Source organism: Geotrypetes seraphini, chromosome 1 (genome assembly GCF_902459505.1).
Source record: "Geotrypetes seraphini chromosome 1, aGeoSer1.1, whole genome shotgun sequence".
Taxonomy (NCBI): domain Eukaryota; kingdom Metazoa; phylum Chordata; class Amphibia; order Gymnophiona; family Dermophiidae; genus Geotrypetes; species Geotrypetes seraphini.
In genome coordinates, this window is record NC_047084.1 from 207,143,154 (window position 1) to 208,296,586 (window position 1,153,433).

A 1,153,433-nucleotide genomic window follows, 5' to 3' on the forward strand; every position below is an offset into this window, starting at 1 on the left:
CAGGGATCCATATACTTGTGTAGAACATGGGAGGAGCCTGGCTGGGGATCCAAGTTACACAAGTAACTTATAGACTACTGCTCTTGCTGTATTTAGGTGCCATCAGTTATACCAGGTCTATGTTGTTATAGAGCAGGGGTGCCCAAAAGGTCGATCGCGATCAACCAGCAGATCTCAAGGGCAACGCAAGTCAATCGCGGAGCGATAGACTCGCGTTGCCTTTACATTGTCCCTGCTTCCCCGACGCGCAAAAGCCAGGCCCATGCAGCCACTACACAAGAGTTCCCCCCCCCCCACCCCCGACATCAATTCTGGCATCAGAGATGAAGTTCCGGGCCAGCCAATCACAGCCTCGCTGGCCCGGAATCCAGTTTGGTTTGGATGAAGTGTGTGAGTTTTTTCTACAAAATCTGAAATTTGGTTAAATACTAAATTTTTCTATAACTTTTGCAAGGAACGGTAAATTAGCAATTGGACGGTAGTTTGTTACGTCATCTGGTGCATTTCTGTAATCCTTTATACTAAGTTTAATTAGTGCTTCCTTCCATTGTTTTGGAAGTATACCTGATTGCAAACTGTTTGAATTTAGTCAGGCTGACTGCAAGGACAGGCACAAAATTATGTTGCCTCCATGTGGAGAAGGAAAAGGAATTGCATTTATGGTGGCAGCTGCAACTCATCTGGACCAGCTACCTGGAACCAACTCTCCCCTCGAATCAGATCACAGAACTCATTGATGACCTTCCGAAGAGCAGTGAAAGCCTTTCTCTTCAACTAAAGTCTAGTTCCCTCTGATCTCTCTCCCACCAACAACCACCAGCTGGCGACCCCCTGGTCCAATCTTCTATAAAACCTCTCCAGGAATTCCCTATAACTGTCCTCAAGTTACTGTACTACCCAGCCTTGCCCTTTTGTAACTATATTGTATAGTGTTGTATTGTATCGAATCGCCAAATGTATTGCCCAATGTAACTTCTGTGAATGTTGGCTTGTAACCCATTCTGAGCTCCCAGGAGGACGAGATAGAAATCAAATCAAATAAATTAATAAGCAAAACTGGAAGGCTTATTATAATTGTTTTTCATTTACAAAAAATGCACAGTTTACATGACAGTAATTTAACTAGTTAAAATTAAATAACACAACATATGAGCTTTCCTTGTTTACCTCTTAAAAGATCATAATATTCATAAATATACCTGCTTGCAAATCTGTGTTCAAATAAACACATCCTTTGGCTCCCTCTGGAAATGAGCATTCATTTTGAAGCAGTGAAAAAGCACATAGACTTATTTTGTTTAAAAATGAAATTCCCCCCCACCTGAAATGACATTTTTTTTGTTTCATTTTGATTCATACATCACACATACTATTTCTGAAACAAAGCAAAAAAAAAAAAAAAACCTGCTAAAAATGAAATGAGAAAAAAACCCCAAACACTCATGAAACAAATATTACAACGCTTTTACAAACCTTCATTAAGCAGCTAGCACAGATTTTACCACGAAGCAGATGTTAATATAGACTCATGCAAACAGCTACCACATGGCAAAACTAGCTAGCGTTTAAAAAAAAAAAAAAAAAATCCATGGTAGCTGGTTAATGCAAATAAAAGAACAGAACTAGCCAACAGTCCTCCAAACAAACCTCAGTCCTAGTAACAATATCTCATATCATTAACAATGAAACGTCTTTGTCCAGTTTTTGCTGATTAAAATCAGGTTAAAATGGGAAAACAAGTTCTGAGATTGGTGAAATGTTGCATCCCCAAGCAGCTCTTGACCCTCAGCCAATCATCCTGCTCTTCTCAAGGGGCTTGACAAAAAAAAAAGCACAAAGGCCTCCAAGAGTGGGTTGGTATCCAAACTTTAAGGAGAGTCTTGGCAGCATTTTTTTTCTTATTTGAAAGATCTGGTTATGTTGCATTTATGTTCATAGGTGTTGATACTGCATGATGAAAGTGAAATGTAACCAAGGTTATAAATACAATTTAAAAAGGTATTCCTGTAGGTTTAAGAATTTTGAGCTGTACGTGTCACTTTTAGAATTATGGACAGCACAGCTCTCTCCAGGAAGAGAGCAGTGCTGGGGGGCTCTAAAACTGCCAAGGAGAGCAGTTAGAGAGTTGGGTTGCTTTGTTGGCAGAGACAGGTATTAGTTATATGTTGTCTCTCTAAAATTGTTTTTTAAAGATAATTGAATATTTATTGGATATTTATTGGATAGTTATTAGATATTGGATATTTATAGATCCTGTAAAGGAATTGTATTGATTTTTAATTAAACTTTGGTTCAATATAAAGTGGGTGGGATTTAGTTTTTAGGGAAATATCAATTATTCTTAGATTTATTTGGGTAGCTACTGGTCACAGTGTTTATTGGGTTGTTGTTGTTTTTTTTTTTCCAAATAGGGATATAGGGTTTTGCTTCCTTTGGTTTTTTATAGATAGGAAGTAGGAGATTCTACAATCAAGAACAAAGAAGAAGAAGGTACCCAGCGTAAGAGAGTCAAACCTGAAAACAAGGAAAAATAAGAAATCTACTTACCTGGATCCATCAGGCAGAGAAATTGTAAGAGAAGAAAAAAAAAAAAAATCAAAGTATCAACTCTCTTAGAAACTGTTTAATTGGAGTAGTGTTTTCAAAATTAAGTGCAAAGTCACATTAAAAATTATTGCACTTATTAGGTGTGTGTATAGTTTTATTTATCTATTTTATCCCAGTATTAAAATTGTGAGATAAGGAAAATTATAATGTAAATCTGTTACTTCCCAAAGGAAATTAAATTATATACTCGGCTAACGCGACTACATTGTTGAGAATTTCACCTTGGGGAAGTATCAGGTTACAGAAAGAACAGAGGATATTTTCTAGACTGTATTGCTGATACTGACAACCCCAGATGCAGACGTTATACCAAAATACGGTTCGTTTTGGGTCTCTCTTTAAAGTTTAGATGCCAACCCACTCTTGGAGGCCTATTCTGCTGTTTTTGCTTGTCTTGGTTTCTTGTGCTTTAGATTCCCTCTCTTAAGTTTCCTATCCCAAGGGGCTGCCATCCTTCTGAATAGGAACCCATATTCCGGGAGGTATGTGGTAGAGAGGGCATAATTCTATAGTGTGAACTTAGGGAAATGCCCTGAATTGATTTAGCAAGAATGGAACAACCTGTTTGTCTATAGGGCCAACTGGCATGAGTATAATAAGTGACAGATCCAAAATCTCATTGAGAAAGTAAATTTTGCAGGATAGCACCAAACAACAAATTCCATCTCTAAATTTGGTCCAAAGTTGATCCAAAGGGGTTCCAAATGTGATTAGGCATGTCCTTTTGAGCACACCCTATTTGACAAACACCAACAGCTATTCAGCTTCTTTTGTTGGTTTGGGAATGAGTAGAGTTATGATATCAATCCTTGGTATGGTCACTAGCAAGCTCTCTAGGCTCCCAGATCTCGCCTATCTTCCACAGGAACACCAATACCCCTCCTCGCTAAAGGGCCCTTTTACTAAACTGTGCTAAAAAGTACCCAGCACTATCCCTAGTGCAGGTCTTTCCCACACATTGAAGCCACTTTTAGTATGGCTCTTTATTATTTCCATTAATGGTCACATGCTAATTTCTCTATTATCACATATCCATTAGCATGAGAGCACTTATTGACATCTATTTTCTAGGCAGTAGAGGCTCATGTGCTAACCACACACACACACAAAGGAGCTCAGACAAATGCATGCAGGATGTCAGCGCGCCAGATTAAAAGTTAAATTTAAAGCGCTCCAAGGGGGTGTTTGTAGGGGAACCTTCTACTTTACATAGAAGTGTTGGCGCTGCCGTTGGGGGTGGTGATGGTGGTGGGCATCCCTTCTGCAGGCCAACTTGCAGTGGGGTTCAGTGGTTCTCTGCTGCGGCTGCTCAGCTGATCACGGCAGGGCAATTTCATTGCCATGATCAGTTTAATGGCTGCGCCTATTTGAAATGTAGGCCAACATTTTGCTGCCAATCCAATCTCATCAGCTTCTTTGACTGGGTAACAAGAAAGTTGGACTTGGGAGAGTCTTTGGACGTCGTGTACCTGGACTTCAGGAAAGCTTTTGACAGTGTCCCACACCGCAGGCTGCTAAGCAAGATGGAATCGATGGGGTTAGGAGAGACACTAACTGCATGGGTCAATGATTGGCTGAGTGGCAGACTTCAGAGGGTGGTGGTTAATGGTACCCTCTCTAAAACATCGGACGTGACCAGTGGAGTGCCGCAGGGCTCGGTCCTGGGTCCACTCCTTTTCAACATATTCATAGGGGATCTGACTCAAGGTCTTCAAGGTAAAATAACACTATTCGCCGATGACGCCAAACTATGTAATATAGTAAGTGAATGCAGTTTACAGAATTATATGGCGCAGGACCTGCTTACATTGGAAAGTTGGTCCTCAACCTGGCAGCTAGGCTTCAATGCTAAGAAATGTAGGTCATGCACCTCGGAAGCGGAAATCCATGCAGGACGTACTTCTTGAACGGAGAAACTTTAACTAGGACTTCAGCAGAACGAGATTTAGGAGTAATCATCAGTGCAGACATGAAAACTGCCAATCAAGTGGAGAAGGCTTCATCTAAGGCAAGGCAGATATTGGGTTGTATCAATAGAAGTTTCGTCAGCCGAAAGCCTGAAGTCATAATGCCGTTGTACAGGGCCATGGTGAGACCTCATCTGGAGTACTGTGTGCAATTCTGGAGGCCACATTACAGTAAAGATGTGCGCAGAATTGAATCGGTTCAACGGACGGCCACCAGGATGATCTCGGGGCTCAAGGGTCTCTCGTACGAAGAGAGATTGAACAAATTGCAGCTCTACACTCTTGAGGAACGTAGGAAGAGGGGAGACATGATCGAAACATTTAAGTACCTCACGGGACGTGTCGAAATGGAAGATGATATTTTCTTTCTCAAGGGACCCTCGGCCACAAGAGGGCACCCGCTCAAACTCAGGGGCGGAAAATTTCATGGCGACACCAGAAAGTATTTCTTCACAGAGAAAGTGGTTGATCATTGGAACAAGCTTCCAGTGCAGGTGATCGAGGCAGACAGCGTGCCAGACTTTAAGAATAAATGGGATACCCATGTGGGATCTCTACGAGGGTCAAGATAAGGAAATTGGGTCATTAGGGCATAGACAGGGGGTGGGTAAGCAGAGTGAGCAGACTTGATGAGCTGTAGCCCTTTTCTGCCGTCATCTTCTATGTTTCTATGTTTCTATGTTTACATTTCAGATGCCTATTGCATCCCTGGGGAGATGCATAGGGCCGCTTAAGCTTGCCTAAGTCCACCTCCAGGCAAAAGCACACCCAGCCTTGGGCAAGCTTAAGCATTCCTAGGTGCCTCCTTGAATCTGTGACAGATGCCTGCCTCAGGGTTGTATTGTTTTTTTTTTTTTTTAAAAAAACGTGTGTTCCAATTGGCTGGTTAGACAGCAATAGGATGCCTACCGCTGCCTACAATCGGAATGCCGTTTATAGAATTTGGCCCAAAGTTACTTGCCTAAGGTCACAAGAAGCAGCATGGGTTTAAACCCACAACCTCAGGGTGCTGAGATTGTAGCTTTAACCGCTGCACCCCCCCCCCTATTATTTATTAGCTCAATTAGCCCCTAATTTACCAATTAACTTACATGCTTTACTTGCAAGATTCAATATTACTTCAAGATTGCAATTTTGCACACAAGATTATAGAATTAGTACTCCTTTTACAAAGCCACAGTAGCTCTTCTCATGTGGCAAATACACCAAACCCTGTAGGAATTGATTAGGCCTTAAGGGTTTTGCCATAGAAGAATTGCTGCCATGGGTTTGTAAAAGGGGCCTATAATTAACACATGATGTTACTAAAAAGGTCTCCTTCTATAAACTAGAACCTAAGAGTAAATCATAAGTTTTATTTTATTTAGTCTCCGGCTTCATACTTCATTTTGTTTTTGTACATTGGTGGCAAGGCCAAAAACAGTGCAAACGTTTCAAAAATATGGGGTGTTTTTTTGTTGTTTCAAGTTAAAACTGATACATATCAACTTAGGAAAAACACATCTTGCATCAAATGAATGCAGATCCCTAGTAAATAGCACATTATTACATATTGGAATATAATAATGCAATGTAAATGTAGCCCGTCAGAAAATATAGGACTCCTTTCACAAAGCCGCAGAAGTGGCTGCTGCAGCAGTAATCGCTCTAATGCCCATAGGATGGCAGAGTGTCTGCCACAAGGCAGCTGCTACTACTGCTTTGTAAAAGTGGGGGCCAATTTGGAGAGTAATAAATAATTATATAACAGTGTGCCTATGTGATGCCTGTTTTATAAAGGTAAGAAAGCTGCTACTTTCTTTATTGAATGCTAGCATAACAGGTGAAATATGCACCTGAGTATATAACACATGTATATAACACATGAGTATATAACATGTATATTTCTTCACCAAAAGGGTGGTTGATCGCTGGAATAATCTTCCACAACAGGTAATTGAGGCCAGCAGCGTGCCAGATTTTAAGAAAAGATGGGATTGGCATGTGGGATCTCTTCATGGAGGTAGTTAGGGGGTGGGCCATTAGTGTGGGCAGACTGGATAGGCCGTGGCCCTTTTCTGCCATCATGTTCTATGTTTCTATGTTTCTATCTGGCATTGATGTTTGCATCTAAATGCTGGAAATATGCATGTAACCAGATAAGTGTGAGTCCCATTCTCATCCATGCTATGTGTACAGTATGCCTACCTGCAAAATACATGCTCTTTAAGATATATGCTTATTTACAGAATGGTGTTTTTGAAGTATATTGCCTTAAACGCCCATTTGCTTAAATACAGTGCAAAATACTGCAATTCGATTATTAGGTCGAGCATACATTCATGATCACGTGACACCTTTGTATTTAACATTCCATTGATTACCAATGGAATTTAGGATCAAATTTAAGATCCTAATGTTGGCACATAGAGCTTTATTTCAGTTACAGCCTTCATATCTTTCTAACCTGGCATTTATTACGATCTTTGAATGACAATAGGGTAGTCGTTCCTCATATCTCGAAGGCACATCTTGCGTCAACTAGAGATTGTGCATTCTTTTATCTAGTTCCGCGGTTAAGGAATAACTTGCCCATAGACTTGAGAAAAGAAGAATCATATATACATTTTAAAAGACATTTAAAAGCACATTTTTTTTCAATTGGCTTTTTCAACTTGAAGAATTGAGCTTGGGACTGTGATCTGTGGTTATGTAATGATTAATTTTGTAATAGAAAAAATTTAGCTGTATGTATTAGTTATGGTTCATTGAGATTTGATTGTTTTACCATTAGAATTGTTATTATTGAGATGTTGTTTGTTATAATATTTTATAAAAAAAAATTTTAAAAAAACTTTTGTTCTTATTCTTGCCTTTCCTATTTTTAAATGGAGTTCTTTTCTAAATGAATGTGAACTATACATTGTAAACCACTTGGATCCTTTTAGGCTGTTATGCGGTATATAAAGTTTTTAATAAACATAAACATATATGATGGTATTCTGCTATGTTAATGTTAGAACTTACTCCATAGAATTATCCTCATTATATTCTGATTCTCCCTGGAATGCCTTCCTAAATGAAGTAAAAAGTCTGTGTGCTGTGAAACATTATGCATAGTCTATCACATTGAGGGGAGGCATTTTCAGACAGACTACTTGCTTTGTTAAATCAATATCTTTTGCTTCTTCAGTGAGTCATAAAGGCCAGCTTTTCCCTGGATAGCTAATCACAGAAGGCTGAACTACCTCCATTCTTATGGTGTTTTATTAATCTAACAAAGTACTTTACTTACTTACTTTACTTTTATAATTTATATTCCGCATATCCTACAATTCTATGCGGAAGACCAAAGCCTTGAAATAGCAAGCGATGAACTTACTTTTGGGTTTCTCGCTTCCGGTCATAAGACCAGCTGGTAAAAAATACCCTATTTCATTTTAAATGTTAATAAAAAGCACACCATTCAATTTTTTTTAATTCAAACCCAATGGCCAAATTGTATTCTGGAAAAATATCCATCTCTGCTCACACTGGTGCAGCTTCCTTCATATATTATCACGACTCTCTGTAAAAGGGATGTGTTCAAGTACCACACATTTAAATTATATGGGTTGTGCTTGAACAAATCTCTTTTACAGAGAGACGTGGTAATATACGAAGGAAGCTATACCAGTGTGAGCAGAGATGGATATTTTTCCAGAATACAATTTGGCCATTGAGTTTGAATCAAAAAATCAAATGGTGTGCTTTTTATTAACATTTTAAATGGAATAGGGTATTGTTTACTAGCTGGTCTTATGACCAGAAGTGAGAAACCCTGAAGCAAGTTTGTTGCTTGCTATTTCAAGGCTTTGGTCTTCCTGTGCCGTTGTGCACCCTTTGCTGTCTGAAGCTGATTTAGAATCCCTGAAGAAACCAATTGAAAGTTGGTGAAATGAGTGCTTGTTGGAGTCTTTTGGCTCTGTCGTGGAGCTTTTGAGCTTTCATTGTGAGGCTGTGGACTACTGCTGTTGAAAAGAAGAAATGGATTGAAGAGCTAAGTAGTTTTTGCTTCTGCTTTTTTCAGCTTGTTATACTTTGAAGCTTGATAATTTATTAATACTGTACAAAACTATTTATAAAAACACCAAAAAAGGATTAAAATGTTTTGAAAACTTTAAAAATTTTGATTACTGTGCACAGTAGTGGGTAGATCTTTCAACATTGTACGGGTGTGAGTTTTTTGCCGATGACAATAAGAACACCAGCTGAAAATCATCAAAGATTGCTGTGTGCTATAAGTTTTTGAGGCTTTTTCTCCACCTGTTTTATATCTTAATGTTAGATCTTATTGTGGTAACCCACTGCTGGTGAGTGTCATTTTTTAAAATTTTTGGTTTGTCACTACGATAGAGTTCTTGAGAGACATTTAAATACCTACATGGCATAAATGCGCATGAGCCAAGTCTCTTTCATTTGAAAGGAAGCTTTGGAATGAAAGAGCATAAGATTACTTCTCAGTAACCGCATCATCCCTCTGGAACTCCTTGCCAAAATATTTAAGAGATGCCTCTAAACTATTTTAAGTCCATACTAAAAGCTTTCCTTTTGTGGTGATGCCTTTGGACTCTAGGGCCCTGATTCTCCAAAAGTGCGTCCCGATTTTAGGCAGCTGTAGGCGTCCTACAGCTATCTAATCAGCCAATCAGGATGCACATTTTTTTAAAAAAATGCTCCCCAGGCAGGCCTGAAGGTGCCTCCGGGAGCCTAGGGAGACCCGCAAGATGCCTAAGCTCGCCTAAGGGCCTTAGGCGAACCTAGGCGCCCCTACGCGTCTCCCTAGTAGAGGAGAAATGCTAAAATGTAGGCCAGCAAAATGCTGGTCTACATTGTAAGTAGACGCGGCCGCTATACTTATTGCGGCAAGGGATCTCTCTGCCGCTATAAGTATAGCGGGCCGCGGCTTGTCCGATTGCTGGCAGGAGGGTGCCCAAACCCTCCTGCCAGAAGATGCCTCCCCCCCCGACACTACCGACCGCCCCCTCCGACACTACTGACCACCCCCTTAGATTAAGTGGGGATGGGCGGACCCACTATGCCTAAGGCCTGATTGGTCCAGGCTTCTAGAGCCTGGGCCAATCAGGCCTTAGGCTTCGGCGGGATGGGCCGGGAAGGGGCGGGCCCGCCTCATTTTGATGAGGCAGGCCTGCCGGCTGGACGGGCAAGAACCGTCTGGCCTTAAAAAGGTTAGTATGGTGAGGTGGAGGTTTGGGGGTTGTTAGCGCCGGGGGGGAGGGTGCGTCTTCGGGCAGGAGGGATTGGGAACCCTCCTGCCAGCGATCGGTAGTGTCGGGGTGGGAGGGAGATCGGTAATGTCAGGGGGGGCGGTTGGTAGTGTCGGGGGAGGGGGCATCTTCTGGTAGGAGGGTTTGGGCACCCTCCTGCCAGCGATCGGTCAGGGGGCCGCGGCCTGTTATACTTATAGCGGCAGAGAGATCCCTTGCCGCGATAAGTGTAGCGGGCCGTGTCTAATCTAACCCGATTCTCTAACCAGCGTCTATAACATGGACGCCGGTTACAGAATCGGGGTTTAGTGTAGGCCGATTCTGAATAGGACGCCTCTCCCGGGCGTCCTATACAGAATCAGGGCCTAGGTGTCTTGCGGGCCTCACCTTCAATATAGGCGGCCTGCCTGGGGAGCATTTTTTAAAAAAAACGTGCATCCCGATTGGCTGATTAGACAGCTGTAGGACGCCTACAGCTGCCTAAAATCGGGACGCACTTTTGGAGAATCAGGGCCTAGGTGTCCTTCTAAGGACTAAACAATAACTAAACTTATGCTTTCCTCCCCCTCCCCCCTATTGTTTCTCCCTTTGACTGTTCCTTTCAAGATTGTAGTTCCTCCCTTTTATTCCTTTCATTCCAGTTTGTCTTAATATGTTTGCTAATTAATTACCCATGTATGGTTTGCTTTTATTAATTTAATCTGTTTATATATATTTTATGTAACATCTGATTTTATTAATACTACTCATGTTTTATGTAACTCCTTATTATTAATGTACACTGCCAAGAAGCCTAATTAAGCGGTATATCAAATTTTTAATAAACCTGGAAACTTGGATACTGAGAGAGATGTAGGCAGAAGAATTTGTCAAGATAGGCTGTGAGTTTCGAACAAACCAGTATTTGAAGAAGTTTGGTGAGTAGAGGTATTCCAGCTATGGATATGAAGTTGGAGGGTGAGGATAGGTCAGCTCCTTGGCTTTTTGGGATGGGTGTAAGAGCACTGTGACCCATTTGGGTGGGCAGCTGGCTCTTTTGTAAGAGGTTATTAATCAAAGAGGTCTTTCAATGAGTGAGATCATTAAGGATGTGTGAGTACAAATGTGACGGGCATTTGTCTATTATGCTACTTTTGGTAGATAGTTTATTTAGTTGGGGGAGCACTTCATCTGGGGTGAGTGGTTTGAAGATGCTCTAGATTTGACCTACTGTGCAGAGATCAGTGGTAATGAGGTCAGATTGGATCTTTGGGTGTATAGTGCTTGATATATTGCTGATTTATGCTTCTACACTCTTAATTTTGTCTTGGAATAGTTTGCTAACTCTTGGGCATTTGGTAGGGTGTTAGTGGCTGCTAAGCTTTGTCTTGGGGTGGGGGTAGGAGGTGGGCAGTAGTTGTGTGCATTAGTTTGAACATCTTCTTGATGTTGAAAGTATTGTCTATTTCTGAGGCAAAGTGGGATTTCTTGGCTTTGGCTACATGGCATTTATAGGATTTTATCGCTGTTTTCCATTCCTGTTTGTGGCTGGAGGAGGGTGTTTTTTGCCATTGCCTTTCTAAATGACAGTTTTGTTTCTCAGCCTTTAGGATGACATTGTACCATGGGGATTGTTTTGCTTTCTTGACAGTACGGGGTGTAGAGGCACAATGGAGTCTAATGTTTGAAGAGTCCCATTGTCCCAGTTGCTTAGCTGTACTGTGTTGACAGTTGTTGACCTACACAGGTGGTCAGTTACTGTGGTCCATAATTAATCGGGTTCTGTTTTACCTCTGTTGTTCTCCCGGTTGTAGTCAATGAGCAATTGCTAGAAGTACCTTTAAGTGCATTACTGTTATAGACATATGTATGAAGATCTTATTGGGTCATGATGTAACAGTTTGTCCATATTTTTATGTGTGTTACCTTGGAAACCGCTGAAATGTTTGGCAGTATAAACATTTTTAAAACAATAAATAAATAAATAAGAGTTTCTGATTTGCTGGTTTGTTAATAGTGCTACCCATTTAGAGAGATAGCGTAAAGGATAGCAGTGAGTGATCAGACCAGGGGACTGCAGACCAGTCAAGGTCCGTGACTGGGATTATGGAGCTAGTTGCTATGAAGTCAATGGTATGACCTTTGTCATGCATTGGACTAGAGGGAAAAGGTGGTATGCATGTCCAACAAGCTGGTAGACATTCTGACACTTTGCTCACTATGCCTTAGGAATCAACAAATGTTGTATTAGGTATAGCTACGTAGAAATGGGCTATCCTATTTTGTAATTAAGGTGAGGTTGTGCCTTGCCACCCATCAGGAAATCCAGAGTGGCACAAGGTTTTTCTCTGGAAGCCATGGGATATAAACTGTGTGCACCCCATTGCTGAAATGGATCATCCTAGCTTATAATCATGTTGAATATGATTTTCAAGGTCCTAACCTACCTATTACCATGACAGGTTAGATTTGGAAATTTCCATGGCAGGTAGTCAGGCCTTTTTAATAAATGTTTATCTCACTATATATTGTGATGGGTTATTTTGCAAATAAAGCTAAGACATATTAAACATTCAGGACTTGCCAATTGCTTAGAGCATTCAAAGTTTCAGGGGAGGAAAATAATTTAGTGATGAATGTCCATGTCATATTGTCACTTGAAAGTGTGTTCACATTTTCTGTTCTTGTTTTCTATGTTAAGGAATTAATAATCTATTGATGTCATGTCAAGAATTTCAAACATAATAATTTCTAGCCTTGTGCTCCTCAGTAGTCGGTCTTGATATAGATGTAATACAGCAGTTTTGATTCACCTATAGCTCTGCACACTTAGATACTTGTCAATAGAAGCAAGGCAATGAAAGAATTTGATGTCATTTTCAAGAAAGATTTGCTTGTTGTGGGTCAGTAAGGTGTCGCTCAGGCTAAAAGCCTTAGACAAGGTACAATTTCCCATCCTGTAGTCAAAAGTACAAGGACACAAAAACTTCACAGTGCTACAATATACTGACTTGCTGGACAATGTGTTCAAAGAGTGTACTGCAATCAATACATTTAAAAAAGCCCTTGAACACTGATGACAGTTCCAGTCTGTGAAGGATTTCTTGATAAATGAGACAATAGATGAGTTCAATGGATACTGCCAGAATAAATTTCACAGCTTCAAAAATAAAGAAAAATCCTATACCAAAGGCTGGATAAATGAAAATGTACTTTATTTATATACCACTTATAGTCTAAGTGGTTTACATTCAGGTACTCAAATATTTTTCCCTATCTGTCCTGGTAGGCACACAATCCATCTAATGTACCCGGGCCAATAGTGGGATTAAGTGATTTGCTCAGAGTCACAAGGAGCACCATGGATTTGAACACACAATGAAAATGCACTATTTTTGCAAACCTCCTAATATTTAAACTCCATGGTCAGTGTTGCTCTAAAATACTGATAGTGGTATTTAAACTTATACCTGAATATTTATGTATTTATTGACTGATTTAATTTTATAGCCCTTCCTCCCAAGAGAGCCCAGAATAGATTACAAGTTTACATACATAATATAGGTTAGCGATAAGAGTAAGGACTTCAAATAACCACCCATGACATAGCTATGTTAACACATTTATTATGAAATTCTTAGCAAACTTTGGGGTCCTTTTATTAAGGCGCGCAAATCGATTTAGCGCGTGCTAAAGATTAGCGTGCGTTAAATGCTAGAATATAATGGATGCCGTATCATTTAGTGCTTGATAATCTTTAGCGCCTTAATAAAAAGACCCATTTATATCACAAAAAGGAAGATAAAATATTTTAACAACTTAGAATAGAATCATTTTAATAAGTTTAAGAAGACAATGGGGCTCATACTAAAAAAAAAAAAAGTCCAAAAAGCAGCCTAAGTCGGTACTTGGACGATCAAAAAGGCAGATCGTCCAAGTACCAATAATCAAAACTGTTTTTAGATGTATCTAAAACCAGCTTAGGCCTTTTCATTGTCTCTGTATGCACAGAGTAAAAGGGGGCATATTTTGAAAAGTGGATAGGACAGGAGGTAGGCAGGAGGTGGGCTGACCTAGACTTAGTCGTCTGGCAGCCATAACCAAAACACTTTGACAGGTTGCCAGACCGAATACATACATTTTGACTTAGACCAAGTCAAAAAAGGTATAAGTTCTGAATTGGACCGCTGGGCTGATTGTGGCAACCCATCCCCCCTCCCCCCATGAACCTCCCCAGCAGGAGAGATGCCCAATTTCTCCTGCCGCGATACCCCCAAACTTTCCCAACAGGAGGGTGCCCATTCTCTCCTGCTGCGATCCCCCGAACCTCCCCGGCTGGAGGGTGCCCAATCCCTCTTGCAGGACACAAACCCCCCAACCAGAATTGGCCCAGTTGCCTAATACCCCTCCTATGGGTGGGGCCCTTAGGTGCCTGGGCCAATTAGACCCTAGGCCCCTCCCCAGTGCATCCCACAATGCACCAGGAAGGGGCAGGCTTGCCATTCAGAGGAAGGCAGACCTGATGGACAGCAATCTACAAAGGTTAGAGAGGGAAACCGGGGGGGGAAGGGGGGGTTAGGGGGTCTGGTAGTGTGTGTGTGGGGGGTCTGGGGGTATGTGTGCAGGTAAGCCGAAGGGAGTTCTGGGGAAAGTTGTCCGACAGGAGGGATTGAGCACCCTCCTGCCGGGAAGGTTCAAGGGGATCACAGCAGGAGAGTTTGGGCATTTCTCCTGCCGAGGAAAGTTTGGGGGGATTGAGAGAGGAAGGGGAGAAAAGGGAAGACCTGCGCATATATGTGCAGGTGAAGATATGAAGTCCTCTATGGCACTAGAGGTGAAGGCAGACCCCCTGGAATCCCCAACATAACAGAAATAGGCCAATATTGTTTAAAGGCCTAAGATAACTAAGAAGCCTGAAATGGCTGAGAATACATTTTGACCAAAGCTTTCAGCCTTTTGCACAAATCTAGTTCTGCTTTCCTGAGAAGAGCAAGTCATGCAGAAAGCAATGCTGAAAATAACATTTCTTGTGACAAACGTCCCTCCACCCAAGTCAACATCGCCATCTGTTAGAAGTTTCATAAGAATAAGGAAATGAAACTTAGAATACTAGGAAAGTCTTGAAATAGACAGACCACAGTTGGACCCTGGTGTTCAGAATTGAGGTATATTAAAAGGAAATTTATGGGGAAGTAGAGTAGTTCTAGTGAAAAGGGCGTAATGCACAGTATCACTCAAAATACTAACCAATCAATAGATTAATAAGTGTAATGATGTGATTAACCAATGAAAATATAAAATGTAATATGCACCAACGTGGCCTTGAGCTATCAAAAGCATATAAAAGATAGATCCTTGGGTTAAGAGAGCAGAACAGATCTGCTGTTCCCAGGCCTGGTGTATCAGTATATGCTCTGTTACTCTATAAGCTGTAAGGTTTATTCTTGCAAACTGTTACTGATTTACTAATAAACATCATATTATTCATACCAGCATATTGAGTGCATAAGGTCAGTTATTGAGGAGCCCCGGAACAGGGGGTCTTCTCCTCAGGATTTCAGCAGGCATCTCTCCTACTGGGAAAAGTTTGTGGGGATCGTGGCAGGAGAGATTGGGCCAAAATGGGAATTAGACATTTCTTTTGATTATGTGTGTGGGATTATATTTAATAAGGGTCTTTTAAAAAAAAAAAAAAAAATCTATTGTAATTAGGATATTAAGAAGGGGGATATGATGATAAAATAAAAAAATTTTGTGATATAAAGTTTGCTAAGAATTTCACAATAAATGTGTTTAATATTGTGACCAGTCAGACCCGGGCTCTGCCAAGGTCCCAGTTAAGGCAGGGGAAAATGTAAAAATAAAACCCCGGAAGAAAGATTCCAGGATCTCCCAAGAGGGTATGTTAAGGGATAATGTCACTGTCCACCAGGAGGAGCCATACTTAGCTGAAGATGAAATGGGTGAATTGTGTGTAAGTCACCACCGGGGGAGCTCTAGAGGTCCCTGGGCTTCTGCTGACTCACCTAGAACAGGGCACGCCCCTAAGGTAGATAAGCCAGCAGGGGCATTCAGATCAGCAAGCCGGTTAGGGAGGAAGCTGAAGCTTTGTCTCCCCAGGGATCCTACTGAGCCAAACAGGGGCGACTGGCCCCAACCTATGGAGTTGTCTGAAGTTGAACAGACAGAGGATTCGTCTCACCTGTATGAGGAATCTATGGACTTTCAGGAGGCTTGTGCTGACTTTGAGGATAATTGACCTGAACCAATGCAGGTGAACTTGTCTGTGAGACACAAACAGTGAATGTGTTTTGAGAACTGTTTGTGTGCTGTGTTTCTTTTTTTGAATGCTGTTTTTGTGAGAAAGCTTTGAGAGAGTGGGGAGAGGTTTTGCTTCCATCCGGGAGGGAATTTGAATGCCTACTTGTAGGTCTGTATTTTTGCAAAGCCTGATACTCTCTCTTGTTCCTGGCTGCCATGTACAGATGGCCAGAGGCTTTCTTACTTTTTGTTTTTTTTTCAATGAACTGAAATGAAGGTAAACTGAATGCTGAACTGTTTTGTGTGGATTAAATGAAGTAACTGCTTTGCAGCAGGCAGAGTAAGCGCTGCAGTGAGCTAAGGGCTCAGAAATTTGTGAGACTTAAGAAGCAGCAGAAAAAGGAAGTTGAGAGCTAATTTTGACTGCTTTATTTTCTTTGCCTTTTGGCAGTTTTGGTTTTTGTTACTTGAATGCTGTTTGGAATCCTGACTGTTGTGCCTAAATTGTGGAAGGCATTACTTACCTGTTTTGAGGACTTAAGTAAAGCAAACTATTTATTTACCATATCCAATTGTTGAGACTTTATTTTCATGGTTTTTGATACAAATTTCATGACTGCTGAAAACCCCAATCCTGCAGGGTGACTCCAGGCCGGGTCACACGCTGAGGTACTGTTTGTTGTGGTCATCAGGATTTCTTCCAAGCCCTATCCTGGGCTGTACTGGAGGCCACATAATTGGTGTCAGAAGTGGGATACAGCACCTCCTGCAGGAACTGCAATTGAAAAAAAAAAAATAATAATAATAATAATTTTCTTTTGCTTCGCCATTTTTTTTCTTTGTGGACTGGCGTATCCTGGATAGTGATATTGTGATTATTGGATTATTGAGCAAGTGTGGGTTGAAGCAGCATTATTTTTGTTTTTTTCAAAATAATTTTTTTTGAGTTTCCTGAAAGCTGTTCAGAGGAGGAGCTTCCAATCGGAAACCAGAAACCCGGATAACTGAACTGCAGCATATCCTGTGGGAAAGAACTGCGTGGCGTTGAGTTGGAGTTGGGAGTCGGAGAGCACCAGTTCGGAGGTACAGAGCCGGTTCCAGAGGACCTGAGTGTCGAGGAGACAAGCCGTGCGGAGAGAACGACTGGAGGCCAAGGAGGCCTAATACCCAAAGGCGCAGACTCACCAGTTCTATTGGTAAGAGTACCTAGGCTGGGGAGGCTGGTAAAGGGGAGGAACATTGTTACCAAGCAGCCACACTTGGGTTCCTTTTCTTTTTGTTTGCCTTGCAGGACTTTACCATGGAGCAAGCCCAGATTTTGGCAGCGTTGGCTGAAGAGGACCGAAGACAGACCGAGGAACTAGAGGGCATTTTGAGGACTAATGAGGCGCGTTGGCAAGCTCGTCAGGATGCTATGATGCTGCAGTATGGGGAACTAATGGTGACCATGCAGGAGCAAGCGAAAATCTTTGCTCAGATACTACAGCAGTCTACAGCACTACCTGCAAGTCAAGCCTTACCCGGTGTTTCAGATCCAGCTCCGGTAGGACTTAACACGCTGACATATTTAAACTGGGGGGAGTCTGCGCTCATAGATGCTCCTAATGATTCCCTTAGTGCCCAGACGCTAGGGCCGATCCTGGAAGTGGGTGAAGCCTATCTTGATGCTTGAGAATTCTTAAGGGAAGGCCCAGGCATAGTGCAGGGACATACACCTAGGCAGAGCCCCGGGAATTCAAGTAAGAATGGGAATAGGAAACCCCCTTTCAAAGATTCATCTGCTCCTGCATCCAGGCCTAACACTTGGGGAGGTGGTAGGAAAGGTTATAGATGTGGGAAGACCGGGCGCACACAAAGTTTTTGTGGGGCAGTAAACTTATCAAGCCGGAGAACTAGGTGCGATGCTAGGGGAGCCAAAATAAGTATTCTCGGGCAAGGTCTGAAGACCGCATGCACTACCACAGTCTCTGTAGGCGGACAGGAAACTATAGCACTGATCGACACAGGGGCCGATCAGTCTATGATGTCTGTATGGTTCTGGGAAAAGGTATTCCATGGGGAGAAAGAATCTTCCAATGCTGGGAGGGTTGTAATTAAGTGCATACATGGGGATAGTGTGCATTATGTGCTTAGGCCAACCACAATTCTACACCAGGATAGGGTGTATCAAGTAGTAGTGGCTTTGGTCCCAGGGGCCCCGTATGATCTGATTTTGGGACAGGACTGGCCTGGGTTGAACGAGTATCTGAGTATCAAACAGGGATTTGTGAATACTCGGTCTCAGGGTTTACCTACGGCAGGTCCTGGGGCAGAGCTGGGAGACGTATTCCCCTTTCAGGAGGGAGTGGTGGAGAAGCCTACTCACAAGCAGGCAAGAGCCTCAAGGGCACAGAAAAGGAGACAGCAGCAGCAGAGAACGCAGAGGCTTAGGCAGGCCGAACAGAGGAAAGAGTTTCCTAACCTTCCTCAAGAAATTATTAGTACCTTTCCCACGTTTGGCAATGAACAAAAAACTGACCCTTCCTTACAAGAGTTATGGCGTCAGGCCACCGGACTCCAATCAGGTCGTGCCTGATTGCGAGTTATAAGGGGGCTCCTCTATAAGGAAGATGAGGGTGCCGAGGACTTGGGGGGAAAGAGGGAGCAGTTGGTGGTTCCAAAGGGGTTCAGGAGGGCCATCCTACAGACTGCTCATGACTCCTCATTAGCCGGGCATAAAGGGGTTCAGGCTACCCAGATACAGGTGCAACGCAGGTTCTTCTGGCCAGGTTGGAGACAGGAGATAGAAGAGTTTTGTAAGTCCTGTCCCACCTGTCAGAGGTTGACCTTAAGTAAACCAGCGCGTGCTCCTCTTATACCTATCCCGGTAGTGGAGGAACCCCTCATGAGGCTAGCCATGGATATTGTAGGGCCGCTGGAGAGGACTCCTAGGGGATACAATTTTATTTTTGTTGTAATGGACGTTGCCACCAGGTTTCCATGGGCTTTTCCCCTACGGAAAACATCATCTAAAGTGCTGATGAAAGAACTAATGGGGTTATTCTGCGCCATAGGCTTCCCTAGGGAGGTATTGTCCGACAGGGGAAGTAACTTCTTTTCTAAGGAGATGGAGGGGTTCTGGAAAGACCTTGGGGTTAGGCATATTAGGACGTCGGCTTATCACCCTCAAGCCAATGGAATGGTCGAACGGTTTAACCAGTCCCTGAAACACATGCTTAAAAAGGGGTTAGAAAATAACATCAGGGACTGGGACCTCTTTATCCCATTTGCTTTGTTCGCTGCACGTGAGAGGGTACAGGACTCCTTGGGAGTTAGTCCCTTTGAGATGTTATACGGCGAGCTCCCCGGGGTCTGTTGGATGTGGTAAAGGAGGGTTGGGACCCTCCTGAGGAGACGGGCATGGATGTGATATCCTATCTGTCCCGCCTGAAGCAGAATCTGGCTCAAGTTGCCAAATTGGGGAAAGGAAATCTTGAGTGGGCTCAAAGAAAACAAAAAGTATACTATGATAGGAAAGCCAAGGAGCGTCAGTTTATGGTGGGAGACAGGGTCTTGATACTTGTGCCCTCAGATCCCCATAAATTTTTGGCGCATTGGAAAGGACCCGCCACGATTGTGGAAAAAATAGGCCCTGTAAATTACAGAGTTAAGGACGAGAAAGAACACACGCAAACCTATCATGTGAATTTGTTAAAACCTTGGAAAGATAGAGAGACCTTAGCTCTAGTGGCACAGAGGTATCAAGAGGACGAGTTAGGTCCCCAGGTAGTGGACCTGGGACAGGCAGAAAAGGTAAATGTGGGGGTGGAATTGTCTACTTCACAAACCCAACAGGTACAGACCCTCATTAACCGATTTTCTGATGTTTTCTCATCCATTCCGGGGCGCACTAGGGGAATAACTCATGATATTATAACCAGTCCAGGCAGGATAATCAGAGTTCGCCCCTATCGCCTGTCAGAGGAAAAAAAGAGGCTGGTTAATGAGTTAGTGCAAGAGATGTTAGCGCTAGGGGTCATCGAGCCCTCGCAGAGCCCCTGGAGTAGCCCAATAGTTATCGTGCCCAAGGCTGATGGGACCCCTCGTTTCTGTATCGATTTTCGTCAAGTAAACGAAGTATCACAATTTGACGCCTTCCCAATGCCTCGGGTGGACGAGTTATTGGATCGTTTAGGCCAGGCGCAATACCTTACCACCATTGATCTGACCAAGGGGTATTGGCAAATCCCCCTGACCGATAGGGCTAAGCCTAAGACAGCCTTTAGCACTCCCTATGGGTTGTATCAGTTTACTCGCATGCCATTCGGACTGCATGGGGCAGCTGCTACTTGATAAAGGGCAGTGAACGAGGTCCTGAGGGGGCATCATGCTTACGCGGAGGCGTATCTTGATGACATTGTTATATATTCATCCACATGGCCACAGCATCTTGAACATGTTGCCGCTGTATTAGATTCACTAAGGAAGGCAGGGTTTACCGTAAACCCCAAAAAGTGTTTCCTGGGTCAGAAGGAGGTAAAATATTTGGGGTACACAGTGGGTAGAGGCCAGATCAAACGCTTAGTTGATAAGGTGAGATGTATCCGAGAATATCCACAACCTAACACTAAGAAACAGATGCGTGGATTTCTAGGCCTAATGGGGTATTATAGAAGGTTCATACCCGATTTTGCCACTAGGGCTACGCCCCTTACAAATATGCTGAAGAAAGATGTCCCTGATACTTTAGAATGGGGGGTCAACAGTGTGGAGGCTTTTCACGATCTGAAGGATAGCCTGTGTAGTCAACCGGTCCTTGCGGCCATAGACTACAACAAACCTTTAATCCTTCAGACGGATGCCTCTGGCTGTGGTTTGGGAGCGATACTCAGCCAGGAAAACCAGGGCGTAGAGCACCCAATTTTATACCTGAGCAGGAAGTTGCACCCCAATGAAAAGAATTATGCTGTGGTAGAGTTGGAGTGTTTGGCAGCAAAATGGGCAATGCAAACATTAGACCACTATCTAGGGGAACGGCAATTTACTTTGGTCACTGACCATGCCGCACTTAAGTGGTTAGGTACCATGAGGAATAATAACGCTCGTCTTACACGGTGGTACCTAGTGTTACAAACCTTTAGATTTTCGGTAGTTCATCGTCCAGGGCGCCTAAATACTAATGTTGATACACTGTCCCGCATCCCAGAAAATACTACACAGCCCCAGGCTTCTCAGGAGAAGCAGCGTTTAAGGGTGGGGGTATGTGACCAGTCAGACCCGGGCTCTGCCAAAGGTCCCAGTTAAGGCAGGGGAAAATGTAAAAATAAAACCCCGGAAGAAAGATTCCAGGATCTCCCAAGAGGGTATGTTAAGGGATAATGTCACTGTCCACCAGGAGGAGCCATACTTAGCTGAAGATGAAATGGGTGAATTGTGTGTAAGTCACTACCGGGGGAGCTCTAGAGGTCCCTGGGCTTCTGCTGACTCACCTAGAACAGGGCACGCCCTTAAGGTAGATAAGCCAGCAGGGGCATTCAGATCAGCAAGCCGGTTAGGGAGGAAGCTGAAGCTTTGTCTCCCCAGGGATCCTACTGAGCCAAACAGGGGCGACTGGCCCCAACCTATGGAGTTGTCTGAAGTTGAACAGACAGAGGATTCGTCTCACCTGTATGAGGAATCTATGGACTTTCAGGAGGCTTGTGCTGACTTTGAGGATAATTGGCCTGAACCAATGCAGGTGAACTTGTCTGTGAGACACAATCAGTGAATGTGTTTTGAGAACTGTTTGTGTGCTGTGTTTCTTTTTTTGAATGCTGTTTTTGTGAGAAAGCTTTGAGAGAGTGGGGAGAGGTTTTGCTTCCATCCGGGAGGGAATTTGAATGCCTACTTGTAGGTCTGTATTTTTGCAAAGCCTGATACTCTCTCTTGTTCCTGGCTGCCATGTACAGATGGCCAGAGGCTTTCTTACTTTTTGTTTTTTTTTTCAATGAACTGAAATGAAGGTAAACTGAATGCTGAACTGTTTTGTGTGGATTAAATGAAGTAACTGCTTTGCAGCAGGCAGAGTAAGCGCTACAGTGAGCTAAGGGCTCAGAAATTTGTGAGACTTAAGAAGCAGCAGAAAAAGGAAGTTGAGAGCTAATTTTGACTGCTTTATTTTCTTTGCCTTTTGGCAGTTTTGGTTTTTGTTACTTGAATGCTGTTTGGAATCCTGACTGTTGTGCCTAAATTGTGGAAGGCATTACTTACCTGTTTTGAGGACTTAAGTAAAGCAAACTATTTATTTACCATATCCAATTGTTGAGACTTTATTTTCATGGTTTTTGATACAAATTTCATGACTGCTGAAAACCCCAATCCTGCAGGGTGACTCCAGGCCGGGTCACACGCTGAGGTACTGTTTGTTGTGGTCATCAGGATTTCTTCCAAGCCCTATCCTGGGCTGTACTGGAGGCCACATAATATGTATGTTATATTTTATAGGCAATAAGGAAACACAGTGAAGGCTGTGGTGTGGAATAATTAAGAAAAGATATGATTAAAGCAGCATGGCCCCTGAGGAAACTTAATAAGTGAAATGGCTGGATAACCGTCAAAACTATCGGTCTAAAGCTAAGTGCTATTCTTGTATATTTTGGGTTGGAGCTAAGAGCCCCTTTTTGTACACTATATCACACAAAATTGTTTATATGACAGCCTATATTTTAAATTACCCATTTGATTGTCAAAAAGACCAATGATATATGCACCACCCCTGCAAGGGCATGAACACAAATTAAAGTAATGCCTTGGGTGTATGAGGTCTTGTGAGAGAAATAAGTAGTTATATTGTATAGTTTGCTCTCTCCAAACATTTATATCTATCAGATATTTTTGAGTGGACTTTAAATTTCCTCTGTATGGTCAGCGATATTTTCAATGAGCATAAGAATATCCATACTTATCATATCCATACCAGACCAATGGTCCATCTAGCCCAGTATCTTGTTTCCACAGTGGCCAATTCAGGTCACAAGTACCTGGCAAAAACCCAGATAGTAGCAACATTGAATGCTACCAATCCCATGGCATGCAGTGGCTTCCCCCTTGTCTGTCTCAATAGCAGCCTATTGACTTTTCCTCCAGGAACTTTTCCAAACCTTTTTTAAAATCAGCTATGTTAACCTCTGTTAACCCTTCCTTTGGCAACGAGTTCCAGAGTCTAACTGTTCTTTGAGTGAAAATACATTCCCTCCTAATGCTTTTAAAAGTATTTCCTTGTAACTTAATTGAGTGTCTCCTAGTCTTTGAAATTTTTGATGGAGTACATAATCGATTCACTTGTACCCATTCTAAACCACTCAGGATTTTTTAGGTTTTAATTATTACAAATAACATTATCAAACACAATTTACAAATTATGTGTCATAGCCAATGTTGGCCAGTTCCTATCATCGTTATCTGTGCCTTACCCAAAGGTTTGCAAATTAAGAAAATAGTGACTAATAATGTAAGAGGTGCCTAAATAGTATCTCTCCCTCTACTTCTTCACCCCCTATCCCCACCCGCTCTCTGGTATCTCCTCCTCTCTCTCAACTTACCTCTGCCTTCTGCCCTCTGTCGCCCCACCAAAAACTGAAAGTTGCATCGGGGGGGGGGGGGGATGTTGCAGAGGGAAAATTCTGGAGTAGATGCATGCAGCGTGTATGGATCACCGCCACTGCTAGCACCTTCTAAAAATTTCAACATAGATGATGGAGGGGCAGGATGAGAGATAGGAGAAGGTACCAGGCATAGAGAGGGAGTAGAAAACGAGATATTGGATTAGAGAATAGAAAGGGATAGATGCCAGACTGGGATTTTAGTGCCCTTTTTCTGCGATACCCTAAAGAATGACATGGGGACAAATTTGTTCCCGTTCTCCTGGGATCTTAATATTCCCATCCCATTCCCATGAGATCTGTCTTTGTCCCATTCCTGCAAGCTCTGCTTAACCGCATAAGCCTCAAACACATGATTTTAAAGGCTTCTGCAGATTAGAACAGAGCTTGCAGGAATGGGGCAGGGACAGGGATAGAGCTCGCAGGGAAAGAGCCCACGGGGACAGGGAAAATTTGTCTCCCTGTCACTCTCTGAGCCAGTGCTCACCTGGTCCATAGATCAAGCCAACCATACAAGTTCTACAGTAGCCTGTTAATGTGTGTTAACCACACATTAAGGGCTCCTTAATGACAATAATTAAAACAGACATCCAAAGTAATCCCTAAGTATTTCATTTCTGAACATAATCAAATAGCATTATCTTCTAATACCATTCCAAATAAGTGGAGCTGATTCACAAGTTGTTATCCAAGCTTTCAACTTTTCCCAATTTGAATCTAAGCTGTTGGACTGCAACCATTGATCAATGGCTATTAAACCTTTATAAATCATAGAGGGCAGCTTCACTAAGCGCTTAGGGAGTGGAAAATAAACCATGTCACCTGCATACATCCTAAGGGCAATACCTATACTCGTTAACAAAGCACAAATGGATTAGCATTTACGTAAATATTAAACAAGAGGAAAAACTTCAGGATGAATATCTAAAACAGAACTGTTAATTTTCATCTTAAATGCATGATTTCATAAGAACAAATTGAACCGATTCTAAACCTTGTCACAAACCCCTATTTCCAACAGCTTTTGTAGAAAAATAAAATAATTTGTTTTATCACATGCGCATGCTACATTTAGAAAGATCATAAGCACCTACTAAACTGCTCTTTGCCTGCCACATTAACAGTTAAGCTGCAGTAAATTACCATGAATTAATTAACAGTCACTCCTCTTCTTTGCCCCTTTTCTATCCATGAGCCACCGGTACCTATAGTGTGGGTCTGAGCTAATGTCTACTGTGTTGCAAAACCTGTGCTAATTGCTTAATGAAGCTTAGTAGAAGGTCCTCAAAGCAGATCACTTACTTTAATAATTAATATGCATTAACCTGCAGATTACTAAATTTAGCCCTGTGTTGTATAAATCAACCAGTCAATTTTCAGTCCACAGCCTTCAGCGTTTTTGTAAACACTGTTGTGGGCAGAATTAGCTTTGGATATTGATTGCCAGGCCATGCTTGGGCACTGGCATTGAATATTTATGGCTAATTATATATGTGCTAGCTGCCAGATATTATGCAGGGTCCTAGCAGAATAACGGCTAGGACCTGAAAAAGAGATGCATAAGAAGATAAGAATAGCCTTAATGGGTCAGACTGATGGTCCATAGAGCCCAGTATCCCATCTTCATGGTGGCTAATCCAGGTCACAAGTACCTGGCCAAAACCTATATAGTAGCAATATTCCATGCTACAAATCCAGGGCAAGCGGTGTCTTGCTTTTTGTTACATGATCGTACTGGTCTGGACTGTGTTTCAGTGGGTTGCTTGTGGCACACATATTTTTCATGATTTTGTTTATAATATAAAATTGATAATTTTGATATACTGTATAGTGGACATTTTGAAGGTGTGGTAGCCCCATTTTAAAGTGGATACATTTAAGTGCTCTCAGGTCTTTTTTTTTCCACTTAATTCATGATGTTTTATGAGTGTATGCTAAGTTCCCATTGAAAACTGGTGTTTTATGTAGGAAGTTCTTGTAGGTATTCTAGTGATTGAGACTCCTGGCTCATAATAGGTTTTGGTAATTGAAATCACCCATTTTTACACCGTTTCTCAATTTGCCAGCTTTCCTAATCTCTGAAAACATTTCTTCATCTGTCTGCTCATTCTGTCCTGGAGGACAGTAGTATATGAGTAACCATACTTGTATATTCCTTTCCTTCACACATGGAATGTCTATCTATATGGATTCCATACTGCTATCTATGTCATGCAGAATGTTATTTTGTTTGATTCAATTCCCTCTTTAACATATAGCACACACACCCCTCTCCTATTTGATGTACTCTATCCTTGTGATATAATTTGAACCCAAGTCCCATTGATATTTCTCCTTCCACCAGGTCTCTGAGATGCCTATTATATTTAACTCAGTACTACATATCCTAACTTTTATATTTTATTTTTTAGACTTTTAGCATTTGTATACAGACACTTCAAATTGTGTTTTTTTCCTTATATCTACAGGCTGCTGAAAAGATGACAGAGGTAGTTTGAGTCCTTTATTCTGCCTTCCTCTTAAAGCACTCCTGGTTTTCTTTTAGCATTATTGAAACATCTCTATTGGAACTCCCTAAATATCATCAATAGTATCCTTCAAGAATACTCCACACCAAGCCATACACTCCTGGGCAACAATTGGCTTCCTCCCCTCCCCCCCAACCTAGTTTAAAAGCTGTTCTTTCTCCTTTATAAGCATTAGCACCAACAGCCTGGTTCTATCCCGGTTAAGGTGGAGTCCATCCTTTCAGAATAGGCTCCCCCTTTCACAAAAGGCTGCCAAGTTCCTACAAAATCTAAATCCCTCAACCCTACACGTCTCAACCACACATTGAGACTTTGGAGCTCTTCCTAACTCTTGGTTCCTAAACTAAACTAAACTAAACTAAATCTTGGGTTTATATACCGCATCATCTCCACAGGTGGAGCTCGACACGGTTTACATGGTTAGGGAAGCAACGGAACTCCAGTGGATTTATAGAAGTAAGTAAGAGAGAGGTTAGGTGTGATAATACTAGGGTGGGGACGGGTTACGTTTTGGAGAAGAGCCAAGTCTTCAGAAGCTTACGGAATGGTAGAAGGGGGCTCAAGTTGCGGAGAGGGGAAGGGAGACTATTCCAGAGCTGAGCGATTCTGAAGTGGAGGGAGGACCCGAGTTTACCGACGAGGGAGATACCTTTTGAGGGGGGGAAGGATAATTTTAATTTTTGCGTGGATCTAGTGGAGAATGGATTTGAGGAATTCCAGGATAGAGGAATAAGAGGTGGAAGGATGCCGTGGAGTATCTTGAAGGTTAAGCAGGCACATTTAAAGTGGACCCTGGAGATGACAGGAAGCCAGTGCAGCTTGGACAGGAGCGGAGAGACATGGTCAAATTTGCTTTTTGAGAAGATGAGTTTGGCCGCGGTGTTCTGGATTAGTTGGAGTTTGTGGAGGCTTTTCTTTGTTAAGCTAAGGTAAATGGAATTGCAATAGTCCAATCTGGAGAGGATGATGGACTGTACGAGCACGGCAAAGTGTTTTTGGTGGAAGCAGGACCTCACTTTCCTCAGCATGTGAAGATTGTGAAAGCATGTTTTTATCAGGGAGTTGAGGTGGTCGTTGAAGGATAGCGAGGAATCTATGGTGATGCCCAGAACTTTGCTAGAGAACTCTAGTTGTAGAGAGGAGCCTGTGGGCAGTGGGATGGAAGTGGGTAAATGATCAAGTTTAGGGCCAAGCCAAAGTAGTTTGGTTTTGGACTCATTCAGTTTCATTTGTACAGCGAGAGCCCAGGATTGAAGTTTGGTTATGCATGAAGAGATGTTTGCTGCGAGATTGGTGAGGTTTGCGTCGGTCTCGAGGAGGACCAGGATATCGTCAGCGTAAGTGTAGAGTATTTCTAGGGGGGAAAGGTGGAGGAGATTCAGGGAGGACATATAAATGTTGAAGAGGATAGGAGATAGGGGGGAGCCTTGTGGAACTCCACATGTCGGTTTCCACGGGGAGGATGAGGTACCATCCTTGGTAACGTTGTAAGAGCGAGAACGTAAGAAATTCGAGAACCAGTCAAGGACCGTGGAGCTGATGCCTATCTCGGAGAGTAGGAAGATTAGAATGTCATGATGGACAACGTCGAAGGCTGCAGAGAGATCGAATTGGAGTAGAACGGCAAATTTTTTGTGAGAATGGAGTAGTTGGATCTTCAAGATTAGGGAGGCCAGGAGGGTTTCAGTACTGAAGTTAGGTCTGAAGCCGTATTGATAGGGTAGGAGGATAGGTTCCTGCACGTAGAATGGGGAACATTTCTGAAAATGCTACCCTGGAGGATCTGGATTTCAGCTCTCTACCTAAGAGCCTAAATTTGACTTCCAGGACCTCACCACTTCCAATTCCTCCCTCCCTTTCTCAGAATCCTGATCCCCCACCATCTCAAATGCCATAAAGACTCAATTGAGCCCCTATACCTCTTCCCTGGACTACTTTGTAGATTCCTGATGGTCTGGTGTAGTCTAAAAAAATGGTCTTCCAAATAGCTGGAGGTAAATCAAACAATAGTTTTATTAATTATCTACTATAAGTCCACCACATAAAGATATAACTGGGCCGTGTTTCAGCACTCAAAAGCCTGCATCAGGAGTCATGATCTCTTGTAGTTCAGTGCAACACCATGTGTTATAAGTTGAAAACATTCAATCAAATAAATAAGAGCCAGAACAGACTGTAAGGGCCAGATTATGTAAACAGTGCCATTATCAGCGGCCACTTAAAAATGACCACCAATCGCATGTCAATCACACAACAGCACCATTTACAAAATTGTGACTTTCGTGAAAGATAGGCACTGGAAATGTAGGCTAGGATTTTAAAGACCTACATTTCTATTACCTACCTTTGACAAGAATCATGTCTGCAGAGGCACTTTAGAATGACTAAGGTTGTTTCCCGGATTAGCTACATCTACTTAGGCATTCTAAGATGCCTCCATAGATGTGATGAAAGCACTGTTTTTCTAGATGTTAATAGGCACCTACATTTTCATAAACAATTTTTAAATTGTTTTTAAATGGCTTTTACCAATTAAGCTAGGCGCCTAAATTAAGGCACCGTTTATAAAATATGTAACTGCTTCTCCAGAGAAAAAGTGCCTGTTTACAGAAAGTGACATGACAGACAGATGACATGGCAAAGGGAAAAAAAGCAGCCTGTTCACAGTGTTGCCTCTGTTAGCCAGCCACCACCACTGCTTTTTGTAGTGCTTCAGGTAGGAAATAAGATAACAGACATGAGGGGTGGAGGGGAAGAGAGGACAGAGAGGCCAGACCTGTGTAGGGGTGGTGGGGAAGTATGGCCAGACCCATGGGGGTATATGAGGAAGGCCAAATCTGAACATGGATGCTGGACCCCGAAGTGAGGGGAGGGAGGGATAGAAAGAGAGACAAATAGTGACCTAGATCAGAAAGAGGAATGGGTAGGGTGGAAAAGATATTTGGATGGTGAAGAGAGGAAGAGAGAGATGTCAGATCATGGGAAGCATGGATGGAATTCAAGATACAAGCAAGAGAGGTGCTGGTGGCTGGAGTGTGTGTGTGTGCGTTGGGGGGCGATTGGACATGAATGTACTGGTGGGGGAGGGTAGAGGGAGGAAGAAGCAGTTACCCAGATAAGAAATGAGGGTGGGAAGGGAGGAAGAGATTCTTGGCCAGTGAAGAGAGGGAGAAAGAATTGCCAGACCATGGAAACCAGGGATGGGATTCTAGGGTATGAGTGAGAGATGGATATTTGTTGGGTAGGACAGGTATAACAGGAGAGAGAGAGAGGGAGAAATGCTGACTCCATTGGGGAGTAGCAGGATAGAGAGAATGAGAAATGCTGATGTGGGGTAAGAGGTACAGAAGGAAAGAAAGAGACATAGGAAAAAGCTGTATATGGGGATCAACAGAGACACAAAGGAGAAGGATACTAGGCATAGAAGAAGCATAGGGCTAGGGACACAGAGGGTAATGCTGAATACAGACAGAGAATACGGAGAAAGACATAAAGGGGAGATGCTGGATAGGATAGATAAGTGACACAGAAGAAAGATGGATGGTGGACAGAGAGAGAAAAGAAGTGTCAAAAGGACAGTGTGAAGGAGTATATAGAACATTGCTATGCCCCATGCTGAATACTTCCTGACAGAGTCAAAACAACACTAAGCGAGATATGGCTTTCCCCTGGTGGATTCTCCCTCACAGAGTCAGAACAATTTTAAGAAATATGTCCCCTTCTCAGGAAGGGAGGAGGGGAGAAAGGAAGCAGACCAGGAAATAGCTCTGAAGAACATAAAAAGCAAGGCTAGTGAGAGAGAAGAAGCACAGAGGAAGGTAAAGAAGTGGATTGCTGTTTGGAGCTTACAACATATTTATATATAAAGCCTGGATGGGATTTTTACTGTTTAAGTGTATAACATCTTGTATTGTAAGTTACATATTGTGACAGGGAAACTCCTGTCACGGGTCCAAATTCTGCTTTAAACCCTGCCACTAAAGTAAATGTGCCTATTCCTAAGCCAAGGAACCTGCCCATTCACTCTGTTCCCAGTGCTAAGATTATACAGGCAGGGCAGAACAGAGAAGGGATGGAAGAGAAGAACAGAATACCTGTTCCAAGCCCCTATAATTCCTTTTATAAATCATCTGTTCATTCTCAGGTTAAACCTCTGATCAGGCAAGTGAAAGTTTCACAGCAGGATAAATCTAAGCTAGCTGAGAACACACACAAACAATCAGGAACCTGGAGTGAAAAACTTCCTCATAGAACAGGGAACAGAAGGCTAGAAGCTCTGTCTTACTGCCTTCTGCAAGAAAACCTCCTGTCCCAAAGTACAGCCATGCTGACAAAACTTTGCTTCCCAAGCATAGACTAATTGGAAGGGAAAAGTTCCTTGAGTAGGGTTGGCCAAACGCTGCTCCAGAAGATGGCTTGTATCCAGCTTCAGAGAATGAGGAGTCTCTTATGGTAGGGGGATATGTCTCTGAGGGAAATGAAATGGAGTACAGCCCAGAAGCCCGAGACTATATGTCTGAATGCAGCATGAGTCAGTAAGGTATTGTGTGGGAGAAGGGAATGAAAGTTTGTTCTATAACAATGGTCTAAAGCAGTGTTCTTCAACCACCGGTCCATGGACCAGTGCCGGTCCACAGAAATTTCCTGCCGGTCCACAGAGACAGCACGTGCATCAGGCCCAAAACAGAGTTCTTCAACCGCCTGTCCACGGTGCGATCGATGCGGCGTTATCTTCAAGCCAGCTCCCTCTTCCTGATTCAGTGCACAAACCCACAGGCAGTGGCTCCTATTGGCATCCTGCGCCTGAACCGGAAGCCTTCTCTCTGACATTGCAACGTCAGAGGGAAGGCTTCCAGATGAGGCACGGGACGTGCAAGGTGCAATTAGTACTATTATGGGGGCGGGGTCTGGGGTGGAGATTGGGTAGAGATGGGTGGGATCTGGCCCATGACTTAGCCCAGTGTTCTTCAACCACAGGTCCATGGACTAATGCCGGTCCACAGAATAATCCTTTTATTTCTGCCGGTCCATAGGTGTAAAAAGGTTGAAAAACACTGGTCTAAAGTATATAAAAGAAACATATTTGTCCTCGTGAGGGACTGTTTAATGAATGAGTGTTTGATGTGTGAATGTGAGGATTGGTTAGCAACAGAAATTAAACCAGATTCCCTGTATACAAGCAAAGTATAATGAGTGGGGAAGGGGTTAAGGCTAACTAACATTAGAAAGAGAAATAAAGCCCTGAGTTAATTCAGTGACCTGACACATTTCACATCCCAGATAGTGGGAACTTTTGGGAGGGGAATCTTAGACCATTAAAACAAGGGTGGATGGTTCCCAGCCCACTGCCCAGAAATAAGAAGGGTCATAAGAACATAAGAACATAAGAAGTTGCCTCCGCTGAGTCAGACCATAGGTCCATCCTGCCCAGTGGTCCGCTCCCGCGGCGGCCCATCAGGCCCATCGCCTGAGTAGTGGTCTATACCTATCTATACCCTTCAATCCCTTTTTCTTCTAGGAATCTATCCAAACCTTCTTTGAAACCATTTAATGTTTTGTTGTCTACAACAGACTCTGGAAGCGCGTTCCATGTATCCACCACCCTCTGAGTGAAAAAGAACTTCCTAGCGTTTGTTCTAAACCTGTCCCCTTTCAATTTCTTCGAGTGCCCCCTTGTACTTGTGGTGCCCCTTAATTTGAAAAATCTGTCCCTGTCTACTTTTTCTATGCCCTTCAGGATCTTGAAGGTTTCTATCATGTCTCCTCTAAGTCTCCGCTTTTCTAGTGAGAAAAGTCCCAATTGCTTCAATCTGTCGGTATATGGGAGATTTTCCATTCCCTTTATCAGTTTAGTTGCTCTTCTCTGTACTCCCTCAAGTACTGCCATGTCCTTCTTGAGGTACGGTGACCAGTACTGGACACAGTACTCCAGATGCAGCCGCACCATTGCACGATACAGCGGCATGATGACTTCCTTCGTCCTGGTCGTAATACCCTTCTTAATGATACCCAACATTCTGTTTGCTTTCTTTGAGGCTGTGGCGCACAGCGCCGATGCCTTCAGTGTTGCGTCTACCATCACTCCCAGGTCTCTCTCCAGATTACTGACCCCTAGCGGTGTTCCCCCCATTCTGTATGTGAACATCGGGTTCTTTTCCCCCACATGCATGACCTTGCATTTCCCTATGTTGAAGCTCATTTGCCATTTTTCGGCCCACTTTTCCAGCTGCGTTAGATCCTTTTGGAGATCTTCGCAGTCTTCCCTGGTTTGAGCCCTGCTGTATAGTTTGGTGTCATCTGCAAATTTAATGACCTCACACTTGGTTCCTGCCTCTAGGTCGTTTATGTAAATATTGAACAGGAGCGGTCCGAGCACCGACCCCTGTGGAACTCCGCTCGTGACCCCTTTCCAGCCTGAGTAATGGCCCTTTACTCCAACCCTCTGCTTCCTGTTTGCCAGCCAGTTTCTGATCCATCGGTGGACCTCCCCTTGCACCCCGTGGTTCCATATCTTCTTAAGCAGTCTCTCTTGTGGTACCTTGTCGAAGGCTTTTTGGAAGTCAAGGTAAATGATGTCTATAGATTCCCCTTTATCCACCTGGTTGTTCACCCCCTCAAAGAAGTACAATAAGTTGGTGAGGCATGACCTGCCCTTGCAGAAGCCATGTTGACTCGGTTTTAGCTGCCCATTTTTTTCGGTGTGTTCACAGATGCTGTCTTTAATTAGTGCCTCCATCATCTTTCCCGGGACTGAGGTCAGGCTCACCGGCCTGTAGTTTTCTGGGTCGCCCCTTGAGCCCTTCTCGAAGATGGGTGTAACATTTGCTATTTTCCAATCCTCCGGGATCTCTCCAGTTTTTAAGGATAGGCTGTATATCTGTCGAAGTGGCTCCGCTATTTCGTTTTTTAGTTCCTTGAGTACCCTTGGGTGAATGCCGTCCGGACCTGGTGATTTGTCGCTCTTTAGTCTGTCTATCTGCCTGAGTACATCTTCTTGGCTTACCTCTAAATTGACCAGGTTATCATCTTGGTCTCCTATTGCGATCTCCTCGGGTTCCGGAATGTTGGTTGTATTCTCCACCGTGAAGACTGACGTAAAGAACTCATTTAACCTGTCAGCTATCTCTTTCTCTTCTTTTACTACTCCCTTTCTATCTCTATCATCCAATGGTCCCACTTCTTCTCTTGCCGGTTGCTTCCCCTTGACGTATATGAATAACGACTTGAAGTTTGTTGCTTCCTCTGCCAGTCTCTCTTCGTATTCTCTTTTTGCTTTTCTAACCACTCGGTGACACTCCTTCTGGTGTTCTTTGTGCACTTTTTGGTTCTCCTCTGTTTGGTCTTTTTTCCATTTTCTGAACGATGCTTTCTTGTTGCTTATCGCCTTCTTCACTGCATTTGTTATCCACACTGGGTTTTTTGTTCTATTTTTTTTGCACTCTTTCCTGAACTTGGGGATGCACAGGTTTTGCGCTTCATGCACAGTTCCCTTTAGTAAGGTCCAGGCTTTTTCTACGGATTCCATCTTCCCTATGTTGCCTTTGAGTTTCTTTCCCACCATTTCCCTCATGGCATCATAATTTCCTTTTTTGAAGTTGAGTGCTGTCGTTGTGGTTCTTTTCCCCTTTGATGATCCAATTTCTAGCCTGCACTGGATCGTGTTGTGATCACTGTTACCTAGCGGGGCTAATACTGTCACCTCCTTTGCTGGCCCCCCTAGTCCGTTGAAGATTAGGTCAAGAGTGGCGTCACCCCGTGTTGGTTCCGTGACCAGTTGCTCCATGAAACAGTCCCTCGTGACCTCTAGGAAATTGGTCTCCCTTGCGCAGTTTGAGTGCCCAATACTCCAGTCTATCCCAGGATAGTTGAAGTCCCCCATCACCACCACATTTCCGCTTCTGCATACCTGCCTTAGTTCTGCCTCCAGGTCCTGGTCGATTTCTTCAGGTTGTCCAGGTGGGCGGTAGTACAGACCCAATTTAATGTCTGCCCCAGTTCCTCCCTGTAGCTTAACCCATAGTGATTCCAAGCCATCCGCCCGTACTGTTGTTTCCATCCTGGTTGAGGGTATGGAGTCTTTTATGTACAGCGCTATTCCTCCACCCTTTTTATGTGCCCTGTCTCTCCTGTATAGTTTGTACCCTGGTATGGCCACATCCCATTGATTTTCCTCAGTCCACCACGTTTCTGTGACTCCAATTATGTCTAGGTCCTTTTTGCTGGCAGTGATTTCTAGTTCTCCCATTTTGGCCCTCAGGCTCCTAGCATTTGTGTACAGGCAGTTTAAGACCCATTTGTTTGCCCTCTCTTTTTGTTTTCCTCGTGTTTTGGTACTCCTGCAGTCCTCCTCATGGTTTGCCAGCCCCCGAGCTTCATCCTCCTCCTGCTGCTGTGTGTCTGTGACGTCCTCAGCCTGTATCCCCTGCACCTCTTGTTCTCGTAATTCCCACTCAGTTCTGGGCTCTATTTCACAAAGTCTTTGCCCCTCTGGCTCCTGTTGTTCTGTGTTGGTGCCGCTTACGAGTTCCATTTGTGCCCTCGGTCCCTGCAATGCGTCCTTAGGTCCTTTTTCAAAACATACACACTCAGTCCCAAGTCCTCCTTTACAATGTCCCAGGTCAGTATCCTTGTCAGGTACTGATGTCCGATGTCCTTTTTCAAAACATACACACTCAGTCCCAAGTCTTCCTTTACAATGTCCCAGGTCAGTATCCTTGTCAGGTACTGATGTCCGATGTGTCGAAGTCAGATCGACTATCGGCTTTCCCCTTCTCTTCAGTTTAAAGCCAAGTCTATGACGTTCTGGACGTTGCGTGCCAGCATCCTCGTCCCAGCTGTGCTAAGGTGCAGTCCATCTCTTCTGTAGAGCTTGTTCTTCCCCAAGAAAGTAGTCCAGTTCCTAACAAAGTGGAAACCTTCCTCATTGCATCATCTCCTCAGCCAAGCGTTAATTGCTTGTAGTTCGCTCTGTCTCCTTGTGTCCGCTCTCGGTACTGGCAGGATCTCTGAGAAGGCTATCCTCCTTGCCCTTAGTCTCAGTTTCCTCCCCAGGATCCTGAACTGGTCAGTTAGTGTAGTCCTGTTGAAGCTTCTCCTGCTGATGTCGTTGGTTCCGATGTGGATCACTACTGCTGTGTCCTCCGTCTCGGCTCCCTCCAGGATCCTCTCGATATTGTTGATGATGTCCTTTGTTCTTGCCCCCGGGAGTGGGGTATTTATAATTCAGGCAATCAGGTGGGGAGAACTTCCTGAAAAACAGTGGGCTAAACACAGTAATTGTGTCCCAGCCTAGAAGGAGTGGAGCTAAAGCTCAGGGTCAGCTCTGGTCCTCAGGGGCTCTTATATATAAGTTCTTGAAACCAGAATGCTGCCCAGAACTATGTAAAGCATGGCAGCTGAACTGTGAGAAAGAAACCCTGTTTAAAGGGAATTTATTTATTTATTTATTTTTTTGGAGGGGGGGGGGGGGTTCCCTGATTGATTCAAGCAGTTGCTGTAAAAGGAGAACTTTTTGTTTGTGATAAATTTTCTTTCAAGCATCATCAGCCAGGGTGGCTGTATTAGAACCAGTGCAAGATGAACTGGATAATAAAACTTGGAACTGTGAATTTTTGGTGAAGAGGTTTTTTTCCTCTGTGCATAATCCAGTGTGGTCCTCCAAGGAGCGCTATTCTTGTGCCTGGGGTGGGAGCCAGGTTACCAGCGCTAGACTTACCCCTGGCCCTGTCACAATATGTATCTGACATTTAAGCACCAACACTCACAGCAGCCTGAAAAGGGTAGAGCCTTGCCACAATTTAATATTTTTCACAGACTTTAATCTGAGTAAATCTGAAACAAAGACCTGCCATCAACATGGATTTTCTACATCAAGACTTTCACTGTATTTCAACAGCTAAGTATAAAGATTGCAACCCTGTTCCAGGAATATGCACTCTGGATAATTCAAGACAACCTCGAGGAAGGGGAATTCCATCCTATTTCTGGAAATCTGAGGCTGACATGATAGGGTCCAAAATAATTGGCTTGCTATTGTAAATAAATATATCAATCAACCACCATCCATTATGCTATCATAGCTTGATGTGCATGACTGATATATATATATATATATATATATATATATTGTGACAGGGATCTGGCTAGTCCTAACAAAGCCCAGGGAAAAGCCCAGGGAAAAGCTCAGGGAAGCATTAATAATGTTCCAGGGACTAAGGAGAAGAAATATCCTGAGTATAGGGAAAATCCTGAGCACAAGGTTAAGAGGGAGCCTGTCCCTTTAAAAGCTCACAGAGCTCAGGCTGGAACGGGAAGGACAGGGCTCTTTAAGGAATTAGCTAAAGGTGCTGTGAGGGGGCGTGGTTATGTGCCGAGTCTCCCTTTTTCTGAAGCTCCCTCGTCAGTGAGAGAGGAGGGACAGCTGGGACTGGAAGCTCAGGGGAAGCTGAGAAGGAAACCAGCTACAGCAGCTAACTTCTGGCCAGCCTTCAGAAGTTCTCACCAGGATAGGGAAATGCAAAACCTTGAAACACAATCTGAGGTTTGTGACATGGACTGGTTAGAGAGTAATGCTATGTCTGGGGAAGAACACCCTATGGAATGGGAATAGGTTTAGGAAAGCCTGAATGTCCTTTTGCCTTGGTGAAAGGGTTTTGTTTTGTTTCTTCCTTTTTGAGTTTTATGTTTTGTGAAGGATTTTGTATCCGTGTTTCAAGCTGGGCTGGAAGCTGCTGAATTTACTTTTGTGTTAGATGAGTGGAACAGTGGCCACACCTGTGGGAGCACAAGTCCCTCTGCTCCTAGGAAAAGGGAACTGCCACTCAAATCTACCAGAAGCCTAATTAGTGCCTAGAACCAGGTAGCCTAACTATTGCCAAGGCAGGTATGGTTCTAGCACTGCTTGTAGAAATAATACCTAACAGGAACTGTATTTTATGTTCTTAATTCATGAACTTAAATTAGCCAGCACTAAAGGTGCAGTGAGAAGAACTGGCACATAGGAGAAAGAAAGCAGAACAAGAGAAAATTGGAATGTTTTGGGTTTTACTTTGAATGCCAAATTTTGACCTTTTTTGTTTGAAACTTTCCTTGTGGATAAATAAAAGTGATATATTTGGACAAAACCCGGCCAGTGTGGTGTGCAGTTTATGGGAGGCACCAGGCCAGCTGTGGCCCACCACGGTTACGCTCGAGCCAAGACTGGAATTCTGTGGAGTTACTAGGCCTCGCCAGGATCCCGGTCCCACAATATATATATATATAGTGGATGTTAGATATGGTGGAAGTAGGGTGTGAAGGTGGGAACCTCACTCGGACGTTAAATTTAAAAGATGCATGAACCACAAAGTATGCAGCCTTTAGGATTGAATTAAACCAGCGACTGGCTAACTCTAGCTAAATGAATATTACAGAAAGATAATGGTAGGATTGGTGTATGGATTGTGTTGATTGATAAAGTTCTTTGAAGAACCAGCTTGAAGAGTGGTGCGTGATTGGGTATCATGTGGATGATGCCATCAGGGGGGTGTATATCACGCAGTAACTGAACGCCGTGGCCATCTTTTGATGACCTATTGGTAGCAGCGCGAGCAAGCGAATGAAAGAAATGTAGTTGGTGAGTAATTGAAGGGAAAGATATAATGTCAGTATAAATTATTGATTTTCTCCTTTGACTAAAGCATATGTTGCTGTGTTTGTTTTGTTGTAGTTAAGGCACTTCCCCCGTCCTAAGATATGAAACGCATTGATGAGGCGTAGTGCAACAGTGACATTGCGCTAACAAGCTAAGTTATCTAGGGGATAAGAAAAATTCAGTAAATCTATTGAAAATGAATTAGAAGAAATGATAGTTTGCTGAAACGAATGAAATGACTAAGAAAACATATGGAATAGATAAAAATACAATGAATTAATATCTTGGAAATGACTTGGAAGATGGTATTAGAATATTTATTTACTAGTCTTTAAGCCCGTTACATTAACGGGTGCTAGAATAGATGTGTCTGTCTGTCTGTGTTTCTTTATCTCTCTCTCCTTGGCCGCTGTCTGTATCCTTCTGTCTCCCCCTCCCCCCCGAGCAAAGCTGTCTGCCCCCAGCACCCACCTCCCCACCAAATGTCTCTCCATGGCCCTCTTCTGCCTTCCGCCCCAGAGCAAAGCTGTCTGTCCCCTTTCTCTATCTCTCCATGGCCCCTTCTGTCTTCCCCCCCAGAGCAAAGCTATTTGCCCCAAGCACACCCCTCCCCCCAAAACAGCCCCCTTTCTCTCTCCCGCTGACTCTCTGGCCCCCTTTCTCTGTCTGTCTTTCTGTCCCTCTCCCTGCCCCTGTGTCTTTCTTTCTTTCTGTCTGCCTCTCTCCCGCTGTCTGTCTGTCATTTTTCCCCATTTCCCTGTGCAGCAGCATTTCCATCCCACTTCCCTATGCAGCAGCAACAGCATTTCCCTCCTATCCCCCCCCCTTTCCTGTGTAGAAGCAGTAGCAGCATTTTCCCCCACTCCCCCTTTCCCTTTTCGTACCTTCTCTTCCCTGCTCCGTTCAGCCCCTCCCCCTTCTTTTACTGCCGTTGTCGATGCGGCCTGCTCCTGACCCTCCCACCGCAGACAAACCTCGGGACTCCAGCCGCGTAGGCAGCACTTTAAACACGCTGCTTCGCGGCCTTCTACTGGCGATTTCCTCTGCCGCGTCTGTCTCCGATGATGTCATCAGAGACGCGGCAGAAGAAATCGGCAGAGAAGGGCGCGAAGCAGCGTGTTTATAGTGCTGCCTACGCCGCTGGAGCCGGGAGGCGATGGAGAGGGCAGGGGGTTCTAGCGGCCGGCAGCCGCCACTCCGCAGGTGGAGAGCAGAGAAGGGCGCGCATGCCACTTGTCTTGCCTCGCGCGAGGCCAGACCGTAAGCCGCGCATGCGCACTTCCTATGGGTCGCTACAGCTCACGGAAAACGGACGCACGCATAGGAAGTGCGCATGCGCGGCTTACCATTTTATTATATTTGATTTATTTATTTATTTAGTAATATAGTATAGAAATAATATGAAGAATTAGAAACAGTATGAAGTATAGATATATTTATTAAGGATAGAAATTTCACAAAAAGAAAAATGAGAATAAAATAGAATAGAGGACACATTTGGGTGAGCCAGTGACGAGTGCTGCCACACTGTACTTCAGGTATTGCAGTGGACAAGTGGCATTCTTTGATTCCCCTTGTGTCATTTAAAAGTATTAAAATCAGTTTCATAAGGCATGATATAAATTTAAACAATATTTTGAAAAATCTTTGAGAGTATTGATATATATATAAATTCATCCAGGAACTCAGCTGGGGAGTTCCATCTCCTGTGTCTGGGCCTATCCTCATCCTGTCATCATTGAGAAAGGGAAAAACTGCATTGTCATCTGCAGGTCATATACTTTAAGTTATGTGATCACATTAACATCTGTGTTTAGTTTGTTTTTTATGACCATATAATAAAGTGTATCTGAAATAATAAAACACTAGCCGCGCATGCGCACTCAACTGCGTGATTCCGTTTTCCCTGATCCGACATGTAGGTCCATGACCTTGCAGGAGTGCGCATGTGCGACTCCCCAGCCTTACTTGGCCAACAAGAGTGTGGATGCGGCGGCAACACACATCGGAAGACGCTGGACAGACAACCCCTGCCCTCTCCAAGCCGGGACCGCAGCCAGCCAACGATAGCCTCCACAGCCCGACGACTCCCCCCTCCCGCACCAACCGCTGCCGCTCCTGTTTGAAGCGGCCTGATGAGGTTCGCGGCCGGCTGTATTGAACTTCGCAGGCCGCTCTCCACATGAAGCACGTTCCCTCTGACGTGATCGCGTCAGAAGGAACATGCAACCTGTTCAGGCCACTTTGAACAGGAACAGGAGCGGTAGCGGCGGCAGGAACCATGGATGGATGGACGGAGGTAAGAACGGGAGGGGAAGCCAAAAAAGGGCTATGGAGCAGGCAGAAAAGGGAGCTATTTTGGTGGGAGGGTTGTGCTGAGTGCACGAAGCAGGCAAGCAGGCAGGCATTGCACAACAGGGGGAGAGGCAAAGGGGGCTGCTTTGGGGGGATGGTTGTGCTGGGGGCCGACAACAATCATGGGGGGAACAGAAAAGGGCCACGGATCAGGCAGGCATGCCACAACAGGGGGCCAGAGGGAGAGCGAAAGGGGGCTGCTTTGGGGGGGAGGGGTGTGCTGGGGGCAGACAGCCATCAGGGAGGGGGAGGAACAGAAGGGGGGCCACGAAGCAGGCAGCCATTGCACAACAGGGGGAGAGGCAAAGGGGGCTGCTTTGGGGGGATGGTTGTGCTGGGGGCCAACAGCAAATCATGGAGGGAACAGAAAAGGGCCACGGAGCAGGCAGGCAGGCATGGCACAACAGGTGGCCAGAGGGAGAGCGAAAGGGGGCTGCTTTGGGGGGAGGGGTGTGCTGGGGGCAGAAAACAATCATGGGGGGAGGAATAGAAGGGGGCCATGGAGCAAACAGGCATTGCACAACAGGGGGATAGGGGGCTGCTTTGGGAGGAGAATTGTGCTGTGGGCAGACAGCAATTATGGGGGAGAACAGAAGGGGGCCACGGAGCAGGCAGACATTGCACAACAGGGGGAGAGGGAAAGGGGGCTGCTTTGGAGGGATGGTTGTTCTGGGGGCAGAAAGCAATCATGGGGGGGAAATAAGAGGGCCACAGAGCAGGCAGGCATGGCACAACTGGGGGCCAGGGGGGAGGGAAAGGGGGGCTGCTTTGGGGGGATGGTTGTTCTGGGGGCAGAGAGCAATCATGGGGGGGGAACAGAAGGGGGCCAAGAAGCAGGCAGGCATTGCACAACAGGGGGAGAGGGAAAGGAGTCTGCTTTGGCAAGCAGGGGGGCCAGGGAGACAGACAGAAAGAAAGACGCACAGACAGGGGACCAGGGAGAGACACAGACACAAAGAATGACAGACAGACAGCGTCCAGGGAGAGAGAGAGAGACAAATAAAAAACAAAAAAAAGACATACAGACATCTACTCTAGCACCTGTTATTGTAACGGGCTTAAACACTAGTTTTAAATAAAGGGCACTATGCTTGCTTTCATGAGTATTATTAGTAGGAAATATTAGACATTATAGAAATCTTTTTGCTGCTTGCTGTTTACCTCTGTTGCTCTATACATAAACTACCATCTTTTTATACTCCTGCTGGTAAGGAGGGGATAGAAAAGAGTTTGAACTTTGGGACTGGTGATTAGATGTATCTTTCCTCTAGACTTAATATTGTCAGCTACATACCTGTTTATATGTGTTTTGTCTCATCTGTCTTTTCTTCACAATTTATCTGGCTAATGCCCAAAATCTAGGCACACATTTGTCTTGTTAGGCTAATATTCTATGAAAGGGAAGTAGGCATTCAGATTATTGTTTATGTAGCCATGAGGATTATTGGCCTCTGACTGACGTAAATTAATATAGGAAGGGGGAATGTTTGCTGATGCTTCTCAGCCTGGTGGATAAGAGGAAAGACTATGAAAGTCTTAAGGACATTATTGTAGGAGGTGACATTTTTAAATATTGATACAGAGTAGGAAAAATCTAGTTTCTTTAATATTGTTCTTTGGAGAAGTCTCTCCTTCCCCAAGACATAGCTTAGATAAACTCATCCTTTAAAGATGCATTAATAAACCTTCTCTTGCACCACTACTACTTATCATTTCTATAACGCTACTGAAAAGGATTAGGTCCCAATTCCTGCCCCATACTTTCTCTGTCTCTGTCATTTGGAAGTCAGGTACCTGGGGACATATCTTAAAGACCAGAAATCATCTTCCAAAATATGTCCACTTTAATATCAGCTTCACATTCTTTTTATATCTTTTACATGAATCAGTGTTGTCAGCATGTGTCAGCATGTGATGTAAACACAAACCATATATGGACACAGGTCACATGAAACTTTAAAGACATCAGCATTTTCCTCTATCTCTGGCTGGAGTCCAAAGGGTCAGAAAAAGCCTTAACCAGCAGAGCCCCTAATCTAAATCTGTCTGTAAATACGGCTTAACAAAACAATTGAATTCACTTCACAACATCTCTGTTTAAACATACATGTCCTTATAGTATTTTCAAAGAAAGAAAGACAAACAGGGTCTGGCTTTTACAGCTTGAAAACAAGGCCTAAGGACTTGATACGTGCCCCTTCAATCCCCTCTTACATCATGAAAATGACATCATAAATACACAGCATGAGCTGGAAGGGAGTGATACTCTAGATATGTCTCTCAAGGAGGGGTTTTTTAGGAGCTGTAATACGAATAACACAGTACATGAGCAGTCAAAAACAAGAGTGCAGATAATAGAGATTATAACAATAAAAAGGTCTTTCACCCAACCCTGCATTCAACTAAAGTGCTGATCCCAAGAATTAGATAAATCAGAGTTACATTTGAGCTCAGCAAAGAGGTCTGCTAATTTCTGAATGTCCATAGTAGGACCTATATTGTCAGAAAGAAAAGTACAACAGCTTAAAGTACTGAGGAGAATTTAACAGAATTCTCAGCTAGAATCATATCTAGGGCCATATGATTGAGAACCATCTGAGAAGTGGAGCCTAATTGATCAGTAATACCTTGCAAGGCGTCCCTAGAGTAGTTCACAAAGCGTTACTGATTATAATAATTTTAACTAATCCGATCAACATTCTTATTAATAGTAATAAAGGGAATAAGGAACTCAAACCCAGCCTTAACCTGAGCTTGGGCCTTAAATTCATCTGGGACCCCTCTTAGGACCCCTATAGCATCTATGTATACATGTGATCAGATTTATATCAAGACAGAAAAGAGGAAAAACCATGTGAATAGGAAGGATGCCTTTCAGAAAGAATATGCAGAAGCATGGTAACCTTAGCTAAAGTGCACTGGCCTATCCACTGGCTGGGTAGCTTAACACGGAGCCAAAAGTCTCCATAAAGCCAGTAAATATCAAATCTGATGCAGCAACAATGGGGCATACCTATGAGCCAAGACAGAACAATAACCTGGGGGTAAATTACCTACAAAACTACCCTGTGTCAGATTAGAAACATGACATGTGTAATTGCCCTTATAGATGGTAACGGCAATATCAAGCTTTTGCTGTCCTGGCAACAAAGGGTATTTAGAACACTACAGTGCACAAAGGGGATAGGTAAAATTAGAGGAGATATTGGTAAATAACCCAAAAAAGCATGGTTGGATACTAGGAGGGAGGTCCAGAGGTACGGTTCCTAGAAGGGGTCTAGCTTGAGCACATATGTAACAATTACTCTTATTATGTTGATCAGCAGTGAATTTCATCCATTCTAACCAAAGGTTACGTTCTGAAAACCCTACCTCAACAGCCACAATATCTTCAAAAGTGGGATTGGCAATAGCCATCATGTCAGTAAGTTTATTGAATGTAGGGGCCAGTGGGTTAGTATTTTTTGGGGCCCCCACAAAATGGCGGGAGAGGATGAGTGGAGGTAGATAGATCCCGTAAGAAAACTGATGGGTCGGATAGCTAGACCCACCCTTAAACCACATGTCCATAATGTACATACCTTCATCAGTAGGTCTAGGATTGTCAATAGTAAGAGAAAGCTTAATAATTTGTGCAGGAACACTTTTCCTATAACAGTGTCCAACCTTATGAAGGGTCATACAAGTAAGCAGTGATTTACCATTTTGGTCCACTGTTTTTCAGAGTATTTTCTAGTTTATAAGCCCAGTCAGTATCAATATTCCACCCTACCACTCCCCAGAATGCACACTTATCCCCCCAACGTGAGTCAGTAACATATATATATATATATATATATGTCCTTAGTTTTAGGAATCTCTGAGGACCAATGGCACAGCCTTGGGATATCAATTGATGAACAGTCCACAATGTCAAAATACTCAAAGGAGAAGGTGGCAACTTGCACACTGCTGGAATTATACCAAAGGGTAGCATACTGTCGGTCTTTTCTGGATTCCAATTGAAGGACAACCTTTGCGAGGGAGTAGTCCAGCTTGACGTCGTGTTCGCAAAGAGGTGTCGGGGGTGCTGTTTACAGCAGGAGTGTCATTTACAGATGGGTATGGGCAGAAAGTGTCGTGGACCCAGAACACATCATCCCTGTAGACCCAGTTAGAAATGATCCATACAGGGAGAAAAACTAGCAGCAGCATTGCCAGTAAGAGAATGATAAAGTTGGTAGAATGCTGCAATGAGATCATCATGTTGTTCCACTGGAGGAGGTGAAATCTGCGCAGGGAAGACTTGCTTCTGGGGTTTTAGGTTAACCCTCTTCAAGCGACCTGCATGGATCCAAACAGGAAACTCCTCAGTGAGTGCAGCGGGCCTGGTCATAGCGATCACAGTAGTGGGAAGGCCAAAGGGGAAATCCGTCTGCTTCCGATCCTTGGAAAGCTTCTGGACAATCACCAGGCTGAAAAAAATGGGTAGGAATCTGTGGAGAGAAAGGAGAAGTGCAAGACACGTTTCTTTGAACAAGCCCTAATATTTCAATTAGCTTTTGGACGTATTCCTCCTGTATCAAGGGAAAATCTACCCATGGGGCGGAGAAAGGTCATCCCGTGAGAATCTCAAAGGGAGAGTAGCCAGATGTCTGTGCATACAGAAAGAGATACTTGAAAAGAAATGCTTGAAAAGCATTCCAAATATCATTCAGCAGCTGTACTCCAATGTGATCCAAATAAGAGATAGAAAACAAGAGAAACCATGTTGCCTGTACTGAATGTGGCAACATGTAACAATACCAATTCATTTACTTGATATAGCTATGGCAAAAGAGAGACAATACTCATTTACTTAAGGTTCTTAATTGAACAATCCAAAAAGATATGTTTTTATCGTGCTGCATATAACTTATTATGCACTTCAGAGAGACCATACTGATGTACTGAATGTATTCAGAAATGTATATTGAATGGATCATATGTAGGGAACACCACGAAATAAACGCTGTATAAAGTAAAACTTTTTCTTAAACATATAACCCTTAACTAAACTATATTCAGAATATAAAAGCTATAAGTAAAAGAACATTGCGCAGTTAGGCTAGTAAGAAGTGGAAAAAGAGCTCTAGAAGTGGCCAATATTATGTATCCTGGTGTACCCACTAAACTAAAACAAGTAGACATGACACAGACAAAACATAAAGTTTTAAGCATGGAGCTATTACTCCATCTGTCAAGTGTGCAGGGCTGAATTTAACTCTGCAAATAAACACATTGATATAAAAAAACCAAAACTACAAATAATTTATATCATAACCATCTCATATTTGAAAAAAGGCATAAAGCTAATGTCTCTTTGGAGCGTCTCTATCTCTGCAGTGATAAAGAGGACCCGTGGAAAACATTAGAAATATCTGTGCCAAAACTGATCTGGGATGGCTATGTATAAATCCGGAAAAAACATTTTAAATTAGCAACATCCTAATTTCAGCTAAAACAATAGAAAGGAATTGTATTTTCCAATTTATTTTCAATTCACAACCGTGCCAGCTGTAATTATCGAACTATATATATCTGTATCAAGGAGTAAAAGGTCAAGAATGAAAATATCACTAGCAAGAAGTTAAAATGTCGAGCGATCACTACGATAACCAATACCATGATATTGGGCAATAAATAAGGGAGAGCTAGCAGCTGGTATCCAGGGTTTCCCCTCTTTGCACCAAAGTCCGTCCAAAAGGGCGGCTTTGGGCACCTGCCAAATGCCAGGCATCAAATTCAGAGGGGGGGTAACAAAGGACTGAAGCTGTGAAAAAAGAGAGGAAGAGAATCCTGTTCACCCTTGAGACCCAAAAGCCCATTTAAAAGAAGGGCTTGTACATCATGAAAAGTGTGAAGGGTAATGGGGTGACCAAGGGTCAGAGGAGTAACCATCTCTACCACCATAGCACATGCAGTCAGGGAACTTGAACAGGAGTGACTATAAAAAAAAGGCAACAGAACGTAACTTACCGCCATGTTCTCCCTTCATGGTGTTACAATAGTCCCAAACAAAGAGTTAAAACATGTGGGCATAAGCAGGAAAACCCAGACTTGAGCTAGAAACCAAAGCACATCTTAAATGTCCAACATTTCATAAGTCCTTCTGATAAGAGCAGTCATTTCAGAAACCAGGGTCTGTCTCAGAATCTGGTCATAGAAGGAACAAGCAGAGATCCATTGGCGGCAGTGACCAATCATAGCAAGAAAAGTAAGCATGTCTTGCTTGGTAGCTGGGCGGGGCAGACCCAGAACAGCAGCAATGCAGAAAGTGCAGATTTTCCTCTGACCATGAGACAGGACAAAACCCAGGTATTTCACTTCAGATTTACAGACAACCATAATAAAAGGTGCAAACTATCAGCCTGACAGGTCTCCTGAATTATGGAACACAAAAAGATGTACAAAATAAGGATAGGACCATGAGGGGCAGTGCATGACTGTAGAATAGCCCGAAGGACAATGAAGTCAACATGGCCCTGGGGCATTCCACCAGGTATACTGTTGCTTAAAGGTGAAGGCAAAAAAGAGCTGAAAAGCCTCACCAACAGGGACTAAAATAAAACATTCCTTAGGACAATGACAGAAAAAAAATCATTGGCTGCCAGTGGAATGGTGGAAGTGCAATGAGAATTACTAAAACACTAACAGCCCTAAAATCTAGGACGAAACGGGGAATGCCATCAGCTTTGACAACAAGAGCGATGAGCGTATTATAAGAAGAGATGGTGGTTTTGATAATGCTGGAGAAAAGTCAAGAGACAAGCAGTGGAATCTCACCTTACTGCTTTATAAAAACAAGAATGAATAACTTCAAAGAAACACTATAGGGGGTCAGTGGAAGCCCAAACAGAGAAGTAGGGGAAGGGGCAAAAGCATTCATACACGGATCCTGATAATGAAAGCTGCTTGTATACAAGCTGCGAAGGAAAGATCTTAGACTGATTCAAACAGCGCTTTCACTTCATTCCACATAACAGCACGTCCTACCTCAGTATTAAAGATTGTTAATGTGAGCTGAAGGAAAAATGTCATACATACACAGCCGTACAAGTCTTATTTGTCTAGGAGTATCCTAAGTACCTTTATGACTCATTATAAAACCAATATAACAATGCAAAAATATTCGCTTATCTTACCTTATAAGCAAGGTACAGTAATAAGAAACAATAAAATCTTATACTCTATAAAATATTTAACCTTACAAATGACAGAGTGGGCAGGGGGGTTCTATAAATAATTTCATTCTTCCCGAAAGAATGGCAGCTGCTTATATTCACGAGGGGCGCTTACCCTTGATACGTGTCCCTTCAGCTACCAAATATGGTATCTAGGGTACTTTGTGTGTCAAAGTGCTTTGAAAATGATCCCCATTATATGCTCTCTCTGTGTCCCTAATTTAAATAAGGAAAGATCATACTTTACCTCCAAGCAACATAGCCTCTGCACACTTGAACCTCAGCTAATGAAAACTGAAACTAACAACTACAGTGCTTTTACAATGGCTGGTTTTGTCTTACATTTGGAGTGACAACTGATATCATATCTCCAAAGAGAGGTTAATTCCTAAGGAGCTAGTCATCCCAAATTTATGAACTTAATTTTCTGATAAACGTTTGTATCAAAAGCATTAAAAGTAGCTCCCTCCAAGACTACCTTTCAATCCCTTGTAGTCTAGTGGTATAGTCAGGGCAGAAATGATCTCCAGTCAGGCCCTTTCAGGTGGGCAAAGGGGAAAGGCAACTCCTTTATTTTTTTATTTTTTTTTGGGGGGGGGGGAAGGAGGAAGATACAAATGACAAAGCACACATTTTCAACTTCCATTGAAGAAATAAGACAAAGAGGGAATCAAAGTACAAGCCACATGAAGTACAAGAAGAAAATCACCAAGGGCATTCAAATATGGGACAATCAACCTTCTATTTATTGAAGGATCTAATGTGGGCCGTGTTTTGGTGTAACCTAGGGTTACAAGACATCTGGTAAAACCTGGACATGTCCTTTTTTTAGAGGACTGTCTGAAGTCCTGTGACCCAGAAGTGATTCAGAGGGGAACCAGGCTGGCGTGAGCAACAGGCAGAAGTGTGGGGGGAGGGATGACGCGAGTGCGGTATGGTATGGTGGGGCAGAGAGGTGCCAGCACCCCCACCGACTTGGTGCCCGGGGGCGGTGTACACCCCCCTTACTATACCACTGTCCCTTCAAATCCTGTAAATGCATTAGTTTCAATCTTGCCCATTTGATATAGTAACTGCATCTCTTAAGTGTGTTACTCGGGTGACTCATTTATGGAATTTGCTAATCCAAAACAAAGTGAGTTTTTAAAATATATCACTGAAGTGTTGTAGAATCAATATTAGTATTAATTTTTAATGTTACTACTAGAGCTACTTATGATTTCTATAGCACTGCTAGGCATACGCAGCACTGTACATGAAAACATTAAAGAGACAGTCCCTGCTCAGTACAGCTTATGTTTAATAGTCTGAACAATGTGACAAACCTAGTACCAACACCTCTAATAGGATCCGGTGCAGAAGAGCTGACCAGGTTAATTCTGGTGACCAACTTGAGGCTGACCTCCCTTGCCCATACGACCAAAGCAGTGGTGATCTGGATCAGGGACGAGCAGACTGGCAGCAGCAGCATTCTGTGCATAAGTCAGCTAGGGCAGCCAGAGATAAATCAGTTGAGCCTAGAAAACCCAGGCAGAACAAACAAGGAAAGCCTGCAGTAGCACCAAAGCCCATCCCCCTCTACAGGCTGAAGGGGATTGGCTGTGGGCTGATTAAAAGCAGGCTGAAGCAAGCATCAGGGGGAGGAGTGAGTGATGAGGGTGAGTCACTCCAGCAGCCCGAGGCAGTGCCAGAGCCTTAGGATCAAGCAGCGGAGGCAGAGTTTTCAGATTGGCCAATGCAGGAGGTGGAAGAAAGCCTCCCCACTTCTGACTTCCAGATTCCATAAGGTGTAGAAGGAATGGAAGTGCAAGACGCTGGCCCTATACCAGAGAGCCAGGCAGATCTCATGGACACAAACTGAGAGTCAGTAAGTAGCTGGAACACCGGGGGTGTTTTGTTCCTTCCTAAGCCAGAAAAGCTTTAAGTATTTTTGCTGCCTTTGAGCTATCTATTATTTTGGGTACAAGAAGTGTACTTACCTGCATGTGGATAGCTTGTTTTCCTGAAGGGAAGTTTGTGGCTAAGAAACTTAGGAACTGTATGAATGGGTTTTTTTTTTTCTGTTTGAAAAAAAACCTTACTGTGACTGCCGTTTGCTGGTAACATAATTACCTGATCTCCCACAGCTGCAGAGTCTTCCAAGAGGTAGCTGCAGATACTGGGAAACCCTTTTGCAAAGCTGTGCTATTGCTTGCTGACTGGCAGGGTATCTAACCTTGGCTGTTATAAGAATTTGTTTTGAACTTTATATGAATGCTGAGAATCTAGGTTTCTTTCCTCCAAGACAAATACTGCTAAGAGGAAGTTTGGAATGCGTTTTGAACAACTCTAGAAATTAATTGCTGAAGCAGAATGTAAGAATTCAGGCAAGACAATCTGTATGTGATTTTTGTTTTTGTACTTTTATTTTTCCTTTGCAACTGAATTTGTTTTGAATGAAATACTACAGATATTTGCCCTGGTGTTATACCTTTTTGACCTCTACGGTCAGAATAAATACGCAATTCTTTCTTGAAGAACTTGGTCCGAGTTGTGGTAACTTGAAGCCAGTACATACCTTGTTTTCTCCCAGGCCTAGGCAGTTTCTTAGGGCCCATCAAAAGTCCTGAAGATACCCCTGGTCATAGGGGACACGCCAGAGCATATGGCTTGTCACAGTGGAACTCCGCTCTGAGGAGTGTTTGTGACAACAAGCAGTTCAAGGTATTTTACAAAATTAGTAGTAGGTGCAAGCTTGAAATCTTTTGGTGTCCTTCTGAGCTTTCTTATTTTCACACTGTGGCCCTTTATATCAGTGTATCACAAACTGTGTGCCGCAGCACACTGGTGTGTCACCTGAAATTCCAGGTGTGCCGTGAGACGCTGGGGAGGAGGAGAAGGGCCAGTGCTGGTTGACTGCTTACAGGATATGCCTCTCATGCCTTTCCTTCTTTCCGCGTCTCTTCCCTTCCAGCACCTCCCGCTGGTGGCTCAGGGCCCGGTCTGGAGGATTTTTGCGCATGCGCAGACATCGTTGTGATGACATCATGCATACGCGTGATGTTATTTTGGATGCCCTCAAGCTGCGACCACCACCTTTAGTATGCCATGGCTTTGCAAACTTTGTGAGACATTACACTTCTCCCTCCGGATTTGCGGGGGATAGGGGCAGAGCCGGACCGCGAATGGTGAAAAAACGTGAATATCCAGCTCTGACCCACCCCTGCCTCTCTCCCACCTTCCCGGCCTTACCTGGTGGTCTAGCGGGTTTTCGGGGCAAGAGCAATCTTCCTACGCTCCTGCACCGTGCAGATCGCCAATAGGAAATGGCTGCTATGAGTTCCCGTAGTCTCTCGAGACTACGACGGGAACTCCCTACAGCTATTTCCTAATGGCAATCTGCACGGGGCAGGAGTGTAGGAAGATCGCTCCCGCCCCGAAAGCCCGCTAGACCACCAGGTAAGGCCGGGATGCCGGGGGGAAGACTTAAGGATGGGGGTTTTTTTGTTGTTTTTTTTTCCCCCTCCCCCAAAAATCGTGAATATGTGAAATCGCGATTACTGAAACCGCGAATGGGGAGGGGGAAGTGTATATGAAAAAGTTTGAAGACCACTGCCCTAGACCAGTGTTCTTCAACCTTTTTACACCTATGGACCGGCAGAAATAAAATAATTATTTGGTGGACCGGCATTGGTCTGTGGACCGGCGGTTGAAGAACACTGAGCTAAATTGTGGGCCATCTGGAAGCCTTCCCTCTGATGTTGCGACATCAGAGAGAAGGCTTCCAGTTCAGACGCAGGACGTGCGTAGGAGCCGCTGCCCGTGGCTTTCTGCACCGAGTCAGTGAGGAAGAGGGAGCCGGCCCGAAGATAACGCCACATCAGTCGCACCGCAAACCAGTGGTTGAACACTGTTTTGGGCCTGATGCACATGCCGGCCCTGTGGACCGGCAGGAAATTTCAGTGGACCGGCACTGGTCCATGGACCGGTGGTTGAAGAACACTGCCCTAGATCTTGTTTCACAGCTGTTCTTCTTATCACTTCAGGAGAATGTTTAAACTGCAAGCACTGAAAGTGAATCCATTAATTTCCAAAAATGGGGTGGGGGAGCTATACAAAGTATTTACTCACCTTTGTTCCCACATTGGTGCAGAGCAAAGTTGCAGTGCAAAATTATCTGTAGAACAGCAATATTCATCAAAGCTATTTGGTGGAATATCTAGTCCAGGGGTAGGCAATTCCGGTCCTCGAGAGCCGGAGCCAGATCAGGTTTTCAGGATATCCACAATAAATATGCATGAGATAGATTTACATCTGAAGGAGGCAGTGCATTCAAATCCATCTCATACATATTCATTGTGGATATCCTGAAAACCTGACCTGGCTCCGGCTCTCGAGGACCAGAATTGCCTACCCCTGATCTAATCAATACAAGTTAGAAAAAATGCTGTCCTAAATTGTCTGGATAGTTAACTGGCCAAATAATTTGGATGTTGAGCAGGCTAGCTAGATATGCAATGCCATTATATAGAGAATGTTCAACATTGATTACCAGAAATATTTAAAAATATCCTAACTGCTGTTTAAAAGAAAAACCTTTGCTCTATAAATTATCACAATGCAAAGCAAATACAATAGCTGCCCTGTTTGAAAAGTTTCAATCTTCTCAGTGTAAAACAATTGTTCTCTTAGCAGTACTTACACTGAATACAGTAAAGAAATAAGGTACCATTTAAAATCATTATATGTAGTAACAGATGAAAGGCAGCACACCTGACAGTGTCATCTTTGCAACATAATCACAACAATTGTTCTCTGAAAGAGAATTGTAAGAGAGCTGAAAATTAAACGAAACTTTAAAAAGTCCAACTCTCCCTTAGTATCACCAGACTGCAAATGAAGGGGGCCTTTTCCTAATCTGTGGTAAGCACGAACAATGGGTTTTACTAAACTGCACAAGAGCTTCTTACTGCAGGCTGGTGAGGAAAATGCTCCGACGCTATTTGGAATTGGATAAGTGTCGTAGCATTTACATCACCTATCCTACTACTACTATTTATTATTTTTATAGCACTACCAGGTGCACACAATGCTGTACATTAAATATACAAAAGACATTCCTCTTTGCAATATGTTACAATCTAATTATGTCAGCCACACAGGAAAGAAAGGGGGAAAATCTATACATGTTGCTCATGGGGAGAGTAAGAAGGTAGCTGGTGAGGAATAAGAAGGGGACTGATGGGGTGGAAGGGATAGGGGATAGGGGATTAGGATTTAAATGATGCCTCAAAGTCAGTTTTCAGTTTAGACTTGAAAACCACCAGACATGGGACAGAGATGGGAGTTGGCAGTAGAGGAGAAAGGTACCAACAAGAGAGACTAATCAGACAAGTGGAGTTCCCAGGGTGGAGTATACAGTAGGGGGTAATAAAAGAGGAGAGATACTGAGGAGCTGAAAAGTAAATACACTTCAATGTCAATAAGAGGAGTCTGAATTGGATGTGGAACTGGATAGGGACTAGTGAAGCAACTTCAGGAGAGGGGTAACATGAGCATAACAGTGGTAGAATACAAGGCATGCAGCAGCATTCTGAACAGATTGAAGAAGAGAGATGTGGCTTAGCGGGAGACCTGCAAGAAGCAAGTTGCTGTAATCCAGGCAAGAGGTGACTAGGGTATGGATAAGGGTCTTGGCACTATGCTTGGAAAGGAAGGAACTAATTTTAGCAATGTTGTAGAGGAAGAAGCAACAAGTTTTGGCAATGGTTGTATATGCGAGGAGAAGGAAAGAGGTGAGTCAAAGAAGACTCCAAGATTGCGAACCATTGAGACGGGGATGATGAGAGTGTTATTCACTGATATAGAGAATGGAGGAGAAAGTGAGGCAAGTTTAGGAGGAAAGATAATGAGTTTAGTCTTCGCCATGTTGAATTATAGATAGTGACAAGACATCTAGGTAGTAATGTCAGAGGCAGGCTGAGACTCGGGCTTGGATTCCTGTAGAAATTTCAGGCTTAGAGAGGTATATTTGTGAGTCATCAGCATAGAGGTGATACTAGAAGCCATGAGAGAATATTAGAGCACCAAGAGAAGAAGGGTAGATTGAGGAAAGAAGGGATCACAGGACAGAGCCCTGAGATATGCTGATAGTGGGATGGCAGGGGAAGAGGATCCTCCAGAGCTTATGCTAAAAGTGTGAAGGAAAATCATGAAATAACAGAGCTGGAACCCAGGTGAGAACAGTGCATCAATGGTGGTGGTCTACAGTGTCAGTTGCCGCAGATAGATCTAGGAAAATGAGAACAGAGTAGAGTCCTTTGGATTTGGCTAGGAGAAGGTCATTGGAAACTCTAACAAGGGCAGTTTTCATTAAATGATGAGAGCTGAAGCCTGATTGAAGTGGGCCGAGGATGGCTTGAGCCAAAAGAAAGTCAAGACAGCAGTGATGGGTAGTTTGGATAAGAAGGGGAAAATAGAGATGAGGTGATAATTGGAGGGGCAGGTGGGGTCCATTGATGGTTTTATGAGGAGAAGCATAACTATGGCATGTATGAAGACATCGGGTATAGTTGCAGTGGAGAACCAATAGGTTAAGGATCTGACAAATAGAGGGGATCACAATAGGGGAGATGGTGATGGGTAGGGATGGAATCAGAGGGGCAGGTGGTAAATTTGGAGGAGGAAAGAAGGTATGAGTTTCCTCTTCAGTGATTTCAGGGAAGAAAGAAAAGGTGGCAGGGGTCAAAAGAGGATCAGCAGAGAGGGTAGGAGGAAAGGGAGGTGGTTCAGTTGAGAATTCAAGGTTAATTTTGTGAACTTTGTCAAGGAAGTATTGAGCCATGGCCTGGGGAGAAAGCAAAGGTTTCCAGTGTTCAGAGAAAAAAAAAATAGATGTATTGATTTATGAATCAACCCTTGTATTTTTGACCAAGCACATCCCTGATTTGTCCATGTGGGCTTAGCTTGCTCTTATAGCTCCATTGCTACCATTCTTTTGTGTGAATAACTTAGGCTGTACAAAATTGTATATGGACAATCACAATTGCATGTACAAAGACAGTAAATATTTAAAAGGTAAGATTTATCAGGGTGAAAGCCAGTTTTATCAGCACGCTGTAAATCTTTTATGTATGGGCCTTTTAGTTTTCCAGTGAATAAAGGAGCAATTCAAAATTGTGAGACTTCTCAGTCAGAAAAAAAAAAAAAGTCTACATTGACCTCGTAAATCAAGAGAACAAATGCAAAAAAAAAAAAAAAAAGATAACAACCCCTTAAGGATCACATTTTCTGTGTCCATTCAAGATAGATACCTGCAACTTTAAAAGTGTCTGAGGAATGACATACCAGTAGCTGAAATGAAGAGTGATATATTTTGCCATGAAAAGAAAAATAAATCACTTCTCTTTCTTTAAACCACTGGCATGCCAAGCATATTCTTTTTCATACATCCTGAGGTTATTCAAGTTGTATGTCATATTAATGGTGAATTGATAACAAATCACTTTTTTTTTTTTTAACCAGACTCACTAGTTATTATACCCCGCCCCGTGATAAATAATCGTTGATTCCTGTAACGAAAAAAATAATTTCGCAGAAATTACTAGATTCCATTATTTAATTCCAAACAAGCTACCAAAGTTGCTTCTGACCACACTGACAAATGGGCAATCCTTTTAACGTTTAATAGAAAAAGCCTGAGCCATCCTCCGGTACCATTTTCATCAGCACTGGAACTGGAGGGGAAGGCTATAATATGGGTTCCTGAGGAGCTGAGGCGGTTTGTCCTTGAGGGACTGTTGCAGCTCTATCAATCGCTGAAACATCTGTTGCTATAGATATTGTTGCTGCTGTTGCTGCCTTTGATGCACCAAATTAGTTCACATAAACTGATGCCATTGTTGATGCTGCTGCTGTTGTTGTTGCCAGTGGTGTAACGAGAGTTAGAGGTGCCCGGGGTGGTGGCACCCTCCCCTCTTCTCCACCACCCCCACCCCATATGCTCCTTCCCTGCCCCCTCCTGCCACATGCATGTGCCCCTTCCCTTCCCCCGTAGCTCTTTAACGTTCCTTGCATGAGCAGCAATGCCAACCTGCTGCTCGTGCCAGCATTGACTTTTCCTCTGACGTCCCTTCTTAGGCACAGGTCCAGGAAGTGGCGTTAGAGGAATAGCCAATGCTGGTGTGAGCAGCAGGTTGGGGTTGCTGCTCGCGCTGGGAATGTTAAAGAAGGGAAGGGGTGCACGCGTGTTGTAGTGGAGGTAGGGAAGGAGTGGGGAGGCGGAGAGGATGATGGATGTCGGTACTCCCACCAAGCTGGCACCCAGGGTAGACTATCCCCTGCCCCACCTTACTATGCCACTGGTTGTTGCTGCCCCTCCATCACCACCTGAATCCTTTCAATGTTTCCTTAACTGTTCTACCCTCAGCAGGAAACTCCACTTTTACCAGGAAAACATCTTCTTTTTTTTTTTTTTTTTTCTTGAATCCAGGCCAGATTTTCCCTGCTGCTCTGGCAGCTTCCTACAGTACTGCAACATTAGTCAGAGAAAGAAAAATACAAACAAACCCCTGCTTGTGCTTTCTCTCTCTCTCTCTCTCTAAGGCAGAGCTATTCTCCTTAACCTGTTAACAGACTGTTACACTATAGTACTCAGGCCCCAGTTCCTGAATATTTGTAATTTGTCTCTTTTTTTCAGAGCCCAAAATCCCAACCACTGCCACAATATATAGGATACTGAGCAGTTCTCTAAGGTAAGACCTGTGCACACACATACACACACCCAGCTTGGACACACTTTGAAGGTGCAACAAAAAGTTTTACTGGTGACACAGCCTGAGTCTTTGCTTCCTTATTTGCATCTGTGAAGCAACAGTCTCTTGGTTTTAAATATAAAGTCCTAAACCAGCCTTGGATTGCAGGTTCCCCAGTGCTAACTCTGGCCTGAGTTATGCCAAGCCCCAAACACAGGGTTTAACAGTCTTTTAGTTAGTTACCTAGGTCAGGCCCCAGCCAGATCCTCAAACATGGCTCACAATGTTTAAGCTTACCTTATCCAAACATCATGTCTAGAAGTTGGAGTCAAAGTCTGTGGTTAGAATCCTTCTTTTTCTCTCCTTCGGGTTCTCTCTCTTCCCTGTGGCACTTCCTTTTATCTGTCCTGGCAGCTGCTTCCTACACTCCTTCCCTCCTGTCCTTCTCCATTCCAGTGAAGAGCCACATCTCTTAAGGTGGCCCTGACCCTGTGAGGGAGTATCTAGCAGGGAGAGTAGTAAAGTCCTGTAGACTCCCTCACAGGACCCTTTTTACAAAGCTGCAGCAAATGTGAAACAGTCCATTCAATTTCTATGGGCTTTGTCGCATTTGCCATGCCAGAAATTGCTACCACAGCTATGTTAAAGGGGCTCTTAGTTCCTCCATAAATAAGAGGTTGATTCATCTCCCAGGACTTCAGAAAGATCCCAAGAAAAAATATATTTACCTTTTTAGGTAAATATATAGATAGATAGATTAATCTTATTATGGGTTAGAGAAAAGCTGCTGACCATGTGTCATGCTGACTATGAAAACAAAAACACCTAGTTCTCCCCGATCTATAGTCCCTACTTGAGGTATATTACAGTATAAAATTATCTGCAAACTTTTATTTTGCAAATTGCATAATGGAAGCGTACCCAAAGACTTCATTTTTCTTCTTAAGTCCCGCACAGCAAATGTGACGCAGCCTATTCAATTCTTATGGGCTGTGTCACATTTGCTGCGCTGGTACTCACTACTGAAGCTTTGTAAAAGGGGTTCTAAATACTGAAGACTGGGGAAAATGCAAAAGTTTGCGCTTTATTGCAATCCCTGCACTTACCAAATCCCCACCAATGTGAGCAACATGAAACACATTGTGGAATGACGCATACAGTGTGCAAAATTTTCAGAACTCATTTTCACGGGTATAACTTATTTTACTCTGATTGTGTAAGATACAATTTCAAAATTTCATTGCAAAACATGGGTATTTGCAATTATGTGTAAACATGTATTAATAAATTATGTCATTTTGGGGGGAAGTGAGCATTAAAAGAAATGACACGTATCAAATATAACAGCTAGTGTGAAAAGAGGACACAAAACAGACTTGTACAACATGTATCTTAAAAAAAACCACCCAACCCTCACACAGAAAAGAGGCCAATGATATTATTCATGTGTAGTATTCACTAATCCTTTCATTAATCTCATGAGATGATGTTGGTTCCAGACAATAAAATTTGTCAACACTTCAATAAACAAAACATTTGAAAACAATCTCTCTTTGATAAAGCCTAAAAAAACCTATTAAGTTGCTCATCCCAGTGGCAACATTGATTGCATTTTAAAAATCCAATATTGTTCTCTGAATTTCAATCCACAGTCCATATTGCCTCATCTAGGATTTGCAGTTAATGTGTGCATAATAAGGAAAAACAAAACATATCCTCCTTGAGGTGACCTTCTGTAATAAACAGTGTGACTAATTGTGTGTTCCAAGTTTTATTTTGTACATTGTATTTATGCTCAATAAAATAGTTTATCTTAGATCATATGGTCTTATTAACAGATATCTTTTTATACAGGCATAAAGTAATACATAAAGAGGGCCATCTTTGATGTGATGCCTAACTCCAAAGTTAGACTTTGCCCAGAAGACATAGAAACATAGAAAAATGACGGCAGAAAAGGGCCATAGCCCATCTAGTCTGCCCACACTAAAGATCCCCTTCCCTAAATTTATTCTCCCAGATATGTCATCGAGTCTGCCTATTCCGATGACTCTCCCCCCATTATTACCCTTTTAGAGATTCCACATGCGCATCCCATTTATTCTTAAAATCTGGCACGCTGCTGGCCTTGACATAAAACATTTAAATGTGATAATTTTTTTAAAAACGTCAAAAATGTATGGTGTGTATTGAAAATGGCTGAGGTAAGCATCTGGGAAATCGGTGTCTAAGGCAATACCACTGTTCACTAAAACATTACTATGCATCAAAATTACGCCACAGAAAACATCTGCAGTAGAACCGTGCATAGAGAATGTCAACAATGACATCAACACATCACTGCAGTAGCTTAATGATGTTCCCATGACCTGCCAAACAAAATCCTGAATGGTATAGAAAGGCTACAAGTGGATTGATTTTTCACTCCGTCAAAAGTTACAAAGACTAGGGGACACTTGAAGTAACAGGGAAATACTTTTAAAAGCAATAGGAGGAAATATTTTTTCACTCAGAGAATAGTTAAGCTTTAGAATATGTTGCCAGAGGTTGTGGTAAGAACTGATAGTGTAGCTGGTTCTAAGAAATGTTTGGACAAAAGACATTGGGAAAGTCACTGGTTGCCCTGGATTGGTAGCATGGAATGTTGCTTATCCTTGGGTTTAAACCTTAATTGTATTCTTTCCTTTTAAAAATTGTATTTCTCCTCACTTACTTGTTGTTTTCATGTAAGTAAAGTTGTGTCTTAATAAGTCCATTGATTGTTCCCCATTTTAATTTTAATTATCAAATGCTTAGTATTGATGATTAGCATTTTATCAAATTTTAATAAAACTTGAAACCTGGATTGGCCACCATGAGAACAGGTTACTGGGCTTGATGGACCATTAATCTGACCCAGTAAGGCTATTCTTATGTTCTTATTTTCTAATGCCTTTTATTTATAACATTCTTAGCAGTTGGTAGGGATAATTTTGGAATATTTTAGCTCTCGTTTTCCTTTACTTAAAAGCACCCAGTCTATTTTTGCTTTTATTGCATCCACTGTACCATGATAGTATCCTTGAAAAATACCTCACTCGGAATCATGCATTCCTGATTGACTGTTGACATTCCCCCAGGATATAATTTAAGAATTGTTCTATCTCCTTTTGAAACATTAGCACTAGCAGTTTATTTCACTGTTCTTACGATAGTCTATCTTGTCAACCTACCTCCCCTCTTTCTTCAGAATATTTCTCAGTTCCAAATAAATCTAAATCACTATTACCTCCACTATTATATCATCAATACATTGTGACTTTGGAGTAGAGAATGACACGGTGACAAAATTCATCACCGTTCCCGTCCCCACGGATAACCGCGGGAAATAATCCCATGTCATTTTCTAGTGTCTATTTCAACCTCAGTCCTTCTACACCAGCATTCTTCAAAGCAAAGCTTGTGGGTCAGTGGTTGTGGCCATTCATACCCCGATTCTTCCCTCTCTCTTTAAAGAATGACATGAAGATGGTTTCCCGCGGTTATCCGCGGGGACGGGAACGGTGATGAATTTTGTCACCGTGTCATTCTCTACTTTGGAGCTCTGTCTTTCTCTTGGGTCCTATGTGTGAAACTGGTTACATTTCTTAGAATGCTATTTTGGAAATTCTGGATTTTAGCTTTCTACCTAAAGTCCTAAATTTGACTTTCCTTCTATTTGTCGTTGGTTTGACACTGTCAAAAATCTTATCTTGAAGATATGTGAGGTTTGACACCTTTCATCGGGCAGAAAGAACAGAGATGGGGAAAAGGCAATATGATAGGGAGAGAGAAAAAAAGGGGGAAATGAGAAAGATGAGTGAAGAGGAAGAAGACCTAAGAAATGGGTAGAGAGAATGATTACAGATTTCAGATTTATTCAGTTTGATATACCGCAAACTTACAATGCAATTTAAGTAGTTTTTATTTAAAATTGTAATCACATTGGAAAAGAACTCCATATACTAGTGAGTTGAGATGAGTGGGAAGGTTCACGCACGAAGAGGAGGAAAGAGTAATGTGGAAATGTGAGAGAAAGACCAGCAAGGATGGAGGGTTGAAGGAAGTCATGAAGGATGAGGAAATTAATGGTGAGGTAGGGAAAGTTGTGAGTGAGTAGACAGGAGGAATATCTATGAGGGGGCAAAGGGTGTATGAGAGAAGAATGTAATATGAATAAAGAAAAACACATAGAAAAAGGGAAAACAAAATAAGTGGATCCTATAAAGTAAGTAAAAGACAGAAGACAGCAAGGTAGAAATATCTAGAGGAATGGTTTGAGGAAAAAAAAAAGAGTAAAGAAGTAAAAAAAAAAAAAAATCAAGGGTCAACATTGAAAATGATTTAACCAGGCAGAAGAGAATCCTACCTAGTTAAATCATACTCAGACAGCTTTCCACTGCACAAAAAACAAGCAAACAAAAAAACCCTCCTTGCTGTACACAAAAGGTAATCCTATTTTTGCCTGGTTAGGCACATGGGTACTAAGTGGCGGTAAACATTAATGTGTGCTTACCGCTGCCTAAAAACAGTGCAGACGGAGCTGTGTTCAGAAGCCATGTGCTAACTTCGGGGCTTGAAACACACCACCCAAACACAAAAAATGCATTTTATTCTTTAGCAAGGGGGGGGGAAGTTGGGCATTCGTGCATGCTGACCAATTCGTATAGGATTAATGCAGGAGCCCTTAATATCTACTAAATAGGTGGCATTGAGGATATATGTGCTAATGATGCACTAATTTTTCAATTTGTGCATAGCCATTCATAAGAAAATAGGACTTTTGTTTATCTTAGATTCACTCTAAAAAGAGGCTTCAACGTGTGGAAACCCTTGCGCTACAAACAGCAACTGCATAGCTTCCAGGTCCACTAAGGATCCTGATATTCATTTCCATTACTGAGACGTGGCTTGGCATTGAAAATCATGCTTAATTCAGCAAATGGATGCCAATGAGTTTAAAAATCACTGACTAGTGTGGGTTGAATATCACCTCCTTAGAAATCAAAGGGAAGAGAAAATGTGGGAAGAGGAAGCAAAACAGAATGAATAAGGAAAGGCTAGAAAAATTGAAATAAATCTGAATAAAATAGAAACATAAAGATGATAAAAATAGATAAAGAAATGCAAAAGTTTGAAAATATTTTGTCACCCTGGTGTAGCTGCAACTAGGTGGGAGGGATGAGGTGGAAGCAGCAAATCTGGGAAGATTGACTGAATATACACAGCCCAAAAAATTTTGATTCATGCTTGATTTCACACATATGTTTATTTGACCTATTTGTACCACCCTAGGAGGTAAAGGATGAGTGATAAAGTATAGTGACTGATGTGTTTTTCAGTCTATCGAAATAATGACTTCTAGAACTTAGTTCGTTCATGATTTTATGTACATCCCAAACAACTAGGTTGATATGGTTTGGAAAGGGAGATATAGCTTTAATTAGCAATTTTGTCTCATAGTTACCTTGCACCTTAGATAATTGCAAGACATAAATATTCTTGAGCACTGGCACACCAGCAGATCTTGTTTACCACTTTGCTCCCACCATCTAAATGTAAAAATTCCAACTGCTGAGGTACAGAAAAAAAAAAAAAAAGCTTGGAATTAATTATTTTTCCCTCCAACTGTTCTTGTTATTTTCTCTTAAACTTGTCAACAGGTACTTGTGAGAAACCTTTCTGCATAGTTGTCTTATGGTGCCAAATCTCAATTATAATTAAATCAACTCATGAGAATGTGTTTTTCTCACACCGTAGTTTATTATACAGCTTGTGAATATATGAAGCTGATGATAATAGAAGAGTTTGAATCAGTGCAGTCATTAATTTATACACCATGATCAGCTATTAACCTAATACATATGTTTAACGCCCCTACTCATATAGGCCTCAGAGTTAAAAATAGATATTCTGCAGTGACAGCATCAGTACAATGTTTAGATTTAAGCCTGCCAGTTGACTTCCTGTAGTACTATGAGCTGCCATGAGATGTTGAGGCAGCCATTTTGGATGACAGCCACAAGGGGGCTGCACTCCTGCCTCCAAAGACCCCTGCTAGATTACCAGGTATACAAGTATTGGGGGAGAAGAGCTTTGAGAGACCCATGGGAAAGTGGAAGGGAGGGGGTGATGAGAGACCCATAAAAGGGGGTTGGGATCGGGATAATTTTAAAAAATGGTTATGCGGTCCTGACCCGATATTCAGCTGGGGCTGTATAACTTGCTTATATGGACCTGGCTGAATATTGTCCTGGCCTGTATAAGCTCTGGCAGCCTGCCTGCTCACACTTATCTCCAAATAGCCACTGCAAGTGCCCGGACATGGCCCGTCACTGAATACTGGGAGCATGTGCCGATAAGCATTTATAAAAACTCAAACCACTGCCCCTGAATATTAGGGCAATACTGTGTACTACAAAATCTGATTTACAAGTAGTCATAAAATTCAATGAGTATTGCTTGCAATACACAGAGTTAGTGAAAATGTCATAGAACATGTCTTATGCCCACCATACTTATAATGATTCATGGAAGTGCTTCTCTCCTGCTCTTCATTAACATTGGAAGATAACATGACTGGGAAAAGAAATTCCTTTAAGTTTTTACAAATATATCTAGAAAATGCAACATAAATCCCCTCCTTTTACAAAACCATGCAAGAGGTTTTTAGCGCCAACTGGTGCGCTGAATGCTCTACGCTGCTCCAACACTCATAGGAACTCTATGACCATTGAAGCAATGCAGAGTATTCAGTGTGCTGATCAGTGCTAAAATCCTCTTGCGCAGTTTTGTAAAAAGGGGGGGAGTTGTAAAGGGGGGTATCCCAGTTTGCATTCTTTAAAAACTAGGTGAGTTGTTATAATATCCCATTGCTTTCTGATGATGCATCTTTTCCAGAGAAAGGAAAATGATAAAACTAGAGAACATAATTTGAGGTTGAGGGGTGGGAGATTCAAGAGCAATGTAAGGAAATTCTTCTTTATGGAGAGGGTGGTGGATGCCTGGAATGCTCTGGCCCGAGAGGTGGTGGAAAGGAAAACGGTGACGGAGTTCAAAAAAGTGTAGGATGAACACAGAATCAGAAAATAATAGTAAATATTGAAGAACTAAGGCCAGTATTGGGCAGACTTGCACACTATTTGGCCGTCTGGTAGAGGATGGGCTGGGGAGGGCTTCAGTGGCTGGGAAGGTGTAGATGGACTGGAGTGAGCTTTGACGGAGACTTCAGTAGTTGGAACCTAAGAACAGTACTGGGCAGAGCTTTAGATTCTTGCTCTGAAATAGCCATGGAGAAGAAGGAAAAAAAAAATCCAACAAACTTTTAGATTGAATCAGGTTGGGCAGACTAGATGGACCATTTGAGTCTTTATCTGCCGTCATCTACTATGTTACTATGTCACCACTTCATTTCCCATCATGAATTTCCAAAAGAAATGTATTCACTAGTGCATCCATTTGCTTATGGATTGAATCAAAAAATAATAAATCACAATTAATGTATTTGTGCAGAGTGGCATAGCGGGGATGAGCGGCACCTGGGGCGGTGGCACCCCACTCCTGCCCTTTTCCCCGCTCCCCCTACCGCGCACCCCTTCCCAGTACCTTTTTATCTTTGACCTGAGCAGCCTCAAACTTGCTGCATGTGTTGACTTCAGCGCACTCTTTGAAGTCACTTCCTAGGCGTGGGTCCTGGAAGTGACCAAACAGGTTGAAAAGGTGATAGCAAAAGCTTTAAGAATCCTAGGTTGCACAGGGAGAGGTATGGCCAGCAGGAAAAAGGAGGTATTGATGCTTCTATATAAGACTCTGGTGAGACCTCATTTGGAATATTGTGTACAATTCCGGTTGGCCGCACCTTCAAAAAGATATAAAAAGGATGGAGTCGGTCCAGAGGAAGGCTATTAAAATGGTGTGTGGTCTTCGTCTCAAGGCATATGGGGACAGACTTAAAGATCTCAATCTGTATACTTTGGAGGAAAGGTGGGAGAGGGAACATATCATAAAGACATTTAAATATCTACATAATGTAAATGCGCATGAGTCGAGTCTCTTTAATTTGAAAGGAAACTGCAATGAGAGGGCATAGAATGAAGTTAAGAGGTGATAGGCTCCGGAGTAATCTGAGGAGATACTTTTTTACGGAAAGGGTGGCAGATGTGTGGAACAGTCTCCCAGAAGAGGTGGTGAAAATAGAGACTGTGTCTTAATTCAAGAGGGCCTGGGATAGGCACATGCAATCTCTTAGAGATGAAGAGATGATGGTTATTGCGGATGGGCAGACTGGATGGACCATTTGGCCTCTATCTGCCATCATGTTTCTATGTTTCTAAGTGACATCAGAGAGAGTGTCGAAGCCGACGTGAAGCAGCAAGTTCATAGCTGCTCACGCCAAAGTTAAAAAGGTCCGAGGGGCAAGGGAAGGCACACGTGTGTGGCAGGGGGAGGAGTAGGAAGGGGGGCAGAGAGCAGAAAGGGTGCCTGCGCCCCTAGGAAGATAGCACCCGGGGCAGACTGCCCCCTCCCACACACCCTTACAACACCACTATTTGTACACTTTTGTGCCTTTTTCACAGCCTTCATAGGATATCCTCTTTTCACCCAATCATCTGAAAATTCTTTAGCTTGCAACCTGAAATCTTAATCTACTTCACCAGTTTTCTTAAACCTGCCATGAACATGTGAAAAAGGTAGACTGCCATTAAGTATTTTTTTAGGATGGCAGCTATGATATTCCAATAAAGTGTTACAGTCTGTAGGCTTCTTATAGACCTTCATCACTAAATGATCCAACACCTGATGAAGTTTTACATCTAAGAAGGAGATGATGTCTCTAGATTATTGAAAGGTAAATTGAATAGCATCATTACAAGAATTCAACCAATTCACAAAGGAATTCAGCTGGATCTCGTCCCCAGTCCAAAGGGAAAACAACAAAAAAATCCACATCGTTTATGAATTGATGCCACAAAACTATTTTCTCAATAAAAGGTGAATTGTCAACCCAAACATTTTCAAAACATGCCACGGTGGGTGAGAATGTAGCCCCCATGGCTACCACTGATGATTGAAAAAGATAAAAAACGATAATTCAAAAACAAAAAATAGCTCTCGCACAAAGTCAAATAGGCTAATTTAGATAAGAACTCAGACAAAACTTCATTCAGCTTGAGTATAGCCTCCAATGGCTTCTGTACAACATCTAAGACTTTCCTCTGAGGAATGGAGGTAAGTATTTACTTAATTCTATTTTTAAAAATGTGCCAAAAAGTGCATGTGCAATTTTGGTTGCATACCCAAATTGCACATGCAGTTTAACTGACTAACAAGCCAATTAGCTCTGATAATTGGCATTTTATCAACCAATTATTGGTGTTAAAATCAATTAAGTTAAACACATAAATTTAGGTGCAAGATCCATGCCTACATTTTAAGCATGAGTCAAAAAATGAAGAGAGACTTCTATCTCCTGCTGTCTCACTGGTCAATGCTGTATTGCATTTCTCATTAATGTCTTGACTTCATTGAAAGCTAAACAATAAGCCATAAGGATTTAAAAACTTCTGCAAGAAAACTGGGTAGGCCATGAGGTGTGGGATAAATTACTTGGGGTATCAGGGAAGCTTGGTGGTGTATGTCAAGAAACAGTGATATATTTTGGGGAGAGAACATGACCAGGCAACTAGAGCATTCACCAGAGGCAGGTCTTATCAGACAAATCTGATCAATTTCTTTGATTTGGTGACCAGAGAATTGGATAGAGGAAGAATACTATGTGGTGTATTTAGATTTTAGCAAACCTATGACAATGTTCTACACAAGCATCTAATAAATAAACTGAGTGCCCTCGGTATGGGCCCCAAAGTGATGGACTGGATCAGGAGCTGGTTGACTGGAAGGCGACAGAAGGCATTGGTCAGTGGTGATCGCTATAAGGAAAGGGATATTACCAGTGATGTGCCTCAAGGTTCAGTTCTTGGGCCTGTTCTTTTTAATTTTTTAGTAAGTGATATTGCTAAAGGGCTGTTGGGTAAGATTTCCATCTTTGCAGATGAGTGAAATCTGCAAAAGACAAAATAGACAAAATCTGCATTAGAGTAAACACCCTTGATGGTATGAATAACATGAGGAAGGACCTTGCAAAGCTTGAAGAATGGTCTGAAATTTGGCAGCTAAGATTTAATGCTAAGAAATGCAATGTCATGCATTTGGACTGTAAAAACCCAAGGGATAGATCTTTTTTGTTTTGCATTTTACATGGGGCCAGTTAGCATGGGAGAACACTAAAATGAAAATATAGCCAGAACACGGTCACTCCCTGTGTATTATTACCTCAGTGATTCACAAGATACAGTTTAATATGGAGTGCCAGGTAGGTTTGGAAGTTAATTTGATGTTATCTTTCATATATGTACCTCACTTTAATGAATCAGATCCTTTTTTTTTTTTTTTGTCTATAGAAAATATGTTTAGTACACCTGGCTTTAAACCTGAAAATGTATTCATAGCCAAACATTATATTCATTAAAGTTACTCAACAATACTCATTTACATGAGAAGAATAACAATTTTGTTATATAGTTTTGGCAGTGTGTTGCATGCCAAGATCAAATAATTTAAATGTTAATCTATACTAATCTCCAAGATGAATAATAAAAGCTAGTAGACTCCAACAACCTCATTTATCTGTGCAGCACTAAGTTTTATTGCATGATTTAACTTGAGAAAAGTATGTGCAAGGTGAAATTTATTGAGCATAGTCATCTAACTGTCTCATTTACATGAGGAAATCATTTCAATGTGCTGTGCAAATGCGAGTTTGTCTGCTTCGACAAGGTCAGCACAAACAAAATTTGATAAATACCTTGTTAGCGATTTTTACGACAACTTCGACTTTTGATCTTCCTTCATCTTTGGTTTTCAAGCAGAACTTACTGTAAATAATGAGGTTTCCTATGTTATTGTATGTGGAGAAGCATTTTCAATATATCTACAGTAAATCTGAGTTTAGATGTTTTAGGAACAAATGTTCAAATATCCAGTAGAGAAAATGACTATTTTCACACCAGAAACACATCTATCTTTTTTTTTTTTTTTAATGGCCATTTCCTAAATGTGTTTTTCATTTGGACATATTTTTTGCTTAGAGGTTGATGGGGACAATCTGCATCCTCCACTTTGCTCTCCCCTTAAACAATCCTGGCTTTCTTCCAAAATTACTAAAACCTCTTTATTGGGATTCCTTAATTGTCCTGCTTCTAAGTATCTTTCAAGGATACTCCTCACCAAGCCATGCATAAACTATTGCATTTTGTGCTTACTATGCTGCAGGTTAGCCTTGTACCAGTTGTCTCATTGATCATGTACTGTCAAAAATGTTCCAGATTGTATTTATCGTGAAATAGATAAATAATGTTTACCACCAGAATTAGTTCTGTCTCCTCAAGGACAGATTGTAACATTGAAAGATTCAACATTTCAGTAATTTCCTGTCATTTTCTATTAACAGTACTGTTTAGACATATGACTCTTTTAAATGATATGATATTGTTTTGCTATAGAATATAATTGTATATAGCTATTTTGTAGTTAAAAATATTGTAGATATGAGCATTTTTTTCATCATAGCATTTTCATCAAAAGAAATTCACAGAATTTGTTTTGATAGCATTTTTACACTTTGATAAAATGGTCTATAAAATATTGATGTTGTTCCTCTAATTATATTGCTAGGATTTAGGGGATGTTGTCCCTTTAGTCCTCCAGTAATTGTTGCCCCACCCAAAAGTGATCCTAGCTAGGGATACCAGATTCTGTGACAGCACTGGGAAAAAAAAAATATATATATATATATATTTTAAAAATGGCCTACATATACTGTACAGTACATATATGTTCAGGTGTATAAATGTATATAAATGATATTATAGACAATGATGGTTCTAAAGTGTCCATATTGCATAGCTGGGACAAACATCCATTGCTTAGTTTATTTTGGAACAATCTCTATGTTGGCAGCTTCTTTTCTAAATTACGTTAGATAGATTGTGAGCCCACCCGGACAGATAGGGAAAATGCTTGAGTACCTGATTGTAAAAACCGCTTAGATAACCTTGATAGGCGGTATATAAAATCCTAATAAACTTGAAAAACTTGAAACTTGATATGGAGTAGTTGCAGGTGATGCTTGGGACAGTTCTGATTGTGTTAGTTCAGTTTTATGTGGTTTTTTTGGGTTTTATTTTTTTTTATTTTTTTTAAGGTTTTGTAGCCTGTGGTCGAGGTCAGTAGGTTGTAGTTGGGGGTCGAGTGTTGCAGCTCGAATGGCTAGGAGGTTGTCGAACAGTTTTTTTTTCTTTTGACATTTTTGGTTGTAGCCGCCGCCGACTCCGACTCCCTAGGGTGTGTGAATAGTGCATGAGTCCTCCTATGTCTGGTTGAGGTGGATTGAATTATTTAGCTGAAGAAATTAGTTACCCCCCCCCCCATTCCACACACATTAATTCTCTTCCATTTTTGTTCCCGTTATAAAAAACACTGATAAGTTCCCAGACAATAATACATTAAAATAAGAAGTGAAAACAAAGGCCCCTACAGATGAGAACATAACATAAGAATAGCCTAACTGGGTCAGACCAATAGTCCATCATGCCCAGTAGCCCATTCTCATGGTAGCCAATCCAGGTCACTAATACCTGGTCAAAACCCAAAGAGTAGTAACATTCCATGCTACCGATCCAGGGCAAGCAGATACTTCCCCCATGTCTTAATAACAGACTATGGACTTTTCCTCCAGGAATTTGTCCAAATCTTTCTTAAAACCAGCTACACTATCTGCTTTTACCATAACTTCTGGCCACTTCATTTTTAAGCTTAGATCTTTACTTCCAAACAGAGACCTTGGTAGATGTCAAATACAGCACAAGGTAACTTCACAAGGACTTAGCTGTGCAGGAAATGTGAATCTCCTCATACACCCACCATATAGTGCAAAACTGTGCAAAGGTCTGTTTTTTTCTTTCGATCACTACATAGCCTAATGCCACACAACCAGCGCTGTTACAAACATATTCTGAAGGTCAATGCTAAGGTTAACAAAGTTTCCTTCCTTCAACCACAAGGAGATACTGACAAACCACTGGAAGAGATCCCAAAACAACTACCCATGCACAACACCCAAAGACCCACTCAGTGTGTGAACCAGTTGAGTGGAGTGGACTAACTGAGGGGTGGAAATAGGCTCGGAGTTTGCTCAGCAGAATTTCCCAGACCACCTCTTCCTCTCAACACATTGACACGCTGCCACCACCACCACCACCACCACTAGGAACACCTCACTGGGTAGGCCAGCAATGCTTATAAACTTTATAACAGATATCAATCAGTCAATGTGTTCTTCTATATCAAAAGAATTTTCTCTCTCTATTGATTCTCTCTATTCTTTGGGGCATCAGACATGCCAGTTGTTCGCCTCAATTTTTAGCGATACAACAATCTTGATGGCTATGGCTGTGGCTTCTTCATTCGCCCACTCGCTGAAAAATTTTTTTTAGCGTTTTATGTTTTTTAGATTTTTTTAATGTTTTTATATAAAGTGCTTTATGCTTTCACAAATAATTAATGAAATAACTTATCTTAAAAACGTTGTTTCCTTGGTAAGATCGGGTCAGGGACCTGTCGTATCGACATGTTTCGCCGTGAGGCTTTTTCAAGATTGAGTCCCTTGCACAAATGAAATTAGACGATATCACTCCTGTCCCCATAACTTTAGTGCATTCATATTCTTAACTTTAACTTTAAGGGAACCATATAGTAAATATAGAACGATATGCTCACCCTTTTTTTCAATTTTAACTGACCATCCCGATGCTCAACTTTTTTGATCTAACAAAGATGGCCGCAGCGTCTTTTGTTCGGATATAAGTACCTCCCCTGTTCTATGATGTCACTCCTTAGGACACCGAATCAGGGCACACACATTACAGTAAAGTACTCCATTCAACCTCTTGGTTTAAGCCCCCTGGCTCCACTGTGTCCAAACTGTAAATCCATTTCTGTTCCAGCCAATTTAACCTATGTTTGTAATTTCCACCCTCCCACCCGACCTTTATATGAGCTATAATACGCCATCTTATATCAGTGCTGTCATGACCATACGTTTCCCAGTGCTGGACTAAAGGTGCATCCATTATTTTATTTACTATCCTTGACTTATGTTCGTTGAGTCTAATGTTCATCTGGCGGCTTGTTCTGCCCACATACATTAAATCGCAAGGACACAGAATGATATATACAACATTCTGTGTCTTGCATGTGGTGTTAGTGCTAGCCTTGATGCAAGTATGTCTATGAGGGGGCTGCCACTCCAGCCCTTCAATTGTGCGCATGCACCATTGACATTTCTGGCATTTTTGATGACCCTGAATAGTTTGTGTTTCACTTTCCTCCATATAGTATAAAACACATTATTATATTTTCTTATTAAGCACATATTTTAACTGAACTCTCTGACATCCTCAGCCTTTCCATTCAGAAAAATAGAAGGAAGAAAAGTTCCCATTTCCTGCTGTCTCATGTCCCCGGCCTATACAATATTTATCTTATGCAAACCCTTCAAAAGTCTGACCAAATTCTCATTTCACTTGCATTATAAAGTACTGAGGATGCCATCGCTCCTCAATCCCAGGTCCTAAAGTCTAAGACAATAGCGCAAACTAGTGCTGCCCGATTCAGGAAAAAAAATTTGATTCGATTCAGCCTATTGAATTGGTTTTTAGATTTGATTTTCCTGCCCAATTGGGTGTTTTTTTCAAACATCCTGGTGGGTTTATTTTATAGCTTTTTCACCCCCCCTTTGGCTTCTCCTAACCACACTGGCGCTGTGGTGTAAATAAAATAAAGAAACAAAAAGGACTTTTCCTCTCTCTGTTAAATCCTAGCTCACGTTTGCGGTCTAACACCAGCTTTGGCAGAATACACATTTCAAATCTGACATATTGTAATCACAAAACAGAAAATAAAATTACTTTTCTACCTTTTGTTGTCTGGTCAATAGTCAAATCTTATTGGTCCCAGGCTCTGGTTGTCTTGCTTGCCAGGGTCTACTTCTTTCTTCTTTCTCTGTGCTAACCATCCATCTGCCATCTCTGTCCTCCCCTTCCCTCCCTCGGATGTCTGGCATCTTTCTTTTTTTTCATCTCCCTCCACAGATCCACCTTTTCTTAACTACCCTTTCATCCAGCATCTCTCCCTCCTTCCTCACCACCCAGGGTCCACCATCTCTCCCTTTCTTTTCTCAACTACCCTCCTAACCAGTATCTCTATCCTCCCCCCTCCACATCATCCCTTGTGTCCAACTTCTCTCCCTTTCTGTTCCTTCCCTCCCTAAAACCCATGGTCTATCATCTCTCTCCCTCTCCTCTATTTTCAGACCCATTATTTCTTCCCACCCAAAGTCAGGCATATGCACGTCTCTTTGAACCCCCTCCTTCCCTCCGTGTACTTTTACACCAGGGCCCCCCCTCCCCTTGAAGGCCTGTCCCCCCCTTAAAGGTCTGCAACCCACCCCTGAAGGCCTGTCATAGTAACATAGTAGATGACGGCAGATAAAGACCCGAATGGTCCATCCAGTCTGCCCAACCATATTCAATTTAAATTTTTTAATTTTTTCTTCTTAGCTATTTCGGGGCAAGAATACAAAGCTCTACCCGGTACTGTGCTTGGGTTCCTACTGCCAAAATCTCCGTTAAAACCTATTCCAGCCCATCTACACCCTCCCAGCCATTGAAGCCCTCCCCAGCCCATCCTCCACCAAATGGCCATATACAGACACAGACCATGCAAGTCTGCCCAGTACTGGCCTTAGTTCAATTTTTAATATTATTTTTTGATTCTAGATCCTCTGTGTTCATCCCATGCTTCTTTGAACTCATTCACAGTTTTACTCTCCACCACCTCTCTCAGGAGCGCATTCCAGGCATCCACCATCCTCTCCATAAAGTAGAATTTCCTAACATTGCCTTTGAATCTACCACCCCTCAACCTGATGTCAGAGGAGGGGCGGGACCGTGGCGGAGGAAACAGCGCCAAAGCAGCGCAAAGATCACTGGCATCGCGATCTTGCTGCAGGCTACTTCTCTAGGTAAATGGTGCAGGGAAGCCGGGGGGGGGGAAATCCGGATGCCAGACGGGAGACCCGACGTCGGGGGGAAACCGGATGCCGGGGGGGAGGGGGGAAACGGACTGGGATCACTCCTTCAGGGCTTGAACCTGGGGCGGACCGGCCCCTCCACCCCCCCCCTTGGTACGCCACTGCTTGAAATGCCTTGACTTGGATGTCTCAATTGTGATTTCTACTATGCTTAAACAATATAAACAGGATAGAATTTAGTTGTGTGATAATTTTCACTACTTTTTACAATTCTTCCTAGCAACCCCCAAAGACAAAATCAAAGACACCACAATTCACGTAAAAGGATCCATTTTCCCTCTCGAACAAACCTTAAAAATACTAGGAGTAACACTAGACAAACATCTATCCCTTGAGAAACACACCGATATCACAGTCATGAAAAGTATCTCGATACTATGGAAACTTTGCACCATAAAAAAATACTTTGACGACACTTCCTTCCGCCTCTTAGTACAATCCTCCATCCTCAGCATATTGGACTATTGCAACATCATTTACATGTGCACCACAAAGAAAACCATCAGGAGACTTAGGATGATCCAGAACACTGCTGTCCGCCTCATATTCGACCTGAAAAAATGGGACCACATCACCCCCTTCTACCACAAACTCCACTGGCTCCCACTAGAATCCAGAATCATATTCAAATTCGCCTGTTTTTGCTACAAAACAATATTTGGTTTATCCCCAAGTTACATCACCCCTCACTTTACCCTAAACCACAACTATAAGACCTCCCGCAAAATCCAACTCTTCGCCTACCCCTCCCTAAAACTATGCCACTCAAAAAAATTCCTAGACAAAACCTATGCCTTTCAAGCCGCCAAACTAAACCCTTGGCTGGCCCAAATAGTCCTCAAAGCCCACAACTACCTCGACTTCAGAAAAACACTTAAAACCCACCTATTCCGAGAGCAAGACCCTTAAAGTCCCACAATGCCCCTTCCTTCAATCCTCCTCCTCCCTCCTACCGAAACTTCTCCCCCCCATCTCCCTCCTCTCCCCCCTTCTTCCTCCTTGTAGTTCGTAATTCTATGATCAATTTGGAATGTAACCACTTGTAACTACTTTCTCCTTGCTATTCGCAACTCTATGATCAATTTTGGTATGTACCCATTTGTAACTTCTTTCTCCTTGTTGTTCGCAACTCTTTGATCAATTTGGCATGTAACCTCTTGTAATTTGTTCTAACCAATGTGAACCGCCTAGAACTCTTCTGGGTATGGCGGTATACAAAAATAAAGTTATTATTATTATTATTACTTTGAAGTCCTTTTGGACTCCAAATTATGATTTGAGGCATGGGTGTCTTGTATAGTGCGCAGTGGAATCTTTCTATTGCAACTTTTGAGGGCAATGCATCTGTACTTTGACTCTGCTTTCCATGTAACTTCCTGGTTAACTGACCCAACCTCTTGCAATGTAATCTAAATTTGAACTAAACAGGTAAAGGCGGAATAGAAAACCTAACATAACATAACATTCACTCCTTAACTCTAATCTTCAATATGATAATGTTTTATATATGGGGGTATATCAGCACTTACTCAAACACCTGTGAACCTTGCAAAATGCTGGAAATGGACCGTTAGGTAGAAGTCGTAAATATGGATCAGTGACACCCCTCCCCCCTCCCTTTATATATGTTTTCAATGGTTATTGATGGAATATAGAGCACAGTATAAAGTTGGTTTTGACACACAGGGTTCTTTATAAGCGGCAGTTGCTATAGTGATTCTCTATGACCCAGTAAGGACATTGTGTTCAGATGGGTTATCATCATTATTTTCACTTTCTCCAGGTCTAGAGACCCATCTAACATTTACTAGAGAAAGGGCCTTCATCTGGAAGTCTTCATGGTTATGGAATACTGTAAACTTCCAATGGAACATTGACACATTTATAAAGAAGTTAAGGGTCCTTTCACTAAGGCACGCCATTTTAGCATGTGCTAAATATTAGCATGCGCTAAATGTTAACGCGTCCATAGATTATAATGGATGCGTTAGCGTTTAGCACGTGCAAATATTTAGCGTGCGCTAAAATGGCTAGCTTGTCATAGTAAAAGGACCCCTTAGGCCCTCTTTTACAAAGGTGCGCTAACTGATTAGCGTGCGCTAATTGAATTAATCCCATTATGGTGGAATTCCTTATGTCATATTTATAAAGTGGAAAGATTTATTGCAATACAGAGAGAATGTTTTAGGAAATTTCAAGATGTGTGGGAGCCATTAACAAAATATTGTACTGATTAGATGACATTTTTTCCCTTAAATTTACAGGTTCAATTATGAGGGGGGAGGGGGTAATTTTATTATTACATATTCCATAAGGTATTGATATACTTATTGTTAATCTGTTTTAACATATTGATACTCTTATTGTAAGTTTGAAAATGAATAAAGATTAAAAAAAAAAAAAAGAATTAGCATGCTCTAAACGCTAATGTGTGCATGTTACTCTATGGATGCGTTAGCGTGTAGCACACGTTAATTCAATTAGCATATGCTAATCAGTTAGCGCACCTTAGTAAAAGAGAGGGTTAGTCTTACTTTTTTCAGAGAGCACTCGTATAGCTGGTTCAGTAGGGCAGCTTTCAGCAAAATACCTACTTACCATAATTACAAATAAATTAAAGGAAAACAGAAAAAACTTCTAAAGATTTTTTTATTTTTTAAGTCTTAGAGGTGTGGGTGAGTGTTTTGTGTGTCTTTTGAGAGATTGGTAAATATTTCCAAGTTTCCAAGTTTCCAAGTTTATTAAATGATTTGATTTATCGCCTACTCTACATTCAAGGCGATGTACAAGATAAAACAAATAATTACAAACAAAGGTAAAATATTATATAAACATAGGTAAAATATTATATAAATGGACAATATTACAAAAAACAAACACAATTAAAAAAATTAAGTTGGTACTAATTATATCGAAACAATGGGAAAATTCATTAATGGTTACATTCTATATTAAATTCAAGATACAAAGGTAAAAACATAAGGGGGGGAGAAAAACAATAAAAAAAATAGATAAAAATAATAAAAGATCACTATTCACTAAAAGCATCATTAAAAAGGAAACTTTTGAGCTTAATCTTAAATTTTTCGAGGTTCTTTTCTTCTCTTATATATATTGGGAGATCATTCCAGGATTGAGGGGCTATCACCGAAAAAATAGTGACGTCTTGTATTAATGATTTTTAACGAAGGAATGGTTAATAGATGTTGATCCTGTGATCTTAATGTTCTAGAAGTGGTATAAGGGATTAAGACTCTATGGATAAAAGCAGGAGTTTGAGAAATAAGAGTTTTAAACGTGAGTAAGCATATCTTAAATAAAATGCGGTGTGCCACAGGAAGCCAATGAGATTCTTTAAGTAAGGGTGTGACGTTGATAAGGTGTTCTATTCTTTTATAACTATTAATCGTAAATTTTACATTGTACCCCACTCTGATAATTGTTTGAAGGGTGCAATATCAAGTATTTTAAACTATTAAACTATGTCCTTTCTAAACTCACACTCCACATATATCAAAGAGGGGAAATGTGAGTATTATACTTGGTGATTGCTAGAAAGCATTTGATGCATTTATTCTTATAATGAAATGTTATATTAGTTATAGGCATACTAACAAGACTGGCCATTTAACCCCCTTTTACAAAGCTGCATTTAGGTTTTTTTTCTTTATCACCGGCCATGGCGGTATTAGCTCTGATGCTCGCAGGAATTCTATGAGCAGCGGAGCTAATACCACCACAACTAGCAATAAAAAAGCCTAACATGGCTTTGTAAAAAGGGGATTACTTAGGTACAAATCCAGTTTATCTGGGAGTTCATATATCTTATTACCTATATCTGTAACCACTGTCGAATGAGCATTTTTGAAAGCATGATTATGAAAGCTCAGCTGTAATGCTACGGTGTAACGGAAGCAGCTGGACTCTTGGTGTGGAGCTATGTATTGGTGTTTGTACTTTTCCATTGAATTTGGGGCCTGGCACTCTTGAGAACTTTGCCAATGGCTCACTTTGTAACAGACCTTTTGAAAGGAAAGATTTTTTTTTGACCTATGATTGTAGCAGCTCCTGAATCAACATTTATCGATTTATGAAGATCAAAAGGAGAATTGCCTCTGAGGTATTTTTCTCCTTTCTTGTAACTTTGTGCTACCTTTTGATACTTTAGTTGTTGGTGCTCCTAGGCAATTCTCTTACTTGTATTTTGTTTCAGTTTACTGTATTATGAGGGGCCGCTGAAAAGTTCCCAACCCAACCAAGAAGAGAATGATGTGGAGCCATGGAAATTTTAAGTTATTCCACACTTTTCTTGACACTTTTCATTTCATATCATTGAAATTAAAAGTGTCAAGAAAAGTGTGGAATAATTCTTTTCAGCGGCCCCTCATATATATAGTTTGTTCTTTCATTATTTCTAAAATAACCACCATAATCTACTAAAAATTTGAACAAAACAAACCAAAGCTTGAAAAATGGTGAAAGGTTTTTTAAGAGGCCCAGATTTGTAAAAGACACCTACAGTTGAGCACCTAGATCGGTGCACCTAGCCAAACTAGGGGCTCCTTTTATCAAGGTGCGTTACGGGGGTTAGCGTGTCGGACATTTCATCACGTGCTAACCCCTGCGCAATGCCAAAAACTAACGCCTCATCAATGGAGGCATTAGCGACTAGCATGGCAGGCGGTTGAACGCGTGGTATTCCGCGTGTTAACCGCCTACCGCACCTTGATAAAAGGAGCCCTAGGTGCCTAACTTAAAGGTCCTTTTACTAAGGTGTGGTAGCCGATTTAGCGTGTGCTAAAAATGAGCATGCGCTAAATGCTAACGCACACTAATGTGGCCATAGGATATAATGGATGCATTCGTACACATTAGCGTTTAGCGGGCGCTAAAACGGCTAGCGCGCCTTAGTAAAAAGACCCCTTATTATTTTAAAAGTTGAATTGGTGCCAATAATAAGCAATTAGCACCTCATAATTGGTTTAAATTGATGTTAATTGGATGGTAGTTACCTACCACTTTCAGATAGACATCTTGGCCAAGACACCTACCAGAAAGTAGGCATGTTTAGGGAGTAGATCACAGCGATCACTAAAGTATGGTCAACCAAGGAAAATTACTTATTGATGATGGCTACTAGAGATAGTCCAAAAACGCTTTGAAATCTAACTTGAAAATATTTAGAATCATTGCATGATCAACGACATGTCATTTTGTAATCAGAATGCTCTCACCAGCTCTATAGCACTCCTTTAGTCCTCAGAGTCCCACAATCTATTGCTGGTCAGGAACAAATCTAGATTGATAATACAGTATAAACCTTCCTGGTAATTCTTTTTAGAAAGCCAAGTATATTGGACATCTTACTTACTTGACTTAACATTGCATCAACACTTCAGTGCTACTCCTAGTACTAAGCTCCTTACTACCTACCTTATAAATATTGGAACCATTACCATTTTTGACATTTGAATGTTAAACAATTTATTAATGCGTATATTATGCACAAAGTATAGACACAACATTAAAAAATTGATATTTATTATTTTATGTTAAAGGGTGCTCCATTGAGACAAGTCACAAGGTCAAAATAGAGAATGCCAGCAGTCTCTGCAACAGACTTATGCTAATAAGTTATGTTTGCCATTGTGCCTTCGGGCTAAAGCTCTATTTTTACCCTTGTGGATATATAAAAAGTTTTTGTATGTAATGCATATACTGCATCATAATTTGAGCTTTTTCTACTGCCCTCAGGCAATGACTTCTTTATATTTTACATAACATATTCCAAAGTAAAAGTTTCCTTAACCTAAAAATATTCATAAATGACAAGACTGGAAAGTATGACTGTAATCTGTAAAACAAATTTAGAGTGCTAAAGGGAAATACAAGTTTGGAGCTTCAGCATGTCAGATTGTATTTCTCGTGATTTCCTAGTGTCCAAACTTTTTTCCCCAGACAACATACCTGGTTGACAGAATCCCTTGCTGGCTACTGGCTGGAGGGAAGTCCTCTGGATATGGAACTAAAGTACATTCAGTTGCTAGATTTAACGCAGTGATAGATTGAACCAGGGCATTAGATCTGGGAGTCTTTATGGTGACTTTGAATACCACCAAGCTATAATACTGTTGAGCTATTACTTTGACACTTGCAACACCTTCCACTATTTACATTGCTGTGAATATTCAAAAGGTTTCACTAGTTAATTTCGCACTATTCTTCTTAAAAGTGTAAATGAACATTAATGGTCTAATTCTTTATATGGTGCTAAAAATTTTGCACACCTAATTTCTGTGCACAAATTAATTGAATAACAAGCCAATTAGCACCAATAATTGGGGCAAAAATCAAGTATTGGGCATTCCTCTCTGTATTAATTACCATGAATTCAAACTTTACATGTTGTGGCAGGGACGCCGGGGAACTCTGCTGCAAGGAAAAAGGTTTGTGACCTGCAATGTTCCAGTGGCTCCCATGCTCACTGTTGCACTCTGGTTATACTTCTAATAATTATGCCCCCAAATTCACAAAACAAGCTTTCTCTTCAGGAAAGAAAAACTTTGTTTAATACAGTTTCATAGTTCAGGCATAGTTCATGTCAGATGGCCAAATAACAAATGGAAAAAAAAAAGAAACCAAAAATTCTTCCTGTCGAGGATTCACATAGCTTTGGTTAGAACATACTTCAGCAAGCTTTGTACAATACATAGTCATTGTCACTCATTCAAAATGTTTTGTAGAATTCTGGTCCAAATAACAGTTTCACCTCAGGACCTTCTCACAAAACAAGGTAAAACAAAAATATGAACATTCAGTCTGGCTTGCCTTCTTAAAAGTAACACAGATCATTCCTGAATGATTCAAGGTTGTTTAGTACGAACCGAGAATTATTGTCCTTTAGTTTTCTTAAAATTATTTGATTAGAAATGGTAACATATTCTCCCCATTGATGTGGGCTTAAAAGGAATTATGTATGTATGATTTGATTATGTATTGTTTTGTATGATTTTTTTCCTTTTTTCCTTTGGAATTATTGGATATTGTAATGTATTCAAAATTATAATAATAAAATAAAATTAAAAAAAGTAACACAGATCAGATGGCAGCCATTCAGGAAGCAACGCGGGCCAGGCTGGAGCGTGAAAAGCTCACGCCTGCCTTGTGAACTTCCGGCCCCGAAGGAGAAAGGAAAGCGGCTGGCAAGGTGTCACTCTCATTCCCCGGTGCTTGCGGAGACCTGAGGGGGTCAGCAGAGGTTCTGGACTCGGCACTGATCCAGGGGAGGGTGGCTGACAGGTGAAAGCTGGTGCAAATGCTTCTGAGTGGAGGAACTCCCTCGGGGTTCACCCTCAAGGGGGCAGGGAGCATGGGGAGTCCCTCATTATCAATAAGGTAAGAGTATGTTGTCTGCTAACTTTGGAAAGGTGTGTTGGGTGCTAGTTTGGGAAAAACTGTTAACTTTTCTTCTGTTGTTGCCATGTTAGTCAACTTGGATATGTGGATTGCTTGACCCTTACTCACTGAACTATAGCCTACTTCCTCAAGTTCTCTAAAGCAGTGGCTCCCAACCCTGTCCTGAGGACCACCAGGCCAATTGGGTTTTCAGGCTAGCCTTAATGAATATGCATGGAGCAGATTTACATACCTGCCACTTCCATTATATGCAAATCTCTCATGCATATTCATTAGGGCTAGCCTGAAAACCCGATTGACCTGGTGGTCCTCCAGGACAGGGTAGGGAACCACTGCTCTAAAGTATAACGTTGCTATAACTAAAGATTTCAAATCTCCTCTTTATTTGACTACATTTTGGTGTACAGACTGAAGGGATGTGCTCCTGTGTCCAGGCAGGTTAAAAAGAGGATTATTATAGAAATAGAGAAAATGAAGGCAGATAATGAAAGTGGTTCATAATGTTTCTTTTCTTGCTTTCCTCCTCCAAACCTAGGATGCGTCTTATGGTCAGGTGTATCTTATGGAGGGGAAAATACGGAAACCTTTTATGTTATGACGTTTACATTACATTAGTGATTTCTATTCCGCCATTACCTTGCGGTTCAAGGCGGATTGCATATGTGTTGTCAGGACATTTAGGAGTACATGAGGAGTTGTCTGGACATTTTTGTAGGTGAGACTGAATAGGACCTAAGGAAATTTTCACTGCCTGTTTCTATTCTGACCATTTATTCCATTTCATGGTTATTACAAAAAATATTTTTTTACATTGGGGGGAGTCAAAAAATGATGGGCCCCGGGTGCCACCTACCTTAGGTAGGCATTCAGGGTGGGTGCAGGCCTTCAGGTAGGACAGACCATCGTGGGGGACATGCAGTCCTTTGGGGGGGTACCCTGGTGTAGAAGTACACGGAGGGTGGGAGGGAAGGGGGGTTCAAAGATACGTGCATATGCCAGACATTGGGGGGAAGAAATAATGGGTCTAAAAACAGAGGAGTGGGAGAAAGATGGTGGATAATGGGATTTAGGGAGGGAAGGAGCAGAAAGGGAGAGAAGTTGAACACAAGGGATGATGTGGAGGGGGGATAGAGATACTGGATAGGAGGATAGTTGGGAAGAGAAAGGGAGAGATGATGGACCCTGGGGTGGTGGGGAAGAAGGGAAAGATGCTAGGTGAAAGGGTAGTTGAGAAAAGGTGAATCTGTGGATGGAGACAAAAAAAAAGGAAAGATGCCAGACCTCTGGGGGAAACGGAAGTGGAAACGGAAGTGGAGGAAATGGCAGATGGATGGTTAGCATGGAAAAAGAAGAAAGAAGGAGACCATGCCAAGCAAGACAACCAGAGCCTGGGACCAACAAGATTTGAATATTGACCAGACAACAAAAGGTAGAAAAAATCATTTTATTTTTTGTTTTGTGTTTACAATATGTCAGATTTGAAAAGTGTATTCTGCCATAACTGATGTTAGACCGCAAACGTGAGCTAGGATTTAACAGAGAGAGGAAAAGTCCTTTTTGTTTCTTTATTTTGTTTACACCACTGGTTCCCAACCTTGTCCTGGAGGACCACCAGGCCAATCGGGTTTTCAGGTTAGCCCTAATGAATATGCATGAGAGAGATTTGCATATAATGGAAGTGAGAGGCATGCAAATCTGCTCCATGCATATTCATTAGGGCTATCCTGAAAACCTGATTGGCCTGGTGGTCCTCCAGGACATTTTCATAGGTGAGACAGAATAGGACCTAAGGAACATTTTTTTCCCCATGTTATGACATTTACATTTAATTTATATTAGTTTACACAAACACTCCATCCATCTGTTCTTGGTCTGGCCCCTCTGTCAAATTTAAGAACTCATTGTGGCCCACGAGTCAAAAAGTTTGCCCACTCCTGAACTAGGCTGTCACCCTAGGGTAGGTGGCAACCGGGACCCATCATTTTTTGAACCCCCCCCATGTAAAAAAATATTTTTTATAATAACCATGAAATGGAATAAATGGTCAGAATAGAAACAGGCAGTGAAAATTTCCTTAGGTCCTATTCTGTCTCACGAGCTGCTCCTGCGTCGGAGAAGGTGGCGATCGTGAGAGGAGCCACCGGGAAGTTAGACTGCTGGGGGCTCCATATGAGCCCCATAGTCAGGTAAGTGTAATATTGAGTATTTAACAGGCAACTGGTTACTGCATAAAGAGAGGCCTGACTTTTTATGCTGTCCTATTGATGCAGTTAAACTGATCGGTTAAGTACTGGCCAAGTGCTAATTCCACCCCCAGAATGCCCCCAAAATAGCTGGACTAACTTTTTTTAAATTTTTATAAAGTACAAAGGGGGAGAGTATTAAAATAAGTGCCAGAGTGGGCATGGGGGACAGCTTATGGGGCCAGGAACAGAAGAGAGAGAGAGATGGTAGGTAATGGTCTGAAGGGAGAGAAGCTGGATTGCTAGGGGATGAAGAGAAAGGGACAGGGAGATATAGCCTGACCAGTGGAGAGAGGGAGGGGTATTCTGAAAGTGGTAAGCCATTTGTATGAGGTCAAAAGGGAGATGACAAGATGAATGAGAGTATGGAGAGAAACAGAAAGAAACACAGACATATATTCTACCGCCAGCGGGAGGCAGGGAGACAGAAAGAAAAGAAGAAAGACACAGGGACAGGGAAAGACACAGAAAGACAGACAGACAAAGGGGGCCAGGGACAGAGACAGACAGAAAGAAAGACAGCAGGACAGAGAGAGAGAGAGACGGAAATAAAGACAGACAGACAGACATATATTCCAGCACCCGTTAATGTAACGGGCTAAAATACTAGTTTAGAATATTGTGTACAATTCTAGAGACTGCAACTTCAAAAAGATATTAAAAGGATGGAGTTGGTCCAAAGAAAGTCTACTAAAATGGTGCGTAGTCTTCATCATAAGGCGTATGGGGACAGACTTAAAGATCTCAATATGTATACTTTAGAGGAAAGGCGGGAGAGTGGAGATATGATAGGGCTGTTTAAATACCTACGTGGCATAAATGCACATGAGTTGAATCTCTTTCATTTGAATGGAAGCTTTGGAATGAGAGGGCATAGGATGAAGCTAAGAGGTAATAGATTCCCAAGTAATCTAAGGAAATACTTTTTTACAGAAAGGGTGGTGGATGCGTGGAACAATCTCCCGGAAGAAGTGGTGGAGACAGAGACTGTGTCTGAATTCAAGAAGGCATGGGACAGGCATGTGGAATCTCCTAGGAAAAGGAAGAGATAATGATTACTTGGATGGGCAGAGTAGATGGCCAATTGGCCTTTATCTGCCATCATGTTTCTATGGATATGAGATCAGCCAGATCCTTTTTGTTCTAATATTACCTTCACTCCTTGGGTGATTTCTGTGTACCCCCAAAAGCCCATGAGATGTAAAATTTCTACCAGCAGCTATTAAGTGAGCGTGCAAGATAGCAGCAGCATAGCTTCAGTCTCAAGCTTGCAATAATCCTCCTGCGGTATCTCCATTCTGAATATTTGTGGTTTATCGAGCTAGCTATAATCCTTTTATAAATTAAAGCAGGTAATATAGCACTAAATAATCAAGTACAAACAATTTCAGTGATCTTTGGGATAGGAAGGTAAGCACTCGGGAAGGCAGTAAACAGGACTGAAGCAGTTGAACATGATAATTTTACTAATCAGGATGATATAGTTAAGCTTAAATGACTTTGTGCTTTGCGTAAAGGGCTCACAACAAGGAACACTTAGAAAATTGATCTGGGAGGAATAATATCAACATTCCAGAAAGTTCTGAGTTTAGATGCATGGAAGACTTTGTTGTGATATATTGTTGTGATTATTAGCTAAAGATGAAATCCTTTCAGAAAATTGAAGAGTTCATCATATTTTTGGAAGACCAATACCACAAGAGAGCAGATTTTGCATAATAAATTTTAAGATGCTTATCCAATTATGTTTTCTTTGATCCTGTACAATTAGAGACTTTACTTCAATCAGATAATATTGGGGATTGATTTTCTTTTTGATATAGCTGATAGCTAATAATGGGATTTATTGTTTGTCATTAGATCTAACATAAAGGCACTGGTTAGGTGGAAGAATTATTGTATCCATTATTTCTAATTTTATTTCTAGATCTTATCTTTGACTCTCCACTAATGTGGGCTAAGATCAGCAATACTGTGCTTATTTTTCCAGTATTATTAGATATGATTTCTTCTTTTGATGATTTCCTTCTTGTTAATGTTGATTATTCCTTATAGTTGTAACATAGTAGATAACTAGTGATCATTCCAGCCCAGGAACCTAACATACTACCAGGAACAGGCCAGTAGGCCCCTAAGGATGAGGGTGGATTCTTTGAGGGCTGAGAATGTAATTGAGAGGAGGTTTGTGATGGGGGTGGGGTCTGTTGCTACTTGTGACAGGAGAATGGTTAAGAAGCTTCCAGGGCTGCCTCTGGCTTAAGGGTGGCATCTGAGGAGGGCCCTTAGGAATTGTGGGGCTTCATGGAAGTCCTCAAATGAAGGGTTGAATCTTAACTCCCCTCCCCTTAACTCCTACCAGGACCCTTCCTCTCCCATCACAGTATACTATGTTCTACAAACATCTGAAAACATGACTTTTCAGTAACCTCAATAAGCAAAATTAGGATTTCACTTTGCAGAAATATGTTGTATAAGGATAATGCTATTTGTAACTCAATATCTACAAAAAATGATATTGTAACACACTATATGGAAAAGTCTCTGTTAAAGCTGCAACACAATCCTTACTATGCAAAACTGTAAAATGTTATGAAATGTAAATGCTATTTGCAACCCTCCTAGAACTCCATTATGAGAGGATTTGGTGGGCTATAACATAACATATACAGAATGTGGCTATGTCTGAATATACCAATCCCAATTCAGGATCCCCTTTGCAGGAGTGAATGGATTTTGTTCCTGTTTGTGACATCTGTACCTCCAGTTTGGTGAGATGGAGTTCTCGGGAAGGTAGGCATAGGTTCAAACAATTTTACTCCAGATCTAGGGTGGTCAGGAATTAGGGGAGTTGCTATCACATCAAGGCTGAAGTCTCAGCATATCCACCCCTCATTTTAAACAGTTACTTACAGTGAAAAAAGGGTCTTTTTATTGGATTTGCAAAGAAAGAAAGATAATAAATACATATATGAATCTCTGTAGCTTTTTTGCACAGGTTTTTTTTTTTTGCAAAACATTTAATTAATGAGCTGCTTTGTATGACTTTTGCATCAAGAAGCTCATTAATGAGAAATTTAATAAGATTTCACACAAAATAAGCATCAAAGAAGTTTAATACAAGGCTGACTTATTTATGAAATGTCTTGCAGAACATATTTCTTGCACTGAATAATGTGAGATCACTGACATTTTGGGAATGTTCAGGTGTCTGCCAGTGTTTTAATGCAGTTTAAAGCATGCGATTCATTTGAAAAAAAACTGCACTTTAGTACATTAATTCCTGAATCTATCTTATATTTCCCTGTCTTCTTGGTTGTGGAGTATGATCCCGGAATCATGTGCTGATGAAAACAAATTACTTTTAGTGGTGGAAGATTGGTTGAAACAACACCAAGCATTTAACTGTAAAGCATAAAATGTCCTAGCAAAATGTTAGAAACCTTCAAAGTAACATACTATTTCCTTAGAGTACATAAATCAAATTTGAATTGCCTTTTTTAATTTCCCTGTGTTCATTGTTTCCTTGATTGTTTTGCATTGCCTGCCGACACGAGCTGACAGAATTTGACAAGCCTTTTTTAAAGAGCTGAAACATAACATTTATTGTAGAAAATTGCAATATAAAAATTAAATATCTGTCTCATACTGTTACCAATTCCTCATAGAAACATGTTTATATTTTACTTTTCTAAATGATTACAGTTTTTGCTTCCCATGACACTAAACTGCATTAGGTAAAACATTCTGACATTATTATTTAATTATATGAAGCCCTCTGTTTTAGACAGAGGGCTGATAACATTAGGAGATCATTACCGAGAGTAGTAACTGTATGGGGGGAGAGGGGAGGGGAAGGAGGGATAAAATTGGTTAGGGGAAGAGTTGTAGGTAGTAATGAGTTGAACATGGAGGGTGGGGTATTTAGAAGACAAGAGGTGCTTAATTGAAAGGGAGGAATAAGAGGTAATAAAGGGTTAAGAAAGAAGCTGGGAGGTAAGAGCAAAGAGAGAAAGGATCGGTTAGCTGGTGTGGAGAATAGAAGATTGAGCAAGAATTGGTGACTTGAGGAAAAGGGGAGGGTAAAAAGACAAAGAACACTGAAAATGTTTTGAGCGGGAAGAGCGCATTTTATTTTGGGTTTGGGTGGTGAAGGAAGTGGGAGGCCGGGTAGAAAGAGCTGTCCCGCCTGGCCCTACCCAGTTTTCAGCAGGGGTGGTAGATGGGGTTGGGGGTAGGGAAACTAAGCAGTCACAGCTTGGGGGAAAGAGAGGGGGGGCTTGAAGGGCAATTAATTATTTATGATGGGACTTGATTTATAGTCTTTTGATGTGAAGCGCTGGTAGCCTCTTTGTAATTTTAGGAGGCTTTACATTATCACTGTTATGTTTTATTCGTGCTCAATTTGTTGTACTGTATGTGATTCTGTCTGTGTATGTACTCTATTGTGATCTGCCTTGGGAAAGGCAAGGTATAAATAAATAAATACAAATACAAATGATGTGGTATACAGTGGTTCATTTGGACTCATGTGCGGTACCGCCTAGCTGTGTGTGAAGTGGCAAAATGTTGTAATGCTACAGTATGATGGAAATGTTTTGTTGTAAAAGAATATGTTCAGTTGTAATAAAGCTGCAGCCAAGGTTTTGCCACTGTGCTAAGCAAGAGCAAATGGAATTGCGAGTGCCAATTTTAGCACTACCATACTGGGTCAGCCCTTATTACCTCAGCTACACTGGTTGCCAATAGAAGCTAGAATACTTTTTAAATTTGCCTGCATTTGCTATAAATTGTTATTTGGATTAGCTCAATCTATAGTCCAATTAAGTCTACTCAACGTTCTGGTTTATTCACTTTTCCTAATCCCAAAAATTATCGTTATATAATGTTTTTTGACCGATCCTTGGCCTGTAAAGCAGGTACAGTTCATGCATGGTTAGATGATCTGATTCAACAGACTGCATCATATTGCACTTTTAGCAAATCAATTAAGACTTAACTGTTCAAAAAATTTGTTACTTGACCGACGACTATTGTCACATTTTTCATACTGTAGTTTTACAAATGAAATATTGTACTGTGCCTTCTTAAGTATTCTGTTTTATCATTGAAATGTTCAGTCCTCTTACTTTGTGAACCATCTAGAACTCTTTGGGTGTTGGCAGTATAGAAAAATAAAGTTATTATTATTATCAAACTCAGTATCCTGTTCCCAACAGTGGCCAATCCAGGTCACAAGTACCTGGCAATATCCCAAGGAGAAAAACAGATAATTTAAAACCCCTTTTTAAATAAAGGGATAGATTTAAGAAAGAACACCAAAAGTTGTAAAAGAAGGCATGCAAAAAATGTGAACGGCAATCCTATAACTAGGGGCCTGCATGGCTAAGGCCATTTGTGCATGTATATGCTCAAAAAGTACCATTTAGTACTTATTAGCATTGTAAACGCTATTCTATAAGAGTTCACATAAGTGCTATGGAGGTTAATTCCCTATAGCAGGGGTAGGGAACTCCGGTCCTCGAGAGCCGTATTCCAGTTGGGTTTTCAGGATTTCCCCAATGAATATGCATGAGATCTATTTGCATGCACTGCTTTCAGCTTTCAATGCATATTCATTGGGGAAATCCTGAAAACCCGACTGGAATACGGCTCTTGAGGACCAGAGTTCCCTACTCCTGCCCTATAGGTTGCCTAAAGCTAGGTGCTAGAATGATGTGCACTTAGGGCCATATTCTATATATGGCACCCAAAAAATCAGTGCCAACTAGAATATCGCTTAACGTGATTTTATAAAAGGTATGCACACCTTATAGAATTGCTCTGTCAGTACATGTCATAACTTTTACTATAAAGATATCTGACCTTAGTGTAATCACTTATTGTTTAGAACCCTGTTAGCCAAGTCTTCAGATGTGCTTTTCCAGCTGATGATCTCTTTTACCATCAGGAAAATATGTACTGCAATGACTTTGAAATGTTAATCGTTACTCTGCACTCATTGACCGGCTGTTTCACTAATTTTTCTTTATCTTTTCTTCTTTTGTATATATTAACGAGTGAAATAATTTTCTATAAAACTTTCAATACTTTTCATTATTATTATATCAATGTTTAAACATAGTACTTATCTGTGTGCCCAGATCACACAGCACTTCCTGTATTTCCTGCTTAAATGAAATGTAGTGATTGGTGAGGTAAGATTTCCCTTGACTAAATCCATATTGGCTTTGCTTCGATATATATATGATCAGTAATTTTGTTCTTTATAATAATCTATACCATTTTGTCCAGCACTGATGTCAGGCTCACTGGTATATAATTTCCCAGATCACTTCTGGAACCCTTTTTAATAAATTGGCGTTACATTGGCCACCCTCCAATCTTCCAGTACCATGCTTGATTTTAAAGATAGTTTACATCTTACTAACAATATATCTGCAAGTTCATTTTTCAATTCTATTAGTACTCTGGGATGTATACTATCCAGTCCAGGTGATTTTCTACTCTTCAGTTTGCTAAATTGCCCCATAACATCTTCCAGATTTACAGCAATGTGTTTCAGTTTCTCTGACTCAACAGGATTGAATACCAATTCTGCTATTGGTATCTCCCCCATATCTTCCTGAATGTCCCTTTTTTCCCTCAGTCATCTAGTGGTCCATCTGATTCTTTTACCAGTTTCTTGCTTTTAATATATCTAAAAATGTTTTTATATGTGTTTTTAACTCCAATGCTATTTCATCTCAAGGTCTCTTTTTGCCTTCCTTATCAGTGTTTTGTATTTGATTTGCTATTCCTTATGCTGATTCCTATTATTTTCAGACAGATCTTTCTTCCTTTTTCTAAAGGATATTTTTTAGCTCTAATAGTTCTTTCACTTCACTTGTTAACTATGTCAGCTGTTATTTAGTCTTCTACATTTTTAAATGTGGAATATATCTGGTCTGAGCATCCAGAATGGAATTTTTGAACAGCATCCATACCTGGTGTAAAGTTTTGACCTTTGCAGCTGCTCCTCTAAGTTGTTAGGTTTTGTTGTTGTTTTTCCATCCTCCTTATTTTATCATAGTCTCTTTTTTTGAAAATTAAATGCTAATTTATAGGATTTCCTATGTGTACTGACTCTAGATCAGTGGTTCTTAAAACTGTCCTGGGAGACCCCCAGCCAGTCAGGTTTTCAAGATATCCCTAATAAATATGCATGAGTGAAATTTCCCTATAATGTAGATAGTAGGCATGCAAATTTCTCTTATGCATATTCATTAGGGATATCTTGAAAACTCGATTTGCTGGGGGTAACCCAGGACAGTTTAAGAACCACTTTTCTAGCTATTATATCAAATCCGATCACGTTATGTCCCAGCACCATTACCTTCTGTACCAGATCATGCACTCCACTAAGAATTGTCCTTCCTTTTTACAAAACTACAAAAGTGGTTCTTAGCACCAGCCAGCAAAGCAATTGGTTAGGAAGAGGTAGACAGAATGATTCAGCTGTATGGCGATTATAAGGCAGAATCTGTAGGGTAAGAAGTTATGCAGCTTAGAGAGCTTGGTTGGAGTTGCTAAGTACCTGATTCTAAAAATGGTGTCCTAATTGTAGGTGGCAGTAAGTGTCCTACAGCTAATAGACCAATCAGGGTGCACAAATTAAAAAAAAAAAAAAAGTGATGGAGTGAAGGATGCCTAGAATGTAGGTGTTGTTCATTCACATACTGAGATGTCTAAGATGCCTAAGTCCAACGTAGGTTTAGTTTACATAGGCGTGCCTAGGCACTAAACTAAACCTTAGGCTTATATACCACATCTTCTCTATAAGAATAGAGCTCGGCACGGTTTTACAAAAATTAGAAAAGAGAACAAGTAGGCGCAAGTTAGATGCCTTAAATGTAGGCCTGGAAAATGATAGTCTACATTTAAAGTCCTCGTAGAAGAAAATAGATGATTCTGGATGCGGCGCCTACCAGTGATTGACACGTGGTTGGCACCCGTTTGGCAAGTATCATTTCCAGAATCAAGCCCTGGGTGTCCATAGAGCATATGTTCTCAAAGAAGAGAGTTTTTAATTTCTTACAAAATCTGATGTAGTTAGCTTCTGTGCTGATGATCTTTGGAATGTTATTCCAGGTTTTTGTACCAAGGTAGTTGAGTAATGACTTAAATATGTGCTTATATTTGATTCCTTTGGGAGAAGGAAGGATCAGCAGAAGTGAATTGATGTTTCTGGTTGAAGTTGACTAAGAGTTGATGAAAAGGTTTATAAGAGGCTCAGCGGAATTTGCATATAAGATATAAATACATGCTAGTTTGAAGGAAATTTGCGCACTGATAGGTAGTCAGTGCAGATTGCAGAAGGAAGGCGAGATGGAATCAAATATTTTCAGTTTGAAAATTAGTCTTATTGCTGTGTTTTTTTGTTTTTTTTTAATCAATTTTAGCTTGCAGATAAGGGAAGTATTTATACCAGCGTAGAGAGAGTTACTATAGTAATCTTGGGAAAGTACCAGCATTTGCAAGTGGTGATCATGGAAGAATGGTCTGATTAGTCTTAGAGCTCCTTTTACAAAGGTGCGTTAGGGCCTTAACACACGGAATAGCGCGTGCTAAAATGCCACGCACGCTAGCCGCTACCGCCTCCTCTTGAGCAGGTGGTAGTTTTTCAACTAGCGCGCGCTATAGTGCACACTAATCCGGTGCGTGTGCTATAAACTCTAACACACCTTTGTAAAAGGAGCCCTTAGTTATTTCATATTGTAGAAGTCTTTTTTCCATAGGTTGGAGATTTGGGGTTCATAGGATAAGGTGAAGTCGAGAAAATGGCTTTAGCATGTGGGAAGGACCTGTAGCAGGGTGTGATAAAGGCACTTTTTACCAGAGCTTAGTAAAAAGGACCCCTAATTTTATTTTATTTTTTGCAAGTCTAAGATGCTAATGGAAAAATTAGTGCAGGACCTGCAAAAACAAAATATATATAAAAGCTCTATTTTAGAAATGGGTTCTGTAAATGATGTGCTTAAGCCCATTTCTTAGATCATTTTAGTAAATGGGTCCATTAAATATATATTATCCATTTATAATTATGTATCAGGCATTGAAATGAAAATGATACCAGATTTGTAGAATATTTGAGAGATATTCTTGGATTTGAAGGTAATAGATTTTTCAAGATATTAACTTATCAATATAACATGCCAGTATTGCTTCAGTGCATTATAAATCAATTTATTTTGATTGCATTACCTCATAATAAAAAAATATATATATTTTATTGTCATTTTCTTTTTGAGATGAATATTCATCACAATTAAATAGTAATCTATCTTATTAGGCTCACTGGCCAATCAGAAGTTCTCCATTAAGGGAAGAAAATGGATATGAGATATATCAAGGAAATAAGTTGTACTTTAATAAATAAAAGGGCCTAAGCAAGAAAACATAAAAAATGTTCTAACATAGAAATATGGAAAAAATATAAAATTCAAAGCAGATAAACACCATATGGCAGTGGTCTCAAACTCAAACCCTTTGTAGAGCCACATTTTGGATTTGTAGGTACTTGAAGGGCCGCAGAAAAAATAGTTAATGTCTTATTAAAGAAATGAGAATTTTGCATGAGGTAAAAAACTTTATAGTTTGTAAATATTTCCTTTTGGCTAAGTCTAAATAATAATATTGTAATTTATAGCTAAAGAGACATATGATCAAGAAACTATTTTATTTTACTTTTGTGATTGTGATAAACATACCGAGGGCCTCAAAATATTACCTGGCGGGCCACATGTGGCCCCCGGGCCGCGCGTTTGAGACCACTGCCATATGGCCTATCTAGTCTGCCTATCCATGCCATCTACTCTCCTTACCTCTCTCTTAAAGATCCAATGTACTTGTTCCAAGCTTGAATTCAGATACCATTATTTGTCTCCACCACCTCCAATGGGAGGTTGTTTCCCAAATTTATTTGGGTTTTTATCTGTCATCATCTACTATGTATTCAGGTCTTTACCTGCCGTCATCTACTAGGTATTTGGGTCTTTATCTGCAGTTACCTACTATGCTACTATAACCCGAGAGGGTGGTGGAGATGAAAACGGTGACGGAGTTCAAAAAAGCATGGGATGAACACAGAGGATCTAGAATCAGAAAAGAATTGCACGGTCTGGGTTTGTATATGGCTGTTTGGTTAAGGCTGAGCTGGGGAGGGTTTCAATGGCTGGGATGGTGTAGATGGGCTAGTGAGCTTTGATGGAGACTTCAGTAGTTGGAACCTAAGAACAGTACCAGGCAGAGCTTTGGATTCTTGCCCAGAAATAGCTAAGAAAAAAACAACAACAAATGTTTAGATTGAATCAGGTTGGGCAGACTGGATGGACCATTCAGGTCTTTATCTGACATCATCTACTATGTTACTACGAATTTACTACCATCTCCTTGTAAAAGTGTTTTCTGAAGTTACTTCTTAGTATATCCCCTTTCACCTTCATCATATGCCCTCTCGTTCTAGAGCTTCCTTTCAGTTGAAATAGACTTGCCTCATAAGCATTTATGCCAGGTAGGTATTTAAATAGCTCTCAAGAAAAAATACTGAGCCCCTGTTTGAAAGTTTCATTACTGCATGGAGTTTTTTTTAATGCTCGTGATAAGAGTTGAGTGGCTTGAAATCAGTATTGGTTGCCATCTCTAAAATAAAAAATTGAGACTTTTTTTTCCATGTTTTAGTGTAATGTTTTTCTCCTGAGGTTAATCCCACCGCTGGCTAGCAACAGTATATAAGATTGATTTAAATAGCTCCCCTTTCCCTTGGTAAGTAAAGAAAATGGATGGGTGCCTTTAAAAAGACATTGAACAAGTGGTACATAAAGCTTTAGCATGATCATGGTAAAACATGTGAGATATACTTGTAGTTTGGTTCATCATTCCTCTGCATGGAAACCCTAAAATATATCAAGCATTTTACTTAACAAGACATGATAAATATTATAAGCATACTAAACTGATCATGCTTTTCCCTTTGGTTCCACCAGCTATTGTCCAATGGATATAAGTGCATTTTTTCTGGCAAAAAGGTGCCAGTACTCAAATACCACGCCATTCTTCAGGAATGGGGTGATTACTGAAGAACTCATTCTGCAGTAGCCAAAAAGGTAGCACTGAGTATACAGAACATGAGTCATTTTTATCAAGCAATGGAAAAGGTGCCAGTACTCAGTACCCCTGAGTCCCCCTTCAAAAAAAGGTATACATCTAAGCCTATTGTATGAGGTTTGCTTGTTAGTGTAGGAGTGAAAATGTGTGAGTTAATATGCTTTTAGGGGCATAATCATAAAACTAAAACATAAAAAAAGTAGTGTTGGAACATTAGTGTTTCTCTGTTCCTGGAGGGCTCACCATATACTATGAAGGAGTTTGGGTCTTTATGTTTATTAAAATTTGATATACGTATCGCCAAATCATAATTCTCAGCGGTTTACATCAGTAAAATTTCAAACAAATAGAAAAACAAAAAAGGAACGCCATAAAAAATAGGCTAGCACACAGAGAAAGTAACACTTAACATAACAGACAAATATTAATTACACTGTGCATTGAAGGTGGGATTTGTACCTGGATCCTTTTATGTGAAGTCCACTGCACTGACCAATAGGCTGCCTCTCTGCACTGCTGGGATGACAAAGACAAGGGAAAAACAGAATGTAAGAAAGACCCAGCTGCTACTTCTGAAATGTCTTTACCACTTTGAAGTGAAGGAATCTTTGTACTTATCTCATGCCATCTTTAATACTTAGAATAAGCACAGAGGATTCGTAGCTGCAAAAAAGTGAAGAGATAGCAGAAGAATTATCTGCCTGCCTGGCAGGCTGTAATTTCCTCCACCTCCTCTTCTATTGCCATTTTAATATCTACCACTGACAGCCTTTTATTTATTTATTTGTGTGTGTGGGGGGGGGGGGGGGGAGTGGAGGGGTTGCTCTCTGTCTAGATATAAAAGCAGCTGGCCTCCCACTCTGAAGACCTCCTCTCCAGGGCCAAGTGATATGTCAGTGTACCCCCCAGTCCTTTCTCCTCCATTGCAAATATAAAGGGAAAGGTTTTATAGGGTATAAGAAGACAATGGCTCATGGAAGAGATAGGGAGAATACAGTAACTGAGAAATTTAGATTGGCAGATGACAAAGGTCATACACTAACATATGCCCGAGCACTTCATAAATAAATACACCTTTATATATAGGGATGGGTAATTTGGAGGAGGGAAAAAGAAATATAGCTGAGCGAGCCTACAATAATCTTTGCCTGCTGTGACTTGTAGATATGTTTATTTCCTAGGATTTTTCATAAGAAGATGCTGGACAGGGTAAGCTTTAAGAGGACCTATATTAATTGCAATTTTCTATATTTCTTTGTGTATATGGTTCATGCAAGAAGGATTTTCTTTGCTTGTCATTTATGTAATATTGTGTGTTCTGTTTACTATTGTTCATTACAAATACTTAAAGAAATAAAAATCCCTGGAAGACGAACAGCTTCACTGTCTTTAACATTGTTAATGTAGCTAAACTCCACTATAGGTATACAGATGCCTGAGGCTGAAGAACTGTCTGAGCCTCCAAAGCTTATCTGAGCTGATCAATTAGCTTGATGTAAGTGCAAAGCTCATGTCTAGGAGTTTTGAGGTGGTAGCAGGTTGCTTAGTATGTCATCTATTCTATAGTGCCTATGCTCTAGGTGGGTAGTTCATGCGCCAATGTCATTCTTTGTCAGGATGTCCAGATTTCTGCCTGATCTTCCACTTTGCATACAACCTCATGATCACAATCACATCACTTATGAAAAGCCTTACTAACACAGTACACGAATGATTATAAACAGCTAGGCATATACTGTAGGTTCTCTGTCTTTTATTTGAACTTATCACCTGTGGAGGGCCATTTTTGAAAAGGATGCCTAAATCCGACTTAGACGTTTCTCGCTAAACATCCAAAATTGGAAACACAGAAATGTCTATTTTTGAACAGGATGTCCAAATAAAGTTATATGTCCTGACATCTAGACGTTTTAGTGACCAAGACGTCCAACTTAGACGTCTTGGTCACTAAAACGTCTAGATTTCAGGACATATAACTTTATTTGCCATTTTCAATCATAAAACCATCCAAGTTAGAAATGTCCAAATCAGCACCAGCAGCATTGTAATGGACTGGCCACATAGATATGCCAATAGAGCAGTGGGGCTCCTTAGAGGGCACTGCTGTGAACTTCACATAAAAGGTATCAGATTTACATCTTATAATTTATGTTAAGCCCTCCAAAACTCCCCCAAAACCTACTATACCCATATGTCTCCCACCCCAACAGCTCTTATCTAATCTAATCTAATCTCATCAGTAGCCTTATATTCTGCTATTTTTCAATTCAGATTCAGAGTGGAATACAACAAAAACCATACATTAAGGGAAGCAAATATACTTTAAAAATATTGCACAGAGATAAAATATGAAGAATAACATCCGCTATAATAATTCCCTTAGTGCGCATGCACACTTCAAAGTTGGTGGGTCCGTGATCCATGGCGCCGTGCCCATGCATGCACAGTGCCTGCCTCAGTTGATTTCCTGAACTCCAACACTGGCTAACTTCTGACTATGCTGTGCTTGCCGGCTTCCCGACCCTGTTCTCCCGAAACCAGAGACGGGGGGGGGGGGGGAGGAGAAGTGAAGCCAGCGAGCACAGTGTTAGAGCCCCCGGAGCATGGCCAAAGTCGCTTCCTGGCTAGGGCGGCATTGGCGGAAGATAGGGCAGGGAGGGAGGGTTCAACTCGCTGCTCCTGCTTACTTTGGGCCTTCCTTGCTGCCAGGTCCTGCCTTCGCGGAAACAGAAAGTAGGTGGGACCCGGCAGCGATGAAGGACAGAAGCAAGTAGGAGCAGCGAGTTGTGAATGCTGCACTGCCGACGGCTGTGTGAGACCTGGGAGGGGGGAAGGGAAATGAAAAACGCTGCCGATGGCTGTGTGAGACCACGGGGGGAATGCTGCAGCAACACCCTTTTGGGGAGACAGAGGGAATGAGGGAGAAGGAAGACCAGGGAAGGGGGGGGGGGGAAGAGAAATGCTGCTGTTGCACAGGGGGAGGTCAAAGGAAGGGAGAAGGGCTACTACTGGACAGGGGGAGCAGGGGGAGCAGGGAAGTGTTCCTATTAGACAGGGGGGAAAGGCAGAAATAAATAAATAAATACAGACAGAGGGCAGGAAAGAAACAGACAGGGGGCCAGGGAGAGAGACAGACATAAAGAAATAAAGGGGGCATGGAGATAGAAAGAAAGACAGACATATGAAAGAAAGAAATGCCCAAGTCTACACATTCATTCTAGCACCCATTAATGAAACGGGCTAAAAAACTAGTTTATCAATAAAATAGGTCTTTAAAACTTTACAAAAATAATAGACCAATTCAGGCTTCTTATTTCTAAAGGAAGACCTTTCTATGTCTGAACTGCCTGATAAGAAAACAATCTTACCAGTTGATACTTCCTAATTACTCTAAAACAGCTGGAAACTGAAGTTTTAAGTTACAGTTACTCCATGTAGTAATAAAATAAACTGGAATACATAAAAGAGGTGTCAGTTCTTTGGTTCTAGATATGATGGATGGATCATGGCGACATGCACAGTAAGGAATCTATCCTGTGATGCTTCATGGCAGAATACAGAAGTTGGTTACTGTTGCCTTCTTCTGTGTAGCTCTACTATGTTGCTGCTGCCCAACATTGAGCCCCTCAGCCTAAAGCATCTGGTGTCCCAGGTGGTCTCCCTTCCAGATACTAGCCAGGCCCAACAGTGCTGAGCTTCTGATAGTAAGAGTGATAGTAAGAGTGGGCCTACTCAGGGCATCTAGACTGTAGGCTCTAGATATGATACCTTAAACTTAATCTTGTATCTAATCGGAAGCCAGTGCCTATGGCTGCAGGTGGCACCTACATGGCAGTATAGTAGGGTTTTGGTAGATTTTGTTTGGCTCATACTTAACACCATAGATGTTGTGGTTAGAGTGCGTTATGGTTCTGGCACCTCTTCTCTATGGTTCATGAGCCCACCTACATGGCTACTTAAGATACCTGAATGATGCTCTACTAGGATCTTCCATACTAGGTGCTGCTGATCTAGAGGCAAGGTATGTACTCTTTCTTTCAGGGTTTTGGGGTAGTAGGGGGTCACTTATCACTGGAAGAGTGTTGGGGATCATTACTTAATCCCTCCAGTGGTCATCTGGTCAGTTTGGATACCTTTTTGGCAATTAGATGCTTCCAAAAGAGGTCTAGCCCAAACTGTCTATATTCCATCCAGAGGCTTGCAGGTATCTTATATCTTTAGGCAGATGAGCTATTTTTATGTTATAGGAGGGCTCACATATTTGTTATAAAGTGAGAGTTATAGTATGAATTAAGCTTGGGCACAGTTGTTCACTGTCCACTGCACTAACCACTAAGCTACTCCATTCACTTGCTTGCTGCTTTCTTAGGATTGAACATAACAACTGGACCTGTCATAGAGCCTGGTATTTACTATCACTGTCACATCTTTGGGGGCTGGGAAAGAATCAGTGATTAATCTTTCTAGTGGTCAACTGGTCAGTTGGGGACACCTTTTTCTTACTTGTGACTGAAACAGGTCTAAATTTTATTTATTTATTTTTATTTATTTATTTATTTAGATTTATATCCCGTTCTCCCAGTAGCTCAGAACGGTCTACAAGTAAACATACACAGTAGAAGTAGTTAGGCAAATAAATGTGCAATAGGTTTAGATGCTTGGACATACAAGATTGTGCAGTATTTATCAGGCTACAGACAATTTTTCAGAGTACAGACAATTTATCAGAGTACAGACTAAGAGAGGACTATACTGAAATTTAGGAGAAGTTAAATAGGGGAGAGAAGAGAGAGGTGGGGTTTAAGGGGGGGTGTAGACTGAGGGAGACCTTTAGTTGAAGAGGAGGGTCTTTACCATTTTACGGAATGTCAATAAAGAGTTCTGTTGCCTGAGTTGGGGGGGGAGTTTATTCCAGAGATGTGGGATGAAGTGGCTGTAGGATCGTTTGCGGGCAGTTTCTGAGAGGAGGGACCTTCCAGGGGGAATGCATAGGCGTATTTCCGATTTTGAGCGGAGGGTGCGAGTGGGGGTGTAGATGGGAAGCTTAGATTTTATGTAGGAGGGGGTGGTGGCATAAATTCTCTTGTGGGCTACTGCTAGGGCCTTGAAAGCACAGCGCTGGCTAATTGGGAGCCAGTGTTCAGCGCGGAGTGCTGGGGAGACGGGATCATGGTAGTTGAGGTTGTGTAGGAGGCGGATAGCTGCATTTTGGACACGTTGGAGGCGTTTGAGATTATTTTTGGTTAGTCCATTAAATAGGGAGTTACAGTAATCCATTCTGGAGAGGACATATGCGTAGAGGAGTTGGGCGAGGTCAGGTGTGGAGATGTAGGGTTTGATCCTTTTCAGTTGGCGGAGGTAGTAGAAGGAGGTGGAGATTACTTGGGATATGTGGGCAGATAGGGATAGGTGTCCATCTACTTCTTTAATGCCCTGGATATTGTTTTCTGTTCCATTATTGAAGAAAAATGTCCTGATTGTAAGCCCATATACATTTAAAGTAAATGCACAATCCAAGGCAAAAAATTATATAATTTTTAATATTAACTGATTTAACCTCTCCCCCTTCCCCCCCCCCCCCCGTTTATTTTTTTTGTGTTTTTTTTTAAATCAAGCTGTGCTAGAAGTTTTTACATGGACCAGCAAGTTAAGAGCTCCAACACTCTTAGGAATTTTATGAGCATCGGAGCATTTACCATGCTGGCCCACACTAAAACCCTCTAGTGCAGCTTGATAAAACGGGTCATTAATAAGAACATAATAATTGCCATACTGGGACAGACCAAAGGTCCACTGAGCCCAGTGCTCTGTTTCCAACAATGGCCACCCAGGTCCCAAGTACCTAACTAGATCCCAAGTAGTAAAACAGAATTTATGATGCTTTTTCTAGGAATAAACTAAACTAAACTAAACCTTAAGTTTATATACCGCATCCTCTCCACGGAAGTGGAGCTCGGCACGGTTTACAAGAACTTAAAATATAAGAAGAGAAAGGAAAAGGTTTACATGAGCTTATATATAGAATGGAAGAGTAAGGGGGAAAATAGAATTACATGTTAGAAAAGAGCCAAGTTTTCAGTTGCTTGAGAAATAGTTGGAGAGAGCCCAGGTTCCGTAACGGGATAGTAAGGTTGTTCCAGAGACCTGTGATTTTGAAGAGAAGAGATTTTCCCAGTTTAACTGCATAGAGAATACCGCGTAGAGAGGGGAAGGATAGTTTATATCTTTGGGCGGGTCTGGTGGAGTCAGGACTCGAGGAGTTAAAGGATAGTGGGATTAGGGGAGGAAGGATGCCGTGAATGATCTTAAAAGCCAGGCAGGAGCATTTGAAATGGATTCTGGAAATCACTGGGAGCCAGTGAAGATTGGACAGGAGTGGGGAGACATGGTAAGATTTGCGTTTTGCAAAGATCAACTTGGCTGCAGTATTCTGGATAAGCTGGAGTCTTTGAAGACTTTTTTTTGTTAGGCATAAGTAAATGGCTTTGCAGTAGTCAAGTTTGGAGAGGATTATGGATTGGACGAGGACAGCGAAATGTTTTTGGCGAAAGTGGGATCTTACTTTCCTCAGCATGTGGAGGCTGAAAAAGCATGATTTTGCCAAGGAGTTGAGGTGGTCGTTGAGGGAGAGAGAAGAATAAATAGTGATGCCAAGGACCTTTCTTGAGAACTCAAGGTGCAGAGCAGCGCCTGTGGGTAGTGCGAAGATGGTGGGCAGGTGTTCTAACTTTGGGCCGAGCCAGAGTAATTTTGTTTTTGATTCATTTAGTTTTATCTGTAATGAGAGGGACCAGAAGTGGAGTTTCATTATGCAAGATGTAATGTTCTCGTGGAGGTTAATGAGGTTCTGGTCTGTTTCAAGGAGGACAAGGATGTCATCAGCATACGTGTAGATTGTTTCAAGGGGGGAAAGTTGGAGGAGCTTCAGGGAGGACATGTAGATGTTAAAGAGAATAGGGGATAGGGGTGATCCCTGAGGGACATCGCAAGATGGTGTCCAAGGTACGGACATGGTGCCATTTGTGTTGACAGTGTAGGAGCAAGAGCGAAGGAAGTCTGAGAACCACTTTAGGATGGTGGAGTCAATTCCTATCTCGGAAAGTTGATAAAGTAGTATGTCGTGGTGGACGACATCGAAAGCTGCAGAGAGATTGAATTGTAAAAGAACAGCGAATTTGTTACGAGAATGTAGTTGTTGAACCTTTGAAATTAGGGAAACTAGGAGGGATTCAGTGCTGAAGCTGGGTCTGAAGCCGTGTTGGTAGGGGTGGAGAATGGAGAATCTTTCTAGGTAAGAAGAGAGCTGGATAGCGACTATGGCCTCTAGCAGTTTAGTTAGGAGAGGGATATTTGTTATGGGGTGGTAGTTCGATGGTAAGGAAGGGTCAAGATCGGCTTTTATCAGAAGAGGGGATAAGGCAATGTGTCCCATTTCTGTGAGAACAGGCCTGATAGTAGAGCAGTATTTATAAGACTGGTAAGGGAGAAGATGGCCTGCGCAGGAATGTTTTCGTAAAGGTAGGATGGGAAAGGATGTAGGATGCATTTGCAGGATTTCAGTTTGAGACAAAGTTTTGAGATCTGGGGTTCGGATATGAGTTCAAAGGCAGTCCAGGATCTATCAGCAGGGATAGGGTTGGAGTCATTGGGAGGCAGAGAATTGTAAGAGACTGCTGGGGGGTAAGAACTCCTTATGGTAGTAATCTTTCGTTGAAAAATTTAGCTAGGTCGTTTGCGGATGGGGGGAAGGGGGAAAGGTGGAGTTATTTTTTGAGGTTAGGTTGCACCAGATGTTGAACAATGTGCTATTTTGGTTTTTTGATCTGGTGATTTTATCTCCATAGAAATTCTTCCTTGCTTTTTTTAATACAGTGTTATAGAACTTGATATTGTCTCTCCAGGATTGTCTGTCAGAAGGGGATTTCGATTTTTTCCATTTACGCTCCAGGGCTCGACATTTCTGCTTCAATTCCCTGTGGTATGGAAGATACCAGGGAGCCTTGCGGGAATAGGAGATAGGTTTAGTAGATAAAGGGGCAAGAGCACAGTAAGTGGTCCCGGAAAGGGTTACCCAGTTGTGCCAGTTGGAATCTGGGTCGGCATGTTTAGGAAAAGGGGGAAGTTGATTGAGAAATTGGGACCAGAACAATTCACTCATGATTTTTTTGTGGTAGGTAATAGAGTTAGTGGCAGTGGATTTCCCCAAGCCATCTCAATAATGGCCTATGGACTTGTATTTTAGGAAATTATCCAAGCCTTTTTAAAACTCCGCTATGCTAACTGATTTCACTACATCCTCCAACAATGAATTCCAGAGTTTAATTATACACTGTGTGAAGAAATATTTTCTCCAGTTTGTTTTAAATCTACCACTTAGAAGCTTCATCCCATGCCCCCTAGTCCTAGTATTTTGGAAAGAGTGAAGAAGCAATTCACATCTACCCTTTCCACTCCACTCAGTATTTTATAGACCTCTATCATATCAGCCCTGAGTCGTCTGTTCTCCAAGCTAAAGAGCCCTAGCTGCTTTAGCCTTTTCTCATAGGGAAGGCATCCCAAACCTTTTATCATTGTCATCGCCCTTCTCTGTACCTTTTCTAATTCCGCAATATCTTTTTTGAGATATGGCAACCAGAACTGCATACAGTATTTAAGTTACAGCCGTACCATGGAGTGATACAAGAGCATTATAACATTTTCATCTTTGTTTTCCATTCCTTTCTTGATAATTCCTAACATTCTATTTGCTTTCTTAGCCACCGCCACACATTGAGCTGAGGGTTTCAACGTATCCTCAAGTTTCCAAGTTTATTTAAATCTTAATATACCACTCATCAAATGTCTGAGCAGTTTACATTATAATTAAGTAAATAAATAATGCTTTTAAAAAAGTCAGATACACCTAGATCCTTTTCCTGGGCAGTGACTCCTAACATAGAATCCAGAATCACATAGCTATAGTTCGGGTTCCTCTTTCCCACATGCGTCACTTGCACTTACTCACATTAAACATCATCTTCCATTTTGATTCCCAGTCTTCCAATCTCACAAGGTCCACAAGGGGCCTCTGAAAGAAGAGTCATTAGATGACCAGGAGTGAGAATGCTTTCATTGGAAAGGGGGCTGTATTCTATATGGTTTTGAGCGACACTCCCTGCTAATTATATTCTTACGAGGAGGAACCTCTAAGGTTAGCAACCATGGATTTTTTGGAGGCAATAGTGGGTACAAAGAAGGCCAAATGCCTAAAGAATAAAGGACAGACCCTACCTATGAGACACCAGTAGCTAACATAAAGCCAGGAATCCAAGGCAAAGTCAATACCAGCAATAGAGAGGCCCAAGGAATAAAGAGGCTATTGAGCATAAAATATGCCAAACAGAATGGAGGGGGCCCAGAATTACATACACTTCTAATGCCACTTCAAGGAAACAGTCCTGGTAAGGGAAATACAACACTTAGAAATCTGATTAAGTGGTATAACAAATTTAACTTGCGATTTAACTTTGAACAACTCTGTGTCATCAGCAAATTTAATTATCTCAGTAGTTATTCCCATCTCTAGATCATTGGTAAATATGTTAAAAAGCAGCAGTCCCAGCACAGACCACTGGGGAACCCCACTATTTACACACAATAGCCCAGAATAGCTGAGAATATAAGTAAAGCCAGATAACTCAATGCATCAACAATGGAGGAAAGCCTCAAAACCCTGGCAGGGCAAAATCACTGCAATGGCATAAAAACCTCCATTGTGTGCACATACAGTTAATTCCACACTTGGTTTGCACTATATTTCAATTTTATGAATTGTTTCATATGATATATGTTTAAATTACACTTATCTTTTCAGCGTGTATATTCAGCATGTATGGCTAATTAAGCTCCCTGCCTGACTGATGATGGCCAAATGTTTCGCCAGAAGTCTGCATCAGGGAAAATGGAACAGAACTTGAGTCTGTACTCTCTGTGCTCAAACAGCCCAAAATGCTGATAGAAATGAAAAATGAACTTGCTGATCTATTGTTAGTAATTTGTAATTTTTCTTTAAAATCCAGCATAGTACCCGAAGACTGGAGGATAGCCAACATGATGCCAATTTTTAAAAAGGGTTCCAGATGTGATCCAAGAAATTATAGACCAGTGAGTATGACATCAGTGCCGGGCAAAACAATATTATAAAGGACAATCTTTCTAGTCTGAGGAAGGATTTTCTCCCCAAAGGGTTTCCAAGTCTTTTTCTCCATTGTTGATACATTGGGTTATCTGTCTTTATATATATATTCTCAATCTGTTGCTTGGATGGTAGCCCCAGCAATAGGGGAAGTGAATCAAATAGTGTTAGGGTTCTCAATGTCGAAAGATATAACAGAATTATTTTCTCAAGATCTGTGGTGATCGGAGCTTCCGGTTGGAGACTGAACAAGATTGCTGTGTGAGATTAGGGCTCCTTCTTCCCTACACAAGATTCCGTTATAAGACTGTCATCTGCACTGATTCTATTCAGAATTTGAACTTCTACCATCTTCGTTCGATTTTCTCCTTTTAATGATGACAACTAAGAAAACTAAGAGCGATCCTACTCCAGCTAATAAGAGGCTGAAGTCTGCTCCCCCTTCCCCGGAGAAATCAGGAACTATGGCTGACCACGAGGCTGATGATAACCCGATTTTGGCAGAACTTCAGAGCTTAAAATCGCTCATGAAAACCCACTTAGACATATCCAAAGATATGAGAGTGGAATTAGAGACCATCCACTCACAACTTGCTACATTCCAACAGCTCTTTGAGCAGGTTACACATCGTATTTCAGTTATTGAAAAGGAAGTCCCGACTATCAGCGTAAATGCGGCTGCCATTCGGAAGCTCACTTCGGATCTAGAAGACCTGGCCAACCGCAGTCGTAGGTGCAATTTACGCATCTTGGGCATGCCTGAAGTTGCGGAGGGAACCGACATGATAACTTTTATATTTAGCTAGCTTCCGAAATTTTGGGGCCTGGAATTCTCTCCCACACTCGAAGTTGAGAGAGCGCATATGTCGCCATCTAAACTGACACAAGGCTCGTCTCACCCTAGACCTATAGTGGTAAAAATTCTACGATTCCAGCACACCCTCCAGATCTTGACTGCTGCAAAGGGGAAAGCTTCAATGATACACCAGGGCCACAAGATCGTCATAGCCCCTGACTTGGCACCCATCACTGCCGCTAAAAGGAAGGCTTTCCTTGCTCTTCGCCAGGACCTCAAGGATCTCGGGACCCAGTATGGTCTTTTCTACCCCGCTAGATTCCGGGTTACCTACCACAACCAGACCGTCACATACCTGGATCCTGAGCTGCTTCGCAACTGGCTTCACCAAACTAAGATGGGATAAAAGTGCTTGCGCTCTCCTGCCACATGCTGCTGTATGCCATTAACGTCTCATGTTCAACGTACTGGTGTTCAGCTATTTCGATCCCCTACGTCTACACAACAACTCTTGTTTATTCTTTTCATAATTATGTGTTCTATGTCTTTGATGTATTATACCACAGTCCTATTTCCCGCAGTCTCACTTTTCTACCTTTAGCTTCTGACCTTCTCTACCCTGTTTTGCCTGAATTTATACTCTGTCGTTTTGCTGACTCTTGTCTAGCGCCATTATCGTGCCGACGATGTGGCTCTACTTATCTAATTTTTCTTTTTGCCTTTTAGTACTTTCTATTTCTCTTCCTCCTTTCCCTTTGATGTAGTTTTTGCTTCTCCCGATTGACCTCTTTCCTATACTGGTCCGGGGCTTACTACATGAATTCTTTCTCGCTGTTCTTGATGATACCCCTGATATGTTTTTCCTTCTACCATTTTCTTTACAAATGTTATGATCCTCACCTATACCTCCTAACTTTAAACAGGTCTCTTCTCTATTTCTAACATCTTATAGCATTGCTGTACATATGTATTGTCCATGTATTTTTTTAAAAAATTTTATTTATTAATTTTATCTATTTATTTATTTATTTATTTTTTTCAATAGCATAAAATGTCTTTTAAAGTTTGGTATCCTTGGGAGACTGATGATTTTTATAAGTTTTACATCTCATTATATTGCGACTGATTCTATTTATATCTTCTTGAATTTTGGTTTGTTTCGTGTAATGTTCTTTCATGTATTGTTGGGACACCACAGCATTGTCTTGTATGTATTTTTCCTTTTTATGAACTATATGTATTTATGGACCCTGATGCACTTATATAATACAACCTTTCCCCTTTTTAATATTATACACTTCTGTTCTCCCTATGCCACTACTAATGTCAATGATATGCTATGTATTATGAAATTCTATTTCCTTGGATACCATTTTACACTTCCATTTTCTTTTATTTGGTTCAGATGCATTTTACATTCATCTTCCCTTTAATACTGTGCACTGTCCGACTATCCTTATCATAAATGATCCATGGACTTGTATTTTTTTTTTTTCATTCACAATACCTTGCTAATTTTTAATTGTGGGCTGTATTAATTGTGAGCTGATGAATTTATTGAGCCATAAATCTTATAGTTTTTATTTTTACTATTTATATCGTATTCCCACTGCTTCTGTTTCTTTCTGTAATGGCTGTTATATATGCTTCTACCATTTCCTTTGCCTTTACTCGACATGCCACATGATTTGCCCTCCTGCTAATGTACTGATTCTATTCTGTGGTGTTATTTTTAATTGCTCTCCTCAAGACCTTCTCTCTGCCTTTATAATTATTAATTGCCTTATTGCCTGCCCATCCTTTACTTTATTGATCTCTTAATAGGGTCATCACCCTATCCCTCCTATGTTTCTTGACGAGATACTCGCTTTATGTATTACATCATGTTATATTTCTCCTATTATTTTCTACTGTGAACGGCCTCCATTACTAGTTGATTTAAATCATTAAGTTGTAGTGGATACACTGTACTGTTTTTATTATGTATTTAGCTTTTTATATTGCTTTTAGGTACCAATTGTCGCCTTATGAATTTCTGATTACACTGATGTATTAGTATTAGTATTATGACTATCTGTCCTTCCTGATTATGCACCACTCATCAATTAATTGTTTCCTTTTATACAGTGGTTATGATAAGCATTATCTAATATTCTTTAATGAATTTTGAATCATACTTATATTCTGGTTGTTGAAGGTATTATACATCTCTATTTAATCTATGTTTTTGAAATTTCCCAATGTCCTTCCTTCTGATCATTTCTCATGTTGTTGTTTTGATGTATTGAGATCTTATTTTCTTTGTTGGGTCTTCTTTTCTTTGGGGATAAATACTGAACTGCATTGCATTACCTATATATATGCCATTTTATGGCTTTCCTGAGCCATTGTCTGCTCTACCTATAACAGTTATGGTTATACACTTCTTTACTATTTGATTGCTCTTACATGCCTATTGTAATTGCCTTCTATATTGGTTATCTAGTTGTTCATCTAGTTTGAGCTCTGCTCTCATTACCAATCTTTTTACATATTCTACAATTTTATATGCTCTACATGTTGACATTTCTCTGCTCTATTTTGGGAGATGGTCCTTCTCTGCTCCATAGCCGATTGTTTAGCAAACTGGAAAGTCTATGATTCTCTCTGCTTTCTTGGAGAGGTTTTTTCTTTCTTCTTTTCTTTCTTGATATTACCATTTTTGTCTTCTTTGGGACGGGGCGAGCATCTCATCCATTGATATTATCCTCCTGTTGTTTTTGTTGCATTCCTATGACGTCCCTTAAATTCGCTTCCTGGAACGTCAATGGTATTAATCAATCCCTTAAATGTAAAAAAATTATGGATTATCTGCAACTCAAGAACTATGATATTTTATTAATCCCAGAGAGTGTTCTCTTTTGCGTATTCCTGGATTTACTACTCATATCTTTCCCCTGCTGTTCATAAAAAATGAGGTGTATCCATCCTCTTTAAGAATTCTACCAATGTTCAAATTCTTCATCAAGCTTCAGACTCTGAGGGGAGATGGATTGCAGCTTCAGTACAAATTAGCATATCTTCACTATCTATTGTGAATGTTTATGCCCTTAACCTAGATTTGCCTTCTTTTATGTCAGCCTTACGGGAAACTCTTCTCGATTTCTCCTCCCACCCTCTGGTAATAGGAGGTGATTTTAATCTTCCACTTGACACGATCGTAGATAGACAATCCCTTTCCTCTTATCGTACGACGAAAATGTGGTCAGAGCTTCATCATATTATACAGGACCTCGGACTTTGTGGCTCATGGAGACTTTTTGCACCCTGAAGAACGCTCCTTCTCTTTCTATTCAGCTCCGCACAAATCTTATTCTCGTATTGATTTCTTTCTCATATCCAAATCATTAATTCCAAGGGCCAAGGCTTCTATAATTCATCCAATTATTTTATCAGATCACGCTCCCATAGGTCTTCATATCGAAATCCAACATATTTATCCTAGAAAAATTTGGCGTTTGAATACTTCTCTACTCTCTGATGATATGTTTCTTGAGAGGATTCGCGGTTTCATATCGGACTTTTTTCTAACCAATCTTAAACTCTGTGACCTTTTATAATACCATTTGGGAAGCTTTTAAGGCTAGCCTCCGAGGAGAAATTCTGAGTTACGCATCTTGGAAACGGAAAACAGACTCCTCTGCATTGAATGATCTGGAGAAGGATATTTCTATACTTGAGGACGCCCACAGTAAATCTCCTGCTTCACCTCCGCCCCCAGACCTAATAAGGAAAAAGGCTGAATATAACTTGTTTTCCCAGACCAAAGCTCAACAAGATTTTCTGCTGTCTAAATCTGGGACATATATGCATGCTAATAAATCCGGGCGTCTTTTAGCCAGATATATTGCTAATCGCAAACAACATTCCAGAATAGTGGCCTTAATCCGGGATGATGGAACCTCTGTAACTGATGATTCATCTATTTCTGCTATATTCACGGATTTTTATAATAAACTCTATACCTCCTCTTCGTCTTCTTCTACCTTTTCCAATTCTGAAATCTTTAAAAATCTTCCGCATCCTTCTCTTTCGACCTCTCAAGCGGAGTCCCTCGGAGCATCCATCAAGGACTCTAAAATCACTGATGCAATTCACTCTTTATCTTCTCACAAATCTCCGGGACCAGACGGTTATCCTATTGAATTTTATAAACTCTTATCCAGTGAACTTGTGCCACATCTGCGGTCACTTTACGACTTTCTTTTTTCTCACCCTAATGATCAAGGATCCTTTGCAGAAGCACACATTATAGTATTACCTAAACCAGGTAGGGATGTCACTAAGGTGGCTAACTATAGACCCATTTCTCTCCTTAATACAGACTGTAAAGTTCTCGCTAAAATTCTCTTTTCCAGATTAGACAAGATATTAGGATCTTTAATTCATCCTGATCAGGTAGGCTTCATGAAGAATTGCTTCATTGGAGATAATGCTCGTACATTCCACGATATTATAGATGTTGCGCATTCCATTTCCTCTCCACTGGTAGCTATGTCTCTTCATGCTGAAAAGGCTTTCGACAGGGTGGAGTGGAACCATCTCTTCTCCACCCTTCGTTGGTTTGGTTGCGGATCTGCCTTTGTCCGATGGGTCCGACTATTATATACCACTCCTTTCTCCAGAATTCAAATTAATGACTCTCTTTCTTCCCCTATATTTATCCACAGAGGGACCCGTCAAAGGTGTCCGCTATCCCCTCTTCTTTTTAACTTAGCTCTAGAACCCCCTCCTCTTACATATTCGTCATCATGATCTAATTGCTGGTATACCGATAGGGTCCTCTCAAATTAAGACCTTAGCTTATGCCGATGATCTTCTCATATTAAACTAAACTAAACTAAATCTTGGATTTATATACCGCATCATCTCCGCAGATGGAGCTCGACACGGTTTACATGGTTAAGGAAGGAACGGAACTCTAGTGGAATTATATAAGTAAGAGAGGAGAGAGGTTAGGTGTAAGAGTGCCAGGAACGGGACGGGGTTACGTTTTGGAGAAGAGCCAGGTCTTCAGATGATTACGGAATGATAGAAGTGGGCTCAAATTGCGGAGAGGGGAAGGGAGACTGTTCCAGAGCTGAGCGATTCTGAAAGGGAGGGAAGAGCCAAGTTTACCAACAAGGGAGATGCCTTTTAAGGAGGGGTAGGATAGTTTTAATTTTTGCGTGGATCTAGTGGAGGTTGGATTTGAGGAATTCCAGGATAGAGGGATAAAAGGAGGGAGGATACCATGGAGGATCTTGAAGGTTAGACAGGCACATTTAAAGTGGACCCTGGAAATAACGGGAAGCCAGTGGAGTTTGGATAGGAGCGGTGAGACATGATCAAACTTACTTTTTGAGAAGATAAGTTTGGCCGCGGTGTTCTGTATTAGTTGGAGTCTGTGAAGGCTTTTCTTTGTTACGCTTAGGTAAATGGAATTGCAATAGTCCAATCTGGAAAGGATAATGGATTGTACGAGGACGGCAAAGTGTTTTTGGTGGAAGCAGGACCTCACTTTCCTCAGCATGTGAAGGCTGCAAAAGCATTTTTTTATCAGGGAGTTGAGGTGGTCATTGAAGGATAATGATGAATCTATGGTGATGCCCAGAACTTTGCTAGAGAACTCCAGCTGTAGAGAGGGACCTGTGGGCAGTGGGATTGAAGTGGGTAATTGATCAAGTTTGGGGCCGAGCCATAGTAGTTTGGTTTTGGACTCATTCAATTTCATTTGTACAGTGTGAGCCCAGGATTGAAGGTTGGTTATGCAGGAAGAAATGTTAGCTGCGAGATTGGTGAGGTTTGCGTCGGTCTCGATGAGGACCAGGATATCGTCGGCATAGGTGTAGAGTGTTTCTAGGGGGGATAGGTGGAGAAGGTTCAGGGAGGACATATAAATGTTGAAGAGGATGGGAGATAGGGGGGAGCCTTGTGGGACTCCACAAGTCGGTTTCCATGGGGAGGAGGAGGAACCATGTTTGGTGACGGTGTAAGAGCGAGAACGTAAGAAGTTCGAAAACCAGTCGAGGACTGTAGAACTGATGCCTATTTCGGAGAGTAGGAAGATTAGAATGTCATGGTGGACAACGTCAAAGGCAGCAGAGAGGTCGAATTGAAGGAGAACGGCAAATTTTTTATGAGAATGAAATTGTTGGATCTTCGAGATAAGGGAGGCCAGGAGGGTTTCGGTACTGAAGTTGGGTCTGAAGCCGTATTGATAGGGTAGGAGGATAGAGAATCTTTCCAGGTAGGCTGAAAGTTGGGAGGAGACGATGGACTCTAGCAATTTGGTTAGGAGCGGAATGTTTGCTATTGGGCGGTAATTGGATGGGGAGGAGGGGTCTAGGTCAGCTTTCTTCAGTAGGGGGGTCAGTGCAATGCGTCCCATTTCAGGGGAGAAGAGGCCCGATAATAGGGCAGAATTTATGAGTATAGTGAGAGAAGAGATGGCCTGTGCGGGTATTTTCTCAAATAGATAGGATGGGAATGGGTCCAAGGTGCAGTTGCAGGATTTCAGTTTCAGGCAGAGTTTGAGGACCTGAGAATCGGATACTTGCTCAAAGGTGGTCCAGGATCTATTGACTGGGACGGGGGTGGGGACCTTTGTAGTAGGGTCGGGGGAGGCGGGCACCAGAGGATTGTAGGAGACTGCAGGAGGGAAGGAGCTTCTCAAGGCGGTGACCTTTCCGTTGAAGAAGTTTGCTAGTTGATCCACTGATGGGGAGGAGGGAAGAGTAGAAGGGTTGGTGTTGGGGGTTAAGGAGCGCCAGATATTGAACAGCATACTATTCTGGTTTTTCGATCTGGAGATCTTGTCACCATAGAAGTCTTTCCTAGCTCTTTTGAGTGTATTGTTGTAAGATTTAATGTTGACTCTCCAGATTTGTTTATCTGCGGGGGATTTCGATTTTTTCCAGATGCGTTCCAGGGATCGACATTTTTGTTTTAGCGCCCTGTGTTGTGGGAGGAACCAGGGGGCCTTACGGGAGTAGGAGATGGTTTTGGTGGAAAGCGGGGCGAGAGATTGGTAGGTGGATTCTGAGAGAGTGGTCCAAGTGTGCCAGTTGGTTGCAGAATCTGATGGCTTAGGCTTGGATGGGAGATTGTCAAGAAATTTGGACCAGAACTGGTCACTTGAAATTTTCTTGCGGAAAGTAATGGACTTAGAGGACTGCGGAGAGGTTCCAAGGGGAGACATGAAGATGGGGAGACAGAAGGTTCCTAGGAAGTGGTCGGACCAGGGAACGTGGTCCCAGCGGATGTCATCGGTTGAGGTTTTGTAATCCGTGAGATCGAGGAAGCTGATGAGATCTAGTGAGTGGCCTTTTTCATGGGTTGGAGAGGAGGCGGGGGGGGAGAAGCCGAGAGAGATGAGGAAATTATTGAAATCGGATGCATCTTTGCTAGAGGTGTCATCAAGGTGGAGATTGATATCTCCGATGATCAGTAGTCTTTGGAACTTAAGGAAGGCGTTAGATATGGTCTCATAAACAAGTTCGGAGGAATTGCTCCAGGGGGTGGGCGGGCGATAAAGTAATAAGATACCTAGTGGGTGAAGCTGGAGCTCATCATTGATAGAGGCTAACATATATTCTAGTGAATGGTGGCTGCCTTTTTCGAGGAGTTCAACATTAAAGAAAGATTTGTAGAGGAGTGCCAGTCCGCCTCCTTTACGGTTTAATCTAGGAGAAAAGAGGCCTTGGTAGCCCTGGGGGCAAGTCTCGTTTTGAGTATAATAATCATCTTTTTTGATCCAGGACTCTGTGATACAGAAGAGTCCAGGATCAAAATCTGTGAGGAGGTCTTTCATAATTTGGGTCTTGTTGCATACGGATCTGGCGTTGCAGTAAAGTATCGGGACTGGGGTTAGAGAGTCAGGGGCATGGTTGGGAAGGTTGGCAGGGGGCACAGGCTTTAAATAGGCGAGGTTGGCTTTGCGGGATTTGTGTTTGTGAGAGTGACTTCTAGTGCGTAACAGCGTGGGGATTTTGAGGCTGGGGCAGGTATTAGTGACATTTGGGGAGTCTGGTAAATTGGGGGAAGAGGGTTTTAAGCAGAGGGTGATTTTAAGAGACGAGCAGAGAAGGAGAAATAAGAGCCAAAAGGGAGGCTTCATGTTTGACTTGGGGAGCCTTTTTAGCTTTTTTTCTAATCCAGCTACATCTATCCCTTCTTTGCTGCAGGTTGTCTCTGCATTCTCATCATTCTCTGATTATAGTATTAATTGGGATAAATTGGAAATTTTACCTCTAAACTGTCTGAGTACCTGCGGTGTAAGAAGCCCCCTCGTATCGCTCTTCACATACTCAAATCAGCTAGATCGGATGGAGGGATGAATTTTCCGGACTTTTTTCTCTATCATATTGCTTCTTTTCTTAGATATAGTTCATTCTGGTTGCACTCCAATGACCTTGATGACTGGCAAGCTGCATGGTTACTTATTGAACATTATTTGGTCCATCCTGTCCCTCTTTTGTGTCTACCATATGCCTCTCTAATATCGGTTTCCAATTCTTCTGAAGCCATTCGCTCTACTATTCATGCTATTCAACTTTTCGACTCCATCTCCCAACAGAATCATTGGCACGCTTCCTCCTCGCCAATATGGTATAATTCTAATATTCTGATCAATAGTCGCCCTCTACACTGGCACTCATGGATGGATAGAGGAATATGGACTATTGATCAGGTTTCAGAGAATAACTCTCTCCTCTCATTCTCACAGCTGATGGTGAAATTTGCCCTTACCCCAACTGAATGTTTCCATTGGATACAGCTTTCTCATTGCTTGAAACATCGCTCTCCTCACATTTCTCAATACCCCCGGACTTCTATTTTATTAACACTTTCTCACCTAAGTATCTCGTTGGGTCACTCCACTTCTCACTTCTACAAGGAACTCAGATCACATCGGTTTCCCAGGTCTGTTAGATCATAGAAACATAGAAACATATAAGATGACGGCAGAAAAGGGCCATAGCCCATCAAGATCTACAGATATTTGGTCTAGGGAGGTTTCGTGGAGTGGTAGTGACAGGGACTGGGACATTTATTTTACCAAAATTATTCGTCCTACTGCATCATCTAGCTTGTTCCAGTCCCTGTATTTCTTATCCTATAAAGTCTTCTGGACCCCCAATAAATTATTCCGGGCTGGTTTGCGTGACTCCAACCTCTGTTGGCATTGTCTGTCAGATATAGGGGATATCCGCCATATGATATTTGCTTGCCCCATTATATTTGCGTTCTGGTCGCAAGTTTGGACTACTATTCAAAAGATACTACCGATTCGTTCAACCTTCTCGATGGATGTTCTTCTATTCCGTACGTTAGCCATTCCTGATGCCCTTTCTCCTTCACAAAAATCCCTACTAAACGTTCTTCTTGATCTTACTATCCAGATGATCTTACACAATTGGAAATCTGCAGATTCCTTAAATATCACCTTTTGGTGGAACTCTATCCTTCTAATTCATTCCTATGAATCAAAGGCGGCAGATTTTCCAACAGACAGGCTACTATTTCCAAAATTTGGGACCCCGTCAAGTATTTTGCTTTTTAACTATTGATGATTCCTTCTTTTTTCTCTAATCCATCACATCTCTTAATATTTGATAATTTTATGCGGATTCTTTGGGGGGGATGCTCGCTCTGTCCGGGAATTTTAATGTCTCACCTTAGCTCTCTTACTGACTGTCTTCTTTGGTTCCATCTCTTTGCTTCTTCTTTTCATCTTTTTTGTCTCTTCCTCCTCTCCAGATTGCTATTTGGCCTGTGATCGGCTGGCTTAACATACTGCTCCGCTCATTTAATGTTATGTCATCTTTGTAGAATGTTGTGATGTTGGCCTGCTATTCATTGGGCTTGATGTTTCTCTCCTGTTATTCATTATTTGTACTGTTTGCTTATTGTTTTATGAAAAAAATCCAATAAACATATTTAAAATCAAAAAGATCTGTGATGATCACATTCTGATGAAATTGCAAAATCTAAATGGAACTACTAATTCTCTTTCCAGACTTGTCCAACTGGACACATTAGGGTCCGTGATAGTGTCTTTGATCCAAAACATACCTTATGTGAGGATATATGCCCAGTGATAGTTGTATAAATTAGGGACGTTTACCCCTCCTTGTTCTTTCTGCAATAAAAGTTTAGAACAAGCAATCCTTGGTTATTTATCATTCCAAATGAACTAAGTAGCTTGTAAAGGTCAGTGTCAAAAAATACAGAGATCATATTAAACATGTACATTATCATAAAGGCAATTGACATTTTGATGGTTTTTATTCTGCTCCAGCATCTCCCTTCCCTACTCCCTTTGTATGGTCTGGCTTCTCGTTCTCCCTCTGCCCCTCCCCCATGCACAGTCTGATATCTCTTTCTCCCTCCATCCCCTTTCCAATACATAGGCTAGTAGCTCTATGTCCTTCATACATTTATGATTTTAATTGACAATGAATGATGAACTTGTTTATTCACCCTGAATAAGAAAGCAATCCAAAATGAAGACCTTGGGAGCAGTTTGCTGGTCAAAGCAATTACTGGCCCTCATGTGTAGTATGGCATCTCTCCCCACTCCACTTCCAGTTTCCCTGTCTATTCACAGTTCAGCATTCCCTCATATCTGTTAATTTCCCTCCAATCACCATCCACCTTACAGCTTCAGCTTGTATTCACATTTTATGGAGGTCATCGGCAGCACTAGCAGCAATCAGCATACACTACTTGCAGCCTATTCTGGAACTTTTCTTCTGAGCTGTTTCACCACTGTGGCAACCAGAAATTCTGTCAGAGGGAGCAAAGGCTCCAGAACAGGCTGCAGGCAATGTATGCCCATCTCTGCAGCCACTGGCAAATTCTGCTTCAGCAAAGAGAATAAATTTTAAGGTAGACATGGGGGAGAGGGTGAAGATGATTGAGAGAGAAAGGGAAATAACAAACTACATGGGCAAGGTGAGGGGAAGAGAGTGAGAGAGATGCTAGCTTCTGGATGGAAAGGAATAGCAGCAAAGGTTATGGGAAATGGCTAACAGAAATTCCTGAGAGGGAGCAAATTCCCTATTACCACCACCACCCCTTCCCACACCCATAACCACTAAGCCAAAATCAGCAATTGCATGGGCAGTGCGGGGGCAGAGTTGGCAATTAAACGGATAAGTGCTGATATTTGGCCCTTAACTGGATAAGCTAACAGGGTAAACTGGACTACATAAATTAAGGACTGAAAATAGGCACTTCTCAAGTTAAGTGCTTACCGGCAAGACATACAGTATTCAGATATTTTAATGCCAGTATCCATAGTTGCATAATGACTTAAAAAATATTTATGACAGTCTTTCCATTACTTAATGTTGGTGAACCAGCAGCATTTGATTGCTAGACATACACACTGGATTCCTTTCTAAAATAGACTTACCAGTAACTTATGAGCATATCTGAACTACAAATCATGTGGCCTGTTATAAAATTGCTCTCCACATGCACATGTTAGCATGTGAATTTTCATGTAGAGAAAAGTGACACACAAACTTTAACACAGACCCATTAATGTAAAAATGTAATTATAATTTGCTGAGATGCAGGTGAGAGCATTAAGATGCTAGCCTGAAAATGCATAATTCATTAGCATGGGCCATTGATGTCTGTTAATAAAATTTGGCCCTTAGGTCTCATTCCTTAAAAATGGATACATTGGAGAAAAAGAGCCGCAGTTTTTTGTTGTGTAAATTAAGGTACTTTTTTTTTAAGGAAAGATCAAAGAAGATATTCAATTAACTTATCTCTGAGGAGATAGCAGTGCCTTTAAAAAATATCTAATTCCCTTGTAATGCATACCTAGTTATTTCAGCACAATTTGTATATTTTTGTTCACCCCATCTCCTTCATATGCTTCATTTTTTTTTTTACCATTGGACTGGATTCAAGGACATGCCAAATGATAGGTAATCCTAACACAGATAAGGGTTGACAGAAAATGTAGGTAAAGTCAAATAACCTAAACAATCTGCTAGTGCTGATAATGGAAATGTCATTGAACACGTAATAATCCAATGTGTGAAGAATTAACAACTACAAAAAAAATCCCAACAAACCAACAATATCCATGAAAGCATAAACAGTAGTTTTGCAAGTTAGCTTTCACTGCAGCTTGGTTGGTATTGGACTCCTCCTGGAATCGGGTGATGCCCCTTAATTGGCAGTAGGTGGAGCGGCGCTTGCAGCGCTGGCAGCTTCTCTACCAGCTTACGGCTTTACAGCATGGTAAACAGCATGGGTATGCTTTCATTTGGCGCTGCTTTTGGGAGTGCTCCTTGTAGGGTCCCATTGTGGGGTTTGAGTTGGGTATTGTGTATGGGATCTTTAGCTTAATGTGACTGGTTGGAGATTGCTTTATTGCTTTTTTGCCCTTTCTTTTCTTTATGTGCTTGGAGACCTTTCCTAGTTTGTGGTTTGAGTCATGGGATCTGTCACGGTGGGGGGGGGGGGTGTTATATAATTTTTACAGTGGGGATTTAGTGATATTTGCTGTATTCTTGCTGGGGTTTTGCTAGTGTTCTTTTTTACTGGTTGTACTTTCTTGTACATTTCATCAGTTTTGTTTATATTTGCTGATGTTCTTCATTTTTCTTCACTAAATAAAAAAGCTTTTATTTAAAAAAAGAAAGCATATACAGTACATTTAAAAATAAAACCCAGCAAAATGAATGTTTTAAAGATTTACATGAATCTAAATGAACAAATGCAAAGATATAGCAGATCTTTCTTCAAATAAAAAAATCAGTTCTTAAAAGGAGTAGCAGAAATAGATAGAGGTAGGGCCCTCTCTGGTCTTCAGGTCCACAAACTTGTCCAGTACTTGCTTTGACCAGCAAATGGCTCTCAAGGTCTTGATTTTGGGTTGGTTTCTTATCCAGGGTAAATAAAGGAATTAATCAATCATTGTCAATCAAATTCATAAACGCGTGAAGAATACACTATCTAAATTCTTAGATATGGTTTAATCCTTGGTTTCCTTCCTCAAGAACCTCTATTCCAAGGATTTAAATCATTCATAAAGTATGTAAGTGCAAATTAAGCCGAGAGGAATCTGGTACCTTCTCTGACCTTCTCTCCCTTGGATTTTTCCAGCTTTAACAGTTTCGGGTCCTTGGGATAGTTAACTTGGCTAATGGCACTATCCCCCACCTCATGCTGTCACTCAAGTTGCCCTGCTTCTCATCCATAGTTATTATCTCAGGATGCTACTTACTGGGCTTCATCTGAACATTCTATCAACTCTACCTCCAGTACTAGATCATCATCTAGTGTCTCATACTTCTCCACTTCCATAGAAGTGGGTTCTTCTGGCCACTTGGGTTTCATTGGAAAATCGCCTTCCCTGGACCTGCTGGGATCCATAACATATTGGCTGCATAACCAGGGAGGCATATCTTGTTTCTGGCTACTCTCCTACCCACCCCCAGCCTTACAAAACTTTCTGGGCATCCATGACCCTTCTTTGCTTCTTCGCCATCCTGAGAGTTCCCTAGTTACTGGTATTTTGGGGGTTCCCAAATACTCTGCTCTACAGGGGTAAATGAATTTAGGGTAAGACTCAGGGTTGGGACATGGGGATTCTTGCTCTCTCTCTTTATATACAGTGGTACCTTGGTTTGCAAGCATAATTCATTCCAGAAGCATGTTTGTAATCCAAAGCACTCGTATATCAAAGAAATTTCCCCAAAGGAAATAATGGAAACACGGACGATTCATTCCACATCCCAAAAGCTTTAATAGAAAATACAGTACTGTATGTATTGCAAGATCTCATTCATTTCAAACAGTCACTAGTCACTGTGGGTGAATTGGGTATGATGCTTTTATTATGTTCAGCCGCGCTCAGCATGAGATGTGCATATGTTGTGCATGCGTATATTATGTTCAACTGTGATCAGTGATGTGACATGCATATATTGTGTATATTTGACGTGATGCACGTATATGTGCTTGTACTGCAAGACAACTCGTTTATCGAGTTAAAATTTAAGAAAATGTTTTTGCTCATCTTGCAAAACACTCATAAACCATGTTACTCACTATCCAAGGGTTGTCTCTCTCTCTCTCTCTATATATATCTATCTATATATATCTATATCTATCTATCTATCTATCTATCTATCTATCTATATCTATATCTATATATATCTATATATATATATATATATCCCAAAAACATCTGGGGATGCTATGTGATTATAACCAAAACTCCAAGTATTACCGACAGTATTCAATTTTCTAGTCAAAATGTGTTTCCCTCTCCTCTGACTGATGAACCTGAGCTCTTAGGCAAAAAAAACCCTTGTAAATGTCAAGGGAGCTTGATTAGATTGAACTCATAACTGCAGAAAGGCTAACATACTGATACAAGGAATCACAGTTCCCTTCCCCCCTCCTCAATTAATTAAACACGTCAGTCACCTTTGAAGGCCAACCATAGTGCTTAAATTATACCCAGATATTCAGTGCTAGGCTATTTCAAGACATTGGTGTAGAATATTTGGATATAAGATGGCCGCCATAAGTTATTCAAGTATTGATGATATTCAGGATCAATAACCAGATCATTATCAGGTAAATGTGGTGAATATTAAGGGTACCCAGATAACTTTCAGCTTGGCCAGTGGACCATCCTGGATAATGTTGGGATGGCTAACGAAGGTTTTCAATGGTTTTATCTAGATAATTCTAGTACAAAAAAAACTCGCCTAAACTTAGAGAGGAAAATGCTTGCAAAACCAAAACAATCCTCACTAAGTATATTGGAACGTGGCACACAATGATATAGCGAATGAAAATGTAAGTATAAATGAGTAAATATGAATATGTGAATGTAGGGGAAATGGAGTCAGTCATGGGTCTCCACCAATCTGAGAAAATAAATTCCTAATGGCATTAGAAGTGGCTTTTTGAAGTCAACATACTCCATCAGACCACCTATTATATCATTTAACACTTCCCCTATGATATGGTAGTGCATTACATAAATTGTGCTCTAAATCAATACATAACTGTGTAACCATTTTCCAAACATTTTAAACTAAATGTATCCATAAGTATGGAATAAATATTCAAAGAAGAGTTCAATGAAAATTCAGATTCATCAATGCAGAGTCCAAATAATGCCACTGAAAATCTGGTTCAGATCCCAGTGTGTAATACTTATCTGGGTAAGAGCTGCTTTAACCTAGATAAATATCCCTAAATACTGGGGTCATTATTTCCATGGTAGTTCAAGGCCATCCAAAATCTGAACTCATAGAATTCATGCTCATGGTTTCTGGAATCAATTTCCAGCTACTTTTCCTGCATAGTTTCTCTTTAGGCTGTGATTTTCCAAAGCCCCTGGATGGAATATGGCTTAAGCAGCATAGTTTTCATAAAATATCACCAATATATCTTATGAATGCTAAAGCACACAATGAAAGGATATAGGATTTATGGAGGTAATTTTCATTAGTCAGGCTAGAGTTAAAAACACATTGGCAGAAAAACACCTGTTCACTTTGCTTAATGAAAACTGCTGCTCATAGATGAAAAATGGGTATGATTTCAAAAGTCCAAAAATAGTAATTTTGATAACTATCCTGTATCAGTTGTCATCAGGAATGGCACACTGGGCTAGGTTATCAACTTGATGTAGGAATTGAAACCCTACTGGGCAGACTAGATTGTTCATTTATAGCTTGATAGTCAAAGGCACTTCTATAAATTGGTGCCTCAGTCTAGGCATCCCAATGCCATGTGCTTAGTGCTAGTTTTAGAATGGCATCTTGGTGCCAAGCTTCTGTTATAGAATGTTGTTGTTATTATTAGGTGCCATCGACTCGTGCTCAAGTCCTGGCATCTTGATGAATTGTGGATCTAAAAAGAAATTGGTTTTGTGCTAGTCCGGAAAGGTCCTCCAACATTATCCCCATGGTTGTTTTCAATGTATCCAGTCATCTGATTGCAAATTGCCCTCTTTGCCTGGTTCCTTCAATCTTCCCAAACATTATGTTTTTCTGAAGTGATATCTCTCTTCTGATGGTGCAGAAAAGGAGTGTGTATGCAAGTCTGATCTTCGTTTGGAGTGTTACCTCCTTGCTTTTGAATACTTTGTTGAGAGTCTTCATTGAAGAGCGACCAAATGCTATTCTGTGGAGTATTTCCTCCTGCTAGTTGCTTAAGAATGTAAGAATAGCCTGTTCTCATGGTGGCCAATTCCAGGTCCCTAGAACCTAGCCAAAACCCAAGGAGTAGCAACATTCTATGCTATCGATCTAGGGCAGAAGTAGCTTCCCCATGTCTTTCTCAATAACAGACTATGGACTTTTCCTCCAGGAAATTGTCCAAACCTTTCTTAAAACCAGCTAAGCTATCCGCTCTTACCACAAACTCTGGCAATGCATTCCAGAGCTTAACTATTCTCTGAGTGAAAAAATATTTTCTCCTATTGGTTTTAAAAGTATTTCTCTGTAACTTCATCGAGTGTCCTCTAGTCATTGTAATTTTTGACAGAGTGAAAAATCGTTCCACTTGTACCCATTCTACTCCACTCATGATTTTTGTAAACTTCAATCATATCTCCCCTCCAAGCTGTGGAGTCCTAATCTTTTTAGTCTTTCCTCATACGAGAGGAGTTCCATCCCCTTTATCATCTTGGTCACTCTTCTTTGAACCTTTTTTAGTGCTGCTATATCATTCTTGAGATAAGGAGACCAGAATTGAACACAGTCCAATTGAGGTCGCACCATGAAGCAATACAGGGGCATTATAACATTCTTAGTCTTGTTAACCATCCCTTTTTAAATAATTCCTAGCATCCTGTTTACCAAAAGGCCACTGCACATTGGGTGGAAGGTTTGTTGTATTGTTTATAATGACATCCAGATCTTTTTCTTGGGTGCTAACCTCCAAAGTGGACCCTAGCATTCAGTATCTGTGATCCGGGTTATTCTTCCCAATGCGTTATCACTTTGCATTTGTCCACATTAAATTTCATTGGACTTCCAATTTCCTAAGGTCTGCTTGCAATTTTTCACAATCTGCATTTGTTTTAACAACTTTGAACAGTTTTTAGTGTCATCTGCAAATTTAATCACCTCACTCATCATTCCAATTTCCAGATCATTTATAAATAAGTTGAATAACACTGGTCCCAGTACAGATCCCTATGGCCCTCCACTGTTTACTCTCCTCCACTGAGAAAAATGACCATTTAACCCTACCCAACTGAACTTTTCCACCTATCCCATGACTCTTTAATTTTCTCAGAAGCCTCTCATGAGGAACTTTATCAAAAGCTTTCTGAAAATCTAAATATACTACATCATCCGGTTCACCTTTATCCACATGTTTATTCACACCTTCAAAGAAGTCAAGCAAATTGGTGAGGTAAGATCTCAATCGGCTGAACTCATGCTGACTCTCTCATTAAATCATATTTGTCTACATTCCACAATTTTATTTTTTATAATTGTTTCTACCATTTTGCCTGGCACTGAAGTCAGGCTTACCAGTCTGTAATTTCCCAGATCTCCCCTGGAACTCTTTTTAAAAATCAGTGTAATATTGGCCACCCTCCAATCTTCAGGCACTATAGAGAATTTTAGTGACAGGTTACAGATCACTAACAGCAGGTCAGCAATTTCATGTTTGAGTTCTTTTAATACTTTGGGATGTATACCATCCAGTTCAGGTGATTTATCACTTTTTAACTTGTTGATTTGGCTTAGAACATATTCCAGATTCATGCAGATTTCTTTCAGTTCCTCTACATCATCACCCTTGAAAAGCATTTTCAGTTCAGGTAGATCTCTTACATCTTCTTGCATAAAGACCGAAGCAAATAATTCATTCAATCTCTCCGTTATGGCCTTATCCTTCTTGAGCATCCAATTTGTACCTTAATCATCCAACAGTCCCACTGATTCCTTCGCAGATTTTCTGCTTCTGATGTACCTAAAAAAATTGTTAGGAGTTTTTGCCTCATTTGCAAGTATCTCTTCATATTCTCTCTTAGCTTCCTTTATCAATGCTTTGCATCTAAATTGCCAGTGCTTGTGTCTTTTCTTAGTTTCTTCATTTGGATATTTTTTTCTATTCATTAAAAGATAGGGTTTTTTTTTTGGCTCTGATAGCCTCTTTCATTTCACCTTTTAACTATGCTGGCTCTCAATTCCTCCTCTTTCTACCTTTGCTGATACATGGAATATATCTGGTCTGGGCTTCCACGATGGTATTTTTAAATAACATCCACGCCTAGTTTATAGTCCTAACCTTTGCTTCTTTGTTTACAAAAGAGCCCAGGAGATTTAAATCCTTTACAACTTTTATTCAATCACCTTCAAACTCAAAATCTTTATCAAGGAGCAGGCCTGCCCTCAGAAGTAGAATGAAGACTTCAGGGGTGTCACACCAGCACTCTTGAGCTGCATCGTGAGCCTCGAGATCGTGACAAAGTTCTCTGGTCCGGCGTGTCCCTTACCACCAAGGGACCCTTCAGGACTTTACCTGGTTTACTATTAGCCTAATAAGGGCATGCAAGGGAAGAGTCCAAGTCAGAATGCATCAAATCTTAGCTTTATTATGGTTACTGGTTTCACAAAGCAAAAATGCAGGCTTCAGCTTAGCAGTTGAAAAAAAACCCCAACCATTCACCTTTGGCAAACACAAGCTTCTCATCCAGAGACAAACCCTCAAATCCAGTGTCCAGGTTTTTTAAGTAAAGCATAATTCAGTCCCCTGCTTCTGGACTTTCTCAGTATCCTGAAACCCAGTCCTCTTCACCAGAGCAGGTAGTTTTAAGAATATAAGTTTAGAACATTTACTAAGCTGCTTATTCCCCATCAGCTCTGCCAATTCCTGGACATTGTAGCGAAGCCGGTACCTGAGCCTTCAGGGGTTCCGGACTCTGCTCACTTTAGCGCCTCTTTGACGTGCTTCCTTTAAGTAGGAAGTCCTGCTGGATCCCACTGACAATATTTAAAAGATAATTGGCACAACAGTCAGTTCATGGTTCAAAACAAAACACTTTATTGTGTTCTTGAAATGGGAGTCTACTTCTAGGCAGTCCTGACTCCAATATGATAAAGTTAGTCCACAAACCAAAAATATAGCTGAGCCTAAACAGTAGAGCTCAGCTGCCACCTTAATACAGGTAAGAAGAAAAAGAAATAACACAGTCCAAAAATCATTGTTGTCAGATGGCCAAAAATATAAGTCCAAAAATGCTGCTGTCTTAAACTTCACTGGTCCCACAGCAATATGACTAGCACTCCTAGCAGTGCTCTACCCAAGCCCTGCAGTGCAACAGGCTTGTTCCTCAATCAGTTTACCTTAGCTGATGAGAGGGGGAAGGGAGTAAGCGAATCCACTGTTAAATGTTCTGCTAGACAGAACGCCACGAATGGCCCACTAACCCACCTATATGGAAAGTGGATTCTCCCCAACTTACTTACTTCCCTCAGGCAAATTATATCAGCTTAACAACCAAATAAACTTCAGGAAGTCAGCTACTTAAAGATTATAACAAAAACGTTTTTTTTCCTTTCTGTTCTAACTGAGCACAGCAGTCCCTGTCTCATTCAGCTCACTAAGCAACTTGCTTTGAACAATATACAGAGTGATTACTACTGCTATATTGTAAACTAACCAGACCTGCCACTTAACTTAGGTCCATGCAGGTATCTTCAGGCAGTCCATTAGTTTGTACCCAGTCCATGGGCTCCGGCACTGTTTGCTGGCTGGCCCCACAGTCAGTATCACATTCACTCATCTCAATATCCTGAGACTCGAGAGCCCCATCAGGTGAGTACTCTCCTGGAGCTGACCCAGGCAAGACTGCCCTTCTCCTCCTGAGAGCAGCCTCTAAATTGCACAAACGAACCCGCCCTGTTCTCAGAGGAGTAGGAGCCACCTTCCCTGTCTGCTTAGCTTTTCCTGGTTTTTTAATTATCCCTTTCAGCTGGGGACTAGCAGAGGGAGAAGTATGCCTCAGAGGCTGTTCTAGGCTGTTCCCCTGCACCTCCTCTACTCCCTTCAGATTGTTTGTTTCAGAATTAAAGGGGTAGTCAGTAATTCCTTTTCTACTGTTATCAACTCTATCACGTTGGTTAGTCTTTTGTAACCTTGGGCTAGCTTTACCAGTACTAAAACCTGGCACAAGACAAGCTTCAGGGCTAGGATTGTGACATACCCCCACTCTAAAAATATGACTGTCCGCAGTCTATAGGGGCTCTCCTCATCTTCCTGTATTCTTGACAGGGAATACCGCTACGTACCGAGCAAGTTTAGAATAAAGCTCAGTAACGCTTCCGGGGTTTGTTCCACTTTTTCGCTTGACTTAGGGGTGGCGGATCTGGGTCCTCAAAATCCTCTGGCCATCTCAACAGGGATGTCTCACATGGTCCTCCTAAGGCCTCCTTACCCTGATCTTGGGGACTTTCCAACCCCTCTACTCTCTGGGCTAGGGCCGCTACCACTTGCGTTATACCCCCTAAGTCTTCTTTTCTCATTTGGGCAATTTGATCCCTCACTTCCTCCAGATCCTGTTCCATCCCCTTAAAGGTATCCAGGACCTTTTCAAAGTGCTGGGCATGTTGTTCTAGTTGTTCTCCTTGTGCCCTTTGTTTTACCACCCAACCCTCTGTCTTCCCGGTTCTGTTCGTTAGCTCCCCGCAAGTGTTTTTTTATCTCCCTAACACTATGCTGCACTGCTTGTTGTTGGGCTTGACTTTCCTTAACTTGACCCTGGACTATTTCAAGCTGGGAGGTAACCTGCGCCATGAGGCTAGTCAGTTTTTCCGATTCTCTCTGGAATTGGGCAGTACTTTCGTCCCTAGCCTGCTGCCTATCCCTATTTAACTGACCCTCCCACGCCTGAGACTTGGCTTCCACCTGCAATTTCAGCTTGGCCTCCCAGTCAGTTCGTGCAGCTGTCAATTCATTTCTTAACTTTAGTATTTCCGCATCAAGGTCCGCTAGCTTAGTAGCTTCCTCCTCTTCCCTCTGAAGGGGACCTAAGTCTGAGCGAACTCCAACTTTGGGAGCCTGCACCTCTGAAGACCCAAATCCCTGATCTCCCCTGTCCGTCTTTGGGAGGTGAGACCACTGAGCGAGCCTGGGCTGCCATATCCTTTCGCATATCAACTGAGCCATCCGGTCCCCCACTTGTACTTTGTACTCTTTGTCTCCCTGGTTGACTAGTAGTACAGCTACATTACCCCTAAAATCTGGGTCAATAACCCCGGCGGCTACATCAATTAGCTGTTTTAGCGCTAATCCTGATCTTGGTGCTACCCTAAGATAGGCACCTGGTGGGGGAGACACTTGAATGTCAGTTTTTACCAGAGCCCTTCCTTTAGCCGGGATAACTTGGTCATGAGCAGCATACAGGTCATAACCCGCGGCCCTAGGGTATGCCCGTGTGGGAGCCCTGGCCTGGTCCGACAGTGGGGCCCACCTAATCGTAGGCTTCCACCGTTTTGTTTTCTGCGCTCGGGATCTTCGTGTCCCTGCTGGTGCTAGTGTCTGGAAAGCTGACAGGGTTTCACCTGCCAGACAGGGAAGAAGCCTGACCGCCCACTGACCCTGAGGCCAACCAGCAGCAGTAGCCACCCTTTCAAATGCCGACAGGAACTCGTCTGGCGCATCGGCCGGCGTTATCTTACAAAGATTCATCATGGCAAGTGGGTGAGCTACTCCTGCGGGTGTTTGGGCCCCGCCAACTCCTTGTTCACTACTTCCTGATGGTAAGGGTCTCTGCAAAATTTGCGAAAGTACCTTCGTCTGTTCTCCCATAGCCATTACCATCTCATCGTGCTGCCTGCGGGCCAATTCCTGAGACCTATACCAAAGTTCCTGATTGGTCTTCAGCACAGCTTGTAAGTCCTCGGACTGTTTTTGCCTTTCGGCAGTCAGAAACGACATCAATTGCTGTTGGTCCATCTTCCCCCGACACCTGGGAAAAGAAACAAATAGAGAGACCAACCCAAGTGCGGTACCAAAATAACTGGGTAGCCAATCCCCTCACCCCCCCTGGTCTAGCAGCTTACCAGAGAGCAAGGTGAGTCGGCGCCTTTGGTTTGTAGGCCTCCTTGGCCCCCAGTCGTTACTGCGTTTTTGTCCTCTTATATAGACGTCCGGATCTCCTTGGTTTTCCTCCGACTCTGGGCCACCGCAAGTGCAGGCTGGATCACACTCTGGTCCCTCCGCACACCCGGTCGAAGACGTCTGGAACTCAGCTCCTCGCAGACAGGAACCAACACAATAAACTAAAATATCAAACTAAAAAAAAAATTCAACAATCCAATTTTTTTTTCCTCAAAGTTCCACAAATGTCCAGCAGGAGGCGCTCTATCCCACTCCTGATACCAATTGTAGCGAAGCCGGTACCTGAGCCTTCAGGGGTTCCGGACTCTGCTCACTTTAGCGCCTCTTTGACGTGCTTCCTTTAAGTAGGAAGTCCTGCTGGATCCCACTGACAATATTTAAAAGATAATTGGCACAACAGTCAGTTCATGGTTCAAAACAAAACACTTTATTGTGTTCTTGAAATGGGAGTCTACTTCTAGGCAGTCCTGACTCCAATATGATAAAGTTAGTCCACAAACCAAAAATATAGCTGAGCCTAAACAGTAGAGCTCAGCTGCCACCTTAATACAGGTAAGAAGAAAAAGAAATAACACAGTCCAAAAATCATTGTTGTCAGATGGCCAAAAATATAAGTCCAAAAATGCTGCTGTCTTAAACTTCACTGGTCCCACAGCAATATGACTAGCACTCCTAGCAGTGCTCTACCCAAGCCCTGCAGTGCAACAGGCTTGTTCCTCAATCAGTTTACCTTAGCTGATGAGAGGGGGAAGGGAGTAAGCGAATCCACTGTTAAATGTTCTGCTAGACAGAACGCCACGAATGGCCCCACTAACCCACCTATATGGAAAGTGGATTCTCCCCAACTTACTTACTTCCCTCAGGCAAATTATATCAGCTTAACAACCAAATAAACTTCAGGAAGTCAGCTACTTAAAGATTATAACAAAAACATTTTTTTTCCTTTCTGTTCTAACTAAGCACAGCAGTCCCTGTCTCATTCAGCTCACTAAGCAACTTGCTTTGAACAATATACAGAGTGATTACTACTGCTATATTGTAAACTAACCAGACCTGCCACTTAACTTAGGTCCATGCAGGTATCTTCAGGCAGTCCATTAGTTTGTACCCAGTCCATGGGCTCCGGCACTGTTTGCTGGCTGGCCCCACAGTCAGTATCACATTCACTCATCTCAATATCCTGAGACTCGAGAGCCCCATCAGGTGAGTACTCTCCTGGAGCTGACCCAGGCAAGACTGCCCTTCTCCTCCTGAGAGCAGCCTCTAAATTGCACAAACGAACCCGCCCTGTTCTCAGAGGAGTAGGAGCCACCTTCCCTGTCTGCTTAGCTTTTCCTGGTTTTTTAATTATCCCTTTCAGCTGGGGACTAGCAGAGGGAGAAGTATGCCTCAGAGGCTGTTCTAGGCTGTTCCCCTGCACCTCCTCTACTCCCTTCAGATTGTTTGTTTCAGAATTAAAGGGGTAGTCAGTAATTCCTTTTCTACTGTTATCAACTCTATCACGTTGGTTAGTCTTTTGTAACCTTGGGCTAGCTTTACCAGTACTAAAACCTGGCACAAGACAAGCTTCAGAGCTAGGATTGTGACAACATGTAAAGCACAGAAGAATAAAAACTCCAAACAAAAGCAGGCAAGCAGGTCACATGGTTTCCCTTAAGCTCAACATTTCCCCAAACAAACTATTGTTCTGTAAGTAAGTATAACATTCAGAAGCCCAGGTTTTATAAGGGAAACTTAGCACAGTCAAGCCTGTGGAGAAGTTTTACTTTGGCAACCTTAACTCTGGGAACGTGCAGGGCTCTCAGAACGTTTCCCTGCTGAGGCGTTACTGTGATCAATTATGCACAGCTGTGGGGGAGGAATGTACTTTGCTCAGCCTAGCTGCTAATAGGGAAATACCTCCAAATATTTGTTAGGCTCAAAATTAAAGTTCTCAGGCACAAACTTAAAGTTCAATATAAAAGAAGAGAAATACAAATCTCCTTCTAAAGAAAAACACTATCTTCCCTGGAGGCTCAGATACTGCAGGCAAAACACAGCACTAAAGACTCACCACATTTCTATATCCAGTAGAAAAACCTCAGGTCCTACCAGACTCTCCTGCGTGTCCATGGCTTCCCCTGGGTTTTGCTCCCAACTCTTAGAAGCAGACATCAGCTCATCTGCATCTATCATCTGGAAGTCAGTTTCCCTAGCCTCCTTAGGCTGGGGAGAGAAAATCTCCTTTTCTCTCAGGCTCCTGCCAGCTTCCGTTCCCCACAGTCCAGCTTGATTCTCTCCTGCTGGTCTCCACTCGGCTTGCTTCCCTAGTGTTCTGCACTGCCTCATTTTAAGCTGTGGAGAGATACTCTCCCTGAGCCTAGGTGGGGGACTTCTACACACTGGCTTGTTCCATCTGGCTAAATGCAGGTTCCTTTCCAGCCCTGACTCTTACAGGGACAGGCTGCTGGAAAGGTAGAAATTTCCTGGCAGGGTAAAGGACAGGTTTAAATTGTGTGCAACTTTCAAGCCTGTCTTTTCCCTGCTATACCTCATCTGTTGCCAGCTCTCTGTCCCAGCAGTAGTCAGCTAGTTCTGTAGTCTATGATTCTACTTGGTCAGCTCTCCTGCTTAGGGGTATAGTATATTTTCTCCCTATCTCTGGGACAAAACCCGAACTGGACTTGGGTTTGTCACAGGGGGCAGGCCTTCTTCTTGATGCTGCATGGCAGCTGCCCGATCATTTAAAATTGAAGCTTCCACACAATTTCACCGGGGATAGGGCAAAGCGCCTTGCCGCCCACCCCCCAAACTAGACAGCATTCTGCTGCCCCTGCTTGGCCAACATTTCCGGCTCCTACCTTTCCTAAAAGCTTGATTTTCTAAATGACACGGGATCAGCAGCCATTTTTAAGGTGGTTGTCAACAATGGCACTGTTTAGAGAATTTGGACCTCTGCTAATAGTAAAGTACATAAAAATTTCTGTACACATGAGAATTGTATATAAAACACCTACAATTGTGAATAAAATACTTTGTCCTTTTCTCCTACTGATTATGTGAAATTCACCTTCTATAGATCTGACAAGACCAAATCTGCACTAGTCTGTCAAAAGCAAGCTATTACATTTTTATAGCATCCTGTGCTGAAAGATTTGAAGGCACTCTTTGAAGATTTAGATTATAGTGCCGCTCTGCATTTCAATCTTTTCTGTTGTTATCTAATGCACTTTCTTCCAAAGAAATCATTTGTTTGAGTAAACATTGCTATCTAGTTTAAAGATCAGAAAAATGATATGCCAAATTACAGTTTTGCCATCAGTATCGAATTATGGAATCCACTGGATGATGTGTATAGTTAATTTTATTGTGTCACTACCTATTTCCGTACAAGCTGTCACTGGCCTGTGCCCTTGAGCAAAATACGTTTTATCTGGCATAGCAAGTTTCTTTTTCTGACCTTATATTGATTTTCATAAAGTAGTTCTTTTAAAGAGTAATGTTGTTCAGCTTGTGTTTGTAACCAATGCATTCAAAGAATTTTCTCAAAATAAGTTCTGACTATGGAGTTTGATATTTCATTATTTTCCATCCAATTTGGAAAATTAATTTGGCAGAATTGTGTTTTTTCTTAAATACAAAAAGATAGATAGAAAAATAGATAAAATGTTATTTTCTCATGAGATTTAAAAAAAACAAAAAAAATTTAAAAATGTCATGTTCAACATGGATTGGCAAGAGAAAAGGAGGGAAGGAGGACGATCCCAGCTGAACTAATGTAACTTAAATGTTAATACAGTGGTATATCGGTTTACGAGTGCACCAGTTTGCAAGTGTTTTGCAAGACGAGCAAAATATTCGCAAACTTGGTGCCTCGTAAACTGAGCTTGCCTCGCTGTATGAGCGCCCCCCCTCGATCTGGCATCCCCCCGCTTGCGTTGACCCCCCTCCACCGCGATCCTACTTCCCCCCCTCCCCCCCCGAGCAGTCAATGACACTTCCTTTACCTGACTTGGCACAAGTGCCGGTGCCTGAAGATCCTCCCTCTTCTGGCGCGGCCTGGGCTGGGCGGTGCATCGGAGATCCTCTTCTTCTGGTCTGGGCTGGGCTGGACTGGCTTTGAGCATTTGTGCATGCTCAAAGCCTTCTGGACTCGCTCTCTCTGAGATTGAGAGCGAGACCAGAAGGCTTTGAACATGCGCAAATGCTCAAAGCCGGTCCAGCCCAGACCAGAAGAAGGAGGATCTCCGATGCACCGCCCAGCCCAGGCCGCGCCAGAAGAGGGAGGATCTTCGGGCACCAGCACTGGTGCCAAGTCGGGTAAAAGAAGTGTCATTGACTGCTCGGGGGGGGGGGGGAAGTAGGATTGCGGTGGAGGTGGGGGACAATGCGAGTGGGGGGAGGATGCCGGTTCGCAGGGGGGGGAAGCCGGATCACGGGGAGGGATTTGGAACAGAGTCGGATTCCTCAAGGGGGGAGGGGGAGAATGGAGCAGCGCCGGTAGCCTCGGGGGGGGGGAGGAGGTGGAACCAATCAAAGCAGTTTCCCTTACTTCCTATGGGGAAACTTGCTTTGATATACGAGCAATTTGGTTTACGAGCATGCTTCTGGAACGAATTATGCTCGTAAACCAAGGTTCCACTGTATATTATCTTGTCAGGGTGGAAATGAAAACCCATTAGGAGTATGCTCAGGGGCTGTGTATAGATAAAAAGTAGAAAATCAGAAAAAAATACTATTTAAAGTTGTGATAGTGCCAAACTGAGTGCAGAGGCTAAAGTGCAGGAAAACATTTTTGAGAAAAATGCATGCAGGTGATTGGCTGTACAGTACATGTCACAGTAGGAACTCTGTGCAGGCAAAGCACAGTTACTTGCCATAACAGGTATTAGCTATTTATTATTTTTTATTTAAAAATTTATATACCGCATATTGGCTATGCAGTTTACAAATTACATACACATTATCTTGAGCTCCCTACAATCCATTAAAAAAAACCAAACGCCAAGTGTAACACAGGAAGGCAAAATAGACAGATACATTTTTTACAAGTTCTTAAACTTCATTTTCCCCACACTGTATCACACTGTGTTATCCAGGAACAGCAGGCAGATATTCTCACATGTGCTTAACGTCATCCACGGAGCCAGGTGCTAAAAGTGCACTGTCACTTTAAACTTCTTAAGAAGCTTTGAGACTGCACATGCAAGTGCCTTTCTGCCTGACATCAGCTCGCGGTTCCTCAGTTCCATAAGCAAGCTAAGAAGCCAACCAGGGGAGAAGGGAAGGATGTGAGAATACACATCTCCCTCGTTATTCGCGGGGGATAGGGGCAGAGCCAGACCGCGAATAGGGAAATACCGTGAATATCTGGCTCTGACCAAAAAAAATCATGATTATGTGAAATCGCGAGTGTGGAAACCGCGAATGGGGAGGGGGAAGTGTAAGCTGTCCCCAGATAACACCTGTTGCAGAAAGTAACTGTGCTTTATCCTTGGACAAGTAGACAGGATATTCTCACATGTGGGACTCCTTAGCTTACTGAACAATGAGACCTGTGTATTTTAAAGATTATGGGGTTCATAATCAAAAAAAAAAAAGTCTAAAAAGTATCCTAAATGGCTACTTGGACGATCAAAAAGCCTGATCGTCCAAGTACCCATAACCAAAGCTGGTTTTTAGAGGTATCTAAAACCAGTTTAGGCCTTTCCCCTGCCTCTAGACGCACAGAGAGAAAAGAGGTGTGTTTAGAGGAGGGGAAAGGGCGGGCAGTGGGCGGGAGGTGGGCCGACCTACACCTAGGTATAACCAAAACATTTTACCTGTACCTGCTCCTCCTTCGCCTAAAAGCCCTTCTGTTGGACGTTTGGGGCTTAGGCGTTTTTTAAATTCATTATGGCCAAAAAGTGTAGACGTAGTGGGGGTGTACTTGTAGACATAGTGGTGATCTGGGCGTTTAGTAGAGGCAGGCCATAATCAAAACAAGGACGTTTGTTTTGGTTATGGACACTTTCCCTGCTTCTGCTTTGAACGTTTAAGGACTTAAGCCAAAAAGGGACTTAGACGTTTTTTTTTATTATGCCCCTGCACGTATGTTGAATTGTGAGCCGCTTTGGCTAAAAGAGGAATACAAATGTTTTGCATAAATAAATAGAAAATGAGCAGAAAAGGCCAAAAAGACAGTTGACAGGAAGGCAATTCGTATGGATGGAGTCCAAACACTACTTCTTCACACCACCAAAAACAAAGAACTGAGAAACCGCTAGCTGACGTCGGGCAGAAAGGCACTCACCTGTACAGTCTCAAAGCTTCTTAAGTTTAAAGTGACGGTAAATTTTTAGCACTGTCCTTATCGGGCTCTGTGGATGACATCACCCACATGCGAGAATATGCTGCCTGCTTGTCCAAGGATAACACTGTTTACATTAGAAACATTTTTACAATACTGTGAAAATGTAAAAACATATGAAATAAGCTTCTGAGAAAAGGAAAAATGGAAATTTAGGGAAAACCATTTAAAATCAAGATATAAGAACATAACATAAGAATTGCCTTACTGGGTCAGACCAATGGTCCATCAAGCCCAGGAGTTCAATTTCAAGGAGACCAATCCAAGCCCCTAGTACCTGGCCAAAACCCAAGGAGTAGCAACATTCCATGCTACCAATCCAGAGCAAGCAGTTGCTTCCACAAAGTCTTTCTCAAAAACAGATTATGGACTTTTCCTCCAGGAAATTGTCCAAATCTTTCTTAAAACCAGCTACCCTAATCTGTTCTTACCACAACCTCTGGCAATGCGTTCCAGAGTTTAACTATTCTCTGAGTGAAAAAATATTTCCTCCTATTGGTTTTAAAAGTATTTTCCTGTACCTTTATTGAGTCAGAGTGTCAGAGTGAAAGATTGATCCACTTGTACCCATTCTACTCCACTCAGGATTTTGTAGACTTCAATCATATCTCCCCTCAGCCTTCTTTTTTTCCAAGCCAAAGAGTCCTAACCTTTTTAGTCTTTCCTTAAACAAAAGGAGTTCATCCCTTTTTTTTATCTTGGTTGCTCTTCTTTGAACCTTTTCTAGTTCTGCTATATCTTTCTTGAGATAAGGTGACCTGAACTGAACACAATACTCCAGGTGAGGTTGCACCATGGAGCAATACAGAGGCCTTATAACATTCTTAATTTTGTTAACCACCCTTTTTAATAATTCCTAGCATCCTGTTTGATTTTTGGCCACTGACACACATTGAGTGGAAGGTTTCATCGTATGGTCTACAATGACACCCAGATCATTTTCTTGGCGTTAACCTCCAATGTGGTCCCTAGCATCTGGTAACTGTGATTCAGGTTATTCTTTCCAATGTGCTTCAAGACGTCTAATTGGACTAAGAAGAAGAAAGATCTAAAGAGATTTATTCCCTGAAACGTTCTCAAGATTATTGATGTCAGCCACCATAAGAGAGCTATGTAACTGAATAATTAAACAAAGATGTGTACACAGAAGAAAAAAATATGTTGAAAATGTGGAACAAAGTGTCAAATTCTTAATTGGGCTAATTTAGGCCCCCCTTTTATCAAGCCACATTAGAGGTTTTTTTAGCACCAGTAACTGCTGTAAAAGCTCCGATGCTCACAGGAATTCTGTGAGTGTCAGAGCTTTTACCACAGGGGAGGGCAATAAAAACCTTGATATTAGAAGGCCTTAATTATGTAAGTCTGAGTAAAGGAAGTTAAATGTTTACCTAGTTTTTTGGACATCTTACCCCCTGTTTCACTAAACAGATAAGTGTTTTAGTGCACATTTAGCACTCTAAATATACACGCGCGCTAATTGCTAATGCATCCATAGACTAGCATGCATGTGTTAACATTTAGCACATGGTTAGAGCCCTTTTAAGTGTTTTGAAAATGTCCCTAAAAATGTGCAAGGAGGTGTAGAAAAGTTTTCAACCCAACCAACTTCCTAAATTCTGAAAGAGTGTTATCTTATTTCGTTAAGTGCCAATTTGCAGAAACAAAATTGTGTGTTGTGGTACTGTTTCGGATCACTGATTGAACCATATTCATGTCATTCTCTTCGTGGTTGGGCTGAACTTTTCAGGACCTCTTCACATGTGCTTGTATTTTACAAAAGGGTAGAGCAAAATGTATAAACCACTAAAACATCTAAGGCTGGCAGAGGATGGGGGGGCCTGTCATAAATAGGGTAGTATTCTCTAGGTTCATCCCTAATTCCAGATGACATATTGGTATACAAGGGGCTGCTAAAAAGTTAGCCCAACCAAGAAGAGAATGATGAGGAGCCAAGAAACTTACAAGTTATTCGACAATTTTATTGACACTTTTCATTTCATATCATTGAAACAAAAAAGTGTCAAGAAAAATGTGGAATTACTCGTAAGTTTCATGGCTCCTCATCATTCTCTTCTTGGGCTGAGAACTTTTCATCAGCCCCTCATATTTTTACACATGAAAAATTGTCATAAAATTGCCATCACGGAATATATGATCCAGTTTCACAAGTTTCAACTTCTTTTGCTCTTTACTTTTAGTTAGTATTATTAGCTCTGTCAGTTATAATCTATGTAAAGCCATTTCTGAAGAAGAAAATTCTTGTGATAATTATTAGAGCCATGGAGCTAGGTGATAAAAAGTTAACTGGGGAAAAAAGGTAAATAGGCACTCACCCTTTCCCTACAAGGGACTCATGTTCATTTGGAGAAGTATCCTGCTGTTTTCTAATATAAAATGCATTCTTAATTAGGTTTGGCACCATGGGACCACTTAGATTGCTCCTACTCTTTGAACACAGGGAGAAAGTGGACACAGTTTATTGGAATATTTCAAGTTTGATCTAGGACTCTATAGATGCCAAGTCATGTTTTACCATTGGGTTTACTTTCAGATATTCTGATTCAAAAAGTGCAAAGCAGGACTGAATAAAAGAGAGGCACTGGCATGAAGTCCATTATGAATTAATTCCGTTAGTATACCAGCTGGAGATTTTATGATTGTAACCTTCACATTTATGTCAAGAATACTTATATCCTCAGATTTAATTTTAAAACAGCATATATCCCAGAAATGCATTGAAGTTTGTTAGCAAATCAGATTTTTATTTCAAAGATTCAGGAGGAAAGCTATCAAGGTGCAGTAAAAGTTGGCTTTTACCACACGCTGATTAACCACATGAGTCAGCAACTGGTGGTAGCCCACTACAGCAGATTACTGACTCCACGGTAAAGGAATAACACTGCTTGTCTGCCACCTCACAAGCTGTGTCATTCTACTAACCTGGGAGTATAGGGGCGACTCTTAAAGAGGCTAGTGCAGTATATGTAAGATGTCCCCTGAACACCTTCCCTCGGTAACACACACCCTTCCAAGGTCACCCTACCAGCTGTTATCCACCCCAAGGACATCCTAGGCCAAACCTCCCTACTAACTGGACCCAAATCCACCAAATTGACCCCCATACACCTAAAGCAACTCCCCCCAACCCTTGCACACACACCCATCCACCACACGGTAGTCCTTCCCCCCATGCTTAACTTTCCCTTTCCCTGATATCTAGTGGGATCCAGACAGAAGGGATCCCCTTAAGCAGGAGTGATCCCCTGTTATTCCTCTCCCTATGCACCCTAGCATCCTTCTAGCTTTCACCATCGCCTTTAAACCTGTTTGGCCACCTTAAGATCATCACATACTATCACTCCTAAGTCCCGCTCCTCTTTCATGCACAAAAGTTTTTCACCTCCTAAACTGTACCACTCCCTCGGGTTTTTGCAGCTCAAATGCATGACCTTACATTTCTTAGCATTAAATCTTAGCCTCCAAATTTCAGACCATTTTTCAGGCTTCACCAGGTCCTTCCTCATGTTATTCACACCATCAGAGGAGTCTACTCTATTGCAGATTTTGGTATCATCCGCTTAGAAACAAATCTTACCTTACAGCCCTTCAGCAATATCACTTTAAAAAAATGTTAAAAAAGAACAGGCCCAAGAACTGAACCTTTGAGGTAAACCACTGGTAGCATCTCTTTCCTCAGCGAGATCTCCATTGACCATTACCTTCTGTTTCCTTCCACTCAACCAGTTCCTGACTCAGTTTGTTACTTTGGGGCCCATCCCAAGGCATCCAATTTATTTATTAGATGCCTGTGTGGAACACTGTCAAAAACTTTATTAAAATTTAAATATCCCACATCTAGTGTACTCCCTCTATCCAATTCTCTGGACACCCATTCGAAGAATTTGATCAGATTTGACTGACAAGACCTGCCTCTAGTGAATTCATGTTGCCTGGGGTTCTGTAATCCACTGGATTTCAGAAACTTCACTATTCTCTATGTTAAAAAGCATTTTCATTCATTTACTTGCCAGCCTGTAGTTTTCTACTTCTTCTATACTTTCACTTTTGTGGAGAGGGATCAAATCTGCCATTCTTCAGTCCTCTGATATCATTCCCGATTCTAGAGAAGCATTGAAAAAATCAGCCAGCAGAGCCGCCAGAACTTCCCTAAGTTCCTTCAGTACCGCCGAATGTATACTATCTGGCCCCATTGTTTTGCTCACTTTCAGTTTAGCTAGCTCCTCAAGAACAGAGTCCTCTGAAAATCAATCAGGGTCTATCACACTTATATCACTATTTGCATTTGTCTTTTGCAGTCCTGCTCCTGGTGCTTTAGCTATGAACACAGAACAGAAATATTTGTTAAGCAGGTCAGTCTTATCTTTATCAGCTTCTACATATTTCTTCCCATTACCTTTGAGTCTTACAATGCCACTTTTGTACTTCTTCCTATCACTAATATACCTAAAAAAAAAAAAATGTCTTATACCCCCCATTTTAACGTGTCGGCTATTTTTTTCTTCCATTTTGTATCTTTGCTTTTCTGACTACTCGACTAGTTTTTCTTAATTTTTCCAGATATTTTAGCCTGTCTTCCTCTTTCTATGATCTTTTGTAATTTATGAAAGCTAACCTCTTTTTCCTTACCTTTTAAGCTACTACTTTTGAGAACAATGAAGCCTTCTTTTCCTCTTAATTTTACTTACTTTCCTTACATAATGGTTTGTTGCCCTTACAATAGCTCCTTTCAGTTTTGCCCACTGTTTTCCTACTTCATCCAGATGATCCCATCCAGATAACAATTCCTTGACGTAACCCCCCATCTGACCAAAGTTAGTTGGTTTTTTTTTTTAAGTCTAGAACCTCTACTTTTGAATGAGACCTCTCTATATCCATCTTAATATTAAACCATACTATGCAGTGTTCACTGGATGCCAGATGATCACCCACTGTAACATCAGAAACACTTTCCCCGTTTGTAAGCACTAAGTCCAGTAGGGCCTCATCCCGCATGAGTTCCATTACCAACTGCTGGAACAATTCTCTTTGTAGAGAATCTAAGATCTCCTTACTTCTAGAAGACCCCACTATATGGATACTGCAATCAACACCTGACATGTTAAAATCACCTATTAGTAATACTTCCCCTTTTACAGCTATATTCTGAATATCTTCTATTAAATTTCTGTCCATTTCTTCTGTCTGTGAAGGAGGCCTTTATATCACACCAGTGTAAGTACATTTTCTATTCCCTTTTTCCAGATTGACTCATAATGCCTCTTCCTTATCTCATAAATCCTGCAAATCGATTGGCTTTAATATGATCTTTAACATTTAACACCATTCTCCCTTCTTTTCTTCCTACCCTGTCTTTCCTAAACAGATCATAGCCCGGTATATCCCAGTCATGCTTATCTGGGGCTAACCATGTATTTCAGCAGCACTTAACAGGTTAGGTGCTAACCACTGAATATCCATGGTTAGCATCTAAGCTTAAACTAACTACTTTACAGGTTGCTCTGGAGTAAAGTTGGAACTTATACGGTTAAGTGCAGATACTATGGCCCTGATTCTGAAAAGTGCCGTCCCGATTTTAGGCAGCTGTAGGCATCCTACAGCTGTCTACCGTAATCAACCAATCGGGATGCATGTTTAAAAAAAAAATGCTCCTCAGTCAGGCTGCTTATATTGAAGGCGCCTTCGGGAGCCTAGGGAGGTCCGCAAGATGCCTAAGCTTGCCTAAGGGCCTTAGGCGAACCTAGGTGGCCCTACGCGTCTCCCTAGTAGAGGAAGAGACGTTTAAAATGTAGGCCAGCAAAATGCTGGTCTACATTGTAAGTAGACGCGGCCGCTATACTTATCGCGGCACGAGATCTCCCTGCTGCAATAAGTATAGCGGCCGCGGCCGCCTGTCCCATCACCGGCAGGAGGATGCCCAACTCCTCCTGCCGGAACCTGGGCCAATCAGGCCTTAGGATTAGTGGGGATGGGCCGAGAAGGGGAGGGCCCATCTCATTTCCATGAGGCGGGCCTGTCAGCTGGACGGCAGCAAGACCCGTCCAGCCGACCAACATTTAAAGGTTAGTTGGGGGAGGGAGGTTAGTTGGGAGGGGAGGTCGTTAGCATGGGGGGGTCCATAGGGGGTCCGGCTTTCCGGCAGGATGAGTTGGGCATCCTCCTGCCGGCAATTACGAGTTTGGGGGGGTTCCGGCAGGAAGAGTTGGGCATCCTCCTGCCAGCGATTACGAGTTTGGGGGGGTCCGGGGTTCCGGCAGGAGGAGTGGGACACCCTCCTGCCGGCGATCGGACAGGCGGCCGCTATACATATCCCTTGCCGCGATAAGTATAGCGGCCGTGTCTAATCTAACCCGATTCTCTAACCAGCGTCTGTAACATGGACGCCGGTTACAGAATCGAGGTTTAGTGTAGGCTCGATTCTGTATAGGACACCTCTCCTGGGCGTCCTATACAGAATCAGGGCCAAAATGCTTAACCACATTAGGTAACTGCAAAAAGGGACTACTTAGAACATAGTCTTATTTTTATACAATTTACCTTATGCAATTAAATGCTGAATTTTGCAGTTAAGTGTTAGCCAGCTGTATTTGCCTGGATATTCAGTGCTTGTGTGAAAACATGGCCTGCCATTTAATATCAAAGAATAATGCCACCAATGCCCCACCCCTAAAAAAAAAATCCTGCCCAACACCAGCTGAATATTTACCCCACCGTGTTTTAATTCTCTTTGCTTTGTGGGAAGAAGTGATGTGTTACTGAACATAAGAATTATTGAACATAATTGTTCATGAGCTTTTTGGGCAGTGTATGGTTCTTCTTCACATGCAGCTGCTACTTGTAAAGAAACCTGTTTTCTCTAGTACTAAAAAACCAACTTCAGTTTTGCCTCATTTGAAGACTAGCATTAATTTATCAAACAAATCTGCTGCAACATCAAAATCAATACATAATGAGAATAATGAGCTCTAGCACAAACTTAGTGCCGTGCTTATCAAGGGCAGTTTTGCATTGGCTCACTGCATGCTCAATGACTCTCCTAGTTCATGCATAAGATCATGACATGATTGAGTTTTATAAGAAATTTATTAAAACCATTCATGCAAAATTTCTTATACAGTATTTTTTATTAACTTTGTATGTGGATGGTAATTTCATAATAGGTGCCTAAAATAAGAAGATGCTTACTTAGGTGTTACTTTATAAAGAAAATACCAGTAGACATCTACTTTTCTTGGTCAAAATACTACTGTAAGTGAATACTTTTACACTAGACCTGGGGCAAGCATAAATGACCTTGTCAATATTTGCAATAGTAAGTTTAAATTGTACTTCTCATCTATTTTTCACCCAAACTCGACCTCTGTACATGCCCATTGGCAAAGTATGTGCCATTATGCCATAACATGTACTTTTCAACTAGTCAGTATTCTGTAAGGCAGAGATCCTCAATGCCAATCCTCACAGCCCACAACCCAGCCTAGGTTTCAGGATTTCCACAATGAATATTATATGAGATCTATTTGCATTCACTGGTTATACAAGTATTCTATAAAGGAAAATCATTGCCTACTACCGTACTTGCCTTTGAAGACTAGGCTCTAAATAGGGTAAGTTAGTTTTGTAAAATCCCATTTTCATGGGTAAAGCTTCAAATATTACTGTTCTATGAAGTAATTTTAAAATCCTGCATGGTACTTACAAATCTGCCTGGTCAATAAACATAAAAACATAACAATAGCCTCAGGGCAGGATTAACTATTCGAGGGCCCCTAGGCACCCAAGTACACTGGGCCCCCTGGCCCCACCCATGCCCCCATTTATCTGTTTTCTTATTTACTTCTTTAAAAAAAATTCAAAACAAAGATTAGCATACCAGTGCACAGTTTTTCTTCTATGCAATCCCCAAACATCTCTGAACAAATCCCCCTTCCTTCCCTTCTCATCTACTTACCCAGGGCTTTAACTCTGAACCATTTCCATTTCCATACATATATAAAAGTGTTCAAATATATTGTAAAGCAGTAATACTATCCAAAATATAAGTCTATATTAATAACCAAGTTTACAACGCCTCTCAACTGCCTCACTCTACGTCAACCAACTGTATAAACAACCAAATCTGTAACTCCTCTAGTATATTCCACTCCATATATGTTAACTTGTAACAAAATAACAAGTCAAGCAGTCCACCAAAGAATCCAACATGAAACAAAAGAAGACTGGCAGAAAATAAGGAGATTCAAATCAGGTTTATTCAAGGTGCTCCCAAGAACCATGCATGATGCATTTCGCCAAACAAGGTTAGTCAACGCTAACAGAAAACCATGTCTTTCATACATACAGTTATATAAAATAGTTTCAGTATTCAAAAAAACTTCCCATTGGTGCACAATTCAAACTATCCTGGAACATTTTGTACATATAAACAGGATGGAGTTGGTCCAGAGGAAGGCTACTAAAATGGTCAGTCGTCTTTATCATAAGGCATATGGGGACAGACTTAAAGATCTTAATATATATATACTTTGGAGGAAAGGCGGGAGAGGGGAGATATGAGAAACATTTAAATACCTACATGGTATAAATGTGCATAAGGCAAGTTTTTTTCATTTGAAAGGATGCTCCTGAATGAGAGGACATAGCATGAAGTTAAAAGGTGATAGATAGGCTCAGGAATAATCTAAGAAAACACTTTTTTTACAGATGGATGGTAGATGTGTGAAACAGTCTCCCAGAAGAGTTGGTGGAGACAAAGACTTTGTCTGAATTCAAGAAAGTGTGGGACAGGCCTGTGGGATCTCTTAGGAAGAGGAGGAGGAGATGATGGATGCTGTGGATGGGCAGACTGGATGGGCCATTTGGCTTTTATCTGTCATCATATTTCTCTATTTCTATGTTACTAAGCCTTTTACTGATAAGTAGAAAATGGAATAGCTTTAATAAGTTAGCTCCTAAATTTATACCTACCACACATCTGGAGAAAGTCTGATAAGTACTAAATTATTTTATAAAAGAATATAAAATCCACCATTTGTAAATGCATTTCCTGGGAATGAATTGATAAAATTTGTGTAGTCATCCAGCATGGCACTCTCTTTAGAAATGCAAGTAACACAAGCCTCCATTGATCCAATTATTTTGTCTGATCATGGTGGGGTGTGGATTAAAATTAAAATAATTGACCAGGAGGATAGAAGATCTGTATGGAGATTCAATAATACATTGCATGTAGAACCAAATTTTATTGATGAAATTGTTAAAAATAAATGATTATTTTCAAATTAATAATACGGAAGATATCTCAGTGGAAACGTTGTGGGAAGCTTTTAAGGCAACCATGAGAGGTCAAATTATTTCTTTTTTGGCATATATTAAAAAACAAATTAAAAGCCAATTTTCCAGGTTAGAACAAGAAATTAAGATATTGGGATCAAAATTAATTGATAAATGGGAATATTCTAAATTACAGGATCTCTTGAAAGCTAAGGGGAAATATAATGAGATTTCTTCTAAATTGATAAGAAAAGATTTATTTTCTCAACAGGCATTGTATTATGGGAATTCAAATAAAGCGGGAAGATTATTGGCAAATTATGTAAAAGCAAAAAAATGAAAAACAAAAGTAGTAGCGGTAAAAGATGAAAGAGGGATTACTCATTCTCAAATTGGATCAATTTTAAAACAATTTTTTAATTTTTAAAGACCTGTATTCTTCTGAGCCTTATTTAGATAAAGAAAAGGATGGTTTAGAATTTTTAAAATTAATTAAGGGACCAAAAATTCTTGAGCATATAAAAGAAGGTTTAGAATAGCCAATATCAATAAATGAATTGCAAACAGTATTGAAGTCCCTTAGAGTTGGATCCGCTCCAGGTGGAGATGGTTTTACGGTAGAGTTTTATAAATCATTCCAAATTACCCTATTACCATATTTATTAAATTTATATCAGAATCAACTAACTAAAGGTTGCATCAAGGTACTATGGAAGAATAATTAACTATAGTTTTACCGAAGCCAAATAAAGATCCCACATTGGTTTCAAACTACAGACCTATTTCTTTAATCAATGTAGATGGAAAACTTTTGACTAAGACTTTGGCTATGCGCTTGGCAAAGGTTCTCCCTTTTATTGTTGGTATGCACCAGACAGGGTTTGTTGCTCAGAGACATTCTTCTAATAACACCAGATTAGCATTACATATCTTAAATTTATCAAAAAACATGAATGATCCAGTCTTTTCTGTGTCCTTAGATGCAGAAAAGGCCTTTGATCAAGTAGAATGGACCTTCATGTATCAAGCAATGGAATGGCTCTGGATTTATACAAATGATCCAAACATTGTATAGCTCTCCTGCTGCTAGATTATATATTAATAACAATTTCTTGGAGCGTTTTAGTCTGCAGAGGGGGGTTAGACAAGGCTGTCCTTTGTCTCCTTTGCTTTTTGATATTGTATTAGAACCCTTGTTATTAGCTATTCAACAAGCGAAGGAGATACAAAGTATTCCTTATTCAGATCAGGAATATAAAGTTTCCATTTAAATATAGAAACATAGAAACATAGAAATAGACGGCAGATAAGGGCCCACGGCCCATCTAGTCTGCCCACCTTAATGTCCCTCCCCTACCTTTGCCCTGTGAATAGATCCCATGTGCCGATCCCATTTGGCCTTAAAATCAGGCACGCTGCTGGCCTCAATCACCTGTAGTGGAAGACTATTCCAGCGATCAACCACTCTTTCAGTGAAAAAGAATTTCCTGGTGTCACCTCGTAGTTTCCCGCCCCTGATTTTCAATGGATGCCCTCTTGTTGTCATGGGACCCTTGAAAAAGAAGATATCTTCCTCCGCCTCGATGCGGCCCGTAAGATACTTGAACGTCTCGATCATGTCCCCCCTCTCTCTGCGCTCCTCGAGCGAGTATAGCTGTAATTTGTCAAGCCATTTTTCGTATGGTAGATCCTTGAGTCCCAAGACCATCCGGGTGGCCATTCTTTGCACCGACTCCAGTCTCAGCACATCCTTGCGATAATGCGGCCTCCAGAATTGCACACAGTATTCCAGGTGGGGCCTCATCATGGATCTATACAATGGCATAATGACTTCCGCCTTACGACTGACGAAACCCCTTCGTATGCAGCCCATGATTTGCCTTGCCTTGGACGAAGCCTGCTCCACTTGATTGGCAGACTTCATGTCCTCACTGACGATTACCCCCAAGTCTCGTTCTGCTACTCGTATACTGCTTCATTTGAGAAATCCGGAAACAACCATTCCAAGCTTATTAGAATTGATAGAGAAATTTGGAAAATTTTCAGGATACAAGATAAATTGGAGTAAATCAGAAGTTCTTCCACTTAATGTCCATTGTACAAAAGGTTTATTTGAAACATTCCCCTTAATATGGAAAGAGGAAGGAATAAAATATTTAGGCATTTGGATAAACAACACGTTGGAAGAAACAATGAAAGTGAATGAAAAATTTTTATTACGGAAGGTTACAGAAATCTGTGAGCAATGGAATCCTTTACATCTATCCTGGTGGGGGAGAGTTCAAACTATTAAAATGATGATTTTGCCTGTGGTTTGTTATCAAATGGGTATGTTACCTTGTTTTTTTTAGGGGTCCTTTTATAAAAAGTTGAATTGTATTCTAACAAAATTTATTTGGCTGGGTAAAAAGGCTAGAATTGCTTTAGTATCTCTACAAAAACCGATTACAGAGGTAGGGGTAATTTTCCCAACTTCTATAGGTATCATCAATCCTATATTATGCGCCAAGGTATGTATTGGATCCTCCCAGAGCCTGTTGATAATATCTCAGATTGGTTTTGGTTGGAATGGCACCTCATGTTTCTTCTGCGATTATGCCACGTAGTTAATATCAAAATGCCTAGACTATATAAAGAAAATAGATTACTTGTAGACACATGGAAAACAATAAGATATGTGAACAATTTAACACCTAATCCAATTAATAAATCAACAAATCAAACTATATGGCTGAACTCCATGATTCAAATTGGCGGATATAAAGTCATCTGGAAGCATTGGATGATGGCAGGAATATGTGTATTAGAAGATGTTATTTCTAATGGTAAACTGCTTGAGTTTTCACAGTTGCAACATAAATATGGTCTTAATAATTTACAAAGGTATAAATCAGGGGTCTCAAAGTCCCTCCTTGAGGGCCGCAATCCAGTCGGGTTTTCAGGATTTCCCCAATGAATATGCATGAGATCTATGTGCATGCACTGCTTTCAATGCATATTCATTGGGGAAATCCTGAAAACCCGACTGGATTGAGGCCCTCAAGGAGGGACTTTGAGATCCCTGGTATAGATGGTTGCAACTGAAGCAGGCTACTCAGGCGGGATTCCCTGAATGGAAAAATCTCACTAATCAATATAGTTTAGAGTTCTTATGCTTTCAGGTGGACTTCCTGGGACACCAGGCCGCACAGTGGTACACATTAATATCTGGATTTATAAATAAAAAAACAAAAAATGGTCTTCGAGACATTTGGAGCATTGAGATCAAACATCAAATTACGGTGTCTCAATGGCCACAAATTTGGTTTTGGAGGATGAGATGTACAGTGTCTGCATCTATGAGACAAACTTGTTTTTTTTCTGTTACATAGAGCATTTTGGACCCCTGTTCATGTACATAAATTAGATAGCTCTAAGTCTGATAGATGTTGGCACTGCAATCTCGAAGCTGGGACTCTAGATCAGTGCTCTTCAACCTTTTTACACCTATGGACCAGCAGAAATAAAATAATTATTTTGGGGACCTGCATCGGTCTGCAGACTGGTGGTAGAAGAACACTGGGCTAAGTCGTGGGCCAGACCCTGCCCATCTCTACCCAATCTCCTCCCCAGATCCTGCCCCCATAGTTCTAATTGTAACACTATTTTTTCCATTCATTTTTCATATATACACACAATATAATCTTATTAACAAAGCATCGATCGCACCGCAGACCGGCAGTTGAAGGACACAGTTTTGGGCCTGATGCACATGCCGGCCCTGTGGACCGGCAGGAAATTTCTGTGGACCAGCACCGGTCTAAGGACCGGTGGTTGAAGAACACTGTTCTAGATCATCTATTATTCTATTGTCCATTTATTTTGGATTTCTGGAAATCAACATGGGGCCAAATAAATAGTTTATTGGAGAATCCAGTGGCCCTATCATATGATACTATTTTATTTGGCATGTCAATGAGGGCAAAGAGTCAAATATCCTCAAAAAATAATAAGCTCTTGCTAATTATGCCATTCAACAAATTACATTTAATTGGAAGAATTGGAGTAGATTAAAGTTTAATTTCTGGTGGAACTCTTTGTGTCATATATATAAGATGGAAAAAATATTAGCCATACAGAAAGGACATTTTAAGAAATTCAAGGATGTTTGGGGACCATTAACAGATTATTGTAACGAGTAAATAATATTTTTCCCTTAATTATACAATTGCAAATGAGAGGGTGGGGCGGGGGTTTCTGATCTTATATTAATTGTTTGGATTAGTAGAAAAGAATATATTATATGATATAATTGATTACATATGATATGGTAAGGGTGGGGGGATAAATTTCATTAATTTAAAATGATTGTAATAGAAATTCAAGTGATGTTTGTAAGTTTAAATGTTATTTCCGATTACACTTGTAAGTTGTAAAAATGAATAAAGAATAAAAAAAAAAAAAGAAAGAAATGCAGAGGAGGAAGGAAAGAGCTTATGGTTTCAGGTTATTTATTTAATTTTCTATACCATTCTCTCCAGGGAGCTCACAACAGTTTACGTGAATTTATTCAAGTATTCAAGCATTTTTCCCTGTCTGTCCTTGTGGACTCACAATCTATCTAATGTACTGAGGCAATGGGGGGGGGGGATTAAGTGACTTGCCCAGGGTCACAATACCCTCCATACTTTGAAAAACCTGGCATAGATTTTTAGAGCCTTATGCACTGTCACTTTTCACAAAAATCTATCACAGATCCATTGATATTGTTCCAAAACAGTAACTCAAATTTACTGTAGCAAATTGATGAATTTCACAAACAGGTTAATCTATCTTTTAGCCTGTTAGTACTTCTGGGTCTTTTTTAAACTCTTGGTCCTTTCCATCAATATAGCTACTCTGTTGTAATTCTAGGAGCAAAAATACCTTTGTTCCAGATTCTAGTTTACCAATTCCAAAGAGTTACCTCTTTATTCAGATGATTATCTCCTGTATTCTTCATCTTGTTCCATTAGTACCACTTCTATGTCCGTTCCTTGGGTTGCTACCACAAGGTCACAATACAGGATCTTAAACTTCAGAAACTCTTCAATGATGCTCAGACTTTGTCTTATAATACACTTCATCCACCCAAGCACACAGGCATTTCTCCTCTGCCTCAGAATAGAAAATTGAGTACTATGAAACTCAAGGCAAGGTCTCCATATTGCACCTCCATTTCTTATACTTCTTTCTTGGTTTTTCCTTCTCCTCCTTAACATCTACAGAAGAAAGCACCAAATATGTCTATCCACATGGGGGGAACTATCTTGTACTACTTTCAGCAGGTTCTTTTTGTCTTTCTTCAACCCTTCCTCCCTACACATCAGGGTGTTTTCTAGATCCCACAAATAAGAGACACACAAATGGGCAAAAAGGATCAGAAAATCAGTAAATGCCAAATTAGTGTCTTCCCTATGGATAAAAACCTAAACAGGCAATGCCAATGCACCCTGTTTTCCAAAAGTAGAAATACAAGGCTGTTAATGAAGTTTCTATGGAAACAGTAAATTACTGAGAGATAAAATGCAAAACCATTAAGTATTATTATCTATTACTTTATTGCAAGTGAGTGATAATAGCCTCTTCAACATGGAGATAGTATGAGGGAGGAAAGAACTCAAAGATATTTTTTGGAATTCAGGACTTTTAACTGATGCAGGTCAACCAATCCAGCTTCTATAAGTTACAAACTAACCCCCCTTTTATAAAATTGTGAAACGGTGTTTAGCGCAGGCCGGCATGCTGAATGCTCTGCACTATGCCTGATGCTCATAGAACTCTATGAATGTTGGGAGCAGTGCAGAGCATTCAGCGTGCCGGCCTGTGCTAAAAAGCACATTCACAATTTTGTAAAAGGGGGGGAGGGGAAGGTTTTTGATTCTGGATTAGAAATGATTTTCAATTTTTATACATTAGATCATGATTTTGATTCATCTGAACACTTACTGATAATAATAATAAATTTGTCTATTGGGCTTACTTAAATAGACATTGAATAAGACACTCATCATTTCCTCTTTAAGTCAGCCAGTCATAATAGTATAGAAGTTGGTTGCACATAGAAAGGAAGTAATAGGGAGATAAACAGGAGATGAAGAATTAGAGGGGGCAGAAAGACAAGAAGGCTGGGGAAGAATGAAGGCAACTAACTGGTAGATAGGGGGGATGGGAGAAGGGGTGCTTCATGTTTAAAAAGGGTCTGATGCAGGGGCTGGAAAGAGGTGGCTGGGGACAGAAGAAAAGTCTACTTGTGGCATATGGTAGGAATAAGAAAAGGAGCATGGCTGAGGTTAAGATAGGAAAATGGAGCTGGTTATTGGAGAAGGACTGCATCATGGGATTTGGAGAAGATGGCAGATGCTGGCAGAAGGCAGTGGAAGAAGAAGGCTGATACAGGGGAGAAAGAAGAGAAACCAGGATAACTAGGGAAACGCAAGGGTATTTGCAGTAGAAGGTAAGCATGTAGGAGCAGAAGAATAGATGCTAGAATGAAGAAATATGAGAATGATGCAGCTGAGCAGATGCTGGAGAAAGGAGTATATAGGTAGAACTGGAGAATGAATACTAGGGATGTGGGGCAGATGGGAAACGGATGATATGAGAAGGACAGAGAGGAAGAGAGCTATGAAAAGAATGAGAGGAAAAGGAATGAGAAATGTTTTAAAAGGAGATGAGAAGGTGAGAATGGGGAAGTAAAAGAGACATTGGAGCCTGGATAATATGGTAAGACATAAGAAAGAAACTATAGGTGGAGAGGGCATAAGTGACAGGGAAGGAGCTAGGGTTGGTGAGAAGATGAGAGGCAGAGGCAGATGAGGTTGGACAGGGGAAGACAGGTATAAGGGAGGAAGGGAAGAAGACAAGGGGAGTAAACAAAAACTGAAAATGGATTTCAGATCTTTGCAAAGGGCTTAGGAGAAAAATAAGAAGCAAAACTGGTAGTGCAAGAAAGAGAGGACAGGACTGGGAAAATAAAATAATCAGACAAAAGTACAAAAAACTTATTTTCAATTTTAGAGAATGAAATACATATATCAGTTTTTAAAAGGAGATTCTTCACAATATTTACCTTAGATAAGTCATTCAAAGACCTCGGCGGTATCGCTGTATGTAGTAGGTGTTCACACATAGACTATTGGTACCAAGATTGTCATCGGTCTTATAGAGCATACTTTTATGCTTATAGACTTTATTTAAACTTTAACTAATAAATTATTTATTTAAATTATTTAGAGTTAATAATCTTTGGTATCAATGCGGCTAGGGTGGATCAAGTTCCAACAATTGTTTCGCTGTAGCTGTCTCAAGAAAAGTTCCCCTATAAAGATATTTAGTAAGTATTAAGAATCTATATTTCTAATGTCAAAGGCATTAGAAATCAGAACTACTAGCATTAAAAACATTTGCATTTCTTTCTCAAATCTCAAAAGAGATAAATATAGCGTTATTACCTTATGCAGCCAAGTAGACTACTCAACGCATCGCAGTTTTGAACTGAGGAACATGGCTTTATTTCAAACTTATACGTAGCAACCAGACATATGTTTTGACGTCATTGATTCTGTACCTATCCATTAGTATACATAAAGGCATTTAAATATAACATTCAGTCTCAGTGATAAGACCCTTCAGTTTTACAGAGTTTAACAAATAGATACATCTATATTCTTTGAAATTAAGTTTCGCTTCGTGATTACCTCCCTCTCTCCCACCCAGCTGCAATTTGGTCAATGATCCTCTATTTAAGATCAGAGATTAGGGGCTCCTTTTACTAAAGTGCGCTAGCGGTTTTAGCGCATGGTTAGTGCGCACTAAACGTTAATACCTCCATAGAGCTTGCATTAGTATTTTTCATTTAGTGTGTGGTTTGCGCACACTAATATTTAGTGCGCTAAAAACGCTAGCACACCTTAGTATAAGGAGCTCTAGGTGTTTCTTATCGCACCAGTGCTGAACCAACGGGGCGTCCATATTCCCTGTGGTTATTCTAGATTTATGTTCTGTTAATCTTATGGTGATCTTTCTACTGGTTCTGCCAACGTAAATCAGTTCATATGAATATTTAACATGAACATGGACATCTTGGTGCCAATAGTATGTGTGTGAATACCTACTACACACAGTGATACCGCTGAAGCCTTTGAATGACTTATCTAAGGTATATATTGTGAACAATCTTCTGTGAACATTATAGGGCTCATAATCAAAACAAAAAAAGTCTAAAAAGTGGCCTAAATCGGTACTTGGACGATCAAAAAGCCAGATCGTCCAAGTACTGATAATCAAAGGTTGGACTCCGTATTTGAACATTTTGACTCCTGAGAGTCATAGCCGTGTTTTGAATCGACTTCACCTCTGAATCTGTGCTTCTATGTGTCTTTGATGTTCCCTGCCTAAAAGTTTTCGGTATCTGAGGGGGGAGGGGGAAGGGGGGGTGGGGAGTTGGGGTTTATTTGCTGTGGGAGGGGGGTGAGGTGGGTCCGGGGAGGGCATAAGAGTCCAGTCCTCCGCGGGTGTATGTTAAAAATGCATACCATGGTTGTTATGATTATTGTATTTACTTTTGCTTAATAAAAATAGATTTGAACATAAAACCAGCTTAGGTCTTTCCCCTGCCTCTAAACGCATAGAGTGAAAAGAGGCGTTTTTAGAGTGGGGAAAAAGGCAGGAGGTAGGACGACCTAGACATAGTCGTACAGCAGGTATAACCAAAAGTTTGAACAGGTTGCCTAGTCGGCACTTATACGTTTTGACTTAAACCAAGTCAAAACAGGTATAAGTGCCAAAAAAGGGGCCGCTGAGCTGATTGCTGCTGCCGCGATCAGCTTAGCGGCCCCGGCAACCTGTCCACCCCCCCACTGCAATGATCGCGGCAGGAGAGATGCCTCATCTCTCCTGCGATCTTTCCCCCCCAAAGCGCCGTGGTTTGGGGGGATGGAGGATCGCTATTGCAGCAGGAGAGATAGCCAATCTCTCCTGCTGAGACATGACCCTACAACCCCTATTAAAATATGGGCATCTCCCCTGCCGCGATCCTCCACACCCTGAAGTTCTGCGGTTGGCGGAAGTTCAGGGGATCGCTATTGAGGCAGGAGAGATAGCCAATTTCTTCTCTGAGATGCAACCCTCCCACCACCATTAAAATATGGGCAGGAGGGAGCCCAACCCCTCCTGCCCTGACGTAGCCCCCCCTCCCCCCCGATTGGATCTGGGCAGGAGGGAGCCCAACTCTTCCTGCCCACAATGAACCCCCCCACGACCGCCCCCTGAACCCCTGATCAGCCCCACTGAGCCCGCAATACCCCCACCACCACCACCAACACCCCCTTCACTTAAAATCTGTTGACCGGACGGATGGGTCTCAAGCCCATCCACCCGGCAGGCCCACCGTCCACTGAATGAGCCAGGCACTTAAGGCCCCACCCACAGGTGGGGCCTTAGGTGCCTAGGCCAACTGGAATTGGCCCAGTTGCCTTAGGCCGGATAGTTTCTGGTGGTGGGGAGGGGGTCACTGGGGCAGGAGGGGGTTGGGCTCCCTCCTGCCTGGATACGATCAGGGGGATGGGGGGTTGCATCAGGGCAGGAGTGGTTGAGCTCCCTCCTGCCTATATTTCAGTGGGGTGGGGGGTCACGTCTCGGCAGGAGAGATTGGCTAGCTCTCCTGCCGCAATAGCGATCCCCTGAACTGCCGCCAACTGTGGCACTTCGGGGGGAGGATCGCAGCAGAGGAGATGCCTCATCTCTCCTGCTGTGATCCTCACCCCAAAGTGCTGCAGTTGGCGGCAGTTTGGGCGATCACCATCTCGTCAGGGGAGATGAGCCATCTCTCTTGCCACGATCGTCTCTGGTATGTGTGGGGGGGATGGATTCTGTAACCAGTGTTCTTTTTGACAGACACCGGTTACAGAATCCAGCTTTTAGGCGAAGGACTGGCCCCCTCCTTCGCCTAAAAGGTCTGGTTTTGGGCGTTTGGGACTTAGACTGTTTTGGGGTTGGTAATGTGTTGTAAGTGTGGACGTAGTGGTGGTCTGGGCATTTAAACAGCTGAACGTAGAGGTAGGCCATTCTCAAAAAAAAAAAAAAAAAAACTCATTTTGGACGTTTTTTTTGAGAATGGACATTTTCCCTGCTTCTACTTTCAGCATTTAGGGCCTAGGCCAAAAGGGGACTTAAACATTTTTTTTATTATTATGCCCCTTTATACCTTTAGCGAAATATTCTTAAATTGCTAGAGCTAGCTTTTAAAAGGTGCATTTTTTGTATCTAGTTCACTATAAAAGGAAATATTTTTCTGTTTCACTTTCATCTGTTTTGCACTTACAGGGTTTGCTTTTCGGATGTTACCATTTCGTTTTTTTAACTGAATATTTATTTCTAATTTTTGATCTATTTACTAGGCTATGGTCTGTGTTTTTGGGTAACCAAGGTGAGGGATTCAGTTAACTTGTAGATACTGTATAGGAAGCTGTAGCAGTCCAGCTTGCTCTCTTTTCCAAACTTATTTGCAGTGCTCACTTTTCATAGATAAGGTTGGTGCAATTTAAGTTCTTGGATGTGGTGTTTGACAACAGGTAATGGTTAGGACAGGAGACTGATAGTGTGCTGATACGGGATCTGGTTGTAAGTTCTGGGCAGACAGCTTGTCAGGTGGATTTCAGAGACGTCTCCCCAGCAGATATCCATTTTGCTTTTAATAAGATGAAATTGACTACCTGTATTTTTGATCTATGCCCAGTATATCTTTTGTGAGTGGTAAATGCTTTTCTTGCTAAGAGCATTTTTTCCTTCAGAATTAGACACTAGTCATTCATCCTGTGCTGAAGAGGCTGTCATTAGATATATACCTGGTTGAGAATTTTCAGCCTATTTCAAATATGCCCTTTTTGAATAAAATTATAGAAAGATGGTAGCTTGCATTTCTATGCTACCACATTATTATATCACCCTAGAAACACCTTCAATAAAGTACTAAGCGCTCTGTAGGGAAGCCCTTCTGAAATAGGGGACCGTGTTATTTGGAACAATTTCCACATTCTAGGAGTTGTTTGGATTGGATTTACCACAATCTACAATAGTGTCAAAGTGGTTTATAATCATTGGCATAACATATACATTAAAATACGTATATTCTACACTATCCCTAAGAGTTCAGCATGGCTAACATTATCAAGAAGATGAGCCTTCTCAGTAAATTACAATTGTTGCTATCATTTATTTATTCAATTTTTTTAGCCCGTCCTCCCAAAGGAGCCCAGTACGGGTTACAAAGTACAGCCATAAGAATCCAGACAGAACAGAGATGACATAATTTACATAAATTACAATATAGACATGACAATAAAACATATGCACTAAGTAGCATCTGGTAAGATTAGGTGGCGTAGGTGCGTTGACTGAGTGACATTTCTGGGTGAGTGACTTTAAGGCGCTGGGTTAGTAAAGAGGAAGGTTTTCACGGCCTTCCTAAAGTTCCAGAATCTATCTAATATCTGACAGATGGAGGGATTGTGTGCCAAAATTTGGGTATGAAATGTGAGTGGAAGCGTTTGCGGGCAGTTTCAATTTTGAAGGAGTGTCCAGGTGGTATGATCAGTCATTTTTTTTCCTTTGGACCTCAGTGGTCACTTTGGGAAGCAAATTTGTAGTTTAGTTTTCATGTAGTAAGGAATTGTTTCATGGAAGATTTTGAAAGCGAGGACCAGGGCCTTGAAGGTGCAGCGTTTTTAAATGAGCAGCCAGTTTATGGAAGCTAATGTAGGGGTAACATGATCATGGATTCCTAGGTTTTACAGAAGGCGGATTGCAGCGTTTTGCACCCTTTGGAGGCGGGAGAGAGTTTTGGTAGGCAGGCCCACTAGTAGAGTGTTACAATAGTCTACACGAGATAGTACAAAAGCGTAGAGTAGTTGGGCAAATTCAGGTTCTGAGAAGTATGCATGTATGGTTTTTAGTTAGCGGAAGTAGTAGAACAGGGTGTCCAAGTCACTCCTCGAGGGCCGCTATCCAGTCAGGTTTTCAGGATTTCCCCAATGAATATGCATGAGATCTATTTGCATGCACTGCTTTCATTGTATGCTAATAGATCTCATGCATATTCATTGGGGGAAATCCTGAAAACCCAACTGGATTGTGGCCCTCGAGGAGGGACTTTGACACCCCTGAAGTAGAAGGAGGATGATACTACATGACATGATCTGTCATTGATAAGTTAGAGTCAAGAGTTACTCCTAGGCTGCGGACGTTGTCTTTGGGTGTAAGGGTATTTGTGGCCCAGGAAAAGGACGGACAGGGGCATACACATAGATCTTTGTGGAACCAGAGAAGTTCTGTCTTGAATTCATTTAACTGTAACTTGTTCATGGTCATCCAAGTCTTTATTTCAGTTAAGCAAGACTGTAGATTTTTGATTTGTGTGTCCTGGTGACGGCTTAGGGGAAAATAGAGTAGTAGGTCGTCAGTGAAGGAATGGATTCTGATTCGATATTTTCCCGCTATGTCTAGTACTGGTTTGACATAGAGGTTGAAGAGGAGAGGTGATAGTAAGGCTCCTTGAGGCACTCTATAGTGGAGTGGTTTGGGTTCATATAAGGATTTTCCTAGTAGGACTCACTGCGATCTGTTGGTCAGGAATGAAGAGAACCATTGAAGTGCGTTGTCACGGATTCCAATGGACTTTAGCCTGGACAAGAGGAGAGAGTGGTTGATGGTGTCAAAGGTGGTAGTGAGGTCTAATAGTACCAGCAATGCATCATTTCCGTCGTCTAAGATTTTCCAGCAGTCATCTAGGATGTCCAAAAGCACAGTTTCTGTGCTGTGTTGTTTCCTGAAGCCTGATTGGAAGTTGGAGAGGATGGCGTTTGTCTCCATGAAGTCTTGCAATTGCATGAGTACTGTCTTTTCTAATATTTTTGAGATGAATGGGAGGTTTGAGACAGGTCTGAAGCTGCTTGGGTTGTCTGGGTGCATGGTTGTTTTTGTCAGGAGTGGTTTTACTATGGCCGATTTCCAGCTCCGTGGAACTACACCTGTCATAAGGGTCTCATTTATTAGGGGTAGGATGGATTCCAGGAATACCTTGTTTGTGTTCAGGAGTGTAGTGGAGGGACATGGTCTAGGTCAGGATCTAGGTTGCGGGGTGTATGGAGTTGATTATGGTTTTGAGGTCGTTGTGGGAGATCGGTTTGAAACTGTTCATGGTTTCCGTCTTGAGTGGATTGTCATCTTGGGCGGTCTCTGGGATGTATGGGAGTTCTTTGGCCTCTGAGTCCAGATTTGCGCGTATATTTGATATTTTGTCATGGAAGAAGGTGGAGAGGGATTCACAGTCTAGGTTCGTTTGCAAGGAATGCATTGGACCTTGGCATGAGGAGAATAGGTTTTTCGTTATTGAGAAGATGGCCTTCGATCTGCTTGGGACCTTGGATAGTAGAGCAGTGAAATGAGCTTTCTTTGCTTCATGTGTGGCTAGTTTGAAGTTTTGCAGCAAGTTTTTCTAGGAGGATTTGTCCTGGTCACTGAGAGTTTTATGCCAAGTATTTTCTGCTTTTCTGACTCTCTTTTTTTGTACTCTCAGGTCTTCTGTAAACCAGGTCATGAGTTAGGTTTGGTCACCTTGACTTTTGCTACGTTCTCAAAGAGCAGTGGTTCCCAAACCTGTCCTGGGGGACCCCCAGCCAGTCAGGTTTTCAACATATCCCTAATGAATATGCATGAGAGAGATTTGCATATAATGGAAGTGACAGGTATGCAAATCTCTCTCATGCATATTCATTAGGGATATCTGGAAAACCTGACTGGTTGGGAGTCCCCCAGGACAGGTTTGGGAACCACTGTCATAGAGTGTTTTAATGCCTGAGGCAAATTAATCATAACAACTTAATAAACTTTGTAAATAGATGAGTTTTCAATAATTTCCTGAATATACTATACTCTGTCTGATGTCTTATCATATTTGGTAAAGCATTCCAACTATTTGCTGCCCAATATGAAAATAGGACTGAAAACACTTTTTTTTTGTATGTCAAATTCTTGGGACTCAGGTAATGTAATATTAAGAATTCCCTTGCCATTAGTCTCAGATTTCTTTTAGGAAGGTTAACAAGAGGCAACATATAACTGGGGCATGGCCATATAATATCAGGAAAAAAAGAAGCATAGTTTAAAAACAACTCATGATTCATCTGGTAGCCAATACAGATTCAGCAGCAGAAGTGTGGCTCTCTCAAACTTTGATACACCAAAAATCAATTGGGCAGCAGTTTAGCAATCTGAAGTTCTTTCATAACAGTTTCTCCAAAATCTTTATGTATGATGTTATAGTAAGTGGTGTGTGCCAAGACCAATGTTTGAACAATCTGAAAACATCCACTGTAAAATAAAACCTAATCCGTCTTAGCTTCCAAAAAGAATTCTACCTTAGTTGACACAGCCTAAGCTTGAGGTTCAAATGTTAGACATTTATCAGGGATTACCCCTTGAATCTTCAAAGAGAATTGTAACACAACCCCTCCCCCTCCCTCCCCCACCCCCTCTTATACAAAGCTATGGTAGCTTCTGCCACTGCAGTAACACTGCCCCGAAGCCCATAAAGATTTAAAGGGTTTCGGGGCTTTTGCCACATGGCAGCCGCTAATGCAGCTTTGTAAGGGGGGGGGAGGGGGAGTAGTACCATCATGAATTAGTTTTTTGTCTTTGTTTAATTTCAATTTAAATGTTAATGCCCAAGTTTGCAGAATATCCAAAGCCATTTTTATATCTGGAATTATTTATTGTATGTTCTCACTGAATGGAATATACATCATAATGTCATCAGCATATATGAAAGGGCAATAGCCATAATCTGCAAATTTCTTACCTAGTATTTTGTTCTATTCGCTCTGTATTTATTTATATTCCACACTATTTTCACAATAGATCCTAGGCAGATAATAACAACTAAAAATATATTGTGTCCATACAAAATGATTCATTTAACAATCATTAAAAATAAAAAAATTTTTTTTAACAATTTTCTAAAGATATAAGAAAAAGAAACTCTTCATATTGCAGTTGGAAGATCAGTCCAAAGATTTGTTCCTATAAACTCAAGCAATTTTACATCATTATATTGAAAAGTATTGGTGATTTGGGAGAACCTTGTGATACTCCGCACGCAGAGCTCCATGTAGATCAGTGGTCTCAAACTCGTGGCCCAGTAGACACATGCGGCCTGCCAGGTACTATTTGTGGCCCGTGGTTTGTATTAGTGCTGTCTGTACTAGTGCTGCCTGCTCTTTGCAGCATCTTCCGGCTTCCCCCTGGCCTCCCGCTCTTACCTTCAGATAATTACCACAGCCTGCAGAGAGGATCACCGGTGCTGTAGCTATCCTTGCAGGCTGCTGTCATTCTCAGCAGCACGTTCCCTCTGCCGCGATCCTGCCCCTGAAGTCAGAAGAGGGGCGGGACCGCAGCAGAGGGAACGTGCCGTGGAGGCCGATGGCAGCTTGCAAGGAGCGTTACAGCACCAGCGATCTTCTCTGAAGGCTGCGGTAATGAGCTGAAACTAAGACTAGGAGGCCAGGGGGGAAGCTAGAGGACACTGCAAAGAAGGGAGGAACATGCAGGCCTTCGGGGGTGGGGGGGGTAGATTTATAAACTATAAAGAGTTTTACCTCATGAAAAATTGTCATTTCTTTAATAAGACATTAACCATTTTTTCTGCGGCCCTCCAAGTACCTACAAATTCAAAAAGTGGCCCTGCAAAGGGTTTGAGTTTAAGACCACTGATGTAGATGATAGAAAGCCTGAAATTTTTACCTAATAAGCTTGGCTTACTAAATAAAACCTCTAAACCAGTCTAATACCACTCCTCCGATGCATTATTATAATCGCTGCATGTACTTTTGAACTCTGTCCTGTACACACCATCACGTCATAGCACTTGCTTTACCTCCCCCTTTTATAAACCGCAAAAGCAGCTTTTAGGGCAGGCTGGTACGCTGAATGTTCTGTATTGCTCCTGAAGCTCATAGGTGGTTTTGTAAAAGGGTGGGGGGGTGTTAATGCTAATTGGTATTGTAATACCTCATTTATATTTTAGAAGTATAAAAGGTTTATAAAATTCCATTCTGTCAAAATTTGTATTTGTTGGAAAGTTATCAGGAAAATTCTTATTATCTTGCTTTGAATTTATTAAAACTTTATTGTTCCAACAATACTACAATTAACAAATTTGGCTCACCAGAGGATATATTGTTATGATATATAAAATGTAGATATACTGTATATACAATCAGGATTCTGGAGTGGCTACAGTAATGAGATTGTGATTGTCACTTTATTCTCCAAGATTAGACAAGAAACATACATAGGCAGGAGGGTTCTCATGCAATTCAATATATCTAGGGCTCCTTATACTAAGGTGAGCTAGTGTTTTTAGTGCATGCACAAGATTAATGCGTGCTAGCTGAAAAATTACCGCCTGCTTAAAAGGAGGCAGTAGCGGCTAGCGTGTGTGGCATTTACCGCTAGCACGCCTTTGTAAAAGGAGCCCCTAGTGTTCTTGATCTAATGGATTAAGATATCTCGATATCCATTTTGGATTGAAGAATCCCAGTCTTTCATGAACTCTAATCTCTCTCTCCCCTCCTTTGTATACCGCAGTTCTCCTATCAACCCCTTCCATCCAGCATGTCCCTATTCCCACCTATGCCTGACAGGCTCTCTGTCTCCCTATACTCCAATATCCATAATATTTCTCCATGACCAACATTTCCCCATCTACCCTCTTCTATTTGGCAGCTACCCCGCTATGTCCAACACAGCGTCTCCATTTCTCTATCCTCCTGTGCCCATCATATTTCCCCATGTCCAGCATCTGCTTCTCTCCCTATTTCCCATTCCCATTTCTAGCTTCTCTCTCCATCTCCAGTGACTCCCCAGGTCTCCCCTTCCCTATGTTTCCTCTGCCATTCTATTCATGCTCCCAAAGCCCCAAATCTCCTCCAGTGTCTCACCAGCTAGGCCCAATCCAAGATCTCCCAACAGTCCAAAGTCCTCCCCTTCCCCTAATTCAGTGACTTAATCTCTCTTCTATACCTGCCTGCCAGCTTGTACTGCCGCAAGCTGGTGGTTGCATCGACCCTTCCCAGAGCTAGAAGTAGGCTGCAGCACCACAGTGGTCATAATAGTAAAGAACTGCAGGGCTGCATCAGACCTGTGAGTGTTTTGAAATCACGCCATTGCCACATCCTGCCTCTTTCTCTTTGAGACTTTGTGTTCCAGTAGGGGTGGGACACAGCAGAAGCTTGTTTACAGAGCAGTCAAAGGCTCGACACAACCCTGCAATTCTTTACTGCTATGTCCACTGTACTGCAGTCTGCTACAAGTCCTGGGAAAGGTTAATGTGGCCATCAGCTTGCAGCAGTACCAGTCAGATGGCAGGCGGGAAAAGGAGATATTGGAGAGAGACACTAAAATCCAAGGGTAGGGGTGAGGGGCAAATTCACCTGTTACTCCCTCCTTATATCCATGGTGCCATGAGGTCTTAACAGTATTCTTGATACTTTGAGTTGCTATTACTTCTATAGCAGAAGTTTCCCAGCAAGCTTTGAGCAAGTTTGATTAAAAAAAAAATAATGGGAAACATGATTGCACGCCCTGTTGATTTCAATAGAAATGAATGACACAAATGATTTTGAATAATTCAGGTCCAAAAACAAATGAAACAGGTGAATGCTGTGAAAACAAACTGAACTGATTTTTTTTTAGTGCATGTAACAACTAGCCAACTAAGGGCCCCTTTTACAAAGCCGCAGTAGTGGCTGCTGCGGTAAATACTCAAATGCCCTTAGAGATTTAATGGGGTGTCAGAGTGTTTGCCGTGCAGCAGCCATTAACGCGGTTTTGTAAAAGGGAGGTTAAATCGAGCAGGCTATGATTTTTTTCAGCCTCAGTCTAAGCAGCTAGCCTGCAACTGATAAATCACCTAAGATATTCAGCTAAAAAATAACTGATTATCTTAAGTGGTCTGCTTTGAGCTAATAAGGTCTCTCGTATGCAAAAAAAAAAAAAAAAAAGGTGCCATCGTACATGTTTTTACTGTATCTTGAAATGGATTTTTGTAGTTGGTCTTCAGGGATGACAGAATCCCCTTCAAGTTTATAACAGAGCTGTTAAATTCATAGTACAAAGAAACTATGCCAGAAAACAAAGAGCCCTAATAAAACTATGCTGATAACATTTAGGATATCTATTCTAGATACACATCTGAGACAACACTTTCAATAGTTTTCATAAAATAGTGACATTTCAGTGTGCTGGGATTCCTGGAATTACACTGCCATCTTCAGGCTCAATATTTTCTTTCAAATTTTTGTGTCAATTTCACTCACAAACCTGATAATTAATAACCAAAAAATAGTAAGGTTCCAGGTATATAAATGCACATATATCAGGGCATGAAAGATAATCTTGCTTGCATAAGAACACTTTAGACTTGTATCTTAATAAAATATTAATATATTTTTATTTGAAAACCTCTTCAGTCATTTTACTTTTCAAAATCAAAATATGATTTTAACTGTCTTAAATATAATAGGTAATTTTACTAACCTACAACAGAGCTGGCAGAAAGTGCAAAAAGGCTCAAGAGTTAGCCTACTGCCCCTGGAATGATTGGGGTTATCAGTTCTTGATTCCTCTAAGGGTCCACAAAGTCATCTAGTGAAATTTCAATATAGTTTATTGCAAGCAGGGCCATAGGGTTCAATTAAACAGTGAATCAAATCATGAAATGGACTTTACTTTGCATTCAGGGAAATCTCTTTCCTATACCTATACAAAGCAATTAAGCAAGATAATCATTTAGCAGGTCCATAGGACAATGGAAACATTGTAACTGGTTCTTTTTATAGAATAGCAGAGGTCACTTGAAATTGTTTCAATCTAATCATGCAGATGGCACTTAAACTCCTGACAATTGACCTTCTTGGCCTAATTTTATTCTATTCCACTATATACGACTGCACTAAAGGATCACAGCAGTCACATTTTCAGTTTGCGTTCCATCTTCTGAAATTTCTGGTCCTTGCCAGAACATAAGAGCATAAGAATAGCCTTACTGGGTCAGACCAATGGTCCATCAAGCCCAGTAGCCCGTTCTCACAGTGGCCAATCCAGGTCCCTAGTACCTGGCCAAAACCCAATTGATCATTGCAGTACACAATTCCAGGCATTGTACAGTTGAACCACATTCAGACAAAATGGCGTAGGTGGTGACACTGATCTCTCTAAGCCAGTGTATCACAAGTTCTGCATGACAGGAAGGAGTGGGCATCGGCAGAGTGAGATTGCAAGTGTTCTACGAGTGGAGAAAGGCATGTCCTGCTGACACTGGTGCCTCTCATCCTCTCTGTGCCTTTCCTGTTGAGTGTGCACACACACACACACACAAACACATCCATCCGCACCCCCTCCCACCCACCCCCACACACACAAACACATACATACACTGGCAGCTCAGGGCCTTTGCACATGCACAGATGTCGGCGTGATGTCATCAAGTATGCACAGGACATCATTGCAGCGACATCCGTACTCTTCAGGGTGCCCTCCAGCCACAATCCGCTGTTTAGCGTGTCGTAGCTCTGGATAGTTTGCGAGACACTGCTCTGAGCCGAGTGCGAGTCCTCCACCTATAGACTTGCCAGTGGGTGGTGCTGTTTCACAATCACATTTTCAATAGTGAGGGTCAGGTGAGCTCTGCAGGACTAAATAGAAACTGCCTCTATTGATTGAAAACACAATATTGAAGCACCATCCCCCATTGGCAGCAATGCAGATGAAGGACTCCTGTTCAGCTTAAAGGGAATAGTGGCTGGTGACAAGAAACAGAGATGAGGGGAGGCCGTAGGCTGTGTTGTATAGTAACTAAGTAAAGATAACTAATGACTGAACGTCGATAAAATGTTATTACTTTTACTTGTAACACAGTAAATTATGGCAATAAAGACCTTTGTGTTCCATCCAGTCTGCACAACAAGGTGACTAGGTGCTAGATGGAGTAAAGTCAGTGATCGTCGCTTAACCTCTTTTACAGCTTTAGCGACAATCACTTTTACCGACCCAATGCACAAAACGGCCCACTATGTGTTTTTTCGATCCAGCCATGTAAATTAGCTAAAACCTAATGCAAAGCAGCCAAGCAATTGATGCACTAACATTGCTTGGCTATACAAAAAAAAAAAAAGGGGGGGGGGGGGTTTAGCAACTGGAAAAACTGACTGGTCTAGACCTATCAGTAACTGTGTTACTGACAGGTATGTCTGGGGTGGGTTTTTTTCTTTTCTTTTTTTTTTCCAATGGCGCAGATATTTTGCATGTGTTACACACAAAAAATATCTGTCCCATTAAAAAAAAAATGAAAAAATCCCCCACCACTGATGATGGTCCTCCCCAATGACCCCCAACAAACACAGCATGAGAGAAAATTGCTGCCCTGTGCCAGGCACCCCTGAGCCACTGTCCCCCGGGACCCCCAAAAAGTGGGAGTAGGGATGCCCACTGCTTCCTGTCACCGGATGCTTCTCACCCCATACATTTTTAAAAAGTTGGAAGCAGGAAGCCTGCTCTGAGGCTCCTGTTTCAAGCTACCAGTGCTAAATGATGGGCCTTCCCCTTCCTAGTGCATTATGTGATGCACGGGGAGAGGCAACAGGCCCTGATTAGTTCAGTCTCCTAAGGCCCCTCCCTCTGTATCCAGGATACTGAGGGAGGAGCCTACGGCCCTGATTGGCTTGACCAATTGGCTTGACCAGTCAGGGCTTTAGGCTCCTCCTTCAGTATCCTGGATACAAAGGGAGGTGGGAGGGGTCTTAGGTGACTGAATCAATCATGGCCTTAGGTCCCTCCCCATGCATCATATGATGCACCTGGGAGGGGAAGGCTCATCATTTAGGACTGGCAGCCTAATGCAGGAGCCTCAGAGCGAGCTTCCTGCTTCAAACTTTTTAAAAAGGTACAGGGAGGTTCGGGGGGGGGGGGGTGTCCAGTGGCAGGAGGGAGTGGGCATCCCTCCTGCCATTTTGGGGGGGTTTGGGGACAGTGGCTCTGGGGTGCTTGGCATGAGGGGGCATGGTGTGGGGGTGTTCTGCATGGGAGGAGGAATTGGGCAACCCTCTTGTCATTTTGGTGGGGGGGGGGGGTTCGGGGCAAGAGAGGCTTGGGATGCCTGGAGCAGGGGAGGCCATGGCACAGGGGTGTTCTGCGTGGTAGGAGGTATTGGGCATCCCTCCTGCCATTTTTTTTTTGGGGGGGGCGGATGCTTGGGGGGGCCTGGCGCAGGGAGGGCCATGTGCATAGTTCCCTTTTTTTTAATGGGACAGATTGTATGTATATAAAACACACATCTGTGCCATTAAAAAATGAAGCTGTTTTTGTCATGTCTTGAATAGCAGCCATGATCTCGTCAGATGTAATTGGGTTGGTCAGCAATTCGCGGTCTGACACGGACAGTGATGGTAAATTTATCTTCTCTAAGAAGGTGTGTGAAACCTCGTTATCAGTGAGTTCTGAAGAGTATAATTTCTCATAGTATTTTTGAAACTCTTTCAGGATCGCAGTAGTGGATGTAACAGTCTGTCCTTCAGTGTCAGGTAGATTATTGATATTTTTCTTTTCGCTCTTCTGTTTAAGACACGAGGCGAGAAGGTGTCCTGACTTATTAGTGTCCGAACATTCTGTCTGAACATAACGCTCGTCTGCTTTACATCTTGTTATATCTAGCTATTAAGAACATTTTACACTGCTGGAAAGACCTATCAAAAGTGGAATACATAGTATGGTGGAATACAGTCTATGCCACCACCAAATTTGAAAGTGGCATTGCTGAGAAACGCAATTCTACCAGTGCTTTCCTCAAAGTGTGGGGACCTATAAAGTCCTACTGTATCACAGACCAATGACATTCTTACCTTGCAGTCAATTTGTCCATATACAGTACTCCCCCAATATTTGCGGGGGCTCTGTTCCAGGAACCCCCGTGAATGTTGAAAAACCGCGAATACGGTTTTTAGTGGGGGAGACAAGAGAGGGCAGCCGGAGAGGCAGGAGAGAGCAGCCGGAGCACCGGCGAGTGAAGGAAATCGCTTGCGGTATGCTACGACCACCTCTTCCTGCACTAAAGTCGGGCCTCACCAATCATGAGCTGCATGTTAAAGCAGCTCCTGATTGGTGAGGCCCGACTTTAGTGCAGGAAGAAGCGGTCTGAGCATACCGCGAGTGATTTCCTTCACTCGCCAGCACTCTGGCTGCCCTCTCCTACCTGGTCATTCGTGGTTGGAAAATACTGTGAATGATCGGGACCGCGAATCGCCAACCGCGAATGACCGGGGGAGCACTGAATAACCTAATGTCTCTCTTATACTTTGGATGTTTAAACCAACAGGTTGATGTAGCACTCACTGGGAACTCTATCTCTCTTTCTCTCTTCCCTTTTTTTTTTTTTCTCTGTACCTATATATATATCCTTGCAGAATGATAAGCGCTGGATTTGTATTCTGAATTTGACAGTTTGACTAGTTGTACTATGTTTAATTTATTGCTAATCAAGATTTATGATGATGATGTATGGCTTATTCATATCCTGTCTTGTTAACATTTGTGTACTTTCGGACTTATTGATAAAATCAATAAAAATGTTTGAAATAAAAAAAAAAAGAAGCCGTAATAGCAGTGACAGGAGGCTGCTCTACTCTCTTGTGTCAGGTTTGTTTATGTCTATGTTTGTCTTAGTATTTTAAACAATCTGGTTTCCCCTTTTTTAAATATGTACACCATTTAGAAATCTTTTATAAGCGTTTGTATCAAATTTTAAATAAACTGTAAACTACTGTTAGGGCTCTGCACATGTGTCAAGCACTCACTGAGTGATTGATCGGTCGTGTTTCCATGCAAATGATTTGCACCTCCGTGCAAATCATTTGCATGCAAACTTGATAGAGCATCGATGGCTGCTGGAGAATCGGCCAGAGAATCAGCCAACAGTGATCCAGTCAGTATCTTTAGTGCATTCAGCCCTAGAGCCTTGTATAAATGCTGGTTTTGAAGTCACTACTATTCCAATCATGATAGGGAAGATATGTGGTGGATTGCTGACAGTATTCTCCTCCCTCCAAAGCTGCACAGTTCTCTAACTCTGAGTATGTGACAATAAAATGATCACCACACTAGATTTGTTGAACCTTCACCTGTCTATTGCCACGTGCAGGACACAGACCAAACAAGTTTGTCTAGCATTGGGCTCTGTTCCTCCTTGCTGTGAAAGGTCACTTGGACACACAAAGTCAGAGGCGTGAAGAAAGTACAAGTTTTATTCACAGCATGCATGCTGGACCCCTGAGCTCCAAGCTGGCTCAGAAGTGCCGAAACCAGGAAGTTACAGAGATATTTATTCATTTTTCTGGCTATACAACTGAATTCTAGAAAAAGCTTTTCACTTGTTACTTTTCTTAACACTCATTGGTTCTAAGCTCACACTAGCAGGTCACTAGCAGGACACTTATCTAACTCTTACAGTTAAATGTACAGAAGGGCAGGGTACATCATGGCTCAAACTCTTATCTATTCAGCTTACAGTGTGGTAAGGTAGGGACATACATTTTAGGCAGATGCAGTCAATAGATTATACACTGTTTTCAGCTATGTAGGCCAGAGCAATATTTTAAACAACAGTTAACCATTTCATGACCCTACAGCTGGATTTGGCTGCTTTTCTTTGTCTCTCACCACATGCAGAACATAGACTGTATAAGTCTGTCCAGCATCGGCTAAAGAAGTACAGGATAACATTTTTACTTTTAATTTTGAGATAATAATTTTACCAATTCTTACTACTTTTACCTAGTCACTGTACATCTGCTGCTTGCAGTTAAATTTAAAAAATAAAAGCAGAAGCAAAATGTGCATGACAATTCCTCAATAAACCAAGTTAAAAAGCAAAACCAGGAATAGGATTTTGCTATTGCAAATCTCATCATGCAAATAATGGATAATTTCATCTTAAATTTTGATGTTCGGTGAATATAGCCTATAAGAACAGTTGAGTTATATAGTAACATAGTAAATGATGGCAGATAAAAACCCGAATGGTCTATCCAGTCTGCCCAACCATACACACTCTATAATTTAATTTATTTTGTCCTTTTTCTTAGATATTTCTGGGCCAGAAACCCAGAGCTCTGCCCAGTAATGTGCTTAGGTTCTATCTACTGGAATCTCCATTAAAGCCCACTCTAGCCCATCTAAACCATCCCAGTCATTGACACTAGGACAATACCAGACTTTACAGTCTACAGCCTAGAAATATCATAGTAGAGACATATTAATCAAATCATGTATTTTTTTAAATGAGTATCACTTATGGGCAGCCTGGATGGACCGTTCAGGTATTTATCTGCCGTCATTTACTATAAGAATTTAAAAATAGCTATGCTGGGTCATACTAATGACCCATCTAGCCCAGTATCATGCTACGACAGTGGCCAATCCAGGTCAGAGGTACCTGGCAGAAACCCAAATAGTAGCAACATTCCGTGCTATAGATCTCCGGAGCAAGTTATGTCTTCCCCATATCTGTCTCAATAGCAGATTATGGATTATTCCTCTGGGACCTTGTCAAAACCATTTTTTAAACCCAGGTATGCTAACCACTGTTACCACTTCCTCTGGCAAGGAGTTGCAGAGCTTAACTATTCTTTGAGTGAAGAAAATATTTCCTCATATTTGTTTAAAAAGTATTTCTATGTAACTTTATTGATTGACTACTAGTCTGTAATTTCTGAAAGAGTTACCTGTTCTGCACCACTCAAGATGTTATAGACCTCAGTTATATCTTCCATCAGAAGTGTTTTCCAAGTTGAAGAGCCCTAACCTCTTTAGCCTTTCCTCATATGAGAGGAACTCCATCCCCTTTATCATTTTGTCACTCTTCTTTGAACTTTTTCTAATTCCTCTATATCTTTTTAGATATACGGCAATCAGAATTGAATGTAATAATCAAGGTGAGATCACACCATGGAGCGATACAGAGGCCTTATAGTATTCTTGGTTTTATTTACCATCCCTTTCCTAATAATTCCTAGGATCCTAGTTGCTTTTTTGGCTGTTGATGCTCATTGTATATAAGATTTTAGTGTATTGCCTACGATGACACCTAGATCTTTTTCTTGGGTGCCAACTCCTTAGGTGGACCCTAGCATCAGGTAACTATGATAAGAACATAAGACTAGCTTTTCTGGGTCAGACCAATGGGCCAACTAGCCCAGTAGCCTGTCCTTATAGTTGTCAATCCAGGTCACTAGTACCTGGCAAAAAACAAAAAAAATAGCAATATTCCATACTACTGACACCAATAGCTCATCCAAGTAACTGTACCTGGCATAAACACAAATGGTAGCAACTTTCCATGCTACTGATCCAGGGCAAGCAGTGACTTCACCCATATCTGTCTCAATAACAAACTATGAACATTTCCTCCAAGAAATTGTCCAAATCTTGCTTAAAACCAGCTACGCTAACTGCTCATACCACAAGCTCTGTCAACGCATTCCAGAGCTTAACTATTCTCTGCGTGAAAAAATAATTCCTCCTATAGGTTATAAAAGTATTTCCCTAACTTCATCAAATGTCCCTAGTCTTTGTAATTTTTAATAGAATAAAAATCAATCCATTCTACACCACTGAGGATTTTGTAGACATAATCATATCTCCCCTCAGCTGTCTTTTTCCAAGCTGAAGAACTCTAACCTTTTTAGTCTTTCCTCATATGAGAGAAGTTCCATCCCCTTTATCATCTTTGAACCTTTTCTAGTTTTGCTATATCTTTCATGAGATAGGGAGACCAGAATTGAATGCAATCCAGGTGAAGTCACACCATGGAGCGATACCGAGGCATTATAACATTCTTAGTCTTGATAACCATCCCTTTTAAAAATAATTCTTAGCATTTTGTTTGCTTTTTTTTGCTGCCGCTTCACATTTTGTGGAAGGTTTCATCGTATTGTCTACAATGACACCCAGATCTTTTTCATGGGTGCTAACCCCCATGGTGGACCCTAGCATCTGATAACTATGATTTGGGTTATTCTTCCCAATGTGCATCAATTTGCATTTGTCCACATTAAATTCCATCTGCTATTTGGTCGCCCAGTCTTCCAATTTCCTAAGGTCTGCCTGCAATTTTTCACAATCCGCATGTGTTTTAACAGCTTTGAACAGTTTAGTGTCATGTGAAAATTTTATCACCTCATTTGTTTCAATTTCAAGATCATTTATAAATAAGTTAAACAGCACTGATCCCAGTACAGATCCCTGCGGCAACCCACTATTTACCCTCCTCCATTGAGAAAAATGGCCATTTAACCCTACCCTCTGTTTTCTATTTGATAACCAATTTCTACTCTACAGCTGAACTTTGTCTTCTATCCAATGACTCTTTAATTTTCTCAGGAGCTTTTCATAAGGAACTTTATCAAAAGCTTTCTGAAAATCTAGATACAGTACATCAACCAGCTCACCTTTATCCACATGTTTATTCATACCGTCAAAGAAGCCAAACAAATTGATGAGAGAAGATCTCCCTTCGCTGAACCATGCTATGTCCCGTTAAATCATGTTTGTCCACGTGTTCCAATTTTATATTTTATAATTGTTTCCACTATTTTCTCAGCACTGAAGTCAGGCTTACCATTCTGTAATTTCCTGGATCTCCCCTGGAGACCTTTTTAAAAATAGGCGTAACATTAGCAACCCTCCAGTCTTCAGGTACTATAGATGATTATAGCAACAGGTTACAGATCACTAACAGCAGGTCAGCAATTTCATGTTTGAGTTATTTTAATACCCTGGGATATACACCATTCAGTCCAAGTGATTTATCACTTTTTAACTTGTGGATTTGGCTTAGTACATATTACAGATTCATGCAGATTCTTTCATTTTCTCTACATCATCACTGACTGACGTGAAGCCTTCCCTCCGACGTCAACTCTGACGTCGGGGGAAGACTTCTGAGAGGTTGCCTGTAAGTATATATATTTTTTAATGCTTTTGGAAGCTTTATTGGTGGAGTCTCCTGTATTGGTATGCAGTGGGATGAGGTAGAATATGTTGTCCGCATAGGATATAAGGCATTCTCCATTGGTGAAGGTGAGATTACCCAGGGTGCTCATAAATATGCTAGCCCTTCAAAGGATACTCTAAGACAACATCTTCTCATTTACTTTCTTTCATTTCTTATTTATCACAGTCATATTAGCTGTTATGCCATAGACCTCAGAACCACCACTCCTCCGTCCATTATAGTATTATTCACTGGGGAGCTTGTTGTGCAAATCCCCTCTGGTCAAAGGCTTTACAGCTTTATTCATTCATATGACTTTCCACATGAAGTTCTCAATCACTATACTTATTTTAAATTTTGAGTTTTAATTTAGACTTTTCATTTATCTTATAATAGTATATACTTCTTTGTAATTTGGCGATTTGCGATTGGACCCGACATATTTCGCCTCAGCTTCGTCAGGGATCCACTAAAAATGACAAAACCAGTGTTTCCCTATTGTCATTCCAGATGACAGTGATATCCTTATACTATTATGAATTACATATTTGGTCAAAAGCAGATTAAAAAAGGAATAATTTTAGATGTTTCTAGAATTTAGGGCTCCTTTTATTAAGCTGTGCTAGCGGGGTTAACATGCGTGACTTATCATCACGCGCTAACCCCCGCACTGGCTGAAAAACTACTGCCTGCTCAAGAGGAGGCGGTACCGGCTAGCGCGGCCGGCAGTTTAGCGCACGCTATTACGCGCATTAAACCGCTAGCGCAGCTTTATAAAAGGAGCCCTTAGTTAAGGAAGATTCAAGATGTAATTGTTCAGGTATGGTATTGCAAACTTGGAGCTGCTATGGAGAAAACAGTAGTCCTGATAGTGTCAAAGCACACTTGTCAAAATGATGATACCACAGGTAAATTTTGCTAGAAAAGTATGATTGAGATTCTTATGATATCCTCTATTGTCTGTCTTAATATACGAATATGTATTAAAATAAACCTCAATGTTTTTGGTGCATTTTTGTTTTAGCAAGCAGGCAAGATTTTGTCATAAGGAATATTAACCACAAGATGACACTGTTTATTCACTTTTTCCAGCATGCAGTACAATCAACAAGCTAGGATGTGAATGTCAAAAGTATTTTGAAAGAATACTAACGTGCTAGTGTAATAAGGTGCAATAAGCTTACTGTACCTTTTTTATTATTATTTTAAGGTATATTTTGTGGGTTAAAGTTTACAATGCCGCAAAGTATACAACAGGAGAAACACCACCACAAAATCAATGTCACAGAACACGAAGTGGAGATGTACAATCAAGACTGGTGGACTCTATATATTTCACAAAACTCTTTTATTCATTCAAAAACCCAATGACTTGACATGTACATGTTTCGGCCAACATGGCCTGCTTCAGGAGTCTTGAGAGTCTTATACAAAATATGAAATGTTTCATCCACAAATACTAAAAGATTTTTGAATCGCTGGAATAGTATTGAATCTTCTGGAACAAAACCGTGCAAGAACCAATAAATTTGCATGGGTGCCAGGTGTATATCTCATCATAAGCCCCTTATAACTTATAGTGAACCCCCTAGCCCCCCATGACCTACTATTCCCACCAGGGTACCACCCCAATAGCACTTATAGCTATAGGTGGCACCTATATGGCAATAGAGATGGGTTTGGGTGGGCTCACATGTTCTACCATAAATGTTGTGGTTAGAGTGGCTTATGGGCCTAGATCCTCCTCTCTATGGTTCACTAGCCCACCCACCAGGCTACTTAAGACACCTGTGTGCAGCTCTACTAGGCTTCCCCATACCGGATGATGCTGTTTTAGAGACAGGTATATACCTATTTGTTCTCATTTTTGTGTGGTGGAAGGGGGGTCAGTGAGCACTGGGGTATAGTGGGGATATCTTACTTGATGCATACAGTATTGTAGTGATCTGGTCAGTTTGAGCACCTTTGTGGCACTCAGATGCTTCTAAAACAGATCTAGTTCCAAACATCTAATTTCAGTCCAGGACTGGATTGGATTTATTGCATTTGATTTACCACTTGAACATAGGTATTAAGTAGTTTACAATACTAAATATAGGCATTGAGCTACTTTCTCTGTTCCGAACGTCATGCAAAACTTTTGATTATCACTGCAAGATGTCCAAGTCTAACCTGCCCTTAGGTACGCCCAAAGCCCGCCCTTAACATGCCTCCACCACACCCATCTCATACTATGGATGCACAGAGGTTGGAACACCTCACTAGATGTCCAGAACAACAGTTTTGATTATTGGCACTGGACGTACTGGCAATTAGGAGGTCCAAGTACCAATTTAGGATGCTTTTTGGACATCTATGTGTTTTGATTATGAGCCCGATAGCATTCCAAAGTTTAGCTCCCATGACACTGAAGACAGATCTTCTATAAGTTTCTAGATTGACCATTCATATTGAGGGAACTACCAGAAGAAGATCACCAAAGAAATGTAGCATCCTGGTAGGCTAACACTGTAATAGTGTGGAAATTAATGATTTCTCCATTGTCTTTCTTATGTTCAAAAAGTTTTAAATTTTTATTGAGGACAACACAAAAACAAAAATAAACAAACCAATGCAACAACAAACGCTTGTCACTCAATTTTCCTTTTCTCCCCTAACTACCCACCCACCAACCCCTGTAGACAATTGCTAAAGAATACCCAGTGCACGTACATACATTGCATAAAAAAACACAGGTCAAACCCTCCCTTTCACCCAATGAGAAAACCCAACATGATACCATATACAAAGAAACAGGACACACCAAGAATAGCAAAACCCCCACCCAGCCTTCCAACCCCCCCAATCCAGAACCCCCAGAAGCCCCCTCAATCCATCATAGAAAACGATCAGCAAATAGGGAAACAAAAAGGAGAAAAGTAGAGAAAGAAAGAAGTAAAGAAAAAAAAGAAAGAAGAAGATGAGATTCACGGTTGTACACCCGACCACAGAGAAGCATGAAAGCCACCCCTACAACCCATTCAAGATATCACTGTGAGCTTAATGAGGCAACGATAATATATAAGGTCTTCAAATTTGAAGGAAAGTCTTTTTCCTCTTTTGGGTCGATCTAGCCATCCTACATTCTACGAACAACAAAGCAAACAGGCGGTTCTGCCATGCCAAATAGGAAGGCGGATTCTCACCCACCCAAACTGCTAATATTTCCTTCTTACCAAGAATTTCCACCTTCCTCATAAAGAGACAGGTGCCCTTCTGAGAGAGACAAAAAGCTTCATATTTATCTAATAACAAACCAGCCAGGAACATAAGAATAGGACTGCATAAGAGACATGCCACATAATTCACAATTTTCTTCCAACAGGATCAAAAAAGCATGGATAAAGGAATGGGTGTGTTGAGAACATTTTTTGACAATCCGGCGATTCACTATATCCAGATTTATGCAGCTGATCCCAGGTAAAGTATGCATGATGTAGCACTCAGAATTAACATTCTCTCAGATCAGCGCTTACCAAAATGCCTGGTATGCGCTGTATTAATGCAACCAAATTTAAAGAAAGTTCAGGAATTTGTGCATCCTGGCTCCACTTGCGAAACAACAAGTCTATTAACAGGGGCGACCAGTAACTGTAGCACCTTATGAAGACCTGATATGGTAAAAACCATTTTCTTGAAACGGATCAACCAACTCCCTGATCCTTGTCTCAATAGGAAAAACTAACATTGTCTTACTTAAGAAAGGTAATGGAGAATTTGGTTTTACAACAATTGATGGAATTTATAGAAGCCCAAGGATATATTTGATCCTTTTCAATTTAGTTTTAGCCTTAAACATGGGATTAAAACTTTATTGCTTCCCTTGTTTGATAGAATTGGGTTTTCATAAAGGAGATCAGTATCTTTAGTTTCATTAGATATTGGTAAATTGATTAAGATCTTATGGAATATCAGGCAATGAGAGATGCTGTGATAAATATCTTGATGAACTTTATGATTTTTTGGTGTGTTTGAAGTACAGTATATGTCAAGTAATAAGCCTCTAATTTGGCCTTCATGAGAGGTTGTAAATTTAAACTTTGGCGTGTGTCTGACAAACCTCTACAGTTAACTAGACAAATTATTTGATTATCAATCCCATGAGTTTAAAAAATATGCATGCTAAGTTTGTCAACATATTATTCTTTGTGCTTCATTACAATGGCCTCTAATAAGTACATACACTAGATTATTATCATTATGTAAAAAATTTTATTTATTTATTTTTTGTTCCTGGGTAATCAGTGTCCTTTCTTAATTCCTGTGCCAAAGAAGTATAGAAAATGCCTAATATTCCCCTCAAACTTTGCTTTTGTGACCAGGACATTGATATTTTGAAATTTACCATTTTGTAGAGCATTCCAGATTGATTCCAAGCTGAGTAAATTTAAGGGCCCTTTTATAAAGCATGATAGAACTGCAAATTTCTGGCAGATGCAATTTGCTAAGTATGTAGCCAATTTATCTAAACAAGAGGGAAAAAGTACTCTAAGATGTATGATGCCTACAAGGCATATTTCTGCATTCCTGTTAGGGATCAAGACAAATCTTGGGTACCTCACTTCATATGTGTGCACTTCCAAAAACCTTTGGAAGGTAAGACAATTTTGTTTCTCACTAGGGTGGCAGAATTTTCTGCTATAAGATTTCTTAGAATGTTTAATTTTTAAAAATATTTAAATTTTAAAATTTTCAATGTTATTTGAAAATAGATCATATCAAATATGTTACAAGAATCTCGTATATATTAGTCATAGGTGAGATAAATTTATTGTTTTCTTTACCACATTTTCATTTTGTTCTTCTACAGAATGGTACAGAGAAGAAAAGAGAGCCAAGAAGTTTGCTATCCCAAGAATTTGGCAGGATCCCATGACAAGTCAAGCAACTGCTACTTCTGTATGATGAACCCTTCCAAACACTGAACTGGCAAGCATGCATCTTCAATCACACATCTAGACATTTCTTCAACCATTGCCCCGATGCCACATTACCCTGAACTCCCCCTACCCACTTACCCCAGAGAGAGAGAGCAGCTGTTTTCAAAAGAGAGCAGCAAGTCAGAGAGTGAGGGAGACATTGTAGATCCAGTGTACCATATCAGTGGTGCTGCTGATGAGAGAAATCCATACTATTCAAACAAAAAATACCTCAACAACTTAATCAGAGATCTTGGTCTCACCAAGCCCAATGCCGAGCTTTTGATGTCTAGGCTCAAGTAGTGGAACTTGGATGAAGGTGTGCAAGTCACAGATCAGAGGAAGCATCACAAAGCTTTTTCTACCTTCTTCACCCCTCAAGATGGATTCTGCTTCTGTCATAAAGTGACCAGTCTGTTTAAGGCAATTGAAATCGCCTTAGTGCGCTCCTTAGTGCTCTCCTTCGTGCGCAAACTGAGGGCGCCGCTAGTAGCAAGAATACAGCCCTATCCCATGCACTTATGTGGACTTTTTATCATCAGCAAATCAAACTTTTAATTATTTTTATCTTCTGTCTTTTTATTGGGTTATTATCTCCATCTACTAATATTGATACAACAATTTGTAATATGTCCTTGACTTTATCTAATAACAATATTCCAACCACTTGGGGGCATCGCCCTCCTAAATATAGATCTCCAATACAACACCAGCCCTGTCTTTTAGAAATTTCTACTTCTTCCTCTCTTAATGAAATACCGAAAAATAACAGTTTAAAAGTCGGCCTTATTAATGCAAGATCTATTAAGAGTAAGCATCACCTATTAAAAGATGCTATTACCGCTCAAGGATTACATATACTTTTCATTACAGAAACCTGGCTCTCTGATGGCGAGGAAGCCTATCTTTCATACTGCTGCCCTCCGAATTACGATTATCTTTTTAACCATCGCCCAAATCGTAAAGGAGGTGGTCTTGCTGCTATTTTCCAATCTAATCTAATTAATTTCAATGACCAATCTAATGGAAATTCCTCTATCGAATATCTTGACCTCAAACTTAATTCAAATATTAGCCTCAATTTTCTATTGTTGTATGTTCCTCCTCCAGTAGGTCAAAACAAAATAACTCTACTTCAAGATCTTATCTTTGATTTTTGTTCAGCTTCATCACTTCCTCTAGTCTTAGGAGATTTTAACATCCATTTTGACAATGTTTCAGACATCAATAATCAAGATATATTAAATATGCTTCATTCGGTAAATTTATTTCCAAAAATAGTAGGTCCAACTCATTCAGCAAACCATACTTTGGATATGATTTTTTCTCCCAACTCTCAATATATTAATTGCTCAATTCCATTAGCCAATCCTGTACCCTGGTCTGAACACTATTTCATTTCTACTACCATATCATTTTCTAGTTCAATAACACACAAAATGCAAACTGAACCCAAACTAATCTCATATCGCGATCTTGCTAGTTTAGAAGATGCTGACATATCACTTTTTTTTGACGTATCTACTATCGATGACATGCCTTCCTCAATAGAGGATCAACTTTCATACTGGAATTCTTTTCTTTATTTACTCCTAGATACTAAAGCACCAATAATCTTCAAATCTTTATCGGTACGAAAATTATCCAACCCATGATATACGGCGGAACTACATCTGTTAAAGAAACAACTTCGAGCATTAGAAAGAAAATGACGTCATTCTAAGTCCCAATTAAATCTTCTAAATTTTAAAGAACAAGCAGCCATATACAAATCAAAAATTAATCAGGCAAAGAAAAAATTCTATACAGAAAAAATTTATAAAGCAAAAAATTCCACTACCCTATTTAACATCTTAAAATCTATCACATCTCATAACTCAAAAAATACCACAAATCAGATATCCCTCTTGAAAGCACAAGATATTGCAGATGCTTTCAACCAAAAAATCAATAATATTCGAAGTACCGTATTTTCACGCATATAACGCGCGCGTTATACGCATTTTTACCTACCGCGCATACCCCTCGCGCGTTATATGCGTGAGCGCGGTATACGAAAGTTTTAAAACATAGTTCCCACCCCGCCCGACGCCCGATTCACCCCCCCCAGCAGGACCACTCGCACCCCCACCCCGAACGACCACTCGCACGCGCTCCCACCCGCACCCGCATCCACGATCGGAGCAAGAGGGAGCCCAAGCCCTCTTGCCCGGCCGACTCCCCGACGTCCGATACATCCCCCCCCCCGGCAGGACCACTCACACCCCCACCCCGAAGGACTGCCGACTTCCCGACAATATCGGGCCAGAAGGGAGCCCAAACCCTCCTGGCCACGGCGACCCCCTAACCCCACCCCGCACTACATTACGGGCAGGAGGGATCCCAGGCCCTCCTGCCCTCGACGCAAACCCCCCTCCCCCCCAACGACCGTCCCCCCCCAAGAACCTCCGACCGCCCCCCCAGCCGACCCGCGACCCCCCTGGCCGACCCCCACGACCCCCCCACCCCCCTTCCCCGTACCTTTGGAAGTTGGCCGGACAGACGGGAGCCAAACCCGCCTGTCCGGCAGGCAGCCAACGAAGGAATGAGGCCGGATTGGCCCATCCGTCCTAAAGCTCCGCCTACTGGTGGGGCCTAAGGCGCGTGGGCCAATCAGAATAGGCCCTGGAGCCTTAGGTCCCACCTGGGGGCGTGGCCTGAGGCACATGGTCGGGTTGGGCCCATGTGCCTCAGGCCGCGCCCCCAGGTGGGACCTAAGGCTCCAGGGCCTATTCTGATTGGCCCACGCGCCTTAGGCCCCACCAGTAGGCGGAGCTTTAGGACGGATGGGCCAATCCGGCCTCATTCCTTCGTTGGCTGCCTGCCGGACAGGCGGGTTTGGCTCCCGTCTGTCCGGCCAACTACCAAAGGTACGGGGAAGGGGGGTGGGGGGGGTCGTGGGGGTCGCCAGGGGGGTCGCGGGTCGGCTGGGGGGGCGGTCGGAGGTTCTTGGGGGGGGCGGTCGTTGGGGGGGAGGGGGGTTTGCGTCGAGGGCAGGAGGGCCTGGGATCCCTCCTGCCCGTAATGTAGTGCGGGGTGGGGTTAGGGGGTCGCCGTGGCCAGGAGGGTTTGGGCTCCCTTCTGGCCCAACTACCAAAGGTACGGGGAAGGGGGGTGGGGGCGTCGTGGGGGTCGCCAGGGGGGTCGCGGGTCGGCTGGGGGGGCGGTCGGAGGTTCTTGGGGGGGGCGGTCGTTGGGGGGGAGGGGGGTTTGCGTCGAGGGCAGGAGGGCCTGGGATCCCTCCTGCCCGTAATGTAGTGCGGGGTGGGGGTAGGGGGTCGCCGTGGCCAGGAGGGTTTGGGCTCCCTCCTGGCCCGATATTGTCGGGGAGTCGGCGGTCCTTCGGGGTGGGGGTGCGAATGGTCCTGCCGGGGGGGGGGATGAATCGGACGTCGGGGGGGGGTGAACGGAGAGTCGGGACAGCGCACGGAGAGGCGGGGCAGTGTACGGAAGTCAGGGGGGTGAACGGAGAGTCGGGACAGCGCACGGAAAGTCAGGGCAGTGCATGGAAGTCAGGGGGGGGTGAACGGAGAGTCGGGACAGCGCACGGAGAGGCGGGGCAGTGCACGGAAGTCAGGGGGGGGGTGAACGGAGAGTCGGGACAGCGCACGGAGGGCGGGGCAGTGCACGGAAGTCAGGGGGGGTGAACGGAGAGTCGGGACAGCGCACGGAAAGTCAGGGCAGTGCACGGAAGTCAGGGGGGGGTGAACGGAGAGTCGGGACAGCGCACGGAGAGGCGGGGCAGTGCACGGAAGTCAGGGGGGGGTGAACGGAGAGTCGGGACAGCGCACGGAGAGGCGGGGCAGTGCACGGAAGTCAGGGGGGGTGAACGGAGAGTCGGGACAGCGCACGGAGAGGCGGGGCAGTGCACGGAAGTCAGGGGGGTGAACGGAGAGTCGGGCAGCATGCGCGGTATAATCGTGAGCGCGTTATACCAAAGTTTTTGTGCTTATCATCGTGATTTCTGCGCGCTATACACGTGTGCGTGTTTTATACGGGTGCGTGTTATTTGCGTGAAAATACGGTACTTTTTCCTCTAACACAACTAATAGTTCTTCAAGTAAACATTCTGGTGATCACCTTCTAACAGCTAAATGCTCAAACTTTAAACTTCCCACTCTCAATGATATCAAAACACTTTTCTCTCAAATAAATTTAAAGAGTTCGGGGTCTGAAATTTTTCACCCATTTTATTTAAAAAAAATTTTTCATCTCTTCGGTCCTTTCATTCATACCATTATTCTAAAAAGCTTACAAACTGCTTCAGTTCCTGCCCTCTGGAAAACTGCTACTATCATCCCTTTGCTTAAAGATCACAAAACCAGTAAAAACGACCCTTTAAATTACAATTGCAAATATCCCTTTTTTAGCCAAAATGACTGAAAAATTGATATTTAATCAGGTTTCCGATTTTATTGAATCAACCAACGTTATGCATCCTAATCAGACAGGCTTCCGCAAATAGCATAATACGGAACACTCTCTAATCGGTCTAACCAATATCATTCACTATTTCCTGGACCATCATAAATCTGTCGCCTTTTTTCCCTAGATATTTCTGCAGCATTTGACACAATTGACCATGATCTACTTCTCAGTCGGTTAGAATCAATTGGTCTCTGCGATCAAGTCCTTAACTGGTTCACATCATATCTCACTAATCGAACTTCTTGTGTTAAATTTAATAAAGAATATTCTGATGCATACACAACGACCTTTGGGATTCCTCAAGGATCTATTTTATCACCCCTTTTATTTAATATTTATCTTGCGCCATTATTGAATTTGTGTCAGTCTGTTGGCTTTACTGCTTTTTCATACGCAAACGACATTCAATTAACTCACCCATTCAATCCTGAAAATCAGGAAGACATTAAATCTTTAAATATAAAACTCGAACTAGTTCAAAATTGGCTTAATAATAATAAATTAGCATTAAATATAAATAAAACAAAAGCAATGATTTTTAATTGGAAAAGAGACATCAGATTAAACTCGCCTTTCATCCTTAATAACACGCCAATTGAAATTGTTCCCAAATTAAAAATCTTAGGAGTTATAATTGATGAAAAATTAGAATTTAAAGACCATATCAACAACATAGTTAAAGTCTGTTTCTATAAATTACGCTTAATTCGATCTATATCCAAATTCCTTGAACCCAAATCTCGCAATATATTAATTCATTCACTAGTAATAGCAAAATTAGACTATTGCAATTCTTTGTTGCTCAATATCACTCAAAAAGAAAAACGACGATTGCAAATCATTCAAAACACTGCTATTAAATTAATCTATGATGCCAGGAAATTCGATCATGTAACTCCATTTTTCATTGACGCTCATTGGCTCCCTATTAGCCAGCGCATACAGTTTAAGGTCTTGCTACTTATATTTAAAACTTTGATATTCAATGAACCTCAGTGCATATCAAAAATGTTAATTCCCCATTGTTCCGCACGTGCACTTAGATCATCTTCCCAAAACCTATTAGTTGTTCCCTCTTTAAAAATAATAGGCACTCGAAGATCAGATATGTTCTCTGTAGTGGGTCCCCAATGGTGGAATTCATTGACCCAATATATAAAAATTGAAAAAGACATTTCTTCCTTCAAAAAATCCCTGAAAACATTCCTTTTTAAAGAGGCTTTTAATATTTAAATTTTATTTTATTTTATGAATTCCGTTTTTAAGAATCCCCCTGCTCCTCGATTTTTTTCCCTTAATTGTTTTTCTTAATATAACAGATGTAACTTTTCCCCTCCTTCCCTTCTAATTGTTGTTTGTCTTGTCTGACTTCTAATGTTTATATATATCGTATGTATTTTAACTTAACTTATTTTATTATTATGTACATCGCTTTGTATAAAGATATAGCGATTCATCAAATATTTAATAAACCTTGATACCTTGAAGCCTGTAACCCGAAAGAGTATCAGTTCTTCACTGACAGCTCATCCAGAAGCATCAAAGCCATGCTGCTCCATAATGGGAACAAGTACCCATCTCTTGCACAGGTTCACTCAGTGTTCCTCAAAGAGGATCACAACAGCATCAAGAGCTTACTAGGTGCATTGAAGTACGATGAGTACAGCTGGGAAGTCATTGGAGACTTCAAAATGATAGCATTCCTATCATTTATCAATTTTCTCTGTTATCTCTGCCTTTGGAACAGCAGGGACACAATGGCACACTACCAAAGGTAGGCCTGGCCACAGTAGACTGAGATCTTTGTGGGGAAAAACTATGTCAAATGGGAACCACTAATGGACCATGGGAGGCGCTGATGCCACCATTGCTCATCAAATTGGGCCTAATGAAACAATTTGTCAGAGCTATAGATAAGGAGTCTGCAACCTACAAGTACCTTCAAGACATCTTCCTTAATTCGTGTGAAGCAAAATCAAAGCTGGCATTTTCATCAGGCCACAGATAAAGAAGATCTTGGAGTTCAAGGAATTTCCCAAGAAGCTAACTAGGAAGGAAAAAGTTGCATGGTTGCAGTGGTTCAGGACTTTCTGGGATATCACAACTACTTGGAGTTGATTGAGAATCTGGTGAAGAATTACAGTGCAATCTGTAAGATGTCTCTCAAAGTCCATGTGCTTGATATTCATCTTGAGACAATCAAGGAGAACAAGGAGCATACCCAGAATAATGTGAGAATATACTGGACTTCAAACGCTGCTACCAAGGACAATATAATGAGAACATGATGGGAGATTACATCTGGGAACTGATTTGTGAAATCGTAAATAAATCTAATCTAATCTAATCTAAACTTTAAGTTTATATACCGCATCATCTCCATGAGAATGGAGCTCGACACGGTTTACAAGAACTTAAAATAGTGGGTAGAGAAGAAGAAAAAGGATTACATGAACTTATGTGTAGAAGGGGGGAGAGAAAGGGGGGAAGGATAGAGCTACAATTTGCTGAAAAGCCAGGTTTTCAGTTTTTTGCAGAATAACTGAAGGGAGCTCAGGTTCCGCAGCGGAGTGGTGAGGTCATTCCAAAGACCTGTGATTTTGAAGAGAAGGGATTTTCCCAGTTTGCCTGAATAGTGGATGCCGCGTGGAGAGGGGAAGGCTAGTTTAAGCCTTTGGGCAGTTCTGGAGGAGTCGGGACTGGAGGAGTTGAAAGACAGTGGGATAAGAGGAGGCAGGATTCCGTGAATGATCTTGAAAGCCAGGCAGGAACATTTGAAATGGATTCTGGAGATTATTGGGAGCATATGAAGTTTGGCAAGGAGTGGGGAGGCATGGTCAGACTTGCGTTTTGAGAAGATCAGTTTGGCTGCAGTATTCGTAAATAAAAAAAAAAACTACTCACTTCTAAATCTTCTGTGATCATTTTTGTATAACTTCACTATAAATGCATGTTAATTGTGACTTATATGTTGCTTTTTATGACTTTATAAAAATGAAAAGATAAAAATTCAGCATTTTAACATTTTAAACAAATCCTGGTCACAAAAGCAAAGTTTTATGAAAATAACAGACATTTTCTATACTTTTTAGGTATAAGCAATTAGGAATTACACATGGAGGGGCATAATCAAAAGGAACGTCTAAGTCCGTTTTCATCTAAGTCGCAAGTTGTTCAAAGTAAAAAAACAGCTTAGGACACATTTTCAAAAGATATGTCCAAATTGTTTTTGTTTCGAAAATCATCTAAATATACGTCCTGCCGATCTGATCATCCAAGCCGCTAAATCATCCATCTTTATACCACATTTTCATCCAGCTTTTTGTCCACGTCAAAAATGCCTAGAACAATCTCTGTTGAACGTGGGAGGGGTCTGCAAAGTGATGGACTGAACACCCAGACATGGCACCTAAATAGTGGGGTGCCTTATAGGGCACTGCTGTGAACTTCACAAAAAGGGTGCCATGTCATCATCTCACTACAGCTCCCTTATAGGTCATGGTGAGCCCCCCCAAACTACTTCCAGAATCCCCTAGACCCACTTATCTTCCACCCCAATAGCCTTTATGGCTGCAGGAGCCACTTATATGCCAGTACAAAAGGGTTTTGGAGGTGTATTGGGGAGTGCACATGTTTTAATATCAATGCAGTGATTACAGGGGCTTATGGGCATCGGTCCTCCTCTTCATGGGTCCCTAACCCACCTCCAAGATGGCTCAAGACGCCTCTGTGCAGCACGACTAGGCTTTCCTATGCTAGGCTGCCAGGTGATGATGTTTTGGAGGCAAAATTTTAAAGTTGTGATTAATATTTTTATGGGGGTGGGGGGTTGGTGATCACTGAGGTAGTGTGTGGGGGTCTGTAGTTTGTGTCTGCAGTGCTTATCTGGTGACTTTAGGTGGGTTTTTGTGACTTAGACCATGTTTTAAATGGTCTAAGTCACAACATCCAAGTTCCGTCTATGCTGTGCTGTATAACTTTCGATTATACATGCAGTACGACTAAATCTAAGCCTGCCCATGTCCCGCCCAAATACCACCCTCGACACTCCTCCTGAAACGCCCCATTTAGCTATGGTTGTTCAGCGGCACTGTGAAGGTCTAGGTCATTTTTAAATATGTCGAAAACCAGGTTTTATTATCGGCACTTGGATGTTTTTGACTGATGATCGTCCAAGTGCCAACTTAGGCCGGTTTTTGGATGTTTTTCTCTTTCAATTATGAGCCCCTTACTGCTCAGGAAGAAAAATCATGTTATATAAAATCATGTTAAACCATTCAGATTTCCCTATATCTGCCTCATCTGGATCCCAAAAAATATTCTCCCCAACTCATTTGTTGTAATACACCATTTCTTGTTCACAAACTGCATTATTCACTATTTTCCTTGAGAGTCTGTACCACATTTTGCATACAACCAATGTTTCCTGACATAAGTATTAATATTTCAGCAATTTGGGGGCATTTTTACTAATCTGTGCGGGGTCACTGAAAGTTTTCAGCCCAACCAAGAAGAGAATGATGTGGAGCCATGAAACTAACAAGTTATTCCACACTTTTCTTGACAGTTTTCATTTCTTTTAATATCATTGAAATGAAAAGTGTCAAGAAAAGTGTGGAATAACTTGTAAGTTCCACGGTTCCACATCTTTCTTGTCATTATGAGCTTGTTAAAGCTCATCAATGTCGCCATTAACTCTAATTTTGAAGTTGATTTTTTTTATTATTGTAGATGCCTACACATAGAATTTTCCCCTTACTGCCTACAAATAGGTGTTAAGTTATCGAGCGCTAATTTTATTTTATTTCCTTACCCTAATGGCAACATTAGCATACAAAATTCCAAATTAATTCTGTACCATTTAATAATGAAACATTAGCACATGGCCATAAATTTAAATAATAGAAAATCTGCTGTACTGCTGTATAAAAACGGTCCAGGCATTTGAGAAAGACCTGTGCCAGGCCGCACAAAGGCCTCTTTTTACCACAGCTTAGTAAAAGGGCCTCATAGACCATTTTGACTTTGACTCTCCCTATTTTGCTCGGAAAAATATTTTGGGCAGAATTAAGAAATGAAAATAACACATTTTTTCCTTTATTTGACCTAATAGAAATTCCACATTATTTAGTATTCAAGGAAGGTCTTTGTAGTCTGTTTGCATGTTAAAAATCTCTGACTTTAATAAGAATATCTGCATTAGGTCATAGGCATACTTTGATATTTAGGAATGTAAGATGATGTAATGGAAGGAGTCAATTGTAATTATACTTGAATGTGTGTTTCACCAAAATGATCTCAATTGACAATATATGAAGATCCAGTGACAATTCTGTTTTAGTATAATAGTATTGTTTACATGCATAAGGGTAGCCTAGAGATTAGCATAATTAGCTGGGGCCAAAAAATCCACTTCCAAATCCTGTTTCCTCTACTGATATTTTGGAAAGTTGTTTTGTCTTAATGTTCTATTGTTTGAGAAAGAAGTAATATTCAGGCTCATAGGCAGTGAAACACTTTTTCCTTGGGGGAGGAAGCCAAAGGCTCTGCCCTAGCACCAACAGATTCCTGTGGCACAAGCTCTCTCTCTCCAGCTCCCGACTCCCCCACCTACCTTCCTCGGTCACTTCCAGCAGTCTTCCAGCAGTCTTCCAGCAGTCGCTGCACAGAGGCAATAAACAGACCTACCCTGGAAATCTTCATTCTGCAGCGATGCTGCACAGCAGCTGCCAGAAGATTTAAAATTACTGTGGCCAGAAGGAGGTGGGTGGGTGAGTAGACCCATAACTGACTCTGACCACCAATTTTGGGTGAGGCTAAGGCCCCTAAGGGCTTCCCCGTTCCAACACCTATGTTCAGACTGATCCTATATTACAAAATATCTCATCAGCTATCTGAAGTGCAATGTGGTGTTTGATTTTTGAAATAAATTTACATGTGAGATTGAAAAAATGAAAAACCATGTTGCATGAAGTTTTCATAAGATAATATGGCAGAGACAATATCTACAATATGCTAAAGTGTGATGTGATTTTAAAGCAAATATAAAAAAATCCCTATAATGTTTAGAAATGGCAAAAATGCCACAATTATGCAGTTTGTGCTATTTATTTTGCACAAACTGCCCTTTTGCGAAGTGACTTTTCAAAAGTACACTTTGTAAAGAGTAAACTTCTATGCAGTCTGTTATACAGAAAATACAGATATGTGGCCTTATTAAGCAAGAACTCCTATTGGTTGTACTTTGAGTGGGAATCACTCATGTTCACACTCTCGCCTCAAATCCATCAAGTGAATCATGGTGCCAGGAGAGAGGGAGATGATTAGGCCAGCTTGCCCTGAGCTGACCTAACTCTGACATATGGAAGAAGCTGGACTTCAGGAGATTTTTTTTTCTTACATTTTATTCCTGTTTTGAGCACTGTTCCATCTAAGCTGAGCAAGTGTCCTCCAGCTACATTGCTACCATTGGGGGGTGGTGGTTCTATTTTGTGCTTTCAATCTTTAGGTTTAAGAACATAACAACTGCCATTTCCGGATCAGACCTTCGGTCCATCAAGTCCGGCGATCCGCACACGCGGAGGCCCAGCCAGGTGTACACCTGGCGTAATTTTAGTCACTCATATCCCTCTATGCCTCTCGTAAGGAGATGTGCATCTAGTTTGCTTTTAAATCCTAGAACGGTGGATTCCGCAATAACCTCCTCTGGGAGAGCATTCCAGGTGTCCACCACTCGTTGCGTGAAGCAGAACTTCCTGATATTTGTCCTGGACTTGTCCCCCCCTTAGCTTCAGTCCATGTTCTCTTGTCCGTGTCACATTGGACATTGTAAATAATTTTATTTTCTTGCTCTATTTTGTCAATTCCTTTCAGTATTTTGAAAGTCTCGATCATATCCCCTCGCAGTCTCCTTTTCTCAAGGAAGAACAATCCCAGTCTCTTAAGTCATTCCTCGTATTCCAAGTTCTCCATACCTTTTATTAGCTTCGCTGCTCGTCTCTGCACCCTCTCCAGCAATTTTATATCCTTCTTTAGGTTGGGAGACCAATGTTGGACACAGTATTCCAAGTGTGGTCTGACCATTGCCCTATAAAGCGGCATTATAACTTTCTCTGATCTACTCGTGATTCCTTTCTTTATCATGCCTAACATTCTATTTGCTTTCTTTGCCACTGCCGCGCATTGTGCCGACGGTTTCAGGGTCCTATCTATCAGTACACCCAGGTCCTTTTCTTGTTCGCTCTTACCCAGAGTTGCACCTGACATTCTATACTCGTGTTCCTTGTTCTTTCTGCCTAAATACATTACTTTGCACTTTTCCACATTAAACTTCATCTGCCATTTCTCCGCCTATTTCTCTAACTGACAAAGTCACTCTGGAGTTCCTCACTATCCTTCTGCAATCTGATTGCCCGACATAGCTTTGTGTCATCTGCAAACTTGATGATCTCACTGGATGTTTCTTCTTCTAGGTCATTGATGAAAATATTAAATAATATGGGCCCAAGTACCGAGCCCTGGGGCACACCGCTAGTCACTTTCTCCCTGTCTGAGAACTTCCCATTTATGCCCAGTCTCTGCTTTCTGTTCTCCAGCCATTTGCCTATCCATCTTAGTATATCTTCCTCTATTCCATGGCTTTATAGTTTCCTGAGAAGTCTTTCATGTGGAACTTTGTCGAACGCTTTCTGGAAGTCCAAGTATATTATGTCCACCGGTTCTCCACTATCAATTTGTTTGTTCACGGTCTCAAAAAAATTGAAGTAAATTCGTCAAACATGATTTCCCTTTCCTGAAGCCATGTTGACTGGCTCTCATCAGGTCATGTGTATCCAAGTGCCGGACTATGCTATCTTTAATCAGTGCTTCAACCATCTTTCCAGGGATAGACGTAAGACTCACAGGTCTGTAGCTGCCTGGTTCTCCTCATGATCCTTTTTTGAAAATTGGCGTGACATTTGCTATCTTCCCATCGTTCGGTATGTGTCCAGTTCTAATTGACAGGTTGACAAGTTTTTGCAAAAGCTCTCCGATTTCAACCTTCAGTTCTTTTATGACTCTCGGGTGAATTCCATCAGGTCTAGGGAATTTGTCGCTTTTAAGATTGTCGATCTGGTAGTATATCTGGTCCAAGTCCACTTCTACTGTGGGGAGGCTGTCCTCTATTACTACTTTGAACACTTTCACTGCTTCTGGTATTGTTGCGGTGTCCTCTTTCGTAAAGACAGACGCAAAGAAGGAATTTAGTCTGTCTGCAATTTGTTTGTCTTCCTTGATGTACTCTTTTCTTCCCAGGTCATCCAGTGGTCCCACCACCTCTTTTGCGGGTTTTTTTCCTTTTGCATATCTAAAGAAGGGCTTGAAATTTTTGGCCTCTCGCGCTATTTTCTCCTCATAGTCCTTTTTGGCATCCCTCACCGCCTTGTGACATTTCTTCTGATCATCTTTGTGTTTGTTCCAAGCTTCGGTTGTTTTCATGCGTTTCCATTTTTTAAAGGCGTCCTTCTTTTCTTTTATGGCTTCCATCACCTCTCTAGTTAGCCATGCCAGTTCTCTTTTGCCTTTAGTTTTCCTTTCTTTGGAATTCCACGGAATGTAGAGATTTTGTGCTTCCATGATAGTATTTTTCAGTAGGGACCATGCCTGATCTACCATTATAACTTTGTCCATCTTTATCTTGAGCCGTTGTTTCACCATTGCTCTCATGCTATCATATCTTCCCTTTTTAAAGTTTAAGGTCATGGTTAAGGTTTTGGTATGTTTCCCTTTCTCGATGTCAAGTTTAAAGCTGATCATGTTGTGATTGCTCGTCCCCAGCAGGACCGTGACTTTTACTTCTTTTGTCGGTCCCATAATGCCATTTAGGACCAAGTCCAAGGTGGCGTTTCCTCTCGTCGGCTCTCTCACCATTTGTTCCAGGAAGCAGTCCCCTAGTGCTTCCAGAAACTTGGCCTCCTTGCTGCAGTTTGAGGTTCCCAGGTTCCAATCTATCCCCTGGAGTCTTGCAGAACTTCCCTATCCCTCACTATTGAAAATGTAATAGTGAAACAGCAACCCCCCACTGGCAGAACTGTAGATGGAGGATATCTACTCAAAGGGAAATGGGCTGGGAACAGGTAAGCCTTTGGGTTATTTAGGTCACCAGGGAATTCAGGTTCCTTCGAGTGAAGAAGTCCAGGGAGGTCTCCATTTTAGGCAGGTAGTACATTTAAATTTGTCATGCTGCATCATTGAAAGATACAATTTTGCAGTTTTTTTTCCATGTGTTGACATAGCTTGGAACGCATAAAGTTTCTGGCTGTGGCAACACTTCAGAAAATTGTGTGGAATTTTGCTGTAGATGTAAGTAACCAAAATTTCTACTGAATAAGTACTAACGAGCACGCATTTTCATAGATTTGTACCTACATAGGTGTCAGAATGGGAGAGGCTACAGGGGCCATGGCCTCCCCAAAAATAGGCAGTCGATGATTGGTGCCTGCCATCCCATCCATTTCCCAATGTATTGCTTTATATCTTTGGGGTAGCCACCGCGCAGCATCAACAAGAAGGCCTGCCCTGGAACCTTTCATTCTGCTTCCGAGGGCAGGCCTGTTCGTTGACGCTGGACAGCTGCTGCCCCAAAGATTTAGAGTACAATGCCAGGAGGAGGTAGGAAGTAGAGTTGGAAGCTTGTGACGGGCTGTGTCATAGGATTCCAGTGAGCTCCTGGGCCCCCTACCAAACCAAATAGCATTCCACTCCCTATGAGTACCTAGATCCCAAAGATACTTAGAATTAATTAAGCCTTAATTCTAAAGCTACAGTTACACAAGCAGCAACACAAATGATAACCTCCTAAAGATCCAAATTAGATTGATCAGATCTTTAGGCTAACTACTAATATCTGAAAAATTAATTATATTGCTTTTGATTAAGTATATCCAATATGTGATTCTTTTGTTGAAACTATGGGAATGCATTGTGAGATGTTGCTAGGTCCAAAACATCATCAAATGATTAACTAGTTGTAATTCAGGGATCTCAAAGTCCCTCCTTGAAGGCCGCAATCCAGTCGGGTTTTCAGGATTTCCCTAATGAATATACATTGAAAGCAGTGCATGCACATAGATCGCATGCATATTCATTGGGGAAATCCTGAAAACTCGACTGGACTGCGGCCGTCGAGGAGGGACTTTGAGACCCCTGTTGTAATTGATGGTATATGATCTGAGAAACAACTGGACTCTTTTACATAGATTTAAGCTATAGATATTATCCTTTAAGTCTGAGGTTTTCAAATCTAGTCCTCAAGGTCCACAAACCAGTCTAATTTTCAGTTTTTCCACAATAAATATATGTGAGATCCATTTGCATGGTGGATTGCAGTAACAAATGGGGACGGCCTTGATACAATCGAAGAGGTGAAACATGTCGGCAGGAGTCCCCAGCCAACAGAGTTCCAGTTAAGAAAGATAAGTGCTTAAGTGAAAAATAGTTTTAAAAAAATAAGTTAAACAAATAAACTATGCAAGTAAAAAATAGAAAACCTAAAGGATCGATGACAATTTAAGCAGTCTTTCTGCAAAAGACTATGAAGAATTCATATTTTTAGCATTGTTTTCAAAATGTATTTAAATCAAATATTCCTTCCTTGATATAAATCTGTGCATCATTGTCTTAAATCCCAGAATAACTAAATTAGTATAATATAATACATTTGAACTGAGTTTGAATGGGAAAGATTTCTTGAAGATATTATTATATGCAAAACATTTGTCATGAACTCACAAGACAGTCACATCATTTTAAAATTCAACAAGTAGAAAAGAGTATGGAAAATTATTTACGCAGAGGACCTCTCTGTTTTGATTTTGAATAGTATTCAGTTTCATGAACAATGCACATTGCATGAAATGAAAGTATCACTGATGAATATATAAAAACTATAAACTCAGATTTGACAGGTAGCCAATGTTTATTTTGTACTAGCTGATGCCCCGGCGTTGCACGGGTATTTAATTATAGCAATAACACAGTAAATGGATTGAAATAAAGATACTTTATAGTGGTGAATGAAATTATTTTTTTACAGCTTTATAAAAAGTACAATAATCAAATTATAATGTGAAATATTTGACAAAATGAATACAATACAACTAACACAAAACTTGATTATAAACAACAATTTTAGTTTCACCTCCAGGAGCAAGAACATATAAATTCTTGGGTGACCCCACCCTTGATCAAGCAACATAGAGTTGTCCATGGGAAAAACAGGGGGATCTTAAATCCACTCCACAGTATGTAATAGTCTGTCCCTGTGATTTGTTGATTGTGATAGAGAATGCAAGTCTCACTGGAATTTGCAATATCTTAAACAGAAAAGGAAGATCTGTTGGAATAAGTGGCATCCAAAAGTTTCAGTATTGATTTAAACAACTCAATATGTGGAGACTCAGGTTGAAAAGAAACTCCATGCAGTTTGTTCCCGGTTCAGAATGGAACCTGTGTTCCTAGTTCAGGAAATGTGAGTACTCATGTAATGTAATAACATTATGAACTGGGGTGCATGAAGGAAACAGTTACAAACACAGTTAGAACATACAAACTCTATATATATGGTGTCCGTGGTAGAATAGAAACGATGTCCCTAGTGGTTATAGTGTCATAGAAAGTGTTTTATAGTTGGAATTACTGTGAGAATGGCAGCTGTTTACATTTTTTCCATTGACATGAATGGGTGAAATCTGATTTTCTGTTTGTAGCTCCGCCCACGTGTGCAGGTGGGCCGCGAGACCCCCAGAACATATCACCCCAGGTAGTGAGGGATCTGCATACCAAGTTTTGTTCAAATCGGTCAAGCCGGTTTTGAATTACTGTGAGAATGGCAGCTTTTTACATTTTTTCCATTGACATGAATGGGTGAAATCTGATTTTATGTTTGTGCTCCGCCCACGTGTGCAGGTGGGCCGCGAGACCCCCAGAACATATCACCCCAGGTAGTGAGGGATCTGCATACCAAGTTTTGTTCAAATCGGTCAAGCCGTTTTTGAATTACTGTGAGAATGGCAGCTTTTTACATTTTTTCCATTGACATGAATGGGTAAAATGTGAATTTCTGTTTGTAGCTCCGCCCATGTGTGCAGGTGGGCCGCGAGACCCCCAGAACATATCACCCCAGGTAGTGAGGGATCTGCATACCAAGTTTCGTTCAAATCGGTCAAGCCGTTTTTGAATTACAGTGAGAATGGCAGCTTTTTACATTTTTTCCATTGACATGAATGGGTGAAATCTGATTTTCTGTTTGTAGCTCCGCCCACGTGTGCAGGTGGGCCACGAGACCCCCAGAACATATCATCCCAGGTAGTAAGGGATCAGCATACCAAGTTTCGTTCAAATCGGTCAAGCCATTTTTGCGTGATCGCGGCACATACACACACACACACATACATACCTCCTATTTTATATATATAGATAAGATGTAAACAATATACAGTAAATGCTTGTGCTATTTTTATAGAACCTGATTAAATCATAGATTTTCTGCTGTGTTTTCCTTTTGAACAAAACCTACTTATCAATTCTGACCATCTTCAGTTTCCCAGGCATTCATGTGGTGATTTGTGTTGAGAGAGTATCATGTTAGCCAGACTTCTGCTTGGAAGCCTGAAATGAATGCTAACATGGCAAGATTACTAAACACCCAGAAGAAAGAGACAGTCTATGAAATTGAATTCTCTTTATCGAATGACACATTCTACACACAAAATGCTCAGGCATAATATAATTTGGCAAAACTGTAGGCCGGTCACTAATGGATGCATTGGCCCCTAACTGCTAATGCATGGAGAAAATGTCAGTGCCCGATTCAATATCTCTTCAATTTCCACAAGAAAAAGCCTGCTTGTAATTATTTTCTAACAAGAGAAATGAACTGGGACAGTCCTGTTATTGTATATTAGAGTAATCTGGAAAATAGACATAATCTAGTTAGACAGTAATTTAATATGAGCATTGTACAAGCAGAAAGATAAACCAGGTTTTTCCCAGTGTTGAAAAGCAGTATTTTACAGTATTTTATAATTCATTAGAATAATTAACTCTCTCAATCTGATCTACGATATCCAAAGTAGTCAAAGTTAAAAGCATTGAGTAAAATAGCAAGCAGTATTCATAATCACATACAGCATATCAAGAGGTTTATTAATTATAAAAACAATTTGGATTTCTTTAGGTGCCAAAGAGACAATGAAATCAAATAGGCCTCACTCATACATAGATCGCTGTAAGATTCATAAGAATATAAGAATAGCCTTACTGGATCAGACCAATGGTCCATCTAGCTCAGTATCCCGTCTTCACAAGTACGATGGCAAGTATGATGGCATAAACCCAAATAGTAGCAACATTCCATGCCACCAATCCAGGGCAAGCAGTGGCTTCTCCATGTCTGTCTCAACAGCAATTTATGGACTTTTCCTCCAGGAACTTGTCCAAACCTTTTTTTAAAAAAAAACAACAACCCACTACATATTCAATAGATTGTGCATTCATTAGTGCACAATTGGACCCATATTCTTTGAATGGCACATTAAGTTAGGCGTCGATAGGCACCTTACCAGCGCCTAACTTAAGTTGAAAATGCAATTTAAAAAAAAAGCATCTTGAAAAATATAAGTGCCTACCAGTGCCTTAAAAAACAGCACCTGCATCGCACCTATGAAGGTGCTTTAGGATGCCTAACACCACTATAGGCGTGGCTAATGATGGAAGTGACATTAAGCATTGTAAAGCCCCTCCGTAGTCACAATTCACATAAAAGGTGCTGAAAATGTAGGTCTTGAAACCCTGGCCTTCATTTCCATTGCCTACCTTTTCTAAAGCCACAATTCCATAAACAGTGCCGTCATGTGATTGACATGTGCTCGGCAGCCATTTTTAAGGCAGCCACCAACAATGGTGCCAGTTATAGCAGGGGTGCCCAATACGTCGATCGCGATCGACCAGTAGCTCAAGGAAGGCAACGTGAGTCGATTGCAGAGCCCATTCCGGGCTCCATGATAGACTCGCGTTGCCTTCAAAATCTACCAGCTGATCAGCCTTCCTCTCCCCGATTGCCTGGTGAAGACAGCTTCCCTCCCTTCTACTCACTCACTGCCCTCTTGCCCACAAGCGAATTGAACTCAGGCTGCGGGGCTTTAACACTGCATGTGCTGGCTTCCCTTCTTCGAAACAGGAAGTTATGTCATTCCTGTTTCAGAAGGGAAGCCGGCGCACGCAGTGTTAGAGCCCGCCCCCCCCCCCCTGCCTGGATTCAGTTCCTCTAACAACGCGTACTCCAAAACAGGAATGACAACCCTGCAAACTCCGGCCTTGGGGCGCGACACTCATGGTAGCTGGCTGCAGCCACAGACGCGTCCCGCACGGCCACAGCGGCAAGTATTTGGACTGCCGAAGGGGCAGGACGCGGCAGCCATGCTCTGAGCGTCGCCTTCCCTCCCCATGGAACTTTTCCATTCATGTCCGCCCCCGAGGAGAGCACCGCTGAACATAAATGGGTGAGTGCCGTTCTCCCCACATATTTTTCTGTCACCCTCTCCTGTTCCAGCATCCCCAGAGCCAGAGAAGGCAGGTGGCTGCGTCTGTTCCTTCAGTGGGGCTTCTCCAGAAGGCAAGGCAAGTAGGGATTAAAAATAAAACAAAAAATATTATAATGCATCTATATTGCTTGGCCACTAGCCGGCAAGTCTGAGAGGCCCAAACTGGACATTATAGCGTGTGGAGTGATGCCACCCTTTACCTCCAGCCTGTCTACCAAACACGGAGGCGGCAGTAGATGCACAGTAAATGCCACGGGCTTCCAAGAGAAGGGAAGGTAAAGAGAAACCAGACCATGGAAGGAGAGAGAAGGGAAGGAGACAGATGCCAGCCCAGTGGCAAGGAAGGAGAGAAAATGCCAGATAATGGAGGGGGTAGGGAGAGATAGAGGAGAAAGATGCCAGGGCATGGGGGGAGGGAAGGGAAATTAAGAAGACAGATGCAAGACCAGAGAGAAAGGAAGGAGAAGAAATGACAGAGCATGGCAGGGGAGGAAGAGATAGAAGGAAAGGAGAGAGATGCCAGGCCATGGGGTTGAGTAGGAAGGAAAAGAGACATGAAGAGATAGAGAAAGAAAGGGCAGGGAGAGAGCAAGAAAAAGTTTAGGGAGGGAATGAGGTCTGGAGGAGAGGAAGCATACAGGCTGAAAGAAGGGAAGAAATATTGGATGCACAGTCAGAAGAAGAAAGTGCAACCAGAGGCTCATGAAATCACCAGACAACAAGGTAGGAAAAATGATTTTATTTTAAATTTAGTGATCAAAATGTGTCTGAATTTATATCTGCTGTCTATATTTTGCAGTATGGCTCTCTGCGCTAAAAACTGCTATTGTGGTTTAGTATGGTTGCTACTGAGGTGACAGTGCATAGAGTCATCTGCCTTGACCTCTTTGAAAAAAAACCAGAATAGGAATGATAATTAACATTTTCTCAGTGTACAGTGTGTTTTGTTGGGTTTTTTTTAATTTTATTGTTGGTAGATCATTTTGACTTGGTCATTTTAAAAGTAGCTCGCAAGCCCAAAAAGTGTGGGCACCCCTGATTTATAGAATCCGAACCTTGGTGCCTAAAATGTTTTTCCATGGACAAATCAACTGTACATACATATACCTTCAAATTAACATGTGTACAATTGATTTAAAGATATGAAAAAGTCCTAGTGTACATAGCATGCATACAACAAAAACAAATATGTGAAATAATCAAAATATAACATCCCAAAATTAAGAAAAATGTGGAAATTTGAGCAAAAATTTATTTTTATGTATTTATTTATTTGGTGTGCACCTCCCCAATTCTCAATGGGATTTGTTCTTCACATTGACTATCTCTCTGAACAGGAATTGGTCAATATTCAATGGTTTGGTAGTCATTTAATCTATGAAAGGTGATTTTATAAAGTCAAAAGTAAAGGTCACCTAGTTTATTTAGACTTAACAGAACTGCTGTGTACAAAAAATTGTTTTTGGTTTGCTTTTTAGAGACATCAGCTACCATTGAAGCAAATGTAGCATATGCCAAAACCTCAAGAGGACTCATCAGTTGGTGTTGGACTGTTATGGAATTCTAGAGTTGAATTTTAATTTGACAAGATTCGCTGGAAATATTTATATCAACTCTAATAGATGCATCAGAATGAAATTAAAAAAAAAAAAAAAAAATACATGCCCTGACTACCTACATACCATTCAACAGTCTTGCAATATAGAACAGAGTATTTACTTCCAGTCCTCAAGGGCTGCCAATGGATCAGTTTTTCATGATGTCCTTAAATAATATGCATGAGAGAATTTTATATGCCTAGCACCATCATTGTATACAAATCTCTATCATGCAGAGATGCCAAGTTAACTAGTACCAAGTTGCAGCATTTTGTACGGGTCCTAGTTTTGAACTTACATCCCAAAGCAGTGTGGGATTTGTAAGGCCCATTCCTCCCCATTGAAATCAGTGCTGCAAGTCCCATAATGCACCAGGATAGGATGGTCAGAAATCCAGAACTTTCTCAAAATCTCCAGCCTTAAATTAATTTGGTTTCTTTACACACATATTTTTAGGGGTATTCAAATGTCTAAGATCTTCAGCAGAAGAAAAGATGACAGCTAGACACAGATTTCCAGAGGTTGCAGAATTAACACCTTGACTCCAAATACCCTCAAACTGAAGAACCTACATGCAGCCCTGGCCATGGAGGAAGGGAAAAAATGCCAGAAACAGGAGGAACCATTGCTAAACAAAATACAATATTTGATATTTTACCTCATCTAAAACTTCAAGTGAGAAGAACATCACTATACCTTGATGTCCCAGACCAGAAGGGTTTGGCATCTGTGGGCACTGTTCACTCTAAGCTGAACAGGAGTCCTCCAACTATATTGCTGCCAGTGGTACTTCAATATTGTGTTTTCAATTGCTAGGGACAGGCAGATTCCCTGGAGTCCTGTATAGTTTGTCTGTCCCTCACTATTGAAAATAAGATTGTGAAACAGCATCACCTACTGACAGGACTATAGGTGGAAGACTCCTGCTCAGTTTAGAGAGAACAGTGCAGCCAATTGAAACACGTGTTTTTAGAAAAAAAAAAACAAAACATGGCCCAGAAGGACACCTAAACTGTGGACGTTTGTTGTGGGTCTAAGGAGACGTGTAGGGACACTTAAGCTCTCCCAAGGAAGGACATAGGCATGGTTTCACCTGAAAGAGGCCTTGGGCAAGTTTAAGTGTTCCTACACATCTCCCTAGATCCATGTCAGACACCTGAAATGTAGGCCTGAAAAATGCTGGTCAACATTTCAACTGGAAAAGTAGACTGGGCCAGCTGAGCTGATTGTGGCATGGGAATCCCCAATCAGCTGAGCAGGCAGGACTCCTCAAAACCATGGCTTTGGGAGTCCTGCCAGCACAACTGATCAGGGGGAAAATACCCCTGCCATGATCAGCTGAGCTGGCTACGGCAGAGGACCATCCTTGACAACCCCTACAACATCCTTGATCAGGAGGAAGAATGCCCACTCCCTCCTGTCTAACACCCCTCAATCCCATGACATCCAACACTCAAGATTGGCAGAAGCAATGCCCACTCCCTCCTGCTGCCAGGCCCCCTCAATTCCCCGTCACCCTACCTGAACCCCAGATACCCAAAACACCCCACACCAATAACCCCAATCTCCCCAAAATACTGATACCCCACTACCCTATCACTATACCCCGACAGTCTACCCTGATACCCCCAAACCTCCCCTGTATCTTTAGAAGACCATCAAGAAGAATGCCTAGTCCATCCTGCCAGCAGGCCTGTCTCTTCCAAAATAGTAGGCCTTCCTCTTCCTCTTCCTGGAATGCACCAAGGAGGGGCCTAAGGCCCAGATTGATCCAGATATCTGAGGCCCATCCCATAGGAAGGGCCTTAGGCACCTGAGTCAATCGGACCCTTAAGCCTCTTTCTCATTGCTTCCTGGGATGCACTTAGAGTGGAGGTCTAAGGCCCTGATTGATACTATGGGAGGGGCCTTAGGTATATGGGCCAATAAGGGCCTTAGGCCCCTCCCTGCTATATCCCAGGAAGCACTGGGAAAGGGAAGGCCCATTTTTGAAGAGGTGAACTTGCCAGCAGAAAGGACTGGGCAGATTTGCATGCCTGTCACATCCATTATAGGCAAATCTCTCTCATGCATATTCATTAGGGCTAGACTGAAAACCCGATTGGCTTGGTGGTCCTCCAGGACAGGGTGGGGAACCACTGATGTAAGTTACAAGATGAGTCTTGGTTATCTTGTAATTAATGAGGATTTTATGTGTTTATGATAAACTTGAATGTCTTATTATTATATATATAAATTTTGTAACTAGCCCTGAGCTTTTTTGGGGAGAATGGGCTAAAGAACTAAATAAATAATAACATTAAATGAAAAGATAGATATAATAGGCGTCTCTGAGACCTGGTAGAAGGAAGATAACCAATGGGACATTGTCATACCGGGGTACAAATTATATTACAGTGGTAAGGTGAATTGAATTGGTGGAGGCATGTAGCGTTATATGTTAAGGAGAACCTTGATTCAAATAAAATAAAAATTCTACAGGAACCAAAACACACTTTAAAATCCCTATGGGTAGAAATTAGAGAGTGACAAAGTAATAGTTACCATGATAATTCTGCGGTTACCTGCGACAACGGGATAGAGTTGCCAATTTTGCCTGGTATTACCATAGTAGCGGTAGACTGTTCTATGGTAGTGCCGTGGGAATAGTAACCACTGCCACAATAATACCACAACAATGGGGACACAGAGAACCCTCCCTAAGCCCACCTTTTAACATCCCTAGTGGTCTAGAGATTTCTTCCCTCCCTTCCTGTTCTGCCTGCCATCCGTCCTTCTGTCTCTCCCTTTCCCTGCCATCCATCCCTCCCTCCCACCTGATGCTGACCTGACCTCCCTTTCTCCCCCATGCCCTAACTTATCATCACTGGTGGTCTAGTGGCTTCTTTGTGGTTATGAAAGAGCCCAGTTCTTCCCTGCCCCTGTCACTGCTAGAGCCGCCATCACCGCAAGTCTGAAGATTTTCAAAATGGCTTACACTACGGGCCTCTTCTACTAAACCGTGTTAGCGGTTTTAGTGGCAGGAGCCGCGCTGAATGACCCGTGCTGCTCCTGACACTCATAAGAACTTTATGAGCGTCGGGAGCAGCGTGGGCCATTCAGTGCAGCTCCCCGCGCTAAAACCGCTAGCGCGGTTTAATAGAAGAGAGGGTATATTTATGCAGACAATATTACCTTGATATTCCCTGTTTCCTCAAATTTCCCATTCGAAGTATCTTGAATAGAAAAGTTACAAATTATCTAGAACTACCAAGTGTGTCTGATATTAATCTGAAAAAATTTGATCATCTTTCTGTTTTGGTTTGTTTTTTTTTTGTTGTTGTTTGTTTGTTTTTACCAGAAATTACATTGGCTCCCAATACAGCCAGGGTATTATTCAAATTGGGATGTTTGTTATAAAATCATGATTGATTTAGTTCCTTCTTACTTATATGCTCATCTTTCATTGTCTTTACCAAAACGATCTTTATGAAATTTATACTTATTTCACATTTCCATCAGTAAAGGAATGCATGTATAACAGATATCTAACCAATTTACTTTCCTACCAAGTGGCCGAATGGTAGTTATAATTTGACAGTTAATTTCACTGTCATTCTCTTACATGCATTTTAGAAGATTAATGAAAACTTATTTGTTCAGGAAATTCAGAACATGATTATTGTATGGTTTTAATCGGTTGTAAATTCTGCAGATAATATGCTGGTTTTATCTTTTGTAAATCGCATAGGACTGCGAGGAATCTGTGATTCATAAATAAAGTTTTATGTTATGCAATAGTGTTTATAAAAAATGTGGATAATATGTAGTAAGTTTATAAAAGCATGTATTACCAGTCTTATGTATAGATGAGAAATGCTATTTCCTCCATTTAATAACCAGTTAAGCAAATGATTTCATAAATGAAGGTATGATAGCTTCAATATACACAACACTAAAGCCTGTGAAATTCCAAATCCCCCTTCCCTCCCCTTTTAGATCTACATATGCATATTAAATATTTAAATAAGCACTCACATGATCATGGCAATAAAGTTAGAGTGGTTTCACTGCTTGCAACAGCATTCTCTGAATAATCATGTTCCTGGTGGTTTCCTTACTAGACCTACCATTTCAAACTGCTGGATTTACATGACTTCCATGAATTAGATACTGAAAACTAGGATTGTTTTTCACCATGTGGAACAATTTTTACTTTTTATTCATCTTTTTGGCAAAGGTAAGAAAAAACATTATTGTCTTGCAAATACCTCCTTTATTTAATGTCAAATGTGAAAATAAAGCTTCTGAATTTCCCATTGACAGAGGATGGTTAAGATAGATTTAGAATTTTAAAATAATATTCACCTGTATACTTTTTTTAGGTTTGAGAATCCTGTAAATATGTTGTATTTATTTTGTATTGTCTTAATGTATTTTGTGGAGAGATATGCCAATGAACTATGTGAATCTCTGTGAAAGAGTTAATAAAATGCCATCTCTGCATGTATATTTTACATAAACAAGATTATATTAATAATATCAACAAGGTTAACATAATTCAAGACAGAATTAATATTTTTATAAAGTAGGTTTTACATATAGGGCTCCTTTTACTAAGCCGCGATAGCGGTTTTAGCACGTGCGCAGAATTGCCGCACGCGCTAGACGCTAATGCCAGCATTGAGCTGGCATTAGTTCTAGCCGCGTAGTGCGGGTTTAACGCATGCTAAAATTCTGTGCACGCTAAAAACGCTATCGCAGCTTAGTAAAAGGAGCCCATAGTTTCACCCTTTCTATAACAGTTACTTGCATGCATAAAGCTCTGACACAGTTATAATTGTATAAATCTGTAGAATGAATCAACTCTTTTTTTTCTATAATTAATCTGAAAAACACATTATAGTTTATAGATTATTATTTATATTCTGCCTTTAAACAAAGCGGATTACAACTAAACATACACAATTAAGAAATAACAAAACAAAACAAACATGTCTTAAAACATCAAAATTGACAATTCATATAAAAGGTATCAACCATTGTACTTTATCTTACAAACATTAACTTACTAAGTCACTTTAGTATCCACACCAAAAGAGTTCAGTTTAGATCTTATATGAGTAGAACACAGACGTGCTCTGTTAGTGGAGAGCAGCCTAATCCGCGTGATGACAAATGACCAGATCTACTGCTTAAACCTAATTGAATGAACAGACAATATTATTTTACAGCTACCCTTATTTTCCTAATGGACTGTTGCGTTTTTTTATTCCTTCAAGTAATTGCACATTCACCCTTAATTTAAAATCTCCCGTGTAGCTGCTTTTAGGGAGGCCAAAGGTCTTTCATGTTTATGTGTTGGAGATTTAAATTGTCAATATGATATATTGAGTTCCTACGTTTTAAGTGTAAGTGACTAAAAATCATTAGCTGCCTCCATAATCTGCCCTTTCCTTACCTCTGAAATTTAAGACAAGGAAGCTTCAACAGCTGAAAGTGATTTATGTGGTTCTCGGTCTCAGGCAGTGGAGCACTTTTTTGTTTAAGGGGCCCAGAAGCTCCCCCCACCCAGCCCTAGCAAAATCCTGCAGCATGACGTCTTGCTCTAGATCACAACTCCTCCATCTACCTTCCACAGTTGCTGTAATTTAAAATCTTTGGGAAGAGACCGCTCAGCATCAACAAGCAGGCCTGCCATGGAAGTTTTCATTCTGCAGCAACTTCCTGTTCCCGCATAGGCAGGAGTCTGCAGAATGAAGGGTTCCAAGGAAAGCCTGCTCATTGACACTGTGTGGCAGTCGTCTGAAGATTTAAAATTACAGCGGCTGGAGGAGGTAGATGGGGGACTAGAACCATAAATCACCGCCAATTGTTGGAGAGGCCATGGCCCCTTTGGCCTCCCCATTCCAACGCTTCTTGAAACATTTTAAAGCAAAGGAAATAAGAACATAAGAATTGCCGCTGCTGGATCAGACCAGTGGTCCATCATGCCCAGCAGTCTGCTCACGTGGCGGCCCTCTGGTCAAAGACCAGCGCCCTAAATGAGACTGAGACTAGCCCTACCAGCGTATGTCCTTGTTCAGCAGGAACTTGTCTAACTTTGTCTTGAATCCCTAGAGGGTGTTTTCCCCTATAACAGCCTCCGGAGGAGCGTTACAGCTTTCTAACACTCTCTGGGTGAAGAAGAAATTCTTTACATTTGTACGGAATCTATCCCCTTTCAACTTTAGAGAGTGCCCTCTCTTTCTCCTTACCTTGGAGAGGGTGAACAACCTGTCCTTATCTACTAAGTCTATCCCCTTCAGTACCTTGAATGTTTCGATCATGTCCCCTCTCAATCTCTTCTGTTCAAAGGAGAAGAGGCCCAGTTTCTCTAATCTTTCACTGTACGGCAGCTCTCCAACCCCTTAACCATCTTAGTCACTCTTCTCTGGACCCTTTTATGTAGTACTATGTCCTTCTTTATGTATGGCGACCAGTGCTGTACTCAGTACTCCAGGTGAGGGTGCACCATGGCCCAGTACAGTGGCATGATAACCTTCTCCGATCTGTTCATGATCCCCTTCTTTATCATTCCTAGCATTCTGTTCGCCCTTTTCGCTGCTGCAGCACATTGCACGGATGGCTTCATTGACTTGTCGATCAGAACTCCCAAATCCCTTTCCTGGGAGGTCTCTCCAAGTACCGCCCCGGACATCCTATATTTGTGCATGAGATTTTTGTTACCAACATGCATCACTTTACACTTATCCATGTTGAACCTTATCTGCGATGTCAATGCCCATTCCTCAAGCCTGATTATGTCACATTGTAGATCTTTGCAATCCCCCTGCGTCTTCACTACTCTGAATAACTTTGTATCATCCACAAATTTTATCATCTGGCTCGTCATACCTATGTCCAGATCATTTATAAAGATGTTGAAGAGCATGGGTCCAAGCACCGAGACCTGCAGCAACACACTGGTGATGCTCTTCCAGTCCGAGTATTGTCCATTTACCCCACTCTCTGTTTCCTATGCTCTAGCCAGTTTTTAATCCACGTGAGTATTTCACTTTCGATTCCATGGCTCGCAATTTTCCAAAGTAGTCGTTCATATGGAACCTTGTCGAACGCCTTCTGAAAGTCAAGCTATACAATGTCGACCAGGTCTCCCTTGTCTATCTGCCTGTTTACTCCCTCGAAGAAGTGCAGCAGGTTTGTTAAACAAGACCTGCCTTTGCTGAAGCCGTGCTGGCTGGTCCTCATCAGCCCATGTCTGTCAGGGTGATCAATGATGCAGTCCTTTATCAGCGCCTCTACCATCTTTCCCGGTACCGAGGTCAGACTCACCGGTCTGTAGTTTCCCTGGTCTCCTCTCAAACCTTTTTTGAAGATTGGTGTAACATTCGCCACCTTCCAGTCCTCCGGAATCTTTCCCGATTCGATCGACAGATTGGCTATTAGTTGAAGCAGTCCAGCTATGGTCCCTCTCAGTTCCTTGATGACCCTCGGATGGATGCCATCTGGTCCTGGAGATTTATCGCTCTTAAGCCTATCAATCTGCCTGCATACCTCTTCTAGACTGACCGTTAACCCTGTCTGTTTCCCATTTTCACTTCCAGCATATAGCCTGTTGGGTTCCGGTATGCTGTGTATATCCTCTTCGGTAAATACAGATGCAAAAAATGTGTTCAGTCTGTCAGCAATTGTTTTGTCCTCCTTTAGCGCTCCCTTTATTCCTAGGTCATCCAACGGTCCCACCCGCTTCCTTCGCGGGTCTTTTTCCTTTAATATATCGAAAGAATGTCTTGAAGTTTTTTGTGATTGCTTCCTGGAACAAATTGTCAAGGAAAATACTAGAGGAAATGCAATTCAGGACTTAATTCTAAATGGCCTGCGAGGACCGGCACAAGATGTAGAAGAAGAAGGGACACTGGGAAGCAAGCGATCATATGATCCACTTTGATCTGGACGCAGGGGAGAAACATCAGTCCAAAATGACAGCCACGGCACTGAACTTCCGAAAAGGGAATTATGAAGGGATGAGACTCATGGTAGGGAAGAAGATTAAGAAGAGGATAAGCACTGTAAAAACGCTTGAGCAAGCTTGGTCCCTTTTTAAAGACACAGTCACCGAGGCGCAAAATCTATATATACCGCGTATCAACAAAGGATCCAAGAGGAAAAAGAACAAAGAACCGGCGTGGCTCACTGTAGAGGTGACGGAAGTGATCAAAGACAAGAAAACTTCATTTAAGGAATGGAAAAGGTCAAAAACAGACGAAAACTGGAATAAGCACAAACAACATCAACTCAGGTGCCATAAGGCGGAAAAAGGGGCCAAAAGAGACAATGAGGAAAAAATAGCTAAGGAGGCGAAGAACTTCAAGCCGTTCTTTCGATATATTAAGGGAAACGACCTGTGAAGGAAGCGGTGGGACCGTTGGATGACCATGGAATAAAAGGAGCGCTAAAAGAGGACAAAGCAATTGCCGACAAACTGAACACATTTTTTTGCATTTGTATTTACCGAAGAAGATGTACACAGCATACCGGAACCCATCAGGTTATATGCTGGAAACAAAGACGGAAAGCTGACAGGATTGACAGTCAGTCTAGAGGAGGTATGTAGGCAGATTGATAGGCTTAAGAGCAATAAATTCCCGGGTTCTGGATGGCATCTATCCGAGGGTCATCAAGGAACTGAAAGGGACCATAGCAGAACTGCTTCAACTAATAGCCAATCTGTTGATCAAATCGGGAAAGATTTTGGAAGACTGGAAGGTAGCGAATGTTACGCCGATCTTCAAGAAAGGTTCAAGGGGAGATCCAGGAAACTACAGACCTGTGAGTCTGACCTCGGTACCGGGAAAGATGGTAGAGTCACTGATAAAGGACAGCATTATTGATCACCTTGATGGGCACGGGCTGATGAGGAATAGTCAGCACAGTTTTAGCAAAGGCAGATCGTGTTTGACGAAATTGCTGCACTTTTTTGAGGGAGTAAACAGAGAGATAGACAAGGGCGATCCGGTCGACATTGTATATCTGAATTTTCAGAAGGCGTTCGTCAAGGTTCTGCATGAATGACTACTTTGGAAAATTGCGAGCCATGGAATCGAGGGTGAAATACTCGTGTGGATCAAAAACTGGCTGGAGCATAGGAAACAGAGAGTGGGGGTTAAAGGACAATACTCGGACTGGAAGAGCGTCACCAGTGGGGTGCCGCAGGGCTCAATGCTTGGAACCGTGCTCTTTAACATCTTTATAAACGATCTGGACATTTGTACGACGAGCGAGGTGATTAAATTTGCGGACGATACAAAGTTATTCAGAGTAGTGAAGACGCAGGGAGATTGTGAAAATCTGCCACGTGACATAATCAGGCTCGAGGAATGGGCATCAACATGGCAGATGAGGTTCAACGTGGATAAGTGTAAAGTGTTGCATGTCGGTAACAAAAATCTCATGCACGAATACAGGATGTCCGGGGCGGTACTTGGAGAGACCTCCCAGGAAAGGGACTTGGGAGTTCTGATCGACAAGTCGATGAAACTGTCTACGCAATGTGTAGCGGCAGCAAAAAGGGCAAACAGAATGCTAGGAATGATAAAGAAGGGGCTCACGAACAGATCAGAGAAGGTTATCATGTCGCTGTACCGGGCCATGGTGCACCCTCACCTGGAGTACTGCATCCAGCACTGATTACCGTACATGAAGAAGGACACGGTACTACTGGATAGGGTCCAGAGAAGAGCGACTAAGAATGTTAATGGGTTGGAGGAGCTGCCGTACAGTGAAAGATTAGAGAAACTGGGCCTCTTCTCCCTCGAACAGAGGAGATTGAGAGGGGCATGATCAAAACATTCAAGGTACTGAAGGGGATAGACTTAGTAGATAAGGACAGGTTGTTCACCCTCTCCAAGGTAGGGAGAACGAGAGAGCACTCTCTAAAGTTGAAAGGGGATAGATTCCTTACAAACGTAAGGAAGTTCTTCTTCAACCAGAGAGTGGTAGAAAGCTGGAACACTCTTCTGGAGGCTGTTATAGGGGAAAACACCCTCCAGGGATTCAAGACAAAGTTAGACAAGTTCCTGCTGAACAAGAATGTGCGCTGTTAGGGCTAGTCTCGGTTATGGTGCTGATCTTTGACCAGAGGGCCACCGCATGAGCAGACTGCTGGGCATGATGGACCACTGGTCTGACCCAGCAGCGGCAATTTTAATTTTCTTATGCCTCATTGGCTATTTTTTCCTCGTAGTCTCTTTTGGCCCCTTTTACAGCCTTATGACACCTGCACTGATGTTGTTTGTGCTTATTCTAGTTTTCATGTTTTTGATCTTTTCCATTCCTTAAATGAGGTTGTTTTTTTTTAAATCTCTGATCGCTTCCTTAACCTCTACAGTGAGCCATGCCGGTTCTTTATTCTTTTTCCTCTTTGATCCCTTGTTGATAAGCGGTATAAATAGATTTTACACCACGGTGACCATATCCTTAAAAAGAGACCAAGCTTGCTCTAGCGTTTTTATAGTGCTTATCCTCGTCTTAATCTTCTTCCCTACCATGAGTCTCATCCCTTCATAATTCCCTTTTTGGAAGTTTAGTGCCATGGCCGTCGTTCTGGACCTATGTTTCACCTCTATTTCCAAGTTGAAGCGGACATAGTTTAGCATAGTAAGAACCATAAGTAGCCATGCTTCATTGTTTGCATTATTTCTATGAGGTCCTTTTACTAAAGCTGTGGCATAAGTGGCCTTAGCGCTCCTCTTATGCATGTCTTTCTAATACGCTAAGGCCACTATGACTATGGGTTTTCCATTTTTACCAAGTAATGGCCCTGCACTAATTTCGCCATTGGCATGCGATCATTAAAACATGTTACTGCGTGAACCCCTACTGAAACCTATTTTATAGGCAGTAAGGACCGATGTGCTAACCCCTTCACTAATCAATTAGCCCATGGTAACATTTCATTGGCTAATTAGTACTATCAGGCCCACTCTCTGCCCTCAAACATGCCCCCTTGGAGAAAAGTACTGAAATTTTTTAGCACACGGTATATGTGTACAAACAGACAAATTTACAGTGAGATGGCAATGCATGTCCTGTGGTAAACCTGTTTAATATACAGTACAGAAAGCACACATAAGTGCTTTCCATCGTGTAGTTAATGACCTCTATGGTGGTTACTGAGATGTAGTACATGAAGAGCCATGACTGGAAAATAATTATTTTTTTAAAAAAAGCAACTGTAAGTACTCAAATGACAAAAAAAAAACCACACCAAAAAAACTGACAGAATTAGTAAAGAAAAACTACTGAAGGATCAATTTTAAAAAAATTACAACCACAATAAGGGCCTCTTCTATCAAACTGCGCTAGCTGTTTTTAGCGCAGAGAGCCATGTTGAATTGCCCGTGCTGCTCCCGACGTTCATAGGAACTCTTTGAGCACTGGGAGCAGTGCAGGCCATTCAGTGTGGCTCGCCATGCCACAAACTGCTAGCACAGTTTGATATAAGAGGCCTATAGTGATTGATTTGTCACTATGCAATATATAGATGATAGTATTAATATTTGATATTTAATGTGTAATGAACTAATAATGTTTTAAAAATACTAGGGGACTTCTCCTAATTAAGCAGTTTATCTCAGCAGTGTCTCAAATGTGATGTCTATATAAATTGTATCTATATGAGTCCGTTAAGTATATCATAATATATTTCTTATTCTGGTTCTTTTATTTTTTGCATGTAATTAGAAATCCCTCTGGTGTCTAAAATTCATAGTGTAAGAAATTGATCCATTCAGTTGTTTTGAACTGTTGAGCAGTGCTAATAAACAGGCCGTGTTGCCGATTCACTCATGAAAAATACAAAGGGGCTCATAATTGAAAGAGAAAAACATCCAAAAACTGGCCTAAGTCGGCACTTGGACGAACATTTCCCAAATACGTCCAAGTGCCGATAATAAAAACGGGTTTTGGACTTATTTCTAAACGATCTAGGCCTACATAGTGCCGCTGAATGACCAAAGTTAAACAGGGCATTTCAGGAGGAGTGTCGAGGGCGGAAGTTGGGCGGGACGTGGGCCAGCTTAGACTTAGTCATATTGCATGTATAACCGAAAGTTATACAGCCCACGATTGACGGAACTTGGACGTTGTGACTTAGATCAAGTAAAACATGGTCTAAGTCACAAAAACCCACCTAAAGTCACCAGATAAGCACTGCAAACACATAAAACAGACCCCCACACACTACCCCAGTGATCACGGACACCCCCCATTCCCATAAAAATATTAATCACACCTTTAAAATTCAGCCTCCAGACCATCATCTCCTGGCCGCCTGGCATAGGAAAGCCTAATCATCCAGCACAGAGGTAGCTTAAGTCGTCTTGGGGGTGGTTAGGGACCCATAGAGAGGAGGACCCATGCCCATAAACCCCTGTAATCACTGCACTGATACTTAAACATGTGCACTTCTCTATACACCCCCAAAACCCTTTTTTACTGGCATATAAGTGGCTCTTGCAGCCATAAGGGCTATTGGGGTGGTAGATAAGTGGGTCTAGGGGGTTCTGGAGGTGGTTTGGGGCACTCACCATAACCTATAAGGGAGCTGTAGGGAGAAGAAGACATGGCACCCTTTTTGTGAAGTTCACAGCAGTGCCCTGTAAGGTACCCCACTATTTAGGTGCCATGTCTGGGTGTGCAATCTATCACTTTGCAGACCCCTCCCATGTCCAACAGGGCTTGTTCTAGGCATTTCTGGACTTGGACGAAAAGTTGGATGAAAATGTGGTATAAAGATGGACGATTTAGTGACTTGGACGATCAGATCAGCAGGACGTATAATTAGACTTTTTTCAAAGTGAAAAAAAAAATTGGATATATTTTTCGAAAATGTGTCTTAAACTGTTTTTTTACTTTGGACGACTTGCGAGATGGACGTAAACGGACTTAGACGTCTCTTTCGATTATGCCCCTCAAAGCCTATAATCAATAATCAGTATCAAAGCATCCATTTTCAACATAGAAAACAAGAAAAACTTATCTCAATAAATTGTGAAAACAGAGAAACTGCCCGACAGAGCTTCGTTTCGATCCTTCATCAAGGGCAGAAACAATTTCACCACATTCCCAGAGTTGGCGTAATGTTGTCTTTTGGTGTAGGAAAGAATTATACGAGGCTATAATTTATTTAGGTAGGGGATTACATTACATTACTCATTTCTACTCCATGCTAGCCATTACTAGTTCAGCATGGTTTACAAATCAAGAAAACAGGATAATACCCGGTGAATTACAATTTATTTTTAGCCATCTACCTTACAGTTATTACACATTATTTACTTTGGGGTCCTTTTACTAAAGGTAAATCTTGTCAGACAAATCTGATCAGTTCCTTTGACTGTGTGACCAGAAATTTGGATCATGGAAGAGTGCTAGATGTGTTTTTCTTAGATTTCAGCAAGGCTTTTGACACATTTCTGGATATAGTAGAAGACATGGAAATAAACTGAACTCCTTTGGTGTAGATACTAAAGTGACTAAGTTAAAAATGATTGTGTGCTAGGTGCCAAATAGTAAATGGATATCACTTTTTGGACAGGGTATTACCAATGACATGCCACAGGGATCAGTATTTGCTCTAGCTCTTTTAAAACATTTCTAAGCAATACTGTAGAAGGTCTTTTGGGTAAGGTTTGCATCCTTACAGATAACATTCTGCAACAGGACAGATGCACTAAAAGGTGTGGATAACATGAGGAGGGAGCTGGTGAAGCTTGATGATCTAGAATTTGGCAGCCATGATTTCATTCTAAAAAATGCAGTGTCATACCTTTGGGCTGCAAAACCACATGAGCATTATAGTATAGATGAAGTTTTTTCTATTTATATAAGAAGAATAAGATCTATCAATGATTATATCTGATGATCTTAAGGTGGCCAGATAAATAAATAAAAAAGTAACGGTGAAAACCAGAATGCTTAAGTTCACAGGGAGAGGAATAGCTAGCAGGAAAAAAGCAAGTGATATGAGTACTCCAGTGTAAGTCTCTGGTGTACCGTAATCTCATTTAGGATAATATAAGCAGTTCTGGAGATGGCACCTTCAAGGATATAGACAGGACAAAGTCAGTGCAAGAGTGGCTGATAAAATGGCTGTTGTCATAAAGAATATGGATACAGAATTAAAGACCTATATATGTAGAAACATAGAAACATGATGGCAGATAAAGGCCAAATGGCCCAGCTAGTCTGCCCATCCACAGTAACCATTATCTCTTTCTCTCTCCAAGAGATCCCACGTGCCTATCCCAGGCCCTTTTGAATTCAGAAATAGTCTCTGTCTTCACCACCTCTTCTGGGAGACTGTTCCATGCATCTACCAAACTTTCTGTAAAAAAGTATTTCCTTAGATTAGTCTGGAGCCTATCACCTCTTAACTTCTTCCTATGCCTTCTCATTGCAGTTTCCTTTCAAATGAAAGAGACTCGAAGCATGCGCATTTACATTATGTAGGTATTTAAATGTCTATTATATCTCCCCTCTCCCGCATTTCCTCCAAAGTATACAGATTGAGATCTTTAAGTCTGTCCCCATACGCCTTATAATGGGAGAGGGAAATATGATAGATACATGGGCTTGTTTTAGTTGAAAGGAAGCTTTAGAGTAGGCCAATGGGTCATATGATGAAGGTGAAAGGAGATAGACTCTGGAGTTAGATAAGAAAATGTTTCGTTATGGAAATGTAGAATAAAACAGTCTATTAAATGAGATGGTGGAGTTGAGGAAGGTATCAAGAAAATTCTGGACACATACAGGAGATCTTTGGGAGAGAGGAAGAGATTATAGACCTTACTAGTTACTCATCAATATGAGATGACTGCTGAATATTAGTCCCTTAGTGGCTAGTCAGTTATGTTGCATGACTTAGATGGCTATCCATGAAATACTGTATAAAGCACTAGCTGGCTAAGTTTAGTGGCCAAATCAGGCCACATAAGCAGTTGGTCTATGAGGGGATGTTGAAAAGTTCTCAGCCTAACCGAGAATGAAACTTACAAGTTATTCCACACTTTTCATGTGGCTTCTCATCATTCTCTTCTTGGTTCAGCTGAGAACTTTTCAGCAACCCCTCATATATTTGGCCGCTATAAACTTAGCTGGCCAGTGCTGAATATAGACTTAGCTGAATAAGTTTATAGCAATGCTAGTCACTGGAAATAGCCCAGCATTTAATATTTGGGATCAGCACTGACCACAGGAGTCAGCCCGGCTAACTCCCATGGTCTGAATATTGGCTCCATAGTCCTAATCAGCCATCCTATTCTATGTTTCTCTATTAATCAATGTGAATGAATCCTGGATGTCATTTTTCAGGTGACTCACTGGGCAGCATACTTGTAATGCAGTCAGGAAATAATTACTTTAAATAAAAGTTAGTTCAACATTTCCATGCAAAATGATACAAGAACACTGCCAACCATACTCAATATAATTATTCTCAGTATATATTCAACAGCCAGCTGTGTGATCTTAGGCTAAGGTAGACTATTTTCAGCCAACACAATGGTAATTTTGTAAGGCCTCTGTCAATTACACATTTTGCTAAAATACATTGAGAAGGAGACTGAGTAACAAAAGTTCTGCTCAGATCATATTTTAGAGTACAATTTTTTATTTTTTTTTTTAATTTCTTTATTGATATTTTGAACTTGACAATGTCATTTAAATGTGTTTGTATGATATTTAAAATCATTCATGGAATATTCATGTCCTGTTACCGTTGTCTTTGAATACACAACGATCCCTTCATTCAATACTTAAAAATACAAACTCTCCTTTCCATCCTTTAAGGGAATAAAATCAGTTGGAATTGTTTCCCCTTCTTTTTCATACACATTCACATCAATTTGGAATGAAATTCCCTCTTATATTAGAACTCTCTTCTCCCTCCAGACTTTTCGTAAGTCCTTAAAAACATAGCTATTTCAACGGTTCTTAGAGACCTCTCTTAAGGAATACTGAAATGAATTCTCTATACTGTATGGTAAGGAAACTTATTTTTAATAGATGGTAGAAAGCTCTTTTCGAACAAACTAATCTCTATCTAATCCAATTATATTCATCTTGTTTATAACTTGTTATGTAAACTGAGTCGAGCTCCCTTTTCGGGAGATGATACAGTATATAGATTTAAGTTTCAGATTAGATTAGATAAGTTTTGCAAAATTATCCTAAATGTGGTCACTGCTAATTTCCTTTGCAATTGCAGAGTTGTCAATTAATTTTTCTAAGTGTTTTTCAATGTTATTCTTTATAATTTGCTAATTTTATTTTATAGGTTCAGAAAACAGGATCATACTTTTTAGCTTTCAAACTTGTTGTCTATTTCTATGTGGTAATTCATACCTATCAAATACAGAAGTTCACGTTAACCCTGGAAACTAAGGCAAAGGAACAAATGTGGCTACTTTGGTTGTCTGTTTTAAATTAATTTATTAATGAGATCCAGACAGTGAAAAAAATAAAAATTAGAAATAAAATCCAGTTGCAAAAAAAAATAAAAAGATTTCAGTTATAGTTGTACATACCTTGCTCCCCTCCCCCACCCCCTTTTTTTTTTTTTACAAAACCGTGAAAGTGTATTTTAGCTCCGGCTGGTGTGCTGAATGCTCTGTGCTGCTCCCAACATTCAAGGGCAAATTCTATAAGAAGTGCCCAAAAGTTAGGCGCCGATATAGGCACTGTTCAGTGTGATTCAAGTAAAATTGGGTGCTGTTTAGTGAATCACGCTGAGGGCACCTATTTTGGAGGTATCTATTAAATAAGCAAGCTCTAGACACAACTAAAAGTTAGGCGCCCATGCGAGTGCTTAAGCACGCTTAAGAGCAGTGATTCTGTAAGAAGGCGTCTAACATGTAGCCACGCCCACACCTAACATGCATAGCGCCTATTTTTTTGAAGGCTGCCTAAATTTTTAGAGGCGGCTTGTTACAGAATCACGCTTTCTTGCTAGGCGTCTATGTTTCAATCAGTGCTGATTAAAAAACTTAATTGAGCTTCTTATTCAATTTAGGTAGGCGCCTATGTAGTTGAGCCTCTCCGAAATAGGTGCCTAACTTTAGGCGCTGGTTACAGAATTTGGGCCTCAAAGCTCCTATGAGCATCAGGAGCAGCGCAGAGCATTCAGCGCACCAGCCTGCGCTAAAAAACACTTCTGCGGTTTTGTAAAAGAGGGGGTTGGAGAGGTTAATTCAAACTATATGTGATGATTTTGTTTTGAAATCAATCAAGGCTACATTGGTTAAAAGATTCTACTGTATTACAAAGTGTTAAGATGCATTTATGGGAACGTTTAGCAGCTTATATTATATGCAAAGAGACCTCTTTTACTTATAATGGGGCCCTTCCACTAAAATGAGTTAAGTTGTGGGCTTAATTCATGGCATGCTCAAAACGAATGCTGTATCACAAAGGGGCATTCCCACTGTTTTTTATGGCAGGTTCTACATTAAAATTCAGATTAATGCATGACACCTGCTCTCCCCGTTAATATGGACAATCTAAGGTCCTCTTATTTAGGGGGAGGTAGTTGGTCCTGTGTTAACTCTGCAATAGCCAGTTAGTAAAAGGTAAGTGGGAGCAGTGGCATATTAAATGGGGGTGCAGGGGGATCAGACCACCCCAGGTGATGAGTCAATGGGGGTGCTGGCTCCTTTCCGCCGCACCATGCCATGCTCGTACCAATCCTCCCCTCACTCCATACCTCTGTATTATCTTCGCTAGCATAAGCAACTTAAACCTGTTGCTCACGCCAGCCTGGTTCCCCTCTGAATCACTTCTGGGTCACGGAGACAGGAAGTGACATCAGAGTGAAATCCAGCGCTGGTGCGAGGAGCATGCTGTCGAAGCCACTCACGCTGGCAAAGATATAGAGGTATATGGGGGTGGGGAGAGAGAGCACGTGTGTGGAATGAGGGGCAGAAAGGAGGGGGGATGCGCCACCATCACGGGCGCCTCCTACCCTTACTACGCCACTGAGTGGGAGCAAGTGCTTAATGCCCTTTAGTAAAAGGGTCCTAATGAATAAAAACAGCATTAGCAGATCCAAAAGCAGCAGCACAACCCCTCTTAGCAGCTGATTTGAATTGGATTGGCTTGGTATTTATTTAGCCACAGAGGTGCGATTTGAAATGGCACTGTCATTAATTTTGTACTTACCTGTCTTGTAAATATTCTGAGAGTAGAGAAGAGAGGAAATAAATCTAGCTCAAAGTACAGTTTCATGTGCCTACATTGCACAGCAGGTGCAAAGCCCAAGAGTGCTTTTAAAGGCCATTAATCTATCATTACTATGAGCCGTCAGCGACCCTTTCATGGAGTGATGTTTGGATTGAATTTTGTGTTTTTAAGGTAAGTACATTAACTGCAAAAAGAAGAATTATGAAATGCAACGAATGAGAGCATTTTTGGTTTGTTCCCCTTAGACAAATGGAATAAAAGTGAGTGCAGAATGAAGCAAACATTTTTTTCCACATTTGTTTATAGCACTATTATAGTCTTTGGGACAAGAAAATAGCCTGCTTGCTTGGCAAGACACATCAGAACCACCATACAGAGAAAAGGGAAGAAGCAGAGGTCATTTGACCTGTCATGATGAACCTTTTCTGACATGCATTCAAACAAGCTTATCTCGCTTTTTGCAAATACAATGGCTGATGATGTCAGAAAGAAAATTAAATCAGCGTGTTTTTGTTTTTGATCACTTCTATAATAGATTTCAGGGGGAAACAGTGGGTTATTAGAAACTACAGACTAGGAAATTAAAAAGAAAACATAAGATTTAATCAGAAAGACTATATATAGCACACAAAGGGCTTAGGCACAGGTAGAGAGAGGCTGAACTGATAAGTTTGTCTATCAGAAAAGTAAAGCTGTGCAGAGTGCAGAGCAGCAGACAGACTCCATAAAGAGACCCATGACTCTGAATAAATTTAAAATAGCAGAGGGCTGCCAGATAAAAGACACATAAAAGTAGGACAAAGAGCACAATGCAAGGGTTCGAGTTCCTAACAAGTTGTCTAGGTATGCATGAGGAATGACAAGCGTATGCCTTCATGATAAAAATCTAGACTTAGATTTACCATCTCCAGTGGCATCTAGGTGGCAGCCAAGGCTACACCACCAGATGGCGCAGGAGTTGCTACTTGTGGTAGCCTGAGAGGAAGCCAATGACAGCAGCTGGATGTCAGGGACCTCCTTGCTGTCTGACAAATTCCTACCTACTGAAACTCGTCCTCCTGTTTCTAGGTGGTATTTGGAAATAGCTAGGGAAAGAATGGTTTGGAGGGAGAATTGGAAGAAGAGATGGTAGGAGCTGATAGGAGGGAGCCATATATTGAGCCCTAGATTTATTTATTTATTTCCATTTATATCCTGTCCTCCTAGAAAGCTCAGGATAGGTTCCTGAAGAACATACATAGTTTCAAAGACAGTAGGGAACCTATCTATGACCTCTGGGGACTTACCTAGTTCCAATAAAGGGAACACATATGATAAGAAAAACAGAGGGGACCTATCTATAACCTAGGGACTTACATAGGTTCTATGGACAGTGGGGATCCTGCTGATCCTGAGGAGCTAATTTCAGAACTATAACTGCTGCTAAATTGTGAGTATGAAACAGAATCAGTTGTTAAATGCTAGATCATGGTGGGCACCAAGCTGAAATTTGTGCCTTCACTGTTTGTCACTGATTTGTCCCCATGCAAGTACTAGGGGAGAGTGTGGCGCAGTGGTTAAAGCTACAGCCTTAGCACCCTTCTCCTTGTGACCCTGGGCAAGTCACTTAATCCCCCTATTGCCCCGGGTATATTAGATAGATTGTGAGCCTGTCAGGACAGACAGGAAAAAATGCTTGAGTACCTGAATAAATTTATGTAAACCATTCTGAGCTCCCCTGGGAGAACGGTGTAGAAAATTGAATAAATAAATAATGTCATTCTAGCAGGTATGATACGTGCATGAGACGGACATAGACATAAAGGTTTGTTCCAAGTGCTCTGGAAACTCAGGGTGTTTGGAAATAGGTTATATAGGAAAGGCCTTTATTATTGTGAGAATAGGACAGGTGGAAGCAGTGGCTTAGCCAAGGGGGGGACTTGGGGCCCAAGGGGGGGACTTGGGGTCTGCCCCCCCTCCCCCCCTCCACCACACACACACACCTTAGGCTCAGGCCCCCTCTGGAATTGAGATATCCATTTAAATTGCCATCAGGGATGCTGAAGCCCCTGCCAGCCAGTTCTCAAAGTACGCACTGCTTCTTCAATGCATTACTCAGCGGTGTGCCTCCAGCTGCCACCGGATCTTGTGTGTGCTCAGTTCATAAACTAAATAAGTAATGTGTGCAGCAATCCTATCACTCGCGTTCTCCAAAAATGGTACTTCACAGCATGTTTACTTATAGCTTTTTACTTATTCATTGGTCTTCAGAAGTGCCAATATTAGCCAATTGATCTGAGTGGCCAAATACTATGTGGCACTAGCCTCCTCATCAGACCGTTGTGTTTTATATAAAGTGCTTTAGTGCATTAGTGCTTCAGTAAATAAATAATTAGTCTTTCAGCTTATCTTTTTTTCTTTTTCTGAGTTTTCCCTTTGTCAGTAATAATTGGGAAGGATCCTGTCATTCCGATACGTTTCACCCGAAGGCTGTCAAGAAAAAAGTCCCCCATTCTACTTTAGCTCCACACCATCCCGATCATTGCCAAGTATTGCACAGGCAACAAGAGAGCTTTGGGGGTTTGTCCTTTTCAACTAAAAGGATGTTCCCCTGCCACTGGAGTGAGGGAACAGTGCTATAATTGCTCGAGGTGGTTCAGGGGTTATGGGTAAGGTAGTTAGAATGTGTTGCTAGTTGTGTACTTTGTCTTTTCAATTTTTGGACATTTTTCTCTTTTGAAAATGAGCCCCAAACTCTACTATAATCAGTGATGTGTGGACAGGGCCTTTAAGCAGTAGAAGTAAAACCCGGATGTCTCAATCCGTCCTCCTTTTTCTGGAGCCATATGGTAACCCTAATCCAAGTTATTCAGAGCCAGTCAAGATTTTCTCTTAATATCCATTTAATTAAGTACACTGCCTAGCATTATTTTTGATGTATAGCATGTGAAATATTTAGTTTTGATCTACTTTTTTTCCCCCCTGCTAATGCCTTCTTGGTGTTTAAGCATGCTGCAGTTATAATGGTTGGTTGTATGCACTAGTGCTGCCCAATTCACGATTCGAATCGGTTCACCGATTCACTTCGGGTGACTTGATTCGAATCGATTTAAATTTTAAAAAAAATCGGCTTCCCGATTCGGACCCACTCACCTCGCCCCCTAAAGCAGGAGCAGCAGCGCTGCTATTGCTGGCTGGCCGCTGCCATACCTGTTTTAGAGGGCGAGGAGGGAGGGTCAGTCGGGAAGTGCTGCAGTCCGGCTTCCCTCCTGGCCTCCCCGAAGGTCTGCCCCCCCCCCCGCCGAAGGACTGCCCCCCCCCCGAAAGACTGAAACCCCCCCTGGGAAGTCTGGCATATTGCTCCTGGCCTCCCCGAACCGTTTACCTATTTTTAGACCCATTATTTCTTCCCCCCCAAAGTCTGGCATATACACATCTCTTTGAACCCCCCTTCCCTCCCTCTGTGTACTTCTACACCAGGGCCCCCCTCCCCTGAAGGTCTGTCACCCCCTGAAGGCCTGCACCTCCCCCTTGAAGGCCTGTCCCCCCCTTAAAGGCCTGTTCCCCTCTTGAAGGCCTGCACCTCCCCAAGGCCTGTCCCACTCCCTGAAGGACTGCCCCCAAAAGACTGCCCCCCCAAAAAGACTGCCCCCCAAACGATTGCCCCCCGAAAGACTGTGCACCCCCCCCTGGGAAGGCCTCTGTGTTGCTCATGGCCTCCCCGAACCGTTTACCTTATTGCTGGAGCCTGCAGCCAAAGATCACGGTTACAGCGTCTTTGTGCTCTGAGCTGTTTCCTCCACTGCGATCCTGCCTCTGACATCAGAGGAGGGCGGGACCGCAGCAGAGGAAAAGAAAAAGAGAGATGGTGAACCCTGGGGTGGTGGAGAAGGAGGGAGAGATGCTGGATAAAAGAGTAGTTAACAAAAGGTGGATCTGTGGATTGAGACAAAAAAAAAGAAAGATGCCAGACCTCTGAAGGAGGGAAGGGAAATGGAAGGGGAGGACAGAGATGGAAGATGGAAGATGGATGGTTAGCAGGGAGAAAGAAGGAGATCCTGGCAAGAAGACAACCAGAGCCTGGGACCAACAAGATCTGAATAATGACCAGACAACAAAAGGAAGAAAAACTAATTTTATTTTCCATTTTGTGATTATAATATGTCAGATTTGAAACGTGTATCCTGCCAGAGCTGCTGTTAGATCGCAAAATTGGGCTAGGATTTAAGAGAGAGAGGAAAAGTGTTTTTTGTTTGTTTATTTTGTTTACACCACAGCGCCAGTGTGGTTAGGAGAAGGCAAAGGGGGTGAAGAGGCTATAAAATAAACCCACCAGGATGTTTGAAAAAACACCCAATTGGGCAGGAAAATCGAATCGAATACCAATTCAGTAGGCTGAATCGAATTGAATTGAATCAAATCAAAATTTTTTTTCCTGAATCGGGCAGCACTAGTATGCACTATGCTAGCAGACTGTCTCTCTCAGCTTAGAACTCAACAAGACAAGTTGTCAGATCAGTCTGAAAGCAGCCTAATTCAGCAAGCAGTCACATGTGGGTTAATTTATCCATTGCCCTACTCAGCCTGCCAGTGTAAAATGAGTAATTTCTATTGGTAGAAGGAGAGCCTAATTGTTTTATAGTATCAGTGAACTTGTGCATTTGCAGAGGAGAAAGATTAAAAGAGGCTGAGTGAAGATGGTGAAAAAGCAATCCACAGTGTCGAAGGCAGGAGGATTGAATTGTTTTGGGTGTTGATAACCCTTGCTTATTCTAAGGCCACAGAAGCAGTGACTTCTCACTTTGAAATGCACTTTTGTTAGCTCTTCCTCATGTTTGGATATTTGCCTTTTTTTTTTTTTTAATAGCAAAAAGTGTGACGCAACAAATTACTGAAACACTGGTGAGAGATAATATCAATTTATGGAGAAAATTGGAGTTTCTAGAAAACTTTTCCCGTAATAACAATCTTAGATTAATTAATTTTCCCAGGGTTGTGGCTGTAATTCCTAGAGACATGTTAAAACGTTACTTGAAAGAAGTCTTAGAAATCAATGAGGAACTACTGCTGCCATTCACGCGAGTGTATTATTTACCTATTAAAAGGGAAGAAAAATTAAAGGAAGATGATCAACAATTGCTTAATATTTCTACGGTCTTGGAGCTTTCAGATCGAGAAGTAGCAATGCCAGCAGCACTTCTAATTACAGTTGTTTTTGCACCTGATAAGAATTGGTTATTGAGGCTTTTCTTTAAAAATAAACAGAAATAATTTCTTGGGTATAAGATACAAATGTTTCCAGATCTGTCACGAGATACACAAAAACGTTGACGTGAATTTTTGTTGTTAAAGCCAGGAGTGACCTTTTTTCTTCGTCACCCATGTAAATGTGTGATATTGCACCAAATGCAAAAATATGTATTCTTTGATCCTACCCAACTCACAACCTTCTTGTCAATGGCTTCCCTGAAAAAAGGAGGGGGAAATAAGAGCACTTTTTGATTGTTTGATCTCCTTTCTCAGCCTATACAATCTTTAGTTCTTTATTTTGTAATTTCATATTACACATTCTCGCTAATTCTACATCTTGGTTTCTTTATATTTGAGAACTTGAGTTAAAGTTAAGCTAAATACATATATATTCTTTGTTAAGATAGCAGATAATAATCTGTTTTGTATTGTATTATATTTTATTTTTCTGCCTAACTTTACCTTTCTGTACAAGTGGATACTTGATATGTTATTGAAAAATGATAAAGAAAAAAAAAGTGTGATGCAGTGTTTAAAGCTACAGCCTCAGCACACTGGGGTTGTGGGTTCAAACCCATGCAGCTCCTTGTGACCCTGGGCAAGTCACCTAATCCCCCCATTGTCCCAGGGCATAGATTGTGAGCTTGCCAGGACAGACAGGGAAAAATGTTTGGGTACCTGAATAAATTCATGTAAACTGTTCTGAGCTCTCCTAGGAGAACGGTATAGAAAAATAAATAATGCCAGGTGTGCACTGTGCTACAGATTATTTTCTGATGGAGATGGAAGCAGCTGAGTGAGGTATTGTTGCCTTAGATGATTCATCCAAGGTCATAAGGTGAGTGGTGAGGAATGGCATGGAATTATCACTAAGGGTGCAACCAACATGATCTGCATAGCTGTGCAGAGGTTTGTTTGTTTTTTTTTTTAATATGATGTAATGTTCTTATTATTTACTACTAGCTGATGCTCCGGCGTTGCACGGGTATTTAATTATAGCAATAACATAGTAAATGGATTGAAATAAAGATACTTTATAGTGGTGAATGAAATTATTTTTTTACAGCTTTATAAAAAGTACAATAATCAAATTATAATGTAAAATATTTGACAAAATGAATACAATACAACTAACACAAAACTTGATTATAAACAACATTTTTAGTTTCACCTCCAGGAGCAAGAACATATAAATTCTTGGGTGAACCCACCCTTGATCAAGCAACATAGAGTTGTCCATGGGAAAAACAGGGGGATCTTAAATCCACTCCACAGTATGTAATAGTCTGTCCCTGTGATTTGTTGATTGTGATAGAGAATGCAAGTCTCACTGGAATTTGCAATCTCTTAAACTGAAAAGGAAGATCTGTTGGAATAAGTGGCATCCAAAAGTTTCAGTATTGATTTAAACAACTCAATATGTGGAAACTCAGGTTGAAAAGAAACTCCATGCAGTTTTTTTCCGGTTCAGAATGGAACCTGTGTTCCTAGTTCAGCATATGTGAGTACTCATGTAATGTAATAACATTATGAACTAGGGTGCATGAAGGAAACAGTTACAAACACAGTTAGAACATACAAACTCTATATGTATGGTGTCTGTGGTAGAATAGAAACGATGTCCCTAGTGGTTATAGTGTCATAGAAAGTGTTTTATAGTTGGAATTACTGTGAGAATGGCAGCTGTTTACATTTTTTCCATTGACATGAATGGGTGAAATCTGATTTTATGTTTGTAGCTCCGCCCATGTGTGCAGGTGGGCCGCGAGACCCCCAGAACATATCACCCCAGGTAGTGAGGGATCTGCATACCAAGTTACGTTCAAATAGGTGAAGCCGTTTTTGAATTACTGTGAGAATGGCAGCTTTTTACATTTTTTCCATTGACATGAATGGGTGAAATGTGAATTTCTGTTTGTAGCTCCGCCCACGTGTGCAGGCAGGCCGCGAGACCCCCAGAACATATCACCCCAGGTAGTGAGGGATCTGCATACCAAGTTTCGTTCAAATCGGTCAAGCTGTTTTTGCGTGATCGCGGCACATACACACACACACACATACATACATACACATACATACCTCCTATTTTATATATATAGATTGTAGCATACTTATAAATTATGATCTATTAATTTTTATTCTGTAGGTAGTTTTCAAAAATCACAATACATTTTTTTCAGCTGTTCATCACATCCATCTCTATGGTTTTGCTCTCTTGTTCTCACTGCTTACTCCAAACTTCCTCGTTCATATCCAGCATGGTTTTCTGCTAAATTCAGAGAAAACCAAAAAAACTCTGTGGAGTGACGATGTTCCCAAATGGACTTTATTTGAAAGTATCAAAGTTCCAAAGGTACACTAAAATCATCCACATAAAATAATTCCATCCACATAAAAGTAAATCATCCACATAAGAGCCTTAAAGGACCCAACACGGTCCGCGTTTCGACATAAAGTCTTCTTCAGGGTCCCTGGGAGTCCTATAAAGGTGAATACGTGGGAAATTCTGCCAATAGTAGGCAGACTTTCTTCATTGTTGTAGCCTTCCACACTCTTACCTCTAACATGAATGATGAGATTGGTGACACATTATAGATTAACCAGTTTGAGGCTTCAGCTTTTGAGGACAAGAGTCTAGGTCAGATTAACTTGATTTAAGCTTATTTTGCCAGATGAGGAATCCATGACTGTGTCACAGTTCTAGTTCTTGCTTTTCATACTGCCCAAAAGTGATATTGAGTGCCAAAGGAAGTAAATCATTTGTCACCTTGACCTTCACTGGTTGTGTGGGCTGGTGCACTAGGCATAATGCTTTCTTCTCCCCCCTTCCCTTCTCCTCTGGTGTTATATGCCTCCTCTCCCAACTCATTAAGTGCCTCTGGTGTTGGATGCTGTACCTTTTCTCTCTACTTTCTCTTTCCTAGCGCCCCACCTGCCTCCATTGATGCCCCGCTGCTCCTATGAGTCAATAGCAATCCCAGTGCTCCTGACACTGCTCTATGTCTCTTTCCTACTGGTGTGTGCTACTATCATTCGATCTTTAGAGAGTGAAATAGCTCAGGAACATGTTCAACCCATCTCCCAGGCCAAGTATGATGAGCTGTGGAATTGCTCGGGTATGGAGCTCACATAGATTGAAGCTTTCATCAAGGTAAGGTGGGGAGCCATAGATGTTTCAGGCAACTGTGCCATCAGTTTGGCTCATAGTGAGAATGATTTTGCATTATATATTATCACTCCTATGACCTGAAGAAGGAATGAATAACAAGACAAAGAACCCTGGAGGTCATGTATCCACTGGTTTCTGCTTTGCCTCGTTTGTAGGTTCACAATAACATGCTGTTTCAACCTCAGAATATCACATAAGAACATAAGAACTGCCGCTGCTGGGTCAGACCAGTGGTCCATCGTGCCCAGCAGTTCACTCCCGCGATGGCCCCAGGTCAAAGACCAGTGCCCTAACCGAGACCTGCCCTACCTGTGTAAGTTCTATTTCCACAGGAACTTGGTTAACTTTGTTTTGAATCCCTGGATGGTGTTTTCCCTTACGACAGTCTCCGGATGAGCATTCCAGTTTTCCACCACTCTCTGGGTGAAAAAGAACTTCCTTACGTTTGTACGGAATCCATCCCCTTTTAACTTTAGAGAGTGCCCTCTTGTTCTCCCCACCTAGGAGAGGGTGAACAACCTGTTTTTATCTACTAAGTCTATTCCCTTCAGTATCTTGAATGTTTCGATCATGTCCCCTCTCAAGGGGAGAAGAGGCTCAGTTTCTCTAATCTCTCATTGTACAGCAACTCCTCCAGCCCCTTAACCATTTTAGTCATTCTCTGGACCCTTTCGAGTAGTACTATGTCCTTCTTCAAGTACAGCGACCAGTACTGGACGCAGTATTCCAGGTGGGGGACAAATTTGTAACCTCACAATGTATTTTTTATATTCTTTTTACTGCCTGTCTGGATTGTATTTCACTGTAAACAACTTAGAACTGTTTTGATAGTGCGGTATATATAAAGTTATTATTATTACATTAACCTTGGTTAAGGGTATGTATTATTGCACTAAAATTTAGCTCAGTCCTCAAGAGCCTCAATCTAGTTGGGGATTTGTACAATGAATATGCATGAGATTATTTGCATGCATTGCCTCCATTGTATGCAAATAGATTTAATGCATATTCATTGTGGAAATCCTGAAAACCTGACTTGATGAGGGTCGGGTTGGTCACTCCTGGTTTAGCTCATCTACTGAATCCCCTGCTTTAAATGTCATTGTATAACACTGACTATAACTAAGATAAAATTAGGATAGTGTGATTAAAGCCAATATACTGTAAGTATACAGTATATTGAATTTTCTAGAAATATTCTCCTATTCATAGACTTTATCTACTATAATTTAAACAGTTAGAAAATCAGTCTGCACATTTTTCAGAGTCATGTGAGGTGGATCTATATCTAACAATGTTATTGAAAAACGTGACAGATTAGTTTACTGGGTTTATTAATTTACACTACAAGAAGACCTCCTGAAGGAAATAATGCTGAAAACACTACTGAACGTTTATTCACTTAGATGAAATGAAATGTTGCCCTTTCTTGTTATGATAAACATAATAACATAGTAACATAGTAGATGACGGCAGATAAAGACCCGAATGGTCCATCCAGTCTGCCCAACCTGATTCAATTTAAATTTTTTTTTTCTTCTTAGCTATTTCTGGGCAAGAATCCAAAGCTCTACCCGTACTGTGCTTGGGTTCCTACTGCCGAAATCTCTGTTAAAACCTTAATGGTACTAAGAGCAATCGTAACAGGGCAACTTCAGGAGCACCTTCAATTCTCTAATGTTTTACTTGCCTTCTGGATTTCTCTTTTTAGATGTCTCCTAGCCTGGGTTTACAAAATATATATGAGGGACAGAGAATGTACCTGTATATAATATGTAAACTACTTTGGTTGTACCACAGAAAGGCGATATATAAAATACCTTACCTTTTCCTTATCCTATCTTACAGCTTTGGTTGCTTTCATGGAAGAGCTAAGGGCTCCTTTTATTAAGGTGTGCTAGCATTTTTAGTGCATGCAGCAGATTAGCACGTGCTAACCCCACGCTGTGTGGCTAGAACTAATGCCAGCTCAATGCTGGCATTAGCATCTTGCGCCTGCAGCATTGTAGTGCACGGTATTCCGCGCATTAATGCCCTAATGCAGCTTAGTAAAAGGAGCCCTAAGGGCTCCTTTTACAAAGGTGTGCTAGTGGTTTTAGTGCACACTAAAATGCCACGTGTGCTAGCCACTACCCCCTCCTTTTAAGCCGGCGGTAATTTTTCAGCTAGCACGTGCTAATCCGGTGCATGCACTAAAAACGCTAGCGCACCTTTGTAAAAGGAGCCCTAAGTGTTTGAATTAGCGAGGGATTAAAAAGTCTAGTTATGCAACTGGATCTTTCAGCTGAATTTGATGTAGTCAATCATAGTTACTCATAAGGAAATTGAAGATCTTGGGCATTAACAGGTAGAATGCAAACTAGTTTGAAGCCTTTTAGTCCTATTACTCCTTAAAAGTCAAATTCAATGAAGAAACACCAGGAGACTGCAAATAATACGGAAAGTTAAAAAAAAAAAAAAAAAATCCCCACTCTCACACATTCTGTTTAATGTATGTGCTTATAACCTGGGATCAGTAACTAAGAAACGTAGCTTTATTATGTTGGCCATTTTCAATACTACTACTACTATCCATTCAGTCGTGTCCAACCCTTGGATACTCTGTAGGCCAGTCATCACCATGCTTCCCTGTTTTCCATGGCTTCTTTCAATTGATTGATGTTCATTCCCATATCATTCTTGATGGTATCCAGCCTCCCCTGGTCTCCCCTGCTTCCTTTTACCACGACTATTCTGAGTAGCACCTCCTTTTGGCATTCTACTTAAATGTTTTGAGTCTATTAGGGAGTGGATGCAGATAAATATTTTGAGAATCAATCTGGGTAAACCTTCAATCTTATGGTTGAGCAGTGCAACTAAACCCCTCAGATGCCTTGAAGATTGGAGATTTAACATTTCCAAAAAATTAAGGATTATTACATCAGGACTGGCACAGCCATTAAGCAGGACTGGGCAGCAAATGAATGCTTCAAAGTTATGCACCATATTCAATGAATGATATTGCAAGAAAGTTCTTATGTCGAGAAAAAAAACCACTCACCAGGTTAAGAATATATCACTGTTTTCCAAGCCTATAGTTGTGAATTGTCATGAGACAATATGCCATCTCAGGGCAATATGAAAATATTCATTTAGTTCAATATAACAGCAGATAAAAGTCATACAATCTAACCAGTCTGCCCATCTACACTAAATAATCAGCTCTACCATCTCTTCTTTCAGAGATCTCTGTGCTTGTCCTATGCCTTCTTGAATTTACAGTAGATACTGTCCTTGCCTCCACTAGCTCGATAGAAGGCTGTTCATGCATCTACAGTACCATTCTATTTGTAAAGAAATATATCCTAAGATTACTCATGAGTATACCTCATTTCACCCTCATTCTCTGACCCTTAGATCCAGAGTTGTCTCCTATACATTATACCTGGGGTAGTTTAAAAAACACAAACCCTATTTATTGTTTTTCCTTATTTCACATGTCTTCCATATGCAAACTTAGGACTCCTTTTACTAAGGTGCGCTAGGGCTTTAACGCACGGAATAGCGCTGCGCACGCTAGAACTTAACACCAGCATTGAGCTGGCATTAGTTCTAGAAGCGTAGCGCGCGGTAATTTCCTGCATGCGCTAAAAACTCCAGTGCACCTTAGTAAAAGGAGCCCTTAGATCTTACCAAATGGTTTATGATAAAGACCATTAGCAATTTTAGTAGCTGTCTTCAGGGACAACTTCATCCTGTTTATATACCGTATTTGCCGGCGTATAAGACGACTGGGCGTATAAGACGACCCCCCAACTTTTACAGTTAAAATATAGAGTTTGTTATATACTCGCCGTATAAGACTACCCCTTCTTCCGATTCGCGACCCCCCCCCCCCAAGCCAGCAAAAACAGCTTTGCACCGCAGGCCCAGCCGCCCAAGACGAGTCGGAGGCCCCTACCTGCCGCATCCTGCACGTGGGCAGACTCAGCACAAACGCTGCTGATGGCCCCAATCGACACGCTGACCTCCCCGCGCACGCTGACCATCTTCTCTCTGCCTGCACTTTCCCCGCGGCCCTCTTCGGCGACTCAGCAGGGGCAGCGATCAAGACAGGCTGCAAACGTCGGGACCTTCCCTCTCTGAGTCCCGCCTATTTTGTTTCAACTTCCTGTTTCCGCATAGGCGAGACTCACAGAGGGAATGACCGCCTGTCTTGATCGCCCGAGGCTGGGAGGAACAGAAGATTTCTGCAAACACCATCGGGGCAGAAATTTTAACAGGTCCATCTCGCCGGTCCTGTGCGGACCGGCAGGAATTTTCTGCGGACCGGCACCGGTTGAAGAACTGTGATGTAAACAGTACCCGGCGTATAAGACGACCCCCGACTTTGGGGAGGATTTTAAGGTACTGAAAAGTCGTCTTATACGCCGGCAAATTCGGTAATTTTAAGGTGTGGTCTTCAGAATTACACATAGTACTTCCAAGATGCTTTTGGATAACAACTGTCCTTTTAAGGACAAAAACAAGCTTTATAGTTTTTTACCCTTACCTATTGTTTTTTCCCCTAACTGTGCTCTTTTTCTCAAAGATTGTAGTTCTCGCCCTTCTTTCCTAATTGTGTGAAGTTAGTATATATGTTTTGGTATTTGTTTACTAACCTACCCTAGTTCTGTTTAGTAATTTAATTTTAACTTGTTTTTAAGATACTTTTTTATTTTGTACACCGCCTAGAAATTTGATTAAGCGGTATAAAATTTTTTTTTTTTTTAATAAACTTGAAACTCACTATTTGTTTATATAGCAAAACTGTCATCTCCTTTTTCCTGCTGACTTTTCATCTTCCTATGCATCCAATCATACTTTTGCCATCACTTTATCTACATGTTTGGTTACCTTGAGATCAGAATAAAATCACCCAAGAATAAAAGAACTTTGCCCACTATATTGTATCACTCTCTTGAGTTTTTGCAGCCTGAATGCATGACTATATGTTTAACCTTAATCTTAGCTGCCCAGAATTATACCATTCCTCAAAAAGATGCACATTTGAATATCATCCACAAAGAAGCAAACTTTTAGAAATAGCTTTTCCACAATTTCCCTTACAAATATGTTGAAAAGAACCAGTTGAAGGACTGATCCCAGGAGCTCACCTACGAGAGGCCACTGAAAAACTGCCAGCCCAACCAACAACACTGTGGCAGTCTCCATCGAGGGCTATACACTTTGTCCAGTGATTTTCCACTTTTTCCATTCTGTTGGAAAAATATGAAACAAAAAATATGGAAAATCACTAGCGCAACTTAGTAAAAGGAACCTTAAGTGTATAGCCCTCGATGGAAGCTGTCATAGCGTTGTTGGTTGGGCTGAGAACTTTTCAGCGGCCCCCTCATTGCAATACCATTTTCATCAGAGTGAATTCCATTTACTCTCACAGTTTGTCACCTTAGACTCAACCAGTTTACAAACCAAGTCAGGTCACTTTATAAATGGGGAATGATGTCAAAAAAATATTGTTGAAATCCAAGTGCATACTACTATAATCCAACTCTTGCCACCTAGTCAAAGAAAATGATCGCATTCTTTAGCAAGACCTACCGCTGGTAAAATCACATTGCCTGAAATCCTATAATCCACTGGATCACAGAAACTTCATCCTCTTTATGTTTTGTTTTTTTTAAGCAATGATTCCATTAATTTATTAAATACTGAGGTCAGACTAACCAGCCTCATCCTTCCATTTTTGGGAAGAAACAAAATTTGCTTGTATTCCAGTCCTGTATATTATGACATAGTTAAGGAATATGTTATAACAACCATTTGCAGTTTTATGCCAATAGTATGTATTTCATACAATCAGCATAAATCTAAGGGCTCCTTTTATCAAGCCACGCTAGCAGGGTTAACGCGTGTGACGTTTCATCACGCGTTAACCCCTGCGCTGGCCTAAAAACTACCACCTGCTCAAGGGAGGCGGTAGCGGCTAGCGCAGACAGCGGTTTAGCGCACGGTATTATGCGTGTTAAACCGCTAGCGTGGCTTGGTAAAAGGAGCCCTAAAATTATTAAAATTGTGTTCTTATCATATATGTCAATATTGATTATTTATAATTTTAATATATTCTCAGGGGATTCAGTAAAAAAATTTTGAATCCTCTTTTATGATATGCAGAACATGGCTACAATATTGAACCACTGTATCTGAGAAAAGAAAAAAAAAAAGATGAGACTGGAAGAAAATGAGTAGTCATTAGTCAGTCTGAAGGTTTGGCCTTCCTCTGAGAATAACTCACAGCTGATGTAACCTATGGAGCAGAGCAATGTTATAAATTGCTAGCAGATATTGTCATAGGCCTTTCCAAAATTGTGGTTTTAAGCTACATCTCAGAAATGACTTTCAATGCTAGTTGTTTTTTCAGTAATAATTTTTAAAGAGCCATGTCAGCATATCAAAATGAATCTTTCTTGAGTAACAGAGGATTATAAACATTTCTTAACTCTTATGCAGTCCCATTTTAGATAGTTCATGTATATAAGAAAAAGCACATGGAAAGATAGCATGTAGATTAGGGCCATGATTTTAGAAGAGAAGATTTCCATGTATAGTCTAATGAAAAATTGCCACATAACCCTGGGATACACTGAAGATGCAGGTGTGCAGTGGCATAGTAAGGGGGAGGGCGAAGCCAGTCCACTCCAAGTATCATGTTGGTGGGTGTGCCTCTCTTCCCCACCTCCTTCCACTCCTCCCCTCGCCACACACATGCCGCCTTCTCTTCACCATATCTCCAATTGTTCACCGCCATGAGCAACAACTTTAACGTACTCCTCGCAACCACATCGTCTCTCCCGATGACGTCACTTCCAGGTGCCGCACATAGGAAGTAACGTCAGCGGGAGAGACGACGGGGGGTCACGAGGAGCACATTGGAGTTCTTGTTGCTCGTGGTGGTGAACAACTAGAGGTATGGGGGAAGGGAAAGGAGGGTGTGCTTGCTGCAGGGAGGATCGGGGAAGAAGTGGGGAAGCAGAGACAAGGGCAGGGGAGGGTTGCCACCACTGTTCCCTCTATGCTGAGCAGGAGTCCTCCAACTGCACTGTTGCCAGTAGGGGGTGGTGCTTTAATATTGTGTTTTCAAGGACAGGCAGTCCTGAAGTCCTGCAGAGCTTGTTTGTCCCTCACTATTGAAAATATGATAGTGAAACAGCACCCCCATTGGCAGGACTGTAAGTGGAGGATTCCCGCTCAGCTTAGAGGGAACTGTGCCACCAGGTGCCTCTCACCCTTGCTGTGCCACTGCAGGTGTGTCCTGAAATAGGGAGACGTATGTGTAAAAGACCCGTGGAGGAGTATAATCAAAATGAACACCTAAGTCCGTTTTGGGCTTAAGTCGCTAGCCGCCCAAAGTCAGCAGTGTCTTAAGTCCATTCTCAAAAAAAATATGTCCAAAATCTATTTTTTTGAAAATCGTCTAACTATACGTCCAGTCGTTTGATCGCCCAGACTGCTAAGTCGTCTATCTTTATACCCCATTCTTGTCCAAAAATTTGTCCAAGTCAAAAACGCCTAGAAAAAGATCTTTTGGACGTGGGAGGGGCCATCAAAGTGATCCACTGGACACCCAGACATGGTAACACAGTAGTAGGGCACCTTATACTGCTGCGAACTTCACCAAAAGGGTGCCACATAAACATCTCACCATAACTCACTTATAGGTCATGGTGATCCTCCCCCCAAATCACCCCCAAAACCTACTAGACCCACCTGTCTACTACCCCAATAGCCCTTATTGCTGCAGGAGCCACCTATATGGCAGTAGAGTAGGGTTTTGGGAGGTGCCCATGCTTTACCATGAATGCAGGGGTTAGAGTGGCTTATTGGCCTGGCCTCCTCTCTATGGTTCACTAGCCCACGCCAAGGCTATTTAAGACACCTGTGAGCAGCTCTACTAGGCTTTCCTATAACAGGAGCTGATGTTCTGGAGGCAGGTATGTAAAGTTTTTATCCTGATTTTTATGTGGTGGTGGGGGGGGGTCAGTGATCACTGGAGGAGTGGGGGTCTGTACTTTGTCTATACAGTGGTTATCTTGTCAGTTTGGGTACCTTCTAGGCACTTACCGTATTTTCACGTAGATAACGCGCACCCGTGTAAAACGCGTACACAGGTATAGCGCGCGAAAAACACAAATCTATGTACAGAAATTTTTATGTACCGCGCACACCCGTATACCGCGCATGCTGCCCGACTCTCCCGTCGCCGCCCGACTCTCCTTTTGCCCGCCCCGACTCTCCTCTGGCCACCCCGACTCTCCGTTCGGCCGCCCCGACTCTCCTCTCCCCCTTGAAGTCCTGTCCCCACCCTGAAAGCCTGATGCCCCCCCCGACGTCCGATTCACCCCCCCCCCCCGCAGGACCGCTCGCACCCCCACCGCGAAGGACCGCTCGCACCCCCACCGCGAAGGACCGCTCGCACGCACCCCGAAGGACCATTCGCATGCACTCCCACCCGCACCCCCACCCTGAAGGACCGCTCGCACCCCCACAGGCTCCCGACCCCCCCCCCCATCATGTAGAAGCTCCTACCATTGTCCTGCTGCTTCCTCTTGGCGGTCCCGACTCCCCGACACGATCGGGGCAAGAGGGAGCTCAAGCCCTCTTGCCCCATACAACCGCGGCACCCCCGACACGATCAGGGTAAGAGGGAGCTCAAGCCCTCTTGCCCCAGCCAACCGCAGCACCCCCGACACGATCGGGGCAAGAGGGAGCTCAAGCCCTCTTGCCCCAGCCAACCGCGGCACCCCCAACACGATCGGGGCAAGAGGGAGCTCAAGCCCTCTTGCCCCCCCGACTCCCCGACACGATCGGGGCAAGAGGGAGCTCAAGCCCTCTTGCCCCAGCCAACCGCGGCACACCCGACACGATCGGGGCAAGAGGGAGCTCAAGCCCTCTTGCCCCATCCAACCGCGGCACCCCCGACACGATCGGGGCAAGAGGGAGCTCAAGCCCTCTTGCCCCCCCCCCCGACTCCCCGACACAATCGGGGCAAAAGGGAGCCCAAGCCCTCTTGCCCCGCCGACTCCCCAACTCCCCGACAATATCGGGCCAGGAGGGAGCCCAAGTCCTCCTGGCCCTGGAGACCCCCCCCCCCCGCTAGTTGTTCGGGCCAGGAGGGAGCCTAAACCCTCCTGGCCACGCGACCCCCTAACCCCACCCCGCACTACGGGCAGGAGGGATCCCAGGCCCTCCTGCCCTTGACGCAAACCCCCCTCCCAACGACCGCCCCCCCAAGAACCTCCGACCGCGCCCCCAGCCGACCCGCAACCCACCTGGCCGACCCCCACGACACCCCCACCCCCCCTTCCCCGTACCTTTGTGTAGTTGGCCGGACAGACGGGAGCCAAACCCGCCTGTCCGTCAGGCAGCCAACGACGGACGTCAGGCGGCCCATCTATCAGCCAACGTCAGGCCAACGTCAGCCAACGTCAGGCGGCCCATCCGTCCCAAAGCTCCGCCTACTGGTGGGGCCTAAAGCGCCTGGACCAATCAGAATAGGCCCGGGAGCCTTAGGTCCCTCCTGGGGGCGGGGCCTTGGGCACATGGTCGGGTTGGGCCCATGTGCCTCAGGCCCCGCCCCCAGGTGGGACCTAAGGCTCCCGGGCCTATTCTGATTGGCCCAGGCGCCTTAGGCCCCACCAGTACGCGGAGCTTTGGGACGGATGGGTCAATCCGGCCTCATTCCGTCGTTGGCTGCCTGCCGGACAGGCGAGTTTGACTCCCGTCTGTCCGGCCAACTACACAAAGGTACGGGGAAGGGGGGGTGGGGGTGTCGTGGGTGTCGGCCAGGGGGGTCGTGGATCGGCTGGGGGGGGCGGTCGGAGGTTCTTGGGGGGGCGGTCATTGGGGGGGGGGGGGTTTGCGTCGATGGCAGGAGGGCCTGGGATCCCTCCTGCCCGTAATGTAGTGCGGGGGGGGGGGTAGGGGGTCGCCGTGGCCAGGAGGGTTTGGGCTCCCTCCTGGCCCGAACAACTAGTGGGGGGGGGGTCGCCAGGGCCAGGAGGACTTGGGCTCCCTCTTGCCCCGATCGTGTCGGGTGTGCCGCGGTTGGCTGGGGCAAGAGGGCTTGAGCTCCCTCTTGCCCCGATCGTGTCAGGTGTCGGGACCGCCAAGAGGAAGCAGCAGGACACCGGTAGGAGCTTCTACCTGATGGGGGGGGGGGGGTCGGGAGGCTGTGGGGGTGCGGGTGCGGGTGGGAGTGCATGCGAGGTTCTTCGGGGTGGGGGTGCGTGCGAACGGTCCTTCGGGGTGGGGGTGCGAGCGGTCCTGCGGGGGGTGAATCAGACGTCGGGGGGGAACTATGTAAAAAAAATTTTGTACAACGCGCTCACACGTATAACGTGCGAGGGTATGCGCGGTACGTAAAAACCACGTATAACGCGTGCGTTATATGCGAGAAAATACGGTAGACCTGATTTTCATTCGCCTAAGTTGCTACGTTTAAGTTCTGTCTAGGCAGCCTCGTTAAACTTTCAGTTATACTTGCAGTACGACTAAGTCTAAGTCAGCCCATGTCCCACCCAAATCCTACCCTCACCACACCTCCTAAAATGCCCCTTTTAGCTCTGGGCATACAGCAGCAATGAAGCGGCCTAAGTTGGTTCGATTATCAGCACTTGGACGACTTACTTTATTGATCGTCTAAGTGCCGATTTAGGCCGGTTTTTAGACGTATTTCCATTTCGATTATGAGTCCCATACTGTATATCTTGGAAGCAAAAAAGATGTGCAGGTTGTGACAAAATGGAAACACATGCTTACCTATGGAAATTATACGAGCTGCAGCTAGCAAGCTGCAACATGTTTGTGCATTATCTGCAATAGCTACACATATAGAAAGTCCTGGGTTTGGCACAATGAACCGCATGGAGCCGAAATAATGTGTTTTCTGAGGTCTCTAGTGGGTCCTGTTGATATATAAGAAACATGACTGCCAGAAGGGAGTATAATTTTATGCAAGAAGAAAGTGACCTTTACTACTACTTATCACTTATATAGCGCTGAAAGACATATGCAGTGCTGTGCATTTTGACATTTATAGATGGTCCCTTCTCAGAAGAGTTCACAATCTAACTTGGACAGACAGACAAAACATATATGATTGGGGATGCAGAACCCAAGGTGAGAGGAGTTAGGAGTCAAAAGCACTCTCAAAGAGGTGGGCTTTTAACTGGGCCTTGAACACTGCCTGAGACTGAGCCCACCGTAGGGATTCCTGCAAGTACTGCCATGGCCAAGCTTTTTAAGCCAGGTAGCTTAAATAGGTTGCAGCAAGAAGGGTCTGGGAAAGAATCTGTTTGGCCTCGGCAAGGGAAGCTTTGACATGTGTCCTCATGGTGCTAACCTGTACCTGCCAGGTAATAGCAAAGGGATGGCACTTAGGGGAATGGCCATAAAAACAACAAAAAAGATGCTGATATCCCACAGAGTAAGCCAAACAAACAGAGTGGAGTGGGAATCAACACAGGCATGCGAAGAGGACAAAGGTCAATCAGTTCTTTATTGTGGAAATGCACACACAGGACTCATCGCAGACTGTGTTTCAGCAGAAAGCCTTCATCAGGAGTCCAATGCAATATACAGATATCCACAAAACTGTATATAGAGGAAACAAAATGTTCATCATAAGACTGCACTTCTTGTGAGAATTGACACAACATGATATAGTGCAGTCTTATAAAGAACATTTTGTTACCTCTATATACTACTTTGTGGATATTTCAGTATTGCATTGGACTCCTGATGAAGACTTTCTGCTGAAACACAGTCTGTGTTGAGTCCTGTGTGTTCATTTCCACAATAAAGAATTGATTGAACATAGAGGAATGGCCTATAGGCACTCACCTGGTTGAAAGGGTCTTCTACCTAGCAACAGACCTCCCTATCACAAGACTATGCCAGGGATATAAAGGCAAAGAAACTCTCTAGCTCACCAACACTTCACGGAAAGACAATGTGGTGAGAGAACTAGGAGCAAATGCTGAGAAAGTCCAAGGCTGGTAACCTGAATCTAGTCAGCCTTTCCCTCCCTTATACAATGCAATACAATGTTGTAAAATATGCATTACATAATGCCTTTTTGTGGCATTATGTCATGCATATCTGTGCCCATATCTATCCTTCCACATAATTGCATCCATAGACAAAATATGGATATTTGCCTCTTGATTGTTTCAGCAAATTGAACTATACTCCAAAATTAACAGCAGCCAAGTATCCATAGGTTCCATAAAGTCCCTTTAACTATAGCCATAGAACCTGCAGAGAGGTGACCACTTTATTGCAGTCAGATAAGTGCCCACTGCTATGGCAAAATATGAAGTGTACAACGAAATCAGTACAATTCCTGACACCACCACCACCACACTCCAAAGGAGCTGCTCCATCACAGAAGCATTATGCATATCTCTTCCTACACCTCTTTCCCTTAGAGGATTACAGATTCCCATGGCACCAAATGACTTATCACATGTCTGATATATTGTGGCATCTGCTGGCAAGGACTTTCTATGACACCCATTTATGCATCTGTGACTGCTGTTGATGCAGTGCAGCCCACTAATGGCCACATAGCCTAACATTTCTGCCATTTTTCACCAGCTGCAATGGAGAAGGAGAGCTGCAGTGAAGAGGCAGATGAAGAGGAGAAGAGTGGCAGGTTGCAGGATCAGGAAGCCTGTGCAGCTACTCCAGGAGGAGAAGGAAGATCCCTCAGATCTCAAAGAATTTAGTGAGGAGGAGATGCAGCAGCTAAATGCTGTGATGGCAGTCCTAGAGCCTGAGGCACCCTTGCATAAGGAGGAAGAAGGATGCCCTGGGCACCAGCTGCTATAAAATCAATAGGGCAGGAGAAATCCATCGTCACCTTCAAGGTGGTGGTGAAGCAGGTTCATATAGAAGGGGAACATTTCCAGCAGAAGCTGACCATGGAAGTTGTAGCCATGGACTATATGGGTCACCATGAAGACCCCAGGTTATACAGACACCATAAGTCCTGCTATATTTTCAAACCCCAAGGCATGAGATGCAGCAGGGCTTCAAGAAAATTCAGCATGCCCTGAATATTATGGTGATCCAGCTGTAGAGAGTTATATGCCCTCACAGATGCTGTTAGGCAACTTGAGGTATATAGTTCTGCTCCTCTAGATCCACTACAAAAAATACATGCGCTCACCTGTTAGGAATAAACATAAAGGATCATCAATGTCCCTAGTATGTAAAATTTGGATAAGCAGTTGAATTTATATTGCCATATCATTGCTATGAACTAACTGATGACCCTTTACATTTATTGCCCCTGATGTTTAGACCATGGGAGATCGCTGACGATCTCTCATGATCTAAAGCAGTGGTTCCCAAATCCATCCTGGAGGACCCCCAGGCCAGTCGGGTTTTCAAGATAGCCCTAATGAATATGCATGGAGAAGATCTGCATTCCTGGCATCTCCATTATATGCAAATCTCTGTCTTGCATATTCATTAGGGCTATCTTGAAAACCCGACTGGCCTGGGGGTCCTCCAGGACAGGTTTGGGAACCACTGGTCTAGAGCAACACTGGACATTCAATGTTGTCGCTGTATATGCAGACTGGCATTGGATTTCTAGGTTATCTTTGGCTGGCCGAGACATAGTCAATATTTAACATCTGGCCAGCTAAGTCTTAATGGCCAAAAATAGAACAATCTTTTAGGCGGCACTATCTAGTGCCAAAGTTAGCCAGCAAGTCGCTGAATATTGGCAGTGACCGGCTATGATATGTCATGCGACATAGCCAGTCATCTGCCTTTCTACTGAGCCAGATATTCAACTGGAGAGAGCTGTTTTCGGTTGGATGAATAGCACTGAAAATCTGGACCATTAGGTATAAACGAAGATACAAATAATGGACTTTTCTCTGATCTTCACTAATTGATCAATTCATGATTCCTGAGAAATGCTTTGTTTATTCCTTTGGATCCACTGGCCTGAATTATGGCCATCTCAACCTTTAGGCAAGACTGGGCAGTTGCCTAGAGCAGCAGCTTCTAGATGTAGTCAAAATAAAGCAATGGGTCCTGACAAATGCACAAAGTCAAAGAAACAACAAAAGGCACTTCTATAAGTAGGGAAAGAGGCAGTTTCCAAATAACTCATTTACTCAAATTATTCTGTGAGGTATGTGGTATTGAGGTGATCATGATTGGTTGTGGGGCAAGAAATCTAACAGTTAATGGGGGTGCATAGATGAAGGTTTGCCTAGGACTTCTAATTTCATTGCACCGACTCTGTATTTCATATGTAAATTTTACTGAAAATAGTGATTGTAGCTACATGTTTGTTTAAATACAGCTAGATTGTTTCTTGGAACATGGTCTGGTGTTCACTGTATTCACCACTAGTCCCATCCACACAAATGCAAATCAGGCAACTTTATGCTACAATCATTTACACCCACACTTATGTGGTTATACACAGTGCAGCCATTTAGGCAATCTGACAGGACCACACAGGCACACTCTAGCTACTTGTGCATCCTGAGTAAGCAGCCTTTGGCGCAGGTGTGGGTGAAAAAGGCAGTCTCCCACACCATGGTCATCCAACTGTGCACATAATATAGACCTCACAAACCCACTCAGTGCATTAAGCTTCAAGTTCAGAACTCAAAACATGCCTGCGATTCACAAAGCCTTTCTTAGACCACAACAGTATGACTAGGGAGGCATGCATTTTGCAGATATATATATACAGTCTAGGATACCAGACACACCACATGGTGTATGTAAGGATCTGTCCCCCACAATGCAGAGGTCCTGGGTCCAATATCCTCAGAGAAGTTCAGGAGGAAGTGAAATTAATGACAATGACTGCCAACAGTAATTGCATAAAATATCTTATGTAGAAATAGGCTTAATATTCCAGATATGCAATGCTTAGTAGAAAGATGTATCAAGCATGTGCTTGGTTACTAATGTACAGAAAGATATGTTATAAGAGAGCTGTTTCTGTGTGTGTGTGGAGGAAAACATGGCTTTTCCAGAACAGAGAGAGACTGTGGTTTACCTGCATAAATATGTATGTGTCTTAGTCCTAAAACAATGAGTGTTTAGGTCTGAATAAGCAGAAAGGGAGAAAGCGGCAATGAGAGAATTCAGCAAGAAAGGAGGAAGACAGAGAGGGGGGGAGATTCAAGAGAAGAGTCTTTTATAGGTTGGAATCTTGTTCTAAAAATAGCATCTATTGAGGTTAAGTACCCATAATTTGGAAACTGATTGAAACAATGGTAAGGAAGATATGAAAGAGAGAGAAACAGGGGTTAAGCTTGCCCTCATAGACTTGAATTTATATATTTTCCAGTATCTTTCTGTGACAATTATCTGTCTTTAAGAACATGCAGCTGGAGTTATTCTATATCTTATGCACATCTATTGAAACTGTGGATCCTCCCAGCCTTCTACCAGGGTTCTTTGTTAAACTTAAGCACTGATAATTTTCTAATGTCTTTTCTGAGACTCAATGACCAGGAACCCTAAGGTGTATCTGCACTGCACAGGGTCAGGTCTGTTTAATATCAATTTCGGAGGGAGGGCTTAAGCAAAGCCCTCCCTCTCTCCGACGTCAGCGCTGATATCAGGAAGACTTCTGGTCGGCTGTGTGCTGCGGCAGGGCAGGTAGGGAAAAGAAGACCAACCGAGCTTTCCAAAAAACAGGGGCTTTGGACTATGAAGACTCTAAAGTGCTGTTATTTAACAATTACTCCGTGCAAGTGGCTGCAAACTTATGTCACCGTTCTGCACGATCTTCATAACCGAGGCCTCCAATTTGCACTGGTGTTCCCAGTGAAGCTGCGTGTGTGGCAGGATGGCAGGGCGATTAACCTTGCCAAGGTGAAGGAAGCCAGGGCAGTTATGGAGCGGCTTCCTGCCAAATTTACTGCTTTTGCGAGACCCTGTGCAGCCTGATGGATGACTTCTGTCTTTCTTGTGGGGAATGGCGTGGACCTTGCCGGGGACGCCTCGCTGGGCACAGGGTTTTGGCCCTAGGGTTTGATCTTTGGCATCCCTATTCCTGCCTGGGCCCCATGTTTGCTGTGGCCTGCTGGGGCTCCTACCGTCCTGACCCATGTGCACCTACATTTGCCTGGACTGGGTGGGCTGGGGAAGTGCATATGGGATTGTATGCTGGAGGAGGCATGCTCTGGGGGAGGGGGTATGTTTGGTGTAGGGGGGTATGCCTGTGTATGTTTGTGGGGTGTGTGGGGAGGGGAGGGTGGGTGTGGGAGTGGGATGAGGTACCGGGGGCATTGTGGTTGGTAGCATATACTCAATCTGCGTTGGAGTTTAACTGGTCATCCAGATAGTCTGTGGTTATGGCTGATTTGAAAGTGACTACGCTTAATGTGGATGGAGTCAAGTCTCCCATTAAGTGTTCAGGGATATTGACTCATCTCAGGAAGCTGGGTACTGATATAGCATATTTGTAAGAGATCCATCTCAGATCAAGCATGCCAAGCTGCTGAGGGATTGGGTGGGGGAAGTCTACTCTTCTACCTTCAGTGGGAGGAAAAGGGGTGTTGCCATCTTAATGCATAAGAGATTGCCATTTACTCTACATCAGTGGTCGGCAAACAATGGCTCATGAACCGCATGTGGCTTTTTATCCACTTGAGTGCGGCACATGGCTCAGCTTCAACCGCAGGTCTGCAGAAATTTTCTGCCGGGCCACAGGGCCGGCACCTCCATCGGGCCCAAGAGATTGTTCAGTAGCCGCCGGTCTTCGGTGCAAAAAATGCAGCATCTTTGGGCTGACTCCCTGAGTGCTGCAGTGCACAAAGCCATGAGAAAAGGCTTCTACCCGCGGCCTGCGCCTGACCCGGAAGCCTCTGTCTGACGTCGCAAAGTCAGAGGGAAGGCTTCCAGATGAGGTGTGGGATGCGCACGAGGAGCCGCTTCCCACAGCTTTGTGCAGTACAGCACTCAAGGAGCCAGCCCGAAGACCCTGCATTGATCGCACCATGGACCAGCCTGAAGCTGGTCCATGGACACCGGGGGGCAGGCCAGAAAGCAAGACACATGGAGGGAGAGAGACAACAACGGTAGAGGAAATGCTTTTATTTAGTGATTTTGCATCTGCTGTCTGTTCAGGAGGAAATGCATTTGTTTGGTTTTCTCCGGGGGTTGTACTGCTTGAAGAGTCTTGCATCTTAGGGTTTGTTAGAATATTAGTACTTTTAGTTTTTGATCCTGCATTTGCATGGGGTTATCTGTTTTCTGGTAGAAATGAATGTTGAAAAGCATACAGTGTGCTTTCTGTATTTTAATTTTGTGGTTAACCATTATGTGTTGTTAATACAATTATATTGTATGTGTGTATATATAAAAATGGATGGAAAAAATGGTGTTACAATTAGTACTATTATGGGAGTGGGGTCTGGGGTGGGGATTGGGTGGAGATGGGAAGGTTGGTCGGCCCGGCGCTCAGAACTTGGCGGCGGCCTGTTCCCCGATTGCGGCAGCAGTGGCAGCCTGTTCCCTGGCGGTGGCGGCCTGTTCCCCAATGGCGGTGGCTTGGGGGAGGGCAGGGAGAAAGAAAGAAATGGGGGCAGGGAGAGAGAAAGAAAGGGGCAGGATGAAAGAAAGAAAAAGTTGGGGGAGGGAATGAAATCTGGACCAACTTTATGGAAAAATAAGTCTCCAGACAATAAAGGTAAAAAACGGAATTTATTGACTAAAATATGTTAGCTTTGAGAAATTTATATAACAGATGTCTTTGTATTGTGTTCAAAAGAAAAGGAAATGCATTTCTGGTTTTATTTCTACAGTGTTGAAGTACTTGCTGATCCTTGCTGTGACTGGTGGGGACCCCCAAGCACCGCCAGCAGAGGACCTCCTCTAGAGACGGCCAGAACTCCCCTCCACCAAGCACAGCAGTCGCTGGCAACATCCATGAGCCACTGAGGTGCCAGCATCTGTGACTCAGGGACGCTACTGCTGCCTGCTAAGCTTGGCAAAAGGGACCCCCGGCCAACTGCAAAGGAAGTCCTCAGTTGACAGCTTGGGGGTTCTCATCAGCTGAGTATTTATATTTTATATTTACATTAGAGGCTCTGGTAGAAACCCGTTTACAAAGTATGTATTCTTCCCAATTAATATTTTCAAATTAATACAGTCTCTTTGCTTATTTGTAAATGGGTTTCTACAAGAGCCTTTAATTCAGTAGCATAATTAAATGAAATAACTATTTCTGAAGTTTATAGGGATGGGCGGGGACAGAGGGGATTCCTCACAGGGACGGGTGGGGACAGAGGGGATTCCTCATGGGGATGGGTGGGGACGGGTGGTATTCCTCACGGGGACGGGTGGGATTTTGGCGGGGACGGGTGGGATTTCTGTCCCCGCGCAACTCTCTACCGTAAATGCTGACAACTAGCCTTGTAAAGCTGACAGTGTACAGCTTTGTTATTACAGAGAAGAAGTAAAACCAGATTGTTATAGAGGGCACACATACACAAAGCATTCTGAATTTTATCATATTTCAGGGCTACATCTGATAGTAGCTGCCATGTAGCTGTGCCCCTCCTCAAGCCACATAGGTAAAAAGTATGTGCACATAGCTTGCTTTCTCCTACAACACAAAGAAATGCCACATGTGAGCAGAGATAGTGCTAGGCATGATGGGTCCCAGGGCAAATACTAGGGAGGGGGTCTCAAAGCTTGCTTGCAGGCTGTCCCTCTTTTAACTTTAGCCAGGTTTGGGGCCCCCGGTAATATGGGAACACAGGGCAATTGCCCTATTTGCCTATCCCTAACGCCATCCCTGAATATGAGAGCAACATAGCAGCAAGAGTGACCAATGGTGAGAGCTCTGTGTACATAAGGCTGGCCCTCCACAAATATTCAGCACATAATGCTATAATTGGCAGTCACACAGTGCCTTATGAGGGTAGCCATTCAACAAAGAACCTTTTCATATGAATAATGACAAAGCTGCTACCACACCTTTTCACCAGCAATATGTACAGGCTATGGGTTGTCCTTGGAATCCACCATTACAGCAACACCCTAATGTTCCCAGAACACAGCAGCTCCCATCCCCTATATACATAGTTGAAAGCAGCCCAGCTCCCTCCATTAAAAGCATGACTATACAGTACAAGATATAAACTGCAGCCTCCTCTCCTTATCTTTGAATCAGCCATGATGAATCGGCAATGGAAGCACCTAACCTCTTGTGGGGGTAGGGCTATTACCCCACAAGGTAGGAGCACCTCCAACCCCCCCCCCCCAAAGTAGGAGCCCAAATCCCCCCCCCCAAAAAATAGTGCCTCCCCTATTCCCCCCACCCCAATGTAGGAGCACACCCCACCCCACCCTGCATACCTCTTAAAAAGTTCACCAATGTGAGCAGCATCTTCCACTTCCTACTTGCGCTAGCCTCAGCTCCCCTCAGCTCCCCTTCATCCTGGTCCCATGGAAGTGATGTCATAAGAGAGCCAAGGCCAGCTGAGCAGAGGGTGGAAGATGCTGCTTGTGCCGGCAAACTTTCAAGAAGTATGCGAGGGGACAGAGGGGGGAGGGGCACAGAAGAGTAGAGGCATTGGCAGGAGGGGAGTAGAAGAGCCATCGGTGGAGGGGAGCAGAGAGGAAGAGAGGCATCGTCAGGGGGAAGAGGAAAGGCACCGATGGGTAGTGTTGGAGAAGAGGAGAGGCACTGGCACAAGGAGAAGCACTGGAGGGGGAGGGGGAGAAGGAGAGGTTCATCACGGTGGTCATGGAGAGGACAAGTCATTGCAACCAAGATGAAACGTCCCACAATGAAACGGATGTGATGTATCGTCACATTCCGCCTCCATATATACTGTTAAAAACATATAAAACACAGTTAATATCACCATATGCACATGCAGAAAGCATTCCTGGGAGCTTTGTAAACAGACCAAAACAGGTTAGGCATTTGTCCGTTAGGGCAGACGTGATTCTGTAAAGAATGCAGGTATGCGATTCTCAGCCGCTTCTTAGACCGGCTTGTTGAGACCGGCATCCTATACAGAATTTCCCACCCCCATTGTATATGTAAGTTATAGAATATTAGCACTTATGAACATGGTTGTTATACTTATGTATCTGCAAGAAAATCTCAGAAGAAAATGAACATTAAGGGAGGGCCTAAGGAATCTGGCCAATCAGAATCTTAGGCCACTCCCAGTGCATCCCAAAAATGCACTGGGAGTCAGGCCTAAGATTATGGTTGGCCCAATCAGGGCCTTAAGCCCCTCCCCAGTGCATCCCATGATGCACCAGGAAGGGAAAGGCCCACTATTTTGAAGACGGGCCAGCCAGAGGCTGGAAGGATCTCTCCAGTTGACCAACTACAAAAGGTAGGGGGGTCAGGTGGCTAAAGGGGGTTTCCAGCTGGGCTAGGGGGTTTCCAGCTGGGCTGGGTGGGTTCAGGTTAGGCTCAGGGGTGGGGGGGGGGGTCCGGCAGCCTACCTTGGCATCGGGTGGGGGTGTCCAGCAGGAGGGACTGGGCAGCCCTCCTGACGGTGAAGGTTATGGGGGGTGTCTGGCAGAAGGTTGTGGGGTTCAGGGGTATCTGGCAGGAGGAACTGAGCATCCCTCCTGCCGGTGATGCTTGCAGGGGGTGTCTGGCAGGAAGAACTGGGCATCCCTCCTGCCAGTGAAGGTTGGGGGGGGGTCACAGCGGGTTTAGGCAGGAAGGACTGGGCATCCCTTCTGCCAACAAACTTTCAGGGGGTTTGCGGCAGTTCGAGCATCCCTCCTGCCAGCAATTGTTGTGGGGCATGGAATGGGTTGCCTGGGCTGCTGAACTGATTGTGGCAGCCGCGATCAGTTCAGCGGCCCGATCTGGAACTTATACCTGTTTGAACTTGGTCTAAGCCAAAACATATAAGTTCCATCCAGGCAACCTTGTCAAGATTTTTGATTATCGCTGCCAGACGACTAAGTTTGGTCAGCCCACATCCCGCCCACCCTATCCACTCCTCCAAAAACGCTCCTTTTTTCTCTGGGTGCACAGAGGCAAACAAAAGGCCTAAGCTGCCTCTAGATAAAACCTTCAGGGTTCGATTATCAGTACTGGGATGACCTTTTTGATCATCCAAGTGCCGATTTAGGTGGGGTTTTAAATGTATTTTCCTTTTGATTATAAGCCCCACAGAGTATATATTTATGAAACAGTATTTAAATTTCTTAAAACAGCCAGGTTTGGAAAGGAGGAGGTTTTTTATGCCAATGAGATATCTCCATGTTTAAAAACCTGACCACATACAGAAGTGTCAGAGACAGGTTTGAGTATGAGGCTTTTTTCTCCTTCTTAAGCAAACTTGAGCTGAATAGGAAAAGAGCAATCCTCTGGTAGGCAAGATAGCAAGTGGTTCTAGGGGTTTAGGGAGAGTTGAACCCCACTATTTACCGATCTTTGTTGAAAATATTGACCATTTAATCCTACTCAATGTTTTCTACCTTTCATCAGTTCTTAATCCATAATGGAACGTTACCTCCTGTCCCATGACTTTCTAATTTCCTCAGAGGTCTTTCATGTGATATTTGTTTTTTTGTTTTGGTTTTTTTTTGTGTAATTCTTTATTAATTTTCAAATCAAATACAAAGTGCAAAGAATATACAATCAATTAATACATTAAACAGCACTTTTATCTAAACAAATAGTAATACAAAGTATATTTCCTCCCTCCCACCCTCCCTGGATGCGTGTAAAAATCAATTAGGAATTAAAGGTTTATTTGATTAATCAGTTTTAACAAATTCTGCTAATGGACCCCAAGTTTCTTTACATTTTTTTTAATGCCCCAATTGTTCAGAATTCATTCTTTCATATCTGTAATATTGACAAAGAATTTCCCACTAAAAGTTAAAGTTCAATCTATCCCAGTTCTTCCAATTTTTCAAATGTCTTTTGAAAATTCAGAAATACAATATCGACCAGCTCACTGATTAAAAAACAAAAAAGGTGCCAGAATAGCATCTAAAAAGGTGCCTAGCAGCGCCTAAGGATAACATAGGTGTGGTTCGGCCAGAAATGACCTTACACACCATCAAGCATAGGCACCGGTAATGTAGGCCTTTAAAACCCTGAAATGCAATTGGTGCCATTTTTTGTTGGCGGTCACTGATAACAGTGCCATTTGCAGAATCTGGCCCAAAGTGTTTGCAGTTTAAGCCATGCCTGAATTAACTTTAATAAACACATAACAGAAAGCTTTTGCAGCTAAGCTATGCCTGAAATGATTATATAAATAAACATAATTTTTCAGTTTTTCTCAAATTTCCCAGCAGATAAGCAATCACAGATGTAAATTTCTTCCCAGCAGTAGCAATTTCTGTCTCAGCCTATCCTGCTGCTATGTTGGCCCTATGGGTCCCTTGGTTCATATTCTACTATTGTAACTAGTAGGCTACTCCTCAAACTTGCTTTTTGCTTTGTTATGAATAGCCATAATACCTGAAGCATTCATGGTCCCTGGTATCCCCTTTCAGTTTCACTTTCAGGGGAGAGGGAGGGGGACATCAACCACTGATGAATTAAAGAGGTGTCATTCCTTAAACCCTGTAGTGCTCAGCTACTCAATCAGAGCACCTAACCCTAAATAAGGAGGTCATACCTTTTAGACTTGGTCATTTCTTCCCCTTCGGTAATCATTGTTAGAAATCCTGATTTGGGCCCAAACTGGTCCCACCCATAACATTCCCCTTGCTAGGGTTACCAGATGGCCGAATTTCCCAGAACATGTCCTCCTTTTGAGGACATCTCTGGGGGTTTGCACGGCTTTTCAAAACCCAGCACTTTGTCTGGGTTTTGAAAAGCTTCTAACAAATCGCCGTCAGGCAGGAGGGCATCCATACATGCGCGGATGACATGCGATGACATCACGTACACGCATGCACAGATGCTCTCCTGCCCGGCAAGAGCAGGCAGTGGGGCAGGGCTGGGGTGTGGCTAAGGTTGGATTGGGGGCGGGACTGGTGCATATCAAGGCGGGGATGGGTGGAACTAGGTGGACCTTGAAAATCTGATAACCCTACCCCTTGCTATTTGGACGTAATGCATGTTAAGAGGACTAAATCCTTCCTTAACAAAATTGGGATTTCAAATACATGGACATCCATTTCATCATTTTGGACCAAAGATAAGCTTCAATAATAAGTGTCATTGTCACGTTAACACTACTGTTGACTGAGGGTGACTGAATTTTGGGTTCAATTTTGGATTCAGTAACAAAACGGACCCAAAATCTGGTTTGGGTTTTGGCTGAAAATGCCTCTGCATGCTGGTTTCAATCACAAAAAAGCTTTTGAATCTCCTGCAGTAGTCATGCCTGCCATATCCATTGGAGCAATGGTACAGGTTAGGAATGAATGGATTTATTTCTGCCCCCAAAGAAATAATAAGACCACCAGGGATCCCTAAGATAGGCCCATGGAGGGCCTACAGGTCTCAGGTGGGAGGAAGGGGGCCATGGATAATTGCAGGGAGTGGAGAGTAATCATAGGGAAGGGCCACCATTATGCTGCCACTGCTGAGGGTTGGGCTTCATTGGTTAGGATGGGGGCATTTTCATTTACAGTTTTAGTTTCTACTGAAACCAAGCTGCCAATTTTGGTTGCAGATTCAGTTTTGGCAGAAACCAAAAATTCTGGGTTTGGTCAAGCTCTATAATAAATAGGCCTCTATAGGAAGAACAATAATTATGAGTCTTATTGAGCTTATGTTAAATGGATAAGAGTGAGCTGTGAAAACAGTCTTTAACATAACCAGTTTTAGACAATCTGGCAGCTACAAAATTGTGAATAATCATTCCAGTCAATGGAAAATTTAGAAATCTGAGAAGGAAGACAGGGCACAGTATATGAATAGCTGCAGAAACAGGCTGTTTCAAAATACCAGAGAGGACCAATATTGGCCAATAAAAATATTAAGAATGAAAAACGGAAGAAAGCATCAGCTAGGTATGAACGGAATACTTTATTCTCTGATATTGCAAATGGAAGTCTTTCATGTAGAACTTTCCAAACATGACCCCAATTTGACATAAATCATCTGAGTATTTAAGAGCTAAATTTTCACACACACAAAAAAAGACACAGTGTTGGCTAATTTAAAGTTAAACAAAATGAACACTAAATACACAACTATGCAAATCATAGAGGTTATTGCTTCCTCTCTTAAATGAATTTGTTATAATTTTTGATCTTGCGCAGCATCAGAGAAGACCAGAAACTGTGCATATTAAGATATTCATTTATCTTAATAATTGTAGACCTGTGGCTAATTCAATGAACAACCCACTTGTCACACAATTTAGTTTGAAATTATCATACCATAAAAAGTTGTTCTCAGAACTTGGTCATGGACCTCTAATGGCAGTCTAAGTTTGTGCCTGATCTCAGTCACAGCACGCTAAACAGTAACAAAACTTAATATAGGGCCTCTTTTACGAAGCTGTTTAGTGTGGGCCACAGCAGTAACAGCCCCGAAGCCCATAGGGATTTAAAGGGCTTTGTAAAAGGAGAAAATAGTTATTAAGCATAATCTCAACAAAGCTGAGAAGGAGCAAAATTGACTCCTTTATACGACAAACTGTCTACCAGTAGCAGTCTCTACCTCCCTCTCAAGCCCAATTCCAATCGATCAGGCGATGATAAGAGGTGACTTTAGTCCATGTTGTTAATCCCCAACATAAGATTGGGGTTTCCCTTTAAATTTACTTATTATTGCCATTGAAATATGTCCAAACAGAGGTTAACTGGAGCCATGCCTGCATACCAGAAGTGCTTAAATAAAGCCAGAGTTATTCTAAATCTGTTTTAGTGGCTAATACCTGTCCTGATTCACTTTCATTTTGATCTTTGTTTCCCATTTTGAATGTTACTTTGGTTCATTTCAAATTGGTCCCAGTTAACTCACTGCAGAAATTGAGACCGTTGTTTTGCTGTCCTAACTTTATGAAATTACTTAACTAGCTAGCTGACCAAAAATTGACACTGGCTAAACTGGTGCGCCACTCTTACTTCACCTCCAGCCTGCCCCTAATCTAGCCAGTTAGGGGATAGTTGTTTAGCAAGATATTCAGCAGCACTAACCGGTTTCCAGCTCACTCAGCAGAGTTAAACCCTTTTGAATATTGACCCTCTAATTTATAAATTGCATGGAGTGAACTTGAATGTCAGCCATAACAAAGCAACATAGTAGATGACAGCAGATAAAGAACTTTATTCAGTCTGTCTAACAGTCACAGTCATTATTAATTAATGATTAAATCAGTAGCAGCATATGGATTAATACATTAAACTTTAAGATGTCTTCCCTCTCCCATTGAAATACACAGCACCCACACTCATATGATATGAATGTAGTATAAAATAGGTATACCTTTATATATTCAAATATAAACTGAGATTTTTGGGCCCTAAAAATGGGGGGTCTCAGTATATATTCAGGTCAGCGCCCACTCACCCCCTTTCAGACCTCTTACAGTCCTCCCCCGTGCCTGCCCTAAGCCCTGGTGGTCCAGCAGTGGGGCGGGACAGGAAGGATCCCTGCCACCTCTTGTCCCGGTCGAATCTGACACACCCCACCTCCCTCCCGCCTCCCAGACTTTTAAAAAAACCTACCTTTAAAGCCCTGTTGGTCCAGCAGAGAAACCGAGGCAGGAGCGATCTTCCTATGCTCCTGCCCTGTGCAGAGCTGCTATCTGAAAAGGCTACCACAAGACCACAGAAACTCATGAGGTTGCCATGAGAACTTGCAGTCTGGGAGGTGGGAAAGAGGTTGGATGTGTCAAAGTTGGTGGGACAGGAGGTATCCCTCTTGTCCCAGCTCACTGCTGGACTACCAGGACTTATGGTAGACCCAGGGGAGGTCTGCAAGGCATCAGGAGAGGGAGAGAAGGTGGCTGGGTGCAGAGCTTGGCAGGAGAGAGGGGGAGGCTGAGTGCAGAGCAGGAAGGGAAGATACTGGATGCAGAGCCTGGCAGGGCATGGAGGAAGGGGTAGGGTTACCATTTGGCTCCAGAAAAAGGAGGACAAATTGAGGCATCTGGGTTTTACTCCACTGAAAGCAATGGAAGTAAAGCCCGGATATCTCAATCCATCCTCCTTTATCTGGAACCATATGGTAACCCTAGGAAGGGAGGCTGGTTTAGAGCCTGGCAAGGCAGAGGAGGGAGACACGGATGGAGGAGGGTCTGGGTACAGAGCCTGCTAAAGGAGGGAGGAGGGCTTGATGCAGAGCCTGGCAGGGCAGCGCACTTGAATATAAACCCCTGGTTTATATTTGAGTCAACCTTGTTTCCTTCTTTTTTGAGGAGAAAAAAGGTCACCTTGGTTTATATTCAGATCGATATAGAAACATAGAAACATAGAAGATGACGGCATAAAAGGGCTACAGCCCATCAAGTCTGCCCACTCTGCTTACCAACCCCCTGTCTATGCCCTAATGACCCAATTTCCTTATCTTAACCCTCGTAGGGATCCCACATGGGTATCCCATTTATTCTTAAAGTCTGGCACACTGTCTGCCTCGATCACCTGCACTGGAAGCTTGTTCCAATGATCAACCACTCTCTCTGTGAAGAAATATTTCTGGTGTCGCCATGAAATTTTCCACCCCTGAGTTTGAGCGGGTGCCCTCTTGTGGCCGAGGGTCCCTTGAGAAAGAAAATATCATCTTCCACTTCGACACATCCCGTGAGGTACTTAAATGTTTCGATCATGTCTCTCCTCTCCCTACGTTCCTCGAGAGTGTAGAGCTGCAATTTGTTCAGTCTCTCTTCGTACGAGAGACCCTTGAACCCTGAAATCATCCTGGTGGCCGTCCGCTGAACTGATTCAAATCTGCGCACATCTTTACTGTAATGTGGCCTCCAGAATTGCACACAGTATTCCAGATGAGGTCTCACCATGGCCCTGTACAACGGCATTATGACTTCAGGCTTTCGGCTGACGAAACGTCTATTGATACAACCCAATATCTGCCTTGCCTTAGATGAAGCCTTCTCCACTTGATTGGCAGTTTTCATGTCTGCACTGATGATTACTCCTAAATCTCGTTCTGCTGAAGTCCTAGTTAAAGTTTCTCCGTTCAAGAAGTACGTCCTGCATGGATTTCTGCTTCCGAGGTGCATGACCTTACATTTCTTAGCATTGAAGCCTAGCTGCCAGGTTGAGGACCAACTTTCCAATGTAAGCAGGTCCTGTGCCATATAATTCTGTAAACTGCATTCACTTACTATATTACATAGTTTGGCGTCATCGGCGAATAGTGTTATTTTACCTTGAAGCCAGATCCCCTATGAATATGTTGAAAAGGAGTGGACCCAGGACCGAGCCCTGCGGCACTCCACTGGTCACCTCCTATGTTTTAGAGAGGGTACCATTAACCACCACCCTCTGAAGTCTGCCACTCAGCCAATCATTGACCCATGCAGTTAGTGTCTCTCCTAACCCCATCGATTCCATCTTGCTTAGCAGCCTGCGGTGTGGGACACTGTCAAAAGCTTTCCTGAAGTCCAGGTACACGACGTCCAAAGACTCTCCCAAGTCCAACTTTCTTGTTACCCAGTCAAAGAAGCTGATGAGATTGGATTGGCAGGACCTACCCTTGGTGAATCCATGCTGACTGGGATCCCGAAGATTCCCTTCATTCAAGATCGTGTCCAATTTGCTTTTAATTAGTGTTTCCATGAGTTTGCACACTATTGATGTGAGACTCACCGGTCTATAATTCGCAGCCTCTGCCCTGCAACCCTTTTTATGCAGTGGTACGACATTAGTTAATTTCCAGTCCAGGGGAACTTTCCCCTTACTTAGGGAGAGATTGAATAGCTCAGCCAATGGTTTTGCCAGGACATCGCTCAATTCTCTGAGCACTCTTGGGTGCAAATTGTCTGGTCCCATGGCTTTGTTCACCTTGAGTCTTGCCAGTTCACTGTAAACTTCACCTGGTGTGATCTCAAAATTCTGAAACGGGTCTTCTGTGCTTTGTGTTGCCTTCAACTGTGGACCATGTCCCAGTGCCTCACAGGTGAAGACTGAGCAGAAGTATTCATTCAGTAGTTCGGCTTTATCGGAATCTGCTTCCACATAACTTCCGTCCGGTCTTCTAAGGCGTACTATCCCGCCTGTGTTCCTTTTTCTGTCACTAATATACCTGAAGAAGGATTTGTCCCCCTTTTTAATGTTTTTTGCCAGAATTTCTTCCACTCGAAGTTTTGCCTCCCTAACTGCCATTTTGACCGCTGTAGACCTGGTCCTATATACCGTATTGATTCTGGTCTGTCTTTATCTCAGTAGATATTCAGCCAATGGCAGTCAACTTTTTTTAAAATGCTGACTTAGCTCTAGATTTTCAGTGCTGGGCCATGTCCATGCAATGGCACTGAATATCTGGGGATATTTTTTTTATTTGCTGGCTGACAGATCTTATGTGGGTTCTGGCTGATATTCAGCTGGGACCTGCATAAGGGATGCAGGTGCTCTCCACTCCTCCAATTCCAAGCCCCCCTCCTTCCTCCTGTTTCCCCCCAGAAGATGAAGCCCCTTCTGATTTTCCCTCCACCCTTCTTATCCAACCCCTGGAAATTGATGGTGCTCCTGATTCTCCCACTCTTTGGCAAATATTGACTCCTGATGCAGGCAGTCAGCCAAAGCACAACTTATTTTGAGTCATTAGATTGTTTTGGCGATCAATATCAGCCATCAGTGTTTACTTTACTGCCATCCTCTCCATTGTTTGTTTAGGTGATATCTTCCTTACAGAGGATTTTTGTTCTTCTGTTCTTTACCCATCTATAGTTACTCATCACTTATAGATGTCACTACCAGGAAAAACTAGCAACGCCACATATAAGCACACTAAGCACCATTTTATTACTGGTTTGTCACATATGTGCTAGGGGACATGCTAATGGGCATAGCATAGGCAGGTGCACCAACTGATGCATGTACTATACAGAATCCTGTCATTTATGCATGCCCTTGCTGCACTAACTTGTCAACAGTTCACCATGTCTATACCATGCGTAACTGATGGGGCATTACATTTTTGGCATGTAATTGGTTGCTTGCATTAGTATTATATATTGCATTGCATTACATTAGCCTCTTTTATTCCTTGAATACCTTGCGGTTCTAGGCGGATTACAAAAGGAAGAGATTCTGGTCATTTCCAGAAGATTACAGGGAAGCTATTGGTTGTAACATTTGGAGTCTGATGATGGAGTGAGGATATTGGTTGTATCAGGAGTTTGTCTTGCCATATTTCTTGAACAACCTGGTTTTTATAACAGAGTCTTGTATCAAGGTCCTGTTGCTGAATTGGTACTCAGCGTGTACCAGTGGGGTGCCAAAATTTGTATAAAAGAGTATGTCTTCCACATTGAATCCAAGGGATAGTGCCTTTTATTTCAGAGGTGGAAGGTGGTCCTATACTAACTTCTTATTGGTTAGTTGGTTAGTGCAAGGTAAGTTATGATAATTTAATTTAATTTGTGGTATGCTCTTTCCTGACTATGGTGGACTGAACTTTGGGAACATAGCTGAGAATTTAATTGGATAAAGGTGTTGTCTTGTTATATGGTTTGGAACTGTACCCTTGATCTCTAGCAAGACTGAAATTTGTAAATATGAAATGTTATAAATAAAGAAATAAATAAAAATCTGCTATACAGTCTGTGCCATAAACACTGCTGCTGCTTGTATATCATCTTCCAAATGAGTTAAGAAGAAACAATGAATGTTTTGCATATGAGAAACAGTAACTTTTTGCTAGTTTGACCCCAAAGTCACCAACAGTCCACATCAGATGATCATTACGCAATCCGCATGGGTAGTGAAGAGGCAAATGAGTCAGTGTTTGGTGGTTTGCCGATTGTATTCCTAAGACAAAACTCTTTCTGTTTGGCAGAAGTTGGCTTTAGCAAATTAACATACGCATTGTGAAAATAAAGTCCAAAAGATCTTTGTAACTATATTGACCTTTTCATATTTTGTAAGTTCCTATTTTTCTGGCATTTTCTCTGCTACTCTCTGTAAAAGTATATAGTGTACTTAGAAAACCAGTTTTAAGGAGAATGTTTAGGCCCTTGTTTTAGATAATCTACTTGCAATTTACACATGAAAATACTTGCAATTACATGAGCTTATCCAGTTTTAGAAAACCAGCAATTACACATGTATATATGCACGATGTGTACATTGCAAGGGGGCAGGGTTTGGACAGAACTAAAATCTGCACCTCATGTTCACCTTTTCTGAAAGGGAATACATATACTGTATGTTCCCAGAAATGAACATTAGGATATACAGCTGCTTCTTGCATATGCAGGTATGTAAAAAGTGTTCATTTAGGCCCGCACTTACTAGGATGGGTTAAGAGAATTCTCCCTTTTTATTTCCCTGTGCATATTTCCCCCTCCAGTTTGAAAATAAGGATGGAGTCCTCTTATGTTAATTAGCAGCATGTATGTATGTGAGTTTGGAAAATGGACCCGTGTTATTTAATTTATTTAAAAATGATCTGTTGGTAGGAGGTGGTAGATATAGATGATTACAACTAAGTACAAGACAGGAACTTGGAATGGTATATATCATCAGAGGTTCCAAAGACTGATGTCTGTATAATTTATGATATGTCCACCATTATTCCACTCAAATGTACATAATGGAAATAAGTGATATCATATTTGAAGTGTATGCATTAATATACATTACAAATCCATTATTGTCATTTTTTTATAATTTATTAGTTATTATAATGGTCACAATTAGTTTAAGATTTAATTTAATTTGATTTTTTGTTTATTATGAAAACTGTTTCCTCTTCCCCTTCTCTTTTGATACTTGGGATTGATACTCTTAAGGCTTTACTCTCTAATGTCATTAGAGTTAGGAACAGGAGCAGGTCACTTGGATGTGTCACTGACATTAAAGAGGGAAGAACTGGAGCTTCGTGTACTGTCACTGTTATTGGGGGTGGGACTGGAGAATCAGTTGCTGTTACTGAAGTTGGAGGATGCAGTGCAAATGTTCTGAAAACTGGACTGTCCATGCCAAAATTCTAATCCTTATTAACAACCTATTTATTTATGACTGCCTTCCCTAATTATTCATTGGACTGAGCCACCACACTGGATACTGGACATACCATGTTAAGACAGAACAATTTTTTAAAATTGTGTATTTTACTCTTGTTTGTTTCTACTGTCCTATTTGCAAATGAAGTTCATTTTTCTTTCTGTGTTTTAATTAGTTATGTACACTGCTGAGATTTGTGAATCAGTACTGGTGATATAACAAATTCCATTAAACATAAACATTGGATATTGGATATTGTCACTGGGGTTGTCACCATGGGGAATAGGATCAGAGAATCAAGTGCTGTCACTAGGGTTAGTGGTGAGATTGGAGCATTGGACATTGTCATGGGGTTGGGAAGCAGCACTGGATGCTGTCACTACTGAGGAATGGTGTGAGATCAGATCATTGGATGCTGTCACTGGAGAGGGGTGGGATTTGAGTATCAGAAGCTGTCACTGAGGTTGGAGGAGGAGGATCAGGTGCTGTCACCAGGGCTAGGGAGTGTTGCCACAAGGGTTGGGGGATGTAATGTAATGTAATAATCAGGTAATGTTGCTGGGGTTTGGGGGGAGGATGGGGTGCTGTCACCGAGGTTGAGGGAGAGAATGGGGTACTATCACTCTGGTTGGGAGAGATGATCAGGTGCAAAAGAACATAAGAATTGCCACTGCTGGGTCAAACCAGTGGTCCATCGCGCCTAGCAGTCCGCTCCCACAGCGGCCCCTTGGTCAAAGACCAGCGCCCTAACCGAGACCAGCCCTACCTGCGTAAGTTCTAGTTCCACAGGAACTTGTCTAACTTTGTCTTGAATCCCTGGATGGTGTTTTCCCCTACGACAGTCTCCAGAAGAGCGTTCCAGTTTTCCACCACTCTCTGGGTGAAAAAGAACTTCCTTATGTTTGTACGGAATCTATCCCCTTTTAACTTTAGAGAGTGCCCTCTTGTTCTCCCCACCTAGGAGAGAGTGAACAACCTGTTTTTATCTACTAAGTCTATTCCCTTCAGTATCTTGAATGTTTCGATCATGTCCCTTCTCAGTCTCCCCTTTTCAAGGGAGAAGAGGCTCAGTTTCTCTAATCTCTCATTGTACAGCAACTCCTCCAGTCCATTAACCATTTTAGTCGCTCTTCTCTGGACCCTTTCAAGTAGCACTATGTCCTTCTTCAAGTATGGCGACCAGTGCTGGATGCAGTATTCCAGGTGGGGGCGTACCATGGCCCGGTACAGCGGCATGATAACCTTCTCCGATCTGTTCGTGATCCCCTTCTTAATCATTACTAGCATTCTGTTCGCCCTTTTTGCCACCGCCATGCATTGCGCGGATGGCTTCATCGACTTGTTGACCAGCACTCCCAAGTCTCTTTCCTGGGGGGTCTCTCCAAGTACCGCCCCGGACATTTTGTATTTGTGTATAAGATTTTTGTTACCGACATGCATCATCTTACACTTATCCACAATGAACCTCATTTGCCATGCTTCGGCCCATTTCTCGAGCATGTTTATATCCTGTTGCAGATCTTCGCAGTCCTCCTGCATCTTCACTACTCTGATAAACTTAGTATCGTTTGCAAATTTAATCACCTCACTCATCATACCAATTTCCAGATTATTTATAAATATGTTGAAGAGCACGGGTCCAAGCACTGAACCCTACAGCACTCCATTGCAACAGGAAAGTTACTTGTTTGGACCATTTTTAAATGGAGTTCTTTTCTTAATGAATGTGAACTATATATTATAAACCGGTTGGATCCTTTATAGGCTGTTATGTGGTATATAAAGTTTTTAATAAACATAAACAAAACACCACATTACATATATTGGCAGGTAGTAATTATGACCTATACTATCTGTAAATGTATGTATCACAGTGTCTCTGCTGTACCTGCCTGCTCAGTATAGTACATGCAAGACAAATGCAAGGCACACCTCCTGCACTTACCACATAGGATTGTATAATTACCATGTGTTAATGTTTGTTATTATGCAGTACGTACATAATCTTACCACTCTAGTTAAAAAAAAAAAAAGATACAAACTGAGGGTCATATCAGCACTCCTCTATCTCACGTCTTGTCCTTGCTGAATAGATTATAACTATGTTCAAGTCATGAGTCTCCATGCACCAGATCTCAGTGGCACCCACTTAAATCAAGTAAGCATGATGTACACGTGTATTTCATAAAATACAAATGTAAATGTCATGTGTGTACATTTGCACCAGCTCCTAAATGGATGCATTTCACCTACTATTATTATAAGTTTTGTGAGTTTATTTTATAGACATGAATGCTTCTGTTGTCTTTACAAAATAGCCCCCAAAAATGCACTTATGTGGACTTTATACCTAGGCAACATGTTATAAAATTATCTTCCACATTATAGCATCTATTTTGAAAGTTAAATGCTAGTGTATAATTTTTCTTAGCTCCCTTCCTTCATTATTAAGTCAAGTGGCTCCAACACTGTTACTTATCACGCCAAATCCTGAATTGGTTACCCATCTACCACGAGGTCTCATAATGTCATACATATATCACATCTTTGGATAGCTATGGGGCTCATTTTCAAAACACATAGACATAAAAAAAAACAGCATAAAGCGGCACTTGGACATTTTTCTCGCCAAAACTTCCAAGTGCTGATTTTCAAAACTGACTTTTTAGACCTCTTGCTAGGCATCTTGTCTGCTGAGCTTCAAAAGGGTGTGTTGGATGTATGTTATGGATGAGCCTTGCGCATACTTAGCACTTGGATGTCTTGCGATTATAATCTAACCTTTCCCAAGACATCCAGAATGCAATTTAGATGTCCGAAGCTAAATCTGTTTTAAAAGCATCTAGGTAACATAAAGGTACCCAAACTGACCAGATGACCACTAGAGGGATTAAGTAGTTGCTGATCCCCTCACACCCCTTAAAGATCTCAATGAAACAGTACATATCTGTCTCTAGAACAACAGCACCTAGTATGGTAAAGCCTAATAGAAGAGCAAGCAGGTGTCTAGAGTAACCTGTTGGGTGGTATAGTAAACCATAGAGAAGGGGCCCAGGCCCATATCCCACTTTAACCACTACATTTATGGTGGAAAGTGTTATCCCACTAAAACCCTACTATACTGACATATAGGTGTCACCTGGAGCCATAAGGGCCATTGGGATAGTAGACAAGTGGGTATAGTAGGCTTTGGGGGAGTATTGGAGGGCTCAATATACATTATAAAAGGGTTATGGTGAAATTTGTACCTGACACCCTTTATGTGAAGTTCACAGCAGTGCCCTCTAAGGTGCCCCACTGCTCTCCTGGTATGTCTGTGTGGCCAGTGTAGTATAAATCCTGCCTACATCCTTATGGCTTAGGTTTGGACATTTAGAACTTGGATACTTTTGTGTTTGAAAATGGCCCAAAAAAGTTAGGTGTCTTAAGGCTGGTCATCCTTATGGCCAAGACATCTATATTGGCCACTTTCTGACAAAAATGGACATTCAGTGGTTTTGAAAATGGATGTTTTTTGGCATCCGAATTTTGGATGCACTTCTCAGGACATCCAAATCAAACCCAGATGCACTATCGATAATGCCCCTCCATGTCATGCTAATAAAAACATATTATAATCTGCAGAAGTCCAAAGTTCAGCTAAAAGATAAATTGTCACTTTCAGAAACACAGGCAATCTCAAGAATATCAGCAACACACTGGACATATCTACTTGGCACATTCAAGTAAATGTGCTTATAGAAATATTTCAGTTTAATTCATTTTTTCACCACCAAAATTATAAATAAATGATTAAAACCTTTAAAAACACAGTTAAGATATTAGCATACTCATCGTTGAGCTTGGTAGAGAAGGTCTTTTTATCTGGTGTCCTACTGATTTGGATAGGAATTTTCCAATAAACAAACTATATCATAGAGGAAGGTCAGACTGCTTCCTTAGAGCCCTCTATGCTTCACTTGAAAGTGCTCCACCCTGGGGGGGAGCCTAGAACAGAGCAATGTTATGAGATCTCAGTGAATGGCTCATTCTTTTCTTTTCATGTGACTCTTGCTATATACTGCCATGTGTAGAAAGCTAAGTGGTATGCAGTAGCCAGGGAAACACTTCCTTTATACAATATTTGTGCCCAAAACTTACTCTGGGCTTCGACATCACGCCACAGAAACCTCACAATAGTAATCGTTGTTCGGTTTAGTAAAATTCACTTAGCTCTCTTTTAGATGCTAGATTCTAAGTGCCAGTTTTAAACATATGGCCCAATATTTAGCCTCAGCAGTGAGGCCCAAATTCTCTATAGGGCGCTGGTATCGGTTGTCAAAGCGTGTCAAAGCAGCTCCTGATTGGTGAGGCCCACTTTAGTACAGGAAGAGGCAGTCGGAGCATATAGCGAGTGATTTCCTTCACTCGCTGGCGTTCCAGCTGCCCTCTCCAGTTGCTCTCTCCTGTCTCCCCTGCCTAAAAAACGTATTCATGTTTTTTTGACATTCGGGGGAGGGGGGGTTTCTGGAACAGAACCCCCACGAATATAGGGGGAGTACTGTATCAGCATTAACCACCTATGTGAAACCAACTATTTAGTCAAAGGTCTGGTGGAGAGGTAGAGTCAGAGTAGAGTAAATACTAATGTTCCTATTTTTGGTCAGTTTAATTTAACCAGTTATGGCTGAATATTTGCATTTAACCGGTTAAATGCTGGACAGCTATGCATACCCGGATATTCAACGCCAGTGCCCAGATATGACCCAGTATTGAATATCTAGGCATAAAGCTAATGGCAGTGAAAAAAATTCACTGACTATCTCCGGCTGAATATATGTCCCTTAGTTTTTAATATATAACTATAATAGCTTCTTACTTAGTTATTCTCAAACTGTCATCGCTCAATACAGGATCATCAGATATGTATTGAAATGGCTATTTCAGCCCAGATGCATATCTCGCTATGGCTGTCTGTTATACTTCGTCATTGGTCTTGGAAAATTCTGTTTTATTATTATTTTATATATATATATATATATATATATATATATATATATATATATATATATATATCTCTTAGAACTTCATATCTACTATTTTCATTTCTACTAAAAAGATAACCTTGCACTTAGCTTTTAAACTTTTGTAGCGTTCTTCGCCTCCAACATAACGTTATGTTTCGCCACTACTGGCTGCGTCAGGAAGGCATTATATTCTTTCAATTCTAATTGTCGAGGTTAACTCCGTATTCGCAGTTTCAGCATTCACGGTTTCGATTATTCACGGTTTTTAGCTTGCTGGCTCCTCCCTACCCAAATTATATCAGCTTGCATAGAGAAATCGTTGATTCCAAGCATTTACAGAGAAAATCGCCGATTCCCAGCACTTTCTTCACCGTGTTTTGCCTCTCCTTCAGGAACAGGCCAGGTCTCCCACCATGTTATTCGCGGTTTCACCATATTCATGATGGTTTTTAAATAGAAAACAGCGAATAACAAATGAAAAAGTTATTTGTGCTTTTTCTGTATTTGCAGTTCTGTTAATCCCCTATCACAGCAAATACGGAGGGAGAAGTGTACTTTGTAACCAGAGTAACCATAACTCTATTATGTTACGTTACTAGCTTCTAGGCTGTAGCCTTGAGGATCTGTTGAAGTTTTGTCCATAGTTTTTAACTTCAGAAACTGAGAGACATAATTTGAAGTACATCGAAGAGGCAACTCAGGAGCCCATTTTTGGAAAATGGCCTTTGTTGCTGGAGATCTGCTTCAACAATGCATAATATAGCTGAGATTTTTGCCAAGTAATGACAGAAAAACTGATTAATTAACCTATGTAAACAGGCAGAGGCCTAAGCCTGGGACACTATGTTCCAGAGTGATTAGAGCCAATTGCTCTTATGTTGACTCTAAGAAACCTGGAATATCTTAAATTTTTAATTTTGAAGAAGGGAAAAACTGAAAACATAGATCTTTTAATTAATGCCTCAGGAGAACCATGGTATCATAGTATTTCCTTATTCCATTTTACAGTTCATTTCTAAAGAAAAAAAAATCCAGAGTTAACAACTTGGCAATCATGGTCCCAGATGTGCTTTCTAAAAGAGACATCTGGAAATTCTTCTTCAATGGCACATTGCAATCACACCCATAGTAGGTTTTTGCATTCTTTAGCAATTAATATGAACACATGTTTTTGTTAAAAATTATCAGCTAATCCTAGTTTACTAGTTCAAATAAAGGTGTCATTAAAATCTTGTACATTAATACTATGAACTTGATTTGCCAAAATCAGTGTGGTCTCTAGAGGGCAAATATGGGAAAATAGGAAAATAACTTTCATAAAAGGAGATATTTGAATTATTCAATAGGTGGAGGCACCGCAGATGTCCTATTAACATTCCACATTCTGGCTATAGATCTGCCTGCAAATGCAAATATATCTAAATACGTATGTACCTTTCATTCAACGCCAGGAGCACTCAGACTTTTCTACCACATTCATTCCTCATAATTCTCCATGGAAACACTGTTAAAAACATCTTTGCACTTTGGAAGACAATCTGTAATGCAGGAGAAATGAATCCTTCTCTTTAATTATATCAAGAAATACTCCAAAAATGTTATTGATCTTTTTCAGTGTTTAAGTTTTCCACATTAAAGTATTAAGAGAATTTAAACACTGCTTGTAAACTTTCTAAAAAGAAAATTCACTAAGTAGATTTAAGGAAGCCATCGCTTATATTTTGAAATGAGCAAATAGAAACTGGATCTTTCTACTTTTTGGGGTCTGCTGGATACTTGTGATCCAGTGATTACTGCCAGAGGCAGAATGTTAGGCTTCACGGACCTTGGTCTGGATCAGTGTGATTTTTCATATGCTCAAATAACTTGTAAAGGTATATGCTTCAGGGCACATGGGATCTCTTAGGGAGAGGAGGAGACAGCGGATGCTGTGGATGGGAAAACTGGATAGGCCATTTGGCCTTTATCAGTCTTCATGTTTCTATCTGTCTCTTTCATCTCCTTGTACTCTCCCTCCTACTCTCCCTCCTTTTCTGCTACTCTTCCATAAAATATTCTTTCCCTTCTTATCCTGCCTCCCAACCTTGCTTTCCCTCTCTATTTCCCATCATCCTTTTTTTAATTATTTTCCTTCATTCCCCTCTTTTCTTGTACTTTCTCTCTAACTTTCTTGTATACTGCACTCTCCCAGTTTCCTTCCTCTCCATCCACTCATCCCTGTTCCTACATTTCCCCAATTTCTTACCTTCTTCCTAACTTCACCCCTTTGCATTCTATTTATTTATTTGGTGTTTTTCTATCTACTTTTATTGAGTGAACAAGTCAAAGCAGTTCACAATGAACAGAAAAAGCTGAAGAGAATGCCAAACATTTGTGACAGGAAAGAAATCATACATATGAGGTTCACCAGACTCAACAAAAGTAAATTGGTTCCCAGAAACTGGTAATCTGATCCAGTTCCTTCTCTCCCCCTTCCACTCTCTTTTTCTCTTTGCCTCTAACCCCATCCCTTCCCTGTCATTTACCAACTTACTACACTTCTTCCCTGAAGACCAGCTAATCTTTGCCAGCAGGACCCAGAAACCCCTGCCAGCTCTTCACCACTGATCTCCTTCTGTTCCAGCAAAATCTATAAACTCCCACTGGCTCCTCATCATAGTTTTCCCTTCTTTTCACTTCTCTAGTGAAAATAACTTCACCAACAAACAGATGCAGATGCAGATGGACAGACAGACAAACAGACAGATGAACCCTTCTAAAAGTCACTATTGTTTAAGTGGATTGTGCTTAAATATTGTTCCTTACTTAGCAAAATACTAGTTGTCAACCTATCAAAACATATAAGAGTGTGGTGCAGTGGTTAAAGCTACAGCTTCAGCACCCTGAGGTTGTGAGTTCAAACCCACACTACTCCTTGTGACCCTAGGCAAGTCACTTAATCCCCTATTGCCTCAGGTACATTAGACAGATTGTGTGCCTATTAGGACAGACAGGGAAAAATGCTTGAGTATCTGAATAAATTCATGAAAACTATCCTGAGCGCCCCTGGGAGAACGGTATAGAAAAATAAGCTCCTAAATTACTGCATTAATCACATACTTGCAGTCATCACCAATCCACTTCATATGATTTCATAGCACCATCAATATGCTCTATGTAAATTTCTAGAAAACATCTGTTAAGGCAAAAAAAAAAAAAAAAATTAACAGGAGATGAAGTCTGTAATTGCAAAGCTTCTTGTGAAGTTTTGGAAGAAGGCCAAGAATATTGTCATATAAAGGCTTAACATTCATTAGATATACAGTAGTTTGAAGTGAGTGACAAAGTATGTATCTCAACCTCAGTCCTTCTACACCAGCATTCTTCAATGCAAGGCTTGAGGGTTGTGGCCTCATACTCTGATTCTGGTTGTGCCCATTCATACTTTATTCTTCCCTCTCTCCTTAAAGAATGACACAGAGTTGGTTTCCTTCGGTTAACCGTGGGGATGGGGACCGGGACAAATTTTGACCCTGTGTCATTCTCTAAAGAGCTCTTCACATTATATCATCTTGGTAATGGACTTCAAAATTCATTTTAGGATCAACAAACTCCCTCTTAAATCCCAGTTCACCTTTATCCATGTTTATTCATGCATTCAAATAAAATGTAGCAAATTGGTGAGATAAGACTTCCCTTGGCTGAATTCATGTCAACTCTGTTCCATCAAACCATGTTTGCCTATGTATTCAATAATATTGTTATTTATAATAATTTCTACCGTTTTGCCTTGCACTGATGTCATGCTTACTCGTCTGTAGTTTACCATAACCCTTTTTAAAAATTGGCAATATTATGGCTACCTTCTAATTTTCAAATACTGTGGACAATTTTAATGACAGGTTACAGATTACCATAGTATATCTTGCACTTCTATTTTTGAATTATTTCAGTACCCTAGGATATATACCATCTGTTCCAGATGATTTACCATTCTTTATTTTCTTGATTTGGTTTATTATATCTTCCAATCCAATCCAATCCAATCCAAATCCTTGAGTGATCCTTTAATTCCTTGATGATCTAATAGTTCATCTGACTTCTACATAGGCTTTCTGAGATGCGATTGAAACAATATATGACAAAAGTATGTGAATGGATGACCCAAAATAGTCTTAAATTGAATGTGAATAAAAGAGAATTGATAATTGCAAGGAGAGATAGTGAGTTGGCTGTGATGGCGAGTATGGTTATTTTGGGTGAGTTGATACAACTGAAGGAAATCACTGTTTGGGGGGTTTGCCTAGATATGTCATTGAATATGGGGCAACAAGTTTTGAATATGGTTCAAAAGGGTTATGCTCAACTTCATCTATTATATAGACTGAAACCTCGCTTGACAACTTATGATTTCAGAATGGTGGTACAATCGCTGTTTTTGAGTAGGCTTGACTACTCTAATTCATTGTACAGGGATTAGCGAAAGCTAAGTTGAGAACATTATAGGTTATGATGAACTCAGCAGCTAGACTGATTAGCAGGGTAACAAGAACATCTCAGATCACCCCTGTATTGAAAAGTCTCCACTGGTTACCAATTAAACAGAGGATTCATTTTAAAATGTTATCTTTGGTGCATCAAATTTTAAATTATACAGTACCATATTGGTACCAGTGACTTTTGGAGGTATATAGACCTGGTAGAGCTCTGCAATCAGTTGCTAGTATGAAGTTAGTATGTCAATCAATTATGAATATATGTGTCTACAAAAATGAAAATGTTTATGGCTGCTGGGAAGTTTCTGTGGAATAACTTAAGATCAATTAATGTCAATTAAGATTATATGTGGAGCATTCTACCTTTAAAAAATTGCTTAAAACAGCTATTCATCAATGTCTACTTATGATATGGTATGTGAATTATTTCTCTGAAATTGTGCTGTTCTCCCTGGTTGTAGTTGATGAGAAATTGCTGAAAATGTCTTTAAGTGCATTACTGTTATAGATTCAGTGGAACCTTGGTTTACGAGCATAATTTGTTCCAGAAGTATGCTCGTAAATCAAAGTGCTCGTATATCAAAGCGAGTTTCCCCATAGGAATGAATAGAAACTCGTTTGATTCGTTACCACCACCCCCCCCCCAGGAGGCCACCGGCGCTGATCCATTTCCCCCCCATGAGAACCGGCATCGCACACACACACCCAGCAAACGCCCCCCCCTCCCCCCCCCCCGCAATCCGGCATCCGTTGCCGAGCACCCAAACAGCATCCTTTACCCCGATTTGGCACCGGCACCAGCACCAATGCACAGGACATGCCGGTGCTGGTGCCCGAAGATCCTCCCTCTTGGCTGGGCTGGGCCTTGAGCATCTGCGCATTCTCAAGGCCTTCTGGTCTCGCTCTCAAGGCCCAGCCCAGCCCAGCCAAGAGGGAGGATCTTCGATGCCCAGCCCAGCCAAGAGGGAGGATTTTCAGGCACTGGCATGTCCTGTGCATTGGTGCTGGTGCCGGTGCCAAATCGGGGTAAGAGATGCTGTTTGGGTGCTCGGCGGGGGATTCCAGATCGCGGGGGGGGGGGGGTGGCGACGTGAGTGGGGGAGGATGCCGGATCACGGAGGGGTGCTCGTAAATCGAGTCAAGCTCGGTTTCCGAGGCGACGATTTTGCGAATGTTTTGCTCATCTTGCAAAACACTCGCAAACTGGTGCACTCATAAACCAAGGTTTGACTGTATATCGGGTCACGGTGTAAAACTAGGGGAGCAGACCTTTTGTCAAATCAGTGCTGATGGGAGGCTGCAGGCCCAATTCACATTAGCATCATTTCATTTAAAATCCATTTGGGGGAGCAGCTGCTGCCTTTGCAACCCACCTAGCTATGCCCCTACAGTGTGCGTTAAGATAAGGTAATAGTCACAGCAAACACAGGAGTCATGAGGGAGAGATGTCACCAACTCATGCGTGGGTCATTTAGGAGAAACTTTATTGATAGTTGCAATAGTTGACATTGATAGTGTTTCGGCAAGAATTGCCTTCATCAAGAGTCTAAAACAAAATGTGGAGTTAAAATTCTTCAAAAAAGAAGAAAACGTGAAAAAATCATACAAAATACTTTGTCAATAAAATGAAAGTCAATCAACAAACACTATAATAATTATCTAATTAGAGGGTTGTGCTCAGAGACATGGAGAAAAAAAGGGACCATGTTCCCTAAAAAACCTCTCCACCAAATCATTGCTATACCCTCAAAATGTAATGAAATACTGGTGTGCAAAAGCATCAAAAGGTCAAACAAGAAAGTTGCATCAGAAACGACCTTTACGGCAGCCAAATGCAACTACAACACTCCGGCTGCCATAAGAAGGCAGTTTAGACATCACCGGCCACAGGGCAGGGAGGTTTGTCGGCCCGGGCCTGTTTGGGGGGGGGGGGGGATGAAAGCGCCACGAAGGTAAGGGGCAGAGAGGGAGAAAGGGAGGAAAGGTGGGGTGGAGAGGAAAAGACGCTGAAGGGAAATGGGTAAAACAGAGGGGGGAGAAGGACCCTGAAAGCACATGGGGAAGACAGAGGGGGAGAAGACGCTGAAGGGAAATGAGGATGACAGAGTGGGGAGAAGATGCTGAAGAGAAATGGGGAACAGAGAGTGTGGAGAAGATGCTGGAAGGGAAGAAGACAGAGATGCCAGACTATGGGGAGAGAGGAGAGAAGAAGATGGGTGTCAAACCAATTTGGAAAGGGGGAGAAAAAGAGAGGCACAGTAACAGAGCAAATGGAAGATGCAGAGAGAAGGGAGACAGTGGATGGAAGGAATTGAATGAGAAGATGAGGAAAGCAGAAACCAGACAACAAAGGTAGAAAAAAAATTCTATTTCTTTTTTTTTTTTTTTGCTTCAGGATAAAGTAGTATATTAGTTGTGTTGATAAAAATTTATAAACAAAGCCCTGCCAGCTGAACATCTTTCTCCAGTTCAGCAGCGAGAACTTTGATTTATAAGGAATATTGCAGTATTGAGGCTTGTATGGATGCTGCGGGGACGGTGACGGGGCGGTGAAGGGCATAGCGGTGACAGAGTGGTGAAGGGGACAGTGCAGTGACAGGGACAGATTTTTTCCACGTATCATTCTCTAATGCTCACGTCAAAAGCTTCCCTCTGACTCAGCTTCCTGTTTCCGCTTTTGACTGAGCACCACGTTGTTGATCTGAAGTTCTGTTGATGCCGGGGGTAGAAGGAGGCCCGTTGCCGATCTTAATTGTCATTGCAGGAGGGGGGGGGGGGCATTGCTGATCTTGTTGCCAAAATCAGAAAGGTGAGGAAGGGAGAAAGATGGGCCTGTGGTGGATGGAGAGATTGAGAGAAGGGAGCAGATGATGGAAGTGGAGAGAAAGGGGAGAGAGAAGAAGGCAGATGATGGAAGTGGGGAGAAGGGGCAGATGATGGAAGTGGGGAGAAGGGGAAGATGATGGAAGTGGGGAGAGAGAAGAGGGCAGATGATGGAAGTGGGGAGAAGGGGAAGATGATGGAAGTGGGGAGAGAGAAGAGGGCAGATGATGGAAGTGGGGAGAAGGGAGAGCAAATGCTGAATGGCAGTGGAGAAAGAGAACACATACTGGATGGAAGGAGGGATAAAGAAAAATGATATATGCTGGATGGGGGAAGAAGGTAGAATTAGTGAGATAGTGGAGGGGTGAAGGAAAGTGGTGGCATGCTGTGGGAGACATAGTGAAAAGAGGGAAACTGAGGACTGCATAGTAAGAAAGAATTTAATTTAGACGGAGGCAGAAAATAAAGAAGGAAGACCAGAGAAGGGAAGAGAGAGAGATGCCAGAGAACGGGGAAGGAGACAGAGATATCAGATCTGAGCGGAGGAAATGAGAAGGGAGAGATGCTAAAAACCACAGGGGGGAGGGAAAGAGAGATGAAAGGAGAAAGATGCCAGACCACGAGGGAACAGAGGGAAGATGATGGATGCCAGATCAAAGGGCCCCCTTTGGGGGTCTAGAAGAGAGATGGCAGGGGGAGACAGACAGTTTCTGGAAGGGGCAGACAGTGGATGGAACAGGCAGATTCTGGACTGAAGAGACAGGGCGGACGCTGGAAGGAAAAGAGTGAAAAGAAGATAAAAGCAGAAACCAGAGACAACAAAAGATAGAAAAAAAATCATTTTAGTTCTATTTTGTCATTAGAATATATCAGATTTGAAATATATATCCTGCTAGAAACATAACTGGGGACTGCAAAGCCCAGGCAGTGTTTCTTTAGCTTCTAGCTGACTTAGGGCTCTCTCGGACCAGGGGTCAGTTGCCCTAGTTGCACTTCCCTAACACTATTCCTGTCATGTGTGACTGCAGTATTTCTTTAGCATGTGATATTTCTGTGTAGCATTCTATAATAATTTGGCTTGTTCAGTTTTCTTGATATTAGAGGGGATATATGTGAAGGGGAGGGGAGACAGGGGTTTTGTTGGTCCTTGCTCTGTATATTTATATTTATAAAATGACAATTTTACAGAATATTGTTTCTTTTATACTTTAATAAAATATGTCCAATATAAAATCATAACTGAGACTTGTGCGGATGGGATCAGATGGTTTGCGGGGACTGAGCTTGCGGAGACAGGGCAGAAATGTGTTTTTTAAATTTCAGTCTTAGTAGTTTGCTGGTCCACAAAATAATTCTTTTATTTCTGCTGGTCCACGGGTAAAAAAAGGTTGAAAAACACTGCTCTAGAGCAGAGTCGGCAGCTACACTGAGGTGCAGGAACGTCCCCCGATGACTCGTCTGCCGGCTTTGCTCTGGAAGAAGTAAGTTATGTTGGAGGGGGTGGATCCGGCAGACGCAGTCATCGCGGGTCCTTGCCACAATTCCCTGCATCTGCTGAGTCAACCCCCCCCCCCTCGACGTAACTTACTTCTTCCAGAGCAAAGCCTGGAGTCATCGCGGGACCTTCCGGCACATGGCTGCTGACTCTGCTCCAGAGCAGTACGTTGGAGTGGGGTGGACCGGCAGCCGGCAGCTACAGTCATCACGAGAAAGGAGCAGGACTGCTGGAATGAAAAAGTGGTGCAGGGAGAGAAAGGGGGAAGGGTGGTATGGAAGGGTAGTGCTGATGGAATTGATGTATAGGGAAAGGGGAGAGAGACATAAGGGGGAAGGAATTGGATTGGAGGGAAAGAAAGGGGGTAGATGCTGATTGAAGAGGGGTGGATGGAGAGAGAAAGGGCAGACATTGGATGGTAGTGTGGCGGGTAGTGGGGGAGCCTATGCTGGATGGAAGTGCAGATGGGAGAGATAAGGCAGCAAATGCAGGAAGGAAATGGGAGGAGAGAAAGAGGGGAGCAGACAATGGAAGTGGACAGAGAGAGGAGAAGGTACTAGATGGAAGGGGTAGAGAAAGAGGGCACATTATGGAAGGAGGGGATAAATAAAAGGAGGGCACATGATGGGGGAAAAGGATTGAATTAGGGAAATACTGAAGGGGTTGAGGGAAAGTGGTGGCGAGCTGTAGGTAGACAGTAAAAAAGGAAATTGATGAGAGGGTAGTAAGAACGTAATCTAGATGGATGCAGAAAATAAATTGAAAAGGAAAATGAGGGAAGAAAGGGATTGCAGAAAAGAGGTGTGGGAGAGGGAAGGAGAGGAGAGAGATGCCAGACCAATGGGGGTGAAAAGAGAGATGGAAGGGGGAGGCGTACAGTTTCTGGAAGGGGCATAGGAGAGAAGATGCCATATAGGGGCAGAGAGATGGCAGACAGTGGATGGAAAGAAGGGAGTAACAAGAAGACGAGGAAAGCAGAAACCAGAGAAGACAAAGATAGAGCAAAAATTTTCTATTTATTTATTGCTTTAGGAGACGTGTCACTGTTTCTGTGGTGTTGCATTGTATGCAGAGTCCAGCTTCTTGCTGGTTCAATTTAACCTTTGTCTATGTATTTCTATTTTATCCCCCCTTTTACAAAACTGTGGAGCATTTTTTAGCACCAGCCATGGTGGTAGCAGCTCTGATGCTCAGAATTCTATGAGCGTCAGAGCTGTTACCACCGTGGCTAAAATCCACACTACAGTTTTGTAAAAGGGGGAGGGATTAGTTTGTGATGACATATTCCATACTAGGCAAAGGTGTTTTTTTGTGTTCGAAAAACATGGTTTTCTGTTAGGATTGACGGTGTAGGATTGATCTGTACTAGTCTGGCTTGTTTAGTTTTACAATGGGTGTATTGCTGTTGTACTGCTCACTGCAGTATGTAAGATGCTGCCTTTTCCTAGGTACTCATGTGTGACATGTGGCTTGTTACTAAAAATCATGTTTTTCGTACAGATGGGGGGGTGCCAAAAAATGATGGGCCCCAGGTTTCACATATGCTAGGTACACCACTGAGAGTGGGACCTCTTTACTTATACACCTTCTCCCTTCCTATACCCTCCTTTCATTCCCAACCTCTTTTCTCCTTTTCCACCCCCTTTCCGTTCTTTGTTTCTTTTTTTGGCCTCACCTTGCAAGCCTTTAGCTTCATCTGGTTGGAACTGAGAAACCTCACCAGCACTTTCAATTTCCCTGTAAGCTCCAAAAAGAGAGGCATGGGACCTCTTGCTTGCATGCTGGGCTCTTCCATGTGCTATGTCTATCTTCAGATTGCCCTCTGTTAGACTGCTGATCATGTGCACAAATAGAAGGGCAAAGACACAGATGGGCACATCATCGCCAAAAGGGCCTCTTGCTTAAGAAATATATGCCCCAAATTTCTCACAAGCTCATTTCATTCCCTCCTAAAAGCAATTTAAGGCCCCTTATATCAAGATGTGTTAGAGGCTTTTAGCTGGTGTGGTGAATGCTATAATGCTCATAGAATTCCTATGAACATCGGAGCACTTACCTCGCCAGCCCGCGCTAATAACCTGTAACGCGGCTTGATAAAAGGTGGGGAGCTAATGAATTTGTCTCTTCAAATATTTTGAATCTAGGTGCTACCAGAACCTAGAGTTTATGTAGGTTTTTATTAAAATATATTTAACAACAAGAACAATAACAACAAAAAAACCTCAGGCAGACTTAGCACACATCCAGATCTAATTGGAAAGCTCTACAAGTAATATTTGTTGCCTATCGTATTCTCAATAATGCAGTCACACAGAGAGTCGCTTTTACCTATAGGCAAAAGGAGCAGCTGCCATGGGCCTTACATAATAGGGGGCCCACAAGGGAAAACAACCTTGATGTGGTAAATGCTCTCTTAATAATCCCCTTCCCCACACACACCCCAAAAAAAGAAAAAGAAAAGACCAACAACAGTGGTTCCCAAACCTGTCCTGGGGGACCCCCAGCCAGTCAGGTTTTCAAGATATCCCTAATGAATATGCATGAGAGAGATTTGCATATAATGGAAGTGACATGCATATTCATTAGGGATATCTTGAAAACCTGACTGGCTGGGGGTCCCCCAGGACAGTTTGGGAACCACTGAACAACAAAAAAACAACATTTAGATTAGTTTCATCTGTATCTGAAGATGATTCACGTGACAAAGCAAAAATTTTAACGATTATTATGCCTTGGAAGATGATTCCATATTTACTGGATGCATGATCTGGAGACAAGGCAATCTGAAAAAAAATCAAATCAAATCAAAGGCAACCCTACCAAACAGGGTTACCCAGGGACCCATTTATGGTTAAAGCAGCCCTGAACAATCAGTTACAGAGCAATTGGACCTTTCAAATGTCTCTTGATGATATGGAAATCCGTGGGTTATTTTTTTTGTCCTGCCATCTACTTGCTCCTAACAATATTCAGTATGAATTGATATACTAATCAAACCCAAACTAGTGATTTCCATCAGTCTACTCCCAAGCTTCCATACAACCATCCGTCTGGTTTTAATCAAAACCAAATGGAAATCCAAGTTCCCAGCCTAAGACTAACCAGCTAGGAGGAAGTCATTCAAGGGAAGAAGCAGAAAGTAGAAAAGATAACAGATGTTAGTTTCACAGTTTGCAAGGACCGGAGGGTGTAAATGCTGCCGATTGTTTTGGAAATATGCACCGAGAAGTTCAGCAACATGGAAAGAAGCATTTTACGGACTTCTTATGCTAGCTCTTGGGATTTCTGAAGTGCTGGATCAGAGGCTGGAGGAGTCTCAGAAGAGGTAAAACCGCATGCATTATAATGTTTGCTACACTTAACAGTACTTCAGAACTGTAAAGTGATTTATTTATATGACATGAGCTAAAGAATCATAGAATTCCTACATATACTAAATGACTTTTAATGTTTCAATTTCAGTACCGAACTATAGGAGACAAGTTTATCAAATGTGTTCTTTCAGCATCCTTATACGTCAGTGATACAGCAGCTATAAAGTGATCTCATAAACAAAATAAATGGAAAATACTTTGAAAATATGTAACTAGATAATATGACTCATGCTGTAGAATTTGGCAGAATTCAGCAATTCCATAGTCTAATAACTGCAACATTTAAAATGTGCATTTTTTTCTCCTTTTCTTTGAGGGTTTTTTTTTTTTTTTTCTATTTCTTTTAGTGTAGCTTGTTTTCTATCATGCCGTCCCTCTGTCACATATACATATTACTCAAAAGCAGGAAATATTTTCCTGGCAACCTGGGCCTGTTTGTTGGGAGCCTCTTTCAGAAAACATCAGTCTGAATATAGCAGAAGTCACTAGGGAGAAGGGAAAAAAAAAAAAAAAAAAGCTTGAGAGAATTCAGCTTAGTTTAAGGTCCCTCCAGCTGCAGAGGGTGTTTTCTTAGAATCGCAGATTGAGCGAAACTGCTCAGAATAGAGCCGTGAGCTCAGCAAGGAAGTCTGAACTTTTCTTCCTTTGGAGACTACTGGGCTATTTTTTTTTTTCTATGACTTTACTGTGGAAATAGTTGTGGTTGACATCTGATCTTAATTTAGGTAAGGCAATTTTGGAGGGGCTCAAATTTTCAAGCTAACAACAAGCATTCTAACGAAAACAAAACACAGAAGTAATCTGTAATTGGTCATACAGTAAATGCCAGCTCTGTATACCGTCTGGAGTCTCTCCTTCGCCCTGCGTTCCAGCTGTAAAGACAAAGGTGGGTATAGCATGGTAAACAATGGGACAGAAGTAAAGTCAATGCCAACTGGTCCCATTCTAAAGAGGGTTATCTGTAGGATTTGATGTTTGATTTTTAAGAACATGAGTTATGAAGCTCTCTTTGTTCTCCCTGATTACAGATACTGCTATTCTCTGTCTTTTTTTTTTTTTTTCTTCCTGTCATTTAGAAGACTAGAACTCTGACGAATGGTTTGCCTCCCATTCTGTGATATAGAGAGATGTGGTGATAGGGGCCTTATTCAGTGAAGATTTTCCATTCGTACATAATGAGTAAACATTTTTAAATTAAAGATTTCATTCCTTATAGCAGTGATCCTAATATAGAGATCTAGAAGGATTATTGGAGGGGGGGGGGGGGAGGAAACATAACAAGAAACTTTGATTTTGGATTTGAAGTATGCAATTTAAATTATATTTCATTGAAACCCAAGGAACTGTTGCAGGATGTGATGCTCATTCAATCTTAACATTTATTTTGAGGCTTTGCAGTCAGAATGACAGAAAGGAGACATCGTTTTAATTGAAACAACTGTGAGGAATTTACAATAACATACACACAGTGAAGAAAAAGATTAACAAAAAGCCAGAGAGACTGATAGAAAAGTGGATAAAAGTCATAATCATGTCATGTTTAATGTGCTGTTATGAATCAGTAAAAAAATATTTAAAATCAAAATTACTGTATATTTCTGCTCATAAAATAAGCTTAAAAATGAATATTAAGAATGTTATCAATATTAATTTAGTTGTACATGAAAATAGGCAGTTGAGAAGTCTGGCAGAACAAAACCAGTTATGTAAATGTGTTTTGTAGATTCGTCTAGGAAGTCAATTTGTTTTCATTCATTATGGATATTGCTTTTGATAAAGCTATTCTCTTTGGTTTTGTTTTTAGAATGATAGCTACCATTAGACTTAAGAATTTTAAGACATCAATGCTGTGCTCTATTCACTAAGAGGGGCATAATAAAAAAAAACGTCTAAGTCCCCTTTTGGCCTAAGGTCTTAAACGTTGAAAGTAGAAATAGGGAAAATGTCCATTATCAAAAAAATGTCCATAAGAAGGGTTTTTCTGATAATGGCCTGCCTCTACGTTCAGCTGTTTAAATGCCCAGACCACCTTTACATCTAAACTTACACCATATAATCAACCTACAAAAAGCCTAAGTCCCAAACGCCCAAAACAAGGGCTTTTTAGGCGAAGGAGGAGCCAGTCCTTTGCCTAAAAGCTGGATTCTGTAACCGATGTCTGTCACAAACAACACCGGTTACAGAATCCCCACCCCCCTACAACGATCCAGGCAGGAGGGAGCCCAAGCCCTCCTGGCCCGCGGCACCCCAAACTCCTGACTACGTTCGGGGCAAGAGGGAGCCCAAGCCCTCTTGCCCCACGATCCCCAACCCCCCCCCCCCCCCGCCGAGTCCAATGGGGCCAGGAGGGAGCCCAAACCCTACTGGCCCGGCGACACCCTCTAACCCCTACCCCCCACTAATATACGGGCAGGAGGGATCCCAGACCCTCCTGCCCTTGATGCAATCCCCCCATGATAGTCCCCCTGAACCCCTGATCACAACCCCTCCCGCTGACCCACGACCCCCCCCCCTCTGACCCCCCACCCCCCACCCCATCTCCTCGTACCTTAAAAATTGTTAGTCGGATGGACGGGTGCCAAGCCCATCCATCTAACAGGCCAGCCATTTCCGGAATGGCTGGTCTTAGGGCCTGATTGGCCCAGGTGGTTCAAACCCCGCCCACAGGTGGGGCTTGAGGCGCCTGGGTCAACCGGAAATGGCCCAGTTGTCTTAGGCCCTTCCTATGGCCTGGCCTTAAGCACTTGGGCTGGTTGGCTCGAGGGCATGAGGGCCTGGGATCCCTCCTGCCCGTATTTTAGTGGGGGGTGAGGGTTTGGGGGTGCCGTGGGGCAGAAGGGCAGGGGCTCTCTCTTGCCCCGATGCTGTCGGGGAGTCAGGGTGCCGCCGGGGCAAGATGACTTGGGCTCCCTCTTGCCCCGAACGTAGTGGGGGTTCGGGGATCCTGCGGGGCAGGAGGGTGTGGGTTCCCTCCTGCCCTGATCGTTGTGTGTGTGAGGGGGGGGAAGGGTGGATCGCGGCAGGGGAGATGAGCCATATCTCCTGCCGCGATCATTGCTGTAGGGGGTAAGCAGGTTACTGGGACCTCTGAGCTGATCGCAGCAGCCATGATCAGCTCAGCGGCCCCTTTTCGGCACTTATACCTGTTTTGACTTGGTCTAAGTCAAAACGTATACGTGCCGACTAGGCAACCTGCCTACAGTTTTGGTTATATCTGCTGCACGCCTAGGTCTAGGTTGGCCCACCTCCCGCCCACCGCCCGATCTTTCCCCTCCTCTAAAAACGCCTCTTTTCTCTCTGTGCGTTTAGAGACAGGGGAAAGGCCTAAGCTGGTTTTAGATTCGTCTAAAACCAACTTTGATTATGGGTACTTGGACGATCAGGCTTTTTGATCGTCCAAGTATTCATTTAGACCACTTTTTAGACATTTTTCTTTTTTATTATGAGCCCCTAAGCTTTTCCCATTGACATAAAATGGAAGAAAACCATATGTATGAGGGCCATTTTTTAAAGTAAGAATCGTTTGCATATATTAACAACCTAAGTAGGCGCTTTGGATTGGAACATTGTCGGGGAACATGTTTAAACTTGTCTGTAACCCTGCCTATCAGTGCCAAGCTTTTCTGCGCATCAGACGTAATTTCACAGAGGCATTTCGTTAACCACATCTATCATCAATCCCTCCAATTGTGAGGTGTGATTGGTGGTTTGTTTTTTAAATGCAAAGAACATTCACCCAGCTGAAATTGAGCAACAGCTAAATGAAACATACGGTGAAGGTGTAATGATTGAGGCAAATGTATGGAAATGGTGTCGGTTGGTTAACGAAGGGATAATAAACGTGAAAGAAACACTGAAACTTCTGCAACACTTCTGCTGTGTTTCAGGCCACTTGGTACCCCATTGCCCCTGGTACATTAGATAGAGTGAGGGTCCATTGGGACAGACAGGAAAAAAAATTCATGTAAATCCGTTCTGAGCTCCCCTGGGAGAATGGTATAGAAAATTGAATAAATAAATAAATTCAAAATTCTTATTCTCACTCACAGACCCCTGGATTCTATAAAGAGCATCTATAATTGGATGCCCAAATTTGCATGTGATTGGCAGTAATTCAGTGTTAATAATCAATTATTGTGTTTCAAGCAACATGAGGACACGCGTTATCATGCAGCAGACATACTTCCTTAGTGAGCCGTCGGTGGAAGTGTCAGCAATGGCAGTGCATGACAGTACATGGTACGGCAAGGTAATACGTAATAGCGTATGAGAAGATATGTTAGGCACCCCTGCCTGCATCACATCCAAACTCCCTCGATGCACTTCCGCCCGCCCACTCCACTCTGAAGCCGAGAGACGACTATACACTCATATAGCCACTTCATCCCCCATGCTTGGAACCATTTGCCTGCCCAGATAAGATCACAAGACTCGCTGATGACCTTCCAGAAAACGCTGAAGACACTCTCTTCAACTGAACACCCTCCTCCTTGTTCCCCTTCCTTAACTCCTTGCTCTCCTCCCAATCTCCTTTTCTATGCTCCCCTTCCTTGACGCCATCCTTGACAGCATCTAACTCTTAGGCGTCGTTTGATACAGTTGTCAATCATCTGCTAGGCATTGTTTATAGACTCACACCTAGGGGTGTCTGAGCATTCTTAGCTGCTGGTAGGCATTACAACATTAGGCGCAGTGCCATTTAGGGCCAGTGTATTCTTGGTATAAATGAGTGCATTTAAGTGAAACCACACCCAAAATTCACCCCAATCCACCCCTAACCATGCCTACATGCCAGTAGGTGCCTCAGTGGTAAATGCTCCAATGCTCTTAGAATTCGTCAGCCCGCAGTAGAAACCTCTACCGCCGTTTAATAAAAGGAGCCCTAAGTTAGATGCCTACATCAGCTAGGCATGTCAATCTAGGCACCTAACTGTAGGTGTCTTTGATAGAATCAGGGCTTATTTGGATAGTTGAGGTGGTCTATATGATTTTCAGTGACATTATTTGAATAATAGCACTGAAAAACCAATGATTGGGCCCAGCCAGCAGCATTTATCTGGGGAGCAAGGGCTGCTAACCTGGATAAATGCTTTTAATTATTGGGTTCCATGTATGTACAGGTTACTCACAAAGGCTGAATGTCATGAAGTTAATATTTAAAAGCCCTTATATCAGGGGTGTCAAAGTCCCTTCTTGAGGGCCGCAATCCAGTCTGGTTTTCAGGATTTCAACAATGAATATACATGAGATCTATTAGCGTACAATGAAAGCAGTGCATGCAAATAGATCTCATGCATATTCATTGGGGAAATCCTGAAAACGTGACTGGATTGCGGCCCTTGAGGAGGGACTTTGACACCCCTGCCGTATATGGTCACCGGTGGTGCTGATCATGTAAGTGTTTTTCTTTATAAAGTCAGGCGATTTAACCTTTTACTTCCTGTTCACTATCAAATTCAGCCAATCATGTAATACTATGTCTGCCATGCTATGTTCTGCTATTCTACACTCACCATGCTATGTCTCACCATTTGTCATTTTATGTATCACCATACTTTGTTAACTATGTTTACCATCTCTATCAGACAATGGTTGCCGTGCCATTTTATACCATACAATGTCTAAAAGTATCATGCGCAGATTATAACTACAGCCTCAGTACCTTGTGACCCTGAGCAGGCCACTTGGTACCCCATTGCCCCAGGTACATAGATTGCGGGTCCACCAGGACAGACAGGGAAAAAAATTCATGTAAATCCGTTCTGAGCTCCCCTGGGAGAATGGTATAGAAAATTGAACAAGTAAATTCAAAATTCTTATTCTCACTCACAGACCCCTGGATTCCATAAAGAGCATCTATAATTGGATGCCCAGATTTGCATGTGATTGGAAGTTACACAAGGAACTAAATTAGTTAATGAGCCATTAGCATGCAATAATTCAGTGTTGATAATAAATTATTGTGAAACTAATAAATATAATATATGTGAAAGTGGGATTTAAATAAATTAAATGAATAACAAGTGCACCGCTTTATTTTAACTGAAAAAGTCACTTCTTTTAAAAAAAAAAAAAAAAGTTATTATTTTCAAATATGAACAGTGCAATATAAATATAAACATCTGAAACAAATCAAACCAAGAAAGCACCTTTGAACTACAAATTAAAAGTCATCATTTCCCCCAACCCTTTAAATCAGAAATGTAAACATATATCAATATTGCTACGAAGTACCCCCCACCCACCCTGGATGTGCAATAGAACCAAACCTAATTTAAACAGAGATGTAAATCATAAAAATGCAACTATATAGATTAAATAGATTCAACAAAAGCTGCTAACAGGCCCCACACTAACTTAAATATCTTACTATTCCCCAATAATTCTGCATTCATTTTTTCATATTTATAACTAGAACACAAGTTTGCCCACCAAAAAGGAAAGTTGAGAGTATCAGAACTCTTCCAATTTCTGTACAGAGCCATGGTGAGACCGCATCTGGAATACTGTATTCAATTCTGGAGGCCACATTACCGTAAGGATGTGCTCAGAGTTGAATCGGTTCAGCGGATGGCCACCAGGATGGTCTCGGGGCTAAAGGGTCTCCCGTACGAAGAAAGACTGAGCAAATTGCAGCTCTACACTCTCGAGGAGCGTAGGGAGAGGGGAGACATGATTGAGACATTTAAGTACATCACGGGACGGGTAGAGGTGGAAGATGATATCTTTCTTCTCAGGGGACCCTCGACCACAAGAGGACATCCGCTCAAGCTCAGGGGAGGGAAGTTTCGTGGAGACACCAGGAAATACTTCTTCACGGAAAGAGTGATTGAGCATTGGAACGAGCTTCCAGTGCAGGTGGTCGAGGCACGCAGCATCTCAGACTTCAAGAACAAATGGGATACCTATGTGGGATCCCTACGAGGTCATGCCAAGGGTTAGGGTCACTAGGACTGAATGAGCGGGTCAGTAGAGTGAAAGTATAATTACAATTATTCTTTAGGGGGTCAGTAGATTTAAGAGGGTGGGTAAATAGTGTGGGCAGACTTGATGGGCTATGGCCCTTATCTGCCGTCATCTTTCTATGTTTCTATGTTTCTTTCTATGAATGGCTATCCCTGTCATTATCATGAAAAGCCGGCCTTCATACCTGTCTAATGTCCAAGCAGGACACTGGAGAGATTGACTATGCAACAGTCTAGTGAGTAACAATGTTTTAAATGCTAAGATATATTTGTGTGTTAGAAAAAAGAAAATGAAACAACATCTTTTATAAAATTACATTTTTACAGAATTGTGTAAAGACAATGTGAAAGTCCATGAGCCCTGAAGAAACAGCTGATACCCGTGAAACGTTGGCTACAGATGAGACATCATAAAAGTCTGATAGCACAAAAGTTAAAACTGTTGCTTAATATCCCAGTCCCTATTGAGAAAGCTAAAAAGCATTTAGTCACTCTAAACAGAAGTTTTTTGAGCCAATGATGTGGGCGGAGGTGGTTTGAGCTTATGCTCTACCAAAAGACCTGTGTTTTTTTCTTCTGTTAGAAGTGACTTTTTCAGTTAAAATAAAATGGTGCACTTGTTATTTATTTAGTTTAATAATCAATTATTAACATTAATTGGCCCTAATTTGAAGCTGCAAGTGCAAACATACCGCTTGCAACTGAAAAGAGGAAATGACCATGGGAGGGGCATGGGCAAGTTATGGGTGTTTCTAACAGTTGGGTGCACTGTTACAGAATGCTGCCATTTCTGTATCTACGTTGGGCACCAGAATGAATTTCCAGTTTCTATTAGCAAGTTGTGGCACAATCCAAATAAATGTGAATAACTGGTTTATCTCAGTATATTAGATTATTCTGCTTGCATTACATAATTGAAATGATATTCAATTCTTTAAGTATGTTTTTAAGTTTTCATAATACACTCAAGGATTTGGGTATATATGTCCTTTCAATTACTACACTCTGATTTTATAATTTTATTTTATGTCTCTTATTGTTAATTGAATTTATTTAAGGTTTGTTAATAATTTAGTTTATGTTATTATATCCATGTCACTTAACATTATTATGTTCCAGGACTCCTGATGCAGCCTTGTTGAATCCACGATTTACCACATGCTTTTATGTTTGACAAGATTGTTCTTTATAGATTTTATTATTGGTTGCTAATAAAGAGGGGTTTTGAAGACCAGACAAGCTCTGCTCTATTCCTTTGGATTTGGCTGTAATTTGTTCAGAGGTAACTGTCTCCTTTGTGGTTGCTGCACCAGAATTACACCAGGTATAAGCCGGCATAATTCTGATGCCCAAAGTTAGCCATGGGAATCATCACTAAGTACTATTGAATGAAGGATGCATACTCTTTATTGAAAAGCTCACAGCGCCTGATTCTATAAATGGAACCTAAATCGGTAGGCGCCTAGGGAAATGGTGCCTACAGTATGTCAATCAAATTTAGGAATCATTTGTAGAACTGTGCCCACTGTGCCTACTGGTATATTAGGCCAGGAAAACCCTGGCCTAATATACCAGCACCTAAGTTGTAGATGATTACCGGTATGTACAGATAACTCAATGTAGGCGCCAGTAGGCACAATTCTACAAATGATTCCTAAATTTGATTTCCTAACTTAGGTGTTTACTAGCACCTAATACTTTCCATGACCAAACTCCGTCCCTAACCATGTCTACTTTTCAGGTAGACGCTGGTAGGCACCTTGATGTAGGCGCCAGTAGGTGCTGTGTTGATTTCCAATGGAACTTTAATTAATTGTTTTCTAAGTGTTTTAATTGGATTTTAACAGTGTTTTTAATTATAATGCCAATTAAGCCAATTAACAATTTTTGAATTTCACACAGAAATCAGCTAAACGCTGCCATTCTAGGCGCCATTTATAGAATCAGAGCCGTGGTGTCAATTTGTTTCTGGTGCCTATTCCCTGCATATCTTTTTTCTCTCATTGTACCTCATCATTCAGCTCACCCCTTATGCTTGGCTCAATGTTTCATTCACAATTTGAGTCAAAATGAGACATTCCACTTTTTTCTTCGTCACGCCTTCCCTCAGGAATTTTCTTCCCCCAGATCTCCATAAACAGCCTTCCTATGTCAAAGCTAGAGCTGCCATCAAGACATATCTTTATTTTCAACTAGCTTTTGGCATCATTCATACTACATTTAGATTACTTTACTCAGGGTTGGATCAAAGCCAACCGGATGACCTAAGCACAGCCCAACAATAATGCCACTCAGCCCTTCCATTGCTTAAATCACAAGACATTAAGAATTAAGTGATGACTGCCTCTGTGACATGTATATTGACTTGACTTCTTTTTTTCTTTCTTCTTTTCTGTGCATTATTGATATTCTTTTCTTTTTCTCTGAAATATAGACTATAAACCACTTTGAACATTACCTCATATACACTCTCCTTTACAAATCCACGCTAGTATTTTTAGCGCCGGCTGCCACGGTAACAGCTCTGATGCTCATAGGATTCCTATGAGCATCCGAGCTGTTACTGCCAAGGCCGGTACTAAAAATGCTATTGCGGCTTTGTAAAGGAGGGGGATAGTGATATATTAAGCATGATGTAAACAATAAATGATACACAACTTTACTTGAATGTAGTTGTATTTGAGAGTGGCAAAAGATTCTGATTAGAAGCCATGGTAAAACCTCACCTATAAGGTAAAAATAATTGGGCAGGAAGTATGTACTAGGGAAATCAAACAAATTGGGATGTAACTTTATTGAGTGAATTTTTGCAGAGAAAAAATCATTCAGACTGATTAAGAAGATAAAGGCTTTTCTGTAGAGATACCAGCCATGAGCTTTACTTAGCCAGATGGAACATTAAATGGGAAAGGGATTGGGATTTGTATACTGCCTTTCTGTAGTTATACAATCACACTCATAGCAGGTTATATAAGGTACTCAAGAATTGATTCTTGTCTGTCCTGGTGGGCTCACAATCTATCTAATGTACCTGGGGCAATGGAGGGATTAAGTGTCTTGCTCAGGGTCATAAGGAGCAGCGTAGGTTTGAACACACAAACTCAGGGTGCTGAGGCTGTAGCTCTAACCACTGCACCACACTCTCCTCCCATACATAAGCTATGGCTTGTGCTATGGAAGCACAGAAAGGCTGAGAGTGAAAACTTTATTGTCCAATTAACTAATTAATAGCTAGCAGCTGGAAAGCTGACAGGCTAGCAAAGTAAAAAAAAAAAAAAAAAACCAGGCTGTAGTCTGTATTGTGCAGGATCAAATCACCTGAGAGAGACATGGGAGAAGCCCAAGCACGAGATGCTGCTACTGTTTGGGTTTGTGCCAGGTACTTGTGACTTGGCTTTGCTTCCATGAAGACAGGATACTGGGCTAGATGGACCATTGGTCTGACCCAGTAACACTATTCTTATGTTCTTATGTTTACCACCAGGCTATATGTTAGCTGTAAATGATACTAATTAGAAGCCCATGGAGCAGAATCATAGAAGGTCAACCTTCTCTTCAGTTGGGCAGCTATCAGGGCAAGAGTGATTAGATCAAACTTCAGATTAAAGATATGCCCTCAACACTCTGGATTTGTTAACATCTGACAAACTTGACAGTTGATTGCTCATAACACAGGCGTTGGAATGGGGGGGGGGAGCTACGTGTGCTATGGCACCCCCAAAAATCCATCTCCCCACTGACATTGCCGCCACCACTGTGGCAGTACAACAAAGAAGAAAAGACCACAGGGCCACTCAGTTTCTACTCCGGGCTGCAGGCACTGCCCAGGAAGAAGTTAAGAACATAAGAATTGTCATACTGGGACAGACCGAAGGCCCATCAAGCCCAGTATCCTGTTTTCAACAGTGGCCAACCCAGGTCCCAAGTACCTAGCTAGGTCCCAAGTAGTAAAACAGATTTTATGCTGCTTATACTAGGAATAAGCAGTGGGTTTCTCCAAGTCATCTCAATAATGGCTTATGTCAGAGTTGGTTGGGAACAGCTTCCTGGAGTTGTGCAGCCCCATGGCATTTTTTCATTGTTTTGTCACCACTACTGCTGTTCTCCAGACTAATAGCATCAGCATTGGTAGGGGTGTCAGGTTGGTGGGGGGGGGGAAGAAAAGGTACAGACACTTGACTAGGGGGGCAGTTGCTAGATGGGTCAGACACTGGATGAGGGAGAGATGGGTGGAAGCTGAATGGGGAGAGATGCTGGATATGGGAGGGGGAGAAAAGGAGACAGACACTGGATTAGGGGGACAGTGAGGACAGATGCTGGATGTGGGAGAGATAGGAGACAGACACTGGATGGAAGGAGAGAAGGGAGCAGATGCTTATAAGAAGGAGGGGCAGATGCCAAATGGAAGGGGAAGAGAGGAGGCAGATAATGTAGGTGGGGGTTTAAAAGAAGGGCAGATGCTAGATAGAAGGGCAAGAAGGGACAGACACTGGATATGGGAGGGAGAAAGAGGGGACAGACAATAGATGAGAGGTAGGGGTAGATTCTGAATGGAAAGAGGAGGAGGCAGATGCTGGATGTGGGGGGAGAGCAGAGGCAGATGCTGGATGAAAGAGGGAGAGGAGGACAGACATTGGATATGTGGGGGGAGAGAGGAGGCAAACATTTGATGGATGGAGATGAGGATAAATGCTGCATGAGAGGAAGAGAGGGGCAGATGCTAGATGGAATGGAGAGAGAAGAGGTAGATGCTGGATTTGGGAGGGGGGTTGAAGAGAGGGGGAAGCAACTTTGTGGCAGGGGAAGAAAGAGAGGGGTCAGATGCTAAATGGAAGCTGCTAGATGGAAAGTGGAGAAAGAGGAGCAGACACTGAATGGAAGGGAAAGAGAGGATGGGCAGATGCTGGATAGAAGAAAGAGGAGGGGACAGACTCTGAATAGAAGGGGGAGAAAGAGGAGAAGGGTAGACACTGGATGGCAGGGGAAAAGAGAGGAGGGAGCATATGCTTGATGTAAGTGGAAGAGAGAGAGTCAAATGCTGGATGGGGGAAAGAAAAAGGACAGAGTTAGAGAGAATGGAAAATAAGAAGTGAAATAGGAGAACCAGAGTAAGGGAAAGAGATGGCAAGCTGTAGGTATGTTAGGTGCTATCGACTCATGTTCGAGTCCTAGTGACTTGAAAATCATCACGTTTTCGTGGCAGAATACAGAAGTAGATTGCTGGGCCTTTCTTTTGCGCAGTACACATTTGATGTTGTCACATCAAAGGCAATTCTCCGCCTCCAACATTGCCCATCTACTGCTGCCCAGATGGATGGTACATCGTTAGTCTGACATCTTTTCTGAAAACTGTCCGCTATGGGAGGCCTTGCTGGTAGTGAAACTACCAACCACATAGCTTTCAGCTTCAAAGATGCACCGGGGGGAGGGCTGTATTGTATGAAAGAATTAAATCTGGACAGAGACCGAAAAATAAATTGAATGAAGCTAAGTGACAAAGGAGAAGAAAGGAGGGAAAATGAAAAATTTACAAGAAATCTTGGCAAGAGAGTTAAAAGAAGGCAAGGAAAGCAGGAACCAGAGACTGAGACCAACATGTTTAGAAAAAGTAAATGGGAAACAACAAAGGTAGAAAATTATAATTTTAGTTTAGACTAAAATAGTGTGGTATCTGTGTTAATAAATACTGTAATGAAAATGAAAATAAGGTGATATCTCTTTATTGGACTAATTTTAATACATTTGTGACAAATGTTTGGAGACCAAACCTTCCTTCCTCAGGTTAGAACAAGATACCAGAACAGCTATGTACTTCCCTGACCTGAGGAAAGAGGCTGTGGCCACTGAAACCTAATTGAAAAGTGTATTTAGTCCTATAAAATGGTATCATCATATTATCCAAATTTTGGGCTCCTTTTATGAAGCCGCGGTAGCGGTTTAACACGTGTAATAGCGTGCGCTAAACTGCTGGATGCACTAGCCACTATCGCCTCCTCTTGAGCAGGCGGTAGTTTTTTGGCTAGCGCGGAGGTAGCGCGTGATTAAAAGTCGTGCGCGTTAAAGCTGCTACTGCGGCTTCGTAAAAGGAGCCCTTTGTTGCATTTGTATTTGGAAACTTACTAGTGTAATGATTGGAATATGTCAATTTTTGAAATTTACTTCTCCAATCTTTATATTTTGCAACATGCATCATTTTTTTTTTTTCTTTGTCCGGATTCACATTGTGGCTTCTTGGGAGTTCAGCTTAATATTTCTCTACATATTTCTAATTTTAATTTATGGTTAGTTATTTTATACTGTGTGAGGGTCTGTCTGTGCTCTGTGTATATGAAAGAGACATGATTTTCTGTTAGCACTAACTTTGCAGGATGGATCTGTACTAATCTGGCTTATTTAGTTTTCTAATAGGTTTATTGATGATCTATTTCTACTACTATTTATAGAGCACTACCAGATGTACGCAGTGCTGTACAGAGGAGATAGTCTCTGCACAAAAGAGCTTACAACCTAAACATTCAAGACAGACAAAGAATATCCATTGCAATGTTTGTGCTGCTGTGTTTTTCTAAGTAGGTGCTTGTTATTTGACTCGTGGACGTTACTGCTATTTTGGTATGGTAGAATTATTCCATAAGCCCTGATTTGGCATTTATGGTGTTTTGTATTACTTCACAATATGTCTGGTGCTAGATTTTGGATTTAGATCACACCTTTCTCATTAATAGATCAAGACAAGTTACATTCAGGGACTGCAGCTATTCCCCTGTCCCGTAGAGCTTACAATTTAAGTTTTGTGCCCGATTCAGTGGAGGGTTAAGTGACTTGTTCAAAATTTCAGGGAGCAGCAGTGACTTCCCTAGTTGTCAGCCTGCAGCTCTTTTAAGTACTTCTGTGTTTCCCCGAAAAGAAGACAGTGTCATATTAATTTTGGGTCCAAAAAATGTACTAGGTCTTATTTTTGGGATAGGGCTTATTTTTTTTCATGTACATGATCATCTCTCCCTTCCTCACCTTCAACCCAATTCTTCCTCTCTCCTTTCTATCCCCCACATTTGCAGCATCTTTCCTCCCCTCACCCTTGTATCTTCCCTCTGCAGCATCTTTCTATCCCTCCCTCCTTCCCATCCCTTGTGCAGCAGAACCCTTGAGCACCCTCCCCCACTGTGCAGCTGAACCCCACCAACCGCGAGCCTCCAGAGCAGCATCAGGCCAGCAGCACTCTAAACAGGCTGCTTCATGGCCTTCTTCTGCCGGGGAATTCCCTCTGCCACATCATTGATGATGTCAGTAACGCGGCACATGAAAGGCCCCAGAAGGAGTAGGCTTTGAAGCAACCTGTTTAGAGTGCTTCCGACACTGTTCTTGAGGGAGGTATGGCTCGCTGTCAGTAGGATTTGGATGGGAGGGAAGGATGGAGGTCAGCGGGGGTTCGGCTGCGCGGTGGGTGCGGTGGCGGAGGCTGTGGGTGGGGGGAAGCTAAACTAAACTAAACTAAACCTTAGGTTTGTATACCGCACCATCTCCGCATGCGCAGAGCTCGGCACGGTTTACAGAGGTTGAGAGGAAAGAAACTACAAAGAAGGGATATAGGAGAGGGACTGAGAAGATAGAGAGGGACAGAGTACTAGAGAACGGGAGGTGATTAGATTTTTGAGAAGAGCCAAGTTTTCAAGTGTTTGCGGAAGAATTGGAAGGAGCTAGAATTTCAGCACTGCTGCTGCTGGCAAATCCAGGGACTAGGGCTTATTTTCAGGGTAGGGCTTATATTAAGACCTACCCTGAAAATCAGGGTTGGTCTTATTTTCAGGGAAACACGGTACTAATATAGATAACACATATTATCTATGTTGCCTAATCTTTGGCAATTCAACTACTTACTAAAGTCTTGCTGAGCTGGACTCTGGGGGCTATTTGGCAACCTATCAAAAACATGGTTGCCAGAAACCCTCATGATTTCTGTTACACTGTTGCTGAGCCTCACTGTTTACATGGCCAACAGGAAGATGCTAAGGGATTGGGGAGGATTGGGGAGCTAAGGGTGATTGAGAGCCAAGTGTTAAAATGCCTGCATATATTTCCAGAATACTGCAAATATTTTTTTCTGTTTTAATATGTTGCTTTATTTTTATTTTCTTGGTACATAATTCCCTGACTTGTATTACAGTGTGCATAGTACCATCAGTAACCGAGGCACTGGGGGGAGGGACTTTATTGTCCGATTAACTAAGTAATATCCAGCAGAGTGAGACATTGGAGAAGCCTGGGATCAGTAGAATGGAATGCTGCTACTATTTGGGGGTTTTGCCAGGTACTTGTGACTTGGTTGACAGTGAAGGAATCCTTCCCTGCTATTTTCAAAAGTGTCTCTACTGTCCCCTCCCCCACACCTTTTATAAGAGTAGTGCTGTGTTCCCTCTCAGCTGTGCTATACATCCAGTAGCTGAAAAGAGCAAACTATAAATGATATTCAATTAAAATTTTCTCTGCATACAGTGTTCTTTCTGCAGTTTAATTTTGTTGTTATCTTATATACCCCGTGTTTTACAAACGCATAATGCGGGTTTTAGCTGCAATCACTGCTCCGACACTCATAGAATTCCTATGAGCGTTGGAGCAGTTACCACCACTGCCGGTGCTAAAACCATTCGGAAAAGAGGGGATATAGTTAATAGGATTATATTGTGTGTATATGACTAATGAATGGAATAAATGGCATTACTATTAGTACTATGGGGGTAGGGTCTGGGGCAGAGCTTGGGCACCCTCAAATAAAAAAGTGTTCCACTGCCCCTGGCTTATAAAACATTTTTAAAAAGGCATCTTAAATTTTTCAAAACAACTGTTAACATTTAGCAATATGAGTTTCCAATCCAGAATGTTTAGGTAAACTGGATTTTTCCAGCACTGCTGCTTCCAAAGCTGTGGTAGTTTATAGTTCACCCTCTCTAATTTACTATGAGTTTGATTGCAATTGGACACACTGATTACACATGGGCTCATTCATATAGCTAAAACAGCCTCTGAAATGCTATTTGCTATATACGTTGCCACTGAGTAATCATAATTGAAATATCCTGACATATATCAAACTTTAGAAAGCATATTTAATGACTTCCTGTGAGATAATGAAACTGATTCCTCCATGAGAGAATAAACTCCTATGAAACCACAAGTAGTTATTGAACCTCTCCCTGACACCAAGGCTCATGTCCTGATTTTTTTTTTTTTTTTTAGAAATGGCCCGCATTTTCCAAACCATGCTTCTTGTAGTTTAATTTTCTGCTTATCTTGTAATTTTTGGACTTGGGAAAAGTTTCTTTTTCCTTCTCTATAACTAAGAAATAACCTAAACACAAATTTAAACTAACTTCACAACTGACTATTTGAACTGTGCCATAGTCTAGATTTTCATTTTCAAGATATTGGACAGATTTTTCAGATTGCCTTAGATTTATTTCTTAAAGGGTCATTTTTCAACTATCTCATGCTATTTTAGCAACAGGACAATAAAACATCTTAATAGTAATCCACAGTAACTGCTCCACCACACCCCTTAATTCCTGCACAATTCCCCAAAATCTCCCCATCATAGGATCATCTCAAAAAAAGATATAGCGGAATTAGGAAAGGTACAGAGAAAGGCTATGAAAATTATCAAAGGGATGGGACAACTTCCCTGTGAGGAAAGGCTAAAGCAGCTTGGGCCCTTTGGCCTGGAGAATAGATGGCTCAGGGGTGATATGATAGAGGTCTATAAAATACTGAGTGGAGTGGAGCAGGTAGATGTGAGTCATTTGTTTACTCTTTCCAAAAATACTAGGACTATGGAGCATGGTCATTTTTCACATTGGAGGACAGTAAACAGTGGAGTGCCGCAGGGATTTCAACTGGGATCGGTGCTATTTAATTTATTTACTTATAATTGACTTAGAAATTGGAATGACAAGTGAAGTGATTAAATTTGCAGATGACACTAAACTGTTCAAAGTTGTTAAAACACATGCGGATTGTGAAACATTGCAGGCAGACCTTAGGAAATTGGAAGATTGGGCATCCAAGTGGCATATGAAATTTAATGTGGACAAATGCAAAGTGATACATACTGGGAAGAATAACCCAAATCACAGTTACTGGATGCTACGGTCCACCTTGGGGATTAGTGCTCCAAAAAGGGATCTGGGTGTCATTGTAGACAATACGATGAAACCTTCCGTCCAATGTGCAGTGGTGGCCAAAAAAGCAAACAAGATGCTATGAATTATTTAAAAAGTGATTGTTAACAAGACTAAAGATATAATGCTTCTGTATCATTCCATGTTTGGAATGCCCTCCCAGGAGTGGTGGTGGAGAGCAAAATGGTGAAGGAATTCAAAAACACAGAGGATCTCTAATCAGAAAATGAAAGGTATAAATTGAAGAACTAGGGTCAGAACTGGTCAGACTAGAATGGCCTATGTCCTGTACTGTATATGACTATTAGGTTTGGGATGGGATCGGAAGGGCTTCAACAGGAACTCCAATAATTTGGGATGGATCAGTAACATGGAATATTGCTACTTCTTGGGTTTTCACCAGGTACTAGTGACCTGGATTGGCCACCGTGCGAACAGGCTACTGGGCTTGATGGACCATTGGTCTGACCCAGTAAGGCTATTCTTATGTTCTTAGATAGGTTGGAGTGAGCTTTGACGACAACTCCGGTAGTTGGAACCTAAGGGCAGTACCAGGCAGACTTTTACGGTCTATGGCCCAAAAATATCAAAGATAAAATTGTTTGAGTCCACCTTTGAAGTTCAGGAAAATGCTAAAGACATACCTCTTCTCCTTATAACTTGTATGATCAACATTCAGTTGTGCTCAGTGAACCCTACTGTATCTGTATTGTAAACTTTAGGAATTTTATTGTAAGCCACAATGAATCCTTGTTGAAATGAGTGGGATATAAGAAATTATATGGTAAGGTATTTAATTTAATCATTAATCTATAATGTGTGTACCTGTTAGGCAGACTGGATGAACCATTCAGGTCTTTATCTGCTGTCATTACCTACGTTAATACGTTATTGTGGGCACCCTTAAATTCAAGGTGCACTGATGCTGGGTTACCATAGTATTATATAACAAAATCTGGGTGCACAAATGCCATTGTAGAATAGGCGCTTTCTAAGCAGCATCATGGTGCCTTCAAGGAAGCATCCGCTTGTAGAACTGCCACCATAGTAAGGGACACACAATTCTATCAACCACTCAAAAACATGTGGAGGGGCATAATTGAAAGGGATGTCTAAGTCCGTTTACGTCCATCTTGCAAGTCGTCCAAAGTTAAAAAGAGCCTAAGACACATTTTCGAAAGATACGTCCAACTTTTTTTTACTTTCGAAAATCGTCTAATTATACGTCCTGCCAATCTGATCGTCCAATCCACTAAATCGTCTATCTTTATATCACATTTCCGTCCAAGTCCAAAACGCCTAGAACAAGCCCTGTTGGACGTGGGAGGGGTCTGCAAAGTGATGGACTGCATACCCAGACATGCCACCTAAATAGTGGGGTACCTTACAGGACACTGCTGTGAATTTCACAAAAAGGGTGCCATGGCTTCTCTTCACTACAGCTCCCTTATAGGTGACGGGGAGCCCCCCAAACCACCTCCACAATCCCCTAGACCCACTTATCTACCACCCCAATAGCCCTTATGGCTGCAGGAGCCGCTTATATGCCAGTAAAAAATACTTTTGGGGTGTATAGGGCAGTGCACATGTTTCAGTATCAATGCAGTGATTACAGGGGCTTATGGGCATGGGTCCTCCTCTCTATGGGTCCCTAACCCACCCCCAAGACGACTTAAGCTGCCTCTGGGCTGGACGACTAGGCTTTCCTATGCCCGGCTGCCAGGTGATGATGGTCTGGAGGCTGAAATTTAAAGTTGTGAATAAAATTTGTATGGGGGTGGGGGGGTTGGTAATCACTAGGGTAGTGTGTGGGGGTCTGTGTTATGTGTTTTCAGTGCTTATCTGGTGAGTTTAGGTGGGTTTTTGTGACTTAGATCATGTTTTACATGGTCTAAGTCACAACGTCCAAGTTCCGTCTAGGCTGTGTTGTTAAACCTTCGGTTATACATGCTGTACGATTAAGTCTAAGCAGGCCCACGTTCTGCCCAACTCCCGCCCCCGACACGCCTCCAGAAATGCCCCATTTAGCTTTGGACGTTGAACGGCACTATGAAGGCCTAGGTCGTTTAGAAATACATCCAAAACCCAGTTTTATTATCGGCGCTTGGACATTTTTGAGAAATGTTCATCCAAGTGCCGACTTAGGCCGGCTTTTGGATGTTTTTCTCTTTCGATTATGAGACCCATACTGCATTGCTCATAGGAACTGTATGACTATCGAAGCAGCACAAAGCATTCAGCGTGCTGGCCGGTGCTAAAAACTCTTGCGCGGTTTTGTAAAAGGAGGGGGATAGAAAATAATAATGATTTTTTAATTTATATGGATCTTCAAACCTGATGCAAATTTTCACACCTAAATTAGCCACAGATCTCCCTTATTCTATAAAACTGTGCACAAATTCCAGGAATGCCCCCGATCTGCCCATGCCCCTCCCATGGCCGTGCCTCCATCTTCAGGGTTAAGGTGGTAATCTATTTCAACATGAAAAAGGCCTAATCATATTCAGTTCCTTATTCTACTCAACTATTTAATTCTATTAACTATTAAAAGTGAAAGCAGCAAATGAGATGCCAACGCCATGATAGTTTAAATCAGTGTTTCTCAATTCGGTCCTGGAGTACCCCCCCCCCCTTGCCAGTCAGGTTTTCAAGATATCCACAATGAATATGCATGAAAGAAATTTGCATATAATGGAGGCAATGGATGCAAATCAAGTTTATGCAAAATTAATGTGGATAAACTGAAAACCTAACTGGCAAGGGGGTATTCAAGGACCAAGTTGAGAAACACTGGTTTAAATGGACTCAGCGCAGTTAGCGATAAGGAACATTTTTGCTGCTTGTGCAATGGAAATTTAGTGATATAAAATGAAATTGTTGAGTAGAATAAGGAATTAGATCAGATTAGGCCTTTTACATGTTGCAATAGATCACCACCTCAATCCTGAAGAAGGAGGCATGGCCATGGGAGGGGCATGGGCAGATTAGGAGCATTCCTGGAATTTGTGCACAGTTTTATAGAATAAGGGAAATCTGTGGCTAATTTAGGCGTGAAAATTTGCACCAGGTTTGACTTGGTGTAAATCTTCACACCAAACATTATTTCTATAATTGGCAGCCAAATCTGAGCACCATTTATAGAATAGTGCTTAGCATGAATTTTTATCGGTGCCCAAATTTGGCCGTCATTTATTGAATTAATAGGCTCATATTCTATAAACAGAACCTTAAATTGGGCACCAGTAGGCACCCTATCAGTGTCCAAGTTAAGTTGAAATTAGTGCAAATAAAATAAAAGCAACTTAAAACAAAAAATGTATGTGCTTACTGGCGCCTTAAAAAATGGCACCTGCATCATGCCTACGGAGATGCTTTATGAAGCTTAAAGCCATCGTAGAGCACCTCCCTAGGCGCGATTCACATGAAAGATAGGTGCTAGAAATGTAGGCCTTGAAAACCCTGGCCTACATTTCTGGCAACTACCTTTCTTTAAGCCGTGATTCTGTAAATGGCGCCATTGTGTGATTCACATACAACCAGTGGCCATTTTAAGGCAGCTGCCACCGTCAACACCTTTTATAGAATCAGGGCCCACATGCATAAATTCTTTTGAATACTGTGTACTTTCAGATTTTTGTTTCCTAACCTTAATCTTTCAAAACGTTGTCCCCTTGAAATCGCATTTGTAACCAAAGCTTCTCTCTTTTTCTTTAAAAGCTGTTCAAATTATGAAAGCATGTATCCTTTTGGACCACTGGACTGTTGCCATGTCTTCTCCTCAAGATTATTCCTTTTGGTTTGATGCTGAACAATTATGACATGTCTGTAGCTATTAGGAAGAGAAGCTGGGAAGAACATGTGACTGAGTGGATGGGACTTCTTTCTAATTCTATTGATTGTGATACAGCATGTTGTCATGGGCTGGTAGCTGATAACCTGAAAGCAAGTATGGAAAAAGATGATATTTTGAAAGTGGAACGGAAAGAAAAATGTACATCCTTACCCGAATGCTGTCATGGCAGAGAACATCCAGAATGTCCTACAGAGCTTTCAGGCAGTATTTTAAAGGGAGTAGATGAGAATGATAACCATGAAGGTGGGAAACATTTATTTTCCTTGGAAGCCAGCACAGAAACACTGGTCCATATTTCAGACAACGAGTCGGACCTTGGTTCTGGAGAAATCATTCAGCAGCACGATGATAAACAAAAGTTGCAAGGAATGGATGTCTTACATAATTTGCTATCAGAATGTTCTAATGACTATGACATTTCAAGGATTGATAAAAAATCTAATTATGACCCAGATTCTAAAGAAAAAAAGAGAGAAATAGATAAGAGACAGGCAGAAGTGAATGGTGATGTGGAAAAAAGCCTGGAGCTTATTAATGTGACAGACTCAAATGAAGAAACTGGTGTGCCGAATGAAAACCTTAAAAACCCTTTAAATGATAATGAAATGATTGTTCCTGGGAATCAGCTGCTCCATTCAGCGGCGATTGCTCAACAGCGCAGAAAATCAGATGCTCCCAAAGATATATGTGAAAAAACTGTTTGTAATGCAGTGAATGACACATTTTTGGTAGGTACTACTGAGAGTGACAGACCATCGGTAGCAAAAACAGAGTCGCACAACTCCCTTGCACTGTCTCAGCCCTTTACTGACAACTTCTCCATAGGAAATATCCCGCGGCAGCGTGGCAGCATGGAACTCACATTGGATTCTTACAAACAAAGCTTAGATACAAGTTCAGTTGAGGATGTGCAATGCTTACAGCTAAAGGATATTCCCACTACCTGTGAACCTGCATGTGGTGAAGTTAAACTTCGGAAGAGAAAGGTAAGTTGCACGTATATTAAGCTTTATATGTCCTTTTATGATTTTATTTTATTTATTTATTTTTTTTTTTTTTGCAGCTTCTCGCCTTATAATGTTTCATAGTTTCAAAAAGCATGGAACTAGTATAAGCTGTTAGGATATAAGCTAAAGCTGTCTCATTTAGCTCCAGAAAACATATCACAATCTCCATAGATTCCAGTTTTTTCCAGAAATATTGGGGGTCAGTATACAAATCAGTTTAGCCAGCAGGGAAAGGGCTCCTGGCCAGTTAAATCGCTTATTCGGGCCACCGATGAAAAGGTCTGGTTTGCGCTTATTAGAGAATGACACGGGGACAAATTTTCCCAGTCCCTGTGGGATCTCTTTATCCCCATCCTGTCCCCACACCATCTTTCCCTGTCCTTGCCCCTTTTCGGCAAGCTCTGCCCTCATCTGCACAAGCCTCAAACACTTTAAAAGCATAAGTGTTTGAGGCTTGTGCGGTTAAGGCAGAGCTTACAAGAATGGGACAGGGACAAAACTCGCAGGGATGGGACGAGGATATTGAGATGACACGAAGGACAAGCCACTTATCTCAAACTAGTTATTTGGGGGGTATTTTGGGTGTGGAGTCAGCACTCAGCTGGTTAAGTGCCGATATTCAGCATTTAACCAGCTATGTGTCCACCGCCTAGATTTTAATCGGTTTATACATTTTTAAATAAATAAATGGTCACTGCAATAGCTGGTTAAGTGCTGAATATCACATTTGACAGGCTATGGTTTCACCAGATCCGTAAACCCAACAATTCAGTGACAGATTCTGGCCATGGCCCAGCATTGAATTTCTGGATATAATAAATGTCACAGTCAGTAAAACACTGAGTTTTGAAGGCTGAATACCAACCGTATTATGATTACAACTGTGCGACACAAAGATGTTCAGGGTTCTTAAACTATCTGAAGGATATGTAGGAAATATATTTATATTGTGATAAATAGAAATAAAATAAAATAATACCTTCGAGTCAGGAAAGAAGGTATTGCCTTTGAAAGCTAGTCTAAAAGTGAGAAATTCTACAAATGGCGCTCAAAACTCAGCACAGGAAAAAATTAGCACTAAGGGCTCCTTTTACGAAGGTGCGTTAGGGTTTTTAGTTGCATACATCATTATTGAATAGCATGCAGCTAGATTTGTATGCAAATTCTAATTGGTGCCAATTAACATAATAAATAATTGCTTTTTAGCCTCCAATTGTTGCTCATTAATGATTCTTTATCCAATTGAGTTTTGGACACATCTTAGATCAGTTCCCAAATTTGGGCATCATATATAGAATCTAAGGAAAACTCTAAGTATGTGTAATAAAAAAAGGCATCATTTTACTTTCTTAAACCACCTTTTACTAAGCCGCGGTAGAGGTTTCTACCACAACCCAGAGTGCTGAAAGCTCGGAAGTTGCTCCAACGCTCATTTCTAAGAGTCAGAGCAGTGTCAGAACATTTAGGAACTGATTCTGTATAGGATGCTGGTCTCAGTGGACGCTAAGAAGCAGCTGAGAATTGCACACCGGCATCCTAACAGAATTACATCTGCCTTAACAGACAGATGCCCAACCTTGCCTAACCTATAATAAAAATAAATTATAACCCTCCCAATTCTCCAACCAGTGGCCATGTTACCGGCGCCGGTTACAGAATCACACCTGCCTGATCAAGGGATCCTTTGCCATCAGCTGATCACGGCTTGGGAATCTCTGATCAGCTGAGCCAGCAGGCCTCCCCAAAGCCACGACTTTGAGGAGACCTGCTGGATCAGCTGATAAGGGGGAAAATACCCCTGCCATGATCAGCTGATCAGCTGAGCAGCTACGGCAGGGGACCCCCCAACATGTACCATGAAATCAGCAAGATGGATGCCCACTCCTTCCTGCCGCTGACCACCCCCCAAAGCGATGACACCTCCTTGAAGCAGCCTAGCAGGAGGGATGCCCACTCTCTCCTGCCACCAACCTCAAAACCCCCAACACCCTCCCCAACTGCCAAACCCATGAACATCAAAACCCCTCAACACCACCCCAAACCTCCAGACTCCCACCCCACACCCCTAAGACCATCCTGACACCCCCACCCCATGTACCTTTAAAGAAGAAAGGCCAGCCGGAGGGATGCTTACTCCCTCCGGCTGGCAGGCCCACCTCTGCAAAATGGCAGGCCTTCCCCTTCCCGGTGCATCCTAAAATGCATTGGAGAATGGCCTAAGGCCCTGATTGGCTCAGATGTCTAAGGCCCCTCCCATAGGAGGCCCATCCCAGTGCATTCCAAGATGCACTGAGAGGGGGAAGGCCCGTCATTGACAGCACATGGCCCTGTAGGCAGGAGAGAGTGGGCTTCTATCCTGCTGATTTTGCAGCACAATGTACGGGAGTATCAGGTGTTGTGGGGGTGTTATCAGTACTGTTGGGGGTGTTGCTAGTACGGTCGGGAGTGTCAAGGGATATCCAGGGGAAGGGGTATAGTGTGGGGGCTGGGGAATCAGTGCCTTGAGGAAGGGAGGGAGAGAGGAATCTCCCTGCCAGTTCACCTGATCCTGGCAGTGGGAATCCTCATCAGCTGAGCTGACAGGAATCCCCGAAACCGGCTCAGATGATGGGGATTCCTCTGCCCTGATCAGCTGATGAGAAGCCCTCAATATGCTGTTTTCCCCCATTTCTGGATAGTGGAAGGGGGCCGGTGACCACTGGGGGAGTAAGGGGGGGGTTCATGCCTTAATCCCTCCAGTGCTCATCTGATCGGTTTGGGCAGCTTTGGGGCACTTAGACGCCGACAGTAAGACTTGTTTTAGTTGGTCTAAGTTCCCTGTAGGAAAGCTTTGATTATCGCTGCAATATGTCCAGGTTTAAGCCTACCTGATTCCCCATAACACACCTCCCAATAAGCCACTTTGAGCTCTGGACGCACTGCAGCTTAGAAGTGCTGCTGCACGTCCAGAAAGTTGGTTTTTTCGGCACTTGGATGTTCCTGCTATTAGGATGTCCACATGCTGACTTAGGCTGGTTTTTGGACTTTTCAAAGTTTTGATTATGAGCCTCCATGTGTTTTAAAGGTGAAAATAATAGTCGGTGGTATATTTTACCAATATTTGTATTTATATTTTTTATTCAAGTTTTATTTTTCAAGTTATATTTTTCAAGCTTCTGGAATTTTAATTGTGGTCCATAAGTTTTCTTCTAGGCTTGCTAGGCCTTAGTTTATGATGACATTATTTGATCATTCCCTATCTCAGTATGTGTTTTATGCTCTGTTATTTGATGATTCATTATTTATACTATTGTTGGCATTATTATACAATAGGTTATTTATCAGGGTTGTTGTGTTGTTGCTTTTTGCTATATGCACATCATATATTTCTGTTTTGCCATATTCATAGTTTTGGTGGTTGTTGGCCTTTATTCATTTACAATTTGAGCAAGTGCTCTTTTCAAACTTCACATGAGTCATCTGTGTCATGTTCTATTTCTTTATCACATGATATTATTCACTGTGCAATTTATGTCCTTCATTTACGCTCATGTTCTAGCCCTTTCTATTTACGTTCACATTTTCAATGTCAGTTCAATTTTTCTTCACCCAAGATACAAATACCATTTCTAACTAGTGTCACAAATAGATTTTTATTATTCTGTTTTTTTGGTTTTTGTATTTCATAATGAGTGAGAACATTTTTGCTTGCTGTCTCTTATCCAGTTGTTTGTTATGTATCCTTCAACTTGTACAATATCATTTTTTTAAATGCTGTATACTCAATAGGGTTATTATTTCCAAGTGTTATATTGTTTTTGTTTATTTTTATTTATTGTATACAGTACTTTACTTTTTCTTAGATTATTTTGAATCTCAAATGCAGGCCCTTTGGCCAAAACATGGCCTGTATTGGATCTTTGTTATATGAATAAAGGGGGGTGGGGGGGGTTCTGACCGATTTGCACCCTGCTTCCATGTGCTTTATTGTTCCACTGTTGGAACTTCTTGTTAGATTGATTTGTGGAGTTGTTTTCTTCCTCTATTTTTGCTGCTGTACATTAAAAACAAAACAGAAGATTACTTTCAGGCACTGTAAACAGATAGGACAGCAATGAAAATCTATCTGGTTTAAAATGGGCTTTTGGTTAATTACTCATTGTGTGCAGGTAAAAGTAAGACAAGAAATCCCTCTGAAGATGTCACTCATCATGTCTATAATTCCATCTCACAATGTTGTCTTTATAGGTAAAAAGCTTATAAGGCCTCAGAGTTGAAGGGCTAAAAATTTACAGTAAAGACGCTCACTGTGTATTCAAATAGAGGAATAATGAACTGTTTCTACATTTGCACTTATGTACTAATCTGCAGTAAGTATAGGTCCTCTTTTACTAAGTCGTGGTAGAGATTTCTACCATAGTCCGGAGCACTAAATGTTCCAACACTGCACCGACGCTCATAGGAATTCTGTGAACATCAGAACAGCATCACAGCATTTAGCGCTTTGGGCCTCGGTAGAAACCTCGACCGCAGCTTAGTAAAAGGGGGGATGGTATTTATAGCATTTCTTTTTTAGATAGAAAAACATTTGCTACTTGAACCATGGCTTTAAGTTGATATAGCATGAACAAGTTCACTTTAGAAGAATCTGTTTCAATTATCGGTTCAACCTGGAGCCTTTATTGGCGATTTAGCTTTGACACAAGAGATAAAGACAAGGAGACCGAAAGTTGGAATGATTAAAAAAGAAAGTAATGCTTTCTTCTTTTGAGACAAAATGTATTATTTTCAATTTTTGAATTCTAGCTTTAATTATAGTGAAAATTTCTTTTTATTGAGTTTATTTTAAAATAACGATCTGGAAACTGGAACGAGAAGTGAAGTGATTAAATTTGCAGATGACACAAAACTATTGTGAAATCACATGTGGTCTGTGAAAAATTGCAAGAAGACATTAGCAAATAAGAAGACTGGGCATCCAAATGGCAGAAGAAATTTAATGTGGACAAATGCAAAGTGATTCACACTGGGCAGAATAATCCTAATCATAGTTGCCAGATATGAGCGTCTATCTTAGGAGTCAGCACCCAAGAAAAAGATCTAGGTGTCATCGTAGACAATACACTTAAATTTTCTTGTAGCAGCAACCAAAAATAGCAAACAGAATGCTAGGAATTATTAGGAAAGGGATGGAAAATAAGACCAAGAATATTATAATGATTCTATATCACTTTATGATATGACCTTACATTGAATATTGCATTGAATTCTGTTCGCTGTACTTCAAAATAGATATAGTGGAATTAGAAAAGGTTCAAAATAATTGAAGCCTGACTGGCTGGATGTGCCCTGGAAATTGGTTTGACATTAAAAACAATAACTTTAATGGATAAGTTTAAGGAAAATATAAAGACCTATCTTTTTTTGTACGCCTATTCTCAGGTATAATGGGTATTGCTGGGAGGATCTTGAAAGATGAAAGAAAGAATATCATTGATGTTAATTTTGAAAAGTTTTTTTGATTTACGTGTTGGATTATGTGTTGATTTTATGTTTTTGTATAACGTGTTGATTTTTCGTATATTGTGTATTTTAAACTTGTTTTAGAATGTAAGCCACCTTGAAGGTTTTCCCCAGGGCGGGATAGAAAATTTTTATTAAACTTGGAAACTTGGATTCAGAACCCCTGTTTAGACCAACTCTAATTTATATTGTATTTTTCGCTCCATAAGATGCACCCTAGATTTAGAGTAAGAAAATAAGAAAAAAAAATTCTAAACCAAATTGTGTACTAACATATACCAGGCTCTGCACCCAGGCCCCCTCACTCCCTGCCAGGCTCTGTACCCAATCCCACACTCCTTGCCAGGCTCTGAACCCTGTCCCCCCTCCTCTACTAATTGTAATGCAATTTGTTCCTTTCATTATTCATATACACACAGCAGATATAAATTCTCAAAACTGACACATTTCAATCACTAAATTGAAAATAAAATACATTTTCCTACCTTTGTTGTCTGGTGATTTAATTAGTTTCTGGTTGGACTTCCTTCTGACTGCATCCAACATTTATTTCACAATCCAGCCCCATCCCCTTTGGGTCCAGGTCTCTGTCTCTTTTCCCTCTGCTTACCCTCCCCAGATCCAATGTCAGTTCTCTTTTGAACCTACCACCACTTTTGTTCCAGGTTTCCATCTCTCTCCCTCCTCTGTTATGATCTTGCATCTCTCTGTTTTTCCTTAGGGTCTTTCTCCCTCTGTCTCTTCTGTCTGCACTTCCCATAGTCCAGCATCTGCCTCTCTCTTTCTTCTGCTTACCACCTGCCCCCTCCCCCATGTCCAATATTTGTTCTCCTTTTTTCCAGGTCTTTCTCTGCTTCTCTCTCTCTCTCCTTCCTTCCTTCCTCCCTGGTCCAGAATCTTTCCACTCTCTGCAGTCTCTCTCTCTCTCTCTTCCCTCTATACACCCCCAAGTCCAATATCTGCCCCCCTCTCTTCTGCCTCCCCATTGTTTCAGGTTTCTCCCTCTCTCTATCTTCCTTCTGCTAACATTTTGAGATCTCCCCTCTCTACCCCCTCTAGCCCAGCATCTGCCTTGTCTTCAAGTCTGTTTATCGCCCCTCCTCAAGGTCCTTTTCTGTCTCTCTCTTCCCCCCCTTCCCCCGTGTCCAGATCCAGTGTCCCGCTGGGGCCCTCGCGATGGGCGGGACTTACCTTCATTACTTCCTACGAGGTTGTTGTCTCCAGCTCCCAGATGGTGCTGGGTTAAGCTGGGATGGGTGGCAGAAGCCCTCACAGTGCTGGGATTCAGCTTCTGTCTGGGTCCGAATGCATGCTCCGGAGTTGGCAGGCTCTCTTCGCCTCCCCAACAGTTGCTCTTTCTTACTCGCTACCTGGGTCAGGAGATTTGGGGAGACACAGCTCTCCTTTTCTGTCAAGAGGTCGTTTTCCACACTGTAACTGCCGCTGCGCTAATTATGGCAGCCTGCAGAGTGAACCTAGTAGGCTGCCATTGGCCTCCGAAGCACATTTCCTCTATCGTGGTCCTGCCCCTTCTCTGACATCAGGGGTAGGATCGCGGCAGAGGCAACATGCTTCGGAGGCCAATGGCAGCCTGCTAGGTTCACTCCACAGGCTGCCATAATTAGCTCAGCGGCAGTCACAGTGTGGAAGACGACCTCTCTCGGTGGGTGCGGGAATCAGCTTGGAGGTAAGGCCTCGCCCATCGCGAGCCTAATTAAATTAAAGGGGGAGAATCCAGAGGACGCTGTGGGGGAAGCCAAGAAGACAGCCAGGCACTCACAGATGCTAGGGAGAGCCATATTGGGCGTAGGTTTTAAAAAGATACGACGGGGTGGAGTGGGTTGTTTTTTTAAAAAAGTATCTTCGCTGCATAAGGCGCACCAACATTTCCGCCCACTTTGGGGTGGAAAAAAAGTGTGTCTTATGGAGCAAAAAATATGGTATATAGAGACAAGCTGCAGACCTCACAGATTTCCTTGAAGAAAGCCTCAGTATGATGGCTGAAATGTCAGTCCTACCTGACTAGACACAGCAGAACCCAGAAAACTGTAACAAGCTCTAATCTCTCCCCTTCCTTCATGTTCCTATTTCTCACTCTTCGTCCTCTACTTAATCTTCTTAATCTGCTTGTTTTCTTTCATCAACTGGATCTCCAAAATTTTCCATCACCACAATCTATATGTAGCATTGATGGCCAGACATTTAGGACCAGATTCTATAAATGCTGCTCAGGATCAGGTGCTGGGAAAAAATGAGCACTAAGTGCAATTCTTACACCTAACTGCTGAAACCTGGTGTGAATGTTGATGACCAAGTTAGGAACACTGTTCAAAAAAAGTATATCAGTCCTATGGGAGCTCCGCACCATTAAAAAATTCTTCGATGAATCGTCCTTTCGATTACTAGTTCAATCATCCATCTTGAGTACGCTAGATTACTGTAACATTATATATCTGGGAGCTTATAAAAAGACACTTAACAAGCTGAGCTAATCTTTGGTTTAAAAAAATGGGAACATGTCACCCTATACTTCTAGATACTCCACTGGTTGCCTGTGGAATCCAGAATACTCTTCAAGTTCGCCTGCATCAACTACAAAGCTGTCTTTGGGATGCTACCATCATACCTCGCCTCTCAATTCATCCTCAACAGCTCTAATAAGAGCTCTCACAGAATAAATCTCTTTAACTACCCATCCCTGAAATCATGCCATTACAAGAAGTTCCTTGACAGAATGTTATCATTCCAGGCAGCCAAACTGAACACATGGCTCATAAAACCCATACTTGAGGCCACTTCATACACCGACTTCAGAAAATCTCTAGACCTTAGACTAACTCATGTTTTTCCCATTTTGTAATGATATTCCAACCCAAATTGTTTTCCCCTTGTAACTTAATCTTTGACTATATACATCCTTTAAATTCATACCAACTTGGTTCTCTTCCATTTGTAATTGTATCCCAGTTCGACTTGTTTTTTTCCTTACATCTCATTCTCTGACTGTATGTATCTTGTTGTAAACTGCTTTGAACTTATGGTAAAGCGGTATATAAGAAATAAAATTATTATTATTATAACTATGCATGCAAATTTTCAGAATGCCCCTGATATGCCCTTACTCCTCCCATGGTCATGCCCCTTTTGTGATACGCTTAAGCCTGGATTCTGTAAACAATGCCTACATTGGCCAGTGCCCCAGCTATGTGTCATTGATACATAGGTCAAAAAAATCCTCTGGATAAATGTTACAAATCTCAAGATCATTTAATGTGAGATAAACCAATAGAACATAAGAACTGCCGCTGCTGAGTCAGACCGGTGGTCCATTGTGCCCAGCAGTCCGCTCATGCGGCGGCCCCCTGGTCAAAGACCAGCGCCCCAACTGAGACAAGCCCTACCTGCGTACGTTCTGATTTAGTATGAACCTGTCCAACTTTGTCTTGAATCCCTGAAGGGTGTTCTCCCCTATGACAGACTCTGGAAGAGCGTTCCAGTTTTCTACCACTCTCTGGGTGAAAAAGAACTTCCTTGTGTTCGTACGGAATCTATCCCCTTTCAATTTTAGAGTGCCCTCTCGTTTTCCCTACCTTGGAGAGGGTGAACAACTTGTCCTTATCTACCAAGTCTATTCCCTTCAGTACCTTGAATGTTTTGATCATGTCTCCTCTCAATCTCCTCTGTTCAAGGGAGAAGAGGCCCAGTTGTTAACAATAAGCACTGATATAATTTGTAGTGTTAGTGAGGGTTCTGAGTTCCTAATATAGGTACACCAAAACTGATCCGCACATTGAAGGAGCTTTTAGTCCACGATCAATAAAAAGTTCTATTTTTATTGATTTTGAAAAACATACATACAGAAAGTGCAATAAAATACAATAAACTAATCTCATAGAAGCACTTATATATAACAAATATTGATTAGAATAAATCTTCTATCTTATAATCCTTCCCGTCAACCATCCCTCCCTTTACTGGAAGTATAACTTGTAATATCAGATCTGGTAAAATAGATTAATTTATGACAACTTCAGTTATCTTGAATGTGTGTTACAAAATCATCTACTGGATCCCAGATTTCTTTAAATTTCCAGGTATCGCCCTTATGTTCTTCTAGAATTTTTTCAAATCTATAGTATGTACATACCCAGTTACATTTTGATTTGGCACTTATAGTAATCACAATGTGAGAGGGTCTGGAATGTTCTCATTAACTGTACCTGCCTGGGTTGTGGCCTAAAAGCTCCTTCAATGTGTGATGATTGTCTATTGGTTTATCTCACATTAAATGGTCTTGAGAGTTTGTAACATTTATCCAGAGGATTTTTTTGGTTTATTGTCACTGTATACACCTTTAGTGTAGGGTTTTTTTTCTTTTGAAATCATACATAGGTGCCATTAAAAGAATTGTGGCTATCAAAAAACTTAGGTGCTAATAATGTAGGCCATGGTTTTAAAGGCCTACATTACTGGCGCCTAAGTTGGATGGAGAATCGCACATAACAGTACCTAAGGTCATCTCCGCCCCCTAACCATGCCCACTATGACCTTAGGCACCACTAGGAGTTATGCTTAGATGCAATTTTGGTGCTACTTTTTAAACAACTTTTTAATTGTTTTTTAGTGGCACTGTCAATTACTGTGCTAATTAAAACAATTAAGTTAGGTGCAGTATGTTGCCTACCGCTGCCTAACTTGCGGCACAGTTTATAGAATCCAGGCCTTATAGAATAATGCACAGACAGATGCACAAGCAAATATTAATGAGTGCCTATTAACATCAATAATTGGTTGTTAGCACCCAATTATTGATATCCTTGAGCTCATTGTCATAAATTTGCATGCATACCTCAGGTGCGCACACAAATCTGGCCAACAAGTTTGTTTCAAGTTTCAAGTTTATTTAATCTTTGATATACCGTTTATCAAAAGCATTCCTAAACGGTTTGCAATTATCAAAATATTGTTAAAATAAAACAAAAAACTTAAAAGTAAAAAGTGGAGGGGACGACAGAACAAATATATAGAATCCAGGGGTTAGAGGGTAGTTTTACACTGGATTTTATGCAATTAAAGTGGCTTTTATATAAATGGCCCAAGGAGTTATGTACATAAAAGTGCCTGTGGTGACAATAAGTCATTTACATTTATGTGACACATGTTAAGGCAAGTTTTGAGGATATTGTGGGTGGTGTCATAAAGTATCTGTGTTCTTTATAAAATATACTTGGTTATACAGTTTGTATGATATGATATTTTACTTATAGGGCTCCTTTTACTAAGCCGTGTTAGGGCATTAATGCGCGGAATAGCATGCACATGCTAGATGCTAATGCCAGCATTGAGCTGGCGTTAGTTCTAGCTGAGTAGCGCGGGTTTAACGCACGTAAAAAATGCTGTGTGCGCTAATAACACTAACGCAGCTTAGTAAAAGGAGCCCATAGTCTACTAGCTCCCAAAATTTAGGATCAAAGCAGATTAACAAAAGATAACAACAACCACAACAGCAATACAATTTAAGAATATGATTTTTTTAAACATATAAATCTTTACATTTTTCCAAAAGATAAATTGGTAGTCCTAAATTCAGTAGGTAAAGAACACCAGACATGAACTGCTTGATTATGAAAAATGACCTGTAAAGATTTTTTTATATTTAATCCCAAAGAATAACGTAAAATATATCAAACAAGACTTTCCTGCTTGAGAAAGAGTTGGAGACAGAGGAGAGGAAAGAAACTGATGAACTATTTGGGACATACAATATACCTGCATACATTTTATAAACCCAACACGTCATCTTAAAAAAGGACTTGAACTAATTTCACCATAATAGTTTTTCTTGTAACTACTTAATTTGTTAAGTATGGATTTATATGATTGTAATATGTTTGGTTAAATTTGCTTTCTGTATAAGTTTTACTTGATATTATATTGAAATCAATAAAAATACTTAAATATATGTTTAAAAAAAGGAATATGGGAATTCACTGGTAGCCCATGCAAGTTAATCAAGCAGGGAGTGGCATGATCAAATGGATGTGTTTTTTTTTTTCACAAACACCAAATTTTCTGTAGTGTTTTGTAATGCTTATAATCTAGAAATCAACTGAATGGATGGAAACAATAGAGATTGTTACTATAGTCCAGATATGACAAAATCAATGACTGGGCCAAACTCAAGATCTGAAGAAGGGTTACCTTCGAAAGCTAGTCTAACAGTAAGCTAGTTAGTCCAATATAAAAAAAGTATCACCTTTATTCTTTTTGTTTTGTTTTATTTCTTTTTAATTCTACATATTATCCAGAAAAAAAGATAATGCATGTTTATTTATTTGGTTAGGGCTCTTCAGCTTGGAAAAGAGATGGCTGAGGGAAGATATGATTGAAGTTTACAAAATCCTGAGTACAAGTGGATTGATTTTTCACTCTGTCAAAAATCACAAAGACTAGGGGACACTTGATAAAGTTACAGGGAAATACTCTTAAAACCAATTGGAGGAAATTTTTTTCACTCAGAGAATAGTTAAGCTCTGGAACGCGTTGCCAGAGGATGTGGTAAGAGCAGACAGCGTAGCTGGTTTTAAGAAAGGTTTGGACAAGTTGCTGGAGGAAAAGTCCATAGTTTGTTATTGAGAAAGACATGGGGGAAGCCACTGCTTGCCCTGTATTGGTAGCCTGGAATATTGCTACACCTTGGGTTTTGGCCAGATACTAGTGACCTGGATTGGCCACCGTGAGAACGGGCTACTGGGCTTGATGGACCACTGGTCTGACCCAGTAAGGCTATTCTTATCTTCTTATATTCTTATGTTCAATCCAACCACAATTTCTACCAGTTTACAACTAGTATTTTATAAAGACACTAAGGGGGGGGGTGTCTTTTACTGTTGTGTTAAGCAACTGGTATGGGTTTTACCATGCAATATTTATTAGCATTTACTCATGTCTACCATGTGTTAAAACCAGCAGTGAGATTTTAATACCTGCACTAGCTAGTTAATGCAGGTAGAGGTGGGAGCTGGGCATGACATGCCAACTGGCGCAGGGTTCAGTATTGTTTACTAGCTGTCTCAACTGCCAATAATGCAGCTGTATTTTGTGCAACCTCAAGAGAAGGTACTACTGCTATTATTTCTATAGCACTAACAGACATATGCAGCACTGTACAGAGTCACAAAGAAGAAGACAGTCCCTGCTACAATCTAAACAGCCAAGACAGACGAACAGGATGTCATGGTTACAGTTAAGGGGAATGGGTTGGAGGGCAGAAGATAGGGCTAAGGATTGAAGGCTATATCGAAAGGGTGGGTTTTCAGTCTGTTTTAAACAAGGTAAAAGGGGCTTGGCGGACAAACTCAGGTAATTTATTCCAGGCATAGGGGGCCGCTAGATCAGTGTTCTTCAACTGTCGGTGCCGGTCCGCAGAAATTTTCTGCCAGTCCACAGGGCCGGCACCTCCATCGGACCCAAGACAGTGTTCTTCAGTCGCCAATCCATGGTGCAATTAATGCGGCATCTTTGGGCCGGCTCCCTGAGTGCTGCAGCGCACAAAGCCATGGGAAAAGGCTCCTACATACAGCCTGTGCCTGAACCGGAAGCAACGTCAGAGGGAAGGCATCCAGATGAGGTGTGGGATGCACACGAGGAGCCGCTACCCACAGCTTTGTGCAATGCAGCACTCAGGGAGCCAGCCTCAACACGCTGCGTTGATCGCACAATGGACCAGCCCAAAGCTAACACCGGGGGGCAGGCCAGAAGGCAAGGCACATGGAAGGAGAAAGACAACAATGATAGGGGAAATGCTTTTATTTTTTTTATTTAGTGATTGATTTGTCTATTCAGGAAGAAATGCGTTTGTTTCTTTTCCTCTGGGGTTGTACCTCTTGCAGAGTCTTGCATCTTAGGGTTTATTTGTAAATATTAGTACGTTTAGTTTTTGGTCCTGCATTTGCATGGAGTTATCTGTTTTCTGGTAGGAATGAATGTTGAAAAGCATACAGTGTGCTTTGTGTATTTTAATTTTGTGGTTAACCATTATATGTTGTTAATACAATTATATTGTGTGTGTATATATGAAAAATGAATGGAAAAAATGGTGGTGCAATTAGTACTATTATGGGGGCGGGGTCTGGGCGGAGACTGAGCGGAGATGAGCACGAATTAGCCCAGTGTTCTTCAACTGCCGGTCCGCGGACCGGTGCTGGTCCACAAAAAAATTATTTTATTTCCGCCAGTCCATAGGTGTCAAAAGGCTGAAGAACACTGAGCTAGATGAAAGGAACAAAGGTACTAAGTGCAATCACACTACTGGCTGATAGTAGTGTGGCTGCTATTAAAATTGGTTTGCTGGTTCTCTCCCCTAGTCACATCTAATTCACTTCATACTGCCAACAACACTACATGCTTTTGATGCTCCCAACACTTTAAGTCACAACTAAAAGCCTATTACTTCAAAAAGGCATTTGATACGACTTCCTTACAGATGTATTTTTACTCCGGTTAACATGTATACTTTTCATTTAACCTTTTACCTTTTGTTTTTTTCCCTCTTCGTTCTTCCCTTCCTTTCCTCTGTCAGCTTATTTGTGTTCAGTTAGTTTCCTTGTCATGGTCTATCTACCCTGCCTGTCTTTATTGATTTTTAACTGTCACCCTTGGTTTTATTATTATAAGTCGCTTTGGTTTAACACTTTATGTTAATAATTGCGGTATATCAAATAAATAGCTGTAACTGTAACACTTCCTGACACCACCACACAACCACAATCACAGAGCTTATAAACCATTTAATCCCATAACTGGTTCAATGTGGTTAAAAGAGGACATATAGGCATACAATATAATTTTTTTTAAAAACATTCCATTTACCACCTAAATTACTTTTAAGTATTTCTGAAATATAGAAGTTTTCAAATGTCTGTGGAATAAAATATAAGTTGCTACTTGTATGACAAAAAGCAGAATCATATTCTAATGCTGAGCTGCTGAATAAGGCAAGGAGCCATTCAACTTTCTCTTAAAACATATTCCCCTAAAGCAGGGGTAGGCAATTCTGGTCCTCGAGAACCGGAGCCAGGTCAGGTTTTCAGGATATCCACAATAAATATGCATGAGATAGATTTGCATCTCAAGGAGGCAGTGCATGCAAATCCATCTCATACATATTCATTGTGGCTATCCTGAAAACCTGACCTGGCTCCGGCTCTCGAGGACCGGAATTGCCTACTCCTGCCCTACAGGAAGGAAAGCTCAATGAAAGATAGTACTTTGAGCATAGTCACTTCCTACCAAGTAAATATAAAATAAATCCACTAACTTCAATGCAGCTGCTCCTTTGAGAATTTTTTTTTTTTTTTGTTCAAAGTGTTTTATTGATTTTATAAGTAGAGAAAAATACAAAGCCAACAATGTGAGTGCTCCAACAAGGAGCACATTATAACAATATCATTAACAAGTGTGAAGCAGGCACTTATCAGAATTAACCATGTTCCAATACATTTTATATATATCATATTCTTTTATTTTAGATTGGACATGTCCTTCTGATTTTTCTGGTACATTATTTGAGAATTTTAAAAACAAAACAAGATATTTTAAACACCACAGATGCAAGTCTTTAAATGATGGCCAAATTTGGGTGCCGATACAAATTAACTCTAAGTGCTATTCTATAAATAGTGCTCAGAGTTGGGTGCTGTTTATAGAATAGCATTTGATGCTTGGATCCATACCCAATTTTGGGTGCAAGGATTTACACTAGCTAAAACCTGATATGGCACAGTAGTTAAAGCTACAGCCTTAGCAACCTGAGATTGTGGGCTCAAACCAACCCTGCTCCTTAATCCTTCCATTGCTCCCAGTAAATAGATAGATTGTGAGCCCACTGGGACAGATAGCAAAAAATGTTTGGGTATCTGAATAAATTCATGTAAACTCTTCTGAGCTCCCCTGGGAGACTGAATAAATAAACTAGTCACAGATCTCCCTTATTCAGTAAAACTCTGTGCAAATTCCAGGAACACCTATAATCCACCCAGGACCCTCCATGGTCATTTCCCCCTTTTCAGATCAGCACATAAAATTTACACTCAAATCCTGGCAAACTGAAGAGGTGCATGCAAATTTCAATTAATGTCAGTTAGTGCCAATAATTGATTATTAGCATCCAATTAACAATGCTAATTGGCTCGTTGATCAATTAAATTACATGTGCAAGTTAGGGCAACCAGTGCAATTTTATAAAAACTAGTGTTTTAATTTTAAAAAATTAATCTACTGTTGTATATTGGAACAATTGAATTTTTTTCTACATCTTCAAACAGATCTCAGGGTACACTGAATTATAATAATCCACATGCTTCTGATTCTCCCCATACTTCCTGAAGCCACCATGTTCTCCTGATCCACTCCACCAAAGTCACCCCAGGTTAAAATCCCCACCCCCTTAAGCATAAGTACCTCCCCCTCACAACCTGATCCTCCACCCACACTCTAAAACACCCAGAACTTACCCTGGGGTTGCCATTAGTGGTTCCAGTGGACCCAGGGAGGAGTGATGTTCCTCCGCTCCCACCCAGGACAGTGCTAGGGAGCAATCTGGTGTCAATGACGCTTAGCAGCAGCCTCAGAAAAGCATACGGGTTTTTGAGAGTATGGGAGTAACAAAAATGATTGAGGGTGATGAGAAGTATCAGAAGAATGGGGAATTTTACTTCAGGATGGATCAGACTGGGAAGAGATTGGAGGGGGAGGGGGGAGTGCACTGCCATGTCAGTTCTTTTTATTTATTTAATTTACAGTAAATGGGTCTTCACCGTGTTACATACAGTGCCTGATAGCATGGGTGCTTCCATGCTATTTGCCACTCCATATACCATGGTGCCATGCTGTGATTATCTGTGTTGTGCAATAAAGGTATAATTCTCGAAAACATGTGTCCCGATGGCAGGCAGTGTTAGACTTCCTACCTCCATCAGGCAGCCAATCAGGATGTATGTTTTAATTTTTTTTTTTAAACCCTCCCTGACACAGGACACCCACATTGTAGGCCTCCGGAGCACATCTACGGAGAAGTGTATTTATGCTTAAGCATGCCCAAGGCGGGGCGTTGGCAAGGCTTCACCTGGAAGTGGCCTTGTGTGGGCTTAAGCATCAGTATGTGTCTCCGTGGATGGGAGACAGATGTCTGAAATGTAGGACTGCAAAATGTTGGCCTACATTTTAGGCATCTAACCGGAATGTAGGCACGATTCTACATAGGATGCTGGTGCGTGTTTCACACAAGATTGGCAGCTGCTTCCTAGGTGGGTGCCGATACCAGCGTCCTATATATAATCAGGCCCCAAATGTAGAGAAGATGCTGGGCCCTCTCTCTACATTTATTACATAGGCTTTGTACTTAGTACATGTTAGCTTTTGCTGTCAACATGTGGTGAGTGCAATAAATCATTACACTTTAAAAGAATGTCATAGGCACTTATGTGACTTTCTAAACTACTCTTGAAAACAGGTACCTATTTTGCCTTCACCATAGGCAACTTGATAAAATTAACCTTTTACTGTCTAAAAGAGCTACTGTCACACAAATAGTTTAGCCACCGTTTAGTCAATTTACTATGGGATGTAGAGCTCTATCAGAATAACTATTTTACCAGTCACATTACTGGGTTAGTTTACTAATGATTAGTACATGTTTTCTGCCATATGACCCATTTTATTCGTATGGGCTCCAATCCTGCAACATATGCTAATCTTTACAAAAAGACTTCCTCAATGTTATTATGCAAAATGTTTAGTGCCTAGGGCAAAACTGAAAAATTTATTGTTTGATTTTATTAGATCATTTGAGGTGAGCACATTGGCCTCTTAGAGATTAAGTTCCACTTACATGTCTAATATTTTATCCTGAAAATTTATTAAATGCCTAAATGTTCTCTCTGGATTCTGTAAATAAAGAAAACAACCCAATGACCTGCCAATAGGCAAAACAATACAAAAAAACCCAAAACAAGCAGAAAAAAAAAATATTATATATATACTAGTCTTTAAGCCCGTTACATTAACGGGTGCTAGATATATGTCTGTCTGTCTTTCTTTCTTTCTGTCTCTCTCTCTCTCTCTCGCTGTCTCTCTCTCTCCTTGGCTCCCTTTTTCTGTCTGTCTGTCCCTCTCCCTGCCCCTGTGTCTTTCTTCCTTTCTGTCTGTCTCCCTCCCTCCTGCTGTCTGTCAGTCATTCTTTGCCTCCATTTCCCTGTGCAGCAGCATTTCCATCCCACTTCCCTGTGGAGCAGCAACAGCAACAGCAACAGCATTTCCCTCCCCCCCCCCGACTTCCCTGTGCAGCAGCAGCGGTATTTGGCTTCCCCTCCAGGTCCCTGTGCAGCAGTTGCAGCATTTCCCCCACCCCTTCCCTTCTCTTACCGCGATCTGGCCTGCTCCATTCGGCCCCTTCCCCACGTTGTGTCCTGCTGCGATCTGGCTGCTCCGTTCGGCTCCTCTCCCTTCCCTTCCCTTCCCGTGGTCTAGCCTGCTCCATGGCCCCCCCTTCCCTTAAAGCGTTCCCCACAGGCAGGCAGACCCAGCTTCATCCTTGCGGCTCGAGTCCTCTTCTTTGTCGCCCCCCCCTTCCCTTCATGTCTGTCTGTCTGGGTATTTTTTTATTTGTCTCTCTCTCCTTGCATGCTGCCTGTCTGTCATTTTTTCTGTCTGTGAATGTCCCTGTGCCTCCTACCTATGTCCTTAGTGCTCCTTCCTATGTCCATAGTGCCCCTTTCTATGTCCTTAGTGCCCCCAGTGCCTCCTTCCTCCCCCCTCCGATGCCAGCCTGCCTTCCATTGAAAACCCCCCACCCCCTCCGTTGCCTCCCATCCCCCTTCCATTGAAACCCCCCATGCCAGCCTGCCTGCCTCCCATCCCCCTGAGCAGCATATTTCCATGGAACCCCCCCTCCCCGATGCCATCCTGGCTGTCTGCCTTCCATTGAACCCCCCACCCCCCTTCCGATGCCAGCCTGCCTGCCTCCCATTCCCCTTCCACTGAACCCCCTCCCACCCCCATGCCTGCCTGCTTGCTTGCCTCCCATCCCCCTGAGCAGCATGTTTTCATGGAACTCCCCTATACCATCCTGCCTGTCTGCCTTCCATTGAACCCCCCCTCCTCCGATGCCAGGCTGTCTGCCTCCCATTCCCCTTCCACTGAACCTCCCCCCCCCTCTGATGCCTGCCTGACTCCACCCACCCGACTCCTTCCCCCCCCCCCCCGCCTACCCTACCCGGCACAACTGAAACCCCCGTTGACCTTCCCACCGCTACAGGGCTGACAAACCCGGCAGGAGCAGCAGCGTCCCAGGCACACTAAACGCTGCTTCGGGTCTTCTACTGGCCTAATTTCCTCTGCTGAGTCCCTGATGACATCATCAGGGATGCGGCAGAGGAAATTAGGCCAGTAGAAGACCCGAAGCAGCGTTAAGTGTGCCTGGGACGCTGCTGCTCCTGCCGGGTTTTTCAGCCTTGTAGCGGTGGGAGGGTCAACGGGGGTTTCAGTTGTGTCGGGTAGGGTCGTCGTGGGGGGGGGGGGGGTGAGTCGCGGCGTTGAAAGACGTTCAGTTGAAAGACAGTTCAGTTTTTCGATCTGGCCTGCTCCCTGCTGTTCCTTGCCGTATTGTATTTTTTAGTTGAAAGACGCAGAGTTGGTTCCTCTCATGATCCCCACCTGTGTCGTCCGACGCAGGCAGGGATCGTGAGAGGAGCCACCGCTGCGTCTTTCGACTAAAAAATACAATACGGCAAGGAGCAGCAGGGAGCAGGGCAGACCGAAAAACTGAAGCATAAGTCGCGCATGCGCAGTCCTACCTGCGGGTCGCTACAGCTCACGGAAAACCGGCGCACGCATAGGAAGTGCGCATGCGCGGCTTACCATTTTATTATATTATATATATATATATATATGAGTATTCTTAAGGAAATATTTCCTGTGGGTCAATCTCAAATGAAGGCACATGTATGAAAACATCAGGATATAAAATTGGTTGGAGAGACTTCAGTACTGGGGGACTGCTCTAGGAAACAAAGACAGTTTAACCCAAGATGGTATCTCAAACATGGCACTGATGAAGCTAGTGCCTAAATGAGTCTGCTCTGTACATCATAATGTCTCTTATGATTTAATGCAAACCAAATATCAAAATCCCAGTGAATATATCCATATCTCTTTTGCTTTTTGACATCGTATTGGAACCCTTGTTATTAGCTATTCGGCAGGCAGAGGAGATACATGGTATTCCTTATGCAGGTCGGGAATACAAGGTCTCTGCTTATGCAGATGACATATTGCTTCATTTGAGGAATCCAGAAACTACCATTCCACATTTACTGGATCTGATTTATAGATTTGGAAAATTCTCTGGTTACAAAATAAACTGGACTAAATCAGAGGTTCTTCCGCTAAATATATATTGTACAAAGGATTATTTGATACATTCCCTTTTCTTTGGAAGGAAAAGGGTATAAAATATTAGGTATTTGGATAAAAAGTACACTGGAAGAAACTATGAAAGTAAATGAAAAATCATTATTGCTGAAGGTCACAGAAATATGTGAACATTGGAACCCATTACATCTGTCTTGGTGGGGGAGAGTCCAAACAGTTAAGATGATGATTCTGCTTGTAGTTTTTTACCAAATGGATATGTTGCCAGTGTTTTTTCAGGGGTCTTTTTACAAGAAATTAAATAGTATTCTGACAAAATTTATTTGGCTGGGGAAAGCAGCAAGAATTGCCTTGGTATCTCTACAAAAACCAATTGCGGAGGGTGGGGTAAATTTTCCCAACTTTTATAGGTACCATCAAGCCTATATTATGCATCAGGGTATATACTGGGTCCTCCCTGAGCTCATGGAAAATCTCCCAGACTGGTTATGGTTGGAATGGTAACTCATGTCTCCACTGTGATTAGGTCACGTTCTAAGTATCAAGATGCCTAGGCTGTATAAGGACAATAGAATTTTATTAGACACATGGCAAACTTTAAATTTATCAATAATTTAACACCTATTCCAATCCATAAATCCACATGTCAGACCCTCTGGCTGAACTTCAAGATTCAAATTGGCGGGTTTAAGGTCATCTGGAAACACTGGATGAAGGCAGGTATATGGACTTTGGATGATGTTATATCAGATGGAAAGCTGCTTGACTTTTCACGATTGCAAAACAAATTTGGTCTTAACAAATCACAAAATTATGGATGGTTGCAGTTGAAGCAGGCCATTCAGGAGGGGTTCTCTGAATGGAAAAATCTAACTAATCAGCATAATCTGCCAGTCTTATGTTTTCAAGTCAACTTCCTGGGACATCAGGCCGCTCAGTGGTATAAATTAGTATCTGGATTTTTGAATAAGAAACCAAAGACTGGTCTGCGTGACATTTGAAGCATTGAGATAAAGCATCAAATTACTGCATCTCAATGGCCACGTATTTGGGCTTGGAGGATGAGATGTACAGCGTCGGCATCTATGAGACAAACTTGGGGTTTTTTGTTACATAGAGCAGTTTGGACCCCAGTTCGTTTACAGAAATTAGATAGCTCTAAGTCTAATAGATGCTGGCACTGTCATCTCGAAGCTGGGACATTAGATCATTTACTATTCTATTGTCCATTGATACTTAGGGCTCCTTTTATGAAGCCGCGTTAGCGGTTTTATCGCACGCAATTTTTTATCACGCACTAACCCTAGCACTAGCCGAAAAACTACCTCCTGCTCAAGAGGAGGCGGTAGCGGCTAGCGCAGCTGGCAAATTAGCGCACGCTATTACGCGCGTTAAACCGCTAATGCGGCTTCGTAAAAGGAGCCCTTAGTTTTTGGAAATCCATTTGGGGCCAAGTGAATAATCTACTGGAAAATCCAGTGGCATTATCATATGACACTGTGTTATTTGGTACTTCCATGAGAGCCACGAGTCAAATCTCTTCTAAAAATAATAAACTTTTGCTCATCATGACAGGGGTTGCCATACAACAAATTATGAAAAACTGGAAAAATTGGGATCGGCTGAATTATAATTTTTGGTGGAATTCGTTATGCCAAATCTTTAAAATGGAAAGGGTAATAGTCATACAGCAGGGATATTTTAAGAAATTTAGGGATGTTTGGGAGCCATTGACAAAATATTGTACAGAATGAATATTACGTTTTTCCCTTTGTTCATACACGTCCAGGGTGGGGAGGGGGGGAGGGAATACTTTATGATTTATTATGCTTAAGAACAATTGTTGGATATAAGGGAGGGGGATATTTGATGCGAGTTAGAATTCAATGGTATATTAAGTGATGTTAAAGTATAAAATGATTGTATCTTATGTTATACTTGTTGAAAGTTTTAAAAATGAATAAAGATTGAAAAAAAATAATAATAAATAATATATCCAAATATATATTAGGTGCTTTTTTGAGATAGGTCAACTCAATAATATACAAACTCTGCCAACCCTGCTTGAAAAAGGAAGAAAAAAAGGCCTCAGAGGCTGCAAGGAGAATGTTTCTTCTACAGCTATAAAGGGAACAGCTGTGCTCACTAGTTCCCCTCCAAACTTCTAGACCAAAAAAACCTCCATTTATCATGATACTGTCACATAGCTTGTAAATCATAACACTGTAATGATTTTTAAAAAGTGTCCTTATCTGGACAATGTCTCACAGATCTTCAGTGAATCAAAAGATTCAATGTGCTTAATCCACATAAGTTTTATCATTGCCCGAAGTTCAGTGCTTTCCACCAAATTAAGCCTTGTTGTTGCCGACGGTGGCCATTGTTTCACGATCTGATGATTATTGCTTCAGGGCTCTGCAAGCCATAAAAAGCATTGTAAGCTCCAAAATACTGTGTTAGAAGTTTGGAGGGGAGCTAATGAGCACCGCTCTTCCCTTCATAGCTATAGAAGAGACATTCTCCTCACAGCTTCTGAGGCCTTTTTTCCTCTAATAATATAATTGACAATTTAACTCAGTGTCGAATGCAGGCGGGAATTTTGTGTTTAGCATTTGAAATGCAGCACTAAAATGTATGAATGAAACACATAACCCTGCACTAAATAGCAATGTCTAGTTACTGTTGTTGTTAGGTGCTATCAACTCGTGTTCGAGTCCTAGCTACTTGATGAATTGTGGATCTAAAAAGAAATTGGTTTTGTGCTCGTTTGGAAAGATCATCCAGCGTCCTGCCTAATTAAGTTATCTATATTCAGACATGATTCTTCAAACTATTGCTACTATTTATTATTTCTAAAGCGCTACCAGACGCATGTAGCACTGTACAACAAGCATGCAAGAGATGGTCCCTGGTCAAAGAGCTTACAATATAATATGACAAACATACAGGACAAAGTGATTTATACATGCAATTCAGGTGTGAAAACACAAAGGACTTAGAGGTAGGGGAGTAAAGAGGGAACAACAACAGATATAGGTGCTTTTATAAGTTGGTATGGTCGGATATAAGTGCCGTTTCAAACTCTGCCCTATTTTCCGCATGCATCATACTATTTATTGCTTGACAATACAAATGTTGATCATATTCTATGAGTTTTCAGCACTAAGGGATGGAAATATTATAGTAGATGGTGTTGTGTGAGATACTGTAGGAATGGGAGCCAGCAGAGGATGCATTGTGAGTAGCATCTGGAATGAATTTAACTTAGTTCTATAGTGTCAGGGTAGCCAAAGAATGTAATATAGACCAGGTAATGCGGTTTGAAGAATACTGACAGTTTCTGAGAGATGAATGTTTGTCGAAGGATAGAGTAGTATGTACTAGACCAAGTAGATTTAGATGAGATTACAAGAAAGGAAGGAAGCAGACTCAGTGTTGAACATGATTATTTCAACTCTGTTTCCATCTGCTTTCCCACATGTTCCAACTGTTGATTGATGAAACCTATCACAGTACAAGAGTCCCTACTCTGCAGAAAGCTTTAACCAATTCAATGGAGCATTATCTCTCAAGAGCAATTAAGCTGAATCTATTTATTGGAGTAGTCTTTGAACAAAAAAGGGCTGATATTCAGCTGGCGCTGGGCAGCATGCTGTCTGCCCGATGTTAACGCTCAACCTAGATATTCAAAGAAACATGATGGCAGATAAAGGCCAAATAGCCCATCCAGTCTGCTCATCCACAGTAACCATGATCTCTTCTTCTCTCTAAGACAGGGGTGTCCAATGTCGGTCCTCGAGGGCCGCAATCCAGTCGGGTTTTCAGGATTTCCCCAATGAATATGCATGAGATCTATTTGCATGCACTGCTTTCAATGCATATTCATTGGGGAAATCCTGAAAACCCGACTGGATTGTGGCCCTCAAGGACCGACATTGGACACCCCTGCTCTAAGAGATCCCACGTGCCTATTCCCGCTTTCATGAATTCAGACACAGTATCTGTCTCCACCACCTCTTCCGGAAGACTGGTCCATGCATCTACCACCCTTTCTGTAAAAAAGTATTTCCTTAGATTACTCCTGAGCCTATCACCTCTTAACTTCATCCTTTGCCCTCTCATTGAAGAGCCTCCTTTCAAATGAATGGCATTTACGCCACGTGGCATTGAATATCTTTTTTTTATTTTTAGCTGCGGCAACTTAACCAGTTATGCCAATATAAATGCTTAGTAGCTAAACATAGGTCTGCTATTTATGGGGCCTAATTTAGCCATTAAACAGAGCTGGTTAGGTGCTGAATATCGGTGTCTAGCTAACTATGTTGTGCAATATAGCCGGGCAGCATCTAGCCGCTAATTGTGAATATTCAGCTTAGGTTACAAAATACTATCATTTACACACCTTACTGACAGCAGTTAGGTACAAGCACTTACTGCAGCCATTGAGCTAGTGCAAGTACTTGATCCTACAGTTAGGTGTGTCACACAGGTTAAGATGGCAAGAGTGGTACAGTTGGACTATTCTTGTTTTTTATATTTATTTTCCCAATCCCCTTTTGTGTTTACCTTAAATGTTTCTCACATTTTCTATATCGATTGTATTTCTCCCCCTCTTCCTACTCGTGTTTAGGGGCCTTTCGGTCCGTTTTTACCTAGTATGTAATTGTTGTCAGTCTTGTAATTTTTAATATAGAAATGTATGTTTTACTTGTAAAATTTTTGTTTAAATGTTAATTTTTAATATAGTATAAGGCAATCATGTGCATAATTGCTTACATAATTGCTGATATACAGTAGAATTTGTGCTTTGGATGATCTTTATAGAATTACCCACAGTATCTCAATTTTACATTTAGGAGGGAATTCAGTAAGGGGCTAATTCTATAAAGGGCACCTAATTACAACCCCCCTCCCTTTTTTTTTTAACAAAACTACGCAAGAGGTTTTTAGCACTGACCGGCACATTGAATGCTCTGCACTGCTCCGATGCTCATAGGAACTCTATGACTGTTGGAGCAGAGCATTCAGCACACTGGCAAGCACTAAAAACCTCTTAAGCAGTTTTGTAATGGGGGGGAGGGGGTTAATTGGTAACATTTCTAGATTCAAGGAACCAGTTTTCAGCATGGCACCATTAAAGCTATCAGGTCAATCAGTAGATTTAATTGGTTTATTCCCATTATTGAATATTACCAATTAATAGTTTCTTGATAAACACATGTATCCATATCATTTTAGGTCTGCTATTTGTGCAGCCCAGCTTATCCAGTTGAATTTCACTTACGTGCTTACTTCTGACCAAACAAATGATGTCCAGTCAAGATCAAAAACATACGCGTATGGGATTTCCAATGTGTACATAGGACTTACTGGTTGGACAAACTCCATTCACAATTTTTGACAATTTATGCACACAAATTCAAATCTTTTAGAATGTTGAGCTCAAATAGAAATAAATTTCAAATCACTAGGAACAATTTATTTGCCCTCATACACAACACTAAGAGGGAAATTCTATAAACAGTGCCTAAACTTAGGCGCTAGTAGGCTCCCTACCAATGCCTAAGTTAATTGGGAAACACCATTTGAAACGGTAAGCAAAGTTAAATTTAAAGCACCTACATTAAATTTAAACCACCTCTGGAGGCGCCTATCACTGCCTAATGCCACTATAGGCATGGCTAACACTGTAAGTTGCATTAGGTGTCATAAAGCGCCTATGTAGTCACGTTTCAAGGCAAAGATAGGCACTAGAAATGTAGGCCTTGAAAACCCTGGCCTACATTTTGGGTGCCTATCTTTCTTGGAGGCATAATGTTCTAAATGGCGCCATCACGTGATTGGCACACAACCGGTGGACACTTTTTAGGCAACTGCCAATATTGGTGCCGTTTAGAGAATCCAGGCCTAAATGTATGTTTTCTGACTGGAAACAAAAATTGAGTGTGGCCAGATTTAGAGGTTGCTTACGTTACATTTTCATCCTCTCAAAAGCTAGGATCACCTTGTATAATATTTCATAAATCCAATTAACAAGGTAAAAAAAGTGTGATAAAACATATTTTTGCCTGTAACTTGGCAAAGTGATAGCTAAGGGCCTCTTTTATCAAGCTGTGCTAGAGGTTTTAAGCTTGAGCCAGCAAGTTAAATGCTCTGACATCATAGAATGTGCATCAGAGCACGTACCTTGCTGGCCTGCACTAAAAACCTCTAGTGCAGCTTAATAAAGGGAGGGGTGGGGGTAAATTAATAGAATGCATTAGTTTGTGGGACCTTATTTCTACCATAATTAGATTACGTGTAGCTTTTCCTCCTGTATCTATCATAATATTTTGGGCCACTTGACATCTGAGGGATATTTTCCCACAGACATTTGCAGTGTTTTGCTTGAAACTTGATGGATTCTAAATAGTATGAAAAGAATTTAGGATAAGCTCTGTAAAGAAAGGAGCCATTAAGTGTGTGATGGCTGGCTGAATGCTATACTGTACAGTACAGCGTTTATGCAAATTGCACCGACACATTTTTCTGACAGCTTTAAGCTGTAAATTGTGCAGACTGCCAACCTTGTCTAGACTGCAACGTAAGAGTCGTAAAATGACTGTTCCACACCATTTTGTGCATCAGCAGGGTTTCAGTTTCCTAAAATGGAAATAAAAGCATTTGTACTTATCTAATGGCTTGCATCATACATATTTTTCCTCATCTCCCGCATATATTTCTGCATTTCTTTCTCTGAATTTTTCATTTATTGCAGTACATATTTGGCACTTTGTGGTCAGTTCTGTCTATTTATTTATTCAATTTTCTATACTGTTCTCCCAGGGGAGCTCAGAACAGATTACATGAATTTATTCAGGTACTCAAGCATTTTTCCCTGTCTGTCCCAGTGGATTCACAAGCTAGAGCAGGGATCTCAAAGTCCCTCCTTGAAGGCCGCAATCCAGTCGGGTTTTCAGGATTTCCCAATGAATATGCATTGAAAGCAGTGCATGCACATAGATCTTATGCATATTCATTGGGGAAATCCTGAAAACCTGACTGGATTGCGGCCCTCAAGGAGGGACTTTGAGACCCCTGATCTAGAGCAATGGGGGATTAAGTGACTTGTCCAAGGTCACAAGGAGCAGCGTGGGTTTCAACTCACAACCTCAGGGTGCTGAAGCTGTAGCTTTAACCACTGCACCACTAATCTCTTAATCATCTCAGCTTATCAGTTTAGCCATCAGAAACTCACTTTTACAATGCAAGAGACATTCGTGTTTTAAACCATGCTTAAACTCTTGTTTGCTCTTTATAATTATTTTAACTCATTTTTCATTATTACAGTACTCCCCGATATTCATGGGGGATTCCGTTCCAGGAACCCCCGCAAATCCTGAAAAAACGCAAATATGATTTTTCATGGGGGAGACTGCTTTGACACGCTCCCCGTACTTTTTTTTAGTCCGTTGGGTCCAGCGTTGTTGGTCGTTTGGAGATACGCTCTCTATGTCTGCTCTCTAGCCCCAGTGCTGCCACACACTGCTAGCGGGACGCCACCAGATGCAAAGGTGCTCTGCTCTCCAGCAGAGTATAGCCGCCACGAGCCACTATCGCCGCCGGATGTAATTTTAAAATGCCCGCTCTTCTCAGACTGTTCATTCTTCCTTTTTCTGCCACCATGGCTCTGCTTGCTCTGCTCTCTCAGACCAGCTCTGCCCGCTCTGCTCTCCGGAACCGAATGCCGCAGCCAAAGTGAAGCAGGTACAGAGGCCACTTATTTAAAGCTTCCGCCACTCTTCCCCCCACCTATCCCTGACTAGCCCCTTTCTCTCCAGTCCTGCCCTGGTCCCCCGGAGTTGGTTTTAAAAGTACTGCTCTCTCCTGCCTCTCCCGCTGCCTTCTCCTTGTCGGCGGTTTGCGGTCGGAAAATACCGCGAATGATCGGGACCGCAAACCGCCGACCGCAAACAACCGGGGGAACACTGTAATTTTGAAAAGCCTATTGATTAAAACAATCAATGGCGTTATTTACATACAAGGAGGTGCTGAAAAGTTCTCATGCCAACCAACCAATTCTGAGCGTTATTTTGCCACTGTAGCTGAAAAGAATGTGCTGTCTTATTTTGTTAAGTGCCTATTTGCAGAAATGAAATTCTACGTTTTGACATAGTTTCAGATCTTTAATTGAACCATATCCACCTCATTCTCTTCTTGGTTGGGCTGAGAACTTTTCAGCACCCCCTCTTAGAGGCAGATAGATTACTAAGTCCTATTCAATTTTGATCTCTGTTGAACTACTAGGAGGCATGACTTCTTTCAAGAAAAAATTTTCAGCAAGACAGGCAACCATACAAGTTTATATGAACAACTTATATGCATATATTCAAAAGCAGTAAATGTATAAGTGTTACAGAGTAACATTGTAAAGTGGTGTAGCGAGAGTGAATGATACACGGGATGGTAGCACCCCTCCCTTTTCTCTGCCCTTGCTTCTTCCACCCCCCCTCCCCTCCCCACCGCGTGTGAGCCCCTTCCCTTCTCCTGTAGCTCTTTAATTTTCCTGGCGTGAGCAGCATCATGAACTTGCTGCCTGCATCATGTTTGCTCTCCCTCTGATGTCACTTCCTAGGGGCAGGACCCGGAAGTGATGTCAGAGAGAGCTAACACCAATGTGGGCAGCAAGTTCGTAATGCTGCTCACACCAGGAAAATTAAAGAGCTACGGGTGAAGGGAAGGGGGCACATGCGTGACAGGGGGTTCAGGAACGAGCAGGAGAGCAAAGAGGATGACGAGCACCCCCACCAAGATGACGCTTGGGGCGGCTGCCCCCTGCCTCCCCTTTCTATGCCACTGACAGTAGAAAAAGGCCACTACTGTCCATGTAGTCTGTTTAATAGGGTTGTACCTGCAGCTCCATGAAGGTGCCTCTGTGCCTTTGTGTAGGGTTATCGCTGCTGTTCTATTCAGGTTGCACCTCTTTATCTTTTTTTTAAATATGAAAGTCATTTAAGTTTTGCTTTTGATTCCATCTTCTTGCTATTTGCTGCTGAACATACAATTTTATAAAAATAGTCTAGCCATTGTGGCCTGGTGTAGGGCTTGGTTGTAAGAGACCAGTCTGTTTTGCCCAGCTCATACACCAAACCGAGTAGATGTTTAGAGGTGACAGAGAGTATGGTACTGTACATTTTAGAAGTCTCAAAACACTCTTTCTCAAACAAGTGCTTTTGTTTGAGCAGATTCTGCTTTGCAATAGTTCAAAACAACAACCCCAAAACTGGACCTACTCAGATACTTGGGTCCTAATGCAAAAACAGCTTCACTTCACTGATTCAGTGCTTTCTTATTTCCACAAAATAATAATCTTTTCTTCTATGCAACCACTCTCTTATCTCTTTAGCCACACTTTGGTTCTGGCATCATCTGTTAGTCCAGACCAGTAATCTCTTGAGAGAATGGAAAGCAAATACCTTTCTTAGCCTTTTGCCATTCTGGAAACTTCACAGCCTAAGCAAACATACTTTTACAGTTCAAAGAACTTCTACTTTCCCAGATCATAGGATCAAAACTGATAGCACTATTCAGCACTACCAGCTATCACAGCTTAATAGTGTGGGATTCAAAACCACCCAAAATCACTAGATGTAGTAATCCCACCCAATCCCATTCAGGTTTCAAAAATACAAAAAAGGTTTATTATTACTACACCTCTGTTTAGACAGGTTATGTCACATTTGCATTCTTCTCACAGCTTATCAAAAGATATGTCTTCTGCCTTGCAACTTCACAGACTTAACGTGCAATTAGGGAGTGTGTGGTGCAGTGGTTAGAGCTACACCCTTGGCACCCTAAGATTGTGGGTTCAAATTCCACACTGCTCCTTGTGACCCTGGATAAGTCACTTAATCCCCATTGCCCTAGGTACATTAGTTAGAGTGGGAGCCTGCCAGGACAGTTAGGGAAAAATGTTTCAATACCTGAATAGTTTGTAATCAGCATAGAATTGTAGGATATGCAGAATATAAATTATTTTTTTAAGCCATTTTACTCATTAGTGAGAGCTTTATCTCACAGCTAGAGCTTTAGGGCTTGATTAGCAGTTTTAATACTTGTCACCAGGAATCTGCCTTTAACTCATATTGCTTTCTCTTCAGGAAGTAAACTTTCAATTCTTTAACACTTTTAAATTTCTGTCACACTGTCCATGGGAATATTTTCTAAATAGTCCTCATTACAGTCCATAAGCTCTTCATCATTCATTTGCATTACATTATCAGAGCACAGTAACATACTGTCTTCCTGATTTTCCAGTTCAGGGTACGCTACCTCTATCTTTGAAGCTTGGCTGTCCTGCTTCCAATTCCCCACTGGTTTCTGCTCCCAAAGCAAGTATGGTTTGGTTCCTGGCTTCTCTTTCAGCTGCTTGTTCCAGCCCTGCTCTCCTCCCTTTTGCTTAGCCGTGCTAGGGTAGTTAAGGCTTGGCTCAGGTGTGAGCTGCTCCCTGATTGGTTGAAGCTTCCTTAGAGTTGAGAGCCTATTTAAACCTGATTGCTGCCTAGTAGTGCTGCCCGATTCACCGATTCAAATCGATTCACTGATTCACTTTGGTGAATTGATTTGAATCAATTTGTTTCCTAAAAAAAATCAGACTCACTGATTCAGTGAGTCCTGAGTGTCCTCCAGGTCTCCTAAAGCAGCAGCAGCAGTGGTGAACAGGCTGTTCTTGGCAGGCCCACCAGGCACTTCTCTCTGCTGCGTCACTGATGATGCCCCTCAATTACTGGCTCTTGTTCAAAGCTAGAAGATGTCCACAGTAGTATACTCCCAATATTCTACCTAATTAACAAATTAAATCAATTCTCTTATATATAGTGGGTCCTCAGCAGGCTATCATGAGCCATTTATATACTTGATGATATAGCCAATGTCTTCATAGGATCACATTTGGACTTTTTTTTCTTATTTAAATCAATCTAGTAAACTTATTAATGATGTAACAATACTGAATGCTGAGAATGGTGGAACCCTGAGGGGAAGGAGAAGGTGGCAAGGAAATGGATAAGAGGATTGATATAACAGAGAGAGTAGACAGTGGGAAAGAAACAGAAATATTGGATATGGCAGTGGAAAGAAAGGTACAGACAAAAGGTGAGCATGGGGAAAGAAGAAAACATCAAATGGGAAGGAGGCCCTGGTGAGCGAGTTAAGAGAAGACAAACAGAAACTAGAGCCTGAGACCAACATGATTTGAATAATAAGATAACCAGACAACAAAAGGTATAAAAAATAATTTTATTTTCTATTTGGTGATTACAGTATGTCAGATTTGAAATGTGTATCCTTCCAGAGCTGGCGTTAGCCACCGTGAGCTAGGAGCTAGCTAGTAGAGAGAGGAAAAGTCTTTTTTATTTTGTTTACACACATCACTGGCATGGAGTTGGAGAGGGCAAAGGGGGGGTGGGGTGGGTAAAAAGGCTACAAAATTAAACCCATCAGGCCTTTAAAAAAATTTGTCCGATTGAGCAGGAAAAGTGAATCGAATTGAAAAATCAATTCAATAGGCCAAATCGAATCGAATCCAAAAACTTTTCCCTGAATTGGGCACTACTGCCTAGTGCCCAGTATATGTTTAATGTCAACAAACCTAGGTTTAACTTTTACTATCTTAAAGGAGTCTCCCTGCCCTGGTGATTTGGCTTATTAGGCACCTGCCTAGAAAAAGTTAAATAGGTGCCTTTTTAGGAGTCTAGGCTTAAGCACAGGCTTATTACTATCAGGGAATGGTGTTGGCACAGCTATTATTCTACAAATAGCCTGCTCTTCCAGGTGTCTGCTGGTACTCACAGGGGCTTCCCTGTGATCGATATCTGCTATTCATTCATTCATTCATTCATTCAAACTTGAATGCAAAAGTTGTATGAAGAGCAGCTGAATTTTTTGTTGTTCTTCATGCAAATGTTTTCTTCACCCCTGGCCCCTCCTTTGCTTAAACATTTATATTTTCACTGTGTAGAATAGCTTTATTGGGTCAGACCAATGGTCCATCTAGCCCAGTAGCCCATCCTCACGGAGGTCAATCTAGGTCTCTAGTACCTGGCCAAAACCCAAGGAGTAGCAACATTCCATGCTATCAATCCAGGGCAAGCAGTAGCTTGCCCCATGTCTTTCTCAATAACAGCCTATGGACTTTTCCTCCATGAACTTGTCCAAACCTTTCTTAAAACCAGCTACACTATCTGCTCTTACCACAATCTCTGGCAACATGTTCCAGAGCTTAACTATTCTCGGTAGAATGAAAACAGGATTCAGGGCATGATGGACCATTGGTCTGACCCAGTAAAGCTATATTTACATTCTTATGTTCTTTAAAAACCTATAAAAAAAAAATTAGAATTATTAAAGTTTCACATGGAAATTGGCACGGCACCTACCAATGGCTAAACTGAGGCGCCTACACAAAATGTAGGAGTGGTTAGGGGCTGAGTTTGAGTGTGAAATGACTTAGGCATCAGTAGGCATCTGTGTTAGGTACTGGTAAATTAGGCCAGGAAAACCCTGCCCTAATATACCGGCACCTAAATTGAGGATGCCTACCAATGCTTAACTTAATTTAGCTGCTGATAGGCACGATTCTGCAAACCGTGCCTTAATTTAATTGACATGTGGTAAGTGCCATTTCTTTTTTTTTTTCAGTTCAAAAAGTTTTTTATTGAAAATTTTTTACAAAACACAAAAATGAAATATTCAGTACAAATTTGTTGCGCAGTGATACAACAATCAAAAGGTCAGTGGGATAAAGAAATATGGAGAAATGATCAAAAAACAGATACACTTATTAAAGTTAAAGCAACATCTGTATGCTATGTAATACGACATTATAGATGTGTACAAATATGCCAGCCAATAACAGAGAGCGCAGCCTGACAGCTATAATATGCAAAGAATCATATAATACTACATGGACATTGTGTATGCAAGAAACTCATAGGGTTATGCGAAGTGATAGGCTGGTGGAATCAATGAGAGGAGCCCACATCCGTTCAAAACGAATCAGAGATCCAGTTCTTTCAGCGTATATACGTTCAAATTTAGCAGTTAAACATACAGTGTTCCACCACGTTTGATAATTCACATTCTCTAACGTTTTCCAATTGGAAAGAATATGTTTAATGGCTAGCACCTACCAATTGAGGCACAGTTTATAGAATCAGGCCCTTTATAACCAACCAGTTTATTAGATGCCCCATTCTGTTTATATCTTTTTGAAGGTATGGACCCCAGAACTGTACAGAGCACCGTAAATGAGTTCTTACCAGAGACTTACAAAAAGGCATTATCACTTCCTTTTTCCTACTCTCCATTTCTCTCCCTATTATAACACTCCCTCAGGAACACAGCTGAAGAAAAAGGTACTTAGGCCCAGATGCACAAAGCTCCGTCATCTCAGTGAAAAATACCAGGTTGGAAATGATTTTACTTTTACCAGGCTATCCTCACACAAATAGCATGCAAATCAAATGAATACCATTTGTGAAGAGTAGCCCGGTAAAAGAGGGGAAGAACTGTGCCTGGTGCCTGTTCAGAAGAGCACATCGCTAAACCTCATTTCCTCATGTTTAAACTTACTATCATCACAATCACTCTGGCTTAATAAGTAAAGATATAGTACTGTACTTCTAATAAGAACAGCATAAAAACTTCATTTCTCAAAGTAAACTCAGGCTACAGGGTAGTTCAGTTTAGCTCTCACACTCTCTATCATTCCCCTGGGAAAGTTAAAAATACCCATGTCTGAAAAAACTGGTACTTGCTACTTGAAAAAATCATTTTGTTCCAGAATCTGCATCATGCAACAGAAATGTATGTACCATGGGCTCAATTCACCTCAATTTTATTTGGCCTTTAGAGGGCCAATAGTGGAAATACCTGAATAGCAGTTGTTGTAATTCACCTACCTTCCCAGATTAGGCTGTAGGGAACTAGGGACAAGATTCTCAAAAGTTTAACGCCGTCGCTAATGTTTTTCCAACGGTTTAGCCTGTACGCAGTTTAGCAGCAGATTATCACAATGGATTATATCTGTCTTTAGCGAGGTTTCTAGCAGTCTCTGACACTGACATGCAAATGAGCTCTTCAGCATTGAAATGAGCCTTCCAGTGGATTCTTAAAAAATGCTAAGCCATTTTCAAAAAGCGGCATTGGCTACTGGCGACAACAAAAGCGACTGCTACAGGGGTGCCGGTCAGTGTCAGAGACTGCTAGAAAACCCATCTGTGTTGTGATGCAGTGGGAGAGAGAGATGCCCATTCCCTCTGCTGCATCACAACACCCCTTCCCTAACATCCTGGCCGCAACCCCTCCTGGCAGCAGGAGAGATGCCCACTCTCTCCTGCTACACTAAATAAAAAATAATTTTTAAAAAAATCCTATCCGACCTGACCCCAACGTGCCACCCCCACCCCTACTCCCCAGCAACGGAGAAATGCCCACTCTCTCCTGCTGTACTATACGACCTGCTGTGACTAGTAATGACCCTCCTCCCCCTTCTCCGCTGCACCCCTCCCCCTTACCTGAACACAGAGATGGACATCCTCATCGCAGTTACTGATGTGTCATCAAAACTGGGTATTCCCCTCCTCGGTGTATCTTAGGATGCACTGGGGAGGGACCTGAAGGCATGCATCTATGGGAGGGGCCTTAAACAAATTGGGCCAATCAGAGCCTCAGGCCACTCCCTGGATGCATCAGGAAGGGTCCTAGGGCTCTGATTGGCTCGGATGCCTAAAGCCCTGCCTATGGGATGTCCAGGACAATTAGAGCCTTAGGACCCTTCTTGATGCATCCGGAGAGAGGCCTGAGGCTCTGATTGGCCCAGGGTGTTTAATGCCCCTCCTAAGTGGCCTAAGGGATCCGGCCAATCAGAATCTTAAGCCACACACAGCGCATCCCACAATGCACTGGGAGACAGGTCTAAGATTCCAATTGGCCCAGGCATCTAAGGCCAAACAGGCCCTTAGGCCTCTCCCCAGTGCATCCCACAATGCATCAGGAAGGGGCATGCCTACCATTCAGATGAAGGTGGGCCTTCCGGATAGATGGAGGAAGCATCCAGCTTGCTGGCCAACTACTAAAGGTGGAGGGGTCATGGGTAACGTGACCATTTATTTTTTTCATCAAAAGGAGACATTATTAATTGTCAGTCCCGCCCCAATCCCACCCTAGCCCCGCCCCCAATTTCTTCCATTCATTTTTCATGTACACATAATATCTTATTAATTCATAATGGTAATCATAAAATTTTTAAAAACTATAAAGCACATTATACATAGAGAAAATGTTAATTATCATTTATATTTGGGGGGGTTTCGAAGATGTCAAGGCAGATGACTTTAAAATATGCAATGTCACATCAGTAACGATAGAAAAATAGACAAATATAATGCAAAATATAGACAGCAGATATAAATTCTCAAAACTGACACATTTTGATCACTAAATTGAAAATAAAATCATTTTTCCTACCTTTACTGTCTGGTGATTTCATGAATCTCTGGTTGTGTTTCCTTCTGTGTATCCTTTCTTTCATTTCTTTCTTTCTGCACTCAGGCCCAACAATTGTCCCTTACTATTCCCTCCCTCCTTCCTTCCTATGTCCTTAATGCCCCTTCCTGTGTCCTTAGTACCTCCAGTGCCTCCTTCCTATGCCCTTAGTGCCCCCAGTGCCTCCTTCCTATGCCCTCAGTGCCTCCTTCCTATGTCCTTAGTGCCCCTTCCTGTGTCCTTAGTGCCCCCAGTGCCTCCTTCCCATGTCCCCCTCACTGCCTTCCAGACTTTGTCTCTCCACCACCCCCAAAGCCAGCCTGCCTACCTCCCTCCCTCCCTGCTGCACCAAAGCCAAACTGCTTGCCTGCTTACCTCCTTCCCTCCCTGCCACGCAAAAAAAAGCCTCCCTCCAGTGCCCAATTTAAAAAAAAACAGTCTGCTGCCGCTGCTTACCTCCCTGCTGCTGCTAATCGCAACCTAGAAGCCTTCTTCCCAACATCAATTCTGATGTCGGACAGGATGTTCTGGGCCAGCCAATCACTGCCTGGCTGTCCCAGAACGTCCTCTCTGATGTCCCAGGAAGCTCGGTTCCCATCCCCGTAACCACCTGATTCCATCCACACAAGCCTCGAATTGTTTTATATTGAACTTATTATATTAAAGTATAAAAAGAAACAATATTCTGTACAATTGTCAATTTATAAATCAGCATCTTCTCCCCATTCTTTCTTCCCCATTTCCCTTCAGCGTCCTAAGCACACTCTCTCCACTTTCCTTCAGCGCACACACATAAAAACAAGCAAGTAATTTTATATCATTTTCATTCTATTCATTCATAGAAATTAAAGTCTAAATAATGCCAGTCGCATAACAAAACATGATTTTACTGACTGTGAAAGCAGCAGGGGCTCGGAGGAGCAGCAGAGAGGCCAGGCAGAGTCGGGCGGAGGCGGGCAGGCAGGCGATCCAGCGGGGGTAGCAGCGAGAGTAAGCTCCGCCCACCCCACCGCGTCAGAGGCAGCGTCAGCGCCCGGGCTCCCCCTTAAAAGGGTCGAGCCGAGCGCGGCTGCTTCTCTGACTGTGAAAGCAGCAGGGGCTCGGAGGAGCAGCGGAGAGGCCAGGCAGAGTTGGGCGGAGGCAGGCATAGCGGCGAGAGTAAGCTCCGCCCACCCCACCGCATCAGAGGCAGCGTCAGCGCCCGGGCTCCCCCTTAAAAGGGTCGAGCCAAGCGCGGCTGCTTCTCTGACTGTGAAAGCAGCAGGGGCTTGGAGGAGCAGCGGAGAGGCCAGGCAGAGTCGGGCGGAGGCGGGCAGGCAGGCGATCCAGCGGGGGTAGAGGCGAGAGTAAGCTCCACCCACCCCACCGCGTCAGAGGCAGCGTCAGCGCCCGGGCTCCCCCTTAAAAGGGGGCGAGCCAACAGCGCGCAGCCGTTCGGCGCGTGGCGAAGGCAAGCGGCAAAGGCGCTCGCCTTAGCGAGAGCGCCTTTGTGAAGGAGCCTTGCGAGGGAGCCAGAAACGCCAAGTAATCACTTTCTTTTCTCTTTTCTCTTTTCTCCTTTCTCTCTCTCTTACCCACAGCAGGAGTACACCAGCACTTTACGAGAGCAATGGAGGACCCAGGATCCCAGAGGTACTTTCCGGTATACTGCACAGAGTGCAATATGTACGACTACCTCCTCTTGGGAAGGCGGGAGTACATATGCAGTCGGTGTCAGGAACTGGAAAGCCTGAGGATGGAGGTCGGCAGATTGAGGGTCAGGGTCCAGGGACTGGAGGGACTGCGCACCACAGAGGAGACGAGCTGGTCAACCAAGGACACAGACGGAGCAGGCCCCATTGTGGAACAGGTGAGGGACCTTGAGAGATTCATCGAGGAGGCCTATAGGAAGGTGGAGGAACAGGACCAGCAGCTGCACAGACGGATGTCGGCAGACGAGACCCAGGATCCACAAGGCGACACCGGGGAAGGACCTAGCAGAGGAACCACGCAAGAGGAGGAGACCGTGACTCACCGGGACCCCAAGGGAGAGACACCGCACTACACCATGGACACGGACCTGAGACAGAGGAGGTTGCTGAGGAAAGGGAAGTCTGCTATTGTGGTGGGAGACTCGATCTTGAGAGATGAAGATAGTCACGTAGCAGGAGGAAGGGAGGACCGGCTAGTGACTTGTCTCCCAGGGGCCAAGACACGAAACATCACTGATAGGATCGAGAGGATCCTGGACGGAGCAGAGACAGAGGAGACTGCGGTGATAATCCACGTCGGAACGAATGATGTGAGCCGGAGGAACTTCAGCATGGCCACACTGACTGACCAGTTCAGGGTCCTGGGATGAAAGCTGAAGCGGAGTACCCGGAGGATAGCATTCTCAGAGATCCTGCCTGTACCGAGAGCAGATGCAAAGAGGCAGGCAGACCTCCAGGCTGTGAATGCATGGTTGAGGAGATGGTGCCAGGAGGAGGGCTTCCACTTTGTGAGGAACTGGACGTCCTTCTGGGGAAAGAGCAAGCTCTACCGGCGGGACGGCCTGCACCTGAGCACAGCGGGAACTAGACTACTGGCAGCCAATGTGAGGAAGGAGATCGAGAGGGCTTTAAACTGAGGAGAGGGGGAAAGCCGACAGCTGATCTGACGTTGACGCTTCGGACAACAGTATCCAGAACAGATGCTGAACGGGCTGACTGCAAGGAAGAAGTAGAGGGACCGATGGATCCTATGATCAGACAGCAAGGGAAACATCAGGTAAAGGGAGCTTGCTGGGAGGAGACTAAGGAGCATGGAGACACAGGGGGACTGGGTGGCACGAGGGTGAAAGCTGAGGGCAATATAGGGGTGCCACAAGGGGAATCAAACAGAGGCTCAAGGGATGATAGCCCAGGAGGGGGCCGGTAGGGCTAGAAAACCCAGAGGAAAAGCGGAGAAGTGGGGTGGCGGGAATGTGGGGAAGCCGAAAGCTACGAGGGTAAAGGCTGAGGGCAAAGCAGAAGCACAGGGAACAGAACTGCCCGGAATTCAAGGGGAGGCGGCCCAGGTAAATGCGGAGGTGGAGGAAAAACGACGGGACCTGCAGTGCTTATACGCAAATGCAAGAAGCCTCAAGGCCAAGATGGGTGAACTAGAAGTCGTGGCCAAGGGAGAGGACCTCGATATAATTGGAATTACAGAAACCTGGTGGACAGGGGAGAATCAATGGGATGTGGCGCTGCCGGGGTACAAGCTCTACAGGAGGGACAGGACCCACAAGAAGGGGGGAGGCATAGCACTATATATAAAGGACTCTATCTACTCGGTCGGGATGGATATGGCAACGAAGGCAGAGGGGCTGGAATCGCTATGCGTCAAATTGCCGGAAAACAAGGGTGCAGGCATAAAACTGGGGCTGTACTATCGCCCACCTGGTACGCCAGAAGGAGTCGGACATGACTTGGAAGCTGAACTGAGACAGGAATGCAGGACTGGAAATGTAACAGTGATGGGGGACTTCAACTACCCGGGTCACTCCAACTGCACTAGGGAAACAGGATTTGTAGAAGCTGTGAGGGACTGCTTCATGGAGCAACTAGTCACGGAACCAACGCAAGGGGGTGCTACTCTTGACCTCATCCTAAACGGATTAGGGGGGCCTGCAAGAGGGGTAGAAGTGGGAGGACCACTAGGCAACAGTGACCACAACGCGATCAGATTCACATTAGAAAGGGGGACACCCATAGTAAGGAGGACCGCAACAACTGCGCTCAACTTCAGGAAAGGGAACTATGTTGTTATGAGGGAAATGGTGGGGAGGAAGCTCAGAAACATCTTTAAGATGGAGACTGTAGGAAGCGCCTGGACCCTATTCAGGGACACCCTGCAGGAAGCACAAAGAATGTACGTCCCCAGTTTCAGGAAAGGCTGCAAGAACAAGCGGTCAAAGGACCCGGTTTGGATGTCAACTGAAGCAAAGAGGGCAATAAATGACAAAAAAGTATCCTTCCGGAGATGGAAAAAGGACCCAATGGAGGAAAATCACCAGACGCACAGGAAATGCCAAGAGGTTAGAAAAGCAAAAGGGAAATACGAAGAGGGGCTGGCCAGGGAGGCGAAAAACTTCAAAGCATTCTTCAGTTACGTAAAGGGGAAGCGACCAGCGAGAGAGGAGGTGGGGCCGTTGGACGATGGGGATAGGAAGGGAGTGATAAAGGAGGATAAAGAGGTAGCTGAGAGGTTGAACACGTTCTTCTCGTCGGTCTTCACGAGAGAAGACACATCTAATATACCGGACTCAAAGGAGCTCATGAGTGGGGAACAGGCCGAAAAATTGGAGCACATAGAGGTAAGTAAGGAGGATGTCCTCAAGCAGATAGACAGGTTAAAATGTGGCAAATCACGGGGCACGGACGGGATCCACCCAAGGGTTCTGAAGGAACTAAGACAAGAAATAGCGGGCACAATCCAGCATGTCTGCAACCTATCCTTGAAAACTGGAGAGGTACCAGAGGACTGGAAATTGGCGAATGTCACACCTATCTTCAAGAAGGGATCGAGGGGTGACCCCGGGAACTACAGGCCGGTGAGCCTGACTTCAATTATAGGGAAGATGGTGGAAGCTATGATCAAGGACGGCATTTGCGAGCACATCGAGAGAAATGGCCTACTGAGAACAAGCCAGCACGGATTCTGTAAGGGAAGGTCGTACTTAACAAACCTTCTGTACTTCTTTGAGGGAATAAGCAGTCGGGTGGACAATGGGGAACCCATAGACATCATTTACCTCGATTTTCAAAAGGCTTTCGACAAGGTGCCACATGAAAGGCTGCTTAGGAAGCTGTGGAACCACGGGGTGGAAGGGGATGTGCACAGATGGATCAAGCACTGGTTGTCGGGTAGACTGCAGAGGGTCGGAGTAAAGGGCCAATATTCTGACTGGCGGGGAGTCACGAGCGGTGTGCCACAGGGATCGGTGCTGGGGCCGTTACTCTTCAACATATTTATCAATGACCTAGAAAAGGAGACAAAGTGCGAGGTTATAAAATTTGCAGACGATACCAAACTATGCGGCAGAGTTAGGTCCAGGGAGGAGTGTGAGGACCTGCAAAGGGACCTGGACAAGCTGGAAGACTGGGCAAACAAATGGCAAATGCGCTTTAACGTGGAAAAATGCAAGGTCATGCATATAGGGAAAAAGAACCCGTTGTTCAACTACAAATTGGGGGGGGGGCATTGTTGGGAGACAGCAGACTTGAGAGAGACTTGGGTGTGCTGGTGGATGCATCACTGAAGCCATCTGCACAGTGCGCAGCAGCCTCAAAAAAAGCCAATAGGATGCTGGGCATCATAAAGAGGGACATAACAACCAGGACGCAGGAAGTCATCATGCCATTGTATCGAGCGATGGTGCGTCCACATCTGGAATACTGCGTTCAGTATTGGTCGCCGTACCTCAAGAAGGACATGGCGGTACTTGAGAGAGTCCAAAGGAGAGCAACGAAACTGGTAAGAGGGCTGGAACACTGCCCATACGCCGAGAGGTTGGATAGGCTGGGGCTCTTCTCTCTGGAAAAAAGGAGGCTCAGGGGAGATATGATAGAGACCTTCAAGATCATGAGGGGCATAGAGAGGGTGGATAGAGACAGATTCTTCAGACTTAAGGGGACAACAGGTACGAGGGGGCATTCAGAGAAACTGAAGGGAGATAGGTTCAAAACAAATGTAAGGAAGTTTTTTTTCACCCAAAGGGTCGTGGACACTTGGAATGCGCTACCGGAGGAAGTGATCAGGCAGAGTACGGTACAGGGATTGGACGGATTCCTGAGGGATAAAGGGATCGTGGGATACTGAGAGAGGTATCCAGGTAAAAAGTATAGAAACCCAACCAGGTCGTACATGTGCAAGACCGGAGGGTTAAGACTTCGATGGGAAGATAGGACTTAAATGGGAAACCAAGGTGGCAAGGGGGCCCCTTCTGGTGATTCAGACAGGTCGTGACCTGTTTGTGCTGCCGCGGGAGCGGACTGCTGGGCAGGATGGACCTATGGTCTGACCCGGTGGAGGCACTGCTTATGTTCTTATGTTCTTACAAAAATAATTCCTTGCACAGTCAAGCCTGCAAGGATTACTAGATGTCTTTCAGCAGCTCCCCTCCCTCCCCCTTACCTTTGTGGCCAAGTCAAAATGATCTACCAACAATAAAATCTGAAAACACAAAGCACACTGTACGCAGAGAAAATGTTAATTATCATTTATATTCTGCGGGTTTTCAAAGAGGTCAAGACAGATGACTTTATGCAATGTCACCTCAGTAACAACTATACAAAAATAGACAAATATACCCTCTCCCTTTTTACTAAACCGCGATAGTGGTTTTTAGCGCAGGGAGCTGCGCTGAATGCCCCATGCTGCTCTTGATGCTCATAGGCTCCCTGCACTAAAAAACACTATTGCGGTTTAGTAAAAGGGGGCCATAATGCAAAATATAGACAGCATATATAAATTCTCAAAACGGACATTTTTTGATCATTAAATTGAAAATAAAATAATTTTTCCTACCTTTGTTTGGTAATTTCATCAGTCTCTGGTTGCACTTTATTCTTCTGACTGTGCATCCAATATTTCTTCCCTTCTTTCAGCCTCCTGTATGCTTCCTCTCCTCTAGACCTCATTCCTTCCCCCAACTTTTTCTTTGTTTCATCCTGCCCTCTTCTTTTTTCTCTCTCCATGCCCCCTTTCTTTCTCTATGTCTGTCTTTCTCTCTCTCTCTCTGTGCCCCATTTCTTTCTTTCACCCTGCCCCCTTTTTTCTTTCTCTCTCCATGTCTCCTTTCTTTCTCTATGTCTGTCTTTCTCTCTCTCCGTGCCCCATTTTTTTCTTTCTTTCTTTGTTTCACCCTGCCCCCTTTCTTTCTTTGTTTCTCCCTGCCCTCCCCCATGCCACCGCCATTGGGAAACATGCTGCTGCCACCGCCGCTGGGGAAAGGCTGCCACTGTCACCATCGTGCACAGGCCGGCACTGAGTTCTCCCTCCCTGCTTTTCTTCCCCCCGGGGCTGACCAGTTCTCGCTGCCCAACGTCAATTCTAACGTCGGACAGGACGTTCTGGGCCAGCCAGGCAGCGATTGGCTGGCCCAGAACGTCCTATCCAACGTCAGAATTGACGTCGTGTGGCGAGAGTTGGTCGGTCCCGTGTGGCAGTGGCAGCCCATTACCTGGCGGCAGCCTATTCCCCGGTGGGTGGTCAGTTGTGCACCTCCTTGGGGCGTGCACCAGAGGCGGTTTTCCCCCCCTTGGTATGCCACTTCTGCTCTCTTTTTATGCCTCTTCCAGAAACTCTCTGCCTCTCCCTTCCATCTCTCCCTACCCGCCCCAATTGGTGTGGCATCCATCTACTTGGGGCTCAGGGATCTCACGTATGAAGAAAGGCTAAAAAAACTGCGGATGTACTCACTGGAAGAACGAAGAGAGAGGGGAGACATGATTGAGACCTTTAAGTATATTACGGGACGTATAGAGGTGAAGGATGATATCTTCTGTCTTACAGGGCCCTCGGTCACCAGAGGGCACTCGCTGAAAGTCAAGGGAGGGAAATTTCATGGTGATGCCAGGAAATACTTCTTCACCGAAAGGGTGGTCGATCATTGGAACGAGCTACCTCAGCAAGTAATTGAGGCCAACAACGTGTCAGATTTTAAGAGAAAATGGGATATCCACGTGGGATCTCTAGGGGAGTAAAAGTCAGGGAGTGGGTCAATGGTATGGGCAGACTTGATGGGCCGCGGCCCTTTTCTGCCGTCGATTTCTATGTTTCTATGTTTCTACTTCTCTCTGCTCCCTCCATGTTGTGGCATCTGTCTTCTTCCCTTCCATTTCTCCCTCCCTTCCAGCAGATTTTAGCATTTCTCTCTCTCCTCCTTTCTCCCCTCAGATCTGGTGTTTGTCTCCTTCCTCTTTTCCTCCTCCCAGGTCTGGTATCTGTCTCCTCCCCTTCCCTCCTGCTCTGGCATCACTCTCTCCGCTCCCTTCCTCTTGTTCTTCCCTGGTCTTCCTTCTCAATTTATTTTCTGCCTTTGTCTACATTCTTTCTTTCATTGTGTCTACCTATAGCTTGCCATCTTTTTCCCTCACCCCTTCCAGTCTCAAACTCTATCCTCTTCCCCCAATCCAGCATGTGCCCTTTTTTCTTTCTCCTCCTCACTTCCTTCCAATGTCTGCTCCCCCTTTCACCCCCTTCCATTCAATGTATATGTCCCCCCTCTCCCCCACACTTCCATTCAGCATCTGTCCCCCTCTCTCTACCCTTTCCATCTACTGTCCACCCTCTCTCTCGCCCCTTCCATTCACTTCCGTCTCTGCCCTTTCCATCCAGTGTCCGCCCTCTCTCTCTCTTCCCTCTATGTCCCTTCAATAAACTGTCTGCCCTATGCCCCTTGTCCTTTGTACATGATTCATTTCAGCTTTACCCCCTCTCCATTTTTCTGTCTCCACTCCTTCCCCTATGCTCTGGCATTTCTCTCTTCTCCTTTTCTTCCTTCCTTTCCATTCAACCCCATGGCCTGGCATCTCTCTCTTATCTTTCCCTCCCCCTCCATGCTCTGGCATCTCCTCTTCTTCCTTTCCTTCTGGTATGGCATCTGTCTCCTTAGTTTCCCTTCCCTACCCCCCCTCATGCCCTGGCATCTTTCTGCTCTCCTTCTCTTCTATCTATCCCTCCCCCTACATTATCTGACATTTTCTCTTCTTCCTTTCTCTCCCTTCCTTCTTCTTTGCCCCTGGTCTGGCATCTGTCTCCTTCCCTTACCTCCCCCTCCATGGTCTGGTATCTCCTATCCTTCCCCTCCCTCCCTCCCATGGTCTTGGCATCTCTCTTTCTTCTCCTCTCCCTTCCCTGGTCTTACTTCTCCTTCCTTCCCTCTCTCTCCCCAATTGGGTGCATGTGAGGTTAGCTTTCCTCCCTTCCAGTCCCTCGCTGCCCTCTTGCCCACTGCCCATAAGCAAACTGAAGTCAGGCTACAGGGCTCTAACACTGCGTGCAAGGGCTTCCCTGCTCCTCTGAAACAAGAAGTTGTGTCATTCCTGTTTCGGAGGAGAAGGGAAGCCTGCACGCATAGTGTTAGAGCAAACTGAGCTCTAAACTGCGCATGCTGGCTTCCCTGCTCCTCCGAAACAGGAATGACGTAACTTCCTGTTTCGGAGGAGCAGGGAAGTCGGCACGTGCAGTGTTAGAGCACCACAGCCTGGGTTCAGTTTGCTTGTGGCCGAGAGGGCAGTGAGGGAGTGGAAGGGAGGGAAGCTGACCTCACCAGGCAGTCGGGGGCCCCTGCCCTGTTTGCTCTCCCCCTAATGCCAGCCCTGGGGCCCCCCTGATATTTTCAGGCCCGAGGCACATGCCTACTGGGCCTACCCTTTAATCCTGCCCTGGTCCTGTCATAATTAGATTGTAAGCTCTTGTGAGCAGGGACTGTCTCTTGCGTGTTTAATGTACAGTGCTGTGTCCATCTGGTAGCACTATAGAAATGATAAATAATTGTAGTAGTATAAGAACTACTGTAGAACTAGAGTTCCAATAGAGAATGCTTAACCCCAAAGGCAATAACAAGCAGGATATGTCTGAAAAGTGGGTCATTATTACTGCTATAAATCATAATGACTTAATGGGCTCTTTTCATTTCAGCTTCACAGGTTGTTGGGGTTAATGGGTATTTCCTGGTCATTAATACCTCCTACTGCAAGAAACTGGTATGCCGAGATTCCACCCAAGCATTCCAAACAGCACTATCAGACGTATAATTAAGATTTAATGAAAGAAACATGCATATGGAAGTAATAATGTTATTAACAGTGTTCAGTGAAGAAGTAAAATATCTTTACTGTAATATTTTGTGGGTCAGTAACATTTGCTGAACTAAAATTCTTTCCCTTAGTTTTTATGTTATTATGCACTACTATGCTGTATAAAAATCAAAGCAAAAAATAAAAATAATAAATTTAAAATAAGGCTTTAAAGAAATGTCAGGTTTTTGGTTTTTTTTTTTTAATAGAACACTGCTAAATATGCATTATTTTTATAGAAAAGGGCCCTTTTACTAAGCTCTGCTAAAAAGTGGCCTCTTTTGGCCCCAGTGAGGGGCTTTCCTGCATGCTGAGTCCATTTTTAGCACAGTGATAAAATGACCCCATTTTCAGTTTTCCCTATTAATGGCCACGCACTAATTTCCCCATTAGCACATGGCCATTAGCTCATGAGCACTTACTGATACCTATTTTCCAGGCAATAAGGACCGGATTTTCTAACTGGCGTTGTCGGCAATCATGTGACGGCGCTGGTTACAGAATCGCACCTCCAGCCTACAGGCCTACATTTCCAGTGTCTACCTTTGATATGATTCACCCCTCCATGAGCGCTTTAGGATGTTTAACTCCACTTCCAGTATTAACCATGCCCATAGTGGCATTAGGCGGCCTAAAATGCGGTGCAATTCTAGTGCTGATTTTTTAGGCGCTGGTAGGTGCCTTGAAACTCAGTTAAAAATGTAATTTACATGGCATTTTCTTACTGAGCTTGAGTACCTAATGGCACATAAAAAGGCATTATTTAGAGAATCTGGGCCTAAGGGTTCACACACTAATCTCGCACTAATGTAGCAGTGATAACCAATTAGTGCAGAACATGCCTACAATCCACCCACAGATATGCCCCCACCATATCTACTATAATAAAATGCTAAGCACGCATGCGCACTCCTACCTGCGTGTTCCGTGATCTGTATGTCCGTGGCAAGCAGGAATGCTCATGCGCGCTTAGCAGTGCCAGTAGCCTGAAGAGAAATTTCAAAGTGCTGGCCACCCTGCTCTCCAGCTCCTCCAGGAATCTAAGTGGCAGTCCTCCATCCAGTCCACCAAAGCGGCTCTTCTGCCTGCTCTCCTCTTCAAAAAAGCCTGCTGAGGATCGCAGTCGGCTGCAGCGAACCTCGCAGGCCTCTCTGCACCTCGGTAAGAGAGAACGTGCTACCGAGGTGCATAGCTACAGCCGGCCGCGATCCTCAGCAGGCTTTTTTGAATGAGCAAAATGGCCTGGCAGTTGAACCTAAGGTGAATCGCGGCAAGACGTTAGTAAAGGGTTCTGCAGCAAACATGTATGGTTCCTCTTTTGACCTGCACTATGATTTTCAACGGGATAGCATGCGCGTTCGGCGGTCGGCATAACAATTTGGCACGTGCGCACGTTCGGAATGTGCACATTTGCTTTTCAATGAGGGTCAAGTGGCGGTTTACCTTACCCAAGTCACTCTGCCGATTTACAACATTATACAATTTACTCTGTGCCGGTTTACTTCATACTACTTACTATGTGCTTGTTTCAAGTTACTCTCTGCCAGTTGCGTGGGAAAAGAAAAAAAAGGTAGGTGGGAGAAGGGGCATATTCCCCCAACAGCCCCCTGACATCTACACACACATGACATCCCCCTAACTTCCCCTGACATATGTCACACACACTGAAACACATGTAGGTGGCAGTGAAAGACACACACAGAAGGACAGAGGGCTAGGGAGACAGATTGAAAAAAAAAAAAACAGCGGACAATGAGAGAGAGACACACACAGAAAAAAAGACAGATAGACATACAGCAGCCAAGGAGACATACAACAAAAAAAATACAGAAAGACATACAACGGCCAAGGAGACAGACATACATACAGTGGCCAAGGAGACAGACAAACAGACAACGGCTAAGGATATAGACAGCAAAAAAAAAGACAGACAGCGGCCAAAGAGACAGACCAAAATAAACACAGATACACAGACAGCGACCAAGGAGATAGACAGACAGGCAGTGGCCAAGGAAACAGACAGCAAAAAAAGACAAAAAAACATACAGCAGCCAAGCAGATAGACAGCAAAAAAAGACAGACAGACATACAGCAGCCAATGAGACAGACAGACAGCCACCAACAAGACAGACAGCAAAAAAATAGGACCAAGGAGACAAACCAAAATAAACAAAGACACACAGACAGCGACCAAGGAGATAGACAGACAGTAAATTTTTTTAACTGTTAAGACAGCACATCTATTCTAGCACCCATTAATCTAACGGGCTTAAACACTAGTAAATAAATAAAAACTGTTTTGTACCCCACGGGAAGTCCATGCTAAGCCCACTACCACAGGATGCCTGAGCCTGTAGTAAGCACATGTCACTGCATACTACAGCTTAGAAAAAGGGCCCCTTAGTGTTTCATGTCACTTTGGGCAAAAGGATGTTATATGAAGAGATAAATAAATCAGACTCCAAGTACATTAACCCTGGAGATAAAAGAGGGAAAGGGAAAGAAAAGCAAATATCTCCCAAATATCACCATGAAAAATATCCTCAGCACACGGATCAACTGAAGCTTTTACAATGTGGGATATAGATATGAAGTAAGAAATGATTTTATCATGTATGGAAGAGAAAATTCTTCACCAATCTATTTAGCATTTTCCATGTGTAAAAAGATCTACAGCCCCTTTACTAAAGTCTTTGCTATTCCCACTGGAGAGCATATGATAGTGGTGGGTAGACTGAAATATTGTGCTTTGTAATTCCATGGTTCAGCCGTGAACTGGTCAATGTGTCTAAGGAAATTCTAGCAGAAGAGGGACAAAATTTGGAATTAAAAAAAAAAAAACAGGAGATCTGGTGTTAGATCTGGTATTTCTATTCACATCCAACAAACTGCTAAGACCTGTTGCATCTATATTTACATCACCAAAATTCCTTTCTGAGCACATTACCCGGACCCTTGTCCATACTCTCTTAACCTCATGCTTAGATTACTGTAATCTACTTGTAACTGGTCTCCTGCAGTGCCCTCTCTGCCCCCTGCAATCTGTGCAAAATTGTTGCATGACTCATCTTCTATCAACCTCGCTACACTCATGTCACCCCTCTCCTTAAATCACTTCACTGGCTCCCTATCCGCCTTCGCATACAGTTCAAGCTGCTATTGCTGACCTACAAGTGTGTTCATTCTGCTGCCCCTCAATATGTCTCCTCTCTCCTTATACACCTCCCCAGGGCCGCCATCAGAAATTTCTGGGTCCCTTACTGAGCAATCCTATTGGGCCCCCTACGCACCCCTTCCCCCCCCCCCCGGTACCCCCCCCCCCCTTTTTCTATGGGCCAAATACACACATACTTTTCTGCTAATGCTCCACCTAAGCCAGTCCCGTAAAATCTTCTCACGTCCATTGGGTGATTTGGCATAGAGGAGATATTCATAAAAAGAACGTCCGTCAAGATCTTTACTCATAGACTGTGCCATTTGCTTTAAATCATCTTCCATCATTAATCCAAATTGCACAATTCTTTCTCTGTCTTTGTCCTGAATGGCATCTGGCCACATTGCTGGATCCTTCCAGTCAACAAATTTATGAGCAGGCGCGGAGAACGCATTTTTAAACAAATGTAGTTTATCCTTGTACTCCTTATGTAATTTTAATCATCTATGGATATGTTTGTATGTTTATTGTTCAAATGGTTTTATTTATTTCCCCAAATTTATTTTTGTTATACGCATTGAAAATACAGTGGTGCCTCACACAACGAACTTAATTGGTTCCAGGAGCAAGTTTGTTATGCGAAAAGTTCGTTATGTGAAACGCGTTTTCCCATAACAATACATGTTAAAAAAAATAATTCGTTCTGTAGCATAAAATATGCTAAGATGACATAAAAAAAGATAAATTTTTTGTTATTATTTTTATTTAGATACATCTAAAAACATAATTGTTTTTTAAAACAACACACATTTTTTAAATTTAAAGACAGACTAAGTAGAGTCTAATTTTACAGTGAGAGAGGGCAGAGTCTCAGCGGCAAAAACTGGGACTTAACTGTTCATTTTTTTTTTTTTTCTAGCATTGGGGAAGCGGCGAGAGTAGCTCCGCCCCCCCCCAACGCATCAGCAGTAGGCGCCGGGCCCCTGCGAGCCGACGGTCCGCCACTGCACAGGGAGCCAGGCGGAGAGAGGGCAGTTAAGCGCAGTGCCTGCACGGAAGGATGCAGCTCGGGCGACTTCGTTGTGTGAAACGAAGTTCGTTGTAGGAAGCAAGACATGAAGTTCGTTGTGAGCAGCGTTCGCTGTGCGAGGCGTTCGTTATGCGTATTTGATATTGCGTTTAAATCAAAATCTCAATAAACTTGAAACTTGAAACGAGTGCCCGTGAGATTGTGGGAGGGTTAAATACTCAAAACTTAGAAGAATAACAATTTACTTAAAGTTTTTGCTATGCCAGCTTTCTGGTATCTTTACATACAGTGGCGTACGTAGCATATGTAACACCCGGGGCCCATCATTTTTTGGCACCTCCCCCCCATCTGTAAGAAAAACATGATTTTTAGTAACAAACCACACGTCACACATGAGTACCTAGGAAAAGGCAGCATCTTACATATTGCAGTGAGCAATACATCAATACACCCATTGTAAAATTAAACAAGCCAGACCAGCACAGATCAATCCTACAACGTGAATCCTAACAGAAAACCATGTCTTTCGAACACACAGAACACAGAAAACACCTTCGCCTAGTATGGAATATGTCATCACAAACTAACCCCTCACTCTTTTACAAAACTGTAGTGTGGATTTTAGCCACAGTGGTAACAGCCCTGATGCTCATAGAATTCTGAGCATCAGAGCTGCTACCACCACGGCTGGCGCTAAAAAACGCTCCACAGTTTTGTAAAAGGGGGGATAAAATAGAAATACACAGTTTCAACGCTCTAGCTCAGAGGTGCCCAAACTTTTTGAGCTTGTGAGCTACTTTAAAATGACCAAGTCAAAATGATCTACCAACAATAAAATTAAAAAACACAAAGCACACTATACGCTGAGAAAATGTTAATTATCATTCCTATTCTGGGTTTTTTTCAAAGAGATCAAGGCAGATGACTCTATGCATTGTCACCTCAGTAACAACCATACAAAAATAGACAAATATACCCCCCATCCTTTTTATTAAACCACAATAGCAGTTTTTAGCGCAGGGAGCTGCGCTGAATGCCCAGCGCTACTCTTGACACTCAAAGGCTCCCTGCGCTAAAAACCACTATTGCGGTTTAGTAAAAGGGGACCATATTGTAAAATATAGACAGCAGATATAAATTCAGAACTGTGCATAGTAAGTGAAGGGAAGTTTTCATCTCTGGGAATTTACCCAGTTAACTATTAAGTTATTTGGGCAAATTCCTTTGAAAACTGTGGTAATACTGCCTCCACTTTGCTAAATTTAAAATAAAATCATTTTTCCTACCTTGTCTAGTGATTTCATGAGTCTCTGGTTGCACTTTCTTCTTCTGACTGTGCATCCAATCTTTCTTCCCTTCTATCAGCCTGTATGCTTTCTCTCCTCCACACCTCATTCCCTCCCCCAACTTTTTCTTCCTCTCTCCCTGACCTTTCTTTCTGTTTCTCTTCTTTCCTTCTGTTTCCCTGCCTGCCCCCTTTCTTTCTTTCTCCCTGCCGTTCGCCAAGCCACTGCCACTGCCGCTGCCATCGGGGAACAGGACCCACCAATGGATAACAGGCCCCAAAGCCGACACCGACGCATGCTCTCCCTGCTTCGGGCCGATCAGTCTTCCTCTCGCCGACGTCAATTCTGCCGTCGGAGAGGAAGTTCCGCCCAGCCAGGCAGCGATTGGCTGGCCCGAACTTCCTCTCCGACGGCAGAATTGACGTCGGGGAGAGGAAGACTGATCAGCCCGATAGATTAGATCGCCAAGACAAAGTGAGTCTTGGGTGATCGACTCACTTTGCCTTGGCGAGCTCTGGCGCCCCTGCCTTAGAACACTGCCTAGGACCCTGGGGGAGCCCGGGCCCCCTGTCAGCTCCGGGCCCCTGAATGCAGGACTGGTAGTACTGCCCTGATGGCGGCCCTGCACCTCCCAGAGAACTTTGTTCCTCAGATTCGAATTCCCAGGTACAACTCATACACGCAGGATACAGCTTGTGATGACCAGACTCTAAAGAAAGTGATGTGTACGTGCAGAACCAAAGCATTCCAAAATAAGCAGGCCAAATTGGCAAAGAAAATCTTTTTACTGTGCTCCATATCAGAAGTATTCTCTTCTAAATATAGTGACATTTTTAGTCATTTGTTTTCCTTAATTATTTTTAATACAAATGCATTCATATTCATGAGAAACGCAGCTAATCCTAAGAAACTGGTAAGTGAAATTAACAGCAATCCTTGACAGCAGTTCTAAAATAGCATCTGTGTGCCAAGATACCATTCAGACATTAACATAAATCCAAATTGTTGCACCTAAATTTAGACAAGTTGATTTATGTTGGATCAATGGCTGGCATAAATGATTGGGTAGTTTATAGCAGAGGAAGGAGTGGCCTAGTAGTTAGAGCTGCAGCCTCAATACCCTGAGGATATGGGTTCAAGCTCAGCACTCCTCTGTGTGACCCTGGGAAAGTCACTTAATCCTCCAGTGCCCCAGGTACACTAGATAAATTGTGAGCCCGCCAGGACAGATAGGGGAAAATGCTTGAGTACCTGAATGTAAAACTGCTTAGACAACTTCCATTGATAGGCAGCATATAAAATATTAATAAGTTGGAGACATTTATTTATTTATTTAATTTAGTTTCTATCCTGTCCTCCCTAAAGAGCTCAGAATGGGTTATTTATTATAATATTTATATACCACTTATAACCTAAGTGGTTTATATTCAGGTACTCAAGCATTTTTCTCTATCTATACCTGGGGAAATGGGGAATTAAGTGACTTGCCCAGGGTCACAAGGAGCAGCATGGGATCTGAACCCACAACATCAGGGTGCTGAGGCTGTAGCTCTAACCACTGCGCCAAACACAGGGTAACCTATAAAATATACAGTCAAAACACACAAGACATACATAATTTACAGTTAAAATGGGATTAAAATTTACTATACAATACGGTGGGTCCATCCTAACTTCACATAACAGAAGATCTAATTCCATATTAGAAAACAGATCAAAACTCTACTTTTCAACAGACCAAATCTTTAACGCCCCCCACCTTCCTTAACAGTTCCCACCTCTTCCGTAACATTTTCCCCTCTTCCCTTCCCACTCCTCTAAGATGGTTGCTCCCTCCATTTAACTTTTATGCATTTATTCCCTTCTCTTATTCAATGTATTCTCTTACTGCATGCACTGTATATAGCCCTTCCCTCACCTAATTGTAAACGTAAGACTAATTTGCCTCTTTGATTGCGTTGCTATGTTCTCCAATTCCAACCGCACTGTATGTATTTTCATCTGACTGTTGTGAACCGCCTAGAACTACCTGGGTATGGCGGTATACAATAATAAAATTATTATTATTATATTTCTTTTCAATCATATCGCAATAGGAAGGGGATTAGGTGAAAATGCCTATACCCTGCACATGTGTATGGCCCTCTTGCAATTACATACTATTCCTGTTTATCATTTCTATAGCACTGAAAGACAACCTGAATGCTGTCCATTTAACATGTAATAGATGGTTCCTGCTCAGAAGAACTTACAACTAGAGAATTACACAGGGACAATTTTTTCTCCATTTCTGCGGGAACTCATTTTCCCATCCCGTCCCTGTGAGTTCTTTTCCTGTCCCTGCCCTATTCCTGCAGCCTCCAATCTCATCTGCACAAGTATCAAACGCTTTAAAATCATAAGTGTTCGAGGCTTGTGCAGTTAAGGCAGAGCTTACAGGAATGGGGCAGGGACAGGGACAGCAACAAAACTCATGGAGAAGGGATGGGGAAATTGAGTTCCTGTGGGGATGGGGACAAATTTGTCCCCGTGTCATTTTCTACTTACAATCTAATTTGGACAGACAGACAGGACAGACATACTAAGGGCCCCTTTTACAAAGCCATGGTAGTGAGTCCTGTGCAGCAAATGAGATGCAGCCCATTTAATTACTATGGTTTGCATCACATTTGCTGTACTGGGACTTGCTACCTAAGGGCTGATTAAAACAGTGCTTAGCATGATACTACAAGGTATAGATTCACACGTAGCACTGGCGTGGGACATATAGCTTAGGTACAGGCAGCTATAACCAGGCCTAAATACCTGCACCTACTGTACGTTATGCATACATGAGGCATATTCATTAGCGATGTGCCTAACTTCTAAGAACTCCCCCAATCTGCCCTGATCTGCTCCGGCCACACCCACTTTTCAAATGTGCACACTGTAACTGGCGTATACCTTTTCACAGAATTGGGGGGTGGCTCTCTAATTCTATATACAATGGTACCTTGGATTACGAGCATAATCCGTTCCAGGAGCATGCTCGTAATCCAAAATGCTCGTTTATCAAAGCAAGTTTCCCCATAGGAAATAATGGAAACTCGCTTTGATACATTCCCACCCCCCACCCCCGATAACCGGCATCGCTCCCCACCCCCCCCACCCCCGCTCGCAAAGGCCCCCCTTGCTCCAACCGGCACCCCCCCCCCATCGCGTGAACGGCCCCCCCCCCCCCGCCAGTACAACTTAAATTTACCTACCTCCCCGTCTAGCACCGGCACCGGCACGCAGGCACAGCTCGTGTGCCTAGAAGATCTTCCGGCTTCCGGCTTCGGTTCCATAGACAAAGCGTGCCTTTGTCCCAGCGCGCTTTTGACCTGACACCTCCGGCTTCTGCCTGCCTTGAGCATGCATCTGCGCATGCTCAAGGACTTCTATTCTCCCTCTCACCGAGAATTAGAAGTCCTTGAGCATGCGCAGTTGCATGCTCAAAGCAGGCAGGCAGAAGCCGGAGGTGTCAGGTCAAAAGCGCGCCGGGACAAAGGCGCGCTTTGTCTATGGAACCGAAGCCGCAAGCCGTAAGATCTTCTATGCACATGAGCTGTGCCTGCGTGCCGGTGCCGGTGCTGGTGCTAGACGGGGAGGTGGGTAAATTTAAGTTGTACTGGCGGGGGTGCCAGTTCTTGCGATGGGGGGGTGCCGGTTGGAGCGAGGGGGCCTTTGCGAGCGAGGGGGGAAGTGATGCCGGTTATTGGGGGGTGGTGCTCGCAAATTGAGTCAACACTTGGTTTGCGAGTCAAAAGTTTGCTGAGTGTTTTGCTCGTCTTGCAAAACACTCGCAAAGAGGGTTACTCGCAAACCGAGGTTTGACTGTATAGGACTCAAAATGTGTGTGTAATTTTTTCCATATGGATCCAAAAAGGGAGTGTCACCAGGGGAGGGGGGATGGGTGAGTCAGAGGCGTTTCTAGGATTTGCACACAATGATACAGAATTTGAAGGATCCGTGTCTAAATTAGGCTTGACGATTTACACCAAGGATTCTTTTCCATCTGCTGCTACTTTTTGCCTTTTTCGTATCTCTTTTTGGGCACTATAACAACAAGGTGAATAAAAATTATTCCAAATAAAGTATAAATTAGGATGCAAGAAATGTTCAGGCAAATTAGGCTATTGCCTAGGATGATAGTTTCTGGAGGTGTGGGGTTGACAAATTGCCCCCTTACAGTTCTTTTCATGAAAATCACAGAGATGAGCTTTTCTAAAGCTTTAAACTGCAGGGATGTCTAACCTTTTGGCTTCCCTGGGCCGCATTGGCCGAAAAAAAATGTTTCTGGGGCCGCGCAAACACTGCAACAAGACAGAGGAGGGAGTCTGCAAGATGGTAAACACCCGGAGGCAGCATAGGAAAACACTGTATCGCCCTCGACCGTGGCCGCAGGTTGGACACCCATGCTTTAAAGTATCCTTCAGAATGAAAAAAGAAAAACCAAGAGTAAAAAATAGGATTTTTGGTGGTTTACATGCTAAAAACATTTCTGTTATTTTCCCCCATATTCTACAAAGTTGTGCACCTAAATTTCTGACTAGCATATAAATTTGTACATACAAATTTTAGAATTGTGCCAATTATTCACCTAACTTACCCCCCCCCCTTTTTTTTTTTTACTAAGCCGCAGTAGAGGTTTTTACCGTGGCCCGGAGCGCTAAATGCTTCAACACTGCTCCAACACTCAGAATTTCTATGAGCATTGGAGCAGCGTCGGAGCATTTAGTGGCCCAAGTCCCAGCAGAAACCTCTACTGCAACTTAGTAAGAGGACCTTAATTGTTAAATTAAGCACAAATTGGCCTTAAATACCAATAATGGCCCTTCAATATTAGTTGGTACTAATTGGCAAAAATGGGTAGTAACAAATGGAACTGCTTATAGATACTATGCTATAAACCTAGGGCCAGATTCAATAAACAGCACCTAAGCACACCTACATTGCAGGTGCCGCTCAGCATGGTTATCATTCAACCAGTAGGTTCCGCTTACATAATCAGCCTCGTGGCACCTATGTGGACTTAGGCATTGCTCCTGATTGGTGAAGCCCAACTTTAGTTCAGGAAATCCCGGTCGGAGAATACTGCGAATGAACGGGGGAACACTGTAAACAGTATAAAAGTCCTAGGTCTTTAAAAAAACCATTTGGAGTCCCAGATGAAAGGGATCCTAGGAAAGTCCCAACCAGGATCTGGATTTCGGCAAACTAAGTTGCCTTCTGAAGGAGAATCCCAGTTGGAAACGGGCTGGCCCTCTCACTGAAGACACAGGGTGCAAGGACATAAAAACATGCCAAGCTGAGAAAAATAGGCTTCTGGGTAACATTGATGTGAAAGTCATTAGCATCTGCATATGTCCATAAAGGAATTTTCCATTTACATATATCATCATCAGATTAGGTTGATGGTCAAAGCCACCTAAAATTATTTATCCTTGACACCCTTCTTTTTGGGGCTTTCCAGAGATCATCTGTGCATGACCAGTGTCCTTTCCCAGAAATGGCCCACAGTATCTGTGAGATGTCTTGTTAAAGATGATGTTACCCAGAAGCCTATTTTTCTCAGCTTGGCATGTTTTTATGTCCATTAGCCTTGCACCCAGGGTCTTCAGGGAGAGGTACAGCTTCACTTCCTCAGGGGACAACTAAAAAATGAACCATAGAGAGGAGGACACAAGCCCATAAGCCACTCTAACCTCTGCATTCATGGTGAAACGTGAGTCCACCAAAAAAAAAAACCAAATCCCTACAGTACTGCCACATAGGTGGCACCTGCAGCCATAAGGGCTATTGGGGTGGTAGACAGGTGGTTCTAGTAGGTTTTGGGGGTGTTTTGGGGGGCTCACCATGACCTATAAGGGAGTTCTGGTGAGATGTTTATGTGGCACACTTTATGTGAAGTTTGCAGCAGTGCACTATAAGATGCCTCACTACTGTGTTGCCATGGCTGGGTGTCCGGTCCATCACTTTGCTGACCCTTCCCACGTCCAAAAGGTCTTGTTCTAGGCGTTTTTGACTTGGATGAATTTTTGAATGAGAATGGGGTATAAAGACAGATGACTTAGTGGTCTGGATGATCAAATGGCTGGATGTATAATTAGACGATTCTTGAAGAAAAAATATTTTGAACATATTTTTCGAGAATAGACTTTAGACATTGCTGACTTTGGGCAACTAGTGACTTAGGCTCAAAACGGACTTAGACACATTTTTGTGTTATGCCCCTCCACAAAAATTACCAGAGAACAGCACAATTGCCCTTTCAATTATTTCAAATCTTAGCCAAAACAATGGTTTGGCTTTTTAATTTATTTATTTATTTATTATTTGGATTTATTAACTGCTTTTTTATGAAGAAATTCACTCAAAGTAGTTTACAATACATGGAATAGTAATAAGATACTCAGACATCCTTATCTGTCCTGGCAGTCTCACAATCTAACTCTGGTACCTGGTCCAATGTAGGGTTAAGTGACTTGCCCAGAGTCACAAGGCGCAGGCTTATATATGTCAAGAAGTATTCTGGTGAATTCACCTCTGTGAGAATTTTTTTTTTTTTTTTTTAAACAGTACCGTTCTTATGTATTTACACAGCTATCTGATAAATCAGAAAGAGATTTGTATCTTGGAATCTCTTTTTGAATAGACCACCTTCTAACACTGTGAAAGAGCCAAGTCAGGTCAATGTGCTCAACTTCCTGTTTCAGAGGGAAAAGTCCACAAACTCTGAATGTATACAGCCATACAGGGCTGAGAATTTCTGGCTTGCAACAACATTTTTTCAGTGAAGCTATTCTTTTGTGAACCATGCTAAGACAGACAAGTCTTCTAATTCAAACTTTCTCTACATAGACAGCATCCAGCTGCTTGGCTGGAGTTTCTCTACAGTAAATTGATTAGCTGATGTGGCCTTTTCCTTTCTATTGGCCCATCATATGTAATTGCTCATTGACCACATGTAACCTTTGGAATACTCTAAGGGCTCCTTTTACGAAGGTGCGCTAGGGTTTTTAGCGCATGCACAAAATTATCGCGCGTAGCCGAAAATTTACCGCCTCCTAAAAAGGAGTGGCTAGCGTGCTCGGGAATTTAACGCACAAAATTGTGTGTGTTAAGGCCCTAGAGCACCTTTGTAAAAGGAGACCTAAATCATTTGAGATGTATGAAATAAAATGTCAAGTATACTTGTTAATGTAAAAATGAAAATCCATGCAGGAATATGACTTTCTTTTTTTAAATTTATGATTTTTCATAATACAATTCATAAAAAACAGTAAAGAATGAAGATAAACATTCGTAAAACATACAAACATAAAGAATTACTTAAAGATATAATCTTCCTAGCCCACTACAATGGAGAAGTTACTGGTATTAATACAAATTCAAATTATAAAGGAAAATATAAGCTCAGGGGGAAAAAAACCCTGAGCTAAACCATCTTAATGCTTTTTACTAACTCCAAACCAAGATCGGCCCTTATTATTATCCTGTATTTGTTCCCGTGAATCTGGTCCTTGTTCTCGTAAATCTAGAAACTGTTGCAAGTGTATAGGGTCCCAAAAAATAAATTCTTTGTCCTGAAGTTTAATAACGCACTTGCAAGGAAACTTTAAGAAAAATAAAGCATTCAAAGCTAACACATGGGACTTTAAATTAAGAAATTATTTTCTTCAATACTGGTTGCCCTAGCAACATCAGGGAATATTAATACTAAATCACCACAAAATTTCATAGATCTATTTTTGAAATATAATCTCATAGGGGTCCTTTTATCAAGCTGTGGTAAGGGTTTAATGCTCGTAATACCGCGCATTAAACCGCCTGCCATGCTAGCCACTAACGCTTGCATTGAGCAGGCATTAGTTTTTTAGCCAGCCGCGGAGGTTAGCATGTGATGAAATGTTCGACGTACTAACCTCGCTAGCACGGCTTGATAAAAGGAGCCCATAATCATGTCCAATTCATTTAAGCAAGTGATCAAAACGGTAGACCTAGTTAGTATAGTATCTTGGGAATCCTAAAGAAAGTTAGTTAGATCAAACTCTGTAGATACTAACAGGTCTAACCCCTGATCAGATGTTACCTTTTTTTTCTGAGGTATATAATAACAATTCACAATTTTAATAGTCACTACATTTGTTAATCCTAGTACTTCCTTAAAGTAATTTCTAAGTATAATTTCAGCTGATATTAAATGGGTCATAGGAAAATTAACAAAGCAGAGATTTTTTGACCGAGCTAGATTTTCCATTTGCACAAGTTTTGCATGGATAACACATGAATCTTTAACTGCAGACATAGAATCCTGCTGCAGTGTAGAAACCTGTGTTTCCAGTTGTTGCCCTCTAATGTAATAAGATTAGATTTGAATCGACGAAAATTCAGAGGATTGTTTAATTGCTGATCTCAACAACCCCTCCACCCTCAAATTTATTTGCCATAAGTCCTTCAAGGTAATGACCTTTAGAAAGCTTTAAAATAAATAACTGTGTACCTGGGGCAATGGAATACTAAGTGACTTGCCCAGAATCACAAGGAGTAGGCTAGGATCAAACTTGTAACCTCAGGATGCTGAGGCAGTAGCTCTAACTACTAGGCCACACCTACACTCCAGTTGTATGTGTAAGCTTGAAATCTTTAGGTGACCATCAAAGCTTCCTCGTTTTTACACTGTGGCTCTTTATGTGGCCCTTTATATGAAAAGGGTTGGAGATCACTGCTTTACTTGTTCAACTATATACTTTATTGGAAAAATCTATCTTTAATGACTCTCTTTCCTCATTGCTTCCTAAATAATTGGAGTATGTAAGTGGTTTTGACTATATGAGGCCATATGGTGTTTACTATGTTGGCAATTTTTATTGTTGTTTCTTGGCTCGAAGATGAAGTCATGGCAAGAATACGTGCATTGCACTTTATCCCTCCAATTCCAGATGGTAGTGACAGCAGAAGAAAGACTCTATATTGAAAATTGGAAAATTCAACTTCTAATGTTTTATGTGACTCTGAGATGTTCTTCTAGAGAGATGTACAAAAGATATTTAACTGAGTTTTACAGGAATTTAGGGGCAGTATTGCACTTCGCCGTACTTGCCAAAACTGGGAAAGACCTTCAGACTGTAACTTCTGATATTGAGTGACTTGAAGCAGCTGTGAATTATTTTGGAGACACTCCAGTTTTGGCTAAAGTTCATCAATAATTAAGCAGAATAAAAATTGGTGTTGACATAATCTGAAATTACTTATCTGACATTCTTTAGGAGAAGCATTTTTATTTCATGAGACCACAACCTAAATTGGGCCAGCGACTCTGTTTTAAACATTCTTAAAGTCTCAAGCAATCCATTCCTCACAGACTTATCTCATGCACAAACCATGATGATTTTAAATTATCAAGACTGTATAAGATCGAGTAGTACTTCATATTTCTTTTTGGAAAGTAGATTTCATTCATCTATGGATTTCACTTAAATATCTTTTTTTTTTTTTTTAAAACCATCTTTTATTTGTCAAACCTTGTAACAAATAATCCTCCCCCCTTTTTTCTACAAAACCACGATAGAGGTTTTTAGCACAGGCCAGCATGCTGAATGCTCTGTGCAGCTCATAGGAACTCTATGAGTGTTGGGAGCAGCACAGAGCATCAGCGCGCCGGCCTGCACGATAAACTGCTATCACAGTTTAAATTGAATCAGGTTGGGCAGACTGGATGGACCATTCGGGTCTTTATCTGCCGTCATCTACTATGTTACTATGTCACAGTTTTGTAAAAGGGGGGAAAATCTCATTTGCTCCAGTTTTTCAGAGTTGTTTTGTTTTAAAGATGAACCATGTGTTCCTTTCCTATTCTAATCACTATAACCTTAACCAATACTGGAAACTTATGCTCAGATCAATTTGAAATGACTTAGGAAAGCATATAATAAACAGAAAAGGCTATAAACAAAATGTTTAAATGTAAGTCTTACCATTTCTCAATGGTAGGATGTTAGAGTCCCAAATAGTAGGGAATGGTTAAGATTCATATGAATCAAGAACAATTTCTTAGTTTTCCTTTAATTTTGTTAGTTGTAAAGTAGCATGTCTCCCCATTATTGTGGACTTGAAAATGATTTTTTTGTGTTGTATAATTATTGTTAAATTTGGTGTTAGAAACCTTTTTTTCCTTGGTATCATTTGATATTGTTAATTATTAAATTTATAAATAAATAAAAAATCCTGGAGTCCTCTATTCCCCAAAAATAAAAGCCCCGTTCACCTATAAACATACACCTATGGCACACCTAAGTGCCACCTAAGTGGTGTCTACCTAACTTGTGCCTACCTAGCACCCAGCTCATGCTCACAGTAGACCTGGTTTTGCAACGCCTACATTTTAGCCATTAGGTTTTTCATTAGGTTTTTGCTTAAGTAATCATTATTAAACATTCTTACTCTTAAACATATTTTGACCTTAATATCAACCTGGAGTCCTCCTTAGCCCAAAAAATAAAACCCCGTTCACCTATATGTGGGCAGCTCCAGCACACCTAGGAGATGCTTAAGTTGTGGCCACCTACCTGAAGCCTATCTAGTGCCCAACTCATGCTCAGAAGTAGACCTGCTTTTGCTGGCAGTCCTCTTACTAAAAAATAGAGGATTTAGTATGGTTAGATCCAAACATGATGGTTAGATCCAGACATGATGGCCAGCTATCGACCTATTTTTGTGGTACCTTTAATTGTTTTATTACAGTTAGAGGAATATGTTCAATAGATAGGGTGTCTGGATCCGCAGCAATATAGGTTTAGGAAGCTCCATAGTATGGAACTATTTTTAGCATCAGTGGTAAAAATTCTGAGGGAGGATCTTGATAAACATAACTCGTATTGTGTAGTGTCGCTTAATGTTTCAGGCGCTTTTGATACTGTAAATTTAGACCTACTACTTTTGAATGAGTAAATTAGGAATTAGTGGTGAGGTTATGTCATGGTTTTCATCCTATCTATTGGGTAGGTCGTTTGTAGTACGGAATGGATAAATGGTATCTGGGATAAAAGGAGTGAAAAAACGAGTGCCCCAGGGATCTGCCTTGTCAGCCCTGTTGTTCAACCTATATGTGGCTACACTAGGAAAAAAATTCTGTGAGTTAGGGGTTTACTATAGGTTGTATGCTGACGATATTCTTTTTTTAACCCCTATTGATAATGGAATGATGGAAGTTGGTAAAGAATTGAATAAGTATATGAAGTCAGTGAATGATTGGATGAGTGATCATAAGAACATAACATAAGAACATAAGTAGTGCCTCTGCTGGGTCAGACCAGAGGTCCATCACGCCCAGCAGTCGGCTCACGCGGCGGCCCATCAGGTCCAGGACTTGCGTAGTAATCATCTATCTGTACCCTTCAATCCCCTTCTCATTCAGGAAATTATCCAATCCTCTATATATTCCCTTCAATCCCCTTTTCCTTCAGGAAATCATCCAATCCCTTCTTGAAACCCAGTAGCGTACTCTTGTCATATCACACCTTCTGGAAGCGCATTCCAGGTGTCCACTACCCTTTGGGTGAAGAAGAACTTCCTTGCATTGGTTCTGAATTTGTCCCCTGAATTTGTCCCCAAATGCCCTCTCATTCTTGTAGTTTTCAAAAGTTTAAAAAATCTATCCCTCTCCACTTTCTCCATGCCCTTCATGATCTTGTAAATCTCTATCATGTCCCCTCTAAGCCTCCACTTCTCCAAGGAAAAGAAGCCCAGTTTCTCTAATCTTTCCGCATTTGAAAGGTTTTCCATACCCTTTTTCAGTCGCGTCGCTCTCCTCTGAACCCTCTCGAGTATCGCCATATCCTTCTTAAAGTATGGCGACCAATATTGGATGCAGTACTCCAGATGCGGGCGCACCATCACCCGATATAATGGCAGGATAACTTCTTTCGTTCTGATTGTAATACCTTTCTTGATAATACCTAGCATTCTATTCGCCTTCTTAGAGGCTGCTGCGCACTATGCCGACGGCTTCATTGTTTTGTCCACCAGTACTCCTAAGTCCTTCTCTAGGCTACTTTCACCCATTATCAGCCCTCCCATCGTATAGCTGTACATCGGGTTTCTGTTTCCTACATGCAAGACTTTACATTTCTCTACATTAAACTTCATCTGCCATTTATTTGCCCATTCTCCCAGTTTGTTCAGATCTCTTTGTAAATCTTCACAGTCCTCTTTATTCCTAACCCCACTAAAAAAGTTTTGTGTCATCTGCGAATTTTATAACTTCGCACTTCAGCCCTGTTTCTAGGCCATATATGAATACATTGAACATCAGCGGTCTGAGTACCGACCATGGATTACAACTGAATGTTGGGAAATCTGAAGTGATGATAGTGAGTAATGATCAGACTGAGAACCTTCCTGCTGAAATTCAGGTTCAAGGTGTGAACCTGAAAGTAAAAAGAGAGATGGTGATCTTGGGTGTATGTTTAGATTATATACTCTCAATGGGGAAACAGGTCCTCAGGGTGATCCAGGGTGGATACTCACAACTGCGGACACTTTATCGATTGAAGCTGATGCTCCTTCCATATGATTTTCAATGAGCAATACAGGCATTGATCCTGACACGGTTGGATTACTGTAATCTGCTTTACCTGGAATTGGCAAAGATCAAATGTAAAGCCTTGCAGCAATTGATGAACTCTGCGACAAGGCTGAATCCCACATAGAGAGCATATTACTCTGGTGTTGAAGCAATTGCATTGGCTCCCAGTGGCACAAAGGATCTGCTTCAAGGTTCTATCAGTGGTGCATCAGAGTTTGTATGGTGTTGTTCCTCTGAATTTTCAAACTCTAAGAGAGGTATACCAACCGAGGAGATGCTTAAGGTCTGAAGGCACAGCGAGATTAATTTCAAGGAAGGAGAATACTGTCCAATACAAGAATAGCACTGATGTCCGTAGATGGAATCTCCTCCCTGGCATCCTGAGGACTTGTTCAAATTGATTACAGTTTAAGTGAATGCTAAAAACCACGAGTCTATGTGGAAGGGAGATGTTTAAAAAGGAATCTGAACTATGAATAATACTCTTGATTCATTAACGATTGATGATATGTAATCCTACTGTAGTTTCCTGCTATTTTTAGTGGGTTAAATCTATTGTTATATGTTGCTCTTTGAATCATTGTGAATGTTTTATGCTGTAAATCGCTTAGTTAAAGGCGGTTAAGAAATTTTAGAAATAAATAAATGAATGTATTTTGAGGAACATAGAGGCCAAAAGAGGAACTGGACAAGTGTTGAAGGTCCATGTTTGATATTTATCCTAGAGAAATGACTGCTTGTAAATCAAGAGAATATAAGCTTGGCTTTGGAACTGAAATGCAGTTTACTATCTGAGCGTGTGTGGTGCAATGGTTAGAGCTACAATCATAGCACTCTGACATTGTTGGTTTAAATCCCCCACTGTTCCTTGTGACCCTGGACAACCAGAACAGAAAAGAAATAAAATAAAATAAAGGAGCCAAATGTAAATACCACATAGGATATAAGTGGTATATAAATATTTAAAAGATAAATAAATAAAATTGAATAGTGGTGCCAGCCTTTTACTGCATACAATTTTAATGTAAAAAAAAAAAGCATAAAATTGCCATTCTAATGATATCATAACGCTAATACACGATAAAGTTATAGATATTATTTGGGCATCTATATAACACCTAAAAGATGATTATGCAAAGGACGTCTAACAATATAGCACTAAGATTTGCTCAGCACTGCTGAGCATGATTTTCTATAGGGTGTCTACGCATTATAGAATCGCGCACAGCATTCTGCTTCTGCACATCTAAACAACGCCTAATTTATAGACGTCCTTTACAGAATCTGGCACATACTGCAACACCAAATTCTATAAAAAGTGCTAAAAATCGCATACTCAAATTGAGTGTTGGAGCAGCACAGAGCATTCAGCGCACTGGCTAGCACCAAAAACCTCTTGCGCATTTTTGTAAAAGGGGGGGGGTGGGGTATATTAGAAACATCTTGGTGAGGGGGTGATATAAATCAGAGGTTGTTACAGAAAAAACAACATCTGATTTATGATTTAGATACTATTTCACCAGCTGGATTAAATAAAGAGATTGATTGCTCAGTGTTTTGTAATACAAAATGTATAATGTTAATTTGTGATCACCAAATACTCTAGCCCAATATTATTTTATGAGTTAAGCAACAGTTGATAATAAAGTCCAATCAGAAAAACTGCACTCTAATACCAAGCTTGTGTAATGAACTTTTTCTCATTGATTCATAAGCACTTCATTTAGCATATTTCATATTTTGCAATACATTTCAACATTGGCCTCAGCGGCTACACTCGAACTGTAAATTTCTTTTCTGGTGGGCAAATTTGTGCTCCAGCTATAGATATGAAAAAATGAATGCTGATAGTTTGGGGCACAGTAATTTATCTAAGCTGGTTTGGGGGCCGTTGGCATCATATATTACCTCACTATAGTAGGTCTTTGATTATAAGTCAGTTTTAGTTTATTTTCATACACCTAAAAGGAAAGGGGGGGGGGCTATTTCTGTCCTAATTTGACTTCTGAGTATGTCCACCTGGGGTGGGAGGAGGGTGGGAGGATATTTTGTAATCTGAATAGGGTAAGGTTATTGGGATAGTCTATGTTTCTGTGTTTTAATTGAATAATCATTGGGTGGGGGGGAGAAAATGGTTGGTTATGCATATTTGTAAGTTGAATGTGCTTTTATTAACTTATTATATGTTACATGTTGTATAAATATTGATTATATGATAGATAAGGGTGGGGGGGAGATAAGAGAATATCATATGTATCATTGTTGATTATTAAGTGATATATTTATGGTTATTTGTATGGATATGTTATCACACTTATAAGTTTAAAAATGAATAAAGATTTAAAAAAAAACCAACTTATTATATGATATATATTTGTGTATTACACTTTTGAAGTTTAGAAAATCAATAAAGAATTAAAAAAAAAAAAGGTTTGAGTTTATTGTAGCAAGCCTCCTCATCAGTCAAATTTTTTTAGTAACTTTAAAGGTAATATAACTTAATGCCATCAATAACTTATCTTTAGTTAGCAGACATGAAAGGGACTCCGACGTGAATTCACGTTTCGCAAACACACTGGGGTCCTTTTATCAAGCCGCGCTAGCAGGGTTAGCACGTCAGACATTTCATCACATGCTAACCTCCGCGGCCGGCTAAAAAACTAATGCCTGCTCAATGCAGGCATTAGTGGCTAGCGCGGCAGGTGGTTTAACGCATGGTATTACGTGCGTTAAACCCCCTACTGCAGCTTGATAAAAGAACCCCACTGTTTCAAGGTATGCCCCATTTATAACAAGTCATCACAATCTCCGTGCCGATCTACCCTTTTCTTAATATTAACTAAGATTATTCACAAGACCTGAAGAGAATTTCTATGTTCTACTTTATTGGGATATTCTTCTTCTTCTTCTTTTTTTTTTTTTTTAGTTCCATAACATTTTATTGTGTTTTGCAATAATAAAAAATCATAATCATAAGATGCGTAATAGGTTTACAAATAGCACATTAGGAGCTTAATATAACAATAACTGTGGTAAATAGTAAAGTCTCAAATTGCATCAAATGTAATTTAAGATACAAAACCGAGTAACATTTATGGGCCCCACTATTAAGCTACCTTATCTCTCCCTATCACTCCTGACTGAATATTGTACATGGTTTGAAATAACTCCTTCCACCTATACTATTGCACCAAAGCCCTGTTTATTGCAATGACATATACCACTTTTCTTTGATGACGTCCAGGTTAATGATATATGTATTATTTGTTGTTTCATTTTGATATCTCTCTCATTTTTTATTATACAAGAATGCAAGGACAAATTTTCCTTTTATGTTGGTTTCATAGTTTTTGTACTTATTCTAGACCCCTTATGTTTTTGTCCTGAATGTTTTATTGGGATATTATTGACAGATATTTTTCAGACTTTATAATGCTTAAAAGTTCAATAAAGAAATTGAACTAAAAAAAAAAAAAAAATTATTAACCTCAGGGAAGCAAGGTTACTATGCAGACACCAATGCAGCTATGCAGTTATGAAATTCTGCATAGCTGGTATTAAGATGTGGAATGCTTTGGTGGGTCAGTTGTGACAATGTATTGATCGGTTTCAAGAAACAACTAAAAACCCAATTGTTTGTTACCGTATTCCTATGACTTAACAGTTCTTTGGAAAAGAAAAGATAGTTCTCCTCTATTAATTTTAAGATTTTAGTTTGTCATAACTATTATGTTTGTTTTAACTTATGTGAACTGTGTAGTTCTTAAGAGGTATGGAAAAGTTTTAAATAAATAAATAGTTTTTGATCAACTCTCCCAATTTATTGACAAACTTGTGCTATTGAATCCTTGCCTGACATGGTTTTGTATACATCATATCACTAAAATCACAGTAACTAATCTTAATAGTTATATGCATTCTTCCTTAGATGCAGGCAAAATAGTACTTTTGGTCTCTCTCGATCGCTCTGCAGCATTTGTCTTAGTTGATCACTCTTTGCTATTTTCACATTTACAGTCTATTGGTCTCTCTGACAGTATTATGTTGGTTTTCTTCCAATCTCTCAAATAGAAGTTGCAAAGTTGCAGCTGCTTCTGCCTAAAAATGTAAACCGCATACAAATTGCACACATATATTTCAATGAATTAATATGGACATAATCAATTCAGATGCTTAAAAATGTTCAACATGTGCAAAGAGCAAATAGGTTAAAAAAAAAAAAAAAAAAAAAGCCTGAAAATCAGGAAAAATGTGTTTTAAACGAGCATGAACCAAGTTTTTCTTTGGCTAGACTAGTATATTTGTGAGAATGGATAGATAGAGATAGATGACGAACCTGGAAAGCTCTCAAATAGATGGTCATGATTTAGAAGATTTTATGCATTATCCCACTGAGACTAATAAATTAAGTAAAATTGGAAAGACTAATCCTATCATATCTCATGCTTAAAAAAAAAATTGAAGCTTAGCCACAGAAGAAATTGGAAATGAAGACAAACAATATTTTTTCTTTTTGTCTTTACATGCTACATGCTGTCTCCTGTTACATTTTCTATAGATACTTTTGGTTGGGAAAATGCTGAATGAAAAAATTTGGGCCAGATCTATAAAGAAGTTTAAGGGCTCCTTTTACTAAGGTGCGCTAGCGTTTTTAACACGCGCATGCTATAGCGCACGCTGTCCAAAAAATTACTGCCTGCTTAAAAGGAGGCGGTAGCGGCTAGCACATGCGGCATTTTAGCATGCGCTATTCTGCGCATTAAGGCCCTAATGCACCTTTGTAAAAGGAGCCCTAAATCTCAGGAGCAATGAACCATCTACAGCATCCTAATACATATATAACATATACTGTATACAATGGGGTACTGAAAAGTTCTGAGTCCAACCAACTAACTGCCTAAATTCTAAGCATTATTTCAACTTTGTAGCTGAAAAGAGTGTTATCTTAGTTTGTTAAGTGCCAGTTTGCAGAAACAAAATTCTCTGTTTTGACATTGTTTCAGATCATTGATTGAACCATATCCGTGTCATTTTTTTCTTGGTTAGGCTGAAAACTTTTTAGCACCCCATCATATACTGTATCTGCAGCTGAGGAAAACTGTATAGGCTGACACTCTAGAAATGCACTGGAAATAATACATGTGATACCCGTAAACGTAGCATCATGCCTTTATTTTAATCTGTGCATGGGATGAAAAGAAATTGAGATGAGTAACACAAATACGAGGGCTGTTCAAAAAGTATCAGACCTTAATTTTTCTTGTGTAAATAAATAAAGCTAGGGAGGTGTGGTTTGGTGCATGTATGTAGGCAACCCTAACGCGCATGCTTGAATTTTTTCCCGCTTACAGAAGATGTCAATTGCCAGCAGACTGCCGATGAATGAGGAAGTGTAAGTGAGCACCATCCAATTTTCATTTTTGACAAAATGACAAAAAAAGTTGAAGAAAACTACTGCATTAAATTTTGTGTAAAGCTTGGCAATTCCCAAGTGGAAATGATCCACAAGATTCAACAGGCCTTCGGGACAAAGTAATGGGCACCACACCAATAAAGGAGTGGTACAACCACTTCAGGGATGGCTGCACATCAGTGGAGAGTGAAGCACGTTCTAGTAGGCCCTCAACATCCAGAAATGAGATTGTCATTGACCAAGTGAGGACCCTGGTGATGCAGGATTGTCGAATCACGATCAGAGATTTGTAGACAAGGCGAGCATCAGCATTGGATCTGTCCATTCCATTTTGACTGAGGATTTGGGCTTCAGGAGAATTTCAGCAAAGTTCGTGCCAAAGCTGCTAACGATCGATCAGAAGCAACTCCGTTTGGAGATCACCTAGGACAAGCTGGAGACTTTAAACAGTGATCCAAACTTCCTCAGTACAGTGATCACTGGTGATGAGTCCTGGATTTATGAGTACAACCCAGAAACTAAGTTCATGTCATCACAATGGAAGCATTCAACATCCTCGAGGCCAAAAAAAGCAAAGCAGGTCCGCAGCAATGTCAAAGTCATGCTAACCATCTTCTTTGACTCCAGTGATGTGGTTCATCACAAGTACGCACCACTCTGCACAACCATCACCAAGGAGTACTACCAAGAGGTTCTGCGTTGCCTTCATAACGTTGTGAGAAGCAAACAGCCGGACCTGTGGGCAGCGGGCAATTGGCAGATCCATCACGATAACGCACCTGCCCATTCTTCACATTTACTACGGAGTTTCCTGGCCAAACACAACACACCTGTGATTCCTCAGGCTCTCTATTCTTCCAACATGGCTCCGTGTGACTTCTGGCTTTTCCCCCAAGCTGAAAATGGCCCTGAAAGAGGCCAGATTTCAGTCAAGAGAAGACAGTGGCAGAACCGTTGGAAGAAGTGTTTAGCAGCCCAAGGGGACTACTTTGAAGGAGATTAGTATAAGATTGTTGTTTTTGAATAGGAGTATTTTTTTTTATTAATAAAGGTCTGATACTTTCTGAACAGCCCTCGAATAGAACCTAAGAATCTTGATCACATCAGTGACGTGGCAGAGAGAATGCCCCGGTGTGAAAGGCAGTGAAGCAGCCCGTTCAGAGCTGCTACTGCCACCGCTGTTTTGGAAGCTTCGGAGTTGGAGGTATGTCAGGCTCATCAGGCTCACGGTGGGAGGGTCGGTGGGGTTTCGCTGCACAGAGAGAAGAGAGGGAGGGATAGAAAGACGCTGCAAAGGGAAGGCCGCTTGATTTGGAGGCCTTGGGGCTGCTGCACAAGGGGATGGGTGAGAGGTGAGGAAAGATGCTGCACATGGGGGGGAGGGGAGAGAAAGGAAAGAGGAAGAGAGAGATGATTGTTGTACATAAAAAAAGACATTCCCTGAACATAAGTCTTAGTGCATTTTTTGGGAGCACAAATTAATATAAGACTCGGTCTTATTTTCAGGGAAACACGGTATAAAGAGTGCTCATTATCTCTACATTTTAGTTTTAGGCTGGATGGAGCATGTCTCAGCTTTCAGTGACAACTACCGGTAATCACTCTTTTTTTTACCCTCTACTGATTATGCTGTTCTTATTTATTCCTCCTACTTAATTTTTCTGTCCTATTGTTATTATTATTTTTTTTAATAGTCTGCCTTTACCAGATCAGATTTAAACAGTTCACAAAGACAAAAAACTGAGGGCCCCTTTTTCCAAAGCACGGTAGTGATTCGGCTGCAGTGAATGCACTGAAGTCCAAAGAAATTGAATGGGCTTTGATGCAGCTTTGTAAAGTGCTCTGCGTGTTCTCAGAGAATAGCACTGATGATTAATACTATTTGACCAAAACATCACTTTTATAGAGATAATATAGGGGATCTTTTACTAAGGCACGCTAGCTGATTTAGCGTAAGCTAAATCCGCGCTACAACATTTAGCGCACCTTTGTAAAAGAGGACCTAAAAACTAAAGAGCTTAGGGCTCTTCAGCTTAGAAAAGAGATGGCTGAGGAAAGATATGATTTAAATCTACAAAATTCTGAGTGGTGTAGAATGGGTATGAGTAGATCTATATTTGACTGCAACAAAAATTACAAAGATTAATGGATAAGAATATAAGCGTCGCCTCTGCTGAGTCAGACCATGGGTCCATCTCGCCCAGCAGTCTGCACCCGCGGCGACCCCCAGGTTCATGACCTGTAAGTGATCCTTTACCTAAAACATTTTATTCCCTATTCATTTAATATCCTGTATAGTAACCATCTAACTATACCCTTCAATCCCCTTTTCCTTCAGGAAATCATCCAATCCCTTTTTGAAACCCAAAATCATATTCTGTCCTACCACCTCCTCTGGCAGCGCGTTCCAGGCATCCACCACCCTCTGAGTTAAGAAGAACTTCCTAGCGCTTGTTCTGAAATTGTCACCTTTCAGTTTTTTTGAATGCCCTCTTGTTTTTGTTGCCGCTAGTCTGAAGAATCTGTCCCTCTCCACCTTCTCTATCCCCTTCAAGATCTTATAAGTTTCTATCATGTCCCCTCTAAGTCTCCGCTTTTCCAGGGAAAAGAGCCCCAGCTTCTCTAGCCTTTCCACATATGGAAGGTTTTCCATACCCTTAATCATCCTTGTTGCTCTTCTCTGGACCCTCTCGAGTATCGCCATATCCTTCTTAAGGTATGGCGACCAGTACTGAACGCAGTACTCCAGTTGCAGGCGCACCATCGCCCGATACAGTGGCAGGATAACTTCCTTCGTTCTGGTCGTGATACCTTTTTTGATAATGCCCAACATTCTGTTCGCCTTCTTCGAGGCCGCTGCGCACTGTGCCGCCGGCTTCAGTGTTTTATCCACCAAAACCCCCAAGTCCTTTTCTAGGTTGCCTACCCCCAGTATCATGCCCCCCATCGTGTAGTTATACATTGGGTTTCCTTTCCCTATGTGCAAAACTTTGCATTTCTCTACATTGAAGCTCATCTGCCATTTATTTGCCCACTCACTTAGTTAGTTCAGGTCTCTTTGTAGTTCTTTGCATTCCTCAACTGGATACTCAATGAAGTTACAGGGAGATACTTTTAAAACCAATAGGAGGAAATATTTTTTCTCTCAGAGAATAGTTAAGCTCTGGAATGCATTGCCAGAAGTTGTGGTAAGAACGGATTTGCGTAGCTGGTTTTAAGAAAGATTTGGACAATTTCCTGGAAAAAAAGTTCATAGTCTGTTGGGTTTTTTTTTAAGTTCAAAGCTTTATTGATTTTATATGCTCCGAAAAGCAAAAAATATACACCGGAAGAAACAATATACCACTCAACTGGCATATCAAATCGCATGGTAAGAAAAGAATTATGCATTTTGGAAAAGGAAGAAGAAATGTAATACAGCAATGTGGGGAAAGGGTGTGTGTGTAGTCAACAATACAGATGTTTTTGAGAAAGACTTTGGGGAAGCCACTGCTTGCCCTGGATTGGTAGCATGGAATGTTGCTACTCCTTGGGTTTTGGTCAGGTACTAGGGACCTGGATTGGCCACACTGGGCTAGATAGACTATGGGTCTGACCCAGTAAGTCTGTTCTTATGTTCTTAAACTTGAAACTCATCCTTTTATACTGAGTACTGATTTTTCCTGGTGCCTAACTTTTGGTAACCATTTACTGAACCCAGCCTATAGTGCCCACTCAGGTGCTCTACATGCATGAATTAGCTTTGTTTTGCCTCCATTATTATGAGCAATATGAAAGAAAAAAAATATTTCCTGTTTATGAAAATAACGTCTGGTTACTAGGACTGGATCAAAGAGAACACAGTCTTCATTCATAATTGTTACTATGGATTTTGTGGTTTCTCCAGGTGTCTGATTATTTTCTTTTTTCCAAGTTTTTTTGCAGCTTGTACAATATGGCTGTTTCCTCACCTCATGTCTCTATTTACAGTATACCGCAGATCTATGCTGGAACACCAGATACAATGTGCACCACATCTGCTGCCTTATTCCCCTGGCTGATGTGTTCATTACAAAAATTCACATCTGTGCTTGTGCTGCTTCCAAAACACCACAAGTAACGCAGTCTTTTGTTTCCATGTTTATCATCACTTCCTTAAAATCTCATTTCCTCAACCAGTGGAGTAGATTAATGGTAAACATGTTCACATACTTGGGAATAAAGCAAGTATTAAAAGTAATTTCCAAATTATTGCAAAGTAGATATAGAAGAAATCACCTATAAAAATAAGCTATTATGCTTTAAAATTTTGCTTTGTCAGTGTATGCATAGGAAATGTTAACTTTAGAGCTGCTACTTAGTCACTCCAGGTTGGATTCCATAAATGGCATCATCATCGTCTGCCACCTAAAAAACAGCCGTCGATTATGTGCCAATCACGCAATGGTGCCGTTTATAGAATCATGGCTTCATTAAAGGAAGGGGGCCAGAACTATAGAACAGGGCTTTAAAGGCCTACATTTCTGGTGCCTACCTTTCACATGAAATGGCAATTTCCACTCAAGTTAGGCATTGGTAGGACACCTATAGGTGCCTAACTTAAGATGCCGTTTATAGAATATGGGCCTCCATGATGAGTATCAACATTGACCGGAGAAACAGAGAAAAATGAAGGCAGATAAAGCCCTCGTGGCCTATCCAGTCTGTCCTTCCATGTCAACTACTCTCCCTTTCACACATATAGAGATCCCTTGTACTTGCCCCATGCTTTCTTGAATGCAGATACTGTTTTCATCTTTATCACCTCCATCTGGAGGCCATTCCAGGAATTCACCACCCTTCTCCATGAAAAAGTATTTCCTCAGGTTACTTCTAAGTCTATCCAATGAATTCTGACCAATGAAGTTTTAAATATATCTCAGGAAAGCCCCCACATCTATTGTTTATTCCAGCTACGCTTTGACCTACGCTTGAGTTCACACATGCACATCAATGACTAGAATATTGTCATTTCTGTCTGTACTTGCAGCCTAACTTTAGGTGGATCTTTATGAAATCACTCCTTAGTAGGCACAGGTGCAGAGTCAGAAATGACATGCTTAGTTCATAAAATATATGCACATATGTGTAAAGTATGTGCTAACATTTACATCACTTATTCTTTCCCAGATAGACTACTGTAATATTGTTTATTTAAGAGGTGCTAAAGGATTGCTGAAAAGATTACAAACTGTGCAGAATATTGCAGTAAGGATAATTTTTTCCATTTCTAAATATGATAGAATTACACTATATTTCATTAAATTACATTGGTTGCCAGTAAATGTAAAGATTTAGCCCTTCTTTTACTAAGTTGTGCTAAACCAATTAGTGTGCGCTAAAAGCTAATGCGTGCATGTTAATCTATATATATATTTGGGAGGTACTTAGCTTTTAAATATCACGAATGGAATACCAATCACAAGCTGATATTTAACTCACAGCCACTACAATGAGAATAAGATTAAGAAAAGACAAAAGCCAAAAATATAGATATATAAGCAAAAACTAAATACGTGTACTTTTAACGCATAGGGTGACTATTGAAACCAATGATAGCTCCATTAGGCAATTTGTATTTTGATAAATTCTATATATAAAAGAGAAGGCACTGACCTGGCACTCAGGCATTAAAGCACTCTATGAGAACCTAGCAAAAGTCAAGGTGATTAAACCTAACTCACGATCATTCTCTTCACCCTGGTTTACAGAAGACCTGAGAGTACAAAAAAGGAGAGTTAGAAAAGTAGAAAATACTTGGCGCAAAACTCTCAGTGACCAGGACAAATCCTCCTGGAAAAACTTGCTGCAAAACTACAAACTAGCCACACATGAAGCAAAGAAAGCTCATTTCACTGCTCTACTATCAAAGTACCAAAGCAGATCAAAGGGCCATCTTCTCATTAACGAAAAACCTATTCTCCTTATCCCAAGGTCCAATGCATTCCCTGCAAATGAACCTAGACTGCGAATCCCTCTCCACCTTCTTCCATGACAAAATATCAAAGATACGCGCAAATCTAGACTCTGAGGCCAAAGCATTCCCATACATCCCAGAGACTGCCCAAGATGACAATCCACCCAAGATGGAAACCTTGAACAGTTTCAAACCGATCTCCCACAGAGACCTCAAAACAATAATCAACTCCGTACGCCCCGCAACCTCGATCCTGGACCCATGTCCCTTCACTACACTGCTGAACACAAATGAGGTATTCCTGGAATCCATCTTACCCCTAATAAATGAGTCCCTTATGACAGGTGTAGTTCCACGGAGCTGGAAATCAGCCATAGTAAAACCACTCCTGAAAAAAACAACCATGGACCCAGACAACCCAAGCAGCTTCAGACCTGTCTCAAACTTCCCATTCATCTCAAAAATATTGGAAAAGACTGTACTCACGCAATTGCAAGACTTCATGGAGACAAACGCCACCCTCTCCAACTTCCAATCGGGCTTCAGGAAACACCACAGCACGGAAACTGTGCTTTTGGACATCCTAGATGACTGCTGGATAATCCTAGATGATGGAAATGATGCATTGCTGGTACTATTAGACCTCAGTGCCGCCTTCGACACCATAGACCACTCTCTCCTCTTGTCCAGGCTAAAGTCCATTGGAATCCGTGACAATGCACTTCAATGGTTCTCTTCATTCCTGAACGACAGATCACAGAGAGCCTTACTAGGAAAATCCTTATCTGAACCCAAACCACTCCACTATGGAGTGCCTCAGGGAGCTTTACTTTCACCTCTCCTCTTCAACCTCTATGTCAAACCAGTACTGGACATATCGGGTAAACACCGCATCAGAATCCACTCCTTCGCTGACGACCTACAACTCTATCTTCCCCTAGGCCGTCACCGAGACACACAAATCAAATATCTCCAGTCTTGCTTAACTGAAATAAAGTCTTAGATGACCGTAAACAAATTACAGTTAAATGAATCCAAGACAGAACTTCTCTGGATCCACAAAGATTTATACGTATACCCCCGTCCGTCCTTTTCCTGGGCCACAAACACCCTTACACCCAAAGACAACGTCCGCAGCCTAGGAGTAACTCTTGACTCTAATTTATCAATGACAGATCACGTATCCAAACTAGTATCATCCTCCTTCTACTACCTCCGCCAGCTAAAAACCATACGTGCCTACTTCTCAGAATCTGAATTTGCCCAACTACTCTACGTTTTTGTTCTATCCCGCGTAGACTATTGTAACGCTCTACTAGTGGGCCTGCCTACCAAAACTCTCTCCCGCCTCCAAAGGGTGCAAAATGCTGCAATCCGCCTTCTGAAAAACCTAGGCATCCGCGACCATGTTACCCCTGCATTAGCTTCCATGCACTGGCTGCCATTCAAAAACGCTGCACCTTCAAGGCCCTGCTCCTCGCTTTCAAAACCTTCCATGAAACGATTCCGTACTACATGAAAATTAAACTACAAATCTACTTCCCAAAACGACCACTGAGGTCCCAAGGAGAAAAACGACTGACCATACCTTCTGACCACTCCCTCAAAACTGAAACTGCCCGCAAATGCTCCTACTCACATTTCATACCCAAACTTTGGCACACAGTCTCTCCATCTGTCAGATCACTAGATGGGCTCTGGAACTTCAGGAAGACCGTGAAAACCTTCCTCTTTACTAACCCAGCGCCTTAAAGTCATTCACCCTGAAATGCCACCCAGTCAACTCACCTATGTCACTTAATTTCACCAGATGCTACTTAGTACATATGTTTTATTGTCATGTCTATATTGTAATTTATGTAAACAGTCATCTATATTGTAATTTATGTAAAATGTCATCTCTGCTCTGTCTGGATTATTATGGATGTACTTTGTAACCCGTTCTGGGCTCTTTTGGGAGGACGGGCTAAAAATCAAATAAATAAATAAATAACTTTTCTGCCTCCATATGAAATTTTTCCTCATGTTAGTCATGCTTATTTCTAGTATTCTCTTATCTGTCCAACCCCCCCCCCCCCCTAAAAAAAAGGAAAAGAAAGATCTGAATGAAATAGTACATTTCTGTCAGCCTGACATCAGCAGATGCAATGGCCGGTCCTATTTGAGTAGCAAACAAATCTCTGTAGTAGCCTGGTAGTCAAAACAGTGGATTCCAGAGAAGGAAACCCAGGCCCATATGCCACCCTAATTTGTACACTTGTGGTGGAAAGTGTGAGCCTACCAAAACACATTCAAACCTATTGTACTGACAGATAACTAACACTTGCAGGCATAAGTGCTATTGGTGGTATACTGTTGGGTACTGTTGATTTGGGGTGAAGTTTTGAAGGTTCCCCATAAAATTTAAGGGGGTCATGGTGGGATGTGTAACTGGGATCCTTTATGTGAAGTTCACTGTAGTGCCCTTTGGGTGCACTACTGCTCTGCTGGGATATCTTTGTGACCAGTCTACTAAAATGGCTGCCCCTCCCCCCTTACATGTGAATGGCTTGTTTTATACGTTTTTCATTTGGATGTTTTGTTTTGTGAAAATGACCAAAAAAGATAGACACACTAAAGGTGAACACATCCAGAAAAGTCATTTTTTTTAAAAAAAAAAAGAAAGATGGACGTCTTGCGGGTTTAAAAATGGGCATTTTCCCTACCCAATTTTTGGACATGCTTCACACAATGTCCAAAGTGAGATTCAGACATCATATCGAAAATGGCCCTTTATGACATAATGTGCACTGTTATTTGAATGTTTTCTTCTACTTTAGTAACCCTTTTACTAATGTGATCTGAATAGTTTTGAGAAGGAATATAAATTCATAAACCTTAACTGCAATCAAACTCGCACTTATTGCAGCTTAATGCAGGACTTTACTACATGAAATCCATTTATAAACTGAGTCTTGATAGAATAAAATTTGTAGCATTTTGATCTCTGAGATTTTCTCTGCCAGTTGATGATGATATAAATGTGTAACTAGCACAGGCTGTCAGAAAATGTGTTATTTTCCCTTTTTCATGACAAATGGTGCTATGGAGAGGGGGGGAGGGCCTTTTTAAGGATGGAAAATATCAGTAGGTATATTCTGTACTCACACAGGATTGGGGAACATAACATAACATTGTACTTCTTGACCGCATAACCATAAGTTCTACGCAGTTTACAAAAGATTATAAACTAAAAACAATTTGATGATGGCAGGAAAATTATTTGACCAAGTATTTTGAAAAAAGATGAGTTTTCAATTGGGTTCAATTGGGATCTGTGGAAACTTTTAGTGAAGGTAGGTCACAGATGAACAAGGTGTGAGGGATATTGAGAGAGTTCAATTCACATAGGTTTTGTAGTTTCCTAAGGGAAAGGGAGGGCAACATTAGCTATTAAATCCCTTTTTTCAGGTGCCATATATATAAGGGATTGATGGAGTTGGCCCTGGAGTCTTCTGTCAGGATATTCCCCAGAACCCTGCTCCGGAGGGAATGTTACATGCCTAATAGCTCTAAATTTAATGTGGTCACACATTAAAGTGCCAATTATCATGTGGTATTTGGCCTTAGTTAAAATAGGAGCACTTAACTTAAACTGAGTTAGCCAGTTAGTACACGGTAAGTACATTGTGCTACCTAATGATTCAATGACCATTCCCTTCCAATGTCACAACTTAACACATGAGTTACCATACAGTAAATTCTAAACTACCACATAAACCCTTAATACACTTGTGCAATAGAAATTACCGCAGAGTAACCCATGTCTTATGACTCCTTAATCCCTTATTACTTATGTCCAGATTAATGTTGTATAACACCAACTTGGGTGAACTTCCTTGAAACGAAGAGTTATCATAGCATGTCGTGCTTCTTCACACTGTTGCCTTTTTCTCATGAAACTCCAGTTTCTCTGCTCCCGTCTTCTTCAGTCCATTTCTGGACCTACTCCAAAAGCAACTTGAAGTGCTTTTAGCTTTCTGATGGAAGCAGCTATGATAAATTTGACCTTTCTTCTGCTGTTACAAAAATCCAACAAACTGCTGCTATACTGACAGAATACAGAAAATAATTCACAGGGGAAGGGAAACATCCTGGCATATGATGGAAGACAATGTATTGAAATAATTGAATTTTTTTCCCCTATAAACACTGTTAAATGTTTCTGAATATTGTGCCTAGTTAAAGATAGCAGATTCTTATTACAGTAGTTAGGGGTCCTTTTATTAAGGTGTGCTAAGATGCACTAGCGAGCCTTAGTAAAATGACCCCTTTATTTTTTATGGTGCTTTTATCTGAAGAAAACAAACACAAAAAATAGTGGATACAGATGTTCTGGAGATCATTTATTATACACTGACATATAAAAACATGAAAATTCAATGAAAAAAATACAATGATAAAAAATACAGTGGTAAAAAACCAACCGGACCCTAAACGGTCCGTGTTTCGGTGAACACGCCTTCCTCAGGAGTCCAATTGTTTGCAAACTCACATATAAAGAATTGGACTGAAAACAGTCTATTGTCTTTAAACATGTGAGCAAAGAACACCGCAGACCTAGTGGTCACTGACCCCTTCCCACCCACCGAAGATGTAAATGAAACAGCACATGTCTGTCTGTATGATAGCCTCAGGTGTTATGGACAGTTCTAGTGGAGCAGCAAGCAGTACTCTGAAGTATCCAGGTGGTTAGAGCAGTGACTGCAGAGAATGGGACCCCAGCCCATATAACCACTATAACTAGTGTAACCCCCTCCTTCTCAGACTGAGTTAAAAAGCATCCCTCTTGAAACAAGATTTATTTTGTAGTCGTGAACACCGAGGGTTAAATTGATACCTTTCTCCAGGAGAAGGAGTGAATTACTTTGAAAAAATAATAATATATAATAATAAAATGTAATGTAACCTGGAAATAAAAAATGTTAATTAAACCATAAACAAAATAGATATAAAGAAGCACTAAGGATTCAAAATTTAAAATAGAAATAAAATTTAATAAACAAATGCTATATATCAAATCTAATATTCAACCGGGAGAATTTTTCTCACAGCCTTATCCCTTCATTCACACGTGTGATTAATCATTCACTGTTCCTCAGCGGGCCACCATGCGCTCAAACAATCTCATTGAGCATGGCTTTACGTCCCCACTCCTCATTGGAACCAGCGTATTTACTCTAGTATGAGTCTTATTTAAATTCAGTTTTAAATATTAAAGTTTAAATACTAAAAGTACTTAGCTTTTAGTTCGATGTTGAACCGGGGAGTTTTAGTATGTACCGACATGTTTCGCCCGTATAGGTTGCTGGGCTTTATCAAGGTTCATACTCCCTCATTTACTCTTTCACCACCATAACAACGTTAAATACATGTTTCGCCCGTATAGGTTGCTGGGCTTTATCAAGGTTCATACTCCCTCATTTACTCTTTCACCACCATAACAACGTTATGGTGGTGAAAGAGTAAATGAGGGAGTATGAACCTTGATAAAGCCCAGCAACCTATACGGGCGAAACATGTCGGTACATACTAAAACTCCCCGGTTCAACATCGAACTAAAAGCTAAGTACTTTTAGTATTTAAACTTTAATATTTAAAACTGAATTTAAATAAGACTCATACTAGAGTAAATACGCTGGTTCCAATGAGGAGTGGGGACGTAAAGCCATGCTCAATGAGATTGTTTGAGCGCATGGTGGCCCGCTGAGGAACAGTGAATGATTAATCACACGTGTGAATGAAGGGATAAGGCTGTGAGAAAAATTCTCCCGGTTGAATATTATGTTAACTAGTCCTTCATTCTAAGTTATTTAGAAACTGGTGCTGAAGGCTACATTATATATCAAATCTAGACAATGAAATTCTACTTCCCCTCTGTACGGTTCTTCTTTTTCCCCAGATTTGGGTATTTGAGGCTTTCTGTCCTTTCTGTGTAGGGGTACCATGTTGACTTTCTCTTGCTAGTAGACTCTCTCTTCCTGAAACCAGCCTACTACTAAAACCAAATCATATAAGAAAAACCCTATCCTAAATCTAATAGCCCCACAGTTGCCTAAAATACCTTCTAAGCTAGGGAAAAAAAAGATAATTGATGTTCCCTATACTATTTCCCTCCCCAAAATTTCCTATATATAATCATAAAATTTATCCTTCCTCTAAACATTTCATGCATATAAATCTTTTCCCAAAATCCCAAAAATCTTTACAGAAATTATTCCCAGAAAAAGATTTCCACGGCAGTTTCACAACTTTGCTTCACTAATAGTCACTCACATTCTGCAGAAATCTGTCACAGGACATCTCATTAACTTCTCCAGAAATCAGCACCACAGATGTATTACACAGAGACTGAAAATTTCTACAGAAATCAGGTTTCAAAAGCAGTTTCACATCTTTGCTTCACCAATATTTTTTTCACAACATTACACAGGAATCTCACACAGGACCTCTCATAAAATCTCCAAAAATCAGCACCACAGATTTGTCACTTAGAGAATCTCTCAAAACACTTCCCAAAATATTCTCACAGACTATTTCTAGCATCAAATAGTTTCACAGATAAAACAACTCTTCACATCAACTAGAAAGAAATGTTTTCAACCTTGGATAAATACCAGAATCTATAAATCCAACCTCAACTTCAACCAAAACCTCTAATTCCTATTCAAAATTCAATAGAATCAGCTATAATTACCTTCTCAAAAGCCTCCCAAGCCAAAACACCTCCATACAGAACCAGGACACCCTCCCAACTGTCAAATCTGACAGTAAGAATGTTCAAGCAGCTGATGCTGATCTCTGAATCTGCACTAGGACAGCAAACCTGTGCAGGAAGTCAGCAACATAATACCAAAACTGCACCAATACAAAAGATACACAAACCAAACTTCTCAAAATAGGAAAAAACACACAGGTCTTACATTCCAGATTTTCTTTGCTTTAAAAACCTCTTTAAAATCTTCTTTAAATCCTGGTTTTCTCACTCAGGTAACTTTTAAACTTTTAACCCTGGTTACACTAGTACACTTGTCATGGAAGCTGTAAACCCTCCAAAACCCACTCCAACCTTCTGTCCCAACATATAGGTGATACCTGCAGTCATAAAGGCTATTGGTGTGGTGTTCTGTTGAATCCAGTAGGTATTAGGTGATTTTTGAGGGCTCACCATACAGTATAAGGGGGTTATGGTGAGATGTGCACCTGGGACCTTTAATGTGCAGTTAACTGCAATGTCTCCCGAGGGTGCTCCACTGCTCTGCTGGAATATCTGTGTGGCCAGTCTGTTAAAAATGCTGGCTCCTCCTACCTCCCAATGGCTTGTTTTGTACATTTTTCTTTTGAGTGTGTGTGGTTTAAATGGTTCATAAAGATAGATGCACATCTGAATAATGGCCATTTTCAAAAAAACAAGCAAGATAGACATTTTGCAGTTTTGAAAATGGTCATATTTGGTATCTCCAGTAAAGTCCCTTAGGGAAACTAGCTCCCTTCCCTCATACTGGCAGAAAAACGAGAGCAGTAAGAATAAAGATGCCTACCTGAAAGAGCAGGGAAACTGGAAGCCCCGAGAGGAAGGTAAGGCCATTCCTCATTTCTGGAGGAGGTGGGGTGATCAAGCCCTAGCCAAACTCAGCCAGACTAGGGAGGAGATAATCCCATTCCCCAAGACAAGTTGGTGAGCAGAGCTGGGAACTCATGGGAGAGGGAGAGCCCATTGAGGTTTTGTCTAGGAGGGGAGAAAAGGGTGGTGCACAAGGATCACTGGAAAAAAACACTACACAGAGGAGAGAAAACAGGAACAGTAGGAAACAGAGCTTCCAAAGTCCATGGACACCATAGAGCCAGGGAAGTCAGAGTCCTGTTTGGAACTGTGAAGCCTTTAATTGAGACAGAACTAGAGGACAACCCTGTGGAAGCTTGCACAACAGGTGTTGTGCTTTGAAACTGTGGAGGGTAGGGTGGGTTTTTGTTGTTTTTGTAATCACACAGCAGGGCCTATAGGATGGACTGGTTTGTTTTGGGGGGTTGGCAAAGGAGGTAGGAATTGGACTGAAGTTTGATTTATAGGCCAATGGAGGGTGCATTGGTTAGGGTCCTAGTACCAAAAGGATTTGGGTAAAGACCGCCCTTACGTTCCTACTAAACACTGCTAAAGCTACCATTTAATCAGCCAGAAAATTATCTTCCTTCCTCTATCATTCAGATAGGCAAAATTGTCTTCTCTAATTTCAAGATATATTAATATGCTCTTAAGGTCTTTCAAGGAATATGTTTGTCAATGCAATTCAGTTCCTTGCCATATCTGAGATATTCCAGCTGGGGTCACTGAAGGCTTATGGTTCTGCATTTTCTCTTTAATAATTTATATTGGACAAGCAGAGATTATGCTGAACGTTTTCCACAAGGCTTAAGCATTGTTTACCCTGAAATGTTACCACATCCAAACAGAAAATAAAACCCATTGCTAAGGATAAATATTCTAAAATGGCTGCTTTAATAAGTGTTATCTCTTTTCATCTTTGCTCTAAAAACACTAAAATATAACTGGGATGAAAACAGGAATATGTAGGAGTAAGAACTGAAAAAGCATGAATGTTGGTTTTACAAACTGAGGATCTTCTTACCAGATGTTATATAATCAAAGTCTTAAAGTGAATTTCACAAATTTGTATTATTTGTTCTAGTGTAGAAGGTCAGAACTTGACCCTCAACCCTCATAAATGTCAAGATAGGGCTGGGATCAGATAACACTAGATGTTACTTTAACCCTCTAATCTAGAAGCTTAATCTACGATGTGCTAAATCTTACTGACATATGTTGCCGTGTGGGATTTCTCTACGATTCATATTATATCAAGGAGATAGACTGCAAAGCAACTTGTTTTCACAATTAAGGCAAAGTTTGCTCTGAAATTTACTTTAATATTTTGAAGGCAACTGTGTTATTTTGTTGCAATGCCCCTCCCCCCTTGCTTTTACTAAGCTGCAGTAGAGGTTTCTATCATGACCTGGAGTGCTAGATGCTCCCATGCTGCTCCGACACTCATAGAATTCCTATGAGTGTCGGAGCAGCGTTGGAGCATTTAGCGCCCCGGGCTATGGTAGAAACCTACTACTATTTATCACTTATATAGTGCTGAAAGGCTTACACAGCATTGTACATGTTGATATTTAATAGATGGTCCCCGCTCAGAAGAGCTTACAGTCTAACTTGGACATACAGACAAGATATATAGGGTTGGGGATGCAGAACCCAAAGTGAGTGAAACTAGGAGTTGAATTATAGCAGTTAACATATTTTTTATTTTATTTCGATATTTATATTCTATATCATTCATATCTAGGTGAAGTATAATTTTGCATACACATCTTATGACAACATAATAAAACACAACTTGAACACATTAAAATATCTCAACAGACTGCACTGGGGGGGGAGGGGAGGTAGGTGGAAATAGAATAGATAAGGCTCCTTTTGGTAAGCTGCTCTTCTGCAATTTAGTAAAAGAGGGCCCAAATTACTCCCCACCTCCTTTATAAAACTGTAGCATGGTTCTTAGCACCGGCCACGGTGGCAACAGCTCTGACGCTCATAAGAATTCTATGAGCATCAGAACGTACTGACATGGCCGATACTAATACCCGCACTACGGTTTTGTAAAGGGGAGGGGGGGGGGGTTAATGTATTAAATATTTACTAACAGTATTTTAAAATGAAAAAAATAACATTCTTCAGGTTTTGTTATAAATGCTGGGAAAAATTGAATCACTTATGTACTGGAAAAAAGATTGAATTACTGTACAATCTTATTGTTCTCAGTTGATGAAATTTAACTTGGACAAGTGCAAAGTGGACCACATAGAGATATTTATTCCTAGCTTCTCTTACAAAATGATAGGTTCTGTATCAAGAATCAATACCTAGGAAAAGGACCTTGAAGTCATTGTGGAAAATATTCCAAAATTGTCAGCTTAGTAAGTGAATGCAATCAAAAAAGTAAATAAACAGATATGTTTAAGATTTTAAAAAAAGGTAAATAAAGAAGTAGGTGTTTATGAAGGGCTGCTGAAACGTTCTTGGCCCAACCAACAAAGCTGGAGTGATTGTCCACTTTTTTCGTTCTGTCAGAAAAATATGAAATGAAAAAAGTGGAAAAATCACTGGACTAAGGGCTCCTTTTACGAAGGTACGCTAGTGTCTTTAGCGCATGCACACGATTAGCACGCGCTATAGTGTATGCTAATCAAAAAACTACCACCTGCTTTAAAGGAGGCGGTAGTGGCTAGCGTGTGCGGCATTTTAGCGCACGCTAAAACCGCTAGTGCACCTTTGTAAAAGGAGCCCTAAGTGTATAGTCCTTGATGGAGACTGCTCCAGCTTTGTTGGTTGGGCTGAGATCTTTTCAGCGGCCCCTTGTAACCTACTGCCATTCTGTGGTTACATTCTGACCAATTTGCATATTACAGGTACTAATTTGTACCTGAGGCAATGGAGGGTTATGTAACTATTCCAGAGTCAGAAGGAGCTTGTTAACTGGCAGTTGAGCTTAGTTCCCCAGGTTTTCAAGCCACTGCACTAAGCATTAGGCTACTCCTCTATGCCTTACAATGTTAGGAATTGTCTAGTAAGGGGGAGGGCGCTGGTGAGCCGGGGGGGAGGGGGCGCTGGTGAGCCCGATGAGGTGAGCAGCTAACTGCACGAGCTCCGTCGGCTCAGACTCATCCGCCAATCAAAGGGCATTAATATCGCTCTAATTTTGCAGCGATTTTTCTACCTAAAGTGGGCAAAATGTCAGCGGGTAAGCCCCATAAAAGAAAAAGCGCCGAACCTGTTTCCCCGACGAAAGCAGAGGCTGCTAAGCCGGAGGACGCTGCATCGGCGGCCATCTTGACTGAACTCCGTGCAATCAGGGAGCTGCTCGTGGAAACGAAACAAGACACGAGCGATTTAAAAGTTGAAGTTTGCAGCAACGAAAGAAGAAATCGCGGCCATACAAAACAAAACCGCGATTCTGGAAACAAGAACAACGGCCGCTGAAACGTCAATTAAAACTCTGCTAAAACAAACGAACCGCGTGGCAGCGCTGGAGCGCGCTCTCGAAGATGCGGACAATCGCGCAAGGAAAACCAGTTTCCGTCTTTTGGGTCTCCCTGAGGGAAGGGAAGCTTGTGATCTGATCGATTTCCTTGCAGTTCTCCTGCCACAAATCCTTAAAATGAATGATGATACTAAGCTGGATTTTGACTGTGCTTACAGTCTGCCTCAGCCAAGTGTGTTTCATAAGAAATACCCCAGACCTGTGCTTGTTACTTTGCTCAGACATCAGCAGGTTCTTAAAATTATGCAACAAGCCAAATTGCACTCACCCATCACCTTTGAGGGCAATAAAATTCTGATTATCCCAGACCTGGCAAAGGAGACGGCGAAGAGAAGGAAATTACTGCTCTCCTACAGACCTCAGCTTAAGAACCTGGGAGCCAAATTTGGTATGCTATACCCTGCACGTCTGAGGGTCACTTTCAATAATTCCACTAAAGACTATCTTAACCCAGCTGACTTAGCTGACTTTATTGAGAGTGTGAAATCCACTGCCATTGACAAAACTTGATTTTTGCCTCTATGCTGCTGCATCTAATGTCTCTGTCTGTTACAGTTTCTCTTTACTGTCCTATGCAGTCATTATCATTAATAATGACCAATTACAGTTATTTGATATGCTGTAAAACCTAACGAAAATGTTGCCCAACACTTCAATTATGAGCTAATGGAGCTTTGCTGTTTAGTCTTCTCCTTCTTGTCAGCTTTCTGACCCATAGTGTTGTTGCTCTGTTTAATGCAGTTCATTGTGTTATTGCAGATTCAGCTGAACTATCTCTGTGCAGTATTTAACTTTCATTCTTCTATTGGAATATATGATACTCAGGAGATTTTAGAGATTGCACTAATGATGATATGTATATGCTTTGTTGATTCATATTTTATCCTGACACCAGGTTCCTCATGACTCTAACATGTTTTTCTCTCAATGTAAAAGGATTCCACAACCCAGTGAAAAGATTCAAAATCTTGCGTCATACAGAACAACTCAATCCAGATATTGTATTCTATCAGGAAACACACCTTGGTGAGTCTGAAGCTCGTAAGGTTGCTCCCAAATGGGCATACGGTCCACTGTTTTCTCCAGCTGCAGGAAGGAAAAACGGAGTTATCACTCTGATAAGAAAGCGCTCTGATATCAGCATTGTTTCCTCTTCACATGACATGGAAGGCAGATGGATCAGAGTTACTTTGAAGGTCACTAATTGTCTAATGCATGTCTACAATATCTATGCACCTAATCAAGACTGTCCTTCCTTCTTCGAGGCCCTAGCAGACGATATTAGCTCTGCAGATGCATTACCTTTATTACTAGGTGGAGATTTCAACCTTGTCTTAAATCCCGAGTTGGATAGGAAGTCTAAGGCTTTATACAAAAAAACGAAGGCTTGGCACTGTCTACAAGATCTAATGTGCCAGCTGAAACTGGTAGATCCTTGGAGATTGTTACACATTGTCCTTCTATGACCACCTCCAATCCTTGGTAAAAAAAATGCTTTTTCAGCCTTCACATGCTGAGGAAAGTTAGATTCTGCTTCCATCAAAAACATTTTACCCTCCTTGTCCAATCCATCATCCTCTCCAGATTGGACTATTGCAACTCTATCTACTTAAGCCTAACTAAGAAAAACCTCCACAGACTCCAATGGATTCAGAATGCCGCGGCCAAGCTCATCTTCGCTAAAAGTAAATTTGACCATGTCTCCCCGCTCCTGGCCAAGCTCCACTGGCTTCCGATAATCCCCAGGGTCCACTATAAATGCGCCTGTTTAACTTTCAAAATCCTATATGGTATCCTCCCTCCCTTTATCCCTCTTTCTTGGAATTCCTCAAACCCTAATACCACCAGATCCTCCCAGAAATTAAAACTATCCTTCCCCTCACTAAAAGGCATTTCCCACACAGGAAAGCTAGGGACCTCCCTCCACTTCAAAATCACTGAGCTCTGGAACAACCTTACCTCCCCTCTTCGGAACTTGAGCTCTCTCCAAGTTTTCCACAAACATCTGAAAACCTGGCTTTTCTCAAAAAAATGTAAGTCTCCCTCCAACTTAGGAATCAAGGAAACTCTTATATCTTGCCATCCCAAGTCCTGTAAATTTTCTTCCCACTTCTACCTCTAACCCTCTGTTGTAGTTCCTTCCTATTTCTCCTACTGTAAACCGCGTCGAGCTCTACGAACGTGGAGATGATGCGGTATACAAACCTAAGGATTAGATTAGATTAGATTACACCAAAAAGATGAGAAATTCACCTTCTTTTCTACTCCGCATTCCTCCTACTCGAGAATTGACTTTTTTCTGCTCAGTTACTCTTTAATAAGCAAAGTGGACTCTTCTGAAATACATCCCATCACAATATCAGACCATTCTGCAATTACCATCACGCTCCAGGACTTTGCCCTGTCAAAACCGTCTGGGGTTTGGAGATTCAATTCCTCTTTATTATCGGATCCTCTCTTCATTGACCACATTAATGAACACATCAAGGTTTTCTTCCTCCTCAACAAAGTTGAAGAAACGTCTTGGCAAATCACTTGGGACGCATTTAAATCATATATCAGAGGAATCATTATCTCTTACGCCACCAAGTCAAAGACTGACACCAGACGTCAATTAAGATTGTTGGAATCTCAAATAGCAAAGTTAGAGGCCTCTCATGCTGCGGATCTTACCAACATTACTCTACTAACTGAATTGAACAAACTGCGCTATGACTATAACCTGCATCTTAGTACCACTGCTGCCTCTGAGGTCCTCCTTCAATCTTCCCATTACTATACCACAACCAATAAAGCTGGCCATCAGTTGGCGCAATATCTGAAGGTGAAGATGGAAAGAACAACTATAGCTGCAATACAATCTGAAACGGAGAAGACTCTAACTGCTGATGATGAGATATGTGGTCAATTTCATCAATTCTACCGGGATCTATACAATTCAGAAAATCCATCCTTGTATGCCATAGAAGAATACCTGAACTGTATCTCTGGTCCCAAATTATCTTCTTTCTGCACCATTCGAACTGGATCACCTAGCTGATGCTTTGAAGTCTATGGCTAAACGTAAAGCACCAGGGCCGGATGGATTATCAGTAGAGTTTTATTTGGCTTTCAAAGAAATTTTGCTTCCTCTTCTGTTATCTTATTTGACACACCTCATAGACAAAGGCATGGTGGCAGGCTCCTTCACAGAAGCACTGATCATCGTACTGCCTAAACCTGACAAAGATCCGTTATATGTACAACACTATAGGCCTTTGTCCTTGATAAACGTTGATGCAAGTTATACGCGAAGGTGTTGGAAAGCAGGCTACAAGTGGTGTTACCAAAGATAATACACACTGATCAAAATGGCTTCATGAGTGGCAGACTTGCTAGTGATAACACCCGCCTTTTCTCTCATATTATACTACAAACCTCAAGATCTGCCTCACCATTTGTCACAGTTGCCTTAGATGCAGAGAAGGTATTTGACCGGGTGGAATGGTCCTTCATGTTTCAAGTGTTATCCTGGTTTGGCTTTAGAGACTCATTTATCCAAATGGTGCGGGTTCTTTATTCTCACCCAGCTACCAAACTGCGTATTAATGGAACACTATCTGAGATGTTTTTTCCCTCAAGAGGTACGAGGCAGGGCTGTCCGCTCTCCCTTCTATTATTCAATCTGGCCTTGGAACCACTGCTGATTGATATCAGATCCAACTCTTCAATACAAGAATTTCATTTTGGCAACTTCTCGATTAAACTGTCAGCCTACGCAGACGACGTCCAAATCTATACCATGCTGGAGTCTTTGCCGGCCTTGCTGTCTACCATCAACTCTGGCTACAAGCTCAATCCAACTAAATCTGAAGTAATGCCATTTTCGGGCTTGCCGTGCAAAGAGGAGGTTGGAGCACTCCATCTCAAGTATTCCCCAAATAAGTTGAAATACTTGGGAGTATACTTTGGTATCACCATTGAAGAAACTCTGGAATATAATGTCTCCTACATCACCGATATCATTACCTCCACTACTAACAGATGGTCACCTCTGAAATTATCATGGTGGGGCCGTTTGGATTCTATTAAAATGGTCTTAGTTCCGAAAATTACTTATATCCTTTCCATGCTACCCTTTCTTCTTCCAATGTCTGCTTATAAGAACTTTGAAACTGCCATGGTAAAATTCTTATGGAATGCTAAGACCCCTCGTATAGCCTTGAACAAACTGAAATGTACCAAAGAGCATGGAGGAGTTAATTTTCCCAGCCTGTACGACTACCATCTTGCTTTCCTATGCAGACAGGGGTCTCAATGGCTAGTTACTCCGGATGAATCCCATATGCCAGCCTGGCTATATTTGGAACTTGCTTTGCTCCCTGAAGAACAGCTCATGTATTTACCATTTGCCCATAAGAGAAAGGAAACAAAGGATAATGTTATTTTAACTTCTACTATAGATGCTATTCTAGAAATAGATTCTGTTGCACCTATACGGTGGAATACCACCGTCAGCTCACCTGTATGGCGCAATCCCAATCTCTTAATACAAGGACGATACATGGAGTGGAAATCTTGGCGTAAAAAGGGCATCTGGTCTATTGGCCAATTGCTCTCTGAATCCACCTTACTGGACTTTAGTAAACTAACTGAGATATTCGGCTTGGATTCGTATTATCATTACCAATGGTTGCAACTGAAGCACTGCTTAATGGCCTACTTCAAAAATAAAGCACTACTATTTGATACTCCTACCATACTTCAATGGGCTGATACGATCACGTCCACAACGAGTCAAGCATCCAATTGGTATAAGCTGCTACATAAGAAGAAATTCAAGCCGCCATTGACATTATATGACATATGGGCACATGATACGTCAGAACCTGCTGACCATCATGATTGGGGAGAGCTGTGGTTACAATCTTTTAAAACATTAAAGTCCTCTACTATGTTGCATACTGTACTATTTTTCTACCATCGTGCGTATTGGACACCACTAAAAATGTCCAAAGTGGACTCTTCTCATTCTAACAAATGTTGGTCGTGCATGTCTGATGTAGGGACTTTGGATCACATGATTTACCATTGTACCCGACTAACAACCTTTTGGTCGGATGTTTGGTTTACCATATGTAAGGTATTACACATCTGTGAGGATCTTTCATTTGCCATTGTCGTATATGGATCTAGTGCATTACAGAAGCATCACCTCGATAAATATGAATCCAGACTGTTTAGATGCTTGATCCTCATAGCGTTCAAAACTATTCTGTCCAGTTGGAAAGATTTCTCGTCCTTACATCATAATACCTGGTGCAATACTGTATGTTTGTTTTTTAAATATGAACTAATAGCTGCAACTAAGACTAACTCTTCTTGTTCCTATCACAAAGTGTGGTCTCCTGTTTCAGATTATTGTAACACCAGATAGATTAACACATCAATACCTCATGTAGAATGTCTATCTGATTTATGTATTCACAATTGCTATGTTTCGTAACGATTCCAGTATAAAACAAGATTACTGATGATGTTATGTTACTGCACATACAATGACCTTCTGAATGTGACACTGCAATGCACGGTTTAGTGTTTTGTTTGGTTTTGTACTTTAAACTATTTACAAACTTCAATAAAAAGATTGAACTTTAAAAAAAAAAGGAATTGTCTAGTAGGGAATGGAGAATTTTATAATGCCTCTGCAGATTTTCATGTATTATCAGTAATATGCTGGAGTCAGTTATTATGTGTTCAAGGATTTTGCAAACCAGTTGTTAAACATAGCCAGGACACATACTAGATTTGGTGAATCTCTGAGTGCCCATCGGACTGCTCTCTCTACCCACCCCGCACACTTTCCTCTTCTGCTGGGTTTCTGTTGTGAAGGCGATGAATACAGATGTCACCCAGACGTGAGGATGTTGCTCCCAGATGAGGGAGGTACTAAGGCCTGTGAGGGTGCAGGTGGAGAAGTGGTGGCAGTGGCCAGTTCCAAGGGTTTCCTTGCTGCTAAGCATGGTGAGGAAATAATCTGGATGTGCTAGTTTTTTTGAGGTATTTTTTGAGGTGGTGGTTTGGAGAGAGATCCCATTGTTAAGCATTTACCATCACACCACTGACTGAGCAACTTAATAACGCACTCTTCCTCCTATCTAAGTTTTAGAAAACTAGTAAAAACAAACTTGTTCAACCGATTTGTAACCTAATTGCTCCCATTGCCCTATCGCTTTACTCCATCTGATTTTTACCACGATCTCTCATTCCCGCTCTGTTCTCGGCCTACTTGTATTGATGTCTGTCCAGTGCCCCTATTCTCGCTGATTGTTTGCAGCATGTTCCAGCCCTCTTATTCCTGTATCCGCTTCATGTACTTTAAAACCTTACTTTGTACCTATCTTCGCTGATTATCCAGCTCCTCTTATTGTAAACCGCCTCGAACTACTATGGCTTTGGCAGTATATAAGAATAAAATTATTATTATTATTATAACTGCATCTTCAGTTTTGTAAGCAGGTTTGATCATGCCATCTCCAAAAGAACATAGAGAAACGAGAACATCTTGAGTGAGATGGAACAGGTTAATAAGGACCGCAATGTATGTCTTGAGATGTAACTAGTACTCCCACCACACCATGAAATTTAACAGGTAGCACTTTTAAAACAAGCTAGAGGAAGTATTTTTCACTCAATGAATATTCAAGCTGTGGAATTTGTTGGAAGAAGATTTGATTGAAGAATCTAGAATTACTGAGTTTAAACGATATTTGAGCAAATGCCTAGATTTCATCTGGGTCTGGATATCCTCTTTTTGCATAATTGTGAATAATGTGTTACAAAATAAAAGACGTAAACATTGACCAGGTAGTTTGTTTTTCAGTGACTTCAGGTGCTGCCAATGCCTTACTATTGCTGCTATAAATTGCATTGGTTTTCCTATTTCACTATGAATATATTGCTGGCTTTTACTAAATAGCGGTAGAACTTTTTACTGCAGGCCGGAAAGGTAAATGCTCTGATGCTCATAGGAATTGAATCAACATTGGAGCATTTACCTCTCTGGCCCACAGTATAAAGCTCTACTGTCATTTAGTAAAAAGAGCCCTATGTTAAAAATTGTACTTAAATGAAATGTTCACACTATTTTTCTTTTAAATTGAATTCACAGTGTTACCACAAATTTGAAACTTGTAAACAGAAAATACATTCAATCAGTAGAAATAGCACAGTTACTTACCGTAACAGGTGTTATCCAGGGACAGCAGGCATATATTCTCACATGTGGGTGACGTCATCTACGGAGCCCCAGCGCGGACAGCTTTTCAAGCAAACTTGATTGAAGTTTCAAGTTTGCACACTGCACCACGCATGTGCTAGCCTTCTTGCCCACTAGAGGGCGCATCCCCACCTCGTGGTCCTCAGTTCCATATCATAGCAAAGAAGCCATCCCCGGGGAGGTGGGCGGGTTGTGAGAATATATGCCTGCTGTCCCTGGATAACACCTGTTACGGTAAGTAACTGTGCTTTATCCCAGGACAAGCAGGCATGATATTCTCACATGTGGGTGACCTCCAAGCCAACCAAAAAAGGGCAGGTGGGAGGATGGCAAATTATGAAAACAGGTTACGTAACACCGACTGGCCAAACCGGCCGTCGCTTCTGGACAAAGTGTCCAGACAGTAGTGGGAGGTGAACGTATGAACCGAAGACCAAGTGGCAGCTTTACAAATGTCCTCCATAGGCGTGGATCGGAGGAAAGCCACGGAAGCTGCCATCGCTCGGACTTTATGACCCGTAACTCGACCCGAAAGCGGGAGATCAGCCTGAGCGTAGCAAAAGGAAATACAAGCAGCTAACCAGTTTGACAAGGTGCGCTTTGAAACCGGGTGTCCTAACCGATTCGGATCAAAGGACAAAAACAATTGAGGAACCTTCCGATAAGACTTGGAGCGTTGAAGATAAAAAGCCAACGCCCTCTTACAGTCAAGCGTATGAAGCGCCACTTCACCAGGATGAGAATGGGGCTTCGGAAAAAACACCGGAAGGACAATAGACTGATTGAGGTTGAAATCAGACACAACTTTAGGTAAAAATTTTGGATGGGTGCGAAGAACCACCTTATCATGATGAAACACCGTGAAAGGAGGATCCGCCACCAAGGACTGCAGTTCACTAATCCGACGAGCAGATGTGAGCGCAATCAAAAAGACCACTTCCCAAGTGAGAAATTTTAGATGCGACTTGTCGATGGGCTCGAAGGGAGGCTTCATCAGCTGAGCCAAGACCACATTAAGATCCCACACCACCGGAGGAGGTTTCAGAGGAGGATGGACATTCACTAAACCCTTCATGAAACGAGTCACCAGAGGATGAAGAGAGAGAGAACGACCTTCAAGGTGCCGATGGAATGCAGCAATGGCACTGAGATGCACCCGAATAGAAGTCGTTTTCAGGCCAGACTCAGATAAATGCAATAGATAGTCCAGAACCGAAGACACAGGCACCGAACTCGGTTCCAGACGATTCAAAGAACACCAGGACGTAAACCTGGTCCACTTCTGGGCATAGCAAAGCCGAGTCGAGACCTTGCGCGAGGCCTCCAAAATCTCCCTCACGGCCCGAGACACCGGAATCGAAGTCAGGGGGAGAGAAACCAAGCAGTCAGATGTAAAGACTGAAGATTGGGATGTAACAGCGAACCCCGACTCTGAGACAGCAGAGAGGGAAACACCGGCAGAAGTAGAGGTTCCCTGGCACTGAGTTGAAGAAGCAGGGAGAACCAGGGCTGCCTGGGCCAACGAGGCGCAATGAGGATCATGGAGGCTCCGGTCGATCTGAGATGAACCAGCGTTCTCAAAATCAGAGGAAACGGCGGAAACGCATAAAGGAACCTCCCCTCCCAATCGAGAAGGAAGGCATCCGCCTCGAGACGATCCGGAGAGTAAATCCGAGAGCAATAGAGGGGCAGTTTGCGAGTCTCCGGAGAGGCAAACAGATCCACCTGAGGAGTTCCCCAGCGGTCGAAGACCTCGCGAAGTACTCGGGAGTTCAGAGACCATTCGTGCGGCTGGAGAAGACGACTGAGTTTGTCCGCCAGCTGGTTCTGCTCTCCCTGAATGTACACCGCCCGCAGGAATATGTTCTGGGAAATCGCCCATTCCCAAAGGCGAAGAGACTCCTGACACAGAGGCCAAGAGCCCGTACCCCCTTGTTTGTTGACATAGTACATCGCCACTTGGTTGTCGGTCCGCACGAGCACCACCTGGTCGTGCAGCAGGTGGACAAAAGCTCGTGCGGCCAGAAAAATGGCGCGAAGTTCCAGCACATTGATGTGACATCGGCGGTCCTCTGCCGACCACAGACCCTGCGTCCTCAGGCCGTCCAGATGGGCTCCCCACGCGTACTCGGAGGAGTCCGTGGTCAGGACCTTGCTGTGAGGTGGAACGAGAAACAGCAAACCCCCGGACAGATTGGAAGAGCCGGTCCACCAACGGAGCGATCGACGTAAACAAGGAGTCACTGATATCCGGGAAGACACCGGATCGCGATCCTGCCGCCACTGCGATGCCAGAGTCCACTGCGCGAGCCGCAGGTGAAAGCGAGCGAAAGGCGTGACGTGAACCGTCGACGCCATGTGACCCAGCAAAATCATCATGCTCTGGGCCGACACCTCCGACTGCCCTTGACAGTGGCGGCTCCACCGAAGCAGAGCCTCCCGCCGAAGCGGGGGGAGAAAAGCGCGGAGGCGAACCGTGTCCAGCACGGCTCCAATGAATTGGAGAGACTGCACCGGGTACAATTGAGACTTGGGAAAGTTCACTTCGAACCCCAGGTCCTGCAGCAGACTGATAGTCTGTTGGGTCGCTAAGATAACCCCCTCCCTGGACGAGGCCTTGATCAGCCAATCGTCCAGGTAGGGAAAGACCTGTAGACCCCGCGAGCGCAGGGCCGCCGCAACCACCACCATACACTTGGTGAATACCCGAGGGGACGACGCCAGACCGAAGGGAAGAACCCGATACTGCAGGTGCAAATCCCCCACTTGAAAACGCAAGAACCTGCGGCAAGCGGGATGCACCGGAACATGGGTGTACGCTTCCTTCAAGTCCAGGGAGCACATCCAATCCCCCTCCTCCAAGAGCGGATAGAGAACTGGAAGCGATAACATACGGAACTTCTCCCAGACCAGGAACTTGTTGAGCTTCCGGAGGTCCAAAATGGGGCGCAAGTCCCCGGTCTTTTTTGGGACTAAAAAGTAATGGGAGTAAAACCCCTGGCCCATCTGCTCGCGAGGTACCACCTCGACCGCCCGGAGGCTCAACAGGGCCCTGGCTTCTTCCATGAGAAGGGCCAACTGGCGCAGATTGGGAGGGCAAGCTCCAGGAGGCAAGTCTGGAGGCGGACTGGAGAAGTTGAGCGAATAGCCCTCTGAGATTGTCCGGAGCACCCATGCGTCCGACGTAATCGCGGACCAGGCCCCGGCAAAAGCCGTCAGCCGACCCCCGATGGGAAGGGGGTGGCACGATGTCGCGGCGGGGGCCCGCCCCCGACCGCCCACCCCGTCAAAAGGACGGCGCGGCCTTGGCCGCCCCCTGCGCAACTGGCTTAGAGGGGCCACCTCTAGTCTGTTGGGGTGGACGCCGTGGCGGCGGTCTGGAAAAGGCCGGCGTAGACTTCTGAGGGTACCTTCTCGGGGGCTGCCGGAAGGGACGCTGGGTAGGGGCCTTAGGCTTCGGGCGCACCAGAGATGCCAGAGAGCGCTCCTGTTCAGAAAGCCTCTTGGTCGCCGCATCCAAAGATTCATCGAACAATTCCGACCCAACGCACGGCAAGTTAGCCAGGCGTTCCTGCAAATGCGCCTCCATCTCGAGGGTACGGAGCCACGCCAACCGGCGCATGGCCACCGCACAGGCCGATACCCTCGAGGCAAGTTCAAACGCATCGTACACTGCGTGGAACAAATATAGGCGCAGCTGGGCCAGATTAGAGCTGAAGGTGGCAAACCTGTCCCTATGCGACTCTGGTATCACCTCACGAAAAGAGGGGAGGTCCTTCACCATCGTACGTAGGAAAGACGAGTACGAAAAGGCGTAGTTCAGGACCCTCGTTGCCATGAGAGAGTTCGCATAGAGACGACGCCCGAATTTGTCTAAGGTCCGGCCCTCCCTACTCGGCGGGACCGCGGCTGAGACCCTGGAGGGCTGCGATTTCTTGACCGCTGATTCCACTAGGAGCGAATTGTGAGAAAGTTGGCCCTTCTCGAAACCCTTGATGGGGAGGGTGCGATACTTTGACTCCATTTTTGAGGGGACCACAGCGACCGTCAAGGGAGCCTCAAGATTCCTCAGGAAGATCTGGCAGAGGACCTTGTTAACTGGAAGGCGCGGGGATTCCCGAGGTGGGGCGGGAAGATCCTGCTCCTCTAAAAACTCCTTGGTGTAAGTGGACCCTTCAGACAAGTCTACACTCAAAGCCGCCGCCATATCCTGCACGAACCTCGTAAAAGAGGAAGGTTTAGCAGGAGGAGAGGGAGACCGAGACTTCCCGGCGGAGCCGAAGGGAGAGGCCTCGTGAGAATATCTGGGCTCCCTACCAGACCCCGATCCCAACGAGGCACAGTCCTGCGACCTCGACGGAGTCGGAGACCGGGTGCGTCTAAAGGAACCCCTCGGGGATCCCCCCGGGGTCCTAGGCACCGAAGCCCGACCCTTCGGTCCCGGCGAGGAGGCCCGGGAGCTCTCCCTGGCCGGAGACCGGAATAAGACGGGGTTATCTACCCGCAGGTCCCTCACCTGCAAGGCCTCAGCCCCGGCCGGCGACGAGCGACCGCGCCGCCGAGGCGAGGCCCGAGACCGCTTGGCCTTCCTCGGTCGGCGCCTCGCCCGAGACCTGCCCGAGGGCGACGAACCCCGCGAGGACTCCGAGGACGAAGACGAGATCCTCCGCACCCGGCACACCTTGTCTTTCGGGCGCACGCTACGCTCCGGCGGATCCCGCGAAGCCGGGTCCGAGGATACTGCCGAGGTCGAGGCCGTGGGCGCCTCGGGAGCCGAAGCCCCGGTACCCGAGGCCGAGGTCGTCAACTGCGGGGCCACCGAGGCCGGAGCAGCCGAGGCCGAAGCCTGCTGCAGATGTTCAATGGCCCCGGTGAGCTCCGAGGCGATTAACGCCCGGAGCAAGTCTTGAAACACGGGGATTGACATTCCCTGTGGCAAGACCTGCCGCTGCTCCTCAGAGGGCGACCTCGGTCTCGAGTATTCCCTCGGGGCGGCGGACGCGGGCATCTTGGGTTTAACAGAGGTGGGCCCTCCCGCCGAAGAGCCCGAGGATGGCTTCTTGGACGATCCAGGAGCTGAGGAGGGAAGTGGAGACTTACCCGAGGCCTTGGATGAGGCCGGCTGCTTCGATGGCAATGAGGCCCGAGGCGAAGCCGATGGTCCCGAAGCTGAGGTCGAGGCCGATGTCGAGGCCGAGGTCAAGGCCGGGGCCGAAGCCGAGGCCGAACTCGAGGCCTTCCTGGGCGGGGACTCGACCGAGAAAAGTTCTGCCATGCGGGCTTTGCGGCGTTTGAGTGCCCGCTTCTGGAAGGTGGCACACTTCTCGCAGGACGCTGTAGGGTGTTGGGGCCCCAAGCACCTCAAACAGCACCTGTGTGGGTCAGTGATCGATAAGAGCCGCTCACAGCGCCCGCACTTTTTAAAGCCCGTTACGGGCCGGGACATGGGCCCAAAGGAGGCCGGGAACAAGCGAGGTTCCTCGGCCACGGCTACCGGGAGCCCCCGGTAGCGATAAATTCAAAACTTTTGTTTTTTTTTGTTTTTTTTTTGAAAAGAAAGGAAAAAAAGAATAAAGAAAACAAAAAAACGCAGCGACCGCGCGAAATACCCTACACAGCCGCGGCGACAGAAGGCACAAGAGCACAATTTTTTCCACAGGGCTTCTGGCTCCGCGGATGAAATTGAACTGAGGACCACGAGGTGGGGATGCGCCCTCTAGTGGGCAAGAAGGCTAGCACATGCGTGGTGCAGTGTGCAAACTTGAAACTTCAATCAAGTTTGCTTGAAAAGCTGTCCGCGCTGGGGCTCCGTAGATGACGTCACCCACATGTGAGAATATCATGCCTGCTTGTCCTGGGATAAATATAAATATAAGAAAAATAAAAATATATCATATATTCAAAATCATCAGATTAAAAAAAATTCATATGACAGAATGTATTATAAACTAACCCCTTTAAGAAAAGAAAACTTTAAGGGCTCCTTTTACGAAGCCGCGTTAGCGGATTAATGCGCGTAATAGTGCACGCTAATTTGCCAGCCGCACTAGCCACTACCGCCTCCTATTGAGCAGGCAGTAGTTTTTCAGCTAGCGCGAGAGTTAGCACGCGCTAAAAAGTTGCGTGCGATAAAGCCGCTAACGCGGCTTCGTAAAAGGAGCCCTAAAAGTTGGAAGTCAATATCCATATAATAAATTCAAAAAAATATCTTAATAGAGCAGAAAAATTAAAGCTTTTAAAGATACTTTGAACTTCAATTAGAAGTTGTATTAGCTACTACAATATATAGAAACATAAAAACACGATGGCAGATAAAGGCTAAATGGCCCATCTAGTTTCCCCATCCACAGCATTCACTATCTCCACCTCTCCCTCACATGCCTTTCCCACACTTTCTTGAATTCAGACAGTCTTTGGCCCTCTTTTATTAAGGTGCGCTAAACGTTTTAGCGGACGCTTGCGTCCATAGGATAACATGCACACGTTAGCATTTAGTGCATGGTTAGTGCGTGCTAAAAACCATAGTGCACCTTAGTAAAAGAGGAGGTTTGTCTCCGCCACCTTTACCAGGAGACTATTCCATACATCTACCACCCTTTCTGGGAAAAAACGTATTTCCTTAGATTACTTTTTAGCCTATCACCTCTTAACTTAACTATGCCCTTTCATTCTGGAGCTTCCTTTCAAATGAGACTCATCTCATGCGCATTTATGCCACATAGGTATTTAAATGTGTCTATCATATCTCCCCTCTCCCGCCTTTCCCCATATGCCTTATGACGAAGACCACCAACCATTTTAGTAGCCTTCCTCTGGACTGACTCCATCCTGTATATATCTTTTTGAAGGTGCAGTCTCCAGAATTGTACACAATATTCTAAATGAAGTCTCATCAGAGTTTTATACAAGGGCATCAACACCTCCTTTTTTCCTGTTGGCTATACCTCTCCCTATGCACCCTAGCATCCTTCTAGCTTTTGCTGTTACCTTTTCAACCTGTTTGACCACCTTAAGATAAGATGGCTAGGAGGAATGGTTAAGGTCTGGTTTCAATAAAATTCTTCAAATAAATTGAATCCAGAAACATACGTTTTTTTCATAAATATTTTATTAAATTTTAAAGAAATACACAATACATAAAAACAAACAATATTAATACAATGAATACAAGACATTAGTCGTGGGATTCTGAAAAGGTATCATACACCTATCATAACATAAAATAGATATTAATCACAACATTTACACCACAGTTCCCATATTTTGTTGAATCTGCTCAACTTGCCACACTTAATTGCAAATATTTTTTTGTATTTAACATATAAGCACACCAAATTCCATCAGTTATTGTAATCCAACTTAGAAAAATCTTTCCAGTGAAAAAGTATTGATTTAATAGTTATCATTTCTAGGTTTTTCAGGAATTGTGCTTTATAAGTATCCAACCCAGCTTCTATTCCAATAATGCCCAATATAACTATTTGATAAGATAAAGGTACTGATATAGAAAGTGATTCAGAAAGAGTTGACCAAACACATGAGTTTTAACACCAAACTTAACAGTAGCTGTACACAAATATTGTGGGGAAAAAGTCCCTCCTTGAGCTACCAACTGAATTCTAAGGACCAAAAAGGCCTTATGAACTTTATTGACCTTAAAAATACAATATAAAGAACTGGAAATAAACTACAGTAAATAATTGTAGGGGGGGTTTTTAAGTTCAATAAATTTTATTATAGGAATTCTATGAGCGCTGGAGCTGTTACCGCCATGGCCGGCGATAAAAACCATGTTACGATTTTGTAAAAGGAGGGGGGGCTAATGATTAGGAAAAATATTCATGCTTTAATTCAAAATATCTTTCCACATAAAGACCAATGGAACTGTACAACATTTTGTTTATAAGCAACACAAAAAGATGACAAGCACTGAAAAAAGGAATGGGTTAGTAAATTGAATATTATTAAAATTTGTCTTTGTTTCCGTAGCAAATATGTGTTCTTTAAGTTGTATATTTGTAAGAACTGTGAAGATAAAAAAATCCATGCATGCCTGAATCACTAAATTCAGATCTATACCTAGTGTGGATAGATCGTTTTCTACTATAGATATTTGACCGGATTTATCAAGTGCTTCAGTCATATTGTAGTTGTAGACAGGGCCGACATTAAGGAGAGGAGGCAAACAGGGTGGCTGCCCTGAGTCTGCCTTTCCCTTCTGCCCACCTGGTTCTGAAGCCCCCTTCACCTGTAAAAATGCAAGGAGGTCACCAGCCCAGCAGTTATTCTCTAGCGCTGCCCACTGCCTGCTCAGCACTGTTCCTTTCCCATAGTTCGCCCCCTTTGACACAACTTTCTTTTTTTGCTTGGGCAGACAGCAGCAGAGGAACAACACAGAGAAGGCTGTGGTCAGTGTTAGAGAATTGCAGCCACACCAGTGACCTCGTTGCATTTTTACTTGTGACGGGGGGGAGGGGGGCTTCAGATCCAAGTGGAGAGAAAGGAACGACATTTCAGCTCACGAGGGCCCCCTGGAGCAGCTGACTTTAAAATGAAGGGAGGGATGGTGGATGGGAGGGCATTTGGTGGATTCTGTGATGGGGAGGAAGAGAAGGAGGAAGAAGGGAGAGATGCTGAATGGGAGGGCATTTGGAGGGTGGGGAAATTGGGAGAGGAGGCAGGGAGGAGATGAATTAGGAAGCCCTCCTTAATTTCTGCAATGGGTCCCAGCATGTCTAACACCGGCCCTGGTTGTATTAAAAACCTTTGATAAATCAGACCAATCGTTTTTAATATATTTACTGTTGTCAATTTCATTACAAATGCAAAACATCAGCTCTACTAAGCATCCATTTCTCATTCGCTGTGGGAATAGTCTGTCCTAATCTTCTCCGTTCTTCATATGGCTCCAACAATATTGATTGTTTTTTAATTTATTTCTGCTTTATCTGTATTCCTGGCATCTCTTTCATTATAATTGCCTTTTTAAGTGCTCTAGATGCATATCTTTTCCCTGTGCATTAGATTCCTACAATATTCTGAGGTACATCTATGTACAGGTCTTCCAGATGACTGCAAGAAAATGTTCTTTAATGCTTGCATGTTTTCCTGACAGATGATGAACAGTTTTTGTATTTCCATCATTCCAAGGGTCCCAGGAGACCCAGGAACATATGGTATAAAAATCAACACAAGCTTGATATTTATTTGGATTTAAACCAAAGTTAGTTGGCTAGTGGAATGCCTTTCCAATCATCGATGAAAGGAATCGTCAAAATGCTTTGCTAACACTAAACACTGGATGACACTGCAGGGGGCTTCATTTGCAATTTCCACAAGGTTTGGTTCATTTTCAGTTCCTTTGGATTTTATTTTCAAGTTTTGGTTATTGTTTTAGTTCATTTCACACATTCATGCAAATGCATGGGAAGCACTAGTGCACACTAGTGCACGCTTATTCACATTAAAAAGGCTTACCGCAGGATACGTGCTGCTGTCCCATAGTAAATTTGCCTGTTTGTGCATGTACTCCACTCGCTAAAACAATGTTGCTTATTTTTCTCCAAGGGGGCATGTTTGGGGGTGGAGAGTGGGCGTAACAGCGGTAATTAGAAACATAGAAACATAGGGTTATACACTTAAGTATTCAACTTGAAAGCAGGTCAGCTAGTGATGGACTCAGTAACTGCTGCTTAGAGATTGTATCAGCTCCTTGAGTACCCTGTTGTGTTCCCAAGACCCTCTGGCTGGATGTTTTCATCAGAGGTGCTTTTCTGCTCTGGATGGTACCTGTTCCCTTGAACTTAGGAGTAAAGTGCCTGTTTGACCAAGATAGATAAATCTAAGTTGTTCTATGTCCTTTCCTAGGACATTTAGAGGTACAGAGATTCCCCATACCTCTTCACTAAAACAAGCTGGCAACTTGTTTGGTTCTGATACTTGTCCCTGGTCCTATATCTATTTCCCTATAAGCAAATGCCTTGTGATTGCTAAACTGTGAGAATATAGCATACTTAGAACTTCACTTAGGTTATGCTGCTGCAGGCTTTAGCAAGAAGGGGTCTCCCTCAGGACATATAGGTCAGAGGTGGGAGGTATGACCAAAGACAAGTTAAGAAACCTGGAGTGGGCTTATATAATCAAGGGCGGATTACTGCTGCCACTAGGTTTTTCCCTGTACTTATCATAAGATACTCATATTTTTCCATTAGTCTCCAGAAATTTCCAAACTATTCTATAGACTTTCTGGAAACCTATGGGGACTTCCTGGTACCTTCCTGACAGTTGCAAGAAGCACATAGGTTCACTGAGAGTCCACAGATAGGATGGATCTCAGGGCTGTTTATGTGCTGCTGCAAAATGCAGACAGCTTCTTACTATTGGCTAACTTACATTGAAGAGAACCTGCAGTAGAAACAGGGACACAGAAATTAAATTGGGAATAGCACTGAGAATTCATACAGCCTTATACTGCTGAATCTCTTATGATGTTACAACTGCAAAAGGTTATGTGCTGAATTGACATCTAATTCCTGGCACACTACATAGAACCAAGGGCTAAGCATCAGAACATGACTCTAATGCAGACTTACTACATCAGCCTCTAAAAATCCTTTATGTATCACCATTAATAAAAGGGAAATTTTCACAGTCAAACTGGGGATGAATTGAGTCTACTAGAGGCTGCTGAAAAGTTCTCAGCCCAACTAACAAAGTTGGGGAAGTCTCCATCAAGGGTTATACACTTAGTCCAGTGATTTTCCACTTTTTTTATTTTGTTGGAAAAATACTGAATGAAAAAAGTAGATAATCACTGGACTTACTATCTTTGGATACAGTACTGGTAATCTGAAAATATTCTAAGTTTGCTTAAACACAGCTAAGGAACAATCAAGAAACATGATAACAATAATAATTTTATTCTTATATACCACCACACCACATAGTTCTAAGCGGTTCACATCAAGAAGAACTATACAATTAACATAAAATTACATTAATATCAAATTAAAATATACATGTTAAAATATCAATTGACAGATTTACCAATCGGAGTTAAAATATACATATTAAAACATCAGTTTACAAATTTACCAAACAGATCAGTTTTCAACAGCTTCCTAAAAGACACATAAGAATAAGCCTAAGAAATAATGGTACATAACCAAGAATTCATTTTGCCTGCTTGAAATACAAATAGTATATCAAGAAATATCTTATATTGACAAGATTTTATGGTTGGATAAACAAACAGATGATTTCCTCAAGTGATCCTGTTTGGTTTGTATTGTTCAAAACGTGAAGACAGGTAAGTAGGAGCCAGACCAAATAAGAACATGAAACAAATGCAACCAAACTTAAAATGACAACCAAATAAAGACTTGTGGGAGAAGATGTCTATAGTATTCAGCAGTGCCCTTAGATACATGTGCTGTTGATCATAAAAGATCTCTTAAAACAGCTTAAACAGGTGAGAGATATCATTCATTGGGTACTGCTTCTTTATAAAGTGCAAATGATTTGTGCACACAATCTATATATATAAAATCGGAGGTATGTATGTGTGTATGTATGTGTGTGTGTGTATGTGCCGTGATCACGCAAAAACGGCTTGCCCGATTTGAACGAAACTTGGTATGCTGATCCCTCACTACCTGGGGTGATATGTTCTGGGGGTCTCGCGGCCCACCTGCACACGTAGGAGGAGCTACAACCTGAAAATCAGATTTCACCCATTCATGTCAATGGCAAAAATGTAAAAAGCTGCCAACGAAAAAACGGCTTGCCCGATTTGAACGAAACTTGGTATGCAGATCCCTCACTACCTGGGGTGATATGTTCTGGGGGTCTCGCGGTCCTCCTGCACACGTGGGCGGAGCTACAAACAGAAAATCAGATTTCACCCATTCATGTCAATGGCAAAAATGTAAAAATCTGCCAACGCAAAAGCGGCTTGCCCAATTTGAACAAAACTTGCAACACATCTTCCTTTTCAGTTTAAGAGCTTGCAAATTCCAGTGAGACTTGCATTCTCTATCACAATCAACAAATCACAGGGACAGACTATTACATACTGTGGAGTGGATTTAAGATCCCCCTGTTTTTCCCATGGTCAACTCTATGTTGCTTGCTCAAGGGTGGGTTCACCCAAGAATTTATATGTTCTTGCTCCTGGAGTTGAAACTAAAAATGTTGTTTATAATCAAGTTTTGTGTTAGTTGTATTGTATTCATTTTGTCAAATATTTCACATTATAATTTGAATATTGTAATTTATAAAGCTGTAAAAAAATAATTTCATTCACCACTATAAAGTATCTTTATTTGAATCCATTTACAGTGTTATTGCTATAATTAAATACCCGTGCAACGCCAGGGCATCAGCTAGTCTACAATATAAATTTAAAGTGATATGGTGCAATTAAAAGTTAGAGGCAGCACTTATCTTATAACGAACCACTGTATGCTGAATAAGTTTTAATCTTTTAAGGAGTTTTTTATGAGATTCCAAATATATTATATTGCAATAATCAAGAACAGACAGGATGGAAGATTGTACTAATAACCTAAAAAATACACTGTCAAAATATTTTTTTATTTTTCGAAGCTTCCATAAAATTGAAATACATTTTTTTCGTCAATGAATCCCTATGGTCAACTAAAGTTAGGTGGCGATCCAAAATAATTCCTAAAATTTTAATGGAGGTGGATTTTAAAAAAGTGTGATCATTCAGGTGAAGTATCTTTTCATTGATGTTATCGGTAGGACTAGCAAGGAAAATTTTTGTTTTTTCAGGGTTAAGTTTAAGGGCTCCTTTTATCAAGGTGCACTATGGGGGTTAGCGCGTCGGACATTTCATCATGCGCTAAGCCCTGCGGCACACCAAAAAACTAATGCCTCATCAACGGAGGCGTTAGCGACTAGCATGGCAGGCGGTTGAACATGTGGTATTCTGTGTGTTAACCGCCTACCGCAGCTTGATAAAAGGAGCCCTTAAACTTAACCCTGAAAAAACAAAATTTGTCGATTGCTCAATGTGAACCAATATAGATGAAATTTGATTTTTTATTTCCACTGAAAAAGATGTAAGTGGAAGCACTATAGTAATATCATCTGCATAGATGAAGAACTTAACTTTCAAACTATGCAATAGTCTTCCTAGCGGAGCTAAATAGATGTTAAACAAGATGGGGGATAGCGGAGAACCTTATGGTACCCCACATGAATTGCTCCATAAAGATGAATAATTTTCCTCGCTAAACACTTGATAACATCTATTTCGTACAAAACCCTCAAACCAGTTCCAAACTTTACCCAAGATTCCAATTGAATCCAAGCAGTCCAATAAGATCTCGTGATCAACCAGATCAAAAGCACTGCTTAGATCCAACTGAAGAATCAATGCACTCGAACCTACGCTAAATAATCCATGAAGATAATCAATCAGAGAAGCTAATACTGTCTCTGTACTAAATCCTGAATGGAACCCTGATTGACATTCATGAAAAATATCAAATTTTTCTATATATTTCACCAAATCAGCATTAACCACCCCTTCTATTAATTTAGTAGACTAGACTTTGTCATCCTGCAATGATAATCATGCCCCACTGCTCTGTTGCTGTGTCTGAGTGGCCAATCCATTATGAGATTGGCCTCTCCCATGTCTAAATGGTCTTGTTCTTGGTATTTGGGACTTGGACAAAATTTTGGTTGAAAATGTGGTATAAACATAGGGCTCCATTTACTAAGGTGCGCTAGCGTTTTTAGCGCGCGCACAAGATTAGCGCGTGCTATAGCGCGCACTAGCTGAAAAATTACTGCCTGCTTAAAAGGAGGTGGTAGCGGCTAGTGCACTCGGCATTTTAGCATGTGCTATTCCATGCGTTAAGGCCCGAACACACCTTTGTAAAAGGAGCCCATAGATGTCCTGGCAGATAGACGATTTTTGGAAAAAAAAAATATTGTAAATGTATTTTTCGAAAATGGAAATTTTCCCACTGCCGACTTTGGGCCATAGTCTGTTATTGAGCAAGTTATGGGGAAGCCACTGCTTGCTCAAGATCAATAGCAAGGAATGTTGCTACTCCTTGGGTTTTGGCCAGGTACTAGGGACCTGGATTGGCTCCCATGAGAACAGGCTACTGGGCTTGATGGACCATTGGTCTAACCCAAATTGGACTTAGACGTATGTTTTGATTAGACTCCCTCCACATATCTGTTACCTAAATCAGCTGAAGGAACAGTAAAGTTGTTGGTTCAGACAAAATGAAACTTGGTGTGGACTGAATTCTTAGAGTGGAGTCTAAAGTCTGATGTGTGCTTACTCAGCCTGCTAGGGAAATCCTAGCTCTGGTCCTGGTCCTTAAAATACAAATAAGAACATGTGCCCCTTTTCCCAGCTTACTGGGCTTACACTAGTCATCCACCTAGAGCAGGGATCTCAAAGTCCCTCCTTGAGGGCTGCAATCTAGTCGGGTTTTCAGGATTTCCCCAATGAATATGCATTGAAAGCAGTGCATGCACATAGATCTCATGCATATTCATTGGGGAAATCCTGAAAACCCGACTGGATTGCGGCCCTCAAAGAGGGACTTTGAGACCCCCGACCTAGAGGTATCAACAAAAGTGGGGAGGGGGATACACAGACAGAAGTTAAGTTCCATAATGGAGGTAAACAGCAGTTATCCATATAACTGCACTTAAGCGCTGTTCTATAAGGTAGCATGTATTTTTGTGTAACTGCAAGGGGAAGGACATAGGGTTGCTATAGGGAGGTTGCACATTTAGACGGAAAACTTATAGAATACTGAAAGTTGTTTAAATGTGACATTTAGACACTAACATTTACACCTTGGTAGTACGATGAGGCTGCTGCTAGAAGTCATGGAAGCAATTTTGAAGGCTCCCTTTGCCAAAAGTTTCCTTAGCTTAGTTCATTACCCTTTTGATGTGGCATTTTCTACATCTGTCGTTATAGGCCATATGTTACTTCCACAGCTCTCAGACATGACGGCACATAGCACTCGGTCACATTGATGTGGTATTTTACAGTATAAAAATGCAAGTTAAAAATCAGACACATACCAGAGAATATTCAGAATTCTTTTTTTTTCCTTTTTTTAAAGGAAGCACTTGTGTCCTTTTGCATTAATTCTTAAAATGTAACAGTACTTATGGAGTTAATTACAGTTCACATTAAGTTTCACATATCTTTCTTTCAAGTACAATAATACTTTTATGATTCTAAAAACAGTACAGTATGATTAACTCCTGTACTGAATTAATAAAATCTTAGCAGAAATAAGTTTATGGTGCTTTTGTTTTAGGACTGGTTTTTATTCTCATATAATAATGTTAATCTGAATTCCTGCACATTCCTTTTATTTTTCTGGCAGAGTTAAGAAGGACTTTCTATAATAGCTTTCTTTCAGGCACTGTATTTGAATTTCTGGAGGATAATAGCACACATATTTACCCCTTCAATAAGAGTCAAATCTCTTTCTTTATAAGCCGACTATATTCATCACAGAAATTTTAACTTTTACCTTATGTAAGAGGGACACAAAGAACTTTCATTGTTAGATTTAAACTGCTTATTGCCCAGAAAAGAAGCGCTGAGCTAACAAAGCCTGAAAAACAACAACTGAACAAACTTTAAATTCAAGACCAGGGACAATAAACATCAGATACAACTCCAGTGTTCCAGTACCCACAAAGCAGTCAATTGGGTTTTATATTATATTTATATTAGCAAATCAGCACTATTTAACCAGTCAGAAATGGTCATCAACAATATATAGGGCCTCTTCTATTAAACTGCGCTAGTAGTTTCTAGCGTGGGGAGCCACGCTGAATAGCCAGCACGGGCCATTCAGCGCAGCTCTCTGCACTAAAAACTGCTAGCACAGTTTAATAAAAGAGGGGGATAGTGTTTTTGCAGCTAACCATGAATATTCAGCTCGAGATAACCAGATATTTCCCACTGAATATTTGCAATTAGCAGGGGAGGCATCGGGGAGGGGGGTGCAAACAGGGCAGTTGCCTTGGGCCCAGCTGCAAGGGAGCTCTGACTGCCTGGTGAGGTGAGATAAGCTTCCATACCTTCTCTGCCTGTGATTCACTTGCTGCCCTCTCTCCAGCCGCCTTCGTAGCCTGTAAACAAATCTAGTCCATATTGCAGGGCTCTAACATTGTATGTGCTGCTTGACTTCCCTCCTCTCATGATGTAACTTCCTGTTTTGTAGAGGGAGAAAGAGGGAAGCTGGAAGCAGCACGTGCAATGTTACGGCCCTGCGGCGTGGGTTAGATTTGTTTGCATGTGGTGGTGGAGGGAGGGACAGCAGATGAGTGACAGGCAGGGAAGAGAGGGAAGCTAGCAGCGGCCATACAGGGTTAGGGACATGCAGCATGGTTTCCTTTTCTTGCGAGTGAGCAAAAAGTGGGTGACAGGCAAAGAAGTGGGCTCCCGGTTCCTACAAGCTGCCACAGTTCCAGAAGGAAGGGACCAGGAAGAGGTTTCTATGAGTGACCAGGAGGAAAGAATTGACAATTGTTGGACTGGGAAAGTATGAGGAGGATTAGTGTCAGTGTGTATATTTTTTAATGTCAGGGTGGGGATAAAGTCGCAGACCTACTGGCTCTTTTTGTGACAATTGTTCACCTAAGCTAATGGGTCTCATTGATAATATTGTAACACTACCTCTTACAGCTATTGTGAATGCTTTCCTGGTGGAGGACTATCTCCCAGATGCCCTGAAGCTTGCTACAGTTCACCCTCTGTTGAAGGATCTAGGTTTAGACACAAATGTGCCTGCTAGTTTTTGTCCAGTTTTTTTTTTTTTTTTACCTGTGTTAGATAAATTGATTGAGTGTGTAGTTCTAGGCCAGTTTGACCCTTTTCAATAAAAGTTTCATAAGGCCCACAGGAAGGTGGTTTTGTCCTCTGAAAGCTAGTCAAAAATGTATTAAATTAGTTTCTATTTTTTAATTTTATTTTAAATTACAGTGGTGCCTCACACAACGAACTTAATTGGTTCCAGGAGCAAGTTTGTTATGCGAAACGTTCGTTATGTGAAACGCGTTTTCCCATAAGAATACATGTAAAAAAAAATAATTCGTTCTGCAGCATAAAATATGCTAAGATGACATAAAAAAAGATAAATTTTTGGTTATTATTTTTATTTAGATACATCTAAAAACATAATTGTTTTTTAAAACAACACACATTTTTTAAATTTAAAGACAGACTAAGTAGAGTCTAATTTTACAGTGAGAGAGGGCAGAGTCTCAGCGGCAAAAACTGGGACTTAACTGTTCATTTTTTTTTTTTCTACCGTGTTTCCCCGATGATAAGGCAGGGCCATCAAATAAGACAGCCCCCCCTTTTTAGAAAAAAATGTAAAATAAGGCACCCCCCCGCAAATAAGCCACCCACCGATACCTGCGCTTACCCGAATCGGGTGGTACGGTGGGTGACTCCGTGTGGTCCCTGGCACCCCCGACACGATCGGGGCAAGAGGGAGCTCAAGCCCTCTTGCCCCCCCGACTCCCCGACACGATCGGGGCAAGAGGGAGCCCAAGCCCTCTTGCCCCCCGACTCCCCGACCCGATCGGGGCAAGAGGGAGCCCAAGCCCTCTTGCCCCCCCCCGACTCCCCGACACGATCGGGGCAAGAGGGAGCCCAAGCCCTCTTGCCCCCCCCTCCCCGACACGATCGGGGCAAGAGGGAGCCCAAGCCCTCTTGCCCCCCGACTCCCCGACACGATCGGGGCAAGAGGGAGCCCAAGCCCTCTTGCCCCCCCGACTCCCCGACACGATCGGGGCAAGAGGGAGCCCAAGCCCTTTTGCCCCCCGACTCCCCGACACGATCGGGGCAAGAGGGAGCCCAAGCCCTCTTGCCCCCCCGACTCCCCAACACGATCGGGGCAAGAGGGAGCCCAAGCCCTCTTGCCCCGCCGATTCCCCAACTCCCCGACAATATCGGGCCAGGAGGGAGCCCAAGTCCTCCTGGCCACGGCGACCCCCTAACCCCACCCTGCACTACATTACGGGCAGGAGGGATCCCAGGCCCTCCTGCCCTCGACGCAAACCCCCCCCCCCCCCCAACGACCGCCCCCCCAGGAACCTCCGACCGCCCCCCCCAGCCGACCCGCGACCCCCCTGGCCGACCCCCACGACACCCCCAACCCCCTTCCCCGTACCTTTCTGTAGTTGGCCGGACAGACGGGAGCCAAACCCGCCTGTCCGGCAGGCAGCCAACGACGGAATGAGGCCGGATTGGCCCATCCGTCCCAAAGCTCCGCCTACTGGTGGGGCCTAAGGCGCCTGGGCCAATCAGAATAGGCCCGGGAGCCTTAGGTCCCTCCTGGGGGCAGGGCCTGAGGCACATGGTCGGGTTGGGCCCATGTGCCTCAGGCCCCGCCCCCAGGAGGGACCTAAGGCTCCCGGGCCTATTCTGATTGGCCCAGGCGCCTTAGGCCCCACCAGTAGGCGGAGCTTTGGGACGGATGGGCCAATCCGGCCTCATTCCGTCGTTGGCTGCCTGCCGGACAGGCGGGTTTGGCTCCCGTCTGTCCGGCCAACTACAGAAAGGTACGGGGAAGGGGGTTGGGGGTGTCGTGGGGGTCGGCCAGGGGGGTCGCGGGTCGGCTGGGGGGCGGTCGGAGGTTCTTGGGGGGGGCGGTCGTTGGGGGGAGGGGGGGTTTGCGTCGAGGGCAGGAGGGCCTGGGATCCCTCCTGCCCGTAATGTAGTGCAGGGTGGGGTTAGGGGGTCGCCGTGGCCAGGAGGACTTGGGCTCCCTCCTGGCCCGATCGTGTCGGGGAGTCGGGGGGGCAAGAGGGCTTGGGCTCCCTCTTGCCCCGATCGTGTCGGGGAGTCGGGGGGGCAAGAGGGCTTGAGCTCCCTCTTGCCCCGATCGTGTCGGGGAGTCGGGGGGGCAAGAGGGCTTGGGCTCCCTCTTGCCCCGATCGTGTCGGGGAGTCGGGGGGGCAAGAGGGCTTGAGCTCCCTCTTGCCCCGATCGTGTCGGGGAGTCGGGGGGGCAAGAGGGCTTGGGCTCCCTCTTGCCCCGATCGTGTCGGGGAGTCGGGGGGGGGGCAAGAGGGAGCCAGGCGGAGAGAGGGCAGTTAAGGATGCAGCTCGGGCGACTTCGTTGTGTGAAACGAAGTTCGTTGTACGAATCAAGACATAAAGTTCGTTGTGCGCAGCGTTCGCTGTGCGAGGCGTCCGTTATGCGAGGCACCACTGTATTAACCTTTAAACTGGACCCAAGTATTACAACACTACTTCATCCTAAATTCTTTTCTCTACCTTTGTTGTCTTGCTATTTTTTTTTTCTAATCATGTAGGTCCTAGTATCTTATTACTGCTTTCCTGTTTTCTCTTAGTTCTCTTTCCAGTCTCCTATTCATTTGATATTCTTCTCTCTCTTTCATTTCCTCCACTATATCCATCTGTGACACTGATCTTTTTCTTTCAGCATTCTATTTGCTTTTCTGTCCATTCAGATTTTATTTATTCTTACTATCAAGTTTTTGACCCCCAGGTGCAAGGCGAGGGAATGTACAGCTGGCCACTTACCGGGGAATAGGCTGCCGCCGGGGAAAGGCTGCCATTGCCGTCATCAGAAGGAAGCCGGCGCCAAATTCTCTCTCCCTGCTTCTCTTCCCCGAGCCAATCGCTGCCTGGCTGGCCCGGAACGTCCTCACCAACGTTAGAATTGACGTCAGGCAGCCAGAGTTGGTCGGCCCGATGGAAAAGAAGGAGGGTGAATTCGGCGCCGGCCTGTTTCCGATGGCCAGTGGCAGCTTTCCTCGGCGGTGGTGGCAGCATGGTGGTGGTAGCGGCGGTGGCATGGGGGAGGGAAGGGAGAAAGAAAGAAAGGGGGGCGGAGCCAGGGAGCCAGAAAGAAAGCAAGAGGGGGGGACAGGGATCCAGAAAGAAAGAAAGGGGGCAGGGTGAAAGAAAAAAAAATGGGGCATGGGGAAAGAGAGAGAAAGACAGACAAAGAGAAAGAAAGGGGGCATGGAGAGAGAAAGAAAGAAGGGGACAGGATGAAACAAAGAAAAAGTTGGGGAGGAAATGAAGTCTGGAGGAGAGGAAGCATACAGGAGGCTGAAAGAAGGGAAGAAATATTGGATGCACAGTCAGAAGAATAAAGTGCAACCAGAGACCGATGAAATTACCAAATAAAGGTAGGAAAATGATTTTATTTTCAATTTAGTGATCAAAATGTGTCCGTTTTGAGAATTTATATATGCTGTCTATATTTTGCACTATGGGCCCCTTTTACTAAACTGCAATAGCAGTTTTTAACGCAGGGAGCGTCAAGAGCAGCGTGGGGCATTCAGCACAGCTCCCTGCACTAAAAAACGCTATCGCAGTTTAACAAAAAGGGAGGGGGTATATTTGTCTATTTTTGTATAGTTGTTACTGAGGTGACATTGCATAAAGTCATCTGTCTTGACCTCTTTAAAAACCTGCGGAATATAAATGATAATTAACATTTTCTCTGCGTACAATGTGCTTTGTGTTTTTAAAATTTTATTGTTGGTAGATCATTTTGACTTGGCCCCGAAGGTAACAGGGAGGGAGGGCGGGGAGCTGCTGAAAGACATCTAGTAATCCTTGCAGGCTTGACTGCAGGAAATTATTTTTGTAAAATCATGTTTTGTTATGTGACTGCCATTATTTTGACTTTAATTTCTATGAATGAATAGAATGAAAATGATATAAAATTACTTGCTTGTTTTTATGTGCGTGCGCTGAAGGAAAGTGGAGAGAGAGTGGGCTGAGGACGCTGAAGGGAAATGGGGAACAGAGAGTGGGGAGAAGACGCTGATTTATAAATTGACAATTGTACAGAATATTGTTTCTTTTTATATTTTAATATAATAAGTTCAATATAAAACAATTCAAGGATTGTGTGGATGGAATCAGGTGGTTTGTGGGGATGAGGACCGAGCTTATGGGGATTAGTCCAATAAAATGGTATTTTCATATTTCTCATTATTTGTTTTATTTTTATTTGTTAATTTGTAAAGTAGTGATTGTTATGTATCAGTTTTTCAAATTTACATCTACTGTCTTTATATTTTGCACAGTATTAGAGGACATGTAATACTGTTTTTGTGGTGTTGCATTGTATGCAGAGTCTGGTTTCTTGCAGTTCAGTTTAACTTTTGTCTACATATTTCTATTTTTAGTTTGTGATTATTCCATATTGGGCAAAGGTGTATCTGTCTGTGTGTATGAAAGGGACATGGCTTTCTGATAGCATCGACTGTACTGGATCAATTGACTGTGCAGGATCTGGTTTGTTTAGTTTTACAATGTATGTGTTGGTGTTCTAGTGCTCACTGCAGTGTTTAAGATGCTGTCTTTTCCTAGGTACACTTATTGTGCGATATGTAGATTGTTATTAAAAATCATATTTTTCATATAGATAGGGGGGGTGTCAAAAAATGATGGGCCCGGGTGTCCCATATGCTAGGTATGCCACTGCTCACAGCATCTCCCTACAGCTTTCTAACTTTCCCTATTCCAAGCCCTCTCATTCCTTATTCCCCAGACTTTCATTTACTCTTCCCTCCCTCAGCATCTCTCCCTTTGCCACCCAACATCTCTTCTCTGTGTCTCTCCCTGCCTTGTAGCACTTTCTCTCTCTCTCTTCCCTATAAATCAACAGTGCCCCTCCCTTCTCTCTTTTCCCCTACCAGCATCACCCCTCCCTCTCCCTCTCATCCAGCATAACTCCATTCTATCTCTCTCTCCTCATACAGCATTATCTCACTCTCTCTCTCCCATTAAACATTACCCTACCCCATTCTTTCTCTATGCCTCTTTTAGCCCATCCAATATTACCCTCTCTCTCACATACATTTCTCCCTTATCCTTAATTTCCCCCACCTCTTTCTCTATCTCATCTCTCTATTCAGCATTGCCCTGTTCTCTCTATGCCTCTCACTGTTCTCCCCATTCAGCTTTAGTCGCTCTTTGTCTCTTCTCCTTATCCAGCATTACCCCATGTCTCTCTGTTCTCCTCCATCCAGCATTACTCTGTTCTCTGTCTTTCCTCTCCCTTCCAACATTGCACTCTGTCTCTTCTCTCCCCAAACATCTCAGTCACCAACCACCTATGATCCTTGTATTTTCTGATATATTTCTAAACATAAAAATATAATCTTCTGAAATTTGCTTAGTTGTCAGCTGGTATCAGGGACAAGTGTTTGTGATGCAGGTAAAAATAGTTCTAAATTACTCCTAGAGCTTTTAACTTTTATCTTCTGTGTACAAATTCTAATTTCTGTTCTGAGATTGAAAAATATATTTTCATTTTCATCTACTTCTGCAATAAAATGAAAAGAAAACCAGCTGGCTTGAATCAAGTGACTATTTCATGAGTTATGGATATAAAATGTCATTTTACATAACACAATGTTTATAGCTCAGGAACACCAGCTTAAGTATAAAACACTAGTGGGTTATAAATTTGAAAGTAATTACTGAAGTTGGCATGTGCATATTGTTATGGCAGAACTTCTTGCAGTGTGTGCAGGCAAGACCAACAGAGACACTTCAGCATGTGTAAATGAAATCCTAGCATGTTGGAAACCTTCCCATATCTCCATTCTATTTCACTCAAATTTAGGACTCCAGTTGTAATAAGGTGATTCTATAACTTGGTGCTTCAAATGAGGTGCTACAATAGGGCACAATGAACTGTCATTTCTATATTCTATAAGATGATGTAGAGGTACGTGCCCATTTTCAAAACTGCAAGACATCTATCTTGTTTATATGAAAATGACAATTTTTCAGAAGTGTGTCTATCTTTTTGAATCATTAATATATATATAAATATATCCAAAAGAAAAATGCACAAAACAAGCCATTGGGATGTAGGAGAGGCCAGTTTTTTTAGTAGACTGGCCACACAGGCATCCCATCAGAACAGCGAGGCACCTTAAGGGGCACTGCAGTGAACTTCACATAAAAAGGCCCAGATACACATCTCACCATAACCCTCCTTCTAAAACCCACCAAAAACCTACTAGACCTAACTGTGCACTACCCCAATAACCTGTGAGGGAGTAAAGGATTTTCCCTCACTAAGGCTGCAATTATATCATTTGGCAGCAGGGAATGCTAACCCAAAAGGGTGTAAACTTTGTGTCCCAGAATGCACTTAGCTTTGCAGCTCAGAACTGAGCCACAAGAAAGGAAGTAATCCAACCCTACTGAGTCAGAGGGGTGGGACTCAGCAGGGAGGGAGGATACATGCCCTAGTCTGGAGCTATTCCAGAGAAGTCACACAGAGAGAGGTCCCTGAGTACGAGACATCCCTGAGCAGAGAAGTCTCAGAGAGAGAAGGCTTCCTGAGCAATGGGTTGGAGTAGAGCCCTAGGAAGAAAGAAAGTAAGAGAGAGACTGTCAAAGTGAGACAATTGGTGAGTGGATTGCTGATTGGGTGTCTAAGGTAAATCACCACAGTTGAGAGAGCAGACCATCGCTCCTGCGGCATCTGACATCACCAAAGGGTGCCACCCTGTTCCCCAGAAAAGTGCTTCCACTGTTGTAGTGCACGGCTGTAGGACTTGGCCAAAAGATCATGCCCTAAGGAACATGTTATGTCATTTGGGAGCCCCTGGGAGCACTGAGGAGTATGTAAGAAGTTTGATTCTTTCTCTTTAGTGAGTTATATTTGACTTGACTTTACTATTATTATTTTTGATGGGGAATAAGGGGAAAAAGAGGACAATGGTAAATACTTCTACCCCAGTGGTAAAAGGTCAAATGGACAAGCATGTGACTTTGGCTGAGAAGCTAGACTTAAATTGAGTAGCTTCCTCCCCTGAAGGAGCTTCTTATAGCTCCTTGGAAAGAACTTCATCCCACAACTGTCAGAATTATTATCCTTATTTGTGTTGGAATGTCAAACCCATGGTGGTTCTGGACTTACCTCATAAGACAGTTTTTTTTCCTAAAGAAATTTCTTTTCCAACAGAATTGACTCAGGCACTGCTAGCTGTTCAAAAAGATATTTCTTTGGTAGATATTTGGACTGTAGTTTCAAGAACTGAGTCACTTTTGAGGAATGTAGTTCCACAACTATATAAAATCATAAATCCCTTGATATCATATACACACGACAAAAATCTCTAAAGAAAGGGGGAGGGGGCTGTAGTTTACATTACATTGCTAGGCCTAAAAACTAATGATTTATGACTCATGCAGTGAATTTTTTGGGTGTAGCTGGACATTATCGAACAGGACACGCTTTTAACCCACAGGTGAAAACCGCAGGCTCACAATGCGCATTGGACAGAATATAAAACAAGAATTACGCACGAATGAATTCTTATGCTTATGTAAAGTAATTTTACAGTTTTATGTTTAATTTTAATGGTGGTTTCATATGGGGTTGTAAACTCGATACTAATTGGGCAGGAGAGTTGGCAGGGATATTAGAGACTGGTCTTCAGCAAACCCAATCGGTATTCCTTTCTCTGTGTAGTGAATTGAGGCCAATCCTACTTTACATGCTGTTTCCCCCTCATTAGCATGGGCAAATCAGATTGGCCGCGGATCAGATTGGCCAGAAGGTTAGTGAATCGGGTTGGGGAACAATCGCAAACTGGTCGGAACCTGATCGGGACATGATCGGTGCGTTTAGTGAATCTGGCCCCTTGAAACATGATGGCAGATAAAGGCCAAATGACCCATCCAGTCTGCCTATCCACAATAACTATTATCTTCCTCTCTCTAAGAGATCTCACCTGCCTATCCCAAGCTCTCTTGAAATCAGATGCAGACTCCATCTCCACCATCTCTTCCAGGAGACTGTTCCATGCATCTACCACCCTTTCTGTAAAAAAGTATATTCTTAGATTACTCCTGAGCCTATCACCGCTTAACTTCATTCTATGCCTTCTCATTCCAGAGCTTCCTTTCAAATGAAAGAGATTCGACTCATGCGCATTTAAGCAACGTAGGTTTTTTTTTTAAACATCTCTATCATATCTCATCTCTCCTGCCTTTCCTCTAAAGTATACATATTGAGATCTTTAAGTCTGTCCCCACACACCTTAAGACGAAGACCACACACCATTTTGGTAGCCTTCCTCTGGACCGACTCCATCCTTTTTATATCTTTTTGAAGGTGTGGTCTCCAGAATTGTACACAATATTCTAAATGAGGTCTCACCAGGGGCATCAATACCTCTTTTTTCCTACTGGCCATACAACACCTTCAGCAGCACAGTGTCCTCTAGCAACCCAGGCATTGTTTCAATTTAGTTTAGAAGGAGAGATTATGTCTATACTGTAATCTAACCCCTTTGTCTATACTGTAACTGCTCTAGAGTCTGTATTTCTCACCTAAGTTTGTCCTAACCATACTATGAATGTACTCTTGTAACCCGTTCTGGGCTCCTTTGGGAGGACGGGCTAAATAAATGAATATATAAATAAATAAATTCTCTATATTCTCATGAGCATTGTTTTCGATAATGAACTCTGTTCCTCGAAGATTTCCAGTTCAAACTGCTAGTCAACCCAATCCAGGTATTGACTCTATACTTTTCTGAGTACTATGAAAATAGGTTGCAACAGCCCCTTTCCTGTCTCTGTCTGTGAATTTTCAGTAGCTGCTGCTGAAAATTATTACACCCTGCCCTGGCACAATCAAGTTTCAAGTTTAATAAAATTTGATGGTTCGCCTATTAAATCTAAGCGAATTACATAATAAAAAGAATAATAGTATAAAACAGTAAAACAAGTTATTTTACATTAACAATTTTCAAAGGGCTATGACAGATTGACAATACAGACGAACTAAGAAACATTAGGAAAGGACATTAGGGAATAAAAGTTACAAATTGTTGTTTCCTCAAGGGAAGAAAGGGGTATGATATGGGTAGGACCAAACGATTAGGTTGGGGAAAATGTGTGAGGAAATATTAATTGTTTAGCTGTACGCGGAAAAGTTGTTCTAAAGGTTAAATGAAGATTTGAAGAGATATGTTTTTAGATTAGTTTTAAATAAGTTAAGATCTTTGATGTTTCTGATATATAGGGGGAGGGTATTCCAGATAAGAGGAGCCATAACTGAGAAGATGTCATGGCGTCTAGTTCCTATTATTTTCAATGAGGGGACAATCCCGAGAGTTCCAGAGCAAAGTGAGGGCAGAGCAAGTTCATTCCACCATAGGGTGACGAGATTTTCACATTTGCAAAATCCGGATCCATGGCTCCACCCATAGACCTGCTCAGTTCTACGCAGCCCCACCCCATTCTACCCAAGTCATGCCCTGTTCCGCCCCAGCCTCGCCCATAGCCCTGCCCCCTTAACCTGTTCTCATGCTCAAAGCCGCGTCGGGAGGGCAACTGCATGATATCACACGCATGTATGCAACGGCACTGCATTGCATCTGCACATGCGCAGATGCCCTCCTGACGCAGTCCTAAATTGGAAGCTTTTCAAAACCTGGACAAAGTGCCGGGTTTTGGAAAATCTGTCCGGACGCCTGGACATGTCCTCTAAAAAGAGGACATGTCCGGGTAAATCCAGACTTCTGGTAACCCTATTCTACCTAAGTCTACAGATACTTGGTGATAGTTGCCATCCAGATAGTTATGCAGATAAAAGATCCCTTTTACTAAGCTGCACATGTGCACACTATCACAAACAACAGTCCATCCCTATCTCTAACTTATCTTTTATTGTATTTTCTTTCTACCTTGAATTTTTATTGTGAATTATTTTGTTGTGCTACGGTATATAGTTTGGAAGGCAGTATATCCAGATAGTTCCTGAACATTGCTGCTATCCTTGTAGCTCATGCTGGTCATCACTGAGGCCTGGATTCTTTAACTGGTGCCATTGTCAGCGGCCACCTTAAAAGCGGCCTCCAATCGTGTGTCAGTCACACGATGGCACCGGTAGAGAATCATGCTTCCGGCAAAGGTAGGTGCCAGAAATATAGGCCAGGGTTTGATATAGGCCTACCTTTGATATGAATCCCACCTCCATAGGCACTTTACGGCTCCTAATGCCACTTCTGGCATTAGCCATATCTGTGTTTTTCACTGAGCTTGAGTGCCTGTCGGTGACTAAAATACTGGCATTGTTTAGAGAATCCAGGATTGCTACTTCTTTGGATAGTGACACTGAATGTCTCTTAACAATTTGGCTGCAGTGTTTGAATATTGAAACAGATATTTGCAGGGTGGCAGCTACATGTGGTTGTCGTCAACCTTTCAACTTTCTGAAGACTAAAAGGAAAGCCCACCTTACTTTGCCGGTCCGTGTCCAATCCATGGCTGGCTCCCTATTCACAATAGGTCCTTATGCTAATTAGACCGATCGGAGGCATGCCCCCAATCAAACACGAGGATCGCAGAAGAGAGATCCAGACACATGCGCAGACCATCTTCTTTACTTGTAGATGGTCTGCACATGCGTCTAAGACCCCTCTGAGCCGCGCCTTTTTTTAAAAAAAATTTTACTTTTTTGTAGCCCAGCGAGCCTGTGGTTTTAACCCGCGGGGTAAAACCACGGGCTCGCAGTGCGAGGAAGGGCAGGAGAGATTCTGGGAGGCAACCAGGAGAGATCCAGGGATGAGCAGGGCGGTGATTCGGGGCATAGCAGGCAGGAGAGATCTTGGGAAGAGCATCGGGGTGGCAGGCAAGAGAGATTCAGGGTGGCAGGCAGGAGAGATCCAGGGATCAGCAGGATGGTGATTCATTATAGAGCAGGGCGGCGATTCAGGAGAGAGCAGGCAGGAGAGATGGGGGCAGAGCAGGCAGGAGAGATCTGGGGAAGAGAATCAGGGTGGCAGGCAGAAGAGATTCGGGGCAGCAGAGAGCAGGGCGTGCAGAGAGCAGGGCTTCAATGGAGCTGGAGAGTCAGAGATGTTTGCGACTGGTCCCCAGCAGTCGCTTCTTGGATTGATCGGCCAGCCCAGTCGGTTTCAAAAATTAATTTGGTGAAACACATCCTTGTGAATTGCAGGAGAAGTTAGTGAATGGGGCCGGAGGGAAATCTGGTCGCAAAGGAGTCGCAAACCGATCGGTACACTATCGGTTTGTTTAAGAATCTAGTTCTATGTCTAGTTCTGAACTGCTACATAAAAGTTGAGAGCATTAAGAGGACCTTTACTAAAATGTGTTAAACTGTTAATGCATGAATTAAAGAACATTAACTACTACTTCAGAAATGTGCTAACAGCTCCCAAAGTGAGATGATGACTTCCCAAGCATTAACTCATCCATTGACTGCATATTGTGTTAGAGGGGACAGGTCTAGGTGAGTCATAAGTGCGAACTGCACAATTTGGTGAGCACATGGTACTTAACAAGCACTAACCTTCATTTGTACAGTTAGTGGGGGTTTACGTTTCACTAATTGCTCCTGCACTACATGTGACCAAGTTCTATGTATATGTCAGTGAATTAGTGTCCAAGATTTGATATACTCTTTTTCTGTGATATCAACCACATAGATTTCATTTTTGTTCTCTACAGTCAAGTATAGAATTCAATTTAAAATTGCATGTATGGTTCACAGAGCTATATATGGAGAAAGCTCAACAAGGCTAACTTCAGCCATCCAAGTTTCACACTCCTTCTATAACTCAAGAATAACTCAACACTATAAATTACCTCTTCCCTCTCCAAGTCAAGTTCGAATCCACCTTCGAGTTTCAAGGCCCCCAAATTCGGAACTTCCTCCCAACCTGCTCACGTCAAACCTCTTCCTATCTTCAATTTAGGAAGGTGCTAAAAACACACTTGTTTTCATTATAGTCTTGCTATGATTCATAATGTCTTTGTTGCTAACCTTATTAATCTAATGTAAGCCACAATGATTCCTAGTTGACATTTGCAGGGTATAAGAAACAATATGGTATGGTATGGTACACAAGTATTTTCTCTGTGCCTAATGGGATCACAATCTAAGTTTTTGTTCCTGAGACAACAGAGGATTAAGTGACTTGCCCAGAATCACAAGTTGCTGCAGTGGGAATTGAAGCCAGTTCCCCAGGTTCTCAGGCCATTGCACTAACCATTAGGTTATTCCTCCACTCCATGCATGTGTTAATTCCAGAGGGCGCGTGAGGTACACTCCCGACAATGAATGCACAGCCTTTGTACTTAATGTACACTGATTTCTGCTGTTAGTGCCGAAACTTAATGCATTATAGTAAAAGACCCTCTAAATGCGCCAAGAAGACTGGAGCTTAATAAAGGTTTATATTATGATGCAGAAATTCCCAATATAATGGAGACAGCTTTCATAGCATAAATCCATAAACAAAATAGTTCCGGTGAAGAGACAATTTTCTGCAAATGGAATCAATTATAAGAACATAAGAATAGCCTTACTGGATCAGACTAATGGTCCATCTAGTCCAGTATCCCGTCTCAACAAAGGCAAATCCAAGTCACAAGTACCTGGCAAAAACCCAAATAGTAGCAGCATTCTATGCTACCGATCCAGGGCAAGCAGTGGCTTCCCCCATGTCTATCTCAACAGCAGACTATGGGGCTCATAATCAAACGTTTAAAACATCCAAAAACCAGCCTAAGTTGGCACTTGGACATCCTATTAGCAGGAACGTCCAAGTTCCAATAATCAAAAAAACTTTCTGGACATGCAGAAGCACTTCTACGCTTCTATGCATCCAGAGAGCAAAGGGTCATGTTGGGAGGTATGTTATGGGCGGGAATCGGGCGGGCTTTAATCTGGACATACCCAGCCATAATCAAAACTTTCTTAGAGGGAACTTACACGTCGGCAGTTAGACCTGTTTGAATTGCGTCTAAGTTACACAAAGATGCCCAAACTGACAAGAAGACCACTGGAGGATTTAAGGCATGATCCTCCCCCTTACTCCCTCAGTGGTCACAACCCCCTCCCACCATGCACAGAGCAAAAAAAAAAGCCCCATAGGCTTCCCATCAGCTGATCGTGGCAGAAGGAATTCCCATCAGCTGAGCTAGTTTTGGGAGATTCCTGGCAGCTCAGCTGATGGGGATTCTCCTTGCCAGAATCAGCTGAGCCATAGAGCCCAACACCCCTCCCCCTGATATCCCCATGACATCTCCCACATCCTCCCTCATATCACAACATCCCCTGATATCCTTTACCTCCCCTGACATCTCCATCCCCCACACACAGCCTCACAACATTCCTTCTCCCCCCCCCCCCCCCCCCCCCCACATCCGCAGAACAACCTCCCCAGTACTTTTGGAAGAGCAAACAGCAGGAGGGAAACTCACTTCCTCCTGCCTACAGGGTCACATGCTGCAATGATGGGGATTTCCCCTCTCAATGCATCTTGGGATGCATTGGGAGGGGTCAAAGACTCTGATTGGCTCAAAATCATCATTTTGAGCCAATCAGGGCCTTTGGCCCCTACCACTGTATCTTTGGATCCAGTGGGAAGGGCCGAAGGCCCTGATTGGTTAAAAATGGTGATTTTGAGCCAATCAGGGCCTTTCTCCCCTCCCAATGCATCACAAGATGCATTGGAAGGGGAAAGCCCCATCATTGCAGCATGTGGCCCTGTAGCCAGGAGCCAGTCAGGGCCCAAGATGCATTTGGAGTAGAAAGCCCTGTCATTGATGCATATGGCCCTGTAGACAGGTGGAAGTGAGCTTCCCTCCTGTTTGCTCTTCCAAAGGTACAGGGGGAGGGAGACCCAGAAATGTTGGGAGAATGTGGGGGGATGTGGAGATGGGGGAGGTACAGGATATCACAGGAATGTGGGGGATGTCAGGGGGAGGGGTGTAGGGCTCCATGGCTCATCTGATTCTGGCAGGGAGAATCCCCATCAACTGAGCTGCCAGGAATCCCTCGAAACCAGCTCAACTGATGGGGATTCCTTCTGCTGTGATCAGACAAGGTAGTTGGTGGTCTACAAAACTTGCTTGGTTTGGTGGTCTGCAAAACTTGGTTGGTTTGCTGGTCTACAAAATTTGCTTGTTTAGTGGTCTATAAAACTTTCTTATGTACATTTTTCGCGTGGACATTTTTAGTTTTGAAAATGGGCAAAAAAAGTAGATATCCTAAGGACCAAAACTTATACCTTGCTCATTTTCAAAACTTGCTCAAAACCTGTACCCCCACCCCGTACCTGTGACACTGGGCCTTAAGCCCTTCCCCGGTGCACCATGTGACCAATAAGGGACTTCCTTAGGCTCCTTCCTAAGGAAATCCATGATTGGTTCAGATGCCTCAGGCCCCTCCCAAGGCAGGAGCCCGAGGCATCTGAGCCAATCAGGGCCTTATGCCCCTCCCCATGCATCACATGATGCATCGGGGAGGGCAATGTCATCAAGGAGGAGCCGGAGCAGGAGATGTTTTCAGTACCTCCTGCTCCCAACGTCACAGATATGGGGGTGGGGGCCGGGGCAGCGGGAGTAGGCAGGGTGCCTCTGGTGGCAGGAGGGGTTGGGCATCCCTCCTGCTTTTTTTCTTTGGGGGAGGGGGAGGTATTTATGGGCAGAAGAGAGTAGGGAGCCCTCCTGCCATTTTTTTGGGGGGAGCAGGGGCACCTTCGGAGCAGGAGAGAGTGGACATCATTCCTGTTTTTTTTTCTTTGGGGGAGGTGGAGGCATTTGGGGGTAGGAGGGAGTGGGCATCCCTCCTGACTTTTTTCTTCGGGGTAGAGTGGGGAGGTCCTTCATGGCAGGAGGGATGCCATCTTTTTGGGGTTCGAGGGAGCGGGATGGGGCAGTGGCTTGGGAGTACTAACAGGGAGGGCCTTTTTAAATGGGACAGATGGCGTGCAGAAAATCTGTCCCATTTTTAAAAAAGCAGCAGCCCTGACAGCAATGACAGGAAGCTACTTCTCCTGTCACTACTGTTAGGGCTCTGCGCATGTCTCAATTACTCACTGAGCGATTGAATCGGTGGGTATGCATGCAAATGATTTGCACCTCTATGCAAATCATTTGCATGCAAACTTAATAATGAATCAATCGCTGTTGGAAAATTGGCCAGAGAATTGGCCAACAGCAATTGAGTCGCTATTGTTAGTGAATCTAGGCCCTTGTCCCTCCCATTTTGACACCACATGTAAATTTTAGGTGCAGATTGGATGTAAGTTTAAATTAAAACCAATTAATTCTAATAGTTGCATGTTAAGAAGCCAATAAGCAGTGCTAATTGGCTTGTTATTCAATTAAGTTGTGTAGGCAAATTGGGCATGAGCCCAAATTTTTACATGCAATTCAAAGCATCATTTGCAGAATTCAGGGGTTGATGTCTAGAAGAGTTCTTCATACAGTAAAATCTCAGTTATCCGGCACCCTTGGGGATTGGTGGATGCCAGATAACTGTTTTTCTGGTTGCTTGTGAGTACTGTATTAGAAATGTTGTCTAACCCAGATCTCAATTCTACCCCCCTCCCGTCATGAAACACCAGCACGGACGTGGTCCTGAGCCACAAACATCCTCTCCCTCCAGCCTCAAAGCAGCAGAAGCAGGCAGCGGTCCTAAGCCACGAACCCCCTCACTCCCTCATTTTCTCCCTTCCTTCCTTACCTGAAGCGGCAGCTGCTCAGCAGGATGCAGAACTCAAAATAGGCTGCAGCCAGGCAGGGCCTTTCCTCTGATGTATCACGCATCGGAGGAAAAGTCCTCTCGGGGCTGGCTGCTGGCAGCCTGTTTTGAGTGCAGCCTCCTGCTGACCGGCTGCCGCTTCGGGTAAGGAATTGGGGGTGGGGGGGTGTGGAGAGTTTTGCGGCTCAGGACTGCTGTCTGCTTCTGCTGCTTCAGGACTGGAGGGAAGGGGTTTGTGGCTCAGGACTACCACCACTTCTGCTGAGATTTTACTGTATGAGGGAGAGAGAGAGGGGTGTTTGCGGCTCAGGACCACTGCTGCTGGTGCTTTGGGGGATGTTTTATTTTCCCCCGGCTGGGTGAGAGTGCTGGTTGGCTGACTACTGGTTAACTGAGATTCTACTGTACTCCTGTTCCAGAAAAGTTGGCCCCTTTCTAAATTTATAATGCCTTTTGAAAATAAATTCTTTTTTGCAGATTTACAATCTATTTTTCATCTCTTTGAGCATAAAGACTCTTAATAAGTATAATTATAACAGAATACAAATTATGGCTTTATTTTATAATTGCTGGAAAAAATAGAGAGCTATGAAACAGGATATATTGCATTATATCTAGCTGTTGCCCGTAATTTGGAGACGAAAGCATTTCATTTATGAAAATGAAAAGTAATAACCTTGTGGTCAATTGAACACAATTTTTTTTGGTTAAATCAGCAAGAATAAGATGTTGAATTTTATTTCATATGAAATATATAACACTGATGTACGATTGCAGTGATGGTCCAACTGGCAATAGATCAAAGGTGTACTGAAAGATTCAGTCTACCCTTCTCCTGAAAGATCCCTTTATAGAATAGGAGGCATAAATGTGTCTTGCCAGTCCAGTGAATACAGCCTTTCTCTACCATCAAAGACCTACTGTTGTCTTAAATTATCAGTCTATTGGGTCCTCTGCTTGAAGTCCAGTTAAAAGTTCATTTTTCACACAGTCAAAAAAGGGTTTAGGTACCTGCATGTCTTGTACAAAATATTTCACTGTTTTCCAACATCTAAAAACACATCTGAGTTATTAAAGGAAAAAGAATTTGTAGGAGTTAATTTCTTGGAGCCTCTTATTCTGGGATGTTTTGAAAGTAGAAATAAATCCTTCCAATTAAGGTGAAGTATAGCTTTGTGTACATAGTAACAGATACCTTCAGAGCCAAATATTTTGTTTCTACTATGTTGACTACAATTTATGTAAGTGTGTGATTAAAAGCTTTACCATGTTAAAAAGTAAATGCTTATCTGGAAACTAATTTCTAAGAGAATAAAATGATTTTGTTAATTGATTTAGAGAAAGAAAACAATTAGCCTTGCATCAAACAGAGAGAGAATAACAAGCACTCAAAAGCCCTGATTCTATATAGCAGTGGCCTGCAAACTTTCTCGAGCTGCGGCACACTAAAGGTAGTGGCCGCAGCTCGAGGCACCACTGCGAGAAGCACGTCCTGTAGGCAGTCAACTGGAGCTTCTCCTCCTTCCCAGTGTGACATGGCACTCCTGAAATCTCAGGAGGCACACTAGGGTGTGAGAACTGAAGGCACCATTCAGAGGGCGGCACTGGCCCAGGCAGGTGGGCCACCAGGCAATGAAAAACATTTAAGGAGGTACAGGACAGGACGGGAAGAGGCGGCGCAGGCCCAGGCGGGTGGAGGGCTCGTGCCTGCCAGCCGATGCACCGCTGGACCACCAGGAAAGCAGGACGGGATGGGGTTTTTTAAAAAGGGACTGGGGGGGCACATGAGGGGCCAATTTCTTTATTTTCTTTTCCAACTTATTCCCATTTTTTTCTTCTTCTTCTTATTTTTTTCTTCTCTTCTCTTCTGATCTGTGGTTTCGGGGGACTGTGGAGATTGTGGCTTCCTTCCTTGGCAGTGGGCTATCTGAGTCCAAGTCTACTGCATTGTAGATTCTGCTTTGGGGGGGGAGGAAAGTGGGGGGAAAGTGGGGGGAAAGTGGGGGGAGGAAGTGGGGGGAAAGTGGGGGGGGGAAGGGTTGGGTGTTGGATATGTATCGTTTGTATCATGGTTATAGTTGGTTGTATTCTATGGTTGATTGTATTTGTAGGCTGGATTTTATTTTTTGAAAATAAAAATTGATTATACATAAAAAGAGACGGGGGTTTTAAAAGGTTGTTTTTTTATTTTTGGTTCATTGTTCTGCATACTGGAGGTTGCTCCCTCCTCTAGGAGGGGCTGTGGTATTCTTGATTATTGTTCCAGTTTTGTTTGGGACTTGTTTCTGTTTTGGGCTATGTCCTGTTTGTAATTTATTTTGGAAACCAATAAAAAAATGTACCATAAAAAGGGAGGGGGGATTAAAAAAGGTCATGGGGGCAGGTTACAGGACAGGACAGTGCAGTACAGTGGGATAGGGTACAGAGCCTGGCAAGGAGTGTAGGGTTGGGTGCAGAGCCTGGCAGGGAGAATTTGGTTCAGAATGGTTTTTTTCTTGCTTTCCTCCTCTAAATCTGGGGGTACATCTTATGGAGCAAAAAATACAGTAATTTTTTCCATAAGATGTTTAAGGTATCAAATATTATAATACCTATTTTTGTCCTTCTGAAACAAATTATGGAGTAAACCTGCCATAAACCTGGGAAGGGGAAAGATTCACTTTTCAGCACAGAACAATTTTGATGGCTTTGAAATAGGTTTCTACTACTAGTATTATTTATCATTTCTATAGCACTGAAAGGCATATGCAGCGCTGTATATTTAACATACAATAGACAGTCCCTGCTCAGAAGAGCTAACAATCTAATTTGACAGATAAGATATCTTAAGGTAGGGGATTTTATGGTAGAGGAAATGATACAGTGGGTCTAGGTATCTGACAGCAGTGAGTGGGAGTTAAGAGTGAAAGCAGTTTCAAAAAAGGGGGCTTTTAGCTTGGATTTGAATGCTTCTAGGGATGGAGCATGACGTATTGATTCAGGCAGCCTGTTCCAGGCATGCGGTGCATCCAAGATAATGTTGGTATCCTTTCTCTCCTCCTCTGTTAGACTGAAATTGTGCTTATAAACATTGTGGCATTTAGCATCCATCAATCTCCTCCATGTACAGTAGCTGCCTGCACTTCAGTGGCCTTATCACCAGGGCAGAATTAACCAATAGGCCAAGTAGGCACGTGCCTAGGGCCCGAAATGGTCAGGGGAGGGGGCCCGATGAAGGAGGGCATCAACATTGGTTTTTCCAAACAGCAATGGGCCCCTCCAGCATCGATTGGCAATGCGGGCTCCCCCTGATTGGCAACGCGGGCCCCACCCCAATTGGCAAAGTGGGCCCCCCCCCCACCCTTCGACAGAAAGTAAGACAAGCAAGCAACGTGGGTAAGAAAGGCAATAGGAACTGTAATTGTGAAAATGGTGCTGCTTGCCCAAAGCTTCCCTCTGACGCAACTTCCTGTTTCTGCCTGGGTGCATGATGGGTGGGGCAGGGCCCAGGGCCCAGTGTACTTGTGTGCCTAGGGGCCCTTGACGAATTAATCCTGCCCTGCTTATTACAAAAGCTTATTGCTAAAGAATAGGCTTCAAACTCTGCTCTGAAATTCTCCCAACTACAACGTAAGTTACCCCTAACCTTAATGCCCTTGGGGTGAGGGGTGTGTGGTATGCTTCGAGCATTCCAATCAATGGAAGAGTGGGTGCAATCTTAGGCCGATCCATATCACTGCAAGCCTTGCAGTCCATTCACAGTTCTGCAATCCACCAATCTCTGGAATCGCTCCATTAAAGGCAGAAAAATAGAGCAGGTTCAGAAATTTCAGGCACCTTATTTCTGAGTTAGAAGTGTAGACACAGTAAATGCAGTTGTGCTAGTGCTGGATTAAGACCAACAGATGCCCTAAGCACAGCCCAACAATGGTGTCCCTTGGCCCTTCCTTTGCTTAACTGAAAAGACATTAAGATTCAATAACCTTTAGTATCTATAAGTATAATACTGAGAAAAATCATTATTGTATTCCTTGATAGAACATTATCATTCTAAGAAGGCAAATGGAATAAATGTTTAACCAACTTTATATCAAACTTTTAGGAAGTCTATTAAAACTTATCTCTTTGATAAATTTCTCTGACTCCATTTCTGTATTTTTAAAACACTTCCAGATAAATTTGAATAATTTTAACATGCTAATGTAATTTTGAAAGTTTTTTGTAATATCGCTGTCTGTATATAGTTTCTTCCTCTGTACACTGCTCTGAACTGTTTGTGGTATTGTGGTATATAAAAATAAAGTTATTATTATTATATATTTCAAATGATTAGAAAAACACTGGAAATCATGTTGAATAATGGATGGGGAAGACAGCAGTGAAAGAGTTAAGAGCATGATAGCTCTGGCAACCCTCCCCCCCCCCAAAAAAAAAAAAAAAAACTCTGTAGAGCTCCCCTTTCCCTAAACATGTGCTTACGTATTTTGCTTAATAGTTAATCCAGGGATGAGCTGTGCACAAAAACCATGCTATATTACAGCAAAGCTTAAAGGTGACAACAAACAGGAAGTAGAAAAACAGTGAGATACAACATTCATAACAGTACTCTCTTACCCTCTCTACTGAACAGCTTTAAGTCCTCACCTCTGCTTTTGTGCTTTTTTCATGCTGCTGACTCCGCCACTCCACAAATATAAGCATCTGATTACACTGTAACAGATAGGCAACATCTAATCAAATCTCTATGACGATACGTCAATACATACCCGGAAACATTGTAACCACTAAATATCTCAAAACGTCCGATACCTCTACTTATAAACTGAATCTAGCTTTCTGTGATGTAAAGTTATGCTATGTAAAATAATGTAATGTAAAGTTATGTAAGTCTGAAAGGTAATGTAAAGTAATGCAAAGTAAATCTACATAAAGCTATGTAAAGTAATGTATGAAAAGTTATATAAAGTAAGGTATGCAAAGTTTGTAAAGTAATGTAAAGTATTGTATTGTCATCGCCTGGAAATGACCAGCCATCTTCTAATGTAATCCACTTAGAACCGCAAGGTACAAGCGGAATAGAAATCACTAATGTAATGTGATGTAATGTAATATCCAGCAATGGCACCCAGTACCACAAAAAAAAAACCCAAACAACCCACTGCTAAACACTGTTTTCTGATCTCAAATAACACCTAATTAGCTGAAAAATAATAGCAGAAGCATGCACATTATATTTTACCAAGCTTCGCATCTCTAAGAAACATCTACCCTTCCATTTGTTACAGATGAATTTTAATGCCAAGGATTATAAAGTAACATTCTGTTTTTTGCAGGTGCACTTCCATTAGACAGTTTTTTTAAAGGAACATATATATTCCCTTTGAAAAATGGCGCAAAGTATCCATGACCTTTTGTAATGACCCACACAGTTTTGAAAATTAGGCAAATGATGCTGGCATGCCTACAGCATAACTGTCCCAGTTCATCTCCAGAGAATGATTAGTCAGCTTAACATGTGTAGAAATTTTTTCCCCTCTTGGAAACCATTTAAATGGTTCCCCCAAGACTGTCATAGTGTATTGCCAAAACCACTACCATCTGCATAACAAGAATAAAGTATTCAGTCTGACACCATCAGCAGCTCTCTCCTTCTTGCCAATGAAATATTCATGAGATACAACAGAAGACACAGTTTCACTTTAGTGAGATTGAAACGAGATGGGAACGCTTATAGATCTGATAGGCTGGGAAGCAGTTTAATGGTTAGAGCAGGGGTAGGGAACTCTGGTCCTCGAGAGCCGTATTCCAGTCGGGTTTTCAGGATTTTCCCAAGGAATATGCATTGAAAGCAGTGCATGCACATAGATCTCATGCATATTCATTGGGGAAATCCTGAAAACCCAACTGGAATACGGCTCTCGAGGACCGGAGTTCCCCACCCCTGGGTTAGAGTAATGACCTATGAATTGTAGGGCATAGGTAAAAATCCTACAGTAGTTCCCTATGGCCTTGGGCAAGCCAGTTAACTGTGGCACTGATAGCCACGCCCTATTTAAGTCACACTTGTAGCAGCCCCATAAGCAGTGAGGCAGCAGGGACAAAACAAGAGATGGATCTGATAGTTAAAGCCCTGAAATAATACTTTTGTCAAAACTTGCTCTATCTGAAAAGTACAAGGATAAGAGAGAACCAATAGAATTTTACTAGATACATGGCAGACATTGAAATATATAAATAATTTGACACCTATTCCAATACTTAAATCCACTTGTCAATCCCTCTGTCTAAACTTCAAGATTCAAATTGGCAGCTTTAAGGTCATCTGGAAGTATTGGATGAAGGCAGGTATACGCACTTTGGATGATGTGATATCAGATGGTAAGCTGCTTGATTTTCACGATTGCAACACAAATTTGGTTTTAATAAATCACAAAGTTACAGATAGTTGCAACTGAAGCAGATATGAACTAATTTGCACACAGGTGATTATAACATACACTTTCTAACACTTGTCAATGCTCAGAGAACCGTTTTTAGCTTATGAGACCGCTGGGTAAGCAAAATATTTTAGCCCACTACTAATACGGCTCAATTCTCGATCATTGCACTGGTCCCTTTAGTATCTATAAGTATAATCTCACTTTTTTTTAACTTTTTTAAAATACTTTTTGACTTTTTAAATGCTCAACTTCAAAACAGACTTAGCTTTTAATGCAGGAGTTCAACGGGTTCTGGCGCATTTTGCCATGTTGCCTCAGAGAACCTTAAGTGTTTCAAGTGGGGGGAGTGCTCGCTCTGGCCCCACTCATTTTTTAGGACGGAGCAATTGAGCAGGTCCCCGAAGACGGGGCCGAGGACGCCGGGTCAGACGAACTGCAATTTAACACCAGGGTTCAATCCCCACCTCCCCCCCGGATGCGATTTCAGGCAACCATGAGTCATCAGTAGTTAACATCTCGGGTGCGGTTTTGACTCCGGCCTAGATGCAGTTGCTTGATAATGGGCTCTCTTTTGTTCCCACCACCGCTTTTGACCATTTCACTACATGTAGGGACATTGCTAGATTCATCAGGACCCTTCAAATTAAGGTGTTTTTTGCCGATAGAGAACTCATTCAGGATGATTCTCTCTTTCACGCTAAGTCTCATTGGGTTCCCCCTGGTTCCCTAGATCCTCATATTAGGGTATTTCGGGATCTTGTTTTAAGAGATATTGCCCACCTTAATACTGCCAAAGATACCAACAATCATGTCAATCTTACTCGGGCCCAGCATTTGGCCCTTAAAGCCTTGAGATCCGACTCTAATCTTGTTATTAAACCTGCGGACAAAGGTTGTGGTTGTTCAATTCAGAGCCCAGTAACTAGCTCAAATTCAGTCCCACATTTCTAACATTGAGTGGTATACCAAACTCGATCATGACCCGTCTGCTCAGTTACAAGCCACCATTAATCAGGCGATCTGTTCTGCTCGCCAAAACAATGTTATCACTAAAGCAGAGGTGAAATTTTTGACACAAACTCCCAGCCATACTCCATCTTTTTACACCGTTCCAAAAATACGCAAGACTCTCTTGAATCCCCCGGGACGTCCGATTGTATCCTTTAGGGGTACCATCTTGGAACCCTTATCTAAAATGGTGGATCATTTTTTGAAACCTCAAGTCGCTAAGGCTAAATCTTTTGTTTCTGACACTACTCATTTTTTGAACCTCATTGAACCTTTAGTGGTCTCTCAAACTCATTTATTTGTTACTATGGATCTTGAAGCCTTGTATAGTAATATCCCTCAAGTGGAAGCTCTAAGAATTGTTGATGCTACCTTATCCATACTACCTGAAGATTCTCGTATTGCCAAGTTCTTTTTGATGGTTCTATCATCTTTGGTTCTCCAGAACAACTTTTTTGAGGTACATGGGGATTTCTACCTGCAGACACATGGCGTTGCCATGGGCACTGCCATGGCCCCGAGTGTCGCCAATTTATACGTAACCAATTTTGAAGAGAAACATCTTTATCCATCTGTTTGGATGTCTTATATTGGTATTTGGTTACGCTATATAGATGACGTCTTTCTCGTCTGGACAGACACTTTTGTAAGATTTCAAGAGTTTCTTCAGTGGCTTAATTCATTAGATATTTATCTGAAATTTTCTGCCACTGTGGATCTGTCATCAGTGACCTACCTTGACACGGTGGTAACTAATTCTTCCTGTAAATTGATGACCACCGTGTTCAGGAAATCCACCGACCGCAACACCTACCTTCACTATTCCAGCTGCCATCCAGCACGTCTAAAGCAGTCGCTCCCCATTAGTCAATTTCTCAGGATACGACGCATTTGTTCTTCTGTTGCTGAATTTAAAATCCAAGCCAGAATTCTCTCCCAGCGTTTTAAGACCGGGGTTATCCGGAATGGACCATCAGACGGGCTTATCTCAGAGCCCGTTATGCCAACCCTGAGCTGCTTCGCAGTGTCACCCCTAAGCAGAACTCGGATCGTCAGATTTGTGTTCTTTCGTTTTCCAATAAAGCTCATACTGTGGCCAAGATTATCAATAAACACTGGCATGTTTTGGATAGCCACACTGCTCTCAGGGAGCCTCCCCGGATTGCTTATTCCCGTCCTAAGAACTTAAGCAATTTTTTAACCCCTGTGACACCTCAACGCGCTTTAAACTTGGGGGGGGGGTCATACGGCTTGTGGCCATTGTAATATGTGCCATAATACTTTGTCCATCATCAATTGGCAACATCCTCAAACTCAATGTGTGTATAATCGGAGACATCAGACGACCTGTGATTCTCAATGGGTCATCTACATTATCCTGTGCCCCTGCCAGCTCATTTATGTTGGTCGTACCAGTAGAAAAATCAGGACCAGATTAACAGAACATAAGAGCAGACTCAATACCAACACTGTTTCTGCTCCCTTAGTTCCACATTGCCTTGAGAAACACCATGGATTTGATGATCTTACCTGGTTTGTGCTGGAACAGATAGATGAGAATTACAAGGGCGATAGAACATCTCGCATTCAATTAAGAGAATAGTTCTGGATTTTTCACTTACGTACTGTTCAACCACATGGATCAAATGACTGCATTGAGTGGAATACTATCCTTTAGGAATTTTGTCTCTGCTTTTTCATTGGCTGTAGTATTTTGACGTACTTCCTGTACAGCTTTATAGCTTGGCGTTCGCTTCCCTTTGGTAGCTCCGCCTTCCTTCCAGCCAGCTTGGATTGCTGTCCTTCATGCCTTTGATGTTTTCAGCATTATAACTTAATGGGTTCCTGATGAAGGGACTCCTTGTCACCGAAACCGTGCTCGGTTGAACCCTGACTGATGAACTAATTGCCTGTTGTTTTTGAACGTGTGGCTTCTTGAAGGATTTCATCTTACATAGAAACATAGAAACATAGAAGATGACGGCAGAAAAGGGCTACAGCCAATCAAGTCTGCCCGCTCTGCTTACCCACCCCCTGTCTATGCCCTAATGACCCTTATCTTGACCCTCATAGGGATCCCACATGGGTATCCCATTTATTCTTCTCTCAATTCAAGCTAAGTGTCATCTTTTTGGAGTTGGCTGGGGGGTTCTTTGAGCGGTATTTTGGCCTGTTGGTGTGTGAGTTTAATTTATTGATTCATTATCACTGTGTTTTTTTCACTGCACCAGTATTCACTTTTATGTTAGGCACACGAGAGATATCCCGTGATGGTGTGCAGGTAGGGGTTTCCCGCCGCTGCCTTATGGTTAGCGCTGGAGGCTTGTCTTCCCCTCGCTATAACCTCATAATGATGATATCCTGTTCACCTTCCCTGGTGTTTGACTTATATTAGTTTATATTAGTTTAGGGTGTTTTACCCGGTTCACTCTCTGATGGTCAGGATACTGTTCTCTGAACCTATTGACGATACTGCATTTTTTGTTTTTTCTTTTTGCCTCAGAGAACTCGCATCAACACGAACTTAATTCTGCCTCCACCATGTCTGTTTTTACTTCAACCGCTCTTGCTAAGAACTTCTTTCCCAATGTTAGAATTGACGTCAGGTGGTGAGAATTGGTCGGTTCCGAGCTGGGGAAGATAAGCAGGGAGAGCTAAGACCTCGGCGCTGGCCTGTTCCCCAATTGTGGTGGCTTGAGGGAGGGCAGTGAGAAGGGAAGGGAAGCAGATTGGGGACCCCTGCTTTAGGTGAGCCACGAGCCATTTGCCGACATTCCCTCCAGAGAGACTTCTGCAAGTCCAATTACAGCAGTCGTGGTCTGTTTGCGATTTTCCTCTCCACAATCGGAAAATTTGTGAAGTGGAGAGGACAGATTGCGGGCCGCAAAATAGTCCCTGGGGGGCCGCGTGTTTGAGACCACTGGTATATAGCATGATCACACTTGGCTCACTTGTTTTATCTTGCAGTCCAGTATAGACACTAATATACATGCTCCAGATTGTCATTACAGTCACTTCTTATCTTTCTATCTTTTTATCTTTCTCTTTATCATTATTCATCATTACCTCTTCCTTTTAGGACCCCTGAGGAAGGCATGTTCGCTGAAACACGGACCGTGTAGGGTCCGTTTGGATTTTTATCACTGTAATTTTTTATCATTGTACTTTATTAATTTAATTGTCATGGTTTTATATGTCATTGTTTAATAAATTATCTCCAGAACATCTGTATCCACAGTTTTTGTTTTTGTTTTCATGCGCTGGGAGAGGCCTAAGATTCTCATTGGCCACCCTTATGCTGGCAATCTTTGTGGGAATGGGGGATTCCTGCAGAAGAGATTGGGCATCCCTCGTGCCGGTGATCTTTGGAGGTGGGGGTGTTCCAGCACGAGGGATTGAGCATCTCTCCTGCCTGTAGTCTTCGCGGGGGGGGGGGGGGAGGGGCTGCCACGGCCATGCTAGTTAGAGAATCATGGAATTAGGACAGATGCAATTCTATATAGGACGCCCGTGTGCAATTCTCAAAAGTCGCTTAGGCGGCTTCTGAGACCGGGCGTCCTATACAGAATCCAACCCTTGGACTCTGGGTGGAATATGGGTAGATCTCATACTTAGGTATGTAACTGATAGAATACTATAAGCTCTGTAGCTGGTATGAGTGCTTGCATCTAACTTATAGGCGGGTATTTTCATAGTAGTTAATATTCTTTAAAGGAAACTGGCAGGTCATTTATGGGTCTCTATTTATATGTGCAAAAAGGAAGTAGAGAGCTCAAACCCATGTTTACAATATTGCTGCTTTCCCTTAAGTACAGGTTTCATTCCCAATAGAACCAGCAAAAGTTTTGCAGTTACCATGGGTTAAACTTTTCTATTAACATGGTTAATTTTTATTTATCGTAGTAAATTGACCCTTAAGTGGATTCTACATTATTTTTTTTGCATTACTTCTACTACTTATCACTTATATAGTGTTGAAAGGCGTACGCAGCGCTGTACATTTTGACATTTATATATAGTCCCTGCTCGGAAGAGCTTATAATCTAACTTGGACAGACAGACACGACATATAGGTTTGGGGATGCAGAACCCAAAGTGAAAGGCGTTAGGAGCTGAAAGCACTCTCAAAGAGGTGGGCTTTTAACTGGGCCTTTAACACTGCCAGAGACAGAGCCTGCCGTAGGGATTTGGGCAGTTTGTTCCAAGCATATTGTGCAGCAAGGCAGAAAGGACGGAGTCTGGATTTGGCAGTTGAAGAGAAGGGCACAGTGAAGTCCAAAGTGCCTAATGTATTTAGTTTTGTAAATCACGTAATACTCATGTACAAGCAGTATATCAAATATAATAAATGCAATACAGAGGCCCAGAATTGTCGGCTTCCCCAAAGTATTCTGTCAGTTGATAATATCTCCCCTGAATCTTTAGACTGAAGTCAATTTTTCTTATTTTTTATTTTTTCTAGTTTATTTAATTATTTTTAATCTTATTCATTGTTTTTGCCAGTTGTTTTTTTGTCTTGTTCTACTTCTACTATTTAAATCTCTCCAAAATTCCTTGTTCAACAGTTCCTCCATATGCATCTATATCTTTCTCTTCTCTCTTCTGCATTCCAAAATACTTAATTCAATACAATCTTGTTAGAAAGTTTAATTTAATTTAATCTGTACTTTGTACTTCTCTATTACTCTTTAGGTACTTTAGTTAGATTGTGAGCCTTCGGGACAGTGAGGGAATTTTTCTAAGTACCTTCCTTACTTATAATTTAATGTATATTTTCTGTAACCGCTTAGAACCTAACGGATGTAGCGGTATATAAGAAATAAATTACATTACAAAATTACATATATAATCTGATTTGTTGCATTTTCTGCAAATATAGGCCCTCTTTTACTAAGCTGCGGTAGAGGTTTCTACCAAGGCCCAGGGTGCTAAACGCTCTCACGCTCATAGCAATTCTATGAGCATCAGAGCAATTAGCACGCCGGGGCCATGGTAGATACCTCTACTGCAGCTTAGGAAAAGGGGCGGAAAGCTATGCATTCCATTCACTCTTCCTCACATATGTCTCCGTTTTCTTCACTGCAATCAGTTCTATCAATAGATTGACAACCATGTGTGTTAAAGTCAAGTGTCAAGTCAAACTGTGATTAATGTTGTATATCACTGAAACATACTATCTTTATTATTTTAGCCTGATTTTGTAATAACATTATATATTGTATTCTAATCTTTTTAGCTTGTCATTCCACCGGGTCACCGAAGCCTAATGACAGATATTATTTAGCCTTGTGCTTCTGTTTACATTCCAAGAAATGTTTAATTATTTGTATTTTGTCCAAAGAAAATAATTCTAGGCATGGATTTTTTTTTTTTAATTGATTTCAAAGTGCAAGCTCTCAAAGAAGCTCTGGGGCAAAATAACCTCTCTTTACAGAAGCAATTGTTTCTGCGTCATCATTTCATTCCAACCTGAGGGCTACACTGGCATACACACACAGGTGAAGAAAGATGAGCCCTCTTAATACAAAGTTTGACTTCAGTGAGAATTGAGAAATATGTTATTCAGAAATGTTCATTAATTAATCAAATAAAAAAGGGGAAAAATACTCTGCAAAAAATACAGAAAGACAAATAAAGGCCCTCCTTTACACAGCCGTGCTAGCGTTTTTAGCGCCAGCCAAGGTGGTAAGACCTCCAATGCTCATAGGAATTCTATGAGCGTCAGAGTTCTTACCGCCCTGGCCATCACTAAAAACGCTAGCACGGCTTTGTAAAGGAGGGGGAAAAATGTTCTGACAGACCACCCATAACCCATATGGACTTTAAGGTCCTTTTATTAAGCTGTGGTAAAAAAAAAAAAAAAAATGGTCTTAGCAGGTTCTTATATGGGTTTTGTTTTTGTTTGTTTTTTTGCACAAGCTAAGGCCATTTTTACTATACACTTCCCCTTCCGTATTCGCAGTTTCCGTATGTATGGATTCACTTATTCGCGATTTTAAACCTAAAATTCCTTTTTCGGGCTATTTTAAGCCCTGGAAGCCCCCCCCCCCCCCCCCTCCGGTGGTCTAGCAGGTTTTCAGGGCAGGAGCGATCTTCCCACGCTCCTGCCCCGTGCAGATCGCTCACAGGAAATGGCTCGAGACTACAGGAGCTCAAGGCCGCCATTTCCTGTGAGCGCTCTGCATTCGGCAGGAGCATGGGAAGATTGTTCCTGCCTAAAAACCCGCTAGACCACCAGGTAAGGCTTAAAGGGGGGCTTTCAGGGCTTAAAATAGCCGGGGGAAGCAGGGGTTAGGGGCCGAATATTATTTGCGTTTTTTTAATATTCGCGGGTCGGCTCTGCCCCTAACCACCCTGAATACGGAGGGAAAAGTATATCTGTAAAATAGGCAATTTTCTATTTTTTACTACTACTACTATTAATTATTTCTATAGTGCTGCTAGATGTACACAGCGCTGTACAAAGTCACGAAGGAGACAGCCCCTGCTCAAAAGAGCTTACAATCTAAACAGAACAATAGGTAAAGGAAACTTCTGTATTATCTCAAAGGAAAGGAAAATCTTGCACTCTGTTATTTCACAGGGACATAATGAAACAGGAGATGAATACTTCCCGGAACGTGAAAAACAAACAGCGAAGGAAGGCTCTGGTGCTCTGTCTCCTTTATTGATACGTCGTGACCCGACACGATCGTGATTCGGCCCAAGAACGCCTGCCTCAGGGGTCTATCGGTTAAAATGTTGTATCGTCCTAAAAGTGTCACATATCGTTTAGGAAACGTAGCAAATAGCTCTGCAAAATCAGCGTAGTTATTCTCAGAACCCAATTCCCTCCAATGGAGCAAAAATTGATTTAATCAGGAGCAGTTCTGCTTGAAATATGCTAAATCAGTGAGGTTTTGCTGTGTGTATAGCTTCATGCTCTGAGGCTTTTTTCTCCAAGTTATAAGAAATACTGTGCTGTATGATTTACTAACATAGGGAACCTTCAACAATGAAGGGAATAGACTTAGTAGATAGAGTCAGGTTGTTCACCCTCTCCAAGGTAGAGAGAACGAGAGGGCACTCTAAAGCTAACAGGAGATAGATTCCGTACAAACATAAGGAAATTCTTCTTCATCCAGAGAGTGGTGGAGAACTGGAATGCTCTTCTGGAGGCTGTTATAGGGGAAAACAAACTCCAGGGATTCAAGATAAAGTTAGACAAGTTCCTGCTGAACCAGAACGTACGCAGGTAAGGCTAGTCTCAGTTAGGACACTGGTCTTTGACCTAAGGGCTGCCGCGTGAGCGGACTGCTGGGCAGAATGGACCACTGGTCTGACCCAGCAGCAGCAATTCTTATGTTCTTATGTTAATTGTGAGTGGAATTTACTGTGTGCTTATATTTTTTAGTTTTGATATGAATCATAATGTTATTCTGAGGCATCCTCCTATTCCATAAATATTTTAACTCATTTCTCCAATATATTTTGGTGTATTTGTTTGAATTGAATTAGACCTGTCCTATATTTCTGATTTTTTGTTTTTAGGATTTTAGGATAGTGGTTCAAAGTTTGATTTTGTCCTGATTACACTACTGTAATAGTCTTTATCTAGGTTTATCACAATCTAATTGTAAAGCTTTACGGGTTATACAGAATGCTGTTGTGCACTTGATTCCAGTCTTTAGAAATCACACAATCTTCACAAATAATTTCATTACTCTGAGCTTTTCTTAATATTATGGTCCTTTATAGTTAATTGCATATTTATAGATCATATATATACAAAATGTTATTTGTTATATGTATTTGAATTGCTCATTGTATTTTTCCAAAATACTCAATAAAAATTTATTGAACTAAAAAAAAAAAAAAAAAAAAAAAAAAAGAAATCACACAAAATGTATTATAAGCGTGTTCATTTTGTGCCAGTTATTACAAGTATTTCTGCATGTGTGAAACAGAGGCACTGAATCAGAAAAGTGAAAGTTCCATAGAAACATAGAAGATGACGGCAGAAAAGGGCTACAGCCCATCAAGTCTGCCCACTCTGCTTACCCACCTCCTGTCTATGCCCTAATGACCCAATTTCCTTATCTTGACCCTCGTAGGGATCCCACATGGGTATCCCATTTATTCTTAAAGTCTGGCACACTGTCTGCCTCGATCACCTGCACTGGAAGCTTGTTCCAATGATCAACCACTCTCTCTGTGAAGAAATACTTTCTGGTGTCTGCAGCAGCCACTCTCTCCTCCTCTCCCTATTGGCTAAGGCTCTTAACATTTGCATCTCCTCTTCCTATAGGCTAAGGCTCTTTACACCTGCATTGTGATGTCATAGAACTTTCTGATTATAGAAACATAGAAACATGATGGCAGATAAAGTCCAAATGACCCATCATAGAAACATAGAAGATGACGGCAGAAAAGGGCTACAGCCCATCAAGTCTGCCCACTCTGCTTACCCACCCCCTGTCTATGCCCTAATGACCCAATTTCCTTATCTTGACCCTCGTAGGGATCCCACATGGGCATCCCATTTATTCTTAAAGTCTGGCACGCTGTCTGCCTCCATCACCTGCACTGGAAGCTTGTTCCAATGATCAACCACTCTCTCTGTGAAGAAATACTTTCTGGTGTCGCCATGAAATTTTCCGCCCCTGAGTTTGAGCGGGTGCCCTCTTGTGGCCGAGGGTCCCTTGAGAAAGAAAATATCATCTTCCACTTCGACACGTCCCGGATTATGAACCGCTCAGATGGCTATGCTGACGGGCAGCATATCAAATGCAAAATAATAAATAAACTCGGTCAGGCAGTCAGTTTTGCAAACCCTGTGCTAATAACTTTAATAATAATAATTTTATTTTTGTATACCACAATACCATGACAAGTTCTAAGCGGTTCACGATAAAGAGACAACGCAACGAAACAGAGAATTATTAAGTAACCAGGAAGAGAGGTACAAAAGCAAATTAAGAAGTAACAAATTTGTCAAAAAGATAAGTATATCTAACTATATACTGACATACTTCTCCCTACCTTAGACATATAGGTCCTTTTACTAAGTGCACTATGCATTTTAGCGCACACTAACACACCTATTATAAGTCTATGGACGTGTTAGCGTTTAGCACATGCTAATATTTAGCGTGCGCTAAAATAGTTAACGCGCCTTTGTAAAAGGGGGGATAGTCTTGTCATGGTGCTCATTGGGAACTCTCTTTCATGCTTTATGTGCATATTTATTGATGAAGTTTTTGTGCTGGTTTTGTTACATAAGTTTGACATTGATCAATCGGTTGTATTATTTCTAGATTATTGCTCTTTATATGTGTATTATTACTGTTAGTGCAACTGGATTGTATCATGTCTTAGTTACCATTTCTATACCTTTTTATTCACTTTTTCTATAAAAACAATAAAACATTTGAACTTAAAATAAAAAAGATGTCTTTACTACTTTCCTAAAGGATTGATAGGAAAAAACCTTTGAGATTGTTTCGCTTAGCCAAATATTCATTTTACCAGCTTGAAATGAAAGTGTCCTATCTAAGAATCTCTTGTAATGACAAGATTTCAAAGTGGGAAATGCAAGTAAATGAAGACAGAGCCATCTTTAAGTTTGGTTGCATTTGCTTTAAAGTGTTGTTCAGCTTAACTCCACCATACCTAGCCTCTCAATTCAAATTATACATGTTGAGTAAAAATAGGGGGGCCAGGCATTGAAGTAAAAAGCACAAGGCACCTTTAACAGCACTTTAAAGCACTTCTGCACATTATATTTTTTGTTTGCACTATTTGCACTAGTTGCACAATCCATTAACGCTGCTATGAACGCTGCTATTGACTTTCTGTGTTTGTTCCGCCATTTTATTTTGGATGGCTGGAGCTTGAAGAAGATAATATGACTTACCATCTAATCATATGAACTGTTCCAGCGTTATTGGAAACTGAATCAATATATCGTTGTAAAGAACAAGCGTTTGTTTTTAATATATAAGCTGAAAATTTAATAAGAGCTAAACTAAACTAAACTAAACTAAACCTTGGGTTTATATATCGCACCATCTCCACGGATGCAGAGCTCGGCACAGTTTACAGGAAGTAGGATGAGAGAGGAACTACAGTGGAGAGATTAAGAGTTAGGTGTAAAAGGGTGGGGGAAGGGGGAGAGGCCTAAGAGGGGGGAAGTGTTACAGTTTTGAGAATAGCCAGGTTTTTAGGTGTTTACGGAAAAGTTGGAGGGAGCTTGAGGTTCGGAGCGGAGAGGTGAGGTTATTCCAGATCTCAGTGATTCTAAAGGGGAGGGATGAACCAAGTTTGCCTGCATGGGAGATACCTTTTGTGGAAGGGAAGGATAGTTTAAAAACTTGGGACGATCTGGAGGAGGTAGGGGTTGGGGAGTTCCAGGATAGAGGGATTACGGCAGGAAGGATGCCATGTAGGATCTTGTAGGCTAGGCTCGCACATTTGAAGTGAATCCTAGGGATTACTGGGAGCCAATGGAGCTTAGACAGGAGTGGCGAGACGTGATCGAATTTGCCTTTCGCGAAAATAAGCTTAGCTGCGGCGTTCTGAATCCGCTGAAGTCTGTGGAGGCTTTTCTTGGTTAGGCTGAGGTAGATAGAATTGCAATAGTCCAATCTAGAGAGGATGATGGATTGTACTAGGACTGCGAAGTGTTTTTGGTGAAAATAGGGTCTGACTTTCCTTAGCATGTGAAGGCTAAAGAAGCATTTTTTTTACCAAGGATTGGAGATGGTCGTTGAAGGATAGAGAAGAGTCTAAGGTGACACCCAGGACTTTGCTTGAGAACTCGAGCTGTAATGAGGAGCTGTAATGAAGAGCTGTGATTTAATAATAAAAAAGAGTAAAAATACAAGAAATTCCTGCATGTTCATGTACCCCACTCCAAAAACTTGCCGTTTCAAGAGTTCTTTGGAAAAGACACTTGCTTTTCAAGCAGGAAAAATGAATTCATGGATGAGTTCTTTGATTATTCAAACACAGTCTTATTATCTATTTAGAAAGTCCATGAAAACCTATTTGTTTGAAAGATTTGTGTGCTGATTTTATTGTTTTGTTTACTGATTTTGTATTTTTTCACTGAAATGTTACAATCCTCTCGATGTTAACCACCCAGAACTACTGGTTGGGTGGTATACAAAAAAAATTATTATTATTAACTGAGTACATTGGTAGACTGATCATAAACTCTGCTGAGTGTCCATGAAAAAGATGACAGGTTTACCAGAACTAGAGTAAAGGAAGTGTAAGATGCTGGAAAAGCAAAAACACACTGATGGCAATAATTTATGAGCAGTTCGGGATTTAGCGGAGAAGGCAGAATTCTTAAGAAAATGTGGGCAGTTAATTAAGCTATGAGTCCATAAAGCAACATGAACAGTCACCAGACATGACTTCCAGGGACAGCAAGAATTAATGCAGTGCTGAAAAAGAAGGAAGTACACAGCATGTGATCGTGTCACATTTTCTTTGAGAGCTTTACATCGGCTACCTGTGTGATTTAGAGCACAATATACCATAGATTGTTGTTGCTTATTTTCAAGACGTTGACCAGCATTATTTCTGAATAATTTAAGCAAACCCTGGGGCTTTATGAACCAGTTCGCTCCCTGAGATCGACAGGAGCTCGGCTTTTGGTTCAGTATGTCGACACCTGTGATAGTGCATTGTCCCTTGTTGGCTTGCCCCTATGGAATAAACTACCTATGAATAATTGGATGCTGTCATTCATTTCAGAATTTAAGAAAATGTTGAAAATGCATTTGTTCATCCAGGCTTTTAAGGAATAAATTGCCCAGGGCTGTTCGTATGCTGTTACCCATAATAGAATTTAAGAAATAGGTGATAATATGCCTGTTTATTCAGACTTATACTAGCTGTATAAACAATTATGTTGTATTGTTTGTTTTTATATTTGGTTTTATGTATTTTTTTTAATGTGTATTCCATTGTTCCCTGCCTAGCTAATAGGTGGGTTATAAATGTAATAAATAAATAACAAATATGGCAAAATCTATATCCTCCATGTAAGAAATATTTATAAGATGGGCCTTTTTGCTGTGCAGGGTTCCTCAAGGATCTGCACTGTCAGCGGTTTTGTTTAATATCTACTTGCTCCCATTGTGTAAGGTATTACGTTAGGGGTTAGGTTTCATCTTTACACAGATGATATTCAATTTCTGATTCCCGTTGAAAAATCTCAGGATGAAGCATTATCATACCTGAATGACTGTTTTTCTGTCATTCAGGATTAGATGACGCAAAACCATCTAAAATTAAACATTGCGAAAACTGAAGTGCTACTTGTTGCTCGTAAGAAGAACATGGTACTGTGTCCTTCTGAGATCCCCTTAGCAGGCGAGGTCATTTCAGTGCGAAAGCAATGCAAGTATTTGGGAGTCGTGCTTGATTCCTCTTTGTCATTTAAGGCCCAAATTAAGGCTGTGATCTCCAGTGTGATTTTCAAACTGCGTTTATTGAGGAGGTTGAGTGATAATCTATCGGATGATAACTTTTGAACAGTTGTCACGTCAATGATAACACCGCTGCTTGATTATTGTAATTCCATATACTTAGGTTTGCCTAAATGTGTTCTGCGTGCTCTGCAGATGGCACAAAATGCCGCTGCATGCCTTATCGTTCATGCCTCAAAATTTGATCATATCACACCAATATTGCATGCGCATCATTGGCTGCCCATTGGTATGTGGGTAGAATTTAAGGTTGTGTGTTTGATGTTTGTTTAAGGTGTTCCAAAGCAACTGTCCTTCAGTTGTTCGTTCCCTTTTTCGGTGGCATTCTCCTTCACATGAGATATGGTCTGCAGACAGCCTGACATTGGAAATTCCGTCTTTGGTAACTGTGAAGCTTACTGGCAACCATAAATCTATGCTGTCTGTTCAGGGTGTGGCACTGTGGAATGTCTTACCGTTGTCATTTTGTAACCATCTTCTGTAACCTGAACTGTGTTACTATTCTATACTGTAACCTGTAAAATACTCACTTCCTTGTTAAGCAATTCTACTGGAAATGTCCAGACATCTTCTAAATTGTAATCCGCCTAGAACCGCAAGGCACAGGCGGAATAGAAATCACTAATGTAATGTAATTGACTGTGCTGTGGCAATTCAGAATAGGAGTTAAAACAGCATTGTTTGAGCGCACTTATGGTGCAAGTCATGCGATAGTATGAAGATATGAAGGTTGTACTGTTATTGAATTGTCTTTTGGGGTGTTTATTAGGTGACAGCTTATGGATGTGCAGGATCTTTTAATTTTGTTTTTATTGTATTTTATTTTTTGTTTTTATTGTTTGTTACTTCGACTGATTTTGTATGTGTGTATTCTTCCCCGCCTAGATTTGTAGATAGGCAGGTTATAAATAATTTTAAATAAACACATTTTTATTTATTATGTAGCACTATATTTTTACTATTTGCCTCCTCATCAACAATATCGTTGGATACAGCTGAGACACTGTTGAAAGCTCTTTATTTGGATGTGGGGAAATTGGAAACTACTCCAGAATTGATTTCTCAAACATTGTTAATTAATAAAAATAAAAAAGGAGTCGCCTCAAGATGGTATGTCTTATTGAGAAAGTCTTCGACTTCTTCCCTGTCGAAGATGATGAATGCATGGCATGGAGGCTTGGGACTATCATTAGAGGATGAAATTTGGCAAGCAGTCTGGAAAAATTTGTTCAAATCCTCTCGATCTGCCAGCGTTCTTCAATCTATGTTCTTTCTGTTGCATAGAACTCATTGGACCCCAATTAAGGTAGCAAAACTCTCAACTAGACTTTCTCCCATGTGTTAGTCTTGTAACTTGCAGGAGAGCACTTTAACGCATATGATCCTGGTCAATCTTCACTGGCTCCCAGTGATCTCCAGAGTCCAATTCAAATGCTCTTGCCTGGCTTTTAAGATTATTCACGGCATCCTTCCTTCCCTAATCCCACTTTCTTTTAACTCCTCGTGCCCTCACTCCACCAGGACCGCCCATAAACTAAAACTATCTTTCCCCTCCCTTCATGGTATTCTCCATGCAGGTAAACTAGGAAAATCACTTCTTTTCAAAATCATAGGACTCTGGAATAACCTTACTATCCCGCTGCGGAACCTGAGCTCCATCCATTTATTCTGCAAGCAACTAAAAACCTGGCTCTTCTCTAACATGTAATTTCTTTTCCCTTACTTCTCCACTCGATTTACAAACTTATGTAAACCTTTTCCTACCCTTTCTCATTTTAAGTTCTTGTAAACTGTGCTGAGCTCTACTTCCGTGGGGATGATGCGGTATATAAACTTAAGGTTTAGTTTAGTTTAGTTTATGATCTATGAATGTGCACACTTAGTAGGTAGATTTCTGTTTTTCAAGTTACGCACCTAACTTTCAATTAAGTCCAATTAATGGCAATTATGGGATGTTAAGTGCCAATTATTGGTGCAAATTAAGCTTATTAACCAATTAATTTAGGTGTCTACATCGGCTAGGCCAGTGTATCACAAACTGTGCCACGGCAGTTACTGCACCTTTAATTTGGAACTGTCTCCCCCTTACATATTAGAGCTGACCAAAACTTGGATAAATTCAAGAGTAGTTTAAAATGCTTTCTTTTTAAAGATGCCTACAATTGATTTATCCTATTTTATTTTTACTATTTAATTAACTATCACTTGCCTTGTCATATCTCTCCTATTGTTCCTTCCTTTTATGTTTTCTTTCTCAACAAACTGTAGTTCTCCCCTTTTCTCCTATTGTTCTCATGTCACCACCATTACCAAGTATGTCGGTCTTGTAAGGTTTATGTTTATTATTTGTTGTGTGTTCCCTATTTTATATTTGAACTTTTTTTTATTGTACAACGCTTTGAATTCCAGGTGAAGCGTTTAATCAAATTTGAATAAACTATGAAACTATGAAACTAGTATGCCCCAGCAGATTCCAGGTGTGCCATGAGATGTCAGCGAGGAGGAATGGTGCTGGTGCCGGCCGACTGCTTACAGGACTTGCATCTCGCAGCGAGAGACACATCCTCTAGTCAGTCAGCTGACACCTGCATTTTTCCTCCTCACCAGTGCCTCTTGCTCCTTCTCCTCACCTCTCCTTCTGCAGCACCCCCTCCCCCCCCCCCTCGGCAGTAATAGGAGTCTCATGGCCGCAGCTGGAGGACATCCACGCACGAGTGTAGGTGCCTAAAGATACACTTTAGCGAATTTGGGGGTTAGTGTGCACACAGTTGTCAGTTGCCACAGGATATTTAGTGCATCAGGCTGAGATCTTGGAGCTCAATTCCCACTGCAGCTCTTTATGACTCTGGGCAAGTCACTTAACCCTCCTTTGCCCCTGGTAGAAAAACTAAGATTGTGAGCCCACTAGGGACATAGAAAGTACCTGCATATACAGTATAATCTTGTTATAACGGACTGCAAGGGACCTGGCAAAACAGTCCTTTATATCCAGAGTCCATTATATCTAGAGTTGTATTTTTTTAAAACTTTATTTAGGTCAACTTGAGACAATGAACAACAGTCACTGCACAAGCATATCAGTAACATCAATAACAAAACTCAGCAAAACTTTGGTATGGCACGAAATGATTGCAACACCAGAACACTAAAAGATGTTCTAAAGCACTGTTCTTCAAGCGCCGGTCCGCGGACCGGTGGTGGTCCGCAGAAAATTTCTGCCGGTCCACACAGGGCCGGCGAGATCAAGTCGGCAGTTGAATTTCCTGCCGACTGCGGTTCCTCCCGACTGCAGTTCCTGCTGACTGTTGTCCTCCCAACCTCAGGCAATCAAGACAGACTGCCGATGTCGGGGCCTTCCCTCTGTGAGTCTTGCCTGTTAGGAAACAGGAAGTTGAAACAAAATAGGCGGGACTCAGAGAGTGAAGGTCCCGACATTGGCAGCCTGTCTTGATCGCCACCCCTGCCGAGTTGTTGAAGAGGGTTGCGGGGAAGTTGCATTTAGAACGGAGAGAACTGCAGATACAAGTGCAGGTGGAGGGAGATGGTCAGCGTGTGCGAGCAAGATCCTGGGGAGCCTTCACAGTGGCTGTCTCCCCTCCCACCAGCTCTCCTACTTGCCAGGGCAGTAATTTATCGCAACATCCTGCAGGCAAGTACTGAGAGTTGCTGGAAGGGGAGGAAGCCACTGTAGGAGGCTGGGAAGCTGCTGGATAAAGGGAGAGCTGTTACTGGACTTGGAGGGAGTTAGAAGGAGAGATGCTGCTAGGAGGGGAGGAGGGAAAGGGATGGGAAGAGAGTTAATGTTGGATAGAGGGAGGAGGGAAGGGAGAAGGAAAAAAGGAAGGAAACAGCTAGCAGGGAGATTACAGGAGGGGAAGGGGGTCAGGGTGGAATGGAGAGATCAGATGAGGGAAAGGGGAGAGAGAGGAATGAGAAAGTAGAGAGACATTGATGCTGGAAAGGGGGTCAGCAGAGAAATGAAAGAGGGATAAAGATGCTAGATCTGGTGTAGGAGAGATAAAAATGAAGAAGGCAGTGAAGCTGGAATGAATGATGTAAAAAGGAGAGAGGAGGCACAGGCTGGATGGACAGGGGAGAGGGGCATAGAAAGAAGTCAGATACATATGGAAGGGGGAGAGGGCAGACATTGAATGGAACGCGCAGATGCTGGATTGAAGAGACAGGGCAGACGCTGGAAGGAAAAGAGTGAAAAGAAGATGAAAGCAGAAACCAGAGACAACAAAAGGTAGAAAAAAATAATTTTATTTCTATTTTGTCATTAGAATATATCAGATTTGAAATATATATCCTGCTAGAGACATAACTGGGGACTGCAATATTCTGTTAACATGATATTTCTATGTAGCATTCTATAATAACTTGGCTTGTTCAGTTTTCTTGATAGTAAAAAAACTAAGGATTAGATTAGATTAGATTAGATATATGTGAAGGGGAGGGGAGACAGGAGTTTTGTTGGTCCGTGCTCTGTATATTTGTATTTATAAAATCACAATTGTTCAGAATATTGTTTCTTTTTATACTTTAATAAAATACGTTTAATATAAAATCATAACTGCGGCTTGTGCAGATGGGATCAGATGGTTTGCGGGGACCGAGCTCATGGAGATGGGGTGTAAACGGGGTTTTTTAAATTTTAGTCCTAGTAGTTTGCCGGTCCACAAAATAATTCTTTTATTTTTGCCGGTCCAGGGTGTAAAAAGGTTGAAAAACACTGTTCTAAAGCATTATGTCGCACTGTCCTGGAAAGAAAAATAATCTATCATTTTCTTCTGGGCCGCATTTCTTTCATATGTTTTAGTGATGTACGCATTTTGATACTATCACCGGCATGCCACATGCCTTGTAGGCGGAGCCTGCATGTCCGTTGAAGCCGAACAAAACTACAGCTAAAAGCGGCTCTGGGGACCAAATTGTTTGTCCGTTGTAGGCGAAATTCCGTTATCTGCGAATCTGCTAAATGCGGTGCTTTTCTGCATGTTCATAAAGGCGCACGGCCGGGACCATCGGACCTCGTCCGCTACAGATGATATTCTGTTATAAGCGAGTCTGTTATAATGAGATTATACTGTAATGTGTACAGTGGTGTGTATGTCTAGAAGCGATATAGAAATGATTAGTAATAGTAGTAGCAGTTTTGCAGTGCACTATTTCAAACATTCCCTCCCTTTTGCAAAGCCGTGCTAGTGGCTGCCACTATGGTAACTGCTCTGAAGCCCATATTGATTTAAAGGGTATTGGGGCTTTTGCTGTGGGGCAGCCACTAGCACGGCTTTGTAAAAGAGGGTGTTTGTTAGGTGCACATTATAGCCTAATACAACTTAATAAAAGGACCCCTTAGTTATCATGAAGCAACTGTTGCATACATGTGTGAGGCTTGATTTTTCTACTTAAACATGTAAGTGCTGTCACAAGTAAAAGTAGAAAAATCATGCCTCACTCATATGTGCAAGACAAAAAATAGAACCCTAAATGGAGGAGGTACAACAACAAGCTAACAAATGAAAGAACCTCCCTCACCCCAAGAAGTCTGTAAAGATTAGGGAAAAGAGATGAAGTCCAACTCCAAACTAAGCAGAAAATGAAAATAATTCTATAATTTAATTTAAGAGCATTAACCGGACAAGCCCTCAGTCACACAGCAACCTCTGGAAACTCCAGGGAAAAGCTGTCGCGAATTTACACCCAGAAAGGTGTTAACTGCGAAACATCCCCGGGCTTGCTCCGGATAATGTTTGTGGTGCTTAACTAGTGCAAAATGTGCAATGTGTGAAAAAACTCAAATGAAAAAAACACACATTATCAAAATAAAGAAGGAATTCATCTCTTACCCCTTCTTTATTTTGATAATGTGTGTTTTTTTCATTTGAGTTTTTTCACACATTGCACATTTTGCACTAGTTAAGCACCACAAACATTATCCGGAGCATGCCCGGGGATGTTTCGCAGTTAACACCTTTCTGGGTGTAAATTCGCGACAGCTTTTCCCTGGAGTTTCCAGAGGTTGCTGTGTGACTGAGGGCTTGTCCGGTTAATGCTCTTAAATTAAATTATAGAATTATTTTCATTTTCTGCTTAGTTTGGAGTTGGACTTCATCTCTTTTCCCTAATCTTTACAGACTTCTTGGGGTGAGGGAGGTTCTTTCATTTGTTCACTCATATGTGCAGTAGAGGTCTGCACGGGAACGGGGATCGCGGGGATCCCGCGGGTCCCGCGGGGATCCCGCGGGTTCCCCCCCTGGCCCACGGGACTCCCACGGGGACGCCCCCTGGCCCACGGGACTCCCACGGGGATGCCCCCCTGACCCACGGGACTCCCACGGGGACGCCCCCTTGCCCACGGGACTCCCACGGGGATGAAAACAACCTACCTAAATTCTGGCGATGCAAGCATGCAGCTTACAAGTCTGGCCGGCGTCGCGTCGGGAAATAGCCATGTTGAGCAGTGAGCTCAGCACGTACACAGATGAAAGCCTTGCTTGCTGATTGGTCCGGTGGCCCCGCCCCACCGTGCCGCCGGACCAATCAGCAAGCAAGGCTTTCATCTGTGTACGTGCTGAGCTCACTGCTCAGCATGGCTATTTCCCGACGCGGGCATTAGGCTGTTTTTTGTCATTTCGGGTGGGGGATGGCAGCGGCAGCAGCAGCCTGAAAAAGAAATCATCCTGGCCGGGTTCGGTGTCATGCTCCGGAGCTTCTACAGCCTTCCTATCTCCCTCTCCCTTCTACCTGCGGCTCTCTTCGGCAACTCAGCAGCAGCTTCTGACGTCGGGGCCTACCCTCTGCGAGTCCCGCTTGTTTCAACTTCCTTTTTCCACAAAGGTGGGACTCGTAGAGGGAAGGCCTCGATGTCGGCAGCTTGTCTTGATCACCGCTGCTGACGAGTTGCTGAAGAGAGCCGCGGAGCAGGGGGGTGTTGCCAGGTGCAGGTAGAAGGGAGAGGGCCAGATGCAGGACTCGTGGGTGAGGGAGGAGAAGAGAGAGGGGAGAGAAACAAAAGGAAATATTTCATACTGGGCTGGGCCGGAGTGGAGAGAGGGTGGAAAGATTCTGGCTACAGGGTGCAGTAACAAAGGAAAAGGGGGGAAAGCTGAAAATGGAGATAGTGACACAAAGAAGAGAAAGGGTAAGCAGGACCTTCTGAATAAGGATAGAGATACAGAGGGGACATGAAGAGGAGGTGAAATAGAGGCATAGAAGTAATGCTGAAAAAGTGTGTGTGTGTGGGGGGGGAGATAAAGACATTGAAAGGGCAAATGGTGAATATGGGGTAAAGACAAGGACAGAGACAAATGAAGATTCTGAAAAAGTGGTGAGATACGGATATAGGTGAGATGGACACAAAGAAGGGTGATGCTGGAAAATAGGTGGAATGGTAATTCTGACAGACACAGAAGGGAAATGCTGGATCAAGGAGAGATGGGGCTCAGGCTGGATGGAATGAGGAGAAATGCCTTGTTGGCCCGGAACTTCCTCTCCTACGTCAGAATTGACGTCAGGGAGCGGAATGCTGGTCAGCGCGACGCTTCTGCAGGGAAAGCTTGGGACGGCGGTGGCTTAGGGGCTATTCTCCGATGGCTGTGGCAGCAAACCGAGTGGCTTGGGGGAGGGCACGGAGAAAGAAAGAAAGGGGGCAGACAGAGAGACAGAAAGAAGGGGGAACAGGGAGACAGAAAGAAAAAGTTGGGGGAGAGAATGAGGTCTGGAGGAGAGGAAACATACAGGAGGCTGAAAGAAAGGAAGAAAGATTGGATGCACAGTCAGAAGAAGAAAGTGCAACCAGAGACTCATGAAATCACCAAACAGCAAAGGTAGGAAAAATGATTTTATTTTCAATTTAGTGATCAAAATGTGTCTGTTTTGAGAATTTATATCTGCTGTCTATATTTTGCACTATGGCTCCCTTTTACTAAACCGCAATATTGTTTTTTAGCGCAGGGAGCCTATGAGCATTGAGAGCAGCGCGAGGCATTCAGCGTAACTCCCTGTGCTAAAACCTACTATTGTGGTTTAGTAAAAAGGGAGGGGGTGTATTTGTCTATTTTTGTATTTTGTTACCGAGGTGACATTGCATAGAGTCATCTGCCTTGGGAAATGTATATGGCAGATATCTTTATTTTGTGTTCAAAAGAAAAGGAAATGCATTTCTGGTTTTATTTCTACAGTGTTGAAGTACTTGTTGGCCCTTGCTGTGACTGGTGGGGATCCCCAAGCACCGCCAGCAGAGGACCTCCTCTAGAGATGGTCAGAACTCCCCTCCACCAAGCGCAGCAGTCGCTGGCAGCATCCATGAGCCACTGAGGTGCCAGCATCTGTGACTCAGGGACGCTACTGCTGCCTGCCAAGCTTGGCAAAAGGGACCCCAGGCCAACTGCAAAGGAAGTCCTCAGCTGACAGTTTGTGGGTTCTCATCAGCTGAGTATTTATATTTTATATTTACATTAGAGGTTCTGGTAGAAACCCATTTACAAAGTATGTATTCTTCCCAATTAATATTTCCAAATTAATAGTCTCTTTGCTTATTTGTAAATGGGTCTCTACCAGAGCCTTTAATTCAGTAGCATAATTAAATAAAATAACTATTTCTGAAGTTTATAGGGAAGGATGGTGACGGAGGGGATTCCTCGCGGGGACGGGTGGGGACGGAGGGGATTCCTCGCGGGGACGGGTGGGGACGGAGGGGATTCCTCGCGGGGACGGGTGGGGACGGAGGGATTCCTCACGGGGACGGGTGGGGACGGAGGGATTCCTCACGGGGACGGGTGGGGATGGGTGGGATTTTGGCGGGGACGGGTGGGGACGGGTGGGATTTCTGTCCCCGCGCAACTCTCTAATGTGCAGCATTATATAAGAAAGTCACTTAGCAATGCCACTCTTTCTGTTATGTAGAAGTGATCGAGGCTCGTACAGATGAGGATAGAGCTTGCAGAGATCAGCACAGGCAGGGATAGAACTCACAGGGACAGGATGGGGATAGATGTACATCCCATGGGGATGGAGACAAATTTGTCCTCATGTCATTTTCTAATGTATTCCTCCACCAGGGAAACAAACACATTTTGCAGTTTACAAAAATTTTCCTCCAACCCCAGCAGTGACATAGTAAGGGTAATAAGCGCCCGGGGAGGTGGTGCTACCTCGCATCTTCCTCTTTGCACCCCACAATCCACACTTGTGCTCTCCCTCTTCCCCCCCCCCCCCGTACCTCATAATCTGCTTCCTCACACCAGTGCTGGATTTCCCTCTGACATCACTTCCTGGCCCCGTGACCCAGAAGTGATTCAGAGAGGAACCAGGCTGATGTGAGCAACAGGTAGAAGTTGCTCACGCTAGCGAAGATAATACGGAGGTACAGGGTGGGGTAGGGATAGCACGAGGGTGATGTAGTAAGGCATGGTGGGGCGGAGAGCTGCCAGTGCCCCCACCGACTTGGTGCCTGGGACGGTCTGAACTCTCTGCACCCCCTTTACTATGCAACTGAACCCCAGCAAACTATCCTCCTTTTATGAAGCCATGTTAGCATTTTTTATCGTCAGCCACGGCAATAAAAGCTCCGATTCTCATAGAATTCCTATGAGCATGAGAACTTTTACCGCCAAGGCCGGTGATAAAAAATGCTAATGCTGCTTCATAAAAGGGGGCCTAATTTTTTTGCTGTATCCTGCACCATTTGCTATTTTAGCATGCAACCCATCGCGGTCAATATTCATCCATCAGCGTTGAGTGGTTTGCTCATCGTCAACTGTATTATTCCCATATACTCAAAATCTGGGAGCTGTGTGGGCTTCAGCTTTGAATATCTAGTTATTTAAAAACCAATTAATACAAAGCCGCTTAAGCTGATACTCATCACTTAAGTGGCCATGGGTTACCGCATAAAAATAGGGCAGACAATTATGCCATCCCGTTTATGCGCTAACCTAGGCTGCTTAATTGCTGAATATCAGAACTTAAGCAGCCAAGTGCTAACTCCTCCCTGCTTATGTCTAGTAGCTGGACATATGCAGCATATCAGCATTTCCAGTATGTCAACTGTCTCTCTAGAACACCCACGGATAAGAACATAAGCGCCATACTTGGTCAGACCAATGATCTACCTAGCCCAGTTTCCCGTTTCCAACAGTGGCCAATTCATGTCACAGTATCTTGCAGAAACTCAAACAGTAGCAACATTACATACTACTGATCCAGGACAAGAAGTGGCTTCTCCCATGTCTTTCTCAATAGAAGACTATGGACGTTTCCTCCAGGAACTTATCCAAACCTTTCTTAAACTCAGCTACACTAACTGCTATAACCATATTCTCTGGCATGGCTTTCTATTGGGTACTAACAGTGATATTCAGGAGTTAAGAGCCACTGAATATTAGCAGCTAGGTCAAACCAAGCAATTTTACTGGTCAGCAGCCTGCTAAATCATTTTGAAATCTCAGCCCCACCATTTCTAAAATTTTGCAGCCTTAGTTCTATGGGTGAAAAAAAAATGTATTCAAATCAATAGTTAATAATTTGCTGTAGTGCAAAAATCATGCATTATCCATTAGCACTTAGGGCTCCTTTTACGAAGCCGCGTTAGCGTCTTTAGCGCATGCGACTTGTAATCACGTGCTAACCCCTGCACTAGGTGAAAAAACTACCACCTGCTCAAGAGGAAGCGGTAGCGGTTAGCGCGTCCTGCAATTTAGCGTGCGCTATTACGTGCGTTTCTTTGAATATTTTAGATTGTAAATTTGAAAACGGCCCTCATCCCGTAAGGCTGGTGGAGGGTATATCAAGTCTTTTAAATAAATATAAACATAAGCATTAGCCTCTCGTTTTCAGCTGCTGAAAGTGAAACGCTGGAGCCCATTGATCAATGTCTATTTCAGAAATAGATGTATGACTAAATCTGTATCTTCGGTATAAGAAATATTCTTTTAGATGTGATTATATATCACTATTTCTCCTCAGGAAACAAAAGAAGAGAGAGATCGGTCACGACTGGACTCTATGGTGCTTCTAATTATGAAACTGGACCAGCTGGATCAAGATATTGAAAGTGCTCTCAGTACAAGCTCCTCGCCATTCACCACACCGACACTTAAAAGGAGGCATATACCTGTAAGTGAGCTTTTTATTTGTTTTGCTTATTGCTGCTACTATCACAAATGAACTTTACCATGGAATACTAAACTAGATACATTATTCATCCTAAGGTCACTCAACATCCCCAGAGCTCTTAAGGAGGAAATGTTCAGAGTAGTTAATGTGGGTATTGAAAATTATCCTTCTTCATGGTGGCTAGAGTATTATTTATTTAAAAATTTATATACTGCATAAAAACTATGCGGTTTACAAAATTACATGCATACATATTAAAAATACTAAAACATATTTTGACAGAACAAATAGAATAAAACATTAACTAACAGTATCAAAAGTGCACAGAATATATAATCAATTAATACAATAGTCAGCCCTCTTGCCCTGGCGACACCCTGACCATCCGCGACAGCATCGGGGCAAGAGGGAGACAAACCCTCTTTCCCCGGCGATCCCCACCCCCCTCCCCCCAACACCGATTACGATGGGGCCAGGAGGGAGCCCAAGCCCTCTTGGTCACGACCCCCTCCCTACAAAATCGGGCAGAAGGGAGCCCAACTCCTCCAGCCCACAACACAACCCGGCCCATGTGCCAATTCCGGTTGGCCCAGGCGCCTCAGGCCCTACCTGTGGGCAGGGTTCGGAGGGGGGTGGGCGATCACCATCGCGGCAGGAGAGATGAGCCATCTCTCCTGCAACAAACGTTGCAGTAGGGGGTAGGCAGGTTGCTGGAGCCGCTGAGCTGCAGCAATCAGCTCAGCGGCCCCTTTTCGGCACTTGTACCTGTTTTGATTTGATCTAAGTCAAAACGTATAAGTGCCGCCTAGGCAACATGCCTAAAGTTTTGGTTATACCTGCTGCACGCCAAGGTCTAGGTCAGCCCACCTCCCGCCCTTTCCCCTCCTCTAAAAATGCCTCTGTTCGCTCTATGCGTTCAGAGGCAGGGGAAAGGCCTAAGCTGGTTTTAGATACGTGTAAAACCAGCTTTGATTATGGGTACTTGGAAGATCAGGCTTTTTGATCGTCCAAGTACCCATTTAAGCCACTTTTTAGACATTTGGTTTTTTTGATTATGAGCCCCATAACTTATAAGTTGGGTGTGCTGCTTGAACACTTACCTCCTCATTTACTAAGGTGCGCTAACCGATTAGCGCACACTAAACGCTAACACATCCATAGACTAACATGCACTCGTTAATGTTTAGCATGCACTAATTCGATTATCGTACCTTAGTAAAAGAGGGCCTTAGATGCATATTTATGCATGCCATTGACATGGAATACATGAGTACACCAAATTTAGATGTGCCGAGTGGGCTTACACTAATATTTTATCATGAAACCTGGTCACCCAGATGCCTGTACAGAATTGCCCCCTTTAATTTCAAAAAAATAATATACCATAATATTAAACATAAAGGCCCAGATTCTCTAAAAGTGCGTCCCGATTTTAGGCAGCTGTAGGCGTCCTACAGCTGTCTAATCAGCCAATCGGGATGCACGTTTTAAAAAAAAAAAATGCTCCCCAGGCAGGCCGCCTATATTGAAGGCGAGGCCCGCAAGACACCTAGGCCCTGATTCTGTATAGGACGCCCGGGAGAGGCGTCCTATTCAGAATCGGCCTAAACTAAACCCCGATTCTGTAACCGGCGTCCATGTTACAGACGCGGGTTAGAGAATCGGATTAGATTAGACACGGCCCGCTACACTTATCGCGGCAAGGGATCTCTCTGCCGCTATAAGTATAGCGGGCCGTGGCCCCTGACCGATCACTGGCAGGTGCCCAAACCCTCCTGCCCGAAGACGCAACCCCCCCCCCCGACACTACCGACCGCCCCCCCCGACACTACCGACCGCCCCCCCCCCGACATTACCGATCCCCCCCCCGACAATATCAGTCGCTGGCAGGAGGGTGCCCAATCCCTCCTGCCCGAAGACGCACCCCCCCCCGGCGCTAACAACCCCCACTCCACCAAACCTGTTCTTACAGATGGGTCTTGCACGTCGAGCAAGCAGGCACGCCTCGTCGAAATGAGGCGGGCCCGCCCCTTCCCGGCCCATCCCGCCGAAGCCTAAGGTCTGATTGGCCCAGGCTCTAATAGCCTGGACCAATCAGGCCTTAGGAATAGCGGGTCCGCCCATCCCTACTAAGTCTAAGGTCTGATTGGCCAATCTTCTAGAGCCTGGGCCAATCAGACCTTAGGCTTCGGCGGGATGGGCCGGGAAAGGGCGGGCCCGCCTCATTTCGACGAGGCGTGCCTGCTTGCTCGACGTGCAAGACCCATCTGTAAGAACAGGTTTGGTGGAGTGGGGGTTGTTAGCGCCGGGGGGGGGTGTGTCTTCGGGCAGGAGGGATTGGGCACCCTCCTGCCAGCGACCGATATTGTCGGGGGGGGGATCGGTAATGTCGGGGGGGGCGGTCGGTAGTGTCGGGGGGGGAGATCGGTAGTGTCGGGGGGGGTGCGTCTTCGGGCAGGAGGGTTTGGGCACCCTCCTGCCAGTGATCGGTCAGGTGCCACGGCCCGCTATACTTATAGCGACAGAGAGATCCCTTGCCGCGATAAGTATAGCGGCCGCGTTTACTTACAATGTAGACCAGCATTTTGCTGGCCTACATTTTTAAGCTTCTCATCTACTAGGGAGATGCGTAGGGCCGCCTAGGTTCAGCCTAAGGCCCGCCTAAGGCCCTTAGACGAGCTTAGGCATCTTGCGGGTCTCCCTAGGCTCCCGGAGGCGCCTTCAGGCCTGCCTGGGGAGCATTTTTTTAAAAAAAACGTGCATCCCGATTGGCTGATTAGACAGCTGTAGGACGCCTACAGCTGCTTAAAATCGGGACGCACTTTTAGAGAATCTGGGCCAAAATGTTAAGCAATATAATGTTTTCCTTTTTGGGCAAATAATGAGCTCACTTGTAATTGAATTCCTACATGATATATGGTTCACAGTGGAATTGCTAAAGGGTGATGTCAGTACATAAGAGCCTGCAGATGTTGTTGACATCAGTTACAATGGTCCCCTAAGACAGAAAGTGGGAGTAAAGTCTAAGAGTCACAGGAAATACTAAATAACAAGGTTGTGGCAAGTCATGCATGCATTTTACACTGTACCCAACGGTTTTAAAGAATATTGCTGAGCTTTTACTTGATAAGAAGGCCAGCCCAGAAGAAAAGATCTGTTTGATACATAACCCCAAAAGAGACCAACAAAGGCTTTTTATAGGTGGTTTCTCTTAATGGCAATAATGTCTGAACTGTATACCTTTTGTTAATATCTGCTTAATATATTGGTCATTGTTGCCTTCCTGCTTTGTATATGTTGAAAACTTTCAATAAAGATGATTGAACTAAAAAAAAAAAGATCCATTAATATTAACTGTGGTGATTCCCATGTGCCATACGTAGGATTTTAGAGTCTAGTGTTCCAAAATAATTATACTAAGCATATGAAAAGGAGCAATGCCTTTAAAAATGTGCTCTACAGGAATGTTGTGGGGAGAAATAGTGTCCCTGCAGTTTGTAGGGGAGCTTACCTTTTGATATCATGACCTAGATCATAAGGGCCAACTGTTCAAACCCAATGGATAAAGTCAATGTACTAAACCCAGTGGATAAAGTCAAGTAGTTTATTCAGTCATTGGAGGTGCCCAAGTGCTCAAGCACCCACAGCACCACAAAGCTGGTTCCTATGTTTATGATATGACGATATCATGCAACTCAGATCACATGGGATGAACTGTTCTGCAGTTATATATCTCACACCTTCTCATAATCCTGAAGCAATACATGTTTGGTCTTCTCTGTACTAATTAGCCCTAAATTAATGAGATGTTTAGACTAGGGGGAACCCCTAACAATGGGATTATTGTATATTTTTTGAATTTATTAATTTATTTAGATGTATTTCACATTCTATTTCCTGTATTTAAATTTTAGTAAAGTTTTCACACTGTTTCACGCAGGTATCTAATAAATAAACTGAGTGCCTTCATTATGGGCCCAAAGTGATGGACTCAGTTAGGAACTGCTTGAGTGGAAAGCGACCAAGGGTATTAGTAAATGGAGCGTACTCTGAAGAAAGGGATGTTACCAGTGGTTTGCTGCAAGGGTTGGTTCTTGAGCCAGTTTTTTTTTCTTTTTTTTTGTGATATTGCTGAAGGGCTGCCTGGAAAAGTTTGCCTCTTTGCAGATGATATCAAAATCTGCAGTAGGATAGACACCCCTGATGGTGTAGATAACATAAGGAAGGTCCTAGCGAAGCAAATTTGGCATCTAAGATTTAATGCAGGGCATGCATTTGAACTGCAAAAACACAGTGGAACAGTACAGTTTAGGGGGTGAAGAACTTTTGTGCATGTCAAAGGAACAGGACTTGGTGATCATATATAATAATCTTACGTGGCTAAACAGGTAGAAAAGGTGATGGCAAATGCAAGAAGGATGATTGGGTGAACAGGGAGAGAAATGGCCAATAAGAACAAGGAGATAATAATGCTCATGCAAAAGGCTTTGGTGAGACTTTATTTAGACTATTATACACAGTTCTAGAGACTACACCTTCTAAAAGGTATAAATAGAATGTAATTGATCCAGAGGACATCTACTAAATGGTTGGTGATCTTTGTCATAATGTGTATGGGGACATACAAAGATCTCAATGTGTATACTTTAAAAGAAAGGTGGAAGAGAGAAGATATGATAAAAAAGTTTAAATACCTACATGGTATAAATGCACATGAGGTAAGTTTCCCCTGTCAACTTAAGGACCTCCCCACTCTTCAGACCAGTCCTCTCTTGGAGCTGATAGTATATGTCATCCATTTGTACTTCAGAGTATATGATACTTCTAGGCATTGCTAGTTCAGAGCTAGGGTTATAGCAATATAAAATGATGCCACCTGACTTGGAGATGCTAGTTAACAGAGGGTATAGGAAGACCAGGGAGGAGGGATGGGTACTTATGTTGGTGGAAGGGGTACTTATAAAGATGGAATGTTTGAGAGAGGGTCCTTGAAAGGTAAAGATGCTTCATGGAATACTTGTGAGAAGGATCAGAAGGAGATTGACATCCAAGGATATTCTTAGTGTTGTGGAAATGATATTTTGAAGAAATGAACTTGTAACATTTCAGAAGAAGATCAAGGATACTATCTCCTACATTCTTAACCATCTTAAATTTCCTCTGACCATTTCAGCAGTGGCATACCTTGGGTATGTGACACCCGGGGCCCATCATTTTTGACACCCCCCAGCCCATCATTTTTTGACACACACAGACCTCCCTGGCCCATCATTTTTTTTGACCCGCCCTTGGTATATCACTGCTACGGTTCGAAAAAGGCTAAGAAGCTGGCGGAAGTGGCAAAAGCATCCTTTAAGGAACACCCTCCCGATCTGGCTCTCTCCCGCCCCCTACGTGACGCCACCGGATCAATGGCTGAGAACACTGTCCGGTGGCGTCACAAAGGAGGTGGGATAGAACCAGATTGGGAGGGTGTTTCTTAAAGGACGCTTTCGCTGCTCCCGCAGGCTCCTAAGCCTTTTTCTTGGCCGCGGGGGGTGGACCGGCAGCCGCGCTGAAGTGCAGGTCCCAGGAGGTTCCAGACCCAGCCGGCTGTGCACCTCCCTAGGGCGTATATCTGGGGCGGTCTGCCCCCTCCCCCTCTGCCATGCCCTTGGTACGCCATTGCTTCTCAGCACTATCCAGACAGTATTATGATGTTCTCTGGGCAGAAACAAAACAGAAAGGTAAGGGAGACATCTTTTTTTTTTTTTAATCTTTATTGATTTTCCTATCTTCAATAGTACAATACATAAATATATCATATATAATAAGTCAATAATAGTAATAATAAGGGAGACGTCTTTTCAACCAATGATCAAACCTTTATTTGAATCAAATAACCCCAAAAAGAATCCCAGTTTCGACGTGTACAAAAATTGCCTTCCTCAGGGGACACTTGGCTGGTGGGCACAAGATCCAAAGCACACTTGTGTAGAGAAGCAGCAGCATTCAGAGCAGACCATTCTCAGATTGTACAGAGAGTGTTGAGTTGGTCAGAGGAAATTTTCAGCAACACATTCTAGTGCCGTTGAATATCCCTTTCATTGACTCTTCTCCAGGCTGCAGGGACTGCTCACTGGATAAGTGCTTTTGAACAGAGCCGTACCAAGGGCTGTGTAAGTAGTAAGGTCTCACAGGGTGCCAATATTGCTTCCCATCCAATCACTCCTCTGCTTGGCTTCTACATAGTGGGTGGAGGTGGGAGTTCTATGGGGCAGGTCACACAGGTCATAATTCTATTCGGTAAGGTCCTGCCTTTGAATATTGTTCCTCTTTAGGGGGTTTCTGTTTATGTCTCTTTGTATATAAGTTGTATTCTATGTTTCCACTGAATTTCCATGAGCTGTGTCATATATGTTGGTAACAATTTTGCCTAATTTGACCTATGAAACTGTTCCTATTTTTGGTTTAGCTTGATGGCAATTACCTCAGGGCCTTATTTACTCAGCTGTGCTAAGGTTTTGTAGTTGGAATGGGATGGGACAACTGCCTTTCAAAATGAAAAGTACTCAAGAGGATCAATAAAACCATACATTTATTGCATCAATCTACAAAGTTATAGACTTGACACAGCACTGTGTTTCGGCATATCAAACGCCTGCCTCAGGGGTCACATATGCACTGAGCAGGAGATATTGTGAAGAAAATCAACAGCGCTCATAAAAAGCTTTGTGGACTTTTGAAAGTATAAACCTGTGTGAAACTCAAAGTCAGAGGCTCAGATAGTAATTCCAAATATTTTTATGCATAAAGATCATGTCCATTTTGAGCTTTCTCTATAAGTAAAGTAGGTGGATACTTTTATTTTATAGAATGCTAGGGTCAGTGACTTAGCAAAGGGTAAAATATGCCCGGGGCAGTGGTGCACCCCTATGCCCTCCTCTCTGCCTCTCCCCCTGCTCCTTCTGCACCCCTCCCGCTCCTTCCACGCCCCTCTTCCGCTCCTTCCATGCCCCACATGCCCCACTTGTGCCCTTCCCTTTCCACCCCTGGTGCCTCTTTAAATCTTTGCCAGTGTGAGCAGCTTCACTGGCCTGCTGCTTGCGCCGGTGTTGGCTTTCCCTCTGACATTAATTCCTGGCCCCCAACCCAGAAGTGATTTCAGAGAGAGCCAGGCCGACGCAAGCAGCAGGCCAGAGTAGTTGCTCACACTGGTGAAGATTTAAAGAGGTATGTGGAGGGAGAGCGTGAGCAGGGCATCGGGGAGTCGAGAGGTGCTGGCACCCCCAACAAGACGGTGCCCTGGCTGGTGCTGGTACCCCACCCCCATTCTTCCTCCCTTACTACATCACTGACTAGGGTAACAGGTCAAGTATGTGCTTATAGTTTAGGTACAAGTACTTACACCATAGATCTTGTCTAAATGCCGTCATCTATTTTAGTGGATTAGTAACCTAATGGTTAGTGAAGTGGGTAGTAAACCAAGGGAACTGAGTTCAATTCCCACTGTAGCTCCTTATAACTCTGGCAAGTTACTTAACCCTCCATTGTCCCAGGTACAAAATAAGTACCTTTATATAATATGTAAACTACTTTGATTGTAACCATAGAAAAGTAGTATATGAAAGTACATGCAAAGATTATAGACCCATGATCTTCCCAAACTCTGCACATTTGAAAGATCACATGAAAAGTATTAGGGGCTGCTGAAAAGTTCTCAGCCCAACCAACAAAGCTGGGGCAATCTCCATCGAGGGCTATATATAGTACTTTGTCCAGCGATTTTCCACCTTTTTTGTTCTGTATTTTTCTGATGGAACAAAAAAAGTACAAAATCAATGGACTAAGCATATAGCCCTTGATGGAGACTGCCCCCAACTTTGTTGGTTGGGTTGAGAACTTTTCCGCAGCCTCTCGTAAGTGTCATTGAATATTGGTTATTTCAGTCAGGAATGATTACTACTATATTTTCCATCAGTTAAAAATATTAAGTCTAAAAGTATTCGTCAATATTGTTATAGTATAGTTGAGGCTTGGAATTCACTACCTTTGGATATTTACATAGAAACATAGAAACATAGAAATAGACGGCAGATAAGGGCCCACGGCCCATCTAGTCTGCCCACCTTAATGTCCCTCCCCTATTTGTGTAAGTTCTTTGCATGATATCTTTTAAGACTTAAAAAAAAAAAATAATTAAAAAAAAAGTAGGAGGAAATGATGTCATCGTGGCTCATGGCAGCCTAGAGAGATAGCTCCGCAGCCCCCGATGTTCATTTTGCTGTTTTAAATGAGCCCCTGTCATCCCATGTGATTTTTAGCTTTCCTGCCGATTTGAGAATAGACTAGTGTGGCAGGAAAGCGGCGGGATGGCTAACCGAAAGAAGCAACTCGATATTAAAACTTTCTCTTCGCCGTTGCCGAGTGGGCTCTCTAAACCTGATCCCAAGATGGCGTCATAACGTGCTGGCAGAACAGCAGCGGATCAGCCCTCGGAGAACTCCCTGCCGCATCTGCAACAGGAACTGCACAGTTGGTTTCAGGAGCTTAAAGATGAACTTACTAAAAAATATATATTTACCCCCCTCCTTTTACAAAGCCGCACTAGCATTTTTAGCGCAGCTGCGGTGGTAACAGCTCCGACGCTCATATAATTCCTATGAGCTTTGGAGTTGTTACTGTGGCATTAAAAACAGTACGGCTTTGTAAATGAAGGGGTTAAAGTTTGGATTGTTATGTAAAGATTGTATGTGATTCCTGTTTTATGAATTATGTATGATCTATGTACTTATTATGTCTTTATCTTTTATGTAACCCACTCTGAACCTGAGATAAGGGATATGACAGGATATAAAACTTCTTAGAAAAGAAAAAAAGACAAACCATCGCCATGTACACTTGTTGAAAACAAACAATCCAAATGGGGAAAATCCAAATAATCAAAAAAATATCAAAATCAGATATTTTTGATATCAACGTCGTAATATGAAATGACAATGTTGAAATGTCAATGCTATTTTGATTATGTCTATATCATAAATGCTGACTGAACTTATACTTAAATTGTATTTTGTGAATAAACAGGCCTTGTTTTGTGGACAACAACTACTGGTAATGATTTTTCCTGATGTGTCCAGACAGCCACAACATAGGAGAAAACAGTTTCTACAGCTTAAACCTAAAGTTATAGCAGTGGGAACTACTTTCTTTTTAAAATTTCCCTGCAAGTGTATTGTAAACTATAAAGCGGATAAATTTGTTTTTGTGGATCCGTCACAATTGGAGAATTTTTTGATTGATAAAGTTTCACTGAAAGTTTCAGATACTAATGTAGTTGTTGAAGAAGTTTAAGGATATATTGGATATGATCATTTTGCATTCAAAGGATGATATTATATATAGTTTCCTAGAAAAATTTTTACTTTCTGTATTGAGCGGCCCCTGTTAATGTGGACTTGGCATAAGTCTTAATTGTGAATTTTAAATTGTTTCTTTTGCTTTTCCTGATTTTTGTTATTGATGTAACAAATGATAAAAAAATATATAAAAAAAAAAAAATGCTGACTGAAAGATTTTTTGGTTAGAAAGTTTCTGCATAGTGTATTATAGTATAGAACAGTGGTTCCCAACCCTGTCCTGGAGGAACACCAGGCCAATCGGGTTTTCAGGCTAGCCCTAATGAATATGCATGAAGCAAATTTGCATGCCTATCACTTCTATCATATGCAAATCTCTCTCATGCATATTCATTAGGGCTAGCCTGAAAACCCGATTGGCCTGGTGTTCCTCCAGGACAGGGTTGGGAATCACTGGTATAGAACAGGGGTGGGAAACTCTGGTCCTCGAGAGCCGGAATCCAGTCGGGTTTTCAGGATTTCCCCAATGAATATGTATGAGATCTATTTGCATGCACTGCTTTCAATGCATATTCATTGGGAAAATCCTGAAAACCTGACTGGATTCCAGCCCTCGAGGACCAGAGTTGCCCACCCCTGGTATAGAATCTTGGTGCATATTTATAGAATATCACACAGCCGGTAAATGAGCGCATAATTCCTACTGAACATTAACCATACAATTTTGTTTTGCCTGGCAATGCTTTTCATATATGTGTGCATATGAGAGAGAGAGAAGACCAGACATACAGTTTTACAGTATCACAAATGGAAATAAAACTGTGAATTGTTTGATAGGATTTAGAAACTGGATGTGAAAATGCAAGAGACAGTGGGTTGCTAAATCAGACTCCAAAGACAGTGACTCATGGTTTGTATGCTGACCTGGCATCCACCAGTCATCTGACAACTTCTGGAGCTAAACCAAAGGCTGGGGTGAGTTTGAAACGACTGCAGATTTAAAACACTGAAGTGCTGTAAGAACTCAAACCCATTTATTTTTGAAACATGGCCCCTCACACTTGAAATGTTGACCTAACTCTAAAAAGACGAGATAGATTTAGGAATTATAAGAGTAGTAGGCTTACATCCAGTTATGTGTATATGTTGAAATTATGCTATGATTCATGAGGAAGTTTAAAGATGACTCATTTTCTTTCTGCTTAAAGGGGTCAATTTTATAAGTCATTTCTGAGTGTAAAACAGAGGTTTATGCATGGAAAAGACTTATTATAAGACAGCTTGGCATACATTTATTTGACAGTGCAGAGGTAGTTCCAGAACTTAGGACAGAGGGGTGTTGAGTTCATGTGCATATGTTATGAAATATTGGCCAGATTTCTAAATGGTGTGCATCAGCCTAAGATAACTTGCACAACTAAATTGGGTAATGAGCACTAATAACTGGATACTAACAATTAATTACTGGCATTCATTAGTAGCATTTTTGATTTGCTAATAAGAGCAGAGAGGCAGTGACTTAGTAAGAGGGGGTTGTCTGCCCCAGGTGCCATGTTGGTGGGGGCGGGGGCACCCCTCCTTCTCTCCACCCCGCCTCTTCCCTCTCCTCCCCTTACCAAGCGCATGCCTCCCCTTCCCTTCTAGCTACTCACTGCCACGAGCAAAGCTTTAACGTGCTCCTTGTGACCTTGTCATCTCTCTTCCATTGATGTCAATTCCGGGTGCCTCGCATAGGAAGTGACATTAGCGGGAGAGACAATGGGGGTCGCGGGGAGCACGTTGACATTCTTGTTGCTTGTGGAAGTGAAAAACTAGAGGTATGGGGGAAGGGAAGGGGGTACGCATGTAGCAGGGGGAGCAGGGAAGGAACAGGGGACAAAGAAAAGGGCAGGGGAGATGCGCTGCCACCCTGGGCACCTCTCACCCTCGCTACGCCACTGCAGAGAGGCAAAGGCTTAGGGCAGGTTGAATGAGACGAAGCAAATCAATGCTGATTTCCAAAGAGCAGCTAGTAAAAACAAGAGCAACTTTCTAAATACTCGATGTATAAACCTCAAAGAAGCCTATAAGAAGGGCCATACCAGGGAATTATTTGCCATGGTGTAACAAGTGAAAAAGCCTTTCTTAGCATGCCAATCAACCATCAAAGACTGTGATGAGAATTAAATTAGCAACCAGCAAGACATCAAGTAGAGTTGGAAAGAATACACAGAGAAATTATACATCAGCACCAGTACTGACTACCCTGAAGAGCTTGGGGATCAAAAGAAAGCAGAACCAGACCTATTAGAAAGTGAAATGGATTAGGCACTGAGGCAGCTGCCAAACAACAAAGCACCTGGCATTGATGGAATCCCTGCAGAGCTGCTCAAATTGGTCCTAAGAGCATACTGACAGAAGATCTGGAGGACCTGCACATGGCCAAAGGACTGGAAAAGATCAATTTTTATCCCACTGCTAAAGAAAGGCAATGCCAGGGACTGTACCAACTATAGATCAATTCTCCTGATCCCCCATGCCAGCAAGGTGCTTCTAAAAATCATCCAGAGGCACTTGGCCATCATCCTTGATCAAGAACTTCCTGATGCCCAAGTTGGATTCCGTAAGGTCAGAGGGACCCATGATCACATCACAAACTTGAGGTGGATCATAGAAAAGGCAAGGGAGTACCAGAAGAAGCTCTACTTGTGCTTCATTGATTATACCAAGGCTTTTGACTGTGTTGAACATGACAAGCTTTGGGAAGCACTGAGTGAGGTAGGAGTGCCAGAACACCTGATCAGGTTAATCAGATCACTCTACTATGATCAAGAAGCTACAATGTGAACCAGGCATGGAGATACAGAATGGTTCAAGATCAAAAAGGGCACAAGACAAGGATGCATCCTCTCTCCTTTTCTTTTCAACCTCTAAGCAGAAATAATGTGTTGGGGTGACAATAGGCGGAAGAATCTGAGATACACAGATAATACTGTCCTGCTGGCAAAGAGTGAGAAGGACCTCAAGAAGTTGATCCTGAAGCTGAAAAAAGAAAGTGAGAAGATGGGACTTTACCTGAACATCAAGAAGACCAAAATCATAACTACCGCTAACAAGAAAGTCCACATAAATATCAACAATGAAGAAATAGAAGTGGTTGACAGCTTCATTTTCCTTGGGTCCCTCATTGATCACAGTGGTGGTTCGACAGCAGAGATCAAGTATCGGTTAACTCTGGGGCATGCAGCCATGGAAACATGGACCAAATATGGAAGTGCAAGGACATCTCAATCACCATCAAACAAAGACTGATCACTGCCATTGTATTTCCCAATTGTGACATATGGCTGCGAGACATGAACACTCACAAAAGAAGATATGAGAAAAATTGGCGCCTTCAAGTTGTGGCGCTGGAGAAGACTTCTACGAATCCCATGGACAGCTAGGATTGCCAACAAAGATGTTCTTGATTATATAAACCCAGAGTTGTCCCTGGAAGGCAAAATTACCAAACATAAACTGACCTATTTTGGACATGTGATGAGGGCAAATTCACTAGAAAAGGAGGTGCTACTCAGAATGGTGATTGGTAAAAGGAAGCAGGGGAGAACAAAGGCCTGTTGGCTAGATACCATCAAGAATGACATGGGAATGAACATCAAGCAATTGAATGAAGCCATGGAAAACAGGGAAGCATGGTGAGGATTGGCCTACACAGTATCCAAGGGTCGGACACGAATGAATGGATAGTAGTAGTAATTCTAAAAATATTTATGCACAAATTTTATAGTGTGGAACTCCAAAGGGCATGGGTGGGTCAAGGTCATTCACTAAAGATTTGTACAGTATTACTGAATACCAGGAATCTGTACTTAGCTTATGTGTCAGGATTTGCATTAGGTTTCAGATGGTGTAAATCAGTGATTCCCAACCCTGTCCTGGAGGAACACCAGGCCAATCGGGTTTTCAGGCTAGCCCTAATGAATATGCATGAGAGAGATTTGCATATGATGGAAGTGATAGGCATGCAAATTTGCTTCATGCATATTCATTAGGGCTAGCCTGAAAACCCAATTGGCCTGGTGTTCCTCCAGGACAGGGTTGGGAACCACTGGTGTAAATCCTCATGCCCAAAGTTGGACATAGATCCCAGCATTACATGCTATTTTGTAAAGGGTGCTGATCCCAGAATGCCCATTATGGAATACCATTTAGTGCTGATTTCTTTCAGTCCTGAATTTTAAGCACCATTTATATAATCCAGTCATATCCCCCGGATTCTATATATATATCATGCTTTGAGTTGTACACACAGATTTGGCCACATAGCCAATTTGCACATGCAACTTAATTGAAAAACAAGCCAATCTGCAATTGCCCAAGGATATTGTAAGAGCGGTTAATGTACCTGGTTTTAAAAAAATGTATGGACAAGTTCCTGGAGGAAAAGTCCATAGTCTGTTTTTGAGATATATATGGGGGAAGCTACTGCTTACCCTGGATTAGAAGTATGGAATGTTGCTACTATTTGGGTTTTGGCCAGGTACTTGTGACCTGGATTGGCCAGTGTGGAAACAGGATATTGGGCTAGATGGACCAGTATGGCAATAATTAGAATTTACATGCATGTATCTGAAAAAGGAACCTGCTAAGCTGATCCTTGTAGTACTAAATTCAGTCATCAATAGCATAAATAGAGAATAACCAGCTAAAAGTAGAGGCTGAAATAGAGATATTTGTATTTGGTAATGACTGAAATAAAAGATATAGAACCACCAAAATATACCAAAATGACACTGGAGATAATTTCTTTTTTTTTCTTTTGAATGGGTGAAAATTTAATACTCAATATTCTGAGGCTTGTTCCCGTCTATAAATAGAGAAAAAAAAGAAATTATCTCCAGTGTCATTTTGGTTTATTTTGGTGGTTCTATATATTATATTCAATTGATAGGCAGTTTTTTTCTACTTTTGAAATAAGATGAACAACTTATATGCCATCTGTAATCCTGCCTTCTATCATTTCCAAAAGAGTAGCTCTCTCCCTCAGTAGAGAGGCACAGTTTCTCCTCCCAAACCCTATTGTACCTTAAAAATATACCAGCTGATATTGAAAGCAATTTAAGCAAGCAAGTAAGGCTCCGGCCAACTTAAATCGCAGTGAACCACTCACCTGTGGTACTGAAAAGGGCTGAGCTGCTAAATATCATCTCTGATCACACATGTTAAAAGTGGGCAAGTCAGAGGCAGTACAGGGAGCAGTACTGGGGAGGAGCCAGGTTTATGCAGATGTCAGGTAGGGTTACCATATTTGTAAAGACAAAAAAAGAGGACACATGACCCTGCCCATATTCTCTCTCTCTCTCTCTCTCTCTCTCTCTCTCTTTCTCTTTCTCTCTCTCTTTCTTTCTCTTTCTCTCTCTTTCTTTCTCTTTCTCTCTCTTTCTTTCTCTTTCTCTCTCTCTCTCTTCCTTCTTCCAAACCCCTCTCCTGTGGGTGCTTATTTCTTTCTTTTTCTCTCTTTCCAACCCCTTCTCCTTCTGTTTCTGTCTTTTCCCTCCCATCCAGCACTACCCTACACAATGCTCTTTTCTCCAGCACGCTTTCCATTCCATAATGCTTCTCCAGCCCTTCTTCTCTCCTTCCATTCTGTTTCTCCAGCCCTCCCTCCATGCTTTTTATTCAGCCTCCTCCATGCTGTTTTCTTCCTCCATCCATGCTGTTTCTCCAGCCCTATCTCCCTCCATCCATCTGTGCTGTATTTCTAACCCCCTCCATGCTGTTTCTCCAGATTTCTCCCCTCTCCTCCCTCCTCCGACCTCTGATGCTGCTTCCCCTCACAACCTCTGTAGTTCCTGACTCCCCTACCTGCCTCCTCCCTAGGCCAGGCTGCTGTAATTTAATCTTTGGACAGCCAGTAGCACCAATGGGGTTAGCCTGCTGCCGCCATCCTGCCCCAGAAACTGCCTCTCTGCAGTGATTTCTTGTTCCCACGTAGTTGGGGCCTAAAGAGAGGTGGCTTCAAGGGCAGGCTGGTGGCAGCAGGCTCACCTCGTTGCTGCTGTCAACTGCCCGAAGGTTAAATTACAGTGTTCGGGCCCCGGGAGGAGGTAGGTGAGTGAGTCAGGAGAGCTGGCTAAACCTGGATAGACTCCCCCATTTTTTTAAAAAAGCATCCAGGCACCCGGACAGTCCTTTAAAGAGAGATCATGTCTGGGATTTCCATGATGTCTGGCAACCCTAGTGCCAGGACCTGCATAGCTACATAAGTGGGTGAATTTAAGACAACTTAAAGCTGTCTCAAATTTACTCATTTATCTATGCAGGCTCAGTACTGAATACCGACTGGGATCTGTATAACTAGGTTTTAAAATTTAAGTTTCCCCAATCTCCCTTCTGGCTCCTGTAAACCCCCCCCCCCCCCTTCCTACTCCCTCCCCTCAGCCCATGAGACTCAAAACCCTCCTCCCCCTCCCCATAATGGATGTGGTAGCCATTTTCAGATTTCAGCCATAAGAGGCAGGAGTAAGTGGGCTTTCCTCCTATCCCCATCTGGACCACCAGGAATACAGGTAGGCCAGAGCAGCCTATTAGACCTCAGGTAGGTTGGGGAGTTTAAGACTGGCAGCAACCTGGATGTAGGGAGAAGGTAAGGAGACAAGCTGTTCTGAACTAAAAATGAACCAAACATTATTTCCCTGTACACATCCATACTCTCACTTAATTACGGGCTCAGTGAGTGCCATTTTACATATGAATAAATCAAATTGTTAGGTGACTGCTTTCAAGCAGGGGTAAGTAATATAACATGAATCATAAACCTAGCACTAGTGACCTCGGAAGTGACTCGTTTCACATGAGATTAATTTCTCAAGGCTTGCTCACTGGTCCAATATAAGTGAATTTTATTGATATTTGGGGGGGCATTTTGTTGTTTTTGACTTTGGACTATATATTTTGATTTTCACTAAGGATTTTTGGGGAACTTGAGAACACACACACATTTTTATGCCAGCTGGTTAAGGATGTTATTGCACTTTATGCCTCAGTGACCCCTGTCTCGGAAAGTGCATGATTCTACAAAGATCTATTGAGATAAGTAATTTACTTTTTACAGCTTCTGCTATCATAATATTTGCCATTACTGCAGTATATTTATGATGGAGGCAGGGAGGGCTTGTGCAATGATGTAAGGAGTCGAACATCTACCAGCCTTCCAGTGGCTTTCATGTATGTTCACATCACTGAGCACATATTAATTTAAATTTGTGATGTTATTTATTTAAATTCTCTTGAACTGGGATGTATATTTTTTGTGAGAATTTAGTTATTTATATATTTTCTCTCTTTTACTTTTACTTTTCCAATATAAGTCCAAACATTTATTTTTAATATGCTTCATGCATTTTATTTAATAATAATGGGGTTCTTTTACTAAGGCGCACTAGCCGATTTAGTGTGCGCTATTATCACGCGTTAAACGCAAACATGTCCATAGACTATAATGAATGCATTAGCGTTTAGCTTGCACTAATATTTTGCACACGTTAAAATGGCTAGCACGCCTTAGTAAAAGGACCTCAATGTCCCTAAGTTTTTTATCAAAAGCTTAATTGAAAATTGAAACTTGTTTCAAAAAGCAAGGCCATTTTCGATAGGATGTCTAAGTTTGACATTGAAACAATGGGGAAATATACAATGTTACTCTGTGATTCTATTAATTGGCAAAATACTGATTATCACAGTTATTATAGCTTTGAATAAATATAAATTTATAATAGTGATGTGCTCAGACCTTAAACCCATTAAATAGTGAAGTCACTACTTAGAGTTCAACAAGGGGGACCATCATCGCACTCACTAGTCCCCGACCCCTCCCTACGTGAACATATTCAGATACTTGATGGTACTTATCTGAATGGAGAGGTGTCTGTTGTTAGATTTGGTCCTGTTAAATCTCGGTAGTGACTGTGTTCAAACTAATAAAGTGCCTCTTAAAATCCTAAGGTGTTTCTTATATATATATCCGCTTCATTTCCCGTCCCCCCGACTCGAGTTTCGTCTTCTTCACTATTATAAATTTAAGTTTGACATTGGACATTTCCTGCAAAATGTCCAAATTAAGAGGCATAGAAAAGGCCATTTTTGAAACCCAAACAACTAGACATCCAAATTTTTGTTATTATTGTCTATTTGGATGTCCAGACTGCCAAAACATCCAAAGTTATACCCCATTTTCAACCATAAAAAGTTCAGGTTGGAAACATCTACCGGTAAATGGTTCAGCCCCAAAGGGATCAGCGTGTTTAAAGAAAAAAATCCAAGATACTTAATTACAAAGAACAACATTAAATTTTATCTTTAAACACACTGAGGCTTTTGGGGTTGAATAAGTGTTTGGATTGGTTCTCCTTACTCTGATATTGCTCTCTGGTTTGTGTGATGAAGTATGTGACGTGTTTAAATGTGTGCATTGGAGAGATTTAGAAGCCATTTGTATGACTTGATGTTGGAAATGTTTGCCCTGGTAAGTAGGATGATTAATAAATAAAATTAATTTCATGTGAAACAAGTCACTTCCAAAGTCCCTAGCCATGAAAGAATAGTGCTAGGTTTGTGATTCGTTTTGCATGTTGAGCCAGAGTTGGTAGAAGCAGAAAGGCCCCACTGGACCACTAGGGATTGCTTACAGGTAAGTCCAGGGGAGTTCTTGGGGTCCTGGGGTAGATGGAGAAACCACAGGGCGGAGGTGCAGTTGTGTTTCCTGTTAAGTCAGGGTGGATGAGAGGAATGGACAATCAGTCATCACAAGTGACTTTACTGAAGTAGCCACATTATTGGACTGCTGATATTACTTCTTAAGATGGCAGTAAATGTAGCTGCACAATTATAACAGCAAGCACATGGTACCAGGTGGCTGAAAAGGTTTGAAAGCTTAGAGTAGTCTTCAATAACAAAATTAGAATACCTTGGAGTATACATTCGACGGTGGTCAGCAATTTTTTATGCTGTCACTGGCTTTATGCCCGGATATTTATTGTTCAGCCATGTCCTGGCACGAGCATTGAAAATCCAGCTATGTGTATCCAACCAGCACTTAACCAGTTAAGGCTAAAAATTGGCATTTAAGTTAAAGTGGCCAAAGATAGGACTCCTATTTGTGTGATTCTATTTGATCAGCTAACCTAACCGATGAAAGGCTGAATATCGGCATTTCGTTATCCCTTGGAAGGACCTTAGTGATTTTAGATGTGAATAGAAAGATGTCTTGTTCCTCAAATACTCTGACCAACTTCCTTTAAGAACCTTGAAAATCAGATACAGAGTTTTAAATTTAGCTCTATACTGATAACCATTGAAGTTTTGATGGGAATGGTGCTACGTAATCAAGTTGCTTAGAACATTCTATCAATTGTGCTGTGGCATTCTAAATGAATTGAAGCTCCTCTATCCTCTTTCTGCGGAAAGCAAGGCTGCATTAAAAAAAAAAGTGTTTTCCAAAACAAAAATATAAAAGGCAGAAATAAATCAATAGCCACTGGGTGTGAATGAGAAGTTAACTTCTTACCAAACACTAAGAATCATTCTTGAAGGTATTAGGTCTCCAAATGAAAGATAGAAAAGTAAGTGAAAAAAAATAAAAGCTCCTATTGTCTCCAAATTGAACTCAAAAATCCATATGGACTCTAGGGGTCTCTCATTGACAGGAATAAACCATCACAGCAGCCTCCTACAAGGAAGCTGTGGAAAAGATGAAACAATCCTTTAGCCTACGCTGAATAGTATGACCCTCTGCTTAATAATAATCCTAAAGAGAATGTACACATGGAATAGACAGAGACCTACAATATGACTATTAGCAAAATAAAGAAAAAAAGATGTCAAACTCTGGGTGCGTATTATACATAGGCATACACACCGTGATAACTGGGCTCAGTTAGAAGGTGTTGAATTACCTATGGTATTACTTTAACGTTTGTAATTTATAGAATATAATGTCTAGAACTCATATCTAATACTTACAGATAGTTCAATGTGTTCCGAATTTAAATTCCCTATCCATCAATCGTAGAACTTGTCAAAGATTTAACATATATAGCTTATGCTGTGCCACATTTACATTAAAGGGACATCGAAAATTATGCCTGCGCATTATACATAGGTATACAGTTTTTTGTATTACGTTATTTTTTAAAAGTTGGGGTGCACATTATACACGGCAGCGCATTATACATGACATAATACGGTAGGTCTCATTTTATACACAAGCTAAAATAGCACAAGTTAGTGACAAAAATGATAACCCACATTAGAACATAAGAATAACCTTACTGGGCCAGACCAATGATCCAACGAGCCCAGTAGCCCGTTCTCATGGTGGCCAATCCAGGTCACTAATACCTGGCCAAAACCCAAGGAGTAGCAATATTCCATGCTACCGATCCAGGGCAAGCAGTGGCTTCCCCCATGTCTTTCTCATTGATAACTATACTCTTTAATGAATGTTAATGCATATTAACATGTTATAATTTGAGACATATGCTTAATTAGGAAATAGGTCTGTTATAGAATAAGGAAGCTTGCATTATGTAAAATGTTAACTCACATTAATAAATTTAATATGTATTAACACATTAGTTCATGCAAATGAGACTAAGGGCTCCTTTTACAAAGCCGCGTTAGCGGTTTAATGCGTGTAATAGCGTGCGCTAATTTGCCGGCCGCACTAGCCGCTACCATCTCCTCTTGAGCAGGCGGTAGTTTTTTGGCTAGCGCAGGGGTTACTGCGCACTAAAAAGTCACGTGTGATAAAGCCACTTACGCAGCTTCGTAAAAGGAGCCCTAAAAGATCAAATCTGAGATAATGGGAGAGTGTAACTTTCTCGGGGTTACAAGAAGCATCAGTGGGAGAAATAATACTTGAACCATGCCTTACTGCTTCCAGCTTTAATGATTAGGTTAGTTTTTCTCAGCCTAGTTCTTGGGGCCCACTTAGCTACTCAGATTTTCAGAATTCCCACAATTACTATGCATGCGATAGATTTACATCTCCAGAATTTTAGATCATAATAATCATATGTGATGATCTTAAGGTGGCCAAACAGGAAGAAAAGGCAACAGCAAAAGCTAGAAGGATGTTTGTGTGCATAACGAGAGGAATGACGGGAAAAAGAAAACAATGGCACCTTTGTATAAGCAGTATTGGGTAGTAATATATCAATGGTAATATATTACTTTTAAAAGTAATGAGTAGCTAATTATTACTTTCATGCAAAAGTAATGAATAATGTGATGTCTAGATTTTTTTTCTTTTTTTGTATCACCAGGCCCATTATTGGGCTGCTTCCAGTTTCCGGCAAGCTTCCTTTTGAGTTAAATTGTATGAGGTGATACAGATGACTGGATCTTTGACATTTAAGCACTCTGTTAAGTTTTTGATTTAGTAAGTGAAAAAGATAACAATATTTATGTTAGGTACAATTGTGTCTGGTAAGCCACAAACCTGAGCGTGATGAAGTGGCATCAATGCCAGCAAAAAATAAATAAAATCTTGTTCAATTGACTGTTGATTTTAACCAGACAGCATGAAGTAATTTTTCTGGGTGAGTACTGCTATATCATGACATCCTAAGTACTGAAGCTAAATGTTATTTGGGCTTTTTTCTGCCCACTTTGGTCATATTGAAAACAAAGCTGATTAAAGTTGTTATAGACCTTAAATATGCCTCACGTCTAGTTTGTGCACTTCGATGTGGGCTTGAAAAGCATTTTGTTCATTATCTTGGCCACAAAGATTTGATTCTAACTAGAGAATGACACGGTGGCGGTTTACCCGCGGCCACCGCATTTTAGCCGCGGGTCACCGTCGAAAACGGGGAAGAAAACTAGCAGTCGCTGCGGCAACGGGGACAAGGCCATTCACCGCCCGCGGGGCGGTGAATGGGTCTTGTCCCCGCAGTGAGGCATGAAGGATCGCGCGGTCCCCGCAGCTCACACCCGCCTGCCCAATCGATTCTAGTGTTTAGTCAGCTCTCTCCCTTCTCCTCACCTTAGTTTGTAGATTTTCTTTTTCGGCGACCCGCACGCTATCAGAGAGCCGCGCACCCGCTGCTGCTCAGTTTCGATCTTCTGCTCTGACGCAACCGGAAACAGGAAGTTGCAGCAGAGCAGAAGATTGAACACTGAGCAGCCGCGCGTGTGCGGCTCTTTGGGAAAGCGTGCAGGTCGCTGAAAAAGAAAGCCTGCAAATTAAGGTGAGGAGAAGGGAGAGAGCTGGCTAAACACTAGGATCGATTGGGCAGGCGGGTGGGGGCTGCGAGGACCGTGCGATCGCTAGTGTTCCCGGCTCAGACTGTAAGGAGGGAGTGAAAGGGAAAAGGATTCTGGGCCAAGGTGATGAAAACGGAAAGAAAAAACCCACAGCAGGAAAGAAAGGGAAGGACAGGCAGGTGAGCCAGATGCTAGAAGCAGGGGGGGGGAAGAAAGAGGGAAAAAAGCTAGATGGGGTTGAAAAGAAGAGACACACTGGTATGGAAGAGGAAGATAGGGGAAATCTGGACACAGGAAGGTAACAGAAAGAGGGGAAATTATGTGCATTGGGGCATAGGGACAGAGACAAAAAGGGGACATGCCATGTGGATGGAATATGGACACGGGGGGGGCAATGGCAGATACATAGGGGAGATATTAGAAAAGTATATAAAATCGTACCCGTTTGAGGCTTTTATGTATGCAGCAGTGACGGTGACGGGGCGGTGAATGGGATGGCAGTGGCGGTGACGGGGCGGTGAAGAGGATGGTGAGACGGGGACGGGGCGGTGACGGGGATGGTGAGACGGGGACGGGGCGGTGACGGGGATGGTGAGACGGGGACGGGGCGGTGACGGGGACCAATTTTTTCACCGTGTCATTCTCTAATTCTAACTGCAGTTATGCTGCCACGGTTACAAATTCGTTGGATTGAAGGCAAAATTTCTTTTCAAAGCAATGAAAACAGTGAAACTATCATCAGAACAAACTGTACTAGATTTATCCAGTAGTGATTGTGGTGATAAAGATTACTTCTTTTAGAAACATAGAAACATGACAACAGATAAAGGCCAAATGGCCCATCCAGTCTGCTCATCCACGGTAACCATTATGTGTTTCTCTCTCTGAAAGATCCCATGTGCCTATTCCAGGTCCTCTTCAATTCAGACACAGTCTCTGTCTCCACCACCTCTTCTGGGAGACTGTTCCATGCATCTACCATCCTTTCTGTAAAAAAGTATTTCCTTAGATTACTATCACCTCTTAAATTCATCCTATGCCCTCTCATTGCAGAGTTTCCTTTCAAATGAAAGAGACTTGAGTCATGCACATTTACATTACGTAGGTATTTAAACATCTATCTTATCTCCCCTCTCCCACCTTTCCTCCAAAGTATACAGATTGAGATCTTTAAGTCTGTCCCCATACACCTTATGATGAAGACTACATACCATTTTAGTAGCCTTCCTCTAGACCGACTCCATCCTTTTAGCCATATTTTTTGCTCCATAAGACGTACTTTTTTCCTCAAAAAAGTGGGTGGAAATAAAGGTGCATCTTATAGAACAAATGTAACCTTTCCCGCCCCCCCCCCTACCTTCCAAACTGTATGGAGATTCTAATGACATTTTCAGTGGGGAGTGTGAGCAGTAGCAGCATGCTGGCCTACCTAGTGGGCCAAGGCACTGATGTGGTGTTAAAGGGCATTCGGAGAGAAGCATGTTAAAGGACTGGTGGAGACAGGCAGCCACAAACCGGCCAGGATTAGCATGCGGCTGGGGAGTGACGTCAGTGCACCACAAGCCTAGGTCCTGCTGCGGTCGAGAACGGTGGCTACCGCCTTCCTACTGTAACCAGTCGGGGATACTCTAACCTGTGAGGAGCATTGGGGGTGGCTCTGCTAGTTTCCAGCCTGGAAGGAGATCACTTTGCCCAGGAAGCTTTTGCGTTCTTTTCTGTCGGGCCCTGCATCTTCCAGCAGCAGTAAGTCACTGTTTCGGCTGACCCCCAATTCAACTATGCTGCATCCTATCTGGCTGACACAACTTCCCAAGCTGTGAGTTGTTACCACCACTGGAAGAATAGAGAGGTTTGAAGGACTGGGAGCGGGACAGAATTATGAGAAGGTAATGAACTCGGAGTGGGATGGGGTGATACCAAAGGGCTGAAAGAACTGGATTCTTAGGGAGAGGCAGATGATGCTACTATTAAAGATCTGGCAGATCCCAGGGGATTCCAGCAAAACATCTTTTACACTGTGCCTACACACCATGCCTGCACACCACTGGAGCTGCTCTTCACTTGTATGTTGGCTCTATGTGACACACTTCGGGGTGTTTACACACCAGTTGAGAACCACTACAGTAAAGTTACCTAAATCTGTCTGCACAGGGCAGGGCGGGGGGACAGGGTACAGAGCCTGACAGGCAGAGGGACTGGCTGGATAGCCTTGTAGGGCAGAGAGGGAAAGGGGCTGGGTGCAGAGCCTAGCAGGGAGTGAGGGGAGCTGGGTGCAGAGCCTGGTATATATTAGTATACAATTTGGTTCAGAATGTTTTTTTTCTTGTTTTCCTCCTCTAAATCTAGAGTGCATCTTATGGTCAGGTGCGTCTTATAATGCAAAAAATATAGTATATCTTTTTTGAAAGTGTGGCCTCCAGAATTGTACACAATATTCTAAATGAGGTCTCACCAAAGTCTTATACAGGGGCATCAATACCTCCTTTTTCCTCCTGGCCATGCCTCTCCCTATGCAACCTAGCATCCTTCTAGCTTTCGCCATCACTTTTTCAACCTGTTTGGCCACCTTAAGATCATCACATACAATCATACCCAAGTCCTGCTCTTCTGTCATGCACATAAATTCTTCACCTCCTAAACTACCGTTGATGGCAGTGACAGAATTGATATTGCTGCTGAACTGCACCTATTTCTAAATGGCAAATCTCATGAAATAATCAATGAAACAGTTTCCTCATATTAAGGCACTTATTTTTGAAGTATAACGGATTTGCCTTCAAAAACTTGGAACTCTATGATCAACCATTCTGATATAACATGATTTTGTTTCTTTGCTGGAATTGACACCAGAAGAAGGGTCTGCCTGGTGCTGTCAAACCAAAGACTAATGAATATAGATAATGTTTGATTTCCGCACTGCTCTTATGCTAGATATTTCCATGTTTTCTTTCCTTATTTGGTTTAAATATATCTCTTGTACTGGATCCCTATATTTGAAGACTTGAGCATTTTCTGTTTAGATGTTTTCTTTGATAGTAGATGAATTTCCAGTTGCTAAAATTAATTTTATATAATGTCAAGACAACTGTTTATATCCAAGAATTAAAAAGTAACTATAAGTAACATATTACTTTCATTAAACAAGTAACAGTAATATATTACTTTTTCCTTGCAGTAACTAGTAACTTTAATATATTATTTTTACTAAGTGACTTGCCCAACTCTGTGTATAAGACTCTAGTGTGACTTCATTTGGAACACTGTGTATAATTTTTGGAGACTTCATCTTCAAAAAGATATAAACAGCTATGGAGTCGATCCAAAGAGCAGCTACTAAAATGGTTATTGGTCTTCATCATAAAGCATATAGGTATAGACTTGAAGATCTCAATATGTATACTTTGGAAGAAAGGCGGGAGGGGGGGAGATATGATAGAGATGTTTAAATATTTACATGGCATAAATACACAGGAGGTGAATCTCTTTCAGTTGAAAGGCAGCTTTGGAATGAGAGGACATATGATGAATGTGAAAGGGTAGACTTAGAAGTAACCTGAGGAAATACTTCTTCACAGAAATGATGGTGAATCTGTGGAGATGAAAACTGTATTTGGAATTCAAGAAAACATAGGACAATTACATAATACATAGGATCTCTAAGAGAGAGTAAGAGATAGTAGATGGTATGGATGGGAAGACTGGATAGACCAGTGGTCTCAAACTTGCGGCCCAGGGACCACATGCGGCCCACCAGATACTAGTTTGAGGCCCTCAGTATGTTTATCATAATCACAAAAGTAAAATAAAAGTTTCTTGATCATATGTCTCTTTAGCTATAAATGACAATATTATTATTAAGACTTAGCCGAAAAAAAAGATTTATAAAGAGTTTTACCTTTTGCAAAATTGTCATTTCTTTAATAAGACATTTATTATTTTTTTCTGAGGCCCTCCAAGTACCTACAGATCCAAAATACGGCCCTGCAAAGGGTTTGAGTTTGAGACCACTGGGATAGACCATATGTTCTTTATCTGTCCTATTAGAGCAACAAGCAGTTTCGTAGAGTAGCCTAGTGGGTGGTGTAGTGAATTATAACTTTAACTAAGCCCCACCCTAATCTTATTCTACCTACATATACTGAACATGCAGGCTTTGGCTAAGTTTTGGAGAGATCACAATACAATATAAGGGGGTTATGGTGAGATGTGTATCTGGGACTTTTTATGTGAAGTTTACTACAATGTGCCCGAGGGTGCCCCACTACTCTGCTGGAATGTCTGTGTAGCCAGACTACTAAAAATGCTGGTCCCTCCTACATCCCAATGACTTTTTTTGTGTGATTTTCTTATGGACTTTTTTTTTTTTTTTTTTTAATGGTTCAAAAAGATTGACACACTGAGAACAATGGCATTTTTGTACTGAGGACATTTGGCATTTTTGAAACAAAAAGATGGGCATTTTCCTGTTTTGAAAATGGTCATGTTTACTATTGGATTTTTGTGCGTGTTCCACAAAACGTCTAAACTTGGATTGAGACATCATATCAAAAATGCCCCTCCATATTTCTTTATTTACTGTATACCCCCTAAATATTTTTTTAGGCATTTAAAGGGGAAGAAATCAAAGTGGGCTACATTAAGATGGGTTATTTTACCACAACTCATGTCACTTGTCCCATTTTAGGCAATGAGAGCTAGTTACTAATAATCCTGGTTTAGAGTTCAATAATAACTTCCTCCCTTATGCTTTTGGATATCGGGCTAAATATGGGAGAGTGGATATTTGACATATCTTGCTCTGACAGACAAAGTTTATCTGAGTTTCCCAAAACTGTAAACACGCCCTGGGTTTGTAGACTTGTCTAAAGGGTCTGCAGTTCATCAGCTGGGTCAATGCCGTTGCTGGTGGCTTCTGGATTCCGTCAATGTGTATGTTTTAAAAAAAACAAAAAACTGCACGAGACAAGATATCTCTTCAGTGCATCAAGAGCTATGAGGAACCCATCTGACCTTCATTTCATGTTAAAAAGAAGAGGAAATAGAACCACTCCCAGGCAAGCAAATGTGTATGTTCCTGCCATATCATTATTACAAGCAAAGGCTCTTGGGCTCAGTATCCAAAAAACCATGCAGGAGAGGTTCCTGCCTGGTTAAACCCTCCTGAGCTGGCCATCTGGCAATATTCAGTAGCACTTAAGCAGTTGATGTGGCTGAATATTGCCTGTGACCACCCAAGCACTGCCTGGTTGGTGCTAGACTGGGCCGTTTAAGTAAACAGAAAAAGTTAGGACAGCAAAAAAAGCTAACCGTGTATTGATGTGAATATTGGCCAATACACAGTTAGCTTCCAGGCAATTTCTATAGCCCAGATATTTAATGCCATTGCCTGCGAATGCCCTGGCATTCAATATTCAGGATTAACCGACTATCACAGGATGCATATTGACCTCTCCTTATATTTATTTAATTATTTGGATTTAGCCACACTTTTTTTTCAGTAATAGCTCAAAGTGAGCTACATTCAGATACACTAGGTAGGGTTACCAGATGTCCAGGAAAATCCGGACATGTCCTCTTTCTAGAGGACTTTCTGGGTGCCCGGATGGACTTTCCAAATTCCTGTAGTTTGTGCAGGTTTTGGAAAGCCCCGACTTCCAGCTGCATCTGGAAGTCCTCTGAGCATGTAGGGGTCATTATATAAGTGACATTTTGAATGCCTACACTGCCATATACTTGTGAAACCCCCCCTTATAAAATTACCCCTCACATGTATCGCTTATATGAATTTACTCTGAAGCTGTTCACATATATTTGAACTTTGCAGTGAACGGGTTAATTTCCAGTGTTAGCAGTATGAGATAATGTATAGCCTTTGGAAATGGATTTTACTGTACTGTGCCAGCTATTTGAAGCTATGGAATGGTTGTTTAGCAATACTTGTTGACTTCAGAAGAAAGGGAAATTCTTGAAACAGTGAATTAACTTAGCCTGCTTATTGGCCACATTAAACTTTACTACCAGACTATACAGTCTTTGAAACAAAAGAATAGTTTAAAAAAAAATAAAAAATAGCATCCCCTATAATTGAAGCTTTGGTCTCCAAAGAACAAAGAGACATATAGATAGAATTTCCTAGATTACATTTTAAACGGCCTTGTTCATTTTTAATTGGTTTTAGGGGATTTTTGTGTATAATCTTCAAAAAGTGTAGACAGCACCAATTTACCAATTTGTTGAAAATTAAACAACAGAAGTAATTTAAAGCTGATGGAGTAGGCTTTTCTCTTCGCCCTTCTTCCCATGATCCTCTTTTCTTTTCTGAAGACACTAACATGCTAGAGCTTAGGACCACGCAACGCAATGAATAAGAGTCCTCTTCAGGTTACCTCTGAACATTTGAGCCTCACATCTTTTGTTCATTTAAAAGATTTGCTATACTGCTTTTCCAGAGATCAGGGCAGTGAACAGACTAAAATAGAAGAGAAAATGGAACTCCATAAAATCAATAAAAGAAGAAGCGCAGCATTCACACAAAGAGCCTAATAACATGGTGAGCAGAAGTCAAATATCAGAGTCTCATAAAAGAGAATAAGAAACTAGGGTCCAGATTCTGTAACCAGCGCCATCGCTGTCAGCGGCTGCCTTAAAAACAGCCACCGATCATGCGTCAATCACACAATGGTGACAGGTACAAAATTGCCTCTCCAGTAAAGGTAGGTGCCAGAAATGTAGGCCAGGGTTTTCCAGGCCTACATTTTCAGTGCCTATCTTTGATGTGAATCGTACCTCCTTAGGTGCTATAAGCCACCTAATGCCATGTCTGGCATTAGTAACTTGACCATTTATATTTTTCATCAAAACGGGACATCTATTAATTGTCAGTCCCGCCCACAATCCCACCCTATCCCAACCCCCAATCCTGCCCCAATTTCTTCCATTCATTTTTCATGTGCACATAATATCTTACTAATTCATAATGGTAACCATAAAATAAAAAATATAAAAACACAAAGCACACTATACGCAGAGAAAATGTTAATTATCATTTATATTTGGGAGGTTTCAAAGATATCAAGGTAGATGACTTTAAAATATGCAATGTCACCTCAGTAACTCTAGAAAAATAGACAAATATAGTGCAAAATATAGACAGCAGATATAAATTCTCAAAACTGACATATTTTTATCACTAAATTGAAAATAAAATCATTTTTCCTACCTTTGCTATCTGGTAATTTCATGAGTCTCCGTCTGATTGTGCATCCTTTCATTTCTTTCTGCACTCAGGCCCAACAATTATCCCTTTCTATTCCCTCCTTCCTTCCTTCCCATGTCCTTAGTGCCCCCTTTCCATGTCCCTTCTTCCTTCCCATGTCCTTAGTGCCCTCAGTGCCTTCTTCCTATGTCCTTAGTGCCCCTTTCCATGTACTTAATGCCCCCAGTGACTCCTTCCCATGTCCTTAGTGCCCCCAGTGACTCCTTCCTATCTCCTTAATACCCCTTCCCATGTCCTTAGTGCCCCCAGTGTCTCCTTCCCATGTCTTTGGTGCCCCCAGTGCCTCCTTCCCATGTCCTTAGTTCCCCTTCCCATGTCCTTAGTGCCCCAGTGCCCCTTCCCATGTCCTTAGTTCCCCTTCCCATGTCCTTAGTGCCCTCAGTGCCTCCTTCCTATGTCCTTATTGCCCCTTCCTATGGCCTTAGTGCCCCCAGTGCCCCTTCCCATGTCGTTAGTGCCCCAGTGCCTCCTTCCCATGTCTTTAGTTCCCCTTCCTATGTCCTCAGTGCCCCCAGTGCCTCCTTCCCATGTCCCCCTCACTTCCTTCCAACCTTTGTCCCACCCCCTCCCCCGAAGCTAGCCAGCCTACTTCCCTCCCTCCCTACCACACTAAAGCCAGCCTGCCTCCCTGCCTCCCTCCATTGCCGAAGCCTGCCCCCCCTCCCCGGACCGGCCCCGCTGCTGCTACCTACCGCCACTTCAAACGCACACACACACACCCTCCCGCCACTGCTGCTGACTGCCGCCTGCCACAACTAAAGCAAAGGAAGGTCCAGGTGCCGGCCCACAAACCTTCTTCCCAATGTCAATTCTGACATCGAGGAGAAAGTTCCAGGCCAGCCAGGCAGCGATTGGCTGGCCCGGAACTTCCTTTCCCTATCTGTCCTGAAGGCTCACAATCTAGCTATTACATATATTAGATATAGGAACTTTCTTTGTTTCCAATGGGCTCACAATCCATGTTTTTGTACTCATGTTTTTGTACTCATGTCAACTGGGCGAGAAATTTTTACAGCATTGCTTAATAAAAGAAGAGATTTTGCAGATATATATATCTCAAACAGAAAACATCTCATTATGGGGTCCTTTTACTAAAGGGTGTTATGCCCTAAATGTGAAGTTCACATTTGCAAACAGGCTACCACAGAAATGCATTGAAGTGTTATGCAAAACTTTTTCTGTTAGCACATGCTAACTTGCATGTTACTGATTTTCTTGAACTATTTTTGGCAGGGGTGTGTCATAAGCAGATAATGGGCATTCCTGAGTTATCCAGCTAGAAAAGGGATGGGCAACCTGTGGCCCATGGGCCACAAACTGCCTGCCATGGAATTTTATGCGGCTTCCAAGACCATAGGAAGTTTAAACAGTCAATATCATTAACCAGAGTTTTGGTGATTTTAAAAATTGTCTTTTACAAATATTTTCAATATAGCTACTCTAGCAGTTTGTTGTTATCAATTGTGTTTAAATCTTTACTTATTTATCACAGAAGGTCTATAGATAATGTTGCAACCTTTTAGGTGTAATACTGGCATTTATACAGCCCCTGTGTATAAAGACTGCTCATTCCTGGGCTAGTGCATTCCGATCAGCATGTGCTAACTGTATAATAAAGAGTTAATGCAGGTACACTTGGCACAAACACAGTAATGATGATCAAAAAGTAAAGAAATCTGGTTCCAAAGAAGAATCCTTCATTCAGTGTCATATAAGAAATTCTAAGGACTAGACACCATCGTTCCCTCTAAACAGATTGGGAGTCCCCCATCAACAGTCCTGCCGGGGGGGGGGGGGGGCTTGCTGTTTTACTATCACCTATTCAATAGTGAGGAACAGGCAAGTGCTGCAGGTCTCCAGGGAACTTGCCTGTCCCTGCAATTGAAAAAACCAATACTGAACCAACGATCCCTGCCCCATTCACACACACACACACACACACACACACACACACACACACACACACACACACACACACACACACACACACTGGCAGCAATGTAGTTGGAGGACCTCCACTCAGCTTAGAGGGAACAGTGCTTGACTCGGGCTGTGGTTTGGCAAAGTTGCTTCCATTAGGAGTCCACAGTTAAACTGCCCAGTGCTTTTCTTCCAAAAGTACCGGGCTATGTCCTTTTCTCATGTGAGCACAGCCCAGTACTTTTGAGAGAAAGGTGGTGTGGGATTTAACTATGAACTCCTAATATAGACAACTTTGCCTAAATTTAGATGCCAATGGTTTACCTAATTTATGGAAATGGTTGGCAGCAATAATTAGCAGTTAGGGACAAATTATATAAAAGCGCCTATCTTAATTAGTAAATTGGCTTTAATTACGAGCATTAACAAACTCATAATTGAAAAAAATAAATAATAATTGGGCAATAGATGCCTATCTTCTTAGACATGATTCTACAAAAGATAAACACCTATAGGGTTACCAGATTTTGTCAGCAAAAAAAAGATAGCACGTGGTCATGCCATGTTCTGCCCCTGCCTACACTTTTCTGCCCAGCACTGCCTTAGCTCCACCCCATTCTACTCCCAGCCCCACCCTGTTTTGCCCCAACCCTACCTCCTCCCCCCTGAACTTCATCTCTTTTTCCCCCAAGCTCAGGGTTGCATCTGGAGGGCCTCCAAGCATTCACAGATGCGATGTTATGTTGTCACGTCACATACGCGGATGCTCGGAGGCCCTCAAGACGTGGCCTTGAGCTCAGGGCCTTCCAAAACACAGACAAACTGTCAGGTTTTAGAAATCTCCCCAGGCACCTTGGCAGCCCTTTAAAAAGAGGACATGTCTGGGTTTTCCTGGCAAAAAATAACGAACTCAATATAGAAAGAATGTTAAAGCTAGATAACAATAAAAGATTCTTTCAAAAATAAACCCACCAGGAGATCATAAACTTGTCACTTTATGCAACAGAACAATCAAAATTACTAATATGTAAGTAAAGAACCTCAGTATTCACAACTCATATACAGGAAAATCCTGTTCCCCGTGTTGTAAGTTCCATAATAACCCAGCAGGGTAAATCAAGCGTGAAACATCCTTGGACCTTATACTTGGGTGATAAGTGCCCAGTGGGTTTTCCTGGACATCTGGTAAGCCTAGGCGCTTATCACATGGCACCTAACAGTAAAGTAGGTGTGTTTAGGGGTAGAGAGTGACAGGTGCCGCTAGACATGATTGTGTAATGAACAAAAGCACCTAAAATGTAGACCTTTAAAACCTTGACCTACATTACAGGCAGTTTTAAGTTAGATGCCGCCAAGGGCAATTCTGTAATGGGCTCCTAAGAGTGATTGACATGCGATACGTGCCCAACTTTAGGCACCTATCTTTTTAGGTGCCATTATAGAACCTGGCCCTTAGTGCATATGTACCAAGCTCTTTTCTATAAGCAGTGCACCTAACTCATTTAGCAATTGTCAGATGGTGTATGTGTTGGTGGAGCATAAGCATTAGAGAATGGCACGGTGGCAGAATTCATCACCGTTCCTGTCCCTTCGGATAACCGTGGGAAACCATCCCAATGTCATTCTTTAAGTAGAGAGAGAAGATTCAGAATATGAATCCTGACCCTCAAGCATTGCATTGAAGAATGCTGGTGTAGAAGGACTGACGTTGAGATAGACACTAAAGAATGACGCAGGATGGTTTCCCGTGGTTATCCACGGGGTCGGGAACAGTGATGAATTCTCTCACCATGTCATTCTCTAATAAGCATATCACCAAGTAATGTGCGCATTGCATGGTGCAGTTAGAAGACAGTTACATAAGCTGCATCCTTAAGCCGTTATAGAATTGATGCCAAGTGTGCCCCTTTGTGGCACCTAAGATGAAGTGCCAATTTGTAGAATTGCATTTTTGCCTAAGGTTTGGGCCCACATAACTAGAGAACTTGGGAAGCAGGACCGGAGATTGATTTGTTTGGCCCTCAAGTCAAAAAGATGTTCCATTGCCCCTTTTCATTTGTATCTTAATACAATTTTATGCTGAGATATCTGTCAAATATGAGTTTTCAGTTGGCTGAAGTTATGATTTTTATATTATCTTGTTGGAGCCAAGCAACACTAATGTTTGGCAGGAGAATGCCTCAAGTATTTTGTAGAATGAAAGTGCTCATTGTTCCAAAAACTGCAAAAACTATCAGAATATTATTTTTAAAAAGTCCTACAACTTTGTGAGAAAACTAGATTGCCATGTTTCCATTCATGTTCTTAGTGTAGACATCAAAGGGGTGATTCTCTATAGATTACCTAACGGGATGATTCGGACTAAGCATGAATTCTTTAAGGGCAGTTACAGTGGCGTACCTAGAATATGTATAGAAACACAGATATATTGAAAAACCAATGTATGTAAAACAACACTTTCAATTGGCGACTGCTATGGTTATAGGACAATGGAATAGTATCGTTTTGCAGAAACTATGTGAAACAGGTGCCAACTCTAATTTCACTCAAAAAGAAGGAAAAAATCCTCAGAAAAAGGCCCTCCCACCGCCACAAAGGTGGATATCAAGGTGGTTAGACGGTAACCTCACAGGCAAAACCTTCATTAAAATGAGTGATTTGAGCAAAGAAACTTATGCTTCACATATATACAATTGTGGATAGAGGAAAAACCCTTATCTTCAACTGATCGGCACACCGACGGAGGCCAGCGTTTCACCGACTAGCTGCATCAGGGTGTGACCCGACCGATCAGTCTGCAAAACAAAGAGAGATAAAACAAAAGGAACTTAGACAGTTTCTCATTAAGTTTTAACTTCTTGATGTTAAAATACTAACATGTACCTTGAAAGAGCGAAAACAACCGCTTCAACTGAGTCCAAAAAGATGGCTTCCATGGGGCGGCTCTGAAATTCTGAAATTTAAATACCCCCGGTAGGAACGTCACTACCGGAAGTGAGTCAGAAAAAGACATAACAGCTGAGAAACGAAAATAAACGGCAAAACCAAAACCAAAAACCAAAACGAAAAAGAAGGAACCATGCATTCTTTATTGTTTGTAATTTTTGTATATATTTTATATATATTTTTTTATGTTTTAATTATTTTGTTTTTCTTTTTTCTGCTATGTTTTTAAATTTTTAAATTTTTAATATGCATGTTTTGTTTTCTTCTTTAAGACCTTCTATGATTGAAAAGGACCACTTCCAAAAAGATGTAAAAACAGAAAAAGAAAGAAAACCTAATAAAAAGCATTCCATTCAAGTCTTTGATTTAACCCGACTGGTTCTTTGCTGTTTAATAGGTGAATCCAGAATTGTTCAGCACGTAATAACTGAGTCGGTCGATTAGTAGTTCCTTCCTTGATATGATCAATGGCAAAGCAGCGTAAATCTTCAAAAGTGTGGTTATGTTCAAGACAGTGTACTACAAGGGGAGCTTGCAGCTTGTTGTTGTGAAGACAACTCTTATGTTCGATAATACGTCTTCTCAGGGTCCGTGTGGTCTGCCCGACGTAAATTTTCAAACATGGGCAGAAAATGACATATACCACGAACATTGTGGAACATGTAGTCAAGTGTTTAAGTTTGTAAAATTTCTTTGTGCCTGGATGTACAAAATTATCTGTGAACTCGATAGTAATGGCACAAGTCAAACACTTGCCACACTTAGAATGTCCTGTTGACTCCATAGTCTGACTCCCGGGTTGGGGTGAAGTTAAGGTTATGTCAGCTGGACTCAAGAGTTCCTTTAGATTCTTCTGTCTGGTAAATGCAATCCTGAGATGGGTCTCAGTGTGCATCGGATGTGCTGTCATAAGTTCCCAATGTTTTCTCAAAATCTTGGTGACCACGTTCATCTTGGGAGAGTATTGTAAAATACATGTCGCTATATCAGTGTCCGGTGTTTTATCTCTAGGAAGGAACAACAAGTCCCTATTCAAATACTTAGCTCATTTGTATGCTTTTTAAAGGACTTGACCCGGATACCCTCTGGTTTTCAACTTGGTGTATAGATGTTTGCTTTGCAATTTAAAAACAGACAGCTCTGAGCATAAGCGGCGATACCTAAAAAACTGGGATGTAGAAAGACTACGTTTCAGTGGCAGAGGATGGTTGCTTGAGAAATCTAAGAAGGTGTTCCTGTCGGTGGCTTTACTAAATACTGTAATGTAAATGGTGTCATTGTCTATATTGACCAGAACATCCAAAAAAGAAATTTGATTAGTGTGGCTTGTCATGCTAAATTCAATTTTAGGATGTCTGGAGTTAAGCCATAGATGGAAGGTATCGAGCTCTTCTTTAGTACCCGTCCATATGACGAAAATATTGTCTATAAATCGCAGCCACAATGTAATCTTGTCAGAGAATGGATTTTGAACTATCCACAAGTTTTCAAAGTTCTGCATAAATAAATTGGCTACAGAGGGAGCCATGGTCGATCCCATGGCTACTCCAGAGACTTGTTGGAAGAACTTGTCTTGAAATTTAAAATAGTTCTTTTCCATGGCAAAGGACATCAATCTAATGACAAATTCAATTGGTATCCGGGATGTTGTAGTGCTGTTCAAAAAATCCCTGATAATGTCAACAGCTTCAGCCTGAGGGATAATTGTATATAAGGACTTCACGTCGAAAGTCACGAGAAAAGTGATTTCTTTTATATTCTCGACTTAAGACAACTTGGATAAAAAATGAGAGGAATCTCGTAAATAAGAAAATCCTTTAGATATGAGAGGACGCAGGAAAATGTCGACGAAGGTGGAGATAGGTTCCAAAAGGGAACCGCGGCTGGACACAATAGGGCGTCCAGGAGGATTCCTGAGGTCTTTGTGAATCTTGGGTAAGACATAAAAAACAGGGACTCTAGGTTCAGAGGTGTTCAGATAATCATATTCTTTTTTGTTTAGAATACCCTTGTCAAAAGCTGCCATGGTGAAATCCCTAATTTCAGCGGCCAATTGAAAAGTAGGGTCAACCTGTAGTTCAAGATAATCCGTCTGTTCTTGTAAAAGTCTTAACGGCATTGATTTGTAGTGATCCATATCAAGCACTACTATTGCTCCTCCTTTGTCGGCTTTGCAAATCCTGATGTTTTTATTGGATTGCAAATTCTTTAAAGCTGTAAATTCATCCTTCGATAAGTTGTAAGATTGATATCTAGAAGTTTTTTTATCAAAGTACCTTTTAACGTCTTTCGTGACAAACTCCTTATATAGGGTTAAATGAGGACTAGGTGGAGTGGGAGGAACCCAAGTAGATCTGTTTCGAGCAATAGAATCGTCAGAGTCTTGGAGAGGAAACTGGGTGAAATATTCTTTTAAATGAAGCTTTCTAAAAAATCTCTCCAAGTCGATTCTCAGTTGAAATGTTTGGAGGGGCTGGACTGGCACAAAAGTTAAACCACGTGATAACACGGTTGATTCTGTCTGGTTCAGGGGGTATTTTGAAAGATTGAACACTACTTGTTCCTGCTTGTCCCTCCCCTGTTCTGTGCCCTGGTCCCGGGGCGTTTTGTACTTCGCCCTCTTATTTTTTCCCGTGTCCCTTGCTGTCCGGGCCCTCCCAATTGGCCTTGCTCTAAAAAATCTTCCCCTGAGTTGGAAAGGGATCCTAGAATATGTGACACCCGGGGCCCATCATTTTTTGACATCCCCCCTATCTATATGAAAAATATGATTTTTAGTAACAATCCACATATCTCACAAGAGTGTACCTAGGAAAAGGCAGCATCTTAAACACTGCAGTGAGCACTAGAACACCAACACATACATTGTAAAACTAAACAAGCCAGATCCTGCACAGTCAATTGATCCTGCAGTCAATGCCAACTGAAAACTACCGTATTTGCCGGCGTATAGGACGACTGGGCGTATAAGACGACCCCCCAACTTTTAGTTAAAAAATAGAGTTTTGTGTTATACTCGCCGTATAAGACGACCCCTTCTTCCTTCTCCACCCCTTTGTATTCCCCCATGTGCTTTCAGCGTTCTTCTCCCTCCTCTGTCTTCAAGTGCTTTCAGAGTCCTTCCCCCCCCCCTTTCTCTACCGCCCCGGGTGCAGCACAGCCAGCCAGGTCCCCTTACTTTTGTGGCACTTCCCCGACCGACCGACAACAGCCCGGGTCCGACAAACTTCCCTGCCCTTAACCGCGAATCTAAATTACCTTCTTACAGCTGCTGTAAGAAGGTAATTTAGATTCGCGGCTACAGGGCAGGGAGGATTGTCGGACCCGGGCTGTTATCGGTCGGTCGGGGAAGTGCCACAAAAGTAAGGGGACCTGGCCGGCTGTGCTGCAACCGGGGCGGGGCGGCCGCCCCTCTCTCTTGGTACTCTCTCTCTCCTTACCTGCCATGCCTGCAGCAGAGCCGAACGGAAGTCTTCCCGACGTCAGCGCTGACGTCGGAGGGAGGGAGGGCTTTGTTTAAGCTTTGTTTAAGCCCTCCCTCCCCTCCGACGTCAGCGCTGACGTCGGGAAGACTTCCGTTCGGCTCTGTGCTGCAAGCAGAGAAGGTAGGGAGAAGAAGAGCCGCGCGACTGAGTACATCCAGCCCCGCAAGTAAGGGCATGTAAACTGTACCCGGCGTATAAGACGACCCCCGACTTTGGGGAGGATTTTAAGGTACTAAAAAGTCGTCTTATACGCCGGCAAATACGGTATGTTCTTTTCATACACACAGAACAGAGATACACCCTCGCCCAATATGGAATAATCACAAACTAAAAATAGAAATATGTAGACAAAAGTTAAATTGAACCGCCAAGAAAGCAGACTCTGCATACAATGCAACACCACAACACCACAAAAACAGTAATACATGTTCTCTAATACTGTGCAAAATATAAAGATAGTAGATGTAAATTTGAAAAAACTGATACATAACAATCACCACTTTACAAATTAACAAATAAAAATAAAATAAATAATGAGAAATAAGAAAATACCATTTTATTGGACTAATCCTCGTAAGCTCGGTCCTCATCCCCACAAACCACCTGATTCCATCCATACAAGCCTTGAATTGTTTTATATTGACTTATTATATTAAAGTATAAAAAGAAGCAATATTCTGTACAATTGTCAATTTATAAATCAGTGTCTTTTCCCCACTCTCTGTTCCCCATTTCCCTTCAGCGTCCTCAGCCCACTCTCTCCACTTTCCTTCAGTGCACGCACATAAAAACAAGCAAATAATTTTATATCATTTTCATTCTATTCATTCATAAAAATTAAAGGCTAAATAATGCCAGTCATATAACAAAACATGATTTTACAAAAATAATTCCCTGCACAGTCAAGTCTGCAAGGATTACTAGATGTCTTTCAGCAGCTCCCCTCCCTCCCTACCCTTAGCTTTGTGGCCAAGTCAAAATGATCTACCAACAATAAAATTTTAAAAACACAAAGCACACTGTACGCAGAGAAAATGTTAATTATCATTAATATTCCGCGGGTTTTCAAAGAGGTCAAGGCAGATGACTTTATGCAATATCACCTCAGTAACAACTATACAAAAATAGACAAATATACCCCCTCCCTTTTTACTAAACCACGATAGCGTTTTTTAGCACAGGGAGCTGCGCTGAATGCCCCACGCTGCTCTCGACGCTCATAGGCTCCCTGTGCTAAAAACTGCTATTGTGGTTTAGTAAAAGGGGGCCATAGTGCAAAATTTAAACAGCATATATAAATTCTCAAAATGGACACATTTTGATCACTAAATTGAAAATAAAATCATTTTTCCTACCTTTGTTTGGTAATTTCATCAGTCTCTGGTTGCACTTTATTCTTCTGACTGTGCATCCAATATTTCTTCCCTTCTTTCAGTCTCCTTTATGCTTCCTCTCCTCCAGACCTCATTCCCTCCCCCAACTTTTTCTTTGTTTCATCCTGTCCCCTTCTTTCTTTCTCTCTCCATGCCCCCTTTCTTTCTGCATGTCTGTCTTTCTCTCTCTCTCTGTCTCTCCGTGCCCCATTTCTTTCTTTCTTTCACCCTGCCCCCTGCTTTCTTTCTCTCTCCCCATGCCCCCTTTCTTTCTCTATGTTTCTCTTTCTCTCCGTGCCCCATTTCTTTCTATCATCCTTCCCCCTTCTTTCTCTCTCCATGCCCCCTTTCTTTCTCTGTCTGTCTTTCTCTCTCTCTCTCCATGCCCCATTTCTTTCTTTCACCCTACTCCATTCTTTCTTTCTCTCTCCCCATGCCCCTTTCTTTCTGTTTGTCTTTCTCTCTCTCTCTCTCTCTCTCCGTGCCCCATTTCTTTCACCCTGCTCCCTTCGTTCTTTCTCTCTCTCAATGCCCCTTTCTTTCTCTATGTCTGTCTTTCTCTCTCTCCCCATGCCCCATTTTTTTTCTTTCTTTCTTTGTTTCACCCTGCCCCCTTTCTTTCTTTCTGTCTCCCTGTCTCCCCTACCCTTTCTTTCTTTCTCCCTGCCCTCCCCCATGCCACCGCCATTAGGAAACATGCTGCTGCCACCGCCACCAGGGAAAGGCTGCCATTGGCCATCGGAAACAGGCCAGCGCCGAGTTCGCCCTGCTTCTCTTCCCCGCGGGCCGACCAACTCTCGCTGCCCGACGTCGATTCTAACGTCAGGGAGGACGTTCTGGGCCAGCCAGGCAGCGATTGGCTGGCCCAGAACGTCCTCTCCGATGTCAGAATTGACGTCGGACGGCTAGAGTTGGTCGGCTCGTGGGAAAGAGAAGCAGGGAGGGAGAACTCAGCACCGGCTTACTCCTGATGACAGCAGTGGCAGCCTTTCCCCAGCGGCAGCCTATTCCCCGGTGAGTGGCCAGCTGTGCACCCCCTTGTGCCGTGCACCCGGGGCGGACCTCCCTCCCCCCCCCTTGGTACGCCACTGGGCAGTTGTGCATGCAGCTGTTGTTAAAGAATACGAGGGACCGCTGGAAAGTTCTCAGCCCAACCAAGAAGAGAATGATGTGGAGCCATGAAACTTACATAATAACATAACATAACTTTATTCTTCTATACCGCCACAATCAAATGAATTCTAGGCAGTTTACACAAAAGAGAAACATACAAAATATTAGCTAAAAAAGACAGTAAAATTTTTAAGTTATGAATAAGACTTCGAATTAGGAGATAAATTTATCAAATAGTATAGTCTTGATTTCTTTTCGAAATGCGCCGTAAGACAGCATGGCTCCTCCAATATAATTACCCAACCAGGATTGTTGTTTACTTGCTTGAAATTCAAGCATCCTATCTAGAAAAGGCCTATATTTGCAGCTTAGGATCTTCAGGTATGCAAATAAGTTACAATTCCTGGTTATCCTCGCAGGGTTATATAGTGCAAAAAGAGTTAAAAGGTAGGTAGGGGCCAATTCCTAAACCAACTTAAAACAAATACATGAAAATTTAAATATTACTCGTGTTTCCACTGGTAGCCAATGCAGTAGTCGATAATAAGGACTGACATGATCACTTTTTTTCAGTCCAAATATCAGACAAATGGCCGTATTCTGCACTATTCTCAATTTTCTCAAAATCTAATATGGATAGTAAAAGTTATTCCACACTTTTCTTGACACTTTTCATTTCATTTCATATCATTGAAATGAAAAGTGCCAAGAAATGTGTGGAATAACTTACAGGTTTCATGGCTTCACATCATTCTCTTCTTGGTTGGGTGGAGAACTTTTCAGTGGCCCCTCCTACTAGAACAATTCCTCATTTATACACCTAACTTTAGTGAGTGCTTATGCCAGCTGAAAGGCTGGTGTAAATGCTCAGTTAGGAGTGTAAATATTAGTATTCTATAACCAAGTGTTCTTCAACCACCGGTCCATGGACCGGTGCCGGTCCACAGGGTCGGCACGTACATCAGGCCCAAAACAGTGTTCTTCAACCGCCAATCCACAGTGCACTCAGTGCGGTGTTATCTTCGAGCCATCTCCCTCTTCCTCACTGATTCAGTTGACAAAGCCACGGGCAGCGGCTCCTACATGTGTCTTGCGCCTGAACTGGAAGCCTTCTCTGACGTCGCAACCAAATGAGGTGCCCTGGATCGGTAGCATGGAATATTGCTACACCTTGGGTTTGGCCAGGTACCAATGACCTGGACTGGCCACCGTGAGAATGGGCTACTGGGCTTGATGGACCATTGGTCTGACCCAGTAAGGCTATTTTTATGTTCTTATGTTCTTATTTAACCAGTTAATGCTGCTGAATATCAGTGCTGACCGCTAAACTCAAAGCTGGCTATTTTGTAGATGGTCTGGGACAGAGTCAGCACTTATGTAATTAAGTGCCAATATTCTGTGCTTAACCATTTAAGTTAAATGGCCAAATCAGGCTGCATAAAACACAGTCTTGTTTTTATGCAAGGTCGCTTAGAGATGGTTAAGCACTGAATGTGACACTTAACCACAAAAGATATGGCTGGCTGCATAACCCCAAATATTCAATACCAATGCCTGGACATGGCCAAGCATTGAATATCTGGGGATAACACCACCAGCAGCTAAGAAAATGTTCACCGTCATGAGTTAAACATTCGACTCTTTAGGCGTAATATGAAATGAGAATGTAAGGTTGTTTCTGAATGAGCTTATTCATCCTGAATAAAGCATTTATTCCTTCCTGAAAGGATGCACCATACTTGTTTAAAAATTGGCTTATTAACAGGAAAACAAAAATGCATAATAATAAAAAAAAACTTTATATGAGCTCACACAGCTTTTTTCAAAGGTTATTATCATTATTATATTATCATACTGTATAATAGCCAGTCATTGCATAACACACAGCAGAATTTGACTAGATTATGCCAGTTAAACATCTGCTTGATTCCAGTTCCAATTTCCAATTTCTTTACTGAAAGATAACAATATGGGACCTTCATTATGACACACACATGGTACTTGAGAGTCGAATGATGGAAGTTGTAGTTCACATTCTGCCAGGAAAATAAAATAATGCTAATTGCCTCCAGAGTGCAAATAAATAAAGTAATACAACATCTGTATTAGTCTGATCTACAATAGTTTTGTACAATGTGCTCCGCCAAAATCTATAAGATATGGTCCTTCTATATACTGAATGTGTAATATCTCTTGAAATGATGAACATAATTAGAGTGTGTTCATAGAAATTCATCCAAACCTGGTGGGTACAGATTAAGGCAAGTCCGAACTACAGCCCACAATCATTTCTTCCCTTTCATGCTCTAACCTGCTATTTAAATTTTACATGGAGATCTGCCCCCTGGCCTCAATTTTAGCTTCTATTCTGGATCAAAGATCTATTCCAGGCCACATATGTCAATTCTTACTGAAATGCTAATGAAAAGATCACAGGTAAAGGAATTTTCCATTTGGTCACCCCAAGAATATGCTAGATAATGTGCAAATGAATCTAATGAGCATCTCAAGAAGAGTTCAGAGGAAAGAAAATTGATTTAACCACTGCTACCAGAGCATGGACATTCTTGCTATCTAGTCAGTGGAATTGTAAGGGGGGGCAGGGGAGCGGATTGCCCTAGGCACCGTCATGATGGGGGCACTGGCATCTCTTCACCCCCCCCCCATGCCACACTTGCACCCTCCCTCTCCCCCCCCCCCCCACACCTCTTTAAATCTTCGCCAGCCCAAGCAACATCTCTGGCCTGCTGCTTGCGCTGGCCTAGTTTCCCTCTGAAATCACTTCCTGGTTATAGTGCCAGGAAGTGACATCAGAGAGAAAGCCAAACCCGGTGCGAACAGCAGGCCAAAGAAACTGCTCATTCTGGTGAAAATGTAAAGAGGTGGGGGGGAAGGGAGGGTACAAGTGTGGCATGGGGGGCAGGGAAGAAGCGGGAGGGGGCACGGAAGGAGCGGGGGGTAGAAAGGAAGGCACAGGGGGTGCCTCCAACCCTTGCAACTTTTTTAGAGTGTTATAGAATGATGTTCTTTCTATGATTTCTAATTCTATGAAAATTTATGATCCAGTAAAAAATTTTAAGATATCGGAGTAAATGTTTGCTGGACATTCTTACCATTCAGTAGGTTCACTTAGGGAAATTGTGTTCCCAGAATTTTCTTTTTGTTGCTGGTCCAACATTATGGAGTGTTCTTTGTTTATGTTTATGTTAATGACGCATTTATTATACCATTTCACAGTTTTCAGTATGCAGCGGTTAACAAAGGGCTCCTTTTACTAAATGGCACTAGAAATTTTTCATGCGAGCTGGTGAGGTAAATGTTCTGTTGCTCAAAGTATTCCTATGAGCATGAGAGCATTTACCTTGCCAGCCCGTGCTTAAAACCTCTAGCTTTCACTTTCGTTTTACTGAATCACTGTGTTTTCACACCACAGTTTGGACATCATAACCCACCTTTTAGAATCATCGTCTGTGACTTTGAACTGAATTATTTCAATATAAGATCCCTGAGGCAGGCCTTAGGGCCGAAACACGTACGTGTCAGGTCTTGTACATGAATAAAAGACTGAGGACCACAGGTCACCTTTTTTGTTTTTTCTGTGTATAAACCTCTAGCATCCTTTAGTAAAAAACCTAGAGAAAATTTACTAAAAACAATCATTAACACCCTCCTCCCCCCTTTTACAAAATTGTGCAAGAGGTTTTTAGTGCCAGCCAGCATGCTGAAATGTTCAGTGCTGCTCTGACATTCATAGAAACTCTATAACTGTCAGAGCAGTGCAACGCATTCAGCGCACCAACTGGCACTAAAAATCTCTTGCGCAGTTTTGTAAAATGGGGGGTAAAAGATATGAAAAGAACTCTAATTTTTTAAAAAAAAGCTAATCCTCATCCATTCGTACAAGATCACTATCATACCATAAACAATAAATAAAGATTTCATTATCATTTGTAAAAGGGGAGGTATTTTTATGTTTATGTTTATTAAAAACTTTATATACCACATAATAGCCAAAAAAGGATCCAAGCGGTTTACAATATATTTTACAAAACAATTTAGAAAAGAACTCCATTCAAAAATAGAAAAGGAAAGAAAGAAAAACAAAACAGTTTTTTTTTTCAAAAACATAAAATCCTATAACAATCAAATATCAATAATAAAAATTAACTAATTAATACAAACTGAAAATATGTTTGCCATCACTTCATATAATTATGCTTTATTATGTATGTAAACTTGTAACCCGTTCTGAGCTCTTCTTGGAGGGTGGAATATAAAACCAATTAAATAAACAAATTTCTCTTGTTGTTTTATATAGTGTATTTTGCAACTAATCTAATACACTTTTGTCTGCTCTGCTGCTATAAAAAATGGCCCCCTTTAATCAAACTGAGGTAGAACTTTCAAGGTAAATGTTCCAACGCTCATTAAATTCCTATCTCACCAGCTGTACCAAGGTTGATAAAAGGGAGGCCATTGTTTTTGATCCTATTTTAAATTTTGAATAGCTTTCCTCCTTCCTTATTATTGATTGAAGATTTTTCCACAATGAGGATGCTAGACAAAAAAAGGCTTTATAGCTCATTATTTCTTAGGCAATTACCATCACTTCTTCAGAATGCCTTGAGCATGCACAGATGCTCAAGGCCCAGCCCAGCAAAGAGGGAGGATCTTCAGGCATCGGCACCGGTATGTCCTGTGCGTTGGTGCTGGTGCAGGTGCCAAATCGGGGTAAGGGATGGTATTTGGTCGCTCGGCAGGGGATACTGGATCGCGGGGGGGGGGGGGCGACACGAGCAGGGAGGATGCCGGATTGCAGGGGGGATGCTGGATCACGTGAGGGGCGCTCGCAAATGGAGTCAACACGCAAACCGAGGTTTGACTGTATACCGCAAACAATATTTTTTGTATGTGGGCAACATTCCAGGGTTTTTTCCCATTAGTTTTTGTATTGGCTCTGCATTGACTATTGTGTGTATTTGTATTGGATAAAAATGAATAGGATTGAATTGAACATGTAGAAAAAGTTTATTTAATCCATCTAGTCACTTTTCTGGGTCTGATGTTCTAACTTTATTATATATGACTAATCAGTGATCTTCCTTTTTGACAAGTCAGAACAAATGGTTTTGCTACTGATCTGAATGAATTTACCCCTCCCCCTTTTACAAAACTGCACAAGAGGTTTTCAGCACCAGCTGGCATGCTGAATGTTCTGCACTGCTCCAACGGTTATAGAGTTTCTACGAGAATTGGAGCAGCGCAAAGCACTCTGCACCAGCTAGCACTAAAAATCTTTTGTGTGTTTTTACAAAAAAAAAGGGGGGGGGGTAGTTTAGTTTATTCCGCTGTATAAGGAACTTGTCATAGAGAATGACACGGAGACAAATTTGGCTCTGTCCCCGCGGAAACTCAATATCCTTGTCCTGTCTCCACGATTTCTGTCCCTGTCCCATTCCTGCAAACTCTGCCTTTTCTGCACAAGCAGATGTGGACACAGTTTGCAGGAATGGGACAAGGATAGGAACAGAGCTCATGGGAACAGGACATAGAGAAATCCCGCAGGGATAGTGAAAATTTGTCCCTGTGTCATTTTTTGTCACAGTGGTTTACAATACAATATTATAAAGCAAAATTACCTATAAATAAAATATGATTAATATGTATTAGACCTAAAAAATAAAAATTAGGGAAAATTAAATTGCAAGTAAAAAGATTGGGCTTCTTTTACTAAGATGCGCTAGCATTTTTAGCGCACAAAGGATATTACCGCTCACTACGCGGCTAGAACTAACGCCAGCTCAATGTTGGCATTAGCGTCTAGCGCGCGGCATTGTAGCGCACGCTATTCCCCGCGTTAATGTCCTAACGCAGTTTAGTAAAAGGAGCCCATTGTGTGTCTCAGAAATTGTTGATGGGAACCCATGTGAAATCAAGCTAAAGTTGTTTTCTATAAGCTTATTGAAGTAAGTCTTTGCTATCTGTGTCATCTCCTAAGTTGTTAACAATTAGTAGAAATGTTCTAGAGCCTTATCAGTTGTATTACCACTGTACAATTGGCTTGAAGGTCACAATCAAGATCCCCTTTTTCTCTCAAGCTTTTAAGCATTGCTAACATTTGTTGGCATAGTACTGCAAACTGAGATTTTATATGTTTACTATGAGGTCAATTTTCAGTGGTGAGTTGTCACATAACTTTAAGAGGTTAAGAAGTCTGTTTTACATCATGCAGATTTTCAGATGTTGAAAATGTATAAGTGCCACCACTGGAAATCCATGTATTACTTTAAATAAATTTCATACCCGTTTAACGTTAAAGCTGCTATTTAACTGTCATCATGTACAAGTATAAGTTATTTGAAGTTATAGCAGCCCCAAAAATCAATTATGTTGACGGTGCTATCACCAACCACAACCACTTTTAAATATTGACCTGAGTAGGTTATGAGGTATTTGAGTTGATCATAGCTTGCAAGATCTAAGGCACCAGGTTTTTGCTAAACAAATCTGATTTGACTGGATGACAAGAGAACTAGATTGAGGACACATGCTAGATGTAATCTACTACTACTACTTACCATTTCTATAGTGCTGAAAGGCGTACACAACTTGGATTTCACCAACGTCCTTGATGCGCTTTCTTATAGGAGGCTCATGAATAAACTTAGCTGACTGAAGTCAGGACCTGAGATGGTGAATTGAGTTAGAAACTGGTTGACTGACAAAGAGTGATGGTAAATGTAATTCATTCTAAGGAATGAAAGGTGAGTAGGGAAGAGTGTGGCGCAGTGGTTAAAGCTACAGCCTCAGCACCCTGTGGTTGTGGGTTCAAACCCACGCTGCTCCTTGTGACCCTGGGCAAGTCACTTAATCCCCCCATTGCCCCAGGTACGTTAGATAGATTGTGAGCTCACTGGGACAGAGAGGGAAAACCTGCTTGAGTACCTGAATAAATGCATGTAAACTGTTCTGAGCTCCCCTGGGAGAACGGTATATTAAATAAATAGTGGAGTGCCTCAGGGTTCAATACAGGGGTAAATTCTAGTCAGCACTTTTGTGAGTAACAAAGTCAAAGGTTAGAAGGAAAAATTTGTTGTCTTATGGTGCCATGAAAATTTGAAACACGATAGTTACCCCAAAGAGAGTAGGCAACATGAGAAGTGATCTACAAAAATTATAAGACTGGTCTAATTTTTAGCATTTTAAATTTAATGCACAGAAGTACATAGTGATATACTTGGAGTACAGAAGTCTAAAGGAGCTGTATGCAATAGGAGCTGGGAAGCCAATACACAGATGATAGGACCACAAGGTGGCAAAAAGCCAGAAGGATGATATGCAGCTTAGAGAAAGGTATAATGAATAGAAAGTAGGAGGTGATAATGCCTCTATACAGGTTGTTATTGAGACTAGAGAATGACACGGTGAAAAAATTGGTCCCCGTCACCGCCCCGTCCCCGTCTCACCATCCTCTGCACCGCCCCGTCACCGCCATTCCCTTCACCGCCCCGTCACCGCCACTGCCACCCCATTCACCGCCCCGTCACCGTCACCGCTGCATACATAAAAGCCTCAAACGGGTACGATTTTATATACTTTTCTTTATTTACGTATAAAGGAAACATTCTTTAAAACTTTAAAACTTTAAAACTTAGTTAAATATTAGTTAATAACTATACAAAAACAAAACACGCAGAGAAAAAATTAATTAATATAAATTCTCAAAACTGACACATTTTGATCACTAAATTTAAAATAGTTATTTTTCATACAGTTTTTCAATCACTAATCTTCCACCACCCCTGGGGCTAGCAATGCAAAAACAAACACGACATGTACTTTAAATGCTTACAATGTTAGCCTACATGGTAAGTAGACGCGGCCGCTGTACCTAATCGCGGCAAAGATCTCCCTGCCGTGATTAGCATAGTGACCGCGGCTACGGCTGCAAGTCTCCCCTCCCCCCAGCGATCACGGCAGGAGGGCACCCAACCCCTCCTGTAGACCCCCCCCAACGGCCCTCCCGACAATCGCAGCAGAAGGGTACCCAACCCCTCCTGCTGGACCCCCCCCCCCCAATGAACCCTCCCACCCCGGAACCCCCTTAGTCTTACTTTCCAAGTTGGACCGGACGGCTCCTCACACGTATGGCCAGCAGGCTTGCCTCCGTCCAAATGAGGCGGACCCACCCCTACCCTGCCCAACCCACAGGATCCTAGGGCCTGATTGGTCTAGGCACCTAAAGCCACTCCCGCTATAGGAGGGGCCTTAGGTGCTTGGGCCAATCAGGCCCTAGGATCCTGTGGGTTAGGCAGGGGAGGGGAGGGGCGGGCCCGCCTCATTTGGACGGAGGCAGGCCTGCTGGCCAGACGAGCGAGGAGCTGTCCGGTCCAACTTGGAAAGTAAGACTAAGGGTGGTGTTTCGGGATGGCGGGGTTTGTTGGGGGAGGGTCCGGCAGGAGGGGTTGGGCACCCTCCTATTGGCGATATAGGGGGCCGTTGGGGGTGCCGGCAGGAGGGGTTGGGCACCCTCCTACCAGTGATCATAGGGGGGCTGTTGGGGAGCTGGCAGGAGGGGTTGGATATCCTCCTGCTGCGATCGTCGGGGGGGCTGTTGGGGTAGGCAGGAGGGGATGGGTACCCTCCTGCCGCGATCGTTGGGGAGGGCTGGTTCTGTCGGCATGAAGGGCTGAGGGCGATCGTCGGGGGGGGGGGCGGGTTCTATTGGCAGGAAGGATTGATCTGACAAATGAGGAGCACGGTGAAACACAGGTAAATAGCGGTTCCTAGAAGGGGGGACATTGGCCTGCGGGGACAAATCTATTCACCGTTTTTGCGGGCGGTGAAAGGATTTGTCCCCGCGTCTGCGGCGATTTGCTAATGAGGTCACCATAACCCGCAGCCAAACCGCAGCCACGCAGCGGTTCGCTGCGGGGATCGCTCCCCGTGTCATTCTCTAATTGAGACCCCCTCGGAATATTGTGTTCAGTCCTGGAGACTGTATCTCACTAAGGTCATAAAAAACTTAGCAGCTTAGAGAAAGGTGATAAATATGGTGTGGGATCTGTGCTAGGAGACATGAGTAGAGACTTGAAGATCTGAGTATACTCATATACCCTAGAAGAAAATGAGGACAGGTGAGAAATGATACAGACATTTAAAACTCGAAAGATATTAATAAGCAAACAAATCTTTTTCAGACAAGGGGAAGTTGTAGAATTAGAGGGCATGAACTGAAGTTGCAAGGAGGTAGGCTTAAAGGCAACATCAGAAAGTACTTTTTTATGGAAAGGATAGTAGATGTCTTGAATTTTCTCCCAATGGATATAGAGCAGACAAAAACAGCACTGGGATTTAAGAGGGCATGGGATAAGCAGAGCATTGCTATATAGCTAGAAAATGAAGGTTATGATCGCTTATAGGCCAACCTCAGCCTGACAGATAAAAAGTTGGATGCAAGACAACCATAGTTGTAAAAGAGAAACAGGATAGCAATAATAACAGAGGTGTTAGTCCCAAGTGATTATTTTGTGAATCATATGGAGAAAGAAAAGATCCTCAGATACCAAGAAATGCAGTCTGAGACCAAGAAAATTGTGCAGAAATATATAGAAATACTTCTTATTGTGTTGAGTGCCACAAGTTTGATCAAAATGAATTTCATCCATGGGGCATATTTTATAATGTGGTTGTGCCTATGCTTCCACAGTGATGTCAATGTCCCTTGTTTTGGCACATTCATAGATTGGACATTTTAATTTGTATAGTGGATGTTCATATTGGATGTAACTAGCACATGGACATCCATTTCTCATATATTTTAGGATAGGCTGTAGGTTGGCAGATTCTATTCTAAAATACTAGCACCACCAGCAACGTACCAATCTAGATGCCCTTATTTTGGGTTGAATGTCCTTTCTAAAATGCCATTACACATTACTATATTGCTGTGTTACTATGGTATACTTTTAATGGTTTACAGGAATTTTATTCTGGTACTCAAGCATTTTCCCCTGTCTGTCTTGGTGGGCTGATAATTTATATAATGGACCTGGGGCAATGTGGGAACTAAGTGACTTGCCCAGGGTCACAAGAAGCAGCAGGGGTTTGAACCCACAACTTCAGAGTGTTGAGTCTATAGCTTTAACCACTCCACCATAAATTTTCCAGAAACTGTAAGGGACTCTTTACAAAGCCATGGTAGCAAGTCCCGGCATGGCAAATGCGACAAAGCTCTTAGGAATTGAGTAAACTGTATTACATTTGCCATGCAGGAATTGCTACTTCGGCTTTGTAAAAGGGGCCTTAAGAATAAAGCAAACTATTAAATTTCCTATATGATTTATTGAGCATTGTGTTCCTGTATTCTACATTAATTAGACTAATGATATTTATCTGAACTCTAGAAGAACCATGTGAGATCAGTTGTCAAAATGCGATAATGTACAGAGGGACTATTGATGACCTCATGAGATAAAAGGTCAAAAACTCTAGTCTTGGAGCATATCTCTACAGGGTTACTTCTGTTCTGTTGCTTTTGGCACTAATTCCTGTAATTTAGCAAAGATTGTGAAATTCTGATTAAAATTCCCTGCCTTGTCAATTCTTCATTTGTGACTTGCAGTCCTTCACTTTTCAAATAGTTTACATACTTTTAATTCCTTTAGAAACATATTGTATTTACCAACAAAAAGGTAGTTCTACATTTAAATGATTTATAACTGTTAAAAAAAACTTTTATAAAACCTTGTATTTTGTCTGATATAAAAGTGGTTTGTCAAATGAAGAATATTTGGGATCTCTCTCAATTTACCATCGGGGGTAGATTACTTTTGGCAAATCTAGGTAGAGCAAATTTTGGATTATCCAGAATTAGATATTAACCATTGGCAAAGGGTTTCAATACTTATTAACTCTTCATTGGCCCTTTACAGGGAAAATTCTGGTCTCTCCAACTTTTCTTAGATCGTAGGACCTCTCCTTTCAGGAAATAAAAAAGCATCAAAACTTTATAAAAGTTTAAGAGATTGATGGAGAGAAGATAATCTCTTTTGATTATATCTGGCTAGCAGATCTGAATCTAAACCCTGGTAAAATTGACTGGGAGTCTTTTTGGACATCTTCAGCAAGATCTACTATGTTGGCGTCTATTTGTCAATCTTTTATTTTATATTACAGAAAGCTTATTGGACTCCTACTAAAATTGCTAGGGTCCTACATGTGTCCTCAGATCTCTGTTGGTCCTGCTGTCGGCAACCCGGGACTCTCTTGCACCTCTTTTATACATGTCCTAACCTACAAATTTATTGGCATGGCATCTGGTCCAGAATTCGCTCTATAATATATGAATAACAATGAGTTACCTCTGTCTCTACCAAAAATATTAGATTCCCAAATAAGCATCTACCATCGGTATCCAATAATCCTACCCCTTCAAAGTAAGGTAACTTCCTTCTGTTACCCGAATATATTGTTATTCTCCACTGTATCCTGTAATTACTGAATCTTGCTATGTAATTCTATCAGAAAAATTCCAGATATCCTCTAATTTGTAATTCTCTACCATAACATGTAATATACTTGTATCGTTGTTATGTAATTCTCTTGGTAATGTCCAGATCTCTTCTAATTGTAATCCGTTTAGAACCGCAAGGCACAGGCGGAATAGAAATCACTAATGTAATGTAATGTCTTACAACTCTATCATACTGCGTTCCTCAAACCTAGATATTTCATTACTACCATCGTATTAAAAAAATTATGGTTTCATGATTGCGTTAGCCACTCATCATATTATCTGCAACTGGAAGGATAACTCTAAGCTCAACTTTCATGAGTGATGGAATCATCTCTGCGTCATCAGGAAATACAAAGAAATAATAATACTTAAACAAAAGAATATTGCCAGGTTTACTGAGGTTTGGGCTCCTCTAGATGAGTTTTGTAAGGATTTAAATGTTAATCCTATATAATTTCATTATATATGACTTGAGATTATGCAGTTTATTGTATTGCAGTATCATAACGTTTATTTGTACCCTGTTGTAATTGAAAATCTTCAATAAAATGTTGTAAAAAAAAAAACAACCCACATTTACACCCCTTTTATCAATTGCGCTAGATGGTTGTAGTACGAGTGAAACAAATTTGAGACCTTAATAAAGAATATATATGAAAATTAAGTGCAAATATATGAATTGGCAATAAAATGATCTAACACATTAGAGTTATTGAAACTTCACCTGTCTCATGCCATTTGCAGAACACAGACCATAGAGGTCTGAATGGCATCAAACTCAGCTGCCCCATGCTGGATTTAGACATCATATTGAAAATACCCCTCCACATGTCCTTGAGGACCCAGCATTATTAATTTCTCATTTGGGTTGTTCAATAGTCTCTACCAAGGCTGAAAAAAAATCTCAAATCAAACAAAATATAGTAGTTGGGTGCCTCATCAGGACTAGCAAAGATACCTACAAGAACACTGGCTTCTAAGTCATTTAAGAACATAAGAATTGCCGCTGCTGGGTCAGACCAGTGGTCCATCATGCCCAGCAGTCCGCTCACGCAGTGGCCCTCTGGTCTAAGACTAACGCCATAACCAAGACTAGCCCTATCAGCGTATGTCCTTGTTCATGAGGAACTTGTCTAACTTTGTCTTGAATCTCTGGAGGGTGTTCCAGTTTTCTACCACTCTCTGGGTGAAGAAGAACTTCCTTACGTTTGTATGGAATCTATCCCCTTTCAACTTTAGAGTGTGCCTCTCGTAACGTTCTTCCTACCTTGGAGAGGGTGAACAACCTGTCCTTATCTACTAAGTCTATCCCCTTCAGTACCTTGAATGTTTCGATCATGTCCCCTTTCAATCTCCTCTGTTCGAGGGAGAAGAAGCCCAGTTTCTCTAATCTTTCGCTGTACAGCAGTTCCTCCAACCCCTTAACCATCTTAGTTGCTCTTCTACTACATAGACTTCCCTCTCTTTCTTTCCAGTTTACTTATCCTGTATCCAATGTGAGCTCATTGCTTATCCCCCAAGAATGTTCTCATCATTCCCACTTACCAGAAATTGTGCCAGGACACTAATAAACATATAAGAACATAAGAACATAAGAACATAAGAAATGCCATCTCCGGATCAGACCTTCGGTCCATCAAGTCCGGCGATCCGCACACGCGGAGGCCCTGCCAGGTGTACACCTGTCGTAATTTATAGTCCACCATATCCTTACATGCCTCTCTTAAGGAGATATGCATCTAGTTTGCTCTTGAAGCCTAGGACGGTCGATTCCGCAATAATCTCATCTGGGAGGGCATTCCAGGTGTCAACCACTCTCTGAGTGAAGCAGAACTTCCTGACATTAGTCCTGAACCTGTCCCCCCTTAGCTTCATTACATGTCCTCTAGTCCGTGTCAAATTGGACAACGTAAATAATCTTCTCTGCTCTATTTTGTCGATTCCTTTCAGTATTTTGAAGGTCTCGATCATATCCCCACGCAGTCTCCTTTTCTCAAGGGAGAATAATCCTAGTGTTATAAGTCTGTCCTCGTATTCCAGTTTTTCCATACCCTTCACCAGTTTTGTTGCTCATCTCTGCACCCTCTCCAGCAGTTTTATATCCTTCTTTAGGTAGGGAGACCAATGTTGGACGCAGTATTCCAAGTGTGGTCTGACCATTGCCCTATAAAGCGGCATTATAACTTTCTCCGATCTACTCGAGATTCCTTTCTTTATCATGCCCAACATTCTATTTGCCTTCTTTGCCGCTGCCGCGCATTGTGCCGACGGCTTCAGGGTCCTATCTATCAGTACACCCAGGTCCTTTTCTTGTTCACTCTTCCCCAGAGTTGCACCTGACATTGTATACTCGTATTCCTTATTCTTATTTCCTAAATGCATTACCTTGCATTTCTCCACATTGAACTTCATCTGCCATTTCTCCGCCCATGTTTCTAACCGACACAAGTCGCTCTGGAGTTTCTCTCTATCCTCATGCGATCTGATCGCCCGGCATAGTTTTGTATCGTCTGCAAACTTGATGATCTCACTGGATGTTCCTTCCTCCAGATCATTGATATAAATATTAAAAAGGATCGGCCCAAGTACCGAGCCCTGGGGTACACCACTAGTCACTTTATCCCAGTCGGAGAACTTCCCATTTATGCCCACTCTCTGCTTTCGGTTTTCCAGCCATTTGCCTATCCATCTTTGTATATCCCCCTCTATGCCATGGCTTTGTAGTTTCCTGAGAAGTCTTTCATGTGGAACTTTGTCGAACGCTTTCTGGAAGTCCAAGTATATTATGTCCACCGGCTTCCCACTATCAATTTGCTCGTTCACGGTCTCAAAAAATTGGAGTAAATTCGTCAAACATGATTTCCCTTTCCTGAATCCGTGTTGACTGGGTTTCATCAAGTCGTGTGCGTCCAAGTGCCGGACCATGCTATCCTTGATCAGTGCTTCAACCATCTTGCCGGGGACAGACGTAAGACTCACAGGTCTATAGTTGCCCGGTTCCCCTCTTGATCCTTTTTTGAAAATTGGGGTGACGTTCGCTATCCTCCAGTCGTCCGGTATCTGTCCAGTTCTGATTGTCAGGTTTGCAAGTTTTTGCAATAACTCTCCGATTTCAACCTTCAATTCCTTTAAGACTCTCGGGTGAATTCCATCCGGTCCAGGGGATTTGTCACTTTTAAGTTTGTCGATCTGATAGTATATCTGGTCTAAGTCCACTTCAACTGTGGTGAGGCTGTCTTCTATTTCTCCTGCAAACACTTTCTCCGCTTCAGGTATTGTTGAGGTGTCCTCCTTCGTAAAGACGGACGCAAAGAAGGAATTTAGTTTGTCTGCGATTTGTTTATCTTCCTTGATGTACCCTTTTCTTCCCTGGTCGTCCAAGGGTCCGACTGCCTCTTTTGCAGGTTTTTTCCCTTTCACGTATCTAAAGAAGGGCTTGAAGTTTTTGGCCTCCTGGGCTATTTTTTCCTCATATTCCTGTTTTGCATCCCTCACCGCCTTGTGACATTTCTTCTGATCATCTTTATGTTTGTTCCAGGCTTCGGTTGTCTTTATGTATTTCCATTTTTTGAAAGAGTCCTTCTTTTCTTTTATGGCTTCCTTCACCTGTTTGGTAAGCCATGCCGGTTCTCTTTTGCTCTTTGATCTCCGATCTTTGGAAATCCTCGGAATGTAGAGATCTTGTGCTTCTGTGATAGTATTTTTCAGTAGGGACCATGCCTGATCTACCGTTTCAAGTTTGTCCACCTTCTTTTCGAGTCGTTTTTCTACCATGGCTCTCATGCTATCGTATTTACCCTTTTTAAAGTTCAATGTGGTGGTTAAGGTTTTGGCATGTTTCCCTTTCCCGATGTCAAGTTTAAAGTTAATTACATTGTGATCACTCGTTCCCAGTGGAACCATGACTTCCACTACTGTTATCGGTCCCGTGAGGCCATTTAGGACCAAGTCCAAGGTGGCGTTGCCTCTTGTCGGCTCTTTTACCATTTGTTCCAGGAAGCAATCCCCTAGCACCTCCAGGAACTTGGCCTCCTTGCCGCAGTTGGAGGTTGCTAGTTTCCAGTCTATCCCTGGGAAATTGAAGTCTCCCAATATAATTACATTGCCTGTCTTGCATTCTTGTTTGATTTCCTCCATCATTTCTGAGTCAGTTTCCTCCGCCTGTCCTGGGGGACGATAGTAAAGGCCAATTTTCGTATCTGCTCCAAATTGACCAGGAATCTTGATCCAGAGTGACTCAAGCTTCTCTTTCATTTCAACAGAATCTATTCCCTCCTTAATATATAGAGCAATACCTCCACCTTTCTGCCCTACTCGATCTCTTCTATACAGCTTGTATCCCTGTAGTACTGTGTCCCATTTGTTTTCTTCATTCCACCATGTTTCTGTTATGCCAATGATATCCAATATGTCATGTCTTGCTATTGTCTCTAGTTCCCCCATTTTGTTACCTAGACTTCTAGCATTCGTATACATACATCTAAGTTCCCTACGTGTTACCTTTTTGGACCTTCTACTCTTGGCCGTCCCTGTAGTTTCAATTACGATATCCTTAACTGCTCCTGTGTTATCACTCTTGTTTGCTGTGTGGTCGTCCCCTCCTGTGTCTGATTTGTCCCTTCCTGCTTTTTCTCCCTTATTTGCCGTGAGGTCGTCTTCTCTTGTGTAGGAGTAGTTTTCCTTGGCTTCTTCGTCGGGGCATCCTGCTATCCGTGCCATTGACCGGTGGTCGACTGTCGGCTTTCCCCTATCTTTCAGTTTAAAGCCTTCTCGATTGCCTTCTTCATGTTGCCTGCCAAAACTCTTGCTCCTTCTTTGTTGAGGTGTAGTCCGTCCCTTCTGTAGTACTTGCTTTTTCCCCAGAACGCCGTCCAGTTGCGCACGAAGTCGAAGCCTTCTTCTTCGCACCATCGTCTCATCCAGGCGTTGATTACTTGCAATTCCCCTTGTCTCTTTCCATCTGCTCTTGGTACTGGGAGGATCTCAGAGAAGGCCACCTTCACCTCCCTGATCTTCAGTTTTCTTCCAAGTGAGCGGAGCTGGCCCTTCAGCTCTTCCCTGTCATACTTCCGCCCGCTCACATCATTTGTTCCCACGTGGATAAGCACAGCGGTGTCCTCTCCCTGTGCGCCATCTATGATCCTGGAGATCCTGTTGGTCACATCCTTCACTCTTGCTCCAGGCAGACAGGTGACGACTCTGTCCTCTCTTCCTCCTGCGGTGTGGCTGTCCACATGTCGTATAATGGAGTCGCCTACGATGATCCCCATCTTCTTTATTCGGGGATTCCTTGGGGGGCGTAGGTCCACGTCCTTGGAGTAGGGCCAGTCTTCTTCCTCCAATGATACTCTTGAACTTGTTTCCTGTTCTTTGGGTGGGGCGATGTCTTCCTGTGCTCTCACTATTCCTCCTGATGTGCGGTTGTCTCCTACCTCGTCTTCGGTTTCTTCTGTGTTTGCATGGGTGTCTTCTCTCCTCACATCGGTTTCCTGAGTACAGTTTTCCAGCCCTGGGATCTCTACGTGGTGCTGATGAGCTTCCTCTATGAACATTTCTAGTTCCTTGACCTCGTCGTTTGGGCTGTACTCCACTAGCATCTTCTCCTGTGCTCGGATTCTGTCTTCGAGTTCCATCACTGTTCCTTCCAATAGTCTTACCTGACATTTCAAGCTATCCATCTCCATGCATCGATTGCAAATGTATGCCTGGATCCCCGAAGGGAGGTAGTCATACATATTGCAGCCGATACAGAAGACCGGAAAGCTCACCTTCTGACTTCCTTGGGATTCCATTTCTTACTTCCCTTGTGTGTGCTTGTGTCCCTTTCCTGCTGCTTCCTTATGTTGCTTGCCTTGCTGTCTCTTTTGTGTGTGCTGTCTCCGCTCTACCTCACCTTGATTGTATGTGTGGGTTTGTTCCCTTGGCGTCTGTCTCTTCCTTACCTTTTGTGTTTGTCGCTTTCTTACCGTTCAGTCCTCCTCGGTGTTCTTGATAGTAGGTACTCGTCCCTTGCAAGGCCCTTCGCAAAGGCGCTCTCGCTAAGGCGAGCGCCTTTACCGCTCGCCTTCGCCGCGCGCCGAACGGCTGGGCGCCGTTGGCTCCACCCCTTTTAAGGGGGAGTCCGGCGCAGCCTCTGACGCGGTGGGGGTGGGCGGAGCGAACTCTCGCCGCTTCCCCGAGCCTACTGCTTCGTCTCTCGCCGCTTCCCCTGCTGTGCCTGGCCCGACGCTGCTCCTCTCTTGGCCGGGACAACGGGAACCCTGGCGCTGGTCTCTTCCTCTCCTCTGCTTCTCCTCTGCCGCGTGTGCCGCGCTGGCTCTGCCCCTTTTAAGGGGGAGTCCGGCGCAGCCTCTGATGCGGTGGGGGTGGGCGGAGCGAACTCTCGCCGCTTCCCCGAGCCTACTGCTTCGTCTCTCGCCGCTTCCCCTGCTGTGCCTGGCCCGACGCTGCTCCTCTCTTGGCCGGGACAACGGGAACCCTGGCACTGGTCTCTTCCTCTCCTCTGCTTCTCCTCTGCCGCCATTCATGTTGTGGCTCTACTCTTTGATCTTAGACTAAACACTTTTACACAACAAGCCTACTATTTTTAGGTTGATGTTTATGTATTAATTCTGTTTGTCCAGTACTTAGCACCAGATAGCAGTCCATAGTTGGGGGTTAGTGTGGGCATGTATAAATGCACTGGGGGACCATTTGGGGTAATCTGTTATAACTTCATCTCTTGTTAGTTTTTCACTCTTTCCTCCTATTCTATACAATTATTATTGGGAACATTTTTTTTATAACTATTGTAAACCAGTTACAGGAAAATACTTTTAAAACCAATGGGAGGAAATATTTTTTTCACTCAGAGAATAATTAAACTCTGGAATGCATTGTCAGAGGTTGTGGTAAGAGTGGATAGCGTAGCTTGTTTTATGAAAGGTTTGGACAAGTTTCTGGAGGAAAAGTCCACATTCTGTTATTGAGATAGACATGGGGGAAGCCACTTTCCCTAGATCGGTAGCATGGAATGTTGCTACTCTTTGGGTTTTTGCCAGGTACTAGTGACCTAGATTGGCCACCGTGAGGACGTGCTATTGGGCTAGATGAACCATTGATCTGACCCGGTAAGGCTATTCTTATGTTTTTATATAGGTACGTTGGTTGATATGTGGTATATTAAAGTTAATACATATATGAATAAATAAATATCTTAGTAACATAATTACATAGCAGATAAATATAAACCCCAAAATGGCCTATCTAGTCTGTTCAGAAAAATTGGTAGGGTCCTAATTTCTGCTCTCTGCATTGTATCTTCATTTACCCCACCCCTTTTTATGAGGCCATGTTAGGCTTTTCTTTATCACCGGACATGGTGGTATTAGCTCTGATCCAGTGATAAAAAAAGCCTAACATGACTCCATAAAAGGGGATCTTAGTGTTGCGATTACTGCCCCATGCAATTTACTCCTCCATGTCCCTTGTTCAGGGTTGTAACTGCCACTCAGTTCAGTGTATCTTTATCGTTATTTCATACAGTGTTCCCCCGCAAATTCGCGGTTCGCGAATCACAGACTCTCTCATTCGTGGTCTGCTCCGATCGCCTCTTCCTGTAGTAAAGTCAGGCTATACCAATCAGGAGCTGCATGTCAAAGCAGCTCCTGATTGGTGTAGCCTGACTTTACCACAGGAAGAGGCGGTCGGAACAGACCGTGAGTGATTTTCTTCACCCACCAGCGCTCCAGCTGCCTCTCCTGCCTCCCCTGCCTTTTTACAGGTGAAAAACCACATTTGTGGTTTTTTTAAAATTCACAGGGGTTCCTGGAATGGAATGGAATGGAACCCCTGAGAATTTTGGGGGAGTACTGTATTTATTATACCACTGAAACTGATTAGGCAGAGCAAAACAGTTTACAAACTAAAACACTCTATTCCATGTCTTCTTAAGTGTAAAAGTCTTTCACCACTGTTTTGACCTGAGGTGTTTAATGTTTGATTTCTGTCCTTCTTAACCCCTCTTTTATAAAACCGCAAAAGCGGTTTTTAGTGCAGGCCAGCACGCTGAATACTCTGCGCTGCTCCTGACACTCATAGGAACTCTATGCGTGTCAGCATTCAGGGTGCCAGCCTGTGCTAAAAACCGCTTTCGTGTTTTTATAAAAGGGGGGAGGGGATAAATTGCAGAGCATTATTATTTCTACCACCTTATCCAGTAGAGCGGACTGGACATGCTGAAAGTGTTTTAAAAAAACAAAACAAAACACCTCAGTTTAGCAAGAAAAAGATTTAAGAGAAATCTATATAATATTTATTTAATTTGTTTTATATCCCATCCTCCCCAGAGAGCTCAGAACAGGTTGCAAGGTAACGTACATAATATTTGGACAAACAAGTTACATAATGATAATTAGTCAAATGGGGTACAGTGACAATTGTATAGTACGATTTAACTTCCTAAATTAACACTTGCATATCCTACATTAACATTCAAATCCTAAATTAAGTACCACCTTGTTCAGTCAGAACAGTGTACAGATGCACTTGAAATCACACCTCCAACCATGAAGGAGTCTATTTTTATGGTCTTGTGACAAGGTTTCTGAAGGAAAACGTGTAAAATCATCCAAAGCCAAGCTTTGTCTGTGGAAAAAAAAGGCACTGACAAACACAAAGCTGTCTAGACAAGTCATCTGTAGCCTAACCACATGACAGGACCCTTGAGAGACCTCTAGAAATGCCAGCACAGCTGCCTGACAAGCCAACTGCCAGATGTGAATCATGTGACCACTAAAGTGCTATTTGCCTAGGAATGCCAGCCAGAAAAATGTAAACAATATATTAAGCTGGGGTGAGAGAGCACCACTAAATAGTGTACTGTAACAAATTGCATACTACATTATGCAAAGGGGTCAATTTAAAATATAAAAATCGCAAATACAATAATGAGAAATTAAGTAGTGTATTTATCTTAATAGTATCCTGTGACCATAAGCTAACATGCTGCAGTACATAACTATGACTTCATTACATTGCTAATATTACAAAAATCATGATGAAGACATGCAACCATAGAAGAAAAAAAATTAGATTTTCTTTTCTCCCAAAAGAAAAGGGTTGGTATTCAGATGCAAAGTCAACCTTGTTTGGATGATGGGGTAAATTGATTAACTGTCCAATGGCCTGCCCGCCCAGAGAACATTTACCTCCTAGAAACCAGTGGTAGAGCTCATTAATGACACGGCTCCTCTCTTCCCATGCTCTCTCATGTTGGTATCGCCTCTTCCACATTTGTCACATGGAAACAGCTCCAAGAAGCAGGGCTGGATTAAAGACTAGGCCCAGTAGGCACGTGCCTCGGGCCTGAAAATATCAGGGGGGCCCCAGGGCCGGCAGTAGGGGGGAGCAAACAGGGCAGAGGGCCCTCGACTGCTTGGTGAGGTGAGGTCAGCTTCCCTCCCTTCCACTCCCTCGCTACCCTCTTGCCCGCAAGCGAACGGAGCCCAGGCTATGGGGCTCTAACACTGCGTGCGCCGGCTTCCTTTTGCCTTCCTCCCCTTCATTCTGTAACGTCCTGTTTTGGAGGGGAGGGGAAGCCAGCACATGCAGTGTTAGAGCCCCAAGTCTGGGTTCTGTTCGCTTATGGGCAATGGTCAAGAGGGCAGCAAAGGAGTGGACGGGAGGGAAGCTGACCTCACCTCAACAGGCATATGGGAGAGAATGTTGCTGCTGCTGCACCCAATTGGGGAGAGAGAGAGAAGGAGGGAGAAGACAGACCAGGGAAGAGAGAGGAGAAGAAAGAGAGAAGCTAAGACCATGGGAGGGTTGAGAAGAAAAAGAGATACCAGACCATCGAGGGAGAGGGAAAGGAAGGAGACAGATGCCAGACCAGAGGGAAAGGAAGGAGAGGAGATGCCAGAGCATGGAGAGGGAGGTATAGATAGGTGAGAGATGTCAGGCCATGGGGTTGAGTGGGAAGGAAGGAGAGAGAGATGTCAGAGCATAGGGAAAGGAGTGGAGAAAGAAAAATGAAGAGGTGTTGAAGCTGAAAGGAATCATGTACAAAGGATAGAAGGGGCACAGGACAGATAGTTTATTAAAGGAACATAGAAAGAGGGAAGATGCTATATGGAAGAGAGAGAGAGGGTGGACACTGGATGGAAAGGGAAGAGAGGGCAGTGAATGGAAGGGGCGAGAGAGAGGGTAGACAATATAAGGAAAGGGTAGAGAGAGGGGGGGCAGATGCTGAATGGAATTGTGGGGGAGGGGGAGGGGGACAGAAGCTGAATGGAAGGGGGAGTGAGAGAGGGGAGCAGATGCTGAAAGGAAGTAGGGAGGAGAAAGGAAAAAGGGCACATGCTGGATTGGGGGAAGAGGATAGAGTTAGATACTGGAAGGGGTGAGGGAAAGAGGTGGCAAGCTATAGGTAGACAGAATGAAAAAGGGAAATTGAGGACTAAAGAGTAGGAAAGAATTTAAACAGAGGCAGAAAATAAATTAAGAAGGAAGACCAGGGAAAAACAGGAGGAAGAGAGTGGAGAGAGAGATGCCAGAGCAGGGGAGAAGGGGAGGAGGAAAGAGACAGATACCAGATCTGAGAGGAGGAAAGGAGGAGAGAAATCTAAAATCTGCTGGGACAGGGAGAGATAGAAGGGAAAAAGACAGATGCCACTCCATGGAGATAACGGAGAGAAGTAGATGGATGCCACACCAATGGGGGGTAGGGAGGGAGAGATGGAAGGGAGAGGCAGAAATTTTCTGGAAGAGGCATAGAAAGAGAACAGATGCCATATGGAAGAGGCAGAGAGAGGGCAGACAGTGGATGGAAGGAAGTGAATGATGAGAAGATGAGGAAAACAGAAACCAGACAACAAAGGTAGAAAAAGTTTCTATTTGTTTTATTTATTTATTTTTGCTTTAGGATAAAGTAATATTGTAGTTGTGTTGATAATCGTTTATTAATAGAAAATGGAAACAAGGTGATCCTGTTTATTGGACTAATTTTAATACATTTTTTACTAATTCAGAGACAATAACTCCTTTCTTCAGGTCAGGACAGGGATACTATAACAGCAGTATAGTTCACTGACCTGAAAAAAGAGATTTTAACCTCTGAAAGCTACTTGAGAAATGTATTAGTCCAATAAAATGGCAGGCACTAAATTTTCTTCCCACCATGCCCCCTACCCAAATGCAAAATATAAATTGGTGGGCTTCCCAAAGGTGAATGTTCTCTATTAACCAGCATGAGAATGGCCGCAACAGCAGGATGCTGAGAGCAAGCAAGCAACTCTGTGAGTACATTTTAAGAGATTCTTTGTTAAATAGAGTGGTGATAGAGTTTGACAAAAAAATTGTTTTATATATTTATTTTCACAGAAACATATTGGATTGTGAATAGTCGTATGCCCTGAAGAAACGGTCTTGTACCATGAAACTTCGGCTTCTACCTAAAATATCACTTAAATTCCTTATGATTAATAGATATTAGTTGTTTCCTAGTTTAATTGTGGCATGTGCACACCCCTTTTTGGAAGTTTTTTAGCCAATGATGTGGGCATTGGAGGTTTGGGCTGTTGAGCTCAACCTCAATAAACCTGAGGATTTTTCTTCCAGGGGTTAGTGCTCTCAGTCAAATAAAGTGGAGTACACAGAGTGAATATAGCAGATTGATTACCCACTTTTCACTATAATAAATAATATAGTTGCACTTACCAAAGCTCTGCCAGCTGAAGATCTCTTCCTCTTGGAAAGAAGGGGGATTTGTTCAGAGATATTTGGAGGTTGCATAGAAGAAAAACTGTACACTGGCACTGGTATGGTAATCTTTGTTGTTTGTTTTGAATTTTAAAAGTACAAAAAAGAAATAAAGTGGAAATAAAGAAACAAATAAGAAAATGGGTAAATAAATGTGGGCGGGGCATGGTGGGGTGGGTGGGGCATGGAGCGGTGTGGGTAGAGTGGGGCAGGGGGGTCCAGTAGACTTGTGTGCCTAGAGGCCCTAGGTCAGGGGTGTCCAATGTCGATCCTCGAGGGCCGCAGTCCAGTCGGGTTTTCAGGATTTCCCCAATGAATATGCATGAGATCTATTTGCATGCACTGCTTTCAATGCAATTCATTGGGGAAATCCTGAAAACCCGACTGGATTGCGGCCCTCGAGGACCGACATTGGACACCCCTGCCCTAGGTGAATTAATCCTTCCCTACCTGAATGATCTGGCACTTTGTACAGTGCTGTTCAAACCTTAACAGTCCAGCCCTTGACAGATGACACTTGCTTTGCTGCTACAGTCCTATTTCTAGCCCCAAACTTACCCAAAGTGGTGAGAAGATGTTACAGGAAGGGAGGGAGGGAGAAAGAAGAAGAAGATTATGGGGAAAAAAAGATGCACTAGCACCATTCCTCTGCTACCATGCGTGTTCCTGTATTTGCTTAAACCCAAAACCTGGTCTCCCAAGGTGATTCTTCTTGGAATGACCGATTCCTCCGCTAAGGCCAAATTTTGCAGCTCTTTGTGGGAAATTGAAGGAGGTAATATGCATTATACTAAATATCTTAATTCAAGTAAATATTAATTTTCATGTGCTTTAGTTAACCTAAAGACATCAATTGGCATTTGGCAATCAATGATTTAAGTTACCTACCCCTTACACATTTCTCTGGGTAGAAGTATGTCATTCTTTGGAAGCTGACTTGACATTATACTGAATCTTAAATTGAAACAAGTTTGCAGGGTCACTGCAGATTAATGAGCTATGAGAAAAATAATTCTCAAAATGCTCTAACTTTCTCATTCACAGTCATCATTTGATGATTTAACATCACTCTCATATACAAATATTTGTTTCTTATCATATATATTAGGTTCATGTTTACAAGACACCTTCTTCAATTATTTTAACTACTTACTATGTTTTCATATATTAATACACACTGTTTGGCAGAAGCTGCATACTTCCAGCTGTCTCTGAAATTCCTTTATTATGCATGAAGACATTTTTTGTGGTCAACTGATGTCATGTGTGTGTATCATGCACTTAAATATCTGGCAAGTTTCAGTGATTGTGGAATGTCAGTATTAGACGATGATAGTTGACACTCAGAAGTCCCGTTGTCATATATGCAATAGTTCAATCCATTCCAATAGCATAAAGTAACAAAATTGTATTTATATTTTGGGGGGGTTCTGGGAAATAAGTATTCTTTTTAATTATCTATGCCACAAAAATATAGAAAAAGGCTATTGTTCACCTCACACTTTGCTTTTGTGACCAGGACATTGATATTTTGAAATTTACCTTTTTTGAAGAACATTCCAGATTGATTCCAAGCTGAGTAAACTTAGGGGCCCTTTATTAAGTTTGCTATCCCAAGAATTTAGGACAGCTCAAGCAGCTCTAGCACAGACAACTCAAGCAACTGCTACTTCTGCATTGTGGACCCTTCCAAACATTGAACTGGCAAGCATGCATCTGCAATCACATATCCAGACATTCCATTATCCATAGCCTCTGTGCCACATTCCCATACCCACTCCCTCAGAGAGACAGCAAGTCAGAGAGTGAGGGAGACATTGCAGATTCAGTTTACAATATCAGTAAGAAAACAATATTAATGAGAGAAACCCATTATATTCAAGCAAAAAAAGACCTCAACAACTTGATCAGATACTCCAGGATCTCCTACTTCTAGAAGACCCCTTAATAGGGATACCCCAATCAACATCCAGCATATTAAAATCACCTATTAGTAAAACTTCCCATTTTATATATATATATATATATAATAACTTTATTCTTTTATGCAGCCATAACCAAAGTTCTAGGCGGTTTTCACTAAAAACAGCTGAACAATCAACGAAATACAATAATACAGTAAAAAATACAAATATTTATAAAATAGAATTTCAAAACTCTCATTAAGTAATAAACTTATCGAACAAAGTGGTCTTAATTAATTTCCGAAAACAGCAGTAGGATAACATAGCTTGCTGAATACTTTTACCTAACCAAGATTGTTGCCTACCAGCTTGAAATGCTAGGGTCCTATCTAAGAAGGTTTTATATCTACACCCATTAATTTTTGGCTAAGCAAATAAGTAGAAGTTTCTAGTTTCTCTTGATGGTCTATGCAACACAAATGAGGAAAAAGGTAAGCTGGAGACAATCCCGATATCAGCTTAAAGCAGATACAGGAAAATTTGAATAATACTCTTGCCTCCAAAGGCAGCCAATGAAGTAAATGATAATATGGTCTAATATGGTCGTTCTTTTTTAAACCAAAAATCAATCGAACAGCTGTATTCTGAATTATCCTTAATTTCCTTATTCTGAACGTCTTCTATTAAATCTCTGTCTACTTCTTTCGTCTGTGAAGAAGGTCTGTATATCATATCAATGTAAATATATTTACCATTCTCTCTTTCCAGATCCTGCAATTGTGTGGCTTTAATATGATCATTAAAATATAATGCTACTTCCCCTCCTTTTCTTCCTACCCTGTTTTTCCTGAACAGATTTTACCCAGTATAATTACATCCCAGTCATGGTTTTCCATGATCACCAATATATCTAACTCATCTTCTTCCTTCACAACTTCTAGATCCAGAATCTTGTTTCCCATACTTTGAGCATTAGTATATACTGCTTTCCATACATTGCCTCCTTTTCCCATCCATGCAGAGGTATTCAGTGATTTACTTACCTGAGGGCTTATACTTACCTGGGGGCTTTGATCACCCTGCACCATCACTTCTAGCTTAAAACCCTCTTCAGTAGTTTAACCAGCCTGCCGCCAAAGACACTTCTTCCCTTCTTTGATAGATACCATCCCTGCTTTGCAGCCCTTAGAAAATCATCCTATGGTCCAGGAAGCCAAAACACTCTTGATGACACTATCCACATAACCACGCATTCATCTCCAGGATGCATGTATCTCTGACCTGGCCCATACCCTCAACAAGGAGGATAGATGAGAATACCACATGCACATCTGACTGCTTCACCTTCTCTCACAGAGCCACTGTCACTTTGATATATTCACAGGGTACCTGAAGGTATCATTGGTGCCAACGTGGATGATCAGCATCGGATAGTAGTCATCAGGCTTGATGAGTCTTGGCAATCTTTCCATAACAACTTGGATTTGGCACAAGGAACCACTCCTTCTGCCTCGGTAACATTTTCTGTCTACACAGTTTTGGTGACACGATGCTTCCCAGCCATACTGTGGCTGCAGAAATATTTACACCTGGAAGAAAGAGCAGAAAAATCCTACCAAAGCAATGCCCTGTTCCTGGTTGGCTGAAGAGCCAAAAAAGAGCTCTGCCTTGGGGTGGGCAGGAAGGAATTAATCTGAAGGGTCACCTGTGGAGTCTGATATCTAAGAGAGTCCTTAAAGTTCAGTCTCAAACTAAGAGGTTGAAACCAGCCAGAGGTCTCTCCTCAAGGAGCGCTTTTAATTAGGGTGAGAGGATTCATACACTCCCCCTTGAAGTATAATGCTCTTGGCCTAATGTAACAGTTTTCCAGGCCTCTCTCCCACTTACTATTCCCCAAAGTCTCAAAAAGGTCCTAAACAGATCCAAAGAAGCCTTTTAGTCAAGCAAATATATGCAAATTATATATGCAGTGCACAGGTTGCTGAGCCTCTACAACCTCTCTCTTAGTTCAGGCTTATTGAGGGTTAGGCACTAGGCCAGCATTCTTCCCCTCAAGGGTCACCTATGGAGTCTGAACTCTAAAAAAGTTAGCAGAGTTCAGGGGTAATCTATGTGGAATTCCCTTTACAGAATACTATCTTAGAGCGGATCATAACGACATCTAACTCTGAGTGCCATTTACTGTGCCTGGCCCTTTATGTGTCAGTACATCGCATGTATGTTAAATGCTGAATTACCCAGCATTTGAAAGAGTGATTAGTAAATTGAAATGATAACAACATCCTGTGTACTACAAAATGTGGAATAAAACATCTTCCTTACTTATCCAGAATGTTCTATAGAAAGACATGCATCTCTAGCTTAGGGGCAGAGAAAGCACATCTAGCATACAGGAAGAGATATTAAAAACCACCTATGCATTTGCAGACTGCGTGTTTTTCTTTTTCTTTTTTTTAATGCAGTCATAGAAGGTGCAGCCATAGAGCAGTGCAGCACTGAACCCCTGGGACCTCTGGGAATGCTTCTTTACATCCTCTGGTCCCAGGGCTTATCTTAGAAGATGAGATGTTCTCCATGCCTCTTGTTCTGACCTCTTGACCTGAGCATCTCCAGATATATCTCCTTAACGTCACCTCAAGGGGGAATTCCAGGAGCCTTGGCTCCTTGCTGGTAGCATTCACAACATTTAGGCACCACCGTGGCTGGAGGTTCATCTTGGCAGGCTCTGGGCAAGAGCAGGCTCTAGGCAAGGAGTTATGATATAATTTCAAATCTAAGTTGCATTAGCTCAGTGAGCCACAGATAAGGCCTGCTAAGGAACAAATGTAAGCCTAAGGTCCTCTGTGCTTCAGGTATAGTCTTTTAATTCTGCAAGAGATGTATTCAGTTCTGTGTAACATCTATAAGCAGGATTTAACCCTTTCAAGCCAGGATGATGTACGCTAAATAAATATTCAAAACTGACAATTGCATGCACTATTGCTGTTGTATAATACTAGTGCAATCTGCAGTTAGGTACCTGACTTATGACCTGTGCATATTCGCTAGCTCTATTGCTGATATAAATATTTACACCTACAGAAGGAAATTTGATGTGCAACTGTTAACATTCTATAATCTGGGCACATACATACTGGGCACTCTCCTAATCTACCCAAGCCTCTCCCAGATCCACACTCTACTACTACTACTACTACTACTTATCACATATATAGCGCTGAAAGGCGTACACAGTGCTGTACATTTTGACATTTATAGACGGTCCCTGCTTAGAAGAGCTTACAAACTAACTTGGACAGACAAGATATGACATAGAGAGTAAGGGACGCAGAACCCAAGGTGAGAGGAGTCAGGAGTCAAAAACACTCTCAAACCGATGGGCTTTTAAACACTCTGCAATTTGAATTTTCCTTGCACAGTTTATAGAATACCGATTTAGGATAGTCGCATGTAACTGCTAATTAGAGTCAATTAGCACCAAATAATACCAATTATAGCCAATAACTGGTTACTAGCACCAGTTAGCATTTAATTATTATGGGGGTCTTTTACTAAGGCGTGCTAGCCGATTTAGCACGCGCTAAATGCTAACGCGTCCATAGAATATAATGGGCACGTTAGCACTTAGCACGCGCTGAATCGGTTAGTGCAGCATAGTAAAAGACCCCCCTATATTAGTTCTGTGCCTATCTGACATTATTCTATAATTTGCCTTTGCACATGCTAACGTGTAACAATGAGCATGCAAGTTATAGAATTAGTTGGTATGTGGCCATAATTTATCTGTATAGTGATAGCAGAGATCAAGGGAGAGTTCTAAGCTATATGAATAGTAGCAAAATTAACACTAGCCAAATAACTTTAACATTTATGCCTGGTCAGAGTAGCAGGTATAACTTTCTACAAATCATATGCAGTGTAAGGTTGTATGTTTATATCAAGCCTCGTGTGTCTTTGGAGTGGAAGAAGGAAGAAATTTGCTTTCAGTCTCTGGTGTCATGTGGAAGATGCAGAGAATCATGGAGAAGCGTTGGTACTTCTGCTATCTTGTGAAATAGTGAAGAAGATGAGTGAGCAGCCTAATCTGGAACAGTGGCGCAGCAAAGGAGACTGGCACCCAGGGCAATGGCACCCAGCATCGCCACACGTGCGCCTCCCCTCCCCATCACTTGAGCACCCCGTCCACTCTTCCCCGCTGCTTGAGTGCCCCCCACCCCCGCGTACCTCTTCACACATTCACCGGCGCGAGCAGCATCTTCCACCTGCTGCTTGTACTGGCCTCAGCTCCCTTCTGATGTCATGTCCTGGTTCCGCAACCTGAAAGTGACCTCAGAAGAGAGCCGAGGCTGGCATGAGCAGCAAATAGACAATGCAGCTCGCACCGGTGAACATTTAAAGAGAGAGGTGGAGGGCGGAAAGGAGGTGAGGCGCCAATGACCCCTGCGAAATCCCTCTTACTATGCCACTGTTCAGGATGATCAGGAGGTGGAGAGGAGGAAAGAAAAGAGGTGGAGATTTAATATAATTTAAAATGGACATTGATAGTCTGCTTAACCTGCGAGTTCAAGATTACATTAACAATTTATAATCAGTTGTATATTATTTAAAACACACAAAAAAAATTGGCTTCCTACAATCATCTATCACCTTTGACAAACAAAAGGACTCCAAAGGGCACAAAACCCTGATGCTTGGTTAGAGTGCAAGAAAGGCTTACTGCAAAACACTTTAAAGTTTTTTGTCCTAAGTACCCTGCTTCTATGCACTTAGCATTTGTTAACTATTAGTAAAAAAATATATATATATATATCTGAAGGAGTATGGGATGGGTGGATAGTGGGTATTCTCTCCTTCTTTAACCACCTAGTGTATTTTGATTAGCATGTGCTAATCAGTTAATGCAGAATTAATATGGGAGCTCTTAGTGTATTCTAAACAGGAGGCAGTAATTGCTCCCACATTAAATTTTCGGAGGTCTCACATTAGTGGGGAAACAGCACAAGGCCTGCAAAAAAATAAAAACTAGAAAGAGACCTCTGAGTGAACTGCACAGTCAACTTCCCTGATTTTACTGCAGCTTTCTAGAAGGGCTTTAATTCTGCAATAGTTTAAAATGTACAATCAAATGGACCTCATTCAGTTATCTATCGTCCATAAAACAAATGGACATTAACAATTGTCACCTTTGACTAACTAAAGGGCCTGTCTACTAAAGTGCATTAAGCTTCGAGCTAAACGCCCTATAATTCATAATTTTAACAAGCGATAAGACGAAAATGAACACTACATCACGAAGTGGCATTCCCACTATTATTTATTGCAGATCTTGTGTTAACATTCAGATTAATGTGTGGTACCTACTCCCAGAAACACTTAGGCCCAAATTCTGCAAACTGCGTCACGATTGTAGGCAGCTATAGGCGTCCTACAGCTGTCTAACCATCCAATCAGGATACACGTTTTCTAAAAAAAATGCTCCCCAGGCAGGCCGCCTACATTGGAGGCGCCTCCGGGAGCTTAGGGAGGCCCACATGGCCGCTTAGGTTCACCTAAGGCTAGCCTTGGTTTGCCCCGGAAGTCGCCTTAGGTGAACCTAGGCAGCCGTATGCGTCTCCCTAGTAGAGTGGAAGATGCTTACAATGTAGGCCAGCAAAATGCTGGCCTACATTGTAAGTAGATGCAGCCGCTATACTTATCACGGCAAGGGATCTCCCCCTCCCCCCCAAATAAACAAAGCAGAAGAGATGCCCATTCCTTCCTGCCTGGAAGACCTCCCCCCGCCCCCGACGATCACCTGCCAGAAGACCCCCCCACCCCCTGAAGTTCGCTGGCAGGAGGGTGCCCAACCCCTCTTGCCGGAAGACACACACATACCCCAGCTAACATCCTCCCAGACACCCCCCCCCCCCATACATACACACACTAACTTTAAAAGTTGGACGAACAGACGTGTCTTCCTACAGGTATGGGTGGGGCCTTAGGCACATAGCACATTAGAAAACTTGCCTAGGTTTAAGCAACATATAAAAGAACCTAACAAAACTGTCAAACTCTTTATATTTGAGTTCACTTTTGGGTTTTGAGATTCATGTTTCAAAAGAGAAAGGGTTCCCGACAATTGGTCTAATGAGTTTGCCTGTACCAAACCTGAGAGAGACGGTCACCAAAAGTGGTCTAATTGTAGTTCCTTCCATGTATTCTTTCTATAAAATTGTAGTTCTTCCCTCTTTTCCCATTGTTTTCAAGTCTTAAGTATGTTTGTTTAGTTCGTGTATGTCCAATAATCGATTCATGTATGTCTAATAATTTAAAATGTTCATCTCCCAGCTATTTTTAAATACTTTGTACAACACTTTGTACTTTTGGATAAGCGTTTAATCAAAACTTAAATAAACTATGAAACTATGGGCTCCTTTTACAAAGGTGTACTTGGTTTTTAGTGCATGCACAAAATTACCGCAAATCTACAGCCTCCTAAAAAGGAGGCGGTAGTGGCTAGTGCGCTCAGGAATTTAACGTTGGGTGGGTGGGAAGGATTGGGTTGGGGTTTGCACAATTAAATATTTGCATATTTGGAAGCGTATGAATTTACTTTATCAATAACTTTATATATAATAATGTTTACGGGGGAAATATGTTGATCTCACTATATATTGTAAAGACTTTAGGTGATGTATAAAGTGTAAAATGTATTTTCCTTGTATTCACTTAATGAAAGTATTAAAAATGAATAAAGATTTAAAAAAAAAAAAAAAGGAATTTAACGTGCGCTATTGTGCGCGTTAAGGCCCTAGCACACCTTTGTAAAAGGAGCCCTATATCTCATCTGGTGGTCTCCGAATTACAAGAAACTCACAACTGGCATGGCATTTGATCATTGTATTATCCTACAGGACCCGTTTCGCCACATTTTACCATCATGTATCACCCTACTACCGGCAGTTACATTGGCTACTGATGGAAGCACGCATAAAGTTTAAATTCGCCTGCTTCTGCTTTAAAGCGCTAAACGGACTTGCTCCTAAATACATAATTGACCTTTTCTCCTTCTCTGCCAACAGACACAAGAGAAGCTCTCATTCCTACTTCGTTTCCCCCCCAGTTAGAGTTTGTAAACTGAAAAAACACCATGAACACCTTCTTTCACATCAAGCAGCATTGTGGGGTAAAGACCTAGATCAACTGCTTTCGCCCACTACTTATGAGGAATTCAGAAAACGTCTAAAAACTCAACTGTTCCTAAAGTATCTAGACAACTGACCCACTCATCTTCTTTCTCCTCCATAGTGATTCCTCTGTCCTATTAATCTCTTTCTCCTCAACAACGCATTTCTGGTCCTATTAACTCTCCTTTTCCCCCCTCTTAAATTCAATCAATTTGTACCTCGCTTAATCTATTGTAAACCGCATAGATCTTAGCGGTATTGCGGGTATATAAACTGCTATTATTATTATTATTTTACCAAGGCACTGATAAGGAAGGAAAAGAAAGACCTTGAAAAGAAGATTGTGTTGCAGGCAAAAACACATAGCAAAAACATTTTTAGGTATATTACAAAGCATGAAGCTGGGAAAAGAATCAGTTAGATCACTAGGGGTAAAAGGGGCACTCAGGGAAGACAATGAATTTTTTGTTTTAGTTTTCATCAAGGAAGATGTTGGGGAGATACCAGTGCCTGAAATGGTATTCAGTGCTGATGAGTCAGAGAAACTGAAACAAACCTCTGTAACACTGGAAGATATAATGGGACAATTTGATAAACTGAAGAATAGCTAATTACCTGGAATGATAGAATTAAAAAATGAACTTGCAGAGCTATTATTAGTAATTTGAAATTTATATATATACTTTCATGAATATTTTATTAAAATTTTGAAGAAAAAACATCACAAACAAAAAATACCAACATAATATTAGAAAATTTTTCTAAGTCTTTAAAATCTATCGAGCACCGTACTTGAAGACTGAAGGAGGGAAGGCAGGGAAAGCAGGAACCAATGGCTGCGGCTTTGTGAAGTGAGAAAAGAGCAGGCCAGAGGAGATAAACACTCGCAAGAGGCATGAATTTGGGATGCTGAACAGAGGGAAAGATGATGAGGGGCGCGTTAAGACACCAAAGGGAGGAGGATGGTCATGTTTTGACAGGAAGGGATGAAGAAGGGGCGTGTTGGCACAGGAAGGGAGAGGCAGGGTCGCGTTAGGACACAGAAGGAAGGGAGTGAGCACAAACCAGACAAAGGAGGGAAAGAAGGAAGGAGGGAGTATGAATTTGGGACACAGAATGGAGGGAGAGAGGGGAGCATGAACATGAGACATAGGATGGAAGAATGGAGGGAGTGAGGGAAAGATATGCTGAGGTGGGGGAATAGAAAGGGAGAATTGTTGGGCATGGGTGTCTGAGTGAGAGGGAAAGAGAGATTGTGCACATGGGGAAATGAAGAAAGAATTGGGCATAGGGAGGGAGAGAGAAATATTGGCTATGGTTGTGGGAGAGGCATGAGGTACCGATGCATGGGGAAGAGAGAGATGCGAGGGAGAAATGTTGGATGTAATGGTGGAGAGGGAACAGTGGGATAGACAAAGAGTGAAAGTAAGTGTAAACCTATCTTTTCTTTCTAATTATGTTTATGTTTATTGGCATTTATATACCACTTTTTTTTTACAACATCAGTGCAATGCACAGGCAGTCCCTGTTTTATGAACATCCAACTTACGTCAAACTTGAACTTATGAATGGGGGGCCTTCTCTACCTTTGGTATCCCAATGCACCCCTTTCCCTCCCTCCAGAGTCCCAATGTGCCCCTCCCCCAACCTCCAGAGTCTCAATGTGCTCCTCTCCCTCCCTCCCAACCTCCAAAATGTCCCTCTCTTTTCCTCCCTCCCTTCATTCTGTGCCCTCCTCCAGTGGATGCTTACCTTTTGGCCGGCTCCCTCCTCCTTCCAGCCGCAGTTATTTCTCTGCACAAAGCTGTGGTCAGTGGCTCCTATGCACATCCTGCAGCTGAGCCAGAAGCCTTCCTTCTGACATGGGAGGAGCTTCCTCTGATGTCAGAGGGAAAACTTCCGGCTCAGCCGTGGGATGCACATAGGAGCATATGCCGGTGGCTTTCTGCAGAGAAACGACTGTGGCTGGAAGAAGGAGGGAGCTGGCTAGAAGGTAGCCACAGGAGGGAGGCACATACTTGGGGCACAGAATGGAGGGAGGGAGGGAGAGAGAGGGGCACATTGGGACATGAGAGGGGTGGAGCAGAAACTTCAGACAAAGGATGGAAGGAGGGAGGGGGCATGAAATTGGGACACAGAATGGAGGGAAGGAAGGAGGGGAGCATGTGCCATAGGATGGAAAAATGGAGAGAGTGAAGGAAAGAGATGATGAGGTGGAGGAGAGATTAGGAAGGGTGAATTGGGTGTCTGAGAGAGAGGGAAAGAGAGTGCATATGGGAAGATGAAGAATGTGGAGAATTTTGGGGCATAGGGAGGGAGAGAGAATTATTGGACATGGTGATGGGAGAGGAGTGAGGTAGAGATGAATGGGGAAGAGAGAGGTGAGAGGGAGTTATGTTGGATGTTGTGGTGGAGAGGGAACGGTGGGATGGATGGAAAGGGATACAAGAGGGGCCTCAAGGAGGTGGGGAAGGTGGGAAGAATACTAGGACATCCGTTGCAATAAAATTCAACTTAAGAACAGTTTAAAAACGGAACCTGTTCTTAACCCAGGGACTGCCTGTACATCAATTTAAAAGAAAAGAAAACTAATATTTAACTACAGTACTTTATTTTGAGGACTGTTTCTTTAATGTTTAATATTCTTTCATGCTTTTATAGACTGTGTACTGTACAGGATCCGAGTTAAAAACAGTTTAAAAAATGGAATTCATTCTTAACACGGGGACTGCCTGTGCAGTACTTCCCTGATATTCGCGGGGGTTCTGTTCCAGGAACCCCCGTGAATCTCAAAAAACCGCAAAAACGGTTTTTCATGGGGAGCCTGAAGAGGGCAGTGGGAGAGGGCAGCAGGAGAGCAGCCGGAGTGCCGTGAGTGCAGGAAATCCTTTTACTAAGCTGTGCTAGTGGTTTTAGTGCACGCTTAGTGTGCGCTACAATGCCATGTGCGCTAGATGCTAACGCCTCCATTGAGCTGACGTTAGGTTTTCCATGTAGCGCGGGGGTTAGTGCAGGGATCTCAAAGTCCCTCCTTGAGGGCCGCAATCCGGTCGGATTTTCAGGATTTCCTCAATGAATATGCATGAGATCTATATCCTGAAAATCCGACCGGATTGCGGCCCTCAAGGAGGGACTTTGAGATCCCTGCACTAACCCCCGCGCTACATGGAAAACCTAACGTCAGCTCAATGGAGGTGTTAGCATCTAGCGCACATGGCATTGTAGCGCACACTAAGCGTGCACTAAAACCACTAGCACAGCTTAGTAAAAGGAGCCCTAAGTTTTAGTTTAGTTTAGTTTAGAATTGCAGCTTCATGAAAGCTAGGTACTGGAAATGTAGGCTAGAGTTTTCAAGGCCTACATTTCCAGGCCTACAATGGCATTAGGCACCCTAAAGAGCTTTTGTAGCTGCAATACAAGAGCTGTTTTTTTAAGGTGCTGGTAGGCACCTATGTATATTTTAAAACCACTTGTAAATATTATTAAATGGCATTTTGCACCTACCGGCAAATTTTTGCAACGAGTAAGCAAGCGATTCACATCTACCCGTTCCACTCAGTGTTTTATAGATTTTTAGTCCTCATTCTAAGTAATCATGACAGGAAACCAGTCAGGGACCACGTGAGGCTTATGCTTGCCTTAATGTGTCAGAGTCAAGGAGAATTGTTTTTACTTGCCAGTTGCATTGGAGTTATAGCATTGGCTTCTGAATCGACAAGGAAAAAACTGCTTGAAGCTGAAGTGGGAAGAATGCTGAGGTCCTGGGCCAGTCACAAGAAATCATACATTGTACATAGAATTGCATTTGATTTTAAACAGAACAGGGGTTTTTTGTTTGGTTTTTTTTTCAGCAGACAGGGAAGGCTATGCATTTGGAATAACATGCAATCTGTTGTATCTTCAAGGCTGTATCAACTCATGGAGACCTTCTGGTTAGTTGTCCTGAACTGTGTTTGATCTTCAGTGAAGTGGCTAATTGTAGACAGAGTTGCATCCTTGGCTGTTATTATTAGAATGATAATATATATAGAAACATAGAAACATAGAAGATGACGGCAGAAAAGGGCTACAGCCCATCAAGTCTGCCCTCTCTGCTTACCCACCCCCTGTCTATGCCCTAATGACCCAATTTCCTTATCTTGACCCTCGTAGGGATCCCACATGGGTATCCCATTTATTCTTAAAGTCTGGCACGCTGTCTGCCTCGATCACCTGCACTGGAAGCTTGTTCCAATGATCAACCACTCTCTCTGTGAAGAAATACTTTCTGGTGTCGCCATGAAATTTTCCGCCCCTGAGTTTGAGCGGGTGCCCTCTTGTGGCCGAGGGTCCCTTGAGAAAGAAAATATCATCTTCCACTTCGACACGTCCCGTGAGGTACTTAAATGTTTCGATCATGTCTCCCCTCTCCCTACGTTCCTCGAGAGTGTAGAGCTGCAATCTGTTCAATCTCTCTTCGTACGAGAGATCCTTGAGCCCCGAGATCATCCTGGTGGCCGTCCGCTGAACCGATTCAATTCTGCGCACATCTTTACTGTAATGTGGCCTCCAGAATTGCACACAGTACTCCAGATGAGGTCTCACCATGGCCCTGTACAACGACATTATGACTTCAGGCTTTCGGCTGACAAAACTTCTATTGATACAACTCAATATCTGCCTATATCACTCAAGAGTGATATAGATTATCAAAATGAGACCTCACCTTCTTTCCTTCAGCTCAGAAAAGTTTCATTCTGGCAAATATTTACTCGGAATGCATTTTTCTCTTATATTTGGCAGTTCTCAAAATAGAAATTAACTGAATTAAATGAAACATCTTGTATTAAGCCTATTTACTCATGGGACAAAATTTAGTTGTATAAACAGATTTAAAGTGATTAAAGCAGTAAATTTTTATTATTTTCACACAATACTGGGAAACATTTCATTTTACCCTTAGAGAATCCAACTTCACATGCCTCTTCCTAAAAGAATATACACTTTGGAGGGTTAACACCAAAAGACACGTCAGTTTCAAATAATCCTTCTCGTCCTCTTGCTTTTCATCAGTCAATAGTGGGGGGAAGGCTTAATTTAAACACAGAGATTTTCTCAAGCCTTAAGATTGTTTGTGTAGTGAATGTTTAGCTTATAAAAGCTTTTGCAATAATAAATATATCAGTAAAGGCTGAGCCATATGAAGAACAAGAATGGCTTGGGAACTGTGCAAAAGGCACTCTCATGTGAAGAACATAATTAAAAGCTCAGTTTTCCTTTATGTCTAGTTCTGTGTAACATCTACAAGTATTTTCTCTTGATGGCTTTAAATCTCAGGAATAAATTGAAAGAAGTCCCCAATGATTTCTGCTTCGTTTAATCATTCAACCTAAAACAAAAAAACAATGTACCCAGTAATTATTTCTTATCCTTCGGAATTAACTGCACTGTCATATGGGAGAGCACCAACCAATTATCAACCCTGCCTAAAACTGAGAGAAAAAAGTCTACCAAGATGTCTTAGACCAGAGGTCTCCAATGTGTGACTCCCAAAGTCCTCCACTGCATCCCTCAAACAGTTGGCTGAAATGCTCTTCAAATCCTGTAAATGCTTTACTCCCCCCCCCCCCACCTCCCATCCTCTTTTACAAAACTGCATTAGGCTTTTTTTTACTGCCAGCCATGGTGGCATTAGTTCTGATATTCATAAAATTCTCATGAGTGTCGGAGCTAATACTACCGCGGCCGGTGATAAAAAAGCCTAATGTGGCTTTGTAAAAGGAGCCCTTAATTTCAATCTTGCCTATTTGATATAATAACTGCAAACAATCTCTTACAAGTGTTTCTCAGGTGTCTCATTTATGGAATCTCTTCTTGTTGACAAACCAAAATAAAGCGAGTTTTTAAATAAAATATATTGCTGAAGTGATGTAGAATCAATATTAGCATTAATTTTTGAATGTTTAATATCCAGTCTGAACAAGCATTTCAAGGCACTTTACAAAATTACTAGTATATGTAAGCTTGAAATGCATCTAGACCAGACATGGGCAAACTACGGCCCACAGGCCATATCTGGCCTATTTAGTTTTTTAATCCAGCCTGCCGACCATCCAAATCCCGCCCACCGCGAGCCCTACATACCTCCCTCCAGAGCAGCGTCGGGCTGGCAGAACTCTAAACAGTCTGCTTTGCAGCCTTTTCTCGTCAGGGAATTCCCTCTGCCATATCATTGATGATGTCATTAGTAACACGGCACATGGAAGGCCCCGATGAGAGAAGGCTGTGAAGCATCCTGTTTAGAGTGCTGCCAGCTCTACGCTGCTCACAGTCAGCGGGGTTCAGATGGGAGGGAAGGATGAAGGGTCAGCAGGGATTTGGCTGCGCAGCAGGGTTGGGTGCTCAAGGGTTCTGCTGCACAAGGGATGGGAGGGAGGGAAGGATGGAAGCTGGGCAAGGGTTCTGCTGCACGAGGGATGGGCGGGATGGAGGTATAGAGAGATGCTCTTGGTCCGACCCCTCTGTCAAATTTAAGAACCCATTGTGGCCCATGAGTCAAAAAGTTTGCTCACCCCTGATCTAGACTATGTTAGTTTGCTATTGAGATAGGCACTGGAGAAGCCCACTGCTTGTCCCGCAATTGGTAGCATGGAGTGTTGCTACTATTTGGGATTCTGCCCAGTATTTGTGATCTTGACTGGCCACTGTTGGAACCAGGATACTGGGCTAGATGAATCAGTGGTCTGACCCTGTAAGGCTATTTTTATGTTCTAGCAACAGTAATGGAGGGGAGGACACTATTCAAATTAGTAAAATACCCACCAATTGTGTCAACTTATAGCCCAGTGACTAATCAAACTGCTAATATATCTATCAAATAGGCCTCAAAATCCCAACGGATCACTACTCTCAAAGGGGTGATTCCATTAGAGTCACAATTATTATCATTGGCCCCTTGCTGGGAGAAGAAAAAACTCCCTTCTATAAGGAAGAAAATTCTGGCCAAAAACCGGACTGATGCAAAAGCTTGTATAGGTCACTGAGATGCTTCAAACAGGATGCCTGGTTGCAAAGGTGCTGTGCCCATTGTTGGGCTGGGTGTTTTCAGTCTTTCTGTTCCTGCTCTCGCTATGGGTTCTCAACAAGTGAAGGTTTCTGAAGAAGGAGTTTCATTCCGAAACGGAACCTCAGTCGAACCATCTTCAGTTTGAGCTAATTTTGAGTTTGCTTGCAGTAAAACAGCACCTTTGCAACTAGGCATCCTGTTTGAAGCATCTCTGGGAGTCCTGGCTCACGTCGGATCTCCCTTTGAGATAAGTTCTTTGTATTTATTGTCTATGGTTGTGCAGTTCCTAAGTTTTTCAAACTCTGGCAGCGCATCATTGTAAATATACCCTTTTTTATTAATTAAAAATTCAAGTGTGTTTGCACTAATGGTTTTTTGATTTATTGCACACATGAAGACTATATGATGGTGTGGCGTGCTGGGCTATTGCCTGTACACGGGTTGAAGTACTGAACGTTTCTTACGTTTATCTGACTTTTCAATCCATACTGAGGTCTTCTCACTAAATGTATTTAATGATAGCACCTTTATTATATCATTATATTTTCAGTGTTTGCACGCCACAGTTTGTCAAACTTTGCCATACTTTAGAAATTTTGTGCCTTTGTTAATTAGATTAAAGCATGTGGAATATTCTCATTATTGACTTGAAAAAAAAAGTGATCCGCCACATGACAAATGTATGACTTCACACCTTTATCCTGGCTGTTTAATTATACACCAATTGTCCATAAGTCAAATTAACTTTTAGTTGAATTGGTCTGTAGACAAATTTATCATTAGACTAACTGACCATTAGACAAACTGCCGTTAGCCGAATTGTACTATACCCAAAGAGAAATTGGCAAAACATTTGGAGCACAGATCTGAAAAGCTCAAACTTGCAATGTGGTCATATGGAAGGGATCAAAGATGTTCCAGCAGGTGTCAGGTAACAGAGCATTGTAAAGTTACAGTGGGCTCATATAGACCAGCAAGAAAGTCCCATTTAGTTGCTTCATTGTTCAAAATGTTAAGCCGGATCCCTGGGACCCAGATCTAATGTAGCATATGGAAAGCATTAAAGAGTGGCGCTAATGAATTCTGAACAGCAATTTACTTCGGAAGGAGAAATTTCTCATAAGTGACAATACTTCATGCTATCCTGCTGTGTGATCTGTAAACAGAATACCAGTTTTTGACATGTTATAAACAAGAAACAAACCCACCAACATGAGTAACATTATAAGGCAAAACCACTGCGCCTAAATGTTGATTAAAATGGGATGTGAGCAGGATTCTTGTGCTTTTTTTTTTCTTGGAAATTGCAGGCTTATGAGACGTTGCTATTCTAATTCTTGACAAGGTTATAAATTGTTTACTTTAGAAACAACCACAGCATGCAGGGTCTTGACGCAGTAGTCCAGGCACTTCATAGATCTAGTCTGAAGAAAGGAAAAGGTTACCCCACATAGGCAGCTTTAAACATCATTATACGACAGAAATGGGAATGTGTGGTGCAGTGGTTAGAGCTGTACACAGCCTTGGCACCCTGAGGTTTTGGGTTCAAATCTTGCACTGCTCTTTGTGACCCTGGGTAAGTCACTTAATCCCCGTTGCCCCAGGTGCATTAGAGTGGGAGCCCACCAGGACAGTTAGGGAAAAATGCTTGAGTACCTGAATAGTTTGTAATCCACATAGAATTGTAGGATATGCAGAATATAAATGATTTTTTAAAAACTGTGGTGGAAATATTCAATGTTAGTTAAATGGGAAGGAAAGGATCCTGCCTGTAAACTAATGTTGACCAGGTCCCCACAGAATAATTAGTGAATGCATGAATGGATAGTGCTGCTGAATAAAGGTTTGATATTCTGCCTTTCCGAGGTACAATCAAAGTGGTTTACATATATTATATTCAGGTAGAAATCCAAGGGGGCTGTATGTCCTAGGAGGTGTGAGGTTGACATATATTTGTACAGATCATAGAATCCTTTGAAATATGCTTGCACAGTTGCATATCTCAAAGGATCCCACGGTCACTCATATGGGAAAAACATTCCACAAAAGAGGATCCTTCACATGTTCACCTTCTAATGTGGTGTATAGCATTCAATGCAACAAGTGCAAAGATGGATGGTACATTGGGGAAACAAGCCAGATGCTAAAGACCGGAATCAACTTACATAGACATCATATTAAAAATTGCAATACCAACCAGGATGTCACCTCTGTCGATCAACACTTTGGAAAAACTGGCCACTGCACCAATGATTTTATGGTAAGAATATTAATAATAATAATAATAACAACTTATATACCGCAATACCGTGAAGTTCTATGCGGTTTACAAAGATTAAGCAAAGGTACAAATTGATTGACTTTAAGAGGGGAGGAAGAAAGAGGGTTAATAGGACAGGAAATCCATTTTTGAGGAGAGAGTGATCAATAGAACAAGTTAATCGCTATAGAGGGGAGAGAGAAGAGAGGATCAGTTGTCTAGATACTTTAGGAACAGGTGTGTTTTTAGACGCTTCCTAAATTCCTCATAAGTAGTGGGCAAAAGCAATTGTTCTAGGTCTTTACCCCATGATGTTACTTGGTGCGAGAGAAGATGTTCATGGTGTTTTTTCAGTTTACAACCTCTCACTGGGGGGGAAACGAAGCTGGAATGTGAGCTTCTCTTGTGTCTGTTGGCTGAGAAGACGAAAAGGTCAGTTATATATTTAGGGGCAAGTCCGTGTAGTGCTTTGAAGCAGAAGCAGGCAAATTTAAACTTTACGCGCGCCTCCATTGGCAGCCAATGCAGCTGCCGGTAGTAGGGTGTCACGTGGTCAAACTTCCTCAGCCCAAAGATCAGTTTGACCGCTGCATTTTGCATCAATTGTACACGCTGCATGTTCTTTTGGGAAATTGCTAAATAGGGAACTTTAAGACAATCCAAGAACGTAAGACCTTTGAAATTAAAATGATGAAATATTTTGACACTACCAGACAGAACTTAAAGATTTGGGCTTTCTTTCCCACTGCAAAGGCTGCTTTTGTCACCTCTCTACTGCTGTCATCTCTCTGTCTCCTGCTCACCCTCCCACCCTTCCCTCGTCCTGTGAAACTATCCCTGAAATGCTTTCATGTTTTCCTTATATATACTGATATTTGTCAACTTTTGCTTATTTCTGATCTGAAGAAGAAGAGTTACCGTCAAATGCTCATCATAAAATGCATTGAGTTAGTCCAATAAAAAAAGGTATTACCTTATTTCTTTTGTTTTTTGTTTTATATCTATACATTACCTTGGAAAGTGGACTAACACCACCACCACAGCATCTCATTTTCAGACCAATGAAAGATAATTACACCCAGAAGAGTACACTGTATAATTTTCAAAAACTTTTCAAAATGAATGCAGACAAAGCTACGTTTCAATCACTGCATCAGGGCAACGGACTTCTTCAGTTCAGTATTTGTGCACTCTCCCAAGTACCACACTTGGGTAAGATAAGTAAGATAAGTCTATGATTTTCATTTGTTTAGAAAATTCTACAGTGAGCCAATGAGGAGGTGTCTGTTGGCCATAGTTTGTCAGCGATAAAGTACTTGCTGACAACAGCTACTTCTGACAGGTCCTGAAGAATTTATAAATTGAATCTATGTGGTAAGCAGAGAGAAGACAAGGATATATTTACATGCAGTGGGATGTGCCCCTGACATTGCCCCTGAGGAAGAGAACGAAACAGGGAACTCTGTAGGGCATTCGGCTGAGGCACCCCCTAAAAGAAAGAGTTTGGACTCCTTGCGGACATATGAAAGCTAAGTTTTCCTTTATATTTGATTCAGTAGAGGAAACTGCTATCATCAAGAACTGTTTTTTTATTGGACACTAATGATTTCTTTGATTCTAGATTTGCACATGACACTTTATCATTTATTCTTATATATATATATATATATATAAAGGCACTTTAGCACTTAAAAGGTTTCCAGGATGACGGAAGGTGATGTTTGTGGGTAAAATCCTGTAGGGCGCTTTTGCGCTCATGCGCTGAAGATATACCCAGGTGAACTCCTTATGAAATTACGAGGAAGTTCCCATGAACTGATTAGTCATCCTGTGCAAACTATATTAAAAATTTAATTCAAATTTAATCATTCTTTATTTCAAGAGTAGATTTGCATGTGCAAAAAAAGAATACAAAGTACCAGGAGCAGGTCTTTCGGATTGAATAATTTAAAAGATGACACTATTTTCCACATTGATTAAGCTGTAACACCGTTTTATGGAGCTGACGGTATGGCACCACTGGGATCATGTGGTAGAAGCTTTAATTCTGCAGATTAAAATGTATTCTCTTCACTACACAGTGCACATTGAATGTCATCCTTCTAAACCCTCATGAACATTAAAAAATAAATACAGGATCAGCAGAAAATGAAGGTAATATTGTGTAGGTCACTTGTCAGACCCCCATCTTAAGTACTGTACTTAGTTCTGGATGCCATACTTTCATAAGGTCACTGAGGGGATGGAAGCTGTTAAGACAAGGGCTTTTAAAATGACAGAAGGTTTGAACACAAAGAAAGGCTTAAGACACTCCAAATGTAATCCCCTAGAGGAAAGAAAGGAAGGGCTTCAATAAAATACAGGAAGGTGAAATGTTACATAGAAAAGAAAATTAAAGGATAAAGAGGTCATGATCTGAAGTTGCAAGAAGGTTCAGAGGAAACAGAAAATAATTTACTGGCTGGGTGGCCTGGAATAGTCTACCAGTAGAGGCAGTGTCAACAAAATCTTTAAACAATCGAAACAGCCGCAGAGAGCAATGGTAATGGAAAGTAGGGGGGGGGTAAAAGGTAAAAGAAACGAGGAAGGGGGGCTTAAGTGTTTATTTGTCATATGAAACTTTAGAGGCCATTGTAGCATATGCTAGGATTGTGGGACTTCTTTAGATCAGATCTGACACTACTAAAATCACATTCCGGGAAATATGTTTTGGCACATAAAATACACAGCATAATAAAATAGCGTTGTATTTGAAAAATGTAACCAGTACTATAGCTAGTGCTGTTAAGGATCTTCAGAGTGCCACCCAAGTCTGCCAGTCTGAAGATCCTTAACAGCACTAGCTGAAGTACTGGTTACATTTTTCAAATACAATACCAATACCCTTATCCACACCCTTATCACCTCATGTAATTTGCTATTCTCAGATCTTCTGCTCAGCCATTTTTCTCCCCTTCAATTCGCTCAAAATTCAGCTGCACGACTCATGTTCCGCAAGAGTCATTATACTCACATTATCCCTCTCCTGAAGTCACTTCATTGGTTCCTCATCCATTTCTGAATACAATTCAAACTTCTCTTACTGACCTACAAATGCATTCACTCGGCAAACCCTCATTATCTTTCTTCACTTATCTCTCCTTATGTCCCCCCCCCCATGAGCTCTGCTCAACCGGTTGGTCCCTCCTTCTCCTCCACTGCCAACTCTAGATTCCGTCAGTTCTGTCTTGCTTTGCCATGTGCCTGGAATAAACTGCCCAAGTCCCTACGGTGGGCTCCGTCTCTGTCAGTGTCTAAGTTAAAAGCCCACCTCTTCAAAGACTACTTTCAAGTCCTAACTCCTCTCACCTTGGATTCTGCACCCCCAACCCTATATGTCATGTCTGTCTGTCCAAGTTAGACTGTAAGCTTTTCCAAACAGGGACCGTTTATTAAATTTCAAAATGTACAGCGCTGTGTAAGCCTTTCAGTGCTATGGAAGTGATGATTATTACTAGTAATAGTAATCTCCACATATAAATAGCAACATTTTTTATGTGGAGATACATTCTATGCAGGGATTTCAAGGGGTATGGTGGGGTGCGGTGGGGATTGGGCATGGTTTGAGTGAGTCAAAATTCTACATTTATATTCCTTGTTTTATGGGGGGAAAATCTCACTTAGGTTTGCATCATCTCAAGGCACGCAACAGGTTTTGCAAATGTTCATTTCAGACAACGCTTTACCTGAGAGATTAAGGGAGTACCGTATTTTCGTGGATATAACGCGCGCGTTATACGCGTTTTTACCTACCGCGCATACCCCTCGCGCGTTATATGCCTGAGCGCGGTATACAAAAGTTTTTAAACATAGTTCCCACCCCGCCCGACGCCCGATTCACCCCCCCAGCAGGACCGCTCGCACCCCCACCCCGAACGACCGCTCGCACGCGCTCCCACCCGCACCCGCATCCACGATCGGAGCAAGAGGGAGCCCAAGCCCTCTTGCCCGGCCGACTCCCCGACGTCCGATACATCCCCCCCCCCGGCAGGACCACTCGCACCCCCACCCCGAAGGACCGCCGACTTCCCGACAATATCGGGCCAGAAGGGAGCCCAAACCCTCCTGGCCACGGCGACCCCCTAACCCCACCCCGCACTACATTACGGGCAGGAGGGATCCCAGGCCCTCCTGCCCTCGACGCAAACCCCCCTCCCCCCCCAACGACCGCCCCCCCGAAGTACCTCCGACCGCCCCCCCAGCCGACCCGCGACCCCCCTGGCCGACCCCCACGACCCCCCCACCCCCCTTCCCCGTACCTTTGGTAGTTGGCCGGACAGACGGGAGCCAAACCCGCCTGTCCGGCAGGCAGCCAACGAAGGAATGAGGCCGGATTGGCCCATCCGTCCTAAAGCTCCGCCTACTGGTGGGGCCTAAGGCGCGTGGGCCAATCAGAATAGGCCCTGGAGCCTTAGGTCCCACCTGGGGGCGCGGCCTGAGGCACATGGGCCCAACCCGACCATGTGCCTCAGGCCGCGCCCCCAGGTGGGACCTAAGGCTCCAGGGCCTATTCTGATTGGCCCACGCGCCTTAGGCCCCACCAGTAGGCGGAGCTTTAGGACGGATGGGCCAATCCGGCCTCATTCCTTCGTTGGCTGCCTGCCGGACAGGCGGGTTTGGCTCCCGTCTGTCCGGCCAACTACCAAAGGTACGGGGAAGGGGGGTGGGGGGGTCGTGGGGGTCGCGGGTCGGCTGGGGGGGTGGTCGGAGGTTCTTGGGGGGGGAGGGGGGTTTGCGTCGAGGGCAGGAGGGCCTGGGATCCCTCCTGCCCGTAATGTAGTGCGGAGTGGGGTTAGGGGGTCGCCGTGGCCAGGAGGGTTTGGGCTCCCTCCTGGCCCGATATTGTTGGGGAGTCGGCGGTCCTTCGGGGTGGGGGTGCGAGTGGTCCTGCCGGGGGGGGGCTGTATCGGACGTCGGGGGGGGGGCATCAGGCTTTCAGGATGGGGACAGACCTTCAAGGGGGGACAGGACTTCAAGGGGGGACAGTGCACGGAAAGTCAGGGGGGGTGAATGGAGAGTCGGGACAGCGCACGGAAAGTCAGGGCAGTGCACGGAAGTCAGGGGGGGTGAACGGAGAATCGGGACAGCGCACGGAAAGTCAGGGCAGTGCACGGAAGTCAGGGGGGGTGAACGGAGAGTCGGGACAGCGCACGGAAAGTCAGGGCAGTGCACGGAAGTCAGGGGGGGTGAACGGAGAGTCGGGACAGCACACGGAAAGTCAGGGCGGGCGAAAGGAGCGTCGGGCATCATGCGCGGTATACCCGTGAGCGCGGTATACAAAAGTTTTTGTACATATCATCGTGGTTTCTGCGCGCTATACCCGTGTGCGCGTTTTACACGGGTGCGTGTTATATCCGCGAAAATACGGTAATTCTCCTTAATCTTCATTCGTTGATTTCCTCCTCCAAAATAAAATGAAATTCTGGCCACACTCTTATATACAGGTTTATAAAATGAGCCATCAACCCATGGATGTGGTGCCACTTACTCATGGAGGCTATGAAATTGTGAAAGCTGCCAAATTCCCGTAGATCATTTTTTTCAAAATGCATATTTGTAAAATGGCTGGTCTTGCTGTATGTTAGTAAATACAGGTGTATCCCTGCACATCCATATGCGTATTTTACAATAGGCTCCCAAGTCCAGCAGATCATTTCTAAAATATAGAGGGAGCTGAGCACATGCCAACCTGGACATCTCAATTCTGATCTCTAGGATCTATCCAGAACTCCATTTAAATGTAGCTGTGATCTTCAATTTCTTAGCATGATGGATACAATGTTAAATTGAGGTTTAGCATTTATTAAAAATTGTCAGGTAATGCATGTTGCTTGATAATTTTAACATACTTTAGTACATACCGTGCCGTTCACGGAGGAAAGTGTTTATGAACAACTTGAAAAATTGAAGGTGGACAGGATACTGAGGAAGCTCAGAGAGGTTCTGGCGGGTCGTATTAAAGATTTGTTCAACAAATCTCTGGAGACAGGAGTGGTTCCTGAGGATTGGAGAAGAGGGTTCCTGAGAATTGGAGAAAAGAAGATGTGGTCCCTATTCACAAAAGTGGTTGCAGAGATGAAGCGGGAAACTACAGGCCGGTAAGCCTCACTTCGGTTACTGGAAAAATAATGGAAGCATTGCCTAAAGAAAGGATAATGAAATTCCTAGAATTTAATGAGTTACAGGATCTGAGGCAAAATGGTTTTACTAAAGGTAAATTGTGCCAAACAAATCTGATTGAATTCTTTGATTGGGTGACCAGAGAATTGGATCAAGGACATATGCTAGATGTAATTTCAACAAAGCTTTTAACACAGTTCCTCATAGGAGGCTCTTGAATAAACTTGACCAGCTGAAGTTAGGACCCAAAGTGGTGAACTGGATTAGAAACTGGTTGACAGACAAATGCCAGAGGGTGGTGGTTAATGGAATTCATGGAGGAAGGAAAAATGAGTAGTGAAGTCCCTCAAGGTTTGGTGCTGGGGCTGATCCTATTCAATATTTTGTCAGCGACAATGTTGAAGGGTTAGAAGGAAAGGTTTGCCTTTTTGTGGATGATACCAAGATTTGTAACAGAGTAGACACCAAGAAGGGAGTGGAAAACATGAAAAAGGATCTACAAAAGTTGGAGGAATGGTCTAATAGTTGGCATATATAAATTCAATGCAAAGAAATGCAGAGTAATGCATTTGGGGATTAGAAATCAGAAAGAGCATTATGTTCTGGGAGGTGAGAGGTTGATATGCATAGATGGGAAGAGGGACCTTGGAGTAATAGTGTCCGAAGATTTAAAGGCACAGAAACAGTGTGAAAAGGCTTCTGGCTATTGCCAGAAGGATGCTAGGCTTTATAGAGAGAGGCATAACCATTAGAAGAAAGCAGGTGTTGATGCTCCTTGTGGCTACTGCCAGTGTGTCCTCATGAACCCTCACTAGCAGGCCACCATATTTTCCACAAACTTAAGCAGAGACAGGTCAGAGTTCACCAAAGTTTTATTGTTCTTATTACTATTGTTGTCAGAATGCACCATTAATCAATCAACATTGCACATCAGGATTTCTCCCATTTCAGTTCCAAACAAAAACATGCTTCATTTAAACTCAAAAAGAAAAACACTACCTTTATTAGTCCAAACAACAATTCCCACAATGCCCTTCATTCACCTTCCTGGGTTAAGGCAGTTATGCAGTTCATTAGCAAATTCAATAGTTCATTATGTTACGCACACTTTTCATAATAGCATACAACACAGTTCAAAAGGAAAAACTTCTCTCCAAGGCAAAGCTTTCAATAGCCTAACACTCTCTGCCCCAGCCAGCATGACTGAGCAGAAAAACAAACCAACAACCAGAAAAATACAATTTAAGCTTCAGTCTTCACTTTAAAGCTGCAGCCTGAATTACTCAGACCCATAAATTCTGACCTCATTTCAGCCTTCCATACACTGGGCTCTTGCTGCATCGGCTCCACATGGAAGTTTAGATCAACAACTGGCGGAGTTTCCACTGGTAGCTCTACCATTTCTACCTCAGCAGGGACGTTGGAGTGTGTTGGTGGAGTGTTTTGGTGAACTCCTCCCCCCTTGAACTCTCTGAGCTGCTTTTAAGTTTCCTGTTGCTAAAGGTGTGCCCAGATTCACCCAACCTCAAGTGTTTTTCAGTGTTTATGAAGGGCAACTTTCCCTTACCCTACCTGAATTCTCCTGAGTCAGGGAAACATTTATTCAGGAGCTTTGGCTCTGCATAGCGTCTCTCTTTTCTATCCCTTTCCCCAACCTTGTTCCTATTGGGGCTCAGGTTACTAGCAGGTTTCTTAAACCACCAAGAAATATAAGCTTTTTTTATCTCCTAACATAGAAGATGGTTTGAGCACTGGGAATGTTTCATCAGCGCATGCAGTGTGTCTGCCTTACCCTGTACAGGTCATTGGTGAGGCCCACATGGAGTATTGTGTTCAGTTTTGGAGGCCATATCTGACAAAGGACATAAGAAGACTTGAAGCGGACCAGAGGAAGGCGACAAAAATGATAGGAGGTTTGCACTAAAAGATGTATGAGGAGAGATTGGAAGCCTGAATATGTATATCCTAGAGGAAAGGAAGGGCAGGGGAGATATGATTTAGACGTTCAAATACTTGAAAGGTATTAACGTAGAACAAAATCTTTTCCAGAGAAAGAAAAATGGTAAAACCAGAGGGCATAATTTGAGGTTGAGGGGTGGTAGGAAATTCTTTATGGAAAACATTGTTGATGCCTGGAATGCACTCCCGAGGGAAGTAGTAGAGAGGAAAATGGTAACAGAGTTCAAAAAAGCATGGGATGAACACAGAGGGTCTAGAATCAGAAAATAATACTAAATACTGAAGAACTAAGGCCAGTACTGGGCAGACTTATACAGTCTGTGTCCGTAATTATCCATTTGGTTGACGATGGGCTGGGGAGGGCTTCGACGGCTGGGATGGTTTAGATGGGCTGGAGTGAGTTTTAATGGAGGCTTCAGTAGATGGAACCTAAGCACAGTATCAGGCAGAGTTCTGGGTTTCTGGCCCAGAAATAGTTAGAAAAACGACAATTTAAATTAAATCAGTAATTTAAAGAAAGGGTACAGTTGGGCAGAGTGTCTGGGCAGAGTGACCAGTCAGGTCTTTATCTGCCATCATTTGCTATGTTACTGTTACATACTGTACACCCCTTTCATCTACGGGGAAAATGCTATACCAATAAATCACAGAAAAGCCTAGATGAAAAATAAAAGCATCTCTAAAAGTTAAATTGGAGAATGCTGTAATCCAATTCAATTAACATGCTTATACGTATATCTGACTAGACAGTTTGCCATCAAGTGGAGTGATTGTACCCTGCATTAGCTCTGGAAAGAAAAAGCCCATAGAGGGATTTGAATCACCAAAGCAAAACACCTTTGTAAGCATCTGATGAGCTTTAAACTGCTGCTTTAATCTCTTCTAATTATGTCTTCTCAATCTGTCAACATGTGCTCTTTTGAAGGAATGTGTAAGCTCTGCACCGGAGCAGCACCACACCACAACACTGTCATAAGGGATATGCACAGTTGTAGGGAAAAAACTGGAACACTATCCATTATAACAAGTAAGAGGTTGCAGATTTAAAATTTGTAATATACTGCCCCATGAAAGTTGTCCAAGCAGACAAGTGCATTTGACTGGAGCCAAAGTGAGCTGCTTGGAACATGGTACTCATTTTGTATATGGGGGGAAAAAACCCCAAATGGGAAACTAGAGATGTTTCCAAACACAAACTTTTATTAAAAGCAGAGATTCAGTTCTGTAAATGTAAAAAAAAAAGACTCAATGCTGCAGGCGGTTCGGTTCAGAAAACTACCTTCATCAGGAGTCTGTTACTACTCTGCAGGAGATTTTTCCATAAACCAATGTGGTCAGGTTTCTTAAGTTCATTTTGAAAAAAAGTGTTCTCAAGATAAAATTAAACAGAAAGCAAAGCAACCAAAAGGTTTTGCTGGCCTAGCTCCACTCACTGTAAGTAGTCACAGACTCCTGAAGAAGGTACATGACTTCGTTGAAACACTACAATTTGAACACCCGAGAAACTTTACTAACATATGCTGATGATATCTTCATATTATTTGAGGTTAATTCACATCTCGATAATTTGATATTAACTATTGTATTACTAAACTTCAGTCCTAGGCGACAATAGTCCAGATGAAATTAAATGCTGCAAAGACTATAGAAACATAGAAAGATGACGGCAGATAAGGGCTATAGCCCATCAAGTCTGCCCACTCTCTTGACCCACCCCTTGGAGTCAACTGACCCCTTTAATTATACAGCCACTTTACTTTACCCTAGTGACCCTATTCCTGGACTTGACCCCCGTAGGGATCCCACATAGGTATCCCATTTATTCTTAAAGTCCGGGATGCTGCTGGCCTTGATCACCTGCACTGGAAGCTTGTTCCACTGCTCAATCACTCTTTCTGTTAAGAAGTATTTCCTTGCGTCTCCACGAAACTTCCCCCCCTGAGTTTGAGCGGATGCCCTCTTGTGGACATGGGTCCTTTTACAAAGCCGCGCTAGCAGTTTTATCGCACGCACCAAATTAGCGCACACTATAGCGCGCGCTAGCCAGAAGTCTACCGCCTGCTCAAAAGGAGGCGGTAGCGGCTAGCGCACATGGCAATTTAGCATGCACTATTCCGCACGTTAAGGCCCTAGCGCGGCTTTGTAAAAGAAACCCTAAGCTTTTATGGCTTGGCCCAAAGTTAGATTCTCTCCTTTCTGCTGTGATCTTAGATTCAGGAGAATCTTTGAAAATTGAGTTTTCCTCGTTAATATTAGTATTGTTATCGATTCTTCACTTACATTTAAGGACCAACTAAATTTGCTTATTAAAAAGTATTTTTTCAGCCTCTGTGCTCTGAGAAGAGTGAGAGCACTTTTTCACCAACATCACTTCTCTGTATTGGTTTAGTCAATCATTTTGTCAAGGCTGAATTACTGCAAATCAGTGTATTTGGGTCTTTCAAAGGTCAGTCTGCAGAGACTTCAATTAATACAGAACACTACAGCTAAATTTATCTTTGGTAAGAGTAAATTTGATCACGTAACCCCCTCTGCTCAAGGAATTACATTGGCTTCCAAGTGTATCTCAGAATTCAATTTAAGTGCATTTGTATTGCATTTAAGATCCTTTTTGGCATTTTTGCCACTTTGATTCCTTTAGACTGGAATGTTCATAAATCTCATCTTGCCAGAAGTTCTCAAAAATTAAAACTTACATTTCCCTCTCTCAGTGGTAAAAACAGAACCTTTAAGAGATTTAGTTCTTCTTTTGCTTTTAAATTAACCAAATTCTGAAATGCTTTACTGCTTTCATTAAGAAGTTTAAGTTCTTTTGCTTTATTCCAGAAAGTTCTGAAAAAGTTTTTGTTTGCTAAAAATTTTGGAAATTAACTATTTCAGTCTACTTTTTCTTGTTAAATTTATGTATTATGTTTTACATTATTGTAAACCGAGTCGAGCTCCTCTTGGTTGATGACTTGGTCTATAAAACTAAGTTTTAGTTTAGTTTAGTTTTTCTGAACTGAAACACCTGCAGCATTGAGTTTTTTTTTTATATTTACAGAACTGAATCTCTGCATTTAATAGAAGTTTGTGTTTGGAAACATCTCTTGTTTCCACCCTTGTTTTTTTCTTTAATCTACATCTTCGTGGGAACATTGTGTTGCTTTGTGCACTCATTTTCTATATACAGTTTCCCCATCTTTACATAGTAACAGAGTAAATGATGTCAGATACATAAGAACATAAGAATAGCCTTACTGAGTCAGACCATAGGTCCATCAAGCCCAGTAGCCCATTCTCATGGAGGCCAATCCAGATCACTAATACCTGACCAAAACCCAAGGAGTAGCAATATTCCATGCTGTCGATCCAGGGCAAGCAGTGACTTCTCCCATGTCTTTATCAATAACAGACCATGGACTTTTCCTCCAGGAACTTATCCAAACCTTTCTTAAAACCAGCTATGCTATCCACTCTTACCACAACCTCTGGCAATGCGTTCCAAGGCTTAATTATTCTCGAGTGTCCCCTAGTCTTTGTAATTTTTGACAGTGAAAAATCTTGTACCCGTTCTACTCCACTCAGGATTTTGTAGACTTCAATCATATCTCCCCTCAGCCATCTCTTTTCCAAGCTGAAGAGCCCTAACCATTTTAGTCTTTCCTCATACGAGAAGAGTTCCATCCCCTTTATCAACTTGGTCGCTCTTCTTTGAACCTTTTCTAGTGCCACTATATCTTTCTTGAGATAAGGAGACCAGAATTAAACACAATACTCCAGATGAGGTCACACCATGGAGTGATATAGGGGCATTATAACATTCTTAGTCTTGTTAACCAGGTCCGCCATCAGAAATTTCTGGGCCCCTTAGTGAGCAATCCTATTGGCCCCCCCCCCCCGCACCCCTTCCCCCTCCCCCCGACCCTCCCTTCTTCCATGGGTCGAATACACACACACTTTTCTCTGTCGCCACACTCTTTGACCAAAAGATTTGTAAGCCTGCAACCACGTCAAGGTAGACTCTTTCAGCAGGGCCCTAGCCTAACCTAAACTAAACAAATCTATACCTATCTATTCTAAACTAACATATATCTAATACTGAACTAATAACAAACTAACAAACATCTGCATAATAAATAACTAATAAATAATAGTGCTAGTAGCTATAATTCACTTTTGAATGTAAAATCTCAGTTAAGGATTTCTTTTTGACCTTTGTAGGCCAGAAGTAGATCACAATTGCACAATATTTTTTGTAACAAGTATTAAATGTGTTTTTATAAATACTGTAAGCTTAATAAATATATCAGAAAAAACTACACATCTGAGCGCATATCTAAACATACACATCTGAGCGCATATCTGAACATACACATCTGACTGTATATGTGAGCGCATATCTAAACATACACATCTGAGCGCATATCTGAACATACACATCTGTATGATCCCATCCTCCTCAGCTTGCCTATAGCTGCATCATGCATGTTAAAAATGTACGATATGTTGATATGTGCACCTTCCTTCCTTCCCATCCATCTTCCTCAGCCTGTCCTTACACATCCACAGCTGCATGTTAATGATGATGTATATGTTATGATGACAAATAAGTGCATATGCGCACATCATTAACATGCAGCTATGGATGAATATATAATGATGTTATGAGTGTGCACCTCTTCCTTCCCATCCTCCTCAGCATGTCACATACAGCATGTTACATTACACAGACTTTGTGTAATGTAACATGCTGTATGTGACATGCTAAGGAGGATGGGAAGGAAGAAGTGCACACTCATAACATCATTATATGTTCATGAATCAATCTGATAATCATCACCACCAGGCTGTGTGTGTTATGGGATGGAGGAAGAAAGGTGCATGTTTAAATTGCGCAGGAACAGAAATCCTACCCGTCCCCACGAGGAATCCCTCCAACCCCACCCGTCCCCGCGAGGAATCCCCTCCGTCCCCATAAACTACAGAAATAGTTATTTCATTTAATTATGCTACTGAATTAAAGGCTCTGGTAGAAACCCATTTAAAAATAAGCAAAAAGACTTTATTAATTTGGAAATATTAATTGGGAAGAATACATACTTTGTAAACGGGTTTCTACCAGAGCCTCTAATGTTTATAAATTTTTATCAACACAACTAATATACTACTTTATCCTGAAGCAAAAAAAAAAAAAAAAGGAATTTTTTTCCTACCTTTGTTGCCTGGTTTCTGCTTTCCTCATGTTCTCATTTAATTCCTTCCATCCACTGTCTCTCTTCTTTCTGCGTCTTCCATTTGCTCTGTTACTGTACCTCTCCCTTTCTCCCCCCTCCCAAATTGGTCTGGCATCCATCTTCTTCCCTCCGCTCCCCCCATAGTCTGGCATCTCTGTCTTCTTCCCTGCCAGTGTCTTCTCCCCACTCTCTCTTCCCCATTTCCTTTCAGCGTCCTTCTCCCCCCCATCTTCCCCATGTCCTGTCAGCATCCTTCTCCCCCTTCTGTCTTCCCCATGTGCTTTCAGCGTCCTACTCCACCCTTTGCCTTCCCCATGTACTTTCAGCATCCTACTCCAACCCTTTGTCTTCCCCATATCCTTTCAGGGTCCTTCTCCCCCCTCTGTCTTCCCCATGTGCTTTCAGCGTCCTTCTCCCCCCCTGTCTTCCCCATGCCCTTTCAGCGTCCTTCTCCCCCCATCTTCCCATGTCCTTTCAGCGTCCTTCTCCACCCCTTTGTCTTCCCCATGTCCTTTCAGGGTCCTTCTCCCCCCTCTGTCTTCCCCATGTGCTTTCAGCGTCCTTCTCCCCCCCCCCCCCGTCTTCCCCATGTCCTTTCAGCGTCCTTCTCCACCCCTTTGTCTTCCCCAGTGCTTTCAGCAGCCTTTTCCCCCCTCAGTTTTACCCATTTCCCTTAAGCGTCTTTTCTTCTCCACTCCAGTTTTCTTCCCTTTCTCCCTCCCTGCCCCTTACCTTTGTGGTGCTTTCCCACCTGACAGACAACAGAACAGGCCCGGTCAGACAAACCTCTCTGCCCTGTAGCAGCGAATCTAAATTACCTTCTTACAGCAGCTGGAGTATTGAAGCTGCTGTAAGAAGGTAATTTAGATTCGCTGCTACAGGGCAGGGAGGTTTGTCGGCCGGGCCTGTTGTCGGTCGGTTGGGGGAAGCGCCACAAGGTTAAGGGGACCTGACCGGCTATGCACACTCCCTCCCATGGCTGCACCGGGGCGGACCGCCCCCCCTCCCCCCTCGGTACACGACTGCCTTTTCCCTACCAGCCCTGCCGCAAGCAGCCGACCGGAAGTCTTCCCGATGTCAGCGCTGACATCGGAGGAAGGGAGGGCTTTGCTTAAGCCCTCCCTCCAACGTCAGCGCTGACATCGGGAAGATTTCCGATCGGCTGTGTGCTGCGGCAGGGCAGGTAAGGAGAAGGAGAGGAGAGGAGACTATGCTTGTGACCCTGGGGGAGCCCGGGCCCCCCTGTCTGCTCCGGGCGCCTGAATGCAGGACTGGTAGTACTGCCCTGATGGCGGCCCTGATGTTAATCATCCCTTTTTTAATAATTCCTAGCATACTGTTTGCTTTTTTGGCTGCCGCCACACATTGAGTGAAAGGTTTCATTGTATTTTCTACAATGTTACCCAGATCCTTTTCTTGGGCGCTAACCTACAAGATGGACCCTAGCATCCGGTAACTGTGATTCTGGTTATTCTTCCCAATGTGCATCACTTTGCATTTATCCACATTAAATTTCATCTGCCATTTGGACGCCCAGTCTTCCAATTTCCTAAGGTCTGCCTGCAATTTTTCACAATCCGCATGCGTTTTAACAACTTTGAACAGTTTAGTATCATTTGAAAATTTAATCACCTCACTCGTCGTTCCAATTTCCAGATCATTTATAAATAAGTTAAATAGCACCGGTCCCAGTAAAGACCCCTGCGGCACTCCACTATTTACTCTCCTCCATTGAGAAAAATGACCATTTAACTCTGTTTTCTATCCGATAACCAATTCCTAATCCACAACTGAACTTTGCCACCTATTCCATGACACTTTAATTTTCTCAGGAGCCATGATGTGGAAACCTTTTTTGTTTCATATTATTGAAATGAAAAGTGTCAAGAAGAGTGTGGAATAACTTGTAAGTTTCATGGTTCCACATCATTCTCTTCTTGGTTAGGCTGAGACCTTTTCAGCGGCCTTTGGAAAGACCACCACGGCCCATCAAGTCTGCCTAGAAAGATGGCCAAGCTTGTGCCTCTGACTCCTTTCAGGTTCTTCCCCTAACCCTTTGTTTTTAGGGCTGTAAATGACACCTGATGTAGTTTATTCCTCTCTATGCCTCGTTTTTGCTTCTCTATAGTGTGAAAGTTATTTTAAGTTTTGCTGTGAGTGGAAATGTTCTACATCTTTATTCCATCTTCATGCCATATAGGGGATTTCTGTGTTTATTCTATGTCATTTAATGGAAAAGCATTCCAGACAATCCCTTTCTGTGAAAAAGTATTTCCTGATGTTGGCTTTAATTTTCCCTCCTTACAACCTCACTTCATGTCCTCTAGTTGTATAGTCTCTCCATTTTTGGAAAAAAGTTGTTTTGATCCTTTTTCTCTTTCGAGATTTTAAGTATCTGCAGCTCACTGGTAGAGCTGCTGCCTCTGCACCCAGAGGTCATGAGATCAAATCCCAGTGCTGCTCCTTGTGACCCTGGGCAAGTTATTTAATCCTCCAGTGCCATCAGCTTTGAATGCCAAAGCCACAAAAAAGTAGTTTACAAGTCCTCTTTCCCTGATCCCTCCTCTCCTCCAAGCCATGTATATTCAAATTTCATCCATTGCAAATGCAAGCAGTGTCTTACTTCCGGCTCACCACATATTAGCTTTCCCACGTATTCACCATTATAGGACCCCTGAAGAAGACTTTTTGTCGAAACACAGACCGTGTTGGGTCCTGCATCCCTAGTGGATTAGGTCCTTTAAGGCTCTTATGTGGATGATTTTATTTTATGTAGATGATTTTAGTGTACCTTTGGAACTTTGACATTTTCAAATAAAGTCCATTATGGAACATCGTCATTCCACAGAGTTTCTTTTGGTTTTTTCAAATTTTCATGCCATATCATTTTGGTCACTTTCCTCTGGATGACTTTGAAACTTTTTACATCCTTGGCCTCCAAAACTGAACACAGTAAGCAAGGCCCCTCTTTTATCAAGCTGCATTAGGGTTTTTTATTGCCGGTCGCTGTGATGAAAGCTCCAAGGCTCATATTATTTGATAAAATAATAAAAGGCTTGATAAAAGGGGGCCCAAATGCGGTACCACCAATGACCTGGAAACCAGCATAAAAATATAAATAAATTATTTTATTGCAAAGAACACTGACAATTCTCATTTGCCCAACACGGCCATGTTTTGCCTCCTCTGGGACTGCATCAGGGGCTAATTGTAAACAAAGCACACTGTTGAAGTCAGTAGTAGTCTATTTGTGAACAGTGTGTTATGTCCACAACTATGGGCTCCTATTACGAAGGGGCATTGGTGGGTTTAACGCGCGCGACTTTTCATCACACGCTATCCCCCGTGCTAGCCAGAAAACTACCGGCTGCTCAAGAGGAGGCGGTAGCGGCTAGCCCGGCCTGCGGTTTAGCGCACGCTATTATGCGCATTAAACCGCTAACGCGCCTTTGTAAAAGGAGCCCTATGTTTATGTTTATTATAAACTTTATGTACTGCATAATAGCCTAAAAAGGATCCAAGCGGTTTACAATGTATAATTCACATTCATTAAGAAAAGAACTCCATTTACAAACAGGAAAGAAAAGAATAAAAGCAAAATTATTTTTCCTTAAAATCAACATCTCAGTAATAACAGTTCTAATAATAAAAATTCTAATAGTAAAACAACAAAACAATCAGATCTCAATAAACCATAACTAATACATAACTAAAAATTTCCATAACAGAAATTAATCATTACATAAATACAGATTACAGTCCCAGACTCAATTCAATTTGAGAAAGCCAGTTGAAAAAAAATGTGCTTTTAAATGTCTTTTAAAAATTTATATATGATTCTTCTTTTCTCAAGTCTATGGACAACTTATTCCATAACTGCGGAACTAGATAAAAGAATGCACAATCTCTAGTTGATGCAAGATGTGCCTTCGAGATATGAGGAACGACTACCCTATTGTCATTCAAAGATCATAATAAACGCCTTGGGGCATAAAATAACACCAAGTTAGAAAGATATGAAGGATGTAGCTGAAATAATGCTCTATTGCCAACAGCAGGATCTTAAATTTGATCCTAAACTCATATCAACCTGCTATCAACCTGAACAGCAAGCTGTTTTGGGATCACCAATGACTTGGACAGGGCATTTTCACCTTCTCCATTTTATGCCTCTCTGAATGCAGCCAAACATTCTTCTGGCTTTGGCCACTGTTTTGTCGCATGGTTTTGCCACCTTAGATCTTCAGCCACTATGGGGTGGATTCTGTAAGCAACGCCTGCAGCGTTAAGTGCCTACAAAACGGGCACCTGCTGTGTGTCAATCACTGTTAAAAAGGCATACAGGGACTCAATATAAATACCAGTCAGAAAAGGAATTATGTTGATGAATGAGAGACTGACTGTAATAGTATTAAATACCAGTGGGGAGAGAGCAAATGACTCCTAAAAACGCTCAGAAAAGTGAAACTCTGAAAGGGAGGTGGATACCTCCCCTTGAGGCAAGAGTTTACCGTCCAATCATTGCATTTGCTTTGTAGAACATCACTTTCTGACCACTGGTAAAAACTAGTATTGTTTAAATAAACTCTGTTAGATTGACTAAAAAGTTCAAAACAATTATGCACAACTCTTGCTTGGAACGATGATACCATTCACTTATCTGTACCAACTTTAAAGTTTGTAGTTGTAAGGGCTCTTGGGGGTCTGGAATTTTTGAAGTTTTACAAACGATCACCTCTTGGACAGATACGTTTAACAGTGTGTAGCATTGTAGAATTGGGTCTCCTGAAGCAGAATTTTTGAAACGGGGCCGCGTTGAGACCCCCAAGAGCCCTTACAACTACAAACTTTAAAGTTGGTACAGATAAGTGAATGGTATCATCGTTCCAAGCAAGAGTTGTGCATAATTGTTTTGAACTTTTTAGTCAATCTAACAGAGTTTATTTAAACAATACTAGTTTTTACCAGTGGTCAGAAAGTGATGTTCTACAAAGCAAATGCAATGATTGGACGGTAAACTCTTGCCTCAAGGGGAGGTATCCACCTCCCTTTCAGAGTTTCACTTTTCTGAGCGTTTTTAGGAGTCATTTGCTCTCTCCCCACTGGTATTTAATACTATTACAGTCAGTCTCTCATTCATCAACAGTGTGTCAATCACTGGCAGGTGCTGCTTCCAGAATCATGGCTTGATGGGACTCTAGGCGCCAGAAATGTAGGCCAGGGTTTCACATGCCTACCTTTCCAGTGCCTAGTGTAACCAAGGTTATAAATAAAAAATAAAAAAAGATATTCCTGTAGGTTTCGGAATTTTGAGCTGTACATGTCAATTTTAGAATTTGGACAGCACAGCTCTCTCCAGGAAGTGAGCAGTGCTGGGAAGTTCTAACACTGCCAAGGTGGACTGTTGGGTTGGTTTGTTGGCAGAGACAGGTGTCTGTTATATATTGTCTCTGTAAAATTGTTTTTTAAAGATAAGTTTTCATTGGGGTAACTTTGATTTGATTTAGAAATTTTGGGATTTGAGCTGTGAGATGAGTTTTATGACATTTGAGCTGTAACATTATTTTTTTAGAAGTGGTGACTTGAATTCTTATTTTAGAAAACCTTACTTGAGGTGAGAGAAATTATCTCAAAGATATCAGATATCATTTGAAATGATAGGGTTTTTAAGCAAAACGTAAAAAGCAGTTTTGTTGAAGACATTTTAAAAAATTGTTTGATATGATTGAAGCCTTCATAAAGATAATATGTTTGAGTTGAAGATTTTAATTAGAACCGGGCACTAGTGCTGGCAGGGCTGTGTACTGCTATTGTATATTTATAGATCCTGTAAAGAAATTGTATTAATTTTTAATTAAACCTTGGTTTTAAAAAAGTGGATGGGATTAGTTTTAGGGAAATTGAATTATCATTTTTTTTTTTTTTAAAGAAAGTTTAGTACAATATAAGGAAATATTTTTGTTTAGTTAGAGGGAGGTTTCTTTCCTTTTGTTTTTTTATAGACAGGGAGTAGGAGACTCTACAAGCAAAAACAAAGAAGAAGAAGGTACCCAACGCAAGAGAGTCAAACCCGAAAAAAAGGTAAAATAAGAAATCTACTTACCTGGATCCATCGGGCAGAGAAATTGTAAGAGAAGAAAAAAACCCCCAAAGTATCAGCTCTCTTAGAGACTGTTTAACTGGATTAGTGTTTTCAAAATTAAGTGCAAAGTCACATTAAAAATTATTGCACTTATCAAGTGTGTTGATAGTTTTCTTTTATTTATCTATTTTATCCCGGTATTAAAATTTTGGGATAAGGAAATTTGTAATGTAAATCTGTTACTTCCCTAAGGAAATTAAATTATACTCTTGGCTAACGCGACTACATTGTTGAGAATTTCACCTTGGGGAAGTAGCAAGTTACACTAGGGTCCCGTAAGAATCACAAACAACGGTGCATAATGATGCCAAAGTCTGGTCCCACCCCTAACCATGCCTACTTCCGGGCTTTGGCATCACTGTGTGTCGCTAGCCACTAGGGACCTATATGCTGGTCCTGGAGGCCACATAGTGGCCCCTTTTTTATAATTACTTTTTCATTGTTTCTAAACAACAGTCAGTTGCCATGTCATTTAGCACCAATTAAAACAATTAATTTAGCCAGCAATAGGACACCTATTGCCGCCTAACTTTCAGCGTCCCAATGAGAATCTGGGCCTTAGACCCCCCAAGGTCTCTTTCATGGTCTGCACATCAGTCACTTTTCTCCTCTCACATATATAGCTCATTTGGATTTCTGTATCCCAAATGCATTTTACCCCACATTTCTTCACATTAAAACTTAACTGCCAAGCATTAGCCCAAGTTTCTAATTTTTATGGGTCACCTTTTGTGCTTTCTGCTCCCTCCAACGTGACCACGCTGTTGCCAATCTTGGTGTTAGCTACAAAAAAAAAGCACGCTTTTCCTTCTAACTGTGGCAATATGGCATAAGAATATATTAAATAGAATCAGCCCCAGCCCAGATACCTGAGACACTTCACAAGTCATTTTTCTTTCTTTTAAGTGAATTCCTTCTATCATCACTCTCTATTACATATCAGTCAATCATTTTGTGATCCAGTTTACCACTTCAGTTCCAACGCTCAAGCCAATCAGCTTATTTATGAGTCTCCTATGAGAAACAGTATTAAAGACTTTGCTTAAATCTAAGTAGATCACATTTATTACATACCGTAGATTAATTTCTCTTGTGACAGAGTAAAAGAAATCAATCATATTCATTTGACATGATTTGCCTTTGGTAAAGATCTTATAATTAATTGAATTGTAGAAAGCTACTTTTTCCTTCATTAGCATCTCCATTACCTCTCTCGTCATGGAGGTAAGGCATATCAGTCTTTAGTTTCCCACTTCTTCTCTGTAATATGTAGAAATAAAATAAAAACATGAAGGAAAAAAAATACCTTTTTATTGGACTAACTTACCAACTTGGTAAGAAGGGACCATATCAGCCTTTCTCCAATCCTATGGTACATTTGTCTTCAAGAATCTATTAAACATATCCCTTAAAGAGCCCACAAAACTCTTTAAGGTCTCTCATTATCTCATCTTACCGAAAATCAAACACCAGTGGCCAATCTGCAACCTTTGACTCTCGGTTCAAGTGGTGAAAGCTTACTTCTATTATTTGAGACTATTAATGCAATTAAAACCTATTTTGACTCAAGAGAATTTGATAAAGCTAGTAAATATGTTGTTCTACAGGTGGCTCTACTAGTCCCCCTATTAGACCTGTCTTAGACATAGCCCACAAATACCAAATACAGATTCACTCCTTCGTCGAAGACATCCAGCTATATCTACCATTAAGAGAAACTCGCAACTCCCAGATCACGAAATTCCTAAAGTGCCTCTCAGAAATCAAAAACCGGATGTCCCTCAACAGAGTACAACTAAACGCCTCCAAAACAGAACTCCTTTGGATCCACAAAGAGCACTGCATCTGTACCCATCCCTCCCTGCACTGAGACTCAACTACCATAATTGCAAAGGACCGAGTACGCAGCCTGGGAATACTCCTTGACTTCAACCTATCGCTTTCCAACCATATCCTACTTTTCTGAGTCTGACTTCACCCAATTATGCCCTTATTCTTTCACGCATGGACTACTGCAATTCATCGGACTTACAGCTAAGAACATATGACATCGCTAGTGTGTACAAAATTCAGCCATCAGACTTCTAAAAAACCTCCATGCCCATGACCCTGTCTCCCAGGCTTTATCGTCAGCTCACTGGCTACCCATAGCCAAATGTATCTTCAAGGGCCTTGATGCTAGCGTTCAAATCCATGCACAACATGGTGCCAGGCTACATGACAACCAAGCTTCCTCTGTACGTGCCGAAGAGGTCCCTCCACTTTCAGGATGAAATACGCCTCAAAACGCCCCAGGTCTTGCCTTTCAACTGCAAACCTCCAAATGACGTTCCTACTCCCTCTTCATACAAGACACTGGAATCAACTGACCCCACAGATCAGATCCACCTCTTGCTCAATTGAAAACGTATTTGTTTGCAAGATTTTTAGGAAATTAATGAATTACATTCAACTGTATATGTGCAATTTTTTATTCTATTTTGTAAACCAAATAGAACTTAATGGTATTATGGTATAGAAATACATTTTTATGTTATGTTATCCCTTGAAGAACTCCTGAACTTTAAAAAGCAATAAAAACATACCTATTCACCTTACTCCCCTGCCTACAGCCGGTAGATTATAAAGAAATATGTGAATATAGGTACTAGATCCTCAATATATATCACATTATTTGCACTGAAAAATTTTCCACTGTAACTATGTCAAATTGTAACCTGTAAACTGTATATTATGTATATTGATTTTAGATCCTTAGTATGTGTCAAGTTAGGATAAAACTTGTTTTGAATAAACTTGTACTGTAACGATTGGCCTCTTTTACAAAGCCGCACTAGCTTTGAGGCCATTAACGCAGTGCTAGCGTGGCTTTGTAAAAGAGGCCATATGGCAATTGTAACCCATTAAGTGTATACTGTATATTACGTATGTTAACCTGTAACCCATTCTGAGCTCATTGAGGAGAACAGGAGAGAAAACAAATTAAATAAATAAATAAACAAACAAACAAATACTTGCTTTTATCACTAGCAGATTTGATTATTGCAATTCTCTTATGATAGGCTCCAACAAAGACAGTCATCAAAGACTACAATTAGTGCAAAGCACTGTGGCACAGTTTGGTTGTTGGAGCCAAAAAGACAGACCATATTTCACCAATCTTTCATCAATTACATTAGCTACCAGTGACAAAACGTATCAAATGTAAACTTTTGCGTTTAATCTATAAAGCTCTGTACTTGGGTCGTCCATTGTATCTTTCGAAAAATTGTGTAAATATTCCACATTGAGGACTTTGTGTTCATCACCTGGATTGGATGTGATTAAGTTATCATCAACCAGAAAAAGAGCTTTTTCTTATAATCGGACCTGTTTTATGGAATTCATGTTCAGATATACATCAAGTGAAGCCTTCATATCTTATTTTTGGCAATGTAATTAAGATTTTATTATTTCAGCTTGTGGATTGCAGTAACAGGAAACCGGATCATTGTAGTAATTTTATTCTGTTATAATGATATGTCTCAGTGTTGCATTATACAGTATAATATTTATGTTTGAAGCATTATTGTAAACCGCTATGACACTATTGTAATTAAATCCAATCTGCAGCATTGCTTCCCTCTTTCCTTCCATTTCTTTCTCTTCATGTGTAGCATTTCTCCACCTTCCTTTCCCTTCCCTCTATATGAATCATTTATCCCATCTCTTTTTTTCATATGCAGCAAGCCTCCCTCTCTCTTTCTCTCTGTATTTACATTGTCTCTCCTCCTCCCCACCCCTGTTCCTTCCTGTGGGCCCAGTATCTTTCTTTACCATCCTCCTTTTTTCCCTTCCTTGGGTCTGGTTTCTCCCCTCTACCATGAGTCTACAAATTTGTTGCAGTCTCTGGCAGTGATCACATGAGATCTTCCTATGGCTGCCCCAAGGATTTCCCTCTGCTATGTCCCCAAAAGGAAATTACAACAAAGGGAAGGATCCTAGGGCTGGCCAGAGAAAGGTCTGCTCTAATCACTGCCAGCAACCACAAGTTTGTAGACTTGTGGTGGCAGGGAGAAAGCCTGGACTTGAGTGGGAGGGGGAGAAGGAAGATTTGGGAGGCAATGCCAGATATGCAGGGGAAGTGCACTCATTCAGTTTGTGATAGTAAGACAATTTTTTGGGGGTGGCACTTGTTACTTCATGTAACCCTATGGCCCCTACCTAGACATTAGACACACTTCCTCCATTCATATTACATCCAGCAAATGACCCTTCCCTGGTGGGTTCCCTCACCATTTGTCTAAGGAAAGCCCCTTGTGGGGTATTCTATATCTTTCTACTTCTTATCAGCACCTCCCCTTTCATTCTCACCTTTGAAATATCATTGATCAAGTCTTGATCCTACTCTTCCATTTGAGTTAGAGATCTATAGCACTACTTTAGCGTACATGAACGTGCTATCTCCTCTTCCTAACACAATCCACAGGGCTTCCTTTTTTCCCCACACAGCTGCTTCAATATTGTTTTCTTTATATAGTGAGTTACTCCTCCTTTTTTTTTGCCATTTCTATCCCTCTGAATAGGTTATAGCCAGATATGACAAAATCCCATTCCCAAGACTCATTGAATTAGGGTTACCATATATGAGAAGTCACTGAAAAGTTCTCAGTCCAACCAATAAAGTGGGGTGGTTTCCAATGAGGGCTATATACTTAGTCCAGTAATTTTCCACTTTTTTCATCCTGTTGGAAAAATATGGAATAAAACCGTGGAAAATCGCTGGACTAAGTGTATAGCCCTCAATGGAGACTGTCTCAACTTTGTTGGTTGGGCTGAGAACTTTTCAGTGGCTCCTCGTAGACTCAGAAAAAGGAGGATGGATTGCGACATCTTGGTTTTACTTCCATTGAAAGCAATGGAAGTAAAACCTGAATGTCTGAATCCATCCTCCTTTTTCTGAACCATATAGTGACCCTACATTGAACCATGTCACCATTAACAGCAATAATGTACAATATTTAAACAGAGGTCTAAGTACCTTATTTTAATTATTATTAAGATTTATTTACCGCCTTTTTGAAATAATTCACTTAAGGTAAGTGTGTTCATTCTGCTGCTCCTCAATATATCTCCTCTCTTCTCTCTCCTTTTATGCCTTCCAGAGAACTCCATTGCTCAGATCAGCTGCTCTTAGCAGTACCCTTCTCCTTCACTGCCAATTCCAGATTTCGTTCCTTTCATCTAGCTGCCCCCTATGCCTGGAATATATTATCCAAGTTTGTCCGCCAAGCCCCTTCCCATCCCTTGTTTAAAAGCAGACTGAAAACCTATCTTTTTTATATAGCCTTCAATCCATAACCCCATTTCCCTCTGCCCACCAGCCTAGGCAGTAATTAACTTTATCCATGGCATCCTATTTGTTTGTCTTCTCTGTTTAGATTGTAAGCTCCTTCGAGCAGGGGCTGTCTTCTTCGTGACTCTGTACAGCGCTGCGTACGTTTGGTAGCGCTGTAAAAATAATAATTAGTAGTAGTAGCAGTGTGCAGCAAAAATAAGTGAAGCTTAAGCAATAGATAAATACAGCAGTAAAAATATTCAAACAACAATACAAAGTATTGCATAGCATGCTACATTAGAATATGCAATTAAACATTTTAACAGACAGCATAGGGTGTAAGCAAAGATGGAACATAAAGATAGACAAGATAGGGCAGGGGCAGGCAATTCTGGTCCTCGAGAGCCGGAGCCAGGTCAGGTTTTCAGGATATTCACAATAAATATGCATGAGATAGATTTGCATCTCAAGGAGGCAGTGCATGCAAATCCATTTCATACATATTCATTGTGGATATCCTGGAAACCTGATATGGCTCTGGCTCTCGAGGACTTGCCTACCCCTGAGATAGGGTAACAGGAGGTAGAAAATAGGGGGCCTAATTTAAAGAAAGAGCACATGAGGTCAGAAAGATGCTTGAATATTATCTTAACTACGATGTTAGTTAAAACAAGTATTCATAAATCTCTCGTTTTGTTTTGTAGGCTATGCCGGTTATTTCAGAAAAAGAGAAGGCTGGTGAGTAACAGTGGGTTTCTTTTTCTCTTGTCTAATAATTTGCTGGAATGTGAGCTCCCTTATGCTGGTGTTAAAAGGCAGGCTTAAATAAGGCTTTGGCTGGTATGTGCAGGATTAGAGCCAGGACAGGTCTGTGTAAATATTGTTGTTTACAGTATTTCTAAAACATGCTCCTTTGGGCCCTTACTTCTCTTTAAGGACTGTTGGGCGGATATATGGTGCTGAACAGATCTAGATTAGTATAGCTGATGCTCACTGCCTGGCCTGGACTGGCCTGGACTGGCCTGATGGCCCCAGAGGCATTGTTGTACTTTGTGTTAATGTGAGAGAGATCTGGGTTTAGTTCTAGAGATTGGTTTCTGATTTTCACACCAGCCAGGGCAGGGGTTACTTTGACTTTAGCATTCACAACCCCTAAGAACATAAGAAGTTGCCTCTGCTGAGGCAGACCAGAGGTCCATCTTGACTAGCGGTCCGCACCCGCGGCGGCCCTTCAGGCCTAATTGCCTGAACAGTGTCCCTGACTAATTATGTAACTGTCTCTAGTCCTCTAATCCTATCCCTATAACCTACCTCTACTCCTATCTGTACCCCTCAATCCCTGGGAGAGAAATGGACAGACTCCATTATTGTGTAATAAATTATACTATACAGATCTTATATTCTATCCAGGGGTAGGCAATTCCGGTCCTCGAGAGCCGGAGCCAGGTCAGGTTTTCAGGATATCCACAATGAATATGTATGAGATGGATTTGCATGCACGGCCTCCTTGAGATGCAAATCTATCTCATGCATATTTATTGTGGATATCCTGAAAACCTGACCTGGCTCATGCTCTTGAGGACTGGAATTGCCTACCCTTATACGATTTTCAACAAGGATTCAATGAGGCTAACAAAAGACTTTGTACAGCGTTTAACAGTAGGAATTGTGAATGAGGCAAGAGAGATTAGTAGAAACAGATATCGGTTAGTCATCTTGTCTTATGAGGAGAAGAGACATGTCTTAAGTGTTTTCTGGAAAAGGAAGTAAGAGGAGATCTGTCGCAAAGATGGAAGTTTATTCCAGATGTATGGTGCTTGTAATTCAAAGGTGGATTCGAACATCTTTTTCCAGTGGATTTGTTGAAGAGACGGGAAAGGGACACTTGCTATCTGACTAATATACATTCTAAAGAGAATCGCAGTAATGGTCTTATTTACTCACTTTGATGAGGTTTTGCAGTTATCATATAGCAAATGCTAAAATTAACGTGTCCCATTCAATTTAAAAAACATGTTAACTCCATAGCAGATAATAGGATGGAGTTATCTATATCTGACTATTCAGGTGACGTTAATTGTGGGCTCCTTTTATTAAGCAGTGGTAGAATTTTTTACCACAGACCAGCGAAGTAAATGTTCCAATGTTCATTCAATTCCAATAAAATCTATAAAGTTGAAAATTCATAAAAAATCAGTTAGAATCAATTTTACATTTTCTGCATTGTGAAAGTGTGTGAGATAAAATTTAACACTTGTTCAACTGTAGTTTTCAAGATGTGTTTCACAAATTAATGGCTTAATGCAGTGGTCTCAAACTCAAACCCTTTGCAGGGCCACATTTTGGATTTATAAGTACTTGGAGGGCCGCAGAAAAAATAATTGTCTTATTAAAGAAATGGCAATTATGCAAGAGGTATAAAACTCTTTATAGTCTATAAATCTTGCCCCCCCCCCCCAGGCCTGCATGTTACCCCTTCTTTGCAGCATCCTCCAGCTTCCCCCCTGGCCTTCTAGTCTTAGTTTCAGCTAATTACCGCAGCCTGCATAGAGAATCGCCGGTGCTGTAGCATTCCTTGCAGGCTAACATCGGCCTCTGCAGCACGTTCCCTCTGCTGTGATCCTGCCCCTCCTCTGACGTCAGGGGAAGGATCACGGCAGAGGGAACGTGCTGCTGAGGACGACAGCACCGGTGATCCTCTCTGCAGGTTGCGGTAATTATCTGAAGGTAAGAGCGGGAGGCCAGGGGGGAAGCCGGATGATGCTGCAAACAGCGGGCAGTACTAGTAAAGACCATGGGCCGCAAAATAGTACCTGGCGGGCCGCATGTGGCCCCCAGGCCGTGAGTTTGAGACCATTGGCTTAATGTATATGACATCACTGATTTCATTTATATCAGTTTCCCCTTTCTGCTTAGAGTATGTAAACAGTATCTGCACATGAACTATTTGGAAAATGTTTGCGCATATTGATAGTCAGGGCTTAATATTCTGTATTCTATTCAAAAATTTTAAAGATATCTAAGGTGCTCCAAAACCCTGCACTTCAGGGCTGCTCAAAGGCTGTAACTATTCACTGCCTGCTAGTGCAGAGCAGAAGTGTCACCTTGGAACACAAACACTATATCACTCTGGGAAAGGATAAAAAAACTGTGGTGAGAGCAGCTGCCTCCTTTCAGAATGTCACTAAGCCTTTTAGCCTGTGAAATCTGCAGCAATTCCCAGAACTATCTGCCAGTGTAAACAGCGAGTAATCTGTGGTATCTGCCGAGGAGGCCCCAGCCCCTACACATTCACAGAGTGCAAATCCATTCAAACATACAGTAGTTACTTAGAATTTTCATTTTAAAGCAAATTGTTCTCATGCTGAACTTTTTTCCTTTCTTATGGATATGGGATGAAGTCCCAAGGGAAGCCTCACTCATGGAAAGCAAAAGCAGTATTTATTTTTTAGGGGTCCTTTTACTAAGATGTGCTAACATATTTAGCGCATGCTAACAATTAGAGCACGCTAAATGCTAAGAAGCCCTTAGGTATAAAATGGGCTTCTTAGCATTTAGAGAATGCTAAATCTGTTAACTCACCTTTGGAAAAGGATCCTTTATTTCAGAGTTTCAATTATCTGGTGCCTAGGTATTTATGTTATTGTCTGGCGCTTTATGTTCCAGTTAGACAATTCCGACCTTCCACAAAGGCAAGTTTGACTGTTCCGTCTTCGAAAAGCCTTCACTATGAGAATACAAGGGAAAGTGTGTTCTCTTGTGTAGGGCCTATTGAGTGCAACAAGTTACCTGTATATTTACGACAGTTGAAAGATCTGCAGGAATTTAAGTGAATGTTAAAAAAGTACTTGTTTTGCATTATGAAATATGGCACTTAGTGCTATGTAATAACTTAAATAGTGGATAGGAAGCTATTTGCTCTGGACCATGAAGTATAGCATTTGATAAGATGTTTGGGGCTTCAAGGCAAACAGTCCTGTTAATTGTTGTGTATGTATTTGTAATTGTTTTATTGTGTATGTATATTTTTGTAATCCGCTTTGGATAAAGGTGGGACTAGAAGAGATAATAAACTAACCCCCTCTTCTATTAAACTGCGCTAGCAGTTTTTAGCACAGAGAGCTGCACTGAATGGCCCGTGCTACTCCCGATGCTCATTGAATTCCTATGAGCGTCAGGAGCAGTACAGGCCATTCAGCGTGGCTCCCCACGCTAGAAACTGCTAGCGCAGTTTAATAGAAGAGGCCCTAAACTAAACTTTCGAATCATATCACAGTAGGGTACAAAGTAGTGGCAAAGAAACTGAAAACACAAGAACAAACATTCAAACATCCAATGCAACAGACAAGGACAGAATGAAACAATAGGGACAACAATAAAATCCCAAAAGACAGCAATGTAACAGAACACAACAGCAAAGAGTGAGAAAAAGAAAAGAAAAAAGTCCAGACTTGATCTGATAAATTAAGTCTTACCAAAGAGCCAGGTTTTAAACAGTATTTTAAATTTCTTGATGGAGGGCTGAATAACTTAAAGTCGTTGAGCGGGAAGAGATGAGTCAAAGACTCAAACACTGAGTATTAGAGAAGTATTAGAGAAGGGGAAATTCTGTAAGAAGCCAACTACTTTTAGGCAGCAAGAATGCAGGTAAATTATTACTACTACTTTTTATCATTTCTATAGCACTGAAAAGGCATACACTGCACTGTACATGCACATTTAACATGCTATAGACGGTCCCTGCTCAGAAGAACTTACAATCTAATTTAGACAAATAGGGGTTGGGGAGTTTCTTGCAGAGAAAATGGTAAGATAGACATGGGTACCTTATGGTGAGTGGGAGTTAGGAGTTAAAAACAGCCTCGAAAAAGTGAGCTTTTAGCTTGAATTTGAATTCTGTTAGAGATGGAGCCTGACATAATGACTAAGGCAGCCTGTTCCAAGCATATGGTGCAGCAAAACAGAAGGAACAGAGTCTGGAGTTAGCAGTGAAGGAGAAGGGTACGGATAGGAAGGACTTACCTGATGAATGGAGTTTGCAGGAGGGAGAACAAACAAAGCACTTGGTGAAATGTAGTCTCATGCATACTGCAGCCACTCCTGTTTACTTATATAAACTTTGTTTCTAGTGATCTTTCTCCTAAGGCCTCCTCCCTTTTTCTCTCATCTAAGCTTGAATTCTTTGCCTCACTGCTGTGTAAATGTCAGTATGCTAGTCACACATATATGATCACTCAACAGTGAAAGTTTATTCCACTGTCTTTCCATACACCATTCCAAATAATTATTTTTCAATTTTTTGGGTCCTCAGCGGGCCACCACACACTCAAATATTTTTCATAGTGTGAGGCCTCACACTATGAAAAATATTTGAGTGTGTGGTGGCCCGCTGAGGACCCAAAAAATTGAAAAATAATTATTTGGAATGGTGTATGGAAAGACAGTGGAATAAACTTTCACTGTTGAGTGATTGTGTTGAATATCCTCCATTCTAGAATCTATATTAAAGAGCCTGGTGTTTCAAGTCACACATATATGAACACGTATGGATATAAATGAAACGTTTCTGTCTATTTGTTGATCTATAAGTACATGCCAATATTCGACGACGCCAAGTGGGCATTCACATTGGCAGAGTAGGTGAGGCATATAGTTATGCACATAGATTATGTAATCTGATCATCTATGTGCAGTCTTTTGTTATTTAGATGCGAGCATTTGCACCAGCTGTATGGCTGTCTAAGTGTTCACATCTTAATTATAGGCACATTTTCAGTCACAGATGTTAGTGTTCTATGAGGAAAAGTAGCGGGTCGATATTCAAAGCAATTTAACCAGACAAAAATGTCTCTTGTCATAAATTGCCTGTATGCAGCTAACCACTAGTTTTCAGTGACACTTAGTGCTGCTGAAATTAACTGCTTAACACTGAAGTCAAAACTGGCAATTTGGGGGGAGTTCCGGAGCAGAGTTGGCACTTGGACGGTTAAGTACTGCTATTCAGAATTTAACCAGTCAGATTAACCACAAAAAAATAGGACCACATAAAAGACAGTCCTATCTTTTTGCGGTAACCCTTAGCCAGTAACGTACTTAGGGCTAGATTCACAAAGCAAACCGATCGATATGCGACCCCTTCACTATCAAATTTCCCTCCAGCCTGATTCACTTAACTCTCCTGCGATACGCTTCGAATCTGTGCATGCAAATGAGGTGAAACGCATGCAAAGTAGGCTGGGACGCGATTCACAACACCAAATTTCAGATCCGACTGGGCTGGCCGATCACCTGAGGAAGCGACTGCTGGGGACCAGTCAAAAACATCTTTCCGACTGGAAGCCCTGCTCTCTGTCCTGCAATCTCTCCTGCCTGCTCGCCCCAAATGCCGTCCTGCTCTGCCCTGCTTCTTATCTCCTGCTGCTCGCCCCGCATGCTGCCCTGCTCTGCCTCGATCTTCCCCGAATCTCTCCTGCCGCATTGCCGTTCTCCTGCCCTTCCCCGAATCTCTGCTGCTGCATCGCCATTCTCCTGCCCTTCCCCGCCCTGCAAGCCCATGGTTTTAACCCACAGGTTTAAAGTGGGTTAAAACCATGGGCTCACAGGGCTAAAAACTAACAAAAAAAGTTTTAAGTTTAAAAAAAAAGGTTGCGTCTCGGATGGGCATGCGCAGACCATTTACAGATGGTCTGCTAATGTGCGCGGATCGCACAACAGTGATTCATGCAGGCAGATGGGAGCGTTCCTCCGATCGCCCCCATCTGCATATTTTTTGTTCCTGAATTTGTTGGACCTGCCTGATCGGGCCTGATCAGGCAGGACCTTAACTGGCTATGTGTTAACCAGCTCTATAAATCCGGAAATTCAGTGCTTAACCCCGGATATGGCCCAGCATTGAATTTCTGGGTTTAATGCTGGTGGCAGTCAGCAAAATGCTGAGCGCTGTCAGATGAATATTGACCCCATGGAAGTCTACTTTTCTTTATAGAATAGGCTCAAACAGGTGCTTACCTAGTGCCTAAATCTAGTCGTGCCCTTATAGCAGTGTCCCGCAAACTTTCTTGAGCTGTGGCACACTAAAGGTAATGGCTGCAGCTCAAGGCACCACGTTGACGTCCGCTCATATGCAAATGCCCTTCAGACGGGTCATGAGCCACCAGTGGGGGTGCCAGCAGGGAAGAGGGCCGGAGATAAGTAGAGGCACTGGTGCTTGCTGATTGCCTACAGGATGTGCCTCTCACTGCAAGAAGCATGTCTTATAGACAGTCAGCCGGTGCCGGCGCCGGCCCCGGCGCCTTTCCTCCTTCCCAGTGTGCCATGGCACACCTGAAATCTCAGGAGGCACACTAGTGTGCCACTAGTTTGCCATACACTACCTTATAGAATTACTCTCCACATGCTACAAATATGCAGAAAATCTATTTTAGGTCATTTTAACTTATGTGTGTGACTACATTGGCCATAATGATTTCTCCAGAGCCATCACATCCGCTGACTTCTGTTTTGGCATAGAACTTTTATTGAAAGTTAAACATACAATAACAGCAATTGTAAACTGCAATAAAGAGGGTAATTCCATACTTGAAAACCCACAAAAGAAAGAACGAGGAATAATAGAAAAAAAAAAACATTGCTCAGCAATTTGTCTCTGAGAAGACACAATTACAAAAATGAATGTAGACAATGATCAGAAAAAAAAATTAGCTACAAATCAACTTAAAAAAAAAAGACTGGAGCCTTTTAGTCATAGTCATAGAAAAGCAACTTAATATTTTTCCGTTGCTGAAAGAAGAATCATTTAACCCCCAAAACAGGAAGATTAGTAAAAAAAAAAAAACCACAAGTTGTTATTTTCCATCCAGAAAAAGCATAGGGGGAAGCAAAAGAAATAGAAGTACAACTCTTCCTCATGCAGTGGAATATAAGAAAAGTTAAAATTATACTTACAGTATAAAATGGTAACTATACCCCTCAATATCCCCCATTATACAAAATCGTAGTGTGTTTTTTTAGCGCTGGCTGTGGCAGGAACAGCTCTGACGCTCATATGAGCGTCAGAGCTGTTACCACCGCGGTGGGCGCTAAATAAACCCATACTACGGTTTTGTAAAAGGGGAGGTATATGAGGTCACCTTAAATGTGCACTTAACTTTATAGAGTACTGCCTTTTGTCCTTCAGTTTATATGTTAGTTTTTCTATTGTGGAAATCTCTGTTGCTTTCTGCCACCGTTCACATGAATTATTATTTTTTTTTTTTGGGGGGGGAGAGTTGATGGTTTTCTCTAGTGAACAACCACTGAGTAAGCTATTAACAGTAAACTCAATAAATCCTTAGTTTGATTACCCAAAAAACATCTTGTAAAGAAAACAGTCAATAGAATAATCAAAAGCACAGCTACATATTCATTGAACAAATTCTCGTAATACAGTACTCCCCTGACATTTGTGGGGGTTCCATTCCAGGAACCTGCGCAAATTTTAAAAAAACTGCAAATATGGTTTTTCACCTGTCAAAAGGCAGGGGAGGCAGAAGAAGGCAGCTGGAGAGGCAGGCGAGGGCAGCTAGAGCACCGGCGAGTGAAGAAAATCACTCGCAGTCTGCTCCGACCGCCTCTTTCTGTAGTAAAGTTGGGCTACACCAATCAGGAGCTGCTTTGACATGCAACTCCTAATTGGTGTAGCCCGATTTTACTACAGGAAGAGGCAGACAGAGCAGACCACGAATGAGTGAGTCCACAATTTGCGAACCATGAATTCGCGGGGGAACGCTGTACTTCTAAAAAATGTTAATGTGTGAGCAGTGCCACCAAATATGAAAAAACGTTTGCTTCTGACCTATAGGGATTACATGGACAGCAGCCTCCATATCTGGCAGAGTTGACCTCCTTGTATACAGTCCGTGGGTTTTGATTGATGCTTCCTTCAACTGAAGTGACTCAATTAACATCAACAAGAGAGGGGACTTTGGGGGGGGAAGTGCCTGTAATTTGGAATGGACTTCCTCCTGAGCTTCAGGAGGAATGTCTATTGATCCAGTTCAAAAAGAAGTTAGTCTGTTTTCTTTTTAAAAGCATTCAGTGGATTGGCCAGTTAAGGGGTTTTCAGTTACTTGCCTCATTTTAGTTATTTTTTTGAATGGGATTGAATGGCTATGTGTGACCTCAGGTATGTGTGAGTAGGCTTTCTTATTTTAATTGAATTCTATTTCTTTTAAAAGATGTTTATTATACTGGTTTTAAGGGTGATATATTAAGGGGCTTATTTTCAAAAGAGAAAAAAGTCTAAAGGGGCAGATGGATATTCTTCTTGCCGATTTGTTTTTTTTTCAAAACCTATTTTCTAGACAGATATTAGGCTATTGTGTGCCTACAGCCTGGCTGCTCTGAGTAGGCCCACACTTACTATCAGAAGCTAAGCAGCATCAGGCCTGGCTAGTATTGTAGCTGCATGGGAGACCACCTGGGAATGCAAACTGAGGGGCCCTATGTTGGGCAGCAACAACATAGTGGAGCCACACACTACATAGGAGAAGGCAATGGCATACCACTCCTATACTCTGCCATGAAGCATCACAGGGTAGATTCCTTACTGTGCATGTTGCTATGAGTCAGTGACCAACTCAGTTGCATGAGCCATCCATCCATTAGGCTATTGACAAGTAATTCAGCTAAATAACAAGGAGCCATAGTTTGGGCAAGATTAGGACTGGCATATGACTTGGATGTTTTTCTACCATAAACAAACATTTCTCTTATTTTCTCTTTCTTACAAAAGGGCCCCATCCAATTGTGCTACCCTTGCTTGTCTCTCTATCCAATTTTGATATATAGTTCTCCCCCTTTTCCCTTATGTACTAGTATGTCAGTTTGCCATATTGTCCATGCCCCCTGATTTTACTTTTTATTATATGTTTACTTGTATATCTTTAGATATATCTGGAGCATTTGATTTGGTTGATCTCCACAAATTGTTAGATAGATTGTATAATCTTGGAATGAATGATGTTGTTTTCAAATGGTTTAAAACATACTTGTTAGGACGTTCCTTTCAAGTGAGGAATGGATGTAAGATTTCGGGAGTATATTCAACTAGGATAGGAGTGCCACAGGGATCGGCGCTTTCTGCCTTATTATTTAACATCTATATAGCTGCTATAGGCAATTTATTTGGATCCTTAGGAGTTGAATATTGAATATATGCAAAGGATATCATTTTTTACTTCCCAATAGGTGGAGGGGATAAGGCTGTTGAACAATTATTGACTATATACTTGTGTAAAATTGAGGAGTGGATGGGAGAACAAGGTCTGAAACTTACCCCCTCTTCTACGAAACTGCGCTAGCAGTTTCTAGCGCAGAGAGCAGCGCTGAATGGCTCGCGCTGCTCCCGATGCTCATAGGAACTCTATGAGCATCGGAAGCAGCGCGGGTCATTCAGCTTGGCTTCACACGCTAGAAACTGCTAGCGCAGTTTCGTAGAAGAGAGGGGTAAATGTAGACAAAAACAAAATAATGTTTGTAGGAAAGCCAGATTACCAGTGGCCAAAGAGGTGAAAGTTATTGATGATTTTCTCTTGGTACATGAGTCTTTGACCATTTTAGGTGTGAGGCTTGATTCTGGCCTAACAATGAAGCTGCAAGTAACTAAGACCATTCAAGCATGCTTTGCACAAATGCATTTGTTATACTGATTGAAACCAATGTTAGCACCATATGATTTTCGAACTGTTGTTCAGGCTATGGTTTGTTGAGACTTGATTACTGCAACGCCCTGAACCTTGGAATAACAAAAGCAAGATGAAAGGCATTGCAGGTTATACAAAACGCAGCAGCACAATTGATAATGGGATTAGTTTCAAGTTCAAGTTTTATTACCATTTGATGAATCGCCTATACAAACTTTCTAAGCGATGAACAGCATTATATAAACAACAGTTTAGCGGACAAACAGCTTTTTAAACAAAAAGTTAAAAAACTGACATAATTATAACACTTAACAAATTTCATCTTACAAATGGATTAGGGACAGACATGATGTAAGAGGGTAGGAGGAGAAAAGTTACAATTCTCTCAGGTATGAAAAAAACATAAAAAAGGAAAGAACGAGGGGAAGGGATACATATTGAATTCTAGAGTAAGTTAACGTGTCTCAGAATTTAATTGTTAAAAGCATCATTAAATAAAAAATTTTTTAGAAGTTTTTTAAAAGAAATAAAATATTTTTCTTTTCTAATATAGTGTGGCAATGAATTCCACAATTGTGGAGCTATAACAGAAAACATGTCATCTCTTCTTGTGCCCACAATTTTCAAGGAAGGGACGGTTAATAGGTCTAGTGATGACGACCGAAGAGAGCGGGGGGCATAATGAGGAATAACCATTCTTGTCATGAATTCTGGTTCATTGAAAGTTAGTATTTTGAATACTAGAAATAATATCTTAAAGGTAATAGGGTGGCTAATAGGAAGCCAATGGAGGTTGATCAATAAAGGTGTAACATGGTCATATTTTTTCGCTTTGTGAATAAGTTTTATTGCAGTGTTTTGGATTATCTGAAGCCTTCTTTTTTCTTTTTGTGTTATATTGATTAAGAGAGAATTACAGTAATCGATTTTAGTTATAATCATAGAATGAATAAGTATGTTAATGGATTTAGGGTCTAGAAATGTAGAGATAGAACGTATCAAACGTAGTTTATAGAAGCAAGATTTAACTATTTGACTAATGTGGTTATGGAATGATAGATTAACATCAACGATTACTCCTAAAATTTTTAACATAGGTACTGATTCTAGGGGAATATTATCAAGTAAAAATAAGGATCTCAGCGTTAAATCTTTTTTCCAAGTGAAAAACATGGTTTTAGATTTTTGTATGTTTAGTGCTAATTTATTAAAGCTTAGCCAATTTTTTATCGTATCCAATTTTTTATTGATTGCTATAATTTCTTCGTCATTTTCCGAGTCAAATGGGTGGAGAAGTTGAATATCATCTGCATATGAGAATGAAGTAAAACCTAAAGATTGACAAATAGTAAGTAGTGGAGAAAGGAAAATGTTAAATAAGAGAGGTGACAGAATAGAGCCTTGGGGTATCCCGAAGGATGATGAATAAGATTTAGAACAGTCATCGTTAAATCTGACACTAGAGAAACGGTTTGAAAGAAAAGAGATAAACTAATTTAGGACATGACCACCAATACCCAGAGATTCTAGCCGGTTAAGTAAGAGGTCGTGGTCAATAGTATCAAAGGCCGCAGATAAGTCCAATGAAAAAGGGCAACTGATTTGTAGTGGTCTAAGTAATAATTTATTGTCAAAAAATGTAAAGGTAACCTGACCGAATTTGTATCGTCCAAAATGTAAATCTAACCTTAACGAAATTGTAACATCGCTGTAAATGTACAGTCTCTTCTTCTGTTAACCGCATAGAACTTCCATGGTAATGCAGTATACAAGAATAAAGTTATTATTATTATTATTATTATTATTATTATTATTAATGGATATTAGTTATAAGACCTAACATCGAGTATTCTGTGTTATGGTGTTTGCGAAAACCGGTTTGGTTAGGGTGGAGTGCATTTGAGGATTCGATAAAATCCGAGAGTTGTTCAAAGACCAGTTTTTCGGTTAGCTTTGCTAGAAAAGGTAAATTAGAACTTGGACGATAGTTAGATGCATCATCCTGACTGATTTTATGATTTTTCAGTATTGGAATAACAATAGCTGTTTTCCAGTTGGTGGGAACGGTTGCTGTGAGAAAACTATTTTGAATGAGTGACTGAATAAAAGGGCCGAAGCAAGAGAAAAAATTTTTCAAATAAAACGGGGGAATAATTTCTAAACGAGAACCTTTTATGTTGATTTTTTGAAAAGTCCCTTCTATTTCTTTTAGAGATGGTATTTTAAAGTTAATACATTTGGCTGTAGGTATGGAATTATTAATGCAATTATCTAAGGAATTGCCTGTCGTGCTGACATCAAAAGTTTGTTGGATAGTGGCAATTTTTTCGCAAAAGTAGTCCGCCAGACCCTGTGCTTTGAGAGTGGATTTTAGATTAGTATTACTGTTTTTGGTCTCCGGTGTGATGGATTTTAGAATAGTATATAAAACAGAGGTATTTTTAGCTTTATAGATTTTAGAACTCAACAAAAAGATTATGTTTAGGGATTTTTCTAAATTAGAAACCACTGATATCATACCTTTTTTTAGTTCTTCTGCTAATATCCCCAACTTCAAATCTATTGAGGAGCAATTACAATTTTGGAATTCCTCTCTTGAAACTCTTTTGAATAATAAAGCACCAATGATCTCTAAAACCATTTCCCCTCATAAACTCTGCAATCCTTGGTATTCGGAAGACCTCTCTTTGCTAAAAACACAACTCTGCTCACTCTTTAGTACCTAAATTTGATCAAATTTCACCATATCTCCAAAAATTACATTGGCTTCCAGTCGCCTTCAGAGTACAGTATAAAGCAGTGATGATTTGGCATCAATTCTTGTACGGAAACATCCCAGAATTGTTTAAGAATAATATACTCAGCTATATACAAAAAAGATCTTTGCATTCTGAAAATTTAGCTTTACCGAGGACGTCTGTGAAGCCTAGACTTGTTGAGATTGGTAAAATGACTCTGTTGTGCAGGAGTTAAGTTATAGAACCACTTGGTGGGTCAGATACGAAATTGCTGTGAAAAGGACAGGTTTAGAAAACTACTTAAGACCCAGTTATTTGTAGATGCCTTTTGTTAGCTATTTCTGGTAAAGTTGATGAATTATTCACGACTTTTATTATCTAAACTATGGTATCTTTCTGAGGATTGTTTGCATGTGTATTTTATCATATGTCTATTTTATTAAGTAGAGTGTGGTGCAGTGGTGGGGAGAGTGTGGTGCAGTGGTTAAAGCTACAACCTCAACACCCTGAGGTTGTGGGTTCAAACCCACGCTACGCCTTGTGACCCTGGGCAAGTCATTTAATCCCCCATTGTCCCAGGTACATTAGATAGATTGTGAGCCCGCCGGGACAGACAGGGAAAACTGCTTGAGTGCCTGAATAAATGCATGTAAACCATTCTGAGCTCCCCTGGGAGAACAGTATAGAAAATTGAATAAATTAAAAATAAATTTGTTTTATCATGTGTCTATTTTAATTACTATGTATGTAAATTATGTAAACCACTGAGTTTTAAACGGTATATAAATTTTTAAAATAAAATAAATAAATAAATAAGCAGAATATCAATTTTTAATAAAACTTGGATTTAAGAATGGAATGGAAGTGGCATTAGGTGGCCTACAGTGGCATTAGGAAGTGGCATTAGGTGGCCTACAGTGCCTACATGAATGTGATTCACATGAAGATAGGCACCAGAAATGTAGACCCAAAAACCCTGGCCTACATTTCCGGCACCTATCTTTCACATCGTTGTGATTCCAAAACTGGCGCCAATGCATGATTGACACGCAATCAGCGGCCGCTTTTAAGATGGCACTGGTTTAAGAATCCGGGCCTTTGAAGTTTTGAAAATGGGAATGTTTGATACTGGATTTTTGTGCATCTTCAGCAAATTGTCATATCAAAAATGGCTTTCCACATGTTTTAAACTATTAGAAACATAGAAACGTGACGGCAGATAAAGGCCAAATGTCGCATCCAGTCTGCCCATCTACAGCATCCACTACCTACTCCTCTCCCTAAGAGATCACGCTTTCTTGAATTCAAACACAGTCTTTAATTCAGGGTAATATGCATAGATATTTAAACAGAACATTTGAAGGTATAATCCCATACTTTATATCCACTGACTAGTCTAGTATTTCCCTATAAGGCATGATTTCCTTTGGTGGTATTTCCCTATAAGGCTTGATTTCCTGTAGTAGTACTGCATTAAATTCTGGTGGGATAAGTCCAGAGGAATCTATAGAGATCCTAGGATGTGAAGAAATCCCCCTTTCAAAGCAGTGCCTTCCTAAAAGAAGTGACCTTAATTTCCAGTTTCAAATCATGGATAACTAACCCAAAGACTAAGCTATGTTGTTTAGAACATTCTTTGGAAACAGCATCAATGGTTCCCATTGCTAGAAGATGTTTGTCTCTTAACATCACAGGGTTATGATATGGAAACTTTTTCATGCTGTATGATATTCTTTATTCATGAGGAGGCTTTATGCCAACTTGATCCTCATCCTCCCCGGCTTATTTTCTGCTTCCGACATGGTTGATCATCATCTTTTGCTTGATACTCTTCGCACTTGCATTTTGGGACTGCATCCTGCCTTGGTTCTCCTTTTACCTCTTCCATTGCACGTTTAGTGTATCGTCTGGTGGACCCTCCTCCGCCCACATCGTACTGCTTTGGGCTCTGTCCTGGGCTCTCTTCCCTTTCTATAGTAATGCTAATTTCACACCATTCAAGCATTCTGTATAGTTACTGTATATTTGTGTGTCTCAAGACCAATTGCTGCACCTACACTCTGATGCAAAAGATGTGCCTGCAAAAAAGCACGCCACTCAGTCTCGCTATTGAGCCCACCTGGTTGTAGTGTGCCGAGTTTAAAAATCCAGCTCTGCTCTTTTACATATAGTCATTCACTCAGATTTAAGTACTAGAGGAGTGATTCTATTTCAGATTTGCCATATTCTCTTTAATCACTCATATAGAACCCAGTAACAAGTCTGTGGTTCCCCTTATGTATTTTTGGCTTAATCTGCAATATTTCAGCAGGAAAAAAAAGCCAAAAGCTGGTGGCACCATAAACTAACAAATTTAGTGAGGCATACATTTTTAACGACTAGAAGACACTTCAGCAGTTGCGTTTGTTGACAAGTACTCTAGCCCTTGAAAGCTTATGCTTCAATAAATCTTTTTGTCTACAATGTGCCGTTGGCCTCTGTGTTGATTTTACCACTTGAGACTAACACAGCTACCCTTTGGGCTTTTAGAGAAATAGCTATCTTACAATTATCCTTATCATGCTTTTTTTTAATAAAAGAAGCTGTGCAGAGTGCTTCTTTATGTTAAATAAGAGTGAGCAAAATAGTTTCTCCAGTACATACATGAATTCATATGTATAAGATATCCATTATAATGTTGGCACTACCATTTATGTATGTCTTAACAATTATAAATCCACTCAAAGATTTTTCAAACTATTGTTTAAATTTATATCATGCTTTATGAAGCAGCTTATAATACTTTTATAAGACACAAGGGGAATCTCAGAATGCGACTTGTCTGCTTGTTGGTTCCTGCAGTATAACACTTGTCACTGGCTCACCCAAATGTGCCCTCTATTCTATTCTAATCTCTTTTTTTTATATATATAAATATATTCTTCACACTGTTTCTAATTCTAATTTTTCATACTGTTTCTGTGCACTTTAATAAATAAATAAATATGCTAATATCTTTAAAGTCATTTCCAAAATCTCAATTCATTGAATTTTTATCTCTTCCATATGTTTTCTTAGTCATTTCATTCATTTCAATAATTTATCATTCTTTCTGATTCATTTTCAATATACTGAACATTTCTGGGCTGCATTCTATAAAATGCGCCACTCAGTGCGGTTGTCAATCAACCGCTAGGCACCATTTATAGAATTCCACCTAGCAGCACCTAGGCATGCGTAGAAATTGCTAGGTGTCCTGGCGGTTGGTGCTGGTATATTAGGCTAGGTTTTACTTGGCCTAATTTACTGGCACCTAACTCAGTTGCCTAGGGATGCCTAAGTTTATTCTCCACCCCTAACCATACTTATTTTTTAGGTATGCGTCATTAGGTGTCAGAAGGCGCCTTGACTTAGGCATCGTGCAGAATTCCATGCATAGCTTAATTTTATTTTTTTTAATCAATTTATCAATTAACTTCAGTGGCACAGTCAATTACCATGCCAGTTAAGATGATCGAATTTTGGTTAGGTGCGGATTTACATTAAAAACATACATAAAAATTTGACAATACAAACATAATTGTTCTAAACCAAATCCTACATCACTTTAGAATAACATCGGAATGTACGAATCCAAATCTTTAACTTACCACAAAGCTTCACATCCTAACCTCCACCATATCCCATTACATAAATGCATTGACAAACAAATATGTCTTCAGTAGTTTCTTAAAGCCTAAGCTGGATAACATAACTGCAAGGCTCCAGTCAAAGTGTTCCAAAGCTTTACCCCTCCTACCGACAACATAGCAACCCCAATCATTGAATGTACAATTGGCCTACTCTTGTTAGAATTTAATTGCATACTTGTTTCAGATCTCAAACTTCTTCATGGGCGATAGTTTATAATTCACCCCTTCAGTACAACGGGAGAAACATGGTACACCACCCGATGCACTATTAACAATACTTTGTATTACACTCTGTGCTGAATTGGTAACCAATGAAGTCGTTTAAGAGTCATATGAGCAATTCTAGGCACACCAGTGATCAATCGTTCTGCTGAATTCAGAAGTAACTGGAATGCCCTCATCTTCACCTTCGCGACCCTCAAATACAATGCATTAATATAATCCACCTTACTTAAAATTAGCACCAGCATTACAGTACAAAAATTGTAATTCTGCAGCATTGGTTTCAACCTATTCAACATTCGCAACTGCATAGGTATCGCTAGGCAGCCTCAATCAGAGTGCCTAGTAATGCCTAACTGAGATGCTGTTTACAGAGTCTGGCCCTCTGCTCCTGTGTGCACCCCCTTGCTAATACACGTAGGGTTACCAGACGGCCGGATTTCCCCAGGCTATGTGTGTTAAATGGGGATTTGTAGAATACTGCTTGGGCCCCCTGCTAGGACTTACATAAGTAGGTATGGACTTACACAAATAAGTTCATGCATTTTTTGCTAGCATTCAGGATATCAACGAATATGTGAGCAAGGTGTGTGTAAATGCAAGTGTCTAGATCAGTGGTTCCCAAACCTGTCCTGGGGGACCCCAGCCAGTCAGGTTTTCAAGATATCCCTACTGAATATGCATGAGAGAGATTGCATATAATGGAAGTGACAGGTATGAAAATCTCTCTCATGCATATTCATTAGGGATATCTTGAAAACCTGACTGGCTGGGGGGTCCCCCAGGACAGGTTTGGGAACCACTGGTCTAGATGATAGAATTGTCCCCAAACTGTTATTTTGTACACCTCTTAGCTTATAATGATGTAAAACTTCTAACATTAGGATCGAGGTCTTCTTTTGTTTAAATTTAGTCTGTGCCTTCTTGGTGGTAGTTCAAGGTGAGTTACATTCAGGTACCATCTGGTATTTCCCTGTTCCCAAACTAACTTTAAAAAAAATCACTAGTGTATAAGCATCTTCAGATTGTCTGAACTAGAAACAAAGAAATTCAGATTTCTTCAAGATTAGGTGATCCTGTCCAGGTTTTGGATGATCTGCTTTCAGATCTTCCCATGGCCACTAGAACAGCAAATCACACAGGGTACAAGGGTACAGTTTTGATTTGATTGTACTTCCTTAATTAAAGGACCATAAACAAATTGAGACAAGAGGAACAATGAAAAAGATATCATGACTAGTAAAACTGAATACCAAGAAATGCTTAATCTTCTATAATAAAACCCTAAGTGCGCATGCGCACTTAGGGTTTTGTGATCCGTGACAGCATGCTGTGTCCTTCCGTAGCCATATTCTATTTACGGTGCATGGTGGCTTGAGGCGCGCACGTGGCAGCTTGAGGCAGCTGCTGGCCCATGCGCCGACTTGCAACGGATGTCGGTGGTGCAGGCATTTGAGCGGCGGTGGCGGTTTCACTGCTGATAGTTGGCGCCTAGAGGAACACCTGGAGGGTGTCGTGAGGTGTCCCATGCTGGTAAACATTCTCAAATGCTCATGGAAGTGGAGGGGGAGCAGGGAAGAGGTGCTGCTGGATTGGGAGGAGGTAAAAGGAAGGGAGAAGGGCTGCTTCTGGACAGGGGGAGCAGGCAAGGGGTAGTGGTGGACAGAGAAAGAAAGAAAGAAAGAAAGAAAGAAAGAAAGAAAGAAAGAAAGAAAGAAAGAAAGAAAGAAAGAAAGAAAGAAAGAAAGAGGCCAAGGAGAGAGAGAGAAAGAAAGAAAGACAGACACACACATCTATTTTAGCACCCATTAATGTAACGGGCTTAAAGACTAGTTTAAAATAAAATGGTAAAGAGATAAAGTAGAATAAGGAAAGAATAATGATCATTAATGCCAAAAAATTCAAACATCATGGCAAAGATTAATTAATTGTTTGTGATAGAGGGAGAGGAGTTTTTATGCCATACATATTTTCCTATGGAAACTCTTGAATTGTAGATGCTAGCGTTAAGTAATGACCAGTGTATAATTTAGCCAGTGTAAAAGAAGTGAATCAATCCTCCCTAACACAACATGGAATTGGGCGATGAAATATTTATTTTGTTCATTGAGTAGGTTTTAGAATTTCTGCCAAATGCCTTTTTTTTAATGAAAGTGAGATTAAAACCAGCAAAATGAAAGATTTGACAATGGCTACAGACAGATGCTTAGCTATGGAGTCTCTAGCTCAGCCCCTATGAATGAACTTGGTTTGAACTCAGTATGTTTTTATCGAGGGTAGATATGATTTGATTTATTGATTTGACATACTGATACTCATTTAGCAGTTAGGAATGCAATACATTTTAGGAGCTGTTTTACTAAGCTGTGTTAGGCACTAACATATACCTATTGCAGCTTAAAATGGTGTACTGTAGAATGCACTCAGATGTCTTATGTCAAGTGCCAAATGTGCATGTGATGCATGCATGCTAAAAATATATATTTTTTATAAAGGGTCATGTCTGGGAGCAAGAGCAGGCATCCATGCATTAATCAATTAGCGCAGATACATTCTACATGCTGTTTAGTGCATAAATAGCATGTGAGTCCTTATGCCCTACAAAATGGCAGCAATAAGTGCACACAAGCTAATTTTTTTTAATGGTTGCATTTTAATGGCAATATTAGCACATAGTCATTAATAAAGAAAATAGGAAAAAACCATTTTTAATATCCCCCTCCCCCCTTTTACTAAACCACGATAGCGGTTATTAGCACAGGGAGCCTCGCTGAATGCTCTGTGCTGCTCCTGATGCTCATAGAGTTCCTATAAGCGTTGGGAGCAGCGCAGAGCTTCAGCGTGGCTCCCTGCGCTAATAACCGCTATCGCAGTTTAGTAAAAGGGGAGGTGTGTTTGCAGTAGTGCACTAAGGCCACTTTTTGTTGCAGCTTAGTAACTTGCAATAATGTCAAATCAGTGGCATGATCCATCCATCCATTAGGCTATTGGTTTGGGCAAGACTAGGACTGGCATATGACTTGGATGTTTTTCTTATTAATATAGGTATGTTCCCCAAGTCTATACCACACAGACCAACTCCAATTTTCTCAAACCTGTCTTTTCTTCTGGGCCTCAGCGATACCAATCAGCCGCTCAACAATAGCTAATAGCAGCGAGCTTTATGTGTCCACTCGTCGCTGGCCACACCAAATTAATGACCGTTGGGATTTAAATGTTAATGTAGAGTGGACATCTTTGATCTGACCAGGTCGTCCAATCAGGTGTAGGGGAAGTCAGCTGTTTGTTTGAATTAACATATTTAAACACTTGTAAGCACACCACCGCCATTGTAATCTAAAGCTATAGTGAGTCGAATGACATTGACAGCTTTCGTAAGTTTAAAAAATTTGATTAGTATTCAAATCTGTAAAAGATATTTAATTTATTATATGAGAGAGATGAATAAGATACTGCTGGGACTGCTCCTGTTCAATATATTTATTAACGACCTGGAGGCGGGAACAAAATGTGAGGTTATTTAATTTGCGGATGACACCAAACTCTGCAGCAGGGTTAGAACCGCGGAAGACTGCGAAGACCTGCAAAGGGACCTAACGAGGCTGGAAGAGTGGGCAAAAAAGTGGCAAATGAGCTTTAACACAGAGAAATGCAAGGTCATGCATATAGGGAGAAAGAACCCAATGTTCAGCTACAAAATGGGGGATCATTGCTAGGGGTAAGCAACCTTGAAAGAGACCTGGGGGTGATGGTGGACACAACATTGAAAGCATCAGCACAGTGTGCGACAGCCTCAAAGAAAGCAAACAGAATGTTGGGTATCATTAAAAAGGGTATCACGACCAGGACGAAGGAAGTCATCTTGCCGCTGTATCGTGCAATGGTGCGCCCTCATCTGGAGTACTGTGTCCAGTACTGGTCGCCGTACCTTAAGAAGGACATGGCAGTACTTGAGGGAGTTCAGAGAAGAGCGACTAAACTGATAAAAGATATGGAAAACTTTTCATATGCTGATAGGTTGGAAATGCTGGGGCTATTCTCCCTGGAAAAGCGGAAACTTAGAGGAGACATGATAGAAACCTTCAAAATCCTGAAGGGCATAGAGAAGGTAGACAGGGACAGATTTTTCAGACTGTGGGGAACCACAAGTACAAGGGGGCACTCAGAGAAATTGAAAGGGGACAGGTTTAGAACAAACGCTAGGAAGTTCTTTTTTACCCAGAGGGTGGTGGACACATGGAACGCGCTTCCGGAGGTTGTGATAGGCAAGAGCACGCTACAGGGTTTCAATGAAGATTTAGATAGATTCCTAAAAAATAAGGGGATTGAGGGGTACAGATAGAAGTAGAGGTAGGTTATAGGAATAGTCAGGGACCACTTCACAGGTCATAGGCCTGATGGGCTGCCGCAGGAGCGGACCGTTGGCGCGATGGAACTCTGGTCTGACCCAGTGGAGGCAGCTTCTTATGTTCTTATACTAATGTAAGGTTTTGATTATAGGGAAGGATCACTGAAAAAGCTTAAGGCAAAACATGTTGGATCCAGCCCTCCTGGGTCGAACCATGTGAATCACGTGAAGAACTTTCTAAGATAAGTTAATATTTAAAAAGTGAAAAAATATAAGATTAATTACTTCTGAATGAAAAGAACATTAAGAAAGTAAGAAAGTAAATTAATTTGGTGTGGCCAGTGACGAGTGGACACATAAAGCTCGCCTCTATGAGCAATTGTTGAGCAGTTGAGTGGTGTCACTGAGACCCAGAAGAGAAGACAGGTTTGAGAAAATTGGAGTTGGTCTGAGTGGTATAGACTTGGGGAACATATCTATATTAATAAGATTAAGATAATCTCCAAGTATATGTTATATATACAAATGTGATCATCTAAGGAGGAATGTTGGATGTTTTTCTGCTAAAAACAAACATTTAAGAATGCGTCCAGGCCACAATTTGGATGTTTGGGTCTAGACCTGTTCTAATAATGAATAAGTGGTAAAAAGGAACCCTAAAAAGCTTTATAGTAACATAGTAAAAGACCTGAATGGTTCATCCAGTCTGCCCTGTAATCACAAATTCATGACTAAATTATAATGGGCCAGATTCACTAAGCCCACCGATCAACTTCCGATCACCTAGCAGCCCTTTTACAACCCGATTTCCCTCTGATCCAATTCACTAACCTCTGTCCCGATCATCCTCCATTCTGCGCATGCAAATGAGGGTGAACGGCATTCAGATGCAGGCAGGAAGTGATTCATTAAAATAAAAAAGCAACACCAACTGGGCTGGCCGATCCAAAAATAAGCAACTGCTGAGGACCAGTCGCTGAGGCCCTGCCTTCTCAGCCCCGAATCTCCTACTCTCTCCTGCCTGCCCCGAGTCTCCTGCTCTCTCCTTCCTGCCCCGATCTCCTGCTCCAAATTTCTCCTGCCGCCCCAACTCACCACCCTGCTCTCGCCCTGAATCTCTCCTTCCTGCCACCCCAACTCACCACCCCAACTCGCTCCAAATCTCTCCTGCCCTTCCCGCAGTGCAAGCCCATAGTTTTAACCCACGGGTTCAAAGCGGGTTAAAACCACAGGCTCACAAAAAAGTTAAAAACCAGTTTAAAAAAAAAAAACAAAACTTCTCTGCCGTGCTCGGAGGGCCAGCACATGCACAGTCCATCTACAGATGGTCTGTGCATGCGTCGGGATCGCTAGAAAGCGATCCCGGCAGTCAGATGGGGGCGTGATTCCGATCGCCCTCATTTGCATGAAAGCGATTCGTGAATCAGCCCCGCGGACACGGATCAGATCTGATTCCTCACTGATCCAATCCGATCTGTGCCCTTTGTGAATCTAGTCCAATGTCTTTTTTCTTTGTTATTTCTGGTCCATAGACCTTAGAAATCTAACCAGTACTGACCTTAGTTTCCACTCCAGCCTATCCCAAACATCTCATTTGCGGGATTAAGATTGTGAAAGTTAGCCCATTCATATTCTAATTAGCAATCTTCTTTTCATCCCTTATTTGAATGGACACAGCAGAGACGGCCAACAAGCTAGAATCACTATGGGTTAAAATACCAGGAAGGAAAGGGCCTGAAATAAAGATAGGCCTATACTATCGTCCACCCGGACAAACCGGAGATATCGATGAAGAAATGGAAGCCGAGATGAAGCGAGAATGCAAAGGCGGTAACACGGTTATTATGGGAGACTTCAACTACCCTGGGATAGACTGGAGTCTTGGAAGCTCAAGATGCACTAGGGAGACAGAATTTCTGGAGGCTGTACAAGATTGCTTCATGGAACAGCTTGTTAGAGAACCGACAAGAGGAAATGCCACTCTGGATCTAATCCTAAATGGGCTAAGGGGACCTGCAAAGGAAGTGGAAGTAGTGGGACCGTTGGGAAACAGCGATCATAATATGATCAAGTTCAAGATGGAAGTAGGAATACTGAAAGGAAAGAGAACCATAGCGACAACTTTTAACTTCAGAAAGGGAAACTACGAAGCAATGAGGGGAATGGTAAAGAAGAAACTTAGGAACACTTTCCAAAAATGGTAGAACATGCCTGGTCCTTTCTCAAGGACACGGTGAGCGAGGCGCAAAATCTATATATCCCCAGATTCAGAAAAGGGTGCAACAAGAGTCGAATAAAAGACCCGGCGTGGTTAACTAAAATAGTGAAGGAAGTGATAGGCAATAAGAAAAATTCATTCAGAAAATGGAAAAGGGACAAAACTGAGGTAAACTGGAGAGAGCACAGGAAGTATCAAAAAGAATGTCACCGTGTGGTTCGAAAAGCCAAAAGAGAGTATGAAGAGAGACTAGCCAGGGAAGCACGAAATTTCAAACCGTTCTTTAGATATGTTAAAGGGAAACAGCCGGCTAGGGAGGAGGTGGGACCGCTAGACGACGGAGACAGGAAGGGAGCGGTGAAGGAAGAGAAAGAGGTCGCAGAAAGACTTAACATGTTCTTTTTGTCTGTATTTACAAGTGAAGACACAAACAACATACCGGAACCTGAACAAATCTTCAATGGCAATCAAGCACAAAAGTTAACATCCATAGAAGTGAGCCTTGATGATGTGCGCAGACAGATATAAAAACTAAAAACTGACTAATCCCTGGGTCCGGATGGAATCCATCCAAGGGTGCTGAAGGAACTAAAGGAGGAAATAGCGGAACTACTACAGCAAATTTGCAACCTATCTCTGAAAACAGGTGTGATTCCGGAGGATTGGAAGATAGCCAATGTTATGCCCATCTTTAAAAAGGGATCAAGAGGAGACCCGGGAAACTACAGACTGGTGAGTCTGTCCTCTGTTCCGGGGAAAATGGCGGAAGCACTGATAAAAGAAAAAATAGATGAACATTTTGAAAAACACGAACTTCTGATAACCAGCCAACATGGTTTCTGCAGGGGGAGATCGTGCCTGACCAACTTATTGCACTTCTTCGAGGGAATTAACAAACAGATGGACAGAGGAGACCCCATAGACATCATATACTTAGATTTCCAGAAAGCCTTTGACAAGGTGCCTCATGAACGTCTACTCCGGAAACTGAAGAACCATGGGGTGGATGGAGACGTGCATAGATGGATCAGAAACTGGTTAGCGGGTAGGAAACAGAGGGTTGGGGTGAAGGGACACTACTCAGACTGGAGGAAGATCACGAGTGGTGTTCCGCAGGGCTCAGTGCTCGGGCCGCTGCTATTTAATATATTCATAAATGATCTAGAAACAGGAACAAAGAGTGAGATAATAAAATTTGCGGACGACACCAAACTATTTAGTGGAGCTCGGACAAAGGAGGACTGCAAAAAATTGCAAAGGGACTTGGACAAATTAGTGGAATGGGCAGAGAGATGGCAGATGAAGTTCAATGTTGAGAAGTGTAAAGTATTGCATGTGGGAATCAGAAACCCGAGGCACAGCTATACGATGGGAGGGATGTTATTGAATTAGAGTACCCAAGAAAGGGACTTGGGGGTAATGGTGGACATGACAATGAAGCCGATGGCACAGTACGCAGCGGCCGCTAAGAGAGCGAATAGAATGCTGGGTATAATCAAGAAAGGTATTACAACAAGAACAAAAGAAGTTATCCTGCCGCTGTACCGGGCAATGGTGCGTCCGCATCTTGAGTACTGCGTCCAGTATTGGTCACCATACCTTAAGAAGGATATGGCATTACTCGAGAGAGTTCAGAGGAGAGCGACACGACTGATTAAGGGGATGGAAAGCCTTTCATACGCTGAGAGATTGGAGAAACTGGGTCTCTTTTCCCTGGAGAAGAGAAGACTTAGAGGGGATATGATAGAGACTTACAAGATCATGAAGGGCATAGAGATAGTAGAGAGGGACAGATTCTTCAAACTTTCAGAAAATAAAAAAACAAGAGGGCATTCGGAAAAGTTGAAAGGGGACAGATTCAAAACGAATGCTAGGAAGTTCTTCTTTACCCAACGTGTGGTGGACACCTGGAATGCGCTTCCAGAGGACGTTATAGGGCAGCGAACGGTACTGGGGTTTAAGAAAGGATTGGACAATTTCCTGCTGGAAAAGGGGATAGAGGGGTATAGATAAAAGATTACACAGGTCCTGGACCTGATGGGCCGCCGCGTGAGCGGACTGCTGGGCGCGATGGACCTCAGGTCTGACCCAGCGGAGGCATTTTTTATGTTCTTATGTTCTTATGTTGAATTCCATCACAATTTTCCTCTCTACCATCTTCTGTGAAAAAGAATTTCCTAACCTTACTCCTAAGTCTACCACCCCTTCAACCTCAATTTAAGTTCTCTAATTTTACCAATTTCCCTTCTCTGGAAAAGATTTATGCTCCTAAACTGGCATTTGAAAGGTTACTAGGTCTGAATACTTAAATTTTATGTCTTAATTTCATTAAATCCCTAAGGGTCCCTTTTACTAAACAGCAGTAGACACTAATGTATGCTTACCTCTGCCTAAAATGGTGCTAGTGGACCACACTCAGGAGCCATGCACAAACCGTGGGCTCAGCCTGTGCTACCCATGCACTAGAAATACATTTTATTCTTTAGCATGGAGGTGTGAGGGTGGAAAGTATGCATACCCTGTGCTAATCGATTAGCATGTGGACATTGGAACATGCTGACCAATTAGCACAAGATTATCATGGAAGCCCTTAACGTCTTCTAAATAGGTGGCATTGAGGGCTCACACGTTAATGACCATACGCCAATTGTGCAATTTGCACATGGGCATTAATAAGAAAATGGCACTGTCAGCTATCTTAGAGCCCTGCTAGAAAGGGGCATCAGCATGTAGGAAACTCACATACTAAAAACAGTGCCAGACAGTTTTTAGCACAGCTTAGTAAAAGGACCCATAGGTTTTGGATCCCAAAAAGTAAGTGGCAACAGGGATGAATGTAGGGTGGGGAGGAAAGAATTAGGAGTTTAGCACTGATTTTCATCAGTAGGGGCCTGATTCTATAAACAGCGCCTAACTTGGAAGGCATCTAGGAAATCAGCATCTACTATTAGGCACAATATATAGAATTGCACATAGAGGCACCTAAATTAAGCTGAGCACTGGTATATTAGGCCAGGGTTTTCTTGGTCTAAAACACCAGCACCTAATTCAATTCATGCCCAAAATCCGCCCCTAATCACATCTGGTAGGCGCCTAATAATACCTGGTAGGCGCCTTGGTGTAGATGTCTACTTTGCGTCTACCAAGTTAGGTGCCTATCGGCTAATTAATTGTAATTGTTTTTTAATAGCATCTTAATGGCGCTTTCAAGTATCAGTGCCTATTAACCAATTTAAAAAAATGTTAGGCGCCTAACTCAGTATGCATTCCAATCTTGGGTGCCCATCAGTAGATGCCATTTGTAGAATCAGGGCCTAGTGTTTTCTTGGCCTAAAATACTGATGCCCAACTCAGTCTGCACCTAAACTCTGCCCCCAACTACATTTACTTTCCAGGTAGGTGCCATTTATAGAATCAGGGTCTAGGTACCTAAATTAGGGTCTTTCAAAATAATGGCCATGTGCTAAAGGGAAAATCTGCCATTATACCCTAGCAGTAAAAAAATGGCCTTAGCTCATGGGAATGACCCATGTAAGGGTACACTAAGGCCACTATTTGGTAACAGGGCCCTTATATAAAGTAAAATAGCATTCAGGGTTAAATGACATTTTGAGCATAAATTTTCAAAGATGCCAATCTAGGATCATAAAACCTTTGATCAGTCTTATTGTATTTAAATTGTATTGTTTTGCTAAATGATAAATGCTTGGTGAGTAGCAGTGTATCAAATCAAATCATATCTACCCTTGACAAAAACATATTACGTTCAGACCAAATTCATTTATAGGACCGAGCTAGAGACTCCATAGCTAAACCTGCTAACTGGTTAAGTGCTTTTGAATATCAGCTGGTTTATTTATACCAACGTCCTTTCAAAAATATTTATTCCATTATAAAACTCTTTTTTGAATGTACCCATTAAACCAGAACAAAATTCCTCAGTTGGCATCCTTTACTGTGGCATTATGGGTTTGAAAATCTGAAATCTTATCCATATGGCCTTAAAGACCCATTTCATTAAATTTTGCAGGCACTTCCACAAATGTATGCAATCATTTATGCCTGCCTAAAATTTTCCTCTTCAGCCAGATCTTTACATGGTGCTTTCACCATATCAACACATTGTGACACACATGTCAAAACATTTAGCCATTGCTTATTAAAATGAGTAATTAATTAAAGTAATGATTCCACATGCCACATAAATCAGCATCTTAGTTGCCATTCATCACATTCCTTTTATTTATTTAAAAATTTTCTGCATTTCTTTCCTGGTGAAGCCATGCTACTATAAAAGAACAACTGTTACCTAAGAGATTTTGCACCTGTTGTATATTAACAGCAAAGACTGAGTAAGGCACATTAGATGCAAACCTCTGCACTAACTGTTGAGGGCTTTCTCTATTTTTCTAGGAGAGAAGGCCTCTTGCTGACATGGGGAAAAGTTTGCTTTCGTGTGTTAACAACATGACGGATTAGATGTAATGATGTTAGTTTCACCTCTCGAGGTGACATTAATTGGACTGAGTTACTGCTACATTAGCAGTTCATATGCAGTAATGACCATCGTGTAACCTTCAAAGTGTAATTGCCACCCATCACCCTCCCAATCCAAGCCTCCGAATGGCAATTGCTGCATTAGGAGGATAATTTTATAACAGGGCACCTAGGATAAGAAGCAAAGGTGCCTAATTAACCCAATCTTTTACTAAGGTGAGGTAGCTGATTTAGCGCACGCTAAAAATTAGCACGGGCTAAATGCTAACGTAGCCATAGAATATAATGGATGTGTTAGCATTTAGCGTGCACTAAATCAGCTACCGCACCTTAGTAAAAGGACCCCTAAGTGTTATTTTATATTTTAAAAAAGTAGGTGTCCACTTTTCTTTATAAAATCCGTGCATATGTAGCAGGCACACATATTTGCTTTAGCCCTAGGACAGGTTTTCTGAATTGGTAAATCAGACATCCAATGCATTTCTTCTCCATTTGTATTCAGAGAGAGAGAAATTCAGATAGAATCTTCATCCCATGTCTTTCTATGGACATTCAGGTAAAGAAAATAATTAAAAACTCCTTTTTACTATTGAAAAAGCTTAGAACTATTAAGATTTTTATTTTATTTATTTTTTTGCTTTTTATTTTTCAGTTATTTTACATTTTGATTACTTGTTCAGGTTTTATTTGAGTTGCAGGTAGATTATTGCAATTCTGTGTATGTTGGATGTTCTACAATACTGCAGAAAAGATTACAATTACTTCAAAATTCTGTTGTTAGGTTGATTTATTCTGCCCGTAAGTTTGATTATATTTCTAGAAGTTTTTTTTATTTTACATTAGTTGCCTATAAAGGCCAGAATACAATTTAAAATTTGCATTCAGTTTTTTTTAAAATCTTTTAGGGCTTAACACTATTATATTTGTTGTAGTTTTTCTATTTGTCGAAAGGTGGTTCTCCACATACTACTAGGAATCAGCTGTTATTTAACTTTCCTACTCTACAAAATATTAAGCCTTGTAAAGTACTGACAGGTTTTTTACCCTATCAGGCTACCTCCATTTGGATCTCTCTACATTTCACAATTAGAATTAGAAGTATGTTTTAGATATGAATTATGGTAGAGTGTATTTGTATGATGGCACCATTATAATTGACAATTTAATTACATGTTAACATGATTGCATCTTTTTTGTATGTTGATTATAAATCCTGGAGATTTATCCAGATATCACATTGAACTGTTGGATTAGAAACATAGAAACATGATGGCGCATAAAGGCCAAATGGCCTATCGTGTTTGCCCATCCACAGCATCCACTATCTCCTCCTCTCCCTTAGAGATCCCACATGTCTGTCCCATGCTTTCTTTAATTCAGACAATCTTATTCTCCACCACCTCTGCTTGGAGACTACTCCATGTATCTACCACCCTTTCTGTAAAAAAAAATATTTCTTTAGATTACTCCTGAGCATATCACCTGTTATCCTTATTCTATGACCCTCTCCCTCTAGTTTCCTTTCAGTTGAAAGAGACTTGCCTTATGTGTATTTTAAACATCTCTATCATATCTCCCCTCTCCTGCCTTTCCTCCAAAATATACATACTGAGATCTTTAAGTCTGTCCCCTATGCCTTATGACGTAGACCATCAACCATTTTAGTTGCCTTTCTCTGGACCAACTCCATCCTGTTTATATCTGTTTCAAAGTGCAGTCTCCAGATTATGCATAATATTCTAAATGAGATCTTACCAGAGTCTTATACAGGGACACCAATACTTCCTTTTTCCTACTGGCCATTCCTTTCCCTATGCACCCAGGCAGCCTTCTAGCTTTTTGCCTTTTAGCCTTTTCAACCTCTTTGGCCGCCTTAAAATGATCACATACTATCGCACCCAAATGCCGCTCCTCTTTCGTGCACAAAAGTTCTTCACCCCCCTAAATTGTACTGTTCCCTGCTCCCCCTCCCCCCCACCGCAAGTACGCTCCCTTCCTTTTTAACATCTCCAGCATGAGCAGCATGCCCATGTCGGTGTCCGCTCACCCTTTGATTAGAGCAGGGGTGTCAAAGTCCCTCCTCGAGGGAAGTAATCCGGTCGGGTTTTCAGGATTTCCCCAATGAATATGCATGAGATCTATTTGTATGCACTGATTTCATTGTATGCTAATAGATCTCATGCATATTCATTGGGGAAATCCTGAAAACCCGACTGGATTGTGGCCCTCGAGGAGGGACTTTGACACCCCTGGATTAGAGGAAGGGAGAGCACCAGCTGAGTTAAAAGCTTCATATCAGCTGAACCTAGACACTACTACAAAATCACAAATGGCAGAAGGTTGTGACAGGTTCAGAGAGAAGTCAGCTAAAAGATACTTAAGTCGCATGTCCCTTTCTTTTTTGTAAACCACTTTGCTGGTCTCTGAAAGGTGGTATATCAAGTATCTAACAAACATTAAACAGAAAATCAGATAAAGAAACTTTTTTCTTAAATATCACCCTCAAAATAAGGACAGAAAAAAAAAATCAGGAAAAGCAACTCCAGAATCTTTTTCATTTGAAAAACTGACAAAGAATCTGTTCCATATTTTTCAGGCAACATTATTTATTTTTTACAAAAAAATGTCTAAATGTTGCTGCTTGCTCTTTAAGGGATTTAGCAAACTACAGCATCCCAGGTATTAACCAATGGAGCTGCAGTGAGTACTTCGCAAACCTTAGAAAACTTCCACTAAAGATGTCTGAGCTGATTCTGTCATTTATGCATATATAAAATTATAAATGGCAGTACGAGGTGTTTTTTTTCACAGTATATTGCCATATAAATGTGCCAGCACTTGGACAATAAATACCATATGCTACAGTAAAGACTCCAGTGAGAGATGCAGTAAGCTTTTGCATAAGTGCTTCCAAAGGATATACAATATAGTGTAGTGAAATCCAAAGACTAGACCATTTTTTGTGACAGATATAGCCATGCATTCAGGGAAAATTATGGGTCTTTGACAGACTTCTCCTAAACACACTGTTACAAACCACAGACTCGGTGTCTTTTGGTGTCGGTTTCCTCAATTAGCTTTGATCCAGTAGGAGGAAAATTCAGAGATGATAAAAGGGACCTGAACAGCTGAAATAGTTGTCTTGCGGAAACTCTAATGGGCAGTGTCAGAGAGCAGAGGATCCTTATTCCTGTACCACATGGAGTGATGATCTGAAGAGCAGAAAGTGGTTGAGTGATGACAAGATGGGCAGCCACGATGTGTGAGTGATCTCAGCATGGTAAGCTTTAAAGTTCAGTAGTAACTGATTCTTCTTTGTATTTAAAAAAAGAAAAAGAATTAAAAGGCCAACTCCATGACACACTGAGTAGAATGCTTTTGATTTTTGCACTAATTGGTGTTCCACTTGGAAAAGCACAATGGCATTCACTATCTTTTGAAGCTTTCTGTAAGACGTGGAAGAGTATAGTCTTTATTCAAGTTGTAATTTGACTTTTTAAAGATAACAAGTACAATCGGCACTTATTTAAAAAAAAAACCAAAAACCAACAACAACAATACAGACAAGATCAAGGTATATTGAGGAGAAAATAAACAAAATATTACAAGGAATCACAATTACTCCATATTCTTCCTGGCAGGCAAATATAATATCAGCCTATAATATTGCTATCATCGTACTTTCTCACTTCCCTATCTCAAGAAATCTTCTAAGTGTTCTGGCTCAAAGAAAACATAATTAATATCAGGAAATGTAACTAAACACTTGGAAGGATTTTTTTAAAGTAGCACTAAGAGGGCCAAAGCTCTTGCCTTTAGTTTAAGGGGTCCTTTTATCAAGCCGCGCTAGCGGGGCTAGCGCGTCGGACATTTCATGACGCGCTAACCCCCGCGGCCGGCTAAAAAACTAACGCCTGCTCAATGCAGGCGTTAGCGGCTAGCGCGGCAGGCGGTTTAACGCACGGTATTATGCGCCTTATACCCCTACCGCAGCTTGATAAAAAGGACCCCTAAGAAACACCTTACTTCTAGCTTGCGTGGCTTCAGAGACATCAAGAAATACTTGAAGTTTCCTTCCACAAAACAGGAAATCTTTTTTGAAACAGGCTTTTAAAATATATTGTCATTCTCTGAAGAGAAGGTGGCCAGGAGAGTGGCACACGTTAATATATCATCCTGAGTTCTAGAAATTTGAAGATTCATTTACTGTAGATGTCAGCAAATCAGGGGTCAAATCATCCTGGCATCTTCTCAAAAACTTTAGAGATAAATAATAACATTTTGAAATAATTGAGCAGCATTAGGCAAATATAGCACTTCCTTAAAATATTTTCTCAATGTTATCTCTGCAGATAATAATTGATCTTGACCAAAAACCTTAAAAATCATCCAGATATCAATATAAAATAGGGCTTGAACCCAGCAAAACTGGGGGGAGGGGGGGTTCTAAGTCATCTGATGTCAAATCTGAAATGTTAAAGTTTTGTAGAAATTTGTCTAACCTTGGTATAGCACAGCTTGTTCCAGAATCTTGCCATTTCTATCATCAGTCTCATTATCACCCCATCCGTGCATATCAGCCTCTCACCTCCCAGCACATATGGCTCCTTCCGATTTCTAATCCCCAAATGCATTACTCTGCACTTCTATGCATTGAATTTTAGTTGCCAGATATTAATAATAATAATAATTTTATTCTTATATACCGCCAAAGCCGTGGTAGTTCGAGGCGGTTTACAATAAAGAAGAGCTGGACAATCAGCGAATAAAAGTACAATGTAAGATCATCATTCTTCTAACTCCCTCCTCGGTGTCTACTCTGTTACAAATCTTGGTATCATCCGCAAAAAGGCAAACTTTTCTTTCTAACCCTTTGGCAATGTCGCTCACAAACATATTGAACAGGATCAGCCCCAGCACCAATCCCTGAGGAACTCCACTACTCACCTTTCCCTCCTCCTCCTCCTCCTCCTCCATTAACCACCACAATCTGGCATCTGTCTGTCACCCAGTTTCTAATCCAGTTCACCACTTTGGGTCCTAACTTCATCCCGTCAAGTTTGTTCAAGAGCCTTCTATGAGGAACCATGTCAAAGGCTTTGCTGAAATCTAAGAGCTCCTTTTACTAAGCCGCATTAGGGCATTAACGTGCAGAATAGTGTGCGCTAAATTGCCATGCACGCTAGACACTAACACCAGCATTGAGCTGGCGTTAGTTCTAATGTGTAACGCGGGTTTAGCGTGCGCTAAAATGCTACATGCGCTAAAAACGCTAATGCGGCTTAGTAAAAGGAGCCCTAAGTAAATTATGTCTAGCATGTACCCTTGATCCAATTCTCCAGTCACCCATTCAAAGAATTCAATCAGATTCATCTGACACGATTTACCTTTTGTAAAAACCATGTTGTCTCTAAATTCTACTGTATACTATTCAAAACTATAAACGGAAACAGCCCAACCTACCTGAACAACCGCCTCATCCAAACTACCTCAACCAAAAATAGAAAAACACACTCTCCATTCACTCTCCCTCCAATCAAAGAAGGTAAACAGAGAAAACTATACGATGGCCTCCTAGCCACTCAAGCAGCAAAACTAGATAAACAAATATCTAATCTATTGATAACAACCCCAGACTACAAGATGTTCAGAAAAGAAATAAAGACTATACTCTTCAAGAAATCCCTGAATAAGTCTTAACACCACAAATACCTTCCTTCTCCCCATCTTCTTCCCAATCTACTCTACAGGAGGGGCCTAAGGCCCCACCTGTGGGCGGGGTTTGAGCCAACCGGGCCAATCAGGCCTTAAGGCCAGCCATTCCGGGGATGGCTGGCCTGTCAGACGGATGGGCTTGGCACCCGTTCATCCGCCCAACGATTTTCAGGTATGGGGAGGGGAATTGGGGGTTCAGGGGGACGGTCAGGGGTTGCATCGAGGGAAGGAGGGCCTGGGATCCCTCCTGCCCATATTTTAGTGGGAGTGGGGGGTAGGGGGTTTCGGCAGGACAGGAGGGCTTGGGCTCCCTCCTGGCCTGATTGTGTGGGTGGGTGGGTTTTCAGCGGGGCAGGAGGGCTTGGGCTCTCTCCTGCCCTGATCGAGTCGGGGGTTCGGGGGTACGGCGGGGCAGGAGGGCTTGGGCTCCCTCCTGTCCTGATTGTGTCGGGGGTTCGGGAGTGCTGCGGGGCAGGATGGCTTCAGCTCCCTCCTGCCCTGATCATGTCGGGGGTTCGGGGGTGCCGTGGGGCAAGAGGGCTTGGGCTCTCTCCTGGCCCAATCGGATCAGGGGGAGGGAAGGATCACAGCAGGAGAAATGGGCGGCACTTGGTGGAATCGCTATTGTGGCAGGGAAGATGAGGCATCTCTCCTGCCCCGATGGTTGCGGTGGGGGTGGGTAGGTTGCCAGGCCGCTGAGCTGATCGCGCCAGCCGCCATCAGCTCAGCGGCCCCTTTTTCGGCATTTATACCTGTTTTGACTTGGTCTAAGTCAAAACGTATAAATGCTGACTAGGCAACCTACCTAAAGTTTTGGTTATACCTGCTGCACGCCTAGGTCTAGGTTGGCCCACCTCCCGCCCACCGCCCACCCTTTCCCCTCCTCTAAAAATGCCTCTTTTCGGTCTATGCGTTTAGAGGCAGGGGAAAGGCCTAAGCTGGTTTTAGATACGTCTAAAACCAGCTTTGATTATGGGTACTTGGACGATCAGGCTTTTTGATCATCCAAGTACCCATTTAGGCCACTTTTTAGACTTTTTTTTTATTATTATGAGCCCCATAGTGCTTAGCAAATCCAAGATTAGCATGCAATTTAATAAGGAAATGATACTACTAGGTCACTTAATTGTTGCTAATTGGTACTTGATTGATGTTGCATGAAGGTCTCCCCTTCATGCTATTCTTTAAATTGGCACCTAACTTTTCCCTTGTCAAGTCCAAAGGAGGATGTGGCCATGGGAGGGGCATAAGTGGGTCATGGGCATTACCAAAAGGTAAGTGCCAAGTTATACAATAAAAGTGATCTTTGTCTAACTTTGGGCACCTGACTTACACCTGCTTCTATCAGGCTTAGGTCTGGCACTACTGACGTACTAAGGGGGGGGGGTGGACTGCCCCAGGCACCAAGTTGGTGGGGATGCTGGCACCTTTCCATCCCACCCTGCCACACCATGCCACTCTCACGCCATACCTCCCCCCCACCCCGTACTTCTGTATTATCTTGCTAGCATGAGCAACTTCTGCTTGTTGCTTGCACTAGCCTGATTCCCCTCTCAACCTCTTCCAGGTCACAGGGCCAGGAAGTGGCATCAGAGGGAATCCAACGCTGGCGTGAGGAACATGTTTGCAGAAGCCACTCACGCTGGCAAAGATTAAGAGGTATGGGGAAAGGGAGAGTGCAAGTGTGGAATGGGGGCAGGAAAAATCTGGGGGGTGGCACAGAAGGAGTGGGGGCACAGAAAAGAGGGCATGGGGGGCACAGGAGGACTGTCACCACCCTGGGCACCTCCTACCCTTACTACGCTACTATCTGGCACCCAAAGTTAGGTGCAACCTGCGTGCTGTGCTAATATGCTATATAGGTTGGGCTCAGTACATATCCTTTCAGTGCTATATATAGAATCCCCCCCTATATGGATAGCTGCTTTCAAATAGTTGGTCCACAGTGTCAGGCTGCAAAGCTGCCAATTGAAGCCATTTGTGTAGTGAGACTTTTGACAATTTCTGATTTTTGGACATTTCTCCAAATGCATTTTTGGAATTCGTCATTCTGGCTCCTCTATCCAAGTGCACATCAGATGAAGCAACCAAAAGCCAAAAGAGACTCAGTATTTTCCTGAAGACAAATGCTCAGCTTGACAGCTTTGATACCCTATTCATTTATCTTTACATAAGAGATTACTGTTCACCTCAAAAATACTCAAATAATAAAATACTCTTCTCACATGTGGGGATTTATTTCCAAAGTGTTCTGCCAAGCAGGGAAGAACACTTAAAAAGGCACTTGGAACCTTTGATAACGAATGTGTTTGAAGATACTGTAACTAAACTGCTTTCAGGAAGTGCTTAGGGGGGTGGGTTATTCGAGTGGGCAGACTTGTTGGGCCAATGGCCCTTTTCTGCTGTCATACTCTATATTTCTATGTTTCAGCCTCGTGGCGCAAGGGGTTAGATCTACAGCCTCAGCACCTTGAGACTGTGGGTTCAAATCCCTCACTGCTCCTTATGACCTTGGGCAAGTCACTTAATCCCCCCATTGCTGCAGGTACACTAGATAGAGTTTGAGCCCACTGGGACAGATAGGGAAATATGATAAAGTACCTGAATGTAAATCACATGGGATATAAGTGGTAAATAAATAAATAAAGATGTTAAATGATAACCATGTTGCATACGTCCCATGAAGTTAGCTAGTTTTCATTTTCTCTTTTTCATGATGAAAATGTTTGTAAAAGCCTCTTCTATAATGGTATCTGGGCAACTAGATTCAGTTATAGAATACTAATGTAACCTGGCACTAATATGCATTACATTTATATACTCAGTTATGCAAGCCATAGCCATTGGTGTAACTGTGGGTATGTAATTGTGAGAGGGATGTGTCTAACTTACAGTATTCTGTTAATCTCTTCAAGAAATCACTGAAACACTCTTAACATCACAAATACCTTCCCTCCTCCCACCTTCTTCCCGCCCCACAGAAACTACCTGTTCTTCTCCTCAACTTCTTTTGAATTCACCAATGATCTTCCATTGTAACCCACCATTTATAACTCTTTTGTAATCCGCCTTGAACCGCAAGGTAATTGCGAAATAGAAATCTCTAATGTAATGTAATATAATTATGCACATAATTGGGAGCTCCGCCATTGTCCTTTTCATGCTCCATCCCTTTGCATTTATATACAATGCCATTTAAGCATGCCATTACAGCAGGAGTTCTCAACCAATCCTTGGGACACACCTTGCCAGTCATGTTTCCTGGATGTTCACAATGAATATGCATGAGATAAATTTGCATGCACTCACTTAATTCTATGTAAATCTATCTCATAGAAACAAATAAAATAATACTTTAATTGCCAAAATTCTTTCTGTTTCTATGTTCATATATCTCCCATCCATATCATCCCCTATCTCTTCCTCCCCCTAGACGGGGGTCAGCAATCTGCGGCTTGCGAACCACATGTGGCTCTTCTTGCATGTGGCTGTGGCTCTCTAGGCCCCAACCCTTTAATCTCCCTGCCAACCTCATGATCCCCCCCCCCCCCCCCGGGGCCTACCGAGGTACCTGGTGGTCCATCAGGGGTCTATGTGGCAGGATCGTGGCCCTCTCGTGCCGGCCTCCTCAAGGCTGCCTTCTAAACTAGCTGCCGTGATTCCTCGTAGCTACACGCAGCATTTTCTGTAGTACTGCGAGGGTGAAATACTCATGTGGATTAAAAACTGGCTGGTGGATAGGAAACAGAGAGTGGGGTAAATGGACATACTCAGACTGGAAAAGCATCATGAGTGGAGTGCCGCAGGGGTCGGTGCTTGGACCCATGCTCTTCAACATATTTATAAACGACCTGGAAATTGGTACAATGAGCGAGGTGTTTAAATTTGCAGATGATACGCAGTTATTCAGAGTAGTGAAGACACAGAAAGATTGCGAAGACCTGCAATGTGACATAAACACGCTCGAGAAATGGGCCATGACATGGCAAATGAGATTTAACATAGATAAGTGTAAGGTGATGCATGTCGGTAACAAAAATCTTATACACGAATACAGGATGTCTGGTGTAGTACTCGGAGAGACCCCCCAGGAAAGAGACTTGGGAGTACTGGTCAACAAGTCAATGAAGCCGTCCGCGCAATGTGCGGCAGCGGCGAAAAGGGTGAACAAAATGCTAGAAACGATTAAGAAGGGGATCACAAACATATCAGAGAAGGTTATCATGCCACTGTATCGGGCTTTGGTACGCCCCCAACTGGAATAGTGCGTACAGCACTGGTCGCCGTACATGAAGAAGGACACAGTACTACTCAAAAGGGTCCAGAGAAGAGCAACTAAAATGGTTAAGGGGCTGGAGGAGTTGCCGTACAGTGAGAGATTAGAGAAGCTGGGTCTCTTCTCTCTTGAAAAGAGGAGAATGATATGGGACATGATCGAAACATTCAAGATAATGAAGGGAATAGACTTAATAGATAAAGACAGGTTGTTCACCCTCTCTAAGGTAGAGAGAACGAGAGGGCACTCTCTAAAGTTAAAAGGGGATAGATTCCGTACAAACGAAAGGAAGTTCTTCTTCACCCAGAGAGTGATAGATATTTGGAACGCTCTTCCAGAGGCTGTTATAGGGGAAAACACCCTCCAGGGATTCAAGCCAAAGTTAGACAAGTTCCTGCTGAACCAGAACGTACACAGCTGCGTATGGCTAGTGTCAGTTAGGGCACTGGTCTTTGACTAAGGGCCGCCGCGGGAGCAGACTGCTGGGCACGATGGACCACTGGTCTGACCGAGCAGTGGCAATTTTATGTTCTTATGAATACATGGAATGGTGGAATTTAGTAAGTCTAACTGCTAAGTACAAGAGACTGTTTGCGGAAAGAAAGGGATGTTTGCATATTTTTTAAAAAGTTTGGAATCCCTTCACAAAATATAGCGACATATCACATTTAAAATGAATATTTTTTTTTGGGGGGGGGGGAATGTACATCCATGCTGTTAGTTTTCTTTTGTTTAGGTATGTTTAGTCTTAGAGTCAACATTATTTGTATACTGATTATTGTAATTAATCTGTTTGCCAATCATTTCTGTGAACTGGTTGAGTCATGACTTGTTTATATTTGAAATTATTAATAAAATATATTGAACTTAAAAAAACTGCCTTGGGGTGATATGTAAAAGGTACATGTTACAAGCTACATTCTTTTATATGAAATCCCCTATATGGTTTCTAAATTTGGGCATGCTGCTGAGATGCATGCCCAAATTAATTGCTTAACAGGCCATCAACTATCAATAATTGGTTCCAGCATTCATTGTTGAGTGCTAACAACCAATTTATACTTATTAGGACATTTAGGATTTGTGCAGACATCTGGCTACATGCCTACCTTCTTTTCCCTGCCCTAAATCCATCTCTGTTGACACCCACTTATCATGCTGCTAAATTTAAGCATTCAGGACTCTATTTTATAAATGGTGCTGAAAAATTGGTGCCAACAGAACTTCATGCTAAGCGCTATTCTACAAGCCAGCACTCGGGGTGGGTGGTGTTTATAGGCTTAACACCATGATCTGCAGCCACTTTTAGGTGTGAGGATTTACACCAATAAAGCCTGGTGCAAAGTTTCTCACCTAAATTATGCATGGTCTCCCTTACTCTAGAAAAGCACATGTAAATTTCAGGAATGTCCCATATCTGCCCATGGCCACACCCCCTTTTGGGATCTGCATGTAAATTTTATGTGTGGATCTGGGTGCCTGAAAATGTGCATGCAAATTTTAATTAATCAGATAGTGCTAATAATTGATTATTATCAGTGCTAATTGGCTTGCTATTCAACTAAATTGTGTGCAGAAATTGAGCACAGGCCAAAATTTCCACATGTAATTTTTAGCACCATATATAGAATTAGGCTGTCAGTGAAATTTTGAATAAAACTTTATACACTCAGCCATAATAGATTTTCAGAGACCAATTTAAGACAACAACTCTCAAAGTTATCGCCCCCTTTTTCTTTACAAAACTATAGCACGGTTTTTAGCGCCAGCCACGGCAGTAACAGCTCCAATGCTCATAGAATTCCTATGACCATCAGAGCTATTACCGTCACAGCCAGCGCTAAAACCATGCTACAGTTTTCTAAAAAGGGGGGTATAAGAATAAATCCTTTGAATATTGAGCCCATTATATAAATCTTATAGACAGAGATTATCATACCCAGTGCTTTTTTCTAGAAAAAAAGAAGTGCCAGTATCTTTGTAGGGCATCCACAGGAGGTGGAGTGATTATGGCTCTACCTCCATATTAGCTACACCCCCATAGTAGTCATGCTCACTGTTACCTGCCACAGAGTACATACAAAAGCAACATTGGAAATATTACACAAGTCCCTGAAATACCGACACCCCTATTGTTGGGAAAAAAAAAGGAAGCAGGATTCTCAGCACAGAAACTACACATCAGCAGAATACCTCATCTTACTCGCAGACATGAATACATCCTCGCCATATACAAAATAAGTGAAACACTGAACTGGAAGTCCCAATAAGCCAGACTCAAGAGCAGGTAACAGTAGCAGGCTATCATACTTTCAGTCATGCAGGCAAAACAAAGACGGTGCCTCATCAGATACAGAACAAGGCACCGCAAGTTAAAAATAGATATATACAGACAAAACTTTTCCTGAAACACCCAAGAAGTCACTGCATGCAATGAAACACTGGAGAAACAGAAATACAAATTACAACATCAGAGATGCACATTTCTCAAGGCTGACATATTCAAATTAATAACTTTAAAATAAAATACTTTCTACCTTTATTGTCTTGGCATTTATTTTTTCCAATCATAACAATCACAGTCTCTCTTTTCTGGTTTTATGGTCTATTCTAATTCTTTCACTGTGGATCATTGGGTCTCCCCATTTTTCTTTGTTGTACTGCTTTTCTAATTCTTTCCAAGGTCTGTTGTCCATTTGCCCTTGTTCTTCTCTCCTCCCGTCTTTGTTCATTCCTCCCTTACATCTGTCTTTGGTATCAAACTTTTGCTTTCATCTCTTTCTGCCACTATTTTTTTTATTATTATTGCTTATCCACTTCTTGTGAAGCCTATCCCTCCCAACGTTCTCTTTCACATGGTTTCACCATGCCAAGCATCACCTCTCTGTGCATCACCCTCCCTTCCCTCAATAGTCCAACATCTCACCATTCTCCTCTCTCCCTATCTTCCAGCAGTCAAGCATCTCTCCTCTCTCCATCCCACCAATTGTCCAGCATCTCTCCATTCTCTCCCATCCCTACCTTGTCAACCCTCTCAACAGTCAAACATTTCCTCTCTCTCTCTCTCTCTCTCACCCTCCACCACCATTCAGCATTGCCCCTATCTCTTCTTCCTATGCATAATTTCCCTTCTCTGCTGTCTCTCCTCCTCTTCCCATACAGTATTGTTCCATGACTCTTTCTCCCCCTCCCCCCCAGAATGTGCCCCATTCTTTCTCCTCCTCCCATCCAGTTTTGTCCCATTTACCTTTCCTTTACCACCCATCATGTATTGCCTCTCCCTCTTTCCCTCTCTCCCCTCTCCCCTGTCCCCTACCCCACCACTGCCATACACCTCACTTTTCCTCCTTCTGTCCCATGGCAACTTCTGCCTAGTTGGTGCTGGTAAACAATCAGCGAAGATGCATGGGACCATGGTTCTCTGCATGCCACTACTGCTTCTACTGTCAGTCCCACCTCCTATGATATAAACTTCCAGGACCGGCAAATGAAACATCAGTGGTATGCAAGGAGCCACTGTCCTGCCTTCCTTCACAGGTTGTGTACCAGCAACGGACTGACAGAAGTGTCAATGGGAGGGAGTATTTGTGGTGGTAGCAGGATAGGAGCTAGAGAGACAAGGCATTGGGTCTGATGGGCAGGGAAGGTCATGGTTGAGGCACCATGGTTGGCAGGATAAAAGGTGCTAGTACTGCATACCAGCTGAAAAAAACCTTGACCATATTTGTAATTTCAGAAAACACAGCAGCAATTTAAATACTGGGGGGGGGGGGAGACAATAAGATAGGAAAAGGAAAATTGAACATGGTTCACATCAAGGGAAGGGAAGAACCTGGACAAAAAGAAGAAATAATACAGTCACAGCTTAATTCTTGCCCTGGAGAAAGTTTTAAAATTGAAGTGGCTCATAGAAAATGTAATTATTCCCCTGATGGCTCACTAGGTAGGTATTTACATGGAAACTTTAAGAAAAAAGAGGCACCCAAGGCTAAGATCTTAGGTTTCAACTAAAATGCCTGAGGTGCCCAGGGAATACATAAATTGTCTGACCACAAAAAGAAACATCCGTCAGCTGAAATTATGCCTTCAAAATCTTCGTTCTGTCTGACTCATTCTGGAATACAACAGGAAGGGTTGCCCTATCAGAAATTTCAGCAAAACATAATTCTAAGAAAGACAGAAAGGGCCACATAAGTGCACAAAAACATCAGCTGTGTTCCTAGAAAAAAAGACCTCAAGGAAATTGGAGAACATTGGGACTCAATACAAAGCCAGCGTCAGCCAAATCCAGAATGTCCTCAAAATATTTCCTAACAATATCATTGGAGCTAATAAGTGAGGTTTTATTTTAAAATTTAAGAAATATAAATTCCTAGCATGCATATTGTTTTCCATTGTTTCAACAATCCTTTGAAGAACAAAAAGTTTGACTAATGTTCTTATATTCTACCTCCTACCCCCACTAGGGAGACCCCCCCCTCACCCCATCCCCTAACTGAGAGAGAAGTAAATCTTTGTACTGCAGTTTTAATGGTATATTTCAGTAATTGTGAGCAAAATTAACTGCCATATAAGATAAACAATACACCAGTGAAAGGAATACACCATTAATCTGAGGCACCCAAAACAATATTTCAAATGACAATCAACTTGAAATTATTGGACAAAAAACAGAGGGCAATAATAATTTTATTATAATAATTTATTTTCTTGTATACTGCCCCATCAGCAGTTCTAGGCGGTTCACAACAGAAAAACTGAGACATTTCAGCAGAACATAGAATTTCAAAAATATACGATCATCAAGTTTGCTGACGACACAAAGCTATGCCGGGCAATCAGATTGCAGAAGGATAGCGAGGTATTCCAGAGTGACTTGTGTCAGTTAGAGAAATGGGCGGAGAAATGGCAGATGAAGTTTAATGTGGAAAAGTGCAAAGTAATGCATTTAGGCAGTAAGAACAAGGAATACGAGTATAGAATGTCAGGTGCAACTCTGGGTAAGAGCAAACAAGAAAAGGACCTGGGTGTACTGATAGATAGGACCCTGAAACCGTCGGCACAATGCGCGGCAGCGGCAAAGAAAGCAAATAGAATGTTGGGCATGATAAAGAAAGGAATCACGAGTAGATCGGAGAAAGTTATAATGCCGCTTTATAGGGCAATGGTCAGACCACACTTGGAATACTGTGTCCAACAATGGTCTCCCAAACTAAAGAAGGATATAAAACTGCTGGAGAGGGTGCAGAGACGAGCAACGAAGCTAATAAATGGTATGGAGTACTTGGAATATGAGGAACGACTTAAGAAACTGGGACTGTTCTCCCTTGAGAAGAGGAGATTGCGAGGGGATATGATTGAGACTTTCAAAATACTGAAAGGCATTGACAAAACAGAGCAGGGAAAAAAATTATTTACAATGTCCAACGTGACATGGGCAAGAGGACATGGACTGAAGCTAAGTGGGGACAAGTCCAGGACAAATGTCAGGAAGTTCTGCTTCACGCAGCGAGTGGTGGACACCTGGAATGCTCTCCCAGAGGAGGTTATTGCGGAATCCACCGTTCTAGGATTCAAAAGCAAATTAGATGCACATCTCCATACGAGAGGCATAGAGGGATATGGGCAGGGCCGGATTTTCCTATAGACTAACTAGGCTTCAGCCTAGGACCTCAAGATCCGTGTCACATTTTTTATAAAGGTTAGTACCAATAACAACATGTTTTATTTAACATATTGACATATATCACAGTAATGATGTATTTTATTATCTCTCATGTAATTTACAAACTTAAAAATGGGAGGTGAAAGGGCCTCATAAGTGGAATAGCCTAGGGCCTCTTTTCATCTAAATCCGGCCCTGGATATGGGTGACTAAAACTACATCAGGGCCTCCGCGTGTGCAGATCACCGGACTCGATCGACCGTAGGTCTGATCCGGAGATGGCAGTTCTTATGTTCTTACTATTACATACAACAGTATTAGCTAAAATACATTTTCAATGTATTACTATCAATAAAAAACATAAGTTAAAAATCATAGGTTAAAAAAGATTAAAAAGTAAAAACACCATCGTAAATATTAAAAAATCATCAATCTTGTTTATCAAATAAGTAAGTTTTTAATAATTTCCTAAATGTAAAGTAAGAGTAGGCTTGAGCAATCAACGGGCCCATGCAGGAGTTCATCTTCCCTGCCTGATACTCCAATGTCCTGTCCAAAAAAGTCTTGTAACAGCAGGCCCTTGGGGTAGGGAAGATAAACATACCTGAATTTCTGGTACATTTTATTGAATAAAACAATTTCAAGTACGATACCAGATAGGAGGGTAATAATCCAAAAAGTGCCTTATAACAAATTCACTTAAAAAACACTCTGGCCTCAAATGGCAGCCAGTGCAGTCTAGCATAAAAAGGACTAACAGGATCATATTTTTTGAGACCAAAAATCAAGCGGACCGCAGCATTCTGAACTAATTGGAGTCTTAATAAAGGATAGAGTTAAATGGCCATTTTGCTCAGTGGAGGAGGGTGAATAGTGGAGTGCAGTCACAAAAAAACAGGGCCAAAGAAAGCCCACTCAAGATGAAAACCAATACAACTCAGTGGGGAAGAAAAAACTTGTATCTGGACAGACCCAAGAGGTTTTATTTATAAATACAATATCCAAGGTCAAATCTGAACCTCCAATGCAGGGTAATCCAACATGGCTGGTAAGTTGAACAAAAAGACTCGACACAGTCCTTGTTTTGGCAATTTGCCTTCCTCAGGAATCCTTACAAAGAATCCAAACATTGCCAATAGTAATGTTTGGATTCTTTTTTAAGGACTCCAGAGGAAGACAAATTGCTGAAACATGGACCAAGCTGGGTCCTTTTAGTTCAATTTACCAACCATATTAGATTATCCTGCATTGGAGGATTGGATTGGACACTGTGTTTATAAATAAAACCTCTGTCCAGATAGAAGTTTTTTCTTCTCCCCTCCCCCCCATATTTATAAGTGATCTGAAAATTGGAACGACAAGTGAGGTGATTAAATTTGCAGTTGACACTAAAGTGTCAAAGTTGTTAAAGCACATGGACTGTGAAAATTTGCAGGACGACTTTAGGAAAGCAAAAGAATGGACATACAAATGGTAGATCAAATTTAATATGGACCAATGCAAAGTGATGCTCATTGGGGAGAATAACCCAAATCATAGTTACCAGATACTAGGGTCCACCTTGGGGATCAGCTCCTAAGAAAAAGATCTAGGTGTCATTGTAGACAATACACTGAAACCTTCCACCCAATGTGTGATGGTAGCCAAAAAAGCAAAGAGCTTTTTATTTAAAAAAGGGATGGTAAATAACAGTGGCATACCAAGGGGGGATTGGAGGGGGGGAGGTCCGCCCCGGGTGCCCGCCTTGGGGGGTGCACAGCCAGACAGGTCCGGGTCCTCCTGCCCTACTGTGCAACTGGACCTGCACCTCCTTCCTTTCCGCTGGTCCGTGCCACTGCAGTCTTACCTCCCCACTGCTGCTGCTAATCGCCGACAAGAAGTCTTCTTTCTGACGCCAATTCTGACGTCGGAGAGGACATTCCAGGCCAGCCATTTACTGCCTGGCTAGCCCAGAACGTCCTCTCCGACGTCAGAATTGATGTCGGAAAGAAGACTTCTTGTCGGCGATTAGCAGCAGCAGCGGGGAGGTAAGACTGCGGCGGCACGGACCGGGGGAAAGGAAGGAGAGAGGCTTTTTTTTTCAGCGGCAGGGAGGGAAGGATGTAGGCAGGCAAGCTGGCTAGCTTTAGGGTGGCAGGGAGGGAGGGAGATAGGTAGGCAGGCAGGCAGGCTGGCTTTGGGGATGGACAAAATCTGGAAGGCAGTGGGAGACATAAGGAGGCACTGGGGGCACTAAGGACACAGGACGGAGGCACTGGGGGCACTAAGGACACGGGAAGGAGGTACTGGGGCACTAAGGATATGGGAAGGAAGGAGGGAGGGAATAGAAAGGGACAATTGTTGGGCCTGAGTGCAGAAAGAAAGAAATGAAAGAAAGGATACACAGTCAATTAATAGATGTCCCCTTTTGATGAAAAAATAAATGGTCACGTTACCTCTGATTTACTTTCTCTGCAGTAGAGTCGGCAGCCACGCTGAGGTGGAGGAAGGTCCTGCGATGACTCGCCTGCCGGCTCTGCTCCAGAAGAAGTAAGTTACATCGGAGGGAGTGGACCTGGCAGATGCAGTCATTATGGGAGTTTGCCGCAACTCCCTGCATCTGCCGGGTCCACCCCCTTCGACGTAACTTACTTCTTCCGGAGCAGAGCCAGCAGACGAGTCATCGCGGGACCTTCCAGCATGCGGCTGCCGAGTCCGCTCCAGAGCAAGTACGTCGGAGTGGAGTGGACTGGCAGCCAGCAGCTACAGTCATTGCAGGACCTTGCTGCATGAAGGGAGAGAAAGGAGCAGGACTGCTGGAATGGAAGAGTGGTGGAGGGAAAGAAAGGGGGCAGGGTGGTATGGAAGGGTGGTGCTGATGGAATTGATGTACAGAGAAAGGGGAGAGACATAAGGGGGAAGGATATTGGAGGGAAAGAAAGGGGGCAGATGCTGATTGAAGAGGGGTGGATGGAGAGAGAAAGGGCAGACATTGGATGGTAGTGGGGAGCCTATGCTGGATGGAAGTGGAGATGGGAGAGATAAGGGAGCAAATGCAGGAAGGAAATGGGAGGAGAGAAAGAGGGGAGCAGACGCTGGATGGAAGTGGACAGAGAGAGGAGAAGGTACTAGATGGAAGGGTTAGAGAAAGAGGGTACATGATGGAAGGAGGGGAACAATAAAAGGAGGGCACATGATGGGGAGAAAAGGATTGAGTTAGGGAAATACTGGAGGGATGAGGGAAAGAGGTGGCAAGCTTTAGGTAGACAGTAAAAAAGGAAATTGATGAGAGGGTAGTAAGAACGTAATCTAGACAGATGCAGAAAATAAATTGAAAAGGAAAATGTGGGGAAAAAGGGGAAGGGATTGCAGAGGAGAGGTGTGGGAGAGGGAAGGAGAGGAGAGAGATGGCAGACCAATGGTGGTGAAAGGAGAGATGGAAGGGGGAGGCATACAGTTTCTGGAAGGGGCATAGAAGGAGAGAAGATGCCATATAGGGGAAGAGAGATGGCAGACAGTGGATGAAAGGAAGTAAGATGCTGCCTTTTCCCAGATACTCATGTGTGACGTGTGGATTGTTTCTAAAAATCATGTTTTCATACAGATGGGGGGATGTCAAAAAATGATGGGCCCCGGGTATCACATATGCTAGGTGCGCCATTGGTAAATAAGACTAAGGGCTAGATTCACTTAGCTTACTGATCATGTCCCAATCGGTTTGCGACCACTTTGCGACCCCGACCTGATTTACTAACCTTACTCCCGATCTGATCTACACTCGATCCGATCCACGCATGCAAATGAGGGGAAACGGCATGCAAAGTAGGAAAGATGCGATTCACTAAACTAAAGAAGGAACACCGACTGGGCTGGCCAATCAATAAAGAAGCGACTGCTGAGGATCAGTCGTTTGTGCAAAAACCCTGCTCTCTGCCCCCAACTCTCCAGCTCTTGCTGCCGTGCTCTCTGCCCCAACTCTCCAGTGTAAGCCCCGTCCTGCTGTCAGGCATCGAATACATTCAGGTCTCTCCTCCATAGGATATGTGTCAGGAAAAGGGACAGTGGCTATGAAGGCAAAAACAATTACCCACAATTGAAAGAAAAGATGGGAAGTTTTCTTATGTTCTACCACAGGTATAAATGCACAAATGAAAGAAGGATTGCTGGTCTTAAGGCACGGGAATTCAGCTCAGTAGTAACAGCAATTTCATTCACGATTGCTCTACAGCTTAAAAATGAATGAGCTCTCCAGCTCTTGCCACCGTGTTCTCTGCTCCAACTTTCCAGCTCTTGCCGCCCTGACTCTGTGGTATTAACCCGCGGATTTAAAGCGGGACTGAACTATGGCGTGTTCTGTTAAGATCCAGAACACACCACAGTGCAGCCCTACTTTAAAGCTGCAGATTAAAAACACGGCCTCGCGAAAAAGTAAAACAAAAACAAAAACTTGTGACCTGGATTGGCTTCTGTAGAAACAAGATACTGGGCTAGATGGACCATTGATCTGAACCAGTATGGTTATTCTTAAGATGGACTGATTACAAATTTCATCCCAATGGCGCAAATTTATATCCAAATACAAATTTTGGCATCTGTGAGCATCTCTCCTGTATTTATTAATTTGGATATCAGTAAGGGGCTTTGTTATACACTGCACTGATATACATATCTGCTGTCTCCAAATCCTTTCTTTGATATGTGCTTGGTGGATGTCTATTTACATTCCTCTGAGGCTTACTTACAACTTGGCTGCGAGCTTTACACACACCTGGGAAGACAATTTCTTTAGCACCTTCTTAAAAGAACTAATCTCCTCAACTTGATTTCTTCCCTACAAGATGATATGACTTCCCCCTCCAGCATCTCCAGGCTTTTTCTTGTGTTGTATATAGTAGACTCGGCTAAAATTAATTTATGCTGGTTGTTCTGGTAAATTGAAAAGTAATTGCAAACTCTATCGAATACTTCAGCTAGGCTATTATGCCATGCATGTAAATAGGATGAGGTGTTCCCCCCTCCAATTTTTATAAGATTGCATTGGCTGACAATTGAAGCTCGTTCATTGTTTAAATTATGTAAAATGATATTTAAAATCTAATCTAATGCTTGGCTTTGTATACCAAGACTTCAATCGAGGAAAGCTCGTCTCGGTTTACAATGGTTAGTTTAGGCAATAAGAACTATAGAGAAGGAGATGTCAAGAGAATTAGTTATCAAAATGCTTAGTGAACAGGATAGTTTTCAAAGACTTACGAAAAAAGGGAAGGGAGACAGACAGGATAGTTTGAATTGTTGGTCACCCCTTGCAAAAAAGAATCTATAAAGATTCCAAGATAAAGGAATTAGGGGAGTGAAAATACCATGAAGAATTTTAAAGATGATTCAGGCACATTTGAACTGGACTCTGAAATACACATGGAGCCAGTGAAGACTATGAAGCAATGGTGTCACATGGTCGAACTTATGCTTCACGAAAATCAATCTAGCAGCAGTATTCTGGACCAATTGTAGTCTGGAAAGACAGGTTTTTGTAATAAGATAAATGACATTGCAATAATCAAGATGAGATAAAATGATTGACTGAACTAGAATGGAAAAATGGGGGGAAGCATTTCCTGGAGGGCGTAGTGATAGGAGACCAGGGAGTTATCTGTGAGCTGTTTTGCCTTCTGTTCCCTCGGAGTGTCTCTCCCGATACTGCAGTGCCTATTGTTAACAGGCACTGAAACTGGACACCCACAACATCGGGTCCTGCAGCCCGGGAGATAAGAAGTGCCTCCTCCTGTGGCATATCGGGGAAGCATTTCCTGGAGGGCGCAGTGATAGGAGACCAGGGAGTTATCTGTGAGCTGTTTTGCCTTCTGTTCCCTCAGAGTGTCTCTCCCGATACTGCAGTGCCTATTGCTAACAGGCACTGAAACTGGACACCCACAACATCGGGTCCTGCAGCCCGGGAGATAAGAAGTGCCTCCTCCTGTGGCGCGGCCACAGACACGCGGCCGGAGGGGCGTGCCCTGAGGGGCAGGTCATGCCCCTTACGAGCCCCTTGAGAGCCACTGGAGCCTCTGGAGTGTGAACAGCTTTAAGTTAAGTTGAATTTAATTACCTAACTTGCTCCCTGATTGATATGGGGAAGCGCAAGGGGAAACTTCGGGTCTCAACACCAGTTAGTGTTGGACCTATGGATAAACATTTGTTGTTACCAGGTTCCATGAGGTCAGTAGATAAACCTGACTCATTTTCAGGAGCTTCCCTGAGTTCTCCAGAGAGTACCCCTCCCCTCCCCCCTGATCTTCCCAGGAACTTGGAACCTACAGGTTCGCAAGGGGCTTCTTTTGAAGCCTCCGACCTCCAACAAACTGCGGAGATTGTTTTTTTGCAGATGCCTCAAGTTTTTCCTGGAATAATTAATCAGTCAGAGGGGTTGGAAGAAAATCCAGAGGAAGATACCTTAAAAGATTTGTGGACTTTGAATACGAGGATGGAGGTGATGTTAAGGAAAGTTACTAATCATGTTCAAGTTTTCTCCAATGAAGTTGTTGATAAATTGGGAAATGTAGATGCTAACATCAGGAATTTAAATCAACGTACGCTTTCTCTTGGAAAGCAGATAAAGAACTTACAGTCATCTATGGTGGCAGTAACAAAAGACTCCCTGAATATTCACTATAAGTTGGAAGTGAGTGAGAATCAGGTTAGATCAAGGAATCTGAGATTAGTTAATTTCCCAGTGACTCACTTACTATCTCCTGAGATACTATTGAGAAAGTATCTCAAGGAGATATTAGGGGTCACTAATTCTGACACCATGATGTTCTCTAACTTCTTTTATATACCTCAAAAGAAAAAAGTTCCAATAGAAGGGGGAATGGATCAATTGAGTACTGTAGAGGTAGATTTAACAAAATTTCTTGAAGATTCTCAAGATTTGATCCAAACCCGGGCTACTCTCTTGATTACCTGTGTTAATGAACTAGATAAAATTTTAATGTTGAAGCTATATTTCCAGAATAGAGAGGCAAAATTCTGTGGAGATAAGGTTTTAATGTTCCCTGATGTGGCAAGGGCTACTCAATATAGGAGGAAAGCTTTTTTGGCTTTACGTCCTAAAGTTCTTGAATTGGGTGCAACGTTTTTCCTTAAATTTCCCTGTAATTTCCCTGTAAATTATGCATCTTCAAGACAAAAATTATGTGTTTTGGGAGCCTTCCCAATTAGAACTTTTTCTTAAAGGAAGGAAACAAGACTAATTACTAGCTTTCTTTAGTGGGGGGTTTATATAATAGCGTCCTAAGAGGTATATAGGTTTTTGAAGGGGGGTAAGTCTGTTCTTTTTTCTTCCTCTCTCCATACCTATTTTGTATTTCCTGTTAAGTTTATATGAATAATGAGATGTCTTCCTTCATTAGTGGGCTAGATGGATATGTGCCTAAGGGCGTAAAATTTGGTTTTTGGATAGTGTATAATTTCTTTATAATCCATATCTTATTATGTTTGAATGAATGTAATAATGTTGAAAATAATCAATAAAAAAAAAAAGAATGGAAAAATGGTATTGATGAAAAAGATGTCTAACCTTCCTCAACATGCGCAAATTGAAAAAGCATTTCTTAATCACAAAGTTAATTTGATCCTTGAAAGAGAATGAGGAGTCGAAAAGGACTCCTAGGATCTTGGCAGAAAACTCGATTTGTAACAGATCATGTTTAGCTCCTTCTTAAATGTCTTCTTATATGATTGTTTACCAGTCTCAAAGGGCTTCAGAAACAGAAAATCAATTAATTATTCATTTGACAAATGTGGGTTACAGAATCCTGCTTTTAGGTGAAGGACTGGCCCCCCTCCTTTGCCTAAAAGGTCTTGTTTTGGGCATTTGGGATTTGTGCGATTTTTTGATCGGGAATGTGTGGTAAGGATAGACCAGAGATAGGCAATTCCGGTCCTCGAGAACTGGAGCCAGGTCAGGTTTTCTGGATATCCACAATGAATATATATGAGATGGATTTACATGTACTGCCTCCTTGAGATCCAAATCTATCTCATGCATATTTATTGTGGATATCCTGAAAACCTGACCTGGCTCCGGCTCTCGAGGACCGGAATTGCCTACCCCTGGGATAGACATAGTGGTGGTCTGGGCGATTACATTGCTGAACATAGAGGTAGGCCATTCTCAAAAAAACCTCATTTTGGACTTTTTTTTTAGAATGGACATTTCCCTGCTGCCTACTTTCTGCATCTAGGGACATAGGCCAAAAGGGAACTTAGATGTTTCTTTTGATTATGCCCCTCCACATGTTCAGGAGAATAATTTTATTGTGAATTATCCCCAGCTAATCTTTCCGTGAAACACACTGAACCGCTTTGGTGGAAATCGTGAATACTCAATTCAGGTGATATTCAAAATGATTAAAGTGGGCAAGAGAAGCATATCAGATGGAAAAGTCCTTTCAACAGACATTTATTAAGAAACTACACTTAAAATAGACAGTAGCCTGACATGGCCATGCTTCTCACCTTCCAGGGCTATGTTGGGGGCTTTAAGAACCACTTGGTGTAAAAATGCAATAAGGACATAATCCAAAAACTAAAACATCCAAAAAACTACCTAAGTCGGCACACTTCAAGAGTGCTTTTGACTCCTAATTCCTCTTTCCTTGGGTTCTGCATCCCCCAACCCTATATGTCATGTCTCTCTGTCCAAGTTAGATTGTAAGCTCTTCTGAGCAGGGACCTTCTATAAATGTCAAAATATACAGCACTGCATCTGCCTTTCAGTGCTATATAAGTGATAAGTAGTAGTAGTAATAGTATTGTCAATAACCAAAAACGTTTTCCTTGATGTTTAGCGAGAAATTCCATCTACTGTGCATCCAGAGTTCAAGGGGGTGTGTTAAGAGGCGTGTTATGGGCAGGTTTTGGGCATGCTAGTCTTGGATGTCTTGTGGGGATAATCAAACCTTTTCCAAGTCATCCTGAATGGAACTTAGACATTTTGGGCTAGACCTCTTTTGGAAGCCTCTAAGTGCCAAAAAGGTACCCATACTGACCAGATGACCATTGGAGGGATTAAATAATGACTCCCTGCACACTCCCCCAGTGGTCACTGACACCCCCCCCCCCAAAAAAAAACAAAAAAAAAACTCTGAATGAAACAGTACATACGTGTCTCTGGAACAGCAGCATCTGGTATGGAAAATCCTACTAGAGCATCACCCAAGTGTCTTAAGTAGCCAGATAGGTAGGCTATTGTAACATAGGCAAGAGTAGCCAGACCCATAAGGCTCTCTAACCACAACTTCTATGGTGTTAAGTATGAGCCCATAAAAACCCACCAAATTCCTACTATACTGGTATTTATGTGCCACCTACAGTCATATGGGCTATTTGGGTGGTAGACAGGTGGGTATAGTAGGTTTTGGGGTAGTTTTGGAGGGCTCACTATAAATTATAAAGGGTATATGGTGAGATGCATATCTGACACCCTTTATGTGAAGTTCACAACAGTGCCCTCTAAGGTGCTCCACTGTTCTTTTGGCATGTTTATACGGCTAGTCCATTGCAATGCTGGCCCCATCCCCACCCATCTACTTACCACTATCTCTCCTATTGTTGTGCCCTCTGTCTGCCATATCCTCAACCTATCACTCTCCACTACTACTGTGCCCAACACCTTCAAACATGCCAGTGTTATACCACTCCTCAAAAACCCTCACTGGACCCTACCTGCCCTTCTAACTACCATCCTGTCTCCCTCTTCCCCTTCTTATCCAAGCTACTTTAATATGCTGTTCACCTCCATTGTCTTGACTTTCTTTCATCTCAAGCTATCCTTGACCCACTTCAATCAGACTTTCACCTTCAATCTACAGAAACTGCCCTTACAAAAGTCTCTAATGACCTGCTCCTGGCCTGATCCAAATCTAAATTCTTTATTTATCTATAGCTTTTGACATGGTAAGTCACTATCTGCTCATTGACATGTTGTCCTCACTTGGATTTCAGGGCTCTGTTATTTCATGGTTTTCTTCCTATCTTTCTCATCGCATTTTTAACGTATGCTATGGTGGATCCTCCTCCACCACCATCCTGCTGTCGGTCGGTGTATCTCAGGGCTCTGTCCTGGTACTACTTCTTTTTTCCATCTATACTTCTTCCCTTGGTGCTCTAACTTCTTTCCATGGCTTTCAGTATCACCTCTATGCCGACGACTCACAGATCTATCACACCAGAAATCTCGACAGAAATCTCGACAGAAATTCATTCACGGGTTTCAACCTGATTGTCTGACATTGCTACCTGAATGTCTCACCACCATCAAAAAATTAAACATAGCCAAGACTGAGCTTTTTTTTGGTGCTTCTTTTGTGGAGTAGAGACGCCGACGTGCTCATACGTATTGTTTGCAGAATGTTATTAGTTTATTATTGTCCCCTGAGGAAGGCGACGTTATTGCTGAAATTTGGATCCTAGTCGGGACTTTATTTGTTTCAGCATAAAGTGGATTTTATCATTATTTTATGGTTTTACCATTAATAAAAGACATTGTGACCATAAGTTGGATTTGACATCTCAAGGGCCTCTTTTTGTTCTTTGTTCTACTGTTGTTCGAGGCTTGGTACCTTCTTTCCTTTCTCGTCTATCTTTATACCCCATTCTCGTCCAAACATTCATCCAAGTCAAAAAGGCCTAGAAAAGGACCTTTTGGACGTGGGAGGGGCCAGCAAAGTAATGGACTGGACACCTAGACATGGCAACAGAGTAGTGGGGCACCTTATAGGGCACTGCTGCAAACTTTACAAAAAGGGTGCCACATACCTCTCACCATAACCTCTCACCATAACTCCCTTATAGGTCATGGTGAGCCCCCCAAAACCTACTAGGCCCACCTGTCTACCACCCCAATAGTCCTCACGGCTGCAGGTGGCACCTATGTGGCAGTACAGTAGGGTTTGGGGGGGATTGAGGGGTGCACATGTTCCACCATAAATGCAGTGGTTAGAGTGGCTTATAGGCTTGGGTCCTCCTCTCTATGGTTCACTAGCCCCCCACCTCTCACACACACTACTCATGCCACCTCTGTGCTGCTCTACTAGGCTTTGCTATGCCAGGTGCAGATGTTCTGGAGGCAGGTATGTACGTTTTTATTCCAATTTTTATGGTGTTGTGGGGGGGGTCTGTACTTTGTGTCTGCAATGCTTATCTGGTCACTTTGGATACCTTTTTGATACTTAGACCTGGTTTTACATGACCTAAGTCACAACGTACAAGTTCCATCCAGGTAGCCTCATTAAACTCTCAGTTATACTTGCTGTACAACTAAGTTTAGATCAGCCCATGTCTTGCCAAAATCCCGCCCTCACCACTTCTCCTAAAACGTCCCTTTTAGCTCTGGTCGTACTGCAGCACTGAAAAGGCCTAAGTCGTTTTTAGATGGTTTGATTATCGGCACTTGGACAACTTGTCTTACTGATCGTCCAAGTGCTGATTTAGGCCGGTTTTTAGAAGTATTTCGATTTCGATTAGGAGCCCCGTAGTGTTGCACGCTAGTATTCTGTAAAGGGCACTCTGTGCTAATGACCTTCACAGCCTTCGGTAATCTGACCATCCAGCACATCCCACACACACACACACCCCCTCCCCAGTGATATCATCGCATTCCCGTTAAGAAGCGCACAGGCTCTCTTCCTGTCTTCCAGATTTATACGCTATAAGGAAGCCATGCTTTTTCCAGTATGTGCAGCAATTTTTGGACCTGGATTCATGGACCCCCAGATACCCTATGCCTGTTCTTTATGCATAAAGCATGTTTTCCATGCATTTTTAAGGGGTTATCATTGTTTTCTGCATTATCCATCTGTTCACTCATCCAACAATGGGTTAGTCCCATTTACATTGAATAACTGGGACTGTAACTTTACCAGCTTAACACGTATTTTGCATCTAACTTAGGATGTGAGCAGAGGAGTGCAAATGCAGATTTTCTACAACATTGCACCTAATTTCTGGGAATGCCTCTAACCCATCCATTCTCCTCTCATGGACTATCAGCTGGAGTATTTTAAAAGCATTAGGGTAGGTATCCATCCATATACATACACGGATACACACTAGTAGTTCTAGACAACTTTTCTATTTTATTTCCAAGTCTTTAAATTTTCTATAAGTAGAAATCCTTTTGAGCTAAAACACTGATACAGGCCGCCAGTACAATTATCAATGTAAATATACAAGATATCACAAAAATCCAAAAATACAAGAAGGGATGTCCAATAAATCACAAATTCACAAAAACACCCCTCAAAGACCAGGGCTACGTCTCAGAATCTATGAAAAAAGGAGAAAAAGACCTCAGTGTCTAACAGGGGCTCTAAAAAAAGCTTCCCAAATATACAAGCCAGTCTCAGACAGAATTTGAAACTGGCAGACCCATCCTTGGTCAAAAAAACTCCTTTAAACTCTATTAGTATTCAGAGTCACACATTTCTTTTAATGAATTTTGTTTAAATTTTCAAATAATTTTTCATAAATAGTGTCATAAAAGTCACTTATCTGAATAGATAGCTGTTTGGACGTAGTCGTGGGGTTAGAAAGCAGGAACAAAAAATGCTCCGTGGGAAGTCAGCTGAAGGCTAATTAAAGCATATCCAATGCAACACTTCCACAATCATCCAACAGGGCTCCCTGTTTCGCTATAATGCTTCGTCAGGGATTTTGCTGGACATTACAGCATAGCTTCTCCTAGTATAACCAGCCATTCGAATGATTGTGGAAGTGTTGCATTGGATATGCTTTAATTAGCCTTCAGCTGACTTCCCACGGAGCATTTTTTGTTCCTGCTTTCTAACCCCACGACTACGTCCAAACAGCTATCTATTCAGATAAGTGACTTTTATGACACTATTTATGAAAAATTATTTGAAAATTTAAACAAAATTCATTTTTGTGAATTTGTAATATACAAGATATACCATTGAGATAGATGAAGATCATAGCTATTTCTTGAATGATTTATATGTAAACATATGAAAGAGATGAGATCCTTTCAAATTATTATCTAAAATTTAAAAAAAGTAGATTATGACTAAAGAATGACACGGTGACAAATTTTTCCCTGTCCCCGCAAGAACTCAATTTTCCCGTCCCATCCCCTTCAGTTTTGTCCCTGTCCTTGTCCCATTCCTCTGAGCTTTGCCTTAATTGCACACACTTATGATTTTAAAGGGTTTGAGGCTTGTGCAGATGAGGGCAGAGCTCACAGGAATGGGGCAGGGACAGGAAAAGAACTTGCTGGGATGGGACGGGATAATGAGTTCCCGTGGGGACAGGGGAAAAATTTTTGCCGTGTCATTCTCTATTTATAACTGATTGCTCTTATGCAGATTTTGCAACTTTTCTTTTTGTTTATTAAAGAGAAACGAGTATCCCTGCTATAAGCAGACAAAAGGAAGGACATTTTCCAAATGAAGACATTGATATATAGTCTGTATATTAACTATGTTTCATACATTCCAGAGAGCATTCCATTGAGATCCTATTGTATGCCACATAAGAAACACTGCAGGAAAGAGGAGACATAGAATGTGCCTTCTTGTTTACAGGATACAGAAGTAAAACTTCAGCACAGGATGTTATTAAATCATGAGCTAGATAAGAAATAAGCTATACATTTTTAGTATAAAAGACATAATTTAAGCACTGCAAGCTAACTCCACTTATCCAATGAACATTCCACATCTGGAAAGTCTTTACCACATCTGTGTTAGGTTTTCTTGCTCTTTGCTGCTCCCTCCAATAGTTCCCATGACTCTAGCTTACCTCTGTCCTGTTTGCTTAGATAGAGCAAGCATTTTTCTACCCAAGTGCACTTTAGTTCAGCTAAAAATAGCATAGGCCCTATTTTGTTTTCCTGGGATCAGTAACCTAGCCTCATTAAATGAAGCAGCAAGAATGGAGAAGGATAATGGTAATTCATCCAAAAAGAGGATACATTTTGTTGACAGCCTGCTTAGGTAGAAAGAGGAGAGCTTGTAAATGATTTGTATCTTTTATTAATTATATTCCTCCTGCTGTTTGTCATGCCTTAAAAAGTACATGTGATGCACAGCTGCAGACATTGAATTGCTTCCATGTGCTATTTAATGCCCACTCTAAACATGATTCCTATTCACTAAAATACTCTTTCAATCAACTCATGATGGGAAACATCATTTTCAAACAGTTTAAATCTTTTGATTGGTATATATCATCCATGTAGGGCAGTTTTGTACATTATAGTATGGAAAATTACCTTGTTATGTTCCTATTCTTCTATATAAAAGATCCAAGACACGGGCCTATGGGGCTCATAATCAAAAAGCATCCTAAATCGATACTTGGTCGTCCTTATCTAGAGCTCTAACAAATGGTTTCATTAGGCCCAATTTCATGTGTAGTGGTGGCATCAGCACCTTCTAGGGGGTCCACCAATGGTTCCCATTTGACATTGTTTATCCCCACAAAGAACTCGGTCCGTTGTGGCCAGTCCTGCCTTTGGTAGTGCGCCTTTATGTCACTTCTGTTCCAAAAGCAAAGATAGCAGGGAAACTTGGTAAAGCCACCTTGGAGACCCATTAGCAGTGCCACCATTTTGATGTATCCGATGATCTCCCAGCCATACTCATCATTCTTCAAAGTGCCTAGTAAGGTGTGGATGCTGTTGTTATCCTCTTTGAGGTACACTGAGTGAACTAAAGGAAGACACGGGTACTTGCTCCTGTTACGGAGTAGCATAGCTTTGATGCTCCTAAATGAGCTGTCAGTGAAAGGATGACACTCTTTTGGGTTCCAGGTGATTCCAATTGCTTCAAACAGACTGGTCACATTGTGGCAGAAGCAGAGCCTATCTTGATGGATGAAAAAGGTGGAAAAAGCTTGGCAATGCTTTCTCTGATCTGTAATTTGAACACTTTCATCCAACAAGTTCCACTGCTTGAGCCTAGATGTCAAAAGCTCGGCAGTGGACTTGGTGAGACCAAGAACTCTGATCAAGTCGTTGAGTTCTTTTTAGTTTGGATATATGGATTTCTCTCATCAGCTGCACCACTGATATTATAAACTGGATCTCAACATCTGCCTCACTCTGACTTTCTGCTCTCTTCTGATGACAGCTGCTCTCTCTCTGGGGAAGTGGTTATGGGGAGCTCAGGGCAATGAAACACTGGGGTGATAGATGAAGGTATGATATGCCTGCCAGTTTGACGTTTGGAAGGGTCCACTATTCAGAAGTAGCAGTTGCTTGAGAGGTCAGCGGGTTCCCGCCAAAATCTTGGGATAGCAAACTTCGTGGCTCTCTTTTTTCCTCTGTACCATCCTGTAGAAGAACAAAATTAAATTGTGGTAATGAAATCAATAAATATACTTCACCTACGACTAATGTGTATGAGATTCTTGCAACATATTTCATATAGGATATATTTTCAAATAACATTGAAAGTTTTAAAATTTAAATATTTTTTAAAACTTAAACATTCTAAAAATTGTATAGCAGAAAATTCCACCATCCTAGTGAGAATCAGAATTGTCTTACCATCCAGAGTTTATTTGGCAGTGCTCGCATGTGAAGTGAGGTGCCCAAGGTTTTTCTTTATCCCCAGTAAGCATGCTAAAATATACCTTGTAGGCATTGCACATTTTAACAGATGCTTCTATGGAGCACTTTTTCCCTCTTATCTTGATAAATTGGCCACCTACCTAGCAAAATGTGTCTTCTGGATGTTTGCAGCCTCTGGATGCCATCTAAAACAATGCAGGTATGTTACCACTTAGGCAGCTGGAACTGAATTGAGCCGGTGGGCTTAAGATCTCTGTAATTATACTATACTACTATTTATATTGATGAAAAGTTCTAGATAGTTCTTGAAGTTATTCTAAGGAGCACTTTTACTAAGGCCTATGGCCAAAATTAGTATATCAGGCTCCTATCGCCAATTTTGGCCTGCAGCAATTTAGAAATTACCATGATTCAAAAAAAGATTGGCTCTTAGGAGTGTTTGCAGAGAGGAAGGTTTCTGCCCACTTGTGCTGAGGTAACAATGCATCTAAAACGCCCTTACCATCTGCCTTTTTACAGGCGATAAAGGCTGCTGTGCTAAATCAGTGCACCTTCCTATAGGCCATCTCTACCCACAGCCGCAGTAAGTCTTACTACCTGAATTGCCACATGATAAATCTTTTTTACTGAAGCGGCAAGTGCAGCATATCTGTGGTATTATTTGCCACGTGGCAATACCCTACCGTGCATTAGTAAAAGGGTTCCTAAGTTTGCTCAACTTGTAATCAATCTGGAATGTTCTGCAAAAAAGGTAAATTTCAAAATATCAGTGTCCTGATCACAAAAGCAAAGATTGAGGGGAATGATAGCCATTTTCTATACTTTTGTGGCATAGGCAATTAAGAAAGAACACTTATTGCTCAAGGAAAAAATATGTTACATAGTGATATCAGCCAGTCAGACAACAGCTGATACTTTCTTCGCTTCTTCCCCTTGCTGACTAATCCCCTCCCCCATTCTATAATCTATAAGCACAATTTGTGTGTTAAGATTATACTGTAGAATATGAAAGTGCCAGTTGCACACTAAGAATTATTCTATAAGCATTGCACAAAAGTGACAAAACATTTAACTGCAAGGGGGTGTACATGAGGGTGGAGCATGGCGGGGTGACAGACTTAAGCATGTAAATGGAGGGTCTCAGTTTATATTTAAGTCCTCTGGTCTATGCCCCCCTACCTCCCACCCAGACCTGTTGCAGGCCTCCTGCAGGTCTGCCATAAGCCCTGGTGGTCCAGTGGTGAGTCAGGACAGGAAAGATCCCTCCTGCATCCTGTCCCAGCCAAATCTAAACTACCACACCTTCCAGATTCCGCCACACCTTACCTTTAAAACCCTGGTGGTCTAGCAGTAAAGCGGGGCAAAAGCGATCTTCCTATACTCCTGCCCTGTGCAGACCCGTAATCAAAAATAGCTGCTGCAGGTTCCTGTAGCAGTCTCATGAGATCGCAGGAACTCGCGGCAGTTATTTTTGATTGTGGTTCTGCATGGAGCAGGAGGGTAGGAAAATCACACGTGTCCCGCTTCATCACTTGACCACCAGGGCTTTAAAAGTAAGGTGTGGATGGGTCAAGGAGGCGGGATGGAGGAAAGGTGGTTTAAAGTCAGTCGGGGCAGGATGCAGGAGGGATCCTTCCAGTTCTGGCTCACCACTAGACCACCAGGGCTTAAGGCAGGCCTGTAGTGGACTGGGGGCTGGGTGCAGAGCTGAGCAGGAAGGAAAGGAGGGAGGGAGGGAAGAAATGAAGGAGGGTAGGGAAGGAAGGTTGAGTATAAGGCAGGGCACTTGAAAATAAATTCTCCAGTTTATATATGAGGCAACTTTTTTCCCCTATTTTGGGAGAAAAAAGTTACCTTGGTTCATATTCAGGTAGGTTTATATTTGAGTATTTACAATATGCTCTTTTAAATGCAACATTTATGAACTAATACATATTTACGCCAGCCTTTTAAATGGTATGAGAGCATCTAAATGTTGATGTGCAAATGCCAACATACACTCAATTCTGTTATAGAATCTGGGTGCCCAGATGTCATTATAAACTTTAGGGTCAATATTCAAAGCAATTTAACTGGCCAGAAATGGTTCCTGGCCAGCTAAATCGCTTAGTTGGGGCTAACTATTCATTCACTGATATAGTGCCGCTGAAAAAGATCAGTTTGCATCTAATGCAAAACTGGCTGTTTTGGAGGCGTTCCAAGGGTGGAGTCAGCACATGGCTGATTAAGTACCAATATTCAGCACCTAACTGACCAAGGTCATTGCATAAATAGGACTGCAGAAAGTCAGTCCTATCTTTATGCAGTAATCCATAGCTAGTTACGTCTCACACTTAATCAACTATGGTGTTGCCAGCTCAGTAAACCTGATAATTCAATGCTGGATTCTGGATGTGGCCTAGCATTGAATTTCTAAGCATAATGCCAGCAACTGTCAATAGACTGTTGAGGATTGCCGGCTGAATATTGTCCCTTTCATCTTCAGTGCCTTGCATTTTAGCCTTCAAATTGGGCAACCTTTATAGATCAATTCTATAAACTTGACACTCTCATTTACATGCCCATCATATGCATAAATGTATAGAATACTAGCACATACCCGTGTTAGTGCTAGCAGAGCATCTAAGTGCTATTGTGGAAATTCTCACATAACTTACATGGCACATATTTATTTATTTTTTATTTTTTAGCCTATCCTCCCAATGATGCGACTTCCTCTTTTGAGAGGAAGTTGCATCATTGAAATGGGCCGGCCTAGCAAAGGCCCTGAGGCTGTTGATGAAAACCACGTCTAAATTAATCCTCACAGCAGTTCTGTGGCCAAGTTAAAAGCACACTGAGCTACCGCTAGACAGGAGAAGTACTGCTTGGCAGGGGAAGAGGGAAAGGGAAGGGAGATGGGGTACTGCTGAACAGGGGGAAGGGGGAGGATAAAGGGAGAAGGGGTACTGCTGGACATGGGGAGAGGAAGAGGTGCTGCTGAACAGGGAGGAAGGGAAGGGAAAAGAGGTGCTGCTGGACCTGGCAGAAAGGGAGGGAAAGGAAAGATGCTACACAATGGAGGGGAGAGTGAGATGGTGGATGGGGAGAGAGCATATTAGCTGTGAGTGGGGTTGGGGGAGGAAAGGGAGGAAAATTGCTACAGGAGGAATGAGAGTGATGAGAGAGGGAGAAATGAACATGGGGAGTGAACATGGGTTGGGAAGGAAGGATGTCACTTGAGGGAAGAGGCAAGGAGAGAGAGTAAGAAAGTGTGGAGGAGGCAGAAAGGGTTGGACTCATGGAGAGGGTGAGATAGATGGGGAGGACAGAATGGAGGGAAGAAGAAATGTCACACTTGGGGGAAAGGGGGAGAGGGCAGAGAGTGAAAAGTTTGACTCATGGAGGGATAGAGAAAGAGAGGTTGGTTAGGGGAGGGAAGGAGGACCAGAGGAGAAGCATGCAGGAGGAAGAGAGAAAAAAATGTTAGACTGGTGGAAAGGAGGGAGAAATGCTGGACTGGGGGTGGCAGGAAGGAGGAAGGGAAGGGAGATGGACTGCAGGGGGCAGAAAGGAAGAAGAGAAAGAAAAATGTTACACTGGGGGGGAGGAGAGATGACTAAAGGAAGGGAGAGATATCAGGCCAGGGAATGGAAGGGAAGGAGGGGAGTCTGGTAATGCTATAGAAATAATAATATAAGTAGTAGTAGAGAGAGATGCCAGATTATGGGAAGGAGAGGACAGAGATGCCAGACTAGGAAAGGGAGAAAGGAAGGAGAGAGTTGTCGGACCACTGGGGGGGGAAGGAGAGAGATGTCAAACCATGGAAATAGGGAGGGAAGGAGAGAGAGATAGGAAGGGAAGGGAAGACATGGAAAAGTAGATTTTGAGAAGAAAGGAAACAAATTGAAAAATTGAATGTTAACTTAATGCCAAAGATGGATGCAAGGCAGAAAGTAAAGACGGAGAGAAAAACAGTCAATGGTTAAGAAGGCACTGGAAACATAGTTAAAAGCACAGAAAAATAAAATCACCAGACAACAAAAGTAGGGAAAATGATTTTATTTTCAATTGAAATGTATCAGTTTGGGAATTTATATCTGCTGTGTATATTGTGTGTATATGAAAAATGAATAGAAAAAATTGCATTACAATTAGTAAGGGGGGCGGGATCTGGGGAAGAGCTTGGATGGGTCTAGGGTGGACTTGGGAGGTCTGACATTTGTTAAACTTCCCTGTTGGCATGCCCTACTGGCATTTCCGGGCCTGTCTGGAGGGCCTCTGCGCATGCGTGGATGTCAATGTGATGATGTCACACATGCGCGTGATGTCATCACAGCGACGTCCATGCACTTCTGGGTGCTTCGAGCTGTGGCCACTACCTTTAGTGTGCACCGGCTCGAGAAAGTTTGAAAGACACTGTTCTAGATGATTCACATGATATAAAATCATGAATATTGAGAAGGGAAAAGAAGTTGCAATAATGATAGAAATGGAGATTGAAAGGGTAGAAAAGAAGGAGACCAGAAAGGGTAGACAAGGATCGTAATATTGCAGAGCCAGCCCAAGAATCAGCTGAAAGATAGTTTGAAGCACCAAATTTGAAGTGGTTCTTAAACTTCTTGCTTGATGGCTCGAGGCATTCTGCCAGAGATCTGTTTGCTGATTATTGTTTTCTCATTTAGAAGTATAGAAGTCTTGTCTGAGGTCCTTCTACAGATTCTCTGCAAGAGATTAGACACAGTACATCATTTTTAGTCGCCAGTTTGTCTTTGACAGATGACCTTAAAGCTGCTGGGGTCCACCCCAAAGGGCACATGGCATGTCATTTTCTAAAACATTCTCTTCATATAAATCATTTTGTATATGCAAAAGACAGGTATTAAAAGGTTGCACATGAGTATTCATGTGCAAATACCTACTTTTATGCAATCTGTGTGTAGGTGTTCCAGTAGAAGGGGGAGGGGACAGAGGTGAGATATAATTGTAATGTAATCACATTTCATATAATACACAAGTAGAAACAAAGGCCCGAATTCTCAACCGGCACCAATTTTCTAGGTGTTGAAGGTGCCCATACCTCCATTAGAAATGCCGTTCAAATGGCGTTTTTAACTGAGATATGAGGCGCTTTCTGGCACCTAGAAAATTGGTGCTGGAATCGCATCTACATAGGCACCAAAGTAGGCATGGCTAACATCAGAAGTGACGTTAGGTGGCCTAAAGCACCTACATAGGCACTATTCTCGTGAAGATAAGTATCAGAAATGTAGGCCCAGAAACCCTGGCCTACATTTCTGGCACCTGTCTTTCACATTGGAGCGATTCTGAAACTGGCGCCAATGCGTGATTGGCACACAGTCGGCAGCCGCTTTTAAGGCGGCTGCTAATATCAGCACCGGTTCGCGAATCCAGGCCAAAGGGTAAATGCACATATTTATACCTTCTCCAGAGGAAGTGTAAATTTGTGAGAGGATTTGTGGCCTACTAAGGGTCATTGTACAAACCTGTTTTCTAAAGACAGATTTTGTGACATTTCATATTGGCACCCTGTTATGAAATTACCCCCATAAAGGATGAAGTGAATAGGAAAATTTAACATTTGTAAATAGTAGCTACATGAATGGGCAATTGTCCATGATTCAATGACAAAAGCAAATTCTATTGCACCCTTTTATTCTAATCTAATCTTCTATTTGTGCGTCGCGCATACCTATTCATGCTCAAGGCGACATCAAGAGAGGAAGGATTAGGAGAAGAGGGAGAGGGGAGGAGGAGAGGGAGGGGGAAGGTAGGAGGAGGGAGAATATGAGGGGGAAGTAGACGAAGGGAGAAGTAAGGAGAGAGGTGAGAGAGAGATTATGTATCGAAAAGATGGGTTTTCAGTTTCTTCCGGAACATGGTGTAGCTAGGTTCTGTTCTGCTCGTTTCTGTGAAGTTGTTCCAGTTTTTTTACTCATAAAAAGGTAAGCATGGAGTGGAAAACCCATTTGTACTGAAGATTTTTTTGGATGGAAAATTTAGTAGTATTCTGTTGAGGGTTCTGTGAGAGCTGGACCAAGCCGTTCAGAAGAGCTGGATGAGGGGAGCTTTTATCCTGTGTGTCTGTCATGATTAGATTGTAAGCTCTTTTGAGCACAGACCGCCTTTTGCATGTTTAATGTACAGTGCTTTGTGTGTCTGGTAGTGCTAGCTATAGGGACTTTGTAGAGGAAGTTTCTTTGGCCTTAAAAACATTAAAGAGTTCATATTTGACTTTCTTGCATCCATTCTCGAAGACAGTCAAGCGCCATTTGGCATCAAATGAAAACTTGTTAGACTAACAGACAATGATTTAAACTTTTTGAAAACCTTCTCTGTAATTGGACACATGACCTCTGTGCGACCACACAGGGCACAGAGGAGGTGGGGGATCCATAATTGTGTCCTATCCATTGTCTTCTCTGCTTGGCTCTGATACAATGGGCGGGAGAGAAGCTCCAGGGGGGGTGTCGCACAGGGTGCATTTCTGGGCTTGGGCCATACCTGGTTGATCATCATCACGAAGACAAAGATGCAAGTGATGAGTTAGACAGCGCTACTTCTAATGTGTGCTCTATACAAAAAATATGAAAGTGTTATCACTATAAAATCTTGTACAATAGCACACTTTTGTAAAACTTGGGCACCGCTAGATAAATATTGTAACCATTTATGAGAACTTAACTTTATGTATCAGCTTGACTATATATTTCAGTATACATTATTATAGGTTTGTAATTTTTAAATATTGCTTTGTTTATATTTTTATGCACTTTTGCTATTAACTTTTTAAATAAAATAAAATTTATTGGAAAAAAAAGATGATGATAAAGCATTTTTGCTATAAGGAAGCAAACTGTTTCAGAGATCGATTCCTTTCATCAATACCTGCAGACTTAGTCAGAAGTCATCAGTAGTATTGCAGTCTGAATTTACATTGTATTAACAGCATTACAACAGTAAAATACAATCAAGGAGGCATACTTAGAGAAAGGCAAATATTGCTATAGAGGTAAAAGTCAATCTTATCAGTTTACAAGTTTAACTCTCTGCCGTGACATTGATAAATGGTGGGATGCCTGTAGAAAATCCCACTGAAATCAATGGAAACATGTGCAATTTTCTCATGGGTTATGTAGTATTTTTATGTGAAATTACATAAATATTATACTTCTGGGAGCCAATGATACTAAATTTGTACTGTCACTATCATGCTTGGAAAAAGAAGAGAGAAGATGATGTATTCTTATATGAATCCCATGCTTTTCCCCCTTTTACTTTGTCCAGGGTTAGGTCTGTTGTATGGTTGTAAGGAAGAGAGACAGTGAGGATCTACTGTAGCAATTGTTGTTTGTTCCTTTCAGATTTGTACATCTGTTATATTTTTCAATAAAATAAGCATCAAAAGTGAAAAGTTGGCAATGGAGACAAGTTGGACAAGTTCCTGCTAAACTGGAACGTATGCAAGGTGAGGCTGGACTCATATGGCCCACTGGTCTTTGACCTTAGGGCCGCCACGTGAGCGGACTGCTGGGCAAGATGGACCACTGGTCTGACCCAGCAGCGGCGATTCTTATGTTCTTATGTTTTTATGAAGCTGTGTTAGGCTTTTCTATCGCCTGGTTTCTATGAGCAATGGAGTTAGTACCGCTGCGGCCGGCGATAAAAAAGCCTAATGTGGCTTCGTAAAAGAGGGGAAGGGGGTATATAAACAAATACTGGTGTAAGAATCAGTGGCATGTAATCTGAGTCTTCAAGGGATTTAGACCATATGCTGAAAACTCACCGTGCCTTAAACGATCAGTTGTTTTTTTATATACTGTAGGACCGTGAAGTTCTATGCTGTTTACAAAGATTAAAAGATGGTACAAATTGAATGAACTTAACAGAGGTGAAAGATAGTGGTTAACAGTTCAAGGGTGCCCAAAATGGCTAATTGCAGTCTTTTCCGTGGTTTGTAGCACAATGAGCTACTCCAACCGATGCCCAGATGATGCACAAAATGAAGGGCTGGCCTTTACTGATCCCAAACTAGCAAAAAATCAGGAGGTGCCGGTAGCGTTGAAATGCGTGTGTTAGAAGTGGATATTGGCAGGTCTGGGCCGCTGATTGCATGTAGAAGTTCATAAAAATATTTTTTATGGGACTGGGGATCACATAATATATGTGAGTGTAAAGAGCGCGTCCCATGCATGTCCAATAAAAGCATATAACTGTTGGTCTGGGGCTGCCAACTACATATGTTCCCCTGAAGCTTTGAAGAAAAAAAAGCTATATATCCTGCGTTTTCACATTTGCATGGTTTGTTGTTAATTCTCCGCCCATCCCCTCTTATGATGAGCGCCAATGATGTGCTACAAAAAGGCATGCTTATGATTGACGCTCATGTAACCCTAAACTAAACTAAACTAAACCTTAAGTTTATATACCGCATCATCTCCACGGAAGTAGAGCTCGGCACGGTTTACAAGAACTTAAAAATGAGAAAGGGTAGGAAAAGGTTTACATAAGTTTATAAGTTGAGTGTAAAAGTAAGGGAGAAAAAAAAAATTACATGTTAGTCACTTTCTCCTAAGACTGATCAGATGAGATTACGGTGGACCTCAGTTAAACTCATGTACATGTGAAGTTGTTTGAACATCGATCACTATTTTCAAATCGGACAAATTTCCGGCACACAGCGACCCACAGGATTTTTATGGCAATTTTAGAGCATCTGGCTCTAAGTGAATCCCCAGCCCTGTTGCCAATGAGGAGGAGCTAGCTAAATTAATGGTAGACAAAGCAACGGGGCCGGATAATGTACATCCGAGGGTGCCGAAAGAAGTTAGGAAAGTTCTGGTGTCTCCGCTGACTAACCTTTCTTTTTTAAGTTCGGTATATTTTATTGAAAATTTTTTCATAACGTAACATAAGAATAAAACAATACTAATACAACACCAATGCTTTTCTAGAGTTGGAAGTGGTATCGGAGGACTGGAGAAGGGCGGATGTAGTCCCTCTACACAAAAGTAGAAGTAAGGAAGAAGTAGGGAATTACAGGCCAGTAAGTCAGACTTATTTCTGTTATAAGCAAATTAATGGAAATGCTTTTAAAACAGAGAATGGTGAAGTTTCTGCAATCTAGTGGATTACAGGACCGAAGGCAATATGGATTTACTAGAGGCATAGAAAAATAGAAACATAGAAAGATGACGGCAGAAAAGGGCTATAGCCCATCAAGTCTGCCCACTCTACTGACCCACCCCATTAAGTCTAAGTGCTAATGACCTAGATCCTTAACTCGACCTCCGTAGGGATCCCACATGGATGTCCCATTTATTCTTAAAGTCAAGCACGCTGGTGGCTTCGATCACCTGCACTGGAAGCTTGTTCCAGTGATCCACCACTCTTTCCGTGAAGGTCTTGTCAGACAAATCTGATCAATTTCTTTGACTGGTTGCAGGGCAGGATTAATTTGTTGAGGGTCCCTAGGCACACAAGTCCACTGGGCCCCCCTGCCCTGCCCCACCCCACCCCGCCCCCCTTCCACACCCTGCCAATCCCCCATTTATTTACCCATTTTCTTATTTACTTCATTTCCACTTTATTTCTTTTATTTTAAAGTTCAAAACAAACAACAAAGATTACCATACCAGTGCCAGTGTACAGTTTTTCTTCTATGCAACCTCCAAACATCTCTGACCAAATCCCCCCTTCCTTCCTAGAAAAAGAGTTCTTCAGCTGGCAGGGCTTTGGGAAACCCACTAATTTATATTTTGCATTTGGGTAGGAGGCATGGGGCATGGCGGAAAGAAAATTCAATTCCCACAATTTTATTGGACTAATGCATTTCTCAGTTAGCATTTCTCAGTTAAGGTCAGTAAGCTATACTGCTGTTACAGTATCTCCATCCTGACCTGAGGAAAGGTGTTATGGTCTCTGAATTAGTAAAAAAAAAAGGAATTAAAATTAGTCCAATAAACAGATTCACCTTATTTCCATTTTCTATTTATTTATTTTAAAATGTATATACCGCATATAACTATGCGGTTTCCATATCATATGCATAAAATAGTTTCCCTACAATTATCACATATAACATAGGCATGTCTAAACAACATCATTAATCGTCCCTGTTATAAACAGGGATAGAGCACAAATTCAATCAATTCAAAAATACAATCAAACTTTAAATCATACATTGGTGTAAAAAAAAATTCTAAAAGGCAATTATCAACTGAAATATACCTTAGCATAAGAAGGCATTGGCAAATAATTGAGTTTTCAGCATTTTTTTAAAATTCATCCTCCCCTTACAAAACCACAGGATATCAGGCAAGACATTCCATAGTTCTATGCCAGCCACTGATATCATTGATGCTCCGATCCACTTAATTTCTTCCCAATTACATCTCTAAGCTCTCTATTAATAAACGATTATCAACACCACTACAATAATACTTTATCCTAAAGCAAAAATAAATAAATAAAACAAATATAATTTTTTTTTTATACCTTTGTTGTCTGGTTTCTCTTTCCTCATCTTCTCATCATTCTCTTACTTCCATCCATTGTCTGCCCTCTCCATCTAGTGTCCGCCCTCTCCTTCTTCCATATGGCATCTTCCCTCTTTCTATTTTCCTTCAATAAACTGTCTATCTTGTGCCCCTTCTTTCCTTTGCACATGATTTATCTCAGCTTCACCCCTTCTTCATTTTTCTGGTCTGGCATCCCTATCTCCTTTCCTTCCTTCCCCCATGACCTAGCATCTCTCTCCTCTCCTTCTCTTCTATCTCTGCCTCTCCTTCCATGGTCTTGTATCTCATTTCCTTCTTTCCTTTCCCTCCCTCCCATGGTCTTGGCATCTCTCTTCCCCCAGGCCTCCTTTCCATCTGCTATTTCTTTTCTCACCTCCTTTCTCCTTCAGTGCAAAAGGTAAAAATGGATCTTTTACATTCAGCTTTCTTCAATTTTTCTGCCTCCTTCTCAAATCTGTTTTCTTCTTCCCCTTCCTTCATGTGCAGTACATCTCCCCTCTTCTTTGCTCCCTCTATATCCTCCCCCTCTTTATGCAGACTTTCTCCCTTCCTTCCATGTATATTTCACCTCTCCCTGTCCTCCTATCCATACGCCAAATTTCCCCCTTCTCCCTATTTCTCTCTCTCTCTCTTTACCCCACCTAGCATCTTCCCCATCTCTTTTCCACCTTCTCCCTGACACCCAATTTTGAGTAGCCAGAAATCCAAGTGGGTGTGCATAAGAACCCCACCCCACAGGCACTCTAGTCTCTTCCTCTCCCACCTGGGTGATCTGATCTCTCAACCCCATCTGTTGCCACGACAATCCTGCTGGCGGTGCCGTTGGTTTAAGGGATCTCCAGGATGGAAGAGGCTAAGCGTAAAACAAGCAAGGAGCGCAGGTGACCGGGAGCTGCATCCATGCTACTGCTAGGTCAGGGGGCAGCAGCAACAGCTGCTACTGCCATGCGCATGCTGCCTTCAGCTGGATGGTCTGAGCTGGCATTCTGTGCGCGTGCAGCCGGGAGAGCACGAGGCAGCGTTGCTGGGATTGCTGATTCAGCGGCAACCGTTCTGTTCCAAGTGGTGCTGCTGCTCAGCCAAAGCTGCCTTCTGACACGAACTGCCCAGGCAGAAACAGGAAGCTGCATCAGAGGGGAAGCTTTTGGCTGAGCACTGCTTGTAACAGAGCGGTTGCTGCCGATGCCGGGGGCCACGTTGCCGTTTGAAAACAAAAAAATTTGGAGTCATCTGCTACTTGTTTGTTCACCGGGCCCCCCCTGACAAGTTTGGGCCCTAGCCACATGCCTACTGGGCCTAACTGTTAATCCGGCCCTGACTGGGTAACCAGAGAATTGAATAAAGGGAGGCATATGGGGACAGACTTAAAGATTTCATGTACAGTATACTTTGGAGGAAAGGGGAGATATGATAGAGATTTTAAATACCTACATGATGTAAAAGTGCATGAGTCATAGTAACATAGTAACATAGTCAAGTCTCTTTCATTTAAAAGGAAGCTCTGGAATGAGAGGGCATAGGATGAAGTTGAGAGGTGATAGGCTCAGGAGCAATCTAAGGAATACTTTTTTATAGAAAGGGTGGTGGATGCATGGAACGGTCTCCCAGAGGAGGTGGTGGAGACAAAGACTGTGTCTGAATGCAAGAAAACATGGGATAGACATGTGGGATATCATAGAGAGAGGAAGAGATAATGATTACTCCGGATGGGCAGACTGGATGGGCGATTTGACCTTTATCTGCCATCATGTTTCCATGTTTTTATGTAGCACGAGGCAGCTCTCCCAGCCTGCCCATGACTCTTAACTGAAGCTTCTGTGTTTGCTCATGGTGCACCAATGAGTCATATGCAGGCCTGGGGCATGTTTTGCACCTTTTCTGATGCAGTTTTGCACCTGCTTCTGGTGCAGTATTACTGATTAAGGAGCTGAGCTGATCACCATAGCACTATTGCTTCTTTTCTGTCCCAAATTTGAGCATTTTGGGCCCAGCACTGCTTCCCTCTTGGATCTTATGACTGCATGCTGACACTGCCTGCGAGTATCCCTAGGCTTTCATGCTATAATCTTTGCTAAATTTGAGCTGGGTTGTTATTATCCCAGGGATAGAAAAAGAAGGGGTTCTGACATTTATTTATTTATTTTAGTTCATGGCAGGTTCTATTCAGGTATAGTAGGTATTTCCTTGCCCTCAGAGGGCTTACAATCTAAATCTGTATCTGAGACAATGGAGTGTTAAGTGATTTGCCCAAGGCCACAAAGAATGTCAGTGGGATTCATGGGCTTGGAATCTTCCTGTCTGCTTCAGTGCCTCTGAAGATCTGGTGCCAGTGCTGAATATTGCCAATACCCACACATCTTCCGGCCCCCATATGAAAAGCCCCCTCATTTTATTCCCCCTCCATTTACAACCCCTCCAGTGGTCAAGGTAGATGCCCCCCCCCCCGGGCCTACCTTTGCTCCCTGCTGGTCCAGTAGGGTATTGGGGTCAGGAGCAAAGGGCCTTCACTCCTGCCTCTTGTGATTGGCTCTCAAAAATTACTGTTGCGACCTCTTGCAGCAGCTCACTCCTTCCCCCATTACCCCATTGGACCAACAGGTAGTAAAGGTAGGCCTGTAGGACCTACCTGGACTGCCGGAGGCATTGGGGGGTTGGATGAAGATGTTCCAGAGGGACAGGGGTCTTCTTTATTGCTATCATCATGTGACTGGCCAAGCGATATTACCCATCATATATCCACACCCCCAGGTACCTGCTAAAACCAAACACAAACATACAGGGTTAAATACACATCATGCCACATTCATTCCCTTAAAACCCTGGACTCCATCTCTCCAGGCTTCTCCTGACTCTCCATTAGCCCTCCAGATCTTCAGCAGCATCTGGTGTCATTACCAGTTCCTCCACCGGTTGCAACCGTCCCAGCTGATCCCTCCACCGAACTGCTCCTCAGTCCTTTGGCCAATGATCCCAGAGTCCTTGGACTCTCCCAGCTCTCCGTCACGTGGTTGTCTTATCCGACACTGAGGGCTCTCCCCGCTCTTCAATCGTCTTCTCACTGATGCATGCTCCATTGCCCAGTCATCTTATCTGGCCTACTCACACTGAGGGCTCTACAAGCCCTTCAGTCATCTTCTCAATGATGCACTCACTGAGGACTTACCTGGATCCTTTTTCATCAGTCTCATCTCCAGTCATCAAGCCTGAGCCCCTCAACTCCAGGCTCTACTGGGTCCCTGGCTACTTCTTTAGCACCTTCCCTGCTGGTGTGTAGATCCCCCAGACCCTCCCACCACTGAGCTTTTTCTGTTGCACAAGTCCCCCCTGTCAGGAGTGGTCAGCCACACAGGGCCAGATTTCTCTCTGCTGGTATGTATGTCCCCATGAACCCTCCCACCACCAAACATCCATTCTCTGCTGCACCATATCAGAACTGATTAACCTGGCCACTCCACTCTACTACACCAGGCCCCCTATCAGCACAAGTCAGTAGTTGCCTTTAGCACACCCAGTTAGGCTGAAGCCAGCATTCCTCCTACCAAAGGTCACCCAGCTCTCAAAAGACCTACATATCATCTGACGCTCTGTGCTGGGAGCTGTTCTTTTCAGCACCATACTCCACTCAGGGTGAGTGGACAGCTCCCAGCAGTACTTGCAGCTCTATGCAGATCAGCTGTCCTCTCAGGCTCAATGAACACTGCTCAGGCTCCCTCACTGGCCAGTAACAATGGCATAGTCTGGAGGAAGGGGGCTGGAAAGGAGATCACAGGCTCTATAAAAATTATGCAGGTCCTAGCCCAGTATTCAGCCAGGGCCCATATAAGCTCTGGTGGTCAGCCACACTGAGTTTAGCCCCCAATGTTCAGTGCCAGTGCCCAGACATGGCCCAGCATTGTATATCTGGGCTAATCTAGCTGACCACTGCCGGCTGAATATCAGTCAGAGTGTGTAAGGGGAAAGAGGATTGGAAGGGAATACAAATACTATTATTGTGGAGTTGGAAGATGTTAAGATGTTGCTGAGCTTCTCTTGTCTCCATAAGAAGTGGAAATTGTTATTTAGAGATGCTGAGTCCCTCTTATCGTTTTAGTTCCAATGGGAGGTATTGAGTTGAGGCCACCAATCCCTTCTTGTTGTTTTAATTGAATGGGACGTATTGTGTTGAGGCCACCAAGTCCATACACATAGCCCACAACTTCCAAACCTTCCACTGAATTTCAGAGGGTTTTCATAGTATATAGTAAAATAAAGTTATGAAGATATAATTTTAGATAGGGTAGCGAGATGGTACCCTAAGGAAACAAAATCAGCCACAAAATCTCCCCAAACCTGGAGCACAAATATGAGTTTGCTTTAGGTTTTTGTTGTTGTTGAAACTTGACAATCACAGTGACCAACACACAAATGTAGCAAATTATAGAGAATGAAAAGGATTTGGTGTTTAAACTCTGTTCTATGTCAACCAAAGAGCAGCAGATGCCTAGAGCTTAAAAGGGTCCCTAGGCATCCAGCTTCCTGGACACTGTCTATCATGTGTTAAAAAGAGAATGCACACAGAGTGAAAAGGAAGGGCCACGTCCAAAACCACGCTGTCATTTCTGTAGGTCTATTATGCCAGCACAGGCAATAATATCCAGGAGGCCTGCTGCTGGTATATCCTGGTGCATATGGCCCAAGAGACTAGAGCTGTAATAATTTCCTTCCTGTTTCAGTGACACAGAGTTCAATAGTGCCACTAGCTTTAAATAAATACTCCATTTCCCCTTCACTAACTTGTACCACTAATAAATCAAAGGAAGTTGGCCTGGATGAGATTAAGGGCTTGACCAGTTTTGATAAAAGTATAAAATGAAATCTGGAGCCATATAGTTGGATTGGGCATATAGAATAAAGAGGAATGCTTTTAAAAATTCATACACAGGCCACTAATTGCAGTTCAGATAAAAAACAGTCTTCTGTTTTCCCAGTGGGATTTAAGATATCATAATGGCCTTTAAAAATTGATTGCACTTAAAACATTACTATGGGATCTATGGATGCAGTGTGTCCCTTAATGTCACATAGGAAATGACATCTCCTTCAGTAGAAGCAAAATTCACATTTTAATGTTGCATAAAGAAACAAGAAACAGCAAATCTTGTGTTTAGACAAGGAGGAATAAGACACATTCTTTGTATCTCCCCTTCCTTCCGTCCTTTCTCTTTGCAAAACGTAGCTATTACCTGAGGTACCGGTTACAGCGGTTGCTAGTTTCACAAGTGATGAAAATCAGACCTATGTTATAATATTAAACAGGAAGCCGGCATGCACAAATAAAACTGCAAGCCTAAACGAATGGATCAAGCTTTCCTTGTAAGCCTTTCCAGATGTAGCAGCAGCACTGAAGGCTGGCAGCTTTCCAAGTGATTGCCTGCAGTCTGCGCTTTCCGGTGTCCGCACTGAGAACTGCAATGCCTAATTTCCTAAAGGAAAAAAGGCAACGCTCTTCAAGGAGACTGCAGACAGCACTGACAAAGTCACTGAGCAGCTTCATGGAGGGAATTCCGAGCAGACAAACAACAGGGCAGAAATATCCAGGCAATGTAGCTTGACTGGAAGAGCTTCATTTGACTCATATCTGTGCTATACCCTGTTGTCTACTATGGATCTCCCAGTGAGAACCCCTCTGAAAAGATCATTCAGTGATCACATCAGAGAATCCACAACTAGGGCACTGGACGCTATCTGGAAAAACACAAGAGACAAGCGACTAGCAGGTGAGAGGATTTATAACATCTGAATATACTTCTCTGTTAATAAGTGGGCAACAGCTGGTATATAAGCATTAGGTCTTCTTAAAATACTTTCTTCTTTATGCATGTCTTATTATGCTTTTACTTTGGTAGTGGTTTGTAATTAAGCACATGTACAAACATAGTATTCTATATGCAGATAAGTACCTAAGAATGCCTGGTGCTGAAACCTTTTCCTGTACTGCTGTCCAGTTTATTACAGTAGATGCTATGTGTGAGATAGTATACTGTAATAGACTGCAGCTTGCATTCATTGCCAAGGATCGAATCAGTTGACGGATATAGATGAAACAGTGAAAGATTACTGGTATTTCCTCTGGCAGATTCCTAGTGCTCTAAGTTCCAAGATTGTGTCTGACATAGTGAAACATAACGTGGAAATGCAGGATCACATTCTGGGTAGTTGCATTCTAGCATGTCTGCTTAGATCAAGCAATAAGCTGCTGGGCAGAAGTGGAAGGAGCCGATATGGAGTGTTCATTGCATGCTGTGCCTGTGCCTATGTCCTTGCTCTCAGATGTACTCCCAGTATGGTTTTAAAACTTCACTAGTGGAAGGTGCTGATAACATGGCAGATGGCAGAATCAGTTGAGGAAGAGAGTGTCAGTATATTTCACAAAAAAGTGGTAAATGATGTTAACCTTTAGAATCTTTACATAAGAATCAAACTCATTTGTCATTAATTTCAAATCATTTAAAGGGCATTTGTGTAATTTAGGCACCTGCATTTGTGAGTCTTTTGTATGCATAAATGAATAAAATATTGGCAGCTATGCACATAAACGTACACTTACGCATGAAAGTATGTGCCTAAGCATTCTTCTCTAATGGAGTGTTCATTATCCGTTCCCACTTCCTTTTGTACTAATGTAAATGCAAGGGGCATATACATGGGTGGATCATGGATAGTCAATGTGCAGCAGGGGCATAGCCAGCATTGGATTTCAGGGGGGAGGGGCTGCAACAATGTATTTCCTCTTTCCTCCCCTGGCTGCTGCCACCACAATAGTTCCTAGCTGGAGGTGATGCCCAATCCCCTTCATCGTTGCCTCTACAGGGAAGAAGTTGGCAGCCTCCCTTCCTGCCGTAGATATTGGTACTCATAGCACATGGTAATTCCATGTACAAATTGAGCAAGTGCAAGGCGTGCCAAAGTTGGTGGCAGGAAGGGAGACCATCGACTTCTTCCCTGCAGAGACAGGGCTTCACCAGTTACAGCTGCGAATCTCATCGACTGGTGGGATTGGGGATCCTTGCTGGGCAGTAAAAAGGCACTTCAGTTGTGGAGGGAGCTTAAGCCAAAAGTGGGGTAGCCCAGACCTCCCTGTGGCAAGGCCACTGGGGCTAGGTTTCCACTTGCACATGTAACTTACTGAATACTTTTTAAGTTCTGTAGGTCTCTGCCACATTTATGTAGCCTCAGTTACACCCGGCCTATGGTTAATTTAACTGCAGCTGTGTAAATAATACCAAGTCACCCATTATTCTATAATAGAATCTGGGCATCCTGATGTTATTATAGAATAGGCTCCCACCAGATGTCATTAGCATTGTGGCACCTTTTCAAAATGGCTACCACAACCTCTCATGGCAGCTCACCTTAAAATGATTCCACTGGGCCACCAAGGATACAGGTGGGCCAAGAAGAGCCTCCCATGGACAGCTGTGAAGGCCTTCAGGAGGGGGGGGGGGTGTTGCTGTAGGCTTGGTAATGAGATTGGGAAAGAGGGAACATTGTCAAGGGTGTGAGGGAGCTCAAGGGATCTTATTTTGAAGAAAAAAAGGTATGCGGGTGTGGGCTCAATATTCAGGGCCAGCACTTGCACTGAATATTGCCCTGAATATTGCCCTGAATATTGCCCTGATATTGCCCTGAATATTGCCCTGAATATTGCCCTGAATTAGCTAAGCAACCTAATTTAGGACAGTTTTTGTGCTAAATTAGACCGCTTAGGTATGCACATAGGTACAGTGACTTGACCAATAGGATTGAGGAACTTTGGAAGAGAGTCCAACCAGGCACTAGTGAATAGGGTTTAGGAGGTTTCCCAGAGGGAGAAAGCCTGGGAACTCCAGTTGGTGGACCCTCCAAAAGGGGACCCTTCAGAAGGGGACCCTCCAAAACTTGAAGTTAGAGTTAGTGAAGTTACAGGAGTCAGGAGGTAAAGTTGGAATTGGGATTTTTGATATACCATCTTTCTGTGGTTACAATCAAAGCGGTTTAAATATTATATTCAGGCACTCATTCACGGCCTTCATACATAAAGATAGCCTCTCTTGTAATTCATTTTCCCAATCCTTCATTTTAAGGTGCCTACCGGTGCCTAAAAAATCATCACCAGAATCATGCCTAAGGAGGCGCTTTACAATGCCTAATGCCACTATATGTATGGCTAATGCAGGAAGTGGCATTAGATGTAGATGCGATTCACGTAAAAGGTAGGCACGGGAAATGTAATCCTTGAAAACCCTGGCCTACATTTCTGGCCCCTACCTTTTCCAAAGCCGCAGATCTATAAACAGCACCATTGTGTAATTAATACGCGATTGGCGGCTGCTTTTAAGATGGCCAACAACAACCGTTGCCATTTATAGAATCACCAATTATGCAAGACTGAGGAACTTTTTCCAAAGGATGACTGATACTATCATGACTTGAGTCTTCATCATATTTAATATCAAATGATTTGTTTTCATCCATTGATTTATTACAAAAAGTGGCATTCTAAAAAAAAACTATAATATTAATATAATGTTGATCAGTTTTAAAGAACTGGATACCATCTGCATATATCCTATAATTAACCCCTAGAGTTCCTAAGAGAACACATACAGGTTTCAAAGAAATGTTAAATAATATAGCAGATAATGCAGAACTCCTGAGATACATTCTATCAAAGAAAATCGCTCCTAGTCATGACTTAAAACAAACTTTTTGTTTTCAAGATAGAATCTGAACCACTTCAAAAACTTCCCAGATATTCTAGTTCCTGAAACCAATGCAGAAGAATGGTGTCAAATGCAGCAGTGATGTCAAGAGAAACCAACAAAAAGCTGGCTTCTTTATCAAAGCCAGCTAATTTTGTTTGGCTTGTATTTAGATGTTACATTGACTGCTTGTCATATTTCTGGTTTGTTAATGATAGAAAAATGATGGCAGATAAAGGCCAAATGGCCCATCTAGTCTGCCCATCCGCAGTAACCATTATCTCTTTCTCTCTTTGAGAGAGCTCATGTGCCTATACCAGGCCCTCTCCACCACCTCTTCCAGGAGACTATTCCACACATCCACCACCCTTTCTGTAAAAAAGTATTTCCTTAGATTACTACAGAGCCTATCACTTCTTAACTTCATTCTATGCCCTCTCATTGCAGTTTCCTTTCAAATGAAAGAGACTCAACTCACATTTACATTAAGTAGGTATTTAAACGTCTCTATCATATCTCCCCTCTCCCGCTTTTCCTCCAAAGTATACAGATTGAGATCTTTAAGTCTGTCCCCAAACACCTTATGATGAAGACCACGCACCATTTTAGGAGCCTTCCTCTGGACTGACTCCATCTTTTTTATATCTTTTTGAAGGTGCGGCCTCCAGAATTGTACACAATATTCTAAATGAGGTCTCACCAAAGTCTTATATAGGGGCATCAATACCTCCTTTTTCCTACTGGCCATACCTCTCCCTATGCAACCTATCATCCTTCTAGCTGTTGCTGTTACCTTTTCAATCTGTTTGGTCTTCTTAAGATCATCACATACAATCACACCTAAGTCCCACTCTTCTGTCGTGCACATAAGTTCTTCACCCCCATAAACTGTACCGTTCCCTCGGGGTTTTGCATGACCTTGCATTTCTTAGCATTAAATTTTAGCTGCCAAATTTCAGAACATTCTTTAAGTTTCGCCAGGTCTTTCTTCATGTTATTCACACCATCCACCGTGTCTACTCTATCGCAGATTTTGGTATCATCCACAAAGAGGCAAATCTTACCGGACAACCCTTCAGCAATATTGTTTATAAAAATGTTAAAAAGAATAGAACCTTGAGGCACACCACTGGTAACATCCCTTTCCTCAGAGCTGTAGATGCTTTGTCATGTTTTCAGTGGTCTCATTTTTTGGTCACTTGTACTGGAAGTAGGCAATGCTACTATGAAATCAGTGCAACAATGGTATTTCAATTCATCTTGCTATAATAAAACATATCTTATACTATTCCTTGTCCAGCAATACTTGGCAATATTACAGTTGGGGTTAGAAACAATTTTGGCAGATAATGAATGTCTTGCAGTTGGTGCTTGGTGGTTTTCTTGGATTTTGTGTCAGCCTTTAGGAAAGATTTGTCTAAATAGTGGAGGCATTGGCAAGTGTTGCTTGTATTGTAATTTGAAAGCTTTTAAGGCTCCTACTGAAACGACCAGGTCCCAATTTGTATTAGTCTCGTTCTGCTGTCCTGCTGTCACATACACACACAAACGCACATGCCAATATGCCAAGGGATATATATCTTTTATTCAGAGTACTGTAACATATATATAGCATTTCACATGGGTCAGTCTTCTCAGCATATGACTGTAGGAAAGACCTTATTTGGTAACAGGATACATAAAAGCAACTAGAAAAAGGTAACAAACATAAGGGTAGGAACTGTGAATTGACACTAATTCATATGTTCTACTGGAAAGTGCACCTACTGTATCTTTTTAGTTAAGAAGATGTTGCAAGGCTTTTTTGTGATAAGCATTCTGAGGTGATTCATTCTTTGTGTTACCATGAGATATTGCTCAGACATTCCTTAGCCAACCAATAGGTTAAGAGAGGGTAGTGGTACCAGTAGCTTAAGAGACACCAACTTCCTGTTTTCCCCTGCAGTCTATTAGCTAAACATCATAACATAAATAGCATCATACTATGGCCTGGCATCTATTTTCCTTCCTTTCCCTACCTCCTTTCCTTCCCCACAGTCTGGAATCTCTCTTTTGTCTCCTCTTCCTTTCCTGGTCTTCCTTCTCTCTCTCTTCCTTCCTCCAATCATGAGCAGCATTTCTCTCCTCCTCCCTTCCCTCCCTTTGTCACTCTGCAGTCGGCAGCACAACATTCACAATTCACTGTTGTTTCCGGCATCTAGCCTTCTGCTCTGCCAAGTCCTGCCTTCACGGAAATAGGAAATAGGTGGGACTCGGCAGAGAAGAAGGCCCAATGCCGACAAGAGCAGCGAATTGTGAACACTGCTGCTGCTGCTGCTGCCCGGAAGAAGTTCTTGACGCCAGCGCCGACCCTTAGAGGAGTTGTCAGAGCCCTCTTATGGGCTGCACCCAGAGTGGACCGCTCCCCACCTCTTGGTATGCCACTGATCAGAGTTGAAATATTCCCAATGTAGAGCTACAGGGGAAAGCAAGAAGTATGGCTGTGTGCCTAAAGCTGCTGCTTCCACCTCCTCCTGCAGCCTATTTGTCAGACATCTCTTAGCCAGCCAATAAGCTGAAAAGGAGGCAGAACCAGCAGCTTAGGAGACACCATTGGTCATAAATTTCTTAGCTAGCTAATAGACTGCAGGGAAAAACAGGAAGTTGGTGTCTCTTAAGTTACTGGTCCCGCCACCCTCTTGTAACCTATAGGTTGGCTAAGGAATGTCTGAGCAATGGGCAATTAGCAGGGAGCAGAGGAAAGCAGCAGTGTAGGTGGTCTACCATAGCAAGGAGGGGACATGCTGAAGGGATACCCTGAGAAAGGAAAAACAAAGTTGAAGTGAATGCAAGCTGGGGGAGGGCATAGGCTGTGATATAAAAATAAGTGGGAAAGAATGGGCTGAAGACAGAGAAACAGAATAGGACAAGGAGAGGAACTTTGTGGAATTCAAAGAGCAGGGAGTTGATGGGGGATATGCTGAGAAAAGGGTTCTTAAAAGAGAGAGGATCAGGTTGGAGGGAAGAAGCATTAAGGGATGAAGAAAGGAATGGAAGTGGCAGGAAAGGTGATACTAGGAAGAAAAAATAATAGAACACGTAAAAATAGATAATTTGTAGATTTTTGTGCTCATGGTTTGCATCTATCAGCTGCCCCCCACACCTGAGTGAGCCCAAGATTCATTAGGTGGGAGATATTAATAATTGGGTTGGTTAAGTTGTGGGTAGCTTTTGGTAGCTGCTCTTTTTTTTCCCAAACTTGCAGTCACTGGGGTAAATAAAGTATTTCATTAGAAGGATGGGGAAAGGGGAGGAGGTTGTAGAAGCATGGGATACCATGAACTGAAAACCTACCTTTTAAAACTTACTTTCTTTTGGCAGCTCTGATATTCCCCCCATTACATCCCACAGAAGGTAGAAATGGTGGGGGCATTGGAGCATAAACATGGGGATAAGATAAAGAATACCAATTGTGACAGGTGCCATTTTTAGAACTACATTATGGTTATGCATTTTATATATATTTCTTTGCTGGAAAGGGGACAGATTATTTGATGGAACAATTGATATAGATGTTATGATATGAGAATTTTGTGAGTATATAAAGCTGTGGCCCTGTTAATTTCATATTAGTTTTGTGTATGTTAATTTATTAATTCTACCCCCCCCCCCCTAGATTTGTGAATAATCCGAGCAATAAATACGTATATTAAATAAGTAAATAATAATGGTTGGGGAAGGGGTGTGTTTGAATGCCCACATTATTAAACTTAGAAAAGTATCTCCCCAAAGTAGTAAAACTGGGGGTCTTTTACTAAGGCGCACTAGCCGATTTAGTGCGTGCTAAATGTTAATGCGTCCATAGGATATAATGGGTGCATTAGCATTTAGCATGTGTTAAATTAGCTAGCGCACCTTAGTAAAAGACCCCCTATGTGAGTTATTTTTCTGGGATCAGTTTCAAAGTGCAAAGTAGGTGTACACTTTGAAAATCCATGTACAAATCCGTTGAGGAGAAAAGTATATGCATAAATTTTACCCATGCAGGAAATTATACAATTATTTCCATAGCTGTCTGGTGGAGGGGGGGGGGGATCTTTAATTGATTTTGTAATTAAAAGTTGATTTTAACTTCATCAATCTTTAGAATATCAATCCTTATGTTTCAACAACTTTTATGAAACCTCATTAGGCTTTTTTAATTGCCGGCTGTGGCTGTATTCTATGAGCGTTGGAGCTAATACCGCCACGGCCGGTAATAAAAAAAGCCTAACGCAGATTTGTAAAGGGGGAAGTTAATTACAAATAAGAACTTTCTTCTGATTTAATAGTAAATTTTTATGCTTGTCAATGTCTTCTTTTGGACTTAAAGGGTATTTTGGTTGCAACAAAATAGACACATTTTGTAAGAAAAACATTGTACTCCTATATCCCTGATTTGGCTTCAAGACATTCCTCTATCACAAAACCAGAAATTCCAGTCAAGCATTATTGCTTATTTTTTTTTACATAAAATTCTAGTTTCTCTTTCACTTCAAAATTAAATCTAAAAATAACACATTCTGTAAAAGAAATGAATATCTCACTTAACTGGGAAATCAACAAGTAAAGAAAACTAGATATATAGTATACGGTATATTTTTAATGCCCTTCTTACATAATCTATTTAGAGAAGCTGTCTCCGCTTAAAATCAAGTTTGTTTCATTTTTGACCCTAATTTTGACATTTTGTACTGCAGATGCATTTGGCTTCCCCCAATCATATAAGACATAAGCCATTCAGAGCTGCCAATTCTCCCTAATTAGATAGGAAACTCGTATTGGAGACAGCAAAGAACAAATATCATTTCCTTTCTTCCAAATTGTTTCTTTATGTGATATACTAGAGGATTTGAACTTTGGATTCTTTCCTTTTCCACATCTTTATTCTGAATTTTAGGGATTCTCATGTATGTATTTATTTTCTTCAACTACAAAAGACCATTTGAGTAATATGTATGAGCACATAACAGAAACAAAGGTCTCCTTTTACGAAGGTGCGCTAGGGCCTTGACGCGTGGAATAGCGTGCGCTAAATTGCCGTGCGCACTAGCCACTACCACCTCTTTTAGAGCAGGCGGTAGATTTTCGACTAGCACGCGCTATAGCACGTGCTAATCCGGTGCATGTGCTAAAAACGCTAGCGCACCTTCATAAAAGGAGCCCAAAATGTCAGAAAGTGAAAAAATTAAACTGCCCAATATTCAAAGCAATTTTAGCAAGTCGGAAAGGCTCATGTCCAATAAATCACTCGGAGCCATCCAATCCCTGATATCCAGCAACATTTAACTAAACAGTGCCACTGAATATCAACTCTGATTGCTCATGTAAAAATTGGGCCGATGAGGCATGATACAGGGGGGCGGTATTAAGGAGCAGCTAACAGTTATGCAGGCGGTGGCAATATTCAGTGGCAATACCTGCATAGCTAACCCAGCCAATATAGGACAGCTAAAAATGGAGTGGAGTCAGGAGTAAACCCTATTTGTTCCTGCCCCTAGTGGCAGCATACTCAAAATGGCTGCCATTATCTCTAACAGGGGTCTCACAGTATTACCAGCAGTACTCAGAATTGCTCTCTAACTATGAAATCTAACTTCATATCTAGTATTCATTTATCACTGTTTCCCATGCCCATTTAATCAAGAACAGTAGCTGTGAAAATAGCTATCAATCAGAATAACCACTATTTCTTCATGGAAGTGTAATGTGTCACTTGACAATCATCTTGGAAAATGATGTGTTCAAAAAAAATTTTAATCTGGTAAAAAGAAAAAGAGAGGCCCAACTTTGCAGAACGGAGGAAACACAAAAGCTAAGAAATTATGGAAAACAAGACAAAAGTAAAAAAAAAAAAAAAAAAGATATCTACAGTGAGGAACATAAAACTAATTAAAAACACAAAATTATAAAAAAAAAAGATTTAAAACAATGTGGCCCAGGTTTCAGCACATATTTCCTGCATTACATTACTATATACCCTAAGATGATACATAGGGAGTTTTGTAGAAATATGTAAATAATGGCATTTAATATCACATACATGTGTAAATAGTGATTTCAGAATAATATTTACATATGGAGATCTACATAACACAGAAATTTCAAGGAGGTATGGTAGGGGTGTGCCTTAGGCAAGCCTTAAATCTTCACATGTTTCCCATTTTTCAATGGGAATACATGATTAACAGAAAAAATATCCTTCTTGTGTTTTGTACCAACTCAGAGGCATGCGGTCTCACATTCAGCCTCTGTGAAACAGTCATTGTTTTTATGGCACACTGCACTTGACTCTGGTGTAGTAAGGGGGGGTGGTCCGCCCTGGGCGCAGTCTCTGTAAAGGGCTCGAGCACCCGTCCTCCTCTCTGCCCCTTCCCTTCCCTCATACCTCTTTAATTGTTCCTGTGCGAGCAGCATTACGAACTTGGTGGCCTGCATCCGTGTCACCTCTCTCTGATGTCACTTCCAGACCCCATGCCTAGGAGGGATAGCTGACACGACGTGGGCAGCACATTCGTGCTGTTGCTCTCGCCTGGAAAATTAAAAAGGGAAGGGGGTGCGCATGCAGCAGATGGTGTCAGGAAGGAGAGGGGGGGCTTACTCTCGCTAAGCCACTGAGTACGGCTGCAGCGGGGATGGGCTAGTATCTCTAATTTATGCTGGTTCTGCCATGTTGGTTCTTTGCATCGTATGCTTTTGATGGCCCTTGCTTGCAGCTGTTCTGCAGCCAGGTGTGGGCTACTATTTGGAAAGTTCTTGAAACTGAGGAGCCCCTTTCTTTTAACATAGTAGATGACGGCAGATAAAGACCCGAATGGTCCATCCAGTCTGCCCAACCTGCTTCAATTTAAATTTTTTTTTTCTTAGCTATTTCTGGGCAAGAATCCAAAGCTTTACCCGGAACTATGCTTGGGTTCCAACTGCCGAAATCTCTGTTAAGACTTACTCCAGCCCATCTACACCCTCCCAGTCATTGAAGCCCTCCCCTGCCCATCCTCCACCAAACGGCTATACACAGACACAGACTGTGCAAGTCTGCCCAGTAACTGGCCTAGTTCAATATTTAATATTATTTTCTGATTCTAAATCTTCTGTGTTCATCCCACGCTTCTTTGAACTCAGTCACAGTTTTACTCTCCACCACCTCTCTCGGGAGCGCATTCCAGGCATCCACCACCCTCTCCGTAAAGTAGAATTTCCTAACATTGCCCCTGAATCTACCACCCCTCAACCTCAAATTATGTCCTCTGGTTTTACCATTTTCCTTTCTCTGGAAAAGATTTTGTTCTACGTTAATACCCTTTAAGTATTTGAACGTCTGAATCATATCTCCCCTGTCTCTCCTTTCCTCTAGGGTATACATATTCAGGGCTTCCAGTCTCTCCTCATACGTCTTCTGGCGCAAGCCTCCTATCATTTTCGTCGCCCTCCTCTGGACCGCCTCAAGTCTTCTTACGTCTTTCGCCAGATACGGTCTCCAAAACTGAACACAATACTCCAAGTGGGGCCTCACCAATGACCTGTACAGGGGCATCAACACCTTCTTCCTTCTACTGACTACGCCTCTCTTTATACAGCCCAGAATCCTTCTGGCAGCAGCCACTGCCTTGTCACACTGTTTTTTCACCTTTAGATCTTCGGACACTATCACCCCAAGGTCCCTCTCCCCGTCCTTGCATATCAGCTTCTCTCCTCCCAGCATATACGGTTCCTTCCTATTATTAATCACCAAATGCATTACTCTGCGTTTCTTTGCATTGAATTTTAGTTGCCAGGCATTAGACCATTCCTCTAACTTTTGCAGATCCTTTTTCATATTCTCCACTCCCTTTTCGGTGTCTACTCTGTTACAAATCTTGGTATCATCTGCAAAAAGGCACACTTTTCCTTCTAACCCTTCAGCAATGTCACTTACATACATATTGAACAGGATTGGCCCCAGCACCGAACACTGAGGGACTCCACTAGTCACCTTTCCTTCCTTCGAGCGACTTCCATTAACCACCACCCTTTGGCGTCTGTCCGACAGCCAGTTTCTGACCCAGTTCACCACTTTGGGTCCTAACTTCAGCCCTTCAAGTTTGTTCAACAGCCTCCTATGAGGAACTGTATCAAAGGCTTTGCTGAAATCCAAGTAAATTACATCTAGCATATGTCCTCGATCCAGCTCTCTGGTCACCCAATCAAAAAATTCAATCAGGTTCGTTTGGCACGATTTACCTTTTGTAAAGCCATGTTGCCTCGGATCCTGTAACCCATTAGATTCAAGGAAATACACTATCCTTTCTTTCAGCAACACTTCCATTATTTTTCCAACAACTGAAGTGAGGCTCACCGGCCTGTAGTTTCCTGCTTCATCCCTGTGACCACTTTTATGAATAGGGACCACATCCACTATCCTCCAATCCCCAGGAATCACTCCCGTCTCCAGAGATTTGTTGAACAAGTCTTTAATAGGACTCGCCAGAACCTCTCTGAGCTCCCTTAGTATCCTGGGATGGATCCCGTCTGGTCCCATCGCTTTGTCCACCTTCAGTTTTTCAAGTTGCTTATAAACACCCTCCTCCATGAACGGCGCAGAATCTACTCCATTTTCTCGTGTAACTTTGCCAGACAATCTCGGTCCTTCTCCAGGATTTTCTTCTGTGAACACAGAACAGAGGTATTTGTTTAGCACATTTGCTTTCTCCTCATCACTCTCCACATATTTGTTCCCAGCATCTTTTAGCCTAGCAATTCCATTTTTTATCTTCCTCCTTTCACTAATATATCTGAAAAAATTTTTATCTCCCATTTTTACATTTTTAGCCATTTGTTCTTCCGCCTGTGCCTTCGCCAAACGTATCTCTCTCTTGGCTTCTTTCAGTTTCACCCTGTAGTCCTTTCTGCTCTCCTCTTCTTGGGTTTTTTTATATTTCATGAACGCCAACTCTTTCGCCTTTATTTTCTCAGCCACTAGATTGGAGAACCATATCGGCTTCCTTTTTCTCTTGTTTTTATTGATTTTCTTCACATAAAGGTCCGTAGCCATTTTTATCGCTCCTTTCAGCTTAGACCACTGTCTTTCCACTTCTCTTATGTCCTCCCATCCTAACAGCTCTTTCTTCAGGTACTTTCCCATTGCATTAAAGTCCGTACGTTTGAAATCTAGGACTTTAAGTATCGTGCGGCCGCTCTCCACTTTAGCCATTATATCAAACCAAACCGTTTGATGATCGCTACTACCCAGGTGAGCACCCACTCGAACATTAGAGATACTCTCTCCATTTGTGAGGACCAGATCCAATATCGCTTTTTCCCTTGTGGGTTCCGTCACCATTTGTATGAGCAGAGCCTCTTGAAAGGCATCCACAATCTCCCTACTTCTTTCCGATTCCGCAGACGGAACATTCCAGTCTGCATCCGGCAGGTTGAAATCTCCCAACAGCAGAACCTCCTCTTTCCTTCCAAACTTTTGGATATCCACAATCAGATCCTTATCAATTTGCTGCGATTGAGTCGGAGGTCTGTAGACTACACCCACGTAGATAGAAGTTCCATCTTCTCTTTTCAGAGCAATCCATATTGCTTCTTCCTCTCCCCAGGTCCCTTGCATTTCGGTCGCTTGGATATTGATCTTTACATAGAGAGCTACTCCTCCACCTTTATGACCATCTCTGTCCTTCCTAAAAAGATTATATCCCGGTATGTTTGCATCCCATCCATGTGATTCACTGAACCATGTCTCTGTGATAGCAACAATATCTAGATCTGCCTCTAATATCAGGGCTTGCAGATCATGAACTTTGTTGCTTAGACTGCGAGCATTTGTGGTCATCGCTTTCCAGCTATTTTTCAGCGATAATCTCCTTTTTCGTATGGATTTTTGTGTCGTTTCACTTTCCGTTGCAATACTAAGAAATGAGTTGCTGATATTGCTTATGTTGCAGCCTTTACTACTATCACATCTTTTCTTTTGCCGGGGGTGGTCTCTATAATTGTCCTTCGTACATACACCACCCCCACCTTCTAGTTTAAATGCCTAGAAAAATATTGTCTAAATTTCTCTGCAAGGTTTCTTTTTCCTGCTGTAGTAATATGTAGCCCATCAGTGCAATATAGCTTCTTGTCCTTCCATGTATTTCCCCATCCTCCTATGTATCTGAAGCCTTCTTGATGACACCAGGCTCTGAGCCATCTATTAAAGTCCTCTGTGTTTTTCACTCTTTGCTCTCCTTTTCCATATGCAGGCAGTATTTCAGAAAAAACTAAAGTCTTTATAAAAGGTTTCACGCCCTCACCAAGCTCCCGAAAAGCTTTCTGTGCTGCAAGTGTGGAGTTGTTGGCCAGGTCATTTGTTCCCAGATGGATAACAACATCAGTGTTAAAATCCTTAGTTTCATCCTTAATTATAGTCAGTATTTGCCTGGAACTCCTGGTAGCTGAGGATCCTGGAAGACATTTCACTATTTTGGTCTCCTCGTCTTGTGTTCCAAGGTTAATGCCTCTGATGATGGAATCCCCCAACAGTAATAGTTTTCTGTTTTTGGCTTTTTTATTTGTACTTAGGGTGCGCTTGTTCTCTTGAGTTACTTTCATTGGTTCCAGTCCCACCTCCCTTCTGTTTTCCTGAGTATCGCAGTGCACTAGTGGAGCGAAGGAATTCTGTAGAGGTAATATTAGTGAAGGTGGATGTTTCTGTGTTACATGTCGCAGTCTTCCTGAGCCTACTGTGACCCATTTATTCCTGGGCTGTTTTATTCTTTGAGGTAGAGGTGGTAAGTTGGTATGATTTTGTGGAGTGATGGAAGCTGCTTTAATTGTATTCAATTCCTGTTTAAGTTTGCAGAGCTCCTCCTTAATACTAGCAAGTTGAAGACAGATGGGGCAAGCCTTAAGCCTCCAAATAGTATGTCTTGGAATTAAAGCACCACAGTGATTGCATAGAATAAAGGTCATCTTGATTGGTTGTGAAGTGACTTGATTTGAGTAGTCCTGATTATATGGGTCTCTATATATGAATAGTGGTCCCTGGAGTTGGTGGGACTATAAGTAAGACTACTAGTAAGGCAGAAATATAGGCTCTATACCACCTAAAACACAGTATTTTAAACAAAACTGCAGGTTCTATCAGTGCTACCCTAAAACACAGGATTTATAACAGATTTTCCCTACTTTAGTCACCCTGAGCCACAGGCACCAGAAATATAGCCTCTATACCACCTAAAACACAGTATTTTAAACAAAAATGCAGGAAGAGGAAATAAGATTTAACAGAGGAAAGAGAAGGATTTATTTTTTTGTGCTTTTTTATATTTTTTTTTAGTAAGAAACAGGGAGGAGAAGAGAAATTAAGCAGATATAATGCTGAAAACCAGTCAAAAGAGCAGAATATGAAATGCTGAGTAACTTAGCTTTTAGAAGTTCACAGGGCAGCCTTGCACAGCAATGTCCCAATAGTGTTTTTGAAATCTGGTGTCCTGGATCACCTTGGCATGGCAGAGAGCTTCGTTGTTCACCTGTTAATTCTGCTGTCATTGATGCACATCCTTTTCTTTGGAAGGATTTTAGCAGGGTTGGCCATTGTGCATGGTGGGAAAGGTATGAATTGTATTTGGCTACTAGAACTCGTACACCTTCCAAATGTTTGCTGAAATGCCGCCCTATAACGGTTGTCTTTCTCTGTCATGTTAATTTTTTTTCCTGGGGCTGGTTGTTAACTTTTACCTGTTTTTTGCCATGCTGCATTGCTGCCTTATATACATTTACTTATAATTTTCTGGATTTGCTGCTGTTATTCTTGTTCCATCTTGTTTTACACTGTATGTTTTAATTTAAAATTTAAATAAATGTTGACTTAAAAAAAAGTTTGAGACAAAGCTCTAAATGATGAATTAACGCCCCCACCCCTCCCTTTTATGAGGTAAATCTCCATTCTTTTTTCCACCTCTTAGATGAAAACCAATAAAAACTGTGGTCTCAGTAGCTAATTGGTGACACTTATATGTCTAGTCTTATAAAGGAGCCCTTTTGTGTATTTTGCCTGTTTACACACAGTAAATGCAGTGTTACTGATTTTTTTTATTAAATATTTTTTGGTGGGGGATCTTTTGGGTACAGAGTGGGCATCTCAGTTATTCAGTTAGACTGCTATGATTACTGTGCACACCCAGAGAGTGGTACAAAGCTGGATTGCTCTTCCTGAGGCTGTTATAGGGGAAAACACCCTCCAGGGATTCAAGACAAGTTCCTGCTAAACCGGAAAGAACGTACGCAGGTAGGGCTAGTCTCAGTTAGGACACTGGTCTTTGACCTAGGGGCCGCCGCGTGAGTGGATTGCTGGGCTCAATGGTCCACTGGTCTGACCCAGCAGTGGCAATTCTTACGTTCTTATGTTCTTAACTTGTGAATACCTAGCCTCTCCTAAACAGGAGATGGTGTGTGTTGCTGCGTTGACACTAGGCAGATGCCACACACTAATGACAACATTAGCTCATGACCTACAATTTTTTTTGGTTTTGTAATGCTTTAAAAAAAAGTGCCATGTTAAATCTTGGCCTAGCACACTTTATAATGCATTGAACCCAGATTTTACCACGCTTTAGTAAAAGGGACCCAAAATGAGCACACTACATGGAGAATTTGCATATTGAAACTGTAAGATTGTTACCGCCATGCGAAAGTGTCCACTTCCACAGATAGGGACCACATCACCCTTCTCTAGTCCTCCAGAACCATTTCCAACTCTTGAGAATCATTGAAAAGGTCAGCCAGTGGAATCATCTGTGTATGCCATCTGAATCAAGACTTGACACCAAGGAATAGTGGCAGCAGTTGCGTAATAAGGGGGGGCATGGGGGGCCATCTGCCCCAGGCACCATGTTGGTGGGGCATTGGCACCCTTCCTCCTCTCTGCCCCCACATCTTCCCACTCCTCCCCTCGCCTCACGCGTACCCCCTTCCCTACCCCCGTACCTCTAGTTGTTCACTACCGCAAGTAACAACTCATGCTGACGTCACTTCCAGGTGTCACGCATAGGAAGTTACATCAGAGGGAGAGCCAATGGTTTCATGAGGCGCACATTGAAGTTCTTGTTGTTCATGGTGGTGAACAACTAGATATACGAGGGAAGGGAAGGGGGTGCGCGCGGCAGTGGGAAGCGGGGGGTGAAGATGAGGGCAGGGGAGGGCCGCCACTGCCCCGGGCACCTCTTACCCTTGCTACGCCACTGAGTGGCATGGCTCATGTGTGGGCCCTGGAACTGAATATTGAAGGCTAAATGGTGCTTTGCTGACTGTCAGTATTTATGTGGGTCCCAGCAAGTATCCTTCCCTTTCCCAATCCCATGCCAGTAAGCACCCTCTCCTCCCAGAATGTCCCCCCAACAGGGCAGGATTAATTCATCAAGGGCCCCTAGGCACACAAGTAAACTGGGCCCCCTGCCCCGCTCCACCCCACCATGCGCCCAGGCGGAAACAGGAAGCTGCATCAGAGGGAAGCTTTGGGCAAGCAGCACCGCTTGCACAATTACAGTTTCCGTTGCCTTTCTTACCCGTGTTGCTTGCTTGTCTTGCTTTCCGTCGATGGGGGGGGGGGTTGCCGATTGGGGTGGGGCCCGCATTGCCGATCGGGGGGACCCACGTTGCCAATTGATGATGGAGGGGCCCATCGCTGTTTGGAAAAAGCAATGTTGATGCCTTCCTTCATCGGGCCCCCTGACCATTTCAGGCCCTAGGCACGTGCCTACTTGGCCTATTGGTTAATCCTGCCCTGCCACCCCCCCAGTCTCTAACCTCACACCCATCCCCAGATTTAGATAGGCTATCCCCTCCCCTCCAGCCTTCATGTATCCCTAGTGGTCCAGTGGGGTTGATGGGGGCAGGAGCAAAGCCCACTCATTCCTGCCCCTTGCAGCTGTTTTCCAAAAATGGCAGCCATGACCTCTCACCTATCCTGCCGGCTTAAATCACTTAGAACATCATCCTGCATATATTCTAGAAGACAAAGCACCTAAAAATTTGTGTAAAGCCATAATATGAACAAATTGAAAACAACTTTTTCCACTTCATATTTTCTTTGGGGATTACCTCTGTTTTTCAGATTTTTGACAGGCCTGAAGACCCTGTGGGCCCACAGGAAATTTCCAGGTTGCTTTTAATTTCAGTTTCTTTTCTGGAGACATTTTTATGTTGCATTCAGTTAAGTTTTTTTAAAATCATAGTCTTTCAGTAACACTTTATCACACAACACATAACTTACACTACTGGAGAGCTAAGACTCATAACTTATATCTTTCCAATGATACAAGACATATGTTTGTATATTTAACAGATGTAGAGTGTGAGGAGAAAAAGAGAGAGGAAAATTTGGCTGCTAAAAAAATGCTTGCACTGCAATTCTTTCTGTGCCTCTCTCATATAAATACAGATATAAGGGATTTCTTATTTTTGCCTCATTTATCCAAAACCTTGGAAGGCCAGAAGCATCCTATACTCACATTGCTATATAACACCAGTGGGAAGAGGGCAAGAGGATCCTTGCAGTTTAGGAGGAACCTTGACTAGTGTGGCTTCAATGTGGGTTAGACCAGTAGACCCCAACTCTGACCTGGAGGACCACCAGGCCAATCAGGTTTTCATGCTAGCAGTAATGACTGTGCATGGAGAAGATTTGCTTGCCTGTCACTTTAATTATATGCAAATTTCTCTCATGCATATTCATTAGGGTTAGCCTGAAAACCCAATTGGCCTTGTAGTCCTCCAGAACAGGATTGGGGACCTCTGGGTTAGACAATTTTATCTATTGGTCTGACCTAGTCAGTATGGCATGTTTTTATGTTCATCCTTTATGATGGATCCAGATTATGACAAGAACCAGTTAGCTAACAAGAGAGACTCTCTATTTTGCCAAATCTAGCAATCCATTTTCTGGAAGGACCAAGCTTAAGGATTCTACAAAGCCACCTGATGCATTTAGTAGTTAGAGTCTGACCAGGTACTAGAGTGAACTCATTAGACTGCCTTATTTCATCCATGAGCAGCGAGACCCTGACAACTGCAACAATTCTTTGAAATCATTATGATGCAGAAAATGAACAGTGCTTCTTTTCTCTGTATATGCATTATTTACTAGAGGCTGGCCAAATTTCAGTTTCAGCACTGAAATTGGCCCAAAATTCCAAATCAGCCTTCTTTCAGTTTTGGCTGAAAATGCTGCTGCATTTCAGCAGAGACTGAGACTGTCATATGTGCTTGTAACAGTGCGAGTGGGATTTGGGTTTTTGAACCTGGAGATACACAGCCAGACTTAACCAGCAAGAGTGCAGAAAAGTTCTTTATTGGCTTTAAACAAAACACTCCCTGAATCCTGTTGCTTCATGGGATCAGGCACACAGAAAACAGTCTCTTGATTTGACAAACAAAAGTCATGAGCTGAGCTGAGCTGAGCCTGGAGTTGATACTGCCATACCCCAAACACAGACTGCAAAAAGTCTTCTTCTAAACAGGTAGCAAGGTCTGGTCCTAGCCAGACCTTAGAACAGGGGTCATTTAGTTTGTACAAAGAATTGGCTTCTTACCACAGCCATGCAGAGTGTCTGGATGTTAAGTCATAACATAACATCATACTTCTTAACCGCATAACCATGAGTTCAACGCGGTTTACAAAAGATTAAAAATAAGAACAAATTAAGGATGACGGAAGGAAAATTATTTGATCAAATATTTAGAAAAAAGATATGTTTTCAAGGAGTATGCTAGGGCCATGTCTTCCTCCTACTCCCCTGAGCCTCTCTAACTTAGTTCTGGCATTGCATTATATACTTCCTGGCAGCTACCTCCCTGACTCCTCCTGCCCATGTCACTTCCTCCTAAGGAAGTGACATGTAACTAGGAAGTGATGTCAGAAGGAAGCCGAGTCCAGTGCGAAAAGCAAGTGGAAGATGCTGCTCATGCCGGTGAACTTTTAAAGAAGTACACAGGCGGGCAGAGAGGAGGAGAGGCTCCAGGGCCCCCCCACCCCACCCCACCACGAAGACAGCACCCCCCCCACACACACACACACACCCTTACTACACCACTGCATGGATGTATGAAAGTAAGACTATCAAATGTAGAATGTAATGGGAAGAAGAAAGTTGAGCACTGTTATCTGTAAATATTCAACAGATAAAATTAGAAAAGAGAAATTGGGCAGCAAAGCCATGATGAAGCAACATTTTTATGTTGCACATTTTTGAAAAAGTAGAATTTAGGAGTATTATAAATAGGAAGAAAGAAAAGTCAGTGTTAAGTCTGGCCCCAGATCACTAGGTATAATAAAGCTGGTTTTGCCCTCATGGTATCCATGAAGCTGTACTTCTAATGTTTATAGTTTCAAAAAAGCAAGATTGAAAATCCATATATCTAACTGGAGAAAAACTAGAATTATTTCTCCACAGGCCTAGTCACTGAGAGTCTACCAGTGGCACCATTTACTAGGCCCTAGTTTATGGAAGTGATCGGGTGACTTCAGCCAAACCATTTTACAATATAAGATTTCATATTCATAGAAACGACATAGAATTGAAATCAATATTGCATTTATGTCTCTTCTGAAAATAATGGTTATTTTCTATGATCTGTGTCCTGCAAATTGCAAAAGTCTGATGGAGATTCTGCAGCTTCAGCATTGGGGGAACTAAAGCTGATGCTGGACAGACTTCTACGATCTGTGTCCCACAAATGGTAAAAGACTGGTGAAGAGTCAGCAATTCTAGTATGAGTTGAATATCACTATATTGTCATATGCTATGAGTGTCAGTGCTGTGCAATTCAAGAGGGGAAGGTAGGCATCTTAATTAGCAAGTTAAATACTGCTGGCAGTACTTTGTTGTAATATACATATTCTAACATGAAATAAAATGTGTTAACACAAAATAGCACATATTGGACTCAATTCTATAAAACCACTGGTGGTGGTTAATGGAATTTGCTTTGAGGAAGGAAAGATGAGTAGTGGAGTGCCTCAAGGATCGGTGCTGGGGCCGATTCTGTTCAATATGTTTGTGAGCAATATTGCTGAAGCGTTAGAAAGAAAAGGTTTGTCTTTTTGGAGATGATACCAAGATTGGTAACAGAGTGGACAACCCGGAAGGAGTGGAAAACATGAAATAGGATCTGCAAAATTGGAAGAATGGTCTGATGTCTGGCAACTAAAATTCAGTGCAAGGAAGTGTAGAGTAGAGTATGACATGGTGGCTGTTACCCGCAGCTAGCCGCAGGTAACCCGCTGAAACAGTGTGGAAAAATAGTGGTCGCAGCGGGTATGGGGACAAGGTCATTCACCACCCCATGGAGCAATGAATGGCCTTATCTCCGCAGTTAAGGGAGGGAATGTGTGCGGTCACTGATCGTACCCCTCCCTCCTTCCTAATGATCACCACCATCCATCCGATTGCCGCCATCCGTCCAGGCATCTCCCTCCCTCCCTTCCACTTACCTGTCTGACGATTTTTAATTTTCTTTCTACAAGCAGCCGGAGATGAAGTCACATGTGGCTGCCGGAAAGTTCTCCTCTGACACATCCAGAAACAGGAAGTTGCATTAGAGGAGAAGTTTCTGGCAGTCGCACACGACTTCAAGGCTCTGGCTGCTTGTAGAAAGAAAATTAAAATTCGCCATGAAGGTAAGGGGAAGCAAGGGAGGGAGATGCTCGGATCACATGAAGTGTGCTGAACGGGGGTGGAGAGGAACAGATGCTGAAAGGAAATGGGGAAGAGAGAGTGGGGAAAAGATGCTGAAGGGAAATGGATAAGAGAGAGAGGGGAGAAGACACTGGAGGGAAATGGGGAAGAGAGAGAGAGGGAAGAAGACGCTGAAAGGAAATGGGTAAGAGAGAGAGATGAGAAGACACTGGAGGGAAATGGGGAAGAGAGAGAGAGGGAAGAAGACGCTGAAGGGAAATGGGGAAGAGAGAGAGGTGAGAAGACGCTGAAGGGAAATTGGGAAGAGAGAGAGGAGAAAAGATGCTGAAGGGAAATGGGGAATAGAGAGAGGGTGAAGACGCTAAAGGGAAATGGGGAATAGAGAGAAGGGAGAAGATGCTGAAGGGAAATGGGGAAGAGAGAGTAAGGAGAAGATGCTGGAAGGGAAGAAGACAGAGATGCCAGACTATGGGGGGAGGGGAGGGAAGAAGATGGGTGCCAGACAAATGGGGGTTGGTGGGGGGTGAAGGGAGAGATGGAAGGGAGAGGCACAGTAACAGAGCATATGGAAGAGGCAAAGAGAAGGCAGGCAGGGGATGGAAGGAATTGAATGAGGAGAAGATGAAGAAAGCAGAAACTAGAGAATAAAAGTATTAAAAAATTATTTTTTTTTTGCTTTAGGATAAAGTAGCATATTAGTTGTGTTAATAAACATTTATAAACAAAGCCCTGCCAGCTGAACATCTCTTTCTCTAGTTCAGCAGTCAGAATTTTGATTTATTAAATGGCAATTGTACAGAATATTGTTTCTTTTTACTTTAATAATATAAGTTCAGTATAAAACTATTTGAGGCTTGTGTGGATGGGATCAGATGGTTTGTGGGGACGGGGCAGGGGCCGAGCTCATGGGGAAGGGATTGGGACTGAGCTCGCAGGGACAGGATGAAGATGGGGACAAATGTTTTCCCTGTGTCATTCTCTAGTGTAGAGTGATGCATTTGAGAAGCAGAAATTCGAGGGAGATGCATGTGTTGGGAGGCAAGAGGCTGATATACACGGATGGAGATAGGGACCTTGGGGTGATAGTATCTGAGTTTCTGAAGGCAACAAAGCAGTCTGAGAAGGCAGTGGCTGCAGCTAGAAGGATGCTAGGCTTTATAGAGAGAGGCGTAAACAGCAGAAGAAAGGAGGTGTTGATGCCCTTGTACAGGTCATTGGTGAGGCCCCACTTGGAGTATTGTGTTCAGTTTTGGAGGCCATATCTAGTCAAACATATAAAAAGACTTGAAGTGGTCCAGAGGAAAACAACACAAATGGTAGATGGTTTGCACCAAAAGTAGTACAAGAAGCCTATACTCTGGAGGAGAAAAAGGACAGGAGCAATATGATACAGACATTTAAATATTTTAAAGGTATTAATATAGGACCAAATCTTTTCCAGAAAAGGGAAATTGGTAAAACTAGAGGACATACATTGAGGTTGAGGGGTGATAGACTTAAGAGGAATGTTAGAAAATTATTTTTCACAAAGAGGGTGGTGGATGCCTGGAATGCCCTCCTGAGGGAGGTGGTGGAAAGGAAAACAATGATGGAATTCAAAAAAGCATAGTATGACCACAGAGGATCACTAATTGGAATATAAATGAACAAACTTTTACAATCTGAATCCACCAAAGGAGATGGTTTGGATAGGCTGGTGTGAACTAACGAGAACTCCAGTAGTTGGAACCTAAGGATAGTACCGAGTAGACTTCTAAGGTTTATGGCCCATAAAAACAAAGAAAAAAGGCATTTTAATTTAATCATGAAATTGTAATGCATGTGATTACAGGGCAGACTGGATGGACCATTCAGGTCTTTATCTGCCATCATTTACTATGTTACTATGGACCCCCCCCCCCCCACACACACACACACACACACACACACACACACACACAAGAACTGCTAGTGTCTGCTTTAAAACCTAAAATCATCAACTTATTTATTTCTGTGAGTACCTTTCAAACAGAATGGAGCAACCAATGTGCACAGAGCTTCAATGAGTGCATGACATTGTAAAAGTACCTCTTATGAATGATCACAGCTTGATATAACAATGGTCTGGAAAGCTAATTGTAATCATTGTAGGCTGTGGCATTTATCAGAACAATGTAAAATGATGTTGCAGGACATGAGTTTTGTGAACTACTAGAGATGTTTTTGTCACTGCAAGAACGGTAGAAGCAAATATTTATATCATAAGAATGTTATGAATAAGGAATTTCCATTGTATTCAAGAGGTGTCAGGGACAAAGTAGATTAGCATCAATTAGGTGATACTTAGTGTCTGAAGGTGTTATAAATACAGAGAACATAAGGATGCATCAGCACTGTGACCCAAGAGTATTAAAAGCTAGTATAATGAATCATGAATCCAGTATCTTAGTTCAGTTCATTATTTCTTCATCTACTTAATTAATATATGTATTTCAGTTCTCATTTTCATTTCAATAGACATTTGGGGAGGCTGAGTTTAGGGTTGATGCATTTTGGATGTGAGTGATGTTGGACGGTTGGATTTGTAGTTTTCTTTCCTATTTTAAATGGAGTTCCTTTCTTAAGTGTTTTTATAGTCTACACTTCTGTAACCTGTTTTTTTTTTTTTTTTCATATTTGGCAGTACAGAAATTTTTTAATAAACGTATTTGTCTTTAAGGATCAATGCAGATCCTATTGATGTGTAAGTGTTATGGCTGGATATTGGATACTGATAAATCATCTTGATCTTTAAGGTCTGTTTGATCTTTGCCATATAGAAACAGAAATATACAAAATAATGGCAATTAACGACCATATGGTCCATATAGTTGTCCATCCATGCCATCTACTATCTCTTCCTCTACTTTAGAGATCCTATATGAGGCTGTCAGTGCTGCAGATATTGAGTGATTAAATCTCACAGCTGCTGCTCTATGGGAAATATCTTCAAAAGTGTGTGTTTACATAAAACTCATGATTCTACTTTGGTTCATATCCTTCATTCTTCTGTTCCTGTTCTAAGAGCATAGGGAGCAGATCTTGGAGTGGAAGCAATTTAAGGTTCAAAGATATCTTGAGACTAAGGGGAAAGAGGCTAAAGTTGGTGAAAGGGGAGTCTGTCCCATACTAATGAATTCACTAACGAATCGAATGCATGCTAACAATTGCACGTCCCTTTTGCAAATCTGTTTCATGTATATTCATTGAGGATATTTTGAAAAACTATAGATATGTATTCAAATACAGTCAAATGTCATCTTTTTGAGGCTGCTTTGCAATTTTAATTAATCCTCTATATTTTCCATACTCTTGTTTATTTTCCATACTCTTGTTTATCATATTAGAGTTGCTGAATGTTTTTCATAAATATATCTGTAAAGTTGTAGCATGATTGATTTTGAAGACTTCTGATCTCCCTCAAGAACCTCCATCCAAATGAAGAGTGGATAGAGAGGATTATACTCACATATGAATTTATGACACTTCTTACACTGGATGAAGGTACACTACACTGCTGGAGTTTTAGGCAATTTCTACTTCACGTTGCTCTCCAGATAAATACTTTCTTTCTTCAATCCTGCTGTCACATCTGAGAAAGGTACTTAGGTGATCTTGAAAGGTTCTTTCTTACTAGGTTCCAGCTTAATTTCTAGCATCAATATGATGCCACCTAGTGGAGATCAGAATCACTCATAGTTCAAAGTTCATAGCACCTCGGAGCTTTACCAGATCAACATTACAAGTTCTGAGCTATATACAAATCTGACTTAAGAACAGCTTTAAAAACATAACTCGTTCTTAACCCAAGGACTGCCTGTACTTTCCTGTTTCAAATAAAACAAGGAAAGATTTGCGTATATAAGGAGCATTGACCTGAAGAAGTTGTCAATCCTTCTTTGCTCACAGAAATATTTGCAAAACTTCCCTAAAGGACAGATGGAGTTACAAGTTATTTTGCTACAGTATTTATGATATCATTTGACAATAGCATAAGATCAAATTTAAGCATGATCAGATTTATTACTTGAACCAGCCTACCAAATATCATTCAACTTATGTGATCTATGTAGTGAAAAGTCCATGTAATATGCATCAGTTGATAAAATCACCAGAGCACATAGAACTAGAATGATAAAGTATAAAAGCAACCTAATCCCTCCCCTCCCTTACCGGCGCAACCTGTGGTAGCCCACTGTTTATGAGAGGGACATCATTTCCATTCACTGCATGTTTTTGCATTGATCACATGCCATCTAACATATTAAAAGGGGCAAATGTATAATGATGGTGATGATGGTTATAAAAAAATAATAATAATTTGAGATCGCTTCAAGTTAATGAAAACTATTGAAGCGGATAGTCTTTTTTTTTAAGTTCAGAGTATTATTGATTTTGTAAAGCATGAAATACAAACCAAACAATATGAATGTTCCCAAAAGGGGAACATATAGTAACAATGAATATTAATACATGTGAAGTGCATCAACAGATAGTCTTTGATAAATTCCCATCGCTGTACAAGGAAATTAATTATATTATTGTTTCTGGCCATTGAAGTGTACAATTTCATTTGGTGGATTTCACATTTTTGTACATATGAACATGCATAGTAACACAGTAAACGATGGAAGATAAAGATCTGCATAGTCCATCCAGTCTACCCAAGGCAACCAGAACCACACCTGTCACTCTGTGAAGGTTATAGTCATTTATGCTTAAACACTGGTTGGCAATTTATCATCATGCCACTCACATATAGGCAGTTAAATATGATGGAGTCTTGGGCTAATATATATTATGGTTCGCCATTATTTCTCTACAACATTGCGAGGGAGTTTGGCTTCCCACTGTTTCTTACGGCAGAATCTTTGGCCCAACGTTAGCCTGATGAGCACAAGCAACTATCATCAATATTCCATCATCTCCCGAGGAAGCTCTTATTAGAGCAAAACAGAGACGCTCTGTTGAGCGAAGCAGAGTGAAGCAATGCTGAACGTTTACTGAATAGTTATTCTATACAGCTACGAATTGTCCTGGCTTCTAGATAAAAGCTAAATATTTTAGGCTTTATAAGGAAGATTGGAGAAGGTATGACAGCGTTGGAGCTCAAGTTGTCTTTTGTCAGCTAAGTCTTTGAACGTGCTTCCAGGTGACTTTGCCCTTTGCTAAACCTGAGCTGTTCTGTGAGGGAGTTTTTTTTGCCAGTGAAAGTATCAAAATCAGTTTTAATTTGTACCTTTTGGTTCTATACTGTTACTTTAGTCTGAGGCTTTTTCTCCCTCTTTTTGGGTGCATGCTGGGTTTGAAGAGGGGGGTACCTCGGTGCCACGATCACACAACATTTTGACTCATTATTATACATCTGCCTATATATATTTCTGATTGTTATAAAGTTCCCAAGCAATACAAGTTAGAACAGCTGGACAGGAATAAAGAACTACACTTTACTTCCATCTCCTGTTTTTCCACAATTTTCTTGGTCTGTTCTGAGCCTGATATAAACAGACCTTCATAATGTCTTTCTGTGTTTGCCTTGTTGCATTATGTGGACTTCTTATCATGCTCTTACATGAAAATTCATTTTGCTGAATTTTAAAAAATGAAATTGATGGACTCCTTTGCCCAGGATGGGCTTGAAGGGTCTCTTTGCTAGGAATTAACATAGTAATCATTCTGTTAACATCTGGAGACTTTCCTTGCATCAGCCTTGGGATGATGAATTCCAGATGCCATGACTCACTAAGGTTTTCATTAACTTCTAAGTCATTCTTTCTTTCTGTTTTCTTTGCAGTCTCCAGCTTTTTAATACATGAGGGATTTTTTTTTTTTTATAGAACAGAAAAAAATTAAATTCAGTGTAACTGAATTCCTTTCTTACCCTATGCAGTTTCTGAAACCGGATGTGCAGAGTATGGGAAGGTCAACTGTAAACTCAGATAAGGAATGTTTCTTTAAATACTTTTCAATTAAAACTGGTCCCAGGATTTGATAATTTAGTGCTATATTTAATGCTTCACAGTATTTACCAGACAAGTAAAAGCACAGAAAGTATTATCATGTTAATATGAGAAAACATTTTTCAGGGCAATTCTTTAACAATGTGCCTGGTATATAGGTATTATAGAATGCCTATGTGTGCCTGCTTTCCTTTATAGAATACTAATATAAAATAATGAAGTTACGACTGTCTTATTTTGGTCACACCAACAAAAGAGAAATATCACTGAAGAAGGACATCATGTTTGGGAAGATCAAAGGAACCAGGCAAAGAGGGCAACCTGCAATCAGATGGTTGGACACGTTGAAAACAACCATGGGGATGACACTGGAGGACCTTTCTGGACTAGCATGAAACCAATTTGTTTTTTAGATTCACAGTTCATCAAGTCGTTAGGTGCCATCGACTCGTCAACCACGAGTCGATGGCACCTAACAACAACAACAATATAAAAAGTTAAATATATTCCTTTAATGCGAGCCACCAAACTGGTATAAATGTTTATACCTGAAATACATGTGTGAATTATAGTATTCTACAATTTAGGAATATAACTGTGCCCTCACTAGTGTCCCCCTCAAATTAGAATCCCCCTTGATGCTCTTACTTCTTTTGAGCTCCTTCCCCCTTCCCCCAAGAACCCACAGAATTTACCAGGAGGCAATTCTTGATCACCTAGTAGGTTGGGGCCGAAGTGGTCCCCCTCTGTCCCTGCCCCTTCTGGCTTTGGTTGCCACTATATGTTTTGTTGCCAGGTACTTGTGACCTGGATTGGCCATCGTGAAGACAGGGTACTGGACTAGATGGACCGTTGGTTTGACTCAGAAAGACTATTCTTATGTTCTTATAAAATGGTGCCTTCTGACCCCTAGCAGTTGTCTTGTGGTACTAATGGCAGATTCAGCCTATAGAATTGGATACAATGCTGTAGATAAAATTTCATCAATGAATTGTACAGAAGGTATTACAACTTTTTTTTTTTCCACTGGTGATACCTCTCCCTGTTTACCATAGAATTCCTCTGGCATACTGTCTGGTAGTATGATGTTGGTTATGATAAGCTGGAGATCTTCTTGTCTGACGCACATAGATATGGACTAAAGGACCAACTTGGTTAGTGCAGTGGTACAAACAATAAAGTTCATTCAGTCAAATTATACCAGTATGCTCATATTCTATAAATGGCATCTTAAGTTAGGCACTTAACTTTAATGCAAACGCTGTTTTTTAAAAATGAGTGACGTTTAAGGGAAAAATGTAAGCGCCTAAAAAATGGCACCTGCATCGCGGCTACAGAGGTACTTTATGACACATAATGCCACTATAGGCATGGTTAACGCTAGAAGGGGCATTAGGCATCGTAATGCACCTTTGTAGCCACGATTCACATGAAAGATAGGTGCCAGAAATGTAGGCCTTGAAAACCATGGCCTTCATTTCCAGCACCTACCTTTCATAACACTACGATTCTATAGACGCAAGGCCGGATTAACGAATAGGCCCAGTAGGCACGTGCCTAGGGCCCGAAATGGTCAGGGGGGTCCGCTGAAGGAGAACCCTGAAAAAAATTTTTTTTAAACGGCGACAGGCCCCCACCCAGCATTGATCGTCAACACTGGGCCCCCCTCGATTGTGAACACCACCACCCTCCCTCGATCGTCAACACTGGACCCCTCCTCGATAGGCAACACTGAGTCCCCCTATTGACATAAACGGCTTGCGACTGCTCTCTCGCTCTCTCTCGCCCACCACTGCTGAGAAACACCTTGAGTAAAATTACTTTTTAAAGTATCAAGAATTCAATATTATCTACAAATACTCATATACAGGTCTTGGAAAGATTTCAAACAGAAAAGAATTGGAACTACCTAAATTAAAATATGAAGAATGGGCACATAAAATAAACCATTTCTGCATTGTTTATAGACTTTCTATTGCAATAAAATTGAACTTGTTTACAGCCTCAAATATATGGACAGACACTAAGGGCTCTTTTTACTAAGGTCCGCTAGCGGTTTTAGCGCACACGCTACAATGCCGCGTGCGCTAAATGCTAATGCCTCCATAGAGCTTGCATTAGTATTTTTTGCTTAGTGCGTGGTGCGCTAAAAACCCTAGTGCACCTTAGTAAAAGGAACCCTAAAGGTCTTTTGTGATAAACTTCTGTATTCATCATTTCCATTTGATCACCAATGTATGAATTGCTTGCATATCCCAAATACAATGTCATCTTATTGAGAGATCTAGAGCACGACAGCAAATAAAAACTGAAAGACAAATCTATTCCACTGCAGTACGAAAGATTCCATCTGATATTTACTATTTCCTTCCCTGATGTTACCTAGGATCCTCTATACTCGCTCAGTGCGTTTTTTTTGAGTTGGTGGCGCTTACCAACCTAACAGAGATCATCTTATGTGGGGAGTTCTGTTAGCAATCTGATATCCCTGAAAAAAATTATTTTGATTAGATTTTTAAAAGGTGCAGACTTTTTTCTTAATATATTTCAGAGAGACTGAATGAGGGCTTTTGAAATTGTACTCTGAAATATAAATATGTCAGCGAGGTAAAAAAAAAAAAGAAAAAGAAGCCTCCTCTGCATTCAAACCCAATACAATACAGTTTTTCAAAGGGTTATCTCAGAAACCAAGGATGTATCACAGATAAAACTCATTTTCACTTCATCCAGAAATCTGGATCAAGTGATACAACTATAATTCTTCAAGTTTTACTACTACTACTTCTACTACTTCTCATTTGTATAGCGCTACCATCTTTGTTTTATAGTGTATGGCTAGTAAAAGAGCATTTCTTTGCTAGTTTTTCATTTATTTACTATGATTTATTTATTGCCTTTTTGAAGAAATTCACCCAGGTGCTGTTCAAGAAGAATAAGTCAAACATAGGCAATATACAGAAAAAAAATATTCAAATAACAATACAAATTATGGTGCAAATTATGGTCTAATATGCTACTTAAAATGTCAACACAATAAACTGCATAAGGTGTAAGCTTAGGTGGAGCATGTATACAGGAGTAAACAACAAGAGTTACATAGAGAATAGGAGACTAACTTACAGTTGCATTAAGGTCAGAAAGGTACATGAAACTGATATCAGCAAGGGTTGGAATAGATAAGCAAGTCCAGCTTAAGTACTGTATTTGCAGCTGGTGTATGGATATTATATGCAATACAGCTTATGAGGAGCTGCTGAAAAGTTCTCAACCCAACCAACAAAGTTGGAGCAGTCTCCATTGAGGGCTATACACATAGGCCCGGATTCTGTAGCCGGTACCATTGTTGGTGGCCACCTTAAAAGTGGCCGCTGATCGCGTATCAATCATGTGATGGCACCAGGTATAGAATCGTGCCTCTGGCAAAGGTAGGTGCTGGAAATATAGGCCACCTATCTTTGGGAAATTTTATGGCGACACCAGAAAATATTTCTTCACCGAAAGGGTAGTTGATCACTGGAGTAATCTTCCACAACAGGTAATTGAGGCCAGCAGCGTGCCAGATTTTAAGAAAAGATGGGATTGGCATGTGGGTTCTCTTCATGGAAGTAGTTAGGGGGTGGGCCATTAGTGTGGGCAGACTGGATGGGCCGTGGCCCTTTTCTGCCGTTATGTTCTATGTTTCTATGATGTGAATCGTATCTCTGTAGCCACTTTAGGCCTCCTAATGCCACTTCTGGCATTATCCATGCCCACAATGGCGTTAGGCAGCCTAAAATACCTACAGAAGCATGATTCTAGTACTGATATTTTAGGCACCTTGAAACTCAGTTAAAAATGTTTTTTAAACAACATTTTTTTACTGAGCTTGGGTGCCTACTGGCACCTAAGAAATTGGCACTGGTTAGATAATCCGGGCCTTTATCCAATAATTTTCCACTTTTTTCATTCTGTCAAAAAATATGGAACGAAAAAAGTAGAAAATCACAGGACTAAGGCCCTGATTCTGTATAGGACGCCCAGGAGAGGTGTCCTATACAGAATCGGTCCTACACTAAACCCTGATTCTGTAACCGGCGTCCATGGTACAGACGCCGGTTAGAGAATCGGGTTAAATTAGACGCGGCCGCTATACTTATGGCAGCAAGGGATCTCCCTGCTGCAATATGTGCCGTGGTCGTGGCCATCTGTTCCATCGCCGACAGGAGGATGCCCAGTCCTCCTGCCGGAACCCCCCTGGAACCCCCCTCCCCCCAAACTGGTAATCGCGGGCAGGATGATGCCCAATCCTCCTGCTGGAAAGCCCGACACCCCCCCCCCCAAAACTAACCTCCCTCCCCCAACTAACCTTTACATGTTGGTCGGCTGGACGGGTCTTGCTGCCGTCCAGCCGACGGGCCCGCCTCGTGGAAATGAGACGGGCCCGCCCCTTCCCGGCCCATCCCCGCTAAATCTTAGGATTAGTGGGGATGGGAGGACCCGCTATGCCTAAGGCCTGATTGGTCCAGGCTTCTAGAGCCTGGGCCAATCAGGCCTTAGATTTAGCGGGGATGGGCCGGGAAGGGGCGGGCCCATCTCATTTCCACGAGGCAGGCCCGTCGGCTGGACAGCAGCAAGACCTGTCCAGCCGACCAACATGTAAAGGTTAGTTGGGGGAGGGAGGTTAGTTTTGGGGGGGGGGGTCGTCGGGCTTTCCGGCAGGAGGATTGGGCATCCTCCTGCCAGCGATTACCAGTTTGGGGAGGAGGGGGTTTCAAGGGGGGTTCCGGCAGGAGGATTGGGCATCCTCCTGTCGGCGATTACCAGTTTGGGGGGGAGGGGGGCTCCAGGGGGGTTCCGGCAGGAGGATTGGGCATCCTCCTGTCGGCGATGGGACAGGCGGCCGCGACCGCTTCCGCTATACTTATTGCAGCAGGGAGATCCCTTGCTGCCATAAGTATAGCGGCCGCGTCTACTTACAATGTAGACCAGCATTTTGCTGGCCTACATTTTAAGCGTCTCTTCCTCTACTAGGGAGACGCGTAGGGCCGCCTAGGTTCGCCTAAGGCCCTTAGGCGAGCTTAGGCGTCTTGCGGTCTCCCTAGGCTCCCGGAGGCGCCTTCAATATAGGCGGCCTGCCTGGGGAGCATTTTTTTTTTTAATGTGCATCCCGATTGGCTGATTAGACAGCTGTAGGACGCCTACAACTGCCTAAAATCGGGACGCACTTTGGAGAATCAGGGCCTAAGTGTATAGCCTTCGATGGAGACTGCCTCAGCTTTGTTGGTTGAGATGAGAATTTTTCAGCTGCCTTTCGTAAAATTCCAATGAAAATGAAATAAATCACTTTAAAACCTTGGGAATTCTGTAATGACAGTTGACATAGATGTATGCATGGTCATGATGAATCCCTTCAATTCCCTTCAACAACTGTGACAAGTGAATTTTCCATTGTCACTTGTAACTGTGGCTTACAAGAATCAATCACGTGGTGTCAACACCACATCACATAGCAGTCTTCAGTTAAGTGCGGCTAAATATAAGCATTTGGGCCAAGCAGAAAGATTTAACTGATCAGAACTTCTCCTGCCTAGTTAAATCGCTCTGAAATCAATAAGAGGCCTATATATACTAAAGTGTTTTAGTTATTTAACTTGGGTTTTAATGAACATTAATAAATGCTATTATACTATATTAAATCTAATACTTAGTACCATCTAAATCGCAAGAGGATTGTAAAAACTTGCAAGAGGACCTTGTGACACTAGGAAACTGGGCATCAGAATGGCAGATGGCGTTTAATGTGAGGAAGTGCAAAATGATGCATGTGGAAAAGAGGAACCCGAATTATAGCTACATGATGCAGGGTTCCAGTCACCACAAATTAGCACTCAGAATTCAGGAAGTTGGTTGGTTGGGCTGAGAATCTTTCAGCACCTCCTCATAGAATGATAGAGATTAGCAGGAAAGGAATGTAAAACAAAGACAAGAATTTATTTATTTAAAATATTTATTATCCGCCTGAAACTTAGGCGGCTCACAATAAAAACGTCCAAAATCATAAAAGCAAACAAAACATTAAAAATCATCAGATACATACATTGCCCTGCACGCTAGACTTTAATGCCAGCATTGAGCTGGCATTAGTTCTAGCCGTGTAGCGCACGGTGTAGCGTGCGGTAATTTCCTGCGTGCGCTAAAAACGCTAGCGCACCTTAGTAAAAGGAGCCTCTAGTTAGTGGAATAATTTACCGGATAATATGGCGAAAAACATGTCTATGTAGACGGCATTTGGAGATGCTGATGGTTGAAGATGTTTGGGATTATAATCTTGGAAGAGCATGCTATGTTCTAGATTCTAAACTAATCTAATTTAATCAAGGTACTTTTTTTGGAGCGACTTTTCAATTGATGTACCCCTGCAAACGCTTCATTAAATACGCAGGGAATAAATATACTTTTTTTGTTCCAGACCATTTGCGGTCTTTTCTGGACTTAAAGAAGATCTCCAGAGGATAATTGGAAGTACAGTTGATAGTAGCCCACCGCTAAGCCTTTAGTATTATATTATTTTATGTTACTTCTAAATAAAGTTAGTCCCTTCTATGTGACCACTCCCTCCACAGATTGTTGAGGTCTAAGAAGGATAGAATTTCTTTTCTTATGTCTTATTAATTTTGAGAGTTAGTTATAACTGGTTACCTTTCCATTTTTCCTATCCAAGTTGTAATACTTGTATGTTAATTCAAATTCAATAAAATATGAAAGTTAAAAAAATATATATCAAGGTACTTTTAGATCGCTAGCTCCCTTTTAATGGCCAAAGTGATTTACATTATAATAAACGTAATGAACTACGATGTGACAAATTGCAATAAATATTTCTGAAACAGATGAGTTTTTAAATTTATACACAAAAGTATAAAGAAACATGATGGCAGATAAAGGCCAAATGGCCTATCCAGTCTGCCTTTCTGCAGCATCCACTATCTCCTCTCCATAAGAAACCCAAGTGTCTGAGAGAAGATGATAAGATGGTAGGGAACTCCAAGTTTCGGTTGCCTGATAAGAAAATGTCTTTTCAAATATAATCTTATAATGTTTATTTTTAAATAATGAAAAATTTAAAGCACAATAATCTCTTAGACTCATGGTACCTTTAACCAGGGGTAAGAAGATCATAAGAACATAAGAAGTGCCATCTCCGGATCAGACCCTCGGTCCATCAAGTACAGCGATCCGCACACGTGGAGGCCCCGCCAGATGTACACCTGGTGTAATTTTTAGTCACCCATATCCTTCTGTGCCTCTCGTAGGAGATGTGCATCTAGTTTGCTTTTGAAAACTAGGACTGTCGATTCCGTAATAACCTCCTCTGGGAGAGCATTCCAGGTGTCAACCACTCTGCATGAAGCAGAACTTCCTGATATTTGTCCTGAACTTGTCCCCCCTTAGCTTCATTCCATGTCCTCTTGTCCGTGTCGAATTGGACAATGTAAATAATTTTTTCTGCTCTATTTTGTTGATTCCTTTCAGTATTTTGAAGGTCTCGATCATATCCCCTCACAGTCTCCTATTCTCAAGGGAGAACAATCCCAGTTTCTTAAGTCGATCCTCATATTCCAGTTTCTCCATCCCTTTTACTAGTTTCATTTCTCGTCTCTGCACCCTCTCCAGCAGTTTTATATTGGTTGGGGGACCAATGTTGGATGCAGTATTCCAAGTGGGGTCTGGCCATTGCTCTATAAAGCGGCATTACGACCCTCTCCGATCTACTCGTGATTCCATTCTTTATCATGCCAAACATTTTATTTGCTTTCTTTGCCGCCACCGCACATTGCGCTGACGGTTTCAGGGTCCTATCTATCAGTACACCCAGGTCCTTTTCTTGTTCGCTCTTACCCAGAGTTGCACCTGACATTCTGTACTCGTATTCCTTATTTTTTCTGCCTAAATGCATTACTTTGCATTTCTTCACTTTAAACTTCATCTGCCATTTCTCTGCCCATTTCTCTAAATGACACAAGTCGCTCTGGAGTTCCTCACTATCCTTCTGTGATCTGATCGCCCGGCATAGCTTTGTGTCGTCTGCAAACTTGATGTCCTCACTGGATGTTCCTTCTTCTAGGTCATTGATATAAAAATTAAATAAGATCGGCCCAAGTACCAAGCCCTGGGGTACACCGCTAGTCACTTTCTCCCAATCGGAGAACTTCAAGTGGCATATACAAGGGGGTGCTGAAATGTTCTCAGCTCAACCAACCAACTTCCTAAATTCTGAGCGTTATTTTGCCACTGTACCTGAAAAGTGTGTATATTTCGTTAAGTGCCAATTTGCAGAAACAAAACTTTATGTTTTTTTGGCATTGTTTCAGATCATTGATTGAACCATATCCATGTCATTCTCTTCTTGGTTGGGCTGAGAACTTTTCAGTACCCCCTATTACACTAAGGCAGTGTAGTGCAGTCATATTTTTTAGATGGACTTTACATGTTTTTATGGGGTACTTTAGATGGGAAGGTTGGGGATGTTGTTAGAATTGTCAATGGTGTATATTGTGGGACTTTGTGTATTTTTTATATGTGTGATTTTATGGTAATGGCAGGAAGGAGGTGGGGTAAGGGCATGGAGGCATTCACAGATGTTATTGAACCTTACCATAATGCTCTAAGGGTATAATTAACTGCTTCCACAGAAAGAGCCACATCATTAACATGCAGTAAAATAGTGGTTGCTTCCCTCCACATTCCAACCACACCCCATTTAAACTATAAACATTCCTGTGGTTTTTGCTGCTAACAAATATTACATTTGGCCATTAATGCATATTAATGGCAAAATTGTAGTGCAGTTAGAAAAGGGACCCCTAAAGAAACAGAGAGAACATTATACCCCATATCTATTTTCTTCCAGTTCCTGCACACTCAGTAAAATATATGGAGTGTTATTGTTACTATTTGATGAACTGTTTTTCTAATGTTTTTTAGCAGGACATAGCATTATTGCCAGCTGGCAAGGATGCTGGTTGTGAAATCTGAGTTAGGAAAGCAGATCACCCTAAGCATCCCAACTGCCTCTGAATTAAGTTAAATGTTTCCTTGTGATTCTGGAATGACCTCCATTAATGGCTGAAATTAGAGAAAGTAGATCATTTAAGGCAATATTAGTCAACTCAACATTTCCAAAATGGTTTAATGCAGACAAGGGCATTCAATCTTATCTTTCCATCTGTATAACATTCAACAACATTCAGAGGGTAATTTTCAGAGCTTTTCCTGTAGGTAAATAGGTGATTCTCCACAGTAAAAGGGCCGCAGAAAGATGGCCTTCTCTGTGATGGGTAAAAGTATCCATACATCTGAGGTGGAGTCAAAGGAGCCAATTTTTCATAATATTTAGGGTGCTACAATGGCATAGAGGGACATTTTTGATAGGGTGTCCGAGTTTGGATGTTTTGAGAAAGACATCCAGAAATTCAGTAGTAAAAATGTCCATTCTCAAAACTGCCACACGTCTAACTTTTGGGGGAGGTGAGGGGGGAGGAAATAGACTAATCGAGCAATAGGCACCTATCTTCTTAGGCACGATTCTACAAAAGATAGACGCTTATTGCATGGTGCCTAGCGGCACCTAACTCCAAATTAGAGGTGTTTAGGGGCAGAGAAGGACTTAGGTGCTGCTAGGTGTGATTCTCTAAAGCAGTGGTCCCCAACCCTGTCCCGGAGGACCACTAGCTAGTCGGGTTTTCGGGGTAGCCCTAATGAATATGCATGGGGCAGATCTGCATTCCTCTCATCTTCATTACATGCAAATCTCTTTCATGCATATTCATTAGGGCTATCCTGAAAGCTTGAATGGCTGGTGGTCCTCCAGGACAGGGTTGGAAACCATTGCTCTAAAGGACTTATAATGTAGGCCTTCAAAACCCTGGCCTACATTACAGGTGCCTAAGTTTTAAATTAGGTGTGATTCTGTAATAGGCACCTAAGTGTGATTAACAAAGATAGGCGCCTACCTTTTAGATAACATTTACAGAATTTTCCCCTTACTGAAGGCAGTTTGGGCTCATGCACTAATGACCACACATTAATGGGAAATTTAGCATGTGACCATTAATTCAGAAAACAGGATTTTCAGCCATTTTACTGCTATGAAAAAATGGCCACATAAGGGAGTGCTGAGGTTATCTTCTACCATAGTTTGGTAAATGGTTCCTTATGTTTCTATGAGGGGATATGATAGAGACTTATAAGATCATGAAGGGCATAGAGAGAGTAGAGAGGGACAGATTCTTCAAACTTTCGAATAATAAAAGAACAAGAGGGCACTCGGAAAAGTTGATAGGAGACAGATTCAAAACAAATACTAGGAAGTTCTTTTTTACCCAACGTGTGGTGGACACCTGGAATGCGCTTCCAGAGGACGTAATTGGGCAGAGTACGGTACTGGGGTTCAAGAAAGGATTAGACAAATTCCTACTGGAAAAGGGGATAGAGGGGTATAGATAGAAGATTACTGCACAGTTCCTGGACCTGTTGGGCCACCGCGTGAGCGGACTGCTGGGCACGATGGACCTCGGGTCTGACCCAGCAGAGGCATTTCTTATGTTCTTATGTTCTTATGATTTTATTGTTTTATTTTTATGAAAAAGGGAGATGGCATTCCACTCCATTCTGTTAATACTAATACACATGGTATAGCTAGCCCTATATGGCATTCTCTTTTGAAAGTGACACTGCAGTCCAACAAGTACAATATAATGTACAATACAGTACTCCCCTGAAATTTACAGGGGTTCCATTCCAGGAGCACCCGCGAATTTTGAAAAACCGCAAATGCGATTTAGGAGCAGATCGGAGGCCGGAGAGGGCTGCAGGGGCGGCGGTGGGTGCTAAAAAACAATATTTAGGCTAGCAGGTGGTTTGGCTGTGCAGAAGGCTGATTAGCTGACCGAAGGGGGGAGAGGAGGAGGAATCAGCTGTGCAGAAGGCTGATTGGAATCGACGGCTGTACAGAGGGCTGATTTGTGGACTCAGTCATTCCCTGACTGGAAGAGGCAGTCAGAAAATACCACAAACGACTGAGTCCGTGATTCGTGAATTGCGAATTCACAGGGGTCTACTGTATAATGTACCTGAGGATCTGCAAGCTGTACATATCCGGGGTTTTGAAATTGCTTTATAAAATAGATACCCTGGGGCATAGTTAGCTCCATCCATAATTAGGGTTACCAGATTTACCTAGACAGCTTTTCAAAACCTGACACTTTGTCCAGGTTTTGAAAAGCTTCCACCTCAGGACCGCATCGGGAGGGCATCTGCATGGATGCAATGTGGTGACATCACATGACATGACATTATCGCGCTGCATCCGCGCATGTGTAGATGCCCTCCTGACACAGTCCCGAGGTCGAGAACAGGTTGAGGGGGCGAGGCTGGGACGGAACAGGGCATGACTTGGGCGTAATGGGGTGGGGCTGGGTAGAACTGGATGGGCCTGGGGGGGCAGGGGCTATGGGTCCGAATTTTACAGGAGTAAAATCTGGTAACCCTATCCATAATGTACATAGAGATATTGATAAAACAGGAAATGAATTCAGATTTTAGTTTCATTCTTTTGCTCTATGCAGACTTTTACTGTTATGAAATGAAAGCGTATAAAGCAACAGTTTAATAGAAGAGACTGTCAGAAACTTCTGTTAACACATATAAACTAATTACTAGGCTATTTGTAATAAAACAGGATCTCCGGGTCCTGAGTCACTGAAATCTGGCATGGAGAAAGAGCTCTAGCAGAAGAATATTGATTGATTTTTTCTTGCACATCAGCATTGAAAATATTTCAGCCCTGAGTATCTGAGAAAAGTCACGTTAACTGCCTTTATAAAACATTGGAGACGGACTCTGCTTTAAACAGTATTATGTTGTCAGTCTCATTTTACTATGCATAAGCCGGGTTATCCCTTTTATGATGAGTCGCTATGACAACAACATGCACATCTGAAATACGAACAGAGAGATAATGCTGAGTAATTCATACTTCAATATTGTGATAAAGGGCACAAACTAAGTTCATAGTTATGCAGTATATCACAATCTTTTAGGAAAGAAATTAGAAGCTATTTACTATAATCTCAAAAGGCATCACTTTCTCTATATTCACATCTGATGAGCATAGTTAAGGTGACCATACATTTTGAACGGGACCATCCCATTTTTAGATCCCCTGTCCCATTGTTCCCACACACAGCTTTGGGATGCCGAAATGTCCTGTTTACAAGGACAGCATCCCGAAGCTGTGCGCAGGGACAACAGGACAGGCAATCGCTTCCCCTCCCTCCCTGATGTGCAAAAAAAAAAGCCTCTCTCCTTACCTCCCTCCAGTGCCAATTCAACAACACACCCCACCTTCTGCTGCTGCTGCTAATTACCACCCAGAAGCCTTCTTCCCAATGTCAATTCTGACGTTGGAGAGGAAGTTCCGGGCCAGCCAGGCAGCGATTGACTGGCCTGGAACTTCCTCTCCAACATCAGAATTGACATCGGGAAGAAGGTTTCTGGGTGGTAATTAGCAGCAACAGCGGCAGGGGGGGTTTGAATCAACACTGGAGGAAGGTAAGGAGAGAGGCTGGCAATCAGCAGCAGCGGCGGCTGACCGGGGAGAGAGTTGAATCGGGTGCTGGAGGAAAGGAAGGAGGGAGGCAGGCAGACAGGCTGGCTTTGGCGCTGCATGGAGGGAGGGAGGCATGCAGGCAGGCTGGCTTTGGGGAAGGGAGTGGGACAAAGGCTGGAATGCAGTGAGGGGGACATAGAAAGGAGAGAAAAAGACAGAGAAAGGGGGGTTGTAAGCAGAAGAAAGACTAGAGAGAGAAAGGCCTGGACCAAAGGGGAAAGGTAGGAAACAGATGCAGGACTATGAGAGGTACAGACAGAGGGGGAGAGACTCTGAGGAAGAGCAAAGAGAGGCAAGAGAGGCAAGATCATAACAGAGGAGGGAGAGAGATGGACACTAGAGGTCTGCACGGGAACGGAGATCGTGGGAATCCCGCGGGTCCCACAGGGGTCCCGCGGGAATCCCCCCTAACCCACGGGACTCCCATGGGGACCCCCCTCTAGCCAATGGGACTCCCACAGGGATAGAAGGCTTTGGAAGCAGGGTTCGTCCATATAATATAATGGACACATCAGCCTTAGTAAAAGAGAGGGTTTATAAGTTAATTACCTGAATAGAAAACAAAAAAAGGGTTCTACCAAAGAGATTCCACAAGGAAAACAGCAGAGCAAACACAAAAGAAACTGTGGAATTGATGATCCTGTCAGAAGTAATTGCTGCTTTTTATGGGGACCGGAGGGGATGGAGGAAATTCCTAGCGGGGATGGGTGGGGACGGAGAGGATCCTGACGGGGACGGGTGGGGACGGAGAGAATCCTGGTGGGGACAGGTGGGAATAGGTGGGATTTCTGTCCCCGCGCAACTCTCTAATGGACACCTGGAACAAAGGTACAAAGGAGAACTGACACTGGATCTGGAGGCACTAAGGGCATAGGAAGGAGGCACTGGTGACACTAAGGACATGGGAAGGGGCACTAAGGACATAGGAAGGAGGCACTGGGGGCACTAAGGACATGGGAAGGGGCACTAAGGACATAGGAAGGAGGCACTGAGGGCATTAAGGACATAGGAAGGGGCACTGGGGCACTAAGGACATAGGAAGGAAGGAGGGAGGGAATAGAAAGGGACAATTGTTGGGTCTGAGTGCAGAAAGAAAGAAATGAAAGGGTGCGCAGTCAAAAGGAAACACAACCAGAGACTCATGAAATCACCAGACAGCAAAGGTAGGAAAAATGATTTTATTTTCAATTTAGTGATCAAAATGTGTCAGTTTTAAGAATTTATATCTGCTCTCTATATTTTGCACTATATTTGTCTATTTTTCTATAGTTACTGATGTGGCATTGCATATTTTAAAGTCATCTGCCTTGACATCTTTGAAACCCCCCTAAATATAAATGATAATTAACATTTTCTCTGCGTATAGTGTACTTTGTGTTTTTTTTATTTTATGGTTACCATTATGAATTAATAAGATATTATGTGTACATGAAAAATGAATGGAAGAAATTGGGGGCAGGGCTAGGGTGGGATTGGGGGCAGGACTGACAATTAATAGATGTCCCGTTTTGATGAAAAAAATAAATGGTCACGTTAAGCACAGTGCATTTGTCAGAACCATCAGCATCACAAAAACCTCAATCTCCCCTCAGCCTAACTCAGGAGGACATTCACCACCATAGCAGGGTTGTGAACCGGGGCGCAGATGCACTAAACTCACCATGCTCTTAATAATCATCACTAAACCAATTTGAACAGGTTTAGCATCAAAGTAATTCAACGATTGATGCACACAATGGCTCACTTTGGGCTTTTCTATGTTTTTGTTGCAGCCTCCGACTCTGCTATGCAAAAAGGTTCATTAGAATTAAAACTAGGTCATTAATATTAACACTAGCACTCCAACCGATGCTCTAACATTGCTTAGCTATGCACAAAATCTAGCGCCAACTTCTAATGACCCAAAATTATCAACAGATCTAGACCTGTCAGTAACTGTGTTACCGACAGGTCTGCCATATGTGCTGTGTTGAAGACACGTTTTATGCACACCCTTCTGGTCAGTAGTCAAGGACCCCTGGACCTCCCAACCCTTCTATGAAGATTGGTAGGAGGGATGCCCACTCCCTTCCCGCCACACTCCCAACCCCCCTCTGCGAAGATTGTCTACAGGAGGAATGCCCACTCCCTCCTGCCTCAGTCACCCAGACACACACACACACACAATGCTGATCAGCTCCACAAAGATTGCGGCCACCCAGATCCCGCCCGCACTCCCGACTCCCCTCCCCCCCCAAAAAAAAATTGTGGCTACCTGGACCCCCCTGCTCCTGATTCCTCCTCCCCTGCAAAGATCTTTGGCAGGAAGGATGCCCACTCTCTCCCGCCTTGACCACCCACAAACATCCCCCAACCTGCTCCCATTCCTCCCTGCCCAACATAGCTTTTCAAAACCCGGAGAAAGTGCTGGGTTTTGAAAATCCATCCAGACCCCCCAGACATGTCCTCAAAAGGAGGACATGTTTGGGGAAATAAGAATATCTGGTAACCCTAGAACTAGTATAACTATTACTATTATCAAAACAGAGAAGAATATTTGCTTAGAGATGCCGTTTGGAAGGTTAATGCCTACCTATTAAAATACCAGCTCTAGGGAACTGCTTTTGTTCTGATTCAGTTCTAGTTATTCAACTTCTTAAAGCATTCCGGGGCTTTCGTTTTCAATTGTACAGCACTGTTAATTTCATGAAATGGGGTAAGCTAACATAAGTATGTTGAGGAAGACAGATAAAGTCAATTAATTACTCCTTGCATGGAGTTCAGGATGCTAGAGGAGGGCCAGAATGGTGCTGAGTGGAACAAAAATAATTGACGAATCAGGATACTTATCAAAGCAGGAAGCACGCTCAAAATAGACCTTGTTCAACTAAGCTGCATTCTTTGTGCAACATTTTACCTACAAAGCAGATTTGTTTCCACAGGATGAGTAATATCCAAACCCCCTGGAACTGATCTATTGATCCACTTTTACAGTAATCCACCCCCCCTTTTTAAAAACCGCAGAAGCGGTTTTTAGTGCCGGCTGGCACGTTGAATGCTCTTCGCTGCTCCTGACGCATTCAACGTGTCAGCCTGTGCTAAAAAACCACAATTTTGTAAAAGGAGGGTTAAGAGCACCAGTTCATGTGATCACTAACCAAATTACTCACTTCCACTGAAATTTTTATTTGTTCAGCATCAACTTTAAATTACAGGCAATAGTAAAAACTTTTTTTAAACTGCAAAAACCTGCAAGGCAGTGTATTGGCCCTGATTTTAAATAGTACTGCTTTTGCCCAAAGATTTAATTCCTCACAACTTGGGGAAGGGAAATATTCTTCCAAATATCGAGTAAAAAAATAATTACACATGCAATGGATCTGTCGACACTGGAAAGCTCTTTCATCTACTTAGTTTATGGTATAAAATTTAAAAAAATATTATTCCACAATAAACTCCCTTTCTCTGACTTTAGTGGGCTATGAATTAATAGCAATGGCCATTAAGCTGCAATAAAATGTGCTATTTTACTTCAACAAAATGTAGGGCTCCTTTTACTAAGATGCGCTAGCGTCTTTAGTGCACGCAGCAGATTAGTGCGCGCTAACCCTGTGCTACGTGGCTAGAACTAACGCCAGCTCAATGCTGGGGTTAGTGTCTAGTGCGCACAGCATTGTAGCGTGCGCTACTCCGCACGTTAATGCCCTAACGCGGCTTAATAAAAGGAGCCATTAGTACTCAGATATCTTAGTACATATTGACTAACAGGGTAAAATTAATTTTGTCTGCTATGTGTAGCAACATCAAACAGTCTTGGTTGCAGCAATGTGAAGATATTGCACCTAAAGATGGGTCTGCTCTATTTTAAACTGCTAATGCTTGACCAAATTACCCTCACCACCCCTAATCTCCCCTCTGGTACCTGCAAAAAAAAACCTCACCATCACAATCACCCCCAGCATTTGCAACAAGTATTTACCCATCCTTTACTCCTCACTGACAACAACTGTAGTGCTTCTCCATTCTGAGTCCCCCCGCCCCCTCCCCTCCCCCATCTACAGTATATTGGGAGTTTCCCTGTTGCATGGTGGGAGCAAGTAGGGTCTTGTATATGTATTGGAACCCCTAACATGTAACATTTAAGAGGCCTCCCTCAAATAAGTAGGGAGTAAATTTTAGGTTTAATAGAGTAGACAATAAATTAAAACAATATATAGAGCAAGCAACAATAGTTAACAGAAAGAAATAATTATGATTATTATACAGTATTTTGTTATTTTCATGCTTTTTTTGTGAAGCATAAGGCCCCTGTAGTGTGAGGTCCTAAGCTGCAGCTTGTCTAGGTTCATTAGATAGATTGTCAGCCCACTGGGACAGATCGGGAAAAATGTTTGAGTACCTGAATAAATTCATGTAAACCGTTCTGAACTTCCCTGGGAGAACGGTATATAAAATTGAATGAATAAATAAAATACATAAATCTGTCCATGGGAACTGGAGCTATCCATCGGCGCTCCTTCCCTGGTGGCTTCCAGAATCAAAATGGCTACCTCAACTCCCTAGCAGCAGTCCTGAAGTATAGCATTAATCATAGAGATGTCGGTCCCAAGCTATTATTCTAGGAATTGTGTGACGAGAGAGAAGATCCTGAAGTACTAAGAAATGCCATCAGAGACCAAGAAAATGTTTCAGAAAGATACAAAAATATTTCTCATCATTTTGGAAGCCACAGGATTGATCAAAAAGAATTTCCAAGTACACCTGGATATTTATATGTTACAACTTATGAACATCAGAGGAAATCTCTGTTTACACAATGCAAGTTTTACAGTGAACAATTGTTGTAATTTTGAGAGAGTAAGATCATACTCCACATGCCCTGGCATGGGACTGAGGTTCATTCCTGTCATAGTATATGCAAAACTAACCCGTTTGGAGAAATTACCCCCTATCTTGGAGTACTATTGCTAGAGAATCAGGCTGCTAAATTAAGGAATATCATTCATTTGCGAGAATAGGCTATTATAAAGTTTTAAAAAACATTGTCAGCAATTAGGAGGGAAAGTTCTCAAACCGCAGTAGGGTTTAAGTCATGATATTTTTCCCCCTAATGCGACTTAAAGGGCACTAATGCAGATTCACTTAGAGGGAACTAATTGGAGGAATTTTTTTTTTCACTCAGAGAATATTTAAGCTCGGGAACACCTTGTCAGAGGATGTCATAAGAGCAGATAGCGTAGCTGGTTTTAAGACAGGTTTGGACAAGTTCCTGAAGGAAAAGTCCATGGTCTGTTATTGAGAAAGACACGGGGAAGCCACTGCTTGCCCTGGATCGATAGCATGGAATATTGCTACACCTTGGGTTTTGGCCAGGTACTAGGGACCTGGATTGGCCACCGTGAGAACGGGCTACTGGGCTTGATGGACCATTAGTCTGACCCAGTAAGGCTATTCTTATGTTCATATCAATGTGTGCTACTGTTAAGTTGGGTTATTGTAACACAAGTTGGGCTATTTTAGCACAAGGTCTCAGTGTATAAAATGGGACCCTGTGTTAAAATAGCACCAACTTGTGGTAAAATAACCTGTCTTAACAGCAGCACACTTGGATGAATTTCCCCTGTAATTTACTGCGATGATATTTAAGCCGCTGTGGGTTGCATAGTAATGGATGTTTCGAATCTCATTGCTATGTAAATACCATAATGCAACTTGTAGTCATATAAGAAGCAAAAAAGGATCAAAGGAGAGACCCACATAGTGTACAACAAGAAAACAAACAAAGTGGAACATGTAGTCAGGATTTAGTTCCAATTTTAATACCTTGTAGTAAACAGCAAAGTTCGGCATATCCAATGTGAGCATAAAGTGGGAAGGGGTAAAACGCGGACCTCACGGACCTCGCGGATCTAAACCCGTTCGGCCTTAAAAATCTGAGGTCCATGTCGGTCCTGTCCCTGACGCTTGTAGTTTCTGTCGCTGACAGACCTTTGATGAGATTTTAGCACTGACGGATCCGTCTCAGCATAGGGAGGGAAAAGTGTTAGGATCCGTCAGCGCTAAAAATCTCTTCGAGGTCTGTCAGAGCCAGAGATTAGTGCTGGAGTTTGGAGACTTCTTTTCCATAACGCACGTGCAAAACCTATGTCCCCGCTCTCTTGGCTTCTGCTCTGCCGCTCCAGCACTAGTCTCTGGCTCTGACAGACCTCGAAGAGATTTTTAGCGCTGACGGATCCTAACACTTTTCCCTCCCTATGCTGAGACGGATCCGTCAGCGTTCAAATCTCAATCAAGGTCTGTCAGCGACAGAAACTACAAGCGGCAGGGACACGGACTGACATGGACCTCAGATTTTTAAGTCCGTACGGGTTTAGATCCGCGAGGTCCGTGAGGTCCACGTTTTACCCCTTCCCGCATAAAGTCCCTCTAGCACTGTAGAAATCAGCCACAGTTCAAAATGGTCCAATGTGAGCGTAAAGTCTCTTTTGATACGGCCGTGTTTCGGCAAATGTGCCTTCCTCAAGAGAAGGAAAGGACCCTGAAGTCAAGAAGAGCAAGAAAAACACTTAGGTAATAAATCTGTCTTGTGGAGTGAGATAAAATTGTGTATATCCCAGCTACAAAAACTTAGATTGTGAGCCCACTAAGGACTGAGAAAGTACCTGCATATGGGACTAGATTCAGTAAAGGACCCTCAATATTAAGCACCAAATAAAGATCAATGTTCAATGATATTCTACAGAGTGGAGGGGCATTTTCGACAGGACGTCTAAGTCTGATTTTGGACGTTTCCCGCAAGACATCCAAATATTAGGTGGAAGAAATGGTCATTTTCGAATCTGCAAGACGCCTAATTTTTTTTTTTTTTTCTTCAAAAGTGACCTGGGTTACCAGACATCCAGATTTACCCAGACATGTCCTCTTTTTAAAGGACAGTACAAGTGTCTAGACGGCTTTCTAAACTGTCTGGGGAGAGAGTGCCTTGAGCCTAACCTGTCTGCCCTATCATCAATCTACTGCTGCCATTGGCCTGCCCTGGAAGTCTTCTCTATGGAGTGACTTCCTGTTCCCTTGTAGGTGGGATGCTTCAGAGAGGCGGCTTCCAGGGCAGGCTGATGGCAGCAGGCTCAACTCTCTGCTGCTGCTGCTGCTGCTGCTGCTGCTGCTGACTGGCACAAAGATTCAATTCCAACATTTCTGGAGGTAGGTGGGGGACATGGCAAACAGTTCTTGCCATGTTGATGGGGACTCTGGTGCCCCTCCTCCTCTTCGCCCCGCCTCTTCCAACTCCTCCCCTCTCCATGCGCACCCCCCTTTCCTTCCCTGTACCTCTAGTTGCTCCTCGCAACCACGTCACCTCTCCCAACGATATCACTTCCAGGCGCCATTTCTGAAGGATTGGTATGAAGGGAAGTTCAGGAGGAGTGCACTTAGGGTGTTGTTCCAGATGCCAGCCTGAAGTGATATCAGAGGGAAAGCCATGGGGTCGCAAGGAGCCCGATAAGTTGTTATTGCTCATGGCGGCGAGCAACTAGAAGCATGGGGGAAGGGAAGAGAGGTGTGCACTTGGTAGAGGGGAGATCGTGGAAGGAGCAGGAGGGGTGGAGACGAGGGCAGGAAAGGTACGCCACCACCCTCGGTGCCTCTCACTCTCGATATGCCACTGACAGCATGCAAATTTTATGAACACCCATGTGCCTCCCATAGCCACACCCCTTTAGGGTAGCACACTATGGGATTTGGGCACACATTGTTATAGAACAGCACGGAGCAAAATGTGCATCCAGTTCCAAACTGGTGCCAATTGTGTGTATATCTTGAATTGTGCCCAGTTTTGGATGCCTATAATAATAATAATAGCTTTATTGATATCCCGTCATACCTTTTCAGTTCAAGACGGTATACAGTAAAGTGGAAATACAGTGTGGATACCGCAGGTATCGATGCAAGAGAAGAGAGTAGGGGGGTTACTGTATAGGTTTAGGGGGGAGGGGGAAGGGGACTGAGCAGGTATGGGAGGAGAGAAAGGAGGAAGAGCGAAAAGAGATAGTAGGTGGGCTGGTTTCTTAGGGTCCAATAAACTTGTCGAATAGGTGGGTCTTCAGGGATTTTCTGAAGGATTGGTATGACGGGAAGTTCAGGAGGAGTGCACTTAGGGTGTTGTTCCAGATGCCAGCCTGAAAGGATAGTGTCCTGTTGAGAAATTTTTTGTAACGACATCCTTTGGGAGTGGGAAATGCAAATATAAGTGTTTTGTGGGAGGGGCGGGGATGGTTCTGTAGCACGAAGTGTTTCATGAGGTAGGTGGGCGAGGTGCCGAACATAGTCTTCTAGCAAAGGCAGCCAAATTTGAAGATGATTCTTGCTTCAAGCGGAAGCCAAAGCAGTTTTTTGAAGTATGGGGAGATGTGGTAGAATTTTTTCAGGCCAAAGATCAGTCTTACTGCCGTGTTTTGGACCGCTCTTGGTCTCCTAATAGTTTTCTTGTGGGATCCTAGATAAATTATGTTACAATAGGGAGAGAGGGGTTGGGAGGGTTTTCTAACTTGATAGCAATTGGTTAGATACTAGGAATAGTTCATAATATTCAAAATATTATAGAATATAGGTATTGGCTGAAAAGTTATATTTTTAATGATATATGAAAGTTAATTAAGTGTATATTTATAAGTTCGAATGATTTTTCTTATACACTTGTTGTAATATGTAAAAATTAATAAAGAATTAAAAAAAAAAAAAAAAACCACAGTAGTCCAAAGAGCTTAGAACTAGAGATTGGATTAGCAACCTAAATGCTGCAAAGTCAAAGTAAGGTTTTAGTGTGCGTAGTTTGTTGATCAGGATGTTGGTGTGGGCTTCAAGGGTGAGTTGTTGGTCGATGTTCACCCCAGGATTTTTATGGTAGGGTTGATCGGGAAGATGGTTCCGTTTAGGAACTGGGGGATAATGTGTACAGTGCTGTGTATAGCACTCTAGAAATGATTAGCTGCATATAGGCACACACTTTTACAATTGCTGTTGACATGGCATAAGTGGAATGTTTAAGTGTTGGCATGCAAATACCAACTTAATTCTAGTATTCTGTAATGGAATCTGGGTGCTCAGATGTCATTGCAGAATTAATTTTTATTGTGCTGCTTTTTCACCAAAAAAGCTATATTTGCTGAGCAGTACTGCAGATTAGGATAGCAGCTAGGTTGCGATGTTTAGGAATTAGGGAAGAGATGGGAAAATCTATAGTTAAATAACTAATAAATGGCTGGTTAGACTGAGGGACAATAAGATTTATTTTGTTGTACTGGTTTTTAGGATCGTGTGGATTAGGTTTGGGATTAGAGACAGGGACAGATTTACTGTTATTCTGATACTTATTTTAGAAGTGCTACCCACATTGTAAATGTACATAAACTGGCATTTAGACATTTATATTGCTTAAACCACTATATCTCAAACTGTGTGCCTCGTGAGATTCCAAGTGTGCCTCAGCACACTGAGGAGGAAGAGAGGCGCCTGCCAGCTGACTTCCCTACACAGTACACCAGTGCTGCCCAATTTGCCGAAGGCCTGCATGTTTCCCCCTTCTCTCTAGCGTCCTCCGGCTTCCCCCTGGCCTCTCGGTCTCACCTTTAAAGCTAATTACAGCAGCCTGCAGAGGATCGCTGGTAAGTAAACTGATTTTATTTTCAATATAGTGATTGAAATGTGTCAGTTTTGAGAATTTATATCTGCTGTGTATAATGTGTGAATATGAAAAATGAATGGAAAAAGATTGCATTACAGTTAGTAAAGGGGATGGGATCTGGGGCAGAGCTTGGGTGGGCCTAGGGAGGTCTGTGGTTGGGGTACTCAGTTGATATTTGTTAGACTTGGGGGTACTTAGCTTGAAGTAGTTGAGAAACACTGCTGTAGGCAATCAGCTGGCTCCAGTGCCTCTCCTTCTCTCCAGCCCTCTTCCCTGCTGGCACCCCCTACTGGCGTCTCAGGGCCCATCTGGAGGGCCTCTGCACAAGCGCGGATGTGATGATGTCAAACATATGCCTGATGTCATCATGGCGACGTCCGCACACTTCTGGGTGCCTCAAGCCGTGACCACTACCTTTAGTGTGCCCCGGCTCGAGAAAGTTTGAGAGACACTGGCTTAAACCAATAGAAATATGAGAACTGGCTGAAACCCATTTCCAGTATATTGCAGAGGATATGAAATGGAGGCTGTCCTATATCGTCCCTCATGTATTGATTTCTGTTCACAGTAGAGAATGCTTGCTTTTCATTTTTTTTTTTTTCCTGGGGCTCCGTGCATGTGTTGTGCCTCTACAGCTGCCATCAGGCTCACAATCTGCATTGCCTATTATAAAGAGGGACATAACTGAAATTTGTCTTTGATTTATTTCACAATATTCATAAATGCAGTCTTACTCATACTCCATGGGTCCTAATTCATTCTAGAATCTAGGTCATCCTCAAGCTTAGCATATAAATCCACAAAAGGAATGTCAGAAAAGACCCTTTCGTTAGCCAGGAGCCACGCCTACGCTTTCTCTCCAAAAGTCACAGCGTGTTTTTCCCATTGCTCACATGATCTGTCAACCACGACTGAGCTTACAGTCCTGTAAGTAATACACATTATCTGAAATAAATATCAATATCTGCAGGGATTTAGACATCCAGGCTTTGGGTTCCTAACAAGCAAATCTGTCAGTACCATTTCTTCCTACTTCCCAAAGAATGCTGCATTCCTGACCCAGGCAGAAAAATTCCATAGAATGGAGAATGCAATGGCCGTTTCATGTGCAATGTCACTGGAACAGTGAGACAGAAACCTATTCACAGAGGTTAAATTACTGAGTACAAAAGTTCACTATACTGCACATCTTTTTCAGATGGCAAGAATATTCTGTTTTCATGAATATATTTGTAGCCTTCAGTTTGTTTTTCATTTACTATTTTCAAGCCATTACTCTTCTGGTTCTGTGGATCTGATAAACCTGTGATTTCTAAAGATCTTAGATGCTTTACCAAAGGGGATTTAAACATTTAATATACAGTGAACACCAAAGCTGTTGACATCATCTGATCATTAGAATATAGAATACAAACAGAGGTGAATGACATCTTTGTATCACAGGATCTCCCAAATTCTATAACCTAGCACAACATTTTACAACTTGTACACAAGATTTTGAGTTCAAGTTACAGAATTGTGCAAGTTATAGGGTCAAATTTAATTGTACAATTGGCTTTAAGTAACATAATGGCTGATAATTTCATTACTTGGTAATAAATTTGCAGTTAAGCGCATAGCTACACCTAGGCACTGTTATGTAAATATAGGGCCAACATAAACATAAACATCAGCGTTTGCTAACCACCACTGGCAATAAACCCAGAAATTTAATACTGGGCCATGTCTGGGCATTAGCGTTGAATTTCTGGGTTTGTGGGTTGGCCCAGTCGGAGTCTAAGGCCAGGATGCACTGGAAAGGGGCCTGAGGCCTTGATTGGCCCAGGTGCCTACGGCCCCTCTTATGGGCCCACTCCCTCCTTCTGCCACCCCACTGGAGCCCAAGAACTCCTGACCCCTCCCCCCCCCACTAGTGACACCACTCAAAGCTCAAACCCCCAAACATCTAGACACTCCTGACACTCCCTCAAACAGCCAGACACCCACCCTGCATCCCTAAGACCACCCTGCCACCCCCCCTACACACACACACACACATACACACATCCTACCTCCTCCCCACCCCCTTAATTTTGACAAAGGAAGGCCAGCCGGAGGGATGCCCAGTCTCTCCTCTCACAGGCCCACCACTCCAAAATGTCGGACCTTCCCCTGTGGGGGCCTTAGGCATCTGAGCCATTCAGGGCCTTAGGCCCCTCCCTATACATCCCAGGATGCACCAGGAAGGAGAAGGCACAGGAGAGACTGGGCATCCCTTCTGCTATTATCTATTTTTGAGGTACAGGGAGGTTCAGGAGGAGTGGGGGTGGTTTGGGGAACCAGGGGGGAAGAGGGGCATCTGGTGGCAGGAAAGAGTGGGCATCCTTCCTGCCAACCTTTGGGGAAAGAGAGGGTAGGGGTCAATTTAAGGAGTCCTTATGGTGGGTGAGTCAGTGTGGTGGAGGTTCACAGCAGCAGTAGGGCGTGGGCATCCCTCCTACCAATTTTTTATACTGGGGTCATTTGTCGGGGGACTGTCATCGTGCTGTCATACTGGGGGGGTTTCCTTTTTTTTTAATGGGGCAGATATTGTGCATGTGTAGCACATGCACAACATCTGTACCATAAAAAAAAGAAAAAAGCCCCAACAACTGAGTGGCAGGAGGCTGCTTTAGGGCTTCCCCTGCCACTCAGCTGTCCAGGCTTCCTCAAACCGACTTTGCACATGTTAAAGGCGCTCTCACAGCGACTGATCAACGGGATTAGGGGGAACCTCCGTGCAAATTATTTGTATGCAAACTTGTTGGAACATCAATTGCTGTTCCAGAGCTGGCCAAAAAATTGACCAAGAGCGACTCACACGGTCTTAACGACCATGTTTTGTGCATCTCACCCCCAGTATGGCTGTTCTTATGTGAGTTAATAAAGTGGTTTTGCTGTTATTGCTTGTTAGTTTTTGCAGTTCAAAAATGGTAACTGCAAACCCTTGCCATTCCTTTACAGACAGGAACCTAATCAAGAAAAGCTTTTGTTTCCCAGTTCTTGACCTATCTGAGTTAAATGGGCATCCTCTAACACCTCTTTCTGTTTAAGCACCTTTCATCACTCATTTAACTGCTGGATTTGTTGATGTTCTCAGGCACACAAGAACATTACCACCACAACAGTATCACTCAGCAACTGCGCTCAGGCACGCTTCCTGAGCCAACTGATCCATGCCAGAGATTAGCAATGTGTCCTACTCCTAATCTGGTGCCAATTAGAAAATTTGTTTTTTCCCCCCTTATGAAACTAGAAAAGACTATTGTAGTAGTTCATCAATGCCAAAAAGAGCAAAATAGGTTAAGATGATAGCATTGCTGTGACAACACAAACCGAGCAATGTTTGTAACATGCACAGGAGTGTAGCCAGTATTGGATTTCTGGATGGGTCTCAGGAATGGTCTGGGGTGGGGAGGTCAATGTATTTCATCTCCTCCCTCCCGGCCACTGCCACAACCACCACCACTACCATATTTATTACCTCTGTTGGCGGCGATACCCAATCCCTGCCATCCGATGAGATACATGACCAGAACTTCCTGAGCACTGCCTCTACAGGGAAGAAATGAGCAGCCGCCCGTCCTGCCACAGACATCAGCATTCATCATGCGTGCTCAGTTTATACACAAACTGAGTAGGTTCGAGGTGTGCCAATGTTGGCGGCAGGAAAGGAGGCCATCGACTTCTTCACTGCAGAGAAAACGCTGGGGAAATTTCAGCCATGAATCTCATTGGCTGGGGAGGATCGGGCATCCTCGCCAGCCAATCAGAAGGTACTCCAGTTGGTAAGGGGGCTTGAGTCAAAAGTGGGGAGGGAGCCTGATGCCCCACCCCACCCCATGGCTATGCCATTGGTTTTGAACCTTTGTTATTCTTTTGAAGGTATGATCTGTACTCAACTATTTTGTAGATTACCTTTAAACATGGGTAAATATTCAAAGCAGTTTTTCAGATAAGAACACTTGCTATCTAGATAAGTGCTTGCTGACTGGGATATCAGAAACAATGTCCAGATAGTGCCCCTGAGTATCTTTAGTACTATAGAGGGAGAGCGATGAAACCTGGTTTAAATGCTGGTGCTCAAGTTAAATATGCATTATGGGAGTTAGGTGCCCTTCTTTATAAAATAGCGTGTAGCCAGATGCGCATGCAAATTCTAATGAGTGCCAATTAACATCAAAAATCGGTGGCACCCAATTATTAATGGTTAAGAGCTTGTTGACCAATTTATTTGAGTGCACATCTCAACTGCATGCCCAGATTTGAGTACCATACAGTAGCGTAGTGAGGGTAAGAGGCGCCCAGGGTGGTGGTACCCCTCATGCCTTCCTTGCCGCTTTCCCATGCTCCTTTCATGCTCCCCACCTGCCCTCCAGCCACACTTGCACTCTCCCTTCCTACCCCCGTACCTCTAAATCTTCACTTGCGCAAACAGCTTCTCCAGCCTGCTGCTCGCACTGGTGTTCCCTCTGATGTCACTTCCGGGCCCCGTGACCTGGAAGTAATTTCATAGGGAGCCAGGCTGGCGTGATCAGCAAGCTAGAATAGTTGCTCGCACTACAAAGATTTTTAAAAGAGTTATGTTGGGGGCTGGCGAAGGGAGAGCAAAAGCATGGTGTGGGGGGTGGAGAGGTGCCGGCACCTGGGGCGATCCACTCCCCCCCCCTCCTCCTTTACTACGCCACTGGCACCATATATAGAATCTGGGAGTATTTGGTTAGTGCTTGGGCAGATATGGGCAGAGCCAGGGTGAGCCTGGAACTTCTCCAGATAGGAGGCTGCCTTAAGTTTACCAGAAAGCAAACTGAATATTACTTCTATCTGGATAAGATCTGGTCCTGATGATATTGTATGTTGCAAAAGGAACAAGAGTAGGGGTGGACACAGATCTTCTAGTGGCAACAATGGAGAATATCAAAAAGTCTGAAGTGGAAATATAAAATTTTATTAGAACGGTATCAAACAGTCAAGGAGAAGCAGTTTATCACCAGGAAGGCTATATTTAAGCACTATAATAGACTACGGTTGGCTATGTGGATGTTGGTACTGAATATTGGCTGGCATGCACTCACATGTCGTCCAGATAGCAGCCTGAAGTATTGAGATCTCCCTTCCTAACTCACCCCCTTTACAAAAAGCATTGTCATCCACTTCCCATCCCCCCAGAATCATCTGACCCCCCACCCTTATTATTATCCTCCTCTCTAACACTAGCCCCCCACCCTGGGCCTACCTTTCCAAGAGCTGGTGGTCTAGCAGAGAAAAGGCAGGAGTGAAACTCACTTTGTCTACCAGTCTACCAGTGATCAGAAAGGTATAGGCCTGGGGGAGGGGGGGGTGTTACAAGGGTAGAGAAGTCCTTGTTGGGGGTGCCAAATGATTTTGCAAGGAAGGTGGAAGAGAAGAAGGGGGATTGGGTCAGACCAAACGCCCTTATGTAAGTCCCAATGTTCAGGTGGAACACGCATAAGTTTCTTATACAGGCGCATGGCTGAATATTGGCTGGGGCCTGCCAAAGTCTTATTCCTGTGTGGTCAGGCCTGGTTATTCAATGCCGGTGCCCACACATGACATGCCATTAAATAATTGGGTCTAACTTAACTGACAACGGTAAGCATTTGAAAAAAAAATTCACCATCACTAGCTGAATACTGCATTAATTGATAAGTATCAGCACTGCCCAGCCAAAGTAGAATCATGCCCCTGGAACACTCTTTCTACTACCTTATTTTGAGTGGATAAATTTTGGTCTAGGAATGATTTGCTAGGCCAACATTTAGCCTGTAAAAGAGAAGTCAGTTTTAAATATCATTGTTTGTCCAATCAAACTCCAGGAACTTGTGCCTCAGAGTGCTCACTTGTGTACACAAAATAGCGTTGTAGGAAAACAGAGAAGCCAAAGGTAAAATGGAAAATTAATTCAGCCTTTGGTTCCATGTCTCATTCACATGAAGATACTTAAGAGGAGATTGACTCTTGAAAATGTCTGTCATAGTGTTGCCAGAGCTGTGCTGGAGTATTTCAAGGACTTTGTTGCTGATGTGCTGAGTTTTCCAGAGACTCAAAGGTATATTTAAAGGATCTCTTGGGTCTTGTAACTGATATAGAATCAAAAAGATCTAACATTGCAGAGCTTGTTTTCTGCTGTTCAAACTGAATACTCAAGAAACATTGTAGCTTTCAAATGAGACCAGATAATTAAAAGGGTTACCATAGGGCTCCAGAAAAAGGAGAATGGATTGAGACATCCGGGTTTTACTTCTACTGAAAGCAGTGGAAGTAAGGAGGACAGATAGAGACGTCTGGGCTTTACTTCCATTGAAAGCAATGGAAGTAAACCCCGGATGTCTCAATCCATTCTCCTTTTTCTGGAGTCATATGGTAACCCTATTTAATGCCAGTTTCCAATAGCAGCAGAATGGAGGTAAGCTAATGAGGCCATGGTCTGATCAATACTTAACTCAACACAGCATCAGCAATTATAGAGCTTGGAGATGGAGCCAGGGATTGTTTTCTTTGACCCCTCCAACCCGAAGAGCGTCTCACTGCCCCTGCTATTATTAAACACTACCCATAAACTAGCCACATGCATATAATATAATGTAATGTATCATAGCAGCAGTTTGGGTTTTGCTTCTCTGTAGATGAAAACATGAACTACCTCAGTATATAAAAATTCCCTACTACAGAATGCTCCAAGCTGACACTCTCACTAGAGCAGTGGTTCCCAACCCTGTCCTGGAGGAACACCAGGCCAATTGGGTTTTCAGGCTAGCCCTAATGAATATGTATGAAGCAAATTTGCATGCCTATCACTTCCATCATATGCAAATCTCTCTCATGCATATTCATTAGGGCTAGCCTGAAAACCCGATTGGCCTGGTGTTCCTCCAGGACAGGGTTGGGAATCACTGCACTAGAGAGTGGAAAAAGACTGCGTGTATGCATATAGATAGATATATTTATGAATATCTATTTAAAAATATTGATTTATTTATTAGATTTTGTACACCATCTTACGGAAGAAATTAATTCCTGATGTTTTAGAGCAGGGATCTCAAAGTCCCTCCTTCAGGGCCGCAATCCAGTGGGGTTTCCAGGATTTCCCCAATGAATATGCATTGAAAGCAGTGCATGCACATAGATCTCATGCATATTCATTGGGGAAATCCTGAAAACCCGACTGGATTGCGGCCCTCAAGGAGGGACTTTGAGACCCCTGTTTTAGAGAATAATAAACCCTATACAAAGGGCTAGTGCCTGTCAAAGAGATCAAATACTATCCCCGCAAATATGTCTCCCCCTGGTTTACCAGCGTCTTAAGAACTAAGGACTGCTTTTCAAAACCCGGCACTATATCCAGGTTTTAAAAAGTTTCCTCTTCACAACGTGTCAGGAGGGGGCGTCTGCGCAGTATGGATGCAATGCAGTGATGTCACATGCACATGCGCATACATGTGACATCATTGCGTCCCATCCACACATACGTGGATGCCCTCCTTCCCAACAAGAACAGGCTGAGGGGGCAGGGCTGGGGGGGGGGGCGAGACTGGGGCGTGGCGTGGGCGTAACGGGGTGAAACTGGGCGGGCCTGGGGGGGTGGGTCTATGGGTCTGGATTTTACACAAGTAAAATCTGGTAACCCTAGGGGGGGGAACAAGAGCCCAAGTTTAGTTAAATATTTAAGATATGAGATAAGAATTAGACATAGACTAGTAAAAGGTTATTCCTTCTGAGATGTTTTTATAGTATAATAAATACTACTACACAGGATAGAGATTAGAGAGGCCTCTTTAAGGCACAATCAACTGTGACTTACTGCTATGATACTGTAACTCAAATAGTAGCACAACTTCACCACCATTAGAATACCCTTATGCACTAGAAACTTATAACCAGTTTCAAGGATCCTCAGCGGCACCACTTGGAGCTCAATAACATTTCATTGCTCCAAGCTTTACGTGTCTACTCGTCATCGGGTCCAATTATAATATTTAATGCTCAATCCTATTCTTCACTCTTGCATTTTTTAGAATTTTTAGAATTTTTAATTCAAACTTAAATAATATTTAAAAGCTGTTACTTAGCTTTTTCATGTGGTTTCTGGCAAGGGGATTGTCATACCGACATGTTTCGCTGTAAATAACTTTATCAAGGATAACCCCCCAATAGTAAACCGCCAGCACATAAGACCAGTCTCTGAGGACTGAGTGGTCTATTCTTCACTCTTGCATTTTTTAGAATTTTTAGAATTTTTAATTCAAACTTAAATAATATTTAAAAGCTGTTACTTAGCTTTTTCATGTGGTCTCTGGCAAGGGGATTGTCATACCGACATGTTTCGCTGTAAATAGCTTTATCAAGGATAACCCCCCAATAGTAAACCGCCAGCACATAAGACCAGTCTCTGAGGACTGAGTGGTCTTATGTGCTGGCGGTTTACTATTGGGGGGTTATCCTTGATAAAGCTATTTACAGCGAAACATGTCGGTATGACAATCCCCTTGCCAGAGACCACATGAAAAAGCTAAGTAACAGCTTTTAAATATTATTTAAGTTTGAATTAAAAATTCTAAAAAATGCAAGAGTGAAGAATAGGATTGAGCATTAAATATTATAATTGGACCCGATGACGAGTAGACACGTAAAGCTTGGAGCAATGAAATGTTATTGAGCTCCAAGTGGTGCCGCTGAGGATCCTTGAAACTGGTTATAAGTTTCTAGTGCATAAGGGTATTCTAATGGTGGTGAAGTTGTGCTACCATTTGAGTTACAGTATTGATTGAGGACCCTTGTGGAGTGTATAGATTGTGTTACTGCATAATTTACTGCTATGATAGCCATCTTCTGATCATGGTGCGATGTGTTTCTGCACTCAGTTGTAATGGTTGTGCTTCCAGTAACACAATATGGGACAAAGCACTTAGTATGTCTGAGCCTAAAGGCTGCACTTGAATAATTCATCACTCTCATTCAATAATCAAAATGTTGATGGAATCCATTTTGTGACATTGCAGGCCTGCTTGTATTGCTTCTGTGCAAAATAGAAATCCAACCTGCAGCTTTACATTTTCCATAATTTTGTAGAAGCGGAGGAGAAACATGTATTTTTTCCTTTTTATTCTAAAGACGTATATACTTGGTACTTGGGCCTGGGTTGGCCACTATTGAAAACAAGATGCTGAGTTGACTTTCCGGCTGTCCCAGTATGGCAATTCTTATATACTAAACTACTGAGTTGATAGAGACTGGTATTAGGTGGCCATGGCCAGGGCAGGATTAATTCGTCGAGGGCCCCTAGGCACACAATGCGCCACCACCACCATGCGCCCAGGCAGAAACAGGAAGCTGCGTCAGAGGGAAGTTTTGGGCAAGCAGCACCGCTTGCACAATTACAGTTCCCGTTGCCTTTCTTACCTGCGTTACTTGCGTGTCTTACTTTCCGTCGATGGAGGGGGCTGCGTTGTCGATCAGGGGGCCCACTTTACCGATTGGGGGGGGCCCGCATTGCCGATCGATGCTGGAGGGGCCCATCGCCGTTTGGAAAAACAATGTTGATGCTCTCCTTCATCGGGCCCCCCCTGACCATTTCGGACCCTAGGCACGTGCCTACTTGGCCTCTTGGTTAATCCTGCCCTGGCCATGGCCACAGTATGAAGTAAAGCAGTGGTGGCAGTGACGCTTTGCTGTTTCTAGGTACTTGGTGTTGCCAGTAGTTTAAGGGAAGAAATTATGAACATGGGTTATTGTTAAGATGAGCTATTTTACTGTTAACCCTAGTTATTAGTAACTTGGTCTCAGTACATAAAATGGGGCCTGTGCTAAAATCACAGCTATATTTAATTGTTACCAAGCCGGGCAGTGGAAGGAACCTACAGAGTATCTAGCAGCCATAAATATGTGGAGAAAAAAGCCTCACACGTAAGAAGCAGCATAAATATAGAAACTTCTAGCTGCCTTCAATCTTATCACTTAAAAAACAAACAAACAACACTTCACAAAGGTCCAAACCACTGTCTGTGAACAGGAAAGTTAAAAAAGCACTTATCTTTATCTAGAGAATCAAACATTCAGGCCCCGATTCTCAAAACTCTAACGCGGTCGCTAAACTGGTTTCCGATGGCTTAGCCTGCACGCATTTTTGTGGCAGATTATCAAAACAGCTTATCTCTGTCTTTAGCGAGCTTTCTAGCAGTCTCCAACACTGCCATGCAAATGGGCTCAACGTTAAAATGAGCACTCCCGTGGATTCTTTAAAATCGCCGAGCCATTTTCTAAGAGGGGCATCGGTTTCTGGCGACAAAAATCAGCGACTGGTCCAGGGGTGCCGGTACAGTGACAGCACTCTTTAAAACCCGGCAGCACTGTTTTAAAACCCTGCACAGGAGAAAAGCCCACTCTCTCCCACTGCCACACAACACCCCCCCCTCCCCCATAAAAACTATTCATTGTTTCTGTTACTTACTCATTAACAGAAATAAACTTGGGCCCCCTTTTATCAACTTGCGCGAGCTGGCGAGGTAGATGCTCCAACACTCAAAGGAATTTAAAGAGCATCAGAGCATTTACCTCACTGGCCTGCGCTAAAATGCTCTGCTGCAGCTTGATGCAAGGGAGTCTTAATAAATTAGGGGTCAGTATTCAAAGCAATTTTAAATGGCTGGGAGAGCTTTGAATTGCTGCTGTAGGAGTGGACTATCTGGGGCATTTAAGTGAAGAGTGTCGCTGAATGTCCCCTCTGTCTATGCCAAAACTGGCAAGTTTGTGGGCAGTCCAAGGGCAGAGGGGAAACTTAGGGCTCCTTTTACAAAGCCGCGGTAGCGACTGCTGTTGCAGTAATCAATCTGACGCCCATAGGGATTTAATGGGCATTGGAGTGTTTGCCATATGGCAGCTGCTACCGCGGTTTTGTAAAAGAGGGGGGTTATCTGGTTAGCAACAATATTCAGTCTGCTAGCCAGCTAAGTAACTGCATACACAGCTGACCCAATTTGATGCGGTGAATTAACTGGGTACTAGTCTGATTATCAGCTGGTGCCTCCTTAACTTCTGGATTGGTGGGTATAATTAACAATTTATAATACACTTCTCCCTCCGTATTTGCTGTGGTAGGGGATTAACAGTCCCGCAAATACAGAAAAACTGCAAATAATTTTTTCATATGTTATTCGCTGTTTTCTATTAAAAACCATTGTGAATATGGCGAAACCGCAAATAACATGGTGGGAGACCTGGCCTGTTCCTGTAGGAGAGGCAAAACACGGTGAAGAAAGTGCTGGGAATCGGCGATTTCTCTATGCAAGTTGATGTAATTGGGGGGGAGGAGGAACCAGCAAGCTAAAAATCGTGAATAATCGAAACCGCAAATGCTGAAACCACGAATACGGAGGGAGAAGTGTAGTAACCACAAAATTAAACTAGACAAAGCACATTGAAATGTCTGCATTCCTTAATGCCATGTTCAGAAAGGAGTTTTCCCTCTTTTCCTCTCTTAAAGCAGCTAATACAACAAAGCTAATCAACCCCTTTTTTACCTCTATTTAAAATGTAATAAAACTCAGACACCCAGATCATCATATTAAAAAAGCAGCTCCTTTCTCAGCCCCTAATAACTACTGCTTTAATAGGAAGTTCGTCTACTAGTTTAACAATATTTAATTCAGCTGTACTATTCCATATCTAATTAACTCAAAAAGGTACAAATGAAAATTGTCAAGCTACTAAAATATTTATTTTACTGCTGATAATGGGCTATAAACAATGTTTGGAACAGCCCCCTTCATGCTCTACAGTCCCCCCTCCTCAATATATATATATATAATTGAAGGCTTCCATGGCTAGTGCCATAGTTCTAGCAGCTGTCCTTGTGGTGTTGCATCTCAGTTTGCGTGACCAATATTTTAGCTATCTAACATAGTAACATAGTGAATGATGGCAGATAAAGTCCTGCATGTTGTGGCTTTTTTCAGCAGCATCTTGAAGAAAACCATAGCAAGATCACTGAAATGTCAGTCAAGCAAACTTATACATGGAACCACCCAGACAGATGCAAGAATAAATGTTCTTGCTGTTTTAATGTGAAACATCACAGGACAGAATGAAGTCTGCACCACAAAAAGTCTCAGTAGCAAAAAGGTGTTAGGCACTTCAGGTAGCATCTCTCTATATAAATCTATCAGGGGAGCGAGCTCATATGAAATGAAGCACTATATCATTGCAACTTTCATGCATAAGTGGTGGTGTGCTTTAATCTTTCCTGCAAGCTCAACTAAACCTGAGGGCTTGTGTGACAGCTGCCATTGTGTCAAGACTGTTGCTAATAGCAGCAACTGTAAAGTACAAACGCCATTGGCACAGTGCCACATTGATCTTCCCAGCCTAGGTTAAAAGGCTATTGGGGAAAAAAAAACCTGCAGCACTCAAGCACAATCTAAAAGCATGTCATAATGCTCTAATGGGATAACAGCACATCCAGCAACACAAAGTGGGTATCTCCTTACCTGTTTTCTTAATGCCACATTAATCATTTGATTATAGGTGCCTCTGTGGTATGTAGTGTATTTTTCCATATATTTTGGCATATCGTGTCACAAATTGTTCAATTTGTAAATGCAACTCAGTTTTGGTTGTTTTTTTTTTTTTTTTAATTGAAGGGGTCATGATAAGAAGTAAGGATGTGCTTTTGTCAGAAATGAAACAAAAAGTGTCAACAAATTGTTTTGTTTTCTTTAGTTTTTAAAATGACACAGATTTTCTTTCAGGATTTTTTTTTATTATTATTTCACTTTAAAAACAAGCCCATTTTCTATCACAAATGCAACAAGAAAGTCTCCTAGGTCTTCTCTCTCTAACCTCCAGTCTCTACCCAAATCTATAACCCTATCCATTACTAGGTAGATACTTCATGAGGCAGGAGTAATCCTCAGTCATTCCTGATTCACTGATATAGTAGTAGAAAATGGCATCAACAGGCTTGTGGGGGTCACTTTTATGAATAACTGCTGTTAAACCAAACAGAAATTGACCCTGGTACTCCACAGAATCAAAGAGCAACCAAAAACAAAAACACTGTGGAGATGTCCAAGATGCAGGCTTTATTGAAGATACAGTCATAAAATCCACATAATAAAGAGTCTAGGACCCATAAGATGGGAACTGTGGACCTAGCACGGTCCGTGTTTCGATGACCCTGTCTTCCTCAGGGGTCCCTAAGAGATCTAAGTCAAAGAACGTGGATCAAAGGCTGAGAACAGACCTGCTCGAGAGCTCTGCGCGATAGAGTAATGTTCTAATGCTGTAGAAAAAAAAACCTTCAGGTGGACAAGAACACATTAAAATCACTCCAGCCCATGAAAAGTTTATATGGAACAACAGATGGAGGAAGAGGTTAGGGGCCTGGCAACTATAGAGAAAGAGTCTGGAAGATTTATTTATTTAAAACATTTGTAAACCTCACAATCTACCATTCATGGTAGTTAAAAACATAAATAAAAAATTATATAAAACATTAAAATTAAATACAGACTTTAAAAGACATTCTAACAGAGGAAAACTACTCACCTATAGCAGGTATGCTCTGATGACAGCAGAATAAATATCCATATCCAATGGGTGATGTCATCTGATAGATCCCGCTGCGGCAAGCACTCCCTGATGTTCTTTCAAAAGCTTTTGGATGTGGCCTACTGGGTATTCATGTGTTTTCCCACCCATCATTGTAGTGCGGGACCAGCTCAGTCTAGTACAGGGGTCTCAAAGTCCCTCCTTGAGGGCCGCAATCCAGTTGGGTTTTCAGGATTTCCCCAATGAATATGCATGAGATCTATGTGCATGCACTGCTTTCAATACATATTCATTGGGGAAATCCTGAAAACCCGATTGGATTGCGGCCCTCAAGGAGGGAATTTGAGATCCCTGGTCTAGTACTATAGATGATAGAATTCAACTCCAAAGGGAGAAGGGCAGGACAATGTGGCTATTCATCCTGCTGTCCTCAACAAGGACAGCAGGTAACTTCACTTTCTCCAAGGAAAAGGAAGATGGCAAATCCACACTGATGGGAATCCTTAGCTACTAAGCTTCCATAAAATAAAAAGGGAATACAACCATGGTCTATGACTAGCAAAATCCAACATGTAGAAAAATAACAGAAATAAATTTTTAGCATTTTTCTTTATTTTAGGCAGCCTAGAACAGAATCAAATGGGCTGGGGGGAGGGGGAGGAGTTTGGATTCTAGATCCCAAATAAGATCTGAAGGACTGTCTGACTAAATTGGCTGTTGTATTGGGAATTTTCTTTCAGAAAGTAGTTAGATGTGAATGTGTGGACTGATATCCATATTGCAAATCTGCTGATCTCTATGTATGTTAACCTCAAATGAGCTACCAATGCAGGTTCTGATATAAAAACATGCTGAAAGATAAAGGCCAAATGGCCCATCCAGTTTGCCCATCCTCAGCATCCACTATCTCCTCCTCTCCCTAAGAGATCTTACATGCCTGTCACATGCTTTCTAGAATTCAGACACAGTCCACATCCACTGGGAGACTATTCCATGCATCTAGCACCCTTTCTGTAAAAATGTATTTCCTTAGATTACTCCTGAGCCTATCACCTCTTAACTTCATCCTATGCCCCTCTCATTTCAGAGCTTCCTTTCATATGAAAGAGACTCATCTTATGCGCATATATGCCACCTAGGTATTACAACATCTCCAATGTATCTCCCCTCTCCCACCTTTCCTCCAAAGTATACATGCTGAGATCTTTAAGTCTCTCCCCATATACCTTATGACAAAAACCAGGCACCATTTTAGTAGCCTTCCTTTGGACCGATTCCATCCTGTTTATATCTTTTTGAAGGTGTGGTCTGCAGAATTTTACACTATATTCTAAATGAGGTCTCACTAGTCTTATGCGGAGGCATCAATACCTCCTTTTTCCTACTGGCCATACCTCTCTCTTTTCACCCTAACATTCTTATCCTTCTAGCTTTCACCATCACCTTTTCAACCTGTTTATCCACCTTAAAATCATCACATACTATCACACCCAAGTCCCAGCCATACTGGGTCAGACCAGTAGTCTTTTTAGCCCTGTTTCCTGTTTCCAATAGTGGCCAATCCAGGTTACATAACCTGACAGAAACCCAAATAGTAGGAGAATCAGTTGCAAAGGCTTGTTTCTCTGATCCTGGGTGCTGAAGTGACTGCTACCAAATTCAAGATCTACCAGGTCAGGTTCTTCAGTGGCTTAAAGGGAGCTTTCATCAGCTGGCTGAGGACAACATTGAGATCCCATGACACCATGGAGGGCTTGATGGGAGGCTTCAGATGAAGCAAGGCCCTTATGAAATGAACGACTACAACTTGAACAAAGGTGAGCTTACCCTCTAGAGGGTGATGATAAGCTCTACTGAGTTAGTCTTGAGACTCCAATTTTTGTGTAAGACAGAAAAATGGATCTAAGGCATTGCCCTCATACTAGATGACAAACCTCTTCCATTTGAAACCATATGACCTCTTAGTGAAAATTCTCCTGGAAGTCAGTTGAACCTGAGAGATACCCTCAGGCAGGTTCAAGGATTTCACTTCTAATGTTTCAATATCGAAGCCGGAGGGCCAGGGAGGTTGGGATGTATAAGAGGGACCCTTCATTCTGAGTGATGAGGGTCATAAAGCATTCCTACAGAATGGCTAGCTCCAGAAGAAGAGGAAAGCAGATCTGTTGCAACCAATGAGATCTGATGAGACTCATAGTTCCCTGATCCCGCTTGAGGACAGGAGAATTTTTGAGGCATGGGAGGATGTACATACAGAACACCCATCTCTCGGCTGAGGAGAAAGGAATCCAAAATCCCAGTCCAGAGCAGAAATAAGGGACCTTGTTGTTGAGGTAAGTTTCAAGTTTATTTAAAAATTTGTTATACCGCCTAATCAGGCTTCTAGGCAGTGTACATTAGTCAATAAAAACATTCAAGTTAACAAACATATTTGGGGGTACAGTTAACACAGACTTATACAAAAGGAGAGAAGGGGTCGAACTACAATCTTATAGGAAAGAAACATTGAAGGAGACAACAAAAGGTAGGGGAAAGGCTAAAAGAAAGGAACTCAAATTGTCCTTAGATTGTTCTTAGAAGGGCGGTTGCTATTAAACAGCATCTTTAAAAGAGAAGAGGCTAATCAAAGGCGTTTTTGAATAAAAGGGTTTTTAGTTTGGATTTAAACTGGTTTAAGTTTATTTCCTCTCTTATGTGATTGGGTATGGAGTTCCATAGGGTAGGTGCAGTGACCGAGAAGATGTATAAGCGCATGGTATTAATATTTTTGAGGCATGGGACAAAAAGGTCTATTAAAGGGGTGCCCCAATCTCAACAGATCATGCAGGCAATGCCCATGTGGAGAGACCACTCAAACAGTTGCATTACCTGACTCAATCTGTCATTCAGTCAATTGGTTTTTCTCTGCCAGGTAAATGGCTTTTAGCATCATCCCATGGGAAGGGCCCACTTCCACATCCCAACTGCTTCCTGACACAGGAGAAATGACCCCCTCCCCCGCCTCCCTCCTTCTTGAAAATAGTACACTGCAACAGTGGTGTAGTAAGGGCGAGAGGCACCCGGGGTGGTGGCACCTCCTCCTCCACCCTCATCTACACCCCCTCCACACACACACACACACACACACACACAGTCCTTCCCCGATTCCCCCCTACTGCACGCACGCCCCCTTCCCTTTCCTTCCCTGTACCTCTAGTGGTTTACCGCCACGGGCAACAAGAACTTCAACGTGCCCCTCACAATCCCGTCATCTCTCCCACTGACATCACTTCCTATGTGCAACACCCGGATGTGACGTCAACGGGAGAGATGACGGGGTCGCGAGGAGCATGTTAAAGTTTTTGCTTGTGATAGTGAACAACTAGAAGTAACGGGGGAAGGGAGGCACACACGTGATGAGGGGAGGAGTGGGAAGAGGCGGGATGGAGAGGAGTAGGGGTGGCGGCACCCCAACTAACATGGTGCCCGGGGCAGACCGCCCCCTCCTCTTACTACGCCACTGCACTGCAACTTACTCCTAACCTCTATAGCCTTTCCTCATTTAAGAGTTGTTCCATCTTCTTATTTTGGTTGCCCTTCTCTATACCTTTTCCAGTTCCACAATATTTTAGATATATTGCATAAAATACTGAAACGGGGATATAGGGCAGGATATTTTTAAAAGAAGAAATGCAACCATGATAAGAGGGTCAAAACTTTCTTTAAAAAAATTTCAGAATAGATTAAAATAAGAAGCAATGAAATAATATTTCAGTAGATTAAAATAAGAAGCAATGATGATGGGTTGACTTTCTGAGCAATAAAGCTGACTGAAAAAGAAAGTTATATAAGCAAAACCTGAGTGAGAAGTGATGTAGGGCTTTTGGCCAAAACTTACATCAGGCCTTAAATGTCATCACATATTTGAGTATTACTGTATTTTACTGAGTTAAGAAAACAACTCAGTCTGAGCACAGCAGTCAATCAACTAGACACAGGCAAAAGTCAACGGCTTTGAAAATTGCAATTTAAGAAGATATTCACTGCCCCAAATTTTCATATGTTTTTTTTATTTAATTTGGATAAATTTCTCCAAAAAGTCAGTACATAAATCTTAATTACTAGGGGTTCTTTTACTAAACTGTTAAGTGCATAATACCTGGTGGGCACTGCATTAACTGCTAGCTCAAAACCAGATTAAGAGGCTTTGTGGTATTTTTGCAGTTAACTCAGGGTATACTGGCATTAAGTTATTTTGGGTCAGGACACATGGCATGGGCAGAAAGTGAATGGGGAAAGTGTTTGAAAATTAATATACTGCATTTATCATCTGCTGGCTGCTTATGGCACCTAAGGTTGTGTGCGCACATCAGTGCAAAGAGCCAATGCACATACACAGCTTGATTAATTGGCCTAATTGGTGCCAATAATTATGACTAACTGCAAATTAGTTCCAAGTAGCATCAATTAACTCCAATTATAGCCAATTATTGAGCATTAACACCATTTAGTGCCTAATTTAACCCCCTTTTATCAAACTGCGCTAGAGGTTTACAGCGTGGGCCAGCGAGATAAATGCTCCGACACTCATAGGAATTCTATGAGCATCAGAGCATTTACCACTCACACTAAAAATCCTCTAGCGCAGCTTGATAAACGGGGCCCTTAACAATTATGTATAATCTGTGCAAGTAATTTTGCGCCCTAAGCGTGAAAATTATAGAGAACTGAGGGATAGTGTCTAGGTGAGGTTAGGGCAGAATGTAGGCAGTGATTCCCAAACTATGGACTAAATTCGGTAAATGATACACAGATTTGATCACCTTGACGGCCACAATCTGATGAAGACCAGCCAGCACGGCTTCAGCAAAGGAAGATCTTGCTTGATGAACTTGCTGCACTTCTTTGAGGGAGTAAACAGGCAGATAGACAAAGGCGACCCGGTCGACATTGTATATTTGGATTTTCAGAAGGCGTTCGACAAGGTTCCGCATGAACGACTACTTTGAAAAATTGCGAGCCATGGAATCGAGGGTGAAATACTCACGTGGATTAAAAACTGGCTGGAGGATAGGAAACAGAGAGTGGGAGTAAATGGACAATACTCGGACTTGAAATGCGTCACGAGTGGAATGCCGCAAGGTTCGGTGCTTGGGCCCATGCTCTTCAACATATTTATAAACGATCTGGAAATTGGCAGTGAGGTAATTAAGTTACTAAGTTATTCAGAGTAGTGAAGACGCAGGAGAATTGCAAAGATCTGCAACGTGACATAATCAGGCTCGAGGAATGGGCATCAACATGGCAGTTGAGGTTCAACGTGGACAAGTATAAAGTGATGCATGTAGGTAACAAAAATCTCATGCATGAATACAGGATGTCCGGGATGGTACTTGGAGAGATCTCTCAGGAAAGAGACTTGGGAGTAATGATCGACAAGTCGATGAAGCCGTCGTAGGGGAAAACACCCTCCAGGGATTCAAGACAAAGTTAGACAAGTTCCTGCTGAACCAGAACATACGCAGGTAGGGCTAGTCTCAGTTATGGCGCTGGTCTTTGACCAAGGGCCACCGCATGAGCAGACTACTGGGCACGATGGGCCACTGGTCTGACCCAACAGCGGCAATTCTTATGTTCTTACTAGCACAAATTCTGCAGAAATTATGCCAAGACCAGTGTTCTCAAACCTGGTTCTGGAGGCATCCCAGACAGTCAGGTTTTCAGAATATCTACAATGAATATTTATGAGAGAGATTTGCATGCACTGCCTCAACTGCATGCAAATCTCTCTCCTTGTCCAGTTTGTCTATCTTGACTAGATTATAAGCTCTTTTGAGCAGGGGCTCTCTCTCTCTCTATGTTTTCATGTATAGTGCTGCGTATGTCTAGTAGCGCTATAAAAATGATAAGTAGTAGTTTGGGAACTACTGACCTAGAATGAAGGGACAGACAGATCAGGTATAAGTGTACATGTGTGTTTTATAAAATATGCACTTAAAATGTGACTCTACACATGTTTTGCCCACACTGTCCCTGAGCATGCCTACTCTAGAATTACATGCTGGATTGTACCATGTGTACTTTTAGGCATGACCTAATTTTATGATTCTACTTATATGAGAAATTAGCATTTTACACTTGAAAATGGTTTATAAAATTACTTTCAAAATGTGAATTCAGTACTACTTCTCCTACTAATCGTTTCTATAGCATTCGTAGATGTACACAGCACTGTACACATTATGTGCAGGTACTTTCTCTCGTCCCTGGTGGGCTCACAATCTAGGTTTTTGTACCTGGGACGATGAAGGATTACGAGGGGCCGCTGAAAAGTTCTCAGCCCAACCAAGAAGAGAATGACGTTGAGCCATGAAACCTACAAGTTATTCCACACTTTTCTTGACACTTTTCGTTGTAATGATATGAAATGAAATGAAAAGTGTGGAATAACTTCTACATTTCATGGCTCCACATCATTCTCTTCTTGGTTGGGCTGAGAACTTTTCAGCGGCCCCTTGTAAGCGGATTATCCAGGGTCCTAAGGAGCTGCAATGAGAATTGAACTCAGTTCCCCAGGATCATAGTCTTTTGCAATAGCCATTAGACTACTCCTCCACTGATGTTCCATCACCTTTCAATGTAGCATTGCTGAACTAGACTCGGGGAATATTTTGGAGACTGAGGGAGGGACGGAGGGGGCTTGGGAATGGGGGGAGACAGGCTACTAGAATATTACGGATATTATCCGGGGGTTGGGATGTGGGTAGAGGCTCAGTCAGGTGGGGATGTGCTAAGCACTTACATCTGTCTTATGCCCTCTGATATTCCTCAACCTGAACAGTGTATATAGATGCACCTTCTTGTCCAGTTTGTCTGTCTTGACTAGATTGTAAGCTCTTTTGAGCAGGGACTCTCTCTTCTATGTTTTGATGTATAGTGCTGAGTGTGTATAGTAGCACTATATAAACAAATAGTGGTAGTAGTAACATAACTAATTTTTAATGCCAATATTTTTAAATGCCAGTGTCACAATGACTGAATACGGTCCTACAAAAAAAAACAAAAAACCCCACACCATGTAAGTAATGTGTACAGTGTTAAATGAGGCCAGTAATGTGAGAAACAATCTACTCATCACCAGCCATTTCCTGTAGAGCCATCCATGCTCTCTAAATCTGAAATCAGAATTCTATCTCCTTATATAGCCCCTCTGTCCAGATGGAATTTATCTGATTTGGACCATGCTAAAATCGCCTTGATGCGCTGCTACTTTTATCTTCCCTTCACACTACTGATGTCTCCATGGTCCAGGCTTGCTCCAGCATCGTTGGGGATTAAGACATCTATGCTCCATGTGAACTCTGGTACACAGGATCCTTCAAAGGATTCTCCAGTCTTTGCTGATTCTCATGGCACAGCCTAAGGGGAGGAAAAGTAAATAAATGCCTGTGTTTTTTTTAATGACCATAAAATGCACTGCTCCACGGCATCCCGTCTGGAGCCACGGTCACAGATGGAGAATCAGAGCGAGACAAGAGTCAATAGACCAGATCATACAGCAATCTGAAGGCATTTTAGTTGAGAATAAAGGGTTGCTTGAAAACCATGTTCTTTCCTGTACTCTTCTACCTCTGCTTGAACTACAAAAAATAATCTGATTAACTGTAGTGCACCAGCAAACATATCTCATCTGAAGAAAGGATCTATGTTGTCTCAAAAGCTCAAAAACTGCAGCTTTGAATAACTATTATATTCACCCAAGAAAAGATGTCATTTATATAATTAAACAATGTCAATTCAATATAAGTTTCTACAAAATATTCATATACAGTACTGTATATTTCTTTTTGTAAACAATTTTCATTTATGGTGAATGACCTTCGAGATAATGTAGCCAAACAACCATCATCAAACACTCAAAAGGTTTCCAATATCTTCATTAGGCCATTAGAATCCTCATATTCCTAGAAGCTCTATGAATAATAATTTAAATGAAAAACTTATCTTTCTAAGTACTTCTTATGAAGAACGAGATTGCATATAGTGGAGACAGGGTTTTCCACAACATGAATTCATGTTTCGCCAATGGGCTGAATCATGGGCGTCTCCTAAAACAGTGTTTCTCAATCTTTTCAAGCCAAGTACCCCCTAAGCCTAACAAATACCAACCGAGTACCCCTGCCCAAGCTCCACCCCAGGCTCCACTCTCTCTTGACTGTCTCCAGATTTCAGCCATATTCTTTCAAGTTTTCATAACTCCCGTTTCACCATTCCTAGTTTGGCGTCGAACCAGCCATCCAAATTTTTGTTTCTCAATTTCCTTGATTTTATAGGGGCCATTTTGTTTAGGATCTGCATGCTCAGACTGGTCCAAGAGTCTACCGTAAATGAGTCAGGATCTGGGTTGGCAGCGATGTCGTAGTGTGACCAGATTTCCACTGGATTTAGCAAGCCTCTTGTGACTACCACTTTTAGATTTTAGCAAAGCCTTTGACAGTGTTCCATACCGACGTCTAATAAATAAACTAAGTGCCCTCGAGATGGACCCCAAAGAGATGGGCTGGGTCAAGAACTGGCTGAGTGGAAGATGACAATGGGTAGTGATCAATGGAGATCACTCTGAGGAAAGGGATGTTACCAGTGGAGTGACTCAAGGTTTTGTTCTTGGGTCTGTTCTTTTTAACATTTTTATAAGCGATATTGCTGAAGGAATGTAAGGTAAGATTTGCCTCTTTGTGGATGATACCAAAATCTGTAACAGAGTATACACCCCGGATGGTATGAATAGCATGAAAAAAGACCTAGTGAAGCTTGAAGAATGGTCTAAAATTTGGCAGTTAAATTTTAATGCTAAGAAATGCAATATTATGCATTTGGGCTCCAAAAACCAGAAGGAATGGTACAGTTTAGGAGGTGAAGAACTTATGTGCACGACAGAAGAGCGGGACTTGAGTGTGATTGTATGTGATGATCTTAAGGTGGCCAAACAGGTTGAAAAGGTGACGATGAAAGCTAGAAGGATGCTAGGGTGCATAGGAAGAGGTATGGCCAGTAGGAAAAAAGGAGCTATTGATGCCCCTGTATAAGACTCTGGTGAGACCTTATTTAGAATATTGTGTACAACTTTGGAGACCGCATCTTCAAAAAGATAAAAAAAGGATGAAGTCGGTCCAGAGGAAGGCTACTAAAATGGTGTATAGTCTTCTTCATAAAGTGTATAGGGACAGATTTAAAGATCCCAATATGTATACTTTAGAGGAAAGGCGGGAGAGGGGAGATATGATAGAGACATTTTAATACCTACATGGTGTAAATGCGCATGAGTTGAGTCTCTTTGATTTGAAAGGAATCTCTAGAATGAAAGGGCATAGGATGAAGTTAAGAGGTGATAAGCTCAGGAGTAATCTAAGGAAATACTTTTTACAGAAAGGGTAGTAATGCGTGGAACAGTCTCCTAGAAGAGGTGGTGGAGACAGAGATTATGTCTGAATTCAAGAAGGTGTAGGATAGGCGCATGGAATCTCTTAGAGCAGACATGTCAAACTCAGGCCTGCAGGGTACTGAAATTTGGCCCACCAGCCAATTTCAAATTTCTCCCAAAGATGGCCCGCCGGTACAAGCGCCACATCATTTGTAGGTTCATGCAGCCTGCAGAGGATCACTGGTCAGCAATAGCGATCCTTGCAGGCCGTCCTAGCCTCAGCTGCACATTCCCTCTAGCATGGTCCCGTCCCCTCTTCTGACATACGGGACCACAGGATGGACTGCGCCAGAGGGAACGTGCAGCTGAGGCTACTACCGAGCAGCGATCCTCTGCAGGCCGCGTGAACCCGCTGTGGGTGGATTCACTCTTCTTGTCATCCTGACTTTGTTCTTCCTAATCACTGGCAGGTAATAAATGCAAACTACTTTGGCCCCATTAACCTGCTACAGGGCAACTCAGCCAGGCTCACTACAAGACATTGTTTTTCATCTTCCTACCAGATCACTCACCTTCACAGAAATAAGTGGCACAAGCATTCATATCAGAATTAATCTACGAGTATAGCCCTTAAAATTAAAATCATAATGTCACCCTCATTACTGATGAGCACGCTGTGAGGTATTTCAACTTTCTCCACTGTGTAATTCAAATTCTATTCCCATTCCAATTTTTGTTTTTAATGTTCTTTAGTTTCTGTTCTTTTTTATTCCTTGCTAACTACTTTCCACTATACTCTTTCTTTGTAACTGATGCCTGATATTCAAAGGCACCTATGAAAGCACCTGCTACCCACATAAATGCTGCCAACTGGGGCCATGCACAATTTGGGGAGAAACAGTCCCAAGCAGACCTGCAGCTGAGGAAAGGTATTTTGGGGGATTTCCTAATGGGAAGGAGAGAGATCAAAGAGGCCCACATTCCATTTTCTATTCATTTATTACAATGGTGTCCAGGAGGCTTCATGCATTCCAGGGAACAGTTTTTATTATTTCAACACCCACCTGCCTGCATGCTTCTCAACCTTCTCTGCCCCCATCCCTACCCCTACTCCCTTGATACCAGGCCCCTGCAGTTATATTATTGAATAATAATGCATAACACTCTCTCATTCACCCCCGCCTCAACAAGAGCACACACATACACACAAAATCAGAACAGACTAACTAATCCAAAATTTGATCCTCCCCCCCCCCCCCCCCCATGCCTGTCTAGGACCTAAGAGAGAGAGGAAAGTCTTTTTTATTTATTTTGTTTACATCACAGAGCCGGCGTAGGATTGGAGAGGTTGTAACACTATACTTCTGCAATGACTAAGGGGTCTTTTATTAAGGTGTGCATGTGCGTACCTTAATGAAAGGAACCCTAAGTAACTTTTTAAAAAATTTGGCCCGCGACTTAGCCTTTTTTTTCCAGATTTCGGCCCCTTATATGATTGAGTTTGATACCCCTGTCTTAGAGAAAGGAAGAGATAATGGACCATTTGTCCTTTATCTGTCACCTGGAACAACTGCCCATGCCTACTACTTATAGGGAATTCAGGAAATGCCTAAAAACACATCTGTTCCTGAAGTACTTAGGTAACTGACCTATACAATCTTAGCCCTCAACAAATGATCTTTAGGACTGTTATTCACTAACTCTGAACTTTGTTTATTCCACTCAATCTGTAATACCTTTTTTTTTTTTTTTTATTTTCTTTTATTAAGAAAAGAAGAATACAAAGAAGTAAACAACAATCTGAATACAAAGAACCAGGAACAAATCAAAACACAAGACTAGAGGGTCTACCGCGTGGTTTCTGCGCGGAGACAAAACATACTCATCAAAAGCCACGAATAACCCACCCCCCAAACTCCCCCCCAACCCCACCCCTCATACCTTTTAATCATTGTAAACCGCATAGAACTTCACAACTTCACGGTCCTGAGGTATATAAACTGTTATTATTATTATTATCATGTTTTGATGTTTGTAATGTTCCATTTTGACTGGTTTCAGCTGGTTTTGTGCATACATTATTGTGCACTTATCCCTAAACTCTGCATACTTATTTATAATGTAACCTTAAAAAATAAAAAATAACCCCCCCCCCCCCTTTTACAAAATTGTAGCGCAGTTCTTAGTGCCAGTTGGGCAGTAGTGGCTCTGATGTTCATAGAATTCCTATGAGTGTTGGAGCTGTTACCGCCGCTGCCGGTGCTAAAAACTGCACTACAGTTTTGTAAAAGGCGGGGGGGGGGTAAGTGTTCTGGTTGCCATACACAAAAACAACAATTTAAAAAAAAAAGTTTTTGCAGATTTCCCATGCATCTATTTACATGCGATTTCCTTTGAGCATGTGCACTGATCGCTATTCCTCAAAGTTCGGCCACAGCTATAAATGCACACAGCTATTAACAATGACTTTTCCTCTGTTCCTAACCTTTATTTCCGCAATTTCATATATCACAATGAACAGCAGTAGTAAATCAGTAAAAGAAAAGAAACAAATTCACAACTCAGATTCAAACTCCAAACCTAAACATACATTTTTGAAGGTAGATTTTAGAACTTTATTTGCTCTTTTTTGCATCTTTTGTGGAGATAATGTTAAGAAACTAATGCAGGACTCTCAAAAACTTACTGTATGTTAGCTGTAAACAGAGCAGCCTACAAGCTTCAGGGTTGCCAAGAGCAGTGAAAAGAGATTGTCCGCTAGATAGAGGGAGGGCATGTCACAGTGTCAGCTGGAGGCCTGAATCCAGAAACAATTCTTAGCTCCTGAGCCATAGATGGAGATTAGAATCAATCTTTTACAGTATCTTTAATGTCTTCTCTGCAGAGGTTCAGCCTCCTCTGGGCAATTTTCTGTAAAAGTGTCACGAGTGGAGTGCCGCAGGGGTCATTGTTTGGTCCCGTGCTCTGCAACATATTCATAAACAACCTGGAAATTGGTATGACGAGCGAGGTGATTAAATTTGCAGACAATATGAAGTTATTCAGAGTAGGGAAGACACAGAAGGATTGCGAAGACCTGCAACATGACATAAACACGCTCGAGAAATGGGCCGCGACATGGCAAATGAGGTTTAACATGGATAAGTGTAAAGTGATGCATGTCAGTAACAAAAATTTTATACACGAATACAGGTTGTCCGGTGCAGTACTCAGAGGGACCCCCCAGGAAAGAGACTCGGGAGTACTGGTCGACAAGTCAATGAAGCCATCTGCGCAATGCGTGGCAGCGGCAAAAAGGGCAAACAGAATGCTAGGAATGATTAAGAAGGGGATCACGAACAGATCGGAGGTTATCATGCCGCTGAACCGGGCCATGGTACACCCAGCACTGGTCGCCGTACATGAAGAAGGACATAGTATTAAGAGGGAGAAGCTCATGTTCGGATGGAACAGGGGAGTGGTCAAAATGGCGGCGGTATGAGTAGCTGCTAGAGAGACGGAGGAAAATCGCACTTGCTGGTGCCTTCCATTTGAACATTATTTTTACCTTACCGCCATCAGCTGATTCTTCTAGTGGGAATGCCTCACTCAAAGTGGAAGGGGGTGATTAGGGCTGATCCCTCGCAGGCCCTTGTTTCCACACCCGCCAGCAAACTGTAGACCGCTTCTTTGCAGCTCTGCCTTCAGTTGCTAAAGAACCCGGAGGATGTGACCCAGCACTGGGGAGAGATATTGGAGAGCCTCTCCACCTTTCGGGGTTTGAGATATCGCTATCCCCTCCGGCTCCTTCCAACACTTCGTGTCCAGCTACAACTGGGGCTTTGCTGCAGGAGACTCGCAATCCCAGAACTGGATCCGCGGGGTCTCCCGGCAAGGGCGCAGAGCCAGCACAGGTAGTGCAGCTGAAGAATCAGCTGGAGAGAAAGGGATTTTCTCCTGCTCCCACGGAGGCTTCCTTAGGAAACATTTGGACACTCCTTCAATGTCTGGAGACTAAACTGATTCAAACTACTGAGGAGGTAACAACTATTACTGCTAAACTTGATAGTTTAACTTTAACTGTCGACTCAGTGAAAAAAGATCTTTCAGACCAAGCTAGACAAACACAGGATGATAAACAGCAGTTGCAACAATTTAAAGTAGCAATGATTAAAAATAATTCCTCAATACATCGTAAACTAGAACAATTTGAAAACTATAATCGAAGATTGAATCTCCGTATTCTGAATTTTCCACTATTATCTGGAACTCTGCCTATAGATCTTTTTTAAAAGATATTTAATTGAGAATTTAAAAATTCCCCTTAACAATATTCCTCCATTGAATAAAATTTACTATCTACCAAATAAAAAGATTCCTCAAAAAGTGAGGGGAAAGAAGACAGAAAAGAGGATGGAGAAGACAAACAGATTGATTTTGGGAATATTTCTGCTCTTCTGGAACAAACTTTGTAGATACTGAAAGAGCTACTCTCTTAGTGTCTTTCATTTTTGAGCAAGATTTAAACATGATCTTAAAATTATACATTAAAAATTCCCAAAAATTATTTGGAGATCAAAGACTTTGGATATACCGGGACTACGTTTCTTCTAGCATACCCCTGTAAATGCCTAGTTAGGTCTTGGGAATAAAATATACTTTTTATTCTCCAGACCATTTGAGAGAGTTTCTAAAAGTTTAAAAGATCATCAAGGATTGATTAAGGAATGGATATTATGTTAAAGTATTGCAACTGATAGTCCATTAAGCCTTTTCTTTTGAATGTTTGATACCTATGTTTATCTCCACTAGATTCTGATTACTACTCCTCTATATTGTGGTTTAAGAAAGAGGTAACATTTATACCTTTTATGTGGAAAGATTTTATTTGGAATTCTCTGTATTATATGGAACAAGATTTATGCTTGTGAATACTATGAAATTTAATAAAGAAATAAAGAAAAGAAAAAAAAAAGAAGGACATAGTACTACTCGAAAGGGTGCAAAGAGTGACTAAAATGGCTGGAGGAGTTGCCGTACAGTGAGAGATTAGAGAAACTGGGCCTCTTCTCTCTTGAAAAGAGGAGATTGAGAGGGGGCATGATTGAAACATTCAAGATAATGAAGGGAATAGACTTAGTAGATAAAGACAGATTGTACACCCTCTCCAAGGTAGAGAGAACGAGAGGGCACTCTCTAAAATTAAAAGGAGATAGATTCCGTACAAACGAAAGGAAGGTCTTCTTTACCCAGAGAGTGGTAGAAATTTGGAACGCTCTTCCGGAGGCTGTTATAGGGGAAAACACCTTCCAGGGATTCAAAGCAAAGTTAGATAAGTTCCTGCTGAACCAGAACGTACGCAGGTAAGGCTAGACTCTGTTAGGGCCCTGGTCTTTGACCTAAGGGCTGCCACAGGAGCGGACTGCTGGGTACGATGGACCACTAGTCTGACCCAGCAGCGGCAATTCATATGTTCTTATGTTCTATTATGCCTGTCTCCAACATATTGATTTTTCCTTTTCAGCTTTCCTAACTTTTTCTTTTCTGCCTCTGTCCACTCAAATCTTGCCCTCTTTCTCACCCTTCTTCTTTTTAAATTTTGAGCTACCTCTCAGTGCTACATCTCCTCTCAGTCCCCAGCTATCTCATTTCCTATCTCCCTCCTTTCCCAGCCTCCTATTTCCTCCCCACTACTATATTTCTACCACTGTACTCACTCACTGTTCTCTCACTCATCTTGTCATCTCCCTTTTAACCTCATCCAAATGGCTCATTACTTTCAGAATACCCTCCCTCTCTCTCCACTGGTCAGGCTATATTTCCTTGTCCCTTTTCTCTCCTTCTTCCCTCCTGCCCTCCCATGGGTCCATCTCTCCTCCTCTCTCCCCCCGTAGTCCAACATTTTGCTCCCTGTTTTCTGTTGTTCTTCTTCCCTCCCCTTTTACTGTGGTAAAAAAATGACCTTAGTGCACTGAAAGACCAGTGTAGGGATGCACTAAGACCAGGTTTTACACTAGTTTAGAAAAAGGTCCCCTAAGGCAAACTGGTGTCTATTCTCGTGTTCTTCAGTAAGAACAGATTAGGAGTTTCTTGGGCTCAGATTTACTAAGAACTGAGCCCATTATGCCTGAAGCTAAAACCCTCAGTAAATGTATCCAGTAGAGTTTAATAACTGCAGAAACCAACTTCCATGTACTATGCAACTGCCGTTGGTAAGGGCTTGGTCTTAGCTAAAAGACGGTTGCTGAAATATGGACAGAGACTAAGAGGTCTATTGTTAGCCAGCTGGAAATAAAAAAAATGCTAGAACAGATTTTTATGCCATTATTTTTCCAGCTGTTGCATTCACATGTCCATGGCCTTCCACTGTCACAATAAAGTAACTAGAGCTACAGGATGACTGCCTCTCAGAAATATTTCTAATTCCAGGAATGCAAGTCCAGTGTAAGGCATAGGCAAATTAGGCATGTCTCTAGGGCCCAAATGTACCCAGTACCCATAGAACAATCACATTCACCCCCCCCCCTTCCCTTGCCCAATACCTTCCTGTCAGCAGTAGAATTCTAAAGTCTGAGCAAAGCTCACCCTCTGCTGCTGCTTCCTCATCATGTCAGCTTTTCTCTAAAGAAAAAAAATAAATAAAAGCACAGGGCCCATAGGACTAGCAAAGCTATAGGGCCCAGCATGGTTCTGAGTTAACAGGGAACATAACAGTAAAGAAGGTAGCAACATGGAAGAATTGCTGCTCATTGAAATCCTGCTGGTTTTGAAGTGATTCCTGAGAGGGAAGTAAGGCCCATATATTTAAAATTCCCCATGCCTTTAACGAGCGACACAAAACCAGTTTTAAGCTGTTTAGCGGTGAAGTATTTCAGCTATTGATGCTCAAAATGGCTAATTGCAGTCTTTTCCGTGGTTTCTAGCAGGCTCCAATAATTATATGTAAATGGATTACAGCTAGCTCATCAATATTAAAATGATCACTCCGATCGATACCCAGATGGTATACAAAGTGAAGCGCCGGGTTTTAACGTTTCGAAATCTTCAACAGGTCTGGAAGTGCCAGAAGTGTTTAAAAAAAAAAAGTGCCCCCAAACAGCAGTTTTTTATATTTTTAATGGGCACAGAAGCTGTGCATGTGTTACACATGCACAATATCTGTCCCCATTAAAAATAATAATAATAATAATAATAATAAAAGAAATTTGTGCCAGGAAACCCCCCCCCCTCCCCAGATGATGGCCCACACCCCAGAACTAAAAACAAAAATTGGCAGGAGGAAAGCCAACTCCCTCCTGCATCAGCCACCCAGAACCCCCATACCTCCGAAATTGAAGATCAACAAGAGGGACGCCCACTTCTTTCTGTTGGCAGGCCCACCTCTTCAAAATGGTGGGCCTTCCCCTTCCCGGTGCATCCTGGGATGCTCTGGGAGGGACCTAAGACTCTGATGGCTCAGACGCTTAAGGCCCTCCCTATAGTAGGAGGTATCTGAACCAATCAGTCTTAGGCCCCTCCTAGTGTATCCCAGGATGCACTAGGAAGGGGCCTAAAGCTCTGATTGGCCAAGGCACTTAAACCAATCAGAGTCTTAGGCTGCTCCCAGTGCATCCCAGGGTGCACTGGGAAGGCAAAGGCCTGCAATTTTGAAGAGGCAGGCCTGTCAGCAGGAAAGAGTAGGCATCCCTCCTGCCACTCTTCAATTTAAAGGTTGTGGATCAGGGGTGTGGGGGAACTGGGTGTCCGAGGCAGGAGGAAGTAGGCATTCCTCCTTCTGATCTTTAAAGTTGGGGGGGTTTGCAGAAGGGATTCCTGTGGCAGAAAGAAGTATGCATCCCTCCTGCTGATCTTCAGTTTAAACATGGGTCAAGGGTGTGGGAGAACTGGGTGACCGAGGCAGGAGGGAGTGGGCATCCCTTCTGCTGATCTTTATTTTAAAGTTAGCGGGGTTCATGGGGGGGCCCAGCAGCAGGAGGGTGTGGGCATTCCTCCTGCTGATCTTCAATATATAGGGGGGGGGGTCGGGGATGTGGGGTGGCCAAGGCAGGAGGGAGTGGGTTCCCCTCCTGCTGATTCTTTTTTTTTTTTTTTAGTTTGGGGTTTCCCAGCATGACATTTTTTTTTAAATGGGCACATTGGGCGTGTGTTACACATTCACCTCTGTGCCCATTGCCCATTTAAAAAACCCCAAAAACCTACTCTTCCTGCCCCGAACAGCTGCTGCTCAGTTGTTCAGTTGGTCACTTTTACAGTGGACTTCTGTAAAAATCATTTGCATACAAAATTGTTTCTTCTTGATCACAGTTTTCAAATCGGATAATTTACTGGCACCACAGCGACCAATATGATTTTAACAATTTTAGAGCACAGGGCCCCAAGAAGAGAAAGGGAAGTTACATGGAGGGAAGAGGAATATAGAAGATGATTTTTATTTTTTTTTTGGGGGGGGAAAGATAGAAATGGTGATTATGCTAAGAATATCTGAAAGGAGAAGGAAAACTGACCATTTAGGTGGGGGAAGATGAGTGGGAATTCATTTGTATCAGCTGCAGCAGGACTGATAGAAGGTTGCAAGCAGTGTGACCACATTACACCCTTCCTGCAAAAACTACATTGGCTACCAGTACTTTACAGGGCTAAATTTAAAACTGTTTAATTTTGCATCTTAGGGTTTGTTTGTAAATATTAGTACTTTAAGTTTTTGATCCTGCATTTGCTTGGGGTTATCTGTTTTCTGGTAGAAATGAATGTTAAAAAGCATACAGCGTGCTTTGTGTATTTTAATTTTGTGGTTAACCATTATGTGTTGTTAATACAATTATATTGTGTGTATATATGAAAAATGAATGGAAAAAATGGTGTTACAATTAGTACTATTATGGGGGCAGGGTCTGGGGCAGAGATTGGGTGGAAATGGGCACGACTTAGCCCAGTGTTCTTCAACTGCTGGTCCGCGGACCAGTGCCGGTCCATAAAATAATTATTTTATTTCCGCCGATCCATAGGTGTCAAAAGGTTGAAGAACACTGCTCTAAGAAACCATCTAAGATTAATCAATACTGAAACACACAGCTGGACCTACAACTCACCACCCCAGAATGGAAAAACTTTTGGACTAAATCGATTCGACCTTCTGTATCTACAGCTATTTTACAATCTTCATATTTTATTTTACATAAAGCTTATTGGACTCCTTCAAAACTTTCACGTAAACCACCTGATCTTTGTTGGTCCTGCAATACTTCACCTGGATCATTATTACATATGATCTTTTCTTGTAACAACTTATAGGAATATTGGTCTCAAATTTGGGATACCATTTCTAATGTGTTTACTATAATTAGTCCTTTAACTTATAGAACACTTATACTTCGATCGTCCGACCCCAATCTTGATTTAAAGCCAGGCTGCTCTAGATTATTTGATTTTATGATTGCTTTAGCCTTGCATATTATTGTCACTTATTGGAAAAACAACTCTAGAGGTTCCTACCATGAATGATGGAATGGGGGGAGAGGTAAAATGCGGACCTCACGGACCTGACGGACCTCGCGGATCTAAACCCGCACATCCTTAAAAATCTGAGGTCCGTGCCGTTTGTTGTTAGTTTCTGGCTCTGACAGACCTCGGTGACAATTTAGTGCTGACGGATCCTAATACTTTTCCCTCCCTATGCTGAGACGGATCCGTCAGCGCTAAATTGTCACCGAGGTCTGTCAGAGCCAGAAACTTAACTACAAGCGGCACAGACCTCAGATTTTTAAGGACGTGCGGGTTTAGATCCACGAGGTCCGTCAGGTCCGTGAGGTCCGCGTTTTACCCCTTCCCGATGGAATACATTATGTGCCTGTAGAAAGTATGAAGAAATCGTTGCGTTAAAGCACAATCATATATCGTCATTTCTTAGAGGTTGGAGTATTCCAGATACATATTGTTCCCAATCTAGATCAGCCCATTAGGCAATGCTACCCTTTTAAAACATTTGTGAACTTACTTCATATACTATAGAATTTACTTTGATATTAATTTTTATCATAATTTGAGCTATATAACAATTAAGAATGCAGACGTTTGCTTTTATTACTGTTATTTATTTCTTATTGGTTAAGATTCCTTTTGTATTTTTATTGTAAATTTAATTTAAAAAAAAGTTATGGGGATGCGTGCACAGCAGAGCGGGATGGGGGAAGAGGGCGGGGTAGGGGGCGCCACCACCCCAGGTACCAGTCACCCTTCCTATGCCACTGGTCTGCAGGTCTGAAATATCAGTGACAAAAAGCTGGCTTTTCTATTGCCAGTTTTAAGAGTTTCTCAGCGGGAAGTCTGAAAACTGGCCAATTGGCAACCCTAGCTAACATGTTTGGGGGAGGGGTTAAGCATGCCAATTGCATTTATTTGCCTAGAGTCCACCACCAAATGTGTTGATTCTCCCATGTGAATAGTTGTTAAAGAGTGAGACAAGAAGCCTTGCTGATTCATAGAACATCCAGTGACTAAAAAGGGATTTCAATATAAAGAGCAACGAAATAGGATAGAATTGCCAAAGCCTTGGTAAATTTCTCTGCAGAGAAAGTGTGCAAGTCTTCAACTCCTTGGGTGTTAAGTGAAAAAGACAGATGTCTGGACACACGCCTTGCACTACTCATCAGAGAACACCGACCAGTTTTGTGGTTTGAAAGCCACAGGAGAAAATTGCAGATTTAACCTTCAAGACTGTCTGGATAGTCTTATCTTACCCTGCCACATCAATGAAGCCAGAAGCCTTTTTTTTTTCTTTCTTTCTTTCTTTTTTTGGGGCTGAAAGATTTGCTTTCGTTAACTTGAGAGGTACTGAGGATTAGCCTGCTTTTTCTTTTGTCAATCCTTACTTGTGGCCACTGGGGTGGCAAATCTCTGGAACCTACCACATTCTCTGTTTCATGTCACAAAATCTTCTCGTCATACCTTCTTTAAAATTAATCAACATATTGTGTTACAATAACTGCTGTCACTGCCCCTACTCTCTGGAATTCACTGCCCAATCATTTGCGCAGTGAATCCGAAATAAAACAATTCAAATCAAAATTAAAATCATTTTTGTTCCAGGATGCCTTTGGACAATAACTGTCCTCTTAAGGACAAAAACAAACAAATTTTATCACTTTTTACCCTTTTTTTGTTTTGCTTTTTCTTTCACGATTGTAGTTCTTCCCTTTCTTTCCTATTGTTTGAAGTAAGCCCATATGTCTTATTATGTGTTTTACTAAGCCACTTTGGTTTTGTCTAGTATCCCTGATTTTTAATCTGTTTTTATGGAAATTTTATATTATACACCGCTTAGAAACCTGATTAAGCGGTTTAAAATTTTTTTTAATAAACTTGAAACTTGAAATGAAATGTGTCCAGGATTGTGTTAAAATCAAAGAGCTCTGTTTTCCAAAGGATTTATGCTCTGCATCCACTATCTGCTGATTTTCAGCCCCTATGGAGGGAATTCTAAAACTGGGTGCCAAAGTTAAGAGCTTAGATGTATAAGGAGAGGATTGGCCAGTAGGAAAAGGAAGGTGATAATGCCGTTGTGAGTAAATTTTATAACAGCATCTGAGTGCCAAGATTCCATTATGGAATACTAGTGTAAATGAGCATCTATATACCTACAATTAGGTGTGCCCATTTTCACCAAGTCAATAGCAGGCATAAATGTGTGTAGCTAAATGCAGCACTTTAACCAGTAAGTGAGGAACCCCGCCTATGCTCAGGGCAGGATTAATTCGTCGAGGGCCCCTAGGCACACAAGTACACTGGGCCCCCTGCCCCGCCCCACCCCACCATGCGCCCAGGCGGAAACAGGAAGCTGCGTCAGAGGGAAGCTTTGGGCAAGCAGCACCGCTTGCAAAATTACAGTTCCCGTTGCCTTTCTTACCCGCGTTGCTTGCTTGTCTTACTTTCCGTCGATGGGGGGGCCGCATTGCCGATCGGGGGGGGGGGGCCCGTGTTGCCGATCGATGCTGGAGGGGCCCATCGCCGTTTGGAAAAAACAATGATGATGCCCTCCTTCATCGGGCCCCCCTGACCATTTCGGGCCCAAGGCACGTGCCTACTTGGCCTATTGGTTAATCCTGCCCTGCCTATGCTGTGCCCTCATGCACACCTCTTTTCATTTACACACCAAGCAAGTCGCCTGCATCATTTATAGAATAGCGCTGAGTGCGCACACAGCACTGAGCACAGAAGGGCGAGTGTTCTCTCATTTTAGCACATAAATGTAGACACTAAGAGCTCATTTTATAAAGGTACGTTAGGGCCTTAATGCGTGGGATAGCGTGCACTAAAATGCCACGCGCGCTAGCCGCTACCGCCTCCTCTTGAGCAGGCGGTAGTTTTTCGGGTAGCGCACGCTAATCTGGTGCGTGCGCTAAAAACGCTAGCGCATCTTTGTAAAAGGAACCCTAAGGCCCGGATGCACAAAACTCACTGTACATTTCACGATTGTCATTAAAACAGTTTTAAGTGGTGTAGCATTGAAGTAATTTATTGACTGACGTGTACAATGGCTCACTGAAAGCTTTTCCGTGCATTCGTTGCAGCCTATGACTCTTCTATGCAAATGAGCTCATTTGTTTTAAAATGAGGTCATTAATATTAAAACAAGCACTTGGACTGATGCCCTAGCATCTCTTAGGCATGCACAAAATCTTGTGCCGACTTCTAACAACCCCAAAATTACCGATAAGTCTGCCATAATCATGTGTGCTAAAGGTGCATTTTATGCATGCCCCTCTTGTTAGCCAAGGGCCTCTTGACCCCCCACCTTGAAGATCCACAGGAGGGAAGCCTACTCCCTCCTGGCACAGAAACCTGGACCCCCCCAAAACACTCCTGACTCCCTGGGAAGATCCTAGGCAGGAGGGAAGCCCACTCCCTCCTGCCTCGGCCATCTGCCCCCCCCCCCATAAAGATCACAGCCACTTGGACCCCCATACTCCTGATCCCCCCTCCCATGAAGATTTCAACAGGAGGGATATCTACTCCCTCCTGCCTCAACCATCCATATCCCACCCCCCCACCCCACCTCCTGATCTTATACAGAAGACAGCAGGAGGGATGCCAGGTCCCTCCTGCCAGTAGGCCTACCTCTTCAAAATGGTGGGCCTTCCCCTTCCCGATGCATCCACTAAGCAAAAGTAGAATATCTGTCAAAATAGCAATTATGTTCACCTTTTATCCTTTCATTCTATAAAACTGTGCCTAAATGCTCAATAAGCTCCTGACCTACCCATGCTCCTCTTTAGGCCATGCCATCTTTGAAGTTGCACACTATAGAAAATAGGCACACCCCACCTGATATTCAGAGTGAGTTAACTCACTGGGAAAGGCCGCCAACAAGTTAACTTGGGTCTCGATGGCTAACCAGTCATTTTCAGTGGAATTTAACCAGTTAACACTGCTGAAAATATCCAGTTAAATGTTGGGGATGTTCCAGGACAACAAAGAAAAATGGGGAGATCCAATAATCCACAGTGAAAACAATCCACAGTTTTTTGTTTTTGTTTTCATCAGGGGATGTTCCAGGGACATGACTACTTAAGTTCCACTATTTGGAACATAAATGTCCAGGTTTAAAGGGCAAATAAGGCCACATAAAAAGCAGGCCTCTCTTTGATGGCTGAACCATGACCAGTTAAGTCTGGCTATCACCTTAATCAGCCATGTACTAGCCGGCATTGAAAATGCCAAATATTTAATGCCAGTCAGTAGAAACAATCCAGCATTAAATATTCAGGTTGAATATCCAGGTTGAATGCTAGCAGCAGGCAGTCGAAGCACTGTTTGCCACCAGCAGAATATCGGACCCACTGTTTATAGAATAGGGGCATATAACAGTTATGTGCATAACTACTAATTAGCGCCAATTAGACTTATTATGGCCAATTAATGATAGTTATCACCAACTGAGCCAATTAAATTATGTGTATAAATGACCCTATTCTTTAACCGCACATCCAATTCTGTGCGTGTCTTAGGGAGATTCTGAATAAATGTATAATAAAGCCAGATTGCTGTTTCTAATATTTCCTGAACTTTCAATGAGTGAGAAATATTCTGAAAACATTCTGGATAGAAGCTTTGGCCCTCTGAAGTTGGCTGTGGATTTTCCCAGAGCTCTAAATGTGTAGACTCCTTGCTCCATCCCAATGATACACCATGTACTTTGTGTCCTAATTAAATTTATTCTGTTTCTCTAGTATGAAAAACTAATTAAACAGCTTGAATCAGTTTGGAGATATATAACATCAAATAAGTTCATTTGTTCTCACGGTCTCAACTATATCTACAGGCTCCAGTTTGAAAAGCAAGATCTTTTTTTTAAGCTCTGTATTTGCTTTACAATATGAATTTTTCTGGTTCAAATATATAGATTCAGTTTGAAAGATTTAGTATGTCTTTATGGTTTGCAGGGCTAATTCTCTAAGGTGCCAAACAGTTTTAGGTAGCATGAAGGTACTGTATGTAAGAGGCAGTATTGTAGTCATATAGGCATACAAATGACCTCATAGATAATCGACTAGCAGAAAAGTTCACACCAGTGGACATACAAATGAGTGGACACTGGGCAGACTGTAGATGGAGTACACAGGCACACATGAAAATTATAGCATTCTCTTTTTTTTTTTCACTTTTACATCACCAATACTTAGAAATTAACAGAAATTCTTGGAAATAAAGTAAAATAAAACTAAGGGCTCCTTTTACAAAGGTGCGTTAGGGCCTTAAGCTAATCTGGTGCATGCGCTAAAAACGCTAGCGCACCTTTGTAAAAGGAGCCCTAAGTGTACAATAGGGAATAATAAACATCTTTTGCCCTCAACATCTAGGTAATTGTGATCCAAAATTAGGAAAAAGTAACTATCTATAAGTAATAAAGGAACACAAATGCACTGAGATCCCGCCCCTAGCTAGTCTACAGGGAACGTATGGAATTTACACTATGACATTAATTTCTTCTCTAGCACTTAAAAATTCCTCAAGCTGTCTAGTCATTTTTTCCCAGAATTGGCCACATATGAGCATAAATGACAACAATCCGCTATGCACTATTCTTTAAGTACATTGGGTGGAGTTTGGGCAACGCATGGGAGGGCACGCATATAAATTATAGAATTTATACTCCTCCTATTCCTCACATTTCGAGCATTTTGCTTGGGAACTCTGTGATACCTGTCCTCCCTCACCATATGATCCTTCCTGGCCCTTGGGAAGCATATACAATGAATCTGCCTTGCTTTGTGAACAGACCTATCAAGCTTTGGCCTAGAGCCATGAGCTATTTCTTTGCTATATCGCTCTGCATCAATTGAATGTTAAAGGTCTTTTATCTTGAATCACTGCACACTAACTGGTCAAATTATATTTCTTTTCCTCATATTTTATTAGTCTTGTAAATCACTTTGTCCTATCTGTTAGCAAAAGTGATATAGAAAGTCTAGAATAAATAAATAAATTATAGAATGCCATAATATATGGGCGTCAGTGTTCCCGCTAAGCTGCGCTGGCGTGCGCTGGCACACAAAATATTACATCGCAGCGCACAAGTTTCTCGTCACAGCGCACACACGTGCTTGCAGGCAGGCGAGCTGGCAGTCCATGTAACGCGTCGCAAAGGTAAGGGGAGGCTGGGGGAGGAATCGGACGTCGGGGTGGGGGTGTTTTAATGTATTTATACTTATTTAATTTAGCGTGTAGGCCTAAAATTCCTTTGAATACCTCGTCCTCATGTATCAGCAACTTTGACAACATATTTATTTGGCTCATAACTTGCTGGCGCCCGATATTTTTAGCTCACAGTGAAAAAAGTTTGCTCACAACACCCGCCCGCTTAGAGGGAATACTGATGGGCGTATCTCCCTAGTCTAAGCATGAGCATTTGCACCAGCTTCTTTTAAGCGCCTAGCTAGTATTAAGTTCTGATGTGATAAATATACAAGTGAAATATCCAATTACACTAGTATTTTACAAAGGAAAGAAGGTGCCTACTTTTCATAACAGAACAGGCCCTAAATAATAAGGGGTCTTTTTACTAAGGTACACTAACATATTTAGTCCACCGATTCTATAAACGATGCCTAAAACATAGGAGCCAAGGAACGCGGTGCTTATTACATGTCAATTTTAAGTTTGGGGCTATTTATAGAATCACACCTAAAGTGGACTACGGTGCCAGTACGCATTCTAAACTTAGGTGCTCCCTATTCATACCAGGTGGGTTTTTTTGGCCTAAATACTGGTGCCTAAGTCCAAAACAGGTGTCTCCAATGCTAAACATGCCCATGATCTGCCCCTAACTATGCCTACTTTCTGGTAGGCACCTTGAACTAGGCAGCTACCTGAAAATGGTAGGCACTTGAGTTAGGTGCCTGTCATCTAATTAATTTTAATTTAAGCCAGTTATGTGGTGCTAATTGCTTATTATCAGTGCCAATTAAGTTTTTTAATACATAATTAAGTTAGGTGCCTAGATTGTCTAGGCACGCTGATCTTGGCAACTAACTATAGGGGCTAGATTCATTAAGCAAACCGATCGTGAGGACCAGTCGCTTGTGTAAAAAACTGCTCTGTCTTTGGTGAGGCTCCACTTGGAGTACTGCGTGTGCCGACTCTTCTCTCTCTGGCTCCCCTGACTCTCCTGCTCTCTGTCACGACCTGCTCTCTGCCTGCCCCGACTCTCTCTGGCTCCCCCGACTCTCCTGCTGTCTGCCCCCCTTTCCTGCAGTGTGAGCTCGTAGTTTTAAAGGGGGGCTGCACTGCGGGGAAAGGCGGCAGAGAGCAGGAGAGTCAAAAACTGCCTGCTTTTAAACGCTGGGGATTGCCTTCCAGAGCAGGAGACTCAGGGCCAGTTAAAAAAAACAAGCCAAAACGGACACAAAACACATGCGCAGACCATCTGCAGGGAGAGCAGATGGTCTGCGCATGCGTCAGGATCGCACAATAGCGATCCGTGCATTCGGAGGGGGGCGTTCTTCCAATTGCCCTCATTTTAATTTTTTTGTGTTGTGAATTGGTCGGGCCTGCACGGATCAGGCACGTAAATGAGGTAAATGAATCTAGCCCTAGATGTCTTTTATAGAATCTGGGCCTAAGGGCTAGATTCACTAAGGGCATGGATCGTATCTGATCCCTAAGGAATCCGATCCATGTCCGGAGGGCTGATTCACAAATCGCCCGCATGCAAATGAGGGCGATCGGAATCACGACCCCCAACCGCCTGCCAGGATCTCTCTATAGCGATCCCAACCCATGAGCAGACCATCTGTAGATGGGCTGCGCATGCACTGGCCCTCTGTTCCCTGTAGAGCTAAATTTTACTTTTTTAAACTGTTTTTTACTTTTTCACGAGCCTGTGGTTTTAACACGCTTTAAGCCTGTGGGTTAAAACCACGGGCTTGCACTGCAGGAAAGGGCAGAAGAGTCAGGGCAGCAGGAGAGATTCAGGGTGAGTCGGGGCGGCAGAAGAGATTCGGGGCGAGAGCAGAAGATCAGGGCAGGCAGGAGATCGGGGCTGAGAGCAGGAGATCAGGGCAGGCAGGAGATCAGGGCTGAGAGCAGAGAAGCAGGGCGGCAGAAGGCAGGGCAGTTGGAAAAGACCTCAGCGACTGATTCTCAGCAGTCGCTTATTTTTGGATCGGCCAGCCCAGTCAGTGTTGCTTTTTTATTTTAGTGAATTGCTTCCTGCCTATATTTGAATGCCGTTCCCCCCTCATTTGCATGTGCGGATCAGAGGATGATTGGGACAGAGAGGTTAGTGAATCGGGTCAGAGGGAAATCGGGTTGCAAAGGGGTTGCTAAGTGGTCGGAAGTTGATCAGTGGGCTTAGTGAATCTAGCCCTTAGTGTGCACTAATGATTAGCATGCACTAAATTCTTCAAGGTATCATCTGGCCTCATACCCAATTATCTTGTGGATTTGTTTATATTTATTAATTCAAAACGCTCTAGACCAGGGGTGGGCAACTCCGGTCCTCAAGTGCCGGAATCCAGTCGGGTTTTCAGGATTTCCCCAATGAATATGCATGAGATCTATTTGCATGCACTGCTTTCAATGCATATTCATTGAGGAAAACCTAACTGGATTCCGGCCCTTGAGGACCGGAGCTGCCCACCCCTGCTCTACACGTTCACATGCTCTATTTGCTTTTCCATCAGTTAAAGGGTGTAAATTTAAAAGATATCATCAATGTCTCTTGTCTTATCAAGCAACATCTTGGGATAAGGATTTGAATTGTTTAGTTGTGACTTCCAGTACTTATCAACAATTTAAGTAACATAAAAACTTATCTGTTTACTAGATTTTTAGGCAACTGAAGTATTTCATCTAATTGTAATTCATTTTACTTTTGTAAGCTACATAGAACAACAGTATTGCGGTATAGAAGTTTTAATGTTTTGTGCTAAATCCATTAGTGCATCTTAGTAAAAGGACTCCTAAATGTCTTCTTATAGAATTGCCTTCCACATGCTTAAGAAAGTCCACAAAAAAAGAGAAATAATTATGGCATCTACATTGGGTCAACATTTAAACTCCAGAGTCAGCATTTCTTTAAACACCAACCACAGTATTTATTCACTGCCCTATGTTCAGTATGACTATGTAATCAGTGGTGTTTAAATAAATGACTGCTGACCTCTACCTATAGCTGCATATTCAGCTGCTATATTTTTAACTAAGCAGTTTAAATTTAGGATAGACCGGTGGTTCCCAAACCTGGTCCTGGAGGCACCCCAGCCAGTCAGGTTTTCTGGATATCCACAATGAATTTTCATGAGAAATATATGTGTGCACCTTCCACTGCAAGCAAATCTATCTCATGAATATTCATTGTGGATATCCTGAAAACCTGACTGGATGGGGTGCCTCCAGGACCAGGTTTGGGAACCACCAGGACAGACTTTTGCTGGCCTAAATTAAACTGCTAAGCTATATGGAGAGCAACAGCTATGCATATACGAGAGTTCTTCAAAAGGTTTCCGCACCTTCATATTTTCGCAGGCTCAACCAAAAACATTCTTTTCTGTTGGCATTAAGAAGTTAGTAGGACGCTGGGAAAAATGTATCGCATAACAGGAAGATTATGTGGAAAAGTGATGTAATTTGTTTTTGAGATATTTAATAAATAGTGTTTAAAAAAATTAAAATGTGGAAACTTGTACTTGGGTGAGCAGCTGTATTTGTCTCTTACTCTACCCTGACAACATCTGGATTGTGCTGAGGTGGTCTGTAAAAAGTGTGTCGCTTAAAAATTCACAGTTAAAGCACTAGGGGGGAAATTCTAAAAAGTGAAACTCCCTTTTGGGTGCCTCGCTGTAGCACAGGGATTTCTAATTCCATAACAGAATCAGGGCATCCTATTTCTGTGATAGAATATTAGTGCAAACCCACATCAGTGTGCCCAGTAGGAAGGCGTGCCCATTTATGCCAAGTCAATGGCAGGCGTAAGTGGGTGCACCAAACAGCGCCACTCAACATGTGCATTTGATAATGTTCCATATGATGCATGCATTGATGGTGGATGCACCCATGGCCCGCCCATACACCCCCTTTGCGGGTGCATGCTAAAGTATAGGGTTACCACACGTCCATATTTACCTCTTTTTAGAGGGCATGTCCAGGTGTCCGGATGGCTTTTCAAAACCCAGCACTTTGTCCGGGTTTTGAAAAGCAGATCACGTCAGGAGGGGCATTTGCACACGCGCAAATGCAACGCAGTGATGTCACGAGCACGTGCATGTGGTGTCATCGTGTCGCATCCATGCATGCTTGGATGCCCTCCCGAGATGAGAAGGCTGAGGGAAGTAAGGCTAGGGGCAAGGCTGGGATGTGGCATGGGCCTAACGGGGCAGGGATGGGTAGAACTGGGCAGGCCTGGGTCCGTCTCTATAGGGCCGGATTTTATATATGTAAAATCTGGTAACCCTACTAAAGTACTTATGCATTCCATTACAGAATAGCTCACAGTAGCGTACATAACTGCCCACATAGGTGCCCTCTTGTGCGTGTATGATGCACCTAACTACTGCACACCATTTCTAGAATTGCCTTTCACATATTTAGCAGTCGCCACTAAACTTATAAGTGCTTTTGAATATCTGGCCTTGTTTTGTGCATGCAGTTCAAAACAACCTATGCAGTTATGTACAAATAGAACAAATGAACTAAAGGGGAGTTTTCTCATTATTAGAATTGTTTTGTATCAGTCTGCACCACCTATTATTGGTTAGTTCATCTGTCTGTCTATTTCTTTGTCATCAATTTGCATACAGTTGAATATGGGGTCTAATAGAAGCCCAGCAAATAGGGTTGCCAGATTTCCAGTATAACAAAGAAGACACCTGATCCCGCCCCGTTCCGCCTCCCAGCTCCGTACTGTTCCACTTCCAGCTCCGCCCCATTCCGCCTCCAGCCCTGCCCCCACACAAACCTCCCTGAGCTCAATGACATCATGCGCATGCGTACATGCATGCATATGATATAATCGCGTTGACATCTGCAGATACACAGATGCCCTCCAGATGCAGCCCTGAGGTCTGAGACTTCCAAAACCCGGACAAACTGCCGGGTTTTGGATATCCCTCTGGGCACCCAGACAGTCCTCTAACAAGAGTGCATGTCCGGGTTTTCCCATACATCTGGTAACCCTATCAGCAAAGGAACAGTAGGCCCAGGGGTGGTAGGAGGCCAGGCCACATTACCCAAACAGTGAAGGATCTAGCAGCAGAATGAATGGAGTATACGGAGATTCCCATCCCCTGTGGGCTGAAGGCTGCTCTACTGCCAGCTCAACCATTTTTCAGCTGTCGAAAATGGCAACTTCCGTGACATCAGTCCTCGATATTCACATATGCAGGGAGAGGTTGATATTGCTTCCTGTTCCTTCCAGACCAGTAGTAAAAGAAGTATATAAGCATACCTCTTTTTCTGCTGCCTTGGGATAAATCCCACAATAGAAGATACAAGAACTTGCAGCTTGTACACGATACTGTCACTTTGAGGTGTACTTAAGCACTTCTCAGGCACATAGGCCTCAGATGGGATGGGAGTTAATAAGATGGAAGTTAATAAGGAAAACTGGAAGGCAGTGGAGCAACGCTGTAAGAGGTAAGCAGTAGGTCTGCCTTGCTGAGGCCCAGCATGAAGAAACACAACCTGCAGGCATGGGAAGTGAGGGAGGGGGAGAGGGAACTGGAGAGGTGAGAGAAATTAAGGGGGCATAGAAAGGGGGGGGGAGGTTGCAACTGTGATGTATGGGATAGAGGAAACTGTGTAGTGTAGAGGAGAAAAAGGGGAAGGGGTAAAACACGGACCTGACAGACCTCGCGGATCTAAACCCATACAGCCTTAAAAATCTGAGGTCCGTGTCGGTCCGTGTCCGTGGTGCTTGTAGTTTCTGTTGCTGACAGACCTTGATGAGATTTTAGCGCTGACGGATCCGTCTCAGCATAGGGAGGGAAAAGTGTTAGGATCTGTCAGCGCTAAAATCTCTTCGAGGTCTGTCAGAGCCAGAGATTAGTGCTGGAGTTTGGAGACTTCTTTTCCATAACGCACGTCCAAAACCTATGTCCCCGCTCTCTTGGCATCTGCTCTGCCGCTCAAGCACTAGTCTCTGGTTCTGACAGACCTCGAAGAGATTTTAGCGCTGACGGATCCTAACACTTTTCCCTCCCTAAGCTGAGACGGATCCGTCAGCGCTAAAATCTCATCAAGGACTGTCAGCGACAGAAACTACAAGCGCCACGGACACAGATTGACACGGAACTCAGATTTTTAAGGCCGTACGGGTTTAGATCCGCGAGGTCTGTCAGGTCCGTGAGGTCCGCGTTTTACCCCTTCCCGAAAAAAAGTGCCCCTGAGCCAAACCTCCTGCACCCCAGCACACATCCCTGTGGCCCTGCTTCAGACATGCCTTCACTCACTCAGCCCTTCACTCACTCAGTGAAAGATATTTCACTTTTCATAACCTCCTCATCCACTTACTCATGCAGCCTCTCTGACACTCACTCTCATACTTACACTGCAATCATGCATTCTATTTTCATCTTGTTTTATTAAAAAGGAAATTGCTTTTTTCTCCTTCTGGTCCTTTATTGTCCCGGGTATCCAATAAATGAAAAGGGACAGGGCCATAAAAACGCAAGTGTCCCTCCTCAACAGGGTACTTCTACAACCCACCCTACAAGATTGCTATATACTATAAATATTAAGCTGACAAATCAAGAGGAAAATTTTCAAGCCATTTAATCATGCTTCAAAGCATAAATAAAATCTTTAGTTAGACGCATGCCTTGCCCTTACATATGTGCAGCATGAGTGATTCCGCCAGGGGTGGTACTGAGTAATCCATGTTAATAAGATACTGTTTTCATTTGTATTAACGGCAAGTTATCTGATGTGAATATGAGCAAAATGGCTCTTTTCATACAATTGTTGGTCAACAAGAACTCCCATGAGGGGGTCAAACCAAAGAGTCATCTAGTCTAGCATTCTGTCTCCGACCATAGCAATTAGTGGGTGTTCACAGGAAATACCAAATACGTATAAGAAGCATTTCAAAGAAGCAGCTCATGTGCAGAGTGTTGAAGGCAAAACATTTAAATTATCTCCAGATTCTAAGGAAAACTTCATCTGTTCCAGTTCATGCTTTCTCTGACTGGTACTGGGAGTTGATCTGAACTCAGTAATATTTCAACCATACTCAGCACATCTCTGGGCCATTACACCATACTAAGGCTAGCAGCATGGAAACAGTCAGAAGAGAGCCAAAGAGGAAGACATGAGATTTACAAAGAAAATGTAATTATCATAGGCTCTGCTTTCAAAACTTAATTCCACAAGTACAAAATGGGAAAACTCTTTTGAAAATAGAGGTTCTGCAGTAGATGTATATATATATATATTTTCCATTTTAAATTGCACGCGGTCCCTGAGTTACAAACACCCGACTTAAGTACGACTCATACATAATAACGCGGTCGCAGCTTCATTTGATTTCACTGAGCAGTATTTCCAGCGGCATAGACTCCTACACTTCTCCTGTAGCAGATTTAGGAATTATGCATGGCCACATTAAGAACAGTGTGCGGTTGTGCATGCGGTACCTTAGAGGGAACACTGGTAGGGACAGTTGGCCCCTTTGTCATCTGGGAGCAGAGGTAAGCAGCAAGAATCTTAAAACCTAGAAATTCTGAGTTACATATAAAGCTGACTTAAGAACAGCTTTAAAATCCGTAACTCATTCTTAACCCGGAGACTGCCTGTATTCCACCTCAGGTGGTGCAATAAGGCCCTTTAGCAAAACAGTTTCTAGGTGATTTTACAAGGGTCAGGTGCATTTACACATCTAAAAAGCTGATTTGCACATGTAAATTGGTATTTACATATAAGCTAGGGGCTGTGGCATAGCAAGAGTAGGAGGCACCCGGGAAAGTGGAGCCACCCACGCCCTCCTCGCCACCACATTGTTCCTTCCATGCCAACCCCCATGCCCTATTCACTGTCTTCCGCCACACTCGTGCCCTCCCTTCCCTCTCCCATACCTCTTCAAATCGTCGCCAATGCATGCAGCTTTCTCCGCTGACTTTCCCTCTGATGTTGCTTCCTAGCCCCGTGACCCGGAAGTGATTTCAGAGGGAGCCAAACCAGCGTGAGCAACAGACTAGAGTAGTTGCTCCTGCTAGCGAAGATGTTAAAGAGGTACGGGGAGATGAGGAAGAGAGGGCATGAGTGTAGTGGGAGGAGAGAAAGATGCCATCAAGACATCGCTTGGGGCGGTCCACCACCCACCCCCTTTCTACGCCACTGGTCATAGGTGAGCAACCATGGTCCTCAAAGGCCACAATCCAGTCGGGTTTTCAAGATTTCCACAATGACTATGCATGAGATATATTTGCTTACAGTGGAAGCAGTGCATGCGTATGAATTGTGGAAATCTTGAAAACCCAACTAGATTGTAACCTTTGAAGATCATGGTTACCAACCCCTGGTATAAGCAGTGATTTTTAAAAAGGCGCTACTGTATGTAGCATGCAGACATTTTAAGAGGGTTTGTTCAGGGCAAAATTTGGGTGGTTCTTTGAACCATGTGTTTCTAGATTTGACCAAGCCATGGAGAGGTACGCTGGTGCAATGAACACCGTAAAGCAAAGAAAAAGTACATAGGCCTCAAGATGGGATGGAAAGCATTCCTTATTGAAAGACCCAACATGGGATATGTTTTGGCAGATCCTGCTTCAGAGGTCAAATGTAAATATTATTCCAAAGGTATCAATGAGCGTAATCCAATATTTCCAGTCAGAAAAGAGCAGAATGGAACAGTGGTATAGTGAGGGTGGTAGGCGCCTGGGCCAGTAGCGCTACCTCCCCTCCGTGCCCACCTCTCCATAACCCCATCCCCATACCTCTTTAAATCTTCACGCATGCAGTTTCTCTGGCTTATTGCTTGCGCTGGTGTTGGCTTTTCCTCTGCAATAGAGTAGACATGTCGGATGGTGTGAATAACATGAAGAAAGACCAGGTGAAGCTTGAAAATGGTCTGAAATTTGGCAGCTAAAATTTAATGCTAAGAAATGCAAGGTCATGCATTTGGGCTGCAAAAACCCAATGGAACGGTACAGTTTAGGGGGTGAAGAACTTATGTGCACTACAGAAGAGCAGGACTTGGGTGTGATTGTATGTGATGATGTTAAGGTGGCCAAACAAGCTGAAAAGGTGATGGCGAAAGCTAGAAGGATGCTTGGTTGCATAGGGAGAGGTATGGCCAATAGGAAAAAGGAGGTATTGATGTCCCTGTTTAAGACTTTGGTGAGACCTCATTTAGAATATTGTGTACAATTCTGGAGGCTGCACCTCCGAAAAGATATAAAAAGGATGGAGTCAGTCCAGAGGAAGGCTACTAAAATGGTGTGTGGTCTTCGTGATAAGGCAAATGGGGGCAGACTTAAAGATCTCGATCTGTATACTTTGGAGGAAAGGTGGGAGAGGGGAGATATGATAGAGATGTTTAAATACCTATGTAATATAAATGCGCATGAGTCGAGTCTCTTTCTTTGAAAGGAAACTCTGCAATGAGGGCATAGGATGAAGTTAAGAGGTGATAGGCTCCAGAGTAATCTGAGGAAATACTTTTTTACAGAAAGGGTGATAGATGCGTGAAACAGTCTCCTGGAAGAGGTGGTGGAGATAGAGAGTGTTTCTGAACTCAAGAGGACATGGGATAGGCATGTGGGATCTCTAGGAGATAGAAAGAGATAATGGTTACTGCAGATGGGCAGACTAGATGGGCCATTTGGCCTTTATCTGCCATCATGTTTCTATGTTTTCTATGTCACTTCCTGGCCCCGTGATCCAGAAGTGATTTCAGAGGGAGCCAGGCCTGCGTGAGCAGCAGGCTAGAGTATTTGCTCATACTGGCAAAGATTTTAAAGAGGTACAGGGAGGCAGGGTAGAGAAGGCACAAGCATGATGTGGGGGAGGGGGCGGAGCGGTGCCAGCGCCCCAACTGAGATAGCACCCAGGGCAGTTTGCCTCACTCCCCCCAGTACAGCCAAAAGGTGGAGATTCCAACAATTCCCTGAGGTAGCATAAGAGTAACTGCAAAACATTCCTAACGCCTGCTTTATACACAAGTGAACCCTGAGGTACTTTTATAAAAGCCCTTTTTTTGCTACCTGAACAGGGTTTACCAAACTGGTGTTAATAAGCTGCAAACACCTTGCTTGATCCAAACTTTTCTCTCCCCCTTACACAAATGAATGTTGATGACACAAAGGGTGGTAGATGGGTGGAATAGTTTCCCGGTAGAGATGGTGGAGACAGAGACTGTGTCTGAATTCAAGAACGCATGGGACAGGCTCAGGTATTGTCTCTTACATGTGAATGTACAGTGCTGTGTACATCTAGTAGGACTTTAGAAATGGTTTTGACTTTATACTTTGGACCTGCTGTCTTTAACTATGTGGATAGGGCCACTGAATATCCTAATAGATCACCTAGCATTATCCAGACAGTCTGAGGTGGTCTATAAGAATATTCAGTGGCACTATCCACATAGTGAAAGACAGCAGGTCCAAAGTATAAAGTCAAACACCAATATGGTAGTTGTCTGCTTTGTTGATAAAATACCTCAACGTAAAGACTCGATGTGGCTCGTTTCAGTATATGCCTGCATCAGAGAAATGTCAGCAGAATTAAAACTTAGGAGTGAGTGGTTTACTCTTCAGTTTTAATTCTGCAGATTTTGACAGTGACATTGCATGTTTACTATGTTCCGACATGCATAGATTATATCATCATCCTGTTCTCAGTGATCCTGACATTCCCCTGATGCAGACGTTTGCCAAAATGTGGTCGTGGTGGGCCTTTATGCATGAGATGTTTTATCACTAAAGCAGATTTCTACCGTACTGGTGTTTGATTTTACACCTTGGATCTGCTATCCTTGATCCTGCTCACCCTCAGTAGTATTTGCCTCTCGTGTTTTGTGGGGGGTTTTAACTATCCACATGGTATCACTGAATATTCCACTCAGTGGCACTTTTACAGTTAGCACTTGCTAACCAGATAAGTGCCTCAGAATATTAGCTAAAGGAGCTTTCTTTAAACATTTATTTTCCCCGTGTAGATACCCTGTAAATAGTTATTCTCTCTGTTTGTGGAAGAACTGCTTTATTTCTCTGCATAGATACCAAACGTTTGGTTTGATTTTTTTTTTTTTTCCTTTAATATATGATGACTAAACAGTTGTGAACAAACAGGAAGACATTACTTTGAACTAACTGCAATTCTCTTTACACCCACAATATTTTAACATTTCAACCAGGGGGTGAAAGCATACTGTGAGCAACATTGGCAAAAATGCTGGGCAAATGCCCATCGTGCGGGACAAGGTTAATTCATACTAGTTCTGGCTGGGACTGTTCTGCCCCTCTGCCAAAATTACTTTCACAAAAATGCTGTAATATTCCATTTGAATTAGTAACCTCATGTCTAAAGCTCTATGTTCTGATTCATAACCACATGTTTAGTTCCCATGGCAGTTCCAAAAGCTGAAGCTTGGTTAACACTCTGTGTGTACCGAGAAATCTTGATTACAAAACTAACAACCATCAAAAGAGTGTTGCTTTCTGAGAGTGGCATTAAAAGTAATCTGCATAAGTTATTTCATCAGAATAAAGCATTTTTTTTAAATATTAATTTTATGCAGCTAAACAAACTAACATTCTTTTGAAAGAACTTGTCTATGACAGATAGCCTGTTAGGAGCACCGTAATTTTTGGCTTCTGTCAGCTTTTCCCCCATTCTATGTTTCTGGAAAAAAGACCTTTCTGGTGCAGGTTTTAAGCAGAAAACAAAGGCTCAGTTCTGAATTCAGGATCCGGAGGCTCCAGAAACATAAAATGCTGGTATGATTTCCATCCAGTGTTCTTCAGTGCAAGGCTCAGGGGCCAATGGTGGCTCCTGGAGACTTCTGGGACTGACCCTCATCTTCATTCTGTTTTTCTCCCCCACCCTTGTACCTTCTGCCTTTCTTTCCAAACTCATGAAGGACAGGGCATTTCTCAATAGACAAAAACAATGCATGTGGAAATGCCCACCTCCTTGAAGATAGCCCCCAGAGAAAAGTTTGAAGGTAGGCTGGTGGGGATAGATGTCATTGTCAAATATGAGGCTGCAACAGTGATGACCAGCATGGGAAGATATATGGCAGCTCTATTTCAACTCATTTCAATCCAAAGTGGCCCTGCCTTAAAAATTAGTGAAGACCACTGGTGTAGTCAAGTAACTTGCAGGTTGCCCGATAATAAAATGTTTATATACGTTATCATTCTATAACAGATTGTCTAAATTTAAGGACCAACCCCTGGATTCTATATAGGTCACTCAAATTTGAATACAGATCCCAGATGCTCACATAATCTAATTAGTCAATTAGGCACTAACAGCCAATTACTGATGTTATTTGGAGTTAATTGGCATCCATTTGGATTATTTTATTTATGTTCTACATTTCTTAACCGCACTATCCAAAGTTATAGAAGAATTACAACATTAGTGTAATTATTAGTGTGCATCCATAGCATCCATGCCTAACCCCCTCTTTTACAAAACCGTAGCACAGTTTGTAGCGTCAGCTGCGGCGCTAACAGCTCTGCCGCTCATAGAATTCCTATGGGCGTCTGATCTGTTACCGCTGTGGCTGGGGCTATAAATCACGCTACAATTTTATAAAAGGGGGGGGGGGTAAATGTCATAGTGCACAACTCAAAAGGAAGTTGTGGCCATGGGAGGGGCATTGCCAGAAATTAGGCACAATATTATAGGATACTTTGATTTGTGTGTCCAGCTACCACCAGTTGGGTGTGAGGATTTACACAAGGTTTCAACAGGTGTAAGTCCTCATATCCAAAATCGGGCACTGAAATTTGCTCTGAGCACTTTTTTACAAAAGTCACAACCTTTATAGAAATGACGCCTAGCACAACTGTGAGCGCCATTTACTGAAGACTACCATCCTTGTGTGTACATGAACACTTACACATGTAAGTAGCATGCCTAATCACTAGCCACCCAATATTCAGACTGCGGGAAATAACTATCTGTCTCCCGTGATCCATGGCAAAACCGGAAATTCAATGTTTATGTCATATGTGGCGACTGGCACTGAATTTCCGGTATAGATTTGGCCAGTTAAGCTAATATTCAGCCTCTGGTTGGATAAGTCTTAGTGGCCAAAGATAGGCTTGCTTTTTAGGCAGGTCTATCTGGCCACTAAACTTAGCCGACGAGCTACTGAATATTGGCAGAGACATAGACAGTCACTGGGCTATCCACTGAACAGGATATTCAGCGGGAGATAGCTAGCAATTTCCTGCTGAATATCAGCAGATAGCTGGCTATGTGCTATTTAGCTGGCTGTGAGCTATTCCTGTCCAGGTAAATAGCACTGAATATTGGGTCTTACTTATTTATTTATTTACCAAATTCCAAATTTCTATTACACACTATCTACAAAATCAAAAAATCAAAGCTGGTTACAATCAAACATACAAAAAAGCAAATAGGATGCTGGGAATTATTAAAAAAGAGATGGTTAAGAAGACTAAGAATGTCATAATGCCCCTGTATCGCTCCATGGTGCGACCTCATTTGGAGTATTGCGTTCAATTCTGGTCTCCTTATCTCAAGAATGATAGAGTGGCACTAGAAAAGGTTCAAAGAAGAATGACCAAGATAGTAAATGGAATGGAACTCCTCTCATATGAGGAAAGACTAAAACGGTTAGGGCTCTTCAGCTTGGAAAAGAGACGGCTGAGGGGAGATATGATTGAAGTCTACAAAATCCTGAGTGGAGTAGAACGGGTACAAGTGGATCGATTTTTCACTCCGTCAAAAATTACAAAGGCTAGGGGACACTCAATGAAGTTACAGGGAAATACTTTTAAAACCAATTGGAGGAAATTTTTTTTCAGTCAGAGAATAGTTAAGCTCTGGAACGCATTGCCAGAGGATGTGGTAAGAGTGGATAGCTTAGCTGGTTTTAAGAAAGGTTTGGACAGGTTCCTCGAGGAAAAGTCCATAGTCTTTTATTGAGAAAGACACAGGGGAAGCCACTGGTTGCCTTGTATTGGTAGCATGGAATATTGTCACATCTTGGGTTTTTGCAAGGTACTAGTGACCTGGATTGGCCACCGTGAGAACAGGCTACTGGGCATGATGGACCATTGGTCTGACCCAGTAAGGCTATTCTTATGTTCTTAAACCATAAAACATTAATCACAAGTATTTACACACTGAAACATCTTAGCCTTTAATGCAAGGGGGGGGGGGGCATTCACAGGGGAGGGGCAAAAGGAAGGGTTTTGATTTGCATGCGTAGCTTATATTGCACACATATATGTCACATTTAGACAATACCATTTATATTGGTCATAGACCTTGTATAAATGTTAGCACCTAAATGTAGACGCATTGGGCCCGATATTCAGCTGGCGGTGATCAGTGCTTTGTATGGTCACCAGCGTTGAATTTCCAGCTGGTTAATGCATGCCCAGTTAACTGCGATATTCAGCACTAAACTGGCCATGGGCCATTGCAGAGAGATAGGTCTGTGTTTTATGTGGTCTTGTTTATGCAGTTACCCTTGCCGGTTAAGTGCTGCCGCCACCCCCAAAATAGCCGGTTTTAAGATAGGTGCTAGCACACTATTTAGCATTTCTATCAAGGTGAAAGGCAGACGCAACGCTGAACATTTGACATTATAGACCCAGGTGTGGGCTACTATTTGGAAAGTTTTTGAAACTGAGGAGCCCCTTTCTTTTAACATAGTAGATGATGGCAGATAAAGACCCGAATGGTCCATCCAGTCTGCCCAACCTGATTCAATTAAAAAATTTTTTTTCTTAGCTATTTCTGGGCAAGAATCCAAAGCTTTACCCGGTACTATGCTTGGGTTCCAACTGCCAAAATCTCTGTTAAGACTTACTCCAGCCAATCTACACCCTCCCAGCCATTGAAGCCCTCTCCTGCCCATCCTCCACCAAACGGCCATACACAGACACAGACCGTGCAAGTCTGCCCAGTAACTGGCCTTGTTCAATATTTAATATTATTTTCTGATTCTAAATCTTCTGTGTTCATCCCACGCTTCTTTGAACTCAGTCACAGTTTTACTCTCCACCACCTCTCTCGGGAGCGCATTCCAGGCATCCACTACCCTCTCCGTAAAGTAGAATTTCCTAACATTGCCCCTGAATCTACCACCCCTCAACCTCAAATTATGTCCTCTGGTTTTACCATTTTCCTTTCTCTGGAAAAGATTTTGTTCTACGTTAATACCCTTCAAGTATTTGAACGTCTGAATCATATCTCCCCTGTCTCTTCTTTCCTCTAGGGTATACATATTCAGGGCTTCCAGTCTCTCCTCATACGTCTTCTGGCGCAAGCCTCCTATCATTTTCGTCGCCCTCCTCTGGACCGCCTCAAGTCTTCTTACGTCTTTCGCCAGATACGGTCTCCAAAACTGAACACAATACTCCAAGTGGGGCCTCACCAATGACCTGTACAGGGGCATCAACACCTTCTTCCTTCTACTGACTACGCCTCTCTTTATACAGCCTAGCATCCTTCTGGCAGCAGCCACTGCCTTGTCACACAGTTTTTTCGCCTTTAGATCTTCGGACACTATCACCCCAAGGTCCCTCTCCCCGTCCGTGCATATCAGCTTCTCTCCTCCCAGCATATACGGTTCCTTCCTATTATTAATCCCCAAATTCATTACTCTGCATTTCTTTGCATTGAATTTTAGTTGCCAGGCATTAGACCATTCCTCTAACTTTTGCAGATCCTTTTTCATATTTTCCACTCCCTCTTCGGTGTCTACTCTGTTACAAATCTTGGTATCATCTGCAAAAAGGCACACTTTTCCTTCTAACCCTTCAGCAATGTCACTCACATACATATTGAACAGGATTGGCCCCAGCACCGAACCCTGAGGGACTCCACTAGTCACCTTTCCTTCCTTCGAGCGACTTCCATTAACCAGTATAGATAACTGTAACGCTCTGTTTAAGGGCATAATAAAAAAGAAAATCAGGCGACTACAAATCATACAGAACACTGCCATAAAAATCATATTCAATGCCAAAAAATACGATCATGTATCACCCTTTCTTCAAAAAGCTCATTGGCTCCCTGTCGAGCATAGAATAAATTATAAAATTCTTTTATTGACTTTTAAAACCCGTTCAAGTAACCAACTTGAATTTATCAAGTCTAATCATTCCTTACTGTCCACCTAAAACCCTTCGTTCTACGTCTCAAAATCTCTTAACGATCCTTTCTTTAAAGTACATTAATACTATTAGATCCAATAATTTCACAGTAACCGTCCCATCTCTTTGGAATTCCCTCCCTAACCATCTCCGTTCAGAAGCATTTCTTCCTCAATTTAAAAATAAGTTTAAAATATTCTTATTTCAAGACGCTTTTGACACCTAACTGCCCTTATTATAGAATAGCCCTACTTAATTTTGGTGCCCTGTTATAGAATTGTCTCCTAACTATAAGTGCTTCTTCTGGTGCAGCCTTCTACTTATTAGGAATTTTGGTGGTAATCATTTTCTGCACAAAGCCCTGTACATTGCCAGCAAGGTCCAACGATAAGTATATCTGCTTTCTTCACGAATTGAACAATTGCACAACTCTCTTATAGTCAGGAGAGCACTATGGAAATACAAGATATTGCCCCTCAGATGAAAATGAAGACTAACTACAGCAAATCAAAATAAGCAATACAGCAATTACATAAACAAAAATGTGGGAGCTGCCCTTCACTAAAGCAGGGAAGCACAGGGGGATGGGAGGGAGGGATGGAGAAGCTGTTGCACAGGGAGATAGGAGGGAGGGATGGAAAGCTGCTGCACAGGTGAAGAGAGAGAAGAGAGGAAGAATTGTTGGACATGGGTTGGAGGAGAGGAAAGGAGAGATGCAACAGAGGCAGAAAGGGATAAGAGAGAGAAATTCTACTTAAGGTGACGGGGAGGGAGCCAAGCATGAAGAAGAGAGAAGGAGAATTGTTGGACATAGGGTGGAGGTCAGGGAGAGATGGTGCATGGAGAGAGAGAAAGAAATGTTGCACATGATAATGGAGAGGATGAAAGGAGAGGTGATGTATGGAGGGGAATAGAGAGTTTTGACCCAATGCACAAGACAGGGTGAGAGAGAAAAAGAGAGATGGTAGACAGTAGGAAAGAGATGTTGGATATGGCAGTGGAAGGGAAGGTACAGAGGTGGAAGATGAATGGTGAGCTAATTCTGATTTTCAGTGCAGATTTCAAAGCATTTTATTCTATGAAGCCTTTCAAATGCTCTGAAACAGGAGTGTCACATGTCTTACAGAACCTGTATTAATGCCCCAGAGCAATGATTTCTCACAGGATGATGCATTTCACTTTCTTTAACTACTCACTGTTTTGTTTTATGCTTTTTTTCCCCTCTGTGGGCAGACACAACATTTCAATGCTTGCACATTTCAGACGACTGGCTAGTTGTTGTTTTTCCATGTTCAGAACCCACCTTCTTAATGCAAGTTCAAAGAGAAAGGCAATCAGACAAGAATGAGTGTTCATGAGTGGTGAGCACTTATCAGATATGTATTCGGAAAGAAAATAAATGAGGTTGTCAGAAATGGAGGCCTCTAAGCTTCTTCAGTAGTTGTGGGTAGACTGTCTCCTCTTAACTCTCTTTTAACTGGTGCTTGGCTAATTGTCAGAACCTGTCATTCTCTCACAGATATTATCAGTTGTCATTTTAAAAAGTTAGAGTAAAATAGCTGGAGTTTCAGTGAGTAGTAACACTTTTCAAAGGGTCAGCTAAAAAAAATAAATGCATGAAATGGACTTTTGGGACCCCAGAGGGCCTTATATATACTCCAGAGTTATATGTTCAGTGGCAGCTAGCAAATGTATAATACTGTTATCTGGAGATTTTTAGCTCTTATGAGGATTGAATGAAAAGTAATGTCTCCACCCCCATAATTCATCAACAGATGGCAGCACTGATATACTACACGTGTTCACTTGTTCCTTGAAGTCTCCTTCACCTTAGTGTATGAAGAGGCGATTTTGCTTACTTATGAAATGGAAGAATGCCATGAATATCTCATCTATATGAATTAAGCATTAAGTTATGATAGAATTTCTGACCACCGCACACAGGTTGTTTATACTGATGACTATATTGATATGAGAACTATATGATGCTGGGTCAAAAAATGTAAAGATTATGGACTGGCATAGAAAATGACGGCAGATAAAGGCCAAATGGCCCATCCAGTCTGCCCTATCACAACATTCACCATCGCCTCCATACATACTCCCCTCCCCCCAAGAGATTCCACATGCATGTCCAATGCCTACCCATCCCCCAAACCCAGACACGGTCCTTCTCTCCACCACCTCTACCGGGAAACTACTCTATGCATCTTCTACTCCATCTGAATAAAAGTACCTCTTCAGATTACTCCTGAGCCTATCACCTCTTAACTTCATTCCATGCTCTCTTACTCTGGAGTTTCCTTACAACTGAAAGAGACTCACTTCATGTGTATTTATGCCACAAAGGTATTTAAATGTCTCTCTCATATCTCCCCCTCCCACCTTTCCTCCAAAGTATACATATTGATATCTTTAAGTCTGTCCCCCATATGCTTCATGATGTAGACCATCAACCATTTTAGTTGCCCTCCTCTGGACCAACTCCATCCTGTTTACATCTTTTTTGAAAGTTCAGTCTCTAAAACTGTACACAATATTCTAAATGAGGTCCCACCAGAGCCCCACATAGGGGCAACAATATCTCAATTTTCCTACTGGCCATTCCTCTCCCTATGCATCTAAGCATCTTTCCAGACTTCACTGTCACCTCCTCAACCTGCCTGGCATTTCCATTAATTTACTTGTCACGGAAGTCAGACTTACTGGCCTATAGTTCCTTATTTCTTCCTTACTTCTACTTATGTGGAAAGGGACCACATCCACCCTTCTCCAATCCTTTGGTACCACTCCCGACTCTAAAGAAGCATTAAAAAGGTCAGTCAGCAGAGCCACCAGAACTTCCCTAAGTTCCGTCAGTACCTTCAGATGTACATCATCCAGCCCCATCACTTTATCTAGCTTTAGTTTAGTGAACTCCTCACAAGCACAATCCGCTGAAAATTGATCTGGGTCTACCACACCTCTAACTCTATTTGTTTTTGTTTTCTGTTGTCCCGCTTTGAGCGCTTCAGCTGTGAACACAGAACAGAAATATTTGTTAAACAATTCAACCTTATCTTTATCAGCTTCTACATATTGAGAGAATATCTGGCCCCCTCCATCTACCTCCCCCCCCCATGCACTTCTGGCTACACCACTGATTCAAAGCGTTAAATTGCAACCCTGAAAACTTTGAAAGAATAACTGAGAAGATTTTGGAAGCACAAGAAGGAAATTTAGTTGCAACATGGCAACATTCAGTGTTGTTCAAAGTAAAAATAAAAATACATATCTATTTTAATACTTATGTAAGAGTAAAAGTACAGTGAGGAACACATTAAAAAATTTATTTAAGTAAAAGTAAAAAAGTTATTGCCTAATATAGGGCTCTATTTACAAAGTCGCTGTAATCACTTTGATGCCCATAGGGATTTAATGGATGTTGGAGCATTTGACGTACGGCAGCCATTACCACAGATTTGTAAATGGGGGATAATAGCTTCTGATTAAAAAGTAAAAGTACCACAATGGCAACTAATGTTTTTATTCCAACAATTTTATTGTTCTAGAATTCAATCCACTTTGCTTTTAGTAAAACTAAATTTTAAAAATGACTATCACTCATGCAAGTGTGCTTTTGAGTCATTATTAAACTAGCACAGCTAAAAAGGTATTCAACAATTGCAATGGCAGATAGCGGATTGCTCAATCTGAGTAAAAAATATCTTTCAAATCAGGCCAAGCTGCAATATTACTGATGTTTTTTGACTGGGTCTGCAGATATTGATCAAGGGAATCTCTGTCTGAAACATTTGACTTCCATATAGCAAAGAATACTTTATTATCATCATTGTCATTATCATCTGCATTAGAAGCAGTGTGGTCTAATTTATCACTTGCATCTTCATCTTCATTATCATAATCATACTGGCCGATTACAGAGAAGGCTTTCACAAAGTTGGAATCGTTGTTCTGCTAACAATTTTGCATTTGATGGCAAACTCTGTTTGAATATCTTTGAGAACTGATGCAAGACTATCAAATGTGTGGGAATCTTTCAGTTTTGGAGCCAGATATGCAGACTTCCTCTCTAAAGACTATCAGTCCAGTGGACAGTCACACCAATGCAAAATTTTCTTTGGAATAACCAGCAGTCTGTTTTCACAGAGACATTTGTCTGTTCAAAAAAATTTCTACCAGCTTCAGCTTCATTTCCACTTCAAAGTGACCCAACTCATCACTGTTCTGTTTGGCTGGAGACCAGTAACCAGGTCAACAAACACAGGCAACTCCATTGTTCTTATAGGCTATATTCACTGAGTAGCAAAATTTTAGAAGAGACGATTCACTGTTTACGTGATGAGTAGTTTGTAATCCTGTTCCAGCTTTTGCTAGTTCATTTGGTTTACTGAGGAATCATCATTTACATCTTGCTTCTGCTTTTTACTTTTTAACTGCAAGCATCAGATATAACTAGGTAAAAGTAGTAAAAATTGGTAAAATTATTACTTTAGTAAAAGTGAAAATAACAAATGTTATGCTGTTCTTCATCACCAATACAACTAACAACATTTTACGTAAGTACAATACTTAATTACATTTACTTAGTTACTTTTAAACACTAGCAACATTAAGCCTCAAACAGAGACAATTGTGAAGATGGGTCTAACAATCTAACCCCGTTAGCCATAAAGCCCAGACTTAGCACCTGGCTCTTTCCATGCACCAAACTCTCGAGAAAACATTTTGTCTTAAGATTTGATGCATGGAAAAAGAGTCATGGAGAAGAATAGCCTCAGATACCAAACCAAAATTTGGGTCATCCTCAGCCTCAATTATTAGAGAACTAACTACACATATACTCTACCTGCCCTGCACTCTATGCAGATATTATTACTATTTATTATTTCTATAGCACTACTAGGTGCATGGGACGTTGTACATTAAACACGTATAGGTTAGTCCCTGCTTACAATCTAATTATGACAGATAAATGGGACAGGAGGGCGAATCAGTACATGCTGTTCAGATAAGGAATTACAAAGGGAAAGATGAGGTAGATAGGGTAGGGGGGGTCTATAAAAGGAGTGACAAACCTATATGCAGCTCATAAAAGTAGGCTTTTAGCCTGGATTTGAATAAAGCCAGAGATGAAGCCTGATGTACCGAGCTATTTTGGAAAAGCTGCTACTTACATATGTAGATCTGCAACATGCATAGTTTTGAAGGGGATGTGTTGTTATTTACAAATCACTCTTTATAAATTAGGCACCTTTTTGGACTTCTCTTCTTGGTGCCTTGTTACAAACCAAGCCCTATATGTGTATTTGATTTTAAAAGATGTCTTTCTATTTGGCAGACTAAATGGACTACTTGGTCCTTCTCCCTTATCTGTTTTTGTTTAATATGTTACCATGTGACTATCTCTCTCTCTCTCTCTCTTTTAATCTCTCCTCATCCTCAGCAGTCTAGCTCCTCTGTGTCAGCAGGTATCATTCATTCAAACCCCTCTCCCCCACACCATTATTCCACTTACAGCTTATATTCCTTTAGCTGTCCCTGATGCTGATGAAGCCTCTGACCCCTTCTTCTCTTTCTTTCTTCAAATCCAGCTTTCTCTCTAATTGACCAGCACCATCATTAATAACACCTCGGAACTGCCTCTAGGTATCTCTTCATTGTCCCTTAATCTTGCAGTTGATACTGCCTCTGACTGCACCTTCTACTCTTTACTTATGATTGACCCAAGAAGCCTCCTGCCACCATCTGCATCCAGTGGCCAGCACTGACATTGCTATTACTGCTGGCTTTATTGACCACACAGGCTACTGAGACTACCTTCTCCATTTGCCAATAAGGGTTCTACTGCCACCAATGCTCAAAAAAACACATTTGGGTTCAGGGATCTTCATGTAACTCTACTTTATAGAAGGTGGTCAGTGTACTTCAATATTCTAAAGCTGACCAGAGAGGACAAGCCATGTAAAGTGGAGGAGTATCTAGTGGCTAAAGTACTTGATGGACAACCAGCAAAACCATGTTAAATCCCACTGTTGCTCCTTGTAATTTTGAGAAGTCTCTACACAGCCATACTACAACACACACACTTCACTCAAGTCAAGAATACTTATTGTAAATACCATCGTTCAAAGACATTAAATACAAAAGTGTCAGGAAAAGAGAGTTCTCAGTGATGGCTCCAATATGGTGGAACTCCCTACCAAAGGAATAAAAACTAGAAAAAGCACCAAAAAGTTCAAGAAAGGATTGAAGACCTTACTTTCCGAAGAATACTTTAATTAATATTGAACTAATCCAAGGGGGGTAATAATATGGTGAATATAGCTCACTACTTCATAGTTCGTACATGATAGGATTAAGCTGGATATACAAAGGAAGTTTAAATGATGATACATTTAAATGACAGCTAAAAGGTTTAGTATGTATATTTATAGAGGTTAATGATATAAATAAGTATAATGATTGGATATAGAGTTATTGTATTCTTAATTGTTGAGTCAATCAAAGGATAGACTAAGGTAAATGATTTGCATGTGAATATGTATAATGGACATCTCAGAAACAATCTAATTCTGTATGTAACACCATTACTAAACTGTTTTGTCATAATCCAGCAGTGCAGTGTTACTCCTTGTCTATAGTTCATGTATTGTAACTCGTGTACTGTACCATCATTACTGACGTTAATGTTCATATATCCATCAAAGCTGCTCATGTAAACTGCTCTGAACTGACTTCATAGTCATTAGATAGCCATATAAAAGCTTTAAACAATAAACGTAACCCTCCATTACCTCAGGTACAAAATTAGGGTTCCTTTTACTAAGGTGAGCTAAATGCCATCCATGCAGCTCATTAGATTCCTGTGGAGGAGCATAATCAAAAGAAACGTCTAAGTCCGTTTTGGGCCTAAGTCGCTAGTCACCCAAAGTCGACAGTGTCTAAAGTCCATTCTCGAAAAATACATCCAAATTTTTTATTTTATTTTTTTTTTCGAGAATCATCTAATTATACATCCAGCTGTTTGATCGTCCAGACCGCTAAGTCATCTATCTTTATACCCCATTCTTGTCCAAAAATCCATCCAAGTCAAAAATGCCTAGAGCAAGACCTTTTGGACGTGGAAGGAGCCAGCAAAGTGATGGACTGGACACCCAGACATGGCAACACAGTAGTGGGGCACCTTACAGGGCACTGCTGCAAACTTCACAAAAAGGGTACCACATAAACATCTCACCACAATTCCCTTATAGGTCATGGTGAGCCCCCCCAAAAACACCTCCAATGCCTACTATACCCACCTGTCTACAACCCCAATAGCCTTTATGGCTGCAGATGGCACCTAAATGGCAGTACAGTAGGGTTTGGGGGGATTTTGGGGTGTGCACATGTTTCACCATGAATGCAGTGGTTAGAGTGGCTTATGGGCCTGGGACATCCTCTCTATGGTTCACTAGCCCACCCACACACACACACACACCCCACCCCCAGACTACTTAAGTCACCTCTGTGCAGCTCTACTAGGCTTTTCAATGCCAGGTGCTGATATTCTGGAGGCAGATATGTAAGGTTTTTATTCCGATTTTTATGGCGGTGTGGGGGGGTCAGTGATCACTGGGGGAGTGTGGGGGGTCTGTACTTTGTCTCTACAGTGGATATCTGGTCACTTTGAATACCTTCTGGGCACTTTTACATCGCCTAAGTTGCTATGTATAAGTTCCGTCTAGACAGCCTCGTTAAACTTTCAGTTATACTTGCAGTACGACTAGACTAAATCTAGGTCGGCCCACGTCCTGCCCAAATACCGTCCTCACCACTCCTCCTAAAACGCCCCTTTTAGCTCTGGGCATACAGCAGCACTGAAAAGGCCTAAGTCATTTTTAGATACGTCTAAAACCTGGTTCGATTATCGGCACATGGACGACTTGTCTTTTTGATCATCCAAGTGCCGATTTAGGCAGGATTTTAGATGTATTTTCGTTTCGATTATGAGCCCCATAGGCTTCTTAGCACTTAGCGTGTGCTAAATCCAATAGTGCACCTTGGTAGAAGAAGCTTTCTGAGGACATGGGAAAGCCTAGTGAACCTGAATGTAACCCACCTGCAAAAGGTGTGAGCTAAATCCAAAAAAATACAAGACAAGGAAAATTTAGAGCTTCTACTCCTACAAATCAGGTTTCATTCACACAGTATACATTACTCTTCATAAAATACAGTATTACACTCTCATCAAAGCTCTCCAGCAATTTCTATCCAGAAAGGGAAATTATGAGGTAATAAAACCATGATCTCATCAAGTCTTACATGTATCTCAATGCCTGCTACATAGCACAAGATAACAATGATGTCAACCATAGTTTGCTGAAGGCATGTGAACATACATTTGTCCCAAAATTGATGCTTTCCCAACATTATGACACTTAATAACTGTGCCACTGGGAGAAATCATACTCCATTATGAAAAACTATGATTTCACTAGGGAATCACATATGAGAGCAGATCAAACCACCACATATGAGGCAAATATTCCACACTTCTGATGGATGGCAAATTTGTTTCTTTTAAGCTTACTCAAACTCTTAATTGGAAAAACAGAGTCCTGCCCTGTATATTTGCCTGTACTTTTGCCAAGTCTTAATATAAATATTTCATACTGGTTTTCAGTGCAATGTGATAACTCTATAAATATTTCTAATGCATGTACCAGCTATTCAGTTCTGAACAGGGCTGCACAAGCATTCCTGTGACATTAATATTCATCCCCCTTCAAGTTAGCATAATTCCAGGTTAATTTGCTTAAGATCAAAGTCATTATATATGGAAATAACTTTTGTTTCTGATCAGTGGCCTCGATTATTAGTCATGGAATCTAAAGTAAAAACACAGACATTATCAAATAAAATGAAATTGCTGGATATATTTATAGGGGAACAAGAAAGAAGAGTTCTGACTAAGAGTTCAAGTGGTATAAAAAGTTAAGGAATTTACAATGTGTCAATGATTCCTAATATGTTTTCTGGGCTGGTCTGGTGGGCTCAGTGGAAGAGCTGTGTACTGCTATGCAAAGGAGCTCTATTCCGGCCCAGGGTTGCTTGGGGCTCGGGGATTTGTATAATGCATATATTTTCACTGCCCCCTAGTAATATGTTTTGGGTTGCCAGAGGAGTGGGATTAATATAGTGCGCAGGAGATATAAATATTGCTCACAGTGCTGATGTGTCCTGCTCCAAACCCCCACCATTACCACCACACACACACATTGCATGGTTATTGATGATTGTGGTTCATGTGATGTATGTTTGGTTGGGAATTTGTGTATTATCTGGTGTAGTGATATAATTGCAACTGTTTTTTTCTTGTTAGATTTATTGTCCGTTGTAATGGTAATGTTAAGCACTTTGAATGGTTTTGGTAAAGCTCACAGTCCATATGTTTTTATGCAGCTGAAGGAGGAATTGCTAGGCCCAAAGGTTTAATAGCAGCTGAAGTCCAGTATCACACAGGGAAAAAAAACAGCATCCTGATTTCTGATAAGCTCGACACAATTTGACCAACTGAAATCAGATGCTGAGAGTACCGGTAATTGTATACGAATATGACCTCAGTCCTCTTGCTGCGAGAACAAGATGGGCATCTGGACTGGATGAACATTCTGGACTGCTTGCCACCTCTTCTGCAGCTGACTTTTTTGCTCTCCATTTTCTCTTCTTGCAGACTCATTGACTCATTCCTTCCTCCTTGAAGATATTACAGAAGCAACTCCTAAAATCTATTACCCCCTCTGTTAATCTCCTTTCCCTAGTGCCAAGCCATCCCGGCTCGGGAACTCACTCTCCCAGACTGCTGATCAGTGGTGTAAATGCCACAAAAGTAGTGCCAGGGAGGGAGCAGTCAAGAAAGGGCTTGGTGATCTCTATACTGCAGAGAGGTAAATCTTGGTAAATACCTTCCACAGCATTACTGCCCCACTTCCCGCCATTGTTCTTTGATTAAACAATATGATTCCCATCTCTGGCAAGTAGAAAAGTGTTTTGGTGTATCATTTTGGGCTGCTAGGACCAATTCTTAGTAAAAGAGCCAATTTCTTATCGCAAGGCTTAGCCCCAACAGCAGGAAATGATGTCCTGAGGCGCCTCTCCAGCTGTTGGGGGTGGGAATTAGCTAATTTAATTGAATAAAGATATCACAAGGTGAGGTGATAACACTTAAAAGTAAATACAATGTTTGCCACATTCTGCCTCCAGCTAAGTTTAAGGCTTTCGGGTTGTCCCATCACCAGCAGCAGCAGTTATGAAGGGCCCTCCATTTCAACATTGTGCCACAGGTCTTTAGGTTCCTATTAAGCTCCAGGTAGGTAGGGAAAATATACAGACCACTCTCCCCTAACAAGAAGTTTCCTATACATTTCTCCCTTATACCACCTTTATGAAGAGTGTGATCAATTGTAACACATTGAGCTAAGGCATGAGCTAAGACCCCAAATTCCCTCTTCTTCCCCTTCTTAGCATGCATAAATTGGATTGTGGGAACCTGGAAGTCACTTTAATAGGGGGAATTTTCCAACCCTCCTGCTCCCATCTATACACACATTTACATACATAGCACACACAGCTACAATTCACAGCCTTCCATTTTTTTTTCTCTTAATCCATGAAACAGGGCTGCTCCTAACTCCAGTTTATAGTTGCTAAACCACTAAACCATCAATAAATTCACAAAAATTACTTCATTCTACAAGCTGACAATTTTCCAGTTCCTAACTTTGGATTTGAAATGGTTTATTATCATAAATATTTTGAATAAACTGAGCAAGGACGTTATGAAAAGCAGTTATCACCATTTGGAATGCATTTCTTCCTCTGTGAATATTTTTGGTCCATGAGGAATGAAGGGACATTGCAGAATGAATGTGAACGCTTTGTTGGTGGATTAGTTGGCCTTTTGCAAACAAAGGAGCTACATTTTCCCAGAACATAGAAAAGTGTTGTCACATGTCTAGCAATATTTTTGTTCATTGCTCAATCCAACTGTGGCAATTTAGTTGAATTATTGCAATTGCTGCAAAAGATACACAGCTTAGCTGCAGTGGCTTTTAAAGAGACTGTATGAATACAAAAAAAATTGCACATATATTACCAGATGACAAGTTAAGGCCTAAGTTCTAGCCCTTTGGGAAGGGCAAACTGCATGGTCACCTGGAGCAACATGAGATAAGGAGCATCCCAGGCACTCATCTCCTTCCCCACATTATCCATTGGGCTGGTCCAGGGTGCCAGAGAACAGTTAAAGCTGACAGGGAGTATACGGCCCTGAGGAGAGCCAGAAAAGGAAGAAAAATGCTGGTATGGACCCAAAGGCCCTTCTAGTGAAGACCCAGAAAAGCCATGGTTTTCAATGATGGGTGTTCCTTAACTGCTGTGAAGTCTTCTCTGAAGTCTTCCTCCAGCTGCTAACTGCACGGTTTGTTGAGCAGTCCACAGTAGATTTAGGGAAGAGATGAATCATGGAAGTGACTGATGGGGTGAGTGGGGAAAAAAGAAAATGGGGATAGGTTGGTGAACAGGAAGAAAAGGTATCATGGGGATGAATATAGTGGGGAAAAGAATGAGTGAGGGACAAGTGGAGAGGAGTGAGAAGAGATGGGATAGCAAGTGAGCTAGGGGAGTGTGGAGTAGAGGGAAATGCTGAAAGCAGTAAGGGATTGTGGGAGGAGGTGAGCAACAGTGAGAGATCATAGACAAGGTACAAGAGTATGTGATATTCAAAATTTCCTCTAACACATCCTCCTCCCCATATACACATACACACTCTCCAACCTCACTCCCATCCCCACACCCCTTCCCATATCCCTATATCTTCCCAAACACATACAGTTCATGCATACCTTCCAACCCCACAACTAATTCCCACACTCCCAAACCATTAACCCCTCCTCCCCCATACACACACTACCTATCTCACAGTACTCTCTGTATATGCATAGCCATCAACTTGCAAATTACGGTAAGGCATATACATTCATGTCATAAATGCACTTGAAACTGCCATGTATAGAGTGAGCTCTAAGGACTAATACCTTAGCTCCATTATTGGGAACTGTGGAACACAGATTACAGAACTAGAGGCATGTGTGTTAGGTGTCATCGACTCATGTTCGAGTCCTAGTGACTTGAAATACAGATCTAAAAAGAAATCGGTTGTGTGCTAATCCAGTAAGGTCCTCCAGTGTCATCCCTATGGTTGTTCTCAACATGTCCAGCCATCTAATTGCTGGTCACCCTCTTTGCCTGGTTCCTTCTATCTTCCCAAACATGATGTCCTTCTCCAAAGATCTTTCTCTTCTGATGGTGTGACCAAAATAAGACAGTCGCAACTTCATCATTTGGTTGTCAAGTGACATAGCTGGTACTTGTAGATTCCATTTGTTCTCCTTTCCCTCACTGAAAGGCTGTCTTTACAAGAGATTTTTGGATAGGACTTTTTCTTTTCAAGCGGTTAAAATGAACGATTGGTTAAGTGAAACTATCTTGAAAGCTTTTTCTTACTAATTCTTCAGAAAATCAGTAAAAATCTATCTTATTGATAAATTTGTATCTTTATAATTATGCTACTGTATTTTCTACATTGTTTATAACTTCGCTAATTGTCAGTTGTTTCTTCATTGTGAACCACTTAGAACTGTTGTAGTATTGCGGTATACAAAAATAAAGTTATTATTATCATTATTATTATTATTATCTCTTCTAGAATTGTTTTGTTAATGCTTCTGGCGGTCCATGGCACACATAAAATCCTTCTCCAGCACCATAGTTTAAATGAGTCAACCTTCTTTCTGTCTTGTTTCCATAGTGTCCAGCTTTCACATCCATAATTGACCACTGAGAAAATGAGTGCTTGGACAAGCCTGATCTTTGTTTGGAGTGTTATTGTCGAGAGCCTTCATTGAAGAGCAATCAAGTGCTTTTCTGTGGAGTATTTCTTCGCTGCTAGTTGCTTCTTTGCTTACAAAAGAACCCAGGAGATTGAAATCCTTTACAACTTCTATTCTATCACCTTCAAGCTCAAAATCTTCATCATTTTCCATGTTCATGATTTTCATCTTGTTTATTATTAGTTCTAATCCTATGCTGGGACAGGAAGCTGTAGCAGAGGGAAAGCTTCCAGGCCGCCGAAGCCAGCGTGTTTACCTAATTTACATTGCTGGCAGCCCAAAGAGTGGCATCAGGGAAAGAGATGTGGTAGAACCCACGTGGAGGGAGGATGGAACCCCAGACAGCTGTGAAGGCTGCCCAGAAGATCTCCATGGTCCACCATTGGCTCGCAGGCCTTGCAATAAAGACAATGTTATAGAGCATTGGGTTCTTCCACCTAACATGTGTTAACAGCCAGAAGCAAAGCACCTTAAATGCAAAGGTCCTGTGGAAACTGTTGAGGACATGTGTAGCATTCATCCTGCAATGTCTACACAGACGTGCTCCCTAGTGCACATTTCCTTTGGGTGCTGTGAGCACACATGAAATTAGGTGAACTCATGCTAACTGCATATACCCATAAGGATTTACACAATATTAGTCATCTTTTTAGCAAGTTCCAGACAGCAGTAGGGGGTGTATGGGGAAAATTATTCATTTCATTTTTAATTTGTTGTTTATTGAAAGCTTCTATACCGCTGCTAATGACTGTGAGTCAATTCAGAGTGGTTTATTTGAGCTTTGTAATGATGTTACAATACATGAGCTTCTGTAAAGGTGTTACAATACAGAGTTTGCGTTTCTTGGGATGGTTTCAATACAGACATTATTAAACCATAATCAATACTTGTGCTTTTGTAAAGGTGTTTCAATACAGAGTTAGCATTTTCTGAGTTGGTTCTCAATACAGTCCTCTTAAACCATAATCAGTCCTCTTTCTTATTTCTGCCTGTAATTTATCAATCTACCAACTTATGCATACCTATATAAAATATATCAAATTTGTTATGTTGGTAGGTCAATTAATTCCTGTCTTTTTGTTTTTTCAGTTGTTGTTTTAATGCATGCTATTCTAAACTAGCACACATTAAGGCACTTCAGAATACAATAAACAGGATTTTTCATAGGACAAGAATTGAGATATCCAAGTCAGGACGTACACAGTACATTGAATGCTTTATAAAAGGCACACTCATTGTTGAGGCTTTTGTAATGACATGAAATACTCATGCAAGTGCCAGCACACCAGTGGAAATTATCAATGAGTGTGCTCATAAAAAGTGTAGCCTTACTTGGGTTTTAAAAGAGACTGCTGCAATAGCTGACATCTAGGCTGGGGATTTTTTTTTAAGCATGAGTGTATTGACATTGCAAAATTGGAAATAAGTGCACACTTTTCTGGTCTACCCATAACACACTCACAATATCACCACTACCCCTGGAAACTGTGCATGCTGTGGATATGTATTGCGTCTTACACATGTTGATCATTTACACATGCAAAAGCCATTATTTAGCAATATAAAAGTCATTCAAGCCTTCTAAAATGAGCCCCAGTGTTGGCAGGTCACACTACAAGCAAAACCCATCCTTCCAGACATAAATAAAAATGAAAATCACCCCTAGACTTTCCACCTTTACCCCAAGCTTGTCTCAAAACCCCAGCCTTCCTCCAGCCACCTGAACCAATAGCTGTAGGCTCCAAAAGGGAAAAGAGATATTTTGACTGGATTATGACACTGGCAGGGTAGGAGAGACAGGGGGTAGTTTTTGCCTTTAATTAACTCATCTATGGCTTAGATGTATGGTTGGGTTCAACAGGGAGGGGGCATGTTTGAGGGGGAGGAACCTTTTTTTAAAGTTTTGCAGTTATTTTAATCAACAAAAGTGGGGCTTTGTAAACTAGTAAACAAGCTACATTTCTTATCTGTCACTTTCATTTCAGTTCCAAAATGAAGTGATATGAAATAGGAAATGTCATTGGAATTTCCTATTTCCTAAAAAAAATACATCCGTCTAAAATATGCCTCTCCCCAGAAGTCTGGAATACATTTCCTGTTACCCTTAGAGTTCAATCAGGTTGCTTTTTTCATGTTCAGATATGTAATCAAAACTTGACTTTTAGAGATGAATTTTAATAGTTTACTTTGATTTTTATTTAGTGGGCTCCAGGAGGAACGGAGTCTGGAGTTGGCTGTTGAAGAGAAGGGTACAGATTAGTGCAGCCCGATTCAGGAAAAAAATTTTTGATTCGATTTGATTCGATTCAGCCTACTGAATTGGTTTTTCGATTCGATTTTCCTGCCCAATTGGGTGTTTTTTTCAAACATCCTGGTGGGTTTATTTTATAGCCTCTTCACCCCCTTTGCCTTCTCCTAACCATACTGGCGCTGTGGTGTAAACAAAATAAACAAACAAAAAACACTTTTCCTCTCTATCTTAAATCCTAACCCACGTTTGCGGTCTAACACCAGCTCTGGCAGGATACACATTTAAAATCTGACATATTGTAATCACAAAATGGAAAATAGAATTAGTTTTTCTACCTTTTGTTGTCTGGTCATTCAAATCTTGTTGGTCCCGGGCTCTGGTTGTCTTCTGATAACTTGCTTGCCAGGGTCTCCTTCTTTCTTCTTTCTCCGTTCTAACCATCCATCTGCCATCTCTGTCCTCCCCTTCCATTTCCCTTCCCTCCCACGGAGGTATGGCATCTTTCTTTTTTTTCGTCTCCATCCACAGATCCACCTTTTCTTTACCCTTTCATCCAGCATCTCTCTCTCCTTTCCCACCACCCCAGGGTCCACCATCTGTCCCTTTCCTTTCCCAACTACCCTCCTATCCAGTATCTCTATCCCCCCTCCACACCATCCCTTGTGTCCAACTTCTCTCCCTTTCTGTTCCTTCCCTCCCTAAATCCCATTGTCCATCATCTCTCTCCCTCTCCTCTATTTTTAGACCCATTATTTCTTCCCCCCCAAAGTCCGGCATATGCACGTCTCTTTGAACCCCCTTCCCTCCCTCCATGTACTTCTACACCAGGGCCCCCCTCCCCTGAAGGTCTGTCCCCCCCTGAAGGCCTGCACATTCCCCCTGAAGGCCTGTATCCCCATCCCTGAAGGCTTGCCTCTCCCCCCTGAAGGCCTATGCCACCATCCCTGGCCTGTCCCCCCCTTTAAGGTCTGCACCCCCCTTAAAGGCCTGTTCCCCCCTTATAGGCCTGCACCCCCCAAGGCCTGTCCCACCCCCTGAAAGACTGCCGCCCCTGAAGGACTGCCTCCCCCACCCCCTGAAGGCCTGCCTGTCCCCCTGAAGGCCTATGCCACCATCCCTGGCCTGTCCCCCCTTTGAAGGTCTGTCCCCCTCCTTAAAGGCCTGTCCCCCCTTTGAAGGCCTGTTCCCTCCTTGAAGGCCTGCACCCCCACAAGGCCTGTCCCCCCCGAAGGACTACTCCCCAAAGGACTGCCCCCCCACCCGAAGGCTTCTTGTCCCCCCTGAAAGCCTATGCCACCATCCCTGGCCTGTCCCCCCTTTGAAGGCCTGTCCCCCCCCCTTAAAGGCCTGTTCCCCCCTTAAAGGCCTGCACCCCTGCACATGGCCCAGAATTAACTATCTTGGTTCTATCTTTGCTCATACCAGTGGCCAAATATTGACCGGTTAGTGAAATTTTGAATATACATTTAGGCATGCGGGCCTATTAAATTTTCAAAAAGCCCAATTTAGGAGTATAATTCTCAAAGGTACAGTCATAAATCCTTTGACTATTGAGCCCCAGAGACTTTAGTGGTGGCAATAATAGCATTGCATAGTCTCACAGCATTCCTGCATACATGCAGACAGTAGCCTTATGTAAGAAACCTGTGTCACAGCACGGTTTTGGTTATATTTAAGTCTTCTATTCTCGCCTTTTTAAGTGATGTTCCTTCGTTGTGCTCCCTCTAAATCTGCTCACTCCTCCAGGTCATATTACACATTAAGGGGAGCTAAGTTCCCATAACTATTCAGACACAACTGTAACTTTCATATATTTTTAGATTTGGATTAGGACTATTAGGCTAGGTTTAGTAAATGGCTCTCAAAACTTGGCACTGGAAAAAAAAAAAAAATGGCGCTCAATACTATTCTGTAATGGACACATTTAGATTAATGTTAGGTTCTGATTTCAGTGCCCAAATTCTGGAACCAGGATGTACGCCTGCTGAAACCAGGTGGAGTTCATGGTGCCCAGCTTGGATGCAAATTCCTGGTATTCTATAAAACTGCACACAAGTTTTAGGAATGCCCCTAAACTGCCCAAGCACATCCCATGGTAATGCCCCCTTTTAGGCTGCGTGCGATGGGAATTGAGTGCACACTGCGAGTAGCACGAGGTGCACAGAAATCCAAATTGGTGCATTGCCACTAATTGGCTTGGTAGGCAATTGAGTTATGTGCACATCTTGAAATGATGCCCAGTTTTGGATGTCATATATAGAACCCGAGGGATAATGTAAAAAAAAAAAAAAAGGACACTTCTTCCATATTCATGGGGGTTAGCGACAGATCCAGCCCGCAAATATGGAAAAATTGCTAATAACTTTTAGGGTCAACTCTGACCCACCCCCGCCTCCCTTCCACACCTCTCCATACCTTACCTGGTGGTCTAGCGGTGAAGCGGGACAGGAGTGATCTTCTTACACTCCTGCCCCATGATGAGCCTTCAACAAAAATGGCTGCTGTGAGTTCCCACTGTAGTCTCATGAGACCACGGAAACTCATGGCAGCCATTTTTGTTGATGGCTCTGCATGGGGCAGGAGTGTAAGAAGATTGCTCCTGCCCCACTTCACTGCTGGACCACCAGGTAATGTATGGAGAGGTAAGGGGGGCGGGGTGGGTCAGGGTTTAGAAACTCATGAATAACCAAAGTCACAAGTCCTAATCCCGCAAATTTGGAAGGAGAAGTATAATTTCAAATAGAGAAATGAGACAGCACAGATAAAATGCAATGAAACGTACTGCCATTTAATTTCAGTGTATTTATATTCCTATTTGCAATGTTAATTTACATAACATTACATGACATACATGGCATTGTGCAGATATATGAGAAATGATCTCTGCTCCATGAATCTCACAATCTGATTAAGACATAGAGAAAAAAATGCTTTTTTATAGATAAATGTTTTCACATTGTTATTTTTATTTGCAATTGATGCTTTTCTACCCATTAGGTAATATGTCAAATAATTAAGTAAAGTTATCTCAAATGGAAAGCAGCATATTACTACATCTACGACTGCCAGAAAGAATGCTCAATCACACATGTGAGTGTCAACTGAACTTTGAATTCGAACTGTTGTGTAAAATGTCCTAGGGTCTAGTGAGATCAAAAGCAGTGCTTCTCAGAGCTGGAGACAGTTATTTCCAGCTTGGAACTAAAGACAAAAGAGGCAGTGTTTGGTCTTTTGCTCTGAGGTTCCTTTGTGTGTCCTTTTCCTGCTCCCAGTGCACTGCGATCCCTAACTCTTCAGTAGTTGAATGGTGAATCGTTATCAGTTTCTAAGAGGATAGCAACAAATTATACTTTCATAACAGGAACATTAGAAATAGCCTTCTATTGTGATGTGACATAAACCTGATTAAGCTACACTCGTGGCCTTCCTTTCCAACTCAAGCCAACAATGACCTGGAGTGAGTCCAATACAAAGATTTTTTATCTTTGCATGATAAACCATCTCTTTAGAAAACAAGCTCTCTGTGTGTTTAAACATTCTCTTGTCATTAATCAACTTGATTACTGCAATAGCTTTTTTTACGACATAAGTCTTTCAGAATGATGCCAACTTCAACTGATTCAGAATATAGCAATAAAACCATTGACAGGCATCATGAAATTTTGTCACACCCGTATTAAAGGAAGAGCATTGGCTCCAATTACGCATTGAATTACTTTTAATATACTTTCTCTGATTCATAAGATGCACTATTCAGACACACCACTTTATCTCTCTCGACACATAACTCCTTATACCACTTGCCTTCTCACCGCCAAATCCGTTATGATTCAATTTGTTGTAGAATTTTCATTGTTATAGGCCATACACTCTGAATTCATTCTCCCTTAATATTCAACTTCAATCTTCTTATCCTAATTTCTGAGCCACTCTTAAAACTTTCCTATTCAGAGATGCTTTTCATGCCTACATTCCTATGATTTTTCTTTTTTTTTTCCTCCTATGCGATGGACCCAGGCCCAGATACAATATGCAACTGGCTTCTCAGCATATCACTATCAGCATTTTTAATGTTTACTATTACTTGACACTTTCCTTTACAGTCCCATTTCCTTCTATTCCTATCTGTAATTCTCTAACAAATTTTCTACCTCTTCGCTTATACTTAAGACTACTTTCAAATTTAATGTAAACTGCCATGAAGAATTTTGCTCTAGGGTACAGGGCCGGATTAATCAATAGGCCAAGTAGGCACGTGCCTAGGGCCCAAAATGGTCAGGGGGGGCCCACTGAAGGAGACCACTAAAAAAAAATTTTTTTCAGATGGTGACAGCCCGGCTCCCCCCCTCGATCTGCAACACCAGGCCCCCCCCCTCGATTGGCAACATTGGGCCCCCCTCGATTTGCAACATCAGCCCCCCCCCCCACCCCACCCCACCCCACCCCACCCCCCCGATCAGCAAAACATGGCCGGCGACTGCTTTCTCTCTTTCTCCTGCTGCTGCCGAAACAGTAAACAATTTTAACACAGGCCGCGGGGCTCTAACACTGCACGTGACGCTTCAGGCTTCCCTCCTCCTCCATCAACCAAATGGGAAGTTACGTCATGAGAGGGGAGGAAGGAGGAAGGAAGCCGTCAGCAGCACACGCACTGTTAGAGCCCCGCAGCGTGTGTTAAAGTTATTTACAGGCAGAGGCAGGAGAAAGCAGTAAATGAGTGGAAATCAGCAGGCCTGGGGAGGGGAAGATGGAAGGGCAGTCGAAATACAGTATGTTGGAGCAGGGGATGAGAGGGAGGGAGAGAAGGGGAAATTTTGGACAAGGGTAGGAGGGGCGCTAGATCATAGGGTGAGGGGGGAGAAAACAGCAGGAAAGAGAGCGGAAGCAATCTTCGATCCTGAGGGGGAAGGAAGAGAGAGGTGGTGAGATGATTGATTATGGGGAAAGGGACAGGAGGGAAGAGAGATGGGATAGGAAGATAGTGAAGAAAAAAGGACAGGGAGATGTCAAGAGAGGAGATGCTGGGCTACAAGAATGGAGGGAGGGGATATGCTGGAAATTGTGAGACCAACCAAGGGACGGGGGTGGCAAGGATATGAATGAGAGGAAGATAACCTCTAGCCCCTCACAGCTGCTGCTTTCTAGCATGCGCCTGACGCTGATGGCACAAGTTCTTCCCAATTCTATCATCTGTCCTCTTCTCTTCCTCCCTCCACCCCAGGCAATTCACTGAGGGGGGGCAGGATAACTGATGGAATTGCCTGGGGTGGAGAGAGAAAGAGAAGGGGGCAGATGATGGAAGTGGGGAGAACTTGTGCCGTCAGCTTCAGGCGCATATGGGAAAGCAGCAGCAATGGTGAGGAGCCCTTACTTCCTCACCACTGCTGCTGCTTTCCCACATGCTGGATGGGGTTAGAAGATAGAGTTAGTGAGATAGAGGAGGGATGAAGGAAAGGGGTAGCAAGCTGTGAGAAGACAGTGAAAAGAGGGAAACTGAGGACTGAACAGTATGAAAGAATTTAATTTAGACGGAGGCAGGAAATAGAGAAGGAAGAACAGAGCAGAAAAGGGAAGAGAGAGGAGAATTCCCAGAAATGGGGGAGACAGATATCAGATCTGAGTAGAAGAAATGAGAAGAGAGAGACGCTAAAAACCACAGGGGGGAGAGAAGGAGAGATGAAATGAGAAAGATGCCAGACCATGAGAGGAACAGAGAGAAGATGATGGATGCTAGACCAAAGAGGGGCGGGGAGAGCAGAAGGAGAGATGACAGAGGGAGGTAGAGATTTTCTGGAAGGGGCAGACACTGGATAGAAGGAAGCAAATGACAAGAAGATGAGGAAAGCAGAAATCACATGAGAGAGGTAGAAAAAAATTCTATTTTTTTATTTTAATGCTTTAGGATAAAGTAGTATTGTAGCTGTGTTGATAAATGTTTAGAAATAGAAATGGTGATCCTTTTATTGGACTAATTTTAATACATTCTTGGTTCATAATCTTAAGTGCGCGAGACAAACACACGCCGACAAACGAGCGCCGACAATTCAGCACAAGACTTCAGCGTGCCGCAGGAAAACCTTCTTTTAAAGGGCTCCAACGGAGGTGTTGGTAGGGAACCTCCCCACTTTACTTAATAGGGATCGCGCTGCCGTTGGGGGGGGGTTGGGGGTTGTAACCCCCACATTATACTGGAAACTTAACTTTTTCTCTATTTTTTAGGGAAAAAGATGAGCTTTCAGTATAATGTGCCCATACCCCCCAACACGGCAGTGAGAGGCAGCGCAATCGCTATTAAGTAGAGTAGGGGATTCCCCCACACACACCCCTGTCAGAGCCTTTTAAAAGAAGGTTTTTCTGTGGCGCGCTAAAATCTTGCGCTGAATTGTTGGCGTTCGTTTGTCGGCACGTGTTTGGCTCGCGCGCTTTTGTCCCATCACCATATTTTTGGCTAACTTTCAAAGACCAAATTCTTCTTCCTCAGATCAGGACAGGATACTGTAACAGCAGTATACTTCACTGACCTAAGGAAAGAGGGTTTGACCTCTGAAAGCTAATTAAAAAATGTATTAGTCCAATAAAATGGTATCTTATTTTCCATTTTTTGTTTTATTTTTATTTGTTAATTTGTAAAGTGATTTGTTATTTCTTTTTTTTTCAAATTTACATCTGCTATCTTTATATTTTGTTCAGTATTGGGGGATATGCACCACTGTTTCTTCATCCCTAAACTGTACCGTTCCTTCGGTTTATAACACAAGGCTGCATGCTGAATGCTTTGCACTGCTCCGATGGTCACAGAATTCCTATGATCGTCAGAACAGCACAGAACATTCAACCCGCCTGCCAGCGCTAAAAACCTCTTCTGTGCTTTTGTAAAAAGGGGGGAGGGAGTTTAGTTTGTTATTACTTATTCCATACTGGGTGAGGGTGGTCTTGTGTCCTGTGTGTATGAAAGACATGGTTTTCTGTTAGTGTTGACTAGCCTTATTTGGTGAAATGCATCAGGCATGGTTCCTGAGAGCACCTTGAATATACCTGATTTGAATCTCCTTATTGGCTGCCGATCTTCTTTGGTCCACGTTGGATTCTTTGGTGGACCGCTTGCGTTGTTGTTTTGTTACAAATTAACATACATGGAGTAGAACATACTAGAGTAGTTACCCATATGTATGTACAGTGGTACCTCGGTTTAAGAGTGCACTGGTATGCGAGTGTTTTGCAAGAAGAGCAAAAAACTGAGCGTGGTTCGATTTATGAGCGCTCCCACCCCCCCTCGCAATCCGGCATCCCCCCTGCCGCGACCTGAAGTCCCCCAGACCCACCCGAACCCGCTTCTTACTTTCAGCTTGGCCTCGGCACCGGCATGTCCTGTGCGTTGGTGCCGGTGCCCGAAGATCGGCCTCCTCTTCTGTGCTGGGCCTTGAGCATCTGCGCAGATGCTAAAGGCCCAGCACAGAAGAGGAGACCGATCTTCGGGCACCGGCACCAACGCACAGGACATGCTGGTGCCGAGGCCGAGCTGAAAGTAAGAAACGGGTTCGGGTAGGTCTGGGGGACTTCAGGTCGCGGCGGTGGGGGGGAGTGCTGGATCGCCGGGGAGGGCCTTCGGGGGGAGCAATACCAATTCTCATGGGAGGGGGAATAGAGCAGCGCCGCTGGCCTCGGGGGGGGAACGTATCAAAGCGAGTTTCCATTATTTCCTATGGGGAAACTTGCTTTGATATACGAGTATTTTGGTTTACGAGCATGCTTCTGGAACGAATTATGCTCGTAAACCAAGGTACAACTGTATGGGTTACAATAGGATGACATAGAGTGAGGCAGTTGAGAGGAGTTGCAAACTTGGTTATTAATATAGGCTTATGTTTCGGATAGTATTACTGCTTTACAATGCATTTGAACACTTTTATATATGTATGGAAAGGGTTTAGAGTTAAAGTCCTGGGCAAGTAGGTGGGAAGGGAAGGAAGGGGGGGGGGGGTTTGTTCAGAGATGTTTGGGGCTTGCATAGAACTAAAACTGTACACTGGCACTGGTATGGTAATCTTTGTTGTTTGTTTTGAATTTTATAAAAGAAAAAAAGAAATACAAGTGGAAATAAAGAAGTAAATAAGAAAACAGGTAAATAAATATGGGCAGGGCAGGGGGGTGAGGTGTGGGTGGGATGTGGGCAGGGCATGGCTAGGGGGCCCAGTATACTTGTGTGCCTAGGGGCCCTCAACGAATTAATCCTGTCCTGTGTATATGTCTTCCAAAGACATGTTATTCCCCCCCCCCAAAAAAAAAAAAAAAAATCAAGACAATTCCATGGAAAGAATTAGTTTAACTGTATTTTAAAGAAAAATATCCACAATTTCCCAACTACTCTCTTAAAAATCATTACATATCAGACCGCCAAAATGTGCCAACCAGAACTAGGCTCCAATGAGAAATGGACTGATTTTGTAACCCTGTGATACAGAACGCATGATCTGAGAAATATTGTAGACTGGGTTTTTGCATTTTCTTGTTTGTCTGCAGTCTAATTTTTGTGCATATGCTACTTGCAAATTTTTGAGTTTCAGACCAAATTCCTGCATTATGATCTGCCCTTCTTCCTTTCACTAGAGAGGTGTTCCTGAATCAGGGAAGAATCCCAAGTCACCAACCCTTCCTCCCCCATACTCCTTTGCCTGAAACAGTTTTCAGCGATACCCCTTTCCTCCTTTTCTGGAACACCTGATGAGTCATTGCCCTAACCTGCTAGGCACCTGACCAGGACCTACATCTCCCAGAAGTCACCAAATTACCATATATGGAACGCAGACTATGCAGGTTTGTCCAATACCGGCCTTAGTTCTTTAATTTACATCCTTCATTTTCTAATTAGAGTTCCTCAATTTTTATCCCACGCTTTTTTGAATTCCATCTCCGTTTTCCTCTCCACCACTTCCCTCAGGAGGGCATTCCAGGCATCTACCACCATCTCCGTGAAGAAGAATTTCCTAAAATTGCTCCTAAGTCTTCTTCCCTGTAACCTCAAATTATGCCCTCTACTTTTATCATTTGGAGTTTGGACCCTGAGCTCTTTGTTCTTCTTTTTGCTCACTCTTTAGTGCAGCAATCACAACACTGATGTTTACTCTACATTGGAGCGTCCACACTTGTGCTTGCTGGCATCAAGTTTTCCCTGAGCGGGGATTGCAAACTTCGCGGCTCAGCTCTCCCTCGATGGGCTAGAAGTTTTGCAATCCACATCATAGGTGTGTATGGCTTGGATCGGTGCAAATTTTTCGCCCTTTTCTTTTTCCTGTTTCTACCTCGTGTTGGCTCCAGTGCACCTCCCTTCCCTGTGGTAAAGCAGCTCAAGAACTCAAGGGGTTTTAACCTCTTGCCTTGTTGTTTTGTTGCAAATTAACATACATGGAGTGGAACGTACTAGAGGAGTTGGTTGTTTATACATACAAAGTTGGTTGATGTAGAGTGAGGCAGTTAGGTGTTGTAAACTTGGTTATTAATATAGATTTATATTTCGGATAGCATTACTGTTTTATAATATATTTGAACACTTTTATATATGCGTGGAAAGGGTTCAGAGTTAAAGCCCTTGGTAAATAGGTTGGTAGGGGGATTTGTTCAGAGATGTTTGGGGGTTGCATAGAAGAAAAACTGTGCACTGGTATGATATTCTTTGTTTGTTTTGAATTAAAAAAAAAAAAAATAAAAGAAATATAAGTGGAAATAAAGAAGTAAATAAGAAAGCTAAATGGGGTGGGGTGTGGGCGAGGTGTGGGCGGGGCAGACCCAGGGGGGCCCAGTGTACTTGTGTGCCTAGGAGCCCTCAAAGAATTAATCCTGCCCTGTGGGTTCAAATTTGTTTGTCTCATACTTGTTATTTATGTTATGATGTTTTTATTATTATGAATGTGATTTGTTAGACACTTACACCCCCTCCACACCTCTTTTACAAAACCATAGTGCAGTTTTTAGTGCCAGTCATGGCAGTAACAGCTCTGACGCTCATAGAATTCCTATGAGCGTCGGAGCTGTTACCACCACGGCCGACACTAAAAACCGAGTTTCTGTTTTGTAAAAGGAGGGGGGGAGGGTTAGATTTTTAGGTAAATAAAATTATTAAATAGCACATTTTCTATTCAAGTTGTGGATGAACATTTGAAACACTATTTATGTTAAAAAAAACTAATGGGCAGATGATTGAGAAATTCAAGGCTTTATTCCTGGGATCTAAATATTTTGTATTAATTGAACAAAGTATTATAAAGACAGTTGTCTTATTTTCTAATATTTAAGTTCTGAGATAAATACCCACGTCTGTTTGTTTTCATATCAAAAAGCATTTTCCCTGTTTTTGAAGTGCTGTAAATAAATAAAATATCGCTAGTGCCCACCTAACTTCCAGGACCACCCAATTGCACCTCCAGACCATTTTGACACTGCCTGAACAGTGCTGCGTCAGTCAGAGCCAACATTCAGTGGCACTGCCCAATTCGGTGCTGCTGAAAACCAGCAGCTGAGCCAGCTTAACATGGTTTAAATGAGCAGGAACCTCTCCTTCTTAAACCACACTGAATATTTACGTCTGTGTGTTTCTTAATAGATACAGAAGGGCCCAAAAATAATGTACACATACCTGTACTTCGACATAAAAAATATTTGCATAAAAGCTTTATGACTCTTCTGATGGCCACATGCTGGCTTTAGCAATTGTGTGACTACTGACAACTTTAGAGACAACATAATGTTACACATTGCCTTCATAATTCAATTTGGATTTTGAAAAAGAGCATAGACAACCACTATTGTGTGTATACATTCTTTTGGGCCCCACTGTATATATTTGGGGTGACAGCTTTTTTCTCTAGTGCCCCTGAGTCAATCTGGCCAAGTTTCAAACTCAATGGGCCCAATATTCAAATTAATTAAATGGCTAGGAGAGGATTATAGCTATTTATATTGCTTGGTTGGGGATAACCAGCAATATTCAGTGACACATAACCGGACATGGCTGCTGAATATTGCCACTAAATGGCCAATCCCTAACTGGTGAGGTTAGGGGTGGTCTGGGGCTGCGGAGAGTGGGTGGAGCATAGTCCTAACTGGTTAGCCACAATATTCAGATCACTAACAAGCTAGACAAGCACATAAAGTTAGGACAGAGAAACAGCTGGCCTAACTTTATGCGACAAGTGCAACTGGGAATATCAGCCAGTGCCCGGTTAAACTGAAAGTGTCTGGCTAGCCCCCTCAAAATCTCCTCTCCCACCCCTGAAGGAAATATAAGACTGTCCCAGCCCCTCCCCACCTACCTGGAAAAGTCCCTGGTGGTCTGGGGGATATTGGGAAGGAGCAGTGCCCATTCACTCCTGCTCAACACCAGGTCTGTTAGATAGATTGTGAGCCCACCGGGACAGATAGGGAAAATACTTGAGTACCTGATTGTAAAACCGTTTAGCTAACCTTGATAGGCGATATATATATAAAAAAATCCTAATAAACTTGAATAAACTTGAAACCTGCACTTCAAAATGGCTTTCATGTCCTCTAGCAGCAGCCTCACAGTATTTCAAGTATCACAGTACCCATTTATTTAATTATTAGAGTTATTTTGCCCTCAGACAAACATTCTCAATCCCTTATGTACAATTTCTTTCCAGCATTCATTGGGTTGAAAAGAATAGAAAAGGTTTTAAAAAAAGTTTATTAAAATAAATTAAATAACTTTATAGACAGATGTAAATGGCTGTTTTAAAATATTATATGCAAACCCTTTAGAACTGTTGGACACAGCAGGCTTTATCTGTTTCCAATCAACGCAGCTTTAATAATACTTCGCCATAGCTCCCATGTGACACCATTACAACTAAGCACTAACCATGTGGAAGAATCTTTTTTTTTCCTTCCCAGCTGTTTCCTATTTCCTCCTGTTCTATTTTGTTCCTCCACATACTCTCACTCTAGTCCAACACATACCTCATTCAAACATGAACACATTCAGCCATGCCAATGCACTGCAGCTCTGCTTTCCAAGTTCAAATTTCCATTTATAATGTCAGAATGGACCTTAATACATTTTAGTAAAATGAATAGTTAATACCTTATATAGATCCCATGTATACCTTATATAGATCAAAAATATCCAAAAAATCAAGAAAAGGATGCCCAAAATAAATCACAAAAAATTGCACCCTCCAAAATACAGGACAAGAGAATCACCTTTCCTTACAAAAAGGGAGAAAAGACCTCAGTGTCTAATAGGGGCTCTTTAAGCTTCCCATATAGACAGGCTAGTTTTAAACAGAATTTAATCCTAGCAGACACATCCTTGGTCAGAAAAACTCCCAATTAGTGCGTGAACTTCTATTCTAATTTTCTTATAATTTTATGTATTTTCTTATAGTTTTATATATTTTTTTACTTTTCTTCAAACAGCAATTGTCAGAAATAGAAGTCACTTATCTGAGTACTTTGATATTCAGGTGTAGTCCTGGAGTAAAGAAAGCAGGAAAAACTGCTCTATGGAAAAAAGCTATCAATCAACATTCTTCCAAAATATCCTTCCAAAAATTGGGAGTTTTTCTGACCAAGGATGTGTCTGCTAGGATTAAATTCTGTTTAAAACTAGCCTGTCTATATGGGAAGCTTAAAGAGCCCCTATTAGACACTGAGGTCTTTTCTCCCTTTTTGTAAGGAAAGGTGATTCTCTTGTCCTGTATTTTGGAGGGTGCAATTTTTTGTGATACCTTATATAGATACCATGTAGATACATAGCATATTTGAAATACAACAGCCACTACATTATGACATGATCAAAATGCAAAAGTCTTTTCAGACTTGGATTCATATGCTGATTTATCTGAGCATTCTAGAAAAGATTCAGCAAGGAAAAGATTATTCAGCAGAGCCAGTTTTCTTCAATAGATCAAAAGACATGGAAAATCAAGGGCCAAATACTTAAGTACAATGAGAAATATGAGGTATTACTCCAGGACAGCGATCCAGATAATATCACACTTGCTGTTTATAGATGACTTGAAACTCTATAATTTCAGTGATGAACAGCTTCTTAGATGATATCAAAATGATTTTTTGACCTGGATAAATGTGCTAAGGCAACTTCCTTAGAGCAGTGTTTTTCAACCTTTTTTGGGCAAAGGCACACTTGTTTCATGAAAAAAATCACGAGGCACACTACCATTAGAAAATTTAACTCTGTGCCTATATTGACTATATATAAAGTAATTCTCTTGAATAGGAATCAAATAAACACAAAGAAAGTATTTTATAATGCTGCCACCGCCACTGGGGAATAGGCTGCCACTGCCGCCATCGGGAACAGGCCGGCACCGAGTTCTCCCTGCTTCTCTTCCCCGCGGGGCCGACCAACTCTCGCCACCCGTCGTCAATTCTAACGTCGGAGAGGACGTTCTAGGCCAGCCAGGCAGCGATTGGCTGGCCCAGAACGTCCTCTCCGACGTCAGAATTGACGCGAGTGGCGAGAGTTGGCCGGCCCCACAGGGAAAAGCAGGGAGAACTTGGCGCCGGCCTGTTCCCGATGGCGGCGGTGGCACTCAAGTGGCTAAAGAGCCGCAGTTTGCCGGCCTAGGGACAACACTGGAGGGTGGCCAGCTGCACCCCCTTGGGACGTAAACCCGGGGTGGGGCAGACCGCCCCCCCCACCCTGGTATGCCACTATCTGTACCTCACTCCCTCCCTATGACCAAAAATTCTCCTTTCTTCTATTCCCCGTGTACACAACCATCTCTTTCCCTCCCTTCCTCTCTCCAAAGTCCATGCCTTCTGTGTCCAAACACTCATTCCCTCCCCCACCTCAGCATCTCTTTCCCTCCCTTCCTCTCTCCCAAGTCCATTTCTTCTGTGTCCATAAACGCATTCCCTCCCCCACCTCAGCATCTCTTTCCCTCCCTTCCTCTCTCCCAAGTCCATTTCTTCTGTGTCCAAAAACGCATTCCCTCCCCCACCTCAGCATCTCTTTCCCTCCCTTCCTCTCTCCCAAGTCCATGCCTTCTGTGTCCAAAAACCCATTCCCTCCCCCACCTCAGCATCTCTTTCCCTCCCTTCCTCTCTCCCAAGTTCATGCCTTGTGTCCAAAACGCACTCCCTCCCCCCTTTTGTGTTCCGTGTTTGCCTCCCAGCCCATCTTTGCAACTTTCTCAGCAAAACGAAGCTCAAGCCGCGAGGCTTGTCTTCTGCTTCCTGCCTGCCCTGCCGCGCACAAATAGCCGAACGGAAGTATTCTCCGACGTCAGCGCTGACGTCGGAGGGCAGGCTTTGCTTAAGCCCTCCCTCCGACGTCAGCGCTGACATCGGGGAACGCTTGCGATCGGCTATATGTTAGCTGCAGGGCAGGCAGGAACAGAAGACGAGCCTCGCGGCTCGAGATGTATTGAACTCCGCGGGTGCCCCGTCCAGCTCTCTCCTGTCCAGTGGGGCGGACCGCCCCTCTCCCTAGACTGTGGCCTAGGAGCCTGGGGGAGCCCGGGCCCCCTGTCAGCTCCGGGCCCCTGAATGCAGGACTGGTGGTACTGTCCTGATGGCGGCCCTGACCGTATGGCACACCAGGCAACATCTCGCGGCACACTAGTGTGCCGCGGAACAGCGGTTGAAAAACACTGCCTTAGAGGAAAAGTGAGCAGAACTGAAACCATGTCTCCCACTGATGATTGTACTTGGACAGGAAGTTGTATATAAATATCTGGGAGAAGAGGAAGGAGCAACAATGAAGCATAAATTACTGAAAGAAAAGATCAGTAAAAAAAAAAAAATTGCAAAAGATTTTAAAAAACTGATATTTAAAAGTGCTTTAACATCATGGAATAGGACACAAACAATTAAACAGCTGCCAATTCTTGTACTCGCACACAGCTTTGGAATTATAGACTGGCTTTCTAAGCATTTTGAAAGACCAGATACAGTATATGAACCAGAAAACTGCTCTATGCCCACGAGGCAAGAATGAGTCTCATACAAATAAAATAATCGGATCAATATTTATAGCAATTTAGACCCTCTTTTACTAATGTGTGGTAGAGGATTCTACCAAAGCCCAGGTGCTAAATGCTCCGATGCTCAAAGAGGGCCTTAGTAATTAATTAATTAAGAATTATTTACCACCTTGTTGAGGGCATTCACTCAACAAGGCTGTAAACGCATTGCTTATTTTGACTTATTAGGTGTATAGCAAGAATAAGTCAAACATAAGCAATATACAATTACAGCAGTAAAGTGTTAAGCCTTGCAGGAGGGATTCCTGCCCACTTATTTCGCTGGTGCCTGCCCAGTTGCCCACATTCAGCAGCAAGTAACCAGACAGTGCCACCCTTCAGGGATTCAAGAATAGGTTAGATAAGCTCCTGCTGGACCAGAACATATGCAGGTAAGGCTAGACTCAAATAGGGCACTGGTCTTTGACTTAAGGGCCGTTGTGTGAGTGGACTGTTGGGCGCGATGGGCCACTGGTCTGACCCAGCAGCGGCAATTCTTATGTTCTTATGAATATCTCACTGCCATGTCCCAAGTAAGCAGGTCAGGAGTGTTTTAGAGGATACAGCCAAAAAGGAGCAGGGAGTTATGCGAGTGCCAGCACTCATATGGCTAACTAAGCATATAGGACCACATAAAAAGCAATCCTAACTTTGCCTGATTAGATAAGCAGATGCCAGCACTGAGTATTGACTGCATAACTTCTAGTACTACCAGCACATGGTTCAATATCCTCCTCTACCTCCCTCCCAGCAAGGTCTGATCACCCCTCCCACCCACACAGCCCAACAAGTAAATAGCCTCTCTCATCCCCTCCCACTCCTGAAACTAAACTCCTCCCCTCCCAGATTCCACCAATTAAAGACCTGCTGACAAATATTGACCCTATCCTACCCATCCCAACTCAGTGCTTACTTTTCAGGGGGTAAGAGGAGGTGTTTATTTGTGGGCAGGGGGAGGAGCGATAGAACCTTGCTGGAGAGATGCATTGGCCAACAGTACTGGAAGTTATACGGGTGTCAGCTATGCTCAGTGCCAGCATTCACAAACCTAACTAGGCAAAATTAGGACTCCAAGCTCCTCCCCAGTTGTGCTCCCTATAGTACCCTTGGGATATGGATGCTGAGTGTTGATATTTAGTGCCATTATATGAATATCAGCATTTAACTGGATAGAACCCTCCCCTGCCAGCTCAAATAGCTTAGAATATTGATTCAATAATCTGTTTCTATGAGGTCCGTTCTTCCTATAGCTCGGGGAATGTACAGTCTTGGCAGACACTAATTCTTATAAATACCTCATGGGCACGGATGAGTTCTCTGGTTCATATATCTGGTATTTCAAGATCTGTAGGAGAGGCCAGTCGATACTTCCAAAGTTGTATAAAAGTGTGGGAACTGCCAGCTGATTAATGGCTTGTGTCATATTCTTCTGCATGCATACTGCACGATACCAGATCACTGCATAATCATCTGTATTATAAGACAGCAAAATATTTGCAAGGGCATTACTTCTTGACTCCAGAGCTCTTTATTTCACTTCCATCACTTTAACTGATTAGTGTACGGAGGAGAAAAATATATATATATTTTTTTTTTTTTTTTCTGGAACAAAGTCAAAGGGGAAGGACAGGACTGCAGTCTCTTCTGATATTGTACTGAATCTTCTCTGTCAAGGGCATTGCCTCCCTTATCATTCCCTGAATCTTTGCATATGCGAAGTGTCAGCCTTGTACTTTAGGAGGCTCAAAATAGGAGAATGATGTAGCTCTAAAATACATTAACAATGAACCAATATTAAGCTCTTGACCACTCTATGCTACATTGGATTTTTTTTCTACTCCTATACTGTATATTCAAAGGGCTAGATTCACTAAGCACACCGATTGTGTTTGCGAGCGTTTCCCAACCTGATTCACTAACCTTGTGGCCGATCAATCTCTGACCCGATCCGATCTGCCCAAGTAAATGCGGGGAAATGGCATGCAAAGTAGGAAGGCAGTGATTCACTACACTGAAGAAGGAACATGAATTGGGCTTTCCGATCAGAAAAGAAGTCACTGCTGAGGACTAGTCACTCATGTCCTTGCCGATTGTCCTGCTCTCTGCCGCCCTGAAATCCCAGCCCTGCCGCCCTGAAATCCCAGTATTAAAAAAATAAAACATTTTAAACACATCTCCTGCTCTCTGCCAACTCTCCTGCTCTCTGCCGCCCTTCCCTGCAGTGCAAGCCCGTTGTTTTAACCCGCGATTTTAACCCACAGGATAAAAGCATGTTCTGTTCCTGGCTGCAGCAGGGCTCTGGCTAAAGTGTGTGCTGTTCGCCCCTCCCCCCCCTTGTTTTGACCTCACTTGTGCAGAGAGCAAGCACATGTGTAGACCGCATCTACAGGCAAAGAAGATGGTCTGCGCATGCGTCGGGATCACTCTGCAGCGATCCGTGGGGTCGGTGTGGGGGCATGCCCCCGATCGTGTTCATTTGCATAAGGACTGGTAGTGAATCAGTTGCCCGGCCACAGATCAGTGAGCTTAGTCAATTCAGCCCAAAGAGTTTTAAGACACTCTTTCATTGCAAAGTATGTGTAAAGCAGAGCTTTCACATTTTTATGAGAAAGGCTTAATTCTCTATTATGGCCAAGATCCAAATGGTTTCCTGTCTCCAATGACACGTGTCTCCTAAAGCAATAAATAAATAGAAAATTTTTGTTCTACCTTTGTCTTCTCTGGTTTCTGCTTTCCTTATCTTCTTGTTATTCTCTTCCTTCCATCCACTGTCTGCCATCTCTCTGCCCCATATGGCATCTTCTCTCCTTCTATGCACCTTCCAGAAACTGTATGCTTCCTCCTTCCATCTCTCCTTTCACCCCCATTGGTCTGGTATCTGTCTCCTCTCCTTCTCCCCCTGCTCTGGCATCTCTCTCTCCGCTCCCTTCCTCCTGTTCTTCCCTGGTCTTCCTTCTCAATTTATTTTCTGCCTCTGTCTAAATTATTTTTTACTATTCAGTCCTCAATTTCCCTCTTTCACTGTGTCTACCTATAGCTTGCCACCTCTTTCCCTCACCCCTTCCAGTAACTAACTCTATCCTCTTCCCTCAATCCTGCATGTCCCCTTTTTTTTTCTTTCTCCTCCCCACTTCCTTCCATCATCTGTTCCCCCTTTCCCTCATACTTCCATTCAGCAGCTGTCCCTCCTCTCCCCCACACTTCCATTCAGTGTCTGTTTCCCTCTCTCTACCCCTTCCATCTACTGTTCACCCTCTATCTCGCCCCTTCCATTCACTGCCCTCTGTGCTCTTTCCATCCAGTATCCACCCTCTCTCTCTCTCTCTCTCTTCCATATGGCATCTTCCCTCTTTCTATGCTCCTTCCATAAACTATCTATCCCATGCCCCTTCTCTCCTTTGTACATGATTGATTTCAACTCTGTCACTTCTCCGTTTTTCTCTCTCTGTCACCACCCCCTCCCCTATGCTCTGGCATCTCTCTCTTCTCCTTTCTTTCCTTTCCACCCAACGGTCTGGCATTATCCCTTCCCTGAATCCCGGCATCTCTCTCCTTTCCTTTGCTTCCATCTATCCCTCCCCCTCCATGTTCTGACATCTCCTCCTTCCTTTCCCCCTTCCTTTTCCCTTGATCTGGCATACCTTCCTCCTTCCCTCCATCTCCATCTCCCTCCCTCCATCTCCATCTTGGTCTGGCATACCTTCCTCCTTCCCTGGCGTATCTTCTTCCCTCCAAGCCCTGGCATCTCCTTTCATTCCCTCCAGTTGGGTACAGCAACATTCTCCCCAAAATTTATTGACCATTCCTTCCTTGAAGATCATTAATACTAGACGACAGTTTATCTTTTCAGTCACCGCTCCACAGACTTGGAACGCTCTTCCAATTTATTTAAGAATGGAGCAAGATTTAGGAAAATTTAAAAGCAATTTAAAAACATTTCTTTTTAACGATGCTTTTAATATTTAATTCAATAATTTTAAGGCCAGTGATTTTATTACCCTATGATTTAATGTAATATGTCTCCCTATTGTGTTTTTCCTTTGTTTTGCTTTTCTTTAATTAATTGTATTTCAAAACCCTATCTTACCTTGTGTAATGAGAACATGTATCAAGTAATTTCCCGATGTTATTATTTAAGTTTGTATTGTTTGTCTCTCATTGAATGTATTTTAAAATGTTCATCGCTTAGAATATTGATTAAGCAATTAATCAAGAGAAATAATAAACTTGAAACTTCTCTCCCCCTCTGCTCCCTTTCCTCCTTCTGTCACCCAAAGCCTGGTGTCCTGAACTTCATCGGGCAGCAGCAGCATTCACAATTCACTGCTGTTGCCGGCTTCAGGCCTTCCTCTCTGTTGGGTCCTGTCTTCATAAAAACAGGAAGTAGGCAGGACCCGGCAGAGAGCAAGGCCTGAAGCTGGCAACAGCAGCAAATTGTAAACGCTGCTGCTACCCGAAGAAGGTAATGACGCCAGGCCTTGGAGTACCTGAGGCAGACCGCTTCTCCCCCCTCCCAGCCAAACCCCCGCTGACCCTCCTATCTCTCCCCCCCAAGTGAACCCTTCCGACCCTCCCAGCAAGATGACCGAGCAGCAAACCTCCCTCCAGTAGCGTTTGCAGCTGCAGCACGCTAAACAGGCTGCTTCGCTTTCTCCTGCCGATGAAGCGTCACTGATGACGTCATCAGTGACGCAGCAGAGGGACTCACTGGCAGGAGAAAGCTGTGAAGCAGCCTGTTTAGCGTGCTGCGGCTGCTGACGCTACTGGAGGGAGGTTTGCTGCTCGGTCATCTTGCGGGTCTCCAAAAAGGAGTACCTAAATGGGCCGCCACGTGTGCAGATCGCCGGACTAGATGGACCTCGGTCTGATCCGGTGAGGGCGTTTCTTATGTTCTTATGGTCACCTTAAGTAAGGAGGGAGGGAGCGCGATAGGGACCGGGCCGGCTCTGCGCCCCCTAAGGCTGCACCTGGGGCGGACTGCACCCCCCACTCCCCCCTTGGTACGCCACTGCATTGGGGAAATCCTGAAAACCCGACTGGATTGCGGCCCTCGAGGAGGGACTTTGACACCCCTGCTCTAGATGATATTCTCCCAATCACACCCTGGTCTGTCCTTCCCAATCTGTATGCTTCTCCAAAGCATTCTTCCCTTCTCTCAGTTTTCCCCCTCTCCTCCCAAGGTGAACAGGTCATACGTTCACTTACAGAGTTGGATCCCCATTCCTACTGCTTGCCTAAATGCAGGCAGCAGGATGTGTTTTTAGTCTGCTGTCACTTCCTGCTGTTGCAGGGTCAATCTTATGATAAGAACTGCAAGATTTGGCCCAGTGGAACCAGGAGATAACATCAGATTAAACACATTTCCTGCTGCCAACTGCCCAAGAGGTACACAGCAGGGAGGGTAACTGGAATAGCTGCTAAGCTACAGGCTTTGCTGCATCACAGGATGTGACCTGCTGTGACACTCCTCACTGTGTGATGCCTGAAGCAGCTACCTTTGTTGCCCACTCTCTCCAATTCTGGCTCTGGGTCTCAGCCCTGCACAGCTCAGATGATGCAATTAAGGGCATGAGGCACAAGGAAGGTGTTCTACTCATACCCCTCCCCCCCAATTCTACTACTGCTTTCCTCATAGCTATAAGGCAGTAGTTCAGATCTCCCTTGGTACCAAATTACTACTATTTTTCATTTCTATAGTGCTGAAAGTTGTACACAGTGCTGTACATTTAACATACAATAGACAGTCCTTGCTCAGAAGAGCTTACAATCGAATTTGGACAGACAGACAGGACATTGCAGGATTGGTGAGATTCTGGTAGAGGAAATGATAAAATGGTTATAGGTATCTGACAGAAGTTAGTGGGAGTTAAGAGTTGAAAGCAGTTTCAAAAAAGTGGGCTTTTCTTTATAAGGGTTTATTTTCGCCTACTCTATCTATTAATTATGTAGAGAATGGCTATAAGATGTATTATAGGTGGTATTTTACCCCTGATAGGGTGCAGCGTATTTTGGGGCGGGGATTAGATCGTTGGTGAAATTGTGGGGAGCGGAGGGATTTCCTACCTATTTGGTGGGGGTGCCCATTGGTTAAGGAATACTGGGGACTGGTAGGATGTGTGTTGGTGCATGTATTACACAAACATTGTCAGGTGTGTTTAGAGTGTTGTTTGTTAAATGTGGGTGTCCTTGGCTTTACTAAAATTGAACAGAAGTTTGCGGGTTGTGTATTTACGGCCGCTAGGCTAGCCTTGGCTCAACGTTGATGGTCACCGGGGATTCCTGGTGCTGTGAGATATATTGTCGGCTGGATTACCTCCAGTTGATGTCTAAGTTGACAACTATTTGCCATAATACTTTGGGTACTTATCATAAGGTATGGGATAGTTATGTGCAGTGGCGGGCACCATAGTTAATACTGAAGGCTTGTGCTTTATTTGAGCTACTCCATGTCACTGATGTCTAGTTTGATGGCCCCCCCTTTTTTTTTCTTTTATTCTTATTTTGTTGGGATTTTGGGAGGAGGAGGGGTGGTTGGGTTGGGGGGTTGGCTTTTGGGAGAGGGAAGAGAGATGAAAAATGGAAAATTTTATGAGAATATTTGCTTCTTGACCTTTCTTTTTTTTGGTTATAATGCATTCTTTCTATGCTGACTTGTATTTATGTTTTGTTGTGTGCTACTCTCTTGAAATAAACTTTAAAAAAAATAAAAAGTGGGCTTTTAGCTGGGATTTGAATATTACTAGAGATGGAGCATGATGTATTGATTCAGGCAGCCTGTTCCAGGCATACAGTGTGGCAAGAAAAAAGGGACGGATTCTGGAGGAGAAGGGTAGTGGAGGAGAAGGGTACAGATAAGAGGGACTTACCTGATGAACAGCGTTCAGGAGGGGAGTATAAAGGGAGATAAGTGAAGTGAGACATTGAGGGACTACAGCACACGTGTCAAACACAAGGCCTGCCAGGCTTTTTTATGTGGCCCGCGGCAATGCTCCCAAACTTTCCCTTCTTAGAGCCCAGCGAGTCCTCCCTCCCGTGCCGGTCTGATGTTGCCATCATGCCGGAAAGTCTGCCTGCTTCAGCAGCAATTTGGCAGTGTTGTTCGTGGCTCCCCCTCCTGCCTTCCATCTGCCACGACCCACTCGGGTGGAAACAGGAAGTTGCGCATCATTAGAGATAGACCGCGACAGGAGAAAAGCAGGAGGAGGAGCCACGTACAACACTTCTGAATCACTGAGGCCGGCAGATTCCTCGGCTTGGCGGTGACATTAGACTGGCGCCAGAGGGAAAGACACGCCATGCTGTAAGAGAGAGGGATCAGTGCTGGAGGGAAAGGCATGCTGGGCTGTGAGGAAAGCGAGATGAAGGGAGAGAGGTTGGACCTGGGGTAGTGTGAAGGAAGAGGGAAAAAGATACTTGAAGAGAGAACCATTGGGAAGAGAAAGTGAAAAATGGTGGACCTGGGGGGGGAGGGAAACAGGCAGACAAGGGGAGAGATGGGATGAGGGGCAGTTGGGAAGAAAAAGGGAGAGAAGTTGGATCTGGAGATGGAAGGGAGGGAGAAATGTTAGGCCTAGGGGTGGAAGGGAGAGAGAGATGCATCATCTCTTTCTTTTTCCTTCTATCTCATTGTTCAGCATCAAGAGGGGAGGGAAGGAGAACAACAGAAAAGAGAAGGAGCAAAATGTTGCACCAAGAGGAGAGAGGAGGAGAGATAGAAGGAAATAGGAGGCTGGGAAAGGAGTGAGATGGGAAATGGGAGAGCTACAGAATAAGAGAAGATGGAAAATTGATAGGTAGCTGAAAATTTAAAAAGGAGAAGGATGAGAAAGAGGGCAAGATTTGAGTGGACAGAGGCAGAAAAGAAAAAAAAGAGAAAAGTTGAAAGGGATCAATATGTTGGAGACAGGGACTGGAGCAAGAGAGGAGAAAAAAAATGGACAGCAGACACTGGAAAGAGAATTAGAAGATAGACATAATCAGAAAGAGAAACTGGGACCAAAAGCAAAATGACCAGACAACAAAAGGTAGAAAAAATAATTTTATTTTCTATTTTGTGATTACAAATGTCAAATTTGAAATGTGTATCCTGCCAGAGCTGGTGTTAGACAGCAAGCATGAACTAGGACCTAAAAGAGAGGAAAAGTATTTTTTATTTATTTTGTAGCCGGCGTGGGGTTGGAAAGGTTGTATCCCTATACGTCTTCTAAGACTAACCCCCTCCTTTACTGGCATGCAGCGTGGGTTTTGGTGCCGACAGCGGTGATTGATCCGATGCTCACAGAAGTCCTGTGAGCATCGGAGCTACCACCGGCGCTGGGGCCCACGCTGTGCGTCAGCAAAGGAGGAGGTAAGAATCTTAATTTAAAAATCCGGCCCACGACTGTGTTTTAGATTTCGGCCCCTTATGTGATTTGAGTTTGACACCCCTGGACTACAGAGTGAATGCACTTGTAAGTCAGTAAGAGGAATTTGAACTATATTCAGAAATGGATGGGGAGCTAATGAAATGATTTGAGGAGAGGGGTAATGTGAGAATAGCGGCTCTCACGGAATACGAGTCGTGCAGCAGCATTTTGAACGGATTGAAGGGTTGAAAGATGAATGTGCGCGAGGCCTGAGAGAAGTACGTTGCAGTAGTCTAAGCGTGAGGTGATGAGAGCATGGATAAGGGTTTGGGTAGTGTGTTCAGAGAGGAGAGGTCAGATTTTACTAATATTATAGAGGAGGAAGCGACAGGTTTTGGCAGTTTGTTGGATCTGAGCAGATAAGGAGAGAGAGGAGTCAAAGATCACCCCAAGGTTGCAAGCTGATGAGATAGGGTGGAGAAGAGTATTATCCACAGATATAGAGAATGGCGAGAGGAGGAAGGTGAGTTTAGGAGGAAAGATAAGGACTTCAAGGACTTCTGAAAGGAAGACAACAGCAGTATTAAAGGGGGAAATAGTGGATGGAGGAAGGGAGTGGATGTAAAAGAGCAAGAGTATCTAGACAAAGAAGATGCAAAGGGAAAGAGAGAAGGAAGGGGGTGAGATGGGGCAGAAATGAGAAGGGATAATAATATCTGAAGTGAGTGGATATGATGGAACAAAAGCCTTTAGAGATGAAGGGAAGTGATGAGAATAGAGGAAGAGTGGAAACAGAAATAGAAATATAATAATATGAATAATCCTTTATTTATGAGTATATACCGCAACAATCTGCAAGTTCAGAGTGGTTTACAACAAGAACAAATCAATATAACATTGGGAATATACGGTATCAAAATACATTGTATAAAGATACTTAATAAACACATTTTTACCTGACACCTGAAGGATATGCAAATTAGTGTCCCCTAATAATAAATTGTAAGAGACAGAAATGGAATTTCTAAATCTAAAATCAAAGAAGTCATTCTTCGCAAAAGACCACTTCTTAGGGGGGAGGGGACATAAAACGCAAAATAATTAACATAATCTTGTGGTGCAGGATCACTTATTTGACAAACAAATAGTTCCAAACCTGAGCAACACTAGCAGAAATCTTCAATTTGGCCAAACAGCAGAACATAGACAGGCCCTCAGCTAATATAGTACAAGGCTCAAAGGACCACATATTAGGAATGGAAATGCGCAGGTATAAACTGAAATGGAAACTCCCCCAAAAGCCTAGACTCTGTAAAACATTGTAATAAGAACATAAGAACTGCCATACTGGCTCAGACCAGTGGTCCATCTAGCACAGTGGTCTCAAACTCACGGCCTGGGGGCCACATGCGGCCCGCCAGGTACTATTTTGAGGCCTTCCGTATGTTTATCATAATCACAAAAGTAAAATAAAACTGTTTCTTGATCATATGTCTCTTTAGCTATAAATTACAATATTATTATTAAAACTTAGCCAAAAGGAAAGATTTATAAACTATAAAGAGTTTTACCTCATGCAAAATTGTCATTTCTTTAATAAGACATTAACTTTTTTTTTTTTTTAGGCCCTCCAAGTACCTACAAATCCAAAATGTGGCCCTGCAAAGGGTTTGAGTTTGAGACCACTGATCTAGCACAATTTCCTGTTTCCACAGTGGCCAATTCAGATAACAAATACCTGAAGTAAAGCTACAATCTGAATATGTGTTTTTTATAGTGAATTGTAAGGAGAAATATCCTAGCTTCATTTCACTCGTATGGCCCTCCATGGGCTGCCGCAATCCCTTTGTTGCTATCCTGCATCATCACTTCTCCTTTTGTCTTGTCTGTGCTGTTGTTACCATTCCACTTGTAAAGCACAGTAGTTAATAGATGTCATGCCTAGAAACTAATTTTGGAGTAGCTTTGAAATACTGTACTCTGAAATGCATGCTTACTGTGTGAGGGTTTTTTCCCTTTCTTTTTAATTCTCTTCTTGTAAGTAAGAAATGACTTACAAGAAATGACTTACAAGTTTCTTCTGAACTGCTTCTAAAGTCTCCTAAATGAAAACAGAGGGCTTACAAATGACTATCATAAAGCCTAACTAGATTATGAAAGCTTGAATTTCCTCAGTTGTAGGCAGGAATTCAATTTTGTAAAGCATTAGACCAAATAATGTTGATACTATTCTTAATGGTATCAGAGAAAACCTATTTCATAAAAGCAGAGTAAGTTTAATTATAAATTCTATCTAACAGAGAGAGTACAGGTACCATATACAACGATAAGAGGTACCTTATTCAGTATTAATACATAAGGGCTAATTTACTTCCTCCCCCTCCCCCTTTTACAAAACAGCAAAAGCGTTTTTTAGTGCAGGCCGGTGCGCTGAATGCTCTGCACTGCTCTCGACACTCATAGGGAGCAGCGCAGAGCATTCAGCGTGCCAGCCTGCGCTAAAAACCGCTTCTGCGATTTTATAAAAGGGAGGTAGTGGTATTTAAGTCTCTTTAGGTTTCCAAGACCACCACTTGTAGAATGCCAAACAAAATGCTTTTTAAAGCAGCGTTGGAAATGTGTAGTGGTTCAATATGTACAATGTACTTCAGCTCATGTACCTGAATTGTGGCCATAAAACAGTGAAACAGTGAAATTTGTGACCATGAAACAGTGAAATTTGTTTTGTTTTCTGGGACCCCCAATAACAGAAAATATATAGGTTTTTAAAATAGTATTTTTTGTAAAAGAAAATTATCTCAGAGCCGTAGTTACAGTTGGGCTTGACAACTCATAACACTATGAAAGACTGCTCTCTGCAGTCAGACATCTACATAAATCAAAACAAATGCTAAGGCTTCTGATGCAAACCAAAAATGGATATGTAAGTACCAAACCAGAACACCAAACCTTCAAGGAAGCATTTCATCTACATAAGTATCAAGATAACCACAGCTCCTATTTTAGAAGAGCTCTTTGCAATTTACATGAGTAAATACCAGCATGTACATATGTACATTAGGGAGGCATATTGTCATAATGTCAATGATATTACATATGGTATACAAATTTCCAAAGGTAATTTTGTCATAAATTTACTTCCCAAATATATATTCACTTAACAAAAATGACACTGAGTTGTGATGAGCCACTGCCCTTCCAAGTCATTAAAGAAAACGAGCCTCAGACACACGGGCCGGACATACAAATCCAGGCCAGACACTTTAAGCCAGCAAAGCTACAGTCCATTAATCATAGGCTCCTCTTACAGACTGGGGGGAGCTCATTAAAAATAACTAAGGCAAAACCCCTAGAAAAACCTGAGCTACCACCCAACTGTAGAGTATATAACACAGTGCTCAAACACAAAGCAGTGTACACCCATAGTTAAACAAAAAACACCAAAACAATAAACATAAAAGCAAAGTACAAAGCTGAGAAAAAGTAGTTTTGTAACTGAATCGGGCTGTCATTAAGCACTGCAGGGTTTCCAAAAATCACAATCCGGGGACTTCCACTGTAGCTCCACTTAACGCTGGCAACTTCCACTGTAACTCCATAAGAACATAAGCAGTGCCTCCGCCGGGTCAGACCATAGGTCCATCCTGCCCAGCAGTCCGCTCCTGCGGCGGCCCAAACAGGTCACGACCTGTCTGAATCACCAGAAGGGGCCCCCTTGCCACCTTGGTTTCCCATTGAGTCCTATCTTCCCATCGAAGTCCTAACCCTCCGGTCTTGCACATGCACGACCTGATTGGGTTTCTATACTTATTACCTGGTTAGTTTCTATACCTGTGTTACATCCCAGTACCTCACTCAGTATCCCACAATCCCTTTATCCCTCAGGAATCCGTCCAATCCCTGTTTGAATCCTTGTACCGTACTCTGCTTGATCACTTCCTCCGGTAGCGCATTCCAGGTGTCCACGACCCTTTGTGTGAAAAAAAACTTCCTTGCATTTGTTTTGAACCTATCTCCCTTCAGTTTCTCCGAATGCCCCCTCGTACCTGTTGTCCCCTTCAGCCTGAAGAATCTGTCCCTATCCACCCTTTCTATGCCCCTCATGATCTTGAAGGTCTCTATCATATCTCCCCTGAGCCTCCTTTTTTCCAGAGAGAAGAGCCCCAACCTATCCAACCTCTCGGCGTATGGGCAGTGTTCCAGCCCTCTTACCAGTTTCGTTGCTCTTCTTTGGACTCTCTCAAGTACCGCCATGTCCTTCTTGAGGTACGGTGACCAATATTGAACGCAGTATTCCAGATGTGGACGCACCATCGCTCGATACAATGGCATGATGACTTCCCGCGTCCTGGTTGTTATGCCCCTCTTTATGATGCCCAGCATCCTGTTGGCTTTTTTCGAGGCTGCTGCGCACTGTGCAGATGGCTTCAGTGATGCATCCACCAGCAAACCCAAGTCTCTCTCAAGACTGCTGTCTCCCAACAATGCCCCCCCAATTTGTAATTGAACAACGGGTTCTTTTTCCCTATATGCATGACCTTGCATTTTTCCACGTTAAAGCGCATTTGCCATTTGTTTGCCCAGTCTTCCAGCTTGTCCAGGTCCCTTTGCAGGTCCTCACACTCCTCCCTGGACCTAACTCTGCCGTACAGTTTGGTATCGTCTGCAAATTTTATAACCTCGCACTTTGCCTCCTTTTCCAGGTCATTGATAAATATGTTGAAGAGTAATGGCCCCAGCACCGATCCCTGTGGCACACCGCTCGTGACTCCCCGCCAGTCAGAATATTGTCCCTTTACTCTGACCCTCTGCAGTCTACCCGACAACCAGTGCTCGATCCATCTGTGCACATCCCCTCCCACCCCGTGGTTCCACAGCTTCCTAAGCAGCCTTTCATGTGGCACCTTGTCAAAAGCCTTTTGAAAATCGAGGTAAATGATGTCTATAGGTTCCCCATTGTCCACCCGACTGCTTATTCCCTCCACTTTAACTGCACATGCTGTAATCCTCAAGAGCTCATACAGAGAGTCTCACTTTTGATTTTTATCCACAGCCCCACATACTGCAGCGCCCCAATCACGAGGGCAGACAATTACTCAACTGTTGTCCTCATTACAAATGCCCAAACACATACATTTTCACTTTCACAGATCGTACAGTAGACCAATGGTAAGCACAATACCCCTTCCTCTATAAGAGCCTTGTTTTGCAGGGAAAATGGTGCTTCAGGAGAAAAGGGCTCAGCAAGCACAAGTGCATTCTTTCTTTAAGCGTGGTTAAACTGTGGTTAAAGAAGGAATGCTCTGTGTGCTTACTGAGCCCTTTTCTCCTGAAGCAGCATTTACAATCAAAGTATGGCATAGTATGCTACATTACAATGTCAACAATACATAGTAAATCAATTTAAAAGAAAGCTTAAGGTGTAAACAAAAATGGAATATATAGATAGGGTTACCAGATGTCCAGATTTCCCAAGACATGTCCTCCTTTTGAGGACATGTCCGGGGATCCAGATGACTTTTCAAAACCCAGCACTTTGAAGATTCAGGGAAGCAGGCGATAAGAAGCTGCTGCACAAAGGCAATGGAAGAGATTCCTTCTTTACCCTCTGAGACCTCTAGGATTTTGATACTAGACCTCTAGCTTCTATTTTCTAAATCTTCAAGTTTATCCTCTAATGCCTTCACCTGCTGCTATAGTCACATTTGTTCTTTTCTGTCACCCACCGAGTCCTCTTCAGGTTCCAAAAGATGTGCTTCTGCTGTGTCAAGCTGAGCATTAATAGCTTCAAACCACTTTTCCAGTTTTACCACCACCAACTCTTCTATCTCAGCTTTCAAACAACTAATTTGTGTAAGACAGTTTTCTAACTGTCATCTGTAGGATCTGAGGCAGGCATTGTAAGCTGTGTTGAGATGGCATTACCGTCAGACTCTAATGCTTTTGCTGCTGTAGGCTCCACAGTCTTTTGGGCATTTGTGATCTTTGTGGTGTGCATGTCCTTAATGGTATTAGCTGGTTTTGACTTCATCTGCTTCAGAATCCAAATAACCAACAGCTCTGCACAAGCTGGAAAATTAAATATCTCGTGCAATGTCCAAATTTTTCAGACCAGATAGTGGAAATCCCGCAGCTCTGTCAAACGCATCTGTCCTGCATGAGTGCTAGCCGGAAGTCCCCGACATAATTCATACATATCCCCTCTGTTACACCATATATTAACAACTCTCCATACAAATCCATACTCTGATTTTTCAGTTCATGTATTTCACAATACAAAATAATGAATATAGGAACAAACAACACTTACTGGAGTATAAGAAAAGAAAATGTGCATTCACAGAATATATAAAGAAACAAAGTTGTACACTGTGGTTAATGGAGAGGTAGGTCACGTAATAATGCAAATGCAAACATGATACCCTAGCCAAGCAGCTAGGAGGCCAACAATCACAGTGGAATCCATCTGAATCTGTATTTAAAATCCATATGTCTTTGAAAACTTCTCTGTCATTAGTAGCGATATAGAAGCTTTCAATAAAGGTAAAGTTAAAGAAAGATAATCTCCTTATCCACAGCTGTTAGGTGGAAGGGAAAGGGTTAGCGTCCTTCTTTTGGCTGTTTTGACCTTGCAACCTCAGAAGTATCATGTTGTTCAATTACTGAAAAGAAAGAAGAGACCATCACCAGATTAGTACTTAAAATGTATCTAATTGAGGACAAAGAGCATAGTAAGCACCATTTCTACAGGGAGGAAAAAAACCAAACCCTGATCAGAAATCATATTTGATGGGGGCGGAAGGGGGTGGAATGCTGGTGAGGTCTAATCAAGAAGGAGGCTTTGCGGATGGAGTGTGATATGATCAGAAAAAAATCCCCAAAGAATTTTTAGAATAGAAAAATATCATCACTGTCATACTAGTTATGATGAGTCCATACTATGTTCCTAATAAAATGTATGCTACTGGGTTTTTCTGAAGTCACTGGTGCAATCTGCAGCCCTGGTAATCCTGGATCCAATATTTCTAAAACACAATGTTCTTGCCATCGCTGTTTAAGTCTGGTAAAGGAAAGGAATGAAAATCATGATGGTCAGCTATCCATAGTATTTTAATGCTTCAGGAAGGAAAATCATAATAGCAACACTCTATAATACACTTTGAATAGCCCCATGTGTAAGTAGGTGCATCAACTATGAATATACATACAACAGTTAGGCCCGGATTCTATAAACAGCTTCCTAGTTAGGTGCCACTAGGTGTCCTAATTGAAGCCGCCTATTGTCATCTAACTAAAATCCACGCCTAACAGCTTAATTGAATAATTCATTTTAAAAATTAAATTAAAAATTAGGCGTGGAATTCCACGCAGCGCCTAGTGACACCTAAGTTGAGATGCCTTCCGATGCCTACTTGAAATGTAGGAATGGTTAGGGGCGGAGAATATGTGTGGTTAACTTTGGCATCCCTAGGCATCCAAGTTAGTGCTGGTAAAGTAGGCCTGCATGGCTTAATATACCGACGCCTACCTTCAGGATGCCTAGCGACACCTAAGCACACCTTGGTACCACTAGGTGGGATTCCATAAACGGAACCTAGCGGTTGATTGATAACCATTTGTAGAATCTGACCCTTAGGGAATTATGTACTAAAAGTCAAGCTAAAAAAGTTTTAGGGATCGATATTCAGCGCATTCTCTAGTGTTCAACCTATGTCCGGCAGCCAGCATTGAATAATCATTTTTTTTAATTTTTAGCTGCCTCTAACTTAATTGGCTAAGCAAATATGCAGCACTGGCTGGTTTAGTTAATTCACAACATAGCTAACCTTGAATATTCAGCTGAGATAATTTCTGGTTGAGTAGCCATACACTATTGACTGGTCAGGAGCTATTCCTGGCTGGATAAATCACGCTGAATACCAGGGAAGTTCGTATTCACAAGCTAAACAGTTAACATGGGAATCGACTATCATAACTGCAAAAGACCAAGCACACAGCCTAGAGATACTCCTTGACTATAACCTTTCACTCTCAGACCATATCTCTCTGGTGGTCTCTACCTCATTCTACTACGACCAGTGGCAACTTTAGGAAATAAGGAATTACTTCTCAGAACTAGACTTCACTCAACTCCTCTATGCCTTCGTCCTCTCTTGCATGAACCACTGCAATACGCTGTTCAAAGGTCTCACAGCATGTCTCCAACATGTCCAAAACGCAGCAATCAAACCTTTGAAGAACCTTCAGGTGCACAACCCTATATCCGAAGCTCACTGGCTACCTATAGCCAAACACTGTCTTTAAGGGCTTGATGCTAGCATACAAATCTACCAAACAGACCACGCTGCTCTCAAGAAGAAACATGCCTCCAAACACCCTGAAGCCGTGCCCTACAACTTCATCCCGCCAGATGCCTATCCTACTTCCATTTCCTACCAAACCACTGGAACCAACTACTCCCACAGATCAGATCCCTCGAAGGGTTCTTGAACTTTAGGAAAGCAGTAAAAACATACCTAATCCAGGGGTGTCAAACTCTGGCCCATGGGCCAAATCTGGCCCTCGGTGTAATAATATTTGGCCTGCAAAACAATAACAAATGTGTACTTAACCTGGCACGCAGGTAGATTTTTTTTTTACCCAATTGACTCACGTATGTCATCACATTTTACAAGCATCGCATCAGAACCACGAGCTGTAGGTTAACATGCAGGATGTGATGCACCTCTCGTCTCGTGGCTGCCACGCTCTGCTCCGACAAGATGTCCTTCACGCAGATGGTGGGGAAGCTGGTGAGGGTGGGGGTGGCCACCCTCCAGATCTCCTCCAGGGTCTTGCCCAGGTGCAGGAATGGGTATAGGGTCTCAGCCAGACCTCCAGGGGAGGGAAGGGAAATGGAAGGGGAGGACAAAGATGGAAGATGGATGGTTAGCTCAGAGAGAGAGAAGGAAACAACAAATGGGCAAGAGACCCTGGCAAGCAAGTTATCAGAAGACAACCAGAGCCTGGGACCAACATGATTTGAATAATGACCAGACAACAATACCCATGTAAATAGCAGGCTTAAAGGTGTACATCTTGGTGCATAACTTACAGTATCCTATATAAGCTATGGGCTAGATTCAGTAAATGGAGCTTAAAATTCAGCACCGACAAAAATCAGTTCTAAACGGTATTCTATAACAGCTGTTCCAGAATCAGTGCCCTTTATAGAATAGCATGTAGATCCTGAATCTGCACTCAGCTTTGGACACGAGGAGTTACACTAACTGAAACCAAGTGTAAATCCTGGCACGTAAGCTAGATATGGATCTGCACTATTCTATAACACAGAATCATAGAAGCATGGTGGCAGATAAAGGCCAAATGGCCCATCTAGTCTGCCCATCCGCAGTAACCATTATCTCTTTCTCTGAGAGATCCCACACGCCTATCCCAGGCCCTTTTGAATTCAGACACAGTCTCTGTCTCCACCACCTCTTCCGGGAGACTGTTCCATGCATCTACCACCCTTTCTGTAAAAAAAGTATTTCCTCAGATTACTCCGGAGCCTATCACCTCTTAACGATTGGCTGGGTAACATTAAGCACTCCTCATCCTATCTTAGTTTTAGAAAACTAGTTAAAACAAACTTGTTCAACCGATTTGTAACCTAAGAACTCTTAAAGCCTTATCTCTGTATTCTACTTACATGTATTCCATGACTTTCATTGTGACTATTTCACTGATTGTCCAGTTCTTCTTATTGTAAACCGCCTCGAACTACTATGTCTTTGGCGGTATATAAGAATAAAATTATTATTATTATTAACTTCATCCTATGCCCTCTCATTGCAGAGTTTCCTTTCAAATGAAAGAGACTCAACTCATGCACATTTACATTATGTAGGTATTTAAATGTAGCATTTTCCAGAAATCGTAACCTGCAAGATAAGTTATATAAAAGTGATATATGGACTGTGTCTAAGGTTGGGGTGGTGGGACATTTTAAATGTGGGAAAAGTCCAGTGTGTGATGACATGGTGGAAGGCCCTTATTTCTTTAAGAACTTTGACAACTTGTGAAACAAAAGGGGTGATCTATGGTCTTATCTGTCCCTGGAGGCTAACTTATATAGGTCAGACTTCAAGGAATTTTAAAACGAGGATATTTGAACATTGGCCTAACATTTCTTTTTTTTTTTTTTTTTTTGTAATTCTTTATTGATTTTCAATTCGAATACAAAGTGCAAAAATGTTACAAACAAGTAATACAATGAACAGTACTTACATCCAATCAAATAATGCAATACAAAATATATTTTCCCCCCCCTGCCCCCCAAATCCTCCCTGGATGTGTGTGAAAATGAAATAAGAATTAAAAGTTTATATCAGTCTAACATTTCTAAAAAAGAAGTTGACGTCTTGACTAAGCATTGTGTTCAAGAAAAACATCTATTCTCAAAGTTTAAGGGCTCCTTTTACTAAGCTGCGATAGCGGATTTAGCGCACACTGAATTGCCCCGCGCGCTAGACCTTAATGCCAGCATTGATCTGGCGTTAGTTCTAGCCGCGTAGCGCAGGTTTAGCGCGCGCTAAAATCCTGCATGCGCTAAAAACGCTATTGCAGCTTAGTAAAAGGAGCCCTAAATGTGTTGTATTGGATCATAGTCCTTTTACTGAAAGAAGGGGGGAATATTAGACGGAAACTCCACCAATGTGAACAACGTTGGATCTATTTTCAGAATACGATCTGGCCACTAGGTTTAAATCAGAAGATTGAGTGGTGTGCTTTTTTCTGAACTTTTTCTATTTTTTTCTTTTTTCTTTTTTTAGTTTTTGGTTTTCTCAGTAATTGGTTTTGAGAAAGGATTTTTGTTTTCTGGCGGGTTGATGACGTCATCCCAGAAGTGCTGCCCCTGGAAGTTAATCCAGTTCTTTCTATTTCTGCGATGTGCCATCCTGTGCCGTTCTGCACGTTAAAACTTGAGCATTCTGAGCTCAAGTGTTGCCCAGATGGAAGCTGGTGTTATCTTTTCAATCCCTGAAGAAACCATCGGACTGTTGTTGAAACAAAATCTTGTAGGAGGAATGTATGGCTGCCGCTGTTGATTGTGCTGCAACCCTGAACGCCAAAGAAGGTCTCTTGCTTTCAGTGGAGGTAGTTTTGTAACAGCAAAAGTTCTGGTGCCAGAGCTAGGTTTTTCTTTTTTCTACCTTTCATCTGTTTTCTATTTAGATGCCTTTAAAATATGGGCCTTTTTTGATGAATTAACTCCATATAAAAAATAAAAAATTATAAAAATATTATTTTCTACTGTGCACAGTAGTGGATTTTAAATCTCTTTAGATCATGACATTCTTTTAGGTGTGAGTTTTTTGCCGATGACAAAAACAACGCTAGCTTAAAAATCATGAATGATTGCTACGTGATATAATGATTGAGGCTTTTCTCCACCTTTTTGATTGAATGTGGGATCTGAAGAATTGAGTCCACTGCTCGTAAGTGACATTTTTATAAGTGGTTGATTTAAACATCTCTACCATATCTCCTCTCTCCCATCTTTCCTCCAAAGTATACAGATTGAGATCTTTAAGTCTGTCCCCATATGCCTGATGACGAAGACCACGCACCATTTTAGTAGCCTTCCTCTGGACCGACTCCATCCTTTTTATATCTTTTAGAAGGTTCGGTCTCCAGAATGTACACAATACTCTAAATGAGGTTTCACCAGAGTCTTATACAGGGGCATCAATACCTCCTTTATCCTACTAGTCATACCTCTCCCTATGCAACCTAACATCCTTCTAGCTTCTACCGTCATTATATACATTTTAAGGGAATACCCCTGACCCATCCATGCCCCTCCTATGGCCATGCCCCTTTGCAGAGGCCCGCAAAAACACTCAGGCGCTATTCTACGGTATAAATGGATGCATAAGTGTGTTTTTGTATGGATCTGCCATTTTTGCCCTGTTTCAGCGCCTTGCATCCGTTAGAACACTTTTCCATGCTGAAAATTTGACATGAAAGTAGCACCTAAAGTTCAGCACCATATAAATAATCCAGGGGTATGTAATTGTGGGACCTGCCCATGTGTATACCTCCTGGCATTTACGCACTAAGGGGATGAAAGGGTGCCACTTATAGAATCAAGTCAATCACATTCAGGCGCTACTTAGAGAATCGCGAATACTTGGGCCTAATGATGAACACAGGCAATGGTAACGTAGGCAGGGCAGGATTAATTCTTCGAGGATCCCTAGGCACACAAGTACACTGGGCCCCGCTGCCTTGTCCTGCCCTCACCCCGCCCATGCCCCACCCCTACCCCGCCCATATTTATCTGTTTTCTTCTTTACTTCTTTATTTCCACTTGTAGTTCTTTTTTTTTTAATTCAAAAACAAAGATTAGTATACCAGTGCACAGGTTTTTTTCTATGCAACCCCCAAACATCTCTGAATAAATCCCCTTTCCTTCCCTTCCCACCTACTTACCCAGGAATTTAACTCTGAACTCTTTCCATGCATATATGAAAGTGTTCAAATATTTGTAAAGCAGTAATACTATCCAAACTATAAGTCTATATTAATAACCAAGTTTACAACGCCTCTCAACTGCCTCATTCTACATCAATCAACTGTAACCCAAATGTATGTATAAACAACCAAATCTGTAACTCCTCTAGTAGTTCCACTCCATGTATGTTAATTTGCAACAAAACAACAAGGCAAGAAGTCCACCAAAGAATCCAACATGAAACATGATGTGGTGTCCAGCTCTAAAAGCCCCATTTACCAAGCTGTGATAAAAAGTGGCCTTAAGGCAACCTTACACGGGGTAGGAGGGAGCAAGTGTTTATCCCTGGGGTAAGTAACATAGAATCTAGCTCCTTTCTGAGATTCTATCAGGTACTTTTCACCTGTTTGGCCACTGTTTGGAAACAGAATACTGGGCTTGATGGACCTTTAATCTGACCCAGTATGGCAGTTCTTATATGCTCCTATTTCATAAAAAGCTGGGCCAAGTTATTATACTAGGAACTCCTACAAAGACACATCAAGTATTCAGAGTAGCAGGCCGTCTTGGCTATTCAAAATTCAAAGATAGTCGATCCAATCTGCAAACCTTGCACCTTCAGTCAAGCAGGATTAACCAATAGGCCCTGTAGGCATGTGCCTAGGGCCAGAAATGGTCAGGGGGGACCGATGAAGGAGGGCATCAACATTGTTTTTTCCAAACGGCAATGTGCCCCTCCAGCATCGATCAGCAATACAGCCCCCACCCCCCCACCCACCCCCCGATCAGCAACACGGGCCTCCCCCCGATCAGCAACGCGGCCCCACCCCATCAACGGAAAGTAGACAAGCAAGCAACGCGGGTAAGAAAGGCAACGGGAATTGTAATTTTGCAAGCGGTGCTGCTTGCCCAAAGCTTCCTTCTGACGCAGCTTCCTGTTTCCACCTGGGCACATGGTGGGATGGGGCGGGCAGAGGGGCCCAATGTACTTGTGTGTCTAGGGGCCCTCGAAAAGCTAAGCTATATATTTGTTATTAATGTGGGAAGTTACTGGAGTTGCTCACTGTCATGCCCAGAAGGCTATGACAGAAAGTGGCAGCAAGAATAATATTACCCAAACAGAATTCTTCTGTACATAAGTGAGATTAGCCAGCCAAAATTATTTGTTTATCCAGAATGTTTCATTGTGTAATGTCCTATTATTGTAACCATGTTGAACCTAAGTTTTGACAGCAAAATGGAAAGACTTATCTATTTCCCGCCTTTCTAAGCTGTCCTTATTTAAGACTCCTAACCTGGTGGAGGGTTCCTCAGATTCATTCATTCATTTACCATTGGCTTCTTATCTTGAATATTACCTCTGATTTATATGTCAAAGGGTTGAGAGGCATGCATTCAATTTTCTTACAGCCAGGCTAATTAAGTCTGCAGAGTCAGTGTGATGTGCATGAGAGATTCTGAAGAGGAATTGGTAAATCAGTCTGAAGATTCTGCAAGCTCACCATTCAGACCATTGTTTGCACTTCCTGCTTGGAAATCAGATTCCACAGGGCAGTTAATCCCCCAGTGCTCAGCAGCCCCTCTTACCTGAAGGAAAGAAAAACAGCCTTGTGAAAAGAGACCCTGTCTGCATAAGCAAGAAAGTTAATAGTGACCTCGCTAAATGATATACCTTAAATTATATGGAGTTGCAGAGATATTTATCAAACTTAAAACAGTAGCACTGGTTAGAAGGATGTTAATATTTTAGTTTTTTAAATAAGAATATTCCCTTTAATACGATATAAGGGGTTCATTTACACATATAAGGGGAAGTGATGTCAGAAGGGGGCGGAGGTCGGTGCTGCTCGCACCAGTGAATATGATGGGGCAGAAAGGAGCGGTGCCTGCGCCCTTCCAAGACGGCACCTGGGTCAGTCCGCCCCATTACTACGCCACTGTAGAGGATGTTATGAAAATAAAAATTAAGAGCCCGATATTCAGAGAATTTATGCTGCTAATTTACCCCTCCCCCTTTTATAAAACTACAAAAACAGTTTTTAGTACCGGCCGGCGCGCTGAAAGCTCCATGCTGCTCCAACACTCATAGAGCTCCTATGAGCGTCAGGAGCAGTGCGGAGCATTCAGTGTGCCAGCCAGCATTAAAAAAACACTTTTGCAGTTTTGTAAAAGGAGGGTTTGAGAGTTATGCATTAATTTCACTAAATTCAATTTCATTAAATTCTTACATTTAGGAGCATAAAAAGTGGGTGGCAACAGGGTCAGATTTAGGGCGGGGGAAAAGCTATGAGCTTAGTACTGATTTTCAGCATTAGACTCATGAATTAGGCTCATAAATCTAGTCATATGAATATCAGACCTAAATTTATGAGCATAATTTTTAAGCTCCTAAATTAGAACACTGGCTACCTGTCAACAAGCGCTGCATATTCAAGATTCCACATCAGCACCCCAGCCTACATTACATCCAAGCTAAATCAGTACACCCCCACCTGCCCCCTGTACTCTGAAGCAGAGAGATGACTATGCACCCCCCAGGAAGATCTCTCCAGATGGAAACCACACGTAAACGCTCTTACGGCCACTTCGTCCCTCGGCTATGGAACCAACTGCCTGCACAGATCAGATCACAGAACTCACTGATGACCTTCCGATCTTCCTCTTCAACTAAATGGCCACCAGCAGACAGTCTTCTCTATAAAAACTTCCTCCAGTGAACGCTTGTTATGCAACCAATCATGTCCTTTATTAATGGTACAAATCAGAAATTGACCATGTGATCCAAACGTATCATCTATAGCCAAACCCACCACCCAATCACTGTGTATGGAATAGTGACAAACAATAAAGAGTTACTATATAGTGATTATTCAAAAAAAATTTGTCATTCAAAAAAGCTATAATAATAAATATAACTTAGCTTTTGGGATGTAAAGGGGACTTCACCTAGAGTATTGCATTCAATTGTGGTCTCCTTATCTCAAAAAAAGATATAGTGGCACTAGAAAAGGTTCAAAGAAGAGCAACCAAGAAGATAAAGGGGATGGAACTCCTCTTGTATGAGAAAAGATTAAAGAGGTTGGGGTTATTAAGCTTGGAAAAGAGACGGCTGAGGGGAGATTTGATTGAAGTCTACAAAATCCTGAGTGGTGTAGAACAGGTACAAGTGGGTCGATTTTTTACTGCATCAAGATTTACAAAGACTAGGGGACACTCAATGAAGTTACAGGGAAATACTTTTAAAACCAGTAGGAGGAAATATTTTTTTACTCAAAGAATAGTTAAACTCTGGAATGTCTTGCCAGAGGATGTGGTAAGAGTGGTTAATGTAGCTGGTTTTATAAAAGGTTTGGACAATTTCATGGAGGAAAGTCCATAGTCTGCTGTTGAGACAGACATGGGGGAAGCCACTTCTTGTCCTAGATCGGTGGCATGGAATACTGCTACTATTTGGGGGTTTTCCAGGTACTTGTGACTTGGATTGGCCTCTGTGAAGATGGAATACTGGGCTAGATGGACCATTGGTCTGACCCAGTAAGGCTATTCTTATGTTCTTACTGCTGCCAGCTGCCCAAAGATTAATTAGAACGACCTGGGGAGGAGGTAGGTGGGGGAGTCAGCAGCTAGAGATCAATGTCAGAGGAGGGAGAGAAGGGGAGGGGAGGGGGCTGGAGAAACAGCATGAAAGAAGGGAGGGAGGGTTAGAGAAACAGCATGGAGGGAGGCTGGAGAATTAGCACGGATGGAGGGAGAGAGGGAGATAGAACTAGCAGGGGCCTGGAACAGCATGGAGAGAGCATTATGGAAAGGAGAGAGTGCTTGAGAAAAGAGAATGCAGTAGGGTAGTGCTAGATGGGAGAAGAGAGACAAGAACAGCAGGAGAGGAGGTTGGAAGGAAAGAGAAGGGCAAGGGTAGAAATAAAAAAAGATGCAAGCACCCATAGGAGAAGGGGGTTGGAAGAAGGGAGAGGGAGAGAGAGAGAGAAAAGCACTAAAAGGGTACAGAGGATGGGAAGGGAGACCAAGGAAAAGGTGATGTGTGGGTGGGGCTATGGGCAGAGCTGTGGGTAGAGTGTGGACAGCTCATGTGTCCTCTTATTTGTCTTTACAAATAAGGTAGTCCTACTCAATAGGAGATCCTGTTTGGCAGTGTACAGATAAGGAAGGTGTCAAAAACTGTCTGGAATATCTTATGCATGGTCAAAGGTTGGCAGCTGGGAAGTCCCCATAGCTGTTTGAGCAAGGAGATTTGATGTGGTAGCTGTATTTTACTACTCAACAAACATAGAAACTCTTTCCTCAACTCCCCTTCCACTCCCAGTTTCATACTTATCTGTTAAATAATAGTCAGAGCATGAGGACTGAGACAGAGCAAAAGGGGAAAAACAAACCACAAGGAAGCAGTATTTTATTGTTTTGAAGTTGGGTAGGGATCATCTTTCAGACTAAGAGTAAATCTAGCAGGCAGCTGGAATGAGAAATGTGAAAGACGGGGGATACTCCATGACAAAGTTTGAGAACATATCCATATGAATGAGAGTGCCGAGTGCTTCAGCTGGCCAGTCACTGAGTCTGACATTCACTTAATAGTTGCCACTAAATTATTGGCTTAGGTTCTGTGGGCATATAATTGCTCCTTATTTTTACCACAAAGGGAAACTTTCCAATTGAAAGAGTTAGTTTTAGGAAAGCAAACTGCATAAACCTTGCCCTATAGTTATTGAGGATAACCTCGACACCCACTCTAAGTAATTCATCTATTTACAGCATTTGATTATATATACAAACCCTGAAAATAGAGCACAGATCATCAGGATTTCTGTAGGAAAAGCCAATGTGCTAAGCTGTGGATGGATCTGCTAGAACTGACCAGTAAATTAATTTAAATGGTCCAAAATAATGAAACTAAGGTCTCCTTTTATGAAGGTGCAGTAGCGGTTTAATGCGCGTAATAGCGCGCGCTAAACCGCCAGCTGTGCTACCTGCTACCGCCTCCTCTTGAGCAGGCGGTAATTTTTTGGCTAGCATGGGGTTAGCTCATAATTAAAAGTCGCACACACTGAAGCCGCTACCGCAGCTTCGTAAAAGGAACCCTAAGAGATTCCCAGCACTGTATGCAATATTTTCACTATGTTCACTTACAAATATTCTCACAATTGTAAAGCATTTTGTTCAAGCCTCAATAGGCTCGCCTGCCTCTTCATCAGCTCTTTGTATAAGTAAACTTTTAAGAACCTTTTATTTGAAATCCTTTTTTGGAATCTTAGGGCCAGATTCTATAAATGATTTCCTAAGCACGCCTACATTTTGTAGGCATCACTTCTGCACGGTTGTCAATCAACCGCTTGGTGCCATTTTTAGAATCAAGCCTAGCAGCACCTATGCAGACTTAGGCATCGCTAGACATCCTTGAGATAGGTGCCAGTATATTAGGCTAGGTTTTACCTGGCCTAATTTACCAGTGCCTATCTCCGATGCCTAGCAACATCTAAGAAAACTACACCTATTCTCTACCAATAACCATACCTACTTTTCAGGTAGGCATCACTAGGCACTTGACTTAGATGTCGCTAGGCATCTTAAAAGTTCCACAAGGAACCCTTAATTGGTAATTTTTTTTTTTCGATTGGCGAGGTCAATTACCATACCAATTAAGTCAATTAAAATACCAATTAAGTCAAAGGTATCTAAACGCAATAATTAGGTATGTGAGCATAGGTAGCAATCTGATTCTCTTAATGATACAACTCATTACCTATTTTTGCAAAGTCAGCACAGCCAAATTCTCAAATACAAACTGGTGTTGCCCGATTCACTGATTCATACTGGGGAATCAATTTGAATCGATTCACTTTCTAAAAAAATCGGACTCACCGATTCAGAGAGTCCTGAGCAGATCTCCGAAAAGAAAGCAGCAATGCTGGTGACCAATGGGAAGAAGCAGCACTTGGAACAGGCTGCTCCTGGCCTACCCCGCTAGGGCCTTCCCTCTGCTGCATCACTGATGATTTCACTGATGACACGGCAAAGGGAAGCCCTGGCAGGGCATGCCAGAAGCAGCCTGTTCTGAGCACTACCTCTTCCCACCAGCCACCACCAACACTGCTGCTGCATTGGGAGTCCCGTATGTCAGATCTCACAGGGGGGAGTATGGACGGGAGGTGCTGCACAGGGAGGGAGGGATGGAAAGTTGCTGCACAGGGGGACAGGACGGATAGAAAACTGCTGCACATGAGAGGAGAGAGGAGACGGGAAGAATTGTTGGACAATGTGTGGAGGGGAGAAAGGCAGAGATGCAACAAAGAGGTAGAAAGAGGTAAGAGGGAGAAATCCTGCTTATGGTGGAGAGGAGGGAGATGTATGGAGAAGAGAGAAGGAGAAATGTTGGACAAAGGGTGGAGGGCAGGGAGAGATGGTGCATGGGGAGAGAGAAAGAAATGTTGCACATGATAATGGAGGGAAGGAAGGGAGAGATGCTGCATGGAGGAGAATAGAGAGGTTTGACCCAGGGCATAAGGCAGGGAGAGAGAGCGAGAAAGAAAGAAGAGCGATGGTAGACAGTGAGAAAGAAATATTGGATATGGCAGTGGAAGGGAAGGTACAGAGATGGAAGATGGATGGTGAGCACTGAGAAGAAGAAAACGTCAAATGGGCAGGAGACCCAGGAGTTAACAGAAGACAAACAGAAAACAGAACCTGGGACCAATATGATTTGAATAATAAAATGACCAGACAATAAAAAGAAGAAAAATACATTTGTGATTACAGAATGTCAGATTCAAAATGTGTATCCTGCCAGAGCTGGTGTTAGATACAGAACATGAACTAGGACCTAACAGAAAGAGTAAAAGTCTTTTTTGTTTATTTTGTTTACACCACAGCGCCAGCGTGGGGTTGGAGAGGGCAAATGGGGTGTGGGGTGGGATGGGTGAAGAGGCTACAAAATGTTTACCAGGATGTTTAAAGAAAAAAAAACCACCCGATTGGGTGGGAAAAGTGAACTGAATTGAATCGAATCATATCGTATCGAAAAATCAATTCAATAGGCCAAATTGAATTTAATTGAATCAAAAAACTTTTTCCTGAATCGGGCAGCAATAATACAAACCATTATTTGCTAAAAAAAAAAAAAACAACCAACAACATTTGCAGTTTTGGCTGCAGTTTATTTTTTAGTTCTATCATTTTAATTATTTTCAGAGAAAGCAAGAGAACAGACCAAACGGAATAATTTACAATACAGCTCTGGAATGACAATACCACCCATAACAAAAGGCCCGGAATACATCATGCTGAAAGACACTAAACTTATTACAAACAGTATGCTTGTACATTTAAGGGAAAGTATGTTTTTGGAAAATGAAATGTGGTTAATCTTTTCCGCTGAAGCAGCTTTGAATTTGCATATTAACCAGACTGCTGTCCACCAAAAATGCACATTACAATTTTTCTAGTATCCTGAAACATTTGGCAAGGCTGGCATTAGGGAGTGGCAAATACGGCAGTTACCCTGGGCCCTTATGCCATAGGAGGCCCTGAACCTTCCTCAAGCTGAAGGAGACATGGGGGGGGGGGTGAGTTATGAATATGGGCTGCCATCAAGTCATGTTATTTTATGTTAATCCAGGATATTATTAACTTGGCTTCATTGTATAAAATGGGCCTGTGTTAAAAATAGCATGAAGAATGTGGTAAAATAACCTGGATTGGCCACCAAAATGGGCTACTGGGCTTGATGGACCATTAGTCTGACCCAGTAAGGCTATTCTTATGTTCTTATCTTATCAGTAGCCCACAATGATAACTTTCCCCAACAGTGGGCAAATAGGCTTTGGAGCCCCCTCCTCTGTTTCTGCCATAGGCCCCTCGATGTCTAATGCCAGCCATGGCAGGAGTAGCTATTATTTTTAGTATCACTATTTAAATTATCTCTAATGACAGTGGAAATTTTTTAACAATTTTGGTTATACTTTATATTGAATATAGAAGTACATTAACTGGGCTAGTCTAAATGAATCCACAGACAAAAAAGGTCAACAAAAGATAAATATAAGATGATATATTATTATTGAACTAACGATACAGTTCATGACTAAATAAAAAGATTATAACTCCTGAGAAATAGTCAAGAAATGTGCTTATTCCAATAAAATTATATGTTATTATCTTGTAGTTTTCTTTGGTTGATCTTTATTTCTGAGCTGTTAGAAGGTTGTAAGAAGCAACTGTGTGAGATTTTAGACTCCTGGGAGCTGATTTCCAGATTGTGGCTGTTTTTTGAAGGTAGCAAACTGAGTGGGGAGGAAGATAAAATTAAACATCAGAAAATCGCCTCCAGACTCAACAGAACATTTGCCATGCTTTACTGAGTCACCACCTGAAATTGATTTCCCCTGCCCGGAGGCTAGCACAGCAGTAGCCCTTCAGATAATTGATCAGCTAGTCCAGGTGGCTGGAAATGCCCACATCCACCAGAGGAAATCAGTTTAATGAATACCGAACTCCCTTGGCTACAACAGTCTGGATTGTTCAAATAAGGAGGCAAAAAGAGCCCAAACTCTCTGAACAGACTAACAGTTCCCAAATCGACTAATCTAATCTAATCTTATCTTATCTTGAATTTCTAACCCCCATAATAGGTCCAAAGTGGCTCACAAGAAAAGAAATACTATAGAAGTAGACAGTTCTTTCTATAGCATCAAATACCATTTTCATTTCTAGATCAGATAGATTGATATGTGCTGCCCTATATGCTTTAGATGGTATTTCTGCCAATTGAGGTTTTACAGAATATTAACTGAAAGAGTGTACAAACTTTTGCATCTGCCATATTTAATATTTTCTTATTCTGAATCTGCAATTATACACATATATAGCTGCAATACCACTAATATTTACACATTTCATCTATTCATGATTTTACAGACCTTGACCATATCTTCTTCCAGTCATCTCTTTTCCAGGCTGAAGAGCCCTAACCTATTTAACCTTTATAATAATAATAATTTTATTTTATAGGAGAGCTATTTCATCATTTTTGTCACCCTTCTCTGTACCTTTTCTAGTATTGCTACATACCGTATTTTTCTCTCTATAAGACGTACCTGACCATAAGACGCACCCTCCTGTAGAGGAGGAAAAACCAAGAAAAAAAATTCTGAACCAAATGGTATACCCAGTCCCACCATCCTTCTTATACAAAGCCCAGAGCAGTCTGCAACACAATTGATAGCATGCAAAACTCCCCAAAAAACAATAAACAGATATTCCAACAAATAACACATAAATGAGAAATACTGTACCCCATCCACCAAATAAAAACAAATTCTATTTAATCCCAAACAGAATACCACATAGCTCCCAAAGAGATGAGTCTCTGAATTTCCTTTTCATGACAGCCTGAGCTAGAATTTGAAACATGCCTAGAGTTCAGATTGAAGTTGCTGATGGGCACTAAGCTGGACTGAAACGACTAGCTCTTCCCGTTGTTCTGGAATGGAAACAAAGGAAAGTGACTGAAAAGATGGATGCCTAATACCCAAGCCAGTGGCAAGGCAAGGCACAAAGCCAGGCAAGGCTTCCATTATAGTTGTAAGAGTTTTAAAATGTATTTATGATAGAGAGTCAATGCACTTGATTGTCCAGGGGCCACTAAAGAGTTAATTCTGTCCTGCTTCCATTATAGTCCATTGGAGTAATATTGTCAGTAATATTTTCTTTATAGCGATAATACTGCTTTCTCAGCAGCATGTATGTCGCAATTGGTCCTGCAGGAGCAAACGAAGGAAAGGGGATGGTACTGAGGTCTCAAAAATGCACAGTTCATCCAAACTCCAAATCGCCCGATCCCTAAGCAGGGGCAAGGCGAGGCATGGCACCACCGCGGCAATGGCATAACACCTCCATCACCACCCCCATCGTACCTTTTTTTAATCATGCGGTCCAGCGCTGTATCAGCAGGAGCTTTCCATGCTCCTGCCCTTCTCTCACTGGATCGCTGCCTCCTGATGTCTTCCAGCGATGAACAAGACAGGCGTGAGCTTTTTGCTGTCTGCCTGGTCCTGCGCATCTTCTCTGAATGGCTGCTCACGAGACTCACGAGAATTGACCATTCAGAGAGCCACATGGGATCAGGCAGGCGGTGAATAGCTCATGCCTGTCTTGTTCGCCGCCGGTAGACATTAGGAGGCAGCGGTCCAGCGAGGGAAGGGCAGGAGCATGGAAAGCTCCTGCTGATACAGCACTGGACCGTGGGATTGAAAAAAGGTATGGGACCAGGGGTGTATTCACTCCATAGGATGCATCTTTATTTCCACCCACTTTTGGGGTGGGAAAAAGTATGGCTTATGGAGCGAAAAATACGGTATATTTTGAAAAAGGGCAACCAGAACTGCACACAATGCTCAAGTTGTATTGCACTAGAGATCCATACAATATACTGTACTCTGCTTCAGTGGCATACCTAGCTTGGCAGCCACCCGGGGAGGAGTACCCCATCCTCCAGCTGGAGCAGCCCCCTCCTCCAGGCAGTAGAGGGGTATGGAGTGGTCCGCATGTGTTTGGCCATCGGAACAGGAAATAGATGTTAGAGAGGGCAGGGGTTGACAGCCGCACACATAAGGAATGCAGCACTGCAACCAGCTTACCCCACCACCGAGCTCTTGATATGCTAGATCTCTGCTTTATTCTCCATTCCCTTCCAAATAATTCCTAACATTCTCTTTGCTTTTTTGTTCATTGACACAGGACACACTGAGTTCAGCTGTTAACATAGGGCCATTTTTGAGTGCATGTAAGTTTGACTTTGGACGTCAATTTTTAAACCACTAGATGTCCATCAAACCTTATGCTGTTTTTTATATTAAAATTGTATGCAGTAAAATGGCATGCAGAAGGCAGCCCAATTTTACAGAAGCACCACTATTATATTTTATTTATTTATTTATCTTTTAACTATTTATATGCCACTTTGTATACCACTAAGTGGTTTTTACATCTGGCTATTTTACCGTATTTCTCTTCTGTCCTGGTCGGCTCAAATGACTTGCCCAGGGTCACAAGGAGCAGTGAAGGGTTTGAACCCACAACCTCAGGTACTGAGGCTGTAGCTCTTACTGCTGCACCCACACACTCAAATATTAAACCACATGTCAATTCAAAAGCCAAACTTATATCCTCTTGATTCATAAACAGTCATTTCTCTAGGATAAATATCAAACATATACCTTCAACACTTGTCCAGTTCCTCTTTTGGCCTCTGTGTTTTTCAATCAAAGCATACGAAAAATATATACATATTGCATACTCACATCTTCTATTTTTTGGTGTAAAGAGGATGTTATAGGCGTGAAAACATCTATGTGACACCTAAAAGACTATTCTATAAAGCACGCATAACTATATAAATACGCTTAAATTCACTAAGCGCGATTCTCTATTGTGCATCTATGGTTAAGAGAATAGCGCTGAGCGTTGTGTAATGGACATCTAAACGACACCTAACTTTTAGACATCCTTTATAGAATTTGCCCCTTTGTTTGCTAAAATGTCCAAATTGCCATTTTCAAAACAAATTTATCAGACGGCTTCCTATGCTGTTTGTCTGAAGTGCATATAAATCTAAATCTTAAGGAGCGTGTTTTGGGTGGTATTTGGGCTGACTTACGATTTGGACCTTTTTCTTCAATAATGTCTAGGCCAAAACTTGAATGTTTGAGACTAGACCTGTTTCAATAATGAGTAAGTGCCAAAGAGGTGGACAAACTGACCAGATGACCACTAGAGGCATGAAGGCATGGCCACCCTTTACCCCTAGTGGTCACTGACACCCTCCCGCCCCCCCCAAAAAAAAATTTGAATGAAACAGTACATACCAGCCTGTATGACAGTTTCAGATGTCAGGTTCCTGGAGTAGCCTAGTGGGCGGTGTAGTGAACTGTAGGGGGTGGGGCAGGGTGGAGTGGAATGGGGTGGGGCAGGGGGCCCAATGGACTTGTGTGCCTAGGGGCCCTCAACAAATTAATCCTGCCCTGTCTCCAGAATACTCAGATCTTCTTCATACCGTCTCAGGAACTGGGTTGCAACCTCTACACAATGTTGCTTGTGCAGATCAGTAAGTTGTCTGGGAACCTATTGTGTGAAGATTTTCCTGTATCCCAAGTCATGCATTATGGCAAATGCAGATCCATCTTATAAGTATAGTAGAAGATCACATGCTCTGTTCATTTTCCCATCCATTCAGGGTTGTAAAAGCAAGAAATTTCTTGATCATACACTAGCATTTCAGGCAGCTTCCTACGATAAAGAATTTTGATCGTACTTGCATTCAGCTTGTACTTATAAACATTTTAGAACCCAGTTGAAAACTTATCTCTTCTCAAAATACTTGGCCAAATAGTTTTATTGTGTTTCCCCTGTTATTTTTATTTATAATCTTTTGTAAACCGCGTTGAACTTAAGTTTACGTGGTTTAGAAGCACGATGTTATGTTATGCTATCCAAATTTGCAATCAGTTGAGACACCGTCTTCTCTAATCAAGGCATTCACCCTGTCAATGTATCGACATTATCCCCCCTATTTTTATTTTGTTTTTTTTTTAATATACAATTTTTTTTTATAATTTATATCTCTTATTATTGTAAACCGACCAGATACTTGTGATGGTCGGTATATCAAAATATTAATAAACTTGAAACTTGTCAATGTACTCTTGTGTGTGATGTTGATGGGCAACCAAAATGGTTGTCGGTTACACCTGTTCTTTCCGCTTTAAGCCTTTTTACTCACTCATAAACCTTTTGTTGATTCATAGTGCTATGTCCACACTGAGTCAATATCCAATGGTGAATTTCCAAAGGTTTCACTCCCTCTGCCCAAAGAAAGCACACTACTGCATATTGTTCTTCGATGATGCAGTCTTGCAATGAAGCATCCATATTTCTGACCTCATGGCTGCCACACAACTAAAGGCTGAGCACTCTACTAAGCGTGGACTAACTATCCAACAAGCAATGTATGAGTATATGTGTTGCATTTTGCTAGCTCTGTTCCGGTTATTGCATAATTTAACAATTGCCTTTAATTTTTGATTTGCCCTCGTATAAATTGAGAGTTCCGCGGTGTATGAAAAAAATATTCTAGGGATTTCACTATAATAAAAAGTTTGGGCATCAATGGTGGAGCCTGAGCTGTTATGTGATCTGTCATGTCACTGATTAGAAATGAACTCATGTGCCTTACAAGTCCATATACTTGTATACTCATATCCCTAAACAAGCTGACAAGGGATACAGATTGTTGCCCTTCTGTATCATACGGTTTCACAGAAGAGACATGATAGCAACAGGATTAGCAATTAGCACTTTGGTCCACATACACGAGAGGAGACAATGAAGCCCTTCATTTCCCAGTCTCTAAATCACTTCCCTGTGTAATTTAAAGGCAGGAAGAGCTAGTAACTACAGTATCTTTATGGGCAAGTCTTTCTAATTACTCTGCATTGCCCAAAACTTTCTCCATAACAATCCACCACTAATTAAAAACAGACTTCTGGGTTTAATTCAGCCTACATTGCGAAGCAGCCCTACCAGCTAGATTCTTCAGAATATCAGTTTATCCCTTTTCTGATACCATTGATTCCTATTTTGGCCTGCCCTGGGGAATGGAACAGTGAAAAACTAAAGATTAAATCTGCCCTTCTATTTAAAAAAAACAACAAAACTTTCTCCTCTTGTGTTTATTGCTTCACTAGTGCGATGTCTTAATGGGATCGAAGAATTGGGAACTGGAACACTGTTTAATTGGATTTCTTATGGTAAATGAAACTAACAGACGGTGCTTTGTAAGCCACTGAAGGTTAAAAGCCAGAATGACACAGGAGAAACTTTATGGCATTGCTAAATTGCCACCTTGTCTATCTAAATGAGTGGTTTGTCCTAGTGCCTGAAATCTTTACTGCATTAATTAGACTTTGAGGGCAGAATTTCTGATACAGGTCTGACTAACTCTTTTGGGTTTGTCATACAGAAACAGAGAAAATGACTGCAAATAAAGACCACTGGCCATTTTAATAGCTGCCCTCTGAACTGCTCCATTCTGTTTATATCTTCTTGAAGGTTTGGTCTCCAAATCTGCACACAGTACTCAACTACTAATCATTTCTATGTTACTAGACATATGCAGCACTGTACACATTATCCTCCCCCTCCCTACTGTATATGAAAGGGATTTGCACAAATGCAAACTAACCTCCAGTTATTTTATGCTGAGTATATTGCCTTATTGCTCCCTGCCTTAAATACAACATTTAGTGAAAAGGAGGAAAAAGGTCTCAGGAGCCGTGGAGAGCAATGCTACACCGAAGATATGAAGGGAAGACTCAGACACATTTTTTATTATGCCTCTCCACGTAAACACAAGTCATGCAGCAAGGCCAAGGTTCCTAGGGTTGTCACAAACACTGAGGCCTCGAAGCTGAAAAGGTTTCCATGCCAGTGAGACTTGTTACAGCAGTCTTTACAGGCATGAACACTCTTCTCCTGAGGTTCAAAAGGGTTCCCCTTGGCTGCTACCGACCTCATAGCAGCCACTAAGAACCCAATTTATATGCAGTACAAGGAGCTCAATAGTACTCTGAGCTCTCCTTGTGATGCACTAAAGGGAATGCCTTTAGGATCACAATTTTCCAGAAGCTCTGGAGTTACCGGGAGCTGTTGTGCATTCGCACAACAGCTGTGCCCCTCTTGAAAAAAAACCCAGCCTGTGGCTAGCCATCTTTATCCTTCCTTTTGCCCAGCTGATGACGGCTCCAAAGCCGCTATCAGCTAAGAGCCAGCAGAGGGGAGAGTGGCGGCTGCCGGCTCAGCTGATTCGTGGCTTCCCCTGCAGGCTCCAAAGTTGCATGTTATTTGTGTGAGAATAGCCCAAGAAAAGTAAATCACTCCCAACTTGGCATTTTTTTACTGGGTTCCTGCCCTGAATTCCAATAATTTTCACCAAAACGAAATTCAATTTTCAAAGCACTATCTTGAAACAGAAGCAAGTCAGGAACAGACTAATTCCTACAGTTTTATGTGACTCAATCAGATGTTGATTTTGCAATTTATATCCACTATAAGCTGGTGAAATGCAAAATCAACTACAATCTGCTCACAGATCGGAGACACACAAACTTCGAGAGCAGATGGATTAATGCAGGCACCTTGAGATATTTACTCCCACTACTTATCCTTTCTATAGCTCTAAATTACCTGAGTTTGTCCGTCAAGCCCCTTCCCTTGTTTAATAGCAGACTGAAAACCCACCTTTTTGAAATAGCTTTCAATCCATAACCCTATTCCTCTGTCCTCCAACACAGCCTGCTGATTAACCGTTCCCCTTAACTGTATCCATGACATCCTGTTTGTCTGTCTTGGCTGTTTAGATTGTAAGCTCTTTCGAGCAGGAACTGTTTTCTGCATCTGCAAAAAACAACTTTTCTTTAAATTGTTGCCTCCCAGTCCCATGGTCAGATCATTACCTGATTTCTTTAGCCTATACTAGGCCGTGTATCAAATCTAATACTAAACAACAAACAATCATTTTTAGGAATTTTAAAGAACTCTCTTCCGAGTCAATACAAGCAACATTTAAATTAGACTTTTCTGAATTAGTCACTAATTCAATTGATGATTTAACCATTCTTTGGAATATGGCCATACAATCTACCATAAATAAACTTGCTCTAATACAAAGTAAAATCATCTCTGTTCGCAAAATTCATAACCCTTGGTTTACTTCAGAACTTTTACTTCTTAAAAAACAATTAAGATCTCTCGAACAAATGTGGAGAAAAGATAAAACCGAAAACAATTTACTAATATACAATGAACATTCGAAGTTCTATAAAGCAAAAATAAATCAAACCAAAATGAAATACTATTCCGATAAAATATTAAAAGCTAAAAATCCTTCTCTTCTTTATACTATCCTCAACAATATTACACCAAATAATAAAATACAATGTGAATCAAGTTATAAAGTTCCCACTGCTCAAGAACTCGCGGATTATTTTACTGAAAAAATTACTAACATTAGGAAATTATTTAAAAATAACTTACTACTTCCAAAAGATTCTGAACAGGTTAATCCAGATTCACTATCTTCCAAATGCTCCAAATTTAAAATACCTAGTCTAAATGAGATTGAAGCTATTCTTAAAACTCTGAATATCAAAGGTTCTAAAGCTGATCAAATACCACCACTTATTCTTAAACAATACTTTGACATCTTTGGACCTTCGATTCATACATTAGTTACCGAAAGTTTAAACCAACACGCTGTGCCTCTGGATTGGAAAAAGTCATACATCCGTCCCATTATTAAAGATAAAAATATCGGTCATGGTGACCTATCCAATTATAGACCTATATCTAACATCCCCTTTTTAGCAAAATTAACAGAGAAAATTGTTTTCAACCAAATTTCAGAGTTTGTAGAAAAAACCAACGTGTTACATTCGAATCAAACTGGTTTTAGACAGCACCATAGCACAGAACACTTCCTGATTGGCATGACAACTTCCATTCAATATTTCTTAGATCATCATCAATCGGTGCTGTTAATTTCTATTGATCTCTCAGCAGCATTTGACACGATTGATCATCAACTTCTTCTTAGCAGACTCCAATCTATTGGGGTTACAGATGAAGTTCTTGAGTGGTTTACATCCTATTTCAGTAATCGCACATCCACAGTTCTTTTCGATGAATCTTCCTCCAAATCGTCACACATTGCACATGGGGTTCCCCAAGGATCTATCCTCTCTCCCTTACTTTTCAATATCTTTCTTGCACCACTGTTGACATTATGCCAATCTGTAGGCTTTCATGTTTTTGCCTATGCGGATGACATTCAACTACTGCATCCTCTAAATAATAATGATGTATTTGAAATTTCGGCTATTAATGGGAAACTTGACCAAATTTATCATTGGCTGGGTGAAAACAGATTGGCACTTAATATCAAAAAAACTAATATCATGCTTTTTCCATGGAAGGATAGTTTCCCTCTTGTTACTCCAGTCGCTATTCAAAACGTTCCCCTACAATCAGTTCAAAATATTAAAATTTTAGGGGTAATTTTCGATAACAAACTTACTTTTCACGACCATATTAGTAACATTATGAAAACTACCTTTTATAGATTACGTAAAATTCGCTCTATTTCAAAATTTCTATGTCCCAAATCACTCAACATTCTGATTCACTCTTTGGTGATGTCTAAAATAGACTATTGCAATTCTCTATTTAAAGGAATTGCTTTACATGAAATAAAACGTCTTCAAATTATACAAAATGCATCAATTAAATTAATAACCAAATCCAGGAAATTCGACCATGTAACACCACTTCTTAAAAATGCTCACTGGCTTCCAGTTATTCACAGAATAACTTTTAAACTTTGTATAATCATCTTCAAAACTCTATATAATATGACCCCCGCTTTTTTATTTAAGTTATTAATTCCATATTCTGCAAGGAGAATTTTAAGATCTAACGAACAAAACTTACTGTCTATTCCTTCATTGAAAAGTATAAATACGAGAAGGCAATTTATTTTTTCATGTACTGCACCACAGACTTGGAATGCCCTCCCTATTTTTTTAAGGGAGGAAAAAGGAATTCGGAAAATTTAAAAGTAACTTAAAAACTTTTCTTTTTAAAGATGCCTTTGCAAACTGATTTTATTATGCTACTACTCCATTTCACTTTATTACATTTTTTTTTTAACTACTACCCTTGTGTATTTTCCCTGAATGTCTCCTCTTTACTTTAATGAATTGTATTTCACCCCTCCTTACCTAATGTTAAGAGTATGTTAAACAGTGTAATTTAGTTTTTTTTAATATTCGTATGTATTGTACTGTTACCTATCAAATGTAAATTTTAATGTGTACATCGCTTAGAAGTTTGATTAAGCGATTCATCAAGATACCTAAGAAACTTGAAACTTGTGACTCTAACGTACGTCTGGTAGCGCTATAGAAATAATTAATAATAGTAGTAGTTGTTGTGTGAAGAGTTTCAGATTGTGATGTCATAATGCCTCATTCCATCAATGTCTAAGAGTCAATCTCATCAGTGATGTCACAATGTCTTGATTGTCCTGTACTTCCTTCTGCACTCCAACCTAGCCAGCAGATTAACCGTTCTCCTTAACTGTATCCATGATATCCTGTTTCTCTTGGCTTTTAGATTGTAAGCTCTTATGAGCAGGGACTGTTTTCTTCTTCTTTGTGACTCTGTGCAGCGCTGCGTGAATCTGGCAGCGCTATAAAATAATTAATAGTAGTAGTAACTCTACTAGACATGCAGAGCTGTAAAGATATACATAAGAGAGACAGCTCCTGCTTTGTGGCACCCATAATCCAGTGAAGACACACAAGCAAGGAAATAAGATTGGTATTTTTTTCACTTCATTATTTAGGACTTTCCTATTAATAATGGTGTTCTTTTCTTGTTTTAACTGTAAGCTGCATTGATCTGTTGTAGATTGCGGGATATCAAATTTTAGTAAACATAATTGGACACAGAGTCCTCCCACCTGTACACTCAGGTTTCCACCATACCTAACCAAAATCAAAATTTTGAGGGTTTAAGACTCCAAATGATTTTTATCCTACAATCTACATTTACAAATCAGATTACGGAGTTTTCTTTATATAATAAACTCTTTGAATCCTCTAGACTCTATAGCTAACAGGATCATGTTTGTTAAAAGATTTACTGGAGACAGAGCAGCTCATCTACTTAACTGCTAATCTGTCTGAGTCAGTTCATTAAAATGTTGACTTTTGTTTCTTCATCTTCTGAAAGGAAGCCATTTTATTAAATCATTGCAGAGAAGTGGCATATAAACGAAAAGGGAAAGTTCTAATGCAACAGTTCAGGAAATTGGACTAATCTTACAATTGCTGCCAAGTTCGGATGTCAACTGCCCTACTTCTTTGCTTCATGTTTTGCTCCCCCCCCCCCCCTCATCAAGTCCTAATCTTTCTTTTGTGTGAGTTGCTTTGATTCCTAGCAATTGGACTGGATGAGCAGGTGAAGCTTTCCAACATTCTAAATATCAAAATTCCCTTAGGAGTTATGACATAAATTGGAACAAAAAATTGAAATCATATTGTTTTCTTCAGACAATGCAAATTATACAAGTAATGTAGCTCAGACATAGGGTTCATCAGCCCTAAAATTTTCTTTATTTGTAATTTTCAAGGATTAACAATAACAACTTTTTAGCCATAATTAGCAACTGTAGTAAATTTTAATAGATTATAAACCCCTTCCAATTCCCTCACTCACCCCTAACCTCTCCTCCTGCTCCCTGCTCCCCCTCCTCCAAGAAAGAGTGGGAGATGGTGTGCATATAACACTTCTTTTATTTTCATCATTTTATCCAAAAGCAAAATTCAGATTATCCCGGAAGTACCATATTTAAGATGCACCAGTTTAAGATGGACTAGGGCTCTTCAGCCTGGAGAAGAGATAGCTCAGGGGAGATATGATAGAGGTCTATAAAATACTGAGTAGAGTGGAACGGGTAGATGTAAATTGTTTACTCTTTGCAAAAATACTAGGACTAGGAGGCATGCGATGAAGCTACTAAGTAAATGATTTAAAACAACCTGAAGAATATTGCTTCACTCAATGTGTACTTAAACTCTGGAAATTGTTGCTGGAGAATGTGGTGAAAGCAGTTAGCTTAGCAGGGTTTAACAAAGGTTTGGATAATTTCCGAAAACAAAAGTCCATAAGCCATTATTAAGATGGACTTGGGGAAATCCACTGCTTATTCCTATAATAAGCAACAAAAAAATCTGTTTTACTCCTTGGAATCATGCCAGGAACTTGTGACCTGGGTCGGCCACTGTTGGGAACAGGATACTGGGCTTGATGGACCTTCAGTCCCAATATGACAACTTATTTGTCCCTTTTTTTCTGAGACCAAATCTGGAAATCTTAAAAATGTGCCCTTTTCACAGCTTTCTCCATGCCCATCCTCTTATTTGCTCCTTTGCTCCTTTCCCCTTTGGATTACCCATCTCTTGTAGATCAGCTGATGCTGACTTCCTCTTTAGAGTGCCACCTCTCTGGTCTGCAGTGCACCAGTGGGGATCTGCAGAACAATGCTCTGTTCTTGACCCCACTGAGGGGAAGATTCTCAAAACTAAAATGTGCCTTTAACGTGCTCTCAGGTTCCAGCCGGTTTAGTAGTAGATTATCAAAATGGCTTATGGTGGTCTTTTCTGAGTTTTCTAGCAGTCTCCGATACTGCCATGCAAATTTAGAGCCTAAACCCAAGGAATAACTCTTTAGAAAATCTACCCCCACCATTCTTAAAAATCATTTTAGCATCTTCGGTCCATTCCTACTTGACATGAACATCAAAAGCCTCTCTACCGGCTACATACCATCTTCTTGGAAATCTGCTCTTGTATTTCAAAAACTTAAACAAATAAACATATCCTAAAACCAAATTAATAATTACCGTCCTATTGCTAACTTACCTTTCCTAGCAAAAATAATCAAAAAATTGGTCTTCAATCAACTGTCCAACTTCGCTGAAAAAACTTATGCTCTATATCCCTACCAAACAGGTTTTTGAAAAAATTATTCCACTGAACTTTTGCTCATCGGACTAACTACCTCAATTCATTACTTTAAAGACCATCGTAAATCTTCTGTTCTAATCTCCTTAGATCTCACTTCCGCTTTTGACACAATTGATCATTCCCTACTTCTTACACGACTAGAATCTATTAATATCTCAGGTACAGTTTTGCAATGGTACTCTTCTTACTTTCAAGACCGAAACTATAAAGTTAATTTCAATGACTCCATCTCTTCCACTATCTACCAAAACTATGGAGTCCCCCAAGGCTTAATTATTTCTTCCTTTCTTTTTAATATATTCCTGGCTTCCATACTCGCCCTGGCCTAATCTATAGGTTTCACCGTATTTACATATGCCGATGATATCCAATTACTTCACCCCATAAATCCTACATCCCCTGACGAAATAACAGAAATTAATCAAAAACTCAACAAAATCAGCCTCTGGCTTCAGCATAATAAACTATCACTGAACACTGTGTCCTTTTCTCGCTTTCTCCAGATGAACATTTATGTCTACCCATCAGTATCGACTCCTCCCCAATTCAAATGGATAGCAAAGTTAATCTCCTTGGAGTCATTCTAGACAGGGATATTACCTTTCATCAACAAGTTAGTGCAGTTATGCAGAAATGTTTCCATAAGCTTAGGCTCATCCGTTCTATTTCCTCTTTTCTTGATCACTCCTCCATTAATATCCTGATTCACTCCCTAGTAATTTCAACCATAGATTACTGTAATGCCCTTTATCAAGGCATAACCCAGAAAGAAATTTGCCGTCTACAATTATTGCAAAACACTGCTGTTAAATTAATCTATCATGCAAAAAAATTTGACCTCTCCTCCGTAAAGCACATTGGCTACCTGTTACTCATCGTCTTTCCTATAAAATACTCCTCCTCACTTTTAAAACAAAAAACTCTAACCAACCGGCGTTCATAGATAAACTTTTGATCCCTTACTCATCATCAAGGGCCCTCCGATCAAATAATCAAAATTTACTCTCTATACCGTCAATACGGGAATTGTTTTAAGACACTACTCGCAAATCCATCTTTTCAGTTACTGCCCCCTCTCTGTGGAATGACCTTCCACTAGACATTCGATTAGAGAACTCACTCGGAAAATTTAAAACCAAACTTAAAACTTTCCTCTTTAAAGATGCTTTTTCTCTTTAGCATCAGCCTCCACTTTTTAATTCCCTGATTCATGTGTAGCTTTGAAACATCTAATACTTCTTTTGAAGTGATTCCCCTCCTAATGTCTTTACCACTCCTCATTTACCGTCCTTTTTTATTAATTTTACTTAGATGTATTTTAAACAATTTCTCCCTCCCCTACTTTCCTTCCATTTCATGTATGTTAATCTGAATTTGTCCAGTATTTTTAATATTTGATAAATTATTGTTTTTATTTACTTATTTTAATTGCTTCCTGTAATCTTTTATATTGTACACCGTCTAGACATGTATTTTGATAGACGGTATATCAAAAATAAAGAAACTTGAAACTTGAACTAGGGCTCCTTTTACGAAGGTGCGCTAGCGTTTTTAGCACATGCACTGGATTAGTGCACGCTATAGCGCGCGCTAGCTGAAAATCTACCACCTGCTCAAAAGGAGACGGTAGTTGCTAGTGCGCATAGCAATTTAGCGCGCGCTATTCTGCGCATTAAGGCCCTAGCGCACCTTCATAAACGTTGAAACCCTCAGCTAAATGTGGGGCAGTTGCTAAGAAAGCAAATAGAATGTTAGGAATTATCAGGAAAGGAATGAAAAACAAAGATGAAAATATTATAATGCCCTTGTATGGTATGGCCGCACCTTGAATACTGTGTGCAGTTCTGGTTGCCATATCTCAAAAAAGATATAGTGGAATTAGAAAAGGTACAGAGAAGGGCAATAAAAATGATATAAGGGATGGGACGACTTCCCTATGAGGAAAGACTAAAGTGGCTAGGGCTCTTCAGCTTGGAGAAGAGACGGCTCAGGGGGGATATGATAGAGGTCTTTAAAATAATGAGTGGAGTGAAAAGGATAGATGTGAATCATTTGTTCACTCTTTCCAAAAATACTAGGACTAGGGGACATGTGATGAAGCTACTAAGTAGTAGATTTAAAACAAACCAGAGAAAATATTTCTTCACACAACGTGTAATTAAACTCTGGAATATGTTGCCGGATTATGTGGTGAAATCAATTAGCTTAGTGGGGTTTTTAAAAGGTTTGGATAATTTTCTAAATGAGAATTCCATAGACCTTTATTGAGATGGCTTGGGGGAAATCCACTGCTTATTCCTAGGATAAGCAGCATAAAATCTGTTTTACTACTTAGGATCTAGCTACATACTTGGGACTTGGGTTGGCCACTGTTGGAAACAAGATACCGGGCTTGATGGACCTTTGGTCTGTCCCAGTATGACAATTCTTGTGTTTTTATGTTAAGCCACAGTAGAGGTTTCTACCGTGGTCCAGAGCACTAAATGCTCCTATGCTGTTCCGACGTTCACAGAATTCCTTTGAGTGTTGGAGCATCATTGGAGCATTTAGCGCCCCGGGCCATGGCTTAGTAAAGAGGGCCTTAATGCTGTTCTATAATCTTAGCACACAAAATCCAATCCAATCCTTAGTTTTATATACCGGGTCTTTCCCTGAAGGGGACTCGATCCGGTTCACAAAATTAGCCCAAAAGGGTAGGAGAAAACAATAGTTAAATAGGAGTACAACTATTATAATCCATTATTCATCAGTTAAGAATTTCTTGAACAGATACGTCTTCAAAGTTTTTCTGAAACAAGTCAAAGAGGAAAGGGATCTAATTGCTGGAGGAAGGTCATTTATATTTTTACCAAGGCATATGCCAGAGAGTGGGAGAGCCTTCCTAAAATTCAAATATTCTTAATGGATGGAAATGCTAATAGCTTAGCATGTAAACATATGGGGACATTCACATGGGAGAGGAATGAGCGGGGCATACACAGGAAAACATTTATGCACACAGTTTACGGAATACTGTAATTTAAGCACGTAAATGTCACATTTAGCCCTCCCATTTATAATATCTACCATTGAGCACACAAAGTAAATCAATTTAAACACACCATGAGGAAAATTGGAGAAAAAGACCTCAGTAACCCTACAAAAAGTTCAGCTTTAAAGCAAATTCTGTTAAAGCGGGTAGAGTTGGTTCATAGACAAAATCGCACGAGACAACGGCGCGCCGACTACTGAGCGCAAGGTTGACAGCGCGCCGAAGAAAAGCACTATTTTAAAGGGTTCTGAAGGGGGGTGTTGGTGGGGAACCCCCCTATTTTACTTAACAGACATCGCGCTGGCGTTGTGGGGGGTTTGAGAGGATGTAACCCCCCTCATTATACTTGAAACTGAACTTTTTGCCTGTTTTTTTAGGGAAAAAGTTCGGTTTTAAGTATAATGTGGGGGGTTACACCCCCCAAATCCCCCACAACGGCAGTGCAATGTCTGTTAAGTAAAGTGGAGCCCTTTAAAATAGTGCTTTTCTTTGGCACGCCGTCAACCTTGCGCTCAGTTGTCTGCGCTCAGTTGTCGGCGCGCCGTTGTCTCGCGCGATTTAGTCCCGTCACCGGTAGAGTTACATCCCAGTTCAGAAAAAACTCCAGTGTTGTCTTTTCTCTGTAAGGTTATAAAGCACACATTCTTAAATCCATTACAATCAAAAATAGATCAAAAAAGCAAACTTGTTACTTAGCTTATGTTTAATATCCTCCCATTTATGCTAGCTGTAAACCAGGTGTAAGTGCGTGTCTTTACATTATGGTAGAACCGTACTGAGTGATCGACATATGGGCAATAGCTATACGAAGGGATAATAGCCTTGAACCCCCCCAGGGTGAAACATGTTGGCTGATTAATCCCTGTATACTTGACCACCAAAACTAAGCTAAGAATTTAAAATATTTAAAAGAATCTAAACATCTTTGAAAAATATTGGTTCACTTTATTTATTGGAAATATTGCTAAACAAACGGACCCAATGAGGACCTGATGCGTCTCTGAAGGCCCACTTAAAATTGTAATTCTAGTGAGAGTCTTAAGGGATGATCGCGCAGGATCATCTTTATATTGTGTGACTTATAGATCCACTCTCCTAATAATATTATTGGAGAAGCACGCTGTTGGAGATTTTACATATAATATAGCATCATAGTTGTTGACGACAGATAAAATCTGGATCCATCCAATCTGTCCAACAAGATAAATTCACATCATAAGTTGTGATATAATACTACAAATGCATACTTAATCTTGATTTGTCCTTGCCATTTTTAAGGCACAAGCCCTAGAAGTCTGCCCAGAACTGGCCTTATTCTCCAATTACTGAAACTGTCATCAAAGCCCCACTCCAGTCTATCCAAATTTGTCCAGCCAATCAGGGCACAGATTGTAAACTAACTGCCATCTAAGCGCCCTACATTTGCTTGGTCCCATTCTTTCCATACAGGATTCCTTTGTGTTTATCCTACGCATTTTTGAATTCCATTACCGTTTTCCAAGATTGATATACCACTTAAAAATTTGTCTAAGTGGTGCACAAAGTCATGAACAAATAAAATCTTGGGGGAACATAACTGGACAACAACAGACTTAAATGACATATTGAAACATGGGGGATAGAGGGAGAAATACAATCTGTAATAGGAGAGAGAAACAATAAAGGTCAAAATGGTAGGAAGGGGATATGCTCTTCCTTCTTTCTGAAGATTATTTATCATAAGCGTCATTAAATAGGAAGGTCTTTAGATTTACTTTAAATTTGTCCATAGGTGTTTCTTCTCGAAGATGTGTGGGTAAAGAGTTCCACAATGTAGGGGCTGTAACAGAGAAAATCTTTTTTTGTTTTAATCATAAAATAGATGGTGTAAAGAGGGAATAATTAGAAGATGTTACTAGATCAGAGTTCTAGATGGACAGTGTGGGATGAGAAGTCTGTCTATGAATCCAGGAATGTGTGTTAGTTTAGCTTTGAAGGTGAGCAGTAGGATTTTGTATGTGATTCTAAGTGTGATTGGTAACCAGTGGGATTTTATTAGGAGTGGAGTAACATGATCAAACTTTTTTGAGTTATATTTTAATTTAACTGCTGTGTTTTGCATAATTTGTAATCTTCTAAGTTCTTTTTGGGTTATTCCTTGATATAGGGAGTTGCAATAGTCAATTTGCGAAATCACAAGGGACTGTAATAGAATATTAAAAAATGAGGGTTCTAGTAGACTGGTGATTGATCTGATCATTCTTAATTTGAAAAAGCTTTCTCTTACCACTGAGCTTATCTCCACTGTCTCCAATGGGAGAGCATTTCAGACATCTAACACCCTCTCCCTAAAAAAAGTACTTCCTGGCATTATTCCTGAGTCGACCCCCCTGCAACCTAAATTCATGTCCTCTACTTCTACTGCTTTCTCATCTCTGGAAAGGGTTTGTTTGTATATTAATACCTTTCAAATATTTGAATGTCTGCATCATTTCACATTTGTCTCTCCTTTCTTCCAGGGTATACATATTCAAATTATCAAGTCTTGTAGCGCAAACCCCATATAAGAATAGCCTTAATGAACATAAGAATTGCCGCTGCTGGGTCAGACCAGTGGTCCATCATGCCCAGCAGTCCGCTCACGCGGCCGCCCTCTGGTCAAAGACCAGCACCCTAACTGAGACTAGCCCTACCAGCGTACGTCCTTGTTCAGCAAGAATTTGTCTAACATTGTCTTGAATCCCTGGAGGGTGTCTTCCCCTATGACAGACTCCGGAAGAGCGTTCCAGTTTTCTACCACTCTCTAGGTGAAGAAGAACTTCCTTACATTTGTACCAATAGTCCATCAAGCCCAGTAACCTGTTCATCACTTTTCTCTGAACCATTTAAGTCTTTTTATTTCTTTAGCCTCCAAAACAGAACATAATACTCCAAGTGAGGCCTCACCAATGACGTGTACGGGAATAATAAAACCTCCATTCTTCTGCTGGTTATACTCCTCGCTATGCTACCTAGCATCCTTCTAGATGTGGCCACCACTTTGTCACCTTATTTTGTCACCTTAAGATCCTCAGACATCATCAACCCAAGGTCCCTCTCCTATGCTGTGTTTATCAATCTCTCATCTCCTATCTTGTACATCTCGTTTGGAACTCTGAATTTCTTTGCATTAAAATGTAACTGCTAACAGGTGCCAACTTACACTAATGTTCTATAAAAACTTGCATGTAAATGTTTTTACCGAACAGGCTTATAGGCCACAGAGAGAGGCCATCTACATTGTGGCATCTAGTTATAGAATTGCCCCCTAGATGTAACATCAAGGATAGTTATAAGACCTACAAGAAGGTATCCATTGACTGAAAAAAACAGAGGTACAATGTACTAGGTAGATAGTTTGTACTTTCTTATTGCTTAATATTGTAAAGTAATATGTGCACAATGACATCATATTGGGATCCTAAGCTGTAATTTTCATCGGTCAACTTTCTCTGTCAGCAGCCAACAAATCATCAAAATTCTGGGCTTTTGTTCTATTCTTAGCAGGCTGGTATATCTGAGGACAGAAAGGAAGAAAATAAACAAGGATGAGAAAATGAAGAGAACAGCGGGACATAAAGGGTGAGATGAGGGAAATGGAGCTGAAGTCACTTAAATAGCCCTTATGTGGCCAGGAACAGCACGCTGCATAAAGACATTTTTAAAAAAAATATAATTTCTTCTGTTCTTTCCCAGGGCTTGTATGGACAATTTTTTTTTTTTTTACCAGAAACTGAAATCAGTGTAACACCTGAACAATTGTGACTTTACATACTGTATAAATGTTTTCAAATAAACACATAAATAATTCTGGATAAGGGTATGACACTTTAAGGCTGGGTGGCTTTGATGAATCGCTCCAGCACGAAGGGAGCTAGCCTTTAGATCTGAGAATTAAACAAGAAAACACATGAATACAATGGAGACCTAGAGGAGTATTACCACCTAAGACTCCCTGAAGGACAAAGATGAAATAGTTTACATCAAAAATTTAACAATGGTGGATATTCCTGGCAGAATTCAGGGCAAAAAAAAAAAAAATTATGTGCACAATATTTTAAAATTCAGCAAAGTTTATTTGTAATGTTTTACGCAGAATTCCTGAAATCCCTTCCTGCCGTTTCTTTCCTCAGGTTCCAGTTTTTTCATTTCTTCTCTCACTCCAGCTGCAGTTCTGTCTCCCTCTAAATCCCAACATGAGCCATAATTCTGTCTGCCACTACAGTCTTCTCCAGCATGCAGTACCCTAACCTCTCACTCTTTCTCTTCACCTCTCCGGCTATCACTGTATCTTCCCTCCCTTCCCCATCCCTCATAGGAAGCCTTCAGTTTGCTGCTCCTCAGTGGCATAGTAAGGGTAGAAGGTGCCTGGGGCAGTGGCACCCTCCTCTCCGCCCCTTGCTCCTTCCGTGCCACCCTGCTCCTTCCTGCCCCCCCACCCCCCACACCACACATGCGCCCTCCCTTACCCCCATACCTCTTTAAAAATCTTTGCCAATGTGGGTAGTTTTTCTGGCCTGCTGCTCACGCCAGCGTTGGCTTTCTTTCTGATGTCAGCATTGGCTTTCCTGGCCCCACGAACTGGAAGTGATTCCAGAGAGGAGCCAGGCTGGTGCGAGCAGCAGGCCAGAGACGTTGCTCACACTGGTGAACATTTAAAGAGGTATGGGGGATAGGGAAAGGATTGCACGAGCGTGGCATGGGGAGGTGGAGAGGTGCCAGCGCCCCCACCAAGATGGTCTGCCACCCCCCCTTATTACACCAATGCTGCTGCCATCCCCATAGCATATTCACTCTTTTACTCTGCCCCCAATCCCCCCATGGTGCATTCACTCTTTTATTCTGGAAGAGAGATGCAGCATCTTTTGCCCCTGCCCACCAGCCATATCCAACATTTCTCCTTCTATCACCCCTCTCCAGCACCAAGCAGCATCTCTCCCTCCATTCCCTCCACCACCATATCCAACATTTCTCCCTCTCACCTCTCTCTTCTCCATAAATCTTTACCTCACTCCTCTCCTATCAACATGTCCTCTCAATGCCCAACAATTCTCTTCTTTCTTCTTTTCCCCCAAGTGCACCATCTCCCTTTTCCTCTCATTCAGACACTCTTGTCTAGGGTTACCACATTTTCTTCTGCAAAACCTGGACACTTGACCCCTCCCTGTTCCTCCTCTAGCCCCACCCCATTCTGCCCCAGCCTAATGAAACAATTTGTCAGAGCTCTAGATAAGGAGTCAGCAGCCTTCAAGTACCTTCAAGACATCTTCCCTAATCTGTCTGAGGCAAAAGTCAAAGCTGGTGTCTTCGTCAGATCACAGATAAAGAAGATCCTGGAGTGCAAGGGATTTCCCAAGAGTCTAAATAGAAAGGAGAAAGTGGTTTGGAACAGCTTTGTCACAGTGGTTCAGGACTTCCTGGGCAATCACAAGGCCGAAAACTATGTGGAGTTGATTGAGAATCTGGTGAAGAATTACAGTAAAATAGATTGTAGGATGTCTCTCAAAGTCCATATCCTTGATGCCCACCTTGAGACATTCAAAGAGAACATGGGAGCATACTGCAGAGACTACATCTGGGAACTGATTCATGAAAGTGACTTACACTATAATCGCAAATCTCGAAAACCTACTCACTTCTAAATCTTCCATGGTCATATTTGTATAACAATATAAATACATGTTAATTATGATTCATATGTTGCTTTCTATGACTTTATAATAATGAAAAGAAGAAAATATGGCACTTTCACATTATAAATACATAAACTGAAAAATTTGACTATCCTAGTCACAAAAGCAGTTGTATAGAAATAGTCATTTTCTGTACTTTTTAGGCATGAGTAATTAGTAAATTACACTTACTGCCCAAGAACAAAATTGGTGTTTCACAGTGTAATCCTTGAAATCCATTCTACCTTCAGCTCTTGGGATGCACAGTCTTGGCATAATCCAATTCTTTTAGATTACCTCATGTACATGGAGGAGTTTTCTTATTGTTACATCCATCTTTAAGATGTTTATGGGACCAGTCTAAACTTCCAAAGTGGTATGAGAAGTATGGGAATTGAAACCTGATTGATACTAGTATACATTATTGTTTGGTGCTGTTAAAAAGCAGTTTTCAATATCATTTTCAGTCTCCTGTAATATTACTATATTCTGGCTTGGATACTCTGAGGGGCATAATAAAAAAAAACGTCTAAGTCCCCTTTTGGCCTAAGTCAGTAGATGCTGAAGTTAGCAGCAGGGAAATGTCCATTCTCAAAAAAAAAAGTCCAAATTGAGGGTTTTTTGAGAATGGCCTACCTGCACGTTCAGCAATCTACTGGCCCAGACTGCCACTACATCTATCCCTACACCACATTTCCGACCAAAAATATCACACAAGTCCCAAACGCCCAAACCCAGACTTTTTAGGCGAAGGAGGGGCCAGTCCTTCGCCTAAAAGCAGGATTCTGTAACCGGTGTCTGTCAAAAAACAAAGCCAGTTACAGAATCCTGTAACTGGCCCACCCCCCATCGCAACGATCATGATCCCCCCCTGACAAAATCCTGAACCGCCCTCCTGCTAAAGATGGCACCCCCGAACAGCCCTCCCTTGAATATGTCAAAAATAGAAAAAAGGGGGACAAAAACACTCAACCAAATAGCAAATGTTGGGTGACTAAAGAGAATTTGTCAGCAAACATAGAATAGTCACTCTATTTGCCTTAAAAGCAAATAATCTTATAAAAATGTCTTTTACTGTTATTGAAACTTATGCTCAGAGATATGAAGGCGAAAATACCGCCTCACCATCCAATCATCGCATTGTTCAATACAGTGTCAAAATGATGGTATTGGTCACTCTTAGATTCAAGAAAGCCAAACTGGCTATAACTTTAACAACTTGTATATAGAACATTTAAAGAGGTAAGACTTAACTTCGGAAAATCACTGATTCTGACGTGCCACGTTTCGGTACTGCATCAGGGAACCGATGTACCTCTACTATACCCCTCAGAATGGGTAATGAAGTCTCTGAAATAAAGAATTTAAAAAATGCAAACTACTTTATTGAAACCCTGTTTTTAAAACCAAAACACATTGTAACCCTATAACTCCATCCTAGTTTCTAGAGAAAAGGGAATCACCATATATCATTAAAGAATCAATACTGACCACAAATGTTTCTTAGTCCATCCTAAAAGTCCAACGGCTAGAAAGACACCGTCAGACTGATCTGTTTTAAACCCCAGCATTCCCGCGCTACTGATCACATGAGTGCGTCAATTGCGTCACAACTTGTTCGAATATACAAACTGTTAAAGTTATAGCCAGTTTGGCTTTCTTGAATCTAAGAGTGACCAATACCATCATTTTGACACTGTATTGAACAATGCGATGATTGGGTGGTGAGGCGGTATTTTCGCCTTCATGCCCCCTTGAATATGGGCAGGAGGGATCCCAGGCCCTCCTGCCCATGGCGGACCCCTGACACCCCCTCTCCCTTGAATATGGGCAGGAGGGATCCCAGGCCTTCCTGCCCACGGCGCACCCTCAACACCCCCACACCTCTCAAATATGGGCAGGACGATCTGTCTTTTTGATCGTCCAAGTACCGATTTAGGCCACATTGTAGACTTTTTTTTTTTTTATGAACCTCTCTTGGTTTAGCAAAAGAATGTAGACTGCAAGCTCTGACAATCCTCAGTAGCTCTCACTGGTTCAAATTCACATAACCAAACTTAAGTTTTTGGTTTCAATTCTGGCTTCAGCTGAAATCAGGTAATGAGTTTCCACTGTCGTTTCGGTTTCAGCTGAAAGTATTCCGATAGTTTTGGTGGGAGTTCTGGTTTCATCTGAAACAGGGGAAAAAACAGTTTTGGTTGGCCTCTACCTAGAAGTGTAACGTTTTCAGCTGAAAAAATTCATCATAATTTAGGAGATTAAAAGTTACGCTTATTGATTTAGACCTGCCGTTGAATTCCCTAGATCAGTGTCCCACCAACTGTTTACAACCGCGACACACTAAATTTGGGGTCGCGGCTGGAGGGCATCCGGAAATGCATGGACATTGATGCGATGATGTTACACGCATGCTTGACATCATCGCTTTGACATTGGCACATGCACTGAGCCCTGAGCTTGCAATTGCTATGCCAGTGGGGGGGTGCTGGAGAAGGAGAGGTGCAGAGAGGAAGAGAGGTGCTGGTGAGGAGGACAGGTGCCGGTGCTGGCAGCAGGGATGTCAAAGTCCCTCCTCGAGGGCCGCGAGGGTACATCCTGTAAGCAGTCAGCCAGCGCCTCATGGCACACCCGGAATCTTGCCATGGCACACAGTTTGCAATACATTGCCCTAGATTAATGAGCCTAATTCATGAGCTTATCAATCAAGTTTCAAGTTTATTAAAATGTGATATACCGCCTAATCAGGCTTCAAGGCAATTTTACATAGTTAAAATAACAGGGGATACATAAAAAAGAATAATACATCAAATCTACAACAGATAAACATGAATCATACAATAAAAACAATGACAGACTGGTATGAAAGGAGAAGGGGGAAGAACTACAATAATTAGATAGAAAAGAACAAATAGTAAAAACCAAAAGGTAGGAACAATGAATGCTAAGCTACCTTTATTCTCTACTCTAAATCTGCCCTTATTGCTACATACTTTTTATGCTTATAAATTTAGGAGTTTATACTAATAAAACTTGATGTATAATCAAGTTTTATTAGAAGCAAGACACAAACTATTTATTTATTTATTTAAGAAACACTTTAATAGCAAACTCATTGAAAACGACAAAAAAATGACAAAAATTGACAGCCAATGATGAAGTGCCACAATATGCTTCCCGCAGTATAAATTATTACAGCGGAGGAGTGGTGGGGCTGAGGCGTCTTTTTGTAATTCAGACGAGATGTATTAAGATATATTACATCCAGAACCTACTGATATCTATATATACTGAAGAATATCAGGCTGGATAAAATAAATTTCTACTATTTACTTGCCAATTTGTAACAGGCATAGAATATAATGGGCATATTTAGTGGTTAGCTCACGCTATACATTAGTTCTCTTTGTTGAATTGCCCCCTAAATTTCAAAAATTAAGAGCAGAAATCCTTTGAATATTGGGCTCTGCTTCTTCTTTTTGGGAGCCATGGGAACGTGTTCATCTTCTTAATTCTGATGGAGAGTAGTTTGCAACATTGACATAAGTTTGAGGCATTTGATCAGTCCATGCTCTGCCAGAGCTCTTTTTGAGCTCCTTAGTCTACTTCATTCTGTGTCTGTTTCAAAACAGAGAGATTTATCCGCTTCCCTGATAGCACAACTCCCGAGTCCTTTCTCCCTGACGACCCCAGCACGGCACATGCATAGTAGTGAAGACTACGGGACTGAGAGCAGCAGTCGATTTATAGTCCTGGAAGTTGATGTTGATGCACATACACTGAAGCATGCTATACTAGCCCATACATTCTACTTCTGCTCATACAGCAATGAGAAAGAAACCCAGGACTGAAATGATGTGAGGTGAGAAAACTACTACAGTATAATCTCATTATAATGGACTCACTTATAACGGAATATCGTCTATAGCGGACAAGGTCCGCTGGTCCCGGCTGTGCGCCTTTACCAACATGCAGAAAAGCACCGCATATAGTGAACTCACATATAACGGAATTTCGCATATAACGGACAAACAATTCGGTCCCCAGAGCCGCTTTTAGCTGTAGTTTTGTTCAGCTTTAACGGACACGCAGGCTCTGCCTACAAGACGCGTGGCGTGCCGGTGATACAGTATAAAAATGCGTACATCACTAAAACATATGAAAGAAATGCAGCCCAGAAGAAAATGACAGATTATTTTTCTTTCAAATACAGTGCGACATAATGCTTTAGAACAGGGCTGCATAAGTCCGGTCCTCGTGATCTACTGGCAGGCCAGGTTTTTCAGGATATCCACAATGAATAGTTTCAAGTTTTTATTAATGCTTGATGAATCGCTTATTTAATTTCCTAGCGATGTACAATTCAAATTAAAACGTGGGCAGCAAATACAGTAACATAAAATTAAAACTTACTAAGTAAAACAACACATGAGTCGTGAGGGGTAGGAGGAGAAAGTTACAATTTCTTTGCAGGATATGAAAAACATAGAAGGGAAGTTAACACAAGGAGGGGTAAAATATAAAATATTGAGCCAGACAATTAGAAATTCTAAATAGCTGAGTCATAGATTAAATGCATCTTTAAAAAGGAAGATTTTTAAATTTTTTTTGAAGGATACGAGGTCCTTTTCGTCTCTTATGTATTGAGGTATAGAATTCCACAGATAAGGGGCTATAACCGAAAACATGTCCTGTCTTCTGGTTCCTATTATTTTCAAGGCTGGAAGTTATTAGAGGTTGACCGGAGAGCATTGTATGGAGTATGCATGAGAACGAGATTTGCATACCAAGAAGGCAGTGCAGGCAAATCTCTCTCATGCATATTCATTGTGGATATCCTGAAAACCTGGCTTGCCAGTAGCTCTCGAGGACCGGACTTGGGCAGCCCTGCTTTAGAACATCTTTCAGTGTTCTGTTTTACAATCATTGAGAAAAGGAGACTACAAGGGGATATGATCAAGACCTTCAAAATATTGAAAGGAATCGACAAAATAGAGCAGAAAAAATTATTTACATTGTCCAACTTAACACAGACAAAAGGATATAGAATGAAGCTAAGGGGGGACAGGTTCAGGACAAATATCAGGAAATTCTGCTTCACGCAGAGAGTGGTTGACACCTGGAATGCCCTTCCGGAGGAGATTTTTGCGGAATCGACCGTCCTAGGATTCAAAAGCAAACTAGATGCACATCTCCTTACGAGAGGCATAGAGGGATATGGGTGACTAAAATTACGCCTGGTATACACCGGGCAGGGCCTCTGTGTGTGCGGATCACCGGACTTGATGGACCGAAGGTCTGATCCGGAGATGGCACTTCTTATGTTCTTATGTTATTTCATGCCTTACCAATGTTTTGCTGAGTTTTGTTATTGATGTTGCTGATATGCTTATGCAGTGACTGTTGTTCATTGAGTGTACGTTGTTTAAAGTTGACTTAAATAAAGTTTTTTAAAAATGCAACTCTGGATATAATGGACTCTGGATATCATGGATTGTTTTGCCAGGTCCCTTGAAGTCCATTATAATGAGATTATACTGTACTACTATTAAGCATGGCACAGTAGTCCATACTTCACACTTCTGCTCATACAGTAATGATAAAGGAACCCAGGGCTCAAATGTTGCGAGGTAAGAAAACATTCAATAAAAGGTCGAATTAGCTAAAAAAACAAAACAAAACTGCTTGCCCAGCAACACTGCAGTCTTCTCCCACTGATGATCTGGCAGTCTGGTATCCATGCCAGACTGCCAGTGGTATTCCACTTTTCTGGACTAGGCAAGGTAGCAGACAGCTCATCACCCTCTGATACTGGTAGAGCATGGAGTTTGGTTCATGGGGAGGGGGGCCTTCCTGTTTATTTTTATACTACTTCTGAATTTGAATTTGGAGACTTTCGCCTTCTTTTCTGATGGACTGCTCTTCTGCTGCATCTTTTCATCTGTTATCTCCTAAGTGGAAGAACCTTTCTGGGCTGTGGTGCCCGTGTGGCTGACGTTGGGTCATTCATATGTATATTCCTGTGTTGATGTACTGGCTAATGTTGTTTGGGGTTGGGCACCTCTGTGATGCTATGAAATAATTATCAGACAAACGACACGAGCTTGTAGTCTAGTATCTGAAAGAGTGAAATCAAGCCACACCTCTGGTAATGGAAACTCATAATCCACATTGTAACATGTTTTTAATATATTTTTAAACACTGAACAGTACGGAGGCTTGAATTGGTATGCAAACTTCTCAGCAAAAAGCCTTGAGCTGTATTTGTGATTGTGGTTGCACAGAAAGGAATATGAACAACTAAAAACAAAAGAGTACCTTTTATTGGGCTAACTTAAAACATTCCTGATCTAGTTTTTAGGAGATAATACTCCCATCTTCAGGTCTGAACAGAATCAGGGTTGTAAGATTTGCCATCTGTGCAGACCTTTCATAGGAAGAAGCATACTGTATGTATAGCATGTTCATATTAAGTTACCAAAAAGTGGGCATTGGAATCCATAAATTCAAAATGATCTTTAAATTGCTGCAGTAGATCAACTTTTAAATATCTATAGTAAACATAGGTACAGCACAATACAATAAATATGTAAAATCTGCTGCAAACCAAATAGCTCAGCACGGATAACATATCTAGTGAATACATTAAATAAGAAAAACAATCAACTAACAATCTCCAGAAATAGTCAGAAGTATGCATGCAGTTTCTTTGAAATCCTTGGTAATTAGTCCACTGACTTCTAGCAGCCAGATAACTCCCTTCTTGGGTGGTGAAGTCTGAACCCAAATCATCATATCCTCGAAGCCATGAGCCTCCGGTGCCCTAACACCTATGTACTCATGCCCTATTCCCTCCGCCTGAATGGGAGAAAGTATGACTTCACCCAAATGACTGACAAGACATACAGCTTCTTATTGATAAAAACATTAGGCTGCAGTTTTATTAACACATAAACTTCTAAGTAAACAACCTGAGCCAGCTAATACATTACGTAAACAAAACCATACAGGCTGCCAACTGCCAGTCAGCCCCAGGGCAGGATTAATTCTTCGAGGGCCCCTAGGCACACAAGTACACTGGGCCCCGTCCATGCCCCGCCCACACCCATTTATCTGTTTTCTTATTTACTTCTTTATTTCCACTTGTATTTCTTTCTTTGTTTTAAAATTCAAAACAAACAAAGATTGGCATACCAGTGCACAGTTTTTCTTCTATGCAACCCCCAAACATCTCTGAACAAATCCCCCTTCCTTCCCACCTACTTACCCAGGACTTTAACTCTGAACCCTTTCCATACATATATAAAAGTGCTCAAATATATTGTAAAGCAGTAATACTATCTGAAATATAAGTCTATATTAATAACCAAGTTTACAATGCCTCACTCTACGTCAACTAACTGTAACCCATATGTATGTATAAACAACCAAATCTGAAACTCCTCTAATACGTTCCACTCCATGTATGTTAACTTGTAACGAAACAACAAGGCAAGTAGTCCACCAAAGAATCCAACATGAAACAAAAGAAGAGCAGAAAATAAGGAGATTTAAATCAGGTTTATTCAAGGTGCTCCCAAGAACCATGCCCGACGCATTTCGCCAAACAAGGCTAGTCAATGCTAACAGAAAACCATATCTTTCATACACACAGAACACAGATACACCCTCACCCACTATGGAATAAGTAATCATAAACTAAAAATAGAAATATGTAGATAAAGGTTAAATTGAACCGCCAAGAAGCCAAACTGCATACAGTGAAACATCACAGAAACAATGACAGATAGCCCTCTAATACTCTGCAAAATATAAACATAGCAGATGTAAATTTGAAGAAACTGACAATCACTACTTTACAAATTAAAAAAATAGAAATAAAACAAAAATTGAAAATAAGAGTATACCATTGTATTGGATTAATCCATTTTTCAATCAACTTTCAGAGGCCATAGCCTCCTTCTTCAGGTCAGTATAGTATACTGCTGTTGCATTATACTGTCCTGACCTGAAAAAGGGGGTTTTGGTCTCTAAAAGTTAGTAAAAAAATGTTTTAAAATTATTTCAATAAAAAGATTACCTTATTTTCTGTTTATAAAAGTTTTATCAATACAACTACAATATTATTCTAATCTAAAGCAACAAAAAAAAAATCTTTTTTTCTACCTTTTGTTGTTTCTGCTTTTAATCATCTTGTCTTCACTCTCTTCTTTCTAGCCAGCATCTGACCTCTCTCTGTCTTCCATGCAGCATCAGCCCCTTCCATCCACTGTCCGCCCTCTCCCCGTTCCATATGGCATCTTACCTATGCTCCTTCTATAAACTGTCTATCCTGTGCCCCTTCTCTTTTTTGTACATGATTGATTTCAGCTCTGCCACCTCTCCATTTTTCTCTCTCTGTCACCAGCATCTTCCCTTCCCTGATTCCCTGGCATATCTCTCCTTTCCTTTTGTTCCATCTCTCCCTCCCCCTCAATGCTCTGACATATCCTCCTTCTTTTCCATTGGTCTGACATACTTCCTCCTTCCCTCCATGCCCTGGCATCTCTTCCCACCTCTCTCTCCTCCATGCCCTGGCATCACTAGAGCATATTCAATTCCTTTAGCACTAGACTCTGAATACCAATTGAACATGAAGTTAATCTAATGCTGCATCCTCATCCATCAGGTTTCTAGGTGCTAGCAAGGAGTAGTGGAATGACCTGGCAGGTAGGCCTGCTGCCCCACAAGCAAGCTCTTTATCTGCTGCTGGCAAGGATCTGGCTGTATTTGTATTTGGGGTCTGCCCAAAGTTCAACCCTTTCCTTTGATCTGCACATATTTAATGATCCATTGCATTAACAAAAAAAAGTGAGGGCACAGATTAAAGCTCCCCAAGGGTTAAAAACATATCCGAGAAGCTGCAAAGAAGATCAGTGAAACAAACGGTTGTTTATGCATCTGCACTGGTAGCAAAGAATATGCCTGTTGGCTCTCCCAAAGTCAAGTCAAAAGAGTTTTACAGCAAAACCACTCGAAGGGTCTCCTCCTGCCGCTCTGCTGCTGTTTTCTCTCTAGTTCTAGCGTGAACCTTTTTGTTGAGATATCAGCTGTTAAATTTCCATTCAGAATCTTGTCTTGCTGGCAGCTGCCCCAAAGTTTTCTCTCTGCTGCAACTTCCGGTTTCCAACAAGGCAGATCGCTACAGAGGGAAAGCTTCAGGGCAGCCGCCGGCAGCTTATGAGAATGGCTGTTGTGTCAGGGCCCCGCTGAAAAGTAACAGATCAGGAAGCGAGGGAGATAGAGAGAAGGGGAAGAGAAATTCAGAGCACGGAGTGTTTGCTCCCCCCCTAACGCCGGCTCTGGGGCCCCCTTAACAATTTTGGGCCCTAGGCACTTGCCTCCTGGGCCTACCCTTTAATATGGCCCTGGTCAGCCCCCATCTCTAGCATCAGATCTTCACTCACTCTATCATCTGTCAATATCATCCTTCTTGTGACTCTCCTTCCCCCTCCAGTATCTCCCTTATGTCTCTCTATCCCCTCCTTCTTGTCCAGCATCTCCCCTCTCTTGTTCCTCCTCAATGATCTGACATTTTTCTCACTCCTCCCCCCCCAACAACATGGATCAGCCTCTCCATCTCCTTTTCTCATCCCCATCCAGCATCTCTCCTCCTGTCTCCCTTTTACCTTCCTCCTCTTGTTCAGCATGTTCCTTCTGTACTCTCTTCCAGCCTCTTCCCTTGTTGCTCCCCCTTCCCTCCTAAAATCTGCCCCATCCCCCAAAACCTAGTTATCATGGCTTTTTTTTTTTTTTTTTTTTGCAGTGACAGCATCAGGTCTGTAAAAAGAAACTACTGCAGAGTCTTGCACTCATGTAAATGTCAAGACCCTACCAGGTCCCACCCTGAGGGGGTGGGATCCAGCAGGTATTTGACATGTGCAAGAATGGGGAGGCTCCACAGTAGCTTCTCTTCACAGTCCCTATACTGTTGTGGCAAAAAAGTCACAATAGCAAGGTTTGAGGAGATGGGAAAGACCACAGGGAGAGGACAAGAAGGGGGGATGCTAGATGAGGGGCTGAAAGAGAGGAAAGAAGTTTAGATAAGCTACACACTTTCAGTATTGGCTTTATAGTAACTTTATTGATAAATAGACTTGTGCTCCACCCATCAGAGGAAAAATTAGTTCAATTGGATTGCAAGTGTGGTAGATGGCATCCCATATAATACACTCTGTTCTCATTATTTGTAGAAGTATAGTTCCCAAAAATGTTCAAGAAGCATGAAATCGCAAATAACGAGAACAGACCATACTCATATAATATGTAACATACAAACATGAAGGCAGATAAAGGCCAAATGGCCCATCCAGACTGCCCATCCACTATCTCCTCCTCTTAGGGTTACCATGTGGCTCCAGAAAAGGAGGACGGATTAAGACATCCAGGATTTACATCCACTGAAAGCAATGGAAGTAAGGAGTACAGATAGAGACATCTAGGTTTTACTTACATTGAAAGCAATGGAAGTAAAACCCGGATGTCTCAATCTGTCCTCCTTTTTCTGGAGCCATATGGTAACCCTACCTCCTCTCCCTAAGAGATCCCACATGCCTGTCCCATGTTTTCTTGAACTCAGATGCAGTGTTTGTCCCCACCACCTCTACTAGGAGACTATTCCATGCATCTACCACCCTTTCTGTAAAAAAGTATTTCCTTAGATTACTCCTGAGCCTATCACCTCTTAACTTCATCCTATGTAGGGTTACCAGATGTACGGATTTACCTGGACATGTCCTCTTTGTCCGGAAACTGTGTCCGGGTTTTGAAAAGCAGATCTTGTCGGGATGGGCCTCTCGCCTGAGACAAGCAAGTTGAGGGGGCAGGGCTAGGGGTGTGGTGTGGTGTGGGCAAAACAGGGCGGGAATGGGTGGAATTGGGTGGGCCTGGGAGAGTTCGGATTTTACATACGTAAAATCTGATAGCCCTAATCCATGCCCTCTCATTCCGGAGCTTTCTTTCAAATTAAAGATATTTGCCTCATGCACATTTATGTCACATAGGTATTTAAACATCTCTATCATATTTCATGCATGTGTGTGACATCATTGTATTGCATCTGTGCATGCTCGGAAGCCCTCTAGACATGGGCCCTGAGTTCAAGGAAGAAGAGAGGAGATTTGTATGGGTGTGGCGCTGTGGCAGAGCTGGGATGGAATAGGTGGGACTAGGGCAGGGCCACATGTCCTCTTTTTTGCTTCAACAAATCTGGTAACTGTAGCCATCACCTTTTCAACCTGTTTGTCCACCTTAAAGATCATCAGATACTATCACACCCAAGTAGGGCTCCTTTATCGTGCACAAAAGTTCTTCATCCCCTAAACTGTACCAGTCCCTTGAGTTTTTGCAGCCCAAATGCATGACCTTTAATTTCATAGCATTAAATCTTAGCTGCCAAATTTCAGACCATTCTTCAAGTTTCACTAGGTCCTTCCTAGTGTTATTCACACCATCAGGGGATGTCTACTCTGTTGCAGATTTTGGTAGGGTTACCAGATGTCCGGATTTCCTTTTAAGGGCACGTCCGGGGGTTCAGACGGCTTTTCAAAACCCGGCACTTTAGATCTAGGGCAGGGGTGTCCAACCTGCGGCCCTGTGAAGTATTTTGTGCAGCCCCGGTCGAGGATGATGCAGTGTTTTCCTCTGCTGCCTCCGGGTGTTTACCGTCTTGCCAGCTCCCTCCTCTGTCTTGCTGCAGTGTTTGTATGTTTGTGTGGCCCCATAAACATTTTTTATGACCAATGCGGCTCAGGGAAGTCAAAAGGTTGGACACCTCTGGTCTAGGGGGTCCAGATTTTCCATTTGGATTTTGGTATCATCTGCAAAGCGGCAAATCTTACCTGACAGCTCTTCAGCAGCAAGCTTCCAACCACAAGATGTCCACTACCACACTAAGGTTCAGATGCCAGCCACAAAATGGCCAAGAGCTATTTAGATCTTCAGTACTCTGCCACTGCCAATCACAAAATGGCCGCCCAGTTGGACGCTGCTCCCAGGCAAGTTCTGTTTTCAGTGCGGGCTTGCCTGCGTTGGGAGGGGGAGATTTCACGGCAGGTACATGCAAACACAATAGAAAGTTCTCTCCACAGTGCAGATCCTGCTTTATTATTATTACTGGTGATGGGATACAGGGCCAGGCACAGAAAAGACGCCCTTTTCAGTCCTGGGTCCTGTAAGTAGTGATCGGGCTCCTCCTTCTCTCTCGCGCGTCGAAGTTTGTTCTGCTATTGGCTGCAACGTATCTTCTTTTTCTCCGCCTCCCAACTCAGCAAGGCTGTTTCAGGTAAGGGGAGCGGAGTAGTGTGCAGCTGTTGGATCACGTAGCTGCAGGCTGAAATCGTGTGGCTGATGTTTTGTCATTCATTTGTATATTCCCGTGTTGATGTATCGGCTGATGTTTGGAGTTGGGCACCTCTGTGGTGCTATGAAATAATTATTATACGAATGATACGGACTTGTACTGAAAGCTCGAAGTCAAGCAGCACCTCCGGTAATGTATGCTTATAATCTGTATTGTACTTCTTGCGTTTGGAAAATATATTAACGAGACTTGAACTGATATACAAACTTTTTTTTTTTTTTTTAGCAAAATAAAAGATGAAGGCTTGAGCTGTATTTGCTGTTGCACAGAAAAGAATGTTAACAACTTAAAATATTGTCTTTTACTAGGCAAACTTAATACATCTCTTGTCTAGCTTTCAGGAGCCAACGCTCCCTTCCCTCAAGTTTGAACAGAATCATTTAAAGATTGTCGTTTATGCAGGACTTTCTTAGGACGAAGCATACTTAGCTTCGTATTAAGTTGCCAAAAGATGGGCGTTGGAATTGTTAAATTGAAGTGAACTTAGTTTGAATTACTGTAGTAGATGAACTTTTAAATGATATGTACAGTAGATGTGGGTAAGGAATTTGTAGTGAACTTAGTTTGAATTGCTGTAGTTGATGAACTTTTAAATGATGTGTAGAGTAGATGTGGGTAAGGAAAAGTCTAAAAATAGTCAGAAGTGTGCATGCAGTTTCTTTGATGTCCTTAGTAATTAGTCCACAGATTTCTAGCAACCAGATGACTCCCTTCTTGGGTGGTGATGCCTGAACCCATATCATCATGCCTTCGCCTTTGATCCCCTGCTCCGAGCTACACCCCCTGCTGGCCGCAAACTACTCCTGAATTTCTAGCACAAACCTAAGACAACATTCTTTGGCTGTTGTCTTACCACTGTGGAGCTTCCCTCCCCTTTCTTGCAAACAGCAGCTAAAGACCTACTTCTACTATGGCTGTGAATTGCTAATAAAAGCAATATTTAGTGTTACACCAAACAGTGTTATGCTGTCAAAACAAGTAAAGCCGTGGCCAGTCGGAATACAAAATATATTGTTCACAGTACTTATCCACTTTTTGAAGTTGTGAGGTGGTGATTTTGCGTGTATGTGTTAGGTTTGGCAGTTCAGGGCACTGCTCACTAAATATGAAGAAAGCGCAGCTGTAGGAGGTGACGGAATGTACTTTAGTTGCATTCATAAATTACAGCTGAATTCCCTGGGTTAGTTAGCATGTTGTATTTAGATTCAGTGGTAGGGTGCTGAACAGATTCATAGCAGAAGGGCAGCGATGATAGAGTGTGTCGGGTTACATTTTTATGCTTTTATGGGGAACAAAGGGGAAGATAATAGGCAAGCAGATTGCAGAGCAGCTTCAGTGTGTAAATCTATCAGCAGTGTGGAGGGTTTCACTAATTCACCTTCCATCTGGACAGCTAGCTATTGCTGGTCCATAGCCTCCGTAATGATTAGGTGCCTCCTTGAATTCACCCAGTGCAGAGGTGATGCTGCCTTTTAAACTTGGAGCAGATGGTGGCTGTATCCTGTCAGCTAGTTAACTGTGCTCTGGCCAGCAAGGAACTCGGTGGTGACATTTAAGCACATCTGCTTAACATAAAGCTATTTCCTGACTTTTTGTGTACATTTCTGGAGAACCCAACATGTGTCCTTCTATACAAAGAGCCTCCCTCCTTTTCTTTGTTTAACCATCAAGAGCAGTTTGATACCTGGGCATGCTGAAAATCAGATTTGTTTCTCAAACCTTTGTAAACAAGCTATAGTCTTTTGATAGACTTTTGATACTAGAAAATGAAGGTGTCTTTTTGAAGCCATAACGTTGGAGGTAGGAGCCGTGAGTGGGTCTACACAAGGGGTGGGCAACTCCAGTCCTCGAGGGCCGGAATCCAGTTGGGTTTTCAGGATTTCCCCCAATGAATATGCATGAGATTTATTTGCATTCACTGCTTTCAGTGCAAATTCATTGAGGGAAATCCTGAAAACCCGACTGGATTCCGGCCCTCGAGAACCGGAGTTGGCCATCCCTGGTCTACACACTTGCACACTGGAAACATATCAGCACCCTGAGGTGGTGAGTTCGATCTCCACTGCAGCTCCCTGAGACTCTGGGCAAGTCACTTAATGCTTCATTGCTCCTGTTAGAAAATAAGTACCTGCCTAAAATATGTAAACCACTTTGATTTTATAAACCAATGATGTAGTAAGGGAGGGGTGGTCTGCCAAGAGCACTGGCTTGGTAGGAGCACTGGTACCCATCCTCTTCGCCCTCCCCATTACCGTGTGTGTGTGCCTCTTCCCTTCCCCCGTACCTCTTTAATGCTTTGGGTGCGAGCAGTAACCCCTACCTGCTGCTCGCACCAGCATTGGCTCTTCCTCTGATGTCGCTTCCTGGACCCGTGCCTAGGAAGTGGCATCGGAGGAAGAGCCGACCCTGGTGCGAGCAGCAGGTTGGGGTTGCTGCTCGCATTGGGAATGTTGAAGAGGTACGGGGGAAGGGAAGGGGTTTGTGCGGCAGGAGGGGGGCGGGGAAGGAGCAGGTGGGGGAAGGGCACCACCACCCCCAGCGCCTCTCAGCCTCGCTACACCACTGGTATAAACCACACACAGAAAAATCTAATCTGAATTTCTGTCTTGCTCGTATCCAGTATAGGCTCTAGGCAATTTACAAGCAAAGAGGCCCGTTATGAGGAATTACATTTACTTAATTTGTTAGGAGAATCAAGCGGGATTATATAGAATTGCTGGGTAGAGACTCGTATATGGCGTCTCCTAGTTTACATTATAAAGTCCTGTCATTTACCATTATTTTTACCCATTCACTTATACATTTTTTGCTAGTCTTCACATTTCAGTATTATATCAACTTAATACAGTGGTTCACAATCCTGTCTTGGGGGACCCCCAGCCAGTTGGGTTTTCAAGATATTCCTAATGAATATGCATAAGACATATTTGCATGCCTGTCTCCTCCATTATATGCAAATATTTCTCATGCATATTCATTAGGGATATCCTGAAAACCCAACTGGCTGGCGGTCCTTTAGGATAGGGTTGAGAACCACTGACTTAGTATAAGAGACCGCTTTATTCTAGCATTTCTGTGACCTTTTTTCTCATGTTTATTTGTTGTACACACGTTACCCTCCTTTTTTTCCCCGACACATTGGCTTAAGTTTGTATTTTTTAGGACTTTACTTATGTAACTTTTTAAGGGGGGGTGGTTCAGACGCCCTCATACTTGGCGCTTTCCATGCATATGACTTTTTCTCCTGGCCTCCTATTCATAGATTCCTTTTTACCTCCTCTTTTCTATGATATTACGGTTCATGTTTGCTTTTTCTATGATCCCTCTTGCGCATCTTCCAAGCGTATTCCTTACTTATTCCTCACTTAGCTTCCTATGTACTGATCTTACTTTTCATTTCTTTCTTCTCTCAATTGTTTTTTTTTAATTTGGAATCTAGTTTGGAATTGACGTTTTTTTCATTTCTGTCACATTTCATTTTCTCCTACCCATATTATGGTATGTGTGTGTGTGTGTATATATATATATATATATATATATATATATATATATATATATATATATATAAAATTTTGCCATTTCTTGCATCCATTAGCTTTTTTATATTTTGCTTTTCCCTTTACGATACATGCAGATATTTATCTTGAACAGTTCTGATTTTACAAATCTTATCATTTTCCCTTTGTGTATGATCAATCCCCCTGTGTTGCTTACATGCATTTTTATTAATTTTATACATAATACAGTTTTTAATAAAGGAATTATTTTTTAGCTTCCATATTTTAGACTGATGTATACATATGCATATGAATTGCTATTTATCTTTCTAGTTTATTATTATTTTGTTTTGCGGTTTAATTCAAAACTTTATCAACCTTGGTAGGTCCCCTATCATATTATCATTTCATTCACTCTTTTCATCATTGCAGTATTTCATTATTATCTTTTTACATTTTTGTTTTAAATATCTGTTAGCACGTTTTCACTTTTCTTGTTTTCAATATTGCACCCTGCACATATGCACTTTTATCGCTCTTGCAATCTTATGACACCTCACTTTCAATGCTTTTGCATTCTGATGACACTTCACACATATGCACTGTGGTTGTTTCTGCAGTCTCATGATTAAATATATTTTTAATTGTGTATCCTTCACCAATTGGTAGTCACATCTCACTGTCTTTAAATCTGTCTTTATTCACATTATATAGATTGTCATCCTATCGTTCATGATTGCTTTCTTCCATCTACTCATCAACACACCACATGTCAAGTGTTATGTATTTATGCATTTGTTACTGTATATTCTTAGCTATCCTCATTCTCATTTGTTAGGACCCCTGAAGAAGGCTTGTTTACCGAAATACGGACCGTGTCGGGTCCCTTGGTTTGTTTAAAAGGTGGTAACATTAACCGCATTTAATAATAGATATAATAAAAATAGCCTGCATCTTGTATGTTTTGTTTGCAGTTTCTCTTTGTTTTCCATGGAGAATTACATTTACATAGTATGCTTAGTATCTTAATGCGTTAAGGCATTCAGATACAGCAGTGGTTCTTAAACCTGTCCTGGGGGACCTCCAGCCAGTTGGGTTTTCAAGATATCTCTAATGAATATGCATGAGGAAGGAATGGCCTAGTGGTTAGAGCTACTGGCTCGGCACCCTGAGGTTGTGGTTTCAAGCCCTACGCTGCTCCTTGTGACCCTGAGCATGTCACTCAATCCTCCATTGCCCCAGCTACGTTAGATTGTGAGCCCACCGGGACAGATAAGGACAAATGACTGAGTACCTGAATGTAAACCGCTTAGACAATTAATAGATGGTATATAAATAAAATAAAATAGAGGTGACAGGCATTCAAATCTGCCTCGTGCATATTCATTAAAGATATCTTGGAAACACAACTAGCTGGGGGTCCCCCAGAACAGCTTTAAGAACCACTGATATACAAGATCAAGGTACTTTACAGTAAGAGCTCATTACAGAGAAGTGAAGAGTTAATGACAATATGGCACGTAAGCGGTATATAAAGTCCCATCGTCTTTACCCTTTTTGTGACAGCTCATCGGGCAAGCCCTTCTTATCTGTACCCTTCTATTCCACTGCCCCTTCTTTCTTGCAGTGCCGTATGCCTGGAACAGGTCGCCTGAATCAATACGTTGTGCTCCGTCCCTGGCAGTGTTCAAATCCAAGCTACAGGCCCACTTGTTTTGAAACTGCTTTCAACACTTCAAATTCCCCTCACTGCTGTCAGATACCTAAACCCACTATAACCTTCTCAACCCTGCAATGTCTTGTCTAAATTAGATTGTGAGCTCTTCTATTGTATGTTAAAATGTACAGTGCTGCATACACCTTTCAGCGCTATAGAAATAATAAATAGTAGTAGGATAGATACTTGGCTAGGGGACCCTTTACAAAAAGCTTTGAATCAATCTAGCTTTCTTCTTGCATAGTTTTTCTGTAATACATCTGTGAGCTAAAAATCTGAACTGGACCTGGAAATTGAAAGAACAGGGTGCTCTGTACTAAAAAGACCTCTGCTGTTTCTCTTGTGATTATCTTATCGAGTGATGGCCAAAGATAAGTCTCCTAGCAACAGTTGTCAACCCAACAGTGGAAAATTAAATTTGATAACTTGATGTTTTGTAGGCATATGGAGGTTGTCTGCTAATTGAATTTTGCTACATGAATGACCACCAGGTCATTTTTAATCCCAAAGGCAAAGAGGATTTTTGAAGGTACATGTTACTGATAACTTTGAAGCTCATCTGGTAGTAATTTACGCAAGGCTGCGGAGTTGGTAAAATTATATTGACTCAGACTTACAACATCATGGTATTTATACATAAATATTTTTTTGCTCAGTACTCTTAGATCCAAAACAAAAACTTTAAAGCCTAATATTAGTAGGAGTTGGAGATGGAGTTGGACAATAGAAAAATAGAAGAGAAGGTGTCAAAGGTTTGGTGTATTGCCTCCTTAGCCCTGGTAGCAAGGGTAGAAGTGGCTGAAGAAATGTTGCCATATATTTTGTTCACTTCTCTTCTTCCTCCCCCCCCCCCCTTTTATGAGGCATGTTTGATCAGTTGGATGTTTGCACTGAGGAAGAATAAGTCTGAGTTTATACGATCCTAATTTTTATAAGTTCAGAGTTGTGTGGGTGGGCTGGTTGGTGATGCAAGTTTTTCTTGGCTAGTGGAATTCTATAACATCCTGAAATTTCTATTTCTTGGCCTGCAGGAGTAAGGGGGGGGTCTTGTCCTGAACAGGATGGTCTTGAATGGTAAACAAGAGTTTCTCATGCTTAACTATCCTTCCTAGCAACAGGAAGAAGGAAATGAAGCCATGTGAAAGGACCCTGCCTGGCTCCAGACAATACCGGACACACCCCACCATGCACACTGTGCATAGCCAGAAACTTAGGAAAATAAAAATACCTTCAGATGTTTCCTTTCCTTCCTGTCCATGCTGTAGAACCAGAGGCAGCTTGAGCACACTAGTACTTGAATAGAAGGGTACATTGTAGGAAAAGCGAGATAGTGCAATCCCATCTCTTGGCAAGGTGACTCGCTTTAATGGGCAGTACCTTGGTATTAATTTGCCCAAGTAAATTTGGAGTACTATGACTAGGCTGCAGTAAATTTTTATTAATGGATAACTTTGTTTTCTCTTGGTAGCGCTATGGAAGTTAAGGTCCATTTGTTCTTATTTTGGATATTATCCATTTCAACTATTGGTATTAATCTCTTTTATTATTGCAATGTAATATACTTAGTGGGTTCCTATAAAAAATTTCCAAAAGTTACAAATTATCCAAAATTCTGTGGTGCGTCTGATATTTAATCTGAAGAAATTTGATCATATTTCCATTTTATTACCAGAAATTACCATATATACTCAAATATAAACCGAGGTAACATTTTTCCCCCAAAAAAGTAGGAAAAAAGGTTGACTCGAATAGAAATTTGGGTATGTGAGTGTCATTTGTCATCTCCACCAGAACACCTGGCCTCAATCACACATGCAGCCTTTTCAAATACCCACAAACTAAAAGTACTTTTGTACACAAATGAAACCCTAATATGCCAAACTCTTCACACAGTACACCACAAGAGAAATAGAAAGAAATGCATTTCTTCCTCAACAGTCCAAAATATAAAAACAGCAGATGTAAATTTTCAAAGTTGACATTAAACAGAGCCCACTAATGAATCGTGATAACTAAAGGCCTTTAGCTATCACGAGCCATTAGCGTGTAGTGATTGTTTACTACAGGAGCACTTTACCGTCGCATATTTTGTAGGCAGGAAGGGCTCTTACATTATTCATACATCATTTAGTTCACAGTAATGTAGATATGCTAAGTAGTTATTGCAGGAATGTCCACTCTCTGCCTTGACACGCCCCTTCAAAAATACTAAAAATTATTTAATGCCAGTTAGCGTGTGCACATTCTAAATTTACCATGTGATGCTGTAGTGTATTCCCCAGTACTGTACTGTGTTTTGTTTTTGCTGCAATGGGTGTGTGTGGGTTGCCTAACATAGCTGAAAGGGATTAGGATTTGAATACTGCCTTTTTGTAGCTTTACAACCACATTCAAAGTGGTTTACATAAAGGTTCTTCAAGCATTTTCCTTATCTAATGTACCTGGGTAACTGGGGGATTAAGTAACTTGCCCAGGGTCACAAGGAGCAGCATGGGTTTGAACCTACAACCTCAGGATGCTGAGGCTGTAGCTGTAACCACTAGGCCACACTCTAGTATTTTAAAAAGATTCATTATTGTTGCAGCTGAACTGATTCCACAGTTTGACTGCATCTGAGCTGGAATCACACAATTGCAGTTCGGGAAAGGGGGGGGGGGGGTTAAAAATGTGGTTTGTTTCATACGTTGACAGGAAAATTTGCAGTGCATGATGTCCAGATGGTCTTTGCTTTATTATGTTTGACTGCCAGCTGGAATAGGAGGGTATGTAAGGGCTGGAGCCTTTCTTTCCATACAAACTGGAACTGAATTAGTAGCTAAAGTTAGTGTTATTTAAGGCAAGAATGTGATTGCAACACTTGTCTTCTGCTTTCATCCTTAACTTTGAATCCTAGTGCTTCTTTTCCCCAATAAAAATGCTTCAGTTACTTTGGCAGGTCAAAAAAGAAACCACCTTCTCTGTCTTTTTGAAGATGTTTGTAAAGCAGCAGGAGTTGTTTGGTCCATATGGTATTAGACCACCAGTAGGACTAAACCTTTTCTTATTACCGATTGTTAGGAGAAAATCTGCAGGGTTGATCTTATATTTCCTTGGCCCTTAACTGTTCAAGGGCTGCTATTCTGCATGTGTCCCCCACCTTCTTTTTACTATATTAGTTCCCCAGAAAATGGATCATTGCTTATTTTTTATGATCATCGTTTTCCCAGAAGCTGTTTTCTAGAATTTTCTATTTATAGCAAAATTGCGGATGTCTATCATAAATTTCATTACAATAGCAACCTGTTTTTATTATTATTAACCACTGCCAGCGTTTTACACTAAAAGAGTGTTCTTTTGCTGTCTGTGTATCAACCAAAGATAACTCAGGTGCTTTAAACTAATGGTAAATCCATGCTTGATTCAGGATTAAACATTAGAAGCTGAGAGAGAAATTGTATCAAGATGGCAATGCTAATGTCAGCTTTTCTTTGGCCTGCTTCGGAACGTGGACCACACTGATTCCTATGATTTACTAGGGGTGCCTCTGCCAAGCTATTATAATTTATTTATATTCTAGCCCTTCTGCTTTGAGTTCCTTATTTGTTGGGAGGCAAGATGCTAAGGACTAGATTCTTAAAACTTTGTAGTAAAATCCGAAGGGCTGCTGTCACAGCCGTTATTGTAGCGATTTCTAAAAGGCGAGTCATTCTCCAAAGCCCTCGCGTGCAAATGAGGTTGGTGGAGAGTAGCGAAGATTTGCAAAATTTGCATGTGCCCATCGCTGGTGATAGCAATGGGCACATTCGCAGAATTTTAAAAAAAACCAAATCAAAGATCGGCAGGAGAAATGCCCATTTCTTCCCGCCACCAGTCAAGCAAACCCCCACTGCCGAAATCAAGAACCCCTCCACTGCAGTGGGAGAGATGCCCACTCCCTCCTGCTGCCAAGCAACACCCCCCCCCCCACTCCCCCGTGCCTCCGATGACCCCCCTAACTCCCTCCCCCTCAGCTTATTTGCAATAGTTGGCCAGAGGAATGCCTACTCTCTCCGGCCAACAGGCCCACCTCTTCAAAATGGCAGGCCTTCCTCTCCCTGGTGAATTCTGGAATGCACCGGGAAGGGGCCTAAGGCTCTGATTTGCTCAGGTTGTTTAAGGCCCCCCATAAGAGGGCCATAGGGATGTTGAGGGGCATTGCTCGGTGGTGGGAGGGAGTGGGCATCTCTCCTGCTGCTGTGGGAGGGGGGTAAGTTATAGCGTCAGGTGATTGTGCAACATGGCAGGAAAAAGTGGGCATCTCTCTTGATGATCTTCGATTTGGGGTTTGTTTTGATTTGTTCATTTTAATTTGTGTGGGGGGGAGGGGGGTCTGAGCTGTCAAACCTTACTTTCCTGTCAGTGCCTGAGCCAATCAACGCTCAGGCACTGATCAGAAAGTAAGGCAGCAACAGCTCAGACCTGTTGGGCAAATTTTGGCTGCAAATGTGGTACAAGGTTAGAGAATCACTCGGCGATTATAGCGAATAGCTCGGAGTGCTCATTTTAATAGTAATGACCTTGTACTACAGTTGCATGGCAATATTGAAGACTGCCAGAAACTCAGAAAAGACCACGGAAAGCTGTTTTAATAATCAGCCGCTAATATACATGCATGCTGAACTGGCTGGAACTGGTTTAGCGAGCACGTTAAAGGCAGATTTTAGTTTTGAGAATCTGGCTCTACTGTGTTTCCCCGAAAATAAGACCTAGAATGATTTTTGGGGTAGGACTTAATATAAGCCCTACCTCCGCAAATAAGCCCTAGTCGTAGGCAACCGCTCATCCCTCCGCCCTGCCGCCAAAACGACGAACCCCTGCTGACCATCCTTCCCTCCCAACCGATCCCCGCTGACCGCACCATAAATACCTTCCGGCAGAGGAGCGTCAGGCCAGTAGCACTCACAGGCTGCTTCGCGGCCTTCTCGCTGGGGCCTTATCAGTAAACAGAAGGCCCCAGTGAGAAGGCCGCGAAGCAGCCTGTGAGTGCTGCTGGTGCAACCCTCCTCTGCCGGAAGGTATTTATGGTCGCGGTCGGCGGGGATCGTTTGGGAGGAAAGGACAGAGGGTCAGTGGTATTTCGGCTACGCGGAAGGGGCGGCGGCGGTTGCTCAAGGGTTCTGCTGCACGAGGGAAGGATGGAAGCTGAGCAAGGGTTCTGCTGTACAGGGGGATGGGAGGGATAGGAAGATGCTGCAAAAAGAAGGCACAAGGGGATGGGTGAGAGGGGAGGAAAGATGTTGCACATCTGGGGGAAAGGAAAGAGGAAGAATTGGGGTGAAGGAGAGGAAAGGAAAGATGATCATGTACATGAAAAAAATAAGCCCTACCTGAAAATAAGACCTATTGCCTTTTTTGGGGAAACATGGTAAGTTCAGGCAATTGTGTATCTCTGCTTTATCTACACTCAGAAGATTGATTAAATAACCAGGTTAGACTAAGTTTAAGTTTAAACACTTGGGGGGGGGGGGGCATGGCCACAAGAATAACTGCAGGGCTTATATTAGAAGAAGAAAATTCAGCAAATTATGTTGGTGTCAGAAAGAGAATAAAAATAGGAAATATTAAGGGCTCCTTTTATACTAAACGGCGGTAGAGGTTTCTACTGCAGGCCAGCGAGGTAAATGCTCCAAAGCTCAGGAATTCTATGAGCGTCGGAGCATTTACCTCGACGGCCAGCGGTAGAAACCTCTACTGCCATTTAGTAAAACCCAGTGTAAGGTAACAATTTAGCCTAGGATTATAAAATCTAGAATAAGAGGACAAAGCAAGATGGCACAGCCCTAGTAGAGAATGACACAAGGACAAAATTTTCCCCGTCCCTACGGGAGCTCTTTTCCCCGTTTCGGCGAGTTCTTTTCCTGTCCCATTCCTGCAAGCTCTGACCTCATCTGCACAAGCCTCAAACACTTTAAAATCATAGGTGTCCGAGGCTTGTGCCGTTAAGGCAGAGCTTACAGGAATGGGACAGCGACAAAACTCGTGAGGACGGGACGGGGAAATTGAGTTCCTGCGGGATATGGGGAAAAAATTGTCCCCGTGTCGTTCTCTAAGTCCTAGTCTGCTGGTGATTATTTGGTCTTTGCTGGGCATGCTGAACGAATAAAGGGTTTTTGCTGAGTTTCTCATTGTGAGTAAATCTGGGGTTGGTTTTGTTTTTTTATTTTGGAGAATTCTCTGGGAATTGGAGTTGCGAAGATAGCCTTTGTATGCATTGTTTTTATAAACAGGAACAATAGGCACAGGTTTACCCCTGCACTTGAGGGGCTTGATTGAAAATCCAGTCAAATTCTTTTCTGTCTATTGTAGGTTACTTTTAATCCCCTCCTCCTGCGAGTCTATTGAAATAAAACTCCCAGCTGTGTTGGTTTTGGTTTTGGTCTTGGTCTGAATATTTGGAGATGTTAAAGTAGCTACTGTTTGAGCAAAGCTTAGCTGGAATTAGGAAATGCTTTTTCCCTACAAAGCATGTAGAGAGGCTAATAATGTCATGACCGTCGTTTACTGGAGTGCAGAAATGAAAGATCTGAGCAAAAGACTAATTAGTGGGTTTAAAGTATATCACATAGTAGTACAGTGGTACCTTGGATTACGAGCATAGTCCGTTCCAGGAGCATGCTCGTAATCCAAAAATGCTCGTTTATCAAAGCGAATTTCCCCATAGGAAATAATGGAAACTCGCTTTGATGCGTTCCCCCCCCCCCCCCCCGAGAACCAGCATTGCTCTCCTCGAAGGCCCCCCCTGCGATCCGGCCCCCCCTCCCCCCATCGCGATTGGGCATCCCCCCGCCACGATCTGGCATTCCCCCGGACGATGCGTCACCCCCCCCCCCCGACATGATTGGGCCAGTGGGATGGGAGGACCCGCTATGCCTAAGGCCTGATTGGTTTAGAGCCTGGGCCAATCAGGCCTTAGATTTAGCGGAGATGGGCCGGGAAGGGGCGGGCCCGTCTCATTTCCACGAGGCGGGCCCGTCGGCTGGACGGCAGCAAGACCCGTCCAGCCAACAAACATGTAAAGGTTAGTTGGGGGAGGGAGGGGTCGTTGGGTCATCGGGCTTTCCGGCAGGAGGATTGGGCATCCTCCTGCCGGCGATTACCAGTTTGGGGGGGAGGGGGGTTCTGGCAGGAGGATTGGGCATCCTCCTGTCGGCGATTACCAGTTTGGGGGGGAGGGGGGTTCCAGGGGGGTTCCGGCAGGAGGATTGGGCATCCTCCTGTCGGCGATGGGACAGGCGGCCGTGACCGCGGCCGCTATACTTATTGCAGCAGGGAGATCCCTTGCTGCCATAAGTATAGCGACCGCGTCTACTTACAATGTAGACCAGCATTTTGCTGGCCTACATTTTAAGCGTCTCTTCCTCTACTAGGGAGACGCGTAGGGCCGCCTAGGTTCGCCTAAGGCCCTTAGGCGAGCTTAGGCGTCTTGCGGGCCTCCCTAGGCTCCCAGAGGCGCCTTCAATATAGGCGGCCTGCCTGGGGAGCATTTTTTAAAAAAACGTGCATCCCGATTGGCTGATTAGACAGCTGTAGGACGCCTACAGCTGCCTAAAATCGGGACGCACTTTGGAGAATCAGGGCCTGAGTGTTGGGCTGGTTTTGGCTCTAGTACAATTTCAACATGGTTCTGGAGTACCCCCTTGCCAGGTTTTCAGGATATCCACAATGAATATGCGTGAAAGAAATTTGCATATAATGGAGGCAGTGTATTCAAATTAAGTACTAGTACTTTAAAAATAGGCTCTCTAGTGCAGTGTTTTTCAACCTTTTTACACCTATGGACCGGCAGAAATAAAATAATTATTCTGTGGACCAGCATCGGTCCGTGAACCGGCAGTTGAAGAACACTGGGCTAAGTCGTGGGCCAGACCCCGCCCATCTCTACACAATCTCCATCCCAGACCACGCCCCCATAATAGTACTAATTGCACTTTGCACGTTGCAACGTCAGAGAGAAAGCATCCAGTTCAGGCGCAGGATGCCCGTAAGAGCCACTGCCCGTGGCTTTGTGCACTGAATCAGTTAGGAAGAGGGAGCTGGCTCTAAGATAACGCCGCATTGATCGCACCCTGGACCGGCGGTTGAAGAACACTGTTTTGGGCCTGATGCACGTGCTGGCCCTGTGGACCAGCAGGAAATTTCTGTGGACCGGCACTGGTCCATGGACCGGTGGTTGAAGAACACTGCTCTAGTGCATTTAGTGCAGGACACCTAATGCCTGGCTTTGGACAGTGTTGAGGGTTGGTAGTAGTGCTGCCCAATTCACGATTCGAATTGGTTAATTGATTCACTTTGGGTGAATCGAATCGATTTAAAACAAACAAAAAAATCAGCCTCCCGATTCAGTAACTGACTCTCCCCCCCCTCGCCCCCTAAAGCAGGAGCGGCAGTGTTGTCTCTTGCTGGCCGGCTGCTGCCGCATCTGCTTTAGAGGGCGAGGGGGGAGGGTCAGTTGGGAAGTGTTGGTGTCCGGTTTCCCCCCTGGCCTCCCGCGTACCATTTACCTAATATCAACAGCCTGCAGAAAAGATTGCCGGTGCTAGCGATCTTTGCAAATTGCCATAGGTCTTCGGAGCTGTTTTCTCTGCCGCGGTCCCGCCACTCCTCTGACGTCAGAGGTAGGATCGCGGCAGAGGAAACGGCTCCGAAGACCTGTGGCAGCTTGCAAAGATCGCTAGCACTGTTGATCTTCTCTGCAGGCTGTTGATATTAGTTAAATGGTGCACGGGAGGCCAGGGAGAACACGCAGGCCTTCTTGGGGGGGGGGGTGCAGGCCTTCAGGGGTGGGATGCAGGTCTTCAGTGGGAGGGACAGGTCTTCAGGGGGCACAGGCCTTCAGGGGTGGTGGCAGAAGCCTTTAGGGGTGGTGGCACAGGCAGGCCTTCAAGGGTGGGATGCAGGGTTTCAGGGAGGACAGACCTTCAGGGGAGGGGGGCCCTGGTGTAGAAGTACACAGAAAGAGGGAGGGAAGGGGGGGTTTCAAAGAGACGTGCAAATGCCGGACTTTGGGGGGAAGAAATAATGGGTCTAAAAACAAAGGAGAGGGAGAGAGATGGTGGACAATGGTATTTAGGGAGGGAAGGAACAGAAAGGGAGAGAATTTGGGACACAAGGGATGGTATGGAGGGGGGGATAGAGATACTGGATAGGAGGGTAGTTGGGAAAAGAAAGGGAGATATGGTGGAACCTGGGATGGTGGGGAAGGAGGGAGAGATGCTGGATGAAAGGGTAGTTGAGAAAAGGTGGATTTCTGGATGGAGACGAAAAAAAGAAAAGATGCCAGACCTCCGGGGGAGGGAAGGGAAACGGAAGGGGAGGACAGAGATAGAAGATGGATGGTTAGCATGGAGAAAAAAGAAAGAAGGAGACCCTGGCAAGCAAGTTATCAGAAGGCAACCAGAGCCTGGGGCCAACAAGATATGAATAATGGATCAATAAACAGGACCAGACAAAAGGTAGACAAAATAATTTTATTTTCTGTTTTGTGATTACAATATGTCAGATTTGAAATGTGTATCCTGCCAGAGCTGGTGTTAGACAGCAAGCATGAACTAGGACCTAACAGAGAAGAAAAGTCTTTGTTGTTTGTTTGTTTTGTTTACACCACAGTGCCAGTGTGGTTAGGAGAAGGCAAAGGGGGTGAAGAGGGTATAAAATAAGCCCACCACGATGTTTGGGGGGAAAAAAACAAACAACACCCAATTGGGCAGGAAAATCGAACCGAAAAATCAAATCAATAGGCTGAAGCGAATTGAATCAAATTATTTTTTCCTGAATCGGGCAGCACTAGTTGGTAGAAGTGAGAGATGTCTATGGACAACCCTGCCCCGGAAAGGCTTTCCCAAAAATGCATGCCTGACCCGCCCTCCTCCCCCGAAACCCAAAAATAATTCCTTGTGGCCCAGTGGATCTCTCCCGGCCACACATCCCTTAAAAAAATAGCTGAGTGATCCAGTGGGGCACACTGACCCAGCCAGGCCAAGCTGAACCCAACCCCCTAGTCACCACTGGCCCTGCTGGTCTAGTAGAATCCCATCCCCCAGACCCCTCCTTATACCTCATAGTACAAGACAGGAGGAATGCATAGTGCATACTCTTTCCTGCCTCCAGGTCCACCCTCTTCATGTATGAAGCAGTACCATTTTAAAAAGGATGGGCCCAGATGGAAGAGGAATATATGTGGAGAAGTTTGGGTGGGAGATTATACTAGACCACCAGGGCCCAGTAGTGACTAGGGGTGTGTTGGGTTAGGCCTGTTTAACCACTAGACTAATTTATTGGGAGGGAGGGGGTTGGGAGGAGTCCACCGGACCAATGGGAATTTTTTTTTTAAGGTTATGCAGGATAGGCTTGGACTTTTTTCTTCAGGGAAAGGATTAGAAGTAAGAAGTTGTGGTGTGATGATTTTTAACTTTCCCGTAGGTGCCTTCAGGAGCCAATCGGTGCTCGAGCACAGACAGCCCTGTAGTGAACAGCAAATTATTGCCACGATTTTAACATTTGCATTCTCATTACTCTGAGCATATTGGGCTGATTTTTTTTTCTGAGCATGATTTGCAGAAGAATGTCCTCTACCATGAATCTTTTAAGCATCCAGCACTGAGTGAGCTCAGTCTGTGTAGCCAGCTGCTAACACACATGCTTGCCATCTCAGCAGGATGCTATTGTCTGCTCACAAATTTTTTGCAAGTACGTAACCCTAGAAAAGAACAGGTTTTGATATTATATGTAATTTTCATCAGTACCTTTGCAGTCACTAACCAGGTTATGACTTCTAGAAACACTTCTGGAGATGCAGGTTACATTGATTTTTTTAGTATAAAGTACTGTACTGATAGACAGATGTTGTACCATGCAACCACAAATCAACAAAACAATACAAAAATCATTCACGGTCATGAGAAACTTAAGGCAAGTTCGAAAATTCTTCGACAGAACACAATTCCAGCTCTTGGTCCAGTTCCTAGTCCTAGGTCTTCTAGACTACTGCAACATACTCTATCTCCCCTGCCCCGCAACCATGAAAAAACAACTACAAACAGTTCAAAACACAGCACTAAGACTTATCTATTTACTGAGGAAACACGACCACATCACGGCGGCATACCTCGACTCACAGTACAAGCAAGAATACTATTCAAATTCTACTGCCTACATTTAAAACCATAAACGGAGACAGCCCAGCCTACCTAAACAACCGCCTAATCCAAACTACCTCAACCAGACATAGGAAACCTTTCACGCATCCCCCAATCAGAGACGTCAAATGAAAAAACTGTATGATGGCCTTCTAGCCACACAAGCAGCAAAACTAGACTATCAACTCTCCAATTTACTGATAACAACCCCAGACTACAAATCGTTCAGAAAAGAAATAAACATGCTATTCAAGAAATCCCTGAAGACAAATTAACACCGCAAGACTCATCCCAATTCTCTGAAGCAACCTGCTCTACTCTTCAATTCCTCTGGAAATGGCCAGATAACTCCTTTTTAATCCGCCTTGAACCGGAAGGTAATGGCGGAATATAAATCACTAATGTAATGATTATGATTTGGCACTGATGCCCTTTCGTACTAAAATGGAGTACCTGTTGCATTGTGTAGCAGGCTGAGACTACCAACAAAGCACAAAGCAATCCTGCCTCGGCCTCGTGGATCTCACTATATGACTTTAAGTAAGTCCCTGATTTTTCTGATGTGTGTTGGGCTGTCTAAAGAGCTTCTAATGCTTTGTTCATCAGATGTCATGCCATTTGATCCCCTTTATAAAAATTTGTATTCTAGAGCAGTGGTTCCCAACCCTGTCCTGGAGGACCACCAGGCCAGTTGTTTTTTTTAGGATAGCCCTAATGAATATGCATGAGAGAGATCTGCATATAATGGAGGTGCCAGGCATGCAAATCTGCTCCATGCATATTCATTAGGGCTTTCCTGAAAATCCGACTGGCCTGATGGTCCTCCAGGACAGGGTTGGGAACCACTGTTCTAGAGCAAGCTATTGGGCAATAAAATATTTTAAGCGAAGCATGGTGACTTAACAGGCATGTATCTCAACTCACCTAGAGAACCCAGAGTTTGTTTATTTATTTAGATTTAGATCCTGTCCTCCCAAAAGAGCTCAAAAATTACAAAGACTAGGGGACACTCGATGAAGTTACAGGGAAATAATTTTAAAACCAATAGGAGGAAAAAAATTTTCACTCAGAGAATAGTTAATAGTAATATTTATTCTTATATACCGCCAGACCACAAATGGTTCTAGGCAGTTCACAACAAGTAAGCTGAACATTCAGGAAATATAAAATTCATAAAAGTACATCAGTTTCTTAAAGTATAAACAGTACATAATTTATATTTTAAAATAAATTAAGAAGCTTAGGTTACAAGTTTGTCAAAGTTGTGTCTTTAATAATTTTCCGAAAGAGTAATAAAACGGGACTCCTGGCATGATATTACCAAACCAGTCATTCATTTTGGCTGCCTGATAAGAGAGGGTCCTCTCGAGAAATCTCTTAAAATGACACGATTCGAAGGAAGGGTAAGAAAATAAATGGACTCTACTTGTGGGCTTATTAGAGTGGTTTAAAGAGAAATGGGAAACCAGATAACCTGGAGACATACTGAAAATTGTTTTAAAGCAAATACATGCAAATTTGAATAAAACTCTGCCCTCAATCAGCAACCAGTGTAGTTTTTGGTAATAAGGAGTAATATGCCAGAGGATGTGGTAAGAGCGGATAGCATAGTTGGTTTTAAGAAAGGTTTGGACAAGTTCCTGGAAGAAAAGTCCATAGTCTGTTATTGAGAAAGACACGGGGGAAGCCACTGTATCGGTAGTATGGAATATTGCTACACCCTGGGTTTTGACCAGGTACTGGTGACCTGGATTGGCCACCGTGGGAACGGGCTACTGGGCTTGATGGACCATTGGTCTGACCCAGTGAAGCTATTCTTATGTTCTTATTCACACTGCTAGTGTTATATAGGGATACAGTTAACACTTATAGGGTTACAGTAATAGTACATAAGGTTACCATACAGCACTGCATAGTGTTATGACATTACAAATCAGGGTGTGGAATCAATCTGATAGTACAATCTAATATAGATGTTCCATAGGAGTTAAACTGAGTTTGGAAAACATGACAGACGTAACTGATAGATTATACGTCACGGATGCTAAATATAACAGATATGTCGGGCAAAGAGAGAGGTTTAGAAGGCTGTGTAGGGATCTGATGTGAGGAGGTAGATTATTCTGGCAGTATTTCAGGGATAATATGACTTATGACCCACAAAGGCTGTCAGATTGTCTTGGGAGATCCTAAAACTAATCCATCTTTACAGATTGATAGAATAACTCTCCATTCAAAATCTGCATAATTAGATGTATTATGCACTAAACCCGGCATGACACAACACAACTTTTTATTTTAATGGGCACAGAAGTTGATGGGTGGAGGGTTAACTGAGTGGCAGGAGACTGCTCCGTGGCTTCCGCATGTGCCAGTCGCTTTCTCCAATGACTGATCAGGTGGAATTTCCAGACACCTCTGTGACACTCATTTATACGCAGGGTGTTTTGGAGCAATTTTCTGGCACTACAGTAACCCACAGGATTTTAATGGTGATTTTAGAGCATCTGGCCCTAGGTACCATGACAACCTAGAGCAGAGACAGCAGAGCTCCCACCCCACTGTACATAGGAGCCAGTATGGCTAGAAGGATGTCTGAGGTTCAGACAAGAGAAACAATCTGCTAGGCAGGGTGGCACATCTTCTCCTGTTTATCACCTAGTTACTACAGAGTGTGTTGTGTAACCAGTAAACATCACCTTTGATGTCTCTGGGCTATAAAGGTTCTAGGGCAGGAATCATTGTCAGGAATTTGTGGAGTTTCTGGAATTCCAGCTAAATGTGGATTGAATGGAAATTTGGAAGGGAGGAAGGTGGAGGTCTTTCAGATTGTATTAAATTCCTTCCCTGGCTTGAAAAATCAGTGGTAGAATAAAGATTGCAGTCAATTAATGCCTCAGCTTCATGGGCCGATGCTTAGAACCTAGCACTGGACTAGTGCCAGCGTTAATCTTTGCAGAATATTCAGGGGGCTGCAGTGCAGGAAACCATAGGCATATCGACGATTAGTGCAAATTTATATTTAAACCTAGTCAAATGATATAAATGAGGTCTTTTGTTATTCCCTCCCAATGTTCAGAGAACAGCAACACAAACAAACCTTGCCCTTACTACTAGAAACTTAATGCCAGCTCAGAGCTGGCAGTGGGGTTATGTGATGAGATGACTTCTATTTATTTATTTATTTATTTTTTTAGCTTAAAATCTGCAGGTTTTGATTTATTTCATAAGTGGAAGGAAGCCTAAGCAAGCCTTTAAGGTCAGGAAGTGAGAAACAATGTGTGAGGGTTCAAGCAAACCCCCAAAGTGAAAGCACACATTGGCGCCTATTTTCTGCACTTAAATCTAAGCCTTTCAAATAAAAAAAAAAAAAAAAATTGAAAAGCTTACATTTAAAGGTGCAGAAGAGCAGTGTCCAATGTGTGTGTCACTTCTTGGTTTGCCTAGACATGCATACAAGAGCCTTAATTTGTCTCAGCTTGCATTTCATTTACATACCATTAGTTTTTTTTGGTGCTGTTCCTGCAGTATGGGTCAGGTGCTGCTCCCGATAGCGTGGGAGGTTCGGAGCATCGGCCCATCAGGGTTTCTCATTCTGTGTTCATGTGACATTTCCTTATAGAAGGCATTTGAATAAAGGTTCAGTGCACTGTCAGTCCCTCTGCTCATTTCTTGCACATTATTTGAAGATAGATCAAATCCCCAGTTCTGTTTATTGCAAAAAGGCGTTGACAGTGTATGAATACTAACCAAACAGCATAAACTAATATTTTTGGCTTTTACTTTTAGCACTATGCACCGAGCATCAGTTTCCTCTTGTTCTGCTTGTTTTTTTAAGAGATTTGCTAGCCCGCCCTTCTTGGGATAAAAATCAAAGCAGCTTTATGTGACTTAATTTTAGGTTATAATAGAAACCAAAGAGGAGAGAGAGAAAAGGGAAACTTAGCAGAGATTAAAGTACAGACTGAAAGAAGAGGAAAAGAGTTGGGGTTAACAGACCACATCACCACCTGCCACTGTCCCCATTTCCTCTGGAAAAGCCGGCATGGAGCTGAATTATAGGGCCCAAGCCTTCCATGCCAACTGCCCAAAGATTTTCTCTTCTTTTTCAGCTTCACTTAGGGGTTCTTTGCACTAAGTTACATTAGATGCTTTGTATCATCCACAAATTTAATCACCTCACTCATCGTACCAATGTCCAGATCGTTTATAAAGATATTGAATAGCACGGGTCCAAGCACTGAGCCCTGCGGCACCCCACTGGTGATGCTGTTCTAGTCCAAGTATTATCCATTTACCCCCACTCTCTTTTTCCTATGCGCCAGCCAGTTTTTAATTCATATGAGTATTTCACCCTCGAGAGACTACGGGAACTCCCCACAGCCATTTCCTAATGGCTATCTGCACGGGGCAGGAGCATAGGAAGATCGCTTCTGCCCCGAAAACCAGCTAGACCACCAGGTAAGGCCGGGATGCCAGGGGGAAGACAAAAATATGGGGGGGGGGGTTTCCCTCCACCCCCCAAAAAAAAAAATCGCGATTATGTGAAATCGCGAGTAGGGAAACCGCGAATGGGGAGGGGGAAGTGTAATTCTCTTTTCAGAAGTTCAGTGCCGTGGCCATCATTCTGGACTGAAGTTTCGCTCCTGTATCCGGTCGAAGCGGATCATATTGTGATTGCTGTTTCCCAGCATCCCTTCTACTTCTACACCTTGTGCCGGTCCTCGCAGTCCATTTAGAATTAAGTCCAGAATTGCATTTCCTCTTATATTTGCAATCGCCCACAGCATCCAGGAACTTGGTCTCCCTACTGCAGCCGGAGGTGCCTAGGTTCCAGTCTATCCCCAGATAGTTGAAGTACTTCTGCGTTGCTTCCCTTGCAGTTGAGTTTAATCTCGTCCGTTATTTCTCTATCAATTTCTTTGGACTACCCCAAGGGTTGGTAGTAGATGCCGATCTTCATTTCCAGTCCATTTGTTCCCGGAATTTTGACCCATAGAGACTCTAACTTATCAGTCAGTTGTGACGTGTTCTTCCAGTAGATTCAGTTTCCTCTTTGACGTATATGGCAATGACACCATCTTTTTGAGCCACTCTGTCTCTGCGGTATAGTTTATATCCCTGTAGCACAGTGTCCCAGATGTTTTCCTCAGTCCATCAGGTTTCCGTGATGCCGATGATGTCAACGTTATCTTTTTGTGCCATAGCTTCTAATTCACCCATCTTATTCCTAAGGCTCCTTGCGTTCGTGTACATACACTTGAGTTTGCGGCTTGTTCCTTTCTTGCATTTCCTTCCCTCTTGTGTCCCTTTCAATCTGTCTTGCCTGTGATCCAGTGAGTATTCCCCTCTATCTTCCTGCATGGTATCCTCCAGGTATACCGGTTCCCAAACCATCGACTCTCTCTCGGTTGACTTTTGGCTTTCCCCTTCTTCCTAGTTTAATAACTTCTCAACTTCTCTCTTAATGTTACTTGCAAGAAGCCTCGTTCCGTCTCTGCTGAGGTGGAGTCCTTCCTGAATAGCTTGGTCTTCCCCCAGAACGTCGTCCAGTTGTGCACAAAGTGGAATCCTTCTTCCTCACACCAGCACCACATCCACACGTTGACTGCTTGCAGCTCCATCTGCCTCTTCTCGTTGGCCCTAGGTACCGACTTCCTATGAGTGTCGGAGCTAATACCACCACAGCTGGCGATAAAAAAATCATAATGCAGCTTTCTGAAGGGGGGGCGGGAGGGTGGTTAGGGGAGGCCTGACTTAGGTAGAATGGGCATTCTTGCACTAACCAGTTAGCGCACAAATTATATGGGAGCCCTTGCCACCTACAAAATAGGTGGCAGTAAGCAGCCGTGGGCGTATCAGGAACATTCCGAATAGTTTACATTGTTACAGAATGCTGCCACAGTGTGGGAGTTCTCGTGGTTCGAGAACTTACAGCAGCCAATTAGCTAGCGGCTCTGCATGGGCAGGAGTGAAGTTAGGTCGCTCCTGCTGCGATTCACTGCTGGACTACCAGGGACTTAACAGGTACGCGGAGGGGGTGGGAAGGAGATAAAAGTTGTTTAAAGTCGGCTGGGTCAGGAGACTGAAGAGATTTCTCCTGTCCTGGCCTACTGCTGGACCACCAGGAATTTAAAAGGTACACGGGGTGGCAAAAGGGAGATAAAAATAGTTAAAGTTGGTTGGGGCAGGAGATGGTAGAGATTCCTCCTGTCCTGGCCCACCTGGACTTATGGTAGGCCTGGTGGAGATCTTTAAGGCATCGGGAGGGAGGGGGAGGGGACAGAACCTAGCAGGGCAGGAAGAAGGGGGACTGGGTACAGAGACCTGCAGGGGAGAAAATGAGGAAGGGGGGATGGATGCAAAGCTTGACAGGGAGGGAGGGGGACTGGGTGCAGAGACTGGCATGGCAAACGAGGGAGTAAGGGAGGGGCTGGATACAGAGCATGGAGGGAGGGCAAATAAGTTGCAGAGCCTAGCAGGGAGGGATGGGGTGGCTGGAAGCGGAGCCTGGCAGGGCAGTGGAGGGATGGGGTAGCTGGAAGCAGAGCCTGGCAGGGTATTGAACTTTAATATTAACACACACACACAGTTTATATTTGAGTCAACCTTTTTCCTTCCTTTGGGGGAAAAAGGTTACCTCGGTTTATATTCGGATTGGTTTATATTCAAGTATAATACAGTATCTTTTGCTTTCCTCATCCAAGAGTAAAGCAAACACGTTGTCAGAGCTTCTGAGGGGGAGATTTTAGGTCAGTCCTGGATTTCTAACACCCCTGTCCTGGTGGATCATGGAAACTACAGAACTTATTTTCAATGAGTACATTCGGGGGCACAAACGCCACACTGCTTTAGTTTTTAAGTTTATTTTAGTATTAAGTTTTAATACCTGGACTAGCCAAAAAGTTTCCAGCACACAAAGTTGGCAGCTTGTGTTATTTCCAGCTGGAGCTACCTGCAGTTTTACCTCTTCATTCAGTCCACCCCTCTTCCCTCCCCTTTCTGATCTGCACCCTAATAGAGATGGGTGGAATGCTGTGCTACAAAACAGAATGGACGGTATTGTGAAGTGATGGTTTCTTGCTTCCTTGTAGGAGCAGAAATCCTTTTCTTTTTAACGTAGGGGTTCTCAACTCAGTCCTTGCGACACACCTAATCAGGTTTTCAGGATACTCGCAATGAATATACATGAGATAGATATGCACACAATGGAGGCAGTACAAAAAATTTATCTCATGTATGTTCTTTGTGGGTATCTGAAAACTGACTGGCTGGGTACGTCCCAAGGATTGGCTCGAGAACCCTTGCTGTAATGAGAAAAGGGGTTAGACTGACTTGTGGAATGTGAGCAGCCACTCCGTATCAGAGTGCAATGTGCTTCATACCTCTGCCGGAGGTGTTTGTCAGCTGGGATGTACACAGTGGGATGGCATGTGCAGTACTTCTCAGATGTGTTCTGGGGAACCACCTGCCAATCAGGTTTTTAGGATTTCCCTAATGAATATGCATGAGAGACATTTTACATCCCTACTAGCTTCATTCTTTAAGGATATCCTGAAAACCCAATTGGCTAATACAGGGGTCGGCAACCCGCGGCTCCAGAGCCGCATGCGGCTCTTTTCCACCTTTGCCACGGCTCCGGTAGTGTGTCACACAGGCATGCAGCTTACAAGTCCGGCGTCGCGGTGGGAAATAGCCATGCTGAGCAGTGAGCTCAGCACGTACACAGATGAAAGCCTTGCTTGCTGATTGGTCCGGCGGCCCCGTGCCGCCAGACCAATCAGCAAGCAAGGCTTTCATCTGTGTACGTGCTGAGCTCACTGCTCAGCATGGCTATTTCCCGCCGCGACGCCGGACTTGTAAGCTGCATGCCTGCATCGCCAGAATTTAGGTAGGCTGTTTTCAACCCCGTGGGAGTCCCGTGGGCCAGGGGGCGTCCCCGTGGGAGTCCCGTGGGTCAGGGGGGCATCCCCGTGGGAGTCCCGTGGGCCAGGGGGAACAGGGAGACAGAAAGAAAAAGTTGGGGGAGAGAATGATGTATGGAGGAGAGGAAACATACAGGAGGCTGAAAGAAAGGAAGATATAGTGAGATGGACACAACGAAGGGTGATGCTGGAAAATAGGTGGAATGGTAATTCTGACAAACACAGAAGGGAAATGCTGGATCAAGGAGAGATGGGGCTCAGGCTGGATGGAATGAGGAGAAATGCCTTGTTGGCCCGGAACTTCCTCTCCTACGTCAGAATTGACGTCAGGGAGCGGAATGCTGGTCAGCGCGACGCTTCTGCAGGGAAAGCTTGGGACGGCAGTGGCTTGGGGGCTATTCCCCGATGGCAGTGGCAGCAAACCGAGTGGCTTGGGGGAGGGCACGGAGAAAGAAAGAAAGGGGGCAGACAGAGACAGAAAGAAGGGGGAACAGGGAGAGAGAAAGAAAAAATTGGGGGAGAGAATGAGGTCTGGAGGAGAGGAAACATACAGGAGGCTGAAAGAAAGGAAGAAAGATTGGATGCACAGTCAGAAGAAGAAAGTGCAACCAGAGACTCATGAAATCACCAAACAGCAAAGGTAGGAAAAATGATTTTATTTTCAATTTAGTGATCAAAATGTGTCTGTTTTGAGAATTTATATCTGCTGTCTATATTTTGCACTATGGCTCCCTTTTACTAAACCGCAATATCGTTTTTTTAGCGCAGGGAGCCTATGAGCATTGAGAGCAGCGCAAGGCATTCAGTGTAACTCCCTGTGCTAAAACCTACTATTGTGGCTAATTATATGGGGGACTACTACTGAATACAAAAACAATGAAACAAGTCCTCAAGTATCTTGCGATCTAATTCAAAAAATAGACTTGTATAAATTAGAATATAAGACAATTCATTTAACTGTACTCTCAGACACCTGTTGTGGCTGATCATCAAAGATCTCAAACGCCAATATTACAGGTGAAGGTATCAATCATTGAGTACTGATTTGAAAAGTGCTCAAAAAGTGCTTGAAATAAATCAAAATAACTTATCTTAATATTGTTGCAGTGCTTTTAAAACCCTACGGGGACCCGTTTCACCAGTCAGCTTCTTCAGGGGTCAAATTTTGAGATATGAGCTCGGGTTAACGAGACAAAAAATGGCGATAGGAGGGAATATACAGTTACATAGCAAAGTTATTGAGTCAAAGTAGCTGGCAAAATTTTCTAGACAATTGTATCTGATTAAGGTTTCCCTATTCCGGGCCATCAAGAGTCAAGGATGGATAAAACACTGAGAATTTCTGATTGCCCTCTCATTGCCTTCACTTGATGAAGCAGAAAGTGGATGTGGACCAGCACACTTAAATTTAATTAAGTTTATTTGCAGCCCCTTTGAACCATACTGAGATCTTCATGGTACCTCCTCAGTCATAGAAGCATAGAAGATGACAGCAGAAGAGGGCCACGGCCCAACAAATCTGCCCACTCTAATGACCCACCCCCTAATTTCTTCCTAGAAGTGATACCACATGCTTATCCCATTTTCTCTTAAAATCCAGCACACTGCTGGCCTCAATTACCTGCAGTGGAAGACTATTCCAATGATCAACCATCCTTTTGGTAAAGAAATACTTCCTGATGTCACTATGAAATCTCCCACCTCTCCCCCCTAAGTTTCAACGGATGTCCTCTTGTTGCCGTAGGTCCTTTAAGAAAAAAGATATCCTCTTCTACCTCAATACGGCCCGTGACATATTTGAACGTCTCGTTCATGTCTCCCCTCTCTCTACATTCCTCGAGTGAGTACAGCTGCAACTTACCCAGCCGTTCCTCATACGGGAGATCCTTGAGTCCTGAGACCATCCTGGTGGCCATTCGCTGAACCGACTCAACGAATAGCCACCAGGATGGTCTCAGGACCAGAGATGTTTTGACACTGTCGGTATTTCTTGTCAGCCATCTGTGTTTAGGGTCACAGACTGCATTGGCTTGCCATGAATTCCATATATTGTACTTTTCTGAAGTATCTGGTCATTAATAAAGCAGTACAGGATGAGTATTTCTTTTGTCACCTCTGTTTTTTGCGTCCTCCTGCAACTCTTCTGGCTCAAAAAAAATATTAAAAAGTTCCTCTTCATGAAAAGCTACGTTTTTCCATTCATGGATACTGCAAGGCGTTAGAGGCCTGAGTAGGCAATATTTGGTAATAGTAGAGTTTTGTAATGCTCTCATTTACTACCCAACTTAAATGAACTTTTCCTGATGCTTTTATGCCTGTTTTAGAAGGTTTACACACATGATCATTATTGCTAATTTTGTTTCATCCATTTGTATTTTCTTGAACTTGTCCATTTCAACTTTTCTTCAAATCTGTGTACATCTCTATATACTTTTCATTCCTCTTTCTCACCCATCCTCACTCACTGTCTTTCACAATCTTATTTTATCTTTGTCCCTCCCTCTCCCACAGCCACTCCTCCAAAGAATTTTCTGCAGTACTTGCTAGCCTATCTTCCAGTTCCTTCCCTTCTTCCAGGTCATGGCAACCATTCTCTGGCTTGGCATTGGCTGTGCTAATTCTGCCAGTTGCTCATTGCTTGGCGGTTGCAGGGCAGACTGCCTCTTTTAGTACCGGTTGCAGGCAGGAATCCTGCACAGATAGCTTTGGCACAGAAAACCTGCAAACCCCAAACTTTATGGTAAAGACTTTTGATAACACTATGCAACACGATATTGTTCACTTAGCTGCTTAAGTGCTGATTTTCAACCAACTCCACATAGTTTTCGACCTTGTGATTGCCCAGGAAGCCCCGAACCACAGAGACAGCTGCATTCTCCTTCCTAATGAGCACTCCAGGATTTTCTTTATGTGTGGTCTGGCAAAAACACCAGATTTGACCTTTGCCTCAGACAGATTAGAGAAGATGACTTGAAGGCTGCCAACTCTTTATCTAGGATCTAGGACTCTGATAAATTGGCCCGATTTGATGTGCAGTGGTGGCATCAGCACCTTCGAGGGGTCCACCAGTGGTTCCCATTTGATGTTGTTTCTCCCCAAAGAGAACTCGGTCCACTGTGATCAGTCTCATCTTTGGTAGTGTGTCTTTGTGTCCCTGCTATCCCAAAGGCAGAGATGGCAGGGAAACTTGGTAGTCTTGGAGACCCATTAGGAATGTCACTTCAGTATACTTCAAGGCACCTAGTCTTGATGCCGCTGTAATCCTTTTTAAGGTGCACTGAGTGAACCAGTGGAAGAGACGGGTACTTGTTCCCATTATGGAGCAACATGGCTTTGATGCTCTTGGATGAGCTGTTAATGAAGAGACACCACTCTTTCAGGTTAGAGGCGAATTAAGTTACCGTTGACTTATCACATTGTGACAGAAGCCCATCTTGATGGGTGAAGGAGGTGAAAAAAGCTTCCTCTGATGTGTGACTTGCACACTTTCATCCAACAAATTTCATTGCTTCAGCCTAGACAGCGAAAGCTCAGCATTGGACTTAGTGAGACCAAGATCTCTGATCATCGTTGAGGTCTTTTTGGTTTGGACAGTATGGGGTTCTCTCATCAGCTGCACCACTGATATTGTAAACTGGATCTACAATATCTCCCTCACTCTCTGACTTGCTCTCTTCTGGAGACAGTTGATCTTTGGGGGAATGGGTATGGGGAGCTCAGGGCAATGTGGCACCAAGGCGATGGATGAAGGAATGTCTAGATAGGTGATTGCAGATGTATTCTTGCCAGTTTAACTTTTGGAAGGGGCCACCATGCAGAGAAGTAGCAGTTGCTTTAGCTGTCAGTGGGTTCCCGCCAAATTCTTGGGATAGCAAACTTCATGGCTCTTATCCTCTCTCTACCATTCTGTAGAAGAACAAAATGAAATTGTAATGAAAGCAATAAATTTATTTCACCTATGACTGATGTGTATGAGATTCTCACAACATATTTCAAATAACATTGAAAATTTTAAAAATTTAAATATTTGTAAAAATGAAACATACTAAGAAATTTTATAGCTGAAAATTCTGTCATCCTAGTGAGAAACAAAATTGTCTTACTTTCCAGAGATTTTTGGCAGTGCTCACATGTGAAGTGAGGTGCTCAAGGTCTGTCATGATTCCCAAAAGGCATGCTGAAATATGCCTTGTAGGCCACCTGGTCCGAGTTTCTAGCAACAACAAGTTTTCCAAACTAAGTATTTTTCAACATTTCTTTTTTTTTTTTGGCGAAGACACATAATTAATGATTTATAATAAAAAGTGGAGCCAATGATGATTTAGGTGAATCATGGGCTTGTATGTTTGTTGTGAAATGAGTCACCTCCGAGGCTGTCGAAGGATGTAGCATCTGCAAAAGTTGATTTGAAATCGCTGGGAACCATTGAGGATTTAGAGTGTTGACCAGTGTTAATTTACTTATCATTTTGTCCCGCCATAAGGAATTTATGACTTAAGTCAGAAATGTGCCTTGTAGGCATTGCGCATCTTAGCAGATGTTTCTATGGATTATTGTTTCCCTCTTGTCTTGATAAATTGGCTATCGAAGCCTGATTCTCAGCTAGCTTGTCCAACATTGCTGCCTGGATGTCCTGCCATCACTTAAAACTAAACATCGCCAAGACTGAACTACTTATTCTTCCACCCAAACCTACATCCCCTCTCCCCCCACTCTGTCTCAGTGGATAACACTCATCCTCCCTGTCTCATGAGCTCGCAACCGTAGTGTCATCTTCAACTCTTCTCTCTCCTCCTCCTCTGTGCAAATCCAGCAGACAGCCAAAACCTATCACTTCTTCCTCTGCAGTATCATCAAAATCTGATCTTTCCTCTCACAGGACACTGCCAAAACTCTTATCTACTCTCAAATCATCTCTTGCCTAGAACAGGAGTAGGCAATTCCAGTCCTCAAGAGCCAGAGCTAGGTCAGGTTTTCAGGATATCCGCAATAAAAATGCATGGGATAGATTTGCATCTCAAGGAGGCAGTGCATGCAAATCCATCTCATACATATTCATTGTGGATATCCTGAAAACCTGACCTGGCTCCAGCTCTTGAGTAGAGAATGACACGGGGAAAAAATCTGTCCCCGTCACTGCCCCGTTCCCGGCCCACCATCCTCTGCACCGCCCCATCACCGCCATCACCATCACCGCCATCCCTTTCACCGCCCCGTCACCACCACTGCCATCCCATTCACCGCTCCGTTACTGTCCCCGCAGCATCCATATAAGCCTTAGTACTGTAATATTTAGCTTATTCCTTTCTTATAAATCAAAATTCCTGCTGCTGAACTAGAGAAAGAGATGTTCAGCTGGCAGGGCTTTGTTTATAAATTTTTATCAACACAACTAATATACTACTTTATCCTAAAGCAATAAATAAATAAATATAATTTTTTTTTCTACCTTTGTTGTCTGGTTTCTGTTTTCCACATCTTTTCATTCAATTCCTTCCATCCACCATGTGTCATCTCTCTGCGTCTTCCATTTGCTGTTACTGTGCCTCTCCCTTCACCACCCCCCCCCCCCCAAATTGGGCTAGCACCCATCTTCTTCCCTCCACTCCCCCATAGTCTGGCATCTGTCTTCTTCCCTTCCAGCATCTTCTCCCCACTCTGTCTTCCACATTTCCCTTCAGGGTCTGTTCCTCTCCACCCTCCTTCAATGTCTGTTCTATTCCTTTCCACCACCACCCTTCCCTCCCTCCTTCCTTTACCATCTGTTCCTTTCTACCACCCTTCAGCTCCTCTCGCGTGGCCTATCTATCTACCTTCCTCCCTCTTATTTTCATGGCACGTTACAATGTAATTTGTGCAAGCCACTGGAGCCTGCAAGCTCGGTCCCTGTCCCATCCCCACAAACCATCTTGCTTCTGTGCTCCTATTTTCCCCATTTCTAATATCTCCCCTATGTATCTGCCATTGCCCACCCCCTGTGTCCATATACCATCCCCATGGCTTGTCCCCTTTATGTCTCTGTCCCTATGCCCCATTCACATAATTTCCCCTCTTTCTGTTACCTTCCTGTGTCCAGATTTCCCCTATCTTCCTCTTCCATACCAGTGTGTCTCTTCGTTTCAACCCCATCTAGCTTCTTTCCCTCGTTCTTCCCCCCCCCCCCTGCTTCCAGCATCTGGCTCACCTGCCTGTCCTCCCCTTTCTTTCCTGCTGTGGGTTTTTCTTTCCCTCTTCATCCCCTTGGCCCAGAATCCTTTTCCCTTTCACTCCCTCCTTCCAGTGTGAGCCGGGAACACGCGCGATTGCGCGGTCCCCGTAGCCCCTCAGCGTTTAGCCTGCTCCCTCCCTTCACCTCACCTTAGTTTGCAGGCTTTCTTTTTCGGCGACCTGCACACTTTCAAAGAGCAGCGCACGCGCGGCTGCTCAGTGTTCAATCTTCTGCTCTGCTGCAACGTCCTGTTTCCGGTTGCGTCAGAGCAGAAGATTGAACACTGAGCAGCCGCGTGTGCTGGTCGCCGAAAAAGAAAGCCTGCAAACTAAGGTGAGTGAAGGGAGGGAGCTGGCTAAACGCTACAATCGATCGGACAAGCAGGGGCTGTGGAGACCGCGCGATCCTAGATGCCTCACTGCGGAAACAAGACCATTCACCGCTCCACGAGGCGGTGAATGGCCTTGTCCCCGTCCCTGCAGCAACTGCTATTTTTCTTTACCCGTTTCGGTGGGTTACCCGCGGCTAAACGCGGCTAGCCGCAGGTAACCGCCACTGTGTCATTCTCTACTCTTGAGGACCGGAATTGCCTACCCCTGGCCTAGACTATTGCAACCTGCTTCTCACTGGCCTCCCATGTAACCATTTCTCTCCCCTTTAATCCGTTCAGAATGCTGCTGCATGACTTATATATTCCACCAGAGTCACTATGCTCACATCACCCCTCTCCTCAAGTTGCTTCACTGGCTCCCCATCCACTTCTGTGTATAGTTCAAATTCCTCTTATCGACCTACAAGTGTATTCATTCTTTAGCTCCTCAATATCTCTCCTGTCTTGTCTCTCCCTACACTTCTCCCCTTGAACTCCATTCATCAAGCAAATCTCTCCTATCTGTACCCTTCTGAACTACTGCCAGCTCCAGACTGCGCCCTTTCTCTCTTGCACCATACGCCTGGAACAAACTGCCTGAATCAGTAAGTCAAGCGCCGTTCCTGGAATTACTCAAATTCAGAGTAAAAGCCCACCTCTTTTGAGAATGCATTTAACTCTTAAACCCCTCACCCTAAGCACCCTGAGAACTCTCTAAGCCCCTGCTTGTCCTGTTGTCTGTTAATGTTAGATTGTAAACTCTACTAAGCAGGAACTGTCTTAAAATATGTTGTTGTACAGCTTTGCATATGCCTAGCAGTGCTACAGAAATGTTAAATAGTAGTAATAATAATAATTTTATTTCTTATATACTGCTATACCATAAGTTCGAAGCGGTTTACAGTAAGATTCATGCAATGAGAGTATGCGATGATTACACCAAGAAACATAAGTATGCAACAAGATACATAAATTCAGAGTGGTTTACAACAAGTACATAAGTACAGAGCGGTTTGCAAGCAGATACATGCGATGAGAATATGAGAAGATTGTGACAAGCAACAAATGATTACAACGGGATACAGAAGGACAGAGCGGTTTACAACAGGATACAGGAGTTCGGGCAGTTTACAAGAAGATGCATGTAATGGGGTTAAGAGGGGAAATGGGAAGAGAAAGCATTTTCAGGGGTAGACATAGTCAATGGAAGAGAACTCAAATTGTGTTAAATAATCGCGTCTTCAGTGATTTTCTGAAGTCAGCATATGACGCGGCCTCGAGTATGGGTTTTACGAGCCATGTGTTCAGTTTGGCTGCCTGGAATGATAGCGTTCTGTCAAGGAACTTCTTGTAGTGACGTGATTTAGGGATGGGTAATTAAAGAGAAGTATTCTGCGTGAGTTCTTACTAGGGTAGTTGAGGATGAATTGGGAGGTGAGGTAAGTTGGTAGCATTCCAAAGGCCGCTTTGTAGCTGAAGCAGGCAAGCTTGAATAGTATTCTGGATTCTACCGGCAACCAGTGAAGTATTTGGAAGTATGGGGTGATGTGTTCCATTTTTTTTAATCCAAAGATGAGTCGGACTGCAGTGTTTTGGATTAATCTTAGCTTGTGGAGTGTCTTCTTATAAGCTCCCAGATATATAATGTTGCAGTAGTCCAGCGTGCTCAAGATGGAAGATTGTACAAGTAATCGAAAGGATGATTCATCGAAGAATTTTTTGATGGTGCGGAGCTTCCATAGGGCTGAGATACTTTTTTTGAACATTAGATCTGTATGCTTTTCCAGGGTTAGGTGTCTGTCAAGGGTAACGCCTAGTATTTTTATAGTTTGATCAATTTTGTAATCTCGGCCGTTAACATGAATCTTGTTGTCTTTTATCTTTTCATTGGGAGATGCCAGGAAAAATTAAGTTTTTTCTGTGTTCAGTTTTAGTTTGAAGACCTTCATCCAATGCTCTATCTGATTTAGGGTATTGGATAGGAGATTAATGAAGTCTGCTGATAGGCTGGATAGTGAAAGCACAACAGTGATATCGTCAGCGTAGATGTGGAAGTTGAGATTTAGGCTTTGTAGCAGGTGTCCCAATGAGATGAGGTAGATGTTGAATAGGGTCGGATATAACGGAGAGCCCTGGGGTAGTCCGCAGTTGTTATTCCAGCTGAAGGAGAGTTTGTCTTCTTTGAATACCTGATAGGATCTGAGTTCGAGGAATCCCTGGAACCAGTTGTAAGTGTTTCCTGTGATGCCTAATGATTCAAGACAGTTCAACAGAATGGTGTGGTCAACGAGGTCGAAGGCATAGCTTAGATCTAATTGGAGAATCATTGCACTCGAGCCTTGACTGAGAAGGGAATGTAGATGGTTTAGGAGAGAGGTCATTATAGTTTCGGTGCTGAAGCCGGGTCTGAAACCAGATTGGTTATTGTGCAGTAGGTTGAATTTGTCTAGATAGGTATTTAGTTCAGCATTTACCAGGCCTTCCATTAGTTTGGCTGCCAGAGGGATGTTTGCCTACTGCCAATTTTGTCCCGCAACAATTCAGAAATTACTAAAGGTTAAAAAAGAAGGATATGGCGATACTTGAGAGGGTCCAGAGAAGAGCTACACGTATGATAAAGGGTATGGAAAACCTTTCATACGCAGACAGGCTAGAGAAACTGGGGCTCTTCTCCCTGGAAAAGCGGAGACTCAGAGGAGACATGATAGAGACACTAACGGATGTAGCGGTATATAAGAAATAAATTACATTACATTACATATAAGATCATGAAGGGCATTGAGAATGTGGAGAGGGACAGATTCTTCAGCCTACAGGGAACTACAAGAACAAGGGGGCACTCAGAAAAACTAAAAGAGGACAAGTTTAGAACCAATGCCAGGAAGTACTTCTTCACTCAGAGGGTGGTGGATACCTGGAATGCACTTCCGGAGGGTGTGATAGGACAGAGTACTTTACAGGGTTTCAAAGAGAAATTGGATAAATTCTTGAAAGAAGAAGTTATTGAAGGATATGGATAGGGAAGATATATGATAAAGAAGGGTACAGTTAGAATAGTGGTCTGAAACTCGCGGCCCAGGGGCCACATGCAGCCCACCAGGTACTATTTTGAGGCCCTCGGTATGTTTATCATAATCACAAAAGTAAAATAAAACAGTTTCTTGATCATATCTCTTTAGCTATAAATGACAATATTATTATTAAGACTTAGCCAAAAGGAAAGATTTATAAACTATAAAGAGTTTTACCTCATGCAAAATTGTCATTTCTTTAATAAGACATTAACTATTTTTTTCTGCGGCCCTCCAAGTACCGACAAATCCAAAATGTGGCCCTGTAAGGGTTTGAGTTTGAGACCACTGAGTTAGAAGAATATAGATAAGGAAGAATAAAAAGGATTGAGGGATATAAGGGATCACTTACAGGTCATGGACCTGATGGGCCACCACGGGAGTGGAGCGGACTGTCGGGCGAGATGGACCTCTAGTCTGACCCGGCGGAGGCAATTCTTATGTTCTTATAGATGTGTCTGCTGAGAGACAGGTTTCTGTCCACATGCACTGCAATAACAGCGCATTTGAAAAGCCCTTACTTCCTGCTATATATATATATTTTTTTTTTTTTGCAGGCAGTAAAAGCTGTTATGCTAACCTGGAGATAAGTGCCATACACCTACAACATGCTGCTTTCATCGCCCATCTCTGCCCACAGCTGCAGTAAGCCTCACCGCCTGAATTGCCACGCAGTAAATACTGCAGCGGCAAGTGTGGCGTGCCTGCAGTATTGTTTGCCGCATGACAGTACCCTACTGTGCTTTAGTTAAAAGCCTCACAGTTTACTCAGCTTAGAATCAATCTGGAATGTTCTGCAAAACAGATACATTTCAAAATATCAAAGTTCTGGTCACAAAAGCAAAGTTTGAGGTGAATGATAGCCATTTTCTATACTTTTGTGGTATAGGCAATTAAGACAGAACACTTATTACCCAGGAACAAAAAAAAAAAAAAAGTTACATTGTGTAATGGAGAAAACAATTGAAATAATAATAATAGTATGAGTAAAGATAGAAGATCACGGTGTAGCAAAAAATCCCCTCCATGTAAATAACAGTGTGATAAATATAAATCATGGCAGCTGGTGACTGGGGCAAGTAGGATTCTTTGTTTTGGGGGTTTTTTTTTGTTGCAACCTCTTTTCCTTTTAGTTCCCATATTCCTTATCCCATCCCAGACATTATCTGAGCTTTCTCCCCCTCCTTACCTGGAAGGAAGGGAGCAGCAATTCATAGCTGTCACCACCTCCACTATCTGTCTTCGTTCTTGAGCTTTGAAGCGTGTTTCTGTCAGTCAGTGAAGCCATAAAGCACCACATAAGTCATATTAAGTTGCAAAATGCATGAAGATCTGGTTTTGATGAAAAAATAGTGCTCTCCACTTTAATTCTAATTTAAATATCATTCTTGAGGCAAAAATAGAGTTCTTGGCTTGCTACTTGCATGTATGTGGATTTAGGGCTTCAGAGCTGTGGAGAAATAACGGGGTCATTTGGAGAGACTAAGTTCATGGTCTCATTTGCATAAATCAGTAGAGATTGAAAAGTGGGGCCATGTGTGGGAAAAAAAACCTATCCACTTGGTGGTAGGGCCAGGCTGTTATAGCTCAAAACTGAAGTGAAGTATATAGAGCGATTGAGAAAATGGGCTTTCTGTGTTTTGTACTGTCTTGGAGAGCAAGCAGCCATCTTATTTTATTAAAGTTGTAGTATGAGGTGTATGCATTATATAGGGCAGGGGTAAGGAACTCCGATCCTCGTATTCCAATCGGGTTTTTAGGATTTCACCAATGAATATGCATTGAAAGCAGTGCATGCAAATAGATCTCATGCATATTCATTGGGGAAATCCTGAAAACCCGACTGGAATACGGCTCTCGAGGACCGGAGTTACCTACCCCTGATATAGGGGGTTAGCCTGGTCAAGTTATCAATTTATCTTCTGATTGGAGAATATGGGTGTGGTTAATGTATTTAATATACCGCCTTTTTGTATCTCAAAACTACCCTTGGAATTGACTTGGAAACCAACAAATCAGGGTTTATTCCTGGACTGTGTCTATTGCAAGGCTGCCCAAGTCCGGTCCTCGAGATCTACTGGCAGGCCAGGTTTTCAGGATATCCACAATGAATATGCATGAGAGAGATCTGCATTCACTGCCTTCTTAGTAAGCAAATCTCTCATACATGTTCATATCCTGAAAACCTGGCCTGCCAGTAGATCTCGAGGACCAGACTTTGGCAGCCCTGGTACTGGTTTGCTAGGCAGAGAACAGTTTAGCTGACCATTTACTCAATGAATATAAAATCTTGCAGTAAATAATAACTGTTTTCCTATTATATGTGGGTGTCTCCCATTGTTAAGTACCTATGTCCACGTTCACACTATAAATAACAATTTTCTGAAGCCTTGTTAGATCAGTGTTTGTGGTGCTTTAAAATTTTTCTAATGTGCTGTAGGTGAAAGTCAAGGATTTGGGAGCTGTATTGGAGCGAGCTTACATACAAACCTATTCTGGTAATCCCACAGCTAGATTTTCAGAGATCCACAATGAAACGAGCATGAGCTGAATATGCAAACAGATATCTTACATAGAGTTAGGAAAATATTCTGACTGTTTTTAGCATCCCCAGGTCGTGATTAGGAAGCTCTGGTATATGCTAACACCAACCTCAGAGAGAATAGTCCAAAAATTGCAGTAAAGTAGACCTGAGAGACAAATATTTATTTATAAAGCTTTGAGGTTGAGGGGAGAGGCGCTGGGCTATGGCCATGTCCAAATATGAGAGATCTGCATCATTCACTGTAGTTTGTTTTAGATTATACTTGCAGTTGAAGCAGGTTATTCAGAGTGGGTTCCCTGAATGGAAAAATTTTTAAACTTATTTTAGCTTGCAGATCCTTTGCTACCAAACTGATCTAGTAGGACATAGAAGTCGCAAGATAGCTGGCGGTATATAAAAATAAAGTTATTATTATTATTATCAGGCTGCCCAGTGGTACAAATTGATTTCTGGATTTTTGAATAAGAAGCCAAAAAATAGTCTTAGAGATATTTGGAGCATCAAGATAAAACAGTATATTTCTGTGTCTCGTTGGCCACGAATTTGGACTTGGAGATTGAAATGTACAATGTCAGCATCTATGAGACAAACATGGTTATTTCTGTTACATAGGATTTTTGGACCCTCAGTTCGATTAAATAAAATAGGTAGTTCTAAGTCTAATAGATGCTGGCACTGTCATATTGATATAGGGACTTTGGATCATCTGCTATATTTTTGTCCTTTTATATTTATATTTTGGAAGTCAATATGGGGGACAAATAAATCTTGTTCTGGACTCAAATGTTCCATTATCATATGAAGCTATAATATGTGGAACGATGCTACATGTGAAACCCACTTTAGATAAATATAAGAGCCGTTTTTTTTAAGATCATGACGGGCATAGACATGCAATTGATCACGAGAAATTGGAAAAACCACGACAGATTAAGTTACACTTTTTGGTGGGTGAATGTATGCACTACATACAAATATGATAGAATTAACACAGAATGTAGGGGATTTAGTGGTGTATTTAATAAAGTTTGGAGCCCATTGACTAAATTTATGGAGGTACGATAATATTTATTTTATTCATTTCCTATACACATCCATGGGGGGAGGGGGGAAGGGAGGGAAATAAATAAGTACTGATGGTGACATTTAGTAAAACTTTAAGAATTATTTAAATCATATATTATGTTAAATTGTATTATTATTTACTATATGAAATTTGAAAATCTCAAATGATGTATAAGTTGTTTGGCACTGTTTTTAGTTTAAAAATCAATAAAGATTTATAAAAAAAAAAAAAAAAAGAAGTAGTATTTTTTGGATGCTTTAATGATTTGTTGTGAATTGCTTGAGGGTATACTTGGAGGTGATTAATAATTTTTTTAATGTAGTATGTTGAGTAGATTAGGAGCGAAAAGAGAAATGAACTTGGGAAGAGAAGCAGATGCAGAAATACAGTAACCAAACCAGAAAGATTATATTTTGAGCTGCCTAGCTCTAGGAAATCGCAATGCTCCCGAGAAGCCCTGTTCTCTGCGTGTCTCAGGTTTACATTTCAGCATATATTGTTTGACCATTGAGCAATGCATAACAAAATCCAAAGAAACCCAGTGTGACCCAGTACATGGACCTCGATTTTGGCAATGATAATTTGTTTTTTATACGTCTGTATGTGATGGGGGAGAGGGAAGGGAACATCTTGGAAGTTTTATCAACTGAAAAAGTAAAGTTACACAGGCAGCTTGCAGGCAAGCCAGTCGTAACCGAGTTAGCTATTCTGCACATGAGAATGAGCTTTGATCACACAATCAGTCACTTGTTCTTAAGTCTTAGGGTCAGCTGTTATCTACATTATTCCAGACTGCAGGGTGTTATGAACTTAATTTAGGAATTTCTTCTGGAGAATGTGGGTGTGTCGGGAGATTACAGGATTTATGGGAACTAATACCTTTCATGTTGATCATCGCAATGTTTGTGACAAAAGAATAGTCCCTCTCTGGGTTGTGACCATCCCCTGTTTTCAAACAGTTACCTACACGCTGTACAAGACCCTCTTGAATCACACTAATGAGATGAATGCTAGGATGTTGTGACTAAACAAGAGAGGCTCTGTGCTGTATAGCATGATTGACATACTTAAGCTGAGACCCCATGAAAGCAGAAAATAAAAACCTAAATTAAAAAAAAAGGGGGAAAAAAACCCCACTAATGAAGGGCAAAGTCTGGGAACGAGCCATATTTCAATAGTTGAATATTTACGTACATGCCAGTATGGTTCCCCTAGTGAAATAAAACTTCTACAAAGGAATGTCTTGCTTGCCAATTCACTAACCGCAGGGTGTTTGTCTTATCTTACAGAAATCGAGGCCAAGGAAGCATGTGATTGGCTGCGGGCAGCAGGTTTCCCACAGTATGCTCAGCTTTATGAAGGTATGCTGGAAACACTTCAGAGGATTTTCTGTCTTTTAGTCATATCATTTGAAGAGGTTGCTTACAAATTTTAAATCTTCTGTTGATCTAAATTGGAAGTGATATCATGCCATTTTACATTCTTGATAGGAAAAGTTTGAATTATATGCATCTCCATTATGCTGCTGTAGGTAGAGAGAGCTAGCTGTATTCTTTATCTGTAGCACTCATCTTCCTACTCATTTCTGGATAGACCTTCATTTAGAGAGACATTTTTGATATGATGTCTAAATCCGAGTTGAGACATTTTGCAGAACACGCACAAAAATTCAGTACCAAATGAGTCCATTTTCAAAATTGAAAGGCATCCATCTTGTTTTTTGTTTTGTTTTGTTTTTAATGGATGTTTGTGCTCAGTGCATCTATATTTTTGAACCATATGCGAAAAAAAAATACAAAAGAAAAACACATAGAACAAACCATTGGCTCATAGAAGGGGGCCAGCATTCTTAGTAGGCTGGCCAAATAGACATCCTAGCAGAGCAGTGGGACACCCTAGGGGGCATTGCAGTGAACCTCACATAAAAAGTCCTAGTATTTGTCTCATAGCCCCCTTATATTGTATGGTGAGGCTTCCAAAACCCACTATACCCAACTGTACACTACACCAATAGCCCTTGTGCCTGCAAGTGGCACTTATATGTTGCTATTAGGATGGGGTTTGGAAGGCTCACATGTTCCACTACAACTACAAGGGTAGGGGTTAGAGTCATATCTATGACTGACTACACCACCTATCAGGCTACTCCAGGAATTTGCTTGATAGTCTACTAGGACTGGGCATAACATCTGAAGCTGTCGGACAGGCATGTATGTAACATTTCATTCACATCTTTGTGGGATGAGAGGGGGGCAGTGTTGGGGATGAGTGGGGGGGATGAGAGGTGATTGTGGGGGGGGGGTCATATTTATATCCCTCCAGTGGTCATCTGGTCAGTTTGGGTACCGTTTTGGTACTTTTTAATTGTTAAAAGATTATTAGCCCTAGACGTTTAAATTGTGCCTTAGACATATTCTTAAATGTTCGATTATGACAGAAAAACATCCAGGTCATGAGCCCACCCAAGTCCCACCCACACCATGCCTCTAACATGCCCTTTGAGATTTAGATGAACTGTAGATGGACGGCATAGATAGCCATCTAGAAAATAGCGAATTGGAAGGGTTTGACGAGAAAAACATCCAGCTGCCCCTTTATACCACTTTTTAGTTTTCTGTCTTTTGGGAAAAAGAGTCCCTTGGTGAACCAGTACACACAACATGGAGAGTACTGGATGTGTATCAAATAAAACAATCCCAATCTTTAAGAAGTGGAATTTGAAAATTAAATTCACAAGATACGGCAATATTTTCCAAGATTTTTTTTTTTTTTTTTAAGCAACCAATTCCATGCTTGTGATGAACCTGAATATATGGAGGTTTTGGTTTATATACTGTAATGGGAATCCTGGGTTGGTGTTCCACCAATAAATAAAACTTACAAGACTCTTTAAAACTCAGTGGAGGAGTATGTGGGCTGTTTGATGGTTGAGAGCAGTGGGGCATGCAAATGGAGGGCCTTGGACTTCTTCTATTACATTTTTTTAGGGCTTCCCAAACCTGTCCTGGAGATCCCACAGCCAGTATGCTTTTCAGGATATCCATGATGAATATGCATTAGGTGAATTTGTATATTCTGAGTCTCCGGTGTAGTGTGTTTATTGTGGATATCCTGAAAACCCGAGTGGTTGTGGGATCTCCAGGACAGGTGGAAAGCCTTTACCTACATTAACTGAAGGGATAACACAGAGATTGAGGGCAAATGGGAACATCATCATACTGTATGAAATGATAAAAGTAAAATATACACATAGAAAAAGAGAAAATGACAACAGATAAAGACCATATACAGTCATAGTGTGAGGCTGGCAGGAGGTGGAAATTGTTGGCACACTGATGTATATAACAAGAATTTTCACAGACTGAAGTGTGTAATTTTGAATGGGAAAGAAGTTCACTGGGTATTGGGGGGTATCAAAGTGAGGGGTGGGGGAGGGAGGCTTTTGAAGGATTGTTATTTTAGAGAGCTGTTTCCTTTTTAAAATGTTATGTGATACACATATTTTTGTTGTTGTCTGTAGTGGTTCCTTTTCTGAAAGACTTAATAAAAAGATTTTGAACCCTAAAAACTTTAAAACAAATGCCTGGCAAAACAAAGACCCCCAACAACAAGTTAAAAGGCTATTTATTTAACCTTTAGCTGTTCAGTTACATAAACTTTAGATTATGAGGTAAAGTTTCATTAATCTAATGTGTACCTATTAGCAAACTTCATTTTTTTAATTATGTTGACCAATCTTTAAAAAAAAAAAAAAACACCTACCATAGTTTATCCAAATATCTTTAGGTGACTGTGTACATTCTAAGCAGTTCTTTCAGCCATCATGATAATTCAGGAGCCAAATTCTTGTCACAATAAACCATCTCATAACACTGTGTCATTTTCAGGCTTTTCACCTTTTCCTCTTTTCTCATAATTCTAGGACAGTAAGAAATATATAGTTCTCCCATTCTCCACTCACTAAAGATTCAATGTAGTAATTATTTTCAGCAGTTGATCCATCAGTAAAAAATGGAAAAAAAAAAAAGTCCAAATCCCTGAGAACCTTTTGCAGCGTGATATTTCACACACAGAACGTGGAAGCTAATGAGATAATAGGCTGATGTGTAATCTTCTAGTATCCATCCTAGCAGAACTTTCCTTGGAATGATGTCAGGGTAAGGAAAATTCACTTCTAAAACAATAGCCTGTGTGCACAGAAAAGAAGGAAGTTGTGTTTGCCAAGTTCTGGAGCTGCTGCTTATCCTGTCACATTGCCAATAATACAAAAATAATTTCAACTATATCCTGTTCCAATTCATCTTACTTACACCTAGCCAAAAACAGGTGAGTACCTCTGAAACTTGTCAGGAGAGGGTGTTCTTGTTTTAAATTGCTATTAAGAAAGATTTTTTGCCAAAAGTAAAGTCTGTAATGTACAGTTCTGGAGACTGCACCCTCAAAAGACATGAACAATATGCAGATGGCCTAGAGGGTGGGTTCTAAAATGGTCTGTGGTCCTTGTCTAGTGGGCCAGATTTAAAGGTCCCATTATGTAAAGTTTGGAAGAAAAGCAGGAAAGGGGAGATATGAGACATAAACATAAAAACTCACTTCTATACTGCTAAGGTCAATGCAATTCACAAAAGATAAAGAATAAAAATGAGTTTCGACAACAAAATATATCCAATTCCCAAAAGATTCAGTAAAGAGATGTGTTTTTAAGGCACAACGAAACTGTTAGTAAGAGTTGAAAGACGTAAATAGGTGATTCAAATCCTTGGCCAAAGAGACATTTGAAAAAAGGAGGCTGAGAAGGGACATGATCGAAATATTCAAAATAATGAAGGGAATAGACTTAGAAGATAAAGACAGGTTGTTCACCCTTTCCAAGGTAAGGAGAACGAGAGGGCACTCTCTAAAGTTAAAAGGGATAGATTCTATACAAACGTAAGGAAGTTCTTTACCCAGAGAGTGGTGGGAAAACTGGAACGCTCTTCTGGAGGCTGTTATAAGGGAAAACACCCTCCAGGGATTCAAGACAAAGTTAGACAAGTTCCTGCTAAACCAAAACATACGCAGGTAAGGCTATCGGTTAGGACACTGATCTTTGACCTAAGGGCCGCTGCGGGAGTGGACTGCTGGGTACGATGGACCACTGGTCTGACCCAGCAGTGGCAATTCTTATGTTCTTAAATACCTTGGTGGCATAAATGCCCAGAAGAGAGGCCTCTTTCACCTGAAAGGAAGCTCTGGAATGAGGGGGCATAGGATGAAGGTGAAAGGGGACAGACTCTAGAATAATCTAAGAAAATATTTCTGGAGGCTACCTGAGTGAGAAGTGCAGCGTTTGGGGGTTTGTTCCTATGCTCCAGATAATAGCAGCGCTCTGAAAACATCTAGAGCCAGTGACTTCGGGTGCCGAATTTCGGTGGGCACCCACGGAGACAGAAGCCCTGACGTCAGCCAGGTCCTACACTAGAGAGTGAAAAGGACGCCGCTACTATCTATCCATGGAGGCTACCTGAGTGAGAAGTGCAGCGTTTGGGGGTTTGTTCCTGTGCTCCAGATAATAGCAGTGCTCTGAAAACATCTAGAGCCAGTGACTTCGGGTGCCGAATTTCGGTGGGCACCCGCCGAGACAGAAGCCCTGATGTCAGCCGGGTCCTACACTAGAGAGTGAAAAGGACGCCGCCACTGTGGTGCGTGACCTCAGGGCGTGGCCAAAGGGGCGTGCCCTAAGGGGCACGTCAAGCCCCTTGGGAGCCCCTTTGGAGATACTGGGAGACATTGGGGGACATCGAGACACGAAGGACTGTCAGAGCTGTATGTATGTATGTTAATAATTATTTAAAATCGAATGGGGAAAAGGAAAGTTAAACCCAAAGTATCGACTCCAGTAATGGTTGGCCCCATAGACAGACACCTAGGCCCGGATTCTCTATACGACGGCCCAGGAGAGGCATCCTATACAGAATCGGGCCTACACTAAACCCCGATTCTGTAACCAGCGTCCATGTTACAGACGCCGGTTACAGAATCAGGTTAGAGTAGACGCGGCAGCTACACTTATCGCGGCAAGAGATCTCCCTGCCGCGATAAGTATAGTGGCTGCCTGTCCGATTGCCGGCAGGAGGGTGCCCAAACCCTCCTGCCGGAAGATGCCCCCAATCCCCCCCAACACTACCATCGCCAGCAGGAGGGTGCCCAAACCCTCCTGCCGGAAGACGCCCCCCCCCCCTGCGCTAACAACCCCAAACCTCACCCCCACCAAACTAACCTTTAATTGCAGTCCGGAGGGGTCTTGCCTGTCCAGCCGGCAGGCCCGCCTAGTCGAAATGAGGCGGGCCCGCCCCTTCCTGGCCCATCCCGCGAAGCCTAAGGCCTGATTGGCCCAGGCTCTAGAAGCCTGGACCAATCAGGCCTTAGGCATAGCGGGTCCGCCCATCCCCATTGCATTATCGTAATTTCTAAGCGATTTACAAATAAAAGTAGGAGTGCATACTGTTTAAAATGCATTGAAGGCCAAGACATTACAAACTTGCACGTGAGGAGAGCGGGAAGAACTACAATAAATATAGGAAAGAAGAACAAAAAAAGTCAAAACATAAGGGGAGGTAAGAGATCTATGTTTTAGAGAAGTGCATGAAGTTGACTCGTATAAGTCAGAACATTAGAAGGATAAATAATTTAGTTTTATTTTTCTTAAAAAAATAAATATCAAACTGTCTCGCATGGGTCGGTTCTTGAAAGCATCCTTGTATAGCCAGCATTTTAGCATTCCTTTGAATATGATAAGTGTTTTTTCTTCTTTGATATAGGCTGGCAATGCGTTCCATATTTCAGGAGCTGTAACAGAAAAAATAGTATTTATAATTCTTAGGGATGGGACTTCTCCTCTCTTCTCTCTCCTTATACACCTCCCAGAGAACTCTGTTCCTCAGATCAGCTGCTCTTAGCTGTACCCTTCTCCTCCACTGCCAGTTCCAGACTTTGTTCCTTTCATCTAGCTGCCCCCTGTGCCTGGAATAAATTACCTGAGTTTGATCGCCGAGCTACTTTCCTTCTCTTCTTTAAAAGCAGACTGAACCCCACCTTTTCTGATGTAGCCTTTAATCCATAACCCTACTCCCCACTGCCCTAGCCAGCAGATTAACTGTTCCCCTTAACTGTATCCATGACATCCTATTTTGTCTTGTCTGTTTATATTGTAAGCTCCTTTGAGCAGGGACTGTCTTCTTTATGGCTCTGTATAGTGCTGCATATGTCTGGTAGCGCTATAGAAACAATTAATAGTAGTAGTTCTGAGTCTAGGTGAGTGTCCCTCCTCTGTGCAATGACATTGCTCACCTGTTTGTGAAAAATGAATGCTACAGATAAGCAACTTTTGTTTTCCTCAAGTAATACATTTCACTTCAGTTCAGTTTTGTCATACTAATAGCTTGCATTCAAATGAATGAGTAGCTTAATGGTTAGCAACAAAAAGAATTCCAGGGCAGCCAGGGTTCAAACCTGCTAACCTTGAGCAAATCATTTCATCGTCCATCGCTTCACGCACAGACTTAATTGTAAACTCTTTGTGAACAGTCAAATACCTACCATTGAAAAGACATTAGCTAAATCTGTGTTTATTGTTCATGCTTGCTCTCTTATTACAGCTTTTTCATCATTCCTTTTTGTGTGCTTTTCCCTTCCTTGACTTCTACATGCTTTAAAAATGAATTTCATCAACATTCATAAGCAAAGGCATATTCCATAGCAAAGCAGCAGATGAATCCAGAGACTAGTGGGTATAGCTCACATCGACCAGCAGGTGGAGATAGAGAACTGATTAACAGTTGGCCTTAAAGGCTGGTGTTCCTTCAGTTAATTCAGTTTTGCTCTATCTCCCAGCAGGGTTGGAGCTATCCTTCTAGCTCCTGGTCTCTGCCTGCTGCAGGATAGATGGAGGTGGTGTTCTGTTAGGATTCCTCTGTTGAGACTAGTTCTCTTCAGTAGGTGGGGGTGCCTGGCTGATTGGTGCCGGCTTTGGGAGGTACACCTGGGCCCTCCCAGGTCCCTGCTCCACCCTCCCCTCCGTTGGATAGAGGGGTTCCTTTCCAGGTGCAGGATAGTGGCTGGCTGCTTCATTCCAGTATAAAAAAAAAAAAAAAAATACACAGCCTGCCTGCTAGTACTGAGCCGGGCAGTGGTTAACGCGGCTTCCAGTACGTTTTACCAACGATGGCCTGGCTTCGGGGGTAAGCGGCGGACCGGGTGAGTGTTGGCTTTGCCTTTTTTTGAGTGGAGTCGCGTTTCCCGGGTGCCGGGCGTATTAGTGGGCGGAGTCGTCTGCCGCCGGCGTTCGCCGCGTGTGTTCAAAATAAAAAAAAAAAAAAACCCCGCGTCGGAGCTTTTTGGCAGGCCGAGGGGGGATGGCTGAAGAGGCTGGTCAGATGTGTTCGCGCTGCGGGAAGCGCCGAACACGAGCGGGGCCGTGCTCTGCCGGGTGCTTGGAAGCACCGGCAGACGACCCGTTTTTGGCGGCTTGTGAGGCGGCCATGTCCCGGGTACGGGACTCTTGCGCAATATCCCCGCCGCTCGGAGTCGATGCTGGATTCCTGCAGGACTCGGCCACGGAGGACAAACGTGAGGCGGCGGGGGAACAGGCGAGAGCGCTGGTGGCCGGCGCGGCCCCTCCCCTCGGCTCGGAGCAGGGCGGGGGAGTGCCTCTTAGTTGGGGTGCATTTTCGCCTGAATTTGTTATGTTGCTCCATCAGGCATTTCAATTGCAGCGCTCGCAGCCTACCCAGCCGAGGCTGGGGGCCGGGCAGGCCCTTGCGGTACCCTCTACCTCTAAGGGGGGGGAGGGGACAGAGGATAGGCCCTCGGCAGGGGCGGCAGGATCCCCGGGGCAGTTGCAGGGGGCCAAGAAACGCAGGCTAGTGTCTGCGGAGGCGGGGGATATTTTGCCCAGATCTCCTTTTTCCCTGCCTGAGTCATTGGAGGAAGGGGAGCTCTTGGATTGGGACGCGGAGAGTATCCCGGGTAGAGAGGGGGATGACCCTACGGCTATCCGGTTGTTCCATAGAGAGGAGCTTTCTTCTTTTATTACTAAAGCTTTGCAAAGTTTGAACATTGCTCAGGAAGATGCCACGGGGTCCGGTAACCCCCTGATGGCAGGTACCCGTAGGCCGTCGAAAGCCTTTCCGGTCCATGAGGCCATGCAGGAGCTAATCTCGGCGCAATGGGAGGCGCCGGAGGCCAGTTTGCGGGTGGCAAGGGCCATGAGGCTCTTGTATCCGGTCGTTCCGACCGAATTGGACAGGTTTAGATTGCCTAAGGTGGACGCTCTGGTGGCGGCAGTGACTAAAAGAACTACCTTGCCGGTAGAAGGGGGCGTGACACTTAAGGATGCACAGGATAGAAAGGTTGAAGCCTCCCTAAAGATGTCCTTTGAAGTGGCTGCAGTTACCTTACAGGCCGCAATATGCAGTTCTTACGCGGCGCGAGCTTGTCTGCAGTGGTCACAAGGGATGACCGATAATTTGCTGGAGTCTGGAGGTTCTATCCCTTCGGAACTAGCTGATTTGGAGTCCGGCTTGGCTTATTTGGCGGACTCCTTGTATGATATTATTCGGGCGTCTGCAAAACAGATGGCTCTGTCTGTGGTTTCCCGCAGGTCCTTGTGGCTCCGTCATTGGGCAGCCGATGCAGCATCCAAGCTACGGCTGGTGAGACTTCCATTTAAAGGGGGTTTATTGTTTGGAACGGAGTTGGAGAAACTGGTCAAGGATTTTGGGGATACCAAAACGCAGCGTTTGCCGGAGGACAGGGCTAGGCCTCCGGTAAGGGCCGCATCGTCTAGGCCGCGTTTCCGGGATGTTAGGCGGGCCAGGGCTGGTAAGCCTTTTTCCAGGTCTGCATCTGGCCCGTTTTCTGCTTCGAGACCTCGGTTTCAGCAGAGAAGTTCCTTTCGGACGGCGAGACCCTCTTCCGGGCAGTCAGCCCGTACCCCCGCCAGTCGCCCTCCACAATGACGGGGGCTTGGCTCCCTCCGCCCTGCCCTTAGGGGGTCGGCTTTCGGCATTCCGGGCGGAGTGGGCCAAAGTCACGTCCGACCAATGGGTATTGGACATTGTTCGCGAAGGGTACAAATTAGAATTCGCCGCTCCCGTCGTAGATTCTTTCTTGGTGTCCCCGTGCCGTGGTGCGGCCAAGGGAGCAGAGGTCCGCAGGACACTGCAGGGGCTGCTCGATCTGGGGGCGGTGGTACCGGTGCCCCCAGAAGAGGTAGGCCGCGGTTTCTATTCCCTGTACTTCATTGTACCCAAGAAGGGGGGGTCCTTCAGACCAGTACTGGATCTCAAAGGGGTCAACAGATTCCTCAGCGTGCGCCATTTCCGAATGGAAACGGTGCGCTCGGTGATTGCGGCGGTGAGACCAGGAGAGTTCCTCACGTCTCTCGATCTCAAGGAGGCGTACCTCCATATTCCGATATGGCCTCCGCACCAGCGGTATCTGCGGTTTGCGATTCTGGGCCAACATTTTCAGTTTCGGGCTATGCCCTTTGGCCTGGCGACGGCCCCCCGCACATTTTCCAAGGTCATGGTGGTGGTAGCCGCTTTTCTACGCAAGGAAGGGATTCGGGTACACCCTTACTTGGACGATTGGTTGATACGCGCCTCTTCCCGGCAGGAGAGTCGGGCGGTGACGCAGAGAGTGATCGCTCTCCTTCAGTCGTTGGGGTGGATTGTCAACTTTCCCAAGAGTGTTTTGGCCCCTTCGCAGTCTTTGGTGCATCTGGGGGTAAGGTTCGATACGGCTCTGGGGAAGGTGTTTCTACCCCGAGATCGGGGGGAGAAATTGCAGGCTCAAATTCGCCTCCTGCTCGGGTCACCCAGACCTCGCGTTTGGGATTATGTACAGGTGCTGGGCTCCATGGTGGCGACTCTGGAGGTGGTTCCCTGGGCCCGGAGCCACATGAGGCCCTTACAGCAGTCTCTGCTCTCTCGCTGGTCTCCAGCTTCTCTGAACTACAATGTCCGTCTCCAGTGGAGTCCTCGAGCAGCTCACAGCATGCGCTGGTGGCTCCAGGACTTGCATCTTTGGAGGGGCATGCCGTTGGCCACACCGGATTGGGTGGTAGTGACAACGGATGCCAGCCTGCAGGGCTGGGGAGCCCACTGCATGCAGACGTCAGTGCAGGGAATTTGGTCTTCCCAGGAGGCTCAATGGCCCATAAACTTGCTGGAGTTAAGAGCGATCAGGTTAGCGCTGCGGGCGTTTCAGGCCCGAGTTCACGACAGACCGACCAGGATCTTGTCGGACAGTGTCACGGCGGTCGCGTATGTCAATCGGCAAGGGGGGACCCGGAGCATGCAGTTAGCCGAGGAGGCAAGTCATTTGTTTCGATGGGCAGAGATGCATGTTCCGCTTCTATCGGCGGCACACATTGCAGGGCACGAAAACGTGCAGGCGGACTTCCTCAGCAGAACTCTTCTCGATCCGGGGGAATGGGAGTTGTCGGGTCGAGCGTTCGGCCTGCTAGTCCGTCGTTGGGGGTTGCCAGAGATGGATCTCATGGCCTCTTCCCGCAATGCGAAGGTGCCTCGGTTCTTCAGCCGACGCAAGGATCAGGGATCGGAGGGGGTGGACGCATTAGCTCTCCCGTGGCCTCCGAACTCCCTTCTTTATGTATTCCCACCTTGGCCCATGATAGGGCGGGTGTTGCAACGCATCTCTCGCTTTCGAGGCAGAGTAATCCTGGTAGCTCCGGATTGGCCACGGCGGCCGTGGTACGCAGATCTGATGCTGCTGTCGGTAGGCGAGCAGGTAGCGTTCCAGGTAACTCCGGACTTGCTAACTCAGGGTCCAATATTAATGGACGATCCGGGCCGCTTTGGTCTTACGGCCTGGCTATTGAAAGGGCAAGGCTGAAGAAGAAGGGCTATTCAGAACAGGTGATTTCAACCCTGCTTAAGGCTAAGAGGATTTCAACGTCAGCCTCCTATGCGAGGGTCTGGAGAATCTTTGAGGCATGGTGCGGAAGACACGGAGTTGCGCCTTTCCATGCTTCTCTGCCGGCTATTCTTGCGTTCCTGCAGGAGGGCGTAGAGAAAGGGTTAGCATATAACTCTTTAAAGGTTCAAGTATCGGCCATTGCCTGTTACAGGGGCCGGGTGGCTCGCTCGGCTCTCGCATCACAGCCGGACGTGGTGCGTTTCCTCAAGGGGGTTCAACGTATCAGGCCGCCGGTTAAGCGAATTTGTCCAACTTGGAACCTTAAGCTCGTCCTTGGGAAATTGCAGGGGGCACCTTTTGAGCCCCTGTCAGCGGCCACGTTGAAAGATGTCACACTAAAGACAGTTTTTTTAGTGGCGATGGCTTCAGCAAGGCGAGTATCGGAGCTGCAAGCACTTTCTTGCAGGGAACCCTTTTTGCGTTTCTCGGAGACTGGGGTGACGGTGCGGACGGTGCCGTCCTTCCTGCCTAAGGTTGTTTCGTCCTTTCATGTGAACCAGAGTTTGTTCCTGCCATCCTTCAGGAAGGATGATTGGGGGAAGCGTTTTTTGTCGGTACGGCTACTGGATGTGCGCCGTATGCTTCTCCATTATTTGGAAGTGACGAATGATTTTCGCCGGTCGGACCATCTCTTTATCGCGTTTGCGGGGAAAAACAAAGGGATGGCGGCGTCTAAAGCGTCCATTGCGCGTTGGGTCAAGGACGCTATTGCTTCGGCGTATGTGTTGTCAGGGAAGAAGGTACCGGAGCATCTTCATGCTCATTCCACTCGGGCTTTGGCTACATCTTGGGCGGAGTCCGGGGGGATGTCATTAGAGGAGATTTGCCGGGCGGCCACTTGGTCGTCAGGGAATACTTTTTCAAAGCATTATCGGTTAGATGTAGCGGCCCGTTCAGAGGCGAGTTTTGGCGCAGCAGTGCTGGCAGAGGCGGCATTGGCGTCCCACCCAGTTTGAGTTTGCTTTGCTACATCCCACTAGTCTCTGGATTCATCTGCTGCTTTGCTATGGAAGGTAAAATTATGGTCATACCTGTTAATTTTCTTTCCTTTAGAAGCAGCAGATGAATCCAGAGCCCCTCCCCAAGTGCACGGGCTGTGTGTAGGGTGTTTAGGTCATTAGGTTACCTGGGGCTATGGTTGGTAAGTGTATTATTTCATGACTGAAAAAAAAAAAAAAAAAAAAAGAAAAAATTTCAATTGAATTAAAAAAAAAAAAAAAAAAAGAGAAAAATATCAATGGTATTCAGAAGAGAAAGACAAAGTTTTTACTGGAATGGAGTTTGTGGCTGCTCATTCTCCTTTCGGGATGCTTGGGCAAAGTGCATAACTGAATTAACTGAAGGAACACCAGCCTTTAAGGCCAACTGTTAATCAGTTCTCTATCTCCACCTGCTGGTCGATGTGAGCTATACCCACTAGTCTCTGGATTCATCTGCTGCTTCTAAAGGAAAGAAAATTAACAGGTATGACCATAATTTTACCTTCTGCGAGGCATGCATCTTTATAGTATATGTGACAATAGGATCAGCAGCTTCTTTTGACCTTCTTGCCCCTCAAGAAGTTAGATAAGAGGTAGCTGCTGATTTTGAAACAATTCACCTTTTAAATCAGGCTGTTTCTTAACCTCTGATCTCTTCTTCACTCCTGCAGATCATCTTTTTCCCATTAACATTACTGCAGTCAAGAGGGACCATGACTTTCTGGATCGAGATGCCATTGAGGCCATGTGCAGGTAAGTACGGCTTCTTCAGAACTGTTGTTCTGTGTACTTAGCAGTAGATGAGCAAATCTGACAAAGAACATAAAAATAGCCTTACTGGATTAGACCAACGGTCCATCAAGCCCAGTAACCCGTTATCATGGTGGCCAATCCTGGTCACTAGTACCTGGCCAAAACCTAAAGAGTAGCAAGATTCCATGCTACTGATCCAGGGCAAGCAGAGGCTTCCCCAATGTCTTAATAACAGACTATGGACGTTTCCTCCAGGAATTTGTCCAAATCTTTCTTAAAACCAGCTACGTTATCTGCTTTTACCACAACCTCTGGTATAAGGTCTTCAGAATAGACCCATCTAGGTTTCTTTTCTGATATGGAACTTTTGAATTCAATAAACTTCATGTTCATTCATATCATTTATACTGTGTATACTGGTCATAATTGTTGTAGATGTATTTTAATTGTTTTGTCTGTGCTGCTCAGAAATATGAAGGCTTATTTTGTAAATATTGCATGTATTCAGGTACATGACATTGATGCTTTAGCATGATTTGAAATTGCCATGGGAAAGACTGTGGCCTTTTATTTCATTACATCTATCCTGCAAAAGAGGAGAGTTTTTGTGTTTTGCGTTATATAAACTTTGAGAAAATTACATTTTGTTGAATTCAACAACAAAGAAATACATAAGAAAACTATATCGGACTAAAAAATAAAGAAATAAAATCAGTCCACCACACCATTTTAAAGAAACTCAATACTCAAAACCGTAGAAGGCAATCATATATAGCTGGATCCCCCAGCGAACTCTCTTGGATAGTGGCAAATTATTGGGACTACAGATGAACTTTTATTTGTTAGGGTCCTGAGTTGGAGGGGGGGGAGACATAATTCAAGACCCTGATGTGGAACACAACTGCTAGGCAGCACACTGTGTCTTCTTTTGACCCAGTCCTTGCTTTTTTTAAAATTAGTCACAGCACACTGGGTTGTGAATTTAAAACTCTAATTTACTGGTGGTTGGTTGGTTGTTTTGGGGGTTTTTTTCCCCAAAAATGTTCTGTTTGTACACAGGAAATTACAAGCTCACTAAAAGCAGATTTTTTAAATCTTCAGATCCTTAAGTATTTTGGCTACTGATGACTCTTCAGTAGTCTTTCTTTCTAGTTTTTTGGAATGTCTCATTTAGGGTTATGAAAGGAATAAACTTTATTCTTCCCTGTTTTCACTCTCATATATCGCTTAGATGAATTCCTCCTTTTCCTAGCTTCTCTTAGCTACATTCCTTTCTTTTCTTCTCCATGTACCTCTACATACACTTTAGGTGAAGGGGTTTTTTCACACACTTGGGAGTGGAGGAGGAGCCTAATTGCTAGTGCAGTGGCCTGAGAACAAGGGGGCATCTTCACAGAATAAGCGCATTTACTCTGCAAAGACGCCGACATGATCTGCACTTTTAGTATTATTTTACCAAGATCTATATTTCATTCAGGATCGTTATTTGTTTGTCCCCTGAAGAAAACTTGGATCCTAGTTGGGACTTCTTTTGAAAGATCCGATTCCAAATCAAGTTACTTTATTGGGGCTTTATGCTAAAGTGTTGTTTGGACTTTGAGAGTAAATGTAACTGTTGGTTGATTCATACATCTCGCTTGCCTTTTCTGTTTGGTTTATGTTAAGGCAAGTCTTCTTCTTTTATAGTGTTTGGTCTGAGAACACTATAAAAGAAGTTCTTTCATGGTTTATATCCTATTTAACAGATCGCACTTCCACCGTCCTCTTTAAAGACTCTACATCTAAATCATCATCATCTACTTATGGGGTTCCTCAAGGGTCTATTCTCTCTCTGTTATTTAATATTTTTTTTGCTCCTTTAATTACCCTATGTCAATCCGTAGGTTTTCAGGTTTTTGCATATGCAGATGATATTCAGCTCCTGCATCCAATAGATACCAACAAAATATCTGATATCCGAGAGATCAGTGAGAAATTTGACCAGGTTCATCAATGGCTAAATACAAATAAACTGGCTCTTAACATCAAAAAAACAAACGTGATGCTCTTCCCATGGAAAGAAAATTCTACTCTCATTGCTCCTCTCACCATAAAAAATGTTCTCCTACAAATAGTTAATAATATAAAAATCTTAGGGGTGATTTTTGACACCAAACTGAATTTCCATGATCATATCAGTAATACTGTTAAAACCACCTTTTATAGATTACGTAGGATTCGATCTATCTCAAAATTTTTATGTCCAAAATCGTTAAACATTCTCATTCACTCTTTAGTGATTTCTAAATTAGATTACTGTAATGCTCTCTTTAAGGGTATATCACTAAACGAACTCAAATGCCTACAAATTATTCAAAATGTTTCCATAAAACTCATCACTAAATCCAGAAAATTCGATCACGTTACACCCCTTTTAAAAAATGCACATTGGTTTCCAGTTATCCATCGGATAACATATAAACTTTGTTTGCTTATCTTTAAGTCTCTATTCTATAAGACTCCAGCATTCATATATAAGCTATTAATACCATATCACCCAAGCAGAACCTTAAGATCTAATGAGCAAAATTTATTGACCATTCCTTCATTGAAGATTATTAATACCAGACGGCAGTTTATCTTTTCGGTAACCGCTCCACAGACTTGGAACGCTCTTCCAATTTATTTACGAAAGGAGCAGGATTTAGGAAAATTTAAAAGTAATCTAAAAACATTTATTTTTAATGATGCTTTTAATATTTAATTCAATAATTTTAAGGCCAGTGATTTTATTACTTTATGTTTTAGCATTATATGTTTCCCTATTGTGCTTTTCCTTTGTTTTGCTTTTCTTTTCTTTAATCAATTGTATTTCAAAACCCTATCTTACCCTATGTAATGAAAACCCGATGTTAGTATTTAAGTTTGTACTGTTTGTCTCTCATTGAAAGTATTTTAAAATGTTCATCGCTTAGAATTTGATTAAGCGACTAATCAAGAGAAATAATAAACTTGAAACGGGGTTCAATCCCCACTGCTGCTCTTTGTGACTCTGAGAAAATCACTTAACCCTCCTTTGTTTTGCTTTTCTTTTCTTTAATCAATTGTATTTCAAAACCCTATCTTACCCTATGTAATGAAAACCCGATGTTAGTATTTAAGTTTGTACTGTTTATCTCTCATTGAAAGTATTTTAAAATGTTCATCGCTTAGAATTTGATTAAGCGATTAATCAAGAGAAATAATAAACTTGAAACTTGAAACGGGGTTCAATCCCCACTGCAGCTCTTTGTGACTCTGAGAAAGTCACTTAACCCTCCATTGTCCCAGGTACAAAATAAGTATTTCTATATCCTAGAATCTGCTTGGTTTGTTGGTGTCCAGACTCGAACTACCTGAGTGTGATTCTTCAGGTGTCGCATCTCACTCCTGGTGGTCTTCTCCTCAATGTGTCTGCCTTCTACCCTCACAAGACTGCAGATGGATTGTTGTCTTTTGCTTGCCACAGAGTGCATGACAAAATTCCCCTCGTGGTAGTATGCCCCATTTTTCATTTGCTTGAGGCATCCCTTTTCATTTTGTTCCATGACTGGGTTAATACTTAGAGCCCACTCTCCACGGAACCTGAGACTCATGACTGCTTAGTTCACACTGCTTCTGGAAGGCAGAAAGAAAAGGTAAAATATAAACTTCTTTCTTCACTTAGTACTTATATTGAACTTGCCTAGTATTCAACACTCTACTTCTTTGTCCATGGCTTTGTTCATTACTGGGACTTCACTGATTCAAGAGCTCTGTGCTCCATTTCTTCAGTTTGGTAGAAAGGTGGCAAAAGACTCTTTCACTTCTTCCTCTATTCTGGAGGGAAAAACCTTGACCTTTGGGACCTCATAGCTGCTCCTCTGGGTTTTCTCATACAGGAAGCCCAGATAGAAAATTCCTAGTGAGGTATATTGCTACCAGTGCCTGTGCTACCTCTGGATGGTCAACACAGATAAAAATATCTCCTCTTGCTAGTACAGTTAATGAGACCAGGGTCACATATATAGCATGGTAACGTCCTTATCGCAACTTAAACCCAGACAACTTCTACAGCCAAGTCACAACCTAAGCCCATAAAATGCGGAGTTCCCCCAAGGAGGTTCACTGTTCTCTTCAACCTGTACATAAAGCCAGTTATTGACATTGCCGAGAAATACAAAATCATGATTCACTCATACACAGACGACATGCAGCTGCTACTCCCGCTGGGTAAAGAATGGGCCTCCCAACTTGCCAACCTAGACGACTGCCTTACTAACATGAAGAGCTGAATGACTCACAACAAACTTCAACTCAGTGTGTCTAAAACTGAAATCCTCTGGATCAGGACAAAGAGCTCACACTTCATCTGCCCATCATTGTCCTGAGAATCGACAACTCTAACCGCAAAGGACCAGGTCTGCAGCCTTGGCGTAATACTGGACGGCCACTTATCTCTCCCTACCTACATCTTTCAGGTGGTCTGCACCTTATTCTATTATCTACGCCAGCTACGGAAGATCCAACCTTACCTCGTTGAACCGGATTTTGCTCATCTCCTTTACTCCTATGTACTCTCACATATGAACTACTGCAATTCACTGTTTAACGGCCTAATGGTAAAAGATCTGAATAGTCTACAGCGGGTACAAAATGCGGCACTCCACCTCTTAAAGAACCTAGCCTGCATTACGCTCAAATCACTGGCTGCTCATCAGCAAGCTCTTTGCCTTCAAAGACCTTGTACTGGTCCATAAAATCCTCCACCGTAAGGCATCTAGCTACATGTCTGCCAAACTGCACCACTATGTGCCTAGCTGTTCTCTCCACTCCGAAATCGAGAGATGGCTCAGCATTCCCCCTTAGAAGATCCATCCAACTGGAAACAGCATGCAAGCGTTCCTACAGCCATTTCCTCCCCAAGCTATGGAACCAGTTGCCCATGCAGATCAAGTCACTAGATCCCATGATGGTCTTCAGGAGAGCAATGAAAACCTTCTGATTATCACCAGTTTGGACCTGGTACTTTACATATAATCATGGACCCTTGCAGTATGCCCCTTGCATGCAGACTCCCTGTCTCTCTAGTATGCTGATGATGAGCTCCCCCCTGTCTGTCTGTAGATTGATTCTCCCTCTGTTTGATGAAACTATGTATGTTCTCATGTGACCCATCCTGAGCTTTCTGTGAGGATGAGATATAAATCAAAATAAATAAACTTTTTCAACCAAAAACAGTATCCATCCTGGGGTTCATAGGTATAGTTTCTAAATTCTTGATACTTTAACAAACATTGGCCTGGAATATTAAGCCAAAATTTACTTCCAGTTGTATCACCTTTTGATCTCATCAACAAAAATTAGTTCCTTCTGTTTTTTTTCAAGTTGCTTTGGCAAAAAATAAATAAAACACCTTTTCCCCCCAAAAGTAACTTTAAGACGCAGTCCCTATAAGCCTTCCAGGGACAGGCAAATGTGTACTATTCTTGAATGTAGTAGAGAGCTGCACGGGGACGACGGGAATCCCGCGGGACCCGCGGGCATCCCACGGGTTCCCCCTTTGGGTCACGGGGATCCCGTGGGGACGCCTCCGAGGGTCGCGGGGTTCCTGCGGGGCTGGATGTACTCAGTCGCGCGGCTCTTCTCCCTACCTTCTCTGCTTGCAGCACAGAGCCGAACGGAAGTCTTCCCGACGTCAGCGCTGACGTCGGAGGGGAGGGAGGGCTTAAACAAAGCCCTCCCTCCCTCCGACGTCAGCGCTGACGTCGGGAAGACTTCCGTTTGGCTCTGTGCTGCAGGCAGTGCAGGTAAGGAGGAGAGTAGCCTCGCGGTTCGAGTGGCTACCAAGGGAGGGGGCGGTCCGCCCCGCCACACCCCGCCCCGGTTGCAGCACAGCCAGCCAGGTCCCCTTACTTTTGTGGCACTTCCCCGACCGACCGACAACAGCCCCGGTCCGACAATCCTCCCTGCCCTGTAGCCGCGAATCTAAATTATCTTCTTACAGCAGCTGTAATAAGGTAATTTAGATTCGCAGTTAAGGACGCTGAAAGCACATGGGGAATACAAAGGGGTGGAGAAGGACGCTGAAAGGCCATGGGAAGGGCGGGGGGGGAAGGACTCTGAAAGCACTTGTGGAAGACAGAGGGGGGAGAAGGATGCTGAAAGCACATGGGGAAGACGGGGGGGGTGGAGAAGGACGCTGAAAGGACATGGGGAAGCAAAGGGGGGAGAAGGACACTGAAAGCACATGTGGAAGACAGAGGGGGGAGAAGGACGCTGACAGGACATGGGGAAGATGGGGGGAGAAGGACGCTGAAAGGAAATGGGGAAGAGAGAGTAGGGAGAAGACGCTGGCAGGGAAGAAGACAGATGCCAGACTATGGGGGGAGCGGAGAGAAGAAGATGGGTGCCAGACCAATTTGGAAGGGGGAAGAAAGGGAGAGGCACAGTAACAGAGCAAATGGAAGATGCAGAAGGAAGAGAGACAGTGGATGGAAGGAATTGAATGAGAACATGAGGAAAGCAGAAACCAGGCAACAAAGGTAGGAAAAGAATTATATTTCGTTTTTTTATTTTGCTTCAGGATAAAGTAGTATATTAGTTGTGTTGATAAAAATTTATAAACATTAGAGGCTCTGGTAGAAACCCATTTGCAAAGTATGTATTCTTCCCAATTAATATTTTCAAATTAATAAAGTCTTTTTGCTTATTTGTAAATGGGTTTCTACCAGAGCCTTTAATTCAGTAGCATAATTAAATGAAATAACTATTTCTGAAGTTTATATGGACGGGCGGGGACGAACGGAATTCCTCGTGGGGACGGAGGGGATTCCTCGCGGGGACGGGTGGGGATGGAGGGATTCCTCACGGGGACGGGTGGGATTCCTCACGGGGACGGGTGGGGACGGGTGGGACTTTGGCGGGGACGGGTGGGATTTCTGTCCCCGCGCAACTCTCTAGAATGTAGCATAGTAATTGTAAATGAATATGTCAGCAGAAGTTGTATCTGGCTCTCTGCCCAGATTCAACTTCTTCATGATTATATGCAGGAATACTTATTCTCTATCTCTCCCTGCCAGTATTGGGGCACAGACCATAGAAATCATATGTCTGGCACCAGCTCTACTTTCCAACTACTGGCGTTGCTATCAAAGTCTGCTCCTGCCTTCATCCTGATCTGTCTTTTCCATGTAACTTGCCTTGAGCAACAGCTGAAAAGAGCAAGAAGTAAACTCAAACTCAAATTAGAGTCCAAAACAAAGTTCACAATTGAAATTGCAAAACCTTGTGTTCTTCTCTTCAGTCTTAGGCAACCTTCTACAGTGTTCAACCAGTTAAAGGATACTCATGGCACTTCTGGATTCTTGCTTACATCTTCTCCCCTCTTATACAGTATGCCCTAGATATATATGAAGTATTCTTTGGTATATCTAGTATTTCATAAAATATCTTTTAAGCAAATCAACAGAAGTCAAAAGTATTTTAGAAAACTTAACAGATTGGAGTGTCTGTCTTCTCAGGACATTCTCTCCAGTCACTGCACTTTATTTACCCTCCGTTACCCCAGTTACCCCCCTCTCTCCCCCCCAAAAAAGCCTTACATTGTGAGCCCCCTAGGGACAGAGAAAGTACCTGCATATACAGGCAATCCCTGGGTTAAGAACGGGTTACGTTTTTAAAGCTGTTCTTAAGTCAGATTTGTATGTAACTCAGAACTTGTAGATTTTAAGATTCTTGCTGCTTACCTCTGCTAGCAGCTAACAAAAGGGCCAACTGTCCCTACCTGTGTTCCCTCTAAGGCAGTGGTCTCAAACTCACGGCCCAGGGGCCACATGCGGCCCGCCAGGTACTATTTTGAGGCCCTTGGTACGTTTATCATAATCACAAAAGTAAAATAAAACAGTTTCTTGATCATATATCTCTTTAGCTATAAATTACAATACTATTATTAAGACTTAGCCAAAAGGAAAGATTTATAAACTATGAAGAGTTTTACCTCATGCAAAATTGTCATTTCTTTAATAAGACATTAACTATTTTTTTCTGAGGTCCTCCAAGTACCTACAAATCCTAAATGTGGCCCTGCAAAGGGTTTGAGTTTGAGACCACTGCTCTACGGTATAGCATACAAAACCACACACTGTTCTTAATGTGGCCATGCATCATTGCTGAATCTGCTATGGGAGAAGAGTAGGAGTCTATATCTCTGGAAATACTGCTCATTGAAATCAAATGAAGCTGCAACCGTGTTCTTAAGTATGAGTCGTACTTAAGTCAGGCATCTGTAACCCAGGGACTGCCTGTAATGTGTACAAGTGCTGCATACGTCTAGTAGCACTATAGAAATGATCCGTAGTAGTGGTTTGAAATAGCTAAATTTTCTTTAACCAATTAATGTTCCTGCTCATGGTTTTTACTGTCTAGTCTCTTTTTTTTTGTTTTTTTACAAGTTCTCATTTCAACTTCTAATTCCTTTGTCTCCCCAGAGAACTCTTGAAATTGTTGAAGAATCTGGAGATTTTGATAAAATTCTTCCAACCACACTATTGCTTCCCAAGTACTTTCTAGGTCAAAAACTTCAAGTCTTATTAGAGATGACTGATAAAGATCAACCGGTAGCTTCTGATGAAGCTCAAGGAAAATTCTTACTATTCCATGTTTCAATTTCTTCTCCAACTCAAGGCACATTGCTTCTGCCTTCAGTCTGTCTGGCATTCCTCTCTGCTGCTGGGCCAGGTCCACATCTTATATTGTCGCCAGGCCTCCTGAAATGCCAGACAAGTTAACCGAGTTAGGGGAGTCTGTTGTTGTGGGTTCACTGTTGTATTAAGTTTCAAGTTTAATAAAAAATTGATTAATCGCCTATCATAAATTCTAGGTGATGTACAATAGAAATATGATGGCAGATAAAGGCCATTTAGTCTGCCCATCCGTAGTAACCATTATCTCTTCTCTCTCCAAGAGATCCCTATCCCAAACTTTTTTGAATTCAGACACAGTCTCTGTTTCTACCGCCTCTTCCGGGAGACTGTTCCACGCATCTACTATCCTTTCCATAAAAAAGTATTTCCTCAGATTACTCCGGAGCCTATCGCCTCTTAACTTCATCCTATGCCCTCTCATTGCAAATTTAAAATATAGAACAAGACAAATGATAAAGATAAAAACGAACAGACGAGAAACAAAAAGGGAGATGGGAGAACTACAATAAAGTCAAGAAAAGGGAACACAGAGGGGAAAAACAAGAGGGGAAGAGTTTTATTCAAAGCTGCCTTAACGGATTCGATGAGGGAAACTAGAGCCAGTGCTCAAAAGCATCTCTAAATAGGAAACATTTTTTAAAGCTCCTTTAAATTTGTCTTAAGTTAATTTCTTCCCTGAGAAAGGGGGGGGGGCAGAAAGTTCCAGTTAAGGGGAGCTGTTACCACAAAAAGAGGTTGTGCGGCAAGTGCCGAGCATCTTAAGTGAGGGGACAAAGAGTAAATTTTGGGAGGAAGATCTGCGAACTCTGGAAGGGGCATGAGGGATAAGTAGTTTGTCGATGAAAGCTAGTTCTCTAGTTTTTCATGTTTTAAAAGTAAGTAATGCAATTTTGAAAGAGATTATATGAGGGATGGGAAGTCAATGGGCTCAAGGAACCTACCAGCAAATCTTGCCCTGCAGGACTTCTCTGCCATTTGAATGGGTTCTGATTATATCACAGAGGAGTCAATTGGACCCTTCATGGTAGAAGCTCTAGGTTCTAAGGAGAGAATACCATGCCTTTTGCCTTCCTCTTTCCCATGATGTAAGCATTTGCAGAGGAAAAGATCACATTCCCAGGATTCTCCCTACAAACTACCAGCATGCAGCTGCCATCTTGGGTCAACTCTTCTATCTTCCCTGCGTCTTTTAATTCCCTTTTTAATCCTGCTTTTATTTTGTCACCAGTAAGACATTGTATCAACTCCAGAAGCTGGACTGCAGATTGACTGACTGTGAATGTAATTTTTGTGAAGGTGCCAGACTGAGAGGATTACAAAATAAAGTCCACCATTATCCAAGTGATAGATCCAGCACAGACGATAGCAATAGAAGTCCCCCCCCCTTCCTTCCCCCCCCCCCACCCATTGCCCTCCTTATGTACCTTATCCCTGTTCTGGGATGACCAGGTTGCAGTCAATGTAAATCCTTGCACCTAAAAATTAGGCACGGATCCTGGCGTTAGGTGTTATTTTATAAATGGCACCCAACTCAGGAGCACCTTAAAGCACTTGGCGCTCATTTTTTTTTTTTTTTCAACAGTATATGTAGAATTTTGTCCTTGCTGTAAAACAGGAAAGTCTTAGAATCCATTTGCCAATTCACTGAGTTGCCCAGCCCCAAAAGATAGGTACCTTAAAGTACAGAATGACATGGGGAAAAAATTTGTCCCCGTCACCGCCCCATCCCCATGACCACCGTCCCTGTCACCGCCCCGTCCCCATGACCACTGTACCCGTCCCGTGACCACTGTCCACGCCCCGTCCCCACGACTATCCCCGCAGCATCCATACAAGTCTCAATACTACAATATTTAGCTTATTCCTTATAATTCAAAATTCTGGCTGCTGAACTAGAGAAAGAAATGTTCAGCTGGGAGGGCTTTGTTTATTTATTATTATAAACACAACTAATATATTATTAAAGCAAAAAGAAATTTGTTGTCTGGTTTCTGCTTTCCTCATCTTCTCATTTAATTCCTTTCATCAAGTGTCTGTCTTCTCTCTGCGTCTTCCATTTGCTCTGTTACTGTGCCTCTCCCTTCACCCCCCCCCTCCAATTGGTCTGGCACCCATATTCTTCCCTCCGCTCCCCCCATAGTCTGGCATCTCTATCTTCTTCCCTTCCAGTGTCTTATCCCCACTCTCTGTTCCCCATTTCCCTTCCAGCATCTTCTCCCCACTCTGTCTTCCCCATTTCCCTTCAGCATCTGTTCCTCTCCACCCCCCTTCCCTCTGACCACCTCACCACCCTTTATCACCCCTCGTGCGGCCCCCTACCTACCTGAATCTATCTATCTCCCTCCCTCCTCCTTACCTTCGCGGCGCGTTTTAAGATTGAGTAACTTGTTCAAAGCCATCGGAGTCTGCGAGCAGTAGCGTGCGTCTGTGAGCAGAAGCTTCTCCTCTGATGCAACCTGGAAGTTGCATCAGAGGAGAAGCTTCCACTCACAGTCGCACGGGTAACAGCCACTGGGTAACAGCCGCGGGTAACAGCCACCGTGTCATTCTCTACCTTAAAGCAGGTTTGAAAATTTGCTACTGTGAAGACAAAGCAGCCCAACTTATTGTTCTCTATGTATTGATGCCCTTATGTCTTGACTATTGCAAATTGGTCTGTTCAGGGCTTCCTCTTATACAGATTAAATGCTTATAGTGAGTACAAAATACAGCTGGATACTTTGTCATGCTTGCAAATCAAGTCATGTCACTCTAGACCCTGACCCTACAAAATTTTACACACATCAACCACCTTATTGGTTCTCTCTGATCATCCCTTATAGTCCCTCCTGTTTACTTCATTCATCGCAGGACTTTTGATTGTGGATTCTTTCAGTATATGGCACCTGCCCAGACTCCGTACACTCCTGCTTTTTTTTTTATTATTATTTGGCTTTTTATTTGGAGCAGTCTGAGCCCTTCTCTTTGCTTAGAACTTTCCTACAGGAAGTTTAGAATCTCGCTGAAAACACATCTATTTCAGCAGACATTTGGTGGCAACTAGACTGTGTTGGTTCTTTGCTTTGGCCTATTCATCTGTGACCTTTTTCTCTGCTTCTCTTTGTACTATGGACTGTCTTGCTTTTCTCTCTCTAGTTATTATTTTCTTCTGTCCTTGTATTACATTACATTACATTAGGGACTTCTATTCCGCCTATACCTTGCAGTTCAAGGCGGATTACAAAAGAGCTAACTAGACATTTCCAGTGAAGTTACAACAGTTTTTTTTGTTTTGTTTTGTTTTTATTTTTTTTGGTTACAAGGGAGGGAGAGGTAGCTGGATTAATTCTGGAAGAACTTGCAAATTGGATATTAAATTGACTGTACGTTACTGTGTGATATAACAAATAGATTACAGTTAGAGTACAAATAAGATTACGTTACATTTCAGGGATCTGAATACTTGGTTGGTGTTTTGGGGAGGAAGAGATTATTTAAGTGGAGGTTTGGGGGGAGAATTTATCTAGGAGGAGGGGGAAGGGTTGGGTTAAGATATCTGGATACATTTTTTGAAAAGTAGGGTTTTGATTTCTTTTCGAAAAGTTTTGAAGTCGCCCGTTGCCATCAACAGGTTGGAGATGAAGTGGTTAAGTTTTGCTGCTTGCGTCGCCAGAAGGTTATCAAACATCTTTTTGCGCTGAGTGCCCTTGAGTGGAGGGAAGGCAAAAGGGTTCAGAATTCTTCTTTGTCTTGAGGTGATATTGTGATATTATGATATTGTGATCCTTTTTCTTCCCTAATGCTTAGACTGTACATCACTTTGGTATGTATGCTCCTAAGAGGCAGTAAAGCAAATCATTTATTAAACCATAAACATGTAAGTGAGCAAAACCTCTTATTGTGAAATCTGGTTCTCAAAAATCTTAATAGTTGAGTACATCAGTACGTTAGTTATGTCTTAAAGTCCCCCACCACCCTGTTTCTGTATGGAAAAATAGGATGGCAAGGAGGGAGGTTAACTTTTCTCTCCCCTCCCAGATTGATTGGTATGGATGGGGGAGAGGAGACAGGATGCAACGGTTTCTCCTTCCCCTTCACATCTACTTTCTCTTGACACACACTTTCACTCCCTATCCATAGGCCTAACTCCACCAACTTCAAACCTCTTACCTGTTTAATTGCTGTTACTTAAGAGCAATTTGAGAAACACAAAGGTTTGAAAATTGTATTAATCTGCTCTTATTTTCTTCCCATATTTTTCTTTCTTCTTCATTCAATTTGCATTGTTTTCTTCTTTTATTTGATTCCAGTTTCTCTAGTCTGCCTTTATTTATTGTTTCTCCTCCTTCTTTGGTTTTAGGTTTTTCCTTCTTTTCTTACCCATTGTGTTCTCCTGCTATCTTGCAGCTATTATCTTTTGCTTATACCATCCACATCTATTTTTCCTCTTTCTTCACAAGCCTCTTTCCACTTTTATTTTTTATCTCCTCACTTTTCTATTCTTCCACTCCTCCCTGGTTCCTTCTCCTTTATCTCCTTTGCACTTTCACTTCCCTTTCCTCTTAGCTTCTCCTGTCTGCCATCCTTCTGTATCCTTAACACTTCTCTTCATACTTTCTTGTTCTTCTATCTTCTCCTTACTGTCTTTCCTTTTACCTTCTCTTTCCCTCATTGCATTCAGCACAAGCTTTGGGAGCTCTGCACCTGAGCACTGCTGCTAGTGTTCACACTCCCCCTCCCCCCCACCTTTTCTGATATGCTGTTGGTTTAAAACAAGAAGCATATCATTATTAGAGGTACTGTGCATGCTCCAGAACCTCTTTCCCCATCACAGAACTGTTAGTCTGTCTTTAGCTCACCATCCTTCCACTCATTGCAATGCACTGACTATTGTATTGGTAGGAGAATTCAGTCCTGGAAAATTTGGGGGCAAGGGTGTGATTACCCCACTTCCAGGCACCACCCATTATAATTCTGTCTCCAAATTTCTTGACTAAATTTGAGGGAAAAAAGAGGACCGCTGGGCCATCCTTCCTAGGTTTGTTTTAGAATGTGCATCGCTTTGTCTTGCTCTGACGGCCAAAAGCAGTATGGTATGTCTTTAACAAATATATAAAAAATAAACTCTTAAAGTGCGGCCCTGAGGAGGACTATGCATATAATCAGATACTCTTGTCACCCTGCAACTGCTTCCAGATAAGATTAAGTGAGCAGTTGGTGGAAATTACAGCAGACAACATCTGGAATTTAAATAAAAAAAAGCACTAACCAAATATTTGAAATGCCTTCCAGCTGTAGCAAGAGCATGTCAGATGAAGGATTAGCTCTCTCTGTTTGTCACAGGTGATATATTGTTATGGCAGAGAAGTTTAAAAAAAAAAAAAAAGTGTTCAGGATTCCAATATGCTAAATTATATTCCTATATAAACAGAGCATGTTACGTCAACCAGCACATCCATTCAGATGCTTTGTGGCCCGCCAGGTTAGGAGATAGAGCAATCATATTTCAGTAGTCAAGGCTTCAGACATGTGATCGCATCTCGCCAGGAGAAAGCTCCCACAGTCTCTTTTCATGATTTAGTAGTTGAGATTCTAAAATACCAGCTAGGTTTGATGGGAAATTCAGTGACTTCTAATAACTGAGTGGCACGTTTGTCTTTGGTATCAAGTAAATCTTACTGCATCAAGCGCTATTCACTCATTTGTACAAGTTGTGAAATAATTACAAGCTTATTTCATGTGTTCTGCAGTGTGTGAGGAGGAGGAAGGATGTACTGCTGCAGCCCCACCATTTTATTGTTGGATTATTTCATACCTGATTTGGCATAGAGGACTTATTTCTGTCAGGGATATTTTGTTGAGCTCAACTCCAGTTTTAGCTGGTTGCAAGCATCCCAAAGACCACTACTTTTGCCTCTGACTAGTACTGCAGTATAATGTGGCCATCAGTGACGTGAGGTGACATTTATACCAGGGGATTCAGTAGATAAGCTAAACCAGGGGTGTCCAACCTCGGCCTTCATCAGGTTGGGTTTTCAGGATTTCTACATTGCATATGCATGAGTTCTATTTGCGTGCAAATAATCTCATACATATTCATTGGAGAAATCCTGAAAACCCAACTAGATTGTGGCTCCTGATTGGTGAGGCCCGACTTTAGTACAGGAATGCCTTTTAATCGTATAGAATTTCTTCTGAATTTTTAACCCCCTTTTTTTTTACAGCAGCGTGGTAAGTGCTCCGACGCCCATAAGAATTGCATAGGCTTTGGAGCAGCACAATTTTGTAAAAGGGGACCTAAGATAGGTGATGGCGTGTTTTTAAATTGTTTAGCAACTTGTTTTAAATAACAATAGTCTTTAAATGGTTTAAGAGAGTCAATAAGCATTATTCTCTTAAGCTTCCATCTCTTGCTAAGGGTACCAGCGAATGAGCAGCTGATACCCCTAGTCCCAGTGGCAGCACTGTGCTGAGGGCTTCAGTTTCAACTCCTGCTCTTGGGTCTAGTACAGTGGTCTCAAACTCAAACCCTTTACAGGGCCACATTCTGGATTTGTAGGTACTTGGAGGGCCTCAGAAAAAAATAGTTAATGTCTTATTAAAGAAATTACAATTTTGCATGAGGTAAAACTCTTTATAGTTTATAAATCTTTCCTTTTGGCTAAGTCTTAATAATAATGTAATTTATAGCTAAAGAGACATATGATCAAGAAACTGTTTTATTTTACTTTTGTGATTATGATAAAACACACCAAGGGCCTCAAAATAGTACCTGGCGGGCCGCATGTGGCCCCCGGTCTGCGGGTTTGAGACCATTGGTCTAGTATTTGAGGGTGGAAGGACAAATGGAGTTGGCAAAAGGATTTTGGTTGTTCCTAATAGGTGTTGGTAATGAGTCAGTTTAAAAGTACATTTGTGCTAGATTTGACAGTGAGATGTGTCAGAGGCAGTACTGAGCAGTGGTTGTACTTAAGTAAAAGTTTTGGCACTTTTACTTGTACATTACTTTTACTGAAGTAGTAATTTCACCAGTTGTTGCTACTTTTTCTCTGTTATATCTGATACTTCCACTTTTACTTTTACTTTTAATTGCAACATTTAAACGATGATCCCTCGGCAAATCAAATGGAGCAGCAAAATGTGGAACCAGGTTTTGCTGTTGCAAAACTCATCATGCAAACAATGGATCATCTCATCTTAAATTTTGCTGTTCAGTGAATATAACCTATGAGAAGAGTGGAATTGTCCTGATTACAGGTCTCCAGCCAAATAGAACAGTGAGTTGAGAAACTTTGAAGTGGAGATGGAGATGAAGCTTAAGCTGGTTGCATTTCTTGGTAATCCCATGGAACATTTACATTGGACTGACTGTCCACTGGATTGATAGCCTTTAGAAAGGAAGTCTGCTTATCTGGCCTTTAGACTGAAGCATTTCCACACTTTTGACATTCTTGTCTTAGGGCTAGATTCACAAAGCAAACCGATCGGTTTGCAACCCCTTAGCAACCAAATTCTCCTCCAGCCTTATTCACTTACCTCTCTGCCAACCATCCTCCGATCCACACATGCAAATGAGGGGAGGGACATTCAAAAGTAGGGAAGGCAGCGATTCACAACGTCAATCCGATCCGACTGGGCTGGCCGATCAACTCCAAAAGCGACTGCTGGGGACCTGTCGTTCAGTGGTTTCCGACTAACCTGCTCTCTGCCCCAACTCAAGCACAAATCTCCTGCTCTCTGCCCCGAAGTCCTACCACCCTGCACTGCTCCGAATCTCCTGCTCTCTGCCCCAAAGTCCTGCCCTGCGAGCCCGTGGTTTTAACCCACAGGTTTAAAGCGGGTTAAAACCACGGGCTCACAGGGCTCAAAACGTCCAAAAAAAAAGATTGCCACTCCGATGGGCATGCGCAAGATCATGCAGGCACAATCCATGCAGGCAGATGATGACGTTCCTCCAATCGCCCTGATCTGCATATTTTACTTTCATGAGTTTGTTGGACTTGCCTGGGTCAGGCCCGGATTGGGAACGAAAATATTCAAACAGAGTTTGACTCCAGCTTCATGAAAGCCTTCTCTGTAACTGAACAGCATAATGACAATGATGGAAGATATAAGTGATGAAATTAGACAGCAATACTTTTAATCCAGATGATGATGGTGATAAATTATTCTTTGCTATACGGAAGTCACATGATCAATACCTGCAGACCCAGTCAGCAGACATCAATAATACATTGGTCTGGCCTGATTTTGAAGGAATTTCTTTGTTTATCAGGTAAACAATCCACTTCCTGGTAGTTCAGTTGTTGAGCACCTTTATAGCTATGCTGAATTAATGACTCACAAGTGCGATCACATGAATGACAAGTCATATTAAAAGTTTAACTTTACCAAAAGCAGAGTGGATTGAATTATAGAGCAATAAATTTATTGGGATAAAATATTAACAATAGTTAACATTCATTGTAGTTGTATTTTTACTCAAAAAGTATTATATTAAGCAATAACTTTTTTTTTTTTACTTTCAATTAAGTAAATTTTTAATGTGTTCCTCTGTACTTTTACTTAAGTATTAAAATATACACTTAGAGGGGCATAATCAAAAGAAACATCTAAGTCCGTTTTGGCCTAACTCACAAGTTGTTCAAAGTCAGACACAGACAGGAAAAGGTCCATTTTCAAAAAATACATCCAGGAGATTTTTTTTTTTTTTTTTTTCAAAAATCGTCCAACTTTACGTCCAGCTGTCTGATCATCCAGACTGCTAAGTCATCCATCTTTATACCCCATTTTCGTCCAAAAATTTGTCCAAGTCAAAAAAACCTAGAAAAAGACACCTTTTGGACATGGGAGGGGCCAGAAAAATAAGGGACTGGACACCCAGGCATGGCAATAGAGTAGTGGGGCACCTTACAGGGCACTGCTGTGAACTTCACAAAAAGGGTGCCACATAAACATCTCACAACATCTCCCTTATAGGTCATGGTGAGCCCCTCAAAACACCCCCAGAATCTACTAGACCCACCTATCTACCACCCCAATAATCCTTATGGCTGCAGGAGCCACTTATATGGCAGTACAAAAGGGTTCCGGTTTTTTTTTGGGGGGGTGCACATGTTTTCTCCATGAATGCAGTGATTAGAGTGGCTTATGGGCCTGGGTCCTCCTCTCCATGGTTCATTAACCCACCCCCAAGACCACTTAAGCCAACTCTGTGCAGCTCTACTAGGCTTTCCTATGCCAGGTGCTGATGTTCTGGAGGCAGATATGTAAAGTTGTTATGACGTTTGTTTTTTATGGGGGGGAGGGGTCAGTGATCACTGGGACTGTGTGTGGGGGTCTGTACTTTGTGTTTGTTGTGCTTATCTGGTCACTTTGGATACCTTTTGTGGACTTAGACCTGGTTTTAGATGGCCTAAGTCACAACGTCCAAGTTCCGTCTATGCAGTGTTATAAAACCTTCGGTTATACATGCAGTACCACTAAGTCTAGGATGGCCCACATCCCAGCCAAATCCCGCCCTCATCACTCCTCCTAAAACGCCCCTTTTAGCTCTGGTCGTTCAGCAGCACTATGAAGACCTAAGTCATTTTTAAATATGTCTACAACCCTGTTTGATTATCGGCACTTGGACGTTTTTTGCTACTGATTGTCCAAGTGCTGATTTAGGCCGGTTTTTAGACGTTTTTCTGTTTCGATATGAGCCCCTTATTCTTTACTTTGAACAACACTGGTCATAAGTCTGCTATGGTGACTGAACTAGACAGGAGGCAGTGTGTAATTAAAAAGGTAGATGAATCGAGATGATATCTTTTGGCTCTTGGGACCCTCAACCACTAGAGGGCATCCGCTGAAAATCAGGGGAGGGAAGTTTCATGGCAACTCCAGGAAGTACTTCTTCACCGAAAGAGTTGTGGATCATTGGAACAGACTCCCACTCCAGGTGATAACGGCCAGCAGCGTGACGGATTTTAAGAAAAAATGGGATACTCACTTGGGATCTTTAAGGGAGTAAATTCAGGGGGGGGGATACTTGGAATGGGCAGACTTGGTGGGCTATAGCCCTTTTCTGCCGCTTTTTCTATATTTCTATGTTTCTATGAACCTCAGAAGCCTGTATCTTTAAATCTCCTATTAACACTGAACATATCTTGGGCCCGTTCTAAAGTGGTGAGAAGCCTGAAGAGTATAAAAAGACTAATTAGAAAGGAGGTTGGGGTGGTAAACCTCTTTCCCCTACCAGCCTCACACCAGTATAGTAGCTTCCCTGAGATAACTGCTATGAAAATTCCTTCATAAAGATGAGTTTGACTGAAAGAGCGTTCCACATTGTGTTGGCTGGCTTGGCTTTATTGCTTCGTGTTGTATTACATTCGGAACATACAGTATCTGTCCTTGTGAAGACAGATGAGTTGTTTCCCAACCTTTCTCTTTTACCCTAAAGTGCACTGCATGAAGAGAACTATTTGATCTGTCAAGGATTAAAAGCCAATGCTGATTTATTATATGGCCTTGATGGCTGTGGGTGCGTGGCTCAAAGAAGGGCTGTCTGTAGCCAGCTGTTTCTTTTCCGAGGTGCTCAGTAGGTAGAATATGCTCTGGAACATTTAGTACCGAGTATGACAAGAGAACAAGCCATGCAGTAAATCATTCAGATGTGCAGGTACAGAAGGTCCCTGTTCAAGAGGTTAGAGAGAGAAATATATGTACTCTTCTACCTATAGATTTTAATAAATTGGGTGTATTCTTGTTTGCAAGAATCTTAGAAAGTTCCCTCACGTGACTTTTCATTTTAACAGCTGCATTTCCATAGCTTTTTTTTTTTTTTTTTTTTTTCTTTGAATAATGTATCTGTAATCAAATAGACGCTTCACTGTATGTATTATGTGAAAAAGATTGTGAACCAGTCTGGTGCAAAAGTTTTGGGCAGAAAACACGTGGAACCATGGCAGGTTTTTGGATTCACAATTGTTCCTTTTTTTTTTTTCTCCCAGCAGCGGCATCTGGTCTTGTGGTGATGTGGGACAGCAAGTAGGCTTTTTGTGTTTTGAGTGTTTAACTCCTTCTCTGTATTCATGCCCAGCATCTTTCTCACTGAATGAGGCAACATGTTCCCCCAACTTTCTCCATATTTCTCTGTGGTTTTGATGTGCTATAGATATAGAGAGAGAGTGAGAGAGAGAGAGATAGATATAGCAGCTCAGACTGCTCTCTCTGCCTCCCCCGTGAAAAACAATATTCGTGGTTTTTTCAAGATTCGCGGTGGTTCCTGGAACGGAACCCCGCAAATATCGGGGGGAGTACTGTGTATGTGTGTATATATATATATATATATATATGTATATATATATATATCGGGGGTTCCGTTCTAGGAACCACCGCGAATCTTGAAAAACCTTGAATACTGTTTTTCATGGGGGAAGCAGGAGAGAGCAGCCTGAGCGCAGGCAAGTGCAGGAAATCACTCGCTGTATGCTCTGACCGCCTCTTCCTGCACTAAGTCAGGCCTTACCAATCAGGAGCTGCGTGTCAAAGCAGCTCCTGATTGGTAAGGCCCGACTTAGTGTGTGTGTGTGTATATATATATATATATATATATATATATATATATATATATATATTATAAGTGAGGGGAGAAGGGGGAAGAAAAAGTGATCCAGAAAGAAAAGAAGAACAGATGCATGACCTACAAGTGGGGGTAGGGGGAAGAAAAAGTGATCCAGAAAGAAAAGAAGAACAGATGCTGGACCTACAAGTGGGGGTAGGGGGATGACAGTATTAGGTGGGAAGGGAGACAAAACTATTTTTATAGTTACCCTCAAGCAACCAGAAACTACAGTTATCCAGCATCCACAAATCCCCATAGGTATCAGATAACTGAGTTTACTGTATTAATATTATTCTATAAAGTGGCATTCATTACAGAGTCTGTCTCTTTAAACCCCTATCAGGGACTTCTTGAAAAGCCATGTTTTCAGGCCTTTGCAAAACCATGTGTTTATCATATTTCCACAAATTTGGGAGGGAAGTGAGTTCCATACTTTTGCAATTTGATAATTTAACTGATTTGCTGTGAAGTAACTTATATTTAATGCCTTTCACAGTTCGCTATGACAGGATCAGGCAGTCAGAGTTACGGTGATTAGCAGATCTACCTAACAGTTTGATAAATCTGGGGAAGCTGTTAGGAGCATTACAATATAATGTTTTGAATTCCATTCATTTTTCTTTCAGTAGCCTGTATAGCTCCCCGAATAGTGGTGTGACATGGTTAAATCTTGATTTGTAGTACAGCGGTACCTTGGTTTACGAGCATAATTCGTTCCAGAAGCATGCTCGTAATCCAAAGTACTCGTATATCAAAGCAAAGTGCCCCACAGAAAATAGTGGCAACTCCAACGATTCGTTCCAGAACCCGAGGTCTGTACCTGTCGGGTGCCGGGTGCTGCAGCACCGTCTCCTCCGTCCGACATCCGATGAAGAACCCCGCAGTGCCGCTTCGGGGGGATGCTTCTAATATCCGCCAGCCGCTGGAGAATCCCGCAGTGCCGCTTTGGAGGGATGCCTCTTCCGTCTGCCGGCCAGCCTTCCACGTCGGGTGCCTTCCGCATGTTGGAGAACCTATGAGAGCCCACGCAGCCGAGTGCCATCCCACCTGCACGTTGCGTATGACATGCACAACGTCGATGATCTCCAACTTGCAGAAGGCACCCGACGTGGAAGGTTGGCCAGCAGACGGAAGAGGAATCCCCTGAAGCGGCGCTTCCTGGGCTGTAAGTGCTCGTTTATCGGGGCAGTGCTCGGTTTGCGAGTCAAAAGTTTGCTGAGTGTTTTGCTCGTCTTGTAAAACACTCGCAAACCGCATTACTCACAAACCGCGGTTCCACTGTATATAGATTTTGCTGCTGTATTTTGTATCATTCAGATTTTTTTTTTCATCAGTTTTACAAAAATTCCTGAAAACAGTCCAGTAGTCCAGGATGGAGAGTCTAGTTGCTTGTACTAATGTCCTGTAGTGGTGTTGGAAGAAGTAGGATCTGACCCTTCTTAGTTTCTGTAGTGCAAAAAAGAATTTCAGTCTAAGTTGTTAATCATGGTTCTCAAAGTTCGCAAGCTGTTTAAGTTTCAAGTTTAATTAATTTTAATATACCGACCATCAACGTGCACCTGGCCAGTTTACAATGATAAGCATGAAAAGTTAAAATAAATTTTTGTACAGGGGGGAAAATGTGAACATTAAATAGACAAATTACAAATGTGAACATGAGCTTGAGGGGAAAGGGGGGAGGGGAAAGTTAATAATTAAATCATTAAAAACAAATTTCCAGGATTTTGTAGTGTTTTTTTTCAGCTTTGAACTTAGTTCCATTTTTCAGAACAATGGTGGATGGAATTTGAGTTTGTGTTGTCCGAACCAAAATAATTGGGGGGTGGAGTTCTGTGTTTAGTTTGAGATGGTGCCTTAATGCCCATTCTTTGTACTTTAATTATTGTTTTGGATAGTATGGTAGCCATGTTTGTTTGGTTCACATCTGCAGGAATTAGTAGGAAAATATTATCTGTGTACAAAAAGAGCCATTCCCCAGGTTTTAAAGCTATTGAGCTTAGTGTACCTAACTTGGTGGAGACTAAGGCCCTGATTCTACAAAGTGCGTCCCGATTTTAGGCAGCTGTAGGCGTCCTACAGCTGTCTAATCAGCCAATCAGGATGCACGTTTTAAAAAAAAAAAATGCTCCCCAGGCAGGCCGCCTATATTGAAGGCGCCTCCGGGAGCCTAGGAAGGCCTGCAAGATGCCTAAGGGCCTTAGACGAACCTAGGCGAACCTTAGGCGAACCTAGGCGAACCTTAGGCGAACCTAGGCGGCCCTATGCGTCTCCCTAGTAGAGGAAGAGACGCTTACAATGTAGGCCAACAAAATGCTGGTCTACATTGTAAGTAGACGCGGCCGCTATACTTATCACGGCAAGGGAGCTCTCTGCCGCTATAAGTATAGCGGCCCGCCTGTCTGATTGCCGGCAGGAGGATGCCCAAACCCTTCTACCGGAAAATGCCCCCCCAACACTACCGATCGCCGGCAGGAGGGTGGCCAAACCCTCCTGCCTGAAGATGCCCCTCCCCCCCAACACTACCGATCACCGGCAGGAGGGTGCCCAATCCAAACTAACCTTTAATTGCAGTCCGGAGGGGTTTTGCCCGTCCAGCCCGCAGGCCCGCCTAGTCGAAATGAGGCAGGCCCGCCCCTTCCCGGCCCATCCCGCGAAGCCTAAGGCCTGATTGGCCCAGGCTCTAGAAGCCTGGACCAATCAGGCCTTAGGCATAGCGGGTCCGCCCATCCCCACTAAGTCTAAGGCCTGATTGGCCCAGGCTTCTAGAGCCTGGGCCAATTAGGCCTTAGGCTTCGCGGGATGGGCCGGGAAGGGGCGGGCCCGCCTCATTTCGACGAGGTGGGCCTGCCGGCTGGACGGGCAAGACCCGTCTGGCCAACAAGTAAAGGTTAGTTTGGTGGGGGGGGAGGTTTGGGGGGTCTGTTAGCGCAGTGGGGGTGCTGAGGGGGTGCATCTTCCGGCAGGAGGGATTGGGCACCCTCCTGCCGGTGATCGGTAGTGTTGGGGGGGAGAGGCATCTTCCGGCAGGAGGGCTTGGGCACCCTCCTGCCGGCAAACAGACATGGACGCCGGTTACAGAATCAGGGTTTAGTGTAGGCCCGATTCTGTATAGGACACCTCTCCCGGGCGTCCTATACAGAATCAGGGCCTAATAGTCTGAGAAGGATCCATCTTTTAGTACTCCGTATTGTCTTTTCATTAAAAAAAACAACTTTGAAATCATTGTGATACCAGTCCTAAAATTCCCAATTCAGATAGTTTGTTTAGTAACAGAGTTTGATTTACCATGTTGAATGCCGCTCAAATGTCTAATTGTAATAGCAGATTACTCCTTATGTGATTTTATAAAAGATCGTAACATCCACTAAAGCAGTAACTAAACACTACCAAAGTGCATACTGAAAGTTCAGTGACAGCAGCAGGATCTTCAGAATGTCAGCAGAGTAACATGCAATTTCTTCATTATTTTCTTTATAGTTTTTTGTTTTTTTTTAATTTTTTAGTTTTCAGGTATAATACTCCCAAAATAATTGATACGTAAGAAGAGTGGTGTTGCAAAGCTAAGTAACTTTTTTATTTTTTTTAACTTTATTTAAGTTTTTAATGCCAACAAAAAGTGCATTACAATTTTATATACAAACTAGTTTTTTAGCCCGTTACATTAACGGGTGCTAGAATTACCTCCCCCCCTGTTCAGCAGCACCCCTTACCTGATCCCCCCTGTCTAGTAGTACCTCTTCTCCCTGCCAGGGCAGACTCAAAAGAGGAGCTCCGCCCCCTTCCAGCAGTCTTGCTGAAGATTTTGATGCAGGCACGTGGTGGTCTGTTGGCGGGCTGGGCTGCTGTGTTCTTGGCCGAGGAACCTTTCCTGCGGGGACAGTGGGCGCCTCGTCTCTGGCCAGCGAGCTCATCATGCACATCTTCTTCTCCCAGACTGGCTGCGGGCCTCAGCCACCTGTTTGCGCCGGCGCAAGCACCTCTTCTACCCAGCGCAAGCGCCTCTTCCACCCTGCATTCTTGTGCCACCGCGGCCGACATCCGACTCAGGACGCCGCGGTCGACGTCCGTCTCGGGGGAGGGGGGGGAGGAAGAGAGAGAGCGAGAGGCGGCGACGGCAAAGTTAGTGTAATGGAGCACTGGTGCGACGGCGGCAGGGACGGCCAATTTACATGAAGGGAGGGAACGCAGGCGGGGATCGTGCGAATAGCCACCGCTGCGTCTTTCAACAGGACAGACCGTAAGCCGCGCATGCGCACTTCCTATGTGTCGCTACAGCTCACGGAAAACCGGCGCACACATAAGAAGTGCGCATGCGCGGCCTAGTGTTTTATTATATTAGATAATGATAATCAAGCAAGCACTTATAATCAATCAGTATCTATACAAAAGATAAAAATTCCCTCTCCCATCCATCATTACCATCAGGAATAATACCAAAACAAATTATTTTGGAAGTATTAAACCTGAAAACTAAAAACTTTAAAAAAAAACAAAAAACTTATAAAGAAAATAATGAAGAAATTGCATGTTTACTAATTGAAATGAATATAATATAAGAACAGGATCAATGAAGAGTCCAGCCAGCGGGAGTTACGTTACTCTGCTGGCATTCTGAAGATGCTGCTGCTGTCACTGATCTTTCAATATGCACTCTGGTAGTGTTTAGTAATTGTAGTAACAGCATTTTGTCTGCCTGTGCTTAGCCCTGATCTAACCCTAGATACCAGATCTTTCAAGCATGTTTCTGTGCTATGTCGGTTTCTGAACCAACGTTGAGAGGCTGACAGTAGGTTCCAGTTTGTAATGTACTCTTATAGTTGAGAGACGACTACAAATTCAATCAGCTTTGTCATAAAAGGTATGCTTGTTACTGGTCTGTAGTGTTTGGGTTTGGATAGGTCCTAGTCTGCTCCTTTTAGGATAGGTGTGAGTAGGATTTCCCCAAATTCATTGTACAGGTGGGATGGGCATAAATCTAACGTGCATCTGGTTCCGGATTGTCTGTTCACCAATGGTCTTAATTCCATTGCTGTGACGGTATTAAAATTTGATCCTATTCTGTCCTACTGGTATATTGGCTGAGCTGTGAATAAGTGTGAGAGATTTGCATGCAATGCCTTGTTTATAGGTAGTCTCCCACATATTCATTGTGAATATCTTTGAAAAAAAACAAAAGGTGGAGTAGTCTAATATCCCCTAAAGACCGGGAGTAGGGCTAGAAAAAATTGGCTACTAAGTTGCATTTACAGTACTCCCCCAATATTCGCGGGGGTTCCTGGAAAGGATCCCCTGCGAATCTTGAAAAACTGCGAATATGGTTTTTCATGGGGGAGACTGCTTTGACACACTCCCCGTATATTTTTTTTTTTTTTTTAGTACGTTGGGTCCAGCGCTGTTGGTCGTTTGGCGATCCACTCTCTGTGCCTGCTCTCCAGCCCCAGTGCTACCCGCGCGCTGCTAGCAGGACGCCGCCAGATGCAAAGGGTGCTCTGCTCTCCAGCAGAGTACAGCCATCACCAAGCCACTATCGCTGCCGGATGTAATTTTAAAATGCCCGCTCTTCTCAGACTGTTCATTCTTTCTTTTTCTGCCGCCGTGGCTCTGCTCTCCGGGACCGAAGGCCGCAGCCGAAGAGAAGCAGGTACATAGGCCACTTTATTTAAAGCTTCCGCCGCTCTTCCCCCACCCATCTCTGACTAGCCCCTTTCTCTCCAGTCCTGCCCTGGTCCCCCCGGAGTTGGTTTAAAAGTACTGCTCTCCCGCTGCCCTCTCTTTGTCGGTGGTTCGCAGTCGGAAAATACCGCGAATGACTGGGACCGCGAACGACCAGGGGAATACTGTACATCTAAAATTTGCGTTCTGGGACCCAAAGCAAGAGAAGTCAATAGGGCTATGGAAGCTGCTGCCAGCAGAACCCAGTCCAGTAGAGCTTAAGCTTGCTAAGAGGGATTTCGAGCTTCTTTCAACTACACTCCCTAGCCCTATCCTCATCATTTTTCCCTTTATTGTTTTCTGTCCTATAACATTTGTACTTCCTCCCCTCCTGCCCATTGGTTATGTTAGTTTATCCGTTTTTTGGGTTTGTTAATGTGATCATAATATGCTGGTGTGCGCTATAACGATTTTCTAGAGAAAGAAAAAAATGACTTGGTGGGGGGGGTATTTGAAAGCAGGGCAGCCGAAGACCACCCTCTCCCCCACACACACTTTGGACCACCAGGTACTTAGATAGGCCCGGGGCTCTTACTTACTTATGGGGGAGTGGGGGAGGCTGGCAAGGGAGGGGAGAACTTTGGCCATAGGCTGGGGGGAGGGAGCATATCATGAAGGTTGAGAAAGAGATTGGAGGGTCGAGGGCCTGTCCTAAATTCACCCACTTACATTGTGCTCCTGGGCTGAATATCCCCAGGGCCCTGCATAATCCCAGCGCCTCCCCAACACCTTAACCTGGCCCAGTCAGAGCAGATATTCAGCTGCAGTGCTCAGCTTAATGCCGCTGAATATTGGCAGTTCGGTGACTGTACGCAATTTAAGTAGGTCTGGGCCCGCTTAAATCACTCTTATCAGGCTTTTTGAAAGCCTGAGAACTGTAAAGGAGGATCTGCCTACTCTAAAGAAATTTACTTCTAGTTAGGAAAACTGAATTCTTTTAAGATGCTAGTCTTTCCCCCAAAATTTAGTTTTGTTCTCACACATTTACCTATAGAGCTGCCACACAGCCCATTATGGCTATTTGAAGACATTCTATTTGATAAAGCGATATTTAAGGGATGGTTATCCTGATTATACAAATGTTAGAATCATAAAGTATCTAATTGTCTCCACTAATATGTGTTACAGTGAGAGAAGAAGTGAGGGGCAAAAGATTTAGAAGAGTTTTTAGAGCACCAGTATAGGAATATGGGCATCCATGCTCATGGTCTTTCCTTGGTCCATACACAATTGTAGATTCTCTTCAGGGCTTAGACACCCTTCAGAGAATTAATAAATGGGATCTGTCCATGTCATCCTATTGCTGGAGAGGTTGTGAGGCTGTGAGAATTTCATACATCTGTAGTGGGAGTGCTCCCATATAGAAAGTTTGGCAACTGGTTCTGGAAATTATTAAAGAGATTAGTGGGGAACAGATTTTGATCTGTCTTTTATTATTTTGGGGTATTCTAATTATCTGAAAGTTCCTCCAAAACCATTACCTTTTAATTCGGCAGCTATTGCTTACTGCTAAATTGTGTAGCAAGATTTTGGAGGATAATCAGACCACCGCTGAAGGAGGTTTGGGATGTGGCTGTGATGGTAAAAGTAAGTTTAAACTTGGAGCCTTTTCTGAAATTTAGCTGTTGAGTTTATCTGACTCACAATTTAGGCACATGCTCTTTTGTTGCTTTTGTCGAGTAGCTCTGGATTGTGGTACTGTTGAATAGTGCCAGATATGAAAGGACAGGGTTTTTTTAAAAACTAATTTTTCTCCCTTTCATAATAGAGAATTGAATATAATGGAAGTAAAAAGTGACAATCTTAATAGTTTCTCTCTAGTTATAGTCTATGTACATTGTTTATCTATTGTACATTGTTTCTGGAACCCCAGAAAATTTAAAAAAAAAACCGCAAATGCGGTTTTTTGCCTGTAAAAAGGCAGGAGGAGAGGGCAGCTGGAGCGCCGGCGGGTGAAGAAATTACTCGTGGCCTGCTCCAACTGCCATCTTCCTGTAGTAAAGTCAGGCTACACCCAATCAGGAGCTGCTTTGACACGCATTTCCTGAGTGGTATAGCCCGACTTTACTACAGGAAGAGGCAGTCGGAGCAGGACCGCAAATGAGTTGAGTCCGTGATTCACTAATTCGCGGGGGAACACTGTATACTGTTTTATTTTGCTTATTTCTCCCATTTTTAATATGATGTAAACTGCTTAGTTTTTTCATTATATTAGCAGTATGTCAAATAAAATGAACCTGAATATGACAGTTCTACATAGTTTGCTCATTTTTTTTTCATGATGCCTTCTTTTTCTGAAGAGATTAAATAATGGCATTTTGAGCTCAGGAGGCCTGTTGGTTTAGTTTCTCGTTTGCCATTTAAGGTTCTGAGCAGGTGGGTGGCAGTGGGGGTAATATTTGTAGAAATGTATATATTCCGTAGATGGGCATCCACAGTCCTCAGGGCCACAACCCAATCAGGCTTTCAAGATTTTCCATATTGAATATGCAATGAGATTATCATACAATGGAAGCAGTCCATGAACATCAATTTCATGCATATTCATTGTGAAAACCTGACAGGGTTTGTGGCCTTGAGGAATGTGGTTTTCCCCCTGTTATTTACAGAGGGGTAGCAGGAACCATTTGCCTGGATTCTGACAAGTTTTTGACTGAAGTCTGTTTTATCAAAATAGTTTTTATCTGCTGGTGGTTGATAAGCACTAAGTTAAAACACAAAATTTTCAGGCGATATGGCTTTGGTGTTTGAATTAGTAAGAAAGTTAAAAATAGGGTGCAATTTTACCTTCCAAAGTAATATGCGTTTTATGCTGCTCAGTTATTTAAATTGTAGCAGATTTTAGTTTTAGGTTTAACACAGAACACCGGTCCGTAAAAGCCAAAGAGAGGCTCCACATTTATCTATTTCAGCATGCTATGCTAGTTATCCTGAAAACTGTCTATCCTAAGATAATAGCAAATTTGTGCTTATCAGCCAGTATTTTCTTTTGCCAGATCAGAGTGGTTAAGCTAGAGAAAGCCAGTCACAAGCAACAGGATGATGGAAGATAAAGGATTCCTGTCTTGGAGGCTCCTCTGGGCTCTGTACCAGTTAGAGATTGCCATCACGAGATTTCAGACAGGAATTTGCATGTACGTGCTGGACTTCAGAAGTAGCAAGATTTGGAGAGTCTGAGGTTGATCTGTGATGGTAGGGTTGTAAGCAGAAGGATTTGGAGGTCATTTCAGGAAAGAAAATAAACAAGAGTGTATGGTAAGCTGCAGGACTTATCCAGATGGTTTGCTGGTGGAATTGTTGCCTTACGGTCTAAATCTCTGACTAACCTGTTGAGTCTGGATATTTTCTGCATATGTAAATTTTTGCTTTTCAGTAATGAAGAATAGTTGTTTTATAAGCAAACTGATCCATTATTCCTTACCCCCTGCCCTCTTCCTATCAGTTGAGCTGTAAGTCATAGAGTAAGGCTTATCCATCCCCCCACCCCCATCAGTTTGTCTGCTATACATAAAGTAAATTTATCTCATGGTTGGTAATGGGCGTTCATACAAAGCATGTCCTGTAATATCATGATATGGTCTCGAACCAATTGGCCTTTCCCTTCCTTGAGCTATTATAATGCATCCATGCTCATTGAATTTGTACATTGTAAAACTGGATACCAAAAGCAGCACAAAAGCTTGTTGTCCTCCTTATATGACCGTAATTTCATTTAGGATTTGTTCAAAATGAAATAAAGCTGATTATTAGTTTTCTAGTTCTACAGATTTGGATAAAATTGTTGACTGGCAGATGAGGTCACCACATGGGGTTTTTTGTTTGTTTGTTTTTAAAAAGCAACTCTGGGAAAAAGTGAACAAGAAAGGGATCTGGGTGTACTGATAGATAGGACCCTGAAGCCGTCGGCACAATGCGCGGCAGCGGCAAATAAGGCAAATAGAATGTTGGGCATGATAAAGAAAGGAATCTCGAGTAGATCGGAGAAAGTTATAATGCCGCTTTATAGGGCAATGGTCAGACCCCACTTGGAATACTGCGTCCAACATTGGTCTCCCTACCTAAAGAAGGATATAAAAACTGCTGGAGAGGGTGCAGAGACGAGCAACTAAACTAGTGAAGGGTATGGAGAAACTGGAATATGAGGATCGACTTAAAACCACTGGGGATTGTTCTCCCTTGAGAAAAGGAGACCTGCGTGGGGGATATGATCGAGACCTTCAAAATACTGAAAGGAATCGACAAAATAGAGCAGAGAAGATTAATTTACATTGTCCAATTTGACACGGACAAGAGGACATGAAATGAAGCTAAGGGGGGGCAAGTTCAGGACTAATATCAGGAAGTTCTGCTTCACACAGAGAGTGGTTAACATCTGGAATACTCTCCCAGGGGAGATTATTGCGGAATCGACAGTCCTAGGCTTCAAAAGCAAACTAGATGCATATCTCCTTGAGAGAGGCATATAAAGATATGGTTGGCTATAAAATAAGCCAGGTGTATACCTAGCAGGGCCTACCGCGTGTGCGGATCGCCGGACTTGATGGACCGAAGGTCTGATCCGGAGATGGCGCTTCTTATGTTCTTATGTTGTAACCAGGGGCTACTTTGGTTCCAGAGATTTGTATATGAAGACAATGCCTTTCTTCCTCCGGGTAGATTCTCCTTCCCCTTTATGCTTTCAGCTCACTTGAAATCAAGGCTAGGATCCGGTGACATGAATCTTCAGTCACAATCATCTTGGGGGGGAGAGGGGGATTCTGTAAATGAAAGTAGGTGCCTACATTTTGCTGTAGAAGACTGGTATAATGCAAATACCTAGACTGCTACAATACGCATAAATTATAGTATGCTATCATATAACTGCATACCCAATCCAGACTCTGTCTATGTGTATACCTATGTGCCATTGTATTTAGGTGCCATATTATAGAATAGCACGTAAGACTGTTAGATCATGAAGGAGCAAAATGGGCACTGAGGGAGGACAAGGCCATAGCGGAGCATCTGAATGAATTATTTGCTTTGGTCTTTGCTAGCATGGAATATTGCTATTAATTGGGTTTCTGCCAGGTACTGTGAGCTGGATTGGCCACTGTGGAAACAGGAGACTGGGCTAGATGGACCACTGGCCTGACCCAGTATGGCTAGTCTTATGTTCTTATGTAGACGAAACATTAGCACTTGCATATATATAATTCAGGTATAGTGGTTATGTACATGAGTTCTTAGTACCTAAGTGTTGGTGCCCTCCTTATAGAATTGCTCTCTATGTATCACCATTAGGCAATAATTGTGTTCTGTTAACTCACTCACCAGGGTCTCCTGCCCATTTGACGTTTTCCTTCTTTCCCCGTGCTCACCATCCATCTTCCATCTCTGTACCTTCCCTTCCACTGCCATATCCAACATTTCTGTTTCTTTCCCCACTATCTTCTCTCGCCCTCTCTCCTCCATTATCATGTGCAACATGTCTCCCTCCCCTCCACCATATGCAGGATTTCTACCTCTTTGTTGCATCTCTCCCTTCCTCTCCTTCACCCCGTTTCCAGCAACCCTTCCTCACTTTCACCCCATGTGCAGCAGATTTTCTATTCCTCCTAGTCCTTTGTGTAGCACCTCAAGACTGACTCCCCCCCCCCCATGAGACTTGACTTACCTTCAGGCCTCCCAAAGCAGTGGTGGCCAGCAGAGGCAGCGCTGTGAACAGGCTTCTTACGGCCTGCCCCACCAGGGCTTCCCTCTGCCACATCATCAGTGATGCATCAGAAGGAAGGCCCCGGTGGGGCAGGCTGTGAGCAGCCTGTTCAGAGCTCTGCCTCTGCCAGGTGCCCACTGCCACTGCTGCTGCTGCTGCTTTAGGAGGCTCGGAGGTATATCAGGTCTCACTGTGGAGGGTTGGTCACTGAATCGTGAATCCAATTTTTTCAGGGTACGAATCGATTCACTGAAGTGAATTGGTGAACCAGGCAGCACTAGTGGTCTGCACATGCGCGGGGATCGCTATAGAGCAATCCGTGCCGGCAGATGGGGGTGTTTCCTATGATCGCCCTCATCTGCATGTTGCAAGTTTGGTGAATTCGTTGGACCTGCCCGAATCGGGTCCGATCAGGCAGGTCAGTGAATCTAGCCCATAGTTCACTGATTTATAACTAGTTAACTTCAGTCTGTATGCCAAGTAGCTAGGGGGGGAGGGAATGGATTTAATTTGGAACCAAATTGATCCCTCCCTGTCCCTTTCTTTTGTCAGTTTAAGTAACCCTGTTAGGCATAAGTGCTAATTGAGGTTCCTTTTGTTAATTTGCATGCAAATTAGAGCTGCTGCTTCATTGGTAGTTGTCATCACAGATACTGTTTAATTGTATTTATATATCTTTATCCACAGGCGCCTAAATACTTTGAACAAGTGTGCAGTAATGAAATTGGAAATCAGTCCTCACCGGAAAAGGGTAAGTATGACCAGCCATGTACGGACTGCTTTTATAACAAGCAACAAGCTAGATAAGACTCCAGTGGGGGTCATCCTGCCAAGATGAAGAATGCATGCAGATGCACTGGGGCTTTTCAGAGGTGACCTGCCTTTCATTCCCATAACCACCAGCAGCATCTGCCCTGGTATTCAGATAGATAACACAGTGGCAGTTATTAGGAAATGCGATAGCACGTTCCAACCAAATTTACACCCAGAGGGAGACGAGCAATTCGATTTTTCTTTCCAATTATGCTTCTAGTTGATAGGTTCACAGGTTCTAAATTATCTGCTTTTGTGTTTTTACTTTATTTGCCATCATGTTCTCTTTGTTTCTATTCCTGTGGTCTCTTAAGGAGAGGAGGCGATTAGTGGATGCTGTGGCTGGGCAGATTGGATGGACCATTTGGCCTTTATCTGCCTTCATGTTTCTATGTTCCTGAATCATATTTTAGCAAATTGATATACCCCCCCTTTTTTTTTTTTTTTTTTAGCAGGCTGGCATGCTGAATGCTCTTTGCTGCTCCCTACGCTCATAGAGCATTCAGCGTGCCAGCCTGCACTAAAAATAGCTATCACAGTTTTATGAAAGAGGAGGGGGTGCTTAAAAAGAAATTCAGATTGCGTAGCTGAGGATCATGATCATGAGAAGGATGGGCCTTCAAACGGGAGACTGAGGAGGAAAGGGGGTGTTGAATAAGGTGAAAATACTGAAGAAGGGCAGGGTAGAAGAGATAAGAGAGAAATTGGAGGTATAATAATAATAATAATTTATTTCTTATATACCGCTATACCGTGAAGTTTGAAGCGGTTATATGCGAAAGGCAGCTAAGGAAGGACAGGGTGAGGGATGAGGAGAAGGTTAACTTGTGACTGATCACAAATCAGACTAAATTTAAGAAGAAGCTTAAGATTTATTTGTTTTCCATCACTCATACCAGTGTGTAAGTGTGAGGTGTATATAAACACTCTGTAACGTTGTTGTTTTTTTTGCCAGGTTTGTAATAGTGCATTTTATTGTGTATATTTAGTTGTATCCCACTGTGAACATTGGATACAGTGGGCTATAAACTAAATTGAAGGTAGGATGGTGGGTTGATGAGAGAGCGAGGAGGGAAGCTGGGCAGAGACCCATACCACAACTGATAAGTGAATAAGAGAGACAATCACCTCTGGGACAGTTGGGGGAGGGGCTGTTTGTTTGTAGAGGCACAGTAGGAGCCTGATTTATTAAACTTTCATAGAAGCAGAATAGGAAAACAGACGTTTTAGGCCAAAAGGAGGTGCTGCTGACCTAAGAAGGTACCCCTCCCTTCCCCATTTTTGAACTTTGTTTGAGAACACTGGGGGATGCAGATTGAGAAGACTTGGCTGCTGGCTCGTAGATTAAAAGAGAATATCAAGTCCTGGTTTAAAGGTTTGGACAAACTTTTTTATTATTTTTTTTTGGGGGGGGGGAATAGGTCCATTAGTTCAGCAGATGTGGCTATCATTTACTTTTGGAAATGAACAACACGGAGCAGATCCACCACGCTCTTTCTAGTGACACAGACAGGCCACAGTTGAAGGTGGAACGATGGGCTATGTGGACCACTGAATGAAACAGTTTGCCATTGCATTTGGTTCGGTGGTTTTTGAACCACACTGAGCTGCTTACATCTCATATCTCATGAAATGTAAGAGGCCACAGGCAGCTCCAGCACAGTGCAGTCAGCAGTGTCTACAAGCAATAAAAAAAAAAATAAATTGCTTGACTACCTGCATAAATTCATGTAAACTGTTCTGAGCTCCCCTGGGAGAAGGGTATAGAAAATTGAATGAATAAATAAATAAAATACTATGCTGCAAGCTTGGAGGATGGGGGAGAAAGGAACAAGGACGCCATTGGGTCAGAAAACTGTTCGTAGGAAGGATTTGTTTGCAGCTAAAAGGGAACATTGGTAATGGCAGAAACCCATTGTATTTCTTCACGTTGAAAAGGAGTTACCAAGATCAATGGAAGAGGAAGTCCTACTCTTCAGCTTGCTAGAATAAGGCTTGGGTTCAGGTTGGAAAGTGGTGTCTTTTTTTTTTTTTTTTTTTTTTTCATGAAGGCAAGCAGTGTGAGAGTTGATCCATTGCCTTGCTTCATCTGCTTTTCCCAGTATGTTTGCATTAAGAAGACCAAGGAACAAGATGCACTGGCTAGTACAGGGGTGTCCAACCTGCGGCCCAGTGAAGTATTTTGTGTGGCCCCGGTCGAGGGCGATGCAGTGTTTTCCTCTGCTGCCCCCAGGTGTTTACCGTCTTGCCGGCTCCCTCCTCTGTCTTGCTGCAGCATTTGCACCTTTGTGCAGCCCCAGAAACATTTTTTTCGACCAATGGCGGCCCAGGGAAGCAAAAAGGTTGGACACCCCTGTTTGTACATTTTTATCTGCTATATGTAAATGGGAGGCACCCAGTTAGAGCACACGGTATGAGCCCATTGTATAACGTAAACCTAGGTGTGGCGTAGTGGTTAAAGCTTACAGCCTCAGCACCCTGAGGTGGGTTCAAACCCACGCTGCTCCTTGTGACCCTGGGCAAGTCGCTTAATCCCCCAGTGCCCCAGGTACCGTACATTAGATAAATTGTGAGCTCACCAAGACAGACAGGGAAAAATACTTGAGTACCTAAAATAAATTCATGTAGACTGTTTATGAGCTCCCCTGGAGAACAGTTATAAAAAATTGAATGAATTATATAACCTGATATTGATGTGTGAGTGGCTAAATGCATGCAGGTACCCTCTTAACCATAGTGTTCCTAGGTTATATGTGTAAGTGGGAGCCCTACTTATCCTTTGCTCCTCTGCTACACCCGCCCCCCCCCCCTTACAAATATGTTACTATGTAAGCTTGTGTGCACTTACCACATTTATTCTTTGTGTAATGCTTAGCAGAGCCTTTTGTAAAATACTAGGGCCTAGATTCACTAAGCTCACCTTTGTTGGGCGATCCGTGGCCGAGTCTTCCCAGGCGAGGGATTTACTATGCGTCCCTCTTGCAAATTAATGCGATTTGGAGGCACGCTGCACAGTGACCCCCCACGGATCACTGCAGAGACAACTCTAGACGCATGCGCAGACCACCTTCTTTACCCTGTAGATGTGGTCTGTGTATGCGCTTGCTCTCCGCACACGTGAGGTCAAAAAGGGTGGGTGGGGGGTGGGTTTAATGGAACTAGAACATGCCAGCCAGAGCTTTATGGAAACAGAACACGCTTTTAACCGTGGGTTAAAACCGCAGGCTCGCACTGCAGGGACAGGGCGGCAGAGAAGCAGGCGAGTCAGAAGGGACAAGAGCGGCAGAGAGCAGGGAGAGTCAGAAGGGACAGGGCGGCAGAGAGCATGGAGAGTCAGCTAGAGCTTGCCTTCTTTGCTTTTTGCACAAGGGAGGTGTGTTTAAAATGTTATTATTTTGTTGGTTTTATTTTTGTTTTTGATACTGGGATTTCAGGGCGGCATGAGAGCAGGACAAGTCAGCAAGGACGTGAGCAACTGGTCCTCAGCAGTCGCTTCTTTTTGGATCGGCCAGCCCAATCGGTTGTTCCTTCTTCTGTTTAGTGAATCGCTGCCTTCTACTTTGCATGCCATTTCCCCTCATTTGCATGTGCGGATCGGTATCGGGCAGAAGGTTAGTGAAGAGGTCGGGGTCGCAAATTGGTCAGACACGATCGGTGAACTTAGTGAATCTAGCCCTAGGAGGTTTGTGAACGTCTTGACCTGGACATCTCAATTCCCTTCTGAACATTCTGTGTAAAGTGGGCCTTTTAGCTTGATGATGTGTTCTATCCATATGGCCCAGCTAAAAAGAGCTCTTTATTTCAGCAGATATCATGCATTTACTGGGTTGCTTTGAAATACTTAACATCGCATGGCAGGATCTCCCTGCCTTTGAGCTAGGCAGAAGGGTGTAACACAAGCTGCTTGTTTAGTTCTTCAGACTGAGGGGCTTTTTGTGTAATACACGAGGGTTTATTTCCCTTGCAATAGAAGAGAAGCAGCTGACCCGCACAAGAGATTTGCAAACAACTTAATATCTCTGTTGCTAGCCACAGTCCCCATCACAAGCGCAAGTTCGTTATCTCTCTTCCACTGCACAGCTTCATCGTTGTTTACCTTGTAGCCCACCTGCACTGCCTTTGTGGCTCCTAGATTACGATCATTCTCTCTGTGAGGGACTATTGCTGGATCCCACTGCAGCAGCATACATCTTCTATCTTTAGTAGTTTTTCATGGTCACTGCTTCTGCTAACTAGCTTTCTTCATGCCCCAGCAACAGGAAATAAACTACAGAATAGGTTTATTGTGGCCTGTTGTCGCACCGGGCTGTTATCTTCTTCTAAAGGTCTTGCACATTTGCTCTTTTCCTATCACGGCTATCTTTAACCCACTATGGCAGAGATTCTCATCCCACTATTTGGAACATATGCAGCCAGTCTGGTTTTCAGGATATCCACAATGAATATGCATGCATTGCCTCAATTGTATGCAAATCTATCTTGTGTATATCCTGAAAGTCCGACTGGCTGGGTGTGTCCCAAGGACTGGATTGGGAACACCTGTGAAGTTTTTGGTTTTGGTATTGGTTTTATATAATGAGGGTTATCACATGAAAGGTACTCGGCAAGACACAGTGAGAAAAATAATTCTGTTTCCTTCAAATACACAGCAGTTTACCAGCTTTCCTACTGAATTTGTTGTGCTCCCAGTTGATCCTCTTCTGTCTTTGCAGAGTGAAGATTCTGATGAAGATGAGCCCTGTGCTATAAGTGGCAGGTGGACCTTCCAGAGAGACAGCAGAAGATGGTCCAGGCTTGAGGAGTTTGATGCTTTCCCTTTAGATCAGAACTTGACACCAGAACATTCAGAAGACCATCTGCTGGTGAATGCTGTCAGCCATGAAAGTGTGTTGACAGACCTTAGTGAGCGCCAGGAACTAGCTTCTATCCACAGTGGCAGTAGTGCTGGGAGTCACAGAGCCCATTTGCCAAGTGAAGTGAGCACTACAAGGACTAATTCTGTTATCAGTGTGTGTTCATCAGGAAACGGTATACCTAATGATGATTCCTCCAGCAGTCTTCCCTCACCAAAAGAGCTGTCTAGCTTCAGCTTCAGCATCAAAACCAATGAAAAGAGTACAAAGTCAAAAACAAAGAGCCTACTGAAAAAGATGGAGAGTCTGAAAATCAAAAGCTCTCACAGTAAAAAGAAAGGGCCTTCTAAACTTGGTCTTATTATTAGTGGACCCATTCTGCAGGAGGGCATAAACGAAGAGAAACTAAAACAACTCAGCTGTGTAGAGATCTCTGCCCTTAATGGCAATCACATAAATGTTCCCACAATACGGAAGAGAAGCGTTTCAAACTCTACTCAGACCAGCAGTAGCAGCAGTCAGTCTGAAACTAGCAGTGCAGTCAGTACACCTAGCCCCATCACAAGAACACGGAGTCTCAGTACCTGCCAGAAGAGAGTTGGCATGTACTTGGAAGGTTTTGATCCCTTCAACCAGTCAACATTCAGCAGTGTCTTGCAGCAGAACTTCAGAAACAGAAGAGCCTTAATGGAAGAAACCTTGTTCTATATCCCTGAGGACCACAAACCTGGCACATTTCCCAAAGCACTTTCTAATGATAATTTCTCTCCTTCAGACGGTAACCCCTCTGTGAACTGGAGAACAGGGAGTTTTCATGGACATGGCCAAGACCACCTCCGCCTCCGTAGGGAGAACAGTATTGATAGTCCAAAGGAATCCAATATTGGTGGAAGGCGCAATTCTTGCAGTTCTGAGGGGAGTCGTCTAAGTATTTATGACAACGTACCAGGCTCACTTCTATATTCTAGTGCCAGTGACTTGGCTGACCTAGAGAATGAAGACATCTTCCCAGAGTTGGATGACATCCTTTACCATGTCAAAGGAATGCAAAGGATAGTGAACCAGTGGTCAGAAAAGTTTTCTGATGAGGGGGATTCCGATTCAGCTCTGGACTCTATCTCACCCTGTCCTTCTTCCCCCAAGCAAATACACTTTGATGTAGACAATGATCGTAGGACACCCAGTGATTTGGACAGCACAGGGAATTCATTGAATGAAACAGAGGAACCCTCAGGAATCCAGGAGAGAAGAGACTCGGGTGTTGGTGCATCATTAACACGAACCAATGGGTCAGTTATATTCAGTTTCTTAAGGACCATTTTATGAGGGCATATGGTCAGATAGTAAATGTTGGCAGACAAAGACCTGCATGATCCATCTAGTCTGCCCAACAAGATGATGAGAGTTCTACTACTTCATGATTAAAGAAGGTTCTTCTTCATGATTAAACACTGACATACCAATGACAAAGCATGAGACATGATTGCCAAAATCAATTCCATGATTGCATACATCTACAGTAGACTCTCAGTTAACTGGTACCCATGGAGATTGGTAGATGACGAATAAATGTAGTTTCTGGTTGCTTGAGAGTTACTATTAAAAATAGGCATACTATACCCTACCATAAACTGTTCTAAACTATGGGAGTACTTAGGTGTGGCGTGCCAAGTTTTTACATTTAAATTTCTGCCAGAAATTGATTTTAATTTTATTTAAAATATTACAGTATTTCTTTGGGTTTTGGTTTTTTTTTTCTGGTTGCTTGAGTTCCGGTTAAGAGAGTCTACTGTACAAGCAAACATGAGAAATGCTGTATACATATTTCTACAGTAACAGCCAGTTTTAATTGGTAAGAGCCTAATCCTAAAGGTCTTTCCATATTCACTAAGAGGGTAATTCTGTAACTGGGTGCCTCTAAATAGGTGCCAAAACGGTGCTTGGTAAAAGCCTATTTTATTAAGGAATGTAGGGGCCTTCTTCCCTTTATTGAATACTAGCTTAACAGCAAAAATGTGCACCTATAAGTTAAGTATGACCACTTACTCTAGGTGGCACACACGCCAACTGTATAGCTGGCTAAGTTCATGGGCAATACACGTAACTTATAAACAGTGTTCCCCAGCGAATTCGTGAATCGTGGACTCACTCATTCACGGTCTGCTCCAACCTCCTCTTCCTGCAGTAAAGTCGAGCTACACCAATCAGGAGCTGCGTGTCAAAGCAGCTCCTGATTGGTGTAGCCCGACTTTACTACAGGAAGAGGCAGTCGGAGCAGACCGCGAGTGATTTTCTTCACCCGCCGGCGCTCCAGCTGCCCTCTCCTGCCTCGCCTGCCTTTTGACAGGCGAAAAACCATATTTGAGGTTTTTCTAAATTCACAGGAGTTCCTGCAACGGAACCCCCGCAAATTTCAGAGGAGTACTCTATTCTGTACTTGGTGTGCATAAGCGAGGATTAGGCTCTGGCCATGTGTAGGCCTACCTGAAAACTACCTGCTATGTAAGATATTCACATATTTACAAAATTCACCTTAGCCAGATTTAGGCATGTGTGTAATGAGCCTCAAGTGTATACGCCATTATGCTAATTATAATCTGTTCATGAATGCTCATTCATACTTTATAGAACTAGATAGTAACAAAACTATGTGTCTATGTGCATATCAAGGGGAAGATTGAGCCCGTGTTAGAGAATGACACAGGGACAAATTTGACCGCGTCCACGCAGGAACTCAATTTCTCTGTCCCGTCCCCATGAGTTTTCTCCCTACCTCATTCCTGTAAGCTCTGCCTCAACCACACAAGCCTCAAACGCTTGTGATTTTGCAGTGTTTGAGACTTGTGCAGATGAGGACGGAGCTTGCAGGAATGGGACAGGGACAGGAAAAGAACTCGCGAGGACAGGACGGGAAAATGAGCTTCTGTGGGAACGAGGAAAATTTGTTCCGTGTCATTTTTTAGCCTGTATCATGGCTGTCATTTAAAAAAAGAAAAATTCTAAAAACATTGAGGGGCTAAATCTTTCAAATTCTTTTGAAATTAAAAGTCTAGATAAATATTTCCCAAAGTTTAATTTTACTAAATTTTATTGTCTCATTTTGTGGTTTGTTTGTTTTTTTAATTTCTCCTGAATCTAAAGGCACAGGTTGAGGTGGCACAGCTTCCAGAGCTCCCATCGCCCCAGTCTGAGCTCTGCTTCACTGCAGATCAGCTGCCAGTCGGTAACACAGATCAATCTTCTGCAGAAGTATTCACTCTTGAAACTAACAGCTTTGCTGGAGAGATATACACCTTCCAATAAGCATGGCTTCAGCTGGTAAGTACTACTGTTTACCCTTTCATTTGGCTTGCACTGGACATTTGCTTCAAATCATAGGGTTTTTTCATTTGGTGACTCGGTTTTATATATTTTTTTATAATTGTTTTGCAATCTGAAGGAATCCAGCTATCTATAATCTTGCCTGTTTATACATTAGAGACATATCTATACCCTATTGCAGGTGTCCTCAAATCTAATCTTCAAAGCCACAATGTAGCCTGGTTTTCAGGATTTCTACAATGAATATGTGTGAGATCTATTTGCATGCAGTGGAAGTACTGAATGCAAATCGATCACATACATATTCATTGTGGAAATTCTGAAAACAAGGCCAGGTTGTTTGAGGACTGGAATTGAGGACCCCTATCCTATTGCTTATATATTAATAAAAAAATATGGGAACACATTTTTGTTTTGGCAGGCCAGATCTCAATAGGCAAGTCAAATATTGAAAGCTTATTCTATGACGTGGCCTAGGTTCTCTAGCATTAAAATTTTTTCTCCAGTAGAAGGGAAGTCGGACATTTGGTACTGTGTTTTTCTAGTCACTGGCTAAAAGGAGGATTTCTGTTTCCCATATTGTCAGTACAACAGATGTTGCTGGAAAAAAGATAATATATATGTACTACACTGCTAAATATTCATGAAGTCAATTTTCAAACAGTAGTTAGACAATTGCCACAGCTGGCAGCGCTTTGACAGCATTAAACACAGATACTCAGTTCTGGGCCATTTCTAGAGACCAGTATTGAATATCCTTGTTTTTCAATACTGGCTAGTGTATGGCCAGTTATGGTGATATTTAGACAACCGGCCATACCTTAGAGGGCAAAGATAGGCCTGCTTTTTTAAAGCTGGTTAAATTCCGAATATTGAGACTAAAGTGTTCACACCTATGGAATGCCTTCAATATCGCTGGCTTATTTTTTGGCACTAACCAGCCATTTTCAGTGGCGATAACTGATTAAATACCGCTGAAAATGTCCAGGTAGCCGCCGAGATGCGAGTCTTCACAGCCAGTTAATTTGCACTGAATATCAGCTGGATGGCACTGTGTCAGATGTCTAAGTGCCACCGAAGGCTAATTTCCCTCTGAGAGAATTTCCCTAAGCCCTGTTTGTCCTGTTTCTCTGTATTAATTATATTGTAAGCTCTGTTGAGCAGGGATTGTCTCTTATATAATGTACAGCACTGTGTATGTCTAGCAGTGCTATAGAAATAAGTAGTAGTAGTAAAAAAAACCCCCAAACAAGCTATACACTGTGGTAGACGCATAGTTTTATATGAGCAGAAAAATGCAGGGCCCATTATGGAGGTCATTCTGTGAAGTAAGCATTTATGCGCCAGTTAGGTATATCTCCTTTAGCACATAGTTTGCAGGTGGATGTACACAGGGGCAGAGCACAAAGTTACACATGTAACTTTTAGACTAATGTACATTACATGGATTTGTTGGAACATAGAGCTGAAATAAGCGTGTAAAATCTATGGCTGGTGTTAAGTACTTATGGATATGCACGTGTATGCCCAGATATGCCAGTATTCTATAAAGGAAAGTAGGCACCAATCGGATGCCCTCTCATAAGAACATAAGAAATGCCTTCACCGGATCAGACCGAGGTCCATCTAGTCCGGCGATCCGCACACGCGGCAGCCCATTTAGGTACTCCTTTTTGGAGACCCGAAATTGCCGTATCCCTCAATATGATTTGCAAGAAGGTGTGCATCCAACTTGCGCTTGAAACCCAGAACAGTAGTCTCCGTCATAACATCCACCGGCAGAGAATTCCAAGCGCCCACAACTCGCTGTGTGAAATAAAACTTTCTGACATTTATCCTGAACCTGCTGCCACTCAGTTTCAGGCTGTGACCTCTTGTCCGTGTCACATTCTGAAATGTTAGTAATGCTGCTTCTTGGTCTATTTTATCAAATCCTTTTAATATTTTAAAAGTCTTCATCAAATCTCCCTCTCAGTCTTCTCTTCTCGAGTGTAAACAGTCCCAGTTTTCCATGAGGCGTTCTTTGTAGCTCAAAGTTTCCATTCCTTTGACAAGTTTCGTGGTCGCCTCTGCACTCTCTCCATCAGAAGTTATGTCCTTCTTGAGGTAAGGAGACCAGTGTTGGACACAGTATTCTAAGTGCGGCCTAACCATTGCTCTATAAAGTGGCATTATGACTGTGTCTATATCGGTGTATGGTAAACTGTGTGACTCCTGAGATTAAAGGTGTGCAACGGCACACTGGGAAGGTGCTGGCTGACTTCCTACAGGACATGCCCTTTCGCGGATAGAGGCACATCAGGCGCCAGCGCCAGCACCTCTCCTTCTCTCCGGCCCTCTTCCCTTCTGGCACCCCCTCCCCCCCCAACGACGTCTCAAGAGAACCTTCGCGCGTGCCTGGATGTCAGCGTGATGACTGCCTCCATTTCTGCCACCCACCACCGCACATAGCCTTCCTTCACCCCTCTCAGACTCATCTGGCAGCCAACTCCCCCACCCCCAGCCTGCCTCAGGCATCCTGGTGGTCTAGGTGGCATAACCCAGGTAAGTCCAGTTCCCAATCACTCTTGTCCTGCCATCTCCGCTCTGAACTCGGCCAGAACAAGAACGACTGTGAATTGTTCTTTTCCTGATTAGACTACACGGGCGCCTCAGTTAGACCTAGGGAGAGGAAAGCATGGCTGATGGGTGGGGTCCAGGAGGGGGAATGGGAGGCTGTTGGTGGTAGCAAAGGGGACGGGATGAATGTGGGAGAAGGGAAGCTGCATGCAGTGGTGGCAGTACATAAGAACATAAGAATAGCCTTACTAGGTCAGACCAATGGTCCATCAAGCCCAGTAGCCTGTTCTCATAGTGGCCAATCCAGGTCCCTAATACCTGGCCAAAACCGAAGGAGTAGCAGCATTCCATGCTACCGATCCAGGGCAAGCAATGGCTTCCCCCGTGTCTTTCTCAATAACAGACTATGGACTATGGCTATCTGCTCTTACCACAACCACTGGCAACGCATTCTAGAGCTTAACTATTCTCTTAAGTGAAAAAAAAATTCCTCCTATTGGTTTTAAAAGTATTTCCCTATTATTTCATCCCCCTAGTCTTTTTAATTTTTGACGAAGTGAAAAATCGAGTCCACTTGTACCAGGAGGAGAGTTTCTGTGCCAAAACCAAAGTTCATCTGGCCTCTACTTTAGAAAATTGACCCATCTTGTGAAATTGCTAACACACTGCAATGTGTTCCCCAAGGTGTAAAAGCTCCTGTTTTCCACAATTGCTTCATCTGAGCTCTTGAAGATGGTTTCAAAGTGGTGCTTAACAGTATTTTTAAAATATAGGAGGAGTCCTGGTTGCTGCTTTTCTGTCAGATTGATGTAACAGAAAATCATTACATCCTGCCAGTGGCAATCTGATTAGTCAAAAGAACTAAAATCTGATTCTCTCATCCTTCACCCCCTTCAATTTGTACCATTGTTTAACAGTAGCATCAAAGTGTTGAATCTCAAAGGCCATTATTATACAAGCTCTGCGCTGAACACAGAACATATCTGTTCTAAACAACAGAAATTATCATTGACTGCTTCTGTGGCATGCTTCAGATTCTCAGTAGGAACTGTAATGTATTCTTTTTGCATTCCTCTGATGGATTTTTGACAAAGGTCATATTATCTGTGCTCCGTTCAGAGCCATAATATTTTAATGTGAACAATGACCTGATGACCCTTGCCCTCGTTTTATTTGTTTTATTTTTTATTTTTATTTTGGGGCTAAGCAGCTCCGCACTACATGACTTGAAATATCTTCTCATTTCCCACACTTTTTTTTTTTTTTTTTGTATTTTTATGAATACCGTCCACTCGAGAAAGGTAGTTCAACGACCTTGAAACTGGGTAAAATCGATTTTGATACATATGAATCCAGGACTAATTCCTTTAATGTTGTTCCACTAATTATATTTCTCAGACTGGCTTTATCCAAGCCAAAAAGACTAATGCTAAATCACTCTTGTCCTTACCAAAGCTTTCAGCTGCCAATCTCTAACATATGTCATTGGTTCCCTGCTGTGACACACACTGCTGGGTGGTAGACCTGCTTGGGGCCTTTGTGCACCAACCTGGGTTTTTACAAAAGCTTCATTGTTTACACGAAGCTTTTGGGAAGGAGGGGGGGCTAAAGAATTCACATCATTAAGGGTCATTGGCAACAGCGTTCAGTTTGACTTTTCTGCAGTCCAGCATGACCTCTATTGTTCTGGCTGATAATTTTACTTTGCTGCTGTTAAATTAGCTTCACGTGTTGAATTTGTAACCAGCATGGACCCCTGCCCATTTTTAAAATAATTAAATTCTTGGAGACAGAGTGATACATTTCCTTTCTGCTTTTATGGTGGCTGATTTCATTTATGAAGTCGACTTAAGGATACAAAAAAAAGAAGTTGACTTTAAGTACAGTCCCTTGGTTTCTGGATATCAGCTTTGATAGTGATATTTTACAGCTTCTAACTTTTAAGGGTCATTTTCTTTTTCATTTTTAGTTTTATCTAGCACACTCAAGGGGGAGGGTGGATTTGGGATGTAATTTAATACGATATGTTAGAATATGTTGTATAATATAGTATATTCTATTTTAGTTGAGAATGTGATGAAGGGTGGGTGGGTGAGGATTTTACACTATTAGATTTTATGTGTTAGATATTATAGTGCTATATGGAAATTACTTTTATGATATATTTTTGTGCACTTATTGTTTGATTTGAAAATGAATAATGATTTTTTAAAAAAGGGTTATTTTGTAACAGGGTGCCTATATAAAAAATCTAAAAAGGGTTTATTATATAAATAATTAGTTTCATCCTGCATATCCACACAGCGGTGGCCTGAGTCATTTATCATAGTATAAAACTATCAGAACGCACCGATTGTCACAACTTCCTGCCAGAATGATACTGCCTGTTTATAGTTGTTTTTTCACTCATCGGTCCCATAAAATACAGGAAAACCTTATGGACTTTTTCTTCAAGACTTCACAATCATGTGTAATGTGGTTTCTTAACTTCAGCATACCAATTTCACCCAATATTTAATTAAACGGCAATGTTGCAAAGCATACATTAACTCCCAAATTCTATATATGGTGCCCAGAATTGTGCATCCAAGAGGCACTTGCAAATTGAGTAATGAACCAATTAACATCAATAATTGGATGCTAACAATGGATTATTGATAACTTGTGAATGCAAATTTTAATGAATGCCATCTGGCTGTGTGCTATTTTTTAGGGGACAGGTGTCAAACTCGAGGCCCGCAGGCCGAATCCGGCCCGTCTCGTTGTTTTATGCGCGCTGATGCCCCCAGTGTTACCTTGTGGCCAGCTCCCAACTCCTCATCACAGTTGAAGCATGCAGCGGCTCCTCGCGCCTCATCCAGAAGCATTCCCTCTGACGTTGGGACGTCAAAGAGAAGGCTTCCGGTTCAGGCACAGGATGCACAAGGAGCCGCTGCATGTGGCTTTGTGCACACTGCGACTGTGAGGAGGATGGAGCTTGGCCACAAGATAACACCGAGGGGGGGACATTGGACCGCATAAAATGGCAAGGTTGGAGCTGGCCAGAAGGTAAGACACCCGCCGGAGGGAGGCACAGCATGGAGGGAGGGAAACAACAAAGGTAGAGGGAATGAGGTTTATTTTCAATTTAGTGTTTGAATTGTGTCAATTTTGAGAATTTTAATCTGCTGTCTATCTTTTGCACTGCTCAGGAAGAAATATATTTGTTTCTTTTTCTCTGGGGGTTGTACTGCATGCAGAGTCTTGAATCTTAGGGTTTCTTTTTTATATATTAGTACTTTTAATTTTTGGTCCCGTATTAGAATAGAGGCTATCTATGTTTTGGTAGAAATGAATGTTGAGAAGCATACGTACAGTGTGCTTTGTGTAGTTTAATTTTGTGGTTAACCATTATTAAGATTATATATTGTGTGTGTGTGTGTGTGTATATATGAAAATTAATGTAAAAAACGGTGTTATAATTAGTACTATTATGGGGCGGGATCTGGGGCGGAGATTGGGTGGGGTCTGGCCTGCGACTTAGCCTGTGTTTTGGATTTCGGCCCCTGAATGTGATTGAGTTTGACACCCCTGCTTTACGGCTTAGTGCATAACTCAAAAGGGAGTGTGGCCATGGGCATATCAGAGATGTTATGAAAAGTTGCACACAGTACAGCCTCAACCCACTTAACTTGGTCGCCAGCATGCCCACCAGGTTTCAGCAAGTGTAAGTCTGACGCCCTAAAGTTAAGTGCAGGAATTGAGGCTAAGCGCAATTCAATAGTAAAAAGGATATGCATCCTGTATAGAATTGCACTTAGTTCTGATTTTTTGGGCAACAAATTTACTGAATCCAACCCTAAATATCAGCCACTGGTGTGCTCCGTTCAACATCACTTAGATTTGTGGATAGGTGGGTTATAAACATTTTTAAATAAATAAGGAATACAAGATTGCAGCCACAAACAAGATGTCCTTAAAGTAACACAAAAGCTCTAGTTTCCTTATCTCATGAAAGATATAGCGGCACTAGAAAAAGTTCAAAGAAGAATGGCCAAGATGATAAAAGGGATGGAACTCCTCTCGTATGAGGAAAGACTAAAAAGGTTAGGGCTCTTCAGCTTGGAAAAGAGACTGCTGAGGGGAGATATGATTGAAGTCTACAAACTCCTGCGTAGATCGAGTACAAGTGGATCGATTTTTCACTCCATCAAAAATTACAAAGACTGGGGGGACACTCCATGAAGTTAGAGTAATACTTTTAAAACCAATAGGAGGAAATATTTTTTTCACTCAGAGAATAGTTAAGCTTTGAAATGCATTGCCAGAGATTGTGGTAAGAGCAGATAACATAGCTGGTTTTAAGAAAGATTTGGACAATTTCCTGGAGGAAAAGTCCATATGTTATTGAGACTGACATGGGGAAGCCACTGCTTGCCCTGGATCGGTAGCATGGAATGTTGCTACTTTGGGGTTTTTGCCAGGTATTAGTGACCTGGATTGGCCACTGTGAGAACGGACTACTGGGTTTGATGGACCATTGGTATGACCCAGTAAGGCTATTCTTATGTTCTTATATTGCACAAGAGTTATTTTGTGATATATATCAAGAGTGGTGAATGCCTGCCTGTAAAACTGTATTACAACTGGTTTTATTTGAATCTATGAGATTTCAAATGATCAAAGTGATTATAAGAACATAAGAAGTTGCCTCCACTGGGTCAGACTGGAGGTCCATCTCGCCCAGCGGCCGCTCCCGCAGCGGCCCACCAGGTCCTTGACCTGTGAAGTGAATTCTTGACCTTTATAATCTACCTCTACTTCTATAACCTACCTCTGCTGCTATCTGTACCCCTCAATCCCTTTATCCTTTAGGTACCTATCCAAACCTTCCTTAAACCCCTTTACTGTGCTCTCGCCTACTACAACCTTCGGAAGATTGTGGAAGTCTTGAAGAAAAATATGGAAATGTTTTCATAAACATTTAGGATTTTTATTGGGCTGGTAAGGTAGAAAGTAAGCTATAACATCATTGTGGCTACAGCTGTTGAAATTTTTTTTTTTTTTAAATTTTTTTTTTTGGGGGGGGAGATAATTTCACCCTGTGATGAATGACTCAGGCCACCACTGTTGATTGTGAGCCCACTAGGGACAGAGAAAGTACCTGCAAATAGAAATGATTAGTAGTAGTAGTAGTTCTATGTTCTAGTGAAAGTGTTATGAACAGTTTGGGGGGTGATTTAAGATTAGCATTCAATAAAGACCATGTAGGAACCGTTCTGTGTGGCCTAGTGGTTAAAGCTACAGCCTAAGCACCCTGAGGTTGTGGGTTCAAATCCCACTCTGCTCCTTGTGACCCTGGGTAAGTCACTTAATCTTCCACTGCCCTAGCTACATTAGATAGACTGTGAGCCCGCCCAGGACAGATAGAGAAAATGCTTGAAGTACTTGAATGTAAACCACTTTGAGCGTGATTCTAAAACTACAAAAAGGAGGTATACAATTCTTAATCCCTTTCCCCCTCTGTACAAATAGTACATCTCAGAGTATACAACATGATTATTAAAAACACTGCAAATACATCAAATTTTGTAAACTGTTGCAGTTATCTAAATGTGGAGGCTTGTTTTATTTAAATAGGGCTGTGCCAAAATTTATGAAAAGGATATAAAGGTTCCCGATTATAAAGACAGAGTGTGTTTGGGGTTCCTCTTGCAATTTAGGTGCGGCGCACAGGACAGCCCCACTTCCTCAGAGCATTCCAGCAAGCCATGCGCTACCTCCGCAGTCACTGCTTGGATCAGGTTTGTTTTACCTTTCAAAGATCATTATATTATCACAGCATTTTAAAGATTAATTACTATGCTTATCTATTTATGTTTCCTCACCTGAAGCCATTGTTTTGCTTCTTGGGTTTTCCAGGTTGGGCTCTTCAGGAAGTCTGGCGTCAGTCTAGAATCAGGCCCTGCGGCAGATGAATGAGAACTTCCCAGACGGCGTGAATTATGAGGGCAGTCTGCATATGATGTGGCAGATATGTTGAAGCAATACTTTAGAGATTTACCATGAGCCTCTCATGACCAAACAAACTCTCGGAGACCTTTCTTCAGATTCTATCAATGTGAGTCCAATATAGATGCTGGTCTCCGATGAATGTATATGCATGAACTGGATGGTTGGCATATTTTGGGTAACTTTATCCATATCTTGATTCTCACACCACATAAATATGTGAGTTTTTCTGTTAAATTTGTACATAAGAACATAATGTTTCCTCTTCTGGGTCAGACCAGAGGTCCATCGCGCCCCAGCAGTCCGCACCTGCAGCGGCCCATCAGGCCCATGGCCTTTACGGTGATCTTTGTCCTGAACCAGTAAATCTCCCTTGGTCTCTATCTATAAGAACCATAAGAACTGCCATCTCCGGATCAGACCTTCGGTCCATCTAAGTCCGGCGATCCGCACACGCGGAGGCCCCTGCCAGGTGTACACCTGTCGTAATTTATAGTCCACCATATCCCTTATATGCCCTCTCTTAAGGAGATATGCATCTAGTTTGCTCTTGAAGCCTAGGACGGTCGATTCCGCAATAATCTCATCTGGGAGGGCTATTCCAGGTGTCAACCACTCCTCTGAGTGAAGCAGAACTTCCTGACATTAGTCCTGAACCTGTCCCCCCTTAGCTTCATTACATGTCCTCTAGTCCGTATCAAATTGGACAATGTTAAATAATCTTCTCTGCTCTATTTTGTCGATTCTTTTCAGTATTTTGAAAGGTCTCGATTCATATCCCCACGCAGTCTCCTTTTCTCAAGGGAGAACAATCCTAGTGTTATAAGTCTGTCCTCGTATTCCAGTTTCTCCCATACCCTTCACCAGTTTTGTTGCTCGTCTCTGCACCCTCTCCAGCAGTTTTATATCCTTCTTTAGGTAGGGAGACCAATGTTGGACGCAGTATTCCAAGTGTGGTCTGACCATTGCCCTATAAAGCGGCATTATAACTTTCTCCGATCTACTCGAGATTCCTTTCTTTATCATGCCCAACATTCTATTTGCCTTCTTTGCCGCTGCCGCGCATTGTGCCGACGGCTTCAGTGTCCTATCTATCAGTACACCCAGGTCCTTTTCTTGTTCACTCTTCTATATCCCATCTCTACCTCTTATCTGTATCCCTCAATCCCCCTATCTTTCAGGAATTTATCCAATCCTTCTTTAAAACCCCGTAGTGTACTCTGTCCTATCACAACCTCTGGGGATTGAGGGATACAGATAGAGGTAGAGATGGGATATAGAAAGAGTATAGATAGAGACCAAGGGGGATTTACGGGCTCAGACAAAGATCACCGTACAGGTCATGGGCCTGATGGGCTGCCGCGGGTGCGGACTGCTGGGCGCGATGGACCTCTGGTCTGACCCAGCAGAGGAAACTTCTTATATTCTTATGTACAAATTTAACAGAAAACTCACATATTTATGTATATGAATAGAAAGAATGTACATAATCTGTATTTGTAGAAATGTTCTTAATTCAGGTCTGATCCTTCAACAAAGCAGTGTAATATCCCTTCACTTCAAAAATCCTGTCACCTTAATGGAAGCGGCTCCTGAATTTTTGCATGGTTGATCTGCCACTTCTTAACAGTTCCTTTTTTCCTTTCTTCCTCCCACCCCTTTGGGACCAATATAGCATGTATTCCTAGTGTCCCCTTTTGATAGCATTGAGGCCTTGTTTTCATGAGTCCACTTTGAGTTCTTGAAGCTTAGGTTCTGGATGCAGCATTAAAAGCAGTGTTCTCTGTTGGACTTTTGATGATTGTTGCATATACAGTATCTATATTCATGAATCTAGAAAACTAAGATGTTACTGATTTTGAGAATTAATTTTGAAAGACCTTTGGTTTCTTATTGTCTTCACACTTGTCTTAGCAAAACCTCAGCTCAATGTGCGGCGGCTGCTAAGAAAGCAAATAGAATGTTAGGAATTATCATGAAAGGAATGGAAAACAAAGATGAAAATGTTATAATGCCCTTGTATCACTCTATGGTACAGCCGCAACTTGAATACTGTGTGCAGTTCTGGTTGCTGTATGTCAAAAAAACATATAGTGGAATTAGAAAAGGTACGAAAATGATAAAAGGTTTGGGATGATTTCCCTATGAGTAGAGGTTAAAGCGGCGAGGGCTGTTCAACTTAGAGAAGAGATAGTTCAGGTGTGATATGATAGATGTCTATAAAATACTGAGTGGAGTGAAAAGGGGCAGATGTGAATCGCTTGTACACTCTTTCCAAAAATACTAGGGGGCATGCGGTGAAGCTACTAAATAGATTTAAAACAAACCAGAGAAAATATTTCTTCACACAATGTATAATTAAACTCTGGAATTCATTGCTGGAAAATGTGGTAAAATCAGTTAGCTTAGCGGGGTTTAAAAAAGGCTTTAATAACTTCCTAAAAAAGAAGTCCATAGACCATTATTGAGATGGCTTGGGGAAATCCACTACTTATTCCTAGGATAAGCAGCATAAAATCTGTTTTACTACTTGAGATCTAGCTAGGTACTTGGGACCTGGGTTGACCACTGTTGGAAACAGGATACTGGGCTTGATGGACCTTTGGTCTGTCCCAGTATGGTAATTCTTATGTTCTTAAGGTCACCAAGAGGCCTAAATTACTTTCAAAGCAGCACAGAGGTCTGGAGCCGAGACTGGGGGAAAACATACCACTCCCTAACCACACCCACTTTTAGTATTGGTGCTTTGAGCTAGGCGCCTACTATTTACAGAATCAAGGTTTAAGTTAGGTGCCTAACTATCAATTAAATCCAATTAAAGCTGATTGTGAGATATTGAGTGCCAGTTTCGGCACTGATTAAGCCTATTGCTCAATTAAATTAGGTGCCGATATTGACACCTAACTTTAGGCAGACTTTATAGAATTGGAGCCCTGCTGTCCTTATACTAGTGCAACAGGTTAGATGCGTGTGTATGACTTGGGTGTGAATACTTATGCTAGCTATATCCGCAGCTATATCAAATCCCTTTCCCACTACGTAAAAAATATGCATATTTATGGAATGGTGCCTGTGGTCTTCTCTGCTTAGTTGCATGCTTGCATTGCTGTGAAGATTCCTTGTGAGGGGCGCAGTGGTTGCTTCCATGATACATTCTCTTCTTTCTCCCAGCAATAGATCCATCTTCTAGTGTCTACCTAGGCTCTGACTCGGTCTTAAAATGACTTCTTCCTCCATTGCCTCTAAGGGTCAGGTCTCTGGCACTCGCCCCTCTGCTGCCTTTGCCAGAAGGAACTTGGCTTCTGCCTTTGCATTTCCTGATGGCCACTGCCAAAGCAAAGTAAAGAACTTTGAAATGGAAAAAAAACTTTAGATTGGTCACTATGCAGTCCATGCAGAGATCCGAGTCGTCATATGTTGTACTTAACATTTAAAAGCTGCAAAATTTGTACTTCATGCGACCATTAGTCTGCAGACATCGGCATTTGTTTTATGAGAGCCAGAGCTGGTCTGGGTTATTTCATGAAATTTTTTCCATCCTTTCAATTTTTTAAGAAAACACAAAGTCAGATTTTCCCAACCAAAAGTATGTGTTGTGCTCTGTAACCATGGAGCTGTTTTCATGAATTTGTCATATGGTACTGCATGTTAGTGACTGAGAATTTCCAATATGTGCTTTTTTAGGAAAATTTTATTCAAGAAATAGACTTTGCAGGAAGAAGCAAGTGGGGGAAAACCACCGATGAAATATTTTATTACATTTATTTCCAGTTTTCTTATTTAATGTTCAGTAAAGAAGGAAAGAATTTTAGATCTTTAGATTTTAAGAAGGTGAACACGGTGTATAAAGAGTATAATTTGGCAGAGCTTTTTTAAGATTGTGTTTACAGTTTTAGAATTTTTATGGTAATGAGCAGAAAAGCTTTGTATTTTGGCACAGAACTAATAAGAATTCTTCATCATACTATGAGCCAGATTCAGTAAATTGTGCTCAAATTTAGGTGCCAGAAAAAATCAGCACGCGGTGCTATTCTCTAGAGCAGTGTCTCGCAAACTTCTGGAAGTCACGGTATACTAAGTCCTGTGCCGTGGCTGAAGGGCATCGGAAATGCACAGATGTTGACGCGATGACGTCGCATGCATGCATGACTTAGTCACGTCGACATCCGTGCATGCACGAAGACACAACCCCCCAGACGGGGGCCGCCATTGGGGAGGTGTTGCAAGAAGAGATGCGCTGACTGATTGCTTACAGCAGGGGTGTCAAAGTCCCTCTTCGAGGGCCGCAAATCCAGTCTGGAATTTTCAGGATTTCCCCAATGAATATGCATGAGATCTATTAGCATACAATGAAAGCAATGCGTGCAAATAGATCTCATGCATATTTCATTGGGGAAATCTGAAAACCCGACTGGATTGTGGCCCTCAAAAGAGGGACTTTGACACCCCTAGCTTACGAGATACGGCCTCTCGCGACGAGAGGTGCACAGTTTGCGATACACTGCTCTAGAATGCTCCAGAATGAGTGCTCTCTATAGAACCAGCATTGGGCATCCAAGTTCCATACCCAGTTTCAAGCAAGAGGACTTACACCTGCTAAAACCTAATTTAAATCCTGGCATGCATCTTTGGTTTTCTATAAAACTGTGCACGGTGTTCCAGAATGCCTCTGCCTCTCCCATGTCCTCGCTCCCCTTTGCAGATACATGTGAAGACACTTAGGTGTTGTACCTACGTGACCAGTTATAGGATATTTTTGCAATGATCTGCCTTTTCAGCCCCTTCTTGGTGCCTTGCCACCATTAGAACATGTTCCGCACTGAAAGTTGGCCACCATTTATAGAATTCCTCAGTATATACATTGTTTAATGCTGATGACACTAATGCAGTAGAGTTGGCCATTGCATGGTGCGATATATGAGTTTCACGTGAAACTCAAAGTAATTTCAAATGGGTTGCCTCTTAGTAGGATATGTAATAACATGAACAAATCATTGAGCTGCTCTGTTTTACAGACATACCAAAGGATCACGTCTTCAGGCCATCAAAGCTGCTATTATGCTTTTGCCTGATGAGAACAGAGAGGTCCTACAGACTCTTCTTTATTTCCTGAGCGACGTTGCTGCTGCAGTAGAGGAAAATCAGATGACGCCAACAAACCTGGCTGTGTGTTTAGCACCATCCCTCTTCCATCTAAACACGCTGAAAAGGGAGAACTCTTCTCCCAGGTATTCAATATCTACTCTGATAAGTCTCACTTCACACTTTATATAGTAATTGCTTGTGAGAGGAGCTGGAATTTTCTGATGCTATATAGCTAGGCTAAATGGATTATTAATCATCTTGTGGAAAAAATTGCCATTTTCAAGTTTTTTACTTGTTTGTTTGGCAGTAATAAGTGACACCAATTGGGAGGGGGAAATCCTAATTTGGTTTCCTGTTTTCTTTATGATCAAGTGATTACTTAATAAGGTTTAAGAGGAATATTTACTGCACTGGTTTATCATGTGTGTTCCTTAACGATGCACTGGCAATACCTTATTCATTTGGATTTCAGAAATCTCAGTTCACTAACCTCTGACATTTAGGGATTCAAGTTGGAACAGTCATGTCTGAGAGGCAAAAACTTATAACAATTTTTGAGGTACATCAGAAGCAGAAAACCTGTGAGGGAATCTGTGGGACCATTGGATGATCAAGGAGCAAAAGGGGCGCTCAGGGAGGATAAGGCCATAGCAGAGAGACTTAATAAATTCTTTGCTTCGGTCTTTATGGAAGATGATGTCAGAGGTCTACCTGAACCAGAAATGGTTTTCAAGGGTAATGATGCGGAGGAACTGAAAGAAATCTCGGTGAATCTGGAAGATGTACTAAGCCAAATCGACAAGTAAAAAAAGTGATAAATCACCTGGACCGTATGGTATACATCCTAGGGTACTAAAAGTACTCAGTAGTGTTGGTGTGCAACAGTCATAAAAAGTCTGTGAGTGTAGAGACTGGTATGGTATCTTCATTAGAATTCGTAATACTTCAATGAGGTGTTTCATTTATTATAGGCTACAACATTCAAGTAATTGAACATTTTGAATAAGGCTCCTGAGGCAGGCCATATTGGCTGAAACACGTGCGTGTCGAGCCATTGCACAGTTTTTATGAATGTTGAATAAATTGCACACCAACACTACTGCATATCTTCACTGTGGTTTGTTTGATCCTGTTTGGATTATGAAGAACTTTCTCCTGGTTTTTCTGGCTAAAAGTACTCAAACATGAAATTGCTGACCTGTTGTTAGTGATCAGTAACCTGTTGCTAAAATCGTCTGTAGTACCTAAAAATTGGAGGGTGGCCAATGTTAAGCAAATTTTTAAAAAGGGTTCCAGTGGAGATCTGAGAAATTACATTCCGGTAAGCCTGACTTCAAATGGTGCCAAGCAAAATGGTGGAAACAATTATAAAAAAATAAAATTGTGGAACAACTAGAAAACATGATTTAATGAGACAGCATGGGATCAGCCGAGAGAGATCTTGCTTCACCAATTTGCTTGACTTTGAAGGTATGAATAAACATATGGACAAAGCTTTTCAGAAAGCTTTTGATTAATTTTCTCAGGAGGCCTCTCATGAGGAATTTTAAGAGTCATGGGATAGGTGGCTAGTTGTGGATTAGGAATTGGTTATCGGATAGAAAACAGAGGGTAGGGTTAAATGGTCATCATTTTTCCCAGTGAAGGAGAGTAAACAATGGAGTGCCTTAGGAATCTGTAATGGGACTGGTGCTATTTAACTTATTTATAAATGATCTAGAAATTGGAACTACGAGTGAGGTGATTACATTACATTACATTACATTAGGGATTTCTATTCCGCCTGTGCCTTGCGGTTCTAGGCGGATTACAATATAGAAATATCTGGAATATTCCAGTAGAGTTACATTTCAGGATAAGAGTAAGTTACAGGAACAGTAGTAGTGAGATATGAACTACAATTTCACAGAGGATAATACTTGTTACAGAAGATAGTACATATAACGGAAGATAATGCATTTAACAGAGGTAATACATGTTAACTCGATCGGTTGAATCGGGTGTAGTGTAGCAGAATTACAGTACATTCTAGATCGCAGATAAAAAGATAATATAGGTGGGTATTTCCGAAGTCGTTGATTGGGAGGTCATTGGGTGGCGGTTAGAGTGATGGGAGATATTTTTTGAACAGTAATGTTTTTATTTCTTTGCGGAACTCTTTTATGTCTGTTGTTTTAGTCAGTAATTTTGAGATGTCAGAGTCTATTTTAGCTGCCTGTGTCCCCAGGAGGTTGTCGTAAAGTTTCTTACGACGAGTACCGTTGAGTGGTGGGTAGGTGATTAAATTTGTAGATGACACTAAACTGTTAAAAGTTGTTAAAACTCATGCGGATTGTGAAAAATTGTAGGCAGACCTTAGGAATTTGAAAGATTGGGCATCAAATTGGCAGTTGAAATTTAATGTGGACAATTGCAAAGTGGTCCACCTTGGGGGTTAGTGCCCAAGAAAAGGATCTGGGTGCCATCATAGACAATACGATGAAATCTTCCGCCCAACGGCAGCCAAAAAAGCAAACAGGATCCTAGGAATTATTTTAAAAAGGGATGGTTAACAAGACTAAGAATGTTATAATGCCCCTGTATCGCTCCATGGTGCGACCTCTTCTGGAGTATTGCGTTCAGTTCTTGTCTCCTTATCTCAAGAAAGATATAGTGGCACTAGAAAAGGTTCAAAGAAGAGCGACCGATATGATAAAGGGAATGGAACTCCTCTTGTATGAGGAAATACTAAAAATTTTAGGGCTCTTCAGTTTGGAAAAGAGACAGCTGAGGGGAGATATGATTGAAGTGGAGTAGAACGGGTACAAGTGGATTGGATGGAGTGATTTCACTCCATCAAAAATTACAGAGACTAGGGGACACTCGATGAAGTTATGGGGAAATACTGTAAAACCAATAGGAGGAAATATTTTTTTCACTTAGAGAATAGTTAAGCCAGAGGTTGTGGTAAGAGCAGATAGTGTAGCTGGTTTTAAGAAAGGTTTGGACAATTTCCTGGAGGAAATGTCCATAGTCTGTTATTGAGAAAGACATGGGGAAAGCCACTGCTTGCCTTGGATAGGTAACATGAAATGTTGCTACTCCTCGGGTTTTGGCCAGGTACTAGGGACCTGGATTGGCCACCTTGAGAACGGGTTACTGGGCTTGATGGGCCATTGATCTGACCCAGTAAGGCTATTCTTATGTTCTTAATTCATTTTGTATTGTAAATGTGTGATCGTTCATTGTTGGTTGTATTGTTATATGTTTGTTGTTTATATTGCAATATGTTCAGTGTACTATGTGGTTTTGTTGTTTTATCGAAATATTTGTGTCATATGAGAAGGGTGTAACTGAGGGGGTGTTATTTGGATGTTTTATTGTACTCCACATAGAGTTGCAGGATATGTGGAATATTCATTTTTTAAATAAATAAATCTAACGGTTGTTTAGAATGACTTGAATGGACCTAAAATATGTTTGAATTTCTGGCTTTTTTGGTAATGGTTTTAATTTCCCGTCATTGTCCTGTCTAGTCACTAAGTTTCCTGGATAAGTAAAATGTTTATTACACCAACTGACTATATGTGAATCCCCATTTTGATAGATCATTGAATTAGGAGTTCTTGAGTGCATTCAAACTGGTCGGTCATAGTTTGTTATTGCTATTAAAGTTGCAGATATTCTGACTGCAGAAAAAATAAAAATGAGACATTTAAATCACAAAAAAGGACATAAAAATCCTCTCAGCGAACCCTTCTGCACAGCCTTGGTCCTGGTAACAAAAAAAATCCCAAATTCTAGCATTTTAATGCAATATGTGGCCACATGAGTTGACATCTGTGCTCAACCCCTTTCTACTTTGCTCAATTAGTAAACACTTTGGTAACTGTACTGTAGAATTAAGATGAATATAAAAACTCTAGACATTTATTAGCCTGATTTTTAATATGAACCAAAATTCTGGATGTATGACCTCTTAAAACCTCCTTACCAGTGTCCAAAAATGTGAGTAGATGAGTGTCGTCATTATAATTAAAATGAACATACTCATCCCATGCATCATATAATTGGCCCAGAAAAAGTGAATTTTTAAGGAATTGTCTTATCAAAACATCACTGTTTAATTGAAATATTGCTAGAAAAGTCTCATCATTGAAAACTAATAGGAGCATGATCTGACAGATACCTGGTACCAGTGTTACTACATGTTTACTCCAGTAATTGATGCTAGTAAAAGTATCATACGCTGCAGAGTAGAAAGAATAATCCCTCTCAGAACCATGCAGAACTCTTCAAATAACTAAGAGCCATAACTTTCATATTATTCAATATATTTTTGCAAACTTGTCTGAAATGTATTGTCAGATTTATCTAAGGCTGAAAGAGAACAATTAAAATCACCTCCTAAACAAGCAGATCCTTTAGATGACGAATTCAAAGTATCAAAGAATTTAGAAAAAAGGGAATCACATTATAATTAGGTACATAAATGTCATGTCTCTTGTAGCAGTAGCCTCAGTTAGGAGCTCTCTTGGCAAACATGACTACAGTAACACATAGCTAAACCTTGACCTCAATGCACACACAGAAAGTCCTTATAAATTTTATGAAATATTCTTTATTAAACAGTAAGTAAATGTACTCACATTTGTTAGAGTTTCTCTGGGATTTATAGTCCCTGACACAGGCTTTGTAGTTTCAGTAAGTAAAGTAGGAGATTGGAAAGGCAGAAGTTTGCAGCAGACTTTGAAGAGCAGTTGGTAAGATGAGATGATTCCAAAGGCTGGTTGGCTCAAGATGAAAAAGGCAGTCCTCTATTCAGGGAGGCCAGCCATGTGCTGCTGATGGAAGCAGGAGAGAGAGAGAGAGAGAGTTCTAAACCAAGAGTTTAGAAAGATCACCCACATGGCAAGGAGAGGGTGCAGGTAGAGAATGACACGGTGGCGGTTTATCCGCGGCCACCGCATTTTAGCCGCGGGTCACCCGCCGAAAACGGGGAAGAAAACTAGCAGTCGCTGCGGCGACGGGGACAAGGCCATTCACCGCCCGCGGGGCGGTGAATGGTCTTGTCTCCGCAGTGAGGTATCAAGGATCGCGCGGTCCCCGCAGCCACCGCCCGCCTGCCCGTAGCATTTAGCCAGCTCCCTCCCTCCGCCTCACCTTAAATTTCGAGTTTTCCAGCTTCCTTTTTTCCGAGCCGCACGTGTTCAAAAATACGTGCACGCGCGGCTGCGCGAGTCAATCAATCTTCTCCTCTGACGCAACCGGAAACAGGAAATTGCAGGAGAGGAGAAGTTTTGATTGACTCGCGCAGCCGTGCGTGCACGGATTTTTGAACACGTGCGGCTCGGAAAAAGGAAGCCGGAAAACTCGAAATTTAAGGTGAGGTGGAGGGAGGGAGCTGGCTAAATGCACGGCTTTTTGAACGCGTGCGGCTAGGGAAAAAGGAAGCCGGCAAACTCGGAACGAATATAAGGTGAGGTGGAGGGAGAGTGGGGGCTGCTGGACCATTCTTCATTACTTTGCCATACTAATTCCATTCTATGTTAGGTGCCACGGACTCAGATTCGAGTCCTAGCGATGATGAGTTAAAGATCCCAAAAGAAGCCAACTTCTAAATCCAGTGGTTAGAGCTACACTACACTCCTTGTGACCCCTGGGCAAGTCACTTAATCCCTATTGCTTCTGACACAATGGGCAGTTCCAAAGACCAAGACTGGCCAGTGTCAAAGACAGGATGCTGAGCTTGATAGACCCTTAGTCTCCACTGTTTTTAGTGATCAACAAAGTTCTATGTTTCTATAATCACTCTAATTCTGTTATCATTGGACTAGATATTCAAAATGATTTAAATGGCCAGGACAGGCTCCTGGCTGTTCAAATCATCTGTCCAGGGCTAACCAGGCATTTTCAATCTTCATGTTCAGCCCAAATGGTGTCACACAATTCAGCAAAAATACCCAATGTTGTTCCTCATAATTTAAATATTGCTCATAGAAGGAACAACATTGGGTATTTTTGCAAATGGAAGTTGGAGGGTTAATTCCCTTGAAACAGCCAATTGAGTGAAACATGAATTCATGCTGGGACACAAGATAGGTTGAATTTGTTTTGAATGTAAAAAGAAAAATGATCAATGAAGAATAATACTATAATGGCAAGAAAATATAATGATAAAACAGCAACTATTTTGCCTATTTTTATATATTAAAAAAGTACTACATAAGGTGAATGTCCATATTGCTGTCTGTTGTTCTGCTGAGCACTGGCATTGAAACAGCAAAATGCATTTATTGCATACTTGTCCTCTGTCGGAAACATTATGGTAGTATATTAGTTGTGTTAATAAAAATTTATAAACAAAGCCCTGCCAGCTGAACATCTCTTTCTCTAGTTCAGCAGCAGGAACTTTGATTTATAAGAATGGAATACGCTAAATATTAGAGTACTAAGGCTTATATGGATGCTGCGGGGACGGTGACGGGGCGGTGAATGGGATGGCAGTGGCGGTGACGGGGCGGTGAAAGGGATGGCAGTGACGGTGACGGGGCGGTGAATGGAATGGCGGTGACGGGGCGGTGCAGAGGATGGTGGGCCGGGGACGGAGCGGTGACGGGGACAGATTTTTTCCCCGTGTCATTCTCTAGGTGCAGGTGAGACCAGTGGGAACAGAGCACACCTTAACTGACCCATCAGGGCACATGATGTAAAGAAGAACAAGAGGCACAGAAGTAAGACAAAGGATAGAGAAAGGGAAAAGGTCTTACAGGAGAAAGATTAGTATAAACAGAACTTGTATGGATAGGCAGAAGTGTGAGCTCTGGACCGAAGTGTGAGCACGACGAAGCAGGCCTAGGAAGAGAAATTCTACAAGTGGTGAGATATTTGCACTCCCTTTTGCATTGTCCCATTGTGGGCACAGCAGAACTGCTGCTGTTGGATTTGCAGGAGCTTACCAAGGGATGTCTGTGTTTTGTTATAAGGTGTGTCTCCTGGCTTACAAATGTATCCTGCAGTCCTGGACCTCACCAGACTGACCCTTGTTCTGGAAATGGAGAACTCATGTCCATGAACTAGTCGCATGGGAAGCTCGTGCAGTGGGGGAGGGGGCGTCAGAAACAACACGCACAGTATATGCTTATCTGGAGCAGCTATTTGGATTCATTAGCCCCACGGGGCCATAGTTTGCTTTTGGATACATTATGATCATGAGCTGGACACTAAGGCCCTGATTCTCCAAAGTGCGTCCCGATTTTAGGCAGCTGTAGGCGTCCTACAGCTGTCTAATCGGCCAATCGGGATGCACGTTTTTTTAAAAAAAATGCTCCCCAGGCAGGCCTGAAGGCGTCTCCGGGAGCCTAGGGAGACCCGCAAGATGCCTAAGCTCGCCTAAGGGCCTTAGGCGGGCCTTAGGCAAACCTAGGCAGCCCTACGCGTCTCCCTAGTAGAGGAGAAGCTTAAAATGTAGGCCAGCAAAATGCTGGTCTACATTGTAAGTAGACGCGGCCGCTATACTTATCGCGGCAAGGGATCTCTCTGCCGCTATAAGTATAGCGGGCCGCGGCCTGTCCGATCGCTGGCAGGAGGGTGCCCAATCCCTCCTGCCCGAAGACGCACCCTGCCCCCCCCCCCCCGACAATATTGATCGCTGGCAGGAGGGTGCCCAATCCCTCCTGCCTGATGATGCACCCTCCCCCCCAAACAATATCGATCGCTGGCAGGAGGGTGCCCAATCCCTCCTGCTCGAAGACGCACCCTCCCCCCCGGCGCTAACAACCCCCAAACCTCCAGCCCACCAAACTAACCTGTTCTTACGGCCAGATGGGTTTTGCCCGTCCAGCCGGCAGGCACACCTGGTCGAAATGAGGCGGGCCCGGCCCATCCCGCCGAAGTCTAAGGCCTGATTGGCCCAGGCTCTAGAAGCCTGGACCAATCAGGCCTTAGGCATAGCGGGAAGGGGAGGGCCCGCCTCATTTCGACTAGGCGTGACTGCCGGCTGGACGGGCAAGACCCATCTGGCCGTAAGAACAGGTTAGTTTGGTGGGGTGGAGGTTTGGGGGTTGTTAGCGCCGGGGGGGGAGGGTGTGTCTTCGGGCAGGAGGGATTGGGCACCCTCCTGCCAGCGATCGGACAGGCCGCGGCCCGCTATACTTATAGCGGCAGAGAGATCCCTTGTCGCGATAAGTGTAGCGGGCCGTGTCTAATCTAACCCGATTCTCTAACCAGCGTCTGTAACATGGACGCCAGTTACAGAATCGGGGTTTAGTGCAGGCCGATTCTGAATAGGACACCTCTCCCGGGCGTCCTATACAGAATCAGGGCCTAGGTGTCTTGCGGGCCTCGCCTTCAATAAAGGCGGCCTGCCTGGGGAGCATTTTTTTTAAAAAATGTGCATCCCGATTGGCTGATTAAACAGCTGTAGGATGCCTACAGCTGCCTAAAAGGACGCACTTTGGAGAATCAGGCCCTTAGTTGCCACCAGCTACAGATGATGCCAGGTCTTTTTTGGGGGTGGGGGGGTTGGAGGCTGAGAGGGGCTGGGTTTCTAGGCAGGAAGGAGTATAGGTGAGAGAGGAAAGGGTTTGGAAGATCTTTGTGTAAATCGTTTGATGTGAAAAATATCAAACAGGTAATCTTCAGAATATTGTAATTAAGATATCAGGTAAGCAAGAGAGGTTTCATAAGCTAAAGGCACAACAGTAATCCAGAAGCAGTACAGTTTTAGGGTTTTTTTTTTTAATTTCTTGAAAATTGTCTCTAGCCTCTGTCTATCAGGTAGCTCAGAAAAAGTGAAAGTTTCTCAGATCAAATCATCAAAGCGCTGGATTCCATCATTGCCAGTCTAAATAAACCATTTATATCAGATTAATATGCTTTAGAAAAGGTGATAAGGGTAATTATCAGCGTCTTGAAATTAACTAGAACTGCAGTCGTTTCAAGACTATCGGGAAAATTCTCTGATAGTGATTATAAATTATGTGAAAAATGTGTTTCAGTTAAACAAAATGTCACTTATTTCAGTTAAATGTACTCTGGCCTTCATATTTTGCAAGCAGAAAGGGAATTCAGAGAATATTAAATGCCGTAAGGTGCCGTTCTGGCTGAACTCTCTGATTTCTCCACACTGTCCAAGCAGAAAGAGAGTTCAGTAAAACTCCTCTGCTTTAAATTGTCTTTATAGTGTTGTCTCACTTAAATAAATTCTATTCCCTCCCCATTGTGTAAACAGAAAGAAAGCTCAGCAAACTTGGATGCTTTAAGGCAGTGGTTCCCAACCCTGCCTTGGAGGACCACCAGCCAGTCAGGTTTTCACCTCCATTACATGCAAATCTTTCTCATGCATATTCATTAGGGCTGTCCCGAAAACCAAACTGGCTGATGATCTTCCAGGACAGAGTTGGGAACCACTGCTTTAAAGTTCAGCTCTGGTGCCATTTCTGTCTGAAATATATTCTGTAAAAAAACGGTGCTTCTCAGTAACCATTGTACTGCATGATTGCTGGATATTCTATTATTTTTTTTTTTTTTTTTAATTCTTTATTCATTTTCAAACTTACAATAAGTGTGATAAAATGTCCAGACAAATTAACAATATCTATATCACGTAATAATCATCAATGGTAACAGTGATAAATACTTAACTTCCACCCTTCCCCCTTACCTATCAAATAATCAATACTTATACAATACATAACTATAAAATTCCCCTCCCCCTTCCCTCACAATTGAACTTTACAAGTTCAATTGTGAATGCTGGATATTCTATATGTCTAAACAGAAAATAAAAGTTAATTCTATCCCATAAAGTTAATTGCTCCACAGAAAGTGCTTAAAAAAAATCCTCAGACTGCACCAATGAGAGAAATGTCAGCAAATCATAAAAAGCATGAAGGTCAAATGCATGTTGACCGAGTAATCAAAGGTATTTTTGCTGAAATCATTTAGGGCTCTTTTTATAATGCCACGGTAGCGAGTCTCTTGTGGCAAATGCACCAAAACCCATTCAGTTCTTATTGGCTTTGATGCATTTGCTGCGGAAGAATCGCAACTGCAAATTTTTGCCGTATTAGTGTTTCAATTATCTGGATCTTTTATAATATTTAAATGATTTTGTAGAGACATGTTGTTTCACAGTATTCTTGCTTATCACCGTCAGCTTCATAATGTCATAGCCATAATCCTCCAAACAGTGCTCAGTTGTTTTATAGTATAACAAGACTCGACACGATCGTGTTTCGGCCAAAGAGGGCCTGCTTCAGGAGTCTGAATGATCTTTCGATTTTGAGTATTTAGCGGTCAATAATCCTTGCTACAAGTGATGCGTGAACTGTCACACACCTTTTCAAAGACATTGAATGCTCGAGACATTTCCTTTTACAGACATTATTCAGACTTCTGAAGCAGGCCCGCTTTGGCCAAAACAGAATAGAATAAAGCAGCTGAGCACCAAAGGTCACCTTCATTGTTGTTGTTTGCTTTCCACCTTTGGGAAGGTGGTATCTCCTGTTACTCTGAGGCAAATCACTTAACACTTCATTGTCCCTGGTACAAAATAACTACCTGTCTAAAATATGTAAACCACTTTGATTGTAACCACACACAGAAAAAGCGGTATGCAAGTCCAATCCCCTTTCCCCTCTATTAATATCATCATAATGATTTCCTAATATATATCATCTTGTCTGTAAAATCATTCTTGTATTTAAGATCAAACAGACTCATATTCCCTCCTATCTAGATCGCTACCTTATTCACCATCACCTAGGCTCCTCCCAGCAACACTTACTATCTACTCCTAATACCCTTCACACATCCTATGCCACTGTTTGCCAGAGGACCTTCTCTGTCACTGGTCCTTCCCTTTGGAATCAGTCTCCCTACCCATTGGAATCAGTCTCCCTACCCATTTACGCCTCGAATTATCCCTAGACAAATCCAAAGCCCTACTTAAAACTGTTCTAGTTTACGATGCCTACAGCTTTCTAATAATTTCTGTCTTTTCACTTCTAGCTGTCATCTAATTTGTTAGGTTGGCTGAATGGTACATTACATTACATTAATGACTTCTATTCCGCCTGTACCTTGCAGTTCTAAGCGGATTACATCAAAAGATAAATAGACATTTCCAGGATGAGGGATACAATTAAAGACATTGGGCCTAATACATCAAGAAGATAGCTAGACGTTTCCAGGAAGATGAATACAATTAAGAGCGTTAGGTCTGAAACAATTTTGAAGGGAGGATACTGGGAGAGAGAGAGAGGGGAAAAGAAAAAGGGGTTAGTACATTTGAATGAATTTCTTAAATAGCAGGGTTTTGATTTCTTTTCGGAAAGCTTTGAAGTCAGTTGATGCTGTCAGTAAGTTGGTGATTGAGGGGTCCAATTTAGCTGCATGTGTTGCTAGTAGGTTGTCGTACATCTTTTTGCGCTGGGTTCCTTTAAAAGGGGGGTGGGAGAAAGGGGATTGGGTTCTCCTCTGTCTGGATGAGAGGTTCCTGTTTAGGCAGTTGTTTAGGTAGGTGGGTGCCGTTCCGTTTAATGTTTTGAATAATATGCAGTAGAGTTTGAATTGGATGCGGGCTTGTATTGGAAGCCAGTGTGAATCTAGGAAGGCGTTGGTGATGTTGTCAAATTTTCCAAGGGAATAGATCAGTCTGAGGGCAGTGTTTTGCACGGTCTGTAGTTGTTTTATTAAGTAGGTGGGACAAGGAAGGTAGAGGATATTGCAATAGTCCATTAGACTTAGGACTAGGGATTGGACTACGAGTCTGTAATGTTCTTTGTCGAAGAATTTTCTGATTTTGCGAAGGTTGCACATGGTGAAGAATGCTTTTTGTGTGATTTTGTTGATTTGCAATTGAAGAGTGCAACGTCTGTCTAATGTTACTCCAAGGAGTTTGAGAGTGGGCTGTATGGGGTATTTGGTGGTTTTTATTTCTAGTTCGGTTGTAGAAGGGGTTTTGTCCTGTTCAAGCAGTAGGAATTTAGTCTTATCTGGGTTGAGCTTCAGTTTGTGTTCTGACATCCATTTTTCCACTGCTTCTAGAGTTTTTACCAGGTTATCTGTTGTAGTGGGGTTTGGTGAGTCAAAAGGGAGGAGTATGGTAATATCGTCTGCATAGCTGAATGAGGTTACTTCGAGTATGTTTAACAGGGTGCCGAGGGAGGAAATGAAAAGATTGAAGAGTATGGGTGATAGTGGGGAGCCTTGAGGTACTCCGCAGGGATTTGTCCAGTTTTGGAGAATGGTGCTCTGGACGCAACGCAAGCTAGTTCCCCATTTCCCTACCCTATCTCGCTGTCCTGTCCTAAATTGTATTTCCTCTTTATCTATTTCTTTTTACCTTTTCCACCCCAAATCTCTCTCTTTGCTATAATTTTTATTGTTGTTATCTGTACACTTCTCAGAAGTACCACTTTGGTGGTATATCAAATATTAATAAACTTGGAACAAGTTCCACCCCTCTTATACTACTACTAATAATAGCTTTATTTATATCCCGTCATACCTTTCAGCTCAAGACGGTTTACAAGAGAGGCTGCAGGAATGCAGCGGAGTTACATCAAGAGCATGAAGTAGGAGTAAACAAATAGGCATGTGACATAATTATATATATATCAGAAGGCAGGAGCATGCAAGTAGACGTAGAGGAAATCGTTTGAGGAAGTTTAAACAAATTTATCAAATAAATGGGTTTTCAGTGATCTTCTGAATGATTGGTATGATGATGAGTTAAGGAGTAAGTCACTTAGTGCTCCTTTTACAAAGCCGCGCTAGGGCCTTAATGCGCGGAATAGCGCGCGCTAATTTGCTGCGTGTGCTAGCTGCCACCGCCTCCTTTTGAGCAGGCGGTAGATTTTCGGCTAGCGCGCACCAATCCAGTGCATGCGTTAAAACCGCTAGCGTGGCTTAGTAAAAGGAGCCCTTAGAGCAGGGATCTCAAAGTCCCTCCTTGAGGGCCGCAATCCAGTCGGGTTTTCAGGATTTCCCCAATGAATATGCATTGAAAGCAGTGCATGCACATAGATCTCATGCATATTCATTGGGGAAATCCTGAAAACCCGACTGGATTGTGGCCCTCAAGGAGGGACTTTGAGACCCTGCCTTAGAGTTTTGTTCCATCTTCCTGCTTGGAAGGAAAGTGTCTTGTCGAGGAGTCTTTTGAATTGGCATCCTGTTCTTAGCCATTTTTTTGTGTATTTTTTTCCACTATAGAGTGATGCAAAGAAAACACAGTCTGGGCAAACCGGATCAGAAAGATTTAAATGAAAATCTAGCTGCGACACAGGGGTTGGCCCACATGATTGCCGAATGCAAGAAACTTTTCCAGGTGGGACTTTAACTCTCTTAATTTTCACTTATGCGGAGTTTAATTCAGGTGTATCAAAGGGGGTGGGAAAGTGCAGTGGAATAGAATGGAATTGACCTCAAGCAAGCCAACATAGGGGAATCCTTTGAGATTCTCCACAGCTGTATTCCCATGTCCAGTGTTTCCATGTGCAAATTGTTCCACAGAATAAACGTCGTTTCAGTTTTAATGGTAATTTGTTCCAGCAGTGTCTTTCGAACTTTTTTTTTTTTTTTTTGCTCCGACACTAAACAGAGCAAATGGTACATTAAAATTGAAATTATAAAATTGCAAAACCAACAAAAAAATAAATTTGAAAGTTATTTGTTTAAAATTCTTTAAGCTAAGTACAGGTAATTATAACAATGGTGAAACAAGTAGATAGAATTGCTAATCAGCTGTATTAATTTTGGTTCTTTGTTTCCATATTTTTGCAACAAATACAGATGTCTTAATTGTCACACAACACTTGTAACTGAGTTTGTAATTATTTGTATCCTAAGCTAAAAATCCCCTTGGCCCATAGCCTTCATTTGATAGGGTTTATTATCCATTAGTAATGGATGCCTTTTGTTTCTTCTTTGTGTGAATTCTTATGTTCTAGTTGGCCTTGGCTGACACTGCACACGCATACCACTGATATGTTGTGGTAGCGTCGGGATTCTGTTACAAATAAAATAAGCCTTTAATGTCTTTGTTTGACTAATCCCTCAGTATTGATAATGCCACGTTGGCAAGCACTCTGGAACAAAAATACTCTATAAATATTTTTAGCAGTAACCACAAAAGACCTCTGTTGGTGCTCTTGGCTCTGACAAGGGGTTCTCTTGAAGAACACACACACGTATTCTAATTCAAGTTCATTTCCTTTTCTCCTGATACACTTCAGATTTTCAACTTGGTGGTATTTTCTCCTTGACACTTTAGAATGGTGTCTCGCAAACTTTCCCAAGCCGCGGCACACACTAAATTGCTGGAGGGTCTCTGCACGTGCACAGATCTCAAAATGATGATGTCACATGCATGTGTGATGTCATCACTTGGACATCTGCACATGCGCAGAGGCCCTCCAGAAGGAGAGGCACTGGCACCAGCTGACTCGCCTCCACAACGTGCCTCTTACCACACACCCGGAATCTCGCCATGGCCCACTACTATGTCGCGGCACACATTTTGTGATACACTGCTTTAGAAGAAATAATTTAATGGTAAATTAATTTTTTGTTTTGTTTCTCCTTCTCACCCCATTTTCCAGATTCCTGAAGAAATGAGCAAATATCGGAATTCCTACATGGAGCAAGACCTGAGGCCAGTTAGTTTGGAAGAGCTCGGGCGCAGGAACGGTGATGAGACTTCAGATTATGGTTCATACCTGCAGCAGTGCATCGATAGTCTACTCAAAGAAGCCAAAGAGAAGTTTAGAGGCTGGTTCAGTTGTTCTACATCAGAACCAGCAGAACTGGCCTACAAGAAGGTAAATAAAACAAAAACAGTGTGATTTAACCAGCTACTGGCTGGTTAAATTGCCTGTTTGGGGCTAACCAGTGATTTTCAGCAGCACTTAACAGTTAGGAGATCCAGTTGATGTTAGGAGATACTCTTCCACAGGGGTTTTTAACCCAGTCCTCGGGACACAATCAATCAGGATTTCCACTGTGATTTTCATGAGCTACATTTTACATATCCTGTAGTGCAGTGTTTTTCAACCTTTTTTGGGCAAAGGCACACTTGTTTCATGAAAAAAATCACGAGGCACACCACCATTAGAAAATGTTAAAAAATTTAACTCTGTGCCTATATTGACTATATATAAAGTAATTCTCTTGAATAGGAATCAAATAAACACAAAGAAAGTATTTTATAATTACTTTATTATGAAATATTAAGTAAACAGAATAGTGAAAAATTATAAAATACTTTATTCAGTGCGAAACCTGGGCCTGTTTGGCTGAACACAAAGCTGATATTCTGGCTGGAATCGAAGAAAGACACACACGTAGCTCTTCGTCAACAGCTCTCAGTCTCTCTCTGTATTTGGTTTTTATAGCATACAAAAATAGACAAATATACCCTCCATCCTTTTTATTAAACCACAATAGCAGTTTTTAGCGCAGGGAGCTGCGCTGAATGCCCAGCGCTGCTCTTGACGCTCATAGGCTCCCTGCGCTAAAAACCACTATTGCGGTTTAGTAAAAGGTGACCATATTGTAAAATATAGACAGCAGATATAAATTCAGAACTGTGCATAGTAAGTGAAGGGAAGTTTTCATCTCTGGGAATTTACCCAGTTAACTATTAAGTTATTTGGGCAAATTCCTTTGAAAACTGTGGTAATACTGCCTCCACTTTGCTAAATTTAAAATAAAATCATTTTTCCTACCTTGTCTGGTGATTTCTGGTTGCACTTTCTTCTTCTGACTGTGCATCCAATCTTTCTTCCCTTCTATCAGTCTGTATGCTTTCTCTCCTCCACACCTCATTCCCTCCCCCAACTTTTTCTTCCTCTCTCCCTGACCTTTCTTTCTTTTTTTCTGTTTCTCTTCTTTCCTTCTGTTTCCCTGCCTGCCCCCTTTCTTTCTTTCTCCCTGCCGTTCCCCAAGCCACTGCCGCTGCCATCGGGGAACAGGACCCACCAATGGATAACAGGCCCCAAAGCCGACGACGACGGATGCTCTCCCTGACGTCAATTCTGCAATCGGAAAGGAAGTTCCGCCCAGCCAGGCAGCGATTGGCTGGCCCGAACTTCCTCTCCGACTGCAGAATTGACGTCGGGGAGAAGAAGACTTATCGGCTCGATAGATTAGATCGCCAAGACAAAGTGAGTCCTGGGTGATCGACTCACTTTGCCTTGGCGAGCTACTGGCGCCCCTGCCTCGGGCCCCCTGTCAGCTCCGGGCCCCTGAATGCAGGACTGGTAGTACTGCCCTGATGGCGGCCCTGCGGCACACCAGGCAACATCTCGCGGCACACTGCTGTAGTGTATGCAAAGAGTCAGCAGAATGCGAGGAACTGACCCCATGTCTTCAGAATGCTGGTTTAGTTTCAGCCTTTTTTTTTTTTTTTTTTTACTTTTACTTTATATTTAAAAATACTTCCTTATCATCCATCTGCTTGGCACAAGTGTGTTGTATTCCCCTCCTGCCAGCAAATGGAGATAGAGAAATTGATTTCTTCCAGTAATCTCAGTGGTATATAGGCCAGTGCTCTCTAGAAATCTCCATTTTTTTTTTTCTCTACCTCCATCAGATGCTAAGGTTGTGGTGCCTGGTGTCAAACTTGGGTCCACTGCAACAAGTCATCACCCACGGGCAATAATTTGTTGTAGCACTAGGCTTAGACCCTTGCCTTCAGGGGTTGTAGGTCCATTTCTCCCCTGCCCCTTTTTGCCACTCATAGCCATTCAAGATCTCTCGCCTGGATGACCTGCAGTACCAGGCAGCCTTAAAAAAAAAAAAAAAAAGCTACCTTGATTAGCTTTAATCCCCTCTGTCAGGGGAATCAAGCTAGTTTTTAAAAAGAAAGAAAGAAAAAGAAGAAACCCCACAACCTGCAGACCTTTTTAGGAGCTTAGTGAATCCCAGGCTGGAGCTGAGGATAGCTTCAGATTCAGCCTCATGCATGAGTGCCACATGACTTGGCATGCCAAGACTGTACTACCTGTAGAAGCAGACACTTCAGCCCAGCTGCTGGCTCGCTTTATCTACAATATAATGGGCTTTTCTGATGTCTGAATTGGCACCTGGGGGATTAGTTGGGGGGGTGGCATTTTCCATCAAGGAGCCCATGGCTACTTCTGCCTTAGCATTGGGACCCTTGATACCGATGGCTTTGGTAGGAAAGGCAGCAATATTAGCTTCTGCTGCAGTCATGACTCCTATTGGAGAGAGGGGGTAGGAGTCAGTAATTCTTAGGTGGTCCTTCTAGTTAAGTAGATTCTTGCAGCTAACATTAGCGAGGGGATCCCCCTCCCACCCACCCCCCACCCCGAACTTGGAGGCTATCCTAAGGTCCATTCCTTAAGGCCAAGAGACATACTGGTCCTCAAAATTCTGCTTTGATATTTGCAGATTTACTCCTTTTGTCTCTGATCATTTTCTTATCCTTTTTTTTTGGTTCATGGAATGACGAGTGAGGTGATTAAATTTGCAGATGACACTAATCTGTTCAAAGTTGTTAAAACGCATTCAGATTGTGAAAAATTGCAGGCAGACCTTAGGAAATTGGAAGACTGGGCGTCCAAGTAGCAGATTAAATTTAATGTGGACAAATGCAAAGTGATGCACATTGGGAAGAATAGCCTGAATCACAGTTACCGGATGTTAGGGTCCACCTTGGGGATTAGCCCCCAAGAAAAGAATCTGGGTATCATTATAGACAATATGATGAACCCTTCCGCCCAATGTGTGGCAGCAACCAACAAAGCAAACAGGATGCTAGGAATTATTAAAAAAAGGGATGATTAACAAGATTAAGAATATTATAATGCCTCTGTATCGCTCCATGGTGCAACCTCACCTGGAGTATTATCTTCAATTCTGGTCTCCTTATCTCAAGAAAGATATAGTGGCACTATAAAAGGTTCAAAGAAGAGCGACCAAGAAGGTAAAGGGGATGGAACTCCTCTCGTATGAGGAAAGACTAAAAAGGTTAGGGCTCTTCAGTTTGGAAAAGAGATGGCTGAGGGGAAATATGATTGAAGTCTACAAAATCCTGAGTGGAGCAGAACTAGGTACAAGTGAATTGATTTTTCACTCCATCAAAAATTATAAAGACTAGGGGGACACTCAGTGAAGTTACAGGGAAATACTTTTAAAACCAATAAGAGGAAATTTTTTTTCACAGAGAATAGTTAAGCTCTGGAATGCATTACCAGAGGATGTGGTAAGAGCGGATAGCGTAGCTGGTTTTAAGAAAGGTTTGGACAAGTTCCTGGAGGAAAGTCCATAGTCTTTTATTGAGAAAGACATGGGGAAGCCACTGCTTGCCTTGTATCGGTAGCATGGAGTATTGCTGCTCCTTGGGTTTTGGCCAGGTACTAGTGACCTGGATTAGCCACCGTGAGAACGGGCTACTGGGCTTGATGGACCATTAGTCTGACCCAGTAAGGCTATTCTTATGTTCTTAATGTTTCAACTGACAGATCTTGAACTGTCCAAATATTTTGCCCAGTTATAGAATTGCCTTTCACAGGAGCTCCTAAAAGCCAACCAAACATGCATCCTGTCTTATCCTTTAATTATAGATATTTTATTTCTGCTTATACAAATCAAAACTGAAACAGTAACATTCATAATTTAGCAAAGCTAAGTTTATGAATCATTTGGGAAGGAGGAAAGTGGTTTGATTGATTCAGCAATTTCTTCCTCCTTTGCTTTCCAGTTTAATCAGAATCAGGGATGGGATCTCATTCCATGAAAGAAAGTTTAGTTTTAATAAAGCCTTTCACGTTAACTTGTTTCTCATAGGTGTTGGAAATGATGTGGCAGAGGAAAAGACTTTGCCTGGGCTGGCCGCAAGCAGCCTGTTTACAGTGCTGCCTCTGCTAACCAGCTGTGACTGGAGGAAGGGCGAGGGGGTTGTCAGGACCGGCTGCAAACCGGCTAGAGGAAGGGAGGGGGTTGTCGGGTCAGGACCAGCTGCTGCTTCGGGGCTTGGAAGGAAGGAAAAAGGGGGATTGATGGATCAAGACTGGCTACTGCTTCTGCTTTGAGGGAAAGGGGTTGGGTCAGGACTGGCGGCTGCTGCTGCTTCAGGGGCTGGAGGGAGAGAGAGAGGGGTTGTCAGGACTGGCTGCTGGTGCTGTATCGGGGGCTGGAGGAAGTTGGAGGGTTGTTGGGTCAGAACCAGCTGCCGCAGCTGCTTCAGGGGCTAGAAGGAGTACAATTTTTTTTGCCTGCAATTTTGTTGTTATTGGTTGAGTACTGGTTAACTGGGATTCTACTGTATTTAAAAATGGGTCCCCCAAAATTAATGTAACAGATTTTTGAGAAAATTCAGGGGTTGTATTTGATAGAATCAGTTAGAGACAAATATTGTAACTGAATTCAAGAAAGCTTGGGAGAGGTACATAGGATTTCTAAAGGATGGCATGGTTGGGCAGACTGGATAGACCAGGGGTGGGCAACCTTTGATCTCAAGGGCTACAACCCAGTCGAGTTTTCAAGATTTTCCCAATAAATATGTATGAGATCTATTTGCATACAATAGAGGCAGTGCATTCAGGTAGATCTCATGCATATTCATTAGGGAAATCCTGAAAATCAGACTGGTTTGCAGCCCTCAAAGACCGAGGTTGCCCACTTCTGGGATAAGCCATATAGTCTCTATCTGCCTTCATTTTTCTGTTTCTATTAACTAGTAGAGAGGGTTGTTAGAAGTATGATATGCCTTGTCCACATTTGACTAATTCTGTGTAAACTGGACTTGTTCAATGAGGAGGATTCACTTTTTCCCTCTGGATTTTTAGTTTTTTGTAAAAATAAAATAGTAAAGTATGCTCTAGTAATCTTTAAATCGTGAATATGAACAGATTTATATAATCAGTTCTTGACTGCAAATATGTTTGCTGTTCTCATGTCTTCAGGTTTGTGATGGACCCCCTCTGCGTCACTGGAAGTCCACCGTTGAAATCCCAGCTCTGCCAGAGGAGGTTTTGAACCGTTTGCTGAAAGAGCAGCAACTCTGGGATGAAGATCTCCTGGATTCTAAAGTGATTGAAACCTTGGATAGCCAGACTGACATATACCAATATGTCCAAAACAGCATGGCACCACACCCAGCCAGAGATGTTGTAGTCGTAAGGTAAATACCTTCTAAAATCACAGCTCTAATTGATAATAATTATAGTTGTGAAAACCTCAGACCCTGAACCCGTGACTGGTGATAACACCGAACTGAGGTTCATTGGGGGACCATCATCGTTTTCACTGTCCCCTTTACCATCCAGGTACCATAAGGTTTACCATAAGGTAAATATTTAATTTGTTGCCTTTGAAGAAAGCCTATATATCCCCACTTTCACAGTAAGATGTAATGCAATAGTATAACCTGATGTGATTGTAATGCAAATTAATTCACTAGGCATATTTCTTAATTTCTTTTTTTTATATTCTTTATTGATTTTCCAACTATTAACAGTGCAATAAATAAGTAGATGTACATATAATAATTCAAGAAATGCACATTCATTCTGGAGAAATACATAAGCAATCATTTTTACCCCTCCCGCCCACCCAAATGACTAATCAAGAAAAACACAAATACATAGATTCCTTCAATAGCATAGATTCCTTCAAATACATAGATTCCTTCAATATGATTCCTTCAAAATACATAGATTCCTTTCCCAAGTTAAATTAATGGTATATTCCCCCCCCTCCCCCAGATGTGTATACTCAAAGGCTAAAATTAAAATCAATAGTCGCTCCTTACAGAATTTTGTCAATGGCTCCCAGACATCCTTAAATTTCCTATAATGTCCCTTTTGTAATGCATTCATATGTTCCAGTTTAAAAGTGTCAAACAAAAACCAACTGCAGATGTGTACAAGATGCAGGCAGAATTTATTGTGACAAATATAAATTTATAAAAACCTTTTTCCCAAACAAGGGACCCGACACGGTCTGTGTTTCGGACAAACCTTCGTCAGGGGTCCAATATGCAAAAAGGTTTGAAAAATATGCCACAAAAATATGGAATAAAAAATCATAAACCAAAAGGTCCAGTGTGCCGAGAATCACCAACTCCTGTAAAGCGTCTCACAGGAGTTGGCGATTCTCGGCACATTGGACCTTTTGGTTTATGATTTTTTATTCCATATTTTTTGTGGCATATTTTTCAAACCTTTTTGCATATTGGATCCCTGACGAAGGTATGTCCGAAACACGGACCGTGTCGGGTCCCTTGTTTGGGAAAAAGGTTTTTATAAATTTATATTTGTCACAATAAATTCTGCCTGCATCTTGTACACATCTGCAGTTGGTTTTTGTTTGTTCCTGGTTGGTTTTTTCTGCAGATAAGGTTGGACTTCTCCTTCCTTTTTTGTTGCTCTCCAGTTTAAAAGTGTGGCATAAAGATTCCCACCAGAACATGATATGTTTCTTAATTTCTTATAGAAAATGGTAATATAGTTTAAAAATATCAGTTACTGAAATCAGAAAAGAGTTTTATTATTGTTACTAATTCAATGATTGAAGCTGAAAATGTGAGAGTAGAAATCCATGCCTTTTGATTAGCTATCTCCAAAACTGCACCATGAGGTGGAGTCCATTGCTGTTCTAGACCAGTAAATTTAACAAGTGACTCAAAAAATACAATGCTTATTAATATTCAGACATGAAAATTATGTTCATTTTTCCACTGCATATGTCAGCCCAAAATCAAAGTGCAGCCACACTTATCTTTCTTTGTGCCAGCCCTACAGGACCCAATTCACCGGTGTTTCCCAACTTCTTCAGGGGTCAACATTGATAGCTTCAAAAACGGCACTATAAAGCTGAAAAAAACAAAAATCTTTTTGTCCTAATGAACCGATAAAAACTATACATAGTATTTTTTCAAAAACTCTTTATAACGATCAAAAAAATAGCAAACATACAGTATACTCACTGGCAACAGCTTTAAGCATGCAGTACTGAAAATGGTGCTTAACTGAACTTCAATGCCGCACAAGCGCCTTTTAATCATCACTGAGTGACATCGTTGTCAAAAAAAATGTTTCTATGTCCATCGTTAAAAGGAATCATTGAGCGGAAATTAAACCTTCCGTACAACAGATATGAACTTCTGCTGTTGAAACTCATTGACATCATGCTGATCTTTAAAAATCTAAGCATCTCCAATACGGGAGAAATATTAAAAATCCCCTTATGTTGATCACAAGTGTGGTGATCAATACAGCTTTCCGAGATCATTTTTCCTTTCCAAAAAAAAGGTGTCGAGTTCTTTTATTCAAATTATTTTTGGAAGCCTTATTTTGGATAGGATATTATTCCAGACAGTGCCATGACAGTCAGTGAGCACAGCTGGAGATATCCAGTTAGCAGCAATATTTAAACAGGTAACCAGATAGCTAACCAACCAAAGTTAGGACAGCAAAAAAAAACATTTCTAATTTTGGCCAATTAGGTGTCCGGTAGCAGTTTGAATAGCTCTACTAAACAGATATTATCTCTATATCTATAACTCAGATATTACCAAATAATTGGTGCTGGCTGGTATCTAGATATCAGTGCTGAATATATTGCCATGGGCTAAATTTCAGCCCAGTGTGATTTATTTTATTTTATTTTTTGTGGTTGGTTGGTTTTGGCTCTCAATGCAGCATTAATTTGCTGGAGTGGTACCTTGGAATATGAACTTAATCCATTCCAGAACCCCATTCAAGTTCCAAAATATTCGAGTTCCAAGACAATCTGGATTAATCCGTTCCTTGGGACCCCACCGGCAGAGACAGCAAGATCGGGACCCCCACCAGCAGAGACAGCAAGATTGGCAACTACAAGCGGTGCTCAGCCCAAAGCTTCCCTTTCGGGTGGAAACAGGAAGCTGCGTCAGAGGGGAAGCTTTGGGCTGAGCACCACTTGCAGTTCAGATTCCAAAGCAGCATTCGGATTCCAGGGCAAAAATTGAGGAAAAAAAGTTCGGATTCCAAGTCGTTAGAGTTCTGGGGCGTTCGGATTCCAAGGTACCACTCTATAATACTTTCAAGGATACAATTCCTCTGATTAGTTCTGGTACTCAGTAAATAACAGCGCAGGAGTTTAGGAAGTGTGACATATGACTCTTCCATACCTTTTATCATTCTTTCTAACCTTATCAATGGAATCGTCCAGTTATTTTATTGATTTAAGCTGTATCCCCCGATTCTATATATGGTGCTGAAAGATCAGTGTGTGGATCCAAGATGCATGCACAACTAAATTAGTTAATGAGTCTGAATTAATGGGATTTAACCAATACCACCTCTAATGATTGGCCAGGTGCATGCAAATTTTTTCTCATGAGAGTGACAAGTTCTAAAAAGAATTTTTCAGTGTGAGCAACAAGTTCTAAAAAACAGCAATTTTCCAGATTTGCAAGTACTTTTATGAGCGACCATGTAAATAAAATCTGTGAGCGACACTCCTAGAATGTCTGAGCAATTGCTCATGTGCTCAGCTTAGAGGGAACATAGGTCTTAACAATCAATAATTGCACTTACCTTCACCTTTAAAAAACCACACACGAGATTTTTAGCACCGGCTAGCGTGCTGAATGCTCTGTATTGCTCTGACGTTCATAGGAACTCTATGACCGTCGGAGCAGTGCAGAGCATTCGGCACGTTGGCCGGCACTAAAAACCTCTTGCGTAGTTTTGTAAAACAGGAGGTTAGTTGGCACTAATTTGGATTTGCACCCATCTGCTTGAGCGCCTAAATCTCATAGCGTGTAACTCAAAAGGGGGCATGGGCAGGTCAGGGGCGTTCCAAAAATTTGTGCAGTTTTGTAATGCCATTTATGCATCGGAATGCTATGAGTTTGAGCACCGGCATTTATGCTAAGTTTCAGCTGATGTAAATACTGGCACGGAACTTTAGGCACAAGGATCGGCTACAAGCTTCGTTCTATAAAGGAGTGCACTGATTTCCCCGGAGCTGATTTTTTGAGCACCATTTATAGAATCCCCCCCCCCCCCCCTGGTATAAGTATTGTAGGTGACAGGTCTTAAGCGCACGAGACAAACACACGCCGACAATTCAGCGCAGGACTTCATCACGCTGAAGAAAAATCTTATTTTAAAGGGCTCCGATGGGGGGTGTGGGGGGGAACCTCCCACTCTACTTAATAGGGATCGTGCTGGCGTTGGGGGGAGTGTGGGGGGTGTAACCCCCCACATTATACTGAAAACTTAACTTTTTCCCTAAAAAATAGAGAAAAGTTAAGTTTACAGTATAATGTGGGGTTACAACCCCCCCCCACGCCAGCGCGATCACTATTAAGTAGAGTGGGGGGGTTCCCCACCAAGACCCCCCCGTCGGAGCCCTTTAAAATAAGGTTTTTCTTCGGTGTGATGAAGTCCTGTGCTGAATTGTCGGCGCTCATTTGTCAGCGCATGTCAGTCTCGCACGCTTAAGACTATGAACCGTATTGTATGCATTTTGATTTTAGGCCCTTGTTTATTTTTACTTATGCCCATGCTTTTTATTTTAACAGAACTTGGAGAACAAATTTACCAAAGGGCGCTTGTGTGCTGTTGGCTACCTCAGTGGATCATGACCAGGCACCCATCGCTGGGGTCAGAGTTAATGTACTCATATCGGCGCACCTGCTTGAGCCCAGTGGGACAGGAAAGTGCAAGCTCACCTATGTGTGCAGAACTGATTTAAGGTAGGCTTCTGCATGCTCAGTTTTCGTCACTAATTGACTTTTTTTTTTTTTTCTTTTAAAATTATAATTTTAGGTATTTCATAACTGTTACCTGAGTATAACGTACATAGGGGTCTCTATGCCCAAGCTGGTAATGGAAATAAGTTAAGTTATCCCTTGAGGAACAATGGCCAGGCATTTTGCATGTGAGCTGGTGTGGCTTCACCCAAGGATGTGCCGCTAGAAGATCCTGGCTTTCCTCTCCGTAATCGAATTGGCATTTGTACTGCTTCTGACCTTGTCCCAGCAGTTAACTGAGGATCGCGCTGAAGATCACGTGGTCCCAGCAGCCCCCTCCCTCCTCCCAATCGCGGTCCGGGCATCTCCCTCCCTCTTCCCTTTCCCTTCACTGGCTTACTTTAATTTTCTCTTTTTTTTTCTGAATTTGTCTTATCTTTATTGTTCTTTTTTTTTTAATAATTCTTTATTCATTTTCAAATTTGACAACAAGTGCACAAAATAATATAATTCAACAAGTTATTACACAATAGCAGTTTGATATCTACTACATAAAAATCTAATGATTCATTTAACCCCCCCCTACCTCCCAACCTTCATCTATATTTTCAATCAGAATATACACTTATTATAAAACATATTGTAACATATTATGTAAGATTGTTCCCAACACCCTCCCCCCTTTGGTGTGCCAAAAGAAGAAAAAGAAAAGAAGAGAAGAAGTGATGACTATTCACTACAATATAAAATATTGGGGCCATTGACTTTAATTTTCTCTTAACAAGCAGCCAGAGCCTTGAAGTTGCTTGTGGCTGCCCAGAAAGTCCTCCTCTGATGCAACTTCCTGTTTCCGGTTGCATCAGAGGATGACTTTCCAGCACTGGCAGCCGCACACGACTTCAAGTCTCTGGCTGCTTGTTAAGAGAAGATTAAAGTAAGCCAGCGAAGGTAAGGAGAAGGAAGGGAGGCAGGGAGCTGCTAGACCGCGGCAGGAGGGAGGGAGAGGGCTGCTGGACCGGGCGAAGGGTGCTGAAGAGGCAGTGGGGAGGAACAGATGCTGTACACTTTGGGGGGAGTGAGAAAGCCTTAAGTCACAAACTGCCCCTTGGTGTAGTGGTGGGACACTGGGGTTTAACTTAATGCATATATTCAATGCTTTTTTATTCACAAATAACAGAGCTGAATATATGTGGGGATGGGTACTGGGCTCGCGGGGACAGGTCGATGGCGCTCACATGACAGGGACAAGCTCACGGGGAAAGGGCGGAGACGGGGACAGATTTTGTCCCCGTGTCATTCTCTATGTCACATTAGCTCTTAGTGTATCCCTAGTGCTCCTAAATTCTGTCTGCAGAAGTTAAATATTAGAATATCTATAATTATGCATCTTATTGACATACGGAGCAAATATATAATTGTGATACTGCAGCATAAGTTTTAAAATAATGTTCCATTCCAGGGTGACCTGGTCAGCTTCAACTGCTTATCCACTGTCGCCTGCTGTTTTCTAGTTCTTTAATGCTTTATTTCACAGGGAGAATAATAAAAGATGATTTTTATTCTGTCCATTAGGGGCCATATGCCAGAATGGTACAACAAGGTGTTTGGGCACTTGGCTGCAGCTGAAATTGTCAGGATAAGGGACTCGTTCACTAATCGAATGCCTGAGACCAAAGAAGTAAAATCAAGGTGACTGATGAAAGAGAGCGACTGTGCATTTAGCACCTCTCGGTGGACGTCTCTGAGAATCTGGCAACTGCAAAGCTTGGTCACGAATAGCATCACAAGTTGGACTGTGCAAATTATTGGAAGACTGGCAATACTATACATGTTAAAGCTGCTAAGATCTATTGTATAGGTCTTGACTGGAAAACGTATAACTCTGGATTCTCAAAGTGCAACATAAATGTATATTTTATTGTTTGAATAGCTTCTGAGAAGCAAAATGCCACAAAGCAGAATGTATATTGTGGAACAATATGGCAAATACTACATTCCTGTGTGATATTCACTTTTTGTGCTTATATATCATATTAGTGCTCGAGGGACTGGTGTATCCACTGGAATAGCTGGTACTCTTCAATGTGTTCACATTGAGGCAGGGAAAGATTTGCACAGACAAGTGCGTGAATAAGTGTTGTGGTATTGAATGGATTATTTTAAGTGTAAGCGTGGTGTCTGGAACACTGATAAGATGGCAAAAATGACTTTAATGCGTTTTAACTTGGATTCTCCTATGAGCACACACAGTAGAAGAGAATGAAATGGGGGGGTCAGGGCAAGAAAATCACAATTTGTGATGAAAATCTGTTTTGCTGAACAAGAAAGTATTTCATGGTTAATTCCAAATCGGACTGCAGCATAAAGTCAAAGGGGCTTTCTGAAGCCCATGATTCCCTGGTTTCTTTTCATTTTGAATCATGTTGTGTTTTTAAATCTTTGCGACATCATTGGAAAAAAAACCTCATCCAGGGCAAATAACCAGAATTTAGTCTGAACTAGTAATCACAATCCATAACGGGGGAGTTTGTTGTAGGGTTTTTTTTTTAAATCCCTTACAATTATAAATATTAAATGTAGCAATAATTAAACTAGGAAAAGCATGGTTTGACTTTTTTTTTTTTTTTTTTGCTAAGTACTCTGGTCTGCTCACTTTGAGTTCATACTGTATTTGGATGGCTTGTACATAAAAGGAAGTGCACCAGAAGGATGTGAACCAGACACACTTAACTTCTAATGCATGGCCATCTTAGAAGACTTTTGATGTCATTGTTGAGACATTCTTGGTTATTCGCCCTTCCCCACTTCATTCGCAGCCTCTGCAGACTGCTTCTACAGTGAAGCATTTAGTATAGGAATTACATTTGTTTGGTTAATGGTCCAAATACGTCCATGTGTGGTGTTATCTCCTTAAGAAAATAATAAATGTTATTGCATGTCCTCCTGAATATATGTAATAAAGAGCAGATGCTAGAGCTCTGTATGTCTTTATTTATCTAAATATTGTATAGGAACATTTTAGCATTGGGGGATGCCATGCCTTTTAAGGATGCATCTTAGTTCCTGTAAGTGTTTAGTTTTAAAGGAAGATAATTTGAATTTTATGTGGGGTTATTTTTTTTTTTTTTTAAATCAATATTTCTTGAAAGCCTTGCATTAACTTGAATATCTGATTGGTTCAAGCTGAAGTCTCTCTTTTAGAGTGTCGTTGATTGTCTTTACAGACCCATTGGTGCTTCTTGAAGACAATCCTTTTATGGCAGTAGCTGCAGCGACACAAAGCGGTCCTTTGGGATTGTTCTTTTTTACAGGTTTTACTGTAGAGGGGCTGAGGAAAGTGTGTGAGAGATGCAGTACTTGCCATAAGTTTAATATTTGTACTCATCCAAAACGGATAACGTATGAATGAGAATGAAAGAAGGATTTTTTTCTGATTCTTTACCATTTGGTGTGTTGGGTTGTTTTGGTTTTTTTTTTTACCATTCAGTATTTCAATTTTATTTTTATGAAGAATATTTGTTACAACCAGAAACCTTAAATAATTACCAGTATTGGTGTTCTTTTGAATATATAAACCTTATATGTTCAGTTTATAAAGTGTTTGTTTTTCTTAACATGTTAATTTTATATTGTACATACCATTCTGTTGGAACTTGTACTTGTCCACAGTGTACTGTTGAATATAGATAAAATGCATGTCAAAAATAATTATTTAAAATATACTCTGTATTTATACCACAGATATGCATTATTATTAATATTATTTTGTACTCAGCTTTTTTTCTATTGTAAATAAGCTTTACTGTACATGATTAAGATCAAAGTGTAAAGGACAAAGGAATAGGTTTATAACTTGCTATATGTATGTTTTTTGTACAGGATATAATCAAGTGCACTATTAAATGTTTAAAATGGAGGGAACACCTTGTGTCTGAATAGTTTAATTGTGCTTGATGTTTGTACCAGAGGTGAAAAATGTTCAGTGATCATGGGAAGGCAATGGTCTTGCTTGCCAGGTTGTGGGCATTATCAGATAAATTGATGGTGAGACATTGAAGGGGGATCAGGGTGTTGAGTTTTGTGTCAGACCCTCGGTGGAAGTTAAAGATTGAAGTAGAGAGTTGCGCGGGGACAGAAATCCCACCCATCCCCGCCAGGATCGTCTCCGCCAGGATCTTCTCCATCCCCGCCAGGATCCTCTCCGTCCCCACCCATCCCCTTAAGGAATTACCTCCATCCCCACCCGTCCCCATAAAAAGCAGCAATTACTTCTCACAGGAACATCAATTCCACAGTTTCTTTAGTGTTTGTGCTGCTGTTTTCCTTGTGGAATCTCTTTGGAACCCTTTTTTAGTTTTCTGTTCAGGTAATTAACTTATAAACCCCCTCTTTTACTAAGGCTGATGTGTCCATTATATTATATGGACGAACCCTGCTTCCAAAGCCTTCCATCCCTGTGGGAGTCCCGTTGGCCAGAGGGGGGTCCCCGTGGGAGTCCCGTGGGTTAGGGGGGGATTCCTGCGGGACCTGCGGGATTCCCGTGATCCCCATTCCCGTGCAGACCTCTAGATTGAAGAGGCCTGTCACCGTAGATGTTCAAAGCCCACTAGAGACTGAGATGGAGGCAGTAATAGCTTAAATTTCAACTGTGTCCTAATTCAGTTTTGGGTTTAAAATATCCTTTCTAGAAGTCTGTGTGGTTTAGCCCTCCAGATGATAAATAAATAAATGATAGCTATCAAGCTGCCAATCTAAAACTTCTTTACTATCTTTGCATTATGTATGTCAACCTTGTTACCCGTTCTGAGCTCGTTGGGGAGAACGGGATATAAAACTAACCAAATAAATAAAAGTTAGGTGCCAAAACCTGGATGCTAAACTAGTATTATTAAACAGATTTGGCACACAATTTTGCTGTTCGAGAATATAGAATAGATATATTAGAATAGAATATAGAATAGATATATTAAAGGGAAACAGACGGCTAGGGAGGAGATGGGACCACTGGACGACGGAGACCGGAAGGGAGCGGTGAAGGAAGAGAAAGAGGTCGCAGAAAGACTTAACATGTTCTTTTCATCAGTATTTACAAGCGAAGACACAACCAACATACCGGAACCTGAACAAATCTTCAAGGGAAATCAAGCACAAAAGTTAACATCATGGAAATGAGCCTTGATGAGGTGCGCAGGCAGATAGAAAAACTAAAAACTGACAAATCGCCGGGTCCGGATGGAATCCATCCAAGGGTTCTGAAGGAACTAAAGGAGGAAATAGCGGAACTACTGCAGCAAATTTGCAACCTATCTCTGAAAACAGGTGTGATTCCGGAGGATTGGAAGATAGCCAACGTTACGCCCATCTTTAAAAAGGGATCAAGAGGGGACCCGGGAAACTACAGACCGGTGAGTCTGACCTCGGTTCCGGGGAAAATGGCGGAAGCACTGATAAAAGAAAACATCGATGAACATTTTGAAAGAAACGAACTTCTGAAAACCAGCCAACATGGTTTCTGCAGGGGAAGATCGTGCCTGACTAACTTACTGCACTTCTTCGAAGGAATTAACAAACAAATGGACAGAGGAGACCCCATAGACATCATATACCTAGATTTCCAGAAAGCCTTTGACAAGGTGCCTCATGAACGTTTACTCTGGAAACTGAAGAACCATGGGGTGGACGGAGACGTGCATAGATGGATCAGAAACTGGTTAGAAGGTAGGAAACAGAGGGTAGGGGCGAAGGGCCACTACTCAGACTGGAGAAAGGTCACGAGTGGTGTTCCGCAGGGCTCGGTGCTCGGGCCACTGCTTTTTAACATATTCATAAATGATCTAGAAACAGGGACGAAGTGTGAGATAATAAAATTTGCGGACGACACCAAACTATTTAATAGAGCTCGGACAAAGGAGGACTACGAAGAATTGCAAAGAGACTTGGACAAACTAGGGGAATGGGCAGAGAGATGGCAGATGAAATTCAATGTTGGGAAGTGTAAAGTATTGCATGTGGGAAGCAAAAACTCGAGGTATAATTATGCGATGGGAGGGATGTTTTTGAATGAGAGTACCCAAGAAAGGGACTTGGGGGTGATGGTGGACATGACAATGAAGCCGACAGCACAGTGCGCAGCTGCCGCTAAGAGAGCGAATAGAATGCTAGGTATAATCAAGAAAGGTATTACAACCAGAACGAAAGAAGTTATCCTGCCGCTGTATCGGGCAATGGTGCGTCCACCTCTTGAGTACTGCGTCCAGTATTGGTCACCATACCTTAAGAAGGATATGGCATTGCTCGAGAGAGTTCAGAGGAGAGCAACACGACTGATTAAGGGGATGGAAAGCCTTTCATACGCTGAGAGATTGGAAAAACTGGGACTCTTTTCCCTAGAAAAGAGAAGATTAAGAGGGGATATGATAGAGACTTACAAGATCATGAAGGGCATAGAGAGAGTAGAGAGGGACAGATTCTTCAAACTTTCAGAAAATAAAAAAACAAGAGGGCATTCGGAAAAGTTGAAAGGAGGCAAATTCAAAACTAATGCTAGGAAGTTCTTCTTTATACAACGTGTGGTGGACACCTGGAATACAATTCCAGAGGAAGTTATAGGGCAGAGTACAGTACTGGGGTTTAAGAAAGGTTTGGACAAATTCCTGCTGGAAAAGGGGATAGAGGGGTATAGATAGAAATTTACTGCACAGGTCCTGGACCTATTGGGCCGCCGCGTGAGCGGACTGCTGGGCACGATGGACCTCGGGTCTGACCCAGCGGAGGCATTTCTTATGTTCTTATGTTCTTACTAGTTACATGCCCAACTTTAGAGGTGACAACTTACACTGTATCTATAGCTGGCATAAATGATGATGACTAAAAGCAACAGGCATGTAAATGCAGTGGCACAGTAAGGGGAGGTCATAGGGGTGGACCGCCCCAGGCACCGTCTTGGTGGGGAAACCTGCACCTCTCCGCCCCATCCCTCCCACCCATGCTTTCCATTGTATCTCTAAGTCTTCACGAGACCAGGAAGTGACATCAGAGGGAGAGCTGAGGCCAGCATAGGCAGCAGATTGGACATGGCTGCTCGCACTGGCAAAGTTAAAGAAGTAGGGAGGAAGGAAAGGGGGGTGTGGGGCGTGAAAGGGGTAGAGAAGAAGGTGGGGGGATACCTCCTACTCTTGCTACACCACTGCATAAATGCAACTGTTCTATAAAGCAGAATGACCCTGACACACCTATGTCAGCCTAGAATTGCTAGCAGTCAGCATTTTTCGTTGGCCTAGCCAACGTCAGCAAAGGTCTATGGGAAATTATATCAATCTGACTCTGGAATGTTGATGCAGATAGACCCTAAATGCTTCTGCACAGAATTCACATATATTAAGCATCCAGCCAGACTGGATTGTTTATCAAGAAGATAGGCTACTTGAATGGGACAAAGGGCAGGATTCACTAAACCTCCAAACCGTGCACGATCCGTTTCCTATTGCATGCCGGCCGACTGATTCAGTAAAGGCCTGCATGCAAATGGGGATGATCATTAGGACGCCCCCTACCTATGGCCAGAGTGATCCCCACTCATGCACACACCCTGACAGTAGTGACAGAAGAAGCAACCTCCTGTCGCTGCTGTCAGGGCCCAGCCTAGATCTCTCTTGCCTGCTCCCAGGCTCTACTGCTCTCTGTCGCCGTTCCCTGCAGTACAAGCTTGTGGTTTTAAAGCGGGCCTGCACTGTGGAGAACAGCGGCAGAGAGCAGGAGAATCCAGGAGCAGGCAAGAGAGATCTGTCCGACACCCCTCAGGCCCCAATCTCTCCTGCCTGCTCTGCTGTGCCCGCCCCCCCCCCCCCCAACAGAAAAAACAGGAGAGATACCAACTCCCTCCTGCCATCGGCGTTTTGTTTTGGGGGGTTTTTTTTTTTAATGCTGCATGCATACAGCAAGGCCCTCGCCAATCAGGACCTTCTTTAGACTCCTCCCTAAGGAAGTCCCTGATTGGCTGAGGTGCCCTGGCCCCTCCAAAGGGAGGAGCCTGAGGCGCCTCAGCCAAGCAGTGCCTTAGGCCTCTTCCCGTGCAGCAGCAGCAGAGTAGGAGCAGGAGGACTTTCCTCCTGCTCCCGAAGATTTTGCCGGTGCGTAGGAGCAGGAGGAGGGTCCAGGCACCCCTCCTGCTCCCAAAGATGTTGGGGAGCCTTACCCAAGGAGTAGGAGGGATCGAGCACCCCTCCTGCTCCCAACAATTTTACAGGTACCAGGGTAGGTGGGCTGTGCCCGACCGCCTGACCCAACCAGGGGTGGGCCAGGAGAGTGGGAGGCCTAGGAGCAGGAGGGACAGAGCACCCCTCCTGCTCCCAACTTTTGAGTCGGGGGTGGGCTGTGCCGGGTCGGGCCCGGCCCGGCTGAGGGGTTAGTTGGCCTATGGAGCAGGAGGGGCCGGTCACCCCTCCTGCTCCCAACATTTTTAAAGGTACGGGGAGGGAGAGAGGTTGGGTCTGGACCAGTCAGGTGCGGTGGCTCAGTCTGGTGTTGGCCGTGCCGGCAGGAGGGAGGCTTAAGGAGCAGGAGGGACTGAGCACCCCTGCTCCCAACTTTTACATACCAGAGGGGGGGTGTTGTGGTGGGCAGCCGTGACTTTTTTTTTTTTTAAACTTTTCCTTTGTGCGGGCTGGCTCTCCTGCTCCCCCCTTCCAGGCAATCTTGCCGCCCAGACTCTCCTCTCTGCCGCCTTCCATGCAGTGCGAGCCCATGTGTTTAAAGCAGGGCTGCACTGCGGTGTGCAGCCCCACTTTAACCCCGCGGGCTCGCACTGCACGGAAGGTGGCAGAGAGTAGGAGCTCAGGGCAGAAAGCAGGGCTGGAAGATCGGGGTGAGCAGGCAGGAAACATGGGACAGAGCAGAGCTTCTATGGAGCTGGAGAGTCGGAAAGACGTTTTCGACTGGTCTCCAGCAGTCGCTTCTTGGGTTGAGTGGCCAACCCAGTCGAATCTGAAATTTTGTAGTGAATTGGCTCGCTGTCCTATTTGCATGCATTTCACCTCATTTGCATGCAAGGATTCAAAGCAGATCACAGGAGAGGTAAGTGAATCAGGCCGGATGGAAATTTGATAGTAAAGGGGTCGCAAACAGATTAGTGCACGATTGGTTTGCTTTGTGAATCTAGCCCAAAGAAGCCAGAGACTAATCCCATCTATCATGCCTGCAAGTATCACACCTTCCTTATCAATTAAACTAACCATTGTTTCAAACAGTTTACAAATTATAAACAGAAAGATACTGGGAAATACAATAGTTTCCATATTTAGAATAAGATTCTCTCCCTCTCTCTCTCTCTCCCCCCTCCCCCCTCCCTCTTTCTCTCTCCACCCTCTCTCTCACCCTCGTTCTTTCTCCCCCTCTCTCTCTCTCTCTCTCTCTCCCTCTCCCTCTCTATCTCTCTCCCCCCTCCCCTCACAGCACCTATTCAGAAAGCTGTTTTTCTCTCTCATTCACAAGAGCACAGAAGCAGTCTGTATTTGTAAAACTTATTTTTACTATTGTAATGCTTGATGTATCTTTATAAATCTTTCTTTTCTGTAATATTAAGTTAATTTCTGCACAATATATATATTCTTTATGCAAGCACTCTTAGTGGTCTTTGTCAGTAATTTTACTTCGTAATGAATCTTCTGCGAGGGTATTGAACCCGGGACCTGTCGGATTGTAAGACTGCCTCAACATTACCCCTCCAAACCTTACTTTTGGGGGACTAAACCTTACAGCCTATACCCCTCCCGTATTACTGCCCCTTTTGCATTTGTGCATGAGAGAAGTTAGACACACTGAGGGCCATTTCTGAAAAGGATGTCTAAGGCCAACTTGGATGTTAACTGCAAAATGTCCAAAATCGTAAACATAAAAATGTCTATTTTCGAAAGCCGAACTGCTAGACACCCCCCAACATTTTTTTGAAAGAAACTCACTTAGTTGGATCAGGTACTCCCCTTTTAAGACAAAAACGTTCAGAAAAATTATTATTAATGTATAATCTTGCATAAGGGGAACTATACAGGGTTTGAATCATTTGTATAAATCCAGAACCAATATCAAACCAATCCATTGCCTGATACATGAAGGTCCATTCCACACGATCAAAGGCCTTCTCTGCATGATCAGTGTTGAAAAAAATGATGACAGCTGCTGGGACCTACCACAAAATTGAGTGTCAAACTATGTATTGTGATGTAACGCTGTAATGTAACGCTGTAACCCTAAGTCTGAACTTATAAAATACTGTACACACTCCAGTCTGCTTTGTCCTCGATTCTTTCCAATGAGTGACGAGTGGCCACAGTGCCTCATTATCTCTTGTAGCACCTGCCAGTCTTCCTGGAGCTGTTCTGGTAACCCAGGCTACCTAATTGTTGCTTTCACGAGGAACATCCCCGTGCCAGGTTGGGGTCATTTCCAAACAATGCCTTCAGCCCTACTTAGAGAGCTGGAAAAAGAAAGCAGCATTTCTGTTTTTCCTGCCATATTGTTTACCAAACAAACCGCCTGACCCCCCTCTTGACCTGACCCTTGTTTCAGCTTGTGCCCAACACCTCCCAGTAAGTAAGATATGAAAGGTTGAGAAAGCCCCGGTGTCACCTTATACAAAGGGTAAAGAGAAATGGAAGCACTTTTTATTGTTAACACAATAACTTACTCTCTGGACCTTGGAAGTTGCAAATATCAACGCAATAGAATTTCTTAAATTATTCAAATTGAAATTCAACAGGAATTTCACCTTTTCGCTGCTGCTTTTAAATCTTTCATCCCTGGCCCTCCCTTATATAATGCTGTTGATTTTAACCATTTTCTGAAGTTCTTATTTATCTTATTTCAGTATTTTGGTTAGACTAAGCTCAATTGAGCAGTGACTGTCTCTTATGTGCACCCAAGCAGCATTATAAGCTGTGCTGGTCCACAAGGCCATTTATGGCGGCAACTCCACAGAAATCACAACTGCATACTCTTTTCACACCGCCAGACCACAGCAACCTCTCAAACTAATGCCCCTCCCCCCATTATCCTGCACAGGTCATTCGTAAGAAACTACATGAATCCACATTCAAGGACCCAAGATTTGGAACAACCTCCTGCATCATCTACAACAAATACGATCATACTATATCTTCAGGAAGTGGCTAAAGACTCACCTCTTCTCCCCAAACACATAAATACAGCCCTAACCTGCCTATATTACCTTGACCGGTGTTCACACCCACAGTAAGACTCTTGTCAGGAATCCACCACATCCTATTGTAAACTGTATCAATCTTATTGTAAATCTCTTCACTCTTATTGTAAACCGCACTGAATCCCAGTTGAAATTTGTGGTATAAAAGAAACTGTATGGTATAGTAGTGGTTAAAGCAGCCAGAAAATGTAGGAGACAGCAACAGTCCACTTATTTGGCTAGTGGGGCTTGGGATCTCTGCAAGCAAAGGTATGCCCAGCATTCAGCGCTAATTCCGTAACAGCAATTACACACGTCATTTCCGTTGTAGAATAGTGACTAAGTCTGCATGTATGTGTACACATTTGGACACCCTGCACTTATGCCAGCTCCAAGGCTGAATGTGGCAACCTAAATGTGGCAGATGCACGTGTAAATGCATGTATTCTATAACCTGCATGTGAAAAACCTGGGCGCGCCCCCAACCCATCGTGCCCCTTCAACGTCAATGCCCCATTGCAGATGCACATTCTAGAACTAGCATGCACAGTTCAGGGAATAGCGGCTAAGGGAAGCTGCACATGCAACCATAAATCGGTACCAATGAATACCAATTTCAGCCTAATAGGCAATTATTGAATTAAATTGCGCACACAACTGATGCTAATCTACTAAAGGGTTGATTCATAAGGCATGGCAGCTATTTTTTTTCTCTCTCTCTCAAAAATGCGCCAAAACTGCAAATGTAATATATATGTTTGTAAGCATGCGACACGTACTTCTTAATGTTGCCACCAGACGAGAGATGAATGCAGCTGTCTCTGGTCGAGGAGAAGCAAAAAAACATGACATTTGAAATCATCGTTTTATTATGGCACTCGGAATACAACATGAACAGCAAAGTATAAGTACAAACTGTTTAACTGTTAACATCCTTCAAAGTAATCTCCCAGGTTGTCTTGTCTGTCATCCAATTCGTGAAGGACACACTATTGCAAGTCATTTCTGCAGTCCTCCTGCGTCATGTAGAACGGGAGAAACGTCCAGAACCGTTGCACAATGCCATAATCCTACATGACAACGCTTTGAAAGATGTTAACCAGTGGCGTAGCGAGGGTAGCGACACCCAGGGCAAAGATGTCCCTCCCCTGCCCTCACCTACGCTACCCCCACTCCTTCCCCGACACCCCCACTGTGCATGCGCCCCCCCCTTCACTTTCCCCATAACTCTAGTTCACTGCGGTGACCAGCAGTTTCAATGTTCGGCGCCCGGACGTGATGTCGGCGGGAGGTGATGCAGTTGCAAGGAGCGCGTCGATGTTGCTCGAGGCGGTGAACAACCAGAGAATGAGGGAAGAGGGGTGTGCAGCAGGGGAGGGGGAGAGGAGGGGGAAGAGATGGGGGCAGAGAGGAGGATAGGTGCCGCAACTTCAACGTGCTCCTCGCAACTGCATCGGCTCTCCCTCTTGCATCATTTCCCATGCGCGACACCCAGAAGTGCCTTCGGGAGCTGACACGGCCGCAAGGGGCACGTTGACGTTGTTACTCACAGCAGTGAACGACTAGAGGTACGGGGAAAGGAAGGGGGCGCCTGTGGGGGGAGGAATGAGAAGAGGCGGGAAGTGGAGAGGAGGGTGGCGGTGACCCCACCATGATGGCACCTGGGGTGGATCTCCCCCCCCCTTGCCTTTACTGCGCCACTGATGTTAACAGTTAAACATACTCATTCTCAAGCTAACTATGTGCTTGGTTTAGTGAAACAGCTATTTTAAAAAATATTTATTGCCCACATATCCAACAATTCTAAGCAGGTACCAACTTTACATACATAATAAAATATGAGTAAAAAATGAACAATATACATAAACCTACAACCTAATGTTTATATTTATTAAGAATTTGATATACCGCTCCCTCATTTTACTGACCTGAGCGGTTTACAACAGGGGTGTCCAATCTTTTGGCTTCGCTGGGCCGCATTGGCCGAAAAAAATGTTTCTGGGGCCGCACAAACACGGAAACGCTGCAGCAAGACAGAGGAAGGAGTCTGCAAGACAGTAAACACCCGGGAGCAGCAGAGGAAAACACTGCATTGCCCTCGACCAGGGCCGCACAAAATACTTTACTGGGCCGCAGGTTGGACACCCCTGATTTACAATGAAACAATTAAAAACAGAAAGGAACTCCACTGAACATATTCCAATAGGAAAGGTAAAGAAAGAGATAGATACAAGATATATACACATCCTAACAAGTATCCCTTACGGGTGAAAACAAAAATTACTTTAAAAATAAAGTAAATTTTAAAAAATTAGAAAATTAAATATAGAAAATTAACTAAAGTGAAAATATAGGTCCAAATGGGCTCAGTCCAGTGCAAGGCAACAGCAGGACACAATGGCTGAGACAAAGGCGAGGCAGGAGGATCCCAATGGCTGAAAGCATCATGCCGAGGAGAACTGGAGGGCCAGACAGACCACAGCAGGTCCCTCGATGAAGAAGATCCCTTAGACAGGCAGAGGCCATTTAGCCATCTTGAAGAGAGGGGAGTGAACAGTTTGAATCTCGGTCTCTGCCATCCGTGTGCAAGCAGAGTTCAAAGCGAGTGATACAGAAGGAGGCGGAGCTGTCGCCATCAATGGAAGAAATTTTTGTTTGGCTATTTTCTTCCTCCTGGATTAGGCCTGCCTCGGACTCTCCCACAGGAAGCCTTGTCTGGAGCCGAATCCACAACAGCGGCCCGCCGACCACCTTGGAGCCCTGAACTCGGCTGATCCGGTCGTCCGGCCTTGGTGAAAGCAGGCGGATCCAAAGGGAGTTAAAACACAGTAAGGCTGCGCCCATGCAGGACGCTCCCACAGGCCAAACCCCTCCAATCTGGAGCATAGCTCTCAACTCTGCAGGCAAACTCCAATCTCCCCATCACTTCGGCAAACTCTTCACTCCACTATGAAGGTGAGAAGAATGATTACTGCTGTCGAGACCGTTAGCCCGTAGAACCAGATATGAAGAGAATTAGTTAAATAAAATAAATTGAAGGGCCAAAAATTCAAAATCAGATCAAAAACATAAGGACAAATTAGAGGATGATGAAAAATAAAGTAAAGATGTAAGGGGAACTTAAAAAATTTTTTAATTCAAATAGAAACAAGGAAGGGAGACGGCACAGCAGGTGACTTAAGTGGCCACCAGCTTGATAGAATAAAACATACAAACAATATATAAGCATTAATACAAAATAAAACTCGGATTCCATTTCTTACTTGTTTCTTACTAAAACAATGATTTCAAATGTTATGTTTTTTGCTTCTTCCCTACCAGAGACTGTTGCACTCATCTTACATCTGGTGGCAGCATTAAGAAGTACATGGCACCCACTTTCGGACGTATGTATTAGATTTCCAGCATTGGTGCATTTTCAAGAGAAAAAAATAGTTGCCATGACTTATGAATCCACCCTCGTATAATAGCCCATCTAAATTTGGGCACCGGTGTTAATTTCTGTGCTGTGTGCTATATAATTCAGGGGCCCGTGCTCAGATATCTCTCCCTTTTTGTGCTCTATTCAGTGATGGCTTATGGTTGGTGTGGTGTCAATAAAAGATCGGAGGGCGCAGTGTGTGAGCAGTGGGGGGATGGAAAGGTGCAATATTTCTGCTATGTGTGCTATACTAGTTGTGGGACTAAATGGGAGCTGTCAGTCCCATACCTTATATTAATCATTATATCGTGTTTCCCCGAAAATAAAACCTACCCTGAAAATAAGCCCTAGCAATGATTTTCGGGGTAGGTTTTAATATAAGCCCTACCCCTGAAAATAAGCCCTAGTCGTAGGCAGATGCACCTTTCCCCTCCCCCGCCACACAGCCAAACCACCAAACCCCTGCTGACCCTCCATCCTTCCCTCCCAACCAATCCCTGCCGACCGTGACCATAAATATTTATTTATTTATTTATTTTATTTATTTATTCAATTTTCTATACCGTTCTCCCAAGGGAGCTAGAACGGTTTACATTAATTTATTCAGGTACTCAAGCATTTTTCCCTATCTGTCCCGATGGGCTCACAATCTATCTAATGTACCTGGGGCAATGGGGGGATTAAGTGACTTGCCCAGGGTCACAAGGAGCAGCATGGGTTTGAACCCCCAACCTCAGGGTGCTGAGGCTGTAGCTTTAACCACTGCGCCACACACTCCCCCGGCAGAGGAGCGTCGGGCCAGCAGCACTCACAGGCTGCTTTGCAGCCTTCTCGCTGGGGCCTTCTGTGAACTGATTATATCATCAGTAATGCGGCACACAGAAGGCCCCAGTGAGAAGGCCGCAAAGCAGCTGGTCCCATGTTCCTCTGCTGGAAGGTATTTATGGTCGCGGTCGGCGGGGATTGGTTGGAAGGGAAGGATGGAGGGTCAGCAGGAGTACAGCGGTTCAACTGCGCAGCGGCAGGTGCTTAAGGGTTCTGCTGCATGAGGGGAGGGAGGGAAGGATGGAAGCTGGGCAAGAGTTCTGCTGCACAGGGGGATGGGAGGGATAGAAAGATGTTGCAGAGGGAAGGCACAAGGGGATGGGAGAGAGGGGAGGAAAGATGTTACACATGTGGGGGGAAAGAAAGAAGAAGAATTGGGTTGAAGGAGAAGAAGGAAGAGATGATCACATACATGAAATAAATAAGCCCTACCCAAAAATAAGACCTAGTGCCTTTTTGACCTCAAATTAATGGCAGTCTTATTTTCGGGGAAACACGGTATTCATTAGGAAATGTTTAAAAAATCAGTCACAGGAAAAGTAATCAGAGGAGTGAAAATAACACAAATGTCATTTTCAATACATATATTACCATGTGTTCTGTAATATATGAAATTTCAGTTCATCTCATATAAGTGACTTACTATATGGTAAAGTTTAAGATTTCACATACTGCTTTTGAGAAACCTATTACAGCAAATTATTTTTATTTCTAATGGCATATTAAGATATCTCCTACTGTCCGTTCCCAAATATCCTTCTGAAGAGCTTTTAAATATTGCAGTATTTTTTTACATTAGATTGCTAAAGATGGAGAAAACAAAGACAAAAACAATACTGTAGTAGCAAAAACAAACAAGAGCTAGATTTAGAGCACCATCTAGTGGTACACCATGATATTCACATGTTCAGCAGTTTTTCAGCTAAAGATGATTTGTGCTGTATAGATTTGTGCTAGGCTGTATAGAAAGTGGAATAACTAGCAGAAGAAGAGAGCTCTATAGGTCATTGGTGAGGCCACACTTGGAGTACTGTGTTTAGTTTTGGAGGCCCTATCTGGTGAACGATATAAAATGACTTGAAGCTATCCAGAAAAAGGCGATGAAAATGGTATGGGGTTTGAACTAAACGAAGTACAAAACGAGAATGGAATACCTAAACATGTATACTCTAGAGGAGAGGATGGATAGGGGAGATATGATACAGACATCTAAATACTTGAAAGGTATTAATATAGAACCAAATCTTTTCCAGAGAAGGGAAAATGGTAAAACTAGAGGGCATAACTTGAGGTTGCGGGAAGGAAGACTTAGGAGTAATGTTAGGAAATTATTTTTCACAGAGGGGGTGGTGGATGCCTGGAATGCCCTCCCGAGGGAGCTGGTAGAGAGGAAAATGGTGATGGAATTTAAAAAAGTGTGGGATGATCATAGAGGATCTCTAATTAGAAAACAAATGGTACAAATTAAAGAACTAAGGCTGGTATTAGACAGACATCTACAGTTTGTGTCCCATTTATGGTGATTCAGTGTAGGATGGGCTGGGGAGGGCATCAATGGGAACTCCACTAACTTAGAACATGAGGACATTACTGGCCAGATTTTACAGCAGATATCCTGCAAACAACAGGATGGTTGGATAGGCAGGAGTGAGCTCAGATGTCAACTTCAGCAGTTGGAACCTAGGACAATACCAGATGGACTTAATTTTTTACCTTAATCCTTTTGTTCCAGTAGGTCCTGTATGTTTTAATGTATGTTACCCTATTTTATTATGTACAAACCGCTTAGAAGACTGATAGGCAGTATACAAATTTTTATTAAACTTAAGAACATAACAAGACCATAAGCAATGCCTCCGCTGGGTCAGACCTGAGGTTCATCGTGCCCAGCAGTCCACTCACGCGGCGGCCCAACAGGTCCAGGACCTGTGCAGTTATCCTCTCTATACCCCTCTATCCCCTTTTCCAGCAGGAAATTGTCCAATCCTTTCTTGAACCCCAGTACCTTACTCTGCCCTATTACGCCCTCTGGAAGCGCATTCCAGGTGTCCAACACACATTGGGAAAAGAAGAACTTCCTAGCATTCGTTTTGAATCTGTCCCCTGTCAACTTTTCCGAATGCCCTCTTGTTTTATTTTTTGAAAGTTTGAAGAATCTGTCCCTCTCCACTCTCTCTATGCCCTTCATGATCTTGTAAGTCTTCATGATCTTATAAGTCTCTATCATATCCCCTCTAAGTTTCCTCTTCTCCAGGGAACAGAGTCCCAGTTTCTCCAACCTCTCAGCGTATGAAAGGTTTTCCATACCTTTTATCAGATGTGTCGCTCTCCTCTGAACCCTCTTGAGTAACGCCATATCCTTCTTAAGGTACGGCGACCAATATTGGACACAGTACTCCAGATGCGGACGCACCATCGCCCCATACAACAGCAGGATAACTTCTTTCGTCCTGGTAGTAATACCCTTCTTGATTATACCTAGCATTCTGTTCGCTCTCTTAGCGGCAGCTGCGCACTGTGCCGTCGGCTTCATTGTCATGTCCACCATTGTCATGTCCACCAACTTGAAACTTGACTTTAGTTTATGGCCCAGAAATATCAAAGAGTTAATTTAATAATGTATTTTTTATTGAGAATAACTAATGGGCAGACTGGATGGACCGTTCAGGTCTTTATCTGCAGTCATTTCCTATGTTACTATGTGCTGATCTATGAATCTTTTTTGACCAATGATCAAAAAGTGTTCTCAGAATGCAGTAGTTCTAAACCTATTGTATTATATTTATCCACTTATGCTTATTAAGGTGCGCTAACTAATTTAGCATGCCCTAAATGCTAAGATACCCATAGGATATAATGGATGCCTTAGCATTTAGCATGTGCTAAATATGATAATGCACCTTAATAAAAGGACCCCATAGTAAGGTGTCTATCAAATCAAATAATACTGTACAATTCATATGTTTAAAAAATTTAGATGATACACTGATACATCAGGACATTGGTGAGCAGGCTATAAGATGGCTGCCTTAGAATGAAGGTCTGAAAAATATTTTTCTTTCTGCACTTCCAACACAGCTAATTCTCTGGAATTTTACACCAAATTCACTCCTTAACCATCAAATGATGGTGTCTAACAAGCTAGCTATGAATGAACTCTCATTTGCCATCAATGTGAGTATTAAACATACAAAACAGGAACCTATGGGGCTCATAATCGAAAGAGAAAAATGTCCAAAAACCGGCTTAAGTCGGCACTTGGACAAACATTGTCCAAATATGTCCAAGTGCCGATAATAAAAACGGGTTTTGGACGTATTTCTAAATGACCTAGGCCTTCATAGTGCCGCTGAATGACCAAAGCTAAATGGGGTGTTTCAGGAGAAGTGTTGAGGGCAGGAGTTGGGTGGGACGTGGGCTGGCTTAGATTTAGTCGTACAGTATGTATAACCAAAAGTTATACAGCCCACGATTGACGGAACTTGAACGTTGCAACTTAGACCATGTAAAACATGGTCTAAGTCACAAAAACCCACCTAAAGTCACCAGATAAACACAGCAAACACATAAAACAGACCCCCACACACTACCTCAGTGATCACCGACCCCCCCCAACCCCATAAAAATCGTAATCACACCTTTATAATTCAGCCTCCAAACCATAATCACCTGGCAGCCTGGCATAGGAAAGCCAGGTCGTCCAGCACAGAGGTGGCTTAAGCCATCTTGGGGGTGGGTTAGAGACTCATGGAGAGAAGGACCCATGCCCATAGGCCCCTGTAATCACTGCATTGATACTTAAACATGTGCACTCCCCTATACACCCCCAAAACCCTTTTGTACTGGCATATAAGTGGCTCCTGAAGCCATAAGGGCTATTGGGGTGGTAGATAAGTGGGTCTAGGGGATTCTGGAGGTGGTTGGGGGCTTACCATGACCTATAAGGGAGCTGTAGTGAGGAGAAGACATGGAACCCTTTTTGTGAATTTCACTGCAGTGCCCTGTAAGGTACCCCACTATTTAGGTGCCATGTCTGGGTGTTCAGTCCATCAATTTGCAGACCCTTCCCACATCTAACAGGGCTTGTTCTAGGCGTTTTTGACTTGGACAAAAAGTTGGATGAAAATGTGGTATAAAGATGGATGATTTAGCAACTTGGACAATCAGATCAGCAGGACGTATAGTTAGACGATTTTCGAAACAAAAAAAAATTTTGGATGTATTTTTCGGAAATGCTGCTTTTTACTTTGGATGACTTGAGACTTAGATGAAAACGGACCTAGATGTTCCTTTCGATTATGCCCCTCTATGTCTCCAGTCAAGATGGCACCAATGTGGAAAGAGGAGCACATACTCAACTTGCCATTGGTAGAAACACTAGCAGACACGAGGAGATGTCAACCATCAAAGAAGTGGGCTCCATTAAAGATAATATTCACTCCTTTCAAAGTATCCTAGCCAGGGCTTTTTTTGTGTGCATTAGCATTAGCACAGTTCGTATTCTAGATGGCCTTAAATTATCAAATGTATTTAATCACTCAGATAATTTCATATAACCTCTTATCAAACCTGAGTGTATAAATATTAAATAACGCTCCAATTTCATCAATTGCTTTCACAAAAGAAAAAATTAGAATCAATTTTTATAAGAAAAAAGGCCTCAGAAACACCTTCTCTGCCCCTGATAACATATTTTATATCTGGCAGGAATTCCGGTGAATAGTAATCCTAACTGACCTTATTGCCATATTAATTTTTTTTAAGAAACATTTAAACGCCCTTATATTGCTATATCTAGATGTTAAAACTTCAAAAACATCTAGAATAGAGCATAATTTAGAGCTAAATGAAATAGTCTAACTACTCCATGCTTACCAGTGCTGCTATTGTCATCCAACTCGCTCAAACTCTCGAGTAAGATGGCGGTAGCATTCTTTCCACTAATTATATATTATTTAAATGTCAGCTGATCACCCCATTCAACCAAGAGGAGTGGCTAAATCAACATAGCCCATTCTACCTCACTATTTAGGCCATTAGGAGCCACCGTATCTAACCGGTGTATCCAACCTTGTTCCTTGAAATTCAAGACCCATTCTACATTACCACCCACCGGCCCTCCTTTTACATAATCAATGACCCGCCATTCTAACTCATCAATATTATGTTTTTTAACAATCCAATGGTGTACCATAGGTACCTGCAAATTTTGGGTGAGAATTCGTGATTTGTGCTCATTCAATCTAACCTTCAATGATCTATTAGTCCGTCCCACGTATATTAACTTACAAGGACAGACACCATCGCATATATCACTCTAGCACTATTACAGTTAAGGCCAGTGAGGATTACTATTCACTGGAATTCCAGCCAGATATAAAATTTATCAGGGGCAGAGGAGGTATTCCTGAGGCCTTTTTTCTTATAAAAATTGATTTTAATTTTTTCTTTTGTGAGAGCAATTGATGAAGTTGGAGCGTTATTTAATATTTATACACTCAGGTTTGATAAGTGAGGTTATATGAAGTTAGCATTAGCACAGCATACCAGCACCTTGTGTTTTTTACCCCAGACCTGCCAGTCCATTCATCCTCCCCAGTGGTCAAACCCCACCTCTTTGCTGGCAGCAGCAGTCAGAGCAAAGTTCTGGAAGTTGTGTCAGAGGAGTGGGACTGCTGCAAAGAAAAGGCTCTGGGTTGGCCCAGGCAGTTTGCTCTGTCAGCTGCTGTCAGTGAAGAAGTGAGGTTTTATTGCCAGGGGAAGGGGCTGCAATCAGAACAGGATTTGGCTCTGGATCCATGGGGGTGGGTGGGGCTGAGATGCTGGAATCATGGGGAGCTCAGGACAGAAAAGGGGGATGTTCTGAAGTCTCGGGGAGGGAGGGAGATTCTGAGCAAAAAAGGATAAGGCTCTGGTTCCATGAGGGCACCTCAAGGCAGAAGAGGGTGGTGGACTCAGGGCAGAAAAGGGTGAGGTGATAGAGTCACGAGGAAGCTCAGGGCAGAAGAGCGTGAGGTGCTGGAATCATAGGGGAGTCTGAGGGCAGAAGGGCCCAGATTGTATAAAATCTGCTTAAAGTGAAGTGCAGATATCGTGTTTTCCAGTTCAGCACTAATCGACTATTTTCAGTGGCTCTATCCAATTATGTGCTGCTGTAAATGAACGGTTAGCCCCAGTGGTGTAGTGAGAGTAGGAGGCACCTGGGGCTGTGGTGAGTCCCCCCCCTTCTACTCCTTCCGTGCCCCCATGCCACACTCGCGCCCTTTCTTCCCAGCCCATACCTCTTTAAATCTTCACCAGCATGAGCAGCTTCTCCGGCCTCTTGCTCGTGCCAGTTGGCTATCCCTCTGACATCACTTCCTGGCCCCATGACCTGGAAGTGATTTCAGAGGGAGCCAGGCTGGCGCGAGCAGCAGGCCAGAGTAGTTGCTCATGTTGGAAAAGATATAAATAGATACAGGGAGCGGGGAAGGGAGGGCGAGTGTGGAATGGGGAGGCAACAAGATGCCGGCGCCCCCACCAAGATGCCTAGGGGTGGTCTGCCCCTCCCCCTTACTACGATACTGGTTAGCCCCATTGGGCAATTTAACTGGCCTGGAAGTGTTTCTGGCCAGTTAAATTGCTTTTAATATTGACTCCTTAGTGTGTAAATGGCACATTCATGCTCTGGGGTTATAGAATTAAGGTGTATGTGTAGAAAGATCACATTTTTCTCAGGACACATGGTGCGATGGTTTGGGCAAGTGTGACGGTTCATGCATATGTGCACCTTAGTGGAAAGAGCGTGCATTCTTTAAGGAAAGTGCACCTTTTTTTATCAAATGAAGAAAAATACCTGGAAAACAACATGCAAACTTTTGACTATCTATCCCTACTGGATAGTCAAATAGTACTTTAGTGTTGCAACTTCTGCACTATACAGATTACTCCTCCCTCCTTTCGTTTTAGAAATTAATTTTACATTTTTAAGCTAAAGAACTTTGGGACCCATCCTGAGGGCACTCAGTTTATTTATTAGATGTCTGTGTGGAACACTGTCAAAGGCTTTGCTAAAATCTAAATACACCACATCTAGTGCACATCCTCTATCCAATTCTCTGGTCACCCAATCAAAGAAATAGATCATATTTGTCTGACAAGATCTACCTCTAGTGAATTCACATTGCCTCCGGTCCTGTAATCCACAGGATTTCAGAAACTTGACCATTCTCTGTTTCCATTAATTTGCTTACTACAGAAGTCAGCCTTACCGGCCTGTAATTCCCTACTTCTTCCTTACTTCCACTTTTGTGGAAGAAGTAAGGACCTTCTCCAGTCCTCCGGTACCACTCCCGACTCTAGAGACTCATTGAAAAGGTCAGTCAGCGGAGCTATCAGAACTTCCCTAAGTTCCTTCAGCACCCTCGGATGTACACCATCTGGCCCCATCACTTTGTCTACCTTTATTTTAACTATCTCCTCATAAACACAACCCTCTGAAAATCGATCAGGGTTTATTACTCCTCCATCCCTATTCACGTTTGTCTTCTGCGGTCCCGCTCCCAGTGCTTCAGCCGTGAACACAGAACAGAAATATTTATTAAGCAATTCGGCCTTTTCTTTATCAGCTTCTACGTATTCCTGCCCTTCACCTTTGAGTCTCACACAGTGGCGTACCAAGGGGGGGTCCGCCCCAGGTGCAAGCCCTGAGGGGGTGCTCCCGGCCTGAAGTCATTGGCGTCCGGTTCCACCCCCCACCCCCCCGACATCCGGTTCTTCCCCCTGGTGTTTGGCGTCCGGATTTCCCCTCCCTGGCCTCCCCGCACCATTTACCGTAGCGAAGCAGCCTGCAGCAAGATCGCGATACCAGCGATCTTGCTCTGCTTTGGTGCTGTTTCTTCTGCCGCGGTCCCGCCCCTCCTCTGATGTCAGAGGAGGGGGCGGGACCACGGTGAAGGAAACAGCACGAAGCAGCGCAAGATCGCTGGCATCGCGACTTTGCTGCAGGCTGCTTTGCTATGGTAAATGGTGCAAGGAGGCCAGGGGATGAGCAGTCCTTCAGGGTGGGGGGGGGCGAGCGGTCTTTCGGGGTGGGGGGGCAAGCGGTCCTTTGGGGTGGGGCAGGCAGGCAGGCCTTCAAGGGGGGGGGACAAGCCTTCATGGGGGGAGACAGGCTTTCGGGGGGACATGCCTTCAAGGGGGACAGGCAGGCAGGCCTTCAATGGAGGGACAGGCCTATAAGGGGGGGGGACAGGCCTTTAAGGGAGGGACAGGCCTACAAAGGGGGGACAGGCCTTCGGGGGGTGCAGGCATTCAAGGGGGGGACAAGCCTTCATGGGAGGAGACAGGCTTTCGAGGGGACATGCCTTCAAGGGGGACAGGCAGGCAGGCCTTCAAGGTAGGGACAGGCCTTCAAGGGGGACAGGCAGGCAGGCCTTCAAGGGGGGACAGGCCTTCAAGAGGGGGGAGACAGGCTTCGGGGGGGTGCAGGCCTTCAAGGGGGGACAGGCCTTCAGGGGAGGGGGGCCCTGGTGTAGAAGTACATGGAGGGAAGGGGGGTTCAAAGAGACGTGCATATGCCAGACTTTGGGGGGGGAAGAAGTAATGGGTCTGAAAATAGAGGAGAGGGGGAGATGATGGACCATGGGATTTAGGGAGGGAAGGAACAGAAAGGGAGAGAAGTTGGATACAAGGGATGGTGTGGAGAGGGGATAGAGATACTGGATAGGAGGGTAGTTGGGAAAAGAAAGGGAGAGATGGTGGACCCTGGGGTGGTGGGGAAGGAGGGAGAGATGTCGGATGAAAGGGTAGTTAAGAAAAGGTAGATCTGTGGAGGGAGATGAAAAAAAGGAAAAGGAAGGGAAACGGAAGGGGACAGAGATGGCAGATGGATGGTTAGCATGCAGAAAGAAGGAGACCCTGGCAAGCAAGTTATCAGAAGACAACCAGAGCCTTGGACCAACAAGATCTGAAAAATAATCAGACAACAAAAGGTAGAAAAACTAATTTTATTTTCTGTTTTGAGATTACAATATGTCAGATTTGAAATGTGTATCCTGCCAGAGCTGTTGTTAGACCTCAAACGTGAGCTAGGATTTAACAGAGAGAGGAAAAGTCTTTTTTGTTTATTTATTTTATTTACACCACAGCGCCAGTGTGGTTATGAGAAGCCAAAGGGGGTGAAAAAGCTATAAAATAAACCCACCAGGATGTTTGAAAAAAACACCCAATTGGGCAGGAAAATCGAATAGATAAACCAATTCAATAGGCTGAATTGAAATTTTTTTCCTGAATCGGGCACTAGTTTGCGCTACTGTCTTAGACTTTAGGACCTGGGATTGGGGAGAGATGGCATCCTCAGTACTTTATAATGCAAGTGAAACGAGGATTTGGTCAGACTTTTGAAGGGTCTGCAGAAGAAAAATATTGTATAGGCCGGGGACATAAGACAGCAGGAAATGGGAACTTTTCTTCCTTCTATTTTTGTGAATGGCAAGGCTGAGGATGTCAGAGAGTTCAGTTAAAATATGTGCTTTATAAGAAAATATAATAATGTGTTTTATAAAGTTTATAAGCATTGCTGGCCTACCCGGTGAGGTGTTTCTAGTAGTGGTGGTGGTGGCAGCGTGTCAATGTGTTGAGAGGAAGAGGTGGTCTGGGAAATTCTGCTGAGCAAACTCCGGGCCCATTTCCACCCCCCAGTTAGTCCACTCCACTCAATTGGTTCACACACTGAGTGGGTCTTTGGGTGTTGTGCCTGGGTAGTTGTTTTGGGATCTCTTCCAGTAGTTTGTCAGAAAAGGGTCCAAGGAAGGAAACTTTGTTAACCTTAGCATTGACCTTCAGAATATGTTTGTAACAGCGCTGCTTGTGTGGCATTAGTCTATGTAGTGATCAAAAGAAAAAAACAGACCTTTGCACATTTTTGCACTATATGGTGGGTGTATGAGGAGATTCACATCTCCTGCACAGCTAAGTCCATGTGAAGTTACCTTGTGCAGTATTTGACATCTAGCAAGATCTCTGTTTGGAAGGAAAGTTCTAAGCTTAAAATTGAAGTGGCCAGAAGTTATGGTAAAAGCAGATAGCGTAGCTGGTTTTAAGAAAGATTTGGACAAATTCCTGGAGGAAAAGTCCATAGTTTGTTAAGACATGGGGGAAGTGTCTGCTTGCCCTGGATCGGTAGCATGGAATGTTGCTACTCTTTGGGTTTTGACCAGATACTAGTGACCTGGATTGGCTACCATGAGAATGGGCTATTGGGCATGATGGACCAATGGTCTGACCCAGTTAGGCTATTCTTATGTTATGTTCTCATCTGTAGGGGCCTTTGTTTTCACTTCTTATTTTAATGTATTTTTGGGGGGGGAACTTATCAGTGTTTTTTATAATGGGAACAAAAATGGAAGAGAATTAATGTGTGGGGGGGTGTTAAAAAATGATGGGCCCCGGGTGCCACATACCGTAGGTACGCCACTGGTCTCACAATGCCACTTTTGCACTTCTTCCTATCACTAACATATCTAAGAAATGTCTTGTCTCCCCATTTTACCGTGTCAGTTATTTTTCTTCCATTTGCTTCTTTGCTTTCCTGACTACATGACCAGCTTCTCTTAACTTTTCCAGATATTTTTGTCTGGCTTCCTCTTAACATAAGAACATAAGAATTGCCGCTGCTGGGTCAGACCAGTGGTCCATCGTGCCCAGCAGTCCGTTCACGCAGTGGCCCTCTGGTCAAAGACCAGCGCCCTAACTGAGACTAGCCCTATCTGCGTAAGTTATGGTTCAGCAGGAATTTGTCTAACTTTGTCTTGAATCCCTGGAGGGTGTTTTCCCCTATGACAGACTACGGAAGAGCATTCCAGTTTTCTACCACTCTCTGGGTGAAGAAAAACTTCCTTACGTTCGTACAGAATCTATCTCCTTTCAATTTTAGAGAGTGTCCTCTTGTTCTCATTACCTTGGAGAGGGTGAATATCCTGTCCTTATCTACTAAGTCTATTCTCTTCAGTACTTTGAATGTTTCGATCATGTCCCCTCTCAATCTCCTCTGCTCAAGGGAGAAAAGGCCCAGTTTCTCTAATCTTTAATTGTACAGCAACTCCTCTATCCCCTTAACCATGTTAGTCGCTCTTCTCTGGACCCTTTCGAGTAGTACCATGTCCTTCTTCATGTACGGCGACCAGTGCTGGATGCAGTACTCCAGGTGAGGGTGCACCATGGTCCGGTATAGCCGCATGATAACCTTCTCTGATCTGTTCGTGATCCCCTTCTTTATCATTCCTAGCATTCTGTTCGCCCGTTTCGCCGCCAACGCACATTGTGTGGACGGCTTCATTGACTTGTCGATCATAACTCCCAAGTCTCTTTCCTGGGAGGTCACTCCAAGTACCCAGGACATCCTGTATTCGTGCATGAGATCTTCTGTAGTTTATGAAAGCTAGTCTCTTATTCCTTATCTTCTCAGCTACTACTTTTGAGAATCAAAGCGGCCTTCTTTTCTAAAATGGTAACATTTATTATCGTTTTATATCGTATTTAAGTATTTATTCAATTTTCTATGCTGTTCTCCCAGGAGAGCTCAGAACGGTTTACATGAGTTTATTCAGGTACTCAAGCATTTTTCCCTGTCTGTCCCGGTGGGCTCACAATCTATCTAATGTACCTGGGGCAATGGGGGAGCTTAAGTGACTTGCCCAGTGTCACAAGGAACAGCATGGGTTTGAACTCACAACCCCAGGGTGCTGAAGCTGTAGCTTTAACCATTGCATCACACTCTCCCCCATTTCTAGGCCATTTCACCCCAAATGATTCAACTAATTAAAGAAAATGAGATCTATATCTTATCCAATTGTCATGTGTTACAGATAGCCACAACCTACCTACTTGCCCCCCACCCCCACCCCCACACAAACACACTTTATTAACTAAAGGACCTCTTCCTTAATTCTTATTTGACTTTCTTGTCTGCCTTGTTACGATTGTCAGCTTCAAGAAATAAGGCCTGTCTTTATTATGTGGGTCTATCGTGAACAGAGGTAAATATTTGAATTAAATGCTGTCAGCCCCATAGGTTTAAACGCTGAAGTAAAATGGACGTCACTAGTTTGAATGAAATAAGATGTTCAGGTGTAGCTGCTGAGGTCTGACTTCACTGAAGCTTTCTGAATGATGTATTAAATGATATAAAGTTTCTTCCGTAATCTATATTTTGAAGAGATATTGGAGAAATAAGAATATTTCTAAAATCTATAATGAAATACTGATGTGAAGTTTATATTTGACTTAAGCTATTCTATAATATGTGCAACTAAATGCATGTGGCCATGGGAAGGGCATGAGTGGGACAGGCCATTCCTAGAATTTAGGCATGGTGTAATAAAATACCTGCATTTCTGTCATTGGTTGGGCACAAGCATTTACACAAGCCTTTGACAGACGTAAATTCTCATACCCAAAGTTAGGTCTCAAATGCGCACCAAGCTAGTAATTCTATATAGGTCATTCTGTACAGAGCGCCCTTTACAAAATACTAATTTAGTGCGGATCATCCTAGGGCCTAACTTTGGGCAACATTAATTGAATCTACCCCTTTGTGTCTATGTGTACACTGGAATATATACCAGATTGTTTTTCACACCACACTTGTTACTCTTAAGACATTTTCAGTAAAGACTTTATTCTGGAAACCATCAAGTATGTGAAGAATAGACATGACTACTTTAAAAATCTTGTACCATGGGCTCCAAATATAAATGCTTGACCCTCTGGAGGATCCTTGACAGGGTTTAAAAAAAGATGATCATGCCTAAGCCTTGGGCTCAAGTGGTTCCCCCTTTTTAGAGAGGACTTCAGTATTAAATCACAACACAAAGGTCAATACATAGTGCTCCAAAAATATCTATACAGAATATAACAGCCACCAAAAATTGAATAAAGAATAGATTGATGATAAACATGTGAATGGCCACAAAATTTAAATCACTGGTCCTAGAAAGTAGTCTTTGCATCCACAGGAAACATTTCAATCCCAATAAGGAGTGAGAAACATAGAAACATGAAGGCAGATAAAGGCCAAATGGCCCATCTAGTTTGCCTATCCACAGCATCCACTATCTCCTCCTCTCCCTATGAGACCCTAAGCTTGTCCCATGCTTTCTTGAACTCAATCTTTGTCTGTACCACCTCTACCAGGAGACTATTCCACACATCTACCACCCTTTCTGTAAAAAAGTATATCCTTGGATTTGTAACGCTATGTTCAATTTGATATGTAACCACTTGTAACCTCTTGTTCAATTTGATATGTAACCACTTGTAATCTCTGTCTAACTAATGTGAACCGCCTAGAACTCTTCGGGGTATGGCGGTATACAAAAATAAAGTTATTATTATTATTATTACTCCTGAGCCTATCACCTTTTAACTTCATCCTATGCCCTCTCATTCTGGAGCTTCCTTTCAAATGAAAGAGGCTCGCACATTTATGCCACGTAGATCAGTGGCATAGCAAGGGTGAAAGACGCCCAATGGGGTGGAGCCCCTCCCTCACCCTCTTTTTTATAAAAATAGGCTCAAAATATGTGCCTATGTGCTTTGGGGGGGTAATATTATGAAGCAGTTTACACATGGAAAAAGACTCATAAAACGGTGCAGCCAAAAACATGGGGGTACGTATGTGTGCAGAGATCATGTATACCAGTCTTGTCCAACCTTTTTCTATCAAGGGCCACATTTTATATTCTGTAACATTTGGAGGGCCAAAGAACATAGAACATAAGAAAGTCTCAATCATATCCCCTCGCAGTCTCCTCCTCTCGAGGGTGAACAGTCCCAGTCTTACGAGGCGTTCTTTGTAGCTCAAATTTTCCATACCTTTTACTAGCTTCGTGGCTAGCCTCTGCACCCTTTCCAGCAGGGTTATATCCTTTTTTACGTATGGAGACCAGTGTTGGACACAGTACTCCAAGTGTGGTCTGACTATTGCTCTGTAAAGCGACATTATAACGGCCGCCGATCTACTCGTGATCCCCTTCTTTATCATGCCCAACATTCTATTTGCTTTCTTTGCCGCTGCTGCGCATTGAGCTGACGGCTTCAGGTTCCTGTCTATCAGTACCCCCAGGTCACTTTCTTGATCAGTTTTGTCCAATCTAGCATTTTACATTCATGTTCCTCATTTTTCTTACCCAGGTGCATCACCTTGCATTTGTCTATGTTAAACCTCATCTGCCACTTTTCTGCCCATTTCTCCAGCTGGTTTAGATCCTTCTGGAGATCCTCAGTCTTTTTGTGACCCAACTGCCCAACATAGTTTTGTGTCATCTGCAAACTTGATTATATTACTTGTTGTTTCCTCTTCAAGGTCATTTATGAAGATATTGAATAAGATGGGCCCATTGTATTTTGCCATATGTTTCGTCAAATAGTGGCAAAATACAAGTGTGTAGTCCCATCCTAGCCAGTTTCTCTCTATCTCTATCTCTATCTCTGTGTCTCATCTACCCACAGCCTTTATCCAGTCTGCTTGCTCTTTCATCATGTACCTCCCCAGACTTTACCCAGTCTCTTTCCCCTCACCTGACTTTAGTTGCAGAACAAACAAAGGAATACCTGCTTCCTCACCGTGACTTGGCTCTCTGCAAGTCTGAGTTGCATGGTGCCGGAAGTTCAGGTTGGTCTCATGATTTCAAGTCTCATGAGACTTGAAGCCATACGACCAATCCAACCTTCCGGCACTACTCAGCTCAATCTTACAGACTTATAGAGATCTGAGTCATGGCTGGGAAGAGAGCATCTTGCTATAAGCACCACATGAATTACTAAGCTTCCGAGAACCAGAAAAAAGCACATGGAGGGCCGGGCTCTAGCCACATGCACTGCACAAAGGCATACCTGAGGATGTAATTTGGCATTTGACCTCAAGTTGTAGTATTGCAAGACTACCACTAGGGATTGGATGGCACAACTTTGATGTCAGTAGCCTAAGGTGCAGGAACAAATGGGGAATCCTCCTTTGCCCCTCACTGCTAGACATCAGAGACAGTCCAATAAGCTCGAATAGGGATCTTGAACTGGGGGGGGGGGGGGATGGAGGACTTAAGCTAGATGGGCATTGAATGAAGGGAAGCAGAGGGTAAAGATCTCCTAGGGGCATGGGAAAGGAAGTTTGATTTGGGCTATGCACTGGCCCTGAAGCAATTGTTTATGTATCAGTGGTCTGATGCTCCTGGGGAACAATAACAATGCAGTTTGTTTAGCTGAATGCAAGTTGCATTATTCATTTACTGCAGAGGTCACTATCTTGCAGCACTGAGTTACCACTGATTAGTGATTCTTGTGGCAGGTAATTTAAGCTGAAATTAAAAGTAATATATTACCACAGCTTAGTAACTACCCTTCTTAGTAGCCTAGAGAAACATTCTTACTGACATTTTCTTAAGGATTTTACCAAGAGGCAAAAAAATGAATCAGCTCTTTTCTTTTCATGAATGTCAAATTTTGATTATGTTTTTAGGAGGGGGTTTTATCGCAATAATACACCAGTTTCCATGATCATAGCAGGAATTTAAAATCTGAAGCTCTGGCACATTTTCTTCCAGTAGACTGCAGAGCTCACCTTCCCGAAAAACATGATAGTAACGCATATAGGCTTTTGCATCTAACACGTCCTGGTCCTCAACAACAACCGCAGAATCCAAAATGGAATCAGCGGAACTTGCGGTCGAAGTTCTTTTTAAGATTCCACCAACGGTGGACTTCTCTGTTTCATCTTTGCATTTGCAGTTACAGATTTCACCTTCCATTAAATCATTCTGAAAAGATGTTTCATTCCTGTTGCTCTGTATCACTCCATTTAAATCCCTCACAGCATCCGAGGATATGAACCACTGTGATTTGTTGTGGGATATATTTTCCATGAATACCTCATCGTCATCAAAGCTTTCTCCTTGTAATAATGCACTACGCTTACCCAGATCTAAACTGCAGTGCCTGGAAGGCTGAGCCGATATAGCACTGTTTGCCCAGCCTCCTATGCTTTTCAGGGGTTTTATCTTATCAATTTGCTTTTTTAAAGTGAATTCGTCAAGGGATCGAGAGAAAAACCAGGATCGTAAAGATCTCCCCAAAGCAGCATAAAATCTGTTTTCATCGTCATCAAACTTTATGCAGCATCCTTCAGCAGGGCCATAATTATTAGTGCTGTGTGATCGTTTTGTATCGAGACTTTGGCTAAGGTTGTTCATGTCGACAGATTCAGCAGAACCCCGAGTTTGATTGTTGGGGGTTTGCATTTTGATGCTCTGGCCGAGAGGGCTCTTATTTCCAGACTGACTAGTTTCAGAAGGGGGTCTGGAGCACAAGGCCTTATTCCAAGGAACAAATACATCTTGCTTCTCGAAGCGACGGTTCTTTTGTTCCATTGCCCAAACATACAACATAAGCTGCCCTCCAGGAGCCAGTACTCGAGCCATTTCCTTTATTGCTCTAATTCTTCTTTGCCTAGTTGAAAAGTGATGGATTACTGTGAAGAGAGAAAACACAGGATGGGATCATTAATGTCAAACTAATAAAAGGAGTTTGTCATTAATCAGGGATATTAACTTTGTAATCTTCAAAGACGCATTTCAGTATGCATAAAGGGACAATATCAAATTTACATCTTACTCCATTTATCACAGTCACAATAATATTTTGGAACTTAATGCATCCTATCGCATCAAAATGGGACTTAAGATCAATCTTCTATTGTCTCAAAAATGCAATGTGGACGATAAGCAGCCCATGGCTGGCAGCCATTTTTAAGCCTCTGACAGCCAACAGCTAAATTAGACACAGAAATTCAATGCCAGGCCACGTCCAGACACCGTCATGGAATATCTGGGTCAGTCACAGACCCAGAAATTATGTAGGTACTGGCCGATATTCAGTGCCAGGCAAAGAAAGAACTATTTTTTTGCATGACCCTTTCTGCCAGGATAGATATGCAGGCCCCAGCACTGAATTATGGCCAGTGCTCACATATATGCTGGACATATATGCTCACATATCTGTTGCCATCCTGTCGCCAAGGCAGTTGGCACTGTTTTAAGTGCTGCTACATATCCCCTCCTGGCCTGCTGATTGAGGTTTAAATGGGCAGGAGAGTATGAGGGGGTGTTGAAAAGTTCTCAGCCCATCCAACCAACTTCCTAAATCCTGAGCATTATTTTGCTACTGTAGCTGCAAAGAGTGTTATCTTATTTCGTTAAGTGCCAATCTGCAGGAATGTAATTCTATGTTTTGGCATTGTTTCAGATCATGGATTGAACCATGCCCATGTCATTCTCTTTTTGGTTGGGCTAACTTTTCAGCACCCCCTTGTATGTTTTGAACTTAGCAGCACATACTATTTATTATTTCTAAAGCGCCGAAGGGCATACGCAGCGCTGTACATTTTAACATACAATAGACAGTCCCTGCTCAGAAGAGCTTACAATCTAATTTAGACAGGTTGGGGAGATTATGGTAGAGGAAATGATACAGTGGGTATAGGTATCTGGCACAGTGAGTGGGAGTTAAGAGTTGAAAACAGATTCAAAAAAGTGGGCTTTTAGCTTGGATTTGTATCAAGCATAGAGCAGTGTTTCCCAAACTGTATTGGAGGTGCATCTAACCAGGCTGCTTTTTATGCAGATCAGTATCTGCACGCATCCACTACAACGCGGTTCATAGACAAAATCGCACGAGACAATGGCGCGCTGACAACTGAGCGCAAGGTTGACGGCGCGCCGAAGAAAAGCACTATTTTAAAGGGTTCCGACGGGGGGTGTTGGTGGGGAACCCCCCTATTTTACTTAACAGACATCGCGCTGGCGTTGTGGGAGGTTTGGAGGGTTGTAACCCCCCTCATTATACTTGAAACCGAACTTTTTGCCTGTTTTTTAGGGAAAAAGTTCAGTTTTAAGTATAATGTGGGGGGTTACAACCCCCCAAACCCCCCACAACGCCAGCGCAATGTCTGTTAAGTAAAGTGGGGGGGTTCCCCCCACACACACCCCATCGGAGCTCTTTAAAATAGTGCTTTTCTTCGGCGCGCCGTCAACCTTGCGCTCAGTTGTCAGCGCGCCGTTGTCTCGCACAATTTAGTCCCGTCACTCTACAACGCATAATGATGGTTTCAGTTGTGTAGTAAGGGTGGGAGGTGCCTGGGGTGGTGGTGGCCCCCTCCTCTCTGCCCTAACCCCCCACTCCCCGCTCCTTCCATCATTCAAGCCCACCCTTCCCACCCCTGTACCTCTTTAAATCTTTGCCAGCATGAGCAGCTTCTTTGGCCTGCTGCTCGTGCTGGCATTGGCTTTACCTCTAACATCACTTCCTGACCCCACAACCTGGAAGTGATTTCAGAGAGAGCCAAGCCGGCACGAGCAGCAGGCTAGAGCAGTTGCTCACACTGACAAAGATTTTAAAAATGGTATGGGGGTGGGGAAGGGAGGGCATGAGTGAGGTGTGAGGGGCGGAGAGGTGCTGTTGCCCCCATCAAGATGGCACCCGGGGCGGTCTGCTGCACAAAAGATGGGAGGGAGGGCTAGAAAGATACTGCACAAGGGGATGGGTGAGAGGGGAGGAAAGATGCACATGTGGGGGAGAGAAAGGAAATAGGAAGAATTGGGGTGGAGATGAGGAAGGGAGAGATGATCATTGTACATGAAATAAAAAATAAGACATCCCCGAAAATAAAACCTATGTCCTTTTTGGGATCAAAATTAATATGACAATATCTTATTTTCGAAGAAACACGGTGTGCCACTGGATGGTTTACAAAGGTTTATAAAACCCTGCCCCTGAACACATTTCCAAGTTATTATACATGTGCCAACCATCCCACTCCCTTTACTCCTCCCAACAAGCTTTACTATACCTCCATTCTACTTCTGTCATTTACTTGGATGTCACTAGAGAAACAATATTTTTATAAGCTGCACCAAAACTGTGGAATACAAGTGCCTTAGAACCATGAACAGAATCTTATTTCCCCACTTTTAAGAAACTCCTTAAAACTTGGCTTTTTACTACTACTACTACTACTACTACTACTATTAATGATTTCTAGAGCGCTCGCCTAGAAGTCATCTGACTATGGCGGTATAGAAGAATAAAGTTGTTATTATTATAATTATTATTATTACCAGAAGTATGCAGCACTATACAGAGTCAAGAAGGAGATAGTCTAATCTAATCTGCTGCACAAAGGATGGGAGGGAGGACTAGAAAGATCTTCTATTTGTGCGTTGCTCATACCTATACAGGCTCAAGGCGACTGCAAAGAGAGGTAAGAGGGGAGAGAAAGAGGAGGGAGAGAGAGGAGGTGGATAAGTAAGAGGGAGAGGAAGGGGAGAGAAAAAGAGGGGAGAGAGGAGGAAGGGAAAGGGAGAGAAGAGAGGGTAAAGGAGATTAAGTAGCAAACAGATGGGTTTTCAGTTTTCTTCGGAAGATGATGTGGCAAGGTTCAGTTCTGGTCTTTTCTGTAAGGCCATTCCAAGTTTTGATTCCTAGGAAGATAAGCATGGAGTGGAAGATCTTTAGTGGATGGGAGATTTAGTAGCATCCGGTTGAGGGTTCTGCGGTAAGTAGACCATACTATTGAAAAGAGTTGGATGAGTGGGGCCGCAGAGTTTCCATAAAGTATGCGATGAATGATGCAAGATATTTTGAATGTTATTCGTGATGGGAGATAGTCCCTGCTCAAAAGAGCTTAGGCATATATTCTCTCCTTTATTTTCCTTTTCTTTTCTTTTTTTTTAAACCTATATTATTGTTAACCGCTCTGCTGCTGTATTGTGAATAGCGGTAAATCAATTTTTATAAAATAAAATAAATAATCCATAGGTTGTAGATCCCATGTACTGTATACAGATCGACTTCATGCATATTCATTATGGTAAACCTGAAAACCTGACTGGCTAGGACATAGTTGGGAAATGCTGGCATATACTATAAATTAGTTGGTTTCCCTCCAAGTATTCTTCAACTAATTAAGCAGTTAAATCCCTAGTCATTTATTTACCACAATAGCTGATGGTGTGTGTTTATAAATTAATAAGTATATTGCAAGTGCAGTAGCTGGCATTGACATTAAGCTGGTCTGTACTGTTACTACATTAGAGGGTTCCTGGGAACTTTCTAGCAAACCACTTCTTCCATAGGGACCTTCAAAGGAAGGCTTGAGATAGAAATTGAGACTACTAGGAAGAATGCCGAGAACTGTAGGAGCCGGAGTTCTGATTACTAGGAATATAAAAACCAAAAAACTGAGTGCCAATTGTCAGCAATCTAGCAAAAACAGTGTCCCAGAGAGGTACTTTGGGTGCAATGAGTACTGTATTTAATTAAAGCAAAACACACCCTAGAATACCAACCCTGCAGTCCCAATCACCAGAACCTGAGTATTGCATTTAGTTCTGGTTGCCAAATCTCGATAAGATTATAGCAGAATTAGAAAAAGTTCAAAGAAGGGCAATCAAAATGATTAAGGGGCTAGAACTCCTTTCATGTGAGGAAAAGCTTAAGAGGTCAGGGCTCTTCAGCTTGGAGAAGAGATGACTGAGAGGGAATATGATAGAGGCCTACAAAATCCTGAGTGGAGTAGATCAGGCAAACGTGAATTAGTTGTTTACTCGTTCAAAAACTACAAAGACTAGGGGACATGTCATTAGGTTACATGGTAAAACTTTTAAAACGTATAGGAGGAAATGTTTTTTTTTTTCACTCAATGAATAGTTAAACTCTAGAACTCATTGCTGGATATGGGGGACACCAGTTAGCATATTTCGGTTTAGAAAAGGTTTGGAAAAGTTTCTGGAGGAAAGGTCCATAATCTGCTATTAAGAAAGACATGAGGAAAGCCATTACTTGTCCCTAGGATTGGAAACATGGAATGTTGTTATTATTTAGTTTCTGCCAAATATTTGTGACCTGGATTGGCCACTGTTGGAAGCAGGATACTGGGTTAGATGGACCATTGCTCTGACCCAATATTGTTCTTATGAGTTTTTGTTTGGAGTGTCTGGCCTTTTAGTGAAGGTCTGTGTAACAGCCCAGTATTTTTCTCCTCATGTACTACCCTTTCCTATTAAATTAAGTGGAAAACCACTAAGACGTGTCCAAATGAGTCACAAGAATTGTCAGTGCCGCTTGTCTAACTCGTTGTGGCTGTAACACAGTTACGTTATCTGAAGTATAAGCTAATAGACTGCTATTAAGGTTGACATATTCATTGCTGTCTGTGAAGCGCTTGAGCTGTCTGCCCATTTTAATCAATGTTTGCAGTGCTTATGGCTGTCCTTTGCTAACCTCTCTCTTGGTTTTACCTTGCACTATTTATTGCTTTCATTTCATTTTTACATTTTTTCCTAATTTCCTCTCAGCCAGAGCAGACATTAAGGGGTGCAGACAGAGCAACTGCCCTGGGTGTCTATGATTCAAGGAGCCCCAAGATTATCTCAAGCTGAAGGAATTGTAGGCTGTCGTGGGCTTTGTGGCTCCCTCCTAAATATATGCCCTTCGGCCCAGCATATTTAGCACTTAGAAAGGGTAGAGAGAATGGGATTTGGATACAATTAAAGTGGTTTAAATGCTATATACAAGTTCTTATTTTGTACCTGGGGCAATGGAGGGTCACACTTTGCTGCAGTGAGAATTAAACCTGATCATCAATCTGTAGCACTATTAGGCTACTTCTCCTCTGATCCTGTGGTCAGCACCAAGTGCTAAAATTGATGGCTCTCTATTTTGCACCTTAGAATACTTTGCAAATTTGGTTCTTGAAAATGCAAGGCTGATTCTGCCAGTCTCCCAAACTTCCTCTCCTTTTCAGAGTCAAATAGGAGAGACTGTACTGATGAACCCTATGGAAAACACAGGGAGTTACATTGCCCTACTTTATCCACTTCTAGAAAATGACTGAGAACACACGGCGCTTTCACATTTCATAACACAGTTTATATAACGTTTCTCCATTTGATTATAGTTTGTGCTGCATGCTAATCCAAAATATTACTGGGCATTGCCCTCAGTAGATACCTTCTATTAGTACTAATAAAAAAAATATTTCAATAAATAAATGTAACCAAATCAGAGAACAACATAACTGATTACACCTGGAAAAGATAATTAATATATATACCAAATGTACTAAAAGGTTATAATCCATAAAAGGATTGATCCACTAAACCCATGACAAATCTGAAAGGTGCTGTGCCTTTGGTGATAGACTGGGGGTATCATTGGAGTTTGGAAGATTCTTTTTCTGTGACACCTAAGGGGGAGAGTGTGGTCAGAACAGCCACAGATTTAAGTACAAGGAGCTCTACCTGAGACAGCAGCAAACAGGAACAGGAAGTGACATCAAGTTCTGATATCACTTCCTCTTCCTGGGACCAGCAGAGCCTTCTGTTATTTGCTGTTGCCATCCTGTCGCCATGCAAAACAGGAGGAACAGCAACCCATCCATCTGAGTGAACAAGGAGGGGTGGGAAGGAAAGGGAAACAGATGCAACCACACAGGATGGTACTGGCGGATGGGAGAGATGGGGCCATTCTGCATAGTGGTGGTTGGGAGAGTGGAAGAAATGGAACCAAACTGGATGGTTAGGCAAGGGTATAGGGAAGAGACAGGTCTACGCTGGATAATATTGGTGAGGATAAGGTTACCAGATTTGGTAAATCAAAAAAGAGGACACCTAAACCCACCCCCCAGCCCCACACATTCCCTGCCCATTTCCTATCCCTCAGCCCACCCACAGTGCCCTGCCCAACCCCTGTCTCCCCCTAGTTTCACCTCTACACCACCACCACCACCCCCACCCTCCATCTCCCCCACTTGGGCTACCCTGGAGTCTTTTTGAGTCTCGCCTGTCCCCACATAACTCCTCTGGTGCTGCTATTTCAACACTTCGGGCAGCCAGCAGCATTTGCGAGTGATCCTGCTGCCATCAGCATGCCCAGGAAGCCTTCCCTCTGCAGCACTTCCTGTTCCCCTGTAGGCATGCACTTTAAGAGTGAAGGCTTTTGGGGCAGGCCAACAACAGCAGGATCACTCGCTAACGCTGCTGGCTGCCCAAAGTACTGAATTTCAGTGCTGGACCATGTACATAGGGACACTCACAAAAGCTGTCCCCAACCCCAAGGTGGAGGCTGGACTGGAGAAAGTGATTCCAAAACTCGGACAAACTACCTCTAGTCCAGGAAACCGTCCAGACACCCAGACAGTCCTCTAAAAAGAAGACATGCCTGAGTGAATCTGGACATTTGGTAACCCTAGGTGGAGAGAGTAGAAGTCATGGAGCAATGCTTGATGGTGGTGGTGGTGATGATTAATAGTAGGGAGATGGAGTGATGCTGCACGAGGGATAGAGAGACAGAGAGGTGGGGTGATACAGGATGATGATGTGTAGGTGAGGAGAGATGGGCTATACTGGATGGTGGAGGAGAAAGGGAGTGATACTGTATGATAAGGGGGAAAGAGAGAAATTGATCAAAGCTGAATGATGAAGAGAAGAGAGCAATGCTGGAAGCTGATGGATATGAGAGAGAGAGAGAAAAAGGGGTGATGTCATAAATACTTATTTTGATTGTTATTAATCTTATGATAACATTTTTTTATTCCCATAATTAATTTTGATTAAAAGTTTTTATTGTTGCTTATGTATAGTAAATACTCGCTTAACTTACAGAGCGCCTAATTGCATGGGGGTGCACACGCGAATGGACCTTGGGTGGAGAATGGACGGAGCCCAAATTTGCACATGTAACTTATAGAACTTAAGTGTTCATGCCTGAATGTCAGGCATGTATATAAAAAAACTTATATAACTAGCTTATATAAACAGATCAAAAATATTAAAGCGTTATTTTTGTAGGACATTAGAAAAAACACTTGTTGGACTAGAATAACAGTATGCTATACCACAGCATCTTGTCAGTAGTCCCGAGGTTTTTATTTTTATTTTTTAGTAGTGAAAATGAATAACTGTGCTTTGAAACTGCAATATATCTTCAATAAATATCTTTGGTGGCTTGTTCATTCCCTCTCCGACGCGACCACAAAGCTAAGTTTGCTGATTACTAAAGTAATATTTATTTGAAGTGAGGAGTGGCACTCGCTCGTGGGCTGTAGGGGGCACTATAATGTGTTAATGGAATGGATAGTGTGCAGGACATGGTGCAAGTATTTTGTGGATTTATTCTACAAAAATGCCGGCTTTTCGTATGGTTCTGGGTAACTCTAGTTAGATACAAGCATATGTGTTAGTTAAGACCACGCCCAATAGAAGCGTACAGACAAGTGGGTGCATGAAAATCTGAATACGGACGTAGCCAAAGCCAGAAAAACACACTACAGATTAATATTAAGGAAAAGGATAATAATATTCTCTTTATGTATTTTGCTATTAAGCTAGACCATAGAGGAAATCAGGTAATGCATAACATACTTCTAGAGCAGTGGTCTCAAACTCAAATCCTTTGCGGGGCCACATTTTGGATTTGTAGGTACTTGGAGGGCCGTAGAAAAAAATAGTTAATGTCTTATTAAAGAAATGACAATTTTGCATGAGGTTAAACTCTTTATAGTTTATAAAACTTTCCTTTAACAGTTAAAAGGAAAGATATATAAACTATAAAGAGTTTTACCTTATGCAAAATTGTCATTTCTTTAATAAGACATTAACTATTTTTTCTGCGGCCCTCCAAGTACTCTATTTTTTCTGCAGCACTCACATTTAAAGTTTAATATCTTTTCTTTCTCAAAACTGGCACATTTCAATCACTAAATTGAAAATAAAATCATTTTCCTACCTTTGTTTGGTAATTTCATCAGTTTCTGGTTGCACTTTATTCTTCTGACTGTGCATCCAATATTTCTTCCCTTCTTTCAGCCTCCTGTATGCTTCCTCTCCTCCAGACCTCATTCCCTCCCCCAACTTTTTCTTTCTTTCTCTGATTCCGTGTCCCATTTTTTGCTTTGTTTCTGGCTCCCTGTTCCCCCCCCCCCTTCTTTCTTTCTTCCTTCCTGCCCTCCCCCTTGCTACCGCTGCCGGGGAATAGGCTGCTGCTGCCATCGGGAACAGGCCGAGATCTCCACGCTTCTATTCTCCATGGGGCCGACCAACTCTCGCCGCCTGACGTCAATTCTAACGTCAGAAAGGACGTTCCGGGCAGCCAGGCAGCGATTGGCTAGCCAGAATGCCCTCTCGACGTCAGAATTGACGTTGGGCGGCGAGAGAAGCAGGGAGATCAAAGAGCACGGTGCCGGCCTGTTCCCCGATGGCAGCGGTAAGAAGGGAAGGGAAGCAGGTTGGGCACCACTGCTCTAGATGAGCTGCACTCTAGGGAGAACAGTGGAGGGTGGCCAGCTGTGCAGACCGCCCCCCCATCCCTTGGTACGCCACTGGAGCAGCAGCATGTCTGGCCAGCTCGTTCTGTTCAAAGCCGCGGGTGGCGGCTCCTTGCGAGATCCGCACCTGTGTCTGAAGCCTCTCTGATGTTGTGATGTCAGAGAGGCTTCCGATGCAGGAGTGGATAGCGCGAGGAGCCGCCAACCCGCGGCTTTGAACGGAACGAACCGGCCAGACACGCTGCTGCTCCAAAAGGAAGAGAATGATCTAGTCCAGACCGCGGGCCGCAAATAAAACTTGGAGAGCCACATGCGGCCCACGGGCCGCATGTTTGAGACCGCTGTTCTAGAGGGATTAATGACTCCATCTTGTTTTAATGACTCCATCTTGTTTTCTGTCTCTCTGTTTCTCTTTGTTCTCTCTGAGTTTCCCGTCTTGAGTCTCATGGCTCTAATTAATAGCAGACCTCTCAGTCTGGCTTGTGGAAGATATAGGGTTTCACATTTTTGAATACAGAGTTATATGTATCTTATGAATGCAATATACCGTGTTGGGTGTGTGTGATGGGATCCCATGAGTGATTATGTGTGTGATATGTGGTATGAATGATGTGTGAATGTATATTAAACATGAGAATGGGTTTTGAAAAATATATTTTATATATTTTAAACCTAAAGAAACTTTAAGGGAGCCTGAGAACAACATCTGGAAATAGTTAGAGCCAGAGACACTGTACCAGTCTTTGAGAGGTTCAGAGCAGGAAAGGTCAGCTAGCTTGACCTTCAGCATAGGAAGGAGGGGGAGTAGGTCTTTCCTGCTTCACTTTTAACACAAGGACACACATTTTTCAGCAGATGCTGAAAACAGAAATGCAGGCTGGCTTTAACAGACGAACTGTTTGATTTAAGTTTTGAGAATGACAAAAAGTGTATTGGGTATATTATAATGTTTTATGCATAAACAAAAATATGATTTGTGAAACTTTTTCTATGTCAGAAGGAATTTTTTTTGTTCAGACCTAAGGACAGCCTCTGTTAGCCGATTGGTTGACAAGTGATGATTTCATACTTGATAGAAGATATATATTGGTGAACAACGAAGTATAGGTCGGGATTCTTTGCTAGAAATGCCAGATTTAGGCGTGTGTAAAGACCACATGACGCAAACAACCTTTTAATACTTGTTATGGAAATTAATAAACCTAATATTATTTTTTGGGAAAACATTTGCGTCATTTGCCATTATTTTTGTACACTTTGCACACCTAAGAGCAAAGCTAGCTGCTCAAGTGGCGACCCAGATGGGACTGTCGCTTTAGAGCACGCTTGTGTCAGATTACCCTGCTTAGAAGACAAAGATATTTAAAGTTATTTATTGAAGATATATTGCGGTTTCAAAGCAGTTATGTACTTTCACTACTAAAAAAATTTTTAAAAAGGGGCTACTGACAAGACACTGTGGTATAGCATACTGCTATTCTAGTCCAACAAGTGTTTCTTCTAATGTCCTACAAAAATAACGCTTTAATATTTTTGATCTGTTTATATAAGCTAGTTATATAAGTTTTTTAATATCTTATGCTTATTTAAAAATCTTTTCATTTTGAGTGCCTTTTGAATACCCATTTAGCAGAAGGCACCATTACTCAGAGGGAATATTCTTTTCTGTTTGAAAAAAACCCAAAGATTCCACGGATTTCGTTTGTTCCCAAAATCCATAAAACCATAATTAACCCCCCGGGACGCCCTATTGTTAAAACACGTCATTCCATCTTGGAGCCTTTATCAAAAGTGGTATTATTTTTTGAGAGATCAGGTCCCGAAAATAAGATCTTATATTAGAGATTCATCTCATTTTATTAGTAATCTTACCCAAGTACAGATGGATATGACCAATAAATGGATGGTAACTTTAGATGTCACCTCTCTCTACACAAAAATCCCCCAAGATAAAGCATTACAAATTATAAGTGAGAGTTTACATAGTAGAAGCCCCCCCCCCCCCCCCCCACCACCGTATGACTACTGAGTTTTTGATGCAATTGGCACGGTGGGTCATTAAAAATAACTACTTCAAATATCATCAAACATTTAACAGATACAGGGGGTGGCAATGGGGGCTACGCTGGCCCCCTCTGCAGCCTCCCTATATATGGCAAAATTTGAAGAGAAATAGGTTTATGACTCATGTTGGTACTCACATGTTTGTTTCTGGGGCCGGTTTCTGGACGATATTTTTATTATCTGGGATGGCACCAGACATGAACTTGACACATTCACACAATACCTTAACTCAGTGGATCCTAATATAGGTTTCACCATGGCATGCAATCAACAATGTATTGAGTTTTTGGATATTTCTATTAGGATACAGGAAGGGAAAATTTTCACTTCCCTATATAGGAAACCGGTTACACGCAACACCATTCTACACTTTGATAGTTTTCATCCGCTTAAACTGCGGTTCAATCTGCCAATAGGTCAATTCCTAAGGATCCGTAGGGTTTGTTCTTCGGTGGATGAGTACAATATACAAGCTCATAAATTGGCAGATAGATTAAGGGATAGAGAGTACCTGGAAAAATCAATTAAACAAGCATATAAGAGGGGAAAATATGCTCAACGGGAACTCCTCCTTGCAGAATCAAAAAGCTCCCAGAAACTTGATAAAGATCTCCTCACATGCATTCTCCCCTTCTCGAAAGCCACCAAGATGTTGGAGGGCCTATTGAGAAAGTACTGGTATATTGTTCAAGCCCATAGATCGCTGGTAAATTTCCCCATGATAGCGTATTCCCGTGGCATTACACTAGGCCAACGGTGTAATTTTCAGAGATATGGAGCAAGAGCAAGAGAGAGAGAGGGGGTTGTCACACAGCATGTGGGAAATGTCTATGGTGTCCCCTGACTATTCAAGGAGACATATGGAAAGTCCCAGGGAGACAAAGGACACTCAGGGTAAGATCTGATACAGATTGCAACTCACAAGACGTGATTTATGCAATAGTTTGTCCCTGCGATCTTGTTTATATAGGTCGCACAAATAGGAAAATCAAGGTGAGACTGACAGAACATAAATCACGTATAAACAATGAGATAGCGCAGGCTCCGTTGGTAGATCATTGGTGTAACGAAAACATACGAGTGGTGATATAAGATGGCGTGTTATTGATGTTATTACGGGGATGGAGGGTGGGAAAGATCAAATAAAACTTAATGAACTGGAACAGCGTTACATTTTTGAACTTGACACTGTAGAGCCACGGGGATTAAACAGCGAAGTAGAATGGGGGACATTGATAGGTTAAATTCGGGTGGACGTCATCAGGAAGGCAGGGCTAGGATACGATTGGACGGGATATTTAAATGGCGCTGGGAGACGCCGCCGTCATCACACATAAAACAAAATAGGAGTCGGATGACAGCGGCAGCCCCGGTGAGTTTTTTCTTTTTATAGACTAATATGAAGAAAACTATATATATTTTTTAAGTTAGGTGGGGAGAGGCTAGGTTATATATGGTTAACTTAGCTTTTTTCCTTTATCTCATAGGGAGACCCTTGAAACAGCACTCCTGTAGTGCGAAACATGTCGGGTCTGACTCCCAAGGTGGCTGAGATAAGTAAATATTTATACTTTTATAAGGTTTAGCATTTGCACTAAAAAGTTTCTGTTTGAAGACAATTAACAATATTTGAGACACAAGGTTTAAAAAAATTGATTAAAAAACGGACAGCCAATGATGAGGCACCACACAGCCTTCCCCCAGTAACAAAACTATTACAGCGGTGGAGTGGTGGGGCTGAGGCATCCAAAAAATCAAATAGTGAATAGAACGTTTTGATCCAGGTGATATTTTTGGTGAATTGGTTTGATACTATTTAGGCATGTATATAACCAGTTGGGCTAGTATTCTATAGAGGAAAATAAGTATCTATATTCCTTTATAGAATAGACTCCTATAAAATTGTAGATACTCTATTATAGAATTCCCTTTGAAGGGGGCAATTCTATATAGATCGGCCACATTTTGGCACCCAAATGCAGGGTGCTGAGCGTGAATTCTATAACAGCATTTGGGTGCCCAGATTAGGCGCTGTCACTTACACCATGTAAAAGGCATGTGTAAATGTTGTGCAAAAAGGCAGCACTTTAGCACATAACTTACAGTATTCTATAAGTTAGGTGCATATGTATGGGACTCTCCTATGCTCCATCCAAGGGTATGCTCCCTTGCAGTTGTGTGCTATGTGGGCTGTGTTGTACTACTAGCAGTACCGCAAGACTGCCACGAGAGGTCACAGCAGCCATTTTCAGGATGCTGCCAGCAGAGGCAAGAGTGAGTGAGATTTGCCTCCTTCCCCCATCACCCCCACTGGACCACCAGGGATCCAAGGTGGAACTAGGGCAGCCTATTGAGACTAGGGTAGAACTGGGGGATGTTCCAGAGGGTGGGAGGAGGGTTCTTGATGTTAAGGGCTGGGAGGAGGGGGAATGGAAGAAGGGGGATGTCTGTTGATATTCAGCCAGGGACCAAAATAACTGTCTTATATGAGCCCTGGCTAAAAATCAGCCGGAACCTGCAAAAGCTCCAATGGCTAGCAGAGGGATAATTAGCTCCAAATATTCAGTGTCAGTATCCACATATGGAAGAGTGTGGCACAGGTGGTTAAAGCTACAGCCTCAGCACCCTGAGGTTCTGGGTTCAAACCCATACTGTTCCTTGTGACCCTGGGCAAGTTATTTAATCCCCCCATTTCTCCAAGTACATTAGATAGATTGTGAGCCCACCAGGACAGATAGGAATAAATGCTCAAGTACCTGAATAAATTCATATAAACTGTTCTGAGCTCCCTTGGGAGAATGGTACAGAAAATTGAATAAATAAAAAATAATATAGCCAGTGGCAGTCAAAATTTAAAAAAAAACGCTGACTGTTACTGGCTGAATGTCAGCTTTGAAAGCCAAAAACCTTTTCCCCTTGAATATGGACTTGATTTTGTTTTATTGTACTTGAAGCAGTAATCTAAAAGCAAGCAGCGGCTTCCTTCTGGATTCTCGTAACCTACATTTCTTACAGTTTAAGAATTGCATGTGACCTATTTCCTCCAACCTCCTAGAGACCTGGCTTACTTTTTGCTCAGTCCAAGTTATAATCTGTGACCAGGTTTGTCAATTCCAGAGCTTGTAGTCCTTTTAGATATTCTTTTGCACCTCTCCCTCCTGTGCAAAAATCTCCATCTTGGACTCAGAAAACCACTCTACAGTCTTTTTCTCCCTCTCCACTCCTGGAGTTTGCATTATATTTTCACCAGCTAATTCAGCATCCATCTCTTCAGTTAATTCAGCATCCAGCCACAGTCGGATTCATACAGTATTTGGTTATCCATGCTGACCACTGAACTGGTTTAGCTTCCTGTATAGTACAGTGGTGTAGGCCTGAGTGGGCAAAGACCTACTCACTTTGGGCACAGGCCCATCCAATAGTGGCACACTGCTGTGGTAGGGATCTCTAAGCCCCTCCCCCCCCAGCTAAAGATTTCCTCGAAGCGTCTGTGCTGGCACTGGGGTCTCTCCTCAAGCACGCCCTGACTACATGGGAAACAGGAAGTTACATCACAGTAGACAAGACGCATCTGATTAGAGGCTCTGATGCTAAGCACCAGTGCCGGAGAAGTACTGTAGTGTGGAGGACCCCATGGATGAGAGAGAGTGGACATGAGGGAGAGATGCAGGACTTGTGCCAGAGGGGGGGGGAGGTGGAGAAGGAAGAGACAGATACTTGATGCAAGGATGAATTATCAATGGGCAACAGGATAGATGGGCCTCCTGTCCCCCTATATGCTAGAGCCTGGGGCAGATACCCCCTTTGCCCATTGCTAAAACTGCCAGTACATTTGATCTGCTTAAGGAAGGGGTGGGTACGGAATTTTTGGGTCCAGGAGACCAAAAAAGAGAATTATATATAAGGTCTGATTTGTTGGACCTCGATGTAAGGGATAATCTGATAGGTATATATTTTCTAGTATGACATACTACATATATTTTAATATTTTATAGTAAATTGATAAGATGATTCATCTATTTTGTAAACCATTTTGGTTAAACTGAGTGGTTTAGACAGGCAATATAAGTAAAAAAAAAAAAGGCTTTTGAAAATTGCCTTCAAAAGTTATGCGCTGGCATTTTTGGCCAACACTCAAACACAGATTTTGGGCTGGTTTCAGTACTGAAACTGAAATTGTAATTAGGTTGTAAGCTTTTTCGAGCAGGGATTTCATACGTTGAGAGATTGGAGAAAGTGGGGCTCTTTTCCCTGGAGAAGAGGAGAATTTAGAGGGGATATGATAGCGACTTACAAGATCATGAAGGGCATAGAGAAAGTGGAGAGGGACAGATTCTTCAAACTTTCGAAAACCACAAGAACGAGAGGGCATTCGGCAAAGTTGAAAGGGGACAGATTCAAAACTAATGCTAGGAAGTTTTTCTTCACCCAACGGGTGGTGGACACCTGGAATGCGCTACCAGAGGGCGTGATAGGACAGAGTACAGTATTAGGGTTCAAGAAGGGATTGGACAATTTTCTGGAGAAAAAGGGGATAGAGGGGTATAGATAGAGGGGTATACACAGGTCCTGGACCTGTTGGGCTGCCGCGCAAGCGGACTGCTGGGCACGATGGACCTCTGGTCTGACCTAGCAGAGGCACTTCTTATGTTCTTATGATTGTCTCATGTGTGCTTAATCTAGAGCAATGTAAGCATCTCTGGTAGTGCTATAGAAATGATAAGTAGCTGGTTGGCCTTTAGCATAGAAAACTGTAAGTATGTTTTTCAACAAACTAGGGGCTCCTTTTACTAAGCCGTGTTAGGGCTTTAACACGCTAAATTGCCACGTGTGCTAGACCTTAATGCCAGCATTGAGCTGGCGTTAGTTCTAGCCACGTAGCATGGGTTTAGCGTGCGCTAAAATGCTGCGTGCGCTAAAAACATTAACGTAGCTTAGTATAAGGAGCCCTAGGTGTGACTATTCAGACCAGCTCTATGATAGGTGTAAATTCTTGCACCTACAATACAGGCAGGTGTTCTATATAAAAAAGTACAAAGTAGGTGTCTAAATCTAGGCACCCCTTTATAGAATCACCCTTATTCCCAAAGTTAATTTAATTTAACTTAAGTTAGGCATCTAAGCCCTTTGAAAATTGATCCCCTTTATAGAGATTGGAAACAGGTTGAATTGGTCCAGTGTATTTCGGGCACTGCCACTAATGATAAACCATCGTCCTCTGCTGTGACTTACCTCCTATAGAGATGACAGCATCGAAGCACTCGCTGCGGAAGGGAAGATTAAGGTTGTCACATACCATGACTTCATGGCCTTTCTTCTTTGCAATTTCTAGCAAAGGCCCACAGTAATCACAGCCAAGATTATATATCTCATAGTTGATGCTGAGATATTTTCCAATCCCACAACCTTAAAAAAAAATAAAGGTGTTCACTATTTTAATTTCTTCTTAACATGGAAAAATACTGTTAACTTTTGTTGAAGTGGATGCCTCACCTATGCATATCACCTTGAAGAAATGTGCAAGAATTTCTTTGTAGTTTTAGCTGCAGTATTTTCTTTCCTTTGACAGTAAGTTTTTTGCCTTTCCAGCAGATGACGGAGTCAAAAAACCAAAGAGAGGCAATATAACTCACACAGTACTAAGCTGGCCGCTGGATAATGAGGAGGTACGAATTTTTGCAGTTAGCACCGGAGTTTTAACAATATATGAGACTTCATTGCCCATTTTTTGGAAGGGTTCAGCAGTGGCTTTTTGGTTCCCTGACGCAGTATCGAAACGTGCATGTCGGATCAGCGATTCTCTAAAGCTAAGTTTTATTCTTTTTAGAGTTTCATACCCAAAATAATAAAGCTATAACCTGTTTGGTTTTGCATAATCAACTAGAGAGATATATACCATTCTTCTGACACTGTATTGAACTATGCAATGATTGGGTGGTGAGGCGGTTTTATAGCCTTCATGTCTCTGAGCACAGTTCCTAAAAACAGTAAAGAAGAACATTTTTAGATTTTTTTTCAGATTTTGTTTGTTTCCAGCAGATGACAGCATAAAGTAGGTTTGAATTTTTGTGACCAAAAAAATGTATTATAGCCAGAAAGCTGGGAGCAACTGACCTTTCAAACTGATCCAGTGTGAAGAGACAACTGTCAGGTTTAATTAACTGAACAACCCTCAGAGAAAACAGACCTAAAAATCTAACATATCAAAATATCCTGGCTTATTAAGTTGTTTATTCTTTCCAGCGAGTAGGATTGCTTCTCGTTTCCAGCATCCTTTGAAGCACAGTTATTCAGCAAGTAAATATATTTGTTTGAAGTCTTTGATGAGTAAATCTTTTGAATATGTAGGAACAAAGCTTTGGAATGATTTTCCTACTGAATTAAGGAAAGTTTTTTCATATTATATCTTTTGAAAATTTTTTTAAAACTCATTTTAAAATTGATTTATTATAAATTTTCTGAGAACTATGACGTGTGATTGCTGCTGGGTAGAACCTACCCAGACACAGCGAGACCCAGACAACAGCAACAATCATGACGTCAGCTGCGGAAGCCTAAGAGAACAAACTTTAATGTATTATTTTTAAATACTGTTATCTGCCTAGATGTATCTTTTTAAAATATTGTTATCCGCCTAGAATCTGATTGGAGATTAGAGCAGGCTATAAATGTTATATAGGATAGAATTCGTAGTATAGAACAGAACAGGCACTAATTTGTAGCTTTACATGTAACTGCACTTAAGCCTGCATTCTACAAATGGTGCCAGATGCAGCAGCCGCCTAAAAAATCGGCTGCCAATCACGAGTCAACCACACAATGGCAAATAGGTCATGGAAATGTAGGCCAGGGTTTTCAAGGCATTCATTTCCAGTGCCTATGTTTGACGTGAAACGGGTCTATGGAGGTGCTTCCAGCATTAGCCATGCCTATTTCGACCTTAGGCATTCTAAGGCATCCTATAAATGTGATCAAGGCATCCTATTAATGTGATTTAAATGATTTTTAAATTATTTTTAAATGACTTTGTAGGTCATCTTCCGGTGCCTAATTTAAGGCACCATTTACAGAATATGGTCCTCAGTGTCTATTCTATAAACAGAAGCACTCAATTTTCTTATCTCATTGGCTAAGCACTTCTCTTCAATGGGTGTAACCACCTGTCCCTTGGATCTTATCCCTTCTTCTTGGCTGAACATTGATTTCTTCTTTCTTCCACCTTTGGTTCTATCTATTTACACTATCAGCCTCTCCATATAAACTATCCCCTTTCTCTGGAAATCAGCTTTAGTTAATCCTGTTCTCAATGGTCCCACTCTCAGTCCTTGCACTATCTCCAATTATAGACCAGTATCTAACCTGGCTTTCCTCTCATAACTCTCCAATTATAGACCAGTATCTAACCTGGCTTTCCTCTCATAACTCAGAGTCCATTATTCTAGAGTAGTTGACTCAGCTTGCCGATGCTTTAAACATAGGTGTTAGAATGGGGGGGCCCACAGGGGCCATGGCCTCCTCCAAAATTGGCAGTGGCTCTGCTCTCCTTTCTCCTCTTCTAGCCGCTGTAATTTTAAATCTTTGGCATGTAGCATATGTTCTTCTTTCACGCCAGACCCTGCATGATGACCTCTCCCTTCAGCTTCTAACTCCCCCACCTACCTCCTCCATGGTCGCTGTTAAATCATCAGGCAGCCACTGCGCAGCATCAATGAGATGAGACTGCTACCATTGGCCTGTCCCAGAACCCTTCATTCTGCAGCAACTTCCTGTTCCCACATAGGCGGGATGCTGCAGAATGAAGGGTTCTGGGGCAGTCTCCCTGATTGCTGCTGCCCTGACAGCACTTTTTCGAAAATGATAATGCCCTTAGGGGAATCAATCAAGCTGGGAAGAGGGAGAGAGAGTAATGTTTTGTTTTTTTAAAGGGCAGACCTTGAGAGAAGTATGCTTTTGCATATTTCTGGACTGGGTGGAGAGAGCATGCCCCTTATCACTAGCTCTCTACTAATTTTAGTCTGGGAGAAGGGGAAAGGAAGAAGAGCTATTACTTAATAATAATAATAAGAAAAAGATAATATCATTTTATGTAGACACAGAACTTGTTAATAAAAAACTAACGTCTTCCTAAATTTTAACTCATATTCAACCCACAATTCTAATAGTAAAACATTCCACATACCTGACACAACCTCCATAACAATTTCTTATGAAAGCCTTTTTTTCCTAACTTTTAAAGATCCCTTAAAAATGTATATTAGAGAGCCATTTCTCCTCATGAAAGTTAACAGACCTCTAGAGGGGTTGCTAACATTCCAGGAATAATGCAGCTGGCATTCACCACAAGCCACTTTATTCAATTTACATAATATGAGCTACTTTATATGCACTTACATGCAATTAGCTCATTATTTTTTTTAACATACATGAGACAGCATTGTCAAATAACAAACATCCTTGCAAATGAATGAAAGTTAATCAGGCAATAACTTTCATTTTGTTATAATGAAGTTTAGCAAATAGGCTTCATAAATTATAGGCCCTCTAGGACCAAGGAAATGCTAAATTAGCTGCTGTGTGCTAAATCCAAGTAACCAAGGAAGTTTTAACCTAAAAAAGAATTGCTATCCAGATTTAGCCAGCAGATGGCAGAGCAGTATATATTAAAAAAAAAAAAAAAAAAAAAAAAAGAAGCTGGGAGCTAGAAATTGAACTACTTCTGAGAAGGAAGTGAAGAAAAATGCAACCCCCTCTTTCCCTACAAAAAGGAGAATGATGTTAAAGAGCTCATCCAGTCCATTTAAAAAGGAGACAGAGCAGCTAGAAACTGGAGGAAGGTCGACAGTCGCTCAAAAGAGCTTGCTTCAGAAAAAGGTATCTTTGCCCAGTCAATATCAGGGTAGCTAAAATCACCCATTATCACTGCGTTACCCAGTTTGTTAGCCTCCCTAATTTCTGATAACATTTCAGCATCTGTCCATTCATCCTGGTCAGGCGGATGGTAGTTCTCTCCTATCGCAATCCTTTTCCCCCTTACACATGGAATTTCTACCCCTAGGGATTTCAAGGTGTCTTTCTGCTGTAGAATTTTCAGTCCATTCGATTCAAGGCTCTCCTTAACATATAACACTAGGCCTCCACCAATTCAATCCACCCTATCATTGCAATATACAGTGTTCCCCCGGTCGTTCGTGGTCGGCGATTCACGGTCCCGGTCATTCGTGGTATTTTCTGACCGCGAACCGCCGACAAGGAGAGGGCAGTGGGAGAGGCAGGAGAGAGCAGCTGGAGCACCGCAAGTGCAGGAAATCACTCGCGGTACGCTCCAACCGCCTCTTCCTGCACTAAGTCAGGCCTTATCCAATCAGGAGCTGCTTTGACAACGTAGCTCTTGATTGGATAAGGCCCGACTTAGTGCAGGAAGAGGCGGTCAGAGCTTACTTTAAGTGATTTTCTGCACTCACAGCGCTCCAGCTGCTCTCCTGCTGCCCTCTCCCGCTGCCCTCTTCAGGCTCCCCCATGAAAAACTGTATTCGCGGTTTTTCGAGATTCACGGGGGTTCCTGGAACGGAATCCCCGTGAATATTGGGGGAGTACTGTAACTTGTACCTTGGTATAACAGTGTCCCATTAGTTATCTTCCTTCCACCAGGTTTCAGAGATGCCTATTATATCTATCTTTTCATTTAGTGAAATATATTCTAACTCTCCCATCTTGTTTTTTAGGCTTCTGGCTTTTTCATACAGACATTTCAAACATTTTTTTGTCACATCTATTTACAATTTGCTCAGCATTTGGCATAGATAATTTGCAATCTTTAAAAGGGGAGAGAGATTTTTTAGTGGAAACCTTATGAGAAGCAAGTTGCAGTAATCTATGTGTGAGGTGATAAGAGTGTGGCACCCATATGGGTAATTGTTATGTCAGGCTTATATACTAATGTACAGTATAATCATAGATTTGCACCAATAAACACAGTATAGTGAAAACAAACAATCACAATATAACACTTTCACCAAATAAGATGCAATAAATGGAAACTTCACTGGAATCAACAATCATTAACCAATCCAACTTGGCTTGCATGAATTAATTTAAATGCAAAAAAGGAGGAAAAAGCCTCAGAAAATGCAGCATAAGCCAGCCACCACAGCAGCTCAAGGCCTGCCCCAACAAAACCTCATGGGCATAGAAAACCTCCTTTGTGCCAAATTCAAAATGACTGTGCAATGCAAAGAATGATAAACCGGATAAAAGTACAAAACTACTTATCTTGTGCAGAGGATCGGCACATCAACGATGGCCAGCGTTTCACAATTCCATGCTGCCTTAGGGTGTAACCGCCAATCGATTCTCTTCGGGGAGTTCAAACAAACGTCTCTCCCTGCACCGCACAGAGTCGTTTTGAATTTGTCAAAAAGAAGTTTTTTTTTTATGCCCATGAGGTTTTGTTGAGGCAGGCCTTGAGCCGCTGCAGTGGCTGGCTTGTCCTGTATTTTCTGAGGCTTTATCCTCCTTTTCAGCATTTAAATTAACTTGTGCAGGCCAAGTTGGATTGGTTTATGATTGTTAGATTCCAGTGAAGTTTTATTGCACCATATTTGGTGAATGTGTTATGTTGTATAGTCACAGATATGTAACATAATGTGCCAATGTTGCATCCGCTGAGATGATTCCAGATGCCATCCATGTCTTCAAAGGACAAAGATGCACTATTAATTCAGTTTAAAATACACTACCATACAAAATATCATCAGCTTACCTATATCAGCAATGAGGCTGCCGGGCTTCTGATCTAGAAGGAACTGGCGCACTCGGGGCCAAGCTTTGCTCTGCAGATCATTAAAACAGGAAGCTGTGCTTTCATAGACACCATGCACGTGCCGCTGTTCCAGCTGATGGGCCTCATGCTCCATCCTGAAATGACCCCAAATTAGTATTACCATCACCAGTAAATAAAGGTACCACCACCACCGCCAGGGAAAATAGCCAAAAGAAACAGCAGGCCCATAATGAAACAGATCAGTCACAGAAATATAATCAATAATAAGATAAAAATGAATGGGTCAGAAACAGTTTTAATATTGCTGTTAACAGATAACTGCCCCAGTGCAGACCTGCCAAGTCTCCTGCTTTGTGGGTCATCCCATACACTCCCACTTGGGAGCCAGGATCTCCCGTTGAGCCACTTCCCTTTCCAGGAAATGCCTTAATAAACCATCATCCCCTGCTGCTGCGGGACCAGTCTCTCAATAAGAGCTGTGGGATAGGTGCCACTGCAGCAGGAGATGATATTTTATTAAGGCATCTACTGCTCTGCTGGAACGAGAAGTGACTGCTGATGCCGTGGGCCGCAATCAGGTTGTGCCAGGATCAGAGCTGTCAGCAGAGTGGTGGATGGGGCTGGGCAGAACTATGGGCACGGAAAGGCTGGGCTGGGTGAAGCTATGGACAGGCTGGGGGTGTGTGCCCTAAATCTCCCACTGAAAAAGCTGGCCCTCTTGAAAGCTCTGCCAGTGACATCCAGATAGCACCAAGATGGTCTGTAATCATGTTGCATTATCTGGATAATACTGCTGAATATAGCTGACTGGCTTGAGTCTGTGGAGCTCATCCGAGCAGCAAATGCAACAACTGTACCACGATAAGTGCTTTTAAATATTGGGCCAAAAATATGAAAAAGTAAAAAAAGCAATTAAATATAATGGGATCAATATTCAAAGTGATTTAAGCATACAGGAGAAGCTGCCCCAGGACCAGTCTCTCAATAAGAGCTGTGGGATAGGTCCCACAGCAGCAGGAGATAAAATTGTATTAAGACATCTACAGCAGAAGATGGTATTTTATTAAGGCATAGCTCCACCCAGCCCAGCCTTGCCCACAATTCTGCTCAGCCCCAAATTCTACCAGCTCATTTTAGGGACTTCTGCATGTCCTTAAAAGTATTTTACAAAAGGCTCTGCATACAAGGTGAACTGTGAACATCTTAATCCATATATCTGAATTGTCCTCTCCACAACATATCTAAAATGGGCCTTTAAATGTTTGAATTTGTTAGCTCTGTTGCTGAGACTAATCAGTGATTATGGACATAGTTTGGGGAAGACAAAGAGGGCATTGCCCCCCAAATGAGCTGATCTTACCTATAGGCATCTCTTCTTTCCCACTTCCTGCAATGCTGCACTCCTTCAATCTTCCAGTGGGTCACCAACGGCATCATTGGTTCAAGCACACTGTTTTTGGCCAGCTCCAGAAGCTTTCCCTCTGCTACAACTTCCTTTTCCCACATAGGTGGGATGCTGCAGAGGAAATGCTTTTGTGGCTGGCTGAAAGCAGCATGCTTACAGCACTGATGCTGCCAGCGACCCATCGGAAGTTTGAAGTGCAGTGCTCTGGGGAGCAGGAAGGGCAAGATCTGGACCCACATTTGGGGGGAAAGAGGGAATGAGAAATGCCATACCCCCAGATTGGAGGAGAAAGGGAAGGAAGAAAGTGCCACCATATCACATGAGGGGGCAAGAAGGAGGGAGGTACCAGACTGTGGATGGGGAGATATAGAAGGGATAGCTCTGATGAGGGGAATAGGAAAGGAGGAGAAATGCTGGACTCACAGGGAAAGGTAGGAAGAGAGGTGCTGGGAAGGGGGTGAGTGGAGGTAGGAAAAGAGAGAAATCGGATGGATGGGTGGGGAAGAGAGTAAGAGAAATGCTGGACCTGGGAAGGGAGTGAGAGAGAAGGTAAAGCAGATAAAGTGTCATGGATTTGATATGCAGCATTTCTGTGGTACAACCAAGGCAGTTTTGAGAGAAACAGATGCTATACCATGGGGAGGGTGCAGGGGAAAGAGAAGGAGAAATGCTGGCCCAGGGTGGGAGTGCAGGAGAAAGGGAAAAGAGGGAGAAAGCTGGACGGAGGAAGAAAGGGGGATACAGATGAAAGGTGCTGGACAGGACAGAAATGAACATGGAATAATGGTGGACATGGATGGAGAAGAAATATCAAATGGGCAGAAGACCCTGGAAAGAACAGAAGATGGATGGGGTGAGGAGGAGGAAGAAAACAGAGCAGAAGATGTATGGGACTACAGAGAGAAAGGGAACAGAGCAGAGGAAGGATGAGACTGGAGAGCAGAAAGAGTATAAAGAAGATGGTTGGGACTGGAAGGGGGAGAAAAGGAGCACAGCAAAAAATGAATGGGACTAGGGATGGAAAAAGAAGGGGGACAAAATAAAAGATGACTAGGACTTGGGGAATGGTAGGAAAATAGGGTAGAAGATGACTGGCATTTGGTGGTTGAATGGAAGAGTATTGGGGAACAAAGCAGGGAATTATGGATGGGAAAGATGGAGTAGGAATTTCAAAAGGAATTGGTGGGTATGAGTGGAGGTATGTTGATGGATTGGGAGAATGAGTGAGAGTGGACAAAGGCTGAAACAGTGTGAATGACATGGAAGAATGGAAAGAAGATGAGAGACATTGAAAAGGGAGGGTACTAAGGAAGGATATGAGAAGAAGGGGGATGAAATTTATTTTGCGAAATGTACAGGAGAAAATACATTACTGTTTCTTTTACCTGAATTGTACTGATTATAGAGTCTGGGTTTAGTAGAGGTGAAGGGGGGCTCAATTTCAGGTTCATGTGCTTGTTTTTTATGATCCCCTATTTTGTGTGAGGCAAGGGTCTAGAATAAATAGGCCTAAGCCATTGGAAGAAGGGTATGAAGGGGAAAAAGGTATGAAACTACTTGCCATCACTTTCAGCCATTTTGCCTCCCCAGTACTGTATTTCTAAATCTGCAGCCTATTTAGGTCCACATTAGGAAAAGGAGGGAAGCATTGGCATAGTGAGGATAGAAAGCACCTCACTCCCCCTCCTCCCCCCCCGCTCCTTCCACTCCCCCATGCCACATACACACCCACCCTTCCCCTATACCTCTTTAAATCTTTGCCAGCACAAGCAGCTTCTCGACCTGCTACTTGCACCAGAAGGGAGCAAGTTTGGCGTGAGCAGTAGGTTGGAGGGGGAAGGGAGGGTGCAAGCATGACATGGGGGAATGAGATGTGCCGACGCCCCCACCAATACAGTGGTCTCCCCCCCCCCTTTTACTATACCACTGGAGGGAAGTGCTGGTGATGGAGGGAAGAAGGGAGAAAGAGCTAGGCTTTGGAGATGGAGAAAGAAGATGATGCTGGTATCAAGCCTAGGGAAGTAGGACAGGGAAAGTGTTCTCGCCCTTTGCTAATTCATGTGTGAGAGAGGGTATAATGAGAGAAATGTCCCATTGTTGTCTAATTTCCGTTTAAAAAAAAAAAGTATATATATATATATATATATATATATATATATATACAGTATCTTCACTGTTTTGATATACTGTCTTCCTATTCAGTCTGTTTTTGTCTCCTTATTTTTGAATAACCATAAGGAATATGTATGAAATGTATGTATACAAATGAATATGCTAATGTGCCATACCCCACCTGAGCAGGTCGGGGGTGTGGGAGAGTCGGGTGGCCAAGGCAGGAAGGAATGGGCATCTCTCCTGCCGATCTTCACAGGAGACGGGTCCAAGTGGCCAAGGCAAGAAGGAATGGGCATCCCTCCTGCCTTGCTGATTTTTTTTTTTTAAGTTCAAGGGTAGAGGAGGGGCCATCATCGGAGGGGGGGGTCACAGCACTTTTTTAAAATTATTTTTAATGGGGACAGATATTGTGCATGTGTAACACATGCATATCTGTACCCATTAAAACAAACAAACAAACCTACTCTTCTTGCCCCAAAAGAAGGTTGCTTTGGGGCTTTCCCTGCCGGCTCTGCGCTTGTGTAAGTTGCTTTCTCCAACAACTGATTGGATGGGATTATGGTGGACCTCCGCAAAACTCATTTCCATGAAGAATTGTTTCAACATCAATCACTGTTTTCAAACTGGACAATTTACCGGCACCACAGTAACCCACAAGATTTAAGATAAGAATATAATAGCCTTACGGGATCAGACCAATGGTCCATCAAGCCCAGTAGCCCATTCTCACGATGGTCAATCCACAGTGGTCAATCCAGGTCCCTAGTACCTGGCCAAAACCCAAGGAAGTTGCATTGCCTCCATTATATGCAGACAGACCTCTTGCATATTCATTGGGGAAACCTTGATAATCTGACTGGGTTGTGGTCCTTGATGACCTAGGTTGCCACCCCTGTCCTAGTGGTTGTTGAAGGTCATGCTGTGATGTTACATGTCAATAGCTAACATACTATAGCTTCCTACATTGTGGGATTTTATGTAGGTAGTGAACAGGGAAGGCTGACTGAATGGACAACAGTATTTTAGAAGAAGGAAATATTTCAGTTAGCAGGAAACATTTTTGTAAACTAATGATTCATGCTGAAGACAGAGGAACAACTAATCTAAAAAGAGTTTTGTCTGATCTGACTGAATAGAGAAAGAGAGAGAATATAATTAGTCAGACAAATTGGACTGTTAGAGAATGGACAGCTGATTCAAGGATGAAGTCAAGACAAAGTCAGACCACAGTGCTATGAATAAATAAACCTAAATAATTAATTTTCCTACTGTTCTTTAAATGCAAGGTCTATCCTTTGCTCTGATTTGGAAAGTAAGCTCAAATTAATTTAAAAAAAAATATCTAGAAACCTTTATGAGGATGTATGCTTAAACATTTAATCTGAGTCATCAAATGGCCAGAAAAAAATATACATTTTGAGTTCATGAATCATGGCAAACTCAAGTAAATAGCACTTATGGTTAGCCTGCTGAATCTAATGTCCTGTTCCCCTCTGATTGCACAGTACTGGAAGCAATCAGTGGATATTAGGAGGAATGGTAGCACTCATTAACACCTGTTTCTTCGTGATTCATTCTACCTAAAATATCTTTACAGATGAAAACTCAAGGATTCAGACTACCTATTTTAGAAGCAAACATGTTGGAAAAGAACAGAGTGTTTAAAAAAAACATTGTTAGACTGTGAATGATTCAAATTATCTCCAGGGAAAATGTAAGTGAGCAAGCAGTAACATAACATAAAAGTCTGGTCAATACTGAGCCCACGACTGTCAGCAGTCTTTTGAATACTGGCTGCCACAAATTTCTCGACCACCCAGATAGTCAGCAGCAGGCAATGCCAGGATACCAGTGCTGTGTATTCAGGTATAATGCAACCACCAAAATTTACCCTGGTACCACTGATACCTGATTATTCTAAGGACAGTGGTCACCAACCTTTCTTTATGTAAAGAGCTGCAGTGTGAATATGAGAAAGCTCTGAGGGCCACCAAAAGATTTTAAGCTTACACATAATACTAATTTTGTAAAACAACCTTGACCACTTGTTCAGATGGTATTATACATTAGAAAGTAATACTAATATTGATTCTACAACACTTCAAGAGCTCAAGAATGGCTCAATACTATAAATTACCTCTTCCCCCTCCAAATCAAATTCAGAGGAAATCACTCTTCGAATCCATCTCAAGGCCCCAAAATTTGGAACTGCCTCCCGACCTGCTTACGTCAAACCTCCTCCTATCTTCAGTTTAGGAAGGTGCTAAAAATGCATCTGTTTTCATTATAGTCTTGCTATGATTCATAATGTCTATGTTGCTAACCTTATTATTACAGGGTATAAAAAAACAATATGGTAGGGTATGGTATATTTTTAAAACTCCCTTTATTTTGGTTTGCCAAAAGATATCTGAGTAACACACTTAAGAGATTGTTTGCAGGTACTATATCAAGTGGGCAAGATTGAAATTAACATATTTACAGGATTTGAAGAGCATTTCAGTCAACTGTTTCAAGGCCGCATGTGGCCTAGGGGCCAAGAGTTGGAGACCACAGTCCAAGGATACCCTTTTTCCTGGCACTGCCCAGACTCTGCCCCCAGATCACCCCAGTACTGCCTGGATTTTAATCAGCCTCGAGGTCAGGACTGTTTAACTGAATTAAACAGTGCTGAATATATTGACTCCAATGGGGGTACTTCTCTACAGACTACCCACAATTAGGTGCTGAGATGCTGCACAGTAATCATTAATTTCATTTGGCAATTATGAGAGTAATTACTATTATAGAATGCTAGCACAAGCCTGTATATGTGCTGAAACTTCAGGTTTGAGCACATATGATGGGCCGCTGAAAGGTTCTCAGCCCAACCAAGAGAATGATGTGGGGCCATGAAACTTACAAGTTATTCCACTCTTTTCTTTTCACTTAACATAACAAAATTTCTTATATACCGCAGCTACCTCGCAGTTCTGTGCAGTTCTGTGCAATTCATTAATTAAAATATTTACCAAATAGATCAGTCTTCATAAATTTTCTAAATGCCAAGTAAGAAGTAGAGATAGAAAGATACATATTAATCCCTGTCAAGAAAAGTGTGGAATAACTTGTAAGTTTCATGGCTCCACATCATTCTCTTTTAGGTTGGGCTAAGAACTTTTCAGCGGCCCTCATATGCTGGCTCAATGGCCAATGTAAATGTTCCTGCCTAACTGTTCTCAAGCGCACAACAGATAGTATTCTATAACCTGAGCACATACCGTATTTTTCGGACCATAAGACACACTTTTTCACCTCCTAAAAGGGGGTGGAAAAGGGGATGCGTCTTATGGACCGAATATAGCGCCCCCATGGTACCTTTTTTAAGGGGCGGTGGTCCAGTGCGGTCTCCTGCAGTTACTGACTGCAGCCAATCAAATAGCGGCGCAGGGCCAGGCAGAAAGTGCAAAGGTTGCGCTCCTGCGTTGCGCATTGCCCTGCAGAGAAAGACAACCATCCAGCAGGAGATCACACTGGACCACCGCTACTTAAAAAAGATACCGAGAGGGGGGGCTTCGGGCAGTTAGCTGCTTCTTTGGGCTGCGGGCAGCTTCAGGCAGCAGGCTGCTTCTTCGGGCAGCTTCGGGCTACAGGCTGCTTCTTCGGGCGGCTTTAGGCTGCAGGCAGCTTCAGGCTTTGGGCTGCAGGCTGTTTTGGCTTTGGACTGCAGACCGCTTTGAGCTGCGGGCTTCCCAGCATCAGACCACCAGATGCACCTATGTGTAGAGAAGGAAAATCCAAGAAGAAAAAAATTCTGAACCAAATGTTTTTTTTCTTGGGTTTTCCTCCTCTACAAGTAGGTGCGTCTTATGGTCCGAAAAATACGGTAAGTGTTGGTTATGTCCATGTCCCTTCTAGGTCCATGCCCCCCCCCCCCCCCTTCTCAAATGTGCACTATGGATTTGGTGCTCTCTTTATAGAATCCTGACTAAGGGAAGTTATGCGTCGAACTGCTAATTAGTATCAATTATCAGCAATTATAGCCAATAATTGGTTGATAAGGTCAATTAGCAACTAATTATTAAATTTAAGTTACTTACATAACTGACATTATTCTATAACATGGGTAAACTTTGCTTGGTTAACATAAAATGGGGTGCGCAAGTTTAAAGAATTAGGGAGAACATGTTTTCAAGTACAGAAATACTAACCTCCGAGTCAGTTTTTTATGCCTGGATACTGAGCACAGGGCAGCACCCAGATGCCAGCACTAAATATCCAAGGATAAAGTGAATGCTGGCCTTATCCACATACATGAAGTATTCAGACTTTTTGCTATCCTAACTTATCCAGAGAGGGGTTGATAAACAAAGTGATTTAACCAAATAGAAATGGCTCCTGATGGGCAGATCACTTGTTTGGGGCAAACTCATCATATTCAGTGGCGCTGAAAATGTCTGGTTAGTGCCCAGTTCAAAACTGGCTATTTGGGGGATGTTCCAGGGGCGGAGTCAGCACTTTGCCAGTTAAGTGCTGATAATGGGAAAGGGATTGGGACTTGTATGCTGCCTTTTTGTAGTTTATCTAGCCACACTCAAAGCAGCTTACATACAGGTACTTCAAGTAAACATAGAAACATAGAAACTGACGGCAGAAAAGGGCCACGGCCCATCTAGTCTGCCCATACCAATGTCCCACCCCTTACTCCCTCCGTGAAGAGATCCCACGTGCCAATCCCATTTTTTCTTAAAATCTGACATGCTGCTGGCCTCAATTACCTCCTATGTTCCCTATCTGTTCCGGTGTGCTCATAATCTATCTAACTGCATAAATAGGACCTCATAAATGTCAGTCCTATCTTTATGCAGTTCACCCTAGCTAAATATTGCACTTAACCAGCTATGTTTTCACTGGCTTTCTAAACCCAGAAATTCAATGCCAGAGCCCAGAATTGGCCCTACATAGGATAACGCCAACAGTGGTCATTAAAACATGGATTGCCAATGGCTGAATATCAAGCCCATAGTTATATGATTAGCAGACTGAATAACTCTGTTAGCCAGGTAATACTCAGCTCCACCCCAGACTGTCCAACACTATCCAGGTGGCACTAAGACCTTCAGTGGTAATTTTTCAGTGACATTATCCAGATAATGCTGCTGAAAATTAACACTTGACCCAATGAGTGGCACCTATCTGGGTAAAAGTTGCTCATACCCAGATGAGCGCCACTGAATATCAATGTCTAACTAGAGTTTCACAGTCGAGGCTGGTTCTCTCTAGTTTTTTTCTTCTCAAAGGTCTAGATTCTAGTAACAGTGTCCTGAAGTTAGGTGGTGGTAGGCGTCGTACCACCATCTAACTAACCAATCGAGATGCATGGGTTTTTTTTAATTGATGTTTTGAATGGCACCTAAACTGAAGGCACTATTTGCGAGCTTACAGAAGCATCTAGGCATGTATAAGGATGCCTGAGGCTGGCATGGGCATGGTTGGCGCTGGAAGTGGCCTTAGGTGTTCTTAGGCGACCCTAAGTACTTCTGTAGGTGTAAGACAGGTGCCTTAAATGTAGGCCTGTAAAATGTGATCCTATAAACGGTGCTGATGCGTAATTTGACATGCGATCGGCAGTCATTTTTAGTCAGCTGCCGATACCGGCGCCATATATAGAATCCAATCCAAAATACCTGGAGTGATGATTTTTTGTTAATTTGCAACTCAATGATATGGTATGACTCCTCCCTCTGACTCACCCAGCAGTACTGTTTGTCCCAGAGTCCTCAGAAAAACTTCCAAATGTATTAGCTTTTGAATTTCAGTCCATTCAACATGTACAAGACTCTTAAGGCAAGGTTCTATAAATGGTGCTGAAAATTTGGCACTCAAAGCCGCTTTGGGATGAGTGTTCAACTTTGGGCACAAGGACTTAACCCATGTGAAACTTGGTACAAATCCTGGCACGCAGATTGGATGCAGATCCCCACTATTTTGTAACACTGCACATATCTTTTGTGAATACCTTTGACCTGCCCATTCCCCTCTTCTGGCCACAGCCCCTATTGAGTTGTACGTGATCCAGTTTACGCACCCATTGTTACAGACTACTACAAATCAACAGTGGTGTAGCGAGATTAGAGGCACCCAGGGTGTTGGAACCCCCTGCACCCTCCTCTCTGCCCCCCCTACTTCTTCCGTACCTTCCACGCTGTTTCCGTGCCCACCACGCCATGCTCTCACCCATGTATCTCTTTAAATCTTTGCCAGCGCATGCAGCTTCTCTGGCCTGCTGCTTGCACCGGTGTTGGCTTTCCCTCTGATGTCACTTCCTGGCCCCGCAACCCAGAGGTAATTTCAGAGGTAGCCAGGCCAACGTGAGTAGCAGGCCAGGGTAGTTGCTTGCACGGGTGAAGATTTAAAGAGGTAAGGAGGCGGGGAAGGGAGGGCGCAAGTATGATGGGGAGAGCGGAGAGGTGCCAGCACCCCCACCAAGACAGCTCCTGGGGCTGTCCACCCCCCCTTACTATGCCACTGCATTGCTAGATCAGCACCCAGATCATAATTAGTGCCAATTAAGTGCTTGTTAACAGCAATAATGAAATCATTGGAGCCAATTAACTAATTATTTTGAGCACTAATCTGGGATCCGCAGCCAATTTTGAGCGCCCTTAATAGAATTTGGGGGTTAACATGTAGCCTTCCTGAATTCAAAGCAACTGCTTGACTTCCTAACCCAGGGAAAACTAGCCATGATAATTTACAGTTCCAATTAGCAGGTTCTATTGCATGCTCAAAATAAACCCTGCTGTTCCAATAGCAGTCCAGCTGCAGCATTCAAAATAGACCTTGCATCATTCAGTAGAAAACATCTGTCTGGCTGCAACATGTACATGTAAAATAAACTGTGCTTTGTTAGCACAGTGCAAGTCACAGTTTCCACCACCACAATTGCTGCAAACTATTCATGTAACTCAAAACAGTGCTACCATAAACAGGAGCCTTTGAAAATTTATGTTAATGTATTTTTAGTCTTTATGTATGTTTGATTTTATAATTATGTACATTTATGTTAGAATCTGCCTTGGATAAAGGCAGAATAAAAAATAATAAAATAACGCCCCCTCCTTTTTACTAAACTGAGATAGCGGTTATTAGCTTAGGGAGCCACGCTGAATGCTCCGCACTGCTCCCGATGCTCATAGGAACTCTATGAGAGTCAGGAGCAGCACGGTTCCCTGTGCTAATAATCACTATCGTGGTTTAGTAAATGGGGAGGGGTAAATTAGACTTTACCCAGTAATTTTAAAGTCTGTATTTTGATAGTTATATATTTATTTATGCATTTATTTATTTAATATACCACCTACCACAACAGCATCTAAACTATAGGTCCCAACTCTTCCTTATCTCTTTGCAAACACTTAGGGCTCCTTTTATCAAGCCGCGCTAGCGGGGTTAACGCACATGACTTTATATCACGCGGTGGTTTAGCGCGCACTATTAGGCGCATTAAACCGCTAGCACGGCTTGATAAAAGGAGCCCTTACAGTTTGTAGACAAATCTTACAAGCTTATCCCTCTTCCTTATCTGGAACATGGAAATCTATACACTCTTCTTCCATCATCAATGGTTTGTCACTGTCTTCTACTGTTTTCTGTTCCCTCTCGCTTTCTGTCTGCCTGTTGACACCATCAGAGAGATTTAAATTGGCCCTCAAAGCTTTGCTGGTGAAAGAATCAGAGAGACCCATCACCAGTGTCAGTCTTTTTATGACCACTGTCTACCCTGAGGGTGCTCTTGCCACATGGGCATATCAAGCAACAAAACTGTGGAAAGCATTACCAACTAATATTAACCAGCAATCTAATTTTAAATGTTTCAAAAAAGACCTAAAGACCTATCTTTTTCAAGAATTTGTTACGAATGATTCCTAAATATTGTAATACTTGTTTCTAATTTGTATCACCATAATTACTCACATAAACCGCTGTGAACTTCATGGAAGTATTTTTATCAATAGACCTATTTCTTTCTTCTGCACTGAATGCAACCTGGTTTGCATTTCACTAAACTCTCCCTGAAAATATCAAGTGATCACTATCTTGTCCCCTTTTCACAATGTGTTAAATGGTTTTACATAAACCAAATTAATGCCTGAGCTATAAATGATAGAACTATTAAAGACTTTATTCTAAACTACTTGGCGTTGTACTACTTATCACTTATTTATGAGATATTGAAGAGAAACTGCAGGGAATACTCTCAAAGGGAGGAATAGCCTAATGAGTAGAGCAGCAGGCAGAGAACCAGGCAAGCCAGGGTTAAATCCCACTGCTGCTTCTTGTGATCATGGGCAAGTCACTTAACCCTCTATAACCTCGGTTCATAGCCCTCTAGAGTCAGGGTAATACTTAGTATATGTGAATGTAACATGTCTTGAGCTACATCAAAAATATGAACTCCACTGCATCCTGCCTATGCCGATGATTATAGCAGGTCAGCTGTATAGCTGAATACAGAGGCTCTGGCGTTCCTGGCCGGGCCTGTAGCTCTGAGGCTCGTTTTGGATAAAAGGATTGTTTAACTTAGGTGAAGCCTACTCTCCCGAGTGTCTAAGTTATTCTGTCAGAGTAGGTTTTTGATAAAACTATGGCTAGCAAGGTTGGGTTTAAAAAGGGTTTGTATATATTCCTGGAGGTAAAATCCATAGACTGCTATTAAGGTAGACCAAGGGAAAATCACTGCATATCCCTGGGGGGTCACTTGCACCAGATTTTGCTACTGGAGATTCTGCCAGGTACTTGTGACTTGGAATGGCCACTGTTTGAAGCAGGATACTGGGCTAGATGGACCTTTGGTCTGACCTACTATGGCAGTTCTTATGTTCTGTCATTCACACAGGTTTCCAGAATTCCTAATATGGTATGTGATAAGGTTTATAGTGTACACCTTTCATATCAGGCGGGTTTTAAAAACTCTTGATGTTTGCCCCACATAGATCCTATCACAGGGGCATCTCACAATATAAATTACCCCATTGACTCACATGAGGCGTTTTTATTCAGTTTCCAGCGGAACCCAGTTCTAGCCCAGTAGAATTCTTTGCTTTCTTCCATCACCCCACACACGGAGCAATGGGTACATTTTTTATGCCCTCTTTCTTGAATATTAATTATGTGACGAGACCACACGTCAGATTTGCTGACCATATCAGCGATATTCCTATTTCTTGAAAAAAACACCTGACTGAATTTGCGAAAGCACCGGGTGGACTTCAAACAAAGACAGATGTTTACGTATTGTTTTAGCCAGCAAGTTAGAGGAGCTGCTGAATTTCAAGATACACTGAGCAGTATTTTCCACCTCCACTTTTCGCTTTTCATGTAGTAAAGCTTCACGGTTATTGTATAGGGCTCTTTTATATGCTTTATATACAGACGTCCAAATTCTGGACACAATTCTCAAAATAGACATTCACAATTTTGTAGATGCCCATCAGAAAAAGTCACGCCTAACAGGATAGGTGTGGGCGTGGCTTCAAAATAGATGGGCCATTAAAAACTGCCTCCTCAATATACTTCTCCTAGTACTCTTCGCTATGACCAGTCTGGTCTCTAGAATAAGCTCTGTTATTATCTACTGTAACCTATTTGTTGTCATGACTAGTCTGTTTTCATACAATTGTGAATGTCTACTTGTAACCCGTTCTGAGCTTCTGAGAAACGGGATAGAAAATGAAATAAATAAATAAATGTACATTTACAGAATTGCAAGCCTCTGAGCATGCTAATGCATCTACCGAACACCTAAAATGTAGGCATTGCAAAATCAGGTCTACTTTTGAGCATGAGCTGGGAACTAGGTAGACGCAAGTGAGGTGGATGTGACTTAGGTATCAGTTAGGCATCTACATATACGTGAACAGGTTTTTATTTTGGGGCTAAAGAGGATTCCAGGTTGATATTAAGGTCGAAATATGTTTAATAATGCATTACTTAAGCACAGCACATGGAAAAATATATATATATTGTATACTGCACTTCTATTTCGGGGGGGGTAAAAAGAACTCCTATTTGATAATAACAGAAAAAGATATTTGAGATGCATGACAGCACTGGTGCTCTTCTTTGTTAGGTTTGGGGATTTGGGTATGTGCACTCTCAGAGGGTCAGGGAACAGGTGGGTTTTTATTGCCTTCCTGAAGTTCAGTAGACCTTCTAATGATCTTATGTGGGTAGGTAGTTTGTTCTAGAGGCGTGGTAAGAGGTAGGAGTACGATCTTTTTGTGCGGTCTCAAGGCAGAGGGCGCATGTAATCGGTTTTCTTCTTACGAGCGTAGCGGTCAATTCAGGGTGTAGGGTAGTAGTTTGTTAGCCGTATAGGCTAGAGCCTTGTCATGGAAGAGTTTGTAGACCATTACTAGGCCTTTAAATATATGGTAACAGAGAAAATGGCAGAGGATAACGATAAAGAGGATGGGACTTGATAGATTTTTTTCTCTAATGTGTTTTTAATTGGTTCTAAACAATGTGGTCAATTAATCAACAATTAAAACAATTAAGCTAGGTGGTGGCAGGGCACCTACTGCCACCTAACTTAGAGTGCTGTTATGAGAATCAGGGCCTTATTATTTACCTGGGCCAATAAAGTGTTAAGTGTCTTCCCAGAGTCACAATGAACTGCAGTGGAAATTGAAGTCACAACCTCAGAGTGCTGAGGCAGCTGCTCTAACCACTAGGCCACTCCTCATGGTCCACCCAGTCTGAACAACGTACCCCAACTTCCCTCTGGGCAGTACACCTCTCCACTCCATATCTCATGACTCCTGGGCAGGCACCAACCCCCACTCTCCACCCAAAACACAAAGTTGTATCTACGGTTCTGTGTAGTATATATTCCTGGGCAGCATGGATGGACCATTTTACCTTTATCTGCCTTTATATTTCTATGTTATTAAACATCGGTATCGCAAGGAGGATAATTGGCAAAATTCCAACCATGCCAGCCCCACATAGACAGTTATGTATGATGCATTCTGTTAGCATAATACCACATCACTATGCCAATAGACTGAAAAGTGTTTTTGTTATTTTGACCTCAGCATGGTCACATTCATTATTTACACATTTCCTCTCCCCCCACTTAGATATACAGCACCTGCAATCCTAGCACATAAGAACATAATATCTTACTGGGTCAGACCAATGGTCCATCAAGCCCAGCTTGACGTTGTTACGGTGGCCAATCCAGGTCCCTAGTACCTGGCCAAAACCCAAGGAGTAGCAACATTCCAAGCTGCCGATCCAGGGCAAGCAATGGCTTCCCTCATGTCTTTCTCAATAACAGACTATGGATTTTTCCTCCAGGAAAGTGGCCAAACCTTTCTTAACACCAGCTACGCTATCCGCTCTTACCACCACCTCTGGTAATGCATTCCAGAGCTTAACTATTCTCTGAGTGAAAAAATATTTCCTCCTTTTGGTTTTAAAAGTATTTCCCTGCTGTTTCATCAAGTGTCCCCTAGTCTTTGTAATTTATGATGGAGTGAAAAATAGATCCACTTGTACCTATTCTACTCCACATAGGATTTTGTAGACTTCAATCATATATCCCCTCAGCCGTCTTTTTTCCAAGCTGAAGAGCCCTAACCTTTTTAGTCTTTCCTCATATGAGAGGAGTTCCATCTTAGTCGGTCTTCTTTGAACCTTTTCTAGTGCCGCTATATCTTTCTTAAGATAAGGAGACCAGAATTGAAGCAATACTCTAGGTGAGGTTGCCCCATGGAGCAATACAGGGGCATTATAGCATTCTTAGTCTTGTCAACCATCCCTTTTTAAATATTTCTAGCATCTTGTTTGCTTTTTTGGCTGAAGGTTTGCTTTTTTGATGGAAGGTTTTATCGTATTGTATACAATGATACCCAGATCTTATTCTTGGGCGCTAACCCCTAAGGTGTACCCTAGCATCTGGTAACTATGATTTGGATTATTCTTCCCAATGTGTATCACATTACATTTGTCCACATTAAATTTCATCTGCCACTTGGACGCCCAGTCTTCCAATTTCCTAAGGTCTGCCTGCAATTTTTCATAATCTGCATGCGTTTTAACAATTTTGAACAGTTTAGTGCATTCTGCAAATTTAATCACCTCATTTGTTGTTCCAATTTCCAGATCATTTATAAATAAGTTAAATAGCACCGGTTCCAATACAGATCCCTGTGACACTCCACTAAGAAAAATAACCATTTAACCCTACCCTCTGTTATATAAAATATGCATAGTTGGTCCTGATCTCTTTGCTACTTTCAGGATGCAAACCAAAGAAGTCTGCTTGGCCTGTCTTACTTCCCATCTACTGTAGTTGCTGTTGAAGCCAAATGGAAGTCATGGACATGTAAATCTCTGCCATACATATTCATTAGGGCTATGCTGGTAACCTGACTCATTGACATGACCTGAGAACTGGGAGTGAATATTACTGACCTATTGAAAAAACTACTACTACCACCACATGTACACAGCACTGTACACAAACACCTAAGAGACAGCTTACAATCTATTTAAGACAAACAGAACACATAAGGAATTAGGAAGACTCTTCATTTTCTTCTTGGTTGTTAGATATCGTGAAATTATTAACCTGGGTTATGGTTTATTTATAATCCGCCTTTTACAAGGCAAAGTACAACAACATACACATAATAGTACGTCACTAAAACTTCAGACATCTTACAAAAAAATAAAAATCTACATCATATGCAACATAAAATCAAAATAAAATACCAGCCTGACAAAAACAGCAGCACCAATCACTTCTACACCAAAAATCAATCTCAAGCAACCTAATACAACTCAGGTTTTCAATGCCGACATCTCATTCTGTGTATTTCATACAACAAAACATATGTCTTTTCAACAATTTCTTAAAGGCATCCAAATTTTTTTGATGTTTAATGTAAGACGGGAGTCTATTCTACTCTTCAGGACCACAATATGAAAATGCCCACTCTCTCACAGCCTGAAGGCTTAGCTCTTTTCTTGATGGAATCACCAGGTCATGTTGTGTTTCCGAGCACTGCTTTTGCAACCCAATGTAAGAAACATAACATAAAAACATAACATTAAATCAACTTTTGGACTGCCTAACCGTGAGGATCTAAGCGGTTTACAAAAGAATAACGTGATTACAAATGGAGCAATGAAAAAAATTTAATCACCCCCAAAATCTAGAAAATAGATGGATCTTCAAATGTCTCCTGAACTCCAGGTATGAAACAGATACAAAGAATAGTTGTCTAAAATCTTTGTCCCATAAAGCAGCCTGAAATGATAATGTACGTTCATGATGTTTTTTTAATTTACAACCCTTCACTGATGGATAACTGAAAAAAGCACGAGCTTTGCGAGATTATTTTGGGTTAGGGACTGTGAATGTATCTAACAAATAAGAGGGAGCTTGGCCAGTTATGACTCTATAGTAAATGCAGCCGAATTTGAAAATAATATGGGCCTCCATGGGCAGCCAATGCAATTTGCGGTAAAGTGGAGATACGTGATCATATTTTTTCAAACCATAGATCGATCTCACAGTATTCTGTATGAGTCGCAATCTGGTGATATTCTTCTTTACCCCTTCTAGATAGATTATATTACAATAACCTAGATGTCCCAAAACCAACGAGTGAACTAATGACTTAACATAGAAATATAGAAACATAGAAATAGACGGCAGATAAGGGCCCACGGCCCATCTAGTCTGCCCACCTTAATGTCCCTCCCCTACCTTTGCCCTGTGAAGAGATCCCATGTGCCGATCCCATTTGGCCTTAAAATCAGGCACGCTGCTGGCCTCAATCACCTGTAGTGGAAGACTATTCCAGCGATCAACCACTCTTTCAGTGAAAAAGAATTTCCTGGTGTCACCTTGTAGTTTCCCGCCCCTGATTTTCAACGGATGCCCTCTTGTTGTCGTGGGACCCTTGAAAAAGAAGATATCTTCCTCCACCTCGATGCGGCCTGTAAGATACTTGAACGTCTCGATCATGTCCCCCCTCTCTCTGCGCTCCTCGAGCGAGTATAGCTGTAATTTGTCAAGCCGTTTTTCGTATGGTAGATCCTTGAGTCCCGAGACCATCCGGGTGGCCATTCTTTGCACCGACTCCAGTCTCAGCACATCCTTGCGATAATGCGGCCTCCAGAATTGCACACAGTATTCCAGGTGGGGCCTCACCATGGATCTATACAATGGCATAATGACTTCCGCCTTACGACTGACGAAACCCCTTCGTATGCAGCCCATGATTTGTCTTGCCTTGGACGAAGCCTGTTCCACTTGATTGGCAGACTTCATGTCCTCACTGACGATTACCCCCAAGTCTCGTTCTGCTAAATGCAGTGATATCAAAATAAGCTCTGACAGTCCGTAATTTCCATAAAATATGGAAGACCTTGTGAACTACCATGTCGACTTGTTTTTACATAGTCAAATTCTGATCCAAGGTAACGCCCGCGATTCTACATCTAGTCGAATGACACTCTTCTTTGACTGATTTGTGGTCAGATTCATTCGAGTGTCAGTAAACCTCGTATATTATCATTAGTGACTTTTAAGACTCCTGAGGCAGGCCTGTTGGCCGAAACATGCGCATGTCGAGTCAGTTTGTCAATTTGATGAGTCAATTTGTCAATTTGATGTTTGAACAATAAAGATCGTCATTTCACCAGACGGATTGAAGGACACTTTTTTAGTGCACATCATTCTCTTTTGGACATTTCCACTCTGGTTGTTGCATATTTGTGTCTGTGGTGTTGTTTTTCCCCCTGTTTTTTTCTAGACCTTGTGAACTACCATGTCAACTTGTTTCTACATAGTCAAATTCTGATCCAAGGTAACACCCAATATTTTTAACTGAAGAACATATAGGATAAGAAATACACTGTTCATCAGATATCGCACACTGCGAATATGAGTGTCTTGTCCTTTGAAGAGGGATAACAGCTGTACATGCCTCAAACCCAAAAGTATTTTTGTCCTTATTCAGTTCTACCTGCTGCACCACTTCCAGTTACATAGCATATTATAGCAGGTTTTCTCATACCCGTTTCCATCACAGTTAAAAAAAGAAAAGCTTAACCGCAGCACACAGAAATATAATGGGTTTACTCCTTCGTCAATTATTTATCTGATATTATTGTCTGCAGAGTTTGTTTACATAGCATGAAATCTTGAAACCATTTGTTAACTTAATGACCCACAACATGGCAATGGCATTCCTTAGCAGGAAAATAAATCTCAAAAAATGCCTCTATGGATCTACCAAGGAAAATTACACAGAAATGTTAGACTTCTGCACAATCCAGTTCTGATGTTATTTTTGCAAAATGTTACAAGTATCTTTTTGACAAATAAATAAAATAAAAGCCATCCATAGTGTCAGTCATTCACGGTTAAGCCTCTATTTACTAAGCCATGTTAGGTGTTTAATGCAAGTTTTAAGTAATGTTAAAAGTTAACACAGAGCCTTGACAGTAGACGTTAACTGCTATGATAAACAGTTTTAAGTAATGTTAAAAGATAACACAGAGCCTTGACAGTAGACGTTAACTGCTATGATAAACAGTTTTAAGTAATGTTAAAAGATAACACAGAGCCTTGACAGTAGACGTTAACTGCTATGATAAACACCTATCATGGAATTTCAGGTTAGAAGCTGAGAAAGGAACAGGAAGAGTGCCTTGAAGTTTAACATGGGTGTCATTAATGCACATCGACTGTTTATATTGCAGATTATGTAGACCAGGTGACTACAGCCTCGGAATTGGCCAACTGCATTTTGCCTTTGTAGCCATGCCATTAGTAGAGTAGAATTCCAGGGAAGGTTAGAGGGTCAGGATTGCTGCCGCTGCTGCTTCAGTGCTGGCGGATCAGGGCCGCTGCTGCTTTGGGTAAGTGAAGGGGGTCCATGAGGTCAGACCCGTGTGGAGGAAGCGAAGGAAGACCTGGAGGAAGGAGGTGCACCAGAAGTGTGACAGGGAGGGTCCAGCAGGGTGAAGGGCAAGGGAAGGGAAATGAATGGATGCTGAACTCCTAAGTAGAGGGAAGAGAAGGGTGGGGGGAGAGAAAGTGACCCAGACCAGAAAGAAGAGTGGGAAGGGAGGAACAGATGCTGGACCTATATGGAGGGATGATAGTGAGAGGAAGAGAGTGAGGTGGGAAGGGAGACAAAATTATTTTTAGAGTAACTCTCAAGCAACCAGAAAGTACAGTTATCTAGTATCTAACAATCCCCATGGGTGCCAGATAACTGAGAGTCTATTGTACATGGCTGCTTCCCCACAAGTGCTACTGCTGTTAACCAATGCAGTGGCGTACCTAGCCTATGTGACACCCGGGGCCCATCATTTGTTGACCCCCCCCCCAATCTGTATGAAAAACATGATTTTTGGTAACAATCCACGTCACACAAGAGTGTACCTAGGAAAAGGCAGCAGCTTACATACTGCAGTGAGCAGTACATCAATACACTCATTGTAAAACTAAACAAGCCAGACTAGTACAGATCAATTCTGCACAATCAATCCTAACAGAAAATCATGTCTTTCGAACACATAGAACACAGAAAACACCTTCGCCTAGAATAGAATATGTAATCACAAACTAACCCCTCCCCCTTTTACAAAACTGTAGTGTGGTTTTTAGCTATGGTGGTAACAGCTCAGACTCTCATAGAATTCTGAGCATCAGAGCTGTAACCACAATGGCCGGAGAGAAAAAACGCTCTACAGTTTTGTAAAAGGGGGTATAAAATAGAAATACATAGACAAAGGTTAAATTGAACCACCAAGCTGGACTCTGCATACAATGCAACACCACAGAAACAGCGATGTATCTCCCCTAAAGCAAAAAAAAAATAAATAAATAGAATTTTTTTTCTACCTTGTCTTCTCTGGTTTCTGCTTTCCTCATCTTCTTGTCACTTTCTTCCTTTCATCCACTGTCTACCCTCTCTCTGCCCCTTCTATATGGCATCTTCTCTCCTATTCCCCTTCCAGAAACTTTATGCCTCCCCCTTCCATCTCTCCCTTCACCCCCATTGGTCTAGCATCCATCTTCTTCCCTTCCCTCCTCCAATGGTCTGGCATCTCTCTCCGCTTCTCTTCTTCCCTTCCCTCTCCCACACCCCCATGGTCTGGCATTTCACTCTCTCCTCTCCCTTCCCCCTTCCCCCCCCCCCCACTTCCATCAGCATCCGCCCCCTTTCTTTCCCTCCAACCCAATTCCATCCAGTATCCTTTCCCCACACACCAATTCCATCAGCATCTGCCCTCTTTCTCTCCTTCCACCACCCTTCCATACCACCCTGACCCCCTTTCTCTCCCTCCAGCACTCTTCTATTCTCATCTCTTCCTCCAAACCAGCAAGGTCCCGTGATGACTGCTTCTGCTGCCTCTGCTCTGAACTTCCTCTCCAACGTTAGAATTGACGTCGGGTGGCGAGAATTGATCAGCCCCGTGCTGGGGGAGATAAGCAGGGAGAGCTAAGATCTTGGCGCTGGCCTGTTCCCCAATGATGGTGGCTTGGGGGAGGGCAGGGAGAAATAAAGAAAGAAAGGGGGGGACAGGGAGACAGAAAGAAAAAAGGGAGATGGGACACAGACAGAAAGGGGCATGGAGAGAGAAAGACAGAAAGAAAGGGGCATGGAGAAAGAAAAAAGAAAGAAAGGGGGCATGGAGAGAGAGAGAAAGAATGAAGGAGGCAGGGTGAAAGAAATAAAAAGTTGGGAGAGGGAAGGAGACAGATGCCAGACCAGGGGGAAGGAAGGAAGGAGGGAGGGAGAGAAAAGAAAGAAAGATGTCAGACCATGGAAATAGGGATGGAAGAAGAGAGAGATAGAAGGGAAGGTAAGACATGGAAATGTAGATTTTGAAAAGAAAGCAGAAAAATTTAATATTAAGTTAATGCCAAAGATGGATGCAAGGCAGAAAGTGAAGACGAACAGAAAAACAGTCAAAGGACAAGAAGGCCCTGGAAACATAGTTAAAAGCACAGAAAAATAAAGTCACCAGCCAACAAAGGTAGGGAAAATGATTTTATTTTCAATATAGTGATTGAAATGTGTCGGTTTTGAGAAAGGAAAGATATTAAACTTTAAATGTGAGGGCTGCAGAAAAAATAGGGTACTTGGAGGGCCGCAGAAAAAAATAGTTAATGACAATTTTGCATAAGGTAAAACTCTTTATAGTTTAGAAATCTTTCCTTTAACTGCTTACCGGCCTAACCAGCTCACTGCTCACTGGCCTAGCCAGCAGATTAACCATCCCCCCTACCTGCATCCCCCACCCGGGCATCCTGTTTGGCTGTCTTGCCTGTTTAGATTGTAGACACTTTCAAGCAAGGACTATCTCCTTCATGACTCTAAACAGTACTGCATACGTCTGGAGTGCTCTAGAAGTAATAGTAGACAGACAGAGAAACCAACTCATTGACCTCTTTGATCAACTCGTTAACTTACCTCGAATTCTATACATGGTGACCAAATTTGTTTGCTGCTGAGATGTGCGTGCATATTAATTGGCTAATGAGAGGGGCCACTGAAAGTTCTCAGCCCAACCAACAAAGTTGGGGCAGTCTCTGTCGAGGGCTATACACTTAGTCCAGGGATTTTCCACTTTTTTCGTTACGTAGTTTTCCGACAGAACAAAAAAAGTGGAACATCGCTGGACTAAATGTATAGCCCTCAACAGAGATTGCCCCAATTTTATTGGTTGGGTTAAGAACTTTTCAGCGGCCCCTTGTAAACCATTAGCAAGCAATAATTGGATGGCAGCAACATAATTGGCACCAATTGGAATTTGCATGCTTATAACCTGCAAGCTAAAAGATAAGTTTGCTGAGTTCTTTTTGGTAGATATGACGTACAAGGTTCAAGCATCGTTAGCCCTTGTGGTACTTGAACATATAAAGATAAAATACAAGTCTTTTGTTGACATTTTTTCATGTGATGATTGGGCGGTGAGGTGGTTATGTTGGGAGTCCTTTCCCCTTTTACCACTTCCATGATTCTGAGCATATAGTTTACTAACACTTCACAAATTATTGATACAGTATATCTATAAGTATCATTTAGAGTGGTTTTTTTTTTGTTTGTACTTTCTTACCTTTACCACTCTTCTTTTGACTATTTCAAGTTAACCTCCTTTTTTGTAGCTCTGTAACGCTGGGCACGCAAACCCCACAGTGCACAACTCAAAAGAAGGCATAGCCTTAGGAGGGACTTGAGCATGGCGGGGCATTCGAAAAGGTTTTGTGTGTTGTTACTGAATAACGAGTCGGCGCTTTCAAGCTGGTCACCAGCATTTACACCAAAGTTTCAGCAGGTGTAACTCTGGCATCCACAGTTAGGGCACAGGAATCCGCACTAAGCATGCACCCCCTTGGTGGAATCATGGTTAATGCCACTCTTTTACAGCACGATTTTGAGTGCCATTTATAGATTCCAGCTCTTAGGGGTCCTTTTATAAAGATGCGCTAACCGATTTAGTGCACGCTAAATGCTAAGGCGGCCATAGAATATAATGGATGCCTTATCATTTAACGCGTGCTAATCTTTAGCGTGTGCGCTAAATCAGTTAGTGTGCCTTAATAAAAGGACCCCTTAATGACTCGGAACTTGGCAATGGTGTTTCATAATGGGAAAATACAAAGCCACGGTAGCAACTCCCGTGTGGCAAATGCGACACAGTCCATTCATTTCTGGGACTCACTGCTGTGGCTGTCTAAAGGGGACCTTAAATCTCAAAAAAATGCCTCTATGAATCTAGGAAATGCTACCATGAAAAATTAGGCAAAAAAATGTTAGATTATTGCACAGTCCAGTTCTGGAAAATGCCTTTAGGCACCCTAATGAAGGTTTATTTCAGTATTCTTTAACGAATTGGGGGGCACCCAAATGCCATTATAGAATTAGTGTCCTCCCCCCTCCCTCCCCCCCCCCACTGCTGTGACAGACATCCTCACTCTGTTCTGGGAGCATGAAGAAGTGTTTAATAAAATACTTATAAATAAAGAAATGAACAATAAACAACCCTTACAGCCATCCAACATATACAAAACCCTCCACACATCTAAACACATACGATGTACAATTCACTAATCTCAAACACTTCACACACACATTCCCTCAGAACCACATCTGTTTCCAACAAAACACATAGCCAATGCCTTAACACAGAGCTTATAACCCCATGCAATAAAAAAAACTCCTACAGCAAGTCCTTGCACCCACATATATACACACACATTTCCACCCACTCAGATACAGTCCTGTAACTCTCACATACATATAACACCTTTTACCCATAAACATACTCCCATAACCCCATACAAACACCTCAATCAGATTTCACCCATGCACACATAAAAACATAAAAATAGCCTTACTGGGTCAGACCAATGGCCCATCAAGCCCAGTAGCCCGTTCTCACGGTGGCCAATCCAGGTCACTAGTACCTGGCAAAAATCCAAAACGTAGCAACATTCCATGCAACCAATCCAGGGCAAGCAGAAGTTCACCCATGTCTGTCTCAATAACAGACTATGGACTTTTCCTCCAGGAAATTGTCCCAACCTTTCTTAAAACCCAGCTACGTTAACTGTTCTTACCACAACCTGCGGCAACGTGTTCCACAGCTTAACTATTCCCTGAGTGAAAAAATATTTCCTCCTATTGGTTTTAAAAGTATTTTCCTGTAACATCAAGTGTCCCCTAGTCTTCGTATTATTTTTTGACGGAGTAAAAACTCGATCCACTTGTACCCATTCTACTCTACTCAGGATTTTGTAGACTTCAATCATATCTCTCCCCTCAGCCGTCTCTTCTCCTAGCTGAAGAGCACTAACCTTTTTGGTCTTTCCTCACATACCCCATACTTATTCACCCTCCAATCACCTCCTCAACACAACTCCTTCTGCAGTTACATCTTCTACACAAATAATTTAGAAAAGCCTTCCTAAAAACATGCCTCTGCATACTTTCTCTTCTTATTTTTCATATTTGTTAGTTGTGTTGGGCCAGGGATCTCAAAGTCCCTCCTCGAGGGCCGCAATCCAGTCGGGTTTTCAGGATTTCCCCAATGATATGCATTGAAAGCAGTGCATGCACATAGATCTCATGCATATTCATTGGGGAAATCTTGAAAACCCGACTGGATTGCGGCCCTCAAGGAGGGACTTTGAGACCCCTGTGTTGGGCTATTGCTTGAAGTAGCCAACATTCAGAGGAAGGATATTCTGCAATGGAAAGTTTCAGTAATGAACAAGTGCAGCCCATCTAGTGAAGCTGTCAGACTGCATTATCGCCATTCATTACCTTGCCAGCAGGATCTCAGCTTTGCATGAAGGAAGGAATTAAAATTTAATTCTAATGAAAAGGCAGCAGAAGTTAGAGGTGAAAGTGCTCACAGCAAGGCAGCCCAACAAACCCATGGCTGATAGTTGGTGGATTTTATGGCAGAAATTTACATTTCTGAAATGTTGAAAATAAAATAGGCTGTCAGGCTGGTGTTGAACATCGAAATGTACAGATAGTGATTGGTAACTTCCTGGAGAGAATCAAATCTATCATGCCTCAGCGGTCACATTTCCAGGCTGATTAAAAGAAACTTCTACTGGTGTGCAAATGGGATCCATGATCTGCCATACTCTAATCTAATTTAATCTAATCTGCAATTTCTGATTCGTTCTTTGCCTAACAAGGTTCAAGACAATTTATAATTCACGGGAATAACAAAGGGATTAATAAAGTGATTGGGAATACATGGAATAGTTCCCCCTTATCTCCTATCCTCTTTAATATTTATATGACTGTTAAAATTTTATAAAATTAGTTCTATCGAATTCACCTATGCGGATGATATTTTTATCTTGATCAAAGTCAGCCCTAACTTGAGTAATTTTACAGCTAGCATAAATTCTTGCTTATCCAAATTACAGTTGGTTCAAATGGAATTGAATACATTGAAAACAAAACTGCTCTGGTTTGGTCCAGAAACAGTAAAACTTCCTAGTTCAATTACCCTTAGTTCCGGTGATGATTCTACCAATTGAGTTTTTCTCTAGAGTGTTGGGAATCTATTTAGACTTCGCCCTCACTTTCCATTTTCAGGTAAACCATCTGATCAAGAAATGTTTCTTCAGTCTGCGTACACTGAAAAGTGTCTGTCACCCGTTTTATCAACATCATTTTGCAATTTTGGTCCAATCCATCATTTTGGCACAATTGGACTACTGTAACTCCATTTATGTGAGTTTGAACAACGTAAATGAAAACAAAAATCCAGCTTATTCAAAATACTGCTTTAAGACTGATTTCTGGTATAGCGAAGTACAATAATTTATCACCTATGTTAAGGAGTTTACATTGGCTTTCTTTTCGATTGAGAGTTCAGTTTAAATGTGAACATAAGAATAGCTTTACTGGGTCAGACCAATGGTCCATCAAGCCCAGTTGCCCTATCACGGTGGCCAATCCAGGTCACTAGTACCTGGCCAAAACCCAAGGAGTAGCAATCCAGGGCAAACAGTGGCTTCCCACAAGTCTTTCTCAATAACAGACTATGGACTTTTCCTCCAGGTAATTGTCCAAACCTTTCTTAAAACCAGCTACAGGGATCTCAAAGTCCCTCCTTGAGGCCGCATTCCAGTCGGGTTTTCAGGATTTCCCTAATGAATATGCATTGAAAGCAGTACATGCACATAGATCTCATGCACATTCATTAGGGAAATCCTGAAAACCCGACTGGATTGCGGCCCTCAAGGAGGGATTTTGAGACCCCTGAACTACGCGATCTACTCTTACCATAGCCTCTGGCCTTTATAGTGCCTGTATAGTTTTTAAAAAATCTTACATCTCTGATTCGCTAATTGCTCTAGCTTTAAATTCTTTGAGATCTTCAAAAAGTAGAACTCTCCATATATTTAAACTCTCTTTTCCTACTGTAGAAGGCAGTAATATCTTTCAGTAAAGATAGTGCATTCCTTCCCTTACCTATTAAAAGCAATTTGGGTTGATCCACCATCTCAAATAAGATTTTGTTTATCTCCTCAAGTTTTCAGAAAAATTCTGAAAACAGCTTTGTTTCAGCGTTTTCTAGCAGATGAGTTTCCATGATGTCAATCCTTTCTTTAATTACAATTATTGTCAACTGAGTCAAGCCTTGTTTTTCAGGGATGACTCAGTATATGAGTCCAAGATTTAGATTAGATTAGATCATATGGAACAGGGGAGGGGAGTGAAGGTAAACAAGGTTAGAAGAGTACATAGAGGGCACAGCAAATATAATCCTGCATAGACAGGTGAGGTAAAAGAAGGTCTGCTTGTTGCCACACTTTGAAGTTAATTGGCAATGGAATATATTTCTTCAAAGAGATACTCAAGAACAAAAAATAAATAAATTAGCAATTGCCTTGATGGCATGCCTCTGAGGCCTCAGCTTCTTTCCTCTCCACCATGTTTAGAGATATCAGTGGTTCTCAAATCTGTCCTAGGGGAAGCCCATGCCATTCAGGTTTTTAGGATATCCACAATGCTGTGTCACTGATGATGCGGCAGAGAGAAGCCCTAGTGAGGCAGGCCACGAGTAGTCCATTCAAAGCAATGGTGCTGATGACCATCCACTGCCGCTGCCACTGTTCTTTAGGAGGCCTCAAAGGTATGTTAGGTCTCAAGGTGGGAGAGTCGGTAGGGTGTTGTAGGGTGTTGCTGCACAGGCGGATGGGAGGGATGGATGAAAAGCTGCTACATAGGGGAATGAGTGGGAGGGGAGGAAAGCTGCTACTCAGAGGGATAGCAGAAGAGGAAAGATGGAGGGAGAGAGGAGAGAAGAATTGTTGGGGTGGAGGAGAGGAAGGGAGAGAAGAGGTAGAAAGGGGTGCGAGGGAAAAATCCTGTATATGGTAGAGGGGAGACATGCATGGAGAAGAGAGAGGGAGAAATGTTAGACATAGGGTGGAGGGCAGGGAGAGATGGTGCATGGAGAGAGAGAAAGAAATGTTGCACATGATAATGGAGGGAGGAAAGGAAAGATGATGCATGGAGGTGACTAGAGAAGTTTGGCCCAGGGTACAAGGCAAGGAAAGAGAGAAAGATGATAAATAGTGGGAACGAAACAAATGTTGGATATGGCAGTGGAAGGTAGAAAAAATAATTTTATTTTCTATTTTGTGATCACAGTATATCAGATTTGAAATGTGTATCCTGACAGAGCTGGTGTTAGCAAGCGTGACCTAGGACCTAACAGAGAGCAAAAGACTTTTTTATTTATTTTGTTTACACCACAGCATCGGCTTGGGGTTGGAGAGGGAAAAGATGGGGGGGAAGGCTACAAAATAAACCTGCCAGGACGTTTGAAAAAAAATGTCCGATTGGGCAGGAAAAGTGAATCAAATCGAAAAATTGATTCAATACGCCAAATTGAATCGAAAATGTTTTCCCTGATTCAGGCAGCACTAGTTCTTAGTGGAGTGCATTAATTGGTGCAGGAGGTAATGGTGCTGATGCCACTTGATAAAAGTGATCATAACATGATCAGATTTAATGTAATCCCTGGAGCAAGTTCACATAGGAAGTTCAATACAATAGCATTTAACTTTAAAAAAGGAGACTATGATAATATGAGAAGAATGGTAAAATAGAAACTTAGAGGAGCAGCTGCAAAGGTCAAAAATTTACATCAGGCATGAATATTATTCTAAAAATACCATCCTGAAAGCCCAGACCAGATATGTTCCATGTATTAAAAAAGGAGGAAAGAAGACCAAATGGCAGCCAAAGTGGTTAATGAATAAAATGACGGAAGCTATTAGAGCTAAAAGAGAATCCTTCAGAAAGTGGAAGGATCTGACTGAAAATAACTGTAAATAGCACAAGGCATGGTAAGTCAAATGCAAGGCACTAATGAGGAAGGCAAAAGAGACCTTGAAAAGAAGATTGCGCTGGAAGCAAAAACACATAGGTGCGTTTTAGCGCACACAGGAAATTACCGCACGCTACGCTTCTAGCATTAATGGCTAGCGCGCGCGGCAATGTAGCACACGCTATTCCACGTGTTAAAGCCCTAATGCAGCTTAGTAAAAGGTGCCCATAGTAAAATCTTTTTTAGGCATATTAAAACCAAGAAGCTGGGAAAAGAATGAGTTGGACTGCTAGATGACCAAGGGGTAAAAGGGGTGCTTAGGGATGAATTAAATTAATTATTTGTTTCGGTCTTCACCAAGGAAGATGTAGAGGAGATACCAGTGCCAGAAATGCTATTCAATACTGATGAGCCAGAGAAACTGAAACAAATCTCTGTAACTCTGGAAGATGTAATGAGGCAATTTGACAAACTGAACAGTAACAAATTGCCTGGACCAGATGGTATACATCCTAGAGTGCTGACAGACTTAAAAAAATGAACTTGCAGAGCTATTGTTAGTTATTTGTAATTTATCTTTAAAATCCAGCATGGTACCAGAAGACTGGAGGGTAACCAACATAACATCAATTTTCACAAAGGTTTCCAGAGGTGATCCAGGAAATTATAGACTGGTAAGTGTGGCGTCGGTGCTGGGTAAAATGGTATAGACTATTATAAAGAATAAAATGGCAGAGCATATACAAGGGGTCATTGAAAGGTTCTCAACCCAGCCAAGAAGAGAATGATGTGGAGCCATGAAACTTACAAGTTATTCCACCCTTTTCTTGACACTTTTTGTTTTCAACTTCAGAATTGTCAGTTGAGATACATGTATCAATTACACTGACAGAATAATAACTACGATTATGTTTGTAGAAAATTTTTGTTTCAATTATAAGAAATGAAATGAAAAGTGTCAAGAAAAGTATGGAATAACTTGTAAGTTTCATACATCATTCTCTTCTTGGTTGGGCTGAGAACTTTTCAGCAGCCCCTTGTACATAAACATGGAGTAATGAGACAAAGCCAACATGGATTTAATCAAGGAAAAGCTTGTCTCACCAATTTACTACATTTCTTTGACGGGGTGAATGAACACATGAATAAAGGTGAGCCTGTTGGATTTTCAAAAGGCATTCGACAAAGTATCTCATGAAAGACTTCTGAGGAAATTAGAAAGTCATGGGATAGGAGATAATGCAGGGTAATGCAGGGTTCCAAGTTAGGAGTCTCGACCCAGGAAAAGAATCTAGGTGTCATCATTGAGGATACGTTGAAACCCTCAGCTCAATGTGTGGTAGCAGCTAAGAAAACAAATAGAATGCTAAGAATTATCAGGAAAAGAATGGAAAGCAAAAATGCAAATGTTATAATGCCTTTGTATCGCTCTATGGAACAGCTGCACCTCAAATACTGTGTGCAATTCTGGTTGCCGTATCTCAAAAAAGATACAGCGGAATTAGAAAAGGTACATAGCAAGGTGACAATGATAAAAAGAGATGGAACAGCTTCCCTATGAGGAAAGGCTAAAGCGGCTAGGGCTCTCAGCTTGGAGAAGAGATGACTCAGTGGAGATATAATAGTTGACTTCCTGCAGTCAAGCTGTTGAAGGGCCAACGTTCTCAGAAAAATCTTTCACTTCTCTTTCCCTCTGTAAATAAGATACGATATTGTCTTTTTTTTTTTTTTTTTAACAGCATCCTATCCTTATATAGCTGTAAAACCTTGTAATTCTCAGCCTCCTACTTTTAGAATCTTCTTACATTAAGATTTAGAAGATTATTAAAAACTCTTCTTTTTAGTACCTACCTATAAGACTTTATTATTTTTGTTGTTAGAGTTACTTCTTTCTTTACATTTACATTATGATATATTGTAAATTGGGGAAAATTGTGAGCCTCTTTGTATCTTTTGTAATCCACATGTAAGTGGCAGAATAGAAGTCCTCGTATTGTGTTATATTTATTTATTTAGATTTTTATCCCGTCCTCCCAGTAGCTCAGAACGGTTTACAAGTAAACATTCACAATGGAGTGAATTGGACATACAAGATTATACAGTAGATTTAAATACTTGGACATACGAGACTGTGCAGCAGTGTAAATATAGGGACTATACAGCAAATTAAGAACAGTAGTTTAAATATAAGTAGCTTAGTTTAGATACAAGTTATTTGAGAGTGGACTATACAGAAATTTAGGCAGAAGATTAGAATGGAGAAAGAAGGGTAGAGGTGGGGTTTAAGGGGTTGGGTGTAGACTTAGGGTGACCTTTAGTTGAAGAGGAGGGTCTTTACCATTTTCCGGAATGTCATTAGTGAGTTCTGTAGTCTGAGTTGAGGGGGGAGTTGGTTTCAGAGTTGGTGAATGAAGTGGCTGTAGGAGTGTTTGCGGGCGGTTTCTGAGAGGAGGGACCTTCCGGGGGGAATGCATAGGCGTATCTCTGTTTCTGAGTGGAGGGTGCGGGTGAGGATGTAGATGGGTAGCTTGGATTTTATGTAGGAGGGGGTGGTGGCATAAATTATTTTGTGTGCTATTGCCAGGGCCTTGAATGCACAGCGTTGGCTAATTGGGAGCCAGTGTTCAGCGCGGAGCACTGGGGAGATGGGATCATGGTAGTTGAGGCTGTGTAGGAGGTGGATAGCTGCATTTTGGACCCGTTGGAGGCGCTTGAGATCTTTTTTGGTTATTCCATTTAATAGGGAGATGCAGTAATCCATTCTGGAGAGGACATATGCATAGAGGAGTTGGGCTAGGTCAGGTGTGGAGATGTAGGGTTTGATCCTTCTCAGTTGGCGGAGGTAGTAGAAGGAGGTAGAGACTACTTGGAGTATGTGGGTGGATAGGGAATAGGTGTCCGTCTAAGGTTACTCCTTGGTTGTTCACGTGTCAACCTACAAAAAAGCTCCAATCAATTCAAAATATAGCTATTAGGCTTTTATACCATGCTCAGAGATCTGATCAGGTCTTCCCATTGCTTTGAAACCATAATTGGCTCCCTATAGAACAGTGATCTCAAACTCAAACCCTTTGCAGGGTCACATTTTGGATTTGTAGGTACTTGGAGGGCCTCAAAAAGAAAAAAAAAAAAGCTAAGTCTTAATAATAATATTGTAATGTAATATTGTAATAATAATAAGCTAAGTCTTAATAATAATATTGTAATTTATAGCTAAAGAGACATATGATCAAGAAACTGTTTTATTTTACTTTTGTGATTATGATAAACATACCGAGGGCCTCAAAATAATACCTGGCGGGCCGCATGTGGCCCCCGGGCCTCGAGTTTGAGACCACTGCTATAGAACAATGTATAATCTACAAACTACTTAAACTTAGGCTTAAAGCCCACAGGCTATGTCTTCCCCATTATTTAGCCCCTCTCACCATTCCCCATTCTCCTATACAGCCTCTCCATTCAATAAAAGATCACTGTTTAGCAGTGGCCTAGCAAGGGTGAGAGGCGCCCGAGGCAATGGTGCCCCTCCCGTGCCCTCTTCTCCACCCCCAGCTCCTTCCCTGCCCCCATACCTCTTTAACTTTCCCGGCGCAAGCAGCATCCCCAACTTGATGCCCACGTCGGCATCTCTCCCTCTGATGTCACTTCGTAGGTGCAGGATCCGGAAGTGACATCAGAGGAAGAACTGACGCTGGCGTGAGCAGCAGGTTGGAGTTGCTGCTTGCACCCACGAAGAGCCAGAAGTGCAGTGGGGGGAGATGTAAAGGTGCGCACATGACAGGAGGAGAAGTGAGGAGTGGGGGGGGGGGGAAGCAGAGAGGAGGAGGAGTGTGGGCACCCCCACCAAGACGGTGCCCAGGGCGGGCCGCCTCCACTCTTTACTACGCCACTGCTGTGTAGTTCTCCCTGGCCCCAAACTTGCTCACAGTCTGCCAGTCATAAAAATCCTTAGTAAAAAAATAAGTCAAGCTTTTCTGAAAAGATAAGTGGAAATAAAATGAACTAATTTCTCCCTCTCACCCCTTTCTACCTCTTTGTTGCATCTCTCCCTTTATCCCTTCCTCCCCATGTCCAACAATTCTTCCTCTCTCTACTCTCCCCCCCTCCACCCCATGTGCAGCAGCTTTCCATCCCTCCTATCCCCCTGTAGAGCAGCTTTCCATCCTTCCCTAACATAAGAACATAAGAATTGCTGCTGCTGGGTCAGATCAGTGGTCCATTGTACACAGCAGTCTGCTCACGCGGCAATGCCCAGGTCAAAGACCAGTGCTCTAAATGAGTCCAGCCTCACCTGCGTACGTTCCAGTTTTGCAGGAACTTGTCCAACTTTGTCTTGAATCCCTGAGGGTGTTATCCCCTATAACAGACTCCGGAAGAGCGTTCCAGTTTTCTACTACTCTCTGGGTGAAGAACTTCTTTACGTTTGTAAGGAATCTATCCCCTTTCAACTTTAGAGAGTGCCCTCTCGTTCTCCCTACCTTAGAGAGGGTGAACAATCTTTTATGTACTAAGTCTATTCCCTTCAGTATTTTGAATGTTTCGATCATGTCCCCTCTCCTTCTCCTCTTTTCAAGGGAGAAGAGGCCCAGTTTTTCCAATCTCTCACTGTACGGCAACTCCTCCAGCCCTTTAACCATTTTAGTCGCTCTTCTCTGGGCCCTTTCAAGTAGTACCGTGTCCTTCTTCATATATGGCAACCAGTGCTGGACGCAGTACTCCAGGTGAGGGTGCACCATGGCCCGGTACAGCGGCATGATAAACCTTCACCGATCTGTTCGTGATCCCTTCTTTATCATTCCTAGCATTCTGTTCGCCCTTTTTGCCGCCGCCGCACATTGCACGGACGGCTTCATCGACTTGTCGATCAGAACTCCCAAGTCTCTTTCCTGGGAGGTCTCTCCAAGTACCGTCCTGGACATCCTACATTCGTGCATGAGATTTTTGTTATCGATATGCATCACTTTACACTTATCCACGTTGAACCTCATTTGCCATGTCGATGCCCATTTCTCGAGCTTGATTATATCACGTTGCAGATCTTCGCAATCTCCCTGTGTCCTCACTACTCTGAATAACTTCGTATCATCCGCAAATTTAATCACCTCATTTGTCGTACCAATATCCAGATCATTTATAAAGATGTTGAAGAGCACCCCACTGGTGACGCTCTTCCAGTCCGAGTATTGTCCATTTACCCCCACTCTCTGTTTCCTATGCTCCAGCCAGTTTTTAATCCATGTGAGTATTTCAACCTTGATTCCATGGCTCGCAATTTCCTGAAGTAGTCGTTCATGTGGAACCTTGTTGAACGCCTTCTGAAAATTCAGATATACAATGTCAACCGGATCACCCTTGTCTATCTGCCTGTTTACTCCCTCAAAGAAGTGCAGGAAGTTTAAGATCTGCCTTTGTTGAAATCGTGCTGGCTGGTCCTCATCAGACCGTGGCCATCAAGGTGATCAATGATGCAGCGTCTACCATCTTTCCCGGTACCAAGGTCAGACTCATCGGTCTGTAGTTTGCCGGATCTCCTACCATCGCCTAATTTTCAGCGCCATTTATAGAATATACCCCTTAGTAAATAGGGCCAATTGTAAGCCCTCCGGGGACAAGGAAATGACTTCTGTGCCCAAGGCTTAAGCTCTGAGGAAACAGACTGGAATGCAGTTCTCCCATTTCTTTTCTGATTCCAGAACAATGGGGTGTTCTGCTCCAGCCCCTCCCTCTAGGGCAGCCTATAGGGAAGAGGAGGTGAAGAAGTCCAGAGCAGAGCACAGAATAGTCCCTCTACTTCAGTGGTTCCCAAACCCTGTCCCGGGGGACCCCCAGCCAGTCGGGTTTTCAAGATATCCCTAATGAATATGCATGAGAGAGATTTGCATATAATGGAAGCGACAGGTATGCAAATCTCTCTCATGCATATTCATTAGGGATATCTTGAAAACCCGACTGGCTGGGGGTCCCCCAGGACAGGGTTTGGGAACCACTGCTCTACTTCCTAGGCCACTTCCTGTTGCTCCTGGCCCTGCTCAGTTCTGCTTCCTTTAGGTCTCCAGTTAAGCCCTGTTTATGCCTAGTCTGTTATTTATGACTACTAAAAGCACTTTAAATGATAAAGAAATAGATTTGAGTGGTAGGTAGGGGGATAAGACCAATGAGGAGGCTAGCTACACTAAAATTCTGTACTTTCAACAGATTTATTCTGTACAGAAGTAGCCACTGAGGTCATATCTCATAAACATAATATAAGACTGTATGAACAAGAGAAATGAAAAGTGATTCTTGAAAGGGATAACAATATGACATTCAAGTAAACTATAATATATCAGAAGATTTTTTGATGTTAAAGAAATTCCTTGATAATATATGATGAGGATATATTAAATAGATGGTGGGTAGCCTGTGGTAAAGGCACAAACTAAATGTAAATAAATTCACAAAGCTAGTGAAATACAGTAGTAGCATTCAATCAGTTCCATAACGAGAGTCCATATAATTGGCTCTGAATCTTCTCACCTGGTTCTCTCCTGTAAGTCCTGCAGCCATGCACCTTGATTACCAATGCAGAAGAGGAGCAGCAGGCAGACTTTGAAGGACACACACTGAATGGCTGATGGCCATCACCAACCCCAGACCATGTACAAAGGCACAGTCAGCCAGCAGAGCAAAAGAGGAGCTGCTGCCACTAACATTTTCCAAAAAAAAAAAAAAAAAAGCAATTTAGCCCAAAACCCAGACCCAGAATTTATCTGAAAGCATGGAGGCGGTTTAAAGGCAACTTCTTTACAAGAAAAATGAATACAAAAGGGGGGAAAATAAGAGAGAAATCAGTGAAAGTTTTCAAATCTGGAAAGATTTAAAGAAATGTGCCCTTTTGTTGCAGGACTGCAGAACCTGATCTCGTGTGGGAGCATTGGCTACCGATGGTACGAGCTGCTGCTCCGTTTCCCCATTTCCTGAGAGATACAATCCCCCCAAAAGGAGTCAAGAAGTGACTGTCTCAGGGGACCTCCACCGATCACCGTCTCCTGTAATGAAAAGGCAGTTTCAGGTCGCACGGGGGGGGGGGAGGGAGCGGGGGGCTCTGTAACCCCTAATCTATTCGATCCCCAGGGAGGGGGAGATGGCCGCCCCTAGCCCATCCCCCTGACCTCCTTACCTGCTGCTGGAGAGGAGGACGAGTGAGTGCTGCGGTCGCCCGGGTCACGTTTGCTGCCGGCAGGGAGCATCGCGCTCTGGCGCTGGCAGGCTGCAGGAACCCAGCGGAGGAGAAGGAGATGGCACAGCCCCGGGGCTCCCTTCCATCTCCCCGGGCTCTGAACGCCCGCGATCCCCAGCAGCAGGAGGAGGAATCTGCAGCCCTTCGGCTGCTGGGGCGGGAGGAGGGGGGGGGAGGGGGCGATGATGCTTCTGTTGCCGCCGCTTTTGCTGCCTACGGACTCGGAAGAGAGCGGCTGGATGCAGGTGCCAGGGACAAAATCGGAGAGGGATCTCTAAGCAGCAAGAGCTCTCGCTCTCTCCTCCCTCCAGGGAGGGAAGAAAGAAGAGGCTGCTTTGCCCCCCTCTCGTTTTACTGTGATCAGGTTTTACCCTTTCCCTCCAGTCCTGACAGACTGTCTCTCTCTCATCCCCTGGGACAGTACTTTTTAAAGGTGGAGATGCAATAAGGCTTTTATTTAGGCACCAAAACCTCTCTTGGGGGAGGGGCAAATGGGACAGCCACCCCCCCCCCCCCCAGATGTAATGTCCAAGGAAACATCAACAGCAAGAATTGCTTTACTTGTACACACTGGGGGGGGGGGAGGGGAGAGAGGTCATTGCATGAATGCACAGGGCTCTCTATTCCTTTGGCTCTACCAACCATTGCCCAGTTCTCAGGCAGCAGGAATCAGCACTCTGTTTCCTGCACGAACCCCTCTCTCCTGCCAGACAGCTGCAGAGAGCAGGAATGGAGGGGGTGAGCCTGGAGAAGATTGGAGCACAGAGCAGGAGAAACAGCAGCTAGAGGATCAAAAATATGCTGTATCTTGCCTCCAGGCAAGAAATGTAACTTGATCAGCAGCTAAACCATGCAATTGTCCTCTAATTTTGCTATACTATTGCAATTTTTGTTTTCTTTTTATTATTTCCAATCTAATGGAATGTTGGAAGGAAAGTATACTTAAGGGGTCCAGACTGGAGCATTTGGAGCAAAATAGCTCTCCAAATACTGAATGAAATGAGATTTGCATGGAGATAAAACACATGCAGTTTAAAAACAGGGCCAAATCAGTCAGGGAGTTCTAAAAATAAAGAGCCCCCAAAATAGCCCAATATGGTTCCATACAAATACACACACATACAATGATTTTGTACAGTGATTCTCCGCCTCATTGCTCCGCCCACTGCTGTCACACTCAGCTCCTTGCTGGGCTGGGTCTTAGTCATTCAGATGCTGTACACTTCTCCCTCCGTATTCGCTGTGATAGGGGGATTAACAGAACCGCAAATACAGAAAAACTTTTTCATATGTCATTCGCTGTTTTCTATTATAAACCATCGTGAATATGATGAAACCGCGGTGGGAGACCTGGCCTGTTCCAGAAGGAGAGGCAAAACACAGTGAAGAAGTGCTGGGAATCAGTGATTTTCTCTGTAAACACTTGGAATCAGCAATTTCTCTATGCAAGCTGATGTAATTGGGGGGGGGGGGGGAGAAGACAGCAAGCTAAAAAACACAAATAATCGAAACAACGAATACTGAAACCGCGAATACAGAGGGAGAAGTGTATTTCATTTTATTAGTCATAAATTCCACTGTGACACCTAAGGGCAAGTCTATAAAAAAGGTTCTAACTTTGAAGTGCATGTTATACACATAAAATGTTTGGAATACTAGCATGTCCACATGCATGTGTCCACATACATAACATAACTTAAAGTTTTATTTGTATATATTTCAATGCGGTGAACAGAGTTATCTAAAGGCTGAACATTACCGGCATATAGTACAATACAGAGATTTAAGGCAGAGCAGAGTTGAATGGATGTACAGGGGCAATTCACCAAATATATAGCATGAAAATATCAAATGGCTACCTTTTATATACTGGTTTCATAGAAACAGGAACTTCTTCCTTGTTTCAAATAGCAGCCTTTATTAACGATCTTCTTAGACCCTCAGCGTCACCACTCAGAACTCAAACGTATCACTGTTCTGAGCTTTACGTGGCAAATCGTCACTGGGTCTGCATGTACTATTTTATAATTTATCAAGAGCTTAATTTATAGTTTAATTTAGAGTATTCGAGGAGGTTGACAGCAGAAGGGGGTGAAGCCTTGATAAAGCGGTCCCCGCGAAACATGTCGGCTGAGACACCCTGCTTGATATAGACATCTGCTAATAGAAATAACAGCATATAAAGCTAAGTAAACTATTTAAAATTATTTAAAAACTATAAATTAAGCTCTTGATAAATTATAAAATAGTACATGCAGACCCAGTGACGATTTGCCACGTAAAGCTCAGAACAGTGATACGTTTGAGTTCTGAGTGGTGACGCTGAGGGACTAAGAAGATCGTTAATAAAGGCTGCTATTTGAAACAAGGAAGAAGTTCCTGTTTCTATGAAACCAGGGGCAATTCACAGCATAGATAGGTGCCAGAAATGTAGTTCTGGAAAACCTGTGGAACCTATGGAGTTAAATGAAATGTAAAAAAATAAAAGAATATAGAAGAAATAAGAAAATGTTCAGCAGATCAATGACAATTTTAGTGCAACCTTTCAAACGTGGTGAATGATGTGTTTGATGCACTTCTGAGGATCCAGCTATACTGTATAGAAAATAGATTATAGCTTGTCTTCATTAACAAACTTTATACTAAATATAGAAGTGAAAATATAAGGTTTATAAAATTACCCTCTTTGGTCTAGGTTCTAAATATGGCACCAAAAAAACCTCATGAATTCCAAGTGCTATTCTGTAAGAGCATAAGAATAGCCGTACTGGGTCAGACCAATGGTCTGTCTAGCCCAGTAACCTGTCCTCATGGTGGCCAATTCAGGTCACAAGCACCTGGCAAAACCCCAAATAGTAGCAATATTCCATGCTACCGATCCAGGGCAAGCAGTGGCTTCCCCCATGTCAGTCTCAATTACAGTCTATGGACTTTTCCTCCAGGAAATTGTCCAAACCTTTCTTAAAACCAGCTACGTTAACCATTCTTATCACAACTTCTGGCAACGCATTCCATAGCTTAACTATTCTCAGAGTGAAAAAGTATTTCCTCCTATCGGTTTTAAAAGTATTTCTATGTAACTTCATTAAGTGTAATTTTTGACAGAGTAAAAAATCGATGCACTTATACCCGTTCTACACCGCTCAGAATTTTGTACACTTCAATCATATCTCGTCTCAGCTGTCTCTTTTCCAAGCTGAAGATCCCTAACCTTTTTAGTCTTTCCTCATATGAGAGGAGTTCCATCTCCTTTATCATCTTGGTCTCTCTTCTTTGAACCTTTTCTAGTTCCACTATATCTTTCTTGAGATAAGGTGACAAGAATTGAACACAATACTCCAGGTGAGGTCTCACCATGGAGCAATACAAAGGCATTATAACATTCTTAGTCTTGTTAACCATCCCTTTTTAATAATTCCTAGCATCTTGTTTGCTTTTTTGGCCACCGCCGCACATGAAGTGGAAGGTTTCATCATATTATCTATAATGACACCCAGATCTTTTTCTTGGACGCTGACCCCTAAGGTGGAATTCCCTAAGGTGGAATAACCCTAATCATATGGTAACTATGATTTGGGTTATTCTTCCCAATGTGCATCACTTTGCATTTGTCCATATTAAATTTCACCTGCCATTTGGATGCCCAGTCTTCCAATTTCCTTAAGGTCTGCCTGTTTTTCAAGGTTCTGAGCACCTCTCAGGTTGAAAGTTTATATATTTAAGTGAAGTTTACCTTATTAGTTCTTCCTTTCCAGTTTTGTTGTATGTTTTTCACAATCTGCATGAGTTTTCACAACTTTGAACAGTTTATTGCCATTTGCAAATTAAATCACCTCACTCATTCCATTTTCAATATCATTTATAAATAAGTTAATTAGCACCGGTCCCAGTACAGATCCCTGCAGCACTTCACTATTTACCCTCCTCCATTGAGAAAAAATGGCCATTTAACTCTACCCTCTGTTTGTATCCGATAACCAATTCCTAATCCACAATTGAACTTTGCCTCCTATCCCATGACTCTTTAATTGTCTCAGGAACCTCTCATGAGGAACTTTGTCAAAAGCTTTCTGAAAATTTAGTTACACCATATCAACCGGCTCACCTTTATCCACATGTTTATTCACACCTTCAAAGAAGTCCAGCAAATTGTGTGAGGCAAGATGTCCCTTGGCTGAACCCATGCTGAATGACCCATTAAATCATGTTTGTCTATGTGTTCTACAATTTTATTATTTTATAATTGTTTCTTCTATTTTGCTCAGCACTGAAGTCATGCTTACCGGTCTGTAATTTCCCAGAACTCCCCTGGAACCCTTTTTAAAATTCAGTGTAACATTGGTCACCCTCCAATCTTCAGGTACTACAGACAATTTTAGCGACAGGTTACAGATCACTAACAGCAGGTCAGCAATTTCATGTTTGAGTTCTTTTAGTACCCTGGGATGTATACCATCCAGTCCAGGTGATTTATCACTTTTTAACTTGTCAAATTGGCATGGTACATCTTCCAAATTAACAGAGATTTCTTTCAATTCCTCTGCATCATCACCCATGAAAACCATTTCCGGTTCAGGTAGATCTCTTACATCTTCTTCCGCAAAGACCGAAGCAAAGAATTCATTCAGTCTCTCTGCTATGGCCTTATCCTTCCTGAGCGCCACATTTGCTCCTTGATCATCCAACAGTCCCACAGATTTCCTAACTAAACTAAACTAAACCTTAGGTTTGTATACCGCACCATCTCCATAGTCGTGGAGATCGGCACGGTTTACAGGAATTGTAATGAGAAAGGAACTCCAAGGAAAGGGCTAGATGAAGATCGGAGGAAAGAAGGATGTTAGAGGGCTAGGATATCAGATGAGGAGGGAGTGTTAGATTTTTGAGAAAAGCCAGGTTTTCAGATGTTTCTGATGAACCAAAAAAAAACCTATTTCTATGAGTTTTTGCCTGTTTGGCAAGTTTCTCTTCTTATTCTTTCTTAGCTTTCTTTATTAATGTTTTGCATCTAACTTGCCAGTGCTTATGCATGTTCTTATTTTCTTCATTTGAGTCCTTTTTCCATTCTTTAAAGGATTATTTTTTTTTTTTTTGGCTCTAATAGCCTCTTTCAATTCACCTTTTAACCAAACCAGCTCTCGTTTCCTCTTCTTTCCACCTTTGTTAATACTTTGAATACATCTGTTCTGGGCTTCTATGATGGTATTTTTAATTAACATCCACACCTGGTTTATAGTCCTAACCTTTGTAACTGATACTTTTAGTTTCTTTTTAACCATTTCCCTCATTTTATCATAGTTGCCCTTTCGAAAATTACAGTAAATGCTGCCACAGTAGATTTCTTTTGCGACATCATTCCAGGTATCAGCTCAATATAGTAGATGACGGCAGATAAAGACCCGAATGGTCCATCCAGTCTGCCCAACCTGATTCAATTTAAATTTTTTTTAAAAAATTTTTTTCTTCTTAGCTATTTCTGGGCAAGAATCCAAAGCTTTACCCGGTACTGTGCTTGGGTTCCAACTGCCGAAATCTCTGTTAAGACTTACTCCAGCCCATCTACACCCTCCCAGCCATTGAAGCCCTCCCCTGCCCATCCTCCACCAAACGGCCATACACAGACACAGACCGTGCAAGTCTGCCCAGTAACTGGCCTAGTTCAATATTTAATATTATTTTCTGATTCTAAATCTTCTGTGTTCATCCCACGCTTCTTTGAACTCAGTCACAGTTTTACTCTCCACCACCTCTCTTGGGAGCGCATTCCAGGCATCCACTACCCTCTCCGTAAAGTAGAATTTCCTAACATTGCCCCTGAATCTACCACCCCTCAACCTCAAATTATGTCCTCTGGTTTTACCATTTTCCTTTCTCTGGAAAAGATTTTGTTCTACGTTAATACCCTTCAAGTATTTGAACATCTGAATCATATCTCCCCTGTCTCTCCTTTCCTCTAGGATATACATATTCAGGGCTTCCAGTCTCTCCTCATACGTCTTCTGGCGCAAGCCTCCTATCATTTTATCACATTACGTTCACTGTTTCCCAGAGGACCCAGCACAGTTAATTCCTGTACTATGCCTTGCATTCCACTAAGGGCTCCTTTTCCTAAGGTGCGCTAGCGTTTTTAGCGCACGCATGAAATTACTGCACGCTTCACTGTGCGGTACGTTTCTAAAATAACGCCAGCTCAATCCAGTCCTTAGTGTTCCTTCACAATGTACTCTCAATGGGGCTTCTGTTTCGCAGGTCTACTCACTGTGTCAGGGGAAAAAAGACCCAAAATGCCTTATACAAAAGTTCTCTGGCCGAGCAGCACACCAATGCACCCAAATGACGCCGGGCTATAAAACACCACTTTCCTGCGTCAATCACGTGCTGACCTGATACATACTGGTATGGATTGTGCTGAGGTTCAAAAAAGTATCAAGTGCCATTCTAGCTGTCAAAAACATTCAAAAAAGCCAACCAGCTCTGTAGACATGGAGGAAAGCCCATCCCACACATAAACCAATTAACAATATGTATAAAAACCAAACTGAAAAAAGCAAACTAGATAATATACGATACAGTATTTCATACACATCAATGAACCACACATACACTAAAATTCATTTAGCAGATAAGAGAGAATATTATAGAAATTCACTCAACCAATACAGGACAGAGGTATAGAAATGTCTTCCATTCTATAGCAATTTATTTATTTAAAAGATTTATCAACCGCTTATTCCTAAGCGGCATTACATAAGTTACATACATAAAATAAAACAAACAAGATTTATACAAATATCTTACATTACAGATGAATAATTACATCTTAAAACCCAGATTTCATAAATCTCATTTATCCTAAAACTAGTGGGCAACAACATATCTTTTATTGAAATGCTTCTAGAAATAATGTAGTTTTAAGTATTTTTTTAAACTTCTGGATGTCCGATAAGGCCCTCAGTGGTCCAGTTAATTTGTTCCACAGAGTTACTCCCCTGAGGTTCAGGCCTTTAGATATCACAGAATTCTATTTAAAGATCCATCTTTTTTTCATGTTGGCGAAGCCAACGTTTGATGTCACCTCGATGGGTAGTTAGTTACCTAAAGTTGCTCCAACACCACACAATAAAATTGATCAAAATCATTGCTGAATTGCACACAGTGAGCCACCAGAGATTCTATAAGCTTCTGTGCCCGAATATAATGACGATGTTCAATCAATTTTGTCTTTAACACACAAGATGTCTGACCCACATAATTCAATTCACAAGGGTATCGCAATAAATAAATCCACATTACAAGACAAACAGTTTGTGCAAGATCTAATTGAAATCATCCATTATTAGACTTTTGACCAATTTGCCAGCTCTCCTAATCTTTTTGAAAATATTTTTTCATCTGTCTTTTCATTTTGTCCCCGGGGACAATAATATAACCCTACCTTTATATTCCCTCCCTTCACATATTGAATTTCTATCCATATGCTATCTAAGTCATGCAGAATGTTTGTTTGATTCAATTCCCTATTTAACATATAGTGAAAGCCCTATCCAAATTGATCTACTCTATCCTTGTGATCAAGTTTCAAGTTTCAAGTTTAATGGTTTTTTTGATTAATCGCTTAATCATATTTCTAAGCGATGAACATTTGGTGGGAAACAATACAATACAAAACTTTATATAATAACATTAGGGATTAAAGTTTAACTTAACATACTCAGGACACAAGGAAAGAGGGGATGTGAAATACAAATCAATATAGGAAAGTATATTTGTATAATTTGTACCCAGGTATAAAATGTCCCATTGATTGTCCTCCTTCCACCAGGTCTCTGAGATGGCTATTATATCTACCTCATCATTCAGTGCTATATACAGTACTCTAACTCTCCTATTTTATTTTTCAGGCTTCTAGCATTTGTATACAGACACTTCAAATTGTATTTTTTTCCTTGTATCTACAGGCTACTGAGAAGATGACAGGGAAAATGTGAGTCTTTCACTTTGCCATCTTCTTAAACATTCCTGGCTTTCTTTCACCATTATTGAAACTTCTCTATTGGGACTCCCTAAATCTCCTGTTTCAATAGTATCCTTCAAGGATATTTCACACCAAACCATTCGCTTCTGAGCAACTGTCAGCTTTCTCTCATCTCAGTTTAAAAACTGCTCTTTCTCCACCTAGCACTAGCAGCCTGGTTCCATCCTGGTTAAGGTGCAGTTCATCCTTTCGGAAAAAAGCTCCCCCTTTCCCATAAAGTTGCTCATTTCCTAACAAATCTAAATCCCTCATCCCTGCATCATCGTCTCAACCATGCATTGAGACTTCAGAGCTCTGCTTGCCTCTTGGGTCCTACGTGTGGAACTGGGAGCATTTCTGAAAATGCTACCTTGGAGGATCTGGATTTCAGCTTTCTATCTAAGAGCCTAAATTTGACTTCCAGAACCTCCCTTCTACATTTTCCTATATCATTGGTACCTTCATGCACTAAGACAGCCGACTTCTCCCCAGCACCATCTAAAAAATCCTATATAAGTGATGTATGAGGTCCACCACCTTTGCACCAGGCAGGCAAGTGACCAGGCGATCCTCACATCCACCAGCCACCCAGCTATCTCTTTGTCTAATGATTGATTCACAAACTACAACCTCTAAGCTAACCCTTCCCTCCTGAGCAGAAACCCCTGGAGACACATCCTCAATGTGAGAAGATATTGCATTCCCTGGTGGGCAGGTCCTGCCTACAGGGTTGTTTCCTACTTCACCAGTGATGATTTCCTTTTAGGAGACCTCCTTCCTCCAAGGCAGCATAGAGGCTGCCAGACTGGAGGTGGGACTTCTCTGTAGGTAGGACAACCCTATGTATTTCTCTGTCTCCATCAGCTCCTCCAAGTCTGCTACTCTAACCTCAATGGAATGTACTCATTCTCTGAGACCTAGGAGCTCTTTGCAGCGAGCACATACATACTGTATAATTTCTCACCAACTGGGAGATATTAATACATATGACACTCAGTGCAAAAGACTGGATAGCAACCCTCTTGCTGCTAAAATACTATCTGTACCTCATTATTGTGCTGATTAATTAATTAAATCTTATTAAGCTACTAGGAATATATCAGACTAGTATAGAGAGTCTTATGATTATATTATATGTTTTATTTAGTGTTTGTTTCTTAGAGAGCCATAGGATTATATTGTATGCTTATTTAGTGTTGGTTTCTTAGCAGGTAACAAAATATAGTAAGAATATGTAATAAAGAGTTCTCCTGTTGTCCTAACTAGAATACCTGACTATAAATTAAGACTATAAGTAAAGAATTGAACTAGGGGTGGTGGAAGTTGAGTGGGCAGGAGGGAATGGAGACTAAGCCAGTGTCTGCTCTGCTTGCCAGCCTATCTCTAGCAGAAAATTTAAACTTAAAAACTGCTGTATTCTGTAACACTGTATACATATTCCTAGAACGTCCCTGACCTGCCCTTGCCCTCCCATGGCCACATCCCTTTTTCAGATCTCCAAATTTATACCGAGGGTTGATTCGTAAGTCTTGGCAACTATTTTTGTCTCTCAAAAATGTGCCAATACTGGAAATCTAATATATACGTTTGAAAGTGTGTGCCATGTACTTCTTAATGTTGCTACCAAGAGATGAGTGCAGCAGTCTCTGGTAGGGGAAAAACAAAAACCATGACATTTGAAATCATAGTTATCGTAACAAACAGGAAATGTTAACTGTTTCATTAAACCAAGCACACAGTCAGCTTGAGAGCAAGTATGTTTTAACTGTTAACATCCTTCAAAGCATTGTCATGTAGGATTATGGCATTGTGCAATAGTTCTGGACGTTTCTCCCGTACTGCATTACGCAGGAGGACTGCAGAAATGACTTGAAATATTGTGCATTCAAAGTATGACCCTCACGAACTGGATGGCACACAAGACAACCTGGGAGTCTACTTTAAAGTATGTTAAGTTGAACAGTCTGCACTTTGTTGTTCACGGTATGCCACAATAAAATGATTATTTCAAATGGTTTTATTTTCTTCTCCCCTACTAGAGACTGCTATACTCATCTCTCATCTGGTGGCAGCATAGGTATCGGAACGGGGACCGCACATGGGCCATTGCCTACCCCAAAATTCCTGGTGGTAACAGGGCCAACAGTGTATCTACACAGGTGGCACTTTCCTGGGAGCAGTATCTTGCTGCTGGCCAGCGTACCTGCTGGTCAGCTCTCTCCACTGCAAACCTTCCCCACCATTTACTTCTCCCCCACCTCTACCACGCGTCTACTTTACATTTCTTGTACAGGTTGCCCGGTGGAGGAACCAATTTCTCAATGCTGCCCTGCCGCCACCCGGCGGCGTCTCTCCACTGCCCGGCCGAGCGGAAACAGGGAGTTGTCAGAGAGGACAGGGCATAGTGGAGAGAAGATGCAGGGCAGCATTGAGAAATTGGTTCCTCCGCTCAGCAATGTTTACAAGAAATGTAAAGTAGACACACAGTGGAGGTGAGGAAGGAGTAGATATCGGGGAAGGTTCCCAGCAGAGATAGCCGACCAATAGGTACCCTGGCCAGCAGCAAGATGCTGCTTACACCAGAGTGCTGCCAGATTTGGGGGAGGGGTAGAAAGTAAAGAGGAAGTGATATAGGACTTGGGAGAGGGAGTGGGGGAGGGAGAGATGTTGGATTCTGTTATCACATTCTGTACGTGTGTATGGTCTCTCTTAAATGACATAATAATTATGTCCAGAACATAAAAAGGTGTATTTTCTGAATGTCCTACAGAATACCTTTAAGTGCATTAGTGTTGTTTCTCTTATCTCACACAAATACTACCTTACACACAAGTATTGTGTCACATGTTATCACCTTCTGTACATAAAGTGGTTTTTTCTCCTTTTTCTCTTATACTCTCTTTTACCACTAGGGGGGTTTAATGTAATTAAAGCATTGAAGATAAACAATCATGAGGAAATATTTTCCTTGAAAAATCACGTACTGGGAAATGTTATTACATATAGACTTTCATCCTTTTGTGATAAAATTGGTCAGCTCTGCTCTCTCATTCTGATAATTTGGCTAACATGCTGGGTTAAGAGAAAATTTCACCAGACCGAGAAGATGAAGAAGCAACCAGACATACAGTGCCATGCCATGAGGCTGTTATGTGGCACCAACTGGGGAATAGAAGTGAACCCATATCCTGCCACTTCACATTAGGGCTGGTCTCTGGAGGTGGTGCCTGAAACTTACATGAGTGAAGGCATGTGAGTGGCATAGCAAGCCTATTGAAACCGGAACATAGCCAGACCCTAACCAAAGATGCTAAGAAAAACGGGATACCAGATAACTGCGGTGATCGATGGTGAATATGAAGCTACCCTAAATGTATGCCATGAGTAAGAGCACAAATATAATATTAATAAGATTATTAATTTTCATGATTCCCAATACGTGATACTTTCAAGTGAAAGGCCTAATTAGCAAGAAATATTAGGGAATGCAAGAACACCAGGTTTAGCACATAAGGAAATAAATTATGAAGGGAAAATTAATTTTCCCATTTTACCTTTGCTTAAAAGTAGAATAGATACTATTGTTTCTGAAATACTGGCTGGCAAAGAAGCATATTTTGACTCCAGAGTAGCAGATGTATTTAGAAGGGAAGGTGAATGGGTGACAAATACTGTACATAATTATGAACTAACGCTACGATATGATCAGTTAATGTTACATGTCGTTAATGATATCACAAAGAATTAACTTTATCGCATTGATTTAAAAACCACATCACATTCTGTACCCTTAGATAGAAAATGGTGTAAATTTTGAAATGAAACAATGTGTCTTTAGTACTGTTGAACTTGTGATTCCTGCTAGTCAAGCTCCCTTTTCAGTATGTTTACAGAATGTTAATGTGTTGCAGTGAGCAACTGAATTTTGAAATAATAACTTGCATTCTGTGGCAGATCATATTGAAGCTACCACTGCACTCCATGAGTGGGAGGCTATTACTAGAGGCAGTGATATGGCATAAAAGGTGTTTACTCTATAATTTTGTTTAGATATCCTTATGTTATACAAACGATTGTGTATACAAACAGACACCCTCTCCCTTTATTAGGAGGACTTTTTATGAGAGCAGACTTAAGGATCCAAGGGTGGAATGTTATGCCCTTATGCCCAGGGGGTAAATGGACTCAGTATAATACATGACCTCAGCATATTACTGACATGTTCAGCATATTAATATTAATGATATGTATCCTAAAGTCTGCTTACCTGAACTCCTGACCTTAGTGTTACCTTGACCACACCAAAAGGATAGTAAAGACAGATAGCCTCTGTAACACCTTCTTGATAGCATCAAAGAGACAATAGATCCTGACCTATTTGACCTCCTTGCCGCTCAAATAACATCAGTAAGGACAGACCTGGGTGTTATCAAAACAGAGAACAAAAGAGCAAGACCAGTCCCTGCAACACCTCATTAACGCCAGATGGGACCTGAATGTTATCCAAACAACCAGGGGGGTAACTGAAATTCAGCATGCTACCGACATGAATCCACAAGTCTGTTTATCTGACATTTTGACCTCTTTGACCTGAATGTTGCCCAAACAACTTCAAAGGGACCGACCTGGGGTGTGCCTGAATCAAAGGACGCTGTTACTGCAGGACCAGCTGTTTAACTCAGCAGCTTATAAGGACGGAATTCTGCTCCTAGAATCCAGAATCCATGACGGTTGGCCACGTCTCACGGGACAGTCCTTTGGTCTTTCCATCTATCTATTGTAGGGGTTCCCAATAGTGAGGATGGGGTCTGGGGTCAAGGTGAGGATAATTTATATTTAATTCTTATATGTGTATAATAAAGTGTTATTGTTTATACTTTATATTGTCTGTGTGTTTTTCTGAGTATCTCTGATCATCCCACTTGACAGAAATTAGTGGCGGAACAGATTCAAATGAGGGAAGGAGGGAAAGATGTGACACACAGGAATTGGGTAATGATTTGTGATGGGTCAGATTTGTGAGGGACAAGGAGAGAGAGAGTTGGGGACGGCAGAGGAGGTAGAAGGATCACAGGGAGAGGTGGGGGTAGAAGGGGTACAATGAGATGGATTTGGATGAGAATAGAGGGTGCAAGAGAGGGAGAGAAGGCAGAGGGGGAAGGCAGAGGGGGTCAGGGAGAGGTGATAGAAGGAGGTGAAAGGGAGGAAGATGGATGTGGGGTGCAATATGGGGAAAGAAAGAGATGGATTTGGTGGAGAGGGAAAAATGTGAAAAGGGAAGGAGATTCAGCGAAGGGGGCAGAAGGGGGAGGAAAGATGGACCACTCATGGAAAGCTAAGGAGGAAGAGAAGAGATGAACAGGGAAAAGCGAGGGGATATGGACTGGGGGCCAGAAGGGAGGAAGGAGGAGAGATGTCAGACTTGAAAGGAGGGAGTGGAAGGGCAGAAAGGAGAGATGTTGGACTTGTGGAAGGGAGAGAGAAAGAAAGAGAGGATGGAAATGCTGGGTTACAAGGGTGGAGTAAGCAACAAGGAGGGGAGATGCTAGAAATGGTGGATCCATGTGGGAGAGTTGTCAAGGAGATGAATGAGTATACGAGGATAGACATATGGTAATGGGAAGCAGATAAAAGGGAATAGGAGGATAAGAAATGTGAAAGCTAGGGGGTGAGAGAAGCAGATAGAAAGTTGATTAGATAAAAAGTGAAAAGGAATCAAGCAATGTTTCCTCTAAGCTGCGTGGCCACATACCTTTTGGTAACAGGCCACGCAGCCAGCACACCAGGACCTCTGGCCAAACTCTGCTTCTGCTGTGGCTTTGTGAAGAAGAAGTGTGGCTGGAAGGAAGGAGGAGGAGGAGACCTTGCCGGCCCTGCACAGACCGGCAGGAAGTTGAAGTAAGTCAATCTTGCCGGCCCTGCGCGGACCGGCAAAAATTTCCTGCGGACCGACACCGGTCCCGCGGACCGGCGGTTTGAAGAAACTGTGCTCTAGATCATCCTGCAGTTGCTCACACAGATGAACTATGGTCTCCTGATTAAATCTAAAGAGACCAATACACTGCTCCTCTGTCTGCCTATATACCCTGGGGACTTGGCATCCGCATTGGCCTGTGCCTGGGCATCTAACCTGGCCACACCCCAGGGCCGGGGCTGGACCCCTTCCTCTCTCCAACAATCTATGTCTTAGAGCCAGCCAGAACACAGGTACAAACCCTTGGGAGTGGGGCATGAACTTGGGACAAGGGAGAGAGGCGCATTGGAACACAGAAGGGAGGGGAAAGGTGCATTGAAACAAGGAAGGAAGGGAGTGTGAACTTGGGACAAAGGAAAGAAGGAAGGAGGGAGGGGGCATGACCTTGAGACATATGATGGAAGGAGGGAGGGAAAGAGATGCTGAGATGGGGGAGGGAATAGAAAGGGAGAATTGTTAAACATGAGTGTGAGAGGGAAAGAGATGGTGTACATGGGGAAAGGAAGAAAGAAGGAGACTTGTTGGGCATAGGGAGGTAGAGAATTGTTGGACATGGTGGTGGAAGAGGAGTGAGGTACAGAGAGATGAGAAATGTTGGATGTGGTGCTGGAGAGTGAACAGTGGGACAGATGGAAAGGGATGCAAGAGGGAGGAATGTTGGACATGCTGGTGGAGGGAATGGAGGAAGAGATGTGGCATGGTGCTGCAGAGGAGTGATAGAAGGAGAAATGTTGGGCATGGGGCTGGTAGGCAGGGGCAAAAGATGTTGCACACAGTCCGGGGGATAAGAAAGGGAGAAATGTTGGCTATGGCAGTAAAGGGAGTTGGAGAGATGCACCCTGGATCCCACTCTCTCTCTCGCTTTCTCTTTTCCTACTCCCTTTGCAGCAAGGGAGGGAATATGAGAGAGAGATGATGGACAGTGAAAGAGAGGAAGATGTTGCATATGGGGGTAGAGGAGAGAGAAAGAAATTCTGTGCAGGGATGGGGAGGGGAAAAAGTTTGCTTTGTGTAGTTTAATTCTGTATTGTTAATAAAATTATATTGTGCGTACAATATATGAAAAAATGAATGGAAGAAATGGCATTTATAAGTACTATTATTATGGGGGCGGAGTCTGGGGCAGAGCTTGGGTGGTCTGGGGTGGGGTCTAGGGCAGAGATTTTAGGCCCCCCCCCAAAAAAAAAAAAGCATTCCGCTGCCTATGGGTGACAGCATTTAAGAACTACATGTCACACATTTTCAAACATGTATATTAGATTTCCAGTGTTGGCACATTTTCGAGAGAAAAAAAAATAGTTGCCATGACATATGAATCAACCCCATATGTGTATCTTATAATAACAGAGTCTATAAAGAAGAATGAGTACATTCTACTGTAATTTTGCCAATTACCACCAATAATTGATTGTTAGCATTCAATTATCAGTGCTAATTGGCTTATCGTTCAATTAAATTGCACATGCAAATTGGGCACCCACCCATATTTGTATGTGCAGTTTTTAGTGCCATATATAGAATTAGGGAGATTATAATAATAATCAAAATAACTTTATTTTTATATACTGCAATACCATAACAGTTCTAAGCGGCTCACAATAAAGGAGACAAGCAGCGAAGTTACAAACAGCAATAGAGATTACAACACCGTAATTATGAAGTTACAAATTCATTGAAAAGATAAGTCTTTACTGTTCTTCTGAAGCATTGGTAGGAAAAAGCTTTCAAAATAGTGTCATTAACCAATCATTTATTTTACCAGCTTGAAATGAAAGTCTTTTCTGGGAATCTCTTGTAAAGACAGCTTTTCAATGTAGGAAAGGAAAACAAATGAGATCTATGAGTGCATCTGATGGTACAAACAAAATCAAAATGGTAGAAAAGATCATTTGGAGCCAAGCCAGTTAAAGTTTTGAAACATATACAAGCAAGCTTGAAAATAATTATGGCCTCCACCGGTAGCCAATGCCATTTTTTGTAATAGGGGCTAACGTGATCTGTTTTTTTCAAGCCAAAAATAAGGCGAACTGCCGAATTCTGAATGATGCTCAATCTTTTGATAATGCTCTTATACGATCCAAGGTATATTATGTATTATTTTGGCAACATATGAGAAATTATGTCCATAAATGTGATCTTGATCTGAATCCAAAATTAGGAAAAGCCACTCTGTTCTTTAATTTCAGCCCTTCTTCTTTCCTTCCTGCCCCTCCTTGCTGGAGAAGTTGAACCATGTAACTTGAGGAAGACCGAGAAACATCAACAACCCATACTTCTGTAATTCTTTTCTGGAAGCAGGGAAATGTAATCTTTCAAGGCCCTTAAGCTTGTGGGAAAATTCTTCTTCCAAAATTCCAGTAGAAGAAAAAAAAACCCAAACCCCACCAAACAACCAATTTGGGATTCTTCCAAAGAAGTACTTGATGCAGATGAATGAATATAACAGTACATTTGCAGTACAAGTACGGTTCATAATTCCACATTTAAGACAACCTGCAAACACTAGACATTTCTTCTTTAAACACTCCCTAGCACAAGTGCTCTTCAGAAAGGGGCCCAGCCTGAAATTTTGCCTGTTTGATACCTGTAAATGCCTGATCCAGACTTCCCTCTCTTCAATACAAAAATTGTAATTAGAGCTTGAGTAATACTGTACTGGAGCCTGAGTGAACATACATTTGTGGACCCCTACCTTGAACTCCCATCTACTCCCTTTTCTCCCTCACTACAAAAAAAACCCACATTTGTTCTTTCCCTACCCCTCTCCCTCTGTTCTTCAGAGACTTTCATCCATGGCTTTTCTCCTCAAGCTCCCTTTCCCTCTCTTCCCACAGTTCACCTCTCATAAAGTGGCTTGTGGTTGGAGAATATCCTAGTGGTTAGAGGAACAGACCATGAACTAGGAAAGATGTACTTCCAATTCTGTTTCTCCTACTAATGATACTTAGATTGTAAGCCCTCTGGGACATGTACCTATCAGCTGTGCCAAAATTTATAATTTGCCTGTAGCTCAGATTTGAACAGAAAAGTAATTAAATCTGAGTCCAAATCTCAAAGGCCCTGGATTCTAACATAGAAAATTAGATAAATGAATTGTTACTTGCTGAAAAACAGGTTTCTAATCTCCAATCATTCTCTGCTTCATCAACAAAAGATTCTTTGAATATTCATCTTAAACTTGAAATGATGGAGAATGCTGCGAGGGTTAGGAACCTGCGTTTGATTAATTTTCCACATACACACCTGATCTCTCCAGAGATCCTCCTTCAGCGATATCTCAAGGAGATTTTAGGCTTGGAGAATACGTACACATTGCAGTTTTCTAATTATTATTATTTGCCTCAAAAAAAGAAAATGGTTGGTGAACAGGGTGTAAACCAGCTTGTCTCAGTCAAATTTAATCTTACTGAATTTTTAGAAGATTCGCAAGACTTGATACAATCTAGGTCCACCTTATTGGTTTCATGCGTAAATGAATCTGATACACTTTTGGTTATGAAAATGTATTTCAGAAATAAAGAGGCTAAAGGCCTCTTCTGTCAAACTGTGCTAGCAGTTTGTAGCGCGGTAAGCCACGCAGAGTGGCCCGCGCTGCTCCCGATGCTCATAGAGTTCCTATGAGTGTCGGGAGCAGCGCAGGCCATTTAGCGCAGCTCTCTGCACTAAAAACTGCTAGCGCAGTTTGATAGAAGAGGCCCCAAGTTTTGCGGAGATAAAAATAATGATTTTCCCAGATGTGGCTAGACCTACACAGCTCAGAAGGAAAGCCTTTTTGGTATTGAAACCCAGAGGTCTAGGTCTAGGTGCCCTTTTTTCCTCAAATTTCTGTACAATGGCTCCTAAATTTCAGAATATAGAATATGTCTTTTGGGATCCTACCCAACTAAAAAATTTTTCTTTCAGTTAATGAGAAATAAAATCTGAACTTTTTCTTTTGGTTAGGACTTTACATCAGGGTTATTTAATTTGGATAAAACTTATGTAACAGACGCCTGCATGGAGAGATAATTAAGTTCCCGTAGTCTGTTTTTCAAAGAAAGAGACCGTATAGAAGCTTATTGTCAGTTGATAGATATAATAATTGTTATTGAACATCTCCTGAAGAAGCTCCTAGTGGAGTGAAACGGGGACGCTTCATTGAGCAAGAGCAGTTGTACCATCTGTAATAAAACCAGTACCATCGTTCCCTACAGTTGGGAGTTTTAAAATACCAGCAATCCATTGTAGAACAAAGCTAAGTATAATTAATGCTATATAGTGAGTGGAACAACTGGAATTATTATTAACTTAATTGCTATTAACCTAACTACCAAGGATCTAATGAAAAAGGAATAATTAATTAATTAGGTTGTTAAAAAAAATAGTGACCGAATCCCTCCTAGTTTCCCTAATTTCAAAGATGCAATAACTACATTCACGTACCAAATTCGCTGTCCTATTACAATTCGATCTTTCTGCTGCTTTCGATGTCGTGCACCACGACATACTACTTTACCAACTTTCCAAGATAGGAATTGACTCCACCGTCCTAAAGTGGTTCTCAAACTTCTTACGCTCCCGCTCCTACACCGTCAACACAAATGGCACCATGTCCACTCCTTGGACACCATCCTGCGGTGTCCCTCAGGGACCCCTTTCCCCTATTCTCTTTAACATCTATATGTCCTCCCTGAAACTCCTTCAACTATCCCCCCTTGAAACAATCTACACATACGCGGATGACATCCTTGTCCTCCTCGAGACAGACCAGAACCTTACCAACCTCCACGAGAAACATTACAGCTTGCATTATGAGACTCTGCTCCTGGTCCCTCTCGGTACAGATGAAACTAAATGAATCAAAAACAAAATTACTCTGGCTCGGCCCAAAATTAGAACACCTGCCAACCCTCTTCGCATTGCCCACAGGCGATGCACTGCAGCTTGAATTCTCATGCAAGGTCCTTGGCATCATTATCAATTCCTCTCTCTCCCTCAATGACCACCTCAACTCCTTGGCAAAATCATGCTTTTTCAGCCTCCACATGCTGAGAAAAGTAAGATCCTACTTCTGCCAACAACATTTTGCCGTCCTTGTCCAATCCATCATTCTCTCCAAACTAGATTACTGCAATGCCATCTACTTAAATCTATCAAAAAAAAGTCTTCAAAGACTCCAGCTAATCCAGAATACTGCAGCCAAATTGATCTTTACAAAACGCAAATCTGACCATGCCTCCCCACTCCTTGCCAAACTTCATTGTAACATAGTAACATAGTAACATAGTAGATGACGGCAGATAAAGACCCGAATGGTCCATCCAGTCTGCCCAACCTGATTCAATTTAAATTTTTTTTTTTTTTTTTTCTTCTTAGCTATTTCTGGGCGAGAATCCAAAGCTTTTCCCGGTACTGTGCTTGGGTTCCAACTGCCGAAATCTCTGTTAAGACTTACTCCAGCCCATCTACACCCTCCCAGCCATTGAAGCACTCCCCTGCCCATCCTCCTCCAAACGGCCATGCACAGACACAGACCGTACAAGTCTGCCCAGTAACTGGCCTAGTTCAATCTTTAATATTATTTTCTGATTCTAAATCTTCTGTGTTCATCCCACGCTTCTTTGAACTCAGTCACAGTTTTTACTCTCCACCACCTCTCTCGGAGCGCATTCCAGGCATCCACCACCCTCTCCGTAAAGTAGAATTTCCTATACATTGCCCCTGAATCTACCACCCCCTCAACCTCAAATTATGTCCTCTGGGTTTTACCATTTTCCTTTCTCTGGAAAGATTTTGTTCTACGTTAATACCCTTTAAGTATTTGAACGTCTGAATCATATCTCCCCTGTCTCTCCTTTCCTCTAGGGTATACATATTCAGGGCTTCCAGTCTCTCCTCATACGTCTTCTGGCGCAAGCCTCCTATCATTTTCGTCGCCCTCCTCTGGACCGCCTCAAGTCTTCTTACGTCTTTCGCCAGATACGGTCTCCAAAAACTGAACACAATACTCCAAGTGGGCCTCACCAATGACCTGTACAGGGGCATCAACACCTTCTTCCTTCTACTGACTACGCCTCTCTTTATACAGCCCAGAATCCTTCTGGCAGCAGCCACTGCCTTGTCACACTGTTTTTTTCGCCTTTAGATCTTCGGACACTATCACCCCAAGGTCCCTCTCCCTGTCCGTGCATATCAGCTTCTCTCCTCCCAGCATATACGGTTCCTTCCTATTATTAATCCCCAAATGCATTACTCTGCATTTCTTTGCATTGAATTTTAGTTGCCAGGCATTAGACCATTCCTCTAACTTTTGCAGATCCTTTTTTCATATTTTCCACTCCCTCTACGGTGTCTACTCTGTTACAAATCTTGGTATCATCTGCAAAAAGGCACACTTTTCCTTCTAACCCTTCAGCAATGTCACTTACATACATATTGAACAGGATTGGCCCCAGCACCGAACCCTGAGGGACTCCACTAGTCACCTTTCCTTCCTTCGAGCGACTTCCATTAACCACCACTCTCTGGCGTCTGTCCGACAGCCAGTTTCTGACCCAGTTCACCACTTTGGGTCCTAACTTCAGCCCTTCAAGTTTGTTCAACAGCTGCCTATGAGGAACTGTATCAAAGGCTTTGCTGAAATCCAAGTAAATTACATCTAGCATATGTCCTCGATCCAGCTCTCTGGTCACCCAATCAAAAAATTCAATCAGGTTTGTTTGGCACGATTTACCTTTTGTAAAGCCATGTTGCCTCGGATCCTGTAACCCATTAGATTCAAGAAAATATACTTATCCTTTCTTTCAGCAACACTTCCATTATTTTTCCAACAACTGAAGTGAGGCTCACCGGCCTGTAGTTTCCTGCTTCATCCTTGTGACCACTTTTATGAATAGGGACCACATCCACTCTCCTCCAAACCCCAGGAATCACTCCCGTCTCCAGAGATTTGTTGAACAAGTCTTTAATAGGACTCGCCAGAACCTCTCTGAGTTCCCTTAGTATCCTGGGATGGATCCCGTCTGGTCCCATCGCTTTGTCCACCTTCAGTTTTTCAAGTTGCTCATAAACACCCTCCTCCGTGAACGGCGCAGAATCTACTCCATTTTCTCGTGTAACTTTGCCGGACAATCTCGGTCCTTCTCCAGGATTTTCTTCTGTGAACACAGAACAGAAGTATTTGTTTAGCACATTTGCTTTCTCCTCATCACTCTCCACATATTTGTTCCCAGCATCTTTTAGCCTAGCAATTCCATTTTTTATCTTCCTCCTTTCACTAATATATCTGAAAAAATTTTTATCTCCCTTTTTTACATTTTTAGCCATTTGTTCTTCCGCCTGTGCCTTCGCCAAACGTATTTCTCTCTTGGCTTCTTTCAATTTCACCCTGTAGTCCTTTCTGCTCTCCTCTTCTTGGGTTTTTTTATATTTCATGAACGCCAACTCTTTCGCCTTTATTTTCTCAGCCACTAGGTTGGAGAACCATAGCGGCTTCCTTTTTCTCTTGTTTTTATTGATTTTCTTCACATAAAGGTCTGTAGCCATTTTTATCGCTCCTTTCAGCTTAGACCACTGTCTTTCCACTTCTCTTATGTCCTCCCATCCTAACAGCTCTTTCTTCAGGTACTTTCCCATTGCATTAAAGTCCGTACGTTTGAAATCTAGGACTTTAAGTATCGTGCGGCCGCTCTCCACTTTAGCCGTTATATCAAACCAAACCGTTTGATGATCGCTACTACCCAGGTGAGCACCCACTCGAACATTAGAGATACTCTCTCCATTTGTGAGGACCAGATCCAATATCGCTTTTTCCCTTGTGGGTTCCGTCACCATTTGTCTGAGCAGAGCCTCTTGAAAGGCATCCACAATCTCCCTACTTCTTTCCGATTCCGCAGACGGAATATTCCAGTCCGCATCCGGCAGGTTGAAATCTCCCAACAGCAAAACCTCCTCTTTCCTTCCAAACTTTTGGATATCCACAATCAGATCCTTATCAATTTGCTGCGATTGAGTCGGAGGTCTGTAGACTACACCCACGTAGATAGAAGTTCCATCTTCTCTTTTCAGAGCAATCCATATCGCTTCTTCCTCTCCCCAGGTCCCTTGCATTTCGGTCGCTTGGATATTGATCTTTACATAGAGAGCTACTCCTCCACCTTTATGACCATCTCTGTCCTTCCTAAAAAGATTATATCCCGGTATGTTTGCATCCCATCCATGTGATTCACTGAACCATGTCTCTGTGATAGCAAACAATATCTAGATCTGCCTCTAATATCAGGGCTTGCAGATCATGAACTTTGTTGCTTAGACTGCGAGCATTTGTGGTCATCGCTTTCCAGCTATTTTTCAGCGATAATCTCCTTTTTCCGTATGGATTTTTTGTGTCGTTTCACTTTCCGTTGCAATACTAAGAAATGAGTTGCTGATATTGCTTATGTTGGCTCCCAATGATCTCCAGAATCCATTTCAAATGTTCCTGCCTGGCTTTTAAGATCATGCACGGCATCCTTCCTCCCCTTATCCCACTATCTTACAACTCCTCAAGTCCCGACTCCTCCAGAACCGCCCAAAGGTATAAAATAGCCTTCCCCTCTCTACGCGGCATTCACTACGCAGGCAAACTAGGAAAATCCCTTCTCTTCAAAATCACAGGACTTTGGAATGACCTCACCATCCCGCTGCGGAACTTGGGCTCCCTCCAATTATTCCGCAAACAACTGAAAACTTGGCTTTTCACCAAATTGTAATTCTATCCTCCCCTCTTTTTCCTCCCTTCTACATATAAGTTCATGTAAACCTTCTCCTTCTCTACCTATTATTTAAGTTCTTGTAAACCGTGTCGAGCTTCATATTCGTGGAGATGATGCGGTATATAAACTTAAGGTTTAGATTAGATTAGATTAGATTAGAATAGAAAATAAATAAATTAATAAATATTTATATAAGAATAGGGGGATATAAGGGACCTATGATAGCTCATGAAGTGGTTGGATTGACAAGACCAGTTCTAAGTCGAACAACCTTGGGCACTTGAGGTTTCTGTTCCCCAAATCTTAAAAAAACAAAGGAGTATAATATTAATACAAGAACTAAGAACAAAAGTAAAAAAAGAAGGAGTTCATTTCCCATGAGTATCATAGTGGAAGGATGATGTGTTATTTAATTTAAGTGCCTGAGATATTTAGGAGGTAAAACTCCTATGTAATTTTCTTAAAAAATTGCTTTGTATTGTAGTAACATCCTTCTCTTGTATTTGTGGGCTGGAAGGAATTTCAATTATCATGATATATGATTATGTGTTGTTTTTCCTTTATTTTTTTTGTAAAGTTCCTTATCTTTAATCTTTTTGTATTTCAAAAGTGTGGGAAAAAATTTTCAATACAACCCCCCCTCCCCCGCCCCCCTCCCCCCCCCCCCAAAAATCTCAAAGGCCCCATTTTCCATACAGGAGAAGGAAGGGCCACTATGTAGCCTGTGAGTATGCATTAATTTAGTCCTTGCACTCTGTCACCCCTGCTGGGAGAGTTGTAGAAATCTGTGCAACAGGCTCTGGGGGAAAGGATTGAAGTCATATAGAGGGGAAAACAGGAAAAAAAAGCATATTTACTGCTAAGGATGCAGACAATCTGCAGAATACTACAACTACTACTTATCATTTCTATAATGCTGCTAGACATACGCAATCCTGTACATTAAAACATTCAGGAGACAGTCCCTGCTCAGTAGAGCTTACAATCTAATCAAACAGGATAAGTATGGGGTTAGGGAGTTTCTCAGGCCTGGGTGCTTTACAAGCGAGTGGGGGTTAGGAGTTAATGATTACCGACAATTATATTGCTATATTAAAGGTTCTGTCAACCATTAACCTCCTGTGAGGGAGTCAAATAGGAAATTACCATTCCCCCTTAGCTGTACTCCCTCACAGTCACAGAGCCATCTTAAAAGGCAGCCCACAAAGCAAGGAAGTGATTACTTAGTAAGAGCAGATCAGGGAGAGCATGGTCAAGGCAGAATAAATCTCTCAGCATAGAGCAGTCCGATGAGGTCCAGAGGAGAGAAGTCCTCTCCCCTTTGTCTCCAGCCCAGCCATATAAACTGCAGAAGCTCTACCTAGGTAGGCCAAGTTTAGCTTGGAACCTTGTTAAATTGTGACTTTTAAACTGAAGGAGAAGCCTGGCTATGGTTGCCATATTTTGTAAGTCAAAATAAAGAAGACACGTGGCCCCACCCCCAGCCCCACCCCATCCTAGTCCTGCCCCTACATAACCCTCGTCTTCTCTCCTTCCCTCCCTCCTTTTGTCCTCCCCCCTGCAAGATGGTACCTCTCTGGTGGCAATGGGGGGAGGGGGGTCACCCGTAGGTGGGAGTCACGTCAATCACAATCCCATCATAGGTACCAGTGGTCCAGGGTAGTGAATGACAAGTATCAATATCCCCATCCCGTCCCCATGAGCTCTGTCTGTCCCATTTCTGCAAGCTCTGCCTTAACTGCACAAGCCTCAAACGCTTATGATTTTAAAGTGTTTGAGGTTTGTGCAGATGAGGACAGTTTGCAGGAATGGGGCAAGGACAGGTACAGAGCTCATGGGGACGGGACAGGGATATCCCATGGGGACGGAGAAAATTTGTCTCCATGTCATTCTCTAGTCCAAGAGTAGGAGCTCTGGTTGCAAGCCACTGTAGGCTTGTTTGGCACTGGCTGGAGGTGGCAAGAAGTGGCAGGAAAGGCCCCAGCTCTGCCTGAGCTCAGGGCTGTGTCTAGAGGTTATCCACGCATGCGCATGATGTCATCACATCCCCACATGCTCAGAGGCCTCCCTGACGCGGCCCCAAGCTCAGGCAGAGCGAGGGCCTTTCCTGCCACTTCCAGCCAGTGCCAAACAAGCCTACAGTGGCTCGCACCAGGAGCTCTTATCCCAGACCACAGGTACCCATGGCGGGACAACAATTCATGTGGCTCCCACCCGCGGGTGACCCCTGCTGCCTGCCTAAAGATAAAAAAAATTTAGACTGGCTAAAACCTGAACAAACTGCTTGGTTTTAGAAAAACATCCAAACGCCCAGACAGTCCTCTAAAAAGAGGACATGGTAATCCTAAGCCTCGCCAATTGTGCTGCCTTTTGGATAAGACAGAACTGTGACTTTGGGATTCCAGGTCAGGGGAAAGTTGTTTTGCTGCTTTTGAAAGGCAGATCAGTTCAAACTGTGGTCCTGCAGGAGCTGACCACAGCAGAGAACATTTTGAACAGAACTAGCATTTGCTGTTTGTTTCCTCTCAACCTGTGAAACAGGTCACATACTTTTCTCAAAATAAATAAGTTTAATTTAAAAGTCAAATTTCATCAAGCAATAATAAACTTTTATTGATTATGACAGGAGTCGCCATACAACATATCACCAGTAATTGGAAAAATTACAATAGCCTTAACTATACATTCTGGTGGAATTCGTTGTGCCGCATTTACAAAATGGAAAGAACAATTGCCATACAAAAAGGGAATTATAATAATTTTAAAAAGATTTGGGAGCCATTGACAAATTATTGTAATGGTTAGACATCATTTTCCACTGAAAGTACATTTATACATAGGGGGAGGAGGGATGGTATAAAGTTCTATTAAAGGTTTAATCAATAGATAAGAATACAATATTTATACGATATTTTTGATTAAAATATTTGTGGGAAGGGTGGGTGGAGAGGGAATACATTTATGTATTTAAGATGACAATAGAAAGAAATTCAAGGGATGTGTAAAAGTTTTAAATGATGTAATATTTTGTACTTGATGTAAGATGAAAAAATGAATAAAGAATTAGGAAAAAAAAAAAAAAAGTTTATTTCCCTTTTAAACCTCTGTGGCTGTGTTATTCAAGACTCCAGGTCCTCCATTGCTCTTGCTGCTACACTCTCCTTAATTAAAACTGCTCAGACCCAAGTCTTCCCACATCTGTCAGGAGTTATTTTTCAGACAGTAATGCTGTGGCTTTTCTACCTGTCTAGCTGTCCCTCTCTGATTCCAAACAGAAATTCCACTTCTCTCAGATATCTGAGGTAACTCTTTAGTGAATCTATAGGTCTATCTCTCCTTTACCCAGTCTTAGCCTCAGTCTTCTCCGTCCCCAGATCCCCAGAAACCTTAAGAGATTTTCTTCCTGGATGCCTGGGAGAGCTCTTCCTTTGAACCTCAGCACACTCCTAGGTCAAGACCGAAAAGAGCGTGAGCTTCAATTGAAGGAATTTATAGAAACACAGGTGTCAATGCAGTAAACACTTGCAATGGAGCCTTGCACTGATATTTAGCATACAGCTTCCTAACGCAAACCTAATATAAAATTATAGCTCCTCAAAGCAATAAGCAAATGGTATACAAATTATTGCTGTGTTATAAAGATTACACTGTAGGAACAAACAATACACACTGCCATGGTGTCTCCTTTCCTGTCAGTGCATATTCTCATGCACCAAAAGGAAGGGGGCATTGGGGAAAAAAATCCCATTTGCATCTGGATCCCCCAAACATCCCTAGTGATTTAGTGACTCCCCCTCCTCTCCCCCCCCCCCCCCCCGAGAACTTCCAACTCTAGAATTCATTGCCTTGTGGTAAAATCAGTTAGCTTAGCAGGGTTTTAAAAAGGCTTGCATAATTTCCTATATGAGAAGTCCAACAGCCAGTGGCGTACCTAGCATATGTGACACCCGGGGCCCATCATTTTTTGACACTCCCCCATCTATATGAAAAATATGATTTTTAGTAACAATCCACATATCGCACAACAAGAGTGTACCTAGGAAAAGGCAGCATCTTAAACACTGCAGTGAGCACTAGAACACCAACACATACATTGTAAAACTAAACAAGCCAGATCCCACACAGTCAATTGATCCTGCAGTCAATGCCAACTGCAAACTATGTTCTTTTCATACAAACAGAACAGAGATACACCCTCACCCAATATGGAATAATCACAAACTAAAAATAGAAATATGTAGACAAAAGTTAAACTGAACCGTCAAGAAACCAGACTCTGCATACAATGCAACACCACAAAAACAGTAACACATGTCCCCTAATACTGTACAAAATATAAAGACAGTAGATGTAAATTTGAAAAAACTGATACATAACAATCACCACTTTACAAATTAACAAATAAAAATAAAAACAAATAATGAGAAATAAGAAAATACCATTTAATTGGACTAATCCATTTTTCAATTAGCTTTCAGAGGCCAAATCTTTCTTCAGAACAGTACAGTATACTGCTGTTATGGTATCCTGTCCTGACCTGAGGAAAGGGGTTTAGTCCAAAAAATTGCCTTATTTCCATTTTTTTTTTATAAACTTTTATCAATACAGTTACAATGCTACTTGATTCTAAGTAAAGCAACAAAAAAATTTTTCTATCTTTTGTCGTTTCTGCTTTATCTTCTTTTTGCTTCATCTCTCTGCTTCATCTTCTCTTTACTCTCTTCTTTCTATACGGCGTTTGTCCTCTCTCCCTTCCATGCAACATCTGCCTTCTCTTTGCCCCTTCCACCCAGCTTCTGCCCTCTCTCTCTACCCCTTCCATCTACTGCCCACACTCTCTCTGCCCCTTCCATCTACTGTCCACCCTCTCTCTCTCTTCCATATGGTATCTTCCCTCTTTCTACGTCCATTCAATAAACTGTATATCCTGTGTCCCTTCACTCCTTTGCACATGATTCATTTCAGCTTCACCCCCCTCTCCATTTTTCTGTCTCCACTCCCTCCCCTATGCTTTGGCATCTCTCTTTTTCTTTTCTCCTTTCCTTCCTTCCTTCCCACTCCACACCATGGTCTGGTATTTCTATCTCCTTCCCTTCCCTCCCCCCCATGCCATGGCATCTCTTCCTCCCCCTCCTTGGTCTGGTATCTCCTTTCCTTTTTTCCTTTCCCTCCCATAGACTTTGCATCTCTGGTTCCTCTCCCTTGTCTTCCTTCTCCCTCCTTCCCTCTCTCTCCCTAATTGGGTGCAGCAGCAGCAGCATTTCTCTCCCCCCCTTCCCTGTGCAGCAGCAGAATTTCTCCCCCTTTGACTGTGCAGCATTTCTCCCCCCCTTGCCTGTGCAGCATTTCTCCCCCTTCCCTGAGCAGCAGCAGCATTTCTCTCCCCCTTGCCTATGCAGCATTTCCCCCCTTGCCTGTGCAGCATTTTTCCCCCTTGCCTGTGCAGCATTTCTACCCCCCTTGCCTGTGCAGCATTTCTATCCCCCTTCCCTGTGCAGCATTTCTACCCCCTTCCCTGTGCAGCAGCAGCATTTCTCCCCCTTGCCTGTGCAGCATTTCTTCCCCCCTTCCCTGTGCAGCAGCAGCATTTCTCCCCCCTTGCCTGTGCAGCATTTCTACGCCCCCCCCTTCCCTGTGCAACAATAACAGGTCTCTTCCCTGCCCAGCATATCTGGCCAGTTCCCCTGCTCAAAGTCACGGGCGTCTACACCTCACACGATCCGTGGCTGCGTTGGAAGCCTTCTCTATGATGTCGTAATGTCAGAAGGAACACTTCCGACGCAGCCGTGGATCATGCAAAGAGCCGACGCCCGCGGCTTTGAGCAGGGGAGCCGGCCAGAAGCTGAACAACACCGGAGTAACCACCTGCGGACACCCCTGTTTACTGCTGCTGCTGCTGGTTAAGGAAAGCAGCAGCAGCAGCAGCAGAATAGGCAGGGTGGCCAGCTGTTCACCCCCTTGGGGCATGCACCTGGGGCGGTCCGCCACTCTGCACCCCCCCCCCCCCTTGGTACGCCACTGCCAACAGTCATTATTGAGATGGCTTGGGGAAATCCATTGATTATTCCTATGATAAACAGCATAGAATCAGTTTGCTACTTGGGATCTAATTAAGTACTTGGGACCTGGGTTGGCCACAGTTGGAAACAGGATACTGGGCTTGATGGACCTTTGGTCTGTCCCAGTATGGCAATTCTTGTGTTCTTATGCAAATAGATCTCATTTATATTCATTTGAGAAATCCTAAAACCTGACTGGATTGCGTACCTCAAAGACCAAGGTTGCTCACATCTGTGCTAACATTTACACCTGTCCCAGAGCAAGTGTAAGTGCTATACTTTCAAACGCATTTTGAAAGCTTATTTGTCTGAACAGTATTTACTACGAAGCAAATTTTTAGGTTTTTTATGTATTTCTGTATTTCAATATAACCAATGTTTTTCTTGGGATTATAGCCTATTCTCCTTTTTTTAAATTATTGTGATCTGTCTAGAGCAGTGGTCTCAAACTCAAACCCATTACAGGGCCACATTTTGGATTTGTAGGTACTTGGAGGGCCGCAGAAAAAATAGTTAATGTCTTATTAAAGAAATGACAACTTTGCATGAGGTAAATACCTACATATCCAAAATGTGGATTATCTGAAATCTGAAATAATAGTTTATAAATCTTTCTTTAATTGCTTCTGATAATTTCAGCTATACACAGCTGAAAGCAGTGCAACATGCAGAAAGTGAAAAACTATCAAAGTATCAACTGCAAGAGACAAGATTTTGGACCAACTATTTTGAGGCCCTCGGCATTATAAAGAAAGATTCTTTATGGAAAACTTGTGCCTTAAGTGTCCGATGGTCGCATCCACAACCGCCTTCAGCTCTCATTTCCTCCAGCACTGGACACACGCACAAGCTGCACTGCTTTCAGTGGTTACCTTACATTCTGAAACGTTGCCCACCTCACTGCTGTAACCTCACGCAAACGCTTTCCTGCGTCTCTATGTGATTGTGAAGCGGAGTGGAGAGGACAATCGCGTACAGATGCAGGAAAGCTCTTGCGTGAGGTTACAGCAGTGAGGTGGGCAACGTTCCAGAATGTTTACCGCCGGACATGACCGCTGGACACTTAAGGCACAAGTTTTCTATAAAGAATCATTCTTTTTAATACCGAGGGCCTCAAAATAGTACCTGGCTTTAACTTGGCAAAGAAGAGAATTTTCAATATGAAGTCTAAATCCAATTTTGGATGTTTTTAAGAAAAATGTCCAAAAATCCAGTAGAGAAAATGACTATTTTCAAACCAGAAAAGCATCTTTTTGTTTCATAAAAGACCATTTCCTAGATGTTCTTGAGCTTAATACATCTATCTTTTAGGACCATTTTTGAAAAACACACGTTCAAAAGAAAATGCATACAAACAAGTCATTGGGATGTAGGAAGGGCCACACGGGCATTCCAGCAGAGCAGTGGGGCACCCTAGGGGGCACTGCAGTGAACTTACTGTACCTACCTGTACACAAACAATATCCCTTATACCTGTAGTTGTCATCATTATGTAGGTACAGTCAGTGGCATAGTAATGGGGGTGAGGGCAAGGGGCAAGGGTCAATCCACCCCAGGCACAGCCTTGATGAGAGCACAGGCACCCGTCCTCCTCTCCAACCCCCTGATCCTTACCCCCCCCTCACCCCCGCCGCCACACATGCACACTGCTTCCTGTCCCCTGTACCTCTGTAACATTCCCTGGAGCAAGCAGCAACCCCAACCTACTGTCATGCCAGTGTCAGCCCTTCCTCTGATGTTACTTCCTGGATCCATGCCTAGGAAATGACATCAGAGGAAGAGCTGACGCTGGCGCGACAAAAGGTTGGGGGTTGCTGCTTTCACCAGGAATGTTACAGAGGTACGGGGAAGGGAAGCAGTGTGCGTGCAGCAAGAGGGGTGGGGAAGGAGTGTATGGAGGTGGGGGAGCAGAAAAGAGGGTGGGGTAGGGGCACCACTGTCTCGGGTGCCTCTCACCTTCTCTATTGCCATTGGGTGCAATAGGTTATCGGTAGATTTTGGAGGACTCACATGTTTCACCTGAAGGGAACAAGGTAGACTGAGATATGTGCCTAGATCTCCATCTCTGTAGTCCACTTCACCAACCACTAGTCTACTCCAAGAACTTGCTTGCAGCTATAATAGGATTGGCTATAACATCTGAAGCTGTTTCTTTCATATCCTTGGGTGGTGAGAGGGGGTTGGTGACCACCGGGGGAGTAAGAGAGAGCCATGCCTTAATCCCTCCAAAGGTCATCTAGTCAGTTGGGCACTTTTTGGCACTTATTCGTTATTGAAAGAAATCTAGTCTAAAACATCCAACTTTTGCCCTGGACGTTTTCTATAATGTTCCATTATTGCAGAAAAACGTCCAAATCATAAGCCCGCCCTAATCCCGCCCATACCATGCCCCCAACATGCTTCCTTCAGATTTAGATGTACTGAAGACAAATTGCATATAAAAGTGAGTAAAATATGGGTTTCAAAAATAGCGATTTGGACGTTTTAGCATGAAAAATATCCAAATACCACTTAATGTCATTTTTTTTGGGGGGGTGGGGCATTTTTCTCTTTTGAAAATGAGCTCCACAGTGGAATAAAAATGTGTAAATGCGCATGAGTCGAGTCTCTTTCATTTGAAAGGAAGTACTTAAACATCTCTATCTCCCACCTTTCCTCCAAAGTATACATATTGGGAACTTTAAGTCTGTCCCCATATGACTTGGGACCATCAACCATTTTAGTAACCTTCCTCTGGACCCACTCCATTCTGTTTTATATATTTTTGAAAGTGCAGCCTCCAGAATTGTATACAATATTCTAAATGAGGTCAAGCAGCTTACACCATCATCAAACTCTGAAATACCAATACAAAGTCATTTGTATTATCTCCCCTTCCTCCATTCTCTATTTCCCCCATTCTCATCCTCCCTGTCTTTCCTTCTCTTCATATATACAACAGACCGCCAAAATTTTCACTTCTTTCTATACATCATCGCTAAAATCCAAACTTTCCTTTCTGAGCATGCTGCCAGTCTAAACTCCTCTTACTGACCTACAAGGGTATTCACTTTGCAAATCCTCAATATCTCTCCTCTCTTATCTCTCTATTCTTCATCCCAGGAACTCTATTTGTCGAACAAATCTCTCCCTTTTCCTATACTGTCAACTCCTGTATCCATCCCTTCTGCCTTGCTGTGCCGTATGTCTGGAACAACCTGCCTGACCCAGTACGTCAGGCTCCATCTCTGGCAGTATTCAAATTCAGGCTAAAAGACACTTTTTCAAAGCTGCATTTAAGTCCTAACCCCACCGACTTGTAAAGCACCATATTTGTCTGTCATTCCCTCTGTACATGAAAAAGCACATAGTATTACTCGAAAGGGTCCAGAGAAGAGCGACAAAAATGGTTAAGAGACTGGAGGAGTTGCCATACAATGACAGGCTAGAGAAACTAGGCCTCTTCTTTCTTGAAAAGAGGAGACTGAGAGGGGACATGATCGAAACATTCAAGATATTGAAGGGAATTGACTTAGTAGAGAAAGAGAGATTGTTCACCCTCTCCAAGGTGAAGAGAACGAGAGGGCACTCTCTAAAGTTGAAAGGGGAAAGATTTCATACAACGTAAGGAAGTTCTTCTTCACCCAGAGAGTGGTAGAAATCTGGAATGCTCTTCCAGATGCTGTTACAGAGGAAAGCACCCTTCAGGGATTCAAGAAAGGGTTAGATAAGTTCCTGCTGAACCAGAACATACGCAGGTAAGGCTATACTCAAATAGGACACTGGTCTTTGACCTAAGGGCCGCCGCATGAGCGGACTGCTGGGCACAATGGACCACTGGTCTGACCCAGCAGCGGCAATTCTTATGTTCTTATCCTCTTTACCTCTTCATTCCTTTGTATTTCCCTACATGAACTGCATATATTTATTCACCATTTTTGTCCAGGGTGTCTGTCATAATTAGATTATAAGTTCTTTCGAGCAGGGACCGTTGCTTGCATATTTAATGTGTATCTGCTAGCACTATAGAAATAATAAATAGTAGTAGTAGTAGAAGTGTGTTATCTGCTCTTCTACAAGTTACATAGCTTTATTTGGTACAGGAGAGAATGAGCAAAGGAATTTGCCACCAGGAGCCACTGAGAAATACAATAATGACACCTGTTTGCTATTTCCCCTCAGCTCCTTCCCTCATCTATTATTCTCTCCTTGCTTATAATTTCATCGCTTGCCTAGATGATGTCACACTTTGGGGGGGGAGGGGTCTGTATTTCCTCTCCCGAAGCATCAAACATTTATCATTTATATCTGAATTTTCCTTCAAATAAAAGAATTTGATAGAAATTCACTTCAGCGTGCTAAGAGGTCAGGTACAGAATGCAAGGATTACAAATATAAAATGATTAAAATTGTAGGCCATAATTTTAAGCTGAGGCCTAGGAATTAGAAAGGAGATACTTTTATCTTTAAACAGTCTGTAGCTCAGGAAAGTGTGCGTCAGAGCATTTAACTTTACAGTGACTTTGACAAGACATTGCAACATATAACACAAGTGAACAGTGGCATTTGCCCAAAAGGCTTAAACGATTATGGTCATGAAATGAAGTAAGGCCTATTTTTAACCCAAAAGACAGCAGTTCTTCTAAAAGAACAGCTCTTTTCTTGAGGAAAGGTCTATGATACTGTGAGATCTTATTTTGTCTTTAACATGTTTCACTGAAACGTAGGTTTGAATCATGCCGTGTAACCTCTCAGTCAATGAGTGTAAAAGCTGCAACCCACAGGTTAGTGCCTTTATATGCTGAGTCAGGGGTTCTCATACACAGTCAACTCAGTTTTCAGGCTTCCCACAATGAATATGCATACAATGGAGGCAATGCATGCAGTTTTGTCTCATGCATATTCATAGTGGATATCTTGAAAACCAGAGTGCCTTGATGTATCCTGAGGATGAGTTGAGAACCTCCTGTGCTATGTGAACTGAAATGAAGGGCCATAGGGCATGATTCACGAAAAACATATTCCCATTATATGCTAATGTCCACTAGAAATAAACCTTCAGGACTTGGTTAACACTATTAAACTCTAGGTAAATCTTGATTTGTGGGCTCTGCCATTGACTCCCCCACATATTCCTTTCTCCCCTTTGGATTGGATTGGATCTCACCTCTCCTCTGGAGCTCATTTGGTTAGACAGTTGCTGGACTTCCAGGCTGGCTAGGTCTATTCCTGCTGCAGTTTTCTGGAAACCCTCCCTGGGATCTGAAAATCGCTATCCTCCCAAGAGCTACCCTCCTCTGCTGGTCACACCTAGGAAGCCTTCCTCCTGGCTGGACACCTCGTGCCAATTGCACTCCGGAGGCCTTCTCCCTTGCTGAGTCTTCAAGAGAGGCCTGGGGTGTTTCCCTGCTGGGGGTCCAGGATTACCAGCCCTCACCAAAAGTAGTATAGTTAGAAATGGGCCTCAAACAGAAAAAACCAAGGTGTGCCCCTCATAACACCATTACTTCCTAGATAGTGGAGCAACCTCACCTTGAGTATAGCGTTCAATTCTGGTAACCGTATCTCAAAAAAGATATAGCAGAATTAAAAAAGATTCAAAGAAGAGCAATCAAGATGATAAAGGTCTGGTTCCTGCTACCCAGTTAGGAGGTTTATTTATTTGCACCAGGTTATCAGCAAATTGAATTTGAGATGAGCTACTGTATGCTGATAAATTAAGAGGTATAAACATAAATAGAAATAAGTTGATAAAAGGTAATGCAAATCAACTGAGGATGATAAACTCTCATGGCTTTAGTTTTCATTCCTCATTCCCAGCCAATGTTGGGAACAATTCCTTCATACTACATTTACTGAAGAGACTGTAAATAAACTACCTGCTCCTCTGATCTGATTCACACTCACCTACTTGGCACTATCTTGCCCTCTGTCATCCCTTTTATCTGTCAAATCTTCAACCTATCGCTCTCCACTGCAACTGTCCCTGATGCCTTCAAAAATGCCATTGTCATACCCCTCCTCAAAATACCCTCACTGGGCTCCATGTGTCCCTCCATCTGTCGCCCCAATCTCCATCCTCCCCTTCTTATCTAAGTTACTGGAACATGCTGTTCACCACCGTTACCTGGACTTCCTCTCTTCCCAAGCTATTCTGGATCTGCTTCAGTCAGGCTTCTGCCCAGTGGCGTACCAAGGGGGGGGGGAGACGATCCACCCCGGGTGCATGGCTTGGGGGAGTGCACAGCCAGCCAGGTCCAGGTCCTCCTGCCCTTCCTTTCCCCCGGCCGCGCCGCTACAATCCTACCTCCCCCCGCCAACAAGAAGTCTTTCCAATGTCAATTCTGACATCGGAGAGGATGTTCCGGGCCAGCCAGGCAGTGATTGGGCCAGCCAGGGAGGGATTGCAGGTGCAGACCGGGGGAAAGGAAGGGGAGAGGAGCTTTTTTTTCTTTTTTCCGCGGCAGGGAGAGCAGGATGTAGGCAGGCAAGCTGGCTGGCTTTAGCGCAGCAGGGAGGGAGGGAGATAGGTAGGCAGACAGGCAGGCTGGCTTTGAGGATGAACAAAATCTGGAAGGCAGTGGGAGGGACATAAGGAGGCACTGGGGACACTAAGGACACGGGAAGGAGGCTCTGGGGGCACCATGGACACAGGAAGGAGGCACTGAGGGCACTAAGGACACGGGAAGGAGGCACTGGGGGCACCATGGACACGGGAAGGAGGCACTGGGGGCACTATGGACACGGGAAGGAGGCACTGGGGGCACCATGGACACGGGACGGAGGCACTGGGGGCACTATGGATATGGGAAGGAAGGAGGGAGGGAATAGAAAGGGACAATTGTTAGGCCTGAGTGCAGAAAGAAAGAAATGAAAGAAAGGATACACAGTCAATTAATAGATGTCCCCTTTTGATGAAAAAAATAAATGGTCACGTTACCTCTGACTTACTTTCTCTGCAGCAGAGTCTGCAGCTATGCTGAGGTGCAGGAAGGTCCCGCGCTGACTTGTCTGCCGGCTCTTCTCCAGAAGAAGTAAGTTACGTCGGAGGGGGTGGACCCAGCAGACGCAGTCATTGCAGGACTTTGCCACAACTCCCTGCGTGTGCTGGGTCCACCCCCTCCAATGTAACTTACTTCTTCTGGAGCAGAGTCAGCAGACGAGTCATCGCGGGACCTTCCAGCATGCGGCTGCTGAGTCCACTCCAGAGCAAGTACGTCAGAGTGAGGTGGACTGGCAGCCGGCAGCTACAATCATTGTGGGACCTTGCTGTATGAAGGGAAAGAAAGGAGCAGGATTGGAATGGAAGAGTGGTGGAGGGAAAGAAAGGGGGCAGGGTGGTATGGAAGGGTGGTGCTGATAGAATTGATGTACAGAGAAAGGGGAGAGACAAGGGGGAAGGATATTGGAGGGAGAGAAAGGGGGCAGATGCTGATTGAAGAGGGGTGGATGGCGAGAGAGAGGGCAGACATTGGTTGGTAGTAGGGATCCTATGCTGGATGGAAGTGCAGATGGGAGAGATAAGGGAGCAAATGCAGGTAGGAAATGGGAGGAGAGAAAGAGGGGAGCAGACGCTGGATGGAAGTGGACAGAGAGAGGAGAAGGTACTAGATGGAAGGGTTGGAGAAAAAGGGTACATGATGGAAGGAGGGGATAAATAAAAGGAGGGCACATGATGGGGAGAAAAGGATTGAGTTAGGGAAACACTGGAGGGGTGAGGGAAAGAGGTGGCAAGCTTTAGGTAGACAGTAAAAAAGGACATTGATGAGAGGGTAGTAAGAACGTAATCTAGACAGATGCAGAAAATAAATTAAAAAGGAAAATGAGGGAAAAAAGGGAAAGGGATTACAGAGGAGAGGTGTGGGAGAGGGGAGGAGAGAGATGCCAGACCAATGGGGGTGAAAGGAGAGATGGAAGGGGGAGGCATACAGTTTCTGGAAGGGGCATAGAAGGAGAGAAGATGCCATATAGGGGAAGAGAGACAGCAGACAGTGGATGGAAGGAAGAGAGTTACAAGAAGATGAGGAAAGCAGAAACCACAGAAGACAAAGGTAGAAAAAAATTTTCTATTTATTTATTGCTTTAGGAGACATGTGTCACTGTTTCTGTGGTGCACTGTATGCAGAGTCCAGCTTCTTACTGGTTCAATTTAACCTTTGACTATGTATTTCTATTTTATCCCCCCTTTTACAAAACTGTGGAGTGTTTTTTTAGTGCCATTCATGGTGGTAGCAGCTCTGATGCTCAGAATTCTATAAGCATCAGAGCTGTTACCACCATGGCTAAAATCCACACTACAGTTTTGTAAAAGGGGGAGGGGTTAGTTTGTGATGACATATTCCATACTAGGCGAAGGTGTTTTCTGTGTTCTGTGTGTTCGAAAGACATGGTTTTTTGTTAGGATTGACTGCAGGATTGATCTGTACTAGTCTGGCTTGTTTAGTTTTACAATGGGTGTATTGATGTTGTACTGCTCACTGCATATGTAAGATGCTGTCTTTTCCGAGGTACTCATGTGTGACATGTGGCTTGTTACTAAAAATCATGTTTTTCGTACAGATGGGGGAGGGGTCATAAAATGATGGGCCCCGGGTGTCACATATGCTAGGTACGCCACTGCTTCCGCCCACTACATTCCACGGAAACTGCCATTACTAAAGTTTCCAATGACCTATTCTTGGTCAAATCAAAAGCCTCTACTCTATCCTCATCCTCCTCGATCTGTCTGCCACCTTAGATACTGTTGATCATTACCTACTCCTTGATATGCTGTCCTCATTAGGATTCTAGGGTTCTGCACTCCTGGTTTTCTTCCTATCTCTCCCATCGCACCTTCAGCCTTCCCGCTATCGATTGGTGTGCCTCAAGGCTCTGTCCTGGGCCTGCTCCTTTTCTCAATCTACACTTGCTCACTTGGAGCACTGTTCTCCTCCCACAGCTTCCAGTATCACCTCTGTGCTGACAACTCCCTGATCTACCTCTCAGTGCCAAATATCTTTACTGAGTCTCAGCCTGCCTGTCCAACATTACGCCATCACCTCTCCTCCTCTCTGCTCCTCCCATCTCGTGTACCTCTTGAAATGTTCACTGGCCTGAGCAGCAGGTGGAAGATACTGCTCACGCCAGCAAATGTTTCAAGAGGTACATGGGTGGCGGGTGTTCAAGGGGCAGGGGTCGTGCATTTAAGGGGCAGGGAGACACTCATGGGGGCAGGGAAGAGCAATACAGGGCTCCACCGCCCCGGTGCCAGCCTCCCTGGCTACGCCATTGCCTAGAGGATATGTGTTGCATAAATGGCCTATTTTCTAAGGATCCCCTTAAAAATAAATACACAGTATAGTGTGTCCTACTACAATATGCTCAGTTCTGTGTAAACTGCAATCACAGAGGCATCTTTGTGCAGTTCTTAAATAATGCCCTAATGGATGGCTGAAGATGTCGAGGAGTGCAAGCTGGATACAGCACGGAAGTAATCTTTCTTCATGTCATGCTGCTGTCATGGTAATACCTGCAGCACTTGTTTTGCATTTGAAATAGCTGCTCATGCTCTTATCTGGAGTAAAAATATTTACATACAGTATGTGTAGCTGACAGAAGAAAGAGAGCAAGAGAAAAAGTAAGCCACAAAAGTAAAAGGAACTACCACCAATCATGACAAAAAGAGAGTGAAAAAGAAAACCTCCCAACAATCTCCGGGTACCATTGGTTTCTGAATTACTGTTGGGAATATTTTACTAGCTGCTGTACTCATAAAGACTTCAGCAGAGTAAGAACAACCAAGATGGAAAATATATGCCGTAAACATTTTCTATTAAAATCATCACCTACAAATATTTCTCTGTTCTTTGATTTTTTTTTTTTTTTTTTTTTATAAGCTTCTTACTATTCTGGTCACTATCACTCTTCTGCACAGAAACTACAAGGCGAAAAGAGAAAGGAAGACTCCAGCAGGCAAGAGAAAATGACTCATTTGCAAAGAAAATAGGAGCAGAATGACATTATTATGTGTCAAGTCAAAATCGTTCCTGTGGTATTATATTCCCAGTGTTATCAATCTTGAATTAAACGGGATAATTATATGCATTCAGATCCCTGTGCTTGTCCATAATTATAATACAGTTCTTCAAATATTGTCTCATACATGAGACATTTATAATAGTCTCTTGGGACATCACTAAGCAGGACTGTGTTTCCTTTCTGCTTTAGCTCCTCCCCTCCTGGGCTGGAATAGGCAGAGTACAGAAGCAAAAAAAGCTTCTACACTGTCTTTTATAACAGATCTCCTCATACTTCTGCTTCCAGAAGACACTTAAGACATATCTCTTTTACTTATAAGTTAAGATGACTCTTGTCTGTATAGAAGTCTCTATCAATCTCTCATGCCTGAGGAATGGTTCCTACAAAATGCTATACAAAGTCTTTTATTAGCCACATTGAAATAAAAAAAAACAACAAAACCTGTGGGATATAAGACCTGTATAGTATAGCATAGTATAGTAGTATAGTCTAGAAAAGCCTCAAAGTGGCCCTGACATCTAGGACCTCTATTCTAAAACATGGTGTAGCCAGCAGCCCAATTTTTGAGGGAGCCACCCCAGGAGAGCCTGGGGAGTCATGCTTTCTCTTTCTGCTCCCTGTCCCCCTCCCCATGCAATAAAAATCATACATTTGTTGTCAGGAATGCCCAAGCTCTGCAGCCAAAGAGATCTGCTGCCCTTCAGCAGCGAGGAAGTTGGGGGAATGCTTTCCAGCCGTGATACTGGCACTCCTTGCTGCAAGCTCAGTTTGCACATGAACTGAGCATGCAGCAAGCAGAGGTATAGCCAGACAATCAATTTTTGGGCAGGCCTGAGCCCAAGGCGGGTGGACCCATGAACCCCATCTCTCCCTCCCTTCTCCCAGGTGAATAGGGGTCTCTTAATTCCACTCCACCAACACCCCCTTCAGTAACTTTTAAGTATTTTAATCCTTTGCCAGCAGCAAACAGCAACTCATACCTAGGGTAACCATAATTTGTTCGATAAAATTCTGGACACATGATCCCACCCCATTCTGCCATGGCCCCGCCCCATTCTCCTCCTGGTCTCGTCCCGTCCTGCTTTAAGCCCCACCCCAAAAGCCACTTTTTATTTCTGATGTCTGGGCCATGTCCAGGGGCCTCTGAGCATGTGTGGACGCGCATGACATCATCTGCGCATGCTCAAAGGCCCTCTAGACATGGCCAGAGCTTTCTAAAACCCAGACAACTGCTGGGTTTTGGAAAGTCTGCCCGGGCACCCAGAAAATCCTCTAAAAAGAGGACATGTCTGGGTTTTCCTGGACATCTGGTAACCCTACTTATACCTGCTTGCTCATGCAGGCCCCCAAATTTCCCTCCGATACAAGCTCCTGGTGCTGTGGGAGGGAGGTTCAGGAGTAGAGTTAGGAAGCCCCTAATCACCTAGAAGGGAGGAGGGAGAGATGACGGGAGTCTTCAGCAGGCAGGGCTTGAGGATCCTGCCAGCCATATTACAGCTATGCCGCTGCTGGATGGGTCTGGTCCCACCTAGGCTCATTCATAGCTATGCCACTAGCACAAGGAGTGCTAGCATTGATGAACACACCACTGACTTCCTTGCTGTTAAGGCAGCACTGAGGTGAAAGGGGTTTGGGCAGTGGATCTCTTCATCTGGGAGGCTTGGGCATTCAATGACCTTCCCTCCCCCCCCTGCTGTGGCCACTGTTCTCTCTAAGCTGAGCAGGAGTCCTCCACCTTCAGTCCTGCCAGTGGAGGGGGGTGGGGCTGTTTCACTATCACATTTACAGTGGTGAGGGACAGACAAGCTTATCTTAGAGAACCTGCTTATCTCTAGCAATTGAAAACACAATATTGATGCATCAACCCCTACTGGTAGCAATGCGGTTGAAGGACACCCACTCAACTTATTATTATTATTATTATTCTTTATTCTTAGAAGGAACAGTGCCCATGGCTATGTCACTGGTCTGAAAAAGAAGGCATTCCAATCCATGGTTAATGACCCAGACTGGTCACTGCCAGAAACAGGTCTGACTCAGCATAGCATTGCTTATTTTCTTATGTTTTCAGACTAACCTTCAGATCAAGGAGCATGTGAGGGAGTCTATAAGACACTACCACTCCCCCTGCTGGATACTCCCTCACATTATCAGAACCACCTTAAAGTAACCCGTTCCCTGCTTAAACAGAGAAACTCTCACTTTAAATATTTATTTGTAGTTACTTGACTGAGGGTTTCTCTCTGCAGCCAGGAAGCAGATATACAAAATAAAATAAACCACCAAAAAAATAAAATATAACAGGTGAAACAATGTAAATTATTAAAAGAGTTGTTTATTTTTTTTAATCAATAAAGAATTGTATTCTTATCTTTCTAGACAACAAAATAAATCTTTAAAGTTTTGCTAAACATATTCACCAATATCAGATCAGTACAACTTCATACAGGTATCCTCTATATTTAGTTCTCCAGGACTTCTTCAGATATGAATAAATAAGTACACAGTTCTTCTCTTCTATCATTGGGATCAGTTGGGTACCTGCTTGCGTTCTTCTCCGTGGACGAGACAGCTCCTCCAAAGAAACCTACTCCTTAACTAAAAAAAAAAAAAAAAAACACAACAAAAAGCAAAACCCTATATCCCTATTTGATGACTTAAAAAAGAAAAAAACAATAAACACTGTGGACACTAGCTACCCAAATAAATGAAAGGATATAGTTTCTTTGTCACTACCTTCTAATAACACATGAGCTCCGTACGTCAACACAGAAGTGATTCCCAATTACTGTATGACAAAATCAAATACAACTTCTATCACAAAAACAGGTTATACTTGAACTCAATCAAAATTAGTTGTAAATTCACTTTAAATTCTTTTTTTTTTTTTCCTCACAAAAAGAATTTATTTTCTAACCACAGACAACAAACCAACCTGTCTTCCAACTGACAACCACCCAACTCCTCTCCCTGGCAGTTTAGAACACTTCCTAATAGATAGACAGAATGCTGTGCTGTCCAGAATTCCACAGGACACATGCAGCTCAGAATTCTTAAAAGTACAGTGATACAATTTTCTCTTGGATTACATTCACCCTTGCAATGAAGAAAAAATTTTCTTTAGACAAAATTTTTTTTACCATATACTTCTCAAACCAGATAACTTCTTCACAAACCAGATAATAACTTCCTAAATTATATATTTTATAGCCTTGGTTATATTAACATAGGTAGCTCCTCCTTAGGGGGAAGTGACATGGGCAGGAGTCAGGGAAGCAGCTGTCAGGAAATATATAAGGCAGGGCCAGAATTAGGTTAGATAGGCCCAGGTGAGTAGGAAGAAGAAGTGGCTGTAGCGTAGGCCTGGGTGGTAATATCAAGATTTGCTGCTTGGCTGAGATAAGCCAATTCTTTGTGCTAACTACATGTGAGCCCTGTTCTAAGGTCTGGCTAAGACTGGGCCTTGCTACCTGTTTGAAAGAAGACTTTTTGCAGTCTGTGTTTGGAATGTGGCGGTACCAGGCCCAGGCACAGCTTAGGATTTTTGTTTGTCAAGTCAAGAGACTGGTTTTCTGTGTGCCCAATCCTGTGATCCAGGATTCAGGGAGTGTTTTGTTTAAAGCCAATAAATAACTTTTCTTCACTATTGCTGGTCGTGTCTGGCTGTGTGTTTCTAGGCCCAAAAACCCAAACCCTGCTTGTGCTGTTACAGAGCACACTAACTGGATCTGGGCCTTGGGTTACCATATAGCGCCAGAAAAAAAACAAGAATGGATTGAGATCTGAGTTTTACTTCCATTGAAAACAGTGGAAGTAAAACCCAGATGTCTCAATCTGTCCTCCTTTTGGACCTCCATTCAAGATCTACATATAATTATCCATCAACGTGACTCGTGTGCGATTTCGGTGCTTTAACCAGCTCATAAACCAGACTGGCAGCTATCCAAAATGAATTCTTTTCAAGCAAATTATAAAACTGGATCTCCATTGTCCATTCAAATAACCTTGTCTAAAAAAGGATGCATAAAAAGATTGAATGGCAATTTTGAGAATATTGTTTAGATTTTACTATTTTAATGTAGGATGAACAATGGCTTCTTTTAATAAATAATTTAGAATACCAGACTGGAAAAATAGATTTGTAATATGTTTCTTAGAGGGTACAGATATAGTTTGCATGCACCTGAGTCCAAGGGTGAACTAAGGCATAGGCAAGCTAGGCATGCATCTTAAGTCCAAAAGATTTGGCAGTATTTAACCCAGTATTGCAGCCCTTGGGACAAGGCAGTTTTGGTGCTTGTTTTTTTCCTGCTCTGGATACTGACATTCAGTGTAGCCACCTCAAGAAAACAGGCTGTGCACATATTGTAATTTATATTATCGTATTGTAGCAAATTTGATAACCCAGTACAGCATCAAGTGGTCAACTTTGCCATTGTGATGTAAGATTGTAAATGATGTACTGAAAGCAAACCGATCGTGTACTGAGCACACTACCAAGACCCTCATCCACACTCATCACCTTTCACTTGGACTACTATAACTTGCTTCTCACAGGTCTTCCACTATAACATCTCTCCTCACCCCCTTTCAATATGTTCAGAATTCTGATACATGCCTTATATTCTGCCACTGTCATTATGCTCAAATTACCCCTCTCCTCGTGTCACTTCATTGGCTCCCTGTCCATTTCCACATACAGTTCAAACTCCCCTTATTGACTTACAAGTGCATTCACTCTACAGCTCCTCAGTATCTCTCCCTATATTCTGCCCCGGGAACTCTGTTCATCAGGAAAGTCTCTCTTGTCTGTACCTTTCTCCTTTACTGCCATCTCCCGACTCCATCCCTTCTACCTTGCCTGCAACAACCTGCCTTACTCGGTATGTCGGGCTCCAACTCTGGCTGTCTTCAAATCCATGCTGAAAGCTCACTGCGTTTAAGTTCTAACTGAATCCACTTTTAAAGCACCCAGATCTGTTTGTCAGTTGTTTGTTTCTGCAGTTTTATGATTTTAGTTGGTATTTGAAGAAAAGAACATAGAACATAAGAACATAAGCGTTGCCTCTGCCGGGTCAGACCAGGGGTCCATCGTGCCCGGCAGTCCGCTCCCGCGGCGGCCCCCCAGGTCCATGACCTGAAAGTGTTCCCTACCTAACCTAAAATATCCATACCCTATTCGCTCAATGTCCTGTAAGGTAAACCTCTATCTGTACCCTGTTATTCCCTTTGCTTCCAGGAAATCATCCAGTCCCTTTTTGAACCCCAGAATTGTACTCTGTCCTATCACCTCTCCGGGAAGCGCGTTCCAGGTGTCCACCACCCTCTGAGTGAAGAAGAACCTCCTTGCATTCGTTATGAATCTGTCTCCTCTCAGTTTTTCTGAATGACCTCTTGTTTTAGTTGTCCCTGCTAGTCTAAAGAATCTGTCCCTCTCCACCTTCTCTATGCCCTTCATGATTTTATAAGTTTCTATCATGTCCCCTCTCAGTCTCCGCTTCTCCAGGGTAAAGAGCCCCAGCCTGTCCAACCGTTCGGCATATGAAAGGTTCTCCATACCCTTTATCATCCTCGTTGCCCTCCTCTGGACCCTCTCGAGTATTGCCATGTCCTTCTTGAGGTATGGCGACCAGTATTGGACGCAGTATTCCAGATGTGGGCGCACCATTGCTCTATACAGTGGCAGGATAACTTCTTTTGTTCTGGTAGTGATACCTTTTTTGATAATGCCCAACATTCTGTTCGCTTTTTTTGAGGCCGCTGCACATTGTGCCGCCTGCTTCATTGTGTTATCCACCAATACCCCCAGATCTTTTTCTTGGCTGCTTCCCCCGAGTACCCTCCCTCCCATCGTATAGCTGTACATGGAGTTCCCCTTCCCTATGTGCAATACCTTACATTTCTCCACATTGAAGCTCATCTGCCATTTATTTGCCCACTCACTCAGCTTGTTCAGGTCGCTCTGCAGTTCTTTGCATTCCTCAACAGTTCTGGCCCTGCTGGAGAGTTTTGTGTCATCCGCGAACTTGATAACTTTGCACTTTGTCCCCGTTTCTAGATCATTAATAAATATATTGAACAGCAATGGTCCCAGCACTGACCCTTGCGGAACACCACTTGTGACCCCTATCCAGTCAGAGTAGTGCCCCTTTACTCCTACCCTCTGTTTCCTGTCCGCCAGCCAATTTTTGATCCATCTGTACACGTTCCCTTCCACCCCGTGACTCCACAGTTTCTTCAGTAAGCGTTCATGGGGCACCTTGTCGAAGGCTTTTTGGAAATCTAGATATATAATGTCTACTGGGTCACCTTGGTCCAATTGCTTACTTATCCCCTCAAAGAAATGCAGTAGATTTGTTTGGCATGATCGGCCTTTACAGAAACCATGCTGGCTTGATCTCATCAGATTATTTTTTTCTATATGCTCATTGATACCTTCCCTGATCATTGATTCGACCATCTTCCCCGGAACAGAGGTTAAGCTCACCGGTCTGTAGTTTCCCGGGTCGCCTCTCGATCCTTTTTTGAAGATCGGTGTAACATTCGCTATCTTCCAGACCTCCGGGATTACCCCTGTTCTCAAGGACAGGTTGCAAATATGCTGCAGTAACTCTGCTGTTTGCTATTGTATGCTTGCGATTTATTAGTTGACATATGCAGAGAAGAAATTGTTTAATTATGTAGATTTTATGATATAGTTTTGGTTATATCTTATATACGTTTTAATTGATATAAACTGTTTAGTTTTTTTGTAAATGGTATAAAGTTTTAAATAAAATAGCTGCTTAGAGGAAACAGTGGCAGAGCAGCAGCTTAGCCAGTTAGTGGTGATATTCAGTCCACTAATCAGTAACTGTATAAAGTTAGGACAGCAAAACTGCTGTCCTAACTTTATGTGGCAAATTAACAGGCACTGGTCCGAATATCAGCTGGTGCCCAGTTAACTTCCAGATCAGCAGACATATAGACATATAGAGGCCAAATGGCCCATCTAGTCTGCCCATCCACAGTAACCATTATATTTCTCTTTCTGAAATCCCACATGCCTATCCCAGGCCCTCTTGAATTCAGACACAGTCTCTGTTTCCATCACCTCTTCCAGAAGACTGTTCCACCCTTTCTGTGAAAAAATATTTCCTTAGATTACGCCGGAGCTATCACCTCTTGACTTCATCCTATGCCCTCTCATTGCAGAGTTTCCTTTCAAATGAAAGAGACTTGATTAATGCACATTTATATTACATAAGTATTTAAACATCTCTATCATATCTCCCCTCTCCTGCCTTTCCTCCAAAGTATACAAATTGAGATCTTTAAGTCTGTCCCTATACGCCTTATCACGAAGACCACACGCCATTTTAGTAACTGGGAGTTTTGCGTGCCCAGTACCGAATATCCAGGTTTCGGTCAGCCCATGGTTTTCCAGACATCCAAAACATGAATAGAGCTAAAATAACCATTAAACCTTTGGGGGGAGAGCACCTCAAGAGGAGGGGAGGGGGGCAGGAGGGTGGGGAGCATATTTAGTATCCATCCATTTTCTCCTAAGGCCCGCCCAAAATCTACTCTCTGGCTACTCTATTGGCATATACTAGTGCATAAATGTAATAACTAATCTTCCGCCTATTTTACAAAACCGTTGCACGGTTTGTTTGTTTTTAGTTCAAATATTTTATTGATTTTATCAATAAGTGCAAAAGTACACAAATGTTAACAAGACAGGATATAGACAAGCCTTACATCATCATAAATCTTGATTAGCAATAAATTAAACATAGTACAACTAGTCAAACCATGTCAAATTCAGAATACAAATCCAGCGCTTAACATTGACTGCAAGGATATGTATAGGTACAGAGATAAAGAAGGAAAGAGAGAAAGAGAGATAGAGAGATAGAGTTCCCAGTGAGTGCTACATCAACCAGTTGGTTTAAAAATACAAAGTATAAAGAGGCAAATTGACTGCAAGGTAAGAATGTCATTGGTCTGTGTTACAGTAGGACTATATAGGTCCCCACACTTTGAGAAAAGTACTGGTAGAACTGTGTTTTTCAGCAATGACACTTTCAAATTTGGTGGTGGTATAGACAGTATTCCACCATACTGTGTATTCCACTTTTGATAGGTCTTTCCAGCAGTGTAAAATGTAAAATGTTCTTAATAGCTCCTACTGTAAACCGCGTCGAGCTCTACGAACGTGGAGATGATACGGTATACAAACCTAAGGATTAGATTAGATTAGATAACAAGATGTTAAGCAGATGAGCGTTATGTTTGGATAGAATTTGTGGAAGACTGTGGTGACCTAGTATAAGGATTTTAAGATGTAAGGTGTCTTGAATTTTCAAGATGGAGAAGATAGTGTTCCAGACCTTGTCCCAGTATATGACTAGATGACTAGAGGCTGCCCCTTTTTTGAAAGTTTAGTAGTTTGGAATGTCTGAGAAGATCAGGAATTGACTTCAGTTTGGTTGGGTCTGGGTAATGCACATGTAAGCTATGTCGTAATTGGAGCCATCAGAAGAATTGGTTGGCTGGAAGGCCATACGATCAGGGCCGCCATCAGGGCAGTACTACCAGTCCTGCATTCAGGGGCCCGGAGCTGACAGGGGGCCCGGGCCAGTAGCGTACCTAGGGGGGGCGGTGCGCCCCGGATGCACAGGAGAGAGAGCTGAACGGGGATGATGGGGGACCCGCGGGGTTAAATATAATTCGAGCCGCGAGGCTCGTCTTCTACTCCGACTGCCCTGCCGCTCACACAGCCGATCGGAAGTCTTCCCCGACGTCAGCGCTGATGTCGGAGGGAGAAGCCCGCCCTCCGACGTCAGCGCTGAAGTCGGGGAAGACTTCTGGTCGGCTATGTGTGCGCGGCGGGACAGGCAGGAAATAGAAGACAAGCCTATGCGGCTCGAGCTACATTTTGCTGAGAAAGTTGCTAAGATGGGCTGGGAGGCAAACGGGGAACACAAAAGGGGGAGGGAGTGCGTTTTGGACACAAGGCATGAACTTGGGAGAGAGGAAGGGAAGGAAAGAGATGCTGAGGTGGGGGAGGGAATGCATTTTTGGACACAGAAGGCATGAACTTGGGAGAGAGGAAGGGAGGGAAAGAGATGCTGAGGTGGGGGGTGGAATGGGTTTTTGGACACAGAAGGCATGAACTTGGGAGAGAGGAAGGGAGGGAAAGAGATGCTGAGGTGGGGGATGGAATGGGTTTTTGGACACAGAAGGCATGGACTTGGGAGAGAGGAAGGGAGGGAAAGAGATGCTGAGGTGGGGGAGGGAATGTGTTTTTGGACACAGAAGGCATGGACTTGGGAGAGAGGAAGGGAGGGAAAGAGATGCTGAGGTGGGGGGTGGAATGGGTTTTTGGACACAGAAGGCATGGACTTGGGAGAGAGGAAGGGAGGGAAAGAGATGCTGAGGTGGGGGAGGGAATGGGTTTTTGGACACAGAAGGCATGGACTTGGGAGAGAGGAAGGGAGGGAAAGAGATGTTGAGGTGGGGAGAGAATGTGTTTTTGGACACAGAAGGCATGGACTTGGGAGAGAGGAAGGGAGGGAAAGAGATGGTTGTGTACACGGAGAATAGAAGAAAGAAGAATTTTTGGTCATAGGGAGGGAGTGAGGTACAGACAGTGGCATACCAAGGTGAGGGTGGGGGCGGTCTGCCCCGGGTTTACGCCCCAAGGGGGTGCACAGCTTCCCACCCTCCAGTGTTCTCCCTAAGCTGGCAAACTGCGTCTCTTTAGCCACTTGAGTGCCACCGCCGCCATTGGGAACAGGCCGGTGCCAAGTTCTCCCTGCTTTTCCCTGTGGGGCCGACCAACTCTCACCACCCGCGTCAATTCTGACGTCGGAGAGGATGTTCTGGGCCAGCCAATCGCTGCATGGCTGGCTCAGAACGTCCTCTCTGATGTTAGAATTGACGCCGAGTGGCGAGAGTTGGTCGGCCCCGCGGGGAAGAGAAGCAGGGCGAACTCTGCGCAGGCCTGTTCCCGATAGCGGCAGTGGCAGCCTATTCCCCAGTGGCGGTGGCAGCATTTTCCCAATGGTGGTGGCATAGGGGAGGGCAAGGAGAAAGAAAGAAAGGGGGGGACAGGGAGCCAGAAAAAAAAAAAGAAAGGGGGCTGGGTGAAACAAAGAAAAATGGGGCACGGAGAGAGAGAGAAAGACAGACATACAGAATGAAAGGGGGTATGGAGAGAGAGAAAAAGAAAGAAGGGGGCAGGGTGAAAGAAAGAAAAAGTTTGGGGAGGGAATGAGGTCTGGAGGAGAGGAAGCATACAGGAGGCTGAAAGAAGGGAAGAAATATTGGATGCACAGTCAGAAGAATAAAGTACAACCAGAGACTGATGAAATTACCAAAGGTAGGAAAATGATTTTATTTTCAATTTAGTGATCAAAATGTCTCCGTTTTGAGAATTTATATATGCTGTCTATATTTTGCACTATGGCCCCCTTTTACTAAACCGCAATAGCGTTTTTTAGCACAGGGAGCCTATGAGCTTCAAGAGCAGCGTGGGGCATTCAGCGCAGGTCCCTGCGCTAAAAACCGCTATTGCGGTTTAGTAAAAAGGGAGGGGGAATATTTGTCTATTTTTGTATAGTTGTTACTGAGGTGACATTGCATAAAGTCATCTGCCTTGACCTCTTTGAAAACCCGCGGAATATAAATGATAATTAACATTTTCTCTGCGTACAGCGTGCTTTGTGTTTTTAAAATTTTATTGTTGGTAGATCATTTTGACTTGGCCACAAAGGTAAGGGGGAGGGAGGGGAGCTGCTGAAAAAGTCTACCTTGACATGGTTGCAGGCTTACAAATCTTTTGGTCAAAGAGTGCGGCGACAGAGAAAAGTATGTGTGTATTCGGCCCATGGAAGAAGGGGGGGTCAGGGGGGAAGGGGTGCGTGGGGGGCCCAATTGGATTGCTCAGTAAGGGGCCCAGAAATTTCTGATGGCGGCCCTGCATACGATTGCAGTTCCTCAAAAGACATCCATTTTTGGTGCATAATCAGATCTTTCACCATCCATATTCCACAGTTTTGCCAGTGTGTCCAATTTAGGGTAGCATCTTGTATAGTAATGTTGCTATTGTGCCATATCAAAACCCAGGAAGAGTCTTTCCATTTGTTTTTTGTCAAAGTGTTTAAGAACAAACGTAGTGGACCGATGAATAGAGTTGGTAAGTTTGTTGATATGGGCAGAGATTGATAGGTTATGAGCAAGGTTAGCTGAGCCAAACTTATTTCTTTCTAGAGTTATCCATAATGGAGGATCTAATAGCTGTTAATTTAGAAGCCATAATGATCCCTGTCGCATTAAAAAGGCTTCATGGTAATCGAAAAAGTCTGGAAAATTCACTCCCCCCAGTGTCTTGTCATTTTTCAACTTATGTAAAGCAATGCAGGGTTGATGATTATTCCAGAGATATTTATTCAGAGCCTGTTCTATAGTATATGTTTTTTGGGGGAGAAGAAAAGGGATCATGATTAATATGTAATTTATCCTTGGTTGGAGCATCATTTTAATGGTGGCCAAGTGGCCAAGTAATCTTAAGGGGAGACCATCTGTTCGACAAATCCTTAATTATGGATATAATGTGTTCTGCATTTAGGTGCTCCATTTCTTCTATGGTTGGTCCTATAAGGAGGCCCAAATATTTTAGATTGTTAGGGCTCCAGATAAAGCCAAAGGAATTCATAGCATGTTGTTCTTCAATACCATTCAGAGCCATAATTTCTGATTTTGTCGCATTCAGTTTATTACCAGACACTTCAGCATATTGGCTGATCACATTGAGGAGTTGGGAAATGGAGTCCGGAGTGACATAGAGTAGGATATCGTCTGCATAGGCAGAGAGCTTAATTTTTCCATCAGGAAATTAGAAACCATGAATGTCAGGAGATGTTCTGATCACCGCTAGTAGGAGTTCAGAGCAATGTTGAAAAGCAGTGGGGATAAAGGACATCCCTAGCGAGTACCCCTGATTGGTTTAAAGGGATCTGAAAAAACTCCATTGATGAAGATTTTGGTTTGAGGAGCAGAATAAAGCACAGAAATCATACGTATGAATTGCTCTAGGATACCAAATTTACGAAGGTTGGCAAATAGGAAGGACCATTCCACTCTATTGAATACTTTTCAGCATCTAATCCAATGATGGCGAGTTTCTGAGATGATATTTGTGTATCAGCAATTATATTGAGAGTGTTGTTTGAATGTCGACCATTTATAAGGCAACTTGGTCTGATGAAATCAGAGTAGAAATGCAATGTTGTAACCTGGTTGCGATTATTTTGGCAAAACTTTTTGCATCTATATTTATCATAGACAACGGTCTATAGTTGGTAACTAGTTGGGCATCTTTGCCTGGCTTTGGGATAACTATAAGTGTCATCTCTGTAAATGTTCCTGAGGCCGCACCTTGTGATATCATAGATGCGAATAGCTGCTGCATATATGGGGCTAGCGCATCTTTAAATTTTTGGTAGAATTCAACTGTGATAGCATCAGGTCCCAAGGATTTGTTTTTTTGCCATGTCCTGAATAGCATCCACGATCTCGTCAGATGTGATCAGCTTGGTCAGTGATTCGTGGTCTGACACAGACAGGGATGGTAGATTCATCTTCTCAACAGCTTAAGAAACAGCCACCAACTACCAAGTTGAGCAGAGGTGTTTCTGGTGTCTTCAGAGAGATCTTCAGCTGGGGATCCCTGCCAGCTGAGGTATTTATAATTTTCTTCTAAACCTTTGGGGGAGAGCACCTCAAGAGAAGGGTAGGGGGGCAGGGTAGGGGTAGGAGTGGGGGGGAGTATATTTAGTACCCATCCATTTTCTATTGGCTCTTCTATATACTGGTACTAGTGCATAAATGTTAATAACTAATCTGCCCCTTTTGCAAAACTGTTGCACGGTTTTTAGCAGCGGTACCTGTCTGACACTCATAGGAATTCTATGAGCATTGGAGCTAATACCATTGTGGCAGGCACTAAAAACCGTGCTGCAGTTTTGTAAAAGGTGGGGGGGGGCTATAGAATTATACCATGGAGGGTAATTTTATAAAGGTTTTTCTATGTATTAAGCCTGTTTCACTTGCAATAAAAATTTAAAAATTGCATGGTAATATATGCGTATTTAAGTAAATTTTGTAAGAAGATAGCATATATTTGTATGCATGCTACATGCAAACATAGAAACATAGAAGATGACGGCAGATAAGGGCCATAGCCCATCAGGTCTGCCCACTCTACTGACCCACCCCCAAGTCTACTATCCTAGGGATTCTAAGGGGCACAGTTTGGGCAGCACAGGGGCTGAGTTGTGTTGAATGCATGCATTTTATATACATGAATACACATATTTTGGAGCAGGTGCAAATGTATATGTTAGCATTTGCTTAATACGGGGACCGATTCTGGGAGTCTTATTAAAATAAAAGACACATACAGTAGGCATTTATTTAGCCTTTATGGGCAGGCTAGATGGGGCATTTAGCTTTTTATCTGCCATCATGATTTTGTTTCATGTTTCTATAAGATAAAGTGCCTTTTTGAACTCCTCACATAATGCCCTTTTATAACATCAGACCCCTAAGGTGAGGAGAGAAATTTCAAATACTCTTTATAGTTGCAAACTATGTGGGTGCTTATATCAAATTTTCAAAGAGAAACTACTCACCTTCTTTCTTTTTAACATTAATAAATGCTAAGTGGATGTTCTAACAGCTTTCTGTACATGCTGTTCGTACAGTAGTGGAGAGAGAGAGCACATTCACTGAAAATTACTTGTGGTTTTTAATCCCCAACCTAAAAGCCCTACAGCACTGTCTCTCATGCAGTGAAAAGCAGGTAGAATAAGGAACTCGCACTGTTTTTTTTGTAGGGGGTTTTAGCCGTATTTGAGAAAGGCAGTTTGCAGTCCAGTCATTTTACCTGCCTAAATACCTTTTGAAAACTGCCTTTCTCAGTGCCCAACTGAGATCTCTAATGTGCAACTAAGTTCTCAAAAATATAGCCCAGTGCTTCCCTATCTTTTTGTGGCTGTGGCCCATCATTGCAGACAAATCCAACTATATTACCCCCTGGAGGTATAGAATAATGATGCACCTAAGGAGAGAGCAACAAGGAAAAAATCCAACGTAGTCTTCAGTGAACCAAACAGCAAGAAGAAACCAGGAAAAAACTGCAGGCTATGTACAAGATGCAGGCAATGTTTATTGTACCAAAATAGAATGCAGTAATATACAACCTTATTACCAACCAAGGGACCCGACACGGTCCGTGTTTCGGACAGCACACCTTCCTCAGGGGTCCATGGTCAATAAGGTGTAAAATTAACCACAAAGTAAATAAGGGTAACAAACAAATGCCTGTATGATACAAATAGTGAAATAATCACCGTGTGTCGGGTCCCTTGGTTGGTAATAAGGTTGTATATTACTGCATTCTATTTTGGTACAATAAACATTGCTGCATCTTGTACATAGCCTGCAGTTTTTTCTTGGTTTCTTCTTGCACCTAAGGAGAGCCCACCTAGGTTGTGACCTCAAGGGCAGATTATTTGATCCCATTTGAGATTTCATCCCACAGTGTGGGAAGCTCTGGACAACCCTTTACCTGCAAACTCTGCTTCCATTTTGAATTATTCCTGACAGATATGAATGGTTTTATGCAGCAAGCAGGTTGCTTTTCTTTCCATGGAAAAAAGAATGAATGCCTCTCAGAGATATGCAGAGATTACCGTATGATGCTTTTCTGAACTGGGCAGCTAACTCTAGAAAATATGCTTCCCTGTCTGAAACCATACACTGAATTACTAATGCTGCAGCTGCAACTCCTGCCTCCTGCTCTCAAACAATGATGAACAAAAAGAGATCTTGCCTCCCTTCCACATATTCATGATTTCTTTTTAATTGTGCTGCACCCTGTGAATTAAATATTGTATTCACCTCCGTTAGGGTTCTGTTGACTCATTCATTTCCTGCTTCGATCTGATGGAAATGCTGCCTGTGGAAAGTGGAAGTTGGTGTTATTTTACAAATTAAATTGCTGTCTAGTTTTATTCTGAGACTTATCACGTTGTTGGTAAACTTTGCATACAAGAGTGACTTGGGGGCAAATTTTGTAAAGCTTTTTGTGTAAAGCTGATTCAGTGCTTGAAAAGGGGCTTCTATATAATTACATGTTCACCTAAACATACAAAGGAAACAAATGGAAAGAGCATAGAACAGAGGTGGGGTTGCGATATATGTATGTATTTGATAAAATACATGGGTACATGCATAAATTACATGCACACATAAACAGTGAGATTAGCTAAAAGATCCTATTACGCAAGTCAAGTTCAACTGTAATTGCTGGTTTCGATATTTTCTGTTTCTTTGTTGATCTAATGAAAGTTACCGGAAAAATTTGTCCATAAAAAACTACTTTTCAAATTACTAAGGAATTATCTAGCAATTTAGATGCCGACCACACTTTATTCAGTCCATGACAGCCATTTTGAAGTGACCTCTGACATGGCTGGAAGGGGAGATTGGGTTAAAGGGAATGTTTTACTTTCCAAGGGAGTAGAAAGATAGATCGGGATGGGAGGAGCAGCCGGAGTTGCTACCCTGAAGGTAACCAGGCTGATATTCTGACTGCTGCCTGGATACTTTCCCCACATAGTTAGGACAGCCTCTTTTCTGTCCTAACCTTTTCCAGGTTCCTAGCTGATTAATGAGCTGAATATCACTGTTAAGGCTAAGTAGCTGCTCCATTCAAACTCTGTCCCCCAACCTTCCCCTAACCTTACCAGTTAGGAGTTGGCCATTATGAGGTGGTATTCAAAGCACTGTCTGGTTAAGTGATACTGAATATTGCCACTTAGTCCTGGACAAATGATTTAACTGGCCAGGAGACTCTCTTAGTCATTTAAATCATTTTGAATATATACCCCTTAGTATCAGCAGATCAATTGGCCATCTATATTTCTGAGAAAGTTAATAAATGATAGGATTTAGGATTTTTTTTCACTTTTATTGTAGGTCCATCCTCACCTTCTAGTAATTAGGAGCATAGGGGCTGAGGACCAGCTTCATCTTAATCTATTAGAAAGTAGCTGGCAAATATTTGCCTTTGAAAAATTACTGAAACGGTTAATGTGACCCCATCAGTACACTCACTTTGTTCTCTACATTATTATACAGTATTTTAGCTATGATTAACAATAGTCTTAGTTCAGGGTCTTTTCCTAATCAGTGGAAAGTTAGGTCTCAATACTGCTATCTATAAAAAAGAGCAGAGTCCTAGGAGAGCAGTATACAAAGCAGTGGATAAGTTGGGCACACAGTGGTGAGAGCTGGAGCCTCAGGATATGGAGAACCGCACAAGGCAGTGCAGCCTCAGGATACAAGGCATGCTCTGTACGTTATATCATAATGCAATAGAGGTTGCACAACATGTATTTCAACTGGTGTGCCACCTTGAAAACACTCCAGAAGGTGACAAGCATGTAGATTTGGAGAGAGCTGACGGAGCTCTGAGACTGCTAAAGTAAGGCAGGCTCAAAATGTCATTGTCGTCCTCCACTGAGATGACTTGTTTTTGGATGATCATAAAATTGAGATTTCCAGAGACCACTCCTCCCTCACACCGTAAAAGCATAGGGGATTTAGAGATACTATACATATATACATACTTGATTTGTCCTTGCCATTTTCAAGGCCCGACACTGGCTTCTCTACTCAGCCACGATCAGGGCACAAACCTTAGATTATGTTGACACTGCTGAAGGCTGCAGGTCATCATTATCAGTGGCTGCATCCCTTTGATTAACTTTTGATATCTTCAACTGCAGCAAGATAGTGGAAGAGGTGATTTTTAAAAAGGAGGTAAATGATTATAAAGTTATGTTGTGCATGAATGAAAACCAACACAAAACTCATTTTATCATATTGCCTTTCATTTCTGGAAAAACTTACAGGAGGTAATTCTAAAAGAAACCACTTAAACCAGTGGTCTCCAATCGTTTCCAAGTAAAGGTGCACAAAGTGGACATGGCAATGCCCTGGGGGACACCAAAAGATTTTAAATACTAATTTCAATTCTATAAGCATACTACAGGTAAACGGAAGCAATGAGTGTGTGCACAACACATCCACTGAACCAAGCCATAGTACGTCCCCACCTGGAATACTGCATCCAACACTGATCGCTGTACATGAAAAATGACATAGTACTACTCAAAAGGGTCCAGAGAAGAGCAACAAAAATGGTTAAGGGACTGGAGGAGTTGCTGTACAATGAGAGGCTAGAGAAACTGGGCCTCTTCTCCCTTGAAAAGAGGGGACAGAGGGGACATGATCGAAACATTCAAGATATTGAAGGGAATTGACTTAGTAGAGAAAGAGAGATTGTTCACCCTCTCCAAAGTGAGGAGAACAAGAGGGCACTCGTTAAAGTTAAAAGGGGATAGATTGCATACACATGTAAGGAAGTTCTTCACCCAGAGAGTGGTAGAAATCTGGAACGCTCTTCCGGAGGCTGTTATAGGGGAAATCACCATTCAGGGCTTCAAGAAAAGGTTAGATAAGTTCCTGATGGACCAGAACATGTGCAGGTAAGGCTAGACTCAAATAGGGCACTGGTCTTTGACCTAAGGGCTGCCACATGAGCAGACTGCTGGGCATGATGGACCGCTGGTCTGACCCAGCAGCAGTAATTCTTATGTTCTTACTATATTTCATTGCTGCCTGTCAGCTACCTTGGGGCAAAGTACTACAGACTTTTCCTCCTTTATTTTCAAACTCATCAAGCCAATATTAAAAAGGGAGATAGATGTTCACAGCAATCAGTAAACCTGTAATTCCATTTTGCTTAGATTTTTGGGGCAGAACTGGAGCAGAATGTACAGTGTTGCATATACCTTTCAGCGCTATAGAAGTGATAAATAGTAGTAGTAGAGGTGCTCTGTTGGGAAGCTTTGCCACTACTTCAAGTAGAGAAGAGGCCCCACAAAGCTTCACTTGGTTCTGTGACTGCGTGGTCACATTGATACGCATGTGCATGTATGCACAGGGAGACGCAGGTCAACTGGCATTTGCATGCATGCGTGCACACACTCGTGCATCTGTGACCATGCAGGCACTCGTGATCCAGCAGAGCTTCGTGGGGCCTTTTCGTTATCCACAGTAGCAGTGGGGGTTGCTGGGTATGAGGGCTGCAAAAATGGACTGCAGGGGCCACTTGTTGGAGACCACTGACTTAAACTTACATATGCAAAAAGAGGCATGGCCATGGGAGGAGCATAGGCAGGTCAGATGTTCCTGAAAATCAGGCTCGATGTAACAGTGGGGCAAGAGCATTTATACTGGCTTTTCGCAGGCATACTTCTAAAAGCCTTTCAGTACCTGAAATGGTAACTATAAATGCCCATTTCTAAACTAATGCAACTCCTGGGACATAACGATGAGCCAACAATGACCTATTTGAACTTGTAACTATGACCTAACTGTATTAACAACTGTACTGATCTACCTGTACTAGCAACTTTATTGAATGTCTGTGTCACTGTTCATTGTAACTTCCTGGGTAACTAGCCCAACTTCTTGTAATGTAATCCGACCTTGAACTGAATAGGTAAAGGCAGAACGGAAAACCTGATTAACATAAGGACTTGTGCCCAACATTAGATGTGAGAAGCACACCAAGATAGCATTCTTTTCAGAATTCTATCTCAGGGGATCATAATGACATCTAACATTGGGCACCATTTCCTGAATCCAGTCCAGAGACCAGATGAATCATGGATAGGGCACACACTTATAGCTTAGCGAATACTATAAGTTAAGCACATATCTCACAAATCCCTAGCCAAAAGCATTTATTCCAGCTCTATGGCAGATATAAGTGCTCACTTTTAAATATATGCATGTGTATATACTCTGTTATAGTAATATTCTCTAAAGGAATGCAGATGTTGACTTTCCCTTATATTATAGGCTCCAAATAGGCACTCTCTAAGCACCTGTTAATATAGACATTCTGTTAAACGGTGTTAGTCATAAATTTGAGTGCGCATGTTTATAGAATTAGGAGGAAGGGGGCAATTCTCAAAAGATCATCTATAGTTAGAAATTATAGAGTAATGACCAGGGGCCATTACACACACTGCTAATTACTGCCAATTAGCACCAATTATAACCAATAATTGGTGATTATTGCCAATTAGCAACTTGTTAGCTTATTGCATTACACACATCTGAGACCTGATGGAAGGGGGACAATCAATGGAACATTGTGGGGCTCATTTTCAAAAGAGAAGCCCCCCCCCAAAATGGATGTTTTTCTCTCCAAGCCATTTCAATTTTCAAAACTTTCTATTCTAGATCAGGGGTGTTAAAGGCCCTCCTCGAGGGCTGCAATCCAGTCAGGTTTTCAGGATTTCCCCAATGAATATGCATGAGATCTATTTGCATGCACTGCTTTCATTGTTTGCTAATAGATCTCATGCATATTCATTGGGGAAATCCTGAAAACTCGACTGGATTGCGGCCCTCGAGGAGGGACTTTGACACCCCTTTTTTAGATGGATATCTGTGCTGTTGATCGGTAGTTTGTGTAAATCTCAAGGGGGTCTGTTAGAGGTGTGGTTTGGGAGGGACTAGGGCAGGCTTATGACTTGGATGTTTTTCTGCCATAATCAAACTTTTAACAAAATATCCAGGGCACAGATGTGCAGTTATGGTATGCCATAGTCCTCTCCCACATGGACTACTGCAACGCACCATTCAATGATCTCACAGCAAAGAACATACGTCTCCAGCATGTACAAAATGCAGCAATTGTACTTCTAAAAAACCTTCATGCCTGCAACCCTGTCTCCCAGACTCCATCATCAGCTCAATGGCTGCCCATAGCCAAACATTGTCTTTAAGGACCTGATGCTAGCGTTCAAATCCATGCATGTCATGGCACCAGGCTACATGACAACCAAGTTTCCTCTGTACATGCAGAACAGGTCTTTCCACTCCTAGGATGAAATACACCTCAAAATGCCCCCCACTGGTCATGCCCTTAACTGCAAACAGCCAGATGAATCTGTTTGGGCACCCAGTCAAAGAAATCAGACATGGGAGGGGCGCTAGATATGATGTACTGTCAAACCTTGGTTTGCAAGCATAATTCGTTCCAGAAGCATGCTTGTAATCCAAAGCACTCATGTATATAAAAACGAATTTCCCCATAGGAAATAATGGAAACTCAAGAAGATTTGTTCCACAACCCTAAAACTTTAATACAAAATACTGTATGTACTTGTATTGCAAGACCTTGCTCATTTAGAACAGTCACTACACTCCTGCAGCGTCAGAGAGAGAATAACCACCAGCTCAGTTGTGACGATGTGATGCGTGTATACTATATGTACTCGTATTGTAAGACTTTGCTTGTTTATAATAATAACTTTATTCTTCTATACTGCCACAGTCGAAAGACTTCTAGGCGGTTCACATCGAAGAAGGCTAGTCAATCAGCGAATTACAGAATGCAAGAAGTGAGGGTACAACTTATTACATAAGAAATAGATAAAAGGACAGCATATTACATAGAGATTGACAGAGGGAAAATATAACTTAGTAAGTGGTGAGGCTTCTGTTTAGGAGATGAATTTGTCAAATAATACGGTTTTAATTGCTTTCCGGAAAGCACCGTAGGTCAGCCTGGTTCCATTAATATAATTTCCCAGCCAGAACTGCTGTTTTCTTGCTTGGAACATGAAGGACCTGTCCAAAAAGGATTTGTATTTGCAACCTGTGATCTTTGGGTATGTAAACATGTTACAGCTTCTGGTTGGTCGTGTGGGGTTGTGTAATATGAAATGTGGTAGTAGGTAAGAAGGCGCTAGTCCCCAGACTTGCTTGAAACAAATATAGGCAAACTTGAATAGTATTCGCGCCTTAATTGGCAACCAGTGCACCTTTTGTAGTAAGGGCTAATGTGGTCATTTTTCCTCAATCCGAAGATCAAGTGAACTGCAGTGTTTTGCACTATTCTTAATTTTTGTACTGTTTTCTTTGGGATACCTAGATAAACGATATTGCAGTAGTCCAAAATTGATAGGATCAGAGTCTGTACCAGTAATCTAAAGGATGTAGCGTCAAAGTATTTTTTAATGGTCCTTAGTTTCCATAGTGTACGAAAGCATTTTTTCACCACTAAGTTCATGTGGTTAGCCATAGTTAGGTGTGTGTCTAATGTGATTCCCAGTATTTTTATGGTTTTGGAGATTGGGTATTCGTGGCTGTTTAATTGTAACGATATTCTGGTAATTTTGTCCTTGGGGCTTGCCAGGAAGACTTTTGTCTTTTCTGTGTTTATTTTCAGTTTGAAGTCGATTGTCCATTTTTCGATTTCTGTCAATATGTGAGAAAGGTGATCTATAATTTCATGTTATGTCATTTAAGGGGATTAAGATAGATATATCATCTGCATATATATAATAGTTTAAGTTTAACTTTTGTATTAGATGGCCTAAGGATGAGATGTAAATGTTGAATAGTGTGGGTGATAGTGGGGAGCCTTGGAGAATCCCCGAGGGGTTTTTCCATGGGTTAGAGTAATTCCCATCGCTGGCCACTCGGGAATCACTAATGATTACACCCAGAACGGGACCTGGGTTTAATCATTAGTGAAGATATGAAGACTACCAATCAGGTGGAGAAAGCTTCAACCAAGGCTAGACAGATGCTGGGTAGCATCCGAAGAAGTTTTGTCAGCCGAAAGCCTGAAGTTATAATGCTGTTGTACAGGTCCATGGTGAGACCTCATCTGGAGTACTGTGTTCAGTATTGGAGGCCACATTATCAAAAGGATGTGAAGAGAATGGAATCGGTTCAGCGAATGGCCACTAAGATGGTCTCAGGACTCAAGGATCTCCCATATGAAGAACGTCTAAGCAGGCTGCAGTTATATTCTCTCGAGGAACGCAGAGAGAGGGGAGACATGATAGAGACGTTCAAATATCTTATAGGCCGTGCTGAGGTGGAGGAAGATATCTTTTTCCTTACAGGTCCCATGGCAACAAGAGGACATCTGCTCAAACTCAAGGGTGGGAGATTTCATGGCGACATCAGGAAGTACTTCTTCACCGAAAGGGTGGTTGATCGATGGAATGGTTTTCAACGTCAGGTAGTTGAAGCCAGCAACGTGCTAGACTTTAAGAAACAATGGGATAAACATGTGGGTTCACTCTGGGGAAATGCTTATGGGAGGGTTCTTTTAGGGGGAGGGTTCTTTGAGTGGGCAAACTTGTTGGACCGTTGGCCCTTTTCTGCCGTCATACTCTATGTATTCTATGTATTCCTGGAACCATTTCTTTACTTTTCCCAAGAGCACCATTGTGCTTTGTTTCAAATCTATTCTTGGTTTGGCCCCTATATACTTGCTCTCTCATTTCAACTTGGATTATTCCATTAGGCCTACAAGCAGAATCCACATGTTTATCCATCCATCTATAAAGGCCTGCCGATATAGAAGATTCTTGGACAGAACACTCGCCTTCCAAGCAGGTCATCTGAACAATTGGCTTGGTAACATTATTACACACTTCTCATCCTATTTAAGTTTTAGAAACTAGTAAAAACTAACTTGTACAACAAATTTGTAACCTAAGATCTCTTAAAGCCCTTTCCCTTTTTACTCTAACCAATTTGTAACCAAGATCTCTCAAGCCTTCTTAGTACCCTGCCTACTTGTACTTGACAACTTTACAGTGTGCCTATTTTCGCTGATCGTGCGCTGATTGTTCCAGCTCCTCTTATCTCTGTACCCTGCTCACATGTATTGATGACTTTTCATTGTGCCTATCTTCGCTGATTGTCCAGCTCTAACACATGTATTCAATGACGTTTCATTGTGCCTATCTTCACTGATTGTCCAGCTCTTCTTATTGTAAACTTCCTCAAACTATTATGGCTTTGGCGGTATATAAAAATTATTATTATTATTATTTCATGGTCTACTAGATCGAACGCACTACTAAGGTCTAGTTGTAAAATCAGAGCACTTGTACCTTTGCTGAAAAGGGCATAGAGGTGGTTTAGGATGGAAGCTATGACTGTTTCCGTGCTGTATCCTTTTCTGAAACCTGATTGATGTTCACTAAGAATGTTAAATTTATCTAGGTAGTTCACTAGTTCCAAGTTGACTAATCCTTCCTGTAGCTTAGTGAATAGGGGGATGCTCGCTATTGGCCTGTAGTTGGATGTCAGTGCTGTTGAGTTTTTCTGATCTTTGGGGACAGGTGTGATCATTATGTGTCCCATGTCCTCATTCAATAATCCGTTAGTAAGAGTAGTTGTTATCCAAATGAATAGTTCCTTTTTAAAATCAGATGGAGCAACTTTCATGATCTTAGAGGGACATTCGTCCAGTAAGCAGTTTGATTTGGTGAATTTATTAAACAAAGTTAAGAATTAGTGCCAGTTTGGGAACTCAAAATGGTCCCAGAGCATGTCTGCTCTGGACTCTTGTTCATGGGGTCCAAAATAGAATTCTGTGTTGGTTTTGGGCATAGGTATTGTTGCTCTTAAGTCGGTGATTTTATTTTTAAAGAAATTGGCTAGGGTTTGAGCAGATGGAGTGCACTCATTGTGCTTTTTCAGGATCCAAGTAATGTCTGTTATCGTTTTTACTAGTTTGAACAGTTCTTTACTATTTATTTTTGATGTACCTATTTTCTGTGTGTAGTGTTTTGTGCGTTTTTCTTTGATCAGAGTTTTGTATTTTTTTCATTTTTTGTTTCCAGTTTGTCTTGCTTTTTCTTTGTTTGTTTGTTTCAAGATTCTCTCCAATTTTCTTAGTTCCTGTTTCCAAGCTAATAGTTCTAAATCGAACCACTCATTTAACGCTCTCTCTTTCTTTTTGTATGTTTGGTATGGTGCCAATTGGTCTAATAGTTCCTTACTGAACTATCCCCATCTTTTGGGGAAATCCTATATTTCCTCGGTTATGGGTTGTAGTTCGTAATGAGTCCAGAATTCAGTTGGGTTTATAATACCACGACTGGTTATTGTTTTTGTGTTTTCGCTTCTGTATTTAGGTTGGGGTGACTTCTTTTGCCAGCGTAGGTTGAACTTGCCTATATAGTGGTCTGACCAAATGCATTTTTCCCAGGTCCCTGTATATTATTGAATCTTTGGGTCAGGGGTTCCCTTTTGAGAAAAGGTAACTATGTTTAGTTGATGCCCCTTCTCATGTGTTATCTCTGTGTTATCTCTTGAAGTGTCGGAGAGAGGAGCCATCAGCTCAGTTGTGATGTGTGTATACGGTACGTACTTGTATTGCAAGACATTGCTTGTATATTAAGTTAAAACTTAATCAAATGTTTTGCTTGTCTTGCAAAACACTTGCAAACCAGATTACTTGCAATCCAAGGTTTTACTGTACTTGGATTTTAGCAAAGCCTTTGACACAGTTATACATGGGCGGTTCATAAAATGAGTGCTCTCAGTATGGGCCCTAAAAGGATGAACTGGATTAGAAGCTGGTTAAGTGGAAGGAGACAATGGATAGTAGTAAATTGTGATTGCTCCGAGGAAAAGGATGTTAGTGGAGTGCCGCAGGGATCTGTCCATGAGCTGACTCTTTTTAACATCTTTGCTAAACAGTCCTTCTGCAATATCACTGACAAAGTTTTGACTTATGTGGATGATACCAAACTCTGTGGATAGCATGAGGTGGGACCTAGCAAAGCTTGAAGAATGGTCCAGTAATTGGAACTAAGATTTAATGCTAAAAAATGCAGGATCATGCACTTGGGCTTCAAAAAATCCAAGAGAACAATATAGGAAGCAAAATGCTTCTGTGTTTGATATAAAAGTGGGACTTGGGGGTGATTTGTGTTTGATCTTAAGGTGGCAAAAAGGTAGAAAAGGCGAAGGGCAAAGCTAGGAGGATACATGGGTGCATAGGGAGAGGAATGGCCAGTAGAAAAAGGGAGGTGATAGTGCCATTGTATCAATCCCTGGTGAGGCCCCATTTGGAATTCTGTGTGCAATTCTGGAGACACCTTCAAAAAAATATAAATAGGATGGAGTCGGTACAGAGGACCGCTACAAAATTGGTCAGTTGCCTTTGTCATAAAATATATGAGGACATACTTATAGACGTCAATATGTATACTTTGGAAGAAAGGCGTGAGAGAGGGGATATGATAAAGATATATAAATATCGCAGTAGCATTAATGTACAGGGCATGTAATGTAATGAAGGAAAACTATTGAAATGAGAGGGTTTAGGATGAAGTTAAGAGGTGATAGGCTCTGGTATAATCTAAGGAAATACTTTTTTACAGAAAAGGTGGTAGATGCATGAAATAGTTTTGTGGTGGTCTTCGTCTCCACCAATTCTATCTGTCTGAATTTCAAGAAAGTGTGAGACAGGTATATTGAATCTCATAGGGAGAGGAGGAGATAAAGGATGAACTAGGATTACCAGCTTTTTTTGCTGGGTAAAAAAGACATGCTGCCCTGCCTCGTTCCATCCCTCAAACCCGGCCCCACACAAACTTGTCTCTTTAGGGCGTGTCTGGAGGGCATGTGCGGATGTCCTCTCGACACATCCCCAAGCTCAAACCTTTTCAAAACCCAAAGTGCCAGGTTTTAAAAGACCGTCCGGATGCCTGGACAGTCCTCTAAAAAGGGGAAATGTCCAGGTAAATCCAGACATCTGGTAACCCTAGGATGGGCCATTTGGCCTTTATCTGCTGCCATGTTTCTATGTTTAAGTAACCCACATTGATAACTTTCCCCTTAGTTGCTATTTTCTTCCTAGAGGTAAAAAATGCCAAGGACAAACTGATCCCTCATAATAACTTTATTTTTTTTTTTTTAGCCTTTCCTCCCAAAGGAGTTCAGAATGCGTTACAAATCAGGTACTCAAGCGTTTTCCCTATTTGTCTTGGCAGGCTCACAATCTATCTAATGTACCTGGGGCAGTGGAGGATTAAGTGACTTGCCCAGGGTCACAAAGTGCAACATGAGATTTGAATCCACAACCTCAGAATACTGAGGCTGTAGCACTAATTTTCCCATCCCAGTCCAGTTTCTCCCTTTCTCTCTCTTCCCCCTTCCCTCATAGGTCTGGCACTGCTCCCTCACCTCTCTTATTCCCTGGTAGTCCTGTGAAGTTTAGATCAGTCACAGGTGGCAGTAACAGCATCACTAGCTGCCATTGGCCAGCCCCTGGATCTTCCATCTGCTGTATCCCATCCATAGGAAATTACATCAGAGGTAGACAGGATACGGCAGAGGAAAGACCCAGGGGCTGGATGAAGGCAGCCACCAGCAACTGACGTAAACTTTACAGGACCACAAGGGAGTAGTACCAGGCTCATGGGGAGGGGAACAGAGGAGGGGGAAAGACTAGACTGTGGGGAGATGCCTACCCAAGGGAGGGAAAGTGCCAAAATCAATGTGATGGAGGGGCACCATCAAAGCAAGTTGGCTCAGGGCTTCACTGTTACTTGAGATTTGTACTAACCAGACCACAGAGATAATAATGCTCAGAGCTGGCTCAAGTTGTCACTTACCAAGCTTTAATGAAAGCAGGCATAAGAAAAATATGTATTTTTGAATCAAAATAGACTAGTTGAACAATCTGAGCAAAACTCAGCCAAGATGGATGACTTCTTGACTACCACAAATCAGTAATCTCTAAAAGAGCAGGATATCAACTCAGAATAAACTTGAAACTTGCAATACAAATGTACTTGGATATGTCTTTATAGACTTCATTTGGTAATTTAGTTGTTAAGGATTTGACAGTTAATTGCAAGTGCAAAGGGAATTAGCCTTCCCAGATGCAGCATTAATTAATTCCCTGACCATTTGATATATTAAATCTCGGGTGGCTGGAATTTGAAATGGACTAAAAGCTTCAGTGTGCAGTTCCCTGGAGCGCAGATGCAGTAGGTCAGCAAGAGTGGCAATGCCTTTTAACATTATTGCTTAAATGAAATTGGGAATTGATGAACATACCAGCGGCAATCCAAAATAAATTTTCTGCTCTGTAACTAGAAGACACACACTCAGGCCTAAATTCTCTATTACTGCGTTTAACTTGGGCGTGCTTTGGACGTCGGATATAAGTGAATAATCACGGAGTTAAGGGTCTTAATTAAGGTTAATTGGGTAATGAACGACACATAGACATCCCTAGGTAGTACATAACGAACTAACGTCTATCGAAAGCATAGTCCCGTCTGCAACTCTGGACGTGGGCGTTCCATGGGCGTTCCATGGGCGTGCCACGCGGGGACGCTGGATAGGCGCTACCTGGACGAACCTGTGCGTCTAAATCTCGTGAATTATATAGACGTAAGAAACCCTGGTCTAACTTGGATTTCAATGCCGTTTCAACTATCGTAATTGCGGCTCTTTGTTACACGCGAGGCAGACGTCCACTGTGTGTTTTCATCAATAATTCAAATAGTGAATTTCAATAGGTAGTTTTCATATTTTCTCTGTCGTAATAAATATAATGACACCATAACAATGGAACACATTATATTGCATTGATAACAAACCACATTTCAGCCCAAACCATAATATAATGTTTACATGGCTTTTACAACCCCCTTTTTTGTCTCAACAAACAGCACTGCAATCGGCTCTCTTTTGAAAGCAAAGAAAAACCAGCACACATTATCAGCACTTAAAAAGAGAATAAACAGATACACACCTTAACATTCCAGCTTCCCTCATTGCAAAATGGAGGTGTTCAGTTGCACAAAACTGACCTCATTGTGACCTCATCAATCTGCATCTTCAAAGTAATATGCCACAATTAAAAGACATGGTGGGTGTTGAACCCACAACCTCTGGATGTTAGCAGCACAGGCTGGGCTCCTAACCGATAGAGCTACAGCTGCTTGACTGAGCTGTCCGTGCTTCATTAGGTATCATATCAGGATGAACTCAAATAAGTTTAAGCAAAGGAATGCGTAAAGATTTGGAACGTTTTCAAGTAGAAAACAAATATGAAATATGTATTAAAGAATTGCAGCACAAATAACGCCTAAACGGAACAGATTTTTTACAGTCCTATATGCATTAGTACAGTGCTTAGAATGAAGATTAGCGTGTAAGAAAAATGGAGCTCCACCTCACATGCATTCAAGCACACTTGGGAATATGGGTTTGGGGCTCAGTGAAAGCAGCGCTTTTAACCATTGAGCTACCACTCTTTTGTGTCAGCCTATTATGACATTATAGCTAAACTCCTATTCCCTTAGCACTTCACTAAGATATGATATGACAAGGGAACCAGAGGAATTGGAGCTGTGGGTCAGTGAGGAAAGGCACTCTCTACCAATCGTCTGGCCTTTGAGGGTTCAAATCCCAGCCTGTATTTTACTTGTGGCGTATCTGCCTTCCAGGTGCACTTTGATGATGCTTTCCACTTCTTATAGGAGTTGAATATAACATTTCTCCATTTAAACATGGCATACGTTGTTAGTTTTTATCGTGGTAAAGTATACATTTCTGAAATGGTGAAGAAACAATAATATACAACGGCAGGAAGCGGTATAAGAAAATCCAAACTGCTATAAGCACAAGAAAGCATTTGTAGCTCAACACGCTAATGCTCCTTTTCTGAGCTTTGCCATCTAAAACTCCCCGGTTCAACTCCCACCTTTGCTCATTTTAATAAGGTCCTAGTTTTTTCCTATTAGATCTTATAACATTTCCCTTTGCAGGCAAACCTATTTTCAACTTACCATGGCTCGGACATCCTAAGCAGTGATGAGAGCACATTAACCAGGCGATCCACAAATGTCATCTTGCTGTCAGAGGAAAGGTTTCTCTCATCACTGCTTAGGATGTCCGAGCCATGGTAAGTTGAAAATAGGTTTGCCTGCAAAGGGAAATGTTATAAGATCTAATAGGAAAAAACTAGGACCTTATTAAAATGAGCAAAGGTGGGAGTCGAACCGGGGAGTTTTAGATGGCAAAGCTCAGAAAAGGAGCATTAGCGTGTTGAGCTACAAATGCTTTCTTGTGCTTATAGCAGTTTGGATTTTCTTATACCGCTTCCTGCCGTTGTATATTATTGTTTCTTCACCATTTCAGAAATGTATACTTTACCACGATAAAAACTAACAACGTATGCCATGTTTAAATGGAGAAATGTTATATTCAACTCCTATAAGAAGTGGAAAGCATCATCAAAGTGCACCTGGAAGGCAGATACGCCACAAGTAAAATACAGGCTGGGATTTGAACCCTCAAAGGCCGGACAATTGGTAGAGAGTGCCTTTCCTCACTGACCCACAGCTCCAATTCCTCTGGTTCCCTTGTCATATCATATCTTAGTGAAGTGCTAAGGGAATAGGAGTTTAGCTATAATGTCATAATAGGCTGACACAAAAGAGTGGTAGCTCAATGGTTAAAAGCGCTGCTTTCACTGAGCCCCAAACCCATATTCCCAAGTGTGCTTGAATGCATGTGAGGTGGAGCTCCATTTTTCTTACACGCTAATCTTCATTCTAAGCACTGTACTAATGCATATAGGACTGTAAAAAATCTGTTCCGTTTAGGCGTTATTTGTGCTGCAATTCTTTAATACATATTTCATATTTGTTTTCTACTTGAAAACGTTCCAAATCTTTACGCATTCCTTTGCTTAAACTTATTTGAGTTCATCCTGATATGATACCTAATGAAGCACAGACAGCTCAGTCAAGCAGCTGTAGCTCTATCGGTTAGGAGCCCAGCCTGTGCTGCTAACATCCAGAGGTTGTGGGTTCAACACCCACCACGTCTTTTAATTGTGGCATATTACTTTGAAGATGCAGATTGATGAGGTCACAATGAGGTCAGTTTTGTGCAACTGAACACCTCCATTTTGCAATGAGGGAAGCTGGAATGTTAAGGTGTGTATCTGTTTATTCTCTTTTTAAGTGCTGATAATGTGTGCTGGTTTTTCTTTGCTTTCAAAAGAGAGCCGATTGCAGTGCTGTTTGTTGTTCACTTTTGTTTCCTTCCATCCTAACAGTTCTGAGAAGTGGTGGAATTTGGTGTTTCTCCTCAGCATTCTGCAGCCACATGTGCATGAGATATTTTCATTTGCTCCTAACTGCAAGCCATTCTAGTAGGAATGTGTTTCTTTTGATGCAATATAGGCATTGGGCAACAGCTATGAGTTAAATCAAACTTCAGAGGGCTTGGACAGGTGTTGAACAATGATCCAGTTAGGGGGGGATGTTTTTGGTGGGGGGAGGGTGTTCAGCATGAGAGAGAACAGGTTGCATTAACTATTAGACAATGGGCTGCACATAATAAAAGCTGAAGCAAAATATTGATATGTAAAGGGAAGGCTAAAGAGTTACCAGGTGTCCTGGCAGAGAAATGAATATAACCTATTTGCTAACCTTACTCAAGACTTGAACCCCCTGATGTATGGAAGATGAAAAAGCAATACCTTAAGGCATAGAGCTATAGAGGTAACTTTGTTTAGAACATAGAGCTTAGAGATGTGAAGGAAATGACTACAACGTCACTACAGCTGTATATTGCAAAACCACATCCAATGCACATCCAATTAGATTTGAATTCTAACGGTTCCTATGACGTTCGCCGCTACGAAGGCGTGCTTAGTATATAGAAAGCTTTGGCACAGCCATTTTGCCTATGTAAGACCCCCTCATGTGAGTTTGTGTTTGTGATGTTCCGTTTCCTCAATGATGAAACTTTGTGCTATGACTTGCCTGTTCTCCTTTATACTCCCTTCTGCCTTTGACACTCCTCCCCACCCCCATTATCTGTATTTCCTTAGTTTATGGATTTTTCTGGGTGTTGGTGTGAGGGATTGTTGGGGACTTAAATTTTGTGTTAAGTGTGGAGGGGAATAAATTGTTAGGGAAAAGAAGGGGCCAGGTCAGGTTACACACAGATGCCCACACCCACCACTCTCCCTGCTTTCATAATGTCATTGTCTGCCCCACCTCCATTTTCCATATTAGCAGAGTACACCAAAAAGAAAGAGCAGAGGGGGCCTACAACTTTCAATTAACTCCATGTGGAATGGATGGGAACCTTTGTTTAAATATGGGAAATATGTCATCAACCAAGGCAGCTACTGCACCAGATGGGATACATATTAATGAGATTCTTAACTTGAATGCAGGAGAGGTGTCTAGATATGGGCAGACTTGGGGGAGGGGGGGGAGCAGAGATATGCTGGATAGTAGTCTTGAATGAGAAAAGATAAAAGCAAGAGGTGGAGGATGTCATGGAGGCAAGGAGAGATTAGGGATGCAAGGGTATTTGCAAACAGAAAGGGTGAAAGGTTGCCACTGGGGATGGAAGGAGATTAGGGAGTAACACTAGGTTTTGAGGTGGAATGGAGAGATGGCATGTAGGTTCCAGCCCTCTCCTCCCCTCCCCTGGTATGCATCAAGGAAAATAACAAAAGAGAGGGACAGATGTTGATGCATAGGGAGCTAGGTTGTGAAAGGTGGGATAAGAGGATTGTAAGGGATAGCGCTAATGAGCATGCATGAGAGACCTGCATCTAATGGAGGTGTCAGCCATCAAATCTACCACGATGCATATCCATTACGGGTATCCTCAAACCCTTAACTGGCCTAGTGGTCGTTCATGACACTGTTGGGACATACCTCTGTAAACCACATGATACAGCAATGTAGCTCTGGGAAGCACCTAACGAATACAATATAAGCTGAAACACAAACACACTGTCAGCTATATATGTTTCATTTATTTGATGGATTTTATTGTAAAACATATATCCATTGACTTGCTGTTGTACATAATAGATGGAAATATGCATAATATAGGATGCAACCACAAAAAACAAAAGGGAACAAGCCTGAAGAAGTATTTAATACCTTATTTAACTCAGATGGTGCTCAGAATCCACGGATGGAATAGAAAAAACTCAGGATGGGGAACAAACCCCTAAAGAGATTGGTCATTGAAAGTGCTTCATTCTGTTTAGCATGTCCATAACATAGGTGAGTATTCAATGATTCAAAAAAATATAGTTTCAAAAAGTGCAAGCAAACTTAACTTCAAAGTCCATACAGCGATGGTCCGGCAGGGTTCAGACGCGTTTTGGCAAGGAGGCTTCTTCAGAGAACCCGCTGTGCTGTGTGCAATTCATAATTAAATGCTTCCTGGTTCAAAGAAAAAAGTATTTCATTTCCTGTGACAAGGATGAAGTCAGGCAAATGTCCAGGCTGCCAACAGATGGCAACGGGTTGCACCTTAAGATGAAGTCAGGCAAATGTCCAGGCTGCCAACAGATGGCAACGGGTTGCACCTTAAGATGAAGTCGGCAACATGGCTCCTGGAGAGCTACAGATCCTTGGAAGGGTGTAATAGTTATTATCCAACTATGATGCCCTCGATGGGAGTTGAAGCTGATGAAGATTGGCACTCAGGCCAGGATGCTATCTGGATGAAAGATCTGCAGTGACTGAACCGTGATATAGAGGCTGTGGCGTGTACATGCAGAGGAGGTCCAGCGGAGCCCCAGGGTCCATGCGGCATGACTGGCCTGGGAGTGTTCAGAGGACATAGTGGGTCCTAATGGGGGTCCTTTCCTTTTCCCTTTCCCCGGCCACGGCCTCGACTCCGGCCACGGGTGGCCGGGGGGGAACCTTGCGTGGTGGGAGCCTGGCTGGAGGAGGTCTGGGAGGTGGATTGAGGTCCAGGATCCCCATGGGAGGCAGTCTGGGTGATGAGCTGGGGGAGAAGTTGTGAAAGAATGCCACACATGTTCTCCAGCGCCCGGCGAGTCCCTGCCTGCTCTTCCAGGATTGCAGTCTGCACAGCACGTGTTGCAGACTGCTCGGCCACCAGGGAGGCCAGGTGCTGGTTCATTACATGTGTGGCTTCTTTTATCTCAGCCACCTCCCTGATGAGCAAAGTTTGTCTTTGGTGGAGGTGGTCACCCACCTCCACCAATTGACGGTGGAGCTCATCAGGGGGGGCCTCCAGCTCATCACCCTGATGGAAATCTTCCTCCCCCAGGGCTCCAACCTCATCCACCTCTTCTTCCTCCTCCAACTCTTCCCCCTCCTCTACTGCCCTGTTGTCATCATGGGGATGAAGGGGGGGGCGCCGGTGCAGCTTGTGCATGAGTGTTCCGAGGAGGAGGGGTGGCGTATGATGTGCCTGCCACTGCTTCCTCCTCCTCCTCCTCATCCCCTTCATCCCTATCAGCAGCAGAAGGAGGATGGGACGCCTCTGCAAAAAGACAAGAAAATACACATTGGTATTAGTTGAAAGCGGTAACATCTGAGAACATCATTTGAATTGCATCACAGGTCACAATACTGTACATCTGGTCATTTACAAGGTATTATGCAGGCTAACATATGGAACATTAGCAACGTATTCCACATGTTAGGCTTCCAAGAGTATCAAAACAGGCAATGGCTTTTATTATATTACTATGAATTGCATTGGTTGTATAGTACTGTTGTAGTTTAGAAAGATATAAAATATGAGTCAAAACACCAACAAGTCAATGGCTTCTATGTAAAGTGATCTTACCTTGGTGCCCCAGGGAAGTATCAATGGCTCCCACAACAGGACCTATTCCAGGACCCACTATGTCCATCACCTCACTCTCCAGGACAGTCAGCTGGAGGTTGCCGCAAGGACCCTGCGCATTAATTCGTTCCTGCTTCCGCCGGACCTCTCTCCGCAGGGCACGCCACCGTTTTTTCAGAGCCTCTATATCACGGCCCTGATGGTGTACAGCATCTATGTCACTGCAGATTCTTCTCCAGATAGCATGCTGGCCTTCTATCCCAATCCTATCAGCTTCCCTCCCAAAGAGGGAATCATAGTTGGCCCCAACTTGGGCCACAAGGATCTGCAACTCTCCATGCAAGAAATTCGATTTTCGCTTTGAAGCCATGTTGCAAGGTGTAGCCATCTTTTCAGGCTACTTGTAGAACACGTTCAAACACACCCCCTGTACAACAACCAATGAGGTGTGATGGGCGTGGTTAGGAAGCGGGCTAAGGAACCGCACCCGAACGGCGCCCAATAGGCATAGAGAAAGTTTTCCTGCTATGATGACGTCACACGCTACATAGGCGTGCATGGGTATAAGAAGGTCCAGGTGAGCAGTGTTTCCTTTCTATTCTATCCTATTGCTTATGCAGATGTTTGAGACTTTACTCTGTCTTAGTCTTTTACATTTCTTTCCCTATCTCTGCCTCCCATTTCCCTCTATTCCACAGAGCCATTAATACTGGCCATTCTAATATGTTGTTTTATCTTTTCTAGAAGCAGCTCAGATAGTAAGTCCAGGTGAGAATGATATTTTGTAAGCTACTTTGAACTATCATAGAACTAAAGAAACCAACCAACAAAAACTGACTTCTCTTTATGGCCTTTCATTGTGTGCTATTGTTTATACTAGTTATTTTATTTCTGATATCTCCTACTCTCCATTCCACAGGGCTGATAAAAATGACTGAGAAGACTGATAAAGACCATGCTGGTATATATTTTGCTGGTACACAAATGGATATGTAAGTAAAATGGATGTGTTCATACATCTGAGAGGGTTTACTCAGAGTTAAAGTTAATTCTTTGTAGAATCAAATTACAGGCAAATTAAAATCAGGTGAGGAATGGTTCTGTGTACTAACTCATTGATAAGAATAGGTCGGGTATGTTGGGGGGGGGGAACACTGCCATTCAATGGATATCCAATCAACATGGTTCAGGTGGAAAACTCCTAATGAGTGGCTAATGGCTGCCATTTTTAATAAGGAGTCTAAAGGTATGTTAGCAGCTCTGTTACTTCTAGGTGTGTGTTCTGCCACAACTTCAGTGTTTAATTTAGGAGACATAGGTCTTTGTTAACAGTTTCTCTCTATTCTTCATTTCAGACCAGAGCAGCAGCTCAGCACACCAGTTTGCACCTAGCCAAACAGTTGTAGGTGAGAATATATATGGTAACCTTTATTTGCTTACTCTACTATTCTTCACTTGAGTCACTCTTCTGATGAGTGAAATAAATGTTTCACACTTCTATTGTTCTCTTCACACAGGTATCCTTGATGACTTTCAGGAACAATAGTAAATTGATATTGTTGGCCTCATAGAACACCATGGCACGCATTCCTGCTGTTATATGCACACAAACTTTTTGTTTTCAGTTAGTCTATTCCCTCACATGAGTTCTAAACAGTAGCAGTGGAGGATTACAGGTGATACTAACCCACACCATCAGCAAGTTAAGGTTATTGCCTTAACACCTATACCACGGTGACATCTAAGCAGCTCAACATATATGAGGTTAACACATTGCTTCAGGGAAGGGAGGACCTTGGGGGTTGAACTCCCCTGTTTGTGAACGTTGTGTAAACCAGCTTCTCCTCTTTTCACTTTTCAGGTGTCTTACACAGGCAACTGCAGTATTGTCAGATGGCGTTTTTATAGTACTGAGAGCAGTGCAGCTGTGAGCATCTTTGTGGTTTCCACACCTGCTTTACCAAAATAGTGTAGCTCAAGAACCAGGAGGATAGATTGAGGGATCTGGCCTTTACTTCCATCACCTTCATTGAAAGGAAGAAAAACCCACATGTCTCATTTGGATTCTCCTGGTGTGGAGCCAACTCTTACTAGAAATAACCCTATTCCTTAACAACAAATCTACCACAGTGACTTATATTCTCTTCCTTATGTAGCCATTTACTTTGGAACAGGGACTGGCTTACTTTGCACATCATAGCTGAGATGTCGTCATCTACCTACAGTTGCATATACCCTTGCATTCACTTGCTTTTTTCCTAGATTCTGCAATGATTTGACATCAGAGTGGCTAGCAGGTAATAGAATGAATGACAGACCCCAATAAAGATTGTCAAACTTTCTATATGTCACCTTGTTGTTATAGTGAAAAGGGCCCATTCAGCAGTCCCTCCTGAACCCCTATCTACCTTGGACTCTGTCCACTAAGCTGATGATGCTACAAGGCTAAAACCACACAGGAAAGTTTAAAGTAAATATAAACCAATATTTTTATGGAATTATTAAAACATTTAAATATGTCAACTCTTTAAAAAAACTATTTACATATGTAACAACATATAACGCAGGGAAAGAGGGTGGGGTGCCCCCCAAGAGTAGCTTGAGCTACCTCAGGCGAGGGGGGCGGAAGAGGTGCAGTCATTGAGAGGGTGTATGGCTGCTGGCACCATGCCCTCTTTCGGCTATCAGCCGCAAGAGGGCATGTTCCATCCTCTCCACACACCCTCTCAATACCTGCACCTCCTCCAAGATGGCAGAGTAGGCCGCCATCTCCCTGGCCACCCCCTCCTGAGGCTGGTCGGGCTGCTCCTGGGGGGGAACAGCAAGGAAAGGGGGTGGGATGGGAACAGGAAGGGCAGGAGAGTGAGGGGAAGGGCTATGGGTGGGGGAAGGGGAAGGTCCAACAGGGGATGGTGGTGGTGGTCCTGGAGGTAGTGGTGGGGCAGGCGGTGGGGGTCCAGGGGGCAGTGGTGGGGCAGGCAGTCCAGGGGGCAGTGGTGGGGGCAGTGGTGGAGGTCCAGGGGGCAGTGGTGGTGTGGGTGGTCCTGAGGGCTGCCAGGCCTCCTCCTCCTCCTCCATCTCCTCCTCCATCTCCGCCTCTATCTCCTCCTCTATCTCCTCCTCTTCCTCCTCTGCCGAGGACCAGGGTGGGGCTCCCTCCATCACCTGCGGGGCCTCCTGAGGGGGTGCCTGCGCTGCTGCTTGACAAGAGAGAAATAGGATACAGTCAGATATGTCCACAACACTTTTGAACATGACATTATTTACTACGTTATTTTCTTCAAATGCTAATAACAGGATGCAAAGCACCTACTCCACTGTCAACATCAAAATGTAGCGTAAGTAAGTGAGGCAAGTAGAACACCATAAAGCCATTGTGACATGATATCACAATAGCAGCTTTACTGCAGATTTTATGATTAAGAATGGTTTACAGCTACTCAAGCATTTTCATCTATTTATTCTGGTAGGCTGATCACAAAGAAACACACGCTGGACTCATTACTCACCGGCTTCTGCACGCAATTCCTCCCTCACCCCCTCAAGGAAGGCCCGCTCCTGGCACCTCAGCAGTCGCCCCCTTTTCCTGAGATCCTCAACCTGGATAATAGAGAGAGAGAAAGAACAGAGAGGGAGGGATATGATGAGTGCCATCTAGCACTATGGCATAACATGTTTACTTAAGTATTGACCTCTATAAGCACATAAAAATGGAGTACACTGCCCTCCAAGAGCCCCTATCCGCTTTGCTGTCTGCCTCCACCCCCTTCTGCCACATGTTTTACATGAATTTATTCACATACTCCAGCATTTCCCCTTTCTGTGCTGGAGGCATCGCTATCTCTCTACTGTACCTGGGACAGTGGGGAGGGGAGGAGGGGGGGGTGTGAGGTGACATGGACAGCATCACAAGGAGGAGGTGGGATTGAACTCACAACCCCAGGGTGCTGAGGCTGTAGCCTATCAGCACTGCCCCACATTACAGCATGTCCTGGTGAGCTTACAATCATGCAGCAGGGGCAATAAAATAGTTTGGTCAGAAGGAGCAGCGTGGCTTGAAACCCCTGACGTCAGGGTACTGACGCTGTCACTTTAAACGTCATGCCACTATCTCCCTAGACCAGCAGATTGAGTTTAAGGTATTTGAAATGACATAGCAGATTGAGTTTAAGGTATTTGAAATGACATAGCAGCACTTTGGCAAAGTTGATGTCAAGATGTTTCGATTACAAATGTGAAGCTTGTGACCCAAAAATTAGTTGTGTGCATGTTGTGAATGGAATAGATGCCTTCTAGGAGCTGAATTTGTCATTTGAAATCCTACTACTGCTCCTTTGGGATGTGCTTTAATTTCAGTATTCAATGTAAAAGATTTATTATGCACAATTGTAGTTTTTAAAAGGAATCAAAATTTACACACAAAACATGAACAATTTGATTGAGACAGGTTTCCATCATTACATTTTACATGATTATTTGTGAGGGCCTGACTTGGAATACTTACTTCCCTGGGACAGGAGGCTCTGCGATTGTACCGCCGGGTCAGGCGGCTCCATGACTCCCTGAATTGCAGGTATGACCTGCGATGGCCAGGCACTACAAAATAGTGGTGCTCCCGGGAGAGAAACAGCCTGGCTAGCAGCCTGGTGTCCTGTGTGGTAAAATTTGGCTGTCTTCTGGCAGCCATTTTATGAGAAATAACTGCGTATGAAGAACGGACGATTCTATGACGTCACAACGCAAAAAAACGCGATGACGTATTTGTGCCGCTTGGGCGTGCTTGCAGCAGCCGCTCCGCGCTACAGAAATACTGTACAGTACGCCGATATCGCTGTTATATAAAAAAGTACAGCAGAACGCTTAAAAGCTTACGTCCACCAAACACAATGACAAATTAAAGAAATGAAGATTGGGTTCACATATTTGAGCTTACCTATGCATGTTTGGGTGGGTGGAAAAAAAAAAGAATATTATGTCTTTGGTAACCTTAGTCAGGACTTGAACCCTTCAGCTTTGGAATATACATGCAAGTGCTTTTAAGCACTGAGCTATGTTGGGGACTTGGGAATGGGAGTCTCCAGAAATGGCTATAGGTACAAGCTTTGACAAGGGGTAATTATTGCAAGTATCTACAGGTGTATTTGATCTATGCACACCCAATGACTGTGCAAACAGATTTCAAAATTCTAACGGTTATGACGTCAGACGCTACATCGGCGTCGAGAGTATATAAGGATCTTTAAAAAACCATTATTTTGTCTCCTTTAGACTCCCGTGCGTTCGTGCTTCTGGTGGTTGATTTGTGATAGTGTGACTTTGTACTGTGATTGTATTGTTTCTCCTTTCCCCCATCTTCTCCCTTTTGTTGTGTACTTGTCAGTTGTGTCTTTGGTCTGGTATTGGTTTGAGAGATGATTGATGACTTTGAGTTTGTCTTACATGTGGTGGCCCATGATAGATTGCTGCGCAGAGGAAGGGGTCTGGTGGCGGCCCCGGCCCCAGCCCCGGCCCTGGCCCCGGCCCCGGGGCGTGGGCAGGTTAGAGGTAGAGGAAGAGGTCCGGCTGTGGCCCTGGGGCGTGGCCAGGTTGGAGGCAGAGGCCCAGGCCGACGCCGACGCCAGGCCCCCAGGGTATATAGGCCCAGGGCAAACTTCCTTGATATGACAGATGAGCGGTGTATTGGTCTCTTTAGATTTAATCGGGAGACCATAGTTCATCTCTGTGAGCAACTGCAGGTGGATTTGGAGCGCACCACTCTTAGGGGACATTCCCTTCCAGTTTATGTACAAGTAACTACAGCCCTGGGGTTTTTGGCTACAGGAACCTTCCAAAGGCCCCTGGGAGCTGGGGCTGGCATCAGTCAACCGTCTGTATCCAGGATAATCAATAAGTTTTTGGATGTCTTTTTAAGGCGTATTGCTATGTATATCCAGTTTCCGATGAGTGAGGCAGAGCGGCGACGCACAATGAGGGGTTTTGCTCAACTGGCACATTTCCCCTCTGTCCTGGGAGCTATAGACTGCACACACGTAGCACTCAGACCACCTGCTGAAACTGAAAGGCAATTTAGGAACCGGAGGGCATATCATTCCATGAACATGCAGGTGGTCTGTAGTGCTACCATGGAGGTGACAGATGTGTGTGCCAGCTTCCCAGGGTCCTGCCACGACGCTTATATCCTGGCCCACTCCGGCCTAGGTGGCAGGTTCCAGAGGGGTCAAATCCAAGGTGGATGGCTGGTTGGTGAGTTAACGTACTACTGCAGATAAAGCTTTGTTACATTAACCGCCTTTCTCTCATTTTACCACAGGGTCATGGCTAACTTTGGAGGTGATGCAGAACAATGGACAACAGATATGTGCCCCTTTTCTAATATTGTTTCTCCTTGCAGGTGATCGTGCCTATCCCCTGAGGACGTGGTTGATGACCCCAATTGTGCGTCCCCAACAGCCAGAGGAGGAGCGATATAACCGGGCCCTGAACACCACAAGGACCATCGTGGAACGTGCGTTTGGGTTGCTCAAGTCCCGCTTTAGATGTCTACACCGCTCAGGAGGGCAACTGCTGTACAGGCCCGACAAGGTGTCCAGGATGTTTGTTGCCTGCTGCATGCTACATAACCTAGCACTGAGAAGACGGATGCCAGACCCTCCTGAGCCGCTCCAAGACAGTGACAATGATGAGGACATCCAAGCTAGACGCAGGCCTCTACCTGAGCAAGAAGAGCGTAGGAGAGGGCAGGTGGTCAGGGACAACCTAATAAGAGCCCATTTCTTGGGATAATGGTGAGTATATTTATGTGAACCCCAAACAGCTTCTCTCTCTCTCTCTCTGTCTGTCTCTGTCTCATGTGAGTGAATGTGATGATGCCTCTTTCTCTAGGCTGAAGTTAAAGTTCAGATGTCCCTGACCAGCAAAGCAAGAAGTTATTGGTAGCAGCTCAAGTATTAAAGGTAGAATAATAGGTAAACTCTCTTTGTTTTTGGCCTCATTCACTATGTTGCTCCTGTATATCATTCCATTAGCAGGCTTTATGATGAATTGCCCACATGTCAAATAGCTAACAGCTTTCATACTCTTGTTGCAGGTTGGATGTCCAAGACTTTCATCGTCACCATACAAGGGCATCGTAATGTGCTTCTCGATGGCCTGGTATGAGCTAGCAGTTTAGGACCTCTTGGTTTTTTGTTGTTTTACTAACAACAAATTGTATATCGACACATGCTGGTGTTAGGTTAGCATGTGTGTTGATTGAACACCCCCTTAGTTTTAGGTATAAATGACATCTATATTGGGAGCTCAGAGAAAGCAGATTGGATGAGTTATACTGCTAAAATGTTAAAACTATGGCTATCAGAAGCCTATATGCTGCTCAGCTTTCCACACCTTGTAGGAGTTAATGATGGTATGGGTCTACATGTTTCTGTGTAGCATAAGACTAGCACCCCCCCCCCCTCCCTTCTCCATGCTGGTACTTCAAGTTCAACTGAAGCTATAGGGTAACTGTAGGTATTGTGACAGTTTGAGGTGGGGGACTTTTCCAATGTATTAACATGCTTCCCCTCTTTGCAGGTGTTCGGGCCCAGCTGATCTCCTCCTCCTCCTCATGTGGCTAGCATCTCATCGTGAAGCTGTTCCTGTGATACAGGCGGATCCTGTGACGTATTCCTGATACTTGTGCATAGGTAGGTATGAGACATTTGTGCTCACTTCTACTAACCTTCAACATTCCAACCAGTGTGTGTAGGTTATTAGCTCACATATAGACTCTGTAACAAGGAGGATGGCTTTTATTTCCCTTGCTTCTCTGGCATAAACCTCTGGCCTTTATTCTCTGACCTCCTTACTTTCCTGTCTTTTTCCTACATCCTGCCTTACCTTACGATGAGGAAATCTTAATATTTCACAGGCACTGACATTGTACCCTTTCCTCCTGTAGGCTGGGAGTTGATTTGGACCTAGGAGTGGCTTACTCTGTATACCGGTGTAGCTGTGATCCATCTCAGCAAACTGCAGTTGCATGTGTTACAATTTCACACCGCTTTTCTGGACTTTTGAGTGTCAATGAAATGACATAATATTCTACAATAAAAATCTTAAACCACTTAAGGATGTTGTGATTACTTATCAAAGGAATGCCATTATTGTAGCATATAGGACGGCGAATGTTAAGCGCCTAAACGGAATAGATTCATTCAGTAGTACAGTTCGGTTTTAACACCCTCAACTCCTTCAGCTGACACAATACTCATTTGAATAAAATTACAAGATACAGACCAATCACATCTCATTTTCATCTGAAACAGCACATTAGCAATACCAGATACAAAACATTTGAAAAGTTGAATTTGTGTGTGATCAAGACAGCACTTTTGAACTATGTATTCAACCATACTTGAGAATATGGATTTTGAGTCAGTGAAAGCAGTGCTTTAAACCATTGAGCTACCACTTTTTTGTGTCAGCTAAGCTGATTATACCTTGGCACATCACTAAGGTATGCTATGACAGGGGAACCAGAGACACAGGTGTAGGTCAGTGAGTAAAAGCACTATATCGATCATCTGTAGGTTGTGAGTTCAAGTCCCGGCTGGTCTTTTACTTGTGGCATATCTACCTTCCAGGTGCACCTTGATGATGTCACAATGAGATCAGCATTGTGCTGCTTGCTACTTCCTCTTCCTGTGAACTGGAAGCCACATTCAGGTTTAATCTGTGTTTTGATTCTGTTTCTTGTTGTGAAGAATGAGCTGATTGTTGCAATGTTTTAAGACCAGGAGAGTCTTCTTTCGAGCAAGATATCATTTCTAAACTATCCTCTCTGAAATAATGTCTCTGGCAAATCGAAAGAAAGCTTATTGCATGACTTAGGTGCCTTTTCTGCCAGTCTTTGTGGAACTTAAACGAAGTTTATATGAAGTCTATATGGTGTTCAAAGTCCTATCATTTCCACTTCCCTGGGACATGAGGCTCTTCTGTTATACCGCCAGGTCAGGCAAATGCAGGAGTTTCTGAATTGCAGATATGACCTGTGATGGCCAGGCACTACAAAGTAGTGATGCTCGTTTGGTAGGAAGAGCCTGGTTTAGCTGTGTCCTGGCTGCCATTTTATAGGAAATAACTGCATATGAAGAACAAGCGATTCTATGATCAGTATTAAAAAAAAACAAAAACGCAATGACGTATTTGTGCCTCATGGGCGTACGTGAAGCAGCTACTCCACTCTACATCAATACTGTTCATTACATGCGCAATGACGCCGATATCGCTGTTATACAAAAATGTACAGCAGAACGCTTAGAAGCTTACCATGTAAACCTATTGAAACTTCTCCTGGCCCAAACACAATGACGTTATAAATTAAATAATGCATGTTTGGGTGGGTGGAAACAAACAATATTATGTATTTGGTAACCTTAGTCAGGACTTGAACCCCTGACCTTTGCAACATACATGCAGTGCTTTTAAGCACTGAGCTATGTTGGGGACTTGGGAATGGGAGTCTCCAGAAATGGCTTTAGGTACAAGCTTAGAAGCTTACCATGTAAACCTAATGAAACTTCACCTCCCCCCCCAAACACAATGACGTTATAAATTAAATAAATGAAGAGGTTCACATGCTTAGCTATGCATGTTTGGGTGGGTGGAAAAAAAAATATTATGCCTTTGGTAACCTTAGTCAGGACTTGAACCCCTGACCTTTGCAACATACATGCAGTGCTTTTAAGCACTGAGCTATGTTGGGGACTTGGGAATGGAAGTCTCCAGAAATGGCTTTAGGTACAAGATTTGACAAGGGGTAATCATTGCAAGTATCTACAGGTGTATTTGATCTGAGAACACCCAATGAACGTCCAAAACGATTTTAAAATTCTAACGGCTTCTATAATGTCAGATGCTACTTTATGGTTAGGGTTAGGGCTACAGTTAAGTAGCTCGGTAGCTCAGTTAGTAAACATGCTGTACCAGTTATCCATAAGTTGTGAGTTCAACTCCCAGCTTGTCTTTTACTTGATTATAACATGAGGGGTTTATGCTGCAGGAGTGTGTTGTTGGGGTGTTGCAGGGGTGTATAGGATGACAGAGAATAGTCACTTGCATTTTCTACAATGCATTTGAATTTCTTAAGATGAAACCTTAGTGAGCCGGGGAGGAAGGTCCCCGCAGCCTCGCACCTCAGATGAAAAGGTTAATTTTTGAGCGATCTGGGACAGTCTTCAGCGACTCAGAGCCCTCCTCCCGGCTGGCCAGAAGGAGGAAGCTTTGGCGGTGGTGATTTTGGTGGTGAGGGAGGGAGGGAGGGGGGGGGGGGAGTCACCTGGCTGCTGCATCTGCACTCCTGCTGGCCACAGACCTACTGATCACAGAGCAGAGATCACAGAAGCACGCAGGTATGTGCGCATGCGTGGCTAGGGTTTATATATATACACGTATCGCATCTAAGTTTCATCACAAACACATTAGCAAGACTATACACAATACATTACAAAGTTGAGCTTGGGTTTGATAAAATAAACAGCATAATTTTGACTCTGTATTACATTTATTGAACCATACTTAAGAATATGGGTGTTGCATCCGTGACAACAGTGCTTTACACCATTGAGCTACCAGTCTTTTGCCTCAACTGACTGTGATATGATAGCTAAGTAGAGTATACTTTAGCACATTACTAAGGTATGCTATGACAGGGGAATTAGAGACACAGGTGTAGGTCAGTGAGTAAAAGCACTATATCGATCATCTGTAGGTTGTGAGTTCAAGTCCCGGCTTGTCTTTTACTTGTGGCATATCTACCTTCCAGGTGCACCTTGATGATGTCACAATGAGATCAGCATTGTGCTGCTTGCTATTTCCTCTTCCTGTGAACTGGAAGCCACATTCAGGTTTAATCTGTGTTTTGATTCTGTTTCTTGTTGTGAAGAATGAGGTGATTGTTGCAATGTTTTAAGAGCAGGAGAGTGTTCTTTCGAGCAAGATATCACTTCTAAACTATCCTCTCTGAAATAATGTCTCTGGCAAATCGAGAGAAAGCTTATTGGATGACTTAGGGTGCCTTTCCTGCCAGTCTTTGTGGAAGTTAAACGATGTTTATAAAAAGTCTATATGGTGTTCAAAGTCCTATCCTTTCCACTTCTAATAGGAGGTGAGTATGACATTCCTGTACAGCTTTCTGTGTAGCACACATCTACCGGTTCCCACCTTCCATACTGATAATGTAAGTTCAACACCCACTCGGTACGTTTCATTTTCTAGTTTTCCTTTGAAACATAACATATTTTTTTTCCTTGTATTAATGGTAAACTGTACAATTCTGATACTGTGTTTTAGTTATGTTTTTCATCATCCTATACTTATCAATGCTTGAATGTGTGATAATAAAGAGTATATATAAAGTATAATAAAAAAAAAAACAAATAAGAAAAAAAAAACCCGTACTCACGTCTATCACGGGTCCATTGGAGACGTTTCAGAAACCTGCGTCTATTTTGAGCACGTCTATTTTGGGCGACGAGGGACGTCTATTTTGAGCACGTCTATTTTGGGCGACGAGGGACGTCTATTTTGAGCACGTCTATTTTGGGCGACGAGGGACGTCTATTTTGCGCACGTCTATTTTGCGGGACGTCTATCTCACGCCTAAATATAGTTAATTGGTATTTACGTTTACCGGACGTCCAAAGCACGCCTAAGTTAAACGTACTAATAGAGAATTTACTCCTCATTTTTTAAATGTAAGGTCTACGATATTCCTTATGTGCTTCTATACTGTGTCAGCCAAGTTCCTTAGGGGGGGGGGGGGCTTTTACTAAAGCTTAGCACATGTTAAATGCTGCATGTCCTATTTTAAACCTACGAACCACATGGCACTTTGCGCACATCATTGTCCATTAACACATGCTATATGTTAGTAAAAGGGCCCCTTAAGGAGGGATTATGTCTTTGTAGAACTTTTTTCCAATGTTTTCAGAGAACTCTGAAGTAAATTTACCCCCTCCACCCCCCCCCCCCCTTTACCTAAATGCGGTAAAGGTTTCTACCATGGTCCAGAGTGCTAAATGCGTCCGATGCTGCTCTGACACTCATAGAATTCCTATGAGCATCGGAGCAGCATTGGAACGTTAACCCTCTCTTTTACAAAGGTGCGCTAAGCTTTTTAACGCATGCTAAACACGTGCTAAACGCTAAACGCTAATTAAAGGGTTACTATACAGTACAGAAGGCTGTAAAGTAATAGAGTAGTAGAGTAATAGATCACTACAGGTCATTGACCTGGGGGGCCACCGTGGGAGCGGACTGCTGGGCGTGATGGACCTATGGTCTGACTCAGCAGAGGCAATGCTTATGTGCTTATGTGCTTAATGCATGCACGTTATCCTATGGATGTGTTAGTGGTTAGCGTACGCGTTAATTTAGCATGCGCTAAAAATCCATGTTAAAATGCTTAGTGCGCCTTTGTAAAAGAGGGCCTTAGTGCTCTGGGCTGTGGTAGAAACCTCTACCACAGCTTAGTAAAAGAGAGCCTTAATTTATAAGTATGTTTCATCCAAATGGATGAGGTATGTAGATTAGTAGGCATAGTGTTAATGCCCATATTAAGCATGCTTTAACACTTGGTAATGCTGGTGATAGTAGGTACATTAACATGTTCTATTTCTATGGGCATTAATTTGCCCAACATTGGCCCAATAGCACTGCTAATGTGCATCTAAAGGAACTGACAAAAAATGGCTTCATTAGGTATCAATGCTAGATGTGCTAGAACATAAGAACATAACATAAGAAATGCCTCTGCTGGGTCAGACCCGAGGTCCATCGTGCCCAGCAGTCCGCTCACGCGGCGGCCCAACAGGTCCAGGACCTGTGCAGTAATCTTCTATCTATACCCCTCTATCCCCATTTCCAGTAGGAATTTGTCCAATCCTTTCTTGAACCCCAGTACCGTACTCTGCCTTATAACGTCCTCTGGAAGCACATTCCAGGTGTCCACCACACGTTGGGTAAAGAAGAACTTCCTAGCATTTGTTTTGAATCTGTCCCCTTTCAACTTTTCTGAATGCCCTCTTGTTCTCTTATTTTTCGAAAGTTCGAAGAATCTGTCCCTCTCTACTCTCTCTATGCCCTTCATGATCTTGTAAGTCTCTATCATATCCCCTCTAAGTCTCCTCTTCTCCAGGGAAAAGAGACCCAGCTTCTCCAATCTCTCAGAATATGACAGGTTTTCCATACCTATTATCAGACGTGTTGCTCTCCTTTGAACCCTCTCGACTAACGCCATATCCTTCTTAAGATACGGCGACCAATATTGGACGCAGTACTCCAAATGCGGGCGCACCATCGCCCGATAGAAGGTGTATAAGTCTATGAGAGTTAACTCAAGCCACTACAGCAGAAAAATTAACTCCACTTCACTTCATGAGGAATTTTCTGGTCCTTCCCTACCCCTGAAAATTCAATGTAGGAGCTTCAGGCCCGATACACTCAACCCCGAACAGCTCAATGTGTCATTGCCACTACTGCCATTGTATTGTGCCTCACAGATCTCTGAGCACCCTATCCCTGTAAACATCGAAGACCCCTTCATCACTATTTCCTATACCCCAAAACTTAATTTAGTATGCAGATTGGAGATTGAACTTTAAGGGCTCCTTTTACGAAGCCGCGCTAGCGGGTTTAACGCGCACGATGTTTCATCATGTGCTAACCCCTGCGCAGGCCTAAAAACTAGCACCTGCTCAAGAGGAGGCGGTAGCGGCTGGCGCAGCCGGCGGTTTAGCGCTCGGTATTACGTGGGTTAAACCGCTACCGCGCCTTCGTAAAAGGAGCTCTAAGAAAATGTTGAAAACGCAATTTTGGCAATGCCTTCCTGGGCTAATACTATTCTCTGTTAATGCCTCCCTGGCCTGTAAATGATTTTATGGGATCTTGTGTTTCCATCTTGTAGGATGAATTTAAAAGACTATTTTAATAATGATACCGTTAGTTAATGTCTTCTTGTGTTTGTCTTGAAACATGTTTAGCATTTCTTAAATATGTATGCATGTAATTTTGTAAACTGCATAGTTTATTATGCAGTATATAAATTTTTAAATAAAATTTTAATAATGGCACTGCTACTGCTGACAGAAAGGAAACTGGTTCCCTCATGCCAATGAAAATTTAGAAGACTTTTGAGAAGGGTAAGCAGGGTTGGGGATTAGGAGGTTCTTTTACTGTTACAGAGGGCTTGGGAGCTAGAGGCCTAGATATATTTTACTGAAAACATTTATATACCACTTACAAAACTAAGGGCTCCTTTTACTAAGGTGCACAAAATTACTGTGCGCTAAACCGCGTGGTATGCTTCTAGAATAATGCATTTTTGTGAATAGCCTAGTTTTTAGATGCTATATAGTCCTATATAGCCCATGCTATACTGCTATATGTCTCAGGTACAATTTATATGGGCTGCAGGAGACAATGTAAAACACCACAGCATTAAAGTGGCCATGTTCAGGCTAATGTAACACAAGGTATAACAAAAACAAAAAATGTACTGTTGAATTGTTTAGCAGGAACTCATTCATCCAGTAAAACAATCAAAAAGACAGAAAATCATAAACAATACGAAAAAAAAACCCAATACATGTAACAGTACGTTTTGTTTTTGTTATACCTAGTGTATACGGCTGTATCCCTTTACTTATTGCCATTGTAACACTGCCATATTTTTAATCTCGTTAGTTTAGTATATTGGGGATTTAAAGCCTGATGTACTGTCCACATTTAAAATGGGTAGATAACACATGCTACAATATTGGTTTTAATATTGTGTTTTACAATGTAATCCTATTTAGCAGAGGTTCAGCTGCCTCCAAATTGGGTACTTTGGCAATACATTTTGGCTTCCAAATGCAGCAGGAACATTGAGCAATGCCATTTTCAACATCAACAAATTCTAACGACACACAAGTAGAATGATTTGCCCAAAGTCCAGCTCCAGCGAATCTTTCATTGCAATCTTAAAACAAGGAACAAATTGAGAATTGAGCAAAGAGCTCCACTTTTCTGAGGCACAATATGTTCTTCATATGAAAACAGGGGGATCCGGAAGGTTCGCCCCCCACATTTCGCCCCCAGCAATTCGCCCCTCACATTTCGCCCCCCACATTTCGCCCCCAGGTATGTTTCGCCCCCGGAAGTTTCGCCCCCACACATTTCGCCCCCCGGATGTTTTGCCCCCACACATTTCGCCCCCGCACATTTCGCCCCTGAGCGTTGGATTATGACCCCCATCTTCAAGGTTTGTCTCAAGCGCCTCTTATTTACCTCTCTTCCGTTGACTCCGAGAGGGCCGCAGTGCGACCGTGTGGAAGGAGGGTGGGGGGAGCGAATGGTACGATCGGATGGGAAGGGAAGCAATGGTAACTGCACCAGGATCGAGAAAGGAACTGCAGCGCCGGCTTTCAACTTAAAACAAAAACATAAAAAATCCAACTGCAGATCGCTTCTCTCACCCGACTCCCACTGCATGGTACCGGCTCCTCTCTCGAACTGCACCAGGATCGAGAGAGGAACTGCAGCGCCGGCTTTCAACTTAAAACTCCTGCCTCAATCTTGACAATGATACAGGAAGTGCTACCACTTTTATTAGGCCTCTTCCACTCTCCTCAAGCATTATTTTCACTGTGCTCAAGTTCTTCCAGTGGGTCCATGTTGCCATAGATTCTCAGTGGGGTCATTTCAGGCAGCCATGCAAACGTTGGAGCGCAACAGCAATTTCTTTTGTGGGACTCGGGTAAACTTTTCTCTTCATGCTATTAGCATTGGCACCCACACATTTTGCCCCCGGATTAAAATGATGAAAAAATAAAATAAAAAAAGTTAAAATGATTAAGTAGGTATTTTTTACCTGATTTTTGTCTGAGAAGTCACTGGTCCGCCGGGACCAAACCGGATTTTTCAGAATTTGAGAGGACCAAAATACATAATTTACTTTTTTTGCTTTATTTTATCATGTTAAAATGGTGATTTGTTTCAAAAATCGAAAATTTGGTGGAGATGTCTCCTTTATCCCCAGAGCGAAGTCATTGATTTCTGTGATGTTTATCATTTAATTTTTTATTTTTTACTGTGCAAAACAAAAACCAAACACAACACAGTCAAATAACAAGTAAAATGAAATACAGTGATAAAGTGAACCTAAAAGTCAGAAGCACGAACGTCAATCAAAATTCAAAATTGTATGCTATTCCTCTGAGATAGTCGATCAAATTTCGATTGCCCAAGTCCTCCACAATACGCCGAATCCTTGCAGAAATCGCCGCGTATTTCTTGTTTCGCGCATTGACAGGATTGCCGGCTATAATCTGCGTGATTTCAAAATTGTGAAGGCCTTGCTGTCTTTTCAAGCAGTTGATGAAGCGGTATATATTGGGGAAAAGTGAGCCGCAGGTTTCTTGAAAGCTGCGATGCCAGCCCTCGACGTCATTGTTCGTCCGATGTTGGCCTTTCAACGTTCGTTGATGAACATTCCAAAACAGAACTGGAAACAATGGATTCTGGCGTCCTCTTCGGTTCATTCGACCAATGTAGGTGTCCTCGAAATAGTTGGCAATGGGTACTGCTTCTTCTGGAAATTTGGGATCGTCCAGCAGCTCTTGGAGTATTGTGTTCAGTTTTGGAGACCGTATCTGGCGAAAGACGTAAGAAGACTTGAGGCGGTCCAGAGGAGGGCGACGAAAATGATAGGAGGCTTGCACCAGAAGACATATGAGGAGAGACTGGAAGCCCTGAATATGTATACCCTAGAGGAAAGGAGAGACAGGGGAGATATGATTCAGACGTTCAAATACTTAAAGGGTATTAACGTAGAACAAAATCTTTTCCAGAGAAAGGAAAATGGTAAAACCAGAGGACATAATTTGAGGTTGAGGGGTGGTAGATTCAGGGGCAATGTTAGGAAATTCTACTTTACGGAGAGGGTGGTGGATGCCTGGAATGCGCTCCCGAGAGAGGTGGTGGAGAGTAAAACTGTGACTGAGTTCAAAGAAGCGTGGGATGAACACAGAAGATTTAGAATCAGAAAATAATATTAAAGATTGAACTAGGCCAGTTACTGGGCAGACTTGTACGGTCTGTGTCTGTGTATGGCCGTTTGGAGGAGGATGGGCAGGGGAGGGCTTCAATGGCTGGGAGGGTGTAGATGGGCTGGAGTAAGTCTTAACAGAGATTTCGGCAGTTGGAACCCAAGCACAGTACCGGGTAAAGCTTTGGATTCTCGCCCAGAAATAGCTAAGAAGAAAAAAAAAAAAAAAAAAAAAAATTTTAAATTGAATCAGGTTGGGCAGACTGGATGGACCATTCGGGTCTTTATCTGCCGTCATCTACTATGTTACTATGTTACTATGTTAGCTCTTCAAATGATTGCACAACAATGGCCGGAGGCAGAAAAGCAAGAGCTGGTATCATGCGGATCCACTGGGCAAATTCGTGGTCATTTTGGTAGCGCACTTTCAATCCTTCATTCTGAACTCTTCGCCATATTGACTGCGACAAGTGGAAGAAGCAGCCTGTTTTCTCGATGTTAGGAAACTCGATTTCAAACGCTTGAATTGCAGCTTGTTCAAAATCGGTCATCAACTGCTGCGGTTGGAGACCTGGCTGCATATTCTTAAGCTGCTGCAGCATCTGTCGATAGGTTGTTCGGGTCTTGTTCGGCAACAGCGCGTACAATGCTGGAATGATGACACCACCGTGAACTGCATGAATCGTATAAAGCTGCTCGAACAAAGCTGGTGCAGTAGAAAACGTGCCATCAGCGAACCATTCACTGCTCTGTGCCAACGAGTGGAGATTATCCCTCGTTCCAAATATCAATATTCGGCTTGTTCCAGTCCCTGAATAAAAATAAAAATAATTTAGGCATAAATTTAGGCGGTGGATGGAGGAAACCCCTCAGTTGGGACGGGACATATTGTCCTGTCCATACATGGGCTTTTCAAAGTCCAAAAAAGGGTCAGAAATAGTCAGGGGTGCAGAAAAAACACCATTTTTCGACGAGCTCTATTCGCTGGCATCAAAAAATTCCGAAAGACAAAAAAAATATTTTTTCTTCATTTTTTTGAGCTATTACGTTAATGGAATGTTTGACAAATTCTACTAAAATTCTACCAAAAATTGTACGAAGTAATTTAGTAAAATTAAATGTGGAAGATTATATAGTAACAATAATTCAAGAAAACGCTTAAAACGGCTTAGAAGACTCAGACATACTTGTTTGACCAATTCTAATAAATTAAGAAATTTTTGGCCATTTTATGTGCCACAAAGTGATATAAAATGCGAGCAAATAACGCCTACATGTACGAGTACATAATGCTAATAGCTTGAAGAGAAAAGTTTACCCGAGTCCCACAAAAGAAATTGCTGTTGGACGCCATTGATAATGATCTCCTGAAATTCTGGCGGGATGACGAGTTGATCAATGGTTTGAGGCAGCCGCGGCATACCCTCGACTTGTCTTGACGATCGAATTGATCTCTTTAGCGAATCTTTTCTAGGCAGAAGCGCTCCAACGTTTGCATGGCTGCCTGAAATGACCTCACTGAGAATCTGCTGTGGCGTCTCCTGTGTCGACCTTGCCCTGGCAGTAACTTCATTGATTAATCGAACTACTTCAGGCCTTGCTGCCTGTGCTGCATGATTATGTATATTTACGATTTTCACAACTTCGCCATCAATTCCTTCAGTCCAAACGCGTCCTTTACACGTTGACCGCTTTTCGCATACCCAAATAGCATGGCTGTCATCTGCTGTTCGTTTAGAGAATACATAAATATGATTTTCGTAAACTAGCTTCTTCTTGCCACGCTTTGAAAGAACTGAATCCATAAATAAACAAATCACTACACAGATCAGTTAATCAAGCGCCAATTCGGAAATCGAATGGACTAAATGACCAAGAGGCAAGAACACGTTATATTTATAGAAGCGCTGGCGGTTAAGCTTTGTAGAATTTTGCAAAGTCATTGGCGCCAGATTGGCCGAATTTAGCACTGGCGACTATACATACATTTCGCCCCCGCACATTTCGCCCCTGAGCGTTTTTCCCCTAGTATGTATGTATGTATGTAGTGTGACCCAAAATTATTTTAAATACTACTGCAAATAAAGCCGACTTTGTCGCATTTCCCAGCCAGGTTATAAAACACCATTTACTTTGAATTTGTAGCCTGCCGTCGTGTCGGCAAAGAAATCGCCTGCGAGAGGAATAGTCTGACACTTATCAGCGCGCTCCAGCGGGACCCAGGAGTGATTTCAGCGCTTCTCTGCTTTCCCCCGGCGCTCCAGCGGGACCCAGGAGTGATGTCAGCGCTTCTCTGTTTTCCCCCGGCTTAGACAACTGATCTCCTGACAAATGGAGTACTAGGGGAAAAACGCTCAGGGGCGAAATGTGCGGGGGCGAAATGTGTGGGGGCGAAACATCCGGGGGGCGAAATGTGTGGGGGCGAAACTTCCGGGGGCGAAACATACCTGGGGGCGAAATGTGGGGGGCGAAAAGTGAGGGGCGAATTGCTGGGGGCGAAATGTTGGGGGCGAAACTTCCGCAAACCGAAAACAGGAACCTGCTGCATACGAAAGGCATGTTATCTAAAACTGTTTTATAAGCAGAATCCACTGCATTGCAGGGTTAGTGTTCCTTTGTCATTACGCAAACAAGGGAAACAAAAGCCAGAGGTAGGCAAGCATGTTGACTGATTTTGTTCCAAAGTGAAAAAAAAACCAAGCTGCTTATCTTCCCTATTGTTAGTGACACACTTTCAGAGCTCTAGCAACAGAAATAAATTGTAATCGCTAGAGATAAGTGAAGTAATTAGGTTAGTCATTTTAAATTTATATTAAAAGAGCTATTTAGCTAAAAAGAAAAACACATTTAGATTATAAGAAAATATACAAGAGTAATGTACAGTCACCCACATTGCTTTATTAATTCCATGAAGGGTTTTCAGACTGCAATAATCTAATTCAAAGTGCATCATGTACATACATTAAGCAAGCATTTTCCTTACACATACAAAATTTAACAAACATGATGGCAGATAAAGGCCAAATGGCCCATCCAATCTGCCCATCCACAGCATCCACTATCTCTTCCATTGCCTAAGAGATCTCATGTGCCTGTCCCATGCTTTCTTGTATCCATCACCTCTACTGGGAGCCTATTCCATGCATCTACCACCCTTTCTGTAAAAATGTATTTCCTTAGATTACTCCTGAGCCTATCACCTCTTAACTCCATCCTATGCCGTCTCATTCTGGAGCTTCCTTTCAAATGAAAGACACTCGACTCATGCACATTTACGCCACATAGGTATTTAAACGTCTCTATCATATCTCCCCTCTCACGCCTTTCCTCCAATGGCGTACCTAGAGTATGTGGCACCTGGGGCCCATCATTTTTTGACACTCCCCTCCCCTCATGTAAAAAAAATTTTTTTTGTAATAACCCTATTCATAAAAGTGGTCACAGGGATGAAGCAGGAAACTACAGGCCGGTGAGCCTCACTTCAGTTGTTGGAAAAATAATGGAAGTTTTGCTGAAAGAAAGGATAGTGTACTTCCTTGAATATAATGGGTTACAGGATCCGAGGCAACATGGCTTTACAAAAGGTAAATCGTGCCAAACGAACCTGATTTAATTTTTTGATTGGGTGACTAGAGAGCTGTATCGAGGACATATGCTAGATGTAATTTACTTGGATTTCAGCAAAGCCTTTGATACAGTTCCTCATAGGAGGCTGTTGAACAAACTTGAAGGGCTGAAGTTAGGACCCAAAGTGGTGAACTGGGTCAGAAACTGGCTGTCGGACAGACGCCAGAGGGTGGTGGTTAATGGAAGTCGCTCGAAGGAAGGAAAAGTGAGTAGTGGAGTCCCTCAAGGATCAGTGCTGGGGCCAATCCTGTTCAATATGTTTGTGAGTGACATTGCTGAAGGGTTAGAAGGAAAAGTGTGCCTTTTTGCAGATGATACCAAGATTTGTAACAGAGTAGACACCGAAGAGGGAGTGGAAAATATGAAAAAGGATCTGCAAAAGTTAGAGGAATGGTCTAATGCCTGGCAACTAAAATTCAATGCAAAGAAATGCAGAGTAATGCATTTGGGGATTAATAATAGGAAGGAACCGTATATGCTAGGAGGAGAGAAGCTGATATGCACGGACGGGGAGAGGGACCTTGGGGTGATAGTGTCCGAAGATCTAAAGGTGAAAAAACAGTGTGACAAGGCAGTGGCTGCTGCCAGAAGGATGCTGGGCTGTATAAAGAGAGGCGTAGTCAGTAGAAGGAAGAAGGTGTTGATGCCCCTGTACAGGTCATTGGTAAGGCCCCACTTGGAGTATTGTGTTCAATTTTGGAGACCGTATCTGGCGAAGGACGTAAGAAGACTTGAGGCAGTCCAGAGGAGGGCGACGAAAATGATAGGAGGCTTGCGCCAGAAGATGTATGAGGAGAGACTGGTAGCCCTGAATATGTATACCCTAGAGGAAAGGAGAGACAGGGGAGATATGATTCAGACATTCAAATACTTGAAGGGTATTAACGTAGAAGTAAATCTTTTTCAGAGAAAGGAAAATGGTAAAACCAGAGGACATAATTTGAGGTTGAGGGGTGGTAGATTCAAAGGCAATGTTAGGAAATTCTACTTTACGGAGAGGGTGGTGGATGCCTGGAATGCGCTCCCGAGAGAAGTGGTGGAGAGTAAAACTGTGACTGAGTTCAAAGAAGCGTGGGATGAACACAAAGGATCTAGAATCAGAAAATAAGATTAAATATTGAACTAAGGCCAGTACTGGGCAGACTTGCACGGTCTGTGTCTGTATATGGCCGTTTGGTAGAGGATGGGCTGGGGAGGGATCAATGGCTGGGAGGGTGTAGATGGGCTAGAGTAAGTCTTAACAGAGATTTCGGCAGTTGGAACCCAAGCACAGAACAGGGTAAAGCTTTGGAATCTTGCCCAGAAATATCTAAGAAGAAAAAATTAAAAAATTTAAATTGAATCAGGTTGGGCAGACTGGATGGACCATTCGGGTCTTTATCTGACGTCATCTACTATGTTACTATGTTACTATGTAACCATGAAACGGAATAAATGGTCAGAATAGAAACAGGCAGTGAAAATTGAATCTCATATATGTAACCATTATTCCAAACATAACATAACATAAATTATGTCTGAAATGTCATGACATCAGAAGTACATATGGAGTAGTTGCAGGTGATGTTTGGGACAGTTCTGATTGTGTTAGTTTGGTCTTATGTGATTTTTTAAAAGAAGGGTTTTTATTTCTTTTTTGAAGGTTTTGTAGTCTATGGTCGAGGTCAATAGTTTGTAGAGTTGAGGGTCGAGTGTTGCAGCTCGAATGCCTAGGAGGTTGTCGAACAGTTTTTTTCTTTTGACGTTTTTGGTTGGAGGGTGTGTGAAGAAATTAGTTAAACCCCCCCCCCCCCATTCCACACACATTAATTATCTTCTATTTTTGTTCCCATTATAAAAAACACTGATAAGTTCCCAGAAAAAAATACATTAAAATAAGAAGTGAAAACAAAGGCACCTACAGATGAGAACATAACATAAGAATAGCCTAACTGGGTCAGACCAATGGTCCATCGTGCCCAGTAGCCCATTCTCATAGTAGCCAATCCAGGTCACTAGTACCTGGTCAAAACCCAAAGAGTAGCAACATTCCATGCTACCGATCCAGGGCAAGCAGACACTTCCCCCATGTCTTAATAACAGACTATGGACTTTTCCTCCAGGAATTTGTCCAAATCTTTCTTAAAACCAGCTACGCTATCTGCTTTTACCATAACTTCTGGCCACTTCATTTTTAAGCATAGATCTTTCCTTCCAAACAGAGACCTTGCTAGATGTCAAATACAGCACAAGGTAACTTCACATGGACTTAGCTGTGCAGGAAATGTGAATCTCCTCATACATCCATCATATAGTGCAACAATGTGCAAAGGTCTGGTTTTTTTCTTTCGATCACTACATAGCCTAATGCCACACAAGCAGCGCTGTTACAAACATATTCTGAGGGTCAATGCTAAGGTTAACAAAGTTTCCTTCCGTGGACCACAAGGAGATACTGACAAACCACTGGAAGAGATCCCAAAACAACTACCCAGGCACAACACCCAAAGACCCACTCAGAGTGTGAACCAATTGAGTGGAGTGAACTAACTGGGGGGTGGAAATGGGCTCGGAGTTTGCTCAGCAGAATTTCCCAGACACATTCCTCAACACATTGACACGCTGCTGCCACTACCACCACCACTAGGAACACCTCACCGGGTAGGCCAGCAATGCTTATAAACTTTATAAAACACATTATTATATTTTCTTATAAAGCACATATTTTAACTGAACTCTCTGACATCCTCAGCCTTGCCATTCACAAAAATAGAAGGAAGAAAAGTTCCCATTTCCTGCTGTCTCATGTCCCCGGCCTATATAATATTTTTCTTCTGCAGACCCTTCAAAAGTCTGACCAAATCCTCGTTTCACTTGCATTATAAAGTACTGAGAATGCCATCTCTCCCCAATCCCAAGTCCTAAAGTCTAAGATAGTAGCGCAAACTAGTGCTGCCCGATTCAGGAAAAAAAATTTTGATTCAGCCTATTGAATTGGTTTTTCAATTCGATTTTCCTGCCCAATTGGGTGTTTGTTTTTTTCAAACATCCTGGTGGGTTTATTTTATAGCTTTTTCACCCCCTTTGGCTTCTCCTAATCACACTGGCGTTATGGTGTAAATAATAAAGAAACAAAAAGGACTTTTCCTCTCTCTGTTAAATCCTAACTCACGTTTGCGGTCTAACAACAGCTCTGGCAGGATGCACATTTCAAGTCTGACATATTGTAATCTCAAAACAGAAAATAAAATTAGTTTTTCTACCTTTTGTTGTCTGGTTATTTTTCTAATTTTGTTGGTCCAAGGCTCTGGTTGTCTTCTTATAACTTGCTTGCCAGGGTCTCCTTCTTTCTTCTTTCTGCATGCTAACCATCCATCTGCCATCTCTGTCTGGCCCTTCTGTTTCCCTTCCCTCCCCAGGAGGTCTGGCATCTTTCCTTTTTTTCGTCTCCCTCCACAGATTCACCTTTTCTTAACTACCTTTCATCCGGCATCTCTCCCTCCTTCCCCACCACCCCAGGGTCCACCATCTCTCCCTTTCTTTTCCCAACTACCCTCCTATCCAGTATCTCTATCCCCCCCTCCACACTATCCCTTGTGTCCAACTTCTCTCCATTTCTGTTCCTTCCCTCCCTAAATCCCATGGTCCATCATCTCTCTCCCTCTCCTCTATTTTCAGACCCATTATTTCTTCCCCCCCAAAGTCCGGCATATGCACGTCTCTTTGAACCCCCCTTCCCTCTGTGAACTTTTACAACAGGGCCCCACTCCCCTGAAGGCCTGTCCCCCCCTTAAAGGTCTGCATCCCACCCCTTGAAGGCCTGCTCCCCCCTTGAAGGCCTGCACCCCCCCGAAGGCCTGTCCCCCCTTGAAGGCCTGTCCCTCCCTTGAAGGCCTGCCTGCCTGTCCCCTTTGAAAGCATGTCCCCCAAAAGACTGTCTCCCCCCATGAAGGCTTGTCCCCCCCTTGAAGGCCTGCATCCCCCCTGGAGGCCTGTCTCCCCCCTGAAGGCCTGCTGCCCCACCCCGAAGGACTGCTCCCTCCTACCCCAAAGGACTGCTCATCCCCCTGGCCTCCCCGCACCATTTACCGTAGCGAAGCAGCCTGCAGCAAGATCGTGATGCCAGTGATCTTGCGCTGCTTCATGCTGTTTTCTCCACCGCGGTCCCGCCCCACCTCTGTCACCTTCCACTCAACCAGTTCCTGACCCAGTCTGTCACTTTGGGGACTGTCCCAAGGGCACTCAGTTTAGTCACCTGTGTGGAACACTGTAAATGGCTTTGGTAAAATCTAAGTACACCACATCTAGTGCACTCCCTCTATCCAATTCTCTGGTCACCCAGTCAAAGAAATCGATCAGATTTGTCTGACAAGACATGTCTCTACTGAATCCATGTTGCCTCGGGTTCTGTAATCCACTGGATTCCTGAAAATTCACTATTCTCTATTTTTAAAAGCATTTCCATTAATTTACTTACCACAAAAGTCAGACTTACTGGCCTGTAGTCCCCTACTTCTTCTGTACTTCCACCTTTGTGGAGAAGGACCACATCTGCCCTTCTCCAGTCTTCCAGTATCACTCCCATTTCCAGAAATTAAGGATGGGGCCCCTGATCTCCTCTCCTCCCTGAACTCTCCCCTAACATCTCCATCTCATAAGAACATAAGAATAGCCTTACTGAGTCAGACCAATGGTCCATCAAGCCCAGTAGCCCGTTCTCACGGTGGCCAATCCAGGACACTAGTACCTGGCCAAAACCCAAGGTGTAGCAATATTCCCATTACTATCACACATAAAACAACTTAAATGACTCCTTTACACAAAACACAGAGAGAAATTTTACCAAATACAGAACAAGGGATCACAAATAGAAATTGCACAAGGAACCTCAAGAAATTAAACTCAGCAAGTATTATAACTCTAGAAATAAAAACAGATATGCACTTTTTTGTACAGAACATAAGGGGCCCTAGGCCCAGGTCACCCAAAAATTAGCCACCTCCCTTGCTATGGCTGGTGGAGATCCCAAAACCTTATCAGTTGAAGACCACCTCCTGTGGTTTGGCTGCCAGAAATATGGAGGAAGAAGTCTTCAGCTGGCAGGGCTTTGGGAAGCCCAGCCAATTAGGTGTTTATGTTTTGCATTTGAGCATGAGAAATGGTGGGAAGAAAATTTAGCAGGAGGCATGGTGGGAAGAAAATTTAGTGCCCACATATGAGATACTTTGGGTTGAGGGCCATTGCCCAACCCTCACCCCCCCCCCTCCCCATTAGCTGTCTGGTAAGCCATTGAACACAAAACAAATATCTGTGATGCACATATCCCAAAGCTTGAACAAACCAGAGTGGAGATACCTTTTGTTGTCTGGACATTTTATTTTTCCATCATGTTGGCCCCATTTTGTCTCTTCTGCTTTCCTGTGTCTTCTGATAATTCCCTTTCCAGTGGTTGCTGTCCATATGCCTTCTCCTTTCTCCTATCTTGTTCATTCCCTCACTGCTTCTGTCTTTGATATACTGCTTTCCTTTTTAGCTCTTCCTGCCCTTTTTATTTTCCTGCCATCTGTCCACTCAAATTTCTTCCTTGTCTTCCTTTATATTTTTCAGCTACTTACCAACTTTCCATCTGGCTTTTTCATGCTCTAGCTCTCCCTTTCCCCTTCTCACGCACTCCCCAGCCTCCTATTCCCTTCTATCTTTCATCTACATACTTCTCATTACCACATTTCTACCTCTGTACTTACTATCCTCCTCTCATTCATCTCCTTGCCACTCCCTGTCTCTCTCCCACATTTCACAATTTCCAGTATATCCCCTCCCTCCATTCTTCTAACCCAGCATTTCCTGTCCCTCTCCCCCGCTTGGTCTGACATCTCCCTATCCTTTTTCCTCCACCATCTTTCTATCCCTTCACCCATGGTCCCTTTTATATCCTCTCTCCTCCCCCTCATAGGCCAACATTGCTCCCATTCTCTTTCCTGATGATATTCACATCTCTCATCCCATTATCCAGCATCTCTCACACTCACTAACCCCCTGCTCAACAATTCTCTTCCTCTTTTTCATCCCCTGCTCCAATATATTTCTTGTTCTTCCCAACTGCTTTTCCATCCAGGTTCTTCCCTTCTCAGGGCCTGCCTGCCTCCCTGGGTCCAACATCTCTGATGTTCTTTTCCCTTGCCAGGGGTGTAGCCTTGGGGGCGGGAAGTGCCTTGGGGCCAGACCTCCCTCCAAAAATTCTTGGCTCAGGATCCCCCAGTGGCAATGCATACACTGCCCAGCATCCCCTCCCCAGTCCACAAACTATGCACACTAATGTCTTTCTCTTTCTATTCCCTCCTCCCCATAATCTGTCATCCCTTTTACTTTCCCTCCCCTTATCCCACATGCTGCCACTGCAGTTCTTTGGCATCAGCTCTTTTATGGCAGCTTCACCTCTTAATGACCTAGAAGCTTTCTCACTGCAGCGTTGTGTGAAAAGAAAATTTCTGGGTCGGCAAGAGGCAAGGTTACCTTGAAAGAACTGATGCCAAAGAACTGCAGTGGTAGTGTATGGGGGAGTGGGGAGGGGAAAGTAAGAGACGCCAGACCACGGGAAAGGAGAGAGACACTGGACCATAGAAAGTGAAAGATAGAAAACAATGCATGACTACCTGCGGGGGGAGGAGGGGTTAGTGAAGGAGACAGGAAAAAAGCTGCCTAAGCCCCTGTAAAATCTTTTCTCCATCTTATTGCCCATCAACTTAATCTTTCTCTCCCCCCCAACCCCCATGCATAAGTGGTGTTTCTGTTCCTAGTTCCTACCCCCTCCACCACCTCTGGTCTGCATTCCCTCCCCCCCAACCTCTGAGGCTAATTTAAAATAGCTCCAGAGGGCCCCGCTGTCTAGACATCTCTTCCTATTCTCAGTCTATCTCCCTCTCTTCCCCCTCATCTTCACGGTCTTCCAAAATCAAAGTATTCCTTTTTCAGAGGGGCCCCGACACAGCAGCCATTCTCACAAGCAGCCAGCAGTTGTACCGAAGCGTTCCCTCTTCTGCAATCCGCCCCGGCAGAAACAGGAAGCTGTATCAGAGGGGGCAGATCACGGCAGAGGGAAAGCTTTGAAGCAGCTGAGAGAGACTGCCACGTCAGGGTCCCTTGGAAAAATGAAAACTTTGATTTTGAAAGACTTCAAAGGTGAGGGAAAGGGAGGGAGATAGACCGATAAGGGGAAGAGATGTCTAGACCACAGGGACCCCTGGAGCTTTGGGGCCCATGGCAGCTGTCCTGTTTGCCCTCCCCTAATGCTGTCCCTGCTAGAGAAGCATAGAAAAGATCAGCCAGCAGAGCAGAGCCGCCAGAACATAAGTTCCTTCAGTACCCGCAGATGTACACCATCCAGCCTCATTGCTTTGTTCACCTTCAGTTTAGCTAGCTATTCACAAACACAATCCTCTATCAATCAGGGTCTACTACACCTCTATCACTATTTGCATTTCTTTTCTACGGTTCTGCTCCCGGCACTTCGGTTGTGAACACAGAACAGAAATATTTGTTAAGCAATTCGGCCTTTTCTTTATCAGCTTCTACATATTCCGCCCCTTCACCTTTGAGTCTCACAAATGCCACTTTTGCACTTCTTCCTATCACTAATATATCTAAAAAATGTCTTGTCTCCCTGTTTTACCGTGTTGGCTATTTTTTTCTTCCATTCGCATCATTGCTTTCTTGACTACATGACCAGCTTCTCTTAATTTTTCCAGATCTTTTAACCTGTCCTTCCTTTTTCTGCAATCTTTTGTAGTTTATGAAATCTAACCTCTTTCCTTATCTTTTCAGCTACTACTTTTGAGAAACAAAGTGGCCTTTTACTCTTACTTCCCTTACAAAATGGTTTGTTACCCTTATAACAGTTGCTTTCAGTTTTGCCCACTGCTTTCCTATTACTTTCAGATGTTCCCATCCAGACAATTCCTTGATGTAATCCCCCATCTGAACAAAGTTGGTTTGTTTGTTTTTTATTCTAGAACCTCTACTTTTGAATGAGACCTTTCTATACCCGTCTATACTAGTATTTAAGCCTTTCACCATTTCCTTAGTCCTCTGTACCCTTTGGACCCTCATACCATTTCCATCGCTCCCTTTCCCTCTTTCACACCCTTTACCATCTCTCTCTGACCCTGTTTCACCCCTTTTGCCATCTTTTCCTTTCAGGTCCCCTTTGTCTTTCCCCCAAGGCCATATGTCTTTCTCCTGCCCCCTCTATCCTTCCTGAAGTCCCGTGTCCAGTAGCACCCCTTCCCTGCTCCCCCTGTCCAGCAGTAACAGCATCCATAATCCAGCAGCTCACAATCAACACAATAATTATCAGTGCTGTTCCCTTCTGGCGCAAACAAACTGCTGAGCTGAAATTCCCAAATACAATACTTTCACCCTTTTTTAAAAAACATCCATTCTATTCACGATTTTCACCAATTGCTATATATGTACCCCCCTACCTCAAATCCACTGCATCCATAGTTGCCACTACCAACTCCCCCCCTTTTTTTTTTCCTTAGGAACCTTTCAGTCATGGCGCCACAGTGGCATGTCCGCATGCCGTATCTACTGAAACCTGCTCCCTCCTTCTCTCCATCATGTCCACACTTGCCGGCCCATTTCCTTCCACCCGGACAAAAATTATTGTTGGCGTGAAACCCAGTCCGTGGCTGACAGTAACACCTCCGCTGAAGAGTGTCGCTCTCTTCCCCCTCTCGGACTGCTGCTTCTTCACTGGCTTTTTCACATGTTTCTCTACTTTTGAGTCCGAAGAGGAGGAAGATGGGTCTGTGGCTCTCTTTTTTTCCTCCTCATCCCTCTCCTGCTCCCACAGTCTCCGAAACCACCACAGGCTCCTCCGCCGTACGCATTGCAAACCTCTACTGCGCATGTCTGCTACGGATCAGGGACGCAGGGATCACAAAGTTTGAACTGCGCATGTGCGGTAAGGGTTTTATTATAGCAAATACCATGCAGTGTTCACTGGATGCCAAATGATCACCCATTATAACCTCAGGTACTTTTCCTGTTTGTTAGCACTAAATCCAGTATGGCCTCATCCCACATGGGTTCTATTACCAACTGCTGGAACAATTCTCCTTGTAGAGAATTCAGGATCTCCTTACTTATAGAAGACCCCACTAAAGGGATACCCCAATCAACATCTGACATGTTAAAATCACCTGTTAGTAATACTTTCCCTTTTACAGCTATATTCTGAATGTCTACTATTAAATCTCTGTCCACTTCTTCTGTCTTTGAAGGAGTCCTGAATATCACACTAATGTAAATACATTTTCCATTCTCTCTTTCCAGATTGACCCATAACCCTGCAAATTCTGCAATTATGTGACTTTAATATGATCTTTAACAGATAACATAGAAAGAAAGTAGGGAAGAAACCACATACATCAACCTGGGATAAAGTAGAGTTTATTAAATGCAATCAACTATAAAAAAAAAACAACATATGGTATGAAAACCAATTTGTCTTTGCAAACCCTTGCAGACCCAACACGGTCTATGGTTCGACTTCGTAGTAGAAACCTGCCTCAGGGGCACAGGTGGAAATCTAGAAAAAAATATATATACAATCAAAAACAAGTAGATTAACAACATACATAATAGAACATAAACATGATAATGAACAACAAAAGATTAGCATAATAAGATATGTTTTTGATAAAACAAATATTTAGATAAAATTATGTATAGATCAAAGCAATCATAATAAAAGATCATAAATAAGGATAATAAATGATAAAACATTGTCTGACTAGAAAAAATACCTTTTGTCTTACTGAATAAATGTGTATGTGTGTATGTATGGGATGGTGCCTTTAAGAATTCTCCTGTGTTAACCAAGAGGGCGGGGTATGTTAAGGCAAGCCTATTGACTCCCGATAAAAAGGGGAACATAAGAACATAAGAATTGCCTCTGTCGGGTCAGACCGGAGGTTCATCGTGCCCGGCAGTCCGCTCACGCGGCGGCCCCTCAAGTCCAGGACCTGATAGTGCTCTTGCCCTAAAACTCACATACGCTTTTCGCTTTTGTCCTGTAGAGTAACCTTCTATCTATACCCTGCAATCCCCTTCGCTTCCAGGAAGTCATCCAGTATTGTACTCTGTCCTATTACCTCCTTTGGGAGCTTGTTCCAGGTGTCCACCACCCTCTGAGTGAAGAAAAACTTCCTTGCATTCGTTTTGAATCTGTCCCCTCTCAGTTTTTCTGAATGACCTCTTGTTTTTGTTGTCCCCGCTAGTCTGAAGAATCTGTCCCTCCCCACCCTCTCTATGCCTTTCATGATTTTATACGTCTGTATCATGTCTCCTCTCAGTCTCCGCTTTTCCAGGGTAAAGAGCCACAGTTTGTCTAACCTTTCGGCATATGAAAGGTTCTCCATTCCTTTTATCATCCTAGTTGCTCCCCTCTGAACCATCTCAAGTATCGCCATGTCTTTCTTAAGGTACGGTGACCAGTATTGGACACAGTATTCCAGATGTGGTCGCACCATTGCTCGATACAATGGCAGGATAACCTCCTTCGTTCTGGTAGTGATACCTTTTTTGATAATGCCCAGCATTCTGTTCGCTTTCTTTGAGGCAGCTGCACAGAATGCTGGGTATTATCAAAAAAGGTATCACTACCAGAACGAAGGAGGTTATCCTGCCATTGTATCGAGCAATGGTGCGACCACATCTAGAATACTGTGTCCAATACTGGTCACCGTACCTTAAGAAAGACATGGAGATACTTGAGACGGTCCAGAGGAGAGCAACTAGGATGATAAAAGGAATAGAGAACCTTTCATATGCCGAAAGGTTAGACAAACTGGGGCTCTTTACCCTGGAAAAGCGGAGACTGAGAGGAGACATGATACAGACGTATAAGCACGAGAGCTGGGTGGAGGAACAGCTGAAAGAAAAGCCAAGCTGACGAGGCAAGGAAAAGAATAATCCTCATGCTTTCCAACCCCAGCTGGGAGACTGGGAAATGGAAGAGGCTAGCTCAGGGGCAGGGAGCCCTGAGGAAGAAACTCCCATAGAGGATTCCTTGCAGTGGCAGAGCAGCTCACCTACAGAGCTGGCAGCTGAGGACCCCATGGAAATGTAGCCTACACTACAGGTGGGAGAGTTCTTGTGTTAAAGGATATTTTTGCCTTATGTGCTCTTTCTATTTTTTTCCTGCGCTGGGAAATTGTGTGACCCAAAGAAGGGGTTACAAAACCCGAACTGGACTTTCCAAACTTATAGCCCTATGGCAAAGGTGAACTCTGGAGAAGGCTCCAGGGAAAGGAAAAGCTTTTTACTTTTGATGTTTTGTTGTGTTGGAATGAGAACTGTTTACACCAATGTTGCTTAGCTTGCTGGAATGTTCATAAAGGACTGTAGTCATGAAACCTCCTGGAGTGAAGGAAAAGTTTCTTTATTCAGCATAACGTTTCTTGCTGGGGAACAGCCTTGTCAGCTAGACTAGGGCGGGGCTGCTATCCCAGCACTGCTCCAGGGAAAAATCCTGATTTTGAACTGGAAGGGGTTTTTTTCTGTTCTGAATTTGAATCAGTTTATAAAGAAGTGCCAAAACTTAAATACCGGGTCTTGTTTATGGACAATGCTTAGCCCGGGGCACCAACTGTTTTGTTATAATCGTTCAATTATGCCATCTGACCTGATTGTGAATTTTATTATCAGAAACAATTAAATACAGCATTGGCTTTGCTTCTGAACCCAGTGTGGTTTGGTTCTTTTGAGCACTATCTGAAAAGCTTAGCGGGAGTATTCCAGTGGGAGCCACTGGCAGGATCCGGGTCACAAACAAACTTTAATCCTTGTGGCATGGGGCCCAGGGTAGGTTACACCGGCCTAGCCCAAGCGTCCCTGCCACTATATATATATATAATACCATCATGATGAAAGATCATAAAAGTCAATAGAGTGTAGATGTTGCCAATTGTCTGACATACTGCTAAATATAGAATGAGCCATGCATATAATCAGTTAAATGAAAGAAATAGAAAAAAGAAACAAATTGTCTATCGATAATAAAATAGTCCATATCAGCGTCAATATAATGTCATCCAAACAGCACCAATAGATGGTGCTCAGGTTCTTCATAAACAATAAAACATCCAGTTCTGGAAATGATGAAAATGGAAAAAAAATGAATAAAGTAATAGGTCACTATGAAACTGAAGATATATTCATAGTGGCAATAGAAAAATTGTGACTTTGTGAATGTAGGAAGTTAAACATGAACCACCATACCCCACATGTCTTACGATATGGGAAAGCAGAAACAACTATTGTTAAAATGCACACATTTTAAAATTTAAAAAACAAAAAATAAAACTATTTGGGGAAAGCCACAAAACATAGACATCTGGCTTGAAAGACAGAGCAAACATCTCAAAAAATCATAAAACAAACAAAAAAAACCCACTGTGGAGGTGATGTTTCTGATATCAACTTAGCAATCCACATAAAAACCTCTAGGACCCAGTCCGCTTAGAGTGTTGGGCCCAACACGTTCCGTGTTTCGACAAGACAAAGACAAAACTGCATGACGTATGGTACCAGAAAATATAATGAATGAAAAACCAGAAATTAAATAGACTACTGTACAAGCCCGGGAAAGACAAGAGGGCTAAGTACTGACTGGTGAAGGTCCAACATATCTTGACACAAATCAGGAATTAAAGATTACAAGGGGCTTTGTTACTGGAGGCACAAAACAAAGGAGTATAAAAGAAAAAAGAGAAATAATAATAATGTCTTACCACTCAAAAGATGTATGGCCACATGTCTACAGACAGCGTGAAAATGAAAAAACCATGCAGAGAGGAAGGAGCCTAAGAGCATGTGCGTACGGTGTCAAGCAGTGATGTTGGAGGGTGGACAATGACGTCAAAAAAGAGACTTGTAAGACAACGGCTAGTGAAAATGGCATGTAAACAAACTGAATAAGATGTGATAGCATATCCTGTATAAAAGGATGAGCAATAAAAATGCATGAATTTAAAAATATGTAAATGTAGAAATGTTTAGAGAGAAATATATGAACGATTTAGTATGTCCAGAATAGTTGAGTGAATGAATGTGTGTAAAAAAGAAAAAATGGATGAATGATGAAAGGTGATAAAATTTGCACAATTAAAGAAAAAAAGATAAAAAATTAAAGGAAAAATTTTTGTTAAAAAATAAAAATGTGTGAGTCGCCAACAAACAGGTATATATGAAAGTGCCACATTTTGACATAGTCAAAAGAAGATTGCAATAAAGAGAGAAAATCAAACATCTAAAACTTCAAAACAGTATTGGCTGGCATCGGGCATCTTGTAACCCACTTAAATTCAATCTTACAAGAACACTAATCAATGTTGACATTCAAACCTTTTGGCAAAAGGATAATCTTAATAACTTTTATTAAATGTAGATATTATCTGCAATCATTTTTACTCATCTTTCTGCATGTTTTTAGGCAATTAAGGACCTGGGCCCTGCCTCATCCATTCTAACATCCCAAAGAGCTAAGCCACCAACCACCTGTGATTGAAAGATTTACATCATGACCCCTAAGAACATAAGAAATAGCCTTACTGGGTCAGACGAATGGTCCATCAAGCCCAGTAGCCCGTTCTCACGGTGGCCAATCCAGGTCACATGTATCTGGCCAAAACCCAAGATGTAGCAATATTCCATGCTACCAATACAGGGCAAGCAGTAGCTTCCCCCATGTCCATTCCATTGAAAAAGGGCTTACTACTTGTATATTATTACCTATCAAATACATATTTAAACATCTCTGTATCCTCCGTATCTCTCCTCTCCTTGAGGGGTTAATATTTAGGTCCTCAAACCTCATCTCATATGACTTGTGGTAAATCCCTTATGGTTCTGCTAGACTACAAGTTGTAGGAAAATGTGTGCATTACCCCAAAGGAATGAAAGAGTTAACAAACCATAATCAAAATCAAGCAGCCAGAATGTATGAAATCCCAAGAGCCATACTTTTAATAAACAAACAATTTTGCCTGGTCACAGTGACATCTTTATCTAATCCCTGAGTATTAAATATTTTCTATTACTGTTTCTTCTCTGCAATAATATGGCTAGCATTTTATATCCAATATA

At 42.4% G+C, this 1,153,433-nt stretch overlaps 2 protein-coding genes across 3 annotated transcripts; one reads left to right on the plus strand and one right to left on the minus strand.

The window, feature by feature from the left end:
* The first annotated feature begins 269,306 nt into the window (after positions 1-269,306).
* DLC1 (DLC1 Rho GTPase activating protein) lies at positions 269,307-960,919 on the plus strand. The gene is given in 24 exon segments (XM_033944479.1): positions 269,307-269,487; positions 290,391-291,512; positions 448,070-448,219; positions 458,395-458,532; positions 555,049-555,082; positions 865,558-865,629; positions 877,902-877,983; positions 910,367-910,430; positions 915,205-916,634; positions 918,487-918,663; positions 926,845-926,869; positions 926,872-926,896; positions 926,899-927,008; positions 927,127-927,161; positions 927,163-927,209; positions 927,212-927,270; positions 927,272-927,286; positions 927,288-927,325; positions 932,232-932,444; positions 945,502-945,616; positions 946,890-947,108; positions 952,218-952,435; positions 956,828-957,001; positions 958,571-960,919. Coding segments are annotated over 23 exon segments (4,599 nt in total). The 5' UTR covers positions 269,307-269,487; positions 290,391-290,474; the 3' UTR covers positions 958,692-960,919.
* A 25,501-nt stretch (positions 960,920-986,420) lies between these two features.
* TRMT9B (tRNA methyltransferase 9B (putative)) lies at positions 986,421-1,046,652 on the minus strand. Of its 2 annotated transcripts, none has more exons than XM_033944494.1 (4): positions 1,046,207-1,046,652; positions 1,010,616-1,010,770; positions 1,005,089-1,005,262; positions 986,421-988,942 (listed from the first exon to the last, which is right to left on the minus strand). In XM_033944494.1, exons 2-4 carry the CDS (start codon positions 1,010,767-1,010,769, stop codon positions 987,912-987,914), a joined length of 1,359 nt encoding a protein of 452 aa, XP_033800385.1. In that variant the 5' UTR covers position 1,010,770; positions 1,046,207-1,046,652; the 3' UTR covers positions 986,421-987,911. The 2 variants fall into 2 exon arrangements, with proteins under 2 accessions (XP_033800385.1, XP_033800393.1); XM_033944502.1 differs by lacking the exon at positions 1,046,207-1,046,652 and adding an exon at positions 1,045,564-1,045,695.
* Positions 1,046,653-1,153,433: the final 106,781 nt, after the last annotated feature.

Bases quoted from the DNA above. Each gene is read 5' to 3' on its own strand.
- TRMT9B (XM_033944494.1), bottom strand. From the start codon at position 1,010,769: ATGGAGCATGAGGCCCATCAGCTGGAACAGCGGCACGTGCATGGTGTC. The intron at 1,005,263-1,010,615 runs GTAAGCTGATGA...TTTTTTTTTAAG, and splicing joins CAGCCTCATTGCTGATATAG to GTTGTGGGATTGGAAAATAT. The intron at 988,943-1,005,088 runs GTAAGTCACAGC...CTCTCTTCACAG, and splicing joins TGCTGTCATCTCTATAGGAG to TAATCCATCACTTTTCAACT.